The sequence below is a fragment of the Epargyreus clarus genome, unplaced genomic scaffold (genome assembly GCF_041222505.1).
Source record: "Epargyreus clarus isolate Ecla_fem2 unplaced genomic scaffold, WU_Ecla_fem_2.2 ptg000011l, whole genome shotgun sequence".
Lineage (NCBI taxonomy): Eukaryota > Metazoa > Arthropoda > Insecta > Lepidoptera > Hesperiidae > Epargyreus > Epargyreus clarus.
The window spans coordinates 8,539,800-9,632,500 of record NW_027332219.1 but is presented as its reverse complement, the minus strand read 5'-3'; the positions used below and the strand labels follow the sequence as shown (position 1 = coordinate 9,632,500).

General features: G+C 36.8%; 14 protein-coding genes, 3 long non-coding RNA genes and 1 other non-coding gene across 32 annotated transcripts in view; 7 read left to right on the top strand and 11 right to left on the bottom strand.

The window, feature by feature from the left end:
* LOC140745958 (uncharacterized) overlaps nucleotides 1-8,021 on the bottom strand; it is an 8,657-nt gene extending 636 nt beyond the window's left edge. Inside the window, exons 1-11 of the mRNA XM_073077946.1 lie at nucleotides 7,793-8,021; nucleotides 6,354-6,385; nucleotides 5,126-6,044; nucleotides 4,666-5,020; nucleotides 4,528-4,580; nucleotides 3,387-3,588; nucleotides 2,688-2,847; nucleotides 2,004-2,351; nucleotides 1,697-1,859; nucleotides 1,026-1,143; nucleotides 30-141 (exon numbers count right to left, since the gene is read on the bottom strand). Of these exons, the coding sequence (XP_072934047.1) occupies nucleotides 30-141; nucleotides 1,026-1,143; nucleotides 1,697-1,859; nucleotides 2,004-2,351; nucleotides 2,688-2,847; nucleotides 3,387-3,588; nucleotides 4,528-4,580; nucleotides 4,666-5,020; nucleotides 5,126-6,044; nucleotides 6,354-6,385; nucleotides 7,793-7,808 (2,478 nt within the window). The 5' untranslated portion in view covers nucleotides 7,809-8,021. The remainder of the gene's footprint in view (nucleotides 1-29; nucleotides 142-1,025; nucleotides 1,144-1,696; nucleotides 1,860-2,003; nucleotides 2,352-2,687; nucleotides 2,848-3,386; nucleotides 3,589-4,527; nucleotides 4,581-4,665; nucleotides 5,021-5,125; nucleotides 6,045-6,353; nucleotides 6,386-7,792) is intronic.
* A 407-nt stretch (nucleotides 8,022-8,428) lies between these two features.
* On the top strand, nucleotides 8,429-17,533 carry Syx17 (syntaxin 17). Of its 2 annotated transcripts, XM_073077947.1 has the most exons (8): nucleotides 8,429-8,713; nucleotides 10,934-11,129; nucleotides 11,487-11,546; nucleotides 13,486-13,607; nucleotides 13,910-14,032; nucleotides 14,261-14,340; nucleotides 14,476-14,598; nucleotides 16,099-17,533. In XM_073077947.1, exons 1-8 carry the CDS (start codon nucleotides 8,585-8,587, stop codon nucleotides 16,238-16,240), a joined length of 975 nt encoding a protein of 324 aa, XP_072934048.1. In that variant the 5' UTR covers nucleotides 8,429-8,584; the 3' UTR covers nucleotides 16,241-17,533. The 2 variants fall into 2 exon arrangements, with proteins under 2 accessions (XP_072934048.1, XP_072934049.1); XM_073077948.1 differs by lacking the exon at nucleotides 11,487-11,546.
* Nucleotides 17,534-18,327: 794 nt separating this feature from the next.
* Nucleotides 18,328-36,541, top strand: LOC140745957 (uncharacterized). 2 transcript variants are annotated; one of them, XM_073077944.1, is made up of 20 exons: nucleotides 18,328-18,674; nucleotides 21,063-21,210; nucleotides 21,920-22,318; nucleotides 22,782-22,888; nucleotides 26,480-26,760; nucleotides 27,031-27,171; nucleotides 27,523-27,585; nucleotides 27,666-27,720; nucleotides 28,481-28,530; nucleotides 29,330-29,506; nucleotides 29,839-30,007; nucleotides 30,282-30,557; nucleotides 30,884-30,981; nucleotides 31,739-31,895; nucleotides 32,307-32,363; nucleotides 32,834-32,918; nucleotides 32,997-33,101; nucleotides 33,437-33,666; nucleotides 34,188-34,343; nucleotides 35,284-36,541. In XM_073077944.1, exons 1-20 carry the CDS (start codon nucleotides 18,597-18,599, stop codon nucleotides 35,374-35,376), a joined length of 2,925 nt encoding a protein of 974 aa, XP_072934045.1. In that variant the 5' UTR covers nucleotides 18,328-18,596; the 3' UTR covers nucleotides 35,377-36,541. The 2 variants fall into 2 exon arrangements, with proteins under 2 accessions (XP_072934045.1, XP_072934046.1); XM_073077945.1 differs by lacking the exons at nucleotides 27,666-27,720; nucleotides 28,481-28,530 and having other exon boundaries at nucleotides 18,329-18,674.
* A 114,174-nt stretch (nucleotides 36,542-150,715) lies between these two features.
* Nucleotides 150,716-155,261, top strand: LOC140745766 (uncharacterized). The gene is made up of 3 exons (XM_073077660.1): nucleotides 150,716-152,554; nucleotides 152,665-154,983; nucleotides 155,226-155,261. The coding sequence occupies exons 1-3, from the start codon at nucleotides 150,716-150,718 to the stop codon at nucleotides 155,259-155,261; spliced, it is 4,194 nt and encodes a 1,397-aa protein (XP_072933761.1).
* Nucleotides 155,262-158,610: 3,349 nt separating this feature from the next.
* LOC140745956 (uncharacterized) lies at nucleotides 158,611-159,597 on the bottom strand. The gene is made up of 2 exons (XR_012102728.1): nucleotides 159,556-159,597; nucleotides 158,611-159,289 (listed from the first exon to the last, which is right to left on the bottom strand). It is a non-coding gene; the product is annotated as an uncharacterized LOC140745956 (long non-coding RNA).
* A 1,716-nt stretch (nucleotides 159,598-161,313) lies between these two features.
* LOC140745764 (uncharacterized) lies at nucleotides 161,314-162,063 on the top strand. The gene has a single exon (XM_073077659.1). The coding sequence runs from the start codon at nucleotides 161,314-161,316 to the stop codon at nucleotides 162,061-162,063; it is 750 nt and encodes a 249-aa protein (XP_072933760.1).
* Nucleotides 162,064-207,727: 45,664 nt separating this feature from the next.
* Nucleotides 207,728-211,890, bottom strand: LOC140745955 (uncharacterized). Its single transcript, XM_073077943.1, has one exon. It carries the CDS (start codon nucleotides 211,466-211,468, stop codon nucleotides 210,605-210,607), a length of 864 nt encoding a protein of 287 aa, XP_072934044.1. The 5' UTR covers nucleotides 211,469-211,890; the 3' UTR covers nucleotides 207,728-210,604.
* A 15,102-nt stretch (nucleotides 211,891-226,992) lies between these two features.
* On the top strand, nucleotides 226,993-751,958 carry nrm (neuromusculin). 13 transcript variants are annotated; one of them, XM_073077927.1, is made up of 33 exons: nucleotides 226,993-227,200; nucleotides 270,543-270,699; nucleotides 452,203-452,289; nucleotides 527,793-527,967; nucleotides 602,631-602,785; nucleotides 654,964-655,134; nucleotides 685,596-685,742; nucleotides 695,917-696,074; nucleotides 722,522-722,539; nucleotides 726,451-726,601; nucleotides 727,258-727,369; nucleotides 728,868-729,049; nucleotides 729,680-729,856; nucleotides 730,278-730,418; nucleotides 731,401-731,509; nucleotides 732,183-732,340; nucleotides 732,676-732,734; nucleotides 733,062-733,229; nucleotides 733,947-734,076; nucleotides 734,422-734,506; nucleotides 734,995-735,200; nucleotides 735,637-735,719; nucleotides 736,153-736,330; nucleotides 736,725-736,742; nucleotides 737,269-737,403; nucleotides 738,044-738,077; nucleotides 740,789-741,549; nucleotides 742,214-742,315; nucleotides 742,631-742,740; nucleotides 743,320-744,546; nucleotides 744,643-745,391; nucleotides 749,108-749,147; nucleotides 751,170-751,262. In XM_073077927.1, exons 2-31 carry the CDS (start codon nucleotides 270,630-270,632, stop codon nucleotides 745,387-745,389), a joined length of 6,054 nt encoding a protein of 2,017 aa, XP_072934028.1. In that variant the 5' UTR covers nucleotides 226,993-227,200; nucleotides 270,543-270,629; the 3' UTR covers nucleotides 745,390-745,391; nucleotides 749,108-749,147; nucleotides 751,170-751,262. The 13 variants fall into 13 exon arrangements, 9 of the variants coding, with proteins under 9 accessions (XP_072934028.1, XP_072934029.1, XP_072934032.1 ...); XM_073077928.1 differs by lacking the exons at nucleotides 736,725-736,742; nucleotides 749,108-749,147 and having other exon boundaries at nucleotides 751,170-751,307; XM_073077931.1 differs by lacking the exons at nucleotides 740,789-741,549; nucleotides 742,214-742,315; nucleotides 749,108-749,147 and adding an exon at nucleotides 739,957-740,012 and having other exon boundaries at nucleotides 751,170-751,307.
* LOC140745949 (uncharacterized) lies at nucleotides 348,523-349,739 on the top strand. Its single transcript, XR_012102723.1, has 2 exons — nucleotides 348,523-349,411; nucleotides 349,505-349,739. It is a non-coding gene; the product is annotated as an uncharacterized LOC140745949 (long non-coding RNA).
* On the top strand, nucleotides 352,460-353,446 carry LOC140745948 (uncharacterized). The gene is made up of 2 exons (XR_012102722.1): nucleotides 352,460-352,907; nucleotides 353,248-353,446. It is a non-coding gene; the product is annotated as an uncharacterized LOC140745948 (long non-coding RNA).
* Nucleotides 751,959-754,629: 2,671 nt separating the features above from the next.
* Nucleotides 754,630-758,823, bottom strand: LOC140745770 (uncharacterized). The gene is made up of 3 exons (XM_073077666.1): nucleotides 758,735-758,823; nucleotides 755,940-756,068; nucleotides 754,630-755,541 (listed from the first exon to the last, which is right to left on the bottom strand). Exons 1-3 carry the CDS (start codon nucleotides 758,771-758,773, stop codon nucleotides 755,383-755,385), a joined length of 327 nt encoding a protein of 108 aa, XP_072933767.1. The 5' UTR covers nucleotides 758,774-758,823; the 3' UTR covers nucleotides 754,630-755,382.
* A 27,477-nt stretch (nucleotides 758,824-786,300) lies between these two features.
* Nucleotides 786,301-842,527, bottom strand: LOC140745954 (probable ATP-dependent RNA helicase DHX35). The gene is made up of 16 exons (XM_073077942.1): nucleotides 842,324-842,527; nucleotides 841,376-841,641; nucleotides 811,660-811,824; nucleotides 807,053-807,133; nucleotides 804,951-805,010; nucleotides 804,236-804,395; nucleotides 801,408-801,505; nucleotides 800,572-800,818; nucleotides 796,989-797,130; nucleotides 796,421-796,540; nucleotides 795,127-795,293; nucleotides 792,959-793,086; nucleotides 791,896-792,042; nucleotides 789,626-789,716; nucleotides 787,598-787,748; nucleotides 786,301-786,468 (listed from the first exon to the last, which is right to left on the bottom strand). Exons 1-16 carry the CDS (start codon nucleotides 842,355-842,357, stop codon nucleotides 786,354-786,356), a joined length of 2,172 nt encoding a protein of 723 aa, XP_072934043.1. The 5' UTR covers nucleotides 842,358-842,527; the 3' UTR covers nucleotides 786,301-786,353.
* Nucleotides 802,768-802,839, bottom strand: TRNAA-CGC (transfer RNA alanine (anticodon CGC)). Its single transcript has one exon. It is a non-coding gene; the product is annotated as a tRNA-Ala (tRNA).
* Nucleotides 836,243-839,669, bottom strand: Cpes (Ceramide phosphoethanolamine synthase). Its single transcript, XM_073077937.1, has one exon. It carries the CDS (start codon nucleotides 838,997-838,999, stop codon nucleotides 837,896-837,898), a length of 1,104 nt encoding a protein of 367 aa, XP_072934038.1. The 5' UTR covers nucleotides 839,000-839,669; the 3' UTR covers nucleotides 836,243-837,895.
* Nucleotides 842,528-853,608: 11,081 nt separating the features above from the next.
* On the bottom strand, nucleotides 853,609-857,584 carry Glo1 (Glyoxalase 1). Its single transcript, XM_073077940.1, has 6 exons — nucleotides 857,423-857,584; nucleotides 857,255-857,324; nucleotides 855,993-856,216; nucleotides 855,360-855,470; nucleotides 854,630-854,822; nucleotides 853,609-854,441 (listed from the first exon to the last, which is right to left on the bottom strand). The coding sequence occupies exons 1-5, from the start codon at nucleotides 857,527-857,529 to the stop codon at nucleotides 854,690-854,692; spliced, it is 645 nt and encodes a 214-aa protein (XP_072934041.1). The 5' UTR covers nucleotides 857,530-857,584; the 3' UTR covers nucleotides 853,609-854,441; nucleotides 854,630-854,689.
* Nucleotides 857,585-858,173: 589 nt separating this feature from the next.
* On the bottom strand, nucleotides 858,174-859,548 carry LOC140745953 (uncharacterized). Its single transcript, XM_073077941.1, has one exon. It carries the CDS (start codon nucleotides 859,418-859,420, stop codon nucleotides 858,881-858,883), a length of 540 nt encoding a protein of 179 aa, XP_072934042.1. The 5' UTR covers nucleotides 859,421-859,548; the 3' UTR covers nucleotides 858,174-858,880.
* A 16,182-nt stretch (nucleotides 859,549-875,730) lies between these two features.
* Nucleotides 875,731-893,874, bottom strand: CPR132 (cuticular protein RR-2 motif 132). Its single transcript, XM_073077926.1, has 6 exons — nucleotides 893,588-893,874; nucleotides 888,890-889,064; nucleotides 884,415-884,721; nucleotides 877,299-877,403; nucleotides 876,876-876,953; nucleotides 875,731-876,592 (listed from the first exon to the last, which is right to left on the bottom strand). The coding sequence occupies exons 2-6, from the start codon at nucleotides 889,051-889,053 to the stop codon at nucleotides 875,792-875,794; spliced, it is 1,455 nt and encodes a 484-aa protein (XP_072934027.1). The 5' UTR covers nucleotides 889,054-889,064; nucleotides 893,588-893,874; the 3' UTR covers nucleotides 875,731-875,791.
* A 47,000-nt stretch (nucleotides 893,875-940,874) lies between these two features.
* On the bottom strand, nucleotides 940,875-945,510 carry LOC140745946 (uncharacterized). The gene is made up of 2 exons (XM_073077925.1): nucleotides 945,121-945,510; nucleotides 940,875-941,874 (listed from the first exon to the last, which is right to left on the bottom strand). Exons 1-2 carry the CDS (start codon nucleotides 945,481-945,483, stop codon nucleotides 941,407-941,409), a joined length of 831 nt encoding a protein of 276 aa, XP_072934026.1. The 5' UTR covers nucleotides 945,484-945,510; the 3' UTR covers nucleotides 940,875-941,406.
* Nucleotides 945,511-1,092,701: the final 147,191 nt, after the last annotated feature.

Sequence of the window (1,092,701 nt, the reverse complement as noted above, 5' to 3'; positions counted from 1 at the left end):
TCCTATATTATATTAAAAAATATACTTACCCGGGACATGTCGAGCTCGCACGTGGACTTGGGGCGCACGACGTAGTCCTTGTTGGAGGGCAGCGGCACGCGCGCGCGCGCCACCCAGCCCGGCTCGCCCGGACGCACCGCGCTGCGGGGACACACACAGTCAGACACGCGGTAGCTATACTCTCAGTGATACAAGGCTCAATTACATAGGAAAAAATAGAAATGTAGGTACACATACGCGCATGCATATACACGCTTTGTAATAAAATATGAATTGATCTTAATTTATTTAGATTACTATGTTACGAGTATTATCGTTGTATTCCTTTAATATCGTCAAAAATAAGAAACTACCATTTGAAACCTATTTTCTTAATAAGTCAACACCTTTGTTTATATTTTAAACACTTCATTATGAATCGGACTATAATGTATAATGCCGGCGAGGATAGTGAGGTAAGTGCGTATATATGTTTGTAATGCACGCAACATCATTTTTGTGTTATTTGAAATTCATCTGTGCAGTGTAATTCATTTGAGCGTGTATAATATAGGAATAGAAAATGAGCGTGTAGTTCACATGATGGTAAATGGCTATTACCTTAGCCAACCTTAGACCGACAAGACAAGGTCGGCTATAAATGAGTTTTCATCTTTGAGAGCCAAGTTGAAATTCCACCAAACAGTATAACTACTTTAACATACCCTTTAAATCAGAACTCAACAACGCTTCATATAGCTGTTATAAGGCAGAAATAGATGTAAACCATACAGGGTGCATCAGTCTAAATGCGACGTGATGCATGTGTATGCACGCGCTCACGTTCGTAATCGTGTTTCTGTGCGGGGGTCACACCGCCATGGCCGAGTCACGTGCCCGTCGGCTCGTTGCGCGTCATCACCGGGTAAACGCGTGTGTGTGTGTGTGTGTAACGCGGTGCGTGTAGCGGCGTGTGCATGTGTATAGCGCTACGTGCGTGTGTCCAGCGCGGTGTGTGTGTGCGTGTGTGTGTGTGTGGGACTGACCGCTCGGGCTCGGCGGCGGGCGCGGCGCGCGGGCGCTTGGCGGAGGGCCCGGCGGGCTCGTCGCGCCGCGCGCCCGCCATCGCCGCGTCGCGCGCTTGTCGCTCCTCGCGCGTCATCGCTGAAAATTTTATAAACATATCATTAAAATATCAGATATTTTATTTCTTTTCAAAATCGTTCATCGTCTTTTTTCATCCATCCATCCATCAGCCTTTCCTAGTCCACTGCTGGACATAGGTCTCCTAATCTGCGCCACTCCGACCGGTCTTGAGCCGTCTGAATCCAACGGATACCTGCCGTCCGCTTCAGGTCATCGGTCCACCTGGTCGGGGGGCGTCCTGTACTCCTTTTGCCGAGACGTAGTCTCCAATTGAGAACCTTTCTACCCCATCGGTTGTCTGTCCAACGAACTTAATTTTTATTATAATAATTCTGTAGTTTTTAGTCCGATTAGCAATTAAAATCATGTTTATTTAATTTTTTAAACTATTCTTTATTTATATTGAATATGTGCATTTAATTTGTAAATCTAATAAAAAACAAAATTAAACGAACACTGTGTAAAAACGATAATCTAGTATCTAGTGATTATTTGACTATCTAGTGATTATTTGACTTATAAAATTGTGTAATCTGAAGAATTGTTCAAATTATTCATATATAAAGCATACCTTTGAAATCAGTGGAGAGGTTGAATATGGGTCGTGCCCATTCAGAGATGAGTCTCCCGGCGCGCTCGCGGTTGGCCTTCGTCTCCTTGGGATGCTTGTACAGGTACATAACCGCCTTGCCGATGCCCGACTGCTTCAACATCGACTTGTCGATCGACGGGAACTATGGGAATATGACATACATTAATAGTGTGCCAAATCATTTAATTAACGTTCATGCAAAGATAAATATGCATAAGATTTTTTCGCACAGCTCGTTGAGTACGTTGTGCTCGAGGAAGGCGAGGTGATATAGTGTGATACTAACGTCCATGAGCAGCTTGAGGATGCTCTCGCGGATGAGCAGGCAGGGCAGCGCGCGGTTGGGCATGGGCGCGAGCCAGTCGCACAGCACGTTGAGCACGTTGTGCTCGAGGAAGGCGAGGTGATATAGTGTGATACTAACGTCCATGAGCAGCTTGAGGATGCTCTCGCGGATGAGCAGGCAGGGCAACGCGCGGTTGGGCATGGGCGCGAGCCAGTCGCACAGCACGTTGAGCACGTTGTGCTCGAGGAAGGCCAGCTGCAGGTCGCGCTTGATCAGCTGCGACATGGCCGCCTTCAGCATCGACACCTTGCGCACCGCCGGCTGGTTGCGCTTGTTCAGCTCGCGGTCCTGAACACACAAAATATTGTTTACTTGCAGAATAAATCTTGTGGCGTATTATACCACTCATGCTATACTAATAGTGGTGAGCATAAAATTCAATAACGATTTTGTTTGTGCGATATAAGCGTGTTTTTTTTAGTTTTTAAACTATAAATATATTGTTTTTTTTTACACATATCTGTGTTCATCTACGTTTGACACTTTACAATGTCCATCTAATTATGAAGTGTTTAGGTACTTGTGAATGTTTGGGTATTTATGAAATCTTCATCTGCTCATCTTGTTTTAAAGCTGACTGTACACAATATCAGTATAAAAAGTGTATTGTGTGTATAGTGTTACCTCGTCGGCGGCGGCTCGCATCTGCTGCAGCAGGTGCGCGATGAGGTCGTCGTTGTCGTTGATGATGTCGATGTCGCGCCGCCGCCGCCGGCCGCGCCGCTCCTCGCGCTTGCGCGCCAACATCACCTCGAAGTCCGACATGCCGCCCGCCATCTCCGAGCTGCACGCAGACACACAGACACACAAAGTTACACACGCACACGTGCCTGCTAACTTATATATACGAATGTAACACACAGTCACGTGTTTGCTAACCTATGCATATATATAATATTGTTCTGTCAGCTTGTTTCTGTAAGCTTATCTTGACAATAGCTCATTTGCAATGATAATATTCAATCAATTTTTTTTAGTTAAAAATCAAAATTTAACAAGTTTTCGTAGGCAACTACTAAAGAGAATTATGCTTCTAATGAAAAGGGTAATGAATTTACAAGAAGTTCAGTCACAAACCCCTAGTGAGTCCTTGCAGTTAAGCATAGGTTTCCTTTTAAAATGAGAAAGGCTTACGGACATAATCAAGTGTGTTTGCTCAAATTATTGACAGACATTTACCCTCAAGATATATAGAAGTATTAAGTATGTAAACCACAGAATGTTAATACAAAAATTGCAAAAAAAACCTTTATTTTTGTTAGTGCATAATGAACTTATTAGATGTGTGTTATGGCACAAAACTTGCACAATCAGTCTGGTTACCTCTTCAGATCGGCTGCAACCTCATCATCCGACGAGTCCTCGGCGGCGGCGGCGGGCGCGGGCGGCGCGGCGGCGGGCGCGGCGCCCCCCTCCCCCTCCCCCTCCCGCGCCGCCGCGGCCGCGCCCCCCGCGCCCGCCTCCCCCGCGCCCGCCTCGCCCTCCTCGTCCGACTGCAGCCGCACCGTGCGCCGCTTGCGAGCATCTGCGGTAACACGATAATAATATACTGCTCCTGCCAAGCAATAGGTGTTTGGTACCACGGTACGGCTTGCATGGTCATTTTTGACGCACATGTGCAAAATGTGAAATGAACTTCCTCCCGAGGTATTCCCTGAGAACTATGACATGGATCTCTTCAAGACGGGTGTAAAAAGAGCTCTCCTTCAAAGCCGGCGATGCATTGGCGACTCCTCTGGTGTTGCAAATGTCCATAGGCGACGGTGCCTGCTCTCCATCAGGTAGCCCGTCTGCCTTATCGTTAGGTTAGATATAAAAAAACATAGCTGCGTTAGTATGCCCATACGTTGCTACGGAATATATGCTTGTAGTTGTGTGCAACGACTTCACAGCGGACTAGCAATTTGGCGCGGACTATCTACTGTATATCACCTACGCCCGTCGCCAATAATCAATCTATCGACCTGGGATTGTTCACGTCAATAATTAATAGGCTACTTCTAAGCGCGTTTTAAAAGGCTGCATCTTACTTAACATCAGGAAAAGTTGCAGCCAAACACAAAAAAAAATGAACATACCAAAGACCGACATTTGACAATCCTCATAATAGATGTTGCCATTTTTCGATCTTTAGAAGGCAACTTATCAACTAGATATTTGTTATCAATACCGAGCGCTACTCGATAACACATTTTTGTTCCACTACTGTGCGTTTCGATGGGTATGGGCGTTGAGTTACTTAAATATAAGACAACCATCCTCTAGTGTGACATCTGTGATCAACTTTGGATATATCCTATTTTCTATATGGAGTTGATTATACATGTCCATGCGAGGTAGTAAACTCTGAAGTAACAGTATAGAGGTGAATTGTTCTTTAACTACGTAACGTAATATCATTATAACCAACCCCACATAATGATTATAAGTGACAATATTAACATAATATTAAAATATTTCATACCTTTACGTGAAGGCGATCCCGAACCTGACCGTGATCGTGAACGTGATCGAGACCTGAAACACACGTTGACGTCATTAAGATTTTAAGTTAAATTTGAGACTAAAAACTGAATTGAGTAAATGAGAAAAATATACGCACCCAGACTTGGCAGAGCCGGATCGCGATCGCGAACGGGATCCTGACCGAGAACGAGATTTGGAACGAGAACGTGATTTGGAGCGCGATCGGGAGCGAGAGCCCGAGCGAGACCGCGATCGCGATCTGGATTTGGATCGAGATCGCGACTTTGAGCGAGACTTGGATTTGGAACGGGATCGCGACTTTGACCGAGATTTAGATTTAGAACGAGATCGTGACTTAGACCGCGAACGCGATTTAGATCTTGACTTTGATCGCGACTTTGACCTTGACTTAGACCGCGAACCTGAACGAGACCGCGACCGGGACTTGCGAGAACCGGAACGAGAACGAGACCTGCTCGCGCGATCGCCTTCTGTAATGAGATAAACACACATATTTATTAAAAAAAAATGCAAAGAAAAACTAAAGAATCAATACATCAGTTCTATTGATCCACTGCAACAGTTGCGATGCATACCTGGAGAGCGAGGACGATCGCCAGCTTCTTCGTCTATTTCCATCCTCTCTGGTGACCTTGAATTGCTTTTATCCCGATCTTTTGATGGCGACTTACTTCTTGACTTTTTCGGCGATCCGACACTCGATTGTGATTTATTGGGGGATGCACTCCTAGATTTTGACTTAGCCGATCCACTGCGAGACCTAGACTTCGACTTGTTTGTGGCCGATGAATTAGGAGATTTACTTCTACGTTTAGACGGAGTCGGCGAAGCCGATTGAGATTTGTCCACGGATGCACTCTTCGATCGCGACCTGCTTTTGGATCTCGATCTTCTAGGAGATCCACTACCGGACCTGCTTCGAGACCTCGATTTCGGTCGAGATCCGCTACGAGAACGAGATCTGGCGGGAGAGCCACTTCTGGAGCGAGATTTGTTCCGCGATCCACTTCTGGAACGGGACTTGACCGGGGATCCGCTTCTGGAGCGAGACTTGGCCGGGGAGCCGCTCCTGGAGCGAGACTTCGCCGATCCGCTTCGAGATCGAAAGCGAGATTTGTCGCGAGATCCGCTTCGGGAGCGCGAGGCGGCGGGGGAGCCGCTGCGGGAACGCGACTTGGCTGGTGAGCCACTGCGGGACCTCGACCTGCTAGGCGACCGGGATCTGTCCTTGGAAGCGGGCGAGCCGGTCCTAGATCTGTTCTTGGGGGAGCCGCTACGCGACCGTGAGGACTTCCGGGAGCCGCTGCGCGAGCGGGCCGAGTGCGCGGAGCCGCTGCGCGAGGGCGGGGACTTGGCGGAGCCGGAGCGGGCCGAGTGCGCGGAGCCGCTGCGGCCGGAGCGGGAAGACGCGCGCGAGCCGCTGCTAGAGCGCGACCGCGAGCGCGACTTGGACCGCGCAGACCCGTCCTGAGACATTTTGGACTCAGACTCTACCTGCAATATTAAGATGATGCACGCGGAAGTTTTAAATATTGCAAATATATTAGAAATAAACAAACACTTTCTACACTAAACTCACAGCCCCACACTAAGATTCCCTGTGCCGTGGTTGCCATGGACACACACATAGACGAATACACAAAAACCCAGACATAGAAATCTAAATTCATAATTTAGATGTCTATCTGGCTGGGGATTGAACGGTAAGACACATAATTAAAGTCTTGAATGAAATGCCATCAAAGCAAAATTTAAAAAAACAACCACAGAATTAGAAGTGGCAGTTGTAATAAAATCACTTACTGATTTACTTCTTGACCGGGAGCGCCTCCCATCTGTAAAATTACAATAAAAATGTTTATTATAATTATTATAATGCTTTTATTTCCAACATAATTTCCATAATTACATTATTCATTTTACTAAATAAATATATTAAGTCTCGTTTGTACGTCTTTGCAACTCAAAGGCCTCATCAAGCTCTTTCCAGTGAAGTCAAAATATTTATTTAACTTAAATTCTGCACTGGCATTCTTTTTGAACATTCCTGATAGCCCAACTTTAGATGTGTAATTGTGTAATATAGGTATCTTAGTGTGTTATACGAATTACTGGACTTGATAATAACTATAAATATAAAATACTGATTAAAACTTCCTCCTTATAGCTGACTGATGTTGTTCCTTTGTATCAGTTTGCCAATTAAACTCTCCTACATGTCGACCAAACAAACTAGACAATTGGGTGGAAGGTGGCCTCTCTTCCTGAGTACTGCTTCATGCTCCGATCACATCCTTGTACTGTTTGTAGCTAAATTTTCACTCTCACAATTCACAAATAATTTCTCAATTAAACATATTTTTTGTTTAATGTTGTTATTGTTATCAGTGTATAGTCTGCGTAAAACTGCTAGTCTGTTCTGAATATAGAAATAAATTGCCTAGCTATAGCAAATAGTATGACAACACCTGCTTGCAAGAACTTCAGAGCAGAGTTATTAACACAGTATTAGTAGTAGTAGTCGTAAAAATAGTTATAAAATTAAACTAAAATTTAATTATGTAAATGAGTTCTTTCTCGTATGACACTGATAACTGATAATAACACTGATAACAACATTTTTTGCTAGGAGTGCATGGTATATTAATCTACTACATAGCTAGCTAGCTAGCACAAATTGTCCACTGTCTTCCAAATACTCTAACTAATAATGTTTTTCTTGTCCTCTCACAAACACATATTTAAACAATTCAGATTAAGATCCTATTAACATGCCAGTACAGCAGTCATGAGTCAATATTAAATCAGTAATATAGCAGTAACTTCCATAATATCAAGCAAAATAAACAGGAACAACGTTTGGTACAAGCAGTGTGGTGCAGTAAACAGTGCTGACAGGATGATAGTAAACAACGCTCAGGAGGGTACTGAATAACATAACTACCTGCCGACCCTGGTACTAATGTCATTTTGATTATTTAATTACTAACGATATGTGTTATCTGCATTAAGCTTAACAAATACCTGCCTGTATTTCAGGATACCAATTTAGGTATGTAATATTACTGTTTTAATACATATTTACCGATAAACGGAAGAACATAGGTGTCTACCGCTAATATTTATTCTACTCTTAATGGAAAATACAGAACTCTCGAGGGAAACGTGTACAAAACGTTGAAATGCTTAAATCAAAGAGGTTAATACTCATTTTCAGTATTATTAAGAAATCTTCTACTCGCCTGTATCGACATCCATCGTCAGTTACTGTGATGTATCCGTATCGTTGTAAATTTACTTTTCGCTTACCAAATAATTAGCCAATCTGTTTTATTGAGCACCAAATAATAATAGATGAAATGAATGATTAACGAATCAACGATAGCATCACTCAAACGAATCAAATAAATCAATGAATGAATTTATTTTACGAAAAAATAGCACTGCCAGTTGCCACAGCTAAAAAAGCGCACAAAAACTCAAAAGACACAGATAACTTACTTAACACAGAGTTCTAAAGAATATATGATTACTACATAAAAATGATAAAAACGCAAGAACTTGTAATTTTGGGATTACATAGTTGGACTACTGGAGTATACAGCTAAAATTTCTGTAACAATAAAAACTACTTTAATTATTTCGTGTTACAAACAGGATAAATCTAAAAAATATCATAAAATCTTTGATAATGGACTTTATATCATAAAATAAAATGTATTATACTATACACAATAAGATGTTTGAATGATTATAGTGAAGAGTAAAATTTACAGCCGTATGACATAGCATAGGTTACTATACTCTTTGCGTATATGACTTTACCTGTAAATCGTGAAATGAAATACTTTCAAGTTTCAATGCCAATGTCATGTCCACGTCACTGACGTCACACAGGTTGGTTTTCAAAACAATAGATTCAAATAGATTGTCAAATTGTCATGTCAGTGTTATACACATGATTGTCAATGTTATGGAACAATGAACTTAAAATTATTGTAAAGTATTTTAACGAAAATAGTGTGTAATAAATAATGATCAAGATGGAGGAGGAAGATATGTTACCACTAAAACGGGTTGAGTTGTCGCTGACAAAATTCAACGAAGTGGCTATTCCGCATCACCTGGATCTACTTCGTCAACACAGAGCTAATATTCTAAAGGTACATCGTTCAACGTAACATAAAGTGTTCGCTATTGTAAATGCGTGATATTTCATACTTAAAATGCGATCATAGTTTTGTTCTCAAGCTGGGAAATAGTGCGTAATAGTTTCGTCCATCGACGTCACAGCGCAGCTATAAATAAACAATTCCCTGGATAGCTACGTATGTTATTATTTTTAATAGAAAAAAGAGTGTTTCGTTGTTTCTATAAAGAAAGGTCGCAAAGTCCAGCCACCAGCCAACTAAACAGCGTGTATAATTTTAGATTTTTATAGCTATACACTAACACCATAATCATATTTAAATTTAATGGCCTTCAAATGATCTGGAAAAAAAAATTGTAGACAGAAAAATTTAAACAGCATCAAGTACAGAGAAAAAGATTTAAGTTCAAAGTCAAAGCAAATTCTATATTAACTGTATCTCTAAAATCATTATATGCTTTTACTTTTATAGTTTTAATTTGCTTAACTTTGTTGTACCTTTGTGTTAACTATATGTGACTTATTCTGTTTTATTATGAATGCCAACAAAAACAACAACAATAGTTGAATTGTCACTGTATAGGGTGAAACAAAATTGGATAAAGTGTGAATAAGATAGTATGTAATCAGTAGGGATGCGCCGAATATTCGTTTGGTATTCGGTATTCGGCATCTTTTTTGCAATTTGTATTCGGCCGAATTTTTCGGTTTTAATGCAGAATATATTCAGTTGGAGTATTTCTATTTTCTTGTATACACAACATGTTACAGGATTAAAACATAAAAACTTTAAATAACATATAAGATTTATGTTATATTATAAGTCAAACTCAAATTCTATGAAGATTATGTTGAATAAAGCTAATAAAATAAAGCAAATAAACTTCAAATCAACATTTATTTTGAATTCTCAAGTCAACACATTTATGACTTAATCTATAGTTAGCAAAGACAACATTTATTTTAAACCTAAAATCAGTATTCATTTCTAAAACTCAAATCAACATTTTAAGTATGAATGAACACACATAACTTGCAAATTGACACCAAAGAATGGTAAACCAAATAATTCGGCCGTATATTCGGTTCGGTAAAGGTTAAACCGAATATTATTCGGTATTCGGTTATTCAGTAAAACTACTATTCGGCGCATCTCTAGTAATCAGACTTCATCTGTGATTTTTAATCTTAAATATTTGTGATTATTCATGTACTGCTATAGTTGTGTTTTATCTTGGAGTCACAGGTCAGACTCATTGAAAGCCCTTAGCAGAAGTATAATTAATTTATAGCCATTAGTGTTAACAAATTATAGATTTTAAGATGGTACAATAGGTTAATAAGAAAGGAATTATATAAGAAAGGGTTTCTGGCCTTTATAGTCTGAACTCTGAACTGTGATACAGGTGAAAATTCTGCACACAATTTATTATTTTTTGATGACTTTTTGTGCTCATCTATTTGTATAATAAAGACAAAAATATTAAGTCAAGCTTGGTTATTCAGGTGTAGTCTGCGCCTAACTTCTAGTCCACTCTGATGTTGTTGCACGCAAGTGTACTTAGTATGTACTCTGTAATGTAAGGTTACAGTAACGCACCAGTGTACTCGTGGGCGAGAGCGGGTGTGTACCGGTCCTATGAGCCCCCATGATTTCACCCTGGGCATGAGCTCCGCATGTTCTTATGTGAAAGCCAGTAGGGTGTGTTAGTGAGTGTGTGTGTGTGCAGTACGAGCAGAGTGGACAGTGGGTGTGGTGTCAGCAGGCGGCGTGTGGCTCTATGTTTAAGCCAGTATGGTGTGAAATGTGAAATGAAATATCTTTATTTGTTGCAATGTGGTTACAATTTAGTGTTGGTTAGAGATCATAATGATCAGAATTTCATATTTGCCACATGGTGGCGTACAAATTGAGTCAATTAAAATTGAATATTAAGCTAAATTAAGATATACCTTAGAAAACTGATAAATTATATTTTAAATTATTGATATAAGTCAATGGCATTAAATGGTGTTTTGCGCAACTAGCCAATTAAATGGTGTTTTTTAAACATATTACATTTTAATTTTTTTATTTTATCAGGCAATTTATTATATATTTTCACACTCATACATTCAGTGTCAGTGTTAGTACGAACAGAGCGGGGAGTACGCGCGGGTCTGCAAGGAGCAGGCAGCGTGTGGCCCTATGTGAAAGCCAGTAGGGTTTGTTAGCGATTGTTTGTGTGTGCAGTACGAGCAGAGCGGCGAGTACGCGCGCGTGCGGGTGGAGCAGGCGGCGGCGGCGCGCGCGGCGGGGCGGCTGCGCGCGCTGCTGGCCGAGCTGGCCGCGCTGCGCCGCCGCGTGCGCGCGCCCGACCGCGCCGCCTTCGACCGCAGCACCCAGCGCGCGCGCGACCGCACGCACAGAGCCGTCATGGACTACCTCGGTAATGCACATACACTAATTTACACTAAACAGTAGTGATCGACTGGACTGGAACCGAAAGTTCGGTTTCCGTCCTAAAGCCCGTTCCACATTCTGGCGAGAATCGTGCAAAAACCCGAGAAAAGTTATTAAGATTAAAAAAATGTTCATAGAGACAATGAGGCTTACATTAATAAAAATAAATTGTCAAATTAAGACTGAAATCACCTCAAAATTAAGAATACCTTTTCTAGACACGCGGCATCGTGTTAGCCAAGTTTTAATGAATTGTTGCATATATAGCTATCATACTGTTTTCAAAAAATCTAAAATAAATCAAAAAACCAAAATTACCTGCAACGAGAAATTATAATTGTAGGTGTGATAGAGCGCAGTTGCGTAGCGATGGCGAGCGCGGGGCGGCGCGGCCGCGGCCGGGGTGAGCGCTACCTGCTCGAGATATCTGAACTCACTGTTTTAACAGCTGTATCATTGTTTACTAAATAATACTTGGGCATCTACAAGGCTATAATAATGAGGAGTCTATTATTATTCATCCGATGAATAGAGTTTGGTTGGGGCTAAGCCTGGCTCCACCTTCATGTATACTCATCCATTAAAAACATACTCTATTGGACTTATCATTCTACTCACAATAATTATCAAATAATAACCCTACTTATACTCATTTGAAATATCTTAAAATGCAATTTTAGTAAGTCGAATTTAGGCGACATTTACATATTGATTGAACCGAATTTACTTTCTAATAATGTTTGATTTACATTGATTTATTTGCATGAACTGTGTGTAGTGGTGTGGTGAGTCAATGTTGCTTATATCAATTTGAATAAATGATAATAAGCAGTCAATTGTTAATGTACTTACAGGTTTTCTTATTGATTTGTATTTTTGTGTATGTCTGCTTTATCAACTATTTACATAATAATGCTTATAATATCTGCAAGTATATCTTGCATATTCACTAGGTTACATTTTTTATTACTTGTATCTAATGTAATTCTATCTACTTTTTATTAGCTTCAGTGTTATTTGAAGAGATCTACTGGAGTGTGCTATTAATCTTTTATTATTCACCACAATTCGTATTGCTAAAGCAATCTCTATATCATAACATTTAGAGCAGCTGATTATTATTATTATTATTATTAATAACAACCCAATGGTCTGTAGAGAGCCACTGTACATTAGAAATATTTGTGGACCAACCGTTGGATTTCATGATTATCTTAGTGAATTTAGATTAATACTTCAATTCAAATTAATGGTTTTACAAACATTGAAAACAGAAATGAGTACGGTGGTGATGATTTAGCAGGGGTTGATAACATGTCCATATGAGATATCTATCTAATACCTTAAATCGAGCAATTCTTGTAATTACAGTGAAACCTGGTTAAGTGAGACATCAAGGGACCTGCAATGTCGTTTCACTTATAGAGGTATTCCACTTACCCAGTGTCTCAGATATACAGGTATAAATAAATATCTGTCTCATTTACAGAGGGTTCCATTAATAGAGGTGAGAATACAGGTTATAAACGGATATTAACTTCAGTTTTTCACGTAATGATAACGATTGTAGCTTTCGTTTTGACATTTTTCAAATAAACATCTGTATGATAGTAAAGCGAAACTAAAACTGAAGGTAATTGAAGCTCAAAATTTGTACTTACGTACTTGGAATTACGTGTGGAATTTGTGGGTAGAATAAGAATGAGTAAACAAACAATGTTATCTCAGTTACAGAGGTTTATGCATATAAAATTTACTCGCTGTCTCAGTTATAGAGGTAACTATGATGATAAATCGAAAGAACAAATCCCAGATATAGAGGTTTACCTCGTCCCACTAACAGAGGTAATTCAGTGCCAAAGTGTTGGGACCTCAGCATGAGTTCCAGTTATGGAGGTTTCTCACTTATCCAGGTCCCACTTAACCAAGTTTCACTGTATATATATCTCTATATAGATCGGCTCCAACGATTTTCTTGAAATTTTGTGTTTAGGTGGTTTCGGGGGCGATAATCATTCTAGCTGGGTTTTATTTTCAGAAAATGTTGTTTTAACTGTGTTTTCTTTAAATAAAAACCTCCTACGATATCATATACAATACAAAGGTAGAATAGCTCGGTCGGGAAATTGGGCGCCTTAAAATGCAGGAAACCCGAGTTCAAATCTCGGTCCGATTGTTTCTTTTAATTTTTCTCTTTTTTTCGAGTTCCTTCTTTTTGTGAGAAAAATAATTGCACTCGTGACTTTTTATTTCAAATAATCGGTATTTTTGTTTTATTATTACAAACACCGAGCAAAGCTCGGTCATCCAGGTACTGTTTTTATATGACATACAACGTGTAGAGACGTCCCCCGGCGCGGGCGCGGGCGGGGAGGTGGCGGGCAGCGTGGTGTCGACGGACTCTGTGGGCGTGGTGGCGCACGCCGCCGCCGGGGACCTCATCCAGCTGCAGGTCGATGAACAGGTCTGTATCATGCTTGCGTAGTTACGATTTTTTTTTATTTAATTAGAAATACCTTTTATCGAAAACTGTTAAGCCCGCTCCACATTCTTGCGAGAATCTCGCGAGAACGCGAGAAAAGCACGAAAGACGAGAATGTGGAGCCTATACGAATCGGGATTTTCTCGCGAGAATGCGGAGCGGGCTTTATTATAATTAGTCGTTGTGCTTTTCTCGCGTTCTTGTGTGATTCTCGCGAGAATGTGAAGCGGGCCTTACAATCAACGTACTATGTAAAAATGTTGTTAATGTGTATGTGTTTGCAGGAGTTGGATCTGCGCGAGCGCGAGGCGGTGCTGCGCGGCTGGCGCGCGCTGCAGGATGAGGTGCGCGCGCTGCACGCCGCCTGGCAGACCGTGCAGGCCGCCGCGCTCGCGCACCGGGAACAGGCACGACACTGCACACTGCACGACACTACACTGCACACTGCACGACACTACACTGCACACTGCACGACACTACACTGCACACTGCACGACACTACACTGCAAGTGCTTAGTATTCACTAGATATTTATCGCAATAATCACTTGAATAGAGAGGACATTCATGTCGAATTTTTTTTTATACGTTTTTTTTTATGTATAAATATGTTATTTAATATAGTGATTGGTATAGGTGAACGCAGCGGAAACTAGCACCGAGGTGGCGGCCGAGAACGTGAGCGCCGCGCGCACCGACCTGGCGCTGTCCGAGCGGTGCGTACAAAATTTTGTATATTACTTGTACAAATATATTTATTTATTTATTTGCACGACTATACTATTATTAAGAAACTACTTCAGGGGAGAAGATTCGTTTTAACAAGTGGGTATGTTTGTTGTGTATTACAGGATCCGTGCGGGTGCACTGGGCGCGGGCGGCGCGCTGGCGGGCGCGCTGGCGGGCGGCCCGCTGGGGCTGCTGCTCGGCGCCAAGGCCGGCGCCGCCGCGCTGCTGGCCGGCTCCGCGCTCGGGTACGACCGCACACGTTGCATATGTAGCGCAGGGTCCGCGCGGCCCGCTGGGGCTGCTGCTCGGCGCCAAGGCCGGCGCCGCCGCGCTGCTGGCCGGCTCCGCGCTCGGGTACGACCGCACACGTTGCATATGTAGCGCAGGGTCCGCGCGGCCCGCTGGGGCTGCTGCTCGGCGCCAAGGCCGGCGCCGCCGCGCTGCTGGCCGGCTCCGCGCTCGGGTACGACCGCACACGTTGCATATGTAGCGCAGGGTCCGCGCGGCCCGCTGGGGCTGCTGCTCGGCGCCAAGGCCGGCGCCGCCGCGCTGCTGGCCGGCTCCGCGCTCGGGTACGACCGCACACGTTGCATATGTAGCGCAGGGTCCGCGCGGCCCGCTGGGGCTGCTGCTCGGCGCCAAGGCCGGCGCCGCCGCGCTGCTGGCCGGCTCCGCGCTCGGGTACGACCGCACACGTTGCATATGTAGCGCAGGGTCCGCGCGGCCCGCTGGGGCTGCTGCTCGGCGCCAAGGCCGGCGCCGCCGCGCTGCTGGCCGGCTCCGCGCTCGGGTACGACCGCACACGTTGCATATGTAGCGCAGGGTCCGCGCGGCCCGCTGGGGCTGCTGCTCGGCGCCAAGGCCGGCGCCGCCGCGCTGCTGGCCGGCTCCGCGCTCGGGTACGACCGCACACGTTGCATATGTAGCGCAGGGTCCGCGCGGCCCGCTGGGGCTGCTGCTCGGCGCCAAGGCCGGCGCCGCCGCGCTGCTGGCCGGCTCCGCGCTCGGGTACGACCGCACACGTTGCATATGTAGCGCAGGGTCCGCGCGGCCCGCTGGGGCTGCTGCTCGGCGCCAAGGCCGGCGCCGCCGCGCTGCTGGCCGGCTCCGCGCTCGGGTACGACCGCACACGTTGCATATGTAGCGCAGGGTCCGCGCGGCCCGCTGGGGCTGCTGCTCGGCGCACCTTATATTATACTACAATGACGTCATGACGCCTTACCTATCTGTACAACAATAAGTTTAAGTGTGTCTTGCGATTTTGTATACAATTGAACAAAAAAAGAATATGGATGAAACAATGGTTAAAGGAGACATTAGCCCTTAGCCCTTATAAACTTAATTATTCTTTTGGACTTTGATGACATGTATATAATATAATTAGTATAATTAATTAGTGCCCCCGCCAAGTAGAACAAAAAAAGCGGCACGGCCGTAACATTTTCGACATCTCCTTAAATTCGTTGTAGATAAAACTAGAAGCCTGAAGTTTTCAGGAATCAAGCGGGCGTAGCATAAAGATGGTACATTTAATATTTCATTCAATTTTAACCAGTAGTTTTAAGAATTACAAGTAGTTAAAGTCCTTAATTTTGTCACTTACTCACTGACTGACTCACCCATCATCAAAAGTCTAAGGTACTTCTAGCAGATATCAAATTTAGAATACAATAAGTGTTTAACATATTGATCAAGGAAAAACCAAATTATTTTGCTTTTTCGTAAAATAATTAATTTGACTCCAGGTACCTTGGTGCGAGGTTCATTGGTCGGAAGCGGCAGCTACAGCTGGACGAGGCGATAGGGCAGGGCAGTGCGGGGGAGAGCGGGGAGGGTGCGGGCGGGGCGGGCGGCGATGACAAGGAGGAGTCCCGCAAGGACCGCTAGCACCACACGTGCGCTTGCTGCTAAACCAGCCCGTCATCTCCACCTCACGTCTTTTCAACTTGGAAGTTTTAGGGCTTTGACATCCAGGCCAAGGAATCGTACTCTTCAAAAGTTGTATACGATACCACTTGTTGAACATAATTATTAACACAACGCGTTATATTCTAAAGTTGTGAAGGCGACGTACAAATGTATAGTCCCCGTAAAACTGCTAGTCTGCTCTAAATATAGAAATCAATCGCGTCACCATAGTAAATTGTATGACTACACCTGCTTCAGAGCGGACTAGCAGTTTGACGCGGACTATACTATGGTGGCGACGTGATTGGCTGCGACAGCGAGCGCACTCTCAGATGACCATGCATGTGATGGTGCATGATGTATGTTATATGTAACATATGGACTTGAACACTACAATAAATTACGATTTATGGTATAAAAAGTGATAATATGATGTTTTATGTCAAGAACTTTTTATAACTATGTAAAAATGTAAAGTGATCATGATGAGCATGTAAATGAGATATACGGGATATCTACTACATATAATTAAAATGTAATTATATCTATCTGTGATTTATAAATAAAACTCCACTTGAACATTTGGACGATATCAAGCACTATCCAACATAAAATAATTATCATGTTTAAACCTTAAATAATCTTCTGGAAGTTTCATTTAAAAGAGATCTAGTCACTGGGCTGTGCGTACAGCTGACGGCAGTAAATATTAGTATCTTTGCAAGGAAAGGGCTTTATAATTGCCTACAACGAATTTCTTTGTGAACTCCTATGACTTCTATCCCGACAAGGAATATTCCAAAACAACTCCAGAACTGTGAAATACATATTAAACAAAGTTTCTTTTTTATTTATTAATCAGAACAATCTAGCAAATTGTATGTTGAATTACAACAACAACAACAACAAGATATTAAAAATATATGGGATAAAATTTTGTAAATCAATAAGAAATTGTAAATAGTAAAATGAAATTGGAAAAATGATACAAAGAAGTTATATAAACTGTGATATATGCCTTGTTTTATTGCTTCCAGGAATTTACAAAGCGTTTCAAGACGCACAGGGCACTGCATACCTTCATGGTTCAATACAAGTATTGACTCGTTATTTAAAAAAAAATTGGTGCATAATTTTAAAATAGGATAATTTACTAGGTAATTATACTATGATTAAGTATATTTGTTTATATTTATTATAATGCACATTCTCAATTTTTATGTGGAAATGTAAAAGCCAATGACAGTTATTAAATAAAGAAATTTGTGTATTTCTCCGTTTTTTTGTTTCCCTATAATCCATAATTATAATTCTTTAAAAAAATAATATAATTTTAAGTCACTATATTGACGAAACAACATTTCATGCCTTATTTTAGCAATTTTTTATATACTCTTGAACAATGACGTCTTTATTAGTAGTATATCGATGCTCTTGAACAATGCGCCGACAACTCTCCATACAGGTCTGTGTGGGTCTGTGTTTCCAACAATGTCGAGTATGTGCATTGTGCAACCCTGCGCGTGATTACGGGCACAAATTTATAGAGTAATACACGGAACAATAAAAACTAGGAGGAATACAGTATACACAGCGAAAAAAATCGAGATATTTTGCGGAAAACACAAGGGTTGTGGCGAGTACTGAGTAAGTATTTTACTTCCATATCTATTCGTCTGCATTTGGGTAGCATCGAGTGCCGAATACACCAGAGTAAGTTATTCATATACTCGTGCTCTTTGCTCGCGCGTGATAAATTTCACTTTTTCGGCGAAATATTCTTTGAGTATGTAAATTATTTTTAATTTAGCTGTTTGGGATGTCCCTAAGAACAAAGATTTGTATGAAATAAGCGTACTTTGATGTGCGTATACATATTTATAGCTGTGCATCTTATTCATAAAATTCACAACATCGTACAAAGGTTTTGCTGATTCCTCCGAGGTATACATTTTTAATACGGTTTCACACCGAACGCTCCCTAAAACTTTATAGGTTTTCTTGTATGCAATATTGTCTATGAACAATATTTTACTTCTGTTGCCACTATGCTCATACATAGTCTGTGGTTTAAAAAACAAAAAAAGAACATGGCCGATTGACGATTTGATTTTGTAATGTCGGTAAATTTCATGCGCTAATTTGTAGTGTTACGTGTTAGATTTTATATTTTTTGAATAAATATTAGTGTCGGATAAGAAGTTTAAATTCGTAACAGTGTTAGGTTGTAGATCGCGAGTGTGTCGGTGTGCAAGTGCAAAGCGGACGCGTCACCGGAGGTTCGCGGTGGCTGGCGAGCAGCGGATGAGGTTGTGAGTGACGCGCTGCCGGAGCGATGTCGTTCCCGCCGCGGCCACCGCTCGTGCCGTACGGGATCGCGCCGGGCGTCGTCACGATGCCGATGGCCACGCACGTATGTTCCACTTGTTTGGCGACGCAGCTAACCTAACCCTAGTTGATTAGATCAACGTTAATTCTGATGTTTCCACACCTTGTTGTTCGCTTGAACACATGTATTCTAGACTACATGCTGATGAAGTTAAGACATATACATTCCTTCATCGTAGGCTGTCATCATAACAGAGCATCCAATTATCAGTTGCTATAGGGATAGTTAGTGGAAAACTTCAAAGTCACGTTATTATAAGTTATATCTCTTTTATTATAGATGAATTATTGACCTATAGAGACCTTGATTTATCATTATCAAGCTGCTATTCAACAATACTACTGACATTAGAACTACACATGGACATCAAGATGTAATTTGAAAATTGAATTAGATGTATCTGCCTACAAATGCTCTTCCCTTTCATTTTTATGTGATCACTAATTTTTATAAGGTGCATCTTCTTCCTTACATCTAGTTGTTGGTTGGTTTATTTTTTGTAACTTATTCCCATACTGTTCTAATTATAATCATAATCTTTATTGGCTAAATAAGGTACAATGGGTGTTAAGACAAAGTATAATATCCTTGTTTACATCTATGCACACACCATAGCCAAATGGAGTGCTTAACTTGTGACCATTTTGATAATTAAAAGCTTAAAATAATAAATGCTAATTATTGTTATATAAAAATTATTAATAATTAAATGTAAATTAACATACATAGTGGAATTTATATATTGTCTCTTATAAAAGCATTTAGACAAGTTATTTTTATTAATTTATATTTTGTGATTCAATAGGGGTACATAAAAAATAAAAATAAAAACTGATTTGTCACAGACATAGTTATAACACAACACCATTATTCTAGGAATTCTTAAGTGTTTATCTATAATTGACACACCACATGTGCAAGCATTCAAGTGTTATTGCATCATGGGTAGAGACTATTAATATAAGTTACTGATTGAGACTTCAGTTTTGACCAAAAATAAAAGTTGAACCTTTATTTTGTTTATGTTTACTACTGAAAAATGGATGTTTAACATTGGGTTGGTGAGGAGCTGTACAAGTCAGATTTTTATATTTTTTTACATGCTCCTAGAGGTAATCTATTTAAATGCGTCTAGGAGTGTGTAAATCTTTAAATTCTAGAGAATATGTAAATTTTCCATTTTAAATGGAGTGATCGCATTCGGTTTCACCAAAAAAACAATTTTGAAAGGACACTACTATAGTTCGATTCATAATTAAGTGTCCAAAATGTAAACAAAGAAATGTCACTGTCACAATACGCTTACAGGTATTGTAAACCTTAAAAAATAACAAGAAACAACAACTTTACTAAACTTAACAGAACACAAAAACATGTCCAACTCCACACAATTTAATAGATGCATTATGAAAATGAGAAAACATTTGAGTCCGATCACTATTACGAAAATGAATAACATCAACTACGAAACTTAAATATGGCAACATAAAAAATGTTTTGGATTCCCATTGTTTTATTCATTATCACATTTTAATTTTCTACTATAAACCTTGTTATTTATTATTATTACTGTATGCAGCGAAATTGAGGTAAAAAAATTATTAGAAATTGTGAATTGGTCTTAATTTATTTAGATTATTATTTTATTATCATTGTACTATATTAATATCATCAAAAATAAGAAACTACCATGTGAAACATATTTTCTTGATAGGTCAACACCTTTGTTTACATTTTAGACACCTAATTAGGAATAAAGCCCGTGATAGCCTAGTGGTTAAGAAACTCAGGCCTCTTGATTGAGGTTCAAATCCCAGGCATGCACCCCTCTGATTTTTCAAAGTTATGTGTGTAGTAGAAATTCATTATCACTTGCTAAAAGGTGCTGGAAAACATCGTGAGGAAATCTGCATACCTGAGAGATTTATAAAAAAAACATCTCAAAGGTATATGAAGTCTACCAATACCACTTGGCCCGCATGGTGGACTATGGTCTAATCCTTCATATTATGAGAGGAGACCTGTGCCCAGTAGTGGGACAGTAATGGGTTAATGATGAATTATCTTATTTTATTTTGTTTGGAAAACATATAATGCTTAAAACTTAAGTTACTTACAATATAATTACATATTACACCATTTAATATTTTTCACATATTACAGCTAAAGTGTTTGTTTGCTTCAAAGTTTATTCAACTTAAAAAGAAAGAGAAGGAATATAGTCATAATTAAGTACACAAAGTAGAGAAATTATACAAATAATACTTACAAAAATAAAATATTACTTATTATTCATTACTATGAACTGGTTTATAACATGCGCGTTTGCGCATACTAGGGAGTCACTTCAAGCCAGTCTCTTGTCATATTTTTCTGAATCGGTCTATATATGTCGTGTGTGTTGTGTTGCAGGTGATGGTGGGCGCGTACGGCGCGGGCGGCGTGGCGGGCGGCGGGCGCGGCGCGCTGCTGCCGGCACCGGGCAAGGCCGCCGCGCGCCCCGCTAGACCCGCCAACGGCGCCAAGGAGCCCGACGGACCCCCCGTCACCGTCTTCATTGGTAAACAACAACTCACTCACATCTTATAATGTTTACACATACATAAGTGTAGATATCTCCCCGTCTTGTAATTGAAGGAAGCCATTCATTGGCTTAAACGGCTGACAATTATGTTAGCCGTTTAATGGCTGTCATAGTGTAATTTAAGCGGAAAAATGCCGACATGCGCAGTTAAGTAATGCAAAAACACGAAACGAAAGAAAAAGTGCGGAAAAATATCGTTTCATCTATACTAATCTATGTGTTTACACATCAGTCACCATCACAATTTGTACTCCTGCATTATAACAGCAATTTGAAGGACTGTTTTGTTCTGGTGTGAAGGGTAAAATACTTACATGAAATGTTTTAAGTTAGTCTCACAGGTAGCAGCACATTTCAGGTTGGTCTCAAGAATCAAATCTGAAGTTGTTCACTGATGTTAATTAGTGGCTGTGGCTGTGGATACTACATGTTTTTGGCTTTTTTCATGTGATATGAAAATTAATTACCTGTTTGAAAATACATGTACATTGAACTCCAATTGTAAATGTCACTGGTCATTTTACATTATCTACATTTTTATAGTAAAACTTATATTCAAAAGTAATAATTGTGTACAAATCCTGTTAAGATTTCAATCTTGTGCTAGGTCACATAGATGTAGATGGTCATGAAATGACTGACCGTACATAAATTGTGTGTTATATGAGTATTTGTTGTGTCGCAGGCAACATATCGTCTCGCGCGCCGGACGCGATGATCCGCGCGCTGCTGGGCGCGTGCGGGCCGGTGGTGTCGTGGAAGCGCGTGTCGACGTTCGGCTTCTGCGAGTTCGGCGGCCCGGCGGCGGCGCTGCGCTGCGTGCGGCTGCTGCACGAGCGCGCGCTCGCCGACAAGAAGCTGCTCGCGCGCACGGACGGCAAGATGCAAGCGCTGGTGGACACGTACAAGACGGAGCAGCGCTCGCGGCTGGCGGGCGAGGAGGCGGGCGCGCCGGGCGAGGGCGAGGCGGACGGCTGGCTGGACGCCCGCCAGCGCGCGCTGGACGAGGCCGCCGAGCGCCGCCTGCAGCAGATATACCGCGACTACCAGGAGGAGATCAACAACTACGAGCTGCTGCAGAAAGGTAACCGAAGGAAAGGTGCATCAACGCTGATTCTATAATATCATTAATTGGCACTACAAAGAGTTATGACATTAAAATGAATATAATATGATTTTTAAATATTATCTTATGTGAAATAATAAAACTTGTGTTGCACTTGAAATATAGAGTTATATTTTATTTTACTTAATCTATTTAAAGATTATATTATAACACAACATTTAAGCTAACAATTCACAAATTGATATTTTTCTTGTGAAAATGTCATATTGACTTCCTTATATTATATCATGAAAAACGTTAAATAAAACTACATAAAACCTATATGCTAATAAAAATAGTCGAAGGTACTTCGTTTACATGAATATTTCATATTGCCAAACTGGTAATAACAAAATCATAAGTTCTTAAAGACAAGTACAAATTAGGACAACAAAATTAGGATGTTTAGTAATATATACTAAATAGTTGTGATTGATTGCAGAGGAGGCGATTTCGAAGACGGCGCGCGTGTTAGAGGAGGCGGATATATCGGAGGAAAAGCGTGACGTCATTCACCGCGAGATCGGCAAGTTCCGCGAGAGCATGAAGGTAACTCGCCACTTCCTGGCTCACACCAAACATCACTTTACTTAGTTCTAACTGAGGTTACATGACACAATTTTCGATTAGTTCCAATCGAGTATTTCTCTTGGGACAGGGATAGATATCAAAGTGAATGGGTCTCGAGATCATACAGTGAAGGGTTAACATGTAGTCAAAAGGGAGGGTCATGAGAATCTTAGTGTCCACTCGTGCACAGATGGACCCCAGTAGAGTCGGTCATGACTGCAGCACTAAACTAAGTTAAACCCTTTCGTAAGGTGAAAGAGTGAACTTGTACCCTTACCATGAGTTTTTACTTTTTGACAAATATGACTGTTTTGGTATTTGTTTACGTATTTGCCCATACAATTTCCAATCAGCGCCCCTAGCGGATTGTATCAGAACTATAATGTCAGTAACGTAACGTTAAATGTCTAAGTTGACAAAATGGCGCTTTATGTTTTGTCTCTCTTTTTTGCGAACAAGTGAGGGAGACAAAGAGTTCATCGTCACTTGAGCACCTACTCATTGTTACGTTTACTCAGTGGGGCGCTTTCGACAACTCATTCTTCCGAAGCGAACGGAACAGAATAATGGATTGAGTAAACGTAACATAAAATTGTGGGACGTTTTGAAAACTCATGGTAAGTGAGCTGAGCATAATCTAGAAAGTTTGGTAAGCTCGCCGCGGACGAGGCCCGCGCGGCGGCGGCGGCGGCGCGCGGCGGCCGGCGCGCGCGCGCGGCTCCCCCCGCAGGTACACACACCGCGCTCCCCCTCACCTCGCCCCGCCCCGTCCCGCACCGCCCCGCCCCGCACCGCGCCGCGCCGCCCCGCACCGCGCCGACCCGCGCCGACAACAACGTCTTGTCGTGACATGTGGCTAAGTGTCACAAAGAGATGTATCGTATCCCAGAAGTCGATAACATGCATCGTAATAAATTAAAGAATATAAAATCTATTTCTAATTTTCTATAAAATTTATGGAATCATACGTTTTAGAATTTGTACACAAAACTTCGATGCGACGTCGCATCGCAAAAATCTGCGAGCTCCCTCGACGCATCGCAAGAACTTGCGAATTGATTCGCATCGCACAGTGGTTGTTGTTGTTGGTCACCCTGAGAGACGCTACGCCGCACGATATCGCATCGCAGCAATTCGCATCGCAATTTTCTGCGTTGCGAATTCGCATCGCGTCGCATCGCAGTTTTGTGTTCGAGCCCTTAGCCCTAATGAACGGAAACGTATGTATACTTGTATAATTTCATTTATATCAAATCTCAAAATAATACAGATTATGAAGTAAACTGATAACATTTTATCAGGCTCGAAAGATCTTGAGTATTCGAAAACATAATATGCTATAATTATTCCGTTACACTCTTTGTAATAGTCTAAACTTTAACGATGTTATCTCTTGAAAAGATTAAATTTATAGTTTACTATTGAATAATTTTATTAAATTTTCATAAATAGATGTGTACTAAATACATCAACAAATCGGGTAATATGGTACTTAATTAATATCATGAAGAAAAACAGCGACTTCGGCGGTCGGCGGCGGCGGTGTCTAACATATCCCCAGCTTTTTATATACTAGCTATATCTTACTTAAACACTAATATCTATTTATGATTGCACCTTTCAACTACCTCATTTTCATTTGTACAGTATTGATTATAATAATTACATTTTTATTCATTGCTTTAGATACTTTGAGCTACTTTACTTTTTAATTTGATAATTTAATGCACGATCTACTTAACGTGGAATTATCATATCCATGTGCTTTAAGCAAAAACAACTTGTCTCCAGTAGCTGGAAGTATCTGACGAGCTACTGCCATAACCAACGAAGCTCACAATGTTGCACCCTTCTCCTATGTCGTCTATAACTCCTCAGGCAATGCGCCTCCATAGGGAATGCTTCCATTTATTTTTTTTATACATATAATTCTATTCTACTATGTTAACTTTGGCGTGGTCTCCATCGAAAAGGTTTACTTAAATTATTGTAAAAATAATTGTTAATAAAAAAAAACTAAAAACCACACTTTTATAGTTAATCAAACTAAAAAGTAATAGTTGTTGCAATTTATCGTGCAGTAACTTTGCTATAATTTTTCTCTAAAGCGCTCGAAAATTTTTAACCCTGGTGATCATGATAAGGACAATGGGACAAAATTATTAAAATCGTGCATTGTCATTGGGTTTTGATAATTGTTCAAAATTTTGAATTAAACAGACCATTCAAAGTGGGTAAAAATCGAGTTCAAAGATTCCGTTACATACATACATACATACAGGTCCAGCTAATAAAAGCGTGGTAATATAAAATGAGATGGGAATAGTCTGTGAGCCTTATCGATGGAGCCGGCCACGGTCGCTCTCTGCTTTCGTGAGTGGCGGAGTTGCGATCTGATACATTCTCCTCTGCCCCGCTGCGCCAATCCGCTATCGCAATCGTAGGCCGAAAGCTGGCTTCCCAAGCTCCGTGATTCTACCTTTCGGACCGCATGGACGCTCTTCCGATGGTGCATGTCGGTCCGTCGGTTCCGACAATCGATGTCCTTTTATAGTTCGAAAATGGAAAGGAAAAAGATACGAACTGAGACGTCACACGGTATCCTTGTAAGTATCGACGCGCGTTCGCGGCGGGTCCGACGATACGTTACGGTCTCGTTTGCACTAGGACTATCCGAGTTTATCGGTAATATCATGGAACATGGGAAGTCGGCTCGCGAGAGTTGGCGCGGCGCGGGCGGGGCGCGGCGGCGCGGACGCGGCGACGCCGGGCCGGCGCCGGGACGACACCGCGACGTGAGTACACACACACACACACACACACACGTCACGCTCATACTTGTACACACACATACAGCACATACACCATACACAGTATACGTTTATTTCCAAACATACAAACACGACACATAAGATACGTTCTTGATTGATCTATTAACAAAACATATTCAAGAAAAATAAAAATATTTGCGACTCGTAGCTAACCACCAAGGAAACAGTAGTTTGATGCGTTGCTGGCTTTTTACACTCGGTTTCACTTTTTGTGGGATCGATAGGTTTTGACTTTCAGTTGCAGTATACTGAAGTTGTGATTACGCCATAGATCGTGGTGTTCGTATGTAGATAGAGGTAGAGGTGGCCGTTGGCGAGGGAACCACACGTAAGTGAACCGAACACAACACCGCCTCATCGTAAATAATTCGTAAATGAATCGTATTACTTCATGTTACGATAGGCTTAACAAAAGTACTGTTTCAAATTAAATGACACACTAAGTAGCTAATATCCAGTATGTCCATCAAGTTCAAATTATTTTACTTTCCCTGATTAAAATAAGGTATTTCCCGGACTGAATAAGATTATAGTCTTTCAATTTAAAGGACGAGTCGAAATTCGTATCCTACTGTATTAGTACAGTTAAGTGAGAAAAATTTTCAGGTCCCCATTTAGTACTTTTCGCGTTCAGAGCCAATATCGGCGTGAATATTAGCATAATAAGATGTTATTGTCGTCGTAGTGACGCAAAAGTGTATGTTGTGTGAAGCGGTCAGTGAGCTTGCGCCCCTTGCAGGAGGAGGCTGACGTGGTCGTGCGCCGCAAGCGGGACCCCAAGGACGAGCGCGAGCGGGACAAGGACCGCGAACGGGACAAGGACCGCGAGCGTGACAAGGACCGTGAGAGGGATAAGGACCGCGAGAGGGACAAGGACCGCGAGAGGGATAAGGATCGCGAGAGGGATAAGGACCGCGAGAGGGATAAGGATCGTGAGCGCGACAAGGAGCGAGACCGCGAGCGCGAGCGCGAGCGGGAACGGGACCGCGACAAGGACCGCCGCCGGAGGAGCACCTCTAGGTAATCTTATCTTATATATAAAATTCTCGTATCACAATGTTAGTTGCCATACTCCTCCGAAACGGCTTACCGATGTTTACCAAATTTTATATGCATATTCAATAGGTCTGAAAATCGGCTACTATCTATTTTTCATACCCCTAAGTGATAAGGGTTGTTCACATAACATTTTTTTTATTTATATGGCAACACAACGTTTGCCGGATCAGCTAGTATGATATACATATATTATTCATAATATCATTCAAGCCAAACATTTGAATGATGCAGAGGAAAGGATCGTCGCGAGGATCGGGAGAAGGATCGGGAGCGAGAGCGCGAGCGGGAGCGGGAGCGCGAAGAGCGGGACCGGGAGCGCGAGCGGGAGAGGGAGCGGGAACGAGAGCGGGAGCGGGAGCGCGAGCGGGAGAGGTCAGTTACAACGACATGACATTTTGTCTTTTGAACACTGAATTTTTAACTATAGAGTTTACGATCATAGATACCAATTTTATATTGTAAATAGATTTTTCAGATTATAAAGTGCTACTTATTGCAACGACATATAATTATTGCATCTGATCTCAATTCAAAAAATGGTTTAAAAATTTTGTGAACTTCATGATACACGAATGTTTAGTAACAATGTATATTTGTTGGAGAGATTTGACCAGAAAAATCTTTAAAGGACTAAAGTAAAAAAAAATACAAATCAGAAAATAATCCAATGTTTTGGTATGAGTTACATAAAAAATATTGTAAACAAAAGTATTTCCCCGGCAGGGAGGTACGTGAGCGCGAGCGGGAGCGGGAGCGGGAGCGGGAGCGCGAGCGGGACCGAGAGCGGTACGTATTCGCTCCGCGGAGCCGCGCTTCACTTCACTTGTATGACACTGTTGTTGATCGTTTCGTCGTTTTCGATCTAGGCTCTGTCCGTCGTCGCCGCGCGTTGATCCTTGCCCGATTCCTACGCAGCATAGAGTAAGAGCGATTTTATTTACTTGAAACAATCACTTAACACCTAATATGTTCAAAATATCGTACTGTTATGTTTCCTTTAATACTAGGGCCTGCTGGTGATGTATGAAACAAACTTAAATTTAATCTAAAGTCCTTTTGGTTAAAATTTAACGGTTTCGTCGTTGTCGCTAGTATATATAAATTTTAATTGTAAAGTTAAACTTGCAAGAAGTTAGCGGTCAACGGCTCGCGTCATTAATTCGTTATCGCGGACGCCTATAAATGTTCTTGTATGCTACGTTATCAAAGTTGTACACGATGTAGCAAAACCTGCATGTTGTTTCAGTTTTAATACTTTGCGGAAAATATTTAGTTCTAACTTTTTGTTTATAAAATTTGTATGGAGCTCTAATAAATACGAAGGTTTCCTTTTGACAGTATTATAACATAAAAGCTGCTTAAAATGTTAATAAATAAAAATCAGTCGTGAGCTTGTCATAAATAGAAGTGCGATGTGCACGGACATACAAGTGCTCGTCCTGCACCCGTACATTAGAACGCGGTATGAAATTGAAGATGACTTGCGCGCCGCGTCCCATAGGTAATTACTACAATTTCTGTAGCATTTGGTCATAAATTTAGTAGCTTTTAAAGTATTACCCTGTAAAGCATAACTTTGTTACTGTCCGTCACCCGCTTTAGCTGTCGAATTTCACTTTCTCAAGCGATTTTCTGACCATATTTTAGTATGTGCCAAGATGATTTCTTATTGTCGTCGTAGCCGGGAACGGAATGCGCGGGACTCGCGAAGCGTGGGGTTGAGCCGCTGCGGTAAGATTGTTTTTTTTTTTGTTAAAGTTATTAGGATAACCACACTACTATTACGATTACTGTAACAGAGTGAGTCACTTATCCGAGGTAACCGAGGAGAACCACGTTCGATTCCCGGCGGCTCGCAACTCTGATTTTCTTTCGGCGTTCACAGACATACACAGAGTCGAGTGGCGCTCGGTTTCCTCGGCGCTCACATCCGCGCCCTATAGGCCGTATCATAATTAGGTGTCCAAAATGTAAACAAAGGTATCCTATCAAGAAAATACGTTTCAAATGATAGTTTCTTATTTTGATGATATTAAAGTAATACAATGATAATAAAATAATAATCCAAATAAAGTAAGATCAATTCACATTTTCCAATATTTATATAAACTCAATTTCGCTCCATGCAGTAATAATAATAGAAACAAGATTTATGGTAGAAAATTAAAATATGATTATTGTAACACAAACATTTTTGTCCCGCCATTTTTAAGTTTCGTAGCCGAAGTTATTCATTTTCGTGATCGTGATCGAACTCGAATGTTTCTCGATTTTATAGTGCGTTTGTTAAATTGTGTGAAGTTGTTAAAGTTTTCGTTTTTAATTGAGTTCGTTCAAGTTTTTATTTCTTATTAATTTGTTAAGGATTACAATACCTGTAATCGTATTTTGACAATGTCATTTCTTTTTTTATATTTTGGACCCCTAATTATGAATCAGACTATAGATTGTACCTACGATATGTTTACAACTAGATGTTTGAGCCGAGTGAGCGGACGCAACCCGCTGTAAGGTATCGTTCGTGTTGCAGGGAGCGGGATCGGGAGCGGGAGCGGGATCGGGAGCGGGAGCGAGAGCGGGAGCGGGAGCGGGAGCGCGGACGCGGGGAGTTGGACGCGCGCCGCGAGAAGGAACTGGAGGAGGAAGCGCGGGACAAGAAGCGCCTCGAGAAGAAGGCGCGAGAGAAGGAGGCCGCATATCAAGAGAGGTAAGAGGGAACAATTTGACGTTACAAATTATTTATTATTGCAGAACCTTAGTAATTTTGTTATTGAAGAAATTTAGAATTAAGTTGTTATGTGTTATTGTGGTCATTTATTTATTAAGAGCGGTCTTTAATTAATAATACGAAACGGTTTCGTAACGTAAGTTTTTTACGTGGGAGGGAGGGAGTGGAGGATCACATCCTACTTTGGTCAGCAAGTTCCTCTGACTTAGCCAGTAAAAAAATGAAACATTAAATTAAAAAAGCAATACACAATACAGTTAACATCGCGGCGTAAAAAAAAGTGTAGATAAATTAAAATGTACGTGTGTCAGGTTGCGTAACTGGGAGAGTCGCGAGCGTCGCAAGGCGAAGGAGTACGAGCGCGCGCGCGAGAGCGAGCGCTGCCGCGAGGAGGAGCGCGAGCGCGAGGCCAAGCGCCTCAAGCAGTTCCTCGAGGACTACGACGACGAGCGCGACGACCACAAGTACTACAAGGGCAAGGTCCGTCATACTAACATAGTACAAGTTAAATTAATTGATTGCCTAGTCCAGGCATTTAGTTGATGGTAAAGTTTATTAAATAAATAAATAAATAAATTTGTAAGCATGTATGCTATATGGTTGGGTCTCTCGATTGAGAAGCTAAGTTTCAACTCCTAAGTTATCAGTTTCTAAGTATATTTTTGTTTCGAAATATAAACTTTAAATAATGAAAGGCTAATGTTAAAGCTGGAAGTGTATATGTGGACGAATAAAGCTACGTATCGTCGCTCAGGAGTTCCAGCGTCGCCTGAGCGCGCGCGGTCGCGAGGCGGACGCGGACGCGCGCGAGCGGTCGCGGGAGCGCGCCGAGCTGGAGGCGCTGCGGGCGGCCGTGTTCGGCGGCCGCGCCAGCGACGACCCCGCCGCCGCCGCCGCCTACGAGCGCGCGCGCCGCGAGCGCGAGGAGCTGTACCGGCCGCGCCCGCTGCTCGACCTCACGCAGCCGCGCGACGCGCAGCGCCAGCGCGAGCAGCAGCGCGCGCGCGACCGCGAGCACGCGCGCACGCAGGTACACACACCGCATACTCACTGGTGTATACACGCAAATCATTAGCACACGTCCCTAAGACATAATTTTCAAACATTTTTTTTTAATGTTAAATCGAATGCCAGGTTTGGTTGTATTTCATATGGAAAAGGCGTAAGTACGAGTATATTAATCCACTTAGGACGCTTAGTGTTTTGCCGCTCGCCCATTCTTTGCAGGATGTAAGTATTTTAACATGAAATCGTGCGCCTGTCATCGAGCACACTGTTTACACGCTGGTCTATATTTTGTAAGTTGCATGACAAACGATTTGCACGTGTCTATACTTGTGTAACGTGTGTGGGCAGGCGCGGGAGCGCGCGGCGCGCGAGCGGGAGCGCTACCTGCGCGCGCAGGCGTCGCGCGAGCTGCCCACCGAGGCCGAGCCCATAGACTCCGATGACAGGTGAGCAATATTTATCAGCATATTTTCATGTTACCAAACTGTAAACATATGCAGATATTGTAGAAACTAAAAAATATTTATAAAAACGTTTTTTTTTTTTTTAATAAAAAACAATGAAAAAATAAATGGAAAAGTTGAAAAAAATATACCTTCATAAAAAACATTATTTAACTTTTCCGAATTCCTAAAAAATCGAAGTCATCGTCATCTAATCGTTATATTTATAGTAAGTTTATATATGATTACGACGTACGTTTTATGGTAAAAAGTTATAAATGTTTACTTAATGGACGGGAAATAATATAAAGGGGGTATCTCACCCAACTGTAATCTATTATGAATCATAGAAACAATATGTCAAATATATGTAATTTACGCCAAAAAAGTGGCATTTTATACATATTTACATTTATGTACTACGACAGGTACTTAAATGATGTAGTGAAGTAATATAATTAACTAACATTTTATTACCTTATAGTACGGAATAACTTTATAAAGTATTATGTTTTTACAGCCATTTTATACATGTAAATGATAATATACTATAATACCAAATTAAAACTTCAATTTTACCCCTTGCAAAAGTATTAATAAAATCTTCTTTAGTGGCTTTAATTTATAATAACTAATTTATTGTCTAAATTTCACGTTTAAGTAGTTTCAGTTTTGTGGTGACGAATCAGTCAGCGAATAGGCCACGCCCAAGTGTAAGTGTAGATGGAGTGGCGAGTGAGGATACACGGTCGTGTTGCAGTACGGGTGCGGAGGGCGCGGAGTGCGCGGAGGCGGCGTCGGGCGCCGAGGCCAGCCCGCGCGCCGCGCCGCCGCCCGCCGCGCGCGAGCCCGCCGCCACGCCGCCGCGCCGCCGCAGACACCGCCGCCGCGCCGCGCCCGACCCCCCGCCAGACGTCGTCAGTACCGCACATAGCACTGTACCACACTGCACCGTGACACACTGCACCGCCACACACTGCACCACACTACACTACATTACACCATACCACCCTGCACCGCACCACACCTCACCGCGAGACACTACACTATACCACACCACACTGTACCGCACCACATGCTACACGATGTGACTTGACACGACACGACAAATACAACACAAACGATTAAACTCAACTGTCATATACATTTAATTGTTACTTTATTTATCACTTGAGTACTTTTTATTTAAGTAATGAAAAACAAACAGAACTTTTATTGTTGAATAAGCTCATTATAATCATGTTAAAAGTTAAGATTGAAGCATATTTACACACTTGCATTATTTAAAATTTAATATTACAATATTTAATTCCTCCTTCTCTTTGCAGAGCGATGGAGGAAGTACCCCACCACGGCCGCCCTCTATTGAACCCCCACGACACATGGTAAGTTCTTTTATTCCTGTCAGAACTTCATTTGCAATGTTGCTAAAAAAGTGTTGTATATAAGTATCACCTTTGCAATAAAATATCAGAGATGTTATTAACTATTAATATGTTGTTGACTACCAGTACTATTGTGTAATGTTTTTTTTATTAATATACGAGTAGCAGACCAGCATGCAGTCCAACTGATGGTAAGTGGCTATTGCTGCCCATGGACATCTGTGACAATCCCAGGTAGGCTTAGATAATTCTACCTGAGGTCGGCCACAGATGCGCCGCTACTCCTGAGGACCAAGCTGGAACGCCTCGAAAAAGTATGTCGCCCTTACCACACCCTTCAAACCAGAACACAGCAGCGCTAATTGCTGCTGTTATGAGGCAGAAATAGGTGTGGAGGTGGTGACGCCGGAGTCGAACCACAAAGGGTTTTACTATCTTTATGTTAAAATATTCTGTTGTTCTTGTTGCAGGGCGGTGTATCGGGCGGTAGTTCACCGCTGACGATCAGCTTCCGCACCAAGCCCAGCCCCACGCCATCTGCGGATACGCCCATACGTGAGTATAAACAATTACATTTCTTAATTAATAATTTCGAGCGTCTAAGTGTTAACCGTTTCCCCTTATGTATCGCAGAGGAGGGCGGCCGGTTGCGGCGCGTCCACGCGGCCTTCGCGCGCGACGACGACGACGCCTCGCCCGCGCCGCCGCACCACCACCCGCCGCACCACCACGCGCGCGGTACGCACACACACGCACACACGCACGCACACACGCACACACACACACATGCCGCATGTAGCACAGAGCGCAGAAGCGGCGGCACGTGCCCGGGGCCACGTGCGTAGGCACATGTGTGCAGAGGCACACGCGAGCGCACACGCATGCACTGACAAATATTAACACACACACGCACTGCACACATAGACGCACATACACACGCACATGCACACAAGGGATCACGAACACGCTCACATATATAAAAACGATTTCAGTACAAGAAATTTATTTCAAAATAAGATTACTAACTTTCCGTTTATAAAATTAGTTACTATAATCTCCACTCCTGGTTACAGGTAAAGATAAAAAAGATAAAGATAAACATAAAAAAGCAGACAGCCTCGAGCGCGTGGACAAGGCGGACAAGGACAAGAGCGAGACGGGAGATAAGGAGAAAGGAGATAAAGGAAAGTGCGACAAGGACAGCAAGTCCGCGGAGGAGAAACGCAAACACATCAAGAGCCTCATCGACAAGATACCCACCGAGAAGGAACAGCTGTTCCAATACAAGCTCGACACCTCGCAGGTACTGCATTTCTACCCTTAACTATAATTTACCCTAACCCTTAACTATAATTTACCTTAACCGTTAACTTAGTGATACTTAAAGTGGTCTATAACGATTATCCTATCCTATCTTGGCCTAGAAATAGATTTAGAAATTTGTCAAAAAATGTGAAGACGATATCATGCAATGAATTTTTATGTCATAAAGTAATGGGGGTCAATGGGGCTATAACACTGAAAACACGTTTCTGAAAACTGAAAACACATTTCATGAGATACAGTAAATTGAGTTAATAATACCTGGATTCCAGAAAATCCAGTGTATACAGCTGTATAGTTGTATTAATTTGTTTAATTCATTTAATTTATTTATTTTAATTTGTGTAAGTTTAAACTAACAAAGTTTAGATTGATTGTTTTGACTAATAAAATATGGAATGTGTCTGAATTAAACAAATATTTTAACATTAAAATGTTTTTTTTCGCGAGGTGGGCCTCGTTTAATTATTTATGTAATGGTGTAAACGTGTTTTTGCGCAGATCGATAACGCGCTAATGGAGAAAAAGATCCGTCCGTGGATAAACAAGAAGATAATAGAGTACATCGGCGAGCCCGAGCCCACTCTCGTAGACTTCATATGCACGAAGGTGCTGGCCGGCTCCGCGCCGCAGGGCATCCTCGACGATGTGCAAATGGTAACACACACACTTCATTATTTCTATACAACTAAGATACCATCTGGTGGTGGAATGTGGTAGAACCTTTTGTGGTTCGACTCCGGTGGCACCACCGCGTATTTCTGCCTTATAACAGAAGCGTTAAGCGCTGCTGTGTTCTGGTTTGAAGGGTGTGGTAAGGGAGACATACTTTTCCAAGGCGTTCCAGCTTAGTCCTAAGGAGTAGCGGTACATGTGTGGCCGACCTCAGGCAGAGATATCTAATTCTATCTGGGGTTGATGACAGCTGTCCATGGGCGGCAGTAGCCACTTACCATCAGGTGAAATGCATGCTCGTCTGCTATATTATATAAAAAAGGCACCACCTATTTATACCTAACTAGCTGAGGCGGCAAACTTTGTACCGCCTCAAAATCTATTGATCAAATATATTTCATATATAATATAGCCTATGTTACTCGTGGGTAATGTAGCTTTTGAATGGTGAAAGAATTTTTAAAATCGGTCAGTAGTTTTTGAGCCTATTCATTACAATCAAAAAAACAAACAAAGTTTTCCTCTTTATAATATTAGTATAGATAAGAGCAGTGTTATATGATGTTGTGTTCTGGTAAAAGTGTGATACGACTGATGCACTTTTCCGAGGTGTTACAACTTAGTCTTTAGAGATAGCAATGCATCTTTGTCCAACCTCAGATAGCAATCCAATTTTATTCGAGGTTGATAACAGATCTAGTAGTCACTTGCCATCGGATTGACTGCATGCTCTTGACTTCTTTAATATTATAAAAAATAATAATTTAGTAGACTTCACGGAATAGCAGAGTTGTACCTGAAAATTTTAAGCGGACTGGAGACATTTTCAGTTTAAACTGTTATAATATTTTTTTTCACTCTTTATGCTATTGTGATTATATATTTTGCCATTTTCTTTTTCTTAATAAGATGTTGTGTGCAGGTGTTGGACGAGGAGGCGGAGGTGTTCGTGGTGAAGATGTGGCGCCTGCTCATCTACGAGCTCGAAGCCAAGCGCGCCGGACTGCACAAGTAGCGCCGCACATCGCCCAAGCCTTAACCCCAGCCCACACTGGCATGGCTGGAAAGGAATGGGGTCATTTACAATGTGACTAAGTGGAGACGTAGCGCTTAAATTACTTATAAATACATTAAAAATAAAATTCATTAAGCAGCTCCCTCACCAGCGGAGCTCATTATCATCATTAAACATATGACAATGATATTGGAGTGGACATATCGACCCCTCCTACGTATAATATCGTAACTGCGAAATTACAACTTTACAGGAGAGCATTTCAAAGCTTCGAATCTGCTAAAATGCGAATAAAACCTGCATTTCTTCAGGTTTCTCTATGAAATTTGGTATATATAATTTATTTTTTACGCTTTATAACGTTACTTGTGTGGAAAAAACTCAGTAAAATACGGCAATTTATGCAAAAAAAAGCGTGTTAAAAATGAAAAGGTGGGTTACGATATTACACGTAGGAGAGTACTATGTTATATAACGAAGTTATTAATCATTGTGTACATCATGCGTGGAGACAGTACTGAGAGGGAAGCAGGTTGGTGCTCGCTCTCTCTCGGAGCGAATAGTTTAATATACACTATTCATTTCATGTCAAAAAAGTGAAAATGTCTTAAGTTTACAAAACATTGGCATGTTTCTGTTCAATCAAAATGACTGAAGATCTATTATTCACCCATTATTTGTAACATTATATTGTTACCAGGAGTATAATAATTATCCGAGAACATACAGATTTAAATCATGGATATATCCTGCCCCATAATAAGCTTCGCTAAGTTTTCAATGTGATTCTTTAAAATACGTAGCGGGTACATAAATATGATACACATAGAAGAGACATTATTAATGGATTTATAGAAGTAAGAAACGAGTATGCAGTCAACTTAAGTAAGTGGCCTCTGCAATCACGTACGTTGTGACGTCATTCACTAAGAATGCCTCGTGTAAATGTCTTCTCCTTACTACATCAAAGGACAATAAAGTTGAAAATAAAACTTTATTTCACACTTCACAGAAAGTTGCCACTCGTATTGGATCGCAGAATGTATGTATGAATTGAAATTATTGTAAAAAGATACAATTATTACACATAATATTTATAGATGTATTTTTATACCGAACCACCCCCAGATTATAGCAAAAGTAATAAATATCGAACCAGGTGTTATTATGTTTTATTTCAAATGTAATTCAATTAGTTTGTAAAATATTGATAATTTCATCTTTATTATGTTCAAAAATAAGCGTTGTGTTGTTAGGTGCATTCGCAATACGGTATATGACAATTATTGGAGTTATATACTAAGATACAGTGATACAAGAGTTGTATGGGACTGATCTTTTACATTTAAAAGGTGATATAATTTCATGTTGTGGTGTAAACGTTTGTAATATTTTTATTTCTTCCGAATAATTTGATACATCGATGTTGTTCTGTAACATTTTGAAAGCATAGAACTGCCAAACATCAATAGGGATTAAGCTGCTGATAATAAAATTATTAAGTAGTGAAGGAGCCCCGAGCCGCTGAGCTGAAGGGCTATAATAAGGGCGGTTGTCCACCGCCGCCGTCACCGAGAACGACATAATTTCGGACCGACTTTAATACGACATAACGGACGTGCGGTGCACACGCGGCTATCTATACATATAAATAAAATTGGAGTGTCTGTTTTTACTATTGAAATAACCGCCTTTTACTACATGCATATGAATATATATACGGCACATACACCAAAATAACATTTTTTAAATTTCTTCTGTCTGTCTGTGTGTTCTGGCTAATCTCTGAAATGGCTGAACCGATTTTGACGGGACTTTTATTAGCAGGTAGCTGATGTAATTAGGAGTAACTTAGGCTACTTATATTTTAGAACTAGCTGTGCCCCGCGGTTTCACCCGCTTTATTGCTTTTTAACTTTTTAAATATATGTGCCGTCATCTCGTACACGGTGACGATGACCGATGACCGGCGGCGGTGGACAAACGCTCTAACGTTCATTTTTACATTTTATACCGGATCCGATAATCGCTTCACGGTTGCAATGTTGCATGAACCCTCACTTCGACAGAATATTGCAGCCGGGAAGCGTATATTCCTACTCGATGTAAGGTTTTGACTGTACATATACAAGCGTTGTTCAGTGTCCACACACTGAACATCGCTGTACACTTGTAAATTATTGCGACGCGGCGCGACGGCGAGAGCGGGAAGAGAGACAGACGACGTGTGCGAGCGAGACGGAGAGACTGACCGTCGTTGCCGCTGTAATTAATTAAGTACGAGTTAATACTTTATAGCCATTAATATAACATTGTCGAAATATATTGTCTTTCATTTATTATCCTGTCCTCGAATATTGTAAATTGAAATTTACCTGAATATTGGAAAGTATTAGGTGAGGTTAGTAAATAGTTTTACAACTTATTGTTTTATACACGAACATTACATAAGTCAATTCAATTGCAGTGCTTTTTGTATGCTTACATCCTTTTTTCGTAATACGAAATTGTAATTAAAAATCTCTGCCATGACTTCATAAATAATTCTTGGGAAAAAGAAGCACACCTTGCATAAATATACTTCCAAGATATTTTGTTTATCATTTCTTAAAAAATGTTCGAGGTTCTCATTCTAGGCACGCACTTGTTTTTCCAAATATAAGTGCGTATTAGAAATTAATTATCACTTGCTTAAACATTGAATCCCTTCAATGTTCAACATCGCGAGTAATCCTGCATACCTGAGAAATCTTAAAAAAAAGTTTTTAAAGGTATGTGAAGTCCAGCTTGCATTTTACCAGCCAATTTGCATTTTACCAGCGCGGTGGACTATGGCCTTCTCATCCTGAGAGGTGACCCGTGCCCAGCAGTGAAACAGTAATGGATTGATGATGATGATAAAATGTTTGTCGTACACATTCGACTCTATATGTGACAGAACACTATTTCTAATAAAATAATAGGAAAGATAATATTTATTACAATCATTTCGTCGATCTTTCCTCCGACTGCCGCGGGGTGATGTCACATTCTAATCAATTACGGCGCCTGTAACGAGGTGCCGCGGAGCTAATCACTCACGATTAGGTACTACTCAGTGTCCGCCACTCATAGCATTGCTGGGGGTTATGACAAATGACTGCTTTATTTTATCTTCATTTCATATTTCTAGTAAGTAAATAAATATAAGGATTAATTGTTTTGCTTCAGTATTGTATGTAACGGAATATTTGAACTTTATTTTTACTCATTTTGAACGATCAGTTTAATAAAAATTTTTGAACAATTATCAAGATTTTAATAATTTTGTCCCATCGACCTTATCAGGATCATCAGGATTAATGATATTCGAGGCGGTGTTTGAGGAAGGTGGCGCCGCGGCAATGTGGTGCGGACTAAATTATAACTAATTAGCCAAGTGATGCTGTTATCGATCTACAAAGTTCACCACTGAATCGATGGCGTTCATAAGCGGGATAAAGTTCATGGCAAAGATACTACTAGATTGCAATAATTATTACTTTTAGTTTGATTAACTATAAAAGCATGGTTTTTAGTTCTTTAAAGTATAATTTATTTGAGCCTTTTTTTATAGCAAATATAAACCAATTTCTAACTCAAAACTAGGTATGCCTCGATTTAGTATAAGAATATTTTTTGTGACAGGCTGAACTCAATTTGACTTAGTTATTTCTCATTAATATTCTGATATTTTTAACAGATTGCTCTAGTACATGTAAGTGTCCGAGGTGTCGCCTCTAAGATCTACGATGGGAGCAGCGTTCGCTATACGAACGTGCGCGTGTACGATGTCCGCGATCCCTCGTGTCCGCACTGCGAGGGCCACCTGCACGTGGAAATGAAGATCAATCCGGAGTACAAGGTGCCTCGCAACTACAAAGAAGGGAATGGACGCAGAGGCTATGCCGTACTGCATGAGAAGTGGCCGGGCTTGTAAGATATTTTTATATCACTAAAATGCATACCATTTGTTGATAATATTGTTATAACCAGAGCAAGTAGAAGACGAACTCTAGTGCTGAGCTCAGTTTTAGGTAGTAAAAAAAATAATTACTGATAAAATATATTGGCGACTTCCTTCAACTCTTCAAGAGATGGCGCCACATGGTGATGAGATGACTTCCAAACTCCTTAAGATAGCGTGTCTGAATCACGCTATCGAAAATTTCCAACATCTTGCATACAGAAGCTCCAAACTGAGACCTACGTAGCATACCCTCTCTCCGTGTTCATCACATCATGATCACCCAGCCCACCGGCCTCTCTTTGCCAAAAAAAAAAACAATAGCCAGTAAGTAATATAATTTTATTAAGCCTAATTTTGAATACAGACTGTTTTGTTTCAGAATGAATCATTATATGAATTTACTAGGGTAAGTAGGATAAGTGAGGTGGGTGCCTGTACTGTATATCAAGCACTGGCACAGTCATCATTGTACTATATTCGTTGATAGAATTGTATTAATTAAAAAAACAAAAATTGACTGTGCGGTCCAGCTCGAAAGCCAGACAAAATTGTAGGTTAGCGGGCACGGCCACGCTACCTAACGGAGTAAGTGGGCTGTATGGTTTATGATTGTTAGAAGTATGACCTAATCCTCGGTCCAGCAGGTAGTAGATAAAACCTTGCCTTCCAAGTCGATCTGCGAACTCGAATCGTGTCAGGGGTGATGCGCACGGCGTTATCACGGTGTTCAAGGAAGTAAGCACGGCTTGATCTTCCTGAGGAGTACCTAATCTCTTTGCACTTCACAATGCACACGCGATAGGACGGCTAGTCCACGTGGAAAACAGGAGTGAGAGGGCACGTAAAACGTTTGTATGTTCTCACCGAGCGTAAGACGACGACTGGTCGCACGAAGCGGCATTTACTTATTTATTTATTGATTTAGAAACACCATCGACTTATCACTAGACATTCCTCACTCCGTCACTAGAAATTGACAAGACAACTCTGGAGGAATATTTACATCTAAAGTTGACAAGGATTGAACATTTCACAAATTTTATTGACTTTCAGAAAGGTGGACCGACGGAGAAAGAGGAGGAGAGATATTGCGCTTAATGGATAATAAAGCTATTTATCATAAATAATTCAATTGTTTTATTTAACTATAGTTTTAATAAATATAGAGTATCCCTTTATCTGTAGTATGTTGTTTACGGCGTTGCTTTTAATAACACATTTATCTAGTTGAGAGTAAAGTAGAGTAAGATTTTTTTTTTCTAGTAAAGAGTACCTATTACAGATATTGTATAGCACGCATAATCAAAAACTGGAACCTGCATTTTGACATAAAAATATTATAACTAAATTTTAGAATTAATTGTTGTACTGCGGCCTGTAATCATTGGGCAGTTATCAGCAAATATATATAAACATTAGTTTTTGCCCGCGACTTCGCCCGCGTTTAAAAGAAAATAATATGACATACTAAGATCCATAAAACTGAAAAGGACCTTCATTGGAACGACAGTTGTACCATCTGGCGAAAATTGGTCGTACCAACTCTAGAACCTTCGTGGGCTTATGGACAACAACTTTGCTAAAGATCATCACTTGATCAAGTGCATAGTTTACGATTCAATCCTTACTAATATCGATTAAAATAATCGATATTTTTGGTCCAAAAGATCGATTCTCCGATTAATCGATCTTAGATCGCAATCTCTAGTTCCCGTGGGATTTCCGGGATAAAAATTATCCTATGTCCTTTCTCGAGTCTCAGACTATCTTTGTACAAAATTTCATAAAAAAGAAGAAGAGACAACCAGACAGACAGACAGTTACTTTCGGATTTATAATATTAGTAAGGATTTGAGATCTTCTCGGAACTGATAGGGATGTAATATTGAATCGTTATTCCAACAGCGCTAACTTATTGAGCATGTAGAGTTATGTAGAATTCTGCCATTTTTATATTTAAAACATCTCTACCAATAAATTTTGACCATTAATTGAAGGAGGTATACGAGTATTTTAAGGTTACTTGATACGTAAAACTTATATACCTTTTTTAATATGACAATATTTTTTATATTTCTGTTACATTTACTCATTGTTGTGTAAACTACCGACATTGACGTTACCCACAAATAAAAAAGATTTTGTTTGTGTGTTGGCTAAATGGATATAAGTGGAAATATCTTCAGGAAATTGATTTGATACGTGTTCAATGACGCGTGTAATGGGGAGATAGCTGTGATCAGTGACGTCACGAGGAAGCCTCCGCACTCAAAATGAACGTCTCTCTATTGTCGATCGCTTTACTAACAGTGAGTTCAGAGTATTATCTTTTGTATTCCAAATATTTTTAACGATACACCACATCAGAGGTACCGTCGCCTGGACATATGAAAAAGGGTATTACCTATTTATTATTCATGTGTGTCCGGACCGCATAGCGTTCCGAAATGCATTATTTTAATTTGGTATGGGAGACATAGAATATTAATGATTATAAGTAGATATCCATTTAAAAGTCGCAAAACCCTTTGTTGTTCGGCTTCGGATATCTATCTAACTAATAATAACTGTGTTAAGCGGTGGAGTATGGTTTTACTACAACACGTCATACCAGAACTTGACAGAACAAGTCTCGCTCCTAAAGGAGAGGTTTCTAATTTGCAGCGTATCTGAACCATTAACCATCAAATAGACTGAATGCTATTTGCTATTTCGATATTATAAATGTAATGTGCAGTGTTTGTGTCTGACCGGCACGACGCTGGCGGCGCCGAAGCGCCCGAAGAAGACCACCACACCCGGCCCCGAGCCGCTCTACGACTGGGTGGTGCTCGGTGATGATAACAAAAAGATCATGTAAGTGATACATGCGTACGTAATACGTCGTACTTTTTTATAATATAGGAGTTGCAGATGAGCAAGCAGTCCACCTGATGGTAACTGGCTACTGCCAACCCCAGATAGGATTAGATATTTCTCCCCGAGGTCGGGCATAGATGCGCCGATACTCCTGAGGACTAAGCTGGACTGCCTCGGAACAGTATGCCTCCCTTACCACACGCTTCAAACGAGAACACAGCAGCGATTAACACTGCTGCTATGAGGCAGAAATAGGTGTGGCGGTGGTGTCGTCGGAGTCGAACCACAAAGGGTTCTACCATCTTCAACGTCACGTACTTTGTAGTTCCTATAAGATTTAAAAAATGTCGAAGACAACGCTGTTTAGAGAGCTTAAAAGTGGCTTGGATAGACCATTATCTCGCATTGCCAAGCCATAGAAAACGTGTGCCACTTCACGTTATCACTAGCAGCGGAAATGCCAGGTCTGTCTGATGTTAAGTTCTTAATTACTATTAAGTTAACACAAATACAGAGGATAAATCAAAATGTCTTAGAATTGTGTATTATTTCCTCTTATATAAGACTTTCAATCTAAAACATTAATTCGGTGGTTTAGCTGAATTACAAATTAGAATTTCTATATTTTTAATACTGTATTAAATCGAATTCAGAACTTATGTTAACACGCAACAGTGAGTATTCATTATGAATGTTTTATGGTATCTTGGTTAGGTATTAGGTATTGTTTTGTTGTGTTAATTTTTCTATATTTTTTTTCAGAAAACCATTCATAATATTTTAAGATTGCGATTTTTTATTTAAAAATAAAATACAATTAAGATGTATCGATATTTCATTCATATTTCCTTTAAAATTAGCTGATTATAGACAAGTTCTAAGTTTACTTAAGATTATTATACGAGGATAATATAAAATGTGGTTCGGCTGTGACAACAATTATGATTTTTATCTAGGTTGCAAAACTTTGTACTTAAGTAACAATTTACTTGGGTAAGAGCGGTTTCCATTTCGGACAATAAGTACGGATCATTATTATTATTATAAAGAATTTTCAAATCAAAACTAAGCTACTTTTAAGAAGCTTCCACGTCTGTCTACGATTCGTTGTAAGGTGTTGGTTTTTTTTTGTAATGTCCACCAGCATGCAATCTGCCTGATGGAAAGTGACTACTGCCGCCCATGGGCATCCGCTATCAACCCCAGATATTCCTACCTGAGGTCGACTAGAGATGCGCCGCTACCCCTGAGGACTAAGTTCCACGTCTCGGAAAAGTATGTCCCCCTTACCACACCCTTCAAACCAGAACACAGCAGCGCTTAACACTGCTGTTATAATGCAGAAATAAGTGTAGTGGTGGTGCTGCTGGAGTCGAACCACAAAGGGATCTATATATACGTTGGTGGCATATGTGGCGTCACTCGCAGCCGAGCACGGACTTGCGGCAGCAGTTGCAGCAGCGCGGCAGCAGCAGCCGCGGCTCGGCGGTGGCGTTGTACTCGCGCGCGCGGCGGCCCGCGTGCGGCGGCACGTACGCGCGCCCGCCGCTGCTGTACTTCGGGCCCTCCGGCAGCAGCACGTGGCGGTGGCACAGCCGCCCCTGACACACAACACATGTAGCGAACGAGCTAGCACTCCACCTGATGTTCAGTGGCCACTGTCGTCCATGAACACTTGCAAAATTTTCACATAGGATTAAAGAGCTACCTGAGGTTGGCCATTAGCAAATTGCTATCTCCAATGTTGAAATTGCAACATCTTCAATAATTTAAATCTGTCATTACAACCTCCAAATCAGACACAACAGCGCTTCTCTCTACTATGGTACTTTCGCGGTTGAACCACGAAGGGTCTTCTTTCTTTCCAACTTTCTTTTTTACAACTTTCTTCATAACCTACTATGTTAAATTGTAGGTTTTGAAGAAAGTTATAAATGTCAAACTGAGTCGTTGCAATTGAATCCTCTAAAGTAGTTATGGACGAGTAATTAAATTTGGGAAGAGTTCGTTCATTCGGGGCTACTTAACTTTTTCTGAAGCCTTAGAATGCCCTTGCAATTCTTCATCGATATTTTATGGAATCAACAGTATAGTTATTTTAGGCGTGTTTACCCGTAGCCGCTTCTTGTGTATGCGTCCGCCCTTCGCGGGCGCCATGTCGAGCAGCTCGGCGCGCGGCAGCCGCTCCAGGCTCTCCTTCCTCTTCAGCCCCTCCACCGCTTGTCGCATCACTTGCTGCAGTTCCATCTCGTTAACTTTCATGGAATCCCTTGCTTTTTTCTGACGAACCTTTGTTTTCGGCGGGACCGGTACAGCCGGCGTCTGAATTGCTACCTTGCTACTAATGAACTCCCTTAATAAACCTTTATTCTTCTCTATAAACTTTTTAAATTTTTCTATTTTCTTCTTTTTCTGGTGTTGAAGTTGGCTTATTGTTTTAGATTTTATATTTGTAGTTACAGTTGGTAAAGTGGTTAATACGGGCAACGGCGTTAATTCATTGTTATTTTTTGAAAATAGTTTATATATATTTCGTATCATTTTTTCAGTACTTTTCTGTTTTACTTTGTTTATAATCCTCCAAGGAGCCCTTACTGATGGTAAATTGTTGACGGGTATTATTTCGGTATTATTTGCCAGGAATGGCTCGGAGTCTACCGCTCGCCTTCGTTGTGGATTTTCTTCTTCCTTAATATTGTCTTTTGACTCCTTAGACAATAATGCATCGTCTACTCTTTTTTTTATATTATCTATTATCTTAAAGCGCTCATCTTCTTTGATTTGATTTCTGCGAAAATTGCTGGAAGTGTTATTTGTTCCTAAAGAATGTAACTTAAGGCTTGTTTTGGGCGTGTCCGTTATCGATATTGCTTCGTCGACAGGTGTCGTATTAAACATATCATTATTATCAGTTTTAATTTGCGAAGGGTCCAATGATTGTTGGATATTATTGCTTGATTTAGAGGTTTTATTACGCAAAATATCTGCGTAATCGTCGTTATTTCGGCGGAGGTCTTCTTTGAGGTTTTCTACAAAAGCTAAGTCTTTCTTTTTAAAGGAATCTGAAAAGGATATTATACTTCGTATAACAAATAACATCTTATTTTTTTTGTTAAATATAAATATATGAATACGAACCTTTTACTTTTATAATAGCATAATTTTCCCAAAACAAAAGCACAAATATGAAACTAAATACAAAAATCATGATGTTCTATTACTTTATTTACATCCACTACTTATCGAATCGGGAAACTACAATAAAATATTTTATATATGAAATTTTTATTGTTAGCTATTATAATAAAATGTGCCGGCCAATGTAACAGATTTCGTAATATGCCTTTAGCTGAACATTCTTATACAAGCTTTGGTAGGATTTTAGAAATCATACATGCAATAGAAAAAAAATATACCTACCTAAGTATATTTTTTTCCCATGTATTAAATATGTTAGTAGACCTAAGAGGTTACATTACCCTCTACAGGCTACATTTCTGATCCGATTTTAGTCACGGTCTATCATGTATTGCATGTTTACAACATTATTGAGAATAATAACAATCATTTACCTATATCGTCTAAATTGGTCATTGAACAAAATGTATCTGACGCAAGGAAAATGAAATATTTCACAAAGAAACTTAAATAATTTAATTACAATTTCATAATAATTGTAGGTATTTATCAAAGATTACAAAACGAAAATTTCATCTGGCGTAACAGTAATTACGAGTGACGTATTCTGCGCTTCTTTATTAGAATTATCGTTCGCAAGCAATATATCTAAGGGCTCATAAGTTTCGTTGGGCTTAGTTTCTTCAATAGCAGTGTTAGTTTCGTTGACTGGCGGGGGAGGTACTTCATCCTCTTCGTCGATACTGCCAATATTGGCAGGGAGATGCATGTACTGGCGCCTCGCGCGCGGCAACCTGAAGTCCGGGAAGGGTCCTCCGCCCACGTTCACGATGGATACACCTTCTGGGGTTTCCTCTTGGATTAATGTGGATGGGCTGCCACTCCGACGATATGATTTTTTTACCTGAGGATATATATTATTATACGGCCGTAGTTAGAAACCTTTTCAAATTAAAATGTTTTAAAAGAAAAAATAAACAGCTTCATAAAATAATTTACATTAGAAATATCATGTTCAAAATGCCTTTCTCTGTATTACATTTAAGGAGCTCAATCTGTAAAGTTGGCTTTATTGAACACTGTTCACTTGCCTTTAAGATTTTGTACTTTGCTGTTGTCATACGCATATTGTTATCGTTGTTGTTGTATGGTTGTTGCAGGCCAGTAAATGACTTGTCTTCATAAGAAATCTCATTTTTATACTTAGGATTATATCTTATGTCTTCACCGCCTTCTACTTGAAATATACGATCTGGTATTACTCTGTTTATTTTTGTTTCCTTTCCTTGCACTATATCTTTTAAGTCTTCATCAATGGACTGTGTATTAGAGTTTATTATGCTGCTATCATCTTTGAAATTTTCTATATTATCACTGATCTTACTCGGGAGCTTCTTGCTTCTTCTAAAATTTATTGTTTGTCGATATTTTTCGTAGTATGTATATTCATGAGTTTTATCTGACGAAGGGTCATCTTTAAGGACTATGTCATATCCTTGAAATTGTTTTCTGTACTGAGTTTGATGTGTAGAAGTTTCATGGCTTTCAGACGACATATAGTCGTAGTTATTTTGAATCAATTTTCGTCGTAAAGATCTTGCAAGTATTTCCGAGTTGTTTTCAGCGAATATTTCACCTGTTTACAAAAGATATAAAAACTTTTGAGCGACATAAATAAAAAGAACAAATAGTGTTTTACAATTTTTCGCAAAATTAGATATTTTTTTGATCTTAATTATTATTATTGACCACCAAATACATAATTCATACATAGAGTGCGATATATAACTGTTAATACCATTATTAGGGTTAATATTTTGAATATTCATGACAAACAAACGCACACGCATTATTGACAAGAGGAACATTTCGATAGGTATAATTTTGAGAAGAGTTATATATAGACATATCTTATGGGAGAGAGAAGTGATATTTTAAAGATAAACACATTATAATAAATGTCCAGTAATAATACACATCTCACCTGTTCTGGCGGCGCACAGTGAGACCGCGAGGCACAGCGTGAGCGCGCGCGCGGCCATGGCGTCGCACAGCGCACAGCGCACAGCGCACGGTGCATAGCGCACAGCGTTGCACTTACATTATAGCGTAGTTCTCCCACTTTATCGATACTAAAAGAAATATGCGTATGTTTGCAGTTATAGTCAACAGCTCGATCATTGTGCATTTTTTTCCTTTGCAATGTATATATCGTATAATCACACCTATGCAGTATACTAAAAGTCTTATGATCAGCTCTGTGTCAATGAGTGACAGTGTCCATTTATTATCCCGGGAACTCTATGGTATTTCGTATCGTGGGCTCGTTAGCTATATATTTAGAAAATCTACTCTGCTGTCTGTATAATTAAAAATAATAGAAATAAAGATGTGTGCTTAAATAAACAGCTTACCTATATTCAGCTTGTTCGACGAAAATTGCATAAACCCCTCAGTAGAGGTAAGACTTCTTTAAATATTCCTCTTGTTCTTGGAAATTTCGTTTGTTAATAGACGTGTAAGCGGGCGTAAGTCGCGCGGCTTCGTCGGTTATTAGCGAAGCGGCTTATCGCTTGTTCCGCATCAGATAATAAGCCATCCGCCTTATTGTCTGGAGCTGACTTTTCGCGCGCTAGTTAATGCTCTAAGCCAGGATCATTAATGTTCGATAACATTTTCATTTTCAATCTTATTTTCTCCAAGGTGTATTTTTCTTACATGATCTTTTTTAGGTTTTGAGAGGTAATCATAGATAATCCAGTTTTTCTAAAACGCTAGGGTGGTGTGGATCTTTATTTAACAAATATCCTCATTTAAAATTGTATTTGGATTCTTTTAGTTTTAGTACGATTTTTCTTAATTGTTCCTATTGTCCAGTTTGTCCCTATAAACAAGAGAACATCTTTTCTGTAAGTTATCTACCCTGAATTAAAAAAAAACTATTTTTTTTCGCTTTCGTTATGTTCTACGATAACAACCGAAATATCTCAACTTACAATAGCAATTTGAAACAAGAAATTGTAGATCGGATTTAAAAAGTTTTATCCATTTATACAGAGAGCATCCAGATAGAAAACATCGGATGAATTGAATCTAATCAAGAGCGGAGCGGAGCTGCAACGAATATAATTGGCATTTGTACTGGAGCGACACGATAACAATAGAAGCGACTTTTTAGTCGTCTATCCGTCCGGCATTGTCGCTGGGGACTAACAAAAACAATTACATTTTGCGCTGGAAGCTAAAAAGTTTGTAACAAAGTTACAGATGTCCATCGATGCAATTTTATTAAAGCTCGCCGGTCACGAGACGGTACGGGACGGGATGAGACGGCGGGACGGGATGAGACGGCGGGACGGGACGGACTTTGACACAACAATCGAGATCTGCGACTTCGACAAAGCAGTCCTCATTATCGTCCAACATTGTGTTCAGTCCTTTCTGCTGTAGTTTCAAAAAACAGTCAATTCTAAGAACTTTTTTCCACCATTGACCTCTGCTCACGGAATTAGTTTTCTAAAAGCGACCAAACTTGAAAACTTGACTGTTTCATTCTTTATTTTACTCGAACCGAATGGTTCCATTAAATTCGCAAGGAATTCGTAGAAGAGTAGAATTAGTTGCCATTATACTTTGTACTGTGACAGAATTGATTAATACAACTTAGTTACAGACCGCTTTCATCATTTAGTAACTTTGTAGACTATTTACGATCGACACAATGCGGGGCCATGAGCAAACACATAAACAACTGCATAAACGATACAAATTCTAAACTTCATAGAACACGTATGTTTAATATAGGTAACACTTGTTTGAAAATGTTACTTTAAAATGCATTGTAACTGGAATAAGGCAACATAAACGATAGTTTTATAGCTAACATGAAATACGCGGCGACACCGCAGAGCAGTGGCTGGTGGCTACGGAATGCTTCATAAAATCTTAGATGTGCAGTTTCAATAACATTTGCACGAGCGGCTCCCCCGGCGGCCGTAACGCTGACAATATCGCCCGAGGTGCGAACGTTCCTGCTTATGTAAAATTAAACTTTATATATCCAGCTGAAGGCATAAACTGGCATCGCTGATGCGAGACTCTGGAATGGCGACGAATCAAAACATGCTTACACATTGTAAGCAAATCGGAACTCTATCTTGTAGAGTTTGGGATAAAGTTTTAGTTTTAGGGTACCCTTCAACGTTTGCTTTTTGATATCTAGTCTGAAAGCGGTTCATCTAGCCGTTTGTGTCTTGGTTCGGTACAAAAGTGCAACAATGAGGCAAAGACAATGGCGCCGCAATGAATGCTCGGCCATTTTGGATTTCGTTAGGAGATGTGTCGGCAGCCGCGCACTCCACTATGAGAACAAGTTTCGTAAAATATACGATATTCATTTGTCTGTTTTAAATGCGATTCACTTGACTAATGCTTTTTGTGCAGGAAAGTTAGGTATTTTATTTGTTAACGGGATTGTTGAATAATGTATTGTGTTGAATACCTGGTGAAGTTTGTGTCAATCAAAACAAGAAAGCCGTGAGCGAAAGAGGTAAATAATACAATATTTGTTTGTGTTGACAGGTATGTCTGCAGCAACATAGGCAGCTTGCTTTATATGTATGTATACTGTGCAAAAAAAAGTTTTCAAAGTTCATAATTATATTAAACTTCATTTGATCATTTTATTGCTACAAATCTGCTTCTTACATTTAATTGCACAAAAATGTATCAATATTCCATATCAAAATCTTTATAACTTTTTAGAATATTGTGTTAAGCTAATAAAAAACCGTCGTAAAAGCAAAAAGTATAGAATACAACAAAGAAAATACATAAATTGTTCCTGAATCCTGTATCCAAATACGCGTGCCAAGTGGAGCGTCGCAAGCAGCGCCGGCTGACAAAGAGGCGAAAACCAACAGATTTATGTTGCGTCGACACAAGCGAGGTTTCCGGTTCGATCCCGGCGGACGCTCGAGCACCACACACTTGTGTCGGCTTCCCACGGTCCTTTATTCTATGTATTTATCGACGGGTACGACAAACATGTCTTCAAAGGGTGTCAGTTGTCTGGCTTGAGAATGGAAGCCATTTTGACTAATTTAAAAGATGTGTAAAGTGAGCTCGCACTTCATTTTTGAACCCATCGTCAATCATAGCTGTCATACTGCTGGGCTCGATTCTCCCCTCACAATGAGAGGGGTTTCTTTTCGATATGTCATATTCCACCGCGGTAGTCAGGTGCCAATAGGTAGACTTCACACATCTCTGAGAACCTATTTTAGAACTCTCCGATGTGTAGGTTTCCTCCACCACTTCTTTTTCTGCATTTTACAGACACCACAAACGAAAGTCTTTCCGTGATGCGTGTGTGCAGACTGGTCGGTCCATCCGTAATATCATGGCCCGTGGGAAGCCAGCATTACACTTACACTTGTGCCACACTTACAAGCTTGTGCCGTTCACTTTGTGGCTGTTTTGTTATCGGGAGCTCGTGATGCGCTTCCAGAGAGCTTTTGGTGTCGAATCAGAACTGTGTTTTTCTAGCTTCTAGCGTATTTTGTTTCGAGATATTGTCTTTGTTGTTAAAAATATACGTGACGAATAGATAACCTCTTTCTTTTAGGAAGTTGGTTAGAAAGTACGAGTAGGTTGATATTTTTTTATGTTAATAATCGTACCCCGTGAGTAAATTATTCAGTTGTGTATTAATTGTATAATATCTGGTTTAAATAGAAATAGTATAAAGTTCTTTACATTCGTTAAACATAATTACCTATTTTTTATCTTAATAATCGGAGTCTGACATTGCGTTTTAAAGACTCATTTTAGAGATTTGTTTCATGTTTCATCCATGTTTTGAGTGGCCAGGCAGGAATGAAAATAAAATTGCGTTAAGATTTGAATGAATGGAAATTATGACTTAGCATATATTACTAAGGGCTCATGAGGATAGAAAACGTCTTTTTATTTTCAGCTACAATGTATGAAAATACAACAGTTGGATATGACTGACAGCCTTTTAGCGCAGGCAGTGACGAGAGAATTTCGAACGATACGATGTGAGTATTGTGAAACTGTCACTTCCACAAAGTAGTTTTTCACAAAAGACTTGAAAGCAAAGAACGAGAAACTAATCTGATGTTAAGAAGTCACTGCCGTCGATGTTCATCTTTAAATTAAATTGAATAGCACTTGACGACAATCACAAAAGTGTTGCTGTGAGGATTACAGAGGAGGAGGTTGCTGAAAATACATATTGCTTAAAATACAATTGTACAATTACATATTGTTTAAAATACACATAATATATTATTTTTCAAGTGTTTGAAATGTATAGCGTGTGTGAATAGTGTTATATTATTTGTACTGTAGCTTTTAATGTAAATTTCACAATTCAAATCAAGAATATTCATAAAAAGATATTCTTATTTGTTTAGCTGGAGAGTCTTAAAAATGTGATGTTCCATTTAAATAGTCTACATTACAACATTGCGATTTGAACTCGCTTGGTTCATTCTATTCCTTGTTATAAAATAAAGATATGTTATATTATGATCTATACCAAATAAAGTATTGTTGTTTGTGCAAAGAGAAATATAATATGCATAATGTAACCAGCGAGTGCGAGTAATCTTTTACATTTCCATCCCCTAGACAGCGACGGGGTGAGAAATAACGTTAGTTTTGTTATCTTTACAGAAAAAAATATTTAATTCAGTTTTTTAAATATAGAAGTAACAGACGAGTATACATACTGCTTGATGATGTGTTTTCTTTGTTTACGAGGGGAAACCTTCAAAAGGTTCTTACCGCACTAAGATCCCCCGGTGGCCGTCCTGGGCGCTGCGTAGAGGACTCCGGGTTCTCAAAAGGAACGCAACCGGAGTCCTGTTAGCGCGTTGCCCCGTCGGGCTTCGCCCAGGTGAGCTTGACGCTCGCCACATCGTCTGGTGAACACGACGTTATGTGACCAAACATACCGCCGTCCTTCCTGGCGCCGCTGGCCGGGCGGTTCGAGCTCCCACTCTTGCCTCCCGCGACCCCAGAAGCCGCCTTTTAGTCGTCTCTTACGACAGGCAGGGGATACCGTAGCCCTATTGTGGTCCCGGAACTACAGGGACAAACAGACGAGTATACAGACCGCTTGATGGTGTGTGGATACTGCTGCCCATGGATATTTGTAATCAACCCCAAATAAGATTGAGGACAAAGTTGGAATGCGTTAGAATGCATATTAAATATGTCTTCTTTACCACACTATGAACATCGAAACTAGCAGCGTTTTACTACGTTGTTTCAGGCAGGAATAGGTGTGGCGCTGGTGCCTTCGGAGTCGAACCACATAAAGCTGTCCCACCTGTAAATAATTTTATTTGTCTGCTGGATGAAATAGGAATAAAGAGATGCCTATTTCTGTTGTATAAATCTTATATATAAAAATCCTCGTGTCATGATGTTAATTACCGTAGTACTCCGAAACGGCTTTACCAAATTTCATATGCATATTCAGTAGGTCTGAGAATCGGTTTCTATCTATTTTTCATACCCCTAAGTGATAAGAGTTGTTCACCTTTAACATTTTTATATTTATATGGCAACACAACGTTTGCCGGGTCAGCTAGTAAAGTAATATATGGTTGTTATCATGAAACTTTACAACAAGTAGAACAATTATGCACAGACTATTAGATTGGTCATATTGAATATCAGAGCGGAGTGTGCTGGGAACCCTAACATAATTCCAAGTTCCTCCTCTAGAGAGTTGTAGCAACTGCGCCAGTAGTTGGAGTTCAGTCCAAGTGTAGTACCAATGAGTTACTCATATTAATTTATGTAGATTTTAGTTTTGCATATAGATAAAATTTTGGTAACTTTCTGTGATTTCTAACTAACATTTCGTAAACTCAAATTTGTATGATATGGATTTGGAAAACCAGTTTTATGATCTATTTTGTCGATCTTTTGGTTCAGGTTTATACTAAGATGCAAGTGTTTTAATTTTAGATTTTTTTAAAGATTTTATAGGATTTTAGAATGACCTGTTTTTCAAAAAATGCATTTTGTATTATAATGTTATTATGTAGTGTCACTTATAAGGATCTCTACGAAGTAATGTTACACGACAAAGTAAAGAAAAACAATCATATTTTTTACGAGAATACACTTTATTCTCATACATACTCTACTGACCATTTTTATTTTTTTAATAAATTAGTCTGGTCTAGACATTTGTAGTCAATCTACTTGCGAAATATTGTGTCACAAACCAAATTTCATATAAAATAGGTTTCATCCATTAAACGGATGGGTGAAGATCGTCTGCAATTCGGGTCTCAGACCAGAAACACAGTAATGACAGTTCTCCTACCTGGCGATCATAATTATATCCGAACTTAGTCCTGAATATAATCACTAAGATCTAAGTTGCAATGATCCTCTAGATCAGTACAAAGCTTTACAGATCCTTTTACTCCGGCTGAAATGGTTTCGTTTCCACCGCAGTCCAACTACGAAGAGTTCCGAATGTTTCAAATATTTGATCCAAGTCTCGTTTTGTAACTAAACATATTTTAATGATAACAATAATGTAACAATGCTGCAATGTTAGGTTAAAATTACTATTTCATATAGAAGCCATATTTTTTTGATCAACGATCGAGTATCATCAGGTTAACGTTAGAAAGATTCATTATTGACTATTACATAAAAGTATTTATTTATTATTTAAATGTCGCACCAACAAGATTAACACTGATAGTTACAAATAATTTCGATACAATTATGAGATAAATTTAAGTGCGACCTTAGTTGCAGGTGCAAAGTATACAAAGCTTGAGCAACTACATAAGTATTTTCAAGTAACCCTTATTATAGTCTACGAAATTACTTATAGTAATATTCCGTATAGAATGGGTTTCATTGAAACAGAACTCCAGTGTCCTAGAAACATTAGGAGTATCCTCGAGAGACTTGTAGCAACTATGTAGCAACGGAGCCAACATTCAGTTGGAATGTGGTTAATGAACGAGCTAATTAGAATGTAGATTATATTTCAGACTGGACTGTAGTTGCGAGAAGTTTGATTGGACGTAAGCCACATAATATTATAAACTGTAGTCACACCTACTACTAATAACGACCTCTATATTCCGTAGTTCCAAATTTTGTAAATATCATGAACGTAAATTTTCTATCTAGATATGTGTCTGCTTATCTTTCATAAAATTCATCCTTTAATGTATTGATTTTATTCGTCTCTCTTAGGGCTGAGGGCACAGGTCTTCTCTCCGAGGGGCCAAAGTCCTTTAGGCTGACCTTGTGCGGGTTGGTGGACTTCAGAACTCCAAGGCGTGTAACTCATGATATTTTCCTTCAACATTGAGGTAAGTGATGATTAGTTTCTTATAAGTTATGTCCGTAAGTTTCGGAAAAGTAGTGTCATACCGGGGAATCAAATTTATGTCCCTCAAATGGAGAGGCCTCATTTCAAATCACTAGTCGCTACTTATCGTTTTAGTTTTACCAGTTTATTGTAATTTTAATATAGTAATAACGAGCATAGTAACGAAGTAGCCATATTCATACGAGATGCTATTAGAAAGTTAGGCAATACTCGTTAAGCTAGGAACTATGTTATCACGCTCGGTTAGTACTTACATTTGATTTTGGTTAGTACTTTAGGGATTTATTTAGAAGGTGGTAGAACCCTTTGTGGTTCGACTCCGGCGGCACCACCGCCACACCTATTTCTACCTAATAACAGCAGTGTTAGGCGCTGCTGTGTTCCGGTTTGAAGGGTGTGGTAAGGGAGATAGACTTTTCCGAGGCGTTCCAGCTTAGTCCTCAGGGGTAGCGGCGCATCTGTGGCCGACCTCAGGTAGGAATATCTAATCCTATCTGGGGTTGATTACAGATGTCCATGGGCGGCAGTAGCCACTTACCATCAGGTGGACTGCATGCTCGTCTGCTACTCTCATATTATAAAAAAAAAAAAAAAAAATATGTTGTAATAACTTTGACACAAAATCTGATAGCAGCACTAAATCCGAATAGATTAGAAGTCATATTCAAGTTAGATGCGGTAAGGGAGACATATTTTTCCGAGGCGTTTCAGCATATTCTTAAGGGGTACCGGCGTATTTGTGGGTGACCTCAGGTGGAATTTAATCTGACTTGGGGTTTATTACAGCTGTCCATGGACGGAAGTAGCGATTTATCATCAGGTAGACAGACCCCTTGTCTGTAGCCAAATAAAAGGGATGTTAAAGTACATAGTCTCTAGTATGTACCAAGCATCGTCCACAGTATACAAGTACAGTTTTGCACCTTTTCCTTATCAAACTATAGTATACCACAGGAATAATCTCAGAATAAAAGAGACTTGGACACTAGTGGAAAATACGTAAAAAAATCATCGGTCTATACAGGGTGTTCCGTAAGTACCACGACAAACTTAGGGAGAAGATAGGTTGGGGTCTGACCTGACATTATTATGATTCCAGAGATATAGCCCTGTGACTGACTTATAAAATAAATATAAGCTCAGTTCAGGGCTCCGCTTTTCCTTTCGGTTACGGAACTTTAGAAAGTTTACGGAACTAGATTTCTTGCATTTAAAGCCACAATTCATAGCTACTTGCAACTAGACATTGCGTCTCTTAAACAAATTCTCGAGAGATTTGTAGCAACATTGTAGCGAAACAAGCCACATTAACACGTAGATAGTATTAATGAGTGTAGGAGCAGTTGCGAAGTCGCGCTGAAGCTGAGTTATCACCTCCACGCCGCATTGTAGTTGGAGATATTGTACTGTGGGGTACTGTGGGGTATTGTGGGGTTCTGTGGGGGTACTGTGGGGGAGCACGACACTACTATTTGTAAGACGTGTTTATGGATGTTAATAAATTTGTGTACATAAAATAAAACAACAGCTATTTTTGCCCAACTGTTGAGGGTTAAGTTTTTCGTGCGTATTTATTATTATTTTTTGGGAAACAGTTTAAATAGCTGGTCGGATTTTAACATACATAGTATGATCATGTGTATGTGATCGTATGTGTATGAGTATCGCCTAAATTGTGAGAGTGACATTTGCGACATTATCCTTTTTCAGTTATTTTTAAACAAGGGTGATTTTTGATTTCTTAAAAGTCGTTTCTTTATAGGACTCTGTGGGGTGGTATTCGGTTATAGGAAGTGACTCACTTCACTTTTAAATTTAAATAACCTTACTTAATTCACTTTTAAATTTAAGCAATCAGGGGCTCTCAAGGCAGTGATAGCCTAGTGGTTAAGAAACTCGGCCTCTCGATCCAGGGGTCCGAGGTTCAAATCCCACCTCTGACTTTTCAAAGTTATGTGGTATTAGAAATTAATAATCACTTGTTAAACGGCGAAGGAAAACATCGTGAGGAAACCTGCATAACTGAGATGTTTATAAAAAAAAATCTCAGAGGTATGTGAAGCACCAATACGCACTTGTCGAGCGCGGTGGACTATAGCCTGATACTTCCCATTCTGAGAGGAGATCCGTGCCCAGCAGTGGGACAGCAGTAATGGGTTAATGATGATGATGATGATAAATCAGGGGCTCTCATTTAAAAAATCTCAAGTGGCTTGATAATAATTTGAAGATAATACTAATTAAAGTTAAATAAACTTTTTGCTATTGGAACCGTAAATAGTAACTTCAATATGTATCAACAATCGATATAATCTTAGATTCTATCCGTTATAATGTTTGGAATTACAGTTATGTTTAAAACTTACAGCAAAGAAAATGATAAAACCTATTCCATATCGATGTTACGATAAGTTTTGATAGCACAAATGCTCATTCAATTGTTATGCTACTTGAGAAAGTTCCACCCAATAGGTATGAATATAGACTTGAGATAGTACCTATAGATTCTTATTTCATAAAAACTTCTGAACCGTTAACCTGTTCTCATAAATCATAAAGCCTCTCATTATTTCTTCCCCAACCCCGTAATTGCTACCCCATAACAACCCTAACCCCATTCTATTGAAAGGTGAATAAAAGCTATGAATAAAACTATTCAATCGCAAAACTATTGAAGTAATCGCTCGTTAATAAAAATTGATTGCATTATTGGCATCCAACTTCCGTGCGGGATTGGAGACTAATCCCGGGATCCCGGGATCCCGCGAGCGTGACGTCACGTCATTATAGCGCGGCATAATCCGCGGCCTTAAACGAAATTAATTGGGCGTACATAGTGTTCGAAGCATGATTTCCTCGTAGACTAGGAGCCGGCTAATAAAAATTCGTGTGCCCTCTAACTACGCATATTTCGGAGGAAAAAAGTGCTATTTAATATAATCGACGATGACTTTCACACATGACGATAGTCTTAATGAATCAAATAATAAAAGTAAAAGTATTCTTCTTAATCTACTACCGGATCGGAAGGCGATGTCAGTTGAATAGATTTGTTAAGAAACTCAGGAAGCTTGTATTTTCTTTAAATTTTTGTTGGCATAGTATGAAGGTAGCAGTGTACTTCTAATAAAATATTTTACCTCCCCCTTACCATACCTTCACCATTTTCAAACCGAAATACAGCAGCGCTTACCAATGGTGTTATTAAGCAGAAATACTCTTAGTTGTGTTGGTGGTGCCGCCGGATTCGAATCACAAATATTTCTACCACTTTCAATACGTCATCATAAATTAACAATGTGAACAATAATAATATTATTACTTGAACATATATTGAAGTTATGTTTGTGTATCAGGCTCCTGGTCTATATCAACTCTCCAATTTACCAGAACAACCATCCCCAATTATAAATAACAAAAAGTGGCGCCATTTTTCAAGCAGCTCTACAGCGGAATAAAGCTCGTTATTCCCGTTAATTAGGATATCTCACGACAATGTGGCTCGTTACAGCCCGAACAAGGTCGGCCGACTAAATGCACTTTGGTCGGCCCTATCAGAGGAGCGTATCTGACGGTCGGAACCGAGTTGAGTAGCCCATAGGTAAATTATTATGTATTGCTGTATCTTAAAATGAAAGGTCCATATTTTTTTCAAGGTGACTGGCTTCGAATTAATATTAATTAGTTCTTATTTATTTATGAGTAAGTAAAGTAAGTTATTAGAGGGGTGCTATAGAGTCAAATACTGCAAAAAGGTCCCTCTTTCAAAGCCAGCGACGCATTGGCACCTTCAAATGTCCATAAGCGATGGTGAGTAGTTATCATCAGGTTGTTTGCCTGCCTTATCGCCAGGTCTAAGTAGGAAAAAACTTTCAAACAGACTTAAGTATGTTCAAAATACTCCCTAAAAAAGTTCAACTATCCATTGCAACACTGACTCGTGCAAATGGCGCTAGATGAAAAATATTAATGTAGGATTGAAGGTAACATGCACGAATTTTTAAATGAATTTTCTCGAGTGCATGCGAGAATATTGAAACTTCATTATAATTCTAGAGGCGCAATATATTAGTTGAGGATTCGTTAACGTTGCGGAGGTCTATACAAAATAAATTCAGTTCATATCGTGTTTGTTATCCTGTTCCCTGTACACAAAGGGAGTGTAGAGGGAGTCAGCGGTGCGGTGCGCGTGGTCCGCCATGCCGCTCTTCAGCAGCAAGTAGAACAGCCGGATGCGCGGGTGCACCGCCACCTTGAAGGTCTGCAGCCTCTTCAGCACCTGCTCCACCTGGACAGAGGCATGTCAGCATTAAAAGGTGGTAGACTTTTTTTTAATAATATAGCAATCGAGTGTGCCGTCCACCTGATGGTTAGTAGAAACTGTCACACATAGACATCTCTTGTAAGATAAGGACGCTAAACTTAACTAAAAAAGCTATCAGTAAGAACAGAACGGTTCTGTGGCCGACGTCAATTAAAACCTGATATTGCTCACAGGTGCTTTAACAAAGCTTTTGAGGACTTGGAATGCTTAAATATATCTCCCTTATCACACCATTAAAATCGGAACGCAGCAGCGCTTAACATTGCTGTTAATACGCAGCAATTGGTTTGGCGGTGGTTCCTCCGTAGTTCACACAAAGGATTCTAACACCTTTAGATATTAAAAATATTACAAATGGGCCAATCGGGCTAATATTAAAACAAATAAACATCATACACTATCAGTATTAGTCTACTTATGATCACATAGTAAGCTACTTCATAACAACTCAGCACATATCCGCCATGTTTCCCGCTAAATGTATTACCCGATCTATTACAAACGATGTTCTTTCCGATGAACGATGATTCCCACTCAATTCATTTGCTGCTGATTGATTGTTTTCTGCTGTAAATGATTTATGGGAATGTATTTGCACTTATAATTTATGGTGTGGTAACTGTGAGCTATTATTGTTATATGTCGATTGGATACGAGTGAGTGAAGGATCTTAGATCTGCAAGGTTTCTGCAACGCACCGTTGCACAGCTGACTCTAATGCAACGTTTACTAGTCAGAAGTTTGAAGGTGGTAGAACCCTTTGTGGTTCGACTCCGGCGGCACCACCACCACACCTATTTCTACCTACGAGTAATAACAGCAGTGTTAGGCGCTGCTGTGTTCCGGTTTGAAGGGTGTGGTAAGGGAGACAGACTTTTCCGAGGCGTTCCAGCTTAGTCCTCAGGGGTAGCGGCGCATCTGTGGCCGACCTCAGGTAGGAATATATAATCCTATCTGGGGTTGATTACAGATGTCCATGGGCGGCAGTAGCCACTTACCATCAGGTGGACTGCATGCTCGTCTGTTACTCTTATATTATAAAAAAAAGAAGTTTTCTAGAACTGTTGTTATTTTTTGTTCTAAAAAAGATGTAACGAAGGAGTTTGCAGTCCATCTGATAGACCATAGATAATGGTCTCTATCGACCATGAATATTGTTATTGTATACATATTTTATGGTTGGAGTACTGGTCGTGGTCATCAGAGAAGCATTGCTATCTTTGAGGACTAAATATCAATGTATCGTAATGGAAGAGATTTATTTATTTATTTATTTGGAAAACTTGCAGCTTGCTTAGACTAACATAATTATACACTATTATAGAAAAGGAAAGCCGATTACAAGTTTTCACATATAGAATAATGTACTAGTAATTGTTATAGTAGTTAAGCGTTGTTAAAACACGCTGTGTGAAAGATAAATATTGTACTAGGTATGGTTTTTTTAACCATTCATTCAGCAAGTCATTTTGACTACAGATTAAATCTTGATCAAAGTATTACAATATTTACTTTGAAAAATATTATCTACTTACATGTTTAGCTTGCGCGGTGTCTGTTTTTAGTCTACTGAAGTCCTTATCTAACGTGAATATGTGGGTGCACTCCTGTAATCAAAATATGTTTAATTGAATTTAATCTAATGTGATAGATAATTCCAAATTGTATATTTATAGAGCGGCATTTCTGAAGCATTAGTAAGGTATAATATCGTATTTCTGGGAGAGAGTTCTAACTCTCTCATAGTGTTACGACATAGACAAGGCTCTATCTACATTATTGGTGTTGAAATGTCGGAAAATTAAATGAAAAGACTGCTTAAAACATAATTAGAACAATGTTGTTAAGACTTCTACATGAGTTTAAATTATTTATATAATTGGACTTGTGTGGCATTTACAGCAAAACAATGATTTAAATATAATAATTGGTTCACATAGACATAAACGTTAATAAGCGGGTGTGTACGTACACACAGACGTAAGAAGTTATATATGACGTATGTATTAGTGTCCTAAAATCAAACATATGTTTGTGCGGCGAATTCATGTTTTGCTTTGACCAGATTTTTACCATATTTGGGTTTTTATTTATTTACAGTATAGGAGTAATAGACCAGCATGCAGTCCAGCTGGTGTTAAGTGGGTACTGCCGCCTATATATATCTGTAATCAACCGTAGATAGGATTAGATATTCCTATCTGAGGGCAACCACAGCGCCGCTATTCCTGAGGAATAAGCTGGAATGCCCCGGAAAAGTATGTCTCCCTTACCACACCCTTCAAACCAGAACACAGCTGCGCTTGATACTACTGTTATTAGAAAGTAAGTGTGGCGGTGGTACCGCCGGAGTCGAACCACAGAGGGTTCTACCATCTTCTCTTTTTCAGACGCTAATAAAGACGATAATTCAAAAATACGTGCGATGACCTCATATTCTCCTTTGGCCAGTCAGTTTTATTAGATAACGAGCTTTTGCCCGCGGCTTCGCTCGCGTTACCAAGTAATATTTTTAACTAAGAAGATTTATACAAACTTTCATCCCCTGTTTTATCCCCTTGGGGGTAGAATTGATCAAAATTCTTTCTTAGCGGATGCCTACGTCATAACATCTACTTGCATGCCAAATTTCAGCCCGATCCGTCGAGTGGTTTGGGCTGTGCGTTGATAGATCACTACGTCAGTCAGTCACCTTTGAGTTATATATATTTAGATACTACACACAGAAGATTCAATTTAATTAACTTGTATACGTACAACATATTCCAGTAGCAGACATATGCAGAGCAGCAGCATGGCGCAGGTTATAACGAATGTGGCGCCGCGTCGAAACAATTTCACGGACATTAACGTTCCTCGTAACGCGATTACAGTATGAATATTGTGACGTGCGTTATCCTTCAGACGTTGTGAAAAGTTTTATTACTTATGCATTAATGTGAGGAAATAAATTATTATAATAATGTCTGTATCGTACCTACGTAAGTTGTAATTTGTATTTCTCATTTTAAATGAATTTTATTTGAAAGAGAAATTAATGTCTTAAACCGTAAATTGTAAGGATATTGAAAGATAAGAAGATTGCTAGTGTACGTTTTTACGAGTATATAGCGTATTGCATTTACCGAATTCGTTAAATAGTATTTTGGTTTCTTAAAGCAGTGGGATTATTTTTTGTTTTAACTGTAACTTGCCAGATTCAGGCTTTCTAACATGTTTCTAAGCTTATTCTTGTTTTAATTGAAGTTACTTAGTATTTTTTTTGTTGGTATTTAAGTAAGAATTAAAAATTGGGTCAACAATATGCTTTCATACCGCAAAATAATTATGTATAACATTATGATGTTATGTTAACAATTATGTTGATCCTGTGCAAGATTGTTCGCTAGTTGAAGCAGAAAATATGAAACAACCTACTTTAAATTGTATTTATATTACGGCGTTGCAATAATTGAAACTTTACTTTGCATTTTTACAACTGGATTTTCATGTTTCTAAACCTCCCTCAAGATTCTAAAGAGAGATAAAGAGCTAGACCACACCTCTAATAAACAAAACATTTTTTTGAGAAAGGAGTAAAAAATAATCTACTGCGCAAATAAACCTTAACAATGATGGTTACCACTGTAATACCAAAACCAACCATAATACGAACCACTTGTCTAACAACAATAAATAATACATCTGAACAATTAAGTACGGCAGCGGCCATACGAATAGTTTTAGGAATTACTAAAAACAATTTCACGGTGATTACCTCCCTCATTCGTAGCGTTACTACGAGTATGAATATTGTGACGCGCGTTATCCTGAGGAGGCGTTGTTATTTTACTATTTAGTTTTGTTGTCGCTCATAACCATATTTCTGAGATTAAAATTACTCGCTGTTTTTGGTGCGATAATGTGAAATGTGTTAATACATACTAGACGTGCTATGTATATGAAATAGTATATTTATAACGTCTAAAATTTTAAATAGCTATGAAAATAAAGTATTATAAGAGCACGTAGTCTGCTGGATGGTGAGTGGTCATTGCTGCCTATATCTGAATGAATGGATATCTAGACATAAGGAGTTATTCACTCCATTTACTGACCAATAATGATTTAACAAAATACCATTGGAATAATTTGTGAATTATTCTTTATATGTTAATTATAAATTATATCATTTATGATTTTATTTTTACAGGAGTTTCTAAAGTAACATCTGAATTCGAAACTTAGTTACCCAGGCATCTGAGGGAGTCTAAATTTGAAACCCTAACAAGTAGGCTAGCATTGTTATCAGGTACAGTTATTTCTATACGGTAAAAAATGTGTGTTTGGTTTTATCTTGCGGTTACAAGGTACGCTTATCGCTGCAAGTGTTACATACATTACCGTAACGGTTGTTAGATACGACATATTAACGCCACCTACACCGCGTACCCGCGATAGAATTGTAATACGGCCGTTTCAGCCGGTTTAACACTTTTGTAGATAAAATTATTTATAATATAAGAGTAGCAGACGAATAGGCAGTGCATCTGATGGTAAGTGGCTACTGTCGCCCGTGGACATCAGTAATAAACTCCAGGTAGGATTAGGTATTTCTACCTGAAGTCGGCCACAGATGTGCCGCTACGCCTGAGGACTAAGCAGGAACGTCTCGGAAAAGTATGTCTCCCTTACCACACCCTTCAAACCAGAACACAGCAGCGCTTAATACTGCTGTTATTGGGCAGAAATAGGTGTGCAGGAGGCTTTTGAAGTAAAAATACAGAAGATTCTACTATCTTCTATATGAGATATATGAAGATATTTAAAGGGAACTTATTCGTTTCTGTAAAATAAGGACACCTAATTCCGATGCAATTCTGAATTTGACACAGAGTTTAACCTTATTTTCCTCCACACTAAAAGTATGCGAATAACCTCTTACCGCGCACGGCGCACCTTACATGTTTAAAATACCACCTATCACCTTTCCAAAGAATGCTCTACAACCAGCTAGCATCAGATACCGCGGCCGCTATTTAGGTTACAGAGGCAGCACTTAGCCCCTGCAGGCAGTAAATAGGCGCCGAGGGCGATAGTGAGCACTAAACTGCGCTATTGAGGCCAGATGCTCAGATTGCATGCATTTACATGGAAAGCACTTCCTTGGCGCGTTCAGCTCTAATCTGTGCGAATCTGGTCTATTATAATGTTAATTTAATTTAGTTGAAACGTACTTAGATTATATTGTTTTCTTATGAGCTATATTTACTTTTCTTGATTGAAGTCCAGCATTAACCCTTAGGATCTATCTGTTACAAAATGGTTTCCGTTATTTGTAAGGATTTCTGACATAAGATTGTATATAATGTGTAATTTACATCTGTTGACACGAACAATATCCTTTCTATATATTTTTTTCTATTTTTGCAATTGCTTAAATACTCTGAATTATTTTTGATTAAAGTAAATCCTGCGTGTTACTATTAATGTGATAAAAAATTGCTTTTCAAGACTTCGCTGATCACATCTTTTAGTGGTTCTTACAAAATTCAAGGGATATGGTGCTATTCTGACCCACACGACACTAATAATAATCATTATAATGGAACCTAAAATTGTTTAACTAAACTCCGTACTTGTACCTATACGGTTAAAAGAGACGATAACCATTTTAAATCTACCCTACACGTATTATCAGCATTACAGGCATCAGATAGCGGCTATTTAGGCAATAGAGGCAGCACTTAGCCCCTGAAGGCAGTAAATAGGCGCCGAGGGCAGTATTCAGGCACTAAATGCGCTATTCAGGTCAGATGCTCAGATTGCATGCATTTACGTGGAAAGCACTTCCTTCACGTGTCCAGCGATTATCTCTGCTGAATCTGCGTGATAACTTAGTTTAATTTAGTTGTAATCTTGTGACTTGTGTAATATTAAACAGTGATAGACTCAGGTTGTAATTTAAAACTTACTCTAAAGAATGCGTATTAATCGTTTATTATAAGTTTTTGCTTTAATTGCAAAATAATTTAATGTCTAAAACTTTAATTTTGATGAAAATATGATTTCTTACTCTTCACAGTTCAGGTGGTGATGTAGCTAATGCTACTTCTTTATAGATAATTTAATTAAATGCAGTACAAGTTGAATGTTTTGTCCTTTGCTGCATAATGTTTATAATGAGATATTTTGTGAATAAAGGGTAACACAGATTTTATATTAACCAGCTTAGTACTAGGACCCTTACATCTATTATATTTAAAAATGAAATTATCGAATTTAAAACCGTTTGTATCAGTAAAAAGCAATTTGATTATTTTAAAAGAATACCCCGACCCAATCACAATACCCGTTTCCGAGTTGCGATCGGCAAAATCTAAAGCTGTTTAGATTTCCGCTTGCCCGCGCGTCCCCGGTGTCCTCCGCCTGCAGATAAGAGCCCTTACCGATATTTCCCTTTCAGATTCCCCTACAAATGTGTATCGTGTGGACCAGATATGGGTTTTGTATTATCTTTGCACAAGTATTTCGCTTTACATATCTTGAATGTACCCCATTTGAAAAGATTCCTGTTAGTTCTTGTTTTCGATTGATCTTACCTGTAAGCTTCAATAGGAGACAACAATAATATGTACATCGATGCAATTTTTGTTTCTGTTATAAAAAAAGATAATCATGGTTGAGCGTGTTACGTGCGTTAGCGTATTCCTGTGATATAAAGGCTACTGTGTCATGGTTTGTATTTGTGGTGAGACTTTTAATTCTGTCTTTTAGGGCCCAATTTATCCCAATTAACATGCGGCAATCATGCACCCTGGAATAACTTTTCTATGAGGGTGGATTGTAAAATGTATAAACAATTGAAATAATGTAACGGAAGGTATAATTATATTAACTAATTAATAATTATCATTGATAATTATCATAAACCATATCAAAACATACCTAAAATAATTGTCTTTTATATCTATGCCTTTAGACTATACACATATATGGTGGTGTTGTAATCTTAAACACTAATAATTTTTTCCCGAAAAAAAATTGTAGGGTAGAGCCAACTAACCAACTACGCTAAAACTCGTTCATAAAGTGTGGCCACAATACGGTAGCTATTCGCAATTGCTGCTTAAATTTCGTTTTCTTATTCGAAGCGATACAGTTTCTTACCAACAATTCTGTAAACGTACATCGGTTTATACAAATCAGGCTTACAATAATTTTTTGTAATGTGTAATTTTTTGCGTCTCATTGAATCGCGAGTTTCTCGAAACAGGGGAAAGGCGGGACCGAGTGACGTCACGACTCACCCCGATGTACCCAGAATTCCGATTTAGAGCAAAAAATATTCCGATTCATTTGAATTCGCTGACTTCTTCGATTGAGTTTGTATAAACATACTCGTAAGTATTTTTTCCATTTAAGATGTATTAATTTTACCGTTAAAGATTTTGTTTTTTTGCGGTAGAAACTTCTTTCGCGATATTTAGATCAAGGGTGTGTAGTTTGTCATGAAGCTTGAAGAGGCAATTTGATGTATTAGATCTAGGTTCAGGGTGTTTTTTAATCTGATTTAGTTTTTCATTTTATTACATCTTTTATCTTTTATAACTTTGTGTAGGATCTCTGTTGGAGTAAGATAATTGTAATTGTGTGTAAAACTTGTTATATTGTAATAGTAAATGTAAGTATATATCTAAATGTAAATGAGACGAGAACTAAATGTGTACTGCCGACAAACCGGCCTACAGTTTGGCAGATTTTAAGTTATGTTTTTTGTAAGTCTTCTTTATTGAATAAATGAAAAAAAAACATGTTTATTATATTCTTACATTATCAATATATATACAATACGGTAAGTCTGCTTGTATCACTTCGACTTTAACGGCACTGGGTAGCAAATAACCATTACACATCAGATTAGTTGTATACTCCTTTCCATTTAATATGGGTTAGGTACGTAGTATACATAAGGCTAGGTGTGCTAGGCAAACCTTTCATACATAGTCACGTTCGTAATGCATTTATCAAGCCTGATCGCACACTAGCGACTGAAAAGGCCAAAATGAGACTAACGCAGAATGCATATTCTGGTGACTTTTAGTTTAACCATATGAGATGGTACCGCACGTGAAATGAATCATAATATCGCATTTTTACATTTCACTATTAAAATATTATTTAAGTATATTATGTAGTATCCCCGACAATGAAAGTAATACTATTTGACTCACCAGCGCACCACGTTCGCTCGGGCTAACGGTCGCACACAGCCGGCCGGCAGACACCTTTTGACATTAGTGACGTATGGGGTTGAGACAAATATCCACCTACCCACTTACACTGCAAATGTCACCATTGTTATTATGTAGGTGGCAAAATTCTCTGTGGTTCAAATCCAGCGGCTCCACCGCGCATATATTAATTCCTAATAACATCGGTGTTAAGCCAGCTATGTTTTGGTTTGAAAGGTGTGTTAAGGGAGACATAATTTACAGAGGCAACTCAGTTTAGTCTGTCTTATCTGTAACCTCAGGTAGCAATCTAATCTTATGTTGTTATGAGTTGATTACATATGTCCACGGGCGGCAGTAGCCACTCACCATCAGGTAGACTACATGCTCGTCTGCTACTGCATATTATTAAAAAAAACTTTACATTCATTCATTACAGAAGGATTGTGGTTGAGTCTATTATCGGTATCGTATAAACAGTTTTAGTTGTACCAGAAGAAAGTCGCCGGTCTGCACAGACCAGTAAAATGTATCCATTTTCCGCATGCGACGCCTTCCTCACATTACTGCATCTTAGCAAGCGCTATCTAATCACGACACCGAGGAACTTACATTCTCACTCCTGTGTCATGTTTTTATTTACGGGAATTCCGTTGAACAACTCTTGTAGGTTCTAGATATTTATGCAATAAATCTAGATTTGTCGAAGGTGAAAGTTTCTTTGTGTCTCCGAAAAGCTTCAGTTGTTTACATGATTAGATCAAATAGAAACATGAACGCATTTTTAGGTGAGGTTTTTATTTCGGTATCGTACAATAAACCTGTGATTGGAGATCAAATCAAATCTCTTTTAAATCAAATAGGCGTTTTAACATTTTGACAAGGGAGCCTATTAGTGGAAATGTTCTTATCTATTAACGTCTTAACGGCTTAACAGATGAAAGAAACAGCACCAATCTATTTTACTGTTTTGATTTGAAAGGATAAATCCTCAATACACTTAGGAAGGTAAGATTTACTCTAACTTTGTATATTCTATTTCTAGATAAATTTATTTATAGTTTAGTGTAGCTTTATTTCTAATAAAGTAGGTTGTAGGTCTTTATGATAAGCAGAGACCACTTTAAACCAGGAGGTCTTATTATCTACGAGTAATCTTTTTGATTTTTCATATTTCCTAATTACACAATACATATATTTACATATCTTAATATTTATTTAAATGAGTTCTCCTATCATTAAAGTAATAGAAGATTATATAAATTTCAATATTAACCGTCTCTAGCTTTATCGTAAGTAATAGGATTTTAATAAGGGAACATTTAATAATGTAGCATCCGTTGGTCCTTCGAGCCGGATACACAAGCAAACACGGTCGTAGCACAAACAGTGCGGTGAGTAATGAATGAGCCACAATTAGGGCGCAGGTGCGAGCACAAATACTGTCCGTTTACATAACATACAATATTATATTACATAATAATATTATATGTACAAATGGCAACCATCTCCATAGATTGTAAAGGACTTTCTAAAAACCAGCTGAATTATTATTTATTGGATCTACAATATATTTGAGATAAAGAGTAAACTTAGCAATAAGTTATCCAATAATAAATAGGTACTATTTATTTAGCAAATAAAATACAAAAGTGGTTTGTAGTAAGAGGGATCGGCGATACGCCATTGTTCAAAATTCCATAAATCTTTTTTGTGTAACAGAAGTAAACGAGCATGTATCTGTTACTGTTCTGTGATATCTGTTTCTGCGACTAAATGGAAAACTTGTTAGTACTGTATACATTATACAATTAGTAAGCTACAACAATTTTTGTATTGGACTCAGTGAATGAAACTTTAACGTTGACTGTTGTATCTTTGACTGAAATAAAACCTAAATAAATGTAAGCATGTAAAATGACGCTTTTTAGGGTTCCCTACCTAACGATAAAAACAGAACCCTAATAGGTATCCTCCTCTCGATCTGTCTGTTCGTCTGTAATAAGGCTCTATCTCTTAACCCGTAATAAATAGACACTTGATTTTTTCTCAGAATAAGTATAACGGTGTCCGCTATAACAAGAAATACTAAAAATAATAAAGCTTGAAAATAAATAGCGGTTGCCATACGAGAAACCGCTATTTTTCAGCGTTTTTCACTTTATATATTGAACCGCAATGTAAAAAATAAAATAAAACATATAATTATATATTTAAATTAACTGATTTTCTATATCTTAACTAAAACATTTTCTGTTCAGAAATCTAATAACATCTCATAATGATCTTATTCTAAACTTTGGCTACATTTAAGAAGTTGGTTGACATGTCGCTTCCACTGGAGCCCATCTACTTCGACAATGTAGGTTACACCTGGTACTAAGATTCCGCTAACTTTTCCTAATGTCCAGTTCTTTGCATTTTTTCTAAAATCTTTTACCATAATTTTTTCTCCCACTACAAACGTCTTATAATGATTTTTACTGTTTATAGTTAATTTCACTTGTTCGAAATCTACTTTATCATTTACTGGGTTCGGTCTTAGTAATGAAAAACGACATCTCAACTCCCTTCCTAACATTAGTTTTGCTGGACTATAGCCGGTACTTTTATGCACAGTACATCTATAATCAAATAGGAATAAGTTACAAGCATATTCAAGTTTTTTACCACTCTCTACAATTTTTATTACATGAGACTTAAACGATTCTACAAAACGTTCTGCTAGACCATTTGTGGCTGGGTAGTATGGAGGCGTGAATGTTTGTTTTATTCCTACTAATTTACAAAAAATTTTGAATTCTCCACTAGTCCAAGTAGGCCCATTATCTGTGACTAAATGTAAAGGATAGCCATAGCTAATAAAAATTCTTTTAAATATTTCAATCGTCTTTTGTGCAGTTATGTTACTCATGACAAATACTTCTGGCCATTTAGAATAAGCATCTACTATGACTAAAAACATTTTTGAATATAATGGACCCAAAAAATCTGCATGTAATCTGTGCCAGACTGTTGGAGGTTGGGGCCACATCGTTAATTTAACTTTCTCTGGATTTTTATGGTTTTGTAAACAGTTAATGCAATTTTTCGTTATATTTTCTATTTCACTATCCATACCCGGCCACCAAAAATATGATCTTGATATTTCTTTCATACGAGTTACACCTAAATGACTTGCATGTAACTCAAACATTACATTATGTCTAATATTCATGGGAATTATAACTCTATACCCCCATAAGAGACATTCTTTCTCCAAAGTTATTTCATTTTTTCGTCTAAAATATGGTTCATAATCTTCACTTAATTCGTTTTTATCCGGCCAGCCGTCTATACAATATCTTAAAATGTTACACAATATTTTATCTTTTTTAGTTTCACTTTGAACCGTTTGCCAATCTAATGTTTTTAAGTCTGATTTATTTATGTAGTTAATAGTATTACATTCAAAATTTTTATCAATTATTTCATTATATTTTCCTTTATCTTGACAATTAGTTGCTACACGTGATAAATAATCTGCTGGATTATTTTTTGACTTTATATGCTGAATTTCATAACTAAATCCACTTAAGAAAATTGACCAATATTGTAGTCGCCTTGCTGCCATTTTTGGTATACCATGTTTTGGTCCTAAAATTTTTGTCAATGCTTCATTATCAGTTTGTAAGATGAACTTATGCCCAAATAAAAATTCATAAAATTTGCTTACTCCAAAAACAATAGCATAGGCCTCTTTTTCTAAAATTGGATATTTTAATTGGGTATCATTTAATTTTTTACTTGCAAACGCAACCGGTCTTATAATATTATTATTGTCTTTTATAGATAATACAGCAGCTACCCCACTGTCTGCTGAATCACAAGTTAAGATAATTGTAGAATTTTCATCAAAATGTGATAACGGGGTTGTATTTGCAAGTGCTCTTTTAATTTCTTTAAATGATTTATCACATGATTCTGTCCATTTGAACTTGTCTTTTTTTAAACAATCATAAAGTGGCTTTAAAATAATTGCCATATTTTGCAGAAATCTATTATAATAATTAACTTTTCCTAGGAATGATTTTAACATTTTTGTATTTTCTGGCCTTGGCAACGACAATAATGGTTCTAATTTACTTTTAATAATTTTAATACCTACCTTATTTACTTCAAAACCAAAAATATCCAGCTTTTCTTCAAAAAATTTACATTTATTCATTTTTAACTTTAATCCTGAGTCACTGAGCCTTTGAAGTACCTCTTTCAATCTCTCATATGTAATTGTTAAAGTTTTTCCATATATGTATATATTATCTATGTAAACAATAACGTCTAATCCATTTAATTTTTGCGTAATTAATCTTTGAAAAGAGCCCGGACCAGTACTAACACCAAATGGTAAATATAAATATTTGTAGATACCTTCCTCAGTTACTATTGTTACTAATTCCTGAGATTCCTTGTCTAATGGAGCCTGTAAATAAGCTTCCTGCAAGTCTAATTCACAAAAATAATTATTTCCTTGCAATTTCATCAATATGTTATTAATTGTTGGTAATGGATAATGATCAATGTGCAAATACTTATTTATTGTAACTCGAAAATCACCACACAGTCGGACCGTTCCATCTGGTTTTAAGACTGGCACCACTGGAGTACCCCACTTTGAATACTCAACTGGTTCAATTCGCTTATTTTTAACTAATCTTTCAATTTCTTGTTTGACTTTATTTTTTAATGCAAATGGAACAGATCGTACCGGCATAAAAACAGGCTTTACATTAGGTTCAATAGATAAATGAATTGGCTCTCCTTGGAAATTCCCCATACCTGGCTCAAATAAACTACCATATTCACTTTTAATATTCTTAATCAAATTATCTTTAGAGATTCTTTCACAAATCTTTTGTTCAAATCTTGGGGGCCATAATTGCAATAAAAAGAGCCAATCTTTACCTAATATTTTAGGCAACCCATCTTTGACAATAAACAATCTTTGATTATTGACATTTACAGTACCATAACTGATGTTTAAATTTTCAATCACTCCTAAAGGTATAGAAGTTGACTGATCAAAATTAGTAAATACTACGTTGCGTTGTTTAATTTCTAAATCTGGAAAAAAAATTTGCTTGTCCGATAAAGTAATAGTACTCACATCTGCTCCAGTATCCACCTCAAACTCTATAATCTTATCATTTACTCTAACCTGCAATGTTGTAGATGGAATTTTGTTTTTATCACTAAAATAAAAAATGTCAAATGTTTCTGTTTCAGCTTCCATATTTTTGTTTTCTTCAATCTCTTCTTCTATTTAAGTCTCCACCATTTTAACATTTTTCACTCTAAATGGTTTATTTTTATTACAAACCTTGTATATATGTCCTTTGACACCACATTCGCTACAGAATTTTTCTTTAAGTGAACATTGTGATTTTAAATGACCGTTTTTTCCACAGCAAAAACATGATATATGTTGTTGGTTTGTTGTTTTATTGAATTGAAACCCTCCGAATTTATTCCTATTAAATTTTTTCCTCTCTAATTGAAACATCTGTGTTTGTTCCTGTTCTTTTTCGTGGTTGAATGCTAACTTATAAGCTATTTCGGTTGTTTTTCCAATGTTAATTAACATCTCCAATGGTTGATCTGCTTGTTTCAATAACTCAAATTTCACCGAATCACAATAAGTACCGTTTAATAGTCTTTCCTTGATCTCTTCATTTAAATTCTTAAATTCACAATTTTTAGACAATTTTTTAAGTTCCACAATGTAATCGTCTATGGATTCATTTGATTTTTGACATCTTTTACGGAATTCGGCTTGATGCAAAGCGTTATTTTTTATAGGATGATAATATTTTTCCAGTTTTCCACATATATTTTCATACGTTTCATTTATAGGTGAATTCGGAACACATAGCGTTGTTAATAAATCGTACACTTCTGTACTTAACTTCGTAATAAGTAATGGGACTTTTTTTTCCTTTGGTATTTCGTTTATTAGCATGAAACACTCAAATTGTTGTTGATAAGCCTTCCAGTTACAACCTTTAAAGATATCTAGTCCAGTGATTGCACTCATCTTGCTGGTGACACTACGTGTATTTCTCATTATCCCATCCTCGTCGCCAATGTTATATTTTAGATTTGTAATTAATTAATACAATCTATATTGAGAAAAAACACGTTTTATATTTCAAACCATTTTATTATATTCAAATTGTAACTGACAGTAATGACACTTTTCCAGAGAGTGCGCGGCCAGTACCTTATTTATACAACACTGTGTATATATGACAATGTTCACTTAAAGAAAAATTCTGTAGCGAATGTGGTGGTAAAGGACATATATATAAAGTTTGCAATAAAAATAAGGCTTATAGAATGAAAAATGTTAAAATGGTGGAGACTAAAATGGAAGAAGACATTGAAGAAAAGAAAAATATGGAAGCTGAAACAGAAATATTTGACATGTTTTATTTTAGTGACAAAAACAAAATTCCATCTACAACATTGCAGGTTAGAGTAAATGATAAGATTATAGAGTTTGAGGTGGATACTGGAGCAGATGTGAGTACTATTACTTTAACTGACAAGCAAATTTTTTTCCCAGATTTAGAAATTAAACAACGCAACGTAGTATTTACTAATTTTGATCAGTCAACTTCAATACCTTTAGGAGTGATTGAAAATTTAAACATCAGTTATGGTACTGTAAATGGCAATAATCAAAGGTTGTTTATTGTCAAAGTTGGGTTGCCTAAAATATTAGGTAAAGATTGGCTCTTTTTATTGCAATTATGGCCCCCAAGATTCGAACAACAGATTTGTGAAATAATTTCTAAAGATAATGTAATTAAGAATATTAAAAGTGAAAATGCTATTTTATTTAAGCCGGCTATGGGAAATTTCAAAGGAGAGCCAATTCATTTATCTACTATTAAACCCTATGTAAAGCCTATTTTCATGCCTGTAAGGTCTGTTCCACTTGCATTAAAAAATAAAGTCATACAAGAATTTGAAAGGTTAATAAAAAATAAGAGAATTGAACCAGTTGAGTATTCAAAGTGGGGTACTCCAGCGATAACAGTCTTAAAATCAAATGGAACGGTCCGACTGTTTGGTGATTTTCGAGTTTCAATAAATAAGTATTTGCAGATTGATCATTATACATTACCTACAATTAATAACATATTGACGAAAATGCAAGGAAATAATAATTTTTTTGAAGTAGACTTTCAGGATGCATATTTAAACGCTTCATTAGTAACTGAGGAAGTTATCTACAAATATTTATATTTACCATTTGGTGTTAGTACTGACCCAGGTATTTTTGAAAAATTAATTACACGAAAACTAAATGGATTAGACGTTATTGTTTACATAGATAATATATACATATATGGAAAAACTTTTACAATTACATATGAGAGAATGAAAGAGATTCAAAGACTCAGTGACTCAGGATTAAAGTTAAAAGTCAATAAATGTAAATTTTTTGAAGAAAAGCTAGATATTTTTGGTTTTGAAGTAAATAAAGTAGGTATTAAAATTATTAAAAGTAAATTTAAGGAAAGGAAATTAAAAAAAAATAGGAAGAATTAATTATTATAATAAATTTCTGCAAAATATGGCAATTATTTTAAAGCCACTTTATGATTGTTTTAAAAAAAATACTATTTCTATTCTATAATTATCTGAACTTATGATTCAGCAGACAGTGGGGTAGCTGCTGTATTATCTATAAAAGACAGTAATAATTTTATACGATTGGTTGCGTTTGCAAGTAAAAATTGAATGATACCAAATTAAATGATCCAATTTTATAGGCCTATGCTATTGTTTGGAAGCAAATTTTATGAATTATTATTTGAGCATAAGTTTATCTTACAAACTAATAATGAAGTATTGACAAAAATTTTAGGACCAAAACATGGTATACCAAAAATGGCAGCAAGGCGAATACAATATTGGCTAATTTAATTAATTTATTTAATTAATTTAAGTTAGTTAATTTGTCAAAAAATAATCGAGCAGATTATTTATCACATGTAGCAACTAATTAATTAATTGTCAAAATAAAGAAGGACAACATGAAATCATTGATAAAGGTTTTGAATGTAATTCTATTAACTTTAAATCAGACTTAAAACATAAGATTAGCAAATCGTTCAAAAAGAAACTAAAAAAAAAAATATATTGTGTAACTTATTAAGATATTTTAAAGATATACTGCATCTGCATAAAACTACCGGCTTTAGTCTAGCAAAATTAATGTAAAGAAAGGAGTTGAGATGTCGTTTTTCATTAAGAAGACCGAATCCAGTAAATGTTAAGATATATGATAAGTAGATGGACTCAAGTGGAAGCGACATGTCAACCAACTTCTTAAATGTAGTTAAAGTTAAGAATAAGATGATTATAAGATGTTATTAGATATATGCATAGAAAATGTTTTAGTTAAGATAGAAATTCAGTTAATTTATTTTTTTTAAGCGAGGGAGAGTGTTGTATATATGAGGTACTGGCAGCAACTCTTTGGCAAGTGTCAGACGTCAGTTATGATTTGAATATAATAAAATGGTTTGAAATATAAAACGTGTTTTTCTCAATATAGATTGTATTAATTAATTACAAATCTAAGATATAACAGTATCCTCCTCTCGATCTGTCTGTTCGTCTGTAATAAGGCTCTATCTCTTAACCCGTAATAAATAGACTCTTGATTTTTTCTCAGAATAAGTATAACGGTGTCCGCTATAACAAGAAATACTAAAAATAATAAAGCTTGAAAATAAATAGCGGTTGCCATACGAGAAACCGCTATTTTTCAGCGTTTTTCACTTTATATATTGAACCGTAATACGTAGATAGTTAAAAAACATTTTCACAATACATTTCTATGGCTGCTATGTCACAACTAATTTCGCAATAGTAATATTTCATATTTACCGAGAACGAAACAAGGATATAAATTACATGGTATTTACAGAAGCCATTTAAATTGACAAATCAATACGAATTCAAAGCGGGCGTTTGATTGAACATAACCATACGTTAGGGGAGGTGCACACGAGCACCTGCGCCTAATTGTGGCTCATTCATTATTCACCGGGCGGCGCTGGCCGTCACGGTGTACGAAAAGGCTTATATTTTATCGTAGGAAACTAAAATTGTTGTAATGGTTGCAAGGATTACTTACCTAAAGTAACATTTAATAGAAAAACGATATTTTAGGTTTTTCATTATAAAATTATATGCTAGGACAGTGTATAACAGTAATAGACCATTGTTTTGCGCTTCGAGATCCTTGTAAGGAGATAAGGTTTAAGTCCGAAGCTAATTTGGGACACGAGCAAAATTATTTATTAATAAACTATAAAGCATATGAGTTCATTATTAAACTCATGTGCTTGAGGATTTCCGAAATATTGTTTATGTACGTCAAGTCTCCCGTAACTAATACTGACATAGTAAAGGCGGATGATGAATAGATGACCTTATTAAAAATCCTTATCAAATATTTTTGGCTTATGTGACATATTCAATTATTTTTAAGTATATTTAAAGAATGAATTTTGCCATAAATTAAACAATTTTACCCAATAAAGGGTTAGTACACTAATATTTACAATGTAAATATGTGTACCAGTATACATTTTTATTAGTAATGAACCAATAAATCACTCTTTGTTACTGACCGCAATATGTATATAGTGTATCATTACGTAATTTATAATTGTAAATATTGCCTTTACTGAAACTCACTTAGCATAATTACCAGAATATGCTATTAATTTTAAACCTGACATCAAATTGACATTAATTAATATAAAAAATGTTCTCTAATTGAATACCTTATTAACTACTTTATTGTGAGATGTTGCACTAACTTGTGTTGTTCATTGTTTATAATAGAGCAAGCATATATGAATTTTGCTTTCATATACTTTTATATTACAATTAAACATGAACTTTTAGTCCTAATTATATTTAAATCAAGGTCCTATAATGCTTTAATTAACTTGAAAATAATACTATCCCCGCACTGAAACAAGTAACAAAGCGAAAGTAAAGGAAATTTGAATCAATTTGATACAAAACTATCCAATAAAGTAAAATAATCACATACAAGAATCAGATAAATATACTAATTTCATTAAACACGGTTGTATCTGAAAGACAATTTGGTGAAATTGTGACGTTTGGGGTAGAAGTGTCCGGCAGATGGGTGTGTCCACAAACCATAGCGGAGAGTAATGTCCGCGCGTTGGTTCACCTGCGACCTCGTTGTGGCTCATTCATTACTGTGTTTATGTTTGGGCTTGTTTTCTTAAAAAATATGCCTACAATGTTATAAGTAGAATAAGTTTAGGTATGTAACATGACGAAATTTTTAATCATAAAAATGTCATATGTGCCAAAACTTGAACAACATCATAATGTAATGTTTACGATATTGGTAGAATGAAATTAGAAATTGGCAGTATAAAATATATATGTTACACTACCAATTTCTTGTACACCAATAAAAGTCAATAATCTTAACAAAAGTCGGACTTAAGTTTACGTCTATAGCATTCAACGGCGCGCCCCTAACAGCTTTCTTTTTTTAAGGTAGTATCATCATTAAATATTCTGAAAATATATAATCCACTTAGTTTAGATTGATCGATTTAGAATACTTTTTACGGGAACCAAACTCTTTTAGCTGATGACTAATGAGCCACGATGAGAGCATGTGTGCAAGTGTGTAGGGTCCCTTATGGTATTATTATGTTCAAAACAATGGCTCCTAAATTAATATCGATTTATTATCAAATTATTTTCGGAAATTGGTTATTATCTAATTCTACTGAATCTACCTTTGAACATTTAATTCAATATGTTTATTAACATTAGGTACTTTGCTTTATATTTTACATTTTTGTCACAATAAATTAGAAAATTTGGGAATCGGAACTAAATGTGATAAATCAGCTAGGACAATATTTGATTTTTGTGCTTTCCACAACTAACAATCGTAATCAAGTGGAAATTAGAATTAACTCGAGATTTAATTTTGGAAAAAATATTTAAGGTTATGTTAGTTCTGTATAAACAATCATGGGTACTAAAAGGGACTGTGACTGATCAGTTGGGGTGTCCGCCCGCTTTCAACACCCCCGTAATCAACTCCAGATAACATTAGATATTCCTACCTGAGACCAGCCAAAGATGCGCCGCTTCCCCTGAGGACTAAGCTGGAACGCCTGGGAAAAGTATGTCTCCCTTACCATAGCCTCAAAGCAGAACACAGCCGCGCTCAACACTGCTGTTAAGAGGCAGAAATAGGTGTGGCGGTCGTGTCGCTAGAGTCGAATCACAAAGGGTTCTACCACCTTACTTAAGATTTACCTGACGTTGGTCACCGCCGCGTTGCTACCCACTTAACTTGCAAATCGCACCGCTTAATATTACTTTTATTATATAGGGTGTAGTAGAAGGAGTAGCACAGGGCCTCTGGAGCCGAACCACAAAAGCATCTACCACTTTCTCATAAATAGACATATTTCCCACATAATACCTATGTCTTCAATAATCTACCCACAGCAAGTCGCAGGTCGCGATGTGTTCGCATCCAATTGCATTAGCACAGATTTGTGTCGCTCCGAACACCCGCCCGCGGCTGTTTGCACTCCGCGTAATCACGTCGTATTGCATGCTTCAATATACGACACAGGATACGTAGGTAATACTATCAATTTCGTTGTAACGGTGTTATTGTGAATTTATATTATATTATATTAGGAGTTACGATATCAAAATTTTGTAAGTGAACGTTAAAACAACAATTAAAGGATCTTGAAAGATAAAAGTTTTTGACCAGACCAATTGATTTTCGATTAATTGTTGCATTTCATGTTTGGATATCAATGATAGACTTTGCACATGCATTTTGGGTGTTAGATGTCTTCGGCCTTCGAGTTCTTCATTAGGATTCCCTATGTTTGATAACATATAATATGTTATTGTCATAACTATAAAGCACGCAATCAAGACCTGTTTGTCAAAGATCTCCCGCAGTTCTGGGAGTTACCATGCTTTAACAGTCTCAGTTCGGAGTTAGTGAGTATGCAGTGTTGAGAAAACTTTGATAGCTTGTTTTAGAAGCGCTATCTCGGGATGGGATGTGAAACGTCGCCATATCACATCGAAACATGTGGCACTATCCTGAGTTGTCTGAAGCAACATCTGAAACAGATTATTACCTTACGTCATATTGGGTTCTTTGAGATTTTGTTGCTTGGAAGGTTTAAAGTTTTAAACCCAATAACGAGTGTGAACATAATTATGTCAGGTAGTCATAGTATACTAAAATCATAACGAGCGCAAAAAAAAAATACTAAATATGTTAGCAGTATTAAATGTACAGTCCATACCGCGAGTGCCGCCTAACACAGGTGTTATATTTATGAGTTCATAAGTTAATCCACCATTGTTAGTATACCACAAACCTTATTACATACAGCGGCACACATACACGCCTACCACACACTACAACGAAGCTTAACATTACAACATAAGGTCCAATATTATTTGTGTGCGCAATATTGTTAGAGTATCCACTTGCTGATAATACTGGTTAATTATTACTGGTAATTACAGTTTTAATTAGAAATTTATATGCTTTATGTTTGCGTCAGGCCGGTCGGGTAATTCGTGTTATCTGAACCACAATCACAAACAAATTTATACTAAATTTTAGCTCAGTTATTAATGAATATACTACTTAATAAGGTTGAAGGCTGTCTGTAATGTGAAATTTATATGTACAACAAACAAACAACAAACGCTTTCTACACTGTCCCACACTAGGATTCCCTGTATCGTGGGTGCCATGAACACACAGAGACAATACACAAACACCCAGACCCAGAACACATCTAAATACATCATTCAAATATCTGTCTAGCGGGGGACCGAACCCGGAACCCTTTGCGCGTCAGAGCGGTACGCTGACCGCTCCGCCACGTGGGTCGTCAAAAACGTTTATAATATACAAAAATGTATACTGGCTAAGTACGAGGCGGGGTCGCTTGCTTACAATTATTTAAAAGTAGTGAACGAACCCATAGTCCCTTTGATAGTAGGTGGCCACAGCTACCCATAGTCATAGACAATGGACATAGGTAATTGAAGTTGGAAAGCGTTCTCCATACTCGGAAAGTAACACGTAGCAGTGCGTACTGCGTAACACTGCTGATATGAAATAGATGTTTCCAGAATTGACCCCAAAGTTCTACCACCCTCGAATTTATTGTAAATGTTTTCTACATTAAGTTTCATATCTTTAACTTGAACCGATTCATACCGTTTTCACAACATATTTTTTGTTTCTATGTTTTAGAAATAAGTAAATAACGCTTCCTATACTCATAGCTCTAAAACTACGATATGTCATGGGTGCTATGCAACAGACAGATACCAAGGCAACAACAACCTATATTGATTTAAATCTTTATCCAACCAAAAATCCAAAGAGTAAGAGTACAAGGTAATTTAAAGAAAAAACAATTTCTACAGTAATGTTACCTATTGTTAAGTGAGCCTAATCTCCCCTTCACACGCCGCTGCCTTCAGTCCGCCATTGTTCCACGATCCCTAATTGTTCCGTAATTATTAATTATGAAAACTTCACAAACTTCAACCGTTTGTAACCTGCGTAATTAGTGCCACTTAACACTCATCACTTATGTATGTGCCTAGTTGACAAACAAGTTAAAATCTTATGTCCTTGGAATATGGTTTCAGTTGAAATTGCTAGACTTAAGCGGTTGTGTGTATACGGCAGTCATTTGTTTGCTATCCTTAGTTCTAACTGAGTTTCTATTCTGTAACATTTGTTCTAAATAAGGCTGGGTTCACACTGTATTCTGCTTTGAAGGCACACCCTTAGTATCCACCCTTAGGTAAGGAAGGCATAATTATCAGCGAATACGTTATAGACGTTTCAATTAGCTTTCAGGGATAGAAACACATCTGTTGTTGAACTCAAGTACCTACGAAGGTAATCTTATATGGACTTCTGATGTCCACGGCTGGCCTTAGTGATTTACTATAAGGTAGACTGCAGTCAGTCTGCTTAAAAACAGATGTGCTTGACATTGCCTGACAGTTCGCTGCGTATTTGATCAACATGTTTAAAGACAAAAGCTTTTTTCAAACAATTGGTGTGATGCACACTGATGCGTCACTGTATCTTCAGCTTAATGCTGTGTGAACCCAGCATAAGCATGTAAAATAATTTCAACACACACACGTGAACTCTACATCTATAGTGGTAGACTGTGACTTAAGTCCTTTTTCGTTACACCCATATCTAGCGTGATGCAGCTTTGCTTTTCGTGAAAGGTTGTCAACCGGCATCTAGACATATATTAGGTGACTATCTCATTCTGCATGATTGGCAACGTGTGATTAGCTTCAGGTAAAACCCCTGTACTATATGGAGCTAATAACAAGTTACTTACCATAAGGTTTATGGTCGTTTGCTACTACAATCTCATAAATAAGCAAGACTAAAGGCCACAACTAAATTACCTTTCCCAATATCTATTGCAAATTGAATATCGTCGTCGTCAACTCATTACTGTCCCACAGCTGGGCACGGTTCTCCTCTTGGAATGAGAAGGATTAGGCCATAGTCCAAGTGCGTAGATTCACAAATATCCGAGTCCGTTTTTTAATTTCTTAATAATAATACATATTAAAAGATAACACAATAGTCAATGATCTTTGCAGGAAATGTTTAAGTAAACCAGAAACTATACAACATATTACTGGCGCATGCATTACACTCACTCAAAACGACTACACACACAGACATAATCAAGTAACCAATATCATACACCAAAAATTAGTAATAAAATATAAATTATTAAAAGAGCCTCACACACCATACTATAAATATTTACCTTCCTCTGTTTTAGAAAACACTACGCACAAAATATATTATGACCGCACTATTCTTACAGACCACACTATATACAATAATAGACCCGACATCACACTTATAGACAAACAGAATAAACATGCATATATAATAGATATAGCGGTGCCAAATACAAATAACATACAAAGTACAATAGTTGAAAAGATTAGAAAGTATACTGAATTGCAAGAGGAAATTAAAAGAGTTTGGAAAATGAATACGGTAACAATAGTTCCCATAGTAATTTCATCGACAGGTGTAATACCAAAACAGCTCTCCCAAGCACTAAAAATATTAGATTTACCAAAGTTTACTTATATAACATTACAAAAGGCTGCAATCCTAAATACATGTCGGTTAGTTAGGAAATTTCTACAGTTAGATACAGATAATAAAGATAATAATTAAGTAGCATAATATAGTATATACGGTCATACATATATATATATATATATATATATATATATATATATATATATATATATATACACATACATACATATATATTACATAAAACAATAGATACTCGTATATAATATGACGTTCACTTGGTGTAAGCCCGTGACCGCCATTACTACCGATTCGCCTACATCTGAGTCGAGACTTTTAAAAAAAAAAAAAAAAATAATAATAATAATCATCTTTATTTGCAAAAAATAAGGTACAATTTGGTATTAAATAAGTCAATAGGTACAATTTCCCCTTATTTTTTGCCTGTAAGGCGTGCAAATTCCAATTAAAACATTAATATAATTAAGTATACAGGTTTCCGCGTTTTCCTTCACCGTTAAAGCAAGTGATAATTAATTTCTAATAGACAAATAACAAATTAAATATAGCAATAAGATAACAATGATTATTTGCATAGCGGAGATGCAAATGATGTGTCAGCTTCATGAACCGCAAACACCGCACACTCGATGACATCAGCCTATCATCCGGCATATCTACAATTAAAAGGTAATTGAAATTGTTTTTTTATTTTTGAACAAGACATTGAGGTTTAGAAGGTGTGTTGCAACCTGCTAAAGCTGAAGGAAACGTTATTTGAGAGTTTATTTGACGACCCGCGTGTCAGCCACCGTACCGGTCAGCGCCCCTAGCGGATTGTAACAGAACTGATTGGAACTGTATTGGCAAATACATAAACAAATACAAAAACAATAATTTTTGTAAAAACGTAAAAATTCATACTAAGGGTACTGATGAGCAGAGAGTCCTGGGTTCGATCCCCAGCTAGACAGTATGTATGATGAAGTTAGATTTTTATTCTGGGTCTGGGTGGGTGTTTGTATTCGTCTTTGTGTGTGTCCATGGACCCACGACACATGGAATCATAATGTGAATCCTAATTGTGCTTAAAAGTTCTTAAAGTTTTGTGAAGACACCTAATCGATGTTGGCCAGTGGGTGCGCCTCTTTGCATCGACTTGAATGGTCCCTGTAACCTTCAGACGCGCAGAGGGTATCAGGTCCAACTCTCGGCTAGGCAGAAATTTACATTGATCAATTTCAATTTTTGTTCAGAGTCTAAGAGTTTTGTTTTGGTATTGTGAAATTATCTTGATTCTGTCGATTACATCCATAAAATAGAGAATCTTAGTATTCATTAATTAAGGGAAAGCGTAATTATTATTATATTAAAACAGAATTATTCCGCTCATTAGTAAATTAGATGCGGCCTTCACATAACAAGATTCTCATTACAGATATCATAGTAAAAATGTTTTTAAACTTAAAACTTATTCTGTCAAACATAATCTCGTTTACATCTTCACTTACTTACAATTACAGAAATGTAAAATAAAAACATAAATAATAATGTAGACCGAATTACAGCTTTTAAACATATCTCACTCACTTTTCATTAAATTTAAACACCACTCGTGTAGCGTCATAACTTGTAACTCGTGACATGAATTAAAGTCATTAATGAGAGCGCTGTCATTAATGAGAGCGATGTCATTAATGATACGAAGTGTGGATGAAGTTTGAATCAAAGCGAGTGTACACGTGTAACTTTGTGTGGCTTTGTGACTTTATTTTGTAGGTCAAGCGGCTTAAACATACATATATAAATATACATATGATGATGCTGAATATACTGACAACTTTGCTGGTGTAAATTGTGGTAGTGTCGCGGTTGTAGGCAAAGAATTTAAAATAAATTAATTTAAAATAAATAATGCCTTACACTTACACCTCTGCACTAGGATTTTCTGTGTCGAAGGTATCATGAACACACCCAAAGACTGGACAGAAATCAGAATTCGACAATTCTGAACCCACGACATATATCGATATGAGATCCGCTGCGCCGCATGGATAGATTGTAAATTCTATCATCTTCATAATTTCATAGGTCGGTTGTTTTTTGACTGATTTGTGTTGTTTTACCTATTTGTTTGCTTAATGAAGATATGTTTCATTAGGCAGTGGGCACATGGCCTCACGAAAAATACAGGAAGAAGATACATTCGACCAAAATTGAGTGTGATTATAAAAAAAATAGGTTTCTCATTAATTCATTAATTCAAAACGCTTTAGTATTAATGATTTCATTTTAATATTCTACACAGTAATATTAATAGCACATAAGCTGTATTAAATATTGTAAAAATATATAATGTTCGTATATTAAAGCCTTTGAGCAATTGAATTATTGAAAAAAAATATATCGACTGAAATCGACTCCCATTGGTATTCTTTGCTTATTAATCATCATCAACCCATTACTGTCCCACTGCTGGGCACGGGTCTCCTCTCATAATGAGAAGGATTAGGTCATAGTCCACCGCGCTGGCCAAGTGCGTATTAGTACACTTCACATACCTTTGAGATATTTTTTTATAAATCTCTCAGGTATGCAGGTTTCCTCACGATGTTTTCCTTCACCGTTTAGCAAGTGATAATTAATTTCTAATACGCACATAACTTTGAAAAATCAGAGGTGCGTGCCTGGGATTTGAACCGCGGACCCCTCGATCAAGAGACCGAGTTTCTTAACCACTAGGCTATCACTGCCTTCTACTTACACTCTTGCTTATTTATACGCAGTAAGAAATATTTAATAAGTCTTGTCTGTAAATAAAGAGCTATACATAGAAAATAGATGGTAGTGATCATTTAACTTCACGTTGACTGAATATTTGCGTCAGCAAGCAAATCCGTGAGTAGAAGCTAGTGAAGGAATATTTTATAAGCCGCGCCGTTAGTTAAATACAAACTAAATGTCAAGTTGGTCTTATTTAGTGTACGATAAGTATATGATGAGATGGAGCTCTAAGGGTGTGTTCCCACTGTCGTTTAACCTCGGTCGACTCGCTTATTACTCGACTAAGGAATATCTTATATATAAAATTCTCGTGTCACATTGTCAGTTACTCTTCCGAAACGGTTTTACCGATTTTCACCAAATTTTATATGCATATTCAGTAGGTCTAAGAATCGGCTACGATCTATTTTTCATACCCTAAGTGATAAGGGTTGTTCACCCTTAACATTTTTTTATTTATATAGCAACACAACGTTTGCCGGGTCAGCTAGTTTATAATATAGAAGTAGCAAACGTTAGGAGTGGCCCCAATTAGGGGAGGCCTATGACCAGCATGGAATCTTAAAGGGCTGATGGATGAAGGAAACGAGCATGCAGTCCAACTCATGGTAAGTTTCATAAATGGTGCATCTATCTGCAATCAACCCCAGATAAGATTAGTTTTCTACCTGAGGTTGACTACAAATGTGTTGCTACCTCTGTCTAAATTGGAAAACCTCCAATAAGTATCTTTTCCTAGTATAAACCTCATTTATATTTTCTGCTGTTGTTATTAGGCCGTAAAAGGTGGGACAGTGGTGCCTCTGTAGTCGGACTACCATATTTGAACTTTCCTTTTATTTTATAAATATAAAAAAAGAATGAAACAGAATGAAACGCTATAAAACCATTTGCATAGTGTTTCATTCTCTTTCATTTCATAAAACATTCCATTGTGGCTCGTTTCGTTTGATTTAAGGTCGAAACGAATCGTCAAAACGATGTGAAACCAGGCGATAGTGTGGACAGGCCCGTCACGAAACGTATCGTGCAAATTAGGGCGCCGCCGCTCTTCGCTAACGTTATGACATTCCACACTTTCGGATTTCATACCGCGAGCTAATATGAAACGTGTTGAACATAAAACGATATGTTTTAATTCGTTTCTGTGCTATTTATTACTTTTTATCTAACCATATGTTTATGGAATGTAAACTACATTTTGATACGTAGTCTCTATAACAGTTTGTTAGACATACGTTAAATATCCTACGTTATAGACCTAACTAGGAATGTTTTATGTTCAAGTTGTCAATACTGTTGGAAGGTGGTAGAACCCTTTGTGGTACGACTCCAGGGGCATCACCACTACACCTTTTAAGCGTATTAAGCGTTGCTGTGTTCTGATTTGAAGGGTGTGGTAAGGGAGAAATACTTTTCTGCGCAGTTCCAGCTTAGTCCACGATTACATAAAAAATATAATTTTCTTGACAGTAGTCGTAAATTACAACGTATTTAAGATGATATCCTAAAATCATGTCAACAGACTGTGGCATTGCCAAATCTTAGTTAGTTACTTAATCAAACCGTTTTGAGCATATACGAGTAGTTTCCACGAACCAATACTACCGTTTGAAACTCCATAGTTCGGGGAATTCGTTCCCCTTGGAACACACATGTAGTATGTACTCGTATGTAATATTGCGAAGTGGTGGTTAATTTTTAACAGGAAGCTCAATGGGATATGTTCTATCAATATCGGAGAAACTATTTTACTTTTCATCTGGTGTATGCGGTAACGTTATAGAGACTCCGATTTCGGGAAGTCGATTTTCATTTCCTACTCTCTTAAACGTTTTGTGAAACTTTTAGTGATAAAATAGGTCTTTAATAAATATGTCCGAAAGGAGCGGTGATATGCTTTAAACAGCATCGATTTGAATTTCAGACAGACTTTAATATTTCGAAGCTGTGTTTGGATCGAAGGAAGGAAGTGCAGATTAATTGAGTTTTATCGCGCCTGGAATATTTACAGGTCATCGATAAGGCATCAGGCAAGATTTGAAGCCTGTCATCTAATGATAGCAACCAGGACTAAGCAGTCAACCTTTTCCACGCTCTTCGAAGTATGACGGAGATCATGCTTAGCCATTAGAGGTCACCCATCCAATTGTTGGTCGTGCTCGATGTTGTTTAATTTTGTAAACGTAGTAACTGTCATCAAAATCAAATACTTAAATCACTTTTTTTAAATTTTGTAATTTGTAATTTTATGTAATACGAGTAACATAATATTATTTTCAAACAATGCGCTGTAAGATATAAATATGTCTATACAGATATCAGCGTCTGTATAAACGCACCCGTGTGATCCCAACGTATGTTTATATAAAAGCTGACGGGAGCAGACAGGGTGATGGATCTCTCCACAAACTGAAATTCTTGTTTCATTTTGAAATTTCAGCCGGTATACTAGTATTTATACACTAAGTGATACATCACTAAGGATTATAAAAAAATGTTAATTCAAACTGCAACTCATAATGTGTAGGATAGTAGACTTAATTATTCGTCTGCAGGATAATCGATAAATCGAAATTATTCTTTTTAAATAGTGTTAACGAAGAGAAGAATGAGAGTTGTTGTAGTTTAAGAACCCGGCTTTATTACAATCTTTTTTGTTTTCTTTTAGTATTTGTTGTCTGATTTGCTATACTAACTTACACTTTGTATAATTTTCAAGTATACTGTCTATTACGGTCCAAGATAGAGAGACGGACAAAAGAAAAGTCAGATAGATAAATGGACAGACGGACACATGGATGTAAGAACAGACACACTGGTAACACTGCGTTTTTATGAGTTGGGTACGGAACCCTAAAAAATCTGGTTTCCTTTACCGGGTCGACACCATCGTGTATAGATTTATTACACGATATTAAATTATAAATGAGGTTAGTTACAAGTTAGCGTCATACGTGGAGTGTGTCGTAAACATTACCGGAGGCATTGTCTCGCGGCTTTGTTGCCTCGGATTGTAAAGCTGTGTTTACACTGACGATGTTTGGTAACTTATTACTTGGTAATATCTATAGTGTTGTTTGCTTTTGTGTAATAATCATAGGCTAATCGTAGGCTGGTGTAAAATTACGTCGCCTACGCTAGATATTAATAATATTCAGACACTATAAGCAAAGACAATATGATCAAGGTTCGAGTTTCATAAACGTATCATATGTATGATGATGCGTTTTTTATTACGTAAGTGACTACTCAAAATTTATGGACAACATTTGGTATACAAATATAGAATAAAAAAGCAGTGATAGCCTAGTCGTTGAAATACGGCCACTCAATCGACGGGTCCGATGTTTAATCCCACAAACGCATACCGGATTTTTCAAAGTTTTGTGCCTATTAAAAAATAATTATTTATCAATTGCCTTAATGGTGAAGGAAAATATCGCTAGGAAACCTGAATACTTAGGATTTTTTTTTAAATCTAAGTTATATGAAGTCTATCAATTCGCACTTGACCTACAAGAACTAAGGCCCAATTGTTCTAATTCAGATAGGAGATTTGAGCCTATCAGTGATACAGTGAAGGGTTGTTGATAAATCTAGCCCACTAAATATAATTTGATATTAAATTGTTTGCAACTTCAGTTTAAAGTATTGTATGAACATCCCCTAACATATCGCAGTTACAATCGGCTTACGTCCGAAGCATTGTTCATTAAAAATTATATTAGAGCGACGTCGGAAGGAATATTTTATGAAACGCCCACCGGTACTTACTGTTACGAATCTTTATTGATTTTTCTATTTATAACCTATTTCTACTTTGTTTACAGAGTTAGCGTTGTGTTTGTTTCAGGAGTACCTAAGGGAGTAAAAACATTAGGCATTCTTATTGGGGTTTATTAGTGATCATTTATCATCATTTTTTATGTTATTATTGTGGTAGAACCCTTTATGGTCCAATTCTGGAGGCACCGTCACGCCTATTTTTGGTTAATAACAGGCAAGAAAGACATACTTATTCGACGCGTTCCAATTTAGTCTTCTCCAACTCATGATCACTCCATTAGTTTCCCACGGCTAAGTACGTGTCTCCTCTCAGAATAGGAAGGATTAGGCTATAGTTCATCGCGCTGGCCAAGTGCGAATTAATAGATTGCACAAACCCGTTTCCAGGTTTCTTCACGATATTACTAATATGCATAACACAACACATAACTTAGTAAATTTTGGTATTCGAACCTCGGAACAAGCAGTGATAGCCTAGTCGTTAAGAAACGCGGCCTCTTGATCAAGAGGTCCGAGGTTCAAATCCCAGGCACACACCTCTGATTTTTCAAAGTTATGTGCATATTAGAAATTAATTATCACTTGCTTAAACAGTGAAGGAAAACATCGTGCGGAAACCTGCATACCTGAGTATTCTTAAAAAAAATAGTTTTCAAAGGTATGTGAAGTCTACCAATTCGCACTTGGCCAGCGCCTATGGATGTCCATGGACTATGGCCTAATCCTTCTCATTCCGAGAGGAGACCCGTGCCCAGCAGTGGGACAGTAGAGGGTTGATAATGATGATGAACCTCGGAACCCTAAATCGCAGCAGATTTGCAACTAGGCTATCACTACTTACACGTATCACGTATGAATAATGAAATTACCGTCAACACTGTACACTGTTGACCGATACGATGATTAGCTTATAGCAACCTGCTATCGGATATCTAATCAGGTAAACACTGATATTTCCGGTGAACTATTAATATGCTTCAGTAACGTTTAATTACACTGCTTACAATTAATTATAGTTCAATTGATACGCGCTATTAGATCTACCCGATTGTCGAGGGTAATGTCTTTACAGAAGAAGCAAATTAGCATACACTCCTTCGATGATGAGAGATGATGAATATAGATGATGAGCCACTACCGCCCATAGACATGAGGTTGGTGATGTCAATCAAAATGGGAACTGACTAGTGACTATACAGCAGCGTTTAACACTGTTGTTATTAGGCAGAAATAGGTGTGGCGGTTGTGCCTTCAAAGTTAAACCACAATAAGCTCTACCATCTCCTAAGTATTAAATTTATAAAATAGTAAGATTAGTTGTGTTTTAATGTTTAATTTGCTAAATTCTTCTATCAGTACATGGTAAACGAGGAATATCATATTTATAACGAATAGGTATACTGGTTTAAGTAATGGAAAATTTCAGCGAGTGTGTCGTTTGGAAAATGACAAAAATGTGGTAAAGTTGCTGTCAATCTTTGAGCGCATGCCACCCTCACGTGACGTCACCACAAAAGGGGTAATTTTGCATCCCATTGAGCGCGCGATCAAGGAAATGTGAGTCAACACTTACTTGTATAACCATTGGTGTATAAAAATGAAATTGCTTTAATGAATCGATAATGTGCGTGGGGAGAAGGGTGGAGAGTGGAGGGAGAAGATGTTACCATTTCACGAAAGACATTTTGAAATTTCAGGCGTTTCATTTGGAGCGTGAAACAGTTCTGCTTTTTGGTGTGTATCTATACTAATATTATAAAGAGGAAAACTTTGTTTCTTTGTTTGATTGTAATGAATAGGCTCAAAAACCACTGGACCGATTTTAAAAATCCTTTCAATTCGAAAGCTACATTGTCCACAAGTAACAAAGGCTATATTTTATATGAAACATATTTGATAAATAGATTTTGAGGCGGTACAAAGTTTGCCGGGTCAGCTAGTGTGTTATATATTAGGTGACAATTTTAGTCCTCAGGAGTCCTATTCTATGTGGACTTCGTTACAAAAAATCTGGGCAGTAGTACTTACGACTAGATGGACAGCATGCTTACTTACCAACATACCTTACATAGGTAATACCTTAATCTTTCAAAAAAACCTTGATATTTATTTTGTGTTTAGTGTAATGTTTGGTGGGTCCTCAATACTTCAATTATTATTTAAACAAAAATCTCGACTGCTTAAAAATATAGCCACTCCCATAATACAACGAATGACAACACATACGCTAAAGAGTTAAGATTAAAACTACTTCCCAACAATCCGCTACAAGTATGATGGTATATATTTTTTAAACCATGCAGTACATACTGCATGGTTTAAAAATATATATATATATATATATATATATATATATACCATCATACATATTTGTAGCGGATTGTTGCGAAGTACTTTTAATCTTAACTTAATAGCATGGATTTCCGCAAAGTAACGCGTTTTTTATACTATAGGAGCAGACGAGCATGCAGTCCACCTGATGGTAAGTGGCTACTGCCACCCATGGACATCTATAATCATCCCCAGATAGGATTAGACATTCCCACCTGAGGTCGGCCACAGATGCGCCGCTACCCCTGAGTACTAAGCTGGAACGCCTCTGAAAAGTCTGTCTCCCTTACCATACCCTACAAACTGGAACACAGCTGCGCCTAACACTGCTGTTATTAGGGAGAAATAGGTGTGGCGGTGGTGCCGCCGGAGTCGAACCACAAAGGGTTCTACCACCTTCCAACTGCCTGATACAACTAACTACATATGCTAAAATTTCTCAAGCCGTTTGAGTTGCGTTTGAGCGTGTCAAAGGATGATACATACACACATACATACGCTCGAAAAATATCCTTCGCAGTTGGATAAAAAACAAACTTATATAATATAGCAAACCTACTTGGAAAGCAAATACTAACAAAAGACACAAAATGTTCCAGAATATAACGTTACAGACGCCAAATAATCAATGTCAATATTAATCCCGGCTAATAAAAGACTGACGGACGGATATCCAATGTCTCTTTCACTTTATTGACACGGTTTACGTAAACAACGTTGTTGGGTTGTCGTAAATATTTTTGTCTCTAACCGGTTATAACTGGATTTTCTTTTTCTGAGATTGGGAATGTTATCCTTCTAAGCTATATCTATTAATGTATATAAAAGCGATAGGATGCTAATTTCTATGTTGATATTTTAGGTGGTTTAATAAAATAAAACTGTTGCCAACTAAACAAATATTAATGCCAACTTAAGATGAGGTTGCGTTCTCAATTACCAACATTCTAACTAATTCTATGACCGCGATCTTAAAAGCTCTTGATTTACATTTTAAATTAACTTCTTAGTTTGTATGTATGGGGGGTCAAATCTGGAAACTTAGTTGTGACCTCAATCGATTGCGCTGAAATTTAACACAGATTTACAAACTTGGCGACAATAAGTCATTAGTTTCTGTAGTTAGTACAGTAGTTCATTCTAAAGACAATATGGTGAGCGCAGCAAGGTCATGTTGAATATTTTTTATGCATCCCCAATTATATAGATAACAAATGAAAAAAAAAAACTGAAAAAAACTAAAAATGAAATGACGTTATAAAAAGTCTTGTAAGTATTTGAAAATTTAATTAAATATATTTTTTATTTACTTTATAAATTTTCATTTAAATAATATTAGTATCTATGTATGATATAGTTTACTAGTATGTATCAGTTTTTTTTTTCAAAAGGTACCCGACAACGTGGGAGCGACGCCGGGTTATGTGGGATTTTTAACGCACTAAAACCCCCCCGGTGGCCGTCCTCTGCACTGCGTTGAGGGCTCCGGGATCTCCAAAGGAACGCAACCGGAGTCCTCTTAGCGCGTTGCCCCGTCGGGCTCCGCCCAGGTGAGCTTGACGCTCGCCACACCATCTGGTGTATACGACGGTATGCGAACACACATACCGTCGTCCTTCCCGGGGCCGCTGGCCCGGCGGTTCGAGCTCCCACTCTTGCCACCCGCAACCCCGGAAGCCCCCTTTTAGTCGCCTCTTACGACAGGCAGGGGATACCGTAGCCCTATTCTAGTCCCGGAACTACAGGGACAGTATGTATCAGTACTACATCATGCTATATGATAAAACGGGCGCAAATTTATGTCAACGCTGGTGGAAGGCACTTGACAGATATCATATTTTCCAATTGGCAAAAAAAAAAGTTACAGGTCCTGGTAAAGATTTCTATTATTCAAAATCACTTTTTTATTCAGTACAAAAGTTATTCAAAAACAAAATAGGATGATAAATTTTTCGCCACCCTATATATTAACTTTAGGTTTTTCTAAAACGTATTTAAGAAAATATAGTATTGTCACTACTGCTAAGCGTCAAAACCTCTTAAAATACGAGTCATAAAGCCAGCTTTATTACATTTCTCAAACGTAAATAACAGGTGAAAAAGACAATAACCGCTCTCCAGTTCATAAAGGACGGTTGGAAGAAGAACAATTTTTGAAATTGCCGACGCCCGTGAACCAGCTGTGGCAATAACAATGAATGATTTTCTCTCTGGAGGGGGATCGGGAGCTAAATACCATGACACGATCGCTGGCGAGCAACGAGTGAAAACGAAATAGCTCTACCTCTAGACGCACCAGTAGCTCTTTACTACGCTAGGAATCGATAAGAAAACATTTTGTAACTGATTTTTTAAGAATTGATTACAGATGTCCATGGGCGGCAGTAGCCTCTTACCATCAGGTGGACTGCATGCTCGTCTGCTAGTCGTATATTATATAAAAAAAAAATATAACACCACTATTAAGCTTTGCTGGGTTCTGGTTTAAATGCAGTGATATAGTAGATAGACATAGAGATTCGAGTTGTTCCAACTAGGTTTTAGGGCCAGCAACGCATCTGTGGCTGATCTCAGATGACTCTAAATTTAACTAGGGTTGATTACACATGTCCATGGGCAGACCACCATCAGCTGGACTGCATGTTTGCTACTTATATTTAAAATCGCTTAATCGTTCATGGTGGAGCTAGGTAATAAAGGTATGCACTCAAATCATTAGCAAGCAATAAACATCCATTAGAATTAGAGACGAGGGAGATGATTTAGATGATTAAAAACGTTTTGCGGCCAATATGACAACCGGTGTCTCTAGAGAACAGCTAATTTATACCTAGATAAATAAATAAATAAATTAAAGTGTCTGTCTGTAGATTTAAAATTGCCATCTGGAATAATCTTGTTTGCAATGTGCAAGTTTATACTTTGGTATTATACTTTAATTGATTAAGATATATAAAATAGTTTACGAAAATGTTTGTCTATTTGTACGGAATATCTTGTGAAGGATACCCTAGAAGGTGATAGAACCCTTTGTGTTTCGACTCCGGCGGCACCACCGCCACACCACTGCCTCATAACAGCAGTGTCAAACGCTGCTGTGTTTTGGTTTGAAGGGTGTGGTAAGGGAGACATACTTTTCCGAGGCGTTACAGCTTAGTCCTCAGGGATAGCGGCGTGTCTGTGGCCTCAGGTAGAAATATCAATTTCTATCTGGGGTTGATTACAGGTGTTCATGGGCGACAGTAGACACTTACCATCAGGTGGACTGCATGCTCGTGTTACTTCTATATTATAAAAAAAAAGGAAAACATAGTGAGGAAACCTACTCACCTGAGAATTCTTTAAAAAAGTTTTTGAAAGTGTGTAAAGCCCACTAATTTTTACATGGCCAGTGCGGTGGACTATGGTATAACCGCTCATATTTGAGAGCAGACCCGTGCCCAGCACTAGGATAGTAATGAATCGATAAAAGCGACGATAAAGGCTACTCTACCATTCTAAAAAACAGGGATCTAGTATTAATATCGAAAAACCATGCTTGGAAAAGTGCGCAAGCAGAACCGCGCTGCAAAGTTAATCAAAAATATTTTTTACTGACAAGCAACATAAATCCGAAGTAATAATCGTTATAGATTATGACCGTCGTAATTTTACACGTAATTTCAAAGTTTTATGCAAATTGGCTTCAGCTTTAGTATGATGGTATCGTCTTGAGATCGTTATCATCAAAATAGCGACAGCAAACCTATTACCGACTTATAACAACTTTCGTAGGACTCAATAAGTATATTATGTAAACAGGTAAGTTTTTTTATAATATAGGAGTAGCAGACGAGTATGCAGTCCAGTTATGGTAAGTGGGTACTGCCGCTACATCTATAATCAACTCCATGTACGATAAGATATTTCTACACGAGGTCGACCACAGATGTGCCGCTATCCCCGAGGATCAAGCTGGAATGCCTCGGGAAAGTATGTCTTTCTACGATACTCTTCAATCCAGAACACAGCAGCTTAACACTGAACTGAATGCTCGTTTGCATCTGCTACTTCAAAATAAAAAAAAGTGCAATAGATATGTGATATTTTGATCCTCACGAAAGGACACCATGACGCTATTGAAGTATCTCATGAAGCAGGGCATTTGTTTTGTGATTAACTTATTTTGCCACACGATCTTATCATCAGAAAGTTACGCACGTCATCAATAATGTATTCTGAAATAAGTCTTTTGTTTTACCTGACCTAGGCATAGGTCGTAAGCTTATATAATGTTCTCGTACATACTTATATAAATACATCAAACTTAGTCCTTTAGAGGCGGGTCGCATCTGTGATCAACCGCTGGTGGGACTTTTGACTTATTTATAGACCTTGTTGCGTGGCAGTGACCATTTAATATTAGATGGAAAACATCGTTACAATTATGTAATTCTGTAACAAAATTAGATAAAGAAAATTAACAAAATGTATGATTGACTTCGATGGCACAAAACTATAACAGATAAGTTATTCATTGACATAAATTTTGGTTGAATACTTTTGAAGTTGATTTTTCGAAATCTTTAAAAACAATTAAGCACATATTCTATCATATGTTTATATTACACATGTAATAGAATGTGTGTCATCTACATTTTGACTTTTCGACGATGCATATTTTACCTTAAATTTGTTTATATGCTCGCTATTTTATTCTATGCAAAGTTGTTTAATATATGCGCTGTCAACTTACCCCTAAACAAAAGCTTGTAAAAATAGCTCGGCTTATGAATATCCATAGGCGGCTAACACCGCTTGACATCAGTAAGACGGTATGACAGTTTGTATTACCTACAAAGTAGGTTAAATATAACAATATACCAACGTAGGAAGAATTATTAACTGTATTTTTTACCATTAAGTGGTAACATGGAGGATTCCGTACCATAAATATATTTTTTTGTTTTTAATAGTTGTTGTTATAGCGTCCACTATTATACATATTTAAAAAAATTAAGTGTATATTTATGACGGTTTCATATAGAGGTTCTGCGACAGTTACACTTTCGGAATGGCACCCAAATTTTGAATGAATCAAATTATTCTGAATTATGAATTAATTACCATTGTTGAACCAAGTTCTACTTTTGACAGTCAATAATTATACTTTGTTACATTAATTGGAGTTTGTAGTTACTTTAAGGTAACTGGGTTGTATTTTTTGAATTCATAGTAACATGTAATAAATAGTCTTAACCATAACGTATTTTATTCTATTTAACGTTAAAATTCATATAACGTTATCCAAAACGATATTTCTATCATATAAAATAGTCGTGTATCAGTGCTAAAATGAGAAAAATTACAGTAGAATAATTCAGCATAATAAAAATTTGATTGGTGGCCAATTTTCATATTCTTATTCGTCCAATAAAAATTACCTTGTTATACCAAAACTGCTACATTAGCAGATAATGCTCAGATAAATCAACCTTACGTGTCATCTTAAAGTCAAAAGTCCCGACATCGACCGCACGGCGTCATTTATCAAAAATTCAAACAAATCGGCCTAACTCAGGAGCTGGTTCGAATCTTATCAATTTAGTCCAGGGGTTCCCAACCAGTGGTCCGTGTACCACCAGTGGTCCGCGGAAACCAAAATGTGGTCGGCGACCAATTTTTTTTAAGTCTCATTTGACTCTATATAATATTTATTCCATATTAATATTTAAGTAATAATCTACGAATTCTGTCACTGTATTCTTTAATATTTTATTGCTTCATTATATGTTTTGAAATTGTAACTATAACTGGGTATGAATGGTACAGTTTATTAACAGATCCTAATTGAAAATTTTAAATTATTGTTACATTAGCTTATGTTTTACCTATAAGTAATTTAAATTACTACATCCCTACAGGGTTTCATGCCACTGTATCCAAACGTTTAACAACTTTATATGTGTGTGATAACCGCATGATGCTATAAAGATTATGATAATGATTATAAATTAAAAGAAAGAAAGAAAGAAAGATTATAAATTAAAAGGACCGTGAGCTGTTTAAAAGTAAGTGACGATTTGCGTGTAACTTTGAGTATTAGTCCTAGGAAAGCCGAACTGGTGAAGAAGATGCAGGCTCAGTAACACATTAATACGAAATTACAAACGTTTTTCCTATAATATTACTATATCTTTTTATGCATGTCTTTTGAGTTTTTAATTAATATCACTTTGATTATTACAGTTTATATTTATTATACCTACATAGTGGTCCTTGAGCAAGAAAAGGTTGGGAACCCCTGATTTAGTCTAAGCCTCTCTAGATATCAAATTAAATGAGATATTTGTCTGCGAAACCAGCCTTGAATAACATTAGTAGTAAAAATATTTTAAATTTGTAAATGTGGTCTGTCTTTGAAAGTTTAGCAAAATGTAAATACTGTTTAGTATTCATTAGGGGAATGTAATACAAAACTAATGATGGATTTATTTTCTGCTTGAAAATCGCATTTTTTTAAACAGCGACGCGAAATTTTTCAAAGGAATATTCTATTTATACATTTAAGAACATACTGTAGGAATTATTCATATTTCATGAAACATTTAGGTTTTGAATTATTTATATATTCTGGACTTTCGTTGACAACGTTTTTATAACTCTAACTCTATATGAGAACAAAGTAACTTTTAAAGGCAGGATTATTTTTGTAGATGGCACCACTGTCCCCCCAATTTTTGCTTTATGAAAGCAATGTCAGATGCTGACAAACTAGACAAATTGGCAGTGACTACTATCAGGTGGCTTGCATGCTGGTGACTACTTCAATATCAAAAAATATCGTCATCATCATCATCAACAACCCATTACTGTCCCACTACTGGGCACGGGTCTCCTCTCAGATTGAGAAGGATAAGGCCATAGTCCACCGCGCTGGCCAAGTGCGTATTGGTAGACTTCACATACCTTTGAGATTTTTTTTATAAATCTCAGGTATGCAGGTTTCCTCACGATGTTTTCCTTCACCGTTTAGCAAGTGATAATTTATTTCTAATACGCACATAACTTTGAAAAATCAGAGGTGCGTGCCTGGGATCTGAACCTAGTTTCTTAACCACTAGGCTATCACTGCTTTTTTTTTCAAAAAAATATATATACTGCAAAATACTTGGACATAACGTTATGACGACCGGCACAGCGGAGCGGTCACCATACCGGTATGACACAGTGGGTTTCGAGTTCGATCCTCGGACAGACACATATCTAAAAGTTCAATTTAGATTTCAGTTTTGAGTCTTGATCCTTGGGAATGTATGCCTATGACACAAGAAAAAATCTAAAGTGGGTATATGAGTGTAGAATGCGTGTATATGTATATGAGATTGAAGGTGGTAGGACCCTTTGTGGTTCGACTCCGGCGGCACCACCGTCATACCTATTTCTAACCAATAACAGCAGTGTTAGGCGCTGCTGTGTTCCGTTTTGTAGGGTATGGTAAGGGAGACAGACTTTTCCGAGGCGTTCCAACTTAGTCCTCAGGGGTAGCGGCGCATCTGTGGCCGACCTCAGGTAGGAATATCGAATCCTATCTGGGGTTGATTTATAGATGTCCATGGGCGGCAGTAGCCACTTACCATTAGGTGGACTGCATGCTCGTCTGCTACTCCTATATTATAAAAAAATGAGTGTTATTAATTTAATTTCTTCTCCATCTATTGCCGTGTATTGATCCACAACTCACCATCAAGTGGACGGTACACGTTACGAATCGCATGTAAAGGCGAATCGCGAATTTGCGATTGCAGTATATTCTTTAACCCACATCTTAACCGTTTGGCGTTTGGAGTTAAAAGGCGTCGTCAAAGAAGCCCTTCAGTATTTCTTTCAAATTACTTGCACCGACCGGGTAGCCTGCTTGCGTGTATCCACTATCGAAGTTCTCACGTTAATGACGTATGGGAATTAAGGGTGCAGGGATAGCCTAAAATGTTATAGGGTTTAAAGTTACCTCTCAATCAAAGGGGTTCCAGGTTCAAATACCAGGCACGTCGTTCCTTTGATTTTTCGCATGTAGTAAAAAAGAATTATCACTTGCTTCCAGTGATGGAAAACTTGTAGAAACCTACATGCTTAGAGTTCTTAAAAAAGTTCTCAAAGAAGTGTAAAGTGTACTAATTAACAATTGGGTAGCGAGCTGGACAATGGCTTACAATTCCTAGGTTAAGATTTATTATTCTTAAAATCTAGTCCTAATATTTTGTTCTAAGTAGCGTAAGCCGGCGGTGCATTGGCGACTCCTCCGGTTTTCCAAATGTCTATAGGCGACTGCTTTCAATCAAGTAGCGCATCTGCCTTATCGCTAGGTTTAACTATCAAAAACGTTTAGTTAACTATAAAAAAGCTATATGGATATACGGATATGCAAGTTATTGTTACAAAAAAAAAAATTGTTTGATAATGACAAAGATATTTCGGTTTTAAAAAATTATGTAAATATTATATTGCAATACCCTAACAGAATGCATGATTGTACTAAAATTAATTAGTAAGACCTGACTATAAAAATAAGCATGAGCAATAAAGAATTTGAAATTGAATTATTACCGAAACCCAATAATCTCGTATCGTATGTACAATGGAACTGCGTCCATGTTCACGGTCTGCGGGCCGCTCTAACGACCTGCCACGTGTGCTACTACACTCACACGCCACAACTCCACCAAACGCTCCATACATCTACGAAATACGTTTCAAAATCCCATGCACTACGCCATACGTGCGACGTGCAATCTTTAGTTAGTGCGTGCTTAAGTGTAAACTTTATGCACTAGGAAATAAAGTTGAAAGTCGTTTAAAACTAAGTTATACTAAACTTTACCTTAATGGTGAATAGTTTTTTTACAATGTAACTTAAGCACTCACTTTTGAGGCCCTTCGACCGTTAATCTTGAGCTTTAGAACGATGAAGTGTTTTGAAAAAGTTTTTTGAAACGTGCTTGATAGCATTTTGAAGTAATTCGTTTTTGCTATTTTTTTATCCGTCTCTACTTAATAACAGTAATGAGTTTTATTATGTGTGTTTTTTAATTAGACAATAAAATTCATAATTATAAAATATTTTTTAATTTCAATAATTGAAATTATTATTAAAGTTCAAAATAGATTTTAATTTGAATTAACGTTTTCATGTTTTTCATGTAACCTAAGTAATTTTGAATGATGTAAATATATCTTACGAGTCGCGTGGACATGCGCTCGCCATTGGCTTGATGCGCACAGGGGTCATCTAAATCAGAAAAATAAATGCTTGAAATAAATCTATAAACTAAATAATAAAACATATATAAACTAAATAAATAATAAAGCGCTTTAAATAAACGCTAAAATATATCTGTTCTGGATGTTTGGGTTTTTTCCTTTGTGTATGTGTGTGCGTATGTGTTTATGTTTGTGCGTGTAAAACATTAACTAATATATAAACGTTGTTCATGCCTATAATTGGCACTCATACGAGCCTTATTAATTTGAATACTACTATAGTGTACTACTAAGTACTATATTATATATTGTGTGTGTTGATGTTGGCATGTAAATAAATAAATATATTTTCATTATATTATACATATTTTTTATATTTTCTAAGCAGAAATATGGGTGTAATGGCAGTGAAACTTTGATGAGATACCTGTATGCTATCGAAAGTAATAGAAGCAAACAATTAAGTATCTCGGTCGTGCAGCGCCTGCCACGGTGTTTGCTCCAAACTGCACCTGCTGAAGCTCGACTTCGCAGTTTGTTAGTTTGCAGCTGGAATGTTCCTGGCTCGAGACAATCTAACTATGTACGGGATTATCGCTTGTATGGAGCCAAAGCTGAGATAAACGCTGTTTTAGCCTAGTGGTTGACAAACTCGGGTTGTGCCAACTTCAAATCCCAGGCATCTCTGATTTTTCAAAGTTATGTGCGTATTAGAATAATTATCACTTGCTTAAAACGGTGTAGGAAAACATCGTGCGGAAACCTACTTAAGTCGTGCGACTTTGGCCTAAATCCCTTTATCTCAGAGGACAACGTGCCCAGCGGTGGGACAGATATGGGTTGACTACTAAAAGTTGTTAGCGAAAATTGATTATAAAAGTTTTCTACACTTCTATGAGTGTATAAAACACGACACAGTGAATAATATTGTGGAACTATTTCCACAATATTATTCACTGTGTCGTGGGTGCCATGGACACACAAAGCCGTAAATACAAATACCCAGACCCTAAACAGATACCTAGATTCATCTTTCAGATATCTGTCTGGCCGGGGATCGAACCCGGGACTTTTTGGACATTAAACCTGTTTGGTGATCGCCGTAATCCGCCAGTGACCATAACCAATAAGTGGACTGCATGCAGAGTGTGTAAGCATATGTTTTAAATAAATATTTATTCAGCTCATATTTATCTATTACTCCATTTTTTCCATGCATATAAATACAATTAAGTCTATCTTTAATTATAAAATATCAGCAATTTGCAAGGTTCATGATATATGCTTCTTGGTAAGCTATTATACAATATTACGTAAGGAGAGCAGCGCGCATGGCATTGTGTAAATTAGAATATAAATCACGTTACACGTGACGTTTCATTATCATAGCTTTAAAATTTTGACACGAGTTGAAATTAAAACTGATATAAAATGAAAATTAAATCATAATGAAGAATGACTGTAATATAATTTACATTCGAGCGAGCCATTTCATTACACATATCTAAATTAAATGCATTCCGAGAAGCAGAACCGACTCCGCTCTCAAATAACATAATCATTTGTATTTTCTACACAAAATAATGATATCTAGCGCCGTCTGCCGCGTTTCATTAATTCACATATTCATTAACTACGCTATCATTATGCTAACCATGTTTTTAAATCAAATCTGCGCTACGGCGTAGACAGCTACGCCGTAGAGGCAACCCACTACGGCTACGAGTGCTACGAGCTACGTGAAAAAACAGTTGGAATGTAATATTATGGAAATTACATGTGTCCGCCGACGGAATAATACGCCATCGGAAATATTTATACAAAGCTGTTTTCTCACTGAGCGCTTATTTACGTAAGCTTTTCTCTGTGGAACTATTTTTTGAGCGCACATGATGTGCTTATTAAATACCTTATGTTTAGAACTTGGTGTTCATGCATTTTTGAATAAGTATTATAAGGGTTTAGGTAATAGTGAAACACTTTGGTTATATGCGTACTTTATACACTTTTTGAGAACTTTTTTATAGACTTTTAGCGTGCAGGTTTCTTAGTATGTGTAACCACTAGGCAATCCCTGTTACCATCATATTAAATTCTCAATAGAGAGTATTGCTTTTCGGGTCAATATACATATGTATGTTTTAATGGTGCGCCTTGGTGGTTTTTAATATAAGATTTGTCTAAATTTCCAGAGAAACATAGTCTATATTATTAAGCAGTGAGTTTCTTTATATATTCATTCCATAAATGTGTCTACGCCTTCATATTTTTCCTTTTCTTGTCTAGTCTATGAAAAGAGTCACCTCTATATTAACCAGATAAACGTAAATCAAATAAACGTCAGCTCGTGTATCAGCAGCCACTCTGCGGTGCCTCGCGACACTATATAATTGTATTGAGGACTTTTGTACTTATCGACTTTTTTGTCGTTCTGTTACTTTGAATTATAATAACACCTTTTAAACTCATAAGATCGTGCTAGGACACTAAATCGTGGATTTCATGAAAACATGAGTACACGAATACTTAAATGTACAAAGGAAAAATATTTTGGTGGTATATTTGTTCATTTAATAGCGATGGCATGACCTGACCATCATTATTCATCCGTCATTACAATTATATCTTGACTGAAGAATAGAATTGAAGACAATTTTTCAAGACTTTAACGGGCTGTTTTGAATATATATTTTGAAATCTGGAACCTTATTTATTTTGACAAGAGCCCTTTTTTTTGTTGTTGACGAGGGGGAAACCTTCAAAAGGTACCCGATGCCTCGGGACCGACACAGGGTTATGTGGGACTCTTACCGCACTAAAACCCCCCCGGTGGCCGTCCTCAGCGCTGTGTAGAGGACTCCGGGATCTCCAAAGGAACGCAACCGGAGTCCTCTTAGCCCATTGCCCCGTCGGGCTCCGCCCAGGTGAGCTTATCGCTCACCGCACCGTCTGGTGCGTACGACGGTATGCGACCACACATACCGCCGTCCTTCCCAGGGCCGTTGGCCGGGCGGTTTGAGCTCCCACTCTTGCCACTCACGACCCCAGAAGCCCCCTTTTAGTCGCCTTTTACGACAGGCAGGGGATACCTTATCCCTATTCTTGTCTCGGAACTACAGGGATATTGACAAGAGCCCTATCTATACTATGTAAGCGTAGTAAGCGTTCGTTTATAAATAAGTTATTTAATGTCGCAGTCGTGTCGCACGGTTTTAAGGTCTGACGTCGAAGGTCGGAGGTCGCGAAGCAATCTGAGGCGCGCTCCACTTTAGTCTCATCACAGTATAAGGTTGTATCCATATTGTGATAAATCGTTTGAACTACGACTATTTACTATTTGAAAGGTGGTACAACCCTTTGTGGTTTGACTCCGGCGGCACCACCGCCACACCTATTTCTGCTTAATAACATCAGTGTTAAGCGCTGCTGTGTTCCGGTTTGAAGGGTGTGGTAAGGGAGACATACTTTTCCGAGGCATTCCAGCTTAGTCCTCAGGGGTAGTAGCGTATCTGTGGCCGACCTCAGGTAGGTATATCTAATCTTATCTGGGGTTGATTACAGATGTCCATGGGCGGCAGTAGCTACTTACCATCAGGTGGACTGCATGCTCGTCTGCTACTCCTATATTATAAAAAAAAAACTATTACTTGGTGAGATCTGTTAGGTTTATTTTACATAAAATTACTTTACAACTTCACAACTTTAAATAAACTTAAAATAACAACTCATTGGATCATATATGCTATTACGCCATCGTTCCATTCTGTTATAGTTATTTTGTTTTAAGAACGAGCATTTTAGATGACCTTTTTATGTAGTAAACGCGTGTACTTACACTTAAAACTTAATAGTAATAAAGAATACACACTCAAAGACAAATACACAAACACTTAGACACTGGAAATAAATCTTAATTCGTTATATAGCTATCTGTCTGACCGGGTATCGAACTCGGAACCCATTACATCTCAGACTGTTATGGTGACAGGATTATACTGCTAAAGTGTTGAATTGAAGCTTTGAAGATGGTAGAACCCTTTGTGGTTCAACTTCAGCGGCACCACCGCCACACCTATTTATATCTAATAGCATCAGTGTTAGTCACTGCTGTGTTCTAGTTTGAAGCCTAGTAAGGGAGAAATATTTTTCCGAGGCGTTCTAGCCTAATCCTCAAAATAAGCGGCGCATCTGTGGCCGACGTCAGATAGGAAAATCTAATCCTATCTGGGGTTGATTACAGATGTCCATGGGCGGCAGTAGCCACTTACCATCACTCCTATATTATAAAAAAATGAATAGACGGTCCTATCGTCTAGAATTTTAGAGGAGCAGAGCATTATTGATGAATTGTGAGTACGGCGAGTGCCTATTTCCAAACAATTGGATTTGTTCGCTTTAAACTCTTCAGAGTCGAACCAGTTAGTTGCGATTGGTTCGTTGTATTGAGTTACTGTTCTAACTTTGGAGGAGTTAGATGATGGAGCAGTTTATAAATAAACTGTGAGCGCTAGTACTGCTGTTATGCCTATTTGACTTTCATGTAATTTTTAGCAAAGTTAGCAATCCTGTGTTCAAATTTGAAGTGATAGATAAAAAAACGTCTATAGTCGGCAGTGGCCACCTAACAGTGGGCGTGGGAGTAGTACGCGCCATTATTATTTACTAGCTAGTAAATGAGTATGAACTCCAATTGAAGGTAAGTGAGCACTGCTGCCAATAGACATTTATAATGTGCTTCATACAGAACAAGGGCTTTACCTGAAGTCGATGACAGATGTGTAACTTATATTAATTTTTCACACTTAATTGAAGGTAGTAAAACTCTTTGTAGTGGACTCTGGAGGCAACAGCACCATACCTTCTGCCTTATAACAACAGTGTTAAGCGTCACTGTATTATTCTTTGAAAAGTATGGTAAAAAAGATATACTTAACTGAAGCGTTTCAACTTAGTCCTCAGGACAGAATGTTTACGAGTAAGTAAGTATATATCCTTATAATATGTATAGCGTACTTAAGTATAGTCCTCGCCAAACTGCTAGTCCGCTCTGAAGTTGTTGCGAGCAGGTGTATTAATACAATTTCCTATGGCGACGCGATATTTCTATTTTCAGAGCGGACTAGCAGGTTTACGCGGACTATACCAAGAAAGCTTTTTCATCAAAAATGTAATAACTGGAGAGAAAATCGCTAAAATAAAAGCTGAAGCAATCAAATTATCGCTTTTTGCTCCACACCGACGGGAATGACCGAAAAGTATTAAAATATGCAAAATGCATCTAAAAGTCAATTGAATGCATTTTGCATATGCAAATGCGGGCATGCAATCCGATGCGGTAATGTGCTTATTGTTAGCTAACAGCTTGTGCTACTGCTGAGTGGGGGGGGGGGGGAAGGGGGGGATGTTAGATGAGTAAAATACATAGATAGATCACTCCTAACAAGAAAGTGTTACCAGTTTTGAGAATTGTTGTGTAAATAAAGTGTTGCCACGTCTCCGTGCTGAAATATCCCTAAAATGTTTGAAATACTTATTTATTTATAACGTTGTAAATTACGTAGTTTATACGTACATTTTCTCTAAAAGGCGGTGAATCTGTCTTTTTTACTTATTAAAGGGGGGGGGGGGAGAGATATATAAGAATTTGCATTTGAATGTTATTTTAAATCTAAAGTACAAATTTAGTTTAACTCCATTGGAACAATATTTCGAAGTGTCTGTCAGTAAAGTTATAATTCGCGGAGGGTAATGTTTTAGAGCGTAGGTATGTTTCATTGGGCTTCGCGCTTGGAGGACTCCGGTTGTGTTCCGTCGGAGATCCCGGAGTTCTCCAACAAGCGCTGAGGATGGCCGCCGGGGAGGCTTTTGTGCGGTATAAATCCCATATAATCCCACGCGCGTCGCTCCCACGTCGTCGGGTACCTTTTGAGGGTTTCCCCCTCGAGAAAAAAAATTGGTATGTTTCATTGCCATTATTCTTAAAATTGTGGGGGGGATGGAGCCTACTTTACTTCCCTTTCCAGTTATTTTTGTAAGCAGTACCCTTACCATGAGTTTTTGCGTTTTGACAAATATGACTGTTTTGGTATTTGTTTACGTATGTGCCCATACAATTTCCAATCAGCGCCCCTAGCGGATTGTATCAGAACTATAGTGTCAGTAACGTAACATTAAATGTCTAAATTGACAAAATAGCGCTTTATATTTTGTCTCTCTTTTTGCGAACATGTGAGGCAGACAAAAAGACTTGAGCACTTACTTATTGTTACGTTTACTCAGTCTACTGAAGCAAACGGATCAGAATAATGGATTGAGTAAACATAACGTAAAATTGTGGGATGTTTTGAAAACTCACGATAACCGTATAGTAGTTTTTTTTAATAATAATGAGTACTTTCTGAATGTCGTGGTTAATCCAATGTTAACTTGTTTATTCGAATCTGTTCTATAGGAAGTTAAGAACATTAACATTTAAGAACCTTACAGTGAAATACATTTACATTTGCTGCTTTGGTCTATATAAAATCAAATAAAATACTTCTACTTTTCAATCTGGGTGTTTATATACTCCTTTTACTTAACCACAACATAGAAACCCAATAGCGCTTTTAGTGTAAAAGCGATTACTTTATTTCCTTTTCCTTCCAATTTTCAATAGAAGCATTTCTCTTCAATATATCTCATATTCAACAGTAAACATTTCCGAAGCTATTAAGTCTTTTAAACTCCTTTCAGAAATAAAACACGCCAATAACTAAAAGGTAACGTGGACGCAAAGAACCGTAGAGCTAACAGGCCGGCAACTTTTGAACTTAAATCCTTCGTAACAAAGTTACAGCTGAAAAGTTCACGCGATTATAACCACTATTCCAAGGTACATAGGTGCGCGATCGGTGTACACTGTACGTTGTTCAGAAATGCCCAGTGCAATACGTAAGTTGCAAGCCACAGCAAAATATGAGTGGGGCGGAAAGCGCTTTATCAATCGCGGGACGATGTCGTGACGACCGCAGAAAGATACTATTAGTAAGTTGTCGGTTGTAATAATCTACACAGATAAATGAAATGTATTTGGCGGTTTTTGAATGTAGCTACCATGAAAACTTATTTACACGGTATCAAAACAATAACAATAACTATCGTCGACTTCTATTGGTAAGCACCAATTTAAAAGTGCGAGCATGTGTCAAACATATTTCGGAAACTATTGAGGTAATATCTTAGCAACTTACTTAGTTTTTTTTTTTTATAAAATTCTATGTTTAAAGTCATTATGCTCAAATAATTATGAAAATATGTAAGACGAAAATAAATAGCGCACAAACTTTAATCGATAACTATTGACTTACGCCTGTTATTTAAATCAATCTGTCCAATGTTTTGCCTACTATAGATCGATATTTGACAATTTATTGATACACATCGTCAAACTTCGATCTTTGGGAAAATTGGATAGTTAATCCATTATGAGTGGGCGTGAATAATAAGTCTTGTAGTCGTGATGACGTCGTATCGTGACGTCTAAATTTCCGAGCTGTTGCGAGCCGACGGACACGAGACGGACACGGGACGAATCACGCCGATTGAAACGCCTGATTTACCGCTACGTTTTTATAGCGTCCGAGAAATTTACCAAGCCATGTGACCATGGCGCTTTATTGAGACTACATTTTAGCTCCGTTTAAAGGTTTAAGTTACCTGCGGATGCATTTATGTACGTTATGTAAGTTTTTTAAAATTGCCTCATGGTCATGTGACTTAGATTTTATAGATGATACTTGATCGTCTCTTATTTAGACTTTTACGAAACCGCATTAACCGCATTGCCGCACCTTTTAATTATATTATTTTTATTATCAGTATTGTAGAAATGTTGTGTACTGTAAGGCAGAAATATAACGAAGCCGTCTATGAATAGTAGTAATCAATCCCTGGGAAAAGTTTTACCTGATCGACTGTAGATGCGTTGCTACCTCTGACGACTAGGTTGGAATGCCTCGGATAAGTTTGTGTATCTTACCACATATTACAAACCAGAACACATCATCGTTTGACACTGATATTATACAACAAAAATAGACTGTAACATTAGCCAGTATCGTCAAACTACAAAGGGTTCACCTTTAATTGAATAAATTATTAAGTCCTACCTTGGGAGCCTCAAGATAATAAACTATTATTACTCCGTGTAATGCTCGGGCGAATAATCTCCCTGCTTTGTGCACTCCGGACCGCTTGTAATTAGTATCGAGTAGGTTATGTATAACATTGGAAGCATATGTTGGGAGCTACGCTCGAGCTACGTGCGAGCTACTTAGTAGCTGTGTTATATTAAATGTAGTATCGAACTATTACTGTCCTATTTTAAGTCTGAAGGTTTTAGACAATAGTACAGCATGGTGGTCAAATGCAGATCATCTTTGGTAACTTTTTAAGAGAATACTCAATTTAGAATCATCTGTGGTTTAACTCCGGCAGCGCTTATTTCTGTATCATAACAGCTGTGTTAAGCGCTGCTGTGTTCTAGTTTGAAGGGTGTGGTAAAGAACGCGCACAACCTAGAAGCATTCCAGCTTATTTCTCAGAGGTAGTGGGTAGGAGTCTAATCTTATCTGGGGTTGTTTACATATGGGTGGTAGTAGCCACTACCCATCAGATGCACTGCACGCTCATTAGCTACTTCTAAGTACTTTATATAGAAATTAAAAGGACTTGACATATCTTTGAGGACTTTTTTAGGGAATTCTTCATCACCCTTACCACACTCTTCAAACATAAACAAAGCACCGATAAACTATTAAACGTCAGAAACAGATAAACCTACAGTCACTTAATTCTCACACCACGACCATCAAAATAGATATAAATGGTGTACATTTTAATGAAAGTACCGTCACGTGGTCCGTCATTATCGTTAGCAAGTATTGTGCCTCAATCACACAGTTGGCCGCTGAGACACTCCGTTATTAATATAACTTGCCGAAGCCCCGTGACAAATGATCCGTGAATAGCAGTTAACAAGGAGAATGTATTATGTGTGTGTAGTTCGTTATGTAATGTTTGTGATGGACGACGATTATGTTACTTGTAGGAAATATTATTTTATCATATCTGGGAGTAGAAGATACTTGACAACGCTGTATATATAAGCTGATATAACAGTATATATAAGCTGATTTTTTCAAGTGAACGTTGATGGAAAAATCCTAAAGAATACGCTGATTTGACAAATACAGCAACAAAACGGACTAATTAATACTTTAGTACTAAGTAAATTAGTACTAAAACTGTAAAGTTACGTTTTTTAATATATTTATTTCCTTAGCCGAGAAGCAGCTTAGGAGGATCAGTAGAGTTTGGGATATGAATACACTATCTTTAGACCATCGAGCATCTTTAGTTACTAGCAGTTATCCAGTCAACATGTCGTCTTTTACCAAAATCAAGCATTAATCTACTACGTTTATTTATTTTTTATAATATAGGGGTAGCAGACGAGCATACAGTCCACCTGATTGTAAGTGGCTACTGCCGCCCATGGACATCTGTAATCAACCCCAGATAGGATTAGATATTCCCACCTAAGGTCGGCCACAGATGCGCCGCTACCCCTGAGGACTAAGCTGGAATGCCTCGGAAAAGTCTGTCTCCCTTACCACACCCTTCAAACCGGAACACAGCAGCGCCTAACACTGCTGTTATTAGGAAGAAATAGGTGTGGCGGTGGTGTCGCCGGAGTCGAACCACAAAGGGTTCTACCACCTTCAAAACTACGTATTACATAACTCAAAAATAAGGTCTTGGATTTGACCTCTAGACTCCTAGCGTAAGAAACTGGATTTTAAACTAAGCAATCACTGCTATTGAATACTCTATTTAATCGTCGTCAACCCATTATTGTCCCCATAGGCTATAGTATACCGCCTTGGTCAAGTGCGAATTGATAAACTTCACACAGATATTTTTAAAGAATCTTTTAATAGTCATGAAGAAACTAAAATATAGCAGTGATAAGCTGCTATCATAAAGATACGAAGGGAAATATAAAATTTACGTGCACAAAGCAAGTTTATCATTTTGGAAAAGGCGAGATGGATCAGTACGACAGCTCTATGTCCGAATGAATGTATTCCAAAAACTAGGTCGCTTAATCCGTTAACTTTCATATTCAAAGCCATCTAGTGTTACAAAACAAATTATGTCGCGTCGTTGATGAATGCACACGATAGACTCCTAAATGGATAATACTTGCGTTTTGTTTAGACTCACTAAGGACATTTTTCGTGTTGAGTGTGTTTATGGTCACACGTGTGTGAGTTGCAATCTAGCGTATTATGTACTTTTTTTGTCATGTGTGTTACATGCAAGCGGGGTGCGAAGAGATTATAGAGAGTTAGGGTGTTTTTCCTGTTGCGCGTGCTTACGCACATGATATATATATCTCTTTAGTTCGCGCGAGCGGGAAAGACACACATGCGGGTGTAGACCTGCGTGATGGGAAAAAGGGCCTAAAGAGATTTAGTATAATGGTATGCTTTTTGCCATACATTTGAGCTTCTTAGCTAGAAATCATTACCGTACCTACATTATTGATAATATTCCGAAATAATGTAATTATTGTTTTTTGGATTTCGTTGGGATACGATCTCTATTCTTACGAGTATTAAAAAGATGTTATAAGGAACCACTTAATAAAAAAACCAACAATCTTATGAATTACACATTACTTCTTTAATATTATAAAGTGTGTGTGTGTCAGGAGTCTATTTGTTTGTTACTAGGTCTGCAGAGCGTCGCCGCGACCCTGCACGGCCATTTACAAACGAATTTGTGAACCAATTTTTACACCCCTTCGGGAAGAGGCGCGTCGTTTGAATGAAATATGCGCACAATGCAGCGACTAAACGCGGGCGGGAATGTTACTGACTAGATTAAATATAAGCCAGAGATATAAGACCAACTTAGTCCACAGTGGTGGCAACGTATCACTATGACGTCACTACGCCGTTTACAGTGGGTCGTTTATTGAAATTAATAAAATTTATTATAAGAATGTAGTACACAAAGATGGTTACAGCAAGAGAAGTTTGTACGATCTAAGAGTAACCTATAAGAAAGTAGGGTGTTTGACTTCAGAAGCACCAACGCCAAATCGATTTCTGCCTAATAACAGCAGTGTTACGTGCTGCTATATTCTGGTTAGAAGGGTGCGGTAAGGGAGACGTGCTTTTCCGAGGCATTTTAATTCTTAGGGGTAGCAGCGCATATGGGGTTGGCCTTGGGAGGCAGTAGCCATTTACTATTGCATGCTGGTTCGCTATTTCAATATTATAAAAAAATACCTACAGCGGAATATAAAACCTCTTCCTTATCGAAGTCGGTTAATTAAAGTTGTTTATTGAAAATCTTTTTTCGCCGATTATTCTAGAAGACGAATACATCTGCCCTATAGAATACAAATAAACAACATGTATGTGTACATTGTATCCACATTTAAGTTGCATTCCTCTTTCACGACGCTACAATCCCGCGGTCGATCGTAAAGGATGCTGTAAACCGCATGTTTAAATGTATGATTCGTTTTAACAATGTTGCTATGGAAGATATGTTACACGTTATCTTAGTAGTTGGATTGCTATCTGCGACAACCATTTCTGCTAGACAACGGTAAAAATGCTGCAGTGTTTTGATTTGAAGATTGTAGAAAAGAGACTTATTTGACGCCCCAGGTGGCGGAGCGGTCACCATACCGGTCTGAAAACGGGTCCCGGATTCGATCCCCGGCCAGACAAATATCTAAATGATGAATTTGAATTTTTATTTCTGGGTCTCGGTGTTTGTGTATTTGTCTTTGTGCCATGTACACGGCACCCAAGACACAGTGAGTCCTTGTGTGGGGCTGTGATTTTTTTTAATATAACAATTGAAAACTTGTAACACTTGGTCATATTTACGATAATTTGCCATTATCCTATGGACACCAACTGGCCTAGTGGCGGTCCTCCACTAATATCTACAATTTGCTGTTGCGACGCGACTCGTTTCTATATTCAGACCGGACTAGAAGTTTGGCGCGGTCTCTACTCATTAGCTGTTTTGACAAAATAAAAATCGGCCATCTTAATCTCACACAAAAAGAGTGAGTCAACAGAAAACAATGGCAGTGTCCGTCGTAATTGCATACGCCTCGTTTTCAATCTTCGAATAAGACGAAACAAAATGGAAATGCAGTAAGAATTCAATTACACTGTGACGGCGTTCGAGGAAAGGTTTTAATTACTCTGTCGTGTTGCGTTTGTCTGTCACTGGCTGCTCTGTGCCCGGGATGGATTTTTCATTCTATTTTTAAATGTAAATATTTTATTTTTAAATACAAAAAATAAATATGTATTGACTTTGCGATTTATTTTATAATATAGGAGTAGCAGACGATGCAGTCCACCTGATCGTAAGTGGCTACTGCAGGCCATGGACATCTGTAATCAACCCCAGATAGGATTAGATATTTCTACCTGAGATCGGTCACAGATGCACTGCTACTCCTGAGGACTAAGCTGGAACGCTTCGGAAAAGCATGTCTGTTACCACATCCTCCAAAACAGAACACAGCAGCGCTTAACACTGCTGTTATAAGGCAGAAATAGGTGTGGCGGTGGTGCCGCCAGAGTCGAATCACAAAAGGTTCAATACGTAAAAAAATCTTTAAAAACGCATCTTTCACTTATTATACGCTAGGATTCCACCACCAGTCATAGATTAGTAAAGATACTTCGCCGCCTTGAAATTGAATAAAGCCACAAACGGCTTATTAGTAAGTTCTTTTTTTGAATTCTTGACAAATAAAAACATTTTTAGAGAAAATTTACGAATAAATAACTAATACTGCGTTATTTACATAATAAATAAATAAATATTTCAAATATTTTAGGGACATTTTAGCACGGAGACGTGGCAAAATTTTTTTACGCAACTATTTCAATTCTCAAAACTGGGTACATTTTCTTGTTAGGAGTGAGTAATCTTTACTTATCTATGCCACCAGTGCTAACATTTTAGGTGTTTCCAGAACAGAAATCTTTCCTCGTCCAGATGTGAACCCGGAACTTTTGGATTTCATGTGTCAAGTTAGTTGCGTCGTATTCGCTATTTTCGTTTAATATAAAAAAGAGACTGTTCAATACATTCATGTAACTGAGGCGTCTATCTGTGATCTCTCGATAAAGTCCATTTTCAAAGCTAAAATACTTGTTTCTTTATATCAGCTAATCCGATAAACGGCTGAATAGATTTTGCCGGGACTTTCATTTAACGTAAGGGATTTTATAACTTAAGTATTACTTTCATCTTAAAAATAGCTAAGATTATCTCGTTAAAAATAAAACATGTTTTGAAAAATAGACAAGAGTTAAGACAAACGGTATATCTTGAATGGTGAATCAATCTTACTTCGACAGTGTTCAGTAGGTTTTATATACTACAATTTTTACGTAATATAGTATATATATTTATAGATAAGTAGAAAATGAGCATTCAGTCATTTGAGTGAGTATTAGTAGTAGTTTACCATCAGTACCCTTACCAGGAGTTTTTACGTTTCGACAAATATGACTGTTTTGGTATTTTTTTACGTATTTGCCCATACAAATTCCAATCAGCGCCCCTAGCGGATTGTGTCAGAACTAGGAAATCGCATGGGCCAATACGTAAACAAATACCAAAACAGTCATATTTGTCGAAACGTAAAAACTCCTGGTAAGGGTACTGGTGGACTGCTCAATTGCTCCTTCTATATTGTAAAAAATATTTCATGTTAATTATTTTTTATTACATAGTTATACCAGACGAGGATGTAATCCACCTGACGGTAAGTGGCTACTGCCATCCATGGACATCTGGAACCAACTCCAGATTAGATTCCTGTCTGAGGTCAGATGCTCCAATACCCCCAAAGGACAAAGTTGAACCCCTCGGAAAAGTATGTCTCCCTTACCACACCCTTCAAACCAGTGCACAGCAGCGCTTAACACAGCTCTTATTAGGCAGCAATAGGTGTGGCGGTGGTGCCGCCTCAGTCGAACTAAAAAGGGTTCTAGCACTTTTAAAATATGATAAAAAATTATTAGACGTAACTTTTGTTATAGAGAGACCATATCTATCTTTTATCTAATCTTCGCAGTTGTGAGAATGTAGACATCGTCTCGAGTCTCGTGAGACAAAGACAGTATAAAGTAGTATCGGCTCTGAGCCACTCGTAACTCCAATCTCTATACTCTTATTGTTACAACGAAACTACACTACTGTTGTCATTTAATCAGATAGTCTTTAGATCTGTCTTTAAGTCTTTAGATTACCAGCAATGCGAATATAAAGAAAATATAGTGATTTATAAAATTTACTTAATGTTTTCGGAGTTATTAACAATAGTGCGTTTTTCTTAATATATATATTTATATTGTATCTCAGTGTTTTAATTTTTTAACAAAGTACTCCTAGATACGTTTAAAGGTGGTTAACCCCATTTATCTATCTCCACACTTATTTCTATTTAATAACAGCAGTATATGTGCGCTATGAAGGGCGTAGTAAGGGAGACATGCTTACGAGTATCATAGGCGATCCAACTTTGTTCTCAGCAGTAGCAATGAATACGTGGCCGACGTCAGGTAGAACTGTTATCTTAACTTTTTTTTGTAATATAGGAGTAGCAGACGAGCATGCAGTCCACCTGATGGTAAGTGGCTACTGCCTCCTATGGACATCTGTAATCAACCCCAGATAAGATTAGATATTCCTACCTGAGGTCGGCCACAGATGCGCCACTACACTTGAGGACTAAGCTGAAACGCCTCAAGTAAGTATGTCTCCCTTATCATACCCTTCAAACCAGAACACAGCAGCGCCTAACACTGCTGTTATTAGGCAGAAATAGGTGTAGCGGTGGTGCCGCCGGAGTCGAACCACAAACGGTTCTACCACCTTCTATCTTCTATCTTCTATCTGGGATTGATTACAAGATACTCATGGACAGTAGTCGCTACTTATCATCGGGGAGTCTGCATGCTCGTCTGCTACTCCTATATCATATAAAAACACACATAAATTAACATTTGTTTAAAATTTTGTCGCCGAAATAAGATTCCAGATTAGGTAAGTAAAATTGTCTATTGTATATTCTGAGCATAAACAATAGAATATTGATTGTCCTCAGATAGGCAGAAAGACAGATAGTACAGATATCGAAAGCACTAGACTCGAATAACTTAGGTTTACAACGTAGAAACACAAAGTTCATTTTGATTTACGAGAAATCTTATCACTAGTACATCTCGGATCCACATCTCAGAAGGACTGTTTCCAGCACAATAGCGGGCTCAGGCCGATATCGCGATGTAAGATAGCTTGAAGAACCTTTTTCTAGTCTCGATGAGATAGAGTAATCTTGTTTGTAGAAAGAAACGGATAATCCGTTGGTTTGGAAAAATAAAGATGTTTCAATGTAAACATCTAATTAATTGAGACTTTTTTATTTTTATATTGAAGAAGCCCACTTAAAAGTAAGGTAATTCGTCACTGCTACCCATGGATGTTGGCAACCCAACAAAAGTGTTAACTTAGCAATTATGTGGCAACACTGAGCGCTATTTTTCCGCTCGCCACCATTAAACCGCCTGTACGTGTAATAGTTAAATAAAATAAGTTTCTCACCCTAATCTTCCATTAATACAGTCCGCGACAAACCCCCAACAATGGACATTTATAAACGACTCCAAATCAGGCAGGGGGTTTGGCTAAAAAATCATAGATTTATTGTCACTATTGAGAACGATGCGTCATATGAAAATCATTCGGCATTCACATTCTACCACGGAAACGCGAGAACTGAGGTATTACCAACTCGTTTATTTCTACCGCATAGCAGCAGTGTGTTAAGTGTATATTTTTAAAAAAATGTCATCCAAATTTGTTTGGAAATTAGAACGTGTTACGTTTTGGTCCTACGCGCAAAGGAAGTTTTTTCCTCATCTGCTGCCATGAATGTATGAAATAAACTTCCCCCCGAACTACTTTCGTACCGCTATGTCATGGGATTCGTAAAAAACTGCAAAAAGCTATTTAATTAAAAGTCGGCAATGTTTTAGCGACTCCTTTGGTGTTGCACATGTTTCTAAGCGACTATTTTTAATGGGGTAGTAAGTCTGCCTCATAGCTAGGTTTGTTTATAAAAAAATTAAGCAGTTACTACCGAGAAATTTAGTACTATATTTACGCCTAAATACATCGCTAATTGAATTTAACTAATTTCCAGAAATCAATTCTTTGTTTCATTTTGAATAACTAATTTTCTATTCAAATAACTTCACAATACACCAGTTATTCCAGTATTAGAGATAACAATACGAAATTCCCAATTCCCATAATAATAACGAAATTCCCGGGGAATGGACGAAAACTGCGGCGTTCCAATATGTCTGTTGTTCGACAATTGAAATTCATATTGCAACGATGCAGTTAATTAGGATTCCATCGGTCGTGGAGCTGTAGTGAGGGGAATTGCCATATCTATGTGTTTATATAGATCATACTCAAATGGCATCTCTCGATTGACTGAATTTAACGTGTGGAGGAGCTGAATTACAAAAATAAATTTGTAGAAACTAGAAAATTAGTAATAAAAAATATAGTTTAAAAAACTAAAACACACTCAATAACAGAACTAAAAAGCAATAATTGTTCCAATCTAGTAACTTTGCGATAAACTTTCTCTAAGGCGCACGAACAATCTCGCCTCGAAAATCGTTAATCCTGAGGATGTTGATAAACACAATGGTACAAAATTATTAAAATCGTGTATTGTCATCGGTTTTTGATAATTCTTCAAAATTTGAATTAAACTGAACGTTTAAGGTAAGGGATAGTAATCGGGTTCAAAGATTTCGTTACTTAGTTACATACATACATACCTACATACATACATACATACAAACATACATACATACATACAACTCAAACTAATAAAAGCGTGTTAATAAAAATCCAACCGCTTAAGAATATAGCCCACTCCCATATCGCTGTTTCACCGGTTACAAATCCAACGACATCTCATAATTTAAATCCGGCAAGCCGCTTGAGCTGTAGGGGGTGTGTGTGTGTGTTGGGTGTGTGAGAACGAGACATACATATGATCGAAAATCATTACCAAGTTGGGTAAAAATATACTCATATGAATAATTAGAATAAAAACAAAAACCATAGTAAACCAAGTGATTTCATGTTGTGTTGTGAGCCAGTAGGATTCTAATTGACGTTATTACAAAAGTTTATGGCCTGAAGCGCTTACGCATGTTCGTTAACTATTTGAATCTTATAAACAATCAAAGATTTTCGTTGATTCGGGGGCACGGTTCTTCCCCGCCAAGTCGAGCATATGTAAGTCAGTCGTTACTTCAATACGATAAAAAACATAAACAATATATACTACAATTTGAAGGTGGTAGAACCCTTTCTGCTGCCATATTGTTAAGCGTGTTAAGCACTGCTGTGTTCTGGTTTGAAGGGTGTGGTAAGATAGACATACTTTTCCGAGGCGTTACAGCTTAGTCCTCAGGGGTAGCGCTATCTGTGGCCGACCTCAGGTAGTAATATGTAATCCTACCTAGGATTGATTACCGATGTCCATGAGCGGCAGTAGCTACTTACTAAAAGGTGAACTGTATGCTCATCTGCTGTATGTTCATTCCTATATTATAAAAAAATACTAATAAAAGACAGACTTATCCGTATATACAAAACACGCGTCCAAACACAATTCCTTTCGCAAGACGACTCAACCGGAAGTGAATTTAGATTCATATTCATTCAGAGTGAAAGCGTGAAACAGTTGATATTCAGATGGATCGCATGCAGTCGCATGGAATGGCATGTAAATGCATTCAAACATCCCCTGCATGCATATTGATGTAAGTCGAGTGCAGTGATGTTTATGCTCTCCAAAACCCATAAATTTAGCCAAAAATTCGATGAAACTCTCGATTTTATGTACTGTTCAACGTGTGCACATAATTTTTGAATATCAGTTTTTCGTTAGTACTATTGTAGTTTTCTATGAAATTAAAGTTAACGAGCATGTAAACCCCCTGATGGTAAATGATAACTGTAGTTTGTTGATTATTACGATCTTATTATTTGTAATCAACGTCAAGTAGGTTGAGAATCATAATTTATTTGTTGTGTAACTAATTACCTGAGAATTCAGTTGGAACTTATCATGTACGTGTCTTTCCCTTACCACATCCTTTAAATATCTATTTGGCTTATTTGGCGCGCTATTGGCGTGAATAATTTTTAGGACAATTCTCAGAATTATAAGTTTTCTCGCAATATTTTTGTAAGCGTTAAGTTATGTTATTATTAATTTACAGCTCCTACACCATTACATAACCACACGATCTGAATTTGAATCCTGAGCTCTCAATATTAGAGATGGAATCCAACAGACCATCATTACTATTTAGATAAATCAAAGCATAATTACAGGCATGTCATTACTCAGTTGAAGAGCGAATGGCTGAACGCAGTTAGTGAGTGATTGACGTGAACGAGAGCGGACAGCCAGAGGCTCTCAGTCGCGGCGGCTGTGTGAGAGTGTGCGGACACACGGAATTTCGTATATTTTGTTATGGTTTGTTATGTAATACTACTATTAAGTCGCGTGAGTTGACTTTAAGGAAGTATTTAAACTCACCGAAGTCGCGTATTGGTTGGTTGGAGATGCGCTAGAGTGTGGTATAAAAGTCTAAGGTCTTAGTGAGGGTATAGGAAAAGGCAAAGCACAGTGAAGCACAAGTTTGTATAGAGAAACCAGTTTATTGCACATTTTATTTAAACAATGAGAAGCGAAAGAAATGTCTATTAATTGTGTTGTAAAATGTAATGGAACATTGACGTTTTCTTATGATTCTTATTCTCACTGGAAGCAGTTGCTTTAAAATATACGCAATGATGTGAGTTAGAGATTTAGGTTAAGGCTACAGAAACAGAGGACTACTGTACAAAATTGTATGGTAGAAAACAGTTTAAAGTTGTGAGTTGTCTGACAGTAAGGCAGCGTAAGGGTTATTTTCCTGTCGCGCATGTTTAAGTTTGCACGCGTGTCGTGACAACACACATAAATTAACTCGCTACAGTTTCTTCCCCAATTCGCAATTCGTGTGCATATGCGTATGTAGTTACAGGTTGTCTTGCAAACCACACGCGTGGAATAGGATAAACAGGAAAAGCGAACAGGATAAGCGCCTTAACTCGCTGCAGTCTCCTTGCGCTCCGTATGCGTGTGTCACGCTTGTAGCTGTAAACACGCGCGACAGGAAAATCGCCTATTACAAAAAATATATCACTTTTACTTTTATGTAATTTTTAAATTGTGAGTAAATATTCAAACAGAGCACAACTAAAACTGATAGGCATCAATACAGCCGGCGTGCGGAGAAGCATTAAAAGCATAGGCACGGCTTTTAGCTGCAGCGGAGCTTGAATTAATTTGCAAGCGTGTATCCGAGCGCTGCGAATATATCACGATCTATTTGATATCAATATCGTTGCTATGTTCCAATTTGTATGTTTAATAACTTAATGTTCGTATGTCATTGGTACATTGAACCTGAATGTTAAACAAACTCAATTTTGTCTCTTGCTGCTTGAATATTTTGAATATTAAGGGGAAACTAGCGATTATTATAAATATAAAGATCCGATTGCTTAAAAATATAGCCTATATTACGCCCAAAATTAAGGTGAAACTAACGAAACCTCATACTTTAAACTTGTCAAGGCTCTAGAGCGTGCCAAAGAATGAGATTACCTATTTCTGTCTTATAACAGCAGTGTTAAACGCTGCTGTGTTCTGGTTTGAAGGGTGTAAGGGAGACATACCTTTCCGCGACGTTCCTGCTTAGATCTTATCATACCTGGGTTTGATTTCAGATATCAATGGGCGGCAGTAGCTACTTGCAATTAGGTGGACTGCATGGTCGTCTGCTACTCCTATATTATAAAAATTACACATACTCTCTTAAAACATTACCCGCCGTAGCCTTATACTATTTTCATAATTTAACTTCAAACGTACAAGTATCATTAAACATACTTATTGAAAAACGCCAACAGAAAGAAAGAATTCATTCGAAGTAAGAACAACTTTGAACAAGTTCGAGCGAGCGGTGCCGCGTAATTACGCACTGCCTCGCATGCGGCGCACGTGCGCTCACCTCTTGTTTAGTTGGCTGTAACGTGCAGTTAGGAGAAAGTAGTTGGAAAGAGGTAAAGGAAAAAATGTTACAGAATAAAATTGTTTTTGTGTTTCTTATAAATGAGGTATTATGTTAGGTTTATTATTAAATAGGTGTGGTGTTACGTCACACGTATTTGTGTCTTATAACACCAGTTTTCAGCTTTGTTATGTTCTGTTTTTAAGAAACGGGGTAGAAGATATACTTATTCGACGAGTTCTAAAAGTCCTCAGGGCTAGCATCTGTACTCGACCTTAAGCAGAACTCTACTCTTATCTGAGGCTGATGAAATAGTGAACGAAGTTTGGCTTCTTCCCTTATTTTCCCATGCCATCGAGCTTGTACAGTTGGCGGTAACGTATAATTAAGACAAAACTGTGCGAGAATGTAAATCGACTTGGCTAAAATAATTCTCAATTGCAAATATAATCTCCATATTATAAGTAAATAATACATATACTTAAAGCGTACAAGTATCAACAAACGTTGTACTTATCGAAAACGCCAACAGAAAGAATTCATTCGAAGTAAGAACAACTTTGAACAAGTTCGAGCGAGCGGTGCCGCGTAATTACGCACTGCCTCGCATGCGGCGCACGTGCGCGCACCTCTTGTTTAGTTGGCTGTAACGTGCAGTTACGAGAAAGTAGTTGGAAAGAGGTAAAGGAAAAAATGTTAAAGAATACAATTGTTTTTTTGTTTCTTATCAACGTGGTATTATGCTCGGTTTATTATTAAATAGGTGTGGTGTTCCATCACGCATATTTCTGCCTTATAAAGCGGTGTTCAGCGTTGCTGTGTTCTAATATGAAGTATGGCAAGGGAGACATACTTAACCGAGGCGTTATAACTTAGTCCTCAAAGTTAACGTCTGTGCCCAATCTTAAACAGATCTCTTAATATTATCTTGGGTTGATGAACTGAATTGGGTTTTATTTTTTCTAGTTTTCCGCATTCCATCAAATTTATTTTTAGTTTGCGGTGACGTATAGTTAAGATAAAACTGTGTGAGAATATAAATCGACTTGTGTAAAAGAATTCTCAATTGCATATATAATCTCAATATTAAACTAAATACTATATTTAATGATAATATGCATGATCTGAGGGTACGTTCTAATACTACTTGTATTGTTACCCATTGTACATGTAATATTAGCATAAGTAGGTGTGATTGAAAACGCTCATTGTATCAAACAACATTACAAAGGAGTTTATTCCAGTTGTATTATTATTTTACTTATTTTCTAACTAAATGCCTCTAGTCCCATCGAACATCCTTTAACTATCGCAAAACGCTCGAACAAAAAGAACCTCTCATTACATACGGAGCGTGTGGAAGTTGGAACAACTTTGAACAACTCGCGCCCCGCGAGCGGTGTAATTACGCACCGCGGGCTCGCATGCGGCGCACGTGCGCTCACCTCTTGCTTAGTTGGTAATGTATTGGGAGACTGTTATCTCGTAAGAACGGTAAAGGAGGAAAAAGTCAGATAAAATTTGCTTAATTTTGGTCGAGTGTACACACATAAATATTGAAATGTATTAAATTCTATGACAGTTTAAGACTACCTAAATAATAAAATTGTTTACATGTTTTGTTAGTCTAGATTATGGTCAAATTTTCACCATTGAATATTCTTCTCTTTGTATATGGCAACTTCTATGAATTTATTTCTGTAATGATCTTTATTATTTATTGATTGCATTTATTCGATGTTCTAAAAGTAAGTACTTTTTGGAATCCGTTTGTAAGTACGATTGTATGCAATGTCGCTTTCTTCAAATTTGTTAGCAGAAATACTTAGGAAATAAATATTATATTAGACAAGTACCTTTGCAGTAGAACCCTTGCAACCACCACAGTCTTCCATTCAGGCACACCTAAACAAACTCGTTATGTATTGGAGGTAACCAAGCGCGTAATTACACAGTAACGCCATCTAGCATGCAACTCACGTCTCGCCTCTTGTTCACTTTGAGAGTAAATCAGGTCCGATGAAGTAATTCGTGGCTTAGTAACGTTTTCGTAGACAGCCAGTACAATATAGTATCCTTGATTAAACTCAGCTGCTTAGGAATTCTGAAAATGTGAAAGTTGTAGTACATAATTTAGTTTGAGGTTTATTAAACTGAAAAAAATGCTAGAAGTGAGGCGGCTGAAGAATATTTGCGTTTTTTTATGTAGGTACTAAATTTTCTTTGTAATAGTGAAAGGCCTATTGTTTCAATAGCAAGAAAGGTAGAACCCTTTGTGGTTTAACTCTGGAGGCACCATCGACACAACTCTTTCTGTATAATAACATCACTGAGTAAGTCCACCCATACCCACGTCGCTACCCTTGAGGACTAATTTCAACGCTTTTGATAAATATGTGTCTCTTATCACACCCGTCAAATCAGAACATAGCAGTGTAACATTGTTGTTATTGGGTGACAAAAGACAGCCGGAATCGCGGACGCGTGCTAGCAGCGTACCCGTGAGATACCCAAAGGGCGTCCAGAGGAACACCTTGGGGTTTTAGCCGGTAGGAGTTAGGCGTATCCTATCCACTGCCCCCCACGGTCGAAAGAGAACACATGAAAGGTTTCCCCACGAAAAAAAAATAAAATGAAAAAAGGGTGGGAAAAGACAAAGTTATGTTTAAGATTCGTTGCAGGGATTCATGGTGGTGTGTTTCCTCCATTATCCTTGTCAGTGATTTCAGACTACAAAGAGGACAGAAATAACTAACAGCACGTATCAATTCCCCGTCTTAAAAATAGAAGAAAAACTTAAACAAACGAAAGCAGTAATCCTTTTACCTCGTGAAGCATTTAGTAAATAGTAATAAGTCGTTGTACAAACTCAAGTAATTAATATAACGTGAAATAATACTCACGTCTTCCCAAGTGTTTCGCAAACGCAGACAGTGTGGAAGGATTTTATAATATTACTAGTTTTTGCCCGCGGCTTCGCCCGCGTTTAAAAGAAAATAATTCGTACCTTCATTGGAAAGACAGTGGCGCCATCTGGCGAAAATTGGTCGTACCAACTCTGAAACCTGGATGGGCTCATGGACAACAACTTTGCTAAAGATCATCACTTGATCAAATGCATAGTTTACGATTCAACCCTTACTAATATGGATTAAAATAATCGATTTTTGGTCCAAAAGATCGATTCTCCGATTAATCGATCTTAGATCGCCATCTCTAGTTCCCGTGGGACTTCCTTTGTCCTATGTCCTTTCTCGGGTCTCAGACTATCTTTGTACAAAATTTCATTAAAATCGGTTCAGTGGTTTAGGCGTGAAGAAGAGACAACCAGACAGACAGACAGACAGACAGGGTTACTTTTGGATTTATAATATTAACATGGATGCTATTAGGAAATTTATTTTTTGTTTTAATCGATTTGGGAGAACTGGGCGGACTGTATCAGACCTGATTGGAAATTTATGGGACATACGTAAACAAAAAAAAAAAAACAGTCAGTTTTGTCAAAACGTATTGTAAAGTTTCGTACACTAATATTTTTTATAATTCTTTATGGTTAGACTTCGAAGGCAAATAGTGAAAGCTGTTGTATTATGCTTTTAAGACAGATCTATAAGTACCTACTCAGTTTTCAGTGGCTGCAACGTATCCATGATCGCTTTAGGTAAAATTATTTTCTGTTTTAAGACTGTTTCAATAGTGCAGAGGAAAATAGTCACTTACAATGAAATAAACTGGAAAGTCGTGTATTCTGTTATATATAAAGTACTAGCTGACCCGGCAAACTTTGTACCGCCTCAAAATCTATTTATCAAATATATTTCATATAAAATATAGCCTATGTTACTCGTGGATAATGTAGCTTTCGAATGTTGAAAGAATTTTTAAAATCGGTCTAGTAGTTTTTGAGCCTATTCATTACAATCAATCAAACAAACAAACAATCTTTTTAATTAGTGTAGATATATATTTAAGAAAAATAAAAGATTTCATCCCTAATTTTTCTTCAATACATCCTATCAATTCTTGATAGGTATCTCCTTAATTGGGTGTCATTATCTTCGGTTCAGGGTATTTCGTATCCATTTGTTTAATCAATGCTATGTTGCCTGATAAATATTCACTCATAAACTCTCAACTCCGGCTTGCGATATGCCACTTACGTAGTAAATTTTTGAACCACGTTGAAAGTATTAAATAAAGCCAAATTGGATAGCCTATAACTTTTACTACATCATCTAAGAAAACATGTTTTGGTGCGTTTAAGGTGTTCAGTATTCAGGAAAATCCGCACCTAACGGCATTCTCGGTCCATGTACTCGAAATAACCTAGTCCTTATGACCGCTAGCAAATCTCACATTCACCATCCTTTTTACTCTTAGTATTTTTCTTATAAGTATGAAAAGGAGGGAGAATCTTGTAATCGGGTTAGGGGATAATTTGCGCCCACTTCTGCCCTTATTACGGTCGGTAATGAACCGACTTTATCTAAATGAACGGCGAAAAAATGTAATGTTGAGTTGTTTCGTGGAGATAAAGCTAGTGCTTAGTGAATACGGTGCTTTATCTCCCAAGAAAATCCCAATCCTGCAAAATGAATCCTTCTTACTGCTTCTGAATACTGATTTCTATTCATTAGTTTGATTCAGGTATTGAATACTAGTTATATTTCTATTTATCAAAGGAAGATGTACGTAATAAAATGTTACAATGCAAATATTGATTGACGAATCACGCTGTCAGTTTCATGTTTATGCAACTTGCGTCAGTTTTTCTGATTGCAAATTAGGTATTTTTCTGACGAATAAATTCACTTGTCTCTGCTCTTCAAATAATTTTATAATACATTAAAAACTTACTCGAAACGAAGTAATGACATCTGTATTAAAAATCAGTGCGTTAATTAAAGAATTTGGAATAAGTCTCAACTCACGAAAATAAGTCCTTCCACCTACACTTCTATTCAAATTCAAATTCAAATCTCATTTATTCAAAATTGATTCATATGGAATACTTTTTGAAAGTCAACAAACTACCACCGCTTCGGAAGGTATTTCGCTATGGAGAAGAAGCGGCGCAAGAAACTCCATACGTGTGCATATTTATAATTCACTAGCCCTACACTGCTTTTAAATACGTACTTTCAAAAATCTGGATCTATCAGTTATAGGACAAACAAGTATAAACAGAACCAAATGCGTTAAAACAAAAAACATTTATTTTTAAAATACATACTTAGAACGGTTTCGAACCCAAAGATACAATAAGACAAATTCCGGTAGAAATTGTCCTCCCAGCGTCCACATCTGTCTCTGCTAAGCGGTGGATTACGTTGGCTATCTTTGCCATGTATTTATGGGGCAATCCTATCTTTGCCATGATATTTATGGCAACACCGCCCCAACACGTAGGGCGGTTTTATGGCCCTTCGATAGCCTGAATATATTATGAGTAACGTTTCTTGGTCCAATTTTGCCAGCGATATATCCGATTTGTTTGTAGTTCTTATAACGATTTCTTCAATTGTGTTATACTCGTAGAAAGGAGGAAAATAATTTCGAAAATATCACTCGAACTATTTCTTGGGTTGTTTTGGATCTGTGCAAGTAGGTATACTTTTATGTGGATATTTATAGCTTTATAAATATAAGGAAAAATAGTAGATCCTGTATGATTCCACCGTGGAGGTATCACTGCTTCACTTATTTCAAGCGTGAAGGAATTCTGCGCTTTATTAGAATAGTGTGGATGCGAGTCAACTTACATACTATGAGGAGTATCATAGTCCTAGGGAGAAGCAACACATCAGGAAGAACTTGTTTTGTATGGGCTTGGTTACAGATGTCTATAAGCAGCAGCAGTACTTATCGTTAGGTGGACTGCAAGCTCATTTGCTAAAAGCTAATGACATAACTATATTATTCAAAAGAAAATCATCCAACTGCTTAAAAAGAAAATATGTCTAACAATTAGGTGATCCCATCCTATAATTCGTATTAACTTATATCACTTATATCACTTTTGTATCGTTTCAGCGCAATCCGTAAATTACCTGTACTGGATATCTATTGTTAGTGAACGGAACGCGACCGGCTGAATTATTGAAAGGATTGCTTAGTTGTAAGTCTGTGCGTTGGTTTCTATGATGGCATTTATGATGTAGCTGTATTAGTCTGGTTAAATGGTTTAGTTTTTTTTAGTATATGGGAGTATCAGACGAGCATACAGTCCACCTGATGGTAAGTGGCTACTTCCGCCCATGGACATCTGTAATCAATCCCAGATAGGATTAGATATTCCTACCTGAGGTCGGCCACAGATGCGCCGCTCCCCCTGAGGACTAACCTGGAACGCCTCGGAAAATTCTGTCTCCCTTACCACACCCTTCAAACCGGAACACAGCAACGCCTAACGTTGCTGTTATTAGGTAGAAATAGGTGGAGTCGAAACACAAAGGGTTCTACGACCTTCTTCTTCCTCCTCTTCTTCTTCTCCTTCTTCTTTTAGTGTTTGAAGCTCGATCAGGTTACCTTAGTCATAAATGTGAACATTTAAAATAAGGGATTTACTTTATTATGGGACCTTTGTCAAATTACCTTCCTTTAACAGATGTCCTCTGTGGTAAATTTAAATTACCTACTTAGTATTTGGGCGGTAGTGACCTACCTAGCGTAGCGAAAAAATTCTAAGTCTACCATTCGTCATATAAAAAGAAAATCATTATACAATACATATTTCATATTTTTTTATAGAAATAAAAAGATGTGACTTAAAAACAAATAACTGGAACTAAGCCATTTTTACGATATAAATGGCTTACTTCAGCGCAATCCGTAAATTACCTGTTCTCAGTACCCTTACCATGAGTTTTCTAAACATCCCACTATTTTACGTTACGTTTACTCAATCCATTATTCTGTTCCGTCTGCCGTAGACTAAGTAAATGTAACAATAAGTAAGTGCTCAAGTCGTTTTGTCTGCCTCACATGTTCGCAAAAAAGAGAAATAAAGCGCCATTTTGTCAATTTAGACATTTAATATTACGTTACTGACGCTATAGTTCTGATACAATTCGCTAGGGGCGCTGATTGTAATTTGTATGGGCAAATACGTAAACAAGTACCAAAACAGTCATATTTGTCAAAACGAAAAACTCATGGTAAGGGTACAGATATCTATTGTTAAGTAAACGTAGCGCGACCGCCTGAATTATTGAAAGGATTGCTTACTTGTAAGTCTGTGCGTTTCTGGCGGGATTGGTTTTATGGAGCGATGTAGTCAATAAGACATGTATTGGTCTAGTTAAAGGGTTGGTATTTGAAGCCTCGTTAAGCTATTATAGTGATGAATTAATGGTTACTCTCTCTCAAGTATCCTAGAAGCTCGTACTCGTCAACCTATTACTGTAACAGTGGTAGGTATGGGTCTCCTTTCAGAGTAAGAGGGGCTTTTTTATAATATAAGAGTAGCAGACGAGCAAGTCCACCTGATGGTAAGTGGCTACTGCCGCCCATGGACATCTGTAATCAACCCTAGATAGGATTAGATATTCCTACCTGAGGTCGGCCACAGATGCGCTGCTACCCTTAAGGACTAAGCTGGAACGCCTCGGAAAAGTATGTCTCCCTTACCACATCCTTCAAAACGGAACACAGCAGCGCCTAATACTGCTGTTATTGGGCAGAAATAGGTGTGGCGGTGGTGCCGCCGGAGTCGAACCACAAATGTTCTGCCACCCTCAGGTGTAACTTAGGGTATAGAACAATCACGCCGGGCAAGTTATTTCTTTTTTATAATACTGAGTAACAAATGAGCACGGAGACTACATCCAAGTGTTGATAAGCGGCTACTGCCGCCCATGGACATGTGTAATCAACTCAAGATAAGGTTAGATTTCTATCTGAAAAGCCAAAGATGCGCCATTATCCCTGAGGTTCCTTTCAGAAAAGTATGTCTTAACACGATTTATTTGTTGTACCAAAAGTATACAGTAATTTATTGTAATGTTATTATAATAAACACTTTCTACATTTTTAGACCTACGCTAGGATTTTTCCTGTGACGTCGGTGCCATAGATATATCCAAACACGAATTCATAAACACCAGAAAAAGAAAAAAATCTAAATTTATCATACAGATCTGTCTGGCCGGGGATCGAACCCGGGACCCATTGCGTGTCCGTCCTTCCTCCTCACGACTTTTATCCTTTTATTTAGCGGCCATTTGCACGATATCAGCTCTATTCCATATAAATTACCTGTTGTCGTATCCATTGTTGGGTAAACGGAACAATCGTTGAATTATTGAACAGATTGCTTACTAGTGACGTAGTAGGTAGATATAGTATACACGTGGGGTATTCATGCGTTATATTGCCTCTGTGTTATTGGGTATATTGGGTTGTGTGGAGCTCTGGAATCGTAACCGAATAATATCCGAAATAAAAGTGTAACTGAAATCGTAACCGAATCCGATTTTTTAAATAAAATAGAAGTAGCAAATAAGTATGTAGTCTACCTGGTGGTAAGTAGTTACTGTTGTCTGTATACATCTTCTAATAAATTCTAGACAAGATCAAAGTTCCATCCAAGGTCGGCCACAGATGTGTTGCTGTACTTGTACCTGTACCCTTTCTATGAGTTTTTTCGTTTTGACAAATATGTACTGTTTTGGTATTTGTTTACGTATTTGCCCATACAATTTCCAATCAACGCCCCTAGCGGATTGTATCAGAACTATAGTGTCAGTAACGTCACATTAAATTAAGGTGACACACATAACACACAGGTCACATTTAATTAATTTAAGGTGGTAGAACCCTTGGTGGTTCGATTCCGGCACCACCACCGCCACACCTATTTCTACCTAATAACAGTAGTGTTAGGCGCTGCTGTGTTCCGGTTTGAAGGGTGAGGTAAGGGAGAGACTTTTCCGAGGCGTTCCAGCTTAGTCCTCAGAGGTAGCGGCGCATCTGGCGGTAGGAATATCTAATCCTATCTGGGGTTGATTACAGATGTCCATGAGCGGTAGTAGCCACTTAACATCAGGTGGACTGCATGCTCGTCTGCTACTCTTATATAATAAAAAAATAATGATAAATGTCTAAATTGACAAAATGGCGCTTTATGTTTTGTCTCTCTTTTTGCAAACATGTGAGGGAACATTTGATAGGAAGCAAATCATAATGAGACACAGATACGGTAGACATAAGTGTTCTTTTGTAAATAAAATGTCTAGAAGAAATCATTACCAATTTGTATTTTCTTTACTTTTAACTTTTTTTAAAATCTACTACCCGTAATTGAAATTATCCGAAGCTATCGGATATTTAGAAATAATTTTATATCAGTATCAGTAACCGTATACGACGCCGATATGATATTTCTCGTATATTCGTATCTGTATCCGGATCCGAAATTTGATATTCGTTACATCCCTACTATATTGTACTATGTGGTATATGATGGGTTTAATTCTTCTCATTTTGAGAGGAGATCCGTGTCCAGCAGTGGGATAATAATGGTTTATGATGATGGAGATATAATGGGTAATTAAAAGGTTTTATTTTGACTAATTTTGACTTTGTGGTAGTAATTCTGTGGTTGAAGAGAAGTTCCAATTTAGTCTTTAAAAGCACGAAGATAATTATGAGATACACTTTGACGATATTATACAATACATTAACTAGAACAGTTTTTCTTTCGCCGGTAAAGCAAATGATAATTAATTTATAATACCCATAATAAAAATATCAGAGGTGCCTAGGATTTGACACTTGGACTATTATTAGGCAGAAATATGTAGGTGTGGCGATGGTATCGCGTGCGTCGACCCACAAAATGTTCTACCACCTTTACTTAACCTGCCTTACAACACCCATAGAACCAAAAAACAGCAGCGCTAAGCGCCCTTTTGTCTCTTCAATTTCATTAAAAAATATATTACCATTATATATTACAACGATCCAAATCTGACTCAGTTGAATAGTTTGATCAGTGTCTACCGAGGATTAGGGTCATCTCCTGACTTTTCTTCAGACTGACCTACTTGTGCACCGATATCAGTATTGTGTAACTAACTAGGGTAACAGTGGTGTCAATTTCTTTCTATCCGGAGTATGCGATATCAAAAAAAAAATCAAATCAAATATTTCGATGTCACATGGTAGATAAATCAGATGTTATTTTATTACTTTGTTGAAGGGGGTTTTTGGTTATTTTTTGCAATCTATTATAATAAATAAACCTATAGATTTTCAAGGTTTAGTGTTTATTTATATCTGGAAACATAGAGCGTCAGATGAAGGTGGTAGAACCCTTTGTGGTTCCACCCCGGTAGCATCATTGTCACACCTACTTCGTAAAGCCCTGCTGTGTTCAGGTTTGAGTGGTGTGATACTCGTACAGTAAAGAAGTATTCCAGCTTAGTCCTTAGGGGTAGCGGCACATCTGTTGCCGACCTCAGGTAGGAATCTAATCTTATCTGCCATTGATTACAAATATACATAAGCGGCAGTAGCCACTTAGCATCAGGTAAACTGCATGTTTTCTGCTACTCCTATATTAAAAAATCATAGAAACGCGATTTGGTACGCTTTTCGACTCAAATCTTATTGATAATTCTATGATATTCCGCCTATGATCTTACATATTACTGGACACGCAATCCCTTCTCAATACTTGTAAACTTTTGTAAACAAATCTGTGTTACAGCTCACATGAGAACTATGAATAATATGTAAATAGATATAACACAAAAGGTGACTGACTGACATAGTGATCTATCAACGCACAGCCCAAACCACTGGACGGATCGGGCTGAAATTTGGCATGCAGGTAGATGTTATGACGTAGGCATTCGCTAAGAAAAGATTTTGATCAATTCTACCCCAAGGGGATAAAATAGGGGATGAAAATATTACTTCGTAATGCCGCGGGCAAAAGCTCGTTGTATTATAAAATCATTTTTGAATATGCCAAAAGAGGCTAAAAGGAAACAAAAACCTGAATAAAGTTATACATAACGTTTAATCAAACATTCTACAATCAACTTGATGTGATGTGATTTGATACATAACGTTGATAATGACGAGATACAGTGAGGCAAGAATTTTCTTGAGAAGCTCGCAACATGTCAGCTTCATATGGGACACATTGTCGTATAATTTAGATAATTAAATATTTTTGTAATGAAGTAAATGCAGTACAGTGATAGCCTTTGCCTCTTAGTGGGGAAGACGGAGGTTTAAATCCCGGGCACACGGGAAAGGATTGTAAGGAAACTTACACGTCTCAGGGTTATTTAATATTAATAAAAGTCTTATCAAAAGTATGAGACGACTATTTGTTTTGATGTAAAGGAAAATATTGTGAGGAAATTTACACATGTTATCGTCGTTAATAAGAAGCTTGGATATTAACGATATCACATTTTTATAACGTTACATTAAAGTAATAAGTGACGCATTTGATACTACAGTTTAAAAACAGATGCGGGTAGGTGAAGTGGGGACGACACCTTAAAGGCGCTCGAATTAACAAAGAGCGACATTCTGGTCGGAGACTTCAGCAAGAACAGTCGAATAACGGAGATACTTGTGTAGTTATAATACTGCTAATCACTAGTGTGAACTTACTTACGTATAGTTATTATATCGTTACTCTGTACCTTTTATGTGACTATAAGATTACACGCCTTCAAGACCTTCAAGATGACTATTATTTAATATCAGAAGTGCTCGTGAAGAATCCAGCTCGCAATCATGAACGGCGATTCGTAAGTACGAACATCCTTGACACAGGACTAAAAACCGTGAGTTAAAACATTATTTTGTCATATGTGAGTTCAATCTCGGTAATAAGTAAAAATGAAGGTAGATAAATGTCTTTGATGTAAGGGCAAAGTATTTGAATGGATAGATTGAGACTAGTATGTTGAAAACAAGATATAATTGATTAATATAATTATTGTTGCTATAATAATTGGAGGCTCAATTTAAAAATATATATATAGTACAATTGTGCATACCGATAATTCTTAATACTGGAACGAATTGTCCTAATTGTTACATAAATTAACTAATAATTAAATGATATGTTAATACCCTCTGAAAACAATACAAACTTTAATCTTCTCAAATTACTTGTTAACATTATAAACTGAAGAGTTTACTTCAAAATAAGTTCATTTTCTGTGTCTAAAAAAAAAAATTTTTGCAAAGCAGTTCTTGTGGTAACTCTGATCATTTGGCTATAGTCTGTGGTGTGAAAAGTAAATCCTAATTGGTCTAAAGGTACACCTACTTATGAAATATATATTAATATACCAACTTATGAAAATATTTTAAGGGTCTTTATTCTTAAATGTCAGGCTGTATAGACATAGAGAGGCATATATGGGAACCTAATGGTTGTTAATATAGGCTAATGTACGCCAGAAATTGCATGCAGATTAGACTTGTATTTATTTTTGATAACTTTTAATGTTGAATCAACTAGATTTACGTATATGCGTTTGTTATTATTGTATGGAAGGGACTATGCGGTAACAACAAGTGCAGTTACAGAGTACAGTATACCTACTTGATATAACTGACACGTTTATTAGTTTGCAAAATTTTGATTATTCATAATTGTACAGAAATATATAATATCTACGTGGTAAATATTTAACTGGCTGCAAATAAGTATCACGACCACCGTATTGAGTGGCTGATTGTACCCACGAGGGAAATGGTCAATGAGTTTAAGGTTTTATGTTTATATGGATATAAATTGGCTTTATTTAAAAATAAACTGGCATTCACATCTACATTGTTCACATTTTCATTTTATAGATCAATGAAAGTTTCCTTTTGATTTCATATACTTGATACGTATTTGTTATGAAAGAAGCAAGGAGTACATCGCCAAATTTGAGCTTTCCATCAATTCTAGGCGATCTCGCGCAGTACTGTGTACTACTGTGTTTTGACACCCATAAAGTATAAATGCACATCAGTTAATGATCTATAAGAAAACTGAGAAACTTATACGCTGCGGTCTTTGGAATATAATATTTAAAAAAAAAAGTCTCCCATTCTACTTCTGACTGACTCACTTATACAGAATATTAGATGTCTGTTTTAAATTAATTATGCAACGCTTCGTTTTGTATTAATATTTCATTACATCTCTCAATTTGAAAACTTTAAATTTGAATTTGAAACATTACACGTCCTTTTTGTTTGAAAATTGGGCACTATCAAATACTGGTAAATGAAGTTTTGTACCTTAAACGTTGAGACGCTTAGACTATCGATATTATCAATTATGTGAGCCACTTACGAAATGATAAACGGGATCCACTTTGTATGGGATTCAGAATAAATAATTTTAAATAAAATAATAATAATAATAATAAATTGATGCTTTTATAACTTGCGCTTAGTTCTATTTACAAGTAACAGAAATTAAGTTATTATACGTATTAAGTGAGAAACGGTCACTGAAGCCTACATAAATTTAGATAGTCTCTTGTATACCATATTTAAAATGAGTCTTGCCTGCGACTTTGTTCATGTGGATTCAGAATATAATTTGAATTGCATTTTTAAAACGAGTCTTGCCTGCGACTTTGTTCATGTGGATTCAAAATATAATGTGAATTATACAATGCCGTCTGTCAAGATCACGGAGTACGTTGGTAATTTGGAATACTCCATTACCTGGTCATATAATGTTTAAAAAAATGTATACTTTTGATATCAACTTCGTAGTTTCGGTTTTAATGCATTTTCAAACATACAAACCGACGGAAAAAAATTCTTTTTCAAATATATTCGATGTAAACACGTGAAGATTTCATTCTTATTATAGGTATATCATAGCCAAATGAATAATAATGTTGTTTAATAATATAATCAAATAAAAGCATAGGTACATTTCGATGGGATTTTCTTATACAATAATTTACTTTTCATATAAATTTCATACGGTTCACAATTGCGTCATGTCTAGGTTTTCTCTATAGAAACATCGAGCGTCTCCTTGAGAGTGTTGGTTGTAAATGATACATATTATATTAATATAATATATACAGATATTACGCACTTATATAATTTTTTTATTACAAACTATATAAAAGTCAGGAGAAGCCGAGGCGTTTGAAATATATATAATAAGTATGAATTGTTCGGTAATAAGGTGCATCATAAGATAGTTTGACTAACTGTTTGTTTGGCTGGCTGGTATAAAATCATGATCAACTTTAAAATACCTTTTTCAGGTCATAGAAATTTTAGGTTGTGATTGATAAGGAGCCACATGTTATGTAAAACAGTTATAGTTTTAAATCTGACGATCCTGATGAGACAAAATTAGAATTGGACAAGATTATTAAATTCATGTCATGTCATAAGTATTCAAAAATTTTAAATTAATCAGACCGTTCAAAGTAGGTAAAAATCGGATTCAAATATTCCGTTACATACATACAGGTCAAGTTAATAAAAGCGTGGCAAAAATAAAAGCGTGTTTAAAAAAAATATTTTATCAGTTGTAGACACAAATAAGTATAAGACAAGCTCTGTTTAAACTCCGTTTAGATTAACGAGCCATTTTAATGTGTTTATTCTTTCCATAACATTATTTGATATTTTAATCTTTCTTAGTATAATGCATAACTTTTACAATAAAATAGCCCCCAAACCATAATTTCCTTATGGGAATATTAATTTAAAACTTTTGGTGAAATAAAAAAAAAAAAGTTAAGTAGTTAAGATTATTGCACAATTGACAAGTATGTCGCTGACGTGAACGCATGGGTCCGTTAAGCTTTGTTAATTAAATTTTGAAATTCATGTAATAGTATGTATTATTATAACCGAATATAAATTCAATTTAATGTATTGAATTTTCTTTCTGACTTTCAAGTGGGTTATGTAGCCCTACTTTGAAAGAAATAATTTGAATTTGTGATAAATAACGTAAAAAAATGGGTTCATACAACTTATTACGTGTTATATTGTGTGAAATTCATGGTTTACCATTATTTAGTCTTTAACTTTAATATAATTCATTTCAAATATAAACGATATATTATTATTTTGATACTGCTTCATCAGTTGATAAAAGACGTACGTTGGAAAGGCAACTATTTGTATAAAATAACATTGTAATAATTAAAAGAAGTACTAAGTAGTAATATAATAATGTTATAATAGTATTTTGAGTCGCACAGATTCATTTAGTGGCCAACTATATATCTATCTATCAGTATAACAGTTATTGAACAGGTTGTTGAGCATTCCGAAATGCACTAATAAGATAAACGTCGTTATTCTGATGCGTAACTTTATCGAATCAATAGTTGTTAGAGATTTAACTATTGGACTTAGAATCCAGGCATAAATAAAGTGGGCAGCTAGATGTTGTCATTACTGTAGGTGTAGGAAACTTTGTGGTTTGATTTTTATTTATCTGGAGTTAAGATGGATTAGTGCAGATGCCTCGAGCAATGTGATGTTCACGGGTGTCTCTTGGTGATGCATATGGTTGGGTTGACCCAAGGCATCGAGTACCTTGAAGACACTAAGTGAATATTGCATTTTTGGAGTAAATTTGAGTTGAGCACTGGCCGAATGTTATCGGAAACAAGGTACAAAAACTGCGGTGATACATGACTAGAGTGATCCTATATGAGCATCACCTAGTTATAACCGTGTTTTTTATTATTTAACAATGGTCTAATGCATTCGCTTCAATACCTGTCGCGCATATGACATTCATGTAAAGAGTCCTTATGAACTATGCCTGCAACAGAAATCCGTGGTGAACACTGTTGGGGCAGATTTATAACCTAGGTAATATACAACTAGTGTGATTCTATATGAACATCACCTAGTTTAAGCCTTGGTTCGGATCAACAGTTCGGGCCTTTTACATGCGAGTCGGTATTGCAAGAAAATGCGTATAGTTTAAGCCATGTTTTTGATAAACAGTTCGGGCCTCTTACGTGCGAGTCGGTATTACAAGAAAATGTGTAACTCTTCTGGACTTAGGCATTAAACAACTGGTTTTCTTTTGCAGCTCTTGCATCAGACCATACACGATCGAGGACGAACGTGTGAGCAGGACGGCCGAATGTTATCGTCGTTAATAAGAAGCTTGGATATTAACGATATCATATTTTTATAACGTTACATTAAAGTAATAAGTGACGCATTTGATACTACAGTTTAAAAACAGATGCGGGTAGGTGAAGTGGGGACGACACCTTAAAGGCGCTCGAATTAACAAAGAGCGACATTCTGGTCGGAGACTTCAGCAAGAACAGTCGAATAACGGAGATACTTGTGTAGTTATAATACTGCTAATCACTAGTGTGAACTTACTTACGTATAGTTATTATATCGTTACTCTGTACCTTTTATGTGACTATAAGATTACACGCCTTCAAGACCTTCAAGATGACTATTATTTAATACACATCTGAGGCTTATTTACAAAAAAAGATTAATAAGTCAAAGGTGTGTGACGACCATCTATTTGAATTAGGCTAACGTGATGGACTATAACCTAAAACTCCCCCTCACTCTGAGACCCGTGCCTCAGAGTGAGAGTGAGTCAAATTACTAAGCTATCATTGTTATTGATATTATATTATTACAAATAGACCTTTTCTCTTCATACAGTGTTGACACATTAACTTTTATTAGCCATTCTTAAAGGCAGTGTGTTCGAACTCAAGCTGTAGACTCTGAAGGCGAATAAGGGCCTTTATTAATAAGCACTCTATGACTGCCAGTTAATTAAGTAATTCACTTGCTCCACTTGCGGAGCACTAAACTGTCTTGTACGGGAGTTTAGACAATATTACCTTGTTTTACTGTCATTAAGCTTAGTTCTGCTCGGTAGTGAACTGAGTATACTTACTTGACTATACTTACGTAACCAATCTATAATCTGCCTCCAATAAATTCTTTCATACTTTGGCCATACAGCACAAGGGGAAGACGACTGCTTAGACAAGATCATGGTCGTTAGGACAGTGGAGGGTAAGAGACCATGGGGAAGACAGCCTAACGGATGCTCTGACCAGATTAAGGACTTCAACAAGATGTCTATCACAAAGTGTCTAAGATAAGCAGAAGGCCGAGCACTATGGCGAGCGCGATGGCAGTACATCTGCACAGTAGAATACAGAAGCAGGCACGACTTCCAGTAATGAAAAAGCGATTCAGAAGAAACTCTGTATTGGTTATCAATTAAGCTCGTAGTGACCTTCAGATATTTAAGAAGTTATGCCACACATTTTTTGTTCATGAGGTGGAAACCTTTCAAAGATACCCGACGCCACGGGAGCGACGCCGAGTTATGTGGGATTTTTACCACAGTAAAACTCGCCCGATGGCTGTCCTCGACGTTTGGTGGAGTACTCCGGAACCTCCGACGGAACACGACCGAAGTCCTCCAAACGCCCTTAGCGTAAAATGCTTCGCGGTTACTCATGACACCCCTTTTTAGTTGCCTCTGACGACAGGCAAGAGATACAATACCTCTATTCAGGCGCAAAGACTAAACGTAGGCAACAAGAACAAATGGGAATCGTACTTAATATCGATCAAAGATAGGCCACCTACCTAGTAGCACTGTGATGTAACCCTAAATCCAGAAAACATTGGTAAAACTGCTGTAAAGGACATAGGTCTCGAACGGAAATTAATTCTTGTTTCCCTTAATCCAAGCAAAACCCGGCTTACTAGCTCATAATAAACGACCCGAAAATAACATTCAAATAGCAACACCGCACCCAAACATAATATTGTGTCAAATATAACACTAAATTCCTATCAAAAAACCTAAATACACGACCTTTCCAATTTTCCGCCCAAAATGACATTTTCCTTTCAATCTGAAAATAGCTTGTATATACAAAGAAATAAAGCATGATTTTGACTGACAACGGAAGCTGTTAGAAGATTTGAAAGGATCTCATGAAAGGAGCCGGAAATCGCGAGACTTGTCCTAAAGACACGTTGAAAGGCTCACGATACGGTCATAAGCGGTAGCGGGTATTTATAATTTAATACTCTTATCTACAGTTTTTTTGCTAATAATGCTGATTACTGTCTCTTGTCTTTAAAATACGTATAATATGTAAGTGTGTGTGTTGTATCTGAGTGTTTTAAAAATAAAGTACCCTATTCTGAAGTACCCTATACTTTATGTCTACTTTTGCCTTACATCAATAGTGTGAAGTGCTGCTAAGTTTCGGTTTGACGCTTGTGGTAAGAGTCTTTTGTAAGAGGCATTCTTATCAGGTACTCAGAGGTTGCGGCCGATCTCTAATAGTACTCAAATTCTATCAGGAGTTGATTAAAATATTCATGAGCTGCAGTTGCCACTTACCATGACGTGGAAAGCATACTCGCTTGCTATTTCAATAATATACAGACGTATACGTCTAAAATAACCTAGCGTGGTGACTACTGCGATAAGTGGTTTCTTTGGGAGGTAAGTGCGAAGCAAATTAACTAGAGTCTCTTTAGAGAATCTTTCAAGTGCTAATGAACAAAACAATATTGTAAAGTGATTAGTGATTAAAATTCCACGTGTAATAAAACGCAACAACAGCTCCCAAAAAGCAACACTTCGTTCCAAAAATAAAAGCAAATCATTTTTTAGAAACCGTTAAAAATATTTTGAATAAACATTTCAGCGTACATACATGTTTCATTGAGTGAATATTTTTCTAAAAAACCCAAGTGCATTTCGTACCGCTGTAAAATTTATTTCGACCGTTTACAGTCAATTTGCTTTGGAATGAAAAAAATGCATTTTGGTTATCGCAGACATGCTACTATCAAAATTAGCGATGCGTTTTATAAGCTTGATGTATTCAGTCGCTGAATCACCTGCACCCATTATCAATAATCAGTGTATCCATTTTTTGATGTCGATCGCAAGTTAACAATTTCGTGTGCCATAGTTATTCGATCTTTGATAGGCAAAACATTGGATAGATTGATTATAAATAACAGGCATAAGATTGCCGATACTTACGACAAAGGGAAGGAGGAGTGATTCACTCAATTTTCGAAAAGCACCCAAATCGCAGAAGTTAAAAATAGCATGTCTGTTGGGGTCCATTTCGTTTATTCTGGAATAGTTTTTTCTGGTAATAGGCTGGACTGCTTTCAATTACTGGAGCTCAATTGTAACGATTTGGGATTTTAGACTTTATTTCCAATGCGTTTACTTTTTCTTTTTATTGTTTTTAAATTTTTAGAATTCCATTCGTACGCTTAAACCGTATTTATGTTGGAAATGAATTTGCCTCTAAATTAACTTGTGAATCTGTACTGAAAGTTTATAACAATTTCTAGAATACAGTCAGCTAAAGAGCACAAAAAATGTTTTGAAACAAAGGTTCTTTATGTCAAGTTTCATTGTCGTTTCGTAATAAGATCATACGACAGACCTTTGAAATCTATACTCATCCATTTTTTGCACCTAAATTTATTCTTTCATCAAGCATGTTAACTTCATGTGTTCATGTATGACTGTTTTCTATTGTAAAATGATAACCTTACGTTTGTTTGCTTGTCGGATTCCTATCAAGGATTGGTCTGTGCAGTGTTGGTAACCTCGTTTATAGAATCGTATTTTACCATACAAGGATCTCCTTTGCGGTTCGCACCACCACCACCACACCTATTACTACCTCAGAACAGCATTGTTAAGCGCTGCTGTGTTCTAGTTTGAAAGGTATGGCAATGGAGACTTACTTTTCCGAGGCGTTCCAGCTTAGTCCTCAGGGGTAGCGGCGCATCTGTGGCCGACATCAGGTACGAATATCTAATCCTATCTGGGGTTGATTACAGATGTCCATGGGCGGCAGTAGCCACTTACCATCAGATGGACTGCATGTTCGTCTGCTACTTCTATATTATAAAAAAAAAACAAATTGAGTGTTGTTGCTTCTTACATTTTTTTCACAAGTACTATCAGTATATTCAATAAATTATTTTAGATGATTACTTCTCTACTCTAAAAGTAAATTCCTGTTCTTTTATTCCGCCCTCTTTTTCATATTATATTTAACTTCCCAATCTTCCAGCAGTTTCTCTACCTTGTTTATATATTGTTCAGTGACTGTCATCGGTAGCTGTAACTCCATTTGCTAATTTGTAATAAACGTGAGAGCAAATTACATTAAAATTAAATTGAAATTTGAAGTTTAAACTAAACACAACGTTAATTTGAATCGCATTTACTCGTATAATAAATAAATATTCGGTTAGCATAAAAAATACCCGCTGCCTCTTATGACTTCATCCTCACCGCCTGTGGTGAAGGCGGGCGCGTGAATAAATTTAATGCATTAGAGCAAGACGCCGAAGTCGACGCTCATTTATTAGATGACTAACCATGAGCCACGGATTTACGCATTGAAACAGCTTGATACGGAGCATGTTTATATGTTTAACTATAGATTGTTTGACGGTAGAACTCTCTGTGGTTCGACTCTTGAGCAACACGGCCACACCTGTTTCTGCCTAATAACAGCACTGTTTGAAGGGTGTGGTAAGAGAGACATATTTATCCGAGGTAGTAGGACCAGTAGTTACTAGCGATAGGATAGTAACATATCTTAAGCAAACCCCATATAGGAAGCTACTCTAATTTGGGGTTGAGTGCAAATGTAAGTACATTCCAGATTTTCGCCCGTTTTGGGAGAGATTCCGGTCAGCACTGAGATATAAAGAGTTTTACAGCTGTAAGAACAAAAAGAGAAATCAAATAAATAATTAAGAAATAAGATTTGAGAATGTATAAATATGTTTTTAATTATCTTTAGCATAAACATTTAACTATTCATGTTCTTGAGAAAAGTTAAGGCTTGTGCATTTCACTTAAGTGCGAATAACTAGATTGGAATCACCTTGAATAGTTATAATTACTCATAAACAAACAGATGACATCAATCGCATCTAAAAGTTATTTATACAGATGTAAGCTTTGAGCACAGCGGATACTTCGATATCGTCCCGGAAATATGAAGGGTATTGAAGCTAGTGATGTGAACGGCTTGAAAAATAAAAATTATTGTAAGCCACGTTGTACGTATAGTGTAACTAATGAATTTGAAAATTTCAAAATTTAAATATCAATAGTGTGCATTGGTCTCTAAACCGTGCACGGATTTCCTTTTACAGTAAGAAGGTCAGCCACGGTGTACTGGCGGTGTCGCTGGCAAGTCGCAATGGTAGACGTTTTTTTTTGTTGACGAGGCGGAAACCTTCAAAAGGTACCCGATGCCATGGGAGTGACGCCGGGTTATGTAGGACTTTTACCGCACTAAAAAACCCCCTCGGCGTTTGGTGGAGAACTCCGGGATCTCCAAGAGAACAAAACTGGAGTCCTCCTACTACTACTACTACTGCCCTGTGGAGCAATTTACGCTCCTCTCACATCCCCTGGTCATTACAGCGATATGCGACCACACAAACCGCTGTCCTTCCCGGGGTCGCTTGCTGAACGGTTTGAGCTCCAACTCTTGCCGCCTGCAACCCCGGAAGCCCCTTTTAGTCGCCTCTTATGACAGGCAGGGGATACCGTAGTCCTATTCTGGTCCCGGTACTACAGGGAAACGTGATGGTAGACCTAACGAAACCTTGAGAACTTCTTTCTTTTTAAGAATTCTCGGAAGTGAAAATTTCTTCACTTTCTATGTTTTCGATTGTAAGTTAGCCTATCGCTTTGTCAATGTAGAAAAATTTCATTTTTTTCATTAATCAAAAAGTGCAAACAGTAACAATCGGTGCTTTTTAAAAATAAGATGCCAACACTACAGCAAAACAGTTTAGCATTGCGTGCGGATGCAACGGAAACGAAACAATCGTAGGGCGTCACATTGCTCACATATTTCACTTTTAAGGGTTTCATTTTATTACCAACCCTTTTCTGTATCACTGTATAGCGGTAAGGGTTTAGTTAAGACCTAGTAGACGATTTATTGATTTCAAAGGATGGAACCTTTTGACGGGAATAGGGACATGGCGGCACTTATTTCCGCCTTATACCTAAAAACACTGAAGCGCTGTTATGTTTGGTTCTGGTTTTAAGAGTATGGGAGTTAGAGTATGAGGGTAAGAAAGACACCACTTCACATTGCTTTTTTATCTAGATTTCAGGATATACATGCATTTGTGATTGAGCACTTTAGATTTATGAAATGAGTTAAAGATGTCTATCAAAGGCAATGCCTTTTGATATAGTGAATATTGTTTATTTGTCTGTTTGATAATAAATATTTTTGCCCATAGAAAATTCTTAAATGTTGTTTTTAATTTTCAAGTATTTAATTACTTTCGAACACGCACACTACGTGAAAGTTTACGCCTTTTAATGTGAGACAACGTTTTCTGATATTAATTTCCCATTCTCATACATAGTCGTATACTTTTAAAGCCCTTTTACATCGTAGTCGTGATATGTAAACGTCGTTTCGATCCGGAAACGTCGTCGGGAGCAATAATTGTTTCTCGCAAAGCGCTTTGTTAGATAAATTTGCGGCGAATGTAATTGACACAACGAGTTTACAGGAAAGGGGTGGGGGGTGATTCAATTGTCGTATGATTGATGTCGTGTTTCGGTTGATTTCATATTTTTGTGCGATTGGGAATCGTGGCTGAATAATTAATGAGGTATTGGTTATTGAATTGTAACTGTTTATGTTAACCTTTACTTGCCCTTCTGGGTATATTGTGTAAGCACATAAATAAAGGCACATGATCTCTAAAGGTGGGAGAACCCGCGGTTCGTCTTTGGAGGCCCCACCTTCAAACTTATTCCTATTTTAAAACAACTGTAAGGGTATAATTTCAAAACAACACACATTTTAATTATTTTATGTTCAACAGAGTCTATTTGATTGCCGGTGGGTAGCAATCTGGCGGAAAACTGTATAAAAATAAAAAAAAATATTATATTGTTTAGAGAATAAGATGTCATAGAATGGATTGTCAGGGAATATAAAGAATGGAGCTGTTAATGATTTTTTTATTATGTAAAGTAGTCTTTCAGGAATAATGAGCTTATAAAATAGTGATAAACACTGTGATGCTATTAAGAGGCGTTCTAACTTAGTCCTCAGGGGTAGCAATAATGTCCCTGTAGTTCCGGGACTAGAATAGGGCTACGGTATCCCCTGCTTGTCGTAAAAGGCGAACAAAAGGGGCTTCCGGGGTTGCGGGCGGCAAGAGTGGGAGCTCAAACCACCCGGACAGTGACCCCGGTAAGGACGGCAGTATGTGTGGTCGCATACTGTCGTGTACAACAGACGGTGTGGAGAGCATGTTCACCTGGGAGAAGCCCGACGAGGCAACGCGCTAAGAGGACTCCGGTTGCGTTTCTTTGAAGATCCCGGAGACCTTTACACAGCGCCGAGGACGGCCACCGGGGGGGTTTTAGTGCGGTAAGAATCCCACATAACTCTGTGTTGCTCCTACGGTCCTTTCGAAGGTTTCCCCCTTGAAAACAAAAAAAAAAGAAGGGGTAGCAACAAATTTCTGACCTCTTTGGATTACAAGGTAAAGGAGCGGTATTGACAGCCACAAACGATATATATTATTCCTAAACCATTAATTAATGGATCCTTCAATAAAGGTGCAAAAAAATTGGTCATATCCGGAAATGATACGGTGTCTCTGGTCTTGCAAATCAAAATTAGCAAATAAAAGCTCTAAAATAACTATTTATGGAAGCGGCACAGAATAGTTAATATAAAATGAGAGTCGTTTCACAAAGTTCAGTTTGAGCGAGTGTCAACACGGCGCGCTACAATCTGAGTAACTGGCTGTAATCACTGCTTTGTTTTTACACTGCATTTGTTACTCTTTACTGAAGTTCAAAGCATGGTTTAAGATAGTTTTGGAGATTCGCTATTAACCATTTTATCTTTCTGAGGTAGGAACGTATATCTGATATGTTTCGATTATAGACATCTATAGCGGCTACAAGTATATCGTCTTAGGCGACAAACGGTGCATATTGCTAAAACGTTATGATATTATTTGACTCTTTAAGAAAAGCTTAAAAAAGCAACTTCAAAGCAGGCAATAATTTGGCGATTTCTCTGTTATTGCAAATCTAGACAATCAAATTAGCAAATAAAAGTACTCTTATTTATTAGTAAAGTAACTCTTTATGGAAGCTGTACATAACAATTAATATAAAAATGAAAGAGTCGTTTCACTAAGTTCAGTTTGAGCGAGTGTCGACACGGCGCGCTACAATCTGAGTAACTGGCTGTAATCAACTGCTTTGTTTTTACACTGGTTTTGCAAGTTACTCTTTACTGAAGTTCAAATCTTGGTTTGAAGAATGGTTTTAAAGTTGTCTTTTGTATGAGTTACATATATTTTTAAACCAAATGCAAAGGGTAATATTTTTTGAGCATATGGATCATTTAAATTTTCTAAACACTGTATTATAAAGCTAAGATATACCTTTCAATTAACCTCCAAACGCTACATTACACCGGTATTCGAACCTGAGACCTACTACAACCAGAGTTCTAATTGTACAACAAGCAGATAGCATCGTACTTTTTTAGACTGTAAACCAAAATCTATAAATTGAGATACCAAATAATATAACCTAATTGTAGTCTTAGTAACAAAAGTATTTATTTAAACTTCATTTAACAATTGAATGTAGCACTCACCGAGCCCATCATAGTGCTTCTTAATAATATAGGAGACGAGCTTGCAGTTCACTTGATGTTAAGTGGATACTGCAGCCCATGGACATCCGTAATCAACCCCAGATAGGTTTAGATATTCCTACCTGAGGTTGGCCACAGATGTGCCTCTACCCCTGAGCACTAAGCTGGAACGCCTCGGAAAAGTATATCTCCCCTACCACACCCTTTAAAACGGAACACAGCAGCGCTTAACACTGCTGTTATTAGGCAGAAATGTGTGGCGGTGGTGCCGCCGAAGTCAAACCACAAAGGGTTCTTCCCATAGTAACAACTGGTTTTACTACCTCGGATAAAGCTGGAACGCCTCGGAAAAGTACGTCTCTCTTACCCATCAACGCAGAACACAGCAGCGCTTAACACTGCTGCTATGAGGCAGAAATAGATGTGGCGGTGGTGCCACCTGAGTCGAACAAGGGGTTCTACTACCTTCAAAACTATTATGTGATATAACTAATACTTCACAGTGATTTAACTAACTCTTCTCCCTTTCGATTTCAAAACGAGAGGTCCCATTTCCCATTTAATAGCGTAAAAGACCCATTATATACATTAAAAGATTACACAAAATATATAGCAGCTTACTTTGAATAACAAGCTCTAGTATATTGCGCAATTTATCTCGAAAGAGCTGAAACAAAGCAATTAAAAGTGCTCTTAATAAACTAGCCCCATATGTCTGTAATACAAAACCGATCGACCGGTAAGCAACTCACGACGGCGTGACATTTGTTCTCTATGCTTAAGGGAGTAACGTTCAAGTTAGACTGGTTCAAATGCTCCGATGCAGTATATACTGTAGGAACGTTATTTAAAGCTTTTATTGCAATTGAAGATGGTAAATGATCGAACCACAATCTAACTTAGGTACTTATTTCTTACTTTTTGTATGTATATCTCATTCTTTGGTATGGTTCAAACGGCTTGACGGATCTTAACATATGAGGTGTTGTTGTGTTATTGTCAAGAAAAAATAAAAAACGCTTTTTACACTCACAGTCTCACACTAGGATTTTCTGTGTCGTGTGTGCCATGGACACACATATACACCCAGATCCAGAACGGATATCCAAATTCATTATTCCGATATCTGTCCGACAGGGAATCGAACCCGGGACCCTTTGCGCTTCAGTCGGTATGGTAACCGCTCCACGACGCAGGTCGTCAGAAGACTATGCCAAGCCTCTCCTAGTTGTGGTCAGAAATGCCCAGCAGTGGGTCATAAAAAAGTTCGACAAATACATCTCTCAAGTCATCATTATACTTGTATAAGACTTCGCTTCCAACGAAAACGGTAGTTGTTCGTGAAATTACCTGCGTGGCATCGCTGATGTAGACCCTGTACCACTTCTCTGCTATCGAAGTTATTTCCCTACTTTATGTTCACAATATCCGTATGCATTGTCCATTGCTCGCTACGCATGATATCGCTTTTGCACCCCCCTCACTAAAGCAGCAATGGATGTGGAAGCAAGTGTAAGTTTGGTTAAGGGATGGAATTGTGGAGTTGTAGTACAGTCCGTGAACATTACTAAAACTGAAGGGTTAATGAGCAGTTGTAAGAGGACAATCCTATTCGCTTGGACTGTAGCCATTCACTACAGAACGGTGGGGGAATATTGAGTGACTGAATGACTGACTACGTAATCATCATCAGTTGAACCGAAATTTTTCGAAATATAAATTAGAAAGATCTAAATTCAAAGAATGATAGCGTGGTGGTTGAATTTCAGTCTCGTAGTCGGGAGGTCCAAGGTTCAAATCCCATTCTTTGATTTTTAAAAATTAAGCTATAATGGCAAAGGAAAACATCGTGAGGAAACTTCCACGCCTGTGAGTTCGAAAAAAGAGAAATGTCAAGGACAATTTTTTCGGGATAAAAAGTACCGTATGTCCTTTTTAAGCCCCTGACAACGTGTGCTCAAAATTTCATGACAATCGGTTATCTAGTTAAGAAATGAAAGTGTAACAAACAAACTCACATTCACATTTATAATATTAGTAGATAATACAAATATTTGCATATAAAATTACAATATAGTTATTGATTGCGGTTTAAATCGGAAACAAGTGTTATAACAGTCAGTTACAAAACGCCATGTTGTCAGATTTGGGTTTATCGCAGCATCGCCATTAAATTTTATATCAGTAATTGACGAATAAAACATGAGTCAAACATATTATTGTGCCGAGTTGCAATTTTCGTTTTATTACATCGTCAAAATGAATTTGTAATTTTGTATTGTTTTTTATTAAAGTAGAAAATAATATACCGACATTAAGGATTTACTGCCATCATATAATCATTTGAAGATGATAGAACTTTGCTGCTCATAATCAATAATCAATCTAAGATAAAATTAGAGTATTAAGCTGGAACGCCTCAGAAAAGTACGTCTTTCTACCACAGCCTTCAAACCGTAACACAGCAGCGCTTAACTCTGTTATTAAGTAGAAATAGGTGTGGCAGTGGTGCCGCCGAAGTCGAACCACAAAGGATTCTACCACCTTGTAAGCCAATTGTCAAAACTAAAGTATTATCTTAATTAAACCAATCCATAACTTATTGTATCTTGACTTTCCTTACCGATTCCCGTAATTAAATTTCAAATAACAGTCCGGAATCGCAAAGCTTCGGTAAATAACAGCTGAAATTGAATGTCTTCACTAAGATATACCGTGACTTTGTTCGTTATGAAACTAGTGTAAATGAGCTTGGAGAGCATATGGTAAGTGGCTACTGCCGCCCATGGGCATCTGTAATCAAGCCCAGATAGGATTAGGACATATTCAGATAGGACATATTCTTATTTGAGGTGAGCCGCACAGATGGGCCGCTACCTCTGAGGAATAAGCTGAAATGCCTCAGAAAAATATGTCTGCATTACCACAACTCTTAAACCAGAACTCAGCAGCGCTTAACACTGCTGTTGTTAGTCAGAAATAGATGTGCAATAGATGTGTTGTTAGGTAGAAATAGTTGCGATGGTGCCGTCAGAGTCGAACCACAGAGACTTCTACCACCTTCACTATTTATGATGAGGTAGACGGTTTGACAGACAAGCAGACAAAAAAGCAGTGATAGCCTAGTGGTTAAGAAATTCGGCCTCTCGTTCGAGGGGTCCGAGGTTCAAATTCCAGACACGCGCATATTAGAAATTAATTATCACTTACTAAGCGGTGAAGGGTAACATCGTGAGGAAACCTGCATACCTGAGAGATTTATAAAAAAATCTCAAAAGTATGTGAAGTCCACCAATACGCACTTGGCCAGCGCGGTGGACTATGGCCTAATCCTTCTCATTTTGAGAGGAGACCTGTGCCCAGCAGTGGGGCAGCAATGGGTTGGTGATGATGAGACAGCTTGTTGTTTGTTTTAATGAATAAAAACCTTATTAAAGTACATTCCCTTTTCCCTTTATTAATGTAATACGGACAGATAGTCAAACCATTTTATATAGAACAGAGTTGTGACCACTGCAGAGTAAATTAATATTTCGTTATATTAGCTGGCCGGGCTTAGTTGCTGTGAAATTGAATTGCACGAACCAAGGAATTTATATTTGATTCGAATAGTTATTGCAGCAATATTATCAATGTGGGTGATGTGAAATTTTGTCCCATTGCTGCAAACAGTTCTAACCACAACTTGGGAAGTAGAAGTAAGCTGAAGGTAGTAGAACCCTTTGTGGTTCGACTCTGGTGGCACCACCGCCACACCTATTCCTGCAGCAGTGTTAAGCGCTGTTGTGTTCTGGTTTGAAGGGTGTGATAAGGGAGACATATTTTTCCGAGGCGTGTCAGCTTAGTCATCAGAGGTAGCGGCGCATCTTTGGCCGACCTCAGGTCTCTGATTATTTGGAGTTGATTACAGATGTCCACGGGTGGCATTAGTCACTTACCATCAGGTGGACTGCATGCTCGTCTGCTACTCCTATGTTATACAAAAAACTATCCCAATGATGAAGCAAAAATCAAAGTGTAAATAAAACAAACTTTTTCAATCAATTTCATAAAATATCAATAATGAAGGCCTCTGAAATTTGATAGTTGCTTTCAGGTAATTAGAACTGAGGCGTACAGTTTAACATGTCTTCTGTAGTATGGAAGGAGGTTACAATCAATTTCCGGTATCGATTCAAATCCGAATCGTACTTTTTTGTTCGATTGATCCTAAAAGTCTTGGTGCAAATTTACATTAAATCCTTATGCTTACAAATTAATTTAGATTCCAATTCAATTCTGACAATTAATTTTCATTATAATTTATTATTATTGATTGTTTTTACTTAGAAATATAATATACTATAACTATAAGAAGACTCTACATAGAGTTTAGATAAATATAGAGTAAATTAACTTATAGCTCTTTACAACTAGTATTTGTCAAGAGCAATAACGAAGGGGAACATAAGTAGAGCTTAAGACCGTAGGTAGAGTTTGGGAACAGGTAGAGTCGGTAGAGTAGGGAACTGGAATGCAATTAGTGCTCCGTTCATAGACTAATGACGTGTCCAAAAGACGTATTATGTGCTTATTTGTTGGACGTTCGTTTTACACGTGTAAAGTAGAGAACATATTAATTTTGAGAGGTAAAGATATATATAAATAATCATTTTTATTAACACCACAGATGCGTTGCTACACTCAAGGACAATATATCGAGGATAATGTAAGGTAGAACACTAAGTGGTTCAACTTCGGTAGCACCACTGTCACACCTATTTCTGCCTAATAACAGCAGTGTTAAGCGCTGTGTTGTGGTTTGAAGGGTGTGGTAAAGGAGACATACTTTTTCGAGCCATTCCAGCTCAGTTCTCAGGTGTAGAAATGTAATCTTTAGGGGTTGCAGATGTCCCCCCCGAATGGGCTGCCACCTTGTCGTGGTGGGGGGGCTTGTGTGTCCTAATGATCCCAGAGGCTATACGGCAGAGTTACTCATACCGGAAGTCGAAGGGTGAAGGACCAGACTAAGAGCGGCCTAGGGGAGCTCACCCCTTTAAAAAAGATGCAAATAACATGGACAAGGCTAGTTGTAAAAGTAGTCCCCAGGTGGGTACCCGAAAGGGAGAATCCCACCCCTCTGCTACGGCGGAGGGCAGCCCCTCGTACTCTGGGGGGGGCAACAACTGCCTCGTAGGTCGGCAATCCGTCGACCTCCGTCAACACGACCCACGCTTACCCATACTGGACTCTGAATCAGCTTGCGAGAAGGACAAATTGCCCGCTGTACAAGCGGTGAGGACGAAAACGCGGCAAATTAAAGGTAGGTCAGTAGCTCCACCTACACCAGTCGTCTCGTCAGACGCAGATGAGTTGTCGGACTGTTCTTTTACGTCAGGAGTGTCAGAACAGTCCACAGCCATGTCGGTCGGTGCTCGTAAAAGAGCGCGTACGGCGACAAATAGCGGAAGCGAGCGGCCAAAAAAGAAACTGGCGAAACCCCCGTCGGCAGGAGATGGTGATTTTCTGGTCCCGGTGGCCAAGACCAAACCGAAGGCATCCCTGCCTAGTGCAGAGGAACTAGGCAAAGTGATGACCCAGCAGCCCACAGCAGACCTAGGTTCCCGGATAACTGAGAACCTTGAGGTAATTGAAAAGGCGGCAGACAGCTCCCGCAACCTAAAAGGGGACTTGGTGCGAACCATCCGTTTGGCCGTGCGTCACGTGCAGGCAGCTGCGTCAGAGGTAGTGCAGCGGGTAACCACTGCACACCTGGAGCAGGAGAACGCGGCGCTACGTTCCCAGCTTACTGTTCTGCACGATAAGGTTGACACCCTTACGGCGGAACTGAACGAGTTGCGACGTAAGAACGCCCCGAATAGGTCTGAGCCGCCTCGCCCCTCGGAGCCGAGGAAAGCCACGAACAAGGAGGAAGCTCTGATGGAAAGGATTGGGCTCATAATGGACCAGAAGCTGGCATCCTTTAGGGACGAATTGTTCCCGGGGAGAGCGGTCCGGCCTCCTTTAGGGCAGAAGGCCTCACAAGTTGAGCTTCCGCAACTCCCAGAGGTCACAACGCCGATGCGGCCTCCAGGCGCTTCCACCTCGGCCGCACAGGAGGGTACCTGGGCCACGGTTGTCGGGCGCAAAGCCCGAGCAAAGGAGCGGCGCCCTGTCGGTTTGCAACCGGATCGGAGACAATTCCCGAGCCTCGGACGAGGGAAAAGTGTCACCCGACGGCGTCCTGCAATAAAAGCAGCACAGCCATCGGTAGCTCGGCCAGCCGAGCCAGTGCGGGCAGGCAAAAAGAAGGCGATTAGGCTTCCGCGAGTCCCGAAATCGGCGGCCGTGGCAGTCACGGTGCCCGAGGGGTCGGAGATCACCTATGCAGAGGTGATGAAGACCGCGAAGGGTCATATACATCTTGCCGACCTAGGCATTCCCGCGTTGCGGCAGAAGAAAGCCATTAATGGCGGTCTTCTCCTGGAGGTTTCCGGCGAGGACTGCGCTGGGAAAGCTGACGCCCTGGCACGGAAGCTGCAGGAGGCTGTCGCGGAGTTGGGCGTCAGGGTGGCCAGGCCCACGAAGCAAGGGGAGGCCAGGGTGATGGATCTGGACGATTCCGTCACCCAGCAAGACGTCGCCAACGCCGTCGCCGAGGCCTGCGGATGCCTTGCCAGCGACGTCAAAGTCGGAGATATCCGGAGAAGACCTTCCGCTTTAGGAACAGCTTGGGTGCGCTGTCCTCTTACGGCTATCCGTAAGCTGGCTGCTGCAAAGAGACTCCTCGTGGGCTGGGTGTCAGCGAGAGTGGAGGCGCTACCTGCTAGGTCACTCCAATGTTTCCGGTGCCTCGAGATGGGTCATGCACGGTACCAGTGCACCAGCACTAAAGACAGGAGTGCACTGTGCTATGTATGTGGGGAGCCCGGACACAGGGCGAACCAATGCAGGGCACAGACACCAAATTGCGCCCTGTGTGCTGACCTTGGTCGCCCAGCTGACCATCGGCTCGGTGGGAGGAGGTGTACGCCTCCGAAGCGAAAGCACCGGGGCATTGGAGCGAGCGAGACAGCGGTCACGGCTGCCGGCTCAACACGGACAGATGGGCCTGCGCGTTCAAGCGCTTCGTCCCATTGTCCAACAGTGGAAGCAATGGACTCTTGATGGATAGGTCTCCGTCACTTAAGATCCTCCAGGGGAACCTGAACCACTGCCGCGGGGCGCAGGACTTGCTCCTGCAATGCCTCGTGGACTGCTCGGTTGCCTTGGCAGTTGTGGCGGAGCCCTACAGAGTTCCAGAGCATCCGCGATGGGTCGGAGACGAGGTGCAGTCTGTTGCCGTGTACTGGGCAGGTGGCGAAGGAGATCCTCCATGCTCCAAACTTCACTCCGAGCGGGGCATAGTCGCGGTGGAGTGGGGTCCCCTCGCGGTGTTGGGGTGTTATGTTTCTCCCAATTGTAGTCTGGCGACATACGAGACGTTTCTCGACCGTTTGGCAAGCTGTGTACGCTCTTGTCTTCCCCGCCCAGTAATCGTACTCGGCGATTTTAACGCACATTCGAGGGCCTGGGGAAACAGGCGTGACAGCGTTAGGGGACGAGCAACTCTCGAGTGGGCGGCCGGGCTGGACCTACGTCTGCTTAATCGTGGCTCGGTCAGCACGTGCGTGCGTTGGCAGGGAGAGTCGATTGTTGATCTTTCGTGGGCGACTCTTTCTGCCGAGCGCTTGGTCACGGACTGGAGAGTGGCCGACGACCTGGTCACGTTGTCTGACCATCGCCACATATTGCTGGACGTAGTTTTGCAGCTCCCGGCTGCTGACACACGCCGTCAGACTAGCGACCATCCGCGTCGGTGGGCACGAAAGCGTCTCAACCGGGACTTGCTCGTCGCTGCTGCCCACGTCGTGGACTGGTCCGATGCCGCTGAGGGGGATGCCCAGGTCGATCCCGAAGAGGAGGCGATCCGGCTCAGGGATGACATGACGGCAATCTGCGAAACCGCGATGCCGCGTGTCAGACCTGGCTGGAGACGCCCTGTGTACTGGTGGTCGGAGCGCATCGCACGGTTGCGCGTAGCCTGCCTGCGAGCTCGACGCGAGTACACTCGGGCTCGGCGACGCCGGTCGGTTGGCGCCGCGGAATTGCAGGAGAAGTACGTAGAGTACCGGGCCGCAACAATATTGCTTCAGGGCGCTATCGCCGACAGCAAGGCCCGGAACTGGAGTGCACTCGTGGAGGGGCTGGACCGAGACCCATGGGGGCGTCCTTATAAGATGGTGCTCGGTAGGCTACGTCCATGGGTGCCTCCACTAACGGAAACCCTCGACCCGATTTTCGTCGACACAGTGGTGGACAGCCTGTTCCCAGGAACCACTGACGAGTCGGGTTTCTCCGCGGCGCTGCCAGATCTCCGCACCTGGTCGGAGGAGTTGGCGGTGACGGAGAGCGAGCTCGACGGTGCCGTTAAGCGCATGTCGAAGCGAAATACTGCACCGGGGCCGGACGGAATCCCATTGCAGGCTTGGGTCTTAGCGCTGACAGTGCTGGAGGGGAGGCTGCGAAGACTGTTCACCGCCTGCTTCCAGTACGGAAGTTTTCCTTCAGAGTGGAGGCGGGCGAGGCTAGTACTATTGCACAAACGGGGCAAGCCTCGAGACTCTCCATCAGCGTACAGACCCATCTGCCTGTTGGACGAGGCGGGCAAGCTATTCGAGCGGATTATCTCCGCTCGGATTAGCCAGCATCTTGCATGCCACGGCCCGGACCTGTCCGAAAACCAGTTCGGCTTCCGGCAGCAGCGCTCGACTGTCGACGCGATCCTCCGAGTCCGCACGCTCTCAGAGCAGGCCATCTCCCAGGGTAGAGTAGTCTTGGCGGTTAGCCTTGACATAGTCAACGCTTTTAACTCTCTACCCTGGAGTGCGATTATGGACGGGCTGTCTGCCCATCAGGTGCCTTCCTATTTGCGGAATGTCCTGAAGGCGTATCTGTCGGACAGACGCGTCAGCTTCCCAGGCCGCTATGGAAGCGTTCGCGGGAGGACCGTCGTGCGCGGGGTACCGCAAGGTTCGGTACTGGGGCCATTGCTGTGGAATATCGCTTACGACGCGGTGTTGAGAACGGTGCTCCCGGATGGAGTGAGCATCGTCTGCTATGCCGACGACACCCTCGTCCTCACTGAAGGGGAGTGTTTCAGTAGAACGGCTCGGCTAGCAGAGCTCGGGGTGGCACGCGTCGTAGAGAACATCCACAGGTTGGGCCTCCAGATAGCGTCCCATAAAACCGAGGCGATGTGGTTCCACGGCCGCAGGCCGAGTATCGTACCAGCTGAGACCTCAGTGCGTGTCGGTGATACGGACGTCCGGATAGGCAGGTATATGAAATACCTCGGCCTAACACTGGACGGCCGCTGGCGCTTCAACGAGCACTTTGACCGTCTTGTCCCCCGGATTCATAAGGTAGCGGGTGCAATGCACAGACTGCTGCCAAATCTCGGGGGACCAAGGGAAGAAGTCCGCCGCCTCTACGCGGGTGTGATACGCTCGATCGCCCTCTACGGGGCGCCGGTATGGTCGGACAGGTTGTCTGGCTGCCGGCGTCTTGCGCGGAAACTTAACTCCGCGCAACGTACGATCGCGATCAGAGTCGCCCGGGGGTATCGTACCATATCGTACGAGGCGGCGACAGTCCTGGGGCGGTTTCCGCCCCTAGACATTCTGGCGGATATGGATGCTCGGGTCTTTAATAAGATCCGCGTCCTCCGTCAGAGGACTGAACCCTTCACTGAAGAAGCGGTCAAAGTGCTTCGGAGGAGAGCCAGGTGGCGCGCTCTGAGGTGCTGGCGAGACCGGCTATTGGAACCACGTAACATACGCCAACGGGTGGTCGATGCTATCGTACCGAACTTTCGGGCTTGGCTCATTGCCAAAGGTCGTGTCACCTTCAGGTTGACCCAGATACTCACCGGACATGGCTGTTTCGGTGAGTATCTGAACAGGATACAGAGGGAGGAGACGGCCCAGTGCCATCATTGCGGGCACCACGAGGATTCCGCACAGCACACGCTGCAGTACTGCCCAGCGTGGGAGTCTCAGCGGCGAATCCTCGTGTCAAAAGTGGGACCGGACCTGTCTCCAGCGGCCATTGTTGGGGCGATGGTTCAGCGCAGCGAAGCCTGGGAAGGCATGATCACCTTCTGCGACATAGTCATGTCCGCGAAGGAAGACGCCGAGCGAGCTAGGGAGCGCGCTGAACCCGCTCGGAGGAGGAGTCGCCGCGGGCGTAGATAACGCCGACCGGCGCGGTGTCCCTGTAGTTCCGGGACCAGAATAGGGCTACGGTATCCCCTGCCTGTCGTAAGAGGCGACTAAAAGGGGCTTCCGGGGTTGCGGGCGGCAAGAGTGGGAGCTCGAACCGCCCGGCTAGTGACCCCGGGAAGGACGGCGGTATGTGTGGTCGCATACCGTCGTGCCCACCAGACGGTGTGGCGAGCATCAAGCTCACCTGGGCAGAGCCCGATGGGGCAACGCGCTAAGAGGACTCCGGTTGCGTTCCTTTGGAGATCCCGGAGTCCTCTACGCAGCGCCGAGGACGGCCACCGGGGGGGTTTTAGTGCGGTAAGAATCCCACATAACTCCGTGCCGCTCCCACGGCATAGGGTACCTTTTGAAGGTTTCCCCCTCGTAAACAAAAAAAAAAAAAAAAAAAAAAAAAAAAAAAAAAAAAAAAAGGGGTTGCAGATGTCCATGGGCGACAGTAGCTTACTATCAGGTGGACTGCATGCTCGTCTGTTACCCTAATATTATAAAAAAACTTATCATGTTTCCCTTACCACACCCATCAAATCAGAATATGTGTATACCAAAAAATGGGTGTGGCGATGATACCGCCGGAGTCCAACCGCAAACGCTACTACCACCTTGTGTTGACTTTTATCACTTGTAACACAGAAAATGTATAAAAAGAACTCAAGAGAGGAAATCAACACTCGAATCTGAGATTTCCCACTGTTAAAAAGTACAATAAAAACATCATAATTACTTGTACGAATGTTGAAAGTTTTACAGTAGTGACGCTACACGGCAACAACAGATAACTTGTACTTTGTTAACTGAAAGGAGTAACTGTCTTTGAAGCTGCAGTTACTAACTTTTTGCAGTAAAGCAGGACAGAAATTATCTCAGTAGGTAAATTTAATTTAGTAGTTATTTCATACGTCTTAGTAAATTTCATGTATAAACAGCGGAGCTTTTTTATAAACAATGCAAACGAGGATTTTTTTATAATGTAGGAGTAGCAGACGAGCATGAAGTCCACCTGATTGGTAAGTGGCTATTGTCGCCCATTGACATACTTACTTGGGGTCAGCCACAAGTGCGCTGTCACTCACGAGAAATAAGCTGGAATCTCCCAATATCTCCCTTACCACACTCTTCAAATCAGAACATAGCAGCGCTTAACACTGTTGTTGTTGGGCAGAAATAGGTGTGGCGGTGGTGAAACTGAAATCGAAACACAAAGGGTTCCACCACCTTTAATCTTTGCTACATCAATGCTTTCAAAAAATAGTTATTGCTCAACCGATATTCGAACCTAGAGCTCACTGCAAGCCTGATAGTTCTAGTAATCACTATACCATATCGTGAATGAAGCTTTGAGCTTCATAAAACACTTCCATTTAGTACCGAACGCCATATTGCATCACAATTGATAGATTAGACGAAAATTATCAGAGATTTTCTCTTTAAAAGAAAATTTATTAAAGGCGATCCGCCCTTCAATATTAATTGGGTGTAATGGAAAAAATTGAGGCCGAAAGTGGCGGATAAGCAATAAAATTGAACAGTTTCTGCGAAATTCTGATTGATTTCATTTGTTCTGTTGCAATACTGAAGTTTAAATATGATTTGTACTTAGTGAAACAATACCATTTTACAGAAATTAAAATTTAAGTTGAGTTTATGCACTATAATATATAATGGTATAGTCCGCGCCAAACTGCTAGTCCGCTCTGAAGTTGTTGCGAGCAGGTGTAGTCATACAATTTACTATGGCGACGCAATTCATTTCTATATTCAGAGCGGACTAGCAGTTTTACGCGGACTATAACTAGGTGTTTAGAACGATTTTTTAAACCTTTCCGTTTTGGAATACGTTAAGACATAAAATATACGTGTATTTTAATAATTGGTCAATTTCGAGTGGATCTCATATATGGAGTTTTATATGATACGAGCTCTTGCCCGCGGCTTCGCTCGCATTACGAAGTAATATTTTCATCCCCTATTTTATCCCCTTGGGGGTAGAATTGATCAAAATCCTTTTAGCGGATGCCTACGTCATAACATCTACCTGCATACCAAATTTCAGCCCGATCCGTCCAGTGGTTTGGGCTGTGCGTTGATGTCACTATGTCAGTCAGTCACCTTTGAGTTATATATATTTAGATTGAAATAGTAAAAGGTTGTGTTTCGTGTCCACCAGTGGGATCTAAACAGATTACAGCCATAATGTTAATACTAGTGGCCCTGTACAAAGGGCGCTAAGGGCCCAAACAAGCCATCAGCGGCATAAACAGTGTGAACACGATTCACAAAAGTGAAGGAACAAGGCGGCGATAAGCGCGGTCATCACTGTAATGGCTCTTGTGGCTCTTATTATTGGTGCTATGGTACTTTCGAGTTTCTGTCGAGAATGAAAATAATAAATGTATTATGTAGTATAACCCTTTCCACCCGAAGATTTTTTTTCGCAATTTCCGATTCAAAACGTTTATTACGGCTTTTTATATAGCTTAAGGGATCCACAAAAAATACGAAAAAAAATCCAGAGTTTATACTTAATCCAGAAATCGACCCACACGATCGTGAGTCTCCGGTGGGAACTGTCACACTCACGATCGTGAAAATTGCAAAAAAATTTAGATTTTTATCAAAAAATATTAGAAAATTAAAACAATTTGGAGATATTTAACATCACTGTCTTTATTTTCATTAGTCTTTATAAAAAATCTGTCTTGGCAATGAAACCTAAACTACGTAATTCTATGAAAATCAACATTCTTCTTTCTTCCGTTATTGCCTCCGTCTTCAATCCAGGTCTCCAATGCGTAGGTATTCTTGGCTAGGGAATACATCCAATGATAATGCAGATGGAGAAAACTTTAGCCATATCTATTGCAATTAAATTAAGTTTTCGACCGGTTCTTCTTAGATAATATAAATTTGTGCATCTGGTTACATATCAAGAGCCTCATAATTAAAATATTAAGAAAAATATTTCTTTGGAAACTTTACTGGAGATGTTGGTAGGGATGTATAGACGTTTTCAAGACAGAAAACGTATTCTTTTCCTAGCTTTTTTTCGATGTGTTGGACGTGAAGATGCTCGGCGGCGAGAAATTTCTAGGGATGATTTTAAAGTAGATGGTTGAGGTTCAGGCTCAAGTTCCAGATCCAATTCTAGGTCAGTTTCTATTTGAGGGTCTGCATGTGCTTCTGGATCTGTTTCAGGGCACAATTCTTCAAATTGAAACTCTTCTAATCTATTTGGTTGAAGCTCTTCACTTTCATGAAGATCTTCAATGTCCGATACATTTCTCCTCACCCCGCACTGGCAAAATCTGATCATCATTTAAATGTACCCCTAAAATTGAAACAAACAAAATTGATATTGACGAAACTTACACATAACTGGTAATAGCAATAAAAGCATTTTCATCAAACGTTATTCTGCACCAACAACCGTAGGCACACGATCGTAACAGTTGAAATTTGCAACCTAATTGTATCTAAATTGCAAGTTAATCGAATAAACTACTAAATTCCACGTATTTAGTGTTCTTTTAGCTTTCAAATTAGCTATAATTAATGATAGATACTAAACATTTAATACCAAAAATAATTATATACCTGTGACAGTGCGCGGGTCGAAAAAATCTGCCATCTTTGGACGAATCCCTAGCACAAGTCACAACTGACCGCCTGCACCCCGCTCACTTAGCCGGTATCACGTGCGATACTCTCCTCACGATCGATCGGCATCGGTTGCGTTTCGAAAAATAAGAAGCTATCACGTGGGATTTTTTTAAAGTGAAACTCACGCTCATATCATCTCGGGTGTAAAGGGATAAATAAGGTAAAGTAGGTATGAGGTGTGAACCAGAAAAGTTCGATAAGTAATAGTATAAATTAACAATATGTACTGCAATAGAATGCGTGGGGTTGTGTATGTATTTATTTAAATGCATTTATTATTATTATAGATTATATATAGTTCGTAAAGATTAAATACTTTTCACACATCTTTTAAACAAGTAAAAATCGGGCAAAAAGATGTATGGACGCGATATACTTAGATATGTACGATACGAATATTGAACAAACTCAACAAAAATCCCCTTGTTTAGTCTAGAACTGTAAACAAATTATATTTAATAAGGCCAGAACTAATTTAAGACAAAATTACCCGCAAAATTGAAAAAATGTTTCCAACATTGTTCCACAATTACTTTAAAATATTTTTTAGAAACAGGTATGCTTACTACAGGTATTGTCAAACAACATTGTCCTGTTGTACCATAAATACCGTGTTTTGTTATACTAACTTCGATCTACAATCGAGTACTTCGACTACTACAATCGAAGTTTCGAGATCATGTCGTAGGGGCGGAAAGTCCGAAGTGTCGAGTGTTGTCACAGATAAAAAGATAAAAAATACTCGCGCGGACGAAGTGATTTCGGCGTGATTAGTTTAATGATATCGCATTCAGCTCCCTTATTTATACCTTCCTTTCTTTTTCCTTTTTCCATTTTACATTTTGTTATTTAAAAAATGTTCTCTTTGTACAGTCGTCAAGATAAGACATTTCTGAATTTTGCGTGTAAAAATGTTATGGAAGGTAATGTTGCTGCTACAATTTTTTTGGTTGACGGTTGTATAGTAAACTTAATCAAAGCTCAACACTAGGCTTCCGCTATGTGAGCTGAGTAAATGTAAGTTGGTTCCTCTCAGTGGTCGACTCCGGCGGCACCATCGTCACACCTATTCCTTCTTAATAACAGCAGTGTTAAACGCTGCTGTGTTGTGGTTTGAAGGGTGTATTAAGGGAGACATACTTTTCCGTGGCGTTCCAGCTTAGTCCTCAGGGGTAGCGGAGCATCTGTGGTTGACCTCGGGTAGGAATCTAGTCTTATGTAGGGTTCATTACAGATGTCCATGGGCGGCAGTAGCCACTTACTCTCAGGTGGACTGCAGTGCTCGTATGCTTGTATATTATAAAAAAAATGTTGTACAACAACATAAATTGTTTTGTTATTAGAAGTTGCGTTAAACTGGCTCATTGTGGAACGTATCTGAAATCTTTTGCGTGACAAACTTCAAGTGGTGACCACTTAATCAAACGATATCGTTAATAATTATTATTATATTATTCTATATAAAATGCACCTCCATTCAGTTATATTGTTATTGTCCAGTATAAATGTGGAAATGAGAAATGGTGTTTTGAAATTTTATTGAAGTCGTAAAGTATATTCGTATTGATTTTTAATATTTTCAACAAATAAATATTTATATGAAGTTTTAAAGTGCACGTGTTCCACTATATAAACTAATATTAATAAAAAATAAGAAAATGAAAAATGAAATACTTTAAAGTTCACGTATTAATGAATATAATTCTAATAAGTAAAGTCGTATCTCACAAAAATGAAACGAAACAAAAAGAGATAGAAGCATTAGAAAAAGAGAAGAGCGATTTGTTAAAACAAATACATGCCGCTATAGACGACAGCGTGAGTTTGCTCCAAAAGGGAAATACTACACAAAATGTTCAAGGAATTAATTATATGTTACAACTAAAACAGCAGATGCAGAAGATTAACGAAACTGAAGCGCAGAATAAAGAACTAATGGAAGAAGATTCAAACTCAGAGTTAGAGAATAGAAGAACAATGCGACATTCTAAAAATAAAGAAAATGTGCCAAAAATTGAAAGACAGATAAATTATAACTTAAAGACAACAATGAGTGGAGCGTTTGATATAAAGAAGGTCTTATTTGGAAAGAAGATCACAGAGGAGAAGTTGAAGGAAATGATGGAGAGCAGACTAGAGATGCAGAAGAGGCTGGACGAATGGCTCGTACAGAGGGAGTTAGAGAAGGCGAAAATAAGAGAAAAATATTTAGCAAACAAACGATTACTACTCTCTGGTCTGTTGGAGAAATGTCCAAGATTCGGCTGCCGGAAAAGGTCAAGGAATTATAGACGAAGATATCACGCAAATCTTAAGACTAGCAGCGAAACTGATGTTTTTGGAAAAGAAAGTCATAAACGCAAACCGAAGAAGAGAGGAAGGATGCGGACTTACCCTTGTTGCAGGAAATGTTGTAAGAAGTCCTATATGGGATGCCTTTGAATATTTATTTCATTTGAAGTTACGTTTTCAACATTTTATCCTATTTTATTTGAAGAAAGTTCTTGCAGGAAGAAGTCCTTGAAGAAAATGCTTGATAAATAAAAATTAAACTTACTCGATATTTATTATAGAAACCAAAACCCTAATTGTTTAAAAAAAGCAGTTTAACGGCCGTTAATAATATTCAATCTTCCTTGTTTCCTGTCACAGATTGACATTTTTTTTTGCTTATTAGAAATTGACCAATTTTGATATTTGGTAGAAAAAAGTGATAACGAATATGGGTCACTCCCACAATTTAAACGAATCCAATGTCACCTCATATGTTAAAATCCGTCAAGCAGTTTGCGTAATACACTCGAATAATACACCTTTCATAGTTGTCTAAAAATTATCCTCATGTTTATTTGTGTTGTTCAATTAATAATTACAATAAGTAAATCATCAAAATATAATTAGTATGTCTCAGAATTAAGTTAAGTTCAAGTTTCTTGTTACTATAGGAACATTTCTAAGAGCCTGTTAATGAAATTCTAATTTTAAAATAAGTGTTCATCTGAATTAAACTTGTAATTAGCTGTAATGGTACATTTTTTGTCTATAAATTTATGATTTCCACTCACATTATATTTTTATAATATTGGAGTAGCAGATGAGCATGCAGTCCACCTGATAGTAAGTGGCCGCTGCCGCCCATGGACATCTGTAATCAACCCTAGATAGAATTAGATATTCCTACCTGAGGTCGGCCACAGATGCGCCGCTACCCTTGAGGACTAAGCTGGAACGCCTCGGAAAATTCTGTCTCCCTTACCACACCCTTCAAACCGGAACACAACAGCGCCTAACACTGCTGTTATTAGAAATAGGTGTGGCGGTGGTGCCGCCGGAGTCGAACCACAAAGGGTTCTACCACCTTCAAAAATATTTACCTTCATATTTTATTTTATATAAGATTCAAGTAGCAAACGTGTAGCTATGTAGTCCACCTGATGGTAAGTGTCTTCCATGAACATCTGTAATCAACCTGAGATAAGACTTGGAGCTATCGGCCACAGACGCATTGCTGCCCCTGAGCACTTACTTGGAAAGCCTTTGATAAGAATGTCTCCCCACCCTTTAAACCAGTATCTTTATCAGGAGTTTTTACGTTTTGACAAATATGACTGTTTTGGTATTTGTTTACGTATTTGCCCATATAATTTCCAATCAGCGCCCCTAGCGGATTGTGTCAGAACTTGGAACTCCTGGTAAGAGTACAGAACACAGCAGCGTTTAACACTGCTGTTATTAACCAGAAATAAGTGTGACGATGAAGTCTTTAGAGACGAACCACAAACAATTTTACCACTTTCAAATCTTATTCTAAAATTATTTTCACCTAAAACATTATGCTGCCAATTATAACTTAAATCTGCCGTTGTACCTTTTCATTATGTAGCTCTTTCAATTCGGACGTTACTGTAGTTCATTTTAGGTCAATTGTTACATCACTATTACCGATATATTATACCGATAGTGATTCTATAAGCCATGCGATTAGTGCACTGACCGCTGTTGTAACAACATAAGCCGATTGGGAACCGAACGCCGCGCCCGCACAAGTGTGGGACCAGCTTAATGTGTCACTATTGTACTGGGGAATGGGTTCATTCACATTTCTTTAGTACTTATAAATAATACGATTAATATTGATGATTGATATTCATTTTTTTAAGTAAAGCTTTTTCGTACTCTTCACTGGTACTCTTAGTTTCACGGTTAACACCAATAATAATTAAGTTTTATTAGAATTAATTAGAATTAGAATAATTTATTTGCATAGAATAGGTACATAATTAGGTGTTCCAAAAATTTCGGTCTCTTATTCTGCTAACAATACGGTAGCATGCAAATTAAATAGTTGTCAAAGAAAATAAAATAATAAGAAAAAAGTCAATAGAATCAGTTACATAGAAAGTCATTTATATTATAAATATTGTTCAATAATAAATATGTCTTTAATTTAGGTTTGAAAATATTAGATGATTCCTTCTTAATGTCATCCGTTATACTATATATATTTTAACACACATTCCATAAGCGTTTCGCTGGAGGACGTTGACCACGTCTGGTGTTTCTAGGGTAGGTCCAATTGTTCAGCAGTTTTAAATAGTCCGTGGTTGTGCCTAACAAACAAGCATGCTTCAAGTATATACATTGATGTAAGAGTCAATATATTCAGCTTTTTGAATAGAGGCTTACATGAGTCGTGTGGCGCCGCGCCACAAATAACTCGAACACTCTTTTTTTTGCGCTAGGAATGCTCGATTTACATGGCTAGAATTCCCCCACAATATGAGACCATATCGTAGAACTGAAGCGATGTAGCCGTGATAGGCAGTGAGAACTGTATCAAGACTCGCTGTTTGTCGTAGCCTCACTAGAGCATATTTAAACTTGTTCAATTTATGACATACATTTTCTATGTGGTTTCCCCAATCTATATTTTCATCAATAGAAATTTCATTGCTAGAAATGTGGTTTGTTTTAATTCAGCTAAAGATTGTTTAAAGTTTAAAGTATGGTTAATTTTATTGAGAATATTTCTAAGAACTATTCTGATTCATACTTTTCCGAGGCGTTCCAACTTAGTCCTGGGATAGAAACGCATGTGCGACCAACCTTAGATAGTAATTTGGGGTTGATTACAGATGTCTATAGCGGCAGTAGCCACTTACCATCATGTGGATAGCACGCTCATTTACTTCTTCAATGTCATAAAGAAAATACACTTTCAAATAAAATTTCTAATAAAAAAGAAGATATAATAAAAGTATTTCAATGTAAAATATGCAATTATCAAGTTACCTAACAACTGTATGTTTCTAAGCACCATTTTATGACATGTTTCACCCAGATATTTTATTGGGAATATAAAAGATTCTTCATCCATTTTACTGTCAGTTCACCACAATGCCATAAATACGGCAAGAACTTTTAAAGCTTTACTATTTAAAGCGGTGAAAATATTCAGTAAGGTATGTGCACAATTAAATGAATTACGTTTACAAATTTTTGATGGGTACTGCGACCCAGTTATATCATTAAAGTGCATACACACGGCTATCTAGGTTTGCCAACACTCTGCCAACACACACAAATACACACACATATAATTATTATAATTATTTTTATTGATATTTCATAGCTGGGAATGGGTCTCGTTTGAGAATAAGTATGATTTACGTCTGTTATTAATAACCAGTCTATCCAATGTTTTGTATAAAAAGATCTGCATTTAACATTAACTTCGTATTAAGTTATGATTAAAACTACTTCGCAACAATCCGCTACTAATATGTGCTGTGAAGATTGTTGCGAAGTAGTCTTAATCTTAACTTAATAGCGTGGATTTCCGCAAAGTATCGCCTGGTACGATTAACTATCTTCATACTAAAAATTGGCACATTTCGGCCTTTGGAGAGTCTATAGGATTTTTTTTTAATTTCTACGATTGAATTTATGTTTCGGGATATAGAGAAAGGAAAATTTAAATCAATATTCATTATGTATTTATTTAAGAAAGAAAATAAGTAACAATTCTATTGTTCCGTTTTTATTAAGAATTTTAAAAGTTGTATGTAAAATTAAATGTTGATTATAAATATTTATTTTGAATAACAATTAATTTACAATAATTACTAAATATGTGAGACATATTACATTCATAGATGAAATATAGTACTGGAAAAAATTAAGGGATCAAAAAAAAATTCCAAATTTTTCGGTAGTTTTCAACAGGCCGTAACTTTGAGAGAAATGGTCGTACAGGAAATTAAAAAAAAGGAAATTGTAGCTCCAAGTGTCTAGTTTTTGGATTAGAACTTCAAAATTTTGTAGCCTCCGCGGTTTCTGAGTAATCGTAGAAAAACCAGCAACAAAAAAAAAATTCAAATTTTTTTTAGTTTTTTTTTTGGTCTACGGGCGTGGAAAAATTTTTTTTAGCTTAACCACCATAAGGATCGGATACTTTGTTCATTTAGCTTTAATTTCTTTTTTTAAACACCCTGATACGTCCACTCCTCGCTGAGATATCGGTCTTCAAATGGAAAAGGATCTTTTTGTCTTTGATTATCGATATCTCAGCAACCAATGATCGTACAGAAAGTTAAAGATGGCTTTCAAGATCTTGAATAAATTCCCCTTAACGACTGTCCATTGTTTTTTCGAAAAAAATTTTTTTTCTTTCTGTCACATGAATTTGAAAATGCAACAAAAAAAAGGGCTCTTGGTGGTTTTTTGGAAAATCAAGCGCTGGATCGTAAATATTGAGGAAACCACTAATGTTAAGTGTGCCTTTTACAGTTCAATATGTCCACAAAAACCCTACAAAGAATCAAATTAATCCAGCCAGCCGTTTTTTTGTTTCACTTGATCGAATTTTTGAAAAAATTAAAGGATCATGTTTTTTGCTCTGAAAAGCTCATAATTTTTAAAAATGAGAAAAAAAATTGTTTTTCCGAGCTTTTTCCACATTTTTGTTCCAGAAAGTGCTTAAATTTTCAAAAAGAAAAGAAAAAAAAACTCCGAAAAAACAATGGACAGTCGTTAAGGGGAATTTATTCAAGTTCTTTAAAGCCATCTTTAACTTTCTGTACGATCATTGGTTGCTGAGATATCGATAATCAAAGACAAAAAGATCCTTTTCCATTTGAAGACCGATATCTCAGCGAGGAGTGGACGTATCAGGGTGTTTAAAAAAAGAAATTAAAGCTAAATGAACAAAGTATCCGATCCTTATGGTGGTTAAGCTAAAAAAAATTTTTCCATGCCCGTAGACCAAAAAAAAAACTAAAAAAATTTTGAAATTTTTTTTGTTGCTGGTTTTTCTACGATTACTCAGAAACCGCGGAGGCTACAAAATTTTGAAGTTCTAATCCAAAAACTAGACACTTGGAGCTACAATTTCCTTTTTTTTAATTTCCTGTACGACCATTTCTCTCAAAGTTACGGCCTGTTGAAAACTACCGAAAAATTTGGAATTTTTTTTTGATCCCTTAATTTTTTCCAGTAGTGTATAACTGAGAGTTTTGACTGTCAGTATGTCACAAGATTGACCTTTTAAGATATTAAAAGCAAATTGTTCCAGAGAAAATATTTATATAAGCTTATCATCCTACGAATGATGTTTAATAATAAATACCATTACAGATTAACTTCATTCTTTCTTCTTCTATATAAGACGTAATAGAAATATGCAAGATTGTTTTAACGACTTGGTTTTCATTAGAATTACTCGTAATCTCTTATACCATATCTTTATCTATTTATATCTTTAATACATTTATAATTTATTTTTATCTTTTATATTTTTAGCTATGAACTCATAACGTTATCAAGAGTTTTGAAAGACATAAAATAACTTTTTAATAAATGATGTAAATAAACCTATGCTGTTGAAAATACTAACTTAAAAAGGACTGTATTAGTAATTTAGGACTATTTTTTACGCTACTGTGGAGTGTAATGTGTTTGTAGCATATGTATGTCTAATTCGTTGGCACGCCCTGCAGATCAAACGGCTTGACAGAGTTTAATAGACGAGGCTATATAAGAATGGTCTAAATTGCGGTAGTCATATACTTAGGCTATATTTCTAGGAAGTTGGTGTTTTTATACTAATTATTTAGTGACCCTACAATTATTTTGGGTAAACGCTAATTCATCTAGAATATTCTGTATCGATAAGAAGCAGTTTTTTTATACTATACGTAGCAGACGAGCATGCAGTCCACCTGGCTATTATTTCCTACCTGAGGTCAGCCACAGATGCGCCGCTACCCCTGAGGACTAATCTAGAATGCCTCGGAAAAGTATGTCTCCGTTATCAGAACACAACAGCGCTTAACAATGCTGTTTTAGACATAATTAGGTGTGGTGGTTCAACCACCCTAAAATTCTTGTATTAGATATTGTAGACTGTATTGGCACACAAGGCATCCCAGACAAAGACGATTACTTACCGGCTCATACCCCACTGGCGAGGTAATGTCCGCTAAATCCGCCGAGATCCGCCTCCACATTAATCACGCTAATGCCTCCGATAAGACAGCTCTACATTTGGCAAGTGGCTAGATCAGCTCTATCTCATCAGATTTAGGAAGTCATCTGGTTAGTGTATTGGGACTCTTAAAAGATATTTGATAAAAGATAACGGGGATGTTTTAAGAAATTATGTCGCTACTAGTTATCTTTTACTAAGTGATATCTTTTAGAAATGTCAGATAATGTTTTCTTTTAGTAACTTTTGCAAAGTATTTTTACGTAGCAGATTTTAGGTTTGATTCCTGTCCATGTCCTTGTTTACTTTATTTATGTATTTGTTTTGTAAAATAATCAGGATGTCTTTCGATCTGAGTTTTTGCGTACTTTTATGTATAAAATGTATCCATGTTATTGTTTCTACTGTACCTATATGAAAATTTAATAATGTAAGTTAAGACACTAGTTAAAAATATGTCAACATATTTGACTTAGAGCAATAAAATCCTTATCTCTATTTCTATTTAATCTATTTAATAATTTTAGTAGTTATTATGACATTGAATTATTGTTTTTACAGTTTATTGAATTGGTGGTCGGTTGGTTATATTGTTTTTGCATTAATTGTATAATTTGAAATTAGGTGCACTTACAACTTGGGGTTACCTTTCATGTTAGTTTTAAGCTTATGTATGTATTAAATAAATAAACAAATCTCTGTTGTCAGAGTACAAAATGCGTGTTATTCCAATCTTTACTTCAAAGTCTAACACCATAATAAGTTACCATTACGCAACTTATCTTTCTGTTACATACGTTATTTTATCTTTTACCACAAAAAGATACACCACTTATAAAGGCGACAAAACGAGAATTTATAAAGAATCCGTCCCGATAGTACGATAATGACCGGTCATATAAAACTATGATATATTCGAGGAGAGCCCATAAAGATAAGTATAGAGGGAAGTGAGACACAGTGTAAATGTTTTTAGGGGTCCGTATCCAAATGGTAAAACCGGAACCCTATTTCTAAATCTTCCCTGTCAGCCCATCTATCAGTCTGTTTGTTTGTCCGTCTGTCACAGGGCTCTAATTCTTGAGTCGTAGTAGATAGACACTTCAAACGTTTATAAAGTATGAATAACGGTGGTCGCTATAACAATACTAAAAATAGAAAACTTCAAAATAAATGAGGATCGCCATATAAGAAACTGTTATTTTTTCGGCATTATTCACTTTTAGCTTTTGAATCGAATGAGAGAGTAGGGAGACAGTTTAAATTTTCACAATGCATTTACTATGTTATAAATATTTAAAATACAAAATAAAAGAAAATTTGGTCGTACGGAACCCTCCGTGTGCGATATGGACTTACACTTAGCCAATTTTGGTAAATGTACTTTCGGGGTAAAATCCCCAATCGCGCGTGCGGTGTCGGGAATAATTTAAATATTTATTTGTAAACGTTTTAGGGACAAAGGGCCGGATATGTTATATCCGATTATGGAAAGGTCAAATCGTTTTTATATGGACCCAACGGATTCTTTGTTTATTTTCCTACCATCCGTTATAACCTTTTATTACTGATGTGGTTAGGAAGAGTAAAGAAAAAAAAGAAAAATAAAGTGATTTACTCTTCACAGGAAGCAACGTATCTCGGACCAGGCATGACATTAGTTATATTCGTTGTTGACTGTAGGTATATATAATATAGGAGTTGTAGACGAGCATGCAGTCACTACTAAGAGCTAGTCCACACGGCGCGTTGCGTCGTCGCAACGCGAAGGTTTTGACACATAGCCAGCCACACGGGCGCTGCGCCAACGCAGCGTTACTACGACGTGCTACGACGGAGTCGTAACGCTCTGACATCGCAATGGCGACGCACCATTGCGGCGAGCATTTTAAGTAATCGTCGAAGTCATTCTATAGAAAGCATGGATCGGAAAAGACGTCTGGCATTGCTGCTATTACTACGTCACCGTGAAAATACTTAAAAATAAGCGAGATCAGCTTGCGTGTGCGTTCCTTATCAACGCATAAACAACTGAACGCTGCCGCTCCGGCGACGCAATGAGTACTCCCCCGCCCGCTTCGTCTCGGGCGCTGCAGTTCAGTCGCGTATGCGCTGCGTCGACGCAGCGCACCGTGTGTACACTGTGATTATTAGTATGTAAAACGACGCAGTAACAGCGCTACGTCGACGCAACGCGGACGCAACGTGCCGTGTGGACCGGCTCTTAGTGGCTACTACCGCCCATGGACATCTTCATTTCCACCCGAGGTGGCCTCCACAGTTGAACCAAAGAGAGATCTAGCACCTTTAAATATTAAGTTATTATACTTTATCATCAACATACATTAAGATACACTACAATATAATACAATATGTTGTATTCGTTGCAACATTTCGCTTATTCAACGCTGAACGTGACATAGAGCCATATTAGTTAGTACAGTATATATCAGTGTGTAAATATGCAGTTCGCGTGACAACGGCACGTCAGCCTTCGAATGCCTATTGCCTCGGCTACATTTATTTGTAGAAAAGTTATATTTAGTTACGTGATGATGTGTGATATCTTTTCTTACTCAGTTGGAGAATGTCTTTGTTAGTTTAAAACCTACGTTTATTTTAAAATAAATGAGGTGTTTTTTTTTACGTAAAATACATTATGCACTTACACTTGAGACTGTAATAGACAATAAAGTACATTCGGATAAACTACATTGGTAATGTAGTTACTTTTTTATATAGAGTAGCAGACGAGTATGCAATCCACCTAATTGTTCGTAGGACTGCGGCCCATGGACATCTGTAATCAATCCCAGAAATTTAATTCCTAAAAATGAGATTCCTACGGGAGGTCGACCATAGATACCAAAGGTGTAAGCTAGAAAGCTTCGGAAAAGTATATCTCCCTTACCACACCCTGCAAACCAACACAGCAGGGCTTAACACTGCTGTTATTAGGCAGAAACAGGTGTGGTGCTGCCGCCAGAGTCGACATACAAAGGATTCTACCACCCATCATTTTCTATTGATTTCAATGCTTTAAAATAAATTTAAAAAAATCCATTATAATTTTTACATCTCTCATTACCACTACACTAAACCGTTGAAATGATAATCCACAATAATTCACAATTAGCGTCATTAACAAAACAAACAAATCGCGTAATTAATTTGACTTGTTTTGCTAATGCTAGCGAAAAACCGCACAGCGCCATCTGTTATCATTTATTTAAACTACTGCTCAAACAGTTCGGTCGCAAATTGATTACATTAAACTGTTGTTCAGTCGCATTTCCAGTGGTGACGGTGTGGGGACACCATGGGGTTGAAGAATGGCGGGACTAAATCAATATTGCATACAAAAAATAGTTTATTTCGTTTTATATACTTAAAAAGAAACAAGTCACAAGGACTTACATACTGGCTTTAAAACCTGTGTTACTAGGGATTGTGCCTTTCCAACATAGACAACAGTAATAATTTGAAATCTATTCGTTTACAAAAACTAAAAAACAATATGTACCTACTATTACAATGATGACAATATATCCTCAAGGTTCTTAAGAATAAATTTGGAACATTGGGCACACACACACATACCCACATCAAAATTATATAAGTTACCCATAGATTAGTAAAGATACTTTGCCGCCTTGAAATTGAATGAAGCCACAAATGGCTTATTATCGTAAGTTCTTTTTTTGAATTCTTGACAAATAAAAATATTTTTAGAGAAAATTTACGAATAAATAACTAATACTGCGTAATTTATATGAATTTACATAATAAATAAATAATTATTTCAAATATTTTAGGGATATTTTAGCACGGAGACGTGGCAAAACTTTTTTACGCAACCATTTCAATTCTCAAAACTGGGTACATTTTCTAGTTAGGAGTGAGTAATCTTTACTTATCTATGAAGTTACCTATAAAAGTTTTAATCGCTTCTATATTTTGCTTTGAAAGGAAAGTAAGAAATATTGGGACATTCAACGTAGTAGTTAAGGGTTGTATGTCTCTACGATCGACCTTTACGAGGATATTAATATGTCCATAGGCGGAGGTGAATGTTTATTACATGAACGTTTCAATTAAAATATATTAAGATAACAAGAAAGGTCAAATAGAAACAGCCTGGAATCGGCAATGCAAGAGACGTTTAATGGTTACACTCGCGCAAAAGTTTATCAATAATATTAACCCTTCAACCACCACCTCATTGTTTAATGAACCTGATGTTCTGAATACTGGTTTGGAACTATGTAAATACCTGTCTTATTGACAACACATTAAAATTTATCATAAAAAAACAGTGGAAATTAATCGAGACATTAGTTATCCTAATCTTGAATGGGAGCAAGATGTATTTAGCTTGAAACCGCATTCACAACATGACATAACCTCAATTTCTAAAATCTCTATTTAATACTATTTAATCAACATAGTAGTCGATTAATTCTTAAACTTTTTGTTCGTAACATCATGAGAGTTCACATTAATATCACTAATAATTAAATCAGGACAATCTACGTAAAGCTCAACTCATGGCCACCCTACATTTGGAGTGATTCAAATATTGTCACAAATCAGATAAAATGGGAACGGCACAATATTTACTTCGTGATCAGCGGCGGAGGCCTTTGTGTCTGAAGCCGAGTTTAACTATGTAGCTCGATCAGTGCATTTAACTATTTAGTTAGTTCACTCCATCAAGGTTTCATGACCAATTTTGGATGTCTGTTTATTTTTAACTATTAAACACTTTGCCGTATGGACGTATTTCTCGCCTGTGTTGTTTGAAGTGTATATGTATGCGTTTTTATTTCCCTTCTCAAATTCAAATTCAAATTCAAATCAGTTTATTTGTGAATAAGGTAAACATAATATAATGGCTGTTGGGTGTCAAAACAATTTTGGACGATCGCTTATTCTACCACTGAGTGGCTTACAAATATATATATGTAGGTTGAACAATCTAATTTAAAATTCAAAATTCGTATTTTCATTATAATAGATTCCAAACAATTAAAATATGTCATGTAATACATGTCAATGGAAATATCGTCAAGGTAAATTAAATAATGATTATAAGTAAAACCATGCACTTCGTTACAATTCGGAACGGCTACTGTTGTCACTTAAGAACGTATTTAAACTGTAATAACATTTGTTTAATAAATATGTTTTTAAATTACTTTTAAATATATTAATATTCTTGCAACATCGTATGGACTCTGGTATATTATTATATATAATTGGAGCTCTTCCGTAAAAACTTTGACAAAACAGGCGTGTATGACTGGGAAGTGACGCTAGTTTATCTTTATGCCGTGGCCCTGAACGGAACTGAAACTTATTAATATTTGTTTTCACAAAAACTTCTGTGCTTGAAATGTACATATAGGGTTAATAATATAACATATAAGTTACGACACTATATAATGTGATTTAGTGTAACATACTTATGCATTTCTTTCTAATTTAGTGTAAGGAGTCAGAGCAGTTTTTATGAATTCGATTTAAGGCATGTTTTCATAAATACTAAAAACATGAATATTATTTTCCTTCTTTTATTTTCTTTTAATTGCTTTAAGTCATTTATATTTTTTAAAAAATCTAAGTATTTTTCATATATAGAAAAAGCAAAGGAGTTTGTCCCCTGATAATAATCTGTCTTTAACCAAATACAGATAGGATTGAGTTCTACGGAGTTCCAACTGACGTCTGTACATAGCCTGTGTACATAGCCCTTAGATCCTTCAAACCAGAACGCATCAGCGCCTCTGATGGTTTTCTTAAACAATTTAGGGGTCTATAAAGTCGAAAAACAATTGTTTCTACCATCTTCACTACAACGAACATCATGAGCCAAAGTAACTTCATTATACTAAACGTTATAACTTCATTCGTTCATTGTAAATTCAAAAACAAGTCAATTTCGGAACACTCAATAGACAAACGATAACAAAACAATTTCCTCATTCGGCGAAGGAAGCGTAGGGAAGCGCGGGGGCAGCATTCGATTGTACCTTCAATTGACGCCACAATCGAAGCGGAGCGGAAATTGAGTAATGGCGTAGACTTATTTATTGCTTTTTTGTTTATAAATAACATTTAAAAATTTAAGGATTTACCTATAATGTGATTTTTAACCGACTGCAGGGGATAACGTTTTCACACATGTGTTTAAGTAAGTATGTTTCACCTTTTTTTTTTGTTACCGAGGGGGATACCTTCAAAAGGTACCCGATGCCGTGGGAGCGACACAGGGTTATGTGGGATTCTTACCGCACTAAAACCCCCCCGGTGGCCGTCCTCAACACTTGTTGGAGAACTCCGGGATCTTCGTCGGAACGCAACCGGAGTCCTCCAAGCGCGATGCCCCGATCGGGCTCTGCCCTGGGGGAGCAGTTTTCGCTCCTCCCGCACCACACGACGCTATGCGACCACACATACCACCGTCCTTCCCGGGATCGCTCACTGGACGGCTAGAGCTCCCACTCTTGCCGCCCGCAACCCCGGAAGCCCCCTTTGTTTCACCCATTGCCATGTCCCGGATCGTTATCGGTATCATTGGATTAATTTAAATTGTGTGAGCAACATTGGCTATATTTTTAAGCAATAGGATTTTTGTTTTTATCATAATTAATAATTATCTTGTAAACTTTCCATAATTTTTTTTTTAATATTTCATAAATTGTTTATTGGAGTTAAATTTTTAATAATAATATTAACATCATTTATTCAACACAATTGCAGCACACAATACAATTTTTTTATCTGAAAATACAAAGATGAAATTAAACTTAGTGTTTATTTTCCTTTAGACAGTTCTCTATCAATAAGTGTTTTATCCGATAAAGTGATTTTCAAAATTAGTTGTTGAACAGCAGACGGACAAGAATTTTCAAAATAAGATACTTCCGGAAACGTCAAGATAACCCCATCAATTTTGGAAAATACTCCATTGCGATAACACAAAATGATTTGCTTGCCGAAGGGGATACGGTACAAGCATTCGATTGTTCCTCATAACTGCCATTGTCGCCACGTCGATATCGAAGCGGCACGGAAATTGACTCATGGCGGAGACATCTTTATTGTGTTTTTATAATTTCGAGCACGTTTTCGCTTTTTTCGGTGAAATATGTAGCTTCTGTGTTTACTACCCACCTCTTGTAATGTAAGATGTATTGTAGTACCCGCCGTTTGTATAATAAATGTGTGATTGCAAACTGCTGTTCCACTCGAGTCAATCCTATTTGGAGTACATATTGACGGCAGCTTTAGAGAGACGGTGCCACAAGTGTATGAATTACATATAAGTTATTTTCTTGAGTTACAATGTATTAGTGATACTGAGTCGATGGCTTTTGGACCACGGAAACAAAACCTTTTAAATCATGGATATAAAATGAAATAATAAATAATACATGAAATGTACTACCGGTCTCCCATCTAATGCATGCTCACGCTTGACGTTTCTTAAGTTTGGTATTTATTTATTAATTTGTGATTTATACATTTTGTAGATTTAATGAGAATAGAGAATAGAGTTAAAAATAAGAGTATCCAATTTTTGTCTACCAAAGATCGAAAAATACTTAGTATAAATGAATATATTAAATGTCGACTTTTATCACATAAAATATTGAATAAGTATTGCTTATACATAATTTAATGATTTTCTATATTACCATACGTTTTCAAATAATACGCCAGTTAAACTGTTCCCGGCGGTCGGAAGGAAATGAAAAATTCCGAGACAAAGCGAAGACGAAGACGATATGTTCATTACATGTCACGTTTCACTTTGAAGTTTTATTAAATTTTACATCGTAAATATTCGTGATCTTTGTCAAATCTTGAAGAAGAAATTATATTTGCAAATAGTTAAGTAGACAAAAGATTAATTACGTTAAGCGCAGCTGTTTCGCTTTTAAGGAAGACACGAAGGTGGTGCTGCTGTGTTCTGGTTTGAAAGGTGTGGTAACACAGCAGTGCTTAACACGGCTGTTATGAGGCAGAAATAGGTGTGACGGTGGTGCCGCCGGAGTCGAACCACACAGGGTAGACCACCTTCAAATATACTTACCATCAGATGGACTGCATACTCTTTTCCTACTTCAATATTATAAAAAAAAAACAGTCGGCAATGCTCACTCACCATCATGTAGACATTCAAATGTTTTCAGTTGAATTTCATACCTAAAAAAATTAAAAATTTATTGAGAGAATTCATAAAATCCTTGACAATTAAACCTTGAGATACTTGACATTATTTTAGTACAAATTTTTATCGTGTCAAAACAAAGGTCTTCCAAAGTCTAGGACATAAAAGAATTAATGGCGGCGGCGATACAACTTTATCTTTACGATCTTATTTTTGCTGTTTTAGTGTTGAAACTTTTCATTGTTTCAAAAAAATTATGCGTCTTCAAAATTGTGGAATTAATGGAATGGTTTAAATTATGTTTACTGTTCTTATTGTTAGAAATTAATTATCACTTGCTAAACGGTGAAGGAAACCATCGTGAGGAAACCTGCATACCTGAGAGATTTATAAAAAAAAATCTCAAAGGTATGTGGAGTCTACCAATACGCACTTGGACAGCGCGGTGGACTATGGCCTAATCCTTCTCATTCTGAGAGGAGACCCGTGCCCAGCAGTGGGACAGTAATGGGTTGATGATGTTCTAATTGTTATGTATAAGTAAATTCTAGATTCATTATGGGTTGTGTTTCAAGTAAAAATCAGTTCATAAGCTCGTAATATGCTTAGTTACACAATGTAAAAAAGAACCCACATTTATTTTTCTTTGGTTCACTGTACGGGGTAATTTTAAAAACAACTCAACCGATTTTGACTTAAAATACGCAAAGACGGCTTAAAACATATTATATCTTCGTTGGCACATGTAATATTTTTTTTTTTACTCCAAATGTATACAGTAACATAAACCTTTAAGAACGGTTGAAAGCATTCTTATTCTTATAGATTTATAAAGTGGTACTTTTTATGAAATTTATTCAGCAAAACATTTATACAATTGATTTTTAAAATGCTGAATGTTTGCAATATTTTTATATAATACTTGTAATATATCTGTTTCTAGGTATAATTTCAAAATGAATTGGTCTATTTAACTCACGATTAACATCTTATTTGCAGTGCTTTTAAAGTCGATTTTCAGTGTCAAAGTTTTTACGCAATAAAATTGACGAAATGGGTACCATACACGTACATTGTACGTGAGTTGTGGTTAAATTCGTATTATTATAAAAATATTTTTTTATAAAATCGTGAAATTTTTGAAAATTGCTTTTGCTGGCCCGAATACCGCTGCTCTTAACAATGCCAATTGCGAAGCAGTGAACACTTGCGGAAAACAATTTGCATCAATTCATTGCTTTCACTACGAAAAAATAATATATTTATCGCGAGTCGAAATTTTTGTAAAAATTTAAAATTGAAGAGATATTAGTCATGATTGAAAATTAGTAATGATTGAGAATTAGTAATGATTTATTATGATTTGACAACAATCTGTCTATTTAACCTTTAGGTCACAATTTGTAATGTCCACTACATTTAAACATAAAAACATATTATTTTTTAACAATTTATCAAATTCGCTTATGTTTTGGAAATTAATTAACACCTTCGTTTACGATATATAAATACAATTGAAGTCACAGAGACACAGAAAAACATTTTTTACAATTGCAAAAAATCCATTACATACTATCAGTTTTAAAAATACTACTATTAAATCCTACACATTATCGAATGATGCTTCCATTCGAAACAATCTTTAGTTTTAAAATATCTTGTTATTTGTTAATAATTTACTAATCTTACATATAAAATTCTCGTGTCACAATGTTAGTTACCGTACTCCTCCGAAACGGCTTTACCGATTTTCACCAAATGTTATATGCGTATTCAGTAGGTCCGAGAATCGGCTACTATCTATTTTATACCCTAAGTGATAAGGATTGTTCACCTTTAACATTTAAAAACGGGTCAGCTAGTTTCTTAATAAAATCATTCATTGTGTTATATTAAAACCAGAGTGACGTTAAAACATCATTGTTCTCAATCAATTATCAAAAGCGAAATTCCGAACTTTCATAAATTTCCAATAGGTAAAATGCAGTGGGTCAAATAATTTTAATTAGCTTTTTAACTGCACTCTTATGAATTTATTCTTAATTAAGCTCCCGGGATTAATCGGGTTTACCATAAATCAATTGCTTATGAAGACCCAATTAATCGATTTAATGAGATGAAAACATTTTCAGGCAACGAATAGAAATTAAATTAAAGCATTATATTTTTACGTTTAAATGTTAACCAATTAAATTAAATTGAAATATATTTCAATGTATCGAATGTTACATTTACAAATTTATATTTTTTGATATCGAAAATATAATTATATTTTTCTTTGTTTTATTTATTACTACCAGCTCACAGTTTAATCACTTTACAGAAATCTAAATTTATGATTTAGATGATTACCTGGTCGGAGATTGAACCCGGATCCTTTTGTATAGGATACTGCATAGTTATAACAACTCCGGTACTTCGGTCTTGATTTCTAAAGTCATCGCTAGATTATTTATTAAAAAGCAAAAATAAAGGTTAATTTCAAAAGACATACAATTTCTCATTTCTCTGTTATCAAAACAAAATAATTAGGGCTCTCCCTTGTATCTCAATAATGAATAATTTCTATCAATTTCCTAAAAACAGATCGTAATTTGCCCAACAAATGTACCTCTATATGTACCTATTTCAACTTTGTAGAAACGCTGACGACAAAATTAATATTCTTATTGAAGTAGCGAACGAACCCACCCAATTATAAAAAACATCGCCACCCAAGGACATCTGTAATCAACTCCAACGCATCTATGTTGGTGGTATCCTTTATCGTTCAACTACGGCGACACTACCGCTACACCTGTCTCTTCCTACTCGTAATACCAGCAGTGTTAAGCGCTACTGTGTTATGGTTTGATGGGTGCGGTAAGGAAGTAATGCTTTTCCGCGGCTTTGCAGCTTGGTGCTATGGGGGAGCGGTGCATCTGTGGCTGTCCTCAGGTAGGGAACTAATATTTTCCGGGAGTTGATTACAGATGTCCATGGGTGGCAGTAGCCACTTACCATCAGGTGGAATGCGTCTAATATGCGTCTAATAATAAATGTAGTTTAAAAAACTAAAAACACGCTTTTATGATGAAATCAACTAAAAAGTAGAAAATAGTTTTCAATTTAGGAATCAATTAAGAAACAGTAAATAGTATAATTGTGAAAAAAGCGTGGGATGCTCCATTTATCAGTTTTCGAAAAGCGCCGAAAAGCGGTGTGGCGGTGGTCGAACTACAGTGGGTTCTAACATCTTCAAACTGTCATGATATACTCAACCGTCTCAGGAGTGGTATAGTATCTGTGATTATTCTTTTTTTTTATAATATAGGAATAGCAGACGAGCATGCAGTCCACCTGATGGTAAATGGCTACTGCCGCCATGGACATCTGTAATCAACCCCAGATAGGTATAGATATTTCTACCTGAGGTCGGCCACAGATGCGCCGCTACCCCTGAGGACTAAGCTGGAACGCCTCGGAAAAGTCTGTCTCTCTTACCACACCCTTCAAACCGGAACGCAGCAGCGCGTAGCACTGCTGTTATTAGGTAGAAGCGGCCGGAGTGGAACCACAAAGGGTTCCAGCACCTTCAAAATTAGCTTCATAATGAACCGCTGCTCTATACGGCGTTGGTTACAAATTACAACCTGTAGTGGATTAGTAATTGGTAGATAATAATGACAAAATAAATAGTATTTACATAGCAAAATCTAACGCGGTGAGCGCGTCCAGCTTAATTTGGTGACGTAATTAGCTTAACTGGTGGGATTGATGACGTCACGTCAAAATGGCCGCCGTGCCGTTAACAATTAATGTGTGACGTGAAATGTATGCGCGGTTTGTGGGGTGACCGTCCCAAAAACGGACCACTAATATGTTTTTGTACTTGGCACTTGGCGGCTTTGGTTGTGTATGTCCTTATTTGAATAGTGAATAGTCATTATCAGTTTCAAATTAACATTATTATTTTCAAAACTAAAAATCACGCTATAAAAGTGAAACTAAAAATAATAATTGTTTACCTTGCGTAATCTATTAACTTAGGCGCTCAAACAATCTCGCCTCGAAAATCGTTAATGCTGAGGATGTTGATAAGGACAATGGTACAAAATTATTAAAATCGTGTATTGTCATCGGTTTTTAATAATTCTTCAAAATTTTTAATTAAACTGAAAGTCCAAAGTCGATAGAAATCGAGTTCAAAGATTCCGTTACGTAGTTACATACATAACAACAACCAAAGCTAATAAAAGCGTGATAAAAATAGTCTTAATTTTATCAAATATACACGCTTCAAATTTGTAGAATCGGTTGCGTGGTGTGGTCTGTGTTTTCTTTTTGGTTTTATTTAAGAGTTGAATGATTCAAAATTTTAATCTCTTTTTTACGATATTGACCGTTTAATTGTCTACTATTTATGAATTGGAAAGTGCTTTCATAATATTTTATGATTTATTATTCATCTCCATGATTCAAACTACTGACTTTCGTATTTGTAAAGTTAGGAATATTTCGATTCTGCTATTTCAGTTGAACTTGTTTTTTGCGACATCACTGTCTATTATATTAATATCTTATAGCACTTGAATTTGTGCCACTGCTGTGTTCTAATTTATCGGAAGGCAGAAATTTCTTAAATTCAACGGATTGTTTTTTACGGAAATTTAGATGAGTTCTTGATATAAAACGAATACAAATTAAATTTGTAAGTAATATATTAATAATTACAATTGATTTGATAATTAATATATCGCTTTTAGAGTTCAGTACACGAAGAGTAAAATCGGAACTCTATTACTAAGCCTCCGCTGTCCGTCCGTCTCAGGGCTCTATCTCTTGAACAACAATACATTGATACTTGAAAATTTTACACAGTGTATATAGCGGTGGCCGCTACAACAAAATATACTAAAAATAAAATTAAAATTTCGTGGCACGGACCCGTCCACGCTCTAGTTTGACGCACTTATTGATAATTCACGATTTAGGTAACCAATTATCTTTTCTAAATCATAAATAATCAACTACACATTTAGTATGTGCATTAGAGAGTTATATAGAGGTCAAGTACCCATTTATCACTATATTCTATAGTAGAATATAAAATTGGCTGTTAAATTAACGACCAGAGCCGTGCAGCTATCCGCTGAAGTAGTGGACGAGAGTCTGTTGTGGTTACCGCGGTTTTAACACTTCAATTCAACTTCAACTAAAATTTTGAGCAGCTCAATTTAAATTCCGATATTGTTTTCGGTGATCAAAATTAAAGCTGCTGAAATCGTAATCTATAAGTGAGGTAAATTCTTAAATTCGTTACGAGTTGTGTGTGTTAAATTTTAATAATAATAAAATTTTCTTTCAAGTATCACTGATTCATATTTATGCGTTTAAAATTTGTGATCAAAGTTCTTTAAAAACTTTAGAAGGTTTTTAAAGAATTTTATAGAGCTTTACTTAATATTTTGATCCCAGCTTAGATATATTTGTAATCTGGCTAGCGAAGCGGTCACAATATCAGTTAGCCACGCAAGGGTTTTGGGTTCGGTCCCCGGTCAGAATAATACCTAAGTGATAAATTGCCATATCAGTTCTTTGTGTATTCGTCTTTAAGTGGACACAAACAGGGCATTCACGATATAGGAAAAAGCTCTAGTGTGGAGGTTATGAGTATTTAATTAGCCTTATTTATTTTTAAATACAGATAACGTCGGTGGTGTTATCTATACTTTAGGGGTAACTGTTTTGTATTAAATCATAAATCACAATTCGCAAAAGATTATGCACATTAATCCTATTCGTATTTCAGTAAAATAAATAGTAAAAGATTAGTAAATGCTAGTATTAAGCGTAAGTAGTCATTTATACGAAGCGTTAGTACTAAGATTTATGAGATACAATTAGTTAAGCGTCTGATCACTACTTTACATGATGAACTGTAATAATGGAGCCTACGATGTGTATACATTTATTTTATTTTACTCTACTTTAGATAAATAGCTCAGATTAGTATCAGGCATTTTTTACAGAGTTACTTGTCTGTTAGTTTTTATTTTCGAAATATATTTTGTTACAGTTACAGTTTCTTAATTTGACACATGTTTTTACTAACTTATTTTATTATGCTGGTTTCGTGAGTGAATCAGAAATAATAATATACACAGTAGTATCGTGGTGTTATTTTTATAAAACTAAACAGCAATCAAGAATGCAGCTTATCTGATGCTATAACCACTATAATTAGACAACTAATTAAAAAATTTACGACTTAGTCGATAACGGAGGCGTTACTGTTCTTGAGTACTAGGTCAAAGTCGTCATGTAATTGACCCTGTTTTACCACGCCCTCCTAAATAGCGGCGCTTAATATTTTTGCTATTACTGCGTCACACTCAAGTCCGGAACCTTCACTCCATTCAATACTTGTTATTTTAAATTATTAATGCATCTATTTGATTACGTTTATTTATATAGTGTACTGAATACACATAAAATATTATAATATACATAACTGAAACTAGGTAACAAATAAAATTACAACAAATTTTACAAAATAATAAAACAGTCATTAATGAGGTGTTTCACCCTATCCCGTAGATAGTGTTATAATCGAATTTGGCTTACTTACAACGTACTCGTACTCGTATGTTTGACTGGCGTTGTTTGAGCCGCTGTGCTCAACATTAGGGTAATGGATTTGAACATTCCATTATTAAATCTGTTTGGACATTTATTGTAACTGAAGCATTGTTGTTTAACTGTGCTGTTATTTACTGCGATCGAATTAAATGAAACACTGATTTATTGTATTATGTAATTAAGTACTGAATTATTTATTAGTGCAAATGTCGTTTTTATTCGTCTGCAATAAAATTTTAAATGGTGTAGAATTTTTAAGGTGAGTTGTTATTGTCGCCCATGGAAATTCATAATAAACTTCACATAGACTTGAAATCCCATTGAAGAACTCCAACGGAACACTTCTGGAGTCCTTTGAGCTAGAGACCCTTTTTTTGTTGACGAGGGGGAAACTTTCAAATGGCCTGATGCCGTGGGAGCTACACGGGGATATTTGGGATACTTATCGCACTAAAACCCGGAAGCCTTCCTCGACGCTGCGTTGAGGACTCCGGTATTTCCAAAGGAATACAACCAGAGTCCTCTAAGTGCATTGCTTCATCGGACTCTGCCCTGGTGATCATAAAGCCGCCTCTTAGGAGACTTTAGCATTATTTTGATCCCAAAACTACAGGCTACCACTTTAGCTGGTGAGGAAACCCAGTACTTACAAAAGGGAGTTACCACACAATCACCATATGATGTAGGTAACATGTTAATCCGACCGCATCTCGCCTGCATTCCAATAATCGCACATAACGAGGCAGGCGGTCGCACACGGATGCCGGACATAATTATATTAGCTTTGTGACTAACGGCTTTGACAATGTGTCTCCTTATATATTAACCATCCATGAATACCCCTTATTGCTCAGTATACGTTTTGACCGTTTAAAATTTTGAAATAAATGTATTGGAAATTGATTTCAAGTGATTCCTGAGTATTCTATAAAATTGTCTTAAAAATGGAGGTGGTTCAACTCTGGAGATATCACTTCCACAGCTTTCATTTGTACTCCAATGCGGAGAGTAATGTTTTTCGAGCGTATGTTAGTACATAGATACATACATATGTCTTATTATTTGGCACGCCCTATAGCCCAAATGGCTTGGCGATTTCTAACATATGAGGTGAGGTTGGATTTATCTAAATTATGTTAGTGACAGGCTGTATATTTAAGTGATCTGTTATATTTAATAATAATCGTCTCCTGCATACGAGAAAATGTTATTATCATTTATTTCTTTATAATCATTGCTGTTATATTTATAATGCTACTATTATATAAGAGTCTCCTGCATATGGGACAATATTATTACCATGTTATGTAGGTAACATGTTAATCCGACCGCATCTTGACTGCATTCCAATAATCGCACATAACGAGGCAGGCGGTCGCACACGGATGCCGGACATAATTATATTAGCTTTGTGACTAACGGCTTTGACAATGTGTCTCCTTATATATTAAGGACCCTTAAATACCCAGTATTTAGTATACATTTAAACCGTGATTTTCAAATAAGCGTTTTGGAAAAAAATTCAATTGTAATGATGAACGAAATACTCGTATCAATTGTAAATTGAGTGTATACCCAAAAGTTTATTGTAATGATCTTAAGGGTGTCAAAACCTTTGGTTTCTTTTATTTCTGTCTGGTACGGGATTGAACCCGGAACCGCTCCGCGACTCGGGCCGTTTTATTGCTCTAACTATTTCAGCCATGCTCATTGCTTAGTACAGCAGTCTTCAGATAAAAGTGACAGTGGTTGAAACTCTGCATTCCAATCGATCTCGATCGGGATCTGAGGTTCAAATCCTCCTTTGGGATCAAATCCTTTTCTTTTGGGATTTTTATCGTACTAAAACACTCCCTGGTGGCCGTCCTCGGCGTTGCCAAGAGGACTTCGCGATCTTTTTCGGAACGCAACCGGAGTCCTCTGAACACGTTGCCCCTTCGGGCTCTGCCTAGGTGAGCTTCAGGACTCGCCACACCGTCCGGTGTTTACGATGGTAAGCGACCACATACCGCCGTCCTTCCCGGATTTGCTTGCCTCCTCGACCTCCCAATTTTACCGCACGCAACTCCGGAAGCCCCCTTTTAGTCGCCTCTTATGATAGGTAGGGGATACTGTAGCCCTATTCTAGTCCCGGGACTACAGGGACACGAATCCCAGACCCACGCATCTGCTTTAAAATTTATGAGTTTAATTATAACTTGTTCTAATGGTGAATCAAAACATCTCAAGGAATCCAACACACCTGAGAGTCCTAAAAAAGTTCTCTAAAATGTGAGAAATTTACCTGTTCGCATTTGGTCAACGCGACGAACTATGACCTAAACTATTTTCATTTTGACATACTTCTGTAATTTTTGTAACTCATATTTTTGTAATTTTAAAATGTAAATTTTGATATCACTACTCTATTCCCTACGATGTCATATATTTATTCATAAACTGTACAGCAATTTTAACGAACATCGTCGACAAACAAACGGACAGTTATTCTACTAATAATGTGTAGTTATTCTACACGACTTCATGGAAATCCGCGTTATAATTTCCCGGCGGTGTCATTCACTGCTATATATTTCGGTAGTTAAATGGGAGATCGCACGTCACTGTTATTAAGTATAATTGTATGGTTTTATTCATAAGCGACAGCGGTTTTCTACGCGTTCAAGGCACTTGAAAAAATTACAAAAAAATAAACGCATTGGTTCTTTTTGTTAATTTTGTGGTTTCGTTTATAAGCGACAGGGATTTTAGAGCGTTTATTAAACTTGAGTGACAATAGTACTAAATTAAATGTGTCTTTTATGTGAATGAGTATTGAAACTCAATTAACTATAATTTTAATTTTAATTAAATCAGTTTCAGTTTCAGTTTCAATTTTAATTAATTACGAATTAAAAATATTTTAATTAATTACGAATGTTTTAAGGAGAAAATAAAAATGAATAACAAACTAGAAAATTATTGTAAGAAAAAAATCTGACTGTTACGGGAAGAAACTAGTTTGAGGTCGCATTAACTATTGTTTTCGCCGCCTACCCGCTACCGCTCCCACAACCGGTACCTTCCTGCAAGCGAGACGTTACAACCGCGTACTGTCCACTGAAGCGTCCAGCGCTCTGATCTTGAGCGATGAGCGATTTATGAGGACGCAGCATGAAGCCACGACACTGGGATTAATGGACCATGCTGACATTGAAACAGTTACCAACCACTTTTGGTCTACGGTCCTACTTAACTATTACTTTAATATAGTGACTAAAATTTATTCATCGTTACAATTGGTAAATGTTTCATTACTAGCAGTGATGATCTACTAATTTTAATCTGGGGGTCAGATTCCCGCAACACTCCAGGGACTTCTGATTATTATTTGAAGATTGATTTGATTTCATCTGACATTACATATTTCATGATTCAACCTACTACCTACCTATATTTGCGAGACATGAGGAATGTCTCAATGTTCTTAATGTGAAGTCTACCACACCGCACTTGACCAAAGTGGTGGACTATAGTATAAACCCTTTCGTTCTTAAGGGAGACCCGTGCTTAGTAGTTAGACAACCGTTTCCATTTTATAGTAGTCCTTCGTTCAATTGCCTACTTGGTGAGATTCTTCATTATGAAGAGTGTTTTTAAGAATCTACGACTGGTTTTGTTATTTTTCTACAAATTTTTGGTGATTCTTAAGACCTTCGAGGTGGTAGAACCCTTTGTGGTTCGACTGCGGCGGCACCACCGTCACACCTATTTCTGCCTAATAACAGCAGTATTAGGCGCTGCTGTGTTCCATTTTGATGCGTGTGGTAAGGGAGACATACTTTTCCGAGGCATTCCAACTTAGTCCTCAGGGGTAGTGGCGCATCTGTGGCCGACCTCAGGTAGGAATATCTAATCCTATCTGGGGTTATTAATATAAATTAAGAATGTCACATGCCACCCGCATATGACATTCTTAATTCAAGATTCGGGGTCTATTACAACTGTCCATAGGCGGCAGTAATCACTTGATATTAGGTAGACTTTTTTTTTTTAATAACATAAGAGTAGCAGACGAGCATGCAGTCCACCTGATGGTAAGTGGCTACTGCCGCCCATGGACATCTGTAATCAACCCCAGATAGGATTAGATATTCCTACCTGAGGTCGGCCACAGATGCGCCGCTACCCCTGAGGACTAAGTTGGAACGCCTCGGAAAAGTCTGTCTCCCTTACCACACCCTTCAAACCGGAACACAGCAGCGCTAAACACTGCTGTTATTAGGTAGAAATAGGTGTGGCGGTGGTGTCGCCGGAGTCGAACCATAAAGGGTTCTACCACCTTCAGCTGCTCTACTGCATCCATAATGAAATAAAAAAGAACCCCGTAAATTGGCGACACTTTCAGTATTCGGAATATAAAATAGTAACCACTTTCAATCAGGTGATCGGGTACCTTTTATAAAATATCCGATAGCCTTTTATAAAATAACGAGTACAATTTTTGAATAATTTTTTGCTCGGGTATTTTGTTCAGAATTTCATGCTTATTTTTCAGTTAAGGGTTATGTCCAATGGGTAGTAAATTGGCTTTGTTAAGCGGAAACTGAGCGCATCGCTGAAGTCTGAAATTTTATTCCCTCGTGTATTTTTTCATGAAGTTTGAGATTCTGTAGTAGTTGAAAGGTTTCAAAATATTGTACGCCATACTTCCATTTTTGTTAGTTTTTATCTAGTTCTAGTATCTAGTGATTATTTCCACCCTTAACCATTTTTAGCAATATATTAGTTGAGTCCATTTAACTCTTTATTTTAAAAGCGGTAGGAACCCTTTATGGGTTGACTGCAGCACCTCGCGTATTTCTACCTAATAACAATAGTATTAAGCGCTGCTGTGTTCTGGTTTGAATGGTGTGGTAAGGGAGACATACTTTTCCAAGGCGTTCCAGCTTACTTCTCAGGGGTAGCGGCGTATTTGAGGTCGACTTTATATTAGATTCTAAACTTATACGGGTTTGATTACACATGTCCATGAAGAGCAGTGTCTTGTGTCGACTCTAGTGTCTTCAATATCGGTCATATAAAAGAGGTGTAATGCTGATATGGAATGTTGTTCACTGCTCAATGGTTAAAACTAATTATATCCTATTACTATTTTATGCCGACAGTACAGTGACATTTTATACTAGTATAAATAAACGCTTTCTACACTCACAACCCCACATTAGGATTCCCTGCATCGTGGGTCCCACTGACACATACAAAGACAATACACAAACACCCACACATTTGAAGGTGGTAGAACCCTTTGTATTTCGACTCCGGCGGCACCACCGCCACACCTATTTCTACCTAACAACAGCAGTGTTAGGCACTGCTGTGTTCCGGTTTGAAGGGTGTGGTAAGGGAGACAGACTTTTCCGAGGCGTTCCAGCTTAGTCCTCAGGGGTAGTGGCGCATCTGTGGCCGACCTCAGTTTGGAATATCTAATCCTATCTGGGGTTGATTACAGATGTCCAATCATCATTTGGATATCCGTCTGGCCGGGGATCGAACCCTATGCGCGTCTGACCGGTATGGTGGCCGCTCCGCCACGCGAGTCGTCACCTACATTCCTAAGAATTCTGAAAAAAATCTCAACATTATTTAAAAAGTAATTGGGTAGAAATTGTACTCAAATAATTTAGTTCTCATAATAAATAGTCAATTAATTTATTCGACTCCATTGGTTAAATCCGCGCTGAAAATTACCGAGTTATGACAGTTCTGGCATCTGAATTCCCATCAAGGGTTTGTCTAACGATCAATTAGACATCGTGTACAAGACTGAGATGTTAAGATAGAAATAGATTAGAACTGTTCATATTACGAGCGGTTATGAAGCCGCTTTTCGAACGCTGACTAGCGGATTGTTTTAGTGAATAGAAGTTATAAAAAAAATCACTTTCTACACTCACAGCCCTACACTAGGATTCCCTGTGTCGTGGATGCCATGGACACACACATAGACAAATACACAAACACCCAGACCCAGAAACAGGAATCTAAATTCATCATTTAAATATCTGTTTGGCCGGGGATCGAACCCGGGACCCCTTGCGCGTCAGACCAGTATGGTGACCGCTCCGCCACGCGGGTCGTCAAAGTTATAAGTTATTTTAATTTGGAAAGGATTCGCGATTGTGGTGTTGGATTTGATTACGATACGAGGCGTTTCATAACTCGATCCGTAGGTAAAAAAAAACATGACGACTTCTAGGTAAGGCTATTGTTTTTACGTCTGCTTTACCCAAGTATCACGGCTGGGTAATAGTTTCTACCTAGAATTTACGATGCTGCTCCAAAATATATTGATGGAAGAATATTCGGGTTAACCGCCGTATCTATGTCTGATACCTATATTTAAACCTGCCGTCATATACTTAGAGAGTTATTTGAACATTAAATATCCACAAACAAATAAAATAAATTCTGAAAATATTTTTTGTTTGCCTTTAAAAATAATTTCAATCTAAAAATTAGGTGACATTTTTTCAGTTTCAGCCTTATATCACACTCTTGTACAATTTATCACGATTTCACTTAGTAAGGATTGCTTTTCAAGCGTTGAATTACTTATTTTTTTATTTCCTTACGCGTTATTTATATCAAAGGCGGTTCATATGAAGATACCTTAAACAGATTGTAGGAACATTTTGACTGCGATGGATCGTAATAAATTGATCAAATTGAGGTCTTGCGGGGCTCGGCGGGTTTAACTTAACTCATTATTGGCTAACAGTACCGAGTTTTGGAGGGGAGAGGTTAAGAGGCGTTGAGGATGAAAAAACGTTTAATATATTTTGGGGGTTTTCGATATCTTCTCTTTTTCATTCTTTCATTCCTTCTTATTTCTCATTCGTTACTGATGCAAGTTTAAAGTTAATAATTGTCAAAGTGCGCGTCTAACTCACTCCTGGATTGTTCTGAACCCCCATTTATTTTCAATCTTTTTTTTTTTTAGTATTTGTAGTCATAGTGGCCACCGTTATACTCTGTAAAAAAATCAAGTGTCTATTACGGTTCGTGAAACACAGTCCTGTGACAGACAGACCGACGGACGGACAGACGGGCGGTTTCGTTTTTACTCTTTGGTTAATGAACCCTAAAAATCTGATGGTGCTTCGTGTAAAATGTAAGGTATGGTAGTTGAAAGAGGTAGAACCCTTTTTGGTTCGACCTTAGACACACTGTTCGACTCGTTTCTGCCTTATAATAACAGTGTTAAGTGCTGCTGTGTTCTGGTTTGAAGAGTGTGGTAAGGGACTAGTACTTATCCGAGGCGTTTTAACTTAGTCCTAGGGGGTAGCAACGTTATGGGCCCGACCTCAGGTAGGACTCTAATCTGTGGTTGATTTCTGATATCGATGAATGTTAGAAACCATTTACTAGATGGATTGCGTTCTAGTTTGCTACTTGTGTCGTATAAAAAAGTTATGAAATAAAATCTTGTAATTCATGAGAAAAAGCCTTGAATATGAAAGTTATGAAGGTTGTATATATCGTGTACTTGGTACATTTTGATATATTTTAGTCGCGGGTCACGTATTAAAAAACGTAAAGTACGCCTGTCACGTTTTGTGGTTATGGACATGCGCTTTTATTAAAACTCTTGTAAATATTAATCTCATACATATTTCATACATTTATTTTTCTTATGTGGGTTTCCTTTACACATAGACTAGCTGACCCGGCAAACGTAGTGTTGGCATATAAATAAAAAAATGTTAAGGGTGAACAACCCTTATCACTTTGCAACTAAACTTACATATAATTTTAGTAAGACTGTATACCTACTTGAACTGTATTTTTGTGTATCTTTATAAACTGTGTATTTACTCTTTATAAATAAATACATAAAAATAAATACATAAAAACTTGGGGTATGAAAAATATATAGTAGCCGATTCTCAGATCTACTGAATATGCATATAAAATTTGGTAAAAATCGGTAAAGCCGTTTCGGAGGAGTACGGTAACTAACATGGTGACACGAGAATTTTATATATAAGATATACATTATATGGTAACAATACATTATTGTCCCACTGCTGGGAATAGGTCTCCTCAAAAATTTAGACCACCACGCTGGCGAAGTGCGGTTTGGTGGACTATATATACAGTTGAGAACTTATTTTTTAATAACTAATTTATAGTATGCATATAATTTTAAAACATACACGTTATTAAAACAATCGGAGGCGCTTGCCTGGGATTCGAATCTTGGACCCCTTGGTCGAGATGCCAAGTTACCTGCAAATAAGAAATTATCAATTGCTTTAACAGCGACGGAAAACGTCGTAAGAAAACCTACATAACTGAGAAATGTTATCAAAGTTATATTAAATCTAACTATATGCACTTGGCCAGCACGGTGGAGTTTAATCCTTCTGATTCTGAGAAGAGATTCGTGCCCAGCACTGGGATAGAATGGGTTGACAATCCGTCCATCTATATTTTACAAAGCTCTATTTTTTTAACGGTAATGTATTGAAACTTGATTTTTTACGAAGTGTTATGTGCATTTCCATTTCTTTTATAACAATGTCCATATAACAAATACTCATTCCTTGTATTAGAGTAGAGACCGGCGCAGTTGACCGCACTCCGATAAACTTACGCCCTTACAAGTTGTAGAGACGTTGTTAGAAGTTTCCTTGCTCTACCGGTGTTGGAATTTAAATGATCTGCACTGCAACCAATCATTTGTAGAATTTGTGGCTGGCTGTGACTTATGTTCTAGTCTGAAAATTATATTTGAGGTGTATAGTAAGTGGGGGATAAGTACGTCTTTTCAGTATTGCCTGCACCGTATACTTAAATATTTCGGTCATATAATGACAAGAAATAATGACAACCTAGAAAAACTACTGGTGACAGGCAAGGTGGAGGGCAAGAGACCCAGAGGACGCAGTCCAAAACGATGGTCAGACCAGGTATCGGACCATCTAAAGATACCGGTCAGCGAGGCGATACACCAGACCAGTAATCACAATTTCTGGAAAGACGCTACAAAGCAAATAAGTCACGATCCTCAGCAATGAGCGACCGACTATAGAGAGAGAGAGAGAGAGAGTAAGTGGGAGAAGTAAAAGTTTTGTGATTGAACTTGGGCTCTTCGTCAAAGGGTTGCAGCTTCGAATTAGGTTTTTAATCAGGCAATTAGATTTTTTTAAAGTTACGTGCGCATTAGAAATCAATTTATTATCACTTGTATTACCAGCACAGGAAAACGTCGTGAGAAAAACTGTTTAAACAAAAAGATCTGAAACTTGTGTGTAGTCTATCAATAAGCACTTGGTCAGCGCAGTGAACTAAAAATCCCTCTCAGTCTGGGAGGCCGTGCAGCAGTGGGACTGTAATTGGTTGTCGACAACGATAAATATTTATACCTTATGTGAGTAATGATATTCATACTTACATAGTAAATATGCGTGACATTTTTGAGACATCGTAAACAACAGGAAACAATAATTACACATTAATAACATACACACGTACACACGCACACCTACACACATTAGCATTAACACATGTCTACCTTAAATCACCGATAATCCAAATAATCCGTACTATGCCTCTAAATCCATACATATTTCTTTGCCTAGAAGGTTGCTTTTCGCGTATAAAGTGGGACCCTATCAAAATACACTTAGTAAGCGGTCCCAAGATATCCGGGATTGCTTCAAGCGCCTATAAATTATGTTTTCTTTTTCGAATTAGTGAGAATCTTTTACCTGGTTGTATGTTGGAAAGGTACTGTATTTTTTTATAATATAGGAGTAGAAGAGCATGCAGTCCACCTGATGGTAAGCTACTGACGCCCAAGGACATTTGTAATCAATCTCAGATAGGATTAGATATTCTTACCTGACACAGTCGCCTGAGGACTAAGCTGGAACGTCTTGGAAAAGTATGTCTTCCTTACCACACCCTTCAAACCAGAACACAGCTGCGCTTAATACTGTTAATAGGCAGAAATAGCTGTGGCGGTGGTGCCACCGGAGTCGAACCACTAAGGGTCTCTACCACCTTCAAGATTGAAGTAGTAAATGAGTGTCCACCGAATAGTAAGATCATTGCCGTCTATTGGGCGTATGTAAATATTCTACATATATACTTATAGAATACGCCTTTCACCTAAAACCGGTCACAGATTTATTGCTTCTCCTGTGGTATAAGATAGTCTCCTAATACTCTTATACGAGTATATGTAAATCAGGCTGCATTCACCGAATTGCAAGAACTGCTTCACGTTTATTAAATGCTGTAGAACCCTATGAGACTCAACTCTAGGGGCACCACCATCACATCTATTGGCACAACGGCCTTCGGTATAACAGTAGTGTTTCGCACTGCTATATTCTGCTTTAAAGGGCGTAGCAATGCGCAGGTACCTATCCAAGATGTTTCAACTTATACTTACCAAGACAAAACTCATCTGTGGTCAATTTTAGGTAGGAATCAAATCTTATCTAGGGTTGATTACAGATGTCTATGGGCGGCAGAAGCCACTTACCATCCAGTGGACTGCATATACTTGCATAAAACATTTTTTTAAAATAAATCGTCCAATCATACGTAATAGGAGTAATTGATATCTGAGGATAAACACGAAAATGTAATGTAAACTAAAACTATACCAAACTTCAAACTGTTACGATGAGTAATTGAATTCGTCTTTTCAAGGTAATCTTAGCTCCACGTGGAATTTTTATGCCGACAGTACAGTGACATTTTATACTAGTAAAAATAAACGCTTTCTACACTCACAGCCCCAACATTAGGATTCCCTGCATCGTGGGTCCCACTGACACATACAAAGACAATACACAAACACCCACACATTTGAAGGTGGTAGAACCCATTGTGGTTCGACTCCGGCGGCACCACCGCCACACCTATTTCTACCTTACAACAGCAGAGTTAAGCGCTGCTGTTACGGTGTGAAGGGTGTGGTAAGGGAGACAGACTTTTCCGTTCCAGCTTAGTCCTTAGGGGTAGTGGCGCATCTGTGGCCGACCTCAGTTTGGAATATCTATTCCTATCTGGGGTTGATTATAGATGTCCATAGGCGGCAGTAGCTACTTACCATCAGGTGGACTGTATGCTCGTCTGCTACTCCTATATTATAAAAGAACCCAGACTTAGAACCAGAAATCTAAATTCATCATTTGGATATCCGTCTGGCCGGGGATCGAACACGGGACCCTATGCGCGTCAGTCCGGTATGGTGGCCGCTCTGCCACGCGGGTCGTCACCTACATTCCTAAGAATTCTGAAAAAAAAACTCAACATTATTTAAAAAGTAATTTGGTACAAAATGTACTCAAATAATTTAGTTCTCATAATAAATAATCAATTAATTTATCCGACTCCATTGGTTAAATCCGCGCTGAAAATTACCGAGTTCACAGTTCTGGCATTTGAATTCCCATCAAGGGTTTGTCTAACGATCAATTAGACATCGTGTACAAGACTGAGATGTTGAGATAGAAATAGATAAGAGCTGTTCATATTTTGAGCGGTTATGAAGCCGCTTTTCGAACGCTGACTAGCGGATTGTTTTAATGAATAGAAGTTATAAAAAAAACACTTTCTACACTCACAACCCTACACTAGGATTCCCTGTGTCGTGGATGCCATGGACACACACATAGACAAATACACAAACACCCAGACCCAGAAACAGGAATCTAAATTCATCATTTAAATATCTGTCTGGCCGGGGATCGAACCCGGGACCCCTTGCGCGTTAGACCAGTATGGTGACCGCTCCGCCACGCGGGTCGTCAAAGTTATAAGTTATTTTAATTTGGAAAGGATTCGCGATTGTGGTGTTGGGTTTGATTACGATACGAGGCGTTTCATAACTCGGTCCGTAGGTAAAAAAAAAACATGAAGACTTCTAGGTAAGGCTATTGTTTTTACGTCTGCTTTACCCAAGTATCACGGCTGGGTAATAGTTTCTACCTAGAATTTACGATGCTGCTCCAAAATATATTGATGGAAGAATATTCGGGTTAACCGCCGTATCTATGTCTGGTACCTATATTTAAACCTGCCGTCATATCCTTAGAGAGTTATTTGAACTTTAAATATCCACAAACAAATACAATAAATTCTGAAAATATTTTTTGTTTGCCTATAAAAATAATTTCAATTTAAAAATTAGGTGACATTTTTTCAGTTATTTTTTAATATTTCAGCCTTATATCACACTCCTGTACAATTTATCACGATTTCACTTAGTAAGCATTGCCTTTCAAGCGTCGAATTACTTATTAATTTATTTCCTTACGCGTTATTTATATCAAACGCGGTTCATAAGAAGATACCTTAACAGATTGTAGGAACATTTTGACTGCGATGGATCGTAATAAATTGATCAAATTGAGGTCTTGCGGGGCTCGGAGGGTTCAACTTAACTCATTATTGGCTAACAGTACCGAGTTTTGCAGGGGAGAGGTTAAGAGGCGTTGAGGATGAAAAAACGTTTAAGATATTTTGAGGTTTTTCGACATCTTCTCTTTTTCATTCTTTCATTCCTTCTTATTTCTCATTCGTTACTGATGCAAGTTTAAGGTTAATAATTGTCAAAGTGCGCGTCTAACTCACTCCTGGATTGTTCTGAACCCCCATTTATTTTCAATCTATTTTTATTTTTAGTATTTGTTGTCATAGTGGCCGCCGTTATACTCTGTAAAAAAAATGAAGTGTCTATTACGGTTCGTGAAACAGAGTCCTGTGACAGACAGACCGACGGACGGACAGACGGGCGGTTTCTTTTTTACTCTTTGGTTACGGAACCCTAAAAAACTAATGGTGCTTCGTGTAAAATGTAAGGTATGGTAGTTGAAAGAGGTAGAACCCTTTTTGGTTCGACCCTAGACACACTGCTCGACTCGTTTCTGTCTTATAATAACAGTGTTAATCGCTGCTGTGTTCTGGTTTGAAGAGTGTGGTAAGGGACTAGTACTTATCCGAGGCGTTTTAACTTAGTCCTCGGGGGTAGCAACGATATGGGCCCAACCTCAGGTAGGACTCTAATCTGTGATTGATTTCTGATATCGATGGATGTTAGTAACCATTTACTAGATGGATTGCGTACTTGTGTCGTATAAAAAAAGTTATGAAATAAAATCTTGTAATTCATGAGAAAAAGTCTTGAATATGAAAGTTATGAAGGTTGTATATATCGTGTACTTGGTACATTTTGATATATTTTAGTCGCGGGTCACGTATTAAAAAACGTAAAGTACGCCTGTCACGTTTTGTGGTTATGGACATGCGCTTTTATTAAAACTCTTGTAAATATTAATCGCATACATATTTCATACATTTATTTTTCTTATGTGGGATTCATTTATACATAGACTAGCTGACCCGGCAAACGTAGTGTTGGCATATAAATAAAAAAATGTTAAGGGTGAACAACCCTTATCACTTTGCAACTAAACTTACTTATAATTTTAGTAAGACTGTATACCTACTTGAACTGTATTTTTGTGTATCTTTATAAATTGTGTATTTACTCTTTATAAATAAATACATAAAAATAAATACATAAAAACTTGGGATATGAAAAATATATAGTAGCCGATTCTCAGATCTACTGAATATGCATATAAAATTTGGTAAAAATCGGTAAAGCCGTTTCGGAGGAGTACGGTAACTAACATGGTGACACGAGAATTTTATATATAAGATATACATTATATGGTAAAAATACATTATTGTCCCACTGCTGGGAATAAGTCTCCTCAAAAATTTAGACCACCACGCTGGCGAAGTGCGGTTTGGTGGACTATATATACAGTTGAGAACTTATTTTTTAATAACTAATATATAGTATGCATATAATTTTTAAACATACACGTTATTAAAACAATCGGAGGCGCTTGCCTGGGATTCGAATCTTGGACCCCTTGGTCGAGATGCCAAGTTACCTGCAAATAAGAAATTATCAATTGCTTTAACAGCGACGGAAAACGTCGTAAGAAAACCTACATAACTGAGAAATATTGAAAAAAAGTTATCAAAGTTATATTAAATCTAACTATGTGCACTTGGCCAGCACGGTGGAGTTTAATCCTTCTCATTCTGAGAAGAGATTCGTGCCCAGCACTGGGATAGAATGGGTTGACAATCCGTCCATCTATATTTTACAAAGCTCTATTTTTTTAACGGTAATGTATTGAAACTTGATTTTTTAAGTGTTATGTGCATTTCCATTTCTTTTATGACAATGTCCATATAACAAATACTCATTCCTTGTATTAGAGTAGAGACCGGCGCAGTTGACCGCACTCCGATAAACTTACGCCCTTACAAGTTGTAGAGACGTTGTTAGAAGTTTCCTTGCTCTACCGGTGTTGGAATTTAAATGATCTGCACTGCAACCAATCATTTGTAGAGTTTGTGGCTGGCTATGACTTATGTTCTAGTCTGAAAATTATATTTAAGGTGTATAGTAAGTGGGGGATAAGTACGTCTTACCAGTATTGCCTGCACCGCATACTTAAATATTTCGGTCATATAATGACAAGAAATAATGACAACCTGAAAAAACTACTGGTGACAGGCAAGGTGGAGGGCAAGAGACCCAGAGGACGCAGGCCAAAACGATGGTCAGACCAGGTATCGGACCATCTAAAGATACCGGTCAGCGAGGCGACAACAGGCCACTAATCACAATCTTTGGAAAGACGCTACAAGCAAATAAGTCACGATCCTCAGCAATGAGGGACCAACTATAGAGAGAGAGAGAGAGAGAGAGAGTAAGTGGGAGAAGTGAAAGTTTAGTGATTGAACTTGGGCTCTTCGTCAAAGGGTTGCAATTTAGGTTCGAATTAGGTTTTTAATCAGGCAATTAGATTTTTGAAAGTTACGTGCGCATTAGAAATCAATTTATTATCACTTGCATTACCAGCACAGGAAACGTCGTGAGAAAAACTGTTTAAACAAAAAGATCTGAAACTTGTGTGTAGTCTATCAATAAGCACTTGGTCAGCGCAGTGAACTAAAAATCCCTCTCAGTCTGGGAGGCCGTGCCCAGCAGTGGGACTGTAATTGGTTGTCGACAAAAATAAAATATTTTTACCTTATGTGAGTAATTATATTTACATAGTTATACTTACTAAGTTACTAAGTTATAATACTTACATAGTAAATAGACGTGACCTTTTTGCGACATCGTAAACAACAGGAAACGATAATTACACATTAATAACACACACACACGTACACACGCACACCTACACACATTAGCATTAACACATGTCTACCTTTAATCACCGATAATCCAAATAATCCGTACTTTGCCTCTAAATCCATACATATTTCTTTGCCTAGAAGGTTGCTTTTCGCGTATAAAGTGGAACCCTATCAAAATACACTTAGTAAGCGGTCCCAAGATATCCGGGATTGCTTCAAGCGCCTATAAATTATGTTTTCTTTTTCGAATTAGTGAGAATCTTTTACCTGGTTGTATGTTGGAAAGGTATTGTATTTTTACTATAATATAGGAGTAGAAGAGCATGCAGTTCACTAAGCTACTGCCGCCCATGGACATTTGTAATCAATCTCAGATAGGATTAGATATTCTTACCTGACACAGTCGCCTGAGGACTAAGCTGGAACGTCTTGGAAAAGTATGTCTTCCTTACCACACCCTTAAAACCAGAACACAGCTGCGCTTAACACTGTTAATAGGCAGAAATAGCTGTGGCGGTGGTGCCACCGAAGTCGAACCACTAAGGGTTCTACCACCTTCAAGATTGAAGTAGTAAATGAGTGTCCACCGAATGGTAAGGTCATTGACGTGATGTGAATATTCTATATATAGGTATAATTATAGAATACGGCTTTTACCTAAAACCGATCACAGATTTGTTGCTTCTCCTGTGGTATAAGATGGTCTCCTAATACTCGTCTATATCTAAATCAGGCTGCATCCACCGAAATGCAAGAACTGCTTCACGTTTAGTAAATGCTGTAGAACCCTATGAGACTCAATTCTAGGGGCACCACCATCACATCTATTGGCACGACGGCCTTCGGTATAACAGTAGTGTTTCGCACTGCTATATTCTGCTTTAAAGTGCGTAGCAATGCACAGGTACCTATCAAAGATGTTTCAACTTATCCAAGACTTATCCAAGACAAAACTCATCTGTGGTCAATTTTAGGTAGGAATCTAATCTTATCTAGGGTTGATTACAGATGTCTATGGGCGGCAGAAGCCACTTACCATCCATTGGACTGCATATGTTTACATAAAACATATTTTTTAAATAAATCGTCCAATCATATGTAATAGGAGTAATTGATATCTGAGGATAAACACGAAAATGCAATGTAAACTAAAGCTATACCAAACTACAAACTGGTACGATGAATAATTGAATTCGTCTTTTCAAGGTAATCTTAGCTCCACGTGGAATTTCGAAGGAATAGTTAGATCTTGAACAACTTCGCTATCAAATAATACATATCATAATTATATAGATAACGCATACACGTCTTTCTTTATATTTACTACAGGTAGGATTTTTTAATTTGAGATATTGTTAATGATGATAATAAAAAAAATGTTATGTGTTACAAACATTTTTTTCAATTCAACAGAAAGCAAATGATTTGTGAGTAAATAAACTATTTATACATGTATTATTAGTAATTCTATTGCATTAGAATAATGACGAGTCAATATGTATTAAAACCAAGGTGAAACCAGAAACTATTATCCGTTGAGAAAACCAATCGAATGCCTCCCATGGCACGGTAATCCACACGACGCATGAATAACTTCGCAGGCAATATCGCTGCGGACAAACGAATGAATAGCTCAATCTCGAATAGCTTTGCATACAAATAATAGTTCTATCTTGGACGTCGATTCTGGTCGTAGAATTAATATGGAGGAATTAACAAGGAATATTTTCTTTCTATGTATAATTAAGTATGGATACAGAGGTGTAATGTGGTAAAAGTTGAATAAATATTTGTGGTACAATACCAAACTTAATTAATGATAAATTTTCTGCTGTATTTTTGTTTTTTCAAAGTTACTTAATTAAATTGTAATTGATGATGTTATAGTTTGCGTTAATGACGTAGGTTTTTTTTTATTATTTATTTTATTGATCTAATTAGAACGGCCGAGGCCACTTACACTAACTAGACAGGATATCTTTCAGTAAGTTCCTTAAGCTTGCTCCCACTCAGAAATTATAAATTGAGTTTATTGTCTGTATACTACATTATGTAAATCATTATATAATTGAAGGAAGCCTAAAAATATTCCAACTATTGCGTATTTGTGGAATGTAAATCAACATTCGGAGTTCGGAATGAGGAAATCTGTAGGCGAACGAAATTTACCGACATAGCTCTCAAAACAAGCAAGCTAAAGTGTCAAAGGGCTGGCCACATAGTTCGTAGGACCGATAACCGGTGGGGTAGGAAGATCCACAAATGGAGACCACGTCTCGGCAAAAGGAGTACAGGACGCCCCCGACCAGGTGGACTGATGACCTGAAGTTGACGGCGGGTAACCGCTGGATACAGACGGCTCAAGACCGGTCGGAGTGGCGCAGATTAGGGGAGGCCTATGTCCAGCAGAGGACTAGATAGATAGATAGATAGAAAGCAGCATTCAACCCAGAAATTCATACAATACAAATACGTATGTGCAAATTAATCGAACACCTATCGTCGTACGGCAATTTACACGACAGATTAATAACTCCGCATTTAATATGTTGACAAACAATTGAATAGCTTAATCTCGAATAGCTCTGCATACAAATGCTTTCATCTCGTGTTCATATTGACGCTATTCTTGATATTAATGTTTAAACGAAACGGATTTTTATTTAAGAGAGTGCTCATATTTTAAGATTTTATCTTGAAAAACATAATTGTTTATTAAGGATTGACGGAGAACATAATTAATGAATATATGCCTTAAATGAACACCTTTTGGTATGCATTACTATACAAATAAGAACAATACCTAAATGAAAATTATAAACATACTTTGATAAGGTTATGATAACGGATTTTTTATTTGTTTTTTTTTTAATTATTATAAATTATTACCTTTAAATCTGAAAGGCCTATCAAAAAATCTTTGACCGTTACGCAAAATAATAATAATTTATTATAAAAAACATATGTACGGACATGTGTACAAAATATATTACGTAAAACTCTATGAAAATACATATACTCGTATGTTAAGTTATAAGTAAGCCCCTTGTTATTTAAATCAACATGCTAATAGGTCTCTAGATAGAGCCATCTCTATATTTCTAATATACATAGAGATTGCATTCCAGACAAAGTCTGGGATCTAAGGGGTCCGTCTATGCAATATTCGTATGTTAGGCATGAGTTTAACCGCATCGTTAAAGAGGTAGAGATTGCTCTACATGGAAAATTACTAGATTTATATCAATTATTTTTAAGCTTTCAAACAAAATCAACAATAGATTTGAAGGTTTTAGAGGCCTTTGACTTCGGGTTTAGAACCGTCACATTCATTTCTGCTTAGTGATAACTGTGTTTAGTGTTACACAGTATGATTTGAAGGGTGTGGTAAGGTGAAACCTTGAAACCTTCATATACTCCATACTTAATCATATTATAAATATATACAACACCTTTTAAACTAGAGTAGCGCAAACATTGTCACTATAAGCCACAAATAGTCACGTGGCTACATAGAGTTCTAACTCCGTAATCTAAGCCAGCAACAAACGCTACATAGCATCTAAGATTCATTCCATTTGGTACACAACTCACTCACGTGTAGAGCTTGAACAAGTTACGCCACAGGCGTAGAGACGACTCTACAAATACATCCATTAAATTTCCTTTCGTTTGGACTTAGAATTGTAATGTGTCAATTATTTTTTATTAACAGATTTACATATGGAATTATGATTTTTAACTCATGAGAATATTCCACAGTCCTAATATGATAGAGCTGTACGAATATGTATGTATGTATATTGTGCGTGTAATTTTTTGTTGTTATTCTATAGACTCTAGAATGGGTTGAAAGCAAGAGGTATAGATAGGATTTTAGCTTCACAGACTTATTAGGCCGAAAGCCGATGCAAAAAAATTAAAGCCGTTCTTGTAATTAATTGGAAATTTGGTTCGTTTAGTTAAATTATCAGAAAATTGAAATTATTATTATTATAACATTATTAAATACATCATAATATCTATTGACTAATAGCCTGAAAATTTTCCACATGTTTTTAAGGGTAGCCTGCATATAATCAGTGTTATTTTTTATATTTCTAACCCTCTACAACGTAAGGTGAGATTCACTAAACAAATATTCTTGTTTGTGGCCACGTAATTAATAATAGAGCTGATACCACAAAGAGATTCAACCTCAACACTATCATAGAAATGTAGAGCTAAGGTAAAGCTAAGACAAAGACTACATGCCATCTAAAGGACGTTCCAATCTGCGTAGAGCTCACTATTATATATCGGCTGGGCGTAAGTTTGACCACGTAGTTAAAGGACTAGAGACGTCTCTACATAGAGCCGTTCGTAGCTTAATTACTTCGGTCTCTACATAGTGAGGTGTAAAGACAAATTTTGTTAATAAATTGATGTATTAGAATATGTGGGATATATTTTGATATTATATAATGTCGAATTTACCTACATGGATGGTTTATTTTTGATAATAATTTTGTGCTCTAGTGTGATGTATAAGATCATGAATGATTGAAAACTGTTACATTCGTATTTACAAATTCTACAAAAATGACTTGAATTACTGAACTTACAAAAATAACTAATTTAATTAATCTTACTGAACGAATTTGGGTCAACAACGCATTGACGATAGATGGCGCTAAGCGTAACGGAACGTGCCAATAAAGACGATGTGTGAACATCTTCGATCACTAATAAGAACTAGTGATCGAAGGTGAACATAAACGGATAAACATCTAATTGTTAATTTTTGATTTCTTAGTGTCCCCGATATTTTATTTAAATATCTAATGCAAGTCTACTGAATACCGATATTTCTGTAATATGAAAATACTTCAAATAATAGTTCAATTTGTAGTGGTTAGGTGTTAAAAAATAAGATCTATATTATGGCGTATCTTTTAAAGGATTTGTAAATAAATTGACAAAATATAATTAGTATCATAATACTGAAACATGTACAAATTTAATTTACACTCAAATGGTTTCTGTTCAAACAATACATGTAGTGTGTAGAATTTGTGTACCGTTATGTATCGGTTGCAATACTTACGGAAAATGGCATGAAATATAAACAAATCTTTTTCGAAAAACATTTATTGTTTTAAATATAAATATATGCAAGTAGTTACTTTATTTTCATTAAAAAGTCGTAGTATTAAGATTAAAATAGATCACTTCAATTGTCTGTGTGGTTGCAACATATGAACGCTAAGATTCATAAGCATCCACACTATTTATATTGACTGACACATAAAGAGGTTAGGGTTCGATCCCCGGCCAACCTACCTTAATGCTTATTTAAACTTCTGTTTCGGGTTTATGAGTCCATAGTCGATATTAGAAATAATGATGTGAAATTTTAGTGGCATGCGCCTTAAAAATAATTTATTAGTCATATATTTAATGTGTATATAAATAGTGAAGTACCAATAACAAATCCACCCCGGCGCGTTCCCAAAACAAATCTAACTACCCCCGAACAACCCTCCAGTCACCATTGACTAGAATTAATTATCGGTTCACAGTTTATTCCCCACAGAACAATAGTATGAGATACTAGAACTGTAGAGGCCATTGTGAGAGCAATATTGTACAAATTAATTGGCAACGTGGAGTGCTACGCCGTAGCTTCGTAGCACCGTAGCCGTGTCTACGAATTGTCTACAAATTTATGTTTCAGAGACGATATTTCATCTTTATGACGAATTGAATGACAGTATTGTACTTTTGAGAGATGATCTTTGTTTAGTTTGTCAAAATTATGGTTTTATTCAGTTTTGTTGTGAAATTAGGCATTTTAGAAACAGAAATAGCCTATTTCTTTTTTTTTATTAAATAAAAATATAAACTAAATGTATATCAATGGATTTGTACCTTTTATGTACTAAATTTATATGTGAGTTTAGAACCAAAAGAGAGTTGGGCACGGGTCTCCTCTCAGAATGAGAAGGATTAGGTCATAGTCCACCGCGCTGGCCAAATGCGTATTGGTAGACTTCACATACCTTTGAGGGTTTTTTTTATATAAACCTAGTATTGTCCCATTGCTGGGCATGGGTCTACTCTCAGAGTGCGCGAAGTTTGGATAGTTCATTATGCTTACCAAGTTTTAAAAACTATTAAAACACTTAGATATATAGGTTTCTTCACCATGTTTTCATTTACCGTTAAAACATGTAATAAAGTAAAGCATGTAATACTTTTTTTTTCGAGGGGGAAACCTTCGAAATTACCCGGTGCCGTGGGAGCGACATAGAGTAATTGGGGATTCTTACCGCACTAAAAACCCCCCTGGCCGTTCTCAGCGCTGCGTAAAGGACTCCGGGATCTCCAAAGGAACGCAACCGGAGTAAAGCATGTAATACTTAATGCATAAATCTTCAAAAAATCTGCGTGCCTGGGATTCTAACCCAAGATTGAGAAGCCAAATTTCAAATCACTAGCCTAAGTTAGCCATTAACAAAAAAAATAAGGAAACGCAGGCACCATCGGACCCCTTTACAAGATTACACTTAACCGGACTATGGATATTAGCTAAATATAACAAATTAATTAATTTAATCCTCGCACGTGTCCCGCATCATTGGCACGTGATCTGCATGCAGTTGCTTCACTTTAACGTACACGTGCCTCAGATTTAGATTATTGATTTGTTATAATAATGTTTTAATACGTGTCCTATAGTGTCGTGATATTACGTCCCTTATCCCTTATAGAAGCCGATCTCAGGTGGGATTTTCACCTTACATCGAGTGGATTGCTTATCCTTGGGTGGTAATAGCTATAGAACAGCTATAGAATAGAAGGTGGTAAAACCCTTTGTGGTTCGACTCCGGCGGCACCACCGCCACACCTATTTCTGCCTAATAACAGCAGTTTTAGGCGCTGCTGTTTTCCGTTTTGAAGGCTGTGGTAAGGGAGACATACTTCTCCGAGGCATTCCAGCTTAGTCCTCAGGGGTAGCGGTGCATCCGTGGCCGTGGCCTCAGATAGGAATATCTCTATCTGGGGTTGATTACAGATGTCCATGGGCGGAAGTATATAAAATTAGTCATATAAAGTTATTTATTTTATAAAAGATATAGCTGCTGCTGCTAAAAGTGCTGTATTTTTGTTATCGTCGTAAATAAGAAGCTTGGATGTTAAAGATATCGCATTTTTATAATAGTACTTTAAAATAATAAAGTCACTCATTTGATTACTACAGTTCAAACCAAGATGCAGCGAGGATGTCAAGTGGGGATGATATCATGGCGGCACTCGAGTTAACAGAGAACGGCATTCTGGTCGAAATCTTCAGCAAGAGCAGTCGAATAACGGGGATATCGTTATAATACCTCTAATCACTAGTGTGTACCTACTTACGTATAATTGTAATATCGTTACTCTGTACCGTATATGTGACTATATTAATACATGACTACCTTCAAGATGACTTTCACTCACATGTTGAACTCATGACAGTACGTACCTAATGATCTTGTCGTGATAGTACGGGCCTTTTAATGGTGTGAAAGTATGTGCCCTTATAGTACGTGTCTTATACTGTGTCTGGATAGTACAAGTCCTTATAGTAGTTGCCTTATATACTATAGTGTCGTGATATTACGTGTCTTTTTAGTATGTGCCTTACGATACTCTCTAGAGCTGTACTGTATTTTCTTTTGATGGGTGGGATAAAGTGAAGTCATCAATAGAAGGTATTTTATTTTAGTTTTCGAGTTTTTAATGGTAGAATCAATGAAGTTTGATCGGGGAGCTATCACCGTCACATCAATTTCTTGCATGAAGCATTTCTTGCGATTTGGCAGAAGGTCGTGGATGCAAAAGCAAAACATTGTGAAGAAATCTATACTCCAGTTCAGTACCCTTACCAGGAGTTTTTACGTTACGACAAATATGTCTCTTTTGGTATTTCTTTACGTATTTGCCCATACAAATTCGAATCAGCGCCCCTAGCGGATTGTGTCAGAGCTAGGAAATCGTATTGGCCAATACGTAAACAAATACCAAAACAGTCATATTTGTCAAAACGTAAAAACTCATGGTAAGGGTACAGAAGAGATTATAACTCCGCAATATTACGTTACGTTTCTGGTTACAGTTGTGTGTGTGTGACATGCATTGTGCTAACATTGCACACATTCGTTCCGCTCCATTGGCATCGTAACAGATTACTGCTTTGTACTCTGTAGGCATTGCGAAGAACGGGATCCCCTGAAAGGGACTTAGTTCTGAATACATGAGACCTAAATATAGGTCGTGTAAGCTGACCAGATATCAATGGGGAACTGTATTTGTATATTACAAATCGTCCAGAAAGAAAGTCAAACAGGTTAAGAGCTGTCCCTTCATCATATGATTCAAATTATTGAAATTCTTTATTACGGTAATTCTTATTATGATTACGCATTATTCATAATTCATATTAATAAGCATAAGCAGTGATAGCCTAGTAGTTAAGAAACTCGGCCTGTCGGTGCACGCACCTCTGATTTTTCAAAGTTATGTGCGTATTAGAAATTGGTTATCACTTGCTAAACTGTGAAGGAAAACATCGTGAGGAAACCTGCATACAAACAAAACAATAAACAATTAACAAACAATTATTTATTTTACTTCATAAGTTGTGTTACATTAGTAAGTGGCTAGAGCCTCCTTTTAAGCACGCAGTGCCTGTATTAGGAGCCTCCGCTCTTCCGAGAACAATATAAACTTATGAACTATAATACAAGGATTATTTTAAGCTAATTTATCTAATTTTGTGTGTGTGTGTGTGTGTTTGTGTGTGTGTGTGAGTGTGTGTGTGTGTGTGTGTGTGTGTGTATGTGTGTGTGCATGTAAGTAAGTGTATGCATGTAATGTATTATATATATGAGAACTGTAGTAGTGATTCTGCCTGTTCGTAGCTAAGAGTTTGTAAATAATTAGTTAACGCTTTTTTACATTCGAAATAAGACATTTTATTTATTTTTATTGTTTTATTAATTTTATTATATAATTGAGCTGCACGTTTGTTGTATTGCATGCTAGCAAATAAAGTGTTCGTTTGAGGGGCTGGGGCGATAACATATTTTCTTCTCCTTTGCAAGTTAGACGGATCATATGACAGTGTTTTATGTTGTTTTAGTACTATTTGTAGTAGATATAGCTTCCTAACTGTTAGTAAATTGCTAATAGAGTAGAGGTTTTCTGTAGAATACCTTCTTCTTTTAAAATACATAGTTTTAATTAACCCGCGTTGTGCACGTTCTAACTGAATGAGTTTCGTTTTAGTCGCACCTCCCCAGATCGATATACAATATGTCAGTACTGATTGCACCAATGACACGTATATTTGATTTAAAAGCTTATTTTGAGAATTATCATTTTTTGGAACTACATGTCTCAATGTACTAAAAATCCAGTTTAATTTTGCAATTCTCTTAGTAATGTGTTCAATCTGGGGATGCCATGATAATCTTTGATCCACCATAACTCCCAAATACTTGGTATGACTAACTTTACTTAATATTGGACACCCACAGGAATTGTTATTTATACATATATGTACTTTTATATCATAATCTATAGGTGGTTGTGTATGATTAGAAACACTGAAGCAAATATAGTTCGTTTTGCTGGTATTAAGAGTAAGGAGGTTACTATTTAGCCAATTAGCAATTTGGGTCATTCCCAGTTCAGCTCTCTCTTTAACCTGTTGCCATGTCTCACCTGTAAAGATAACGGCAGTATCATCAGCATATGATATCACTTGTGCATTTTTTATTTTCAAATTGCACAAATCATTGATATACAACAAAAATAGGGTAGGCCCCAACACACTGCCTTGAGGCAAGCCAAGCAATACCTCAGCGTCATCACTAACATACTGACCAAGCTTTACACGTTGTTTCCTATTAGAGAGGTAATCCGTAAACAGATCGAGCGGGGTCCCTCTAATTCCTGACTTTTCCAGTTTATTTATAAGGATTGGAACAGAAACGGTGTCAAATGCTTTCATAAGATCTAAAAATACAGTAAGACATTTTTGTCTCTTATCTACTTGCTCTACCACTGATGAAGTCAGAGCAGAAACTGCATCTTCACAGGATTTGCCTTGCCTGAAACCAAATTGATAGGGAGATAGTATATTGAATTTATTTAAATATTTTAGCAGTCTGATGTTTAATAATTTTTCTAATATTTTAGATATGGCCGGCAATAATGATATGGGTCTATAGTTATTGACCTCGTCTCTGTTCCCCCCCTTATGAACTGGAATAATTGTAGATTTTTTTAATAGGTCAGGAAAGATGCCCTGTTTAAAACACATATTAGCTAGATGAGATATAATGGGGATTACTTCGTCCTTAACGTGTTTTAAATATTTTGTAGAGATGTCATCCCATCCAGGAGCACTATCAGTTTTTAGATTTGTTAAGATGTTCTCTACCTCTTGCACATCAGTATCTAAGAGAACAAAAGAATTAAGCTGTACTGGCGTTGTATTACAGTGGACTCCAGTTGTACTGATTTGTTGTGCTAAATGTTTACCAATATTTGCAAAGTAGTCGTTTATGTAGTTTACCGATTCTACTGGGGAAGGTTTTATATTTAACAGTTCTGTGCTTTGATCTTGAATTTTATTGCAATAAGTTACGTTTTTTATGTTTTTCCATAATAATCTATTATTTGAAAGTGAATTCACAATTAATTCTCGCTCATAAGTCCGCTTCAGTTTTTTTAGCAGATTGTTACAATAATTCCGGTATCTTGTGTATGTTATTTTAGCGACATCATTGTGTGGGTCCTTTCGAGATTTTGCTTGTAAATTATTACGATTTTTAATGCAGCGCAAGATTCCCGGTGTTATCCAGGGCTTGAGTATACGCTTACTATTAGGTATTTCTTTAATATATGTGTACAGTTTTAATGAGTTTACTAATCTTTGTATAAGTTGTTTTACTATCATATTTGGATTCTCACAATACAATAGTTCTTTCATATTTTGCTTTTGTAAATGTTCTAGTGCTTTCTCAAAATCGACAATTGTTTTAGTTTTAGTTGATTTTATAGTTTTTTTAGCTTTAGATAATGTTAAGAATGTAGTGAAGTGGTCTGTGGTAGACGTATTCAAAATAGCGATAAAAGCAGAGACCTTCTTTTTATTTATTTTTAACATAAAATGATCCAAACAATTTTTTCCTCTGGTGGGTAAGCTGTGGCCAGGAAGTATACCGTATGTTGACAACATGTTTAGATAATTTATTCGATTTTTATATTCATAAGATATCTCTTTAGGTTTAGATATTAGATTAATATTTATGTCCCCAGCTATTATAATGTTTTTCTGCGAGATTAATGTATTTAAATGGGTATCTAAGGAGTTAATGAAGCTATCCGTGTTTGTATTAGAAGGGGAGCGGTATAAACACAGTATAACATTATTAAGTACATCTAGCTGAAGACAAGATGCTTGAACTAGTTTCACTTCCTTAACTTTGGGTTTTAATGTATTTTTGACATATACCACGACCCCATCATTTTGATTCAACTGGTAAGTAGTAGTATACGAGAAATAGTTGTTGAGTTGCGGAATAGGTTTATTGGAGTTTAATCTGCACTCCGTTAATATTATTATATCCATATCGAATTTAAGGCTAGATAGAGTAAGTAATAAATCATCGAAGTTGTGGTAAATGCTCCGTATGTTTTGCGAGATAATTGTGAGATCATTGTTTTTTATACATATATGTTTAGTTAAATCAGATGTACAACATTCAATAGAGCGCGATATATTGATATTGTCTATTTCATGTAAAGTTTGTAAAGATTTTTTATCCATTTTGTGCATATCCTGTAATAGACGTCCCGATAACCTTAATTTGAAACTTACAAAACATGTACTGAATTCGACTATTATTCCTGATATATGTTCTATACGAGATACCACAACAGACCACTTTTAGATTTATTGTGTATATCAATTTTATTATTTTATGTTTTATAATTGTATGCGTGATGCGTATGAGTGAATAAATATATGTATTTACAATATGTGAGTAAGAATAATAACCATGTACATAATTTTTGCTACTACAGAGTACCCCATTTCTAACAGAGATTAGTTTTAAATATAATTTTGCTTTTAACATAATATATTTCAGTCTTTTACTAATTCTAATGTAATTTAGGTAGTTAAGTGAGTTAGGAGAGTGTGTGGTGTTTTCATATGAACGAGTGAATGAGAGTGTAAACAAAAAACAGGCATAGTTAACAAAACATATAACAATTTGATTTATGAAGAAGTACTTAATTCCATTAAAGTAAATAATTAAATGTCTTAAGTAATAAATTGCTAGTAGTAACATAAAAAAATAGATTAGTATAGTACCAAAATTTATCTTACGAGATTCACAGAGGAAATATACGTAGCTTAGTACGGTTAGTCATTTTTCTAATTGTAGCTTTTGAACCTGCTCCTCAGTTCTAATCGTAATAATGGGTGAGCTTTCATCTTTCCTTACGTAGACCTTACCATATGCAGTCCAGCAAAACTTGTAAGATCTAGTTTTAGCAAGGTCTCGAGCGAGGAAGTGAAGTCGGGATCCCTTTACAGTCAAGTGTTCAGATAAGAAGACTGGGACATCGGTCTGTTTTTTGAAGCCGAGATGTTTGCTGCAAATTTTTGACTTGTGTTTTATGTTGAAGGCCTTGCCTTTTTTAAGGATTTCAGACTTTAAAAGAGCAGAGGAGGTTTCCACAACGATCGGACTATTTTGTTCTTGAGGTTTCCTTCCCCGCACTCTATATATATCCTTAATGTCCGATCTATCAATTTTACATTCTAAGGTCTGAGAGAGACACATCACCATTTCTATTAATTCTTCCTTAGTCTCATTCTTCATCTTTGGTACATTTTTTATTTGAATATTACTTTTTCGACACCCTACTTGTAAGTCCTCTATTTTATTCTCTAAAATTGTAATATACTTCTTGTCTTCCCTTGCCTGGCTTTCTAGTAAATTAATTTTCTTTTTAAACTCTTCGTTTTGCGATGTTAAATATGCAATTGAGTTCTCTATGTTTAGATTAGATTGCTGTATTATTTTTAAAGTATTTGAAACATGTTGCAGTTCCTTTTCTTGTTTACTCGAAAACAATGACATCATTTCTTTTATTTCCTTCTTAAAATCATTCAACTGAATAGTAAGTGAGTCCTGTGTGTCCTCCCTGGGCTTTTTAGCGCGCTGGGATACATAGGTCGGCGGCGATTCCGCATCAGTAAATGATTTGTCCATTGAAGAGTCCATGCGTACTAGGCTAGCAGCAGCGCCAAGCGATGATTACCTACGCCACTAAGTCGAGCAATATGGCGTCAAAACTAATATGGCCTTTGGTCAGTCACTTGCTGATTGAGTGTCCAGCAGCATACGTCACAGTGGGCGGGGCCAGCGCTGCGTTAATTACCCAACCACTTAACAAAGGGGCGTGGCCTACGCGTGTCTCAAGATGTCGTCGTAAGATGTGCACGCGCAGGATTGGTAATATAAAAGTTCTTACTTGTCAGCGGGAGTGAGACAACGAGCGGCGACTTGCGGTACTAGGATAAACAACACCTCTTCGACTTTATGCGTTCCTATTTTTCTTCACTAATTAAATTTCACAGAATTTAATTTAATATTTAATAAATAAAATATTTGCGGTTTTGGGCACGTTTACACTTTGCAGTGGTCCGGGGGGAAGAGCAAATACCTGAGAGATTTATTAAAAAAAATCTCAAAGTTATGTCAAGTCTACCAATACGCACTTGGCCAGCGCGGTGGACTATGGCCTAATCCTCTTCATTATGAGAGGAGACCCGTGCCCAGCAGTGGGACAATAATGGATTGTTGATGATAATTCATATAATGCGTTTAAAAATTATTTTATATATAGCTTTCTAAAAGCCAAAGATGCGTGGGATTGGACTCTTATACATTCAATGTTAGCTAAAATTCATAGCATAATGCTAACACATTTCTATTTATCATCAAAAAGCACAATTCCGGTTTAGTTGTGTTTACACTATGCCGTTGTAATCCAGCTACACGTCGCTACCTTAATACCTAGTTGTACCAGCTTGGATCCCAGCCAGTTAGCTTATCTTAAGGTTGTAGAAGAATTAAAATCATTTTTGCACAAGAAAGCGGTGTATATGTAGCGGTTTATTTACGTTTTTTGTGCGAGCAGATTAATTTAGAAGGATCATACTGTTTACATGATGGCATAGCCACTGATACCCATGTACTAGACATTAAAAAATATACTAAAAACTAAATTACAAAGTTTATACTGAATTATTATGAGTAGAAATCGACTTTTCTAGTTTGAATTTTTTTTCAAAATCTACAATACACTGTAATTTAATTATTCATACATTTTGTTAAATAAAAGATTCAATAACAACTCCATTCTCTATTTCCTCCGACAATCCATTCTATGATCTCTTATTCTCCAAAGCAATATAGTATAACGATACTTGCTAGTTTCCCGTTAGATTGCTATTTCCCAGCCATTAAATACACTCTAAATAACAAAAAAGAATTATTAAAATCGGTCCACTAACGGCGGAGTAATTCGTGTACATACATAAAAAAAAAAGATACCGGCCGAATTGATAACCACCTCCTTTTTGAAGTCGGTTAATAAAATAATTTAAAATTATGTAATGAAAATATACCCTTACAACACTATATTATTATGTTTCTATTAATTTCTCATATACTGACCAATGACAGAATTCGTAAATATAACCAAATAAATAACCTCCCAGGAACAAACAGAAATACCTTTTTCTGTAGTGAAGTCGTTGATCAAATATTTGCAGTAGTGCTGAGGTGGGCGAACCCTTTGAGATTGTTCCGGCAAGTTACCTAAACTCCTTAAAAACTTAAGGAGTTTAGGGTTAAGGAAAGTCGGTGACCTTCTCGAAAGTTAAAATGTAAGGTTTCCATTTTTAAAATAGATTTTATTCAACTGAAATTGTTGTTTTTATAAGATCTGACACAATCCGCTAGGGGCGCTGATTGGAAATTATATGGGCAAAAACGTAAACAAATACCAAAACAACTTCATATACTATGCGTCCCGTGTGGGCGAACTTTTTTTAATTATATCGTCATCATTGACAATTATTTGCAGTATAAAATAACGGTTCGAATAGACGAGCTACTATAAGTAGTAGCAATTTGCGGTTTTTGTCAAATAGTTGTGTAATTTAAACAGTACTCTTAGTATGAGTTTTAACGTTTTTACAAAAACAGTAATTTTTTTTAAATCGTAAAATTTCATACTTACTGTTGAAATTATTCAGTTATTATGGCCGTTATAACAACAAATAGGTACCGAAATAAAAACCAAAAGAAACAACACTTTTTTGGTGACGTCACCTACGTTACATAATATATTGAACTAAAAACAGAAAATTGATTTTACCGGATGGCAATTTCCGGTATTGTGATGGTACGGGTCTCTCCATATACAAGTAAAAGTCGCATTTGGCTATTTTTTCTGCGTGTTGGAAAAATGATAATCTAAGATCGCTGACAGCGTCTAGTGTTTTATATATTTAGTGTTTGTTTATTTATTAATGATCACCAACATAATTTATATCATATGTGTTGAGTGTGTTGAGTATTTGATCGTTGCATTATTTCAAATAGAAGCCAAATCGTCGATCGCTGCTAAAAGTAGTTCGAAGGTGGTAGAACCCTTTGTGGTTTGACTCCGGCGGCACCACCGTCACACTTATTTCTACCTAATAACAGCAGTGTTAGGTGCTGCTGTGCTCCGGTTTGAAGGATGTGGTAAGGGAGACTTTTCCGAGTCATTCCAACTTAGTCCTCAGGGTTAGCGGCGCTTCTGTGGCCGACCTCAGGTAGGAATATCTAATCCTATCTCGGGTTGATTACAGATGTCCATGGGCGGCAGTAGCCACTTACCATCAGGTGGACTGCATGTTCGTCTGCTACTCTTATATTATAAAAAAAAGTTAGTCTGCGGAAACATCAATTGACATCATATAAACAAAAAATGATAATATTAAAGGCTCTGGGGTCGGCGCAAGCGAAACATCCTCGTTACAAATGTAAAATAGAGCGTGAAAATAACGGATATATCCAACTTGTAACATAATATGAATTTGACTGATTGTTTGGGTAACACATAATTGGGGATGTATGTATTTTTAACTTTAATGACGATACGATGGTTTTGAGTTCCACTTCGACTAGACAATATCATAATTTGGCAAAGGGAGATCTCCCGCCGGGCTAGGTGATCATGCCTGGGGAGCGGCCGTGTTCCAACAGTCTCAGTTTGGATCTTGTATATATGCCAGATGTTTAGAAAACTTCGATAGCGTGATTCAGCAGCGCCATCTCTTGACGAGTCGCTACAATAACAATGAATTTTAATTTCTAAGTCTCTAAGTGCATTTTCTAAATCTTGATCGATTACAGACGACTTTAACATCCTAGTGTGGAGCTAGGAACAATATTATAAAATTAATAATATTGTTGTCACACTCATTCATTATTAATTTATAAATTAAACGAGGACCATGAATTTACGTCAGTTTTTCCACACACTTTAATTTTTAGTATTTTATATTAGTTTAGTTCCAGTTAGGAGTATATTCCGGTATATCATTAAAAAATTATATAGTACTGCATTAAAAAAATATATAGTACTGCTATATAATTTTTTAATGATATACGGCATTATACCAACAGTTAACCTCTTCCTGTTCCATTGCTAGGTAGACCTAAGGAGGGACTCAGATAACGAGGGGCTTAGGCCATACGCTTTCAACTTTCAACTTTCTAAGAATTCTCAGGCCTGTAGCACAGATTAATAAATAGTTACTACGTACGTAGGTTTTATGATGCTTTACTGTTAAAGCAATTGATAATAATTGATTTCTTACCACCTCGAAAAGTCCGCAATCGAAACTGGAACCCTGAAATTGTCAGGCCGAATTTCTACTATCCAGCTATCTACCTGTCACTGCTATTGCATTCGGCTTTGTCAATCTTTATTAAACTAAGTATTTATGTAAGTGATCATTATTATCCTACTTTTACTTTATTGCTCATTAAACAAACGATATAGTTTAATTCAAACCACGCTTATTTCAAAAAGCATGGCCTTCTAACAAAAACTTGTTTACAATGCGCACACGCCTCCTCTATCAACCAATCACAGCGCAGATAACATGACAACTGCCTCTCATTGGTTGAACGGAGGCTGTGCTTTGCTTTGTTCTTTTTGTGTCACTGTGGGATTATTGGATACAATACTTAAAAATTGGTATAGTTCATATGTATCATTACGTGTGATTTTTTTGATTCTTTATATGATTGCAGCTACGTTTGAATATGTTTTTAGATATGGGTATTGTAATGTTTTATTGTAATAACTTCTTAATTTGTAAGTCTTATGTGTTTTTTCAATATTATTTCAGTTACTTAAGGTTTTTTTACGAAACATTTATAACATTTTTATGTGTTCCTGTTGTTATTGTAAGATCTTAGGAAATTGAAAAGTTTGGCCACGACATAAGTTATGCAGATGTCCATGATCGCAATTCACTCATTTATGACCTACTGCTCGTCACGAGTATCTTCTCGGAGTGAGAAATAAAGTCAAAAGTCCAGTGCAGAATGTCTCATATTTGAGTTTTTTTTTACAAAACCCTTAATTTTTTCACGATGTATTCCTTCACAAAAATGACAATGATTTTCTAATCGTCCTTTAACAGCGACAAAGCAATATTAAACGTATATTTAAAACTAAATAAGCACGTTTGTACACAAGTGTAATTGGATTGTAGTGGTGAGGCACAGCGAGGGTTAGCGCAAAGCCTGAACGACTAATTACGGGATTAGTTGATATCGCGTCCGACCGCCGTCAGATGTATGGAGACTACAACAAAACAATGAGATGTAATTCAATGTAACATAATGTAAAAGAAAATATAAAAAAAAATATTTTGAAATATTTGAAGGTAATATAGAATAATAATAATAATAATCCTTTGTGGTTCGACTCCAGCGGCACCACCGCCACACCCATTTCTGCTTGATAACAACAATGTTAAGGTAAGATCTCAGGTAGGACTCTAACGTTATCCAGGGTTGATTACAGATATCCATGTGCGGCAGCCCACTTACCATCAGGAGGACTACACGCTTGTTTGCTACTCTTATTTAATAAAAAAGGACAAATTTAATAATAATAATCATCATCTTCAACGCATTACTGTTCCACTGCTGGGCACGGGTCTCCTCTAAGAAAGAGAAGGATTAGGCCATACTCCACCGCGCTGGCCAAGTTCGTATTGGTAGACTTGACATACTTTTGAGTTTTTGTTTATTAAATGTATATTTATAATTAATAAAATGTATTTAATTTAATTTAATTTAATATTAAATATATATTTAAAAATAAATAAGCAAGTTTGTACACGAGTGTAATTGTATTGTAGTGGTGAGGCACAGCGAGGGTTATCTGTTCGTTATGTCAAAATAACATCTTTGTATCCAATTCATATTAAAATTACATGTAATATAGTACTCACATAAAAAATTAAAACTTACAATTTTCATGAATAAATAGCTGATATTGTAAGGAGTAACTTAGATTACTTTTATTTGAAAACTGAAACTTGAAAAAATAAAATACATGAAATTTCCAGAGTATTTACACCTTTAAACGCGGGGGAAACCGCGGGACATAGCACGTTTAACAGCAACCGAGGTATGCAGAAGGTGGTAGAACCCTTTGTAGTTCGACACCGGCGGCACCACTGCCACACATAGGTGTGGCGGTGGTGCCACACATAGGTGTGGCGGTGGTGCCGCCGGTGTCGATCGATCCACTTACCATCAGGTGGACTGCATGCTCGTTTGCTACTCCATATTAAAAAAGAAGAAAGAAGCAAGTGATCATTAATTTCTAATACGTACATAACTTTGAAAAATGACAGGCCTGGGTTCGAAACTCATACCCTTCGATTGAGAGAACGAGTTTTAACCACTAGGCTATCACTGCTTCTATCATAGATAAGTACAAAAAAGGAAGTTTCAGACGGACAGCGGCTAAAACGCTGCGTTTATATAAACTCTACTTTAAAATAATTAATAATACTACTTTATGACTACACTTATATTATGTAACAAGTTAGTTTCCATCATCATTACAACAACAGCTTGATATCTCATACGTTATTTTTTGTATAAAAATAGAATTAAACACTAATTTATTCGCAGCTATATTAGCTACCTATTGTATAAGCACTTACTATTTTGCATGTTGTGACTACCTGTAAATGGAATTGTGGGTGTTCAATCCTTTGTCGTAGTGTCGTAGTTTGTGTCGGTGGGTAGAAGCAAATATCCACCAGAGTTGTCTCGCCAATGTCGCTTCGTGCGACCAGTCGTCGTCTTGCGCTCGGCGGGAGCCTACAGACGTTCTGTACGTGCCCTCTCGCTGCTCCTTTCCACGTGGATTACCCTAGTGCCGCGTGTGCATTGTGAAGTGCAGAGACTACTCCTCGGGGAGATCAGGCCGTGCTTCCTTCCTCGAGCCCCGTGACAGCGCCGTGCGCGTCCCCCCTGACACGATTCGAGTCCGCAGACAGACTTGGAAGGCAAGGTTGGTGGTTTTTTCTACTCATCTGCTGGGACGAGGATTGGGTCATACCTCTCACACTATACAGTCCACTTATATCATCCCGTGGGATTGCGTGGCCGTGCCCGCATACCTACACCCTCGCGGTCTGGCCTTCGAGCTGGTCCGCACAATACTTTTGGCCTTCGAGCCGGAAGTGTAACCCTACAAACCCGTGCGGTCTGGCCTTCGAGCTGAATCGTACAGTGGGTATTAAGCCATATTACCTTTTACTGTAAATTTTTACTATTACTATTATTCAGTCGTGTATAACATATAGTTCTGTTGGTAGCCCTTAATCAAAAATGAAAATAAAATAAAATACTCTCAAACTATTAGGCAACCGTCACACATACCATAATTACTAATTTATTTTATGAATTTGAAGTAACAAACGAGCATTTCTTTGCGCCTTAAATAATTATAGTCGCCACCAACTGTTTTATAACAATTTTATAGAAAATACTTTTTAAGTATATATTACAAAAAATAACTCAATTAATAAACGAATATTTATTTAAGTGATTTTTGGACTTTTAAGAGCGCTAAAGTTATCTTTTTTTGGAGTTTACTCCTTAAGAAACGATTTGAGTTATAAGGCCCGGTACGGAAATTTTATGAGGAGTAAAATCAAGTGTAACACGAAAAGTTGAGGCGTAACGGTAACCAAAATATGAATCAAGAGTGCTTTTATTAATTTAAAATACAGTAAGTTCAAATCCCATATGAAAGTAATTATTACAATAAAAATAATTAGCAATATATAAAACATTAAAACGTCATTAACTAATTTGTTTACATTTTTGCATAAATTAAGTTATAGGTTTGATCATTTATAAACAGTGAAAAATATGAACATTGGCGCCATAATATGATTAACATCTTTTAAGAACGTTTTTAAAGAAGAGTAACATATAAAATCAGTAAGCAATTGAATAAGATATAATATTAGCAAAATAAGTTTTTAACATAAAGAGGCTTTTGTAAGTTACTGATATATTAATTTAACTTATAAAAATGGATGCATTATTGATCAGCACCATCTATCAACGATAAACGGGCAAAATCAAAACAGTATTATTTAATATTTATTACAGAATTATTGCTAATGAATTATGTTCAAAATAAGTTATATAAAATTAGCAATACGTTTTAAATGAATTCTAGAATTATAAAACATTCAGAAACAATCCAAATTACATATAATAACATGTTTATTGAGTCTCATATAAATTTCATCCGTAAATTGCAACAAGGATATTTTATAGATGGCAAAGAAATTATAATTATTAAGTTTTAAGTTATAAAACGTTTAACATTGTTTTAAATATAAATAATTATATTATATTAATATAAACAATTATATTAAGTTACCATTATAATATTTGGAACCAAAATACATAGATTGATAAACTTGCAAACTTACAATTTATAAAACTTGCCACAAGATGGCGCTATTTTATATTATTTTGTAACATACTTTATGTAATACGCATTATTGAAGTAATATAAATAATCCGAATAATTACAGATATATGCTTGTTTCTCTTATCATTTTAGCAGATGCGTTCATTTACCTACCCTTTTTTCTATTCGATATATATCATAATTATCATTCGTAAGGAGTAAACTCCAATCGTGCGTCGTAGCTGACACACACACACTTTTTTTTTGTTTAATTTTTTCATAGTGAAAACAAGTTATAATTATTATGTAACCTGCATATGTCAGGAAAATTAAAGACCGCATTCCATCATGTGTGTGGCTAAGGAGGGAATAACTTAACACTGCTTAAGTTATGAACGTAAAATAAACGTAACTTAATAAAAGCCTTTCTTCTGAAACGCCTTAACCAACCGATCTTTTCCCTGTCTTTTTAAATTGCCGATCAAAATACGCAAAGGAGACAGGTGCGCTGTGTGCGAGCGAGACCGCTGTACCTCCATCTCTCTTACTACACCTGATGTGACGTCATAACAGGTGGCGTGTAACCGTTAAAGTTGCCATAGTGTAAGAAAGTTTTAACTCTACATTTGACATACTGCTTTTTTGTTGTGTAGAATGTAAGTCAGTTTTATTGCATGTGGTTGTAAGAGGTCAAAAGACATATGGCTGGCGCGTGCGGTCAAGTGTGAAGGGATAAAAAAGGACCTTTTTATATCTAAGACTTACGAGCGGATGTCTATTCTAATGTTACGAAAGTTTTTGTGTGTTTTGAGACATTTTGTAAAGTCGCACTTAAATTTTACATATTTTTGTAGCACAAAACTGCTGTTTTATGTCTAGACTAGACATAAAACAGCAGTGTTAAGCGCTGCTATGATCTGGTTTGAAGGGTGTGATAAGGGAGACATACTTTTCCGAGGACTTCCAGCTTAGTCCTTAAGAGTAGTGGCACATCTATACTAAGATAGGATCAAATCAAATCAAATCAAATCAAATTCGTTTATTATGGAATGTAGGTAAGCTAGGTACATGTACAGTCATAAAATGATATTCCTCTACATTCCCGCCGCAAGCGGGCATATAATAATTATAAGAAATACAAAAAATAAAAATATTACAGCGTGAATGATAAAAATTATGTTCATAAATTTAATTTAAATTCCAAAAATTTAATTATGATATGATACAAAATTTAATCAATGTCAAAGATAAAAATTACATACATTTTATTTAGATATTATTATTAGTGCAATATGTCATCAGTTATGGTCAAAATAGAGTTTTATTATATATCCGAAAAATATTCATTTATTGTATAATAGCATTTTCCTAATAAATAATCATGGAGTTGTTTTTTAAAATTTACTACATTAACAATGGTACGTATTGACTTTGGTAGTTTGTTAAATATAATAGGTGCTTTGCAGAAAAAGCTTTGTCGCAAAAGTTGGGTATTAGATGCTACTGTAGCTAGTTTATTATTATTTCTTGCCCTGTCGAGTAATTCGAATAAAGTTTTATTTGTTTTTATTAAAATACAGCATTCTAAAATATAGAGGGAAGTTAATGTTACTATATGTTAAGTTAATGATACTAATCTTATCTGGGGTTGATTACAAATGTCGATGTGCGGCAGTAGCCACATACCATCAGGTGGCCTGCACGCTCGTCTGCTATTCCAATATTATAAAAGGTGTGCCGGTGATGCCTTCAGAATCAAAAACAAAGAGTTCTCTCACCTTCAAAATATCTATCTAACTAACTAATGGTATATAGCTAAAAAGCCTCCTTCAGATATACGAAGAGACGTTTTGTAAAATATCAATATAACAGTAGCCTTAGTATCAAATTTTACGTTTTTACACAAATGACTGTTTTTGTATTTGTTTACGTATTTTCCATATATTTCCAATCAGTTCTGATACAGACCGCTAGAGGCGCTTTTATAGCTATAAATCATCCTCCAGATATACGAAGAGATATTTTTGTAAATTATCCATGTAACAGGTTATTATACATAACAAAACCTCCTTGAGATATACGATGAGATATTTTTCTCAATTATCCATGTAACTGTGTCAAATACCTATAAAGCCTTCTTCAGATATACGAAGAGACATTTTTATAAATCATCTATATAACAGTTAGCTATAAAGTCTCCTTCAGAAATACGAAGAGACGTTTTTGTAAATTATCTATGTAACAGTATTATAGCTAGCAATAGACCGCGGCGTCACACGTCGCGCGCACAAATGGATCTGTCAGTCACGCGGTCTATCGCCTGTTTGTTATGCATTGACGGACGGACTAATTGATATTTAGGTGTGTATATACACTATTAATACAATAGAGTTAGTTGCCTGTGAGAGTATTGTGGTTTTGATATCAATGTCTCACACTGGGGAGGTATTTATGATTTTCAGAAGTTGTGGTAAAAATCAATTGCTTAAAATGCGAAGGTGATCCTTTGTACCCATTCCGGAGGTACCAACGTTCCAGTTTAGTCCTCAGGGGTAGCGGCGCATCTGTGGCCGACCTCAGATAGGAATATCTAATCCATTCTGGGGTTGATTACAGATGTCCATGGGCGGCAGTAGCCACTTACCATCAGGTGGACTGCATGTTCGTCTGCTAGTCTTATATTATAAAAATCAATTACTTATCATGCGAAGGTCCTTTGTTGTTCGACTCCGGAGGTACCAACGTCACACCTAGCCTTACAGCAGCGATAAGAGCTGTTGTGTTCCGGTTTGAAGGGTGTGGTAAGTAAGACGTTATCCTGGGTGTTCTTTGTCCTCAGGGGTAGCACCGTATTCGTGACCCACCTCAGGGAGGATTCTAATCATATATGGTTGATTATGTCCTTGGGGGCAGTAGCCACTTACTATCAAGTGGACTGCATGCTTATTTGCTACTTACGTACTATAAACAAAGTTTAACGGGAAAGGAAAAGATTGTGAGGTATTTTTAATACAAATATATAGTAAATAGGTAATTTTAATACAAATAGAAAAAAAACAGAAGTATACCTGTATGAAGTCTGTCAATTTGTATTTGACGTATTTCTTTTGTAATGTAAGAGAAGTCCGGTGTCCAGTAATGAGACAGAAATAACCTAATCTTGATACCAAACAAAAAACCTTACTTCAAAATCGCCCTAAATTAGCTTGGGATCGAACCCCGGCCTTCTCTCCCACTTGACATTCTAATGACACTTCCATCTTTGAAGAAACAATACTCACACCATTATTATCATTTTACCAACATATTCTGCTATCATCATAACCTCAAAACCAACCACATAAGGTTTAATTTCGCTTGTAAAACCGCAAATATTATTTTGCTCGTAACATCAACAAAAATAAATATGCGGTTTCTATAACCTCTATTACTTAAGAATAAGGTTTATTTTCTCCTACAAAATATGTTTTTGTAGTTTGTAAGAAAGGCATATAGAATTAAGTCGAGATGTCAGAAATCTAAAACAATTATCTTGGTTTTGTTATCGGGTTCTCTTGTAAAATACTTGTGAAGGTTTTTCAAAGGAATATGGAGAGAATGTAAATTCTCTTTTGTCTCCGAAAGGCATTTATTTAGGCTTTTAGCGGGCCTTAAATATTAATTTTTTGGCACAGATTTTTTTGGTATTCGTTACAAAAAGTGAATATAAGTTAAAATATAGACATTAGTGAAAATATCAAATGAAGGTCAAATCCTAGATACTCTTATTTTTTTTAACTTTGTTGTTTATAATCTGAAAGTGGCAAACGGCCATTCATTCCTTTTGATTGTAATAGGCATGTGTCAATCCCAGATAAGATTAGAGTCCTACCAGAGTTCGGTTACAGATCGGTTACTACCCCTGAGAACTTAAAACGATCGATGTTAGAACGTGTCAGTTAAGTAATGTCCCTTACACCCTTCAAAGCGGAACACACCCTTCAAACATACATTAGGAATAATTTCAAATGAAGGTTTTCAAACAAATGCTAGATCCTTTTGAATTTTTGAAGTTATATATGTGTTAGAAATTATTATACTATGTTTCAGCGGTAAAGGGTCACTTCTATCACATACTTAATTATTTTTACTGTTTTGAAAGTGGTGAAAACCATTTGAAGTTTGACTATGGAGGCATTACTGCTACACACACCATATAAGAATTAAGCGTTGCTGTGTTTCGGTTTGAAAAGCCTGGCGAGGTTTTCGAAGCGTTTCAACTTAGTCTTTAGGGGGTAGCAACTGTATGTCCGACCTATAGATTAGTAAAGATTACTCACTCCTAACAAGAAAATAACCAGTTTTGACAATTGAAATAGTTGCGTAAAAAAGTTTTGTCACGTCTTCGTGCTAAACTGTCCCTAAAATATTTAAAGTACTTATTTATTTATTATGTAATTACGCGTTTTAGTTATTTATTCTTAATAAATCTTCTCTGACAATGTCTTTTATTTGTCAAGAATTAAAAAAAAATAACTGACAAATCAGCCTTTTGAGGTTTCATTCAATTTCAAGGCGGCGAAATATCTTTACTTATCAAAGGTCCGACCTCAGAATCTAATCTCACCTGGGATTGATTATAGATGTCCATAGACAATCACAATCAGGTAAAATGCACGTACGTTTGTTACATAAAAAGTATTATATTTGCAGTACAGTTGTCTCGTTATTTACTATAGCAATACGCAATCTGTCTATTGTTGGTGCAAATATGAAGCTAGATTCAAAAAGCGTAGAGCCAGGCTGAAATACGAGTAAGTTGAATATACAAAACTTTTGTTACATACAAATTCGTAACAGTTCCAAATACAAAACACGTCTGTATGACTTTTGTGTCAAATAGAATCAAAATCGAAATATTTTTGTGTGAATTCTTTATAGAATATTTTTAGCCGTTTTACCCTTTATGGAGGACGGCAAAAGAAATTGTTTAATGTCTATTTCAATGAGAATGTCTTTAATAATTTCATTAAATATTTACTATGTTAGTATAAGTAATAAAGGAGTTAATATGGATCAAATACAAAAGGTTTGTTTGAACTGACTGTGTATTGATTCTCGGCTGGAGAAATTTCAACATAGTGAATTTATATATTTATTTTTGGGTCCAGACGGTTGGTATTAAAAACGAAAAAACTTTTTAAACTTGGACCGAATCACAAATTCTTCTATCAACCTTAATGACACATTTTGCAAATTTAATCTCTTCATTGTGTAGGAGAATAAAAAAATCATTTTTGAAGTTGTGTTAATTTCACCTATCCACGTTTGTTCAGCGTGGAGGACTATGGCCTGACCCTTCTTTTTTATAATAGTAAGTGGTGCCTGATGGTAAGTGGCTACTGCCGCCCATGGACATGTGTAATCAACCCCAGATAGGATTAGATATTCCTATCCGAAGTCGGCCACACATGCGCCGCTACCGCTGAGGACTAAGCTGGAACGCCTCGGCAAAGTCCGTCTCCCTTACCACACCCTTCAAACCGGAACACAGCAGCGCCTAACACTTCTGTTATTAGGTAGAAATAGGTGTGGCGGTGGTGCCGCCGGAGTCGAAGCACAAAGGGTTCTACCACCTTCAAAATTCAAATTATTCTGACAGAAGACTCATTCCCAGCGCTGGGGCAATAAATTGACGATGTAAAACATTTATTGACTGAATCGAAGGGAGAGATCTTTACTTATAAACCCTCAAACAACCCTTTGAAAGTGCAAATATACAAGCAAGCAAGATATAAAGTAATTCAAATACCGACAAACAAATATTTACTTCAAACGGGGTTGAACCCGGAACTCGGAGGTAGAAAGGTAAATACGAAGCGTTCTAACTTTTAAGTGCATGATCAACTCTGGAGGAGTTGAGAAATTACTTCATCTATGTTTTTCTAACACAACATTTTTCTTATTAATAGAGATTTACTTTACTAATAGTGTCTTACGAATATTTATTTTATTTTAAAAGAGCTAATATCATAATTATTGTTTTTAGGTCAGAGATTTTATTTTTTATAATTGAAGTAATGAAATCCATCTAATGATACGTTGCCCATGAAATAAGTACCAAATTCGAAGTCAAAACACAAAAGGTTTTAACTTTGCAAAAGTATTTTATATTTAATCGCGTTCATAAATGCGTTATCCCTCTTGAGGACTAAGTTGCAACGCTTTGTATAAAACTATCTGAAATGAATATTAAACTTCCAACTTTTATCCCAATTGAAATTGATTGAAGTGAAAAAGGAAATTTGAAGTGTCCGTAGACAGTATATCAGTTGTTTGTTCATTTGGTATTTAATTTAATAAAAAATCTACAAATACCAATGCGAGGCGTTCTTATTGATGTGAAACATCTATAGCCGCACGTAAAACCGATTTCTGGCGTGGCGACGCATGCCGTGGCGCGTCGCCACGCGTCGCCACGCTATACGGTGGTATATATATATACAGTCTATATGCAGTGGTGTGTATGGTGTGGCGACGCGTCGCCATGCGCAATCGTATTATTTTATTTTATCATTATGACATATTTAGTTCCTATCACAATATGTTCTTTTCTGCATATTACTTTTACAAAATAATGTCGATGTTTCACATCTGCCAGGCGTCCCGTGACGGCTCATATTTTTTAAGTCCTCAAGGTGAGTATCACGTCCAATCGATATTATTAATCATCTCAAAAATGTTTTGAAACAGTTACGATACTTTAGGTTTACACTAACAACGCCAAACGCAAAACTTAGTATAATAACCCTACAGGGTGAAGAAAGGTGAATATTTAATGCGAGAACGGTTAAACAGATTTGGTGGTTGAATTATTAAACACGTGTTTAACTACCTGAAGGTTGCTTATTATGTAAGTTTCCCTGTGACTGGGTCTTGTAAAGTAAATGTTTATTAGGTTTTTTTAATTAAACAGCAAACGCGTTATACTAGAAACTCTATATATTAGAAAAAAATATAAGAACAAAAAGATGGACTGGTTAAAAGTCTATGTCACTTCCAATATTTAGACGGATTTATAGTCATTTCATGATGTTAAAATCCGTAAAGACGTTTGGGTTGCCATTGAATGAGTCATACATACATACATAGGTATATACAGACGTACACTTGAAAACATTACCTTCCCTACTTGGCTAGAAATAGGGGCTCTACGTGAAGTCGATCACAAATACGTAGCCACTCTTGTGGACTGAGATGGACTGAGGTTGTTCTTGGTGGCTACTCTCTTTATTTAGTACTAGAGAGGCCTTCTGTCACATAAGAATTATGTTCATGGTTTTGGGATAAGACACATGGCATCTACGGTATAGTATTGATGTATAATTGACTAACTGACATTTAATTAAACTCTATCTGTCATTTATCTTTTGCAAAACTTATCTTTTCACAGAAACAACATTCATTTGTAAGTAATTCGTTGCCTCAGAACAATTTCCAGCTAAAAATCTAGACTTGACGTCAAGAGCTTTTAAAAGCTCCTTGTCAGGATGGTCAAGATTTGGTTATAAAACTTAAAGGAACAGAATATAGGGCATACCACTTCAGAATGCTTGTCTTTACCGAATTCTGGTGACCTGAAGAGCGCACACACACAAAAAACCACCCTCGTACACTACACAAACACAGCGATAGCGCCCCTGGATCGTCGGGCTGTCAGTATCGGTTCAGACGCCGACGAGAGCGCACGTGTGCTCCGCACGAAACGAACGAATCGTATGTCCGCGAAATTCTAAACTGTTGACCATCAGTGTGTGATTTAAAAAGATAACACGTCATTTGGCGGGAACCGCGTGTGATTGTGATGTAATGCTCCATGAATAAAGTTCGATTGCTGGTGTGAGACAAGTGATCTGGATTGTAGTTGGAGCGTACTGAGTCGAAGCGTAAGCTATTTTTAATGATTTTCTTTTTGTGGTTATTCGGTTATTTAATGGCACTGGTCACCTATATTTTTATTCGTTCCAATTTCGAATTGCGAACGTTTATTTTGGAAGCATGCAAGGCGTTCTGTCTTGGAATATTTTGATCTGTTATTTTATCCCTCTGGCCTAGAAATATGCGTAATAAGGCCGGATCCAAACGTATCTACATAAAATATTATTACCCCATTCTGTGCAATTTCTTTTGATCATTCGCTTTATGAGAACATTCCCAATTGGTTTATCTTGATTCGTGAACTGACATTGAATATTTTATGTTTACGATCTCGAAGGTAGATTCGTAACACACGATATTTATTTAATGTGTTACTGATATCATAGTTTATGTTAAATTTATTTTAAAAGTTAATGACATATTAATTTCTTAGTGAAAAATAAACTATTGTGTGAAATAATTTATTTTAACTTCAAATTAGGTGAGAAAAATTTGCTTAGTTCTTGTCTTTGCTATATTTAATTGAAATTAAAAATATATATAAACATTTTTAAATATAAATACATAAACTCATTGTATTTGCAATATTTCCCACATTTAAGGATTACGAAAAGTTTCCATTAATGTAATTTCTTTATTGTATATTAATTACATAATTATATTTTATTATTTTCATCGTTGCAATTAAATATTTAAAGTATGAAATGGAAAGCTGAATAAATAATAATTTTACTTCAATACTGCTGAAAATTACTTTATTTCAAGAGAAATATACGTAACCTTGTTAGTCATGCGTTCGAACTCTACAGTAGAGCTTACAAGATAACATGCAACTCGGAAAAGTTGCGTAAAAATAACCTAATTGCTTAGTAACAAACATATCTGTTAGAACTCTACGTGATTGGTAGAGTTTATTTTCAATCCATTCTCAATGTAGAGATTTATATTAGAAAATATCCTCGATTCGATTTGTTATAAACCGTTTAAAGCTAAACACGAACAAGATTTTTTCATGATTATAAATGCTCATTATGGTTACATATGCTTATAATTAAATAAGTTGATTCATATACTCTACATTTTAAAAATATTTAATATTACTGCAGTCTGCTTTCAAGGGTCAAGCACGATTTCCTCATGAAGCGTTAAAACTTAGTCCTCAAGGGCAGTTATTTATTTTTCGTCAATTTCCATAAACTTACTTATATAGAGGTCTTATAGTTGGTTTCTCTGTTCACTCTATTTGTTCTCGTTATTTTCCTCAACATATAAATACATTCGTATTTTTTCGGGCGTATTATATATTAAGGGTTGATTTATGGAGCGTGTATGCGATCCGTAAACTGATGGACAACTAGTTCTGGGTTCAAAACATACGTAAGAAATACAATTGTAGAGCCAGATTTTGTAAATGTACCTAATTTTGTAATACATTGGAACCGATCTTTTATATCATTGTGTAATTTTAATATTATGAATCATTCTTTGAAACAAAATGCATTATATGATATTTTTGTATATGGATAGAGCATTTTGTTATGTGGAATTGAATAATCTGAGTTAGAATAGAAAATCACTACAAGAGATTTCTTTCTATAATATACGTTTTCCTAAAATAAGGTGTGGTAAGGGAGATATACTTTTCCGAGGCATTCCAGATTAGTCCTCAGGAGTAGCGGCGCATCTGTGGCCGACTTCAGGTAGGAATATCTAATTTTATCTGGGGTTGATTACAGATGTCCATGGGCGGCAGTAGCCACTTACCATCAAGTGGACTGCTACTCCTATATTATAAGAAAAATACGTTTTCCTAAAATAATTGACCAAGTACGAGTCCAACACGCACACGGACGATTCCGAATTAGCAAATTTTCATTCATTTTTTGGTTTTAGTGTTTGTTATTATAGCAGCGTAGCATAGTAGTGAATGCATAATCAAAATTTGAACTATCTACTACTACTATTACGGTTCAATGGACAAAGTGAAAAACGCCGAAAAATAGCTGTTTCTTTTATAATGATCCCATTTATATTGTCTTGTCGTAAAGTGGCCATATTTATGTAAAAAATTCAAGTGTCTATCTTTTACGGTTCAAGAGATAGAGCTCTGTGAGAGACGTACAGACAGTGAAGGCGTAGTAATAGGGTTCCGTTTTTACCCATTAGGTACGGAACCCTAAAAATATTTATTTTCGTAACTGACACAGACGGACATAGGACTTCTTTTTCGAAGTGTTTTAATACACAAACCTATGACCCACTCTCACAGAGCCATATGCAAATAAAAATATGAGCCACTTTACAAAATTACGTCACGAAATATCCCTTCAGCCGCCAGCCACAGACAGCTCGCTGTTCGTTCCGATTGATGTATGTTCTCTATTTGCTTTGAAACTCTAAACTTTCTGAAGGCCGTACTTTTTGATATTATGTATGTATGATGACCTTACTTTAACCTCTTCCATGCCTAATAAATATGTATTTCTAATACCAATTTAGTTTGTATTTTGGGTAGTCTCATTTTATTATTAAATTTTAATATTAGCGTTTTTGGTAACTCAGGCATCGGGCTTGTTTTAAGTAGATTTCTTTATTCTTTTAGTGACGTTAATTTAATTGACTACCTATTTGATTTTTTCAACGTCATTCGTAGGTATGTTATTTATTCTGATTGATGTATGTTCTCTATTTGCTTTGAAACTCTAAACTTTCTGTATCTATACCATACTTTTGATGGCGAGCTGTATGAATATTTAACCTGATGACGCTATAACTGATTACAGGTTTAAGATTTTTTCAGTAACCTTTACCACATGTTATAAATATTTATTTAATTAATAAGCACTTTATTAACATTCGGACCTGTTATCATTAATCACAATTTTTTTAAACGGTTTTATATCTCTTGAATTTGGCACGTCAATATCTAACTAAAATTTTACCCACTTCATTTTGTTTTCTTGCCCATATTACAGAATATACTTTGAAGGGTTTGTCAAAAAGAATGAAACTATTATGGTTCATGACCCATATACCAAAATGGTAATATAAATATAATCTACTTTATGAAATTGCAACACGAAACATCCACAGTGTCAGCCTCGCTGTTAGTTCCGGCTGATGTATGTTCTCTATTACTCTGAAACTCTAAACTTTTCTGTAGACCGTACTTCCTGATCGCAAGTGTTGTATGAATATTTAACCCTGCTGACGCTATAATTGATTGCAGCTTTTAGATAATTATTAACCTTCAACACTCCATCTTACATGCCCCAATATACATGTCTATTTATCTTCCGCGTGTTTTATCAAATTTTATTTGCATTATACTTAACATTAAAAATATTATAACAAGTTTCGTTTCGTTTTAAACTTGGGTATCGAGCCTATTTCAAGTTTATTTTTTTATTTAATGCCATTTGTTCTGATCACAATACAATTATAAATATAATGTGTTCAATATTAGTTGTCTTGTATTACTAGTCGCTTTCGATATTTTTAAAAGATTTGATATAAAAAAATGCTAACATAAATATGAACTACTTTATGAAATTGCAACACGAAACATCCACAGTGTCAGCCTCGCTGTTAGTTCCGGCTGATGTATGTTCTCTATTTGCTTCGAAACTCTAAACTTTTCTGTAGACCGTACTTCCTGATCGCAGTGTTGTATGAATATTAAACCCTGCAAACGCTTTTGATTTCAGTTCATTTATATAAGAAAACATAACTTAATTTTAAAAGTTTGAAATATAATATCGAGTATCTTTTTAATATAGCAGTGATAGCCTAGTGGTTAAGAAACTCGGCCTCTTGATCGAAGGGTCCGAGGTTCAAATCCCAGGCACGCAATTGATTTTTCAAAGTTATCTGTGTTTTAGAAATAATTTATCACTTGCTTAAACGGTGAAGGAAAACATCGTGAGGAAACCTGCATACCTGAAAATCTAAAAAAGAAGTTTTCAAGGGAATGTGAAGTCTAGCAATACGAAATTCTGCAGTGCGTTAGACTATGGCCTAATCCTTCTCATTCTGAGAGGAGACCCGTGCCCAACAGTGGGGCAGTAATGGGTTGTTGACGATGATAATGATCTTTTTAATAGCCAGAATAAGGTTCATTCAAATGAGATTTAATTGTAATGCCTTTTTATGATAAAAATACGATTTCATTTTTGCGTCAAGTGTTATTTGTAGTCAGCATTGAGCCTTCTTTTAGCGACAATTCTTTTTATATTCATCTTATTGTTGTTGAATAAAACGAATACAACATTATTCGTAGTCAGTATCGGGCATTGTATCGGGCCTATTTTTAGATAAGTTTATTCGTATTGTTGTAAATTTCAATATATACATAGTATAATCATTTTAAATTAAGTATATTATTTTTACATTACCTATGAATGCCTAAGTTACAATTGAGAAAAGAAGTTAAGAACGAAAACGTTATGGTAGTGGTTTATTTTACAACACTTTCTATAATATTACCATATAATAAACACATTTTCGAATTATATTTTTGTCCATCCCTCCATCTGGATTAATCAATGGAAACAGCTGTTTTTCGACAATTTTGCGTAACTACAGCGGATATTACGGATGGACATAAACAAAAATTTCCGCAAAATATTCTAGGAACTTTGTGAAAATCTGAAAACGTTCATTGCATTTCGATGTTTTCCCAAGGGCTTTTCTAATAATCTGTTAATTTTAATAGCATACGTGAAAGGTAATGTAACAGAATATACACCTTATGTTTCAAAATTCCGGGTTTCGAGAATATTCCGCACATTAATACCCTCGGGCAGTATTTAAATGTTAACGGGCTACGTTCGTTTAAATATACAAGATCCCAACCGCGGCTTCGCTTACTGAGCAAAGTATTATCACATATTTACCTGAGACGTTACAACTTAGTCTTCATTGGTAGTAACACATCTGTGGCTGACCTCAGATTAGTTGATCTTATCTTTGAAGGTGGTAGTACCCTAAAATCATATCTTCCGATCCAGTGCTAGTATAATAAAAATATTATTACTGATAATTTGTAAGCCTCCGCAGGCCAATAAGAAATAAATGACTATATTTCATTTCATATGTTGCTCCCCAGGCGAACTAAGCTAGAATGCCTTGGAGAAGTATGTCTCCCTTATCACACCTTTCAAAGCAGAACACAGCAGTGCTATAAATTGTTAGACAGAATAGGAAGTGTCGCTGGTGCCCTTGTAGTCGAACCACACATCCACACACAACCACATAGGTTTCTACCACTTCATGAAGAGATTAGATTATTTCTGAAAATGTAAAAAACTAAGTTTAAAAACAATTAAAAATGAAACAACAAAACAACAATTTGAAGGTGGTAGAAACCCTTTGTAGTTCGACTCCGGCGGCACCACCGCCACACCTATTTCTACCTAATAACAGCAGTGTTAGGCGCTGCTGTGTTCAGGTTTGAAGGGTGTGGTAAGGGAGACAAACTTTTCCGAGGCGTTCCAGCCTAGTCCTCAGGGGTAGCGGCGCACCTGTGGCCGACCTCAGGTAGGAATATCTAATCCTATCTGGGGTTGATTACAGATGTCCATGGGCGGCAATAGTCACTTACCATCAGGTGGACTGCATGCTCGTCTGCTACTCTTATATTATATTAAAAAAAAAAAACAACAAAACATTCATTCAACTTAACAATATTTCTGTGGCTTAATTAAATAAGCTCGTACATTGTCGCAAAATGTCGGTTTCTCTGTAAATACATACATTATCCTACGGAGGCATTGCTGAAACGAATTCCGTTTTATGGCAAAAGAAATATCTCGCGCGCTTTGCATTTTCATGGAAAATGAAATGGTGTTTGACAAATCGTATATCATCGTTTATCGTCATGATCTGTTGGATTTCGAATGACTCGTGGTCAATATTGATAATATTGTAATAATTTTAATGTTGTGTGTGCTTTTTTAGGGTTCCTTAACAAAATGGTAAAACGGAACTTTATTATCAGCTAACGCAGTCTGGTAATCTGTCACAGGACTCTATCTCTTGAATCTTAATATATAGCTACACTTGTTTTTACAACGTGTGGCAAATATAACGATAAATAAATAAACTTAAAATAATAAAAAAAACAAAACATAGAAACGTTAAAAAAGAAGATCGGTGTGTGAACAAAATTGCCGGATTTTTTTGGTTTATCCGTTGAACTCTAAGTATAGTACTGGGATGATAATCAATACTAAAAATAAAAAATCGCGGTACAGAACCCTCCGTCTGCAAGTTCGACTAACACTTGGCCAATATTCTATTTTTGTATATGTGTGTGGAGTTAATAATAACCAAGTGGTTTGAAGAGCAGTGATAGCGTAGCGGTTAGAAGTTTGGCCTCTCGATCTCTGGGTCGATGGTTCAAGTCTTACACTATAAGTGAGGCTACAGTTTTAAGTAAATTGCGATAAAGTATTTATATAATACTAGCTGACCCGGCAAACGTTGTGTTGCCATTTAAAAAAATGTTAAGAGTGAAAAATCCTTATCACTTAGGGGTATGAAAAATAGTAGCCGATTCTCATACCTACTGAATATGCATATAAAATTTGGTGAAAATCGGTAAAGTCGTTTCGGAGGAGTACGGTAACTAACATTGTGACACGAGAATTTTATATATAAGATTTAAATGGCATGTAAATTATTTAGCCCTTAACAATATACTCACAGACCTACATACATATATGTGATTATACTCTTAAGCTTAAAAAAATAGTCCTGTGTCTATCAAACCTATGTGAACCATGGCTTAAACATTTTTCACTCTTCGAGAAGACCCTACAGTAGGTCAGTAAAGGGTTCTCCATGAATGTTTACTATGCGGAACCCACCTCTAATATTCGCAGTATGTTAAAATCCCCTTTGTTATTTTATTAATGAAACTCGTTTAAGCGGCTGTGTGTTTACAAAGGATTCAGAACGTTATGGGATTTAATGCACAAATAATATGGTGGATACCTTTTATATTTTTTTAAAGCCTTAAAAAGGTTTGATGGTTGATATAAAGAGGCTTTTATATGGGTTACTAAGAAAGATTATTAATTTCTTAAAGTACACAAATAAATCATTGGGTTTATTATGAATTAATTATTATTAAATGTAATATTTTTTTTTAATTATATTATTATTTACATTATTATTCTAATTAATAAAGAAAAGTACCAAAATAATATTATTAAAAAGGTGATCACTATTTCATCGACAAAATTAATATTATTCACTTATTTAAAATTAAATTATAAACAGTCTCTTAATCAATCATCATCAATTCAATAAATTCCGTTATAGAATTAAAAGTCTTTTTAATTAATTTAAGTAACTTTTGAGTTCTTAAGTGCTTTTTAGAATCAATTTAATAAGGCTTGTTTTTAAGAATTTATTTGAGGATTTTTATGTAATTTATTTTATGACTTTTTATAATATCGAAGCAGCATACGAGCATGCAGTCTACCTGATGGTAATTGGTCACATACGCCCATCGAAATCCACCAGCACCATATAGAACAGAGATGATATGTGGGATGAGTAGAGAGGTATAGTTCGCGTAAAACTGCTAGTCCGCTCTGAATATAGAAATGAATCGCGTCGCCATACCAAAATGCATGACTACAAGTGCTCGCAACAACTTCAGAGCGAACTAGCAGTTTGGCGCTGACTATACCTGAAATCGATCACAGATGTATCGCCACTGCTGAGGAATAAGCTGCTCACGTCATATGTAAGTCAGCCTCAGTTCAAACCCTTTCAGTTAACGGAAAACTGTTTTACGCTAGAAATTGGTATGACGGTGGTAGATACTTATTGTTGATTCAATTCTCCTACTTGAATCAATATTTTTGAATTTATCTTCTGCATTTTGATCGTAAGGAATTTTAATATTGCTACTAAAAACTGGTTATAATTATTATTAATACCAAAAAAAAGGACTACTTAAACATATAGCTCATGTCACTTAGACGTATCTAACGACATCTCATGTGTTAAAATCTGTAAAGCTAACTGTACCCTTAGCATGAGTTTTTACGTTTTTACGAAAAATACTGTATTTGTTTACGTATTAACCCATACATTTCCAATCAGCGCTCCTAGCGGACTGTATCAGAACTGAATAAAAATCTATGGGAAATACGTAGACAAATACAAAAACAGTCATTTCTGTTAAAACTTAAAAACTCATACTAAGGGTACTGTGTAGGTTGTGTCAAAGTATACATACGTATGAGATATTCCTCAAAAGTTGTGCAAAAACCTGTAGGGTGCCGTGTTTTTACTTGTAACAAAGTTAAATTCAAATAAAATAACCGTTTTACAAGTTATCTGAGCTGTAAATAAAAAGTGTAGTGTAAGTCCTGTCCTAGACATTTATAAAGCGAAGTAAAAACCAAACCTCTTACGGGAAGTTGAAAGCTTTTAAAAAACTTTAAACGTTATAGCCAACTGCTTTCACTATGAAGCGAAGGGAATATTTAATTTTAACGCTAGAAATATCAGGTAATAAATACACTTAGTGGTTTACTTTGAAAGGTGTGGCAAGTATTTTTTGAAAAATTCAGCGAATGTTCCTATGTTTGTATCCGTAAACACAAAAAGTAGTAAATGGATTAACATGGATAAACTACGTTCTTCTTCTATGTATGAGTAATTTTTAAAGTTTTTATTTCAAAATTATCAAAATAAATTTTGTTACTATGAGTAAATATATAAACTTATACAACTATACTCTCAAAGGGGCTTTGACTTAATTAATTTACTGTTATAAATGTATGTATAATCAAGGTTTTTCTTATCATTTATAATATTTACTAGCTGACCCGGCTAACTTTGTACCGCCTCAAAATCTATTTATCGAATATATTTCATATAAAATATAACCCATGTTACTCGTGGATAATGTAGCTTTCGAATGGTGAAAGATTTTTTAAAATCGGTCCAGTAGATTTTGAGCCTATTCATTACAAACAAACAAACAAAGTTTTCCTCTTTATAATATTAGTATAGATTAACAATTTTACCATATAGAACTTATTAATTAATATATTATCTTTGTCAAAATATCTTATTTTTTTCCGTCTGTCTTATTGAGTCTCTCCTTCCCCGTCTCTTTACAAATATTTGAAGCAAAAAATCTAGGGTACATAGACAAAAAATCGTACATGAGTCGCGGGGGACCTTTACCGCAAATACAGTCAAAGGAATATCTCCTACCATCAGCTGCTAAAACACGCCAAAGGTGAATTAGTGTTTCAAAGAAACGGCATGAATTTTAAACTGGTTTCAAAGAGAATTATCGCGATGAGACAGTATTTTAATTTAGCTGCGAAATGGGTCAAGTCCGCGCTCCGATAGATAGCGTGATAATGTTTTGTTATACCTCCTTTTGCTTCGTTCACCTCATTTGCTTCACCTCGCTTCACCTCACTACGTTGCTACATTAATTATTCCTGTAATTGTTGCTTACGATATCAAAGTAATTTTCATTTGTGAAATCATTGTCGCTTTGAATTTTAAAAGATCCACGAATATTGTAATGTGAATCTATAAATGATTGAAGGTGACAACTTTTTATGGTAGTGTTTTCGTTTTTATTAAAATTTTGTAGATAAAATCTTTTATATTTTTTATAGTTTAATTTACTATTTTTAATTTTGTAATTGTGATTGTAAATATATAGAGTCCTCGAATAAAAAATTAAATTATGCAATGGTATTGTATATAAAGAGCAACTGATATATAACGGTAACTGCCACTCATGGGCATCTGCTACCGTTCTAAAATAGAATTCAAGTGCTCCTACCTATTGAGTCAAAAGTCAAAGAACTTAATATGAGATATTTTTTTGGAAAGTAAATAAAAATGAAAATATGTAATACTTAAGTCCAGGGCGTAAAGCAAATGAAATGAGGTGATAGAAAATGAAAAACATTTTATGTGTTACTACTTGGTATAAATTACAAAAACTTTGTTGAATAGTATACTTAGTATATGATGTTAGTATATAAAATCAAATCAAATCAAATCAGTTTATTTGTGAATAAGGTAATTGTTAGTTGTTACACATTTTTGTTACATAGTCGCTTATTCTGCCACTAAGTGGCTTACACATACATATATATGTCATCTAAAAACTATTATTATAATTTTAATTCTAACAATTAAATATGACTTGATAACACATTGGATTACTTATTTTTATTGCTCAAAAAGGATTTTAAACTATAGTAGCATTTATTACTTAGATATGTTTTAAGTTTATTTTTAAACGCATGGATATCCTTGCAATTTTGAATATCATCTGGTATATTATTATATATATTTGGTGCTCTTCCGTAAAAGCTTTGACTGAATAAGTGTGAACGAGCAGGCAATAATGTGAGTTTATCTTTGTGACGCGGTCCTGAACGGAACTGGAACTCTTTAGGGTTACTTTTTACGAAAACAGCACATTCGAATATGTACAGTAAAATATGTAGTTTCTCAAAATGTGGTTTACACGAATCTCTTTGCTTCAAAATACACATTGCTCTGATGCATCTTTTTTGTGCTTTGAACGCAAGTTCTATGTTTGTGGAGTAATAGGTATACGATGATTTTTACTTAGAGTATATTTTATTCGTATTAAATAACGCTAAAATGTAAAAGAAATAATGTCTTAAAACCAAACCACATACTCTCGGAGGAAAGCCGTATGAGTGCAACCTGTTCGGACACTACCTTTTTCTTTTAATAAGAGTAACGTACACCGGATGACAGACCTTACACATCCGCTACTAACACAGACTTTTTTAATTCAATCTTGAACTACAGGCTTGATTTGAAGTTTATTTTTGGTTTTAAAAGCTTCGCGGAAAAAAGATAATGTTTTTAATATAGTATTTTTAATTTATTTTGTTAAAAGTGTACGTAGTCTTGGTAGATTTTTCTGTAATAATTGTATAATTTGGTACACAAAAAGTGTGCGACATTTTTGGAGTTTACTCCTTAAGAAACGATTTGAGTTATAAGGCCCGGTACGGAAATTTTATGAGGAGTAAAATCAAGTGTAACACGAAAAGTTGAGGCGTTACGTAGAAAGAGACAAACATATATATCCACACTTTACGCGCAACACCAGTGAAGTCACTGAATAGAAATGTCATAATTTTATTTTTTTGTACTAGTGACGTGAAGGAATGCGTTGTATCGGTAAAATATGTTCACAGACTACATATTAAAAGTATTTTTAGCCACAAATAAAACATAGATAATTCAAAATAAGCCAAATACGAAGGTGCTAAACTCGGACATGTATACATGTCCGTGGACGGTTACGGTACATTTTTTATATTATTTTGTAACATACTTTATGTAATACGCATTATTGAAGTAATATAAATAATCCGAATAATTACAGATATATGTTTGTTTCTCTTATCATTTTAGCAGATGCGTTCATTTACCCTTTTTTTCTATTCGATATATATCATAATTATCGTTCGTAAGGAGTAAACTCCAATCGTGCGTCGTAGCTGACACACACACACTTTTTTTTCATTTCTCCTATATTAAAAGATGAGCAAGTAGTTTTACTGATGGCTACTGCCAACAACATCTGTAGTCAACTAGAGAGAATTTAAGATTCTTATCTCTGCCACAGATGCTAATCCTGAGGACGAAGCTGGAACGCCTCGGAAAAGTATGTCTCCCTTACCATACCCTTCAAACCAAAACACAGCTGCGCTTAACAAAGCTGTTATTAGGTAGAAATAGGTGCGGCCGCTTGAGTAGAACCACAGAGGGTTTTCCCTTACCAAACCTTTCAAACTAGAACATGGTATTATCTCTAAAGTTAATATTTCAGTTAACGTTTCATTATGTTAAAGAAATTTTATAGTATATTACGAATCGCACATCCGTAGAGATCGAACCAATCTCTAAATTTTATAGAACGTACAACTCGATAAAGAATTACTCACGATGTTATTAAATCCAAAATATATTGGAAATTTGTACTTTATTCGTACAGTATCTCAATATACTCGTAATACAATATTCCCCGAATCTTCGGAAATTTCCTAAGTATTAACATAAAATTACATTAAAACTTGTAATAAGCCCATGAATAATATTGTAATGTGATTATATAAAACTCAAAGGGTTGTTTATATTAAACTTTTCTTCCCTAAAGTTATATCTTAATGTATATTTTAATGTCTAATATAAGTACGTATAAAACGTGGTATACTTATATATATCTATATACGCAAAGTAACCCCTTGGTTAGACTTTTAGTCTTTCCATCATCATCATCATCTACCCATTACGGTCCCACTGCTGGGCACGGGCCTCCTCTCATAATGAGAAGGATTAGGCCATAGTCCACCGCGCTGGACAAGTGCGTATTGGTAGACTTCACTTTAGTGCTTTTCTTATAGTCTTTCCAGGAATGATATATTCCATTTTAAAATTTGAATAGACTGAGCTAATTTTAATGTGAATTTTACGCAAATAGTTTAACAACTAAAGAATTACGGGTCGTCGGTACATTAACGATTTATTTGAATAAAATTGGGTTCTTGTAAAATTTGAAAAATCTCTGGTAAAGCCATTATCAACAATTTTGATATACACAATTATCATCATAAACCATTACTGTCTCATTACTGCTGGTTTTAAGGGCACACAGTCCACCATAAAAGTCTAGTAAAACGGTTTTAAAATAACGTTATAAAAATAAAATTTAATACTCATATGTCTATGCACTAAATAATTTAATAATATTTTATGTCTTTTAAATATTAATTTTATCTCAAAATACTGATCGATAAATATCTTTTAGAAAAATATCTTTTTATTGTACTGTAAAACCTCAAATATTTTTCTATCTGATTAATAATGTAACTCTAGGGGCTGCTTACCCTTCCTCTGTGAATGTTTGATATGGTTGAGGGTAGGACATTTACTTTACATTAGGGAAGTCATATTTTTCAACCCTTTAACATTTTGTCCTGTTTTGGGATATAGGTACAAATAATAATAAGGGCGTTAGAATTTTTTGTGGTTTTTCAGCGCTTAAAAGACGCTTAAAAGACTGGAGTAGCAAATGAGCTTGCAGTCTACCTTTTTTCCTAACCTAACCTAACGATTAGGCTGACGTACTACCTGATGGAAAGTAGTCAATGCCGCCTGTGGACATTTGCAACACCAGAGGAGTCGTCAATGCATCGCCGGCTTTGTATTTAGCTCTTTTTGCACCTTTTTTGAAGAGCCCCATGTCATAGCGCTCCGGGAATACCTCAGGAGGAAGCTCATTCCACATCTTACACGTTCGCGGCAAGAACGTCCGTGCAAACCGAACCGTGGAGGATCGCCACGAGTCCAGTTGGTGTGGATGGAACTTCATCGGAGGAATGGTGACGTAGGCACCTTGGGTAGTTCCTTGGAGTACTCACCATTGTAAAGCCGGTAGAACACACAGAGTACCACTACCTGATGGTAAGTGGTCACTGCGACCCTTTTGGAACCATGAGAAATGTTCTTCCTGAAGCCGATCACAGATGAATTGCCACTCATGAGCGTTGAGATCATCTGGTCTCTTCATATGCAAGTCACTTGCCATCCACACCCTTCCACAAAAACACAGAACTGTATGATAATTTCTAAGAACTGTATGATAATATTACATAACTTTGAAAATGAGTGATGCGTTTCTGGGGTTTCAAACCTTGGACCTCAATTTAGAGGCAATTCTTCTGACCACTATAGCCTAGCTTAGCTATAGCCTAGTGCTTCTAGATTTTTATGGAGAAAGTATGTTACGAAAATAGCGTAAAATAATTATGTCGGTGGCAACCCATTTCACAAGATAAGTATGCAATAAACCAGTAGAGGCGCCAACACCAATATTTCTCGCGAATAGCGTCACTATATTAAAAATGCAAGCAGAACTTGCAACTCACCTTCCTACATTCCGCAGGATGGGATTATTTGCACATATTCGCAAGCTAACACGAATTTATTAGTATGTGTTACGTTGTAAAGGTTAACATAAGCAATTTGATGTAGTATTGCGGTCTGTCGTACAGGCCGTTCGGGATTCGATTCTCGGTCAATTAAAAATTCATATGTTTATATTGTTTTTTTTTGCGATTCTATTTTCTGGGTAGTTAAAGCGATACGTTAAGCCGGTATTCAAAAAACATTGTGAAGGTTGTAGATCCCTTTTTGGTTCGACTTCGGTGACACTATCACCACAGCTCTTTCTGTCTAATAACAGAAGTATTAAGCGCTACTGTGTTCTGGTTTGAAGGGTGTGGTAAGGGAGAAATACTTTACCGAGGAATTCCTTAGCTCTCAGCGGTAGTAACGTATCTTTAGCTTAGCTCAGGTAGGACTCCAATTTCCTTCATTTCTTCTCTTCTATAAAAAACATCTTTCAACGAAAATCCAAACCAAATTTCAAATAAGTGCTACAATTTTCATAACTATTACTCGCACCAGCATGTATTACCGTATTATATTCCAGTCATTTTGAAGCTAACCCAAAGTTATTACTTTATGCGTTTGTAAGAAGATTTTTCATGTCAAATTCACTGGAGCTTATGCAGTCAGATGTGGCCGCGATGCAGGAATATAGGTCACAGCTAAGCGGTTCCAAACTTGAGGTATGGTTGCAGTTTTAGCGGGCAATACGTCTTTAAAATATAGCAAGCGATATTCCAGTATCATGGCGAGTTGATAGATTATATGAGTTTGGCCTAACATGGATTTCAAATTTAGTTTTTATTTACAGTCAGTCCAATTCTTACGCTGACAGCTTGTCAATGGAACGAATACCGATGGAAACTTTAGCAATGAATTTCAAAATGACAAAATTTTCTGTGTCTATCTAAGCAGCAGATGTATCTTGTGTATGTAGTTTGTGCATACAAATGCGCAGACAATCGACTTTTGACAGATTTTTAGATTAAAATCAAGCACGTGCCGCTTGATCGCGCAAACAATAAATTGGTTGCTGGAATGGTAGATAAAGCGACTGTTTCATAGCCTTAGTAACAAGATATACTCAATTATCGTATAATAAAAGATATACTCAATTATCGTATAATAATAATCTGTTTTTGCACGTGTGGTGCACGCGCGTTCCACCCGCCAAGTGTCGCTTGCATCCTATCACTCCAAACACACATGGATCGCGAGAAGCGCAGCGACTTAATTCATGAGCGACTAGTAGTAAATCGCTAGCATTGGCACCACACGGACCTCAAGTGCGGCAAGCCGGTTTATTATACTTAGTAGCGAGGTGTTCGAGAATTACGGCATCTCCAGCGTGCTTCAGACAGAATATACTATATCTTATTTATTTTCGCGATAACCTCACGGTACACGGCTAAATAGATCTACGTGTATATTCTGACGGGCGTTTCAATGCTATCAGCTGTGTTTTGAGATGCAGAGTTTTGGTATCGTATACACGTGGTAAGTAAGTGAGCTTGCAGTCAAGTCACTAAGGTGGTAGAAGCTTTGTGGTTCGAATCCATTGGTACCACCGCCACACCGACTTCTGGCTTAGAACATTAGTATTAAGCGCTGCTGTGTTCTTTTTAAAGGTTGAGAGAGATACTTATCCAAGGCGTTGGTACTTAGTCAGTAGCAATGTATCTATGGCTAACCTCAGAAAGGAATCTCATCTTATCTGGGGTTGATTACGGATACCCATCAGCGGCAGTAGCCACTTATTGTTAAGTGGACTGTATGCTAGATTACTACTTCAATATTACAAAAAGAAATTGACCGGATTTTGGCTGAAACCGCAACTTTTACTGAAAACACCTTGGCCGAAACTGAAACCTAGGCCGGTCATTTTGGAGATAATAATGCACGGCGTCGTCACTCATGTTCCGTATCTGAGCGTGATATAAGCGCTCAAGGTTTCATATTCGAGCGAAAATAGACTGCAAACGTGTGAAATTGGTAATATTGACGGAAAGTAAACATTCATCTATTATGTTGTATTATGTATGTTCTGCCAAAAGCGAAAACAAAACTTTGACTGATACCACTTTTGGCTGAAATTCTACCGACCTGCGTAACCATATCGGTACGATCTGCATAGGGTCCCAGGTGCGTTTCCCGGGCAGACCGATTTGAATGATGAATTTAGACATGTTTTGCATCTGAGTGTTTGTGTATATGTCTTTGTATGTGTTCATGGCACTTATGATACAGGGAATCCTAGTGTGGGGCTGTGAGTGTAAAAAGCGTCTACTGTTTACTTTGGCCGAAACTTGGACGAATTAACGGTTTCGGCCAAGTTTCGTCCAACACCGGTCGGCTACAGATAACAACGCAGCGATGCACGGCGTCGTCACTCATGTTCCGTATCTGAACGTGATATAAGCGCTCAAGGGTTCATATTTGGGCAAAAATAGACTGCAGATGTGTGGAAATTGATAATATTGATGAAAAGTAGCCGAATGTATGAATATGCCAAATTTTGGCTGAAACGGAGACTTTGACCATTACCACTTGATCGAAACACTGACGACTCACGTGGCGCAGCGATAAGCATACCAGCCTGACGCGCTGAGGGTCCCGGGTTCGATTACCAGTCAGAAAGATATCTGATTGACGAATTTAGACATGTTCTACAGACATGTAATACCCAGAGTATTTGTGTATTTGTCTATGTGTGTGTTCATGGCACCCACGATACAGGGTATCCTAGTGTGGGACTGTGAGTGTAAAAAGCGTCTACGGTCTACTTTGGCCAAAACTTGGCCGAAAAAGTAACTTCGGCCAAGTTTCGGCCAACACCGGCCGGCTACAGATAACAACGCAGCGATGCACGGCGTCGTCACTCATGTTCCGTATCTGAGCGTGATATAAGCGCTCAAGGTTTCATATTCGCGGCGAAAATAGACTGCAGACGTGTTGAAATTGGTAATATTATCATCATATATTGATGAAATAACACATATCATAATATTGATGAAATAACACATATCTATTCTATAGATTTATATTATATAAATATCTATTCTAAAGAGCAAACAGTAAACTGAATGCCGCGTAATTCATATAATTTACATTGTAATAAGTATCATATTTAACGTATTTTATTTTAGGCCATGGAAAATAAATAATTACATTTTAAGTAATTTTCTACATTCATATCCTAGATATGTTCACACACTGGTTAGAACGAGAATACCCAGACCCAAAATAATAATAAATATTCAATATTTAGATATCTGTTTGGTCGAGAACTGAACCCGGAAGCTTTCATTGACATTGACAGACATTCATTGTGACCGCTTCGCCATGTGGATTTATATTATTCTTCACGTTATTTATACTACCTACCAACTTAGTGTGATGAACTATCCTCATACTTCATACTTATACTCCGGCGTTCCAATTTAGTCACGTAGCAACGTATCTATGTCCGATCTAAGATAGGACCTCAATCCTATCTAGCGTTGATTACAGATCTTCAAGGACGGGATTACAAAAAAAAAACGGCCTGCTAACTGAAATTATATTCCCAACGCGACAGAAACAAGGTTGATGTTATTTATAAAAACGTTAAAATCACAAAGAAACGTTTATGTATTTCAGAACATGATATCAATTTCCAATGATTCATATTTGCGGCGAAAATAGACTGCATGACGGAACCATTGTAATTGGCAATTCTGATTTGATTGGGGCGAGTTAAATTGGACCTCTATTTTGTCACTGGAATCTGTAAGGGAGAATCATTTGTAGTTTGCTATCGGGACGTCTGTTTTTGGCTTATAATAGGAGTGTGTGCTGTGTTCATGTTGAAGGGTGTGGTTAGAGAGAGTATCAGATTTTGAATATACGAGTAGTTCTTAGATGTAGTGATGTATGCATGGCTGATTTCAGATATTATTTGAGTTGCAGCGTTTCTTTATCATTAGGTAGACTGAAAGTTCGTTTTCTTAAGTTTTAGAAAAAAATGAACATCTTGCATTATACATGACAGAAATATTGTTTGGAAGAACGGCACTTAATACAGACTCAAAAAGGGGTATTAGCATGGAACAGAAAAAACAAGTTTCTTTTCTATGGGTATTAGATTTCATAGCTGTGTTCGTGGTGTTGTAGCTCTTTAACTAGTATACTAATTTGGATGTGGTTTTGTTTATTTCAAAGCCGGTTTTTTTTCAGTAATGTGTTTGATAAGAATCTGTACAGCTGTTAGAAAATTATTCCTTTGCTAGATATCTTATATTATCTACCTTTTTAAAACGACGAGTAAGAAGAATTAATGAATGAGTTAATTAATAATTTTATATATTATAAATATCATTAATTACCTTTTATAACACCTATGCGCTGCTAGCAGGAAAGATAAAGATCCTGGGTTCGATACCCGGCAATAAAGCCACCCTGTTCAATTCTTGTCAACTGTAGGTGGGTAGAAGCAAATATCCACCAGAGTTGTCTCGCCAATGTCGCTTCGTGCGACCAGTCGTCGTCTTGCGCTCGGCGGGAGCCTACAGACGTTCTGTACGTGCCCTCTCACTCCTTTGCTACCGCGTGTTCATTGTAAAGTGCAGAGACTATTCCTCGGGAAGCTTCCCTGAGCCCCGTGACAGCGCCATGCGCATCACCCCTGACACGATTTGAGTCCGCAGATAGACTTGGAAGGCAAGGTTGGTGGTTTTTCTCATCTGCTGGGACGAGGATTGGGTCATACCTCTTACACCATACAGTCCACTTATATCCTCCCGTAGGATTGCGTGGCCGTGCCCGCATACCTACACCTTACGGTCTGGCCTTCGGGCTGGACTGCACACATCCAAATAACGGATTTAGGTTTTTTTAATTGGAGTGTTTGTGTACTTGTGTACGTACTGCTTATATGTACGTATTGCTACAATACGTACGTATTAATACAGTAAAGTTACAAGTTTAGAAAACGTTATGTATTTCCATGCACAAACTTTGATCTAGTTTGAGATGAACTAGTATGAAACATGTCGATTTGTTACATGTCATGTAAAGTTGTGCGGCTGCGAAGTTTGTTATGTTTATGTTTACGTGTTTATGTTTTGTTAACAATTGTTGAATATTTGTTACACATTAGGTGTTAGGAACAGGACGGATAACAAAGGTTTAGCACCTAAAAAGGTCCAATTAAGTGGAGCTTACTTTGATAAAATTTGTTGTTAATGAACTATATTTTCTTATAAACTAAAAATTAATTAATTTTAAAACAGAACAGAACACACACTTAACTGCTGTCTTACTGCTATTATTAAATAGAAATAGGTGTGGCGCATGATGCCTCAAAAGTCGATGAAGGAAAACGTAGGAAAAATGTTAATTTACGGCATAAAAGATAGATGGTGGTAGTCATTTTTTTCTGAATCACGCTCTCAAAATTCTGCAACGGTATAAGATGCGACTATAAAATTTTGTGAAGTGTATAATAAAGTGAAGCTTGCAAAGTTATTTTTGCAAGTCGTAGGCGGCTTCCAATTGCAACCTGTTTGGAAGTAAATGAGTCTCGTGAATCTGTCGTTTTTATGTGACGTGCTTGTAAAATATTTAACTCGTATACTCAACTTGTCGACAGTACCATTTCAAAATATTTTAGGGCTGAAATTTCTTAAGACGTCTTTATTCGATGGTAGAAATCGTCACTGAACGAAAAAGCGTGGTTTCTGTGAGTTTCTTTTTAATTCTATATCTTTCTGTAACATTTATGTGTATGTGTGCGTGTAGCAGTGATAGCCTAGTGGTTAAGATACTCGGCCTCTTTATCGAGGGGTGCGAGGTTCTAATCCTAGGCACCTCTGATTTTTCAAAGTTATGTGCGTATTAGAAATTAACTATCACTAGCTTAAACCTATTCTGCCTCATAACAGCAGTGTTCAGCACTGCTGTGTTCCGGTTTGAAGGGTGTGGTAAAGGATTTTTCCGAGGCATTCCAGCCAAGTCCTCAGACTTGATTACAGACGTCCATGGCAGGCAGTAGCCACTTACCATCAGGTGGACTGCATGCTCGTTTGCTACCCCTATATTATAAAAAAAATGTTTAGTAGTTTTTTTCCAGTTATTGTTATGTTATTTATTCCAGTTATACATAGCACACCACTATTGTAATTAATTTAATAATACCACGATCATTACCTTATAATTGGATGTTCAAACACGTTGTAGAAGGTTGTTCGAATCTCGGTCTGAGCTTAAAGTTCATGCTTGTTCTATTTATCGAAGTTCCGTGTTAAGTTTACTTGAGCTTTCTACTTCCGGTGCTTTGTGAAGCTGTTCGAGATAATGAGAAACTTTACAATGTGTGTTATCAAAATAATAGGTAATATTAAATTGTGGTTGAAGAAAAAAAATTTTTTACTAGCTGATCTGGCAAAAGTTGTGTTACCATATAAATAAAAAAATGTTAAGGGTGAACAACTTATCACTTAGGGGTATGAAAAATAGATAGTAGTCGATTCTCAGACCTACTGATATGCATATAAAATTTGGTGAACATCGGTAAAGCCGTTTCGGAGGAGTACGGTAACTGTGACACGAGAATTTTATATATAAGATTTATTGGTGAAATTAATTATTTGAGTAATAAAATTATATTTATTTTCCGTATCAATGTACATCCGAAAGAAAAAAAAGTATATTACACAATTAACTTTTTAAAAATCTCAGACTTGCAGGTTTCCTCACGTTTTCACGTGTTTAAGCAAGTAGAAAGCAATTTCTATTATAATCTGAGTAATAATAATTATACTTTATAAAAATGTGCGTGCCTGGGATTCGAACCTCGGACCCCTCGATTTCTAGCCACTAGGCTATCACTGCTTAATATAGGTCAGTATTACTCACAGCAGACGAGCTGCACTGTTACCATAAAGCAGAAATAGGAGTGACGTCAGTCTCTACATTGTTACCTAATGAATTGCCGAAGTGTAAAGTTTTAAATGTTTGAATGAAAATATATTGTTCATATTTTTTAATTAAAACCGTTTTTGAATCGACCCACATATGAAGTTGATCCGATTTTTGGTTGTTGGCTCGAGTACTCGTTTTTATTTTAGCCGTGTAAGAGATTTATTTGGTCCAGGAAGATATGAAAGTGGTGGAACACTTTATGGTTCGACTCCGGCCACACCACACCTATTTTACCTAATAACGGCAGTGGTGCTGTGTTTTTAAGGGTGTGGTAAGGGAGACATACTTTTCTCAGGCATTCCTCGTTAGTCGTCAGGAGTAGCGGTGGCCGACCTCTGGTAGGAATCTAATCTTATCTGGGGTTGATGAAAAATCTGTGTCAGGAGCCATTTAGCATCACGTGGACTGCATGATCGTCTGCTACTCCTATATTATAAAAAAAATCTGGGATTGATTAGAGATGTCCAAGGGCAACAGTAGCCACTTACCATCAGGTGGACTGCATGCTTGTCTGCTACTATTATATTATAAAAAAAAACTCGCACTATGTTAGAAAAAATACGCCCAGTAGTGGGACAGTAATGAACTGACAGAGTTTACGAGCGAAATCAGAAGCACAATTAGTCAAACACTAAATCATTAAAAATAAAACCAGAACCCAATAAATCCAACCAAACGCGAGCTATCTAATGATCTAATATTGTCACATTAACTTTGCACAATGACAGAATTCCTTAAATAATTAATTGGGCCGGTTTGGCGAACTCCGCCGAATGAGGTCGGACCGGAGCTATTTTATAAATACGTGCCAACGCGCGCTCTTCCACGAAGCTCGCTGCGACGAATCGATTTTGTATCGATTATTTAATATAATATAGTAGTAATTCATGATAGTCATTGAGAAGGTGGTAGAACCCTTTGTGGTTCGACTTCGGCAGCACCTCCCTCACACCTATTTCTACCTCATAACAGCAGTGTTGCGCTGCTGTGTTCTGGTTTGAAGGGTGTGGTAAGGGAGACATACTTATGCGAGGCGTTCCAGCTTAGTCCTCAGGGGTAGAGACGCATCTGTGGCCAACCTCAGGTAGGAATATCTAATTCTATCTGCGGTTGATTACGGATGTCCATGGGCGGCAGTAGCCACTTACTGTCAGATGGACTGCATGCTCGTCGTGCTACTCTTATATTACAAAAAAAAATCCAGTGGCGTAACTATAAGGTGGCAGGACTGGCAAAATACTACGGGCCCTGCCCCGAGAGATTGCGAGCTTGAAAGTAAATATAAAAATCTCTAAAATGTGCACAAATCAGTGAAAAATAAATTTATTAAAAAATGGTCGTTAGGACGAAACAATCACTAAATTACGTATTCGAGAGCGAAAAATGCCTATGAGAAATTTGTAAAATTAAACTACGACGAGTTTTCTTAGGGCCCCATGCAATGTATTTGCCACGTGTCTCATACGGTACGAACGCCACGGACAACCTATTACAGTCCCACTGCTGGGCACGGGTCTCCTCTCAGAATGAGAAGAATTAGACCATAATCCACCGTGCTGGCCAAGTTCGTATTGGAAGACTTCACATGCCTTTGAGAACATTTTTTCCTTATGAGCTCTCAGGTACGCAGATTTCTTCACGATGTTTTCCTTACTTTAAATTTAAATTTAAATGATCTTTACTTGATCAGAACACACGCTATGAACGATTACAAACATCCACAAACAAAGTCAAACGTTCCAACTAAACGCTTGAATTGACGGTTTGGCAATTATACGGACGTGGAATCAAATATGATTCATATACCTATTTCTTAATCAGTCTGACTGTCTCTTTGTTACATGCATAATAAAATGCATATACTTGGTATGTAGTGTTAAATTTCGAGATACTAAATTTGTATTTTGCAGCACAATTTATGAGATCATGAGGTCAAATATTTTGCTACGAATCTTCAACTCCAACTCATTATGTATTATTGCGCTGTCAAATTCGTAATAACAATTCCTCATGGAGAATATTATTCATAAAGTTTCATACAGAAATACCAGTGTTAGGCTTCATGCTAGACAAACGTTATTAAACGGACATAAACATAAAAATATTTGCCGTAAATAAACAGAGACAAGGTCACAGTAATATGGGATGAAACGCTGCTCTGTTCCACTTGGTATTCGTGGGTGTTGGGAATATAAATGAGGAAAAGTTGGGAAAAGAGTGAAAGCGAGAAAAAATGAGATAAGTGCGAAACAACTTTGACTTTAGAGCTAAGTTTTAAATATTATTTGTCCTTTTAAATTCAGTTTAGTTAGTTTTAAATACTTTTATGTTTATCAAAATTAATGAACAAATATAAATAATTTATTATTATTATTATTCTTACCCTTTCTATATGTAATGAAAAACATAGCCAAATTACCTAAATAGTATTATGTTATTATTATAACATTGATATTTTATTAGCTTATTTAATATTTTAGTATTTAACCGTACCTATTAGTATTAAAAGAAGTTACTCTTACCGTAATTGCATACGTAAAGTGTACGTTTTTAATAGTTATTCTCAAAAGTGCACTATTATACTCGAAATACAGGAAGAACATTCAGACATTTAAGTAGCTTATAAGCACTTAAACAAATGAAAATCCAAAAAAGTTTACGAACCGCCCGGTCCTAAGTGGAACGAACCTATCAGAATTCCTATGAATAAATACATGAGTAGTGTTGTACGTTTCACTCTCTATCTACTTTTGTTTATAAACATATATTTTTTCTTCATTTTGGCAACGGAATGCCAGCATTCCGTACACATGACAACACTGATCTCTATTTCATATGCGGATGGCAATGACCTATTTCGTGTTACAGCAATAGAAACATAGTTTGTCATCCTCGTATTACTAAAATCTAAAGACAAGTTATTGTCGTAGACCACTGCTGGGCATGAATCTTTCTCAAAAAAATTTTAACAAAAATACAATACACTTTGGTTTCTACATACCTCTTGAGGTTCAACTCTGGAGGTACCATCACCGCACCTATGTGTGTCTTATAGCGACAGTGTTAAGCGCTCCTGTGTGAGACATACTTTTCCGAGGCGTTCCAACTTAGTTCTCATAGGCAGCGATGCACCTGAGTCTGATAGATCTTCAATATTAATACTCCATATAAAATACTCCTTTACCTACTCTTATCTGAAATGGGGAATGGTGACAAGGATAACGGCTGCTATCCAGTTATAACAATCGTGTCCGTCGGCTTACCCTGCTCAGAAGTACGGCAGCGCGAATGTTCAGCCACTAGCAGTCGAAACTTATCACCGCGCGACGTTGCTTCACTTATATTGGTTATGACTTACATAAGTCATAGGGCACATCATACTTTGAAATAATATACACGAGTTTCTAGCAAAAATACATTCATTTATACAGAAAAATAAATATTATTTCGTATCGTAAATATATTGAAAATCGCTATTAATTGAAATTTCAGATATTTTCGACAAGTTCCATGCCTGAGGTAAAGTCACCTAAAATAGAGATGACTAAATAGCGAAATAACCGCTGGACGCGTTGGTCACAGCGGTTCTTGGAGCCGCTCCAACTGGCTCAAGTGATGAGCGGTGGCGGTAATCGCCGTATAGCTTAGTAGGAATAAGTTATTGATGAATTTTTAAAATTGATCCCTAAAAAATGTATGCCAGTAAACTTTGTAGTGATCAGTCGCGCTGAGCTCATTTTGTAAATTTAGAAAGAAAAGATTAAGATAAAGAAGAGTTATTCTAAAATTTAAAAAACGCTCCTGGGTTATATTTTTCCTGACTTAATAGAAATTGAAAGCTACAGTAACATATAGCTAGTACTGGTCGGTCGTGATGTATTAAATATTTTTGAATAAAACTTTCTTAGTAACGTTTTGAGCACTAAGAAAGAATATTTTAAATTCATCCCTGTAGATGCCTAAAAATAGAATGAGGACTTGTTATAGCTTCAATTAATTTGATTTCTTTCAATTTATATAAATAATATCTTCATGTTATCAGTCATCATAATACGAGTACTTAAGTATTGCGTAGATGAGTTTTCTAAGATTAAGTAAGTGTGGGATTCGAAACGCAATTTCTTAATACATTTTTCATTGATTTGAACAGGCGCTTTTAAGAAACTAATACTATAGCACAAAATGTATTTGAATATACCACAATGTGCATTTTGGACGACAAAAATTGATAGTTTATTAAGTTTATGCAATCCCGTCCCACTTCCCGTATCGCACAGCGCAGCAACCGCTCCAACTAAAAACCCTAATTAACCCTAATTAGTACCATTCCGGTACCGAGGTGGTGATCGGTTTTAAAACTAAAACTAAATTGCACTCCACGGAGGTGCAATTTAAATTCAGTGGGGAATTTCGTGGCCATTTTCTGCTAATTTTGTGAAACTAAGTTCGAATTTTACTCAGGAGATGTAGAATCTGGTATTTATTGTTGACAGTTCTTATTTGTAGTGGAAGAGGTTTTTGTGCGGTTTTCTTTTGTATTTTTTTATATTATTGTGTGACTTTTTCGTTAAACTTTGGTATTTATTTATAATAAGTAGCGTGTGTCTCTTCGTATTAAGTTTTATATTTTTGAATACATATGTTTGCTGTACGATTGTAGAATAACACGTCTTATCTTCTTCCTGTTATTCTTCTACGGTTTCCAATACCCATTTGTAGAACTAAAATATTGATTGAAATGTTTTTAATGTATTCTTCATCGATACAAGTTCACCCTTCAGGGAGGCAAATCCTGAAATCAAAACAGGTTTCCAGTAATACGGCAAAAAATCCACTTAAGGGTGGTCCATGTCTATCCGAGAGCTTAAAAAACCTTATGGCAGAATTGCAATAGATTATCTATCTGTCTAGTCCAGTCTGTCTATCTCTTGTTATGTCTTTGAATAAATTATTTTTATTCGCAGTTTTCATGGCCACAGTGTTAATTTAGTTTTATCGTTTAGTCAGATTGTCTCTAAGGACTTTGCAGTGGAATTTAAATTGGTGACTTCACATTGGTAGATATTCATTACTTTATGTTATTCCCTTAGGATCTAAATATATGAAATTTCGGAATCAAAATAATTTACGCTTTGTTAATTTTCATGACAGATATTATCATCTTTAGTAAAAATGGAGAAATAGGTTGAAGGCAGACGTTTACCGATACTAATAAATTATTAGACGCAAAATATGTTAGAACTAGTATAGTTCAATCAGACAAGTTCTCCTTTACTTCCACGTCTATTTCCTTAGCAGTAAAAACGCATCTGTGATCGGTTTCAGTCACAACCTTTCTTCTATATACGACAGTGACTAGTTACCATCAAGTGTACTGCATGCTCGATCACTACTTCGATTTTATAAAAACAATCTCTTTTTCAACTATACTATATACATATACAAATAATATCAACAGATTTTATTTCCCGAGTATATTTTTTTATATAATTGACCTCAAATGACTTTCATATACATTTAACCAAATTGATATTCTATTAGCATACGCCATTTCCCGTGACTTGCGCCAACCGTTAAAACAAACGCCGCGAAAATGAAGCTGGAAGGTAATAACATTTTTTACAGTTATTACGGAGAATTGTAAACAGAAATCATTTCCATTCCACCGTAATAGAGTTCAACATTCCGTGGCTAACACGAATTAATAAAGTTCAAAGTGCTTTGGTTTGAATTCAGTGACGATTCTTTCAATAAAATAGCTGAAACTTTTATTTTGATTGTCTTTCAAATGAAAGATATTTAATTCAGCTCGCACTTCTGTAATTGTTAAATCTTTAGGCGATACTGCTCTATTGTTTTCTGTTGAACACTTTTCATTTTTCACTTTTCAAAGCTCTTTTTAAAGTAGTTTTTAATTTTGAGGCGTTTGTAGTTATCTCTTTTATTAACTGTAATAGCCTGTGGCATAGAAGAACAATGGAAATTTAATTTTCTAGTATTTACTTTTACTATTTCTTTTATACTAACTGCATTTTGTTCGGTTTCTGCTATATTATAAGTTTATATCGTATATTACTTTAGACTTAATCATATGAAATGCATGGCAATCTATAGATTTTGTAGGTCATAGCCGATCTACGTCGTAAGCAACGTCGCACAGTGGTCAGTTGAGACCGCTGGTGGCTGAACATGCGCGCTGCCATGCTTCCGAGCACGGTAAGCGACAGGCACGGTTGTTATTGGGAAGCACTCGTCAAATTTTGCCGGAGGCCACATAAGTGTTGTAAATATCCAAGAGTTGGTATGAACTCGTATCTTCCTCTAACAATAACCATTCAAGCAGCGTAGAAGAGTATTCTTACGTAGCGTACGGTAGAAACACGCTTAGAAGTATATGGTATTGAAGTCTTACGAAATATTACTGTCGAAATACAATACTAAACTACCAAGTGGCATTATGGCTAAAGTGGTATTCCAGAAGGTGTTGGGTTCGATGCCGAGTTAAAAATTATATCCGCGATTTTTTTTCCTTAGCTTCTGTTACATGATGCTTTTATCAAAATTCACAAATAATTTAGGGGATGAAGGACTACGAGGGTAAAAATAATTTAGATCCTTCATTTTCAAAATAATTTGTTCCAGTTTTGTTGCGAATTGTTTATTAAAGCAGAGAGGTGATTGATCTCGCAGCCTCCCGCTGGACCACGAGATTAAATTCAATCAATCATTTACACCTGTAGGTTCTGACTGATTCTTCATTTGCATCCCTAGGGAACCTTTTTAACAGTCTTTGCTAAATTAAGATAGATGCATCTTAATTAAGTGGAAACTCCTAACTAATTACGTTTCCAAAAATATCTTGTTGTTTTTATAAATACTGCCATGACAAAATTGGCTTTTGTATGTTTCCTATTAACCATCATCAACCCATTACTGTCCCACTTTTAAGCAAAGGTCTCCTTTCAGAGTTAGAGGTGCTTAGACCATAGTCAACCGCGCTGGCCAAGTGCCGATTGTTAGATTTAAAACACCTTTGTTTTTAAGACATATTTCCTCTCAATGTTTTTTTTTGCGTTTACAGCAAGTGATAATTGATTTCTAATACACATATATTATTATATCTAATAGCAAAGGACGATGAATTTTACTGATAGATCATCCATCCATAAGTGGCAATTGGCATGATGACAGTATGAAAAAATCAAAGAAAAATGATGTAAGAAAACAATATATTGAAAGGCTTCTCAAAATGACTCAGGTTAAAAAAGCTTTAAGATTTATTATATTTTAAATTAAATATAAGTATAAAATACTGCAGTCGGCCATCTTGTCTGAAACGCTTATCGGGACGCGAATGACGTCATTTCTGGGTATGTCACTGAATTGCTTGGTATTTTGTATGGGATGTTCTAACGTGACGTCACCAACGGACGCCATGACACTCGCTAGCGTTTTTGCGCTTAATTCAAAATGGCTATAAACAAATGCTGTTATTTTCAGTAATACTGAATTTATTACCGAGATAATACGATTTTTGGAATCGGTAGACATGTACGTACGTTATAGAAGGGGTTTTCAAAGTTTGTCATCAATGCCTATTGTAGCCCATTTATATCTGTAATCAACCTCACAGTCATACTCCTACAGGTACAAATACTTTGCTACCCCTGAGGACTAAGTTGGAGCACTTCGTAGAAATGTATTTCCCTTAACACACTTGCCCACCCTTGACCTTTGAGAGGGCGATTGAATTTTAGAAATAAGTAGACTTTTGTTTTCGCCGACCGTCGACTTATTTCTTACGTATTCCCCGTTCTAAAAAGTCCTTTTTCGACGTCAAAGTGTACCTTAAGACCCGCAAACGAAAGCCCTAGATTCACCAGTGCTCCCGTTACATAAACATCTGCATATATCTAATATGTCGATTTACGTAAATAGGCTAATAACACATTTCATCAAACACGAACATACTCGTAGCAGTTTATACTAAAACGCATCCAGCTCCCAGTCTATCATTTTTGGCGTTGATTCAACTGTTAACCAGTTTAGTTGACCCCTCTTATCGTAAGAGAATATACATGAGAATTGATTGGTAGAGGGCTCTACATTAGTGGCTTGTAAACACGCACGTCATAATGAAACTCTCGTTACTGATAGGTCTCTGTTTGCTAACGTTTGGATTATGCGGGATTGGTTGTCGTTTACTCGTTTACGTGTGCCGTTTACAGCGTGTACCGTTTGATATGGGATTGTGTGAAATTTGATACCCTACAATCAAGTTGTGATTCGACTGTAGAATATGAAAACCGTAATGGATTTTACGGTTTTAACATCTAATCCAGTGTACAATAGCGCAGTAAGTGCGATGTGAATGTGTTTGTTTTTGTTGGTGTGTGTGTGTGTGTGTGTGTGAGTGTGTGTGATAAGTTTTATAGTGACGTCACAAGTAAAGTCATGTCAACGAAGTCTACCACCCGAATAATCGATACGCTACGGCAAGGAAGATTACATATGTATGTTAATTCTACTATTTTCTTTCTATAAAATTAAGGAAAATCCAAATCTTAAACAGAGACATTGCTTTTAGAAAATCTAAAACCTAAAAGCAATGTCTCTGTTTCATCTCAGCTTACATTGGATTATAAAAGTAAATTTCCTAAAATTTATTTGTTTACGAACCGACCAAATTCAACCCGATGTAACTGAAGTCTTCGCTTACAAATTGCTTACAAAGTTTCGGGCATCTGTTTATTGTGAAGGCACAATGGTAATTGTTTCGACAATAATATTCGAATTTATGCCTTTTGTTTATGTTTGTAGTAAATCATCGCTGTATTGGATCGTAATAACTTAAATGCAGAAGGATTAGGTCACACTGACCATTGGTATTATTACACTTTTACGCCTCGCGACTTACATATAAGTCGATACTGATCTACGTCGTAAGCGACGTCTCGCGGTCGTCATTTGAGACCGCTAGTGGCTGAACATGCGCGCTGACATGCTCCTAGCACGATAAGCCTACGGGCTGTTTGTTATTATTAGGTGGTCGTTAAACCTTGTTGGAGGCCTTACGAGGATCTTGACATGGTTGGCTGATCTGTAACTCCATCCACCAATCCGCGTTAAAAATCGTGAGAAGGATTTTTAGGTCATCTCCCAAATGGTCTGTTAGATAAAAGTTTGATTAGGAAAATTAGTAGGCGAAATTAGCTTAATACGATAATTTTATTCAGTGCATTTTATTCACGTAACCCATAACTGGATACTGTTGCACTACCATGAGTTTACAAAAGTATTACTCGCTAGCGACTGCGTAAAATAAATGTATGAAAAATTGTACAGCGCCTCTGGTGGTTACTCGTAGAACTAAAATCCGTAGTGGCGTAACTCGATACGTAAAAAACCTATCGAAATCAAATCGCTAGTCGCTGTCATTATGATCTATTGCCATACAAATTCGGTCCCATGAGTCATTAATTTGACAGACGTTGTCAAGAAATACCGTAACGATAGTAGTTATGTTATTCACTAGCAAAATGACAATAGTTTTCTATTTACAATTTCTATAGTGGCGTTTCTATGCCAACTCATGGTAGTGCTACTGTTCACTACGCTGTTTACGTATATTTAAGATCTCACGTTACGTTTCCTCCTGCTTGCGTTCACCGTTAAATAATGTGATTATTCATTTCTAATACGAACATAAATTGAACAAAGTTCATACAGCCACATTATAAGTATCTATATTGTACCGTGATACAACTATGCTATATTACATGAATATGTCCTAACAATATTAAATACTTGCATAAAATGTATGATACTAAATAGGAGTTACTTCAAAATAAGCTTCGTTTCAATTTCAGTATGGATTTACGACAGACTTGATGTTAATGTATTGATTTGAAAACTTTTGCTAATCAAATATTTGTTTACGATATAAGTTTGATCGATTCCAAATACTTTTAGTTGGTTCTCCATTATATAGCCAGGCTAATATAAGTTTCTTTTGAAATTCAAGTCGCAAATGGGTATGGGCGAACCACAAAAGGATCTACCACCTACCAAATTAGGGCAGTGATAGCCTAGTGGTTAAGAAACTCGGCCTCTCGATCGAGGTTCAAATTCCCGGCACGCACCTCTGATTTTTCGAAGTTATGTGCGTATTAGAAATTAAATATCACTTGCTAAACGGTTAAGGCAAGTATCGTGAGGAATGCATATATGAGAGATATATAAAGAAGAAACTCAAAGGTATGTGAAGTCTACCAATACGCACTTGGCCAGCGCGGTGGACTATGGCCTAATCCTTTCAATTATGAGAGGAGACCCAGCCGTGCCCAGCAGTGGGACAGTAATGAGTTGATGATGATGATGATTCAAATTAAATGTTAAAGTAGACCGTATGTTATGAAAAATAAATATTTTTATGAGCCAAAAGTAAAACACTTAATTGAATCGTAATAAAAAGAGAACATATTTATCAAGTGACAATGTGTAGGTTCCCTCTGAAATAATAAAAAAAACAATTCATCCCATTTCAACTAGTGTAATGTCAAAAATGGTATTCACATCTAACTCTTAATTCAACGAGTACATTCAAACAGAAATTACGCTTTCACAATTTGGAGCTCACAACAAATACGAGTATTTACATTACGCGTACAGATCTGACAAATTATTCTTGTGGCATTCATTTGAAACTATTGCGGTGGAGTTTTAATCAGTTTAGTATAAGACTGTTTTAAGCATGAAACGCGTATAAGCCAGTAGATCATCGGTCCACAAAGTTAAGCAACGTCAGACACGGTCAGGATTTGGATGGGTGATCGTTAGTGGTCAAACTTTTAAGGTTGTAGAACCCTTTGTGGTGGGACTGCGAAGGCACCACTGTCATATCTATTTCTGCTTTATAACACGAATGTTAAGAGCTGCTGTATTCCGTTTTGACGGGTGTAATATACAAATAAGAGTTACATATGAGTATTTATCCGAGGCGTTCCAACTAAGCATCGCATATGAGGCCAACTTTAGATAGAAATATAATCTTATCTGTACTTGAACGCTCGTTTGCTAGAATTATTATAAAACATTACGAACGGTACTTATTGCACGACTCATGATGCGAAGCATCAGAGAGTGCTTTACGATCGAAAAATTTTTTTCGCTTCATTTTGGCGGCTATTTTTATTATTATAGCCTTGATAATTCACGGAATCAAGATATTTTGCATACTTTTGTCGAGATAATTTAATGGAGATTAATTCCATACTTTTTAAAAATTGAATTACTGCAATAGAATTGGAAAAAACACCAAAATAGGTCAAAAATTTTTCCTGTCCGTCATGTGTGAAACCTGAAAACACTGTAACTTGTGAAAAAATCCATCATTTGAGTTAATTTTTTTTTTTAAAATTCTAATCGACGATTGTAGGTCACTGAATGCGAATGATTAATTAATTCAGTGTCGTTTAATTGCAATTAATAAAAAACGAAAACTACAAGACTGTATATCTATAGATATTATGTACATTTATTCCACCAGGGGCGCTTGTGCAGTACCTTCTTCCTACTACAGCTGTTTTTTCGGCAATTAATTTTGAACGACTTAAGTTTTTTTTTTTTTATATTTCATAATTAAATGAGCTTTATGAGTCGTGCACTTTTGGATTTTCCAAACTTTTTTTTTTATAGTATAGGTAGGAGTAACAGACGAGCATGCAGTCCACCTGATGGTAAGAGGCTACTGCCGCCCATGGACATCCGTAATCAACCCCAGATAGGATTAGATATTCCTACCCGAGGTGGCCGCTATCCCTGAGGACTGAGCTGGACCACAACCTTTAAACCAAAACACAGCAGCGCTTCACACTACTGTAAATAGCTAGAAATATATGTGGCGCTGGTGGTGCCGGAGTTGAATCACAAAGGTTAAGCACCTTCAAAACCACCACCATTAATACCAATAAACTACTAAAACCAATTGGATTCAATGTAAAATACAATACAAATAAAATCTTATTTAGAGACCTAACACCGAACGTCGTTCTAGATCAAACATAACATATAGTGCCATTAATCATTTCACATTCGCTTTATTTACATTAACGATTGGTTTGCTAACGCCATTGCCTTATAAATCATTTTGCATATTTATCTCGAGGTATTTAGATAAAAGAATAATCAATTAATAGATAAACTTTATTTTGTATAATATAGGACACGATACCGAAGGTAGAGTCCGCGCCAAACTGCTAGTCCACTCCGAATATAGAAACGAGTCGCGTCGCATTAGCAAATTGTAGATATTAGAGGGACGAAGACAGCGCGGGACCCACCCCGGTACCCTCCGCTGCCCACTCTCGCCTACGCGTATATCTGCGTTAGTGTGCCCTTACGTTACGGAGCATATGCTAACTAAACCTACGCGCAACAAGTTCAGTGCGGACTAGAAGTTTGGCGCAGACTATACTATCGCACTGATAATAGCAGTGACAGCGGCTCTATGTTCTGATTTAAAGGTTGTTTCAAGATGAACACTTATGTGAAGTATTTTATTTAAAAAAAACAACGCATTTGTGACCAACCTCTAATCTGGGGTTATCTGGGATTGATTATTAATACCCAAATACCCATGGGCATATTTGGAGGATACAGACAGACATTAATTCAATTATTTATATATTAGTTCGGTAACACCCCTATGCTTTCATAAATAAATCAACACATATTAATTACCAGGTTATTTATAGAAAGAATATTGCGGATAACTGAGGATTTATTGCTTCAGATATCTGGGATACCATATGTAGGTGGTTATTAATCATTTGTCTTATCTGTCCTATATTTCGCAAATTGACATGTTTACTTAAAAGCAGTGATAACCTAGAGGTTAACTAATTTGGCCTCTTGATCGAAGGGTCCGAAGTTCAAATCCCAGACACGCACCTCTGATATTTCAAAGTTATGTGCGTATTACAAATTAATTATCACTTGCTTAAACGGTAAAGGAAAATATTGTGAGGAAACCTGCATACCTGAGAAATCTTTAAAAACATTTCAAAGGTATGTCAAGTCGTCCAAGTCGCACTTGGCCAGCGCGGTGGACTATGTCCTAATCCTTCTCATTATGAGAGGAGACCCATGCCCAGCAGTGGGACAGTAATGGATTGATGATAATGATGTGCGTTACATACATACGCTCGAAAAACATTCCTCTCCGCGAACCAAAAACAAACATAAAAAATCACTTATTATTTAAATTGGATCGCTATCGGGTCATTGAACCTGTCGTTATTACGTGACGCTTAACTTTTACTCCTATATTGTTTTATATATCCAAAGAAGTAGCACTCAAAATCCATTTGTAAGAATGATCTGCAAATATTCGTCACATTTCCTTCAAATCTAATTATATTTCTATTCAGAAAAGTTCCGAAGCAATTACTACTACACAACTAAATAAAACGAAGCGAAACAGAATTACTGGCGTTCATATAAGTTGGAACTTCATTACTGGAGCTTAATGTAAAGGCGTTTATACATGATCCGTTCACGTATGGTTTAATAATAATCCCTCTTTACACATGTGACCTTGTAGGATTTATTTCGGATAGTATGAACTCACATTGCACCAAGAGTCATTACAATCCATATCGTTTAAATAGTTACCTGAACAGTGATCAAACCTGGTACCTTTGTGTATCGACTGCGTATTTAACCATCATGCCATTTTGCATACACGTTTAGTTTGCATGACAATGCATGATTTGATTAGTGACGTCATTCTAAATTAAAAATGGCGGACGATCCAATATGGACAATTACCTTTTTCAAATCCATAATATAGGAAATAAGAAATAAAAGGGTTTTCTGAGAAGAATACGAAATACAGACAGACCGACTAAAATTCTTGTTTTTTTATTTATTTATTTCTATTGTTCATTTAATAAGTGAATAATAACAACAGATGATCAAATACAAGGTTTTTACTAACCTAACTTACTTCATAATTATAAAATTTTGTTTCTAATGAACCTTTTACCACTTTAATTTACCAGTCGCCCATTTCGAAGAGAAATTATTAAAGTAATAACTCACCAACGCATTAAAGTCATAATAATACGTAGAATCCTTTATTTAATAAGTTGGATTGTGCATAAAATCCTTAACATTTCGTGCCTAAAATTGAAATTTCGACACTATTGTTATTATTATAATTGATGGAGGCAGTTTTACTTTGTTTCTTGATTAGTAAAAGTTGTAAGTTTTCAATAATTTCATTTTTATCACGTCTGAGCTTAACTTTGAAAAATAATTAAATTTGTATAGGCTACTTTATTGTACCCTTGACGCAAACATAGACGTCTACGATTATGTTTGTGTCCATAGCAACTACGACACAGGGAATCATAGTGTGGAGCTGTGAGTATAGAAATACTCATCCATCCAACTCAGTCCTCAAGGGTAGCAAGTGTAGCAAAGCACATGTGGACGACCTCAGGTAGGACTCTATCTTATCGATGATTGCAGATGTCCATAGACGGTAGAGCCCACCATCAGATGGACTGAATGTTCGCATGCTAACTTGGGAAGTATGTCTCGGGAATGTAGGCATATGTTGGTACGAGTCTAGTACAATAATCTAAATCGAGATATCCAGTGTAAGAATAGCTTAATGTATAAAAATACAACATGCTAAATTGGGATCCACTCACTGTAGACGATGTAGACGAGGTATATGAAAGGATTTTTTAAAAAATCAATCTTTAACGGGGATAATATAAGTATCGTTTATATTTGGATCACAGACTGATCACCCGTTTTGTTATCGGTATATCTTACATCGAGACGTAACTTAATCGTAGCACACTAAACTTTGTAAGACTAGGGAAATGTGTACTCGGCAATGTAGGACTCTGTCGGGCCTAGTCTTAAGTGCAACAATCAAAATCAATTCAAGTCCTGACTCACTTGCTAGTATTTGGCATTTTGTTGAGCAATCACGAAGTACTTGTAAAGATAAAGATAAAGATAATTTATTTGCTTTGAACAGTGAGAAAAGTTGTTACATACAATATTAATAGTCTCTTATTCAGCCTTTTCAAGCATGCAAATTGAATGAAATGAAATGAAATTACATTATATAAAATTAAATTAAACCTAATTAAATTAACTATACAACCTACATTAAATGAAATGGTTTGAAATTTTAATTATTTAGATGTATTATATTATGTTATGATTTATACATACGAAGTGGGTGGAAATAGTTGGGTATTTTTATAATCAAGTTCCTACTTCGATTACTGTGTGATCGCTTATATCAAAGCATGAGCCTTTCTAGAATCAGAACCGTTTTGTTACCGGTATATCTTACAGCGAGACGCAACTTGATAGCACGCTAAACTTTGTAAGACTAGGGAAGTTTGTACTCGGGAATGTAGGCATCTGTAGGGACTTTCTAGTGCAACAATCTAAATCAGCGGGACAGTTTAGTTTATAAGGATATTTTTCAACCATTCGTCGTCTGATAACACAGGCATTTGTTTATAATATAGGAGAAGCAGACGAACATGCAGTCCATCTGATGGTAAGTGACATGACTGATGGACATCTGTAATCAACCCGAGACAGGATTAGATATTCCTACCTGAAGTCGGTTACAGATGCGTCACTACCCCTGAGGACTAAGCTGGAACGCCTCGGAAAAGTGTGTCTCCTTACCACACCCTTCAAACCACAACACAGCAGCGCCTAACACTGATGTTATTAGGCAGAAATAGGTGTGGCGGTGGTGCCGCCGGAGTCGAACACAAAGGGCTCTACCACTATTTGACAGAAGTGTTAAGGACTGCTGTGCTTTAAGAGTGTGGTAAGGATGCTTATCCAAGGCTTTTCAACTTACTTTTCATGTGTAGCAACATATCTCTGGCTGAACTCAGGTAGGACTCTAATCTTATCTAGGTTTGATTAAGGATGTCCACGGGCAGTAGTAGTACATAACATCAGGTGTACAGGATATTTATAAATCTAAAAAATCTGCTTATAAAACTAGCCTATATCACTCCCACAATTTAGACGACTCTAACGACACCTCATATGTTAAAACTCGTTTCGATTGCAGTGCTTTCCAAAACATAGACATACAAACATTATACGCCCGTAAAACATTACCCTCGGCAATGGAATAAAAAATACATACGTTGACCCTAATGGCTATATTGTTAAGTGTAATAAAACTCGTTCTTAATAATACCTGTTGAAAGAAATGAAAACAATAGGGATCGCTTATGAAAATGTAATGTAGGTCGCTCAGCACAGCTCCAGCTACATAGCCTAGTTCCACCAGCATAGAACTAGTTAAATATTTAGCTACACTAGGAATTCTAGAACATTGTTTAAAAGATTTCTATGCTCCTATAAAAGTAAACGAGATTAAGAAGTAACTGCCACCCATGGACTGTATGCGATCATCCCCTGACAAGACCAGATTCTAACCTGAGGTCGGCCACAGATCAGCCGCTATCCCCGAGGGCTAAGTTGGAATGCCTCGGAACGGTATGACTACCTTTCGACCCTTCAAAGCAGAACACAGCAGCTTTTAATACAGCTGTTATTAGGTAGAAATAGGTGTGGCGGTGGTGCCGCCGGAGTCGAACTACTGTGAGTTCTACCACCTTTAAAACAATAGTGGTAAGTGAGTGGTGTGGGTATCAAACTTGGGTATCTGGGATCCAATCCTAAGTCTAAGTCTATGTTTTTAACTTATAGCCACATAATATCCTAAAATCCCCTTTATATCCCACCGCTGGACACGGAACTTATTTAATTACCATTTCCTTTAACGATAAATAATACGCATAGCTAATTATGTGAAATAAAAAAAAAATGTATCCGTTAGAAGTTTATAATGACTAAGAGAATTATGAACAACTTTTGAATGAATAAAAGATATTATAAATTATGCCCACGAGGAAGTCAAAGCTTGAGGCAATAAAAAAAGATAAAAGACATTTTTTTTGTCAAAAAAGAAAAAGAAAAAACATTGGTTCCGCCTTGAGCAAGACTTTTCTTAGTTGTTTCATTGTTACCCGTAAAGCGAATAACGATAAACAGTATCGCTTCTCGTTAGGATCAATCCCATCATACCACTGCTGGACATAGATCTCCTCACAAAGTTGGGTTAAGGATATACACCCGTTATTAATATTCAATCTATCCCATGTTTGCTTACCAAAGATCAACATTTCAAATTTATTTATACTAGACATTGTCCGATCCTTGGTAGGTAAAAATTGGAAAGATTGAATATTAATAAAAGCCGATATCCATCAACCTGCCCCTGTGCGGATTCGTAGATTTCACACACCTTTGAAAAGTTCATTAAAAATCTTAAGAATTAGGTTTCCTCACTGTGCTTTCCTTTACTGCAGAATCAAGTACCTAGTAAGAAATTTCTACAGCCCCCATTCCTTCTATATTTTTTTTATAATATAGAAGTAACTTAGTAATACAGTTCACCTGAATGTAAACACAAAAGGTTCTACAAATTTCACTGCTCTCATTACATTGAAAATATTAACATAAATACGCAGAACTAAATATATGTAATGTATTTTTTCTTATAGCAAGACCTTAACAAAGCATACAGAACTTTTCATTAACTTTAAATAGGTCAGCCTTCTTTAGTGCTTGCATCTGAATTAATTTCTCGCTGTAATTAAATTAACTAAAACAATATGATATTAAATTATAGAATAGTTACATTTTAAAGTTACGAAATTATTTTCTACAATTCATATAATTAGCTGATGTAATATTTTATCCTAAATTGTATTTAGATTTATAATATAGGAGTAGCAGACGAGCATGCAGTCCTGCTTGTGGTAAGCCGCTATTGCCTTCCTTGGACATCAGTAATCAACCCCAGATAGGATTAGATATTCCTACCTGAGGTCGGCCACAGATGCGCCGCTACCATTGAGGACTAAGCTGGAACGTCTCGGAACAGCATGTCTCCCTTACCACACCCTTCAAACCAGAACACAGCAGCGCTCAACACTGCTGTTATGAGGCAGAAATAGGTCTGGCGGTGGTGCCTCCTGAGTCAAACCAAAACTGGGTTTAAGATTACTCTGGGCCTCGGTGTTTTTGAAATTACATTTGTGTGCATTGATGGCGTAGCCGAGTGCTAACCGTGGCGGACGGCTCATAATATTTTGATATGCAGGGCGTTCCGGGTTCGATCCTGGTCAAAAATGTTTCTAAATGATGGATCTATTTTATTTTCTGGGTCTTGTTGTTTATACATTAATCTTTGTGTGTCTAATGTACCTATGGTATAGGAAAAAGTAGTGTAAGGTTATGAAGGTACCTTTGCAGAAGCCTAAAAACTATGACGCTCTTAGGAATACGTTTTTAAAGCAATTAAAAAGTTGTCATTTTGCGACCATAAATTACTAACTGCGGATTAGTAGATTGCACATACCTATGAAATATTAAGAATCAAGTTTCCTTACGATATTTTCCTTTACTATATTTATTTCTTCCTAATTTTAATTAACAGAGATATCGGATTAGCTAAATATTCAAATAAAGACTAATTAATTCTCCAATATAGTGACGGACCTCTTAATCTATAGAGCCTATTAACTTTATTAATCGCAGATTCTATTGCCAAAATTAATTTTGCCTTTCATGGAACTTTGATTAATGTTAGGTTATTAATTTACTCTCGACGATTAGTCGTATGTTAAGATTACTCTTTTCTTAATTTCATGTCGTAGGGACTAAGAGATATGTCGTAGGGACTAATATTCACTTAATATTCAATGATAGCTTAATGGTTGTAACTCCTCTCGATCAAGGGGTCTGAGGTTCAAATCACCTCTGGTTTTTGGAAGTTATTGGCGTATTAGAAATTAATTATCATTTGCTTAAACGGTGAAGGAAATCTTAAATAAACCGGACAAATGCGAGTTAAACTCGCGTGGAGAGGGTTCCGTACAAATACAAATCAACCCATTACTGTCCCACTGCTGGGCACGGATCTCCTCTCAGAATGAGAAACATTAAGCCGTAGTCCACCACGCAGGCCAATCTTCATATCTCACCTTTGATATATTTTTTAAGATGTTTCCGGTATGCAGGTTTTCTCACTATGTTTTCCTTCGTCTAATACGTACATACGAGTATATGGGCGCAAATCAGTATCTTATGTTTATATTATAATATTTAATGTTAAAAATAATTATTCGTAATTACAATACTGTTATTGATCTAACCTCAGTGTCTCTTAGACATTGCACTGACTCTTTCGACTGATTTTAAAACATTTATTTTGTAATTAATGTAATTTGTGTAAGATAAATGATTTGGAGTAACGTAAAATTCATTATAATATTAATTTCGAATATTGAACTATGTTATGAGATTTGTTACACAGTAATTTCAATCGCAACAAAGATTGTCATATCCGCTACAAAACCTATAAATATTAGTTTGATTGTGAAAATGACTCACTTTTTATACTAGCCTTCGTGCAAAAATAAACTTGGTTATCTTCGGTGCGCATTTCTCATTGTGACGGACTCTGAACCCGTAACCCCCGGCGTATCGCCGATAAGTACTATACAAAAATTTGAGGTTCGGACACATCTATAGTTAAAGTCGAAACTAATACTATTCAATACTGTGCACTATATCTTAATTTTCCCATTACATCAGATGTTCAGATAAGCGCTAGTAAAAATATCCAGCGCGCATATCTATTTCTGTGTTTGTATGGAGCATATATAATGTATGTGTGTCGGTTCGCTATTTATATCCGAAGCTACGCGGTTTAGCGCACGTTTTGGTTATAATAAAATAATCAGTTCATGACATACTAGGTTACACTGGCGCGGTTTGAAGTTTGCGAAAATTCTGCCACGAAATGTCTGCTCATTGGCATTGCAATTTAGGCAATAGCTTAAATTAAATAGAATGTTCTCAAAGGTCCGTTAAACCCTTTTATTTTGCATTATATGGGTATGAAAAATAATTGAGAAATAAAAAATATTGGATATATGAAAACATTATTTGTCGAACAACATGACATATAGTTATGTATGTATAGATACATTATGTCGTCGATAAAGGGTCATTGGTCATGTCGATATAATGACGGTACATGTCAGTTGAATTTTTTACTTATAACTTTCTCTCCTAATCGGTGTCATAAGTATCATCAACTAGATGGCGCTGATTACAATCAAAAGCAAATTATGTGTTACATCGTCGCGCACGATATTCGTTTCCCACTTAAAACACTTTGATCAGTTTTCCTGCGCCAAAAGAAGTATACGTTTAAAAATTGTTAATTTTGATCTGTTTTCTCTTTTAACCTTTTGATATGTTTTGATCTTAGTTTGATTGTTAATTTTGTCTCTGATCTGTTTTCCCGTACCAAAGTAAGTGTAACATTAAAAAATGCTAATTAAATTAAACTCTAAGCTACAAAGCTATCACTACGATATTTATTTGATGAAATTGAAATCGTCGAAACAGACATTGGTGGCATTTCAATATTTTCAGTAGGTACTCAATTAGGTCATTCTGTGATTGGTTCGTTAGTGAAATTGATATCCAGTGGTCTAGTTCGCGTCAAGTAATCTGTATCATACTAACTTCATTTATTATTTTTCACGGGTAATAATAATTACATGTTAAAGGGATGAAGTGTCCTCTAAGAAAAAAATCTAAAAGGTGTGTGAAGTTTACTAATACGAGTACCCTTGAATATTAGACCCTTGTCTAGAGTGGGACTGTAATAAATTATTATTATTATTTAGGCTTTAGGTTTTAGTTAAATTGTTAGGCTAACCTAAACTAACCTCAACATTGTTTATCTTAAGATATTTACATTCATTACGTTTCTTATAAGCACTTCATATACTGATTATTTATGTGGTGTTTCCACATAAAGATGAGCACAAAGCATATTAACACACCTGTCCACAAAATAAATCTAAATTAGACCCTAGTAATTATTTTTTCAATTTCACACAAGAACCGTCCTATATAGAACGTTATCTTTGCTAGTAAACAAATAATAAATACCATAGATTAGCAAAGATTACTAGATTACACTCCTAACAAGAAAACGTAACCAGTTTTGACAATTTAAATTGTCACTGTCATCTATTTTCTTGTTTGAATTTTTTTTTAGATCATTTAAGAATAAAACCAAAACGATATTTCTCCGAACTTTTTCTTCGATTTCGTGTTTTTGCACCAATTAACTACGCATGCCGGCATTGTTCCGCGTAAATTACACCATGACAGCCATTAAATGGCTGACAGAAATGACAGCCGTTTAAGCCATTTAATGGCTTCCTTCAATTACAAGGCGGTGAGATATTTACACTTATCTATGATAAATATTATCAAAACGGAATTTGAGGGGACATTTTAAAAATTCCCGAAAGTAACACGGACAGACATACTGCAAACATTTTTGATATAATATGAGCCTTTCAAACATTTGTTATTACGTTCGTATTTTGAAAACATAATATCAGAAATAAATGTATTATTTAATTTTACGAGTAAAATTGTTTTGTAACCCTTAATATTTACAAACAATATAAAATATTACATTAAAACAGTTCGTGAATGGAACAATAACATGAAATATTAATATTAATGCTATTATATTTTGTAGCATGGTTATAAAGAAAAACTGTTTTGTTTGTAAAATGTGCTAAAATAAATGGAATAGTATAAAATGTATTAAAATAAATGAAATACATTTTGAACAAATTTGATTAATATTTTTGTTTGTTCTTTGTTTTCAAATGAAATTTAAAATAGAATGATTTTATATAGCTATACAAGAAGATCTGGATCCGTCGTCAATATGTGCCATCTGCTTTTTAGGGTTCTGTATTCAAAGGGTAAAAACTCTATTATTAAGCCTTCACTGTCCGTCCGATTGTAGGTACTTTTATAGTTGTGATAACAAAATCTCTCCGTGTGTGAGTTCGAATTGCACTTGGTCAATTTCTTTTGTTAATAACAAAGTACTAAAGTTAACTAAAGAAATACGATTGTCGGTTATACTTTTTATTAATTGACAACAATCCACGTTAAGATGTCACTGCGATACATATAAAAATGTCTGACCTGACGTAGGCCACAAATGTATTACTCCTGTAGATAAGTAAAAGCGTCTTTTTTCTGAATCATCGTACAAATCAGAACCTTAACACTGCCGTAATGAGACAGAATGTGGGTGGCGACACCACCGAAGTTGTGAAGTGTTTTATTGTATTTACTCTAGGTTATCTGTCAAAATATGTCAAGTAAACGTTTATTATAATATAATAAACTATTTTTTTTCCTTTCCAGGTCCACAACCCCGCCATGTTCTAAGTGAAGTGTACGAACAAGTGCAAGTGCAAGTGTAATGTTGTGACAGTGTCGTGACAGATCAAGATGGCGCTCAACATGTTGACAGTTGTCGTGTTGGCTGTCATCGCTTGGACCGGCGTGTTGGCGGATAGAGGTGAGTGAGACATATATTATATATATATATATATATATATATATATATATATATATTTTTAATATTAACTTGAGATTTTTTTTTATTAAATAGGGGTTGTGTTATGACGAACAATAGTATTATATCTGAGGAAAATGTTGAACATTATTTTCATTTTTATTTTCTCAGGGTGTTAGTTTAAAAGTTGAGATTTTAAATTTTCAATAGTTATGTTGTGGTGCCTTACGGTATCAACTGTTCTTTGTTTCTTTCCTTCTAAACAACTTTGCTAAATTTTACCGGATCTAATTTAGTATATGTAAATATACCTTAAAAAGCAAGGAATATTTCAAAATTTTATTATTTAAATGAGATGATTTACGCGACACTGTGGTTACTGTTTAGTATGGATCGGAATCGATCTGACTTGTAGAGCGTTCCATGTTCGATCTCCGAATAGGCAAGCATTTAAATAGTTAATGTAGATTTACGGATTTCTGTGTTTGTCTTTTGTAGTATGACATGGATGTAAGTATGTGCACCCGCATTAGACGTTATCTTATCTTAACTTGGGCCAAAGACTAATCACAGGCCAACTGTGAAATTATCCCTGCCATCAATGTCACACATCGGTAAATATTATTAAATACGTGATTACTACAAAAGCATAAAAGCAATTTTTCTCTCATCGCTTTGAAAAAACCGAGGTGAAATAGGACCAGCAGACGAGCATGCAGTCCATCTGATGGTAAATGGCTCCTGCCACCCAGAGACATCTGAAATCAACCCCAGATAGGATTAGATATTGCTACCTGATGTCGGCCATAGATGCGCCGCTACTCCTGAGGACTAAGCTACTACGGACTAGGACTCGATTGAGAGTTTAGACCACTAGTCCACTACGCTATCACTGCTCAATAACGTTTACTTTCATAAAAAAAACATTAAAAACAAATTTTATGGGCTCTGTTTTACGAGTAAAACTCAATAAATTTTCCCCAGTAATTTATATAAGCTCGTACGTAACCGATCTACGCACATTTTAATTATTTTCCATGAAACAAAAACAGTTTTCTGTCGCACAAACAGAATGGAAAGATAGGGTAACGAAACAGGACATTTGGGATAGCTGTTTCAGTTTGTGCATACGAGCGTGAAAAACGCTGCGTTTGAAACGCTTCTTTTTAAAATGTTTGTATGAAGCTACTTTCAGATTGGCTTCACCTTTGAGCTGGCTAACTATTATTAAACCAAAAATATGACTGCTGAAAAATATAGCCTATATCACTTACAAGATATAGACGAATCCAACTACACCTCAAATGTTAAATTTAAAAAGCCGTTTGGGTTGAAGGGCGTGATAAGGAATGATACATACGTAAATACGCGCTCGAAAAAAATATACTCCGAATTAAAAAATAAAGAAACATAATCGCTATATATTTTTTAAATAATAAATTTTGGTTCTAAACATAATTGTATGATCTAAGACTCATCAGCCTATTTGCTTTATTTTAAGCTTAATTAAGTACTTATCTACCTAAAGTTATAGTACCATAGTCAAATGATAATTAACCCATATACTTATATGCGTTTTTTTGACGCCAGTTTATCCACCCTCATTTATGGGTCATCGGGGTAATCAATCAAAGTTAGCCAAAGCCATTGTTAATGCTATCATAGAAAGTAGGTATAGTAAAAAACGCCATTATATCCATTCGTCATTTTTCTTTCGATTTTTTTAGCAAGGTTATAGTAATTTATGTAGCCTGGTAATGATAATTATTTATTGTTTTACTGTGACAGACTATTGTGGTATTTGTTATAATTCATTATTTGACTGATGTTATACTTCTTTTTTATGGTTACTTCTAAAGTTGTATTTATGAAAACTTAGGGGTAAGAGGCATTTTAAATTATTAATTTACGCCTATTAGCAATAATCAACGTTAATCAACTTTGATAATTGTTGCCAAATTAGCTCATTATTGCTGTTTTTAGACGGAAATAGGTGTGGTGGTGGTGCCGCCGGAGTCTATCCTAAGTGACTTGCTGTCCTTTAGTTAAGGTAAATGCCTATTGTTGGTTAAGGCCAATATATAACACATTTGTCAATATAGAAAATGAAAATATGCACTTATTAATAAGCAGATGAAAATATATACATAATTATATACGAGTCTATTTAGTAATTTGGTGGAAACATTTAATTAAATTAAAGGAAAAGGTAAAGCCGTTTGAGTGTTTTTTAATAATTTAGGGTAAACCACTTTTCGCTCGAGTGAATGTAAAGACTCGTGGAAAGAGAATGAAAGGGAACGTACGAATAACTCAACAGTATTAATAACAACGAGTTTACCTTAAATATGTATTATGTGAGATTCCGGGAAAGGCTCGTTTGGGCCTTGAGCATGGTTTACATTTTTTGGAAGTTAAATATGTTATGTTGCTATAGGCAAACGATTTTAGGGTTCCGTACCGTTAAATTAATATATTTACATAGAAAATACCAGATATTATGAATTTACAGGAAAATATTCTATTCACATTCATTTGTATGAACGGAGATTGAAAACATTAAATATTTCAAAAACTCCTTTCCAAGAACTCCTTTTAATGAAGTTCGGATACGAGATACTATAATCTAAGAGATACGAGATACTATAATCTTTTCTAGAGGAAATTTCACTTTTTAATTAAATCTCTTTATCATTTGTAAAATCTCGCGCTAAAGCTAAATCCTACAAATTTGTATGGGTCAGAAACTGTAATATTTTTTTAAGACGAAACGAAGAATCTCCTGTTCTTGCTATAGGATCAGAAAAAGATCTACAGAAAATTGTGTAATGGTGACCGAAACATCTGTCATAATTTACTTAGATGTAATGTTAATAACTGTTGTAAACAAAATATTCAGTGTAATAATTGCAAGCTTAGTTAAACTAATTATTTGTTGCTACCACTTGTTTCAAATGTATGTACGATACAACACTCATCTTTTCCAATACACAAATACATATAAACACATAATGTACACAATCCCTCCTACTCGTAGAAAACACATAACCTGTCATTTACACTATTCCCCACACTTCACAATAGCACACATATTATACACACCTAAAACTACTCACACTTTCAAACTCATTATTCAATACAGCATAAATACATACCTAAAGTGTTCTAAGTACTTAGTAAGGAAACGAACATTTATTATTCTATATAACAAACAAGAAGTACTAGGCATTTCATTTGAGCATTTCATTCACTTATTCATATTGATATCCATAGACATTACTAAGATTAATTATGTATATTTTTTTATACACTCATGTACGCTACTCTGCCAACACAATGACACCTAACAAGTTAAGAATATTTTATCAGAATGTACGCGGGCTGCGCACGAAAACATTGCAGTTTAGACAGAATATACTAATGCATAGTTATGATGTCATCTTAATTACAGAAACTTGGCTAACTGATGGTTTTTGCAAGGGTGAACTCGGTGATGACCGCTACGACGCTTTTCGATGTGACCGCAGCGTAAACACTTTGAGTAAGAAATCCGGTGGCGGAGTAATGATACTTGTAAAACATAATATTAACGCACAGGAACGGCCAGAATGGGCGTGCGCCGGCATTGAATGCGTTTGGTCGACTATACCTGCTCGATCGCTTGGAAGTGGGGACAAGCGTAATCTACATATAGGCGTCATTTACGTACCACCTGATAGAATGCTGTCTTCGCAACTTATAACATTTACTAATCACTTAAAAAATGTAATCTCGCAATTTCCTGAGGATTACTTTATAATCGCAGGAGACTTTAACCTTTCGTGCGTATCGTGGTCAGATATGGAGCCAATTTAGCCAAAATTAAAAGCACATAAACGTTGGACTAAATACGGAAACCCCAGGGACTAAGGTAAAGTCACCTAATGCCGAGGGGTTCTGAAACTGGCACCATATTCCGTGGTATTTAAAAAAACGGCTTTTATAAACTATTTACCAACTCATTTTTAATAAAAGGTATGTTATTTAATAGATAATTTATCACTCTATTGTCATATGGCTATCGTAATAGTATTATGTGTATGGTTTTTTGAATAATCGCATAGTTTTGCATTAGTGCCTCCATCAAACGCATGCTTCATACATTTTGGGCCTTTTGCACGTGAATGTCACGATTTCGCAAATAGTGATTTTTTCAGTAAATTTGCATGTGTGTGATAGTGTTTCGATGAAAACATTATATTGAATATATATGAAATCGATAACATTTAAATTTTGTGCTTATTTGTTAACAGATAAGAGTAAAAATAAGTTTAAAAATACAGCGGCGTTAGGTGCCAAATATTTTGGGCTGTCCTTAAAACCGAGGTATACCACGGAATAGCAATCTCATAGACTTGTTTTTAATTTCAATTTATGTAGTTGTTTTTATGAATAAGCACGTCTTGCTTCGGATTTGACAAATTTAATACTCAATTAATATCGAAATCATTTTCCGTGGTACTGCATTGTACTGCATTACCTAATTATATAATATCAAAGATGACCTATTTATGTACTTTCCTAATTTCTTCTATGGGACAACTAAGGAGACAAAATGAAGTTCATCCAGATACATTATGTACATATTTTAATAAAGCATGTTTCTGTCTCTAAATTGTGTAAAAGTCTTTTATTATTTAATAATCGGAATTTGGAAACGTGATTTTTAGTTATGAAACGCTATTCCGATGTATATAAGTCGCAATTAAGTTATATGGGCACATTAATCCGCGGCATAACCGAAAAATACTATAAAGGGTGTTTAAAGTTTTCATCGGTTTTTAAGAACATTTCTATTGTTTGTATCCGTAATTCGCTTAATCCTAATTAATGAACAATTAACATTGTTATACGATTATAACGGATAATTAAATAAGAACTAGAACATTTTACGACGTTTTCATTTGATTAAATTATTTAAAATGAAATAATTCTATAAACCTCATGACGGTATTCCATATTATTATTATTTATGGTGTACGATAACAAACCTTAGTAAAGTACACGAAGAAGAATGTCCAAAATTGTATTGCAGATACACGAATTGACTGCAGTTTTAAAAAAATACATGATATACATTAGTAAAATTAACCAATCACGAAACTATACTATAAAAAATGTTTATTTCGGCAGCTTCCCTTTAATCATAGCTAAGAACAATTTTGATAAAGCTACTCTTTAACTAATAAAAAAAAATTAATCGAAATTGAAACTAAATTCAATATATAACATTTATTTTTATACACCATGTAGCAGTCGTTCTATCTCTTTCACTCCCTTATTTTGTATACTCGGAATTAGGAACCAAATACATCGGAATAAGGATTTTTACATCGGAATTAGGGTTTTCTGCCTTGGTTCATATTTATTTAAAATACACATTTAAATCAATATTTAATCGTAAAATGTCGAGTTTATTTCAAGAGTACAGATAATAAAGCTTCTGATAAAATTATCTAATTCCTTATTAAGCCGTAGCAAATGCTTAATATCTGACGCTCTTTCTAGTTTTAGTGAAAATACCGCGGAAATAGGTGACTTTACCTTATGATGAATTTTCTTTATTACGATCCAGACAAAAGAAAATCCAAATTAATAATTATAATACGTATAAAGAACACATGCAGCTATGTCTAAAAAGAAACCCAAAAATGTTGTGGACGTATTTAAAAAAGTTACGCACCACCAACACAGGCTACCCTAACAGTTTAATATTGCGCGGAAATACCTTTAACAGTGCATCTGCCGCTTGTGAGGGCTTTAACGCTTTCTTCGAAAGTGTTTTCCAAAAACCTGCTTCATCATATAATAGTTTACCGTGCGTAGACACCATATCAGGCGACACTATTTGTAATTTAAATATTTCTGAAAAATCAGTTCTCAAACAGTTAATATCACTTGATATAAATAAAGGGCCGGGTGGTGATGGGATACCACCCATATTTATTAAAAAATGTGCAGCAACCTTGGCGAAGCCTCTGCAAATAATTTTTTCACTTTCCGTCAACACATTTAGGTGCTTTCCGGACACTTGGAAGGAAGCAAAGATTGTGCCTATACATAAAGCTGGTTCCCGGAGCCACATCGACCATTATCGTCCTATATCAATCTTAAATACCTTTAGTAAAATCTTTGAAAAAATTATACACCAGGCAGTCAGTGCGCAAATTCTTAAATCGATCCCAGATCAGCAACACGGTTTTATGGGCAAACGTTCTACTACTACCAACTTAATATATTTCACTAATTACATCCTGGATAATATGGACCAAAGTACACAGGTTGATGTGATTTATACAGACTTCGAAAAAGCCTTTGATAGGGTAGATCACGTCATCCTCCTTCAAAAGCTGCATCTGTTAGGAATTCGTGGTGACCTGCATAGATGGTTTACCTCATATATAAGTAACCGAAGACAGGCAGTAGTAATTGGTAGTGCACGTAGTAATTATGTCACAATCAGTTCCGGAGTTCCTCAAGGATCCGTCCTTGCGCCCTTGCTGTACAATGCGTACCTTTACGACATTAACACCTGTTTTACTAACTCAAATTATATTATGTTTGCGGACGATAAAAAAGTATTCTTAAAAGTTAATAGTATTGCAGATTGCCGTAAGATGCAGCAAGATCTAGACAAACTAAATGATTACTATAGGAACAATAGAATATCTGTAAACCTTACTAAATGTGTACATATAACTTTCACTCGAACGCAGAAGCCTATAGAATATACCTACAACATAAATGATCACCCTATTGCAAAAGTTAGCACTGTACGCGATCTAGGAGTTACATTGGATTCAAAAATGTTATACTCAGAACATATTAACATAATTGTCAATAAAGCTTACAAACAACTAGGGTTTATAAGACGTGTCTGCAACCATTTTACAAACATCGATTGCATCAAAGTCTTATATTTTTCCTTTGTAAGAAGTCTGTTAGAATACGCTTGTACAGTCTGGTCACCATGTTATGTTACCCATATACAAAGAATAGAATCAATACAAAGAAAATTTTTAAAATTCTTAGGTTTTAAAGATCATAGATCATTTGATTCATACTCAGAAGCGTGCAAATATTATCGAATAGACTCATTGGAGCGGAGGCGCAAGCAATACGACATCATGCTATTGCACGACCTTTTGTCGGGTACAATAGATTGTCCTGACATACTGTCAAGTATTTCGTTCCGAGTGCCACCCTACCGCACACGGCACACGGCCCTTCTTGACGTTTGTCAGGCAAAGACAAGGTATGCTACAAACTCTGCTCTTCGTCGCGCGGCCCGCACATATAATAAATATTACTCGAATCTGGATATCTTCCATTTATCCAAGAACAAATGCAAAAATGAAATAAAAAAGTTACACTATAACGTTAACTAGATACACCCCTTCTTATGTTTACTATTAAAAAATGCATATACACAAACTACACACACACGCACACTCACTCACACACACACACACACACACACACCCATATGCACGAACGTACGCATAAACGCACACCGTCAATTGTCTACCTATATCTACTAATTGTGTAATCCTGTTTTGGCTTAATTTAAAACATACTGTATATATTGTGAAAATATGATATGTATCGCTGTTGGATTACCTAATAAATAAATAAATAAATAAAATAAATTTCTGGAAAGCGACGTATTTCTACATTTACTGTGATAAAAATGCAAAGAACTTTGTAGTTGGACTGCGGTGACAATAGTATTACAACTATTATAATCTTTTTTACAAAATGTCATATACACATAATGTTTCTACCTGAAGCTAATGACCCATCCTACTACTCCTGAGATCTAAGATAACCATCTTATAAAGGAACCAGCTTATTTAAAAATCAGTCGGTTTCTTCCACCAAAAACAACCAAAACACAGAACTACTTCACGGTAGAAAAAAGTGTGACAAAGGTATCAGCTTTAAAAAAACCGTACAGCATGACCCTAGCAAACCTTAACAAATATCATTAACAATAAATTTTCTCCCTAACATTTTTTATTCTACAAACTTTAAAACCGACTTTAAGTGCTAAAACCGCTCGTCTGTACCGCGTCCGATCAGTTCAAAACCGCCGTGACGGGGCTTAAAAGCTTTTGGAAATTTTTCAGTGTCGCCAACACGGCACTAACCACGGAAACTGTGTGCTTGGCTCACACTCAAAAAAGTCACTAATCCAGTTTCGGTGTCAGTACTCAGCTTTAAGCTGGTGTGCTTCGAATGCGCGGGTCTGGGTTTGATTACTACGCGTGGCTTTTTGATTATTTTTGGAAGCGATTAATAAAGTAGTAACGTTTGCTGTATTTGAAGAGGATATTGGTCTTATTGATGACATTAAAAATTAATCTTGAAAAAATTTCATACCTTGAAATTTAAATTCAGGGCATATTTATTAACCTATTTTTAAAAGAAATTGATTATCACATGTTTAAACGGCAAAGGAAAACATGGTGAGAAAACGTGCATATAGTTTTAAAAAAAGTTTCAAACTTAATTGAATTCTACCAATTCTCACTCGCTCAGAGCAATGACCTCACCCTTATCACCTTATTAGGCACACGCCCTTCAGACCTTTATAAAAGATCAAGCATACAGGGTCAATCATATAGGGTTTCTTCAGAATATAATATTTTTCTTCAACATTAAAACAAGTAACAATTAATTACAACACTTGGCACGATGTATACTGCACAGCCTTCCGAGCAACGTTCGCATACGGTCCGGGCTGAAAATCAGTTGCCGAGATCCAATCTCGGTTTTTTTCTGAGCTCCGGAACCTTTTTCACAGACTTTAGCTGCAACACTCGATTATGTATTTTGTTTGTTTTTATTTTTTAATTTACTTTATTATTTTCAGTTTTTTTTTATATATTGTGTAATTTTATTTCTTAAGAAAATTTAGTCAATAAGTTCATAATTTAAGTTTGTGTTTCCATATGTGTATTTTTGGATTTCATTGTTTATTGTGTGTTATAATTTGTTGTTGTTGCTTAAGTTCTTGAAATAAATAATCTATCTATCTATCTATCTATCTATCTATCTAATTTCAAATCGACACTGATTTCATCACAGTAATTAACAAATAAAATAAAATATGAAAATAAAGTCTTACTGGTGCATATAATTTGAAATCGCTTAACAAGAAGGATGGCGGAGTCTCTTGGCAACAGAGTAAAGTAATATTGCGTTGGAAATGCGTCTTCTTGGCACTGAAAGTAATTCCTTTCTGTAATTTCTTCTAGATTTACGGCAATTTATGGACGTGTTTTCGATATTTTTCCAAAAGTTCGGTTTTATCGATATGAATAGTGCTTGTATTGTCTGTGAGTAAGTGATAGTTTAGTAGTAGGTAATTGGAACTTTGTACTGGAAGTTCGAAGTTTGATTTATGATACGCACCGATTTGTAAAATTACTAATAAAATTACCAAACATGAAGATAAATTTCACCATTAAAACAACGCTTCTACATTCACAGTCCCACTCTAGGATGGCCTGTGTCGTAAGCCTCATGGACACATGCATAGACGAATACACAAACACCGACACCAAGAACATAAATCTAAATTCATCTTTCATGTGTGTCTGATCGTGGACCGAACCCGGGACACTGCGCGTCAGAACATCACGGATAGTTACAGGGTTTTGGTATATAGAGGTAGCTAACGAGCATGCAGTCTACCTTATGGTAGCTACTGACGCCCACGGGTGTTTGTAATCAACCCCAGATAAGATTAGCTTCCTAGCTGAGGTCACAGATGCGCCTCTATTTCTTAGGATTATGCTGGAATGCATCGGAAAAGTATTTCTCCCTCTAAACTAAAACACAGCAGCTTAACACTGCTGTTATGTAATTTAGACCGACATACGGTTGTGCTGCGGGAGACGAACCACGGAGGGTACCTTAAAATTTAGGTTTCTACCAACTTACAATTAATCCTAAAGTGTTCAAGTCCACAGTTTTAGTGTTACTAACCGCATTCCGATCTGATATAGGGCGTGTGTTGCCAGTTGCAGATATTCAATTTTGCGAAAGAAAGAAATATTTTGAAAGCTTTGAAGACCGCCCCGGGTTGGTTATAGTTCCCCTTTAGCACCTCGTTGCACTACGAGCGAGTAAATAGCAAGCGATATCTTTTACCTGAATTTGAAGTACAAAAAACCGCTGCGATTTATGGCTGTTTTCTTATTGCAAAGGTTGTTAAAATAGTTCAACTGCCTATAGTATGCCTGCATAATAGAACGGTTACCATACCGATCTGGCGCTTAGAAGGTCAAGGGTTCTATACCCGGCTAGACAGATATCTGAATGACGAATTTAGAATTCTGTTTCTGGGTGCTTGTGTATTTATAAACATAAAAAACTACTCGACGACAGTATTATTTTGCGGTAAATTTTCGAAGAACTTATTTATGACGACCGAACTTATTATGACTTGACTATCCGCGTGGAGGAGCGGTCACCATGCCGGTCTGATGCGCGAAGGGTCCCGGGTTCGATCCCCGGCCAGACAGATATCTAAATGATGAATTTAGATTTCTATTTCTGGGTCTGGGTGTTTGTGTATTTGTCTATGTATATGTTCATGGCACCCACGACACAGGGAATCCTAGTGTGGGGCTGTGTAGAAAGCGTTTATGAACTTAGGAAATTATATATTATATTTTATCGCTTTTCATCGACAGTAGAACAGGTCCCTAACACAGTGCCCGGGACTTCGTTGGTAATTAAACCGTGACGTATTGACATCGGGATATAAAACGGGATTGCGAACGGGAACATTTTGGGGAACGATTTTTGTAATTTTTTCGATATTTTGGCGAACAATACCGGTTTTGTTTCGATATTTTCGGTGAAAGGGTTTGATTTAGGGTTTCGATGTGTTTTGAAGTGACGAGTCCTATTGTGTCTCCCTACTGGCTGGGGAGATTTAAATAGCAAACTAGTATGAAAACATATTGAGTATATTACATTATAGGGTATATATCCAATACACTCGTCTTGTCTCTAGGATACAAAACTATTATTTGTCCCTGTAGTTCAGGGACTAAAATAGGGCTACGGCTATCCCCTGCCTGTCGTAAGAGGGGACTAAAAGGGGGCTTCCGCGGTTGCGAGCGGCAAAAGATCGAACTCGGAGCTCGAACCGTCCAGTAAGCGACCCCGGGAAGGACGGCGGTACGTGTGGTCGCATACCGTCGTGAACACCAGATGGCATGGCAGTAGCGAAAACTTCTCCCCCAGGGCAGAGCCCGGTCGGGGCATCGAGCTTGGAGGACTCCGGTTGTGTTTCGTCGGAGATCCGGGAGTTCTCCAACAAGTGTTGAGGACGGCCACCGGGGGCGGTTTAGTACGGTAAAAATCCCACATAACCCGGCGTCGCTCCCACGTCGTCGGGTATCTTTTGACGGTTTCCCCCTCGTTAAGAAAAAAAAGATACAAAACTAACCTACTATGTACTTATTATGTATAGTCTGGTAAAGAAGACATAGGTACTGTTTCGAGGAATTCCAGCTTAGACCTCAGAAGTAGCGGCACATTTGTGGTCGACTTCGGGTAGGTATCTAATTTTAATCAACCCCAGATGATTACAAATGTCGTGGGCGGCAGTAGCCACTTACCATCAGATGGACTGCATGCTTGTCTGCCACCCCTATATCATATAAAAAAATAATTGCTTATATTGTCTACCTTTTTCCGATTCACTTCCCTAATTCACTATTTTTCATCTATCTGATCTCTTTGTTTTCATCAATAAGAAAAACTAAGTACTCAGTTATATATCAAGCTGAAATTGTAGACACCATTTGACTTAATTTTAGATCTTTAGTAGTCCGATATTTTTGTATAGACATTTTTCACTTATAAACAAAACAAGTGTTTTTAATGATATCGAGTTACATTTTCCTGTACACGAGTTTCAAACAACAAATCGTATGTTACATTATGAGCGCAAACAGTTTGAAGCCTTCAATTTCAGAAATTCCCGCACTATAAACTTCGCATGGAACTTTCGGAGCTCCTCATATAATATAATATTGTATCAGATTACGAGTTTGAATGTTTGCTCGTGGAATTGCTAAGTTACTCTAATTAATTATTTTGTTTGATGGATTTCATGATGATGTGTGGGTTTGTCTGCGGTTACAAACAGTTACGGCTGACTTATTAGTTTGATATAATTTTAATGCTATCAAAAACAAATTTGGAAAAAATCCAAGTCTCACAACTTAATTGTTCTACTCATAGATTATTAAAGATTACTCGCTCCTAATAAGAAAATGTAACCTTTTGATAATTGTCACTGTCAATTATTTTCATGTTTGAAAAATATCAAAAAAATGTAGTTTGGAGATCATTTACGAATGAAACGATATTTCTTCGCCCTTTTTCTTCGATTTCGTGTCTTAACTGATCATGTCGGCATTATTCCGCGTAGATTACAACATAACAGCCATTAATGGCTTCCTTCAATTACAAGGCGGTGAGATATCTATACTTATCTATGGTTCTACGGTAAAAAGTTGAATAAAATATTTATTGAATATGATAAATTTAATATGTTGAACTGATATTACATCGCCATCATCATGGTGGGTGTAGATATAGTTTTGCCTTTTTTTTTGCCTTTTAGAGGTTATAGCCCCTTAGGGGTTGAAATGCATGGCGTAGACGATGTCATCGATGTCAGCGAAAAACAATCTGATTATGCCCCCCTTTATGCTTGAAGGAGTTATAGGATAATATAAACGAACTTGCAGGATTAATCACGATATATTACTTGGAATCTGTACACTACATTATACATACACTTGACAGACAGACTGATCAAATCAAAGAGTGACACATAGATATATTTAAAAGTAAATTAATTTACATTGAGTTTATATATGTATCTTCAACAATGCTAAACTTTGAAAAAAAAATCTGAAAATTTTCGGCATTTAACAAAAAGGTCCCTTTCTTTTCTTTGGAGAATTTCTATGCTAAGGTTCGGTACGCCCTTCAAAGCATAACACAGTAGTTAACACTGTTGTTATTAAGAAGATATAGATGTGACGCTGAAATCTCTGGAGTCAGTCAGAAATAGGTGTGGCGGTGGTGCCACCGGAGTCAAACCAAACGGTTCTACTTATAAAGGTGTATGAAGTCAACTACGACATTTTTATCCTGACATTTGCGTCCAATCTATAAACAATAGTTTAGTAATTCCTTGATTATGAAGGTATATTGTACCTAAAAATACCCGAACCCTATTTCGTCATGTAGGAAATGCCGGCTTCCCGGAATTCCGATGTCACAACTTAATTAAATTGCTCGCCAGGTATTTTAATGGGAGATTCGGGTCACCTGACACTAGCGAGAATGTTTTCTAATAAAGTTGGCACACTATATGATATAACCTCATGAGTGCTGTCTTAATTAAGTTTGCTATCTAATATAATAAGCTACGATCGTTATAAACCGGTTATACGGTAAATTGAAGTGGAATAAAGGGATACTTAAAAGATTTAAGGTTTTGTAATGAAAGGGTAATAACATAACACTTTTATTAATGTATCTGACCGTCTATCTCAAGGCTCTATGCCTTAAATCGTAATAGATAAATACTTGATTTTTTGTGTGTGTTACTATTGCATCTATAACAAGAAAAAATAAAATAAAAAGTAACAATAGCAAAAAAAATAAAATGGGGTTCACAAAGAAGCCGCTATTATTCAGCATTTTTAGTAATATCCATTGATACGTAATAGGAAAACACACCCTTCAAACAATAACAAAGAAGCTTAAGACTGGTGGTATACATCAAAATAGGTGTGGCGGTGAAGTCTACAAAATCAAACTATTGCTAATTTAACCACAGTCAAGACTTCCCCAAAATAATCCAACTAATTTTTTACGTATAGCAACGAATATGTGGCCGACTTCACATAAAACTTCAATACTATTTGATGTTATTTGCGAATATCCATGAGCAATAACCACTTACCATACGATGACGTAAACCAATTACATCCCATTATAGAATGAAAAAAACATAATGTAAATTATAAAATAAGACTGAAAACATAAAAATCTTTCGCAATTATATTCCACAAAAGCCTCCCATCAGATATTTCCGTCGCTAAGTAATTGGCTCATTTTGATTCTTAAAATAAATTTCCCTTGGTATTCAAGCTATGTAATTCTTATCACTAGGAGGTTTAATACAAACATAATGGTAATTTATTACTTATCTGTAGTAGGTATTGATGAACTCTGCCATATTATTTTATTGGATAAAATAAGAGCCAAGTGGTCGAAACATAGCCTCTCAATCCAGAGATTCGAGGTTCGAATCCTATGCCCCTCTGACTCCGAAATTATGTGCAAATTAGAAATACTTTATCGCTTGATTCACAGTGAAGAAAAATATCGCGAGGAAACCAGCTTGCTTAAGAGCTCTTTAAAAATCAAAAGGAAAGTCTATCATTTCGCGATTGATCAGTGCGGTGGACTATGACCTAATCCTTTTAATTCTGAGGAAAGCAATCCAAAAGTATTGATGATGATATTATTATGCTAAAATAAAATAAAATAACGTTAATAGCTTTGTAAGTAAGGATAATATCATGTGGTCGTAGGTAGACACTACAGCCCATAGGCACCTGTAATCAACTCCTAATAGGAACGGAGTCTAAATAAAATTAGCCGGAGATGCATTACGTTCTCAAAGAACTAAATACGAATTCCTTAAGTGTCTCATAACAATCCCTTTTAATCAAAACACAGTAGCATTTAACTCTGGCTAATAACTTAAAAAATATATATATTCAAAATGTTGACGTTTAATTAATATCAGGCATAATAAACAATGACTTCTACTTATTTATATCCCAGACATAAACATATTTTGATTAAAGAAATACTTAATATAGGGTACGAAAATCACGTAACAGAATGTCGAGTCATATTTATTTAACCCCCGTTCGCCCCTCGGATTCATCTCCATAGCAGCAAATTGGCAATAGAGACATTTAAATTATTGCGAATTTTCGACATAAGCGCAAATATTCACAAATTTAATAACACGCGCCGCTCGGTCAAATGCAATTTGCGAAATGACTACCCAATCCTACTTTACCATTTCCGTAGGTGTGGAGGGTGCGCAAATAAAATGGGGGCAGAATACGTATGTCATTGTGGGTGTATGAAAAATATTAAAATAAAATGAATTATGACAATAAAACAATCCAATTTGTGATAAAAAGAACATTAACATCATAAGTTAAAATCTTTAAAGTTTTATCTTCTTTGTACAGAATAATTTTACTGTACTATTTTTATGTTATTTTTAAGCTTACCTTTTTACTTTTTAAGCAATAATTTATGTGTGTACTCATTGAAGCATTGTAGGTAATTAACATTATGAAAATAAGTTAATTACCTACAATAAACACCATACAAAATACCAATAACAGTCTGACTTGCTGAAAAATTTTATCTACAAATGTTGATACCTACTTCATGTATTTTGTTACTCTATGCTATGGTAAATGCAAATAAAATGAAAATAGATATTGCTATATTTCGTAATTAATTGAAGTACTTACACAATAGAAAAAATAAAGAGTATTTATTAGTAATATAATGAGCGCCTTTATACTCTGACGCTACTTAGGTAATATGGTATTAGCAAAATCCCCGCGGCCGAACATTACATCTAGATAAATTTACATATCGTTTATACTCTCCATTACCTTTATTATACTTACTGTCGAATTAAAAAGTGTAACTTAAACTTAAAACCCAGTAGGTTACCAACGTTGACGCATTTTTAAGGTTTAAATTTTATAAGAAAATACCTATAGGTATATTTTATTTATGTTAAAAAAAATAACACATTTTTCCGTCCTTAAATATTTTTCCTTCTTTAAATAGATAAAAATAGTAAGTTTTTATCTATTTAAAGGAGTTCAATAAAAATAAAAAGTAACAATGTCTGATTTTTCACTACTTCCAATGAAAATATCATTATTTTAAATTAGAGGACCACGTAGGGTCTTTCATTTTTTTTGAGGACTCCTAAATATTTTTGAAAAATAACCTAAAGTACTTGTAAATACTTTATACTTTATTGAAAGCTTTCAGACGAAGCCATACAGAGAACGAGAAAATTACACCGTCGCAATTAAAGACATACATTTCTTTTTGGTAAATATTAAATCTGTCGCAGATTATTTGCTTTTTACATCAACTCACGTTACAAATACTTTTTATTTCATTATATCTATCATAGATTAACAAAGATTACTCGCTCCTAACAAGAAAATGTAACCTTTTGATAACTGTCACTGTCATCTATTTTCGTGTTTGAAAAATATTAAAAAAATAGTTTTTAGATCATTTACGAATGAAACGATATTTCTTCGCACTTTTTCTTCGATTTTGTGTCTTAACTGCGCATGTCGGGATTGTTCGGCGTAAATTACACCATGATAGCCATTAAACAAATCAAATCAAATCAATTTTTTTTTAATTCAAAATAGGTTCTTTACAGAGCACTTTTTGAAACGGCTGACAGAATTGTCATCCGTTTAAATCATTTAATGCCTTCCTTCAATTACCAGGCGGCGAGATATCTATACTTATCTATGATTTCTATACAAACTTTTTTGGAACTGACAAATACCTTCCATTGTTGAAAATACGCGCGAAACCTCCGCCATTTTTATTTTTTATCTGTCGAACCGTTGACGTTTGTTTTTTAATATTTACTTTCGATGTATGTTATCTGCGCTTCGGAGAGTTTCGTTTCGTTTCATTTTTAATTAAAATCGGGATTCTATTTCGAGTTTGAGGAATTTGAAATTTCGAGGATGAATTTTCAGTTTTTTAGAAAACGAGTTTTATTATAATAGTCAAACATTGCTTCCGGGTAATTGACTTTTAGTTTACATAGGTTTTTATAGGTTTTAAATAAAAACTAGAATATATTGATAGTATTTATATGACCACGTGATTTGAATTCTTTTGCTGTTTTTTGCGAAGCAATGGTATAATTTCCTGCCTACCTATTTCTGCCTCATTACAGTAGTGATTAGCGCTGCTGTGTTCTGGTTTGAAGGGCGTGGTAAGGGAGACATATTATCCAAGGCGTTCCAGCTTAGTCCTCAGGGGTAGCGGCGCATCTGTGGCCGACCTCAGGTAGGAATAATCCTAATCTAATAATCCTTATCCTATCTGGGGTTGATTACAGATGTTCATGCGCGGCGTTAGCCACTTACCATCAGGTGGACTGCATGCTCATCTGCTACTTTTATATTATAAAATAAAGGTTCTTCTATTCTATATAGAATTGGTTACAGATGTCCATGGGAGTTTGCTATTTTAACCTCATAAATAGAAGACTTTCCGCTTCCATCATATAAATACTTAGAAGGATCCGAATCCCGTTCCTGGAAGACAAAGGAATTAATTAGAGGAATTAAAAGAGGTAGGAAGTGGAATGAACACAGCTATTTACGTTCTATTTTCCCGATGATTTTCTGGATGGCTCGGGAATGGGACGCGCGTGTCCCGAATCCCGGATAGGGAATAGCTATTCCATTGATTTAAATTAAGATGGAGCTTATATCCGTGGAGATACCATGCCTGAGGTTCCAAGTTCGATTTTACAAAGAATTAAACGGGTATGCAGTCCTCTTGCCATTCATGCTCATCTGTAATCAACCCCAGATAGGAATAGATATTCCTACCTGAGGTCGGCCACAGATGCACCGCTACCCCTGAGGACTAAGCTGGAATGCCTCGGAAAAGTATGCCTTCCTTACCACACTTTTCAAACATGAACAATGAACATAGCATCGTTTAACACTGCTGTTATTAGGCAGAAATAGATGTGATGGTGATGCCGCCGGAGACTAACCACATAGGGTTCTACCACCTTTGAATCTATCTCTATCTTATTACTCTTTTCATATCTTATGACTCTTTCTATTAACTAGCTATATGGTCATTTACCCCTTCCAATTAAGTAAAAAATGTTTTTGTGTACAATTTATAAGGTCGATAGTGACCGTTCCCAAAACTAAATATTGGATGTTCGGGATGTTTCAAACAGACCGGAAACGTGCAGAGAATCCCGAAAACAGGATAGCGGCTATTTTTCTCGGATGCTAATGAGGTCACACTAATGACGTCATAGAGTAGACAGATATGGAAAAATATTGGACCATCTAATAGTGTGATTGGGGTACTAATGGAGGTACTCCTGTTTCTATGGTATTGTAATTAATAAGCTGTAAAAACATCATTAAGTACGTCATCTTATGATTACGGTGCTTTTCCTGTCGCATGTATTTATGCTTGTACGCGTGTCTCACGCTTATGCGTATAACTTGCATGCTTTTGTTTCATACACACACGCGCGACTCGCGGAGTGACTATAGTGAGATCATTAAAGGTGGTAGAACAGTCTGTGGCACCACCGTCACACCTATTTCTACATTCAAAAGCGTTTCTCAGAAGTCTGTACATGCGCAACTTTGGATATTATCCGCTCATGTATCCTACAGCATACCTTCTAGGATGTCTCAACTTTAATTTCCTTAAGACTAGGAGAGCAAACATACAGTTAATAACTGCGTGCAAAATTTTTCGAGGCTTAATCGATGCGCCAGACCTGCATAACGAGCTAGCCAAATTTTTCACGCCGGATAATTACTATCGAAGCCGGAAACATAAACTACTTGCCGTACCTTCTAGCCACACAGTCGCACATGCCAATTCGCCTATACCTCGTGCCCTCGCTGGTTTGACAAGTCTTCTAAACGCATATCCTGACTTCGATCTATTTGCTGACGGATGGCAGGAAGTTTTAAGTGTGTGCCTTAAATTTACGGATAAATTCTAACCTCCTACATTCTCAGTTGCTTTTCTGTAAATGTAATGTAATATTAAATTTCGTACTGACATAGTTTATTTAATTATAATTAATAATTAATTATTGTTTTTCTTATTAATTCTTAAATGTTACTATTTTATTTAATTTACTTTCAGCTATTATATAAATGTTTATTCTATTTAATAATGAAGTCTCCTGTATTATGACATTGAATTTGACATGTTAATTAGTGTAATTGATTAATGTATCGTTCTAATTAACAATAAATAAATAAATAATAAAATAAATAATAACAACAGTAGTGTTAAGCGCTGCTGTTTTTTTTTTATATAATATTTATAATATAATATGTTTTTTTATATATTATAATAAGAGTAGCAGACGAGCATGCAGTCCACCTGATGGTAAGTGGCTACTGCCGCCCATGGACATAGTATGTAATCAACCCCAGACAGGATTAGTTATTCCTACCTGAGGTCGACCACAGATGCGCCGCTACCCCTGAGGACAAGCTGGAACGTCTCGGAAAAGTCTGTCTCCCTTACCTTGCTGTGTTCTGGTTTGAAGGGTGTAATAAGGAAGACATAATTTTCCGAGCTTAGTTGTGCATCTGTGGCCGACCTCAGATAGGAATTTAATCCTGTCTGGAGTAAATTACAGAAATACAGATGTCCATGGGTTGCAATTCCTACCGACCATCAGGTGGACTGCATGCTCGTCTGCTACTCCTATATTATAATAAATGCATGTGTGCGTGTATTACTCACGCATAGGCGTGAATACGCGTGATCGGATATCGCCCTTTGTAGAGCATGTAGATCAAAGTGGAAGAACCCTTTGTGTTTTGACTCCTGCAATACCTTTATTATTATGGCTACCAAACATCTACATCAGATAATTTCTTCATACTAGACAATGTCAAATTTAGATTTTTAGCAGGTCAAAATCGGAAAGAAAAATTGGCGTAAATGAATGTGGAAAATTCCTTTGTGGTTGGATACAATGTTCTAATTTTGGAAAAAAGTATAAAAAAAGTCAAAATCCCTTATCCGTTTGTTTGTAAAAATAAATACCGTATAATGATGCTCAAATATTCAAAAAGGAAACAAGAAGTCCAATTTGAATATAAGAAAAAGAAAAAATTTGTCCGTCTTTTTATCGAAGCAAATTAGTTCAATTGAAAAGGTCCTAATAAGGTACAAAGACGCTTTTTGATGTTTCCAGCCAATTACGCTGTACTCAAAAATACGCACAAGAATACTTACAAAAACAATTTTTAGTATTTTTCCATTCTATACATTTTGAATACAAAAGCGATGAGCCTATGAAATTAAATTTTGTTTAAATTTGAATTCACTTCTGACCATTCTGTCCATCTGATCGTAAGAAGCTACTGCCGCTTAATGATATCTGTAATCAACCCTAGATAAGATAAGAGTTATACCTGAAATTGCCTATGGATGTGTTGCGTTGGAACGCCTCGGACTAATATGACTTCCTTACTCCACCCTTCAAACTGGAACATAGCAACACTTAACACTACTGTTATTGGACATAAATAGTTGCGACGGTGGTGCCTCCGGAGTCGATCCGGGTTCTTCCAATTTTATTATTTACCTAAGGGATACTCTAGTATCCGTTTATCCTCTAATGACTGATTACACCAAAAAAAAAAAACTAAAATTGCTGATTTCTGAAAATGGTAGAACCCTCTGTGGTTCGACTTTGACGCACACTTATTTCTGCCTAACAACAACAGTCTTAAAAGCATTTATGTTCTGGTTTGAAGGGTGTGGTAAGAGAGACATAGTTATTCGGGGCATTCCATCTTAGCCCTCAGAGGTAGCGGCGCATCTCAGGTAGGAATCTTATCTTATCTGGGGTTGACTTCAGATGGCTATGGGTTGCAGTAGCCACTTATCAGCAGGTGTACTGCATGCTCGTCTGCTACTCTTATGTTATAAAAAAGCTATATCTTAATGTATAAAGCTCCTGTATATTATTATTTCGATTCAGAGGTAGATGTTTACAGGAAAGATTCTATGTATTTCGATTTAGTGGCAGGTGTTTAAAGGTCACAGTAAACACTTAACATCAGGTGGACTACACCAATATTTACACAATCTTACTGATTCGTATATCAATGTAATAAAGATCAATTTGTAAGAGCAGTGTTTAAGGAATATCAGCTAAAGTGGTTCAGAGCTTGAAGACAAATTGTATACATTAGCGACGGAAGACGCTAGAAGTTTGGTTATGCACGTAGATAAAGAGTTACTAGAAGTAGCATACGAGTACATAAGTAATCCTTACGGTCCAAAAACAATATTGACTGTAATCCGATCGTTACATAAATCGTAGTATATCATAAATTTTATTTATATCAGAAGTTTTACATGCAAGTCCTTTTTACCACGCTTTTATTAGCTTGGGTTGTATCTATGTATGTATGAATCTTTGAAAATGGGAACAGTATGGGAATCTTTGAGCTCGATTTTACCCACTTTGAACGGTGCGATTAATTTAAAATGTTGAACTATCATAAAGAATCGATGATAATACACGATATTAATAATTTTATTCCATTCTTGTCACCAGAATCATCAGGAATCAGGATCAACGCTTTTCCTTTAACGGTTTTAGCGTGATTTTTAGTTTTTAAACTATAATTATTATATTCTGAGTATCCGTTACTAGTAGAAGCCTCCGCTCTGTGTAAATTTATATGTGTATTTGTGCTTAATGAAAATGGCTACACGACGGAAACGTAAACGTAAAAGTTATACCACAATTCTGTGGTACGTACTGTAATTCAATAGTTGATACTCTCTAGAAGTAAAAGTGACTGTTGTATGATGTAATCTTTCCGAGAAAGTATTCAATTTCTCTTTCACGTAGTAATTTCTTCAATACTTTCGTACTACATACTTGCTTATTTATTACATCTTGCTTTTCCCATTTAAGATAAAATGTAAAACTAAAAAGAAAATTGCGACTAAAATATTTTTGATGGAAAAATGCAGAACATTATTTTATTTATTTATATTATAAGCCTTTATAAACGGGAATATAATAATAGCAAACATGACAGAAATACACTACTCAGGACTGCTTATTGATAGAACATAGACATTGATAGCAAAGTGGAAGAAAAGTTACAACTATTTCTCAGGAAGTCCGAAAAAAAGGCCCATTTTTGCTTATGTACGTTCACTGCGAAATAGAATTGTGTAGCTCGCGAGTGAGTGATATAAAAGATATATATCTTCACCAAAGAGCTAATCACTCATCAACTCCGACGGATTTGAATTATATCTTTATATCCGCATCACATGGTTTAGTTCATAGATTCAAACGATTCCGGATATAAGATCTTCAACTCAACAGTGTTATACTAGCTCGCGAGTGAGCGATGAGTCAAATGAGCGACTGACTGAGAGTGAGTAGTGAGCCTGATTCGAGTCAAATGCGTTGATTGAGATATATAACAGTTACGGTTACGTATTAAACACTAAATTAAAATATTTTATTGCTAAGAACATGGAAACCGGGATATACAAATAGCGTTGGCTGTGATAATTCATATATAATTTCTTGCCAGTTTTGTATTAATTATAGGAATCAAAAATGTTGTCAAAACATTTTGATCTGATTCTCTGATATACTGATATAAAATGTCGCGTATCTTTACAGAGCTACTGAGCTAAAGTGAGCTATTGAGCTAAAAGAGTGATATATATCACTGAGTTCAAAAGATATATATCACTCTTTTCACTTTAGTGATACATTTTGCGCAACTCTACTGCGAAAGCACATCTCGCCGTGTTACGCTAACTCCACAACAATACATAGAATAGTTCTGCCAAGTATGTGGGGATTGATGCGCGGCGCTCGAACAGTTGTGGTCGCTTCAAGGTTGGTTGCTACAGAGACACGTGTGTAAGATGATTAAAGTTAGGTGTAGCTGGCTGACATAGGTACATTTAAATAATTTAAGGTAGTAGAACCCTTTTTGGCTCGACTCCGGATGAACCTCCGCTACACCTATTTCTATCCTTTTATTTTTTGTTCACGAGGGGGAAACCTTTAAAAGGTACCCGATGCCGTGGGAGCGACACAGGGTTATGTGGGACTCTTACCGCACTATAACCCCTCGGTGGCCGTCATCGGCGCTACGTAGAGGACTCCGGGATCTCCAAAGGAACGCAACCGGAGTCCTCTTAACGCGTTGCTCCGCCGGGCTCCTCTCAGGTGAGCTTAACGCTCGCCGCACCGTCTGGTGCGTATGACTGTATGCGACCACACATACTGCCGTCCTTCCCGAGGCCGCTGGCCGGGCGGTTCGAGCTCGAGAGAGAGCGTGGGACTCTTGCCACCAACGACCCAAGAAGCCCCCTTTTAGTTGCCTCTTACGACAGGCAGGGGATACCGTAGCCCTATTCTTGTCCCTGAACTACAGGGATAACCTATTTCTATCCCATAAGAGCAGTGTGAAGCGCTAAGATTTATTTACGTCTTTGAAGGTAGAATAATTTGCAGTTCGACTTCGGAAGCACTGTCACATCTATTTCTGCTTTCAGTGTTAAGCGCTGTTGTGTTCTGGTTTGAAGGGTGTAAGGGAGATACTTATCCGAAGAGTGTAATTTTAAGGTGGTAGAACCCTTTGTTGTTCGACTCTAGCAGCACCACCGCCACACCTATTTCTGCATCATAACAACAGTGTTAAGCGCTGTTGTGTTGCGGGTTGAAGGGTGTGGTAAGGGAGATATACTTTTCCGAGACGTTCCAGCTTAGTCCTCAGGGGCAGCGACGCATCTGTGACCGACCTCAGGTAGGAATATCTAATCCTATCTGGGGTTGATTAGAGATGTCCATGGGCGGCAGTAGCCACTTACCATCAGATGGACGGCATGCTCGTCTGCTACTCCTATATTATAAAAAAGGTGTTCTAACTTAGTCTTTACAGGTAGCAATAAATCTATGGTCTAGGTAGGTAAGTTTCTTAATTTATCTGGGGTTGATTATACAATTACTACATTCTGGCAATAAATTTTCATTTCATTTCATTTCATTTCAATGTCCATGTCGTCATGTAGCCAAGTAGTCACTTACTATGTGGTGGACCGCATGATCATCTCTGTGTAATTAAGTACACATTGTCCATATAAATTCTCTTTTATAAATGAATATAAATGTCAAAAATCGAAGTACGTGAAATAGATTATCAGTTAAACTGAAACTATGACGTGAACAAACGACACAAAATAGTTATTGAAATCCGTATTTCGTACTAACATAACAATATCACTATAACAATTCAATTAATTAAATAACACTATTATAATCAATATAATTTCAGTATTTGAATACAATTCGTTAACCCACTATTGTAATAAATAAGATGTAATGAATATAGGGTAAATGCACCACATTCGATGCAGGATAATATATTACAAAAGTATTCCGTTTAATGAACTTCATAATTTTGCAACACGCGTGGAATTTCTCGTATGAATATTCGTAATATTCGAACATAAACCAGAATAAATTCATATTTACTTCGCTTATAATGTTGTGTTCGACTATAATTATCTATACTTATAATAAATCTGTAGAGAGGTCAATTCTGTACATGAAATATATTTCCAAAATAACTATCAGGCGGTGATTAGGGATTGATACTGATGCCAAAAATGCAATCAGTAAAATTTTTGTCTGTATGTCTGTCTGTCTGTCTGACTGACTGTCTGTCCGTATAACCGTTATAGAAACAAAAAGTTTGGAAAATCCAAAAGTGAACGACTCATAATGCTCATTTAATTATGAAATATAAAAAAAAAAAAACTTAAGTCGTTCAAAATTAAATGCCGAAAAAACAGCTGTAGTAGGAAGAAGGTACTGCACAAGCGCCCCTGGTGGAATAAATGTACATAATATCTATAGATATACAGTCTTGTAGTTTTCGTTTTTTATTAATTGCAATTAAACGACACTGAATTAATTAATCATTCGCATTCAGTGACCTACAATCGTCGATTAGAATTTTTTTAATTTTTTTTTAACTCAAATGATGGATTTTTTCACAAGTTACAGTGTTTTCAGGTTTCACACATGACGGACAGGATTTTTTTTTGACCTATTTTGGTGTTTTTTTTCCAATTCTATTGCAGTAAATCAAACTTTAAAAAGTATGGAATTAATCTCCATTAAATTATCTCGACAATAGTATGCAAAATATCTTGATTACGTGAACTATCAAGGCTATAATAATAAAAATAGCCGCCAAAATGAAGCGAAAAAAATTTTTCGATCGTAAAGCACTCTCTGATGCTTCGCATCATGAGTCGTGCAAAACTACTCGACGGATTTTAACGAAACTTGGCACAATTATTTTTCATACTCCTGAGCTGGTTATAGTATACTTTTCATCACGCTACAATCAATAGGAGCAGAGCAGTGATGGGAAATGTTGAGAAAACGGGAGATGTTACTCCATTTTTTAAGCTTTCATCGCGTGTGAAACCTTAATGTTTAAAGCTACACAGAAATGATGTATGACGGAAATGTTCTCCTTAAAATTATATAAAAATATACCACGACAGCATATTATTATGTCTATCTTTTATGGTTGACTCACAATAACACGTGTAACTCCCGATAGCTTAGCAGTTCGAAGCTTTCTGATTATATTTGTCTACTTCTACGTTTATAACACTCTCAGTCATCCCTCATTAAAAAAGTTATGATAAAAGATAAGGGTTGTTCACCCTTAATTTATTTATTTATATGGCAACACAATGTTTGCCGGGTCCAGCTAGTGGTTAATAAAACGACGCATTCTACACATAGGATTTTGTATATTGAAGTAGCTATGGACACAAGCATGCAGTTCACCTGATGGTAAGTGGCTACTGTCGCCCATGGACATCTGTAATCAACCCCAGATAGGATTAGATATTCCTACCTGAGGTCGGCCACAGATGCGCCACTACATTTGAAGACTAAGCTGGAACGCCTCGGAAAAGTATGTCTTCCTTACCACACACTTCAAAACGGAACACAGCAGCGCCAAACACTGCTGTTATAAGGCACAAATAGGTGTGGCGGTGGTGCTGCCGGAATCAAACCACAAAGGGTTCTACCACCTTCAACACCCATTAACACCCAGACATAGAACAGAAATTTCAATTGATCATTTGGTTGGTCAGGAATCGAACCCGAACCTGCGTGTTAAGCCATTATGCCACATGAGTTATTAAATAAGCCCAAAAGTTCCATTCGTTACAGTGTCGTATGACAAGTGACTTGTTTGTGAAACTGTTAAACTAAGCATGACAAATATGTCCTAATTGAAATATTTGTCACGACAATTTGAGAGAATGATAGTGATTAGTTACACCTAGTGTGAAATATCAATTCTGGTCATCACTGCGGATATGCCTCAAACATTTTTTTTCTCGTAATAAATGATACTTGGGCAGTAATTAAAAATATCTTCACTGATAATAACGCCATCTCTCGGCAGGAAATAACAGCACATGTCTAATTCACTTAACACAGGCTACTCAAAGCCTGGGTATCCTTATGGTAATTAAAACAAGGCGCTTGTGCTGTGAGGACATAAGGATATATTTTGTAAGTAAACTTAGATAAACCACGCCTTAGTCCTCAAAAACAACAAAGAAACTACGATTGACCATATAGGACTCTTGCCCTATTGATGTCAATAGATTTACATATACGTCAGTGAAAAAACAACACTATGATTTTTACTGTATAGTGGGTGACAGGGACAAAAAGACAAATACAAAAACACCCAGACCCAGAAAATAAATCAACATTCATTATTTAGATGTATGTCTAGCCGGGAACCGAACCTGGAACCTATTGCATGGCGGTATGGCGATCATCTCGCTACTTGGATCGTCGACCATAATGAGCGTCGACATGCTTTTTACTGCTTTTTAAAAAAAATGAATATAGTAATTTTATGTAAGTGGTAATTAAAATCAAAAATCTTGAAAGGTGAAGTAACCGACCCTCACGCAGTCCCAAGGGCCGGTACGCCTGTGTGATAACGATAACGCTTCGTAATTACTTTAAGCATCAGCTGATCCTTATTTCGAGAGAAGAAAGAAATTTATCCGCTATTTTCACTTACAAAGAATCTGCTTTTGTGTTGGTTAAAATATATTGATGCTTATAATTTTTGAGAAATATTGTGAAATGGTTCCTTTAGTTGCATTTCTTGTGTCTGATGACACAAATAATAATATTTTTTAGTCTGTAAAATTTGTGTCTGTAGACAGACAGACATATTAGGCAAATTTATGTGTTTGGCTTCATGAAAAAGTAATATAGCTTTTTTTTTACTACACTCACAGTCCCACACTAGTATTCCTTGTATTGTGGGTGCTATGGACACACACAGAAACATATACACAAACACTCAAACCCAGAAACAGAAACCTAAATTCATCATTTAGAAATCTATCTGACCGGGGATCGAACCCGGGACCCTCTACGCATCAGACCGGTATTGTGACCTCTCCACCACGCGGGTCGGTCACCATACTGGTACACCATAATAAGTATAATTATTATTTTTAAATTAAATATAGACACTTTAATTTTATATACTCGAATAAATTCACTTTAAACACTTTTAAAAACATATAACTCACCAAAACGATCACATAACTCTAACGTAACACAACAAACATCGCTAAATGCTATAATTTAGTCTAAATAGCTTGACTTTGCACCCAGAAATGGCAGAACCATTAACATTGCGACAAATATTCGTCAGTATTATTTGCAGTTATAATGTAAACAGTTAATTTAAATGAATAACGTGTGATAGCTTTAAGAAAGGGTGCGTTTTGGTGTTTGTTACCTCACTCTTATATTGAAGACTAGCTAACCCGGCAAACTTTGTACCGCCTCAAAATCTATTTATGAAATATATTTCATATAAAATATAGCCTATGTTACTCGTGGATAATGTAGCTTTCGAATGGTGAAAGAATTTTTAAAATCGGTCCAGAAGTTTTTGAGTCTATTCATTACAATCAAACAAACAAACAAAGTTTTCCTCTTTATAATATTAGTACAGATGATGGAACCCGTTGAGTTTAGTTCGGAGATACTACCATCACAACTATTTCTGCCCAATAATACCAGTGTTAATCGCTGCTGTGTTCTGGTTTATGAGGTGTGATAAGTAGCGACGCAACTGTGACCTGTGTTAGGTACATACATTTCTGAAATTTTTGTCTGAAATTGATTACAGAAGTCTATGGATGGTAATAATCACTTACCATCAGATGAGAATGCTTATTTGTAACTTTTATGATACAAAAAGAAGTGGTACATTTTCAAACAAGGTCATAAAATAATTCATACTTTACGAAGTTTCACTTTCGTTCATAAAATTTCTATAATTGCTTAGATATTTTTTTCAGTCATCCATCATAGGTTGTATAAGTATAATTTTAAGATTTTATTTCAAGGTAAATAAAATATTTTATGAGCTGAGAAAATAACAATTATTTGGCCAACGCACAAAAAACTTCAATATTAATTATTTTAATATCACGAAAATTGCCATGACTAACGTAGGGCAAAATTATTATGGTTTCTAATAAATTAAAGGAATTTCTGCGTACCAAAAATGTATTTTGACGGCCTAAAATAAAACCTTAGTACCACATTAGACCCCTGGCATTCGTTCTAAATGACCTAATTTACATGAGGCCATTTTCAACATTAAATTGTCGGGGCAGGGTAAATGCGCACGTTTTCGAACAATAGCAACTAATGTGTATCGATCCTATTGTTGGTTACAGTCCGGGAAGAATGCTATCGGCTTTATTAATGTCAAAGGAAGATACGTTTAGTGTAAAATTATTTTTAAAAATGTTTGCAATATTTTGCAAAGGAATTAATTCTAAATTTTATAAAATATGTCACACTAAGTTCTGGATTCAATGCCTGGCTAATCAGACATGTAAACAATAAGTTTAGATTTATATTGTGGGTTTAATTCTTTGTTTGTTTGTCTTAAAGTGCATCTATTTATAGCACCCACGTTTTTAAGATTTTTAGAGTAGACCGATAAATATTGAATTTACAATTTTCTCACTTCATTATTATTTGTAGTAGTTTTAAAGATCATGACATTAAAATAAAGGTACAATAGTAGCTTTATGTAGTGCGTAAAATACTACATATCTATTACACAAAGAATCTTTAGAATTATGTAAGCCGTTGTGAAGAATACCTTTGATGTAATATAAAGAAAAACATCCCGAGTATAATTTTATTATCCACAAAAGAACTGTCACCAAAAACAATTGGTAAACTATTTTGTTAAAATTTCTATATCAAAATACTATCATTTATTATTCAAATGCTTTTAATACACAACTATTGCGCAACTAAACAATAGTAAAGGTTCAACTTCGTTCCCGACTCGTTCGTGTCAAACTGTGAACAAATGAACATTGGAACCAAATGACCTAATACAGTTCTATTCACACAATAACATTAAATTATTAGAACAGGGTAAATGCCCCTGTTTCCGAACAATGCGGGTTAATCTTGTGTACTGCTATTGTGATCGATTCCTTTGTTGGTTACAGTTGGGAAAAATCCGCAAGGAATTGACTGAATTGAGGGTAGACGTGGAAGTTTAAAACTTTTCCAACACAATGCTTGTATTGTGTCAATTTGTCAATGTTGAGAAATGTTCAATTGATTGAAAGTCATTTATGTCTTAACTCGCTTATATGTTTTAACCAATTATCTGAGTGTCAAGTATAATATAATCATTAAATTAAATTATCAATTAGAAAATATTATTGAATAATTTGCGGTTAGATAACTGGTACCACTGCTATTACACTCAAGGCAATAATTTAGTCCTACTGTGTTGGTTTAAATTATTTGGTATGACATATGTATTAATTCCCAGAGGTATCCACACATATTGACTTCCTTATGCACAGTATTTATATTATATAGAATTGTACAGTCTGTCTTCTCGCCTTTGACAGGTCTTCTGCCTGAGGTAGATTATAAATGGTTTAGTGCGTTTTAAGACCATGGTGAATCTTATACTTAGGTTTAGGTTTAAGAATCTTTATTTCTCATAAGAATTTTACATCACAGAATTAGAAGCTTAAAAATAATTATAATTATTATAGTGTCCGGTAACTTAAAATAAGAAAATAGGAATGTAACACAAATTTTCCCCGACGGACGTGGATGTGGTAGTGGCGCAATCGAAATATACCAATATGAGATCTTTTAAATTGTTTTGAAAAGAAACAAAAAAGAAATGGAAAGTGTATCCAAGTTTTAAAATCTGTATTTCAAGGTTCGTTCCAAATAAGAGAATCCTTTGCTAGTGTTTGCAATTTATACGACAGGCCAGACATCTTTACGAGTCCCTCCGTAGGGCGCGCTCAGCGAATCTTGTGACATTTACGCTGCGATAGAGAAACTAAGATATGGTATGTACCTATTGCTGTTATGGCCCTTTGTTCCATTTTAAAGTGACAATTAAATTGGATAATTACTAGCTTCTTTAAGAAGGATTTGTAACATTTATTAGTATCTGGCTAATAGTATGGCTGATTAAATTCATAATGATGAAAGTGTTTTCGAATAATTAGAACGATGCTTAGAATTGCAATAAGAAGTAATATAAACATAATTGTTATAAAAACAAAAAAATACTGCTAAAAATATAGCCTATGCTATTCCTCATGTCAAAAGTTTCCGTCAAGTAATTTATACTTTAGGGAGAGTCAAAGAATGAGACATATGTATACATATACTCGAAAAATATGACAAAATATTTAATTTAATCTTTAGTATTATAAACTCAATTTAGAGAATCGTAATTTGGATTAAAATTATGTACCATAATTTGTTTTCACTGTGGCAGTGCCAATTTTGCATAATTTTATCGCACAAAACGGCATTGTTGAATATTGATGTCTGATCTGTTTTTGAGGAAATGACAACTGGCGTGCTATTGTATAACTTTTTCATTTTGTAACACTTTATTGGATGTTCTTAGCAGATCTATTATCTATTTTTAAATCTTATTGTTAACGTGGTAGAACCCTTGAAGGTGGTGGAATCTTTTGTGAACTCCAGAGGCACCACGACCACATCTTTTTTGTGTAATAACATCAATGTTAAGCGCTTCTATGTTCCGCTTTAATGGGTATGGCGAAGGAGACGTACTTTCCCTGGTGTACTTATTTAGCCTTCAATGGTAGCATCGTAACTGAGACCAATCTCAGATAAGAAACTAATATTATCTGGAGTTGATTACTGATGTCCAAGGGCGGCAGTAGCTACTTACCATCAGACTTCATGCTCGATTGTTACTACGATATTATACAAAAAGTTGATAATGAAATGTTTCTTAACCCTACCATTTAAACGAAACAACGACTTTTTATAATCACTGAAAACCAATCTACAAGTAAGATCGATTTTGAACAAGGTTAATTGAACAAGCTTGTAAAACTTGGATTAGGGAAAGCAAACAGTGAAATAGTGTGAGCAGGAAACAGGTTCAGGAGTACTTCCGGCGTTGTTCACGCGAAGCTTTGTTTACGGTACCGAATTGGTGTATTTACCCTTTAGTTGCATGTATTGTTTTTATAATATCGGAGCAGCATAAGAACATGCAGTCCACCTGATGGTAAGTGGCTACTGCCGCCCATGGACATCTGTAATCAACCCCAGATGAGAAGATTCCTATCTGTAGTCGGCCGTTGATAAGACTAATAACTGTCGTTGGTCATAGCGCTACACTATTACTACTAAGGGCTAATGAAGTTGAAATGCTTCGTAAAAGTATGTTTTTATTAACACACCCTTCAAACTAGAACACAGCAACGCTTAACACTGCTATTGTTAGGCAGAAATCTATTTTAAATTCTTAAAGTATTACGTACTTTATGATAGGATGATATTAAAAAATATGAGGCTGTCGCGTCATTTCAATATCCATATCATTTTAGTCAATACATATATTTTTGTGTTGTGGATAACTATCGTAAAAGGTATACGTTCTATTTTACTAGGTAAATGAAAATATATACGCCAGAATTATTTACTATTTTTTATTAAACCATATCTATTTTCCTGTATAATATATGAGGTTTATATACTTCGAAAAATATACTAAGATTAAAAATCTTATGATCGTATCGATTATAGTTCAATACAGCTAAGCCTTAGTTAAGAGAGAGCCCTATGATAGACGGATAGATGGACAAACAGCGGAGGCTTAATAATAGGGTTCCGTTTTTACCCTTTGGCTACGGAACCCGAAGTATTATATACAAGTGTCGAAACAAACAGATTACATCACTCGAGTTCTTTACGCAACTCGGAACGAAGTAAATAACATTAGGCCCCTTATTCACCACCATAAACATTATGGGGAACAAAACCACGCCGTAACGACACATTATCTCCCCGACCCCATTGAGATAGGGAAAAAATAAATTTCCTACACTTGAACTGTGAATGTTTATCTCTTAAGGTTTCAGCGGTTTTTTACAAATTGCGCGTACATCGACGGTTTTGTTACGAAGATTCAAATAAAGCGTCGCTTGTAAATGGCATTGGATAAAGAATACTGGAAATGCTTGTAATTTTGTATGGTTACTCGTTTTGTGAGGGACGCTTCTATGTCTTTGACATACATTGATGGTTTTGTGAAATGTTTGATCTTCAATCGTTAGAATAAACGGCAATGGAAATGTGAATACATTTCATTTATTATTTCATTTATTACTTATACAATTCAACATCCAATAGGTTTTCCAGTACTATTTCCTTCCGAACTAATATCATCATACCCTCTGTGATTTGACTTCGATGGCACCACTGCCACATCTATTTTCTGTTTAATAACAACAATGTTAAGATATAATCCGCTAGGGGCGCTGATTGGAAATTGTATGGGCAAATACGTAAACAAATACCAAAACAGTCATATTTGTCAAAACGTAAAAACTCATTATAAGGGTACTGGTTTGAAGAGTGTGGTAAGAGCGACATACTTTTCCGAAGCAATCCAGCTTAGTCCTCAAAAGTAGCGGCGCATCTGTGGCCGACTTCAGTTAGCTGACTGAGATGCGCCGCTACCCTTGAGGACTAAGCTGGACCGCCTCGGAAAAGTCTGTCTCCCTTACCACACGAAATCTTAATGTATAAAGACTCATACTATGAAATTATAGTTCTATTGGAAGTCATCTAAATATTAATATTAAAGTCACTGCTCGCACATAGGTAAGGTTAAGTCTCATTATATTTATTCACTTGACAAATTCACGTCTTTTTGTGGGTAGACGAGCGACAAATTGACGTTACGTTCAACGAACTCTACTCGCAGTGTGTTTCCATTATCCGACGACAAATTATATCCTTGAAAATAAAAAAAAAATTCGCGATTTGTTTGTGTGGCATCATCGCTGTATAAATTAAATTGTTAAAGATGGTGGAATTCTTTGTGATTTGACTGGGAAGAACCACTGCTACAACTATTTTTGGGTTATAACAACAGCGTTGCGTCGTTCCGATTTGAAAGATTTGGTAAGACGTAAATTACTTATCAGGGGCCTTCCAATTTATTCCTCAAGGGTAGAAATGCATGCGGTGGACCTCAGGTAGGAATTTAATCTTTTACAAGCGGAATATCGGTAAACGGCAGCGCTTGACACTGCTATTCATCATCATCATCAACCCATTACTGTCACTGCTGGGCACTGGTTTCTCTCAAAATGAGAAGGACACTGCTGTTATTAGACAGAAATAGGTGTGCCTCCGGCATGGAACCTTACAGGATTCTACCACGATCAGATATTAAATGATTGATAAGTTGTTTTTATTTTATGCTCATATCCATAACCTACTGTCACGTAAGATCAAAAGGGGTTTTAATGATAAATATATTTTTTTTTCATTTTAATTTGCTTAAAATCCTTGTATCCAGTGCAATACGTCACCGACATTTTTATCGTTGAAGTACAGTGGAAACGAACCAAAACGACATCATTGGGAACCAGCGAAGCGGAAGAGTTTTAATACGGACCCTTCAGTTTGAAAGATTACTGAAACATTAAGATTCAGCACTTGTAAGAGGAGAGCCCTTCAATGTGTTTCGAGGAATGTGGACTTCGAAATTACTATTTTCTTGTTTATTTAAGGGGGATTAATTTGTTGCAGAGATCAACATGAGAAACTATAGTCACATAAATATTCTATGTCAATAACCTACTATCCCTATCCAAGGTGTTTTGATGTAGAGAAAAAGCTAAAATAATATTCATAACACTTTTTGAAAAAGTTTCATTCATGACATAGTTTTATCTGTCAAATAAGTCGCTTGTTTTATAGCTAGTTTTACGAATATTTTCAAATAGCTTTAATATCAGTCTTCTATCTTGACTTTGAATTTTTTTTTGTAAAAACGATAGATGTTTTAAGTAATGGCCATACATGACAGTGACTGTTTAACTAAATGTTTAAATAGTGCAACATTATACACTAAAAGATTTAAAATATGTGTCGCTATAGTGCCACGAGCGTACACCAAAAAAATCTACCACCGAGTTATTTTCCACTTACAAAATAGACTCTAACTAGTCTTTTTTCTTACTAAATACTTGATACTGAAGCAAAAAATGAAGTGGTTACTTATGAATGTCGATTTAATTTTTATGAAAAACGTCTCAGTTAATGGTTTGTAGACGTTAAGTGCAGACGGCTTCAAGTATTGGCTTTAACTCAACAGGATTTAATTTCATATTTTTTTACAAGTCAAGGAGTTTCCTTTAGGACGGTAAATAAAATAAAAAGGCTTAAGCCGCGAAGCCGCTGTAAGATCGAATCTCTTGAGTTTTTGAGATGTATTTAAAACAAAAATGTTAGTACAAACATTTTATAAAGTAGCTACAAATAAAGGTTTTTAATTAAGGGTGTTTTACGTTCATGAATGTTTTAAGTACTTTTAATACTTTAATGGTTTAAAAATTAGAATTTGGTGGTTTATTTGGGAAGAAACACTGTCTCGAATTCTGAGACAAATATATCAATATCTTTGTTACCTCAATACTTTATTTTATTAAGATTATAGATCTCTCTGTGGTTCAACTCCGGTGCACTACCACTGCCATTTGGCAGTACACCTTGCCTTGGCCTTACAACAGTAATGATTTCAATTTTTTTTTTCAAAATTGCAGTTACTGAGTGCTTTTGTATTGTTTTAAATTTAGTAAAAATACTGTATTCTAACTTAGTTTTCAGGGATAGCAAGGCATCTGCGGTTACATAAGGCATTCTATATAGTCCTTAAGGAAATGCATCTGTGGTCGATCCTAAGCAAGAATTCAATCCACCATTTACTATTAGATGGACTGCAAGCAAGTTTTCTATTTCAATTACCTAAAAAAATAAATGTACGCGCAAAATAGCTTAAGTTACATTTCTCTAGATATACGAGTATTTCTCCACACAACATATCTTAGAGTGAAAGATTAAGATCTTTTCCACAACATATTACCTACGAAGGGTCCATACAGGGTCCGTAGACACGTGTGACTGAAGGAATTCCCTTATCCAATCCCTTTTGTACGAATCTACCCTTTGTATCCGATTACCAAAGTTTTGGGAGGGCTGTAAGTAAAACTTGTTACAACTTTATTGAGTTGGCGATCTAATATTTTTCTACATTAAAGTTAGGTACATTATTAAAGGAACTCTTTGTAAGGTGGTAGAACCTTTCGTGGTTTTCATAAATCAAAGTATTTCTATAGGTACTGGTGAAATTAGGCAGATAAAATATACGCGGACAAAGTAAGGAATTAACTTTATCAAATAACACAATGATAATAAAATATTATACAAGTACTAAGTAAATTACAATTAAATTAAAAGTATGTTAAATTTAACTGTAAATAATAATAAATTACACTTGTAAAATAAACAAAGAATCGGTTCAATACGAAACAATTACATTACTTTTAAAATAATGCTAATAATAGCTAGCGGCAAAAATTAAGAGTACCTATATGTATATTGTAGATAATTGTCCAGTTAATAAAATTACACCAAGATTAAAATCTTTTATATAAAATTCTCGTGTCACAATGTTAGTTACCGTACTCCTCCAAAACGGCTTTACCGATTTTCATCAAATTTCGTATGCATATTCAGTAGGTCTGAGAATCGGCTACTATCTATGTTTCATACCCCTGAGTGGTGAGGGTTTTTCACCCTTAACATTTTTTTTGCTTATAAAGCAACACAGCGTTTGACGGGTCAGCTAGTTATCTATAATATAAATGCAGTTTCATGCATTTAACAATATTTATTTGGGAGTTACATAGACTTTCGTCATCGATCCATTTTATATGTCCACGAGTATAGAATAGCCCTTTTAAGGGTCATTTATATGCACAGACATTGAACGTGCCAAGCACGGGCCGTGGCACACAGTCACTTTTTTTCACATATATTTTGACAAACACGACCTATTCATATGCGGTTATGTTACCATAAATACAACGTTAATACTTTTATAGGAAAATATTATTTGGTCTGTCATGATCCGTGTCTGAAACGCTCTATGTCTGATATAAACGCCTTAAACAGAACACAGTAGCGAACATATTTAAACAATCCCTAATAAGGAACAAAACGTATCAATCCATAATTTGTTCCGTGCGTCGTCGCCCTAAGGGCATTTGTCTAACAATATCCTCCCCTAGTCGCATTCGACTCCCGGGTGAAGCAGACTGAGACAATTTGATTTGATCGAGTAAAGCGCAATCTGCGAGGGTAGTTAGGATGTTTAGATAGGGGAGGGATTTTTAGGGTTTTTTGGTGATTAGGATTGACACTGATGGTTTAATGCAGATGAATGTAATGATTGCGTTTTTTTTAAGACTGTAGGAGTTTTTTAAGGATTATATTTTTTTAAAATAGTAGTAACAAAAAGCATGAAGTCCACTTAAAAACCTTAAGAGATGTGGATTTTGTTATTAATAAATATATAAATGTGTATAATCATCTAAGATTGTCCAAAGATGCATCGTTACTTCTGAAGGCTATTTTTTGATAATCCCAGATAACATTAAACTCCTACTTGAGGTCGGCCACAGATGCGCCGCTACCCCTGAGGACTAAGTTGGAACGCCTCGAACAGTATTCTCCTTATCACACCCTTCAAAACGGAACACAGCACCGCTTAACTGCTGCTGTTATGCAGAAATAGGTGTGACGGTGGTGCTTCCTGAGTAGAACCGTAAAGGCTTAATAAAGAGCACCCTCATTCGAAGCTGTTTAATAAAAAAAACTAAACCAAACTATCCCAAAGCAACATTTTAAACTATTTTAAATTTTAAAACCCTATATTTTTTCCGTAACTCCAATAAGTTTGGAAACTCAAATACATTTAAGTTCTTCCGACTTTATTTCGAAAAGTTGCACAGTCCCGCTGACCTCTACTCTATTCTGGTTACTTTTCGAAAATTCTTTATTGTGCGCAAAGTTTGAAGCTACTGATATTAAAACTGTTGGAAGGAAAAGTAGGCTTATTTAGGGCTTACTGTATAAATATAAAATGTAAACTTTGAAAAGTAAAATATACTTTTCCATTTTCTGGAATTTCTTAAGGACTTAGACAACTCACGTGTCTGACGGTCTGAGAGTTTGTGTTTCCGTCTTTATCTGTGTCTGTGACACCCATAATCTTAGTGGGGCAGTGAATGTAGAAAGAGATTTTTTTATATGTATGGTATATGTATGGAAAATTCAAAAATATATACCTCTTGACGCTAATGTTCCTTATCGCATCCGTATAGATAAGAACCATTTAGATTACGCCAAATAATCATGAAGACATATATACAGGAATTAAAAATACACAGATTTTTTTTGGAGTAGCAAACGACCTTGCAGCCCACTTGATGGTGAGTGATCACTACCGCCATGGATAGTGACGAACTTCATTTTTTTTTGTATAATGCACTCTACTCTATACTCACTCTATTTTTGTATAATACTACTCCTATAGTAGCAGACGAGCATGCAGTCCACTTGATGGTAAGTGGCTACTGCTGTCCATGGACATCTGTAATCAACCCCAGTTAGGATTAGATATTCCTACCTGAGGTCGGCCACAGATGCACCACTACCCCTGAGGACTAAGCTAAAACGCCTCGGAAAAGTCTGTCTCCCTTACCACACCTGGACCCACACACGGAACGCAGCAGCGCCTAACACTGCTGTTATTAGGTAGAAATAGGTGTGGTATAGAACAGAAGTTCCACCTGAAGCCGATCACCGATGCGTTGTCATCGCATGCCCCTGTGGTGGTGATACGTCCCTGATAAAACCATACTGGCTCGACCAATTTTCAAATTTATTATCACAAAATTGCAGCACCACTATGTATAACCCTGATCAGGTAATAATGTCATTCGACTCAATGTAAGTAGAAGGTAAATCTGCCAAGTCAGCAGTATCGGAGCTAAACCAACAATGAACGAGCACACGTGTCCCGCACATCTGTCTCTCGACGGGACATTACTTAAGCTACGTGAAGATCTTTATTTCGCCAAGTACGGACGTGACCTCTGGTGTTCATGCTATGCACATTTACCTAAAGTACGTTGGTTAGAAAATTTTATTCTGCCTTGAACTAGCTTTCTATGCCTTTACGTTTTACTCTGATTACCTGCCTTTAATGAGTTATAGGTTTTTTTATATGTAATTAATGTAACAAATGGACAGTCTAGCGCTGTCTGATTTTGTACCACTGCTGGGCACGGGTTCTCCTCAGAATGATAAAATAAAGTTAAAAAAAAATCCAAATTGAAACTTAGTTAAATTAAATTTATTAGACTTACATTTCTTAGACTTTTTGTACGGGACATTGCTTAAGCTACGTGAAGATCTTTATATCGCCAATTACGAACGTGACTTCTGGTGTTCATGCTTTGCACATTTACTTAAAGTACTCGTTGTTGACTTGTTTAGAAATTTCTGCTCTTTTCTGCCTTTTACTGGTTTTATCTGTCTTTAAGAAGCTTTTAGATGCCTTTAATGCCTTTTGCGTAATTAATTAAATTGAAGGAACAAATGAGTAGTCCGTTCGGTCACTGCTGTAAACAAATCTTTTGTCCAAATGAAAATTAAAGCAAAACCAATAAAGTGAAGTTAACACACATGCAACTTCTTATCATTAAACATTTGAAAATTTTCTTAATTGAATTCTTTTTTATAATATTGAATAAAACCGTGTGGTCTATATAAGTTGGTACGCATCGTACACCTCCCTTGCAACACCTTTCAAACAGGAACACAGGAACTTTATATTGCTGTTGTACGAGTAAGTAACAGTAGCAGTGTGGTGCACCCAAGTCGAACCACAGAGTTTTAACATCTTCAAATCTAATTCCCATTCATAAAAGTTTTCTCATGCTGTTTCTATCCACCGTACCAATAAGTGATTAATTTATAATTTATTATGTCATTGGTTCATTGACTTCCGAAAATTTACCATTACAAATAACTGTTACTTCTTCATAGCATCGAACGGAACCTGAAATAGCGCCACCCTCACTCTCTACCCCTGCTATAAACTCGCTGACACAACCCTAGGACAATTTATCGGATCAGCAATGATTCATTTTAACACTCACCCCACTATTATCCGCATAGTTCATCATTAATTTTACAGTTATAACTATATCTTTATGACTTTAATGTATTTTTATGTGTAAGGGGCATATTGTCTTCCTGATAAATTATCGTCGCAGGCAATACATTAAAACAATATGGTAATGGTCTTTGAAATCTTACACACATGGGTAGATATCTAATGTAGCAGTGTAGCTTTGTCTGACTCTGGAAGGATATGTTTTGCGAGCGCATGCATATCTCATTCCTTGGTACAGTCAACAATTATTATTTTTTGACTGTTTTTCTGTTTCGGCTAATATCCGAAATATCTGGACTGTTTTTGATGAGACTTTCACTGGATGTAAACTAATTTTATAAGGAGTAAAGTAGGGTACTTTTTTTTCGAAAATCTTAGGGTTCTGAGCAAAAAAATCAGATCTCACGACATCTCCAAAGTTTACACTTTTTAACGCTCATATTTTTTATTATATAAGTAGTAAGTAAGTATGCGGTCTACTAGATGGTAAGCCCTTCTGTCCATGGACATCTGTAATCAACCTCAGATAAGATTAGTTTCTTATCTTAGTTAGTTAGTGGTCAGCCACAGATGCGCCGCTAACCCTGAGGAATAAGCTGGAATGGCTCGGAAAGGTATACATTCAAACAAGTACCATTCAAACCAAAAGACAACAGCACTTAAAACTTTTGATACGCAGAAATAGGTGTGGAGATGGTACCACTAGAGTCGAACTACAGAGCTAGGGTTTTACCACATTTAAAATCCTTCAAGATTAATAAGCCCTGTACCACACCTTCCAAGTTACACAGTAGTTACATTGTTTGTAGTCGCGTGGGATCAGAGTGTAGATGTTTGTCATCTCCAGAGACTCGGAGTAATTTACGATACGTCATTAATTCTCTGATTTATGCGGTTCTGCTCCAAATATCATGGTATTTAGTACACATTTTTATGTGTCAGATGCTTTTATCTGTTTTCCCTTTTGGAAGACTTTTATTCGTACTTTTCTACGATATATCAGGAACTTTCATGCGTAATTTCATGCTTCTAAACTTATAGGTTTAGGTTTAGGCTGTGTTGACTATTAGTGTTAGTATTTCTAAAAAGGGATATGGAATCTAAGTTGACCATAATAAATCCAGCGGCCTAAAACTTTGTCACATCACGACAATCGCCAATCCCATAAGATTATTATCTGAAGCTTATCAGAGATACATTTCCACCTCTGAGTACCTACTACGTTGGAAAGTTTTATTATACCTTAAAATATTTTTCAAATTAGAAAACAGCAGCGCTGCATTAGTGACATCCGTTAATAATATTCAATCTATCCAATGTTTTCCCTACCAATGATCGACATTTGACAATTTCTTAATACTAGACATTGAAAATTACGGTCTGTGGTTTGTAACAATGTATAGATTGAATATTAGTGTCAGGCGTATATAAAGAAGCGTTAGCTCAAGCGGAGTTTTCCAAAGTTTACCGATTATCGTTTAGACTGGCTGTACCTAATATCGATCTAGGATATCGGTATAGCTATTACACACACTTGCCTTCACGAACTATCTAAACTGATAATAATCCTTTGGGAACCCTTCGTATTTCAGATGAAATATAGGCTACCTATTACTTAGTTATTAAAGTAAAATATTTTTTGATCCGAAATTTCTGTATATTCAACAAATAGTAATATGAACAGATGTATGATACCTTTCGAGATAAATTACTTTAACATCAGAAAGATCTTATCCTAGATTCAAATAGAAACGGAAATGAGGAATGGATAAATAATGCTCGGAGGTTTTCTAGCGAACACTTCAATCAAATTGAACCCATATCACTCAAAATAGGTAAAAACGCAGCGTCAGAAGAACTTGAATTTTATTCCAAGAATGATTGAAATGGGCACGAGAGAATTCACACTATTTCTCTTTACACAACTCTCGCCCTTCAAGCAATGGAAGGAAGGCGAAAATCCCATGATGAAACCGTAGAAATTTTGGACACATCCTGCAAAACATACCAACTTACCCTTGCGATTACAAAAACGTTAGATCCTTACAAATAAAACACAAAATCGAATGAAGCAAAACTTTCAGCGTATCCAATCAACTTTACCAAACATTACGTTCTGTGTAACTACATCTTATTTTAAAGTGTTAAGGTTCTTTTTACTCGAATCAGAAGGTGGAATAACTTTGTTGAGAAAAGGTTTGTTTCTCTCAAATTAGGTCACGTTTCCAGACAAAGGCAAGACTACAAAAGCCTCAAAGGTAATGTAATAAATTCACTATTTTCATACTGAATTATCAGCTTGGATTTTTTACCAGCGACGAAGACCAGAATGTCTTCATTGCATCATTGAGTAAAGATATGGAATCCAAACAAACTCGCAATCTAGTAAATTGGTTTTGCGGAATTCTCTTTATTGGTTTGCTAAATATTTCTATTCTTTACGGTTCAACTCGTCTCTTACTGATTTATTAAATATAACGTCAATACGGTGACGATTTCGTGTATTTTCAAAAATGCAACATACATTTCGGCTATGAAATCTGCAGTGATTGAAAAATATCTCTATTTGCAAAATGCTTGTGAATCATATCGATCGTTATTAATTTCTTCTCTTTTAACTTGTCGTCATCATTTTTTTTCTATTTTTAATACAATATATTTTACTTTTTACCGTAAGTATGTCTTATGATAGCGTCGCCTCATTTATTCCTCTAGACGTCGTAGATAGATAACAGTAACTAATCCAGGCTATAGCAGCGGAGCATCAGCAATATGCACAATTACCTGTGGAAATTACGACAATACTTTCTTTGTTAGCAGTTCTACTTTCAAAAGAGCTCTTTTAATTGGATGGATTATATTGTCACTATTCATTATTCATTCTATTTATAGTAAAAAGTATGACAAATAGACATAGACTGCGGAATTAAAAATCTACGAAGTGGAAATACATTTGCATTGAGATGCATTCATGTATGAAATGGTAGTCTTCGTTTTGTAGTTAATTATTTTCATGCGATGTCTTTAGTTAAGTATAAAATATGGGTATACAAAAAGATGTTTCTCTCTGCATTAATTCATACTTTTTATTTTTATTTTATTATCATCTAGCGCAATGCGCCTTATAAATGAAATACGAGTATCTTCGATTTATTTTTGCTAAAATATTTATGAAATTAGCAGTATTAGGCGCTGCTGTGTTCTGTTTTGAAGGGTGTGGTAAGGGAGACAGACTTTTTCGAGGCGTACCAGCTTAGTCCTCAGGGGTAGCGGCGCATCTGTGGCCGGCCTCAGGTACGAATATCTAATCCTATCTGGGCTTGATTACAGATGCCCATGAGCGGCAGTAGCCACTTACCATCAGGTGGACTGCTTGCTCGTCGGCTACACCTATACCATAAAAAAAAATCTGCAATTATGTTACAACTCAATTGTAACACATATTTTTCAAATAATGCATTTGTGATACAATTACACTATTTGAACGGTTTTTTCAACACCTAAATAATAATAACAAGAAGATCATGTTCAGATTTTTTGCAGATGTTTCTTTAATTAAAGTCTCGAAAGTCCTGAACGCATGTTTTATGCATCACCTGCTGTATTATCCTTTCATTCGAGAGGGCAGGGTATTATGAGGCCGTCTGTTGCTGAGGCCGGAGGCACGTATCCGCAAATGTCTAAATTTTATCCGATAACTGAAATACCGTCCGTACGTGCGCCTTCCGGCATTTTATTAGCTTTTTTTTTATCAGGCGGCGAGATGATAGATGTGGATTTAGGTGCTGTGTTTTGCTAGTCCCCTGGTGATAATTTTAATTTTAATCTATGTATGCACTATACTTTTCAGTTAAATAAGTTTAATATTATTTGAGCAGTTAATTAATTTGCATTACTTGTTATGAAATTTCTTTTTTGGAATCACACACTGGAGGCTTCATGAAAGGATGCATATAGACTGATACAATGATCCTTTGTTGATTTTGGGATTAAAAGTAATGATATTTTCGATAGACTTTGTCGTATTTGTCAATAAATCAGATGATTGGATAACATCGAGTTCCTGGAAGAGTTTGGATGATCTCACGAGATCAGAACATTTTGAAAAATGAGAATACTTTTAGTAGTGGATGACAATAGGCTGGATAAGACGACGAAGAATATAAGAGGACTGGAAGCATGTACAAATCTTGAGGAAAAGATAAAAGTAGATTGTAGACCAACTCAAGTAACTATCATCATAAATAATTAATATTCTGGACAACTCCGCTTAATTTCTGCGCAGGTGAAAATGTAGTGCCAAGAAATTATATATTTTGTGAGGCTAACCTTGGTCTAATTTGAGGTACTTTGTGTGACCCTAATTTATCCCTACTTTAAGACTAGAATATTAAGTAAGGCCTAATTAGGGTGTTGGTCGTTTCGCAGTTTGTACGCAAAACTTAAAACCTGGAATGTAACTAGAATAAACCGTATGTTTGGTATAAAGTTTTAATTGGAGCATACTCCCGCATGCATCCGATACTGTACATAATTTTCTACCGGAAACATTTTCGGAGTTATACCTTTTTTATTTACGAGGGGAACCTTCAAAAGGTACCCGACGATGTGGGAGCAACGCCGGGTTATGTGGGATTTTTAGCGCACTAAAACCCCCCCGCTGGCCGTCCTCAACGTTTGGTGGAGACCTTCCGAGATCGTATATTGTAAAATCCAGTCTCTTTTTGAGAAATTTCGCGAAAATTTGTCCAGTAATATCTAAAGTTTATTCTTAACCCTATACTTGGCAGAGAATTTTACCCTAAAAAAATTATACTTTTGCTACTTCCCTGCGTTAATTGGGTTATAAGGATATTAGGAAAAATAAAATAAAAAATCTCTGAATTTCAGTTTTCAGGATATAGTATGTGTCTTTTAGTGCACACTGCCAGGTTCACAAGCAAAACAAAATGTGTCTTTAAATGCACACTGCCAAGTACTCACTAAACTAAGAAATAATTAAAAAACATAACAAATATCATATACTTTGAAAATACTAAAGATAAAAATGTCAAAAGGTATGACGACAATATCAACAAGTTTGGAGATATTTTAGTTGACTTGAGAGATTAGAAGACCTCCTCCCAAAAAAACGCAGTTTCCCATAAAGCGACTCGAAACTTTTTGAGTGGCATTAATTTTTGTTTACCACTGTTCTCATGACGAAACAGTAACCAGGAATTACAAACAAAGATGTCCAGAATCTGTGAAGACAATACTAACGATGGCCTATCACATCTGTACGGTATAAAGCGACTTGTCTGTTTATACCTTCATCCATATTTCCGTTATAATGCTGTATTAAATTTGAGCATATAACTGGACTTTATTCCATTTGTTTGAAGGGTGTGGTAAGAAGATATACTTTTCTGAGGCATTCCAGCTTTGTCTTCAGGGCTAGTGGCGCATCTATGGCCGACCTCAAGTGGGAATTTGGTCTTATCTGGGATTAATATTGCAGATGTTCTCGAGTCATCATTATTGGATATGTTTACATATTTGACAGAAGACGCTATTGAATGGACAGGACTTGAGTTCAGAGACGTCTTGATGAGACCTGGACATCTGGAATTCATCTTTCTAAGATTTGCTGGATTCTACATCAGATTTAATTACGCAATTTAAACACCAAAGCTAGAATTTTTCGGTCTCCAGTCATCTGAAAGAAAAATATTGCAAGCTAAGGACTAGAAATTTAGTGGAAGGGGGGGAAATATGAATTGCAGTCATGAATTATAAAAAAAAACAACTCTACCTCAACTTTGTTCACCCTAGCCTACCTTGTGTGCAGAACCTTAGTATATAGTAGCAAAGTTGGCTATGTGCATTTAAAGACACAAAACAGTAATGGTGTATGTCGTTAGCAGTGTGCATTTTAATGCACACATAACAAAAGTCATGAATTACTATATATTCAAAACATTATATCTCAAAAACAATTTTACCAAAAAACTGCATAAAGCTTGCAGAAAGTAAAATTATATAAATTCCATGCATATAACTTGATTTCATTCAGATAAAATAAGATACTTTGAGAGCGTTGCGCGGGCACTGACCGACGGCTCGCTATTTTGTGTACCAATGATAATGTGTGAACGCGACAGATATAGATTTAATTTTCTGACGTAAAGAAATGTTTGCTAAGTCGCTTTGAGTTATTATAAAAAAGATTCGATGTTGCGTTTTTCAGAAAAAAGAAACTCATTTGAATGTGCAAATAAGTGCACACCGTCAAATATAGGGTTAAAACAGCCTTGATTCTTAAATTACTTTTTTTCTACGTATAATATATGTGCTTATTAAATGATCTGGAAACGGGAAGATCCCGTCGTATTCTTCCAATCACTCATAATCTAGTACAAGAAAAACAACACTAAATTTTATAAGCAACTTGACTCCGAATTTTGTACAGTCTACCTTGAAAATGCTAAGTGACCTTGAGTTACAAAGCCCGCAGACCTCAAGGGACGTCGCTGGAACGTTCCCGAAAGTTCGAGGTGTTGCTGAAAGGAATTCTCAATTCCTTTCATACCGTAGGGAACATAGTTTTTACGTAATGGTTAAAATGACATTCTTTACAATTTTCATCAGCGTTTCGTGAGGATATTGTTGGTATAAATTTTTGATAGTAGTGTATGTTACTTATAAGCTTCTGTGTTTTTCTAAAGAGAAATATAATATTATAGAGAGGGTCTAGTTCTGATAAGCTGCCCATTTCAATTCTATCGACACTTCACAAAAGTGGTCCAAATTATCCATTCACACAGTACAGTAATTCGACTGTAAATAAATTGAGTAATTTATGGTGAGAGTAATGATTAATTATTTCTTCACTAATCTTTGTCGATATTAAGGGCACACTCGATATTGGCTCCCTTACAAATACAAACACTCATACCCAAGAAAATATAAATCCATCATTTAGACGTTTCCAGGCCAGAGATCAAACTCTTTACGTATCCATCGATATATCGATATTCGATTCTTCACAACACTACTTACCCTATACATTCGAATCAGATATCTATATCTGGGCTTAATAAAGCAATATCGAACAACAACAAGGCCGATCAAAGCGGCACCGGAAAGGTTAAAAATTGATTCCATTACAAAGAAAAACAGCGGAGATTTTTTATTTTAATCAGATTGTTATTTTCGGTTACGATTCTGTTGGGATCTGGGTTTTAGTGATGGGGATTTTGGTCACATGAGGTGCGTTTTCCGAATCGTGATCATTTAATTTTTCGCATGCATGTTTTAGATAGGGATTTCTTTTGGCGGTTCATTCATCGTGACGAAAATTTGCTGAACGTTTTCAAGAAAAGACGTTTTCTATACTAACAGCCCCACATTAAGATCATGTTGTGGATCCCATGGACACTTACATAGACAAATACCCAGACCCGTCAATTACGTAGATATCTGTCTGTCCAGGGATCGAACTCGATACGATCTGTGCGTGAGACCGGTATGGTCACCGCTCCTACACGCAGGTCGTCTTAAATGAGGTCTCACAACTGCATTATAGCCGTGCACGATCCGTCATTCATTCTTTGGTACGCCCGCTGTACGGCGTGACGAATTTTGTCATGTATGACAAAATTATGAGGTATCGTTGGATTTGTCTCAATTATTTGAGTGAGTAAAGTTGCCCATATGGCAACTTTACTCGCATTTTTAATTTACTACTTTTAAGTAATGAGTTTTTACAATATTTACTATTCTAGTCTAGTCTAATTCATAATTAGGTGTCGTAAATGTAAAGAAAGAAATGTCATTGTCCAAATACGATTACAGGTATTGTAAGCTCTAACAAAGTAACAAGAATCAAAAACTTTCACAAACTCAACAAAAAACAAAAACTTAATAACTACACACAATTTAACAAACGCGCTATGAAAACGAGAAAACATTCGAGTTCGACCACGATCACGAATATGAATAACATCAAGTACTTAAAAATGGCAGCACAAAAAATGTTTATTAGGTAAAAAACATTATCTCGATAGGTCAACACCTTTGTTTACATTTAGGACACCTAATTATGAATCGGATTATACATAATATGTCATACACATACATAATTAAACAATTTTAATTAATAATAACAAAATGGATAAATTGAAATAAACAGGTCCATTCAAAGCTTTCCCTAGGGAAGGCAAAAAAATGGATTCCATTACGAAGAAAAACAGGCGTGATTTTTTAATTTGTTATCTTGTTCCTATACCGTAGGGATAAGGGCTATTTTCGCGTACCATTAATAAAGGGATAAACAAAGGCGATCGCGTGAATCAGTTTTTCAATACCGTCCTTTGAAAATAAAAAGTACGGAAAAATTAAATGGATAGCAAGTGTGGAGATGGTTTCTTTATAAATTTTCTATAATGATTATAATTTAAAAAAATGCACGCTGTTTATATTCGATAAAAACAATTAAATTGAAGCCGGAAATAGTACTATGCTAAGTTGTCATAACAAAGGCCGAAATTACATGAAGTATTGGGTTTGATTCCCGATTCACTTTCGCCTAGAAAGTGAAAATAACTGAATTAGAATTTTCTTTCGCATGGGACTGACGGTTTCGTAAAAATGCGACGTTTTTTAAAATATATCTTAAATAATTTTAATTTTTATTATTTTTAATAAAAGGACCAAACTCTTGTGGCCAAACTTTGCGATATGAAATTATAAACACGAACTTATTCCCAGCTTAAAATTATCACAAAATGTACTTTAAAATTTAACTAAATTAAAAAGATTAATATCAAAATATAAAAGATAAAACCCGGTGAAAATAAAAACCATTTTTCACGAAGCACCCTCCCTGTTACGCGGGGCGTCACTTATCTGCAGGGTAAATAATGAAAAACATCCCTTATAAATTAAATCCAGCCATTTGACCCGCGATCTTAATGTCCTCTGATACCGCCTTTGTGGCATAATGGTACAGCCTCCACAAAGGACTTTTTGTAAAAAAAGTACAAAAAACCTATTAAGAAAAATTTGTATATTTTTATATAATGAGCATGTGTTCCACCTGGTGGTAAGTGGCTACTGCCGCCCATGGACATTTGTATTCAACCCAGATACAGATATTCCTATTTTCCTATTTCCTTTCTGAGTTCAGCCATAGATGCATCGCTACCCCTGAGGACTAAGCTGGAACGCCTCGGAAAAGAATGTCTGCCTTACCGCGCCCTTCAAAACAGAGTACAGCAGCGCATATATTAAAAAAAATATAAATAAAAGAGCCATAATTCTTTAGCAGAAAGTTTAAGCAGCGTTTAAAAGAAAATAAAATGACATACAAATTTACATAAAACTGCATAGTTTACGATTCAATCTTTACTAATATCGAGTAAAATAATCGACTTTTTGGTCCAAAAGATCGATTCTCCGATTAATCGACCTTAGAGCCCCATCCCTAGTTTCCGTGAGATTTCCGGGATAAAAACTATCATAGGTCCTTTCTCAGGTCTCAGACTATATTCGTACAAAATTTTATTAAAATATATATAATTATGTAGTTTCCTATGTAGTTTCCGATAATTCTATGTAGTTTCGCTACAGATATTGCATATATCTAGACATGCAGAAGTATATTCAAGATAGCTTCGAAAAAGAGTTGCGTGCCTAAAATTCAAATCCCGGACCTCTAGCAAAAAAATAACGAAGCTTAAACCACTAGGCTTACTGCTTCTTGCTACTTTACTGCCATTCCTAAAATCACTTAATCCCAACTTGTTAAGTTTAATAAAAAAAAATTATACCAATCTTATCAAATAGCTTACCGAGCAAAATCCAAAACAATTTGTTTACTTAACTTTCTCAAAAAGTCAAAATGAAATTCAGTCGAAATGAAAGCTTTTAGCAAATTTCAGGCTATAAATAGATCTAGCCTTCGAAGTTCGGACGAAGGCCACTTGTCGGCTTGTTTTTGAAATAATTTTATTAATCGTTTCAGTATTCGAAGCTAAGATAATTGGACGAAATAATTTGTTTTTGAAATGTAATTAACGGAAGTGTTTTCTTCTAGTGGATACTATTTAGGGTTCCGTACCCAAAGGGTAAAAACGGAACCCTATTACTAAACCTCCGCTGTCCGTCTGTCACAGGGCTCTATCTTTTAAACCGTAATTATAAAATCCCTATAGACACTTGATTTTTTTTACAAAATGAGTAAATTTTTCCATCCAAAATTTGTGAAACGTGTTGCCCATTTGATTGTAAATGGTCAATATCACACATTTATCGAATCTTGCACCGGTGGAAAAAAATACAGAAATAGAAATGAATTAACACCGATGTCATTGTAGAGAAAAAGTTATGACTCACTCTTAGAATTCAGAAATAGGTATGACTTTACTCCGTTGTTACAATGCAGAAATAAGCATGACTTACTGCTGATACAGTGCAGAAATAGGTGTGACTTAACATTGCTGTTACAATGCAGAAATAGATATTACATAACATTTCTATTACAAGAAATATAATTAGATGACTTAAAATTGTTGTCACAATTTAAAAATAGGTATGACGATAGTGCCTTCGCAGCTGAATCATGTGAGGTAGAAATCTTTATATATATTCAACTAATTTCGAAATACCAAACTTGGGTGTACGATTGGAATTCGATTCGATTTCTCTAGGGCCCTCTCAAGCTCTGTAGCTTAGAGAACTAATATTAAAAATCTCAACACAATTTACTTTTATGATATTAGGATTACATGACCAAAATCCGAAATCTAGACCAAAGACGTATCCGTAATCGATGCTGACATACATTCCGTACGTGATCTTGTAGCCACAGTGTAACTTAGAATCGGGATTTATTCAAGTTTTAAGGAAATTCGTTTTATAGTGATTGTATAATTTAAAGTTATGGGGAAATAGAAGATGTTGGCAGCTGTGGGTTTTTTTTACAATCTTGGGGCACCATCACAGTATAATCCGCATAAAACTGCTAGTCCGCTCTGAATATAGAAATGAATTGCGTCGCCATAGCAAATTGTATCACCTGCTCGCAACAACTTTAGAGCGGACTAGCAGTTTGGCGGGGACTATGTCTATTTCTATAGTAAAGCAGGTATTGCCTTTCCGTGGGACAATGTGGATGCCGGCTCATTTACACATGAGGTGACCTTGGCCTTTAGGAGTAAGAACAGAAGGTGGTAGAACCCTTTGTGGTTGGACTTCGGCGGTACCACCGTCACACCTGTTTCTACCTAATAACAGCAGTGTTAGGCGCAGCTGTGTTCCGATTGCGTTTCCGTTTTGAAGGGTGTGGTAAGGGAGACAGACTTTTCCGAGGCGTTCTAGCTTTGTCCTTATGTAGCGGCGCATCTGTGGCCGAGCTCAGGTAGGAATATCTAATCTGAGGTTCATTACAGATGGCCATGGGCGGCAGTAGGCACTTACCATCAGGTGGATTGCATGCTCGTCTGCTACTCCTATATTATAAAAAAATATACACTACTGGAAAAAATTAAGGGATCAAAAAAAATTCCAAATTTTTCGGTAGTTTTCAACAGGCCGTAACTTTGAGAGAAATGGTCGTACAGGAAATAAAAAAAAGGAAATTGTAGCTCCAAGTGTCTAGTTTTTGGATTAGAACTTCAAAATTTTGTAGCCTCCGCGGTTTCTGAGTAATCGTAGAAAAACCAGCAACAAAAAAATTTTCAACATTTTTTTAGTTTTTTTTTTGGTCTACGGGCATGGAAAAAAATTTTTTAGCTTAACCACCATAAGGATCGGATACTTTGTTCATTTAGCTTTAATTTCTTTTTTTAAACACCCTGATACGTCCACTCCTCGCTGAGATATCGGTCTTCAAATGGAAAAGGATCTTTTTGTCTTTGATTATCGATATCTCAGCAACCAATGATCGTACAGAAAGTTAAAGATGGCTTCCCCTTAACGACTGTCCATTGTTTTTTCGGAGTTTTTTTTTCTTTTCTTTTTGAAAATTTAAGCACTTTCTGGAACAAAAATGTGGAAAAAGCTCGGAAAAACAATTTTTTTTTCTCATTTTTAAAAATTATGAGCTTTTCAGAGCAAAAAACATGATCCTTTAATTTTTCCAAAAATTCGATCAAGTGAAACAAAAAAACGGCTGGCTGGATCAATTTGATTCTTTGTAGGGTTTTTGTGGACATATTGAACTGTAAAAGGCACACTTAGCATTAGTGGTTTCCTCAATATTTACGATCCAGCGCTTGATTTTCCAAAAAACCACCAAAAGCCCTTTTTTTGTTGCATTTTCAAATTCATGTGACAGAAAGAAAAAAATTTTTTTTCGAAAAAACAATGGACAGTCGTTAAGGGGAATTTATCCAAGTTCTTGAAAGCCATCTTTAACTTTCTGTACGATCATTGGTTGCTGAGATATCGATAATCAAAGACAAAAAGATCCTTTTCCATTTGAAGACCGATATCTCAGCGAGGAGTGGACGTATCAGGGTGTTTAAAAAAAGAAATTAAAGCTAAATGAACAAAGTATCCGATCCTTATGGTGGTTAAGCTAAAAAATTTTTTTCCACGCCCGTAGACCAAAAAAAAAACTAAAAAAAATTTGAAAATTTTTTTGTTGCTGGTTTTTCTACGATTACTCAGAAACCGCGGAGGCTACAAAATTTTGAAGTTCTAATCCAAAAACTAGACACTTGGAGCTACAATTTCCTTTTTTTTAATTTCCTGTACGACCATTTCTCTCAAAGTTACGGCCTGTTGAAAACTACCGAAAAATTTGGAATTTTTTTTTGATCCCTTAATTTTTTCCAGTACTATATTTTTTATCGGCTTCAAACATTACTCTTGTTATATATAGAGTTCATAACAGATATCAATTGATTAAAATGCAGTATATTTCTTGAGAAAATTTTGCTGCGGTTTGTAGGTATCAGGCAAAAATTACATGTTTCAAGTTAGTCCTCAGAGATAGACGTCTTTAAATGGTTTCAAGTAGAATTCATGGAACCATTAGACCACAAGTACATACTGCATCTGCGTCTTGCATCTTCATTACACGAAAATATCAATATCGAGCCTTGCCTTGAATGTATCGGATCCAGGTTTAAAAATAACTGGGTATACCGGGAATCGAATCCTTAGCTACAAAGTCGACCAACGAAATACAACCATCTATTCCTGCCATTAGTAATAAAACTGTACAAATGCTTCTTCTAGTGTATTAGGATTTCATGACTGAAATCTAGAATAGATCCCGTAAGATGTAAGTTTCCCGGTAATAGAGGGTAACGTACGTCCTGCACGTGATCTTATGTTCTAGTTCTAGCTTTGAGTTTTTGACTTTCGGAAAATCTTTTGGTTTTAGGAAATATCTGTGTTTAGTTTTAGCAGCTGTGATAGGTAATGAATGAATTATTAGTACCGTCTAGCATTATCAAAAATCGATTCATTCAAGATTTGCCTACTAAAGATTGACGCTTTTTGCGTTCTTGAAATTGTCAATTTTCGATTTATGGTAGCCAATATTCGGATAGATTGAGAATTGATAACAGACGTAGACAAGGATTTTTAAATTGTAATATTCAGTCAGCAAAATGTTAACTGTCTTTCTCACGCACACTCACTCCAGGAGCCCCAAGTTCAAATTCCAGACTAAAATTTATGGTTTCCAAAGTTATATTATATTTATTTAAATAATTTTCACATGATTTAATTATAAAGAAAATCGTAAGACAAACTACCAAAGTTTAGTAAAAAGTTTTGCGCTAATTGTTCTTAAAGAAACAATCCTTAGTTAAAAATAACTAATTCTCACTTGGCCAGGTAGACTATGGCTTCAACCCTCACTGAAACTTATTCTCAGAAGATTCAAATTAGAACACACAATTTCAATAACACTAGACATGAACAATACAAAATACAAATACACACACATATAAACCTCTTTAGTACCATGAATACAGCGGTTTACGACTAGCGTACCACTAACAGCCTCCATGCAACGCTCCATTCATTACATTGGTTCAAAATTAACTTAGAAATAACAACTAAATTTAGTCTTATAACGTTTAGATACAGTAGAAATTGCATCGCACTGAATACAGCAAATTCTACTACAGTTTTGTTGCTACTTATCTTTTATTAAACTATACAATTTAATTTTACTTGGTGGTAGAACCGGTATTGCTCTTCAAAAAAGGTGTAACACGAACTCTCCAAAGCCGGCTATGCATTTTCACTTCCTCTGGGGCTGCAAATTTCCAAAGGGACGGACGGTTACTGCTTTCCATCAGATAGCCCAGCTATCGTTTACAGGAATAATTATAAAAATCCTGTGAGGTTTGACTTCGGCGGCACCACCGCCACACCTATTTGTGTGTTAAGCGCTGCTGTCTGTAGTTGGAAGGGTGTGGTAAGGAAGACATACTTTTCCGAGGCGTTCCAGCTTAATCCTCAGGGGCGCATCTGTGAACGACCTCAGTTAGGACGTAATCCTATCTGGGGTTGATAACAGATGTTCATGGGCGGCAGTAGCCACTTACCATCAGGTGGATTGCATGCTCGTCTGCCACTCCTATATTATAAAAAAATACAGCAAATTCTGCTACAGTTTCACTTATCTTTTATTAAACTCCCTTCAATAATCTAAAAACTTTAAACATAATTGTTTGAATGCGAATTCTAAGCTCCTATTACTTAGTTTATTCGAGATGTGACTTTCAAAGTCTAAGCTTAATTGTTATCTGTTTTATTAACTAGAATTATCAATGATTCGTCTGTCGTGTTGTTGTGTAATTGTTAGATTTTGTTAATAAGTTTTAGCTACTAGAGAAAATGTTTCAATTAATTGTTAGTTAGTTTTATTTTTATTCGAATGGAGAGGGTAATGTATTGCTTATGTGTGTCTTGTTCTTTGTCACGCCCATAAATAAGTATAGATATCTCACCGCCTTGTAATTGAAGGAAGCCATTAAATGACTTAAACGGCTGACAATTCTGTTAGCCATTAAATGGCTGTCATGGTGTAATTTACGCGGAACTATGCCGACATGCGCAGTTGAGTGGTGCAAAAACACGAAATCGAAGAAAAAGTGCGGAGAAATATCGTTTCATTCATGAATGATCTAACAACTAAATTTTTAATATTTTTCAAACACGAAAATAGATGACAGTGACAATTGCAATTGTCAAAACTGGTTACATTTTCTTGTTAGGAGTGAGTAATCTTTACTAATCTATGGTCACGCCCTGCAGCCCAAAACACTTAATGGATTTTGACATATGTATGGGGTATCGTTAGATTCGTCTAAATTGTGGTTGGTATAAGTCGATTAATCTAAAACAGGTGATTTGCTTTTATATCTGTAAAAAAATTATGAGACTATTGTACCTAACGAGCAAGTTGTCCGTCAGAGTAAGTGACACTACCTCCCGTAGACATTTGTATCAGCTCTGTATAGATATGTGTTGCCACTCCCGAACACTAAAATGGTCGCTTCGTAAGAAAATATAGTTCATACAAAAGCTTCTGACGGTATCTCTCTTTAGTTCTTCACTATAAAGTAGGGTGCTCACTGATTCGCCAAACCTTTGAATGAGGTTTATTGAATGAGTTTGCAGTCATGATGTTTAAGTGAATTTTGCAAAAACTCTAACATTAATTAAGACTAGAATACGATTCAAGAATTATGTCGATTTATCACGTAACGCTAAAAACGTAGACATTACGGGTTCATTGAACCGGAGTAACTGAAGGTCAATGGAAGACAATGGTCGCTGATTCCCACGATATTACAGCCATACATACATAACTTAGAAGAAACGCAATTTCAACTCTATTCCTTCCCTATTACGTTGAAAAGTAATTGCGTTAAAACACTTCGCAGTACAAACAATTTCACGCTTCAAGAAATCTAGGAATAAAGATCAAATTCCTTTAAATTCCCGAATAGAAAACACAGGTTCTGCGTTCCCATAAGCTGCTATAATCGTGATTGTGAAGTTTTTGCGGCCGGGAATTCGCGGGAATTACTCAACGGGAACTAGGAATTCCTGATCATGTTAATCGGAATTTTGTTCCCACGTTACAGGAAACTGTTTTCCGAAATAGTTTTTTTGTATTTTCAGTTTTGCATTTAAAAAAAATGAAGTGGTTAAGAAACTCGGCCTCTCGATCGAGGGGACCGAGGTTCAAATCCCAGGCACGTACCTCTGATTTTTCATAGTTATGTGCGTATTAGAAATAAGTTATCACTTGATAAACGGTGAAGGAAACATCGTGAGGAAACCTGCATACCTGAGAGATTTAAAAATAAAATAAAAATCTCAAAGTTATGTGCAGTCTACCAATACGCACTTGGCCAGCGCGTTGGACTATGGCTAGTCCTTCTCATTCTGAGAGGAAACCCGTGCCCAGCAGTGGGACAGTACCCATTACTGATGATGATGATTTTAAACTAAAATAATACTGAAATTAGCGTTATTAACCTACTATAGTTCGATTGCATAGGGCGGGTTTCTGTTCAGATTTAGAAAGGTTTAGAATATCTGACATTCTGTCTAAGATATGAATATAAAGATCGCTAAGAGAGGTATCAACTAAGCTTGTTACCTTCCTACAATACACAGCTTTCAGTCGCTGACGTCAGTCGACAACAGTCGCTGGCAACAAGCAGCAACAAACAACATCCGTTTGTTACGATTGTCGAGATAAACTGTTGTTCGAGTATTAACTACCATTGGCGTGTAAGTTTCCTCGCGAAATTTTCCGCATTGTTGTCAAAATGTCTTCTAGCAATCATAGTCCTATTATGTTTCCTCTCGTGGCACAACCGAAACAAGCACAAACATTCATAAATACTAAGTACCCTTCTAACAATAACTGTATAGTCCTCGCCAAACTGCTGGTCCGCTCTGAAGTTGTTGCAAGCAGGTGGAGCTATACAATTTGCTATGGCAACGCAATTCATTTCTATATTCAAAGCGGATTAGCAATTTTACGTGCACTATACCTCTTTACTCATCCCAAATATGGCAAGTTATATACTTTTCATACGGTAAGTTAGATGAGTTGTAATTTTACAAAGACAAGGTCATAGTCTTGTGGCCATGATGTTTGACTCCCTGTAAGAAATTCCCAATTTCCTCCGTTTACATTAAAATCTGAATACATCATACTTCAAACTTGGGTATCTAAACCAATTCCTACCACTACATACTTATAAACTGTATCGGTGTATGAATGAGTAATGCCGGAGTTCAGAGCCAAGTTGGTGAGCCCACTCAGCGCTGTTTGAATAACGCTCGTTTGCTCGTCAGAGGCGGTTGGTGGCGCAAGTAATGAGAGATTGGCGTTTGAAGTTAAAGTAATTTGTACTGTACTTATTTTGTAAATCATAAATTGTATTGCGCTATGTGTTATAATTTTTAATGTGTTTTACGTACTACTTTATAATTTTCTGTTGTGAATTAAGGAGGTTCTGTTGTGATTATCTTTGCAAGGAGTAAAATTACAAGTATTTTCAAGGACACTTTTTCGCTTTAATTTACTGCTATTGGTGATTTTAAATGTGGAATATATGATTAGCACTTCGTTATGGAGTTATGTTTCGAAAAATATTATTCTTCTAAGTTTAGAATATATTAGCTGATCTTATAGTATTACAATGATGAATGTCCCACATTTGATTCCCGGTAATATCCGAAAAATATCTATATCTATTTCCCAGACATATGTGTCTACTTCTTTTTGTATTGGCACACACATGCTAGTAAATGTTTACGAGGAAAGAAAACGTTTTTATTTAGCTCACTTGGCGCTTTATTACATAACACCATCCACATTTCACCGTTCACACTCCCACAACACAATGGCGGCTCGTGTGAACGGGAAACAGTCTCTCGTATTGTAGCGTCTAGATTATCATTTTAGGAAAGTCGAGATAGTATATCTGTTATGTCTGTTTATTATAACTATCGATGTATTGTTTGAGCATGTCACTACGGTATATCGTAGTATACTCGATTCCATTACTGTATCGCGTGCCTTTTTCTAGTGTGAAGTTCCGCATTTCGGTGGATAGGTCCGCACCCATACAGTTCTCTAAAGAAATTCTAAAGGTCAATGGGTATCCGGATACCGACTAATTTATTTTTTTCTTTTTTATAATATTGTATAAGAAAACGACTTGTGCATCTGATGTTAAGTGGCTACTGCCGCCAATGGACATTTGTGATCAATCCCAAATAACATTAGACTCCTTCTTGAGGTCGGTCGCAAATGCGCAGCGGCGCAGTAGCGACTCTTAGGGATTAATAATTTTCCTCACCATATCCTTCAATCCCGAACACGGCGCTTAACACTGCTGTTATACGGCTGAAATATCTAGGCGTGATTGTGGTATCGCCTTCAAATTAAGTAACTAAAATATGTATATCTACGTCTTATGACATATGTACGTATTATATTTACATCTTATGACTTACACCACATCCAAATCACCACATAAGAGCTTGTGATTCGGTAAAAAGTCATTGATTTTGTATTGAGAGTAATTTGGGGAACAAAATGTGCTCCACTTAGAGAATTCCCGGGAATAATTCTCTGCCAGAAGTCACGTTTCGTATCTTATTTATGTAAATATATTTATTTCTCGAGATTACGAAATTGGGAAGTGCGTGTGTTACTCTGAGCTTTTGTTTGCCTTTTGATTGTTTGGGCTTTTAAGCTTACTCACTTTAACGAGCTTTTATTTAAATTACTGTTACGTATTCTATCTTGTACGGTAATGGTGACTTTGTGATAAAATATACGAATTTTTAGCATGACAATATAAAGTTACTGTTTTATGTGAAATATGTAAAGAGTATGCAACATTATCTAATGTCAAAATTCAATATAATTTTCGTATTGATTATTAATAATTGTACGCCCATTGGTCTTGGTATGCCTCATATTTGTTTCTTATCATACGCTAATGGCTTGTGTTTATGAATCACGCTATTGAAGTTTTCTTATTTCGCGAACCGATACTAAAACCTGGCCGTTCTGTAGGCCTGATCTTCTCGGCGCGGGAGATCACGCTTTGCCAAACAAAAGATTTCAAAAAGGCACTGCTAACATTTTTAGCGTAGGATAGGCCGCAATATATTTTTTTGTATTTTAGATACTATGCATGCATACAAAGATCGATTAGAACCTTTAAGTTTGCAGAGGGACATAGATTCCTTCTGTATGTTCTACCGGCTTTACAATGGTGAGAGTTTCGATAAACTATTGGACCTGGCCTACGTCACCATTCCTCTATCGCACCACTCGCCGAAGGATGAAGTTTCATCCAGACCAACTGGACTCGTGGCGGTTCTCCACGATTCGGTTTGCACGGACGTTCTTGCCGCCAACGTGTAAGATGTGGAATGATCTTCCCCTGAGGTATTCCCGGAGCGTTATGACATGGAGCTCTTCAAAAAAGGTGCAAAAGGAGCTCTCGTACAAAGCCGGCGATGCATTGGTGACTCCTCTGGTGTTGCATATGTACGGCGTTGACTACTTTCCACCAGGTAGCACGTCTGCCTAATCGTTAGGCTTAATATAATAAAAAAAGAGATGTCTGTATAAACACCCAAACCCAGGACACCATCAACATAGAATTTATCCTTGACAAGGAATCGAACCCGAAACGCCACACGTCAGACCAGGTATGGTGACTTTGTTAGGTAGAAATAGATGTAAAATACAGAGAAAATAGGTAGAACATCCTTGTAAGCTGCTCAGTTCCCTAACAAGTTTAATAGTTAAATGGCCACATAATATATCAGTAACGTTAGTAGCGTATTGTTCTAGTTAATTACAGATGGTAAGGCCGAGTGACACTGAAGTAAACGTTTAGTTTAATTTAACTCGATTTAGGCTAAGATGAGTAAAATATATAGATTGATCAGTCCTAACAAGAAAATGTAACCTGTGTTGAGAATTGAAATTGTTGCACAACTAGTGTTACTACGTCTCCTTTCTAAAATGTCCCTAAATGTTTGAAATACTTATTTATTTATTACGGAAGTTACGTAGTATTAGTTATTTATACGTAAATATTGCTTTAAAATGTTTTTTATTTGTCAAGAATTCAAACAAAAAATGTTAAAATCCTCCTTTTGTGGCTTCAATCATTTATCATCAAGTATCTTTCTATTTTAGTTATCAAAAGATTTTAGCAATACCGCTACCTATTTCTGCTTTATAATAGCAATTTCAAGCGCTGATGTGTACTGGTATGGTATAGGGTGATACGCAGCGTTCTAAGTTAGTCCTCACAGGTATAAACGGATTTATAGCCGCCCTCAAGATTCTAATTCTATCTAGGGTTGATAACAGATTTTCATGGACGGAAGTAATCACTTAGTAAGTGAACTTACTATCAGGTGGACTACATGATCGTTTAAAAAAATGGAAAATGTTTAAATTTAAAATTGTCTCTACAAAAAAAACACGTAAGTTTTAAAATTAATGAGTATCTTAGACATTATCTATCACAGAACTTCAATAACATTACGATTATCAAACACAATTAAAACCAGTTTCAAAGCAACCAAGTCATTCCCACGGTGTTGTGATCACCAACCGGAACGTTCATAGGAATTAAGTTATGGCGTATATTCATATCACAAAAACGTGTGGAAATTGGTTTCTTTAGTTTTATACACCTAAGGGTACTAATACACTAACATCAGTCGGCGTATTGGCTTAATATTATCGCTCGTATGTTATCTCCCTAAGGACCATGTATCTATCATATCTAAAAAAACGTTTGCTTAAAGTGTCACTGATTGTGTTCGTGGCCATAGTATGTTATAGAATATTTTTATCGAGAATATTTAATTTAATACTTTATTTGCCTTAAAGTTGGTTTTACCGCCCTCTGTGATTCAACTCCGGAAATAGAACCACACCTATTTTAGACAACAGAAGCGCTGTCATGTTCTGGTATAAGAGTTTAAGTAGACCATACTTATCCAAGGCGTTTAAACTTAGTCCTGAAAGTAGTAACACAACTGTAGCTATTTTCAGGTAGGACTTCCTATATAGGGTTGACTAAATGTCCATAGGCGGCAACTACTTATGATCACGTGAACTACATACTTATTTGCTAATTCTACATAAACTCTTTCAAATAACTTAATCCTAACATTTCTACTACATTACTCCTGTATTCCTATCAAATCCCACGCTCTCAACAGCTAGTTAACAACTCAGTTAAGAACTCCTAACCGCCAACTAGTTAACCACAACTTTAACTAGGCGTTGAACAACCGTACCTAAACATCCTTTGCAAAACGGATTAATTATTCCCTCTTAATTGGACGCTAGTTCAGTTTAAACAATGTTTAGTAATTCAATTATAGAACGACTAGTTTTTTTTTTCAAAATGACGTAATTGACGTTTTTAAAAATGATGCTTGAAAATGATGTTTTTAAAATGAAACATTGAAAATATCGCTTTTGAATCGACGCTTTGAAAGTGGTACATTGAAAATGGCGTGTTTAAATGATGCTTTGAAATGATACATTGAAAATGGCGCGTTTAAAATAACGCTTTGAAAATGATACATTGACCATGGCGCGTTTGAAATGACGCTTTGAAAATAAAACACTGATAATGACGCGTTTAAAATAACGCTTTGAAAATGATACATTGACAATGGCGCGTTTGAAATGACGCTTTGAAAATAAAACACTGATAATGACGCGTTTAAAATAACGCTTTGAAAATGATACATTGACAATGGCGCGTTTGAAATGACGCTTTGAAAATTACATTTTCTACATTTTTTTGTCACGGGTGACATCAAGACATACAAAAGATAAAAAACCCAAATCCACACAAATTCCTAAACCTACTTTATGTGTGTCTAACCAGGAATCGAACTTAGAACACTGTATATCCTTTCGTAAGTCCCTTGAAGCATCATTCACTTACCGAAAAATTATACACTAGTAAGTACAAGCAATTATATTTGAAGGCATTAAGTAATATATTTTCAAAGAAAAAGCATTCTGAAATCCCTTTGAAGATCCCATTTTGAAGCTGAAAACATGAAATAATTCACGATAATTACAGCAGTACTCTGAAAGTAATGGACTTGTTTGACAGCTAAAGATGAGCGATAAACTATTAATCAAATTTTCGTTTTGGTTGCTCACAATGTTTTATTGATATTTTTGTGTTCTTTTTAAACATAATAATGTTTAAAAAGAACACAAACACAACAGTTTTTCTAAAAAGGACCTGGATTAAAATTGTTTATGTCACTCTTGTTCAAATACTTAGCGTGGAAGTTAAATCAAAATCGATTCAGTCCAAGAAAAACACATAGAAACAAAACATCTTTCATCTATTTTTTTTTGCGTTTCTTATATAAAAAATGCCCTGAGAAATGTTCGGAAAATCCTCCCTTAAAATACTTAAATATAGGATGTAAGTTAATAAAAGACTTGTTTTTAAACAATACACATAGACAATTCAATTTTATTTAGATCGTAAAGCTATATTTATTTTTCAACTCTGTACCTTGCATATTAAAGGCCTAAGTAGGGGTTGATTGAACTGTCTGCAATTATGTGGGGGTGAAAATTACTGTATTAATACTAGGAAATTACATAACGGAATATTGTAGAGTCGTTATGAGTAAAAACAATTTCCTTTGATACATGATTGAGGGTGGTAGAACCATTTGTGGTTCGACTCAGCAGTAAGGGATATATACTCTTCCGAGGCGTTCCAACTTAGTCTTTGGTAGCAAGTTATCTTTGGCCAATATCCAGATAGGACTCTAATCTGGGGTCCTCATATCCTACCTGGGGAATATATATCCTCATATCCTACCTCAGATCGGCCAAAGATGCGCCGCTACCCGTGAGGACTAAGCTGGAACGCTTCGGAAAATAATGTTTCCCTTACCACACTCTTCAAACCAGAATACAGCAGTGCTTAACACAGTTTTTATTAGGCAGATATAGGTGTGGCGGTGGTGCCGCCGTAGTCGAACAACAAAGGAGTACCACCTTTATTAGATTTTGATTTTATAAATTAAGTACTAAATATTAAAACATTAAATACAAGTATAACCGTTTAAAAGTATTGATGCGGTAATTTTTACACCTCCGTTGTAATGACGGCCTGTTGTGGAGTTCTCTGTAATACATATAAGCATGGAGCAGGTAGGCAATGGCATGGGTAGGTAAAATACAAAGTAAAATGTATTTTCTGTTTAGTTTCATTATGTGGGAATTACACTGTTATTTAGAAGAAGAAATAGTTCAATTAATAATTAAGTAAGTTATTATATTTATATGATTACTAGTTGACCCGGCAAACGTTGTGTTGCCATATAAATTAAAAAAATGTAAAGGGTGAACAACCCTTAGTGTGAGATACTGATTACCATGGAGTTTATGCAGGGTTTAAGGTTCGATTCCCGGATGGGTATTGTAGATTATGGGTTTTCAAATAAAACTCCAACTTGAATCTTCAGTTCTTTTCTTCTTGTTTTTATTCCGAGGCGTACACATTTTTCCATACAAAAAGGCGAGCTTAAGTACTTATTTTGGGTACCGCAACAGGCGCAGGCTCAGTCAGCAACCGCGTCCTATTGCCGTCCCTTTCTAACATAGCCTGTCTTACTCTTACAATTCTATGCTTACACTCTATTGCTATCCTACTCTTACATATCTATTCTTATTACGTAGGACTTATATCTATTGCAATAAAATGTCTTATTTACATAGTCTTAATTACATACACAAGTTACATTAATCAACATTTACATTTAAATTCTTAGGCCGTTGTCGTCCGTAATATTCTCCCCCCGGCGTAGATTCTTCGAAGCCTCCTCCATCTGAAGGACGGCAAGCTTCGTCGCTGGCCTCTGGAACACACCTCCCTTTGTGCGGACGTCTGCAGACCGGACGATGCCATCAGGTCCCGGGTGAACTCGCTCGACGACTCCTCTCGGCCAGGTATTGCGGGGTAAGGCGTAGTCGACCACAATTACGAGATCGCCTTCCCGCAGTTGTGACGTCTGTGCGTTGGACGGCCCCCGCGGAATGAGCGTAGGCAGGTACTCTCGCAGCCATCGCTGCCAGAACTGGTCCGCCAGTGCCTGCGCCCTTCTCCACGTGCTGCGGTCCGCCTCGGTGCATGGCCCCGTCCGCGGTAGCCCCGTCGATGAGCCGATGAGGAAGTGATTCGGCGTTAGTGCTTCCTCGTCCTCGGGGTCCACGGAGACGTGCGTGAGCGGTCGCGCGTTCACGCTGTACTCGGCCTCGGTGATTAACGTCTGCAGTACCTCTTCTTTTGGCGACTTTTCTTTGAGCGTGGTGCTTAGTGCGGTTTTTACTGAACGCACTAAGCGCTCCCAGGCTCCTCCCATGTGTGGCGCCCCCGGCGGTATGAAACGCCAGTCGGTGTTGTACTGCAGACCGTAGTCCCGTAGTGCTGCGATCCATGCTCCGTATGTATTTCTCAGTTCGACGTCGGCCCCTCTAAAGTTAGTGGCGTTGTCGGAGTATATGACGCGCGGCCAACCCCTTCTGGCGGCCATCCTTCGCAGCGCCATAACAGCTGAGTCCGTAGAGAGCGACTGGACGATCTCTAAATGAATGGCCCTTGTGGTGAGACAGGTAAATAGTGCACACCACCTCTTTTCGTGTCTTCGTCCGATAGTCACCGTTAGGGGCCCGAAATAGTCCACGCCACAATAGGTGAAGGCGCGGTGCCCCGAGTCCAACCTCACTTTAGGTAGGTCTCCTTTCGGTGGTGTCGTCGGAGTCGCCTTGTACACGCGACAGTATTGACACGCTCGTGCTACTTTCTTGACTGTAGGCCTCAAGCGCAGTATGATGAATCGTTGACGGAGCTCGTTGACGACTCGTTCGTTATTCGCGTGTCCCGCCCGGCGATGATAATGCTCGACAAGCAGGTGAGTAAAGGGATGCTGCCCGTCGAGTATTACCGGCTCATTAGAGTGCGTTGTAGAATAGAGCGCACCTATACGGCCTCTTGCGGTTATTAGCCCGTCGTTCAATACTGCGTCGAGCCTTTTAAATTTGCTGTGTCGTTGTAGCGGCTGGTTGTGACTTAACCGCGCTAAGTCTTCGCTGAAGGAGTCCCGCTGCGCGCGTTGAAACCACCGTCGTTCGGCCGCTTCTAAGTGTGACACTTCTAAGTGTAGAGTCTTGTCTCTAGATCGAAGCTTCTCGACGAATAGCTGAGTAAGTGCCGTCGCCCTTATAAGCTTCAGGTAACTGGAGAACCTTCTAATGTCGGGTAATGAGTCGTTGCGGTCCGAGTCCTCTTCTGAGACGGTGTAACACGTCTCCCCGGTCTCTTCACCTTCCCCGTTCTCCGTAGGCCAGTGCTCTTCTGTGGCTCGTAGGAATTGCGGTCCCGTGAACCACCGGTCCCGGCTGTCGATCCCGTCGGTTTGAAGCCTGGTCGCATCGTCGGCTACGTTGAGTGTTGTAGGCACCCATCGCCAATCCTCTGTATGTGTGAGCTCGGCGATCTCAGCTAGGCGATGTGAGACGAACGGCGTGTATTTTTTCGTCTTGTTTCTTATCCACTGAAGGACGGTGCGGGAGTCACTCCAGTATATGACTCGTTTGGGTTTCCAACAGCTGTGCTCCCTGACTATAGTGTTAGCCATTCGTGCCCCGATTAACGCAGCTTGGAGCTCCAGTCTCGGAATGGTTAGTAACTTCAGTGGAGCCACCTTCGCCTTGGCCATTACTTGTATTGTTTCTATGTGATCGCCGTGTGCGATCCTCCAGTAGGCCACCGTAGCGTAGGCTTGCTCGCTTGCGTCGACAAACACGTGTAACTCGATGTGAGTTTCCGGCGTTACGTTGTAGCTATAGCACCGCGGTATTGCTAGTGCTGAGACATCTGGGAGTCGCCTTATCCACTCGTCGAATAGGTTAGCGTCTTCAGATGGCAATTCCTGGTCCCAATCAACCTTCTTGAGCCACAAGCGTTGTAATATCATCTTGCCGACGATCGTATATTGACTGATAAGCCCCAGTGGGTCGTACACCGACATAACCGCGCTTAGGGTTTCGCGTTTAGTCGGTGCTCTCAACCGCAGTCTGACCTCATCGGGAACCCTCTTGATGTCAGTGTTGAAGGTGAGGGTGTCGGAGCTCGGGTCCCAGCGCAGCCCCAATGTCTTTTCCTTCTGGTGTGCTGCTAACTTTACATTCGCGCTTTCAGACTTCTTATCTTCGGGTATGCTAGCTAAAACTCTCTTGCTATTTGAGTTCCATCTTCTTAAGTTGAAGTCCGCTTGTTGATGGATGTAGGTAACTTCGTTCACCATTTTAATAGCCTCCTCTTCAGATGGGAAACTGTCTAGGTAATCGTCCATGTAGTGTCGCTCCTTGACCGCCGTGGCCGCCTCTGGGTATTTACTTTCATAGTCGACGGCGTTGCGGTTTCTTACGCTGTGAGCGAGGTATGGCGAACTGCTGGCTCCGAATATCATGGAGACCATTTTAAATCTTCTCGGAGGGTCCGTAGGCTTGTCCCTCCATAAAAACATCTGTGCCGGTTGGTCCTCGGGTCTGATTTTAACCCTAAGGAACATTTCTTCGATGTCCGCTGTGACGGCGATTCTCTTTTCTCTGAACCCGAACAATATTCTTGTGAGTGAAGCTAGTAGGTCGGGTCCTTCTAGTAGGAAGTCATTGAGACAGACTCCCTTCACCTTAGCCGCCGCGTCGAAGACCATTCTAACTTTTCCCGGCTTGTTGTGATTGGTGACGGCGAAGTGCGGCAGGAACCATTTTACGTTGCTATCCCTTTCGCTGCCGTCGCATTGCACCGCGTAACCCTTTTGTATAAGGTTAGCGATCTGAGCCGCGTATTCCTTTTTAAACGCCGGCTCCTTAGTCATCCTCTTCTCGAGCGTGTGTAGTCTCTTAAGGGCAGACTCGTAGCTATCTGGGAACGTGGGGTTATCTATCTTCCAGGGCAGACCCACTTCGAAGTGGCCGTCCTTTCTTGTGGCGGTCGCTTCGAAAATGTCGTTGGCTCTCTTCTCATGCTTATTAATTTTTTCTTTAGTCGATACGCTAAGCGAGTCCACGTCGAAATGTGACTCGACGAGCTTCTGTAGTTGGACGTCGCTCGCGCAGATGTGAAGTACGGCCGCCTGGTCTTGATAAATCGATTTCCTGGGTACCGACCCGTGCAGTACCCATCCCAACTTCGTTCTCGACGCGGCGGGTTCATTTCTCTTGCCGGCGCGCAGCTGTCGCGATATTATTAGATGCCAGTTGTCGGCACCTATCAATATGCGAGGTCGAGCTTCTCCCTTACTGATGCTATCTTGTACAACTCGCAGGTGCTTGTACCGTTCTAAGTTGTGCGGTACGCGTTGGTGATGTAGCTGTAGTCCTTTTACTGTGCGGGCTGTCACTAAGTAGGCTTCTTGTTCGTGTACCCCTTTGACACGAACCTTGACCGCTTCGCTGTCGATCCTTCTCTGATCGTTAATACCCCTTATGTTCAGAGGTCGATTCGGTCCGCCGTTAGTGAGTTGCTTCGCTAATTCTTCGTCTATTAGCGTCACAGTAGACCCTTCGTCTAGGAGGGCGTACGTATTTACCTCCCCCCGTGGACCGCTGAGTTTCACCTCGCAGGTTTTGAGCAGTACTGATGTAATAGGCGACCTCCTTGTCGTGACGCTCATTACTAGCGCGGCTGCTTCGTCTTCCCTGCCGTCGTCCGGAGTGCTCACTGTAGTCGTAGACTCCGTTACTCTTTCTTTATGTAGTAGCGCGTGATGTTGGTAGGTACATCCGTGGACTCCGCAGGCCTTGGCTTTGCATGTGAACCTGCTGTGCTTCCTTTTCATGCATTTGAAGCACATCTTGTTGTCCTTTGCCCACTTCCATCGCTCGTTGACGTCGAGTGCTTTGAGTTTATCGCACTCAGTAGTGTAGTGTCCCCCAGTTGGACACATGAAGCATTTTCTTTCTTCCGGTTGACTTTCCCCCGTAGTGTATACGCCCTTGGTAGCAACCCGCTTTGGTGCTACTTCTCTTCTGACGGGTACCGGAACGCTTCGCTTCGTTGTGTGGGTGTACCTTATCATAAGGTCCGCTTCGGCCATTAAAAACTCGGAGAGTACTATCATTTCATTATCTTCCATGATGCGTGCTTCGTTATTGGCTGCGTACTCCGCCCATTTGCTTATGAGATGAGGACTCAGTTTGTCCATTACGTCTCGAACGAGTAGCGGGTTTCGTAGGTAGCCTCTTCTATCTATACTTTTTATCGTATAGACAATATTTTGAATCTTCACCGCGAACTCATACAGATCGGTGCTCGCGCTCCCTAATTTCGGGATCTTTTTGAGCTCTTCCATGGCCCGATCTATTATGAATTCCGGTCTTCCATATTTCATCTCTAATGTGCGCATGATGATATCTGGGTTAGATGCGGTGAATAGCTGTGACAGCACGGTTTCTCTCGCTTCCCCTCGCAGGCTGTTTCGCAGTCGAAGGAGATTTTCCGTTGGAGAGAACTTAAAGAGTCTTGTAGAATCTTCCATGGCGGCCTTATACGGTAGCCACTCGGCGACGGCTCCCGTGAATATAGGTAGTTCCGCTGTTTGGCGAGGCAACGGTCTTGAGGCGACTAGTTTTTCTAAGGTGTCGGCTAGCCGTTGAATGCCTTGGAATTTCGCGTTCTCCCCCCGTTGCTTACTAACGGGAGGGCGAACCTCTTCCGGTTCTTCCCTGTATTTCGTCGCCGTTGGTTGTTCCATGCTTCTATCCACCCAGTCTTGTACCCTTTCGTTGCATGAGCTCGCCGCATATTCAGATTCGGCTTCGATTGCAGTCATTTCGGCGGCTAATCTCGATTTGATTAGCTTTTCTTTCATAAGTAGCCGCTTCTCTTCTATAGCCGCGAGTTCTTTCTCCGCTTCGTATTGTGCCATCTTCATACGTGCGTCGATGCTTCGCTTTGAAGTGTTACTGCGAGCGGTGTGTGCCGGCGACGTAGGTCTCCGCACCGGCGATGTAGGTCTCCGCACCGGCGATGAAGTTTCACGCCTTGGTGGCGTGCTAGCTGGTCGTGCAGGTGGCCCCATGACGGACGTCCGCGTTGACGTCGCTGGTGCTGTCTCTCTCGCCCCTTCTGGCGGAGAGTGCTCCATCCTTTTTTCTTGGGAATTTCCTGCGACCGTCGACGGCGACTGCGGAGAATCTTCATAAATTCGGTGTAGCGATGGCCCTGGCGCACCCTTAGCGCCCGGGGCTGCTTCTGACTCGCTGTACCCCGATTCGGAGCGAACACGACCCCTTGTGTTCATTGCGATCGGCGTATTCATCTTGAGTCTTCTTTAAATCCGGCTTCTCGAAGGACCAATGTAGATTATGGGTTTTCAAATAAAACTCCAACTTGAATCTTCAGTTCTTTTCTTCTTGTTTTTATTCCGAGGCGTACACATTTTTCCATACAAAAAGGCGAGCTTAAGTACTTATTTTGGGTACCGCAACAGGCGCAGGCTCAGTCAGCAACCGCGTCCTATTGCCGTCCCTTTCTAACATAGCCTGTCTTACTCTTACAATTCTATGCTTACACTCTATTGCTATCCTACTCTTACATATCTATTCTTATTACGTAGGACTTATATCTATTGCAATAAAATGTCTTATTTACATAGTCTTAATTACATACACAAGTTACATTAATCAACATTTACATTTAAATTCTTAGGCCGTTGTCGTCCGTAATAGGTATATTCATGAGTTGAGATTTTTTCTGAATCTATGTGTTTGTATAAATTATGAACAGCCACCGAAACGAATATGGTATAAGGTTAGGCGTTTTGAAAAAATATTATTGGGTGTTAAATACATCAGTAATTATATTTAGACCTGAACATAAGTGAACCCGAGAAACTTCACAAACCGTGATAACATTAGTTAATCATAAGATAAGATAAAATATTCTTTATTGCACACTTATAATTGAATTTTAACAATAAGCAATATACATAACAGGTCAATCAGTATGAAATAAGCGGTTTTATCGCTAAGTAGCGATCTCTTCCAGACAACCTTTGCATGAAAAAGAAAAGGGATACAAGCGGAGAAAGAAAGATAGTGGTCATGTGTATGGCAAAGTTACTGGAAACGGTGTTTTAGATAGTTGGGAGCGATGGGGCTGATGGGGCTCATATTTATATTACAGGCATTCCATCATAAGAAAACATCACAGTATATACAGTTATAGGCTTTCCCCCAGCTGTGAAAGACATCGTAAGTATACAGTACCCTTAGTATGAGTTCTTACGTTTTTACAAAAATGACTGTTTTTATATTTCTGTTGTTTACGTATTTCACATACATTTACAATCAATTCTGATACAGGGGCGCTGAATGTAAATGTATGGGCAAATACGTAAACAAATACAAAAACTGACATTTTTGTGAAAACGTAAAAACTCATACTAAGGGTACGGTATTTGGAAATAAGACTGCAGACAGCCTGACGATATGAATTTCATTCCCTAAAAAATATAAATATCCTTTCATCTTTATTTCCTTACCACATTAGCTCACCGAAAAGGGTTGAACCCATTATTCATAATTATATTTTTATGTTACCGACGGGTTCGGGCCAATGCGAGCAAAAATGTGAATTTTAAAACGGATGTCCGGCCCTAACGCATTTAAAGTTGAATAGGGCCGGACTTATTCAAGCTGTAATTAAGTCCGGAATTTTAGACCGTTTATAGTGATGGTCTTATTAACAACAAAATAGTTTTACTATAAGGCTGTAGACATAATATAGTTTCTGAAATATTATAATTCTGTAAGTATTACAGCTGTGTTGGCCTAGTAGTTAAGAAACTCGGCCTCTTGATCAAGGAGTCCGAGGTTCAAATCCGGCACCTTTGATTTTTCAAAGTTATGTGCGTATTAGAAATTAATTATTGCTTGCTGAAAGGTGAAGGAAAACAACGTGAAACCTGAGAAACCTAAAAAACAAAAGTTTTACGCACGCACTTGGCCAGCGCGGTGGACTATGGCCGAATCCTTCTCATTATGAGAGGAGACCCGTGCCCAGCAGTGGGACAGTAATGAGTCTATCATGCTAAGTAAGAATTAATAGGCTTTACACACCTAATTTTCTTACAAAACTCACAAGTAGTAGTTTTTCTCACAATGTTTTTGAACAGCGTTTAAATGATAATTATTTTCTAATCCGCATACAATTTCGAAAATTCAGACGGGGGATATCAGACCTGGGATACGAACCCCGGACTCCCAGCGTAACTTGCCGAATAGCAAGTAATCACTGCAAAAATGCTAAACTTTAATGAACTCCGTTTAACCTATTTCGAAGATTTAACCTTTATCCCTTTGAGGGGGATGTAATATTAAAGCAGATGCCCTTACCCGCCCTACGGAGGTTTTATTTAACTTGTTAGCGTTGTAAGCCAATTTGGGCCACTTCCGGCTACGATCGACGTAAACGTAGGTACTTCCGTTTACGAAACGTATCGTTTGTTGTTTATTTTAAACGTGGCTCCGTTTGGAATTGAAATAGGAAACGAGCATGCAGTTCATTTTATACACACACACATAAACACACATGCACACATCACACATACACGCACATTCAAACATCACAAACACACACTCGCTATACCAAACTTTGTTATTATTACTTACTTATTACTACATATATTATTACTTAATTCAATTGTATTCAAGGAGGTTTGAGCGGGGTACCCAGTAATACGGATTGTAACATAATGTGATTGTGAATCAATAAATCATTTATTCATTTTCATTTTCTGATACAGTTAGATCAGTTCACCGAAATACTATGAACTGTATGCTCGTGGCTACTGCCGTCTAGGCGTCTATAGACATTTATAATCAAGCTCAGATTCTACCTAAGGTTTTCTGGACGCGTTGTTACTTCTGAGGACTTCTGAGGAAGAAACCAGAACACAGCAGCGCTAAACACTGCTGTTATTAGGCAGAAATAGGTGTGGCGGTGATGCCTCGGAAGTTCAACCACAAAGAGTCCTACCATATTTTTTTCCCAAATATCCTTCTGTAGAGTCATGGGATTGGAAAATACAAAACATAGATAAAATATGTTTTTTTTTGCAATTATTGTAAATTTATATTTTTTTGTTGCAGGTAAATAAAAACATCATTAAGGCTTCGAAGACCGTAAGTGGAACAGAAATCGCCGCGGAAATAAATTGATACGATAAAAATGGAAGCATATATTCCAATTAAAAATTAATCAACAGTTACACCGAATACGATTCTACCGCTGAGATGTGATTGAACGAAAATATCGTACAAAAATAATGTAACTTTTTTGTAACGCCTCAATTCGCTGCTATTTTTAACAAATTTGTATGAAAACACATGTGTATGAAATAGAAGTGACCTGATAAACTTTTTTTTATAATATGGGAGTGGCAGACGAGCAATCCACCTGATCGTAAGTGGCTACTGCCGCCCATGGAGTGGGCCCATTTTGTTATGGAGTTTCTTTCGCCGCTTCTTCTCCATAACGAGACACCTTGTGAAGTGGTGGTAGTTGTATTGACATTCAAAAAGTGCTCTGTAAAGAACCTATTTTGAATACAAAAAAATGATTTCATTTGATTTGACATGGACATTTGTATTCAACCCCAGATAGGATTAGATTCCTACCTGAGGTGGGAAACAGATGCGCCGCTACCCCTGAATACTAAGCTGGAACGCCTCGGAAAAGTCTGTCTCCCTTACCACACCTTTCAAACTAGAACACAGCAGCGCCTAACACTACTGTTAATAGGCAGAAATAGGTGTGACGGTAAAGCCTCTGGAGCTACAAAGGGTTTAACCTTTTATTTAAATAAATTACCATTTGGTACATTTTACTAGCTGCAAATTTTACTGCAAAAATTTAAAATTGTAACAAAAAACATTTGACATAACATGTTTTTGAACAAAATTATTTTGTGTCAAACCATGAATTTAAAAGCTATTCGTATCACAAAGGTTTCCATATTGTGGAATAATTTTGCTAAAATATTGCTAAAACAATTTTCTATTATCAACATCCGATTCCGAAAACATTTTTCGTCCAATATTCAATAAATTTCCATTAAACTAGTTAGTAAGCTATCAAACTTCTTCCGTTTTGAAATATGTTTTTCATAAAATCTGAAAAGGTTGTAGTTCATTGATTAGATATTGGTATACACGGTTATGTAATAAAAGTAAAATATTTAGGATCAATTTTTGCCCGGCAACATAAGGTTATGTTTTTGAGTGTATCTATGTATTCATGTACAATGTACATATGTATGTATGTATGTATGTATGTTTTATTATCTGAAACGCCCTTTAGCTCAAAGAGCTTGACGTATTTTAATATTTGTGGTGTCAGTAGATTCGTTTACATTGTGTGAGTGACTTAGAGACACGTTGTTACCCCTGAGGACTAAGTTGGAACGCCTCGTACAGTATATCACCCTTACTACACTCTTCAAACCAGAACACAGCAGCGCTCACTGCTGTTATTCGGCAGAAATAGGTGTGGTGGTGGTGAGAGAGTCTATCCACGTGGTTCTACCACCTTCTAAAATATAGCGATAGCTACTTAAAATCAAGAACATTAAAAAGTAGAGAGCCTAGTGGTTGAAACTCATCCTCTCGATCGAGAGGTTCGAATCCCAGGAACACCTCTGAGTTTTCTGAAATTTATTATCACTTGCTTTAACGATGAAGGAAAACATCGTGAGGACACCTCCATACCTGAGAGATTTAAAAAAAATCTCAAAGGTATGCGAAGTCTACCAATACGCACTTGGCCAGCGCGGTGGACTATGACCTAATCCTTCTCATTCTGAGAGGAGACCCGTGCCCAGCAGTGGGACAGTAATGGGTTGATGATAACATTAACATTGTCCCAATGCTTAAATAATAAAAGGACTCTAGTATGAACAGTAGATACTCGAGCCTTATTAATGACACCCGACGTAGATAAAGGCTCTGTGAAAAATCGTCGTAAGGTATAAAGGTGTCATTAGACGGGCGGCGGCTTTGTTGACGCGTTTTTGTGCTTTTGTGTTATAATTTATGGATGGGTTAACATTAAAATTTTATGAAGGAAAATAGAAAGTTTGTCGTGAGAAAATATTTATAACATTTTTTTGAATGAATTACTTTCAATGGATTTCTTATAGTTAAAATAATTTAACTGTGTGCTCTTCATCTGAGTTTCCAAATACCAAATTAGTAAACAGTATAACAGTTATTATGACTAATAAAATAATTAAAAACTGACGTAGTATTTTTTTATTTTACAACAAAACTCATATTAATTATCTTCATAGGTTTTAGCGGGCTTATCTCCACAACGTCTGAACAGATTTTGATAGGATTTTCAAACTAGCAGAGAATTTTAAAACAAATAACGTAGGATATTTTCATATTGAATATCTTATGTGCTCTTTATGTAGGCGGACAAATGTTTTTTCTAATTCAAATTTTAAAAGGTATGAATCGTATCATAGAAACGCCCGTTTAAAGTTATAAACGCTGTCCATCTGAAAGGTATCTTAGTTTAAGGAAATAGACGTGATGTGACGTTTCGAACCGCGTTTGAATTTTTAAATACGGAATGCATAATTCATCGAGCTGTTTCGTTTTGTTTTTCATTTCCATCCAGCCAGACGTCTGATTTTGTAATTTTGGTATTCTTGAGCTTCGAAATTCGAGTTTCTTTGTTTTGCAAGTCGCTGAGTAATCTGGAGGCACGGCAGTGCCTCCGCCAAGTCGAGCCAAAAGAAAAAAGAAGCGGCACGGCCGTACCATACTTTTCCCGAAGCAATTCGGCCCATTTTTGACCCCCTGTAACTTCGTTGCATATGAAGCTAGAAGCCTGAATTTTCAGGAGCCAAGCAAGCATTGTATAGACACGGTACATTTCAAATTTCATGCAATTTGAACCAGTAGTTTAAGAATTACAAGTAGTTAAACTTCGTAATTTTGTCACTCACTCACTGACTGACTGACCGATCATCAAAAGTTTAAGGCACTTCCAGCAGACATAGAAGGTTGAAATTGAGAATACAATTAGTGTTTAGTATATAACTCATGGAAAAACTAAAATATTTTGTAATTTCTGTCCAGTTATCTAGATACACCAACTACATTAAATAACTTTGTATCCTATATAAGTAATATAGGATTACAAAGTTATATTTGCAGTTAATGAATCTGTGTTTCTGTCCGCGAAATGTACGAGTAGTAGGGGAGCCCATGATGTTAAATTGGTAGAAACTCGAGCGTCAATAGGACGTATACGATTGTGTAGATTACACGTTAGAGTGAAGAAAAGGTTGTGTGATATTTTTCGATTCACCGTGGAAATAGTTTCTAGATGATTCGAAAAATGTAAAAAGCAGAGTCAGACATACTCAAGGCGCGGCAGGTTAGTGATAGAGTATATATCTCTGATGCCGGAAATATGTTTATCTGCTGGTTTGCATAGGGGGACAGCCATACGAGAGGTAAAAATGAAAAAAAAAATAACCAGCACATTAGATTTTCAAAGGGGATATGAAGTTACCCCAGATGAGTCCCCCATTCGAAAGACTGACGATTCGATTCGAAAGACTGTCAGTGACTCTTCGAAAATGCAAAAAACAACGTTATCTTGACACACTTGAGGGCGTAAGATTATTATACAGGAAATTCCAGCTGATGTTTTACTTATCATAACCCTTCATCTGACGATTTAGTGGAGGGGTTTTTTATACTGACGATTTGAAAAAAAAATAGAATGAGAATATATAAAGAATAATGTATTTTCCATAAAATTTGCCTTTTCCTTTAGTTTGTTGTACACCATTACTTTTCAGGGATCCATGCTAATAAATGGCGCTATCAGATAGTGCATATTTTCTAGCATTATTTCCTTTGTATTAAAAAAAATACCGCACTCGAGTATGTCCAGGTATAGATTTTTTGCAACCTTATTACTCCCTAACGTATTATCCTTATTACTGCCCTCAAACCATCAGATTATAAATTTATTGTTTTCAGCATGTAATTAAGCTACTATAGATAATACGATTTTTTATTAAAAGTCTGATGGACTTCCCTGGTTGAACCCCCCAAATGGATAGTTTAAGATACTCTATAGGATGTAAGGTATCTCCCATATCTTAATCTGCCGCGTTCGAGTCACTCTCGAAATCCCGTCTTGGGCTCCCCTACTATTATAGGCGACGTCAATTGTTTTTATTCTCGAGACAAAAGACGTTTTCAATTCCAACTTCAATTTAAATTCAATTCAAATAATGGGTGAAGTGCGAATCGAACTCGTACACTGAGGGTTCCGTACCACAAAAATATTTGTTTATTTTATTTTTATTTTTACTAATTGATGTTATAGCAGGCATATAATGCATTGTGAACATTTCAAATGAAAAACGCTAAAAAATAGCAGGTCCTTATATGTTTGTCTCTGTAGTTCCTGGACTAAAAAAGGGTTAGATACGATATCCCGTGCCTGTCGTAAGAAGCGACTACAAGGGGGCTTCCGGAGTTGGGAGTGGCAAGAGGGAGCTCGAACCGTCCAATAAGTGTCCCCGGGAAGGACGGCGGTATGTGTAGTCGCATACCGTCGTGAACACCGGATAGTTTAGGAGGAGCGAAAACTGTTCTCCCAGGGCACAGCTCGATCGGGGCATCGCGCTTAAAGGACTTCTGTTACGTTCAGTCGGAGATCCCGGAGTTCTCCAACAAACGTTGAGGACGGCCACCGGAGGATTTTAGTGCGGATAAAGTCCCACATAACCCGGCGTCACTCTCACGTCGTCGAGTACCTTTTGAAGATTTCCTCCTCATAAAGAAAAAGAAGGTCCTTGCATGGCAACTCTCCTTTATTTGAAAGTTTTTTGGAGTTTACTCCTTAAGAAACGATTTGAGTTATAAGGCCCGGTACGGAAATTTTATGAGGAGTAAAATCAAGTGTAACACGAAAAGTTGAGGCGTTACGTAGAAAGAGACAAACATATATGTATATCTGTAGGATTGAACGTGTAAAAGAATGAGATGGAATACATTACACAGCGTATCTCATTCTCGGGGTCTCCTCTTTGCGCGATACTTCGTAGTCTCACTGTATAGTTCACTACCTCCAGTCTGAGAGTTGAATGTGTGCGTATGTTTGTACGTGTGTGTTGCGCGCCTGCGTATTACGAAGTTCTGCCACAACTTGTATACTGCTGCCGAGTACAGGGTATGCATGCTGTATAATAAATGCATATAGTAGCATCTATTGTAGACATCTATATATTATTATTATTATTTATATTATTTTGTAACATACTTTATGTAATACGCATTATTGAAGTAATATTAATAATCCGAATAATTACAGATATATGTTTGTTTCTCTTATCATTTTAGCAGATGCGTTCATTTACCCTTTTTTCTATTCGATATATATCATAATTATCGTTCGTAAGGAGTAAACTCCAATCGTGCGTCGTAGCTGACACACACACACTTTTTTGAAAGTTTTTCTTTTTACTTTTAGTACTTATTGTTAAAGCGGCCACCATTATACATATTCCGTAAAAAATTTAAATTTCTATCTATTAAGGTTCCAGAAATAGAGCTCTATGTCAGACAGACAAACGGACAGCTTAGAAATAGGGTTCCGTTTTTACCCCTTGGGTATGGAACCCTAAAAAGTTATATAATATCAAAAACATTCCGAATTTCTGACAAATGTCATGAGAAAAAACTAGATGTTACAGCTAATGTGCCTAAATCAGTTAAAACGCAGATAGCTTGCCCATTACCTAAAGTACAAAACGAAGATTGTATCAATTTTCACCCCTTGACGTCGACCCGTGCATGCCATGATGCGTCGCCGTGTCATGAATTTACGACAAACATTGTATATTTTCAAGAAACAATATCGCTTTGCGGCACGATGTCGCTATGTGTCACGATACGTCGTCGTGTCGTAGAAAGGCATGTGTTTTAGCCCTAAGAACAAGTTTGAAAAGATGTTTCGAATTTTAACTACATAGTTAATCTGCATATTTTCTAGCTAATCTTAAGCCTAGTTAATGTGTATGCTAACGTATTCTACAATCTAACGGTAACATACACAAAATACAATAACTGTCGTGAGGTTTAGCAACTGTCACCGCATTATAAAATAATAATAAGTTTGTTTCCAAGGAAACAAGTGTTTAGGCAAAGTAGATGTTTCATTTTCGGCCATCTCATGTACATTATAACTAAAAAACACGAATAATTTGTATAATTGAAGAAAAATACACATATATTTTGATAACCTAAAGTATTCGTGTTTAAAAATATTTAAAATAAGCAATCCTCATTGAAATATTAAATATGGCGGAATACTGTCAATATCAAGTTTTCAAAACTGTCGATGTCGGGAACCTATGTGTACCCCACACATAGGTTACTATACTCTTTGGATGTCGGTAATTCTGTATTTCGCTGTTTTTGTCGTAAAGTTATTGTTACCTTAGTACTTTACAACCTGGCTTTTGTTTTGGGTATCCCGTCATTATTTCTGAATTTAATTAATTATTTATAATAATAATAACAAAACCACCTTTTAAATAGTATCTGGTTTTATAGATGTAAGTGACATGTCAAATTAAAAAAGAAGAAGTTGTCAATTTGATATGCGTAAAAGTGGATATATACATATTATAATAGTGGACTCCAATGTAAACGTTGAATAAATATGTAGGTACTGATGAGAAGATTCCTTTTTAATCCTGAATATGTTTCTGCTCTGTGCTGCTTACGATTATGGAGTGATTCTACCTTACTTGTTTACCCAGCTTATGTTTTATGGACTCTTGTGATTTTCGTGCGATCGCTGTGGATTGTGTTGACAAGGATTCAATATCATCAGGTAAAATATACATCAGTTGTTGTATTAATCGTGAAATAATCGTAAATAATTTTAAACTACAGAAGCTAATCTTTTTACATTTCTCTTTTTTAGATAATTACATTAGCAAGACAAGGACATTCTTGGGATGACAAAATAATCAGTTATTATTGCAACTGCATCGCTGGGCAACGAACCGTACTCGTAGGTAGTTGCGCTCACATTATGCCCATTGTTTGATGTTTGGGCTGAGCTCGTCACAGGATGAAAATATTGATAAGGGAAGATATTTAAAATGAATAAATAATGTATCTAAGTGAAGAGTAAGTAAAATATGATCAAATGTGTACTTAAAGTTGTTTTATTTACACACTTAAATGTTTTAACTAAAATAAATTGGTATAGAAGTACATATTTTGGTATGTTTGTTTTAAGTCAAGATTTATGAAAGTAAATATATTTAATGTTTATCAAATATAGGCCTTGTTTCTCAATACACACAATACAATGTTTATATATCTACGCCCATTCGCGTAAAAAATATATTAAAAAGTATATAATGTATATAGTAAGTTAAAATAGAATGACAGATGACATTATTACGGTAATCACTACCGCCATGATGTTTTTCCACTGTTGTGTTGCAAGTTTAAGTGTAAATTATTGTTTTTTAACAATTAAACGAACATGATTTGAAGAAAATTAACCCCCTTCTTTGCAAGTTTTCTTAATTTTTAATATAGTGTACAAAAGGTGGCCGGGAGCCCATACATTTTGAAACATCTCCTTTCGGCCTTATTGAGCATAAATAAATGTCTATGAAAATAATTTTTATATGTAAGCACATAAAAAATTACAATGTTCACAATAGAAAATCCCTAATAACTTCTAAACGGATTACCCTAATTACACAATTCCTTTTGCCCTATCCGTTTTAGACATAAACCTACCAAATGGCATTAAAGACAAACCAATATACAGGGTGTCCCGTAAGTACCACGACAAACTTGGGGAGAACATAGGTGAGGGTCTGACCTCTCTGGGAAAAAAAAAATTACCTTAATAAAAGTGTCACCCTTTTTGCACTATCAATTGTTTTAAATTTTTTGAGAAATTCAGCCCTCTTCATCTTCTTTCGTTAACTGCGTGTACAAATTTGGTGATGCAGTATTTATTTTTTCTGTTAAATACTATCAGATAGTTGGTCTATCATATTGAAATGTAAATTGGTTAAAACATGTAAAGGAACCATGAAAAAAATAGGGATATTTTTAGATTTTAATTTTATTACTATTTTTCCCTCAACTTTGACTCGTCGCGGTGAAAAAAAAAATGTACTGGACTATAAGTGTACGTTGCGCCAAAAAATATGTCCAGTTATTAGAGATTTGAAAAAGGTACCACACTTACTATTTAAAGTTGAAAAAAAAAAGTTAAGGCCGTTTTTGCATGAAAGGGACTGAAACCAACTAAAACGTAATGATCGAGTTTTTATTTAAATTACGGTTTCTACCGACTCACAACGTGTCAGGCAGTACTAAATCACATTATTACCTAGTTACACACTTAAAAATATCATTTTTCATTTGTAAAAAAACAATTTAGTAACTAACTTGCAAACAAAGTATTACAATTTATTAAGTCAATTTTTACCTACTTTGAACTGTCGTTTCGAAGTGAAACTTCGTACATGTATGTAATTTGAATGACTATACCATAATTTGATATCTTGGAACTGATCTGATGATGGAGCCAGGATATGGATGGTAGATCTCTTACCAATTTAGCCCAGACTCGAGGGATTTACTAAGAAATGAACCATGCACTTGCTGACTTCATCATCAGATCTGTTCCAAGATGCCAAATTATGGTATTGTCATTCAAATTACATACATGTACGAAGTTTCACTTCGAAACGACAGTTCAAAGTAGGTAAAAATTGACTTAATAAATTGTAATACTTTGTTTGCTAGTTAGTTACTAAATTGTTTTTTTACAAATGAAGAATGATATTTTTAAGTGTGTAACTAGGTAATAATGTGATTTAGTACTGCCTGACACATTGTGATTCGGTAGAAACCGTAATTTAAATAAAAACTCGATCATTACGTTTTAGTTGGTTTCAGTCCCTTTCATGCAAAAACGGCCTTAACTTTTTTTTTATCAACTTTAAATAGTAAGTGTGTACCTTTTTCAAATCTCTATTAACTGGACATATTTTTTGGCGCAACGTACACTTATAGTCCAGTACATTTTTTTTTTCACCGCGACGAGTCAAAGTTGAGGGAAAAATAGTAATAAAATTAAAATCTAAAAATATCCCTATTTTTTCATGGTTCCTTTACATGTTTTAACCAATTTCCATTTCAATATGATAGACCAACTATCTGATAGTATTTAACAGAAAAAATAAATACTGCATCACCAAATTTGTACACGCAGTTAACGAAAGAAGATGAAGAGGGCTGAATTTCTCAAAAAATCTAAAACAATTGATAGTGCAAAAACGGTGACACTTTTACTAAGGTAATTTTTTTTTCCCTGAGAGGTCAGACCCTCACCTATGTTCTCCCCAAGTTTGTCGTGGTACTTACGGGACACCCTGTATATACGAACAAAAAATCATGTTTTCAACTTACGTAATATTAGGTACGTAACATTTCAACGCAATATTACAAAAAAATAGTTAAGTTCGTTTCAAATGATTCGAAATAGGAAACTGTTATATAAATCGAGCTTAGATATCCACTTTATAACATATTCCTGCCATGATCACCAAAAATATCAGCTCCTAGTGGCTTGATAATTGATAGCTATAAAAAAACGAAAATCCACAGTTTAACGTTGAATTTAAACAACCGTCCATTGCACAATTAGGGTATTTTATTTTGCTCCATTGCTTGTACAAAACAGTTACAAACGCGTGTCAGAAATGAACTGACAGTCGCGCACGTATGCGCTCGAGTCCCCCCGAGATAACGAGTCGGTAAGTGGTGTCTACGTGTGCGTTACTCCAGCCCACTTTGTATGAAGATTGACCTGTGTTAGTTTTTATTTTGTGTTAGTACCTACCCGGAAAAAACGTGGAAATTATTATAAGAAACCTTTTTAATATAAATAATTTTAAGTATGAATTTGTTAGCGGTGAGTAAACTTACTGAAAAAGGATTTACTGTTAATTTCTTGAAAAACGGTTACACTATTAGTAACTCTATGGATATTATCATCGCAACTGGCCACAACCTAAATGGTATATATACAATTTGTCAAATCACCGATATGTAATTTGACAATGTCAAATAAATATTGGCATAGGAGACTAGCCCATATTAATCCGGAATATATGCGAATTTTAAAGAATATTATGACTGGTCTTGATAATGTGAACATTACCGACGGATATGACGACTAGTAAGAAACCATTTCCAAACCTCTGAACGCGAACGAACGATATACTGGAGATCGTACATACAGATTTATGTAGTCCCATGGAAGCTAGTTCACTCAACGGTTCAAGGTACATGTTATTATTTATCGACTATTATTCCCGAATGACACGATGAATGTTTATTTTCTAAAACATAAGAGTGAGTTTTTAAGAAATTTCAAAAATATAAAGTGTTGAAAAAGGAACTAGCAAGTCGAACAAATGTATGAGATCAGATGGTGGGACGACATTTTGTAATAGAGCTTTCAATATTTTCTTATCAACAAATGGAATTCTACATTAGAAGGCGATACTGTATACCCCTAAACAAATTGTTGTGGTTGAAACAGCTAACATAACTATTATTGTATATGCGAGAAGTCTAAAACGAATGTTATCATTATTAAATAAATATTTCATTTCATTTCAGAAGTCAGAAGTCTATTATAAATTGAAACTAATTTGAGCAAGAGCAGTAAATACTGTGGTTTATATCAAAAACCGGAGTCCGACGAAGTCAGTGAAAGATTACCAATGATTTTTGTCGGATATTCAGAAGAAAGTAAGGGATGTCGATTATTTAATACGAAGACACGTTAAATCCCAATAAATAAATAAATAAATCACAATCAGTAGAGATGTTTTTAGAAGATGTTTTTCCTGAGGATAACGGGCATAATTTCAGTTGTCAAAATAGTAACTTTTTTAGATTTAATTTATTGTCATGTTCGAATGAAAGTGATGATGAATGGCAAGATTATTTACATAACTACAAAGACTACCTAAACAATTTAATTGCCTTTAAAAAATCTGTTGTTGAGATTCAACTAGTGGAAGGTACCGGAAAGGAAAAGAGTAGAAATATCTACAAAAAGGAATGAGATGCCATCAAAAACAATGCTTGTAAAAAGATCCAAGTCTCGCCATTCAATTCTTTTACCGTAAAAAGTCTTGAGATCTATGTAATACCAAGCCGGTAATGTATGCAGTCCCTACTTAAGGGACCTTCTGTCTTAAGGTATTATCTCACTATCTAACCTAACAACATCTCATGGGACCATACCAATTTTAAAAATATTTTATGTTCTAAATAAATTGACGTGGCAATCGTACTTGTGTGATGCGATATGATAAGATGAAAACACAATGTGACTTGCAGTACGATTGCCACGTTAATTTATTTAGAACATAAAAGATTTTAAAAATTGGTATGGTCCCATGAGATGTTGTTAGGTTAGATAGTGAGATAATACCTTAAGACAGAAGGTCCCTTAAGTAGGGACTGCATACATTACCGGCTTGGTATTACATAGATCTCAAGACTTTTTACGGTAAAAGAATTGAATGGCGAGACTTGGATCTTTTCACAAGCATTGTTTTTGATGGCATATTTATGTCTTTTTATGTTACTTATTTATTTTAATTAGCTTTATGATTAATATTTGATTTTCGAACACATTCAACTATATGTGTAGTAACAAAAGACGGGACTTGAAGAGATTATCATCTACGACTTATTACCCATTGGTAATGAGGTTTTCTTAAATATATACCAAACGTGAATATCAATTAAAATTGTTAGTCCATTGGATCGTCTACAAGAGATAAAACTCTACACAAACTGAGTTAAGCACTTTATCCGCATGTTTGAATTTGTAAATGTTTGTCGAGGTTTGGCAAATATTCGGACGCGGCATTACAATTAAAATATTGAAAATGAAACAAATATGTTAAAACATAATTAGCGCATACTTCATATCTATCAGTTAATTTTTACTTTAATACTCAGACCAAAAAATATAGATAAAGCCACTCGAATATATTGTAGCATAAAGTAGTCGTTTTGTGTAATATACACGACATAGAATAATGATGACTACGTTCAGTATAACACATAATAACGAAAGAGTCGTTTTCGTAACGTTTCCAAAACAAGTAAAATTAGTGTGGTAATCCATAACTTAGACGAATGCAACGACATCTCATACATTTAAATCCGTTAAGGCGTACCAAAGAATGAGAAATACATACACATAGTTACATACCCTTGAAAACAATTACCTTTTGCAGACAGGTAAAAAAAATCTATCGTGTGTCAATTAATAAAAACATTATTCACGAAAATACAACATGACCGAAAGTTGCAAGATTTACCTAAAGCATTGTGCTGTAGGCGTAGTCTACCTTTTTTGGTCTGCTCTTTTATAGTATAAATATCCAAAATTGCAGAATAACGTGAATTATGGAATGTATTGATAAATATTTTATAAATATTTAAGGCATCAATGATTGCTGTAAATGCATTAATGGATTAAAACATTTTGGGAATTCGGGTACTTAAATGTGGTCGAATTTTATATTAGATATTACCAATAATTTTGTAAATAATTAATAATGTTTTGTACAGTCATAGGCAAATATATTGGGTACTATCGACATTTAAATTAATTTAAATATTATATACAATAACTAGCTGATGCGGCAAACGTTGTGTTGCCTAATAAATAAAAAATGTTAAGGGTGAACGACCCTTATTACTTAGGGGTATGAAAAATAGATAGTAGCCGATTCTCAGACCTACTGAATATGCATATAAAATTCGGTGAAAATCGGTAAAGCCGTTTCGGAGGAGTACGGTAACTAACATTGTGACACGAGAATTTTATATATAAGATAAGCCAGGTACTAGTCGAACTCGAATATGGAGGGGTCCTCACCACCAAATTTTTAGTATCTCTTAATTTTCTTATCATAGCAGCTACTGAAGTACTGTAGTAGATAAATCAAAAAATACCAGTCTTATTTATAGCAACCCTTTTTATTTTCTACTTTTTTTAGTATTTGTTGTTATGAGGGCAATTAAATAGCAATAAACACTATAAAGATTACAAATGTCCATTTATTACGGTTTCAGTGATAGAGCCCCGTGACAGACGGAGTGACAGACAAATGGACAGACAGACATACGAGCAGGCAAGCAGACAGACAGGCAGACGAACGGACAGATAGCGGAGACTTAGTAATAAGGTTTTTAAATTTATACTTTGGATACGGAATCGTAAAAAAAGATGAGCCCTATAAAGGGTCTGTTAAATTCCTACCATCCCTTACTTTAAGAAAAAAAATTGTAACAGACAATTTATAAGTGCCGCCGCTGGTCTATACAAATAAATATAATTCATTTCATTCCTTAAATAACCTAAATAAGGGATGAAAGCTCATGTAACGGTAACCGAGTCCTTGACTAGTATTACAATGAAATTATATTACAACCCTATTCTGGAGGGCAATAGGGTTATTCGTGAAATTCTTAGTAGTTGCAAAGGATATTACGAGCTTTAAAGCTTATTTCAAATGTTAATGTCAGTTTTATGTTTAAAATAGAATTACTTGCGCACTTTTACTGAAAAGAGAAATGAGAATTGCATTTTCTGGACTCCCACAGTATTTTTTGTGACGTGGGTGCCATGGAAGGAATGATTATATAAACATAGTTTTGTGACTGAATTTTCAAAAGGTAGTGCCGTGGGAGTGACTCAAGGATACATGGAATTTTAACTCACTAAAACCCTTTCTTCTTCCACCTATCATTTACGACTTAAAGATCTTTAATGGAACGCAATGAGCGTGGTTTCCCTCAGGCTTTTCTTAGGAAGAGCTTGCGCTCCCACACCTTCAGATGTTTAAGACATCATGCGACTACAAATACCGCCGTCCTTCTCGGGGTTACTGGCTGGGCGGTTCGAGCTCCCACTCTTACCGCCCGCGACGATCTATCCGAGAAAAGGTTTAAATCTATGTAAAAAGATTATAATGTAAATCAGTTCTTAAATGATAAATCCGCATGGTATGACATCTCCAGCTCCAATATCAGTAATTAATTATATGTACCACTATGTAAAATAGTATATTATACCCTTTAAAAGATGCAAATTTGCACACGTATAGAGTTTCTTGCGCCGCTTCTTCTCGATAGTGAAACACCTTCCGAAGCGGTGGTAGTTTGTTGAATTTCAAAAAGTATTCTATATGAATCAATTTTGAATAAATGAGATTTGAATTTGAAAAAAAATTGAATAACCCTGATGCCCTCGTTTAGCCGCCTCTCACGACAGGTATGGGATACTGTAACTGTATTCCGGTTCCCATACTTTACGGATAAAGTGTTCGTGAGTGTCATTGTACATTGTACAGCATGTCACACATGCATTGCCATGTTAGTATGGTGATCTTAGTAGGTACAGTCTTAGTGTACCTACGAAGATCACCATATAAATGTAATGTAGATATATATGCCTACATCCCTGTAGTTCCGGGACAAGAAAGGGTTACGGTATCCCCTGACTGTCGTAAGAGGCGAATAAAAGAGGGCTTCTGGGGTCACGGGTGGCAATAGTGGGAGTTCGAACCGCCCTGGCAACGGACCCTGGAAGGACTGCGGTAGGTGTGGTCGCATACATCGACGCAGCAGATGGTGTGGCGAGCGCCAAGCTCACCTGGGCGGAGCCCGACGGGGCAACGCGCTAAGAGGACTCCGATTGCGTTCCTTTTGAGATCCCGGAGTCCTCTACGCAGCGCCGAGGACGGCCATCGGGGGGTTTTAGTGCGGTAAGAGTCCCACATAACCCTGTGTCGCTCCCACGGCATCGGGTACTTTTTGAAGGTTTCCCCCTCCTAAACAAAACAAAACAAAACAGACACTTTTTGTTTTCTAACTTGTAACCCTACATAACGTCCACTTAAATATTGGAAATCAAAATGTAGGTCTGAAGTACGACGTATTGAGGCCGACAGTGACTCAGTGCCGTGAGAAGATATCTCTTATTTGTACAACAAAGGACCCATTATAAAGTTGTACTTACATCGAGGTCAAACAAATCATAGACACCTTTAAGTTCTCAGACCATCAGATTTGGCCAGATAACGGTGGTAGTATCAGTATGGTTTGAGCAGATATCACCGCCATACTTATTTCTTGCGTGGAGTAGTTCTTTTGTTTTAGTGGATACTGACTTTTTTTTTAATATAGGAGTAGCAGACGAGCATGCAGTCCACCTGATGGTAAGTGGCCGCCCATGGACATCGGTAATCAACCCCAGATAGGATTACATATTCCTACCTGAGGTCGGCCACAGATACGCCGCTATCTCTGAGGAATAAGCTGGAACGCCTCGGAAAAGTATGTCCCCCTTACCACACAAAACAAAATAGAACACAGCAACGCTTAATACTGCTGTTATAAGGCAGAAATAGGTGTGGCAGTGGTGCCGCCGGAGTCGCCACAAAGGGTTCTACCACCTTAAAGATAGATAGATTTTCATATAGAGCGACCATCAAGCAGTGATAGCGACTAAAAGCAGTGATAGCCTTATGGTTTAAACTCGGCCTCTCGAACTGTCCCACTGCTGGACACGGGTCTCCTCTCAGAATGAGAAGGTTTAGGTTATAGTCCTCCGCGCTGGACAAATGCCTGTTGGTAGACTTCACATACCGTTAAGAACTATTTTTCTTACGATTATTTCCTTTAAAACAAGTGATCATTAATTTCTGATACGAACATCTTATATATAAAATTCTTGTGTCACAATGTTAGTTACCGTACTCCGAAACGGCTTTACCGATTTTCACCAAATTTCATATGCATATTCAGTAGGTCTGAGAATCGGCTACTATCTATTTTTCATACCCCTAAGTGATAAGGGTTGTTCAACCTCAACATTTTTTTTATTTATTTGGCAACACAACGTTTGCCGGGTCAGCTAGTAATCTAAAAAAATTAGAGTTGCCTGATATTCGAACCTCAGACCGCGATATTGTGCGCAAGTTTTTGACCTCTGTATACTGTAATTAAACGTAATTTACGCTATTAATTAAGCTTACTAATATAACCTAAGCAACTCATTGTTGTCTATAAAAACTCATTTAATGATCCAAATTGAATGAACCCCCCTCTGTATAAACTGATTATGACAAATTAGTCCAAGCTTTTCTGGTCATGTCTACGTAGGCGGTTCTTTTGTGGATTTTTAAACAAATTTTCACTACAGTAGCTAAATAATTACCGTGTTTTTTGTTGCTTGTCTCGAGACCAAAACATATTTATTTTCGGGCGCTTTCGGCAAATATTTTTTTAAATTAATGTCCGTTGTCGAATACTGAAGATGTTTTGAATAATGTTTTCGAAGAATATTTTTGTTTTGTTTACTTATAATGAAAATAATGGATCCTTAGCTGTAAATAAAAGTTAAGTAAAGCTTATTTATTTATTTGTTTATCTGGTAATCCAGCAGTGTTACACTTAATGATAATAATAGGTTACTATACAATAGGATGATTTGTTGCTGAATGTCCAAAAATGAATTAATCTTAAATCTATTAAACTATTAAAAAGCTTATATTATTAGTTAAAAAAGTTTATGAAGAATGAAAATGTGTGATTGTTTTAGTGTAAATGATAAATAAATCCGCATAAAAATGCAGTAGCACAATATAAAAATGTAATTAATTTTGACTAGTTTTCGCTGATGTTAGAGCCCTTTATGGTTTGACTCCGGAGGCAAAACCACCACACCCATTTCTGCTTAATAACATCATTGTTAAGCGCAGCTATATTCTGGTTTGAAAGGTGTGATATGAAGGGAGATATACATTACGAGACATTCCAGCTTAGTCCTCAGAGGTAGCGGCGCATTGGTGGCCAGCCACAGGTAATAATCTAATCTTATCTGGGGTTGATTATATATGTCTATGGGCGGTAGAAGTCACTTATTCGTACCATCAGGTGGACTGCATGATCATCTACTACTCCAATATTATAAAGGAATTGGTATACATTTTGTTTATAATCATTTAATCGTTACAATTGAATACGGCAAAAGATACGAAGTCCGACTTCGCTATAACTCAACTCAACTATCAACTCGACAAGTTTTTCCGCAAACTACCACTACTCAACCATTATCTAATATTATTCGCCTCACACCACTCACTTACTAACTTTAAGCAGTAACCAGTTTCTGTTAAGGTCTACTATTGTCTACTTTAAATGCCTTGTCGATGTTTTATATACAATATTATTTAGTAACCTAACTAAGTAAGTATTTATTGGTTTATTAATTGCAAACTTTTGCTGTGGCTGTGTCTAAAATAATATTCATTATTTGACTATTATTATTATTTATTAAATTATTATTAAATTTAATGTCGTATTAAAACAAGGTAAAAAAATCAGTTTGTTTCCGTGTGTCTATTTTATGTATTAAAACTTGCAGATTAAATGTATAGCAAAAACATTTTCATGTAAAAATCCAAGATTTTGTAAATTTCAAGCCAAGCTATAAATATCAACAAGACACATTTTTATATATAAGAAAATATCGACTCATCAAAACGACATACTGCAAATCGACATGAGGCGATATCAGCGCTCTGCTATATAACTCAACTCAACTATCAACTCGACAAGTTTTTCCGCAAACGGCCACAACTCAACCATTATCTAATATTGTTCGCCTCACTCCACTCACTTACTAACTTCAAGCAGTAACCACTTTTTGTTTCATCCCGTTTTATTCCACTCGCCCCATTTTCTCTTAAAATGTCGTGTAGTGATTTGTATGTAACTTTGCGTACGTCTTTTTATGACGTAGAGTGTGTAATGGTTGCCACTGCTTGGGTGTCTTAAGCAAAGGTAGTGGTTGAGTGGTACAAAGGGAGTGGTTAGTCAGGGTTAGTCAGAGTTCGTTCAGAAAACATCACAAAGAAACCTACACGCCTGAGAATTCTTTAAAAAAAATTCAAAAGTAAGGTAAAAAAATCAAATGGAAAACTAACCCATTTGGCCAGCGTGGTCTATGGCCTAAATTCCTTTAACTCTGAGACTCATTCCCAGTAGTGGGACGACAATATTCGACGAAGTAGACAAGAAATCTTAACTTGCAAGAAATAAGGACTTACATCAACTTTAAACGACACTTACTATAACTCAAAAGATTAGTTTGAGCTCGCAACTAAGAGATTTATACTTTTAACAGTCCTTCAGTCCAGTTCTCAGATCCTAGCGTTAATTGGTACAGAAGTAAAAACTTTTCAACAATTTTCCAACAGCTAAGTGAAATACGTTTAAAGTACCTTTTTAAGGTAATTGTCTGAACACACACGAGGGAACGTCAAGCGAGAAAACTTAAGCGACCTTAAGAGAATGCGTATTATGATTTCTAGTTTGTAATACATAACGCTTTTTAGATCGAAAAATGCAGAAAAATACCCGTTTGTTGTATGGGGGCCCCCATTAATATTCGACTTTATTTTATTTTTAGTATTGGTTGTTATAGCGGCCACCGATATACATCATGTGTAAATTAAAGTGTTTATGTATTACGTTTCTAGAGATAGAGCCCAGTGACAGACGGACAGACAGCGAAATATTTGTAATAGTGTTACGTTTTTACCCTTTGGGTACGGAACCATAGATTAGTAAAGATACTTCGCCGCCTTGAAATTGAATGAAGCCACAAACGGCTTATTTTAGTAAGTTCTTTTTTTTGAATTCTTGACAAATAAAAACATTTTTAGAGAAAATTTACGAACTAATACTAAATAATAACTAATACTGCGTAATTTACGTAATCAATAAATAATTATTTCAAATATTTTAGGGATATTTTAGCACGGAGACGTGGCAAAACTTTTTTACGCAACTATTTCAATTCTCAAAACTGGGTACATTTTCTTGTTAGGAGTGAGTAATCTTTACTAATCTATGTACGGAACAATAAAAAGTAATAATCCTCGATGGTTAGTAGGTCATTATTTATAGTCTGACAAACTTTTCTATGCATAACATGATCTGCTATTGATCATTATGTTACAAGGTTGTTAGAACTACCTAAGAAATGGAAGATTTTAAAAATATGTAATAACAATGATATTAATTATTATTTTTATTGCCAATTAATATAATTTGTAATGTTAGACATCGTAATATTATTAAATTAAGAGTGGATGAGCTTAAGTAAGTGTGGGTTACTCCATGTAACTTTATCGTCAACAATAGTCCAAACAGCATTAAATTACGGTTAAATAATATGTGTTACATCATTTAGTAACGGCTAACATGTCATTATAATTAACACTTAACGTTAATCCGTCGAATTTGGTCGGTTAGAGTTGTGACAATTTTTCGTTGTGGCAGATGACAAAAATATTGTTTTGTCACAACTAAAAATTGTGGTGACAGTGACACGAACGACGGTTATAACAAATAACTTAGTGCAACACAGAACTGTTACATTCCATCGCTATTTAAAGTTATTGAGTTATATAATGCAAACTTTACTATACTATAGCATAGTATAGTATACTATGCTATACTATACTATACTATACTATACTATACTATACTATACTATACTATACTATACTATACTATACTATACTATACTATACTATACTATACTGTACTTTACTTGCTGAGCGGTTTCACACAATCAAATCTTTAGCTAATCGCCTACCATCCCACAGTGAGACAGTTATCGGTGCAGAAGTGAGAACTTACCAACAAATTCCCGCCTGCTAACTGAAATTCGGCTGAAGTATCACTGAAGTGTTTGTTAACACTTACCCCGACGCCGAATTGAAAGGCTTCTTTATTAATTTCAATTAATTATTAACGTTAAACATTAATTTGACATTACCGTTCTGGGGCCGCTTGGAAGTTAAGGTAAGTAATTACTGGAATTATACGTCAGTAAAATTATGTGGCTAAATGTATTTTGAATATAATTTGAATAGTAAAATATTTTGTCAAGAAGTAGATTAGGTTTATACATTAAAAAAGTAAATGTGTCCTTCCCGGGGTCGCTTGCTGGACGGTTTGAGCTCCCACTCTCGCCACCCGCAATCCCGGAAGCCCCTTACAACAGGTAGGGGATACCGTAGCCCTATTCTGGTCCCGGTACTACAGGGACAATTTAAGATAACCTACAACTTGATATTTAACACTATAACTATTAATTAATACATAATATTACACCGTATCACAGCTTATCGTATCGTATCAGATAAACTGCACCCGTATTACGGTTCGTAACAAAATACGCTAGTTACCAATTTACCCAATAAGCAGAACCTGAAGGGAATAGCTACAATTTGGGATACTGTACACAGCAAAATCTTTCGACGGCCTAACTAATAAGGTACTTGTTCTACTATAAGCGAGTAATACGTGGAGCGTTAAGCGAGTTAGATAAAGTATAGTTTATTGTTTATAAATTTAGGACATAAAAATATATTAACTTTTACTGTAGTAAAACTTCAAAGATTGAATTGTAGACTAAAGTTAATTTTAAGGCAAAAGAAAAACATCGTATAAAAAACTTTACCTGAGTACATACATTTCATGAAATTGGATACAGCTATTTCCAAAGTTATTTCGAAAAAACAGCCCCAATTTTAAATAAATTATAAATTTGACTGCTCAATCACTATCAACTTTTAGATGGTAGAAGTAAAAATTACACTATATTTGTCTTTGAATGACGAATCCTGTGCTCATTTGTCGTCTTGCGTTCAGCGAGTTGATGCAGACGTTGTGTACGTGCCCTCTCGCTGCTGTTTTCCACGTGGCCTAGCCATGCTACCGCGTTTCCTCTGTGCAGTGCATAGTTACTAATCCTCAGAAAGACCAGGTGGTGCCTTCTTTTTTTTTATAATATAGGATTAGCAGACGAGCATGCAGTCCACCTGATGGTAAGTGGCTACTGCCGCCCATGGACATCTGTAATCAACCCCAGATAGGATCAGATATTCCTACCTAAGGTCGGCCTCAGATGCGCCGCTACCCCTGAGGACTAAGCTGGAACGCCTCGGAAAAGTCTGTCTCCCTTACCACACCTTTCAAACCGGAATACAGCAGCGCCTAACACTGCTGTTATTAGGACGAAATAGGTGTGGCGGTGGTGCCGCCGGAGTCAAACCACAAAGGGTTCTAACACCTTCTTTGCACCCTGTAACAGCGCTGTGTGTATTAGGCCAATTAATTTCTTTGCCGTTTTCTAGCCATAATCAGATTTATCGCTTCACCGCTCGCTGTCAGACGAGTCAATAAGCAGCGTTTACGATAACATTTTATATGAGCGACATAAAATACCCGTAAATCCGTTGGCATACTGAGTGCAAAGCACAAAGATTTTTGATGACAGAGTATTGGACAGGTACCTAACGGTAAATTTACTACAGCTAAGTAAATCTTATTTTGAACGAGCATTGAGTTCATCTGATATTAAATGGTTATATCTAATAAATGTGTGTCTGATGTGGTATCTGAAGTTAAATATATTTAATGGTATCTTGTAGACGTCCATCATAGATTAGTAAAGATACTTCGCCGCCTTAAAATTGAATGAAACCACAAACGGCATACTAGTAAGTTCTTTTTTTGAATTCTTCACAAATAAAAACATTTTTAGTGAAAATTTACGAATAAATAACTAATACTGCGTAATTTACATAATAAATAAATAATTATTTCAAATATTTTAGGGACATTTTAATTGTCAAAACTGGGTACATTTTCTTGTTAGGAGTGATAGAGTAATCTTTACTAATCTATGACGTCCATAATAATTAAACTTAAATAGAATCGAAGTTCTATCAAAAGTAGTTCACTGGAAACAAAGTTGAAATTCCTCGTGTAATTATTTCTGTATTATACATTTCGAAAACCAATATAACTTTAATTTAGTACTTCTTATCAAAATTTCTGTTAATTCCCAAAAATTACGAGTAAATGTAAGAATTTTACCAATTTCTACATTTTTCAATCACTCAATAAAATTTAATTCAAAATTCAAGACCACAATTCTAATTTGAAAATTGAAACTGCGGACGGTAGTCATGTGATTATTATTGAGTTGAAAGAAGATAGCGTAGACTGCGCTATAAACATGCTGCAGTGACGTCACACTTTATGAGCTGCGTACGTTATGCTATCGTAAAAGTTTCATGGATTAGTAGATGTACGAGTATTAATGGCTGTGATACTGATGTTGGTTTTTTATTACTATAGAAATTATATTATTCATAAAATTGGTAGTCATGTGATACTGCGTATTTTTGATTTTTATTCTTAAAAAAATAAATTATAAAATTTTTATACAATTTTATTTTGAGTTTTGTTTTGTATGTATGAGTTAAAAATGAGTTAGAAATATTTATAATTTGATTGTCAGCATGAAAACGTAATTTATTGTATTCAGTATACAGAAGAAATGCTTACTTAACATTGATGAAGATTATAAGCGGTACGATCCATCGTGGTTCGACAAAGGAACCGCCCCCATTATAAAGCAATAATCTATCTGTTTATTTCCCTGTTTAACTATGTATAATGAGTAATACATAGAAATATTTACTTAATATATGACTGTTAATTTAAAAAGAAAACTACTCGTAACTTTAAAATCTAGATGTGAGTCGTATTGGCGTTACCAATCCAGATGTCGAAAAAGACATTTTCTTGGTAAATATTTAGCACAAATCGTAATTTGGAACTTTTTACCAAAGCCCCTCTCACACGTGACCGGTTTTATAAGTCCATTTCAGCAGCAGCTATCATGTCCATACCCACAATATATATAAAGCTCCATTTGTAATTATGCAAAAGGGTTGACAAGTCCCTTGTAGGTCCCTTAGTACATTTTTATGACACGGAGCCGAACGCAGATAAAATTGCCATGAAACCCTTATTTATGGGTTTCGTCGTAAAACAAGATATCTTGTCCTTTGAGCTCAATGGTTTTACGCTTACGGAATAAGATTGAAAATTTGGTAGGTTTTTTACTACTATGAAATGATTGTAAAGAATTTCTGTTCATGTATTGCAAAGTTTTCGTTGATTTAAGATATTGTACCCTTTTGTTTACGTATTTTCCCATACATTTCCAATCAGCGCCCCTAGCGGACTGTATCAGAACTGATCGGAAATGTATGGAAAATACGTAAACAAATACAAAAAACAGTAATTTTTGTAAAAATGTTAAAACTCGTACTAAGGGTACCGAATTGGAAATTTATCAAATCTTTTCAATATTATCAAATAACTGTATCATATATTTTAAATTGTTCATATTAGCTGGCTTGTGTCGTATGTGGATCAAGTATATGAGTTGAAAATTGAACACCTTTTCTATTGTCCGATTGAGCTGAAATTTAGAAAGTTTTTAATTCTGATGACCATACACGTTGATTATGTGCGTTCGGTATAGTTATAAACCCAAAATGACCGCCATCACAAAATGGTGGAACATATATTGTTTACAACACAGTACAGGTCTATATTGAGTGCATTAGTCCATATTGTAATCTGGTGTGATTACAATATTGATCTACGGTACTGCGCTTTCTGGATTCAATTCTCTGGTTAGATTAGGTTAGCATGTTTATTATTAGGTTAGAATTCTAGCTTTGAGTATAATTTTGCCTGTATCCATGGCGCTCATACCACACACACACACTTATAGATGTAGATATTATTATTAATTATTTATATATTTTCCTGTTTTGCTCAAGTTATTCTATCGGTAATCCAAAACAAATTTCCCAAATTAACAATAACTTCGAACAAAAACAAAACTCTGCCTGAACTCAACTCATCGGGCTATCTGAAGATTAATCATTTGTCAAAGTTTGTTAATCTCCGCTCAGCAGTTTAATGAATTCCGCTGCCGCTTGTGACGGACGCCGTTGCTCCTAATTCTTTAGATTTTATTAATGTTCGTTTTTTTTTATATAAGTTGTGTACTGTATAACCTTAGTACGAATGTTTTTAAGTTTTTACAAAAATGACTGTTTTTGGAATTGTTTACGTATTTTCTATAATTTCAAATCAGTTCTGATACAGTCCGCTAGGGTCGCTGATTGGAAATGTATGAGCAAATACGTAGAAAAATACAAAAACAGTCATTTCTGTAAAAATGTAAGAACTCATACTAAGGTACTGACTGTAACTTATGTAAGTAACAATTTATTTTAAATATTTATTATTTATTTGTTTAAATTAATATATTTCCTAAATACTTATGAATAGAATACAATACAACCTAAAAAATATTCTTACATACTAACCAAAACTGAATGTTTAACTATTTCATCATCATCATCATCATTATCAACCCATTAGTGTCCCACTGCTGGGCACGGGTCTCCTCTCAGAAGGAGATGGATTAGGCCATAGTCCACCGCGCTGGCCATGTGCGTATTGGTAGACTTCACACACCTTTTTTTAATTTTATTTTTATAAATCTCAGGCATGCAGGTTTTCTCACGATGTTTTCCTTCACCGTTTTAGCGAAAAATCAGAGGTGCGTGCCTGGGATTTGAACCTCGGACCACTAGGCTATCACTGCCTGTATGTATTTAACTATTTATTTCTGCCTAATAATACCAGTGTCAAGCGCTGCTATGTTCTGGTGCGAATGGTGTGGTAAAGACATACTTTACTGAGATGTTCCAGCTTTGTCATCAGGGGTAGCAGTGCATCTGTGGCCGAACTCAGATAGGACTCTCATCTTTTCTGGGATTGGTTACAGATGTCTATCGACGGCAGTAGCCACTTACCATCGGGTTAACATGCTCGTCTGCTACTTCTATAATATTCTATTTGATCTTTTAGTTGTTCAAGACGATTTTACCATCGCTCTATCCAATATAAATATTTGAAAAACCGATAAAATGTTATATAACCGGACACAATAACGATCGTACTGTAATCGTAACGCCCATCGTAAACGATTCAGGAATAACCGGTAACCTTGCAACTGAGTTAGGGTTACGCCGCAACTGTAAGGCACGTGTTTCACTTACACGCGTAAGCGATAAGCGATGTGTCAAACGAGTAAATATCCAGTATCTGTCATTATTTTCTATAATATATTATTTTTTTAGTAATTAGCAAGTGCGAGTCAAACTCTATTCTTTTCAAGCAATTTTTGATTTATGTTTTACTTTTATAATTTGTTGTCTTAGCGGAAATAGAAGGAAATTTATTGTGAAAGTTTAAAATTTCATTGACTCATCATTGAAGTCATTTGACGACCCGCGTGGCGGGGCGGTCACCATACCGGTCTAACGCGCAGAGGGTCCCGGGTTCGATCCCCGGCCAGACTGATATCTGAATGATGAATTTAGATTTCTGTTTCTGGGTCTGGGTGTTTGTGTATTTGTGTATGTGTGTGTCCATGGCACCCACGACTATTATTCTGTTTCACCCTTTGGATATGGAATCCTAAACAAGTCCTTAGCATAAAACCAACCTGTAGTTCTTCTGGTGGTAAGTCACTGGGCATTTGTCATTAATTCGAGATAGGATTGAAGACTTACCTGAGATCACCCATGGATGTGTTCCTACACATTATAAATTATTTAAAGCACCTATTGCGTAACCAAATTCCAGCAACATATTTTACAAAATGATCTTCGGAGCACGGTTTACCGTTGGTTCCAACCGTGTGTGACAAGCAGTGTAGTACATGCTCCAAGCCATCCACAGTCCTTTCTGTTATATATAATATAGGAGTAGCAGACGAGCATGCAGTCCACCTGATGGTAAGTGGCTACTGCCGCCTATGGACATCTGTAATCAACCCTAGAAAGAATTATATATTCCTACCTGAGGTCGGCCACAGATGCGCCGCTACCCCTGAGGACTAAGCTGGAACGCCTTGGACAAGTCTGTCTCCCTTACCATTTTTTTTTTGTTGACGAGGGGGAAACCTTCAAAAGGTACCCGACGCCATGGGAGTGACGCCGTGTTATGTGGGATTTTTGCCCTTACCATACCCTTCAAACCGGAAAACAGCAGCGCCTCACACAGTAGTTATTAGGTAGAAATAGGTGTGGCGGTGGTGCCGCCGGAGTCGAACCACAAAGGGTTCTACCACCTTCATAGTTTTAGCGACTCGTGCCCAGCAATGGGACATAAAGGCTACAACCAAACGAGCGACGATAAAACAGCGAAATTAAAGAAACATCACCGCTCCGTAATTTTTTTTGGCCGAAATCCAAAAGTAATTTGATATCAATCGTCAAACGGCAGTAAATTAGGGACACAGTGCCGCAGTATACAAATGACGTGTTTCACTACCAGTGGATAAGCTAGAAAGGTTTTTTTGCAACTTTTCCCACAAAACGAAATTTTCTCATTATAACTTTTTTTTAATATATTTGAGCCTAACCATAAAGCAGACTGGCTACCTGATGGAAAGAAGTCAACGTCACGTATGAACATTTGCAATACCAGAGGAGTCGCCAATGCATCGCCGGCTTTGAAGGAGAGCTCTTTTTGCACCTTTTTAAAGAACCCCTGAAGAACTGGTATTATAGTGGTAGAACTTTCGGTGGTTCGGTGGCACCACCGCCAATCCTGCCTCATAACAGCAGTGTTAAGCACTGCTGTGTTGTGGTTTGTAGGGTGCGGTAAGTGAAACAATCTTTTCCGAGCCATCCCAGCTTAGTCCTCAGGGGTAGCGGCGTATGTGTGGCCGACCTCAGGTAGGAATATCTATCCCTATGTGAGGTTGATGACAGATGTCCTCAGGCGGCAGTAGCCTCTTACCATCAGGTGGCCTGCATGCTCGTCTGCTACTCCTATATTATAAAAAGATATAAATGGGGCCATTTCCGAAGTCCATGTAGGTAAGCACCCATGTTTTAAAATAACTGAAAGTGGGTTAATCCTACCTTGAAGCAATTTTGTTCTCGTAAAATCTAATTTCTCGTGAACAAACGATTTTCTTTTCAAAACCATTTAATTTTCTCGAAGGGCAATTACAGATTGACCACAATTTTGTTGCAACCGTTTTCAAAAATATACTCGTATTTACTGCAGATTTTTTGTAAAATAATTGTATAGATTGTTACATTCATCATCATCAACAATACTATCCCACTGCTGGGCACGGGTCTCCTCTCAGAATGAGAAGGATTAGGCCATAGTCCACCGCGATGGCCGTGTATGGGAAATACGTAAACAGATACAAAAATAGTCGTTTTTGTAAAAACGCATGAACTCATACTAAGGGTAGAGAGCGGACTAGCAGTTTGGCGCGGACTATACCAAACCTTAGAACACAGAACACATCGACACTTGACACTGCTGTTTTAGGCAGAAATATGTGTGGCAGTCGTTCAGAGTCTAACCACAAAGGATTCTACTCCTTTCAAAAAACAAAAAATAACAATTCAGTGACTTATTTAATACTCACAAATAACATTTTGGTCAATCTGTAATTGCCAATTGAGAAAATTAAACGGTTCTGTACACGAGAAATTAGATTTTACGGGAACGAAATTGCTTCAAACTAGGGTTAACCCACTTCCAGTTATTTTAAAATATATGGGTGCTTACCTACATGGACTTCGGAAAAGTTATATATTTTTTTATAATACAGGAGTAGCAGACGAGCATGCAGTCCACCTGATGGTAAGAGGCTACTGCCGCCCAAGGACATCTGTAACCAACCTCAGATAGGATAAGATATTTCTACCTGAGTTCGGCCACACATGCGCCGCTATCTCTGAGGACTAAGCTGGAATACCATGAAAAAGTATGTCTCCCTTACCACACCCTTCAAACCGTAACACAACAGCGTTTAACACAGCTTTTATGAGGCCCAAATAGGTGTGGCGGTAATACCTCCATAGTCTAACCACAAAGAGTTCCACCTCTTCAAAAAAAAAAAATAACAATTTAGTGACTTATTTAATACTCACAAATAACATTTTGAACAGCAAATGGACATAAAAAATCTCGCACTCGAATAATATTCAGCGTTTATTTCTTTTACTTTGTATTTCACAACTAACGACCATTTTCTGCCTGTGTCAGGTGTAAGCCTGGACTTTGAGCCACGGTTTGAGCCTCGAGCAAACCCTTCGCTCAAAGGTTTTGCTTTCATCTTTCGTTTACCAAATATATGCATTTTTTTTACTAGTTGAGAAATGCTTACTGACTGACCGACTTCGAGTAATGATCGTTATTTTTTGGCGTGTTAAGATTTTTTTTATAATGTAAGAGTAACAGACGAGCATGCAGTCCACCTGATGGTAAGTGGCTACTGCCGCCCATGGACATCTGTAATCAACCCCAGATAAGATATTCCTACCTGAGGTTGGTTCGAAAGATGTGCTGAGTATGAGATTACGTGAATAATGTGCCGTCAGAAAGTATTTAATATGTAACGTGTCTTAAAGGTAAAATACCTTTGTGATTTGGCGAGGCACGATCGCCTAGTAACAGCAATGATAAACGCTGTTGTGTTCTGGCTTCAAGGGTGTGATAAGAATGACTTCATCATCAACCTATTACTGTCCCACTGCTGGTCTCCCTTCAGAATGAGAAGGATTAGGCATAATCCATCGCGCTGGCCAAGTGCGTATTGGTAGACTTCATATACCTTTGAGATTTTTTGAAAAATACCAGTTTGTTGTATGGAGACCCCCTTAAATATTCAACTTTATTTTATTTTATTTATTGTATTTGTTGTTATAGCGGCCATCATTATGCATCCTTTGTAAAAAAATAATGTGTCTATCTATTACGATTCCGGAGATATAGCCCTGTGACAGACGGACAGACGGACAGACAGCGAAGTCTTAGTAATAGGGTTCTGTTTTTACCCTTTGAGTACGGAACCCTAAATAATGTACTTCCATTTAAAATATTCCGATTTATTTGATCTTCATACATTTATATTAAATAGCTTGTAACATTCCTCTCCAAGTAATCATTTTTATCCTCAAAGATATTTAGTTATAATATTTATTTTGAGTCACAAATATCATTTTCTTTCCCTCATTTACTCTCCGAGCTTCAGTATCTATTATATTTGGGTCAAAACATTACCGTCCCTTCGTAGGCACTTAATTTTACTTGAGGGTATTGAGTGAATGTATGAATGGAACAAATTAGTGAGGGAGTGAATGGTTCGGTCTATGTAAAGGAAAATAATATATTTAATAATGTTGCCTTAGGATGAAAAGATAATGTATGAATATTTATACCGAAAATAATTGGATGTTTTTGATTTCTTAGAATCTCTTGTGTTTTACTGTTAGTAAAATTAATTTTGGCTGGCAATATTAATTGAATTAATGATGGGTCTAGTTTTTGTAAAATTTGGAAGAGTTCCGTATATAACATACTCCATTGAAACATATGAATATGAAAACCTATACCCAAAAGTTTTATAGAAAGAATGAATGATTTTATGACTGAGCATAATTTTGATATTTTAGTTTAGTTTAGATAAACATCACGTTGGACCAAAACATATGTATGTTAACAAATCTAAATGGACTTGTATTGCCTGGTGTAATTTTGAAATAACGAAACATAATTTATTTTTGGAGTTTATTCCTTAAGAAACGATTTGAGTTATAAGGCCTGGTACGGAAATTTTATGAGGAGTAAAATCAAGTGTAACACGAAAAGTTGAGGCGGTACGTAGAAAGAGACAAACATATATGTATATCCACACTTTACGCGCAACACCAGTGAAGTCACTGAATAGAAATAATTTTATTTTTTTGTACTAGTGACGTGAAGGAATGCGTTGTATCGGTAAAATAGGTTCACAGACTACATATTATATAAATATTAAAGTATTTTTAGCCACAAATAAAACATAGATAATTTAAAATAAGCCAAATACGAAGGTGCTAAGCTCGGACATGTATACATGTCCCTGGACGGTTACGGTACATTTCGTTTCGGACATGTATACATGTCGCTTGGCGGCAACGTATAATGATCCATTACAATCCCTCCTTTTTATTACAATCATCATATCCTCTCAAAAAGGAAGTAGCGTTTTTAACCAAAATATGAATCAAGAGTGCTTTTATTAATTTAAAATACAGTAAGTTCAAATCCCATATGAAAGTAATTATAACAATAAAAATAATTAGCAATATATAAAACATTAAAACGTCATTAACTAATTTGTTTACATTTTTGCATAAATTAAGTTATAGGTTTGATCATTTATAAACACTGTGAAAAATATGAACATTGGCGCCATAATATGATTAACAATCTTTTATGAACGTTTTTAAAGAAGAGTAACATATAAAATCTGTTGTCGCGGGGCGCTGTGTGTTCGGCGGTGTGGTGGTATGCCACGCCGCCACCTAACCTGCGACCGTATAGGGGTGCGGGCGTGATGTTGTACGGACGGCCTTCTTCCGTCCGGCGCCGGAAGCCCGCTCGTGGTGATAGTCGTCGCGTCGGGGAGTTGCGCCTGTCCCGTGCCGTAGAGAGGGTAGGTGCGGGGAAGGGGTGACGTGCAATAGAAACAATAATTGACGTGCAATAGAAACAAGAGTGTAGGCCAGCCAAAGCCTCTTCCCTATCCCGACCTAACCCCTACTTCCTCTTCTTGCGCAGGAACGCTTCCGTCTTCAGATTTTCCTTCTTCTTCCCCAGGAGTCTTCTTCTTCTCCAGGAGTCTTCTTCTTCTTCGGGAGTCTTCTTCTTCTTCAGGAGTCTTCTTCGTATTCTTCTCTGCTGAGACCATGCTTAGGCGTTCGTTCGCTGGGACGTCTTACCCTACGGGCGCACATATATTGCGGCAATGTCAACATAAGGGCGGTGGGCAGGAAATTCGGGTCTCGAGGATACCCTCTTTGCCCGGGCAGATTCTCAGGTGGTAAATACCCCCCGGATTCTTGATATTTATTCATAATAATATAATGTTATTTAAAACATAATAAAATAATGAACAAATATTAAAAATTTCTATCATCCCCCTGTTGAGGGGGTGATTCGGTAATTATCGCGTCGTTGTACCGAGCGGACGGTCGGCCCCCTGATGGTCGGGGGTCGCCAGCCCTGGGAGCTCCCGCGGGAGCGGGCGCCCCGTAGGTGGTCGATCGTGTAGGGTCGCGAACCCCTTTAAATGGGAGTATGGTCCGGCCTCCGCCCGCTCATACATTGAGCGTGCGAGGCGGACCACAAACTCCTCGACCGTTTCGATCTTAAGGTCGCGCCACACCACTTCGTTCCTGACGTAGCGACCCGCCCCCACGATTGCTCGTAGGGCCAGGTTCTGCTGGGCCTGGAGACGCTGGCGTTGCGACCTAGATACCAACGCGTACCATGCCGGCGCCGCGTAGGTAAGTCGTGAACGAATGTAGGTCTTGTTTATTGTTGAACGAATGTAGGTATGCTTAACGAACGAAAGCGGTCGTCCTATGCCGCGGCGTGACTTCGCCGCTTGGCGCAGGGTCTGCGGGCCTCGAGGGATCCCTCCTTACCCGGGCAATCTCCTCAGTGGGTACACTGCCCACCGGTGTTGTAGGCTGCCGTGAGGCAGCGGTGCAGCTGTCGGTCCTAACGTGACCTGTGCTAGGCTGCGTGTGCAGATTTTCAGTCCTCCAGATGGTCGGAGGACACCTGCCCCTCGAGTTCACGAGGGAGCGGGCGACCGTCGGGGGGTCGAGCGTGAAGGGGCGCGAAACCTCTCAGATGGGCATGTGGCCCATTGTCGGCGCATGCGTACATACGATGCGCCAACCTGGCCACAAACCTGTCCACGGTCGGAACCTTGAGGTCGCGCTCCAACACGTCGTTCCGAACATAGTGGCCCGCCCCCACGATCGTTCTCAGGGCCTGGCTCTGCACGGAACGGATACGCTTGCGATTGGACTCTGACACCAGAGCGTACCATGCTGGTGCCGCGTAAGTTAGGCGTGATCGGACGTACAACTTGTACACCCTTAGTTTGGTGCGGGTCGGTAGATGGGATGCCAGCACTGGTCGGAGCATCGCTCGTGCAGCACGGGCCTGTCGGATCGCGTGGTCCACCTGGGGCTTCATGTGCAGCGAGCGATCAATGTGACATCCCAAGTACCTAACTGTGGGCTGCCAAGCTACTTCCCGATCACGGAAACGTAGCGGCAGCGGCATAGTACGCCTGCGGCTGAAAAGTGTCGCGACCGTCTTACCGACGTTGACGGCCATACGCCACTTGTCCAGCCACTCTGGGAGCAGGTCCAGCAAGCGCTGCATCCTGCGTGTTGCTAGCACAGGATCACGAGAGGACGCGAAGTACGCGCTGTCGTCCGCGAACAACGCGAGTTCCACGTCCCTTTCCCATTCCTCGAGGTGACCTTCGAGGGTGGGAATGTCGTTTGTGTAGAGTGCGTAGAGTAGTGGCGAGAGGCAGCTGCCTTGCGGCACGCCCGCACGTATTGGGCGGGGGTCTGAGGCGACGTTCTCTACCGATGCATAGAACTTCCGCCCATCTAAGAACGACGCTATTAACCGCACCAGCAAAGCCGGCACGGGCGACTCCAACAACTTAAAAACGAGACCAGGATGCCATACGCGGTCGAACGCCTTCTCGATATCGAGAAAGACGCCGACCGTGTGTCGTCCGTAGTTGGCCTCGCTTGTAAGGTGGTGGATCACCCGTGTGAGCTGAAGCGTAGTCGAGTGACCGGCGCGGAAGCCGAACTGCTCGTCCCTTAAAACAAGTGACGGTTGCAGTCGCTTCAGCGCCAGCCTCTCGAACAGCTTCGCTATGGTGGGCAATAGCGTGATGGGACGGTAGCTAGCCGGGAGACGGCGGTCTTTCCCCGGCTTCGGGAGAACTATCACCTTCCCCAACTTCCAGATGGAAGGGAAGTAGCCCGTGCGAAGTATGCCGTTGAAGAGCCTAGTCATAGTGACTAGAGCTCCTCTTGGCAGCATTGCCAACGCCATATTCGGCACACCATCGGGGCCTGGCGCCTTGCGCTTCGGTAGGCGCAAGGCGACCTTCCGCGTCTCCGAGGGGGAGATGAACTCCAAGCCCTGGGGTGGCGGTGTCGGACGCCCGAGGAAGTCCTCTACCCACGCCTCCACGATCTCGTTGTGTTCGGCGACGGCGGCGGATGCGGGATGAGGAGAGAATTGCTCTTCTAGATGCTCCGCATGGATCTCCGCCCTGTCCTTTGGTGCGTAGCACCGCCTGCCCGCTCCATTTAGAAGTGGGCAGACGGGTGCTTTGGCTCGGGTGAGCTGCCTGCTGAGATGAAAGAGTGAGGTCTCGTGTTCGCCAGCCTGGTCGACTCTCGCCTCCCAGGTGGCTCCACGGTACTCCGCCATCTCAGCAGTCAACTCCTCCGCCACGGCATTGAGGTCACGCTTGACCCGGGGGCAGCGGGTGCGCGCCCATAGACGGCGTAATAAACGTTTGTATGCCAGTTTCCTCTCCAGGTGGGCTGGGAGCCGCGCGCGTCTGTGCGTCTTCGGTGTGAGGGTGGTTGCTGCGTCCAGCGCCTCCCGGACTGAAGCCGAGAAGGCGCTGGCCGCCGCTTCCACCCCCTCCGGCGTGTGCAGCGAATGGGTGAGTTTAACGCCACCCATGGTGGCTTGAAAAGCTCCCCAGTCCACCCTTCGAGACTGGCGCTGGAATGCCACTGAATCGGCCCCTAGGCCAAGCGTGATGAGTATGGGGAGGTGCTGAGTGTCCAGATCATACAGCACCTCCACATGGACGGGACAACGGAGACCCCTGTGGAGCACTATGTCCAGGACATCGGGACGATGGGACTCGTCCGAGGGAATGTGCGTAGGTGATTCTGGCCCAATCACCTCGTAGCCATTCGCCTCAGAGTCTTCGTACAGCTTGCGTCCCACCTGGTTGGCGATTCTGGATCCCCAAGCCTTATGTTTGGCATTGAGGTCGCCGGTCAGTAAGGTCGCAGCACCATCGTCCAGGATGGTATGGATGTCCTGCGGGTCAAAGAGGGGTCCAGGCGGTCTATAGGCTGCAAACAGCCGCAGCTCCTGGCCCGCCGCACTCACCACCGCCCCAATGGAACGGGTGTGAGTGAACGGCGGGAGCGGTAGTACGTCGTGTACCACATCGCGACGAACCGCTATGGCGGTGCCTCGATAGGCTATGCCTTTCGGCGATATTTCGTCGCGGCGGTACACGGTGTAGTTGGGAATCCGGAAGTCTTGGGCCGGGCGCAGCTTCGTCTCGCCCAGGAGCACCACGTGAACGTCCTGCTCCTGGACGAGACGCCTGAGCCCGTGTTGGTGTAGGGGGAGGTTGCCTCCCGGGTTCCAATACAGCAGCCTAAGTTGTACTGCCATATTGGAACCCGAGAGCGTTCGAGATCACACTTTTAATCGCCCCCACAAGCTCTGGGTACCGCGCAATGGCCTCGCTGATGGCGGCGATTGCCTCCACCAGTTCATCGGCCGGCGTATTTATCCCCAGAGCCTGTAGTGGGCGAGGAGCAGGGGTCGGAAGGTAAACCGACCGTGGGCGAGGAGTGGGGCTCGGAGGGGCCGTGGGGACTTCCGGTTCCCGCTGCGACTGTTTGCCCTTGCCCTTACCTTTCCCTTTACGGGAGGGAGCCGCCTGTGCAGCAACCGGGGCTGGAGTCGGCGCTGGAGGAGGTGGCTGGTGTTCTGCCGGAGTCTGTGCCGGTGGGACAGCGGACTGTGCGCTAACCACCGGAGGGCGCGGTTGTCGAACCGCTTTCGGTTTATTCAGAAAGCGGTATGCTTAGGCCGGAAACTGGTTTTCTGAGCTACCCCAGAGCAATACCGTAAAGAGAGCCGCACTTTTTTAGGCCCATTTTCGTGTCATTTTCACTTTGGCTGACCTAGTTTTTCCTCTTTATTTATTCATTTCCCAAAATTTACATATATGTGTTATACATTGTTGGAATCCTTATAATTAGCCCTATCTAGCTACATAAGTTACATAGTCATATCTTAATTAGTAAAGAAGTTATTCCCGAAAATATTACAAAAAATTACAAGTTACGTCATTTTACATGTCAATAATCTTAATTATCTCGAAATTATCATAATTGATTCTTACTATTCTTACATCAATATGAAGCTAGAAACATATTCTAGGAGATAACCTAAACATTAAAAACATTAAACTTGTATAAAACTGAAAATCTTAACCTTAAATACCATTTTCATAAAAATGCCTAAAAACTCTAATAAAATACTACAAATGCGACCGATAGCGCCATCTACCGTGTCTTATCCTAAAACTTAAAACTTACGTAATGTATTTTCTTATTAAAGTTATATAAACATATTCAATCAGACTTAAAACACAAGTTAATTACAATTATTCATAAAATATCGTTAGTCAGTCGCCGACAAAATCAGTAAGCAATTGAATAAGATATAATATTAGCAAAATAAGTTTTTAACATAAAGAGGCTTTTGTAAGTTACTGATATATTAATTTAACTTATAAAAATGGATGCATTATTGATCAGCACCATCTATCAACGATAAACGGGCAAAATCAAAACAGTATTATTTAATATTTATTACAGAATTATTGCTAATGAATTATGTTCAAAATAAGTTATATAAAATTAGCAATACGTTTTAAATGAATTCTAGAATTATAAAACATTCAGAAACAATCCAAATCACATATAATAACATGTTTATTGAGTCTCATATAAATTGCATCCGTAAATTGCAACAAGGATATTTTATAGATGGCAAAGAAATTATAATTATTAAGTTTTAAGTTATAAAACGTTTTTTTGTAACATACTTTATGTAATACGCATTATTGAAGTAATATAAATAATCCGAATAATTACAGATATATGTTTGTTTCTCTTATCATTTTAGCAGATGCGTTCATTTACCCTTTTTTCTATTCGATTATATCATAATTATCGTTCGTAAGGAGTAAACTCCAATCGTGCGTCGTAGCTGACACACACACACTTTTTTTTTATAATACGAGTATAAACATATTTATTGTAACGTGAAATATTTTTGAAATTTTTATTCGCCTGTAAAGGAAAGCAATATGTATAAGCTGAACTAAATTTGAGATGACTAATTTCACGACAGATAACTTTAGCAATTTTGATAATTTTGGTCCCTATTCAAAACCCAAAAAAAATCCAAGCAAACCCACAGCGAAACGTTTGTATATTCCATAGTAGACAATTCCATTACGTCCCATTGTATTACTATTTCAACATAAAATTCAAATTTAATAAAACAGAACGAATTGAATTAAGTCCGGTCAGCTGTCAGCGGGATGAGTGAATGAATGAGCGAGTGATTGAATTAAATCAATCTATCATTCCCCGTTTTTCGGCTAAGCTTTTAACGTGTTAATACTAGGAATTGGATATTAAAGGATTATGTACTGGACGAGGCAAATATAGACTATAGCCCAATCCTTCTTACTATGAGATGAAACCCGTGCCCAGCAGTGGGACTATAATAGGTTGAGAAAAATTATTTCACTGCTGGACATTTTAAAATGGAGTATCAAAATAAGGGAAAAAATATATAAACAAGTCTATTCCTATAATAGTCCAATAAGTATTTGTTACAAAAAAATATAACGAGAAGCTTCAAGCTCAAAACCTGCAAGCCATTTAGGCTACAGATCGTATAAAAGAAAAATAAATCATATCAAAAACAGCCCTAAGAAAACATCCCACAAACAGACAGACATATTGAACACGCAACAGATTAACGCGCCATTTAATTTCATCACCATATAATATTCATACAATAATATTAACGCCGCAATATGGTGTAAAATAATATTTATACACGAGTTAACCCGTCATCGCTCGCTGGATAAATATTCACCCTCGTGGTTACTAATTAATATTGACGGTTGGGTGTTACGTAGGATCTAGACTATTGTTAGCTTAATGTGTTAATACCGACTAAATTATAAGCTTTCATTCGCTATTTAGCTAATATATAGGAATAATATATAGGAATATTTAAAAAATAATTTTTAGTCGTCGTTAAGGCTATACAGAAAGGGACAATTTTATGTTTTTATACTCACTTTTGGAACGAGAATTCATTCTCTGTTAACCATTATTGAAGTTTTCGGTACTAAGGTATTAAACTTTTCGATATTAGTATAAAGAAGTAGAATTTGTGACTGTTTGTTTATTAGAGACTACTGAAACAACTTTTATGGAGCGTCTTCTCCATATCGAAACGTTTTGCGAAGTGGAGGTAGAATATTAGTGTTTTAAAATATTTCTGTAAAGGATTTCCTTTGACTAAAATATTTTCACTCGATTTTATAAAAAAGACGTTTACTATTTTATCCCTAAAAGCTGTGTGAAAGCTTATTCAGATTAACATAATTTTATTAATTATTTATTTGAACTCAGACAAAAAATATCTGGCAATAAATAAATTATAAGTTTGCTGACAACTTAAATTGAAGCCTACGGTTAGATTGTTGAAAAGAAATATGTTCTCCAAATTATTTGTATTTTACAATCGCGAAATTATTATACAAATACATTTTAATTCGCTATACTAACTTAACCTAACTTCACCCTTCTACTAAAACAAACGATAAGCACTTACCAAGATGTCTACAATAAGATTATTTCATTATCCTACTTAATATTTATAATAACGGATTAACACATTCTCTCTAAGATAAATAACTTCCGTTGTATTATTCTCAGTGTGGGTACACAAAACCCCTGTAATATATGCGGCGGGAAAGGGTTAGTAATTATGATTGACTTAATATCCGGCATGGGGTACGTATAGTAATATGGTCCATATTATATTACAAATAAATGTTATTTTGCTATAAACTGTTACATGCGATATCTTATTTTATTATGGGATGATACATGTATGTTTTTATTAATTCGCTGAATGCATTTTAAGAGGTATGATAATGGGGGTTATGGTGAAATAAGGGTATGTGTTAGGGTAGGTAATAATAAAATTACTGACTGTTTAAGGGTAGTAGAACCCTTTGGGCCGACATCAGTGGCATCACCCCTACACTTAAGTCTGTCTCATAATAATATTGTTTAGCGCTGCTGTCTTGTGGTTTGGAGTATAGTATAGTATAGTATAGTATAGTATAGTATAGTATAGTATAGTATAGTATAGTATAGTATAGTATAGTATAGTATAGTATAGTATGGTTTAGGAGAGATGGTAATACGAGGCGTCTCAACTTGGTGATGAGAGATGACAACGTCAATAAAAATTGTATTACAAAATAGCAGCATTTCTATTGCCTTCTCTCTTGTTTTGTATACCGTGTGAGCGAGAAACCGTAAAGAAGAAAATAAACACTAAAAACCGCCATGTTGGTATACATTTTATTTGAATAAACACTCAAACTAAAAAACATCAAGTGTCTATATATTACGGTTCAAGAAATAGAGGCCTGTGATAGACAAACAGACAGCGGTAGGGTTCCATTTTTACCCTTTGAGTACGAAACCCTAAAAACCAAAGTCAAGGAATCTAATGTTTAAAAGTTGCAGACACTAAATCCTAGACACTCGGTCTCCAGACACTAGACACTAAATCTCCATAAATCTCAGCGGATAAACCGACATCCAGATATATTAACACAAGGTATGGATAATCCATTCCGAACAATCAACGGAACCGTTACTGCTAACGTTGCATAATGCCGTCCCCACTGATTTATAGCGCGCCTGGCTAAGCAGTCGCTGATGTGATTTCTAATTACAAATCTGGATTAAGATGGGAAAGAAACTAGTTTTATACTGATTTATTTTAAAAATAATACACTAAATGTTTAAAATTTTTTGTCGTCGTTACTGCTAACGTTGCATAGTGCCGTCCCCACTGATTTATAGCACGCCTGACTAAGCAGTCGCTGATGTGATTTCTAATTACAAATCTGGATTAAGATGGGAAAGAAACTAGCTTTAAGTTAAGAAAATTTTTCATCCCTATTACTGCTTAGTGCTTATGTTGCATAATGCCGTTCTCGTTGATTTTTAGCGACTAATGCTGATGTGATTTCTAATAACAAATCTGGAAAAAGAAACTTGTTGTTACCACCATTTTAAGAGTTTAATCATTCAATTCATCATTTCTTTCATACATCATTTAATTCATCTATTATTTTAAAAAATATATTTTTGTTTAACAATAAATCCCTTTATTGCGATCTTATACGTAACCGATTTCTATTTTCGTACAGACAGACATGTAAATCTACATTCACGATTACACAAATATATTCTAGTTGTTTCTATGCATAATATTTTTATACGTCTATGTCTTTCAAGACACAAGAAATACTAGTAAAAGGCTACAAGTATTATTTTTAAAGAATCGTGTAAAGTAGGATAATCAAAAGCTTCATGCTTAAATAGCAAAGCTGTTCATTAAAGTTAACTCCTTCTCGATCGTTCAAGTCAGTGAGTATCGAAGGAAAATATCACCTTTCTTTGAGGCTGGATATCGTAACGTGGATATCAGAACCTGACAGCCTCTATCCCGGGTGATAAATGATCCGGGGAGGGTTCCCTATCTGCCAGCGGGAACACGACTTTAGCACCCGATAACAAAACTCCTTATTCCTCCCTTGCAACAGACACCCCCAAATTGGTATATATTCCGTGTAATATATCTCAGTTTTAAATACGGTTTTGTCGAATGCATTCGACACACTTTCAATCTCATTTACGCTGCAGCAGGGCTCGTTTTCCAATGACCAGGAAAGACAGTGAGCCAGTGGATGACACCAGATAATTTATATTAGAGAAGCGACCATTTTTTCCAAGTTGCTTCGTTCCATTTAAGATTTTCGCGGGATTCCCCAAGGGGCGTCTCTTGGTCACTTTTTATTAAACCTGAAAGCTGACGTTTAATTGAATCAACTTGATTGAAATATTTTGAACGATTTCAAAGTCAAATTATGCTTGAATAGGCGCGGCCTTTCTGAGCTCCATTTACATTAATTTGGTGTTCGTTTTGAATAACATTTGGGAAATAAATAGAGCATATTTGGTGAGGTAATTAGTGGAAATTAGTAATTAATATTATTTCCATTTAAATTAATATTAGTGGTTATTTAATTATAATCATGATATTTACGTTAACCTACTGTATTTAATTAATAAACAATATGAAATTAACAATGTTCATGTCTGATTTTAATTATGATTAGGAACATAAACTGATTGTTTGACTTTTGACATCGTTTTTCCGTCCTTTATTTAACGTAATATTAAGACTTACCTCTTTTTATATTTGTTTAGGTACTTAAAATTTCCTCATTAGCTCTTATCGCATCTTCTTACTTACTTTTGTCATATTTTTTAGTTTTTCTGATTTGAAATCAGCCTTTAGGGCACACTTATCATTTAGTTAACTTTATTTAAGTTTTTAAATTTAAAACCGAACCCTGGGGAACACGTATCATTTAGTTGACCACATTCAGCATTACCTCACCTGATCTGACCTTCTGATTTCAATGTAATACGACCACTACATTGCTTAAAAACGCCATAAATTCCGATTTTCCAATCCGGATATTAATTGTGGAATTATTCGACAACCGAGAAGCAATTATTGCGACCGCAACCGTGGCTGAATGCAAATAAGTAAAACAATAACAGGCACGAATGGTTGCGCCCGGGCCCATCGGTTGTGGTTGTGGGTACTGATTACCTGTATGATTGATATTGGGTATTCTAGGCCAGCGGTATTTGGGTCAAGTTTTGTAATGGACTTTTTGGAGTTATTTTATTAAAAGTAAAAGTATGGCACTATAGATGTAAATGTACACTACTCCTTGGTAGAACCCTTTGTGATTCAACTCCAGTTTCTTCCAGGTCGCAATTCCTATATTTGTCTAACAACAGCAGCATTAAGCGCTGCTGTGTAAAGGAGACATGGTGTGGAAAGGAGACATATTTGTCCGAGACTTCAGAAATTAATTCTCAGGCGTAACAATGCATCTGTGGGGGGCCACGTACCACTCTATTCTTATCAGGTAACACTCTAGTAGGCAGCTGTAGTCGCTTACCATAAGTCGTACCGCATGCTTCTCTGCTGAATATCATATAAAAAATTGGGTTACGCACTTCTGAAACACTTCTAAAATCTTAATTTTCCAGAGGTACAGTTTTTAGAGAAAATCGTATTAAGGATCTCAAGTAGACTTCCAACGATATTTCTGGTGTATTTAAAATCAGACACTATATACCTATGGTTATAAATTGAAGTTCTCGTCGAAAAACGAATATTGTCGTGAGAATTCGAAAGATGTTCCTGTGAACTGTTGTAAGTGAACAGAATTCACACGCCCGTCACACTACCCTCGCGAAATGGTATCTTCAAAGTACTTTTGTTCTATAGAGGACATGCAGTCTTTGTTCCAAGCAGACTTAGCCTTATGTCTCACTGCAACCGAGTGAGATGTTAAGCGAATATGTAGTAATCTTTTTAGTTCAAGGAAATAATATCGATACCATTAGCTTATCATCCATAAGCAGCTATAGCTTAGTCGTTGAATCTCAACTCTCAGTCGAGGAGTCCGAGGTTAAAAGCCCAGGCACGTATCTTTGACTTCTCAAAGTGACGTGTGTAACAAAATAACTACAATTGTCTTTTATAAAAGGTCTCAAAGATGTGTGTTCTTTGGCCTTGAAGACGCCTATGGCCTAAATCCCTTTCATTTTAAGAGACGACGCGCCCAGCAGTATGCCGATAATGTATTAGGGATGATAGGATCACCAAAAACAAAAATTGCATTTGTGGCAAAAATCAATTTTGACACAAATGCAACAAAAGTATTTAAACGCTACCAACGCCATTAAAATTCGCTGATAGTAAGACCAGAAACCGAAGGCATGAAAAATTTAATGCTCGCTTTGTAAGGAAATTCGTGAGTGTTTCTCCGTTGCAGGTGTTGGAGACCTACTTCTGTATTCGTTCTAGAAGCTTCTTTATCATGAACCTGACCTATAAAGAGCGTGGATTATTAAATGCTTGATCTCTCGTACATCATCATCATCATCAACCCATTACTGTCCCACTGCTGGTCACGGGTCTCCTCTCATAATGAGAAGGATTAGGCCATAGTTCACTGCGCTGGTCAAGCGTGAATTGGTAGACATTATCGTACATACATACATATATACCTAATGTAGTTAATATAATTAATTCGGTATGACTTGAATGCAGAATATACCTGACCTGATGCATACCATTTGAGTACACTTTGTACAACTATCAATCCACCAAATTGTAAATGGTTGTAACGAGCATGTGGTACCATGAATACCATTCATGAACAGCAGTTATTACCCTGAAGTGGGATTGGAGTCCTAACGTTGCTACTGATATGGAACGTGATATGGTATACGACAATTTGATATGGTATAAATGCCTCTCCCTCACTACACCTAATTGACCTAATGTCGGGTATGGTTCCTGTGACAACTAAGTTGGAACGACTCGAATAAGTATCTTTCCCTCACCCTTCAAGCCATAATACACCAGTACTATGCCGCTGTAATAAGCCAGATATGTGTTGCGGTGGTGTCGGAGTTGAACCACGAAGGGTTCTCTAAACTTCAAATTAACCTTATCATTAACATAAGATGTAAAATAACGTAAAAAACTTTTCCATCCAGCCCACATTCACACGAAACACTCCCATTTTAAAGGGTTAATTGTCCAAAAATGGTTGCCAAATGTGAAAAGTTGGAAGTATAAAGTTTTATAGACGGTTTAAGATGCAAATGAGGTAAGTTGGTTGGTTGAGCTTTCAGGATTTGGGGGCTAAAGATTGATGATCTTCGCCTCGCTACGTTTCGGGATAACGCTCTTATCTTGTACGATTATTTACTTATTTATCCTCGATCCTATATAAATACTTGGATGGCGTATAAAAACAAATGTAACGAAGAAGATTGACGAAGAGCGCTTTTCCTATCGCGCATGTTTACGCACGCGCGTCCCACACACACACATACACTTGCACGCGCACACGCACATTCAAGCACGCACACAAATACACACGCGCGAGCGCACAAATATTATGTGCGACTTACTTGCTTTTTCAGTGCAGGTGTAAACACGCGCGACACACACACATGAATTAACTCGTAGCAATGTTTGGCGACTAGTATGCGTGTGATGTGTCTGTCTATGATAATAGGATGCAAGTGGCAAGCGTGCAAGTGGAATGCGAGTGCACGTGTAAATGGGAAAAATTACTGTCGCTGCAGTTTTATCGCGACTCATGTATGTATGATGTGTGTGTGTATGTCTATAGATTGCAAGTGGCACGCGTGCGAGTGGGACAAAAGTGCAAGCGGAAACATGCGTGAAGGGTAAACGCTATAACTCGATGCAGTCTCTTCGCGACGCGTGTACGTTTTAAACCGCAAGAATAACTGGTAGGATGCAAGTCTTTTATCATTTCGTGACATCCTGACAAACAAATGTGTATAAATAAATTTTATTGAAGTACTAGTTATTGCCTGCGGCTTCGCCCACGTTTCAAAGAAAATAATATGACATACTAACATTCATAAAACTGAAAATTTGTACCTTCATTGGAATGAAAGTGGCGCCATCTGGCGAAAATTGGTCGTACCAACTCTGAAACCTTCGTGGGCTCATGGACAACGACTTTGCTAAAGATCATCAATTGATCGAATGCATAGTTTACGATTCAATCCTTACTAATATCGATTAAAATAATCGACTTTTTGGTCCAAAAGATCGATTCTCCGATTAATCGATCTTAGATCGTCATACCTAGTTCCTGTGGGATTTTCGGGATAAAAACTATGTCCTAATTCCTTTCTCGGGTCTCAGACTATCTTTGTACAAAATTTCATTAAATTCGGTTCAGTGGTTTAGGCGTGAAGAGATAACCAGACAGACAGACAGAGTTACTTTCGGATTTATAATATTAGTAAGGATTTTTTTTTACCCGACAGAGAATGGCAATGTTTTTCAAGTCTATCTTACTCTTTGGCATCCAAACCAAACGACTAGACAAATTTTAAAATATGAGGTGTCGTTGGACTCTTCTTAATTTGAAGTGACACAGTCTACGTTACTTGGCCTTTCAGTTAATGATTTTATGGATTCCGTTTTTATAATCATCTACTAATAATTTACTACAATTTAGACCAAATCAAAGTTAATAAGAACGATTTAGCGTTCAATGTGTTCTAATTCGAGGCTTTGAATATGTTTTAAATCGAATGTTCGCGTGCTTCAAATCATTAGTTTGTTAATTGGTCAGCTTAATGATTTGCCAATTGTGTATAATTCGGACATTTCGTGTTCAGAAATTTTAGATTTTACTTTCATGACTTTAGGTTTCTATTTGGAAAATAAGTTCTAACAATTGATTTAGGGCCTATTCAACAATTTTGTTAGTAATTCTATTTAGATTTTTCGATTATGATATCTGTTTAATAAATTTTAATGTGTTTATCTTTTGATAAAAGACACGAGTGTTGAAAACAAATAAAAGGTAACATTTTAGTTATATTACAAGTTCCCTCCACACTTAACTGAAAGATAAATTAGTTCACCACGACAGCCAAGTGAGGATTGGTCGACTTAACATACTTTTGAAAACTGTTTTTAACATATTTTTTAGGTATATAGTGTTCTTCACCTTGTTTTCTTACAGCGTTAGGGCAACCATTAACTATAACTGAAGCGAGCATAACTACGGATTGGATATTAAACCGTAACATCCTCCACGAATAAGATATCTCGATAGCGTGATATAGTATGCTTCAGCTGTGAAATCGAACCCAATGTCCAACTATTATTATACAACCTTGTTCAACATGTTATTTTAAGTTATGTTTAACACTGGATTATGTTTGGTGATATACGAGTACAAGATCGTAAACTTACATAGACTTGTCGGAAAAAATTGAGACGTAGTGACGATGCAGTCCTTCAACCTACAAGTCAATCCGGCATCGAAATCAAGCATTTCCACAGTCAAACAAAACAAATAAGTAAACGTAAAAACTTATGATTCAAAGAAAAAACACCAGCAATGGGATACCAAACTGTCATACTCAACAAGTATCAAATCTACCTCCCAAAACTTTGGAACACAACATCATCTTTTCCAGCCAGAACATTTCCCAACCTTCATATCATATCCCACGACAATAAATAAACACGGGAGAAAAAGGTAGGACCTGGATAGCAATACATCAGCGCATTGTCCACAAACAGGCCCAAAGAAACTTGTGACAAGAATGACATGAAAAGGATTGTGCGTGAGATTTATGGCGGAGTTTTTCTTATGATTTATTCTTCCACTGCTCCCAACTTAGTATATTGGACGCGATTGGATTATGGAAGTTTGTTGCAACATACCTTAGAAAGGCGATGTTGAAATTAACTGATATTTACTTTAAACCTTGATAAGTCCTAAACATATACCCAGATATACATTTTCAAGGTATCCCATCTTCATCAATATTATCCGTATTAAAGATTGTAGATCGACTTGTTTGACTCATGTTCTACTTGATATCGATAGTAGTAGGTACTTGGAATCTGTAATGATTATGAACGGCACTAACTGTTTAATATTTAATGAGCATGTAATATTCTTGATCAATTCGTAAATACAGTGTTAAAAGTGCTTAGAAGTTATTTGATCAAGACTTATACTTTCTAATATAAAATGTCATTTCACAAAAAAGGATTAAAAAGAGTTCATTTGAGTTTTAAGACTGTTTAGCCAATTTAAAGTATTTTTTTCTATAAAATAAATGATTGTTTCCTCAAAAATACAATTCCATATTCGGTATATACTTGCTGAGAATATATCGCTGGACTTGATCCGAGAAATGTGATTGATAGTCAGTTCTCTCATGGCGTTGTTCTCTTAGCCTTATGTGGACTACGGTTTTGGCTATTCAAAGAACATTTCAGTATGACCCATGATTAAGTACGTCTGGGTTTCGGGTGCGATCTCCTTGCAGACATCTATAGGAATTAAGATTGTCACGGTGACTAAAGATGACTAAGTAAAAGTACATAATCTATACATCTATACATATAAATAAAATTGGAGTGTCTGTTTTTAATATTGAAATAACTGCTTTTGACTACATGCATATGAACATCGTATGTATAGTACATGCACCAAAATGACAATTTTTACAATTTTCGTCTGTCTGTCTGTCTGTTTATTCTGCCTAATCTCTGAAATGGCTGGACCGATTTTAATGGGACTTATATTGGCAGGTAGTTAATTTAATAAGGAGTAACTTAGGCTACTTATATCTTATGTTATGTATATTGTTAGATTTCTTTTTAATGCGGGTGAAACCGCGGGGCACAGCTAGTATCATACATAAAGATTTTCTCTTGCTTACCAAACCCAAAAACCACACAATAGTGCTTCACTAGACACACTTCAACTACACTAAAACAGGTGTAGCAACCAACGCAACCAAAATACTTCTTCTACAAAACTTTATGTACTTTAAAATGGTCAATGGCTTTACAATGGTGGGTGTTCCGAGGAACTATCTGACCAGGTGCCTAAGTCACCATTCCTCCATCGCACCACTCGCCGAAGGATGAAGTTCCATCTACATAGGACGGACGTGTAAAATGTGGAATGAGCTTCCTCCTGAGGTATACCCGAGGCGCTATGACATGGGGCTCTTCAAAAAGGTGCAAAAAAAGCTCTCATACAAAGCCGGCGATGCATTGGCGACTCCTCTGGTGTTGCAAATGTCCATAGGCGGCGTTGACTACTTTTCATCAGGTAGCACGTCTGCCTAATCGTTAGGATAAACTATAAAAAAATGTAAGTTAGAAACATAATGCCGATATATTACTATGACAAAAATCTTTATATCCTCTTGCTTTCTATGGAAAAATGTTCCGATGTTCTATCTCTTCTTAATCCATGACATATGATTGATCGTTCATATCTCTCACCCCGAAGCGGCATCCGCTATATATTGTGGGATTAGATCTCTTTGTAATATATTCTACTTAAGACTTCGTACTCTTATGTAAATATACGTTTTATGGCTACCCTATATGTAGGTATAAAGGTTAAAATAAAATTAATGTTTATATGCTTAATAATTTAGATTTGATGCCATTGTAACTTTTTGTATTTGAATGCAATGAATACACAACATATTTTTTTTATATATGTTTCATATAAGTTTACTTAACTTATCTATATGTCGAAATAATATAATAATAATAATAAGCCTTTTATTTATCTTTAACCTAACCTAGATACTTATAATAAAAGTTTAGTCATAAAAACGAGAAAATAAAATAATTAAGTTAAAGCCCCTTTGCGGGTATAAGCGGGTATAGTATTTACAAATAATATATGAAACAGTAATTTCGAAAATACTTGTGAACATTGTCATAGGAGTTTAACAGACGTTTCCGGGTTCGATTCCAGCCGACATTAAAATTAATTTAGATATCTGTTTTTTTTGTTTTTCCTCTACGTTAGAGCATTTGTATATTCGTCAGTTTTGCATCATAATTATGAGGTCATGAATTAATTAAAAAGTGGTATTTATCTTATATATAAAATTCTCGTGTCACAATGTTAGTTACCGTCCTCCGTCCTCCGAAACGGCTTTCCCGTTTTTAACCACATTTTATATGCATATTCAGTAGGTCTGAGAATCGGCTACTATCTATTTTTCATACCGCTAAGTAATAAGGGTGGTTTACCCTTAACATTTTTTTATTTATATGGCAACACACCGTTTGCCAGGTCAGCTAGTATCATTGTAATATATCCTTCATAACATAAGCGTTTCAATATTTTCAAAATAAAAACAACATTTTAAACCTACATATTGTTATTTTCTATTTGTAATGTTATTTTTGAAAAATCCGTACAAGCCACCGAGATCGTATGAGCAGTCTCTAGAGACGCCTGACTTGAATAAAGATGCTGTGCAGAATAAATCAGGTTCCTGGCTAAGTTACAGCTTCTACACACCACTAGGGATGCGTTGGACAAAACTGAATTTAAGTTTAAGTAATACCTATAGCCTACAAAAAGCAGTGAGAGCCTAGTGGTTAAGAGTCTCAGACTCTCGATCGAGGGGTCCGAAGTTCAAATCCCAGGCACGTCTGATTTTTCAAAGTTATGTGCGTATTAGAAAATAATTATCACTTGCTAAACGGTGAAGGAAAACATCGTAAGGAAACCTGCATACCTGAGACATTTATAAAGAAAATCTTAAAGGTATGTCAGATGTGAAGTCTACCAATACGCACTTGTCCAGCGCGGTAGACTATGGCCTAATCCTTCTCATTAGGAGAGGAGATCCAGCCGTGCCCAGCAGTGGGACAATAATGGGTTATTGATGAAGAATACCTATAGAGTAGTAATAGCCTCGTTGACACACGGCTTCTCAATCGAGAGGACCGCGGTTCAAATCCGGGGCAAGTATTTCTGATTTTTTAAAAGTTATGTGCGTGTTCTGGGTTAATTAATTATCGCTTTCATTAACGGTGAAGGAAAACATCGTGAGGAAACCTAGATATGTGAGAAATCTTAAAAAAATATTTCAAATGGGAAGTCTATCAGTCGCACCTGGCCTGCGCGGTGGACTATGGGCTAAATCCATCATTCTGAGAGGAGACTCGTAGCCAGCACTAGGACGGCCACTTGGCGACGACCTCAATACATCTATTTACTATAAAAAAGGCAATAAAAATCCTTTCTAAAATTGACTGTAAAAGTAATATATTGCTTGCCACCACACAATTAGTCGGGATGGATAGGATCCCCGAATTAACTACCCCGGGTTTTTAGGCCAAAGTTTGTGATAAGTGGGTTTTTGTGTAGGGATCTAGGTTTTGGCATTATTAACAACCCAAGTTTAAAGTTTGAAAGCCCAGTGTGTATATAATTCAGTCTTATATAATAAGGCACGTTCCTCTACTAGGCTTATTTTAAGATATGCGCGTAAGGATTTCACTTTATATTTACTTCTTCTGTGTTAAAATATAGAAAGAAAATCTGTGATTGCCAGCTAGATAGAAATGTAAGAGATCAACTAGGATTAATAATTTTTGGAGGTAGTAGAACCCTCTGTGGTTCGACTCCGGCACCATCGCTACACCTATTTCTACCTAATAACAGCAGTGTTAAAGGCTGCTGTATTCTAGTTCGACGGGTGTAATAAGGGAGACATACTTATCCGATATTCCAGCTTAGTTCTCAGTGGTAGTGGCGCATCTTTGGCCAACCTCAAAATGGAATCTAATACTATCTGGGATTGATTACGAATGTCCATGGGCGGCAGTAGCCATCATCAGATGGACTGCATGCTCGTCTGCTACTCCTATATTATAAAAAGAAAACAATATCAAATATCATTATATTACCTTTGAACATTAAACTGTATTAGTAAAAACATCATCATACATCACGAGTAACCCTCAACTGCGCTCAAGTTTAATTTGTACCAGGTGTGCGGTAACTTGCGCAGTTAAAGTGATATATTGAAGAAAGGGTTTTCGAAATTTTCCTCCCAACTATAACACGAGTAGTTTTCAAAAGTTTTCAAGACATTTTCACTTGAATTTTTGATATATTTCAATTGAAATGTGATTTATGGTTTGATGAATGGTTTTATTTCAATCTGTTGGAATGTGTGGGTTTGTGAGTGTGATTGTGTGGGTTTTGTATGATGGTATTTTATTTGTAAGTAAGTACTGATATGATTCGATCGAAGTGGTACCACCGTCACACTTATTTCTAACGTAACACAGTTCTTGCGTGTCAGAGGAAGGGTGTGGATGCCGGCCTTATAGATATAGCGAACATCTTAGTCTTCAGGAGTGGCTCAGGTAGAACCTCCATTCTATATGGAGTTGACTACAGATATGCTGCAGTAGACTTACCTTCAGGTGGACTGCATGCTCGTTTTATGTTTTACTCTATGAGTGTAAAAGTTTAATACTTATTGGTTCAAAATTTTCAACCCATATTTAGTCTCTTCCATCTCAGTCTCAAATATCAGCTCGAGCTACTATTTATCTCCGTGTATGTTATTCATGGTATATGATTGTAAAAGATTTTCAATATTTCGTTTCATTATAAACCTGCGTTCTACCTTTGGAACGCATGTTACATTTTTTGCATCACAGCTCATATTCTCCTCACTTGCACAAAATGTTCGGTTTGATTGAAAAAATAACGACATTGATCAATCAAAAAACTGATTGGTATACAAATTAAACTGCAACGGAAAAGATTAAAAGTTACTTATTCAGGCGAAGATTCGTTAAAATCAATCTGTACACGTTCGACCACAGAAAGTATACACACGCAATGTATGGTTAGGGCTGCCACTTTTTTGGGGAAGATAATAGACTTACTTATTTTTTTTTTTCAATATAAATGCTAAAAATTTTGGAATAAAATAGTACACATTTATATTTAAGAGAACATTTCTGGAATGAAGAAAGTAAATATGTTTTACCCGATTGGAAACTGTAATGTTTTTCGAGCGTATGTATGGAAATAAGTATGTACGTAGTATGTTTGTATGTTATTATTTGAAATGCCCTGCAGCTCGCACGGCTTGACAGATTTTAACATGTGTGGAGTGATGGTGGATTCGTCTAAAATGTGGGAGTGTCAGCTAAGTTTCTAGTTATCATAATTTTGAAGTTAATGTAATTTTTAAATAACAAATAAATATAATTGTTAAATTAGAAATAATTTGTGTACATTGTTTAACTACTATGTAATTACTAATTGTTAATTAGATACTTGTATATTAAAGATGTAATATAAATGATAAGTGTAAAAAATATTGTTAAATTTTAATCAGTTCAAATAGAAATTCTAGTGCTACTCCTGGGGTTAATTTGTAACGTCTTGTATGAATATTTCTCCTACATATTATAGTACAGGTGGCAACCCTATGTATAATGCAATTGTTAATTAAAAACACGATTCGCAATCACGAGGGAACGGCGAAAATGTTTAATTGCACCTTTTGTGATGTAATGCGTATTGGTGCATTGTAATTATTACCGAATTGAAGAGCTTATACCGTGAGCAATTATTACGGCCGAAAGTGTAGCGCATAATGAATGGAATTTGGCTGAAGATTTTTTTGATTAAAGATATTAAGGATTTTTAAAGGTAAAGATAGGACGGCCATTACATGATTGGTTTTCATGTGAAATATTATTGACAATTTATTTTTTTGTATTTTTAATGTCTGTTATTTTAAATGATTAGTAACTTTAATGTTTTAAGTGGGTAATGTACTTTATTTCGCGTCTAGCGAAGTATGAGAGTCGAAGCTCCGTTCTGAGTAACTTATATTCAGCCTTTAAGGTTATAAGTTATGTGTTCATTAAAAATAAATTATCACTTTACGGGGAAGAAAAACATCCTAAGGAAACCTAATATTTTATAGGTTGACAATTAAGTAGTGTACAGAATATTTTTCCAGTTTTATACACATACATCATGTCCTCTTTTGTAAAAAAAAAAAAAAAAACTTTTTTTAAATGCATTACGTCTTATGTTCTAGAGTTCCTTTAAAAAAAATATTAAAATTAATAACATATCAGCGCGTAAAAAATAAAAAAGCTCAAAAACTTTACCACATGAGCTTTTAAGCAAAATTTCAGACAAAGCTGCAGGATTGGATTAATCTATTACACGTTGCTAACTCGCTGGCTTATAAAGTCAAACTAAAGTCAAAGTTAGCACATCCTCAAAGCTCCGTAAAGCTTTTGTAAAAGTTCAGTCTGTTTTCAAGACAGCTTGCTACTGTGGTAGTGGATAGAACCTTAAGTTAAATATTATTTTACCTGAAGTAAAATATTGTATTTGCAATTTCTATTATTTTCTAACACATATTGCCAATGTTAGAAAATATAGGAAATTACTTTTTTTGAGTAGCATTTTTTTATAATATAGGAGCAGCAGACGAGCATGCAATCCACCTGATGGTAAGTGGCTACTGCCGCCCATGGACATCTGTAATCAACCCCAGATAGGATTAGATATTCATAGCTGAGGTCGGCCACAGACGCGCCGCTACCCCTGAGGACTGAACTGGAACGCCTCGGAAAAGTATGTCTCCTTTACCGCACAATGGTGTAAAAAGAGCTCTCCTCCAAAGCCGGCGATGCATTGGCGACTCCTCTGGTGTTGCAAATGTCCATAGGCGACGGTGACTGCTTTCCATCAGGTAGCCCGTCTGCTTCATCGTTTAGGTATAATTTTATAAAAAAAAATTCCAACACATATTGCCAATGTTAGAAAATAAAGGAATTACCTTTTTGAGTAGCATTTAACATTTTTTAATAATCTAATAAAAAAGCTTTTCCCACTGACTATTTTTTTTCCTCTAACGGCTTAATGTACCTATTATGTGATGCCTTGATTTATTTGTGATGAAAAATAAGTTAAAATTAGAAAATGCCACAAAAAATATTCTCATTCCATTCCATTTTCCATTATCCGTTCGTTTACTCGCGGGCCAACATATTTCACATAATCGCACATATTTCGCACATAACAACAAAACACTATCAACATATCTTTTGTTACTTTTAATTAGTTGTTAAAGATAAAAAGCTCGATAAATCAAAAAACTAATACAGAAGCTGTCCATAGTTGACCTCGGCGGGAACAGTTTACAAATTCAGGTGGGTTTCGGCTCACGTTTGATTTACGGCACCGCGCCGCTACAAATCACCACACCCTTTATAGCGCGACCATAAATTACGTACACCCTATACAGGGTGTCCATAAACGAGTTTATAATGAGACAATTGATTTTTTACAATCATTCAGGCAATGATTATTATGGTAAGATACAGGGTGTCCGTATACAATTAATTATAATTTGTTTCAAGTTATTTTTGAAAATTATTGGAACACCCTGTTAATGATATCCATAAGCGATTATTATGATGAGATTTCGAATATACTAGTCTTGGTAAAAATATTAATTAGAGTACTTAAACGATTGTTTGAAAGGTATAGGTCTGTTTTTTTTTAATATGATGAGAACACCTTATACAGGATGTTCATAAGAGTGTATTTTTAAATACATGCCCAGTTATTGTATTTATCAAATTATTTTCACTAGTTGAGACCGAAAAACGTATCAAACGAGAAAAATATATTGTTTTTCATTTATCTTTTATCCTATTATTTTGAAAAATATGGCCACTTCCCCTAGAACTGAAGTTATATGTGACGTTGAGAACTCAATTCGGGGTATTGGAATGTTTGAGTTATGGCGACAAGGCTTCCTATCTTTGAATTGAGGAAAAAGTTAGATTTCTCGTGTAAGAAGGAATGAAAGTAAGATTTTCGGTGATTCATTATTATTACCAAGATTTTTGGTAATTTTTCGGTTGGTTTGCAGTTTGATTGAGTAATGGATGGAATATTACTTTTCAAATACATTTTTGTAACAGGTAGCTTTTACTTCGTAAGTCTAACATACTCCTATATTATCTTTTAGGATTCTACCATTATAATTATATCGGATATGTTTTAGTTCTTCTATAACAAATATAGCCAACAAAGAGTTAAATAAATGTTAAAAATTTTTACCCTTCAAATTATTTTTTTATTGTTATTGATATTTAATAAATAACATATTTTGCTATAGTGCAAATAATTAGAATTAAAGATAAAGTAGAAGTAGTATACATCATGTATAAATATTAATATAATTCACATCAGAAATTAGGGCTTTAACTAGTTAAAATTACGAAATACGATAATTTTCTTTGAAAATTGAACATTATCATTACCCGAAAATACACAATACAGAAGCAGTGGAATGAAAAATACAAAACATTAAACCGATTGTACAGACACGTACAAAAGTGTTTTGTGACAAAAGAAGCCGTATTCGTTGGTGAGTTTTTTATGCGTGAATTTAAATTATAAAATATTTTTTTATTATTCGGTAATTTTTAAATTTATTATTGGTAGCAAAGTTTGGTATTTTATATATTTTATTATTTAATGGTATTTTATTTATATGATTGAAGAAACAAACGAGCACGCAGTCTATCTGATGATAAGTGACCGCCGTCCATCTCTTGTAATCTTCTCCATAATAATTCGCCAAGTACGAGTCGAATTCGCACATGGAGGATTCCGTACCAACAAATATTCATTATTTCTTACTTATTAAAAATAAATTCCATTTTATTAAAATTACTATATTAAATATGTTTTATTGTTCTTATTTGTATTTATTATATAGCAGTCTCCCTAGTACGGTTTACCAGTTAGATCGAAAAATTCCGAGAAATACCGGTTTGTTGTATGGAGACTCCCTTTAATATTAAACTTTATTTTATTTTTAGTATTTGTTGTTATAGCGGCCACCGTTATACATCCGCTGTAAATTGCAAGTGTCTATCTATTACAGTTCCGGAGATAGAGCCCTGTGACAGACGGACAGACGGACAGACAGCGAAGTCTTAGTAATACGGTTCCGTTTTTACCCTTTGAGTACGGAACCCTAAAAACAAGAGTCTACGTGAAGCCAATCATATATGCGGTACCAAGCCTAAGGACTAAGATGTTTCCTTCATATGTAAGTCCACATCATCCACACCTTATTTCTATAGAAAAAAACACAAGACCTGCTTTACAATGGAAATGTGTAGCCATAGTACCCCGGTGGACCCACACTGGATCCACCCTTTCAGACTAATCATAATGACAAATTCTTTCGCTCATTTGTACAAATTTCTACGCTCGAACGTTTATTACATTTCAATTTGAGATTCCTTGTTTGTATCTCAAGTGTAAAATACATTACATTAACTCCATCGTACAGTAATATGGAACAGTGATATAAAATGTGCCATATTTTTTTATATTATTAATAAATTTGACTTTGACTCTAAATCTAACATGCAAATTTTCAAAAACTATGGCTTACCCATTTAAAATTATAGCTGATTTAAGCTTCTTTTTCATAATATAGGAGTAGCAGACGAGCATGCAGTCCACCTGATGGTAAGTGGCTATTTCCCCCCATGGACATCTGTAATCAACCCCAGATAGGATTAGATATTCTAACCTAAGGTCGGCCACAGATGCGCCGCTACCCCTGAGGACTAAGCTGGAACGACTCGGTAAAGTATGTCTCCCTTACCACACCCTTCAAAACGGAACACATCAGCGCCTAACACTGCTGTTATTAGGGAGAAATAGGTGTGGCGGTGGTGCCGCCGGAGTCGAACCACAAAACCACCTTCAAAATTAAAAAGCAGAGTTAAGTGTAGCGATTTTTCAATTTGCCGTTATATATATAGGATGCTTTAACGTCCTGAAAGTATTCATGACTTTATTTATAGTTCTGTTCGAATACGGTTTAGTAAAGTAGTTTCTAATACTATTCGTAACTAATCCGAGTTGATTTAAATAGGTTTTGTGCCGCTGTCAACGTTGGGTTGATTAATTGTTGAACTTACCTTACGAAACTATTTGAGGGGTTTTAAGTAAGCCCAGATTTTTTATTAAATTTTATATACATTTCGAACATAATTATGGTCTTTGGAACTTTCAACAGAATATTAAAGAAGTTGCTATTATAAACTCTTTTAGCGATTTCAATAATAAAGTAAGTAATGTAAAAAAATAATAATAAAGTAAAGTAAATAATAAAAAAGGCATTCCACAAACTGATATACTCGTTAAATTTGTAACATATCTCCTTCTGCGTCTGGGGTTACTCGTAAAAAGAAGAAAAACATTCATTAGATAACTAGCTAATCGTGAAATATTTAGTAGGTTCTGAAAACTCATAAACTTTTTATGTTACTTTACGATACGCAACTTCAATCAAGTCACGCTACCTTAAGTTACGTCATAACGCACTATGTTTTAATACATCAAGTTAGCTTACGTTATATTATGTTCTTACTTTATGTTACAACTGCTCATTGTTTACCAAAATCCAAGCGTATTCCTAATAAATGTCACTTAAATTGTAAACAAATTCTCTCAATTGTAAAATACAACACATTAACCCGAATGTACAATGACGTACAAAAGTGTTATCGTGCGATAAAACGGGCCACATTCGTTGTATTGGTGAATACATTTTTATTCGTGATTTTACGAGTTCCGTGTAACGGTCGCACTGGAAATTCATTGTTGTGCCCGGCTGTACCTAAATGTCAATTGAAATTGCTGTTATTCATTATTTTGATTCGTATCGTCTGTGTGCTGTAATAATATTAATTTTCGGTCTTATGATCCGTTTCATACTTCCATAAAGTGAATAAAAAGGATATCGAAGTTTCGATTGAGGCGATACCGCCAATTCAAGTAGTACTGCATTATTACAGTAATATTTAGTGCTCTATTCTGGTTTGAAGGTGTTACGTTCCTTACGTCAATTTCTTAGAGTAAACCTGTATGACTGAAAATTCTCCATAAGGCGCAAAGGTTTCTTGGAAGTGAAACATTTTCCGTCGGCGGAAATAGTCGGTATGTCTAGGATTTATCCCCGGGCGTCCAATATAAGAGGTCAATACAGAAATATTATAACACCAAAAATCTTAAATTTAAATTACGTTAGGTACTCCCACAATTTAGACGAATCCAATAACACCTCATATTTTAAAATCCGTGCCAAAGAAACACATATATACACTCGAAAAACATTACCCTCTTCAGTTGGGTAAAAAGGTTAGGTAAAAAGGTGGCTCAGTTAGCTGGGCCGGTGAGTTCTCGGAACCATACAGGTTGGAGTGTGGTGTGAGGCAGGGGGGTTGACCTCACCTACAGTTTTCAACTTTTATGTGAATAACCTGATTGAGGAGCTCAGCACCACTGGTGTCGGATGCTCTATTGATGGCACATTTGTTAATAATATAAGCTATGCTGACGACATGGTGCTGCTGAGTCCCTCAATCAGCGGTCTTAGAAAAATGCTGTCGGTCTGTGAGAAGTACGCGGTGACACATGGACTAAGGTATAACGCTAAGAAGAGTGAGGTGCTTATCTTCAAAGCAGGTAGCAAAACTTATTCCTCGGTACCACCGTTATATCTTGGTGGTACCCTATTAAATAGAGTAACTAAATTTAAATACCTTGGTCACTGGGTCACCGAGGATGGCTTGGACGCCACGGACATAGAGAGGGAACGCAGGGCGTTGGCTGCCAGATGCAATATGCTGGCCCGAAGGTTTGCGCGATGCGATAAAAGTGTTAAAGTCACACTTTTTCAAGCCTACTGCCAATCGTTTTACACCTGCAAACTCTGGACCAAATATTCGCGGAAGGCATACAACGCTCTGCGTGTTCAGTACAATGACGCTTTTAGGGTGCTGATGGGGCTGCCACGTTACTGCAGTGCATCAGGAATGTTTACTGAAGCGCGTGTAGATGATTTCTATGCGATCATACGCAAGAGGACCGCATCCCTGATGCGACGTGTGACTGGCAGCACCAACAGCCTCGTAAGCGTCATCAGTAATAAGATCAACAGCCCAATATTGAGCCACTGGAATATGGTGCACGTGATCTCCGCGGGAATGTTGCATAGAAAATAATTTTAGTTGTATTGTTATATTTGTTATTTATTATTATTACTTTTTGTTTCTTCTTTTTAATTATAATAAATTTTACTAACATAGGTTTTTAAGTACAATGTAAATACTAACAAAATATGGACTATGTCTGAATTAAATGGAAATAAATAAAAACATTATCTACAAACAAAGAAAATAACGCAAGAACCATTTTAGAAATTAACAGCAAAGATTCATAACCAAAATTCGATACTAATACATATTATTTCACATTTAACTTAACCCTAAAATTGGTTGCACCACTAAAATAAACGTTTAAAATCATAGAATATTCAGTGTTGCCACAGTCAAGTGGGAGCGTATTTTGAGCTGCAACATTTAGTGTAAATTTCGTGTTTGCATTGTTGGAAATTATCTGCGTTTCGCAAACAAGTTCGCCGCCTATTTTCAGTAAAATGAGATGATAACAGGAGAGTTCGGATGGTTAGCGACAAGTAATTTTAGTTAAAATCGCAAATGTTTAACTTTAGTTTATGTCTGTTTTGCATTTCGTTGAACTTTTGGTAAAAATTTAAAATATGGTTATGAAGAGCATTTTGGTTAAAAGAAGGATTGAATATTTTGGTATACCTTAGTTTGACATTTTGAAAAAAGAAACTAATTTTGTTTTTAGTGGCCCCCAAAACATAGTAGAAAATTACCTTACATGCTTAAAATAAAAAAAAAGTATTTAGTCATTAAATATTGTAAGTGATATGATTTATCTTCTACAAGCATTTCTTATTTCTCATTTACTAAAGAAAATAACAAGTTTTGATTTTTTATTTTATATTTTCAAATAACATGTTTTGGTGCCACTGCTGCTAAAATTCAGATAGGTACCGATGCTCGAACTAGCACCTTTGCAAATATATAATCATTTTTGTTTTCCGCAAACAGAATAGTAAATACAAACAAACCTACTAAAAGGGATGTAGCAATACGTCAATCGAGCAAAAACCCGTGATGTTGGTGATTGATGCGAGTGGGAAGCGCCGCTAGACAAATGACGCGTGGGCAGCGCTGCGGGCAGGCGAATGTGTACGGAACTGCAAATGTTTGCTTTGATATCGTAACTGTAGAAATAGAAGTAGGAAATGAGCATAGTTTCATCATCAACCCATTACTGTCCCACTGCTGGGCTCGGGTCTCCTCTCAGAATGAGAAGGATTAGGCCATAGTCCACCGCACTGGCCAATTGCGTATTGGTAGACTTCACATACCTTTAAGATTTTTTTTTATAAATCTCTCAGATATGCCGGTTTCCTCACGATGTTTTCCTTCACCGTCTAAGCAAGTGAGAATTAATTTCTAATACGCACATAAATTTGAAAATCAGAAGTGCATGCCTAGGATTTGAACATCGGATCCCTCGATCGAGAGGCCGCGTTTCTTAACCACTAGGCTATCATTGCTTTTTTATTGCATAATTTACTTAAAGGTAAGTGTCTCAGTTGCTCATGTAACAGTAGTTAACTGTAAATACGATTGAAGTCGGTCATAGATGCGTTTATTAAGAGGACTAAGTAGGAACGCCATGTATCATTACCCCTGTTTTAGTTAATTAACAATAGTTGGGATTGGAATCAAGTAAAGTTAGCCACAAATATGTTTCTACTAAGGACTAAGTTAGAACGCCTCTTATAAATGTCTCTACTTTAAAAATGTATGTTGAAGTTTTTATAAATCTGTCATCAACCCATCTCTTTACAACTGCGTATCCGAGGTTTCCCTTCAGAATAAGAAGGAACATCGTCGACTTCGTTGGCTCCGTGCGACTTAATTGACTTCACGCACCTTTCAGAGCTTGTTTTGAAATTTTGGACTTCAAGCTTGAATCTTCAATCGATTCAATTTTCAGTCAATTCATAAGTCTTTAATTTTCCGTAGTCCTATGACTTAGTCACAGCTTTACTATTATTATCAATGTGTTAGCATACGATTTCCAAGATTAAACTTAAGGTCTAAGACCTTGTTCTAGACCTAATCTAGATAATATTAATAGCCCATTGTTCCCATGGCGATCTGATTAGCAATGCTAATTAAGGCATACATTTTGAGCAGTAACGGTATAATTGGTCCCCATGGAGCTAACTTACTTTGTTTTGGAACATGATTATTCATTATACTTACTACTAGATGTTCTTAGGTATACGTGCACCGTTTAAAGGTAGAACCCTATGCAGTTAGATTCCAGTGGTTCTACCGCCACACCTATTTCTACCTCATAACAGCAGTGTTAATCGCTGCTGTGTTCTGTTTTGATGGTTGTGGGGAAGACATACTTTTTAAGGTATTCCAGTTTAGTGCTCAAGGATAGCGGCGTATCTCCGCTAGGAATAGCCTCAGGTAGGAATATCATCTTATCTGGGGTTATATGGATGTCCATGGGTGGCAGTAGTCACTTACCATCACGTGAACTGCATGCTCGCTACTTTTTATTTAAAAAGAAAATTAAATGCAGAATGATATAGTCAGAATGAATACAGTCATTATTGTCATTAGATTTTTATTCAAAACCAAAACAGTCACATCTTAGGCCCCAGAGAGCACACGTACTCCATACCCACATTTATTCTATGGCCAGTGTTAAAATGCAATTTTCTATGCAAATGGCACCTCTGTGTGCAGTGCCAACGTTACATAGCATTCTAACTCGTATACCTTCTTGTTATAGTTTAGTATAGGTTGTGGTACTCATGCCATTCGTAACAGAATTAGGAATGTACCGTAAATGACTGTTTCTGTCTTCTAGATTCCGTTCTGAATACGTGATTTTATTATTGTAGATGTTATAAATGTAATAAACGTAAGCTTGGTTGTAGCGGCAATACTACTTAGTTTTGTAACTAGGTTTAGGAAAAATAGTTCGCAACAACAAGCTACTTCGCAACAGTTTACTACCAACACAAAAGATGGTACGAGCAAGCAGTCCACCTGAAAGTAAGTGGCTACTGCCACCCATAAACATATGTAGTCAAACCTATATAAGATTAGATAGATTACCTGAGGTTGCCACAGATGTGCTAAAGGTGGTAGAACCCTTTTTGGTTCGACTCCGGCGGCACCACCGCCACACCTATTTCTACCTAATAACAGCAGTGTTAAGCGCTGCTGTGTTCCGGTTTGAAGGGTGTGGTAAGGGAGACAGACTTTTCCGAGGCGTTCCAGCTTAGTCCTCAGGGGTAGCGGCGCATCTGTGGCCGACCTCAGGTAGGAATATCTAATCCTATCTGGGGTTGATTACAGATGTCCATGGGCGGCAGTAGCCACTTACCATCAGGTGGACTGCATGCTCGTCTGCTACTCTTATATTATAAAAAAAAAAAAAAAAAAAAAAAAACCATCTCTGAGGGTTAAGTTGGAATACTTCTGAAAAATCCCTAACATCCATATAATCCCAGAGGTATTTGCTTAGGATTCAACCTGAGATTCTCCAACGCATTAACATGCCCGGAACCACCCGTGTTTAACAAAACTGCTTATAAAAGACAAAATGCACGAAACTTTCTTCACATTTACGATTTAACAAATTCTCCATATTCTCCGGAATCGCTGGAGAACTTTACGTCTTATTCGTTCCCCATCGCTCAGCGATTGAAAACAATCTCATATCTGTTTTACGATGTCTTCACAATGTAAGGTTTTATGAGTAGAAGTTACATTTTCGTTTTACTGCAGGACTTTAGAACGCACGATACGATATTTGGTCGTGAGTCGTGTCGTGTGGTGATACGTTCTGAAAATTGTGAATTTTAAGGCTCCTTTCGTGGTTCATATGAAGAGGAATTAACCACACTTCTGCCTTGTAGCGACTGTTGTTTATTTAAAGTGGGTGTAACGTAGAGATTATGAGAGTAGAATCGATTTCAAGTAGGACTCTACTTTTAACCATACAATAGACGCAATTTTTTAGGGTTCCGTAGCCAAAGGGTAAAAACGGAACCCTATATTTCTAAGACTTCGCTGTCTGTCCGTCCGTCACAGGGCTCTATCTCTGGAAGCGTAATAGATAGACATTTGAAATTTTTACAGAGGGTGCATAATGGTAGCCGCTATAACAACAAATATTATAGTAAAATTAAAAAAGAAGTTGAATACAAAAATATTAGGGTCCCCATACAACAAACTGCTATTCGATGTTTTTCCAAATAACTTTTGAACCGTTATAGGGAGACAGTTCAAATTTCCACAATTTGTGTACTTTAATGGCTGCCTGTAATAGTAAATACTAGAAATTAAAAAAGGAAAATTTTGGTTATACGGAACTCTCCAGGTGCGGGTTTAACTTGCACTTGGTCAGTTATTTATTTGATACCTACTCGGATTTTGCCCATTTTGAACACGCTTTTATTAGCTTGGGTTGTACGTTTGTATGTATGTATGTACGTAACAGTAACGGAATCTTTGAGCCCGATTTCTATCCACTTTGAACGTTCAGTTTAATTCAAAATTTTGAAGAATTATCAAAAACCCATGACAATACACGATTTTAATAATTTTGTACGATTGTCCTTATGAATATCCTCAGGATTAACGATTTTCGAGGCGAGAGAAAACGCCTTATGGAGCGTTCAGGCAAAGTTACTATATTGATTTTTAACTTTGGAAAATAATAATGTTATTTCCCTATAACTCAAATGTTCTGAAACATATCTATAATGCCATCTTGTAGAATGATTTTTAGGATTCCGTACTCAAAGCATAAAACGAAACCCTCCGCTGTCTGTTCGTGAGTCACAGGGCTTTATCTCTTAAACCGTAATAGATAGACAATTGTTTTTTTTACAGACGATGCATGGTGGTCGCTATAAATACAAATACTAAAAATTAATAAAATAAATATGGATGGCGTGGAGTGCTCCACTTATCAATTTTCGAAAAGCACCCCACACTTTTTCCACAATTATACAATTTACTGTTCCTTAATTGATTCCTAGATTGAAAATTATTTTCTACTTTTCAGTTGATTTTATCATAAAAGCGTGTTTTTTAGTTTTTTGAACTATATTTATTTCATGTCGTATCATGTCGAGTCGTGACATTTTGTCATGTCGTAAAACGAAGTATGTGTTAAAGTTTTACTCCCGATAAAAGTTATTAACGACCATATTCAATGAAGGTAATAACACTACTGTCACTGTGGCACCAGATTTCAGTCTCCACTTTCTACATCTCTGCGTCTTCCACGAAATTCGATCTTCGATTTTAGTGAGTGATTTTTGATTGCTGTCCCTATCTACCCCTATTATACATTTCAAGCATGAATATAAAATTGTCTAATTTAATTTTTTTTTATAAGATTGAAACAGCAAACGAACATGCATTCCAACTGTACCCTTACCATGAGTTTTTATGTTTTGACAAATATGACTGTTTTGGTATTTGTTTACGTATTGCCCATACAATTTCCAATCAGCGCCCCTAGCGGATTGTATCAGAACTATAGTGTCAGTAACGAAACATTAAATGTCTAAATTGACGAAATGGCGTTTTATGTTTTGTCTCTCTTTTTTGCGAACATGTGAGGGAGACAAACAGTTTATCATCACTTGAGCCCTTATTGTTACGTTTACTCAGTCTACTGAAGCAAACGGAACAGAATAATGGATTGAGTAAACGTAATGTGAAATTTTGGGATGTTTTGAAAACTCATGGTAAGGGTACTGATAGTAGTAACCACAGCTGTCCAACTATATAAAACAGTTTTGTTACGTGACGTCGATCATGGAAGCGTTTTAATCCTGAGGATTAAAATGTGCTCAATGCTCATATGTAAGTCGGAGACGGCTGATCAAAATAGGAGGGTATCAAACTACGTCTCATAAGAAATTCTTATACAAAATGCCATGTTACTATGCAAACTATTTAAGTTATATTGATGCATGTGGGTAATTCTTACTAAACGATGTTGAATAATACAGGAGAGTAGTTTTAAATTAAAATAATTGAAAAAATAAAAATAATCTGACCTAATTTTTGAAACAAAAATATTTTTAAGTCTGTTGACATCATTGCTCAATGTTTCAAGCGTCGATATGATTGTCAATACAACACACTAGTGGAGTGTTAAAAATATATATTTTCCGAATCTGAGCTGTATAATTTCGGAAGAAGCTGCTGTCTAACTCCTAAATTTAATCTCTAAATACCTAAGTTATCCATAGGAGAAAGCAGTGTTATCGTAAGCCAATTATGCTAATATATAATGTATTATATAGGTAGATATATAATTATGGTAAAACTTTCTACGGTAAGTCGGTTGCCATATGGCGAATAATGCTCCAAGTTCCCACGAAGAATTCACGATGAGGTAGGGTTACACTAGCGGTATCTATACAATATACATGACGTTGAAAATCTTCCGGTATTCTCCAGGTTTGTGGATACGGAATAATATGGGATGGTTCCGGGATAAAATGTAGTTTTGAATAGTTTTCGGTTGAAAGTTTCGTTTAAATTGGTTAAACAGTTTCTAAGATTTAAATGTAACACATCATCATCATCATCATCATCATCACCCATTACTGTCCCACTGCTGGGCACGGGTCTCCTCTCATAATGAGAAGGATTAGGCCATAGTCCACCGCGCTGGCCAAGTGCGAATTGGTACCTTTGCAAACTTTTTTTTTTAAGATTTCTTAGGTATGTAGGTTTCCTCACGATATTTTCCTTCACCGTTTAAGCTAGTGATAATTAATTTCTAATACGCACATGACTTTGAAAAATCAAAGGGCGCGTGGTAACTCGCGCTGTGTTTTTACACATAAAATCATTATAATTTTGTTACAAGTAAACTTAGTTACTGGTAAGCATTGAAACTAAAAATCAGTGGTACGAAAAAGTATTATAGGTACACAAAAAACTGTCAGAGGTGTCTGCCTGTGTTTTATACGACTGTGAAGAGCCTTTTGACCGTATTATGTATGGCTGTATTTATGTCTAATTCTTTGGGCTGTAAGGTGTTCGAAAAAGATAAAAAAGACTGTTTTTGTATTTGTTTACGTATTTCCCATACATTTCTAATCAGTTCTGATACATTCCACTATCGGCGCTGATTTAACAAATGAGTAAATGTCTAGTTAATATTACTTTTGCTTATTGTCAACTTAAAAGCTACTGAACCAATTTCAATGGGATTTACTCCCTCACGTCAACAACGTGTATATGTGTTATGGGCTAGATTTTTAAAATACTTGAATTTCTCTCACAAAAACAGACACATGTGGTAGAATCCTTTCTGGTTCAACTCCGGCGACACCACCGCCACAACTATTTCTGTCCCATAACAATAGCGTTAAACGCTGCTGTATATGATTTGAAGAATGTGGTAAGGAAGACATACTTTTCCGAGGCGTTCCAGCTTAGTCCTCAGGTAGGAATATCTAATCTTATCTGGGGTTCATCACAGATGTCCATGGGCAGCAGTACCCACTTACCATCAGGTGCACTGCATTCTTCTTTTCTATGTTCTAAAAAACACACACACACAAACCACGAATAGCAATTCATAAAAAAACTTAATTACGATACCTGTTACGTAACCCTACCCCGTCGCCAAGACATCGTATGTCCCGTCGTTCCCACGGGACGCGTTAATATTAATATCTAGTGTCACGCTCCGCTTGCCACCCTAACGTTCTGGGTTTATCGTGGTAGAGCTACTTATATAAATACGTAAACAGTGTTGCTTTACGCTGGTTTGGAAAATCGAATTGTAAGGAATCGCATTTGTCGAAACTATGTGCGTGGCGACCCATGTAGCGGAGCAATCACCACACAAGTCTAATACGCAATTGAGTTCTGGGTTCGATCCCCGGCCAGACAGATATCTACATAATGAATTTAGATATCTATTCTGGTTCTAAGTATTTGACAATACAACACACAATATGAATGTGAAAACAGATAAAAACTAATTTAGAACGACTTTTGCAAGTTACTAAATCATGTTTTCTTCATTTCAGGTAAGGGCGACTATTGCAACATTTTTGTACGAAAGTTACTCCACAGTAAGTTTTTGAAAACGACAATTATCAAAAAGGCTCGTTAATTTCCAATTTAATTAACGTTATTTTACCTAAAGAACAATAAGATCTAACCAAAACGAACTAAAATACATCCTATGAGGGTCACAGGAAGTTATATAGACAAAGCCGTAGACAAATAAAAATGTTTTATCCACCAGCGGAATATTCCAGAAATAACATTAAAAACTGGGTCGAATCAAGACGTCCCAAGTGGAACAACACTGTCGATCTCGCTAAGGCTTCGATATCAAATTTCAGGCACCACTATATCTTGAGCTCTCAAGATTTACACATCGTCTCTACTCTGTACCGTAAACGTTTGTTATGATATTCATGAGGGGTCTACCAAACTGGTCGTGCGGTTGAGCCATCGGCATGCATATTGGAAGTTCTGTGCGTTTTTCAATGGAAAGACATTAGGCATATGGCATGATGTTTGCATAAAATGCACAGTTTATTCTGGTGTCAATTTTTCGTATCGATTTTTATATATACGACGATACGTGTGGCGGTGCGGTCACTATACTGGTCCGACGCACAGAGGGTCCCGGGTTCGATCCCCGGTCAGACAGATATTTAAATGATGAATTTAGATTTCTGTTTCTGGGTCTGGGTGTTTGTGGGTCTTGGGAGTCTCTGTGTGTATCCATAGCACCCACAATATAGATAAGATTAGATTCTGACTTGATTTTACCAATATGTAACCTTTTAGATTTTCAAGGACATTTTTGTAATAACCTCCATGTAAAATAAGAGTCCTACCTCAAGCCAATCAAAGAAAAAAATATGAAATGACCCTGGTCAAATCGTTCTTTTTCTGCCACGTTCGAAATTGTTACAAAGTCATCTATTACTTCAAGTAAAAACAATACTCAATTTAAAACAAGAATATAATATGAGTATTTGGTACTTATCTAAAATGGTAATAGAATATTGAATCCGTGCATCGGAATCACAACGACAATTCTGGAAGTCGGCGTTTCCGCTGCGGCTGCACTGCGGTTACGCTACGATAGAGGTAATCAAATAAAACTCGCAAAAAGATTTTTTACAAAGTTTTTTATATTACGACTAAACAGACTACAGATACTCTGAACTATATCGGTTTTTTGTAGAAAGGGTTTCAAGTCTATTTCCAGGAAACATGATGAAGTTAGAAATATTTTCCAAAGTTTAAAAAATCCCACTTTATCAGAGATACGTCCATTATCACGGGACCAGTTTAGCTTGAGCTGTGTAAATTTGCTTTTGTATTTTTGTATCTTGAAAACATGAAAAGTAGTTAACAGATTTTTCACAAAAAGAGGTTTCTATAAAAAAGGGTTTTTATGTACTTATATTTTGATCTTCCTACAGGAACCTACTGAGATTAGCTAGCTATTTTAGAAAAAAAAAAAAGTGTGTGTGTGTCAGCTACGACGCACGATTGGAGTTTACTCCTTACGAACGATAATTATGATATATATCGAATAGAAAAAAGGGTAAATGAACGCATCTGCTAAAATGATAAGAGAAACAAACATATATCTGTAATTATTCGGATTATTTATATTACTTCAATAATGCGTATTACATAAAGTATGTTACAAAATAATATAAATAATAATAATAATAATAATTGTGTTCAATTTATACAAATACAATTTTAGGATGATTGATTTCTTTCACTTTGAATTATAATATCATTCTTAAATACTGTAATTATAGGTTTGTGGTAACTGAAATACGATACGTGAACTTCGGAAGTTACATGAGTTATGAATCGTGAAAACACCGCATCAATAGTTGTACCATATCTAGCGCGCAACACACACGTACAAACATACGCACACATTCAACTCTCAGACTGGAGGTAGTGAACTATACAGTGAGACTACGAAGTATCGCGCAAAGAGGAGACCCCGAGAATGAGATTCGCTGTGTAATGTATTCCATCTCATTCTTTTACACTTTCAATCCTACAGATATATATGTTTGTCTCTTTCTACGTTACGCCTCAACTTTTCGTGTTACACTTGATTTTACTCCTCATAAAATTTCCGTACCGGGCCTTATAACTCAAATCGTTTCTTAAGGAGTAAACTCCAAAAAAAAATCAAGAGATTTCCAAGAAAAAATGGGATAGTAAAATCATTACAAATATGTACTCATAAATGAACACGCGAAATTTTAAAAGATAAAATGCATAAGTCGGATACAATACGTAAATAATAAATATCGATTTGTGGTTCGACTCCGGCGGCACCACCGCCACACCTAGTTCTGCCTAATAACAGCAGTGTTAGGCGCTGCTGTGTTCCGTTTTGAAGGGTGTGGTAAGGGACACATAATTTTCCGAGGCGTTGCAGCTAGTCCTCAAGGGTACCGACGCATCTGTGGCCGACCTCAGGTAGGAATATCTAATCCTATCTGGGTTGATTACAGATGTCTATGGGCGGCAGTAGCCACTTACCATCAAGTGCACTGCATGCTCGTCTGCTATTCCTATATTATATATATAAAAAAATCGAATTCTTAATTTACAAAATTCTAAAAAAGTCCTCGATATTTCTTCACCATTGGTCATATAAAATAAGTATGTCATTTATAATACAGAAACTGAATCGAAACTTGCCAATTTTGGTCTGCTTTTATCGAATCCCATTTAAGCGCTGTGTAAGTAAATCTGAAGATGTATTCAGTTCGGTGCAAAGTCCGGACTTGGTACTTTTTCACTATTTTTATTCCTATTCAGAGTGAGGCACTTTAAACTTATATTGTAGGGTACTTTAAAGTTTTCCTAACCAAATAATAGGTCTGAAATATTTGTTTTAAACATTGTGTTTTGTGTTTAAAACTACATATTGCTAATTGTGGGAAAGTTTATACTCATTGTGGTCGAAACTAGATTGGGGCTATAAGGGGATTTTAGACTTTGATCCATAAAAAAAAATAATTTAATTTAATCTATTTAAAGGAGGATTCTTTTTGTTGACTTCTTCTGAATACTGTATAATTTTTATTTTGTTGTAAAATTGTTGTATGTTTTTTATTACTAGCATTATTTTCAATCTTATATATAAAATTCTCGTGTCAGAATGTTAGCTACCGTACTCCTCCGAAACGGCTTTACCGATTTTCACCAAATTTCATATGAATATTCAGCAGATCTGAGAATCGGCTACTATCTATTTTTCATACCCCTAAGTGATAAGTTGTTCACCCTTAACATTTTTTTATTTATATGGCAACACAACGTTTGCCCGGTCAGCTAGTTGTTATATATATTTAAGAGAGTCTAAAATATATTTGCAATTTCAATTCACATAAGCGAAAACGCTTACAGCATTCTCCCACTTAAATTTTAGGAATCCTTCCAAAATTACTCTTTAAATTTCCTCCCATTTTTCTTTTTACACCACTCCGACTTGAGTCTGAATGCATTTCGCGAAATAATCTGCACTGAGTACTTTCGAGCGCGGGCAACATGCACGAAGTAAACAAATAGACACGTAGTCCATATTTTTATATGAGATATTGAAGTAGAAAAGTGGAATATAGTAATTTTTATGTCCACGGGCCTCTATGAACTGTAATCGCCAGATAACATTGACGCTAGCCGAAGTCGGCTACTGATACGTTGCTAGCCGTCAGGACTAAATTGGAGCATCCTTTGTGCCATAGAGCAGTGCTACAATACCAGTTTACGGTAGAAGTAACAGCGCTTTCGGAGTGAAACCACGAAGGATTCTATCACATCACTATTTTCATCTAACAGCTCCTAAGCTGTTGAATAAAAATATCACGTCTTAGAAAAGAACTTTTGAAGTCAATTCCTAGCTATAATAATAATAACTTTATACTATACCCACTGAAAAAGGAGTAGTGGTCGTACTCTTTGCAAAGTCTTTACTTTTTATGCGGCTTAACTTATACTGGTCGTCCCCAACTATAAAGGTGGTAGAACCTTTTGTGGCTCGACTCCGGCGGCACCACCGCCACACCTATTTCTGCTTTATAACAGCAGTGTTAGGCGCTGCTGTGTTCCGTTTTGAAGGGTGTGGTAAGGGAGACATACTTTTCCGAGACGTTCCAGCTTAGTCCTCAGGGGTAGCGGCGCATTTGTGGCCGACCTCAGGTAGTAATATCTAATCCTATCTGGGGTTGATTACAGATGTCCATGGGCGGCAGTAGCCACTAACCACTGCTTGCTCGTCTGCTACTCCTATACATTATAAAAAAAATATGTCGCGTACTAGTTTTGAATAAGTTAATAGAATTATTCTCCAGATTTTTATGTAAATTGAAGTCACAAATGAGTCAACGTGACGGCAAGGAAATCCATAGACGTTTTACTCAACAATTATCCCTGAAGACTAAATTAGAATGTCTAGTGTAACTATGTGTGTATCACACATTTATCAAGAAAAAATAAGGGCGTTATTGTTATTCTTGAGCCAAAAAAAGTCGTCACCGTAGATTGGCAACAGAGAGTTTGTCTTTTTTTAATAAGTACCTATCTTTCTGAAAATATACAGCTACAAACCAGCACTTCTAAGGAAATAGTCTATTAAGAGTCTGTTGAATTATTCATCCATGGCGTGTCTACGGCGAGAAAACTCACGTATGTTTAATAAACGCTGTCACTGAACATTCATTTACACATGTTCATAGTGTAATCGGCTTAACACATATTTCCCATATATAGCAGCTCTGCTGTAGTGTTTATGGTTATGTTAAGACTATTTCTAGTCTTAAAAGTATTATTGGGTGCTAAGAAAAAGATAGAAAGACAAGTAATTGTGATTTTATCGAAAATGTAGTAATTAAAAAAATCACTAACAAACTTTAGGGATGAAATCGTCTATCTGTATTTTGGACGGCTGTTAAAAGACTAATACGTTCTTAATTTTCTGAAGATTTTTCCTTAAAAGAAAGAAAAACATCACGAAAAATCCTACGAGAGTTCTCTTTGGAAATCGCAATGGTGTATGATTAAATCCTGAGTAGAATAGAATCTTAATAATTCTCTCATGCATGCATGCAAGTAAGTCTAAAACATGTCATCTTTAACATCATAGCATGCTCCTAGCAATTCTAACAGATATTTTATTGAGATATACACGTATATGATATACGCTTCATTTAATAACCAAATATGTCAATTCTGCCTTTAGAATCAGTCCGCGCTAGGTTCTAACTTTTACACGCAAGCATGAACTCCTGCACTCCAAAGCATGTTATCTTGAGCATGATAGCATGCTTCTAGCAAGAAATGCTTATAATAACACAGTATAATACAATGCAGCTAATAACACTTCTATTACACACAAACTAATAATATGTCTGTCATATTTTTACAGTCAAACCACGAAAGGTTCTTTAATATGCAAGCACGAAGACATGCACCATGTCACCTTCAGCATGATAGCATGCTCCTAGCAATTGTAACAAATGTATCGTTGAGATACGATACATGATATACGCCTCAGTTACAATTTGCAGTAGTGGCACGGAACACGGTGCTATCTGCTCCGGTGTCCATTGTCCGTGATTTACCGCCACAGACAACCCAATGTCCTAGTTTAGCTGTACAGCAAGGTAGCAATGTAACACAATTTGGAACTGGAATAGCGGTTGGCAAAAATCTTTAATTGTTTGTTTTGTATGTTTTGTAAGTTACTAAAAACCATGTTTTTGTAATAAAAAGTAGCAGACGAGCATGCAGTGCAACTGATGGTAAGTGGCTACTGCCGGTTATGAACATATGTAATAAACCCCACATAAGATTATATTTCTGACTAAGGTCAGCCATAGATGCGCCGCTACTCCTGAGGACTAAGGTGAAATGCCTTAAAAAAGTATGAAATTATAAAAAATCTTTGTGATTCAATTCCAAAGGCTCCATTGCCATACCTTTTTTTTACTGCTTTATACTAATTAAGATTCCGTGTATTTTATCTGCAAGATTCGAAAAGGATTCAGAATAAATTCTTACACAACGTTGCATCAATATAAGCATGCTTTTTATATATGTTTTTATCTGCAAGCTTTTACAAAAACGCGAGGCAAAGTTAATTAAATTGAACGATACGTTTTCTAAGATATCTGTTATTTTTTCATAATAAAGGAGTACTAGATAGCAGTCCACGATGGTATAGTCTATGATAGGTGCCTAATGCCGCCCATGGGTATTTGTAATCTACCCTTGATAAGATAAGCGTCCTACCTAAGGTCGGCTGCAGATGCGTTGCTAACCCTGAGGACCAAGCTGGAACGCCTCGGACAAGTATGTCATCCTTACCACACCCTTCAAACCAGAACACAGCAGCGCTTAACACTGCTGTTATTAGGCAAAAATAGTATGGCGGTGGTGCCTTTGGATTCGAACCACATAGGACTTGGTAGAACATTTAAATACACTATTAGTAAAGATACTCGAATAGTAGTATGAAAGTCTAATAGAAAATTAGTTTGAAAATTTAAGAACTAATTTCGTTGAGTGCTTTGAAAATTTAAACGAACATATTCCGGGAGCGAAGCCAATACGTTGACGGAAAGATATTTTACACACTTTTTGGGGGAAATAAAATGAAGAGCACTATATCTTGGCCTACTTTTGTCTAGCGAAATGGTAAGATAAAGTAAAGTATTTAAATATATGGTTTTTGATTTTTGCCTTGGGTCAAAAATATTTTTTTAAAATTAAGCCTAGCTCATTAGTTCCGCTGAAATCTTCTGTTTCTACCTGAAAGTACCATTGATATTGTTATGTAAAAGTTTTAAAAACTATGAGTTTATTTACCACTGAAGGTGGTAGATAGAATCCTTTGTGGTTCGACTCCGGTGGCACCACTACACCTATTTCTGCGTAATAACAGCAGTGTTTGGCGCTGCTGTGTTTCTTCTTGAAGGGTGTGGTAAGGGAGACTTATACTTTTAAGAGGCGTTTCACGTTTAGTCCTCACGGGTAGCAGCGGCGCATCTGTGGCCGACATCAGGTAGGAATACCTAATCCTATCTGGGGTTTATTACAAGATGTCCATGGGCGGCAGTAGCCACTTACCATCAGGTGGACGGCATGCTCGTCTGCTACTCTTATATTATAAAAAATGCAGTGGGGGTCTGAGGTTCAAATCCCGAGCCTCTTATTCAAACGACTTATTGTATAAAGTTTACAATATATTAGAAATTTGTTATACATAGTTGCTTTAAGAGCGAAGGAAAACATTGAGGAGACTTGTACTCCTAATAATATTTAAAAAAAAATATTATAAATAATAAACAGTATGACATATTTCCAAATCTCTATTTCCCCAAAGTTTGTAACTTAATTATCTTAAGTAATAAGAAAAACATTTGAGCAACTATTTCTACTTTCCTAAGACTATGTAACATAAATAAGTCAGGAAAGGACTTGAAAATCATAAATTCCTTTGACTTTCTGATTTGTCAAGGATGAATAGAAATTCTCTTTAAAAGCCAGCCAACATCTTGGCAGTCACAAAGAGACGGATAGTCGAGAAAGCGCACTATTCATTCCCCGTATCTTCTAAAATGTACCTTTATATCCTGATTTTATAAGTCCTGAAATTAGTTTAAAATGTTGTTTGAAGTACAAATCTTTGAAAAGTATAAAGGAAAGCAAGAAAAGGACCCTTTCTACATTCACAGCTGCACACTAGGATTCTGTGTGTCGGGAGTGCCGTGGACACACACAAACACCCAGACACAGAACAGAATTCATGTCTGTCTGGCCGGGGATCGAAGCCGGAACCCTTAGCGCGTCAGATCGGTATGGTGACCGCTGCGCTACGCGGGTCGTTAACAGGTTGAACCTTTCGTAGTACGACTTGAGAGGCCACATCTATTTCTGCTTCGTAACAGCATTGTATAGCGCTGCTGTCTTTTAGTTTGAAGTATATAGTTTTAGTTTGAACTATCACCAATGATAATTAATTTTAAGTAGCACGGACTCTACCGTTAAATAGAAGCGTTTCGGTAGAAGGGCGGGACTAACTGAGGCATCGATGGTCGGCTTCGGGTGGACCCTATTCTAAATGGAATTCCTCACGGACGTCCATGAGCGGCAGTGACTACTTGCCATCAGTACCCTTACCATGAGTTTTCTAAACATCCCACAATTTTATGTTACGTTTACTCAATCCATTATTCTGTTCCATTTGCTTCAGTACACTGAGTAAACGTAACAATAAGTGTTGAAGTCGTTTTGTCTACCTCACATGTTCGCAAAAAAAAGAGACAAAACATAAAGCGCCATTTTGTCAATTTAGACATTTAATGTTACGTTACTGACACTATAGTTCTGATACAATCCGCTAGGGGCGCTGATTGGAAATTGTATGGGCAAATACATAAACAAATACCAAAACAGTCATATTTGACAAAACGTAAAAACTAATGGTGAGGGTACAGATGGGCTGTATTTTTGCTACTTACATTTTATAAAAGTCACAAGTTTGAGTCACAAAGATTGCTAACAATTTTTAACAGACTTTCCAAAGGAAAGATATGTAATATATGTATGCATCTGTCAGGTATGTATATACTATATATATTTTAAGTATGTTGCACGATTATGTAGTGTGACTTATAACTATAAATATTATCTTATGAACATATCACTAAGCTAATGAAGCAAAATATTAACCTAATTTATTCCTTAGTAACCTTGTTCAATGACCTTTTATGCCTCGCTGGCTTATAAACTTTAGCTTAGCATCTAAATCTGTCCTGAAAATGATGGGCCTATCCAATGCTTTATTTGCACTTAAAAGGGATATATTAGGGAGGGTTGAAGCACTTTTAAGTGTGCAGGGTTTTACGAAATCCCTAAGGCCGGTTGTCCATCGCCACCGTCACCGAACCGATACCGAGAACGAGATTATTTCGGGCCGATTTTAATATGACGTGACGGTGATAGTTTGAAATGAAATATATTTATTTTGTATAGGCCAACGACGGCACTTACAAATTGACACTTACAATATTTTTCTTAAACTACTACCGGATCGGAACGCGACCTCTACTGAGAAGATCCGGTAAGAAACTCAGCGGGTCGGCCTTTCCTTTAATAATAATTATTATTTGTCCACCGCGACCGATATCGCCGGTTTAGTTTGTTCCAGCTGTCACCCGTGTGACGGCAGTGTATGGACAAGTTCAAACGTGTTTTATATTGCCGGCACATCGGCCCGTCAAAATCTATCGCCCGATCTAGCGATCACCGATCTACTCGAAATACCGTCGGCAAGTATGACGGTGCTCGGGTGACGGACGTGCGCTGGACACGCGGCTATAGTAATTGTATGTACGCTACGTCGGCGCCGTCATCTCGTTCTCTGTAACGGTGGCGGTGGACAAACGGCCTAACCGTTTACGTAACTCCGGGCGTGCTTGAGTTCGTAATATTTTCGCGAACTCAGCGGTTTTGCTTGTATTTATACTTGTCTTTGTTATAAGATGTTTCTTGGGAAGTTATATGCGTGCGTGAGGGCATGGCTATAATCTACCACGTATCTTAGTAGGGATTAGTGAACTTTACGCTTCCTCATGTGTTTTCCTTTTATTTTTTTGGATGGAAATAGCAAATAAGCACGCAATTCACCTTATTGGAATTGGCTACTGCCGTTTATCCACATCTGTAATTAATCTTCGATAAGATCCTATCTGAGGTTGGCCGGTGCGTTGCTATACCTGGGGACTATGTTGGAACGCCCCGGAAAAGTATTTCCCCCTTCAAATCGGAACCCAGCAGCGCTTAACGCTGCTGTTATTGCAGAAATAGGTGTGGCGGTGGTGACTTGGGCATCGAACTACATAGGGTTCTACCACTTTTCCTAAAGTATAAAAGCATAAGTAATTTATAATGCACACACTTTATTTTCAACTGATTTTATTTTTAATCATCAGCAACCCATTACTGTCCCACTGCTGGGCACGGGTCTCCTGTCATAATGGGAAGGATTAGGCCATAGTCCACCGCGCTGGTCAAGTGCATATTGGTAGACATCACATACCTTTGAGATTTTTTTTTATAAATCTCTCATGCAGGTTTCCTCACGATATTATCCTTCACCGTCTTAGCAAGCGATAATTAATTTCTAATACGCACAATTTATTTTTAATATTTACTACTCCCAAAGTAATCTTAATTAAAATTTGCAAATTGATGACTGTAGGTATCAATTTAGTTACATTGTGTATAGGTCTGAGGGTTTTAAAAATAAAACGCACACGTCACAAAGGACCCTCTAGCCGTCCAACCGTGAATCCTTCAAGCGATAGCCGACAGTTTTGTGTCCGTTGGCCCTTCTTTATACCTTACGACACGACTTAATAATAACGACACGACTAATCGCTGCATGCAATTAAATAAGGTAAAATATGAGACATAAATAAAAATATCTTCGTAGACATAATCCAGCTTTTAAAAGTTAATTCAAGAAGTAAAATGTTCTGTGTTCATAATCTTAGTATTAGAAGGCTTATGTTGACGGCGCATTGGGTACTCAACGATAGTAACGCAGATACCCAAATTTACAATAAGTATATGAAATAAATAGAAAAGCCTAATTCAATATTTTTTTCTGTGTTCACTGGTTCACATTGGTGAGGAAATGTGTGAGTAATCGCCTACACATCATCATCATCATCAACCTACTACTGTCCCTCTGCTGGATATGGGTGTCCTCTCAGAAAAGGTTTAGGCCATAGTCCACTGCGCTGACCAAGTGCGTATTGGTAGACACTTCACATACCTTTAAGATTTTTTTTGTAAATCTCTCAGGTGTCAAGTTTCCTCACGATGTTTTCCTTCACCGTTTAAGCAAGTGATAATTAATTTCTAATACGCACATAATTTTTGAAAAATCAGAGGTAGCCTAGTGGACCTCTGATTTTCTCTACTTTTCAATCAATTTGCAATCTTATAATGTGTAGGATTATGTGAAATGTATAACACAAGGATTTTCTATACTTTGGGTACCTATATAAATTCAAACGCGAATCACCAAAGTAACTGCAAGATGATGCTTATAATGATGTAAAAGCTGAGTAATATGTTTAACTAGTTATGGTCTTCGTATTTTTGATTTCATTCTGACCTAAAGGATAATTCATTCAATACATAGATATTCTTATTAACCAATTTAAAATTATTCTTTATAACATACACGACATGGTAACGACACGACAATCGTGACGTGTAAACGAAAGCCAAGGAGTGCGCATTGGAGTGTAAATCCTGTTTCGCTATCGACGTCAAGGTTACGGTACGTTGGATTGAGACGCAAAATTGATGATAAGTCTCTATTCATCCGTCAGCCCTTATAAGTCAGGGCCTACATTAAAAGGGCCGGTTTGGTGTGTTTTCATATAACAAATGCAGTTAGTTTCAAAAAATTTATATTAAGTTGTCACTGAAGGTGGTAGAACCCTTTCTGGTTCAACTCCAGCGGCACCACCACCAGTCGCTCACCTATTTCTGCCTCATAGTGTTAAACGCTGCTGTGTTCTGGTTTGAAGGGTGTGGTAAGTGAGACATATTTTTACGAGGCGTTCCACCTTAGTCCTCAGGGGTAGCGGCGCATCTGTGGTCGACCCCGGTAGGAATATCTAATCTTATCTGGGGTTGATTACAGATGTCTATCGGCAGTAGCCACTTACCGTCAAGTGGACTGCTTGCTCGTCTGCTACTTCTATATTGTAAAAAAATTGATGATAAATGCAAAAACCTCTTCATAATATAAACCGTGAGGAATCGGAATTGGAACCCCATACATGTAAGGTATAGAAGGGTGGAAGGGTGTGTAGAGTGAGTGCATTTACTTGTTGTGGTTTTGGAAAGGGAATACAATCCCAAGTACAATTCGCTCAGAAGATTGTGGAATCTAATCGCGATTCGAATTTGGGGTAGCAAAACTATATAAGTTAACAAATTTTATCCGGATTCATTTATTTAATAAGTTTTTGTACACAATAAACAAGATAACAATACAGAAGAGATAGAAATGAAGTACAAAAGGTTGCTTATTCCAAAATGGAATTTCTTCCAGCAACCCTGGGACAGGAATGTGCATACGAAAGGCAAAATAAGTGTACAAAAACAAAAAAATAATAATATTAATATATACATTACAAAAATTCATTCTTCATAATTTGTATGTTAATTGGATGAACTTAAAAACCTATCTTCATATTTTTTTGACAAAAAATATTAAGAGAGGTTGTTTGGGTCAAATCTCGTAAAAAAAACTATTTCTAACTAACTGGGGACGAAAAAAGTCCTTCTTTGAATGAGAGAGGTTACTTTCCACCGCGCTGGTCAAGTGCGAATTGACAGACTTCACACTAATTTTTGAATTCTTTTAAAATAACCCTCAGGCGTGTAGGTATCTCCACGATTTTTTGTTTTGCCCGTTAGCGCACATAACTTAGAAAAATCTGGGCTGTCTGGGATCGAACCTCGAACCCTCCTTTAGGAGACCTATCTTCAACCAATAGACTGTATCATTATTTTATCGACCATCACTAAAAAAAATAACTTTTCAGTAACTTAATATTTAAGTTAGTTACAAAAATACATTGATTGAACCAACCTATATTTACTTTATAACGGACTCATCATGTATTAGTCAAAACTTAGGCACTTGTGTCAACGAATATTCTTTCAAAAGTTTCTAAATTAAGTTGTAAAAACTTAGGAACTTGTTAACATAGAAATATAGGTATTTACGAATTCATAAGTCATTTTCTAACTTTTCTTCAAATCAAATAAAATCAATCTGGAGGCACGGCAGTGCCTCCGCCAAGTCGAGCCAAAGCCAAAAAAAGCGGCACGGCCGTAGCATACTTTTCTCGAAGCAATTCGGCCCATTTTCGACCCCCTGTAACTTCGTTGCATATGAAGCTAGAAGCTTGAATTTTCAGGAGCCAAGCAAGCATTGTGTAGACACGGTATATTTCAAATTTCATTAAATTTCAACCAGTAGTTTAAGAATTACAAGTAGTCAAAGTTCGTAATTTTGTCACTCACTCACTGACTGACTGACCGATCATCAAAACTTTAAGGCACTTCTAGCAGACATAGAAGGTTGAAATTGAGAATACAATTAGTGTTTAGTATATAACTCATGGGAAAACTAAAATATTTTGCAATTTCTGTCCAGTTATCTAGATACACCAACTACATTAAATAACTTTGTATCCTATATAAGTTATATAGGATGACAAAGTTACATTTGCCGTTAATGAATCTGTGTTTCTGTCCGCGAAATGTAAGAGTAGTAGGGGAGCCGATGATGTTAAATGGGTAGAAACTCGAGCGCCGATAGGTCCTATACGATTGTGTAGATTACACGTTAGAGTGAAGAAAAGGTTGTGTGATATTTTTCGATTCACCGTGGGAATAGTGTCTAGATGATTCGAAAGATGTTAAAAGCAGAGTCAGACATACTCAAGGCGCGGCAGGTTAGTGATAGAGTATATATCTCTGATGCCGGAAATATGTTTATCTGCTGGTTTGGGATAGTCATACGAGAGGTAAAAATGGAAAAAAAAGTAACCAGCGCATTAGATTTTCAAAGGGGATATGAAGCTACCTCAGATGAGTCGCCCATTCGAAAAACTGACGATTCGATTCGAAAGACTGTCAGTGACTCTTCGAAGATTATTATACAGGATAAGATTATTATACAGGAAATTCCAACTGATGTTTTACTTATCATAACCCTTCATCTGACGATTTAGTGGAGGGGTTTTCTATACTGACGATTTGAAAAAAAAATAGAATGAGAATGTATGAAGAATAATGTATTTTCCATAAAATTTGCCTTTTCCTTTAGTTTGTTATACACCATTACTTTCCAGGGATCCAAGCTAATAAATGGCGCTATCAGATAGTGCATATTTTCTAGCATTATTTCCTTTATATTAAAAAAATTACCGCACTCGAGTATGTCCAGGTATAGATTTTTTTGCAACCTTATTACTCCCTAACGCCGCCCTCAAATCATCAGATTATAAATTTATTGTTTTCAGAATGTAATTAAGCTACTATAGATAATACATTTTTTTATTAATAGTCTGATGGACTTCCCTGGTTGAACCCCCCAAATGGATAGTTTAAGATACTCTATAGGATGTAAGGTATCTCCCATATCTTAATCTGCCGCGTTCGAGTCACTCTCGAAATCCCGTCTTGGGCTCCCCTACTATTATAGGCGACGTCAATTGTTTTTATTCTCGAGACAAAAGACGTTTTCAATTCCAACTTCAATTTAAATTCAATTCAAATAATGGGTGAAGTGCGAATCGAACTCGTACACTGAGGGTTCCGTACCACAAAAACATATGTTTATTTTATTTTTATTTTTACTAATTGATATTATAGCAGCCATATAATGCATTGTGAACATTTCAACTGTAACATCTATTACGGTTCAATAGATAAAATGAATAACGCCAAAAAATAGCAGGTCCTTATATATTTGTCCCTGTAGTTCCTGGACTAAAAAAGGGCTTCGATATCCCGTGCCTGTCGTAAAAAGCGACTAAAAGGGGGCTTCCGGAGTTGGGAGTGGCAAGAGGGAGCTCGAACCGTCCAATAAGTGTCCGCGGGAAGGACGGCGGTATGTGTAGTCGCATACCGTCGTGAACAAAGTGTTTGAAGGTGATAGAACCCTTTGTGGTTCGACTCCGGTGGCACCAACGCCACACCTATTTCTACCTAATAACAGCAGTGTTAGGAGTTGCTGTGTTCCGGTTGAAGGGTGTGGTAAGGGAGACAGACTTTTCCGAGGCGTTTCAGCTTAGTCCTCAGGGGTAGCGGCGCATCCGTGGCCGACCTCAGGTAGGAATATTTTATCTTATCTGGGGTTGATTACAGATGTCCATGGGCGGCAGTAGCCACTTACCATCAGGTGGACTGCATGCTCGTCTGCTACTCTTACATTATAAAAAAAAAAAAAAACACCGGATAGTTTAGGAGGAGCGAAAACTGTTCTCCCAACGCAGAGCTCGATCGAGGCATCGCGCTTAGAGGACTTCGGTTGCGTTCAGTCGGAGATCCCGGAGTTCTCCGACAAACGTTGAGGACGGCCACCGAAGGATTTTAGTGCGGCTAAAGTCCCACATAACCCGGCGTCACTCCCACGTCGTTGAGTACCTTTTGAAGGTTTCCTCCTCTTCATAAAGAAAAAGAAGGTCTTTGTATGGCAACTCTCCTTTATTTGAAAGTTTTTCTTTTTACTTTTATTACTTGTTGTTAAAGCGGCCACCATTATAAATATGCCGTAAAAAAATTTAAGTTTCTATCTATTAAGGATCCAGAAATAGAGCTCTATGTCAGACAGACAAACGGACAGCTTAGAAATAGGGTTCCGTTTTTACTCTTTGGGTATGGAACCCTAAAAAGTTATATAATATCAAAAACATTCCGAATTTCTGACAAATGTCATAAGAAGAAAACTAGATGTTACGGCTAATGTGCCTAAATCAGTTAAAACGCAGATTAGCTTGTCCATTACCTAAAGTACAAAACGAAGATTGTATCAATTTTTACCCCTTGACGTCGACCCATGCATGCTATGATGCGTCGTCGTGTCATGAATTTACGACAAACTTTGTATATTTTCACGAAACAATATCGCTTTGCGGCACGATGTCGCTATGTATCACACTACGTCGTCGTGTCGTAAAAAGGCATGTGTTTTAGTCCTAAGAACAAGTCTGAAAAGATGTTTCAAATTTTAACTACATAGTTAATCTGCATATTTTCTAGCTAATCTTAAGACTGCCTAGTTAATGTGTATGCTAACGTATTCTACAATCTAACGGCAACATACACAAAATACAATAACTGTCGTGAGGTAAAGCAACTGTCACCGTATTATAAAATAATAATAAGTTTGTTTCCAAGGAAACAAGTGTTTAGGCAAATTTCGGCCTTATTGCGCATAAATAAATGTCTATGAAAATAAGCTTACATATAAAAATTTACAATGTTCACAATGGAAAATCCCTAATAACTTCTAAAAGGATTACCCTAATTACACAATTCCTTTTGCCCTATCCGTTTTAGACCTAAACCTACCAAATGGCATTAAAGACAAACCAATATATATACGAACAAAAAATCATGTTTTCAACTTACGTAATATTAGGTACCTAACATTTCAACGCAATATTACAAAAATTTAGTTATATTCATTTCAAGTGATTCGAAATAGGAAACTGTTATATAAATCGAGCTTAGATAGCCACTTTATAACATATTCTTGCCATGATCACCAAAAATATCAGCTCCTAGTGGCTTGATAATTGATAGCTATAAAAAAAACGAAAATCCACAGTTTAATGTTGAATTTAAACAACCGTCCATTGCACAATTAGGGTATTTTTTTGCTCCATTGCTTGCACAAAACAGTTACAAATGCGTGTAAAAATGAACTGACGAGTCGAGTCGAGTCCCCCCGAGATAACTAGTCGGTAAGTGGTGTCTATGTGTGCGTTACTCCAGCCCACTTTGTATGAAGATTGACTTCTGTTAGTTTTTATTTTGTGGTAATACCTACCCGGAAAAAACGTGGAAACTATTATAAGAAACCTTTTTAATATAAATTATTTGTAATCTATAATAGCTATATATAAAATTATATTGTACGGTGAGTTAAGTTTTAAATAGAAGTGAATAAAAATATAGTCTAGCTGAAAATATGTATTATTAATATACTCTGCAAATAATAATTCTAAAAATAACTACAGTTGAATGCAAAAGACAAATGCAGACTAATAATTTTAGTATGAATTTGTTAGCGGTGAGTAAACTTATTGAAAAAGGATTTACTGTTAATTTCTTGAAAAACGGTTGCACTATTAGTAACTCTATGGATAACATCATCGCAACTGGCCACAACGTACATGGTATATATAAATTTAAACAATTTGTCAAATCACCGATATGATATTTGACAATGTCAAATAAATATTGGCATAGAAGACTAGCCCATATTAATCCGGAATATAAGAATATTATGACCGGGCTTGATGATGTGAACATTACGACGGATATGACGACTAGTAAGAAACCATTTCCAAACCTCTGAACGCGAACGAACGATATACTGGAGATCGTACATACAGATTCATGTGGTCCCATGGAAGCTACTTCACTCAACGGTTCAAGGTACATGTTATTATTTATCGACTATTATTCACGAATGACACATGTTTATTTTCTCAAATATAAGAGTGAGTATTTACGAAATTTCAAAAATATAAAGTGTTGAAATGGGAACTAGCAAGTCGAACAAATGTAGGTATGAGATCAGATGGATGAACGAAATTTTGTAATAGAGCTTTCAATATTTTCTTATCAACAAATGGAATTCTACATCAGAAGGCGATGCTATATACCCCTAAACAAATTGTTGTGGTTGAAACAGCTAACAGAACTATTATTGTAAATGCGAGAAGTTTAAAACGAATGTTATCATTATTAAATAAACATTTCATTTAATTTCATTTCAGAAGTCAGAAGTATATTATAAATTGAACCGAATTTGAGCAAGAGCAGTAAATACTGTGGTTTATATAAAAAACCGGAGTCCGACGAAGTCAGTGAAAGATTACCAATGATTTTTGTCGGATATTCAGAAGAAAGTAAGGGATGTCGATTATTTAATACGAAGACACGTTAAATCACTATAAATAAATAAATAAATAAATCACAATCAGTAGAGATGTTTTTTCCTGAGGACAATGGGAATAATTTCAGTTGTCAAAATAGTAACTTTTTTTGATTTAATTTATTGTCATGTTCGAATGAAAGTGATGATGAATGGCAAGATTATTTACATAACTACAAAGACTAACTACAAAAATTTAATTGGCTTTAAAAAATCTGTTGTTGAGATTCAACTAGTAGAAGGTACCGGAAAGGAAAAGAGTAGAAATATCTACAAAAAGGAATGAGATGCCATCAAAAACAATGCTTGTAAAAAGATCCAAGTCTCGCCATTCAGTTCTTCTACCGTAAAAAGTTTTGAGATCTATGTAAAACCAAGCCGGTAAATGTATGCAGTCCCTACTTAAGGGACCTTCTGTCTTAAGGTATTATCTCACTATCTAACCTAACAACATCTCATGGGACCATACCAATATTAAAAATCTTTTATGTTCTAAATAAATCGACGTGGCAATCGTACTAATGTTACCTGTGTGATGCGATATGATAAGATGAAAACACAATGTGACTTGCAGTACGATTGCCACGTTAATTTATTTAGAACATAAAAGATTTTTAATATTGGTATGGTCCCATGAGATGTTGTTAGGTTAGATAGTGAGATAATACCTTAAGACAGAAGGTCCCTTAAGTAGGGACTGCATACATTTACCGGCTTGGTTTTACATAGATCTCAAAACTTTTTACGGTAGAAGAACTGAATGGCGAGACTTGGATCTTTTTACAAGCATTGTTTTTGATGGCATTTCATTATCTTTATCAATGTTATTGCTGTAAGCGCTTGTGATTAGTAATTTGAGAACCATTTGTATTTTCTTTATTGACGTCACATACTCGTATGTCGCGTAGGTGTACAAAACGAGCAAATAAAGGATACATTCGTGAACATTTAGGTCGCTGTTTGACTGCTTACGAAGAACGAGCAGCGAGGGTAATCGAGAGAAATGTAAGTTGGTTTAGAACTATACGATGATGATGATGATGAGGTCACAATATAAACACTTATTTATTTTATTTTTAAGTAGTATTTGTTATCATAGCAGTCAAAGAAATAAATGCATTGTGAAAATTTGAACTTGATAGCTATTACGGTTTAATAAATAAAGCTAAAAATGCCGAAAAGTAGCCGTTTATTATATGACAACCCTCTTTATTTTCAAGCGTTTTTATGTTTAGTATTTATTATAGCAGTCACGATTATACATACTTTGTAGAATGTCTATCTATTACGGTTCAAGAGATAGAGCCATGTGACAGACGAACAGACGGACGGAAAGCGAAGTCTTCGTAATAGGGTACCGTACCCAAAGAGTAAAGACGGCGACACGGTGTATAATTCGTAGGACTGAATATTGTAAAGAAGAATAAAATAAATACTAATAAAAAAAATATCACAAAATCAAAAATATGAAAATTTGGTTGTAAGGAATCCTCCATGTGCGAGTTCGACTCTTTTTTTTATAATATAGGAGTAGCAGACGAGCATGCAGTCCATCTGATGGTAAGTGGTTACTGCCGCCCATGGACTTCTGTAATCAACCCCAGATAGGATTAGATATTCCTACCTGAGGTCGGCCACAGACGCGCCGCTACCCCTGAGGACTAAGCTGGAACGCCTCGAAAAAGTATGTCTCCCTTACCACACCCTTCAAAACGGAACACAGCAGCGCCTAACACTGCTGTTATTAGGCAGTTAGGTGTGGCGGTGGTGCCGCCGGAGTCGAACCAAAAAGGGTTCCACCACCTTCAAAACTCGTACTTGGCCAATTTGCCTCTTTGCGTACGGAATCCTAAAACATATCCGCTTCTATATTATATCGTTCTTCGCTTACAGTGTGATAGGTGAACAACCCAAAGGTACGTAAGGAAATTTGTTTTCTTTTGAGTATCCTCATATCAAAGGGTACACGACTCTTTGAGACGCGATACGTAATGCTTGTCAATTTTAATTATATTTCCGGGTTCTTTCTCCGCTCAAACGGATATTAGTTAGAAGAAATCTTGTTTTATTTCTGTGCCAATATTTAAAGTAACCTTTGGTTCATCTGACGCTTCTAGGAAAATGTATTTTTAATAGTTGTAAAGGAGCTGTGTTCTTTTGTTATAAAAGGTATATTTAATGTGGAAAATTGATAAGTTATTCATTATGATTTAAGAACTCCAGGACAGCTAATAATTTCTAATAGAATCGATCGATCGGGTAATACATTGGGTAGATTGAATATTAATTATGGACGGTAATTGGAAGCTATTAAAAATTTTTTCCTTCATTGTGTAAGTTCAATAATATTCGGCCAAGTGCAAGTCGAACTCGCACGCAGGTTCCGTGCCACCAATCTTTTTTTTTCTTCTTTTTTAGTATTTGTAATTATATATTACGGTTCAGGCGATAGAGCCGATGGCAGATGGACAGACAAACAGACGGCCAGACGGGCGGAAGGATAGTGGTGGTGTGCAGACCCTAACAGTTTCTAAGTGCGCAGGGCTGTGGCACGTTCAGATACCCTAACTCTAGAAAAGCATTACCCTTTACAATCGAGTAAATAGTTTCAGTATTCCCGATAAAATAATATATCATTGGACACTAACCTCACATGTTTCCCAAGCTATAAATCCCGTTTTATCCCCATTTTACATAAAATTGCAATTTCGGAGCATATCACAAAATGCGGATATACGATGCTAAGTAATGGATATTGCATGCATATGCTAATACAAGATAGTTATTGATTTTAACCGGTGCACCTGATAATGATAATTTGTCTAAATATAATGGCTTCAATATGTAGCCTCTATTGATATTTTTTATAATATGAGAGTAGCAGACGAGCATGCAATACATCTGATGGTAAGTGGCTACTGTCGTTCGTGCACATCTGTAACCAACCCCAGATAGGATTAGATATTTCTACATTAGCTCGGCCACAAACGCACCATAATATCTTAGGAGTAAACTGGAACGCTTCGGAAAAGTGTATCTCTCTTACCGCACCCTTCCCACCAGAACACAATAGCGCTTAACTCTGCAAATTCCAGGCTTTGAATTTTCAAAGTTATGTGCGTATTAGACATAAATTATCATTTGCTAAAACGGTGAAGAAAAACATCATGAGGAAACCTGCATACCTGTCAAATCTTATAAGAAAAGTTGTCAAAGGTATCAAGTCTACCAATTCGCACTTGGCCAGCGCGGTGGACTATGACCTAATCCTTCTTATTCTGAGAGAAGACCCGTGCCCAGCAGGAAAGCAACGGTTTGATGATGATTAACTTAATTTCAGAACTTCATAGTTTTCTGTTTTCAGGCTCCGCTATCTCGTAGGAGCTTTGAATCTGACATAAAATATTGTAAAGTAGAGTGCGACCTACAAAGCTAATGTAACATATGAAAAAGCTCCCGAGCTTTCCAACAATAAGTTCACAGCTAGAAATAAAGCTTTAAAGTTACTTCTTGAAAAGGATTGCGGTATATTATCAATTTGAAGAAATATGAGATGTTGGACACATAGAAAAATATATATTGTAAGTAGTTAATTGTACCAGGCGCTACTTTGCGGTAATCCATGCTATTAAGTTAAGATTAAAACTACTTCGCAACAATCCGCTACAAATATGTATGATGGTATATATTTTTTAGTCAGTCTACTAAAGCAAACGGAACATAATAATGGATTGAGTAAACGTAACGTAAAATTGTGGGATGTTTTGAAAACTCTTGGTAAGGTTACAGAACACAGCAACGCTTAATACTGCTGTTATGAAGCAACAATAAATGACATGGTTATCCCGCCGTATTATATATGATTCCTACCACTATTATACTACGCGGTCACTTCAAAATTTTGAAACAATTATTTTTATACAACTCTGTCATAACAGTATGAAATAGATACGTATCATTTTCTAAGTATCTAGCCCGTAGGCTTACTGCCCGTAGGCTTACTTAGCAACCCGGCCGGCAAACGTTGTGTTGTCATATAAATAAAAAAATGTTAAGTGTGAACAACCCTTATCACTTAGGGTTATGAAAAATAGATAGTAGCCGATTCAGACCTACTGAAAATGCATATAAAATTTGGTGTAAATCGGTAAAGCCGTTTCGGAGGAGTACGGTAACTAACATTGTGACACGAGAATTTTATGTATAAGACTTTATCGGCTATTACCATAGATTAGTAAAGATTACTCACTCCTAACTAGAAAATGTGCCCAGTTTTGAGAATTGAAATAGTTGCGTAAAAAAGTTTTGCCACGTCTCCGTGCTAAAATATCCCTAAAATATTTGAAATAATTATTTATTTATTATGTAAATTCATGTAAATTACGCAGTATTAGTTATTTATTCGTAAATTTTCTCTAAAAATGTTTTTATTTGTCAAGAATTCAAAAAAAGAACATACGATAATAAGCCATTTGTGGCTTCATTCAATTTCAAGGCGGCGAAGTATCTTTACTAATCTATGGCTATTACATAAAAATTCTTGGAAAATCTCATAAATGTCCATTACACTATTATGGTACCGAATTAACCCTCAAGCACTGCCCGTGGTCTAAATGACCACGTGCTACGAAATGTTCATAATGACCCCTTATGCACCCTTCAGCCCTTAGGCAACCCTTATGAAAACCTATCATATTCAACCCTCTGGCGTAATGATACATTGTAGAATATGCCATCTTTTGTTGCGGATAAATTAGTTCTATTGTATGGGAAATGGATGTTAATTGTCTGTCCATATCTTTCTTTATGACGGATTGATGTAATGATGAATGAAATGTATTTTTTTTTATTAAATCAGTTAAATCAATAGTAGTTATTTTGAATTCGATTCTGGAGGCACTACCGTCACACCTATTTCAGCCTATTAACTATATTGTTAAGTGCTGCTGTGTTCTGGTTTGAAAGGTGTGGTAACGGAGACAGACTTTTCCGAGGCGTTCCAATTCCTCAGGTAGCGGTGCATCTGTGGTCGACCTCAGGTAGGAATATCTAATCCTATCTGGGGTTGATTACAGCTGTTCATGGGCGGCAGTAGCCACTTACCATCAGGTGGACTGCATGCTCGTCTACTACTCCTATATTATAAAAAAATGCAATAATAGTCTTGTGATTGAAACTCAGACTCTCAATTAAGGTGTCCGAGGTACATTATAAAAATAATGAAACTTATTTTAAAAACTTTGAACCTGTCGATTTCGCGTGACGGTACAAGGTACGTGTATGAACCTCTTTTTCTAACACGCCTGAAGAATTTCTCAGACAGATATTGATCTTTAAATATGCCACAATTTCGAAATCACAGACATTTTTGTCGTTAAAAAAGCTCTACTTTACTTAACAAGCATTTTAAATTATCATTTTAATAAAAAACAACTTTAAAAAAGGAAGGTATTTTTTCATAACATGGCGTTCAGAAGCCCTTAAAGACGGTGGAGTCAAAATTCAAAATTCGAATGAAAAAATGGCGGACGACCAGTAAATACCTACCCTCGTGAAGTGTTCTCAGCATTCAACCAACCTCAGCCCTTAAGTGGCCCTTATGCTCCCCCTTTCTATTATTTTAGAAGGACCTTTGCAAATTCAAGATGGAAGAATATAAGAAAAATGTAATTTGAAGTCGGTTGTTAATTATGTTACTATTATGGGAATTGAAATGGTAGGAATGTTCAAATTAAGTTTATTTTTATTCAGATGACAAGATTAAATAGAATGTTGTCTGTAAATAAAATAAATTTACCCACAAAAATATGAAGGAAACTTGTGTCAAAATATGAGGTTGAATACCAATAGTTGTCGATAGATATCATGATTACAATGTGTTAAAACTAACATTTAGATACTCGCCAAGTATAGACGAATAAACGGGAATACGATTATGTAAATGAGCTACTTGCGTGAATTCGGTACTCGCCACAATCGCCGTCCGCGACATTAGTTTTTCAATACAAATCAGAGGAATATGCATCTACACTGGCGCGTGACGTTTATACTCATCATTGTTAGGCGAGTAACTCGAAAGATTGTTCGTAAGTATGTACTTAAAATACGTCATTCTTATATGGCAGGATTAACTTCAATGCGACACTGTAAAAAAATGGGCTCTGAACGAATTTTGAGCTTGGGAACACCTAAAGTATTATAGTTGGTCATTATTAGTTACTGTTATTTTTGTTGGCAATAACGTAGGCCAGTTTTGACTTTAAAAATTTCGACAATTATTGGACTGTAAAAATGAAAACATCAAATCAAAATACAGCGTTAAAAGATCAAAATCTTGACGCTCTTATTAAGAAGCTTAGAAGTTGAATGCAAACTCAAAAAAATATTTTTTTAAACCTAAGAATTTGCTGTACAGAGCCTAACGACGTAAGGGTCTTACCAGGTGTAATGCTTAGGACCTCTCAACCCATTGTGGTGTTGTCGACCGAGTTAAAATCTAGACTGTGTCCTAGCTTTTTCTTACCCTGAAAAATGTTTAAAGGGTTTAAAAAGGTGCATACAGACTGGGTTGAATGAGGGTTCGTGTGGACATTAGCACGCGAGAATGATTTGCAAAGAACTAAAACAATTGACAAATGTACGGTATTTTTTATAAAATGCCGGATTTTGAGGTAAGCGTTTTGTTTGAAATTCGTACTAACAAGCACGAAAATGTGAACCGAATAAAAATCAAAGCACTTTTTACTGTGGATTTTGCGTGCATATACTGTGCTATTAGTGGATATATTTTTATAATATAGGAGTAGCAGACGAGCATAGAGTCCACCTGATGGTAAGTGGCTACTGCCGTCAACTCCAGATAAGATAAGATTAGGAATCTTGAGGTCGGTCACAACTGTGCCGCTACCCCTGAGGACTAAGCTGGACACAACAGCGTTTAACACTGCTGTTATTAGCAGAAATAGGTGTGGCGGTGGTGCGGTTGGACTTGGACCACAGAGGGTTCTACCACTTTCAAACAACATCGCCATCAGGTGCGGTCGGCAGGTAGATTGACCACTAGTGGCTAAACATATGCGCTACCGTTCTGCGTTATGCCTGACTTTAAAAGAATTTCATCTGAGGGAATACTTTACAAAATTATTTTAGAGAAAATTCGCTAGTTCTGCTTGCTGCCATACTTAGTTGGAGGTTACATGTGGTTTGAAAACATTTAACATGGGTTGCCCACTAACCCCAATCTCTCTCCATCAATCTGAGTTAGTGCATCGTAGTAGAGCATTCCAGGCTTCCTAGTTGCTGTAAGACATCCAGACATGCCCAGCGGTGGGCTATAAAAAGGATTGGTAACCATATAACACAAAGTTATTACATACATGATACTATAAGAGTTAAGGGAAGTTTTATCAAAGAGCAATACATCGATAAATCTTATCCGTTACAGTTTTGTTTATTGGTACTTCGTGTGGTTTATGATGCTTCAGGGGGTGATACGGGATCTTGGAGGACGTTTTTACTTTAATACTTCTAGGACATTCTTAAGAAGCTTTGATAATAGTGGTATTCGTAAGGGTTGCTACCTTTAGCGTCGTCAACGGACTAGTGTTGTATTGCTGGGAATCTCATCCCAGGATGAGAGGTGTACCAGTGCAAAGGGGTAGATTTGATATGCCCTTAAGAACATTTTTAAGAAGTCTCAGAGGTAAAGGTTTCCTCAATTATTGCCTTCAACATTAAAGCAAGGAAGAAGTGCACATAATAAAAAAAAAACAGAGGTACATGCCTGGGATTCGAATCTGAGACCTCCCGATTAAGTGTCCAGTTTTATACCATAAGGCTATCCCAGTTTGAAGTTGAAATGCCTCTTAGTACCGTTTTTTATAATATAGGAGTAGCAGACGAGCATGCAGTCCACCTGATGGTAAGTGGCTACTGCCGCCCATGGACATCTGTAATCAACCCCAGATAGTATTAGATATTCCTACCTGAGGTCAGCCACAGATGCGCCGCTACCCCTGAGGACTAAGCTGGAACGCCTCGGAAAAGTCTATATCCCTTACCACATCCTTCAAAACGGAACACAACAGCGCCAAACGCTGCTGTTATGAGGTAGAAATAGGTGTGGCGGTGGTGCCGCTGGAGTCGAACCACAAAGGGTTCTACCTTCGAATTATTTATTAATATTTATTAATTTATTTATTAATTATTTATCTTCGAACCTTATGTAATTGCTTTACCAGAACAGAGCTTCAATAGCTAAAATGATATAAATAGGTATGGAGGTCATATCACCAAAATGAAGTCACAAAGAGTTTACCTTTGACCTTCATAATGTATATCGTGATATCAAAAATAAAACAATATTAAAAAATCATTGGGTGCGTGACCCCATTAGCCCAATTTGTATTCCGCGTCAAAAGATTTTTTGTGACAGATATTTTGGTCAATTCAGAATTATATCGGTTATACATGTTACACTTTTTTAATATCTAAGGGCATAGGAGCATGTAGTCCACCTGATGATAAGTGGTTACTATCGCACATGATTATCTGTAATTAATCCCAGATAGGGTTAGATATTCCTACCCAAGGTCGGCCAGAGGTGCGCCGCTACCCCTGAGGACTGCGCTGTAATGCCTCGGAAAAGTATGTCTCCCTTACCACACTTTCAAACCAGAACACAGCAGCGCTTAACACTGCTATTATTGAGCAGAAATAGTTGCGGCGGTGGTGCCTACGGAGTCGAACCACAAAGGTGTTTATTTTACCTTCAAAAATATTTCTTTATCGTCCGCACATTAGCTTTGTCATATAAAAAGGACCTCTCTGACAAAAAATATGCTAATTTATTGAAAAGCCCCAATTTATGCAAAATTGAATACGTTCAATAAATGTCACAGGCCCATAGAAATTACTGATTTGTCACACTACGTACGAGTAACGATATAAAAATAATAAGAAATTAATCCTAAAATTAATATCCATGTAAATAAACTTAATCCAGGCGTCCCAACTTAGTCCTCAGGGGTATCTACGTTCGACCTAAGATAGACTATCTTATCTAGCCTATCTGGGGTTGATTACAGATGCTTCAGTGCCGCCCAAAGACATGTGTAACAAACTCTGTGTAGAACATACGAGAAGGTTGTACCTGAAGCTAATCACATATTATTACTATTCCTGATGACTAAAATGATAATGTATATGGCATCTCAATCTCCGGACACTTTCGCCGGAAGGCCAGACTACGTCACGTAAGAAGTGTTTCATTATTTTTATTATTTTTAAAATATTACTTTTGATAACGTATTGATAAATAATAGAACATTTCAAATCATTTTTTTTCGGATTAACCGTGTTCAAAAGCGAGAACAAAAATAAATCGCTTATCGCCCCTCGCTCACCATACAACAACTCGACATCCATTCGCTCAGAGCGGAGTGAATGAACGAATGGAATGAATGAGAAACATGAAGTCGGTATTTAATTCAAATGTAAATTTCCTACATTCGGATTCAAATGAGAACAAACTGTTCTCGAAATTTTTACTTCACTTCACTTCAGTGAGGACATTTTTCATTGCGATGGAAATTATGCCTAATTTTTCTTTTACGCTTCAGGAGTTATAATTTTTAATATTCTCCAGTATGACTTAGGGGAGTAATGGAGTTTTATTTAACGGTGAAGGAAGTTATGTTAACTACTGTCTATCTAGACTTCGCCTATGCCAAGTTAAAACATCACTATTTTCACAATTCATCAATAGTGTTTTTATTATATAATCTAATATATAAAATTCTCGTGTCACAATGTTAGTTATCGCATTCCTCCGAAACGGCTTTACCGATTTTCACCAAATTTTATATGCATGTTCGGTATCTTTCATACCCCTAAGTGATAAGGGTTTTTCACCCTTAACATTTTTTTATTTATATGGCAACACAACGTTTGCCGGGTCAGCTAATAGTATATAATATAATTTAAAAGTAGTGCACGAGCATGCAGTCTATCTGATGGCAAGTGGCAATTGCCGCACATGAACATCTGTAATCAACCCAAGATACGATTGCTTAAGATGCGCCGTTATCCCTAAGAACTAAGCTGGAACGCCTCGGCAAAGTATGTCGAAAAATTCATCTTTAAAATCTACCTGACTTGAAATCGAAGGTGGTAGAACCCTTTGTGGTTCGACTCCGGCGGCATCAGCGCCACACCTACTTCTACCTAATAACAGTGTTAGGCGCTGCTGTGTTCCGGTTTGAAGGGTGTGGTAAGGGAGACAGACTTTTCCGAGGCGTTCCAGCTTAGTCCTCAGGAGTAGCGGCACATCTGTGGCTGACCTCAGGTAGGAATATCTAATCCTATCAGGGGTTGATTACAGATGTCCATGGGCGGCAGTAGCCACTTACCATCAGGGGGACTGCATGCTCGTCTGCTACTATTATATTATAAAATAAAAATTAAAAAATAATCAAACCCCGAACCCTTACTGCCAACCAAACAAAGCCATGCGAGCATACGATCATACTTACATTATAATGAGGGCTATTAATTAAATTCCTAGAATTTAGACACATTAATGCTAGTTATTTATAAACAAAATGACCACAAAACCTATTAACCAACAGTAAATTAAATTAACACGCTATATTATAAATGTCTACTGTTTTTTTCAGGTACGTTCGTTAAAAAGAAATATGGTGCTTACGAGGTGATATTAATTAGTAGACATTCATTTTGGGTCTAATTTATTAGTCCGTACCCTTCATTTGCCTTCAAGTTACACAAACAATTGTTTGAAGTTCAAAATAGTTGTAGAAAAAATGTCTCTATCGACTTACATATTTTATGCAAAAAGCTATTTAAAAGCTTGTTCAATTAATTTAATAACTTATAAAACTATTTTACACAAAATATGTTATGTCTGCCTAATAATAGCAGTGTTAAGCGCTGCTAAGTTCTGGATGGAAGGGTGTGGTAATCGAGACATACTTTTCCGAGGCATTCCGAGCTTAGTCTTCAGAGGTAGCGTTACATCTGTGGCCGATTTCAGGTATCCAATCTTACCTGGGGTTGATTACAGATGTCCATGGGCGGCAGTAGCCACTTACCATCAAGTGGACTGCATGCTCGTTTGCTACTCTTATATTATAAAAGAGTTACATTACCACGTAATCTATGAGACTACCATTTAGTTTTCACTGGTGGCAATGCATATGATTGGCTTCGGGTTGTTCTTCAGGCTTCTGTCCTACATGGAGTGACGACCCGCGTAGCGGAGCGGCCACCATACCGGTCTGAAGCGCAAAGGGTCCCGGGTTCGATCCCCGGCCAGACAGATATCTAAATGATGAATTTAGATTTCTGTTTCTGGGTCTGGGTGTTTGTGTGTTTGTCTATGTGTGTGTCCATGGCACCCACAGGGAATCCTAGTGTGGGGCTGTGAGTGTAGAAAGCGTTTAAGCGTTTATAGAGTTGGTTATAAATATCATAGTGACTAATCATCAGGTGGAGGGCATACCATTTTCTATTTCAATGTTACAAAAACTCATTAAGCACTACTTAAAATTTTTAATGACAAAGCCATAAGAAAATTTACAGAATTACTTGATTCTAGTTTGAATTTAATTTAAAACAAATTACTTTAATTAAGCTCGGCCTTACATTTCAGAACATTGTATTCAAAGTAATTTAATAGAGTTGAGAGCTTTTATAAAATAGTATTCTGTAAAAGGTTGCTTACATACCAGGAAACTTACATTATCAACTAATAAGAAACATATAATGTTTTTATTCATAATTTACATTATAGCAACTTTAACTAAATTAAATTAACTAAAATTACACATTAAATTAATGAACCAGATCGCTGCCCTGCGCTAGTGTGCCAAAGAAACTAGCTTCATTACTCCGTTAAATAATTTAAAAACCCTAAATGTATTAACCCTGTATTCGAAATACATAAAAATGAATCTGCAAAAAGCATTCAACAAAAAAAATTGTTTGGTACCTTTGATAAGTAATACCGCCTTGAAATTAAATGAAGCCTCAAAAGGTAGATTTGTTAGTTATTTTTTTGAATTCTTGACAAATAAAAAACATTTTTAGACAAAATATACGAATAAATAACTAATACTACGTAATTTACATAATAAATAAATAAATAATTATTACGCAACTATTTCAATTCTCAAAACTGGTTACATTTTCTTGTTAGGAGTGAGTAATCTTTACTAATGTATGGGTATTAATATATCTATCTATGGGAAATAAAGTAAAACTATTTCTTGATCCAATTTACAACTTTTATTATTCTCACGCAAATACAACTCTAACGTCAAGAGCAATATTTTTATTTTTTATGGTAATGCATACAATCGTGTAACACATCCAGTGATTATATAAATGGGCACTTATTATTATAAAAAATAACACACGATGAAAATAAAACAAATTAATTAATTAAAAAATCTAACAATTGCTACGAAATCTATTTTCTCAATTGCTAAGCGCGTAAACAGCCTAAATGTGAATTTCGTTTAAATTTCAAACTAAATAACCCAACGGAGTAACGTAATAATTTTGTATCAAAGCAGACACACTACGAGTACACATGTCAGTACTTCAGTTTAATTTAAAACGAATGCCTGCTAAAATATTAGACCTTATACATTTTACTAGATTCTCTTCTTACTTAACTTAGAATTATATTACATAATGTAAGCTACTTGAGACATTTTTGATGTCGTTGTCAACCCATTACTATCCCACTGCTGGGGACGGGTCTCCTCTAAGAATGAAAAGGATTAGGCCATAGTCCACCGCGCCAAGTGCGTATTAGTAGACTACATATACATACTTTCAGAACTTTTAAGGGTGTGGTAAGGGAAATACTTATTCTAGACCTTCCAGCTTAGTTCTCAGGGGTAGCGGCACATTTGTGTGCGACCTTAGGTACTAATCTTATCTTATCTGGGGTTACTACAGATGTCCATGGGCGGCAGTAGTCATCTACCGTCAGGTGAACTGCATGCTTGTCTGCAAAATTAACTTTTTATGTATATACTTTACATACGTACATACTACATATTAATTATCCAGTGAGGTTCCCTCCTAAAAAAACAAAGTTATACAAAAATATCATGTACCCTCAGCTTTTTTGATATCAGAGACCGATTTAAAAGGACTATGCGCCCAAAATAATTGGCTTTAAATATTTCAACCCTCAAACCTCAAGCCAAACTCAAATACCATTTTCAATTCAAACCGTTCTATTTTTAGAGGGGTGACTTTTTCTATCCGCAAACAGTTTAGGCGCTGTCACGAACCTAAATCGGCAGTTAGGGGATGAAAACGTTATGTCAGGGCTGGTAAAAGATTTAATTGATACGTTTCAAAAATCTATGACGGTCCTTTATTTGTATACGGCCCGCGTCACGTCACTATATCGGTTTGAAATGTAGTGGCTCCGAATTTGATACCCGACTAGGTCTAAATACATATAGATTTCTATTCTGGTCTAGGTGTTTGTATACTTGTCTTTGTAAGTGTTTACGATGATTTTATATCAGTTTAATAATGTAAGTTATTCAAAATCTTTACGTTAAGAAACCACTGCTACGAAGATAAACTTTCAATGGTACATATTAATCTAATCCAATTACAGATATACACGTATTTCCCGTCAGAATACTAGGTTGGAACATTTAAGTACCTAAGGCTTCTAGTAGCGTAATCGCTGTTCTATGATAATCAAAAACTATGATAGTAATATCGAGTTCCGAAAATAGGTATTTTTGTCTAATAACAGCAGTGTTAAGCGACCTCAGGTAGGACTCATATTTTATTTGGGATAGATTACAAATGACAATGGGCGGCAATAGCGACACACACACACACACGCTCTCTCTCTCTCACACACACACACACACACGCTCACACTCACACATACACAAATACACACATATACACACACATGCAAGCATTTACTTATACATATGCTCACAAAAATGCAAGTGCACGAACAGTTTTAATATTATGTATTTGTGAAATACTGGTAAATTGTAATGATATGTAACTTGTTCTTTTTATATTATTATGTAAACCCTGCGGAGAGAATCCTAACACAGGCATATTTTGCTTAAAAGGAGGCTCTGGCCACTTATATTGTAATGAACCTAATTTGAAAAGCAATAAAGTATTTCTATTTCTATTTCTATAACCGTCGTGATCCTTTGCTATTTATACATCATAAAAAAGAAAGCAATGCTACACAGCTGTTACCTATAACATATCTTAATTTGCCGATGGTGCTTTCCAATCGAACCGCGAAAAGTTACATCACCACCAAACAGTAATAATATCGTGAAAACACATAATAATGTGTAGGCTTAATTCCTGCAAGAATATTTTATAGAATAAAATATTCATTAACAACTCCATTCTTTATTTTCTCTGACAATCCATTCTATGACATCTATATCTAATATCTTTCTTTCCTTTTATATAGTTTCCCGCTAGTAGTGAGTAGCGACTCACCAGCAATTAAATAGACTCTTATTAACATAAAATAATTAAAAAAGTATTGTAATAAACACATACCCTGACACATACTATTATCATCTTGAGCATATATCACAAAGTACCTAAGTACATACCCTAATTACAGAGCGAAAAATAACAAGCTCGGCGCGAAAGTTCCAACTTTTCAGCGCTTTCATAGTGGCCAACTTTGACGTGGAGCAAATTTTGGATCCAGGATCGAGTTTTCGATCGCTAATTATAACTCAAAACTGGTATGTAAACAAAAAATAACTGAAACGTCTGTCTGTAATTTTAAAATAACTGCCAAAACAATTTTAAGGTGATAGAACCCTTTATTGGATTGTAGAGGCGCAAACATTAGATCTATGACGTTTTCGGGTTATATTCTTACCTCCTCCTCTTTTGATATTCTCTCCTCTCCTCTCTTTTAACTAAGCTGGAACACCTCGGAAAAATGTCTGCTTTACCACACAAACCAAACACACAACAGCACTTAACACTGTTGTTATTAGGCAGAAATAGATATGACGATGGTGCCACCAGAGTCAAGGCATAGAGCATCCTACCGTCTTTAATAATAAGCAGTTAATCCCAGACAGAATTGCTGTCCTAGCCTTTTTTTTTTTGTTTTTCGAGGGGAAAACCTTTTAAAGTTACCTGACTACGTGGGAGCGACGCCGGGTTATGTGGGATTTTTACCGCACTAAAACCCCCCCGGTGGCCGTGATCAACGCTTGTTGGAGAACTCCGGGATCTCCGAGGGAACACAACCGGAGTCCTCCAAGCGCGATGACTTGGTCGGGCTCTACCCCGGGGGAGCAGTATTCGCTCCTCCCACACCATGTAGTGTTTACGACGGTATGCGACCACACATACCGCCGTCCTTCCCGGGGTCGCTTACTGGACGGTTCGAGGTCCCACTCTTACCGCCCGCAACCCCGGAAGCCCCCTTTTAGCCGCCTCTTACGACAGGCAGGGGATACCGTAGCCCTATTCTAGTCCCGGAACTACAGGGACCAAAGGTCGACTAAATTGGAATGCCTCGTCCCACGTTGTAAACGCTTCATTGCGTTAAGTTTTCGCATATTCCATATTAATTTTTGCCATAACAGTTTCAGGAAATTAATGAGTCCATTCGTTTTCTGTCCGTCTGTCCCATTTGAATATTAACGGTCGCTTACAATTATATTTATGTTAATGTTTACGTTGTTGATTTTTATTGTTTACCTTTTTGTTTATTTCTTTGATGGTTTTGTTTATGTTTGTTTTGTATCGACCTTATATAATCTTTTAGGGAGTCCAAGATGTAAAATCTTCATTCTTATGGAATATTGGGTTTTTGAAGTTAACAATTTTGAAATTTTACTTTTCAAGGTCGATTCTAGAAGAATACATGTACGTGAAATGTTGATACAGCGTCACAGGAAAACGACAGTTTGAATGACTTTTTTACCCGACTGCCAAGGAAGGGTTATGTTTTTCGCGCGTATCTTGTATGTTTGTCTTTCTTTATTTGATCGGATCTAACAAACGGCTGGATGAATTTCGACAGTTAAGGTGTTTTTATATACGTCTCAATGACCCGAGTGTCCTTAGATAGGTGTTAGAAAAAATAAAATAAAATGGTTGATTTTTGGCGCGAAATAGTAACACATTTAAAAAAAAAAGCTAACCGAACCTATCGAATAGGGTATCAAATGAAAGGAAATTAAGCGGAGATTATAAAAACATATTTGTATATATATAAAACAGCAAGGTGACTGACTGATTGACTAACTAAATGACTTTTTCATTTTTTAGAAATTAAAGTACAGCCAAAACCGCTCAAATTAGAGTTCTGAAATTTTGGACAAGGGATCGTTATATAGCGTAAATAAGTAATAAGAAAGGCCTTTTGGAAATTCTACCCCTAAGAGGGTGAAATAGGGGAAAACAGTTTTTTTGAAATCCTTTAATTTTGAAGGAACTGCTACAAAATTTTGTATTTGGCTTTCTGGATAGGAACAAGGGTACACCTATGTATCGCCATCCGAAAAATTAACCCCGTAGAGGGTAAGATAAGGGTTAAAAGTTCATTTAAACAATCGTCAATTTTGAAGCAACATGCAATTTTGTATTTGGTTTGTTAGATAAAAATAGTGAAATTCTACCCATTACTAGGTAAAGTAATGACCGGAACTTGGAAATACTGAAGTTATATATTTTATGGAGCGTAAATGGTGGATTGTTTTTGCGAAATAGTAACACGTTTTAAAAAAAAAGTTAACCAAACCTATCGAGTAGGATATCAAAATAAAGGAACTTAAAAGAGATTACACATTCATTATATCATAATATATAGTATATATATATATATATATATATATATATATATATATATAACTCATCGAGATGACTGTCTGACTAAATGAGTGGTGTTGCTGTGATAAAGATCAACGCAAAGGGAAACCGCTGAAATTTAGAGTGCTGGAAAGAACTCATAGGTTCTTTATATAGCGTAAATGAGCACTACAAGGATAAAATAGGATAATATTGTTTGAACATCTTTTGGTTTTGAAGCAGATACCTACTATGAAACTTTGTATTTGGCTTTCTGGATAAAAATAATAAAACGCCTATTTCACCATTTTTGGAAATTGTACTTCAGCCTTTACAGTGCAGTCGGGTTTTTTGATTTTTTAATTAATTACTTGTTTTAATATGAGGCAGTTAACCTCTGGTCTCTAGAGTAGTATGCGTAGAGTAGTACATAGTAGTAGTAGTCTAGTACGCTGTTTCTAAAATTATTTGGCATTAATAATATGTCAATAGAAACAATTTACCGTCAGGTGGAGTACAATATTGTTTACTAATTCAATAAAAATGGTATATCACGGGATAGTAGATCAAAATCATTGCTACTTTTTTACGGAACGTGTTGGACAGTTACGGACATTGGATTATAGAAAACGTCGCATATGAAACGCTAAAACACTGTGCTTCATGATTTATAGGGTTCCGTACCCAAAGGGTAAAAATGGAACCCTATTAATAAAATTCCGCTGTTTGTCCGTCTGTCACAGGGCTCTATCTCTGGAACCGTAATAGATAGACACTTCAATTTTATGTAATGCAGAGAATGTATAACGGTGGCCGCTATAACAGCAAATACTAAAAATAAAAAAAGTTGAGTATAAATAGGGGTCATATAACAAACTAGTATTTCTCGATATTTTTTGAATTTTATTTTTTTAACTAACTAACCGTTATAGGTAGACAGTTCAAATTTTCACAATGTATGTACTTAAATGTTTGCTACAAAAACAAATAAATGAACATAAGAAAATTATATTCTTGGAGGTACGGAACCCTCGGAGTGCGGCTTCGACTCGTACTTGACTAATTTTTTAATCCTCGCACGGAATACCAACAAGCAAAAGCACTTCACCTGTCCACTCCACCGGTTTACATAGCAACAACTGAAAACGAAAGCTATGCGCAAATTTGAACGCTTGTCGGGAAATTCGTCGGATTTTAATTCGTCGGCGGGCATTTCCGACATTTCGATGATTCGACGAAATTCGTGAACAACGGACACCGGCATCGCTCTAAATTCATTCAGCGGAGTTCGTGACGCGAAACTATTTATTATGTTCGGAAAAAATGTGTTCCATTTTGAAATTACTCTCGGAATTCTAAATTGGTGGATTGTGTGACGGTGTGCATTTGGAACGTAATTGGTCGGTTGGAAACATGTAACGGTTTCCTGCTAAGTGTAAGTTGTTCCAGGAAATTTATGGCTGGACATTTTTTACGTTACTAATTTCCTATCGAGGTGCATAACTTCACGTCTTGTAGATCGTATCGGCTATACTTAACGGTTCGAAGGTGGTAGAACCCTTTGTGGTTCGACTCCGGAGGCACCACCGCCGTTCTAAACCAACTAACTACCATTTCTCTCGATTACCTCGTTGCTCGTTCTTCGTAAGCAGTCAAACAACGACCTAAATGTTCACGAATGTATGCTTTATTTGGTAGTTTCGTACACCTACGCGACATATGTGACGTCAATAAAGAAAGTACAAATGGTTCACAAATTACTAATCACAAGCGTTTACAGCAATAAGATTTTTATTGATAAAGATATTGAAAAAAAAAAAAAAAAAACGATAAAAATTAGTTTGTTAGCACATCTTTTGAGCTGGGGTTGTTTTCTAATCCGACAATAGGATTTACACCTATTTCTGTCTCATAACAGCAGTGTCAAACGCTGCTGTGTTCTGGTTTAAAAGTGTGGTAAGGGAAACATACTTTTCTAAGGCGTTCCAGCTTAAACCTCAAGGGTAGCGGCGCATCTATGGCCGACCTCAGGTAGGAATAGCTAATATCATCTGGAGTTGATTCAATATGTCCATGAGCGGCAGTAGCCACTTACCATCAGGTGGACTACAAGCTCGTCTGCTACTCCTATAATATATAAAAAAAAACTACACTAAAAAAAAGAGACTAGCTTCTTTTAGTATGCGAGTCGCGTTTTGACCATTGTATGGATGGTGCGTTACGTTTCGGCGCATGGCATCCAAAAAGCAGCTAATTCGTCGATCACCGAGTCTAAATTAACTGCTATTATTCTAGTCTGCTGGATAGTGCTGTAACGTCAAACTTTCTAGTTACATCGATGATCGCTTAACTTTGTAGGAAACTAAGTTGGTTATAAATGGTGACTGAAAATCAGCGCTGCACAGGATCACAATCTTTGTCAGCAAAAATTGAGTCACTTCCCTTTGCCCAGTATTAATTTTAAGTTATATTGTTATGTCTATTTATTTTTTTTTTGATCAGTGGACTCATTTATTATTTTATATTTCCTTATGTTTTATTGGATAATAATAAGGTTATATACAATATTTGAAACAATAAAATTAAATACTAATTAAACAAAAAAAAAAAAAAAACAAATTATATACTAATAGAAACTTATTTACAAAATGTACATATATACAAAAATATAAAAACATAAAAACTACCATAAAAAATGATCACCATCGCTGTCCTTGGGCAAGGTACCCAAGATGCTGGCAGCATTTCCTCTTTGAATTGCTATAGCAATTCGTTGAGCGAAATGCGTGCCAGCTCCTGGATCTCCAGAGACGTCGACCAATCGTGTTGACAGTTGTTTATACAACTGCCAAGCATCCGGACCCCATGGACCTAAAGTTTCAACACCAAACGCCACAAATATGTAGTTATTACACAAACTAACATATTTATGACGCTTGGCGTTTTCAGCAGCAGTAGCCGCCGCCCCCGCGCCAGATGATGATGCCTGGAGGTGAGAAGGAGCCAGTGTGTCGACACACGTAGCGTCCCACACCAACATCCTTCCCCCCTTCCACGGTATTAACGTCATACCGTCAGGCCGCTTGCCATCGTCACGTGCGAGACCATTCGGCTCTAAACAAGCCGGCACATTGACGGTGACAAAAGCCCGACGAATGACGTCATTGATGGTGGCGTGACGCGATAAGCGACCAGCACTGCGCTGACAAGAAAGTCCATGGTGTCCAAATACATCGACGTCTGCACCGCAATGACAGCGATGGTGCTCAACTGTCTTTACACCCAGACGCAAACGAGTACAAACTGATAGAGTTAGATTGTCTAAAAGTGTACCTATATTTCCCGAAGGATATGCCTGTAGCCAAAACCCCGACTCCCGCTCTGCTACTGCAAGGAGACGAGCCCTCTCTGCACTATCATGTGCAGAATCAAGAAGCTGATGTCGCACAAGTATGCAGAGGGGTTCGTCCCAAAATTTTTGTAAATTTAAATGTACCGGAAATTTTAGATTTGGTCCAGCCTGTAACCAAGCATCTTTAGCTTCATCCATAAAAGTAATCTGAGGTTCCTCAAAAATTTTAGACAATATATCCGAAGTTAAATTCATCAAATCAAGTCAAGTTCATTAAATTTCCAAAGGGGTGTACTTCTCAAAAGATATGTAAATTTAGGGACAAATAAACAAAATCGAATAATGAAAAGAGCCATGTGTGAATTAATTTTAAGTAAACGATCTGAAGTTTCATTAAAATTATGAATATTGTTTTCGATAAAAGATGGAATTGATTCTGGGAATATCGGTGAGCCCAGGAGGTGTAAAGAATGTTTATCTGAAATTTTGATATTAGGAGCCAAAGTTTTAAATCGTTCAATAATACTATTTTTTTCATTTACATTTTTGGAATTTGAAACAAAAAGTTCACATTTTGAAAAATTTACTTCAAGACCAATATTGCTAAATTTATCCATAATTTCCTGAAAATCTGTAAAAACTGTTTCTGTGTCACCTCCTAGAGAGCCGTCATCCAAATACCACACGTTAAATTTTGAATTTAAATTTGATACAATGGGATGAATAGCCAAACTGAAAATTGCTGGACCAAGTGGATCACCTTGCTGGCAACCTACAGATGAATTTAATAAATGATTTTTGTATACTAACTTTGACGGAGTACCATAACACTGCCAAAGAAAAGGATAAATAGATGGAATAACTTGTTTTACTTGATCCAGCAAGGTGATCCTGTCAACCGAATTAAAAGCGTTTTTTATATCCAACTTCAAAAACACGTCTCCTCTCTCTTTCATTAATAAAGTTCTAGCTGCGTGGACTGCAGCCTCACATCCACCCTGGCTTCCAAAACCTAACTGGACAGGGGATAACTTTTCAGATATATCAGGTTTAATAACATTGCAGCATATTTTGGAAGCCAGGCGACGCAAGGTGCAACCCACAGCTATTGGTCTGATACCACCGTCCTTTTTTTTTAATGCACATATATTTGCGCCATAAAGAATGTGGGTTACATCGGAGGTAACCTTACCAGCTAACATTATGTTTATTAGCTGCGTTATACTATTTCTATTTATTTATTTTAATGAAAATAAATGTTCTTGTTATTATTTTTTAATTATAAAGTCGGACATTTAAAAGTTTGCAGCCTATTTGTAGCAAAAGTTTATTTTTAATACTTTTAATTTTTGATTAGTGCTAATGAAAAATGTTCCTAAGTTGTGTTTCAAAGATACTAAAAATTAGAGAGAGGCTTTTTGTAAAAATTAGCATATTTAGTTGTTGATTTCTTTTCAGAGTTTTGAGATGTTTGCTTTAAATCTTTATAAGTTTAAGAATTGTTAGACAATTGGATAATAAAGACTTTAATGTTAAGATAATTATAGTAAAGTTTCAATTGAAAAATAGTTAGTGGAACAAAGTAGGATTTTTATGAAAAAGGAACATTATAAAATGTTGTTTCTCTAAGTTGTTATATAAATAATTTGGTAATTTCAAACATACAGTTAAGTTTTCATTATAAGCAGATTAAAAGAATCAGATGCATATTCTGGGATCGAATGCTAGATTCCGAATGTGTCAGTTTCAAACAATCAAGGTAATCCGTGCAATGGATTCAGGGTTCAATCCCTGATAGACAGATATTTAAATGACGAATTTATATTATTGTTCAAAGTCTGATTTTGCCTATTCGTCTTTTTGTTGTCAACCATTCCATTGTCATTCCATGGAACCAAGACTAAAAAAAATCTTGTTAGGGGCTATGCGTGTAGAACTTTAGTACCCGCTTGCAGAGGGTAATGATTTTAAAATGTAGGTATGTCTATTTGTCTCATTCTTAGGCACGCCCTGTAGCTCAAACGGTTTAACATGATAATATGAGGTGTCGTTGGATTCGTCTAAATTGTGGGAGTGACATAAGCTATATTCTTAAACAGTCGGGTTTTTGTTTTTATAGTAAAAGCTTAACGCAAATAGTAAATAAATCTCTTTGAAAACATATTTGTAGAGATTATTGGTTGCTACCAATAATCTATTTACGAGTACACGAATTGAGTTGGCCTTATCTGGATCCAATGACCTTCAGTTTCTAGGAAGGCTCTGTAATAAATATATCATTAGTTTTCGTTATTGCTTCATCAGATCTTACATATGTATGTATTGTATGTATTTCGTTTCCCAGACAAGCTATTTATTCTTATTAGTGATATATTTTTTTAAGAAATTTATGTACCTAGTCCTAACTTGATTTCGCTGTTGAACCTCTAAACTCCCAAAGAATCCACACTTCATTTTGAAAACTCGAACAATTTGTATTCAGATTCTTTAACAATCTCAGTTAACTCACATACTTCGGGACTCGACAAAAACTTCGGCGTTCTAAGTAGGTGTCATAATGCATACAAAGTAGTTTAAGTAAATTCTTCGTAAACATCGAACATGGGACTTTCCGGTTGAAAAAATTATCGATTTTCATTTACTCGTTATGAAGGTGGTAGAACCCTTTGTGGTTCGACTCCGGCGGTACCACCGCCACACCTATTTCTACCTAATAATAGCAGTGTTAGACGCTGTTGCTGTGTTTTGATGGGTGTGGTAAGGTATACATTTCGGAAGCATTCCAGGTTATTCCTCAGGGGTAACGGCACATCGGTGATGGATGGTGAGGCGCGTCAAGCAGGAATCACTCTTATCCGGGGGTGATTACGGATGTCCATGGGCAGCAGTAGCCACTTACCATCAAGTGGACTGCATGCTCGTCCACTACTCCTATATTATAAAAAGCTCATATTGTATATATTTTTCAACTTTTTATTAAAGTCAGCAGATCACAATTATACGCTCTCAAGGCTTTATTGCAACTTCACGATCCACTTCTATTCTTGATTTGAGATCCTCATCTCCCAGTCTTTCATAATGGCACTCCCAGATATAAAATTCATTTTTTACAATCGCAATCTGTTACAAAATACATCATAAAAATGAGAAACGAATAAATTTAAGATGTCTCTATCACTAAAAGATTTTTTTTTCTTCTAATATACGGGTGGTTTCTTTATAATATAGAAGTAGCAAACTAACATGCATTAAGATGGTAAGTGGCATATGGAACAACTCCAGATAAGATTGGAATCCTATCTAAGGTTGGCCACGGATCCGTTGTAAACCCTGGGGACTAAGTTGGAACGCATCTGTTAAAATATGTCTCCCTTCAAACCTGAACCCAGCAACGAGATGGTGCTGCCAAATTCGAATAACAAAGACTTATACCATCTTCATCTATGTCAATATTTCCTAACCCTTCTCATTCTGAGAAGAGACCCGTGTCTATCAATGACTCAAATAAACATAAAATATTTGTCGAGATTAGGTTTATTGGTTTCATCACAAAAATATCATTCGTTTTGTTAGAGAAATAAAATAGCAGCTAAAAATAACAATAACTGCCACTGAAAAGCCCTGAAATCGCTTGCAACGCCATACAAAAGTACCTAATCTTCTTTGAGGATATTTCAAGGATTAAATATATTATCACTCTGTATATTACAAATATTAACCATTGTAACGCATCGCAACGGAAGCCGTTGAACACAAATCAAACTATAAATCTCCACAACGAGATTCCATTAACTCGTAATATCGCATTAGCTGAAGTCGTCTTAGCGTTCGCCAAAGCCATCCATCTCAATGTTTTCGTTACAGGATTATCTGTAAACGTTAGAGAGGTTACACACCGTCCGATACGTCAATAACATTTACGTTTATCGTATGTAAGTTTGTCAAGAGAGCCTAAATTATAGTTCGTGTGAAACGTATTTATTTATATTGATATGGAATTTTAATGTCAAATATCTGTATAACTGTGTTGTAATCTAATTTTGATATACCTTTAACTTGTTACCCCTATCTCTCTTCGCTGTACATATATCCGTGAGTCACTGAGGGCTCACTGAAAACCAGCGCCGTGGTGCAACACACCATGGCATTAATGCTGAGTGAGTACCTTTTTCGTATGCAATGTATACATACAAGCATAGGGATATACTGTAACGTATTTATTTAACTATTATATATATATTTTGTTTTTATTCGTTTGTGTTGCCATATACATAAAGTATCTTATATTTTCTATTTACCTATATCCCACTATTTTGTAAATAATTAACATAATTTGTCGTTGGATTTGTGCGTGTACAATGCATTACGTAATAAAGTTATTTCTTTCTTTCTTTCTTTCTACATAGTATAATAACAGCTACGTTATAGCACTAATGGATTTTAGTTCGATGAATGTCAATAAGGCAATAACACTTATTTGAGGAGTAGCAACGTATGGAATAGTTACAGATGTTAAGAGGCACTTTCCACTCTTAATATACTTGTGGAAAAAGTTGTTATTTAAAGTATTTTATTAACTAACAAAAGTTTCACCTACCTCTACTTAATCGAGTATCAGTTGTTTACAGCAGTTCAACTATATCTTGTACAAAACAAACAAGAATAATACCGGATGAAAAAATGTAATGCCGGATCGGACAGTGTGCACTCTCCAAAACCAACCCATCAAATCGGAATGTCGCGAACTAAACTACAGAACCAATAAAACGGAGCGAGCTGACACATTTTCTTCAGCGATCATAACAACTTGCAAATCTAAATCGCCTTAGTACCAAGGACATAGAGTTCTCAATTGTACTTCGCAAATGTTATGATACCATTGTATCGCGAATTACGATGCTATCGCGGATTTATGCGAAAACACATATCTTTCATGGTGTACTTTGTTTTGTGTTAATATCGTGATTTTGTTCCGTTTATCTAAGATGATACAATAAACGACCATTTGACAACCCAAAAACGCGCAGAAAATGCCGGGTTCAATCTCCGGCCAAACAGGTATTTGAATGATGAATTTAGATTTATCTTCTGGGTCTGGGTGTTTGCGTATTAATCTATGAACTTGTATGGACAAGTACATAGATTAATACACAGTTAATGTGATACTCACGACACAGATAATCCGAGTGTGAAGCTATGAGTGTAGAAAGCGTCTGTAAATAAATATTAAGTCTAGCTTTCGTCAGCGCATTCGTACGATTGTAGCGTACGTTTAAATATCCAATTTCAGTAGGACTACCATGAGTTTACAAAAGTATTACTCGCTAGCGACTGCGTAAAATAAATGTATGAAAAATTGTACAGCGCCTCTGGTGGTTACTCGTAGAACTAAAATCCGTAGTGACGTAACTCGATACGTAAAAAACCTATCGAAATCAAATCGCTAGCGAATGTCATTATGATCTATTGCCATACAAATTCGGTCCCATGAGTCATTAATTTGACAGACGTTGTCAAGAAATACCGTAACGATAGTAGTTATGTTATTCACTAGCAAAATGACAATAGTTTTCTATTTACCATTTCTATAGTGGCGTTTCTATGCCAACTCATGGTAATGCTACAGTTGAATTAACTGTAAGAACAACAACAATATAAACATTTTCAAAGAGTGAACCACATGAAATTCACAATAACTAACCATTAATGATAACATAAGTTCAATTCAAAATGTATTTCATTATCCACAACAAATCACTAGTTCCTAATTCTGTTTTATAGTCCGCGTAAAACTGCTAGTCTGTTCATCCGCTAGTCCGCCGTAACGTAAATCGCGTCGCCATAGAAAATAGTATGACTACACCTGCTCACAACAACTTCAGAGCGGACTAGCAGTTTGGCAAGGACTATACCACTTAAAGGAAACAAGAACCAAAATTTTACCTTTTCACTAACTATAATAGAAGTAGGTATCTAATTCTGAATTTCCTTTTGTAAATCACCTTAAATCTCCTTTTTTCAGGTGACAGCGTTATCCCATCTCCCCGCCCTGTGAACGTTGGAAAGGCTTTCGCAACTAACATATTCCCACAGCGGAGAACTGAACGAGGTGTGTTAACATTACTAATACTTATATTATTACATTCCATCACTATTCATATAACATCATTAACATCAAAAAGATTTGTTGTAAGAAATGAAACTAAAATGATTTTACATTTTTTTTTATTTCAGTAAAATTTTGAATTATTTTTTAGAAAAAAAAATAGTGTTGTTCTGTTACATTCTTCAATAAATTTGATAGCAGGATCTTTGGTGGAATATCAAATGCATATTATTAAATGCCCATTATTAAAAATTAACCTGGCCAATGTGGCACATGTCGTAGATCGAAATTCGACAATATCTAATTGACTTCTTTACGTAATGTAAACTTATACCAAATCTGTATTTTTTAATTGTTCATCATTAACATTTCATCTTATTACCTACACGAAATTTACTTGTATTCATTTTCATATTATGCTAACAATAATTATTTTATTGTTACAAAAACAATCACCCACGTTTCTAATTACCTTTCGTATAATATAAATTAATATACTAATAATGTACTTTCTTTCCATAATATTCTTATTCAATGTATGTTGTTATTCCAATGTTCCACTAATACAAACATCCCTTTATAATTCAATTCCAATTGACATCGTATTTCCAATTCCAGTTTGAATACTGGAACCGTCCTTGCGTCTTTGTCTCCGTAACTTTATAATTGAGACTCGGAAGCTATTGAAACTATCATCTTCATCAATACCGTCTTCATCAATGCCTGCCTTTATGTCCATACTAACCATATCATGGAGTAATATTGTATGTTTAGTGAATATTGAACCACAGTATATTATATCCTTATACTGTGATTGAACTGAATACTGTGTTCTGCTTTGATTGATATGGTAAGGGATTCGTACTTATACTAAGCGCTCCTATTTAGTTCTCAGAGGTAGTAACGCATTTGGGGCCAATCTCAGGTAGGAATCTAATCTTATCTAGGGTTGATGACTCCTGTCCTTGTCCTTGGGGGACATTAGTCTTACCATCAGGTGGACTGCATGCTCTTTTCCTACTTTAACATTGTAAAATAATAAATGGCCAAGTGAGAGTTGAACTTGCATACCTATGGTCCCGTACTACGAAATGTTCAATTATTTTTATTTTAAGAAATCATACCAACTGTCGGTGTAAATGAATTGTTAAAAATCGTCCTGTCTACCTACGGTTTTGTATAGGGTTCCATTTTTACCCGTTGGGTACGGAACCCTAAAAAAACTGGTTAGTGTATGTGTTTGTGTACTCGTCTCTTCATGGTACTTATGTCACAGAAAACTAGTGTGGGAGTGTTGAAATTTCATTATCATACTAAGTAAGAGACTTTATTCAAAATCTTCTTAAACGAAATTGCATACAGATAACTCGTTCAAAATATAAATTTAAGGACGCAGTTGGGAACTTCGTGGAAGTTTCGAATTTGAGTGTAAAGTACAGTTTCTGGAAACAGGAATATTTACTTCCCTTAATTACATGATTGTAGCTGTAAATCTACCGATGTACTTAGCTCGGTCTGACGCGTAGGGTTCTGAGTTCGATCCCCGGTCAGACAGATATCTGAATGATGTTTTTTCTGTTCTGTGTCTGGGTTGTGTTTGTGTGTTGTTTTTTGTCTTTGTAGTTGTTTTCTGTAGAAAGCGTCATGGTTTTAAAGGCATCATCACTACACTAATTTCCGCTAATAACAGTGTTAAGGGCTGTTGTATTATGATTTGAAGAGTATGGATAAATACTTAATCGAGGTGTTCCAAGTCAGTCTTTAGCGGTAGCAACACATTTGTAGGCGACCCTGAGGCCGGTGTAGCTACTACCTGAGAATCAAATCTTATGTGGGGTTGATGGAAAAGATGCAAAGATGAAAATTTGCACACGTATGGAGTTCTTGTGCCGCTTCTTCTCCATAGCGGAACACCTTCCGAAGCGGTGATATTGATAACTCATGTTAATTGGCGGCTGTAGCCATTTACCATTAGCTGGCTCAGTTCCTACTTATTGATTTAAAAAATATATCTAGTTGTAGAGTCAAACGGTGGTTACAGATAATACAGATAAAAAATAAACAGATAAAAACATTTTTTCTTATTCTTATTCCTCTATCATATCGAAACACGACCACAGTCAAATCAGTATGAACATGCCGTAATCGTCGTCGTCGTCTTCTTACAATTCTTAACAGCAATATCAGTTACTTACACGACAATAACTCAATCTAATTCGCTAAGCAATTCCCATAGACAATCAACACGCACAAAGTAGGAAATACGCATTTCAAACGCCATAAAGAGTCACACGTAGTATTCGAAGGCAGTTTCTACATCCATCAAATTGGGATAACGTAAAGTCTTCACGCAAAAATAGTCCCTATTAACCCCCATTTATTCCTAGCACCTACCCATTTCGCGTGCAATATACGAACGAACATCTCTTTTATTACTACCCACGAACGTTATTAAAAGACATCATTCCAAACAGCCTACAATAAACAACCCATTTAAGGCGCCCTTATGAGATTTACAGCGGTAGCGATGTCTTATATCCATCCTGCTCTAATGCACATAAAAGATGTATATCTGTTTCAGTCAGCAGATCGTTCTGAATTTAATTCGGCTAAAAGCAACAATTTATAATCTTGAACGTCATAACGCTCCAGAAACGTCTCTTGCCAAGTGAGAGGTTGAAAAATTCGCGACAGGCGATACAGGCCACTAATGTCAACCGCATAACGGAAATATTAAATAATGTACGAAATATAAGTTGGAATAGTAATGTCGTCATGCAATTGGTGGAGTTGAGATAAAATGGAGTTCTAAGCTTGACTGAGAGAAATTTTATAAATTGTTGATTTTTAATTTTAGTGTTCACTAAAATAGTATATTCTCCAAAATGACCTAATCTAATATATAAAATTCTCGTGTCACAGTTTTCGTTGCCATACTCCTCCGAAACGGCTTGACCGATTTTGATGAAATTGTTTGTGCTTATCCGGTATCTACGAGTATGAGAATCGGCCAACATCTATTTTTCATCCCCCTAAATGTTAGGGGTAGTACAACCCTAATTTTTTTTTTTATTTATGGCAACACAACGTTTGCCGGGTCAGCTAGTATAAGAATAAAATATAGAAATAACGTGTATATAGTAATGTGATTAAATGAATTAATTGACTAAATCATGTTTTAAAAATTCCGATTTCTTAAAAATATAATCTATGTTAATCCCACAATTTAGACGAATCCAACGACACCTCATATGTTAAAATCCGTCAAGCCAAGCTGCAGACTATTCCAAAGAATGGTACATACATACTTATAAACATACATACGTACAAAAACATTACCCCCAATTGGGTAAAAAGGAACCTAAGTTAATAAATAAATAAATAAACGCTTTCTACACTCACAGCCCCACACTAGGATTCCCTGTGTCGTGGATGCCATGGACACACACATAGACAAATACACAAACACCCAGACCCAGAAACAGAAATCTAAATTCATCATTTAGATATCTGTCTGGCCGGGGATCGAACCCGGGACCCTTTGCGCGTCAGACCGGTATGGTGGCCGTTCCGCCACGCAGGTCGACAATACTTAAATCCACAACTTAAGTATCATCGAAAGAAATATACATAAACAATTGTACTTAATTCTAAAATATTCCAAAAATAGTACCACGAAAAACAAAGTGATATGACAGTACGAATCGTTACAGAACATCCACTCGTCCCATACATCACCTCTATCGCGAGTGTCGGGGGAGACAAACGGGAACACTTATAATGGTTTGGGAGATAATATATGTAACAGGACGATACGAATAGTTACGTTTAAATATGTAGTGAAGGGCTGTCGCGTGCTTTGTGTAGATAAAAAAATAATTAAAAAAATGATTTTAACACAGTCACATTTGCAAGTCGCAAAAGGTATTATTTTGAAAGTGGTAAAAGGCTTTGTGGTTCGTCTCCGGCGACACTACCGCCTCATCTATTTCTGCTTATAATAGCAGTAATAAGCGCTGCTGTGTTCAGGTTTGAAGGGTGTGGTAAGGGAGACATACTTTACTAAGGCGATCCAGTAAGTCCTCAAGGGTAACCTCGAATAGGAATCTAATCTTAACTCGGGTCGATTATAGATGTTAAATGGGCGGCAGTAATCACTTACCATTAGGTAAAATATCTGCCTGTATAGTATAAAAATAAAGTACATATTCCCAAATGAATAAAAAGACAAGAAAATAAAAAGATGAAGTAAAAGTAGCAAGTCCACAAATATCTAGTCTTCACTAGGAAAAACCAAAAGAATTCGAAAACTTCCGTGATTGATGTGCGTAGCTCCAGTATCGGTCAGCTTAATTAGTCTCTAGAGACTGCTACTGTATGTAGAAAAGAAAAAGTTGTGATGGTTTTCTAAAAGGAATCCTTATTAACATAGAAAATTCACATTTTATCTTCGAAATAAATTAAACAAATTTAAGAAAAAATGAACAAATATCAGTCCACTTAAAATATAGCGGATAACGACACCTCATACGTTAAAATCCTTCGAGCCGTTTGAACTGGACTGCCTTAAGAAGCCCCATCAAATACGCTATATAATAACGCTGCTGTGTTCTGGTTCGATGGGTGTGGTATGGTAGGCATTCCAACTTAGTCCTAAATGGTAGCAACGCAGGGTTGTGGCCGACCTAAGGTAGCATCCTTATCTTATCTGGGATTGAGTACAGATGTACATGGGCAGTGGCCACTCACCATCAGGTGGACTGCATGTTCCTCTGCTACTCCTATATTATAAAAATGAAGACATTGACACATACATTACGCTCGAAAAACATTCCCCTTCACGTGTAAAATTTTACAACGCAGTACGAATTTCAGCGGATCTCCACACTCACCATACATCATCCCTATCTAAGAAAATGTCGCGAGAGACAAACGAGAAACACTTATAACGGTTCGGGAGATAATATATGTAACACGATAGCGTACGAGAACGATAATAATAGTTACATTTGAATAAATGCCTGATTTTCTACTCGTGTACATTTTGTGAATGGGTGATCGCGTAAAAAGTGAATACGTAATAGCAAGGTTGGAAAAAATATAATTCACAATCCACGACCAATCATGACTAGTAATTGATTAAAAATCCGATTAAGTGTTGATGATTAAACATTGAAGAGGTTATATATATGCTTTGACGATCATTTGGGTCGAAACACTTATTAAATTTGCAAAAGCCAATTGGCTACTGTGGCTCATGGATATCTGTAATCAACCTCAAATAAGTTCAGATTCTTACCTGAGGTTGGCAACAGATACAATGCTATTCCTGTGAATTAAGTAAGAGCACCTCGGATAATTATATCTTTCTAAACCCTTTAAACAAACACAGCAGCTCTTAATACTACTGTTATTAGGCAGAAATAGGTGTGGCGGTGTGCCTTCAGAGGTAAACCACTAAAAATTCTGCGAATTTCAAAAACAGATTCAATCAGAAATTACGTCAACTAGGATCAATATTATTATTGTCGGTTCTTCCAAATATTCACGCATGCACACGCAATCACGTATATTCCAAAAGCATCTATAAATAGTCCATGTAATAAAGTTGTAAATCTCGGCAAAATGGCGGCAGACACCATTAGTTGCGATTTGCATAATCACTCTGACACGATCGCAAATTGGTTTAAGATTCCTGTCACTATGAAGATAATAGAGCTCGGCTTTTATTTTATTAAAATCGTTTTTGATATAACCTTTATAAAGGCATGTGAAGGATAGTCTAAAATTAATAATTCATTCGTTCATCTTCAAGATTTACCTAGATGTGAAGAATTGTTTGTAGATATCTAAAAGGTTTTGTACATATAAGATAAATGTTTGGAAAATGTAGATATATTATTTGTTACTGGTAGTGTAAAGTGGTTACTTTGGCAATTGCTTAAGTATGAACGCTAATCGTGAAAAACATTTAATTTTAACAATTAAGAATCAGTGCTAAAAATATTTTACTATTATTAAAGTAAGTTTTAGCGGTGATAGCCTAAGCTGGAAAGTTGATATCTCATTCGTAGGGTCTGAGGTTCAAATCCCTAGCACGCAACTCTGATTTCATCAAATCATGTTCCTATTAGAAATTAATTATCTCTCGCTTAAACTTTGAATGAAAACGTGATTAAACCTGGACGCCTGAGAGATCTAAAAATAAGTTGGCAAGGGTATGTGAAGTCTATCAATTCACAATTAGCAAGTACAGTGGTCTGAAAACTTTACACTCCGAGAGGATCGACGACGACTAATTAAAAACCTTATGAAAATACTAGAACTATAATCTGATTTAGACCAATAATTGACATCATTCATATTTAGTTAAACAATAATTCTGTATCTTCGGTGTAATAATAGATAGCTCGAATGACGGTACTAATTTAGTTCACTTTGACTCCTACAATAATTATATCAGACAAGCATTTCCTCGCCAAAATTCTAAATTCGGATCCTAACCGCATTGTGTTCATATAGTATGCATGGAACGTTATATAATACCTACATTAGTGTGCAAGTACTCGAATTGTCTACGAGCATAATCCTTTCACGATACAAATCGTTGCTTTTAGTCAAATCGTGTGCGGTTTACACTCAATTCTTAGTGTGAGCGGGATGGATATATGTGAATGTATCAGACTAGAATGAGATGGCATCGTTATCGAAATTCTTCCGTTCAGAACATTTACTTTACGAACGCCTGTGTATTTATTTTGTTCTGCCTCACTCTCCGTTGAAGAGTGAATGTGTGTTTTCGATTCGAACCCTTACTCTGATGTTTTAAAGCTTACAATCGGATCGTAGATAGCGTTGATAGTATTATTTCTATCAGTCTTCCATTTCTTGATAGAATTCTGTCCAGGAAATATTTTCAAGTATTTCCAAGTATTGCGGTGGATTCAAGTAGTTCGTTACGCTGTGTACTCGTTCAATTCTTTCGTAGTATATTTATTTATTTTATTGATGGAATTACGATATAAATTGTATTGAGTAGGGATAAAGAGTTAATTAGTAGTACGCTCTATTCAATTGTTGAGTGTTTAGTTTTTAATACAAGTTGCGATTGTATTTTCTTTTCCGTAATTTTCTTTTGCTAGCGTCATTGTTTGTACTGTTTTATATATGTATTTTTTGTTTCATTTTTCACGGATTCCATGGATTCAATATTACTTAGAAACTCTTTGCACTGCAATAAGACTCAAAATGTTGCAACATTTTTTCTAAATTCCAGATAGTCTGCCATGTTACTAATCTATACTTTCAAACAAAAACATAATTACTTCAGTTCCAACGTTATGTTCAATTTTATATTTAATTCATTGTCTTTCTCTTGTTAATTTGTTATTTGCCTTTGAGTTTTTCAACCGCTTCAAGCGAAGTCTTTTGTTTCGTTCTATTTCTGTTAGAGCCTTGTTGTCTTTTATGCCATCTAAGTCTCATTTTTTAAATGTATATTTTATACAGCTTTGTTATGTTACAATATTAGATTATACCTTCAATTTCATCGTTGTGTTCAGTTTAATATGAAAGACTAAGAATTGTGAAATTTGTTTTACTATTTCATTTTTTCATTTCTTTTGCAACTGTATAATACTTTTTATATTATCTGTAGTAGTAATTATTATGTTTTGTGTTGAATTGAAGAGTATCTAAGTAACATTATAGAAGGCCCGTATGGTGGGGTGCTCTTTATTCCGGTCTAAGACCACAGATAGATGAATTTAGATTTCTGCTCTAGGTTTGAGTATTTGTGTATTTTACGGAACGTATTTTACGTAATGTATTTTACGCACGTCTATGGCACCCATTACGTAAGAAAAATCGTATTAAGAGGCTGTGTTATAATTATGTAAAATGTAGGTAGAATCGGGATGTTTTATGAAATAAAATTCATAATTGATATTAGGTATATCTTTCATTATTATGGTATATTTCGTTGAAACAATGTAGGTACTTACTACCGGAACTAGAAATACAATGACATCGACATATTTCAGCGGAGTTTACGGTTTCCGCAGCACGTTATAAATACACAACAAGGTTGCCTACCCACGAGGAAGTAGCAAATAGACGGCTAATAAATTATTATTTGTCTCTATATGAAAGGGCTTTCTTGAGGACTAGTTGAAAATGATCAGTTTTTGCGGAGAGTAATGTATTTTAAGAATATGTATATCATTCTTTGGCAAGGCCTGCTTATCGGTATTTATATGAGGTGACGTATATTTCTTTGAAATGTGGAAGAGTTCAGTTAATTAATATAAGCAGTTGCGTTCTCGTTTTTACAATTATAATTTATCATTAATTCTTTATGGTATTGTTGTTATTTCGAGCAATATTTTAGTTACAACATTATGAAGTGTATACTGTTGTGTACACAAATCCATGAGCGAGAGTTGCCATTTATCATCACATTGCACGTTCCTTTGCTACTTTTCTATCATCAAAATCTGTTTTAGTGCAGCATGGTTGAATATACTCTGAACATATCATTGTAGAGAGAAACCCGGCGCCAGAAATAAGATATAAACAGGTTTAGAGCTATAATCTGCAAATTTACATGAACTATTTGATCGATGCAAGAATAACACATACCAGACTAAAAGTAAAAAAGTATGTCTGGTATTAGGAGTCTATTTGTTTACTTAATCTATGAATAACAGCGTTAGACATAGTTGTTGAGTTCGAGTCGGATTTTGATTCGTGTTCTTTTTTTTTAATTTCTCTCTAAATACTTCGGGAATAAATAGCTTTTGTGACTTTACTATTCAAATTGTTTTTAAGATTTTGAAGGTGGTAGAACCCTTTGTGGTTCGACTCCCGCGGCACCACCGCCACTGTTCAATATTCAAATTTGTGTTCTATATTCAAATAATTTGTATGTGATAGTTCCGTAATATTCAACTAGATGGCGCTGCTAAAATAGCCGTTGAATCACGCTGTTGAGAACCTTTCGTAGATACTATAAGAGGCCGCTTGTAAATTTAATAAAATATATTCAGTGGAACATACAAGTGTGTTTTTATTACAAGTGTGGTTAGTAACAACCCCTCAACCCCCTCACCTCTCTCCGAGTTCGAACATGGTCCTTCGAGCCGGATCCATCTTATTCTATAAGATTGGACTGGAGGGTTTTTTGTGAAGCAACGGACTTGCGGGCAGCGGATTGTTGTCGCAAACGCAAGTCAGACGACCAAGTGTGGATGGTTGTCAATTCGGACGGTCTCCTGAGGAGGTGACTGTCAGGCGGAGCCAGCGGTGAGGTGCAGCAGGGAGCGTTGCTGTCGGAGCACTGCAACGACCACGGGCAGCGGAGCCCGACGCAGTTCAACCTTCGACGGGCAGCGGAGCCCGAGGAAATTGAACTTCGGCGGGCAGTAGAGCCCGAGGCTACACTACGGGCAGCGGAGCCCGAGGCTACACTACGAGCAGCGGAGCCCGAGGCTACACTACGGGCAGCGGAGCCCGAGGCTACACTACGGGCAGCGGAGCCCGAGGCTACACTACGGGCAGCGGAGCCCGAGGCTACACTACGGGCAGCGGAGCCCGAGGCTACACTACGGGCAGCGGAGCCCGAGGCTACACAACGGGCAGCGGAGCCCGAGGTCGTGTGAATCAAATCACATGAGGTTAAGTAAAACCGAAGAAAATAGTGAGTAATTTACATTATAAAAAACTCTTTGGTGATATTAAAAAACTTTTTGAATTAATATTAGAACATAGAACATTACAAATTTAATATAAATTATATAAATCTATGCCCGATTTCTGAGCAATATAAATACGTCAAACACTTGTAAAATTTGAACATTCTGAATTTGCAATTTTGTCTGAAAGTAGTTTTTATTGACTTATGCTTATTACTTATTAATTATTATTAAGTTTAATACTTATTAATTTATGGTTATTGGTTCATAATGGAGTCAATTATAAATTTACAAAATGATTTAGCGGCACGTGTTTACAAAAGTAAATTGAATTATAAAAAGTCTCCTAAGGAAAGAATTACACTAGAATACGTAAATGGAAGGTTAGAGGGTTTAGAACAGTTGTGGTCAAGGTTTATGTTAGGACACGAGGAGTTAGCTAAGAATTATCCACCCGATGTATTAAAAAAGTCTATATACGTCACTGGCGAGATGTATGACAAGGTAGAGGAAATTTATTTAGACTACAAATGTGAACTGCAATGCCAGTTATCAAAATTCCAAGTAAAATATAGTACACCATCTCATACAGCTCCCCCAATCTCAATAGCTAAATTACCCAAAATAAATATTCCATCGTTCTCCGGAAGTTATTCGGAATGGTGTTCGTTTAAGGAACTATTTAAATCGTTAATTATAAACAACAGTACTATAGATAACATTCAAAAATTGCATTATTTAAAGAGCTGTTTAGTGGGTGAAGCAGAACAAATTCTTAGACACATTCCCATACAAGAAGAAAACTTTGAGCGATGTTGGGAATTACTTACAAAACGCTATGATAACAAACGATTTGTTTCTAATCATGCAATAAAACGATTGTTAAGTCAAAAGAATCTTATTAATGAGTCCGCAACCGGTTTAAAGTCTATTGTCGATACAACTGATGATTGCTTAGCTACCTTGAGTAATTTAGGGATAGATATTAGGAGCTGGGACATTTTAATCATACATATTCTTACTTTAAAGTTAGACCCAGAAACTCGTCGACAGTGGGAATTTAATATCGCTAGTTTATGTGAAGAATTGCCTACTTATGATCAATTTAAGAATTTCTTATTGACTAGGTTTAGAGCTTTAGAATTTCTAAATACCAAACCAACTCCTGCAGTTAGCCAACTTGTCAAAATTAAATCTTTACATGTAAAAAATGTTGTTTGTCCATATTGTACAAATGATCACAAACTGAGCTTTTGTAAAGAGTTCCAAAGAAAGTGTGTAGATGCCAGGCGTAAGTTTGTCTTTGACAATAATATATGTTTTAATTGTATGGGTGGTAGTCATTCGGCTAAAGACTGTCGGTCTCAGGTAAAGTGTTACATTTGCAAACGAAATCATCATTCGCTCCTGCATCCCAAGGGAAGGAGTCCTATGGTTACCAACAATAACAATGAAAATAACGGGTATGTTGCCTCTTCTTCAGGAAATGCTAATGGGGAAACCAATCCAACACCATTAGTATCTTGTTTTGCAAAGGATACAGTTCAGCAACAGGTGTTGCTCGCCACAGCACTAGTGGAGGCTACTTCCAGGAACGGAGTAGGATACAAGGTTCGCGCACTCTTAGACCAGGGGTCGCAGTCATCCTTTGTCACTGAGTCTACGGCACAGTATTTGGGTTTAAATAAAACTCTTATTAAAGGAAAAATAACTGGTCTTGGTGGAGATAAGCAAATTATTTCCAAGGCGATGATTACCATCGAAATCAAATCTTTGATTAATTCTGATGTCAGGATTCCGGTGAAGGCATATGTCCTCAACAACATAACTTCTCTTCTTCCTACGAGAAAAGTTGAAAAATTGGATTGGCCAGAATTAAAGGAACTAGTTTTAGCTGATCCACAATTTGATGTTCCAAATCACATTGACCTTCTTTTAGGTGCAGAAACATACAGTCAAATACTACAAGAAGGCATGAAGAAAGGTCCGTTTGGTAATTTAATAGCACAGGCTACTAGTTTCGGTTGGATTCTCTCAGGTATGGTGAATCCATCAAATGATCCTATTTCGCAGATCCAAGTTATGCACTGTTGCACGGAAAGCAATGACATGCTCAAAAGATTCTGGGAACTTGAGTCAGACCAACGGCAACCTAAGGAAACCATGTTCACAGATAATGAAAAACGATGTGAACAATATTTCAAGGAAACAACTCAAAGGGATGAGGATGGCAGGTATATCGTACGTCTTCCATTCAGAAATGGTACTCCTGAAGTAACGGCTTCACGGGAAATAGCTGAAAAAAGACTGAAACTTTTAGAAAATCGTCTTAACAAGAACAAAACAATGAAAGCAACATATCAGGAAGTAATTGAAGAGTACTTACACTTAGATCACATGGAAGTGGTACCTAAGGATGAGATTGATAATGATAAATCAATTTATTTGCCTCATCACGCGGTGGTCAAAAATGACAGACAGACTACCAAAGTAAGGATCGTCTACGATGCATCATGCAAAGGGAAAAATAATTTATCATTAAACGATCAGTTGCTGGTTGGACCCAAGTTGCAACCAGAACTAAGGTGCATTGTGATGCAATGGAGGATTTCACCCATTTGTATGTCAGCCGACATAGCTAAAATGTATCGGCAAATAAAGGTCAACCAGCGGGATGCTGATTGTCAACGCATACTCTGGAGAGAAAATGATAAGGAAGAAATAAAAAGTTACCGACTTACCAGAGTCACCTTTGGTACGGCGTCAGCGCCTTATTTGGCAGTAAAGGCTCTTCAGCAAGTAGCACATGATCACGGTGTAAATTATCCTTCAGCAGCTGAAAATATACTCAAACATTTCTACGTAGATGATTTAATGGTGTTAATAGCGTCGAGGAAGGAAAAACAGTATACAAGGAAATGAACGAACTACTAAGCAAAGCAGGTTTCGAACTACAAAAATGGCGCAGTAACAGCGATGAGCTGTTAAAAGTAATGAAAAGTATAGAAACAAAAGGGGACAATACTGGGAACCTGAAAATACAAGAAGATGATATTACAAAAATAATGGGACTTACCTGGGACCGAAGTGAAGACTCCTTTCGCTATGTTGTTAATCTGCCTGAGCTGAAAAAACCTGTAACGAAAAGAAGAATTATATCAGATATATCTCGTCTCTATGACCCACTAGGTTGGGTAGGACCAAGCATAATAATAGCAAAAATCATAATTCAAAAGCTCTGGCTAGCGGCACTTGATTGGGATGATAAGGTACCAGACAATATCTTAAATGAATGGTTGACTTACCGCGAAGAGCAGACCAACTTTAATAAATTACGTATACCTAGATGGCATGGCACGAACGTGAACGAGATTTGTCGTGAGATTCACGGTTTCTGCGATGCATCTAAGGTGGCATACGCAGCGGCAGTATACCTCCGTGTACTTGACTCAGCAGGAAAGGTGACTGTTACCTTGGTCACGGCCAAGACTAAAGTTGCACCTGTAAAAGTAGTTTCCATTCCAAGGTTAGAGCTATGCGGTGCCGTGTTACTTACCAGATTGTTGTTGGAAGTTGCACAGGTGATGAATGTGGAGAAGCACAACATTCATGCATGGACCGATTCGACCGTGGTACTAGCTTGGCTAAATGACCATCCAAGCAAATGGAATGTCTTTGTGGCGAATCGAGTGTCAGAAATTCTCAATAACTTGGAACCAACCACCTGGTGCCACGTATCTTCCAAACAGAATCCTGCAGATGGAGCATCTCGAGGTTTACACCCTTTGGAACTGGTGAACAATCAGTTATGGTTTCACGGTCCAGACTTTATATCTCGTGAGCCTATCATCTATCTCAGACCAAAAGAGGTTCAGACTGAAATGGAAGCACTTAAAACACACTGTGCTACGCTAGAAGAATCTACATGGGATAAATATTCTTCGTTAACGAAAACTGTACGAGTCATGGCATATTGCAGGCGGTTCATAGTCAATTGCAACAAAACAAGAGGACCTAAAATAACTATAAACTATCTTACAGCGAAGGAATTAAGAGATACATTAACAATCTGGATTAAAGAATGTCAATCGAACAACTTTAATGATGAAATTAAATTAGTAAAAGAAAATAAAAACTTACCTAAAGGCAGCAAACTTAAGACACTGAATCCATTTCTTGATAACGATGGTGTATTAAGAGTGGGAGGTCGACTGTCACACTCAAGGTTGAATATAAATAAGAAGCATCCAATAATAATACCAAGGCAGTCTCATCTGACGGAACTAATCATTTCTGATGCCCACAAACAAACACTTAATGGTGGACTACAATTGACTTTGGCATATATTCTAAGCAAGTATTGGATATTGGGCGGAAAACAATTAATAAAGTCACATAACAGACAATGCGTAACCTGTGTCAAAAACTCAGCAGTCACTAGAAATCCGTTGATGGGGCAAATGCCGGCTGCTCGTGTTACCCCAACTCGTCCATTTAGTCATAGTGGTGTAGATTACGCAGGGCCTATTCAAATCCGCACGACCAAGGGCAGAGGTCATAAATCCCATAAGGGATATATCTGCTTATTTATTTGTATGGCTACTAGGGCCATACATCTTGAAGTTGTGACTGATCTAACGACGGAAGGCTTCTTGCAGGCTTTCAAGAGGTTTGTAGCCAGACGAGGAAATTGCTCTCAGTTATGGAGCGACAATGGAACCAATTTTGTTGGGGCAGCAACCGAGTTACAAAAACGTTCTTCTGATGAGTACAGGCGTATGCATCAGGAGGTAGCTGAAGCACTGGCGATTAATCATTGCGAATGGCATTTCATACCGCCTCATTCGCCCAACTTTGGAGGTTTGTGGGAGGCTGGTGTGAAATCTGTAAAATACCATTTAAAGAGAGTCGTCGGTAATTCGACGCTGACATACGAAGAAATGGCCACGGTACTAGCCCAAATAGAGGCCTGCCTCAATTCTCGGCCAATGTTAGCTCTCAATGACCAACCAGATGATTTTACGGTATTAACACCAGGGCACTTTTTAATAGGTGAACCACCAGTGGCAGCACCTGATTATGATTTTGAAAAGTCAAATGTGAGCAGTCTGAGGAGATGGCAACATACCCAACGAATGTTACAAACATTTTGGCGACAGTGGTCGCAGGAATACTTAACTAAATTTTTACATCGGTATAAATGGACTGATCGCCAATCACAACCTTCCCTGGGCGATGTAGTAGTCATAAAGGAGGATCATTTGCCCCCATGCCGATGGCTTTATGGTCTAATAACTGCCACTCATCCAGGAGAAGACAAGGTTGTTAGAGTTGTATCTTTAAAAACTAAAACTGGAATTTTGAAACGACCTGTGTCGAAATTATGTTTCTTACCAATAGAAAAGTAAACTAATATTTTTTGTATGTGTAACAATATAATAAGTAAATTAGATTCTACATTCTAATTTTGCTGGACAATGTTTATGTATGTGCAAGTGCTTTAAAGGTACTCATTTAAGAAAGTTTTATGTAAATATTTAACCTTTGTATTTCCTAGATTCTCTATGGTGGGCGGTCGTAATTGTTGTAATATTGTTAATTTGTTATTAAAGGGCAAGGTCCATCTTGCCCTTGGTGGGCGGTATGTTCAATATTCAAATTTGTGTTCTATATTCAAATAATTTGTATGTGATAGTTCCGTAATATTCAACTAGATGGCGCTGCTAAAATAGCCGTTGAATCACGCTGTTGAGAACCTTTCGTAGATACTATAAGAGGCCGCTTGTAAATTTAATAAAATATATTCAGTGGAACATACAAGTGTGTTTTTATTACAAGTGTGGTTAGTAACAACCCCTCAACCCCCTCACCTCTCTCCGAGTTCGAACAGCCACATCTATTTCTACCTAATAACAGCAGTGTTAGGCGCTGCTTTGTTCCGGTTTGAAGGGTGTGATAAGGGAGACAGACTTTTCCGAGGCGTTCCAGCTTAGTCCTCAGGGGTAGCAGCGCATCTGTGGCTGACCTCAGGCAGGAATATGTAATCCTATCTGGGGTTGATTACAGATGTCCATGGGCGGCAATAGCCACTTACCATCAGGTGGACTGCATGCTCGCCTGCTACTCCTATAATATAAAAAAAATATACACTTTACTTTATAAAAAAGATACATATTCAGATTTTATAATACCCTTTATAAAAAATTCAGAGGGAGGGCATATTTCTGCTTTGAAGGGTGTGAGGAGTAAAAGAGAGCCAATATACGTGGGTGAATTACACATGTTCACGGAATTATAGATGTCTATGGGCGACAGCGACACTTAACCATCAATAGAATACAAATCATATCTTTAATTCCTTAAGAAAACGCCAGTCTAGCTCACGTAACCTCGACACAAAGTAAACAAACACCAGCACTGTATTTAACAAGCTATTTACGTCACCGACGAAAGCAATTTGCGTCGAACGCTTTGCATTCGTCGGTTTCGCGTGCCAGTTATCGTCGGAGCCTCGGCCTGTCTTATTTATGACGTGGAACCGTAAACTCGTCGGAAATATGTTTGCCTATTGCGATATTTGTGAACCTTCTTGAATGTAATTTTTGTGTACAATTGCCAATGGTCTATTTATGAGGTCGTATTCATTGACCTCTGAATTTTTTAACGTCCTCAGATATGACATATTGTTTTATAACATAGAAGTAGCGGACGAGCAGGCTCCTCCTGATAGTAATCAATCCCAGATAAGATAAGAGTGCTGCGTGTGGTCGGGCACAGAAGTGTTTCTATCATACAAAAGTTCTAAAACGTATGCGAAGTCTATCTATCATATTTGGCCAGCGTGATTCTGACCTATCTGATAATGCAAAGAGATCCGAGCATAGCAGTGGGGCAGTAATAATAGTAACAGTTAATGATAGTAATTTAATTCAATGTATATAAATGGTTAATTTTATTTATCAATCGTGGAAGAAATTAAACGGCAGTTATAGGGTATTTTCATTAATTAATTGGCAGGGATAATTTCGGGACAATTACATTCAATTGGCGTTAAAAGTAAAGCTTCAATAAAATTGAGAAACAGATCAATTAAGCAATCGATATAATAATAATTTATGTTAAATGAGTGAGTCGCGCCGCGACTTATACCTCGTAACTGATCTACGTGGTGAAGCAACTCATGGTGGTCAGTTGAGACCGCTAGTAGCTGAACATGCGCACTGCCGTGCTCCCGAGCACGGTAAGCCAGCGGGAAAAGTTGTTATCATTGAAGCAGTTGCAGGGCTTGTGGTCAACCAAAAACATCCACTAATGTGTCTTGGTCTCATAGATCGCTAGTTACACTATACTAAAGTTACCTTAGTAAAGGTAATACAATTTCGCGCATTATATGGTTTGGTAATGTTTTAACGACGCCAATTGCATACAATGCTATACAATCACGATCGCGTACCATTTTTATGTGTATTCAGAGGTTTTTTGGTCTCCCCACCTCCCTCTCTATTTTTCCCAGTATAACTTTGCTGCCACTTGTACTTATATAATTCCCTAAAAATCACTAAGGTATTATAAACCTGCAAACTCCACACAGAAGTCGCACCAAACTACAGCATCATACGTACAACAGTAAAGTGGAATGCAGTTGTTAAAACTTCACAAAGCCACGGTATAACACTGATTTCTAAAACTCATGGAGTAAAGTTTGAGGAATCTTTGCTAACTGGAGCTGGCTCGGAGATATAAAAGCGGATTGTGGAAAACGGAAATACGAAATATTGAGTTATAAGAAGGTATTAGATGTGGCAACGATTGTATCTTGTTTAAGGTGGATGAACCCTTTGAGGTTCTACTTTTAAAGCTTCACTCACCTTTTTTTTTTTTTTTTTTTTTTTTTTTTTTTTTTTTTTTTTTTTTTTTTTATAATATAAGAGTAGCAGACGAGCATGCAGTCCACCTGATGGTAAGTGGCTACTGCCGCCCATGGACATCTGTAATCAACCCCAGATAGGATTAGATATTCCTACCTGAGATCGGCCACAGATGCGCCGCTACCCCTGAGGACTAAGCTGGAACGCCTCGGAAAAGTCTGTCTCCCTTACCACACCTTTCAAACCGGAACACAGCAGCGCTTAACACTGCTGTTATTAGGTAGAAATAGGTGTGGCGGTGGTGCCGCCGGAGTCGAACCACAAAGGGTTCTACCACCTTTAAAACCTATTTTTGCCTAGTAACAGCAGGGCTGGACACTCGGTTAAACTCTCGGATTTTTGACTTGAGGAAGTGATTATTATTACGATTTATTTATTTCTACCTATCCTAATGCTATCTGACGTTTATAAGGGTGGGTGGCAGGGCTACCATCTATTTTACTTTTATTCTTTAAAAAGCCTGATCATCTTACAGCCCTTTAGTTCTATATCATGAAAATTCATTTTCCTATTTAAATTTGGTAAGATCAATAACAAATTGACCCTCGTCTCCTAAAGATACTTGGACTTTATTTCGAGTAAGTATGTTTCGATACGAAGGATACTTATTAAAGTAACGCACAGAAGTTTTAAAGCATTTGAATATTTTTGGCCAATCATAAAATTCCATGGATTGGTACAGCGATATCTTTTTGATGACTGCATCAGAGTAAGCTGGAAGCGCAGAGCATACCCGATTTCGAAAGTTCGCATTTTTGAAAAGTTCCTCCCCAAACTGCACACAAAAGCTCAACATCAAAACAGAACATAATCAGAACTATGAAACGCAAAGTAGAGAACAGTTGTTAAAACTTTGCAGACGCATCATATACCCTGGAATCAAGCCTCGTGAGGCAATGCTCAAAGGAATCCAGGATAAGGGGATTTTCACCAAAATTTAAGCGAAGATTTGTTTTGCTTTCCTAATCCTGAAGACTAAAGTTAGTCAACTAGCTAACTTTACCTATCCAGAACGGTGTTATTTGTACCAAATTATCTGCTGAAGATTTTCGCCTAGCAGTCCTAATGACTACATCTGGAATAATCTAGAATTCTTCATTTTTGATATACCTTATTTCTTCATCGTCATTATGAATATTCTTGAATATAATACTTAATTTGGAATCAACTGAGACACATCAAGTAATAACTTCAGCTGGTGAGGTACCACTGTCACACCAAGTTCTAGCGTTAATCAGTTCTACGTTTTGGTGGAAGATTGCCAATTCACTTGAGTAAGTGAACTAACTAATTGGACTAAGATGTCCTCAAAAGAGTCAACACATCTGTCATCGGCTTCATGTAGAATCATTGGTATATGGAGATGTCCATTGGCGGCATACTCCACTTGTATAAAAAAGGAGATTCATAAAGATTTACTATCTCAGTGTTAAGCTACAACTTTGAAGAGAAAAACCAACATTTTATTCTATTACAAAAGTTATCTAGTTACCACATTACGATTTAAAAGTTAGCTAAAATATAATTGCACGTTCAAACTTTTCTATTTGAGTCGTGAAGTTCGTTACGTAGTTTCTAGACTAATTTACAAGTAGTTCTGTTTACTGATTAGTTACTTTAATTGCTAGTTGGTTTAGTGCTGAGTGGTAGTTAGCGATTCTACTGGAATCCGTAAGTTAAGTTTATTTCATTTTTTATTGAAGTTTCGGAGTTTGAATAGACGATGTAACTTTATCTGTTGGAATCATATTGAAGGTAGCAATAGTTAAAGCTTCGCGAATTTTAGATCGTAACTGATCGTGGTGAAGTAACGTCACGCTGTCGTCATCATTGACACATTGAGATGTCCAAACATGGATTAGTCGAATGATATATTATTAAGTTAAGATTAAAACTACTTCGCAACAATCCGCTACAAATATGTATGATGGTATATATTTTAAACCATGCAGTATGTACCAACCTCCCTCATCATCAGGGTAAGTTGACTCTACGACGGTTAATCGCTAAGTATAACATATATCGCCTAGCGATATATGTTATACTTAGCGATTAACCGTCGTAGAGTCAACTTACCCTGATGATGCTCCGTTTTGGAGTGAAACACGTGTTGGTGGTGGTATGTATGGTGGTGTATACTTTTAATTTTTGCATCTGCATGCATCCTGTGAGGGAGGGAGGGTGGTACATACTGCATGGTTTAAAATATATACCATCATACATATTTGTAGCGGATTGTTGCGAAATAGTTTTAATCTTAACTTAATAGCATGGATTTCCGCAAAGTAACGCCTAATACAATTAATTGAATGATATATTTCTCCACAAAACCGTCCGTCCCACTATTTTTACCCGACTGCCAAGGAAGGGTTATGTTTTTCGCGCGTATCTTGTATGTTTGTCTTTCTTTATTTGATCCGATCTTACAAACGGCTGGATAAATTTCGACAGTTAATGTGTCATTACATTCGTCTCAATGACCCGAGTGTCCTTAGATAGGTGTTAGAAAAAAAAATCAGAAGAGTGAATTTTTGGCGCGAAATAGTAACAATTTAAAAAAAAAAGTAAACCGAACCTATCGAGTGGGATATGAAATGAAAGTAAATTAAACGTAGATTATAAAAATATATTTGTATATATATAAATCAGCAAGAAGGCTGACTGACTGACTAATTAAATGACTTTTTCATTTTTCAGAAATCAACGTACAGCCAAAATCGCTCAACTTAGAGTTCTGAAATTTTGCACATGAGTTTGCTATTTAGCGTAAATAAATACTAAGAAAAGCTTTTTGGAAATTCCGCCCCTAAGAGGGTAAAATAGGGAAAAACAGTTTTTTAGAAATCCTTTAATTTTGAAGCAACTACTATAAAATTTAGTATTTGGCTTTCTGGGTAGGAACAAGAACACACCTCCCCATCCCCTCCCGAAAAATCAACCCCGTACAGGGTAAAATAAGGGTTAAAAGTTAATTTGAACAACCGTCAATTTTGAAGCAAACACTATAAAATGTTGTATCAGTCTTGTTCGATAAAAATAATGAAATTCTACCCCAACGATAACCAACGGATAGATCTTTTATAGATCGTAAATGGTGGATATTTTTTTGCGAAATAGTAACACGTTTAAAAAAAATCTAAACCTATCGAGTAGGGTATCAAAATAAAGGAACTTAAAAGATATTACACATACATTATATAATATATACATATATAAAACATATTGAGATGACTGTCTGACTAAATGAGTAGTGCTGCTGTGATAAAGATAAACGCAAAGGAAAACCGTTGTACTTTAGAAATTTACTCATAGGGTATTTATATAGCGTAAATGAGCTCTACGAGGATAAAATAGGATAATATTGTTTGAAGATCTTTTGATTTTTAAGCAGATACCTTATATAAAACTATGTATTTGGCTTTCTGGATAAAAATAATAAAACGCCTATTTCGCAGTTTTTGGAAATTCGACTTTAGCTTTATAGTGCAGTCGGGTTTTTTGATTTTTTAATTAATTACTTGTTCACTTTACACACATAATTTTGATAACGACTGAATAAATTTTGAACTAACTTTCATGCATCGACATCTTATAGAGTATCTAACCATAATTTAAAACTTTATTATAAGTAAATTAAAAAGGATAGTCCTATTCTTAGTTAAAAATATAATTTGCTTCATGCCTTAAACCCTTCGAGGGTATTATAAATCATCCCTTGAGCTCTGCGGAGTGTCGATTCCTCGGAAACACGTATTATATGAGATTCGAGAGTTGCCTTCTCATCTTGTAGAGTCAGATAGACCTTATGTAGCTGGATGATTGTGCTTTATTTGAAATTGAAGGTAGAACTCTTTGTGGTTCGGTAGAGGCACTACCGCTACACTTATTTCCTCCTAATTATAGCAGTGTTAAGTGCTGCTGTGTTTAGGTTTGAAGGGTGTGGTAATACAGACATATTTATCCGAGGCGTTCCAATTTAGTCGTCAAGCGTAGCATCTGTGGCCACCCTTAGGTTAGGAATCTAATATTATCGGGATCGATTATAGATGTTCATAGGTGGCAGTAGAAATTTACCATCAGATGGACTGCATGCTCGTCTGCTATTATAAAAAGAACTCATAGTCGAGTAGGAATTTTCATAGATGCAGAGGAGACGAATACGCATACCCATATCAGAAATCTTTTAGATATTTTATCATATATATATTTGCCTGGCGGGGAATCGAACTCGGAACCCCTGCATCTGACTGTTAACCACTACGCCACGTGGCTCGTCTTATAATAAGACCTACCTCACTAGTTAGGAACCGAAATAGCCAGACAACGTAACAGACGGTAATATAAACATACACATTATAAATCAACTTGAAACAACCAAGAACCAGATATTCGGAACAGATCTAAAAATATAATTCGATTTGGAACTAATTTTGCATGGACTTTGTTCTGACTGTCTACTTTTACGGAGAGACTTGAGATAAATTTACTGTCCCACTTTTGGGCTTGGGACTCGTTTGCAGAAGGAGGACATACTTTTCCGAGGCTACCAGCTTAGTCCTCAGCGGTAGCGCATCTGTGACCGACTGTAGGTAGGAATGCAATCTCACTTGGGGTTATTATAGATGTTCATGAGCGGCAGTAGCCGTAGGCAGTAGGGAGCGGAGTGGTTAAAAGTCAGATGCGAGCGTTCCGAGTTCGATGCTCGGTCAGACAGATTTAAATGATTACTTGATATCCCCGTTCTGGGTCTGGTTTTTAGGGTTCCGTATCCAAAGGGTAAATACGGAACCCTATTACTAAACGTCCGCTGACTGTCCGACTGTCCAGGTCTCCTGAACCGTAATAGATAGACAACAAACACATTATATATATTATATTATATTAGTATGTATGTTATATGTTATATGTCTGTAAGGTATATGTAATATGGACCTTGTTGTCTGAAATAAATGAATAAATTACATTTTTACAGAGTATGTATAAGGGTGGCCACTATTGGAATAAATACTAAAATAAAAAAAAATGAAATTAATTTTTAAGCTTTATCTATTGAATCGTAATAGGTACACAGTTCAAATTTTACAATACAGTTACTTATCATCAGGTGGACTGCATGCGCGCCTACATCTATATTAGTTAGTATATAGTGTTTTTACCACGCTTTTATTAGCTTGTGTTGTATGTATGTATGTATGTTACAGAATCTCTGAACTCGATTTTTACCCACTTTGAACGATCCGATTAATTTAAAATTTTGAACAATTATCGATAACCGATGACAATATACGATTTTAATAATTTTATCCCATTCTCCTTGTCAGGATCGTCAGGAATCAGGATTAACGATTTTACTTGTGCGATTTTAGCGTGGTTTTTAGTTTTTAAACTATAATTTATTTATGTTTTGTTTCTCAACTCATATCAAAATTTCTTCTATCTTTACTGTAGAAATCTGTCACAATTTACTATCTCTAGGGATTAAGTTGTTAAATTAAGTTTGTAGTCGAGGACAAACATGACAATAACCTTAGACAATGTAAGGCACCTTCAAATTTAATATTCAACGCGTTCAAAAACGTAATTTGATATAACATTCTGTTGAATATGATGTATAATTTGATCGCTTGACGAATATATTATACTCATTTTTTACGTAAAAAACTTTTTAGTGATGCAAAATGGTTTTATGTTTTTATTCTACAACAAATGGGCTTATAAAAACAATTTCAAATGTAGTTTTTTTTTATAATATGGGAGTAGCAGACGAACATGCAGTCCACCTGATGCCTGATGGTAAGTGGCTATTGCCGCTTATGGACATCTATAATCAACCCCAGATATGATTAGATATTCTTGACCTGAGGTCGGTCACAGATGCGCCGCTACCCCTGAGGACTAAGCTAGAACGCCTCGGAAAAGTATGTCTCCCTCACCACACCCTTCAAACCAGCACACAGCAGCGCTTAACACTGCTGTTATAAGGCAAAAAATGGTGTGGCGGTGGTGCCGCCGGAGTGGAAGCACATAGTGTTCTACCACCTTCATTCATAGTAGTTATTCAACTTATAGTTTGCAGAGTAATGGATAAAGGCAGTTGAGACTTTCGTGGTTACATATTTCTGCCTCGTGAATGCAGTGTTAATAGAATTGTGTTCTGATTTGAATAGTGTGTTAATGAAGTTATACGATGCTTAAATTAAGTTGAACGTGGTAAAACCCTTTGTAGTTTATTCCAGAGGCACTACCATTACTCATATTTCTACCTAATAATAGCAGTATGCTGCTATGTCTTGCTAAGATGTGATGAGAGAGACATAATTCAAATTCAAATTCAAATCTCATTTATTCAAAATTGATTCATATATAATACTTTTTGAAAGTCAACAAACTACCACCCCTTCGGAAGGTGTTTCGCTATGGAGAAGAAGCGGGCAAGGAACTCCATACTTGTGCAAATTTGCAAGTTTTAGGTAAATAATCTGGAGGCACGGTAGTGCCTCCGCCAAGTCGAGCCAAAAAAAACAGCACGGCCGTACTTCGATCACTAATAAGAACCGAACTATTCTTTTCTCGATATACAATTTTACATAGTGTATGTATGTAATTGATCTTGGAGCTGGAGTTGTCGTACCAAATTTTTTCGAGGCGTTCCAATTTAGTCCTCAGGGGCAGCAATGTATCCAAACGTATCTGGGGTTGACTACAGATGTTAATGAATGTCAGTAATCATTTACCACGCTGCATGCTTGTTTGCTACTTCAAAATTAAAAAAAAAAACAGTTACCATTCATTAATCGGAGGACTGCTTACTTCAACTTCATATAAAACTAATAAAACTATGAAAATTAATCAAAGTACCTTTTGTAACTTGAATATGTACGAGGTAGTTAGTGAAGTTTCGGTACGTTTATCATTACATAACGAAACCTGAGGCGGTGATTTATGAGCTGGCCCTAAATGGAATGGAGTCGACATGACCACTCTTAGCCGATTGCTCCAACATAAATACATTACACTGAAAATGACTAAAGGTTTTAGCTTTCAGTAATTTTGGCCAATTCTAGGGATTTGTAAGAAATGGTAAGGATATGAATTTTTGAGAAAGTAAACAGGCGTATTGACGTTATGCTGACTGCAGATTGGTTACGATTGAAAGAAAGAAAGAAAATTTTATTCGGATAATCGCAACATAAATAAAATAACAGAAACAGAAAAAAATCATCAGGCCATCAGAGTCAGATGTTTAGAAATCATCTATGAGTGTCAGAGGTACACGGTTTAACAACTGCCTCAATGATAACAGCCGGACCTGCCGGCTTACCGTGCTCGGAAGCTCGGCAGTGCGCATGTTTAGCCACTAGCGGTCTCAACTGACGACTGCACAACGTTGCTTCACTATGTTGAACGGTCACGATCTACACAAGTCATGGCCAAAACATAAAACCATACAGACAAAAGTCTTTTACATGTTGAAAATGGGGCACAATATAATAGAACAATATGAAAAAAATGCTCTGTGAGTACTAAAAAAATCTTTGAAAGGCTAAAGTGAGAGATTGTGAAATTGTTTGAAATAAAATAATTAGCCGAGAAATATAGCAATACCGGGCTGCTTTTGACTTCACCGTACGATAAATTACGCAAAATAAACAATGGCGTTGGGATTCTGCTTTTCTGGTATAAAAGAGGCTGTCTTGACTACACACTGGCCCCGAGTTTGATCAACTAAAAGTTATTTCAATATTTTTTTAGTAAAAATATTATGATAACTTAGTGGTTTCAGGTTAGTATTTCTCACTTGGGGTTCGTGTTTGAATCCCGGTCTCTTCTAATAACGAATCTAGACCATTGTACGCCTAACTCTAAATCGAATTTAAATGTCATAAACCTTAAAGAACTCTTAAACTTACATCTTCCATGTCTTTTTTTCGCATATTAAAAATTAAAACACGTTTCTGACAGAATTTTTAATACGCATCCTAATCCTCATTATGTGATTCTGAAATAAATACCACTGCTTTGTTGCTCTATCTTTCCTTGTGTATGATTTTGCTGTCTGCCCGTTACGTCCGTTGTGTCCCCATAATGCCAATACCTACTGGCGATACTTCCTGGCAGAATAATATTTAGTAATAATATTTAGTCTTATAAAAATGTTACGAGATTTGAAATGTTCTCAACCTTCTTTACGATTTTGTTGTCCATTTGTTAAACGCGTGTGTCCCCATATCGCCAGAACCCGCCGGCGATACTTCCTAGCAGAATAACATTTTTGATAGTGTCGTTCCAGCGCCCTCTGGGGCCGCGTCTTGATGTAATGTTTTATTACGTTTGCGCCGAGTATGGTATTAGCATTTATAGCCGAGCCGCGATCTCGACAATATGTTTTTATTGTGACAAGCTTTATTGTGGGTTACCAAAAAATTTCTTTACTAAATTATCGTGCATCGAAATATCACTTCTGCACTGCAATATGTTGCAGATTATATAAATGAGTCGAACCAAATAATAATAAACTGCACAATTAAATTATTGTTTTTTGTGGCATAGTCGATATGATTCCTTGTAAATTCCTATATTGAATATAGGAGTTTTAATATAATAACAAGGATATCAATTGTTTTGATATCAATTTCTGCAAAATTAGCAAAAAGGTAGGAATGAAAATATGTTCCTAAATATGTAGATAAAAAAAATTGCATCTTCTGACTATTGTAATTTAAATAAAACATTTCAAAATATAAGAGTAGCAGACGAGCACGCAATCCACCTGATGGTAAGTGGCTGCTGCCGCCCATGGACATCTGTAATCAACCCCAGATAGGATTAGATATTCCTACCTGAGGTCGGCCACAGATGCGCCTCTACCTCTGAGAACTAAGCTGGAACGCCTCGGAAAGTATGTCTCCCTTACCACACCATTGATAGTAATGTAAAGTACGTTAAATTGAATTCCTGCATTCTGTTTTACATTTTACTTTAAAAATACAAAAACAGAGAAGTATTTCAAAGAAAGTCTCTTCCATTTAGTATCAAAATACATCAAAGTCCCGCTCAGAACAAACTATTGTTCTTTTTACTCCGGCCCTGGTCTTACGTTAATTTCCATTGCAACCAAACTTCTTGTAAATAGGGCTGTCAACTGTGATAACTTTAGGATTTTTTTAAATTTTAAATTAAATAAAAAAAAAATACTAAAAAATTATCAAAAATATTTTGATATTTTTTTAGTATTTTTTCAAAACTATGTAGATAGTTCAATCGAGACAATTTTAGTTTATTTTTAAATTTATTAATAGAGGTATCTCCTGCACTTACTACAAGAGACTGTTAATACAACTGTAATGATATATCTACAATCCTATATCGTTTGTACATAGTTATTTTTTAAATACCTTATATATAAATATTAGGAATTTTTGTAAAAGATACGACTACAATATTATTATTTTAAAAATAAACTTTAAAACATTGATATACCAACATAATACAAATAAACACATACAAGGAATAGTTTTAATCAAACAATGTATCCTATTTTTTTCGAATTATTTTTTATTTCAATATCTTTAAAAACATTTCAATTAATAAAATTTACAAATTCCTAGTTTTCGACAACCCTACTACCGTACCTACACCTCGTGTTCTAGATTTGAAACTGGGAATAATTCCGACGGCGAAACTTCGTCCGTTCATTTCGTCGTTCCATTCATTCTTTCTTTTCTTTACGCCCGCTACCTAGCGTCTTGTCTCATTTGTGAACAGGTAATCATTTTGAGAAAAACAATTGGAGGATAGAAAAATTGATTTCTTTGGAAGTAAAATAATAGTGTTACTCACGTGGTACAATAACCGTATTGTCCAGTCTTTGGTTATTTAGTTTGGGAGCTTGTGTATTATTGTATGTGTGTTTTATAACCTAACCTAACCTAAACCACTTAATATTACGTACCTTATAGTTAATTTATGTTGTTTCTTTGTTTCAGGTAAGAGATATGAACACAATATTTTAAAAACAAAAATGGGAGAATCAGGAAATTTCTAAGCAGGAAAGTTTATCATAATAATAATCCAATAAGATAGTACACAAAGTCACCTTATTCTTTAGTTATCTTGCGATAAGTAAGAACTTAATAATCATTGGCCAAGTGCGAGACGGATTCGTACCCTGAGAGTTCCGTACCATCAAGTTTCCGTTTTTACGCTTTGGGTATGGAACTCGAAAATAGTAACGGTTAAGATAATAATAATAAACATTTATTGCCTTTAAATACAAAATAAAACAGATTACAAGCTAACTTAAAATTAATGTTGGGCAAAAGGTGACTCAGCTTTTGCTGACAAAGATTGTGATCCTGTTCAGCGCTGATTTTATGTCATCTCCTTCTCCCTATAGTATTATGTGGGAGAAAAGGTCCTGGGTTCCCAATCATTTACTCAGTTTTATCTCAAGATCGAAAGTTAAAATAATAGAAATACGTATTATGCAGAGGAAAAGACATATGGGATAAACAATAAGGTAACAAACATTTTACAAACTATGAACACTATAAAATAATAATAATAACCCTTGCGTTAGTGTGTTTGTGCGTGTGCATGTTCGTGTGTATATCAGCGTAGGTGTGTGTGTGTTATCAAGATATTTTTTTGTTTTTAATATTTCTGTCTTTCAACAGCAGTTTCTGCAAGCTACTATGACCTCAGGTTCTCCTCTTATTTGGGCTTAATTACAGAAGTCAATGGGCGGTAGAAACCACTTACCAGGTGGACTGCATGCTCGTTTGCAACTTCAGTACAGAGTGCTTCCATTATAGGTGTGAAGTGTGCAGGTTAAGTACAAAATTCAGAATTTTTCGAAAATTACAGACCTTGTGCCGTAAAAATGTCTAGAGCTCAAACTTAACCTCAATTTCACGGAAAGTCTTTCTCTCCAGATTATAATTGTGGCCATTTTTTCCTTCAAAGGGATAGAAATCTTGGTTTGATGGTACTATAGCTATATTTTTTTGTATATTGCATTGTGGTTATTATTTCGGTTTGAAAATTCGGACTCAATCTTCTTATTTTGAAAAAGGAATTATTTTGGAACAAACCAATACATAGTGCATTATATATTATAGGTAGTTATCTAATTTGATACCTGTTCTAGATGTAGATCTAAGTTTACAGCAATTAAAATTTTAATTCAGTTAAAAGTTTACAGCAAAAAAAATTCAACCTGTGTTACAATTGTAACACAGGTTGAATTTTTTTTATAATATAGGAGTGACAGACGAGCATGCAGTCCACCTGATGGTACTGGCTACTGCCACCCATGGACATCTGTAATCAACCCCAGATAGGATTAGATATTCCTACAGAGGCGCCGCTACCCCTGTGGACTAAGCTGGAACGCCTCGGAAAAGTCTGTCTCCCTTACCACACCCTTCAAAACGGAACAGCAGCGCCTAACACTGTTGTAATTAGGTAGAAATAGGTGTGGCGGTGTTGCCGCCGGAGTCGAACCACTAAGGGTTCTACCACCTACAAAAATTGAATAAAATAACATAAAATAGCTCAAAACACACCTGTCAATTTAACATTTTCCTTAATGTTCTTGTAAGAAACTGTATAAACTATATAAACGTTGATCAATCTAAAAAAAGCTATATAAACGTTGATCAATCTAAAAAAAATGAGTTTTTGTGTCACAAACATTAAGCTATTTTCTATCATAAAGATATTTTTAAAACTAATGGAGCTTATTTTAAGCATAAAAGGGTCTTCAGAAGATCTCTGATTGGCTTCAGGTACCTATTCTATATGAAATTAGTTGCAATTTTTTGAGTTAAAATGACCGCTTAAAATTAGAACTGCAGGCTTGTTTGTTACAGACTTACAATAGAAATGTGACAAATATTTCATCTCAAGTCTGTCAACCAAAAAGATTATTCAAACCATTAGTTCCCAAAAAGTAGGTTTCTTGAAAACATTTCTAAAACGGCGTGTCGTTCACAAAAATGTAAATTGTAGCGTTATGCCGTAAGTCAGTTTTCCTACACTCTTATGTGTAAAGGAATAAGGTTGGGATTTGCATGACAATACCGTGAGAATAAGAATAAATGGGACATTTCCGTAACAAAATGGCGTCAGATTGAGCATCGGGTTTTGTTTGAGAATAAAACTTGTTCTGCATTTTGCTCTTACAAAGATGAAGATACTGAAATGACACTATATAGCAAATGTACGTGATATACAGTGATAGTTGTTTGAAAGGCTCTGAGGGTCCGAGGTTTGAATCCCAGACAAGATTTTTTGGAGTATTGTGTTTTGGAAATTATGCACATGTTATAAATTAATTGTCGCTTGATTTAAGGGTAAAGGAAAAAAGTAATGAGAATGTAAGCCTGAGAGTTCTACAACATTCTGTAGGATAAATACTGAGTTGTATATTAGACTCTGAGAAATCTACATAATTCTCGAAGATGTCTTTTATGATATAGTCGTAGCTGACGAGCATTCAGTCCACCTGATGGTAAGTTACTACTGCCGTCCATGGACGTCTGTAATCAAGCCCAGATAGGATTACATTTCTACCTGAGGTTGACCACAGATGCGCTGCTGCCCCTGAGGCACACCTTGAGCTGGGCTGGAACACCTTGGAAATGTATGTCTCCCTTATCTGACTCTACAAAACGGAACATAGCAGCGCTTAACCCTGTTGTTATTGGGCAGAAATTAGTGCGATGGGGATGCCGCTGGAGTCAAATCACAAATGGTTCTCCACCTTCACTGTCTTCCAATTCCCACGCGGTATGGCCTATATCTTCCAGATTCTGAGAAGTATCACGTACCTAGCAGTGAGACTGTAATGTATTGACAACGACAATAGCTCCACATTAGAATATCCTGGATTGTGGGTGCTAGAACGCACACAAAGATATCACTAACACCCAGACCCAGAACATCATCATTTGATGGCCATTTGATTGGAAATCGAACCTGAAACTTTCCGCGTGAAATGATTAAATAACCGTTCTATAAAACTTGAAATCTAAGAAAAGGCGTACATAAAATGAATATTCTTTGCACTTCATTATACGAAGCAAGGCAAGTGTTTGAAATTTAATAAACCCACACCCGACGCTAGCGTGTTATCGTTCAGAGATATAGAAAACTAGAATTGAACAAATTTTTCGAACAAAATTATTAGTAGCGAGTAATATATACGTATTCGAAACGATATTGAAAAAACAAAAATCTTTATTGTCAACTTCGTGTTATCGTTCAGAGATATAGAGGACTGGAATGGACGGATTTTTTAACATAATTTTTAGTTTCAAGTAATATATGCACATTTAAAACCAAAGTCAAAAAACAAAAATCTTTATTGTCAACTTATACTCTTTCTTAACTCTTCTCCCTCCACTCTCCTAGATCCTAACTACTTCTATATAATATATTAAAATTGATGACCAAATTAAATGTACTTACGCAAGACGCAGTAACAAACATAATGATTGGTGATTGGACAGAAATATTTAATTGAAGAAGTTGGTCGTCGTTATGACTCGATTCTGGAGGCACCGGAATAATAGCAACAGCTTCAAGTGTTACTGTAATCCATTTTAAATGATGTTGTAAGGGAAATAATCCTTGGCATTTCAACTTACTCCTCAAATTTAGCAACGCATCTGTAATCGACCATAGGTAGCACTCTATTTTTATTTAGGATTGATAACTGATGTACATAGGCAGCTTAGGTTCTTACGATCAGATGAACTAGGATCTAAAAAATAGGAGTAGCAAATGAGCATGCACTCATTTTTTTTGGTCACTTTGCAACGTGACCTTCGCAATTGCGTAGCAATCAACAAAGTACAGGTCGCTTCTAGACGCCCTACATCCGTGGTATACTCGGCCGAACAATGTTGATGGTTGTGTACTCCGTAATCCAGTAAACCGGGCGGATTACGCCGTTTTAATCCCGCTATACGTTTATTAATAGCGATATGACGCGATAGCTATCTTCGAGCGATGCGATAAATCGCTATGTACTTACGCGTGTTCTGGAGACTTGAGATCGTGTATCAAGAATTATACGTGGAAACAACGTGGTTTGAAGAACCGTTTGTGGTTCGACTACAGTGGCACCACCGCCTCAACTATTTGTACCTCATAACAGCAGTGTTAAACGCTACTGTGTTCTCACTTGAAAGGTGTGGTAAGGGAGACATGATTTCCGAGGCGTTCCAGTTTAGTCCTTAGGGGTAGCGGCGCATCTGTGGCCGAGCTCAGGTAGGAATCTAATACTATCTGGGGTTGATTACAGATGTCCATGGGCGGCAGTAGGTGGACTGCATGTTCATCTGACCGTACTGTTCTATACCTATAAAGGTCTTCACAGGCACAATAATAGACATTATTTTAATCCCGTAATTATATGCTAATACTCATACCATTCAAAAACTATTTATATACGGGTGAAGTTTTGAAACTTACAAAGTAATTTAAATAAACAGTTAAGCATTAAATAATAAACTACCCCGTAATCCTTTGTCAGAATGACTCGTAAAACGTCAACACACCTCAGTCCCCTGGCATTACTGTCCGTAACTGTCCAGACCCTCATAATCTCTCCAAGTTGACAGCGAACATCTGTTAATTATTTTAAACAGTATCACCGTTGTAATTGATTAAGTAGTCGTTTAGATTTTGGTGAAATACTTTGAGTTGAGCATAAAATGCATATCATTTTATTTATTTTTTCTCATATTAACTGTACAAGTTCCCCTGTACTTACAAAGTGTAGTCAACCCTAGATAGGATTAAATTCCTACCTGAGGTCGGCCACAGATGCGTGGCTACCCCTTCCATTACATAATTTTCAATATCTTATATACCATTTTTGAACTATTTATTTGGATTTTAAAGTACATGGCGCAATAAAACGTCAACACACCTCAGTCCCCTGGCATTACTGTCCGTAACTGTCCAGACCCTCATAATCTGTCCAAGTTGACAGCGAACATCTGTAAATTATTTTAAACAATATCACCGTTGTTACTGCTAAAGTAGTTGTTTACATTTTAGGGGATTCCTTTATTAACCGACTTCAAAAAGGTGGTTATCAATTCGGCCGATATCTTTTTTTTTTTTATGTATGTACACGAATTACTCTGCCGTTAGTGGACCGATTTTAATAATTCTTTTTTTTATTTTTGATAACCCTTGACCCTTGACCCTTTCAAATGATCAGTTGGTATAAATATTATTTCGTATACTACTATCTTAGATAAGTATAGATATCTCACCGCCTTGTAATTGAAGGAAGCCATTAAATGGCTCACAATGATCTGCCATTTAATTGTTGTCATAGTGTAATTTACGCGGAAAAATGCCGACACGTGCATTTAAGTGGTGTAAAAAAACGAAATCGAAGAAAAAGTGCGGAGAAATATCATTTCATTGACATATGCTCTAAAAACTATATTTTTTTAATATTTTTCAAACACGAAAATAGATGACAGTGACAATTTCAGTTGTCAAAACTGGTTACATTTTCTTGTTAGGAGTGAGTAATCTCTACCAATATATGACTACTAGGTTGTTTCCTTAATTGTTTAGATTTTGGCATAAATCGCGTAATAAAACGTCAACACACCTCAGTCCCCAGACTTCACAATCTGTAACTATCACGACCCTCATAATCTGTCACAGATGACAGGGAACTGTTAATTATTTTAAACAATATCTCCGTTCTAATTAAATTAGTTATTTAATATAACGGGAATCCATCAGTGCAATATAACAGGAAGTTATACAATTGTCTATTTATTACAAATTAACCATGACAGACTGACAGACAATGGATTTAATTGGTTTAGAAGTATGAAATTTGCCACAGTTCCTTATAATGTAGAGGTTCTACCTGAAACCGATCAAAGATGCGTTGCCTGTTCCAAGGATGAAGATGTTTGCCTCATATGTCCGTCAGTCCACCAGTTTAGTCCCCGGGAGTCTCTCTATAACTAAACTTTTGAAACAAAACATAGCAATGCTACACTGCTAGCACAAATCAGAAATAGGTTAATAAGTTCCACTTCACTTAAGCTAAAAAGCTCCACCAATATTAAACTTCAGCTTACATAATCAAAGAGGAGAGTCAATACAGAAATTCCCTAATCAATATACATGGACGAAGAGTACTCAAATTTACACGAAATAGCCTTCTAGACCTTGTATCGCATGAAATTGGCTACCAATGCACCTAAATTCGGTACTTGGTGCAGAGAGCTAGAGTACAAATTGCTGTGAGAGGCGATGCCCTATATAGAATCGATTCAGAGCTCTTGACCCAACCATTATGTAATATGCAGAGTGGTTGTTGAGAATTCGATGTGTTATAGCCTTAAGTGCCAGTTTAGGATACACTAGTACTGTCCGTGACTTTGCTCGTGTAATAACGACATTGTTCCATGTTGTATACATATAGTATAGGTAGTGCCCCAAATGGGATAATTAGAATCGAAAGCACTAACTGGGAACTCCTACAAGTTGAGTATCCATATGGTCTAGATGTTCCCGTACCAACTACATATAGCAACATCTAGATTTATACACAAAGGTAAAATCCTAAGATAAAGTTATGAAATAAAGAATTCTGTGCCACTGCTGGGCTGATCACCGTTCAATATTAGAAGAGTTTAAAACTTAAACCATAATTCACTATGTTGACCAAATACTTATTCATAAATAGTTCTCCCGAAAACTTGAAAAGTAAATTAATGTGCTGTCTTCCGATGCGAAATTATTACTGTCGTCGGTTGTTCATCCTAAAATAGAATTGGAGTCCTGACTAAAACTGAGCATACTCAAAAACATTGAATTCAAAATATTGTGCATAACACGACAAACTCGAGAAGACTTCTCAACAAGTCACAACAAGCTCGACCAATCGCTGGCTGACTTCGGCTGTCAATTAAAACTGAGGACAGGCACGTGCTAAGTGCGCACTAGTTGCGACGTCACGAGGCAGACTCGTCATTGTATTGAGTGTTCAATCTCTATTGACAGGGACTTCGTTGATTGACGAGAATTTTGTAAAATTCTTAGATTTTTTTTTATAAAAAAATAAATAGAGTAATATTGTGTTCAAATATTTAACGAAACACGCTAACTAAAAACTGAGTATAAAAGATTATTTATGACGAACTCCACTACTGGTATTAAGGACCACTGAAGAAGGTTTTTATTGGTTTCAAATATTTAATATCATACTGCTGGTCATAGATACCTTTCTAAAATTGCGGTGTCCTAAAGAATTATCCTCCATTTTGCTTTAATACGATGACGAAGGGAAAAAGTAGCTAGCTCAGGATAAGCAGAAAAATTGTATATAGAAATCAAATCATAAAAAGCATTATATTTTTCAAGCTTCATAATACTATGAGGAATGTCACTGAAGATTTATCTCAACAAGTCACAACAAGCTCGACCAATCGCTGGCTGACTTCGGCTGTCAATTAAAACTGAGGACAGGCACGTGCCAAGCGCGCACTAGATGCAACATCACGAGGCAGACTCGTCATTGTATTGAGTGGTGAACCTATGATTGACGGGAATATTGAAAAATTTTGAAACTGTAGAAATATTATAAAAACTAATTATCCGACTGCTTAAAAATATAGCCTATGTCAGTCCCACTATATAAATGGCAACGATACCTCATAATAAACTCTATCAAGCCGTTTGGACTGTAGGGCGCGTCAAAGACTGTGACATGCATACATACATACAAAGCCATCATACATACAAAAAACATCTGCAGTCGAGTAATTTCATCTAATTTTTGTGGAAAACATTTTACAAGCTTTTATTTAGTTTTACAAATCAGATGTCACTTGCTTTAATAATGAAAAAATTCGACATAACCTGTATGTTTCAAAGTTTTATATGTTTTTAAGGCGTTAAACTTCCTACTTTTTAAAGACGTCAATTGTCTAGTTGTGTGAAAGCAATACTTTAATAAATAATAATGTTCTTCGATAGACGTCCACAATATACAGAATAAATTTAAAACAAGAATTGTTTTATCTCAGTTCGTAATTCCAAAGAATAAAGGCATATCTTGATAAGTACTTTTGGCATCCGCTCCTGCTCTGTTTCCAAAAGCGATATGTTGCTCTGACGTCACTAGCAAATACTCGACTGCTGGAACCACTTTCCATTTGAGGAGTATTTGTTAATAAAAATAAAATGGTAAAAAATGATCGATTTTTACAATAAAGTAACTTTTGGGCCATATTTGGGTTCTTCGCAAATATTGCTATTTAGTACCTATATTAAAACTAGTTTATTTAAAACAATGTATTAATACTTATGTTATACAATGTATACTTACTTCTTGTAATCAGTGTTGTCAAAAATTAATTATGTTTCGAAAACCAAACACTTGAATTTCTATTAAATTTGGACTGAAACAGTTACTCATAATATACATATCCTAAAAATGCATCACTACCCTTACACTTATTTCTGCTTGAGAACTATAGTTATAAATGTGTAAGACATAAAATTCTAATATAAACATAATTTAAGCAAGATTTGGTGCAAGAAAAAAATAATCAAAAGACGAATCAAGATAACATGTTATTTAACCAGACTGTAGTCACAGGCACTTAAATAAAGAGAACTTAAAATATTATAACTGTACAGACAATTTTAAATAAACTTCGTTTAAAACTACTAAATTCACAATTCAATAAAAGAATCTCGGTGCCTGCAATCTAACTTAAAATTGAATAACTTACTCTAGAGTTTACTTGAATATTAAATATCTTTTGCGTTTGCTAATCAATTATTCGACGCTAATATAGACTTAATGAAAGATCGGATTCTTTCAGAAAACTTAATTAAGTTAAAGGACTATTTCAAGGAACTTTAAAAGGCCAATTTATATTTAAGTTACTCAATCCTTTGAGGAAAGTTCAAGTATGGTTAAGCGCTTCTTTATCGCGACGACATGAAAGGACACAGCACCGACACCGACAGTACGACACGACACGACACGGCAAGGATTACTCTCTTAATGTATTTAAACTAAATGAAAGACAATTAATTTATTTAAATTTATTATAAAGTGTTAAAATGTATGTTAATTAACGTCCTCACACATAGAAGCTTATTTACGTATGTACACAACACATTTACAAAGATGGCAGCTCGGCAATTGAAATGTCGTCTTGCCGTGCAGACAGTCGGCGCCAACAACGGCATACCGGTGTCGTGCATCGTTAGTGAGAGAACGTTCTGTACAATAACATAGATTTTTGCGTTCAGTGATGCCGTTGCCGTGTCGTGCTCGTGTCGTACAAATAAAGAATAATCCATACAAGATAGAAGTCTGACGTTCGAGTCAACTATTATATAACTATTTTCATTTAATACCGACTAGTAATGCTGTGTGGGTGGTTTGTTAAGGTGTAAGGTGGGCTTTGAAAGGCTTTCAAGCCAGGCAAATAAGGCTCTTTAATACCTCTCAAACCCTTAGAATGTGACCTTTACTTATCTTTCTAATAACCCTACGCTACTACCCTTACTATCTACAATGCAACCGCAGGTAGGAATCGAATGTTATCTGGGGTCACTGATGTACATGGGCGCATAGGCACCTAACATCAGTTAAATTGCATCTATCATTAACTTATTATTGTCCCACTGCTGGGCGCGGATTTCCTCTCAGAATGAGAATAAGCCCCCACACACAATACATGATGACTACTACCGCTCTGATAAGAGCGGAACGACTGAGAAGAAGAGATTCTCTAAAAAATATATTTAAAGTGACTAAACCTTTGTAAAAGGAAACATAGGAAGAGCTCCAACTCCCAATATCCTTCGTCCCTACCTCCCTTCGTTTGACAAATGCGCGGTTGTTCCCTGGGCACCGTAATAGACAATTTTCAGGGCAATATATCTGGCTTGCATATTAAAACCCAAGCGAGAAAAATAGGCTCATCCTGACCACAAAATATTTTTCATACATTTTTATTATTTAAATAGCTTAACAGTTTAAAAAAGCAATGATACGTTAGTGGTTAAGAAACTCGGCCTCTTGATCGAGGGGACCTAAGTTCAAATTCCATGCATATACCTCTGATTTTTCAAAGTTATGTGGGTGTTAGAAATAAATTATCAGTTGTATAAAGCGGTGAAAGAAAACATCGTAAGTAAACCTGCATGCATGAGAAATCTAAAAAAAAGTTTTCAAAGGTGCATGCATTAAATCTAAAAAAAAGTTTTCAAAGGTATGCGAAGTCTATCAATACGCAGTTGGCCAGTGCCGTGGACTATGGCCTAATTCTTCTCTTTCTGAGAGGAAAGTCGTTGCCAGCAGTGGGACAGTAATGGGTTGATGATGATTCATTACAAATTGTAATTTAGAAATTTTCATCTTTCGCGCTGAGGCAATCGCAAAAAAATATTTTCGATACAACTATCCATTCTGAAAATCGCATCATGCTACCCCATAAAACATCAGCGTACCATCACGAGGCAATCGTCGTGAAAAATCACCCTCTCAGCGAAATCGTCGCCGGGAGTGGCGATTTGTCGACTTTTTTGTCGCCAGTCGCACCCCTTACGAGTCCGTGTCATAAATTATCGAAATAGCTGGCGATATGTTGGAGCGGGTTGTAATTCAGTTTTTTTGATATCGTTATGTTTTCACAGTTATCCGTTTTGGGTCTATCGTTCTCGGATATTGGTTATCTTGGGAGTATCACAGAATCGGTAGACAGATCCAAAAAGAAAATTTACCTATTGGCAAATATGTCATTCATTTTAGTGGTTTTTGTAGCTCTTTGCCTCGTTCTATTATGTATCGGGATCTCCGATAGAACACAACCGGAGCTCTCCCAACGCGATGCCCCTTTTGGCCTCTCCCCTGGGGGGAGTAACGATATGCGGCCACACAAACCGTCGTCCATCCCGGGGTGGCTTGCTGGACGGTTCGGCTTCCATTCTTGGCGCCCGCAACCCCTGTAGCCCTCCTTTAGTCGCTTCTTATGACAGACAGGGGATACCGTAGCCCTATTCTGGTCCCGGCACTATTGGGATATCCAGAACTAGAGACCAAGAAATCTAGACCTAGACCTAGGAACGTAGAGAGCACTCCATTTAAAAGACAATTAATTTATAAGTTTTAACCTGCACTTTACTTTTCAAAAACCACCTTAGAATTTGAACTCTGATCCCCAGTTTTGGAAATTCCCCACTGCTAACTCCTAGCACTTTCATAAACACGCCTAATCTCCCCCAAACAGTGAAACCCAGCCGAATCCGACTACTGCATCAAATTAACCGCTTAATGTTGTTTCTCGCGATATAATTTGATATGCAAATAACTTCTAGGTTAAGCCGAAGTATGTTTTATGTTTTGCTAAGTTCCCCGCCGTGCTTATGTTAGGCATTTGACAAAACTTGCTGAACTGTTCCATTGGTAGCGGTGGACGATAAGCGATAAATATCGCTTGTGACCGTGTGGACCGCGGACATCTTTAATGAATCCCAGATAAGATAAGATTGTTAACTGAGATTCGGATTGGGATAAGATTAAACTGATTTGCAGACAATCCATTTCGTATGAACTGAAATAAAAAAATAAGACCAAATGTATCCAAATAAGAAATAATAATATCTACAATTGAAGGGTCAAAATTCTTTCCAAAGACCGCAAATGCCTCTAGTGGTCACCCATCCAAATTATTATTGCGTCCAACGTTGTTTAAGTTCTTTGATCAGTCCAAACCTACACAAGAGGTGTCTATGCTCGCTTTAATTTATCTTTATAACAATCTGCATAGGCGACCACGGGTTTCTACTTTCAAATGTCAGTTTTACCTTTACTTTTCTAATTGTTATTTTTTATAAGAATAGAATTAGTAGATGAGCATACAATCCACCTGATGGTAAGTAGCTACTGCCGCCCATGGCCATCTGTAATCAACCCCGGACAGGATAATATTTATCTTTATAAATAACAATTAAATATTATTCGCTTACATGTTACACGCCTCTCGCCAGTAGTAAGACAAGTGTCCTAAAGTGGAGAATATGTTTGGTGCCATATCTCCTAACTTACGTACAGGTCATGTTTGCTTTGCATCTCAAAATTAATTACTTGTACCTTCGTCAAGTTAGGGTCAAGTCTGAAAGGTGGATTTTACCTGAAATTTCAATTAGTTTTCAAAAGTTTTTGAAAGTTAAATGTAGTTATCGAATGTGTGGTACTTTCGTGTTGTAATTAAAGTTATTTTGGTGTATTATTATGAATGAAGTACAGAGTGTGAAGGTGGTAGAACCCTTTGTGGTTCGACTCCGGCGGCACTACCGCCACACCTATTTCTACCTCATAACAGCAGTGTTAGGCGCTGCTGTGTTCCGGTTTGAAGGGTGTGGTAAGGGAGACAGACTTTTCCGAGGCGTTCCAGCTTAGTCCTTAGGGGTAGCGGCGCATTTGTGGCCGACCTCACGTACGAGTAGAAATATCTTATATTATACTACTCTTATATTATAAAAAAAAAAGAAAAAAAAAGTAGGTTTCGCCTTCGATCCCCGGCTAGACAGACATCAAACGATGAATTTAAGTTTGCTATTCTAGGTCTGGATGTTTGTGTATTAGTCCATGTGCGTGTCCATGCACCCAGAGAACACAGGAAAAATGTAGTATGCTGTGAGCGTGGAAAACATTATGAGTTTATTACATGAGGTATATGCAAATGAATTTGATGTATAATAAAAATGTATATACCTATAGGTACTCTGTACTCGTGGATTAATAGCAGCTAACAGTTCCATTATTCCATTGCTTTGGAGTCAAACATCATTAAGTCCTCAACCGCAATCCTTTAATCCATACATACAACATTACATCTTTTGTCTGCGAATATCGGATTGCTGAACCAAATAGCAATACTAATACAATCCTTTGTCACACTGTGTGTTAAATAGAAATACAGTTAATTGTATCAGGCGTTACTTTGCGGAAATCCATGCTATTAAGTTAGGAAAACTACTTCGCAACAATCCGCTACTAATATGTATTATGGTATATATTTTAAACCATGCAGTATGTACCACCCTCCCTCCCACAAAGGATGCGTGCAGACGCAATTAATAAAAATACACACCACTATACATACCACCAACACGTGTTTTGCTCATCATCAACGGAGCATCATCAGGGTAAGTTGACTCTACGATGGTTAATCGTTAAGTTTGAGAAATACTCAAATCCAGAAGATGGATTTAAATACTATTTCATGTGTCTATCTGCCTCGGGATTGATTTGAAACTCGGCAAGTTTGATACTTTGAAAATGTTTTGTTTATCCGGGTCATATGTAACCGAAGTGTTCCAAATTAGTCTATTTATGACTTATTTGAGACACTCCAAGTCCTCAGGAGTAACAACTTATCTGTGGCTGACCTCAGGATAAACTCTTATCTTATCTGGGGTTGATGAAAGATGTCCATGGGCGGCAGTAGCAACTTACCATTAAGTGAACTGCATGTTCATTTGGTATTATTAAAAACGTAACAATTTTTTTTTTATAATATAAGAGTAGTAGACGGCCATGCAGTTCACCTGATGGTCACATCATCTGTAGTCAATCCCAGATAGGTTTAGATATTTCTACCTGAGGTCCTACCTACCGACTAAGCTGGTATGCCTCGGAAAAGTATGGCTCCCTTACCACACCCTTCAAACCAGAACACAGCAGCGCTTAATACTGCTGTTATGAGGCAGAAATAGGTGAGGCGGTGGTACCACCGGAGTACCTAACCCGATTACCAAAATCGCATATTAGTGTATCAAATACTTAAAGTTACCTTCAAATGGCGCACTAATTGAAATGGGGGATGCCGTACATAATCCCCAGTTTCAAAGCGGGAAAATTAATTTCGAGGAAACTCTATTCAGTATGAGGCCCAACTATTCCTGTATTGCAATGTATTAATACCATTGGTTGTTGGCTAGTTGGAACAGAGTGGGCGAGTTTGTCTAGAGGAGAGAGAGAGATATTTAGAAAGAGACATATTTATCCGAGGCAATTTAGACTCTGGTGCTATGCCAGGTGCCTCCACAGAGGTGTGGTTCTACTCCAGGGGCACCACCGCTACACCTATTTCTGCCTAATAACAGTAGTGGAAGCTACTGAGTTCTGGTTTGAAGGTTGTGGTAAAGAAGACATACTTTCCCGAGGCGTTCCAGCATAGTCCTCAGGGTTAGCGGCGCATCTGTGGCTGACTTTAGATAGGAATTTAATTTTATCTGGGTTACAGATGTCTATGGGTGGCAGTAGCCACTTATGATCAGGTGGACTGTAAGCTCGTCTGCTACTCCCATATTATAAAAAAGAACTCAAGTAGGGATCTAATCCTATCTGGGTTTGGTTACAGATTAGCACAGGCGGCAGTCGCCATCAGGTTTTCATAATAAAATTAGTAGAACCATTATGGTTCGATCTTTCGATGGAGTTACAACCGACACATATTTCTAGCGTATAGCAATTTTTGCGTTTCGGAGGTTGCGGATGTCAGCTAACTTACATAATTATGAGGCGGCCACCTTCGTCCTCCAAAGTGGTAATGCATCTGTGATCGGGTTCTGGTAGGACCTCTACATCTGTTCTGTTCAGTAGAACTTGTTCTGGTAGAACTTTGAAAACTGTTATGTCTATGTAAAAATTATTGTATGATTAAATATTGTATGTTTCCCAAATAAAAGTAAAATACATGAAATTGGTTACAGATGTCCAAAGGTGTCTCCTTGGGGTAGACTGCATAGTTGCATGTAACTTATATCTTCTATTAAAACAACAAAATCACATAAAGAACGTATAAAACTAATTTATATAGATTTATAAAAGCTTTGAATTGATTAGAAATCTCTGAAAAGTTATTGAAACGAAGTCGATAGACTTAACTTATTGAATTTTAATTTCAATGAATCGAAAATTCTTTTCTGGAACTAAAAAACTTCTTCAAACTGACGCTTAAGAAGTCAAGTACTTAGTGTTTATATTATAAATTTAATTATACCAGTATTTTTCGATCATAATTTTGGATAAATTATTCAAATCTTTCTATATTAAAACATAAATTTTAAGAAAATTTTCTTTTAGTTCATTATAGTATATTGAAATATAGTGGTATTTAAGTAACAGTAAAATCAAGTATTATGTACCCTTAGTATGAGTTTGTACGTTTTGAAATTGGAAATACGTAAAAAAATAAAAAAAAAACAGTCATTTTTGTAAAAACGTAAAAACTCATACTAAGGGTAATGGATAGACGGGTATGGTAAGCGAGACATTATTATTCGAGGCAATCTTACTTAGTCCTCGGGAGTACAAATTCATAGAATCTTACCTGATCTCGGTTTGGTTATAGATGTTCATGAGCAGCAGTAGCCACTTACCATCAGGTGAACTGTATGCTCGTTTGCTACTCCTATAAAAGAACTCAGAAGTATTCCAGATTACTTCACATAGAATACACATGTTCAATAATAGTAGCTTCGAGTTACTACTCGTATTAAGGAATTATCATTTTCTTGTATAAAAAGGTTAAGGAAAACCATTACACCGACAATTCTGCTAATTCTCTCTGAGAAACTCCATCACGTATATCATTTTAACTTCCTTCTGTCCATCTGTCTACACACAAACATCTTGTAAAGCAAGTCGTTAAACATAAATTAATGTCTGTATAGTTTTAGTATCTCAAAGCTTTCAAGATCCAAAGTGAAGTCCAAAATGTGTCCGGATAACAATAGGTACGGTAAGCCAGACATTCCGGACAGCATCTATCAGCAAACAATACGAGAGCACTAACAGAAGCTGTCAGCTAATGGCTTGAAACATGTTGAAACGTGTTCTTGTTTTATAGCTACATATTCGAACATGAAAAGAATATATTTGATAACTGTACCATGAGTTTTTACCATGAGTTTTTACGTTTTGACAAATATTACTGTTGTGGTATTTGTTTATGTATTTGCCTATACAATTTCCAATCAACGCCCCTAGCAGATTGTATCAGAACTATAGTGTCAGTAACGTAACATTACATGTCTAAATTGAAAATGGCGCTTTATGTTTTGTCTCTCTTTTTTGCGAACATGTGAGGGAGACAAAAAGTCCATTGCCATTTGAATACTTACTTATCGTTACGTTTACTCAATCTACTGAAGCAAACAGAACAGAATAATGGATTGAGTAAAAGTAACGTTAAATTGTGGGATGTTTTGAAAACTCATGGTAAGGATACTGTCCCACTATTCTGATGAAATACGAATAGCAAACATTCATGCAATTTATCTAATAGTAATTGATTATCTACCGTGTGACATCTGTAATCAATCTCAGATCGGATTGAAGTAACCTAAGGTCGAGAATAATAGATGTGTTACTACTAAAATACTAGTTTGGAATGCTTTGTATCTTTCGGCTACTACACTTTTTCTTTTTTTTTACGAGGGGGAAACCTTCAAAAGATACGCCATGCCGTCGGAACGACACGAGGTTAGCGCGTTGCCCCGTCGGGCTCCACCCAGGAGAGCTTGACGCTCGCCACACCATCTGGTGTGTGCGACGGTATGTGACCACACATACAGCCGTCCTTCCCGGGGTCGCTGACCGGGCGGTTCGAGCTCCCACTCTTGCCACCCGCAACCCCAGAAGCCCCCTTTTAGTCGCCTCTTACGACTGGCAGGTGATACCCTAGTCCTATTCTAATCCCGGAACTACAGGGTCGTCGGCTACTACACCTATCACACCAGAATACAGAAGAAGGTTTGTAATGTCACGCAAGGCTCTTCAAGTCATTCCTCCAACACATCAATGAATGACAATCTACATATGTTCAAATTGCAGTCCTATTGGAAATGGATTGTAGGTGTCCATAGGCAGCAGAGAGTTTACCATAAGGTGAATTGTAAGTTCACTTGCAACTTACCCAAAGTCGGCGATGCATTGGCGACTCCTCTGGTGTTGCAAATGTCCGTAGGCGACGGTGACTGCTTTCCATCAGGTAGCCCGTCTGCCTCATCATTTAGGCATAATTAAATATAAAAAAATACCTAATTAAAAAAAATGGAAACGGTTTAATTACCACAACCAAGTGTGTATTGGTATACTATATGTACCTAAGAATTTGATCAACCTCAGGGATGTAAATTTCACCATATTTTCATTTTAAAGCAACATTAATACCAAAAACACCCAGCAAGAAAACCCGAAATTCCTCCACAATTTTGCAATACTTCCACGAAATTCAGAGCAGAAGCATATCTTGATAAGTACATTTGGCAGGCGTTTCTGTGCCGTTTCCAAAAGCTCACGATATGTTGCTATAACGTCGCTAGCAAATACCTGATATCTGCAACCACTTTCCATTGCAGACAATTTAGTTGTTTGAAAACTTGCAGCATTATCAAGGGTTATAAAACGACTTTTTTATAATATAGGAGAAGCAGACGAGCATGCAGTCCACCTGATGGTAAGTGGCTACTGCCGCTCATGGACATCCGTAATCAACCCAAGATAGTATTAGATATTCCTACCTGAAGTTGGCCACAAATGCGCCGCTACTCTTGAGGACTAAGCTGGAATGCCTTGGATAAGTCTCCCTTTCTCACACACTCCACATTCTTCAAACACAGCAGCATTTAGCACTGCTTTTGTAAGGCAAAAATAGGTGTGGCGGTGGTGCCACCGGAGTCGAACCACAAAGGGTTCTACCATCTTCAAAAGTGTCTATTAGTTTCTAACCATGTCTTTGCTCGCGCAAACGTAGATATTACATTGTACTCTGATAAAATAAGTTTTTATTTTAGTCTATAAGTACATATATTGTCGGGTCTGCGGACGAGTGCTATTAGCGTACCCGTGGTATCGACAAAGGGCGTCCAAAGGAACTCCGAAGAGTTATAGCCAGTAAGAGACTGGCATATCATTAGCTACGGGGACAGTAAAGAGAGTCCCATGGAGGGTTTTCCCGCTATGGAACCTTAAAAAGTACGTGTGTAATGTACAAACCGAGAAAATTTCAAACAATTTTTTGTGTCTCTGAATTATCCGCTTAGGGAAAGAATATCCGAAATTTCTTTCTTTGTTACGTTACCTATCTGCAGTTTTTTGGATTCTTGGATTAGAGTTTCATAACTTTACAATAAATAAACTAGACTTATAGTAACAAAATACTCAATACATTATAACAGGTAAATAAAACTGCTGACAGCGCGCGCGATCGGTCAGAGTTCGTTGACCTCCCGCGAGTTAAGACAATGAAGAGACTTAAATGTACTAAGTGCAACATAGTGATAAACGAAGTGTTAAGTTTTGTTCAAAACAAGATCGATGTGATGAACGATGTCAGTCTAGCGCTGATTTGTAAACAGTCTTTTTCTGAAGAAGAAATTTACGAGGCAAAATGCCTGTTGTATGAATCTTTACCACAAAGAAAAGTAAAGCGAAAAGGAGATGACAAAAGTAAAAAGAACATAGAAGATATCATCGGGCTTATGAAGGGAACAGAACCAGAGACCCTTCCAATATTCGTTGCGCGAGATCTTCAAAAGTTACCGCCTGTGACCTTTGACCATGTAGACGTCACTCGCTTACTAAAAGACATCATTATATTGCAAAGGGAATTAAACTCTGTAGCAGAAAAGTGTTCTTCCATTCAGGAGAAGTTTATGACAAAGGAAGACTTGCAAAAAGAAATGGAAAAAATTAAACAGTGTTGTAAAATAAATCACGATACAACGAGACTAACTGTTATTGAACCTTATGTTAATAACAAGAGAGGTGGTTCTTGTATGCACGACAGCTACAACTGTGATAGCGGGCCGATGGGGTTAATGACCGTTGTTGAAGATAGGCATACGCCACCGATGACGTCGCAGAAACAAGTGTTTTCACACCTGTCCTTGTCTTGCGCAGGCGTCGTAACGCCCGATAAAGATAAGTCTGTCTCGGTCTCGCCAATGCAACGGACAACTCGAGCGCACGTGGAGGCCCCTGGCCAAACAACTGCGGTTTCGAACGTTGGAAACCGAGTATCGATGTCTGAGGCGCCCGCGCACTCGGCTGATACGATGACGTCACCTGCGACCACATGCACCGCAACGAGGACCGCTCCTAACGTAGCTGTCTCGTTCTCGCCAATGCAACGGGCAACTCGAGCGCACGTGGAGGCCCCTGGACAAACAACTGCGGTTTCGAACGTCGGAAACCGGGTATCGATGCTTGAGGCGCCCGCGCACTCAGCTGATACCATGACGTCATCTACTACTGTATGCACCGCAGCGACCGTTCCTAACGTCGCGAACAGGCACGGTGAGAATGCTGAAGGTTGGATACATGTTCAAAGGCGTAAGACCTCTCGCTTCAAAGGCATGAGAGGCACTGCTGCAGTGGATCCGACTCTAAATTTTAGAGCTGCGGACGGACAAGTTCCGCTATTCATATACAATGTATCGAAGGAGGCGACAGAGGAGGATGTAGCGAAATATGTATATGAAAAGACGCATGTTAATATACTGCCTAAGAGAGTGGAAAATAATAAAACAGAGAAGGATTATATTTCTTTTAAATTCTATGTACCTAGAGATAAACTGTCGCTGTTTACAGCAAATGATTTATGGCCGGAGGGTATATTCTTTAGAAGATATATAATGTTTAGACAGGGAAAAAAGAGAGGCATTGATAATCGGGATAATAAGCATATTGTTGATGGATCAGGACACAAATAGGAATAAAAATACTAAATTAAGCCTCGTCAGCTTTAACTGTAAATCGTTGAAGCGGTCCGTCGATAGTGTGAGAAGTCTTTGTGAGAGCTCGGATGTGATAGCGCTACAGGAAACCTGGTTGCTGCCACATGACCTAGGTTATCTAAGCACCATTCATGATGACTTTGCGGACACGGGCACATCGGCGGTGGACACGAGTATAGGTGTATTGCGAGGACGCCCCTATGGTGGCGTAGCGTTACTATGGCGAAAAAGTGTCTTTACAGCGGTGTCGGTGATTAAATGTAACAGTGTGAGACTATGTGCCATTAAGTGTATTTTACGTGAGCAGGCAATGTTAATAATCTCTGTATACATGCCCACTGATTGTCCCGACAACTTACCGGAATTTACGGACTGCCTAGGTGAAATTAATGCTATAATTGAGGACAGTGGAATCGGTATGGTCTATATATTAGGAGACTTCAATGCACATCCTGGTGAGTTATTTTTTAATGAGATGTTACAATTTTGTAACGAGCAAAAATGGTATTGTGTGGACTTTGACTTATTACCACATAACGGGCAGGTATTTACGTATACCAGTGACATTAATGGTTGTACTCGATGGCTTGATCACTGTCTGGTGACGGACATGTCCAGGGCTTGCATTGAAAGTGTCAGAGTTGAAAACAATGTCTCGTGGTCTGATCATTATCCCTTGCATATAACCTGTGACTTAAATCTTGTACAGAACGTAGGTGAATCACCCAATTGCGTAATAAATAAGATAGTCTGGGGGCAGAGAGATGATGATCAGATAAAGGCATTTACAGATTTCTGTAATAAAAAGTTACGAATGTTAGTCCTTCCTACCGATTTGACGAAATGTTGTAACACATTATGTAACAATTTTGAACATAGGCGTTATATAGACGAATTGTATGCTAGCATTGTAAAGATACTGCAAGATGGGGCTACATCATGCTACAAGGCTGGTCGACAGCATAAAAAATGTTACGTAACGGGGTGGAATAAACACGTAAGACCACTCCACGTGAAGGCTCGTATGTGTTTTCAGTCCTGGGTCATAGCTGGAAGGCCTAGTAGAGGGGTAATTTTTAACGACATGGTAGAATCACGTAGGTTGTTCAAAAGAAAACTGAAATGGTGTCAAGACAACAAGGATCAATTAAAAATGGACATACTAGCTACTGCACATGAAGCTAAGCACTTTGGAAGCTTCTGGAGGCAGACCAACAGACTGAAGGCGCAGACGAGCCTTCCCGTTGAGGTAGATGGCATAAGTGGGAGCCAAAACATAGCCAATATGTTTAAGGCTCATTTCAAGGTAGAACCCGGTCACTTAAAATGCCAGACGAATGATGAGACTCGGGCCTCCGTGGACGTCGGTGAAAACCTGGCATACTTCTCATTAAGCGAGGTGAATTCCACCATAAGTAGTATGAAGAGCGGGAAATCACCGGGACACGATAGCCTGAGTGTCGAGCACCTACGATATGCCGGTGTGCACATTTCCAGGGTCCTCAAGCTACTCTACAACGTTTGTATTAGCCATAGCTACGTGCCGAATGCAATGACGAAAACAGTAGTCGTGCCCATAGTAAAGAATAGGACGGGTGATGTAGCTGACCGGTCCAACTACAGGCCAATATCCCTTGGTACCATCATAGGAAAGGTTCTGGACGGATTGCTTGATGCTCAGTTGGACAAATCCGTCAAAATACACGACGCCCAGTTTGGTTTCAAACCCAAACTCTCTACTGAGAGCGCGATATTATGCCTCAAGCAGACCGTACAGTACTACACAGATAGGAAAACACAGGTATATGGGTGTTTCCTGGACCTGTCTAAGGCCTTCGATCTGGTGTCCTATAAGATACTATGGCGCAAACTTAAGAACGAAACCAACTTAAGACCAGAGTTAATATCGTTGTTGCAGTACTGGTACGATAGTCAGTTGAATGTTGTTCGGTGGGGAAACGCGATGAGCGCTCCCTACAAGCTAGAGTGTGGAGTGAGACAGGGAGGGCTGACGTCATCGAGGCTGTTTAATATATATATGAACCAGCTGATTGAGAGGCTCAGCAGAGCCGGTGTTGGTTGCTCTATAGACGGTGTTCCGATAAATAATATCAGTTATGCGGACGACATGGTTCTGCTGAGCCCCTCGGTCAGTGGTCTTCGAAAACTGATAGCAATTTGTGAGGACTATGCTGGGGAGCATGGACTCAGCTACAATACAAAAAAGAGCGAGTACCTCATCTTTAGGGGAAAAAACAAACCCAGTCCGTTTAAACCTATCATTCGACTCTGTGGGTCTCCCCTGAAACAAGTAGCTGAGTTCAAATACCTCGGGCATGTGGTCACTGAACGTCTCGATGATGACTAGCCTCTAATAGAATGGCATATCATCACTGGAAAGCCTAAAAGTCTAACGCACAAAAGGGCCACTTTGCGTGTTAGACTTTTAGCCTTTCCAATGAGGATATACAACATTAAAGTATTTAACTTTTAAAAAAATGTAGAAATTCTATAAGAAGCATAAAAATTTATGAAATAACTTTTTCATTATTCTTATATCATAAGTAGTATGTTACTACAGAAATGAGCAAGAAATCCCTTAAAGCTTAATAACTTCGTAATAACGCTCGCTCGAACTGCTTCAGCTTAAGCGAACGACACTCGATACTAAATTGAGAGAACTATTGTCTCGGCACTTATTGTTTGAAACTTGCTTCTAGTAATATTCTAGGGTTATGTTTAATACAATATAGAAGAACTGCTCGTGTTTTTATCCAACTGCGAAAGCTAATGTATGTATCTCTGTATGTATGTCTCATTTTTGATATGCCCTGCAGCCCAAATGGCTTGATGAATTTAAATAAATGAGGTATAATTGAATTCCTTTAAATTTACGGAATGACACAGTCTGTATTTTCGAGCAGTCGGATTTTTTGTTTTTATATTATTTCTTTAGTTATCAATGTGATTTATTTTTAGGAGCCATAGAAGTTGCTGTAAAGAATGGAACTTCAAATCAAAAATAAAGTAGAAATTACAGTGAAAGCCGCTTTCTCTATACAATTCGCAGCCAATTTAAGCAGAATTTAACAAAGGAAAAATATCCAATACAAAAATAAGAGGCAATAGTGCTGTCATTGTACCTTGTAAACTAATTGAATGAACAAGTTTCTCAACAAAATGTCCTTTTGACGCTTAAAAACTTCGCAGACGTGAACGAGCGATATTGAGTGGACGCTGACAAAGTGCTCGCTTATTGTTTGATACTTGATTGTTTTAATATTTTAGGGTTACGTTTAATACAATATAGAATAACTGCCCCTACGAGGTATTATCCGAGTGTAGAGAATAATGTTTTTCAAAGGTGTCTAATATCTATATGAGTATGCATGTATGTATGTCTCATTCTTTGGCATGTATTGCAACGCAAGTCTTGGCCCAGATTATTTATATAATCGTATTTCTCTAGTAATTAAATGAAGTGACTCACTTTTTATTTCATTGCTGTAGAGAATGAAACTTCAAGTCAAAAATAATCTAGAAACTACATTGGGCTATTTCTACACGATTTGCAGCCAATTTAAGTAGAATTTAACAAAGGAAAAATATTCAATACAAAAATAAGAGGCAATAGTGCTCTGTCCGTACCTTGTAAATAACTAATTGAATGAACAAGTTTCGCAACAAAATGTCCTTTTGACGCTTAAAAACTTCGCAGAAGCGAGCGAGCGATATTGAGCGGACGCTGAACAAAGTGCTCGCTTATAGTTTGAAACTATGAATATTGGAACGATTATTTTATAGATATCGATATAAAAGTAAACGAAAGACTTTTTAATAATAAAAGCAATTCTTTTTATGTTCTTGTTAAATTTAAATTTTGTAAGAGATAAAAACTTGAGAAATAAAAGATTTTTTAAATTTAAAACGAATTAGTTACATAGATGCTTTGTTGAATTAAAATTTTGTAAAAGACTAAAGAAATATTTTTTGTTAAGAGATTTCGATATTTGAATTTATTTTACTTATTAATTAAAAATACTATAACAAAATTACCCTACTGTGGAAAGTAATGTTATAATCTTACCGGTGACAATTTAGAATCTTCTTTCTATTGTCTTCAGTTATAAAATTTATTCAATTCATCAGCTTTTATATCTCGATAATGTGACCAACAATTTTACATTGAAATCATTTTTTTTCTACTTTTCCTTAAATATCATTATCATATAACCAAGTTCATGTCGTTACTCGATATTTCGCATACTGAAATTCAACCAAACTTATAACGTACTAACTTTGTTGAACGAAACCAGCAATCTATTATTATCGTTACAGATAAGTTGTAACGTGCCCACAACTCCTCAACAACTTCAAGTTCCCCAGCATCAAATATGTCAGACACAGCTCAGATAATGAGGCATTACGAGCACAAACTTTTGCACGCAAAAAAGTAACATCATTCATTTTCCGTATTATCCTATATACCTCTTTGTATCTATATCAATTATATTATTACAAGTTTTTTAGGGTTATGTACAAAAGCAAAAGGGTAACTCTATTACTAAGACTCCGGTGTCTGTACGTCTGTCACATGGCTCTTTCTTTTGAACTTTAATAGCTAGAGACTTGAATATTTACGGAGTGTGTATTGTATTGGCCGCTATAACAATAAATTCTAATAACAGAAAAGTTAAAAAGATAAAAATCTTAAAATTTTCATAAATTTTAGAGTTTCCTACCCAATGGTTTAAAACGGAACCCTATTACTAAGCCTCCGCTGTCTGTCCGTCTAGCTATCTGTCCGTCTGTCACGGGGCTCTATCTCATGAACCGTAATAGATACTCGAAATTTCTACAGCTACTTTGGCCGTTATAACAACAAGTACTGAACAGAATGTTAAAAATATAAGAAACTGGTATTTTTTTGGTATTACTAACTATTAAAAGTAATAGTACACACTATTACTATTTAAGTTTAAATTTTCGGCATGTACTTTTATAGCCGTCATAATAACTATAGTAACAAATACTAAAATAAATTTACGGAATCCTCCGTGCGCAACATTGACTCGTACTTGGCCAATTGTTGTTTACCACGGCAAAAATAGCGAAACATTTCATTCATAATATCTCGTATTATCTCGTATCATAATGCACTAACGATATTACTTGACGAAGGCTAATGGACTACGGATAATATTTGCCACTATCATCTTCCAGAGCCATCATCATAATCAGATAGGAAGTTGACGTCACAATGTTTTTCTTATGGTGTTAGGGAAGTAAATATGACAGTGACATACGAGCGACAGGGCGACGAATGGTAAGGGAGACATACTTTTCCGTAGCCTTCCAGCGTAGTCCTCAGGGGCAGCGGTGCATTTGGTAGGTATCTAATAAAAATAAACGAATAAATAAAATCAAAAATCGCCGGCGGCTGCCGATATGATATAGTACTCGTGTTTTTCTATAATATAGGAGTAGCAAACGAGCATGCAGGCCACCTGACGGTAAGTGGCTACAGCCGCCCATGTACATCTGTAATCAACCCCAGATAGGATAAGATATTCCTACCTGAGATCGGCCACGGATGCGCCGCTACCTCTGAGAACTAAATTGAAAAGCCTCAGAAAGTATGTCTCCCCTTCAAACAAGAACACAGCAGCGCTTATACTGCCGTTATTAGGAAGAAATAGATATTGGTGATGCCCGGAGTCGAACCACAACGAGTTCTAACACCTTCAAATATTTTAAAACGTCTACAACCTTTAAATCAGGAGCAGACATATTACAATGAAAGAAAGATGCTTTAAAAACGCCTTCTACGTACCATCTCACACTAGTATCGCCTGTATTATGGTTACCGTGAACACACACAAAGACCACTACACAAACACCCAGACCCAGAACAGATATCCAAATTCATCATATACATGGCTGACCGTGGATCGAACCCGGAACCCGCTGCCACCGGAATTCGATGACCACTCCGTCATTGGGTCTACAACCATTAAATCAAGAACAGACATTTTTCAATGAAACTTCCTAACAAGTTATATTAATCACTTTGTTATTTATTGAAGATGCAAACTCGAGATTACCAGCGAATTAAAAACTTTACTCTCGAGGGATGCAACTTTCCACCCCCGGGCAATTTTACCCCCTGATTATTAAAAATTATACCCGGAATTGTTTAAATTGTTCCGAATTTGCTGAAAACTTTGATAGGCACGTGTTGTTTCTTATTCTTTGCTGTTCTCTTTCCATCATGGTTTGAATTTAAGAACAATGTATTGTTCTATGTTAAAATTTTGATTCAATGAAAAATAAAAAGGTTTTAAAGGTGGTAGAACACTTTGTGGTTCGACTCCGGCAGCACCACCGCCACACCTATTTCTGCCTAATAACAGCTGTGTTAAGCGCTGCTGTGTTCTGCTTTGAAGGGTGTAGTAAGGAGACATACTTTTCCGAGGCGTTCCAGCTTAGTCCTCAGGGGTAGCGGCGCATCTCTGGCCCACCTTTGGTAGGTACCTAATCTTATCTGAAGTTGATTACAGATGTCCATGGGCAGTAATAGCCACTTACCATCAAGTGGTCTTCATGCTAGTCTGCTGCTACTATATTATAAAAAAAAATCTCCAACGAAATTTCTTTCCTTAATGCTACGGTCTTATTTATCCTAAACTTAATGGAGAAGAAAAAATCTAGGAAGTGTAATATGAAATAGATACTTAATATCATCTGTCATCCATTAGGGGAGTCTGAATGAAGGAGAAAAATGTTTAAACGGACAGACATCATTTTTCTGATGTCACTCCCTTCCGGATTCCCGGTGATTTATTCAGTCTGGAATTTATTCATTGTTTATGGACCCCTAGTACATTAAGTTGTTCGAAGCTAGCAAAAATACTGTAAGTAATGAATGTAAGCTACAAAAACTCATGATAGCCTAGTAGTTGAAACTTGGAATATCGGTCGAGAGGTCTAAGGTTCGATTCCCAGACACGCACACTGTCTTTCCAAAGTTATGTGTGTATTACAAATTAATTATCACTTATCACTTGTTTTAATCCTTACTAATATTATAAATCCGAAAGTAACTCTGTCTGTCTGTCTGTCTGGTTGTCTCTTCTTCACGCCTAAACCACTGAACCGATTTTAATGAAATTTTGTACAAAGATAATCTGAGACCCGAGAAAGGACATAGGATAGTTTTAATCCCGGAAATCACACGGGAACTAGGGATGGCGATCTAAGATCGATTAATTGGAGAATCGATCTTTTGGACCCAAAACATCGATTATTTTAATCGATATTAGTAAGGATTAAATCGTTAACTATGTATTTGATCAAGTGATGATCTTTAGTAAAGTTGATGGAACGAATTTACAGTTTTATGTATGTTATATTTAAACGCGGGCGAAGCCGCGGGCAAAACCTAGTAATGAATGAAATCATCACGAGGAAACCTACCTGAGAGTCCTTTACGTCCAATTCGTTTCGCACTGGGTCAGCGCGGTAGACTTTGGCCTAAAACCCTCTTATCGATATGAAATTCTTGCTTAGCAGTGGCACAGTAATGGCTTGAACACCACCACCTAATGTACTTATACTATAAAGCTTATTTTAGGGTACCTCAATAGAAAAAGTAACGCTCAAAAGAATACATCTTGCCCGTCCGTCTGTCAAGACACTTATGTTCAGGAACGAGGCTTCAAGTTGCAATTTAAATCATTAGGCGTTAAAATAATACAGTGGTAATTGACTTATATAGAAGAATTATAGAAGTAAAGGTACCAGTAAAACCAATAGATATTCACTTCACAATTATATTTTCCAATCAAACACTTGTAACAACACACTTATTGCTCTTCTAGTAACGACTGAATATACCCTCCGTTCAAATCAAGAAGGCCGGCCGAGTTATTCTTAAAAAATAAAGTGCCGAAGTCAAGTTGCGAACATAACATGTTTTAAATAACTGGTATATAGAAAATATACTTATTAATCTCTTTAAATTAGATTATTATTTTGATTAAATTAATCTTTACATTTAAATTGATAAAATAAGTAATAAAAGTTTACAAGTGGTAATTGACTTATAGTACGTTAAAAGCACATAGCTTAAAAAATCGAGGTCTATGCCTGGGACTCAAACCTTGGCCCCTTGATTAAGGGGCGGAGTCACTGTTTAACAGATCCACGTTTGTAATATAACCACAAAGTTTGTACCGACATGAAAATTTCTGAAAAACAGAAAAGAAAGAAATATGTACAAAAGATTTTATACATTTCTTATGTTTTTATTACTTATCATCCTCCCGGTTAGCATTAAATATTAAAATTCAATTTACAACATCGTTACTTACAGGGAAAATACGCATTTTTTTCAAAGTCAACAACTTTTCCTCTTCTTATTTTCTTGATGGATTTAAAATATATTTCTACCATTTCTTGTACAATGGGTGCTGTGATGATTAAAGAAGCGCCCAGACACAGAATAAATTAATTAATTATTTGGCTGGTCGGGGATCGAATCCGGAACCCTCGAAATTCAATTTGATGTAGCTGTCGTTATAAGGGTCGTCAATATTCACTTTACAATCTTATTGAAGCAAGCAATAAGCTTACATTTTTTTTATAATGTAGGAGTAGCAGACGAACATGCAGTCCACCTGATGGTAAGTGGCTACTGTCGCCCATGGACATATGTAATTAACCCCAGATAGGATTAGATGTTCCTACGTGAGGTCGGCCACAGATGCGCCGCTAACCCTGAGGACTAAGCTGGAAGGCCTCTGAAACTTCTGTCTCCCATACCACATCCTTCAAAACGGAACACAGCAGCGCCCAACACTGCTGTTATTAGGTACAAATAGGTGTGGCGGTGATGCCGCCGTCGTCGAACCTCAGAGGGTTCTACCACCTTCAACACCCAAACACCCATATAATTTGTATATATATTATTGTTAATTATTATTTAAAAAAAACATACTGTTTTTTTATTTTTTAATATAGTAGTAACAAACGAAGTATAGTCAATCTAATGGTAATTAACTTCAAATAAGATTAGAGTCCTACTTGAGGTCGGCCACAGATGCGTAGTTAAACCTGAGGAATAAGTTGGCAACCCTTGAATAAGTATGTCTCTCTTAGCACACCCAAAACGGAAGACAGCAGCGCTTAACACTCCTGTTTACGCAGAAATAGGTGTGGCAGTGGTGCCACGGCAGTTGAACCATAGCGGGTTCAACCTTCAATAAGCGTAGAAATAGTCCACCGTCACCATACTCTTTTGTCATATAGCCGATCCCTTGTTCGATCTCTGACAAAGCTATCTAACCAACGGATGTTGTACATTTCTACTTTAGGTTCCTCAAATCAAATCAAATCAATTTTTTTATTCAAAATAGGTTCTTTACAGAGTACTTTTTGAATGTCAATACAACTACCACCGCTTCACAAGGTGTTTCGTTATGGAGAAGAAGCGGCGAAAGAAACTCCATAACACACATCTTTTAAAAAAATATTTTTTACAATGTTAAACCGTACGAATAATTTATAATTATTAATACGGGTACTGGACAAACAATTTATTATTATCCGATTCGAACCGGTAGATTTTGAGAAATCACAAAAAAAAAAAATACAAAAAAAAAAAAAAGAAAAAAATTTTTAAACCTAACCTCACTTAACCTAACCTAACCTAACCCCTATATGCCGGAGGTTTAAAGTAAAAAAAAAAACCTAACCTAACCTAACCAATTGAATAAATATATTTAAAAAAAATAAAAATGAATTTGTCACATTGTTTAAAGAAAAAAAATTTGAATAAATGTACGAATAAATATATTTAAAAAAAAATATATATTTAAATGTACGAATAAATATAATTTATTAGTCCAGTACCTGTACAAATAGTCACATTGTAAATTTAAATCCTTCCTCCATCCTCAATTTTAAATCCGTTAATTTGGAAAAAAAATCGCTTCACAAATTATGTAGCTAAATTTAATTCTGTCGAATATTGTCTCTGTCATATATTCATATAGCGATGTAATAAACTTACAACATCATATCTATATGATAAAAGAATTTATCGTGTCATATTGTTCACAGTTTCACGTGCGTAGTTCCCATAAACGGCTTTTTGTGTTTCCCTTGAAATATCGTTTAATAAAAGCCGAATATAACAAGGTTTTATGGATGCTTTTGTATGGATAATAAAGTTATTTTATTATGTAATGGATATTGGTGTATCTGTTTGAGTATTATACAGTGAACGTGATAGAAGCTTTTGTGTTTCGACATCGGACACCGCCATACTTATTTCTGCATATACAACTGCAGTGTTAAGCGCTTGTGTGTTCCGTTTTGAAGGGTGTGGTAAGGGAGACATACTTATTTCAGGTGTTCCAGCTTAGTCCTCAGGGGTAGCGGCGCATATATGGCCGACCTTAGGTAGAAATATCTAATCCTACCTGTGGTTGATTACAGATGTCGGCGGCAGTAGCCAGTTACCATCAGGTGGACTGCATGCTTGTCTGCTACTCCTATATTATAAAAAAAGTTTAAATTTTACAAAAAAAAAAAACAAGTATGTAAACAAAGTATTCAAATTCAAAGCATTTGACCTCTATTTTTCCCTCAAGGCCTCATCTATGAGCGTATGTAGAGCGTGATAGAGCCGGGTAGAGCCTACTTTCTAAACTTTAGATTGCAAAGCTTTGCGTTCGGATTGATTCTGAAAAAGCTCTAATAGTACTGCGATTAGAAGGCAGGTGGTTTTCAGTTTTCAGGTCTTTTTTAACTGAAAATTAAAATTAAAGGTATGTGGTGGCATTGCACATAAATTACTCTTACAGCATTTTCTTACATTAAAAGTTCTTAATTTTTTTTTGTAATATTAAATGGAACATTCAGTCCACCTGAAGTTAAGTGGCTACTACATATGCACATCTGCAATCAACCCTTGATAATATTAGATTTCTACCTGAGTTTCGCCACAGAAGCCTTGCCACCCCTGAGCAGTAAGTTTGAACGCCTCGGATAAGTATGTCTCCCTTACCACAACCTTGAAAACGGAATACAGCACTACTTAACACTGTTATTAGGCAGAAACAGGTGTGGCGGTGGTGCCGAATCATAAGCTTTTAGAACTCTTAAAACATAGAGGCTATTAATGCTTATCTGAGATCATTTATAAATGTGTTACTGTCCTGTGGACTACGTTAGAACCCCATTATAAGTATTTTACTAAGGCATATCTTTTCAAACTGAAATAGTACAAAAATAGGCCAGAAACAAAACTAAAACGGCTCAGAAATAGATACTTACAGCAAAATAAATTTCATATAAATGAGCTCTCGTTTTTATTTTTAAGTACAGAGTTCGGTCTACCGTACGCAAATGTTAAGTTAAAAAAATGTTGGTCTTTCAACTCATCGAAATCTGATTAATTCATTAGCGTTTTTTTATTAAATTAAATAATCCTTATTCCTTACTAGTCCTTATTAGTATTATAAATCCGAAAGTAACTCTGTCTGTCTGTCTGGTTGTCTCTTCTTCACGCCTAAACTACTGAACCGATTTTAATGAAATTTTATACAAAGATAGTCTGAGACCCGAGAAAGGACATAGGATAGTTTTTATCCCGGAAATCCCACGGGAAACAGAGATGGCGATCTAAGAACGATTTATCGGAGAATCGATCTTTTGGGCCCAAAACATCGATTATTTTATTCGATATTAGTAAGGATTGAAAAGTAAACTATCCTCTTATCCCACCTTACACCACAGGGATTATAGTAGCGGCTGAAAAACAGCGCTACTCGAATCCCTGATTCTGAGACAGCAATGCTGAGCCGAATTCCTTTTGTCATATTAATATTCCTGAAAAATACATTTATTCTTTGTGTAAACTGTGTTATTATGGCAATAAACGTTTATTATTATTTGATAAAGTGATGATCTTTAGCAAAGTTGAAGGTACGAATTATCAGTTTTATGTATGTTAGTATGTTATATTAGTTTCTTTTAAACGCTGGCGAAGCCACGGGCAAAAACTAGATTAACATATTTTGTTGAACAAAAAAATAAAATATTAACAATGAATTATCTGTACCAAGTCATGTACTTTTAATGTCGTTGATCTTAAGGAGACACAAAATAAATCTAAATACATTGCTTACATACTACCATAGCCCAGGATCAAACCCGGAATTTTCAACGACCATGTCATTTTATATTTCAGATGTGTACACATTATTTTTATTTCCAAGAACGTCTTTTTAACTACGAGTATATCGTTATAATTATCATCGATATAACACAAAACATTCCCATCCCTACAGAGATTAGCCAGTACCATTCAGTGTAACTATTTGTCCACCAATTAGGGATCTAGGCAGACAAAAATGTAAATATACACCATACTGCGACCTTGAGGAGGGTAATGAGATGCTTTACGGGACTTGTATACACAGACAATTTGTTTAGATAACATAGAAATAAGCTTGTAGACAAAGTGATGTTAATTAAAGGGATATAATTCTTTGTGGTTCGACTGCGGTATCACCCATACCACATCTATTTCTGTCTAATAACAGCAGTGTTAAACGCTGCTGTGTTCTGGTTTGAAGGGTGTGGTAAAGGAGACATACTTTTCCGAGGCGTTCCAGCTAAGTCGTCAGGGGTAGCGGCGTATCTGTGGTCGACCTCAGGTAGAAATCTAATCTTATCTGGGATTGATTACAGGTTTCACTGAGCGGCAGTAAAGAATAAAAACATTCTATCAGAAGTACAACTTACAAGACAAATTTGAAATTAATTTAGCACTACTTACCAACAAAACATATTTCTCGTCGATAATTCCCATTTAAAATATTCCCGAACCAAAGTTGAAAAAAAAAGTTAGCTTCTATTTCATTTTATTTCCATTTTATTTTCGGTAAGTGTATAAGCATGTTTAGACCTTTTGCTAAGGCGGGGAAAATAGATTCTTGGCTCCTTTTAGGGTCAAAGGGACGGGTGACATTGATTTCTTAGTGGGAATTGTTCAGTGACCTGCAAAATTTATTCTTTGCAACCCTTCATCTGTTTGGATATTTTGGTCGCATATTGAAACTTGTCATTTACAGTATGTGTAATGCTTTGACCATTCAACCAATCAGTTTTCATAGAATTGGGTAATTTTAATGTATCTAAATAAAATTCAGAAGAATGGTCCCAACGACCATTGTAATGTCCCAATCATATGTAAGTAACCTTACAAATTCCCGGAATTTTTGATTCAGTGAAATGATAGAAAAACGGGAATAGAGTTTTGTGCAGTAAAATTATTTCATTGGTTGAAATAACACAAAAAGTGAGAAATCCATACAAATATATACATTTGTGTTTGTAACGTCAACATAACATTTTTTTACATAAATGATAATGAAAAGATACTGTAATAAAACAACTTTATTTTTTGTCTGTTTGTCTGTTCGTTTGTCTGTAGATCTGTTTGTTGCAATCACCGAAACGCTTGGATCACTTTTAATGGGACTCTCCTTGGCTAGCTGATGTTATAAGGAGTAAATTTAGACTAATTTTATTACAGAAAAAATAGCTTCCGTGCAAAAAACCTAAGAAATTTAACGTGAGTAAGACCGCGGGGCACAGTGTTTGAAAATAAAATGATTTCTTGAATTGACACGATTCAAAAAACATTAAAAGCACATTTCAAAAATTTCGCCGCGAGACGTCCAAATTGCATGCGTCGCAATGCGTAGCAATCCGAAATTGCAAGCGCCAACACGTTCGGAATATTCCCCAATATTCCCGAATATTCCCGCAAATTCCCGGATATTTTTCTCGCTGTGTCAGCCACAGGATACAAAATCTTGCGTTGGAATCAGAAATTCGGCTCATAATACTTTGTCATTGCGATTTTTCGTCGAGTTTGCTATGCGATGGGGTTTTTGGATTTCTGAAGTGCTTGTCGCGATAATGGGAATGTTTGAGAGATTTCCTTTATGTTGTTACTGGCAAGGTGATTTGAATTTCGCTTTGTGGTTCTATAAATGTTTCTTAGTACTGTCGCCTTACAAGACATGACATTTGTAAAGGTGGAGATGCAACCAACCGCTTTCAGTACCTCACATGGCGCCAGTACCGATTCTCCTAATACAAAATATTATGAGTTTGATGTTCTTGCAACTGACGTGTTTGATCCATCCATATTACGTTCAATTGAATTAATAAAATAACTGATGAATACCAAAAGCCTAAGATTCATAATCCATGCAGATCGAGACACATCAGACGCCTTTGAATACTTTTTGCATTCTAAGGTACATGTTTTCTAAGAATGGTTTCCTTCAATGTAACAGTTTCAATTCAACAAGTGTTAATTAATTTATGTTACACACTGAAGTATGAAAAATCAGAGGATCGTTGACATTCGAACCTCGAACGTCCCATCGAGAGACCGAGTTTAAAACCACTAAGTTTTCACACAGGAGTTTCTTATACAGCACAAATTACTATTAAGTAAAGATTTAGTATTTTTTTGTAATTTTATTAGTTAAGTTTAAATAGACTATTAAGTAAGGATTTCACAAAATTCACTCGTTAAAATACCTTAATAGAAGATATGAGACAGAGATGAAAGCTTGTTATTACGTACACTCACACCGCCTTACCATCACCTCACCCATAAGAGGCACATCTCATTATTCCCAGAACGAAGGGTTAGGGAATTAAACACACAAAAAGTGCTTAAACTTTTTAAATCACACATAACCCTTTTGTACCGAGTTTTTTATTAGAAAACTTTATTTGTTAACAAAAGCACAACTTTGTTCACTGGCTAATAAAGTTGTATGGAAATCCTGACCTGGATTTAAGCCTAGGTAATTTATTTTCGAAAAAGTAATTACAGTAAAGGAATTTTATCTCAGAAGCGCTGAGCGTGATCTCTCTGAGATTTTACACAGGTTTGTTTTTTATTGTTTACAAGTGGATTGAACAAGAATATTAGAATTTTGCTTTTACTCATGTATGTCCCGGGATATGCAAAATCACAAGCAAATTACAAAGACTTATCGGGAAGATTTGAGTCATAGTGACTATATCCAAGCGTGGTCATATGCCAAACTAAACAAACCAAGTTAAAATCAACACCATTCCCATAGAGCAAAAGTAGAAATATTAAACGAAAATACTGATGATGTCAGAGTTCTACTAATCAGCGTTTAGTTTTGAAATTCCTAAGAATTAAATATTATTATTAAATGTTTAAATTTTAACAATTTTACTGATTTACTTGATCTGTAGGTATGTAAGAATGTATGAAATACTTCTAGCATAGAAAATAATAACTGACAACCTGCGCCATACTGGTTTCTATACCGGTCTGAGACAGTTTCGGTTCTTCTTTGTGCGAATACCACAAGAAAACTTAATTTGGCGATATAAGTTTAGAAAGTTTTTTTACTAATTAAAACCAATTACATATTAACACTATTAGAGCGCCGTTATGATATATTACATCTGTTTTTCCCGAGACGACTCCGTCCTTTTCTCTCATTTCGTTGTCTCTTTCCATCATGAATCATAAAGACGACATACAACGCAAACGAGCATAATAATGACTTTGTCCTTGTTTTTCATCACATTATCCGTTTTGGCTTCAGCCCCAAAAATGCCAACCGAAGGGCATCCATTTAGACCAAAAAATACGACAATCTCCCCATTACTTTCACACGATTTAACAGAGATGACTTCAACAATTCTCGAGTTTCAAAAACTTGTCACATAAAGCCATGTCTTGAACGTTCACTGTAAATATATTCCATATTCAACCTTTTAAAAACTATTGCAATAAAAAAGAAATATATCCAGCAAGTTCGGCCATAAATGTGCAAGACGGTAATTGGTCGAAAATTTATGTAGCGTTCGGGTATCTTCGGAAGTCGTCGGGCGAAGTCGGAAATCGTGATTTGAAACTTTGTTGGATGGTTTGGGAATTTATGTCGGAATCGTCTGAGTGTGGCGTGGCTTTCAATAATTGATGGTCACTTGACTTCAAATAATATGCGTGGTGTCGTAAATTGACAGAAATTGAAAAAAATAATTTTCTCCACATATATAACTTCAAGAAACTTATATGTTAGGTTGAATAAATAAAGACTCATTCGAAGGATACAAAAAATGTGCTATGTGCGGGATACATTCAATAAATGTTTCATCGATGAAGTAGATGGCTTTTCCCATGGAAAGTAGTCACCATGGCCTATGGAAATTTACAACACCATAATAGTCGTCAATGCCTTGCCGGGTTTAAATGTCTTTTTTCACCTTTCTTGAAGCTCACCTTGTCATGTCTTAGATGGTTTCTGTTCTATTCATAATACCAGCCTTATCACATACTTACCAATTAAACCATAGCAGCACTAAGTACAACTATTTTACAGCAAAATCAAGTTATTTACTTCGATGTATTTATTAGATTTGGGTCGACGTAGTCGAACCTTGAAGGGATCTACCACCCTCAACAAACGACAGTTACTCCAAAATTACAGACAGACGACGTAGTCGAACCTTGAAGGGATCTACCACCCTCAACAAACGACAGTTACTCCAAAATTACAGACAGACACTTAACTTTATTTATTAGCGCATATTTTATTTTTGCAACTTTAACTTTTGAAGTTAATTCCTACATCTGCAACTTAGCTTGATAGCCGCAATAAATCCCCGGAGTCAGGGGGTGAAATAATAAATCTGGAAAACCGTCAACCAAAGTTTCAAATTACGATCCGGAATCCGATAATTTCCGAAGGTGCCCGAAGTTTTGCGGTAAATCAAAACGTGGCCACTTGTGTGGACAGCGCTTAATTTTTGTGGTGATTGTTGAGAGGTATTTGAATGTGTGTGTGTGTGTGTGTTTGTGTTTGTGTGTGTGTGCGCGTATGTGTACGTACGTATGTTTATGTGTATGTGTATGATTATGTATATGCATATACTTATGTGTATGTATATATGTATATTATAATCCAATAATTTCCAAAGGTGCCCGAGGTTTTGCGATAAATCAAAACTTGGCCACTTGTGTGGACAGCGCTTAATTTTTAAGTAATTGTTGAGAGATATTTGAATGTGTGTGAGCGTGCGTGTATATGTATGTGTGTGTGTGCGTGCGTGTATGCGTATATGCATGTTGGTGTGTGTTAATTGGAATCATCACTCAATATGTATTTGTTTTATAATATTTTTTATGATTGTAAGTGGAAATTGCCGCCCATGGACATGCAAATACATAGAACTGGGGTGCTACCTGAAATCAATCACAGATACGTTGTCACTCTTGAGGACTAAAATGGTTGACTTATATGTAAGTCAGTCGCTAAATTCAACGCTAAAATATAAGGTGTGGCGGTAGTAATTGTACTTACTATTAATAGTATTTTTATTTATAAAATTTTAATAGTGAAATTTTGCATTATTTTCCCATTAAACTTAATTCCCATTATAAGTGCTCGGGAATCTTCGGAAACGGTCGGTCGAAACCGGAAATCGTAATTTGAAACTTTGTTAGACGTTTGGGAAATTTATGGTTTGGCCCAGTGAGTGTGGCGTCGGATTTATTGCGCTTATAGGGTTAAGTGAAGATGGCGCAGGAATTTGGGAATTTAAGCTTAAATTGTCTAATTGTTATTTTATTGTTGATGGCCTAGTAGTTGAAAAGCGGCTGTCCGAAGATCAACTCCCAGGCACTCATCTGATTTTTCAAAATTATGTGAGTATTATAAATTAATTATCACTTGCTTTATGGGTGAAGGAGGAGACCGTAAAAAAGATAAACATACCCGAGAAATCTTAAAACAAAGTTTTCAAAGGTATGTGAAGTCTACCAATTCGCACTTGGCCAGCGCGGTGGATTATGGCCTATCCTTCTCAATCTGGAGGAGACCAGTGCCCGGCAGTGAGAAGCAATGGGTTGTTGATGATGATATTTTATGAGTCAAATTAATTACATTAAATTTCGGAGTAGTTTGGATAAGTCGTGTGAATTAAGGTTGCTCACTTTGCGGTCCATGGTTCGAATCCTAGACGCGCACCTCCAACTTTACATTTTATGTGCATTTTAAAAATTAATTACCACATATTTTGAAAGGTGACACGTGCCTAGCAATGGGAAATTAATGAGATAACGGTGACCAATAGCACAGATTAATAAATAGTTACTACGTACCAATAGCTAAAATTCTACTTCAAATTCTAAAAAAAAAATACAAATTTCACAAGTTTCCAAAACTCAACGATCCACAAGAATTATCCTATGCTACGTCATAGGAATAAATACAAAATGCCATAAACATTAAAACAAAAATAAAAAAAAAATGGCGACAATTTTTGCAATATATCAAAATGCAAATATAAACGACCTTAAATTGAATTACATAATATCATCCAGTAAGGATATTTAAATTACACCGGTCACACATAATTGAATTTCAAAGATATTTTACATCACATTACACAGACAGGGTTGCGGAAGGAACTTGCGTGTCTTATTACAAGCTATATGCGAATAAAGATCTCCTTACTTTATCTATTAGTACGCTTAAAGGAACGCGACTAATTTAGCTCGCTAAGTAAAAGAGGCGTTCGAATTTTGAATTTTGTTTAGGTTTAGGTTGGGTTAGGTTGCTTTCTGTATGTCCCTATAGTACCGGGGCCAGAATAGGGCTACGGTATCCCTTGCCTGTCGTAAGAGGCGACTAAAAGGGGCTTCCGGGGTTGCGGGCGGCAAGAGTGGGAGCTCAAACCGTCCAGCAAGCGACCCCGGGAAGGACAGCGGTTTGTGTGGTCGCATATCGCTGTAATCACCAGAACATGTGTCAGGACCGTAAATTGCTCCCCCCAGGGCAGAGCCCGATAGAAAAGGGCATCGCGTTAGGAGGACTCCGGTTGTGTTCCGTCGGAGATCCCGGAGCTCTCCACCAAACGCTGAGGACGGCCACCGGGAGGGTTTTAGTGCGGTAAAAATCCCAAATAACCCGGCGTTACTCCCATGGCGTCGGGTACCTTTTGAAGGTTTCCCCCTCGTCAACAAAAAAAAAACGGTTGCTTTCTGTAAAAAAAAGGATGCTTTCTGTATCCATCGCTGATCTAAAACGGAAGTACCATTGCGTTATAAACGGTGACTTTTGAGCGACTGTTCCCAGCGACATTTGAGGAGATGAAACAGCGTCACAATTAGCTATCTGTTTGTGATTATATTATTATTGAATGATTGCAAAAAGTCGCTCTATGAAATCACTAATTATGCTATATGGGTGTCCTGTCGGTCAGTGAAATAGTTAAAAGAAAAGTAACACCTCTTTTAGATATAATTATGTATCCGTCTCATGGAGCGTAACAGCGCTTAAGATTGATTGTAGACACATGTCTATTGGGGACAGTGGCCTTACCAACGTCACGTACTATGTGGTACATTGCATGGTATATTCCGCGCCAAACTGCTAGTCAGCTCTGAATAAAGAAATAACCGCGTCGCCATAGTAAATTTTATGACTACACCTGCTCGCAACAACTTCGGAGCGGACTAGTGATTTGGCGCGTGTTATACTTTGACACAAAACTTACTGAAAAATAAATTTCGGAACATATATTTTTAAACGAGATTACTTGATCGCTTCCCGCTGTTGTTACAACAACTGCTCTAACCACGATTTTCATTTGCAAATTAAATAAACAGGGGTCAAGAGGCCTGGATTGGACCCTTGATTCGGACCCCAAGGATTACAGATTACAGCCCTGATATTGTTAAGCCTTTCCAGATTACAGCCGTAATACGATTCGAATTTATTTCCTTGTCAAGTAGATAAGGAAGGATTTTTTAATTATGTTTTGTTGATTAATTCTTATCCCGTAATGCGATAAAGCGTTTTAATTAAATTATTTAAAATCCTTTCTTTTTTTAAATACGAGTTGTCTTTTATGTAAGCTTTTATTTGATTTACATAGTTTGTACCAACACGCACTTGGCCAGCGCGGTGGACTATGGCCTAATCCATTCTGAGAGGAGACCCGTGCCCAGCAGTGGGACAGTTGATAATGATGTACATTTAAATGTGAGGTTCAAAACTTACAACTGAAGTTTAAACCAGCTAACCACAACCGATTGAGTTAAAATTTTACATACACGTTTGGTTTAGATAACAATGCATAATTAGTTAGTAACGTTATGATCTTAATATATTAATACTAGTTTTTGCCCGCGGCTTCGCCCGCGTTTAAAAAAACATAATATGACATACTAACATACATAAAACTGAAAATTCATATCTTCATTGGAATGACAGTGGCGCTATTTGGCGAAAATTGGTCGTACCAACTCTGAAACCTTCGTGGGCTCATAGACAACAACTTTGCTAAAGATCATCACTTGATCAAATGCATAGTTTACGATTCAATCCTTACTAATATCGATTTTTTGGTTCAAAAGATCGATTCTCCTATTAATCGATCTTAGATCGCTATCCCGAGTTCCCGTGGGATTTCCAGGATAAAAACTATCCTATGTCCTTTCTCGGGTCTCAAACTATCTTAGTACAAAATTTCATTGAAATCGGTTCAGTGGTTTAGGCGTGAAGAAGAGACAACCAGACAGACAGACAGACAGAGTTACTTTCGGATTTATAATATTAGTTAGGATTAATATTTTTTGTCTTAATAAACCAATAGGAGTTAACTACACCTATTATTAGAAATTATTTACCACTTAAGTTATTGCTTTGTCAGTAAAAACCATCATTAGAAAACGGTGTTCAACAGAGTTCTTCAGAAAAACCTGAGGATCTTACTTTCAAATTTTCACCACTTACGTCTTAAGTTTCATAACAGATGGCGTTGTAATCAGTTATGATTGGAATACGAAATTACAAGGTTTTTTAAATCAACTAGCGAACGAAATGGATATTATCACGTTTCAAAAGATACCATATTTTTAGAAGTCACCAGACTGTTAACAGATTAGACGATATTTTAATGAGACACAATCAAAAGATCTTACGAGTCGTCTCAAGTATCGTATTGTGAATAAATCTCCGTTAAGTTAGAAAAGTTAGCAGGTAGCTAAGGAAATTGTACTTAATACAATATTTTGTAGTTATTGGATCACATAAGAACCTAAGAAAATATATAATATTCATCTTTTTTACTAATATTATCGCGGAATTGAGACATAAAAAAAAAATGAATTATTAAAATCGGTTCACTAACGGCGGAGTAATTCGTGTACATACATAAAATAATTATAGTTCAAAAAACTAAAAAACACGCTTTTATGATAAAATCAACTAAAAAGTAGAAAATAATTTTCTAAGAATCAATTAAGGAACAGTAAATAGTATAATTGTGGAAAAAGTGTGGGGTGCTTTTCGAACCTGATAAATGGAGCACATACTAACATACCAACATACATACGTCTGAAGCTAATAAAAGCGTGTTAAAAAGATACCGGCCGAATTGATAACCACCTCCTTTTTTGAATTCGGTTAAATATGTAAAGTGTACTCACGATACGCGGTTTTTAATTGCTTTTTTTTCGCCGTTACCACGGTCGAAATATCGCCAAAAAAGAAATTAAAAATCGAATATTATAAGCACTCGTTACACATTTAAATATTATTCTTATTTATTGATATCTGCGAAATAAAGAGCGTGACTTTGATTTTTTAACTTAGCGAAGGTGGAAGGTTATTTATGTAGGTTATGCAGGTATTCTATATAACTTATTTGGAGTGGCTGAGTGAGTTGGATGGGTGACCGCTGGTGGCTATTTATGGAGGACACTACATCGGGTTTCATTATTACTTTTGAAAAGTAGTGGTTAAATCTTAATGAATTATTTAAAGCCCTTTGTGGTTCAACTGCGGCAACACCACACCTACTCGTATTTACGTCCAGTAATAGTAATGTTAAACGCTGTATTCAGCTTTGAACGGTGTGGCAACAAAAACAGATTCTAGATTACTTCATTGTTCTTTACTTGTGCCATTCCTACACCTTGTTTTAAAGAAGCGAGCAAACAAAATACAGTGGATACAGTGGAACGGAGGTACCTAACCTCCGTTCCACTGTATCAACAACTGTTGCGAAATATAAGGGAATTGCGAGGTTGGTTTGTTTAGCGAAGAGGTTGTACCAAGAAATGTCTTTTGACGATTGAAAGGTTTAAGTTCTATGTATTTCTTTGGTTTCCATTATAGCCTAGTGTCTCTGACTACTTACTAGGAAACCCCGACTACTAGTTTTAAGGATTTTTCTTAAATAAATGCATTTTTATTTTTACTTATTTTATTTTATTGGCCTAGTCGCTTGAAATTGGTTCTCTATCCGGAGGTCCGAGATTCGAATCCCAGACATCCTATTTTTCAACTTTTAGTCTTATAACTTTAAAAATCGCTTGCTATAATGATAAAGAAATCATGAGTGAGTCCTGGTTACGTTTTTAGAGTTCCGTACCCAAAGGGTAAAAACGGAACCCCATTACTAAGACTCTGCTGTCTGTCCGTCTGTACATCTGTCTGTGTGTTCATGTGTCCGTCTGTTCGTCTGTCCATCTGTCCATCTGTCCATCTGTCACAGGGCTCTATTTCCTGATTCGTGATAGATACACACATATTTTTAATACAGAATATGTATAAAGGTGGCCGCTATAACAACATATACTAAAAATAAAAAAAAGTTGAAAATAATGGGGGTCATACAAGAAACCGCTATTTCTCCACGTTTTTTGCTTTATCTATTGAACCGTAATAGGTAGACAGTTCAAGTTCTCACAATGTATTTACTTCAATGACTGCTATAATAACAAATACTAAAAATAAAAAATATGAAAATGTTGGTGGTACGGAACCCTCCGTGTGCGAGTTCGACTTACACTTGGCCAAATTTTTTTGTAGCTCGCACCCTATAGTTACGCCACAGAATATGTATGTTGTAGCCAAGTAACTTAAGTAGCCGTTCAATTAACCGCCTAGCCTCTTTATTAAACAGTGACGCTCGGGTTTTCGTTGCTTCTCGTAGGACAGCGCTCAACAATAATAGAGTGATGAAACAGATGAAATTTATTTATTGTAAGAATGTAATACACAAAGATTTACAGCAAGAGAAGTTCGTACATTCTACCATTACAATGGTGTGGAATCATGTCAAATTTTAAAATTTAGATAAACATAAAACACTAGCAGAACCCGCGGCTTCGCCCGCGTAATAAAATATGATATGACATACAAATAACTGTAATCGTAAATTCGCACCTTCAACAATTTTAACGATAAAGAAGCATTAATATTTAATTAATAAAAGCTTTTTTTTTCGTCACTGTGTACCTAAATTGGTCAAGCTTTCTTCAGAAACATACACTAAAACTCTAATTAGTGGACTGTAATGAAACTTTCTTTAAAATATAAGTTTCATGTAGGATACCTACAATAATTATTATTATTTACACTATTCCATAGGAACCGTCCATGTTATATGCGGCCTTACATACAGTGGCTCTTTCCAGGGTCGCTGGCTGGGCGGTTAGAGCTACCATACTTGCCGCCCGTAACTCCAGAAGTCCCCCTTTAGTCTCGTACGACAGGCAGTGGGTACTGGAGCCCTGTTCTAGCCCAAAATTTCAAGGTCTATATGTCTACCACATCAGCATCACTAATCCACGCATAACCACAACCATACCCCACGGCAGGACAAAATGTTGGCACGCAGTGTGTCCAAAGAAGTTCCGATGTACCTAATCAGTATACCAAAATGTAGGCCAATTTAAATAAAATTAAGCATTATCATATATGAAATTTGCACCCGTCCACGTTGTCGTGTATTTGTCTGAATAGACGTTATCTGAAATTTTACGTTTCTAACTTCGAACCTAAAAGATTCCCATATACATACATATAACACTTCTTATACCTCCTTAGTAGAATTTCAAAAACATTCCCATGTACATATGCATCAATAAATACTTTATCAGCAAATTTCTGAAAGCTAATATTCAACACCAGCGGTCGGCAACCCGACACCCACGGGTGGTGTGTGGCCCGCGACTTTCCCTTGTGGCCCGCGGGTCTGCGCGTTACTAATAATTGGCCAAGTGCAAGTCAAACCCGCACCTGGAGGGTTCCGTACAACCAAAATTTTCATTTTTTTTTAATTTCTAGTATTTAATATTGCAGCAGCCATTAAAGTACACACATTGTGAAAATTTTAACTGTCTACCTTTAACGGTTCAAAAGTTAGTTGGAAAAATTTCGAATAGCAGTTTGTATTGTATGGGGACCCCTTTTTGTTTTCAACTTTTTTTATTTTTATTATTTGTTGTTATAGCGGCCACAGTTATGCATTCTCTGTAAGAATTTCAAATGTCTATCTATTACAGTTCCAGAGATAGAGCCCTGTGACACACGGACAGGAGGACAGACAGCGAAGTCTTAGTAATAGGGTTCCGTTTTTATCCTTTAGGTACGGAACCTTAAAAAACCGCTGTTCTGCACTTCAGCACGCGCAATACATTCCCATGTTAAAAATATATGTTACGTCGGCCCGTGGAATTTCGCCCTACACTAAACTTCTCTGCTTTTTTCTTCTATGTTCTTTTTTCAGACACGCCAAAGGAAGTAACTTCAATAACGGTTTTTAAAGAAACTTTCTTTACTAATAGTACCCTAATGGGGTTGATTGTTGAGTTGCTAAAAATGCTGAAACAGATGTGTAAACAGAAAGGCATAATGCATACACCCTTTTATAGCCGTCTTAAGGGTTGATCTAAAAAAACAGTGACTCAGATGCTTTATTGAGTCTAATGATAATTTTTCATAGTGGTTGCTACCAAATTAACGGATTTTAAAATGAAGTTCCAACCTCTATTTTACGACCTTAAGGGTTGATTTTCCAAAAATGATGAAATAGGTGTTTAATGATTTTCTATCGAAAACCCAAATACCGATTCTCATACAGTTTACATCAAAACTGGGGAACTTTCATACAAACTTACAACCCTTATTGAACCCATATAAGGGTTGATTTTCCAAAAATGGTAGAATTAAAGTTCCACTATATCTAATCAGTAAAGCAATGACTTACTTTTGTAGTGCTGGCTTTCAAATTGGCAAATTTTAAAATAAGCTGTCAACCCTATTTTACCAACTTAAGGGTTGATTTTCCAAAAACAATGAAATAGGTGTTTAATTATTTTCTATCGAAAACCCAAATACCGTTTTTCATACAGTTTACACAAAACCCGGGGATTTCATACAAACTTACAACCCTTATTTTACCCACATAAGGGTTGATTTTCCAAAAATGGTACAATTAAAGTTCCACTATATCTTACCAGTAGAGCAATGGCTAATTTTCATAGCGCTAGCTTTCAAATTGGCAAATTTTAAAATAAGCTGTCAACCCTTTTACCAACTTAAGGGTTGATTTTCCAAAAATAATGAAATAGGTGTTTAATTATTTTTAATCGAAAACCCAAATACCGATTTTCATAGAGTTTACATCAAAACTGGGGGAATTTCATACAAACTTACAACCCTTATTTAACCCACATAAGGGTTGATTTTCCAAAAACGGTACAATTAAAGTCCCACTATATCTTACCAGTAGAGCAATGGCTAATTTTCATAGTGCTAGCTTTCAAATTGGCAAATTTTAAAATAAGCTGTCAACCCTTATTTTACCAACTTAAGGGTTGATTTTCCAAAAATGGTGAAATAGGTATTTAATTATTTTTAATCGAAAACCCAAATACCGATTTTCATAGAGTTTACATCAAAACTGGGGGAATTCCATACAAACTTACAACCCTTATTTTACCCACATAGGCGTTGATTTTCCAAAAACGGTAGAACTAAAGTTCTATTATATCTAACCAGTAAAGCAATGGCTAATTTTCATAGTGCTGGCTTCCAAAATGGAAAAATTAAAAAAAAGCTGTCAACCCCTTTTTAACCACCTTTAGGGTTGATTTTGGAAAAACCCTTAAATTAGATTTTTATTACTTTAAATCAGAAAGCTAAATACCAATTTTCATCCAGTTTGCTTTAAAACTGACGGACTTTCATACTAACTTCCAACCCCCATTTAACCCCCTTAACGGTGGAATATCAAAAAATCCGTTCTTAGTGCGCATCTACATTATAAAATGAAGCTATGTTTCAAATTTCATGACTGTAGCATCAGCAGTTTATTGAAAACCTTGATTAATACGTTTTGAACGTGAGTATCTTTTCGCTTTTATATATATAGATTTAATTAAAAAACTTAAGTCGTATTAAATTATTACATGTCATTTTTATTCTGTACATTGAATATATTCATTGATGTCATAAAAACAGTGTTGCATAAGCCTTTCAGTAATTTTTCTCTTAAAAATGTTTAAGGTAATTCTTTGCATTTGTCTGGTAATTTGTTATATATGTTTATAGCTATAAGTTAATCATTTTTCTTATATATTTAATAATAATAATAATAACATTTATTCACGAAAACAAGGACTACAGCAATCATTATGACAAAATACAAAATCACATAAAAAACACAAAAAAAAATAAAAATATAAAAAAAAAAATTTCGACTTATAAATATACCTACAATTTTACGGACAATGTTTTGCATACCGTGCTGCAGGCCAAGCTCGCGAAAAGGTTACCGGAACTCAGCGTAAGTCGCGAAAACATGGTTCACGACACTGATTTTCAGTCCGGTCCTGGTATTGAAGTAACTCGGACGGCTGTCTGTGTGTATATTTATTTTCATTCTTGCTTTTTTGATTTCTAGTCGTGATCTTGGCATGAATAATCTAAATTTATTTTTGTCAAGAAGAATATTGGGTTGACGACCTTTCGACCTTATATGAAAATAAAACCATAAAATTTGTGTAAAAATATCGAAAAAATCTTGAATTACTTTGGACTTAAAACTTTGGAGCTCTTGAAAATAATAAAAGTCAGATATTCTATTGAATAGTAAGTTCGAAATTAATTCAATGTTTGTCTTAGAACTAAAGTAAAATATAATTTATGAATAACACTTCGTTCTTATCTGTGATAAATTTCTCGATTTAATTTCGTTTTAACATTTTACTTTTTGTGTTAGAAATATTGTCCAATCGTCTGATTTATTTTAATAGTTTGGAATATAATTCAAATTTTATCACTTCTTAGAAATAATAATATTAATTTATTTTAAACATAAATCCGTATTGAAAGTCGGTTATCTTTTAAACACACCTTGAAGTCACTTAACAATGATTTCTGTTCACCTTTAATAAGTTTTCTTAACTCACAATATCATAGGTCATAGAACAAAATATGGCTTAACAGAAATTCCTTCAGAGCATAATTGACTTAATAACTTCTCATATCAATCTAGTACATTTTGACTATACATTAACATCACTTGTGAATAAATCAATTTTTGAATTTACTTATTCAATACGTCTCGAATGAACAACTTTTCTTGTCGACCAAACACATTGACTTAACATTTACATCTACTATCTACATCTTGACTTAATAAAGTCTCGTATCCGTCGAGCACGTCTTGATTTTACATCTCTTGTTCAGTACATATCGACTTAACCAAACTAATCTTGACTTAATATTAACATATCTCCACAACAAACCTCATCTCAACATCAACATTTCTCATCAACTAGCCACATCTTGACTTAACATCAACATCTCTCATCAACAAGCTATATTAACTTAACATCTCTCTATCCACCTCCTCTCCTCTATCTTATCTCTCACCAACAAACCACATTGACTTAACATTAACATTGATTATTAACAATCCACATCTTGACTTAACATTAACATATCTCATTTTTCTTTTTATATTATTTCAATTATTATAATGTTTTTGTTGTTGAATTACTGTTCATAATGTAAATTATGAATAAAGATTGTCCTCTCATCAACAAACCACGTCTCAACATGAATATCTCTCATCAACAAGCCACATTGACTTAACAAGAACATTTTGTCTCCAGAACACGTCTCAGCGATCGTGGGGTCTACCATCCGTCTCCGTTGCCGCGTCGCAGCGCCCCGGGAGTGTGGCAGCATGCACAGCGTGAAGTGGTACAAGGCTGACAGCAGGGTCTACGTGTACTCTGTGGTCAAGGGCGCGTACCTTGACCGCGGCGAGGGAGATATGATGGACAGGTATGTTATAACAATATAATGATGGCTATTAACTGCAGTTTGGTTGAATAGTGTTATTTTTTAACGAATTCAGAAGAGGCGGTTTGCTATTCCGCTATGTATGTAAGTATGTATGTCAACTTGTATGTCCGCGATTTTTAGACGTGTATATTCGTTTGTTTTGATGAATATAATTATGTCCTATAGGTTTTCCAGTTAATATCATATTTTTTAATAAAACTACTGTTTTTTGAAGCAGCAGATCTGTAATCTAAAGGTTTGATATACTCTCATCACGCTATGAGTCCGGGGTTTAAAATTCTTAAAACTTTTAAGTTTTTGAAGCTTTATGCGTATTAGAAATTAATTATTGCTTTAACGGTGAAGGAAAACATTTTGAGAAAACACGCGTGACTGTCTTGTATTTTTTTATTAATTAATGGGGAATTATCGCCTAAAATATTGTCATTCTTAGGTTTTAACAATTCTGACCTATGCTCAACAGTAAGACAATAATGTGTCAATATTATTATTTTTATACAATAGGAGTAGCAGACCGCATGCAGTCCACCTGATGGTAAATGGCTACTGCCGCCCATGGACATCTTTTATCAACCGTAGAGAAGATTAGATATTTCTACTTGAGGTCAGCCACAGATACGCTGCTACCCCTGAGGACTAAGCTGGAACGTCTCGGAAAAATATGTCTCCTGTCTCCCTTACCGCACCCTTCAAACCAGAACACAGCAGCGCTGCTGTTATAAGGCAGAAATAGGTGTGGCGGTGGTGCCGCCGGAGTCGAGCCACAAAGGGTTCTACCACCTTCTTACCAGCATGGTCAATTATCTAAAAATAAAATATAAAAATTGTCAGCCTTAGGTTTCAAATAAGTCTGACGTATACCTAACAGTAGAACAATAATGTTAATATTATCATAATGACAGTATATTATCAAGTCCTAAAAGTACTTAAACTACTAGAAAATTCAATTCGTAAATTCAAAGCTGTCCGTGATACACGTAATAAGTTCGGAAAAACCGGTGTCCATATTTAATGGACATCGGTACAGAAATAGACTGCATGCGATCTTAGTAAAAATACATACGGTGCGCGTTTCCATTGTCTAATGTTTAGTGACGTGAGTTATATTTAAATTGCCGTTAGTTAAAATATATTTAATTATTAATGCAAGGGTAAATATTTATCGTTTCGTACATAAAAAACTTAAATGATGTTAAGAAAAAAATATTTGATATATTTTATCACTTTGATTGCAAAAGCGTTTTCGGGGTTTAATCAGCAGTCATTAGTACTATTGGATTCCAGTGTGCAGAATATGGTTATGTTGTAAGTTACTCGAAACATTCCAATTTAGTCTTCAGGTTTTTATTAATCCGCTTAAAAATGTAACAATTGAACTCAGTCGGATTTTGAGTTGATTACAGAAATCCTAGGGACAGTAACTCATTAGTTGAACTTCATGCTTATTATTACTGTAGTTTTACAAAAAAAACACACACACATTGAAATAAAAAAGAAAATTGAAATCGTTTTAGAGACACTGGATATATTTGAGAGGGGTTATATAAAACCATTTTTCGTCATTTCCAGGAAAAAAATTATAATTTCCCTGAAATATGACACCCTGTGAACTGACCGCATACTGTCGTAAGAAGCATATCGGCAAAGGAATCGCGAAATAATCGCTGAACATATGGACGACGAATAGAAAAACCTAGTGCTTGATCTTATATATAAAATTCTCGTGTCACAATGTTAGTTACCGTACTCCTCCGAAATAGCTTTACCGATTTCCACCAAATTTTATATGCATATTCAGTAGGTCTGATAATCGGCTACTATCTATTTTTCATGCCCCTAAGTGACAAGGGTTGTTCACCGTTAACATTTTTTTATTTATATGGCAACACAACGTTTTCCGGGTCAGCTAATGATATACAAATATATTATCTTCAAGTTTATTGGAGTATTTTACGTTTAGTTTACTGATTTACAGCTACTCGAAAGATAGCGCTCATATTTTTCCCAATCGCAACCCTAAAATGCGCATTGGAGACGCAAATTTGTCATTACTACGACTTATACGAATGTTATGCGGAGAGCTCACATAGTTCTCTTTATCCTGTCAATTAGTCTGGCTCGCTGCCACAACCAGCTTTATTGATATGAAATATATCTTTAAGTAGATTTTTTATGAATACTCAATTTATTTATCATAACCATTCGTTCATATTTTTATTGATACGATCTCAGAGCGTGGTATTCATTTCTAATATTTTAAATAAAAAGGTTTTTAAATTATTCTCAAATATCATTATTTTTCTTCACCGTTAAGTCTAATAGTTAATTTCTAACACGCATATTGCTTTGAACATTCAGATTTGTGTGTGGGACTTGAACCTCGGTCTTTCCAATAGATAGGCTAAGTTTTATATTTTACCCACTAGGCGGTCGCTGCCTCAATCGTCTCCATCACCAAAAAATACATTACACAATAACATGTAAGCGAACTCCACGCGCTCAATATTAATTATTCCGAAATATTGACACGAGAAATAATCAAGAGCATTAACAATCAAGTTCATTACATTTGCAGTGCAATGGACACAAGCGCTTCCATTATCACTCGTTAATAAATCCGATCGGGCTTATTACGTGCGATGAGCTCAATCAGGAGTTTATTACGTGTTGGGAAGGAAAGTACGTTGCTGCATTCGATTTAAAATTAACAACTTCTGCTTTGTGCATTGCCATGATCGGTAAAATACTGGAGCAATTTCAGATGACTTTAATATCAGTAAGATTTTGTTACATTTAATAAACATTTTGACGGTGGCACAACCCTTTGTGGTTCGACTCCGGCGGCACCACCGCCACACCTATTTCTACCTAATAACAGCAGCGTTAAGCGCTGCTGTTTTCCGTTTTGAAGAGTGTGGTAAGGGAGACAGACTTTTCCGAGGTGTTCCAGGTTAGTCCTCAGGGGTAGCGGCGCATCTGTGACCGACCTCAGGTAGGAATATCTAATCCTATCTAGGGTTGATTACATATGTCCATGGGCGGCAGTAGCCACTTACCATCAGGTGGACTGCATGCTCGTCTGCTACTCCAATATTATAAAAAAAAAACAGTATAATTTCACCATGTCACTTGAAACTTACTTCTTTGTATGTATACAGATTTTTTAACGTTATTTAAAAATGTAGAATAATATTTTATAAAGTTATTGCTTAACTTTCAACGGACCACTCACTATGCAATTATAAAGCAATAGCATAGAAATTATTATGTGACACGGTATAACTCCGCCATTAGGATCTCATTGGACATTCTATTAGTCTTACAACGAATGTCTGAGCCTACTGCCATTTATGGCTATTATCGCCGTTACCTCTATTAAAATAAGGATTATTTCTGTGTATCACATTTTATATTATTAAGAAGTAAATGTCTAGACTAGACATTCGACAGCCGGTACGGAAATACCGTACGACGGTACAATATTAATTGAGGCGAACGTACTGCTTGGTACATTTCTTTAAGGGCGATAACATACGAGCGTCAGATGTCGACGACCGTTATCGACGGTCGCTCACATCAGTCGCACAGTCAATGAGAGCTATATGGCAATAGTAGACGACAAAAAGAAGCTCGTGTGAAAAGTTCCTTAATGAAATAGATCAGTTCTAATGTACATATTTATTTAGTGTAAGAAATTTGGGTAAAATAATCTCGACAATTGAACGTCAGCGGTTACGTGTATTAGCTCACTATTGTTAGTGTGTTATGTTCCTTAAACTGAGGAAATTTCGATTTACAGACGATTCTTTATTACAAATGCATGGTCTATTTCTGGAACTCTGTTATTTTGTACCGTATAAAAGTGTTATTACAAAACCGTTTGAGTGAGTAGAACTTTTTGTACTAAACGAAAATACTGCTTCATATATTTCTGCCTTATAACTGCAGTGTTAAATAATATGGTGTTCTGGAAAATTATGTCTCCCTTACCACACCCTTCAAACCAAAACACAACAGTGCTTAACGCTGCTATTATTAGGCAGAAATAGGTGTGGCGGTGGTGCCGTCGGAGTCGAACCACAAAGGGTGGACTGCATGCTCGTCTCATCATCATCAGCAACCCATTACTGTCCCACTGCTGGGCACAGGTCTCCCCTCAGATTAAGAAGGATTAGGCCAAGTCCACCGCGCTGGCCAAGTGCGTATTGGTAGACTTCACATACCTTTGCGTTTTTTTTTTTTTTTTTTTATAAATCTCTCAGGTATGCAGGTTTCCTCACGATGTTTTCCTTCACCGTTTAAGCAAGTGATAATTATTATAATTTGTAATACGCACATAAATTTTAAAATCAGAGGTGCGTGCCTGGGATTTGAACCTCGGATCCCTCGATCGAGAGCTCGCGTTTCTTAACCACTAGGCTATCACTGCTTTTTGCATGCTCGTCTGCTACTCCTATATTATAAAAAAATCTTAAATCTTTATAAGTAAATAACATTGAATGTATTAAATCACTTATTTCTTACGTTTGAACGTTTCTACATTTATCTTTATGTGTGATGATTATCACCTACATAAAGAGTATGTTAGTGTGCTACTAAGGTAAAAAAATAAATAAAATAAAACGCTTTCTACACTCACAGCCCCACAATAGGATTCCCTGTGTCGTGGGTGCCATGGACACACACATAGACAAATACACAAACACCCAGACCCAGAAACAGAAAACTAAATTCATCATTTAGATTTCTGTCTGGCCGGGGATCGAACCCGGGACCCTTTGAGCGTCAGACCGGTATGGTGGCCGCTCCGCCACACGGGTCGTCAATTTCAAGGTACTAAAATATAGTTATGTAAGTGTAAGAAACTGTGGTACATTCTACAAATAATCACAACCACAGCTAACTGGGTCGGTGTTTTGTAAAGAGAAAACTCGCAACATTATTTTACTTTCCTTTGTTCTGTAATTAAAAGACAGTGCTAGTTTTTCTTTTAGTAAACTAAAAGCTTTCTTTATTTTCATTAACATATTTAAAGTATATAAAACATTTTTTCAAGATAGCCTTTTGTGAGTTGTCATATACAGGGTGAATTTTTCAAATGGACCTTCAGGGCCAAATCCGAAACTATAAGGTTTATTGAAATATTCTGAAAGGAGTTATTTTTCTAACATTGCATGACGTGTATGCAGAGCGGAGAATTTTAGTTTACCGGTGTGCTCCATGAGCTTGATAGATGTCGTCGTCGTCACGTCGTCACGTCGTCGTGCGATTGACGTCATATCTTGTAAGGGTTTATTATCATTACTATATTTTTTGTAATGATATTCCTAATCGCACGGTACGCTAGGTTAGGGAGCTAGGCGAGCGTCACGACAGATCCTCACGACACTTTAGCTCTGAGAGGGGGGGCAGGCCGAGTATAGGATTATTCGTTCTCTCTCTCGCTCTCTGTTGACAGCGAAAAGCTTACACTTATTTAATTTATCATTTAACTCCTAAATATTGTTTTTTTTAATTCATTATATCTCTTATAGTACTTATCTCAAAACGAAAGGAACATTCGGGTGTCCCACATGTGACACCTCAGACATTTTTTAATTATTATATGTTAATAAAAGTCTATCTAATTGCTGGTTAGTAGCAATCTAGCGGGAAACTATATAAAAAGAAGAAGGATATTATATTGTTTAGAGAATAATATGTCATAGAGTGGATTGTCAGAGGAAATAAATAATCGAGCTGTTATTTGTAATATTTTATTATACAAAATAGTATTTCAGGAATAATCCGACGAAGTCGCAGGCTCAACACGTTTAAAAAAAATATTATGTTCCATTTTCATATCTCAAAAATATTTAACGTATAATATAAATAATGTGTTAATAAACGTATGTAATAAGAAATTTTTGAAATTAAACAACAAAGGGTTTATCCGCTTGTGACGTCACAAAGGTACCTGAAATGTTACGTCGAAATTTTATTCGTCACTGAAAATATTCTCTCTCTGTCATATTCACGTAACTTTCAGCGCTTTTTGTGAAATATTTTATTTGACATACGTGTCGACATTATAAACGTTGGAAGCGTCTGTTAAAATGTATGAAATGTATGAAAATACGTGGTTATGAAAATTTTGTGTAACGTTTATGTAACAATAGTTTGTGTGGTATTAAAATAAAGGTTAATTTTTGTACAATCTACGGGCTTTTTATCCTGTTCAATATAGGCCCCCAAAGGGAATTGTCAAAAATATGCGCTCTTTTTAGATGGCATACACATTCGTACTCTTAGATAGGTTCTGTCCTATTTTCAGTAGCTTACAAATGTCCAAAAACAAATGTAATTTTTTTTTATCCGACTATGGGAGGTAATGTTTTTGAGCATCATATATACGCTATGTATGCATGTTAGTATATACTAACTTACTAACATATATATATGTATGTCTGTGTGTATGTATTTATGTATCACTTTTGGCACGCCTTACTTCAAATTGCTTGATACAATTTCGTATATATTCGTAAGATGACTTCTAAATTGTGGGTGTAACATAGGCTATAACTTTAAGCAATTCAATTTATGTTATTACAATAATTGCTACTCAATTATCTTAATTACTACCTCAATATATCTTAATAATTATCTTTATCCTTAAAAATATAAGAATAATATAAGAAAATGTTCACTGTATAAAAGATACAGTGAACATTTTCGTAACCGAGTGTAGCTTAAGTATAATTTATGTAGCAAGTAGCGTATTCGTAGACATCCGCTACGCTTGTAGCATGTGCGTAGCATATTACTCTACGAAATAAGCATAGAACAGTCTTGTTCTTATACGTAGATTTACTCTAAATAACTCTAAACTAAATTAAAGATATTTATACTAATGGACCTAAAAGCCGTTCTGTATTTTAAAATAATTCTTTGGTACGCTGTATAACCCAAATAGTTAAATAAATTTTGATATATTCCGATTAACGATTAACTGTCGTAAATTCAATTTACCCTGATGACGCTTTGTTTTGGAGCTAAACGTGTTGGTGCTGTATATTTTTATTTCTTCTTCTGCACGCATCTTTTGTGGGAGGGAGGATGGTACATATTGGTAGGTATTGGTGGTACATCATACATATTGGTAGCGGATTGTTGCGAAGTAGTTTTGATTCTATTTTTTTTTACATATTCGTCTAAATTGTGGGATTGATATGTGGTCTGTATTCCTAACAAATTTGTATTCATTTATATAAATCCAGACTACATCGACCACGAAACAGAAAAAAACGACTTACTACGTAGCCGTATTTATACCACATTTATGACACAAAATAACTAATCACACCAATTCTTATACCAATTTCCTCAATTACACGACCAAATCAGAGTAGTGACAATATTTGCTAACAGAACTAGCGCAACTGTGCCCGTAACTTGATTAACTAACTCGCTGATAATGTCGCTACGTGGGACTCCTTGCTATCACGTAGCGTGGGTGGCTTGAGGGATAGGAGGGCGCGTTTTTCGACCATTGATTTTATATAACATATATTATTATTGGTTCTATGTAAATTTATTTGTATCTGTGTGTTATAATTACTATCAACAAGAACAGATGAAGCCAGTCAGGAAGAAGTGATAGTTAAAATAGAATTTTGTGTTTAGTTGGCAATAGATACGTTGACACGAGCATGTCTGCATGTCACTGTCGAACCACAGTGGGCTTCTACCAACTTCTAAATATAAGTTTTTCTCAAACGTTTGCAAGTTTAACTTTAACTCATAAAAATTGATAAGGTATTCGAGTGCTCAGTTTTAGTGACTACAAAAAATTTAAATTATTCCTCTTATAAATAAATTGCTCTAAGATATCAACAAATGGCTCAAGTACAATTTGAATGCCATCCATGTGGCCTATGATTTTCTAAACCAAAACATATTTATGTACAGCACGTCATTTATGGGCACATAATAATTTTTAAAATATTTTTGAACTTAGAAAAAATTCCAACAAAACCTCTAACAAATAGTATAAATCGCTCATCGCTCGTCACTTGGCCCACACAACAAGATGCCACAGCGATGAATTCAAATTCATATTCATTTCTCCCAGTTATGTGGCCGTACACGACTTCTTTGAAGCAAAAGTCGAAATGCAACTTTCATAGTTGTTTCACTTACTGCGATGAGCGATAAACGAGTTTGCTATAAATACTTATTATTTAACTATTACTTTCCTTCAATCATTTTGTTGGCCAAGTGTACTTTCATACTTCTTGTGTACTTTATTATAATATCGAACGCGATAACAATATGTCTACCCCGTTATGTTTATGTGTTACTCCGTTATGAGGACGCTTTCTTCTATTTATAATTATTTTGCAGTTTAAGTTAGCGTAGAATTAGTCTTCTATTAGGCTAGATTGGAATTTTAATATAAATTATAGCATTAATCGTTTGATACTTCATACAAACAAAAATGTAATAGAATAGCAGCATAAATGTAATAATATAGCAGCACTTGAAGTTAGAAAGCTAAGAAAAGAAATTAACATATAACTGCTACTGATAAAATAAATAGTTTTTAAAATTCAAACCCTTATCGTAGGAAGTGAAATCATCACTACTATTATTATTGTTAGGGCGTCTGTACACCGCTGCCGTCACCGGATCGTAACCGAAAACGACATGATTTCGGGCCGACTTTAATATGACATAACGCTCATGCGGTGGACACGCGGCTATAGTAAATGTATGTACCGCTATTTCGGCGCCGTCATCACGTTCTCGGTAACGGTCCGGTGACGGCAGCGGTGGACAAACGCTCTTACTCTGCGATGTATTTTATATGAAGAAATCTTCATCGCTTATCGTAAATCCACTTGACATACAACACATGTGTAAGCGTTATTATTTTTCAAGCTTTTTGCAAACTTTTCTCGGCTTCAAACTCATGTTTTTAGTTCAAAGATTTAATTAGTTTTCAGTCCTCTTCCTAATGTGAGAGTGTAAATTCACTTTCTAAGTTCTGTAACATAACTTGTTTACAAAAAGCTTATTTTCCTGTTTTGAATTTAAAGTAGATGCTTCACAGAGGTTTTTATGTTAAAAAAATATTTTTGTAGTTTACTTTTTGTGTTTGTTGTAGTATTTTTGACTGTATCGTGGTCAAGCCAAGACTGAACACTACTGGACAGAAGCCTTCTCGCAGTAAACTTCATTTTTGAATGCTCAAGTTTTCAGGTTTTCTCACGATGTTTTTTCTCGGTTTAAGGAAGTCTTTGATATCTAATTGGCTTGATATAATTTTTTACATGAAGTGTCGTAAGATTTGACTACTCAAGGCTAAGTTTCATAGTCTAGGAGCTCACTGTAAGGTTTGAAAATTACTACAGTGAAGTTGTTACTTTCTACATTGAAGATTTTTAATGAACTATTAGAACTTTATACTCCAATCCAACATTTACATTTTAAAAATTGTGTTTCTTGTTTAAAAATCTGCTTCACACTAGAAAAAAGTGTGGCTGTGGTACCTCATACTCATTCCACATTTCACATTACTACGTTTTGGGCAATAAAGAGCAACTTAGGCAGGCAGCGAACCGCATCCAACCGGTTAAAACCACTTTCTAAATTACAAAAGTTGTAACTAAATTCAGCCTAGAACTAGGTGAAACCATACAACCCCATAACAATTACATTAAACCCCCGCTAACCATAACTGTATCCGGTCAAAATTACCCCATTCGCGCGAACTGGGCTAATTAGACCCGGTAGTCGACTGGTTAAAATGGTTTAAAATGTAATTGTTGAAGCAGGCATTAGTTCTGCTAATGGTTGTTAGTGTTAGGATTTTCTTGTTTGTGTAAATTGAGTTGGTACTTGAAATTTGGAAAATAACAAAATACGTTTTTATTAGATTTGAGCAACATAGGTGCATACAGTCCATCTGATAGTAAGGCCGTTTGTCCACCACCACCGTGACCGAACCGTCACCGAGAACGTGATTATTTCGGGCTGATTTTAGTATGACGTGATGGCGATAGTTTGTCCACCGCGACCGATATCGCCGGTTTATTTTGTTCCGACTGTCACGCGTGTGACGGCAGTATATGGACAAGTTGACGTGTTTTATATTGCCGGCACATATGCCCGTCAAAATCTCGGTGCCGATCTATTTTATAAGTGGACGAGCTTTTGCCCGCGGCTTCGCTCGCGTTACGAAGTAATATTTTCATCCCCTATTTTATCCCCTTGGGGGTAGAATTGATCAAAACCCTTTCTTAGCGGATGCCTACGTCATAACATCTACCTGCATGCCAAATTTCAGCCCGATCCGTCCAGGGGTTTGGGCTGTGCGTTGATAGATCACTATGTCAGTCAGTCACCTTTGAGTTATATATATTTAGACGTACAGCAGTTTATACCCTCATAGTGAATATACCATAAACTGTTTTTTTCTACAAAGAAAAACATCCTGACGAAACCTACAAGGTGCGTGGTTTGCAAGTTAAGTAATTAAGAAAACAGTAGCGCTAGTGCACTAAGGTATGAATGTGTATGACGAAGATACCATTACAGTCGAGCACAAAAAAAATGTATGGAAAGTATACTTTTTATGTGCCAAAAACACCAATTGACTGTACTTAGACTCCGTATATATAAATCAGTGTATATACATGTAACATCAATCCGTCCGTCACACATTTCTCACAGTAGAATTCCCTTGACACCAGCACTGCTTTGCCAATCGGATGCCAACTCGATGCACTTAACTACTACTACTTCTATAGTGATTGAGTTTGTAGTACTAGTAATTCATTGTGAAATAGTTTTAAGCCCAATTCGTTAATGAGATTTCTTTAGCAATCTGGGTGGCGGAGTGGTCACCATACCAGTTTAACTCGCATAATTCTCGGTTTTTTCTTTCTTAATATTGGAGTACCATGAGTCCGCAATTCACCTAATGGACTAATAATCTGTAATCAAACCCACATAAAATTAGAGTCCTACTTGAGGCCGGCTACTGTTGCGCCGCTATCCTTGAGGACTAAGTTAAAACACTAAGGTAAAACAAAAAACTTGTCTCTCTTACCATATTCTCACCACATTCTTCAAATTGAACACAGCCGCTAATAAAATCAGTGTTAAGTAGCTGCTGATACGGCAGAAATAGTTGTGGCGGTGGTTCCTCTAGAGTCTTAGAAACTTCTAGACCTTTAAAAAATACGCACTTTTACACACGATAGAAATCTTACACAAAAAAAGCTATGCGATCCAATACCAATAAAACAAACAGAATAAAATGTCTCAATTAAGCCGTCAATACCATCTACGTTACGTCCGATGCAATCCGGTCCGGACCTGACCCGAATTGTACCGTTAGGGCCAGTTGTGACCTGAATCGTGCAGTTTTATAGTCCAAGCGGTACCGATGAGCGTACCGGTAGATTGCCTTCCGAGTGATATAGGTTGCAACTAGTTTGGCTCTAATTGACAAATGTTTTAACTTCGTAGCTCTTGATGTGTTCTTCTTTTTACACAAACTCCGGAGGGTAATGTTTTCTAAGCGTATGTATGTATGTCTTTTTTTAATTGATATACCCTGTAGCTCAAACGGCTTGGCGGATTTTAACATAGACGAATGCAATCGTCTTCATTGTGAAACTGACATAGGCTATATTTTTAGTAATTGTATCGTTTATAGTATTTAATATAGATTAGTAAAGATTACTCACTCCTAACAAGAAAATGTAACCAGTTTAGACAAATAAAATTGTCACTGTCATCTATTTTTGTGTATGAAAAATATAAAAAAAAAAATGTAGTTTTTAGAGCATTTACGAATGAAACGATATTTCTTCGCACTTTTTTTCGATTTCGTGTTTTGCGCCACTGAACTGCACATGTCGGCATTGTTCCGCGTAACTTACACTATGAAAGCCATTAAATGGCTGACACATTGTCAGCCATTTAAGCCATTTAATGGCTTCCTTCAATTACAAAGCGATGAATTATCTCTACTTATGTATGGTATTTTAGTACTTGTATTTTCACCGGACGTATGTCGATATGTTTGTATATATTCCACATTCCTTGGTACAAGCTGCAGCCCAAACGGCTCAACGAATTTTATTAGATCAATAAAACAAGCAGAACAAAATGCCTCAATTAAGCCGTCAATACCATCTACGTTACGTATCCGATGCAATCCGGTCCGGACCTGACCCAAATTGTACCCTTAGGGCCAGTTGTGACCTGAATCGTGCAGTTTTATGGTCCAAGCGGTACCGATGAGCGTACCGGTAGATTGCCTTCCGTTTAGATGTAGGTTCCCACTAGTTTGCTTCTAATAGACAAATGCTTTAACTTCGTAGCTCTTGATGTGTTTTTCTTTTTACACAAATGCGGAGGGTAATGTTTTTGGAGCACATTTCAAATTGCGTATTTTTCTAATGGGCCTTCAGAGCCAAATCCGAAACTATAAGAATTAGCGAAAAATGTTAAAAGGATTTACGAGGCTGATTTTGATAGAAACTAAAACTGTATCGTTACTTTTTTAAATGTTTTTCCCTAGCCTGGAATCGAACAAAATCAGATTCAGAACAGAATCAGATTTGAAAAGAAGCACACCCTGTGTTAGTCCACCATCGGATAGTGTTGCTTTTATAGTATCAAATTCGGATAAGTAATGATAAATGAAAAAATAAAGGAAAAGGCTCTTTTTGGAAGACATACATATTATTTCTTATTCTTATTAACCAACTAAATCTTAACCAAGTCACAGGTGGAATACCTTTTGATAATTGTCTGTATTAGCGATAACAGAGACATAATCTATATAGAAGATGAACATCCCAGTAATGATATGGTAATGGTTTTCAATAATTCAAATACAATTTATTGATATATTCTGTTTACCTAATCATTGTAATGAGTTTACATTAGCTAATTAATAATTTCTAATGACTGCACTCTTGTCGTGAGTTATTGACTGTATTCGATTATTTCGTCATCAACCCATTACTGTTCCACTGCTGGGCACGGGTCTCCTCTCAGAGTGAGAAGAATTAGGCCACAGTCCACCGCGCTGGCCAAATGCGTATTGGTAGACTTCATATAACTTGAAAAACTCTTTTTAAATCCCAGGAGTGTAGGTTTCCTTACGTTTTCCTTCCTCTTTATAGAAAGTGATAATTAATTTCTAATATGAAACTTTGAAAAATCATATGTACTTGCCTGGGATTCGAACCTCGTACATATACATTATATAATAATAATAAATTTTTATTCACGGAATACATAGCAGCACACACATGATTTATATATAGCATCCAACGCGATGTATCGTACAGATAAACTGTACAATTTGGGTCATTTGGTCAACATAGGACCGAATAGTCAATTGAACCCATGGAACAGAAAAAACAAGTGGAAGTGCTAAGTAGGCGTGGCGCGGCTTCCACTACTAGGCGTTGTTACTCTCACTTGCCTTCAAACGAGTCTACTCTTGTTTGAGCGTCGGTTCGAGACAAATGTTTGTCAAATTCTATAAAATAAATTATTAAGACATATTATGCTATTTTGGAATGTAAAAATGATAGCAGAAAGAAGACAATTAAAAATGGAGGTGTTTCGTACCATCACTGAGTACAATTTTATTTTATATTTCCTAAAATCTTAAAAAATATCAAATTTAAAAATAATTTCCACATAGTCACGCTAACATCAACCTTAATGCTTTTAAATAAAGTTCATTTTTTAATTGATTCCACCATACCAAAACGTCTAGAAGAATCCACGCTACTCAATAAGTGATGGGGGCAAGTATAATTTTTCTTATCGATATTTTACAATATACATTATTATAAAGGGAAAATATTATATTTAGAAAATAAAATTATATAAATCTAAAATTAGGTTCTTGCGGCAAAAAGTATCGTAATACCTACTACGTAATAGCTGTAACTCACATAATCACAGCTGAGGTGTACTCACATATCATATCTCTCATGACATATCTCATTATTTTTCGATGGCTTGGATTTATGAGTGCTACTAGTAAGGAGAAATAGACCGATGCTATATAATTGTTAAGGATGCGAACAATTACTAAATGTTTAACATTTATATATTTACTCGTACTTTATATCATTTACAAAATATATCTATGTACAAAAATACGTTAACTTTGTAGTACGTAGTATTTAGAGTCTTGAACATTTTAACCTAACTATTTTTTTATAATATATTTTTAAAACAAATTTAAAATCTGCGGCAGCTTAAATAGCTAAAAACTTCATCTGTTACTCTATATATGTAACAAAATCTTAAGCTGCCCTTTTCAACAGCATCGGTCTGCTTTCGGGAACATTTTCGTTTCGTGCATTCATTTTTAGGATGTAATACTTATGTTTTTTATTTTACTTTTTAATAATTAATCCTTGTTTAATTTTAATTCTATTCTACATTTATAGCTAGCACAGTAAATCGATGAGTATCGATAATTTTATCGTAAATAAACTCTTTTGTCACTATTCCAGTAGGAGAAATATTACGCAAGTTTGGTCCGTAAGTTTAAAATGCTTAGGGCTATAATTGCATAAAGCCCAATCACTGCCATCTATGGTCAAGTAGCGGAACTACATTTTCAAATACTAAATGACGTAAATGCTTTTATGTGTTGTAGAAAAATAAACTTTAATATTATACGCGCCTAAGTTGTTTTTACATATTCATTCTGTATATTTTAGAATACTTTCGAGTTAACTATAAATGACCAATAAAATGATATTTACTTTAGTAGTGTTATATGTAACATGAAAAACGCAAGTGTGAGTTTGGCGACAACGGTTCCGATACATTCGCTCGTACTTACCACTTCTACTTGATTTTCTTTTCTATGATTGAACCAATCAAGCCCCAATTGTACTGGTTCTTATCAATATTTAAATATATGCAAATAAATAAAATCGAAGCTGTTATTGAATTCAAAGTAAATAATAATATATTTCACACTTTCAATCATCATGTTGACACGCTAGATTCCCTATATCGTGGGGGCCATTCACACACACAAGGACGAATACACAAACACTCAGACCCAGAACAGATATTTCAATCCATTATTCAGATATCTGCCTCGCCGGGGACCAAACCCGGAACTCTTTGCGCGTCAAACCAATATGGTGGTTACACCTTTCTGTCACGCGGGTAAATAAGATAAAGAATTGTTAAGTCGTAAAAAATGTAGAGGTTTTAAATACGGGATACAAAAAGTTAAAAAAAATCTCATAATTATGTAGATCTATTATGCGCGTAGTTTTATAGAACTCGTAGGAGTAATTAACAATAAAATAATGTAAATTACAAAACAACACGTAATGAAAGTTTCTAAAATTTTTTTTCAATTATCTTACATATTCACATGTAAATAAAACAACGCATTAACGCAATGCAATCGTGTTATCTCCCATCAAACGAAAACCGGTAAAAACAGGATATTACCGGAAATTTGCAGCACGTCAATCGGTTAGGCGAATCGTGATCTGACTCTTCAAATAGGTCAACGTGACAGTAAGCGTAATTTGTCCAGTTCAATAGCATGTTATCATGATTACGGCTCTCCGGGGATAGAACAGTAGCCTTTGATACAGTCAGTGTGAATTTCAATAAGCTTCACAAAGGTTTAACATTTGACACAAATTCAAATGTTGGTGTTAATTACATGAAGTATTTCAAATTATTTCTCTGGTCGACTTTAGTATATCTATCTTTATATATATATTTTTTTTGTGTGTGTGTGTTACTGAACTCCTCCTAAACGACTGGACTGATTTTGATGAAATTTGTTGTGTGTGTTCAAGGGGACTGGGCGAATGGTTTAGATTCACAATTTAGTCCGTGGGAAAAGTTTTTTTTAATTAATTTTTAATTCGTAAGCGGTTATAGAATCGGAAACTATGCATTTGATTAAGTGATTATCTTTAGCAAAGTTGTTGTCCAAGAGCCCACGAGGGTTTGGGAGTTGGTAAGGCCAATTTTCGACAGATGGCACCACTATCATTCCAATTCAGGTACAAATTTTCCGTTTTATGTATGTCATATTATTTCTTTAAAATGCGGACGAAGCCGCGGGCACCACTAGTATCTATGTATAATCTATAGTCGACCTCGTCGACTGCATGCCTATTTGGTATAAAACAGATGTCCATGGGTGACCGTGACAGTCAGTCATATACTGCGTCGACTGCATATAAATATTCCAAATTTAAAATTACGTTACAACGGTACTTGGGTCCGAAAACCTGGGTAAGGTTTGCGTTAAAGTTAACCATAACAATAACTTTGACGATAGCAACATAGATTAGTAAAGATTACTCACTCCTAACAAGAAAATGTAACCAGTATTTAGAATTGAAATAGTTGCGTAAAAAAGTTTTGCCACGTCTCCGTGCTAAAATGTCCGTAAAATATTTGAAATAATTATTTATTTATTATCTAAGTTACGCAGTATTAGTTATTTATTCGTAAATTTTCTCTAAAAATGTTTTTATTTGTTAAGAATTCAAAAAAAGAACTTACTAATAAGCCGTTTGTGGCTTCATTCAATTTCAAGACGGCGAAGCATCTTTACTAATCTATGGATAGCAATAGAAAGTTCAAAACAGTAATGGATAGCAATGAAAAATTTATGTTACACCAAGTTGTTTGTCATTAACCTCGTTTAAGTCACTTTTCGAAGTTGATAGTTACGGTCAAAGTCCACACAAACAATACCTTTAACTGAAATCAATCAGTGTTAGTTATGACGTCATGTGAACCATAACTAAAATGATGCAATCCATGATTTGCTTAAATCATCTTCAATAGCACCAAAACTTTTCATCAACGTGTCTATAAAACAGAAACCAGTAAAAACCGGAAAATACCGGAAGCGTCCAACGTGAATCGGTTATGCACTTTACGAGCTGACAGTACAAATTAGGTCAGCGCTCGCACTATCTATGTACTGTACACACGTCCAATTTGTACCGTATTTTGTCATTATCTCTCTAGAGATAGTGTGTTGTCACCCCTAATAAATCCTGTGTCTGTTGTACCTACTCATAAATGTGTAACAGCATAGCTATAGTAGTTGTGTATTTTTGAATTTCACTAGTAGTTGACTGATGTTATTAGGAGTATTTTGTTTTAGCAAAAAATAGGATTCCGCGCAAAATTATGAAATCTCCATAGTATTTACATTTGAACGCAGGCGAGTCTGCGGGGCATCTTCATTTTATATAGAAAAACAAACACACACTCTAAATAAACTGTGTGTGTGTGAACTCCAATTGCATCAAAACATTTCATCAATGTGTCTATAAAAACCGGTAAAAACTGGAAAATACCGGAAGCGTCCAGCGTGAATCGGTTATGCACTTTACGAGCTGACAGCACAAATTAGGTCAGAGCTCGCAGTATCTATGTACTGTACACACATCCAATTTGTACCGTATTTTGTCATTATCTCTCTAGAGATAGTGTGACGTCATATCACTGTAGATTTAACAGTTGTAACGTAAATTTTGGGAATAGCCCTAATAAATCCTGTGTCTGTTGGAGCTATTCATAAATGCTTAATGGTAGACTTATAGCAGTGCTATTTTGTCTCTTTCCTGTAGCATTCAAAATGATATGTTAAAAAAGGACAAAACATTGAATAGTCCTATTCAGAAACAAACTTGCACCTTATGATAAGTGACTACTGTTGCCCATGGACATCTGTAATCAACCCCAGATAAGATTAGATTTTAAGCTAAGATTGCCTACAGATACGTTGCAACGCCTCTGATAAGTATATCTCCCTTATCACATTTGAAAGCAGTACCCTTAGTATTGAGTTTTTACGTTTTTACAAAAAATACTGTTTTTGTATTTGTTTACGTATTTTCCTATATATTTCCAATCAGCGCCCCTAGCGGACTGTATGAGAACTGATTGGAAATGTATGGGAAATATGTAAACAAATACAAAAACAGACATTTTTGTAAAAGCGTAAAAACGAATACTAAGGGTACAGAACACAACAACACTTAACACTGCTTGTATTAGGTAGAAACCGCCGCACCTATTTCTACCTCTATATTCTAAGGAATTCTACCACCTTCAATAATAGAATCATTCTTTATTTCTAAATATCCGCATTCACCATAGTTGTAAATGTATTAAACCTATCAGTGGTTCTCTTCCGTATGCGACAGCTACATTGCAACATACATAGCTACATATATAGAAATGTAGGTCAGCGTTGAACGAACTACATGAGATAACTCAATGTAGTTGACAATGAACGCTAATGGTACCTGCGCTTACTGATAGCGCTAGGACCTAACAAAAGCCATTTTACACTTCTGTAATAGGTATTTCTGACTTATAGTAGCTCTGCAGCACTGTTATGTTCTGGTTTGAAGGGAACAGACACACTTAAGTATAGGACCCAACAAAAGTCATTTTACACTTCTGCAATAGGTATTTCTGACATATAGCAGTTCTGTAGTGATGTTATGTTTTGAATGACAATGTGTGGTAAGGGAGAGATACTCTTGCGAGGAATTCCAGCTTAGTCCTTAGGCGTAGTGGTGAATCTGTGGTCGACCTCAGATAGGAATCTATTATTTTAACACCTTTAGCAAGTGTCTCTCTACCACATTTTATTAAATATATAAAATAATAACTGACAAGCACTGCATGATAAGTAGCTACTGCCGCCCATGGATATCTTTAATCAACCCCAGTTAAGATTAGATTCCTACTTGAGGTCGCTGAGGTAAGCTGGAACGCCTCGGAAAAGTATGTCTCTCTTACCACACCCTTCAAAACGGAACACAGCAGCGCTTAACACTGCTGTTATTACGCAGAAATAGGCGTGGCGGTGGTGCCGCCAGAGTCGAAACGCAAAGAGTTTTACCACCTTTGAATTGCCAGTGCCACAATTTAGACGACTTAAACGGCACCTCATAATCATGTGTATATATAATATACATATATAGCTATTATATTACAATAAAGTGAATCCTAAATGTATACAATCCAATCTAACAATCCGTAACAAAAAACTACTTTGAAAAAATAAAAACGTCCGTTTCAATCTCATGAACAGATAGAGCATCGATCTCCGATAGATGGCGTTAATGGGATTGAGTAACGTTTTGCTAAAGATAAGCAATACTAGTTGATTAGTTCCGTACTGCTCTGGCTGACTCGCTATTACAAACGCAAGCATTGGGCGATAAACTATATTATAGTCCGCGTAAAACTGCTAGTCCGCTCTGAATATAGAAATGAATCGTGTCGCCATAGCAAATTATATGACTACACCTGCTCGCAACAACTTCAGAGGGGAGTAGGGGTTTGGCGCGGATTATACCTCTTTTACATTTCAAGGTTAAATTGCTTCGAAAGCCCGTTTAAAGTTTGCGTTAGAGTTAACTATAAAAATAACTTAGCGATGAAATTAAACAATTCTCTGTTGCATTAATTTTTTGGCGTTAACGTTATTTGTGTCACTGTTACCACAATTTTTAGTTGACGTTGATACACACGGAAGTTGACAAAAACAATAACTTTAACCGGTTGAAATCGAGCGATTAATGTTAAGTGTTAGTTATGACGTAGTTTCAACTTTTACTAAAATGGTGGTAGTTGACGAGCATGCAATCCATCTATCTGCTGGTAAGTGGATAGGCCACTGTGGAGGTAGCGGCGTATCTGTGGCTGACTTCAAGTAGGAAGCTAATCATATCTGGGGTTGGTAAGAAGTGTCCATGAGCGGCAATGGCCACTTACTATCACATGGACTACATGCTCCTCTGCTACTCCTATATTACAAAAAATACCTTGTTTAAACCCCTGATAATGTGTACAAAGATTCATGACAATCGTTAATGTAGGAATGAAGTTGTAGCTAACAAACAAACTGACATTGGCGTTTATAATATTAGTTACGATTTATCGCTCAACCAGCTAATCTTTTATAGCTGGTAGTAGTTTATTTTAATACCGGTAACCTGTACCGGTAAGATAAATCAGCGCAAAGCCGTTTCAGCTGACTTTGATTTGTATTGGCGCTGTGTGGATTACGTTCGCTTAAAAAGTTTTATAGTTCAATCCGGGTTTGTTTAAAATAGAATTGAAAATTCGAGGCAGAAATATGTCACTTTGTTTCGTTATTTTGGTGGATTTTATATTTTTGTGCTATTGAAGCAAGGTTGGAAGGTGAGGAGGTACTATTAACACATCTATTTCTAACCTCAAGTTATTTTTGCGTTTTGTTGGAAAGATTTTATTGTATAATATAAGAATAGCAGACGAGCATGCAGTCCACCTGATGGTAAGTAGCTACTGCCGCCCATGGACATCTGTAATCAATCCCAGATAAGATAAGATTCCTATACCTGAGATCGCCGTCAAATACGCCCCTAACCTTGAGGACTAATCTGGAATGCCTCGGATAAGTATGTCTCCCTTACCACACCCTTCAAAGCAGAACACAGCAGCGCTTAACACTGCTGTTATTATTCAGAAATAGGTGTGGCGGTGGTGCCGCCGGAGTCTAACTACGAAGGATTTTACCATCGAAGAATTCTTAATTTGTAATTTAAGAAACTTCATTTTCATATTCCATTAAGAATAAAGTCAAAAACATTCATTATTTTATCCAAAATACTTTCGCGTGTTCGTATAAAGACCCACCTTCAAATAGCACATGATTTGTTAACACCAAATATATGGTTGGTGATCACGGAACCCATTTTGGGGAAAATATTCAATCTTTTACTACTTTTTTACATGATTTTGGGAAATAACTTACACATATTGTGTGAAATTCCGAATAAGACATGTGATGCAGGTCACTCTACCAAGAGGTTCCGGGTTCGATTTTCGGTCAGGCATGCATAGACGGCGTGCTTTAGGTTGGGTTTGGACATCTATAATCAATCCCAGGTAATCCTCAGGTCGGCCACAGATGCGCGGCTACTCCTGAGGACAAAGTTGAAACGCCTCGGAAAAGTATGTCTCCCTTACCACAATCTTTAAACCAGAATACATCAGCGCTTAACACTGCTGTTATAACAGAAATAGGTGTAGCGATGGTGCCTTTGGAGTCGAATCACAGAGGGTTCTACCATCTTTAAATGGTTTCAGAGTCCTATGTGAGTTCAATCAGTGTATTTCTCCTATACTTCACACGTCAAACCAAACTGCAGTACCACTCAACTGCTGATATAAGCAGATATAGGTACAACAATGATTCTACCTTCAGCAATTAGTATTTCCACTAATGTTTGTTCATAGGAGTGTTGATCATAATTCGTAGAATTGGCCAAAGCGTTGGAAAATCACCTATGTTGCCAGAATTTGCCACTTAAGCTGATTTTCAAAGACTTTCACACTAGCGACTTTGACTGTTTAAAATGTTTTAAATAGTTCTTTAAACATATGGCGGTTTAAATTTTTTGCTTATAAAATGTGTAATGAATTATTATAATAAGATTTTTATATCAAAAAAATTGTTGAATAAGTAATAGGTAATTTAAAATAATTTTAGATTTTTTATTGAAACGTATTTATACTATTGTATTAATTACATCTTTTCATTCATAAATTTATCTAAATTAGGGCAAAATCGATTAAATATACATCAATTTTACTAAAAATAATCTTACACTGCTATTTTAACTCGGTTTAATTTTAATGACACCAAAGTGTTATAAAATATCATTTAAAAATATGAAAAGTATCGCAATCTCCAAATATAAACTCCAATCTCTATTTTCTACGCTTTCTATTCTTCTACGCTTTTACAAATCCAAAAATTAGTACTAATCGTCGCGTCAAAAAACCGCTAGTACAAAAGAACCGTTGGCTCGCATTCGGAAGATCACACTTGCTCGTTTGCGAATTCGTGGCCAAATACGAATCCTAATTTGTTGGATATTCTGCTAATATTCAGATTCGGTTCAGTTTTGTCAGCACTGTCTTCGAGGCCGCTTTGCCAAATGGGGGTAAAGTGAAGTTTAATGAGCCTTTATTCAAATTTGCATTGGATTATATGTGTTACGTGCTATTGATTTAGAACATTCGATTTGGGGTCGATTTTTTTAGTCTAAGATACGTATAGATAGGCTTAAAGAACAGTAGTATACTGAGGTTGATATTATGCGACTAATGTGGGGTGGCATTTTATCCATGAACGAAAGTTATATGAATCTGTGATAGGATGTCGGATAATTATATTTTATTAATGTATCTTTTTTTAAATTAATCTGCTTGTTTATTCTTTCTATAAATTAAGGGAAATACGTCATATACCACAGTGGGGAATTGTGAGTTGGTAGAGATATATATAAGAAATAAGACTTTGAGGGATGCTCAATCGTATAAATTTTATCTTCCTTCATCGGTTGAACAAGGGATTTAATATTTTTTTGTCTGGGATTCAAACCCAGTACTTTGTGTGTAAGGCCAAACTAACACTCGACTATCCCAACCTTCATATATTCATATTACCCATTACATCAACAGTTTAAACCGTGAAACCATAAAATACACAAAGCTCGCATCACACTTACGTAACGAGTAAAATATTTTCAAATTTCCCGTCCAATAAATCCGCATTACGGCCATCGATAACGTTTGTCCGGCTTGTTTGCGGGGCCATCAAATCCAATATTATGTGACGGGGCTCCATTAAAATCGGCAGTTATTTACCGAAGTGCGCATTACGCGGATACACTGTGACATACGTGACGCCAAGTAAAATGCGTTAAAGATGACTGGAATGTTGATGATGCTAATGATGATGATGACAAGAACAAAGCTGAAGCTGAAAAGTGGCGTGATATCCTCAGACAAGCGTTTAACAAAGAGTTGCGAAGAAAATGCTAAAGAAGCCGTTTGATGATAATGTTAATGATGATAAAAATTAGATTTTAGAACTAAGATGATATGTCGCGAACTTGATATTTAAATTGAGATATTTTATTGAATAAACTTTAAGACTCACTAACTCAATAAACAAAATTTTAAAACACTATTTTTATTATCTTTTTCATACGTTGTTATAATATTACGGACTCCATTAAAATCGGCAGTTATTTACCGAAGTGCGCATTACGCGGATACACTGTGACATACGTGACGGCGAGTAAAATGCGTTAAAGATGACGCGAAAGAAGTTGATGTTGATACTGATGATGAAAAGAACTAGGCTGATAAAGTGTGCACTAACCGAATAAGCTGTGACGTAATATGCTAGCGTTTAAAAAGGTGTTGCGAAAATGACACGAAAGAGGTTGATGGTGATGATAATGATGAAAAGAGGACGTTAGGACTAAGATGATATATAGCGATATTGATATTTAAATTGAGATATTGGATTGAACAAACTTTAATACTTACTGGCAGAGTATACACAAATTTGAAAACACTATTTGTATTACCTTTTTCATAAGTTGTTTTAATATTCCGGGCTACATTAAAATTGGTAGTTATTTACCGAATTGTACATTACGCAAATAAATTCTGACGTAGACGCAACGGCAAGTAAGAAGTATCGCGAAATCCACGTGATGAATGAAAGATGATGATGGTGATAAGATGTTTTAATTGAGACATGATGTTACTTGATTTCAAGGCGGAATAATATAATTCAAACTGATTGACTAGCAGATAGTATCATCATATATTCATTATAGCCCCACTGCTAGACACAGATTTCATCAAATAAACATTACGGATAAAACTATTAAATTAAGTTATTTCTTCATAACAGTAGCGATAAACGCTGCTGTGTTCTAGTTTGAAGGGTTTACCTCAGGAGACACATTTTTTTGAGGCGTTCCAGCTTAGTCCTCAGGGGTAGCGGCGCATCTGTGGCCGACCTCAGGTAGGAATATCTAATCCTATCTGGGGTTGATTACAGATGTCCATGTGCGGCAGTAGCCACTTACCATCAGGTGAACTGCTCGTCTGCTACTCTTATATTATAAAAAAAAGGTTTACTATTGGCATGTAACAAAAGAATTACAGAGGGCGCTGTATCTATTTCCATACATTTTTTGCCAACGTTACGATAACGCGTCTGACTGTACCAGACTAGCAATATCGGTTAGAAGCGGTTCATACCAGTATTCGCATTATTTATGGGCTCGTAAACCACAAAACAGTAAAATTGCTTTTATGCATTTTTACGCATTTGTTTACAACAGAAACGTAATGTTAAACGCATTTTCTCGTGAATACAATATTCTAATGTTTTAATAAAACTTGGTTTATGTTCATGGAATGAATCCTATTTTTTATAAACTTACTAGTTGATCCGGCAAACGTTGTGTTGCCATATAAATAAAAAGATGTTAAGGGTGAACAACCCTTATCACTTAGGAGTATGAAATATAGATAGTAGCCGATTGTCAGACCTACTGAATATGCATATAAAATTTAGTGAAAATACGTAGAGCCGTTTCGGAGGAGTACGGTAACTAACATTGTGACACGAGAATTTTATATAAACCTATATGAGTTATAATGCGATATAAGCTATTGTAAACCGTTTGAAGTATTGCTTACTAATAATTAAAATTAAAAATGTATTTTTGGGAAAACAAAAACTTAATACTGACTAAGAAAGACAATGTTGTTTATAAGCATTTTTAGTATATTTAAGCCAACTGGCATCATCTCTCTTATGCTTTCGAATATCAGACTTTTTGAACCCGTCCAGATTATAAGATCTTCAACCAAGTTCTATCCAACTATTCAACCATCTTCTATCCAACCATCTTCGGTAGCACAACTGCGCGCATGTTCAGCCACGAGGGGTGTTAACTGACGTCGTAGTCGATCTACACAAGCCGTGGAGCACTATCCATAGACATCATCACTGACAATCCATATCCTGTCCCACTGCTGGACTAATCTCCTCTAAGATCAAGACGAGCTTTGCCCATCGTCACGTCTCATCCTCAACCCATTGCGTATAGAACTCTCAGGTGTATAGATTTCCTCATGTTTTCATGTTTTCATTCATCTTTAAAGCACATGACAGTTAATTTCTATTTATTAATTTCCAAGTTTGGTACCAGGGATTTGAACCTCGGACCTCCAGGGATTCGAATCAGTTCTGATACAGTCCGCTAGGCGCGCTGATTGGAAATGTATGGGTAATTATGTAAACAAATACAAAAACAGTAATTTTTGTACAAACTTAAAAACTCATGGTAAGGGTACAATATATAAAATACAGGTCTGCGAGTCTATCACTGCTTCTATCTATGAAGTAAGTATACATCTCACAGAGTCAATATAGTAATATTGCATCTTCTTTGTACAGAAGGCGTATTGGATATGAATTTCCTCATCTTCCTCGCATAAGTTTAAAACGAAGCATGTTCAAAGATAAAGCTGAGTCTGTTTTATAGAAATTTTATTGAAAAATTCGTGGAGTTTCAATTATTTTGAAATATTTGCTTTACGTCAATAACTTTGTTTGTAACTATGAATATGCTTTATGTGAACTAGATATCATTTTTAAAAATGGTTATTTCTGTATCCATAAAAGTTACATTGAAAAGTTTTTAAAAGCAAACATTTTAGCAAAGTAATTTTGTATTTCTTTAATTTTTAGATCCCTTTCAGTTGGTAAATACAAATAAATACAAATACAAAATCTTTATTTGTAGAATAAGGTGTATACATTGGTGTTACAGTCAAGAATTTTCGCTCATTCTGCCATAAATGGCGTACAAATATAATTTTAAGTCGCATTTTATTCAAATTATTAAATTGTAGATACTAATTTCCAATATTGGTATTCGTATCATAGGGGTACATTAAATATAATTCGATCCGCCATCTTGTGCCATCCACCATTTTTAATTTACAACTACGTGAATTGATTGAGTAGTTACTCATGCATGTTAAGAACCCTCTGTGGTTTGACTCCGGCGGCACCACCGCCACACCTATATCTGCCTCATAACTGCAGTGTTAAGTGCTGCCATGTTCTGGCTTGAAGGGTGCGGTAAGGGAGACATATTTATCCGAGGCGTTCCAGCTTCGTCCTCAGGGGTAGCGGCGCAACTGTGGCCGACCTTAGTTAGGAATATCTAATCCTATCTGGGGTTGATTACGGATGTCGGCGGTAGTGCCCACTTACCATCAGGTGGATTGCATGGTCAGCTGCTTCTCCTATATTATAAAAAAAAATCTCATTTATTCTCTCATTCAGTCTAAGAGTTTTTGAAAAAAAGTTTTCAAAGTTTGCTAAGACGTAGGTAGATAGACATTTTCACAATACATTTACTTGTATGGCTGCTATGGTAACAAATACTAAAAATAAACCATAAAAGATAATTTGGTGGTACGGAACCCTCCGTGTGAGAGTTCAATTCGCACTTGGCTAATTGTTAATATATAAAATAAATAATAAAGCGTTCATTTATTCCTTAATTCTTACTAAACACGCGTTATCTTAAACTATTTAAATTTAAAAAATAATTACAAATATTGATTTAATATTGTTAATATATAGACCGGAGTTATTATGACAAAGATATACTATATATCAACTATTAAATAGAAGCACAGTTTCCGATATATCCGGAAAAAACCGGAAGACAAAAGTTTTCCGGTATTCCGGAATATAAAACACGACCGTATTCAACGCGCGTTGCCCAAACGTTTGCATAGGGGCTGTTTAGCTGTTTATTGTTAACCCCGGGGCAGGAATATTCCAATATGGGTAAGGAATATGCTTATATAATTTTCATAAAAATATTTTCAAATACGTGTTTATTTATTTATTAAAGGCTGCGGACAGAACTATATGTTATACAGAATTACAATCGACTTAAAGAACTTGTATTACATTATGCTGTAATTTTGAAAAAAAAATATTATTTACCGTAATGCGGAGGGTTATGTGGTGGTGGTTTGAACGTGCCAGAACCCTTTGTGGTTCGACTCCGGCGGCATCACCGCTATACCTATTGAATATATTTTGAAGGGTGTGGTAAGGGAGACAGATTTTGCGGGGCGTTCCAGCTTAGTCCTCAGGGTTAGCGGCGCATCTGTGGCTGACATCAGGTAGGAATATCTAATCCTAACTGGGGTTGATTACATGGATGGGCGGCAGTAGCCACTTACCATCATATTATAAAAAAAAAATGTTTTTCGGATCTTCCTTAAGCGCAAACGGCTTGGCGGATTTTAACATATGAGTTGTCGTTGGAATCGAAATAGCGATATATGATATAAGCTACATTGCTTCCCTTTTCAACTAAATATTTTTAAGCAGTTGAGTTGTTTGTTTTTACAATAATTTGTATAAGTAAAATTGAATGTTGTACGTCTTTTAATCCATTTAAGAAACTCAAAAAATTGAATTGCAATGCGTAATTTATTGTTAAACAAATAGGAATAGGCATGTCGAGTTTTCTTAAAAAATATTGGCACAGGTAAAAGGATACGAGTAATATTTTCAATATCTGTTTAATATTTACACATTTTTTTATCACCTGCACTCATATAATTTTATACTCCATTCTCTTGCGTAAGATAATTCCTGTATTAATAATTCAGACTGAAACACTTTAAAAGCGAATCTGCTATTCAGAAAAACCACATCAACATTTCCGGTACGAGGAACTTTCTGTAATCGCCCGTAGGTGGCGCTTGTATTCGGGGCGCGTTCTCCAAACAGTTTGGATAGGCTGCCCCTCTGTTTATTGTCACCCTTAGGGCAGAACGCATTCTAATGTGGCCCAAGTAGGAAAAACTGAAGAGCAGCTTTCATGGAATTAACTGTTGAAAACGTCTTTGAATATCTAACCTAACAATATTAAGCGCTGCTGTGTTCTGGTTTGAAAGATCTCGGAACGGGACATATTTTTCCGAGGCATTCCAGCTTAGTCCTCAGGTACCTGAGGCCGACTACAGATCGGATACTTATCTTATCTGGGGTTGATTAAAAATGTTCATGGGCGGCAGTGACCACTTACCATCAGATGGTCTGCCTGTTTACTACTTCAATCTTATAATAATACCTAACACAAAAAAACAATGATAGCCTTGTCGTTAAGAAACTCGGCCTCTTGATCGAGGGGTCCTAGGTTGAAATCCCAGGCACGCATCTCTGATTTTTCAAAGTTATGTGCGTATTAAAAATTAATTATCACTTGCTTAAACGGTGAAAGAAAACATCATGAGGAAATCTGCATACGTCACTCCTGAGAAAACTTAAAAAAAAGTTTTCAAAGGTATATGAAGTCAACCAATTTGCACTTGGCCGTGGACTATGACCTAAACCTTCTCATTCTGGGAGAAGACCCGTGCCCAGCAGTGAGACAGGATTGATGATATTGGGTTGATGATGAAGACAAAAGCGGTATAAAAATATAATAAATGATATATTAAAAAAATCGACAACAATACAACAACATTTTAAAAATGCTTTAAAAATGGTTTTTGTTAGCGTTAGCAAAAAATATCAAATTTTAACTTTGATATTTTGTCACGAGAATAAATTTAATCTACATGTAAAAGACTTGGAAAATATAACATCCATTTTCGTAAAATTCGCTCATATATTTTAGTTTGAACTAGTTTCTTGTATGAAAAACAAATTTTATCTATTTCTGCCTCGTGCGAAGCGTGTGTTTTTAAATGATATTAGGGAAGCAGTCGAGCAGTGTACCTGAGGTCGACCACGGATGCGCCGCTACCCCTGAGGTCTAAGGAACGCTCCGGAAAAGTATGTCTCCCTTCCCCCATCAAACCAGAACAACAACGCTAAATACTACTGTTAATAGGTAGAAATAGTTGTGGCGGTGGTGCCGCCGGACTCAAACCACAATGGGTTCTTCTTCTTCTTATTCATGTGCCTCTTCACTACTGAAGGTTGGCCGTTAGTTTCTTGAACCTTTCTCTGTCCATGGCCAGGCGAAAGAGTTGTTCGACAGAGGTGATGCCTGTCCACTCCCTGATGTTTTTTAGCCACGACTTTATCCGGTGTCCAGCGCGCCTCTTCCCTTCCACCTTGCCCTTGCACAATGGGTTCTACCACCTTCAAATTCCACATCAAACACAACCTTACACAACTGAGTATAACATCCTCTTTTTACTCTATTTTTTTTATCTTTTTTTACTCTAATTTACCCTAAGATCCATTTTTACTCTAAAATACCATTCTTGCAGCAAACTTCTTATAACTTAACCCTCAACCACCGACCCCCTAAATAAATACCCACCCGTGTCACGAATGCAGAGATTGGAGTGGAGATACGGCATTGGTTTTTATCACGCCTCCATTATCTTTGGGCGTTATGTCACACCATTATCGTGGAGTTGGCAAAACCCTTTCTATTTACTGGGGCCTTTCGGACCCTTGTGATACGTCTGCGAGTCCATCCGCAGTTACGGGTTGAAATTGCTTATTTGATTTTTAAGTTTATGAGGATCTGTCTAAGTTTTATTAATGTTAGGTGTTAGAAGTCTTCGTGGTTCGACTTCAATGGTACTACTACTCGTACTTCAAAACTACTCATACTTATAAAATGTGGTAAGGCCTTACGTGCCTCTCACATGAGGCATTCCAACTTAGTCCTGAGACAAATTAGGCTAACTATAGGAAGGTAGAACGTGTTTTATTATTTGTTGTATCACATTTCATAATAACAACTCAATGCCTGATGTTATTCGCTGTTTGTAATCTCTGGGTAAATGAAAATTTGCGGCAAGGTTTTAAATAAGAAGAAATCTTGAAAATAATAATAAGGATAATCTTTTTTAAACTGATTTAAAGTTTGAAGATGGTTGAACCTTATGTGTCGTTCTACACCGGCGGCACCACGGAATAACCTTTTTTCTGCCTAAAGAGCAGTGTTAAGCGTTGCTGTGTTCTGGTTTGAAGGGTGTGGTAAGGGAGACATACTTTTCCGAGCCTCTCCATCTTAATCCTCAGGGGTTGCAATGCTTCTGCTGCCAACCTCAGGTAGGAATCTAATCTTATCGGGGCTTAATTTCAGATGTTCTAGCGTGTCAGTAGTAACTTACCATCAGTGATCTGCCTGTTTGCCAATTCAATCTAATAAAAATATAACACAAAAACGTTATAAAAATATAGTTACTCATATCCCAACTATCACATACTACATTATATATTACAACACGCCTCGTAGATTGTGTTATATATTATGTGAACAAGAAACGAGATAAGATAAAGGGCTGCGTATAAATCTTCATACTGCGTTATATCACTGGAGACGTCCCTTGGGACCATAGAGATAGTTTGGTGTAGAGGTAACATGAGATTATAAATAATGCTTTTTACCGAGTAAACGAAAGAGGTTTTCTATTCGTCGCTTAGAAAGCAGTGATAGCCTAGTGGTTAAGAAGCCTTCTCGATCGAGGGGTCCGAGGTTTAAATCACAGCCTCTGATATTTAAATTATTTTATTTTTATGTACGTATTAGAAATTAATTATCACTTGCTAAACGGTGAAGGAAAACATCGTGAGGAAACCTGCATACCTGAGAGATTTATAAAGAAATCTCAAAGTTATGTGAAGTTTACCAATACGCACTTGGCCAGCGCGGTGGACTATGGCCTAATCCTTCTCATTATGAGAGTAGACCCGTGCCCAGCAGTGGGACCATAACGGGTTGATGATGATTCGTCGCTTATACTTCAGGACAATGTATTTTTTTGCCTGCCTAAGTTTGTAGTTTTATTTCCTTGAAATGATTTTGTGGTATAGGTATGCTTCAAAACATATTTTGAGTTATAGGGAAATAACATAATTATTTTTCAAAACTAAAAATCAAACTTACTAGAGTTTGCGTGAACTTTCTCTGAGGCGCTTTCTCAAGCTAATAAAAGCGTTTTAAAAAGTAAGTAAAATGTCCTCATTCCCTCATTTGCAAAATAAATGAAATTCAGTACTGTCGGATAACGTCGCTGCTTGCAATGATAACAGAAATACTGGACGTTCCAACATTTTAGTTCCTATATTTTTTTATCAGTAGAAGTCTTACTTTAACTGCAATAGCAGTATACTCATTTTTGTCGTATAACAGGAATGTACCCTGCTGAACTGAGTTTTGAATGGTGCGATAAAGAAAATTTATTTAATTAAGATACTTAAATGTTTTCTACTCAATACAATAGGTACCTACAGTTTAGTATTGTAAGTTATAGTAGTTAACGACAATCTTTTATTACTTATTCTACTGCTGGGGACGTGTTAGTTCTGAGAATAAGAAGGATTAGGCTTTATTCCATCATCATCAACCCATTATTGGCCCACTGGGCACGGGTCTCCTCTCAGAATGAGAAGGATTAGGCCATATCCACCGCGCTGGCCAAGTGCGTATTGGTAGACTTCACATACCTTTGAGTTTTTTTTTATAAATCTCTCAGGTGTGCAGGTTTCCTCATAATGTTTTCCTTCACCGTTTAAGCAAATGATAATTATATTCTAATACGCCATATCATTATATTCTATTATTCCACATGATTTCACATGCTTTTTAGAACTTTTTTCTCTAGTTTATGTAGGATTTTTCACAATGTTTTTCTATAACGTTATCGTAAGTTATAGCAATTAATTACCTAACTAATTAATGTATTAACGCTAAATAGGTCGCAGTCCTATTTACTGTTAATTATAGACATTATTCAAACCCAGACTATTGGAAATCGCGTGTTTTATTGTTCAATTATTTATTTAGTAATGTAACAGGTTTTTGTACACAGAAAAGTTAAATAATACAAACATTAAAGAAGTAGTTATAAAAGATGAGCATGATTGCAGCCCCAAGTTTTTTTACGAGCAAAAAATATAAAATATCTATTGGAATTTCTATTCGTGATCAACTCTGTGGCACCAAGTCCGGTCAGTCACGTATACTCTTTATGTAGTTCCGGTCCGAAACCGTAAATATAAAACTTGTATTAATATGTTTATGCGCATGGCCCCTTTTGCCACCTCCGTAATGGGGCCGGGGTCATGTTGGAACCAATATTGGGTGTTGGGACAATGTTGGTTTTGAGGTTTTAGCTAACTACTGAATGTTTTTTTAACGTATGTATGCCTTATTGTTTGACAATCCAAACGGCTTGACGGATTTAAGAATATAAAGTGTCTAAATCGTGGGAGTGGTCATAGGCTATATTTTTAACCGACTTCGAAAAAATTAAGAGTTTCTCGGTAAGTCTGTCGGTAAGGTAGTCGGGTTTTTAATAACGTCTACATAGTCTTTTGGTTCTAGGCAGATTGATCCATATTTGTAGAAATAGCAAACCATATTATCTTAAAAATTATATATTTTTTTTAAATAAATACAAAATTAGTCAGGTATCATCAAATTGTCTGTATAAACCCAAATACAAATATTTTAGGATAATCTATTTCCTTAAACTTTTGTTTACTCAACAAAAATAGAGCTAAGATTCGGTACATGTTTTAAAAGATAGTTTATTTTAGAAAAGTTTCTTCTCCAACAATATTTTAACTGCAAACAGAACAACGTCCAAATGAGAAGTCGTTAAACGTACAGAGCCGGCGACCCAAGAGGCGATGCTGAATGTATAGCCGCTGTAACAGGCAGAGACATTTACTGAACGAAACCAGTACTTACAAAGAAAAGATATTTAAAAATAAAAAATGTCTAAGCTAATTAAGGTAATTCAACGCTGAAAAATTAACATATTTTCTTCCGAAAATTTCATTTTCTAGTCAAAATGGGCCTATGATATTTTTGTGTTTTTTAGCCGAGAACCCGCGTGGCGGAGTGTTCACAATACGGATCTAACACGCTGAAGATCCCAGGTTCAATTCCAGGCTAACCAAACATCTGAATTGAGGTGGATGTATTTAAGTTTCTGTTCTGTGCCTCAATGTTAGTGTATTCGTCTTAATGTGTGTGTTCATGGCATCCACAATACACAAAACCCTAATGTGTGAGCCTAATATAGAATGCACCTCTCAATGTATGGTTGATTAACATTGTATTTGCAACATAAATTCTTCCACAACAATATTTTAACTGCAAACAGAACAAACTCCAAATGAGAAGTCGTTAAACGTACAGAGCCGGCGACCCAAGAGGCGATGCTGAATGTATAGCCGCTGTAGCAGGCAGGACATTTACTGAACGGAACCAATGTTTTACACAGAAAACAAGTTTAAAAATAAAAAAAGACTGCAATATACCCATGACGCAATTCTAGTATTCCATTAAAAGTATGTGAATCAATATTTAAAATGATTAAAGTTTGAAAATAGGTTTCATAATCCATGAAAAATAGGTAAATTATATTTATGTATATATTTTAATGACCAGTAACCCACGTAGTGGCCATTATACTGGTCTAATAAATAAAGTTATACGGGTTCGATCCCCGGCCCAAAAGGCATCTACATGCTGTATTTAAATTTATTTTACATATCTATTTAGTTATTCGAGTGTGTTGTGTATTCATCACACACACTAGAATTACCTCACAGGAAATTCTAGAGTAACGTAGCTTAACATTGTATTTTCAAAATAGATTCTTCCACAACAACATTTTAACTGAAAGTAGAAAAACGTCCGAACGAAAAGTCGTAAAGCGTAGAGCCGTCGACCCAAGAGGCGATAGAGAATGTAGAGCCTCTACAGTGCACAGCGACATTTACTGAATCATCCCACTGTACTAGTTGTGGTAAATATTTTGTAAAGGTAATAGAAATATTCATCGTCAGCTGTTTATTATCCCACTGCTGGGCACGGGTCACAGAATGGGGATTTAGGCTTTAGTCCATGTACAAATTGGTAGACTTTACAGATCTTTGAACATTTTATTTTATAGAATTCTCGGGTTTGTAGGTTTCTTCACGATGTTTCCCTTCACCATTAAATTAAGTAATGTAAATTCATTTCTAATGTGCAAACATTAATAAATCAAAGGTGCGTGCTTGGGATTCGAACCTCGGATTTTCGAGAGAGGCGGAGTTGTAACCACTAGGATATCACTGCTGAATGAAAACACAGTAAGGAAACCTGCGCACCTGAGAGTTTTAAACAGTTCTCAATGATGTGCGAAGTCTACCAATTCGCACATAGCCAGCGCGGTGGACTGCCTTACCTCTTTCATTCTGAGAGGACACTCATGCCCATCTATGGACCAGTAAAGTATTATATAAACTAAGACATAGAGTTTTATTTCTAACAGACACGGCCTACGTTTCTCCAAACCAATTTGCAGTGACGATGCCTGCAATAGATACGTTAGTGCTTAATTGGAAAGGGACAGAAATCGATTACTACATCTCTTTCTATTGTTGGAACGAAGCCTAATTCAAGCAGTTAGCTTTTGTCTCACCATGAGCGTGAAGCGATAAAGTTTGGATTAGTTGTCGCCTGAAGTACTTCAATAATTAATTTACTTATGTAACATTGATTAAATATGCAATGTATTTCTCATAGAATAATTGTTCATTTCAGTGTTTGGTGTTTTGTTGCGAATAAAACACTTGTGAGTGGTCAAAGTAAATTTGAAATGTGTTTAAAGATTTCAAATGATAACTCTTAAAAAACTTGTAACAGTGTTATAACTGTAAAAATGCATGTTTTTATATTTTTTTTTTTTTAGTAAAAAATATCCAACGGGCTGAAAAATAAATAATCACATTTGTTTATATTTCATTTTCTGACGGTCATAAAAATTGCAATCAATTTTTACTGGATAAATAAATATTATATTGACAACATTGTAATGACATGAATAAAATTATTTTATATTAAAGAAAAACATAGAAGATATTTGTATTTTTTTCTCACTTATCGCTGCCCGTCAGCAATAAAACAACTAAGTAATCCAAGCTTTTATGTCCATCCTCTTTTTATTCCAAATCGATTGTACGATAGTCGATGCAGATCCGTTAGATAGATTAGCGCGATTAGTTTCCCAAATCGTTGTGTAGGGAATTGGAAATATTCCCAATTGGAAATACACCTAATTGGAAATATACCTAATGGAAATACACCCAATGGAAATACACCTAATTGGAAATATTCCCAATTTAATAACGCGGGGAAATTGTACAAGTAAAACGTTAATGAGTGATTTTGCATAATGCCGCAATCTGATTGGAAGAATGGATTAGTGTTTTAGGAATAATTCGCTTGTATCCAAATTATTTGAATTAATTGATATCTGTGTTCATAACTAAATTTCTAGTTAATCTTTCAGGTTCATTATTAGTTTGTTATTGTTTGTGAAAGTAATTATTCGGGTTACAACTGCTTGCACTCTGTTATTTTAAAGAAGTGGAACCCTCTATGGTTCGACTCCGGCGGCACAACTAACACAACTATTTCTGCCAAATAAAAGTGTTAAGCACTTCTATGTCTGAGACATTCAAGCTTAGTCCTCAGAAGTAGCGGCGCCTCCGTGGTTGACCTCAGGTAGGAATCTTATTTTATCTGGGTTTGATTACAGATGTCCATGAGTGGCATTAGCCACTTAGATTAGCTGGAACGCCTCGGAAAAGTATGTCTCCCTTACCACACCCTTCAAACTAAAACACAGGAGCGCTTAACACTGTTATTAGGTAGAAACAGGTGTGGCGGTGGTACCGCCGGAGTCGAAATAAAGGGTTGTACAACCTTCAAAATTAGATTGTACGAAATAACCCAAAATTTATTCCGAGTAAATAATATGTTAACAGAAACTAAACCACGTTTTCGTAAGGACCGCTCGTTTACATTATTTGCGAGAAAAATACTTCTACATTCGTGTAGTTGAGATGTAACGGTTACTATGTGTTCTCGAATGTTTTACTCGAATGAAAGTCGAAATTACCTTTTTATGTTCAAACAAGCTTTTTCGACATGTAAAGTTGTGGTGCAAAGTTTTTTATTGTTAGTTTCAGTTAATTCAATGTTTATTAAAAGTTTTAACTAAAGTAATAAGAGAGGCGTTTTTACGAGAGACGAAATATAAGTTGGTAGACATACATATCGATACCTTAATTCGCAAATCAGCCAACTCCACATTTTGTCAAAATGATTTTTTTATTTGTTTTGATAGTAAATGGCGTTGAACGAAATCAAAATAAATAAAAAAAACATTTTGACAAAAAGTGGCCAACTCGGCTGATTTGCGAATTAAGGTATTGATATACGAAGCATTGCAACTTACACCCGTTATTAATAATCAATCTATCTGAATTTTGTCTATCAGAGATTGAAATTCGATAATTTGTCGTAGAAAGAAAATGTTAAATTTCGATCTTTGGTAAACAAAACATTGGATTGATTATTAATATTGGGCTTTAGCCCTCGGGGGTAGAAGCGCAACCGTGATAAAATCTCAGGTAAAAATGTAATCTAATTTGGGGTTCATTATAGATGTCCATTGGCGGCAGTAGCCACTTACAATTGGGTGGACTGTATGCTCGTCTGCTACTCCTAAATTATAAAAAAGCTTTTACTACTATATTACACTATGATATTTTTCCAAAATATTCTCCATTTATATTTTAAAATACTGTTCCCACACTATTCCAACTAAACTTCCTGTACACGCTAGAATACGTTAATCCAGATGCTACCCAAAAGTTTACAGCACATACCAGCCACAGAGAAATATCTAATACTATTTGTTCTCGAATATATGTCGAACTCTATTGAAAGTCGAGACTATTTTTTACATGAATCTGTAAAAAGTTTAGTCATTATAAATATTAGTTGTTAAGAATAACGGAGAATGTGTTAACGGAATAATTCTTGTAATTTACTGTTTTCTTTTGAAATAATTTTGAAATATTATAAGATTAAATTATAATAAATCATTATCATTTTCATTGTATCGATATCGATTAACGTAACCTTATATCACAACACTGTCTACACTTAAATCAACACCATCCATCCATCAGCCTTTAATAGTCCACTGCTGGACGTAGGCCTCCCCTAATCTGCGGTACTCCGACCGGTCTTGAGCAGTCTGGATCCAGCGGTTACTCGCCGTCCGCTTCAGGTCATCAGTCCATCTTGTCGAGAGGCGTCCTGTACTCCTTTTCCCGAGACGTGAACACAAATACACGAGAAATCAACACACACGGATGAAATATTTAAAATTCATCATTAACATATCTGTTTCCCGTAGATCTCTCTCTGTGTATTATCTGCGAGTCAGATCTGTATTATCTACGAGTCACCGGCATGCGGATCGTCAATCTTTCCTTCTATAAAATACATTTCCAAAACTCAATTACTTTAAGTCGTTCCCCACATAACTTTAACGAACTGCTTTTAATACTTCAGCTTATAGTTGTGTATTGTTCACACTATTCCAGCTAAAGACTGCAAGCACGTTAATCCAGATACGAACCAAAAAGTTCCAACAACACAAATAATACCGCAGCTTACAACTTCCAGAATATGGAGACTACTATCGGTTCTCGGCGACGTCTCGAACTCGAATAATCGAAACTTATGTTTATTATCTAACCTAGAAGCAACTGCCTATAATAGCTAATTATTTGTTGGTTTTAGTTTATAATAAACAATAATATGAGAAAAAAATAAGTCGTAAAAATTATGTAGTAGTCGGCGCTCAATTTATTTCGTTGGATAACGGCGTTAACAGCGTGTCTAATATGTCACATATAAAAATATATACATGTCGAATAGATAACCTCTCTTCCTTTGTGAAGTCGGTTAAAAACGGGTGTGTTAATCGACATTCAGTTATAGTAATTATCAATTCTAGATTAAAAAGAAAGAAACAAATAAATAAATATAATAAAAGAAATAAATATTTTTTTCTTTCTTTGTCATCAAAGGACAATCACTTATTTACTTCTGTGAACGAAGATATGACACTCATAATTATAAAGGTAATTTATACTTAGTGGAATTCTACACTTCTGCGCCATAAATGCTATATGTAAAACTAATGACTATTTTTTCTTTATGAATATAGGCTCGAATTATATTAAGTAATTAATATAATTCGAGCCACATGGTAGGGGTAAAAGGTAGCAACTCAATCTCAAGTTGGGAAACTTTTTACGTGTTCCTACGTGTGATATTAACTGGATTCAACACCGCTATCTCCGCTATCTGCTTTATGTTGCGAGCTTTTTATTAAGCTTAATGAACGAATTTACAAAAATATATTTTTTTTCTAATGGAGAAAAGTACAGTATTATATTACAAAGAAGGCGAATAAACATAGTTTCATCATGTAAGCTTAATTTTTGAAGACTTATTTTAAGAGGTGTTTCGCTTCATCGATTGCAATCCGGCAAGATAGCGTCTAAATGTTTAATAAAAGTAATAAAATATTTTAAGAAAATATTTTTCTATCAAACTACACAAACAAAAGATCTGCCGTTACCACTGCCAACCAGTGACATATATATTCAATCCCAGATAGGATTAGAGCCCTACCTATTGTCGACCACAGATGCATTGTTACACCCGAATGCTATGATGGAATCCTTTGTAGCCTTACTACCTTTCAAACTATAACGGAAAAATAGAAAAAGGAGTGACATTGGTGCCGTAAATCTACTAATCGATGCTATATTTAAAGACAGAAGCTCTTAGCTATTTTTTTCATATACAAATTCAAAAATGTTTTATTCAAAATATATCTCTCTCTCTCTTTTTGAACTTATACCGCCATTTACAAGGTGTATCGTTGTGGAGAAGAAGCGTTATTGAAAATGATTTACTTTACGTTAAAACTGCTTTCAAGAAAAATATTCATATTTTGCACAAAGTCAAAAACCGCAAACAAACACAATACACATCAATACCCAACAAACAAAAGTTAATTTACAAACTAAATGTAAATATAAATCGCGAGACATGCAAACGGGGCATTAACAGGCTTTTTTCTGTTTCAGGTACTGGAAGTTGCGAAAGCGCGCTGTAAGCTCGAGCTAATAGGCTTTTATGAAAGCTTCGCTTGTCTCACCGACAGCGAAAGACGATAAGCGATAGCCTATAATTTTCTGAGTATCGAACGGGCATGCGATCCATTTTAATTTAGTTGGTTTTTATAAATGAGACTATTCGTTCTCTCCTATTTATGTCCCACTGCTGTACCCTTACCATGAGTTTTCAAAACATCCCACAATTTTACGTTACGTTTACTCAATCCATTATTCTGTTCCGTTTGCTTCAGTAGACTGCGTAAACGTAACAATAAGTAAGTGCTCAACTCTTTTGTCTGCCTCACATGTTCGCAAAAAAGAACGACAAAACATAAAGCGCCATTTTGTCAATTTAGACATTTAATGTTACGTTACTGACACTGTAGTTCTGATATTAATCGCTAGGGGCGCTGGAGTTTGTATGGGCAAATATCAAAACAGTAATATTTGTCAAAACGTAAAAAATCATGGTTAGGGTACTGGACACAGGTTTCTAAATAGGGTTTTGGTATACTTAACCTCCTCCTCCTCCTCCTTGCTTCGTATTCCTCATTACTGAGGGTCGTGACCTCCTCCATGAATTGCACTTGAGTGCACAATATTGCGCCACTGGGCTCTGTCCTCAGCAGTGTGCAGAGCATCGTACAGCTTCTTTGACTCAAGGGCAGCGCGAGTCTGGTCTGACCATCGCATAGGGCTGCGACCACGAGGTCTTTTTCCTTCTACTTTTCCGGTCACAATCAGCTTTTCGAGATTATCTCCTTGCTTCCTTGAGATGTGACCGAAATATTGTAGGATCCTCTGAAGACACGTAGTGGACAGCCTGGTCTTTATTTCGAGTTGTTTCAGTATGGATGCGTTTGTTCTGTAGGCTGTCCAAGGGATGCGTAGCATTCTTCTCCAGCACCACATTTCAAACGCATCAATGCGACATCTGTCTGCTGTCCTGAGAGTCCAAGATTCTGCGCCATACAGAAATATGGAGAACACTAAAGTGCGAACCAGCCTTTGTTTCGTTTTAAGTGAGACGCTTCTGTACTCCACCATGCTGGTCCAATTTGGTGAAAGAAAGTACTGTTTGGTGGCAAATCCATATCGGATATATTTTAAATAACTCATAAGGTCTCTGGTAAGGATAATGTCTGTAATGAAATGAAATGAAATATATTAATTTTGTAATGGCTGACGGAGGCACTTACAAATTGTTAGTTACAATATTTTACCGCATCGAAAAAATATCGAATGATAAATAGAATTACAGGCTTAAATAACTAAAAAACCTCTAAGGACTGTGTTGGAATGCCTCATATTCCATTTCGGCTTTTACTATTTTAAGTTTTATTTATATTTCACTTTAATATATTGTTTTCTACGAATAGCTACAGTAATTGCGGATTAACTCCATTGAATACAAAATGTTTTGCCTCAAAGAGCTTGATAATAATTAATTAAAACTTTGGGTTTTACGAATTATTAATTTGTTAATAATTCCAGTAAAGTTCCACTGTTAAATATAACATACTAGTTTTTGCCCGCGGCTTCGCCCGCGTTTAAAAGAAAATAATATACCATACTAACTTACATAAAGCTGAAAATTCGTACCTTCAACTTTGCTAAAGATCATCACTTGATCAAATGCATAGTTTACGATTCAATCCTTACTAATATCGAATAAAATAATCGATGTTTTGGGTCCAAAAGATCGATTCTCCGATTAATCGATCTTAGATCGCCATCCCTAGTTCCCGTGTGATTTCCGGGATAAAAACTATCCTATGTCCTTTCTCGGGTCTCAGACTATCTTTATACAAAATTTCATTAAAATCGGTTCAGTGGTTTAGGCGTGAAGAAGAGACAACCAGACAGACAGACAGACAGAGTTACTTTCGGATTCATAATATTAGTAAGGATTTAACAGTGGAATTTTGAAGTTACACTTCCATTAAGTGACTCATAATAAAATCTATAGTCATTATTATAGTAGTGGCAATTTAAAATTATTTTAATTAACCCAATTTATCAAATTTAAATTAAGTTTACTAATAAAGAATTATTTTAAACTTTGAAATACTGATGGAAATTTATTTACAAGTGTATTATCGTAACGGTGAGTAATCTCAGCTCAGGCGAAAAAAATAAAAAAATATTTTTATTTTTTGAAAATATATGTAATGATTTTGATCATTACTTTATTTTTATATTATTATTATTGTCACTATTTGTTGATAATATATTTTCGCTTCTCGCTTCTCTGTCGTAGTAAGACAAGTCGTTTGTAAGGGCTTTAAAATGTAATATTCTTTAGAAATGCATTTTTTACTATCAAGCAGAAATGGTTTGCAATATTTCCCTGAGTGAAGAAATTGTTCATACGTTTCATTGTACCTTTAAGTAAAAGAAAGATATTTAAAAGGTGGAACCAATATGTTTCCTGGGAGGTACTACCGTCACACCTATTTCTATCGTGAAGCAGTTCTTGCGTTTCGGTGGAAGGGTGTGATAACTGATAACTGACTTACATATGAAATTACCGTTGTAGCGACTTCCCGCTACTCGTTAAGAGATGGCGCTGCTGAATCACGCTATAGAAGTTTTCTAAACATCTTGCATATATACAAGTTCCGAACTGAGACTGTTGGGGCACGGCCACTCCTCGATCACGATCACCTAACCCGGCGGGAGATCTCCCTTTGTCAAACCGTCTTAGTCTTTAGGAGTGGCAACACATCTATAATCAGGTAGAACCTCTTTTATATGGAGTTGCTTTTCGCCGAAAGATGAGGTGAATTTGAAGGTGGTTTTGAAAGTGGTAGAACCCTTTGTGGTTCGACTCCGGCAGCACCACCGCCACACCTATTTCTACCGAATAACAGCAGTGTTACACGCTGCTGTGTTCCGGTTTGAAGGGTGTGGTAAGGGAGACAGACTTTTCCGAGGCGTTCCAGCTTAGTCCTCAGGGGTAGCGGCGCATCTGTGGCCGACCTCCGGTAGGAATATCTAATCCTACCTGGGGTTGATTACAGATGTCCATGGGCGGCAGTAGCCACCTACGATCAGATGGACTGCATGCTCGTCTGCTACTCTTACATTATTAAAAAAAAAGGTAGAACCTCTTTTATATGGAGTTGCTTTTCGCCGAAAGATGAGGTTCCATCCATATCAACTGGACCCTTGGCGATCGTCCACAGTTTGCTCGGTCAATTTTGCCGCGTACGTGCAATGTGGATTGAACTTCCTCCTGAGGCATTCCTTGAACGCTATGACATGGGGCTCTTCAAGAGAGCAAAAAGAGCTCTCCTTCAAAGCCGGCGATGCATTGGTGATGTCCATAGGCAACGGTGACTGCTTTCCATCAGGTATCCCATCTGCCTTATTGTTAGGTATGAATATAAAGTTGGTTACAGATGTACATGGGCGGCACTGTCTTATCATCAGATGGACTGCATGCTCGTTTGCTACTCAAATATTTAAAAAGTCTAATTTTACCTCAGTCGAGGTAGAATAATATTTCTCGAGCGTATGCATGTCTCATTTTTTGGCACGCCAAACAGCCCAAACGGCTTGATGGATTTTAACATATGAGGTATCGTGGAATTCCTCCTAATTGTGGGAGTAACATAACATTATTATTTTTAATCGGGTTTTTGTTTTCATAGTAATTTTGTTATTAATTTGGAACGCATGCCCGTCAGCTACTTCACAAAAGATAAAAGATAAACAAAAGATAAGAATCACTCGCAATGAAATCTTTTTGTTTCTCTAAAGCGGCAATGGATCAGCGTGGTGGAGCACGCCCCAGCCCCCCACAAGGTACGATAGACCCTATATTTTATAGTTAAACCATGCTTTGTAGAACTATATATACGAGTACATTTGTTGACGCTTAAGGTCCGAGGTTCGAATCCCAGACATGCACTATATTTTGAAACCAGTCGTTATAAGTATTACGCGGTCCTATTGCGTTAAGTGATCGTGTCTGCCACGACACGTGTCTGAAACGTGTTATGTCTGTAGCTCTAATGAACTTAATCTTTACGCATTTAGATGGTAAAAAAACCTACATGCCTGAGTTTTTCTTAAGTTTTTGTAAGGTCGTCGTGGTGAATTATGGCCATTATGGCCTAATACCGCATCTGAGAAGACCTGTGCCCATCAGTGGAAAAGTAAATATTAGAATTTCGTTTAAACCTATTGGATGCAATATTTGCTTTCAACTTAGTCATATTGATTGGTAACTATCAGACGAACTGCCTTTGAAAGTTTTTAATACTCTAATTTAATCAATATGTAACATATTTATTTGAATATTATACAGTCCTGTAACTTAATCAGTGCACATTTTTTAAGGCTTTTATTAACTACGACATTTAATTAATTTAATGTAATATAAACTAATTTAATCAATATAAGTAATTTGAATATTTTCTACGAATAAATTGGTAAAAGACATAATTTTAATTATTGGATTTTTATAAACTTATATCATATTAACGTAGGGCATTTCGAGGCAAAAATCTATGGCCGATCTCAGGAAGGACTCTCATTTTATTTTAGATTCATCACAAATATCCATGGGCGGCAGTAGACACCATTGACTATACTGTACAAAATATATTCTACTTATAAAAAATCGTAACCCTGCGTAGCTTAAGTACAAGTTCATTGTACAATAGTTTTATGGAATACAAATAAATTCTGATACTTTAAAAACCTTCTGGAAAACTAATCTTACAATCAACAAAGGCAAACTGACCTATGAGATACAAAACAACATTACTAAAATCTCCCTCTATACTTTTAAGCGACAAACTTCGAAAAGTATAACATAAAACGAAAAACAATTGAGACTAGGTAAATAAAATGAAATCGCGAAACCGCTTACCAATTACAAAGCGAGGGGAAATAATGAAAATCGAGAGAAAATGGAAAATAATACAAAAATTAAACGAATCGTAAAGAGAAGAATTGTTGGATCTGAAACTTTACGAAGTAGCCATTGCTGGGATATCATTTAAAACGGCGGCCTCTACTCACACCGAAGTGAATTTAATCGACTTCCCAAAGGAAAGAGGGTATCTATTCGCCGAGTACTATTCGCGCCAAACTGCTAGTCCGCTCTGAAGTTGTTGCCCGCAGGTGTAGTCATACAATTTGCTATGACGACGCGATTCATTTCTATATTCAGAGCGGACTAGAAGATTTACTTATTAAAGTTCGTATGTATGTGAGGGTCGATTATTATTAAATTTCAAACTAGTTAACTTCAACCTAGGCAGTGATAGTCTAGTGGTTAAGAAACTCTCGATCGAGAGGTCCGAGGTTCAAATCCCAGGCACGCACCTCTTACTTTTCAAAGTTATGTGCGTATTAGATATTAATTATCACTTTCTAAATGGTGAAGAAAAAAATCGTGAAACGGTGAAGAAATAAATCTCTCAGGTACGCAGGTTTGCGTACCTGAATTAAATTTTTATTAAAAAATCTCAAAAGTATGTAAATTTTCGTTCTGAAAGCTTTGAGCTTTCATTTTGAAAATAAACTTATTTTATTAATTGCCAGTGGAAATGGTTATTTACCATAATGTGCTCTGCATTTATTTGCTACTCTACCTATTATATAATGTTATAATATACATGTTTTAAATAAATTTTAAATAATATATAATGGAAATATTATATAATGTTACGTTACGGTGTAAAACCTAGCTAGAACTGAAAAGTTGGTGCGGTATTAAAAACTTTGTGATTTTTTACGTTCTCGGCCACGAGTCCTACTGGTTTAGATAACGCAAAAGATAGCTAAAACTTTGTAAGACATTTTTGTTTCCGAGCTCAAATATAATAGTAATGCAATAATTAATAGTTTTAGCAATTGTATCAGAAACGAATTAATGATCGGGCGGAGTTTTAAACTATTTTAGGCAAGTAATCATTGCAATTCAATAATTATTTAATTATTTATTCACAATTGATGACAATTATTACTTGCATACAAATATTATTTATGGTTTATTACGTTTATTACAAACAAAAGCTTGTTTAATATAAATTTATCGTAAGTACTATTTACATTAATATGCAATTAGTAAAAAAATATATTGACCACAGACAATTCGATTTTATTTCTTTGTTTACTTTCTACCTAATCATTATATTAAGCGATTGCGAATTCTTTCAATATTTTGGGAGCATAGAAAATTCCTATATTCCCGTATTCCCAAATGCCTTTGACGAACTACGGTACTACCCCGATCAATCAAAACCTTACACGGTAACTGTCAGATTTGAGGGTGAGTTATAACTGTTAAGGGTTGTAAACAGCTAGGGGTTGTTAGTTAACATTCATGAGATACCTGTGTTTGTATATGTGGACTTTTAGGAGTTACTAAGCTGTGGATGTCGCATTTTAGCTTACTAAGAAAATAGCAAAAAAATCTTATTGTTAACCAAAGTAGGTAAAAATATCTATCTTAATAAAAATTATCTAATTTCCTGTCTGTAATAAAAAAAATAGAGGCAGTGATAGCCTAGTGGTTAAGAAACGCGGCCTCTCGATCGAGGGGTCCGAGGTTCAAATCCCAGGCACGCACCTCTGATTTTTCAACGTTATGTGCGTATTAGAAATTAATTATCACTTGCTAAACGGTGAAGGGAAACACCGTGAGGAAACCTGCATACCTGAGAGATATATAAAAAAAACATCTCAAAGGTATGTGAAGTCTACTAATACGCACTTGGTCAGCGCGGTGGACTATGGCCTAATCCTTCTCATTTTCAGTGGAGACCCGTGCCCAGCAGTGGGACAGTAATGGGTTTATGACGAAAACCGCGCAGCACACCTAATAAATAATAATTTTTATTTCAAAATCTATTAGGTTTAAATTAGTTCTAGTTTGAAGTGTAAAGTTATGTATAATGTTAAGTAATACTATACCTTTAGTATTAGTATATGTTTTACACCTTTATTGGTATCATTTATACCTTAGCATGAATATATATGAATTATAATTAGGGTTGTAAAGTTAGGGGTTGCTTGGTTGTAAGCGTCAGCGCGATGTGTGGTTACCAAGTTGAATACGTCCAAGATGTGTTAAGTGTGGATGTTGCATACGATATGTTATATCATAAAACATTAAGTAAATATTCTGTGCTCTAAATATAAATGTTATATGTGTTACAGTACGTGAAAAAGATATTATTAACGAAATAATAATTAATTGATTTGCTAACATTTTAGATATATTGCTGTTTCTCATTTTTATTTATGAAGAAAAAATTGTAACAACAAACATTGCAAATAAATTCTATTACGTTGATTTGAGATAGTAATGTAATATCAATGTAAACACACATTTGGTATGTGACCAAAAATGAATTCCTATTATGTTTTGAATATTAGACTTTAGTTACCTAGAGTAAAGAAAGTCATTTATCAATGGTTTTCCCTATTAATATTTATGATAATTTTAAACAATATTTATAAAAATAAGTTCTCTAAAGAAAATAACATGTAAAATATAATTATAATTTATTTATATTTTTTTAAAAAAATAATCGATTCTAGTGCATACTAAGCAAAACTATTCAAATAAATGTGCCATATCCACTGCTTAGTAAATCGGCTCCCCTAAACAAATATAGACAAATCGTTGTTAGAGCAAGGGGGCACTAGTCACGGCATTGCGTGAACAGTTTTACTATTTAATTGCTAACTTACATACACATACATACAAGATAGTCCTATGGTATTAACTTTAATAGCTAAAGTTTGAATTCTACCAAAACGACATGGGGCTCTTCAAAAAAGGTGTAAATAGAGCTCTCTTCCGAAGCCGGTGATGCATTGGCGACTCCCCTGGTGTTGCAAATGTCCATAGGCGACGGAACCTCTTTCCATCAGGTAGCCCGTCTGCCTCAACGTTTAGCTATAAATAAAAAAAAAACATAAAAAAACAATCATTAAGTAAGGGTTCCGTACCCAAAGGGTAAAAAGAAACCTCATTACTAAGTCTTCACCGTCTGTCCGTCTGTCAGCCTATCACGGGGCTCAATCTCTCGAACCGTAATAGATACTTAAAACATAAAGAGTATGTATAAAGGTGGTCGCTAAAACAACAAATACTAAAAATAAAAAATGTTCAAAATAAATGAGGGTTACCATACAAGAAACCGCTATTTTTCGACATTTTTCGCTTAGCCTTTTAAATCGTAATAGGTAGACACTCAGACAGTTAAAATTTTCACAATGCATTTATTTCTAGGGCTCCTATGATAACAAATACTAAATGAATGTACCCGCAGTTGGAATAGTGGCGTCCTCTACTTCGTTAATCCAAAAGTGATCATTAAAAATTACGTTCAGTCTTATTTGAAGACCACCAATTAACATTCAGTAAAAGTATTTTATAAGAAGAAATGTAAGTATTGAAATTGATTCCAAAAGGCCTTCATTATGTTAAGCACATTAAAAAAGATATTATATGGTATAAAAATCCATCCAATTTCATCAATTTTGTTACTCAGAAAAACGGAGGCGAACCTTCCGGGATTTCAGGCTTAAGTCTATCATGGAGAACAAAGGAATAATTTTGTGCTTAAAAAATAAATAAATCAATTCTGACACAATCTCTATCAATGTCACTTTAAGGACGGTTCACATTTTACAGAATAAATTTAGTTTACTTTTAATTTTTATCCAATTGTGGAGGGTAATGTTCTTTTGATTCTACGTATGTATCTCATTCTGTGGCATGTGCTACAGCCCCAACGGCTTGACGAAATTTAACCTATTATAAGATTTTGTTGGATTCGTAATATAGTTGGGAGTGACAAAAGACTATATTCGTCGGAGATGCGTAGCTTCTCTTAAAAAAACAATTAGAACGCCTCGTCCAAATGTATTGTAATCAACCTGTAGACCAAAACACAGAAGTACTAGACTACGTCTACGAATGCAATATATAAAGAAATAAATAAAAATATATTCCACGAATTCTACCAAGTTCTAACTTAAGTTACTTAAGAATACCTATCGCTTCCGATAAAATTATTTTCTCTTGCCTTCGTAGCACAACCGTAGAACCGCCGTAGCTACGTAGTACTTCGTAGCAGCGTCGTAGGACCTTTAATATATTACCTTACCATACCTAATAAAAATAACTTATAACAGGTAGTATTAAGCCCTACTGTGGATTGCTTTCAAGGGTGTGGTAAGGAAGACGTGTTTTTCCGAGGAATTCCAGCTTAGTACTCAGGGGTAGCGGCGCATCTGTGACCGACGTCAGATGAGATTCTGGTCTTGTCTGGGGTTGATTGAAGATGTCCATGGGCGCCAATAGCTACTTAACATCAGGAGAATTGATCATAGTCCTCAGAGGTAATGGTTCATCTGTGACTGACCTCAGGTGGGAATCTGGTCTTAACTCGGGTTAATTGGAAATGTCCTTTCGCGGCAGTGCAGTAACATGAGATGTAGTGCATGCTTGTTTGCTTCTATATTAAAAAAAAAAAAAACTAGAAAAGAGCCCTTCAAAAATTTGCATTTAGATGTAAATACTCCTACAGGCATTTCTTTTATCCCAAAAATAAGCTGATATCAATTAGAGAAAACTCGGAGGGTACAATAAATCAATCCGCATTGGAGACATTGAAAAACTGTCACACGCGGAGAAAAAATGTATTCTTCGTTTTACCACAAATAACCGGGGGCTGTGGAGGTGGGTGGTACAAGATGTGAGATAAAGCGGATAACGTTAATACAATACTACTTCTTCTTGTAATTTGTTACATTTATTATAGTATTTTTTCCTTAGTAAACGAAATTTTGTCCTTAGTAAATGAATTTTCAAAAATTCCCTTCTATCCTTTAGTTTCCATACCATATTACCAAAAATACTAATACATAATATCATTATTCGATTGGCAGTAATTTCAAATCTCATCAAAACTTAATCCCTTTCTGATAAAAAACACAATATACAGAATTTACAAATATAATAACAAGCAAAAAAATAATAAAAGTAGGTTCCTACTGCTTACCCGTACTTAGTCACTTCTGCTCATGGTCACCTATAAGTGTAAATCAACCAAAAGTGCTTACATTGAAGACGAAGCTTCAGTCAACACCACACAGTTCTAGAAAATAGTTCGTCATTTTTTTATAATTTAGGAGTAGCAGACGAGCATGCAGTCCTGATCGTAAGTGGCTACTGCCGCCCATGGACATCTATATAATCAACACCGATAGGATTACATATTCCTACCTGAAGTCGGCCACAGATGCGCCGCTATCCCTGAGGACTAAGCTGGAACGCCCTTCAAAACGGAACACAGCAGCGCCTAACACTGCTGTTAATAGGCAGAAATAGGTGTGGCGGTGGTGCCGCCGGAGTCGAACCACAACGGGCTCTACCTCCTTTGAAGGAGAGCTCTTTTTACACCTTTATTACCGCCTTAACTTTTCTCTTGGTCCGCTCCGTCTCGCTATCGCTCCCGCTACAGCTTATAACTCAAATCCCATTTACAAGACTGGGGGGACCGGTATAAATCAACCGACCAGCGGGTAGGAGGGGTATGTAAATTCGAGCCCGGGTTCCTTAAGGCTTTTACTGATTAGGCATTTTGACGTTTATTTATTGCGAAATGATATTTTAGAAAAGTTGGCACTTTTAGAAGGATTTTTTTTTTAATTTCACTGAAAATTTTAGATATGTACAGGTATAGTCTGTTCACATGTTAGTTATTTTAAAAGTTAATTTTAAAGTTGGTTTCCGGTGTCATCATTCCTTATAATAATTTAAGAGGGTGCTGTGTTTGGATTTGAAGCATGTGGTAATTGTGTCTCCGTTACATAAGAAGAATCCTTAATCCTAGAACTGCAAATGGCAACAGATTGCAATGACCACTTAAAATGTAACGGTACGTTCTACGCTATTTAATGATTGTACAGTAAAAATATATAAGATAAAGCCATTTGGAAAATGATAAGAAAACATAAATTTAGGTTTCATAAATGGAATAAAATGAAAGGAACAGAAAAATAAATGAATAATATAAAACATAAATAGATGTATGATTTTTCTAAATAATTGAATTTGTTGAAAAAAAAAAAATATTTTTTACAAAAAAAACTGCGACGTTTGCACCGCCACACGTGCAACTACCCTTACGGGACATCCCACTTCCCATGAGTTATCGCGTTATCATTGTCCCATTCGATCGCGATGTGATACGATGAAAGGTATCGTTTGATCCGAAAGGGCCTACCTGTGATTTATCGACACTCTTTTATGGTACAAAAAGGGTATGAGTGATGGCCGAATATGTAAATTGGCCTTTCATGTTCGAAGTCCCATATTCAGATCCCAACCATGTTTGCATTTTTAAGGAAAGTTGGTCGTATAATATACATAATTATCAGCTAAAACAGTCACAAAAAATCATTTTTGAAGAATTCATGTTCGAGTCTGGTTAAGAACCACAAGGTCGGTATTCTACCACCTTTCCTGTAGTGGCGCCACCGCTACATCTATTTCTGCCTAATGATGCTAATGTTAAGCGCTGTTGAGCTCCACGTTGATGCGTGTTATAAGAACGACATACTTATCTGAGGTGTTCCAATTTAGTCCTCACGAATAGCAACGTATTATAAGCAACTTTAGGTAGGAATCTAATCTTATCTGGGATTGATTACAGATGTCCAATGGCGCAGTATCCTCGTACCAAATTATTTATGTCCAGCTGAACTGCACGTTTGCTACTGCAATATTATAAAAAGACCACTGTTGTTTCTATGTTATAAATATTCGAATCAAAAACGCTTTCGCTTTCTACACTCACAGCCCCACACTAGGATTCCCTGTGCCGTGGGTGCCATGGACACACACATAGACAAATACACAAACACCCAGACCCAGAAACAGGAAGCTAAATTCATCATTTAGGTATCTGTCTGGCCGGGGATCGAACCCGGGACCCTTTGCGCGTCAGACCCGTATGGTGACCGCTCCGCCACGCGGGTCGTCAGATCAAATATATATCAAATAGTATAGTTGTTTTAACACTCAACTCTTCACGAAATTTGTACCTAAAGTAGACCACAAATATGGTCCTTCTCCTAAGAACTAAATTGCAGTTTCTTACAAACAAATCGATGTCGTAATCCCGTACAAAAGCCTAGTGAAAGAATAAATAAAGGAAGTTTCCTCTTAAACGCGAAGGATTTGGCACGCGACAAGCCCTCGATATTTGCTTAAAAACCTACGAGGACACACGTAATTCTTAAGGAGATAATCCCGCCCTTGTAGGGCCACAAATAAAGCGGGTGAAAATATACATTTGCTCTGACTTTCAGCTTATAAAATATATTTAACTTAAGGTTAAGAAACTTGGCCTTTCATTTTTCGGGTCAGAGACTAAAATCTCCGATTTTTCAAAAGTTAGGTACGTATTAGAAATTAGTTATTGAAAAAAACATAGTCAGGAAACTTGGACTCTTGAAAGATCACAAAAATATCAACGGCTTGAGAAGTCCCGGGTTTGATCCTTGATCAATAAATCATGAATTTGATTTTGTGTTTGTGTATGAATGTAGAATGTGTTACGCCATCGATGTAATACGATAAGAAAACTGTTTTATATTTTATTCACCTATTTAAACTAAAGGTTTTGTCCAATAAACGTCCATTCTACTGTAATATATGCATTTCATAACAATATTATACTGGAACAGCAATATAGCGGTAAAACATGAGATATTTTCTAGAAAAATTGCGGGCGAAAGGCTTAAGCGTAATTTCTAAGGAGATAATCCCCACGTTGTTTACCGTGGGGCCACAGATGTAGCGGATTGTTATAAAAAGATACGGCACATTCAAAAGCGCTCTTTCGTATAGTGTTATAAGATCGTGAACAAGTAACCTAATGCACGGGAGACTTTCTAGTAAAATATAAGTTAAATAGGTCATCTGTATATGTCCCTGTAGTTCCGGGACTAGAATAGGGCTACGGTATCCCCTGCCTGTCGAAAGAGGCGACTAAAAGGGGGCTTCCGGGGTTGCGGGCGGCAAGAGTGGGAGCTCGAACCGCCCGGCCAGCGGCCCCGGGAAGGACGACGGTATGTGTGGTCGCATACCGTCGTATACACCAGATGGTGTGGCGAGCGAAGCTCACCTGGGCGGAGCCCGACGGGGCAACGCGCTAAGAGGACTCCGGTTGCGTTCCTTTGGAGATCCCGGAGCCCTCAACGTAGCGCAGAGGACGACCACCGGGGGGGTTTTAGTGCGGTAAAAATCCCACATAACTCGGCGTCGCTCCCACATTGTCGGGTACCTTTTGAAGGTTTCCCCCTCGACAAAAAAAAAAAAAACGTTACTTTTTTTTTGTATAATATAGGAGGAGCATACAAGATTGCAGTCCACCTGATGAAAAGTGGCCATTGCCCCCCAAAGAGCTCTGTAATAAATCCCAGATAGACTGACTAGATTCGTACCTGAGGTTGGCCACAGATGCGTCGCTTTCTCTGAAGACTAAGCTGGTGCCTCGAAAGGGCACATGTATCCCTTTTAAGACACCCTTCTAACCAGAACACAGCAGCGCTTAACGCTATTGTTAATAGGGAGAAATAGGTGTGACGGTGACTCGTCGATCAAATCATACCGATTCTGCCTTCCAAATAGTGGCAAAAACATAAGTATTTTCGCCATAAAAACAAAATGGTTTAAGGCCACATCTAACATTTACAAAAAAGAACATCCCGTTTTACAAAAGATTTAGAATACCGTTACGTATTTTCCTCAACACCGTGTAAAAACTCGTTCGAATAAAAGACCCGCACACGTTATTCTTAAGGAGATAATCCTTGAAAGCCTCTTGTTTGTTATGTGTGGCTATAAGAAAAGCGGGCGGGATTTAGTTTTCTTGCGAACATTTATAACACAGTTTTTTATCAACCTGTGTCTGTTGCAGCAGCTTGTTGAGTAAAATCACGCAACAAAAAACCATTTATGTTCCGTAAGTAAAGTAATAAATATCGTGTGGTAACAAATTTTACACCTATTACAATAAAATATTATTTTTACTAATATGTCTTCCACAAAATAAAAAAATTAAAATTTTAAACTATGATTTTAAAAACGCCTTTTTAAGGCTTGTTAATATAATTTTTAATGATAATTTATATTTTGTTTGTCACTTTTGTCACTTAGACTAGTTACACTGAAACAATCATTTTAAATATTTTTGTACCACGTCTGACCATTAATGAGATTGGATGACCTATATATTATCTAGCTACATAAAATGATTTTCCGCGTTTGATATCGCTAGTTTAATGGCCACACCGAAATAGGTTAATCCAACGAGCGATACGCACCGCGTTCAAAGAAGAAATCCTTAAAAATTACTCTGCGTCATATTAGTTTTGTGACATGTAATTTTTTGTAACGAGATTTTGTAATAACAACGTTGTTAAAAATATTATTATAATGTACAAGGTTTAAGGGCCTTTTTCTTGTCACGCAGGCTTAGACATGCGTGCGTGTCTAATCAGCACACCTGTTTATAATACTTTATACAATATTTTGACTGTTTTTTTATATAATATATGAGTAGCAGACGAGCATGCAGTGCACCTGAAGGTAAGTGGCTACTGCCGCCCATCGTCATACAATCAACCCCAGATAGGATTAGATTTTCCTACCTGAGGTTAGCCACAAATGCGCCGCTGCCCCTGAGGTCTAAGCTGGAACACCTCGGTAAAGTATGTCTCCCTTACCACACCCTTCAAACTAGAATGCAGCAGTGCTTAACGCTGCTGTTATGAGGCAGAAATAGGTGTGGTAGGGCCATGTCTGCGCGGCTGTGTTGCGGTAGATATTAACATGCTGACGACCCGCGTGGCGGTCATCGGTCTGACGCGCACAGGGTTCCGGGTTCGATCCTCAGACAGATATCTGAATGATGAATTTAAATATCTGTTCTGGATCTGGGTGTTTCTGCATGAATACGATACAGGCAATCCTACTGTGGGGCTGTGAGTGTAGAAAGCGTTTTATATTTATTTATTTATGTAAATCAACATTGTGTAGAAAAAAATGTTTTGTCATCCACTGTACCGTTTGACGCGCTCTATATCGTTTTTGACACAATGCATCTACATGTGAATGCAATGCATGCTTGTGGCTTGCGTGACAGGAAACGATAGTGAATAGCAGTGGCACGCGCCGGCCAGGACCCCCCGTGACAGGAAAAACGTCCTCCAAATGTATGTGTCTTGGTAATATTTGACACTATATACCATTGATATAAGCTAAAGATATTTACTAGCCGGCAAAACTTGAAACATACAGAATTCACGAATACAATGCGAAACACTACTTATCTTTTTAATCATATTGTTCCAATAGCTCTGTCCTTTATAGAATATTTGTCTATGTAAGTAGAATGGAAAATGTGCATGTGTCAATGCGCTCGCAGTTCTCTCACGTTTATAAGTAGTTTAGTGGACATGTAACCCATCTATAGCTTAAAATATCATTACTGTATACACAAAACTATTAAATCACCCATAACTGTCAAACCACCACTAAAATTTTAACCGTTTATTTAGTATTTTGCTTATTCGAGAACAACTACTAAAGATTAAATGGTTTAATAATAATATGTAAATGCGTGTAGCCTTGAAACCTCAAGAGAATTAGTTGACAACTTCAAGTAGTTTGAAATTGTATTTGTTGAATTATATGTCAGATGACTAGAGTATATTGTAATTGCTTAACTGTTTACCTGAACTGCTGCCACTGTCTTAGTTGGAATGTCTTATTAATAAGCGCTCTGCTCGCAGTCAGGGCTCGTTGATAATAGTTGATACATGTGTCATTTATCCCCCGGGAACAGTACTTTTTCAGGATAAAAGGTACTCTATGTCCTTTTCTAGATCTTTGGCGACTTGTATACCAAATTTCATGACCATTGATTGAGCAGTTAAGGCATGAAAGCGTAACAGACAAACAAACAAACTCACGTTCCCATTTATAATATTAGGATACCGGCTGACTTTTATTAGGCAACCATTTTAGTCTTCAAGCAACGCATCTTTAATCGGCTTAAAGTAGGGTTCTACTTGTTCTACTACTGTTTTATATAAAGTTGGTTACTGATGTCGTCGTAGGTAGCTACAATTGCACCATAAAAATAAGACATGCGGTTCATGTGGATGGTTCCGGGTTCGACCTTCGGCCGCGTAAAATCTGAATTTAGATAGTTAATCGTGTTAGGCGTTACTTTGCGGAAATCTTAAGATTAAAACTACTTCGCAACAATCCGCTACAAATATGTATGATGGTATATATTTTAAACCATGTAGTATGTACCACCCTCCCTCCCACAAAGGATACGTGCAGATGCAAAAAATTAAAACATACACCACCATACATACCACAACCAACACGTGTTTCGCTCCAAAACGGAGCATCATCAGGGTAAGTTGACTCTACGACGGATAATCGTTAAGTAACTTAACTGAATTTAGATGTTTATTCTAAGTATAGATCTATTGTATTCGTATTTATTTATTTAATCCAATATCTAGTCGTGTCTACCATTTCAGCCTACATTATAAATAATATCGTATTAGCAATTTAATTAACATCGAAGCCTAATATGTTACCAAACGTCAAGGTTTATTTGATAACAAAGGTCCTAAACCTTCAGAACCTTCCCAATTCATATGAAATAGGCTCAAGACCTCTAGAGACTAACTTCAAGTAGTTCTCGATTGTAATTTGAAATTTGACAGTTGTAACTGTTGTAACGGTTTACCTGTGGGGAATTAAAGGAATTATTTATTGCCGTTGTGTTGCTTCTATGTCACAAGAGATGGCGCTGCTGAATCACGCTATCGAAGTTTTCTCAACATCTTGCATATATACAAGCTCCGTACTAAGACCGGGAGACTCCTTTGTCAAACCTTTATATGTAACTTACGTAGTGTAGTTTAAAATCCGTCAATTCGTTTGTGCTGCAGCACATGCAAAAGAATGAAACCAACATACATACTCTCGAAATACATTACCACAGTATATTACCCTCCATCATCATCATCATTAACCCATTATTGTCCCACTGCTGGCATGGGTCTCCTCTCAAAGTGACATTAGGCCATAGTCCACCACATAGTCGCTGGCCAAGTGTGTTTTGGTAGACTTCACATACCTTCGAGGTTCTTTTCGTTTTTATAAATCTCTTAGGTCTGTAGGTTTCCTCACGATGTTTCCTTCAACGTTTAAGCAAGTGATAATTAATTTCTAATATGCACATAATTTTGAAAAATCAGTGGCCTGGGATTTGGACCTCGGACCCCTCGATCGAGAGGCCGAGCTATCACCCTCCGCGGTCATCTAAACATAATTCCCACTAAATGTCACATAGTTGCGAAGTCGGCACTCGAAAGTACTAAATCATATGATATTATTACGTAGTAACATACTTGGCTGGTCAATGACTTAAACTGTGAACAATACGATCGCGGTCTTGCTTGCGGACATACTCAAGCAAGATGGTCGTCCTATGCCGCGGCGTGACTTCGCCGCATGGCGCAGGGAATACGGGCCTCGAGGGATCCCTCCTTACCCGGGCAATCTCCTCAGTGGGTACACTGCCCACCGGTGTTGTGAGCTGCCGTGTGGCAGCGGTGCAGCAATCGGTCCTAACGTGACCTGTGCTAGGCTGCGTGTGCAGATTTTCAGTCCTCCAGATGGTCGGAGGACACCTGCCCCTCGAGTTCACGAGGGAGCGGGCGACCGTCGGGGGGTCGAGCGTGGAGGGGCGCGAAGCCTCTGAGATGGGCATGTGGTCCGTTGTCGGCGCGTGCGTACATACGCCGCGCCAACCCGGCCACAAACCCGTCTATGGTCGGAACCTTGAGGTCGCGCTCCAGCACGTCGTTCCGAACGTAACGTCCCGCCCCCGCGATCGTTCGTAGGGCCAGGCTCTGCACGGCACGGAGACGCTTGCGGTTGGACTCTGACACCAAGGCATACCATGCTGGTGCCGCGTAAGTTAGGCGTGATCGGACGTACAACTTGTACACCCTTAGTTTTGTACGGGTCGGCAGATGAGATGCCAGCACCGGTCGGAGCATCGCTCGTGCAGCACGAGCCTGTCGGATCACGTGGTCCACCTGGGGCTTCATGTGCAGCGAGCGATCGATGTGACATCCCAAGTACCTAACTGTGGGCTGCCAAGCTACTTCCCGATCACGGAAACGTAGCGGCGGCGGCATAGTACGCCTGCGGCTGAAAAGTGTCGCGACCGTCTTACCGACGTTGACGGCCATGCGCCACTTGTCCAGCCACTCTGGGAGCAGGTCCAGCAAGCGCTGCATCCTGCGTGTTGCTAGCACAGGATCACGAGAGGACGCGAAGTACGCGCTGTCGTCCGCGAACAACGCGAGTTCCACGTCCCGTTCCCATTCCTCGAGGTGACCTTCGAGGGTGGGAATGTCGTTCGTGTAGAGCGCGTAGAGTAGTGGCGAGAGGCAGCTGCCTTGCGGCACGCCCGCACGTATTGGGCGGGGGTCTGAGGTGACGTTCTCAACCGCTACTATGAACTGCCGCCCATCTAAAAACGACGCTATTAGCCGCACCAGCAAAGCCGGCACGGGCGACTCCAACAGCTTAAAAACGAGCCCAGGATGCCATACGCGGTCGAACGCCTTCTCGATATCGAGAAAGACGCCGACCGTGTGTCGTCCGTAATTGGTCTCGCTTGTAAGATGGTGGATCACCCGTGTCAGCTGAAGCGTTGTCGAGTGGCCGGCGCGGAAGCCGAACTGCTCGTCCCTTAAAATAAGTGACGGTTGCAGTCGCTTCAACGCCAGCCTCTCAAACAGCTTCGCTATGGTGGGCAATAGCGTGATGGGACGGTAGCTGGCCGGGAGACGGCGGTCTTTCCCCGGCTTCGGGAGAACTATCACCTTCCCCAACTTCCAGATGTTAGGGAAGTAGCCCGTGCGAAGTATACCGTTGAAGAGCCTAGTCATGGTGACTACGGCTCCTCTTGGCAGCATTGCCAACGCCATATTCGGCACACCGTCGGGGCCTGGCGCCTTGCGCTTCGGTAGGCGCAAGGCGACCTTCCGCGTCTCCGTGGGGGAGATGAACTCCAAACCCTGGGGTGGCGGTGTCGGACGCCCGAGGAAGTCCTCTACCCACGCCTCTACGATCTCGTGGTGTTCGGCGGCGGCGGCGGATGCGGGGTGAGGAGAGAATTGCTCTTCCAAGTGCTCCGCATGGATCTCCGCCCTGTCCTTAGGTGCATAGCACCGCCTGCCGGCCCCATTTAGGAGTGGGCAGGCGGGTGCTTTGGCTCGGGTGAGCTGCCTGCTGAGATGAAAGAGTGAGGTCTCGTGTTCGCCAGCCTGGTCGACTCTCGCCTCCCAGGTGGCCCCACGATACTCCGCCATCTCAGCAGTCAACTCCTCCGCCACTGCGTTGAGGTCACGCTTGACCCGGGGGCAGCGGGTGCGCGCCCATAAACGGCGTAATAAGCGCTTGTACGCAAGTTTCCTCTCCAGGTGGGCTGGGAGCCGCGCGCGTCTGTTCGTCTTCGGTTGGAGGGTGGTCGCTGCGTCCAGCGCCTCCCGGACTGAAGCCGAGAAGGCGCTGGCCGCCGCTTCCACCCCCTCCGGCGTGTGCAGCGAATGGGTGAGTTTAACGCCACCCATGGTGGCTTGAAAAGCTCCCCAGTCCACCCTTCGAGTTTGGCGCTGGAAGGCCACTGAATCGGCCCCTAGGCCAAGCGTGACAAGTATGGGGAGGTGCTGAGTGTCCAGATCATACAGCACCTCCACATGGACGGGACAACGGAGACCCCTATGGAGCACTATGTCCAGGACATCGGGGCGATGGGACTCGTCCGAGGGAATGTGCGTAGGTGATTCTGGCCCAATCACCTCGTAGCCATTCGCCTCAGAGTCTTCGTACAGCTTGCGTCCTACCTGGTTGGCGATTCTGGATCCCCAAGCCTTATGTTTGGCATTGAGGTCGCCGGTCAGTAAGGTCGCAGCACCATCGTCCAGGATGGTATGGATGTCCTGCGGGTCAAAGAGGGGTCCAGGCGGTCTGTAGGCCGCAAAAAGTCGCAGCTCCTGGCCCGCCGCACTCACCACCGCCCCGATGGAACGGGTGTGAGTGAACGGCGGGAGCGGTAGTACATCGTGTACCACATCGCGACGAACCGCTATGGCGGTGCCTCGATAGGCCGTGCCCTTTGGCGATATTTCGTCGCGGCGGTACACGAAGTAATTGGGCAGCCGGAAGTCTTGGGCCGGGCGCAGTTTCGTCTCGCCCAGGAGCACCACGTGAACGTCCTGCTCCTGGACGAGACGCCTGAGCCCGTGTTGTTGGGGGACGATGCCTCCCGGGTTCCAATACAGCAGCCTAAGTTGTACTGCCATATTGGAACCCGAGAGTGTTCGATATAACGTTTTTGATCGCCCCTACAAGGTCTGGGTAGCGCGCAATGGCCTCGCTGATGGCGGCTATTGCCTCCACCAGTTCATCGGCCGGCGTATTGATCCCCAGAGCCTGTAGGGGGCGAGGAGCGGGGGTCGGCAAGTATACCGTCCTTGGGCGCGGGGTGGGACTCGGTGGGGCCGTGGGGACTTCCGGTTCCCTCTGCGACTTCTTGCCTTTGCCCTTACCCTTTCCCTTATGGGAGGAGGAGGCCGCCTGTGCAGCTACCGGGGCTGGAGTCGGTGCTGGAGGAGGTGGCCGATGTTCTGCCGGAGTCGGTGCCGGTGCGGCAGCGGACTGAGCGCTGGCCACCGGAGGGCGCGGCTGGGATGCCGCTTTCGGTTTAGTCAGCGGAGGCCGCGCAGCCTGTGTTTCCACCTGCTGCTCGGACCTCCGCTGGTGCCTTTTGGCCTTCCTCCTGCTGCCCTGCGCCCTCGTGCCGCGCGGAGCAGGGAGGTTGGCCGGCGCCATAAGCGACGCGCCCTCGGTGGGCGCGAACTCCTCCACGACTCGCTGGGGTACTGGTTCCCTGGCGGCGGTCGCGGATGGCTTGCGGGCGGATGTTGTTGCTGGGACGGGTGGACGGGGCGGAGGGACGTTCATCCCCCTGACGCGCGCCATCTTTTTCAGGTACGCACACGACCTGTTATTGGACGTGTGCGCCCCGCGGCAGTTGGCGCACTTAGGGGTCGCGTCCCTCGGTTCGGGGCAGTCTCCGACGACGTGTGACCCCGCGCAGCGGACGCATCTGGCCGGCCGGTGGCAGTTCACCGAGGAGTGCCCCACCGCCTGGCAGCGGTGACACTGGGGGGGGCCGAAACGACCCCTCCACGCCTCGATGACCACCCCCGGCATGAACAGGAGCTCGCTTACCCCGTAGAGGCGCGCGAGCTCTGCTTCGGCCATCCGGTCCAGCTGCACGTAGTACACGCAGCCGGGCTTACCTCGCCTTGGTGGAATATGACGGGCGAAACGAGCCGGGAAGCCAAGCCTTTTTAGGGCTTCGGTGACTGCATCCGGGTCCGTCACACTAGGCAGGCCTTTGACTGCCACCTTTGTGGGGCGGTCATCCTGCATAGTGTAACAAAACCAGGAGAGTCCTGGTTCCGTGGCGGACAAGTCCGTCAGGTACCGTTGGACAACCCGGTACTCTTCCGCCGTCGCTGGCATAAACCTTATGCCCTGTCCAAAGGGCCGCGCGTTAGGTGCGTGACCCAGTTTGTCCCGCAGCGCCGCGAAATGGGAGGGCCAGTTCGGCATCCGCTCCACCACCAGGGGGGGGTACGCCTTCCCGGCCGCTGCAGCACTCGAGGCCTGCTGGGAGGGGGGGTTACCTCGTGAAGGTTTTGGTGCCTTCGGTGACGATGTGCGCGGGGGTGCTGGCGTAGTCAGCACCGCGGCATAGGACGTCCCTGGCTGCGGGTCCTCATACGACCCCAGCCGTGATGAAGCAGCTACGGGGGTCGCGGGAGCTAGGGGCGTCGGTGGTCGGATTGGTGGGGTCGCGGCCCTGGGCGCCGGCGACGGCGTCGCTGCCAGAGCGGCATAGGACGTCGAGTCCAGCCCGGCGTCCATGGTCGCGATCCCTGTAGACTGAAATTGGGGGGTAGGGGAGCGTGGGGGAGTCCTGTCGGTGCGTGTGCGTCTTACCACAAACACAGCAGTATCAGCCTCCACGCCAGCGCCCTCTTCCTTCGCCTCTTCATATTCTGAAGTTGGTGTACTTGGGGTAGTTGTTGTAGAGCTGCTTTCGTCATCCGCGGCGCCCACTCTCATGGCCTTAGCCGGGAGCTGTTGCGACTCCGGTGATGATGATGGCTCCCTTCGGGTTTTCGGGGGTCTTGCTGTTGCGCCGGCTTCTCCCGTCTTGGGTTGGCCGGCGAACTTCAGGGGCCTCCCGGATCCTCTTCGCGCCACGATTTCATCGAGCTGCGCCCCCAGGGGTTTCGAGACCGGAACGTGGGCGCCTGTGAGGATATCACGCACCACGATCTTCCTGGGGGGCAGTCGGGATGGTTTAGCGAGTTCCGCGGCTGTCCCGCTCACTCGTCTACTACTCTCCCTCTCTTCTGCCGCCAGTTGGGGGGTAGGGCGAGAAACTCCTCTTCCGTCTCGCTTGCCACCGTCTCCCTCTTCTGCCGCCAATTTGAGGGTAGGGCGAGATTTCTTCTTCCCATCTCGCTCCTTCCCGCCTTCTCCCTCTTCAGGGTCCATCGGGGGGGTAGTTTGGAATCTTCCGCCACCGCCTTATTTTTGCAGCCGATCTTCTTGCGTGGATCTTCCCAACACCGGGCCCCTTTGCTATCAAAGGGTGGGTGTTGGGGGGCCAAGTAAGTATTAGCCGGCTACGCCGGCGCCGTCACAATGCGCGTGTGGGGGGGGAATGTGCACAGGCTCCAGATGCGGTGCCGAACGCAGTCGCAGGGGACATACTCAAACCGACCAGAAATTCAAGTTCATCATTTAGAGCTTTACCTGGCCGAGAACCAAACCCGACACTCTACATATTCAACCTCAGACTCCGCTACGTATCGTAAAATATCCATTAGACTAATTTAAAATTACATTTGCAAACTAAGATTAGTTTTTTACGCTAATTAAAGCAAGCCGAGGTTATACGGCATTTTTACGATGTAACTTTACTGACTCTTAGGAAAGTTTATTGTGTGTGACATCTTTATTTGGCGTCGTTATGTCCTCTTACTGCGCTTGGTCTTTTAATGGATATTATATTCACTATATAACCCTTAACAGTAACCCTTAACGGCACCCTTATATAATACTGCTCCCTCTCTTCCCATGGATGTCGTAGAAGGCGATTAAAGGATTAAGTGGAAGAGTTGAGCAGCGAATTTTGTTTTTTTTTATATAATACTAGCTGACCCTTTTTTTGTTGACGAGTGGGATTTTTACCGCACTAAAACCCCCCCGGTGGCTATCCTCACCGCTGTAAAGAGGACTCCGGGATCTCCAACGGAACGCAACCGGAGTCCTCTGAACGTGTTGCCCCATCAGGCCCCGCGCAGGTGAGCCCAGGCGCTCTCCACACCGTCTGGTGTTTACGGTATGCGACCACACATACCGCCATCCTTCCCGGGGTCGTTTGCTGGACGGGACAGGCAAGGGATACCGTAGCCCTATTCTGATCCCGGTACTAAAGGGACAAATACTAGCTGACCTGGCGAACGTTGTTGCCATATAAAAAAAATAAAAATCTAACATCGAACGGTATGAATGATGAAATTACTAAAATGGCTATTAAAAAATAGGGGTTGGTGACAAAAGGCTAAAAATTTAGCGTAGTATGTATTTTTAATGCCACATTATATAAAAATAAAATCAAAACAAAATTTGTTCAAAAATTAAAAAACATGTTAAGGGTGAACAATCCTTATCACTATGGTATGAAAATGGCAGATTCTCAGACCTACTGAATATGCATATAAAATTTATTGAAACTCGGTAAGACCGTTTCGGAGGAGTACGGTAACTAACATTGTGACACGAGAATTTTATATATAAGATAGAAATAGCAAGTGAGCATGTATGTAGTCCACAAGATGATAAGTAGCTCCTGGACATCCTTATGATTTGAAGGTGGTAGAACTCTTTGTGGTTCAACCCCCACAGCACCACCGCCACACCTATTTCTGCCTAATAACAACAGTGTTAAGCGCTGCTATGTTCTGGTTTGAAGGATGTGGTAAGGGAAACATACTTTTCCGATGCGTTCCAGCTTAGTTCTCAGGGGTAGCGGCGCATCTGTGGCCGAACTCAGTTAGAAATATCTAAACCTATCTGGGTTAGATTACAGATGTCCATGGGCGGCATTAGCCACTTACCATCAGGTGGACTGCACGCTCGTCTGCTACTCCTATATTATAAAAAACAACAAAACTCTCAGTGTGCGAGTCCGACTTGTACTAGGCCAATTATTTCTGTCTGTGATTCTTTATAACTGGACTCTAGTAAATCAGCCAAGCGGCGGAATAAAGCTATATTCACACTTCACAGAACCATTGGAACGCCGCAGCTAACTTCTCTTTATTTTAGGGTTCCGTACCTGATGGTTCCCGGTAACTGACTTGCTTGCCGGCTTGAAACGTAATAATAGCAACTTGATTTTATACAGAATATGAATAGTGGTGGTAGCTGTAATAAAAAACACTAAAAATAAAAAAAATAATACGCAAAAATTAATGAGAAACGCCATCTATGAAACCTCATTTTTTCAACGATTTTCGCTTAATATATGGAACCGTAATAGGTAAGCTTAAAGCAGTTTAAATTTTTAGAATGCATTTACTGCATAGCTGCTACAAAAACAAATATTTAAAAAATGAAAATTTGGAGCTACTTCACTTTGCATGCTACCGTATTGTTAGCAGAATAAGAGTACCTTACATTTGTAACACCTGATTATGTACCTATTCTATTCAAATTAATTATTCTTCTTCTATTCTACGGAACTCTTGTAATAATTAACTGAACTCTCGTAACTCGGCCAAGCGAAATAAAGCTATATTCACACTTCACCGGACCGTTGAAACGCCGCTGACTTTCCTTGTTTTTTTCTTTCCTTTTCTTTTATTATCTTTTAAAAGAGGTCAAGGATATTCTTCCGATGGAAATAAGTTTGAAGTCGAAGCTAATTAAAAATTAAAGGCGTTAAGCGATCTCTTCCGTTGTCAATATCATCTTATTCTCATCTGTTAATTAAAAGGAAAATTTGGGTAGGTTCGAAATATTTTGTTCCTATTTTGGTTTTTAACCGACTTCAAAAAAGGAGGAGGTTTCTCAATTCGACCGTATATATATTTTTTTTTTTTTTTTTTATGTTTGTTCGGCGATTTTTTCACGATGCCGCGACCGATCGACATGATTCATACACCATTGTATGTGGCTAGTTTCACAGGGGGTCCCATTTCGAGGAAATTTGAAAATTTCCGCCAGTTTTCCCGGAAAATTGGAAATACCCGATTACATATAAACTTGAATAAGTCGAGTATTCCTTAACCAATTTTAATTTTCTTTTTTTTTGTATGAATGAGAGTTTCGTTGCGGTACTTTCCTACCTTAACATTAGTATGCTCTGATGATTAGAATTTAAGTTATGGGGTGGAACTCATCATCACTACCCCTGCTTTTTACATATTTTATGACAACTTACCTTCTGCCCACTCAATTCTCATGAAACTTAAAATGAACATTGAGTATCTAGATTAACATGATATGATGGAAAATTTGACCTTCTACTCTTCAACTCTGATAATGCAGAAGTGCCTCCTGCCTCAATCATACAAGTTAGGCATTTGGAGCTTACGAATATATGATGAGGTCTTTGAGTAGAGACATATGATGGAAGATATGACCTTCAATGCTTCAATCCTGATGATGCAGATGTGCCTCCCATGTAAAGTATATAGAATATACATTTGTTGTAATGAAGTTGCTAGACAGAGACATATGATGAAAAATTTGACCTTCAACTACTTTTTCTTTTCTTAACTATTGAATTAATGTAAATTGGACCGGTTCACTCGCAGAGTTTTACCACCTAGTTTGATTTATTTACTTATCTGTTCCTACCTAACCTAGCCAATAATTAGTATCTCATAAAGCCTCGCCTATAGTGTTTCGTATTGAATTGGTTAGGTTAGGTTGGAACATATAAGACAATATAAAACTAAGCGAGAAGGGCGCCCTGCGAGCGGGTGGGTCCAATCCGTATGAATTCAGACCTTACCTTTATTCATGATCACCTTTATACAATTTTACATAATATTAATACCAACGTTAGCATATCATCACTAAAAAGGGTGAAAAAAAAAATTTTAACAAAAAAATAAAACCGACTTCTATGTCACTACAAAGTAAAAAATAATTGAATTAAATGTTGGTTTAGTACATATTTGTGAAGTCGGCGCTCATATTGGACACGCTGTTTACGCTGTTATCAAACGAAATATATTGAGTGCCGACTTCAGAAATATGTACTAAACCAACATTTAATTCAATTATTTTTTACTTTGTAGTGACATAGAAGTCGGTTTAATTTTTGGTTAAAATTTTAAGAGTGCCGTAAGGGAGAGACGCTCGCACTTAAGGGCAACGTAGCAACATATCTGTCCCTAAATTCAGATAGGTATTTAATCCTATTTGCGGTTTAATTACTGATAGTTGTTGACAGCAATGACTGTTTATCTTATCTATATTACAAAGGCTTACAAAAAGCGATATAAAGAAATCTTTATGATTCGACTCCGAAGACACAATCGCTACACTTATGTATTTCTGCCTTATAACAGCAGTATTCTGTACCCTTACCATGAGTTTTTTCGTTTTGACAAATATGACTGTTTTGGTATTTGTTTACGTATTTGCCCATACAATTTCCAATCAGCTCCCCTAGCGGATTATATCATAACTTGAAAATAGTATGGGCCAATACGTAAACAAATACCAAAACAGTCATATTTGTCAAAACGTAAAAACTCATGGTAAGGGTACAGATTTGAACTACTATTATCTGATTTAACAAGCGTGTTAAAAAGTACTTTTAGAAGGCATGGCAAGGGCATATAAACGAGGTGTTTCTCCGCAAGCATTGTAGCCATCTTTAAGTGTTTTTTAATAAAATTCTATTTGGACTTAATTACAAATATTTATGCGCAATGGTCAATTGCTATCTGGTGGACTACATATTCGAATCATACTTTGGTACCATGAAAAATAATTCGCCAAGTACGAGTCGAACTCGCACATGGAGGATTCCGTACCACTAAATGTTCATTATTTTTATTATTTTCAACAATAGTTAGTTATATGAAACAACAATAGATGGCGTTGGGGTGATGATAAATGATACGTAAACATCGTATAATAAAATTAAAATAACGGTATTAAAATATTTTTTATGGTTCTTATTAGTGCGATCTAATAATGCCGATAAATACCGGTTTATTGTATGGAGACCCCCTTTAATATTCAAATTTATTTTATTTTTAATATTTGTTGTTATAGCGGCCACCGATATGCATCCTTTGTAAAAAAAATCATGTGTCTATCTATTACGGTTCCAGAAACATAGCCCTGTGACAGACGGACAGACAGCGATATCTTAGTAATAGGGTTCCGTTTTTACCCTTTGGATACGGAACCCTAAAAACCCAATTTTCTATACAAAACTCGCAAAAACCCGACAAAATAAAGCTATATTCACGCTTCGACGACGCATAAAATCGCCGGGGGGTGTATGCCCGACTTTTGCAATTGTTTTCTTGGCCCTTTTACCCAAGTCGATATTAGTATTGACATTCGAAATTTTCAGGACCCGAGAACTTTTAGGGATTTGTGACCCCATTTTGCTTTGTCATTAATGTACTTATATAAAAAGTTTATATATATGTCATTTTAAAATGATAATACGAGTAGAGGGTGTGGAACCCAGTATAGGTAGGTACCATCGTCACATTTATTTTTAGCGTGAAGCAGTTCTTGCCAAAGTTTTGAAAGGTATGTGAAGTCTAATACGCATTTGACCAGCGCGGTGAACAATGGCCTAATCCTTTTCATTCTGAGAGGAGACCCGTGCCCATCAGTGGGACAGTAATGAGTTGATGATGATGATAATAATGATGAGTTCTTGCGTTTTGGTGGAAGGATGTGAATACCAGTTGACTTAAATTAAAATAATTAGACCATCTGATGAGTGGCGACGCATCTGTGATGGGTTTCGGGTAGGACCCCCTCTAAATAGAGGTAGTTACAGTTGTCCATGAGTGGCAGTAACCACTAACCATCAAGTAATCTGCAAGCTATTTTCCTACTTTTTTAAAAGTTTGAACCATTTGTGGTTCGACTCCGGCGTCACCACCGCCACGCCTATTCCTGCCTCATAACAACAGTGTTAGCGCTGCTGTGTTATGGTTTAGTAAGGGAGACATACTTATCCGAGCCGTTCCAACATAATCCTCAAGGAAACAACACATCTGTGACCGATCTCAGATAGGACTCTAATCTTATCTGAGGTTTTCTTCTATTTCAAATGTGAATGGGCAGCAGTAAGCACTCACTATCGTGAACTTAATTCTCGTTTACTTCTACATTATAAAAGAAAATATTATAAATATAATATAAGTAGCTACTCAAACATTTTACGGATGAAATTACCTTACAATATAGGCAACTACTGGGTAAATAGATAATCTAAATCCGCTCCAACTAAATGCCTCTAACCAGTACACGAACTAACTCAATTTTCACTTTCCACTTAGGGAATGAAAAAATGAGGCAGAAAAGTGGAAGCTCTCCAAATTAACTACTTTCGGAGTACCTGAGAGTCGTTTTAATTCACCGTTTATCTCTTTTTATCTTATTCTGTTTCGGTATTATGTTTGGAGTTGTGAATATAACCAGGGCAGAAGTTAAATAACTCTTTTAATATTCTATGACTAAATAATCCATGCTCATAAACCTACAATACATTTTTTTCATTGTTGTATATAATATACAAACAGACTCAGAATTCCAAATTCGTAGTTTAGATTTTGTCTAGCCGTGGATCGAACCTGAACCCACTGCATGTCGCACCGGTATGATGAGACACAAAGATTGTCAATTAATTTAAAGTGGCCTTAAAAAAATGCCTTAAGCCCAATCTTATGGCAACGATTTTAAAATTTCCTAAATGATTATTATAAAATGTAAATTAAATCCATTTAATTGATTGAGCCTTTTTATATGTCAATGCTGGGCATCTGTAACCAACTCCATAGAGAACAGTGGTTCAACCTAGGGTTGTTGAGAATATCAGCATCAGCATCAGCATCCGCATCCGCAACAAAAGATGCTGATTTTTAATGCTGACAATCAAGTCGTAATATGTTCGTTGATGCCAATCACAGACAGTTAACATATACAAGTTGTCACCTGATCATTTGATTGTTTTGTCAACGTAATTTGGTCAGACGTGACTTTCAATCATAGTTCAATCAGCATCAGCATCCGCTGATATTGATCTGAAAAAGTCAGCATCAGCATCAGCATCCGCTCATATACTAAAAACCTGCATAAGCAACATTCCTGGTTCAATCTACCTTAGTCCGATCACATAAACCCATCACAGGTGCATTGTCACTCCCGAGGATTAAAATTTTCGTTCCATATGTAAGTTATTTCTACTTAGTAACAGCAGTATAAAACGCTGCTGTATTCTGGTTTGAAGGGTGTGATAAAGGAGATATTCTTTTGCCGAGGCATTCCTAGACCTCAAGAGTAGCGGCGCATCTGTGACCGACCTCATGTAGGAATCTTATCTTATCTGGGGTTGATTACAGATGTAGCCACTTACCATCAGGTGGACTGCATGATTGTCTGCTACTCCTATATTATAAAAAAAAATGCCGGCATCCATACCCTTCTAGCAAAACGCAAATCTTCTTTAAACTAGAAGGTGTGGCGAACCACCGAACCATACTGTTCTACCACTTCTTCCTAAAGTATCGTTTCCAATATTTCAGCGCGTAGTTCCGACGCGAGGTACAGTCGCCCGTTTATTGTTCATGACTTTTAATGTCGGCTGTAGCTTACACCGTATTAGATTTTCTTCGTTATTTTTTTTAATAAATTCATCGCATTATTTTGTTCCAATTACAATCAAATTTATTTGTTTCGCCTATCACGCTTATTTTATTTTATTTATAAGAAAAATGTGTATGTTTGACATAGAGTTGATTTTGTTTTTAAGATATTGTAGTAATAATATACAGACCAAAATAGGTTTCCACTTTTCTATTTTCTATTTAGACACATAAATTTAGGTATTTTGATATTGATAACCGATAACAATTGAATGCAACATTTATTTTTTAAGAAATATTATTAGAGTTTCGTAACCCTTAAAAAATACTTCAGAAAGAAGGCACATATAGCAACATAAACATTTTTTCATACATCGTTATTTAAAATGAATCACATACGAAAAAGTTTTAATGTCTCACATTGTTTTGTCTAAAAATAATGTATAGGCTAAAATTAGCTTCGCAGTTAAAATCGGTGCTAACTCCAAACCAGTTTAATAAACGTTAACTGGTAACCAACGAACATTACGCAACGGTGTAAACGCAAACCGTTTTTATGAGCAAGGTAGTTTAAGCAGTTTTATTGTGATATGGCAGCTTTAATAGCTCTGTGTAATGGCTGGCTACAGGGAATTCTGTTTTTCACTATATCAGAAATTTATGATAAAACTTTAAACATAAGTTTTATTTAAGAAGAGTAATCATTTCATAATTATCTTGAAAGAAATATCCGTATGTGAGGTACATCAAAGGTCCTAAAAACTAAAATAGAATGTCCTATGTACCTACAGTTAAAGTTGGCCTGATAGACTTAGTATTTTTTTTAAAACCTAATGGATTGGAACTAGTCATACTCATTAATTAATTTAGATGTTTTTGCAAAATTTTGTGAGTTTGAATTCCAGTGTAGGTACGCATAGTGAAGTAGGAGGGTATAGCTTACTTTTCTGACAGGGTGGGGGTTGAAAATATTAAAACTTAGCTATTACTTAAATGACCCCAAATAAGTGTTACATAACACCGTGACATTACACCACGGTGTGAGAGACGTCCATTTTATGACAGGGGTAGTTTTTAAGCACCCTTTTATTGTGTTGGCCCAGTTTTAATAGCTCGGGAACTAAACCTGCCGTGAAATTACGTCCGCGGAATAAAGAGGCTCTTACGTATTATAAAAGTATTTTTATTTTATTATCGCGCACTTTTACACGTCGATTTCAATCTTATGAGTAATATTTAATAACAGGTTTAAAATATATTTTTTTTTAATACATGATTGAGTGGCAAGCAATTCACCTGATGGTAAGTGATTTTGAAGGTATAACCCTTTGGTTCGACTCCAGCGGCACCAACGCCACACGTATTTCTACCTCATAACAGTAGTGTTAAGCGCGGCTGTGTTCACCGCTATATCAATTTCTGTCTAATAACAGCAATCTTAACACTACTGTGTTCTGGTTTGAAGGGTGTGGAAAGGAAGACATACTTATCCGAAGCGTTTTAACTTAGTCCTTTAGGATAATAACGCATCTGTAGCCGACCTCAGGTAGGATTATAATCTTATCTGGAGTTCATTACGGAGCTCCTAGCGCGGCGATAGCTACTTACTAACAAACAGACTGCATGATCGCTTGCTGCTTCTACATCGAAAAAATAAATGGCATAGAACTTTTTTGCCATTTTTTCTAAACCTTTAAAAACCTTATAAAGAATATTATTTACTGTCGTAATAAGAAAAAGTTTTTTTGAGCGTTCACGATGAAGAAAGCTCTTTACGATAGCTTTTAAGTTTCCGATGACCCGGAAGCTAATTTAAGCTTCATGGATATTGAAATAGGGGTTCAATTTTAACTTTTGCTTTTTATTTAGTGAAGCAGTGTCGTTCTTGGTACCACCACAACATCTGTTCATGTTATAACAGTTTTCTTTATTATAATATAGGAGTAGCAGACGAGCGTACAGTTCACCTGATGGTAAGTGACTACTGCCGCCTATGTACATATGTAATCAACATCAGATAGGATGAGATTCCTACCTAAGGTCGGTCACAGATGCTCTGCTACCCCTGAAGACTAAGCTATAACGCTTCGGGAAAGTATGTCGCCCGTACCACACCTTTCAAACCAGAACATAGCAATGCTAAACACTGCTGTTATTAGGTAGAAATAGGTGTGGTGGTGATGCCGTGGGAGTCGAACCAAAGAAGGTTTTAACACCTTCATGACATGACATTACAGTGGTTTAAATATGCCGATTTATTTAAAACATGGATGTCAAGGTGTATGTGACACTTTAGTCCTATATATACATAAATCCTAAGTCAAACTAAATTCAAAGTTCAGTCCAAATCCATTCAAAAACCTTATGATTAGTTACAATGTTCAGCTCAATAATAGTGCGTTGAACAAATATAAGTTTTTGTGTTTCAATAGCAATGAATTATGACTTTTAAGGCTGTAGAGGTTAGGTACTTAAGATTTAGGCAAGGTCGACTAAATTCAGCCTCCTTCCTCAGGGCTTTAGAGTTCAAAACCCAGACTTTACCTTTGACTTTCAAAGTTGGGACCGTGTCATAAATTACTAATTGCTTTAAGCACGAAAACATACTTATAATAAACTTATAAGCTAATGTTTACAATTTCTCATAGATCACGTATTAGTGATGAACCTGTCTCAGTGTGTATCCTGTATATTTTCCATTTTTCAATAATTTCCAATAATGGGATTTTATAGTTTTGAAGGTGGTAGAATTAAAATTTGTGGTTGGACTCCGGCGGCACCACCGCCACACCTTTTTCTTATAACAGCAGTGTTAAACGCTACTGCGTTCTAGTTTGAAGTGGTAATGGAGACATATTTTCCGAGGCGTTCCAACTTAGTCCTCAGGGGTAGCGCATTAGTGGCCAACCGCAGGTAGGAATCTAATCCTATCTGGGGATGACAGATGTCCATGGGCGGCAGTAGCCAGTTACCATCCGGTGGACTGCATGCTCGTCCACTCCTATATTATTAAAAATATAGTCCTATTTAGGCACTTCACGCACTTGGGCACTTGAGTAGATATACTATAAAACAAGCTTTTGCCCGCGGCTTCGCTCGCGTTACGAAGTAATATTTTCATCCCCTATTTTATCCCCTTGGGGTAGAATTGATCAAAATCCTTTCTTAGCGGATGCCTACGTCATAACATCTACCTGCATGCAAACTTTCAGACCGATCCGACCTTTGAGTTATATATATTTAGATAAAGTTTTCCTTATAAACAATGATATTCTTAGAAACAATTTATCAAAGGTAGAACGCCGTAGGGTTATAACTAACAATTCCTAAGTATATTTTTTATTACTCCAACATTTTGTACAACAAATCAGCTGTTGTTCTCCGAAGTTATAATTAAGTGGGCTATAGCTGTAAGGCTTTCGCTGTTTTGGTTAAGCACGATCTGTTTGGAAAAAGAGGGTTCCGTAAGCAGTTTTTTCACATTAATAAGGGATTTCAGTTATAAATCATAACAAATTAATAAGTTACCATAATATATTGTTTTATATCATAATTTATAATAACGTTATTGAAAAATAACGTAAATAATAAAATAATTCATATACAAAAATTAAAAAAGTGGCAATGGCAACTTAAGCTGGTACGAGTACTTTTATTTAAATGACTGATATTTATTATATTATTAACATTTAAGCATAAAAAATAATAAACTAATTATATGAACATCAAAATATATTCTCACCGTTCGTAAATGTAAAATACGCATAAATTTAGAAAATTTTAAAGTTTTGTACAAAGTGTGTTATTGACAAAAGCATATTAAAAAACGTAAAGATGAGAACAAGTAGGTACATTATAATGTAAAAACTACAGATACAGACTTATCCTTCTAATAATATCTCTTATTCTACATTTCAAAATGCCGTGAACCTTTTCTTACGCCCACGGAACCCCAAATCCCACAGGAGTTAGTTACCGACACCCCGGAGCGCGGTCCGCTTCCTGTGTTCCTGATTTTTTCTTGTTCCAACTTACTAAGAAATATGTACTTTTGTAAGATGCTCGTTTTACGAAAATCTGGGGTTGGAATATTTTGCTTTATGTATTCAGGTCAATATATTATTGTCAATGTATGTATATCTGTTATTTTGTACATAAAACCTTTGCGAACCTTTTAGAAAATGCTTAAAAATAAATGAGGACTACATTAATTGTTGTGTTTAATTATTGTTTCTTTTTTGTGGTTGTTTATTTTTATATAATTGTTTTTATATTTTATTTTTACTGTTCATATGTTTATGTATGTGTGCATGTAGCCAACTTCCGCGAATAAATGATTTTATAATTATTATTATATTTTGTTTTACATTGATTTTTCTCCCAAAATGGGGTAAAAACTACACTTTTCTGCGGGCCTTAGCCAAGCATAAGAGCTTATTTATTATTATTATTATATTCATTAAATTAAAAAAATTAGTAAATTGAAATGATTAAATAAAAAACATTCAATAGTTTATTTAAATATTTTTTTATATTTATGTACTTTCAATAGATATTTATTTGCGTTATCGTTACGTCTGCAAATATTAATTTTTCATATCACATTTTTAAATTTTAATTTGTTTTCATAAAAGTTACAACTCTTTCTCAATTCAAGTTTCTTTCAAATTCAAACGCCATTACGCCCGTGATTGAAAAAAACAATTCCATTAATTGTTCCATAATGAAAACTCCTTTCAAGGGTCTGAAGGAAACAAATGGAATGTTCCGCCCCGCGGGTCCAACTCATTAGGAATGGGATTCAATTAAACGCAACGTCAAATGCAACCATCATCAATTTGATTCGCTTGCAACCCATCGTAAAACACAATTTCATTCCTTGGAGGATAAATAACATCTTAGTGAGGTAGCACACGAGCACACACACGCCCGTATAATACACACGCACGCACACACACACACACACACACGCACACACACACACACGCACGCACGCACACACGCACGCACACTCACACACACATACGCGCACACACGTGTCAGTGAGCTATTATGCGGGCGACGTCGACGACAGCGAGTCGTCGACGGTCACGTGTCACCCAGACGCCTCGTCAGCAACTGAGGACGACCAACTATCGTCGACTACGAGTATCACTGCCTGCCAGTGCCCGTAGTCGGCTGTAGTTAACCGTAGTCGGTCTTTGACTACAAACAACGACATCGACTGCACTTATTTTTAGAACCGATTTTTTTATTTCTTTGTGAGTCAATAAGTATGGCAATTGACGTTAATCCGCCATACAGAAATCTATAGTAGACGAAGTATTAAGCTGGAATGACGTCATAGAAATAATACATGTAAATGCAGTTCGTCTGATATTATCCTACATATATCCGAGGCGTTACGAGGTTGGCCATAGATTCGTGGCCAACCTCAGAAATCTAATTTTATCCTGAGTTGATTACATATGTCCATGGGTGGCATTAGTTACTTATAATCAGGTGGACTGTATGCTACTCTGCGTATATAAAACCAAGTCTTAAATCCCAACTAATCGACCACTTGTTCCAGATTGACCCACTACCACGAGCTGAACACCACGATAGCGGAGTTAGAGATAGCTGACGTACAAGCGAGTGACGAGGGTACCTACAGATGTGAGGTCACCTACCTACACGTTGGGGAGGACTGCAGCACCAACCAGATCAAGGACTTCCATACTTACAGTAAGTTTTTTTGATATTTTATTATGATCTAAGATTGGAATTAGGGACCACCCACCACCATCTGTATAATGGATGAAAAATATTTTATACAGATTAACTACGTTAATGTTAAAATTAGGTTAAAAAATCAGCCTGATTATAATTTCAAAATTAGTTAATTAAATAAATTATGTGTTACATCAGTGAGCGTAACTTCGACCCGCGCTAAAAATATGTGTTACATATCTTTACTTACTCTAAAATTAATGTTTTACATTTGTCTCTATTTTCCTAACACGCTAAAAGGAATATAACTTTAAAAATATAAGCCAAAAAGAATATAACTTTTGATCAAGAATAAAGTTTCTCACATAGAATAAGGCCAAGAAAGACAATCTAAATTGATAGAGGAGCCTGGGGCCGGTCGGCGCAATATCCTCCTGAGTACGCTAGAGTAAATAGGAGAGCTAATGTGCATGGGAAATTAGAGATAAAAAAACTGGCTTTACTTTTTCGATTTTTTTCGGAAAATTTTAAGTTATGTATGTGAAAAAATGCCTCATAAAAAAAGTTGTAAATCATTTAATCACCTTAAACTTTTATATTTAACTTTTTTGATAGAAAGTAATGTTTTATTGAAAATCATTAAAACATTCCTACCTCTAAATGTTAACGCCCTTTTACCCACGTATCTCAAAATAAGTTTATTTTCTCAGTAAGTTGCGCTGTATTTCCCATAATTTCTAGCAATTTCCATGTTTTTATTATTGTATGCTTTACAAAAAATCTACACTGGTCTAACTATAAATAATGATTTCTGTAATTTTATTACTATCATGTGTTTCTAACTTCGTATCGTGACCATTTCACGTATAAAAATAGTAAAGAATAAAGCCTCTCACATAGAATAAGGCCAAGAAAGACAATCCAAATTGATAGAGGAGCCTGGGGCCGGTCGGCGCAATATCCTTCTGAGTGCGCTAGAGTAAATAGGGGAGCTAAGGTTCATGGGAAATTAGGGGTGGTGTTATTTTTTTAGGCTCGTTGGTTTTAAAGCCTTATATAAATCTGGGATGTTTTAAGGGTGGGAATTAGGGAAACGGTTTAAAGTTGTGAGAAGATTATTATTTAAACTGTTTATCTTTTTAATAAGGGATTCAAATATTCGTATGGTATCTTACTTGAAGAGATTCCTGACTAAGTTAATTAGCGTAATTGTTTAAGTAAAGGATTTTTCATTGGATATAAAATGTTTCTTAGTTAGATCCTAGATTAAGTACACGTTAAATTGATAAAATCGAATTATAGGTTTTGTGCTTATAGAGTTACGCATTTTAATAATGTGTGTGTGTTCATGGTATTTACAACACAAAACATCCATGTGTGGGTTTAGACTTATAATCTTCTACCTTTGTATGTCTGTACAATCTGAATACAACAATATATTAAACAATAAGACCTTAAGGAGTAGGTATGATAAACAGTGGTATCATACCACTCAGATATCAGAAATTCTCGTACCAAAAATAATTCGAATAACAGAACAAAGAAATTTCCTAGAGAATTTATTTTTTCTTGGTAAATAGTTTTATCAAACCTTCACAATACTACTATAAATATAAACCAAATTTAACCCTAAAATGAATAGGGCGGTCGAATCGACCCTAATTCGTCAATTGAACTGGCCTATTAATCGTAGTCGAAGCGAATCAAAGATTGATTGAATGTAAACAATTTACAACGATTTCGTTCACATAAAGATAAAATGGCTTCCATTGTGTGTTTTATTTAAAGGATTTTATCAATTTGATGAGGAAAAGATATTGATGATTCTTTATTATTTTTATTCGGAAGGGATGCTATCAGAGGGCTTCTAAGGGATTATTAGATAAAGGAATGGATACAGATATCAATTGATAGCCAACGTTTATTTTTCAAGTCTTTGAATGCATTTTTCTCTGCTGCTTTTTGTTTTAATAAGTTTGGGTTCGTAATAGCGATAAAAAGCGCTACTGTGTTTTTTTGCCATAACGAAACACCTTGCGAAGTGGCGGTAGAAATATTGACTTTCAAAAAGGACTCTGTAAAGAATCTACTTTGAATTAAATAGTTCTGCCTTTGACTTTGACTGTGTTTTAATTTGAAGTATAGTAAGATAGAGGTACATAATAAAGGCGTTTCAAATTAGTTTTCATGTCTATAGCAACGTATCAATTGTCTAAGGTGGCCTCAAATCCTAATTGAACTCTAAACCATTCAAATATGAAAAACGAGCAAACCATTTGACCAAAAATATTAATCTTATCTACCTTGACAAGAATCGAATCCCAAACTCTCTGCATATCCGACCGATACCGACCTGACCTCTATTATGGACATCATAAAATTAACTATCTATTGGTTCATCGATTTTGTCTCGACGCGAACGAAATAATTACCAATAAATATTTAAGATAATATCCACTCTCAGGTTCAATAATAAGATTAGTCTCCCTCTATACTAACTCGAAGGTTGTTAATGTAATTCCCTAGATCCTATCGCTAAAATTACATTAGAATCACAGTTTAGACAAATTGAAAGCACAATTTTATGTGATCGGCCCGGATTGAGCGATTTACCGAATTTACATATAAATGTAAAAATTTATCGTAACCCCAAAACGCCTGGGGGTACATTAGGTGTATTAAAGTAAGAAGGGGTGGAAGGGACCCCGGGCGACGCTTTTCAATCTTTTAATTCAGCGCTCTAAGTGTTAATTAATATTTCATGATTGGGGGACTCTCGCTTACGCTTTAAGCTGTAATGTTGGCAAATATATTGTTAATGAATACAGATTGTTGTCTGTAGTTAATTGTAATAGTTAATTAACAAAATGTATTTAATTTAAATTGCTTACGTATGATGTCTTACTAACGCGTCTTTTCTCTTACTTTAGGAGAATAAGGGGTATGTTGTTTTAGAATTGAAGTATTAAAAAGGCTGACTAGCATATGAGGCGATCTTAATTAGCACAACTGGCCAAGCATTTGTGATCGACTTTAGGTAGTGGTACCTACAGGTACTACACTACCTACAGGTACCACTAGGGTACACCATTACCATGAGTTTTTACGTTTTGACAAATATGACTGTTTTGGTATTTGTTTACGTATTCGCCCATACAAATTCCAATCCGCGCCCCTAGCGGATTGTATCAGCACTATAGTGTCAGTAACGTAACATTAAATGTCTAAATTAACAAAATGGCGCTTTATGTTTTGTCTCTCTTTTTTGCGAATATGTGAGGCAGACAAAAAGACTTGCGCTTACTTATTGTTACGTTTACTCAGTTTACTGAAGCAAACGCAAAAGAATAATGGATTGAGTAAACGTAACGTAAAATTGTTGGATGTTTTGAAAACTTTAAAACCGTGTTTTTTAGTTTTTTGAACTATATTTATTTTATTAATTTTTAGTATTTGTTATTATAGCGACCATCATTATGCATCGTCTGTAAAAAAATCAAGTGTCTGTCCATTACGGTTGAGGAGATAAAGCCCTGTGACTCACGAACAGACAGCGGAGGGTTTCGTTTTATCCTTTGAGTACGGAATCCTAAAAATCATTCTACAAGATGGCATTATAGAGATAGATTATAGATGGCATTCAGTACATTTGAGTTATAGGGAAATAACATTATTATTGTTCAAAACTAAAAATCAATCTAGTAACTTTGCCTGAACTCTCCCTAAGGCGCTTTCTCTCGCCTCGAAAATCGTTAATCCTGAGGATGTTGATAAGGACAATGGTACAAAATTATTAAAATCGTGTATTGTCATCGGCTTTTGATAATTTTTCAAAATTTTAAATTAAACTGAACGCTCAAAGTGGATAGAAATCGGGTTCAAAGATTCCGTTACTGTTACGTACATACATACATACAACCCAAGCTAATAAAAGCGTGTTAAAAATGAGGTCGGCCATAAATGCGTTCTCGCCCCTTACGACAAAGTTCGTTAAAAAATCTTTACACTACTGTTATAAGGTAGAAATATGCGCTATAGTGTTCGAACCAAGGCTTTTCTTACAAAACTTTACAAGTAATTTGTGCTACCTTTGAGGATCGTTAAAAACTTATTTTCAGTAACGTAAAGTCTGAAATACGGCCGACCAACCAAAGTTTGTGAAAGTGTGGAAATAAAAAGCCCGCGTCTGCGAAGGACATATTTTCAGGAAAAGGAGATTTTTAATCTAAGTCCTTTGACTGAAAAGTTTTTGATACGACACGTTAAGGACTTGCGCTACTGTTTGCGAGTAGCAAGTGATTCTTTACTCGCTTTGGTTAGTTTTAGCTGCCACCCTTTTCTGTGTTCTACTGTTGGTTCTGTTGTTCTTTACGCTAGAAATAGGCGTGGCAATGGTATAGTCCGCGCCAAACTGCTAGTCCGCTCTGAAGTTGGTGCGAGCAGGTGTAGTCATACAATTTGCTATGGCGACGCGATTCATTTCTATATTGTGAGAAAAAAATGAGGTGCTGCCTCATAAGTAGATAAGTCAGCTGGAATCCAAACCATTTCCCTGAAAAAGGTGTGACGGGAGTACCTCGCTTATCGAACCATACTGTAGAACGACAAATAACAAGCTGTAGGTAATGTAGCAATGCGTAAAGTGTCCGGGTGGCAAGGTAATGGAAAGTTCTCAATACGAAACACCGAAATGTTTGATATACATTTACTACACACACGAAAGAATACAATTAACAGAAAGACACAGTTCAGAAGGAGTGAAAACAGTAAGCGTAGGAAAGTCACAACAGGCACAAGAAAGCATAAGAAAATCAGAAGAAAATTAGGCACAAGCACGATAGTTCTAGAACGTTCACACGAAAGTCACACACGAAACAAGTACTAATTATGAAGGCGATAAGCGCGTGAATGGTGTGAAGCGTATGCGAGCGAATAGCGGCAGGTATTGGTAGCCGAGCGACACGGGCGCGCGAGAGAGGTGCGTGAGTCGACTGGCGACCGGGCGCGGCGGCCGCGGGAAGGGCGCGGGCGCAGGGACCGGCCGCAGGCCGCGCTGCGTACGCGCATGAGCGTAGCGGCCGCGCTCGATGCATTCCACGCTGTGTCCCGGGTTCGAGTCCGGGTGTGTCATTGTTTTGTGTGCATGTACAAATGTGTAGCTGCGAACGTGTGTAATGTATTTATGTATGTAAGTGTGTGCGTATTTATGTATGTTTGTTTGTATGTATATGTAAGTATGTACTTGTGTGTATGTGGTTGTGTGTGTGTGTGTATATGTGGTGAACTTGTGAGCCCACATCACTCCCCCCCAGAGCCTTGGTTAGGGTCGATAAAAATTGGGAAAACGGACTCGTCGACCAGAACGAGTCACCTTCTCAGTTGGTTCTATGGTTGGATGTGGGGAAGGATCTGCTGCAGGTCTAGGAGGCGAAGTAGGTTTAGGTGGTAGTTCCCCTGGGACAGTATCAACGTCGACCAGGATGTGCGCGGGTTTCAAGCGGTCCATACTAACGACCACGGGCTTTCCCTTCACTAAAATTGTAAAGGTTTTTTCGCCCCTCTCCATAACCTTGTGTGGGCCAGTGTATACTGGCTGTAATGGTGGACGCGAGGTGTCATCTCGAAGGAAGACGTGTTCCGCGTTCGCTAGCTCCTTAAAAATAAATATTTTGGAGGTGTTATGACGCGAGGCTGCAACAGGCTTAAGTTTGTTGGCGAATGAATTCAACCGAGCAGTGAAGTCAGATAAGTCTGTAGTATCTGGGGCGCTCGGGTTAAAAAATTCTCCCGGAAGGGTTAGTGGCTCACCGTATACGAGTTCCGCAGGGGACGCTTGAAGATCGTTTTTGACGGCGCTACGGATACCTAAAAGCACCAGAGGCAGGATCTCCGTCCAACTGCTACTTGCATGACAAGTGACGGCTGCTTTTAACTGTCGGTGGAAACGTTCCACCAGGCCGTTACAGGCCGGATGGTATGCTGTGGTACGTTTCCGTCGGAAGCCGATAGTTTTGGACAGATATTGAAACAGCGCGGACTCGAACTGTTGGCCGCGGTCTGTAACAATATCTGTCGGGCATCCGAACCTGGCTATCCAGCCTGATAGGAGGGCCTTTGCCACTGTTTCGGCGGTGATGTCGGCAATAGGCATCACCTCGGGCCATCTGGTAAAGCGGTCTACAGCCGTTAGGCAATACCGCATGCCTTGTGAGACTGGGAGGGGACCAATTAGGTCAATGTGCACTTGCTTGAAGCGGGCACGAGGTAAGCTGAAAGTACCTAATGGTGTGGACACATGTCGGCTTACCTTGGCTCGCTGGCAGGCTAGACAAGTTCTAGCCCAGGCACGGCAATCCTTTCGTACCCCGGGCCATACGAAGCGTTCGGCTACTAATTTCGCAGTAGCATTGGCACCGGGGTGGCTAAGGGAGTGCAAACTTCGGAAAATTTGTTTCCGAAAGTTTTTGGTGACAAATGGCCTGGCAGTCGCCGTACTGGTGTCGCAGTACAAGGGAATACAACTGCCAGGGAATTCCACCTTCTCGAGTCGAAGAGATGAGTTGTCCGCGAGGTACTCGGCCAACTCTTCGTCTGTTGCTTGGCTATGTGCAAGATCGGCAAGGTTAACTGGAGCTTCCAGTTCACTAACTCGGGACAAGGTATCGGCTACGATGTTATTCTTGCCAGAGATATGCCTAATATCGGTAGTGAACTGGGATATGAAGTCCAGGTGTCTATACTGCCTAGGTGAACAATTACGTCTCCGCTCATGGAATGCGAAGGTAATTGGCTTATGGTCAGTATAGACGATGAAGTGTCTTGCCTCCAACATATGTCTGAAGTATTTTATAGCTTCATAGATGGCGAGTAGCTCGCGGTCATAAGGCGAGTAATTTACTTGGGAAGGACTAAGCTTCCTAGAGAAGAATGCTAACGGCTGCCATACGTGATCTTGTAGCTGTTGAAGGACCGCACCAATGGCAACGTCCGACGCATCTGTAACCAATGCGAGCTTAGCGCTACAGTGCGGATGCGCCAGTAAAGTCGCGTTGGACAGGCTTTCTTTGATGTCCGAGAAAGCCTTCAGAGCGTCGCCGGTTAAGTTGATTGGTGCTGATCCTTTGACCGCCCCCGTTAGAAGGGCATTGAGAGGTCCTTGGATCTGGGCAGCGTTAGGCAAAAATCGCCTGTAAAAATTAATCATGCCCAGAAATCTCCTAAGTGACCTCACGTCCTTTGGGGGTGGAAAGTCACGTATGGCCTGCACTTTCGTCTCTAATGGCTTCGTTCCGCTCTCCGAAATTCGGTAACCCAAAAAGGTTACCTCGGGAACGCCGAAAACGCATTTAGAGACGTTTAAGACCATGCCGTAGTCCTTGAGCCGAGAGAACACTTGTCTCAGGTGGTGTTTATGCTCGGCTTCGTCTCTGGAAAATATTAAAAAGTCATCCAAGTAACAGTATACGAAGTCCAAACCTCTGGTCACTTCGTCAACGAATCGTTGGAACGTCTGGCCGGCATTCCGTAGTCCAAACGTCATGAAGGGAAACTCGTATAAGCCGAATGGGGTGGTAATTGCGGTCTTAGGGACATCCTCTGCACTTACCGGTATTTGGTTGTACGCCTTCTCTAAGTCCAGAGTTGAGAAGACGCGGCATCCTGCAAGGTTGTGAGAAAAGTCGTGCAGGTGTCTGATGGGGTACCGGTCGGGTATGGTCCGCGCATTCAACATCCTATAGTCGCCACATGGACGCCAACCATTATCTTTTTTAGGTGCCAGATGCAGTGGTGACGACCATGGGCTCTCCGACGGCCTAGCTGTGCCGTTATCCAACATAGACCTAAATTCGTCTTTGGCTATTTGAAGTTTGTCGGGGGCTAGGCGGCGTGGGGCGCAAGAAACTGGGGGGCCTGATGTGGTACGTATGTGGTGTATCGTGTTGTGAGGAATCGTACGTTGTGTACCAGCTGGTCGAGTAATGTCAATGAAGTCAGTCAGTATGTCATTGTATTTAGTGTCGCTGGTCAATACCTTTACCGATGAAAGTTGATGCTCAGAAGCTACAATTGCTGAGACAGAAAGACATGTTGTGCTGTCCAGCAAGCGTCGGTTACGACAGTCAACTACCAACCCAAAGAAACACAAAAAGTCTATGCCTATTATGGGCTTGGTCACGTCCGCCACTATGAAGCGCCACGGGTAGTTGCGTCTGAGTCCCAGGTCCAGATTCAGGTGGTGGAACCCATATGTTGCAATGGATGACCCGTTGGCAGCGGAGAGCTTGTAGCTAGTTGGTGCTCGACGATCACGCAGGTAAGAATGGGGGAAAACGCAAAGGTCGCTCCCTGTGTCGACCAGAAATTCAGTTTCCGTTTTCCTATCATTGATGAACAGGCGACCTGAGCTGTTAGAGCAATCGTAAGTCGCCATTACTGATTGCTCTTCCCTTTTCCCGCCCGATAGTCGCAAGGCGTCTGGCACTTGTTCGCCTTCTCCCCGTACTTCCAGTGGTAGTAGCACAGTGGCTGTCGTCGGTAACTGGATTGCGATCTGAATCGGCTGCGAGAGGGGGACCTTGAAGAACGACGATGTGATCGCGAACTATGTTTACAACCGCATGAGTCCCCGGTGAGTCGGTCGACTTTAGTTGACAGCTGTTCCATCATCTTCCGAAGTTCGGCTATTTCGCCACGGCAACTGTTATAAGGCCCTGATGTCGAAGTTGCTGCCACCTGGTATGATGCTGGAGAAGTCATTTCCTGGACTCGGTCGGCCAGGTCTGCCAACTCGTCGAGGGAATAGGAGGGCTGCGATGCCAACACAGTTTGGAGGCTATGCGGCAGCCGGCTGCTCCAAATGGAACGCAGGAAGTCTTCCGGGACGGATGGTCCGGCGAGGTCCTGGAGATGTCTGAGGAACTGGGTTGGCTTCCTGTCTCCAAGCTCCTCGTGGGTCAACAGCTGCCGTACCTTCTTCTCGTGGGAAGCCGAGAGCCTGTGTATCAGCTCCGTTTTAATTTTGTCGTAGCGGTTGTTAGCAGGAGGCCTCACGATAATATCTTTCACCGTCTTGGCATGTCGTACTTCGATATTGGTGATGACATGATTATATTTGGTGTTGTCGTCTGTTATGCCCAAATTTTCAAATTGCCCCTCGAGTAGGGCAAACCAAATTTCGGGATCATCCGGTGAAAATTGCGGTATTTTCAAACTCATTTTGCCGGCATCGGCTGTTGGCGTCTCGCGTTCTGTAGAACCGCGCGGTTTTTGCGGGCGGCAACGTTTGGTAACGTGGCTTGCGCCGGCTGAATGCATGTCGCTGCTATCGGACATTATTAAACGTCGGCTTACTGCTTCTTCTTAAGTGCTCGAAGAGGGTCACCAGTGTAGGTAATGTAGCAATGCGTAAAGTGTCCGGGTGGCAAGGTAATGGAAAGTTCTCAATACGAAACACCGAAATGTTTGATATACATTTACTACACACACGAAAGAATACAATTAACAGAAAGACACAGTTCAGAAGGAGTGAAAACAGTAAGCGTAGGAAAGTCACAACAGGCACAAGAAAGCATAAGAAAATCAGAAGAAAATTAGGCACAAGCACGATAGTTCTAGAACGTTCACACGAAAGTCACACACGAAACAAGTACTAATTATGAAGGCGATAAGCGCGTGAATGGTGTGAAGCGTATGCGAGCGAATAGCGGCAGGTATTGGTAGCCGAGCGACACGGGCGCGCGAGAGAGGTGCGTGAGTCGACTGGCGACCGGGCGCGGCGGCCGCGGGAAGGGCGCGGGCGCAGGGACCGGCCGCAGGCCGCGCTGCGTACGCGCATGAGCGTAGCGGCCGCGCTCGATGCATTCCACGCTGTGTCCCGGGTTCGAGTCCGGGTGTGTCATTGTTTTGTGTGCATGTACAAATGTGTAGCTGCGAACGTGTGTAATGTATTTATGTATGTAAGTGTGTGCGTATTTATGTATGTTTGTTTGTATGTATATGTAAGTATGTACTTGTGTGTATGTGGTTGTGTGTGTGTGTGTATATGTGGTGAACTTGTGAGCCCACAAAGCCATGGACACACACACAGACGAACATACACCCGGACCCATAAAACACATCTTAACGCATCATTTAGATATTTGGCCTTACTGTGTGTTTTTACATTTAAAAAAAATGATGTTTTTTTGTATTTGTTTACGTATTTTCCCATTTCCAATCAGCGCCCCTTGCGGACTGTATCAGACTGATTGGAAATGTATGGGAAATACGTAAACATATACAAAAACAGTCTTTTTTGTAAAAACTCATACTAAGGATAGGTACATGAATCGAACTCATAACCCTCTGCGTATAAGTCCGTTACGACCGCTCCGCTACCGGGTTATTTATACATATATACATAAGTAAATAGCAATTTATCGTCATTATATAATACTAATTGTTAGTTACGCACAAATTGCTAACTGTCTGCCACTTGACACTATCATTACGGTACACTTTGATGTACAACCCTTATGTCATTATTGGCCACGCCCATGTATGAAGAGGGACATATTATACAGACTCCAAATACATAGATAAATAAAGAGTAGATTACTTGCTTTTTTAAGTGAAGTAGGAAACGAGCATGTAGTTCACCTGACGATAAGTAGCTACTGTCGCCCATGGACGTAATACGTAATCAATCCCAGATAACATTAGATTCCTAACTGAGTTTGGTAACGTTGCTATTCCTGAGGACAGTTGGAACGCTTCGAATTAGTATCTTACCATACTCTTCAAAGCGAACCATGAACTTTGAACCATGGTAGTGCTTAACACTGCAGTTATTAAGCAGAAATAGATGTGGTAGTGCCTCCGGAGTCGAACCAGAAATGGTTCTACCATCATCACATTTTTTTTTATAATATAGGAGTAGCAGACGAGCATGCAGTCCATCTGATTGTAAGTGGCTACTGCCGCCCATGGACATCTGTAATCAACCCCAGATAGGATTAGATATTCCTACCTGAGGTCGGCCACAGATGCGCCGCTACCCCTGAGGACTAAACTAGAACGCCTCGGAAAAGTCTGTCTCCCTTACCACACCCTTCAAACCGGAACACAGCAGCGCCTAACACTGCTGTTATTAGGTAGAAATAGGTGTGGCGGTGGTGCCGCCGGAGTCGAGCACAAAGGGTTCTACCACCTTCAACATTATTTATTATTTTGAAAGCTCCTATTTAAGAAAACTCACAAACAAAAGAATACAATAAATGACTCATAAGTCTATGCCGTAGAACCGCGTATCCCGAACAGTATATCACTTAGCGTTATCGCGCGGATCGCCATGCATCATATCCATTGTACGTCCAGTTCCGGAGAACGCTTTCCGGGCGACGCAAACGAGCATTGTATAACGAATAAATCGTGCACAATGGTGCATTTTTCTCCACAGCGCTAGCTTGGTGCCGGAAGTCGATTTTTTGTGGTGATTGAAGATACTTCAAGTTTGTTGTATCGTGAGTTATTTCGTTTGCTTTGTTAGATATGGCATGATAGCATAGATTAAAGGTGGTAGAACTCTCAGTGGCTCGACTCCGACGGCACCAACGCCACACCTATTTCTGCCTCATAACAGCAGCGTTAAGCACTGCTGTGTTCTGGTTTGAAGGGTGTGGTAAGGGAGTCATACTTTTTCGATGAATTCCAGCTTAGTCCTCAGGGATAGCGGTACATTTATGGTCGATCTCGGGTAGGAATCGAATCTTATCTGGGGTTGATTACAGATGTTCATGAGCGGCAGTAGCCACTTACCATCACGTAGACAGCATGCTCGTCTATTACTCTTATATTATAAAAAAAACGAAACATACAGGTAGTTCCAATCCATACAAATATATATTGAACTTAACTTCAAGTGTCACGACACCAAAAATACAGACATGAAAAGGAAAATAAGCAGTTGAAATAGAAAATTGAATTCAAATTGGCCGACAGGTTGTATCTGAATAAAATATGGCGCCTTTGAAGCCAAAGATTGTATATTTGAGACTTCTCTTGGCTAGTTTTAGCTTCGAAATTGTCTGGAGAGATTCTTTATTATTACTAGATAGACTCTTTTATTATTACTAGGTTTTGCTCACGACTTAGTCAGTATTATTGTTTTATCTGGCATTCTGTATCTTAGAATTATGTGCAAAGACTTTTCATTGCAATTTGTGCAGTGTCGTTTTTGTAAATTTGAAAGTGGTAGAACCGTTTGTAGTTCGTCTCTGGAGTACCGCCACACCTATTCTGCCTAATAATTGTATTGAGCGTTGTTACGATTTGAAGAGGTAAATTGTAATGTCCTTTTTTTTTTTGTTTACGAGGGGGAAACCTTCAAAAGGTACCCAGTGTCGTGGGAGCGACGTAGGGTTATGTGGGATTCTTACCGCACTAAAACCCCCCCGGTGGCCGTCCTCGGCGCTGCGTAGAGGGCTCCGGGATCTCCAAAGGAACGCAACCGGAGCCTTCTTAGCGCGTTGCCCCGTCGGGCTCCGCCCAGGTGAGCTTGGCGCTCGCCACACCGTCTGATGCGTACGACGGTATGCGACCACACATACCGCCGTCCTCCCCGGGGCCGCTGGCTGGGCGGTTCGAGCTCCCACTCTTGCCAACCCGCAACCCCGGAAGCCCCCTTTTAGTCGCCTCTTACGACAGGCAGGGGATACCGTAGCCCTATTCTGGTCCCGAAACTACAGGGACAAAATTGTAATGTCCTAGGTACATTGTAATGTCGGGTGTCCCTGCCTTACCACACCCTTCAAACCAGAATATAGCAGCGCTAAAATGCTAACATAAGGCGATGTTGCCTTTTTATCTACACTAATATTATAAAGAGGAAAACTTTGTTTGTTTGTTTGGTTGTAATGAATAGGCTCAAAAACTACTAGACCGATTTTAAAAATTCTTTCACCATTCGAAAGCTACATTATCTACGAGTAACATAGGCTATATTTTATATGAAGTTTATTTGATAAATAGATTTTGAGGCGGTACAAAGTTTGCCGGGTCAGCTAGTATAATATATGAATAGTAGAGGAGCATTGATGACCTGATGGTAAGTGGCTACTGCTGCCCATGGACGTCTGTAGTGAACCACAGATAGGACTAGATATTCCTACCTAAGGTCGGCCACGGACGATGCTACCCCTGAGGACTAAGCTGGAACGCCTCGGAAAAGTATGTCTCTCTTAACATACCCTTAAAACCAGAACACAGCAGCGCTTAACGTTGCTGTTATGAGGCAGAAATAGGTGTGGCGGTGTTGCCTCCGGCCCGAACCACATAAAGTTTTACTTCCTTAGAAATATTATTTTCCAGTCTGAATTAAAGGCACTCCTCATTCGATAAAAATAGTCAATAATGAATTCCCATCACTAATACAGATGTAGATAGTCAGTAATTTCTCATCGTAGCTAGAAGCTAGTGTAGTTCTAACACAGTGTGTCCAACTCATTCATTACACGTGTAGTGATGGGAACGATATGATATTAAATTTTTAATGTTTATTATTATTTATTTTCTTCCAATTTTATTAACAAGATGAAAATAGTCTAATATTAATTAGCGTGGAAATCCCATCATATAGTACTATACTTTAGCCGTTGTCTCTATCGTCTATTAAGCACTTTTTGATATTATATAAATTCTTGTCGGCATAAACCTTTCAAAAATAACGTTATTTCAACATAATATGTTACATATAAAATATATTTATATAAGAATCCGAGTTCGATCCTTGGCCAGGCAAACACATATTTCTTTGGATATGGATCATTTACCTTTGCGACTGTAGGTAGATTTGTATGTGTTAGAGCACTTGACATTGTAAATCCTAGTTCCGTATGGGTTGTAGTTACTTATCCTTTTCGACAAGAACAACTCAATCGATATCACAAGTACATCACTAGTGACTCGAGTCCCGCTCATTTAACGTGACATTACTCGAACTGACCCTCACTATAGCTGTCCCAACGCTTCCTGTATGGTACAAGTTATGAGCGATAACCTAAATAACCCTTTGACTTACAGCTAAGCTGTTCTAAGGATAAGACGGTATTTCCTTGTTATATGTTCTTGGTAAAATAAATGTTATTCCTACTTCAAAATCAACCTGACATAACCATGTGTTTATATCAAGTTGATTTTGAAGTTAATAATTACCCCCAAATAAGACAGGAATATTTAAAGGTTCACTTAAAACGTCTCGAGTAAGGCCTCCAATCTCATACTTTTCAAAACAGAACATTACCTAAACAAACTGCATCTATTATAAAAAGTAAATAAGTAACTAGTACGTAGTAGTAGAAGCAAGTGAGCGAGTAATAAAGTAGCTCTATAGTTCAAACAAGGTCTCTACCGCAGTATTTCTTAGTATGTAACTCCCTACTTCCAGTATGTAAGGTTACCGCCACTAAAAAGTTTCTTATCTTTTCTTACAAAAATACTTGAATAATTTGAGCTTAAAGTGAATATCGCTTCCGCCTATGACATATACCAGTTGCCAATCGTGGCGATGGCGCCCAGAATGGCCCCGTGTAATGCCCGGGATTTCCGAGCGGTACAAAAACTCCGTTTGTATGGAGAGCGACGAATGACGTCATTATACGTCAGAGGACCATTTATAGTGAATGGTGTTATGCCATAAAAAATACCAAAAACACACATAATTGTGTATTAAGTTAGGATTAACACTTCTTCGCAGCAATCCGCTACTAATATGTATGATGGTATATATTTTAAACCATGCAGTATATACCGCCCTCCCTCTCACAAAGGATGCGTGCATATGCAAAAAATAAAAAATATACACCACCAATACCACCATACATACCACCACCACATAATGTGTAATTACAACTATATATAAAGGTGGTAGTACTCTCTATTCTGTCTAATAACAGCAGTGATCAGCGCTAATGTGTTCTGGTTTGAAGGGTGTGGTACAGAAGACATACTTTTCCGAGGTATTCCAGCTTAGTCCTCAGGGGTAGCGGCTTATCTATGGCCGTGAGGACGGCCACAGTAGGAATATCTAATTCTATCTGTGCCCTTACCATGAGTTTTTACGTTTTGACAAATATGACTGTTTTGGTATTTGTTTACGTATTTGCCCATATAATTTCCAATTAGCGCCCCTAGCGGATTGTATCAGAACTATAATGTCAGTAACGTAACATTAAATGTCTAAATTGACAAATGGCGCTTTATGTTTTGTCTCTCTCTTTTGCGAACAAGTGAGGCAGACAAAATGACTTGATCATTTACTTATTGTTACGTTTACTCAGTCTACTAAGCAAACGGAACAGAATAATGAATTGAGTAAACGTAACGTAAAATTGTGGGATGTTTTTAAAACTCTGGTAAGGGTACTGTGGTTGATTACAGATGTCCATTGGCGGCAATACCCACTTACCATCAGGTACACTGCTTGACGTTAGCTATTTTAATCTTATAAGGAAAGCTACTCGGTCATATTAAATAGCTACTATACTGTTATAAGATACAAATTGTAGTAGTATTAGAGCCTTAATTTAAATAAATTAAAGTGGAGGGTAAAAGACCTCGGGGAAGATCACCAACCAGATGGTCTGACCAGATCAAGAACCTAAGGAAGATGTCTGTCACAGAATGCGTAAGACAAGCAGAAGACCGAGCACTTTGGCGAAATTTGCAGCACACCTGCACAGTAGACGCCCAGAGCAGGCACGACCTTCAGTAATGAAGAAGCGACTCAGAGAAGAGCCTTAATTAAGAATAATCATCACTGGTTGAGTTTACGTGCCTACTACTAGATGCTTGAGTTCTTCAAACATTCTCAAAGATATGTGAAGTCTACCTATGCGTACTTGACCAGCGTAATGAACTATGGCCTAAACCTTTCTATCAGAGGAGATCCGCACCCAACAGTGGGACAGTAATGGATGTAAACTAAAAACCATTTTTCGTTTCTTTTCTTTCAAAATTCAACGCAATTCGTTCACGTCACGATCGATAGGTACCAACGTTACATTTGCAACGTGCCTTATTTAAAATTGCCTCCGAAGTGAAAATTTCCTATAGTTGAAACAAGAACTCTATTCATCATTCTCTTACGTTAGATAAATAGGTACCTGATGCAAAACGTTCTAGGCTTAGGCTGTGTACACACTGTGAGGTTTTGACGCGACGGCTTTTGGGATGTTTTTCCTTAAATCTATTCTTAATATGCATATGCAGTGAAAGAACTAAATACAACGATGTTATTTTTATTTCTATACAACCTGTTACTTTAAGGTGCTCAAGAAGATAATTGTCTTGTAACAATTTCTTTCATATATATTATCGAATTCCCGTCTTTATAATTAGTGTTTCATTATTTACATAAATTACAGAATTTAATATTTCTGTCTAATAATTTTTATTACTCAAGCAATAAGTTTTTATAATTAGATCGGCCTCAGAGTTCCAAATTAGATTATTATCACCTGAATTACGTATATAAGTAGGTATACAAAATTTCCTTTCCATACGACAATTAGAAGTAAATTAAGATTGACATTTAAAATTTGATGACAAACGAAATTAATAAACGTGTTAAAAATCACACTTTTAAAATCCGTTAAAATACCAGTCGCAACAAAACCGCCGCATGTGACCACACCCTAAGGTCACATTATTTATCTTGTAGAAAATATTCTTTCCAAAGCAGCGTTGCTGTTTATCCAGACAATATATTAGACGACGTCAGCTACAAATAGCCTTAGGCATTAGACTGTACCGTTATAGCGTTTTGTATTAACGTTGAATATGTTTACTCTCTATGTACAATCAGCTCCAAAAGTAGATGAACAGATTAAAGTTTCAAAAATACATATACACCCAAGCGTTCATACATAGCTGAAAGTGGTAGAACCCTTTGTGGTTCGACTCCGGCGTTACCACCGCCGCACCTATTTCTGCCTTATAAGAGTAAAGTTAAGCGCTGCTGTGTTCTAGTTTGAAGGGTGTGGTAAGGGAGACATACTTGTCCGATGCTTTCCAGCTTAGTCCTCAGAGGTAGCGGCGTATTAGTGACCGACCTCAGGTAGGTAGCTAATCTTATTTGTGGTTGAATATATCCATGGGTGGCAGTGACCACTTACCATCAGGTAGACTGCATGCTCGTCTGCTACTCCTATATTATAAAAAGTAGCTTAACAGTGACATATCGTATTAGTGACTATTGCATATATAAGTATTCAGTTACTTTTGATGTCTTAGTTGAATCTTATTTGGATTTACGATTTAAAAAACATTGCGAGAAAATCTATCCAATACGTACTTGGCCAGTGCGGTGGACTATGGCCTAATCCTTCACAATCTGAGAGGAGACCCGTGCCCAGCAGTGGGACAGTAATGGGTCTGCGACATCCATTAATATCTAATATTAATATCATTAAATATGAATAAACGTATTCATATTCATTCATATTCATTCATTTATTTGCTTTTAAATGTGGTACAATGTGGGTTGGTAGGAGTATTACAATTTTTCTCACACTTAGCTTCAGAGTAGCATGCAAAATTTTAAAATTTCATTATAATTATATTAATACTGATTACATTTCATTTTATTATACGTATTTATTTTTAATCGCACTAAAAGAACATAATATTTTTGAACAACGTTTTTAAACTTCAAACAAGAGGCCAAGCAAAGCTTAATGTTTACAAGGCGTTGCGAATACCAATAATAAATCCCTAACAAATACATGGTAAACGCCCATTGGATAGCAGCCAGGTACGGTCAACACCCTATGCAGATACAAGACAATAAAACTCCTTGAGTTATGGCAAACACCTCTTTGTATGAAATACATGCATGATTTCTATTTGTGTAACTGGATAATGTACGGACATTTGTTTTACAAGTGATATATTTGTAACATAGATTAGTAATTACTCGCTCTTAACAAGAAAATGTAACCTTTTGACAATTGTCAATTATTTTCGTGTTTGAAAAGTAGTTTTAGATCGTTTAGGAATGAAAGGATGTTTCTTCGCACTTTGTCTTCGATTTCGTGTCTTAACTGCGCATGTCGGCATTGTTCCGCGTAAATTACACAATGACAGCCATTAAACGGCTGACAGAATTGTCAGCTGTTTAAGTCATTTAATGGCTTCCTTCAATTACAAGGCGGTGAGATATCCGTACTTATCTATGATTTGTGATGATGATGATGATATTGAATAAGTAGAAAAACTTTTCTTCAGCTACTTGTATAGTTAATTTTAGCAGCACTCTATAATCATGTCTAGAATCAACACCAGATAGGACCAAAGTCCCATCTGAGATCGACCACATCCTTAGAACACCTAATGTATTTCTGCCTTACCACATCCTTCAAACTAGAACATAGCGCTTGACATTGATCGAAGTCGAACCACATAGATAGATGCCTGTGGCATGCTTTACGTTCCATTTTTTATAATATCGGAGTAGCAGATGAGCATGCAGTCCTCCTGATGGTAAGTGGCTACTCCCGCCCATGGACATCTGTAATCAACCCTAGATAGGATTAGATATTCCTACTTGTGGTCGGCCACAGATGCGCCGCTACCCTTGAGGACCAAGCTGGAACGCCTCGGAAAAATATGTCTCCCTTACCACACCCTTCAAAACGGAACATAGCAGCACCTAACACTGCTATTATTAGGCAGAAATACGTGTGGCGGTGGTGCCGCCGGAGTCGAACCACAAAGGTTTTTACCACCTTCAAAACTTAGTCATTAGCAACGCACTTTTGGCAGACCTAAGGTAAGAAACTAATTGTATCGAGAGTTTACAGATGTCCATGAGCGGCATTAGCCACTTACCATAAAAAATAATAAAAAAAAGAGTTTTACAGGCTTCTGAATCAAAAAAGCTTTAACATCAGTTTTAAAGCAATCTAGGTACAACAAAAGATATATCTTATATATAAAATTCTCGTGTCACAATGTTAGTTACCGTATTCCTCCGAAACGGCTTAACCGATTTTTACCAAATTTTATATACATATTCAGTAGGTCTGAGAATCGGCTACTATCTATTTTTCATACCCCTAAGCGATAAGGGTTATTCACCCTTAACATTTTTTTATTTATATGGTAACACAACGTTTGCCGGGTCAGCTAGTATAAAATATAAACAAGATACTCGTACGTGTGAGTATCGTGTATCGTTGGCAGGCCTCCAAACACACGGACATCTCGACTTCTTAAATAATCACCGGATGAAGAATAAATCTTCACAAAATTCTTCATCTTACTCGACTCTGGCTCCTTTAAAATAAAACGAGTTTGAGTCCACTCCAGTATTTTCCGTTGCACTTAAGATTCTGAATTGTTTTTAAGAGCTCGCTGCCAGTTGAAGCAGAATTGTCGATTTACACTGAGCTAGAGCCCTTTTTGCTTGGATTCAGGTGACATCACACCTATTTCTGCCTAATAACAACAGTTAAGCGCTGTGTTCTGGTTTGAAGGGTGTTTTTTTTTATAATATAAGAGTAGCAGACGAGCATGCAGTCCACCTGATGGTAAGTGGCTACTGCCGCCCATGGACAACTGTGATCAACCCCAGATAGGATTAGATATTCCTACCTGAGGTCGGCCACAGATGCGCCGCTACCCCTGATGACTAAGCTGGAACTCGGAAAAGTCTGTCTCCCTTACCACACCCTTCAAACCGGAACACAGACGCGCCTAACACTGCTGTTATTAGGTAGAAATAGGTGTGGCGGTGGTGCCGCCGGAGTCAAACCACAAAGGGTTCTACCACCTTTAAAAAAAAGGTGTAAAGGTAAAGGATACATACTTTTTCGAGGCATTTCGGCTTAGTCCGCAGATGTAGCAGCGCATCTGTGGCCTACCTCAAGTAGGAATCTAATCTTATCTGGAGTTGATTACGGATGTCCATACTGCAGTATCCATCAGATGGACTGCATGCTCGTCTGCTATTCCTATCTATATATATAAAAGTGAATGTTTGTCTATATGTCCTTTATAGAATCGTAAACTATGCATTTGATCATGTGATGATCTTTAGCAAAGTTGTTGCGCATGAGCCCACGAAGGTTTCTGAGTTGGTACGACTAATTTTCGACAGATGGTGCCACTGTCATTCCAATGAAGATACAAATGTTCAGTTATATGTATGTCATGTAATTTTTTTTAAAACGCGGACCAAGCCGCGGTCTCTACTGGTATTATAATATTATAAATCGTTACTCCTATCGCCATCTCTTATCAAAACAAGGAAACTTTAAACATATACATAAATTTTAGATCATCTGTGATTATTCACGAGGAAGCAATGCTGTTTGTTTGGGACGACGCCAAGTGCATTCGATACTTAACGCGACGCAGTTTATATTATCCATGATCGAAATGTTAGTTTTATTGCACTTGGTTTGTTTGTAGAGATGCACTTGGTATATTTCTGGACGAAATTATTAAAAAAAAATGCGTATGTACACTCACTCAGTGATAGCCTGTCTCGGCCTCTCGATCGAGGGGTCCGAGGTTCAAATCCCAGACAAGCATTTGATTTTTCCAACTTATGTGCGTATTAGAAATTAATTATCACTTGCTTAAACGGCGGAAAACATCTTAAGGAAACCTGCATACCCTAGAGATCTAAAAATTGTCTCAAAGGTAGGTACAGGAAGTCTACCAATAGGCAGTTGGACTACCAGTGATTTAAGGGCCGAATTCAAAACTGTTCAACGCCCGAATTCAATACTATTTATACATTAAGTACCGAATTCAAAAACTATATGTGCTTCAAAGGCCGAATTCAAAACTATCCACGTGTCGACTATTTACTTCATTTCATTTTTCACATTTTTCGTAGTAACTTCAAAGTTGACTGTATTTTTATGAAGATTCCTCTTTATTATTACGCAGAAGAAAATCTTTCCCATACCTCTTCAAAGAGAACGTTCATTAAAATTACAAAAGAAAACAATTGGAAATGATATTTGCCTTCAACCTTTTCGGATAATTATCTTCATTTTAATATTTCCCGTCCTCTACACTCGACCGCAGAACAGACAGACGAAAAAACACGTAATTATTTGTTGGCGTGTGAACACCTCATTATAGACAGCCTGCGACACGACTCGTTTAGTAATATTTTGTCGTAGTCGTCTGTTAATGAGGCTTGAAGATTTTAAAGATATAGTTTTTGTGTGCCAAAGATGAATTTGGAATTTTAATAAGTTCATGTGAAACAACAGCTTGAAGGACATTTTAATTTTCCCGAACCTGACGCTAGATGGCACTATTTTCGGTATACTCGTAGTAATGATTTTTCAATGTTTTTAAGAGTCAAGTTTTAGTATTTTTTTTTTTAAATACTTGAGTGAAATACGTCAAAATGAGTTTAACGTCAGCTTACTACGTACCTTTACGTATAGTTTGAAGTGTTTACCTTTATTACTTAGCTATAGAGCTTTTCACAATAGCTAGTTCAATAATTTGCCTTACATGACCTATACATCGACGACCCGCGTAGCGTAGCCGTCGTCATACTTGTCTAACACGCAGAGTTCAGGGTTTGATCCCGGATCAAATTTAATTTCTACAGTGGTACCCACATTAAAGAACCCTTTTCTCTATCACTAGAAATTGTGTATTTCCATCGCTATTAGGAAAGACGTAGCGATATCGTTACGACGCTTACGACTGATCGTGGTAGTAACGTATAAACGAAGTATATAAATGGGTAACGGATCGGAGGATCATTTCCATAAATAACGAGCCAGCCAAGTGGCGGTTAACGATGTTTCTAACGACTGGCTTTGGCAGTTGTCTCATCGTTAGCTATATAGTTGCGATAAGCGAGGAGAAAATCGCCCCACAAATCAAAATTTATAAATACTTTATATTGATAAAAAAAATTGTAAATATATAAATATTCACAAATGTTTTATCACAAGAACAATAAAAAAAATCGTTAACAACTCATAATTTTGTTATCTTTATTGTAATTAACAAACACACATACAGTATTTTCTGTCATTCGAAATTATTCATCTATTTTGGAAAATGGGTAAACCCCTTATTTTTTATTTGGGAAACATACAATACAATATAACACTTAAAAATTGGTTAAACAATTAGGTTCCTTAGGTTAGGTAAGTCCTTTGTTCTTCTCCAGAGGCACCACCGTCACATCTATTTTACCCAATAACAGACGGCTGTTGTAGAAACGCATCGGTGACCTCTGGTATGAATCTAATCTTATTTCATCGCTTCATATTAGCTTCTAGTTATTCCCTCGCGGTCGAACAAGTTCATTAAAATAGCTAGTCTTATCGTTGTTTTTATTGAGGATTAAAGAAAAGGAAAATTAAAGGAAAAAAGGAAAGGTCGGGAATTGGGATTTTACTGGGAATTTTTACGAGTTCTAATTTGAAAGAATTCCCAAATGGTGATTATACTGCCTGGAAAGTGTTAATGCCAATTGGTTTATGGAAATATGTAATTCAAGTAAATGAGGAAAATCGGAAATTATAATTTTGAAACAAAAATTGTATCCTATGTAATACTACTCTAAATCCTTACTAATATTATAAATCCGAAAGTAACTCTGTCTGTCTGTCTGTTTGTCTTTCTTCACGCCTAAACCACTGAACCGACTTTAATGAAATTTTGTACAATATCCTATATAGTTATATAGGATAGTTTTTATCCCGGAAATCCAACGGGAACTAGGGATAGCGATCTAAGATCGATTAATCGGAGAATCAATCTTTTGGGCCAAAAAGTCGATTATTTTAATCGATATTAGTAAGGATTGAGTCATAAATTATGCATTTGATCAAGTGATGATCTTTAGCAAAGTTGTTATCCAAGACCCCATAAAGATTTCTGAGTTGGGACGACCAATTTTCGACAGAAGGCGCCACTGTCATTCCGATGAAGGTATACATTTTCTGTTTTATCAGCCGTCAGCGTTTCACGACTTTCTAGTGATAACAACCAAAATTTTGAACACAACGTGGCGTTGAAAACACGCATGCTAGCCCCTAATGGGAACCCATCCAACTCCCGAAGGCCCGACATTGCTCAACTTTGTAAATAGATTACGAACTAGAAAACAGATGCGATGACAACCTCTTCCTCTAACTTTTTTTACATTAAATTACGTAAGGGGTCCACTTTAAAACTACCTACAATAAACATCAAATAAAAGAGTATTACTGTATACAATAACAATAGTGTATCGACACAGGCTACAATATATCGAGGCTACACGTAAACTGGCGGCGTTCCATACACTTCGTCTAATACGACCACGCCCTGCGTATCGACAATGCAATACTAGAGGATTTATCGACATCTCGAGTGTACTTCAGATTGTGGATTTGAAGTGGCTTTAGTATCTGCTTTACGATATAAGTTGAAAGTTGAATATTTTTAGTAGAATGAGCGGTTTTTCGTAATATAGAAATAGCAAACATTCTTCAGTCCATTTGTTGGGGTCATCATTGACCACAAACATCCTTATCCAGCCGCAAAGAAAACTGGAGTACTGCCTAAGTTTGGCCACAGTTACGTTGGTAAATCTGAGGACTAAGTTCTGCTAGTAACATAATATATGAGGACACCTTTGGGTGTACCACAAGGTACCCCTCTTCTACCACACTATAAACCTTATTCATTTTTTATTGTTTCCAATATATGTATTTACAACTTCTAGTAAGATCATATCCCTTAAAGAACTACAATAAACATTAAATATTGAACATCTAATAAAATAAAGGCTGGATACATTAACAACAGGGTATAAACACAGGCTACAATATATCGAGGCTACACGTAAACTGGCGTCGTTCCATGCACTCCTAATACGACCACGCCCTGCGTGTCGACAATGCAATACTAGAGGATTTATCGACATCTCGAGTGTACTTCAAGTGGACTTGAATTGACCGCGTTATATAAGGCTACAAGTAGACGTTGTTCACATACAGGATGTTATGTTGAGTCTTAAAGATCGTAGAAGCGTATGTAGTTCGACTATCGGAAAACGCCACATCTTACAATACAGAAGTTTTTTTTTTATAATATAAGAGTAGCAGACGAGCATACAGTCCACCTGATAAGTGAATACTGCCGCCCATGAACATCTATAATCAACCCCAGATAGGATTAGATATTCCTACCTGAGGTCGGCCACAGATGCGCCGCTACCCCTTAGGACTAAGCTGGATCGCCTCCGAAAAGTCTGTCTCCCTTACCACACCCTTCAAACCGGAACACAGCAGCGCCTAACATTGCTGTCTGACCTCGGGTAGGAATATTCAATCCTGTCTGGGGTTAATAACAGATGTCCATGGGCAGCAGAAGCCACTTACCACCAGGTGGGCTGCATGCTCGTCTGCTACTCCTATATTTAAAAAAATGATCACGATTATCTCAGACTAAATAAAGGTAAACTTTCAAAGTTACACACATAAATAACACAAAAACGTAAGCAAAACGCTATTCAGCTAAATTTAGATAACAATAGCTGTTTATTAAACCGGTACAATAACGTAACTGTTAACGAAACAACGTTGAAACAGAAACCTAATTAAAGGAATAATCGCTATTTTATAACGTTATACTGTTGTACAGTTAATGGAATTATTATTTGTATAATTAACTCGAATTTGGCGGCACTTTATAAGTACAAGTAGGCTTCTGTTTTTTACGCTTTCTACACTCATAGCTTTATACTATGATTCTCTGTGTCGTGGGTGCCATAGACACACACAAAGACGAATACACAAACACCCAGACCCAGAAAAGATGTTCAAATTCAGCATTCAAATGTGTATCTGGCTGGGAATCGAACCCGAAACCCTTTGCGGGTCAAACCGGTATGGTGACCACTCCGCCACACGGGTCGTTACATTTGTTCATAATTTCAAAGGTGGTAGAACGCTTTGTGGTTCGACTCCGGCGGCACCACCGCCACACCTATTTCTGCCTCATAACAGCAGTGTTAGGCGCTGCTGTGTTCTGGTTTGTAGGGTGTGGTAAGGAAGGCATACTTTTCCGAGGCGTTCCAGCTTAGTCCTCAGGGGTAGTGGCGCATCTGTGGCCGACCTCAGGAAGGAATATCTAATACTATCTGGGGTCGATTACAGATGTCCATGGGCGGCAGTAGCCACTTACCATCAGGTTGACTGCTTGCTCGTCTGCTACGCCCATATTATATACAAAATCAACTTTATTATGAAGGCAGCAAAATGATATTTCTCAAACGCATCATAAATTCCTATTTTGTTTGTAACGTTATGGAATTCTCAGTACTTTGGTATTTGTAGAAAACTTTTTGATGTATGAAAATATTTTCAAAATGAATTCCAATTCAATAACAGGTATCGTGAGGCTGTAAGCAACCGGATGCTGTTGACACTATCTCACTTCCGGTGTTGTGACAACTTTCCTTTGATATTTGATATGTCGATTCCATGAAAATATATATTTAAATCTACATATACTCGTATGTACCTATATATCATATATGTATATCGTGTAAGTTGAGATATTGTACGTAAAAAACATAGATTAGTAAAGAGTACTCACTCCTAACAAGAAAGTGTACCCAGCTTTAAAAATTGAAATAGTTGCGTAAAAAAGTTTTGCCACGTTTCCGTGCTAAAATGTCCCTAAAATATTTGAAATAATTATTTATTTATTATGTAAATTACGCAGTATTAGTTATTTATTCTAAACATTTTCTCTAAAAATGTTTTTATTTTTCAAGAATTAAAAAAAATAACTTACTAATAAGCCGTTTGTGGCTTCATTCAATTTCAAGGCGGCGAAGTATCTTTACTAATCTATGTTAAAATAAGGAGATTTTTATTTTAAGTGGTAGAATCAATATAATTGTGGTAAAATCTCAAGGTGATAGAACCCTCTGTGGTTCGACTCCTGCGGCACCACCGCCACACCTAGTTCTGCCTATTAACCGTAATATCAAGTGCTGCTGTGTTCTCGTTTGAAGGGTGTGGTAAGGGAGACATATTTCTCCGAGGCGTTCCAGCTTAGTCCTCAAGGGATATGTAGCTGAGTAGCGAGCGAGTGAGCTGTAAGTAGTGGATATATAGCTGACCTTAGGTAGGAATCTAATCCAATCTGAGGTTGATAAGACATGTCCATGAGCCGCAGTAGCCATCAGATAGCTACTTATTATCAGGTGTAATGTATGTTCGTCTACTCCTATATTATAAAAAAAATATTTTGCTTAAATAAAAAATACCTTTTTGTATTCTAACTTTTGTATTGTTCTCAAAATAGCTCAAACTATCTGCAATAGTCAAAATTCCGTTGCAAAGTTAAGGTATGTGCCACACCGAGTGTAATAACGGTCGGCGGTTTGCCAAAACACATACTGCTGTATAAATAAGGACTGGGTCATACTGGGCTTGCGGAGATATGGGCAACATACGTTGTAAATGTTGACAATGGGATACTATACAACGCGTGCAGTATACATCTTTGAGTTTTAATTTCTGTTCAAATCTGCGGTATATTTACGAATAGCAATAAATTACTAGATTTGTCGCCACATTCTACATAAGTGGTCATTGACAATGGTGCCTGTTGTTGATAGAATAGTTCAATAATCATATTCATTCCATATATCCCTATCAACCCATTATCTTTCTACTGTTGATTGTCTACCGCGCTGGGCAAGTGCGTATTGGTAGACTTCACATACTTTTAAGAACTCTATAAAAATATCTCAAGTTTCAGGTTTCTCATGATATCTCTCAGGTATGCATATTCCTTCATGATGTTTTCCTTAAGCGATAAATCAAAAAGAAATTGCAATACGCTCATAACTTTGAAAAATCAGTGCGTGCCTCGGATTCGAACTTCAGATCACGCAACCGCGATTTTAACTAGGCTGTCACTGCGTCAATCTAACAATATTTTTGATATAACACATGAGTACTGCATCGTTTAAGCTTAAAACCGTTTAAGCAACGTTTAAAAGTGCATAGTAAAACAGCGCTTGATAATTTACTGTGTCAAGGTTTGTGGTACACCGGGCATAATGTACAGTAGGCGGCGTGCCAACACACAAACACTCTGTATAAACTATATGGTAACTATATAGAGTAAGTTATAGCCTATTGTTGCTGTATACAAATAATTATAAATTTGATATCGGGATATATTTACGAGAAAAGATACATAAAATTACTATTTGAACAAAATTTTAAATTAAAGTGAAATGGCAAAAAAAACTTATAAACAATATAATTTTAATAATACTACCGAAGAGGTTAAAAATTTATCGAAACAGAACACGACAAACAAGATCCGGTAAAAATCTCTGCGCTTACCTTTTGTTCTATTTTTATCTCGTCTCCATAATCCATACTCAATCTACACTTTCCTAAAAGTATTTCATACATGAATTGTGCATTGTTTAGTCTTTACTTCCCTAAAACTAACAATATACACGATTAATGCAGCATTATTTAAGTTAAAACCGCTTAAGCAAAGTTTAAAAGTGCATAGTAAAACAGCGCTTGATAATTTACTGTGTCAAGGTTTGTGGTACACCGGGCATAGTGTACTGTAGGCGGCGTGCCAACACACAAACACTCTGTATACATTATACGGTAACTATATAGAACAAGTTATAGCCTATAGTTGTTGCATATGTGTGTTGTAAATGGTGAAATTCTCAGTGGTTCAACTCCGGCGGCACCACCGCCACACCTATATCTGCCCCATAACAGCAGTGTTAAACGCTGCTGTTTTCTGGTTTAAAGGGTGTGGGTAAGGGAGACATGCTTTTCGGAGGTGTTACTGTTAGTCCTCAGGGGTAGCGGCGCAGCCGTGGCCGACCTCAGGTAGGAATTCAGCCCTATCTGATGTTGATTATAACTAACCATGGGAGGCAGTAGCAACTTACCATCAGGTGGATTACATGCTCGTCTGCTACTCCTATATTAGAAAAAGAAATTGACGTCCTAGCTGAGGTCAACCACAGGCATTTCTACCCTCAAGGACGAAGCTTCAACGCTTCGGAAAAGTATGTTTCCCTAACCACACCCTCCAAACTAAACACAGCAGCGCTCAACACTGCTACTATATAACAGAAATAGGTGTGGCGTTAATGTCCAAACTCGAATCACAGAAGGGCAGAAATTACTACGAATAAATAAATTTTCTATTTAGATTTTTTATAATTTTTACCCGATCGAGTGTACTATTTTTCGATCGGGTATGTACCTACAACTCATTCTTTGGCTCATCGTACATTTCAAAGGACTTGAAACATTAACCCTATACTTGGCAGAGAATGTTATCCTAAAAAAATTATACTTTTGCTACTTCCCTGCGTTAATTGGGTTATAAGGATATTAGGAAAAATAAAATAAAAAATCTCTGAATTTCAGTTTTCAGAATATAGTATGTGTCTTTAAGTGCACACTGCCAGGTTCACGAGAAAAAAAATATGTGTCTTTAAATGCACACCGCCAAGTACTCACTAAACTAAGAAATAATTAAAAAATATCATACATTTTGAAAATACTAAAGATAAAAGTCTCGGAAGTTATGACATGTCAACAAGTTTTGAGATATTTTAGTTGAGTTGAGAGATTAGAAGACCTCCTCCCAAAAAAACACAGTTCCCACATAAAGCGACTCGAAACTTTTTGAGTGGCAATAATTTTTGTTTACCGCTGTTCCCATGACGAAACAGCAACCAGGAATTACAAACGAAGATGTCCAGGATCTGTGTGGACAATACTAACAATGGCCTATCACATTTGTACGCTATAAAGCGACTTGTCTGTTTAGACCTGCATCCATGTTTCCGTTAGAATGTTGTATTAAATTTGACCATATGATTGGACTTTATTCCACTTGTTTGAAGGATGTGGTAAAAATATATACTTTTCTGAGGCATTCCAGCTTAGTCTTCAGGGCTAGTGGCGCATCTATAGCCGACCTCAAGTGGGAATTTGGTCTTATCTGGGATTGATATTGCAGATGTTCTGGAATCATGATTATTGGAGATGTTTACATTTTTGACAGAAGACGCTATTGATTGGACAGGACTTGAGTTCAGGGACGTCTTTATGAGACCTAGACATCTGGAATTCATCTTTCTAGGGATTTGTTGGATTATACATCCGATTTAATTACGCAATTTAGACACCAAAGCTAGAATTTTTCGGCCTCCAGTCATCTGAAAAAAATATTGCAAGCTAAGGACTGGGAATTTAGTGGAAACGGGGAAATATTAATTTCAGTCATGAATTATAAAAAAAAAACTTTGTCTGAACTTTGTTCACCCAACCCCCTACCTTGTGTGCAGAACCTTAGTATATAGTAGCAAAGTTGGCAGTGTGCATTTAAAGACACAATATTGATAAACAGTAATATTGTATGTCGTTGGCCGTGTGCATTTTAATGCACACATAACAAAAGTCATGAATTACTATATATTCAAAACATTATATCTCAAAAAAATATGACCAAAACATTGCATAAAGCTTGCAGAAAGTAAGATTATATAAATTTCGTACATATAACTTAATTTCATTCAGATAAAATAAGATTCTTAGAGAGCGTTGCGCAGGCGCTGAATGACGGCTCGCTATTTTGTTTACCATTTACAATGCGTGAACGAGACAGATATTGATTTCATTTTCTGACATAAAGAAACGTTTGCTAATTCGCTTTCAGTTATTATTAGTAAGATTCGATGTCGCATTATCCGAAAAAAAAAATCTGATTCTAATGTGCATTTAAGTGCACAATGTCAAGTATAGGGTTAACATGTGAGGAGTCGTCGATTGTTCTAAATTGATGGAAGTGAAAGAGGATCTTTTAGCAGCTGGATTTTTTAGACGTTTTATGCATATGATTATAAACTCACTAGTGTGTTATAATTCCAAATCAACATTAGAGCATGATCTACTCTGAAGAGCCGTGTTTTAGCCAATGTATATAGTAAACACCTATATGTAGAAGAGCTATCTGTTTAGTCAGAGAGCTCAGTTTAGACTAAGAGCCGCCTAACTTGAGATTTGATAATACGGTGTTGATATATGTATATTGAAACGCATATAGCTCTGTGGATTGTGTTGATCGAAAACAATATGCAAAGTGATGCAATGTTAGGCGAAGACAGGAGTGGAATCAATTTTGATTATATGGGATTTGAGCTACTTAAGCTGTTTCTAATATTAACACTTGAAGCTACCACTACTGTTACACATATTTGTTCGTTCGTCATACTGGTCTAATGCGCAGAGGGTCCTGGGTTCGTTCCCGGTCAAACAGAAACCTAAAAAAAGTTTGGAAAATCCAAAAGTGCACGACTCATAATGCTCATTTAATTATGAAATATATATATATAAAAAAATAAAAAAAACTTAAGTCGTTCAAAATTAATTGCCGAAAAAACAGCTGTAGTAGGAAGAAGGTACTGCACAAGCGCCCCTGGTGGAATAAATGTACATAATATCTATAGATATACAGTCTTGTAGTTTTCGTTTTTTATTAATTGCAATTAAACGACACTGAATTAATTAATCATTCGCATTCAGTGACCTACAATCGTCGATTAGAATTTAAAAAAAAAAATTAACTCAAATGATGGATTTTTTCACAAGTTACAGTGTTTTCAGGTTTCACACATGACGGACAGGAATTTTTTTTAACCTATTTTGGTGTTTTTTTCCAATTCTGTTGCAGTAAATCAATTTTTAAAAAGTATGGAATTAATCTCCATTAAATTATCTCGACAATAGTATGCAAAATATCTTGATTCCGTGAACTATCAAGGCTATAATAATAAAAATAGCCGCCAAAATGAAGCGAAAAAAATTTTTCGATCGTAAAGCACTCTCTGATGCTTCGCATCATGAGTCGTGCAATAATGAATTTAGGTTTCTGTTTCTGGGTCTGGATGTTTGTGTAATCGTCTCTGAGTCCGTAGCAGTGATAGCCCAGTGGTTAAGAAACTCGGCTTCTTCTCGATCGAGGGGTCCGAGGTTCAGATCCCAGGCACGCACCTCTGATTTTTCGAAATTGTGTGCGTATTAGAAATTAATAATCACTTTCTAATACGGTGAAGGAAAACATCGTGAGGAAACTTGCATACCTGAGATTTATAAAAAAAAAATCGCAAAGGTATGCGAAGTCTACCAATACGCACTTGGCGCGGTAGACTATGGCCCAATCCTTCTCATTCTGAGAGGAGACCCGTGCCCAGCAGTGGGACAATAATGGGTTGATGATGATGATGTGTGTCCGTAGCACCCACGATACAGGGAGTCCTAGGGTGGGGTTGTGAGTCTAGAACGCGTGTTTAGGCGTTCAAATAAAAACAGTGTTAAGCGCTGATGTGTTCTGGCTGAAGGTAAGCGAAATACAAATAGGTACGAAGCATCCCAATTTAGTCCTTAGTCTAAGCATTTCAATCCCACCTCAAGTAGAACGCCAATCCTATCCAGGATTGATAACAGATTTCCATAAGCGGCAGTATTTACCAGCTTGCATGCTTATCTTACTTCTATATTATAAATAATATTTCGCTAAAAATAACTGAAACGACCCCATAACTAATACCATTAAAAACACATTTATTTACAGTGCCCATAAAGAAAATAACTCGTAAAAAATCGAGTAAATCACGTTTTATTTACAGGTTCGTTTATAAATAGCTTTTGCACGCGTATTTGTGGACTATTTTATGTAGTTTAAAGTTTAAAATGTTTAAAACGGCTGAATCTCACTCGGTGTGATGAAGGAGATATATCCTGATGAAGGAGATATCAGTTTTGATGGTGGTAAAACTTTTCGTGGTTCGACTTCAGCGGCACCACCGCCACACCCATTTCTACCTAATAACAGCAGTGTTAAGCGCTGCTCCTGTTTGCAAGGTGGTGGTGAGGGAGGTAGGTAGGTGGTAAGGGAGACATTATTTTCCGAGGCGTCCAGCTCAGTCCTTAGGGGTAGCAGTGTGTCTGTGGTCAACCTCAGGTAGGATCTAATCGGTAGATCAGTAGATCTGCTGTGTTCTGGTATAATAACGTTTATACATAAGTTAAAGATAAATACAACCCTTTACGGTTCGACTCCAGCGGCACCACTGCCACACCTGTACCTAATAACAGTTATGTTAAGCGCTGGTGTATTGGGATTTGAAGGGTGTGGAAAGGGAGACATACTTATACGAAGCTTTCGAACTTACTCTTCAAGGGCTGCAATGCATCTCTGGCCTACCTCAGGTAGGAATCTAATCTTATCAGAGGTGGATCACGGATGTCCATGGGCGGTAGTAGCCACTTACTATCATGTGGACTGCATGCTCGTCTGCTTATCGTATATAAAAAAAAAAACTCTGGAATAGTACAAAAAATCCCAAAAAAAATCAATTCTAACCTGCTGTTGCTTCACTGCTGAACAATAACAACACAGACAGGTGTTAAACTTTTTTTGTTAGTTTCGACGTCGAGGTTAAAAAAAACATTCTCATTAGACTTGTTCCAGACAAATATCTTGATGACTCTTTTGTTTCTACTCAAGTACTAGGAACGAGTAGAAATGGCACATCGTCTTATTTCGATGGTAACGCCATCTGTAGTAAAACGTTACCCTTGAAAACGTAAAATTATAAACAAATTCTGTTTTAGTGAACTCAAGTTATGCTATGTTTAATGTGTGGTTCATTTGTCAAATATTCACGAAAGTTTATTTTACTAATGGGTATTCATAGAAAAGAAAATCAAGTAGAAGTGGTAAGTACGAGCGAATGTATCGGAACCATTGTCCCCAAACTCACACTTGCGTTTTTCTTGTTACATATAACACTACTAAAGTAAATATCATTTTATTGGTCGTTTATAGTTAACTCGAAAGTATTCTAAAATATACAGAATGAATATGTGAAAACAACTTAGGCGCATATAATATTAAGGTTTATTTTGCTACAACACATAAAAGCATTAACGTCATTTAGTATTTGAAAATGTAGTTCCGCTACTTGACCATAGATGGCAGTGATTGGGATTAATGCAATTATAGCCCTAAGCACCTTAAACTTACGGACCAAACTTGCGTAATATTTCTCCTACTGGAATAGTGACAAAAGAGTTTATTTACGATAAAATTATCGATACTCATTGATTTACTGTGAGCTATAAATGTAGAATAGAATTAAAATTAAACAAGGATTAATTATTAAAAAGTAAAATAAAAAACATAAGTATTACATAGGTAGGTTATGTGTCATGAACATAGGTTACGTAAAAAGAAGTCCTAAAAATGAATGCATAAAACGAAAATGTTCCCGAAACCAGACCGATGCTGTTGAAAAGGGAAGCTTAAGATTTTGTTACATATATAGAGTAACAGATGAAGTTTTTAGCTATTTAAGCTGCCGCAGATTTTAAATTTGTTTTAAAAATATATTATAAAAAAATAGTTAGGTTAAAATGTTCAAAACTCTAAATACTACGTACTACATAGTTAACGTATTTTTGTACATAGATATATTTTGTAAATTATATAAAGTAAATATATAAATGTTAAACATTTAGTAATTGTTCGCATCCTTAACAATTATATAGCATCGGTCTATTTCTCCTTACTAGTAGCACTCATAAATCCAAGCCATCGAAAAATAATGAGATATGTCATGAGAGATATGATATGTGAGTACACCTCAGCTACTCGTATGTGAGTTACAGCTATTACGTAGTAGGTATTACGATACTTTTTGCCGCAAGAACCTTTTAGATTTAGAAATAGAAATTTTATATTTATATAATTTTATTTTCTAAATATAATATTTCACCTTTATAATAATGTATATTGTAAAATATCGATAAGAAAAATTATACTTGCCCCCATCACTTCTTGAGTAGCGTGGATTCTTCTAGACGTTTTGGTATGGTGGAATCAATGAAAAAATGAACTTTATATGAAAGCATTAAGGTTGATTTTAGCGTGACTATGTGGAAATTATTTTTAAATTTGATATTTTTAAGATTTTAGGAAATATAAAATAAAATTGTACTCAGTGATGGTACGAAACACCTCCATTTTTAATTGTCTTCTTTCTGCTTTCATTTTTACATTCCAAAATAGCAGAATATGTCTTAATAATTTATTTTATAGAATTTGACAAACATCCGTCTCGGACCTTTGAAGGCAAGTGAGAGTAACAACGCCTAGTAGTGGAAGCCGCGCCACGCCTACTTTGCACTTCCACTTGTTTTTTCTGTTTCATGTGGGTATTACAATGAAAACTTTGGTCCAAAAAGTGTTCATAAAAATATTGAATACTGTCTTTATGAGCGATTGTTAGCTATCTAAAAAGCAGTGATAGCCTAGTGGTTAAGAAACTCGGTCTCTTGATCGCGGGGTCAGAGGATTAAATCCCAGACTCTCTGATTTTTCAAAGTTATGTGCATATTAGAAAGAAATTAATTATCACTTGCTTAAAAGGGTGAAGAAAAACATCGTGAGGAAACCTGCATACCTGAGAGATTTATATAAAAAATCTCAAAGGTATGTAAGTCTACCAATACGCACATGGCCAGCGCGGTGGTCTGTGGCCTAATCCTTCTAATTCTAAGAGAAGACCCGTATCCAGCAGTGGGACAATAATGGGTTGATGACGATTTAACATATTAAATGTTTATGTAATGTATGTATGTATGTATGTATGTATGTGTAAAACGCAAATTATGAAAATTTGATATAAATGAAAACCAGTCATCTCTACTACATTATTGACTCTATGGTCACTCCAGTGTTATTAAAACTTGATGTTTCAGTCGATTCCTAATATCGCACGACAGAAGGGAACGGTCGAAATTAACGAATGCTCGTAAATAAAAAGTTATTCGAAATTTTTACGAGCTACTTTTATGTGTAAGAAGATTGTTTTTTAATTAAATACGGCGGTTGTAAGAACGATTTTGGATAATATTGCAAGTAATCTGATATAATTATACTGATAATGATGACAAAGACGGGCAACTTGATGGCAACAGTCACCGTCGCCTATGGATATTTGCAACGCCAGAGGAATCGCCACTGCATCGCCGGCTTTGATGGAGAGCTATTTTTATACCTTTCTTGAAGAACACCATGTCATAGCGCTGTGGGAAAAACTCAGGAAGAAGTTCATTTCATATCTTATGAGCATCTTATCATAGCAAATGAGAGTGCCACTTGATATAGGTACCTCATTCTTCTGCAAGTGGAGTTCTGTATTCAATTACGAATTGATTTTCATGTATGCAGGTGAGCATGCAATAGGTACATCTGATGGAAAATGGCTACTGTCGCCTTTTTTTTGTTTACGAGGGGGAAACCTTCAAAAGGTACCCGACGACATGGGAGCGACGCCGGGTTATGTGGGAGTTTTACCGCACTAAAACCCCCCCGGTGGCCGTCCTCAACGCTTGTTGGAGAACTCCGGGATATCCGAGGGAACACAACCGGAGTCCTTCAAGCGCGATGCCCCGATCGGGCTCTGCCCTGGGGGAGCACTTTTGGCTCCTCCCACACCATCTGGTGTTTACGACGGTATGCGACCACACATATCGTCGTCCTTCCCGGGGTTGTTTGCGGGACGGTTCGAGCTCCCACTCTTGCCGCCCGCAACCCGGAAGCCCCCTTTTAGTCGCCTCATACGACAGGCAGGGGATACCGTAGCCCTATTCTATTCCCGAGACTACAGGGACAATGGCTAATGTCGCCTATGGATCTCTAATTTACCCCAGATAAGATTATATTCCTACCTGAGATCGGCCACAGATGCACAGCTATCCCAGAGGAATAAGCTGGAACGCCTCGGAAAAATATGTCTCCCTTACCACCTTACCTCCTTACCCTTAAAGATAACACAGCAGCGCTTAACACTGCTGTCATAAGGCAGAAATAGGTGTGGCGGTGGTGCCTCCGGAGTCGAACCACGAAGGGTTAAACCTTAAAAAAGTAAATGAACTTTGAACATCACTAATATATTATATGAATACTAGCTGACCCGACAAATGTTGTGTTGCCATATAAATAAAAAAATTTTAAGGGTGAACAACCCTTATCACTTAGGGGTATGAAAAATAGATAATAGCCGATTCTCAGACCTACTGAATATGCATATAAAATTAAGTGAAAATCGGCAAAACCTTTTCGGAGGAGTACGGTAACTAACATTGTGACACGAGAATTTTATATATAAGATAAAAAATTTTAGGGTTCCACTGAGTTTTATAATTAATTAGCAAAGCAATCTATATTTATCTCTGCGGTGTGTAAACCACAGAAAATTAAACTCAAACCCCCATATCATTAAAGAGGGTTAAATTAGAAGTCCAAATGAGGTGTTTAATGCTAAGGGTTGTTTTTTGACAGGGGTTGTTTGAGTAATGTGTTATATGGTAACGTACTTTTGATTATATTAAGCGAGAATTATCGTGTGTTTTGTAAGGATTCTAATAATTGTGGGAAATTTAATGAAATATGAGTTTTGTTTGTTTAAAACGGGGTAATTTGAAATTAGCTTTTTATAATTGCCAAAAGTATTAGTCGATTAATTCTTATAGCAAAGTTTTAAGTCCACCTTATGGTAAGTGGTCACTGCCGCCCATAGACATCTACAACCAACACTATATAGAACAGGTGTTGTACCTGAAGCCGATCTCAAACGCGTTGTAATTTTTTTTTTTTAATATATAACCTAACGATAAGGCAAACGGGCTGCCTGATGGAAAGTAGTCACCGTCGCCTATGGACATTTGCAACACCAGAGGAGTCGCCAATGCATCGCCGGCTTTGAAGGAGAGCTCTTTTTACACCCCTCTTGAAGAGCCCCATGTCATAGTCCTGAGGGAATACCTCAGGAGGAAGTTCATTCCAGAGGAATAAGATGGTTGCCTCTAATGCAAGTCAGCGAGCGTTCACACTCTTTCATTAGAAGATATGAAGCGCCTCACGCTAGAAATAGTGATAGTGGTACCTCCTCGGTTCATTCTTTGACGCTCGCCTGTGTCACCACCGTCACACTTATTTCTGCCTGATAGCAGCGGTGTTGTCTTCTTCTATGGCTGTAGCGAGGGAAAGACGCATACGATGAGCATTCCATATTAATTCTCAACAGTAGCTATGGATGATAATTTTTTATTTCTATTTGAAATTGATATCCATGGGCGATAGCAACTTTTATCTATAAATATACTCTACCAATCCACACTTGATCAGTGGTTACGCCGCAACGCTTATTCGCTTGTGCATACAGTCCCATCCGCAATCATCCAATCCCGACGCCCGTACTCCGGTGACGTCTACGATGACGTACTGTATGCACATTGGCCACTAGTCCCAAGGACGGTTGAGTGGGCCTTGAGCTACGTGACCTTACGCACCGCGCCGCAATTGCGTACTCTCTTTTCGCGACCACGTGGCCCTATTTTTCCGCATTTTTCCGCTTTTCACATCGCGCACCGCAAACCGCATACCCGCCTAGAATTAGTGCACAGAATCCAGAGGACCTGCCGAGCTGCAACTACAAGACCACAGGTACGTGCGTTATTCCATAGGGAAAGCTACCCAATTCTTCTTTCTCCGCGCTTTCTCTATTTCGCCTACCTAGTTCCAGTGTGCACAAGTTATAGGCATCAAAAACCGCCATCCCAATCAGTGTGGTAGACTATGGTCTAAGACTCTGTTGCTCTGAGCCCAGCGGGGGTCGGGACGCGTTAAGGACGATGCTATAAAACCCAGGAATATATGAAAACGAACGTACAATTAAAAAAAACTAAATATTAATTCTTATAAAATGTATTATCGAATATGTTTTACAGGTAACACAAGTGCATATCCTTAAATTTCATTTATGTATATGTAATTATAGAAGCTTGTTCATGGATGAACATCAAACTTTCCCTATTATGGTTTTAATCACATGCCTAATTAGAAACGTTCCGAGCACATGTTGAATATGTAAATTTGTGGGAAATGAAAGAGTTCAAACATATACTATGGAAATTAATAATAAGTGAAAATCTAGTTCGGTTCGGTGGTTTAAATGTTCCTCCGAATTCCAGAGTTCAAATCTCGGGAATTATTTTTTCTCAGTTTTATATTAGAAAGTATTAATTACACATTTTGACGACATCAACATCGTGACACTTACAAACTCCAGAGTATAAAATTCTGATAAGTATGTGATTTCTTTTTATTTTGAAGTAGCAGACGAGCATGCAGTGATTACTGCCACCCGTGAACGTCCATCATTATTTTTGTGTGACCACAGATACATTTCTACGCTTGAGACTAAGTTGGAACCCCTCGGATAAGTATGTCCCTTAACACACTTTTCAAATCGGTATGACGGTGATTGAAAACTTCATAAAACACATTTAACACTTAATTTTATATTATTAGTTGTGACAGCAGTACCTCCAGAGTCGTCCCTCCAAAAACTCTTCCCTTCAAAGGTACAAATAGTAAATTAGTAAAAATAAAAACACCTAAACCTTTTCCGAACTCTACCCCTTTATAACACACTAGCAGAACCCGCGGCTTCGCCCGCGTAAAAAAATATGATATAACAGACAAATACTCGTAACTGTAATCGTAAATTTGTACCTTTAACAATTTTAACGATAAAATAGCATTAATATTTAATTAATAAAAGCTTTTTTTCTTCACTGTGTAACTAAATTGGTCAAGCTTTCTTCAGAAACATACACTAAAATTCTAATTAGTGGACTGTAATGAAACTTTCTTTAAAATATAAGTTTCACGTAGGATACAATAATTATTATTTACTCTATTCCATAGGAACCGTCCATGTTATATGCGGCCTTACATACAGTGGTTCTTTCCAGGGTAGCTGGCTGGGCGGTTAGAGCTCCCATTCTTGCTGCCCGCAACTCCCGAAGTCTCCCTTTAGTCTCGTACGACAGGCAGGGGATACTGTAGCCCTGTTCTAGCCCAAAATTTTTAATCCAAGGTCTATGTGTCTATCACATAACCATCACTAATCCACGCATAACCACAACCATACCCCACGGCAGAACAAAATGTTCGCACGCAGTGTGTCCAAAGTAGTTGCGATGTACCTAATCAGTATACCAAAATTACGCATTATCATATATGAAATTTGCACCCGTCCACGTTGTCGTGTATTTGTCTGAATAGACGTTATCTGAAATTTTACGTTTCTAACTTCGAACCTAAAAGATTCCCGTGGAAAAATATCGAATAGCAGTTTGTTGTATGGGGACCCCTTTTTGTTTTCAACTTTTTTATATTTAGTATTTGTTGTTATAGCGGCCACCGTTATGCATCCTCTGTAAGAATTTCAAATGTCTATCTATTACGGTTCCAGAGATAGAGCCCTGTGACACACGGACAGACGGACAGACAGTGAAGTCTTAGTAATAGAGTTCCGTTTTTATCCTTTATGTACGGAACCCTAAAAAACCGTCGATGTGCACTTCAACACGCGTAATATTCCCATGTTAAAAATATATGTTACGATGGCCCGTGGAATTTCACCCTACACTAAACCTCTCTGCACTCTGTTCTTTTTCCAGACACGCCAAAGGAAGTAACTTCAACAACGGTTTTTAAAGAATCTTCCTTTACTTATAGGTTTCTAAAGGTGGTAGAACCCTTTGTGGTTCGACTCCGGCGGCACCACCGCCACACCTATTTCTACCTAATAACAGCAGTGTTAGGCGCTGCTGTGTTCCGTTTTTAAGGGTGTGGTAAGGGAGACAGACTTTTCCGAGGCGTTCCAACTTAGTCCTCAGGGGTAGCGGCGCATCTGTGGCTGACCTCAGGTAGGAATATCTAATCCTATCTGGGGTTGATTACAGATGTCCATGGGCGGCAGTAGCCACTTACCATCAGGTGGACTGCATGCTCGTCTTCTACTTCTATAGTATAAAAAAAATAGTACCCTAATGGTGGTTGATTGTTGAGTTGCTAAAATGCTGAAACAGATGTGTAAACAGAAAGGCATAATGCATACACCCTTCTATAGCAGTCTTAAGGGTTGATCTAAAAATCTAAAAAAAAACCGTGACTCAGATGCTTCATTGATTGTAATGATAATTTTTCATAGTGGTCGCTCCCGAATTAACGGAGTTTGAAATAAAATTCCAACCCCCATTTAACGACCTTAAGGGATGATTTTCCAAAAATAATGGTATAGGTGTTTAATTATTTTCTATCGAAAACCCAAATACCGATTTTTATACAGTTTACATTAAAACTGGAGGACTTTCATACAAACTTACAACCCCTATTTTACCCTCTTGAGGGTAGATTTTCCATAAATGGTGTTAAAAAGTTCTATTATTTCTAACAGGAAAGCCAAATGCAAGTTTTTATAGTCCTTGCTTCCGAATTAACGGAGTTTGAAATAAAATTCCAACCCCCATTTAACGAACTTAAGGGCTTTTCCAAAAACAATGAAATAGATGATTAATTATTTTCTATCGAAACCCAGATACCGATTTTTATACAGTTTACATCAAAACTGGGGGACTCTCATACAAACTTACAACCCTTATTTAACCCAAATAAGGGTTCATTTTCTAAACGGTAGAATTATAGTTCCACTGTATCTAACCAGTGAGCCAATGGCTAACTTACATAGTGCTGGCTTTCAAATTGGCAAATTTTAAAATAAGCTGTTAACCCTTATTTTACCAACTTAAGGGTTGATTTTCCAAAAATGGTGATATAGGTATTTAATTATTTTTAATCGAAAACCTAAATACCGATTTTGATAGCGTTTACATCAAAACTGGGGGAATTCTATACAAACTTACAACCCTTATTTAACCCACATAGACGTTGATTTTCCAAAAACGGTAGAACTAAAGTTATTTTATATCTAACCAGCAAAGCAATGGCTAACTTTCATAGTGCTGGCTTCCAAAATGGCAAAATTTAAAATAACCTGTCAACCCCTATTTAACCACCTTTAGGGTTGATTTTGGAAAAACCCTTAGATTAGATTTTTATTACTTTAAATCAGAAAGCTAAATACCAATTTTCATCTAGTTTGCTTTAAAACTGACGGACTTTCATATTAACTTCCAACCCCCATTTAACCCCCTTAACGGTGGAATATCAAAAAATCCGTTCTTAGTGCGCATCTACATTATAAAATGAAGCTATATTTCATAAAATTTTTTGGTCAAGTTTCCGAGTTTTAAAAGCGATAGATTGGAAGATAATTTTTTTTTTTAATTTTCAACGCCCCCGCACTCCCCTCTGGGGGTGGAATATCATAAAATTAGTTTTTAGTAAATTCAAACATGCCAAAAAGAATATCCTGACTAAGTTTCATACCTATAAGAGCTGTAGTTTTAAAATGTGAATTTTTTTAAATTAACACCCCTGCAACCCCTCTTGGGGGTGGAATTTCGTAAAATCCGTTCTTAGCTGACCTCTACTCGGTGAAAAGAATATTCCTACCAAATTTCAAGTCTTTAGCTCTAATGGTTCCAGAGATATCGTGATGAGTGACTATATACGTGGAAATCTCTTATATATATATAGATAAGACGAAAATCGTCTCACGTATGAGTTCCCGAACTTACCACAATATACCGAACTTTAAGCTTCCTTGTGGTAATATCATAATATCGGATTTATAAAGCTTAGAAACGATTATTGGTTGAACTTTCAAAGTGAGAAAGAATTGTGCTGTATTTTTGCACGGTTCCAATGTTATTAAGGTATGTGTTCGAGTGACAGCGAACAACGAATAGCGAAATTATCGCGCATAGAAATCAATTTGGAATAAATGCATTTAAATTAAAATTACAAAAGTGCTAGAACAGAGTCATCATGATTAACCTAAGTCAGCCCACTACGCTAGATACTTAGCTAGCAAAGAGGGCTATGACTTAGGTTACTGCACTTGCAGATAGATGAACTCCACTCACCATGAGAACCGTTTTTAAAGGTCCCGAATATAGGCTTTCTCCAAATATTCCTTTACCGTTAAAACATATGATACAGCTTACAAAAGATCTTGCGTTTCAGTCTTCATCTTAGTCTTCACGTGTGGAATCATCATTAACCCATTAACGTCCCTCTGCTGGGCACGGGTCTCCTCTCAGAATGAGAAGGATTAGGCCATAGTCCACCGCGCTGGCCAAGTGCGTATTGGTAGACTTCACATACCTTTGAGATTTTTTTTAAGTCTCTCAGGTATGCAGGTTTCCTCACGATGTTTTCCTTTACCGTTTAGCAAGTGATAATTAATTTCTAATACGCACAGAACTTTGAAAAATCAGAGGTGCGTGCCTGGGATTTGAACCTCGGACCCCTCGATCGAGAGGCCGAGTTTCTTAACCACTAGGCTATCACTGCTTTTTTTTACGTGTGGAAAGGCATTTGTAATCGTCTTTAGGTAGAATTACTTTTCCATGTGGAGTTGGGGACAGTACTCTTACCATGAGTTTTTACGTTTTGATAAATATGACTGTTTTGGTATTTGTTTACGTATTTGCCCATACAATTTCCCTAGCGCCCCTTGCGGATCGTATCAAAACTATAGTGTCAGTAACGTAACATTAAATGTCTAAATTGACAAAATGGTGCTTTATGTTTTGTCTCTCGTTTTTGCGAACATGTGAGGGAGACAAATAGTTTATCGTCACTTGAGCACTTACTTATTGTTACGTTTACTCAGTCTACTGAAGTAAACGGAACAGTATAATGGATTGAGTAAACGTAACGTAAAATTGTGGGATGTTTTGAAAACTCATGGTAAGGGCACAGATGTCCATACCACATAGGCAGTGACCACTTAATATCAAGTAGACAACTTTTTTGCTATTTCAATATTACGATTTGTGTAAAAGTATAGTGTGACAAAATTATATCTTTTCTCGCTTACAGTGGAACAAGACAAGAAAGAGTTAAAGACGGAAAACTAAAAGCTATCGGGGGACTTAGTGAACTCTCTCGGAAAATCTTTGGTTTTAGTTCTAGATTTACTAATGAGTTTTTAACTAACTTAGCATTCAAGACTCAAGTTCGTTTCTAGCTTTGGATTTTAGAGAATAAAAAATATTTTTAATATACTAGCATCTTCCCGCTTCTTTGCGTGTTTTTCCTTTGTGAATATTGCTGTCGTCAACCTATTGTAAGATTATAGAAAGGTATTATAAGATTAAATTAAATTAAATAAATCTCAAATAATTTGATGTTGACAGAACCCTCTGTAGTTCGACTCCGGCAGCCCCATCACCACACCTATTTCTGAAAATTACTTCACCTACCTAAATTGACTTCTATCCTTTTAATATAATTAAACTAATAATGTAACTAATACTGAACTATCACAACTGTGCATTATCGATCGGGGTATTAAGCTCGCAGGCAGTAATAAATTCACTCATTTAAGGCAACTTACACGCTAGACAATTAGTTATTGCAATATAACACTGAAACTTGTTATTACTCATTTATAGATAGAAGATATGTATTTGTTGTGCTTTAAAAAATACAGTTTCTATGAACTTATGTCGCATTAAAGAATTGTTTTAAAGGCAAAAAACTCTACGTACAGAAAAAAATTAAAAGAAAAAATTTCAACCAACTTCAAGGTCACTACAAAGAAAAAATAATTGAAATAAATGTTGGTTTATTACATAGTTCTGAAGTTCGCGCTCAATATATTTCGTTGCATAACGGCGTAAACAGCGTGTCTAATATGAACACCTATAGTATAAAAATAAGGAACTTTAAAATAAGTACACTCCTTATCCTTTACAAATTCTTATTAAGTTACATACTCAAATTGTTTACGAGAATTGTCTTCTCGCATTATAAATTGCGTATATTTCTCAGTGTGTGAGCCGCCTTACGGCCGACATGACCCACTTCCTGCAACTGCTCCTTGAGGAAATAAGCCTTCGAGCTTTACAAGAATATTATACAGTATATAAGGAAATATTATTAAGTAAGAACCGCCGAAAAACTAACTTTATCACAAATTCCTACTATTTCCTAAATTGTATGGAGTTTTAGGTAAACATTGGTTTTATGGTACTCCTCTTGCTGTCTATACTTCATGAGATTTCTGGTTGCTTACGAGGAAAAGTTACTTAAGTATGTTTTGTATATAAGCAGTCCACTGATGGTAAGTGGCTACTGTCGCCCATGGACATCTGTAATCAACTGCAGATAATATTAGATTCCTACTTGAAGTCGGCCATAGACACGCCGCTACCCCTGAGGACTAAGCTGGAATGCCTCGGAAAAGTATATCTCCCTTACCACACCCTTCAAACCAGAACACAGTAGCGCTTAACACTACTGTTATTAGGCAGAAAAAGGTGTGGCGGTGGTGCCACCAGAGTCGAACCACAAAGGAACCCTTTGTGGTTCGACTCTCAGAACTACCATCAGAGTTCAGCATATAAGAAATAAACATATACATACATTCTCCATAATATAAGCCTGGTTATGTCGCAGGTAAATACACCAGAAGTCCTTAGAAGCAGGTGTGTCAATATTAAACGAATTTCGTAACATGACACCTTATGAGAATTCCGCTCAAACTCAGAAAGTTCCAACTTTAAAATGAAAAAAGTACAGTCAAAATGTTTTCGAATTTCATTTCCTTTCTCTACGAATTCCTATAACACTGTCTACTTGAATATCGACTCTACTGTCTTTAAATAGAGTCACTTTTCGCTTTCCATTTAAAAAGCTATAACTCATTCCTGTTGGAACTTGACAAAAGTTGAAATTTTATCGAAATGCGAAATATTTCCGCGTTTCGATCGGAATACAGCTGATTTACCGTTAAAGTTTGCAACATGCAGACTGACATACATAAACATAATTATAGTTAGAGAAGTATTCTTATATTGTTTCGATAAATCATAAATTCATTTATTTAAAATCGAAAAAAAAATGTTGGTTCGGCTTTGAAGGCACCAACACCACATTTTTTTCAGTCTAAGAATAATAGTGTTTAGTACTGATGTCCTAGGATTTGAAAGATGCAATAAGGGATATATACTTATTCCAGCGTTCCAACATAGTCTTCAGTAGTAGCAACACATCTGTGATAAAAAAAAATTGACAGTTCATATTTTCTACTTAATCTTTACTATTTACTTTCTTAAGCTCTACACTTAAACAATACTGGAGCTATTTTTTTTTCCTTTTTTTCCGAGGCGGAAATCTTCAAAAGGTAACCGAGGACGCGGGAGGGACGCCGGGTTATGAAGGATTTTTACCGCACTAAAACTCCCCCGGTGGCATCCTCAACGCTTGTTGGAGAACTCCGGGATCTCCGACGGAACACTACCGGAGCCCTCCAAGCGCGATGCCCCGATCGGGTTTTGCCCTGGGGGAGCAGATACCGCTCTTCCCGCACCATGAAGTGTTTACGACGGTATGCGAGCACACATACCGCCGTCCTTCCCGGGGTCCTTACTGAATGGTTCGAGCTCCACCTCTTGCCGCCCGCAACCCCGGAAGCCCCTTTTTAGTCGCCTCTTACGACAGGCAGGGGCTACCGTAGCCCTAGTCTAGTCCCGGAACTACAAGGACAAGACAATACTAGACCTAACCTCAACTTAGAAAATACTCAAAGATGTTTTCTACAGACATTTACAATAAGTGCCTAATGCTATTTAAATAATTATTTCCACACTTTTCCTAAAAGCTCCCTTTAGTGAAGACCTAATTTTTGTGCCATAAAATTAACTAAGTAGTCTTATTTACGCTTGGTAACAAGATCTTAGCATCACATCTCCGGGAAATCTGTACTCTAATTAATTACACCTTCGGGAAACAGGGCCGTCCCGAACCAAACTTAAGCCTGATTTATATTTAAGACACTATACTTTATAACATTTTTGAGCAAAAGATAATTAATATCAAAATTAGTATTGAAATTTAAGGATTTTTATTCATAACACTAAAGATAAAAATGATAAGGTGGTAGAAGTGATCCTACCATCCAGGGCTTTCGCCACATTTCTGCCTAATAACAGCAGCGTTTAGCACTGCTTTGTTTCCCTTTGAAGATATGACTTACGAGGCTTTCCAACTTAGTCCTTAAAGGTACCAACGAGTCTGTAACCAACCTTAAGGTATGACTTTAATCCTATCCAGATAAGATTAAAGTCTTACCTCCTAGTTGATTACAGATGTCCATGGGCGGCAGTAGCCACTTACCATGAGATAGACTGTATTCTCATTTGCTGCTTCTTTATTATAAAAAAAAGCTTGATTGCTTAAAATATAGCCTATGTCACACCCGCAATTAAAACGAATCCAACGACACCTCATGTGTTAAAATCCCTCAAGCTGTTTAGGTTCCAGCCCAGCGAACTAAGAATGAGACAGACTTACATACATTTGAATTTAACACATTCCCTTCTGCAATCGGATAAAAAAATCTTAAACGGTTAACAAAAGCGAAAAAGAAACAAAACTGTCTTGTCTTTGCCTATCCATAAAGATATCGCTACAATAACCAAACACCCCAACTAAAGCCGCGCAAACATCAATATTGCGTCAACGTCGGCCATATTGCGAAATTGGCGCGAGGTGTGACGTCATGACAGCTGTCACTGACGCTCGTTTAATTGTTTGTTTGGTGTTTCGTTCACGGTGACGTTGAAATTAATGTTGTTTGATATTAGTTGCATGTTTAGCGTTGTTTGAGATTTATGCTAATGTATTGTTAGGTTGGGATTTATATTAGAGGTTAAATGGAAACTATTTGCAATCTATTCACTCTCTGTATTTGCAATTTATCTGCCTAATAACAGCGTTCAGCACTGTTGTGTTCTAGTTTGAAGGGTGTGGGCAAGAGACATATTTTTACAAACCTTTCCCGTTTAGTCCTCAAGGGTAGCGGTGTATCTGTGGCCGACCTCAGGTAGGAATTTCTAATCCTATCTAGTGTTGATTACAGACGTCCATGGGCGGCAGTAGCCACTTACCATCAGGTGGACTGCATTCTCGTCTGCTACTCCTATATTATAAAAAAAAAGTTAAGCGCTCTTGTTTTCTGGTTTGAAGGGTGTGGCAAGAGATATACTTTTCCAAAGCGTTCCCGTTTAGTCCACAAGGGTAGCGGTGTATCTGTGGCCGACCTCAGATAGAAATCTAATCTTATCTGGGGTTGATTACAGATGTCAATGGATAGTAGACACTTACCATTACATGGACTGTTCGTCTGCTATTCTTTTAGAATAAAGTACTATACGATGCGACGAGTAAGCGTCCTACAAAAAAGGTCTTGGCAATTTTACCTATCAAGTCCAAGTATCTTTAAAGTTGGATACAACCACACACATACATTAAATTGGTTGAGTGCTTTCGAAAATTACCACGTAGGGTAACGGTTACCCGTGATTTATTTATATCAAGATTGTAAATAAAGAAATCGGTTAACTTATGTGTTAGAATAACCGTTTGTTTTTTTTTTTTGATGCTCTAATTCTGTCTGTTAATTATAGAATAGCCAGTATGGTAAGAGTAAATGATTTTAATATTTTTACATTTATAATTTATACTGAATTATATAATTTAGCTCACATTTTTTTCAGATTTTCGCTAAACTTTTTGCTGTGTTTCAAAAGTTAGTAGAAATATATTTTATTTCTTACTAGGTTTTGCCCGCGGCTTCGCCCGCGTTTAAATATAACATACATAAAACTGTAAATTCGTACCTTCAACTTTACTAAGAAGATCATCACTTGATCAAATACATAGTTTAGGATTTAATCCTTACTAATATCGATTAAAATAATCGATGTTTTGGGTCCAAAAGATCGATTCTCCAATTAATCGATCTTAGATCGCCATCCCTAGTTCCCGTGTGATTTCCGGGATAAAAACTATCCTATGTCCTTTCTCGGGTCTCAGACTATCTTTGTACAAAATTTCATTAAAATCGGTTCAGTGGTTTAGGCGTGAAGAAGAGACAACCAGACAGACAGACCGACAGACAGACTGAGTTACTTTCGGATTTATAATATTAGTAAGGATTTTAAAACTATTTTAAAGTTATTTATCAGGACCTATGAAAGGTTAAAAATTCAGAACTTAATAACAGCTGAACAGAAAATAAGTGTCATCGTTTATACCTGTCAAATTAAACCCAAAAGACCACGTAAAATTGTTAAATCAATCATATTCCTCAAAAAAATAAAAGTCGGTTCAACTTCATGTATTATTCCATTTATTACCGCCCTCGTCACCGAGTTAATAAAATAACGCCATCTTGACACCTATTGGACGGCCATGACAGTTTTGCGAAGTGTGGGAAATTGACAGTTACGTTTTAGGGATCCGTAGGGAACACCTATGTAATAAGAGTAGTGTTAAGCGCTGTTGTGTTCTGGTTTGAAGGATGTGGTAAGGGAGACATATTCGTACTTATCCGAGATGTTTAAACTTACGCTCATATTTTAATTTTTCTATCTTTTTTTTTTTACTTACCAATAACCGAAATTTGACAATTTCTAGTAGGTAAGGTCGTATCGTCACGTGTATTGTCACATATTGAATTGTGGTAGTCAAAATATTAGATAGATTGATAATTAAAAACGGGCATTAGTCATCAGGGATACCTACTAAAGCACCCGTGGCAGACGTCAAGTAGGACCCTAATCTGGGGTTGATTAGCTGATGTTGATCAGATGTTTATGGGTGGCACGAACCACTTTCTAACAGGTGCAGTACGGCCTCTTTTACTACTTACTATGTATATAATAAAAAAATGTGAAAGACCAAATTTGAATAATAAAACTCAACCATGTGTGAATCTCAATAGAAGTAACACACTATTTTTAGGTATGGTACAGAACCCTTTGTCTACTCCGACTCGCACTTGACCGATCCCTGAACTATTTAAAGAGTGTTATTTGCGACTCAGCCTACACAGTCAAGTCACTTGTATTATATTTGAGTGATGATCTTATTCAATATTTTTTATTAAATGTAAGTAGCAAAGTCCACCTGATGGTAACTTCTGCTGCCAATGGACATCTGTAATCGATTCCCGTCTGAGGTCAGCAACAGTAGTTATAAAGTAAGTTGGAAAGCCGGATAAGTATGTCTCCCTTACCACACCCATTAAACCAGAACAAAGCAGCGCTTAAGACTGTTGTTATTAGGCAGAAATAGGCGTGGCGGTGGTCCCACCGGAATCGAAACGTTAATGGTTCTACCACATTTTAACATACATTTGCACATTTTGAAGGTGGTACATGATGCCGACCTCAGGTAGAAATATCTAATAGGATATGATTTTAAGGAATTTTAGGACTTTCTAATTATAATGTAATAAGATTTTAATCATAACATTAATAATTAGCTTTTTTTAATAATAACAATAATGTAGTGCCTATGTAATAATTATAACGATTTTTTGTGAAAATAAATATGTAAGCTGTGTTCACCTGTAATTGCAAGAACACGATTGAACAACAAATTATATGTTAGAAATTAGGGACCGATGGTGTATCTTGTGTTGGTGAAACATAAAATAAATAAATAATCCTACCTGGGGTTGGTTACAGATGTCCATGGGCGGCAGTAGCCACTTACCATCAGGTGGACTGCATGCTCGTCTGCTACTCCTGTATTATAAAAAAACACACGGACATAAAGACCAGCTACTTGACCTAAATATCCTATGTTAAACTAATTCCCAATTCCCTATAGACATTGACTGAGCTGAGTGAAGTAACTAGCTAACTTTTAACTTATTTGTTCCTGAGTACATGATGGATCGTGCATAAGCTGTCTATGTGACGAAAGTATTAGTACGAAGAAGAATTTTCTATGAAGTTATTACTAAGGAATTATGTTATAGATACATGGATGTAGGGTTTGGAAAGAAGGTGTTTTATAAGACTAAAGTGGTAAATGGTCATGCTTTCCATCTGATGGTAAGTGGGACATGAACATCTGTAACCAACTCTATATAACAGTTATACTTGAAGACGATCATAGATGCGTTGTCACAGAGGAATAAAATGGTGGCATCATAATAATATGTACCTAAATCAGTTAAATTGAAATATGGATGTTGAAATTTTTAAATATTTTGAAAAAAACTTGACAAATTCCATGATATTTTAATTTTTGACAAAAAAAATTTCCTACTTGAATAATTTGAATTATCGATAACACCATTAAAGTGTTCAATATTATCTGTATATCGAATACATCAATATTTTACATCTTCGATATGTATATCGATAATTTCGCCAACTTGCATCCCTAATTGCAGCCCATTTATAAGGGACACTTGAGCGACAACCAATCCATTTATTGCTTCTTGTCGATAAAATATTCCGGTCTGACAAACTTGAGAATAATATAAAAAATATTTCCCCCGAATTTCCAAAATGCTTAATTCAAAACAGGTGACAAAGTATTTGTTATTCCAAAAGTCTTAAGTCCTCTTAACTTTGTACTTCGATGTTCCCAATTTTGTAAAAGTTTCGCTACAATGAAAACGTTTTGCAATATTGCGATAATTTCTTTGAGAAATAAATATATTTTTTACTGACTTCGAAAAGAGTCTTTTTATAATGTAGGAGTAGCAGACGAGCATGCAGTCCACTTGATGGTATGTGGCCGCCTATGGACATCCGCAATCAACCCCAAATAGGTTTAGATATTCCACCCTGACATCGGCCACAGACGCGCTGCTACTCCTAAGGACTAAGCTGGAACGCCTCGGAAAAATATGTCTCCCTTACCATACCCTTCAAACCAGAACACAGCAGTGCTTAACACTGCTGTTATGAGGCAGACATAGGTGTGGCGGTGGCGCCGCCGGAGTCGAACCACAAAGGGTTCTCTGTCAATTCGGCTGACTTTTTACCTGACTAATGTTTTTGAGCGTATGTATTTATGTATAATGTATCTTTCATAAGCAGTGATAGCCAAGTGGTTAGAAAACTTGGCCTCTCATTCCGGGAGAGGGACCAAGATTCAAATCCCAGACACTCACCTCGGATTTTTCAAACTTATGTGCATATTATTAATTCATTATATGATGAACTGAAAGATTTTGAAAAAACCTACACGCGTCTCAATTCGAAGAAAAAATCTCAAGAGTGTATGAAATCTATCAATTTTCACTTGCGCCCTCACTCTGGACCCATACCCAATGGGACAGTAATGATTGACAACAACGAAGCCGTATCTCTCATTCTTTAGTACCCCAATAGTCGCTGCTACAACGTTCAATTTAAAAGTTGAATAATAAAAAATTAAATCCGGGAATTAATCTCAAAAATGTTTTTTACAAACTTACATTTTCAATTGACCTAATTGACATTAAGCGCACTATAAACAAGATTCCAGCAGAATCGTTAATGAGAATTAATTATGTTATTTATTCTCATTACTTTTCTGTGAGCATCATTTTAAAAAGTTATTTAAAATGACAGAAAAATATTAACGTTTTTATGCTGTCAACAGCTATTTGGCAAACGAGGTTTCATGATTGATGTTAAGTAGTCATCTAATCAACTCTGAATGGGATTGGTACCTTACTTGAGGTCAACCTCAGGTGCCACTCCAAAGGGCTAGGCTGGAACGCCTCGGAAAAGTATGTCTCCCTTACCACACCCATCAAACCAGAACACAGCAGCAGGCAGAAATAGGTGTGGCGATTACGTGGTGTTTCAACTTAGACCGCAATGGTAAACCATCTGCGACCGACATCAGATACTCCAGTCTTATCCGGGATTGAATATAGGCGTCTATGAGTGGCAGAAACCACTTCCCATCGGGTGGACTGCATGCTTCTTTTCCACTGTCATCTATATATAAAAATGAATGTTTGTCTCAATGTCCTTTATATATTCGTAAACTATGCATTTGATCATGAGCCCACGAAGGTTTCTGAATTGGTACGACTAATTTCCAACAGATTTCCAACTGGAAATTTCCAACTGGAATGATCTAATGAAGGTACAAATTGTCCGTAATATGTATGTCATATTTTTTTTAAACGCGGGCGTAGTCGCGGGCACTACTAGTATAATATAAAAAAAACATGTCATTGTGTATTTTTCTTACCAATTGATTAATCTTAAGTCTAAATACATTTAAATTCATTACTTTCCGTTTGTCCACAGTAAAACCCAAATCGGTGGAAGTGAAGACAGGCGAAGGGAAGGTTCTAGAAGATGGTGTGACCCTGGGGTCCTTGAAGGAGAGGAGCAGGGTCAATGTGAGCTGCGTCGTCAAGGAAGGGAAGCCCCAGCCGAAGGTCACGTGGTACTTCAATGGGGAAGAACAGCTTAACGGTAAGTGGAATATTATTTTACCTGGATTAATTTGTAATATATAAAATTACTCCTTGAGAGCAGTGATAAGTTTGAAATTTGGTTATTGACGCTTGAGGTCCAGGATTTAGATCTCAGTAACGTTTCTATATTTTTCAGTTTTATTCGTAATAGAAATAAATTCTCATTTGCTTTAAATATGGAGGAAAGTATTGTCAGGAATCATACAATTCCTTGGGAGATTACAAGTTTTTAAAAGAGCGTGAAATCTACCAATCTGTAATCAGCCACTCTTGATAAACTTTGGTTAGGACTTTCGCATTCTAAAAAGAGACTCGTTCTCAGCAGTGGGACAGTATTTCGTAAATGATGATGACGCAAGTACAATTTACAATTTTATTAATTGTCAATTTATTTTGTTCAATGATAAGATTCCGTGTATATAATAATTGAGAATAGGGCTATTGGAGGTCCTATAACCCTATTCTTAAGTGACCCTAGCAGAACACCAAAATTCACATGAACAACTCGTAAAATAAAAGTTCGATCAAAAATTCTAACGATATTACGCGTTCAGAATTCCAAAATGTGACAAGAAAAATGTTATGGCAATTTTAATAAACGACCATATTTAACATCTTAGCCCCGTATTGCTCCTCGTTCAATTAAATGGTCCGGGAGAGCTAATAAATTCCCGGGAATATTATCATATATAAGGATACTAATTTATGATGCTCTGGCCCCGTCTCCGCTTACTTCGTGACGGGTTTTCCGTTTTTACGAAGGATCTCTTCATAACAATTAGGGGATAAAAATATTATGGAAAATTACCTCTCCTCCTTCTCTCCTCTCGTTCATACAAATATCATCCATAAATTACACACATACACACATAAATACAAACGGCTTTTTATTCAACAAAATTTGGAATCATTTACATTTTTTTTTCTATAATGCTTCTAAGATTTATGTTAATTGTAAATTATGGTTCAACACTACCTGATATTAGGTACTTAAAATCGTTCTTACTATTACTTATAGAATTTGCGTAGAATCAAACTTCCTACCCTTCGCAGTCAAGCTATGCGTTTCCCAAGTTATTAAACTCAGACAGAATTTCGCCCTTTATGGCACAACTGAAGTTTCCTTTGAACTGTCTCGACTGATACTGCGTCGTGCAAACATTTGTACAACAACGCGCTGCAGCATTTATGATCGAGCTTATCGTTCTGTCGGTTTCGTGCTTGTTCCTTTGCAAACACAAATGTTGGCTTATACAAAGAAACATATTGCGTCCGTACCTTACGAGATATTGCTACAAAGCATTCTATTAGACCTTGCTAGATAAGATAAGACTAAAGTCTACCTGAGATCGATAACATATACGTTACCACACGGATAAGATGTCTTCTTTAGTACACCCTTCAAATCAATGCTGAGTGTAAAATTACTGTTATGACATACTTATTTCACTTATTTCTGCATTATAAGTTATAGTTCAGAAGTAAATGTGGCAATGGTGCCAAATTCCAACCACATAGCAACGTCGACCAAAGAGTAAAAGCAAAATCCTGATATTCCGGTTCGATTCACTTGTGAATAGTAAAAAACATAAGTCTGTGTATAATGTCCCTGTCAATATTAGGTGCAGTTTCAATTTATAATATGCATTTCACATTCTTTCTTGTATGTACATAAGTTATTACCAGCTTAATTTGAAATGTATCTCCCACATCTCTATTTAAAAGAAAATCACACCTATTGGCAAAGTCATTTCAAATTAAGAGCATACTATCAATGGATAGTATAATGTCTATAATGATAGAAGCATGTACAAGTTTCCTTTGAACCTCCACTGATACTCGTACTGCGGCGTGCAAACATTTGCACGACGGCGCGCGCTCCAGCATTTATGTTTGAGCTTATAACAGCGTCTCGTGCCTTTATGACTTTGCAAACATTAACTTATGCAGTAAGACCTTCTATAATAATTAAATAAAATTCTATAAAATATTTATAGTCTTCAGGTAGCTTCCTAAAAGGCTTAACATTATTTAACACACGGTGCCTTATGAAAAAACGTACACTTAAAAATTAATAATTCGCCAGAAGGAGGGTAATGTTCCTGTTAATACTACGCAAGTAGTTACTTTTAGCTCAGTTACAAAATTCTAGAACTTTGGTTATTGTATACAAAATTAAATATTAACTTATTTACATACTAAAATGTATATAGAAATGTATCTCCCACATTTTTATCCAATATAAAATCACACCTTATAACCTATTTAATTGGCTAAGTCATTTCGAATTAAGAGCATAACATCATTCATTATAAAAGCATATATACGAAGTTCCCTTTGAACCTCAACAGATACTGCGGTGTGCAAACATTTGCACGACGGCGCGCGCTGCAGCATTTATGTTTGAGCTTATAACAGCGTTTCGTGTCTTTATGACTTTGCAAACATTAACTTATGCAGTAAGGCGTTCTATAATAATAAAATAAAATCCTATAAACTATTTATTGTCTTCAGATAGCTTCGAAAATGGCTGAAGCGTTATTTAACATGTGGTGCCTTATTAATACATGTATACTCAAAAATCATTAATGTGCCAGAAGAAGGGTAATGTTACTGTTTATATTCACAACTAGGTACCTTAAACTCAGTAACAAAACTTTAGGATTTTGGTTATTGTATAAGTCAAATATTGACTTATTTAAATACTAAAAGGAATACAGATATTCATCTCCCACATCTTTATCCAATATAAAATCACACCTATTGGCCAAGTCATTTCGAATTAAGAGCATAACATCATTTATTATAAAAGCATATATACGAAGTCTCCTTTGAACCTCAACTGATACTGCGGCGTGCAAACATTTGCCCGACGGCGCGCGCTGCAGCATTTATGCTTGAGCTTATAACAGCGTTTCGTGTCTTTATGACTTTGCAAACATTAACTTATGCAGTAGGGCGTTCTATAATAATAAAATAAAATCCTATAAACTATTTATTGTCTTCAGATAGCTTCAATAAAGTCGAAGCATTATTTAACACGTGGTGCCTTATGAATAAACCTATATAGATGTTTTAGTTGTAATATTGGCAACAATGCCACATATATTTGTGTCCTCTAAGCAGTGTCAATTATTTCCGTTTTTAACTTTTTTATGAGACTATAATCATCAGGGATAGCAATTCATCTGTGGCCAATATCGGATAGGAGTCCTTAAGTCCTATTTGAAATATTTCTATGTGGCCATTTACCATAATTTCGAGCATTCTCATTTTATTTTCCATATCATTAGATGCATAATTTGAAAAGTACATGTATTCGACCACTACACTTATTTCTGGCGTGAAGCAATATGAGGCGACTTAGTCCTCAGGAGCAATGAATAGATCAATGCTCAGGAGTGACAACGCATCTGTGATCGGCTTCAGGTTGAACCTGATCTATATAGTAAAAGATGTGCTCAGGTTTAATCAATTAATGGATATCGAATCCAACAAACTACGTTTTATTAATCTTTCTACACAAATCCGAACAAGAACAATTCACTACTCGTCTCATTCCATATCTACCCTACCTAACTTTTATAATTGTAAATCTAAGTATTGCCATATCAATATCATATTATTTGTATTTAGTTTTATAAAATTAAATGAAGTAACATATTATATAAACACATAAAATTATTATATCTCCAAATAATATTGTCATGTTAAAATACATTAGATCAGTATGATATTAAGTAATATTAAAACTATAATGATATCGTATCCTTACAATAGACCTGGTTACAGATGGGTGGCAGTGACCACTCACAATCAGGAGAATTGCATGCATTTGCCGCTCCAATCTTATAAATCAATCCATAAGTAAAAGATAATTCAAATCTCATTTATTCAAAATTGATTCATATAAAATACTTTTTGAAAGTCAACAAACTACCACCGCTTCGGAAGGTATTTCGCTATGGAGAAGAAGCGGCGCAAGAAACTCCATACGTGTGCATATTTGCATCTTTTAAAGGGTATATAATATACAATTTTACATAGTGGTACATATAATTAATTTTTGATGTTGGAGCTGGAGTTGTCATACCATACGGATTTATCATTTAAGTACTGATTTACATTATAATAAGCTTTTTTACATAAAGTTAATTGTATAGTAGATTTAAACCTTTTCTCGGATAGATCGATAATGTCTTTTGGTATTTTATTGTAGAAACGAATACAGTTCCCCATAAAAGAATTACACACCTTGCTTAATCTAAATTGAGGTATGGCCAATTTATCTTTATTTCTAGTATTATGACTGTGCCTATTATAATTTTTTTCCAAAGAAGAATAATTTTTGCGAGCATATAAGATATTTTCATAAATATATTGACTAAGCACTGTCAAAATATTTATAGATTTAAACAGTTCTCGTAAGGACTCACGGGGGCGAAGACTATAAATGGCTCTAATTGCACGTTTTTGAAGTATAAAAATGACATCTATGCTAGCAGCGTTACCCCACAGCAGATAAATACATATATATACCATAATACACACGTATGAATATGATAACCACAAACCAGTGCATACCAGTTAATTCCGGTTAAATTCGTCCCTTGAATACTAAATGAGGCTATTTGTAATGTATAGACAGATAGAACGCAAATGGAATATTGGATGCCGTTCTGATCTGACCCCGCTTGGGGCTAATGGGGCTAGTTTGGGGCTAAATGTACAATTTGGGGCAACAGCATTAGTTATTGAGTGGAAACTACAATTGTGTGTGGCTTTGATTTAATATTTCGTAGTGATGTGTAGTGGTGTGGTGTGTGAATGATTTGAACGTGAAAACGGTCGTTAAGTGAAATATTGATAGTGAACGAGTTTTTTATAAATATAAATAGGAGCAGACGAGCATGCAGTTCACCTGATGTTAAACTACTGTTGCTCATTGACGTTTGTAATCAACGCCAGATAAGTATGACTCCCTACCATCTTTCAAACCAGAACACAGCAGCGCTTAACACTACTGTCTTACGACAGACATAGATGTGATGGTGGCGGTCGGGCGGCAAAATACTTTTCCTTGGCGTTCCATCTTAGTCTTCAGAGTAGCTGTGGCCGACCTCAGGAAAGAATCTAATCTTATCTATGGTTGATTACAGATGTACATGGGCGACAGTAGCCACTTACCATCACATGGCCTGCAAGCTCGTCTACTACTCCTATATTATTAGAAAACACTCAAATATTCTGTTTACTTACAGTTCGATCGGAAGAAATTCTTCTAGCATTAAATTTGTTCTTCTAACTTAAAATAAAAAAGTTTTAAACAAAGCTGTGTGAACTACTTAATATGTTAACCGCGGTCGCAGGTTCGATTCTCGTCTAAATCTCATTGTGCGCCGCTACGGAATACCAAGTGTATTTTTGTTTACTTCTTGTACCCATGGGGACGGTTAAAACTGTTTTTAAACTTTATTTTCTTTTGTGTTTACCGCTTACAAGCGATTGCGGTTTTCTTTGGTCATTTTAAATTTCGAATGTACAGAAATTTAGATATTTTAGTAGTATTACACTGTCTTTACAATTAAAATCTTTATTAAGTACAATGGGTCATAATATAATAATAGGTATAATATAATAAAAGTAGAAGCCTTTGTGGTTCGATTCCGGCGGCACCACCGCCACACCTATTTCTACCTAATAACAGCAGCGTTAAGCTGTGTTCTGGTTTAAAAGCTGTGGTAAGGGAGACATACTTTTCCGAGGCCTTCCAGCTTATTCCTCAGGGGTAGCGGCGCATTTGTGGCCGACCTTAGGTAGGAATATCTAATCATATCTGGGGTTGATTACAATAGTCCATGGGCGGCAGTATCCACTTCGCATCACGTGGAGTGGATGCTCATCTGCTACTCCTATATTATAAAAGCATCAGTGTAGTACTGATCTATACCACAGTGGCAATTTACCATTACATGAACTCCATAATCGATTTATATTTCAATTTTTCGAAAGTGTATACTTCATATTTTATTGAGTTCCGAAGGTTTTCGAAATATTCAAGACGTAATCCCTTCAACGCTGGATCGGGGAATGAAGTATGTGCAAAAATACCTTCACACTACCCTTTAATGTTCACGACTTTGTAGTCGTGTCGTCACAGTTTATTGCAATCGCAAGTAGGTTATATTTGGTAATTATCTTGTTCCATAATCATTTGTCTGTATCAGTTATATGGTAAAATTCGATTTTAATTTTGATTATTTTATCTATACATATACACTTTGTATGTTTAGATGATATACGATCAAATATTGTACACCATAAATAAAAAATCTACTTTTTGTTTGAAAAATTGCAAATTTCATAAGACGTACCCAAGAGTGCATATGGGTGGTGCCGCTAGAAAATATCTTTATGAATATAAAATTTAAGAAAGTTTAATTGAACTATTCTATGTTAACATACAAATTTCACTAAATCAGGAGCATCAGTCAGTAAACAATGAAATATTAAGGATAAATCATTTTTACCCGACTGCCAAGGAAGGGTTATGTTTTTCGCGCGTATCTTGTATGTTTGTCTTTCTTTATTTGATCCGATCTAACAAACGGCTGGATGAATTTCAACAGTTAAGGTGTCATTATATTTGTCTCTATGACCCGAGTGTCCTTAGATAGGTGTTAGTAAAAAAAAGTCAAAATGGCGGATTTTTGGCGCGAAATAGTAACACATTTAAAAAAAAAAGTTAACCGAACCTATCGAGCAGGGTATCAAATGAAAGGAAATTAAACGGAGATTATAATAACATATTTGTTTATATATAAAACAGCAAGGTGACTGACTGACTGACTAACTAAATGACTTTTTCATTTTTCAGAAATCAACGTAAAGCCTATACCAAGCACCTTACAGTTCTGAAATTTTGCACATAGGTTCTCTATATAGCGTGAATAAGTACTAAGAAAGGCCTTTTGGAAAATCTACCCTAAAGAGGGTAAAATAGGGGAAAACAGTTTTTTTGAAATCCTTTAATTTTGAAGCAACTACTATAAAATTTTATATTTGGCTTTCTGGATAGGAACAAGGACGCACTTATTTATCCCCCTCCGAAAAATCAACCCCGTAAAGGGTAAAATAAGGGTTAAAAATTCATTTGAACAATCATCAATTTTGAAGCAAGCACTATGAAATTTTGTATCAGGCTTGTTGGATAAAAATAATGAAATTCTACCCCTAACGAGATAAAATAATGACCAAAAGTTTGATTTACTGAAGTTATATATTTTATAGACCGTAAATGGTGGATTTTTTCGCGAAATAGTAACACTTTTTAAAAAAAGTTAACCAAACCTATCGAGTAGGGTGTCAAAATAAAGGAATTTTAGAGGAGTTTACACATACATTATATAATATATCTTATATATAAAATTCTCGTGTTAGTTACCGTACTCATCCGAAACGGCTTCACCGATTTTCACCAAATTTTATATACATATTCAGTAGATCTGAGAATCGGCCACTATCTATTTTTTTACCCCTAAGTGATAAGGGTTGTTCACCCTTAACATTTTTTTATTTATATGGCAACACAACGTTTGCCGGGTCAGCTAGTACATATACAATCGTATATACACATCGAGATGACTGTCTGACTAAATGAGTGAGTTGCTGTGCCAGAGATCAACGCAAAGGGAAATCGCTGAACTTAAGCGTGCTGGAATTTTACACATAGGTTCTTTATATAGCGTAAATTAGCACTAAGAGGATAAAATAGGATAATATTGTTTGAACATCTTTTGTTTTTGAAGCAGACACCTACTATAAAACTTAGTATTTGGCTTTCTGGATAAAAATAATTAAATGCCTATTTCACTGCTTTTGGAAATTCTACTTCAGCCTATTTGGTGCAGTCGGGTTTTTGATTTTTTTAATTAATTACTTGTTGTAAAATGTCGTGTCGTGATCTTAGTCGTGTATATCAAAGAATCGTAAAGTTATAGAGACGTTGGGCTAAATAAAATGCCTGGTAGCTGAGAATGAAATGAAATTGTAAGGGATGTAGCTGGTGAAGTGGCTTTACTCGAATATTCACACTTAAGGAGTTCAAAACTTTAAACTATGGCTTTCATAAAAAAACTAGATAAAATATTAGTTAGTAAAAATTATGAATTACTAGCTTTCACTCGCGGCTTTGGTCGGTAATCGTGGGGTCCGAGGTTCAAATCCCACGCACCCATAAGGTTTTCAAAGTTATGTGCGTATTTGTTAATTATCACTTGATAAAAGTGTGAAGGAAAACATCGTGAGAAAACCTGCATACCGGAGTATTCTTAAAAGAAAAAGTTTTTTAAGGTATGTGAAGTCTTCCAATACGCACTTGGCCAGCGCGGTGGATTATGGTCTAATCCTTCTCATTCTGAAGGGAGACCCGTGCCCAGCAGTGGGACAGTAATGTTGATGATGATGACTGGTGGCTTCCCCTGGATTCGATCAGCCTGGGATTTGAACCTCGGTCTCCCGACTAAGAGACCAAGTTTCAACCACCGCAATTATTACTTCCCCATTTAGTGAGTAATAATTTCTAAAATAGCGATCAGCGATGCTCAAAGTAGTACGTCTACGGCCGTATGACAAAATTAGTTTCTACATACAGGGTGTGCAAAGTGATGAAATTTAAGCAGTTTATACAGGGTGTTACTAAAATGCAGATCGTGCTTTGAAGCTGAAGTAAAGTGTCGCTTTGACGAAAGTTCCATTCGTGGAGCTTTTGTGGAAGTTTAGGGGTGTTCTGCGCCACCTACCCTTATTAATTTTTTTACACCGTAGTGAGAAGAGTTGTGTTAGAGTTTTGCAAATTCTCAAAAGGTTTTTGAAAATAAGTGTATTAAGAATTTAAATGTCGTTAATCCATTATTATTATTATCATTATTATAACCTATTACTGTCCCCCTATACAGGATATGAGTTAAAGTTATGTGCGTTTAAGAAATTAATTGTCTCTTGCTTTAAATGTAAATAAAACATCTTGAGGAAATATTAACGCATGAGAATTCTTAAAAAAATCCCTATAAGTGTGTGAGTCCGCTCTGAAGTTGTTCCGAGCGGATGTAGTCATATAATTGACTATGGCGACGCGATTCATTTCTATATTCAGAGCGGACTAGCAGTTTTACGCGGACTAAACGATACAAATCTCATTTTTGTCCAAAACTGGATTATGACTTAAAATCCTTAAATCCTTCTCACTCTGTGAGGAGACCCGTGCCCAGCCGTGGTATAGTAATAATTATACTCGTATAATAAATATTACATGTTAATGATAATGATTTGCTCTGTGATTTATGAATTTCAAATAATGTGAATATTGTTTCCAAAATAACTCATTCAGCTCTTTTTACAGGCTTTTAAAAATAGAATCTATAATTTTACACAAATTTAAAAGCTTTGAAATGCTTTATTTATCGACATCATTTCTCTAAATCGAATACAAGAATTCAAAGCGTATCTATGATATGAATCTATGGACAGCACAATGAAAGCTCAATCGAGTTTCCTCCCAGTTTACTTTACAAAATAAAAAAGCAGTACGCCATGAAAATCGTGGAGTGGAGAACCGCGAGCCATGTGCATTGGGCACTGGTTCTCAAATCGTGGGCCCATACCCGACCCCCTCGAGTTTTTTTACATTAAAGCATTTTTCCTATCATCAGTTTTCGCTTTGGTTCGGCGTAAAGTAAGGGTACATTGTAATTCTATTTCTATAAGGTTTATATATGACAATAAAAATAATTGGCATTATGTAAAAATCGGTATCATAAGATGTCTGATGAAGTCATAAGATTCGTGATTAAAACGCAGCTTTATCAAATATCATATTTTAGACATTCCTAAATAGATTTTTGTTTATAGCTTATCTATTACGGAATATACGTGGACATTTTATGCTTTATACTAAAATTGTATTTATACAAAGAAAACTTAGCATTATGTCAACATACAAACATTGAGGAATACAAGTATAAAACCCGAAGGAGTTAAGGGGGTCATGTAAATTTTGTCCTTATTTTTACCGCTTGGGGGGTCACAATAATTGAGAAACACTGGAATAGAGTAACGAAATGCAAATAGAAGGTTTGTAGTGGATAACGATTGGCTATTCAGGTGAAACTTTTTTGAACGACGGATCCATGATGAAATAGGATTTGATGTATTCTGTGGTAGTCTGCTTCTGTTTGAATATTTTAACTTATTTTTGAGTTCTTTGTATTGTATAACATGGCGGTTAACATGGACACCTGGAATTGTGTCCGGCTTTATGTCCCCTTTTGGGCTTTCAAATGCAGATTATTTATAACACTCTTTTAATAATATTTACCAGTAATATATGGTTATCTCAATAAGTTCATTAATATAAATGATGCGCAATTTGGATTTAAACCGGGTGTATCAACCGAGAGCGCCATTCTTAGTTTGAAACACACTGTCAAGTACTACACCGCAAGGAAAACTTCGGTATACGCATGTTTCCTTGACCTTTCTAGGGCATTCGATTTAGTCGTTTATAATGTATTATGGAGGAAGTTGGGGGATGTAGGTGTGCCGCCTGAATACATCTTCCTTCTTAAATATTGGTATGATAACCAGAAAAATCAAGTAAGGTGGGCTGGTGCTTTGTCGGATGAGTACAGGTTGGAATGCGGCATTAGGCAGGGTGGGTTGAGTTCACCCCTTCTATTTAATCTATATGTAAACCAGCTCGTCGAGCGACTGAGTAGCACACATGTCGGCTGCCACATTGATGATGTATGTGTCAACAATATTAGCTACGCGGACGACATGGTGTTGCTTAGTCCCTCGATAGCTGGGCTTAGGAAACTCTTGTCGATCTGCGAGGCATATGCGGAGATACACGGCCTAAAGTACAACTCCAAAAAGAGTGAAATTCTTGCATTTAAAGCACCCAGACAGGGGCTGCGCCGTGTACCGCCTGTATATCTTAATGGAGAGGCTTTAAAATTAGTAGAGAGATTTAAATACCTGGGCCACATTGTCACCAGCAGTCTAAAAGATGATGATGATATTGAGAGGGAACGTAGGGCGTTGTCAGTCAGGGGCAATATGCTTGCCCGCAGATTCGCTCGGTGTACCGCAGACGTAAAGGTAACCCTATTTAAGGCATTTTGCCAATCCTTCTACACCGGGGGACTGTGGGTGACGTATTCTTGTCGGGCCTACAACGCCCTGCGCGTGCAGTATAACAACATCTTTAGGATGTTGCTGGGGCTGCCGTGGCGCTGTAGCGCCTCAAATGTGTTTGCCAACTCACGCACGGACGGATTCCATGCAATTATGCGTAAGAGGGCGGCGTCCAATTTACATCGCTTGCGTAACAGCCCCAACAGCATCTTAAAGATGATTGCCGCTAGACCGGACTGCTCCATTCAAAGGCACTGTATGGAGATAGCCATTGGTCTAAGATAAATGTAAAAAATTGGTATGTAAGAGAAATATAATAACTAACAATACTAACATAATATAAGTACAATTGTTACTAACACACTAACGACATATGGATGTACCAACGTCTGAAATAAACGTATTATTATTATTATTATTATATATGATAAGGTGTTCAAAATTAGTTCTGAAGTTACAGTCTAAAGGTGGTAGGGTTCTACCTATGAAGTTCAACTCCGACTTCACCACCGAAACGCCAATTTCTGCCTAATAACAGCAGTATTAAACGCTGATGTGATCCGTTTTAAACATACATACGTAAGAGAGACATACTTTTCTGAGGCATACCAGCTTATTCCTCAGGGGTAGCGCGTTTGGTCTCTGGCAGCCTCTGGTGGCGGCATCTGGTAGGGCCGATCACAGATGGGAATTATCCAGGGTTAATTACAAATGTCCATGGACGGCAGTAGCCACTTACCATCAGGTAAATTTTATGTCTGTCTGCTACTCTCATATTATTAAAAAAAAAAGTATACTCATGTAAATATATTCTTTACTTACATATCTATTTCAAATTAACGTATACCGTAACGAATACCTGTGCTTGTTAGACTAAAATATCGAAACACAAGACCGGAAGTCTATTTCCTGTTCTATTTTTGAAAAACTCGGCCTTTATTTACAGTGAAGAGTATTGAAAGTGCACAAACCCTGTAACGTCGACCTGTCCGGTGAATTTAATCAGAGGCTCGAGCGATTGAGCGATGCGGACCGCTGTCCATCTGTCTATCGTGGCATGTGGTGCTCAAAGTGTACACGTTTTTCGAGCATACAATATATGATAAGATCGGACACGCATACACCCTGCTAGGGCATTGCAATGTAACACATATTAGCTTAAATTTAACTTAACTTAGTATCGTCATAGTTTCTATAAAATAAAAAATACATTATGATTACAGTTTTAATAAGTTCAAATCAATACAATGACAATATCATTCTTTTCAACTTTAATTTTAAGTTGTAATTTTAAAGATTATTTTACTTATTTTATTACTTGTAACTTGTAGCTTGATAAACTGTTACAAAAGCTGGTAATGTGATTAATTAATTATAGTAAAGAACAAACCTATATTTAGTATGAATCTATACGCACTTAAGGTTTTGGATTGTTTAGCGGAATACTAAAGATTTATAAGATAAGACTAAACGTAAATTCTAAGTAACCAAAGATAGACTTAATGAAATATTGGATTATCAGCCGTTTCTGAGATATCCAGAACCATATTTTTTAACATTTAGTTTTCATATCTTATAAACAATAAGTTTACAAGCTTCAAAAATTGTGATTCTTAAAAACCGCAATAAAATAACGCCATTACCTTAAATGCTAATTAAAACATAATATTTTATTTCAAAGTAGTTTCAAAATTCATCCCCGCACTTTGAGAACCGCTGAGCTGTCACAACAAATAACTCCTCGTGACGTGCGTCGGTTTTCATCCCTGTCCATGTCAATAGCTCTCTTTTAAAATAGTATTTTCTGCAGGGCTTCCAATTTATACTGCAAAAATATTAATATGTTATTTGTTTAAATGTTTGTGGGTTTTCAAAGTAACTAGTCATTTGATTCATAAGCGATTAATACGTAAAATATCATTAAGCATTATAATTTTCAAAATAAAAAGAAAGTAATGCCCATTGAAAATTATTAAAAAATATCTTATATTATAAATGTGAAAATTTGTATGTTTGGATGTTTGTAGTTCATTCGCGCAAAAACGGCTGAATATATTGGTGTAAAATTTAATTATTAATAAATTAAATTCCATAGACAAAGCATTATCAGTTGTCAATTAACATTGTCAATTAACTACTTATTATCCCAAACCTGAGTCAACGTAAAATAAATCACGGATACACGCTAGTAATTGTGATAAAATAACCCCTACGACTTCCCGCTACTCGTCTAGAGATGGCGCCACGAGTTTGCTCCGAACTGAGACTCAGAGCATGGCCGCCCCCGGGCAGTATCACCTAGCCTGGGGGGAGATCTTCTTTTACCAAAACTCTAATACTTTTGCACACAAAAAACAAACACTCGAAAAGCCCATTTTGAGTAACATGGACATTTACTTTTGTAGTTTGGGAACCACTGGGCTGTCAGGACAAATACCTTGAAACCGTTGCGTAACTTGCGTAACGTGGCTTTCATTCCTGCCACCAAAGTATTAAATCATTGTCATTCCTGGAACTGAAAGTTAAAATGGTAATAATTAAACTAGTGAAGGAGCGTTCTGTCACAGTACAGTGATGGTAAAACTCTTTAAAAGTGGTAGAACTCTTTACGGTTCTACACCATATCCTATTTCTGCCTAATAACAACAATGTTAAGCGCTGCTATGTTATGGCTTGAGTGTGGTGAATAAAACGGTCTTTTCCGAGGCAATTCAACTTAGTCCTCAGGGGTAGAAACACTGTCCGACCTCAATTAGGACAATACAATGCGGTGTTGCTATATGGGGATGATCTTTGATACGTACAAGTACCCACTTACCATCAAGTTGCTACTTCTAATTTAAAAAAATCCAAATGGGCACATTGACGTCCCGCGTGGCGGTGCGGTCACCATACTGATCTGACGCACAGAAGGTTCTAGGTTCAATACCTGGCCTGACAGATATCTAAATGATCAATTTAGATGTATGTTCGGGGTCTAAGTGTTTGTGTGTGATCATGACACCCACGACACAGGACTCCCTAGTGAAGGGTGTGAGTATAGAAAGCGTTTTAAAAGTTAAACTATCCACAACTCACGTGATCCAAACGATTCTATTGACTCCACAAACAGTCTGAAGCGTCCCCGTTGCGCACTAAACCTATTCGTTTTCCGCTATTTCCGAACTATCGCTATGTTTTAAGTTTTACACTATGCTATGCTATGCTATGCTACTTTTATGTTTCGATAGTGTTTTGGATAGGTTAAGGAGTGTAACGTGCTAACAAATATTGATCGGATTTGACTTTTGAAATGAAGTGAAATGAAAGTAAATGAAACGAAATAATATGAAATATAATGGAATGAGACGAGATGAAATGAAACGTAACGGAATGAAATGAAACGTGACGGAATAAATGAATCCAAATAAAATAAAAAATACAGTCAAATTGAAAAGTTCCCCTTTTAAACCTGAGTATGTTTCTTTGTTTTTTTGCTTCATTTCTTTATACCCTCTGATCTTCTAAACGGTTAGATATATTTCGACATTTAAGGTATCATTATATTCGTCTCATATTTCCCTTTATATTAAGTAATAGACAATCTATGCACATACATATAAACTGATATGAATAAAAACAAAATTGCAATGTCACAAACTTGCAAATTTTAACCTTCAAAATATTTACCGTCAATATACAAATTCAAGCAAACTAATTTACCACCTTTCAACTCTAAACTCTATTTCGTCTGTCTCGGGTTTTAATTAAAACATGTTCGTACTTCTGTTATGTTGTTGACAAAGATATTTGTAATAAATATTTTATTCAATTAAGTTATGAATTAACGAATATATTTGTCAATTAATGGATGGAACGTTAAACCAGGGAACGGTTGATTGTAGCACAAGTAAATGTTTTTTTTATATAATTACTAGCTGACCCGGCAAGCGTTGTGTTGTCATATAAATAAATGTTAAGAGTGAATAAACCCTATTACTTAGGGGTATGAAAAATAGATAGTAGCCGATTCTCAGACCTACTGAATATGCATATAAAATTTGGTGATAATCGGTAAAGCCGTTTCGGAGGAGTACAGTAACTAACATTGTGACACGAGAATATTATATATGATTATAAGTGGCAGACGAGCATGCAGTCCACCTGATGGTATGTGGCTACTGCCGCCCATGGACATCTGTAATCAATCTTGTGAGGATTAGTTATTTCAACCTGTGGTCGGCCACAGCTGCATAGCTACTCCAGAGGACTAGATTGAAACACCTCGGATAAGTATGACTTCCTTACCACACCCTTCAAAGCAGAACACAGCAGCGTTTAACATTGCTGTTATGAGACAGAAATAGGTATGGCGGTGGTATTACAGTTGAACCACACTGATTCTATCTTACTGTAAAATAATACAATTTTCTGTTTTAAATCCGAACAATAGGGATGTGAAAAAGTATCGATCTATCGATATTTTTAATTCTGTATATCGATTCTTTTGGCCGGTATATTTTGATCAGATATATCGATACGAAATATTCAATATCGAAAGTTGTATAAAAAACGATATTTCTTATATTATGTAACTAAAGTCATTAGTATCCAAAACCGTATAAGATAGGTATGAACGGACAAAAAACCTTATTGTCTATGTTTTGTTTGCGTTGCGTCGAGTGTCTTTGTGTGTGTGTGTTCGGTACTTTCTCATCTAGCCTCTAACAACTTCAATGTCGTGAATTGTTTACTTTATTCTAATTCTAAATTCACATTTCACGACGACATACATCAAATAACCATCCAGCAGTAATTCTGTACGACTATATTTTTGTAATATTGCCTAATAAATAGAAAGGATATTGTATAAAAACCTATTGATATTATGGACTTGGATTGAACTTAATACATCATTATTTTATAACCATCAAATATTTTGTAAATTTTACCGATTATCATTATCATCGATATTTCAGTTTCCGTATCCAAAGGGTAAAAACGGAACCCTATTACTAAGACTTCGCTGTCTGTCGGTTTGTCCGTCTGTCACAGGACTATATCTTCGGAACCGTAATAGTTAGACACATGAAAATTTTACAAAGGATGCATAACGGTGGCCGCTATTACAACAAATACTAAAAATAAAATAAAGTGATTATTAAAGGGGGTCTCCATACAACAAACCGGTATTTTTCGATCTAACTGTTAAACCATACTAGGGACATGGTTGAAATTTTTACAATCCGTTTACTATTATAACTGTTATTATAATAAATACAAATAAGAACCATAAAACATATTTTAATATAGTTATTTTAATTTTATTACACGTTGTTTGCGTATCATTGATCATCACCCCAACGCCATCTATTTTTGTGTAATATACTCGTAACTAAGTATTGCTGAAAATTTACGTATCATTCATCATGACCCTAACGCCATCTATTGTTGTCTGATGTCATTAAATATTATTAAAAATAAAAAAATGAATAAAAATAAGTAAAAAATAATAAACATTCTGTGTTACGGAAGCCTCCATGTGCGAATTCGACTCGTACTTGGCGAATTATTTTTCCTCGATATCGGTTTTGTTTTTCACTTCTGACATCCCTACCGATCAATATAAAACTAAGCACAGTATCGGTAGCGCAGTCGGAATCCAGGTCAAAAGCTATGTTAGGATAAGTTCTAGCATTTCCTTGTATTTGCTCTCCAAAGGATTTCAGATTAAAATGTTGATACTTTTCCGTGATATTGATTTTGAGGACGGAAAGTTCGTTCGTAACTTTGTTGTTTCTGTTTTATGTTTTTGTTTATTGTTTTTCATTTTTTATGTTTGTTTGTAAAGTTTTGTTTGTGTCTGTTTCATTAATGAATGAAGTTTTTTTGTTATTCCTGAAAATGTTAGTATACAGTTAAACCAAAAATATTAATTATTGTGCAGGTAGTTCAACATTTTTCTGTTTGCAGTACCGTATTTTGTTTTTGATGCGGTACTGTGCTTTGGTTTAAAGGTACAAGGCATAAGGGTATTAGGGAGACAAACTTATCCAAGACGTTCCAACTTAGTTCTAAGAAGTTGCAACGCAGGTGTGCTTCAGGTAGCACTCTTATCTTCTAGATAGCAATCTAATCTGGGATTGATTACAGATATCCATAGGCGACAGTGAAAAAAATACTAATATAAATACCATTAGAAATTTACTTTAAAAACATAGTAATATTAAAACCCCGAAGTAAACAACCAAATTTCTAATTCCAACTTGTATTCAAAGTTCAGATTCCATTAAAACTATATCAAAAACTACAATACACCCGAAACCAATTAAACCGTACGGTGACAAGCTTAACACAGGACATAGTTCGGAAAGTGGCGGGTGTTGGCAATTTCATTAAGGATTCTAATTAATTTTAATGAAATCCTCTGAAATACTCACTGGTTTTAATTTGTCCTGAAATTTCCAATCTGTGTACAGTCACTGTCAGTTTATGATTTAATCAATCAATGATCAATCAATCAGCTATTTTGCTACACCGATCAATTGGGTCGATGTTATCAATCAATATTAATAATATCGTGACCAAGTCTTGTATTAAAATACTTGTGTTTTTTGTAATATAGGAGTAACAAAAATCATGCAGTCCACTTAGCAAATAGTAACTTCTGCCCCTTAGTAATGTGTACTCAACCCCAGATAAAATTGAAATTCTACCCAAGGTCGGCCACAGATGCAATGCTTCACTTATGTTAGTCCTCAGGATTAAGTTTGAACTCCTCGAATAAATACGATTAAGTTTTCCTCGCCACACCCATCAAAGCGAAACATAGCAGCATGTAACACTGCTATTAAGAGGCAGAAATAGATGTGGCGTTCTTGTACTGAAATCGAAACACAAAGAGGTTCTAGCACCATCTAGCAACATATGTGTTAAATTTATCAAAATCCACAAATAATCACAAATAAATACTGCATTTAGCCAGGTTGTTAAAATTGAACTCATAATCAAACCAACATTTATGTTTTTCATCTAATAACATCTTGGGCGTTGCGTAAAACGTAGTGTTGCCGCAACAAGCCATAACACTATATCCTGAGACGATGCCGTCCACATCGCCACGCACAACCGATAGTAAATTCCCTGTTCTAAGACGGCACATGGCAACTTCGCCGCAAATGGCTTGCCTATGAGCTGTAATAGTAAATTGTGCCAAATAATTGCTTAAAGTGCAGTCACCACACACAGTTTTGGGATCGATTCCCAGCGACGCAAGCATTTAAATAACCTTCCTTATTATTATAATATGCGACTATTTGGATGGATTTTTGTCACTCCAGAACCGCTGAATGAATTCGAATAAAATTTGTCGCTTTCCTAGCGGTTCGAGCTCCCACTCTTACCACCCGCGACCCGGGAGCCCCCGTTTAGACGCTTCTTACGACAGACAGGGGATACCGTAGCCCTATTCATCATCATCGTCAACAACCCATTACCGTCCCATTGCTGGACACGGGTCTCCTCTCGTAATGAGAAGGATTAGGCCTTAGTCCCTCGCGCTGGCCAAGTGCGTATTGGTACACTTCACATACCTTTGAGATTATTATTTTTTTTGAGGCCGAGTTTCTTAACCACTAGGCTATCACTTCTGTATGCCCTATTAAAGTGTCATTTAATTACACCTAATTCCTTAAGTGTGGATATGGTGCCTTCAAAATTTAATTAAGAGTTGTACCAACTTGTATAGCATTGTTCCTTCTTTGTTATTATACACACTTAATTACAAATGAATTTGAAATTACAAATGATGATAATAAATATAAACACTCCACTTATGCACCTTTTTACAGGTTCTCTACAATACAATACTCTATATAGAATACAATACTCCATGGTCCATACACAAACCAAATACGAAGCTTTCGTATAAATTTTAGACAGCGATAATTAAACCTTCTGTTCATTGAACCGAAAATTCTAGGCTATTTCTATATTGCAATTCCTATCTTCAATACAAATTTACATATCATTAGGTCGGTCTAATTAAACAAAGGTTAATATTCGGTGTAATTAGATACCGAATAATCAGTTTCAGTGTGTTTATGTAGTCTGTAATAAGCAAGCCTAGTGATTAAGAAATTCAACCTCTTGATCGGAAGGTCCGAAGTTCAAATTCCAGGCCCAACTCTGATTGAGGTATAAACGGCGAGGAAAACATCCTGAGGAAACCTGCATACTTAAAAAAATTTAAAAAAAGTTCTCAAAGGTATGTAAAGTCTACCAATACGCACTTGTCCAGCGTGATGAATGGTCTAATCCTTTTCTTTCTGATAGGAGACCCGTGCCCAGTAGTGGGACAACAATGGGTTGATGATGATGATAATGCAACCTTTCCTCTCACATAAAATACGTGCGCATACAAAAAATAAAAATGTACAATCCTTACTTATTAAAACGTTACAATCTTCAATACTAACAGACGTAAACCTTTAAACGCCTTAAAACTCATTAAAATTCAATTAATATTCGTTATACAACCATTTTATTTCACGGTCAATTTATAACGGCAGTTAGGGCTATATAAATCGGTGAAAATGTCTTCTGCACCTTATATTTTATTTTAAATGTTCGCCCAATTAAATAAATCATTAAATTTTTATTGCTACGATAAATAACAATTTAATGTTTTATTTTTCTGAATAAAAATCATTTAAATCTTCAACAACGTACTCTGGTCAATATTTTTAATAGTAGAGCTAGTATAGTTAGACCTGGGTGGTGCAACCGCCACAAGTATTTCTAGCATGTAGCAGTACCCTTACCATGAGTTTTCAAAACATCCCACAATTTTACGTTACATTTATTCAATCCATTATTCCGTTCCGTTTGCTTCAGTAGACTGAGTAAACGTAACAATAAGTAAGTGCTCAAGTCATTTTGTCTGCCTCACATGTTCGCAAGAAAGAGAGACAAAACACAAAGCGCCATTTTGTCAATTTAGACATTTAATGTTACGTTACTGACACTATAGTTCTGATACAATTCGCTAGGGGCGACAAATACCAAAACAGTCATATTTATCGAAACGTAAAAACTCATGGTAAGGGTACAGTTCTTGCGATAACCGTGCTATGTGATCGGTTTCAGGTAGAATACTTTGTACACTCGCGCTTTCTACACTCATAGCTCCACACTGTGTTTTAGCATGCACTGTGTCACCAGCATTGAATAATTTAAGGTAAAATTTTTCATCATATGCCTAGGAACCTTTTGTATGATTTCTTGTGTCGTGGATGCCATGGACACATACATATACGAATACACAAACATCCAGACCTAAAAGAGAAATCTAAATTGATCATTTAGATTGACATTTATTGCCGGGGATCGAACCCGGACTCCTCCGCAGGTCAGAGCGGTTTTGTGGCCGCTTCGTAACCTGCGACGTCATAGAACATATATATATGGAGTTAGTTACAGATTTCCATAGAAAATAATTTAACCACTTACTATAAGGTGAACTGTAGCACTACCATGAGTTTACAAAAGTATTACTCGCTAGCGACTGCGTAAAATAAATGTATGAAAAATTGTACAGCGCCTCTGGTGGTTACTCGTAGAACCAAATTCCGTAGTGTGTGCCACTCGTAACGTAAAAAACCTATCGAATCGAATCGCTAGCGAATGTCATTATGATCTATTGCCATACAAATTCGGTCCCATGAGTTATTAATTTGACAGACGTTGTCAAGAAATACCGTAACGATGGTAGTTATGTTATTCACTAGCAAAATGACAATAGTTTTCTATTTACAATTTCTATAGTGGCTTTTCTATGCCAACTCATGGTAGTGCTACTGCATGATGGCTCGCTAGTATATAAAATTCTCATGTCACAATGTTAGTTACCATACTCCTCCAAAACGGCTTTACCGATTTTCACCAAATTTTATATGCATATTCAGTAGGTCTGAGAATCGGCTACTATCTATTTTTCATACCCCTAAGTGATGAACAACTATTTGTTCACCCTTAACATTTTTTTATTTATATGCCAACACAACGTTTGCCTGGTCAGCTAGTATTATTATAAAAATACCATCTATTACACATAATATTTCCCGTCCAATCAGTGTAACGTTGAACCCTACGTTGGAAGAGAAACTTCTAGTCTAATAAGACTAGTTCCCAACAATATGTAAATATAACTCCCGACAACAATAATTGTTATTGGAACCGGAGTTCAGATACTTATACAAATTGGACGGAGCTTGCTTATTCTTCAGTTAGTTAGAGAAGTTGATGTTGACGTACTTTAGAGTTTTTATGACAATATCTTAGAGCGTAATATTTCTATTTCTGTGTTATAAAAACAGTTAGTGTATGCAATCGTGTAATATATCAATCCCGGGATTTACGGGATTGTGTAAGGTCAATCCTCCGGGATTCGATTTTTTACTGGATCCCGCGTGGTTAGTAGACTTCTCGAATATTGTTTGTCTTTTATAGGTGTAGCAAATGAGCATACAATCCACCTGATGATAAGTGGCTACTGTCATCCATAAACATCTGTAATAAACCACATATATGATAAGATTCATATCTGAAGCTAGCAAAAGTTTCGTTTCTACCTCTGAGAACTGGCCCCGGATTAATATGTTTCTCTTACCACAGCCTTCAAAACGTACAACATCAACCCTTCATACTGCTGTTATTATATAAATAGTGTTCAGTACCATTAGTATGAGCTTTTACGTTTTTACATAAATGACTGTGTTGGTATTTGTTTACGTATTTGCCCATACATTTGAAATCAAAAATCAAATCATTTTTTTTATTCAAAATAGGTTCTTTACAGAGCACTTTTTGAATGTCAATACAACTATCACCACTTCACAAGGTGTTTCGTTATGGAGAAGAAGCGGCAAAAGAAACTCCATAACACACATCTTTAAAAAAAATCCAATCAGCGCCCTTAGCGGACTGTATCAGAACTGATTAAATATGTACGGGAAATACATAAACAAATACAAAAACAGTAATTTCTGTAAAAACGTAACAACTCATACTTGGTTTCAAGTGTGTGGCACGAGAGACGCACGAGGCGTTCCAATTAAGTCTTTGGTAGTAAAAACAGAATGATCGACCTCAAATAGGATTCTATGAGAATAAGGTCGATAGATATTATGTAGGATAGACTACTGCTGTAGTCGTACTGATGGTAAGCCGACTTACCATCAGAAGGACTTCATGTTCGTTACATTTCCAAAAAGTAAGAATACCAATTCTAAACGCAAAACCATTATTTAGTTTGACAAAGATAACAAGGTTAGCGAACTTCAGTTTACATAAAGGTTGGATAACGATTTGTAAATATATCTAGCTATTGTTTGGTATCGGCATGGTGAAGTTCCACTGCTGTATAGAAAGATAAAATAATATATTTTTATGTAATATAGTAGAAGCAGACGAGCATGCAGTGCACCTGATGGTAAGTGGCTTCTGTCGCCCATGTAATGTAATGAACCCCAGATAAGAGTAGATTCCAATCTTAGGTCGGCCACTGATACGCCACAACCCCTGAGTACTAAGTTGAAACGGATAAGTATGAAGGTGGTAGAACCCTTTGTGGTTCGACTCCGGCGGCACCACCGCCACACCTATTTCTACCTAAGAACAGCAGTGTTAAGCGCTGCTGTGTTCCGGTTTGAAGGGTGTGGTAAGGGAGACAGACTTTTCCGAGGCGTTCCGACTTAGACCTCAAGGGTAACAACGCATCTTTACCCAACCTCAGATACGAATCGAATCTTATCTGAGGTCGATCACAGATATCCATGGGCGGCAGTAGTCACTTACCATCTGGCGGACTGCATACTTGTTTACTAGATCTATATTCTAAAAAAAACCTATCTAGAACTTGGAATCTCTTTTTAAGCTAGCTCGCTTCACATCCCTTATGTATTAAGGTAGAAATGGTGAAAGTTTCAACACAATTCAGTTCTGTCACAAATATAACATTCGTTTAAAACGTCTCATTCCGAAGCGTCGCCGGCACTGAGCCGTCACTATGATGTATGGTGGGAGAAATTAAACTTTGTTTCTACACAAAGGAAATATAATGGGTGAAGAGTATTTTACCCGACTTTTTATAGAATATAGGAGTAACAGACGAGCATACAGTTCACCCATGAACATTTGTAATGAACCCCAAATAAGATTAGATTACTACCTGAGGTCGGCCACAGATGCGCCGCTACCCCTGAGGACTAAGCTGGATAGCCTCGGAAAATAATGTCTTCCTTACCACACTCTTCAAACCTAAACACAGCAGTGCTGTACGCTGCTGTTATGAGGCAGAAATAGGTGTGGCGGTGGTGCCGCCGGAGTCGAACCACAAAGGGTTCCACCACCTTCAAAATGGTCTGCTCTCAGAATGAGAGGGGTTTTAAGGCCAGAAAACAAAACTGCTTTATCCTGTGATTAGGCAGAACAAGAGTTCCAACTATCAAATTTAACTTCACGACAAATCGTTTCCAAAACACCTGCGCCACTGAGCACCAAGCACCAATAAACTGAAAACGAAACAATTTATTGTGATAACTGTGTAATTCATATTTCATACTTTGGGGCGCTGAGTAATATTTAATGGTCCTGTGGGAATGCGGTCCGTATTCCGGTAATTAGGAAACGAACTGCGTGTTGCGAAATTTTGTATGAGTTCTATAACAAAATACGTAAATAACGTCATCAAAATATACAGTCCCACTGCTGGGCACGGGTCTCCACTCAGAATGAATCAGGATCAGGATCAGGCCGTAGTCCACCGCGCTGGCCAAATGCGTATTGGTAGACTTCACATACTTTTAAGATTTTTTTTTAAACAAACAGGTATGCAAGTTTCCTCACGATGTTTTCCTTCCCCATTTGTTTTAGCAAGTGGTAATTAATTTGTAATACGCACATAATGTCGAAAAATTAGAGGTGTGTGCCTGGAATTTGAAATTTGGACCCCTCGATCGAGAGGCCGAGTTTCTTAACCACTAGGCTATCACTGCCCTACGTCGTCAGGGACGTCAGGATCGCTTGCCACTTATACTTTATCAAAGCAGTTTCTTTGTATCTACTGACTGCTCATCATTATTCTCAGGGATGGGTATGGGCGACCTCTCTATAAAAGAGTATTAGGCCATACTCCACAGCACTGGCCAGGTAAACTTTTTCTAAAGACATCTCTACCTGAGAGGAGACCTCTCTACCTCTACAGGTTTCCTCACAATATTTTCCTTCACCGTTACCCAAGTGATAATTTCTAATACGCCTATAACATTGAAAAATCAACGTGCCTGGAATTTGAATATCGGACCCCTTGATTTAGCCGAGCCGCGTCAACTACTGAGCTATCTGTGTTTTGCCCTTAAAGGGTCAATAGTTAAACTATAAATGACTAAAGTACTGCACGATCCTTAAAACAAATGGTAACACCGGTTTATTTCCCAGATTAAGCGCCGATCAAACCTTTCAGGAATTTTCAACCCTTTTGATTAACTGAAATAAATACAATGCTACTGATCTGACGGGGTGACGTTTTGGGGATGAGGGTTAAGGGTGATATTGAATTAAACTTTTGTTAGTTAGTGGTTGATTGGAAATAGTTTAGTAGTGTATGATTTGGGTTCTCCCGCGAAGGATCAAGGTTCGAGTCTCATGTATGTCTCGAATCTTTCCTGATTTTTAGGGTTCCGTACCCAAAGGGTGAAAATGAAACCCTATTACTAAGCTTTCGCTGTATGTCAGTCTGTCTGTCTTTCACAAAACTCTATGTCTTGAACCGTAATAAATATACTTTTAAAAGTTTGGTTTTAAACAGAACATCTGTAGAAGTAAATGCATTGTGAAAATTAGAAGTGTAAGAGGTTCAATATATACAGAGAAAACACTGAAAATAGCGATTTCTTGTACGGCATCTCCCATACTTATTTACGGACACACGTAGACAGTGGAGAGTTAGTAATAGGGTTCCATCTTTATCCTTTGGGTACGGAACCCTAAAAAGTATAACAACTTAAAATAACTCTAACTCCATTTAAACCCTGAAACAGAGCAACGTTAATATTTTTGAAATCCATTTTTCCAAAACAGTTTTCTGACGTCACAGTTTCGCACTCCTAAGAACTATAAACCTAAGTCAATGAGATAAATTCGTGAAATGTTCGCCCACTTTCACGACTCATGAAATATGTATGAACGCTGTATATTTATGTTGGGAATACGATATATTAATGTTTTTTTCTATAATACTAGCTTTAACCCGCGGTTTCGTTTAGTATACATTAGTATAGGTACATGTACAATTTGTACATGGTAGGTAAAACCAAGGTAGGTAAAAAAAAGGTGGTAGAACCCTTTGTGGTTCGACTCCGGCGGCACCACCGCCAAGCCTATTTCTACCTCATAACAGCAGTATTAAGCGCTGCTGTGTTCTGGTTTGGCGTGGTAAGGGAGACATACTTTTAAGAGGCGTTCCAGCTTAGTCCTCAGGGGTAGCGGTGTGTCTGTGGCGACCTCAGGTAGGAATATCTAATTCTAGCTGGGGTTGATTACAGATGTCGTTGTGCGGCAGTAGTCACTTACCATCAGGTGGAAAGCATGCTCGTCTGCTACTCCTATATTATAAAAAATATGAAAGATCGATAAAAATACAATGATTTAATTACTTAAAAAAACTGTTAAAAATGTTACCTCTAATTTCGACTGTGTCACGAATTACTTAAAGAATTTCAATTTTCCATCATCTTTCTTGTAGACCCATTCGAACTTTTTGAAAATATAAGCCCTTTTATACATTCACATCTCCAAACTAGGATTTCGTACCTTGAGTGCTATAGACACATACATAGAGGAATACACAAACACCCAGACCCAGAACAAAAACCTAAATTCATCATTTAGATCTGTCTGGTATCGAACCCGGAACCCTGCGCGTTAGTCCCGCCCCGTGGGTTTAGTTTCTCAACTCCTAAGAAAAGTCACTGAAGTGAAAATTGCCACATGTCGCCTCCACTCCGAACACTTATGAAATATGTATGACGTGTGTCTTTGTGTGAAAACCTTTCGTTGTGTGTCTAGATTTGAAATTCTGAATCTGGCACCGAATTGCTTTTTAAGGACGCTCTTTTATATTGTCCTACTGCTGGGCACGGATAGCTCGTGAGAGGCTTAGACCATAGTTAGCTACGCTGGCCAAGTGCGAATTGGTAGACTTCACATTTCTTTTTATAATATAGGAGTAGCTTAGCATGCAGTCCACCTGATGGTAAGTGGCTACTGCTGCCCATGGACATCTGTTATCAACCCCAGATAGGATTAAATATAGCTATCTGAGGTCGGCCACAGACGCGTCGCTACCCCTGAGGACTAAGCTGGAACGCCTCGTAAAAATATGTCTCACTTATCACACCCTTCAAACCAGAACACAGCAGCGCTTAACACTGCTGTTATGAGGCCGGAGTCTAACCACTGAGAATTCGACCACCTTTCCCAACCTTTTCGAACACTTTTCCAAACCTTTGTTTTGGGGGTCCAGACCCCCTGACCCCCTACTTCTATTACACAAAAACTAGTTGGAACACAACTCACAATTACGCGTGTCCCTGACGCTGAGGCGCGATTAACCGTCCCCCATAAATTACATTTAAGAGGCTCTATAAAGCTGTCGGTAAAAGTAATTTTATTTCCGTACTTTCGATAGTGTTTTAGTAACACTTGGGCTATAGATTTGCCCGTTTTAAGTATATTAGTTTAAGATATTGACAATTAAATTGAAATAACAAGAAGTTTTTTTGTACCTTTAAGAAATCGCGTAGAAAAGTATTCAACATAACATTTGTAACTTAAGAATGAATATCATATGTTGAAAAGATATACATACATGTAACGGATATAATATAGATACTTAGACCTACTTTACACTCACATAAGTATTCAGTCCTTAGGGATAGGTAGATTGACAGATATTGCACAGTAAATAGAAAATGCAAATAATCGTGTAGATCTAAAACAGTGTTTCTCAAAGTAGACGAAACAAGAAGGAGAGGTTAAAAAATTTAAAGTGTTTTCAAACATTTGGAACCATTATCAAGACCAAATTATTACATACTGAGTAGATATTTTTTCTTACTTTTGTCCTATTTAAAAGTTTAAGTAAATAATCAGATCCCAAAAATCGCCATATAGGTAGTTCGCCATTTATAACATGTAGTTGCAAATTTGGCGATAAATATATTTGATTCTAAAAGGGGGTCTTAGTAAGTTTGAGAACCTCTGATGTAAAATGAATATATTGTGTATAAAATGAATGAATAAAAATATTTTATGAATTAGAGCGTAGACGAGTACTACAAAAGTATTTTTGGAAATGTATTCCCCACCGACATAAATAGGCTATGAACTTGTCCCACATTTCCTTATTGTGTTATAAGTGATATTGTGCGTAAGTTGAACAGAACCATATTTCCCAGGCATGTACATTGTACGCGCCATTGGTGGGCTTCAGACGAGATCGGCGTTATGCGAGATGTGTGCAGTCTCGTTATGTATCGATAATACTGATATTAATATAATATAATACATTAACTTATTAAAATATATTTCAAAAACTATATTTTTATATATAAAATAAATAAAAAATAAATTATTATAAATTACAAGCCAATTTCTGTATTAGTGTTAGGGACCAGGCCTTAAACTGGTCTAGACTTCACATATTCTTTAGATTTTTAAAACCCCGCGATGTTTTAGCCGTTCGAGCAAGAGAAGACACTTGTTTCGATACGTCAAAGGTTTAATTTCAAAACTTTGAGCTCTAACGACACAAATAAGGAGGATGCCCTAAGATCGACATAGATGCGATGCATTTCCTGAGGACTATGTATGTAAGGATATCTGAGGATAGGAAGACCGATTTTTTTAACTAAAACCTAAAAGGTGTTCAAGTTGAATAAAGGTTGATATTGACTGCGAAAACTAAGCCTGTATTTTTTTTAGTTTCTTTACGAAATTTTGCTTTTCCTAATCAAAATTTCCTTCACAGGTCTCCAAATCTTTTACACAACTTTACAAAACCCAATAAAAAATGCCATACATTTTTTTCTTTCTACGATCGACATGTTACATAAACCCGTCCCGCCCTCGGCCCTTCCGAAGAAAGTCAGCGAAGCAGTCGAAAATCCTTTTCCACCCTGAGTAGCAAGTTTAGTTGCAAGAAAAATCCCAAGTTTCAACAGTTCAAATGAACATTTTAAATCCAATAATTTATTCAAAAAGCTGCATGAAATGGGCTTTTTAAAAGTTTTCAGCCCTCTCACGAAAGTTTAAGGCCGATTTATATTTAATCTACTTATCGAAATCATAGATGAGTTGAATTGGAAGGATTAGATATTTTTCGTTTTTACTGAAGATTCCTTTGAAGATACGCTTTCTATATACTTATGAGGATTAAGAAAATAAAATATTGTGAGTAAACCTTGGCACACCTATTTTATAATATATGTATAAAAAATAAGCCTGAATTATTCTCAATCTTAGAGGCTGGCCAAGAGAGCCCAGCAATGGGACAGAATAAAATGGTCATTAGTTGCCATCATATGGACTGAATGCATTTACTTAATGTTCATAAAAAAAAAATAAAGCTACTTCTGGCCACAAAGATCGCTATGTAATGAATCGACTGACCGATCTGAAGATCGATCCGACGATAATTCCAGAGCGTTAGTGTGAAGCAGACGGAAGTGCAATAATAACTGCGTGGCTAACGCTACTCTGCCTAAGTTCTAGTCAGCGCTGAAATCTCAACAACTTGAAGCATTTGGTCTAAGGTAGATGAGAGTTAGATTATTTAAAATACAAAAACAAACCCTAGCATATAAATGTTGGCTTCACGATCGACGGTTCCGAGGTTCTAATCCCCGACACGCCTCTGATTTTTGAGTTATGTGCATATTAAAAATTATTTATCACTTGCTTTAGCTGTGAACGAAAACATCTTGAGAAAATCTGCATACCAGAGAGATTTTTAAAACAAAGTTCTCAAAGGTATGAAGTCTACAAATACGCACTTGCCCAGCGTAGTGGACTATTCGACGACTTCTGGTCCTAAAGTTTCATTTATAGTGAACTATCAAAATACCGATCTGAAGATCAATCCGACGATAAATCCAGAGCCTTAGTGTGAAGCAGACGGAAGTGCAATAATAACTGCGTGGCCAACGCTACTCTGCCTAAGTTCTAGTCAGCGCTGAAATCTCAACAACTTTGAAATTGCTAGCATTTGGTCCAAGGCAGAAGAGGGTTAGGTTAACTATAAATGAACAAATTCCTTGTATATGTCGGTTTAGTTTCAATGAGTTGTCACTCGAGGACTAAAATGCCTCATATTATTATGACACTACTTGATAGTAGAGATTTAAAAGACGTAGTTAAATAAAGGTTCTTTCCGAGGTTCCAACTTAATCCTTATGAAACGTTTTATATTTGAAATCAACTACATCCAGATTTCTGTTTTATTTGAATTTAATGGTACCAAATCACTAACATACTTCGATCTACAGCAAAGCTAAAAAAACATAAGTGACTTGATTATAAAAACACATGATGGTTTCACAATTACACCACAAAAAGAACGAAACAAATAACTTTAAAGTAATAAATCGCTTACGCCTGTAACCTGGAACCTCCGCCCAAATTTCTATTAGGAAGCAAAGGCGACAAAGCCTAGACTAGAACTCAATTATACCCAAACAGCAAGTTACTATGTATACCAGGTTTGAACGTTAAACAGACCGACGCCTCGAAGGGTTCTGATTATCACGTGTTATAATTTAGAAACAAATCTAGTTTGCAGTTTACCTGGAAGTAGTTTCAAAGGTGGTAGAACCCTTTGTGGTTCATCTCCGGCTGCATCACCGTCACACCTATTTATGCCTCATTACAGCAGTGTTAAGCGCTGCTGTGTTCTTTTTTGAAGGGTGTGGTAAGGGCGACATACTTTTCCCAGGAGTTCCAGCTTAGCCCTCAGGAGTAGCGACGCATCTGAGGCTGACCTAAGGTAGTAATATCTAATCCTATCTGGGGGTGATTATAGATGTCCATGGCTGGCAATGACCACTTACCATCAGGTGGACTGCTTGCTTATCTGGTACTCCTATATTATAAAAAAAGATATAAGCGTAACTGGAATAACGATATAGAATCACTTAAAAATTTTTAACCTTAATTCACTTGTTACAGGTCAAACCATAACAGACAAGACGACGGTGGAACACGTGCTGCCGTTGGTGATCACCCGAGCAGAGATTGGAGGCGAGTTGATGTGCAACGTGACGTCAGCGGCGCTGGACAAGCCCATCATCAGGAAGGTGAAGCTGGATGTGGAAGGTAAGGATCTTATCTGTATAAAACTATTATTAGCAATAAACAAGTCGAGGAGATAGATCTGGAAGCGATAAATGTATAGGAGGTAAATATAATGATTTGGAGAATCAAATATGGTGAGATTTTAAGATTTTTTTTAAACAAATAATTATGAGACAGACAGTTCACCAAAAGTTACTCATAGGAAATATTGAAACTACACATTCTTTACCTACCAAATATCACATTTTGATAATTATATCAAGATATTTTAAAATGATGATATTTGATAGGCAAAACATTGGATGGATTGATTAGTGATAACGGTCGTAAAACAAAGGTACCTACTTAGAAAAATTATGATGCTTGAGCCCTTTTTAAAATTGGAAGTAAAGCTGCCTGATTGGTTTTAAAATACAGCATATATTATATTCAGTATTCTGTAGGTACAGTATTCTGAGGCGTTCCAACATAGTTCTCAGTGTTAGTGTTCTCATAGTATATCTGTGATCGAATTATAATTGAACGCCAGTATATCTTGAATTCGAATTTATAAGTCCAGAATAGTTATTACAATGAAGCTACTAGAAAAGATATTAAAAAAAAAATATTATAAAAAAGACGTCGAATATTTCTGAACATTCTATCCCAACAGATGCTGAATTAAAATACGTCACGCCTAATTTCTTACATTTTTCCCCCGTTTTAACTTACCCTAATTATTCCATACCTTTTCTCACCTCATAAATATGGAGGACCATAGTTTAATCTACCCGAACACCGCTGGATTCACTCGAATTTTAATATGATTTACTGGCAATAACTCAGCCTTTGCATTTGCCACTTTTTCCTGGATTATCATAATTGTAGAAATTTTGAGTTGGAGGGATCATTTCATCAGCGTAAAAGGAGTTGTATCAGTCTTCGTGGGTATCGCGAAATCATCGGCACGCATATGTCTGCCTAATAACAGTGTTAAGCGCTCATGTGTTATGGTTTGAAGGGTGTGGTAACGGTGACATACCTTTGCGAAGCAATTAAAAGCTTAGCGCTCAAGGGTAGCGGCGCATCTGTGGTCGACAGGTAGCAATCTAATCTTATCTGAGGTTGATCACACATGTCCATGGGCGGCAATAGCCACTTACCATCAGGTGAACTGCATGCTCGTCGCCTACTCCTATATCAAAAAAATATTTTACTAATTTACTAACTTAGAATTATTTAACTGAACATTTTCTGTAATAGCATTAACAAAGTATTTAAATCTATCCTCTATTTCTTAAACATTTACGAGATAATCTCCTAATCTTCAATTAAACTCAAAGGTCAGAGTCGGAGCGACTTTTCGTTCAATATTTCAGTTCAGTTACATAAACAACCATTTTTCTGGGTAATTGGGTACCTTGCTGACTAATAGCGAGGAAGGGTAAGCTAACTGATATCCATCGTTTTAATCGTCTTCGGTTGAAGTACCACTAATTACGTTACGCAAGAGTCGAACCTACGAATACTACTTATATTTAGGAAGACAGAATTTATATCCTAGATACGCATTTGTGTCTTAAAGCATTCCGTCTGTCAGTAGAAGCAGACTCTCTGCCCGTCTTTTTTATAATATCGGTATAGCAAACGACCAATAAGGATGCAATCCATGGCTGGTGCCGCCCATGGACATCTAAATTCAACCTCAGATAATATCTTATCTGAGGTTGAATTACAACCTTATCAGGTTGACCACAGATACGTGGCTTCTCCCCAGGACTAACTTACAACGTCTGTCTCCTTAACCACATCCTTCAAAGCGAAACGCACCAACGTGTGACACTACCGTTATGAGACAAACATAGGTGTGGCGATGGTGCCACCGGAGTCAAACCACGGAGGGTTCTACCACCTTTAAATTTAAATTAGTAAATATAATCGTAGCTCAAGCCGGTGTCGCGAAGGTGGCTTAAACAAAAATTCCCTCCAACCTCTTATCTTCGAGAGCCGTGTTGGGATAATTATCCCCATTTATTAAGTGGTATCAAGTGAGCTCCTAATGAAAATTTATTCCTTCGCAAAATTTAACTTGGAAAAAGTAGATTCAGTTGAATGTCGTCAGATTTGGCCGGAGTTTAAGCGTTTTTTGCTCTAAATGGCGGAATAAGAAGTTTCCAGATAACTAAGGGAGCTTGAATGTTTTTTCGAATTAAACTTTTGTCAGGAATTAAAATTCATTTCCCTCTCTTTATACTCGTAAATATATTTGTGTATATATTTCGAGAAATTGAAGTTAGTGAGGTAAGTTAGGCAGACAGTTGGTATATTATTTCTGCCTTATAACAGCAGTGTTAAGCACTGCTGTGTTCTGGTTTGAAGGCTGTAATAAGGAAGATATACTTTTCTGAGGCGTTCAAGTTTAGTTTTCAAGGGTAGGGGCGCATCTGCGACCGACCCCAGGTAGAAATCTAGTCTTATCTAGAGTTCATCACAGATGTCCAGGGTCGGCACTAGCCACTTACCATTAGGTGGACCGCATTCACGATTACTGTAGCTTAAAATGCAACGCTGCACTCTCGATCACTATTTCATTTCACCAAAAAAATAACAACAATATTTAAAAAGACCAACGTAAACCAATAATAACCTTCAATCCCGTCGTTTTCATGTGACGCCATCAAACAGTTTTTGTCGCTAACGCTATAATTTTTTTTTAAAGAAGTGTAACTTCGCAACATTTAACCAAACCTATCTATTGACATAACTTACGATTATATACAAGAAGTTATGTGGATCCTTATCAAACAGACACGATTGTATTAAGTATCTCTCGATGGGCTACATAAGACTACAACCCATATGTTAACCCTACAAGTTTAGGGTACAAACTTGGGACTTGTAATATGTACTTAATCGAACCCTTTTGTCCAATTAAATTGAGAGGATTACAAGTTTATGGTTGTAATCTCGTTATAAAGGAAATTCGATACAGATATTATTATGGTCATTTGAGTTTATAACTTATGCGTGAATATCCCTTATCTATATATGTATCTACAATATGTATGTTGATATATAGTGTTTCTCTCGTCATAAATCGTACCGACTAAAGATTTTATTCAAAGAGCAATCTAGATAGTCTTCTCCGGCGTTATTTATCACTTTTTTTTGTAAAACGATGATAATAATTATGTCATTGCATCGCGTTGTGTGAATGAAACTGTGTAATTCTATGGGCTACTGTAAACTGAATACATTAAAGTTTATACGATTTGCTAAAAAACTACGGTGAGTTTTGGACCATAGTGCGGAGGAAAATATTTTTCGAAACATGCCCTATCCGTTGGCCTGCCCTTTAGCCCAAATGACTTAATGATTTTTTATATAGGTGTCATTGGATTGGTCTAAATTGTGGGAGTGACATCTAAGACCTTATTTTAAGCAGTGGGGATTTTCATAATAATTATTTTAATGGCTATTATTTGATGCATTACTGTTTTTTCCATAACATTTATGCTCCATAAAAACTTGACGTCTGATGGTGTGTGAAACTTGCTGAAGTTTTTGGCAGACTTTACTAATACTTATACAAGAATAATACGTTTCTTTTAAGATAATTGGTATTACTATATAATTACATACAATTATTTTTAAGAAGTATAACTTCTCTAACTATACTGAGCATACGATTTTTTTTATACACAAAGGAAGCGCTTTTTTCGCATACGACCTCCACCAAGTTGGCGAAAGTTCTTCCAACATTAATATTATTGGCGATGTCATCTATAATATTGAATATCACGAACTTAGCTCGTTAGCGCAGCCGAAACCCAGTCACGTTCCCCGCGTCAAATGAATCCAAACACACCATTAATTTATCATCTTTAGAACTGGCTTCAAGATATTTAATAATTCTAATCGTTTGTAATGAAAACGTGACGTTTAATAAAAATGAAGTCTTTTTTTCAATTACAAGGCTGTTTTATAGTTGGCAATTCTATCAGATTTATTCATTTTTATTAATTAGTTTTCTGTAAGATATCTGACGTTATCTTCATTAGCCAACCTTGTAATAAATCTAGTAGATTTTGAAAGATTGGCACTATATAAAAGTCATAATATCTAAATTCTACAGAAATAATAATGATTATGATGATTGTTTATGCATTTCAATAGCAAAAATAATACCTTCGCAATGTGATTCAATGTAGTAATTATCATAGTTTTATCATCATCAACCCATTACTGTCCCACTGCTGGGCACGGGTCTCCTCTCAGAATGAGTAGGATTAGGCCATAGTCCACCGCGCTGGCCACGTGCGTATTGGTAGACTTCCCGAACCTTTGAGATTTTTATCTTTCAGGTATGCAGGTTTCCTCACGATATTTTCCTTCAAAGTTTTAGCAAGTGATAATTAATTTCTAATCATAGTTATTATACCAACCTTAAAGTACAAAAGCATGAAGTATAATCATGAAATATTTATTACAGAACATTATCAAAATGTGTGATACACATGACTTCTTTTCCCAGAAAATAATACAGACAATAAAAATCATACACAATATGTAGACGAGTACTTAAACTTAAGATATGACCATGTACGTAAACCACACACCCAATCGGTACATTCGAAAATACGTGTACCATCCCCCATATTTTACATATAAGGGCGCATTAACCCATCGCTTAACTAAGTTCGAGTCATACTAAAAGCAATTTTCTGAGCGCACCCGATAAATTGCTAGACCCAGAGCTAATAAGTGGCAAGATAGTTTGATTTAGGGAGGCGCTGATATCGATAAATAGTTAATGGAAATTAAATTCAATTAATTTTCTTGCCTTTAAAAATCATCGTGAACGAAACTACTGTCTTAAATGTGTGAAAAAAATAACAAAAAGATGAAACCGACTTGGTACGCGACAAATAGATACCCTCTCTTCTTTCGGAAATCGGTTAAAATTTACAAAACTGTTATTGAGGTAACAACCCCTTTTTGATGAATAAAAAAACTGTAATTATTTAAAAAATAGTTAAAAAGAAAGTAAAAGTCTTGTTCTTTAAGTTTTTGGTTTCCTATGTGTCTTTTAAACAATCATAAAGAGTTTAAATAATTTTATTTTATTCCGAAAATATGTCGAATTACAACAAAGAAACATTAATTACCTGAAACTATAATAAACAAATATATCTATCTTTTTTGTGCAAAAAGATGAAAAGACAAAAAAGCCTTTCATCAGCCACAATTTAATTATTATTATATAAGTATACTAATAATAAATACGGACAAATCTATAGTCTGAAATAAATGTTATTATTATTATAATAAAATATAGATTTTTAACGTCAGTAACACCATAAACATAAATCTATCGAGCTTACCCCTCACTTCCCTATTAGTAATAGGGGTCGGAAATGTTACCACCTTGCAATATCAAGAGGGTTGTGTGCGGGGTGAGCGCCAGTCGGACACCCTTACGCACAAGTGATAAATGAATTAGGGACAGCGTGAGATGTGGAAAAACTTGATCCCTGTATCTGTTTAGGAAATTTCTTAGTGATGCACAGCGTGACAAAATGTTAGAACTTTGTAGTTTTTTGTGTGAAAAATGTGGTAGAAGTTTGATAATGTATGGCGAAATGTTAGAAGATGAACTTCGTAAAAAGAAGTTTAACTTCTTAAAGCTCGTTAAAAGTAAGAAAGTCAAGGATAAAATTGAGTGCAGTTTTAAGGTCGATTTGCGTATAACCTTTATAAAGAAGCGAATTTGGTACATAAATTAAAACGAAATAGTAAACTTCCCTGCCCAGAAAATTTGATTTCCTTCACATCTTTAGATGAAAAACACACATATATCCTTTATTATACCCGAATTACACTAATGTATATTTATTCAAGAAATGTACACATTTGGGACAAAATTAAACACGTGTTAAAACTTTTTTGTGTACGTCTTGCAAAATAGATTCACCCGTTGTCAAAATGACACTAGATACATAGATATAAATGGAGAGATATGCTCAATAAACCAGATTTTTTTTGAGAATTTTGAAAAACAAAAACAGCACAAAGGTAATAAAACACGACGTACATTTCCTTCCATCCAAGAACCCAATTATCACAACTAATGTTAGTGGATTTTATGGGAAATCTACCCGAATATTTCTGGATGCTACTTAAAATACCCCTGGGTTTTTCGATCTGAATCCTGGCCCTAACCGGAATAAATGCCCGGCGATATCCACCTTTTATCCTGTGAGTAATAGGCCAATCGTCACTTTCGATGAGGTGGGAGGGAACAAGAGATAAGCTTATAGCGATTTTGTTCAATATTATATTTTAGTATCATCATCAAACGCTTTCTTTCTTCACATTGATGTCATGACGACTTATAATAGTAATGCTTACTTTTTTTCCCGTGGAGGGCGAGGAAAGGAAGAAAGATCTTCCGCTGGCTTAGGTGATCATGTGAGTAGCCGTGCTGAGACAGTCTCAGTTCGCAGCTTCTGTATACAAAATGTTATGGAAATGTCGATAAAAATGTGATTCAGAAACGTGTAGCGTCATCTCTCGACGAGCCGCGGGAATTCGCCACAAAAAGATGTACCGTAGCTTTTTACTGAGTAATTTATCATGGTCCCATTTGCAACCCACTTTCTAATATTACATATCTTTTACATTTTTTGCTTCTAAAAGATATGTAATGGACCAGTAGAATTTAATAATAAATAATTTAATGAAACTAGTAAATAAATAATCAGAGGCACGTGCCTGAGTATTCTCACGTATTCTCCCTATTTTAACCAATCTCTCTGCTTCCAAAATACAAAATATGAATAATCCTTAATCTACTTTCTATTTATTTATTTGGAAATCAAACAATTCATAATTTATGTTACATAGATGTACTTACCTTATACGAAGAAATAATGAATAGTCTAGTAGTTAGAAATAATAAACAAAACATAAACATCATGCCGAGGTAACGCAAAAGTATATGTCATCATATCTTCATTTCATTGCCCGAACATAATATCCGATATAACGACCCACTCACTCACAAGTTAATAGGCGATACTCTTATTACTCAGACCACGTCCAATTCATAAGCATTAGTCCCTCGAAGGCTATATTGATAATAGGGTGGGCGTGTCAATTACGAAGGCTGATTGCTTTGATTTTGTACCCATTGGAACACCATTTCGATATTTCATTAGGATATACTCTATACGTAGTATAGGCAGCATTTTAGAGCCCCGATACAGTGAAAGTGGCATTTTAGTGACCCAAATTAATTTTGGTTCTATTGGAAATAGGTTCAATAGGCTACGTGATATGAAAAGGGTACTAATATATTTCTGGTGGACGGATTCCCATTAAGCATGTAAATAAATAAGATTGTTCGTGATTTGAAGACAATACTTTTTTTCTACTTTCAACAATTCAACTACCATTTATAATCGTCGACATTACTACCATTACTGTCCTGTTGGGCGGCTAGGGCATTCCATCGCGCTGGCCAAGTGCGAAGTGGTAGATGTCACACCTCTTTAGAAACTTTTTTTAGAAAACTCTCAGATGTGTGGGTTTCCTCACGATGTTTTCCATCGCCGTCATCGTTCATGATAATGAGTAAAACAAACATATTTAGCACTTTTCCTACAAATCTTTTCATTTGACACTTATAATATAGGGATGTGCAAAAATATAATATTGGTCTGTCATTTTGAAAAAAACGTAGATCTGAGATTCAAATCCTCAATCTAAGCCAGAGAGACAGAATTTTATGAAAAATAGCAATTTTTCCCCAATGTTTTAAAAATTACAATTAGATTCGAACCCTGACCCTCCAGGAGGCAGAATTTCACACGACGAAACTATCATTAGAATCGTACTGTCATCACATAAAATACTACTTACCGCGACCCCAATATCGATATTGATACGAAACGAAATTATTTTTCCATTAAGAAAGAGAGACCTATTAATAAATCATAATTGCGATGTATGGACCGTGGACACTTATATTATCGGTCCTTTCAAATCTACGAGCAATCAGCTTAATTAACTGAAATGGAAGTTCGAAGTTAATTAGAAAATTTGGAAAAGAAAAATTAGTTACACGTTTCCCTTTTATGTTTGGTTTTCAATGGTCTAAGGATTTTTTTTATAATATAGGAGTTACAGACGAGCATGCGGTCCACCTGTTGGCAAGTGGCTACTGCTGCCCATGGACATCTGTAATCAACCCCAGATAGGATTAGATATTCCTACCTAAGCCTACCCCTGAGGACTAAGCTGGAACGTCTCGGAAAAGTTTGTCTTCCTTACCACACCCTTCAAAACGGAACACAGCAGCGCCTAACACTGCTGTTATTAAGCAGAAATAGGTGTGCTGTGGTGCGGTGTGTGTGCGGTGGTGCCGCCGGAGTCGAACCACAAAGGGTTCTACCACCCTCAGTTGTGTAATATATTTTATTATTTTATATTTTACTACTATGTCATGGTATTCAAACTCAAGTCTCAATCAAAGGGTACGAGGTTCGAATCCCAGCCACGCACTTCTGATTATTATTTAAAGTTTTGCGCGTATTTATAATTAATTCTCACTTTAACCATAAAGAAAAAATCATGAGGAAACTTACAATAATTAGAGCTCTTTTAAAATTTAAATTTACAATTATGTGTGAAGTCTACCAATACCCACCCAGTTAGATTAGTGAACTATGGCCTAAGCCCTTCTCATTCTGATGGGAGACCCTTGCCCAGCAGTGTCCAGTGACAGTTTCCCAGCAGATATTAATGCTTTGACGACGACATCTTAATCAAATGACAGAACTTTCTTAGAGATAAATGATTTTATCGAAAAACATTTAAGCTTCTTTATATCTTTTAAAACAAAATTATATAAAAGAGTATAATAAAATATAACAAAAACATCAAAATAACGTAATACCATTTTTAATTAAAGGGCCCATTTTATGACATTTCGAATAAGTGCAGTTGAAAGTTCCCAATCACTGTGATCCCCCAAGGGGCCAACAAGATCAATACTTTACGTGTGTCCCTTCAAGGGTCATAAAACAACATTATGACTGGATGGACTCCCGATCGGGCCCTCGGGATAGAAGTCGTTATGTTTCTCAGATTTGTCGTTTTATTGCTACTGTCCTGTGAATTTGTTTTAGAAGTTTTATACATATCAATAAAATTGTGTCTTATTTCGGAATAAAATTCTAGGAGTTTGGATATTTGGATGACACCAAAAAGGTTTTTTTTTCTTCTTTTTGCTTTGTTAGCCCTAAGGCCTATTGTATTGCTACCCCTGAGGATTTACTTAAGGGTCTTAAGGTTCTCCCTTAAGATACTTAAGGGAGACCTACTTATACATGGTGTTCTGTATCTTACCTACTTATCATGTGATACCTTTGAAACCAAAACACAGCAGCTCTGACGCGCAAAGAGTTCTGGGTTCAATACCCGGCTAGACAGATATCTAAATCATAAATTTAGAGATCTGTGATGGGTCTGGGTGTTTGAGTATTCGTCTTTGTGTGTGTCCATGGCAACCACGACACTAAGAAAGCTTCCTTTTTATAATATAAGAGTAGAAGACGAGCATGTAGTCCACACCTGATGGTAAGTGGCTACTGCCGCCCATGGACATCTATAGTCAACCCCAGGTGAAATTAGATTTCCACCTGAGATCGGCTACATACCCCTTGCTATCCCTGAAGACTAAGCTGAAACGCCTCGGATAAGTATGTCTCTCTTACCACACCCTTCAAACCAGAACATAGCAATACTTAACACTGTTATTAGGCAGAAATAGACGTGATGGTGCCGCCGGAGTCGAACCACAGAGGGTTCTACCACCTTGAAAAAGCTGATAGTTCACTACAAAAAAACCACACATTTATTCTACCCGTGCGAAGCGCGGACGGGTTGCTAGTTCATTAAACTGTATTGTAATTAATTGACCTTCAAATAAATATAAACACACTGAAAATCAATGGCCGTGGTTCGCCGCGGTGAGGCTGAGTGTGGACCCTTTTGTTAAATTTTACTGCAGCAATATTCTGATTTGAGAATCATGTTTACTATTATTTATGCCATATAATGTTGTAGTATTTTTTACAAATAAATATTTCTTTCTTTCTTTCATAAATAAATTTTGCTTAACTTAAATAACGTTGCCGTATTTCTCCCACAGTGCCACCAAACAAGATAGCGGTGTCCGGTGTGGGTGAGCACGCGACGCAGGGGACGCTGCTCACGCTGATGTGCGTGGTGTCCGGGGCAAGGCCAGCCGCGACCATCGAGTGGTACAACGGCACGCACAAGTTGGAGCCTGAGGCACAGAATATACAGGTGAGTTGTTTCTTGTGGCGCTTACTGTTCTTAGGTTTAAAGTGTGCAAAATGTAGGAATCAATTTTAAGTAAATGTCTGAAATGTGAATTTTGAAGATATTTAGTGCTGAATCTTTTTCAGCCTGACACGTTTGGATAAAAGTAGTTTTTTTATACGATACTTATTTCATCTACAATGTTGTTTGAAGTGTTACATTTCGGTTTTAATAGACAAAGGTCACGATTTTTTTTTTGATGTTAAGGGGAGGGTTAGTGTAAAGCTAAATCGTAATTTATTGAAGCGCAACTATTGTCCCTCGGCCGCCTCCTTGAAAAAGAGAAGATAATAGTTTTCACGTTCTATCAGACAAACTATTCGTCGTACAGAAACAAATTATTTATTCGTAGTTTAATTAATTATCTATTCGTCTAATAATCGAATGTCATTTTCGAATGCAAAAAAATATGTTACCATTAAAAATATGTTTAAACTTTCATCTATAGTGAAAACGGATAATTCAAATTTGACTTCACCGAATTCAAAAACGAACGACAATTATGAAACGAAAGTCAGTAATAAATCGGTCTCGGAACAACAATTAAAAAGTTTTACAACTTAGCAATTAATAACAGAGGAAATTTGACAAATAACGCCCTTAAGATTTCAGGTAAGGTATGATGGAACTTTTGTAAAAGTAAAATAGAAGCTTTGTGAATTGTAATTAATTCAGTCCTGCACCCTTGGGACTGGTGGATTCGATCCCGGAATCTCGGAGTCCCGGGATTCTGGTGATACTCCAGTCCCAAAAACTGCGGAATTCAATTTTATAAATTCCGCGATTTACGGGATAAAAAAATAATATCAAATTATATCATAATTTTAATCGTCAATAATAATTATTTACTAATTTATTTTCTTGACAACAACGTTTACATTACGTCTTTTCTATTCTGGATTAATGAGATTTTTTTAAAGATTGAAGAATGAAACGGGCATGCAGTCTACCTGATGGTAAGTGATCACTGCAGTCTACGGACATCTGAAACTAACTATATTGTTACAGGCACATCGCATTGATCCATTTATATTGCTGGTTGTTAATACTTTACGTCACTTATTAAATACTTTTCTATTATATTTTTTAGAATGTGGAGTCTTGCTTTGAGTCATAAAATGTCAGCTGATATTTGCAATGTCTTTTATAATGGAGATATGATAAAATAATAGTGGATAAAGATGTATTAATGTAAATGTTGATGATTATGGAAGAATATATTGTATTTCTGGAATTCCTTCTGAGCGTTTTAATAGCTCAGAAGTGGGATTACTGCAAAAATATACTGTTTTTGCAACGCCCACGGATGATGGATGCTCAAAGGTCATGTTATTTTTGCTATTTTTTGTAAACGATTTAAAGAAATAATGTAGAATACACGATAATTGAAATTATAGTCGAATGAATTTATGAAGTAAATTAATACTGAAAGAATGTTGAAATATATGAATATGTTAAGATGGTGAATATTCTGTTTTAAAATGTTCGATACAAGTTTAATCGTTTTTTCGCTTCAACTGATTTTTATTTTGTTTTGAATTACGTGATGTATTTTTGCATTTTTCATAAAAATCGAGGCGTCATAATTTCGCAAATTTCACATTTCACATGTAAATAAACATTTAAAGACAGCGAAATTGGAAGTATGTTTACCAACAATCGTTGCTTAGCAACTGATAAGGGGAATATAACAAAAGCCTTTTTTCGTCGGTCCAATGTATTTAGAAATAATATTGTAAAATTTTATTTGTTTTATATCAATATTGCTTCTTCTATTCGGCACATTATGTCTGTTTTGAATTAAATATTGTGAATAGATATTTGAACTTGACTTTACTTTTAGTTCTCGCGATTAATCTTACAAATTTTAATTTTTAATTCGTATTCAAACGTATATTAAGTAAATTCATACGTCTTGTACTTAAAATGCTGTGTGAAATTCTATTTTGATGATATAAATGCATACCAGTCTCATATTACAATGAATTTTAAATTGAAGATACTCACATCGTTATACAAGCCAGCTGGTGCGGTGTGCATTATTGAATAGTTTCATAAATTAATTGAAATTGTATTTAAAACACCATAACAAAATCAGACCAAATGTTCTAACAACCTGACATTCCTATGGCATGGCTTATTCTTAGGGTTATTACTACTAAACTTATTTGGATATTTTTTTTGTCTTTGTCTGAGCGCAATAATATCAATGTTGTAAAAGTGCGTCGTATGTAATGAGGTTTAGAAATAGTGGTCATGGCGAAATAAAATATCATCCTTGACTTATTACCACCAATTCGAAATGGTGTCAGTATGAACCAGGATGATCGTTTTTATGAAAATACTGATAAGGCCCTATCTTCAGCCTTATATATTTAACTTCTTTGAAATAAACCCCATAAACGATAAATAATGTAAAATTAATTAAACGAACAATTACATAGGATTCATGTGTAAGTTTCAGATAAAGGAAGACAAACAAAGTGAAGTTATCCATAAATGCACTTTAGATGGTCTTCGTAGCCAACTGCAGAAGTTAAAAAAGCCAGCGATGATGAACAACGAAGCCGAAGTATTTCCACACATAGTCCGAGAACTTGTTATGATCAGCATCGCGGCCGAAGTCTCTTTAGAAAAGATCGCAAGCCATTAATTACGGGAAATGTGTTAAGTCCCAACGTATTTACGTGATAATAAAAGAAGAGGGAAATCGACAGACTACTCATTATTATAATTTAAGGTCGAATAATAACGAAAATCCTAATCAAGATTGCTTTTGTTAAAGAAAATCTGTTAAAGCAAAATGAACAACTCGTGTCTACGTTACTGCACTTGAATAATCACCTGAAACGAAAAGTATTCGCTCCTTACAGAAGTGATACTAAAAGTACAGTGCTTTATAAATCAAAATACCTACTCTTTTTCTACTGATTATTTTTGGAAGATTTTGCAAAAGTCCTTAAGAGATTATGGTTTCCTATTCCGCACAAAATAATGTTTCTGAAGAGTTTTATGAACGTGAAAATAAGAAGATAAAGAGATAGATAAGATAGATAAGAAATAAGAAGATAGATAAGAGAATATAGAGAAGAGATAAACACAGCAGCACGTTATCAAAAATAGACTAAAGGACAATTAGACTAACGAAGTAATATATAATAGATTAGATATATGAAATATGAAATATGTAGATTTATATGATATAAAATATGTAAGTAGTGAAAACATTTTAAGTTACAATTTTGTCAACGTGATCACAATAGTAAATCAGGAAAATCAAAATATAACCTAAGTTTGGAGTTGATACTGAATTCAAAGTGTACTTTATAACAAAGAATACCCCATACTTGGTACTTCACTTGCTCGAAATGGTATAACGTACAGAATTATAGTATGTGTAATTAAACCTTTCCTGATCCTGTTTTCTCTTTTAAGTGATAATTAACATTTAAAGACAATAGATAGTTTATATGTTTTTATTATTTCAAATAACATATTGTACTAAATGTTATATGAATGATGAGGTAGTAATGTTTTATTTGAATGGAGCATATAATTACATTTTACTTTTATAAGATGAGTACAAATAATTATTATAATGATATATACGATACGTGTATACAACATACGTATATATTCATGCAATTATTTTAATGAAATTTATGATATTGAATAATGAGAAGTAACAGTGTAAGGATATCTATACTGTCTACATATCACATGAGCTTGGTCCATGAGAGAGCATGTTCCATGCATGAGTGTTATGTGACAAATTTAGTTATCTCTTAACTGAGTAATTAAAAGTAGATATCTTATTACAAAGCCACAGGGATAGAATAGTGGTAACGATATATAATTTCATAGCATAATAAAATACGTATGTTTATGTATATGTTTTCATTTTATTGATGTGAAATTGAAATGAAATTTAAGTTCAGACAAAAATGTAATTGTATGATCCTCTTTATTCATAAATATTGAAATAGTGATTTAACTTTAAATAATTGGAAGACCATATTTATACGAGTATAAAATAAGTGATGTAAACAGTTAACACGTTAAATTAATTGACACAAATTACCTATATACCTTGACACAAATATCATGCGATATTAGTTAACTTATTCCAAGACTAAATAGACGAATCAAACCCCAGGCCATATTACAAAGTCTACGGATATTGGGCTAATTAACATAGTAGGGTTTTAGATATATTTAACTGTACAAAATATTCATCATAGGCTTATGGAATATTTATTTTTAGAAGCAAGTGTTTTTATGACACAACTAATACGAATTAACAACGGATTAATTGAAAAAAAAAATAAGATTTGATACCGACATCAGTCTGTTTGGGGAACGAAAGGAATAGTATTTATGTTACAGTTCTATGATAAAGATTGCGATTGTGATTTATGAACAAAATTATCAATAATTGAATCATACGCATCACAGTCTCATTATGAATAGACCATAGAAAGTTATTGTAAATATTTTCTATAAATAATGTGCTTAAGACAAAATTACTGACATGCACGTAAAACCCATTGAAATTCCCTGAGCAAATCGGAACTTACTTGCAATAATAAAAATTAATTCCAGCTAAATTATATTTTATCTGAAACATAAGAAGACTTAATGTGAAAATCAGTGCTAATGATGAAATAATTAAGAGAACAGTTTTCGAGGTATTTCAAGAAGGCGTTGATGGATATAAGGAGCCAGGACACAAGTTTAAAAAAAGTTGAAGACATAGATTTTATGTTCAAGGCGGAAATAATGATTCTAGTGGAATATTAGAAATGAACTTTACCCCTTAAGATAGGGAAGAAAGATGGGGGTTTCCACGGATCTGTTTCCTTCGAAGAGTCAATCCATTGATAGAGGTACATCATACTCAACATCGATAGAGGCTGTTGTGACGTCAAGTAGACATTCTATACCTATTATAATAAAAATGAAGCAAACATACGATTAAGTAAAGGTTGATAATGAAACTGCAGAATGATGAACACAAATAGAATTGTTTAATTTTAATCGATTTTTGAAGGAGGTGGTTTTATGTTTGGCTATATATATATTTTTGGAGTTCATGCTGGACCGGCAAAACCTCAGAGGTTCATGTCAACTGTATATTTTAACGAGTCAGAGACGCCAATAAGTTAACACACAGTAGATACTTCGTGAAAGTGTGTATTCCAGACGGCGTTATAAAGCTGACTGACGTTGGGAACGGGGAGGAATCGAGCGAATGCGTCTTACGGAAATTGTTAGTAAGATACGAGCGAACCGATCCAATAAGATAATTTGCTGGAAAGGAATATGTGTCATATAAATTAAATGTGATTGCTAATGCTTATTCTAATACTGTGGAAAATCAAAAACAATACCAACGGCTAAGATTTGGATTGAATGTAAAGATGCTGAAGGCTTGTATCTTCATCGAAAATAAAGTAAATTCAAGATAAGTCACCAACGAAGAATCAACAAAATACTTTGAAAAAATTGTTGGGGCTCGAAATTGTTTATATGAGCAAGAGAAGAAGCGGCATTTAAGAACTTTAAAAATAGATTTATAGGATTTAAGACTTCTTTGGATATGGAACTATTCTTTGGATATAAACTAAACTGGGAGATTTTATTTTTTTCAGGACCTATCAGAGTATAAGTTAGGTGTAATAATTACATATGCCATGAAGGACCGTTCTGAACAACACTAATTATGGCTTCACGCACTCTAGAGAATAATAATGTATGAATAAATTGACAAAGAAGCTTTAACCTTTGGATTAAAGTAATCAGTATTAAGCAAGGATATTAACAGTTAATGCCGATTTTCACAAATAGATGGACAATTCTTGCAACATCGATGGGTACCTTAGTGAGTGTTTTGAGGACATTAAAAGAACGAACAGCCGAGAACAATTCGCTGGAAAATAGATTTATTAAAAAATATCGATGGAAATAGTAAAGATGAAAAATTAATAGCTGAATACTTCTATATTACGGAAAGTCATGTAGGTCAAAGTCATTAAGATAGAGCAATTTCTAAGTGAATGTAAGCTGCATCGAGTGATGAGAAACAATCATCCGAAAAATTTAGAAAACATTAATCGTACTGGACAGACTTTGAAATATATTGATTTTGCGAAATTTTATATGAAGAACCATTTTTTTGTACTGGTTGATAGCTACAACAAAAATAATCTCAGAGGGAATCACCTATTTGTGGTAACATATTTTTTTTAATTATTTGCCTTGGTCTTTCAATAAGTTTTAGTTTCAGAGAATGAACTACTTCTAACCCCAATGTTACTTTCCGAAAGATGACAAAGGTAGGCAATGTAGGGAACAGCGTTCCTGTACTAAAATGCAGATAGGCTGGGCATCTTAAGCCGTCTACCGAGCCACAGAAAAGTGGACACACAACCATGCAGATGGACGGACGACATCGTACGATTGGCTTGAAGAGATTGGATGAGAACAGTGCGAGATCGGGACTTGTGTAAGACCAATGGAAAAGCTGACATCCAGCAGTGGATGGCGACGGGCTGAAGAGAAAAATAAACGAACATTTGTTTTGGAAGAATCTATTAAACAGGAATAATAATATTTCACAATCTTACGAGTACTGAGTCAAGCGGAGATTACCATTAATATTCTTCTACAAAAAAAAAAAAAAAACAGCGGTTGAGATGCTGAATGGTCGAAAGTATTGCACTGCGATCTCAGATAGGTATACTTCGAGATGCACAATCAAATAACGCTGACCAGCAGTCAGAAGTTTGATGTATTGAATAACGAGGGGACTCGTTACTTTGTCGGATGGCCGAATGTTACAGGCACATCGCATTGATCCATTTATATTGCTGGTTGTTAATACTTTACGTCACTTATTAAATACTTTTCTATTATATTTTTTAGAATGTGGAGTCTTGCTTTGAGTCATAAAATGTCAGCTGATATTTGCAATGTCTTTTATAATGGAGATATGATAAAATAATAGTGGATAAAGATGTATTAATGTAAATGTTGATGATTATGGAAGAATATATTGTATTTCTGGAATTCCTTCTGAGCGTTTTAATAATATAGAGCACTAGAGTTGTATCTACAATCGATAATACACTCGTAGATTGCGATGGTCGCCTCTATTTAAGCCGCAAAAACACCTTTCCACAGAAACACAAGAATTTCCTCACGCTAGAAATAGGTGCGTTATAGAAAAGCCCGAAATCCCGGGATTAGAGACTCGAGATCGAATTCTAAACGGGACCCTCGTCCAAATATTTGAACTAGCAGCGGCATATAATCAAATTGGGATCAATTATTTAATTACGCTAATACTTTGTTCTTTTGCAGTGTAAGCTTTAATTCCTTTAACGTTTTTGACAAAATTCTAATTCTTTTTCGGAAATAATTGGATTGGATTTGGAATTGTAATTTTTTCCTTAAATTGTTAAAATTTTCGAGTGTATAATATTTTAAAGTCGGGAACTTCGTAATGATATTTTAGTGCTCATTTCTTTTTAATAGCAGTGTTAAGCGCTGCTGTATTTTAGTTTGAAGAGAATAAGGAAGAGACACACCCGTTATTGATAAACAAACTATCAATTTTTTACTTACTAAAGATCGAAGTTTCACAATGTCTATATGAATAAATTGTCAAATGTTATATTATAAACAAGCGTAGTTCAAGATGCGCCATCTTAGCTTTCAGGTGTACCAACGTATCCATGACTGACCACAGAACTCGATCCTATCTAGGGTTGAATACATTGGCAATAGTGACTTACCATAAGTGAAATATATGTTCATTTGCTACTCCTGTATTATGAAAAAACCAACCAACTAGAATACCTTATCAATAACCACATATCCCAGTGCTGGGCACATGACACCTTTCATAATGAGAGAGATTTATCTGGCCATTTTTTTATAATATAATGTAATGTACACTATGTTCTTTTCTGAACTCCTGACAATGTGTGTACAAAATTTTAAGACAATCGGTTATATAATTAAGGCGTGAAAGCATAACAAACAAACAAACTCACGCTCGCATTTATAACTTAGGATAAATAGTTAATAGCTTATATATATATAATATATATTATAATAGTTAATAGTTAATAGCTTATATAGTTATAGCTTAGTTAGGATTTTAATATACTTCTGATGATGAATATCAATATGGTTATGAAGAAACTTATCTCATCTCATCTCGGACTGAAGCTGTGGCATTTTGCTGTAATTTTGAATGTTGGTGGACGAAATTCACGCGGTCGGAGTCCACCTGGCGTGGAGCGAACAGGAGTGGAATGGAGTCGCTATTATTAAAAATTAGTTTCTATAGATTAGTACACTATAATTTTGTTTGTGTGAAAAATTTAAACGTTATATAAAAAGAGTTATAGTTATATAATAAAGAGCAATGAATCTTATTAAATATTAATTTGAATGAATTCTGATTTACATTTTCAAAACAAATCAATCAGCAATGTACAGTATTAATTTTTGGTTGAGTAAATTTAAACATGGCCTTTTATCAAAGTCTTCCCAATTTAATTTAGGATGTAATTAAAAAACTAATGAATTAAACACGTTTAAAAGTTGCCAAATATTATTCCGAACAGTGAAATGTCAATAAAAAAAAACGCCTGTGTATTTTAGCGAGAAACAGTTCTCCCGCTTCGAAAGTAAGATGTGAATAATGGCTGTCCTACATAAAAGGCGACTATCCTAATCCTCAGGATTGGCAACGAATCTGTGGACGTCCTTAATCCACAGAAGTGCCGATGCAGCTGTAATCGACATTAGATAAATCGCCATCTACATGGAGTTGGTTACAAATACCACAGGCAGTAGAGACTAACTATCAAGTGGAATTAATTCTTGCTGTTCCTTCATTGTAAAAAAAAAACAAAACAATTTAAAACTAAGGAAGTCTCCACACCTTCCTGTGTTCGGACTGCCCAGTGACGCGGCATCCGGTCCTCCAATAAGTCAGATTCAATAATGTTCACAAATGAAACGCCACACTCTGCTCAGACCCGATTTTATACTTTACTGCAGAATGTGTTTAAGTTAATTGAATTAGTATTTCTGTGTGTAATTTCATAACTATGAAGGTGGTAGAACCTTTTGTGGTTCGACTCCGGTGGCAATACCGCCACACCTATTTCTGCCTGATAACAGCAGTGTTAAGCGCTACGGTGTTCTGGTTTCAAGGGTGTGGTAAGGGAGCCTCGTGCGTTCCAAAGCGTTCCAACTTAGTTTTTACGTGTAGAAATGTCTTTGCGGTCGATTGGGTTGATAACACATGCCCATGCGTCGTCAGGTGCATAGATAACTTTTCGGATTTCATTTTTGATAAAATTAAAAACTCAATGAATTTCAAAAGTTGGCAAACCCATAACAGAAATAATCTAGAGTGAAGTAAATTGCGTTCAGTATTTTACTTTTGCTTATTAAAAAAAATGGTTTAAACGCAATGTGGACTCTATAGGAATGACATATGGTAATTTTGCCTTAAAAATACAAGGATTCCAATTCTAAGATAAAAAGTATCATAAGTACTTTGCTTCAAAACTTTAAATTGTATGGCACATATACTTATCCAACTACATCACAATATTACAACAACAATAAACTACATAATTGTAGAGTAGATGAAGCACTGCAGTAAGAGGTTGTGCAGAAAAACTTCGCGAAGCTTCCAGAGGAAGCTTGTTCTGCGCTACGATCTAATTAAATTTAGTGCAGTGCGACTACGCACTGAAATATAATATATCGATACTTACATTATCGATATTAAGTCCCATTTATAGAAATGCAAAGAATTGAAAGTGGTAAAATTGATGGACTTTTGGATAATTGAAACAGATAGGATTAATCGCGATATAATATGTGGAATATGTACATTCAATAACACATACGCGTGACAGACAGATCAAATCAAAAGTGCACATATATTAAAAAGTAAACATAAAAATTATATGTTGTAAGTTCGACTCCGAAGGTTAAGTCCTATTTATAGATAAGAATTGAAGGTGGTAGAACTCTTTTTAGTTCGACGCCGAAGGCACCAACGCTACATATATTTCTGCCTAATAACAGCAGTGTTAAGCTCTGATGTGTTCTAGTTTGATGGGTGTGGTACGAGAGATATAATGTGAGGCGTTTCACCTTAGTATTTCCGAGTAGCAGATACGTTATTTGTGGGTAACCCCAGATAAGAAACTAGTCTTATCTGAAATTTATTACAGATATCCATGTGCCACGGTAGCCACTTACCATCAGGCGGAGTAGAATCTCTTTTCTACTTCAGTAGTATTTGAAATTGAAGTATCAATTGACTTTAAATATCTAAATCAATCCTAAATAAGGTAAAAAGGTAAAATTCTATCTGGGATAGGAAATTCCACCGTAGTGGTTCGCACTGCTGTCACACGATAGAATTCAGGCACGATGGTTTCTGTAGAGTTTTAGGTCGCTGGTTTCTAATCCGAAATATAATTTGGAACCCTTGTGCGCTAGAAACAATAATGTAGGTGAATATATGTATAAATACCGTAGAACTGTGCGGTGCTCCCTTCGGCGACCGATCGACCGTGATGCACACACACTCGCGACTCCAAATAGGTCCCCAGGACCCCCGTAATAAATATAAATTATATTATACGTCCCGTGACGAAATCTGAATACCGACTGTCCGTACAATGTGTGTTATGACAGAAACGTCAACCTTTAAATTTTGAATTTACTCCTTTTATTTATAATCAGTATTTCGACCAGTTCTAAATACTGAACATACCCCCGCCCGAGAAAGGCCAAGCCTTTATCAACCAAAATCCAAAAAATAAAACCTTACACCGATCATAAGCAAACATAGAATAACACAAATAAGTTTGTGACAACACATTTCCGTGGCCAGCCTACTAAACTTAACCATAGACTGAATAAATATAACCGATGTTGTTTTCAGTTTATCCGAATAATACAATCTTTCTCAGGCAGTACTCCAAAATCCGAACCAATTTCATTTTAAAGAAGACAAGTGAAGATATTGACTTCTCCATCTTCTTCAAAATCTTTTGATAAAGAGCTTGCGCCAATTAATATCTCTTTATCTATTATTTGGTAAATCCGCCAAATTATGTTCCAGTTCCAATAATAAGGATTTACCGATAAACCATGAGGATCTTCCGTAACTACACGCAATAGTCTAGAGTTGAGAACTGCTTCCATCCTGGTAAATACAGTTTCCAGCTCTTCATAAATTAAAACAAGTTCACCGATTACCCGTTTCGACAAAGTTATTGTTGACTTTACATCTTGTTCTTCATCAAAATGTCGTCTTGCATATGTATCATTTGTCCCACATTCAAACGTAATTACATGTGAAAGACCCCACCGAGAAGTAAATGTAGTTAATGCTACAAGAAAGACAAGCTTCCGTCGTAATTCGCTGACTCTAAATGTGCATTGTACAACCTTTGCACGAGAACAAATAAAAACTCAAAAAGATATACACCATAAAGTTTTAGGATTCCTTAACCGCGAAACCCCAATAATAAAAGAAAATCTTTAAAATAAAGAAAAGCAAAATCCGTTTGCAATGTGAAATACCCCGGTGGTATTCACCCTATCCGTAGGTAACGAAACCATTAAACGTGTCAATCCATTTGACCAAAAAACAAAATAAAACAAAATATCCTACAACGAAATACCAATAAAACAAAATAATAAATGAACTAAAGCCATAAAAAAATATAACTAAAATAAAACCGTAAAACCGCTAAATTAGATTTACAACTTTTTTCCGAAATTTATTTACCGTACGTTGTCTTTCCATGATAGAGAACCGTTTTCTCACAGATGAAAAGGAACTATTTACCGTAAACGTATCTGGTAAATATGGCGAACCTACCGCATATCGCCGTGTATCATCCCGGTGATGATAATTTTTATTATAAATTTTATGATCCAAATGTCTTGGATCCGCAATGACGCTAGGATTATCGTTAGTGTCCCTAACTTTATGTACAAAATTGACCGATTCAACGTTTGTGAATGTTTGACAAACGTTAATATTCTGGGCACCTTCATCATTATTTACCGCGTATGAAAAAGGCCCCGACAATACATAACCGAAGATAGTTTCCATAGCACAAGGCAAATCATTGTTTATTTTAATAATATCCCCGAGCATAACCTCTCCTAATAAATCCGCACCGATTAAAATATCAACCTCCCGACTAAGGTAAAAATATTCATCCGCAAGAGGTAGTCCTTTGTAATGACTACAAATCTCTTGAGGTAAATTGAAACTAGGCAACTGATTAGTTATTTTATTTAGAATAGTAGCGGTAGATACCAATAACGGTCGACGTGAAAACCGCGGTCGAATCCTTAAATTAACCCCATTTCTACCAATATCCACTGGTATGCCACTCAGTCCCGTGACTGTAGAAGCATTTGTTTTAAACCGCCTTAAACCTAATCTATTGGCACAACTCTCTGAAATAAAGCTGCCTTGACTACCGTTGTCTAATAACGCACGCGCTTCTTGATATTGCCCATGTGCATCCTTAATATGCACCATGGCCGTAGACAAAAGGACCGTACGATTAAACATGTTACTTTTAATCATGTTAGAAGTCAACGAAGCACCACCTTGACTGGAAACCATATTATTTAATCTGTTAGGTCCGCTAACAGAGGTAGTACATGGATTATCCTCCACCCTATCCGTGACAACATTAGAAGCATGTGCCCTACTGTTACCGGTCACAGTAGGTGTCGCCGCCGACCTTGCACTGCTCGATGCTGTCTGGTAGTGAGGTAAATCCATATGAATCAGATGATGATGCTTAGGTGACTTACACTTAAAGCAAACCCATGAAGATTGACAGTCCGCTATCTTATGAGAGTTAAAACATCTAAAACATAGTTTATTTTCTTTAATAAAGTCTTTCCTAAGACCCACCCTTAAAGATAAAAAATTATTACATTTGGAAAGATGATGTATTCCCTTTTTACAACATTTGCAGCCTACCTGCCTACTTTCCTGAAATGCCTCATGAGTTTTAGTAGTGCCACATGTCCGATGTGAATCACCACTTGACTCCAAAATCCTAAGTTCATTTTCCAAAAACCTTATTAAATCCTTAAATTCCGGAAAGTCCTTTCTTGTAAACCGTTCTTCAAAACCTTTTTTTAGACTATTATCTAATTTTTGAAAATTAATATAAAACAATAAATGAGTCCACTGATCAACCGGAAAATTCATCTTTTCTAGCGCTTTCGTATTTTCTAGCAATGTATTTAAAAATAATTTAATAGAATTTAAATGTTTGGTGACATGTGAAATATAAAACAAATTATAAAATAGTTTATCTGCTAACAATCTTTTATTATTATATCTATTGTTCAATAGATCCATAGCAACCGAAAAATTATCTCCCGAAATAGATAAGTGTTGCAATAAAACCTTTGGTTCTCCAGCCAATGAACCTAATAAGTAATACATTTTCTCCGAATCAGATAAAGCATTATCTTCACATATCAAAGAATTAAATAAATCCATAAATGAAACAAATTCTTCTATTTTTCCCGAAAATGTAGGAATTTGTATTCGTGGTAAAACCACCCGCTTCCGCTTGTCACCATCATCCATTGACCTGAACTCCGAGCCATGTTCAGTCTCCGAAGATGATATTTCTAAAAACTTCCTCTTGATATCATAATATATTCCATTATATTTTTTAAAATCGTCCGAATAATCCACATCAGAGCCTTCGTCCAATTCCGATTGCAGTTCCAAAAACATCGACGTAAACTCTTCATAATTACGATCCAAATCATGATACCGTATTTTAAAATTATTTTTATCTATTTCAGATTTAGGTTCCCGCTGAGAAAGATCGTAAATAGAATCCAAATTATGAATTGCTAAATCGTATTTTAATTTATTCAACCTTTGTTTAGATTTAGGAGCCATTTCAAAAAAATGAAATAAGAAAAAATAAAATAAAATTTAAACCGATAGAACACTGTCACAAAATTATATGTCAACCGACTTAACAAATATGAAAGCACAAAATATTACCGAATGTAAATTATAATCCGCAATAATAAAAATCCAAACCGAAATAAAACCGACCGAAATAATAGAGTAGACAACGACCATGCAGTCCACCTCCACCTGGTGTAAATGACCACACGTGCGCTGTTACTCTTGAGGACTAAGTTGGAACGCCTCGATTAAGTATATCTCCCTTACCACACCTTTTTCAAACCAAAATACAGCAGCTCCAAACACTGCTGTAATGGCAGAAATAGATGTGGCGGTGGTGCTGCCGGAGTCGAACCACGTAGAGTTCTACCACCTTCAACCGACACAACCCGAAACAGGAGAATGCTCAATACAAGCCCGACCGAAACACTAATAATAGTCCGAAAAAACGCCTAAAACCGTTGACGTTTCTTGTAGTACCCGATGTACATAAATAAAATAGTAACCGAAATAAATACGTGTATCCCTACGTAATAATTGTAGAGTACACCCGTTTTTTGATGTTGTCCAGCCGCTGTAAATACTTATAATCCGGCAAAGTATTTACGAACGACGTGGACGTGTGCCGATGTCTACACTACTGTTCACCAACACACAAGAATATACTTGCGAGCACGGAAACCCGAATCCCGACTCGAAGTGACCAAAATGTAGAGTTTTAGGTCGCTGGTTTCTAATCCGAAATATAATTTGGAACCCTTGTGCGCTAGAAACAATAATGTAGGTGAATATATGTATAAATACCGTAGAACTGTGCGGTGCTCCCTTCGGCGACCGATCGACCGTGATGCACACACACTCGCGACTCCAAATAGGTCCCCAGGACCCCCGTAATAAATATAAATTATATTATACGTCCCGTGACGAAATCTGAATACCGACTGTCCGTACAATGTGTGTTATGACAGAAACGTCAACCTTTAAATTTTGAATTTACTCCTTTTATTTATAATCAGTATTTCGACCAGTTCTAAATACTGAACAGTTTCGAATCTAAAAGTTTAATTCTTTTATAATTTTCTTCATTTCAATTAAGACAAACACTTTGAAAAGGCAAAACAAAACATCGATATCGACAAAATGTCTTACCAAACTTTGTTACATACACATCACTACAAGTCCTACATTAAAAGACCTACATAAGGTATATAGTACATTTACAGACGTTGGGTAAACTGCAATTATTTTAATTAGGGACATATAATTGTTCCACACAATATAGTTTTCCGTATTTTTTCTTTGGTTACAACTATCCGACTATTATATCTATTGTTCTTAACTTTAACTTTTAAAGTCTTTGTGTAGCGTGTTTATATTTGTTAAATATATTATTTCATCTGCTAATATTATTTATAATAATAATAATAATAACGTTTATTCGCGAAAACAAGGACTACAGCAATCATTATGACAAAATACAAAATCACATAAAAAACACAAAAAAATAAAAAAAAATAAAAAAAATTCGACTTATAAATATACCTACTATTTTACGGACAATGTTTTGCCGTGCTGCAGGCCAAGCTCGCAAAAGGTTACCGGAACTCAGCATAAGTCGCGAAAACATGGTTCACGACACTGATTTTCAGTCCGATTGATTTAACTGATGTTTGTAAAAATTGCTATTGTTATTCCACTTGGGGTAAGTGGAATAACAATAGCAATTTTTATTCCACTTACCCCAAGCAACCTTTACCTTTACCTTTAGCAGCAACTGCTGAGCATAACTCATACTCTAAGAAAGATTTAAGTCATTGTCCACCACGCTAGCCAATTGGGGATTGATAGACTTCAAACCCCAATTTTTGTAAACTTTTTGTAACAAATTGCTTTTTAATTGTAATAAAGATATAATCGGTGTACCCATTATGTTTACTTTTATAGTTACTAATCTATAAAGCGTCAATAAATTAAAGATTAATGCTTAAAACTTAGCCACTAACCATCTATAATCAACCCCTGATAGTATTAAAGTCCCACCTAAGGCAGACTAAAGATGCGATTCTATCCCTGAGTATTCAAAGTCAAAAATATTTTATTCAAAGAAGATACTTTATAAAACTCTTTTTGAATGTCAATATACATACCGCCACTTCGCAAGAAGTTTCGTTATGGAGAAGAAGCGAATTATTCAGTTGGAATGCATAGTACAACTCTTTTCCTTACCACATCCTTCAAACCAGAACACAGCAGCGCTTAAACAGCTGTTTAGCAAGATTTATTTAGCAGAATTATTAGTAACATCTCCGAAATTCAACCACAAACGGTATTACCACATTTGAAACTTCACAGAACAACTTTGTTCTCAATTTTCCCAAGAACCCAAGAATTATTCCTATAATCATAATAACAGTACACTGGCACATATAATTACTTGCTAATCAAATGCCAAGTCATTACACGTTCAAGTTAACGTTTAATTAGTGATCTGCTGGCTTGTCACTTGATATGTAATTAGACATTAATACGGTTATATTATGCTGGTTGGAGATATAGGGGCAGTGCCCCAATGTAATCATAAGTTATCCTATTTTATATTAGAAAGCATTGCAAACTTTCAAACTTTTATGTACACACGAAATTCAAAGTATTGTATAAGCTTCTGCCGAAATGCCTACTATGCGCGCACGAAAATCTGAAGTTTCATTAGTTCCAAATTTCGGCAATTTGTTGCCGTAAATGTATGTACGACAATACGAAATTTATAGAGAAATAGGTATCGTAAGAATTATCTTTCGAAATTTCGGGTATTTACTACCGTGTACTCACAAAGTTTCGCCCGAAATTTCGAGGACTTTCTACTCCGTTCCGATGTATGTCCATTTCGGATGGGCTTGACGAACGATACTATATTTTCAGTTTCGAATATATTAAAAAAAAATGACGGGTGCTCTACCAGATAAAATAAAACCTGTTACTTTAAAATATTTTTTTAAGCGCATACGAAATTTACCAAACACAAATAAAAAACAAAATTACTGTAATAAGTCTAGAAGATATAATTACTGGAGTAAGAATCAATTTTAATTCTATGTTTTAGTCGTTTATGTGCATACAAGTCGTTATCGAATAAACTTTCGGATAGTTCCGAATCTTCGTTAAATTTCAGAGTAAAAGTTTAGCGCCCATTTTTAACACAACCTATTTATCCAATAGTTTTCCACCCAAAGATCTGAATTTGACATTTTATACATGCCAGAATTCTTAAGCGCGCCACATACCACATAATGACCACGACCGTTCCGACATGAGTGTAACGCTTAAGAAGAAGAACCTACAATAAATTTTCATCAATTTTTTTTTTTATATAACATAGGAGCAGCAGACGGGCATGCAGTCCACCTGATGGTAAGTGGCTACTGCCGCCCATGGACATCTATAATCAACCCCAGATAGGATTAGATATTCCTATCTGAGGTCGGCCACAAATGCGCCGCTACCCCTGAGGGCTAAGCTGGAACGCCTCGAAAAAGTATGTCTCCCTTACCACACCCTTCAAACCGGAACACAGCAGCGCCTAACACTGCTGTTATTAGACAGAAATAGGTGTGGCGGTGGTGCCGCCGGAGTCGAACCACAAAGAGTTCTACCACCTTTCAGGACAACAAACAGGAGTCAATTTTAAGTAGACAAAAATTTGAAATTTGACAATTTCTGCTAACTAGAAATTGTCTTTCAATTAATACGCAAACATTGGTTACATTCATTATTAATAATGACAAACATCACAAATTATTATAAAGCATAAAAAGTAGCGGTGGTGAAAATACTTAACACGATTTTAAAATAAAACCACAGTATACGAGAGCTCGAAGAATATCCCATTATCCTAGATACTGAACCTCATATGAAAGCCTTCGAGGCGTCTCGGTGACAGAATGAAAAATTGCATCACGTATCCTAATTCCGCCAGCCATTAGTGTTGCGGATATGATTTGTATGGAAGTGACTACTGATATAATATACAACGGCCTAGCCATAAGGCCATCATAGTATAGTCTAGTCAAAGTACAAAACAATGTCGTATTTTGTTTCCAATTATAATCTTTTTTTTATAATATAGGAGCAGCAGACGAGCACTGTGTTACCACCTGATGGTAAGTGGCTACTGCCGCCCATGGACATCTGTAATCAACCCAGATAGGATTAGATATTCCTACCTGAGGTCGGCCACAGATGCGCCGCTGCCCCTGAGGACTAAGCTGGAACGCCTCGGAAAAGTATGTCTCCCTTACCGCACCCTTCAAAACGGAACACAGCAACGCCTAACACTGCTGTTATGAGGCAGAAATAAGTGTGGCGGTGGTGCCGCCAACCACAAAGGGTTCAACTCCCTCCCTCCCTCAGTTCAAATCACCCGCCAACATCACCCTACCCGCCTTTATCTCACTTTATCAGCACATCATTAACATGATAGTATTTATGTCTCACTTACGTGAATGGCACTTACAAATCTCCCTTTCCTCACGGCTCATCCAGACTCCCTACATCTTAGAGTCCTTGTGTACGAAATTGAATTTTCCCTGCAGAATGACTTTAATTAAAAGAGACCGCGTCGTGCCCGCGATTGATACTCTCATATTAAAATACCTACGTTATGTTTATATCCTGGCTTTGGCTGTAACTAGCGATGTTGTAAGAAAGTACTGAATGAGTTTTTATAAGATAATAGGATGACATAATACTCATAATAACGTACTTCCTTGACAAAAATGTGACATAACTCAGTAAGCCATTTTTGTTATTGATTTTTATTTAATTATTTTTTTTATTATTAATTTGCCAAAAAATATTAAATTGTGGCTGCAATCTTTTAGAACTTTTTAAAAAAAGGTAGGTTATTTGATATATGTATATGTATATCATAATATAAGTATATGATATTTAAATAAGTATGTTACTTACGGACCAGATCGATACAAATCCACATAACAGGAAACTATACCAAACTTTAACTGTAGCACTACCATGCATACCATAAAATAAATGTATGAAAAATTGTACAGCGCCTCTGGTGGTTACTCGTAGAACTAAAATCCGTAGTGTGAGCAACTACGTAACTCGATACGTAAAAAAGCCATTGAAATCAAATCGCTAGCGAATGTCATTATGATCTATTGCCATACAAATTCGGTCCCATGAGTTATTAATTTGACAGACGTTGTCAAGAAATACCGTAACGATAATAGTTATGTTATTCACTAGCAAAATGACAATAGTTTTCTATTTACAATTTCTATAGTGGCGTTTCTATGCCAACTCATGGTAGTGCTACTGGTCTGCGTTTTCCTAAGGTTTAATAGCCTCAAAATCTATGTTATGATTGTGCGTCGTCTATTCTACGTATATTATAAGAGACATACTTATCCGAGGCGTTCCAGCTTAGTCGTCAAGGGTAGCCACGTGTCTGTGGCGGACCTCAGGCAATAATCTAATCTTATCTGAGGTTGATTACATATATCTATGAGCGGTAAAAGCCACTTACCATCAGGTGGACTGCAAGCTCGTCTGCTACTCCTATATTATAAAAAAAGACTTACCATCATGTGAATCATATCCTCTTTTGCCAAATTCCAAAAAAGTGAATTGTATTAAGTGATTTGAACTATCCCTTAATAAACGCGAATATATCATTTGAAATGTCAGAATATTAAGCGGTTTTAACACATATCATATCAATAGTACAACGGTAAGCTCGCCTGCATGGTTCAGATAAACTACACACATGACTACAGTTTTCATATTTTTGAAAAAGTTTTGCTTTTCATAAATTTGTGTGCTTTGAATATATTTTAACGGGGTCACGCGCGATTTATAACGTTTTTTAAACAAGTTGCAAATGAGCAGTGCATCTGATGGTAAGTGGCCACTGTATAGACATCTGTGACCTTAGATAGGACTCAGATAAGATCAGAGTCCTATCTAAGGTCGGCCATACATGCGTTACTACACCTGAGGACTAAGTTGGAACGCCACGAGTAAGTATGTTTCTTTATGACCCGCGTGGCGGAGCAGTCACCATACCGGTCTGACGAGCAAAGGGTTCCGGGTTGGAGCCCCGGCCAGCCAGACACCTGAATGATGAATTTGGATATCTGTTCTGGTTCTGGTGTTTGTTTATTCGTCTTTGTGTGTGTCCATGGCACCCACGATACAAAGACACCTAGGCTGGGCTGTGAGTGTAATAGCATCTTACCACACCCTTCTAATCCGAACACAGAACCTATAACACTTCACACATACATATATATATTTTTTTTATTTCATTCAAAAGAATATATATTTTACATCAAAAATCATCTTGGGGTTCTTGAAAATGTATTTAAATGAAGTATATAGCGTAAATTTTAATGAAAAACAAAATTAATTAATGAGCTGAGTAGCTCATTAAGCATTACCACTTGCGTACGGTTGGCAAGAAAGTCTTTAATTATGTTTAAATTTATTTCTCATTTTTATTCTGACGGTACTTCAACGGTTACTTAATATTGCTTTTACGTTCATATTGTTACATCTGTCTGGGTGTCATTGACACACTACACACTCACACTCACACGAGTAAACATATAACAGACTTAAATGCAATATCCAGAAAAAAATAAACCAAAAAAATATTTGCCTGCCCGGGAATCGAACCCGAAACCATCTTCGTTTGAAACTGATAAGGTAAAAATAATAAAGGGTTACTTGTATAACGTGAATTATTCTGAAGGATTTTTTCTAAAATTCTTTACCGGTTATACTTTTGTCTAATATATTATATTTACTACTCGGGTAAAGTCGGAGGGAAAAGCAAGTAATTTAATAATAAAACAATTTATTACAACAGCTAGCTACTAACAAAATAAACGCCGTAAGAAAGTAATATGCATACTAAAAGAGAAACATTAAAATTGATATAGAAGCTCCTAAAATATACATTATTCTAAACGCTAGCAATAAAACTCTGCACAAGCTTGTGAGTTTAAAAGTTACGTTTAGACGTCACGACCACGACACACGACACGACGTAAATACGTCGTATCGTGTGTAAGCGCGTGTAAGCTCCTATGAAGGTAATGCTAATTAATTTTTATTGTAGGTAAAAACGTGCGTCAATAAAATTTACGCCGAATTAAGATACTATTACTATTTTTTTAGACATTTAAACATTACTTACTTGTTATTCGTGTTACAAATATAATCTATAATTAAACATCTTGAATGTCAGATCAGGAGAAAGAAAGAAAAATCTAGATTAAAGCCTTAAAATTTGATATGAATCTTTGAAATTTTGTTTTTATTGAGTCACCATCTATTTTAAAATAAAGTTAACCCCTCACATATAGTAGGAAAACTCCCCAAAAAATCCGTACACACCCGATTGTTCTACCATCGTAGTCGTATCGTGAATCGTGTCGTTGGTCGTAAAACGGCAGCCCTTGTTCCCTCACGTGAGGCGGCGATGAAAGTGCGTACATAATTAATTGGTTCTAATTCGGACGGTATAATCAACTGTTACACTTTAGGAACGGAAAAGTATCGTCTTAAATCTTTAAGCTCTGTAGAAAATAATATTATTATAGAAATGCCTCGCCTGTTTTGACTTTGAAGGGAAGTAACGATGGCTGCATTAGGTTGGATAGCTGGACCCAATTAAGTCCTCAGAAATAGCTGAGCTAGCTTTCTAATTTCTACCTCAAGAGGAAGAAATCCTGGAATAGTATCTATTTCAAAAAATAATGTATATTGACATAGATTGTAATGATTTTTTTTGTTGTAGTCAATCGATTAATAATTCAGTTGCAAAATGTGACCCTCAAGTCGACGAACTGACATAGTAAGTTAAATAAAAACTTATAAATTAATAAAATGGTAGTACCAGTACCTGTAATCTTTGAAACGACGATATATTCTGGCGTATAAACAAAGAGTGTAATCTTTCAAAAAGTATAAAAAATATTTGAAAAATATTTTTAGAGGATAGTACACCTTTCGCTGTCCCGCCGTGTACACCCTAAATATTATAATAAACGCGTCTTATTTAAGTTCTTTGCTACATTTCAAGGAGTAATGTTTTCGCATTTAAATTAAATTTTGTTCATAATTCCACGATATCCCTTTTTACGGCCTACGGTATTTATCAGGCTAATATCCTAAATATACTAATGAACGTTTTTGTGTTAGAACAATTGCGGGATAATGTTTTGAAAAGTATGTGAATATTTTGTTGTATTTCGGGGTAAAGTAAGTTATTATGCTTTTACCCGACTGCGGAGAGTAGTGTTCTTCGAGCGTATGTATGTCTTATTCTTTAGTACGCCCTAAAGCCTAAATGCCTTGACCGATTTTAACATTATGATGGAGATAAAGGCTTTTTCTATACTAATATTATAAAGAGGAAAACTTTGTTTGTTTGTTTGTTTGTTTGATTGTAATGAATAGGCTCATAAACTACTGGACCGATTTTAAAATTGTTTCACCATTCGAAAGCTGCGTTATCCACGAGTAATATAGACTATATTTTATATGAAATATATTTGATAAATAGATTTTGAGGCGGTACAAACTTTGCCGGGTCAGCTAGTATATAATAAAGGAGTAGCAGACGAGCATGCACTCCACCTGATGGTAAGTGGCTACTGCCGCCCATGGACATCTGTAATCAACCCCAGATAGGATTAGATGTTCCTACCTGAGGTCGGCCACAGATGCGCCGCTACCCTTGAGGACTAAGCTGGAACGCCTCGAAAAAATATTAAATTACGTGTATAGATAAAATTCGTTTAATATGTTCGTCGACAACAGTTGTTCATGGGCGGCAGTGACCACTCAACGCCAAGCGGACTACGATTGTAAATATCAAGACCTAAAATATTTACCTAAAAACTTATAAACCTTTACCCAGGAATCGAACCCGGATCTCAACGCTATACTGTATATTACAGTCAGTTACTTGACTGACTCCTACTTTCATCATCAACCCATTACGGTCTCACTGCTGGGCACGGGTCTTCTCTCAGGATAAAAAGGATTAGGCCATAGTCCATCGCGTTGGTCAAGTACGAATTGGGAGATTCACATACCTTTGAAAACTTTTTTTTAGATTTCTCATATATACAGGTTTCCTCGCGATGTTTTCCTTCCCCCTAAGCAAAGGATAATTAATTTGTAATACCCATATAACGTTGAAAAGTCAGATGTGCGTGCCGGGGATTTAAACCTCAAACTCCTCGATCAAGAGGCCGAGCTTCTTAATCACTAGGCTATCAATTTACAAACTCAAAATTAAATACTCTACAGAATTGTGTATAATTTGTAAAACTTTTAACACTCATCAAGTCAAAACGAGTAAAAAAGAAATAAAAGAAAATGCAAAGTGAAATCAGGAAAAGAAATAATACAATGTAGTCAGGAATTCTTTTGCCTTAAAACCCTGAAATGCAGCCTACTAACTGTAATCAGATTTAAGAGTAGGGGAGGGAATGATGTTATTTAGTTTTATCGATAGCAATAATATCGATAGTAATATTGTGTTACTTTTTTTTATAATATAGGAATAGCAGACGTGCATGCAGTCCACCTGATGGTAAGTGGCTACTGCCGCCCATGGACATGTGTAATCAACCCCAGATAGGATTAGATATTTCTACCTGAGGTCGGCCACAGGTGCACCGCTACCCCTGAGGACTAAGCTGGAACGCCTCGGAAAAGTCTGTCTCCCTTACCACACCCTTCAAACTGGAACACAGCAGCGCCTAACACTGCTGTTATTAGGTAGAAATAGGTGCGGTGGTGGTGCCGCCGGAGTCGAACCACAAAGGGTTCTACCAACTTCATGTTTTACCACATTTTTACGAAATTCATTTTTTCTCGTTCTTTCATGAAATTCCAAATACATCTGCCGAGAAAAGTTTGAATCATTTATAAATATTATAATTAATCATCATTAATCCATCACTGTCTTATTACTGGGCGCGGGTTTCCTTTGAGAGTGAGAAAAATTAGGCCATAATCTGCCGCGCTGGTCAATAATGTTCTTAAAGACATGTGAACTTTTGAGAACGTTTTTTAAATACCCCTCGATGTGTATGTTTTCTCACTATATTGCCGTTACCGTAAAAGCAAACGATAATTAATTTCTAATACGCAGATAACTTTGAACAATGCAGATGCTTGGGATGGAATCTGTATTCAGAAGCGGAGTTTCAACCACTAGGCTATCACTCCTATACATCTCTTTTCTTTCGAAGTCGATAAAAATTATCCGTACATATGCCAAATAAATTCGTATTATCATCAACCCATTATTGTCCCTCTGCTGTGCACGGGTCTCCTCTCAGAATGAGAAGGATTAGGCCATAGTCTACCGCGCTGGACTTCACATACCTTGGAGATTTTTTTTATAAATCTCTCAGGTATGCAGGTTTCCTCACGATGTTTTCCCTTACCGTTAAAGCAAGTGATAATTAATTTCTAATACGCACATATATAAATTCGTATATCGATAGAAATCCTCCAAGGTTCCCATCCCTAAAACTCCGAGGAGGTAACAAAATTCGAGCGAAAATTCCAACCAATTAATTCCTGAAACGCTGAAACACAGTTCTTACTCTCATTGGAATAATTATAATTTCGATACCTCAAAAGGGAGTTATAAATATTTTGGATTGTTTTGCTGTTCGTTAATACTTTTTCATTCTTACATAGTTTTTGGTTGACATTGTTTAAGCGTAAAGTTCTAAATAGATATAAATCTTGATAATGATTTGAAGGTAGAACCCTCTTTGGTACGACTCCGGCGGCACCACCGTCATAACTATTTCTGCCTAATAAAACAGTGTTAAACGCTGCTGTGTTCTGGTTTGAAGGGTGTGGTAATGGAGACATACTTATCCGACGCTCCAGCTTAGTCCTCAGGGGTAGCGGCGCATTTGTGGGCGACCTTAGGTGGAATCTAATCTTATCTGGGGTTGATTACAGATTTTCATGGGCGACAGTAGCCACATACCATCAGAATGCATGCTCGTTTGCTGCACTTATATTATAAAAAAAAACAATATAAATATGTTTTTTAAATTTTCAATTGTACTGTAATATACAAACTCATTAATATGTTTCATAAAGTAGAAACATAATTTTTATTGAATATATTTTACGTGCGTAAGGACACATCATTATTGTCATATAAAATTCCCCTAAAAACGAATTCACCTATTTCCAAAAGTAGGCCATAAAACCTATTAAGAGGTAAATTTAAAAACATATTTTAAGTCCCTACATCAAAAAGCCCACGACTCGAGGTCTCAAATTAATTGACTGTTCGAAATTAATTAATTTCTTAACGAATTACCCTCAGGCATTAATTAAGGTATTACCCCCAAACAGCCACCCCTCTCAGACTATTTCTGATTATGTAAACAAAGTGTGTAGGTATTAAAGTTTGAAGTGCCTTCAAGGATAGCCTTAAATAAATATCTTAAGTAATATTAACAATGTTACACCGACGCAAAAGATTTGACGCCCATGTCTGGAAGTAAAGAAAGAAAACTTTATTATACATAAATTTCCAACATATAAGTAGTCCTTGAAGGTCGTAGAACTCTCTGTGGTGCGACTCCGGCGGCACCACCGCCACACCTATTTCTACCTTATAACAGCAATGTTAAACGCTGCTGTGTTCTGGTTTGAAGGGTGTGGTAAGGGAGACAGAGTTTTCCGATGCGTTCCAGCTTAGTCCTCAGGAGTAGCGGTGCATCTGTGGCCGACCTCAGGTAGGAATATCTAATCCTACCTGGGGTTGATTACAGACGTCCTTGGATGGTAGCCACTTACCATGTCGGACCACAAATGGTTCTATCACCAACTAATCATGTTACAGCAGGTTTCATTGAATTCCTTCTAAGCTATGTTTAGTAAAAATATGTTAAGTTGTTTAAGTAATTCTTCAAAATTTTGAATTAAACTGAACGTTCAAAGTGGATAGAAATCGTGTTCAAAGATTCCGTTACATAGTTACATACATACATACATACATACATACATACATACATACATACAACCCAATCTAATAAAAGCGTGTTAAAATATCACAGTCTTTCTTAAATGATGTAAGGATTTCAATTTTAAGCATTCGATGTTTAAGTAATAGCGTTTTTATTATTCTCTTTTAGAATTTAGGCCGTTTTATTTCTAATTTAAATGTTACTTATTATTATATTATTATAAAATAAGGCATGGCTAAATAGTAAATTGTTGGTTTTTTGACGATGGTTGCATAGTTGGTTGATTGATGATGGTTGATTGCTTTGACTAATGATTGCTTTTCTTTGTTTCATGTTCGTGCGAGCAGCAAAAGCAAGTGGAATCGGTAAGTACTTAATTACACTTTATTTTAATTCAAATGTATCATCAAGTAAAGTAAGAATGAAAAATATATATAAACGACGCCATTTTCAGATTTTATTAAAGGTATGTAATTATACTGGGTGGATTTTTCAAATGGACCTTGAGGGCCAAATATGAAACTATAAGAAATAGCGAAAAAATATCAATGCATTTAAGAGGCCCATTTAAAAACTAAAACTGCATCATTAGATTTTTTAAAAATCTATTTCCCTAGCAAAGAATTGAACGAGTTCATTTTGAAAAAACTACACCCTGTAGATATACAACCATACTTACATACTCACATGACACACGCACACATACACTCATCGTCGTTTAGTAGTTTTATCCAAACTTTAACACTAAAATCCCATGATAAATTCACACCGAAGTTTTGAATAAACATCGAGTGTTTGCATTAAAAGTTAAAAAAAGAAGCACTCAAACATTTTATTTAACATCGAAAGCGCAAGGCGCTTACATTTCCCGCTTATTTTTGTTGCATGCTTAAATACTGTCTTGAGGAAAATGTATTGCAGTAAGGCTGAGGTTTGACGGTAGGCGATATGCTTTGATCGCTAACTGCAAGTCTTTTTATGTGCAGAAGGGTACAGTTGTCTTGTATGCACGTCTGCTACTTCTATATAATGATAAGACCGCTAAAAGAAAACACCATGAGGACCTATATGGTGGAGACTTAGCCTGTCCACGGCACCAACTATTGCCCAGGCTTCCTCTGATATAAGAGTCATTTGCAGCAGTGATACAGTCATGAGTTTGTCGATAACAGTTAGTTTTTACGCTGTCAGTATTACTGCATAGTGACTTTCTGATCAATACCTAAGCGAACTAAGTACATAAGATTCTAACATCGTTTATCTACCGCTATCATACCACTGCTGCGTATAAACTTGGCGGGGAAAGCAATCCGGATCTTCATAAATAAACATGACTTGTTTCACGTTTAAGGATTAAGATAAATGATTAAAACTACCGTAAATGGGATAAGAACACAGTATAGTAAGATGGATGATGAGGAACATCGTTTAGGGAAATGAATGTATGAGTGGAATCCTTCATGGTAAAAGTAGAAACTTCAGAGACATACCATCATACCTATTCATCATCATCATCAACCCATTACTGTCCCACTGCTGGATACGGGTCTTCTCTTAGAATTAGAAGGATTAGGCCACAGTGGATTGGTAGACTTCACATACCTATTTTTATGAATCTGTCAGTTGTGTCAAACATCGTCAGGTTTCCTCACGATGTTTTCCTCCACCATTTAAGATAATTTGTTTCTGATCCGCACATAACTTTGAAAAATTAGAGGTGCCTGATATGAGCTCGGGATTTGAACCTCGGACCCCTCGATCGAGAGGCTGAGTTTCTTAACCACTAGGCTTTCACACTTTTCATTCCTATTACTGTCATAACTCTGTTAGAAATTGCCACAAGTGTAAAGAGTGAAGGAAATTATCGTGAGGTTTTTTGTAATAAAAAAATCTTTCTTGTCTTCAATTATGATGACAATTGCCGCTCATGGACTTATAACATCAAACCTATCTACAATTTTAAAGGTGGTAGAATCTTCTGTGATTCTGTCACCTTTAAACCACCATTAGTCACACCTATGTCTACCTAATAACATAAATGTTAAGCGCTGTGTTCTGATTTGAAGGACGTGGTAAAGGAGATATAGTATATTCTATAACCGTCAACTTTTTAAAAGTTATTGAAGCAATCTGCACTAAAATTATTTTATTCCAAGTAGATTATTTACAAAGTTATTTTTGAACGTCAATTATTTTACTACTTCGCAGTGTTTCCTTTATGAAGAAGAAGCGGCGAAATGAATTGACGAAAACAGAACACAATTAAATAGTACACTAATTTAAATATACCTTCAACTAAGTAAAGATCAATTATACCCAACCTTACACCCAACAAAGCAATGAAACAGTTAACAAAATTTAAGACGGTACCGAATAAACAAGACTTAGAATTGGTTCCTTAACCCACGACGTACTAGAGACAAATGAATTTCGTTCATTACAAAAGACATACACGACCATTATAAACGCCCGAAAGCTGTTATTTTCTATGCATATATAATTAGACATCTACAATTCAAATACTTGAGTAAACTTTGGGAAACAAAGTCGCTGGAACCGCTCCGTTCGGTTTAGAGGTTGTGTCAACAGAGGATCTTTAGTAATTTTGTGCTTAGACTGTTTCCAGGTATTATAATTGGTTATTCTGCTTGAAATATCTTGTCTAGTTTTGTTAGTATAACTCGGTTTATTTTAGATATAATGACATGTATTTATATTTGCTTGAGTAAGTTTAACCTATGTCGTTGTAAGAGTGTTTTCGTTCTAAAAAAATATTCATAGGAGGATTTTTTTTCTATTTAGAGTTACCGACTTTGTTGGCAACCTATTATTGCCTATTACTGCTAGCCATAAGTATCTTCTAAAATAAGAAATTTAGACTTTAGGCGAAGGAAAATGCTAGAATTCACTAGGCATGTAGGTTTCCTCATGATGTTTTCCTTTACCGTTACGGCATTCCTCCTGGGATGTCTTGACTATAGCTCGCTTAAGATCAGAAGAGCGAACGATCAATTAGTAACTGCATTCAAAATCTACAGAGGAATGATCGATGATATTTTTGCGGATTCGTGGCAAAACGTGTTAAAAGTGTGTCTAAAGCACACTGACAAATAATATTGATCTTTTTTTTTCTTCCATATTTGACATCGACAATTATCATTTAATGTTCATCTTAAATTGTATTTTTTTGTATTGCTTTTTTTTATAATTATTATTATTTTGAATAATCATGGAAACAATGTAACATTTAATACTTAACTATTGTATTTTCATAACTTGTCTCTTATCATCATTGACATTTTTTTATATTTTTTTTTTATTATAATTAACATCGACATTGTGAATTTATATAACTTATTTTTATCTGTCTATAGAAATGTATTATTTATAATGATTGTTAATAAGTGTAATTGGTGCATAACCGTTCTTTTTGACATTAAACAATAAATAAATTTAAAAAAAAAATAGCAAGTAATGATTAGGCCTGAGATTTGAACCTGGGCTCCCTGGTTGAGTAACCAAGTTTCAACCATTATGCCATCACTGCCTGTATAAGTGTACAAATTTAAACAAATACTATCAAAATTTCTTAAGAAATATGCACAATTATCGTAATTCAAAAATATAATTCTCTACGCTCAGGTATACGTCTAGCCGAGGATCGAACCCGGAACACTCTGCGCGTCAAACCGGGTCGTCTCAAAACTCAAGCTTTTTTATAACATATCTATTATTACGAACCTCGTCAGGAATTGATTTAAAAACCAACGTTTCATAATCCGAGAACCTTAACTTTTCTAAATAAACAGAATAAAATAACAATTAAACAAATGAGCAACAAAAGTGGCAGAGTAACGTTCTTTACAACGATCAGAAAATAATTACTCAGTAGACGATCTACAGTGCCTTTTCAGTTCAGTTTTAGTTAATACCTTCATTTGACAATTACATTTTTTTACTCTTACCATCGTTCCTAACAATATTTTACATTATAGTTCTTCCATCTTCAGGCTCATTTCAAACTACGCTCATGTCACTTCTATGAACTTTAGTTCTCCGTCCCAACTGAGTAAAGACAGCGACAATTCTGAATGTCGAAAGCCTCCGGCGGATAGAATTAAAATTTTACGGCCACACAACTTCAAAATCGTTAGACTTTAACTTTGAATCATTTAACGATTGCCATGTAACTGCTATCACATTTTATGATACGCAAAAATGATGCTTTTATTTATACGAAAAATACTGCCAATACTCTGACTTGCATTTTTTCCAGGAGGACACAACGTTTGAAACAACATCGAACCTGACATTCTCAGCAACGCGCTTCGAAAATGGGAGGAAGTTCATCTGTCAAGCAGTTAATGACGTCATGATACAGAACAAAGACCATCCAATCCACGCGACCAGGGATCTCGAAGTTTGGTGTAAGTCACTTCATTTATGTATTTCGTGTCTTATACTACTAACATGATAGCGATAGCAATTTTGAAGGTGTTAGAACCCTTTGTAATTTGACAAAGATTTTAAGATGGCAGAACCAGTACCGGAGTGAAGCAGTTCTTGTGCTTCAGTGAATGCCGACTAATTTACACATGAGGCGACTATCTTGGTACTTAGTAGTGGCAAAGCATCTGTAATCGGCTTTAGGTGGAACTTATTCTATATGGAAAAAGTCACAAACCACTATAGACGGCAGTAGCCACTTTCAATGAGCTGTACTCCTTCGCTACTTCAATCTTGTACACAATATAATATTTTTTATTATATTTTGCCAATACAAAAAAGTCATACTACCACCGACGTGGGGTCCGTGAGGCCACTGAAAAATTTCAATACGGTTTTACTTACGAAAATTGCACTATTCGACACGTATACCTCCTTTCATGGCTTCAGAGGAACTTAACTCGAAGGGATATAAAGCGGCGTGTACGTCGTTTGCGGGGAAGGGAAGTTCTAGGGGATTTTTACTTCTACTGGGCCTGTCAGGCCCACGTCGGTGGTTAAAGGATAACCAACTGCTGAGGTGCAAAAGGTAAGAGTTCCTTTTCCAAAAGTAACCATACATTTTGTTAACTTTCAGATCCCCCAATCGTCCACGTCGGGCCACCAAACATCACAGTGATTGAAGGAACGAAGATTCTCCTAAAAAGTGAATATGAAAGTAATCCGTCTGCACTGAACGAAGTTATATGGTAAGTTCTTATGATTTCTTATTTTCTTTCTCTATTCTTTTGTAAAATTTAGGTGTAGATCAGGAAATTGCATTTTAAAATCTCAAGGATTTTGACATAAGAATTCTAAGGATTGTAAATTGCTTTTCTTAAACCAGTCGTTAATAATCAACGGATTCAATGTTTTGTCTTCCAAAGATCGACATTTAACAAGTTTTTTCTACTAGAAAATATCAAGTTAGGATTTTGGTAGGAATAAATTGAAAACGTAGATTGGAGCATTTTTTTAACCTCCGTGCGGGCACGGAATAGACATCTTTTGTTTTAAAAATGAAAACTATTTACCTATGTTTTACATATAGATGCAAACTATGTTTTATCTACATTATCATATTCTACGTGTAAGCGTTTTTCAAAACAAAAATCTGTTTTCTTTCTTTCTTTGTTTTTTTTTTTTGTGTTTACACGCAAAGGAGTACAAAAAGCCTTAGTGTCAAAAGTCGTGAAAATGTCTACTTGAACTTGAAAATCCATTAACAAAATAAGATTTAACATAAATGATTAAGACGGGGAAGAAAAATATTTTATTTTACACAACAAAAAAGTAATCCTTAATATTATAGTGACACAAATCAATAAAACATAAGCTCAGAAAACAGCAGTCATTTTGGAAATACAACCAGCCACTCCAATTTCATTCATTTGAAAGATTGCCGAACTTTATGAAAATTCTCTTTGTTATGGAAAAACATCAAAATGATCCCGAACCACAATAAAGGGTCCTATTTTCTGGGTCCTTGGATGATAATTGGCACCATTATTGCTTGTCACTTTTATAACCAGCGGGTACACTCTTCCATGTAATAAGCATATTCTTCAACAAATTTAATAGCCCCATTCACTTGGAATATAATTTCGTGGCTAAATTCTTGTGGGAGGCAATTTGAATTATTTCGTTGAACGCGGCAAATTGTGTTTTATAAGCATTGTTAGTCAGCAAAGTCAAAAACATGTGAGTAGGTAGTATACATTCTCGTGGTTTGGGTGATAATAACACTGTCATACCAATTTTTAGTTTGTGGCAATATTTGTTACTACAAATAAGGCAGTACCTTCTTATTAAGATATGAGACTTTGAAAGTGATTCTTCAGATAATTTAACGTATTTATGATTATTTTCTTGTTGAACTCACTTTCCTTGTTAATTGTTAAGTCTGTTATCATTTTACTTCAGCTTCCGTATTTTTATATCAGGAAAAAATACAGTCGTAGAAGATGAATTGATTTGAAATTTTTATACATGGCTGCATTTCAGTGTAAGAGTGTTTTGGTAAATTTTATATTTTGCAGTTTCCATACGAAATATCAGTCTCAATCACGATAAAGAGTGGTGTGATTTGGCTAGTAACTAAAAAAGCATATCTCAAAAATCCAATTCAATTAAAAATACATACGAAAAACAAAATTCTACTGGTCCCAAACTGAAACCATCTAAAACCCTTCCATTCCACATCACCAGGTACCGAAACGGCGAAAGGGTCCAAGTGAACGACACGAGCCACTACCAGGGCGGGACCACGGACCAGCACTCCCTGATCATCCTGGACGCCAGGGGAGAGGACATGGGGAACTACACAGTACTCTTGGGAAACTATGTCGGAAATGGCACAACTGAGGAGTACATTGATGTTAATGTGCTTTGTATGTATGATTGTCTTTTATGATTTAAAAGTAGCAGAACAAAAAGTCCTTATGATTATGATTATGATTTATTAGAGGAGTACATTGATGTTAATGTGCTTTGTATGTATGATTGTCTTTTATGATTTAAAAGTAGCAGAACAAAAAGTCCTTATGATTATGATTTATTATGATTCGACAGACGGTAGTGGTCTAATAGACGTATTACTATTGTTTTTAATTCTACCAGTAATGGCCAGTAATGGCCTCACAATACATGTGAGTAGCGGAAAAAATCTGCAAAAAAGAAACAAGTAAAGTCCAGCTTCCTGCTTTAGTAAATACGATGAACAACCCAGAAGAAGCTTACGTCGCTATTATATCATTAAATATGGGGAAACAGAGCCACCTTCTCCACGTAATTTCTCTATACTTTACTTTGACGACCTCTTGATTGAACGATTACCATACCGGTCTCCGGGTACAATCCCTGGTCAAACAGACATCTAAATGAATAATTTGGATATATTTTGTTTTGCTACTGATACCCGTTTTGTGTCCTCTGCAGCCAGCCGTTACTCTTTAGTGAACTGATCAAAGGAGGATTGCTCCCAACACCAATCAATACTACATGTAACATTTTTCTTCCAGTCAAACCTCAAGTCCGCCTGACAATGAGCTCACCAAGCCCAATTCTGGAAAGAGAACACAAGAACGTGACGTTAACTTGTGAGGTGGTCTCCGGGAACCCACCGATACTGGACGAAGTCATCTGGTACCTGGATGGGGAGGTGCTGAAGTATCTGCCGGATTGTAATGGGACGGATGGTAAGTTTTGGAGAATTCTTCGTAGTTATTTATTCTTATAACAGGAGTGTTAGCGCTGTTGTGTTCTGGTTCGAGGGATGTAGTACGAGAGAAGCACTTTGTTGTCATTCCAACTTAGGGTGCTAATATACTAGCGGCCACCCGCGCCAGTTACAGCGGCATTTCTGACTCAAAGTGTACCTCATATTTGTATTACCTCATAATCGCCCGTGTGGTGCCTGCCTTAGTCTTTAGGGATAGCAATGCATTAGCTGACCACAGGTAGAACTTTAATCCTATCTGAGGTTGAATACGAACTTTCATCTTCAATTGCCAAATCTAATAAAATAAGAAGTTAAAAAATCTTTCCTCTATTGGATTTTGTGGTCTTTTAAATTTCAAATATATAAGAAATCTACATCAAAGTTAACCTTTCTTCCAGAGAGCCTATGCAACGAAGTAGACCCATCCATGCTGCTCCTCCAAGATACAACGAAGAGTTTCCACGGCAACTACTCCTGCAAGGGCAAGAACTACGCCGGCTGGGGAAATGAGAGTCAGACCACTGAGTTAGTTGTTAACTGTAAGTAAACGTTGACATCTATAGCTAGACTTTAACGTAGAGTGTCGCAGAGGGATTCTCGACTTCACTCAATACCTTAATAATAATTGTACTTAATTTTAAAATTAGATAGGTGATTGTTAAATGTAAAGCAGATGTTTCATCTTGGCTAGGTGTTGTAGAGTCCGCGCCGTTAGTGTGCCCTCACGTTGATACGAAGTATATGCTGTAGTTGTATTCGACCATATTTTCTCTCTGACTGACACCTGCTCGCATTAACTTCAGAACGGACTTAAAGTTTGGCGTAGACTATACACCATCTCAAAAATTTAATAATAATAAAGTTTTAAAACTGAAGTAAGAACACGCCAGTTTTTTCTGTATAGAAACATGCCTAAGATTGTTTAATCCATCAAATTTTGCCTCCCAAGGACCGAATTTTAATTACTTTTATGTTTATTTATTTCAAATTCTATTTGAATAATTTTTAGGTTTCCTAGTTTATCGGTGTGTGTTTTTATGGAATAAATACTGTTTTTGTAATGCACATTTTATTTAACGCCCTTTTTCCTTGCTGCTACTAAGCACCTACTGGATGAGCTATCACAAAAACAATTCGCAATGTGGTGTAGTAGGTACAGACAACAGAATTGCTAATTTTTTAAAGTAAATACGTATTTCCCCCATTTTAGGGGGAAACTTAGAAACTGAGAAATTTTCTAAGTTTCCCCCTAAAATGTTGTCCCCCTAAAAGTTTTCCCCCTAAAATCCCCATTTAGAAACTGAAATTTTAAACTTACACTTTTGTTAGAAATTCATCATCCACCTCTTTTATTCATCTCAATTTCTGGTATGCAACAATTGTCAAATTTGAAACTTTGGTAGGTGAAACAACGGATGGATTGCATATTAATAACGAGCGATACCTGTCACTGCTTAACAAATATATTTTGGATTTGTTTTTGTGGAATTATTTGTAATGAACTATTTTTTGAAATTTCAGATCCACCTGGACCGGCAAAACTGACATATTCCCCATGGCGAGTGGTCAAAGGAAAATCCTTGGTCTTAACTTGTAGCATACAGGAGAAAGGACGGCCTGAAGCTCACAGGTACTTCATAACTTTATAGACAAATTTAATATTACTTTTTCAGGGAATGATACGTTATTCCTTGACGCCTACAGACCAAAAATAGAGTCCTGAATGAGAATTGTTGTATTACCAGTCCTAAGCCCCTCAGACCATCTAAGGTCGCTTTTCCATCAAAGATCTTCGAGATAGTTAAGCAGTGTGCGAGGTTGAAGCTAAGGAAAGCTAAGCTAAGCGAGTAAAATATTCTGCGAATTTTCATACTAAGCTACACTATCGCGATACTTAGTTCACAGCCTCCAGTTCTCAGCTCGCATTCCTCCACATTAAAGCACTGTTCTACCTTCGAAGTCAACATTAATGTTTTTCCTACCAAATATTGAAGTTTGAACAATGATATATGATCATACCAAATATTGAAGTTTGAACAATGAAATATGATGATGAATAGACTCAATGCTATTAAAAATTTTCAATTTAAATATTTGGTTGGCTGCATAGATGAATTATTATTAATACCGGGTATAAGAGATTTGTCTCTCAGAAATCTCAACAGTATGATGTCCACCAATTCGCACTTAACCAGCGCGCTGAACTACCTATGGCATAAACTCTTTTACCTCTGATAGGAGACCCATGCCTAGTAGTGGAAGGAAGTGGAGTAATGAGTGACATCTTTCCTTTAAAATTCTAGATTCCGCTGGAACCGCGGTGGTAGGATGGTCAGTGACATCGTCTCCGAGAAATGGACCATCGACCCCGTTACACTGGACCATCGCACCAACTTCTCCTGTTGGGGTAATAACTCTGGAGGAGAGGGAGAGAAGGCATTCGCTACTATTGATGTTTTGGGTAAGACTTTCAAAGACAGACCTCTTTAAAAGTTGCAAAAAGATTTCTTTGAAACGAGTCCCTTGGGAATGCAAATCTCCATGAGCGGCAGTAACTACTTTCCATGAGGTAGCCCATCGCATAGATTGGTTTTATAAGAAAAAGCCATTTGGGAAATTCGACCATAATCGTTCTAGAAAATTTGATTTTTTTAATGCTCGTGACGAAATATCGTCAATACCTACAAACCAAAAAAATATCATGATTTTTTCAAAATTATGTTAGGATTTATATAGTGAGGTCTGGACGTCCTGCGATTTTCTATGTATAATTATGTAATGTACATTTTTTTTCAGCGCCGCCAAGCTTCAAGTATGCGATGAATCATTACAGTGGAGCCTTGTATAAGTCACAGGTATTGTATTTGTATTTATTTTTAAATGAACTTCTACATACATGAAAATGTCAATTTCTAATAGGTAGAAATTGTCGAATTTCTATCTTTGGTACTTAGACAAGAAATTGAATAGATTCATTTTGTATATTATGATGTTAGTTTTCACACGTGGCAACGCATCTGTGATAGGATTCAGATAAAACCTCTGTTCTATATAGTGTTAGTTGCAGATCTTTTGTAAATCTTACAAAAAATCTTCCTTTCTTCAAATTGATACCAGAAAAATAGAAATAATATTAAGTACTGCATGATGCGCAATTGAATTATTGATTTATTGTTTTTCAGAACATTTCTCTATCTTGCACGGTGGAATGTGCGCCACTGTGCAGCGTGCAATGGCTGAAGGACGGTCAAGTGATAGACCCGGAGAAGACAGACAGATACTATGTCGTGGAACGGAAGATCGAACCTCAGTTCAATAAGAATGATTTTGAAGCTACGGAGTCTACTTTGGTAAGTATGCTTTTGAAACTTATACTGTATTTTTATTGGTGATAGTGTGTAAATGTCATTATTATAAGTTGATATTTAGATTTTCGAATTAGTAGCATGTATCAATAAAAATTATAAAACGAAACGAATATCATAAAAAAAATATAATTCGTTTCCTTTATAATTCGTTTTATTTTACAACCGTAATTTAGGTATTTTACCATTACTTTTCATGTTATTAAATTATTTTATTCGATTCATTTTATTTTTAATTTCAGTTGCAGCTCGTTTTATTTAACAATTTATTTAATTTCACAAATTGATTTAATTTACAATTCCTTTATATTTTTTCATAATTATAACAATTCATTTCATTTTATTTCATAATTATTTTTATTTTACAACACAATTTATATTACCAATATATTTTATTCTATTATTCATTTTATTTTATAATTCTTTTAATTTTAAAATTCATTTCACAATGCATTTTTTTCCGATTATAAAAATGTACTCGTATAATTTATATTTAATTTTACGATTCATTTCTTCTTTCCAATTGATTTTACAATTCGTTTCATTTCTTGTTTGATGAATTTATTTCACAATACGTATTTTATATCCTTTTATTGAACAATTCACTTCATTTCTTAATAAATTTATTTTACAATTCATATATCTTCCCAATTTATTTTACAATTAATTTCTTTCAAATTTATTTTCCAATGTGTCCCCCAGCACTGGAACATGTCTGCGTGGCCGGGCGGCGTGCTGTCGCGCGCGGCGGACACGGCGCGCTACACGTGCCGCTCGTCGCGCAACGCCGCCGGACCGCCTGTCAACAGCACCACCAAGTTTGCTGTTGAATGTACGTATATTAAGTAGTAAAAACGTATAAAAAGCAGAGATAGCCTAGTGATTAAGAAAGTCGGCCTCTTCATCGAGGGGTCCGAGGTTCAAATCTTAGGCACGCACCTCTGATCTTTCAAAGTTATGTGCGTATTAGAAAAAAAAAATAACAAAAAAATAAAACCGACTTCCATGTCACTACAAAGTAAAAAATAATTCAAATAAATGTTGGTTTAGTACATATTTCTAAAGAGCCTATTCATTACAACGAAACAAACAAACAAGGTTTTCCACTTTATAATATTAGTGTAGATGAACTCCATAAATTTGAAAAATATTAATAATCTTATTTTTATTTGTATAGATGAACCAGAAAACATAACTGTAACCCCACAAGTGGTTTCTGTGAATGAAAATGAAATCCCCGCCAAAGTCGTGTGCTCAGCCAAGTAAGTGATTTTGTATACTGATCTGGAGGCACGGTAGTGCCTCCGCCAAGTCGAACTAAGTGCTTTTTTTCTAATTATTACAAAGACAATAAAGTGAAATCTTAAAAGGAACATATTATCTGATTTCCTAATTAAGTGTAAAACAGGTTAAGATGGGATTATGAAAAAAATACGGTTTAATTCAAGGTCTGTAGCATACTACACGTAATAAATATTCTTTTCACTTTACAAGATTTATTTTAGCTTCACAAATTTTACTTCATTTTCTTAATTCTACTCTTTTATAATTATGTAATTCAATTCCTTTCCATAATTACTTTTGAAACTTTTTGTAAGGTGGTTTATTTTTCATTTAAAGTTCTTCAAATTAATTTATTTACCTTATTACTTTTTGGATATTCACTGTCAGTTTCAACATCCGTCGACCAAATTTTATACACGATCATTTTCATATATATTTTTTTTAAATGTGACTTTGTAAATTCCAGAGGTTTCCCAATGCCCAGCTACACTTGGCGTCGAGAGACTCCCTCCAAGAACACCGCGAAGGAACACACAAACTCTTCCCTGGTGTTGTCCTCTTCGAACACCCTCTTGTTAGGCCCCGTGGCCAGGCGGGACGCTGGGAACTATGTGTGTGAGGCTTACAACCGACACGGCTCTGTTAACACCACTGTGTTGTTGGATGTTATGTGTAAGTAGTAAATTCATTAGAGCTAGTAGTATAATTACGAAGACAATTCTGAGAAACAAATTGTCTATTGTAATTATTGGCTTATCATGTTTTCAATAGAACTCTTGGTTGGACACATTGCTAATTTCTCTACAGCAGCTATTTTTTGCCATATAATAGTAGTGTTCAGAGATGCTATATTCTGAATGGCGCGATGACAGAAATACACATAATATATAAGATATGTACTCCAATATTGATATCAGGGCTAGCAGCGCATCTCTACTTTAGATATTTATAGACTCATAGACTTCAATTCTATTATATTGGGTTATTTTGGGATTGATTACCGATCCGTGGACGACAAAGCTTACTTGCAGTCAAGTGATCTGCTTTGGATCTATTTGGTATAAGAGATACTATGTCAAGTATCAATAACTAAATATTATTGTTACAGTTGTTCCAGAATGTGGTATCACACAAACGGAAATAGACGGAAAACCAACCTTAGTATGCACAGCGCTTGCGAATCCATCAAAAGTAAGTACTTGCTCACGTGTAACATCCACCGTTAGACGAAAATTATCGACTTTAATCGGCTTTCTACGGATTTGTAGAATATCAGCAGTGCAACTAAAAAGACTATGAAATCATGTTGTTTATTAGTTTCGTGGATAAAACTCTTTCACATTCACCAGTGGCGCCACCTTTATCAACCTTATTACATTAATGTAGCGTTTCTTATATTCGGTTTTAGGGAATATGTTACTTTTTCAAGGCATTTCTTTAATCCAGAAGCAGGAACAGACATATTATGATTTTTCGATTCTTCCGTTCTATATTTAATTCGTTGTACATATCCCCAAACGATACTAACATTAACATCATTTAGTTCATGCTTTTCTACATCTACCAGATAAACTAGTTCATTCAATTCAAATACTTAGTTCTTCATATCCAACATCTTTGCCAGGTAACCTTCTCCTGGAAGCTGAAGAACGACAACGACAGCCTGACGACAGAGACGATCAAGCAGAACGGCGTGCAGAGCTTCCTCGAGTTGGACGACAGTGTCGACGTGTACAGGACCTACCTCTGCTTCGCTAACAACTCTGTTGGCATGTCCAGGGCGTGTGAGAGAGATGTTATGGGTAAGAGTATGTTTATTTGTTATATTACTTACTAGATGACCCGGTGACCTTCGTACCACCTACAAATGATTTCATTATTTTATACACAGTCTTATATGTGAATCCAGGAGGTGAAAAATTCAATAAAATAAAATTTATAAAAACCGTTCCAGCTGTTGAGTTAGTTATAATAGTGTATGTATAACTGTGTTCCGATTTGAAAGGGTGTGGTAAGGGATAAATAAGTCCTTATCTGAGGAAATCCAACTTAGTCCTCAGGAGTAGAAACCGATTTTAGGGAACGTTCTAATCATAATTGGGATTAGTTTTTGGTGAAATGTGATATAATGTAATTTTCGCAACTTTATTTTTCATGTGTGTGATAAATATTAAAATAAATGTTTTTGGTTTCTAGCTAACTTGGATAGTTACAGTAAGTAATGTTTATCAAAAGTCGATTGATAACAGACTAAGTATTTTAAAAACATAATTATATTAAGTAATTTCGAAAGTATTTCATTCGAAGGTATTACATACACACTTATTTTTAGCATCAAACATTACTTGCTTTTCGGTGGAACGGGATAAATGCAAGCTAACTTATATATGAGACCACCATCCTCAGGACTGGCAACGCATCTGATATAGGCTTCAGGTAGAATCTCTGTACTATATGGAGCTGGTCACAGATATCCATGTTCTGCAGTTACCACCTACCATCAGGTTTTTTATGGTTGAGCTACTTGATACGAAGTAGTCAACGTCGCCTATAGACATTTTCAACGCTAGAGGAACGCCAATGCGACGCCGGCTTTGAAGGAGAGCTATTTTTACACCTTTTTTGAAGAGTCCCATATCATAGCGCTCTGAACGCTGCGAGAGGTGGACTGCTTGCCCATTTATTACTTCAGTTTTATAAAAAAAAAATGGCCACTACATTAAACCATATTGCTTTACAGGTAACAAAGTTTGGTGGCGTGACCAACAAAAGCTGATATTGATCGGAGGAATCGCTCTGGCGATTCTGGTCATCACGGTGATTCTATGCATCATCATCATCTGCATATGCCGTCGAATGCGGGCTAAATCGAAATGTATGTATAAATATTAGATGTTGCAATTATTGAATAACATTTATGTTGTGTGGAGCTAATAACTTATTGACAAGAACAATATTTTGGAGCTGAAATTATACGAGTGATATTATTATACTGCGGTAAATTTAGCAATAGTAAATATTGTTGTATAACATTTACATTTATTTATGTCAAATAGATAAAAAATAAAAAATAGATATAAATAGACACAGCTGATTGAAATATTATAAAAACAGGTAATACGAATTTTACATCAAAAGCTCTATGAAGTTAAACATGAATAAGCGTATTATGAATGAATAGATAAGATTTAATTCATTACTTTGATGATAATAATTGTTTATCAGCTGCCAGATGTTTGTTCCTTACTTATATTTTAAGATTATAACATAGTTATTTAGTTAAAAAGAGTTGTCACAATATTTTTGTGTTATAAAGCTTATTGAAATAATACTCTAGTTATAGTAATGCTGCTCAAGGTTCTGCTTGTCTATAAGCGAACCCGTTTTAATAATCGTGTGTTTTTGTATGACTTTGTGATGTTGTTTGTTGATATTAACTGTTATTTTTTGTTTATGTCTCTTCCCGGATGCTGCTCACTAACTCGGATGACAAAAATACTAATATTGCAATATAGATAATAATCCTGTTGAATTAGAAGAGCGGGAAAAGTAAGTATTATTTATGATTGACCTTTTAAGAGAATGATTGGCATACATTAGTAACAAAATTACGATAGCGAATGAATTATGTCATGTAATAAATAAAAAATATTATGTTGTTGTTGTCTTACAAAAACAACAAGAATATTGTTTTGGAAATAATTGTTGATAATATTATTGATCTTTTGTAAAACAATCTAAACGTAGATTAGTAAGAGCGATTATAACATTGTTGTGACTAAACGTAAAAATAAATTTGATGTTTTCTGTAAGACAACATTTGTAACAACTAGATAAGTAAACATTCTAGTATCCAAATTAAAATGGCTGTCACAAAAATATTTATAATTTAGTAGACAAGTAACGAAGACGGTAATAATTATTATAAATTTAAATATTGTAATAAATTATTTTATTACTACAAAGAACGATATCAGCGTAAATATTTTTCTGACTGTCTTCTATACTTTTACGATCCCGAAAAAAAATTAAAACTTATAAATAGTCCCTAAACATAGCTAGAAAAACATAATGTAGGGATATAATATGGCGTATTGTAGTGCTGAAAACCAAATTCAGAAAACTATAGAACCCTTTTTATTTATTTTTTCTTACTACCTAACACATTGATTTAGAAATTATTTATTGTATTGCACAACTATACAAATTATTCATTTATTACAAGCTATTATACGTATTTTATTTATTTTATATATGTATTTATGTTATAGAATGTTAGTTATGGTTCCTATCTTTCTACCACGCAGCTACACCCTTGGTCCGAGCAGACTCTTGGCATACTCTGTCTATGCCACCCTCGAGGTCACCCTTAGTTGTCCCAATGCCACATAACTCAAGGTCAATAATGTGTGCTTGAGTTTTGCTTTGCTGGAACTGTGATTTTCGACCTTTTAAAACTACACATTTATAATCATTATGGCATTAGAGAAAATCATATCACTTATTTTATACGCCTACATTCATTTTTATTCCACCCAAAATAATCTTTATTATTTTTTTAATTCTTTATCATTACGTAATTGTTGTTGTTGTCGCGATCTCAAATTATTGTATTATGCTATTATATTGTTGTAAAATAAAATTATAAATTTTAATGTAGACATTTTAACGTTCAAATTCATAAGCCATTTTATTTATTTCAATAAAAAAATATTTTAATGAAAAGTATCACAAAAATTAAAAGGTAGAAAACCACTGTGATATGCTTGGACCAATGGCTGTATTCAGCGAGATTTCTAGTATAGTAATTTAGGTTTCTAGAGCTAACTCATTTACTAGTTGAAGCACGATTACTAGATTTACTAACTCTTAACATACTAACACATACTACTAGGATTTACATTTGTAGGGTTTTTACCGGTTAGATAAAATTATTCTTGTCTTGGGTACCATTGTCACACCTTTGTTGTCGTAGTACATTGTAACTTGTTACTGTTTAGTATATAAAGCTGTGATAGTGAATAAAATTGACCAGTCAACACGTCTGCAACCAATTATTATTATTTTCATTTCTCTCCCTATCATCAGGAGAGAAGAAGTCATTTATGCATATATTGAGTGGGTCAGACACGTGTTATGACAGACAAAATAGTTAGTTTTCTTTACAAAGTGTAAAGGGCCGCACAGACGATGAGTGATACTTGTACAGAAAAGTATATTTTGCCGTCCACGACTGTGCCTCACACGCTCAATGTATGTAGATATAAACAACAATAGCAGAGCACTTGACTTCTTATTGATTGACTATCTTACTCTTAAAATTGGTCACAGACAGTCCACAAACGTCGCCAAGTCTTCAACAATCGTCCAATTCATCCCCATATTATCTAATGAATCTATCTTTATGATGATCTCTATTTCCGCTTAGGTTCCTAACAGCACTAACCCCCGATGTTCTGAGACTGACTACAATAAATAGTTCAGGTACTAACGAATTAATTATATTTGTATAGATGGAGAATGCTTTTCTTTCTTTAGGTTCATCACTCTATTATCTCTCAGTATTAGAAATACCAAATATCTTAAAATGATTCCTTGAAAATCGGACTCTAAGTCAATGGGACTTTAAGAAGGTTCATTTTTCTATATCCATTATAATTCTAACTATACGTTACACTCCTTTAACTAAATCATTGTCTTTAAGTATCACACTTCTAAAATAACAATTTATCTTTGACTTAGGGTTCAAATTTTCAAATATCATTTTAAGTTTATTCGATATTGAGGTGATCAGAGAGTGAACCTTTTGCTGTATTTTAACTAATTTTTTGAGATTTTGTATTTAAATTTGTGTGATTTTTCGTAGTAATTTGAAAATAGTAGTACTTCACTAAATATTTGCAATTCATTAATTTTACACTGCATGGAGAGTATTTGGAAAGCATTCTTCTAGCTACACATTTGCTGTTTTATTTTTATGTATATCATTTTGGTTATTATATGTGTAATTATATTTATTTTCTATATTTACATTTTTGTACTTTTCAATCATGTTGTAATTAATCATTATTTAAGTATTCTATTCCATGTATTCATATACTGACATAAATATGCAATTTTCTATAAATATCATAAATAAACTTTTTGGTTTTAACAAAACATCTTACTATTTTGTATTTTATAACTCTATTGTTATTAACTCCATCATGAGCGCATGCTTCTAACATTATTCGTTTATTTTCATGTTTTTGTTCATACAGTCCGGATGGTAGCTGTTTAAACGAGGTGTCCATAGCCCAGTCGATTATATCACAAGCTTTGCCCGCTTTGTCGCCGCGTATAAATCTATCATTTAGTCCAAAATCATCAGACAGAACTAGACTAGTCGATTCGCAAAGCTATCCTCACAACTTAGAACTAAACAAATTCAATGAGAGATCGGACACGAGTGATTTACAAGCGAACTTATCGCAACTAGAAGCAACAATAAACGCAAATAAATCTGTCGCTAAACCAGAAACCACAAACGAAATGCTTACTCCAAAAGTTGAACGCAAAACCGATGGGGATAAAGTACAAACTGTAGTAACGCCTAATAAATGGCCTTTGAAGCCGGGCGTTTTAGTTCATGTTAATTCTAACCACACGCTTAGTCCAAAAAATCAAGCGAGGCTTCAAAATGCTGCTAAAGCTAATGAACCCGAAGGAAGCAACTTAGGACTACTGGAAAGAAATACAAACACGGAAAATAGCGACAAATCTCCTCCTAAAACTGAGTATTCAAAGAAAAATGGGAAGCCAAGGAGGCATACACAAAATGTTGTAACAGGGATGCTTAAACATTGGAGGAAGAAAAGCGACGACTCTGACGAAGACAGTGGGAAATATAAAAAGATAAACAAATCAAATAAAAGGGCTGTGTCTTTAATGAATTTGAATAAATCTGGTTATGGACTCCCAAAGAAACGCATTAGGTCGTTTTTTCAAAGCGAAACACCAAATGTCATAGTCACTGAAGGAGGTAGTTGTCAATATAACACACATTTCACAATTAACACTATTAGAAATGTGCGGGATGGGTTCATAATAAAATTTTGAGTAACAGTAATTGCTTGATTGATTACGGGGTAGACCCCTCCCTACTTTCATCAAACAAATGGAAAGTAGCAGATATATTTGAGATAACATGTCATCGTTTAAAATGCACATCATAAGGACATGGTGTTTGAGTTATAAACGGTGTTCTAATTATAAAAGCAGCTGATAAAACAACAGAATAGTATGGCAATGATATAATAATATGTCAAAATTCTAACGTTTCTAATCTCAGGTTCTAAATGAAATAGCCATGGATTCGAAATAATTACGATACCATAGCAATACTATTCAAATTTTGATTTTGAACAAACAAGTAATGTATGAAGTGATATACACTTCATTTCTATTTCTGCAATATATTTTAAAAGTGACCTTCCTATTGGTATTTTTTGACAAAATCCATCCCACACGTTTCCAAAATTACTTAACATTCTCACACATCTCAGAAATTGAGGTGCATGTATGTATTTCTGAAAGCACGTAGCATATGCATCTAGCTTCTTTAACATCATAACTGCTTCGCTTATTGCATTTCGTTGCATAATCGTGTTTTTTTTTGCATATTTTTGATTGATCGCATGTTTTAGTTGTCTCATTTAAACGTCCCGATAGAATGGGACCGACGAGTGCCGTAGCGCCTTTGAAAGAGCCTTCAAGATTAACAAGGAAACGTAAAAAACCAGGTGAAAGTAAGTATTGCATGATTTTTACATCATAGTTAAGTTTTCATCGCATTTCATATTGGTATTCATTTTCTCGTACACCTTCATCTTCTACTGAAATGTGACGTCACTGTTAAAGAAATAAATAAATAATTCTTGTTGTAATAATAAAATTATTTTTCTTAATATTTGCCAAATATTACTCCAATAACTATTTGTAATTCAAGAATACATTAATACTTGAAGAAAATTTTAAGTATAAAAATATCTCAACCGATACAACATGTCCGTTAATCGTCATCTACTTCACATATCTCTATTAACACATGTTGATCTCCTCAGGCCCACCTACGAATGGCGTAGATAATACGGCGAACGGCAGCCTTGGAGCGGACAACCCTGGCCTCTACGAGAATCTGCCGTTCCATGGTCTCCAACAACCCCCTAATAAGGTAACCCTCATTATTACCAGCAGATAACGTTTAGTATGCCAATCTACGTTGTGTTGTTTAAGCTTGAAAGATATATTTATCCGAACATGAAATATATAATCAATCAGGTGATGCAGTTTGTAATGTTCTTTTATCATTACCATCATTATTCCTACTGATGGGCATGGTTTCTTCTTGGACTGAAGATGTATGGCACTATTCAAGTACTTAATAGTAAAAAAGTTCTCAAAGACTCGTTATAATGATGACAGCTCTATTACGGTGATATAAGATATTTGTGTATTACACAAGCAATTATATATTTCATGTTTTTGATTTGAATCGTAATTAACGAACGACACCTTAAAATCATTAATAATATTAAAATAATTAATAGTAATAATAATGACATTGAATGAAAAATTGTACTCTTTTGTCTTTTTGCCCATGAAAAAAAAACATAGATTTTTGTATTAACTATATTGTGTGATTTAATTATAATTATTTTTGATTTTATTTTTTGCCAATAACATTAATTTGCATTTATTTTTATGTTTGTTTTATTTTTGTTTCATGTATTGTTTTGGCATGCTAACTAAGCCCGTGCAAGCAATACAACCCCGAGTCGTTGAAACTAATCAAAAAACAATCAAAGGTATAGAGGCATTGCAAAAACAATTGACAACAAACCCCTCATTTACTCCAAGGATCGTATGCCCACCCTTTGTACAAAACGCTTTAAGCTACCCCATGTCTTCACCATCAAACTCACAGTATCCACCAACTTATGGAATTCCAGTACTGTCACCAATACAACAAATGTACCCATTACACCAAACAGTTCTTTTAAATCCATACTTACCACCAATGCAAACGTCTTTCTTAAAACAATTTCCAACCATCGACGAGGAAGTACTAGAGGCAGATACTAGAAAATTCAGCTCTTTAAACACTAGAGGTGTTAATAGAAAACATCCGAAATTCCAGTCAATGAGGATAGTTAGAAAACGTAATATAGAAAGATTCTATCCAAATACTGAATATGGAGAAAATTTCACCGAAATAAATAACAATAAGAATTGCGATTCTGATGATCAAGAAAATGCAAATGAAGACAATATTTACGAAAACTACCCATCCATGATGAAAGTTAAAGATATAAGTGATGTTGAGAATTTCGAGAACTTAACTGATTCAATACAAGTATGCGAGGAGAGTATTAGGCTTGATGCTTCTACGACTTCACTAAATAGGCCCATACCAGCACCAAGGAAGAAACTATCACCATTCACATCACCAACTAAATCTGACCATGTATACGTTAATTTGTCAATGCCTCTGATAAATACTTCATACTCAAAATCTTTTGATGTTGTGGATGCGCCTGTTAGACCAATTAAGTCTGCTGAAGATATATCTAAAAGTGGGTTATTTCAAATAACTGAAACCAAAAGTAATTTAAGCACACTACGAAGAACTAAAGATTTATCAGATGCCAAAGAAAAGGCTGATTCAGATGATGAAAAATCCAACAATGAATATAATTCTGAAAAAGTAGATATTAAAAAACCAAATATAATAGGTGCTACCCCAAAAAGAACTATGGTTCCATCCATAATACTTCCATCTACTTCCTTAGTTAAATCAGTAGTGAATCAACTCAACGATCAAGGTATAAACAGAGTTGGATTGCCAAAAAAGCAAATAATTACACCAAATAAAACACTACAAATACCAAAATTGTCAGAGAAACCCATACCAAAAAGAAACCTTAGACGTAGTAAATCTGTTCAGAGTAACTTAACTATTAGTGGTGAGACCGCTCAGGTATAAAGCTTTGTATGTTTTCGTTTTTTGTTCTTTATTTTGATTAATTTAATTCCTAATTAACTTAACGCACTAACTAATTAATCTTCTTTACAGAATACTAACCTACAGCAACAACAGTACCTGCAAAAGCGCAATCATTTTACTAACCTAAGCTCCAAGGGAAAAAATAAAAAGAACTTTCAAATACCACTCCAGAAACACCATAGTTTCTGCTACTTCCAACCCATTAGAGTAGATAAACGAATCCCTGTAGATCAAGAAAGGGCTTACAACAATACGATAGGCCCTGTAATATATCAGCCGAACGAGGCACAGTATTATACTAAAACTTTGAATAGAACTAGAGAAAAGAATAGTCAAAAATTAAATAGGCTGAAGAAGTCTGAAAGTCTTAGAGAAAAGCTTTCGTGCGTAGGCGTATACGATAACTATCAACGGCCAGACTACCCCGAGCCTGAATATAACGATCTAGAAAGAAAATCGTACCTACAACTCCTTAAAAACAATTACATATCAAGTTCCACGAGAAATTTAGGCCCCGAGAACAATTACAACTCGAATTACAACACGATGGGCCCAAAGGACGATCGACCTAAACATAAAAAGTTAGTTTACGCCGATTTAGCATTAGGTAATCATAATTTAAAATTTAAGAATACTGTCAATTCCAATAGACATCTATACGACACGTATTCCATAGGAAACGTCGATAGTACTAACAAGGAAAGTAACAATAGTTATAAAAATAATGTACCTAGTAGTCAGAGGAGTAGTAAAGGAGGGAATCGGCAGCCGAGGAGTGACTATGCCACTCTGAAGTTCCACGAAATTGATGTTTAAAGGTGAGTTGTTAAAATAATCTTCAAATTTCTAATCCACTGTATGATACGAATCTTATCTAGGAGTGTGAGGGGCTTAGACCAAAGTATACATTGGCAAAATGCAGATTGGTAGATTTTAAAAGCTTATGCTACTTGATCAGAAGGAGGATAATTTTTTTCGATCAAAATGTTTGTCTCATTATTTGGCATACAGCCTAAATGACTTCATAGATTTTAAGATATGAGGTGTAATTTTTATGTACATTAGTATATTGGCTCACCGTTAAGGATTCAGAAATTTTCATAACTTTTAGAAATCTATATACAGTAGGTAATACTTAATATAAACATTGATTGTGAATTGAACATTGAACGTGATGTGAAACTGAATGAATTGATTTCAAAAAGTAACAAACATATCTGTAGGATTAAGGGTTTCTTCCACTAGCGTTTTACCAGATCATCTGTAGCGTAGAGAGTAAGACAGAATATAATACAATTTTCTCATTCCCCCGAAGTTTAGTTTACTGAACGTAAACTACGGCGTGTGAAGTAATAAGAACATTTTAATTTTGTGCCGAATAACACCTACTTAATGTCTCTTGCATATAATAAATAACAATTACGATAGTATAATCGGTTCCGCCTTCCAATCTATAACTGTAATCATAATGGATTACAACAGATTAATACATTACTTAGATCTAACGATATTTTATCGATGGATCTAAATTAAAGTGTGAAAAATATATGTGCTATAATTTTGACGTAGGAAACAGATATCGAGTATTATAGGGTTACTAGCTGACCCGGCAAACGCTGTGTTGCCATGTAAATAAAAAAATGTTAAGGGTAAACAACCCTTATCACTTGGCGATATGAAAAATAGATAGTAGCCGATTCTCAGACTGAATATGCATATAAAATTTGGTAAAAATCTGCAAAGCCGTTTCGGAAGAGTACGGTAACTAACATTGTTACACGAGAATTTTATATATAGGGTTATATAGTAGAAGATTTGAATTAGTCTCATGCTATTAATTATTTAGCTAAAAATTAGCTATAGAATTAGCTAAAAATATCCTGTCCAGATTATGACAAATAGGAATTTAAAAAAGTATGTGAACGAAAAACATATATTTTCTTTAAAATGTGACTTTTCCTTTAGTTTGTTATATATTATTACTTCGCAGAGTTTGATCCTTATAAGCAACACAATCATGTGGCGTAATAATACAGGTTAAGTTGTTTTAAATTCTTATTAGACCATAAGCAGATGTTACTTTTACCATCGGCTGTATACTTATTTTTCTCTCATAAAGCGCCCAAAGAAGTATGACTTCTCTATGAAATCAAATTGAACTAACAGCAACGCAGAAAGTTATCTTCGTTAGTCGTCGCAGTTAGTATCTTCATAAGATAATAATCAATAGATAATACATTTAAGTTCCAAGTATTTTTGTTTTTCAATTTTAAAAACATTTAGGACGTTTAGGACGTTTTCTACCATTTAGCCGAAGTTTATTAGGTAAGGTACAAAGACATTTAACTATACAATAGTAGTAACCTGACATGTGAATTAAAAGTGTCATCCACGACTTATTATCAATTGGTATGACGTTTTTCTGAAATAAAAGTCAAACGTCAGTCAATCCGAGAATCGGTGTGAAGCAGGATGAAATTTTTTGTATGGAAATCGTGACAATGACAGCTTTATAGTATACTAGTGGTGCCCGCGACTGCGCCCGCATTTTAAAGATATAATATGACATACATAAAACAGAAAATTCGTACCTTCATTGGAATGACAGTGGTGCCATCTGTCGGTCTTACCAACTCCCAAACCTTCGTGGGCTCTTGGACAACAACTTTGCAAAAGATCATCACTTGATCAAATGCATAGTTTCCGATTTTATAAAATGTATATAGACAAATATTCATTTTTATATAAATAGATAGATGATCGACTAACATGGATAAGTAAAGTAACTGTAGGTAAATTATGAAAAAATCGAATTTCGATCTTCTGGGTTGAAAGATCGATTCACTGAATCAAACCATTACTGGAGATCGATTAAAATAATCGATTTTTTGGTTCAAAACATCGATTTTGCGATTAATCGATATCAGATCGCCATCCCATCCGTAGTTCCCGTGGGATTTCCGGGATAAAAACTATCCGGTCTCAGGCTATCTTTCTACAAAATTCCATTCAAATCGGTTCAGTGGTTTAGCCATGAAGAAGAGACAGAGTTACTCCCACATTTATAATATTAGTAAGGATTATAGTAAGGAAGTAAGGATTTGCTGACGGATTTGCTGACATAATTTGTTTGATCCTGATAACCTTTTTTTTTCGCTATCCTCGAAAAAGATCGAAGATAGAATCGATTCTTAGGGCCTCGATTTTTTTGTGAATCGATTTATTGCACTTCGATTCGAATCGATTCAAAAATCGATCTTTTTCGGAAAGAATCGCCACCCCTAATATAATCCCAATAAATCTATATAAACAAATATAATGTTGCAACCATCTCCGATTAAAATAATCGACTTTTTGGTACAAAAGATCGATTCTCCGATTAATCGATCTTAGATCGCCATTCCTAGTTCCCGTGGGATTTCCGGGATAAAAACTATCCTATGTCCGTTCTCGGGTCTCAGACTATCTTTGTACAAAATTTCATTAAAATCGGTTCAGTGGTTTAGGCGTGAAGAAAAGACAACCAGACAGACAGACAGACAGACAGAGTTACTTTCGGATTTATAATATTAGTAAGGATAAGGATAAGGATTTTTGGTACACTCACGCACACATACACACTTTTATAGTATACGTACACGGAGTCAGAAGGCGTCTACTACTCCAACATCAAATAACCCGAGACTTTTAATAATTTATCTAGCTATCTAATTGTAACTTAAACTAACGCATTAGGTTACCCTGTAAGGTTAGTTGTAAGTGAGATTGTATAAGATAAGATAAATAAATAAATATTTTCGTACCAATAAAACCACTTCAAGAAAATATTTAGTATTTAAAATTTAGTAATATTTTTATTTTACCCAATTTTTTTTAGTATTCAGAATTAAATTACTCGTGTTAATATTAGAAGTTCCACTTCTCTTCATAGAATTATGTTTAAAATTATAATCTTACTTACCTACATCTTTCAAACTTTGAATTTGAAATTTTGCTCTTCATAAAAGCCAAATTTGAATTTCTATTTTATTTTAATAAAATAAATAAGTGTGTAAGATTATTTAAACTAGATAATTTTTATATATATATATAGTATTAAATTGGCGATTAAATTGGCTATATCATATATTTAATTCGTGTAACCTTTACGCGCTGTTGAAGTAAGACTTCCTTTATCGATTGTGATATTATGTATTAAAAACATTTATTTAAAATAAATGTGTCATATTTATTACATATGTTCAATTTATTTATTAGATTATGGTACAAAAAATAATAACTATTTTACTTTATGCACTAATTATTTTCTTATTTCATTCATGAATATTTCAGTTGTTTACGAAATATTTAATAATATTAAATAAATTATTATTACTATCTTCATTAAATTTTACAAAAATATATTAAACTTTATTTCTGTAAAAAAATACTTATCTTTATTTGAATTCACGCATAAAGTAGTATTACTTCAATAATGCTTTTTGTAAAGCATGTAATTTGCAATGTTGTGAAGTTTTGTATTTTTGTTTTCTAGGAACGATTTACCAAGAGTGACACGTACATTTTTTAAAAAGGTAATTTTCAAAATTCATTTCGATCGCTTCCTAATATGCTTTGCAAACTAATTTTCTTCGCAAAATCTAAAGTCGCAGCTATAACTATACTTAACTGCTAAAAAGTTCCGGATTCGACCCCGGCAAGGGAGATATAAAAATTTTGAATATAGATGTCTTTATTCTCTTTTACTGTTTTTATTCATGACACCTAAAATATAAATGATATAACAAGTGTATCATATTGGTAATATATGTATATATTTATATTATATGTAAATATATTGTATTATTGTATACTACTTATATAATATTTATCGTAATAACATAGAAAGCAATATAATATATGTAATTACTGTAGGTGCTCTATGTAATAACATTTGTGAAGTAACTAAATAATATGTGAAATAGCCTGTAAATAACAATTTAAATTATAACTTTAACTAAAAAAGCTGTCTTTTGTGTTCGCTGTAACGGCTCCCTCTATACATCGGAGAGAGACTGTAGCATAATATACCACATTGCTCCTATGAGATCGGTAGGAAAAGAGTACGGTCGTTTGTCCACCGCCACCGTTACCGAATAGATACCGATAACGAGATTATTTCACCGCGACCGATATCGTCGGTTTAGTTTGTTCCTGCTGTCAAGCGTGTGACGGCAGTATATGGACAAGTTTAAACGTGTTTTATATTGCCAGTGCATCGGCTCTTCAAAATCTTGGTGGCGATCTAGCGGTCACGCCGATCTACTCGAAATCTTGGCGGCAAGGTTTACGGTGCTCGGGTGACAAACGTGCGCTGGACAAGCGGCTATAGTAAATGTATGTACCGCTATTTCGGCACCGTCATCTCGTTTTCGGTGACGGTGGCGGTGGACAAACGCCTTACGGGTTAGTGGCCAACCCGTGTCGAATGTTTTTAAACTCTAGTGCCCGTCCACTTACCGTACTCAGAAGCACGGCAGCGCGCATAGTGGCGACGTTGCTTTACAACGTAGATAAGCTACGACTTATATATAAGCCACCGGGCTCTACGCAATTCAACGAGCAAATAATAATATTCATAAAACAATTATGGAGATCAGAAAAATCTTAAGTAAATTTTTACGTTACCGCCAGCGTCTTTATTTTTTACTTAGAAATATCATAGGTGCCTGGGTTTGACCCACGGACGATTGAGAGGCCGAGTAACAACTACTAATATCACTGGCTACATTTGTTTTGAAGCGGAACTATAAATATTTTCGTGACCTCAAGTAATCTTTTACCTAATTCACATGCCCCGTCCATATTATTTAAACAATGTTTGAGAAAGAAAACAATATTGATGTGTGCGTGGTTGACGCCCACTCTATGTACGTATTTTGACGTCTGTGTGCGTGAGTAATAAAATGAAATATTTAAAACCAATCAGTAAGGAGAAATTCGAAGGCTATTAATTTAATCTGCACTTTATGATAATGTATCTGACCTCAATTTTAGAACCTGTGTAAAAATAAAGAAGGTAATTAATAGAAGTAATTAAGAAATAAATAAAACTTGTTAGTTTGAAGATTACAAATCATAGGTCAATTTATGATTAGTAGCCTAGAGGTATTTTAAACTATTTAACCTACTTTTTTATACTAGAATGGTATGTAATGTCTCCTTCTTTGGCCCGCCCTACAGCCCCAACGGCTTGACGGACTTTTTTCTGTGAATATGAAACATATGAAGTCATCATTACATAGGAATTGTGGGAGTAACATGAGCAAATTTTTAAGCAATCGGAGGTCTTTTTTATATAATTCTCTAGTTGAGGGATAAGGATGTAGATGACTGTCGCTACAAGCGATCAATAAACAATAAATAATTCTAATTTCAAACCATTATTTACAATGTATTAAAAAAAACAATTTTATCAAAAAATATAACTTATTTACTATCTACTTATTACAAAAATGGCACATTATCTGTCAATCTACTGTTTGTGCTAATGAATATTTGTCCATAAAGAATAAAACAAAAACAAAGAGATAATAAAGCTTATTTATTCTCCACAGCCGTTCAGGCCCGAAGATCAGTTCATCTACGCAGACGCTGACATGAAGGACTACGGGCCGATCAACTACAAAGCAGCCTCCATCTACGCGCAGATGAAAAAAGTCAAAAACCAACAGAAAATGCAGGAAATCTACGAGAAAGACCACCCGGAGGATGATATGCTGTGATTGTAATTAATAGGATTTTAAATATTGTAAATGAAGCAAAAAGGATTTGACAAAACGAAGCAACAAAAATAATGTTGCTTCGTTTTGTCGCATCCTTTTTGCTTCGATCCGACAAAACGAAGTAACAAAAGATTTGTTCGACAAAACGTAATAACATAAGGAAAATCCGACAAAATAAAAATACATGACTATTCTTTAAATCCTATTAAATACAATGTCACTCCAGAATATGTCGCATGAAAAGGAACTTTTGTTTTCCTATTAATGGTAAAAGGTAAAAGTTAACCTGACAAGGACTATATACGAAATAAATGACTTGGATCGCTTAATGTAATGTAGAATTTACACTATTCTAAATTAGGTTCCCTAAATTACACAACTCATTTAATAAAGGAAAATATTGACACGTGAATAAATATTGTAATCTTTTTTACACTAAGGCATATTTTAAAAACAAAAACGCATAGTGATGTAATCGCTACATTTAGTTTTAATAACCTAAATGTTTCCTTATTACTTTTCTTACATAACGTATTTATCTTTTGAAAGATTAAATATTTTATTTTGTTCGAAACGCTATTTAACGATAATATGTATTTCATGATTCATTTATTGGCACTTTGCCGTGTGATTGAATCTAATCAAAGAATTAAAAAAAAAATCAAAGAATTTTTAAAAGAACTTTTTTATAGAATTTACCTACCATCTCATCGTAAGATATTCTGTTTACGAAGCGGTGAAAAATCTCCATAACATATAATATTTGTTTTTTTTTCCATAAAAATATCTACAATATTAACGAATGTATTCTAGTTATATCAGACCACAAATTTTAGTTTGTTAAGAACCAAGTACTTAATTTAGTTTAGTGTAAATCGCCTACCACGCCTCTTGAAAATGACTAAGGAATTTTGATATGTAAAAATGCACATACCTATAATACTAAATATACATAAAATAAATGAAATAGCCACACCGATGTACAGTTTAGCGTATTGTAGTCGAACTATAATATTGTAAATAAATGTAGTTTTCTTATGTACGTGTTCTAGTATTTCTGAGTTGATTTCATTTATTTCTTAACTTAATATTCACATGCCGGCCAAAAATAATTCTAATTTACTCGTATTTATTGTTTACATTTTTTATATCGCTAATTTTCTTATTATTTAATTTATGTTAGCACTCATTTCTGACCAGTTTTTTATTCTTATTTATTCAATTATGGAACCAATAATATTTAAAAAATATGCATGAAACCAATATTTATTTTATTTTATTATTTTTGACGTTTTTTTAATGGTAAATAATTGATTATTTTAGTGAAAATAATGTCTGTATTTATTTACTGGTTTATAAGTAAAAATCACGGCTCTACCTTGAACAGGGTAAAAGAATGATTTTATGAATGATTTGTGGCTCAAAGATACATTTTAATATTTAATTGCATAATGTAAATTTCATTTTAACGGACAAGACAATGTTAGAAAATGTTAATGAGTAGTACTTTAAGATATTGTGTTTAAAGTTAAAATTTATTTTAATTGTAATTATTTTTGAGTCACAAATTTCAACATCACGCAACGCTTCAGTAGGGTAACAACACCGTTAGAAATTTACAACTGTCCGTCCAAGCGGGAAAGTACACAGATTTTAGTTAATTTCACTGGATTGCAGGAATATTTGGAATTTTCTATGGAATATAATGTAACAAATAACAATGCATGGAACTGTTGGTCTACTTTATAGACTTTTGATCTGCTTAAAACTTCCAAAGAAAAAGTACTTATGAGTACTATAAGACAGAGCAAATAGTACTATTCTACGATTTTTGATTTGCCTGAACCCGAAAGAAAACAAATGTAAATTACAAAAACTAAATAATTAATATTTTTAAAAGTCATTCCTTAAAATGTGAGTAACGTTTAAATAAGGTATATAATAGTACAGCTATATAATAGTACAGCTATATAATATATTTTAATTCTTACATGAACTTTAATTGTCACTATTAAAATGAAAATCCAAATATTACTACAATCGAAGCCCTTGTATCTGTGTAAAACTTAGTGTTAATATCTTTTATTGTATAGCGGACAAATCTCAAAAATATCCAAAGATAGAAAAGGATAAGATTAAGATAGCGCAAGTTTAGAAGATTGTGTGTTCGAAACATATTGTGCGGCCCGTTTGAAAATCGGCATTTATTTTTATTTCAACGAATATTATTGATCTTTTTAAGTTTTATTTTTGTGAACGAAAGCTGCATTTTAACAACGCTTTATTTAAATAATTATATTGAAATAAAATAACAAATATTTCTATTATTGTGATAATAGTCTGATTATGTGTACTGTTTCTAATATTTTCGAAAATGTCTGTTCAAAGTTTTACGCGATTGTTAATAGTCGTATTCTTCATAGTTCCAATGAATTGAGAAATGTAAATTTTGAATAGACATTTTAAATCTTCAATAGTAACGCTTCTAGGTCCGTTCAACTATGGTTAATTAAATTAAAAATATTTGTGAGACTAAACAATTTAGCTGTAAGTTTTATTGTCATACTAATGTAAATATGAAGTACGAACATATAGGCGCATTGTTAGGATTCATATTAATTTTAAATGAAACTACAAACGAAAACAACTTATTTTATATTATTTGCACTTATTTTTATTACCTATTGCAATCTTATACCGAATTAATTTTTCATTTGATTCAAATATGAATAATTAAATGAAATAAATTTCAACATTTTTTAAACGAAAAAATATTTTATTTTCAATTCTAATTAGTAAAGTCGTTTATTATGGAAGTGTCACTTTCCACTTTAATGTATCGTGTATGTCACTTCCCAGTACGAAAATAACTAAATGTTAAAGTTTTTGTACATAAAGCAACTTGTTATAATATTGTCAGATAGTGTTAATAAATTAATTTATGGATTTTTATTGGATTTTTTTTTTATTTCACCTTCAACATGAGGTACATATTTGCCATATGGACGATGTCATGGTGACCTACGTCACAGGAAATATCTTAATGTGGAGCTAGTTGTGTAGGAACGTTACATTTACAAACAAACTCTTATAATTTTCTATGCATTGTTTAACTTACTCCAATGATCTGTAAGTATCGTTTTATGAGAATCATCGGAATTGACGAATTTTATCATCAGAAATCGTAGTATCAAGGATAAAAGGAAGAGAATAAACACAGTCTTTCACTTACTTTTATAATATAACAATTATTATAAAACTTAAAAACAAGAACCCTTATTGGTTCGACTGCACAATATAACATCTTACAGCAGCTAAAACACATTTGTACACATAGATGTTAAGTAGATCAAACATCAAAATTAGTCCTTATTCGAATTAAAATAATGAACACATTTTATTCGGCGACCATAGACATATAAAATAAATAGACTGACATGATTTAAATAGATCTAATATAATTGAATTGTAATTATTTCCGGAAAATCAGCACAGACATATTTTTGGAAAACAGTGGTTGAAAAACAAAATTTCTGGTATTACATATGTGAATTAGATCTAATGTGATGCCAGCCAATCAGCAATCGGTACTCTATTTTTACAACCACAACAGAACAACTCAAGACCTTGTTGTATAACATAAGTGAAATAAATCTAATGTAATCCAGTCAATTAGCATCAGTCCTGTCCTTGTAACCGTAACGGAAAATATGCATCTTAAATCATTGTTTCTGGTATAACATTAGTGAAATAAATCTAATGCAATATCAGACAAACAATGTACTTTCCCAGCAAACACACAATAGTCTAACTCAACACATTCTGGCACAACATAAGTGCAATAGATCTAATGTAATGCCAGAGTTACATTCAATTAAAAGGAAAGCTTACATCTTGTCAATCTTCAAAAAATAAGCACATCGCATACAATTCAGACTTATCAATTCCAAAATAGTCTATTTATTTTCGCCTACGTCGATACGCGGGCCACGTTTCAAATTTTACCACGCCGAGGTAAAGAAATAGACCTCGTTTAGCTAATTCTTCAGTTATTCTTATAGTAGAAGTCATATGCCCCTCGTCCAAAGTAAACGTAGTCTGAACACCATTTTCGAGCGGTGAGATCCGTGGAGCAACACGCTGGGTACGCCAGCTTCGATTTGGTGAGCTTGGCACAACGTTGGCACAAATCTAACAGCTCGTCCTGGAACAAAGTTAGGCGTAAATACATGTAGCAAGTTGGGCCAATGTTGGCACAAATATTTGGCACAACATTTTTCTTTGAATTTCAAGTAACAAAGTAAAACACCATAATAATGGGACCAATATTAGCGTTCATTAATTTCAAACGATTTATTTAGAAATCTGAAATAATAACCGAGCATTCAATATGATATTGGTAAGGTACAAACTGCAGTAAGGACTATCAACTAACTGGAAGATGACGTGTAAACATAAACCGGGAATCGAACCCAAGGCAATTTAAGTGTTAATATTTTTTTCAAAAAAAATTATCTAAAACACTCAACTATCGTGCACTCAAAATCGAACCTACGAGCTCAGCAAAACATGGTTTTCTATTAGATTAACCAAAATACCTACATCAGTGTGACACGCAGCGGACTCCGTGAAGACCCCACTGCCAGGCGCTAGCCAGGGAGGCCTGGCCTCTGTAGGCCTCACCGTGACTGCGATGCACAGGACCATTACAAGGGTAGTCAGCACTTGGTTCTGTTGACAAGAAAATACAATATAAAATATTTTGTAAGTTTATTAGTAACAGTGTTTTTTATTTTCTTTTAGATAAAAATGTCGTTTGATATATCATGAATTTGCCATAGATTAGTAAAGATACTTCGCCGCCTTGAAATTGAATGAAGCCACAAACGGCTGAATCGTAAGTTCTTTTTTGAATTCTTGACAAATAAAAAAATTTTTAGAGAAAATTTACGAATAAATAACTAATACTGCGTAATTTACATAATAAATAAATAATTATTTCAAATATTTTAGGGACATTTTAGCACGGAGATGTGGCAAAACTTTTTTACGCAACTATTTCAATTATCAAAACTGGGTACATTTTCTTTGTTAGAAGTGAGTAATCTTTACTAATCTATTACATAAAAAATAATAATTAGTCGGCCACCTTGTGACGACCAACATATTGGATTTAAACTAGCGTCATTAAACTCATCATACATTCGTCCAAACCAAACTTTTTTTATTTATATTTGAGCCAAACGATAAAGCAATCGTGCTACCTGATGGAAAGTAGTCAACGTCGCCTATGAACATTTGCAACACCACAGGAGTCGCCAATGTATCGCCGGCTTTGAATGACAGCTCCTTTTACGTATATTTAAATTTGAGCTCAACTTGTTTGGGCTAACTGATTTGAAATTCAGTTGCGAGGTTGAGTCGAGTGCGTATTAGCAGACTTCACACACTTTTTATCCGACTATGGAAGGTAATGTTTTTCAAGCGTATGTATGTCCCAAAGGTGGTAGAACCCTTTGAGGTTCGGCTGCGGCGGCACCACCGCCACACCTATTTCTGCCTATTAACAGCAGTGTTAAGCGCTGCTGTGTTCCGTTTTGAAGGGTGTGGTAAGGGAGAAAGACTTTTCCGAGGCGATAGCGGCGCATTTTTTGTCGACCTCAGGTAGGAATATCTAATCCTATCTGGGTTTGAATACAGATCTCCATGGTAGGCAGTACCTAGCCACTTACCATCAGGTGGACTGCATGCTCGTCTGCTACTCTGATATTATAAAAAAAAATGAATTTAATTTAGATGACCTTAGTAACCGAAAATATTGAAGGCATGAGACCCAAAGGTGCTAGAACCCTCTGTGGTTAGACTCCGGCGGCAACAACGCCTAACCTATCTCGCCCTAATAACAGCAGTGTTAAGCGCTGCTGTGTTTTGGTTTGATGGGTGTGGTAAGAGAGGCATTCTTTTACGAGGCATTTCAACGTAGTCCTCAAAGGGCGTATCTTTTGCTGACCTCAGGTAAAAATCTAAACTTATCTGGATCTGATTGCAGATGTCTACGGCAGTAGCCACTTACCATCAGGTGGACTCCATTTTTATATTAAAAACTTAGATACCTTCAAATCAATTCATTATCAACCCAAGTTACAACCAAATGGGAACAAATAGAAATTTTATCAATACAATGGGCCCAAGGTTGGCCATCAAACCAAACAATCAGACCATAGTATTACACAATCGGCAAAATGTACACGATTATATCTATTGTAGATGTTGACCCGTAACTGACCCGCACAACAATGACCCAAATTATTGATGTGAAACATCTATAGCCGCACGTAAAACCGATTTCTGGCGTGGCGACGCATGCCGTATATATATACAGTTTATATGCAGTAGTGTGTACGGTGTGGCGACGCGTGCGCAATCGAATTCAATAAATAGTCATCGTTATCTGGAAAATTATTATTTTTGATGTGAAACATCTATAGCCGCACGTAAAACCGATTTCTGGCGTGGCGACGCATGCCGTATATATATACAGTTTATATGCAGTAGTGTGTACGGTGTGGCGACGCGTGCGCAATCGAATTCAATAAATAGTCATCGTTATCTGAAAAAAAATCGTAATATTTTATTTTATCATTATGACATATTTAGTTCCTATCACAATATGTTGTTTTCTGCATATTACTTTTACAAAATAATGTCGATGTTTCACATCTGCCAGGCGTCCCGTGACGGCTCACATTTTTTTATTATTTTATTACACGCTATCATGTTATCTTGTGTAATCTGACCGATCTGGCGACAGATCTGCGGATAAATCTAGGAAAAGATCTAGAATTTAGATCTGAGCGATTTAGAACTTTGAAGTGGATTATCGCTTGTTTTTTATATTCAATCTATATAATTCTAACCAGAGATCGATTTTCGTCTACCGAACCAGGAGACAAATTCTGAATATTAGAAATTATTAACTTTTGTTCTTTTATAATCAAATTTGAAAGTTTCATTATTAATTATAGATGTAAGAATGTAAAAAAGGCGTCAACACTCTAGCCCCACACAATATGGACGGTATAGAGGCACTGTCCCACTACTGGACTAACTTGGTCTCCTCTCAAAGTGAGAGGGATTAAGGTTCATAGTCCACCGCACCAACCAAGTATTGATTGGTAGACTTCATATACACTTGAAAAATTTTAAAAAATCTCTGGTATGTAGATTTCCTCACCATATATTTCTTCACCGTTAAAACATGTGCAAACTAATTTCTAATACGCACATAACCAGTACGAAATTTACGTGCGTGGAATTCGAACATCAGACTATTCGATTTAGCTTTTCAACAAGCCTATCACTTACATAAATAAAAAATAATTTAAATTTTTAATTACCGTATTGTTGCTTAATTCCAGTCTATGACTTCCAAACATTACTTCCTATTTATTTTTTTCTCTGTTCAAGTCCACACTAGTACAATTTAGAAACACTTCTGGCCTCGATAATCCTATAAAACTACCATGAAGGGAACAAACAACTAAATTGAATGCAGTTTAATCCAGAAAATGTTATGACGCCTAGGAAAAACTTCATATATCTGGAATTATCAGGACTGGAATAGATTATTTTATATACGAACTAGCTGACCCGGCAAACGTTGTGTGGCAACACAACGTCAATATAAATAAAAAAATGTTAAGGGTGAACAACCCTTATCACTTAGGGGGATGAAAAATACATGTTGGCCGATTCTCCCAGATACCGGATAAGCACAAAAAATTTCATCAAAAGCGGTCAAGGCGTTTCGGAGGAGTATGGCAACGAAAACTGTGACACGAGAATTTTATATATTAGATATATAGGCTACGTACTAGTTTACTACGATAGGTCAGTGTTATCAATCCATTGTTGTGTCACTGCTGTGCGTAGGTTATAAATGGAGACGGTTTAAGCCATAATCTACTACGAAGGCTAAATTAACACGTTCACAGTGAATGCCCCACATGTGGGTCATTTTTAAGTCACTCTGATACGTGCGTGCACCACATGTGGGTCATTAAAAAAAATTAAAAAAAAAACATAAGAAGGGTAGTTTTAATTAAATATTTATTTTAAGCTGTCATATAATATAAACTTTGCTGATCATATTTTCTCAAAACGCATTTACACGTGAGGTGTTCTTTTCATATATCCACTGTTAACGTGTTAAAATTGGTGTATTTCATACACCCGTAATTTTTTTTAACAATTGTCAGATTGACAATTGTTAAAAAAAATCATAACATAACATTGATTTCCTCGCGATGTTTTCCCTTACCATTGAAATAAATTCAAATTCAAATCTCATTTATTCAAAATTGATTCATATAGAATTCTTTTTGAAAGTCAACAAACTACCACCGCTTCGGAAGATGTTTCGCTATGGAGAAGAAGCGGCGCAGGAAACTCCATACGTGTTTTTTTATAATATAGGAGTAGCAGACGAGCATGCAGTACACCTGATGGTAAGTGGCTACTGCCGCCCTTGGACATCTGTAATCAACCCCAGACAGGATTAGATTTTCCTAACTGAGGTCGGCCACAGATGCACCGCTACCCCTGAGGACTAAGCTGGAACGCCTCGGAAAAGTATGTCTCCCTTACACCCTTCAAAACGGAACACAGCAGCGCCTAACACTGCTGTTATAAGGTAGAAATAGGTGTGGCGCCGGAGTCGAACCACAAAGGGTTCTACCACCTTCTTGCATCTTTTAAAAGGTAAATAATATACAATTTTACATAGTGGTACATATAATTAATTATTGATGTTGGAGTAAGGGTTCATTAATTACTAATGCGCGTACATAACGCAGAAAAAATCCTGGTTTGATATTCGAACCTGGCACGTCACAATTGAGGAGTTTGGTTTCAAGTTAGTTAGTTAGTTAGTTTTAAGGTTTGCACTGCTTTACACATGGAAGGTTATTGTCATGAATGTTGCCAGTAAAATTTTTATATAGCCTTGCAGTGATAGCCTAGTGGTTAAGAACTCGGCCTCTCGATCGAGGGGTCCGAGGTTCAAATCCCAGGCACCTCTGATTTTTCAAAATTGTGTGCGTATTAGAAATTAATTATCACTTGCTTAAACGGTGAAGGAAAACATCGTGAGGAAACCTGCATACCTGAGAGATTTATAAAAATCTCAAAGGTATGTGAAGTCTACCAATACGCACTTGGCCAGCGCGGTGGACTATGGCCTAAACCTTCTCATTCTGAGAGGCGACCCGTGCTCAGCAGTGGGAGAGTAATAAGTTGATGATGATGATGATGATGAAATTTTTATAAATAAAAAATAACACTCAACAAATAGTCACAAATTGAAACGCGTGGATAAGGTGTTTGACTTGGTTTTTGTATCAAATACCTAGTAGATAACAAATTAAGCCAAACGTTTGTAGAGTTTGCGAGTGCCAAGCGTGTGGGCTTAGTACAAATAAGGAATACCTACATGATATATATTTTTTTTTAATTTTCTTTTCAACCGATTCTTTGAGTTAGTGGTATAACTGTTAAAGTGGTATACGTGTAACCGTCGCGGTCCAACTCCGGAATCACCACCGCCACACCTATCTACCTTACAGCAGCAGTAAACTGTACTGTGTTAACACACATCGTGACCCGCGTGGCGGAGCGGTCACCATACCGGTCTGACGCGCGAAGGGTCCCGGGTTCGATTCCCGGCCAGACAGACATCTAAATGATTAATTTATATTTCTGTTTCTGGGTCTGGGCGTTTGTGTATTTGTCTATGTGTGTGTCCATGGCACCCACGACACAGGGAATCCTAGTGTGGGGCCGTGAGTGTAGAAAGCGTTTAAAGCGTTTAAACCTATTCACCTTGCAGCAGCAGTAGTAAACTCTACTGTGTTAAAACATAACGACGACCCGCGTGGCGGAGCGGTCACCATACCAAACTGACGCGCAAAGGGTTCCGGGTTCAATCCCCGGCCAGACAAATATCTGAATGAATTTAGATATCTGTTCTGAGTCTGGGTCTTTGTGTGTGTCCATAGCACCCAAGATACAGGGAATCCTAGTGGGGTTGTGCACGTAGAATGCGTTTGTTTTTCTTTAAAAAAAAACACATCGGTGGGCTCTGTGAACGACCTCAGAAAACTAATCTTAATATATTAGTCGACATAATAGATTTGTGCTTGCGTTCTAGTTTTAAATAATTGGGTAAAAGTGAGTCGAACTCTCACGCCGACGGTTCCGTACCTTTATTATTTTTTTTTTATTTGGAGAATGTATTAATATTTCTTGATTATTTTTTTTTAATATACTGTTTGGCCCCCATTTTTTAAGTTATACGGGCATCCCAAAGAATAAGACATACATACACTCTAAAAACATTACCCTCTCAATCGGGTACGAAAACCACCGCTTACTGGTTTCAAAAAAACCCACATCAGTATCTTCAAGGTATTTTCGTACCTCGACTAAATTATCTTTGTTTAAAAATTTATTGTTTATAACTAGCGGCACTGATAGCACAATCAATCCGGAATTGTTAATTAATAACAAACTTTCGGTGCAAAGTATAGTCATGTGATCAACAACATGTGACTTATTTAAGGCCAGTACAGGCGAAGTGGGTAGCAACATAGCAACTTTATGAAATTTTAGCAAACATGAAGTGAGCTTAGTTCTCAGGGGTAGCGGTGCATCTGTGGCCGACCTCAGGTAGGAATATCTAATCCTATCTAGGGTTGATTACTGATGACATTGGGCGGCAGTAACCACTTACCGTCAGGTGGACTGCATGCTCATCTGCTACTCCTATATTATAAAAAATGCAGTTACAGTGATAGCCTAGTGGTTGGAACTCTACTTTCAATCGAGGGTCCGAGGTTCAAATATCCAGCCGCACCTTAAAGTTTTCAAAAAGTTGGTCATCATCATCAATCCATTACTGACCCATTGCTGGGAACGGGTCTCCTCTCAGAATGAGAAGGATAAGGCCATAGTCCACCGCGCTGGCCAAGTACGTATTGGCAGACTTCACATTCCTGTGAAAACTTTTTAAGATTTCTCAGGTATTCAGGTTTCCTCTCAATGTTATCCTTCATCGTTTAAGCAAATTATAGTTAATTTTCAATACGCACATAGCTTTGAAAAATCAGAAGATTTCAACCTGAGATTTTCGAGTATGGGATTTAAGACTCGAATCCCCCGATCAAACGTTCGAATTTCTTAACTACTATGAAGTTCTAAATTTATCTAAAGAGTTAGTGTGTATTAGAAATTACTCGTTATAGTTATTTGCTATAAAGGTCACGGAAAACATTAAAGGAAATCTGAGCGATCTTAAAAAAAAGTTCACAAAAGTAAAGTCTATCAATTCACACTTGGCGGTTGTTTTTTAAGTCCGGTGACCTATGGATTAGTCCCTCTCACTCTAAGAGACCCGTGCCCAACATTGGGACAGTAATGGAATTACGACATGCAGTCCACTTGATGTTAAGTTCAACCTACCTACTCCATTTAGAACTGGGATTCTGAAGCCGATGAAGTGCTACTTCTAAGGACCAAAATAGTCATCTAATAGAGTCCGAACTGAAGTTGACCACTGCATTGCCTTAGAAAAAAATTTGTTTCCTCGTGTAAATCTCTCTTATTATATTCTCTTAACCAATTCCTCATATTTTACACACAAGACTTCTAACTATAAAACGACGATCGACTTCATACAGAAGGCCCTTTTAAAAGTTATTCGCAAATAATCAAACAAAAACAATCTCCTTTATACGCGTTTCAATTCGGCCTATTAAAACTAAAAAACAACAATAACCACCAAACAACAATCAATACTTACAGAAAAGAAAGCCGCCATCTTGCTGTAAACACAACACAACAATTATGAACGTAAACAACAATTTATTCGACGTCCGAAACTTTACGATAACGAGCGCCTCGTTCTGTCCCCGAACGGTTTGTGATTAAAGAGATCTGTGCATTATTTAATATATATTATTTATTTATTACAATAAGGTGTTCTTATCTCTAAACACAGTTGAGTCGCGTGCTATAGCTGTGATTCAGATTATTTTTATATATATACAAGGCTTATTGTCTTAACTGTGCTTGTCTTGTTGACTTTATGTTGTTTGAAGTTTAATAATTGTAGGTTCTGTTTGTAATTAGTAGTAGTTAAAGAGCGTGCAGATCACCTGATATTATTTTTTCCCTGTAGTTCCGAGACCAGAATAGGGCTACGATATCCTCTGCCTGTCGTAAGAGGCGACTAAAAGGGGGCTTCCGGGGTTGCGGACGGCAAGAGTGGGAGCGCAAACCGTCCATCCAGACTCCGGGAAGGACGGTGGTTTGTATGGTCGCATACAGTCGTGCACACCAGACGGTGCGGCGAGCGTCAAGCTCACCTGGGCGGAGCCCGACGGGGCACCGCGCTAAGAGGACCTCGGTTGCGTTCCGTTGGAGATCCCGGAGCCCTCTACGCAGCGCCGAGGACGGCCACCGGGGGGGTTTTAGTGGGGTAAGAGTCCCACATAACCCTGTGTCGCTCCCACGGCACCGGGTACCTTTTAAAGGTTTCCCCCTCGTTAACAAAAAAAAGACCACCTGATATTAAGTGCTGCCTAAAGTCCAACTTAAAGTCGGGTGCGTTGCTACCCTTGAGGTATAAGTTGTAAGGCCTCGTATAAATGTATATTAACACCCTTAAAACCAGAATACAGTAGCGCGTAATACTGTTGATATAAGGTCGAAATAGGTGTGGCGGTAATGCCGCTGGACTGAAACCACGCCGGGATGGGAACGTATTTTAATATATTTTTAAATAATCCTTTAAAGGTATTCTATTCTTTTTATATAGTTTGACAATATTATTTGCTAATCTTATTTAATATTGTAAGTTCTTATGTTACCTCATGAGGTATGACGCCTTCACTTGTCTCTACTGTATAATTATATTTTTAGCAAATCATAACCAAATAATTTTAAGGGCACATTTGATTTGGATGAAATACCAGAAGATAAATAGGAATAAGATTTTTTATGGACATGACATGGACGTCATGAGATGGTTCTCTTCAAAAATAAAAAAAAAATCTCCTACTAGTTACATTTGCTCCTAGTGTTGTAGTCTGAATTTCTTTTTAAAGCCGATTACAGATGTAGCCTCTAAAATGGTCGCTCTATATGTGCCATAATTGTGAATCAATAAATCAATTCATTTTATTTATTTTTATTTTATATGTAAGTCATTTAGTTTTATTTTATTTATTATTTTCAATAGTTATTTTTATTTTATATGAAGGTGGTAAAACCCTTGGTTCGACTCCGGCGGCTCCATCGCCACACCTATTTCTACGTAATAACAGCAGTGTTAGGCGCTGCTGTGATCCGGTTTAAAGGGTGTGGTAAGGGAGACAGACTTTTCCGAGGCGTTCCAGCTTAGTCCTCAGGGGCAGCGGCGCTTCTGTGGCCGACCTCAGGTAGGAATATCTAATCCTATCTGGGGTTGATTACAGATGTAGCCACTTACCATCAGGTGGACTGTATGCTCGTCTGCTACTCCTATATTTAAAAAAAAATCAGCCGGCCTCCACGCAGAACTGTTTCACGCTGAAAATGGGCGTGGCGGTGGTATCACCCCAAACCATACTAGTTCCACCCTTAAAAACAAGAATATAATATTATTTGTCTTTTTATTTTAACATATAAATATACATATATACATAATTATGTGTTATCTATAACATTTAAGAGATAAGTCTAGTTCCGATGATTAGATCTTATTGCTCACGTATTACTCTTATCTAGAATATAAACGATTTAAGTGATCTTATATACTTTCCAATCTATATACGCAATTATAATTGATTTGTTGATAAAATTAATTAGGAAAAAATGTTTAAAATGGTACTTAAGTTATGTAATAATGTTAATTAGCTACTGATAATATCTGGTTTTTAATTAAATGTAGGCTTTTGACTTTTGCCGATCTCATACATGATTATGTAGGTAGACATGGATATATTATGTTGCAGTCAAAATTCTTATTCAGTTAAAATACTTTTATCTCAAACCAGGCAAAAGTAATATTGTCTAAAAGTACTCGGTTAGTATTACTTTTGATTGTGACTTTAAAAATACGTTTTTTTTTGGGTTCAAGGTGGGTTATAGTCATAGGCGATTTATTTATATTAAGTTCCTAGTACCTACAATCACATTGCACTTGTATATTAGCCTTAAGAGTTTTGACTGAATTGAGTTTGAATATTGCCTTAAAACAAATTTTACCAGTTTCATTGGGCAGAACTATTTTGATAATTATTTTAGTTAATAGTAACACTGTCGGAAAGCTGCGCTCAAAAGTATTTTTGACTGAATTTCCTAGTTAAAGGACAATGCCCACGAAAGTATGGACCGTCGTCCAGGGTTGCATCAAATTGAAACTTGTTGTGGGCAATGTATAATTAACCAAATACTACCACCAATAATTATTTTTTAGATCAGCACCCGGGTTCTGAAGTTATTTACCGAAATGTTACATAACCTCAAAATCGAAAATATCCGACGATAGATTGATGGTCGGTTTTAACTGACAGTAGGTACCTATAATGTAGTTCGATTAACATATTCCATTTACTTTTAAAGGTACTAGGTAAAAAAACCTAAAATAATCCTAAAAACCTAAAATAATGAATTCCGAGAATAAAATTCCGCCATTTTAATTTTTAAGAACAACAATCAACATTTCGTCTTTTTTTTATCTTAAATGGAACCCCCTTGTTCAAAGAAACTATTCTGATCGACAAACTATGTAAAAAAATCGAAAAATAGTTTTAATATTACTTTCATTTTGATGCATGAGGAAAATCATTAGTCAAAACACTAATAGATCTTATTGAATTCCGAGTATAAAATTCCGCCATATTAATTTTTAAGAACAACAATCAACATTTCATCTTATTTTATCTTAAATGGAATCCCCTGTTCAAAGCAACCATTCTGATCGACAAATTATGTAAAAAAATCAAAAAATAATTTTAATATTACTTTCATTTTGACGCATGAGAAAAATCAGTACCAAGAATGGGCATTCTCCTTTTATTTTGACTGTTAAATAGATTTGACGGTAACATACCTATAAAGCGACAATCTAAATCCCTACAAGTGGCTACGCCTCCGTGACCAACTTCAGGTAGATCGCCTATTCTAAATGAAGTTTGTTACGATGTAAATATGAGTATGTACGGAGACGCGCTCTAGAATTCTCGATTAGCTGTTTATTTTTTACTAGCTGACCCGGCAAACGTTGTGTTGCCATATAAATAAAAATGTTAAAGGTGAACTTATCACTTAGGGGTATGAAAAATAGATAGTATCCGATTCTCAGACCTACCGAATATGCATATAAAATTTATAAAACTGCATTTATAACTGTTTTCGTGATAGCAAATCAAACAGATTATATTATTATATCTGCAATACATAATTAACCTAATTCTTACGAATTAATATGCATCGTAAACACATTATATTGGCCATATCAGTATATCAACTGTACTTATATCAACATGTACTAATATATATGGATATATCTCTGTACGAGTGTTCGTAATGTGTTAGGTTTAGGGATGCCAGTATTTTTCCAATAATTATCGCACTTATTTTTCTTATCGTTCAAAATTTGTTTTAAAATTCAAAATGATGAAATAAAGGTCTGGCAAAAATAGATTAGGAAGTAGAAAAGAAATTAATTATCACTAGCTATATCGGAAAAGAAAAACATCGCGAGGAAATCTACACATTTGAATTCCTTAAAAAATGTTTCAAAGATGAGAGAAGATGTGAGCACTTGGCCAGTGCTTTAAAGTATAGCCTCTATATAGTAAATCCCTCTGACTCGTGTCCAGCAGAGGGACAGAAATGGGAAGATGACGAAACGGACATCGCTCGCCGGGATTGGTGATCATTCCCAGGGAGCAGCCAATGGACTTGTATTTTGTTATAACTAATAGATAACTTTGCAAAAACTATTTAAACATTTAATACGCACAATGAACTTGCGAAACTTCCATCTTTTTTTTCCATCGAAAAGCGCGCCGAATACTACTTGTCTACATGACAGCTAGTGCTGGTAATTCACAGTAGTGATGTGTCTAACATAACATACCACACCATTTTTTTATTTATCATTGGACCTGATGGTAAGTGTATACTGCCGCCCACGGACATCTGTAATCAACCCCTGATAGGATTAGTTTCCTAAAGTCGGCCACAGATACACCGCTATCCCTGAGGACTAAGCTGGAACGCTTCGGAAAAGTATGTCTCCCTTACCAAGCAAGAACACACTAGCGCTTAACACTGCTATTCTGAGAGGAAATATATGCCCAGCAGTGGGGTAATTATTTAATAAGGATAAGGATGAATATCGGCAACCTTATTCATATAGATGAAGAGACACAATTTTATCTTTAAGTCTAACTATCACGCAACTAAAAGATGTTAAGAAAACTTGGTAAATATTTATATTTTAACTTAATTGTAAATATTCAAGTGTTTAATTACACTATTGTGTACATATTTCTGTTCTAAATGGGATAATTAGTACAATGGTGCTAGTGCAAACTTGTCTGTGTGTATTTAGCATTTTATATAGATATTTCATGTTATTTAAGCAGTAAATGTGCATGCAGTTATATAATGTTAAGTAGAAATTGAGAAGTAGTTTTGAAGGTGGTAGAACCCTTTGTAGTTCGACTCCGGCGGCACCACCGCCACACCTATTTCTACCTAATAACAGCAGTGTTAGGCGCTGCTGTGTTCCGGTTTGAAGGGTGTGGTAAGGGAGACATACTTTTCTGAGGCGTTCCAGCTTAGTCCTCAGGGATAGCGGCGTATCTGTGGCCGACCTCAGGTAGGAATATCTAATCCTATCTGGGGTTGATTACAGATGTCCATGGGCGGCAGTAGCCACTTACCATCGGGTGGATTGCATGCTCGTCTGCTACTCCTATTTATAAAAAAAAAAAAAGTAGTGCCAGTAAGGGCATGGTACGAATGTCACACCTATTTCTAGCGTGAAGCAATTCTCGCAGTACCTACTAGATGGTATGGGAAGAGCGAAAACTGCCCCGGGCAGAGCCCGATCGGGACATAATGCTTGGAGAACTCCGGTTGTATTCCGTCGGAGATCCCGGAGTTCTCCAACAAGCGTTGAGGACGGCCACCGGGCGTTTTAGTTCGGTAAAAAGAAAAAGTTTTAGAAAAAAAATCATTTTTCCCTGCTAGGCACGGGTCTCTTCTCAGACTGAGAAGGATTAAGCCATAGTCAACCGCGCTGGTCAAGTGCGTATTGGTAGGCTTCACATACCGTTAAGATTGATTGATAACATTGAACCAGCTATCGTTTACTTACGTAATACATATATAATAGTAAACTATAATTCCAATTTATAGTTAACTAATAGATAGAACCAATTATTACCATGCTACGGCACGGGTCTCCTCAGAGGTCGGGTTTAGGTCATAGTCCATCGCGTTAGCCTAGTATTGAGTACTTTCAGTCGACCTCAGGTACGTATCTAATCCTATCTGGGATTGATAACAGATGTCAGCGGCAGTAGCCACACACCATCAGGTGGACTGCATGCTTGTCTGCTACTCCTATATTATAAAAAAATCATCTTTGTGAATGATTTTTTTTGTATTTTTTGAAGATAGTATTTGGAGATCGCATTTACAATCTACCACAATTAAATTTGTCCTATTACCCTAGGTCAAGGGATCTTGCGTTCCATCGGAGATCCCGGAGTTCTCCACCAAGCGCTGAGGACGGCCACCGGGGGGTTTAATGCGGTAAAGATCCCACATAACCCGGCGTCGCTCCCACGTCGTCGGGTACCTTTTGAAGGTTTTCCCCCCTTAAAAAAAAGGTCAAGTAACCTTATTACATCATAATAAAAAAACCCTTAGATTGAACCCGACACACGGCACACGCGCGACCTCGCATTAAAAGAAAGTTATCTAAACCTATACATACTCGTAGATATTGTAATAGTAATCATGTGATTATAGTAGAACTAATTAAGCTGACTAATTAAAGTGTAGTCTCGTTATATTACTTACGTATAGCAAAACGTAGTAGTGTAATGATTATGATAGACAGGGCCGGATTAAGCAAGCGGAGATATTACACCGGGTCCTCAACAGGGGACCCTACAATAGAGAAAAATATTAAAATTATCAAAGTTACCCGCAGTTTCCCTTGCGATCAGAGGTTTTTATCTATCTATTGGAGACGGTACATTTTTCGGGATAAAAGTTACCCTATGCCCTTTTTTGAAACCCTGACGTGTGTACAAAATTTCATGACAATCGTTTTTGTAGTTACTCGTAAGGCATGAAAGTGTTACGAAGAAACAAACTCACATTCTCATTTATGACATTAGTAAGAATTTTCCAAATAATATCAAGTGTGTGTTTTTCCAAACAGTGTTAAAATTATTTTATTTTATAGCAGTATTTTTTAAGAAATTTACAGAAAAAAATGTTCCTTTTAATTCTGAAAATAATTAAGGACTTGATATGTTTCCCAGGGCCTCCACACCAGATCCGGCCCTGGCGTTAGTTCTTTAAGTAAATAATTACTGTGTAAGTAGCTGCTTATCGGCCTATCGGATTAGGCTATAATGCTGTCAGGACCATAGATTAGTAAAGATTACTCACTCCTAACAAGAAAATGTACCCAGTTTTGAGAATTGAAATTGTTGCGTAAAAAAGTTTTGCCATGTCTCCGTGCTAAAAAGTCCCTAAAATATTTGAAATATTTATTTATTTATTATGTAAATTACGCAGTATTAGGTATTTATTCGTAAATTTTCTCTAAAAATGTTTTTATTTGTCAAGAATTCAAAAAAAGAACTTACTAATAAGCCGTTTGTGGCTTCATTCAATTTCAAGGCGGCGAAGTATCTTTACTAATCTATGGTCAGGACCGATAACCGATGGGGAATTAGAATATTATAAAAAGTAAAAACAGGACTGCTAAAAATAATTAACTTAAAAGGGAAATCAAGTAGGTATATAACTTATAATTAATATATGATATCTAGTACTTAATATTCAAGTGATAGCCAAAAATCGATTTACATTTTACGTTGAAATGAAAATGAATCATTAAGAATATATTATTCGACAACTTTATTGAGATAACATAAATATTTACATTTTGTAAAACTATAGATATGTATATAAACAACATTCTAAACTAAACTATATATATTATACACCTAAATAAAAAACATTATAAAAATACTAACTATAATTAAATATAATAGGCTTCATCCAAATTGTTGTCCTTCGGAAGAGTTCCCAAAACACTGGCGACATTACCCCGCTTACCCCATCCATTACATTATTAAGAATGTAAAATCCATACAAAAATTAATTATCGAAATTATTTTTTAACGAAATGCATTACTTATATAAAAATAAAAAAATATATATGTCGTATGTTCTTGTTTTTTAAAATAATTTGTTTAATTTAATATTTTTTGGAAGCATCGAAATAATAAAATAAAAAAGTTATTATACTTACTATTTTTTTTTAATATAGGAGTAGCAGACGAGCATGCAGTCCACCTGATGGTAAGTGGCTACTGCCGCCCATGGACATCTGTAATCAATCTCAGATAGGATTGGATATTCCTACCTGAGGTCGGGCACAGATGCGCCGCTACCCCTGAGGACTAAGCTGGAACGCCTCGGAAAAGTCTGTCTCCCTTACCACACCCTTCAAACCGGATCACAGCAGCGCTTAACACTACTGTTATTAGGTAGAAATAGGTGTGGCGGTGGTGCCGCCGGAGTCGAACCAAAATGGGTTCTACCACCTTCAACAACTACTACTTGAAGGTGATAGAACTCCATGTGCCACACCTATTTCTACCTAATAACTGCATTGTTACGCTGAACCATAAGGTTTAACCGGTGTATTAAAGGGATTTGCCTTTTGACTGACTATCTAACTGAGTCTTCAGGGGAAGCAACGCATTTGTAGTTGACTCAGGTTGTTTGCAGATTTCCTTGAGCGCCAATTGCCACTTACCATCAGGTGAAATATATGGTCTTTTGCTACCTTTCTAAACATATTATTGTCCAATTGGTGGGCACGGGTTTCTTCTCCAAATTATGTTATATGTATATGAAGTTCCATCTGCATAAGTGGTAGACTTCACGCTCATTCGAAAACTTTTTTAAAAAACATTCAATCAATAGATTTCCTCACTACTTTTCCTTCAAGCAAATAAATAATCAGTAATTTTCAACTTATTTGTAGATAAATTGCATTACACAATTTGCTTTCCATTTTCCAATTAGAATTACTATCAAGCCGTCAAAGGCAAAAAAGGCGATCTTATCACAAGCCATGGGTTATCCAGATCTAATTGTGCGAATCAGTTGGCACTTGACATGTGACGTCATGTGCATGTGCCAGTCGAGGGGCGGGGCGCGTGGCAAGATATCAGTCATCCGGGTTCCATTGTGGCATTTTACCACGCCTCTGGAAAATTTCATTTTTGTTTTTGTGGCAAAGAAGCATGCAGTCCATTTGGTGGTAAGTTGCCACTGATGCCCATGGACATGTAACCAACTCGAAATATAAAAGGGGTTCTGCCTGAAGCCAATCACAGATTTGGATGAAGAAGGTGATAGAAGGTATAGGGATTATAAATACGTAGGTAATTCGAAAGAAATCCACAAACACGCTAAGGAATATATGGCGGTGGTACCTGTGGCGATATTGAATCTTACTGGCTCTACCACCCACGAGCGTAGCGCGTTGGAGACAGTAGGGGCAGGTCGCGCTTGGAGCACAATCTGGGGGCAAAATCAGGTTTGCCTAGTTTTATAACCCGTATTTCAATATAGGAAAAGTTTTGTAATTGATTAACAATTTTGCCCCCGAACGGCACATTTAGGGGCGGCACATTTAAAATTTGTAATAGGATCTTTTTTGCCGACAAACTACAGACAGAGAATCTGTTTAGCCCTGACGATGTTTTTTTTGTCAATTACTTTACAGAAGCAGCAAAAGTGGTCGACAAAAAATTCAAAAATTTTGAACTTTACCACTGAAAAATTGACGAAATATTCTCGTAGGGTTTCTGTGTCATCGACTATTTTTGATACTTATGTATAAGTATATAAAAAAATGCATTTATTAAGTGATTCCTAGCCAAGATAGCTACTAGCCTCGAATCTCTATCTCTATAAGTTGAAATGTCTCGCGCCTTAAGAAATTGTTGTGGTAACCCTAATTTTCTCACCAAAGCAAATGATCCTCATTTCATAATTATGCAACAAGATAATCATTTGACCTTGTGGGCTAATGACGTCATGACGCAGTGTTATCCTGAATCCAGATATGTATTGCGTCGTTAGTCTATTTCTGTAATTATCTTTAAAAGATAAAACAATCGGTTAAAGATAAATCAAAAGATATTACACCTACACGTGGGTTTTTAAGGATCCGTATATTAGTTTAAAACGGAATCCTAAATTAAAGTTATCCAAGAAAAGATACGATTTTTTTTGGATTTAAGGTTAAGGAGCTCATTAATCTTAACTCCAAAAATTTGAAAAAAAAAAAACAAAAGACAATTAACATTTTTAAGTCCACCCGTGCCCCTTAAGATGTTCTAGTGGACGACAGAAAATCAGAATCATTTTTTGGTCATCAAATTTTTTCGGCAAGGTCGCACTGACTGGGTCGCTGATGTTCGGGGGCAGTCGGCTGTTGTTGATTGTTGTCGGTCCCCAACGACAATCGCTTGTTGTAACGACTAACACTAGACAGTCGGTGACAATCTTATGTTACCTACCATGAGAGTGGCAATGGATTTCATCGACTTAAGGTAAAACCCATATTCTCTATGAAGTGGTTTACAGATGTCCACGGCAACTTGCTAGATGGACTTAATACTAAATCAAATCAAATCGCAATTATTTATTCATAATAGGTTCTTTACAGAGCACTTTTTGAATGCCATAACATCTACCGCCACTTCACAAGGTGTTTCGTTATAGAGAAGAAGCGGGGAAAGAAACTCCATAACACACATCTTTTAAAAAATGTATTTTACAATGTTAAACTTAACCTAATGGTACATGTGGAGCTGGAGCTACTTCAGACCACACCGTTTTATCAGTCAAATAATCTTAGTTTATAGTACGCTTTTTACATAGCGTTTGTTTAACATATATTTTCTTCTCCAATAAAAAATACATCTGTAAAGAAGTCCAATGGAAAGTTATGCACATAACTCAAAACAAATCAATAACAAGCTATTTATCTCCAGTAAACAGTCTGGTTAATAATACTGTTTATAATTAGCGAAGATATTAACCCCTTATCATGTTCCTACATACCTGAGATTTATGCAGGTATGTACTAAAACACTAGGTTTTGCTCGCGTTATCCCTGTAGTTCCGGGACTAGAATAGGGCTACGGTAACCCCTGCCTGTCGTAAGAGGCGACTAAAAGGGGCTTCCGGGGTTGCGGGCGGCAAGAGTGGGAGATCGAACCGTCCAGTAAGCGACCCCGGGAAGGACGGCGGTATGGTCGCAAACCGTCATGAACACCAGATGGTGCGGGAGAAGCGAAAACTGCTCCCCCAGGGCAGAGCCCGATCCAGGGGAGATCCACGAGTTCTCCAACAAGCGTTGAGCACGGCCACCGGGGGGGGTTTCGTGCGGTAAAAATCCCACATAACCCGACGTCGCTCCCACGTCGTCGGGTACCTTTTGAAGGTTTCCCCCTCGTAAACAAAAAAAAGGTACTTGATAACAGACACTTCAATTTTTTTGTATAAATGGAGTCGTAATCTATATACAGTGCAATACATATACAAGTAGGTAGTAGGTATACACATTGATTCGGCGAAAAACAGATGATTGCCAGAAAAATGTAGGTAATTCTCGTCTATATTTAAATGAGTTAGCGATAAAAAAGTCCTCAATAAAATATGTACCTATGTAGTCTTAATCAACGACCCATTACTGTCCCACTACTGGGCACGGGTCTCCTCTCAGAATGAGAAGGATTTGGCCATAGTCCACCGCACTGGCCAAGTGCGAATTGGATGCGTTTGACAACTTTTTTAAATATCTCTCAGGTATGCAGTTTTCTTCACGATGTATTCTTTCACCGTTTAAACAAGGGGTAATTATTTTCTAATACGCACATAAGTAAAAAATCAAGAGTGCGGGTCTGGGATTCGAACTTCGGACCTCTTGAGAAGCCATGTTTCAACTACTAGGCTACTGCTATGTAGTCTTTATTAAAGCAAGTTTGTGAAAGATAAATATGCAAGTACCTAATATATTTTCCCTATAGTAACAATATACCTAATATTTTTACAATATCTTGTGAGAAATACCAACATTTTTTCCTTAAAAGAGGTGGCAACCTTAGTGTATAGATTATTATTTATTTTTTTGAGTCAGGGGTCATTGATATTTTTAAGGGTTGCGTAGAAACCGCGATATCGCGCTATCGTGGTTTAAAAATATTATAATATTGGAAACAGTTGTGTAGGGTTGCCATACTAACACATAGGGTTCGGGATTCCCGTCAGCAGGCAATAGCCATGAGTGCAGTTTCACGTAAAAAATGTAAACACTCGAAAGGTTTCATTTAGCACGGAACCCCAATTCTTTTTAATTTAATGATATTTAAATAAAAGTAAAAATTATTTTTTAAGTAAATAAATTACTCCTTAGGTAGGTATAACATCAGCTAAATGTTAGTGAAAGTCTCGTCAAAATCGGTACAGCATTTTCGGAGATAAGCCGAAACAAACAAACAAACAGACAAAGAAAATATTAACTTGCTTTTCTCTTCTATGCTCTTAACAGCAGTGTTAAGCGCTGCTGTGTTCTGGTTTGAAGAGTGTGGAAAGGGTGACATACTTTTTCCAGGCGTTTCAACTTAAGGGTAGCAGCGCATTTGTGGCCGACCTCAGGTAGGAATATCCTATCTGGGGTTGATTACAGAGGTCCATGGGCGGCAGTAGCCACTTACCATCAGTACCCTTACCAGGAGTTTTTACGTTTCGACAAATATGACTGTTTTGGTATTTGTTTACGTATTGGCCCATAGGATTTTCTAGTTCGGACACAATCCGCTAGGGGCGCTGATTGGAATTTGTATGGGCGAATACGCTGGGCAGCAGTAGCCACTTACCATCAGATGGACTGCATGCTCGTCTGCTACTCCTACATTGTAAAGAAACTAGAATTTTATTTATTTATAGACGAATAGACCAAATCTGATGCAACAAGACTTATTTATCACTTAAGTTATCTTATCAATAATACCTTTAATTAACATTATTATTACCCACTTAGTGTGTCTAGACTAGGGTTAGACTTCAACGTAATACTTCAAGTGCTTATGTACTTAAAGATAGGCATAACTAAGTTTAGTTATTTATATCTTAGTTCATTTTATCTGGGACAAATTGATAATAATTATTTAATTAATGAAGAACCTTTCGTGGTTCGACTCCAGCGGTACCACCACATCTATTTCAGCAATAACAACAGTGTTTAGCGCTGCTGTGTTCTGGTATGAAGGGTGTGGTAAGGGAGACATTCTTTACCGAGGCATGTCAGCTTAGTCCTCAGCAGCGGCACCTGTGGTTCGAATCCCAGGCACGCACGTCTAATCTTTCAAAACGATGCGCGTATTAGAAATTAATTATCAACTTACTTAGTGAAGGAAAATATCGCGAGGAAACCTGCGTACCTAAGTAATCTTTAAAAAAGTCGAATCTAAAAAAGTCTCGAAGGTATGTGAAGTCTACCAATTCACATTTGGTGACCACGGTGGACTATGGCCTAATCCTTCTCATTCTGAGAGGAGACCCGTGTGCAGCAGTGGGACAATAACAAATATTATTTCGCACACATCAAATCTAAAGCATAATTTATGATCTAAATCTGTTATGATGAGAGGTCGATCAATAAGATACATTGTGTTATATTTCCAATCTGACCTAATTTTCTAGACAAATAAGTAGATACGAGCACTTTGTAGACATTGTAGACAAGGAAAACAATGCAACAAATTAGTGATAGCCTAGTGACTTCAAAATGGTTATATACTGGGGTTCAGGGTTCGAATCCTTTTTTTTTTCTTAACGAGGGGGAAACCTTCAAAAGGTACCCGACGACGTGGGAGCGACGCCGGGTTATGTGGGATTCTTACCGCACTAAAACCCCCCCGCTGGCCGTCCTCATCGCTTGTTGGAAAACTCCGGGATCTCCGACGGAACGCAACCGGAGTCCTCCAAGCGCGATGCCCCGATCGGGCTCTGCCCTGGGGGAGCACTTTTCACTCCTCCCGCATCATCTGGTGTTCACGACGGCATGCAACCACACATACCGCCGTCCTTCCTGGGATCGCTTACTGGACGGCTCAACCTCCCAATCTTGCCGCCCGCAACCCCGGAAGCCCCCTTTTAGTCGCCTCTTACGACAGGCAGGAGTTACCGTAGCCCTATTCTAGTCCCGAAACTACAGGGACTAGGATTCGAATCCTAGGCACACATCTTTAATTTATCAACGTTTTGTGTGTATAAGAAATGAATTATTACTTTTTTATTATTTAGGATTATCAGACGAGCACGCAGTCCACCTAATGATAAGTGAGTACTGCCGCCCATGGATATCTGTAATCAACCCCAGTTAAGATTAGATTTCTACCTTCGATCTCAGCTGGAATGCCTCGCAAAGGTAGGTCTCCCTTACCACACCAAACCAAAACGCAACAGCGCTTATCACTGCTGTTATTAGGCAGAAATAGGTATGGCGGTGGTGCTAACGGAGTCGAAGTCTGAGGGTTCTACCACCATCAAACAACAAACTTGCTAACAGTACTTTGCTTGAGACTTAATTTACTTGCAAAAGTTCTTAAAGGTGTATAAAGTCTATTAATCCGCGCTTTGACGGCCTGGTGGACTATGGGGCCCATTCTATCCTTCCCTTCTCACTTTTGTTGTATATCTAGCAATAAGGTAGACGGGCTACATGGCGAGCGCCTATAGACATTTGCAACATCGAAAGGAGTCGCCAACGCATCGCCGGCTTTGAAGGAGAGCTCTTTTTGCACCTATGTTGAAGAGTCCCAAATTCATTCCACATTTTGCACGTAGGTACGCGCCATAAATGACCGTGCAAACCGAACCGTCGAGGACCGCCCCGGATCTAATTGATAAAATGCCACTATGACAGACCTGTTCAGTATTTTTTTTTTATATATAAGATCGGAGTAGCAGACGAGCATGCAGCCCACCTGATGGTAAGTGACTACTGCCGCCCATGGACATCTATAATCGAACCCAGATAGGGTTAGGTATTCCTACCTGAGGTCGGCCACAGATGCGCCGCTACCCCTGAGGACTAAGCTGGGACGCCTCAGAAAAGTCTGTCTCCCTTACCACACCCTTCAAACCGGAACACAGCAGCGCCTAACACTGCTGTTATTAGGTAGAAATAGGTGTGGCGGTGGTGCCGCCGGAGTCGAACCACAAAGGGTTCTACCACCTTCAAAGTGTGACAGTAATATAATGACGATGATACGGTATTTATTATTTTTCAATATTATAGGCTTATCATAGTAATTGAATTTTATTATATACTATTTTTATATCATAAAAAATATATTTATGATATAATAGATAGGTTTCTTATCAATGTTTAAAAGGTTAAGAATTTGTTCCCGGATTCGCATGATTGGTTATTGATTAGAAACTTCGTTAATTAATTATTACATTGATTCTAAATAAGATATCACTACTTATCATACGATCTTGTTAGTAAAGTAAGTGCAAAAGGTTACGTTAGCAATTAATTATCACTTGCTTAAAAGGTGAAGAAAAACATCGTAAAGAAAACCTGTACATCTGAGAGTTTTAATTAAAATATACGATGAATACAACCTCTTTCCAGAGCCATCTTAAGGAATCCCGGGGCCCTGTGCACACAAGAATTCGGGGGCCCTTGTAGAAATAACGTAAGGGAAAATTAAAACCCAATCAACATTATCAATATTTCAATTTAAAAATATTGAACGTAAATCTTAATATTTTCTCATTTTGGGACCCCTCTTTTGCCGAGGGCCCGGGACATTGGCCCCTGCTTGAATAGAATAGGTAGAATAGCATGGAATAGCTTCTTTCCTTTGAGAAGTCTGTTAAAAAGTTCTCTAGGTGAAGTCAGCCAATCTGAACTTTGCCAGCGCGGTGAATTATGGCCTAAAATCTAAATCCCTTTCAATCTGAGAGGAGACCCAGCAGTGGGACAGTGAAGGGTTAACATACATTTACATACATACACACATGCGCTCAGAAAATATAACCCTCCTATACTCCTCCTGTATATTACAAAAAAGCGACTGTCATAACCTTTTCATCATTAAGAATTAACAAACGAGTATGCAGTCCACCTAATGGTAAATGGCTACTACCGCCCTTGTAGTCAGGCACAGAAGTATTGTTACCCCTGAATAAGTTGGAGCACCTCGGATAAGTATATCTCCCCTTCAAACCGGTACATAGCACTTAACACTGCTGTTATTAGGCAACAGCTTAAAATATAATAAATATCTTGTATCTATGACGCTTGTGCAAAACATTACTATCGCGAATATCACGCTAAAAATAAATGATGGGTTTTATCGCCTCGTGACTAAATATTTTATTAATTAGTGTCTTTGTTTATTAAAAATAAGTTCCGCAAGTAGGGTCACTGCGTTGTGAGTTTTTTATTTATTTTAAATCAGAAAACCTACTTAATAACACTTTCTAGATGGGAACAACCAGAGCAGTTTTCTTTTTTTAGAGCGGAAACTTATTTACCTATTGATAGATGAGTCTACCTATTACGATTTAATAGAAAACTGCAAAATACTGGTTTATTGTTACAGGATCACCTTAATTTATATTTATATAATAAAGGTAATTTATATTATAATAAAGGTTAAATTTGAAGCTGGTAGAACCCTTTGAGGTTCGACTCCGGCAAACCTCCGGAAAACAGCAGCGTAAAACGCTGCTGTGTTCCGTTTTGAAGGGTGTGGTAAGGGAGTCAGACTTTTCCGAGGCGTTCCAGCTTAGTACTCAGGGGTGGCGGCGCATCTGTGGCCGAACTCAGGTAGGAATATCTAATCCTATCTGGGGTTGATTACTCATGTCCATGGGGGGCAGTAGCCACTTACCATCAGACTCAACTGTCAATCAACTGCATGTTCGTCTGCTACTCCTATATTATACAAAAAAAAAAAAAACTATAATATTTTTAGGGTTCCGTACCCAAAGGGTAAAAACGGAACCCTATTACTAAGACTTCGTTGTCTGTACGTCTGTCCGTCTGTCATAGGGCTCTCTCTCCTGAACCGTAACAGATAGATACTTAATTTTTTTACGGAGTATGTACAATGATGCCCGCTATAACAATACAAATAAAATTATAATGTTGATGGTACGGAACCCTGCGCGTGCGTGTTCGACTTGTACTTGGCCAATTATTTTGTATTTGTTGCAATGCAGTCATAGTAATACACACTCCGTAAAAAAATCAAGTGTCTATCTGTTACGCTTCAAGAGATAGAGTCCTATGGATGGACAGGCAAGAGAGACTTATAAAGTCCCGTGTTTACTCTTTAGGTACGGAACCCTAAAAATACGTACCTAGTTCTACGTAAAGTTTGTAGCGACTTCTCGCTACTCGTCAAATGATGGCGCTGCTGAATCACGCCATCGAAGTTTTCTAAACATCTTGCATAGGTATATACAATAACATTTAACCTATTTCTGCCTAATAACAGCAGTGTTAGGCGCTCCTGTGTTTTGATTTTAAGAATGACATACTTTTCCGATCGCTCCAACTTAGCCCTCAGGTGTAGGAACACATCCTTTACCTTTTAATCTTATTGGGGGTTGATTATAGATGTCCATAGGCGGCTGTAGTCACCATCAGGTGGACCACTAAATAACTAACTACCTACCTACGTACTAAAATAAGTGAGGTGACTCACCACTTAGTTATTTTTGGTACTCATACAAAGACTTTTCTGGTCGTTATTCGATTTATCGGTTTGTTTGTAAACATTGTACTAAATTAAAAGATTAAATTAATCTAAGGTGTTTAGCCGTACAGTCTAGCGGACTAAGGGGTTGAAGGGGCGGTCTGTCCCGGGCCACCGGTCCTGGGGGGCCCAAACAGTTGCTATTAGCTAAAAAAATAATTTGCCCGATGCAAGTCGAACTCGCACACGGATGGTTCCGTACCACCAACATGTGATTTATTGGCCTTAACGCACATAGTTAGGCATTCGCCTTAAACAAAATTACTAGAAAGATATCGGATCCTGCACTGCTGCCGTGCCGTGGGAACGCTGACTGCGCACCACCGCTCCGTTTCCACCGTATAGTCCCGAACGTGGGAATTCACTCTGGGTGCTAACATTGCTCCAGCAAGTCACCATTTTAGGTTAGGTAGTTATAATTTAGTTTAGATTTAATTAAACCTTGTAATATTCGGTTTAAATTAAATATTATATAATAAGTCATTTCGGACTTTCTGTATCCTGGCTGCTGCATCCCGACGCAATATAATGAATAACATATTAATATTTTTTTATTTTTAGTATTTGTTATAGCAGCCACTGAAGTAAATACATTGTGAACATTTGAACTGTCTACATATTACGGTTCAATAGATAAAGCGAAAACGTCGAGAAATAACGGTTCCTTGTATGGCGACCCCCATTTATTTTCAACTTTTTTTATTTTTAGTATTTATTGTTATAGCGGCCACCTTAATACATACTCTGTAAAAATTTAAAGTGTCTTTCTATTACGGTTCAGGAGATAGAGCCATGTGACAGACGGACGGACGGACAGACAGCGGAGTCTTAGTAATAGGGTTCTGTTTCTACCCTTTGGGTACGGAACCCTAAAAAGGTCGCCGAACTCATCATAACTAAAATTTTTCTAATATTTGTTGGTTAATGTCTATGAAACATAGGTAATATTGTAAAATCAAATCAACTTTTTAGACGGGAAGCCTCCGTTCAACTTTCCGCCCGGACCTCCAAGACCTTAGTTCACCACTGCCCGTATTATGCCCTATGGAAATATTTTGTTAAAGTACCTGGAACTATATGTATGGAGTATGGACAGAGTGCCTTTTCCGAGGCGTTCGAAGTTAGTCCTCTAGGTAACACAGCATAGGTATGTGACATCAGCTAGGACTCTAATTTTATGTGAGGTTCATTACACATGTCTATGGGTGGCAGTAGCCACTTGCCATTAGATGAACTGCATAATCGTTTCCTACTTCAATATTATAAATAACACCACACGCTAAACTTTTCCGTGATCCAGAAATGAAGGTATGACGTAAACAACAGAATTTAGAATTTTGGGGGGCGAAATAAAAATGCAATAAAAATGTTTTGCAAACTGTTTCCAGTGTCATATAAAATGAAAGGGCTTGTTGTAAGGATCTCAAACATATTTTTGTTATAGGTATAGAACACATTTTTGTCCCTGTAGTTTCGGGATTAGAATAGGGCTACGGTATCCCCTGACTGTCGTAAGAGGCTACTAAAAGGAGGCTATGACTAAGGCTTGAGGCTTGATTAAAAGAGTGGGAGCTCGAACCGTCCAGTAAGCTGCCCCGGCAAGGACAGCGGTTTGTGTGGTCGCATATCGCTGTAATCACCAGGGGATGTGAGAGGAGCGTAAATTGCTCACCCCCATGGCAGAGCCCGATAGAACGGCATCGCGTTAGGAGGACTTCGGTTGTGTTCCGTTGAAGACCCCGAGGTTCTACACCAAACGCCGAGGACGGCCACCAGGGGGGTTTTAGTGCGGTAAGTCCCACATAACCTGACGTCGCTCCCACGGCGTCGGGTACCTTTTGGAGGTTTCCCCGTGAACAAAAAAAAAAGTAATAGTACGGAACCCTCTCCACGCGAGATATAGTCCGCGTAAAACTGCTAGTCCGCTCTGAAGTTGCGAGCAGGTGTAGTCATACAATTTGCTATGGCGACGCGGTTCATTTCTATATTCAGAACGGACTAGCAGTTTTACGATATCTCGCTACTTGTCCGGCTTATTATTTTAACGCAACTATTCTGTACACAATAACATACTTGCTTACTTTTATATGAAAACGAGCTTTTGCCCGCGGCGTCGCTCGCGTTACGAAGTAATATTATTAACTAAGAAGATTTATATAAACTTTCATCCCCTATTTTATCCTATTGGGGGGTAGAAATGATCAAAATTCTTTCTTAGCGGATGCCTACGTCATAACATCTACCTGCATGCCAAATTTCAGCCTGATCCGTCCAGTGGTTTGGGCATTGATAGATCACCTTTGAGTTATATATATTTAGATAAAATATTTCAGGCATACGTGTAAAAATAAAAAGGTAGGTACATTATAACTTATGCAATAAAATAATGCCTAATTAATGGATTTATTGCGTATCCACCATTTAATTGATAGGTCACATGATTGAATGTAGTAATTAACAAGTTATCATGTGATCACTGGCATAAACAAAGACCTAAGGCTTCATTCTCAGCACTAGCGAGTAATTTGAAGCGAGTGTTATCGTGGCTTTAAAAAAATGTCAAATATGTGTACCTACTTTTTTTATTGTATTATAGAAGCAAACGAGCGTAAAGTTCACCTGAAGGCAAGCCAACGCTGTATGGACATTTAATAAATTATTATCATTATTAACAGATAGGATTGGATTTGGTGATAGATGTGTTGCCGCCCCTACGAATACAGTTGTAATAATCTCTCTTACGACACCCTTCAAACCAAAACACAGCAGCGCTTAACACTGCTGTTATTAGGCAGAAATATATGGGACGATGGTATCGCCGGAGCTGAACCACAAAAGGGTCTTCCACCCTCAACTACACTTAGTTTTGGTGAAAACTGAAAACGGTCAAATATTCAGTTTCGACTTCGCTCACCGCATAGTGCGCCAGTCAGCCCAGCGCTGATCACTGCCTCGCCCATCTCTAGAGGAGAGGCAGCCTAAGCCCATTAGCATCAACACATTAAAGTCCCACTGTTGGGCACGGGTCTCCTTGCATAATGATTAGACCATGGTCCAGTGCGTCGAATGGATTTCACGATGTTTTCCGTCACTGTTAAAGAAACTGTTATATAATTGATTTCTAATAAAAACGTAACATTGAAAAGTCATCGGCGTTTTTATGATTCGAACTTCGGTGCCGACGCTTGAGCGGCCTAATATAATAATAATAATCATAATGATTTATTGCCACACAACATACAAAAAAAGAAATGATCACAAACTTAAATCTAATTCACACAATAATATTTTGTTGTGAGCAAAGGAAGAGTCTCAGCTTGTGCTAGCACGGGATACCTCGTGCAGCGCTGTTTTTCGGACTCTCCCTCTCCCTGAGATGTTATTTGGGAGTGAAGAGTTCATTCCCCGATCGCCGCTTCGCTAATTTGCTCTATATTGCAACATGGTTATCGGTTGTAATCGAGATATCGCTAATATTACATCGCTTGTAGTGAAACGTTAATGATCGTTCAGCCGCATGTCATGTGTCATGTCGTGTCTGGGTATATTGTCTGGGTCCCGTCTACCTTACTACGGTGGTTTATAGTAAATATTGATGTCATCTGTATATCTAGGTCTAACACGTGCCAGTCTATTGTTTTATTTATGTATATGAGTAAGTGAATCAAAACGTCTGTCTTTTCAAAATGATTATTTTTTAGGGTTCCTTACTCAAAGGTTTAAAACGGAACCCTAATACTAAGTCTCCGCTGTCTGTCCGTCTGTCACAGGGCTCTGTCTTGAGGCGTAATAGATAGACACTTGAATTTTTTACAGATTATGCATAACGGTGGTACCTATAACATCAAATACTAAAAATAAAAAATCTTAAAAATAAATGGGAGTCTCCTTAAAAATCGCTTTAATTCGGCGTTTTTCGCTTTGTCTATTAAACCGTATTCAGTAGACGGTTCATATTTTTATAATGCATTTACTTCTATGGCGGCTATGATAAAAATACTGCAAATAAAAAGAATGAACTTATGTGGTATGGAACCCTCCGTATGCGAGTTCGATAAGCACTGAACCATTGGAACATGTTTTCCTTAAATTGGAATTTTTCGATTGTGTGGATTATATCCGAACATTCTAGCTCCATCATCATGCCCTAAATATCATCTATGGCTAACATCCTTGCCAAAACGATCCCAAACTCGAGTAAGTTTTGAAGGTTACTAGAGTAATCGTTTTTTTTTATAATATAGGAGTAGCAGACGCCCATGCAGTCCACCTGATGGTAAGTGGCTACTGCCGCCCGTGGACATCTGTAATCAACCCCAGATAGGATTAGATATTCCTACCTGAGGTCGGCCACAGATGCGCTGCTGCCCCTGAGGACTAAGCTGGAACGCCTCGGAAAAGTCTGTCTCGAACACAGCAGCGCCTAACACTGCTGTTATTAGGAAGAAATAGGTGTGGCGGTGGTGCCGCCGGAGTCGAACCAAAACGGGTTCTACCACCTTCAAGTTTAATTACAAAGGATCTCATGGACACCTTCTTGCTCCATAATCAGATAGAATCTACCACTAGTCCTTGCCAAAACGACGTAAACGTGTCAAAACTCGACGGGAGTATGTTGTTTGATCCGAACATAGATACATTGTAAGTTAGATAAAAGCTTGTAGAGTCCACTAAAGAAACTACACAATAAATAGAAGAATACAAGAGAAACCGGGCTATTTCCTGGTTCATAAAATCATGTTTACATTTATATTGTAAACTGTAAGACTCTAGTCACTTGTGTACATAAATTAATTGTTTTAGTAATATTGTACCCATGTGACTGATGTAAACAATTCAACTTTATTGCTTAGTGGTAATATTATATATGTAAGTAACCTCGTCAACATGAGTGACACAAAGCTGGGCATGATTTTGCGAAACAGATGTAGACGAGCACGCAGTCCACCTGATGGTAAGTGGTTATTGCTATGGACGTCTCTAATCAACCCCAGATAAGATCAATCCTTCCTGCTGTCGGCCAGATTTACCGCAACCCTTAAGAACTAAGCTGGTATGCCCCGGAAAAGTATGTGGTTAGTTTCAGGTACAACCTTTGTTCAATGTGGAGTTGGTTGATGTCCATGGGTAGCAGTGATCACATACGATCAGGTGGACTGCATGCTGATTTACTTCTTCAATCGTAAAAATATAAGTATAACTATTCATAGAGTCTTTCTATCTTATCTACATAGTTATTTAGTTATATAACACGCCATGTAGTTATAAGATATGAATAAACAAACAAACATACTGTAGAACGAACAGAAAAGGTAAAAATATAGTTTCTGCCCTTTTTGGGTTCCGTAACCAAAGGGTAAAACGGAATTCTATTACTAAATCTGGGCTGTTTGTCCGTCTGCCAGTCTGTCACAGGGCTCCATGATCCAGGTTGAAGCATAATAGACACTTGAATTTTTACAGAATATGTATAATGGTGAACGATATTACAACAAATACTATTAATAAAAAAGTTAAAAATAACAGGGGATCGCCATAAAAGAAACCACTATTCTTCGACGTTTTTCACTTTATCTACTGAACGGTAATAGGTAGACAATTCAAATTTTCACAATGCATTCATTCTATGGCTGCTATAATAACAAATACTAAAAATAAAAATAAATAAAAATTGGTAGTATGGAAGCCTCCACGTGCGAGTTCGACTCGTACTTTGCCAATTATTTTATTCAACAACGCAATACCAAAAAAAAATATAAATAAAGAGAGTATCTTCAAGGTAAAAATAAAACAACTTTTCTTACTCAAATTATATTTCTTTACTTAAAACATTAAATATTATCTTAAACTAAGTTTCCCTATAGTAATGTGGAGCAACCTCCAATAACCAGCTCTTCTCAATAGTCATCATGTCTCGCATATACGTCTTATCTCCCACACTTTGAACACTTGCAAATACCACCCTGAAACAATTGAAAAACAATTAACATTCGTCAAGGGTGTATCTGGTTTACATAAAACTACTTAGGTTTCCATAGAAATTTTAAGAATAAGAATTTTCTTTTACAATTTCCTGAAACTATTAGTGACTGAGCTATTCACTCAATAGTAATGGTTTCTAATTGAAAATTTCATTAGACTTAAATAGGACAAGGAAAGTTCATTATTATTGACGAGTAGGTAAAAAAATAGTGATACCTTTTTAATAAAAAAAGTCGGTTCAGTAGTTATGGAATTTAATAGATTTCATTCTGATATCTAATAACAAAGCCGTACTTTAAATTTGTATTTTAAAAAAATGACTTTTCCTTTAGTTTGTATATGACAAACTTCTTCATTACTTCCCAGAATTCGCTCCTTATAAGCTACACTATCCGATGAAAGGTTCCGATATTTTTATGTTTTGTATGGAACTCTAAAAAAATAGTTTTAATTTTCATCAAAATTGGTTTTTACTTCTTTCAGCATTTTTCGGATTTCGCCCACTTGAAAAAATTAACGTATATTTTGAAGATGGTAGAACTATTTGTGGTTCGATTCCGGCGGCACCATCGTCACACCTAATTCTACCTCATAACAGCAGCGCTGCTGTATTCAAGTTTGAAGAGTGTGATAAGGGAGACATACTTTTCCGAGGCGGTCCAGCTTAGTCCTTAGGTAGCGGCGCATCTGTGGCCGACTTCAGGTAGGAATCTAATCCATCTAGGACTGATTACAGATGTCCATGGGCGGCAGTAGCCACTTACCATAAGGTGGACTGCATGCTCGTCTGCTACTTCTATCTATACATATAAATAAAATTGGAGTGTTTGTTTTTAATATTGAAAAAACCGCTTTTTACTACATGCATATGAATACATACGAGTACGTTACATACTCCAAAATAACATTGTTTACAATTTTTGTTTGTCTGTCTGTCTGTTTGTTCTGGCTAATCTCTGAAATGGCTGGACCGATTTTGAAGGGATTTTTATTAGCCTTTATTAGCTGATGTAATAAGGAATAACTTAGGCTACTTATATTTTAGAACTAGCTATGCCCCGTAGCTGTCACCCGCGTGACAATTAGTTTCTAGTAATATAAAATATTTACCATTTAGGTTGTTGCACATGATATAAACAGCTATCCGGACTGATATACAAGCTTGCCCCGCGGATACCCCTGTACGTTGAGTCCGTGCTCAGATACGCCGCTTGTGGGAACAGACCGGACAACAGACATTTCATAATACGTATGCATTTTCCTGCAAATATAAAATGATTTAACATAATCTATATATATAGAAATCAATTCCTGTTCGTTTGTCTCGCTAAAACTCGAGAATCACTGGACCGATTTGTCTAATTTTAGTTTAGAATAATTTGTGGAAGTCCAGGGAAGGTTTAAAAGGTGAGTAAATATGAAATATATTTCATAAATAGATTCGGAGGCGGTACAAAGTTTGCCGGGTTAGCTAGTTTTATAAATTTAATTTATTTTAAAATTAGTTAGTATATTGTATTCGCTTCTGCGCAAATTGAATTCACATTTGGAATGTTTCTTTTTTTGCGATAATATTTGTAATTATAGTACTAATTTGAAAATTCCCCATCCATTGTTAATTATTAGCTCACAAAGCAAAGAAGTAAATGTATAAATAAAACGAATATTTAGTAAATTTTAATAATGCTGAGTTCTTTTAATCATCATGTTTAAAGTCAATAAAATAAAAATACTTATTCTCAACATATTATTTGATATAAAACTACTAGTTTGCTGCCATCTGTCGCAAGTAAGATAAAATAATAAACTTATAATGTAATTGACAGATGGCGTTATTATATATTCGGGTAATTTAAGTTTTTCCACTTAATACTAGATGGCGTTATTGGCAAATCAATAAAGGCCCATTTAGACGGAGAGAGTTTCTCGTCTCGAAGATTCGATTATCGAAAGAATATAAAACATTTTGTTCGCCTAAACATTCGCTCTTCTCGCTCGTTGCCTTGGACGACAATTGCCTCGCATGGAATATTTTATTCCGTCCTTATAAACAGAATTTCAAAGCAATAATCGTATTTCGAGACTTTATACCAGTTGCTACCTCATGGTGCAGTGCACGAGGGTGTTTTAATTATATCTGCTCTTCTATGGCAGGAATAGATTTAACGGAAAAAGAAGGTATTGGGTTAAAAAATTGATAGCGAGAGGAAAAACTGATTTGAGAGCATCTAACACGTTGTGCCTTGAACTACAATTGGATAATCACTAAACTCGAATGATAAATCTCGCATTAAAAACGATTCAAACTGATTTGTGCGATACTTTTACGATCGTGTTTAAATCAGTCGAGATTCTCACAAGCAAAGATCCGCTTACTATAATTTTGTCGTGTAAACAAACATAGACAATTATCGCCTAGCGATAAGTCATATGCGAGTCTCGTATGACATAATCGTAGGCGAGATTTTAGTTCTTGCCTGTATGTAAACATTTTGATACGATTATGTCATAGCGATTATTGCTTGTGATAGTTGCTTACGGTTTCTCGAACCGAAACGTGCGAGAAACTCTCCATTTAAATGGTTCTTTAATAGTGACCGACCAAAGTTTTAATTTCGGCCAAAAAATAGGGCTAAAGTTATGGTTTATTCCAAAAAAAAAATACAAAACTTATTCGGTTGCATAAAAAACCAATTTCAATCGGTCGCTATATATAATTTGTACCGAATTTGTACTTAAACAGATCGATATAAATTAATCCGATACGATTGTATCTACGATTATAATAATTGTGTTATTCATAGATTAGTAAAGATTACTCACTCCTAACAAGAAAATGTACCCAGTTTTGAGAATTGAAATAGTTGCGTAAAATAGTTTTGCCACGTCTCCGTGCTAAAATATCCCTAAAATATTCGAAATAATTATTTATTTATTATGTAAATTCATGTTAATTACGCAGTATTAGTTATTTATTCGTAAATTGTCTCTAAAAATGTGTTTATTTGTCAAAAATTCAAAAAAAGAACTTACGATAATAAGCCGTTTGTGGCTTCATTCAATTACAAGGCGGCGAAGTATCTTTACTAATCTATGGTGTTATTGTGGAATATTTTAGATAATAATGTTATCACACACCTGTTCCCATATCCGGAGCATCGTACGTTTTATTCTCCATTTGAAATTTCCTTTTGACTAACTTTTCTAAACCATCGCGTATTTCACAGGCCTGAAATATGAATATTTATACTTTTACTATTTCTATGAAGTAGTATTTTTTATGTTTTTCGTATGAAAATATATATGTGTACATATATACACACATGCGTACACATATACACACATACACAGTCACCCCGTACTCGAAGAGTCATATTATTTTTAATATTTAGAGTTGTAGCTTGTAGAATGTAATTATTATTAGTTGTTACCCAAAATATGTTATTTAGTACTTATTTTCATTTTTGTGTGAAAAAGAACGAATTGACCGAGGTAGGGGAGCCAAGTCCTGAATTCCCGCATAACAACTCAGGGAGGAGGGAGTGGCTGAAAAACAGCGCTCCATGGGATCGTAATCCTGTGGTAGCAATAGCTGAGGCAATTCCTTTTGCCTAGATTATAACCACAAGTAGTAAGCAATTATTATTATTTCTTTGTTTTTTATCTCTTTTGTGTATTTTTATTATGTTATATTTAAAGAAAAAACATGTTTAATTTTAAGTTTCGATTATGTTGTTGTAATTTTTAAGGCAATAAATTGTTTTTATTATTATTATTATTATTATGTGTTTGTATGTCTGCTTATGTATACACATATAACATCCATGCCATCAGAATTCTACGTTTTTGGACAAAAAATAAATACTACATAATATAATAAATATATGTACCATGTACGTGGTACATATATTTATTATATACCTTACTATTTACTTTTTTGTCTCCACTTTTTTTTTACTCGTAAAGTTGAAAAAAACAATGAGATATACAGGGTGATTTTTTCAAACGGGCCTTCAGCGTCAAATCCCAAACTATAAGGATTAGCGAAAAATGCTAAAAGGAGTTACGAGGCCGATTTTGATAAAAACTAAAACTGCATCATTACTTTTTTAAATATCTTTTCCCAGGCCGGGAATCGAACGAGTTCATTTTGAAAAAAATAACACCGTCTATATTATTCCACTATCTGATAGTGTTGCTTATAAGGATCAAATTCTGGCAAGTAATGATAAATGACAAACTAAAGGAAAAGCCTCAATTTTAAGGAAATACATATTTTTTCATATTAATTTGGCAGTTAAGTTCCCGTCATTCATTAATTTAAACATTTTGCGTCTTAATCATTTTATTTGGTTTAATGTTTCAAATCATTCGAAAGCAGACTTTTTGTTTTCCAAGAATTTATATTTTTATGTTCGACTTAGTTAAGGTTATTTTTAGGACCATTTTAATAGACTTTCAACTTGCTATGCGCGGAGTTTCCTTTGTATTAAATAAAGGTTGATGATGTCAAGTTGACAATTTACGAGAATGACTTTTTCAAGAGAAATACGAATGATTACTTAACAAAGAGATGTAGACGAACATATTTAACTTTGAAACGAAATTGTTAACAACAAAAAATAAAAATTTACTAATTAATAAATTATCTATTTTTATTAAAAAATAAATACTAAAAACGGCGGAAATTTAATTGCCAACCTATTACTTTCCCATACTAAGCCGTATGTCATGGTCATAATAACATCGAAGAATTAGTTGATTAACCCACAAATTCTTCAATGTTATAACTTATGTATAGTCCTAAAGAATTATATATAAGTCATATGTTATGTATAATCCTTAAGGTATATTAGTATGCCAATGTATGGAAAAAATATGTATTTTCTTCAAAATTTTCCTTTTCCTTTAATTTGTCACATAACATTACTTCCCAGAATTTGATTCTTATAAGCGACACTATCAGATAGTGGAATAATATAGAGGGTGTATATTTTTTCAAAATGAACTCGTTCGATTCCCGACTAAGGAAAAAGATATTTTAAAAAACGAACGAAGTTTTCGTTAATATCAAAATCGGCCTCGTAACTCCGTTCAGCATTTTTCGCTAATATAGTAGCTTCCTTATAGTTTCGGATTGAGCCCTGAAGGCCTATTTGAAAAATTCACCCTGTATACTCTCATAGTTATTTAATTATAATTTGTTACTTAATTAATCTTATGCCTGTTTCTCCTTTAAAAAGAGCAATGTTAAGTACTTTTGTGTTTTGGTTTGAACTGTAAGAGAGACATACTTATCCAAAGCGTTTTGATTTAGTCCAGGGGTATCAACACATCTGTCAAGATTTCATTCTTTATTTAATCCCTTATAAAGAAGTATATTTTCAAAAATATACTAAAACATGTACCTTTTCCATAACTCTATGATTCAAATACATTTTCTGACACCAGTCTTTACACGCCTTTTTAGCTCTTTTTTCGTCGTTATACGAATTTTTCACTTTTAAATACGCGTCGAATATATTTAAATACATTATTAAGTCTCCTTCTGCTACCTGAAATAATAAATTAAATATTAGCCTTTTCCTTTAATTTGTCATATATCATTACATTCCACAATTTGATTCTTAAAAGCGACACTATCTTATGATGGAATAATACAGGATGTGTTTCTTTTTTCAAAATGAACTAGTTCGATTCCCGGCTAGGGAAAAATATATTTAAAAACGAATGATGCAGTTTTAGTTTTAACTTTACGTGCTATTTTCAGCATTTATCGCCAATCCTCATAGTTTCTGATTTGGCCCTGAAGGCCTATTTGAAAAATTCATCCTGAATAACTGTATATAGACGGCAGTGACCATTTATTAAAACCCGTTTGTATTACTCAATCTATCCATTGTTTTGTCTTCCAAAGATTGTCATATGACAATTTCTTCATACAAGACATTTTCAAATTTAGATCTTTGGCAGGTATCCAATATTTTTTTTTTTTATAATATTGGAGTAGCAGACGAGCATGCAGTCCACCTGATGGTAAGTGGCTACTGCCGCCCATGGGCATCTGTAATCAACCCCAGATAGGATTAGATATTCCTACCTGAGGTCGGGCACAGATGCACCGCTACCCCTGAGGACTAAGCTGGAACGCCTCGGAAAAGTATGTCTCCCTTACCACACCCTTCAAACCGGAACACAGCAGCGCCTAACACTACTGTTATTAGGTAGAAATAGGTGCGGCGGTGGTGCCGCCGGAGTCGAACCACAGAGGGTTCTACCACCTTAAATTGCTTATTAATGATGAGTTTTAGTGGATTGGATGCTTTTTTTCTACTAATAAATCGTAAAAAGAACAACCGATGGAATCTGGGAAATAATATATCGTAAAAAAAGAACACAACCGATGGAATCTGGGATCGCACCCTGAACCGTCTGCACGTAGAATATAAAAACTAAAAAACTAAATAGTACCTCAAAATTGTTCCTCCTTGAGATCTTAGCTGCGATATTCTCCTTCCCAGCGCCTTGCTTAATAAAAACATTATCCACTTGTAGAAAAGACGCTATTGACAACGCTTCATCTATACAACCATATTCCGCTGAAATTATTATAATATCATTAATATTATGTGTAAACTCTATATAACGGCACTGAAGAATTTTGAATCACACAAAAAAGTTTAAACATGTCGTTAAACTAACGCTATGTAAAAAAGCGTACTATAAAGTAAGTGATTATTTGACTGACAAAACGGTGTGATCTGAATTAGCTCCAGCTCCACATGTACCATTACGTTAAGTTAACATTGTCAAAAACATTTTTTTTAAAGATGTGTGTTATGGAGTTTCTTTCGCCGCTTCTTCTCCATAACGAAACACCTTGTGAAGTGGTGGTAGTTGCTTTGACATTCAAAAAGTGATCTGTAAAGAACCTATTTTGAATAAAAAATTTTGATTTGATTTGATTTGAAGGGACTGTGCATTTTATGGCGTTATAGAGAGTGGTCGTTAAATGGAGAGAAGAAAAATCAGAATTAGAAAAAGAAAAAGTTTATTTCAGTCTAGTGTTAGTAGTTATGTACATAAAAAAGACTGTCTTTGTCTGACGTCTTTTGCTGCACCAGTAATTTTGTTGTATTTTTTTTATTATTTTATTCATATCTTCTGATATTGAGGCATCTTGGTGACAAAGGAAGTAATTTTCCAATAATTTTGATTTTGATAATAAAGCAACAAAAGAACGTACACAGGTGCGCAGTTTTTTCTAATTTTAGCAACTTAAAAGGTACTTTTTATTACTCAATTGTGGTCGTTATTGAGAGTGGGTGTAATGCTATGTAGAGTGTATCATTGTATGGAATACAAGCTAAACTAACTAAGCCAATTGTTTTCGACGCTTTAGAGAGTTTGTCGTTAAATCGAGTGACGTTACATGGAGTTTACACTGTATTTTTTTGTTATACGAGGCGTTATAAATTAGTTATCTTATAATATACAAGTGGCAAGCATGCACCTGATGGTAAGCTACTGTCGCCCATGGACATCATTAATCAACCCCAGATAAGATTAGATTCCAACCTGAGATCGGTTACAAATGCGTTGCTACCCCTGAGGACTAAGTTAGAACGCCTCGGGTAAGTATGTCTCCCTTACCACAGCCTTCAAACCAGAATACAGGAGCGTTTAAAATATATCATCCAAATAACTTTTTTCTACCTATTTTAGTCCTTGGGAATAACAACGCATCTGTATCCGATCTAAGGTAGTACTCTAATTCTATCTAGAGTTGGTTTCGGATGTTCATGATCGACAGTGGCCACTTATCATCAGTTGAACTACATGCTCGTTCGCTACTTCTATATTATATAAAACAAATATATTATTATATGTATAGAAATAAATATTTTTAATAAATAAGTTTGTTTTATAATCAAATTTTAATATAAGTTTATTTTTCGCATTCTTTTCATCAAACTCTTTCATTTGATACCTATAATGATGGATAAAAAATGATAAGTCTGCCATCATAAGGAGTCCGCCATATTGTATTAAGAATGACATTACTAAGTTTATTATTGTATAGTCTGATTCATAATTAGGTAACCAAAATGTAAAAAAAGTAATGTCACTGTCAAAATTAACAAGAAACAAAAACTTTAACAAATTCAACGAAAAACGAAAACTTTATCAAATATACACAATTTAACAAACGTATTATGTAAACGAGAAAACATTTAAGTTCGATCACAATCACGAAAATGAATAATATCAGCTACGAATCTTAAAAATGACGGCTCAAGAAATGTTTTGGATTCCGATTGTGTTACCATTATCACATTTTAATTTTCTACCATAAACTTTGTTTTTTATTATTATTACTGTATGGAACGAAATTGATATGATGTAAATATTAGAAAATGTGAATTAATTTTAATTTATTTAGATTATAATTTTATTATTGTTGTATTACTTTAATATCGACAAAAATAAGAAACTACCATTTGAAATATATTTTCTTGATAGGTCAACACCTTTGTTTACATTTTGGACACCTAATTATGAATCAGAGTATAGGCTTGTAAAAACGAAGTTAAAACCTAAAATAAAACTACTTAAGTTTAAGTTTAAGCATATCTTACCACTACTACACACAAACTTAGCACACATAGGTTTCAAGGGTAACTCAGCCATGTACGCCCCTAGGTCTGGAGTTAGGTCTCCTAACTTGTCTATAGCCTTTAGGGCGTATAGGGTTTCTAGGCCGGAGAGAAGACTCTTAGCAGGTGGCGGAGTCGGGAATGTAAATCTGAAAACAACAGAATTAAGATTTAAGTCTTAATAATGTAAATGTTTTATGACGGTATACTATTTATTATTACGTCTAGGTTGGGTTATATTAATTATTAATTGCCAGCATAGATTAGTAAAGATTACTCACTCCTGACAAGAAAATGAAACCCGTTTTGAGAATTGAAATAGTTGCGTAAAAAAGTTTTGCCACGTCTCCGTGCTAAAATGTCCCTAAAATATTTGAAATAATTATTTATTTATTATGTAATTTACGCAGTATGAGAATTCAAAAAAAGGACTTACTAATAAGCCGTTTGTGGCTTCATTCAATTTCGAGGCGGCGAAGTATCTTTACTAATCTATGATTGCCAACAATTAAAAGCAGTTATAGTAAGGCCGAGTTTTATAACCACTATTGGTTATGAAACTCGGCCTCTTGATCGAGGGCCCGAGGTGCAAATCCCAGGCTCATTCTCTGATTTTTCAAATTTATGTATAGATTTATAATAGAAATAAAATTATCACTTGCTATAACGGCTAAGGAAAACATCCTGAGGTAACCTGCACACCTGAGAAAGCTACTTTATTCTGGTTTGCAAGATGTGGTAAGGGAGGTATACTTATGCGAGACATTTTAGCTTAGTCCTCAGGGGCAGCATGGTATCTGTTGCCAACCTCAGGTAGGATTGTTATCCTGTCTTAGGTTGATCACAAATTTCAATGCACGGTAATATTCACTTTACATCAGGTGGACTTAATGCCCGTCTTTTTTTTATAATATAGGAGTAGCAGACGAGCATGCAGTCCACCTGATGGTAAGTGGCTACTGCCGCCCATGGACATCTGTAATCAACCCCAGATAGGATTAGATATTCCTACCTGACGTCGGCCACAGATGCGCCGCTACCCCTGAGGACTAAGCTGGAACGCCTCGGAAAAGTCTGTCTCCCTTACCACACCCTGCAAACCGGAACACAGCAACGCATAACACTGCTGTTATTAGGTAGAATTAGGTGTGGCGGTGGTGCCGCCGGAGTCAAACCACAAAGGGTTCTACCACCTTCAAACCGTCTGCTATTATATTCATTATTTTTAATAATATAGGAGATATTATTAAAAAACAAATAATTTTACAATAGTTACCTTAAAACATTGCTTATTCCTAACGCCTTTAGTTGTAGAAGCATTGATGATAGATCACTTCTAGACATTTCTGGAGGGATGCTGGCTGGTAGCTTCTCGTACTCTTCTTCTGTGTATAACCTTAAAACAATACCATTATTCTTTATTTTTCAAAAATCATATTATCGTAATCGTTTTCTGAAAATTGTGCTATTATATATCTGGTATTAACATCATAAACTTGATTATGGTGTTGATTTTAGATTTCGTTGTGAAAAAATAACCTTCATATGTTTTCCAAACGCCGAAAAAATATTGCTTTAAAACGAAATCTACTGTATTAGTTATCCTTATTACATTTTCGTACATTACACAACCTACAGGCTTTTTTCCCTTTTATTTCTTACTTTTTCCTATTTTTAATGACTGAATAATGTAAATTTTTCATATAAAAATAATTCGAAGCTATAATATAAGTCGATTTATATACAAAATACAACATTTCATATCTTTTTCATATTTCATACGTCACAAATACATTTTTTAACTTTTACCTTTTATCTTTTGTTATCTTAGCTTATCTTTTTACCTGTAACACTTCCCGCGGCTGGTCCTACCAGCTCTACCAGCTCTCTGGGTGCTATTGTTCTTCGATATGGGTGTAACACATATGCACTCAACACCGACCGCTGGGTCGAAGTATGGTAGCTTGTGGAAACCGCTGTCTATTACTGTAACAATTATTTAGTGGTTCAATTGATGTTTTCTGGATTTAGGCAAAATTAGTGTATAGACAATACTAATTCTAGATTTAAGCAGAGTTGGTATAAAAAGAATTAGGAAATAAATTAGAAAAATTTGCTAAAACGCTTAAAAATATTTTGCCTAATTGTACAATCTGTTTAGAAAAAAGCTCCTACAACAAAATTTTGTATTATTTTGTATCATTATTTTTTTTATTATTTTAAAAAACAAGTATTTCTTGGTTTGGACATTTTGGCATATTACTATTAATTTTATTTTTACCTTAAATATTATACAACATTAGTTTCTCTCTCTCCCACTTTTTTATTTTGTCTTGTAAAGTTTCTTCATTGATGCTTTGTATTTAAATACTCATTAATTTATTTTGATTAATTTTATTAAGTAATCTATAATTTTCGTAACAATATATTATATTTCATGATTTTACATTTTTATGACGTCATAAAACTATAGTGAGTCAAGTAATTTATTATTGTCATCCAAGTATTAGACAATATTAATTTTAACGATTTTTTTATTTTCACTTTTGTCTATTATCTTATTGGTGTTTATTTTTGCTCACTAAGCGCACGTAGTGTAGCAGCCAAGTTCAGTAGTTTTTTTTTTAAATTGACTCAAAAGCTCACCATACATAACCCCGGGTATGGTAACACTAGTCTCCGCTATATTGGTGGCTAACACCACCTTCCTGACATTCCTCTCCGCCGTCTGGAACACCTTGATCTGCTTGTAGTGTGGCAAGCTACCGTACATGGGAACTACCGACATGTTCGCAGATTGTATGCCACTTGGGTACTTTATATATTTTTATTTTATTACTTTTATAGCTTGTTTATTTAGGATTTCCATGTATATACTCAGTAATTTATTTTTATTAATAAGTAATCGGTATATTTAGTTAATAAAATAGTAAATTTAATCTAGCCATAAATAATTTTCGTAACAATTAAAGTTAAATTTCACAATTTTACGTTTTTACGAGGTCGTTAAACTATAGAAAATCAAATGATTTATTTTAATCGGCATCCAAATATTAGACAAAATTAAATTTAGCGATTTTTTTTAATTTTCATTTTTGTGTATTATATTATTAGATTGTTTTTTTTGTTTCTCACAAAACGCACGTAGTGTAGCAGCCAAGTTCAGTCAATATTTTTTTTAGAAATTGATTCAAAAGCTCACCATACATAACCCCGGGTATGGTAACACTAGTCTCCGCTATATTGGTGGCTAACACCACCTTCCTGACATTCCTCTCCGCCGTCTGGAACACCTTGATCTGCTTGTAGTGTGGCAAGCTACCGTACATGGGAACTACCGACATGTTCGCAGATTGTATGCCACTTGGGTACTTTATATATTTTTATTTTATTACTTTTATAGCTTGTTTATTTAGGATTTCCATGTATATACTCAGTAATTTATTTTTATTAATAAGTAATCGGTATATTTAGTTAATAAAATAGTAAATTTAATCTAGCCATAAATAATTTTCGTAACAATTAAAGTTAAATTTCACAATTTTACGTTTTTACGAGGTCGTTAAACTATAGAAAATCAAATGATTTATTTTAATCGGCATCCAAATATTAGACAAAATTAAATTTAGCGATTTTTTTTAATTTTCATTTTTGTGTATTATATTATTAGATTGTTTTTTTTGTTTCTCACAAAACGCACGTAGTGTAGCAGCCAAGTTCAGTCAATATTTTTTTTAGAAATTGATTCAAAAGCTCACCATACATAACCCCGGGTATGGTAACACTAGTCTCCGCTATATTGGTGGCTAACACCACCTTCCTGACATTCCTCTCCGCCGTCTGGAACACCTTGATCTGCTTGTAGTGTGGCAAGCTACCGTACATGGGAACTACCGACATGTTCGCAGATTGTATGCCACTTGGGTACTTTATATATTTTTATTTTATTACTTTTATAGCTTGTTTATTTAGGATTTCCATGTATATACTCAGTAATTTATTTTTATTAATAAGTAATCGGTATATTTAGTTAATAAAATAGTAAATTTAATCTAGCCATAAATAATTTTCGTAACAATTAAAGTTAAATTTCACAATTTTACGTTTTTACGAGGTCGTTAAACTATAGAAAATCAAATGATTTATTTTAATCGGCATCCAAATATTAGACAAAATTAAATTTAGCGATTTTTTTTAATTTTCATTTTTGTGTATTATATTATTAGATTGTTTTTTTTTGTTTCTCACAAAACGCACGTAGTGTAGCAGCCAAGTTCAGTCAATATTTTTTTTAGAAATTGATTCAAAAGCTCACCATACATAACCCCGGGTATGGTAACACTAGTCTCCGCTATATTGGTGGCTAACACCACCTTCCTGACATTCCTCTCCGCCGTCTGGAACACCTTGATCTGCTTGTAGTGTGGCAAGCTACCGTACATGGGAACTACCGACATGTTCGCAGATTGTATGCCACTTGGGTACTTTATATATTTTTATTTTATTACTTTTATAGCTTGTTTATTTAGGATTTCCATGTATATACTCAGTAATTTATTTTTATTAATAAGTAATCGGTATATTTAGTTAATAAAATAGTAAATTTAATCTAGCCATAAATAATTTTCGTAACAATTAAAGTTAAATTTCACAATTTTACGTTTTTACGAGGTCGTTAAACTATAGAAAATCAAATGATTTATTTTAATCGGCATCCAAATATTAGACAAAATTAAATTTAGCGATTTTTTTTAATTTTCATTTTTGTGTATTATATTATTAGATTGTTTTTTTTGTTTCTCACAAAACGCACGTAGTGTAGCAGCCAAGTTCAGTCAATATTTTTTTTAGAAATTGATTCAAAAGCTCACCATACATAACCCCGGGTATGGTAACACTAGTCTCCGCTATATTGGTGGCTAACACCACCTTCCTGACATTCCTCTCCGCCGTCTGGAACACCTTGATCTGCTTGTAGTGTGGCAAGCTACCGTACATGGGAACTACCGACATGTTCGCAGATTGTATGCCACTTGGGTACTTTATATATTTTTATTTTATTACTTTTATAGCTTGTTTATTTAGGATTTCCATGTATATACTCAGTAATTTATTTTTATTAATAAGTAATCGGTATATTTAGTTAATAAAATAGTAAATTTAATCTAGCCATAAATAATTTTCGTAACAATTAAAGTTAAATTTCACAATTTTACGTTTTTACGAGGTCGTTAAACTATAGAAAATCAAATGATTTATTTTAATCGGCATCCAAATATTAGACAAAATTAAATTTAGCGATTTTTTTTAATTTTCATTTTTGTGTATTATATTATTAGATTGTTTTTTTTGTTTCTCACAAAACGCACGTAGTGTAGCAGCCAAGTTCAGTCAATATTTTTTTTAGAAATTGATTCAAAAGCTCACCATACATAACCCCGGGTATGGTAACACTAGTCTCCGCTATATTGGTGGCTAACACCACCTTCCTGACATTCCTCTCCGCCGTCTGGAACACCTTGATCTGCTTGTAGTGCGGCAAGCTGCCATACATGGGAACTACCGACATGTTCGCAGATTGTATGCCACTCGGAAAGTGTTTTCGGTGTCTATTCTGTTCGTTGTTCGCGTCTGCGTATGTTCGTAGTGTCTCTAGGGCTGTTAAAATTTCTTCCTGGAAATATATAACAAACAATATATAACAAATATTATTGAGTACATGCCTAAGGAGTGAAACTTATACAAAATAAAAAAAAACACATTTATTAAAAAATAAAATAATTAACATTACTTATTGGTAGCGTGTAAAACTTAAACTTAGTCAACTATATATTGATTATTTTTTTAATTTATCGGTGTTGAAAAATTCACTATAATTATTTTTCGTAAAAAAACTAAAAGAAGTATAACTTCTCTAAAATTATTTTTTTTACAGTTAAATCAGAACTGTCCGAGGTTCGAACCCCAAACCTATAACTAAAGATACCAAATATCAACTACATCTCATATATAAAATTCTCGTGTCACAATGTTAGTTACCGTACTCCTCCGAAACGGCTTTACTAATTTTCACCAAATTTTATATGCATATTCAGTAGGTCTGAGAAGCGGCTACTATCTATTTTTCATACCCCTAAGTGATAAGGGCTGTTCACCCTTAACAATTGTTTATTTATATGGCAACACAACGTTTGCTGGGACAGCTAGTTAATAATATACAAAACTAATCTGACTCACACTTGACTCATCAAGAAAATACTCACTTGTGACGTCAAAAAGGCCAATATGTCCCCAAAAGGCTCATTTTCATGTATCTTTATAACTGTGTCTACCGTGGCTTTCACGTAATCTGGTACTGGTTCTAAAAAAATAAAGAAATTAATCTATAAATATCTAAAAATAATAACTAATATACTAATACAAGGCAGTGATAGCCCAGTGGTTAAGAAACTCGGCCTCTCGATCGAGCGGTCCGAGGTTCAAATCCCAGGCACGCACCTCTGATTTTTCGAAATTATGTTGCGTATATTAGAAATTAATTATCACTTGCTAAAATCGGTGAAGGAAAACATCGTGAGGAAACCTGCATACCTGGGAGATTTATATAAAATAATCTCAAAGGTATGTGAAGTCTACCAATACGCACTTGGCCAGCGCGGTGGACTATGGCCTAATCCTTCTCATTCTGAGAGGAGACCCGTGCCCAGCAGTGGGACAATAATGGGTTGATGATGATGATGAATAATTATTATATGAGACGTGATAGCTTAGCGGTTGAAACTCGGCCTCTCGCTCGAGAGGTTCAAATCCCAAGTTATGTGCGTTATAAAAATTAATTATCACTTGCTTAAACGGTGAAGGAAAAGATCGTGAGCAAACTTGCATACTTAAGAAATATAAAAGAAAAAGTTTTCAAACTTTTTTTTTTGTAATGTAGGAGTAGCAGACGAGCATGCAGTCCATCTGATGGTAAGTGCCTACTGCCGCCCATGGACATCTGTAATCAACCTCACATTCGATATTCCTACCTGAGTTCTACCACAGATGCGCCGCTACCCCTGAGGACTAAGCTGGAACGTCTCGGAAAAGTCTGTCTCCCTTACCACACCCTTCAAACCGGAACACAGCAGCGCCTAACACTGCTGTTATTAGGTAGAAATAGGTGTGGCGGTGGTGCCGCTGGAGTCGAACCACAAAGGGTTCTACCACCTTCATATGGTATGTGAAGTCTACCAATGGCGAATATATGAGGTGATCTTAGTCCTCATAGGCAACGCATCTGTGATCGGCTTCAGGAAGAACCTATTCTATTAAGTTAAGATTAAAACTACTTCGCAACAATCCGCTACAAATATGTATATATTTTAAACCATGCAGTTCTAGAACCTATTCTATAAGTCCGTATGAAATTCACGCTTTGGGTACGGAACCCTAAAAATAAAAAAAATTGGTCGTACGGAACCCTCTGTGTGCGAGTGCGACTCGCAGTTACCAATTATTTTTAATAACAATAAAAGAAAATAAAATAAAATTAAAACTAATAAGATAAAATTAAAACTAGTAAGAAATTAAAAAAAAAACATTAATAATAATTTATTAAAAAGGACGTGCGATTCAATCGTATGGAGGTGCTGGGATTTGAACCCAGGACTTTCAGCATGCGAAGCAGACACTCTACCACTGAGTTACACCCCCGTGTGAGGTAAAGTACGAAATTATGATACCCATATTTCGACCCATCCTACGTCATCATCATCAACGTCATCAACCCATTACTGTCCCACTGCTGTGCACGGGTCTCCTCTCAGAATGAGAAGAACCAGGCCACAGTCCACCGCGCTGGACAAGTGCGTATTGGTAGACTTCACATACCTTTGAGATTTTTTTTTTTTATAAATCTCTCAGGTATGCAGGTTTCCTCACGATGTTTTCCTTCACCGTTTAGCAAGCGATAATTCATTTCTAATACGCACATAACGTTGAAAAATCAGAGGTGCCTGCCTGCGATTTGAAACTCGGACCCCTCGATCGAAATGGCCGAGTTTCTTAACCACTAGGCTATCTAGGCTAGGCTTATAATTGTCCCTGTAGTTCCGGGACTAGAATAGGGCTACGGTATCCTCTGCCTGTCGTAAGAGGCGACTAAAAGGGGGCTTCCGGGGTTGCGGGCGGCAAGAGTGGGAGCTCGAACCGCCCGGACAGCGACCCCGGGAAGGACGACGGTAAGTGTGGTCGCATACCGTCGTATATACCAGATGGTGTGGCGAGCGAAGCTCACCTGGGCGGAGCCCGACGGGGCAACGCGCTAAGAGGACTCCGGTTGCGTTCCTTTGGAGATCCCGGAGCCCTCTACGCAGCGCTGAGGACGGCCACCGGGGGGGTTTTAGTGCGGTAAAAATCCCACATAACTCGGCGTCGCTCCCACGTCGCCGGGTACCTTTTGAAGGTTTCCCCCTCGACAAAAAAAAAAAAGGCTAGGCTTATAATACTACCGTCCTACGTACAATATCGTAACCCTTATCGAAACCTTTTCATTGCATAAATTGCCTTATTTTAATGTTTTATCGACACAAGTAACGTTATAAAGCGTATAAAATAAAAATATATCCTGTATATGAATGATTAATATATGAATAAAAAACGAATAATGAATAACCTTTACTAAGTCTAACAAAAAAAATATAAATACTTGTAGAACAAAACGTCCGCTTTCGAAAGATTTGAAATAATTAGCCACAAAAAATGTTAATACGCGAAATGTTTAAATTAATGAATGGCGGGAACTTAACTGCCAAATGAAATGAAATGTATTTTCTTTAAAAAATCCTTTTCCTTTAATTTGTCACATAATATTACTTCCCAGAATTTGATCCTTATAAGAGACACTATCAGATAGTAGAATAATATAGAAGGTGTATAATTTTTCAAAATGAACTCGTTCGATTCCCGGCTAGGGAAAAATATATTTAAAAAAACGAACGATGCAGTTTTCGTTTTTATCACAATCAGCCTCGTAACTCCTTTCAGCACTTTTCGCTTATCATTATATTTATATTTTAGAAATTCACTGATCATTATATTTATATTTTACCTTGAACATAAAAGACGTCTATAGGATGTGTTCTCCCTTGAACAGACATAATCACAGATGTACTTTTGCCTTCCTTTCGATCCGATAAATTGAAGAAATCTTTGAGAAACTCTGCATCCATAGTCGCCGACGATATAACAAGTTTCAAATTCTTGCGTTTCTGAAAATAACAAAAAAATATTATAAAAATGTATCTGTCTGTGACATCGTAGCTCTTATAAAAATGAACCGAATGTGATTCAGTATTTTTAGGATTCCGTAGAGAAAGGGTAAAAACAAAACCCTAATACTAAGCCTCCACTGTTTGTCCGTCTGTAAGAGGGATCTATCCCTTGAACCGTAATACATAGACACTTGATTTTTTTTACAGGATACCTACGTATATCGATGGCCACTATAACAACAAATACTAAAAATAATAAATCTTAAAAATAAATGGGGGTTGCCATACAAAAATCGTAATTTTTATTTTTTTCGCTTTATCTACAGAATCGTAATAGATGTACGGTTCAAATTTACACAATGCATAAACTTCTATGGCTGCTATGATAAATAATAAATGCTCAGCATAAAAAATGGTGGTACGGAACCCTCTGTGTGCCAGTGCGACTTGCACATGGCCAATTACTTGTTTTTAAGGTGACTTTATCGAATTTATTGACTATTTTGGCTATGTTTCAAATTTTGTAATAAATTTTAATCCATTGACACTTACCTTCGCTATTTTCTTTAGCAACCCCATGAGTACATCAGTTAATTGAGTTCTTTCGTGCACCTGAAAATATAAGGTAGGGTTAGGTTAGGTTTGGTTGGTTAAATAACATTTTCAACAGCCACAAATATATCTAACGGCAAATATTTCTTACGATTCGGTGGGAGGGTGTGATTGACTTAAATAATATATGTAAGGCGCGCTTAATCCTTATGAGTGGCAACTCATCTGTGATCGGCTTTAGGTAGGTTTTCTTGTGAACCTTGTGAAAAAACCAGACCCAAAAAAATCATAATTTAGATGTCGTAATTATTAAGCTTTTGTGTTTGCCATTTGACCACGGAACCCTAAAAGACAACCTTTATATAAGATCGACGTAGCACAAAATTATAAGGGTTCCATGTTTTGCCATTTAACAACGGAAAAGTCAACATTTATATTGATATAAGGGACCAGGAAATATTTAAATGCTTTCTGTGTTTTTATATTTAACCACGGAACCCCATAATCCTTCTCATTCTGAGCGGAGACCCGTTGTTGATGATGATGAACCCATTACTGCCCCACTGCTGGGTACGGGAGTAATGGGTTGATGATGATGATGATTTAAAATTTAAAACTAAAACCATTATAGTACCGGAGTATATTTTAATGATTTCTGTGTTCTCATATTTAACCACGGAACCCTAAAGTAACAAAGTAATAACAAAAGTATTTAAAACCAAAACCAATGTAATGATATCATCGTCGTGTCACTTACACATGTCGTGACTCATACGTATTGTAATTACTGTGCTTATGGCGCCCACGAGTTCTATTTATGTACTCTACTAGGATTGTCACCTATTTAAAAATCTATTTTTACAAGGACATTGTGAAAAAAATATTAAAAAAAAAAAATAATCGGCCAAGTGCAAGTCGTATCTGCACCCGGAGAGTTCCGTACCACCAAAAATTTATTTTTAGTATTTTTTACTATATTTAAAATGAATATTTAAAAATTTGAGTTATCTACCTATTACAGTTCAACAGATTTTCTTGTATGGCCACCTTCATTTATAATAATATTTTTTTAGTATATGTTGTTATAGGGGCAACCATTACAAACACTGTAAAAAAATCAAGCTTCTATCTACTCATATTACGGTTCACGAGATAGAGCCTTGTGACAGACCTACAGACAAGTGAGGCTTAATAATAAGGTTCCGTTTTTAGCAATTTGGTACGGAACCATAAAAATCTACCTAAATATAATAAAAACAAAAAGCTCACTGCTTTAAAATATTTACTGAAAAGGGTAGTAATGTAATACTTATAATATACTTTTTGTAATTAATTTTGTTATATATTGTACGTACCTACAATTGGCAAAAATATTGTCATTTTTTATAGTACGAATGGCAACCCTACTTAATTAGTATTGTTTTATATAGTACATTCGATTGCCTAAAATATTGCATTACATTTATTATAGTAGTTACGGGTGACAACCCTACCTACGAGTCTGGACGGTCGGTTTACTCAGACACCGGAGTTCCAGGTTCAATTCTCGGGGAAATAGTAAATTTGGATTTCTGTTCCGGGGCACCCGCGATCAAAGAGTTATTATTTTTACCTACCAATTAATATTTTATAATAAAAAATCTTTATAAGTTTTTCATGATAAGAAACAATTTTTTATGGATACATAAATTAATTTTATGTTATAACTAACATATAAATTGTAATATGTTTTGTAAAGATTTTTTTTGTATAATGGTAACTTTAATAATGGAGGGCTATATCACCAAATATTAAAAATAAAAAAGTTTAAAAACGAATGGGGGTTGTCATACAAGAAATCGCTATTTTTCGGTGTTTCTCGTTTCATCTATGGAACTGTAATAGACCATTTTTTACAATACATTCACTTTTATAGCTGTTTTATATATAACTAATACAAAAAAATAAGGATACGGAACCTTCCGTTTGCGTGTTCGACTCGAACTTAGCCAATTTTACTTTGCGAGTACGGATCCCTTAGCCGAGCTGATCCGAGCATTAGGCTTCCGGGAAATCTGGCAAAACGCCAATTCTTTTCATAAACTCAATCCTATTAACCTCACCTCATCCAACATTATACAAGAATACTGCATCAGGAGCGGCGAAGCGAAAACCTCTCGAAGTAGTACGCCTTCAGTCATGAACTGAAATTAAAAATCAATACGAATTATTTACATTTCAATGGGCACGAGAATGTTATAAGATATTCAGAGTAGGCAAAAGAATATAAAGGCAGATTGAAAGTTGATAAAACCAGTTTTGAAGGTGGTATGACTTCGGCGGCACCGCCGCTGCACCTATTTCTGCCTAATAACAGCAGTGTTAACTGCTGTGTTCTGGTGTGAAGGATGTGGTAAGGGAGACATACTTTTCCGAGGTATTCCAGCTTAGTCCTCAGGGGTAGCGGCGCATCTCTGGCCGACCTCAGATAGGAATATTTTATCCTATCTGGGATTAATTACAGATGTCCATGAGCGGCAGTAGCCACTTACCATCAGGTTGACTGCATGCTCCTCTGCTACTATTATATTATAAAAAAAAACAATTTTGAAGTTAGAACCCTCTGTTTTTCGACTCCGGCGGCACCACCGCTACACCTATTTCTGTCTAATAACAGTGTTAAGCGCTTTGAAGCTTTGAAGGGTGTGGTAAGGTTGTATACATGTCAAAGGCGTTCTAACTTAATCATCAAAGGTAACAACGCACCTGTTGCCAAACCAAGTTAAGAATCTAATCTTATCGGAGGTTGATTATAGATATCCATGTACGGCATGCATCAGGTGGACTACATGCCTTAAAAAAGCGTATTCATCATAAATAAGGTATATTCATTATTTTTTAACCTGTAGCATTCCACAACCGGTAAAAAAAAACCCTATCAATGTAGAAAGCCATTGTTAGCCATTTCTCTTTCATAGCATTCGTTCTTGACTGTTTTTTAAACAATATCCATTGTTGAGCCAAAGGTGTATACCTACGCCTTGAAGATCTTAAAAAATAAATGGCACGATTGTTGAGGCTATCTTGTTCTTGCGTATAAAAATATAGTCATGGACATCTGTAATCAACCATATAAGATTAAAGTCCTGAGCACAGCCGAGATGCGATGCTACCCCTGAGGACTAAATAAGAACGCCTTTAATAAGTATTACGCACACCTATTTCTGCCTAATAACAGCAGTATTATGCGCTGCTGTGTTCCGTTTTGAAGGGTGTGGTAACGGAGACAACTTTTCCGAGGCGTTCCAGCTTAGTCCTCAGGGTAGAGGCGCATCTGTGGCCGACCCCAGGTAGGAATATCTAATCCCATCTGGGGTTGATTACAGGTGTCCATGGGCGGCAGTAGGCACTTACCATCAGGTAGACTGCATGCTCGTCTGCTACTCCTATATTATAAAAAAAAGTATTTCTCGCTTACCACACCTTTCAAACCAGAACACAGCAACACTTAATACTTCTGTTATTAGGTAGAAATAGGTGTGGCGGTGGTGCCTCCGGAGTCGAACCACAAAGAGTTCTACAACCTACAAACCCTACCCTCAAATATCAGATTAAAAACTGGTTTTATAACTGAAATAAAATTTACCAAAATTGTCATTTTGTCCAAGCACTAAAAAGTTAGACGCAGTGATAGCCTAGTGGTTAAAAAACTTGGCCTCTTGATCCGAGGTTCAAATCCCAGGCACGCACCTCTGACTTTTCCAAGTTGCAATGTGCATATTATAAATAAAATATCATTTGCTTAAACGGTGAAGGAAAACATCGTGAGGAAACCTGCATACGTGAGAGATTTTTAAAAACAAAAAATATCTCACAGATATGTGAAGTCTACCAATTCGCACTTGGCCAGCGCGGTGGACTATCGCCTAATCCATCTCAATCTGAGAGGAGACCCGTGCCCAGCAGTGGGACAGTACTGGGTTGATGATGACTAAAAAGTTATAGTTTCAATCGGTGCAAAATCGTTTTATTCTTTGCAAAAGAAAAAAAAACTATAATTTATAAATTATTATTTCCTTTTTGAAGAAATTCAATGTATCAACTGCAAATCTAGGAACACTTGAAACTTATACATAGTATAAACAATTTTCGTCATTAAAATAATAAGAATGAATATGCTATAACAAGTTTTACGGAGAACGCGGAGATATAAACTTGATATCTCCTATAGAATTATAGTGCCCTGGTACTGCATGGTACCATATGGTACTTTATAATACGTGTTTGAAATTTAAACAGATGTTTGTTTAAAGTTTGAAGTATATTTCTTGTAATACGACCCCCGTGACAAGGTTACCATACCGGTCTGACACGCAAAGGGTCCCGGGTTCGATCCCCGGTCAGACAAATATCTAAAATATGAATTTATATTCCTGTTTCTGGGTCTAGACTAGGGTTGTTGCGAATATCAGCATCAGCGTCAGCATCCGCTGATTATCAGCTTTCTTTTGAATATCAGCATCAGCATCCGCATCCGCAACAAAAGATGCTGATATTTAATGCTGATATTGAAATTGTAAAGTGTTCGTTGAAGGCGGGACCGAGCTTAAATCACGTGGTTTTAGCCAATCACAGAAGTTTATAAACACAAGTTGTCATCAAACAATCATTCGATTGTATTGACAACGTAATCTGGTCAGACATCAATAACTTTCGATCATAGTTCAATCAATCAATAACAGAATTATGTATTCAATTCATAATGCCACATTCAGTGAAAAGTGCAATATGACCAAATATTTCGTTATTGAACAAAGATACGACACAGTTAGTTTTTGTAAAAAAAATAACAAATAAATGCCGACTTCTGTGTCACTGCAAAGTGGAGGGTAGCTGAAGTGGATGTTGGTTTGGTACATGGTTCTGAAGTCGGTGCTAAGTATATTTCGTTGGATAACTGCGTAAACAGCGTGTTCAATATGAGCGCCGGCTTCGGAGATATGTGCTGAGCCAAAATTTGTTTAAGTTGATTTTTGCTTTGTAGTGACATGGAAGTCGATTGTATTTTTTAATTATTTTTTTTTCACCTTTTTTAGTGATGACATACTAAAAATCTTACAAATGCACTAGTCGCCCTTACGATTTTTGAAAGTTCCCCTCGATTTCTCTGGTCTGCCATCATCAGACCCTTATTTTCTTATAATGGAACTACTCGTACTTTGGAAATGTCTTTTTTTCCAACAAAATAAAAATCATCCAGTTCGGTTCATAAACGACGAAGTTATCCGCGAACAAACATAAAAAAGACATATATACGGTAGAATTGAGAAACCGCCTCATTTTGTGAAGTTGGTTAAAAAATACTATTCTCATAAGGGACGTACAAATACCTCAGTATAAAATATATTTATATTTAGTATTTTTAAATATCAGCATCAGCATCAGCTGATATTAATCTGAAAAAATCAGCATCAGCATCAGCATCAGCTGATCTAGTAAAAACCTGCATCAGCAACAACCCTGGTCTAGACCCATCTAGATGTCTGTGACACCCACGATACAGGTAATTCTAGCGTGTCTAAAATGTTGTTTCACTGGAGTATGATGCCCTGGTACTTTAACATAATGATCAATTTTAATGGGCTTCAGTAGCCAATAGTTTTTGGCTACTGCTGTATTCCGCGTTGGTAAGGTAGACATAGGTACTTAGTTCGCAGGGGTAGCAACGCATCTGTTGCCGATCTCAGATAGAAATCTAATTTTATCTGGGGTTGACTACAGGTGCCCATGGGTAGCAGTAGCCACATACCAGGTGGATATCATGCTTGTTTGCTACTTCTATATTATAAAATGACGCTATGGTATAGTCCCCGCCAAACTGCTAGTCCGCTCTGAAGATGTTGCGAGCAGGTGTAGTCATAAAATTTGTTATGGCGACGCGATTCATTTCTATATTCAGAGCGGACTAGATCTTATACACCATAATTGACAAATCGCGTGGGCATCACTGCCCAGTATAGAGAACACGCAACCTTATTCAATAATTACAAACAACTTTCAAAACCTAATCACATAAAAGACCTCACAAAGGTAGTAGCGGTCCGAAACGAATTTCGGGTTTTGTGTGAAATGTCTAAATCTGTTTAATATTTTAGTATATAAAATTTTGTCTCATTGCATGGCACGGGTATCCTCTCGAACTGAGATGTAAGTAATATAATATTAGGTAATATAATCTGTGTGTTGCAATTTTCCTGTATAAAGTATTTTTTTCTTGCTTTCTACTTCTAATACTCACATAATTTGAAAAATCAGGGGTCTGGGATTAGAACCTCGAAACCGCCGATTAAGACGTCGACCACCCCTTTTTCCACCACTATGCTAGACTGCTTAGACAGCAAGACAGTAAAGGGTTAATAGTGTTAATCATACTTATAAGCAGTAATAGCCGAGGATCCGAGCTACAAATCCCAGGCGCGCACCTCGGATTTGTCAAAGTTATGGGTATTAGAAATTAATTATCACTTGCTTAAACGGTGAAGGAAAATACCGTGAGTAAACCTGCATATCTGACAAATCTTAAAAAAAAGTTTTCAAATGTATGTGAAATCCACCAGTACGCACTTGGCCAGCGCGGTGGACTACGGCCTAATCCTTCTCATTCTGAGAGGAGACCCGTGTCCAGCAGCGGAACAGTGATGATGATGAATTGATGAGTGGTAATACGTACCACAAGACCACACTCAACACTGCGAACACTTGTAGCCGCCGCGCTGTAACCAACAGTATCACCTAACGCTTCGCCCCGCTCGGCGGCCGCGCGGTTCGCGAGAGTTACCGCTGCGGCCGCGCGCGGCTGCGTCACGCAAACCCTGTGACCGATTTCGTTGAGATACTGTAACAAATAAACGAAACATATTAAAAATAACTTTTAAGATGCTTTATGCTTTGTGTATGATTCTAATTAACACGTTTTTATTAGCTTGGGTTGTATGTATCTATGTATGTACGTAACAGTAACGGAATCTTTGAACCCCATTTCTATCCACTTTGAACGTTCAGTTTAATTCAAAAATTTGAAAAAATATCAAAAACCGATGACAATACACGATTTTAATAATTTTGTACCATTGTCTTTATCAACATCCTCAGGATTAACGATTTTTGAGGCGAGAGAAAGCGCCTTAGGGAGAGTTCAGGCAAAGTTACTGGATTGATTTTTAGTTTTGAAAAATAATAATGTTATTTACCTATAACTCAAATGTACCGAAACATAATATCTATAATGCCATCTTGTAGAATGATTTTTAGGATTCGGTACTCAAAGGATAAAACGAAACCCTCCGCTGTCTGTTCGTGAGTCACAGGGCTTTATCTCTAGTGTGGGGTGCTGTTCGAAAATTAATAAGTGGTGGTGGTGGTGGTGGTGGCTCTACGCTTTTTTCACAATTATACAATTTACTGTTCCTTAATTGATTCTTAGATGGAAATTATTTTCTACTTTTTAGTTGATTTTATCATAAAAGCGTGTTTTTTAGTTTTTTGAACTATATTTATTTTTACCATGCTTTTATTAGCTTGACCTGTATGTATGAAACGCAATCTTTGAACTCAATTTTTACCCAGTTTGAACGGTCCGATTAATTTAAAATTTAGAACACTTATGAAGAACCGATGACAATAGACGATTTTAATAATTTTATCCCATTCACCTCATTAAGATCGTTAGCAATCAGGATTAACGATTTTCCTTGTGTGATTTTAGCGTGGTTTTTAGTTTTTAAACTATAATTATTGTCTTTTTTTATCGCAGTGGCACATAACTTTGAAATCTGGGAGAACAGGAATTTTTTGTCAAACATTAGTCTATCGATGATTTTACTAGTGATCTTTTATACTTTTTTGTGTTAACCCTAAATATGCTAGAAGTTATACCAACGATCGTCTACATAAGGGGGTTATCCTCGGAACTAAATTACCATTACCTTAAAACCAGTGAGCTAACCTTTAAAAGTAGGTACGTCTTTCTCAGTAGGAATAGTGAATTTCAGCTTGTAAAACAAGTTTGAACCGCAGGTACCATATTTTAGAAGTCATCTGTGTGTTTTGCAAATTTTTCTTGTATTTTTTATAACATTTATATGAACCAACTGTAACTTCGCTAATTAAACTACACAACGTTTTAATATGACTACATAATAAGTTATATATACTTTTTCGTCCAAAAAAAACACCGAAAGGAAAATAGAACGTCATTCGCGTCTATTTGCGTCATTAATAAATAATATTAAAATGAGCCAAGCTTATCTTGTTTAACAATATTAACTAAAATATTTCATTATATACAACTTGCGAACACCCACTAATTTCCGTGGCTTATTTAGTTCATTATGATAACATAAACCGTCAAAATGATTACTGGTTTTACCAACCGTTATGTATAACAACGCGTGCTTTCTAGGATAAAGAGTTTTGAGGTCGAATTATTTACATAATCACTTATATACCTGTGTAATTGTTATAAGCGTCTGCTTTGTAGTGATTTCGTACTACCGTCTATTAGTATAATTAGTATAATACATATATAAAAGTAGTCGAAATTGGAATATATTTTTTCTCTATTATGGGAGCCTCACTTACGGAGGACCTAGGGCTCCTAAATCCGGCCCTGAAAGTTAGTCTAATATAAAAAGGAATTCTTCAAGGTTCGACTCCGGAGGAACCACCGCCACGTCTATTCTTGCCTAATAACAGCAATGTTAGGCGCCGAAGCTGCTTGGCAGGATGTTCTGGTTTGAAGGATGTAGTAAGGGAGTGTGTGTATAGTGTGTAGTAAGGGAGACATATTTATCCGAGACGTTCCAACTGAATCCTCAGGAGTAGCAACGCCTCTGTAATCAAACCCAGGCTGGACACTAGTCTTATCTGGGATTGATAACAGAGGTCCATGTGCTGCACAAGCCACTTTTCAGATAGACTGCATGCTCGTCTGCTACTACTTTAATAAAATTACAATATTAGGCATTAGTTCGTACCCTAAATAATATTTTAAAAAGTGTCAATTTTGAGATCGTGAAATAGTTAAAACATGTATTAAGTCGTAAGTATCGCGTGAAACGAGTAGTATATAACTACAGTGGCATGTTATCACTTACCTACCTAATTATGTTTGCTTTTCATTACGAGGTAAATATTCATCATTTAGCCACAACAAAAAAACGTTGATATTATAGGTAAATGCAAACACAATTATAACGAGGAAAACATCGAAAAAATACCTGACTAATAACCTACATCCATAAAATATTAATATATATTTTTTTATTTTTATAATATGGGATTAGCAGACGAGCATGCAGTCCACCTGATGGTAAGTGGCTACTGCCGCCCATGGACATCTGTAATCAACCCCAGATAGGATTGGATATTCCCACCTAAGGTCGGCCACAGATGCGCCGGTCGGACAAAGGTGGTACGCCTCGGAAAAGTCTGTCTCCCTTACCACACCCTTCAAACCAGAACACAGTAGCGCTCAACGCTGCTGTTATGAGGCATACTATTTCTTCTGTGTGGCAATGGTGCCGCCGGAGTGGAACCACAATGGGCCCTACCACCTTCAAATAGTCACTTATTAACAGTTAGACTGTATGCTCATTTACTATGTCTCAGAATACAACATCACGATATAAACAAGCAAAATACACACAAAAAAAAAACAATTACATTCAAATAAACCACACACGTATCGTATTAATATGCTAATTGCTCCTTTGTACGAAAACGTCGGAAATATCAGTAAAAACAGGTAAATATTCAGTTAAACATAGTTCGTAAAAATATCGAAGTTAAAAACGAAAAACTCTACCTTTATAATTACTGATATATCTGTTAATACGAGTGATTCCTTAGTGAAATGTAACACGATAAAGATAGTTTAACACGATATAGATAGTATATTATAGTGTGCCTATTTTAGCCTCATAACAGCTGTGTTGAGCGCTGCTGTGTTCTGGTTTGAAAGGTGTGGTAAGGGAGACATACTTTCCCGAAGCGTTCCAGCTTCAGCTTCAGGAATATCTAATCCTGTCTGGGGTTGATTACAGATGTCCATTGGCGGCAGTAGCCACTTACCACCAGTTGGACTGCATGATCGTCTACTACTCCTATATTATTTAAAAAAAAAACGCACGAGCACGGGTCTCCTCTCAGAGTTACAGAGATTAGACCATAGTCCACCGCACTGGCCAAATCCAAATTGGTATACTTAACAGACCTTAGACATCTTTTTTAAAGGATTATTAAAAGTTAAAGTTCCCATAATACATATTTTGTAGACAATATTGTAAAAAGAATATAAAATGTTACATCTATGCGTTTTTCGACATAGGCTGTGTCACGAATACATTATAGTGTTTATAGCAATGACATTTTATACTAGACACGTTATACGCCCACTAACTTAAGAGAAAACTTGAGCGAAACTGCTTTGATAGCACACATGCACGTTTTTTAATTTACTTACCTTTAACTACATAGACAAATGTTCTATTAGGGACAGAGCTATTAGAACAATGTGATAAAAAAAGACAACTAGTGTTTGACCTTGCGTTTCAAGTGTACGCAAACGTAAATATTGACCATGGAATATAGTGACCAATGATTACTTACTTAAAACGGGACATCGATTTTTTTATGTCAAATACTTTTTACTTGAAAAAATATAGTTAAAAATAATAAAAAACACGCTTTTATGATAAAATTAACTAAAAAGTAGAAAATAATTTTCAATTAGGTATCATTTAAGGAACAGTAAATAGTATAATTGTGCAAAAAATGTGGGGCGCTTTATGAAAACTGATAAATGGAGCACCCCATGTTTTTTTTCACAATTATACTATTTACTGTTACTTAATTGACAATGGCAACGGTTCATTTCGGAGACAACGGCACGAATCATCGAAAAAAGGGACTGTCCCGTAAAAACGGGACGTATGGTGGCTTTCCCATTGATCCGCATGCTTGTCAAAGACAATGAAATAATGGAACAGAAGGTAAAAAATGTCCAAAACTGTCGATAATAGTTTTAGTACATCGTTTACTTAGAAATGTTATAGTACAGTTTAACTAAATAAATTATTATTATATAAATATATAATTTGAAAATCTATACAGATGTATCGACTGGTTTAAAATATACGATTTAAAAATTGTTTATATTTATTATCATAGATTAGTAAAGATTACTCACTCCTAACAAGAAAATGTACCCAGTTTTGAGAATTGAAATAGTTGCGTAAAAAAGTTTTGCCACGTCTCCGTGCTAAAATGTCTCTAAAATATTTGAAATAATTATTTATTTATTATGTAAATTACGCAGTATTAGTTATTTATTCGTAAATTTTCTCTAAAAATGTCTTTATTTGTCAAAAATTCAAAAAAGAACTTACTATTAAGCCGTTTGTGGCTTATTTCAATTACAAGGCGGCGAAGTATCTTTACTAATCTATGTTTATTATTATCAGTTTTATTTTACACACGACCATTAATTGCAAAGTTGTGTAAATTTTATAAATGTACTAGCTGACCCAGCAAGCATTGTGTTGCCATATAAATAAAAAAATGTTAAGGGTGAACAACCCTTATCACTTAAGAGATATGAAAAATAGATAGTAGCCAATTCTCAGACTTACTGAATATGCGTATAAATTTTGGTGAAAATCAGTAAAGCCGTTTCGCAGGAGTAGGTACAGAGTAACTAACATTGTGACATGAGAATTTTATATATAAGATTTTAATTTTACCGTGGTTTTTTTGAGGATTAATTTCTGGCTATACAAAGATTGTTTATTAAATTATGTTTAGGTTAAGGAAGAAATACGACCTTAATGATTGAAATATTTATTCAATTAAAGAAATTTTAAAATACCGTATACTATCCTATATACATTTTATGATAATATTTTTTATTATTTACCACAGGTATTGAAGGAAATTTAAAGATTAGGATACAGAATTTCCCATATATCGATTTTATTTTATTAAAATAAACCATAAAATGTTATATTTTGACTAAAAACACACTAATATAAAAATTAAGCAGTGGGATCTTAAACTATAACATACGACATATGAACATCGTCAGATTCAATAAAATGTCACTTTAGTTCTGTTGATCTATGACCATGCATTTTGCGTCTTTATCACTTTCATTGACAAAAACATACTTGTCTCTTTCTGGTTACTCACGTAATCATGGCGGATCGAACACGAAAAATAAACAAAATTTCAAATCAAATCAAATCAAATCAAATCAAAATTTTTTATTCAAAATAGGTTCTTTACAGATCACTTTTTGAATGTCAAAGCAACTACCACCACTTCACAAGGTGTTTCGTTATGGAGAAGAAGCGGCGAAAGAAACTCCATAACACACATCTTTTAAAAAAAATGTTTTTGACAATGTTAACTTAACGTAATGGTACATGTGGAGCTGGAGCTAATTCAGACCACACCGTTTTGTCAGTCAAATAATCACTTACTTTATAGTACGCTTTTTTACATAGCGTTAGTTTAACGACATGTTTAAACTTTTTTTCTGTGAGATTCAAAATGTGGTCGGGTATTTTATTGTAGTAGCGAATACAGTTGCCCACGAAAGATCTAGCCACCTTACATAATCTATGTTTAGGAATTGCTAATTTATTTCTATTTCTGGTATTAAAGTTATGGTGGTTACTATTTTTTTCAAACATATCAGTGTGTTTTCTTACATACATAATATTTTCATAAATGTATTGACTATGCACCGTCAATATATTAATAGTGGGAAACAGTTCTCTTAGGGACTCACCACGCCGCAGACTATATATTGACCTTATTGCTCTTTTTTGAATAGTAAATATAGAGTCTATGTCAGCAGCACTGCCCCACAGTAGAATGCCATAAGACATAATGCTGTGAAAGTAACTGAAATAGACAAGTCTGGCAGTGGGTATGTCTGTTAACTGTCTAATTCTTCTGACTGCAAAAGCTGCAGTACTAAGTCTGCTGGACAAAGCAGAGATGTGGGGACCCCACTGGAGTTTAGAATCAATGGTAATCCCCAAGAAAACAGTTTCATTGACGAATTGCAAAGTCTCACCATTTAGAGCGACATTCATCCCCGTACTCCTTACATTTGGTAGCATAAATGTAATACATTTAGTTTTATTAGAATTTAAGAGTAAGTTGTTTGCATCAAACCAGTTCTGAATCCAGCAAAGAGTTTCATTAATATCGTTCGTATCCTGTGATTGTCGTTTTACTCTAAACACCAAGGAAGTGTCATCAGCAAACAAAACAACCTCAGATAAATCCTTTACTACATTTGGCAAATCATTTATATAAACTAAAAATAGAAACGGACCTAGGATGGAGCCCTGAGGTACACCTATTTTAATATTAGAACCTGCTGATAATGCTCCATTTACTTGCACTCGTTGGACTCTATTGTTTAAATAAGAATTTATCAACTTTAGAGAATTTCCCTGAATACCATAATATTGTAATTTTAACAATAAGGTTTTATGATCAACACAATCAAAAGCTTTAGACAAGTCACAAAAAATACCTATAGCATCATGTGCTTGTTCCCAACAATCAAAAATATGTCGCAGCAATTGAACACCAGCATCTGTGGTAGAACGGCCTTTAGTAAAGCCAAATTGCTTTTGATGTAAAAGATTATTTAGTTTAAAATGAAGCAACATTTGGTGTAAGAGGATCTTTTCAAAAATTTTACTTAGAACAGGCAGTACTGAGATGGGTCTATAATTGTTGGGATCTTTAGTATCACCTGCCTTAAACAATGGAATTATTTTACTATGTTTCATTAAATCAGGGAAACAGCCCTGATCAACACACATATTAAAAATAGTGACTAAGTAGGGAGCTAAAGTTTTAATGATTGATATACAAACTTTTACTGACATTCCCCAAATGTCCTCTGTATCTGTATCTGTGTTTTAACAGTTAATTCTTTAAAAGCTTTTAATATGTCATTAATTAAAATATGTCTAAATTTAAATTTAATGTGACACTGACTTAAATTCTCTTTAAGGATGGTCACTGCTTTAATTGGGGATGATTTTAAAAATTTTGTAGTATTAAATGGTATATTCGAGAAAAAAGTTTCAAATTCTTGTGCAATTTCTTTATCTGAGGTAATCTGACCACGTTCAGTAGTAAGAGATACTTTACTGATACTTAATCTACAAGTTCGTGTTTCGGCATTAATTATTTTCCAAATTGTTTTAATTTTATTATCAGCATTTTTTATTTTATTATGTATGAACTTAGATTTAGCTGTCATACAAACTGATTTAAATATTTTAGAATATTTACGAACATATTCATTGAAGTGAGGGCTACAGTTATTCTCTCTTTCACTATAAAGCTCGAAAAGTTTACTTCTACTTAGACGAATACCTTTAGTAGCCCATTCACAAAAACTAAGTCTAGTACTCTTTTCATACCTAACTTCAGAAAATATTTTTTTAAACTCTGTGTGCACTGTGGAGAAAAATGCAGAATATAAATTATTAACACAAGTGCTATGGTTCAGAACTGACAAATTATTTAGTAGCACTTTATTATATTTTAATAAACGGTGACTTGTAATTGGTCTATGAAGAAACTTTATGTTCCCTTCCTTGGATATGTTATATTGGATATGGACAGACTGCCCCTTGTGATCAGATTTAATATGATTTATTATAGATTTTTCAACTACAGAGCAGTTACAGAAAATGTTATCAATGCAAGTAGCAGAGAATGAAGTCACCCTGGTTGGCTCAAAAAAACTATATTCTAAGTTATATGATCTAAATAAGGAAAGTAATTTTACTTTCAATGTGGTGTTTTCTAAAATATTCACATTAAAATCACCACAAACAACAACATATTTCTTACATTTGCAAATAATATCCAAAACATTTTCCATTACACCTTCAAATCTAGAAAATGTTTCTATGTTAGGGGGCCTATACACGCTAACCACAATAAGGCTATCCAGCTCGACACATGATAATTCAATAACACGTTCAACCGAGAGCCCCACTATATCCAAGCGTTCTCTTGATTTTAAACCTTTACGAGTTATTATTAATGAGCCACCATGGATAGCTGACTCACGGCTGAACGAACTAGCAATAAAGTGATTTATATAGTTTATTTGTGTTTCACCTTGTTTTAACCAGTGCCCTGTTAAACAAATTATATCATAATTGTTACTCTCTAAAAATAACTCCAGTTCCAGCTCCTTACTTGAAAAACCCTGGATATTCTGGTGCAATATTTTTAGAGATGAAAACTTTTTATTGCTAGTTTTATTATTACTAAGTTTACCCATATGACATTTATTTGAAATATGTCTCTTAATTTGCTTATTATTATTATATTCATATGAATTACTTACATAATTATTTATTGATATGTCAATGTTATTAAATGAATTACTATTTGACAATGGTTGTAAATTAAATAATTTGCCAGAGGTGCACTCATTTAATAATTTCTCTTCATTTACGTGTGATAAGTGATTCCATGAAGTTTGTTTCTTTTTCGAGCATAATTTTTGCATTTACGCATTGCACAAGAAGGCATTTTGAGGCTTTAAATTCAAAATAATGACGTTTAACGTGTTCAGTGACATTCGTGTGTCTACGCCGTCTACGCCGCGCGAGAGCGACTGGACTTGGCTGGAGTCGTTTTACACCACTTGCCGTATTTTGTATGTTTCAAGTTTTGCCCGCTTGTGGCGGATCTTTAGTTATAGATCAATGGTTTATAGCCTATTTGACCGGTCAAGTAGTCGTTACATAAAATGCCCCAATTTAAACTTCGACTGCGACACATCGACTACAAAATATCATTAGCCTTTAGCAAGGTCAATCATTTAGTGACCTTTCGTGATGACGTCATAAGGGATACGGTAGTCTAGAGGGCATAAAGGGCACGGAATTGTTATCACGATTCCCATTGTTATTTTAGTTTTATGTATACCTAAGTAGAAAAGCAAGCCAGATTAAGTAACTGCCGTCAATGGACATATCGGCCTTAAATTTGGAGATCCATCGTATTTTTTTTTATATATTATAGTAGCCGACAAACATGCAACTTACCTGTATCCTTAGTATAAGTTTTTACGTTTTGACCAAAAATGACTGTTGCCCATTTCCAATATTTTGAATAAAAATAATGATTTAGGAGTCTATTAAATTAGTCAACCTACGTTCAAATCACGTCACCCAGTCTAATTACGTAATTGCATAAAGGACCCGAGCAGGAACAACTCGGGTGACCCAATAATCTTAGTCATCGGGTAATTTAGTCTAACTGAGGGGTCAATCAATTAGATTACGGTGTAGGGGGTCTAAATATGTGAAACGTGGTCAGGGGGGTCAGGCTCATAACGTCATTGATTAGTTCATTATCAATCCATTACTATCCCACTGCTGGGCACGAGTCTCCTCTGAAAATGATGCTGTAATCCACCGCGCTGGCCAAACTTCACATACTTTTGGAAACTTTTTTTTTAAGATTGATCAAAGTTCTCCTACACCCTTTTTGAGCAAATGATAATTAATTTATAATACGCACATTAATGATCAACCAGAGGTGGGATTTGAACCTCGGACCTCTCGATCAAGAGGCCCAGTTTCATAACCAGTAGCTAGGCTATCACTGCTTTCAGGAATACTTTCAGAAATACTCAGCTTATATATGAATCTATATATTGTAACAAAAAAAAAAGACCTCGGGGAAGGTCACCAACTAGGTGGTCTGACCAGATCAAAGGCCTCACCAAGATGTCTGTTACGGAGTGCTTTAGAAAAGCAGACGACCGAGCACACTGACTGGATATGCAGCACACCTGCATAAAAGACTTCCAAAGCAGGCACGAACTTCAGCCATGAAGGAACGACTAAGAAGAAGATATTGTAACAGCTGCATCCTCAGTCACCAATATCAATGAGGAGTTGTTATCCGCAAGCTGTAACACTAAAATTAGAAATGGGACTATTTGACCCGGATGTGCAATTTGAGGAAACAATAACCGAGCGCAGTTTAAATTATTATTGTCATTTACTAGACATCAAGATTAAGTATTTGACCACCACATTTGCCATCAAGCAGTTAGGTTTCGGGTCCTACTTGAATTTGATCATAGAATAATGAATATCCCTGTTTTACAAGCATTGAAAATAGAAGATACAATAATATAACAAACCATTGGGCGCTCTGTTTTGTACTAAACGATCAACTAAACTTCGTGTCATATAATTCGTGTGAATTACGCAAATCGGTTGAATTCTCCTTCAAACTTTGTCTTTTCAGATCCAAGCTGAAAAAACATGTTCGGGTCTATTTGACCCCTATCGAAATTTACCGGTTAACTAACAATATTTACCCCGATAGCACTAAGTACCAGTTAACAGACTTTACACAGAACTCGAGAAATAAAGCGACATACGTCATTTTCCTACACACCTGTACCCTTACCATGAGTTTTCTAAACATCCCACAATTTTACGTTACGTTTACTCAATCCATTATGCTGTTCCGTTTGCTTCAGTAGACTGAATAAACGTAACAATAAGTAAGTGCTCAAGTCTTTTTGTCTGCCTCACATGTTCGCAAAAAACAGAGACAAAACATAAAGCGCCATTTTGTCAATTTAGACATTCAATGTTACGTTACTAACACTATAGTTCTGATACAATTCGCTAGGGGCGCCGATTGGAATTTGTATGGGCAAATACGTAAACAAATACTAAAACAGTCATATTTGTCAAAACGTAAAAACTCATGGTAAGAGTACTGGTAAATATGACCCCTACACGTAATGAAGATGTTAATAACACCACTAGAGTGTTTATATCCGATTGAGTTATGTGGTAAGACAGTTATTCGCTATCATAGTTCTAGTTAATTGTATCAGGCGTTACTTTGCGGAAATCCATGCTATTAAGTTAAGATTAAAACTACTTCAATTGGATTGTTGCGAAGTAGTTTTAATCTTAACTTAATATCTGCTAGATATACCCTCGATCTGACAATCAATTTATGAGCGTACTACGTGGTACTACTAAGGAGCAACACTATTAAATACCTTAATAGATTACAACTTCTAAGCTAACTTGAACGTCCCACTACTGGACATGGCTCTACTTTATAATATAGATATAGAAGTGGCTAATTAGCATGCAATCCATCTGATCGCTAGGTCGCTACTGCCGCCCATCGACATCAGTAATCAACCTCAGATAAGATTCCTACCTGAGTCCAGCCACAGGTGCATTACTACCCCTGATGACTAAGTAGGAACGCCTCGAAAAAGTATGTCTTCCTTACCCCACTCTTTAGCAGAGTTACGAGTACACTGCTGTTATTAGGCAGAAATATATGTGGCGGTGGTGCCTCCGGAGTCGAATCGTGAAGGGTTCCACCTAGAAATATAATGTCTCTGTTGACTACTGCGAAAGCCAAGGAGTGTACTGAATACTACGGTACATAAGTTTTAAATACGACTGCTATCCAATGATAACAACCGGTACCGTCGGCTTACCGTGCTCGGAAGCACGGCGGCGCGCATGTTCAGCCACTAGCGGTCTCAACGGACGATCGCGACGTTGCTTCCCACGTCGATCGCTCATGAAATCACGATGTTTATTGTGGCACATCTAGTAATTTTAATTCTCTGTACAAAACAATGCTCTCGCTCTATTGGGTACAACAAAAAATATAAGTAGGTTATATCCTTGAGGTATAAAAATAACATCTAACAGTGTCTATACATAAAAACTGACTGAACTATATAGAACTTCAACTTTTGCTTGAATGTTGTAGGCTGTAGCCAATATAATAAATTCTGTGCTTTATATCAGGGCTGTCCAAGCTACGGCCCGCAACACGTTTTAGTATGATGCGGCCCACTAACCTATTTTCGAAAAATATACGCGACTAGGTAATAGTAAAATTGGAAAAGTCGTTTATAAATCGGCAAGCAGGAAAATCAAACAGGTCTAATATAAAGGTTCTTACACGATGGGCCTTATAAGGATTTCAAATAAAATCAAATCATTTTTTTTATTCATAATAGGTTCTTTTCAAAGCACTTTTTGAATGTCAATATAACTACCACTACTTCACAAGGTGTTTCGTTATGGAGAAGAAGCAGCGAAAGAAACTCCATAACACACATATTTTTTAAAAGATAAATGTTTTTTACGATGCCAAATTTATCCTAATGGTCCATGTGGAACTGGAGCAACTTCAGATACCATTTTATCAGTAAAATAATCACTTATTTTCTAGTACGCTTTTTACATAGCGTTTGTTTAACGACACGTTTAAACTTTTTTCTGTGAGATTCAAGATGTGGTCGGGTATTTTATTGTATATGGCGAATACAGTTACCCATGAAAGATCTAGCCAAGTGACATAATCTATGTAATCTATGTTGTTTGTTCAGTTTTTACACGACTTCGGAAGGTAATATCACAAAATGAAAACCATATTTTTTGAGCGCATGTATGTAGGAAGGTGGTAGAACCCTTTGTGGTTCGACTCCGGCGGCACCACCGCCACACTTATTTCTGACTAATAACAGCAGTGTTAAGCATTGCTGCGTTCCGTTTTGAAGGGTGGGGTAAGGGAGACATACTTTTCCGAGGCGTTCCAGCTTAGTCCTCAGAGGTAGCGGCGCAGCTGTGGCCGACCTCAGGTAGGACTATCTAATCCTATCTGGGGTTGATTACAGATGTCCATGGGCGGCAGTAGCCACTTACCATCAGGTGGACAGCATGCTCGTCTGCTACTCCTATATTATAAAAAAATGTAAGTATATCTCATTGTTTTGCACGTCCTGCAGCCCAAAGAACATGACGAATTTTAATATGAAAGGTGTGGTTGAATTTTTCTAAATTGTGCGAGTAACATTGGCTATATTTTAGCTCGGATTATTTATAACCAATCTGTCATTTATTTCGACATACGGAACCCTTAAAAGCTGAAGTGCGGTCGGGGGAATCCCGTTAGTCACAAAGTTCCTAATAAACGTGAATAGAATCATATGATTCTATTCACGTTTATTATCACAAAGTTCCTAATAAACGTGAATAGAATCATATGATTCTATTTACGTTTATTAGGAACTTTGTGACTAAATACTAAATACTACTACTAATACTAAAGACTAAATACTCGAATCATATGTACATACAACAGTAAAATAAATACGTGTCTTTTCTAAGTATTTGTATTACACACACTTACACGGTTCCCATTTTTTAGAATCTTCATTGTAAATTGCAATAACGAGACATTATAAGTCATATATGATTTAAAATAAAAACAAATAACTCTTAACTAGACAGCATATTCATATCAACCCACTATTAACAAGTAATTTTGTAAAAAAAAATTTTGACTTTCTTAACCGACTTCAAAAAAAGAAGTTATGTATTCGACCGGCTATGTATGTCTGTAAGTTTGTATGTCAGAGAATTTCTCAAACACTACTGATCCTATTTTGAATGGGATTTGGTTATAATCCATGAATTTACTATATATTTTACACGTCTCTAAAATCTTTAAGTTTGACAATACGGCTGTAAATAATAATTTATTTTAAGAAAGAATCTTCAACACATTGGAACATTCATGGTCGATCGGTTCCGAGTATTACCACCAAGGTTTCCTCACAATGTTTTCATTCATTGTTTAAATTATCATTTGTCATATTTTTATTTTCAAACGTGACTAATACTAAACATAAATAGGGAACACGTAGCCCATACTTTATGTAGATCACAAGTTTAGATGTATGTCTGTGATCTCAACCGATCTACGTGGTGAAGCAACGTCGCGCGGTGGTCAGTTGAGACCGCTAGTGCTGAACATGCGCTGCCGTGCTTCCGAGCACAGTAAGCCGACGGTACAGGTTGTAAGTGATCTACGTGGTGAAGCAACGTCGCGCGGTGGTCAGTTGAGACCGCTAGTGCTGAACATGCGCTTCCGTGCTTCCGAGCACGGTAAGCCGACGGTACCAGTTATACCTGATCTACGTGGTGAAGCAACGTCGCGCGGTGGTCAGTTGAGACCGCTAGTGCTGAACATGCGCTTCCGTGCTTCCGAGCACGGTAAGCCGACGGTACCAGTTATACCTGATCTACGTGGTGAAGCAACGTCGCGCGGTGGTCAGTTGAGACCGGTAGTGGCTGAACATGCGCGCTGCCGTGCTTCCGAGCACGGTAAGCCGACGGTACCAGTTATACCTGATCTACGTGGTGAAGCAACGTCGCGCGGTGGTCAGTTGAGACCGCTAGTGCTGAACATGCGCTTCCGTGCTTCCGAGCACGGTAAGCCGACGGTACCAGTTATACCTGATCTACGTGGTGAAGCAACGTCGCGCGGTGGTCAGTTGAGACCGCTAGTGGCTGAACATGCGCGCTGCCGTGCTTCCGAGCACGGTAAGCCGACGGTACCAGTTATACCTGATCTACGTGGTGAAGCAACGTCGCGCGGTGGTCAGTTGAGACCGCTAGTGCTGAACATGCGCTTCCGTGCTTCCGAGCACGGTAAGCCGACGGTACCAGTTATACCTGATCTACGTGGTGAAGCAACGTCGCGCGGTGGTCAGTTGAGACCGCTAGTGGCTGAACATGCGCGCTGCCGTGCTTCCGAGCACGGTAAGCCGACGGTACCAGTTATACCTGATCTACGTGGTGAAGCAACGTCGCGCGGTGGTCAGTTGAGACCGCTAGTGCTGAACATGCGCGCTGCCGTGCTTCCGAGCACGGTAAGCCGACGGTACCAGTTATACCTGATCTACGTGGTGAAGCAACGTCGCGCGGTGGTCAGTTGAGACCGCTAGTGCTGAACATGCGCTTCCGTGCTTCGAAGCACAGTAAGCCGTCAGGCACGGTTGTTTTCATTGGATAGCAGTTGTTAAACCTAGTCGGGAGCTTTATTAACGCGCACTTTCCTCTTAGAACCCTTCATCGACTCCGTAGGCATCATCAACACATACACCCACATCTGCAATGCTGTTCTCATTTAAAGAATTTGGTAGGGGACAGACACTTATAGAAACAATTTAAACTTAGTTCTCTGGGGTAGCAATGTAGGTATCTGCGACGAACTTCAGGTAGGACTAATGGTATCTGGGGTTGATTACGGAATTTCATATAATCATCATAATCAACCCACCCATTATTGTACCACTACTGGGCACGGGTCTTCCCTTAGAATGAGAAGAACCAGGCCACAGTCCGCCGCGCTCGCCAAGTGCGTACTGGTAGACTTCACATACCTTTGAAAACTTCTTTTTAAGATTTCTCAAGTATGCAGGTTTCCTCACGATATTTTCCTACGTTCGTTTAAGCGGTGATAATTAACTTCTAACATCCATATGCTACTTCTATAGGCTAATTCTAGGTAACACGCATGCTCCACTGCATTGTTCTTATGCATAACTTTTAACGACAAAATGCAACAAAACAATAGTAAATTCAAAAGCTTACTAAAACACGGTTCATTAACTGTAAAGATAAACAAATTGTTTTACGCTGCATTCAATACTCAAACACATTGATTAGATAACTCTGATAACACAAGCCTGCAACTTGAAAGTACATTACAATTATAGCTTCAAACACAGTCGTTGGGACTGGAATACGTCACGACACGACGTCGCATCGTGATACGTTAGACAGTCGTGTCGTAATGTGTGAACGTCTACAAAATGCTTTAGTCACACCATCAATTTTTAGGGTTCCGTTACCAAAAAGTATAAACGGAAACCTATTACTAAGCTACTGCTGTCTGTCCGCCTGTCTGTCTGTTCGTCTTCCACGTGTCACAGGGCTCTATCTCCTAAACCATAATAGATAAACACTCGATTTTTTTACAGTCTATGTATAATCACCAATTATCGCCTATGGCACCACGATGCCATGTCATATTGTGTCACAGGCTTCCACGACCCGACATACTTTCGTACCTATGTAGCAACACGTCTATGATCAGCTTCAGGTAAAAAACTATTATTTGAGGACATTAGATGTCTATCGACGATAGTGATCGTTTAGGTCTTTGACTTAGGTCCCATCTAATAGATAGCAAGCTGGTTTACTCATAAAAACCGTTTGGAGAACGTGCCAAAATATGTGACATACACACATTACTCTCGATAAACATTACCCTCCGCACTCGGGAAAAAATATATGAAACCTTAGTCATGTTATCTCCATTTTTTTGTTGAACAAATATTGGAGAATGGTAACCTTTCTTCATTAAAATAAAGGTTATCGTCAATCAATTAAATATATTGTTTTAGTAACTCCTATCAATAACTTTATAATTATTAATTAATTTTGTTCGACGCCAAAAGATAAAATACTCAAAATCAATTATCTATTTTTATGAAATAAGAATGGATATGGCTAAACATATGTTAGAGGAGTTTCACCCACAGATAGTCTTATCATCATCATCATCATCCACCCATTACTGTCCCAATGCTGGGCATGGGTCTCTTCTCAGAATGAGAAGGATTAGGCCATAGTCCCAACCCAACCGCGCTGCCCAAGTGCGTATTGATAGACTTCACATACCTTTAAGATTTTTTTTAATATGTCTCTCAGGTATGCAGGTTTCCTCACGATGTTTTCCTTCACCGTTTAGCAAGTGATAATTAATTTCTAATAACTTTGAAAAATCAGAGGTAGATACGTGTCTGGGATTTGAACCTCGGACCCCTCGATCGAGAGGCCGAGTTTCTTAATAACTAGGCTATCACTGCCTTACATAGTCTTATAACCTACAAAAAATAGATTAGGGTTCCTTTTGAAAATGAAATGAAATATATTTATTGCCAGAATGTAGTTGAATTAGATGGTGACAATATAACATATTCTTACATTCTACTATTGCAAAAGTGTGCAATCTCAATAATATCTTAGTTTACAGTTTTTAAAAACAAGTGTTTTAGTAATAACGTCATTTTCGTCTTTTTACCACGCTTTTATTAGCTCGCCATGTATGGATGTAACGGAATCTTTGAACTCGATTTTTACCCAGTTTGAACGGTTCGATTAATTTGAAATTTTGAACAATTATCAAGAATCGATGTCAATACACTATTTAAATAATTTTATCCCATTCACCTCATCAGGATCGTCAGGTATCAGGATTAACGGTTCTTTTGCGCGATTTTAGCGTGGTTTTTAGTTATTATACTATAATTATTCTCATACAATCATTGATACATGAAAATCATTGATTCGCTAAGCTATAAATATCTGGGATGTTCGCCATATTGGATTTAGAATGACGTCACAAATCTAATCATGTTTTGTCATCCAAACCAAAGGTGTAATATGTAACACAGGTCTAGAACCAAGTACAGGGCTCTTGCGACTTGTAAATGTGACTGTTTAAAGATCAATAAAATATTTTTATTTTATTATTTTTATTTTATTTCAGCTCAGTCGGTTAGGGTTGACCAGTTTAAAATTCATTTAACACAGCTATTTAAGAAAAAGCTTCCATAAATCGAAAAATATATCTAAAATGTTAGTTGCTTAGATTTAAATACTCAACCTAGACAAAACAACGCGCTTGTTAAATGCTTTATCACCAGTTTTAACGATAGCGGAAAACTTCGTGAGGAAACCTCTGTAGTTATGTACAAGAAATTACCTATACTTTTCATAATTGCAAATAATAGGTCCACCAACGCGCTTTTTATTATATCCCAGTATTATTAATCAAATAATTTATTTTATTTATTATTATTATAAAATTATAGACAATATACAATACATAGTTTATTATTTATGGAAATATAGACTCTATTGAAAATATTGAAACGTGGTAGAACTAGTACGTAGTAAACGGGCAGGTAGCACCACCACACCTATTTTTCTTGCATGTTAGTGGAGGTGTGTGCACTGTGTGAGGCAACCATCGCACTCCTCAGGAATGGCAACTCATTTGTGATCAGTTTAAGATAGAGCTATTGTTCTATATTGTTAGAAATATATTCAAATTATTTAATTATACTGTTATTTGATACCTATATTTATGATAATAAGTGCCCATTAGGCAGCAGTGATAGCCTAGTGGTAGGCAGCAGTGATAGCCTAGTGGTTAAGAAACGCGGCCTCTCGATCGAGGGGTCCGAGGTTCAAATCCCAGGCACGCACCTCTGATTTTCAAATTTATGTGCGTATTAGAAATTAATTATCACTTGCTTAAACGGTGAAGGAAAACATCGTGAGGAAACCTGCATACCTGAGAGATTTATAAAAAATCTTAAAGGTATGTGAAGTCTACCAATACGCACTTGGCCAGCGCCGTGGACTATGGCCTAATCCTTCTCATTCTGAGAGGAGACCCGTGCCCAGCAGTGGGACAGTAATGGGTTGATGATGATGATGATGATGGACTGCAAGCTCATAAAACCCAGTTCTCAGTTTAGATACCTAAGCTAAACTGACCTAACCAAATATTGGACCCTGCCACAAGTTTTCAAACAATCCAAAAAGTAAAGGAAAATAAAACAGCCACAAAGGATTTCTTACTTCGTTGTTTACAAAGAAAAGTCATTATAACTGCAACATACATTCATTGTCATTAAAATTAAGAATAACAGACGAATTCGAAAATGTAACAACACAATTACACATACAATTCAATTGCGATAAAATTAACATTCAATATTTAAGTATATAAATACCCGTTTAGACGAGAAATTATTTTAAATCACAGATATTACACATTACACTGAAAATTAATAAAATATCTTAACAAGTAAGGAATTCAACATTAATAGTAATATAATTAAACATTTAGAAATTTAAAAATCGAGCTATCTTTGCTGACTCGTAAACGGGCTGTAACATTGCAAGGCAATATTGCCCGGCTATATTGCCAGCGAGGCAATATAGCTGCAAAGTTCTGTGTTGTGATTCACTGTGGGCAATCTAGACAAACATCGAACCATGTGCGCACTAACCAACAACAGCAATGCAATATTGCCGGATAATATTGAGATTGCCGCAATTATAACACTTATAAATCTCCACAGAGTTGCAGCTATATTGCTATTAGTCCGTTTACAAGCCTTCGGGCTCGGAATTCGTAAGACCTTTAACTAAAAAACACAAATATTATAGGAAGCTGACCAACACGGTGAACGATGACGTCACAATCCGAGCACTTTTAAAGGATTATTTGTATATATTGCGGAAGTAGTAAACGCATATAGAGACAGATAGTAAATGGCAGCTGCAGTCCACGGACTTATAATCAACCCCAGATAAGATTGGAATTGGCCAGAGATGAGTTTAAACATCACATAACTCTAACCCAAACGACCGCTATCCAAGACCGACTTCTATTCGATTTCATACTATAATTAGGTTCCTACTCGAGGGCATGTTATAACGCCTCCTTGCTACCCTTCAGAACACACGCAGACAAGTCAGATATAGAAGTACAAATATACCCTTTTACTGGTTACTTAACTATAGCTCATACGGTATTTTTTTTGTGAAACACTAGCCTATGTACCCAAAAGGTCTCACGAATTCAGAGCCTCATATTATATTCTTTACATTTTTGACAGACTGCGCCAAACTTTTAATTCGCTGTGAAGTTGTATATAGCAATTTATAGTACCCCAAAATCTAGTTTAGCTAATAACCGTCACACAAAACCGATAAGTGAAAGGCACACACACACATTGCTGCTAAGTAAGGACCTTTTTCTTGTCACAAATGTCCACGCGCGCATGCATGTCTAATTGATTCAACTCGCTGCAGTCTTCGTGACACGCATGTGTGTAGCACACGTGACAGAAAGTATCTGTGAAACGATAGGATGCAAATCGTACGCACGTGGTCCAGATCCGCACTTAGACGAACCCGCGTGACAAGAAAAGGTTTATAGTCCGCACCAAACTTCCAGTCTGCTCTGAAGTTGTTGCGCACAGGTTTAGTCGGAGACCCAATGCGGTTGAACACAACTACAAGCATATACTCCGTAGCAACAGTAAGGGCATACTAATGCAGCTATGTACCCGTGGGCGAGAGCTGGCAGCGGACCGCGCTGTCTTCATCCCGCTAATAATTACAATTTGCTGTTGCGATGCGACTCGTTTCTATATACAGAGCGGACTAGAAGTTTGGCGCGGAATCTACGAGATTACGGCTTGACAAGGAAGAGCTACCCTACACAGCGAATTAAAATTCAGCCCTCTCTGTGTACCTGATTTCACAATACTTCACATACTCGTATGTACCTTCTACACGAAAATCAGTCAAATTCCAGCTAATACAAAATATATCTCTCATTTAACTCTCATATCTTATTGGCACAAAGAAACCTAATATCACATTATGATTTATTAATAATATATGATCATAAAATATATATTACATTATTGTTGGAGGAATCACAATACTTTAGAATTTCAGTGTATATGGATGGATTGTATTTAAATGTAAAATAGTGCGTAAAATTAAAGTATTTACATATTTTACATATTCATATTTACTGTGAGGTTACTTGGGGTAATATTGTTGGTATACATTTATAAAAATTTTTTTGGGTTCCGTTCCCAAAGGATATAAAGTGGATCCTATTATTATCCTATTATTATAGGATCCGTCTATCTATCATATGGCTTTATCTCTTGAACCATAATAGATAAACACTTTATATTTTACAGGATGTACAAGTATGTAAAACTATATTACAGAAAATAAAGGCAAAAATTAGAATAAATTTAGAAATAAAGGCGATTCCCCATACAAGGAACAGGTATTTTCATAATTTTTTCGTTATACTAATACAAATAAGAAAATAATGTTTTTTTTTTGTTATACGGAACCCTCTTTGTGCGAGTGCCATTCGCACTTGTCCAATTATCTTTTAATTAGCACGGTCATACACCACGCCTCAAATTAATATACGTGTCATGTTATCAAATATAAAAATACAAATATGGGCTAATTATCCTGCAATTTGATTCATATGGTTTTCCCAAACGCCGATAATTACCCCAACTATCCTTATATAACAAAGAATTTGGGGAAACACAAAACGGACATTTTCTATAATAAATAGTGACACATATTTTTACATTATTAATATATTTATAAATAATTTATAATTACCCAATAAATGTGTTTATTATAAGCTTTATTTACTTCGTACAGTTTAATTACAGAAATCTTTACACCAAAGAAACTGATATATTTTTTTCAAGTGGGTGTAGATGATAAATCCTAAAGTATAAAGGAATACCAAAAAAAAAGTTCAAACTGTATTATATGACTAAATAATCTTAGCCGGGATCAAACTCATTTTTTTGAAAAAGAAACACGTCCATATTTTGATTAAGTAACTGAAAAGTAGAATGAAAATTTTAATAATAAGCACTGTTGTTATATGGCAAAAACTTTTCATATTTTAGAAATATTGCTTTAAGAGCTTATATGCAAAAAAGTATAATAAAAAATAATACATATTAGGTACATACTTACTTGAACGGAATCATGTATTTTTCCTGTCATATGTTTGATTTGATTGATTTAATAATAAATGGAATATTGATGACCTATATATAAATACGTGAAGGCAAAACAGATCAGTATCTTTCCCTTTATATATTCAATCAATTTTCTTAATTTTATTTTTGAACAATTTATGATTTTGGTCAAATTTAAACAGCAAACTCTAGTACTAATAAAATTGTATCAATACAGTTTACAAATTAAAATCAGGTCAATGTTGTTACGAAGGCTACCGCTATTTAAATGGAGAGCAGAGAAAAAAATCTAATATTAAACAGCTGTCTCAGACCAAAAGAAATAAGACAACGCCCCGAATTGTGAGTGACTTTGAACACCATTGTCGACACCTAGGAGAACTCATGGAGCGTTTTTCTTCCGCTGTGGCGCGCGGGTACTTCTTTTATTTCAAATCTCCAGAGACCGCAGTTTTGTGCGGTTATGTACCCACCGCGATGACGCGTCCGCAATCTCGACGGAACACGAAATAAATCGTGCTATATAAATCCTAATGTATTGTGTACCAAAAACCTCCGTGTAAAATATGCGTTGAAAAATAATAATTAAATAAAATTACATTCAATTTGGATTACTACTTTTTGAGCAAATCGCGTACATACAGACTTACATACAAACATATATAAACATAACGGTCCAATACAGAACCTCCTCTTATTTAAGTCTATTAAAAAGTATAATTATCATTTACATTTTCATAATTTACGAGAATTGCGGTTCCGCGTCCGCGACTCAAACGGAAGAAAACGCTCTGCGAGTTCTCATCGTAACTTAGTTACATGAATGTTAATCTGAACTTCATATTAATCCCAATTATATTGGCGCATTTAACGACAATGGCAATAGTTTTTCCGAGCCTTTAATACAACATTGTAACGACTCATCCGAGATTCTTTGTATTGAACGCAATCGGCATTATTTGCATTGTGTACTGCGTAATTCGCATACACTGCGCATATTCGCAGAAATTAATATGCATCAATATTTTGTTTGAGGGTAGATCAAACGTTTTAATGTTTCGTAGATAAAAGGTAAAAATCGACTTGGCTTTTAAGTTACTAAGCCTCCACTGTCGGTCCGTATATCACAAAACTCTACCACTTGAAGCATAAAATTGATAGACAAACACATAAAATATTTACTATGTAATTACTTTAGCCCCTAAAGGAGCCAAAAGAGGAGTGATAAAAGGAGGTTCTTTTGAGAGACACCGATATTTTTGGCGTTAAAATAAACGATTTTAAAAATTTATAGTAATAATGTTAATACGAATCCCAAAGAGCCGAAACTTCTACCTATTTCTAAGTCTCTGTAGTCCGTCTGTTATAGGACTCTATACCTTAAATTGTAATAGATAGACACTTGAAATGTTCACAGAGAGTGTATTACTACACCAGCTTTATAATAAATACTAAAAAGGTAACAAGTAATTAATTTAAAAAATCAAAAACCCGACTGCACCAAAAGGCTGAAGTAGAATTTCCAAAAGCAGTGAAATAGGCATTTTATTATATTTATCCAGATAGCCAAATACAAAGTTTCATAGTAGCTGTCTACTTAATAAACGATGTGTATATAGGAGTATTTATGTACTAGCTGACCCGGCAAAAGTTGTGTTGCCATATAATAAAAAAATGTTAAGGGTGAACTACCCTTATCACATAGGGGTAAAAACAAAATAGATAGTGACCGATTCTCAGACCTACTGAATATGTATACAAAATTTGGTGAAAATCGGTGAAGCCGTTTCGGAGGAATACGGTAACTAACCCGAGAATTATAAGATATATTTATAATGTATGTGTAATCTCCTCTTAAATTCCTTTATTTTGACACCCTACTCGATAGGTTTGGTTAACTTTTTTTAAAACGTGTTACTATTTCGCGAAAAAATCCACCATTTTCGGTCTATAAAATATATAACTTTAGTAAATCAAACTTTTGGTCATTATTTTACCTCGTTAGAGGTAGAATTTCATTATTTTTATCCAACAAGCCTGATACAAAATTTCTTAGTGTTTGCTTCAAAATTGACGATTGTTCAAATGAACTTTTAACCCTTAATTTACCCTCTACGGGGTTGATTTTTCGGAGCGGGGTAAATAAGTGCGTCCTTGTTCCTATCCAGAAAGCCAAATACAAAATTTAATAGTAGTTGCTTCAAAATTAAAGGATTTCAAAAAAACTGTTTTCCCCTATTTTACCCTCTTAAGGGTAGAATTTCCAAAAGGCCTTTCTTAGTACTTATTCACGCTATATAGAGAACCTATGTGCAAAATTTCAGAACTGTAAGGTCCTTGGTTTAGGCTTTACGTTGATTTCTGAAAAATTAAAAAGTCATTTAGTTAGTCAGTCAGTCAGTCACCTTGCTGTTTTATATATATACAAATATGTTTTTATAATCTCCGTTTAATTTCCTTTCATTTGATACCCTACTCGATAGGTTCAGTTAACTTTTTTTTTTAAATGTGTTACTATTTCGCGCCAAAAATCCGCCATTTTGACTTTTTTTTACTAACACCTATCTAAGGACACTCGGGTCATAGAGACAAATATAATGACACCTTAATTGTTGAAATTCATCCAGCCGTTTGTTAGATCGGATCAAATAAAGAAAGACAAACATACAAGATACGCGCGAAAAACATAACCCTTCCTTGGCAGTCGGGTAAAAAGAGTTTCCATTAAAAAACCGGTTTGTTATCAGCATTTTAAAAAACTATGTCAAAACATAGTGTTACGGAATAAAGGTACGGAACCTTCAACGGAGAGTTCGACTCGCACTTGGCCGTTTTTTTTGGTCTGAGGCAAGTTACATCAGATATTTTAAAACGATTACCAGCGTAGTTCACTGTGTTAAGGCCATTACTGTCAACGGCTTAGAATATAAAAATACTAGCTTTTCCCCGCGGATTCGCTAGCGATCAGAGTTATCTATCCCCCGATAACGGTACTTTTTCGGTATAAATGTTAGCCGATATCCTCTTCTAGACTCCTGACAACGTGTGTACGAAATTTCATTACATTTATTGTAATGAAATTATGTAGTTAAGGTGTGAAAGCGTAACGAACAAAGAAACTCACATTCGAATTTACAATATTAGTTAGGATACAGAATCAATACAAAAAAATATCGGAACCTTTTCGACTTTTTAATTTTATCTCACCATCGTCTAAATTTAAAAAAAAGCTAAAGTAAAATAACGAAAAATCATATTTTAACTGAGGCTGTTAGAACCAGAGTAGCCTAACTACAAAAAAACATGATTTACTATATGGAGAAGAGTAAAAGTGTGCAACATGTTTTAAATCTATACTAATATTATAAAGAGGAAAACTTTGTTTGTTTGATTGTAATGAATAGGCTCAAAAACTACTGGACCGATTTTAAAAATTCTTTCACCATTCGAAAGCTACATTATCCACGAGTAACATAGGCTATATTTTATATGAAATATATTTGGTAAATAGATTTTGAGGCGGTACAAAGTTTGCCGGGTCAGCTAGTTACGAATATACAGATAGGTCACAAGTCATTAAAATGCAATTAGGCCCCTCTGGTTCTAGCAGCCTCAATTTCAGATTGAATCAGTTATTGTGAGTCTGTTATCGGTATAATAACTTTAGTGTACATTTATTATCTGAACAATATGATAGTCGAGCCATGTGTTACATGTGTTACAACCATCGTTACCTCTGTATCTATTTACGATAAATTCGTATTGCTTCTACATAATTTGTTTTCTAAGTTATACTGTAAGACCTTTAAGCCTTAGATGGATTTAGTCCATCTTTAGTCACGGAATCTATCTATTAGGGTGTTCACGTCAATCGATCGTCGATCGATGTCATGGACTATTCAATGTCGACCGGTATTTTTACCACGCTTTTATTAGCTTGACTTTTAGCGTGGTTTTTAAACAAAAAAATTTATTACATCATTCTATCGTCGATCGATAGCCTTGATCGACGATAGAATGGATAAGTCGACGTCAATCGCCCCTGCCTACATCCTTTGAACACATAAGACATTAATGTTGGTGGACCATCCACGGATCTGTTACAGGAACCCTTCCTGTTAGAACCTTTTAAAAAAACTTTTTTCGATATAATCGATCGATCGTCGTTGTTTCCATCGGTTTCCATCGAACAGACCATGAGCATCAATCGATTGGTGTATAGGCACCCTTAGAGATTGCTATGTTGCATGTATTAAACAATCAAAGTCAATTTTATTCCAATTAACATAAACTTCGACTCGTAATCAAAACGAGAACATTATTTCACGATTAAAAGAATATTAATACGTTCATCAATTTGACAAATTCAACCGTTTACAACATATGTTCTAAAGTTATCGACCAAAAACTCTGATGTAGCGACGGTTATAACCAAACATATATAGCCACTGTAGTGTACAGTTCTTAGAAAACCCCACGTTTTATCACAGAACACAGCTAGAGAGAGCAAATGTATGTAACTGTGGGGATTTACGATCCTCCACAGTCCTGTTGCGAAGAAAAAACGCCCAGATCTAAACGTACTCTGTCGCCTCAGCACCTCGTAATCCGTACAATTTTCGAGCATATCCTGATATATATCTATATACCTATTCCAAGCTAGCGAAGATAGCACCATTTGCCCAGAAAACAGGACGATCACTTGAGCAATTCGTTGGAAAGTCACTTTCGTTTTGTAAGAGATACCGATGTCCGTTGTATGGTCCTTTTCAATGTCTTCCGTCGAATTGATTTCCTTCAACTGATGGTACGGTAGCGTACTCGATGGAGTGCCCTTGTAGCCTCGTCTCGGCGGATTGTTTTTGAGGTACAAACAAATTCCCACCATCATCGCGACTACGCCTATTAAATCGCAAATACCGTCGACCCAGTAACCTATCGTGCCGACCTCCGATCTTTCTCCCTTTATATGTTTCCGCTCCCTCGCCACATGACCGTCTAAGTCATCTAAAAACATTCGAATTTGAAATAGAACTATCGCAATGCGGCGCGCGGCTAGATTCTGACAAGTTAGGAGTTTAGCGCCGATGAAAGCAACGATTACATGAGAGAATGAGATCATATTGGGTGTGAGGAACAGTGCTTTCTCGGATATCCCAAGCCCTATATCTATAATGGCACAGAGTGGTCCGTAAATATAGTGGTTGATGTGGTCAACCATTAAGGCTTTGACGGTGGGGTGGCACAACGGGTTAATACTGCAGGGAACCCAAGTGACTTCTTCGTAGCTCGGCCGAGAGATTCTGTGTGTCGACGATTCTTGCTGCGTATCATTATAGACATCGAATACGTCTATTTTATAGTTCTGTATACGTAGAAACAGGAATGTGTCCATGTAAATGCAGTATACCACTATGGTAAAGAGTAGGAAGGTGAGAATTTTGCTCGCTTGAGAAGCCGGCCACATCATTTTTATTGAGGCTACGTGTGTCAGGGTCCTCTGTTTATCCACGCGAAGATTTACACGCGCATCGAACTTAAAAATAGAACCTCACGAATACTCATAGGGCTTCTAATTGCGTTGAAACAAAGTATCATTTCGATGCGGATTCTGTGTAATCCCGAAACTCCAGTCTTATTCAGAGGCGCGTGGGATACAAAAACCCACACATTGGCTTCTATTTTTAAATCCGGTTATAGTGATGGTGCCCCTGCTAGTTGAATAACTCGAACACAATACTTTAAAAAATATCCTACCTATATTTAGATTAAGGCATACGTTTTGTACTATACATCTATCGATCACTCAAATTTAAGTTAATCCACCATTTTTATCATTAAAAAACGCATTAATACACAATCACAGCTCACATTTCACACATGTTTGAGTCTGAACATAATTTCGAAGCAATGTTTTGTTTGCACAAAACCGGTCGCGTACGATCGTAAAATTCGCATAACTCTTCGTGAGATCGATGTTATTCACATAATGTTATGTGAGGATGCTCGTTCGATCGAAATTCGAACCCGACGTTGTCATTATGCACGTAAAACAACGTCGTGTTGCGTATTGTTGAATATAAAACGCAATGTTTTGTCGATCACGGAGCGGACCGCCGCAGCATGCGTGCGCACTCGGCTGCCTCGCAGACAGTATGACTGAGTATGACTATAAAACCTTTGCCAATGGCGTTTAGTTTTTCTTTTTCAGATCTAGCAAGGGACGTGTGTTGCCTTTTTGGATATCGATATTTATTTTGTCGTCGATGGTTATTTTTTGTAGACCTCTACCGTACTAGGGACGAAGTATAAGTATGCTTCGTCTCACTCAATCAATACCTACGTTTTACTCAACGCACGGCACAGTAATAAAAAATACTATTTAATATAGAATACCTCGGAATATCGTTACATTAATTATTAAACTATAATATTTAAAATATTAATTTAACTTACTTTAAAAATTAATAAGCACTTTTCGCGAGTAAATTTGCACATTGGCAAATTCTAATTATTTCGCAGTCAGAAACAATTAATACAAATAATCATGAAACCCATTTACGTCTGCCTGCGTATAAATTCTGCCTGCGTTCGAATCGACATTTACGACTAACATACTTGAAATCTATATTATTCGATATAAATAATTAGAATAAAATCACATCCCTAATCATAAACAACAATGGCGGGTGACTTCCGGCTTCCCGTTCCCGCCAAACTTTACGTCAAGTCAAGATAAGCAAACAAGTAAAGTAAAAGCACAGAATTAAATAGCAACCATGATTTCAAAGTCAAACCTGTAGGTAACAGATTTTTGAGGTAAGAAGCAGTCTATACTCTAGGTCAGTGTGTAATTCCATAATTTTTATAAAAAAAAATTATCCATTATTTTTATGTATGTGTGTCTCTTCCTCTTCATTGTGGTACTTCATGTTTATTTTGCTTTTATCTTATTGTAATATTTAATAGTGGAAACTGTAATTATTCGTCCGTTTGTATCTATGAACCACTTACCTATGTTATATGGTATGATTTTTTTGGTTCCCAAATAAATAAACATCAGTGAGTACCTAGTAGATATATATACTAGTATCTATTCCTTAACTGTTCCCTATGTTACTACCATACTTAATATAGCTGTGTAAGAGTCAGATGAACGTATGTACAAAAAATAAAAAAATGGTTTCTTTTTCACAAAATGATCCACAATGTAGTCTTTTATGAAATGGCAAAATGATGTAACGCTATATTCAATATTTTTATTTCATCTACTGTATATCTATTAATGATTTGGAAAAGTTTGAAGTGGCGAATTTTCACACTATTTTTGCTCTCCTGTAAAATTGACAAAATGTAGATACGTTCATCTGACTCTTACACCGCGATATGGGGCAGTGATTTTCTTTCAGAATGAAAGTAGGCCATAGTCCATCATGTTGACCAAGTGTGGATTATTACACTTCACACTCCTAGAAACTATGGAGAAATTCAAGCTCTTTTTTATAAGTAAGTAGCAAACAAGAATACAATCCATCTGATGATAGCCACTGCCAACTTTGCACACTTTCAGGGGCACCACTGTCACACCTATTTCTGCAGCAGCACTAAGTGTAAGCAGCAGCAGTATTAAGTGCTGCTGTGTTCTGGTTGAAGGGAGACATACTTTTCCGAGGCGTTCCAGCTTAGTCCTCAGAAGTCATGACGTATCTGTGACTAACCTCTGATAAAAATGTAATCTTACCTGGATTTGATTACAGATGTCCATGGGCGGCATTAGCCACTAAGCATCAGGTGGACTGCATGCTCGTCAGCTACCTATATTATAAAAAATATATCTAACACTTACCTGTGGAACTTGTGTGGATTTACCACACCCAGTCTCCCCAATCAGTACTAAAGTTTGGTACTTTTCCAGCAGGTATAAAATATGATTCCGGTACTGGAATACTGGTAGCTTCTGCCTCTGGACTTGGAGTGGTAGGTGGTGATAACGATTGTAGACAAAGTTGGTCTTAGAGTCGGTATCAACTTGTAACGCTGTGTCTATGTTTGGGTTTGTGAAGGTTTCCACAACTCCGTCCTTATTTTTGAATGGGTAAAGTGTATCATCACCTGAAATAATAGGATAAGCTGTTATTGTTTAGTTTAATAGGTCTGATTTTAAATTTTAAAGAAAGCCTTGATAGCTCGAGAATGCCATGACAACAATTCATAAACTGGGAAATAAAGAAACTAAAAAACTGCATATTGTGAGTACCTGTTATGTCATAAAAAACTACAAGGTATTTATTTATAATTCTTTATAACAATTTTACACTTCTCATCTCATATAATTATAATTCTTTCTATTGCGGCCATGAACATAAATGCAAATGCATTCCACAAAAATATAAATAATAATATCAAAATTTACATGTTTGACTATCTGACAGGCGAGTTAATCCTAGATTATAGATACATTTGATGTTTTACGAACTCATTTTAAGGGCAGCAATTAGTGTATATAGTAGTCTAACTCTATATATTTCAGTGCAAATATTGAAAAATAAGTAACATTTTATAAGTAAATTAGTATTAAATTGCAATTGGTTTCGTATGCACTATATACTAGGAGAAAATGTCAGGTGTCTCCCAATTGTGGGAAAATCTGTGCCCAGTAGTGGGACATACAGACTTGCAGGGTCAAATTACCTTAAGAGATTATTAGCATTAGATGCAATCTTACTAAACCAACCTCCCCTACCGAGATCCTTAATAAATTTAAACTGATTATTTGTATCATTGATTAACTTACCCGGCTTAACGAACATAGGTTTACGGACCGACATTTTCACTAAATTCACAGTATAATTACACTAAACACAGCACAAATTACTTATAAATATGTTCAAAACACTTCCTACTTTCTACCACGTATCTTAAAAAAGCAGCTGTTCATATTTCTATTCAAAAACGTAAATAAACAGAAACATTGGCAATTTTTTGGTTATAATTTCTAAATGTCAATAATATTATGTCAATTGTCAATGTCAAGTATCTGAAAACGTTTTAAAATTTAGATTTTAGCCTTTGAATTTTATGTAAATATTCTTTTTATTATTGTATAAAATTGAGATTGTTGCATATTATTTAACCGACTTCTTATATTAAGCGGCTTCATCATAGAAAATAAGATGTATTTATAAAATAAATGGGAAATAAATGAAATGCAAAAAGCGCCATCTGTAAGGACAGTAGAAAAATAATAAGTAGAAAAATGAATCTTCGGAATGCCCGGCAATTTCAAAAATACAATAGGTTAGTAGGTACTCTCATTACATGTATCTTATTTGCTTATTAACGATAATTTATTTTAGTGGTGCTTCATTATTTCTAAACTCATAGTTCTACGCTACAATATGAGGTTCAGAAAAATAAATGTGTACTCTCAAATATTCGCTGAAATTCGTTGAATCAAGGTGGCGTTATTGTCATATGTGGTAAATTAAAAAAGCGTGTAGAACACTTACAATAAAGCGCCAATAATATGTGTAAAAATTACGAATATTAACGACATAATTATGGATTACCTAAAAAGTTTAAAGTTTCAACCCTGCACACTTCACTCTGTCTACCACTGCTGAATGCATAATTATCATAATATTCTACTACACTAGCGCCACTTTAGAACATTTTGGAACTGTTATTTACTACTAGTCTTCTTACCGTTATTCTCTTTGCTTAACTTACTCATCATACGCAAGGATTCCTTGTTGCGGGCACTTAAGAATATAATACGTGAAGGTGCAAAATAAAAATTAATGAAGGTTATATAATGGTCTTCATAAATTCCTTAGTCTTTCAACTGTTTTCCCTAGACTTTAACTTCGTTACAGAGGTTACAAAGCCAAGATACCCTTTATAAAATGACATCCTATCTCAGGGTATCCTCCATTTGATTTGATAATATTTGTTTGTTTATGTTTCACGGGATTCACTTTTTTGATACAAGTAACAATGCATCTGTGATCAACTCTAAGTAGAAATCCTGATGTTAAAGACTAAGGAATTGATTACATGGTCGCTTGCATGTTCTGTTAAAGGTTTACTACCCTCATTAAAAAAATATACAAATCATTAAATAAATAAATTTGATTAGCAAATAGGTTACTATTTGCTAATCAAATTTATATTTGATGATTTGTATATTTTTTATTATATACATTATATATTGATTTATGATTTACATAAACCCTGATGTTAATCAGGGTTTATGTAAATCAGCAAATGTGAACATTATTTCTTAAGGTTTAAATTATGTTCATACAACTCAACTATTCCATGAAACAGATAGATCGTAGAATTGTTCACGTGCTAAGACTGCCAAAATAAGCAAGGGTCGTACATACTGAATAAATAAATAATCATATATACGGAGGCTTTTAATAAAACTACAAATTGTATATAAAATTTATTCCCCAATTTTTACAAAAATCCGATTTCATTACCAAATTAGGTTATCCTAATAAATATTTTGGCGGTTGAGTTGCTTGAAAGGTAAAGGGTGAATAGGATTGTGCGTTTAATAGGGTGTTGTACATAACATGAGGGTTAGGAGCATTCTGGGGTGGCCTAGGAACAAAGTTCATCGGATACATCATACGCTTTCTTGCACTAGCCGTCAATAAATTTTCACTTGTTTGTACTGGTGATACAATTTCACTCATGCCATCTTTCCCCAAATTTTGCACTAGTAATTTATCGGCATTTTGTAAGGTTACGTCATTTAAACCCAAAATAGGAGTGGGTCCTTTATTTATGTTTTCCTTGTTAACCAAATTAACAATATCGTTCGTCTTCAAGTTAGCGTTAAGGTTTTGGAGAGTTTTTATGTACTCATCATCTAACGGGCTATTTGTGCTGAGTACTTTCGCACTCACTAACGATCCGCCATCATTTGTTATAACTTTAGTTAGATCATTGTTCCCAACATCCTTCAAATCTGGAGACGATTCAACTACATTTGAAACTGATAATAGTTCTTCATAAAGTTTGGCTGGATTCGACCTCAACTGTGGGTTTCTCAATAATTCTAGAACCTTGGACATAAAAGCTTGATAAGGCATTCTGTATTTGACGTAATAGTACGTGTTGTCGTAAGACTTCAGCAAAGATTGTGGGTGTTTCAGCTTATACGTCAATTCAACAACACCATTATTATCAATGGCTGAATTCAATTTAAGTAGATTAGACACACTCTCTGAGCGTTGCGAATCAAGTAATGTGTTACCATGAATCTCACGATTAAGATAATCAGCGAAATATTGGTGCTCGGATGGATTCAGACGTACACTAGGGTTCATTAGATATTGGTTTCCAATACCTTTGGCTTCGTTAGGATTCAAATTTAAGTTGTTTAGGCTACTTATCATTGAGCTTAGTTCGTTATTCTCCTGAATGTTGAAAGTAGGGTTAAATAATTGATTAGTTTTGTCATTTCGAGGCAAATTGTAAATTAACGGATTGAGCGCAGCATTCCCAGTAATACTTGGATTTGGCTGTAGCACTTTTTGAGGAATATTATAGCTTTGAAGAGGGTTTCGTAGATTATAGTTGAAAGTATTCAACTGATTGGCCGCTGCTACAGACATGCTTCTATCTTTAAGAACTTGGTACAACTTGAGCAGATTGCCAAAACTTAATTTATTGCCGCTATCTAGAGAATTTACTTCTTTATTTTGTTGAAATTTTAATAAATTTTGCAAGATCTTCATTTTGGTCTCATCACTAATATTATTAAGAACATTTGCAACCGTTTCTTGCTTATTTTTAATGGCGTTGAGATTATTACTTTGTGTTAATTGTGTTAAATAATCATTGTATAGATCTTTTTTAGGCGCATCATTATTTAAATTGTTAGCTGGTTGAGCTGGGCTTTTAATATCGTAAATATTAAATGGATTTGATTTAGCAGACGGTATTTGCGGTTGAGGAGCCTGTGGCTGACTTGTACTGATGATCTCATTCAGAATATTAGGCAAATCCTTTAATTGTACATTAGGAGCGCCAGCTGTATCAGCAACATTACACTTTCCGGATACTTTACAAAAATTTACTAACTGGGAGTGTGCAGTATTTACGGCTTGAATTAATGCTGCCAATACTTCCTTGCAACCTGCATTGGTTGTACTAGGGATAGTATATTTGAGCAATAACTGCGCTTCAATTTTTGGATCAATGTTTGGATTAGCATTATTCAGTTGTTGATATAAAGCTCTATTACTTGTAATATTAGGTATCAATGGTTGATTTGTGTTTGCAATTGGCTGTGCCATATCTAGATTATTGTCAACGTTGTTTGTACCACTCCTTTCTATTTGTTTCTTAATGTACGTTAAGACTTGTAATTTCTTATCCGGTTGCAAAAATTGCAAATCACTATCTTGCTCTATAAGTCTTTTGAGTAAGTACAAAATATTTTGAAGGACTTTCAGATTAGGACAGTTACTTGGAGAATGTTCTAGCGTCTGAAATTGACAATGTTTGGTTATTTTAAAACAATGATACTTTTATAACTATTTAAAATGTATATCTTAAACTGTTTAAATATAACCCTGTACTTTACCACATACAGGGAAGAAAATGAAAATTTTACTGGACTTAATAATTTTATTTTTGATTTTATGTTAACTCAATACCGTCATCATCACCCGCTGGATTTCAATTATATTGGAGCCCGATTTTTGAATCTTGAAGCTCTCGCCTGAGAGGATACAACTTACAAGTACAGTCAACTCTAATCAGACAAACGTAGACTACTAACTCATATATACCTACTCCATAATTCCTTTTAGAACGTCGTGGTATACTCCAATTCCCCGATTGTGGAAATAGATCCATGCCCAACTTAAGAATTTATAATGGGTTACAGCTAAATGTAGACAAGCATTTCATACCTGTAAATTGGATTCTTCCAACCTATTTTCGTAATTTAATTCCGGTAATATTTGATTTGATGGAGACAAAAGGTTCAATGGCTCCATAGCATCTTGTTCGGATGGTAGATTTAGCTGTAGGCATATATTCCAAATAAAAATTAGATGTAAGTGTACCCGTAACAAAAAAGAATTATAATATAATGAAGCAATTAATTAAAAACTAATTTTATCTCAGTTGAGTAGTATAAGTGCGCTTTAACTTCTCAGGACATAGGATAGATTTGCCGCCCGGGCACACATTAGATCTGCCCGGGATGCAAATTCAAATTGCCGCCCGAGGTGCAAACTATAATTGCCGCTCGGATTATATTAATCTACATAAAAAGGATCTAATTATTTCGTACGTTATATTCATTGGAAAAAAATGTGTGCACTTACCGCATCTGCCAATATTGAAACCGTTAAGCATGCAGAGAAAAGCAATATAGCCGACATATTTGATACTGCTACAATCAGCTAAATAGCATTTATCGCTAAATAGCAGCTTGTCCGATTCAGGTGTGAAATTAGTGAACCGATAGAGGCATTGAATTAGTACTATTTATATCGTAAAAATTCAAGGAATTAATTAAAATCTATAAACACTAACATGGTACAAGATTGTAATTTTTTGAACATGATCATAATTTTTACGATGAAATTAGCTAATTATAATGTTATAATCATACTTAAATATCGGAAAATAAGTATATAGAAAGTTTTCGAATGGTCAAGGTGTATATTGAATTTCGATGGAGCTTCTGAAAAATATGAAAATATACTATTCAAAATTTAACTAATGTTGTTTATTACTTACATTAAAAAAAAAGAAACAAAAATTAAAATAAAATTAGATCGATTGTATTACTTAATATAATTTAATAAACATTACAATGTTCAAGGGAAAACGAGTTGAGTCTAAAACATAGACCTACGTTAAACATAAAAGATGATGTTTGAAAAGTTTTAAGTTTTGGCGAAAGATATATTTAAAAATTAGTTACTTAATTATGAAAGTCTTAAAATAAAAATATTCGATTTAAATTCAATTTATTTCCCATTAGATTAGATTGAAAAACTTAAGAGACGTGGCCGTTATAATATATTGATGTTATATAATATGCTTATGGTTAATCTATTCAGATTCAACATCAGCGCATCACGATTTTATTTTTAAAGCGTCCTCCAAAGCACGTAGGACATTCGCATAAGTATTTTTCTTACATTGTTCTATGAAAAAAGGTAATAAATCACGTAGTGTTTTTTGCAATCCTTCGCGTAATACCGCATTTATTGTTTCCTTAGATATCCACGCTTGTTGGAAATGTAGTTTCAATCTTAAAAATATGTTTTTTAGTTTTTGCATCACAATATCTTCGTTTGTCTCACGGCCTGCTTGAAAATCTCTTAATAATTTACGTATTTCTCCATGATTGTATTCATACATAAACATCTGCCAAGAATATTGCTTTTCGGGATAACCTGGTGGTGGTACACTGGTTTTCTTAGGCTCTAACAGGTCTTTTTCTACATGATCAACAACGTCGCCAAATGGTAGATTATGTTTTCCTCGTTTTGAAGTATACATTTTTAAAATCTTAAACAATTTATCCAAATTTTCCTTTTCTTCTTTAATATCTGGTTTATTTATGAGGAAGGCCAGACTTTGTGATAGGTCTGCAAGAGAACACTTTGCTTTCAAAGGCATCTTACCACTTGTTACTCGATTCTCATCGATAGGCGCGTTTAATGGAATATTATTATTTTTCTCATTATGCAAGGATTCCAACGACGAAGATTCTGTTGCAGCCACTTTTTTATCTTTTTCGTCGTATAAATTCCATATTTTATTTCCGATAGATTTATCTGAGCTCCACCTTACACCGGATATATCTAAACCTACACGTTCGGGTCCTTCTTTGCTTTCTAGGCTATCAATTGAATCAATACTTATATTAGCGTTTACATCCTGTACATTTTTATCATTTGCTGCTGGTTTAGAAATTTTTGGAAGTGCTTGAAGTCGAATAAGAGATTCCTTCTGTAATTAAAAAAATATATAATTAAATAATTTTGTGGTATCACACGAACTATTATGTAGTATTTAGATGTTATACGCAGAAGACAATTTTATGTATGACATAATGTATGATTGGTTATCATACAGGGCCCAATACAGGGCGCGGGTCTTCTCTTAGCGTATGACGGTTTAAGAATAGGTATATGTCATAAATAATTCACGACGCTTGCAATTGGAGAGTCAAATGTCTCGTATAAGGCACACTGACTTACCACCCTCTTTTACTCAAATTTCAACAGTTTAACGCTGCTTTCATAAGGAAAAATTAGATGGCAGTGGTACTGAAGTCGAATTGCGTACGGTTCTATGTCTATAACCAAAGATAGTTTGATGTTTGTACCTCGTCACCAGCCAAATATACATAGAATTTGATGATTAAGTTGCCCTTACCGTTCAGGAGATTGTTGAACACTATTTTTAAACCTGGATTTATGTTAAGCGCAGAAATTTAGCGGAGTTTTACATAATCGAGAAAATTTGATAGAACATTGCTGAATTTATTGTATTGGCAATAAATTCGACGTTCGGAATACGGCAGTATCTTCAGGTTTTATAACTGATGTAATTGCATAAATTTATCAACCACATAATTCAAATATGTCTATGAATGGATTCTAACCAGTCAAAGTTTTCCTTGAAGGATCTATCAGCCTTTGGAATAGTCCGTAGAATATATAGACTGTCATAGTAATTTGCCAATCAACCAACCTTCGATGTAGAACCTGGTATTTCTATTTCCTTGTTTCGGTTGAGTCCAATTAGGACACCTTCTGCTTGAGTGTAATATCTTTGTCCTATATTTTGTGATACTGGATATTTGTTCAGTTTCAAATTGTAAGTGCTCCCAGAAGGAACAGTAAATCCAAGTAAGCGGTTGATGTTATTAGAATTCACATTTGGTACGTATCTTGCATTGGAATCCTGAAAATTATTTTTTAATATATTTTTGCGCAGAAACAGTAAGCAAACAGTCCTTATCTAAATATATATAACTCAAAGGTGACTGACTGACGTAGTGATCTATCAACGCACAGCCCAAACCACTGGACGGATCGGGCTGAAATTTGGCATTCAGGTAGATGTTATGACGTAGGCATCCGCTAAGAAAGGATTTGGATCAATTCTACCCCTAAGGAGTTAAAATAGGGGATGAAAATATTACTTCGTAACGCGAGCGAAGCCGCGGGTAAAAGCTCGTTATTAATATTTACGTAAATAAGTAGGTCCGAGTTTCAAATCCCAAACAATTCAGTTTTTTTGAAGTTAAGCACTATTAAAAATCTATCACAGGATAGCAAATTACCTACATATCGACGGTCCCTACGTATAAAGCGACATGTCAAAAATTGCAAATTTTTTTATTGCATATTCGGCTTTAGATTGTCCATACGCTTATGCCTATATAAGATTTTTCTTTAAATATGATGTATTTTACTAGATTTACCATTCGGATATCTCCTACTTATCGCTTTGTACGATGTCTTAAAAAGCGCGCCACTCAGCATGAACGCGGTCACGTCTAACTTAACATCACGCCTAAAAAGCATATTTTCCGCTTTAAATAATAAGTAAGTACACAAAAAAAAATGTTATTGTTTTTCTAACCTACAAAAGTAAGACATTAATGTAAAATCTGAGTAAGATATCAATACCGTTTTCATGTTTCCTACGTATAAAGTTGTATCTCAGACTTGTATGGCATGCTTTTATTTGCGTTTTCACGTAGAAACAGTCATCTGTCTGTTTTTCTGGTGAATATTAAAAAAAAATCAATATTTAAAAATACTAGTACAAACTTTCGAAATCTATAACAACATTATAAAAAAAATATTCTTAGAATTGTATAGATAATTATTTCTAGAGTGGTTTGAACCTTAATTACGCTCTCCTGTAAACCTGCGTTTTCGACATGTCGCTTTATACGTAGGGACCGTCGATATTTAAACTGTGAAGGAAAACATCGTGAAGAAACCTACATGGCTGAGACCTCAAAAAAAGTAGTTCTTGTAGGTATATGTCAACCATTATAAAAATATTGACACCAATTCCGGAATACTGAATCGGAATGCTCCACATCATATAAATTGGGGTTTGATCCGTAAAGTTAGAAGTAGCTCAGTTTATTTTTATGTAATTATAAAAATACCAAACGAGCATGCATTCCATCTTTTGTTAAATCCAACGGAGTTTTAAATAATCGCGAAAGCCCTATAGAATATTGCTGATTTTATTGTATTAGCAATAAAATCAACCTTCGGAAAACGGCAGTACCTTCAGGATTTTGGTTAATATATAATTGCACAAATTAATTATACTCGTAATTCCAATATGACTGGTCTTTGAATTGAGTCAAACCAGTCAAAGCTTTTTTGAAGGATCTATGAACCTTTTGAGTAGAGTCTGTAGAATATAAAGACTGTAATAATAATTTGCCAATCCACGAACCTTCCACGTAGAACCTGGTATTTCTATTCCATTGTTTTGGTTGAGTCCCATTTGGACACCGTCCGCTTGACTGTAATATCTCTGACCAGTACTTTGTAACGCTGGGTATTCGTTCAGATTCAATTTGAAAGTGCTCCCAGAAGGAACATTAAATGCAAGTGGGGGGTTGATATAATAAGAATTCATATTTGGTACATATCTTGCATTCGGATTCTGAAAAATATTTTCTGAGTAATTTTTCGCAGAAACAGTAGGCAAACAGTCCTTATTATTAATATTTACGTAAATAACCCAAGTCCGAGTTTCAAATCCCAGATAATTCAGTTTTTTGAAGGTATGCGCTATTAAAAATTATTACCTACATCTTTAAATTGTGGAGGAAAACATCGTGAGACAGTGAGATGGCTGAGTTTTAACAGATTGAAGAGTAAACATATATTGTAACAATATTTATGTACAATGTAGAAGTATAAAACGAAAATGTAATTCACAGATGGAAAACATCTGCCGCTCATATATACCCATTTGTAATCCACCCGAAACAGAATTGTAGTTCTCCCTGAGGTTGATTACAGACGCCTTGCTACCCCTGAATACGAATTTAGAAACCTATTTTTTTATAATATAAGAGTAGCAGACGAGCATGCAGTCCACCTGATGGTAAGTGGCTACTGCCGCCCATGGACATCTGTAATCAACCCCAGATAGGATTAGATATTCCTACCTGAGGTCGGCCACAGATGCGCCGCTACCCCTGAGGACTAAGCTGGAACGCCTCGGAAAAGTCTGTCTCCCTTACCACACCCTTCAAACCGGAACACAGCAGCGCCTGACACTGCTGTTATTAGGTAGAAATAGGAGTGGCGGTGGTGCCGCCGGAGGCGAACCACAAAGGGTTCTACCACCTTCGAAACCCTTAATATGAGTGTATCGCCCTTTCTACACCCTTTTCTGACGCTGAACTTCTGTCATAAGATATAAATAAATGTGGTGGTTCCTCTTAAAATTCCCATGATTCTATCACTTCCAAATATTCCCAAATAACTTACCCACAGTGGAGATTGAAACCCCTGAACCTGACTCCCATTTTGTAAAACTAGGTAGGACGCTGTTATGAAAATTATCGCCTTCATGGTTAAAGAAATGTTACACCGAATACGTGGATATATATATCATTATAACTGGACCGTGGAAAATCAGTTAAACTACATAATATGGAATATATTGGCGTGTAATTGTGCGTTTTAATTGTAATAAACGTTCGCGTTCAAATCAATCATTTTGTAATTTATAATCAATTTATTTATTGTGTATTGAAGTGGAATGTTTTAATTGTTTTGTTATTAAATTTCAAAGTCTCGGTGATGAGGATATGGGATTCAAACACCCAGACCGCACCTAGCGTCGTAGCTAGCTGGGATCATGAACGTGACGTGGTCAAGAAGTGAATTTTGCGCCCCCGGTAAAATTTGAATTTTATACCCTGGGCAAGATTTCAATGAGATATGTGAATAGGTATGAAAAATCACTTGTAAAATTTGTCGAGGGAAAACTTGTTTATTTACAAATATTTTGTTTCATTCAAAAAGACGTAGTTTTGGTTTTACAGGTATTTATATCCCGCCCGCTAATAGTCCACAAACGCTGTGTGACGTCATTTTTCAACAATCCGTTCGCGCTCGAGCCAAGCTTGCGCAGTGGTAGTGAGCTTTTTGCGCTATTGTTGCATATTTTATTATGTTTTAGTTTAATCTGTATTCAATTAATTAATTACAGTACACGTTTAAGACGGTAAAGAGTAGATTAAATACAATACAATGGATAAAGGATTTGCAAATGAGGAAAAGGAGTTGAGGTATATTTTTGTCGAAAGGCATTAGATGTGACGTTCATACGAACTTTATCAATATCCGATATTCTTTCTATCTTAAAATATTGACGTCGACGTATTGAAAATGATAGGGCATTGCAAAACATCTAAATTTTTATAAAGATAAGTATAATCATAACATATAAAAACTTGTTAAGGATTCGGCGCTCCTTTGACACCAAAAGACCTCTGGCCTGTTTTTATATTTTGTGCATTTTGGTACGATTCAAGATCATCTAATATTTCGACTAGATATTTTAAGAAATATATGTATTTACGTAATCTTACAGTGAAACGTACGGCGTACGACAGGGCAAATTTTTAATTTTACTCCCGACTAGATTTGAATTTTATACCCCTGGCAAATTAGAATTTTATGCTCCCGGCAAGATATGTTTGCGTTTTCCCAATACTTTCTGTAGTTTCTGTATACCTAAATATTTTAATTAAGTAATCAAGATTACAGCCTTGATTTCTTTACTACTCGAGGCGCTGTTTGTGTTGCTGTAAGCTGCGCATGTTTTGTTAAGTAATTTTTACTTACACAAATTAATTATCACTCCCTCTAAATATGTAGAAAAACTTCTAAGTTCCATAAAACCTGTTCTCAAAGGTATATGAGGTCTACAAATCCGCACTTGGCCAGAACAATGGCCTACATTCCTCAAATTCGGAGACCAGAGCACAGCAGTGGGACAGTTATAACGGTGACGAAAAAGAAACTAATATTATAACATATAATTATATTTACATACATTTTGTAGTTACATAAACATTGCACATACACATTTAAAACGATAACTAAAACATTTACGATAGATGGCGCTAATTTCAATAATTGTTTTTATAATACAATATTAACACTTATCTATACTTTAATATACTTTTTAAGTAGCAAAACATATAAAATACAAAAAGAATCAACCAATTACAAATACGAGAATACAATAATTGACTTTAGTTTTCAATTTCAATGGATTTTACGAATAACTACTGGGCTTAAGAATTATTTTGACAGTTATACACTTCGATCACTAATACGAACGTTATACATAATGAACATTTTAACGTTTTCAATATAGTATATTCCTTGAAATAAATACTCGTTTTCAAATGACCAATGTATTTTATATACACTTAAAATCTCTAGTACAATAGTTACTCTGTTGTTACGTATTTTGAAAAAAAAATTGAATAAATTTTCAGTCCCAATCTGCTAACCAAAGTAGACAGTTGTAATTTTTATTTTTACCAATTTCCTACTTATAATTGTGTGATCTTGTTTGAAGGGTATGGTACAATAAGACATTTACAGGCGTTCCAGCTTATTCCTAGAGGCATCAATACATCTATGATTAACCTCAGGAGAGATTGAATATTAATAACTTACGTTATTACATTTTATTACTGGCGTTACTAGACTATTCAACATCAAAATGGCAATTGACAATTTGTAACTGCTCATATAAACTTGTACAAAAGAAAAATATTTTTTTACTTTACTTAATACTAAAGATCTATATGTAGTTAATCACATACATCAATACCCTTGAGGACTAAAGGCCTTATTAGACCACCCAATTTTGAGGGACCCTAACCCTAACTAAGAGTGGTGTAATAAGACTTAGGGAGTTAGTGTCCCTATTTAGGGCGATCGGATCATCCCGATCTGCCTAGCTCCCTAACTAGGGTACACGCCCACCCTGGATGCAGGGCCCTTCATATCGGGTTGTGTAATAAGCGTTTATACCAGAATGTCTTATGTAATGATCATATAATTAATTCGGGGAAAATCATTTCAACCATTTATTAGCAGACAGCTTTAACCACTTTAGTGTCGAAAATTTCTATCCAATAGCCATCAGGATCTTGTATGAAGGCAAGACCCTTCATTTTGCCGTCTTCTGGTCGCTTGATAAACTTCACACCTTGTTGCTCGAACCTGAAATTGAAATAAAAAAACATAGATTTTTTTTATACATAGGAGTAGCAGACGAGCATACAGTCTACTTGATGGTAAGTGGCTACTGCTGTATAGTCCGCGTAAATCTGCTAGTCCGCTCTGAATAAAAAAATGAATCGCGTCGCCATAGCAAGTTGTATGACTACACCTGCTCGCAACAACTTTAGAGCGGACTAGCAGTTTGCCGCGGACTATACATCAGTAATCAACCCTGGATAGGATTAGATATTCCTTCCGTTATACATATGTTAAAACAAGTCATCCCAAATAAATACTCTTGGATTTGGGATTTAATTTGTGTCCAAAATCATTACTGAAGTGAACATTTAATTAAGGTGACTTCCTGCAACTCGTCCAGAGATGGCGCTACACGTTTCTGAAATACGCTATGGAAGTTTTCTAACCATCTTGTACCAAAGATTTTTAACCATAAGCTCAGAAGTGAGACCCATGATCACCTAGCCCGGTAGGAAGTCTCCCTATGCCAAAAATATTTAGAAAACAACAGAATCTTACTTAGCACAAGCAGAAGCCACATCAGGCACCAACACCCCAATGTGACCAAAGCCCCTTGGATCAGAGTTGCCATTGTGATAGCTCGACTCATCACTTTCAGTGCCCCAGTTGCTGAAAAAACAATTTATTTCTTTGAGTATGCGTAATTATGGAAATATTCTCGTTCTATCTTCTATTGATTGCCTTAGGAGGATACACCCAAAATGGATTATAAAAGGGTCTCAAATCAAACATTTTGAAGGGCTTCAAGGGTTTTCAGTCAATCTATAATATTGGCAAACTTTGCAATATCCCTGAAATAATCTATTTGTCAATAAGACTGGCATAAACATAGTAATTAAATGTACTTACATGTGGCATTCTAAGTCCAAAGGATAGCAATGCTTCTGTGGCCAACCTCAGGTATGATTTTAATTCTCTGATCATAAGCTGAATTGCATTCTTGTCTGTTTCTTCTATATTACAAAAATAAATTAATTATAAGCTACAAAATTTAAAAAATTATTGGCAATCTTAATCTTCAGTACCATTTTCTAAGCATTTATTCGCTGGCATAAAATATAAGACAAGTTTTACAAATGATTCTATCAGTCTGTACAGGCTAGTTTTGAATATCAATGCAACACAACTCACTAAGTCAACTCCAATGTGGCCTTCCTGGTCATAGCCCAGGCAGTTCTTTGGGCGTCATCCTGAGGCACTTCAGCAGGATTCTCATACCCCATGAAGAATAGAGAAAACTTCATCTCAGGGAAATGGAGTTGTTTGAGCAATGTCATCCCGAGCACTCCGGTGTAGAATGGAATTGACTTCCGGGGGTCCTTGATGCGATACATGGTTTGTTGGAACATGAAGTCCTGGAAATCAAAAACTTGGTGGTTAATACACTCATAGAAACAGCAAACACACAAGAGTATAGGGAAAATTTAAGTTGGTAGAACCTTTTAAGATTCACCTCCAGTGGCACCACTGCTATACTTATTTCTGCATAATACTAGCATGTCAAATTTTGTTGTGTTCTGGTTTGAAGGATGTGGTAAGAGAGATATATTTTTTTTACTACTTTAATCAATACTACACAAAAAAAAATTATTCTTTGCCATGCTCTAAAGTCCAAATGATGAATTATATAAGATACATACGTATATAATTACATAGGATGTGTCATTGGAGTCATCTAAATTGTAGAAGTGACATAAGTCACATTTTTAAACATTCAGATTTTTTACTTTATTACTAGATTAAACTGCCAAAATAATAAATAACAGGTTAAAGTTGATAACTCTTTTTAATATCAAGTTATTCAGAAGACAGTAGCGCTGTTTGTATGTAAATCTCAGTTATTTATCTTATCAATAATAAGTGGACAATGTGCTTAACTGTAAATTATTATCATGTTTTGGCTTAGCAATTAACATTATTTTGTCACACTTACTGAATAACAAAGATACTTATGTAATTTTTATCAATTTGTTATCATTGTTGGCTTTTGTATACATATTCATAATTAAAACATTATAATGAAATTATATTCTAAGAATTAGGTGGACACTTTGTGGTTCGACTCCGGCGGCACTACCTCTACACGTATTTCTGCCTCATAACAGCAGTGTTAAGCGTTCCTGTGTTCTGGTTTAAAGGGTATGGCAAGGGAGGCATACTTTGCCATCTGAGGCATTCCAGCTTAGTCCTCATGGGTAGCAAAGCATCTGTGGCTGACCTCAGGTATGACCCAACCCCAGATAACAATCTAAACTGATCTGGAGTTTATAACAGATATCCGGGTGACAGTAGCCATGTGTACTACAGGCTCATCTGCTACTCCTATAATATTAAAAAAATATATATAATAAACCTCTATTTCTTATTAAGTTTAAACTATGTATATTAGTTACCTTGGTTGTAGGACATGGCGTTTGGCAAAGAGCTTCAATTTCCTGAGGAGAGATACCTTCAGCCATCGTTCTGAAAAAATAAACATACAGTTTGACCTTAACCTAAAATCTTTCTTACTAAAATTCAATGACTATTCAATGCCAAATATATTATATTTAAAAATGTACCTGGTATGTAGATTCAAGACTTTGGGATAAGTTTTGTGATGAAATGGTACGCGACGGAATCGAATTGAAATTCGTAATCGGCTTGAGAATGACATTAGCAGTGACATTCGGGTGATATTTTTGGACGTTATTTGACAGCTGACGTTACTTTGACGTCAATTTAAATTTTTATATAGTTTTAAAAGATAATAGTGGCTATGCAATTACTATTAATACATCCAATATAAGATGATAGTGCCAACAAAATAATATTGTACATCATTTTAGATTCGAGTCCATCTGAAGTATGCCAAGTATTTTTAATTTAAATTTTATAAAAAAAAACATATACCACGTTCGTGAATCTCTTGATGAGCCTGATGAACTATAACAAATAACTAACCTATATCATAAGATGAAACAGCAGCAGTGAAAAATACATTTAAATTAGAAATTGGTGGCTATTTAATGTTAAAAAAGAAAGATTTACATGATAAATATTTACTTTAGAGTTTAAAAAATATAATTAAAACGAATTTTAAGTCAGTTAAATCCAATCCAATTATTGATCTCCATTACATATGCATGGATAACAATACATAAGGATTTTATACAGTCAATTCTAACATTTAATGAATTAGATAACATTAATAATGAATTTACATCTTGATTGTGATTTAATTTAACTTTTAATTTGGTTGTATTAAACTTTTGATTGAATTTACAGTTTTTAATTATAAGTTAAGAGGCTAAAATAATTGAAACAACTATATAATTTACTTTTTTTAATTTTCATTTTTGACTATTGGGACAGTTTGTAGCACCGCTTGAGCCAATATGAATTGCCAGGCATTATTATCTTTCATATTTATCTCAAGTCAATCAGAAAATTCATTCTCATGTATTTGCAACCCACAATCTTGTACCACAATGTGTTCAAACAGGTATTTCATCATGAACCCATTACTGTCCCACTGCTGGGCACGGGTCTCCTCTCAGAATGAGAAGGATTAGGCCATAGTCCACCGTGCTGGACAAGTGCATATTGGTGAACTTCACATTTTGAGATTTTTTTATAAAGCTTTTAGGTATGCAGGTTTCCTCACAATGTTTTCCTTCACCATTTAGCAAGTGATAATTAATTTCTAATATGCACGTAATTTTGAAAAACCAGAGGTGCGTGCCTGGTATTTGAACCTCGGACCCCTCGATCAAGAGGTCGAGTTTCTTGAGCACTAGGCTATCACTGCTTTTCTACAAATAGGTATTTAATTCTACCTAATAAATCAATATGTTACAGACATCCATTATAATCGATCAATGTTCCTTGTGGTACAATGAGTTTCTTAAATCAATATGATGAGAATATTTCCATATTGTACCAATGTTTCCAATGAGAGATTTCCATGTTGTACTTTATATCCATATTGCATGATAACAAACCATAATAAATATTACCGTTGCAGATCAGTCTATCCCTCATTGTTTTATCCATAGGTAAAATTTCTCATATAAATAACTAAGTTCTTCTAACCAGACCACATCATACTCTACAGATGTAGGCTTACAAATGTACGCAGACACCATTCTTTTGTTTTTCAGATCATCTATGAATATATCTCCTATAACACTCAAGTGTGAACCTGGTTCGAAATTCATTTTGTTTTGTTTTTTCTTCTCGATAGCATCCAACATGGAAGACATGGTAGTTGTATTATCGTAACCAGATCTACAAGCCTTGGCGAACTCACGCACTAAATGTTTCATATTGTCATCGGTGATATTCGAATTATTTTTCGTACTATCGTAATAGATCTGTACTGTACCCGTTGGATCACTTAACTCAATATTCGTTGTACGGGAATTAGTGTTATAAATAGCAGTAATAATTCCATGTATCATTATATTTTTGAATTTAAGCCCGAACATCTCGTAAACGTATTTGTTTTCATCACTCCGTTTGGCGCGAAAAATGTCCTGTATGTACAACTTTAACGGGTTCTTTTGTAAGTCTTCCATTACACAATTTGGATTAGGAATCAATTCTACTTGATATTAAACTATTTAGAGTTATTAGTAAAAGTTGGAGTTAAATTTAAGGAATAGAAAAACTTACTTTTACTTTGAAAACTTTTAAAAGTATTAATCTTGTCGAAAAATTTGACTAACGGTTGTCAAGTCATTATGACAGCACGTGGATTCCAATCTTTTGCAAATTATAATCGTTGTAAAATAAATTAACAATGTACATGATATAAAATATAAGTAATTAGTATTTTGGAATTTAAAAGTAATAGTAATCAATAGAAAAAATTAAATAGTTATTAGTAACACTTATACTACACCATTGTACTACACGCAGTTTGTAGATGCTTTTATATTGATGGTTTGCAATATTAAGCATCAGGTTTTTATGTCATAAATACTTTGAAAAAGTGCATTCATCTGTTATTTTTATAGTAATCTACACTAATTTGGTACTACGGTGCTTATTAAATTCGTATAAATAAGGTCTTAGTAGAGACAAACCATTACTTAGGAATTTTCCTATCTACGGACGATATTCTAAGCTAGATTCTGGAACTAACGTCCATGTCATCTTGGAAACAAAGAGAGCGTGTGAAGTGGCCCGTGCCCCAACTCACCAATTATGCAAACTGCCCGTCTGGCGCGGGCTTATTTGTCGACTGTACTCTCGAGGGGATAGGGGTGGAATGTTATGTCGATACATTTTTTAATCTGTTGTTAATTATTTATTTACATAATTATTTCATTGACATTCTGTAATCCAATTGCGACATTTTTTTAATGTTTAACTTTAATATAAAATGATAAACGCAAAGTGACCAAGGAAGTAAATGACCGTATCCACAGAATTAATTGTATATTTTTTAATCTTGCTCTTTGTGAGGGCAGACAAGCCGTTCGCCAACCTGCAAAGAATGAAGGGCGGCATTTTTTTTAATAAGATGACCTTTTTCGATGGCTATCTTCTTAGGTACAATATAGAGGCAGGGAATTCAACTTCGGCCCCGAACGGCGCTAATTCACATTACACCTTTTTATTTTTTTACTGGTTGGTTGCAAATGATTTTCTACTTTTAATTGTCACGCTTTTTATCTAAAGAGAAGCTTTAAAGTTACGTAATAATATATCTATAGATAAAACAAATGTTCACAAAATGGCGTAACCCTTGATCCTAATTATTAGTGATCACGATACAGGGGATCGTAGTGTCGAGGTATATTATAAGTGATAAAAAAATTATTTTTTGAAATATCGCATGCATTATTTCCATATAGAACTACCTATGAAATTATTCTTAAAATATCTATGTTTTTGACTTGCAAACGACCTGAAGTTCCATACACTTTAAATTAATTAAAATACATTTTAAGTACTTAAAATATATCGATAACAACCCCATCCCTATCAAGCGTGTAGTGTGAAGGCGCCGCATTGAAATCGACTACTTTACTCGTATCTCGGTCACACCTTGTTTAGTAACAAGAGACGCTCACTTTTATGATCTGTCTTTACCAGCTTTATAGTGCTATTAAATTATAACCGTATTTATTATAGATAGGCACCATAGATACGTAAAGATTACTCACTCCTAACAAGAAAATGTACCCAGTTTTGGGAATTGAAATAGTTGCGTAAAAAAGTTTTGCCACGTCTCCGTGCTAAAATGTCGCTAAAATATTTGAAATAATTATTTATTTATTACGTAAATTACGTAATAATTACGTAAATTAGTTATTTTTTCGTTAATTTTCTCTAAAAATGTTTTTATTTGTCAAGGATTCAAAAAAAGAACTAAAATAAGCTGTTTGTGGCTTCATTCAATTTCAAGGCGGCGAAGTATCTTTACTAATCTATGATAGGCACCTCTCATATTTTTGCACGTTAAATAAAATGTATATGGGCATGAGTGTGACATATGAATAAAGGCACGATCAGTTTAATCTAGTCACTGTAGTTTTTGGAGGTGATTCCTTTGTGGTCCGACTCCAGCGGCACCACCGCCACATCTATTTCTGCCTTATAACAGCAGTGTTGAGCGCTGCTGTGTTCTGGTTTGAAGGATGTGGTAAGGGAGACATACTTTTCCGAGGCGTTCCAGCTTAGTTCTTAGGAGTAGCGGCGCATCTCTAGGCGACCTCAGGTAGGATTATTAAATCCTATCTGGGGTTAATTACAGATGTCCATGGGCGGCAGTAGCCACTAACCATCGGTGGACTGCATGCTCGCCTGCTACTCCTATATTATAAAAAGAAAGTCCTTATAAATGTGGTAAAACTGTGTAGAGTGTGTGGTTCGACCCCAGCGGCATCACTGCCACACCTATTTCTTAATAACAGCAGTGTTAAGTGCTGTTGCTCTGGTTTGAAGAGTGTGGTAAGGGAGCTTTTCTGTATTCTTAAAAATATTATTAGGCGTTGATTACAGATGTCCAACCAGTAGCCACCAAGAGCCACTTACCATCATCTGATCTGAATGCATCTGCACTGCATATTAATTTGCTACTTAATACTTTAATTATGAAGAGGAAAGATTTGATTTTTTGGTTGTTTGCATTGAATAAGCTCCAAAACTACTGGTTCGATTTGAATAAATCTTTTTTAATATGTTAGGTAATATATCCTGGAGTAACATAGGCTATAAATTATTAAAGAAAAAAACGTTTTTAAACGAATGAAATAATCAATATAACTCCCAGATTGATCTCGCTAAATCAACTAGTCTCATACATAAAGGGAGTATTTTAAAGTGATTTATATATTAGTATATTATAAAAAAGTCATTAGGAGTGTCGACGAATGTGTCATTCAATGTATATACACTAGGCTATCACTGTAAGGGTACTGAATAAAAATCTAACCATATCCACTATATGTCTAGTCTCAAAACAAACTAAAGTTCTGTCCAAATAACGGATAGCGGAATCAAAGACTGGAGGCTATCTTTAAACAGCTTACGTAATCAAATAAGGGTCGAATAAATTAATCGCCGCTTCACAGTCGGGTGGGACAACACAAACAGAAGTGGAATGTGCCCAAGCGGGTTATGGGACGTTTTCCAGTATATACTATCCACAACAAGCGATTGACCATAATGAACAAGAGCAAATAGTATGCACACCACTTTTTAAACGATGATTTATATTATGTAGGAGTAATAGATGAGCATGCCGTTCACTTGATGGTGAGTGGCTAGTGCCGCCTACAGATATCTGTAATCAATCAGAGGTCAGGTACCAGAAGTCTGCCACAGGTGCGACGTGACTGTGGTCTAAGCTGGTATGCCTTGGACACACTCTTTAAACCAGAACACAGCAACACTTAACATTTGCAGAAAAAGGTGTGACATTGGTATCTCCGGAGTCGACCCAAAAAGGATTCTACCACCATTTATTAATGACAACCAAGTTTAGGCAAACGGAGCAGTCAAGGTGTCAAATACCATCCGATGGACTGCTTGCTCGTAACGTCTGCTACTCTTACCACGCTTTTATTAGTATGTCTTGTATGTAAGTATGTATGTAACGGATTCTTTGCACTAACTTTTATCCAGTTTAAACGGTTAGTTTAATCCAAATTTTTGAACATCAAGAACCAATGGCAATATATATTTTAAAAACATTGTTCCATGAACCTTATCAGAATCATCAAAATTCACGAATTCCAAGTGGTGTTTTACCGCCTTAGAAAAAGTTTATAGCAAAGTCACTGCATGACAGATTGCAACAATTATTACTTATTAGTTTAATTAAACAATAATTCCTAAAATCCGAAATATCCAGTATAGCTTTCATAGCATTGCTTTAATTACATGTCCTCGCTACAGCTCTGCCTTCGGTGGCTACCAACCCCACCCATGTTTGCATACAAGCCACCGCGTTAGCAAATACTGATGTCCTTTGTAAGCTGTCGTCGAGTCCACCACACGGATTGATTAACTACAACTGAATACGTATTTACTGTGCCGAATTTAATGGGGAGGTAATGGTTATTGTACAAGTCTATCCCACGGCTGAGCATGATCTTTACTCGTTGGGTTTTTAGGGTTCCGTACCCAAAGGGTAAAAATGAAACCCTATTACTAAGCCTCCGCTGTATGTCCGTTTGTCACAGGGTTGTCTGAGATTGTCCTGAATCGTTATACATAGACATTTGAAACTTGAAATAAATAAATAAATAAAAATGTTTACACAGTAAGTAAGTAATGATGGCCGCTATAACAACAAATACTAAAAATAAAAAAAAAATCTGAATCAAAGGGGATCGCCGTACGGTTACGGTTTGATTGGGTACCACCGTCACAACGTTCTAACATGAATGTTCTCGGTCTTGGTGGAAGGGTGTGGTTGCCGACTGACTTACATAGGCTATCTTAGTCCTTAGGAGTGGCAATGTTTCAGTTATCGTCTGTAGGAAGTACTACTGGTCTATATGGTCTATATTTTAAGGTGGTAGAACCCTTTGTGGTTCAACTCCGGCGCCACCGCCGCCACACCTATTTCTACCTAATAACAGCAGTGTCAGGCTCTGCTGTGTTCCGTGAAGTTAAGGGTGTGGTAAGGGCGACAGAGTTTTCCGAGGCGTTCCAGCTTAGTCCTCAGGGGTAGCGGCGCATCTGTGGCCGACCTCAGGAAGGAATATCTAATCCTATCTGGGGTTGATTACAGATGTCCATGGGCGGCAGTAGCCACTTACCATCAGGTGGACTGCATGCTCGTCTGCTACTCGTATATTATAATAAAATGGAGTTCCTCACCGGTTACAGTCGTATCAGGTGGACTTGTTTGCTACTAAAAATTATAAATAAATATTATGATGATACTTCATCGTCTTGTTCCAATGCGAATGGGTGGTAGATACCTACTTTATATTATAAACATAGTAAACATATTATAGTCCATCTGATGCTTAGTGGCAACTGCCGTGGACATTTATAATCAACCCCGATTAGGATGCCAGATAGGCCACATGCTACCTTTATAGACGAAATTGGGCTCATATAAGTGCCGCTCACCACAACCTTCAATACAAAAGACATAGTCATCAACCCATTGCTGACACACGGCTCTCCTCTCAGAATGAGAAAGATTAGGCCATAGTCCACTGCGCTAGCCAAGTGCGAATTGGTAGACTTCACATACCTTTAAAAACTCTTTAAGATTTCCCTACAGATACAAAAGACAAAAATCCTGATAAAAAACAAAATATTAATTTAATGGCGGGGGTGCCTCTCTTGTAGAGAAGAATCACGAGAAGTTCTACCATCTTTATATCTCTCTCTTTTCCTCAATTTATTTAGGTTAACAAAAGTCATGCACTTAGTAATACGTAATATTAACGGCACTCATCTCCTTAATTAATTCAAAAATGTCAGTAGGTAATTGATTAAATTTTCATACGCGGATTCTCAAAAGTGTATTACGTGTCAACAAAATAGGTCAGTGAGCACGAAGCACTGAGTGATTCACATGCTATCTATAGGTACTGGTATGAGACTGAACTTCGATGCTTTTTAGGGTTCCGTACTTAATGGGTAAGAACGGAACCCGATTTTTTGATGTGAAACATCTATAGCCGCACGTAAAACCGATTTCTGGCGTGGCGACGCATGCCGTGGCGCCGCGTCGCCACGCTATACGATGGTATATATATACAGTCTATATGCAGTAGTGTGTACGGTGTGGCGACGCGTCGCCATGCGTTTATTTTATCTTATCATTATGACATATTTAGTTCCTATCACAATATGTTCTTTTCTGCATATTACTTTTACAAAATAATGTCGATGTTTCACATCTGCCAGGCATCCCGTGACGGCTCACATTGTTTTTTTTATAATATAGGAGGAGCAGACGAGCATGCAGTCCACCTGATGGTAAGTGGCTTCTGCCGCCCATGGACATCTGTAATCAACCCCAGTTAGGATTACATATTCTTACCTGAGGTCGGCCACAGATGTGCCGCTACCCCTGAGGACTAAGCTGGAACGCCTCAGGAAAGTATGTTTCCCTTACCACACCCTTAAAACGGAACACAGCAACGCCTAATACTGCTGTTATTAAGTAGAAATAGGTGTGGCGGTGGTGCCGCCGGAGTCAAACCACAAGGGTTCTACTACCTTCAAAATTACTAAGCCTCCGCTGTTTGTGCGTCTGTCCGTCTATCAAAGGACTCTAGCTCTTGAATCCTAATAGGTAGGTACGAATAGACACTTGAATTTTTTACAGAGAATGTATAGCGTTGGCCGCTATAACAAAAAATACTAAAAATAAGAATAACTTTAAAATAAATGGGGTTAAATAAACCCCTTTTTTAACAGACTTCAAAAAAGGAGGAGGTTTCTCAATTCGACGGTTTATATGTTTTTATGTTTGTTCGTGGATAAGTTCGTCGTTTATGAACCGATTTTGATGATATTTTTCTATCTTTTGAACAGTCATAGGTAGACAGTTTAATTTCATAATGTATTCACTTCTATGTCTGCTATGTTAACAAATGCTGAAAAAAATATACGCGACGAATAGACAACCTCTCTTCTTTGGAAAGTCGGTTAAAAATGAAAAATAAAATTGGTAGTACAGAACCCTCCGTGTGCAAGTTCAACTTGCACTTGATCAATTTACAAACCTCAAATAAATAAACGGATGCCTCAATTAGGTAGGTTTAGGTAAAATTATATTAAATGTACTACCCGATATAGTATATTAGCAAATATGTAGAGTCCATAGTATCGACGCTTAACTCATGCGTAACCACTATATAACATTGGCGACACGCCAAAGATGGTGTCTTGGTACTTGTAATTTATTGTAATAACAGCTGTTACACATTATATTATGTAAGTATTGCTTTGTTTTTGCTAACAAAACTATATGAAGACTAGGTTTTGCTCGACGCGGTCGTTGTTTATGGTTAAGTATGTGGTTAAGAAACTCGGCCTCTTGATAGAGGGGTCGGAAATTCGAATCCCAGGCACGCACCTCTAATTTTTCTAAATTATGTGCCTATTAGAAGTTAATTTTCACTTGTTTAAACGGCGAAGGACAACATCAACTAGGACAACATCAACAGGATCCATGCAACTGGGTCGAAATATCGGCAATAAAAAACGCATATCGTGAGTACTCGTTACATAATAAAATGTCTCAATTCCGCGATAATTTTAGTCTAAAATCATATACTAAAAAAATATTTTCAAAAAGTATGTGAAGTGTACCAATTCGCACATGGCCAGCGCGGTGAACTTTTTAATCTTTCTCATTCTGAGAGGAGACTCTTGCCCTGTAGGGGGATAGTATGGGTTGATGATGATGTACATGATGTACCGTCATATCACAGTATCACGGTTACTGTATGTGTTAATTCAGATCATAAACTATGTGTATGAAAATTTTCATCAAAATCGCTTCAGCCGTTTTTGAGTGAAAGAGTGACAAACATCAGCTATCCATCCTTAAAATTGTTTCCATATAATAATACTAGCTTTTACCACCGGCTTCGCTTGCCGTCAAATATTTTTATTTATCCCTTAGGAACGGTACTTTATTCTGGATAAAAAGTGCCCTGTATTTTCTGAACCCCTGACAGCGTGTGTACAAAATTTAATGACAATCGGTTATATAGTTAAGGCATGGAGGCGAACACAAACAAACTCACATTCTCATTTATAATATTAGCTAGGATTAATAACCTTTAGTAACAAGCAGTGAAAGCCTAGTGGTCACGAAAATCGGGCTCTTGATCGTTTGGTCCGAGATTCAAATCCCAAACTGCAATTTTCCAAAGTTATGTGCGTAAAAAAAGGTTTTCAAAGGTATGTGAAGTCTACCAATACGCACTTGGCCAGCGCGGTAGACTATGTCCTAATCCTTCTCATTCTGAGAGGAGACCCGTACGCAGCAGTGGGACAGTAATGGTTTGATGATGATGATGATTAATAACATAGTGACTAATCGTAACGACTTTAAAATTTGAAACCGTCCCCATGTACGTGCAAATGTTTCGATACAAATTTCCACAAACAAAATGGTTCCGTTTCCAATTCCACACCCCAATTTCTTAAACAAAACAACAAGCATTCCGCAAAAATTCCCATTTCTGATCTAAAAACTCAAGTTTTAATTTCCCAAAGCAAATACGGTTTCCCGCCATTACATCCGCGAAGGGCCGCCATTTGCAACGTTCTCAAAATGGCGTCGTAACCGTATCTCCTTGTTGTAGGAATTAGCTTTGGAGCTTTTGTTTTATTATTATAGCATAATGAGGGCGTGTGCTGTTTTTCATGCTTACCTTGTTTGATCGCTGTAATGTTAGGCTTATATTCATTTGGATGTTTTAAAGGGGCACCTTTTGACGGTTTTTCAACTTTTAATACTTTAAACGGTAGCTGTATAAATACAGACGTTGTATTATTGTATATGTAAACTTGTATTTACCTAAATATTTACATTTCAATTCAATGAATACAGTACCCTTACCATGAGTTTTTACGTTTTGACAAATATGACCGTTTTGGTATTTGTTTACGTATTTTATCATACAATTTCCTATCAGCGCCCCTAGCGGATTGTATCAGAACGATAGTGTCAGTAACGAAACATTAAATGTCTAAATTGACAAAATGGCGCTTTAAGTTGTCCCTTTTTTGCGAACGTGTGAGGTAGGCAAAAAGTCTTGAGCACTTACTTATTGTTACGTTTACTCAGTCTACTGAAGCAAACGGAACAGAATAATGGATTGAGTAAACGTAACGTAAAATTGTGGGACGTTTTGAAAACTTATGGTAAGGGTACAGGTGATTTTTGTCAACTGCCATACTTATAATTAAATTAAAAAATACACGTAAGGTTTAACCTTAATGACGTAAGGGCGTTCCCCTTATTGTGTACATCATTATGTACAATTATTTAAATAAATAATTTATGTTTTTTTTATATTATAGGAGTAGCAGACGAGCATCCAGTCCACCTGATGGTAAGTGGCTACTGTCGCCCATGGACATCTGTAATCAACCCCAGATAGGATTAGATACCCCTCAAAACTAAGCTGGAACGCCTCGGAAAAGTCTGTATCCCTTACCACACCCTCCAAACCGGAACACAGCAGCTCCTAACACTGCTGTTATTAGGTAGAAATAATATTGTTACTTAAAATTCGGTAACAAAAATAGAGATGGCGCTGAATACAGTCAGACACAGGGCTAGAAACTCTAACTAAAACATTTATTCGCGCCTTTTAAAACTTTCCCCGAATTTTTCGTCATAACATACATTTTTTGGAAATTATAGTAATTTAAATGCACTTAATATACGCTATATTACATTTTTATGCACTTAATGCACTTTATACTGCATTTATACAAATCGGTCAGTATTAATAAGATGAGTCCGCTTAACGCAATATTTTGAAAACATGTCTATTTTGTGCAAAATAAAAGTTTATAAATGTTAACTCTAACGCTAACGCTAGCTCTACGCTACGTTAAGAAACGCGGCCTCTTGATCGAGGGGTTCGAGGTTCAATTCCCAGGCACGCACCTCTGACTTTTCAAAGTTATGTGCGTATTAGAAGTTAATTATCATTTACTTAAACGGCGAAGGAAAACATCGTGAGGAAACCTGCATACCTGAGAACATGTTTTCAAAGGTATGTGAACCTTGTCATTGTGAGAGGAGACCCGTACCCAGCAGTGGGACAGTAATGGGTTGATGATGAACTGTTACTCAGTTACTTTCTACTGACAGATATTTCAATACCTACTTCAATTATATTTATTTATATTACTAAATTTTATTGCAGTAGGTGCCGATGAGTTTCTAGTAGTCCTAAGCCATCGAAATCGTATAAGCAGGGTGCCTTTACCAAAATAAGTCTGAACACACGGACGTAAAAGTTGGCAATCAAATTTATCAATAGGTATAATATCGATTTCTGAAGCTCTGTTTCGAGGAAGTCGGTTAATTAAATTCTCTTCGCGAATCCTTGTAAGTGTAATATCTTCATGATCGTTTTTTTTATTCAGTATCCAATTGATGTATTCGGAGAAGCAATAATATTATTTGCTAAATGCAAAATCTGCCAACTTTATGATTTACTTATACAAACAGACATACTAGAGGATGTTATTATGTACCGTCTTTGTATTATTTTATTTGTTGATATATTAAAGAGTTTATGTTCAAGTAGCAACCTTAATATGAGGGGAGACAATTACATTAAACTCAACGACACATATATATTTTTTATAATATAGGAGTAGCAGACGAGCATACAGTCCACCTGATGGTAAGTGGCTACTACCGCTCGTGGACATCTGTAGTCAACCCCAGATAGGATTAGATATTCCCACCTGAGTTCGGCCACAGATGCGTCGCTACCCCTGAGGACTAAGCTGGAACGCCTCGGAAAAGTCTGTCTCCCATACCACACCCTTTAAATCGGAACACAGCAGCGCCTAACACTGCTGTTATTAGGTAGAAATAAATTATATTATGTTTTTAAATGTTGTAATGTAAAAAAAAAGTATTTTATTTACAAATTCCGGTACAAAGTACGAATAAAATTACTTTACTTTATCCTCCAAATGTTTGTAAAAGTAAAATTATTATTATCATTTCATAAACATTGTAAACAAAAATCGTAGTAGGTACATAATTAATAATAACCTTGATTGTTGTCCTTTTGTTTCTTTGTACGATATTTTTGACAAAAACTACCATATTAAATAAATTATTATGGATTCATAATCATAATCATTTATTCATTTGCCAGTAAGGATTACAATATTGGATGTTTGCATTTTGGGAACAACGTGCAAACACGTTACTGTACCAAACTAGGATAATTAAAAACTTAGATAATTATCTAAGGTTCCAAGTATTAGCGTACAAATGATAACAAATTTCTTATATCTAATTAATTATTATAAAAATAGGATTCTTATCGTGCGTGTGTGTGGCATCCTAAGCATTTAGCGCTTAGATCTGAAAGTGGTAGTAGATACAGCTTATCAAAGTTTCTTGATAGATTATCTTGCAAACTTACCGCACTTGATATAACTAACTTTCTAGCTTGCAGATTAGATAATTGCGTAGTAACTTCAGGTAACGTTTCATAGACTTCGTCTGCTGGCGCGCGGGATATTGTCTACCACGTTGTATACAGCCATTTTGAATTAAGTGTTAATAAAATTTTAAATGACTTTATAAAATAGGCTAGTTGATTAATAATACACAATCATATTTGTTTATTTTATTTTTTAAGAGCACTTTTTTAATATTTATTATTGGAGTATTTCATCTAAACAATTTTAATGTCTTAACACATTTTTATTTCTTTGTACTCGTATCACTATTTAAAAAAGTTGAAATGCCCTCCATATTTTAACGTCATAAAATATATAAATAATGTCATTAACATGCTGTTAAAGATATTACTAAACTTAAAATTTACCTAATCATTATTTTTATGTACTTTTAGTTAAATAAGTTCTAAGTATCAAAAGTACTTAGAATACATTTTTTTAATATACCATCAAGTCAAAAAAGTCAACAAGTTTGAGTTTGTGTTGATAAAGAAACGTTGCTTTTCCAATTAACGTAATATAATTATACAAAATATTACTATAATTACATTTTGTAAATAAATTTAACTTTATAATTAAAAAGAGCTTTATTGTCTACTTATTTAAAATTGTAAAATACTTTATTGTAAAATACCTTTATTGTTTATATATTTGTAAAATGAATCCGGCAACTGCACAATTTTACGGTAGTTCTCGGAACACAATAATTATTCAAATTAAAACCTCAATTCGTTCATTAATTAATTTGTGGGCGATAACTAATTGGACTCTATTATGTAGTGGATCCAAATTACAGAAAATAATACTATTTTATAAAATACCTACACATCGTTAATGAAACTAGTAATTTATCTATACTATTATTATAAAGAGGAAAACTTTGTTTGTTTGTTTGATTGTAATGAATAGGCTCAAAAACTACTGGACTGATTTTAAAAATTCTTTCACCATTCGAAAGCTACATTATCCACGAGTAACATAGGCTATATTTTATATGAAATATATTTGATAAATAGATTTTGAGGCGGTACAAATTTTGCCGGGTCAGGTAGTTAAAAAATAAACAAAAACCTGACTGAAATTATTAAAAAGGGAAGGTATGTCATTGACATCTATTGATCATGCTTTTCTTTTCCTTTCAAACTGAAGTGTTTAAACCATAATCTAACGTTCTGACCAAGTTCGAATTTTTAGACTTATGCTTGAGAACTTATTAGACCTCTCAGACTGAAGGTTTCCTCGCGATTTTTTAATTCCTTGTGATAATAAATTCCTAATACGCACATAACATTGAAAAATCAGAGTTACGCGCCTGGTATTCGAACTTCGGACCCCTCGATTATCGCTGTTGTCAACTCATTACTGCAGTCTGCTGGAAACGGGTCTCCTCTCAGAATGAGAAGGATTAGGCCATAGTCACAGGCCAAGTATGAATTGGTTGATTCTACATACCTTTGTCACTTTTATTTTTGTAAAAAGCAGTGATAGCCTAGTGATTAAGAAACTCGGCCTTTTGATCGAGGGGTCCGAGGTTCAAATCCCAGACACACACCTCTGATTTTTCAAAGTTAAGTGCGTATTAGAAATTAATTATCACTTGCTAAACGGTGAAGGAAAACATCGTGAGGAAACGTGAATACCTGAGAGATTTATAAAAAAAAATCTCAAATGTATGTGAAGTCTACCAATACGCACTAGGCCAGCGCGGTGGACTATGGCCTAATCCTTCTCATTCTGAGAGGAGACCCGTGCCCAGCAGTGGGACAGTAATGGGATGTTGATGCTGATAGTGATGTCATTTTTTTTAAGAACTCTCCGGCGTATATATTTACTCACAATGTTTGCTTTCACCCTTAGAGCAAGTGACAATTAGGTAATTTCTCTTCGACTAACTACTTTTGAAAAAAAAACGAGTTATGTGCCTGGGATTAGAACCTCGGTCTCTCCGATTGGTCCCTCTGATCTACCACTATCATTATTGCATTATCCATTAATTACAATACTAATTCAGTGTCGGTTTACTAAATTAACTATGTAACGTCTTGGTTCGAGAGGTTTAATTTATGTATAACTAGCAACTTGACCCGACAACCTCTGGGATCAATTAGGTTAATGGGTTGATCATATTTCCTTTTACGTATACCTCTCATGGACTATAGGTAACTTTCTCCCCGTGGATATTACGACCAATTGAAAGATTTAAAATGGAAAGGTTGTAGCTATTCTTGTGTTAAAAAACTAATCAAAATATGTTTTTTAAAGTAGGTACCTACTTAGATCCTTTACAGAATATTTGAGCGTCAATAAATCTATCACCATTTCGCAAGGTATCATGAAGAAGGAGCGGTAAAAGAAACTTCATAACACACATCTTTAAAAATACGCAATTAATATTCACCATCATATATGCAGCTCATATGCTTCTCCACTCTTATATTAAAAAAAAACTAAAGGCTATAGAATCAATAGTGCTTTCTGCCTTATAACAGCAGTGTTAAGCGCTGCTGTGTTTTTGTTTGAAGGGTGTGGTAAGGGAGACATACTTTTCCGAGGCTTTCTAGCTTAGTCCTCAGAGATAGCAACGCCTGTGGCCGAAGTCTGGTAGGAAGCTAATCTTATCTGAGGTTGATTATAAATGTCATTACTAAATAGAATCCACTTACCATCATATGAATTATATTCTCCTTTGCTGCTTCGACATTTTAAAAAAGAAAACGCAAATACCGTTAGTTTCTCGGGTGAATTTCCAGCATTTTTGTCGGCATATCTATCTATCGGTCGTGCATAACCCTCGGTGGTTTATTCTCCACCGATCTTAATTAATGGCCAGTACAAAGCCTATCACATCCCCTATACTTGGCATCGGCCCCTACTAAGGGCGGTTTTGTTTCGGTACTCGTACTACTCGGTTGATACTATGTATTCTAAAATTGTTGATTTTAGTCAGAAATTTTGGATTTCTGTTTTCGTAGTTTACGGGGATAAATCATTTTGAGTTGTAAAAGGCATTGATATAAATCAAATAGATGGTGGTAGAACCCTTTGTGGTTCGAACCCGGCGGCACCACCGCCACACCTATTTCTACCTAATAACAGCAGTGTTAGGCGCTGCTGTGTTCTGGTTTGAAAGGTGTGGTAAGGGAGACAGATTTTGCCGAGGCGTTCCAGCTTAGTCCTCAAGGGTAGCGGCACATCTGTGGCCGACTTCAGGTAGCAATATGTAATCCTATCTGGGGTTGATTACAGATGTCTATGGGCGGCAGTAACCACTTACCATCAGGTAAACTGCATGCTCGTCTGCTACTCCTATAACAAATAGTTCTACCACCTTCAAACATCTTTCACACGTGAAAAGATTTTATTTTTTATACAGACGGCATCATCCCCTTACCAACAGTCGCACTACATGCTCAATGCAATTATCATGCACTTTACAATTTCATATAAAAAGTTAAACTGCAGTACGAAATGCAAAAAGCCGCAACGGAGCAACACAGCGCAAGCTTTGCGGGTTACTGGGTTGCATATTCTGCAGTTTTTCTAGCCGTTCCCACGTTGCAGGTCTTGTAACTGAATATAGTAGATTGTGTTTATAATGAACCAAGGGGCGGTAGGTTAAGATGACAGTACAATGTTATTTGTAATGTAATTTCGAATTGTTTTAGGCGATAAAAAGAAGATCTTTACACCGCTACTTTTTTTTCGATTTCTCAGGTAGCACGTTTCCTTACGATGTTTTACTTAACCGTTTAAAAAAGGTATAATTAAGTTTTAATGCGCACATAACTTTGAAAAATCACAATCTGGGATTTGAACCTAAGACCCTTCGATCAAAAGGGCGAGTTTCATAACCACTAGGCTACCACTGGTTTTTTTACAAATATTTCGTTAAATGTATAAAGTTTATGTATTTTTACATTGGAGTATACATGGAGTATAGATAAATACTATTATGTGACTACCTGCCTATAGTTTAAACTTTACAGTTGGTGACCTAGACGCAAAAAACAGTATTAGTCTAAGTGTTAAGAAACTTGGCCTCTGTATAGAGGGGTCTGGGGTTCAAATCCCAGGCACGCACCGATTTTTCAAAGTTACGTGAGTTTTAGTAATTAATTATCATTTGCTTAAACGAAAATGAGGGAACCTGCATACCTAAGAAATCTTAAAAAAGTATTCAACGGTATGTCAATTCTACTAATTCGTGGCCAGCGCGGTGGACTATGGCCTAATCCTTCTCATTCTGAGAGGAGACCCGTGCCCAGTAGTGGGACAGTAATTGATAGATACGTAATAATTTTATAAATAGGAATGTCATTTAATTTATTCCACTTACCATACCATACCTACGAATACTATGTTACACTAATTGGCTCATCTGTATGAAATTTGGCTGGCAATTGGTTTAATGGGAATTTGGGAAATGACCGTAGGGTACTTTTGATCCCAAATTATAAAAATCCCGAGGGAATAATTAACCGTGGCTGTCCCTTTTAATGGAGGATGTTACCGATCAAAATACAGATACACAAACAGTTATGAGGAAAAATAACTTATAGTGAAAATAAAATAATATTTTTTATTAAATTTATTAAGACCATCACAAAACATAAATACTTAACATCTACAATTTTAACCTATTAAGAAATATATGTAGCCTTATGTAATATTAAATAGGAAAAGTTTTACTTTATTATGGTGTTATGTAGGTACCTATACAAAAAATGATTTACAGAAAAATACAATTATACGAAATGAAATTCACTCTTAATTTTAATTGGTAATAAAAATGTCAATAATAGATTTATTTCAAACCCAGCACAACTTAAGGAGAATAATCAAAATTCACAGTAATGACGTAATAGAAAGAACAAGGGTGAGTCGGAATTACGTTGCAGGGTTCCGTACTATTTCATAATATATTTCCCTTATATACTTGCACAAAAAAACAGTTTCATTCAATTCGAGATTCTGAAAACGATTCTCATTTGACTTAATTTTATTGTTGCTTTACAATTTATTAAAAAGCTTCTAGCTGTAATGTTTTAATTAAAATAGAGAAGAACATTGATATACATTTAAATAGAAAAGAAAGAGAGACAGACGACTTGTTTAGTAATAATATTTAATTTACTCGAAGACATATACGAGTAGTAGCAATAAACCGGATATGAAAAGAAAAAAATGCCTAGAGACGCTAGCGAGAGCTAGTCTTATAACAGCTACCCTTTATATCAATATCTTTCATTTTAATTCAGAATTCTTATCATACAAACACAATCTTAAGTAAAAGTCAAATACTTATTGAGCCTGTTAATAAAATTATTAGTAAGTATGGGTTTAGAAGCCTTAATCCTTTCTTTTATACTAGCGATAGTTGACGCTAGGTAACTCGCAGGAGTTACTATGAAAGGTTTGGGCGTTGTAACCGCTTCAACTAAAGGAGTGCTGCTTCTAACGTTAGTATACAATTTAGGAGCTATTACAACTACATTATCATTCAAATTTTCATAATTAGGTGATGACGGGCCGTTTATTTCTACTGCCCTATCGCTTATGTAATCTTTCTGAAACGGTTTCCTTGTAAATAAATCCTTTATATCTTCATACGCTGGACGTACTGTTGTGAAAACTGTTGGTGTAGGTTTAAATGCTGTAAATTTACTTCTATGTGTATCATAATTTGGATATTCTAAGGAATAATCATTATAATATTCTTTAGATTCGTATTGATTGTAATCTTTCGTTGGATTCACGTTGAAGTCTCTTTGAGTGTAATCGTTTTGGTTAAGATCGTAATTGTAAACTGGGTTAGGTTTTGGATAATCATTATTGTAATTCTTATATTCGTTTTGGGTTTCCTTAACTTTATAATCAATATGGTTAGGATCATCTGTATCATATCTGACATCAGCTTTGTAGCCGTTTTCATCGGCCGTGTATGATACGATCTGCATTCTCCCATCCGGGAGTCGAACCCTGTACTCTCCGTTCGTGGCAGATCCGCTGCTTTGCTGAGTATGAGAGAAATCATCGCCTGTTTTCTTATCTTTTACTGAGTATGAAAATGCGTAGTTTTCACCCTGAAAATAAGAATTTTCTAAGTGCTAAAAGTTATTTTGATTATTTTTTTATTTGATGACTATTTAGATGAAATTTACAAAAATGCAAATAAGCATGTAGTTCATCTGATGTTCGTAGCTACTATATTTAGCGGATAATTTTAAAAGGAAAGTAGCCACTCCAGATAAATTTGAAACGCCTGATAACTGTAGAACTAAAACATTCATCATTTCACGAGACTTGTACAATATTACTTCCTTACTTTTATGATATTGCATTTTCAATGTCTTAAATGTTACCTACCTGATTATATTCCGTGTTATCATTTTCATCAGCTACTTCGTTATTTTCATAGCTTCTTCCATAATCTGGCTCAGTATTCTGAAATTAATGTTATTCGAATAGATACTTAACTAACTCTACGTTTTAATGACATAGAAATATCAAACGAGAATGTGAGATGGTAAGTGGCTGTTGCTGCCCATGGTCATCTGTCATCAATCCCAGATAAGATTAGAGTCCTACCTGAGATTGACCGCAGACGCGCAGCTACCCCTGAGGATCAAGTTTGAACGTCCCGGAAAAGTAAGTCTATCTTATCTTTCACAGCAGCAACAGCAGCGCTTATCATGTTATTAGGCAGAAGTGTGGTGATGGTACCCCCGGAGTCCAACCACAAAGGAATAGATCCTTTCTATGATCGCGTCAAAAAACGAAAACAATTACCTTATAGTCGTAGTGGGTGGGTGTGGGGTTTTGTTTTATTTTCAGCAACTTATTCTGCGCATAATCGGACAATGCTTTGTAGATTGGCGGAAGGGAAGTTCTTTCCTGTAAAATATAAAAAAAATATTGGTTGAAACATAGATTAGTAAAGATTACTCGCTCCTAACAAGAAAATGTAACCTTCTGACAATTTTGACTGTCAATTATTTTCGTGTTTAAAAATATTAAAAAAATGTAGTTTTTAGATAATTTACGAATGAAACGATATTGCTTCGCAATTTTTCTTCGATTTAGTGTCTTAATGGCGCATCTTGTCATTATTCCGCGTAAATTACACCATGACAGCTATTAAATGGCTGACAAAAATGTCAGCCGTTTTAGTCATTTAATGGCTTCCTTCAATTACAGGGCGGTGAGATATCTATTCTTATCTATGGGTTGAAATTATAAAGTTATAAATTGTATTAAATTTCTATTAAAGTAGCAGACGAGCATGCAGTCCACCTGATGGTAAGTGGCTACTGCCGCCCATGGACATCTGTAATCAACCCCAGATAGGATTAGATATTCCTACCTGAGGTCGGCCACAGATGCGTCGCTACCCCTGAGGACTAAGCTGGAACGCCTCGGAAAAGTATGTCTCCCTTACCACACCTTTCAAACCGGAACACAGCAGCGCCTAACACTGCTGTTATTAGGCAGAAGTAGGTGTGGTTCGGCTAGCAGAGCTCGGGGTAGCATGCGTCGTAGCAAAGATCCGCGGGTTGGGCCTACAGGTAGCGCCCTAGAAAACCGAGGCGATATGGTTCCACGGCCGTAGGCCCAGAATTGAGCCAGTTGAGACCTCAGTGCGTGTCGGTGAAGCGGATGTCCGGATAGGCAGGTTCATGAAGTACCTTGGCCTAACACTGGACAGCCGCTGGTGCTTCGACGAGCACTTCGACCGTCTCGTCCCTCGAATTCATAAGGTAGCGGGTGCTTTGCACAGACTGCTGCCGAATGTCGGGGGACCAAGGGAAGAAGTCCGCCGCCTCTACGCGGGTGTGATACGCTCGATTGCGCTCTACGGTGCGCCGGTATGGTCGGACAAGTTGTCTGCCAGCCGGCGTCGTGCGCGGAAACTGAATTCCGCGCAACGTACGATCGCAATCAGAGTCGCCCGAGGTTATCGTACCATATCGTATGTGGCGGCGACATTCCTGGGGCGGTTTCCGCCCTGGACATTCTGGCGGATATGGACGCACGGGTCTTCTATAAGATCCGCGACCTCCGTCAGAGGACTGAACCCTTCGACGAAGAGACGATCGGAGCGCTTTGGAGGAGAGCCAGATGGCGCGCTCTGAGGTGCTGGCGCGAACGGCTCCAGGAGCTATGTTCCGAGGCTGGTTGGCCAAAGGGTGGTTGACGCTATCCTACCAAACTTGCGGGCCTGGCTGAAGAGTAGGGGTAGAGTGACCTACCGTCTTACTCAGATACTCACCGGACATGGCTGTTTCGGTGAGTATCTGAATAGAATACAAAGAGAGGAGACGGCCCATTGCCATCACTGCGGACACGACGAGGACTCCGCACAGCACACGCTGCAGTACTGCCCAGCGTGGGAGTCGCAGCGGCGGATCCTCGTCGAAAAAGTGGGACCGGATCTGTCTCCGTCGGCCATCGTCGGAGCGATGGTTCAGCGCAGCGACGCCTGGAACGGCATGATCACCTTCTGTGACGTGGTCATGTCTGCGAAGGAAGACGCCGCCAGCAAGGGAGCGCGCTGAACCCGCTCGGAGGAGTAGCCGCCGCGGCCGTAGGTAAGGGCCCCCGGCGCGGTGTCCCTGTAGTTCCGGGACTAGAATAGGGTTACGGTATCCCCTGCCTGTCGTAAGAGGCGACAAAAAAGGGGCTTCCGGGGTTGCGGGCGGCAAGAGTGGGAGCTCGAACCGCCCGGCCAGCGGCCCCGGGAAGGACGACGGTATGTGTGGTCGCATACCGTCGTATACACCAGATGGTGTGGCCAGCGTCAAGCTCAGCTGAGCGGAGCCCGACGGGGCAACGCGCTAAGAGGACTCCGGTTGCGTTCCTTTGGAGATCCCGGAGCCCTCAACGCAGCGTTGAGGACGGCCACCGGGGGGGTTTTAGTGCGCTAAAAATCCCACATAACTCGGCGTCGCTCCCACGTTGTCGGGTACCTTTTGAAGGTTTCCCCCTTGACAAAAAAAAAGGCAGAAGTAGGTGTGGCGGTGGTGCCGCGGAAGTCGAACCACAAAGGGTTCTACCACCTTCAAATTAATATAAAGTACCATATTACTCATTTGGTACTTTATACATACAAATATAAGTTACCATTAATAATAGGTATTTTGATCAATATTTAGATAGAGCAACTAAATGTACACACATATAATACTTAACATATAAATTCGTACAGATTCAAAACAAAAGCGCTAATGACGTGAACTAATCAAAGGTCATCAATATTCATAGAATCTATTCAAGCTGTTCATTAGCTAATTGACGAATTTGTTGCAAAATAATTCTAACATTTAGGAAAATGTTAGAATTATTTCTGCTATTGATATGAATGCGTGATTTTCTACTGTGTATAAGATAATAAGAGTACTAATGAGTACAGGGCCGCATTTGGACAGAGTAGACGCTATTGCTTCCACAAGAATGAAAAATATATAAATTTCGACGGGTCAAAACGCTTAATTTTTTCTAAACAGCCTTTTTGAATTTTTACTGAGAATACGTTTGCACTTAACTCATATAACATCTTTGTTAAAATAACTTTATTTCAAACCTCCAAATACGGCCCTGAAAAACTTATATATTAATGAGCACAGAATAAAACAAATTTAGGCTGATGTTACGAAATTCTCCATGTATACTTCTAGCGTACTGGAATATTTGGGGTACAATTGAGCAAAACTAAACAAAAGGGCTAATGACGTGAATCGAAGCTGACCGGTAATCCATATTCATGGAGTCTATTCAAACCGTTCAATAGTCCGTAATTGACGAAACTACGGCGCTGATAAAAATGTCTGTTAACACTTTATTTACGACTATTCAATCGAATTTCGAGGATTTCAGCATTTTCACAGTTTTTTTTCTCCCTGTTGAATAAAATTGATAGTTTAAATTCATTGGTCTTCTCAGAAAATTGAAAATAAGCAATGATCATTTTTGACATCGAAGTCTCCGATTTGTTCAGTTTTAGAGTAGAACAAAAAAAGACTGCTCTCAAAATTTGCTAGAGGCTATTTCTAGCGTACTGCAAAATTTGGGGTATCAATCGAATTTTCAAGATTTCAGCATTTTTACTCCGTGTAGAATGGAATTGATAGATTTAATTCATTAGTCTTCAGCGAAAATTCAAAAAAGCAATGACGATTTCTGATGTCAAAGTGTCCGATTTTATGAGCTTGGGAGTAGGACAAATAAAGGCAGCTCTCAAAATTTGCTTCAAGCTATTTCTAGCGTACTGGAAAATTTTGGGTACAATTGAGCAAAACTAAACAAAAGGGCTAATGACGTGAATCGAAGCTGACCGGTAATCCATATTCATGGAGTCTATTCAAACCGTTCAATAGTCCGTAATTGACGAAACTACGGCGCTGATAAAAATGTCTGTTAACACTTTATTTACGACTATTCAATCGAATTTCGAGGATTTCAGCATTTTCACAGTTTTTTTTCTCCCTGTTGAATAAAATTGATAGTTTAAATTCATTGGTCTTCTCAGAAAATTGAAAATAAGCAATGATCATTTTTGAAATCGAAGTCTCCGATTTGTTCAGTTTTAGAGTAAAACAAAAAAAGACTGCTCTCAAATTTGCTAGAGGCTATTTCTAGCGTACTGCAAAATTTGGGGTATCAATCGAATTTTCAAGATTTCAGCATTTTTACTCCGTGTAGAATGGAATTGATAGATTTAATTCATTAGTCTTCAGCGAAAATTCAAAAAAGCAATGACGATTTCTGATGTCAAAGTGTCCGATTTTATGAGCTTGGGAGTAGGACAAATAAAGGCAGCTCTCAAAATTTGCTTCAAGCTATTTCTAGCATACTGGAAAATTTGGGGTACAATTGAGCAAAACTAAACAAAAGGGCTAATGACGTGAATCGAAGCGGACCGGTAATCCATATTCATGGAGTCTATTCAAACCGTTCAATAGTCCGTAATTGACGAATCTACGGCGCTGATAAAAATGTCTATTAAGACTTTATTTACGACTATTCAATCGAATATTGAGGGTTTCGTGTACATTCAACATTCACACAATTTTCTGCTATAATATGTTTTTTTTTATAATATAGGAGTAGCAGACGAGCATGCAGTCCTGATGGTAAGTGGCTACTGCCACCCATAGATATCTGTAATCAACCCCAGTTAGTATTAGATATTCCTACCTGAGGTCGGCCACAGATGCGCCGCTACGCCTGAGGACTAAGCTGCAACGCCTCGGAAAAGTATGTCTCCCTTACCACACCCTTCAAAACGGAACACAGCAGCGCCTAACACTGCTGTTATTAGGCAGAAATAGGTGTGGCGGTGGTGCCGTCGGAGTCGAACCACAAAGGGTTCTACCATCTTCCAAATTTATTAAATTTCAATGTTTCTTCTACTCTTATTTTTGTCTTAGTGCAGTCTGCTTTAAAGGATATTTTTTGGTGAAGTACATTTGATTGTAAGTAAATAAATATAAATAAGGTCATAGCCGCCCATGATGTCCATAGGCACTGGTTACAAAAGCAACTACATAGGGTCCATTCAGAATTCGTGATCGGATTTAGGTAGAACATCAGCCTACGTAAAGCCGACTAATGATCACCGAAGCGCAAATACTGTTTTACGCTAACAATAGGTATCGTGATGAGATCTCCCATGATAAACGATATGGGTTCTACCATCTTTCAAAATCAAAATTTAAATGGCTAGATAGTTTTACAAATAATATACTCAGGTCTTGTACTACACCTACCCTCAGAACTCTCTCTATGATGTCAGTACTCAGTATACCTTTTTGTTTTTTTTCATAACGAGGGGGAAACCTTCAAAAGGTTCCCGACGACGTGGGAGCTACGCCGTCTTATGTGGGATTTTTACTACACTAAAACCCCCTCCGGTCGCCGTCCTCAACGCTTGTTGGAGAACTCCGGGATCTCCGACGGAACGCAACCAGAGTCCTCCAAGCGCGATGCCCCGATGTTCGGGCTCTGCCCTGGGAGAGCAAGCTTCGCTCCTCCCATACCATCTGGTGTTCACGACGGTATGCGACCACACATACCGCCGTCCTTCCCGGAGTCGCTTACTGGACGGTTCTAGCTCCCACTCTCGCCGCCCGCAACCCCAACTTTTAGTCGCCTCTTACGACAGGCAGGGGATACCGTAGCCCTATTCTAGTCCCGGAACTACAGGGACAAGTACTCAGTATACCTACGAATTAATTCCTTAACCACATATTAAACAAACTCCAAAATAAACAGCATAGAACGCGGTAATAAAACAACTTCCCAACAAGCAAAATGGGTATATCGTATACGGAAACAATTATGTACATAATTCTGAAAAGCAAGCGAATTAATCGGGCTTAAACAACACCTGCCTTACAACAATGGTGCCATAATCAATCATACGCCATAAGGGGAACAGAAGAAAGAATAATATCACGGAATCATTCCCGAAATTGTGGCTATGAAACCGGCTGTTTATGACGAGCGGAGCGGAGCGGAGTAGCGGTTAGACACATAGAAAACTTATTTTAACATCAATTATATCAACGTTGTCTCTTCTACTGGCGAACTGTACCCTTAGTGTGAGTTTTAACAAAAATGATTGTTTTTGTTTTTGTTTTCGTATTTCCCATACGAATCAGTTTAGATACAGTCCGCTAACGGCACTGATTGGATATATATAGGTCATTGGATCATGGTCATTGGATATGTATATATGTCAAAACGTAAAAAGTCATACTAAGGGTACTGTACGAAAGACAGCCGAAGAACTCCTCAAATCAGGCTCTAAATATCACGACCAAATTATGTGACTACATTTCGACAGGTTTGCGAGTTTTTTGCAAGGGAATACAGAAGCTATTATTATAGATGGCTTTTACGCATATCTGCATAAATACACAATCTTTAGTATGTCTTAATATGTGTACGTATATAAACACACGGGAATCCAATAAATGTGTGTATTTTTTATTTCTTATATTATCCTTCAAAATTTGGTGGTAACAATCTTCTTCTTCTTGCGGTGCCTCCCCAACCAGTGAAGGTCGACTATCAGCTGTTTAAATCTCTCACGGTTTTTTGAGAGGCGAAATTGTTCAGCTGCGCTTGCTATCCCCGTCCACTCTCGAATGGTAACAATAAAATCGCCAACTTAATGGCCTCGCCGTAATGGATACAAGCGATTCGCAAGTCATCGTGGCAACAGTCAATGCGAATTTCAGCTGTCGTTGTGGCCAGTCTTGACCCACGTTACTGTCCCAATGCTGGACAAAAATCTTTCAGGAAAAGTAAGTTTAGGTGTGCAGTGACAGCCTAGTTTGAAATTAGATCCCTCGATCACGAGGTTCAAGGTTCAAATCCTATGCATGCATTTTTGTTTTTAACACGCTTTTATTAGCTTGGGTTGTACGTATGTATGTATGTATATATGTATGTATGTATGTAACGGAATCTTTCAGCTCAAATTTCACCCGTTTCTTGAAGCATGATAAACTTTAAACTTTGCACACGTATCAAGGACCGATGACAATGCAATAATTAGATAACAGTTTCCCATTATTCTTATTAGATTAATTAGAAATAGGTAAAAACTCTTTGAAGGTGGTAGAACACTCTACCGTTCAACTTCGCCCGCACGCCTATTACTGCGTAATAATATCAGTGTTAAGTGCTGCTGTGTTCTGGTTTGAAGGGTGTGATAAGAGAGAAATACTTTTCAAGGCATTCCAGTTTGTCCTCAGGGGTTGCGGCGTATCTGTGGCCGTCCTCTGGTAGGAATCTAATCCTATCCGGAGTTATCTACATTCGTCCTTGGGCAGCAGTAGCTAACCGTCAGGTGAAATGCTCGTCTGCTACTCCTATATTATACAAAATAAAATCACTCACCTCATATTCATTATATCTGTTATCAGCGACACTATTACCCCTCACTTTGTTCAACACTTCTTCATATGGTACCCTATCAGGAACATATTGCAAGGGTGCTACGGTATATAACTCGTAGGGTAAACCCAAATATGGTTTGAAGGTAACATGGTTGACTTGGGATTGTTCTGCGATGGAATTGTTCTGGATCTTAGATCGTGGGTTCAGATCGCTCTTCGCAATCGCTTGGAGAAGGGGTCGTGACGTCACCACTAGGGGTGGTCGGGGCGGCGGTGGTGCGTCGTTTGGGAAGAGGACTGGACCTTGCCTGAAAACATATACAAACATAGAATAGATACACATATATAAACACAGTTTTTTCATCACAAATAAATATATCTACAATCCTATTGAAAGACTACGTCACAATACATAAATATTTTATACAAACATCATAGATTAGTAAAGATTACTCACTCCTAACAAGAAAATGTAACCAGTTTTGAGAATTGAAAAGTGGCGTAACAAAGTTTTGCCACGTCTCCGTGCTAAAATGTCCCTAATATATTTTAAATACTTATTTATTTATTATGTAAATCACGCCGTATTAGTTATTTAAATCGTAAATTTTCTCTAAAATGTTTCTCTTATTTGTCAAGAATTAAAAAAAATAACGGACAAATCAACCGTTTGTGGATTTATTCAATTTCAAGGCGGCGAAGTATCTTTACTAATCTATGATAAACATAGTATTTTTCATCGCAAAATATAATTATATATATCAACAATTATATATACATAATTAGCTAATTGTATAAAAAAATAGAATTGATGTAGCAAAGAACTGCCTGATGGTCAGTGGCCACCGCCGCCTATGGACGTCTGCAAGAAATTTCATATAGAACATAGACTTTATCTGAAGCAGATCACAAATACGTTGCCGCGCTAAGGATTAAGATGGTTGTCAGTCAGTATCCAGACCCTTTCACCAATATGCTTCAAGCTAGAATTATATATGGCGGTGGTAACCCTGTCTTATCCGTACTTATCCGAGGCGTTCCAACTTAGTTCTCAGTGGTAGCAGCTCATTAGCATTATAGCATTATCTCATAGCATTTGGTTAGTATAGATTGATGATGATTGATGATGATCGATGATTAGGATTCATAGCATTTGATGGGCATTAGCTCATAGCATTTGAAGGTGGTAGAACCCTTTGTAGTTCGAGTCCGGCGGCACCACCGCCACACCTATTTCTACTTAATAACAGCAGTGTTAGGCGCTGCTGTGTTCCGTTTTGAAGTGTGTGGTAAGGGAGACAGACTTTTTCGAGGCGTTCCAGTTTAGTCCTCAGAGGTAGCGGTGGATCTGTGGCTGACCTCAGGTAGGAGTAACTAATCCTATCTGGGGTTGATTACAGATGTCCATGGGCGGCAGTAGCCACTTACCATCAGGTGGACTGCTTGCTCGTCTGCTACTCCTATATTATAAAAAAAAAAAAATTTTTGGCCGACCTCATTAAGAACTTTAATGTTATCTGGGGTTAATTACAGATGTCCATAGACAGTAGCTTACCATAAGGTGGATCACACGTTCGTTAGCAACTTCAATATAAAAAAAATATGTATCATAAATCGGTAAACAAATTCCGTGCCATATTATTAGTAGGTTTACCGCAAAATACAAAATTACCGAATAATCAGAATAATAAATTTTGGCTTGGGTGTGTTAATCATTTGCGCGAGTCCCTAATGAATAGAAATTAATTTCGAAATGAACTATTGTATGTACATGGAATTACTACGCATTTTTTACTCATGAATTTTGAATATTTTGTGTAAAAATGTAAATGATTTGTGTCTAAAGCCTAAGTCATTATGTGTGTGACCAACTTTAGGTTTTTTATGACTGAAGTAGCAGGTATGTAAGTAGCAGGATGGTATGTGGTGTCTGCCGCCCATCTGTAACTAACTCCTAATAGTATCTATGATCATTGGTCTATCAGAGGTCAATCACAGTTGCTACGTTTGAGGTTCTCGGTCGCTTCATATGTTAAATCGATCGACACGTGTTAAACGGTGCGCAACCCTTCCACGGAACCGCAAGAACTGCTTTACCCTAGAAATATGTGTGGCGGTGATACCTCCTGTCGAACTATGCTGATCCTTTTTTTGTTGACGAGGGAAACCCTTCAAAAGGTACCCAGTGTCGTGGGAGCGACACGGGGTTATGTGGGATTTTTACCGCACTAAAACCCCCCGGTGGCCATCTTCAGCGCTGCGATCTCCGGGATCTCCAACGGAACGCAACCGGAGTCCTCTGAATGTGTTGCCCCATCAGGCTCCGCCCAGGTGAGCCCAGGCGCTCTCCACACCGTCTGGTGTTTACGACGGTATGCGACCACACATACCGCCGTTCTTCCCGGGGAACTATGCTGATCCTACCATTTGGAGCAGTTGTAGCCTTACCATCAGGTGGACTGCATGCTGTTTATTAAGTTTAAAAGTAACAGTACCAGGTATCAAGGTGTTTAATCGAAAACCGATAATATAGCATTAGGAAATAGAGTTGCCACCTATTTTTGAAGGAGGAATAGTATTTTTAGGAAAAAAGATAATTTTAAAAAAGGCAGTAAAATAAAAGTAAATGTACTATATATTATTTTTAGTATATATTTTTTTTTATAATTTTATTTTTAGGGACACATTTTAATTTTTATGACGATATTTTTTTGTCGACTTACTGACATGTTCTAAAAGTATTTAGAGTATCACCTGAGTGTGTGTTTGTGGGGACTAAGTTGGAACGCCTCAGATAAGTATGTCACCCTTACCACACCCTTCAAACCAGAACACAGCAGCACTTAACACTGCTACTTATGGCAGAAATAGGTGTGGCGGTGGAGCTACTGGAGTACAACCAGAAAGGGTTCCACCACCTTTAAAACACTTTAAATAGTAAATGTTATAGGATAACTTAATTATATAGAATGGGTGGCAACCCTATCAGCAAGCGCTAACGCTAACTGCAGTTACGCTAACGCTGATAGCTGTTCATTTAACTACAATCGATCTAAACTTAGTCGATTGATTGTTGTTTCCATGTCTATTACCTACCTCGGATGGAAGGCCTTTAACTACTGGATCCAACTTTAACTAATTCATCTATATCACCGAAGGTTTACTACGAGTATTATTACTTCTCACTACTATTAACAGCAAGTTGAAACTCGGCCTCTCAGCGGTCCGATGTTTAAATCCCAGGCACTTTTATTTTTTAATATTAGGATCGTATTAGAAATTAATTATCACGTGCTTTATTGGTGAAGGAAAACATCGTGATACTTTAACTGCATACTTTAGAAATTAAAAAAATAAGTTTATAAAGGTATGTGAAGTCTACCAATCGCACTTGTCCAGTGCGGTGGACTATCGCCTAATCCTTTTCATTATGAGAGGAGACACATGCCCCGCAGTGGGACAGTAATGGGTTGATGACAACGACTGTCTTAGGTATGTCAACACATTTGTGACCGGTTTAGATACAGCTCCTGTTTTTTATGCATTCGATTACAGATGTCCATGAACGGCAGTGTTAATGTACCATCAGGTTAAATTAAAAAAAAACTTGTAAGTAATAACGTAATTTTATAATTGGTTTCTAATGACATCCGTGTTATATTTACCACAAGCGCGGTTTCTATAATAGAAGATAATTGGTTCTAACAAGGATATTCTCTTTAACTATTAGATACTATTTATAAAAAAAACATAATGACATTATTGAAGCGTCCGCTTGCCTATACAAATATACTGAAGAACATAAAAATATTCTTAATAAAGGCATTCCCATTTAGTTTTCTGTGGTAGCAACGCATCTGGAGCCGAACTTAGCATGCAGTCTACCCGATGTTAAGCTACTATGTTAAGCGCCCATGGAAATCTGTAATCAACCCCAGATAGGATTAGGTATTTCTACACCACCGCCACACCTATTTCTACCTAATAACAGTAGCGTTAGGCGCTGCTGTGTTCCGTTTTGAAGGGTGTAGTAAGGGAGACAGACTTTTACAGATTATTCCTCAGGGGTAGCGGCGCATCTGTGGCCGACCTCAGGTGGGAATATGTAATCCTATCTGGGGTTGATTACAGATGTCCATGAGCGGCAGTAGCCACTTACCATCAGGTGGACCGCATGCTCGTCTGCTACTCCTATACTATAAAAAAGAAAAAAAAGGAAAGATTTTTTGTTTGCGTGTTTGCATTGAATATTCTCCGAAACTGCTGGTATGATTTTAATAAACATTTTTAAATATTATTATTAACTTAGGTAATTTATCCTGAAGTAACATATCCTATAAATTATTAAAATAAGTTTTTTAAACGGATGAAATAATTTACCAACTTAACTATCAAATTGACCTCTCTAAACGAGTGAGTCTCATACAAAATGTCTTTTTAAGTGGTTTATATGGTCTTAAATAAGTAGCTACTTACTTTGTAGGTTCCGGGGTAACTTCTTTCAAATACTGCTTTATCTCATACGGGTGGTAGTTGAAATTCCTCGGCGCTAGCAGGTTTGATGGCGTTGGTAGTTCCTCTGCCGTTATTCCAAACAGAAATAGAAAGGAAAAGAAGGTGACGAAAGAGTTTGACTTCATTATAGCTTGTTCTGTAACAAATGAAAAAGTAAATGAAATAGGGTTCCTTTTGAAGTGAGTGTCGTAAAAATAAACGGACAAGTCCACAACTACCAAGAACTTAGAAGACAGAAATATTAAAACCAAATGTCGAATTAGTAGAATCCTTCGCAACTTTACTGCTAATGCATCACCTATTTCTATTTCATAACAGTAGTGTTAAGAGCTGCTGTGTTCTGGTCTGAAGGTGTGGTATGAGAGACACACATCATATAGGCATTCTAACTTTATCCTCAGGTGTAGCAACGCTACTTTGGGCGGCCTCGAGTAGGACTTTAATCTTATCTGGGTTTGATGACAGGTGTCCAAGGGCGGCACTGACCACTTAACGGTAGACTGACTGTATGCTCGTCATCTTGTAGGTACTACTCTGTTACAGAGGAAATTCCGAACATCATCGTCAACCCATTACTGTCACACTTCTGGGCACGGGTCTCCTCTCAGAATGAGAAGGATTTGGCCATAGTCCACCGCGCTGGCCAAGTGCGTATTGGTGAACTTCACATACCTTTGAGATTTTTTTATAAATTCGTCAGGTATGCAGGTTTCCTCGCGATGTTTTCCTTCACCGTTTAAGCAAGTGATAATTAATTTCTAAAACGCACTTAATTTAGAAAAATCAGAGGTTCGTGCCTGGGACTTGAATCTCGGACCCCTCGATTAAGAGGCCAAGTTTCTTAACCACTAGGCTATCACTGCTGCTAAATTCCGAACATAACATCGAAAATGGGTGACGTGGGAGCGAATATCGAACCCTAGACAATAAGTGTAGAATAAGTGTAGGTTTATAAATATAACAATAATAATACTTCATTTAGTAAATAATAACACCTATGTTTAACATTACGTAATCTATTGCCGTAACAAAAATCTAGTTCATCCAATTTGAGATATTCTACAATAAGCATCTTCTGTCAATCAATATAAGGTTCTATCTTCAATAAAGGATCAAACACATTCAAGTTAGTACTTATAAATTGCATTGTTAGAGTAATTCCCACATAAGTACTATTAGGCTATGCGTAGTATGCAGACCAAAAAAATAGACAAAGCCTCGCAGAACATTGTTGAAGCGCAATTAACACCTTTTCGTCTAAGCTATGTCATAATTATGTCTGTCTTATAACATCATTGTAGTGTTACCGTGTTTTGGTTGATGGGTGTGGTAAGGGAGAGATTTTTGTGAGGCTTTCCATAGTGCTCGTGTGGCAATATACTTTAATGAGAATCTAAACGATTGAGAATAATATGTAACTAAGTTTTAATTTCCAGAGCTCGCTCCGAAGTCGCTACACATGCAATTATTTATTGTATGTGTAGCGACTTCCTGTCACTCGCCAAGAGATGGCGCTGCTGAATCACGCTATCGAAGTTTTGTAAAACATCTTGCATATATACGAGTACAAGCTCCGAACTGAGACTGTCGGAGCGCGGCCGCTCCTCGGGCATGATCACCTAGCCCGGCGGGAGATCTCCCTTTGCCAAATATGTGTAGTAATTTCTGCCATACTAAATGTGTTCGTATTTTATTGGAATTTCATTCGTTTCAATCATTTCTTCACTACTTTTTAATTATTTCGATTTCGATAGCCTACGAAATATTACGAAGATGGAACTTAGGAGGATCTTACATACGTCAATTACTAAAAATAGTATAACGTAAAAATCACATAAGAACAATGAACCAAATAAAAAAAAAATCAAAAAGAACGCAAACAAAATCATCCCTTGCAAACGTAAAATAATTCAAAAGCGTTAAAATCAAAACAAAACAAAATAAAACAAAAAACAATACGGCACGAAAAAAATAAATTCGCCGCCCAATCAATGGCTGGAAATAAAAAAAAAACAATCATTTGTTATCTTGATTGCATCATTGTCTTGTGAGCGCTGTCACGGATAGCGGCCATTGCGTTGTCATGGCAACGTATTGTTTCCCGCGCTCGCGTGCTAAAATGGCGATTTGCATATTCCATACCTATATGCGATCAGGGCTGGAACAGACTTGCTACTTTCTTAACATATTGACGTCAAAAGACATAGATTAGTAAAGATTACTTGCTCCTAACAATAAAATGTAACATTTTGACAATTGTCACTGTCAATAATTTTCGTGTTTGAAAAATATTACAAAAATGTAGTTTTTAGATCATTTACAAATAAAACAATATTTCTTCGCACTTTTTCTTCGATTTCGCCTTAAATGCGCATATCGGCATTATTCCGCGTAAATTCCACCATGACAGCCATTAAACGGCTGACAGAATTGTCAGCTGTTTAAGTCATTTAATGGCTTCCTTTAATTACAAGGCGGTGAGATATCTATACATATCTATGTAAAAAGATAACACAACGACGAACGCTGGTCGAACTTGTATCGCGTGAATGCATGAATTGCAAACCAATATAAATGGTCTATTCAAATCCGTTGTTTACATATAGATACGTATATATTTGCTAAATATATTTAAGCTTCCTGAAAATTTAATATTAAAATTCGAAGTAGTAATCTTTAAAAGAGAACTAGCTTTAACTGCTTTGGAATGTTTTTTGCTATGATACGCAGGGCAGAAAAAAGAAAGAAATAAAAAGATTGACCTGTTTAAAAGAAGGACAGAAAAAGTACATAAAGAAAAGAAATAGGTAGGAATCAAAAAAGAAAATCTTTTAAACAGGATTTCTCTAGATTGAAAGCCACTAAGACCAAACTTTCACACCTTAGTCCATTTTTATACTATATTTTCTCCAGGAATAACCATTTTAGAATGGATGAATGTTCAAAATCGTTCCTCTGAACCAAGCCTAACATCAGTAGCATATTTTATACACGACATGTATGAAGACACGTACGTTGTCTTTATTCGATCGCGTCGCAGATTTGAATAATTAACAAAATTTTCCGGAAGTGTAATTGGTTTGTTTTCGAACTTTGTAAATTTGCAATTATTTCGCGAATTATAATCGTTTATACCGGGAAAAGTCGGTTTGTTGTAAAGGCTTATTGAAGTTATTCTTTTTAATAATATAGAAGTAGCAAACGATGGCAAAGTAATAACAGTAGTGATAGGCGCTGCTGTGTTCCGGTTTAAAGGGTGTGGAAAGGGAGACAGACTTTTCCGAGGCGTTCCAGCTTAGTCCTCAGGGGTAGCGGCGCATCTGTGGCCGACCTCAGGTAGGAATATCTAATCGTATCTGGGGTTGATTACAGATGTCCATGGGCGGCAGTAGCCTCTTACCATCAGGTGGACTGCATGCTCGTCTGCTACTCCTATATTATTAAAAAAAAAAGAAAAAAAAAACAGCTTGGACTTCACTTGATGGGCGATAAGTGACAACTGACGTCCATGATATCTATAGTCAACTACAGATAAGATTAGATTCCTACCTGAGGTTGGCCACAGATGCGTCGCTACCCTTGAGAACTAAGTTTTAACACCTCGGATATAAGTAATAAGTAAGGGTTTCCTTACCACACCCTACAAACTTGGACGCAGCAGCGCTGAATACTGCTGTTTAGAGCAATTAGGCAGAAAAGGTGTGACAGTGGATCTGGAGTCAAAGCTCAAAAGTTTTTACTATATGTCCATATCGTGACAAAGATTTTAAATTTCTAAGTATTTCCGTGAAAAATAACAATATTTTAAAGGTTTTTTTAAGTACGGCTTTTAAAATTAGACTCACGTTTTTTAATAGGGTAAACTGCTAATTTCTGGTTTAAAGAGACACTGCTACGAGGTTTTCTGAGTCCTCAGGAGTACAAATGTATTTGTTGACCTCAGATAGAACTGTCTTATTTTCGTTAGGTTATAGATATCAAATACTTAATGTCAAGTGGGTAGACTATTATATTAATGTATGCGTAGTCATTATAAACATATTTCTAGAATTATAATGCTATTAAGGTCCAAAAAGCAGTGATAGCCTAGTGGTTAAGAATCTCTTACTCTCGATCGAGGGGTCCGAGGTTCAAATCCCAGGCACGCACCACTGTATTTTCAAAGTTATGTGCGTATTAGAAATTAATTATCACTTGCTAAACGGTGAAGGAAAACATCGTGAGGAAACCTGCATACCTAAGAGATTTATAAAAAAAATCTCAAAGGTGTGTGAAGTCTACCAATACGCACTTGTCCAGCGCGGTGGACTATGGCCTAATCCTTCTCATTATGAGAGGAGACCCGTGCCCAGCAGTGGGTCAGTAATGGGTTGTTGATGATGATGATTAAGGTCCTACTTTTTGTCATCCAATAAGTTGAACCTTGACAAAAACCTATTGTAGATTGTAAGATTATATTAATTTTGATGAACACTGGAATTTATTACATTAACAATACGTGAGATTAAATATAATAATATTGATTTTTATCATTTATAACTACAATATAAATAAGACTCTAGGACATATATTATTTATAAAATTACAATCAAATTTATTCTATCCTATCCTACTTTTTCAATATCCACTAATAATGATATAACTTTTAAAAAAACTTACCTTTTTATATCATCTGTGGCATAAATAAAAATATTCTAAGTCCATCACATATTTCCAAATCACAAACTTATCAGAATACATAAAAATCCGCACTTAAATTGTAACGTATAAATTATTAATATTAATTATAGTATTGCAATATTATTCAATTATTAATAAAATATTATTTAAATATCTACAACTGCAAATTATTGCTTAAAAAACAAATTCGAAAAGAGATAAAAAAGCGCGTCAGAAAGATTCAAAATGGCCGAAGTTTATGGCGCGAAAGTCAGTGGCAAAGTGACAGAACCCTTGAAGCTACGTAGTTTTATTACAGAGTTCTTTTCATGGAAAGTATGCCTATTATAAGTTTTGTAACCCTATCTCATTAACGTTGCGACTCTTTAGTTGCTTTTTCTTTGAAATATCTCCTGAGAGTTACTTTGCAATGGTTCTAACTGAGTTGTTTTGAAGGGAGTATAAGTTTTCGTTTATTATGAATCAATTTTAGTGTCGATTTATTGGCTCATCTTTACATTATGTTGAGATTTTATTACGTAATTATTTATTTTTATGTGTTTACTTCTTATGCATTTGTCCATATAAATGAATAATTACGTTAATTAAATAAAATATGTAAGCATAGATTAGTAAAGATTGCTCACTCCTAACAAGAAACTGTACCCAGTTTTGAGAATTGAAATAGTTGCGTAAAAAAGTTTTGCCACGTCTCCGTGCTAAGATGTCCCTAAAGTATTTGAAATAATAATTTATTTATTATGTAAATTAGGCCGTATTAATTATTTATTCGTAATTTTTCTCTAAAAATGTTTTTATTTGTCAAGAATTAAAAAAAGAACTTACTAATAAGCCGTTTCTGGCTTCATTCAATTTCAAGGCGGCGAAGTATCTTTACTAATCTACTCGTATGTATGTAAGTCATAGCTTTTTGACGTTTGGAAAAAATCCATAGACAAAATATGTGTTAAATGCATAGTTTCATTTAACTTTTGAACGAAAGAAGAAAGTGTAGAAACTTTTTGGAGCAACATTGCGGAGAGTGCCACATGCCTAGGTGTTTTCATAATATTTTTGTTAGAGTTAGATTACGTAATTTTATTAAAGAGCTAAAACACAAACAACAGATTATGATATAGGAGAAGCAGAGCAGCATGCAGTTCACCTGATGGTAAATTACTACTTCCAACCAGGAACACCTGTAATCAACCCCAGAAAAGATTAGATTACTACCTTAGCTAGGCCACAATTGCGCCGCTAACCCTAAGGACTAAGCTGAAACGCCTCGGAAAAGTATGTCTCCCTCACCATACCTTTCAAACCAGAATACAGAATGGCTTAACACTGCTGTTATCAACCGAAGTGGACACACAACGGATTCTACCATCATCAAATTGTAGTATTTTTACATTTTTCAGCAAGAAATGTTGACTGACGGTTCTTGACAGACAAACTCACATCTTTTACATATAGTTAACACTTAAGAAAAACAAAAAGGTTCCCATGCACCGAGGCATAGTTATTGCGGATTAGCTAACTATCTTTCATCTCTTTCTATTCCTTGTGAAAGACAGAGATAGAAGAGCTCTAAAAGGGTCACGAACCCTTGATTAATTGCAATACGTGTACTTGTGTTACTTAATTAAAATTATGTGTTTACTTTGTTGTAGAGTTTTATGTAATACCTATTTCTGCCTTAATAGTGTTAACCTGATAGTCATTTAGTTTGAAGGGCAAGATAAGGCTTGTGTACAAAGCGTTCCAACTTAGTCTGATAGCAAAATAAGAGTGCATCTATAATCAACTTAGAACTTCAGTCTAATAAGGATTGATTAATTAATTAAAGGTCTGTAACACCACCGTCACACCAATTTCTGCCTAATAACAGTAGTGTAAAACACTTCTGTGTTCTGGTTTGAAGTATGTGGGGGAGACATATTTTACGAGGTGTTCTAGCTTAGTTCTCAAGTATCGGCGTATCTGTGGCCGACCTCAGGTAGGTACCTAATTTTATTTGGTTTTGATGACAGGTGTCCATGGGCGGCAGAAGCTACTTACCATTAGGTGGACTGCATGCTCGTCTGCTACTTCTATATTATTGATGTTATTTGCCACTGATAAATTATTATTTGATTTCATTTGTTTGGATTCCATACTTCTGGAAATAAGCTTTAATTGAAATCCATTACTTAACATTGATTGTCTCAATAATAGATTAGTAAAGATTACTCACTCCTAACAAGAAAATGTAACCTGTTTTGACAATTGAAATTGTCACTGTCATCTATTTCGTGTTAGAAAAATATTTAAAAAATGCAGTTTTTAGAGCATTTACGAATGAAACTATATTTCTCCGCACTTTTTCTTCGATTTCGTGTTCTTTTTGCACCACTTAACTGCACATGTCGGCATTGTTCCGCGTAAATCACACCATGACAGTCGAAGACGTAATGGGTAAACAGTCAGCCATTTTACGTATGTGTCAGCCATTTATGGCTGCGTGTCCTTCAATTAGAAGGCGGTGAGATATCTTTACTAATAGTCTTAAAACGTGATTTAAGTGGAGTGAATCAAGTGAATTAGGAATAAGGCTTCCGACACGATGTCACGACGATTCGTTGACTTGTTACGTCACGCGATACTAGTGTCGGATTACTTAGGGTTCCTTCGAATAAGCTCTGATAGAATAAAACCCTGCACACATTCGGTATATTAATTTAATCATTTGCAAGCCATATACGTTAAAAGTCTTTGGTAGTTTGTATGTAAGTGAAACTCAAATCTTGAGCTGAATTTTTGCATAAATAATTGGTTTGGATGACAAATCAAGATTAGCGCAGTGACGTCATTCTAAGAACAATATGGCGTACGCCCTAAGAAGGACCAATTATTTGTTATATATATATATATATATTATATTATATTATAATATTATTATTCTTATTATTACTGGATTTTTAGTCTTTTTAACTGTATCATATTAGCTTAGAATCCATTCGGTAAGTATTTACTATAGATCATGGATTTGTATGTCTCTTATTTCTAACTTCTAAAGTGGAAGGTGGTAGAACCCTTTGTGGTTCGACTCCGGCGGCACCACCGCCACACCTATTTCTACCTAATAACAGCAGTGTTAGGCGCTGCTGTGTTCCGGTTTGAAGGGTGTGGTAAGGGAGACAGACTTTTCCGAGGCGTTCCAGCTTAGTCCTCAGGGGTAGCGGCGCACCTGTGGCCGACCTCAGGTAGGAATATCTAATCCTATCTGGGGTTGTTTACAGATGTCCATGGGCTGCAGTAGCCACTTACCATCAGGTGGATTGCATGCTCGTCTGCTACTCTTATATTATAAAAAAAAAAAAAAACTTCTGAAGTCTATCTGAAGTCGGTCACTAACACGGTACCTGAAGAATGAGTTGGAACGCTTCGTGTGAGTTTCTTCCTTAATACAACCTTCAAACCAGAACACAGCAAGTCTTGACTCTAATACGGGAAATAGTGTTGCGGTAGTGTCGAAAGTAAAATCAAAAAGCGTTTTTCCTTCAAAAATACACCTCACTCCTTTAGCCTTAGTATGAGTCTTTACGTTTTTACAAAAACTACTGTTTTTATATTTGTTTACGTATTTGCCCATACATTTCCAATCAGCGCCCCTAGCGGACTGTATTAGAACTGATTGGAAATGTATGGGTAATACGTAAACAAATACTAAAACAGTCATTTTTGTAAAAACGTAAAAACTCATACTTATTACAAGAAACTTTCAATATTTTACGACAAAATCAAACGTTAAAGATATTCCACTAAACACTTGTAAATACCACATAATACTTTACAGTCCCAATTATACGGGACCCATTAAAGTTCGCTCCTACTTAACTTTCGAGGAATAAACAGGTTGAAAGGTCTTTGGGGACGTCTCATAGTGGGGTTGATAGCGGAATAATATATTTTGAAAGTAATAATAAACGAAAGACTTTAAATATGTTTTATATAGACAACTAATATTTATATTGTTTAATAGACAGTTCAATGAAATCACACACATACTACGCACTGAGTGGTTCAAAAACGCATGCAGTATTTTGAAGGAAATATCGTTCAGAAAATGATTTTAGAATGTAGAACCCTCTGTGGTTCAACTCCGGCGGCCCCACTGCCTCACCTATATCTGCCTAATAAAAGCAGTGTTAAGCACTGCTGTGTTCTGGTTTGAAAAGTGTGGTAAGGGACACACTTTTCCGATGTATGCCAACTTAGTCCTCAGGGATAGCGGCGCAACTGTGGTCGACCTCAGATTGGAATCTTACCTTATCTGGGATTGATTACACATGTCAATGAGTGGCAGTAGCTGCTTACAATTAAGTAGATTGCAAGCTCATGTGATACTCCTTGATTATAACAATAAATCTGAAAATAAATTATTTTTTTACTTCAAAATAATAAATTCCACAAAATCTGAAAGTTTTTTTTTTATGTAACTCTAAACTACCATTTACAATCCATTTGTCATGTGCAAAAATACGGAACATTTTTCCGCTACCGCTTATAACCGTACCCACCTCTTTAAAATCAAGCCTTTGTTATCAGAGCAAAGCCTTCGGATCAATAGAGATCTTGTTTGTGATGAAATTTTACGACTTCCTCTCAACACCGGATATTGCGTTGTTATAAACAGCAGACAGAATTCAATGGTAAGTATTATGTTAATAATGATGGTAATTCTGTTTTGGGGATTGGACTACGTTTAGCTAAAGCGGTAATTAATAAACGTAAAAGTAATATGTGTTTGATAGAAATTTGTAGACCTTTTTTTTGTTAACTAGGGGGAAATCTTCAAAAGGTAACCGGTGCCGTGGGAGTGTAACGGGGTTATGTGGGAATCTTACCGCACTAAAGCCCCCCTGGTGACCGTCCTCGACACTGTGTTGAGGACTCCGGGATCTCCAAAGGAACGCAACCGGAGTCCTCAAAACATTTTGTCATTTTTGTTTACGAGGGGGAAACCTTCAAAAGGTACCCGGTGTCGTAGGAGCGACACGGGGTTATATGGGATTCTTACCGCAGTAAAACCCCCCCGGTGACCGTACTCGACGCTGTGTTAGGGACTCCGGGATCTCCAAAGAAACGCAACCAGAGTCCTCTAAGCGTCGTGCTCTGTCTGGCTCTGCCCTAGTGAGCATAAAAGTTGCCAAGCCATCTAGTACGATGATATGCGGCCACACATACCGCCGTCCTTCCCGGGGTCGCTTAATCTTCAGAGGCACAAACTTGGGCTTTAAAATAGTAGTGTTAAGCGCTACTGTGTTCTGGTTTGTGTAAAAGATACTGACTTATCCGAGGCGTTTCAACTTAGTCCTTTAGTAGTAACGCATCTGTAGTGACTGTCAGATAAGACGAGACTTTAATCCTATTTGGCGCTGTTATTTAGGTCCATAAGATGGAGTAATCACGTCATCAGGTGAGATGCTACTACTATCTACACTACAAATAGATATTACACGAAGCGTTCTAACTTAGTCTTCAGGGATTACAAGGCGTATTTTAGCGACCTTAGCTAGAACATAAATACTAATAGGGTGAATTATTGTCATTCGTGTATTGAAGTGACCCTTTATTAAGCTGCTAAAAACCGAATTACCTATAACATAGCTTATATAACTCGAACAATTTAGACTAATCCAACCATCATATTATTATGTTAAAATCCGTCAAGCCGTTTAGGATGCAGGGCCAAAGAATGAGACATATATACATACGTCCGAAAAATATTAGTTTTTGCAATATAGGAGTAGCAGACGAGCATGCAGTCCACCTGATGGTAAGTGGCAACTATCGCCCATGGACATTAGTAATCAACCCCAGATTACAGTTACAGTTAGATTCCTATCTGAGGTCGGCCACAGATGTGCCCCGTGAGGACTAAGCTGGAACGCCACGGAACCACCCTTCAAACCAGAACACAACTGCCTTTGACATTGCTGTTATTAGGGTAGAAATAGGTGTGACGGTGGTGCCACAACTGGTGGTGCTGGTAATGGTTACTATCCTGAATCAGATAAAATTAAAAACTCAATAATCAATCATCCTAAAAGTTCTCAAAACATTTAATAAAATACTATATTTATATGACAGTTACTCGTATAACGCCTCAGTGTTTGCGAAGGCTTCCAGGGATCCTTGGGGACGCGCCAACTAATATTAGGGAGTATCTGGATAGTGTTAGACGTGGGAATTGAGATAGCAGTAGATAATATATCTGTGTTTGCAATATAGCAGTATTGGATATAGTTTTCTATGATACGTAGTTATGACTTTTTTAACGGACTTCGGAAGGTAATGTTTGATTACTTGGCACGCCTTGTGGCACCAACGGCTTTACGGATGCCATGAACTGTCGTTGGATTAATCTAAATTGTAGGGATGACAAATGCTACATTTTTTGTAGTTAGGAGTTTTGTACAAATTGTCTCGTTAATAGATAGAAGTAGAAGATGAGTTTGTAGTTCACGTGATGATAAGTCTACAGGGTTTTTACCTGCAGAGACGATCGTGGTCAATCCTAAGGCCTAAGGTAGTAGCCATTTCTTTCTAATAACAGCAGTTCACTTCACATCTGCTGCGATCTGGCATCTGTCAACGGCTTCACATTAGGATTATTCTTGTAGCGTGGATGTCATAGACACATATATAGACGAATACAAACCCAGACCAGTAATCTAAACTCATCATTTACATCTGTCTGACCGGGTATCGAACCTAAATCCTCTGTATCTTCGGTTGGTAACCTCTCCACCATGCCAACCTTATGTAAATAATTCAACAATTATGGGCTTTCATTAAAAATCCGTGATCTCTTAAAGTAAAATAACGCAAATAGATTAAACAACACACTAATGATGAAGTAACATTATCGTTAATATTTAACACCTAAGTTTCTCGTTAACCTTTTATAAATCGCCTCTAAATTTAGCGAACCGAAGTAGCGTGTAATCGGAACTCTGCAGTCCATGTTTGATTTTTACGTTTAAGGGAGTCAATATACTCTACCAGGCGTTGCTATAACACCAGGTCTTTCATTGCAATTCTGTTAATAGGTTGGAATTATAAAAGGTTAGAAAATAAGCTACAGCCGTTTTTTAATGTTAATTTTTCGAGAAGGAATAACGAAGATTGCTTAATAACCTATTATGACTTGTACTTTATAACTTACTATATAGATTCGAAAAATTCAATCAAGTATATTGTCAATTTTGCATCAGTATTCAACAAAGATAAAATTGTCGATGGTAAATACTTATATCATTGCTTATTGAGTAAAACTCAGCGCATAGCAACTTGATATCCTCTTTTAATTGTATAAAAATTAACCTAAATTAAGTAGAACACAATAACATATCAATTCCGTGCGAACGAAATAGCGTAAGGACATTAGAAATGAAATGAAATTCTGCTTTAAGAGTGATAGGTTCGTTGACCTCCTGATGATGTCTATACTAATATTATAAAGAGGAAAACTTTATTTGTTTGTTTGATTGTAATGAATAGGCTCAAAAACTACTAGACCGATTTTAAAAATTCTTTCACCATTCTAAAGCTACATTATCCACGAGTAACATAGGCTATATTTTATATGAAATATATTTGATAAATAGATTTTGAGGCGGGACAAAGTTTGCCGGGTCAGCTAGTATTTAATATACGAATCAAAACACAGCAGCACTTAACACAGTATAAGGCAGAAATAGATGTAGCCGGGTACTACCACAGTAGGTAGAGTCACAAAAAAATATACCATTTTCTAATCACCATCAACACCATAGTCAAGCAGACCAAAGGTGATATTTTTTTGAGATAAATATAAATTTTATCTCGGCTAAGTGTGTGTACTCCCACACCAAGACCTCTCATTCTATAGATATGGGTACACACGCTACATTAGGCTGTTACCACACAGAACGCGTTTTGACATTTTTATTGACAAGTTCACACCTTGGTGTGTAAACTGGTAAACTCAAAGAAATATATATTTTCATCTCTATTCTACGGCTCTATTTTATTTTTGGTGGTTATTTATATACGAGCACACACGGCAGTGGCATTTTAAATTTTAAAAGTAAATTTAACCTTTTTGTAATATAGGAGTAGTAGACGAGCGTACAGTTCTCTTGATGGTAAGTAGCTACTGCCTCTCATGGACCTACGTAATCAACCTCAGACAATATTAGGTTCCTACCTGAGGTCGGAAACAGATGCGCTGCTACCATTGGGGACTAAGCTGGAATGCCTCAGAAATTTATGTCTCTCTTATCACACCAGAACACAGTAACGCTTAACACTGTTGTAATGAGTTCCGCCGGAGTCGAACCACAAATGGTTCTACCACCTACAAAATGAATGTCATGAACTTACCTACTTTTTGTGTAATTGCTAACTATTTAAATCTTATATATAAATTTTTCGTGTCACAATGTTAGTTACCGTACTCCTCCGAAACGGCTGCACTGATTTTCACCAAATTTTATATGCATATTCAGTAGGTCTGAGAATCGGCTACTATCTATTATTCATACTCCTAAGTGATAAGGGTTGTTCACCTTTAACATTTTTTTTGCCGACACAACGTTTGCCGGCTTAGCTAGTAATATGTAAAAAATGCGATTATTTTTCACATTTTCTCTTAACGAATGATGAAAAGATCTTAGGCATATAAAATTTAAATCAGTATCTTTCCTAATAACAAACTGCTAAGTAACCGCCACGTCAGGTCTCGGCCTAAAGATATTCGCGGCGCGCTGAGCAGTTTAGAGGTTGCGCGTGCCTGCGCATAACACACGCGAATCTTATAAACCGCTGGATGCGAACTTTCATTATATTTTTTAAAATTTTAATCATAGATTAGTAAAGATTACTAACCTAACAAGAAAATGTACACAGTTTTGAGAATTGAAATAGTTGCGTAAAAAAGTTTTGCCACGTCTCCGTGCTAAAATGTCCCTAAAATATTTGAAATAATTATTTATTTATTACGTAAATTATGCAGTATTAGTTATTTATTCGTAAATTTTCTCTAAAAATGTTTTTATTTGTCAAGAATTCAAAAACTTACTAAAATAAGCCGTTTGTGGCTTCATTCAATTTCAAGGCGGCGAAGTATCTTTACTAATCTATGTTTTTAATATTAAAGGTTTAATAACTTAGTTTAATTTATTGCTTTCGTTTGAATGTTAATTCTTAAGAGTCATAGCGTGTTGAAAACTATTACAATTGTTATAACATTTATGTATAGTGTGTATTTCCTTAGGACTTTTTGTTTTTGGTCGACTAATTTCAAGACTATTAATTGTTGTATTAACGACATTTTTTTCATAAGGATTAGATTAGACCTTCTGTAAATACCTTATTCGAATAGTAGGTCTAAGAATTTATCTTCAATTCATTCGTTACTTACTGTTTCACTGCTGGGCACGGGTCTCCTCTCAGAATGAGAAGGATTAGGCCATAGTCCACCATGCTGGCCGTGCTTAGGTGCGAATTGGTAGATTTCACTTACCTTTGAATACTTTTTTAATATTTCTCAAATATGCAGGTTCCCTCACGATGTTTCCCTTCACAGTTTAAGCAAGTGATAATTAATTTCTAATATCTCTAATACGCCTGTAACTTCGAAAACGATGTTTCCCTTCTCCGCTGTGGTTTAAGCAAGTGATAATTAATTTCTAATTCACATATACAAATCTAGCGGGAAACTATATAAAAATTAAGCAAGAATAAGATGTCATACACATATAACTTTGAAAAATCAGAGGTGCGTGCCTGGGATTTGAACCTCGGACCTCTCGACCAAGAGGGCGAGTTTCTTGACCACTAGGCTATCATTGCTTTTTCTAATTATACGGTATTAATATGATACCAAGTAGGCACTTCCAGTGTACCTAAGGTACGGTCCCTTGGTATCGAATAAACAATAATTTAAATATCGCTGTTGACAGGGGCTTACTGAGTTTAAGCGGAGTTTTACCGAGATTACTACTCTGTGGTTATAGCCCTTGGTATATTTATAACCCTTCCTTACTTTTTATAAGGGCTGAAACAAGGTATTTACCATTTAGAGGGCATCTTTTTAGTTTAACAGCGGAGGTACTGCCGCCACACCTACTTCTGTCTTGTAAGAGTTATTACTTAGTATTATAAAGAGGAAAACTTTGTTTGTTTGTTTGATTGTAATGAATAGGCTCAAAAATTACTGGACAGATTTTAAAAATTCTTACACCATTCGAAAGCTACATTATCCACGAGTAACATAGGCTAAATTTTATATGAAATATACTTGATAAATAGATTTCGAGGCGGTACAAAGTTTGCCGGGTCAGCTAGTGTAGAGTAATTTGCTTTGATTTTGTAAAGGTTGTAGGGTGAAACTTTACGAGGCGTTCCAAGTTCCTAATTAGACTAATTTAGGTGTAGGAATAAATTTGTGGCCTTAGGTAGACGTTCCAACTTAGTCCTCAACTTCTGTAATCGATTTGGAAAGTGGTAGAACCCTTTGTGGTTCGACTCCGGCAGCACCAACGCCACACCTATTTCTGCCTCATAACAGCAGTGTTAGGCGCTGCTGTGTTCCGTTTTGAAGGGTGTGGTAACGGAGACATACTTTTCCGAGGCGTTCCAACTTAGTCCTCAGGGGTAGCGGCGCATCTGTGGCCGACTTCGGGTAGGAATTTCTAAGCTTATCTGGGGTTGATTACAAATGTCCATGGGCGGCAGTAGCCACTTACCATCAGGTGGACGGCATGCTGGTCTGCTACTCCTATATTATAAAAAAAAAACCTCAGTGACAACTTTTATCCTATCTGGGATTGTTTATAGATATCGAGTGGCAGTTGCCACTTACCACCAGGTGGACTGTAAGCTCGTTTGCTTCTCTACAATATCGACTACAGTTGCGTTGCTACCTTTTAGAACTAAGTTTGAAGCGCTCGCACAAGTGGATTTCTCTCACAACACCCTTACTACTATGTGGTTATAGCCATCGGAATATTTATCCTTCCTTACTTTTTATAAGGGCTTAAACAAGGTATTTACCATTAAGGGTTACCCTTTTGGGTTGACTCTGGAGGTGCCACAGCAGCGATAAACCTTTGTTAAGGTAGCTTTGCGGTGGAGCCTTCAAAGTCAGGAAACCTTTAAATAAGGCTCTATTCCAAAACGGAAATCCTTCTTTTCGACTTAATCACCATTCCTAAACATAACCCACGCCCTCTGATCCCTAATTCAATCTAAGTTGGGACTTTTAGGTTATTCTTGCGATTAAGGCATTCTTGAACAATAGCCAAGTTTCCAACGGAGCTTTGCAGAGCTTAATTAAGTTTCTGTAACGCGATAAAACATTCGCCTAAAGCTCCAATGTCTTTAGAAAGAGTTGTGGTGGCATAATTAATTTGTTGGTCTGTTTACTCTTTTGGGGTGTTCAAGTGGTTGCTAATACCCTTTTTGGGTTCCACTGGTGGGCACGAGTCATATTTGATTTGAGGAGGTTATAGTTGTCTAAGAGTACCTTTCTAAAACCCCCCCGGTGGCCGTCCTCGGCGCTGGGTAGAGGACTCCGGGATCTCCAAAGGAACGCAACCGGAGTCCTCTTAGCGCGTTGCCCCGTCGGGCTCCGCCCAGGTGAGCTTGTTGCTCGCCAACGTCTGGTGTGTACAACGGTATGCGACCACACATACAGCCGCCCTTCCCGGGGTCGCTGACGAGCGGTTCGAGCTCCCACTCTTGCCACCCGCAACCCCGGGAGCCCCTTTTAGTCGCCTCTTACGACAGGCAGGGGATACCGTAGCCCTATTCTGGTCCCGGAACTACAGGGAGAAGCCAAGAGTACCTAAGAAAGGGCTAAAGTACCTAAACACTTAGCTCTAATGTTTTGCAAAAGTTTTTAAATAGCTTATAACGTCTTCTATAATTTATAGCCTAGTCGTTGTAATTCGGCCTCTCGATCGGGGGGTCCTAGGTTCAAATCCCAGGCACCTCTGATTTTTCGAAGTTACGTGCGTATAAGAAATTAATTCACTTGCTTAAACGGTGAACGAAGACATCGTGGGGAAACCTGAATATCTGAGAAATCGTAAAAAAAAAGTTCTCACTGTCCCACTACTGGGCACGAGTCTCCTCTCTGAATGAGAAAGATTAGACTATAGTCCACCGCGCTGGCCAAGTGCGTATTGGTAGACTTCATAGTTTTGAGAACTTTTTGTTTACTAATTTCTCAAGTAGTAATTTCTCATGTAGGTTTCCTTACGATGTTTTCCTTCACCGTTCAAGCAAGTGGTACTTAATTTACAATACGATTAATTTGAAAAATGTTATTTGAACTCGGGTCCTTTAGATTAAGCCGTCTCGTGTCCACTAGGCTATCACTTATTATTTTAGCAACTATTCATGTACTAATGTTTTACACTGGAGCATCGTGGCGTAGTATGCCAAGTATGAAGACAAAGCGTTGCATAAACATAACGATATGCGACAGTGACGTCATGCATGTATTAAACTTGTCCCAATTTGCATGTAGCTGTTGACCTACCGAGCTTATTCTGACCCCATTTTGTTATAATGTTAGTGCTACCCTTAATTAATGACTAAGGGTACTACTAATAGCAGTGATTGCCTAGTGGTTAAGAAAATCGATATCTCGATCGAGTGGTCCGAGGTTCAAATCCAGGCCCAAATCGCACCTCTCATTTTTCAAAGTTATGTGCATATTAGAAATTTATTATTATTATACTTAGAACGGTGATGGAGAAAATCGTGAGGAAACCTGTATGCCTAAGAGACTTATAAAAAAATCTCAACGGTATGTGAATTCTACCAATACGCACTTGGCCAGCGCGGTGGACTATGGCCTAATACTTCTCAGTCTGAGAAGAGACCCTTTCCCAGCAGTGGGTAAATAATGAAATGAATGGTTGATGATGATGATGATGATGATGAAGGGTTCCTACAGCCCTTGATGACGTTAACTTTTAAGGAAGAACGAGTATGTAGTCAATTTAATTGAGAAATTAAATTTCGGAAAAATTATCAGTTGAACAGTGTCATCATATTTACGGTCAATTCAATTCAATATCACCGAACATATCTATTTTAGAAAAAAAAAATTTGACACTACTAGGTGCTCCAATATTTGACGATGCATTTTTACCCATTGTAAATTCAAAATTACATAATTTTGAAAATATTTCGGAGCGACTTTTTGATTTAAAACCACATATGGCTATGTACATTTTGCGCCTTTGTTTATTCGCACCAAAATTATTGTACTTACTTCGTTGTTGTCCTTTTTGGAAATTCCCATCTGTCACTCACATATTAGATACACTTTTACAAAATTGCTTATCCAAAATTCTAAATTTAAAATTTGATGATCGTTCCTGGATGCAGGCAACTCTTCCGGTTAGGTTTGGTGGCATAGGTGTCCGCACCACGGAAAGTTTGGCGCTTCCGGCTTTCTTGGCCTCTTGTCATAGTACGATCGCCCTCATCTCCGATATATTAAACTCTAATTTGGATGATGTTCGGGTGACGTACATGCCAGAGGCTGAGGAGGCCTGGAGTGGTTGCTTTCCGGCTGAGGATATATCTATGTCAGATAAAACCAAGCAATCCGTTTGGGATACACCGGCTCTTAAGTCTATTTTTGCCTGTCTTCTGGAACAATGTTCTGACAACTCTGATAGGGCCCGTTTATTAGCTGTTGCCCAAAGTGAATCAGGACATTGGCTACACGCGCTCCCTTCCAACAATATTGGCACCGTGCTGGATCCTATAACGTTACGCATTTCTATAGGTCTCCGGCTCGGTGCCAAGATTTGCGAGTCCCACTTTTGTCCGTGTGGGCAGGAGGTGGACACGTTGGGTCGACATGGCTTGTCCTGTATCAGGAGTGCCGGCAGGCTATATCGTCACGGGACTCTGAACAGTTTGATTCGTCGGGCTCTTGCTACCGTCTCTATACCAGCGACTTAAGAACCCCCAGGTCTTTTTAGAGACGATGGCAAGAGACCTGATGGAATCACTCTAGTTCCATGGAGTCTCGGACGACCCCTGATATGGGACGCAACGTGCGTTGATACCTTAGCCCCCTCTCACCTAGCTAATACTTCAGTGAAAGCGGGGGCTGCAGCCGACCATGCCCAGACTCTCAAGCGTCGTAAATATAGTAATTTATTAGACAATTACTTGTTTGCGGCGCTTGCTTTAGAGACAATGGGTCCATGGTCATCTGACATGAAAAAAATCATGTCAGATATGTCGACCAGACTTGTCACTGCTTCCGGTGACCAAAAAGCTGGCGGCTATTTTGCACAAAGATTAAGTCTTGCCGTGCAGCAAGGAAACGCCGCCAGCGTTTTGGGAACCATGCCTCACACGGCAATTTTAGATGGCTTATTTTATTTATAATTTTCTTGTATATATTTTGTAAATAAGTCCATTTTTAGTTTATATTTAACATTTAATGTATTTTAGTAATTAAAAATGTATCATTCAATAAAGAGATAAAATTGAGAAATTAGCATTCCGTAATTCACCCCAGATAAGATTAGAATCCTACCTGAGAATAGTTACAGATGCGCCGCTACCCCTGAGGTCTAAGTTGGAATGCCTCGAAAAAGTATGTCTCACTTACCACACTCTTCAGAACACAGTAGCGCTTAACACTGCTGTTATGAGGTAGAAAAAGATGTGGCTGTGGTGCCGCCGAAGTGAAACCCCCAATGGGTTCTACCAGCTTTAAAATGTTTTCCTTCTCCGTCAAAACAAGTCATAATTAGTCTATAATACGCACATAACTAAGAAAAAAATACACGATCAGGATTCGAACTCCAGACCACGGTTCAATAGAACTAATTTAATACCACCACACTGCTTTATATAGCAACACTAACTCATAAATTAATTAAGTTATCTTAAAATTGATCAAAGCTAAACCTGGAAGAAGCCACTAAGCTCAACTTTGAGAACTAATTTTGACTAAACTTAGTCACGTTAGTTTAACTTTGTCCTGCAAACCGGGTTGGACCAAAATGTTTAAAACTACATTCTAAAGTTTATTACTGGTTTAATGGTAAAACCAGACATCCTTGCCACCGAATCCCTTAAAAAACCCTTTTTATGTCCTTCGGCTGGGCATGGGCACAAGTAGACTTTAGGGAGGCAACTTGCCAAAATGACGAAAAAAATCCTGAAAACTCCATGCTTTTTTATAATTTACCTGATACATAGTAACTGCCATCCATGGACATCTGCAATCAGCCGTCAGATTTTCCTGAGGACTAAGCTGGAATACTTCGGAAAATATGTTTCCCTTACGACACCCTTCAAATTAGAACATGACTTGAACCCTTCTCGTTCTGAAAGGAGACTCGTAGCTAGCTATGGTTTACTTTATTCGACTTGAAAAGTGCTGCATAAATTAGCTTAAAAGTGACTGACACATTTTTACGTGCCTACTCATATGTGCCAGTGATTAGTTAGAAATTAATTAACACTTTCTTAAAACCGGGATACATCACACAACCCTGCACACCAGAAAGATTTTTAGAAAAATATCAACGGTATGTGAAGTCTACCAATGCGCACTTGGTCAGCGCGGAGGACTATGGCCTAATCCTTCTCATTCTGAGAGCAGCCGTGCCCAGCAGTGGGACAATGATGGATTGATGATGACTCATACTATGAATATACTCATACTATAGAGAATTTAATCCTCTTTAATTTACCGTATTCAAAAAGCCTGTACGACGATTTGCCGCGGAGTTATCGTCAATCAAAGCAAAAAAGTTCTTTTTGACTTTGATATTCAATAACTCCGGAAATAATGATCGTACAGGAAATCAAAGGAGGGTTTTGAAAACTGCACGATATTCTCTATAAGAAAATTTCAAATTGTTTAAAAAATCAATCTTTTTAATCGAAAAAATAAAGATTTTAGAGAGAAAAAAAATTTTCATTGAAAAAATGAATAAAAATCACAAAATTGGTCATAATGGTGATTTTTGCAAAAACAAAGAATTTGAAGCTTCGGGGCACAATGAAAAAAAAATCGCAGCGCTTTGAATTTTTGAGGGATTTTAGAGGATACTTTGAGGTTGAAAAATTACCGACGATATCCTTCGTTCATCCATTTTATCCAAAGCTATACCAAGTTATCCAAATATCCTTAATTTTGCGAATTTTTGTCCTTTTTTCAGTCCGAGTTTTCAATTCAAAAAAATTTTTTTTTCTTAAAAATGTTTACAATTTCTTATAGAGAATATTGTGCAGTTTTAAAACCCTCCTTTGATTTCCTGTACGATCATTATTTCCGGAGTTATTGAATATCAAATTCAAAAAGAACTTTTTTGCTTTGATTGACGATAACTCCGCGGCAAATCGTCGTACAGGCTTTTTGAATACGGCAAATTAAAGAGGATTAAATTCTCTAAAAGAGCTTTTGAACGAAACAATCAAAAAAATTTTTTTGAAGCCCGTGGACCTTTTTTTAGACGGGAAAAAATTTGGAAAAATTTTTTTTTGGTAGTTTTCGTAGGATTTCTCCAGACCTGGCCATGACAAAAATTTTTCATGGTCATACCTGAAAACTAGGCACTTGGAGCTACAATTTGCTTTTTTTATTTTTTCTGTACGACCATTTTCCTCAGAGTTACAACTTGTTGAAAATCACCCAAAAATTTGGATTTTTTTTTTATATCCCTTAATTTTTGTGACTAGCATATATTATGATGTAGTTGATATTCACAAAGCACTGATAAGAATAGTCCATTTCAACATTTTTACATTGTTTAACTAATCACTAGTCATTATTTCTCTTGTATGTCCCACTCTTTTTCTTATTAGACCGCCGTATCATACCATGTTTTATTCACCCTCTGACAGACAGCGGTTACGGTACCACTGTCACATCGAAAGCTATGTTTTTAATTGACGTAACTAACGAACATGCAGTCCACCTAATGGAAATTCACTGCCATATAGACATCCGTAACGAACTCCAGATAAGATTGGAGTTGTTCCTGAGGTTAGCCACACATGCATTACTCGATAGAAGAATGCCTCGTATAAATTAAATCGTATTAGGTTACCCTGTAAGGTTAGTTGTAAGTAAGATTGTATAGGATAAATAAATAAATAAATAAATGTATGTCCGTAACCTCACGATTGAAACCAGGATATAGCACTGTTATGAGGCATAAATACGTTAGATCCCTTTGTGGACAAATGGTTCTACCACCTTCAAATAGTAACGTCGATTTGAAGGATTAAAATTTGGCACTTCTCTCTTTTGTACTTAACTTTTTATCCCACTGCTGGGCACGTGTCTCTTCTCAGACTAAAAGAGCCTTGAGCCATAGTCCGCAGCACTGGCCAAGTGCAGATTGGTAATCTTTACTCATACATGTTTTCATTTAAAATCGTAAAGGAGCGTGTTTTCCTTAGCCGAATAAGCAGTAATAATCAGTTCTAATATGCACATAATTTAGAAAAACCAGAGATGTCTGGGATTTAAACCTCTGTAGCACCACCATGAGTTGGCATAGAAACGCCACTATAGAAATTGTAAATAGAAAACTATTGTCATTTTGCTAGTGAATAACATAACTACTATCGTTACGGTATTTCTTGACAACGTCTGTCAAATTAATGACTCATGGGACCGAATTTGTATGGCAATAGATAATAATGACATTCGCTAGCGATTTGATTTCGATAGGTTTTTTACGTATCGAGTTACGTCACTACGGATTTTAGTTCTACGAGTAACCACCAGAGGCGCTGTACAATTTTTCATACATTTATTTTACGCAGTCGCTAGCGAGTAATACTTTTGTAAACTCATGGTAGTCCTACAGATACCAAGATTAACCGAAAAAGTTGAAAACTACTAGGCTATCACTTTTTTACTTCTCTCTTTACGAAAATATCACCCACTCGCAGTGAAACAGGCGCCTAACCACCAAAAAAGAATAAAGGGTGACATAAATCTCCCATGAAAAAAAACATTACGAAGTAAACTGTCCCCATTAGGGTGGAACTTACGAACTAATGTCCCGTCATTTATCACCCGCTTTAATTCTGTTACCTTGGATTAAATGGCGTAAAAATATCTAACGTTTTGACGTAATGTCTGCCTTGACGTGATGAGAATTTTGCTAAAACTGAAGTTGCAAACATAGTAAAGATACAACGCCGCCTTGAAATTGAATGAAGCCACAAACGGCTTTTAATAAGTTCTTTTTTTGAATTCTTGACAAATAAAAACATTTTCAGAGAAAATTTACGAATAAATAACTAATTTACATAATAAATAAATAATTATTTCAAATATTTTAGGGACATTTTAGCACGGAGACGTGGCAAAACTTTTTTACGCAACTATTTCAATTCTCAAAACTGGGTACATTTCCTTGTTAGGAGTGAGTAATCTTTACTAATCTATGGTTGCAAACGAGCATGCTGTCTCCTTAATGGTGGATGTTGCTGCCCATTGACATGTGTAATCAACCCCAGATAAGATCAGATTCCCACCTGAGGCCACAGATGCGTTACTACCCCTGAGGGCTACGTTGGAATGCTTCGGCTAAGTATATCTAATATCTAATAATTAATGCATCTTTCTTGCTTTTTTTAATAATGTAGGAGGGGCAGACGAGTAGGTCTCACGTACCACACCAGAACACAGCAGCGCTTACCACTGCTCTTATTAGGCAGAAATAGGTGTGGCGGTGGTGCTGCCGAAGTCAAACCACAGAGGTTTCTACCAACTTTAAACTACTGACATTTATAGGCGACTATGACAGCATCAGATCATCAGATGAATTGCAAGACGTTTACTACAATATTATAAAAGAGTCCTTGGTTCAAATCAAACGATATCTGACTTTTCCAATTTTCTAGCTTTAATTCTTCCAATCCTATCTGAGGTTAAGTAAAGCTGTCCATGGACGCTTCCATCACCATTACCCTCAGGTGGCCTGCATGCTCGTTTCCTACACTCATATTATGAAAAAGTTCTTGTTTAAGTAACTTAAAGTTATTCAAGTATAATAACATTTACTTTATATTATACAACAAACAGAAATGTAATAATTATACAAATTATTACGTAGTTAGTTTGTCCTGTCGTGTGTATGAAGGTGCCATGAAACATACGAAAGGAAATTTCGTTTTGGTCTTTAATTGTAGAATATTTGGTGTAATATTTAAAAGTATTATTCTTTTCAATTAAGAAACGAGAGACGAATAAAAATGTTTTTTTTTACCTTGTTTCCCGAATATCTAGTTTTGGTTTAGATGTTAAAATGTAATTCTGGACTCTTGTTAGCGTTGCTACTGCTTGCGCTAAAAATAAATAAAGCTTTAGGTATGTTTCAGCTACGATTACAGCTTCTTATTTGTTGACTAAAATACAGTTTGAATTAATTTTTTATTTTATACATTTCCGCATAGTAAGAAAACCTATTAGGTACTAAGTACAACAAATAATAAAAATATGATAATTATAAGTCGAACCATCCTAATGAAAAAACCTAATTAACCTCACCAACTAAGTAAAAAAAACATATTTTTTTGTAAATACATACAAAAAACGTATGCTGTGAAAAAAAAGCCGCCATTTTTTTGACGCGACGCTCCCGCCCCAATCACACCCCTGTATGTTTACACCAAAACTGGAGTGAGAAATTCCCATTGTCCGCTGCGCTACTGAAATTCACAGAAGAGATTTCAACGCCAACTCCACCGTATTTTGGCGGCAAATTGCCGCATGCCAGCACCCCTGCTCATGATAGCTGCATCTAAATCATATCGTAAAACTTAACTCTAGGTATATAAAGCAGTGATAGCCTAGAGAGCCTTGAAGGTAGAATTCTCTGTTGTTTGACACCGGCGGCACTACCGCCACACCTATTGCCTAAGGTGGTATAACCCTTTGTGGTTAGACTCCGGCGGCACCACCGCCACACCTATTTCTGCCTAATAACAGCAGTGTTAGGCGCTGCTGTGTTCCGTGTTTAAGGGCGTGGTAAAGGAGACAAACCTTTTTGAGGCGTTCCAGCTTAGTCCTCAGGGGTAGCGGCGCATCTGCGGCCGACCTCAGTCAATACTACATCTTACAAAGCAGAATATAACAGCTCTTAAGACTGCTGGTATTAGTCAAGAACAGGTGTAGCGGTGGTGTTTCTGCAGTCGAACCACAAAGAGATAGATATCTTTAGATATACTTTAATACACATACAACCTCCTCCTTTTTCAGTCTGTAAAAACAGGTTTACCAAAGTTGAAATCATTAGTACCTACTTACTTAATATACTTATTTGTGTGTTGGTTTGTCTATTTGATAATACGTTGTTCCGATAAAGCGAGTAAGGGTCGTCTCACCCTTAAGCTGTCAGGCTGACAGAAGGGCGGGCGTTATTGGGTTTGCTACAAGTCAAATTCTTGACAACGCGGCGGATTCTCCGCTCTTTACTTTGACGAAAGGGCTGGGAGGTACTGATATCGATATTTTGAAAATACTTGTAGTTAATAATTAACACAACCAGCTTATAATAAATAATACACTAATTAAACAGATTTAATAAAAAATCTAAGACACAGGTTATAACTACATAATACTGACTTATTTATAATATAAGAGTAGCAGACGGAGTTTTTTTTATAATATAGGACTAGCAGACGAGCATGCATTCCACCTGATGGTATGTGGTCACTGCGCCCATGGACAGCTGCTATCCACCCCAGACAAGATTAGAAACCTACCTGAGGTAGGTGACAGATGCGCGCCTGAGGACTAAGTTTGAATGCGTCGGAAAAGTATTTCTCCTTTACCACATCCTTCTAGCCAGAACACAGCAGCGCCTAACACTGCTGTTATTAGGCAGAAATAGGTGTGGCGGTGGTGCCGCCGGAGTCGAAGCACAAAGGATTCCACCACCTTTTTTTTTTTGTTGACGAGGGGGAAACCTTCAACAGGTACCCGATGCCATGGGAGTGACACCGGGTTATGTGGGATTTTTACCGCACTAAAACCCCCCCGGTGGCCGTAGGAATACCGTAGCCCTATTCTGGTCCCGGTACTACAGGGAGAGAAAAGGATTCTACCACCTTACAAAAACTTGTTTATATTTTTCATATTCGTTGTTAACCATATTACTGGCATATTTCTGGACACAGGCTCCACGTCTATGGGCGGCAGCTGCCATTTACCAGGTGGACTGCTCGTCTGCTACTCCTACTTTATAAAAACAACTTGCACTTCATGCAAAATGCTTTTGATCCGAACTTTTCGATTATCAAACTTGTTATAATTTATCGATAGTCCCACATCCCTGCTGTTTCCCGACTAACCACAGCGGCGTTGCGTTCCCGGAATTAGATTTGTGAGCTGTAATTCTGATTAAACCCTCCACCGGCTTGCTGCTAACATGACTTTTAATGCGTCTATGCTCTTTTAGCTTTCGTTCTTTTACTTCAACTTTGTAGTTCGACTCCGGCGGCACCATCGCCACACCTATTTCTGCCCCATAACAGCAGTGTTAAAGCAGCTGTGTTCTGATTTGAAGCGTGTGGTAAGGAAGACATACTTTTCCGAGAAGTTCTAGCTTAATCCTCAGGGGTAGCGGCGCATCCAGATAGCATTAGATATTCCTGCCTGGGGCCGTCCAAAGATGTGCCGTTAGCCGTCGAACCACAGAGGGTTCTATCACCTTCAAAATATAAACGAGTTACAAGAGATTGAAGTAAAAAAACATGCAGTAGACCGCCTGGTCACTGACGCCCATGACATTTCTAACCAACTCCTTGTAGAACCCTGGCTCTACCTGAAGCCCTGATCTGAATCACAGATCCCTTGACATATTTGAGGACTAAGATGATCGCCTCATATGTACGAGTAAGTCAAGCGACATATCATCTTTTCTCTGAAACGCAGAGCTTTAGAGATAGTTATGTCGGTAACCTTCCCGATCAAAACATAAAAAACGACTATTTTTAAACATTTTCCTAAAAAGGTATATATGATTAAATATATAAAAATGTGATCCAAAACTCAGTTAAACTCGTAAATAGCGAAAACGTGTCTACGTGCGCAAAACAATTAAATTAACTTTTCAAGTTTCGCACAACACCGCACAACTGCCGAATCTCAAATAACTTCTGAAGCACTTTTGTGGTAATATAATATTTTGAAACTTGATTAAGCATGTTATCAGGTAAGTATTATAATTATATTGTGGATAGAATTATATTAAATAATGTATTTATCTTTTTTGTTTAATTCTGAATGCTTTTGAATGGAACCCTTTTTGTTTCGATTGTGGAGACACTACCACCACACCTATTTCTGCCTAATAACAGCAGTGTTAGGCGCTGCTGTGTTCTGGTTTGAAGGGTGTGGTAAGGGAGACATTTTTTTCCGAGGCGTTCCAGCTTAGTCCTTAGGGGTAGCGTCGCATCTGTGGTCGGCCTCAGGTAGGAATATCTAATCCTATCTGGGGTTGGTTACAGATGTCCATGGCAGCAGTAGCCACTTACCATCAGATTGACAGCTCGTCTGCTACTTCTATATTATAGAAAAAGAAAAATATAGGAATTTTCTTAACTTTTCCGTAAACACGGCCGAGATTCAATAAGGTCTACTCAGCACTAATATGCAATATAAGTTCGAAAAAGATAGATAGCAAACAATATACTATATGAGTAACAGAGACAACCATATACGCCACGAGGTCATTTAATAAGAAAACAGCGCTTTATTCCCTGTGTACAGTCGCGGGAATTAGTATTGTTATGGTTATTTATTATTTGTTTTCATGTTTGTTCTATTTTTATGTAATTTGAAGAGTGAATGTGGTTTTTATTGCCAATGACTTTTCTTTCGTTCATTTCTTTTACATTTGCAGCTCTAATTATATTTTACCATCACAATTGTTTTAAGAGTGTTTTTGTTTCAAAGAACTGAAATTACTACTGAACATGATGTCCGTTAAATTTGATGGTACTTTTAAGCGATCTTTGCCGCTGATGACGATCTGTAAATAAACGCAAATAAGGTTAAAATCCTAATGCAGGATGCGTTGCAACTTAGTCTTAGTAAAAATATTTATATATCAATATGGTAAAGCTCCAAAAGACTAAGTTTGCTTAAGACTTTCACAACAAAACACAAAAAACGGGTTTTGAAAAGTTTACATATTCACATTCATTCCCTCACTTTAATTTACTTACATAAGTGTACACGCCATTGATCTATAACTAATGTCATTGGTACACGCAAATAAAAGCAACCAAACACACACATAGACACACACAAACATACACCCACAAACACGCACATGCGCACGATCGTAGCGTTCAACTGACTGCAAAAGCAAACCAGTAATCATTTCTAGAGCGTTAAAAAGACTCATACTCATATCCATAAATGACCACTCTGTAAAACAAACATACATACATTTTGGAGCTCTACACACTTATGACGACGAGTGTACCGTTTGAACTAACATGGGAAACGGCACATAACTTGATAATGTCTTGTGTTCTGCAGTCCTAAACCATATTATCTACCTTATTCTTGTGTAGAACTACTACGAGTATTGTATAAAATTTTATTAAGTAGTCGATGGATTTGTTCGGCTTTTGTGGACTTGCTCGCCAAACCTTTATAGGATAACACGGCAAAGTTTTTCTGAAATCTGTTAAATAATATGTTATGATTACTAACTAGACAATTAAAGAACCTGACTGCTCAAAAATATAGGCTATGTTGCTTACACACTTTAGACGAATCCAACGACACCTCGAGGTATATTAAAATATTTTAAGCCGGCATGCTTTATGCCAAATAATGTATCCAAATAATGTATCCAAATATGTATCTAACATACATACGAGTACATACATAACTATATAGGTAAATATAGAGACATTTGAAGGTAGTAAAACCCTTTGTAGATCGACCCCGGCGGCACCACCGCCACACCAATTTCTGCTTAATAACAGCAGTGTTAGGCGCTGCTGTGTTCCGTTTTGAAGGGTGTGGTAAGGAAGACATACTTTTTCGAGGCGTTCCAGCTTATTCCTCAGGGGTAGCGGCGCATCTGTGGCCGACCTCAGATAGGAATATCTAATCCTATCCGGGGTTGATTACAGATGGCCATGGGCGGCAGTAGCCACTTACCATCAGGTGGACTGCATGGTCGTCTGCTACTCTTATATTATAAAAAAAAATACCCTCCATAGTAGGGTATAAATATGCTAAGTATATCGAAAAACGAAGGAAAACATCGTGAAACGTACATACATGAGGAATCTTAAAAAAAATTCAAAGGTACGTGAAGTCTACCAATTCGCACTGGGCCAGCGCGGTGGACTATGGTCTAATCCTCATTCTGAGAGGAGACCCGTGCCCAGCAGTGGGTCTGTAATAGGTTGATGATGGTCAATAATTTAAACGTAAACAGTAAAGTAGTGTATGTATTAAAATTATAAACAAAGTGGGTTATTAAAAATGTAATAACTATGACTATTGTTTAACAAATAATAAACCGTAAGATAAGTTTTATCCGAGGATTGTGACGAGTATAACATGCGTAGAACAGGGAAATAAGTGGAGTAGTGTTGTGTCTAGGAAGTATTAATTTGAGCTGTGGTTGTGAAGGAGTCTGATATTTTTCATAAAATAAAGTCTAAAAGAAAATTTAAAGGGAAGGTGCCAGTAATAATCAACACAAACGAATGAATAATGTATTCAAATACGTATTAAAATCATTTTGGTTAAAGTTTTTACCTATACAGGCTTGATACAAAGTCTTTTGGCAAGTAAAAAACTACATTTTTAAAAATATTTCTAAGACAATTTGTGTTTTTTTTTCGAAAAAATATGTAAAGTATGTTTAATTATTGTTAACTAATGTATTTAAAAATGATGTCAAAATTATAAATAGGGCTTTAAAAAGAAGTTGTTAGGGCAACTAAAGTAAACAGGAAAATACACTTACGATATCAAAAAGTTGAATGTATAGGTGCAGATTCCATAATAAAATACTAGTAAAACTCATACCAAAACTGTTTTAAAATTTTTAGTACAAATAAATCCACGCGACTCCACCCCACTCCTGTGCCATCTCATTAAGCAGTAGCAATAAAGGGACGCCGGTGGATGCTACATAATTTGTATCCGCTGATATTTCCACTGGAATTGGGCCACATTTACCCACACCTCACCTCCTTTTTATTACGGCCGTGTTTCACACTGATACGAACTTGTTAGGAATAGGTTTGTGCAGTAGCAAGACTTGTAAGTTACCGCAATAACCAATATTTCTTTCTTTCATGAAAGAGTACGAACATAGGTCGACGAGGGCCCTCCCGCGTTGTCTCTAATACTGCTATACTTATTTCGTATTGATGATAAATGTTCACTGCCGCACATACACAAATTATCTCAATGTAAATCAACCAGCAGCTCAACTCTTCCAACGAAAGAACTGCTTGACGCTAGGTACCGCCAGATTTGAACCGTGCTGGTTCCATTTTACTGTCGTCCTTCCTTTTCTTCTTCCAAACGTAGTGAATTAAATAGCTTGTTAAAAAGATATTGTTGCCCATTTCCTGGATCTTTTTATTAGTCACAAAATATAACTCGTGAACCACTTTTTCAATTACTGATTGTTTATTCATATTAATTAGTAGTCGTTTATTTTAGTATCTAATATTAGTATTTTTTTTCATATGAATCCTCCATGGTTGTCCATGGAGGATTAATATTTAATAAATAAGCTACTGGGAGCAATTATGTGCCCTTGACATACATAGGTATATTGTATTTGAAGGTGGTAGAACCCTTTGTGGTTCGACTCCGGCGGCACCACCGCCACACCTATTTCTACCTAATAACAACAGTGTTAGGCGCTGCTGTGTTCCGGTTTGAAGGGTGTGGTAAGGGAGGCAGACTTTTCCGAGGCGTTCCAGCTTAGTACTCAGTGGTAGCGGCGCATCTGTGGCCGACCTCAGGTAGGAATAGCTAATCCTATCTGGGGTTGATTACAGATGTCCATGGGCGGCAGTAGCCACTTACCATCAGGTGGACTGCATGCTCGTCTGCTACTCTTATATTATAAAAAAAAAAAATACCGGCAAAAATTATGCTTTTATTAAAACCAAAACGTTATAACCTCTTTCCTCGGGGAAGTCGGCTAAAATACAATAAAACCATATGAATAAGTAAAATACTCTCGTTTCGAAGATTCATCCTCATAACTTATAATGAATTGCAAAAAATCGAATGTATTTCTAAAAAAATGTACCTTAACACACTACGGTGTAACAGACAGTCTCTTTCAACAGATTAATTAGCACGAAGCATAATCAAGAGACGGTGAATCTTTATCACTCCAAACCCATTGATATAATCCAATTTAATCCAATTCAATCCCATTTAATGCATCGAAACATTGGATTATGATTTCAGAATGTCTTTAAAGTTTTAACTCGGCTTTGCCGTGTAACAATAACCTTAAACAATGAATGGTTAATCGGCAAAGGTCTCAATAATTGGCGAAGTGAGAGTCGAATTGGTATAAAGGGTTCCGTACTCCGCAATTTTCTTTTTGGTTTTAATTTCTGTATTTGTTAATATAGCAGAATTAGAAGTAAATGTATTGTGAAAATTTAACCTGTTTACCTTATTACGATGCAATAGATAAACCGAAATATAGCAGTTTCTTGTACGGCGACCGACATTTATTTTCAACTTTTCGTTATTTGTTGTTATAGCGGCCAAAGCAATGCACTCTGCAAGAAAATCCAATGTCTTTCTTTTCAAATTCAAGAGATAGAGCCCTGTGACAGATGGATAGACAGTGCAGGTTTAGTACTATTACTAGTGTATCCCAATGGATACCTACGCTTTTGCTTACGGTTACGGAACTCTAAAAAGATAATGATCAAACTATTTTGTGCATTTTTCTCTTTTATTTGTCAACTAATATTTTCTTTATTGTAGTTTTTCTGATTATGATTTACATTAATGTTAAGACCGACCCTGCAATTAGATACTACCTACATATTTTCACCTTATATTTTTTACGAGCTTTTGCCCGCGGCTTCACTCGCGTTACGAAGTAATATTTTCATCTCCTATTTTATCCCCTTAGGGATAGAATTGATCAAAATCCTTTCTTAGCGGATGCCTACGTCATAACATCTACCTGCATGCCAAATTTAAGCCCGATCCGTCCAGTAGTTTGGGATGTGCGTTGATAGATCACTATGTCAGTCACCAGTCACCTTTGAGTTATATATATATTTATATAATATAAGAGTAGCAGACGAGCATGCAGTGTATCTGATGGTAAAAGCCTATTGCCGCCCAAAGACATTTGTAATTTACCCCAGGTAACATGAAACGAAGCACAGAGGTTTCTACCACCTTTAACAGTAAAATATGTACTTACCTAAATTCCGAGATGATATTAAAATCGTTAGTTAAGCCCCAGGTCAGTAAGCGAGCGACAAAGCCTAGTGGGCCACATAGCAGCCTCATACAAGAGCCCTTGCTTCTGTGAGCACTTTGCACCGCACCTTTGAGGCGTACCGTTAGCAAATTCAGCTCTAAGTTATATTCAGCTATTTCCTTTGTATGTAACATTTATGTGTAAAATGTTGTAAATGTATTCAACAATTTTGTCCTACAGCTCGACGAAGTCCTCTCAGAGTGAGATGAAGGTGGTAGAATCCTCTGGGGTCCGACTCTGGCGTAGTAGATGTAGATGAGTACCGCCACACCTATTTCTGCCTAATAACAGCAGTGTTAAGCGCTGTTGCGCCGTGTTTTAAAGGTTTTTTTTTTATAATATAGGAGTAGCAGACGAGCATGCAGTCCACCTGATAGTAGCTACTGCCGCCCATGGACATCTTTAATCAACCCCAGATAGGACTACGTTTCTACCTGAGGTCGGCTACAGCCGCGCCGCTACCACTTGAGGACTAAGCTGGAATGCCTTGGGAAAGTATATTTCCCTTACCACACCCTTTGAAGTAGAACACAGCAGTGTTAAGAGTTGTTGGCAGAAATAGGATTGGCGGTGGTGCTGCCGGAGTCGAACTACATTGAATTCTATCACCTTCAAACGCCTTTAAGTACGTGATTGACTATTTTTTTATACCTACATTCATAGATTATTAAAGATACTTCGCCGCCTTGAAATTGAATGAAGCCACAAACGGCTTATTTGTAAGTTCTTTTTTTGAAATCTTGACAAATAAAAACATTATTAGAGAAAATTTACGAATAAATAACTAATATTGCCTAAATTATATAATAAATAAATTATTAATTCAAATATTTTAGGGACATTTTAGCACGGAGATGTGCCAAAACTTTTTTACGCAACTATTTCAATTGTCAAAACTGGTTACGTTTCCTTGTTAGGAGTGAGTCATCTTTACTAATCTATGCCTACATTATGTATCTGCGAGGATAGCATTATTTTCCATAACATAGTTGATTAGAAAACCATATAACCGCGATTTGATACGCTGCTAAGACTCAATCTTCTCGACAAGCCTTTGTAAATTGAGTAAATTAAATTAAATAGTGAAATGAACTCATGAATTAAAAAAAAATATGAGTTGTAAAATCAGTAGCATAAATTAAATTCAAGCGTCAATTTCACAATTGAGTACTACTATTGACGCTACAATAATCCAATAAAAAACAGTGATGTGAAAACTGTTTCGATGTTACTAACGCTACGAAGCAATGACGTCGATACTGTCGTCACACAAATATTTGTTCGTCAGCCGCCGCTCTGCGCTGACGAGCACACGCCGTGCCTCCGTGGCTCAAAACTAACAAACAGGACACACTGTGCGTATACTATATGTATATAGTTTATACCTATAAAGTCGAAGAAAAGGGGTTATGTGTTCATTAATATACATTTTTTACTATATTTTTTATTATATTGGAGTAGTAAGCTGTAGTAAGATAATAATTGGCTACTGCCGTCTATGGACATCTGTAATTAATCTGAGGTAAGATAAGAGTCCTACCTGTGGCTTCAAATGCTTTTCTACCCTTGAGGACTAAGTTAGAATGTCCTGGAAAAGTATATCCCTTTCCACACCCTTCAAAGCAGAACACAGCAACGCTTGACGGTGGCGGTGGTGCCGGCGGAGTCGAACCACAGAGGGCTCTACTACCACATACCATACGAGGTGGTGCCTGGGAGTCCACAATCGGTATCGTTATTTTGTATTTACTTTTAAAATGTTTATTACCATAAAATAATAAAAGCGCATTTTTAGTTTATTTACATTTAGTTTACTTTTCTCTCGTATTACCTAAGACATTAATAGAATATTAGAGAAATAAAGAGCTCGACGCCCGCACTCCTGTATTATATTCTACGCTTATTGGTCATAATAATGAAATATGCACACCATTAAAACTGCTTTAAAATTATTATTACTACACCTTTATGGAATCTTTATAACTGCGTAGTTTACTACATATATATCACAAATAATTATAGTTAAAAATACGCTAAAAACGTACAAGAATTATCATTAAACCTGACGATCCTTTTTTTTGGTTTTTGACTATTGTTCAACATTTTGAATTGATTTGACCGTTCAAAGTGGGTAAAAACCGAGTTTAAAGATCAACTAATAATAGCGTGGTAAAAGGGAAAAAAGTACAATAACATTTTAAAACAGCAAACGGCAAATAATAACGAGGAAATGTTGCCAGCTTTCTGGGAACTCATCCCAGGGACAGCAATTTGGATGTAGCTTTTTATATTTAATTTAAAATATTGTTAAATTATATCATTTTTCTTTTTTATATTATTTCAATTATTGTAACCTTTTGTCTTGGAATTATTGTAATATAAATTAAATCACTAAAGTAACTAAATTTTATGAGTTCTAAAACGCTGTTAAAAACAAAATTCAGACTAAACATTACGTCTAGATTTACAGCGGAAATCTTAAATTACAATCTGGGATCCAAGCACCTACTACTTTAAATGCGATAGGTCGTATATTAAGCGAGCAGCACTCACAAGTAGTCTGGAGATAAGTTGAATACGCTTTAAATTCGTACGAGCGAATATGAACCGGAGATAATTCCCGCCGCGGAACGCTGGGAATTGTTACGTTATCTCCGCTATCTTTATGAGTTTCGCGGTGATTTTAATTTGCTGTAAGTTTGTTAATCTACTGATAGACTGATAGTATACTAATAGGTATATTTAATATGATAATCGATAGTTTATTGAGCCAAATAATCGAGAAATATATTTAAATTACAATGACAAATATATGTGAGGTTAGTCGTCGAATTTCTTGTAGTCAATATCATGAGCAACCTATTACTGTCCTACTACTGGATATAAGTGATTCTCGCTTTAGGTCAAAGTTTACCGCACACTCTCATTTTATTTCAAAACAAGAAGGATTTAGGCATAATCAACCATTCTGATCTAGTGCGTATTTGTAGACTTTATTCACCTTTGAAAACTTTTTTCTAATCTCTCAGAATAAAAATATTCCTGTATTTTACAAGGCATAGGATAATCTACTGTTACAATCTCAAGTCAAGCCCTTGGTACTTTGAATACGATAGCTCGTATATTAAGCGAGCAGCACTCACAAGTAGTCTGGAGATAAGTTGGATTCGCTTTAAATTCGTACGAGCGAATATGAACCGGAGATAATTCCCGCCGCGGAACGCTGGGAATTGTTACGTTATCTCCGCTATCTTTATGGGTTTAGCGGTGATTTTATTATATTAGAAATTTGTTAATCTTCTAGGATTTTTTTAATAATATTATCGACAGTTTATTCACCCGAATAATCGCGACATGTATAAAAATTACAATGAAAAAAATATGTGACGTAATTCATCGAATTTGTTGTCATAATCATATTACCATGATACAATTAACTAAATTACCATAAAAAAAATACTTCGCTATTCTATTCTATTAATCCATAGCTGTCCCATTGCTGCGCAAAAGCCTCCATTTAGATATCAAGCCATACCACAACTTCTAAAAGTTAACAGTAATATGTAGTCGAAATTAATTTGCATACAAGTTGCCCTAAAGCCTAAACTCATATTAGTTAATATGACCCGGAGATAATTCCTGTCGCAAACAGAACGGGAATTATTACGGTATCTCCGGTATTTGAGGAAGTCTACTGACCATTTTGTATCGCCGATTTTTGAAACATAAAAATAGCTCATGAACATGCATTCCTCCTCATGCACTTCTCCTTCTCCTTAAGAGGCAGCTATCGCCCATGGACATTTATAATCAACCCCGGTTAGGATTAGAGTTATATCTGTAGGCTACCCCAGATGCGTTGCTATCCCTAAGGACTAAGTTGCAACGCTTCGGATAAATATGTTCCCCTTACCACACCCTTCAAACCAGAACACAGCAGCGCTTAACACTGCTGTTATTAGACAAAAAGATGTGGCGGTGATGCATCGGGAGTCGAACCACAAAGGGTTCTACCACTTAAAGGGAGGTATAGTCCGCTCCAAACTGCTAGTCCGCTTTGAAGTAGTTGCGAGCAGGTGAAGTCATACAATTTGCTATGGCGACGTGATTCATATCTATATTCAGAGCGGACTAGCAGTTTTACGCGGACTATAATCGTATAAGGTATGTGATATATTCTACTATATTTAAATTACAAGAACCAATCAATTACCACGAACTAAACCACTACAAGTTTTCAATATGTTTGTACCACGGTTTGTAAATAGAACGTTGAAATCTCATTACGTTAATATCTCGAATTGCATTAACAAAACGTTTTGACGATAAACTATTAATCGGGCGGTATTTACTGCAGCCGTTGTTGATGCTCTGTTTGAATGGGGTTAGTTGCTAGCGTAATTACTAGATAATGATTGCTAATGGTAGCTTTTTTATGAATAAAGTTCACAAGTACACATTTTTATAATAATGAAGTAGCAAACGAGCATGTATTTGATGGTATGTAGCTACTGTTACTGTCTATGGACATCTTTAATAAACCTTAGATATATCAAATTTAAAATGTTGCCCCCTAAAATCCCCTTAAAGTTTCCCCTTCTACTCCCGCTAGGCTGCTTCTACACTAGTGTTTTTGGAGTCGAGCTACGAAAATAATAGAAAACAAGATTTTTGTTGTAATAAAAGATGTAAAATATGTAGATGGGAAGAATGGAAGATGGATCCCAATACAGTACTGAACTTAACACTAAGCGCTACTACTTGCGCGAGTTACTAACCTACTTCAAACGTAGCATAATGGAATACTGTACGCGAAATAATTATGATTGTTTGCGTTAAATAAAGCGGTGATTCGGAAATGATTGAATTGTAATCGCTTTTGTTAAAAAACTGCAGCGACAACCACTTGTATGACCGCTGGCGAATGGAGAGCGATTGTTAGGAATTAAGTTATTTTTTTTATAAGATTGAAGTTACAAACGAGCATGCAGTGCACTTTATGTACCTATTATGATAAGTACCTAGTGGCTACCACAAGGGAGACATTGGAAGGTGGTAGAACCCTTTGTGGTTCGACTCCGGCGGCACCACCGCCACACCTATGTCTGCCTCTTAACAGCAGTGTTAGGCGCTGCTATGTTCCGGTTTGAAGGGTGTGGTAAGGGAGACATACTTTTCCGAGATGTTCCAGCGTAGTCCTCAGGGGTAGCAGCGCATTTGTGGCTGACCTCAGATAGGAATATCTAATGGGTGGCAGTAGCCTAAATATTCATGGGTGGCAGTTGCCACTTACCATCAGGTGGACTGCATGCTCGTCTGCTACTTCTATATTATAAAAAAAAAGTATATCGCTAGCTATCAGACGTTAGTTGAACAATACTTTGTTTTGCTTATTTGTTTATTATTAATTCAATTAGTCCGGGCAATTTCATATGCCAACATATGCTGGAGCCATTTTGTTTCTTTTATGGTTTGCATATAATATTCAGTTTGACATAGTATTCATAATCAAATGAGGTTTTGTACAAAAAATATTGGGGTTGAAAGGACAATGCCCATGAAAGTATGAACCGCCGTCCAGAGTTGCATCAAATTGAAACTTGTTGTGGACGATGTATAATTAACCAAATACTACCACCAATAATTATTTTGTAGATCAGCACCCGGGTTCTGAAGTTACATATTTACCGAAATGTTACATAACCTCAAAATCGAAAATATCCGACGATAGATTGATGGTCCGTTTTAACTGATAGTAGGTACCTATAATGTAGTTCCATTAACATATTCCATTTACTTTTAAAGGTAGTAGGTAAAAAAACCTAAAATAATCCTAAAAACCTAAAATAATGAATTCCGAGTATAAAATAACGCCGTTTTAATTTTTAAGAACAACAATCAACATTTCGTCTTATTTTATCTTAAATGGAACCCCCTAGTTCAAAGAAACTATTCTGATCGACAAACTATGTAAAAAAATCAAAAAATAATTTTAATATTACTTTCATTTTGATGCATGAGAAAAATCAATAGTCAAAACACTAATAGATCTTATTGAATTCCGAGTATAAAATTCCGCCATTTTAATTTTTAAGAACAACAATCAACATTTCGTCTTATTTTATCTTAAATGGAATCCCCTGTTCAAAGAAACTATTCTGATCGACAAATTATGTAAAAAAATCAAAAAATAATTTTAATTTTACTTTCATTTTGACGCATGAGAAAAATCAGTACCAAGAATGGGCATTCTCCTTTTAGTGTTTATTTAGTTTGTACTGTTTGTGTAGTGTATTTCTCGTGTGAGACGTAGCGGTGTGCGTAGAAGGTTCCGGGTTCGATTCCCGGTTAGGCATAAAAAATATTTTGTACTGACTTTATATTACAACGAGCTTTTGCCCGCGGCTTCGCTCGCGTTACGAAGTAATATTATTAACTAAGAAGATTTATACAAACTATCATCCCCTATTTTATCCCCTTGGGGGTAGAATTGATCAAAATCCTTTCTTAGCGGACGTCTACGTCATAACATCTTCCTGCATGCCAAATTTCAGCCCGATTCGTCCAGTGGTTTGGGCTGTGCGTTGATAGATCACTATGTCAGTCAGTTACCTATGAGTTATATATATTTAGATTTGAACTCTCTACCTATAACAGTTCAACAGTTAGTTCGGAAAATACCAAATAAGAAAATACGAATTAATATTCCTACTTTGCCAGCACGGTGGACTATTGACTAAATCTAACTCACCACTCTGAGATCACCCATGCCCAGCAGTAATAGATGGAAGATATCTTAATAGCTATAAAAAATATATACCTAATACCCCTGTTTTACTGTCGATTTAAAATCATCCATTCCGTCCCTTTCCCATAAAAATTAACTGTCCCCATACGTCACGACATGGGGATTGGGGACAGTGTACCATTATTCAATTTGTCCCCAAATCCAATCCTATTTCAATCTTCTGATGCACGTATCAATTTATAGATATATGTATTTTTATAATGTTGGAGTAGCAGACGAGCATGCAGTCCATCTGATGTGGCTACTGTCGCCCATTGACATCTGACATCAATCCTTTTTTTTTTTTTGAGGGGGAAACCTTCGAAATATACCCGGTGCCGTGAGAGCGACACAGAACCCTTTGTGGTTCGACTCCGGCGGCACCACCGCCACACCTATTTCTACCTAATAACAGCAGTTTTAGGCGCTGCTGTGTTCCGGTTTGAAGGGTGTGGTAAGGGAGACAGACTTTTCCGAGGTGTTCCAGCTTAGTCCTCAGGGGTAGCGGCGCATCTGTGGTCGACCTCAGGTAGGAATATCTAATCCTATCTGGGGTTGTTTACAGATGTCCATGGGCGGCAGTAGCCACTTACCATCAGGTGGACTGCTTGCTCGTCTGCTACTCTTATATTATAAAAAAAATAAAACAGAGTTATGTGGTTATGCGGGCACTAAAACCCCCCCGGTGGCCGTCTTCGACGCTGCGTGGAGGACTCCGGGATCTCCAGAGGAACACAACCTGCGTCCTCTTAGCGCGTTGCCCCGTCGGGCTCCGCCCAGGTGAGCATGACGCTCGCCATACCGTCTTGTGGGTACGACGGTACGCGACCACACATACCGCCTTCCTTCCCGGGGTCGCTGGCCAGGCGTTTCGAGCTCCCACCCTTTAGCCCCGAAGCCCCTTTTAGTCGCCTCTTACGACAGGCAGGGGATACCGTAGCCCTATTCTGGTCCCGGAACTACAGGGACAATCTGACATCAATCCTAGATAAGATACCACTGTAATCTGCTTTGCAGAGTGTGGTAAGGGAGACATACTTATCCGAGGTGTTCCAGCTTAGTCCTCGGGGGTAGCGGCGCATCTGTAGCGGACCTCCGATAGGAATCTTACCTTATCCGGGCTTGATTACAGATGTCTATGCGCGGCAATAGCAACTTACCATCAGGCAGACTGCTCGTCTGCTACTTTTGCATTACTTATATAAAAAAAATGTGAGCCGTCACGGGACGCCTGGCAGATGTGAAACATCGACATTATTTTGTAAAAGTAATATGCAGAAAAGAACATATTGTGATAGGAACTAAATATGTCATAATGATGAAATAAAATATTACGATTTTTTTCCAGATAACGATGACTATTTATTGAATAAAAAATTATTTTCATTAAATACAAAAATTTACGAATTTATTTCAAATCGTGACTACTTAATTCGTTTAATCAGTGACTTCGGTGATAGTTATATTCGATGTTGCCTCTGAGGACGGTATTACTGTGACAATTGGTCGATGGTAACTGAAGTATGTTACAAAAGTATTGGACATAACATTATCAAGATATCTAATAAATACAGCATCTATTGTTGTTCCGTATCTGGTGGTAGCTTCTCTTGGATTGTTATTAATTTGCAATTGAAATTCTTCTTGGAGAAACGTAATTAATGGCGTTGATTCATCTTTTGCAAAATTTACATTGAAATCCCCAGCTAAAATCAATGGTAGTTTGTCTTTATTGGTTGAAGCACACATATCGCCAATAGTTTCATTGACAAATCTTTCATTGATTGAATTGAACTGTCATAGATCAATGAAAAAATTTTCATTGATCTATGACCATAGATCAACAGAACAGAAGTGACATTTTATAGAAGCTCACGATGTTCATACGTGTATGTTATAGTTTAAGATCCCACTGCTTAATTTTTATATTAGTGTGTTTTAGTCAAAATATAACTTTTTATAGTTTATTTTAATAAAATAAAATCGATATATGGGAAATTCTGTATCCTAATCTCTAAATTTTCTTCGATATCTGTGGTAAATAATAAAAAATATTACCATAAAATTTATATAGGATAGTATACGGTATTTTAAAATTTCTTTAATTGAATAAATTAACCTAAACATAATTTAATAAACAATCTTTGTATAGCCACAAATTAATCCTCAAAAAGACCACGGTAAGATTATATAAAATTCGCATGTCACGATGTTAGTTACTGTACTCCTGCGAAACGCTCTTACTGAGTTTCATCAAAATTTATATGCATATTCAGTAAGTCTGAGAATTGGCTACTATCTATCTATTTTTCATATCTCTTAAGTGATAAGGGTTGTTCACCCTTAACATTTTTTTTATTTATATGGCAACACAATGTTTGCTGGGTCAGCTAGTACATTTATAAAATGTACACAACTTTGCAATTAATGGTCGTGTGTAAAATAAAACTGAAAATAATAAACATAAATTAGTAAAGATACTTCGCCGCCTTGAAATTGAATGAAGCCACAAACGGCTTATTAGTAAGTTTTTTTTGAATTCTTGACAAATAAAAACATTTTTAGATAAAATTTACAAATAAATAACTAATACTGCGTAATTTACATAATAGATAAATAATTATTTCAAATATTTTAGGGACATTTTAGCACGGAGACGTGGCAAAACTTTTTTACGCAACTATTTCGATTCTCAAAACTGGGTACATTTTCTTGTTAGGAGTGAGTAATCTTTACTTATATACGATAATAAATATAAACAATTTTTAAATCGTATATTTTAAACCAGTCGATACATCTGTATAGATACATTCTTTCATCAAATTATATATTTATATAATAATAATTTATTTAGTTAAACTGTACTATAACATTTCTACGTAAACGATGTACTAAAACTATTATCGACAGTTCTGGACATTTTTTACCTTCTGTTCCATTATTTCATTGTCTTTGACAAGCATGAGTATCAATGAGAAATATACGTCCATACGTCCCGTTTTTAACGGGACAGTCCCTTTTTTCGATGCTTCGTGCCGTTGTCTCCGAAATGAACCGTTGCCATTGTCAATTAAGTAACAGTAAATATTATAATTGTGAAAAAAACATGGGGTGCTCCATTTATCAGTTTTCATTAAGCGCCCCACATTTTTTGCACAATTATACTATTTACTTTTCCTTAAATGATTCCTAGATTGAAAATTATTTTCTACTTTTTAGTTAATTTTATCATAAAAGCGTGTTTTTTATTATTTCTAACTATATTTTTTCAAGTAAAAAGTATTTGACATAAAAAGATCGATGTCCCGTTTTGACTGAAGTAATCATTGGTCACTATATTCCATGGTCAATGTTTACGTTTGCGTACACTTGAAACGCAAGGTCAAACACTAGTTGTCTTTTTTTATCACATTGTTCTAATAGCTCTGTCCCTTATAGAACATTTGTCTATGTAGTTAAAGGTAATCGTCGCCACGCCAGAAATCTTTTTTACGTGCGGCTATAGATGTTTCACATCAAAAACAATCAACGTTTTGCACTCCGGGAGTGCCGGCAGGAGTGAAAACTTTCAAAACCTAACCTAAATAATAAAATATAATAAAGAAAAATGAAACTGACACCCATTGACGATCCGCGTGGCGGAGCGTTTACCATGCCGGTCTGACGCGCAGAGGGTCCCGGGTTCGATCCCCGACCAGACAGATTTCTAAATGATGAATTTAGATTTCTGTTTCTGGTTCTGGGTGTTTGTGTATTTGTCTGTGTGTGTGTCCATAGACCCACGATACAGGGAATCCTAGTGTGGGGCTGTGAGTGTAGAAAGCGTTTTTTTTTTATTGACATATTTTTTCTATGCTGACACTGTCTGACATCTTGACTTTTGCAGTTTGCTTTACCATCTTACGAATTTTCAATCAGGCCACGTGTCCACGTGTTTACTCATCGCAAAAAGCGCACGACGCCGCAAAATAATTAACGCCAGACTTTTCCGAGGCGTTCCAGCTTAGTCCTCAGGAGTAGCGGCGCATCTGTGCCCGACCTCAGGTAGGAATATCTAATCCTATCTGGGCTTGATTACAGATGTCTATGGGCGGCAGTAGTCACTTACCATCAGGTGGACTGCATGCTCGTCTGCTAGTCTTATATTATAAAAAAAAATAAGTTTTCACTTCAAAAGTAAACAAGTAAAACCACGAGAAACAACTAGTTTCCTAATAAAACTCGTTGAAATGAAAACGATATAAATCGTGCAGGCAATAAGAACATATAATCCTGTTCCGTTTCTACGGGGAATCAAGAAAAAACATTTTCTAATACAAATCACCAGCTCTTTGTTAAGTCTAGGGATGTGTTGCGTGATTACGTAAGCATCGAGTTACTCTTTATCTATCTTTTTACTTTTTATCTTTTTTACTTTTTTGTATCTTTTTATATACTTATCCTGTGTCATGTGTTTACTTTTTAAGTTTCTTTTTATAATATAGGAGTAGCGGACGAGCATGCAGTCCATCTGATGGTAAGTGGCTACTGCCGCACATGGACCTGAGGTCGGCCACAGATGCGCCGCTACTCCTGAAGACTAAGCTCTCGGAACTCCTCGGAAAAGTATGTCTCCCTTGCCACACCACTCGAACTAGAACACAGCAGCGTTTAACACTGCTGTTATGAGGCAGAAATAGGTGTGGCGCCGTAGTCGAAACAAAAGCGTTCTACCACCTTCAGAAAATTTACATGTAATTGAAAATTCTATACCGTCTTGAGTGCAGATCCTCCCCTCCCTCCCTCTATGCCGTAAGTATTCCTACGTTATTCCTACGTCACTGACTTGTAATACCCCCTCCGTTCCCCCATTGGACCTTAACAGCTCCTACAACCTCCGATTACGCCTACTAACTATTTCTAACAGCTTTGTAATGAACATACATATCCATCGCTCTCTTTTGCTCCCGGAGTTTTATCGGACGTGGTGTCGGAGTTATTTCTCTCTCTCGTGTAACGATACGTGCCCAAAAGTGGCGCGTCATGACTTGTCTAATTACCGAGCTGTACCCTTAGTATGAGTTTTTACATGTTTACAAAAATGAGTGTTTTTGTATTTGTTTACGTATTTTCCATACATTTCAAATCAGTTCTGATACAGTCCGCTGGGGACGCTGATTGGAAATATATGGGCAAATACGTAAACAAATACAAAAACAGTCATTATTGTAAAAACGTAAAAACTCATACTAAGGGTATTGTCTAAAGCCGTCTACGTTATTTCACTTTCTTCACAAAATCATCGCGTCATTTCTTGTCCAATTATCGAAAGGCCTACGAAACATTTTTCACAAATAGTCGATATCGATAACTCCTATCGCCGCAGCCACCCCTACGTCCCCACGGCAGGTACGCTGACGCCGCTGATCGCCAAATTGCCGTCTATTTATTATTTGTAGTAATTCGGTAACGCGCCTGAGACTCTACGATACGTGCTCATCATATGGTATATACTCTACGTAGAGTTTGTGAACTCTACAAAATTAGGGTGAGATTTGTGGAAATCTGTGTGTGACAAGCGTTTTTGATGTTAGAGACTTTATGCTATTTTTATTCTAACTTTATATGTATTACTTCTAAAACTCTACATATAAATGTAGAGTATGCTCTATACTCGGGCCAGGTTATTAGCAGATTTTGGTGGTAGAGACTTTAGTGGTTCGATTTCGGGAGGCACCACTACCACACCTGTCAACCTAATAATATCAGTGCTACTGTGTTCCGGTTTGAAGAGTTTGGTAAGAGAGATATACTCACACGAGGCATGCCCACTTATTCCACGAGAGTATCAACGCATCTCTGCTGGATCTCAGATAGCTCTTATCTATCTGCGGTTAATTAAATATATCTCTGGGCAACAGTTGCCACTTATTATCATTGGGTCGGCCACAAGTCTGAGGAATGATAAGTTTCTTGGACTTGTAGCGGTCCTCCACGGTTCGGTTTGCTCGCCTCTTGCCACCAACATACAAGCTTCTTCCTGAGGTACTCCCAAAGCGCTATGACATGGGCCTCTTCAAAAGTGGCGCAATAAAGCTCTCCTTCATAGCCGGATATAGTGACTTCCAGACGGTGACTTTCCATCAGGTAACCCGCCTACTTCATCGTTTAGTTTCATTATAAAACAATATAGACTGCTCGCTCGTCTTCTACTTGAATAACTTAAAAATATAATAAAAATACAAACATAAAAAGGATTTAATGGATGTAATTTTGAAGGTGGTAGAACCCTTTGTGGTTCGACTCCGGCGGCACCACCGCCATACCTATTTCTACCTAATAACTGCAGTGTTAGGTGCTGCTGTGTTCCGGTTTGAAGGGTGTGGTAAGGGAGAAAGACTTTTCCGAGGCGTTCCAGCTTAGTCCTCAGGGGTAGCGGCGCATCTGTGGCCGACCTCAGGTAGGAATATCTAATTCTATCTGGGGTTTATTACAGATGTCCATGGGCGGCAGTAGCCACTTACCATCAGGTGGACTGCATGCTCGTCTGCTACTCTTATATTATAAAAAAAAAAACTTGAATAACTTAAAAATATAATAAAAATACAAACATAAAAATCCCTTACATCTTATCTAGGTCTTGCGTCCATTAGAATATTGTAAGCGTATATTAAATGTAAGTATATCAATCTAAGTTCACGTTTAATCTGTAGGCGAAAACAAACGGATTGCTTTCTACGGTATTATAAAAAAGTCAGCATCACTGTCTTGTCAGCGAAAAAAACAATTTTAATCTCCATAATGTTGCGAGGTTTTAGACGTCACGACTTGTCGTGATCGTGTCTGTTTATAAAAACGTGTTTTTTAAGTGTCTATTGTTAGTAAATTGTGTTTAGTATAATAGATCGTTTGTTAAAATTATGCAGTTCATCTGATGTCACGTAACGTCGATAGGCTTTAAACATCTGTCCCTGTTTTTTTTCCTTCAAAAAACCTTCAAAAGGTACCCGATGCCCTGGGAGCGACTAAGGGTTATGCTTCCGGGGTTGCGGGCAGCAAGAGTGGGAGCTCGAACCGTCCAGCAAGTAACCCCGGGAAGAACGGCGGTGTGCAGCCGCATACCATCGTAAACACCAGGTGTGCGGAAGAAGCTTAAACTGCTCCCCTCAGGGTAGAGACCGACCGGGGCATAGCGCTCGGAGGACCCCGGTTGTGTTCCATCGGAGATCCCGGAGTCCTCCGCCAAGCGCTGAGGACGGCCACGGGGGGGGTTTTAGTGCGGTAAAAATCCCAAATAACCCGACGTCCCTCCCACGTCGTCGGGTACCTTTTGAAGGTTTCCCCCTCGTAAACAAAAAAAAGGCTTTAAACATCTGCTGTATTATAGAAATTTAATTAAGTTGTCATGCCCATTTTAATAAGATAAAAGTAGATAACGAGTACGTACATTTTATCTAGTAATAAATTGACATCTGTAACCATTCCGTATATAAGAAAGAAGAAGTTCTACCTGAACACAACTACAGAAGCGTTGACAATCATGAGCTGATATGGTTGTCTTATGTATAAGTTAGCCGGGATCCACAAACTTCCACGGACATGTTAGAACTGCTTCACGCTAGAAATAAGTGTTACGGTGTGACTCACCAGAGTATCAAGATACGAGTAACTTTGTGATTCGGTTCCGAAGACACCAACACCTCTGGTAAGAGACGTATGTATTTATTTGAGGCGCTCCAACTCAGACCTCATGTTTATCTCTTATCTGGGGTTCATTACAGATGTCCATGGACGACAGTGAGTTCCAATCTGAATCTTTTGCGTAGCAACGTAATTATGACCGACCTCAAGTATGAGTACAATCTTATTTTGAGTGGATTACAGACTTGGGCGATACATGCTTCTTACTATCAAGTGGACTGCATACTTGTTGTTACTCCTATATTATAAAAACGACAGTGGAGGCTTAGTAGTAGGGTTCCGTTTATACCCTTTGGGTACGGAATATTAACCATTACAAATCACATAAGTCATCATCATCAACCCATTACTGTTCCACTGCTGGGCATGGGTCTCCTCTCAGAATGAGAAGGATTAGGCCATAGTCCACCGCGCTGGCCAAGTGCGTATTGGTAGACTTCACATACCTTTAAGATTTTTTATAAATCTCTCAGGTATGCAGGTTTCCTCACGATGTTTTCCTTCACCGTTTAAGCAAGTGATAATTAATTACTAATACGCACATAAATTTGAAAATCAGAGGTGCGTGCCTGGGATTTGAACCTCGGACCCCTCGATCGAGAGGCCGCGTTTCTTAACCACTAGACTATCACATAAGTCGTGGGGTGTAAAGGCCCCGTCATTCCTCATTCTCGTCTGTCGCAGCCATGATATACGTGTTGGTACGCATTCATATTGGATTGCCTATTTTTTTCTCGCAGATATGCTCATTTTATCGTTAATGTTTAGTTTTGAATGTACGTGGAAATAGCTTAGAATTTCTAAACACATTTCGAATCCGTAATTCGACTGTGGTTCGACTCCGGCTCACCACCTCTACCTATTGCTGCCTAATGACAGCAGTGTTAAGCGCTGCTTTGTTGCTTGAAGTGTGCGGTAAGGGAGACATACTCTTCTTCTTCAGCTTAATCCTCAGAGGTAGAGGCGCATCTAATTCTAACTTCAGGTAAGAATCTAATCTTGTTAGGGGTTGACTACAAATATCCATGGGCGGCAGTGACCACTTACCATCAATAACACGCTCGTATGCGAGTATACTACTTCAATATTATATAAGACAAAATGAAATTCGACGGCTGTATGGCCACTGCTTCCTTTGAACATATACGACCACATACCTAGTAACCAAAAGAACTAACTTAAATTAGACTCTTAAATATGGTAATACTAGGTTTTGCCCGCGGCTTCGCCCGCGTTTAAAAGAAAATAATATGACATACTAACATACATAAAACTGAAACTTCGTACCTTCATTGGAATGGCAGTGGAGCCATCTGGCGAAAATTGGTCGTACCAACTCTGAAACCTTCATGGGTTCATGGACATGGACAACTTTGCTAAAGATCATCACTTGATCAAATGCATAGTTTACGATTAAATTCTTACTAATATAGATTAAAATAATCGTTTTTTTGGTCCAAAAGATTGATTATCCGATTAATCGATTTTAGATCGCCATCCCAACTTCCCGTGGGATTTCCGGGATAAAAACTATCCTATGTCCTTTCTCGGGTCTCAGACTATCTTTGTATAAAATTTCATTAAATTCGGTTCAGTGGTTTAGGCGTGAAGAAGGGACAACCAGACAGACAGACAGAGTTACTTTCGGATTTATAATATTAGTAAGGAAGTAAGGATTACTTACATAGCTAAGTAAATATAATTCTTAAAGTATATTAGGTACTTATTTACTTAGTTCGTCAAGTTTCAAAGAGATTTTATTTTACACTGGATACATAAAGTAGGCTTGAGATCCCTAATTCTTACAAAACAAAATTATAGGGCCCTTTAAGGGCTCGTCGGAGCACGGAAGCATAATAAACAGGTCATTTCTATGCTTTGCGCGGAACCCTTCAGTATATAACAATATAATTTATAGGGAACCCTAATATTAAAAAAATAGAGCTGTACTTTGACGTTTAAGTTTTTGTTTGTTTTAATTTTGAGTTATAATGATGTTTTTGAAATTTGAAATTGCCTAGGGTATCTCAAAATAACCTTATTACTAAACCTTTATAGTGTTAGTTATATGGTTGAAGCTCTGTCTCAGTCGGGGTCCCGGGATTCCAATATATGACACGTACTTCTGATTTTTCAGCTATGAGCGTAGTAGAAATGAATTGTCACTTACTTAAAAGAAGGAAAACATCGTGAGGAAATCTGAGAAACCTGCATACCTGAGAAATTTATAAAAGAAAAAATCTCAAAGTTATGTGAAGTTCACCAATACGCACTTGTCTAGCGCGGTGGACTATGTCCTAATCCTTCTCATTCAGAGAGGAGACCCGTGCCCAGCAGTGGGACAATAATGGGTTGATGATGACGTCACTTGCTATAACGATTTTTCGATCAGGTGTATACCTAAGACTTCTTTAAAAAAATATCGAATGTATGTGAAGTCTACAAATTTACATTTGGCTAACGCTATTAATTAGAGCCTAAGCCTCACTCTTAGAGGAGACCCGTGCCCAGCAGTGGGGTAATAATGATTTATCGACCACGATATCAGAAAAATAAGAATCCATCAGAATCTGACAGTAAATGGCTACTTCCGATATCTACAATCAACTCCAGATAAGATTAGAATCTTACCTGAGGTCAGCCACCCGCCGTTATCCTTGACGACTAACTAGGAATACGGCTGATTAGCATGTCTCCCTTGCCACACCCTTCAAACCAGAACATAGAAAAAATATAATGAACAATAAACTTTATAAGCGTCCAAAGATTAGTTTAAATAAAATAAAATAAAATAAAATAAAATAGCCTTTATTACTGAGAATATACAAACACTAATATAGCAAAAGGTTTTACATCTTTTCGATTTAAAATAAACAATAAAAATAAAAATATTTAACAAATAACCTCTTATATCAGGTCTCTTAACTCAGTTTGCCTCCTGGCAAAGGCCTCCTCTAATTCTTTCCACTGAGCCCTGTCTCTTGTGACTCTCCTCCAGTATGGTCCCGCTGTCTTTCTAATTTCATCTTCCCATCTGCAATATTGCTTACCTCTACTTCTTTTGGAATCTCTGGGGTACCAATCTGTGATTTCCTTACTCCACTTTTCCTCTTTAGAGCGCATCAAGTGGCCAGTCCATTTCCATTTTAGTTGGTCTATCCTTTGCAAAATATCTGTAAATTTGGTTTTTTGTCTTATATCTATATTCCTAACTCTATCACTTTTTCTGAGGCCAAGAACGCTTCTCTCCATAGCATGTTGACATGTTGCAAGTTTCGCTCTATTTAGTGATGTAAGGGCCCATGTCTCACAGCCATAAGTCAAACAAGGTAAAATACACGTGTTAAATAACTTGCGTTTAATGGACATGCTAAAGTCTTTATTTTTCATTAAATACTTTAGTGCCCAGTACTTTTTCCACCCATTTGCTATCCTTTTGTTGACTTCTTTTTTCATCTGATCTTTAAATGATATGATTTGTCCCAAATAAACATAATCCTCAACGTACTCTAACACATCGTCATTTACTGCTATCTCTACCTCTACGCTATTAGTCAAGAGCTTTGTTTTTGAATTATTCAGGACTAGACCAAACTTATTACTCTCTTTAGATAAGTCTCTAATCATTTGCTCTAGAACTCTAAAGATTAGTTTAGAGTTCTAAAGATTAGTTTAGTCAAACTTGACTAATCCAGGAAGCAAACTTTATCATAGAACGATCAGAATTCCAACGAGCATCTATCCAAGTTACGTTAGCAAACTACGGAATAAGGTCTTACGAGTGTTGTGTTCGTTGCAATTCTTTACACACTCTATAAATAAATATCTGTAGTTTAGTTTTACGTGTGTGTGCGTCTGTAAGTTAGTGTAAGTGTGTTATAACCCTTTGTGATTCGACTCCGACGGCACCACCGCCACACCTATTTCTACCTAATAACAGCAGTGTTAGGCGCTGCTGTGTTCCGGTTTGAAGGGTGTGGTGTGGGAGACATACTTTTCCGAGGCGTTCCAGCTTAGTCCTCAGGAGTAGCGGCACATCTGTGGCCGACCTCAGGTAGGAATATCTAATCCTATCTGGGCTTGATTACAGATGTCCATAGGCGGCAATAAACATTTACCATCAGGTAGACTGCATGCTCGTCTGCTACTCCTATATTTAAAAAAAAACGTGTCTAAGGGTGGGTTGCGGTCACGTAACTTTAACATTTACAAAAGACTAACCAACGGTGAAATGCATGATTAAAAAATTAATTAGTTGTAATATCATAGTTTAGATTGAAGTGTTGCTTATATCGATCGAAATCGACGGGTCAATGTTAACATTCAATGTAAATGTTAATGTTAAAATAAAAAGCAGTCGAATATCTCAACGACTCCTTAGTCCTTTATCCATGTAGTATATTGAGATATGTATGTGGGCGCGCCAGTAGATAGATCTACAATGGTACTTCGATTCAACAAATTTAACCAATATTTATTTTTTATTTATTTATTTATTAAACACCAACATAATGAACATTTATACAGTTAAGGTACAACAAAACACATAAGGGGCTAGCTTAATGCCACTATAATTATAGGTGTAGACTACAAGCAAGTTAATGGAAAAAAAAGAAACAGAAAATTGAATTGAAGAAGCACAATAATGTCTATACAGTTACAATGAAGTGTCACAATCGTAATGCAATGTAGTGTACTTGATCTTCTTAAGATTAGTAGAGAAGATGTCAAAATTTGAGGTCCTGGAGACAGTATTGTATTCTTTAATGATTCTGTTAATAGGCGCATGCTGTCCGAGATTTGATTTATGGGAGTTTTCAGAAAAAAGTTTAAATGTTGAAAATCTCGGTATTCTTCTAGAAATTGGAAAATTTAAAAGACTCAATAAGTTTGGGCAATCCTGAAAACCATTTGCGAGCTTGTATAAAAATGATATGTCCAACATCCGTCTTCGATCGAATAATGAATTTATCCTAAAGTATGTAAGTCTTTCTTTATATGAAGTTATATTTTTACTTAGGTTGCACGAGTAAGTCAGATGCCATAAAATTTACAAAAATATAGTTAAAATAATTAAATGAAAAAGCGTTAGTGTCACCATAGTAACAATAACACCCAAGCAAAACACCAAACAGTTCAGAGCACCACCCTGCCGTGCCCACTATTGGACAACTTCTGATCTGTCGACAGTTGCGCACCCCTTCTTATACCATGATACAGGTTTGCAATTGTTAATACGGAGCGGTAGTTCGAAATTAATATTTATATATAAAATGAAGCATTCTCCCACATGTAACACAAAATGAACAAAAATATTTTTTTATTTAACTAATGTACTAAAACTAATGGTGCTTAGCGACATATCAACTAGCCTTCAACAAGAAATCTTCTTAGTTATTATACTCAGCCTCCGCCAGGGTCTGACATGAGATCCGTTCAATATCAGATTACAGATGCTACGGCTCCAGGATTCGAGACCAGACCCTAATTGAACCTATCTTTTTTCGAAGTTATTATTTAAAATTAAAATAAACGTAATTCTTAAAAAAATGCTTTTCTCTGGCGATGCTATAGCCAGCATCCAAGTACATAACCATATTCATTGAATATATTATATAAGATACTGTAAGACCGGGATTTGAATCCCAGGCACCTTCGAGTCCCCAAGAAGAAGATAATTGACATTTACCAACCCGCACTTGTCTAGCGCGATGGATCAAAAGCCCAGCTCACTCTGAGAGGAGACCTGAGCCCAACAGAGCCGATATATTTACACAGATCCATACCATCTACGCTTCTTCATCAGTAGTCCCATATTCTATATATTCCTCTGGTACTTCCACAGCAAAACCCTCTACCTCAGTAGCCACAGACGAGACTCCAGTATTGATAACCAACGGCCCTTTGCCTAAATTATTTAGATACGCTTCAAAAAGAACATCATTGATCGCCTTTTCGGCAAGCATTCGTTGACTTGGCCTCAAGTTCTGCAATTTTGATGACCAAACTAGTGCGATTGGTTCAATCCCTGTAGAATGTGGGTTTGGCAAATGTTTGTCCAATCTTCGCTGTTGGCTGATCGTACGTTTGATTGGCTTGGCTTTTGGCGTTGGCTGGGTTTGTTGGTCGTGCGTTACTTCAATGTTTTGAATTTGGTCAACGTTGACGAAGTTTGTGAGTGTTGTATATGTGTTTTCGACTTTGATTTTACTCGCCTCGGTCTCCGTTTCGCCTGCCTCTTCGTTTTCTGATTCTTCCTGGAAAAAACAATTGGTTAAAAAATATTAGGTATTTAAAACAACTAGTATATAGGTATTTCATCATCATCATCAACCCATTACTGTCCCACTGCTGGGCATGGGTCTCTTCTCAGAAAGAGAAGGATTAGGCCATAGTCCACCGCGCTGGCTAAGGACGTATTGGTAGACTACACATAGCTTTGAGATTTTTTTCTATAAATCTCTCAGTTATGCAGGTTTCTTCACGATGTTTTCCTTCACCGTTTAATCAAGTGATAATTTAGGTATTTAACACTAGGTATTGTTAGTTATACTAAAGTACCAAACGAACAGGTAGTCCACCTGTTTGTAAGTGGCTATCGCTGCCCGTGGACATCTTTATTCAATCTCAGATAAGATTACATTTCTACTAAAGGCCCGCAACCGACGTGTTACTACTCCTGAGGACTAGCTGGAATGCCTCCAAAACGTACGAGTCTTTTACCACACCTTTCTAACCAGAACACAGTAGCTTAAAACTGCTGTTAAGAGGCAGAAATAGGTGTGACGGTGGTACCACCGAAGTCGAACCGCATAAACTTCTACCACCTTCAAAATATTACTTTTTAACCGACTTCCAAAAAGGAGGAGGTTACTCAATTCGACCGTATATATTTTTTTTTTTTATGTTTGTTCGGCGATTTTTTCACGATGCCGCGACCGATCGACATGATTCATACACCATTGTATGCGGCTAGTTTCACAGGGGGTCCCATTTCGAGGAAATTTGAAAATTCTCGCCAGTTTTCCCGGGAAATTGGAAAAACCCGATTTCTTTCTTTTCTTTCCCAATATAAACTTCAATAACTCGAGTATTTCTTAACCAATTTCAATTTTCTTTTTTTCATATGAAAGGGTGTTTTGTTGCGGTACTTTCCTACTAAAACATTAGTATGCTCTGATGATTAGAATTTAAGTAATGGGGTGGAACTCATCATCACTACCCCTGCTTTTTACATATTTTATGACAACTTTCCTTCTGCCCACTCAATTCTCATGAAACTTTAAATGAACATTGAGTATCTAGATTAACATGATATGATGGAAAATTCGACCTTCAACTCTTCAACCCTGGTAATGCAGAAGTGCCTCCTCCCTCAACCATACAAGTAAGGCATTTGGAACTTATGGATATTTAACAAGGTTGATAGGTAGAGATATATGATGGAAAATTTGGCCTTCAACTCTTCAACTCTGATAATGCAGAGGTGCCTCCTGCCTAAACCATACAAGTTAGGCATTTGGAGCTTACGAATATATGATAAGGTCTTTGAGCAGAGACATATGATGGAAGATATGAACTTCAATTCTTCAATCCTTATGATGCAGAGGTGCCTCCAATGTAAAGTATATAGATTAGACATTTGTTGTAATGAAGTTGGTAGACAGAGATACATGATGAAAATTTTGACCTTCAACTCCTTAGATCTGATGATGCAGAGGTACCTCCAGCCTAAACCACATGAATAAGCCATTTAGTGCTTTCACACATATTTTACAGGTCCTAAGCAGGTACATGTAATGAAAAACATGACCTTCAACTCTTTCACTCTGATAATGCTGGTGTGCTTCCAAGTTAAACCACAGGAGTTAGCCATTTTGTGCTTTCATATATATATTAACGTCACTAAGCAGACACATATGATGAAAATTCAAGGTCTTAACCCTGATAACTTTGACCGTAAAGTCTTCAATCCTAGTGACGCAGGGACACTGCTGGCCTAAACAACAGTAACTTGACAATCACTTCTTACAAATATAAAATATGATTAATGAATACGCTGTAGTTTTCCTTAACTATTGAATTAAGGTAAATTGGACCGACTCACTCGCAGAGTTTTACCACCTAGTTTGATTTATTTACTTTTCTGTTCCAACCTAACCTAGCAAACAATATAGAATTGCATGTAGCCTCGCCTATAGTGTTTTGTATTGAATTGGTTAGGTTAGGTTGAAACATATAAGGCAATATAAAACTAAGCGAGCAGAGCGCGGAAGCGCTCTGCGAGCGGGTGGGTCCAATTCGTATGAATTCAGACCTTACCTTTATTCATGATCACCTTTATACAATTTTACATAATATTAATACAAACATTAACATATCATCACTAAAAAGGGTGAAAAAAAAAATTTTAACAAAAAAATAAAACCGACTTCTATGTCACTACAAAGTAAAAAATAATTGAAATAAGTGTTGGTTTAATACATATTTCTGAAGTCGGCGCTCATATTAGACACGCTGTTTACGCCATTATCAAACGAAATATATTGAGCGCCAACTTCAGAAATATGTATTAAACCAACACTTATTTCAATTATTTTTTACTTTGTAGTGACATAGAAGTCGGTTTTATTTTTTTGTTAAAATTTTTTTTCTACTTCTTGTAGGTGCTAAATAATGATAATGTTATAAAAAAAAATATAAGGTTATAAAATTTTCGACAGAAATTTACATTTTAACCGACATGTCCATACGAATTACCCCGTTATTAAAATCTTATCTTCCCAAAAACATTTGACAATTCTGCCTACTAAAAATATTAAATTTCAATCTTTAGACAAACAGTAGATAGATTGTATATTATTACCGTTAAATAATAATAAACCGCGGTAAGAAAACACGTGTCGACTGTCGAGTATTCAACTCGGTGACGCGGAGAGCGAGACAGAGCGACAGAGTGAACGAGACAGCAATACCACGTCCTTCGTCTACTGCGTTTGACGCTAAACGAATATTGAACTGAAGTTATTCTTGTATTATTGTAATGTAAGAAAGTTTATCTATAATTAGTATTAATACTAGTATTCGTCTGTAGTCGAGATTTTAGTATAAGGAAAAATATATTTGCGTGTTTTCATACTGAGTTCAGTAATTACCAAACAAAAATGAAAGACGGTTGATAAAGAAATAACTACGGAATCATTTTGTCTTTTCCTATTTATATTTATAGATATAAAAATTAATGCTAGTTGGTTATAAAATCTTTTATTATCCGAAGGTTTTATTACAAAAGTAATATTGTCAATTAATTTATAGATAGATACCTACCTAACTTATCTTAATTTTAAGATATATACCTAATCTCTTCAATATTTGCAAATGGAATGAAACGATTGAAATGAAACAAAGTAAGCACTTAAATAACACACACATGCGTATTGCGTATTGATGTACTAACACAATCTGTCTTTACTCATTGATAATTAGATAAGGATAAAACTCACTAGACAACCGGGTTTTCTTGCTACATCCAAGAATCTAAGTTGATGAAACAACCAGTTCTTCGGAATATACTCTCTGCCCTCCGCTTCAGCAGTCTTGATCTTCGCCATTTCTTTATTATAGTTGGATCGAAGCGTGTTGATCTTTTTCCGTACATCAATTCTCGTGGCATCTTCTTGTACAAGTTTGTATATCGATAGCAAATTCTCTTGCGCTTCAATTCTTCGGTATTTATTCGTGTAGTTTATGTTATTAGGGTCCCACAACTCCGGGCTAGCTTTGTAGGCCTCGATAAATAATTTTAAAATGCGTTGTGAATTACGCGGCACGTGAGCGCCGGACACAGGAGACACGTCTACATTCATCGTCGCCGGAGCGGTACTGACGTGTGCTTCAGTGTATTGATACTGACGGAGCGGTTACGTCATCAGTATGTATGTGTGGTGCGGCGTAAAATGTTACATTTAATTTTGTGGTTTGCGACGGGCATTTATGTACGAGTATGTGTTATGTCTGTCGGTGTGGACTTGTATAAATTAATTTATCAATTTAGATAAGTCCGTTGTAACCTTTTTAACATATAGTGTAATGAGTTTAAATAATTAAAAGTTAAAAAAATACCCTGTATTTGGAACTAATTACCTACAGAAGTCTAACGACACAAAACAATATAATTCAACTAAAATTCAAATTTCAAATTCTTGTTAAGTATATGAAAGAAATATAATTATCAAAAATTGTCACAACATTTTAGGTCAAATTACAACTCAAGTACCAAATAAAGCGACATTTTAGTTCCGTATAATCCTTCCAAATTAAAATGCTCGCGGGTGTAGAAAATCGCCTTGTTGGATGCGTACTATATTCATTAGTAGGTTATTTCAGTACAAACTGATTTTTTATTTGAACGTACTCATCTATGTTTCAGAAATCGATTTTTATAATAATTCTCTAGTTACAATTTTTATTGAACCAAATTAAATTTATTTCTAAAATGTTTGCTAAGGCTATATTGTTAGGGTATTATTATAAAGTGAGTTTAATAGGAATGTTCGTCAGGGCGTCACTAATATGAGATTTGAAGGCTCTCATTTGCCAACGGGATCTCACAAAATTCACTGCCGTGTTAATAATTATTGTCACTCGCTCCACTGTGGAGTGGCTTGCGATAAGCGATGAACGATAAAAAATCGACGGGTTGCACTCTGGAAATGCTGGCAGAAGTAACCGCTTTCGAAACCTAACTTGAATAATAAAATGTAATAAAAAATAAATTGCACCCATTGACATATTTTGTTTATGCTAACACCAGATCTTGACTTTTGCACTTTGCTTTGCCGCCTTACGAATTTTCGATCAGGCCACGTGACGTGCGAGTTTAACATTTTTTACCCCTCACAAAAAGTACACAACGCTGGTAAAGAAGTTTTGACTTCAAAAAGAGTAATATTGAAACGTCACTCTACGCAATGACGCGCGAAAAGCAGTATATTTTCGCTTTTATGTTTTAAGCACGGTTTCAATATAGAAATGCATGCAATCTAAGGTGTAACTTAGCAACATATAGCATTTTTTTATAATACATATATTCGACGACCCAACTCAAGTTGAACTCCAATTCTATCCAGGTTTCAATATCGAAAAAACAAACACTGAAGATAATATTGATGTAATGATTATGAATTTAATAGTGATGTAATGTCGTTATCGATACATTAAAGAAGGTTTTGTTAATTCTGTGTTTTTGTTTAATTTTATTACATTGTATGGTAAAAAAATTACATTATTGCATTATTAAGCTATTGCATAGCTTCTATCGCGGGCCTTGAGCGTGGAGACCGAATCCAGAAATTCCGTAATGAAAAAAACCTAACACCCCCCACTCCGACCGGTACAGCGGTGATACTTTTTAGTAGCGATCTGTACGCCCCGGGGCGCACACGCTAGTTGACAGGTTAATGACTTTTTGCATACTGCATAAATAAAATGAATATATAATTGTAATTGCATAAGTTGATAAAAAATGCTATGCAATAGCTTTACCGCGGCAGTCTCCGAGTGCCACACGTATTTTTTTTTCTAACTGCCTTTTCCAACAAAACTTTGAACATTTTAATTCACTTTTCGAGGTAAAATTAACGATTCATTATAATTACCGTCACATAATAACGATTAACCGTGATAAAATTATGCAATAAATAATGATGCAATAAATTCTTAGCTACTCGCTTGCGATAAAACAATAGCTTTATTCTATCACGAAATATTTAATACAAAATGACTTGCTTACTTGGTTAGTTATTTTAAAATGAAAGAGCTAGTAAATTGTTGTAATATTTTCCTTTTCTGTTTTTAATTTTATTTAAGTGGCAAAGAACCGCAGTCCACCTAATGCTATTACCGCAAATGGACACCAGGACCTGTAATCAACCCCAGATAGGATAAGATTCCTACCTGAGATTGGCCACGGATGCGTTGCTAGGTTGCTACCCCTGAGGAGTGAGGAATAAGCTAAAATGCCTCGGATAAGTATGTCTCTCTTACCATAGTATGTTATCCTTCAAACCACAACACAGCAGCGCTTAACACTGCTGTTGTTAGACAGAAACAAGTGTGGTTTTGAAGAAGGTGGTAGAAACAAAGAAACATGAAGGTGGTAGAACCCTTTGTGGTTCGACTCCGGTGGCACCACCGCCACACCTATTTCTACCTAATAACAGCAGTGTTAGGCGCTGCTGTGTTCCGGTTTGAAGGGTGTGGTAAGGGAAACAGACTTTTCCGAGGCGTTCCAGCTTAGTCCTCAGGGGTAGCGGCGCATCTGTGGCCGACCGCAGGTAGGAACCTAATCCTATCTGGGGTTGATTACAGATGTCCACGGGCGGCAGTAGCCACTTACCATCAGGTGGACTGCATGCTCGTCTGCTACTCTTATATTATAAAAAAAAAAAACCAACCTTTTTGTAATACTTCAATACATAAGTTTAGTACTCAGTGAAATAAACAAGGAAGTTTCTAGAATGTTCCCCATTCCTTCTAGACGCAGACAGAAGACGCGTAATTAGGTAGAATTTCTTATTTAAACAACAAAGCGCCCGACTTCGCCACTTTTTCTCCATTAGATGGTTCAAGTTTATTTTAAATTCTGTTTTATTTACTTCAGTCTACATTCTAGTGTAATTCCTTGTTAGTTTTGCTACTCGATTTATTTAATTGAAAGGTGTTTTTTTAAATATAATATAGGAGTAGCAGACGAGCATGCAGTCCACCTACCTTATGGTAAGTGGCTGCTGACCCCCATGGACGTCTGTAATAAAAAAAAAATAAACGCTTTCTACACTCACAGCCCCACACTAGGATTCCCTGCGTTGTGGGTGACATGGACACACACATAGACAAATACACAAACACCCACACCCAGAAACAGAAATCTAAATTCATCATTTAGATATCTGTCTGACCGGGGATCGAACCCGGGACTCTTTGCGCGTCAAACCGGTATGGTGACTGCTCCGCCACGCGGGTCGTCAAATCTAATCAATCCCAGATAAGATTAGATCCCTTATGTCCAGTTAGGCACAATCTTTGTCCGCAACTTAGATTTTAGCACACGCGCATCTCAATTTATGAAGATTACCATTCCTGTCACGCATCTCATAAGTACATTAGCGGGGCCCGGGACCCGCGTGGTATGGACAAGATGGCGGCTTAGTTATGTTGGTAATTAGGTATTAACCTAATATTTATCCACATATGAATAAGTAACTTTAGTATTTTATAAATAAACAAGCAGTCCACCTGATGAAAAACTGGCTACTGCCACCCATTCTGTAATAAACCCAAGATGATATTAATTTTACTCAAGGTGGGCCACATAAAAGTCATACCCCTGGGGACTATAGTGGAATTCCTGGGAAAAGTATGTCTTCTTAACCACACCCTTTAAACCAGAACACAGTAGCGCTTAGGACATAGAGCGCTCTTTCTGTCACACGTTGTCACGCATGCAATGCGTACATATATACGCGTACGTTCAACGATGCGAAGTTTCGTGGATTTATCTTGACTGCAAGTATTTTTGCGTCCTGTTAGGCACGATCTTTGTCCACAACTTAGATTGGAGCACACGCGTATCTTAATTTATGAAGATTACCATTCCTGTCACGCACCTCATAAGTACATTAGCGGGCACGGGACCCGCGTGGTATGGACAAGATGGCGGCTTAGTTATGTTGGTAATTAGGTAGCAACGTAATGTTTGTCCAGTATTACAGAGATAGCCTTGTGGTTAACCCACGGCCTCTTGATCGACGGGTCCGCGGTTCAAATCCCAGGTATTGCCTAATCTTTCTCATTCTGAGAGAAGACCCGTGCCCAGCAGTGGGACAGTAACGATGACAATACTTGCTATTATTCAACATTGTGCTTCAATTCAAATGATAATTAATTTCTAATAAGCAACGAAAATCAGTGGCTAAAACCGTACACTCAAATCCAAAATTCCTAACTATTACAAAGGCTAAAACGCAAAGCGTTCCGTTAATGAAATTTCTGCAATTGAATCCGCACGCCGGCACGTCAGAGGGCACCAAAACCTAATGAGCAAATGCTAGAGGCGCTGTCATTGTCAGTATGCATCGTAACCGATATTTTCAATTACAGTAAGTGTAATTGTGTATAGTTCGTGAAAACTGCTAGTCCGTTCTGAATATAGAAATGAATCGCGTTGCCATAGCAAATTGTATGGCTTCACCTGCTTGAAACAACTGAAGTCCGCTCTGAAGAGCGTACTAGCAGTTTGGCGATAACCATGTGGTTATATATTAAGTGTAGGTAAATAGCCTAGTGGCCTCTTAATTGGGGGTCCAATGTTAGTGGGCTTATTATAAAATTTCTGATTATATTAATGAAAAAAAAGCTTGGGAGTGATCAATAACAAAATTAGTTAATTAAGAAAATGTCAAAGTGTAGCGTATCTTGCTGAACAAACTTCTTTTTTTAGATAAATGTAAAGCAATCTTGCTTTACATTTATCTAAAAAGCATTAGCTCCAGTATCTACTGGAGCTAATGCTTTATTAATTATATGTAAAAATAATGGCATTTAAAAAATGTGAAGACAATAAAAATAGAGAGAAAGAGAATAATTATTTTTAAAATTATAAAAGACAAACCCACTGAGTTTCTTACCGGATCTTCTCAGTAGAGGTCGCGTTCCAATCCGGTATAAGAAAACATTGTAACTGACAATTTGTAAGTGCCGCCGTTGGCCTATACAAAATAAATATATTTCATTCATTCATTCCAGGTATAACTCAACGTCTGTAGGTGGTAGAACCTGCTGTGGTTCGACTCCGACGGCACCACCGCCACACCGTTTTTTACCTAAGAACGGCAGCATTCATCCTGCTATGTTATGGTTTGAAGGGTGTGGGTAAGATATACTTATCTGAGATCTAGCTTCCTTAGAGGTAGCAAAGCATTTGATCAACCTCAGGTAGGAAACTAATCCTATCTGGGGTTGATTACAGTTGTCCATGGGCGGGAGTACGTGGACTGCATGATTGTATGCTACTTTTAGAAAATATGTAAAAAATAATACAAAAACTGTTACTATTGAATATTTCTTTTAAAATACAGGTAAAATTTAAACAGGTAAAAACACAAGATCAAAATCGTGACATTTAAAATTCTAATCTAAAGATGTACTCCCCAGAGTAATTAGAGGCGTAATAGATATTCATAGAAACAGAAAACAAGGGTCAATAAAGGTCCAAAACAACCCCCCACCCCACAATAAAGCCAGGTCTTAAGGGACGGGTCTAACTGTCGATTGTTGACGAGAAAAGGGCAAAAAGGTATTTTTCAGTCAGAAAACTAGTCAAATTAAAATTAATGCATTCGATGTTAAGTGGAAAATGCCGCCCATGTTCAACTGGAGATGTGTACATACACGCTAAGGTGTAAGTTGGATCGCCATAGATAATTGTCTTCCTTACCACACCTGTTGAACAGGAATTTTGATTTCAGTGTTTGTATTTTAACTGTGTACGCCTATTTTATATCGAGGGGGGAACCTTCAAAAGGTACCCGGTGTCGTGGGAGTGACACGGGTTATGTAGGATTCTTACCGCACTAAAACTCCCACGGTGACCGTCTTCGATGCTGCGTTGAGGAATCCGGGATCTCCAAAGGAACTCAACCGGAGTCTTTTAGCACGTTGTCCAGTGGGACTCCGCCCAGGTGAGTATGACACTCGCCATATCGTCTGGTATACACGACGGTACGCGACCACACATGCCGTCGTTCTTCCTGGGGTTGCTTGATGAACGGTTCGAGCTCCCACTCTTGGCGCCCGCAACCCCGGAAGTCCCCTTTTAGTCGCCTCTTACGACGAGCAGGTGGTACCGTAGACCTATTCTAGTCCCGGGACTACAGGGACGACATCTATACCTACGATATTCTATGAATGCAGATTCAATCGCCAAGTCGCTTAGGGTATGACCAGCAGACCCCGAGGCCCCAGGGATAGCGAATGAGGGCATAAAATTAAAAACTGCGATCCGCGACGTCTCATTAACTTCTTCTGACTAGAATTAAACTGTTACGGAGTTAATGAATGGTTTAAAACATGGAGGAAGGAAGGGTCTTTGGATGTGGTGGTTGTTTGTATTTTTTATGATATAGGAGTAGCAGACGAGCATGTGTCCACCTGATGACAAATGGCTTCTGCCGCCCATGGACAGTTGTAATCAACTCCAGATAGGACTAGATATTCCTACCTGACGTTGGCCACAAACGCGCCGCTACCCCTGAGGTTAAGAAACTAGTGGTTAAAAAACTCGGTCTCTCGATCTAGGGGTCGGAGGTTCAAATTCCAGACCTCTGATTTTGCAAAGAACATAACTTTAGCGTATTAGAAATTAACACTTGCTAAGCGGTGAAGGAAAACATCGTGAGGAAACCTGCATATCCGAGAGATAAAATAGAAAATTCAGAGGTATGTGAAGTCTACCAATACGCACTTGGCCAGCGCGGTGGACTATGGCCTAATCTTTCTCATTATGAGAGGCGACCCGTGCACAGCAGTGGGACAGTAATGGGTTGATGATGATGATGATTAATACACCTAACTCTGAAAGATAAATCTTTGCATCAAAGGTCTGGAATTCGAAGCCGAACCCCCGATTAACAAGCTGACTTCTTTGCTGCTTCTTTTGCTAAACGAAACACCTTGCGAAGTGACAGGAGACATATTGACGTTCAAAAAAATTTCTGTAAAGAATCTACTTGGATAAAATATTTTTCATTTGATTTTCTTTCAACCACTAAGCCATCAAGCACTATAACAAGCTGTTTAACATAAAAAATACCACATCCAAAATTCGTACTCCCTGACCACTCATCAAGCGAATTCCTATTGTGTCTGCAGTAATGGGGCTTTGGAAGAAAAAATACTCGAAATCACCGACCGAATTGTGGACCCTTATATCGCGTTTGGACCTTTGTTGTTATAACTGTGTTATTGACCTCATCTTGTTGAGGTTTTTGAAAGGTGAAGTATGGTTTGAGGAGAAGTTCATGTGGTTGAATTCTCTGGGGTTCGACTCCGGCGGCACCACCGCTACACCTATTTCTGCCTAATAAAAGCAGTGTTAAGCGCTGCTGTGTTCTGGTTTGAAGGGTGTGGTAAGAGAATCATATTTATCCGAGGCGTTCCAGCTTAGTCGTCCAGAGTAGCGGGACATCTATGGCCGTCGTCAGGTAGGAATATAATTTTATCTGGGGTTGATTACAGATGTAAATGGGTGGCAGTAGCCACTTACCATCAGGCGGACTGCATGCTCGGCTGCTACTCCTATATTAGTTTTGCGTGTCGTTTTTGCGCTGCGGTGGAAGGAAGTAGATACCGGCTGACTTACATATCATTATCAATCAATCTAGATCGTCTTTCCAATCTTACCTCACTTTACCTAATCTAAGATCAGTACCCTTACCATGAGTTTGTACGTTTTGACAAATATGACTGTTTTGGTATTTGTTTACGTATTTGCCCATACTATTTCCAATCAGCGCCCCTAGCGGATTATGTCAGAACTTGGAAATTGTATGAGCCAATACGTAAACAAATACCAAAACAGTAATATTTGTCGAAACGTAAAAACTCGTGGTAAGGGTACTGTATTAAGACTAAATACAGCTGCTCATATACACTGTTGTGAAGCAGAAATAGATGTGGCAATGCCGCTGTTACCAATGGATAAGGTTCTATACTTTAATTCAACGTTTTTGAGTTTGAATAGCATTATCCCATTGTCCCTAATACTCCCTAAGTTACTAACACACTTTTGTTGAGTTTGAAATAAGATGGAGCATGTGGAAATATTGCTCAATGAGATGGCTACTTACCATCTGGTTATGACGTGGGGTAAAAGTGCATAAGTCGAAATTTACGTTTCTTATTTATAAATATCATTTTTTTTGTTTATTTTAAAGAAGTAGCAAACGGATATGCAGATGTCAATCTGTAATAAAATCTAGTAGAAGTAGTTCTTCCTTATATCCCTGAAACTGAAACTGAGCAGCACTTAATACAACTGTTATTAGATTGAAATAAATGTGGTACTTCCAGTGCTTCCTTATTGGTGCTTCCAGAGTCTAACCACAAAAGATTCTAGTACCGGAGTAATATAGTGGTAAAATGTTTTTAGGCTATTGGTAGGCAAGGAGTATTAATCAGTATATATGTGTAATTTTTTTTCCAGTGTTGGACCATGAGCGGTTTTACCACCTTTTAGAAAAAGCAGTTTAGTGCTTTTGTAAGTAAGTTAGTTCTAGTAGTTAACTAATTTCCGCTATTACAGTTATATGTCGTGACCAACCATTAAAAGTATGTACAATAAATAAAATAAATAATCTTTACTTACATTATTTTTCGGGAGCGCTTTAAGATATTCTCTGTATTCATTCACAGTCGATTAACATTCCTCTGATGAATAAATCTGTTATTTTCCGCCTGTTTTTGATTACCGGGATATTTTATTCAAATGGCGAAATATATATCTCTTTATTTTTATAAAATTGAATTTGCAAACAAGCGCGCAGTCTAGCTTGTGATTTGTGTTCATTTTCCCGCCTTAACATCTGTAATCAACCCCAGATAAGACTGAAGTCCTATCTGAGATTGGCTAGAGAGACTACGAGATCGGTAGCCCTGAGGACTAAGTTGGAAGGGCTCAGATAAGTATGTCTCCCTTACCACACCCTTCAAACCAGAACACAGCAGCGCTTGACACTGCTGTTATTAGGCAGAAATAGGGGCATATAAAAATAATTGGTCATCATCTTGGCTGCCTTTTTTGATTTACAATGATATCAAACTTCTGACATTGACGTACATTCATTATCATACAAACAAAAGTGTATGTAAAAAGTGGGGTTAACTGGTTTAAAATTTAGTTGTAACATTTAATCCCTAAATACATACATTTGAACTAACGAAGCATTTTAACTAATTTACAATTCAGTTGTTAGGTTTGAACCTCACCTCATACGAACAAATAACAACTTAAATAAAAAATTGTTACAATAAAAAATATTAGATTACTCAAAACTAAAACTTGCTACCTCAAAATTTTAACGACTTCTGCATCATTTCTGTAGCAAACATGTAATAAGACAAAATAAGACCTTTACTCTATATAAAATAGAAAATGCTTAGGTGGTACAAGGCTCGGCGAATTTATTTTTGTATTTAGTTTTTTGCTCGCATAAACTGTGCCTACGAGTAGTTTTTCCACATTTTCGCCGGAATCTTGTTAACTCAACTCGCATTTTGTTTTTTGGTGTTGTTACCATACTTTTTAGTTTCCCAATTTCCAATAGAAAGTAAGCATTAATATCGATGTAACTTTTTTATTATCTTATATATAAAATTCTCGTGTCACAATGTTAATTACCGTACTCCTCCGAAACGGCTTTACCGATTTTCACCAAATTTTATATGCATATTCAGTAGGTCTAAGAATCGGCTACTATTTATTTTTCATAGCCTAAGTGATAAGGGTTGTTCACTCTTAATATTTTTTTTATATATGGCAACACAACGTTTGCCGGGTCAGCTAGATTTTTATAATATTTGAGTAGGAAACGAGCATGCAGTCCACCTGATAGTATGTGGCTACTGTCGCCCATGGACATCTGTAATCAATCCCGGATAAGATTAGATTCCTACCTGAGGTCGACCACAGATGCGCCGCTATCTCGGACGACTAAGTTGGAATGCCTCCGAACAGTATGTCTCACTTAACACACCCTTCAAATCAGAACACAGCAGCGCTATTATTAGGTAGAAATAGGTGTGACGCCGATTTTTCTGCCTAATAACAGCAGTATTAAACGCTGCTGTATTCTGGTCGTATGGTAAGGGAGTCATATTTTTCAGAGGTATTCCAGCTTAGTCTTCAATTGTAATCTTATTTTAGATTGATTATAGATGTCTATGGACGGCAGTAGCTTAGGTAGACTGCATGCTCATCTCCTACATCATCAACCCATTACTGTCTCACTGCTGAGCATGCGCCCCTCTCATAATGAGAAGGATTAGGCCATAGTCCACCGCTGGCCAAGTGCGTATTGGTAGACTTTATCTCCTATTTTTTTTCATGTCCTTCCTATTACAGAACGGTGGCCACCCTAACCACTTGCCACGTCGTCATCAATCAATTTGGTAATGACATCAGGTTTCGGAAATGCTAGTGGAGGTTATTTAACGACCGCCTAACAACATGTTCGGAGTCTCAAGAGGTTTTGCTTCGGTTGAGGACCTGTCGGTAACATGGTTTTATATTTGATGGATTTCAGATAATATATACTCAAATTTGGAATTATTTTCGGTTGTACTTATAAGATTTCTAGGTAGAACCCTTTGTGGTTCGACTCCAATGCCACCATCGTCACGCCACTTTCCGGCGTACTATAACAGTGTTAAGCGCTGCTGTGTTCGAGTTTGAAGAGTGTGGTAAGGGAGACATACTTTTCCGAGGCGTTCCAGCTTACTCTTTAAGGGTAGCGGGGCATCTGTGGTCGACCTCAGGGAGGATAGCTAATCCTATTTAGGGTTGATTACAAATGTCCATAAACGGCAGTAACCACTTACCATCAGGTGGACTGCATGCTCGTCTGCTACTCCTATATTATAAAAAATCTAAATAGTTTAGTTAAAGATATTTCCAATTACGAAAATAAAATTCAATTCGCTAACATTTTTTCATATGAAATCTTTTCCACACTTTCAAATACAAGTTTTTCTTGGATATATTTATTTTAAAAGTTCACTGGAAAATGTGAGGTTGTCAGGGAATCGACTGCCTGACACACCGCGCTAACTGACACCGGTTTGTTGCGTCTCACGTAAGATTCTGCTAGGGTTGCCACTCATTAAAATATATTAGCTAATATGATTATTAAATTTTGCTTCTTTTGGCTTGAAAATCAGACGAGAGTGTTTTTGCCGAATCAAACAAGTTATGTACGCAGAGTTAACACAGGATCAAGTTGGCCGCTTGCGTGTTCTACCGCCTTCTGGTCTAGTGCCTACATTATTCCACTATCCGACCACTCGGTAAAGGATACCAGGATAAGTTTACATATTAACTGGACTTGTGGCGGTCCTTCACGGTTTGATTTCCACGGTCATTTTTGTCGCGAACATGCCAGATGTGGAAAGAACTTCCTCTCAAGTTATTCCTGTAGTACTATGACATGTGCCTCTTCGAGAAGCATTCTAAAGCATCTCTTCTTCAAAGCCGGTGACATATTGATAACTTCTTTACAAGTGTCCATAGGCGACGATGACTACCTTAAATCAGGTAGCACGACTGTCTTATAAAATTTGGTGAAAATCAGTAAAGCCGTTTCGGAGGAGTACGGTTACTAACATTGTAACATGAGAATTTTATATATAATAAATATCTTGTTTAAAAAGCATTGATATTTTGTGATTTATTTTAAACTCTTGCCCCAACCCTACACCCCAACGTGACAAGACGAGTGAAAATATACTTTACGGGTTGAAATATCGAAAATTATTCCCGAATGCAACTCCGTTGAATTTTGTTTTCAGTGAAACCACTGTATTGTCTTGTTTGAAGTTCCGCTTTCACGCTTCGCTGATGCCTTTGACTTATTTTGACTTACTTGATTTATTTGTCACGTTTTATTTCTATCAAAGATGTAGGAACAAATTTTCTATAATTAATTAGCTAGTATAACGTAAAATATAGTTTTGTAAGACCTATTAGTAGTATAATATAGAGTTAATAATCGCTATACCTACGACATAGATTAGTAAATACTACTCGCTCCTAACAAGAAAATGTAATCTTTTGACAATTGTGACTGTCAATTATTTTCGTGTTTGAAAAATATAAAAATGTAGTTTTTAGATCATTCACGAATGAAACGATATTTCTTCGCACTTTTCTTCGATTTCGTGTCTTAACTGCGCATGTCGGCATTATTCCGCGTAAATTACACCATGACAGCCATTAAGCGGCTGACAGAATTGTCAGCCGTTTAAGTCATTTAATGGATCCTTCAATTACAAGGCGGTGAGATATCTATACTTATCTATGCCCTACGATAAAAGAAAACACCGCGAGAAAATGTATACTCTTAAAAGATCTTTAAGAAATGTTCTTAAAGGTGTGCGAAGTGAAATCAAACTCATCTTGAAGGTCTTGAAGTCATGTAATAATATAGTCACATAAACGGTACAGAGTAACGATATAACAATTATACGTAAGTAAGTTCACACTAGTGATTAGAAGTATTATAACTACACAAGTATCTCCGTTATTCGACTGCTCTTGCTGAAGTCTCCGACCAGAATGTCGCTCTCTGTTAATTCGAGCGCCGCCAAGGTGTCGTCCCCACTTCACCTACCCGCATCTGTTTTTAAACTGTAGTATCAAATGAGTCACTTATTACTTTAATGTAACGTTATAAAAATGTGATATCGTTAATATCCAAGCTTCTTATTAACGACGATAACATTCGGCCGTCCTGCTCACACGTTCGTCCTCGATCGTGTATGGTCTGATGCAAGAGCTGCAAAAGAAAACCAGTTGTTTAATGCCTAAGTCCAGAAGAGTTACACATTTTCTTGTAATACCGACTCGCACGTAAGAGGCCCGAACTGTTTATCAAAAACATGGCTTAAACTCTACGCATTTTCTTGCAATACCGACTCGCATGTAAAAAGCCCGAACTGTTGATCCGAACCAAGGCTTAAACTAGGTGATGTTCATATAGAATCACACTAGTTGTGTATTACCTAGGTTATAAATCTGCCCCAACAGTGTTCACCACGGATTTCTGTTGCAGGCATAGTTCATAAGGACTCTTTACATAAATGTCATATGCGCGACAGGTATTGAAGCGAATGCATTAGACCATTGTTAAATAATAAAACACACGGTTATAACTAGGTGATGTTCATATAGGATCACTCTAGTCATGTATCACCGCAGTTTTTATACCTTGTTTACGATAACATTCGGCCAGTGCTCAACTCAAATTTACTCTAAAAATGCAATATTCACTCAATGTAATACATCCACCCAACATACATACATACATACACCCAACCATATGCATCACCAAGAGACACCCGCGAACATTACACTGCTCGAGGCATCTGCACTAATCCATCTTAACTACAGATAAATAAAAATCAAACTAAAAAAGTTTCTTACACCTACAGTAATGACAACATCTAGCTGCCCACTTTACTTATGTCTGGATTCTAAGTCCAATAGTTAAATCTCCAACAACTATTGATTCGATAAAGTTACGCATCAGAATAACGACGTTAATCTTATTAGTCCATTTCGGAATGCTCAACAACCTGTTCAATAACTGTTATACTGATAGATAGATAGATCTATAGTTGGCCACTAAATGAATCTGTGCGACTCAAAATACTATTATAAAATTATTTTATTACTACTTAGTACTTCTTTTAATTATTACAATGTTATTTTATACAAATAGTTGCCTTTCCAATGTACGTCTTTTATCAACTGATGAAGCAGTATCAAAATAATAATATATCGTGAATATTTGAAATGAATGATATCAAAGTTAAAGACTAAATAATGGTAAACAAACCATGAATTTCACACAATATAACACGTATAAGTTGTATGAACCCAATTTTTTTACGTTATTTATCACAAATTCAAATTATTTCTTTCAAAGTAGGGCCACATAACCCACTTTTGAAAGTCAGAAAGAAATTTCATTACATTAAATTGAATTTATATTCAGTTATAATAATACATACTATTACATGAATTTCAAAATTTAATTAACAAAGCAAAGGACCCATGCGTTCACGTCAGCGACATACTTGTCAATTGTGTATGGCTTAACTACTTAACTTTCTTTTAACTTTTTTTATTTCACCAAAAGTTTTAAATTAAGATTCCCATAAGGAAGTTATAGTTTGGGCTATTTTACTGTAAAAGTTATGCATTATACTAAGGAAGATTTGCTAGACTTTACGCAAACGTCGTTTTTTAAAAAAAAAAAATCAAATAATGTTATGGAAAGAATAAACACATTAAAATGGTCCGTTAATCTAAACGGAGTTTAAACAGACCTTGTCTTACATTGAGTTCCTCGGAAGCGGATTTTTTTTTCCGTAGGTAGTTATCAAACGGATAGTGTTATTGAATACACACTCGTAAACTACCTACCAAGAAAAATGACTTCAGAAACCGGCCATTATTTAACTATACTTATTTGTGTCTACAACTGATAATAGTACATTACAATACGAGGACGAAAAATTCTTCCCCGACAAGTGCGAGTTTGCAGGCCGAGCCGCAGGCGAGGACTGCAATCACACGAGTCAGAAAAACACCCCTCGTCCGCGTGTTGTATAAAATTTTATATCACGGGGTCGGAAATGGGGGTTTTGCGCACGCGAAGCGTGCGCAAAACGTCCACTCACGCACGCCGTGACATAAAAGATTTTTTTTAAACACGCTTTTATTTTTGCCACGCTTTTATTAACTTGACCTGTATGTATGTAACGGAATATTTGAATTCGATTTTTACCTACTTTGAACGGTCAGATTTATTTAAAAATTTTGAAATACTTATGACATGACATGATTTTAATAATCTTGTCCGATTCTAATTTTGTCTCATCACGATCGTCAGATTTAAAACTATAACTGTTTTACATGACATGTGGCTCCTTATCAATCACAACCTAAAATTTCTATGACCTGAAAAAGGTCTATTAAAGTTGATCATGATTTTATACCAGCCAGCCAAACAAACAGTCAAACTATCTTATGATACACCTTATTACCGAACAATTCACATTTATTATATATATTTCAAACGCCTCGGCTTCACCTGACTTTTATATAGTTTGTAATAAAAATTATATTAGTGCGTAATATCTGTATAGATTATATTAATATAATATGTATCATTTACAACCAACACTCTCTCTAGACATGACGCAATTGTGAACCGTATGAAATTTATATGAAAAGTAAATTATTGTATAAGAAAATCCCATCGAAATGTACCTATGCTTTTATTTGATTACATTATTATTCATTTGGCTATGATATACATATAATAAGAATGAAATCTTCACGTGTTTACATCGAATATATTTGAAAAAGAAAAATTGTCTGTCGGTTTGTATGTTTGAAAATGCATTAAAACCAAAACTACGAAGTTGATGTCAAAAGTATACATTTTTTTTTAAAAACATTACATGACCAGGTAATGGAGAATTCCAAATTACTAACGTACTCCGTGATCTTGACTTATACAATGCCCTCTGCATTGTATAATTCAAATTATATTTTGAATCCACATGAACAAAGTCGCAGGCAAGACTCGTTTTAAAAATGCAATTCAAATTATATTCTGACTCCACATGAACAAAGTCGCAGGCAAGACTCATTTTAAATATGGTATACAAGAGACTATCTAAATTTATGTAGGCTTCAGTGACCGTTTCTCACTTAATACGTATAATAACTTAATTGCTGTAACTTGTAAATAGAACTAAGCTCAAGTTATAAAAGCATCAATTTATTATTATTATTATTATTATTTTACTTAAAATAATTTATTCTCAATCCCATACAAAGTGGATCCCGTTTATCATTTCGTAAATGGCTCACATAATTGATAATATCGATAGTCTAAGCGTCTCAACGTTTAAGGTACAAACTTCATTTACCAGTATTTGATAGTGCCCAATTTTCAAACCAAAAGGACGTGTAATGTGTCAAATTCAAATTGAAATTTAAAGATTTAAAATTACGAGATGTAAAGAAATATTAATACAAAACGAAACGTTGCATACTAAATTTAAAACAGACATTTAATATTATGTATAAGTGAGTCAGTCAGAAGTAGAATGGGAGATAAGAGAGATATTTTTATATATAATATTCCAAAGACCGCTGCGCATAAGTTTCTCAGTTTTCTTATAGATCATTAACTAATGTGCATTTATACTTTATGGGAGTCAAAACACAGTAGTACACAGTACTGCGTGAATTCGCCTAGAATTGATGGAAATCTAAATTTGGCAACGTACGTATGCTTCTTTCATAACAATTACGTATCAAGTATATGAAATCAAAAGGAAACTTTCATTGATTTATAAAATGAAAATGTGAACAATGTAGATGTGAATGCAAGTTTATTTTTAAATATAGTCAATTAATATCCAAAAAAAAAAAACAATAAACCTTAAACTCATTTACCATTTCCCTCCTGGGTACACTCAGCCACTCAATACCGTAATCGTGATACTTTTTTGCAGGCAGTTAAATATGTACCACGTAGATATTATACATTTCTGTACAATTATGAATAATCAAAATTTTGCAACTTAATAAACGTGTCACTTATATCAAGTAGGTATACTGTACTCTGTAACTGCGCTTGTTGCTACCGCATAGTCCCTTCCATACAATAATAACAAACGCATATACGTAAACCCCGTTTGAAACATTAAAAGTTATCAAAAATAAATTCAAATCTAACCTGTATGCAATTTCTGGCGTACATTAGCCTATATTAACAACCATTAGGTTCCCATATCTATAAAGCCTGACATTTAAGATTAAAGATCCTTAAAATATTTTCATAAGTACGTGTATTTCTATATATTTCAAAGTAGGTGTAACTTTAGAACAATTAGGATTTACTTTTTACACCACAGAATTTAACCAAATGGACAGATTTACCACAAGAACTGCCTTGCAAAATTACTTTTAGACACTTCTTCACAGAAAATGCACTTATTTTGAAGTAAACACCTCAGTTTACAATGTTAACAAGTAATTTGATAAGAGTAAAGTTTGTTCACAAAATTTAAGTATATCATTTTCAGAGGGTATTAACATTTCATTGAATTACTAGTCTCAATCTATCCATTTTCTTAATTCAAATGAGTTTTCCCTTACATCAACGACATTTATCTACCCCCATTTTTACTTATTCTACCAAGATGAATTCACATATGACATAATAATGTTTTAACTCACGGTTTTTATTCCTGTGTCAAGTATGTTCGTACTTACGAATCGCCGTCCATGATTGTGAGCTGGTTCTTGTACACTTCTGATGAAATCAAACTCATCTTGAAGGTCTTGAAGTCATGTAATAATATAGTCACATAAACGGTACAGAGTAACGATATAACAATTATACGTAAGTAAGTTCACACTAGTGATTAGAAGTATTATAACTACACAAGTATCTCCGTTATTCGACTGCTCTTGCTGAAGTCTCCGACCAGAATGTCGCTCTCTGTTAATTCGAGCGCCGCCAAGGTGTCGTCCCCACTTCACCTACCCGCATCTGTTTTTAAACTGTAGTATCAAATGAGTCACTTATTACTTTAATGTAACGTTATAAAAATGTGATATCGTTAATATCCAAGCTTCTTATTAACGACGATAACAGAAGTATACCAATCGGTATCAAGTATATAGGCTATAGCATTAGGTATCTAAGGGGAAACCCATGCTCAGCAATGGGAAAGTAATGAAACTTTAGAATACTGCTATAGTAGGCGAACTACAAAGCGGTACCTCTCATACTTTTTCGGGGCGTACCAGCGCAGTCCTTGGGGGTAACGGCGCATCTGTGACCGACCTCAAGTAGAAACTAATCTTAATTGGGGTTGATTACAGATGTCCATGGGCGGCAGTAGTCATCAGACGGACTGTTTGCTAGTCTCCTAATCCTATATTATTATAAAAGAAACACATCCACCTCTTATATTCGTATTCAGACCGACTACATAACAATTGTTACTTTTACATTAAATTTTTCACGTTTGAATGCCACTGTACGGTATAAAAAATTAACGATAATGTCAGTAACGCAATAACCTCTGGCGTTAGTCCTTATTACGCAGGATCGTAATGAAGTGGACAGGGACATCTGTGGAGTTGCTGTTAGAAATAATACTAAAATTAAAATATAAAATTAGTCTAATTTAAACACCTATTATAACATTTTATTTGCATAATATGTATTAAAAAATTACTTTTATCGAAGATTGTTTAGAAAATATGTTTTTAATGAGTTAGAAAAAGTCTCAAATAGTATTTGACCAAGATAAATTTAATGTATTTACGAGTAGGTAAAAGCGGCATTTGAAGTTTTTTTTTCAATCTTGTTTCTTTGAAAAGGAATTTATTGGCGTTGGTGCGATATGAAATTCACAAATTAAAACTCCACACTATGATTCTCTGTGTAAAACTATTGAGAAAAACATATAAAACCAGTATGTAAGGCATATAAAACCTTACAATTATAACAGAAGTCGACACTTAGTATGATGTGTTCATCACATGACAGAACTAGCGAATATTATATTACTATGAAATAATAATACATTACATTTATTTATATTCAATGCTTTCTATACAAAATAGATTGCTATAAAATTACCATTACAATCCTTCATATATCATGATGTATCATGTAGTATCATGCAGTATCATGGTTATAAAATTATTTTTATAAAATACCAATTAGATACAATATCGACTCCACAGCCGCGTTGTTCTACGCACTGCAGAGGAAATTTTACTAGCGGTAATGTAGGAGAGGTGTGTCTTTACAACGCTACATAGGGCGGAAATGCCCTAGAGGTCACTCCGACTAGTCATGAGTAAATTAATTGGTACAAACATAATTAATTGTTATAAACAAAATTGTTACAAATAAAATTCATTGTTAAATACAAATTTATATGTAAAAATATAATTCATTTGTATAGTCCTTGCCAAACTGCTCGTCCGCTCTGAAGTTGTTGCGCACAACTACAAACATATATTCCGTAGCAATGTAAGGGCGTAATAACTTCATCCCGTTATTTGCTATTCGACGCGACTCGCTTCTATATTCAGAGCGACTAGCAGTTTGGCGCGGCCTATACAAATTAATCAATTAAAACAAACAATTATTTCTTGAATGTTATTCGAATGTGTTGTTGGTAAGTAAGCTTGATTTATTTTAAAATGCGTTTATAAATATAATACAAAAATAAAGTGGGTATTAGAAAAATATTTAAATAACAATAAATTGGTGAATAATTTCTAATAAATTTATTATAACTTAAAAAATAAATATAGTTAAAAAAACTAAAAAAACACGCTTTTATGATAAAATCAACTAAAAAGTAGAAAATAATTTTCGTGAGCGTGGAGTGCTCCACTTATCAATATTCGAAAAGCACCCCACACTTTTTCCACAATTATACAATTTACTGTTCCTTAATTGATTCCTAGATTGAAAATTATTTTCTACTTTTTATTTTATTTATTTATTTAATAAGTTTTTGTACACAAAATAAATCATACAATACAGAAGTCATAGAAATAAGGTACAAAGGATTGCTTATTCCAGAATGGAATTTCTTCCAGCAACCCTGGGACAGGAATGTGCATGCGAAAGGCAAAATTAGTGTGCAAAAAAATATATATTTTAGTTAATTTTATCATAAAAGCGTGTTTTTTAGTTTTTTGAACTATATTTATTCTATTAATTTTTAGTATTTGTTGTTATAGCGACCATCATTATGCATCGTCTGTAAAAAAATACATACATACAACCCAAGCTAATAAAAGCATGTTAAAGACGTTTTTGGAAATGATACTAACGTTAATATTTTTTTACAAAAAGTATTATTTATTCTTTTTTAATTATAAGTCTACCGTATATTATTCACAAATTCACAAAAAAATATTAAATTATCATCCTCATTACTTCCTTTTCGAATAACAATTTTATATATTCAAAGATCAAAAACAGATTATATTAATCTTATTAATTTCCGAACATTTCCTTGTAAACAGGTATGAGAGGAAAACTCGAATTTCAAATCAAATAAGATATTCCAAATATATTTAAGAGGTTCGTAATGTTCTCAATTACGTATTTTTTTTGAAATGAAGATAAAAATGAAAGATAATAAAACATCGGTAATGGCCCATGCATTTTTATAAGATTGTATAGTTCGCGTAAAACTGCTAATCTGCTCTGAATATAGAAATGCCATCAAAAACAATGCTTGTAAAAAGATCCAAGTCTCGCCATTCAATTCTTCTACCGTAAAAAGTCTTGAGATCTATGTAATACCAAGCCGGTAATGTATGCAGTCCCTACTTAAGGGACCTTCTGTCTTAAGGTATTATCTCACTATCTAACCTAACAACATCTCATGGGACCATACCAATATTAAAAATATTTTATGTTCTAAATAAATTAACGTGGCAATCGTACTGCAAGTCACATTGTGTTTTCATCTTATCATATCGCATCACACAGGTAACATTAGTACGATTGCCACGTCAATTTATTTAGAACATAAAATATTTTTAATATTGGTATGGTCCCATGAGATGTTGTTAGGTTAGATAGTGAGATAATACCTTAAGACAGAAGGTCCCTTAAGTAGGGACTGCATACATTACCGGCTTGGTATTACATAGATCTCAAGACTTTTTACGGTAGAAGAATTGAATGGCGAGACTTGGATCTTTTTACAAGCATTGTTTTTGATGGCATCTCATTCCTTTTTGTAGATATTTCTACTCTTTTCCTTTCCGGTACCTTCCACTAGTTGAATCTCAACAACAGATTTTTTTAAAGGCAATTAAATTGTTTAGGTAGTCTTTGTAGTTATGTAAATAATCTTGCCATTCATCATCACTTTCATTCGAACATGACAATAAATTAAATCTAAAAAAGTTACTATTTTGACAACTGAAATTATGCCCGTTATCCTCAGGAAAAACATCTTCTAAAAACATCTCTACTGATTGTGATTTATTTATTTATTTATTGGGATTTAACGTGTCTTCGTATTAAATAATCGACATCCCTTACTTTCTTCTGAATATCCGACAAAAATCATTGGTAATCTTTCACTGACTTCGTCGGACTCCGGTTTTTGATATAAAACACAGTATTTACTGCCCTTGCTCAAATTAGTTTCAATTTATAATAGACTTCTGACTTCTGAAATGAAATGAAATATTTATTTAATAATGATAACATTCGTTTTAGACTTCTCGCATATACAATAATAGTTCTGTTAGCTGTTTCAACCACAACAATTTGTTTAGGGGTATATAGTATCGCCTTCTAATGTAGAATTCCATTTGTTGATAAGAAAATATTGAAAGCTCTATTACAAAATGTCGTCCCACCATCTGATCTCATACATTTGTTCGACTTGCTAGTTCCCTTTTCAACACTTTATATTTTTGACCAATGACATTTTATACTTATAGACAGGTTATACCCGTACTAACTTGACCGAAAACTTGAGCGAAACTCCATTGATAGCACACATGCACGTTTTTTATTTTACTTACCTTTCACTACTTAGACAAATGTTCTCTAAGGGACAGAGCTATTAGAACAATGTGATAAAAAAAGACAACTAGTGTTTGACATTGCGTTTAAAGTGTACGCCAACGTAAATATTGACCATGGAATATAGTGACCAATGATTACTTCAGTCAAAACGGGACATCGATTTTTTTATGTCAACTACTTTTTATTTGAAAAAATATGGTTTAAAAAACTAAAAACACGTTATTATGATAAAACCAACTAAAAAGTAGAAAATAATTTTCAATCTAGGGATTATTTAAGGAACAGTAAATAGTATAATTGAGGAAAAAGTGTGGGGCGCTTTTCGAAAACTGATAAATGGAGCACCCCATGCTTTTTTCACAATTTTACTATTTATTGTTATTTAATTAGAAGTTACTTAATTAAACGTTACTAATAATTCAAGATGGCGGAAATTTGCTTTTAAATCATTGTTATTTTAAATTTATGGATTTTAATATTTAGTTATCATTACTGTTATTTGGGAAAACGAACCAATTTTGTGTCCCGAGGTTCTTTTCGGAGACAACGGGACGAAGCATCGAAAAAAGGGACTGTACCGTTCAAAACAGGACATATGGTCACTTATCCATTGAACCGCATGCTTGTCAAAGACAAAGAAATAATGGGACAGAAGGTAAAAAATATATACAAAACTGTTGATATGTTATAGTGCGCCGTTTACGTAGAAATTTTATAGTACATTTTAACTAAATAATTTATTATATAAATATATAATTTAAAAGTCTGATACAAAATATGTAGATTTTATGGTTTATTCTATTTTATCTTTAAATAATGTATCTATACAGATCGATTGGTTTAAAATAGACAATTTAAAAATATAATCAATTTTTTATTCAAAATAGGTTCTTTATTCTTTTTTAATGTAATTGCATCTACCACCACTTCACAAGGTGTTTCGATATGGAGAAGAAGCGATAACTTTCTGGCTATACAAAGATTGTTTATCAAGTTCAATAAAGACGTAGATAGGTTACTAACAAAACAACCGGCGCTTGTTAGTGGCACTCATCGGGAGAAATACACACTACTTTATAAATATTATATTTAAACAACACACTAATAAATAGTTAAGAGGAGCAAGTAGGACGGCATGTTCGCCTCTTAATGTGCGGGCGATAGGTGCGCCGGCGGCGGCATCCGCGGCGCGCGGCCAGTCGCCCCACTCCTCGACCACTTGGCCTACGGCGGTGGGCAGAGACGGACGCTCGCGATAATTTGTAACCGATCCCAATTAAACAGTTAAAATACAGTCCACTTCTTTCATTTCGAGCCCTATGCATATTAGGTTGTCCCTGTAGTTCCGGGACTAGAATAGGGCTACGGTATCCCCTGCCTGTCGTAAGAGGCGACTAAAAGGGGGCTTCCAGGGTTGCGGGCGGCAAGAGTGGGAGCTCGAACCGCCCGACCAGCGGCCCCGGGAAGGACGACGGTATGTGTGGTCGCATACCGTCGTACACACCAGATGGTGTGGCGAGCGTCAAGCTCGCCTGGGCGGAGCCCGACGGGGCAACGCGCTAAGAGGACTCCGGTTGTGTTCCTTTGGAGATCCCGAAGCCCTCTACGCAGCGCAGAGGACGGCCACCGAGGGGGTTTTAGTGCGGTAAAAATCCCACATAACCCGGCGTCGCTCCCACGTTGTCGGGTACCTTTTGAAGGTTCCCCTTCGATAACAAAAAAAAAAAAAGGCATATTAGGTGCTCTAACACGGCACGTCTAACTGAATATGCAAAAAAAGGATAAACATATAACTTTTTGCGTGGCAATCATGATGACTATTCGTTAAAGATGAGTTTAAGTCTGATCCGTCTATATGAATTAATTGAATAGCTACCTATAATGTGCTTGGTATAGAGAGAATAAATTCGTATATGCATTAATTTAATATGGTATTAGTATTAAGGGAAAAATACGTAATTCAGTGCGTGTCTCTGCGTGAATGTTGCATGGAATGGAGAAGGGTGTTCAAGAGTGTTTTATGATTAACTACTAGTATGATTTTTGGATGCAGGCAAAATAAAAAATAAATTCTTTGGTTTTGTAAGATTTAATTATCATCGTCCATGGTATGTTCAGAGCAAGTCCGACTCTAATAATTTGGATGCGAATCGTCTTCCCTTCTTACCTTGCGAACAATGTCCAACCACTTTAGTCGCCCTATTTCATTTAATGGGAACCTAAAACATACACAGAAATACAATCACTACACAGAAATAGTATTAGAAAAAATATCGACTTAAACATCAAATTAATAAATATAACTTTCAAATTAGTAAATGATTTGTGTAGTTTCTTACGATATATATACCAATAATGTACCTTCTGGACTATTTATTAATTTAATCTATGATACATGGATACGCACAATTCATAACGCTTCTCTTTTACACTTAGTAATATGCCCATCTTTTTATTCGCTCTATTATCTGTGACATATATTTACGCTAAATTTAATTTGAATTATTGAAAAATCGATAATAACTTCTTGAAATTGAAATACTTACGAATGATAAGTGATTCCACCACCTTGGGTGATTTTTCCGCTGTAGTTTGTGCAAAATATCATGACACAAGACGGCATTTTTAATCACTTTTCAACACAGAAACTTTGACATAGACACGACCATTCTGAGAGGCGCGCGGCCCGTGACTAAGTTGTCATAGGCCAATTAGCCCATGAATCATGTGCCAAATTTCGAACGTGTATGACTCATCTACGTCTTTATTAGTAGTATATCGATGTTTTTGACATTTCTTAAAGACTCACTCTTATGTTTTAGAAAATAAACATTCATCGTGTCATTCGAGAATAATAGTCGATAAATAATAACATGTACCTTGAACCGTTGAGTGAACTAGCTTCCATGGGACTACATAAATCTGTATGTACGATCTCCAGTATGTCGTTCGTTCGCGTTCAGAGGTTTGGAAATGGTTTCTCACTAGTCGTCATATCCGTCGGTAATGTTCACATTATCAAGACCAGTCATAATATTCTTTAAAATTCGCATATATTCCGGATTAATATGGGCTAGTCTTCTATGCCAATATTTATTTGACATTGTCAAATTACATATCGGTGATTTGACAAATTGTATATATACCATTTACGTTGTGGCCAGTTGCGATGATAATATCTATAGAGTTACTAATAGTGCAACCGTTTTTCAAGAAATTAACAGTAAATCCTTTTTCAGTAAGTTTACTCACCGCTAACAAATTCATACTTAAAATTATTTATATTAAAAAGGTTTCTTATAATAATTTCCACGTTTTTTCCGGGTAGGTACTACCACAAAATAAAAACTAACAGAAGTCAATCTTCATACAAAGTGGGCTGGAGTAACGCACACGTAGACACCACTTACCGACTCGTTATCTCGGGGGGACTCGAGCGCATACGTGCGCGACTGTCAGTTCATTTCTGACACGCGTTTGTAACTGTTTTGTACAAGCAATGGAGCAAAAAAAAATACCCTAATTGTGCAATGGACGGTTGTTTAAATTCAACGTTAAACTGTGGATTTTCGTTTTTTTATAGCTATCAATTATCAAGCTACTAGGAGCTGATATTTTTGGTGATCATGGCAAGAATATGTTATAAAGTGGATATCTAAGCTCGATTTATATAGTAGTTTCCTATTTCGAATCATTTGAAACGAACTTAACTAAATTTTTGTAATATTGCGTTGAAATGTTACGTACCTAATATTACGTAAGTTGAAAACATGATTTTTTGTTCGTATATATATTGGTTTGTCTTTAATGTCATTTGGTAGGTTTATGTCTAAAACGGATAGGGCAAAAGGAATTGTGTAATTAGGGTAATCCGTTTAGAAGTTATTAGGGATTTTCTATTGTGAACATTGTAATTTTTTATGTGCTTACATATAAAAATTATTTTCATAGACATTTATTTATGCTCAATAAGGCCGAAATTTGCCTAAACACTTGTTTCCTTGGAAACAAACTTATTATTATTTTATAATGCGGTGACAGTTGCTTAACCTCACGACAGTTATTGTATTTTGTGTATGTTACCGTTAGATTGTAGAATACGTTAGCATACACATTAACTACGCTTAAGATTAGCTAGAAAATATGCAGATTAACTATGTAGTTAAAATTCGAAACATCTTTTCAGACTTGTTCTTAGGGCTAAAACACATACCTTTTTACGACACGACAACGTATCGTGACACATAGCGACATCGTGCCGCAAAGCGATATTGTTTCGTGAAAATATACAATGTTTGTCGTAAATTCATGACACGACGACGCATCATGGCATGCACGGGTCGACGTCAAGGGGTGAAAATTGATACAATCTTCGTTTTGTACTTTAGGTAGTGGGCAAGCTATCTGCGTTTTAACTGATTTAGGCACATTAGCCGTAACATCTAGTTTTTTTCTCATGACATTTGTCAGAAATTCGGAATGTTTTTGATATTATATAACTTTTTAGGGTTCCATACCCAAAGGGTAAAAACGGAACCCTATTTCTAAACTGTCCGTTTGTCTGTCTGACATAGAGCTCTATTTCTGGAACCTTAATAGATAGAAATTTAAAAATTTTACGGAATATGTATAATGGTGGCCGCTTTAACAATAAGTACTAAAAATAAAAAGAAAAACTTTCAAATAAAGGAGAGTTGCCATACAAGGGCCTTCTTTTTCTTTATGAGGAGGAAATCTTCAAAAGGTACTCGACGACGTGGGAGTGACGCCGGGTTATGTGGGACTTTAGCCGCACTAAAATCCTCCGGTGGCCGTCCTCAACGTTTGTTGGAGAACTCCGGGATCTCCGACTGAACGTAACAGAAGTCCTTTAAGCGCGATGCCCCGATCGAGCTCTGCCCTGGGAGAACAGTTTTCGCTCCTCCTAAACTATCCGGTGTTCACGACGGTATGCGACTACACATACCGCCGTCCTTCCCGGGGACACTTATTGGACGGTTCGAGCTCCCTCTTGCCACTCCCAACTCCGGAAGCCCCCTTGTAGTTGCTTCTTACGACAGGCACGGGATATCGTAACCCTTTTTTAGTCCAGGAACTACAGAGACAAACATATAAGGACCTGCTATTTTTTAGCGTTTTTCATTTGAAATGTTCACAATGCATTATATGGCTGCTATAACATCAATTAGTATAAATAAAAATAAAATAAACAAATATTTTTGTGGTACGGAACCCTCAGTGTACGAGTTCGATTCGCACTTCACCCATTATTTGAATTGAATTTAAATTGAAGTTGGAATTGAAAACGTCTTTTGTCTCGAGGATAAAAACAATTGACGTCGCCTATAATAGTAGGGGAGCCCAAGACGGGATTTCGAGAGTGACTCGAACGCGGCAGATTAAGATATGGGAGATACCTTACATCCTATAGAGTATCTTAAACTATCCATTTGGGGGGTTCAACCAGGGAAGTCCATCAGACTATTAATAAAAAATCGTATTATCTATAGTAGCTTAATTACATGCTGAAAACAATAAATTTATAATCTGATGGTTTGAGGGCGGCGTTAGGGAGTAATAAGGTTGCAAAAAATCTATACCTGGACATACTCGAGTGCGGTATTTTTTTTAATACAAAGGAAATAATGCTAGAAAATATGCACTATCTGATAGCGCCATTTATTAGCATGGATCCCTGGAAAGTAATAGTGTACAACAAACTAAAGGAAAAGGCAAATTTTATGGAAAATACATTATTCTTTATATATTCTCATTCTATTTTTTTTTTCAAATCGTCAGTATAAAAAACCCCTCCACTAAATCGTCACATGAAGGGTTATGATAAGTAAAACATCAGCTGGAATTTCCTGTATAATAATATTACGCCCTCGAGTGTGTCAAGATAACTTTTTTTTCCCATTTTCGAAGAGTTACAGTCTTTCGAATCGAATCGTCAGTCTTTCGAATGGGGGACTCATCTGGGGTAACTTCATATGCCCTTTGAAAATCTAATGTGCTGGTTACTTTTTTTTCCATTTTTACCTCTCGTATGGCTGTCCCCCTATGCAAACCAGCAAATAAACATATTTCCGGCATCAGAGATATATACTCTATCACTAACCTGCCGCGCCTTGAGTATGTCTGACTCTGCTTTTTACATTTTTCGAATCATCTAGAAACTATTCCCACGGTAAATCGAAAAATATCACACAACCTTTTCTTCACTCTAACGTGTAATCTACACAATCGTATACGTCCTATTGACGCTCGAGTTTCTACCCATTTAACATAATGGGCTCCCCTACTACTCGTACATTTCGCGGACAGAAACACAGATTCATTAACTGCAAATGTAACTTTGTAATCCTATATAACTTATATAGGATACAAAGTTATTTAATGTAGTTGGTGTATCTAGATAACTGGACAGAAATTGCAAAATATTTTAGTTTTTCTATGAGTTATATACTAAACACTAATTGTATTCTCAATTTCAACCTTCTATGTCTGCTGGAAGTGCCTTAAACTTTTGATGATCGGTCAGTCAGTCAGTGAGTGAGTGACAAAATTACGAACTTTAACTACTTGTAATTCTTAAACTACTGGTTCAAATTGAATGAAATTCGAAATGTACCGTGTCTATACAATGCTTGCTTGGCTCCTGAAAATTCAGGCTTCTAGCTTCATATGCAACGAAGTTACAGGGGGTCAAAAATGGGCCGAATCGCTTCGGGAAAAGTATGGTACGGCCGTGCCGCTTCTTTTGGCTCGACTTGGCGGAGGCACTGCCGTGCCTCCAGATGAATCGCGTCGCCATAACAAATCGTATGATGTATACCCCTGCTCGCAACAATTCAGAGCGAACTTTTGGACTTTCCACCTAATTTTTACTAAAATTTACAATAAAGGTGATAGAACCCTTTGTGGTGCGACTCCGGCGGCACCACCGCCACACCTTTTTCTGCCTAATATCAGTAGCGTTAAGCGCTTCTATGTTCTGGTTTGAAGGGTGTGGTAAAGGAGACATACTTATCCAAGGCCCCCCAACTTAGTCCTCAATAGTAGCGGCGCATCCGTGGCCGACCTCAGGTAGGAATATCTAATCCAATCTGGGGTTGATTATAGATGTCCGCTAGTAGTATCCACTTACCATCAGGTGGAATGCATGCTCGTCTGCTACTCCTATAAAAAAATAACTATTAAAAAACTAATTGCTCCTCAAAAATGGCCGAAATCTTCAGAACAGCTTATCTATTATTAACGGATAATTTAAAACGACTTTATTCCCGACAGTTTATTACGGTCGGTTGTAAAAATGTCGTAACCCACAAATTATAGCATTATTAGCTGGGATACAAATCTTGTTACTTGGGCTTTTTTCTTAATCTAGAGATAAGGTAAGCCGTTGGTAAATCTGAAGGCAGAAGCCTTTATGGTCCGACTTCGGCGGCGCCACCACCAGACCTATTTCTGGCTAATAACTGCAGTGTCCTTACCTTCCCAAACATTCTTTATAGACATAGGTACTTATCCGAGGCGTCCCATCTTAGTCTTTTTAGAAACGCATATGAGACTGATCTCGGGTAGAAATCTAATCTCACCTGATTACAGATACACCCATAGACAAGTATAGATATCTCACCGCCTTGTAATTGAAGGAAGCCATTAAACGGCTGACAATTCTGTCAGCCGTTTAATGGCTCTCATGGTGTAATTTACGCGGAATAATGAAGACAAAATGTGCGTAGTTAAGATACGAAATCGAGGAAAAAGTACGAAGAAATATCGTTTCATTCGTAAATGATCTAAAAACTACATTTTTTTTTAATATTTTTCAAACAGGAAAATAATTGACAGTGACAATTGTCATAAGGTTACATTTTGCTTGGTAGGAGCGAGTAATCTTTACTAATCTATGGATACACCATGAGTAGAAGTGATCACTTACCATCAGATGGACTGCACATTCGTTAACTAATTCAGTGTTATAAAAATGACGACCCGCGTGGCGGAGCGGCCAACATAGCGGTCTGATGCGCAAAGGGTTCCGGGTTCGGTCCCCGGTCAGACAGATACTTAAATGATCAATTTAGATATCTGTTCCGGGTGTGGCTCTTTGTATATTCGTCTATGTGTGTGGTGTGTGTTGCACCCACGATACAGGGAATACAAGTGTGCAGCTGTGAGCGTAGAAAGCGTTTTAAAATTAAAAAAATAATAACACTAAAGTACTAATATAATTTAGTGTTATCAACGCATATGTATTTCGGCACTTCAATACGTCATAAATGAAAGCGAATAAACTTCAGTTCACAACAAAAACCATACAAACAACCCATTCATAAGTTAATCTGTTAAAACAAAGTACTATGTAAAGTTAGAGTTATAATCGCTCGGTACCGTCGAGTCTCAAGTTCCAGCCTACACTTAGTACGATGGCACAAAAGGGAGTGTTTCACGAGTATAATTTGTTAGCGGTATGCAGAGGGACGTTATATTTAATTACACCTATCCATTCTACTCTTAGTTTAGTTCGTGTGAGGACATTTTTATGATGTGCGATCAGTTAGTGTGAGTGTGTTATCATTTACGCGCTATTCACACTAGCGTCTCACCATTAAGTATTATGGAGTTTTAGGTATATTTATCATGTTTTCTTGTATAGTTAAAATTGTGATTAGTTTCTAGTTTCTAGACGCTACTGCCGCCCATTGACATCTGTAACCAACCCAATAAAATTAGACTCTTACCTGAGGTCGGCCAGAGATACGCCGCTACCCCTGAGGACTAATTTGGGGGCCTTGGATAAGTATATCTTACCACACCTTAGGCAGAAATAGGTGTGCCGGTGGTGCCGCCGGAGACACAATATAAAAAGATCTACCACGTTCAACAACTACAATTTTATAACAGTATTTTTAGTCTCCTGAGGACTAAGCTGCAATGCGTCGGAAAAGTATGTCTCCTGTACTCCAATTTTCAAACAAGAATATAGCAGAGCTAACCCTGTGGTTATTTAGCAGAAATAGGTGAGGCGGAGGTGCCGCCGGGGTGGAACCACAATATGAAAGTTATATAAAATTTTTCAAAGGGAGCAGTGCTAAGCGCAGATTGATAGACTTCATATCAATCTGCGCTTAGCACTGCTCCCTTTTACTCTGAGAGCAGAGCCCCGAAGAACATAATGGGATATTAATTTACAACTTGAATTACAGTAAAAACTCGTAAAGTAATAACAATGGACACGAAGAAAATGAGAAAAGAATAAAATAATCCCATTTAACGGCAAGTATGAATTTTATTATTATTAGTGGCTTGAATTCTTAGATTCATTCTTTCATTCCTGAGTTTTATTGATATCTGGGTTATGGCATTTTTACACCCAACCGTAATAAGGCTTTTGGTGATAATGTTTTTTATAATGATAAGGGTGGGATTTCTCTAAGAATCTGATAAGGCACATTATAAAAGGTGGTGGTGTCTGTGTTTGACTGGGAAGGTACCACTGTCATCTTGTTTGAGTGTGGTAGGGGTTCTGCGTTTAGATGGATAGTCTTCAGGAATGGCAATGCATCTACTTCGGGAAGAACTTGTTCTAAATGGCGTTAGTTATACGTCCATGGGTGTCAGGAATCACTGAACCCTAGGTAAGATTAGATTCCTACCCGAGGTCGGCCACAGATGCTACCAGAGTACTAAGTTGTAACATCTCGAATAAGTATGTCTCTCTTATCACATCCTTCAAAGCGGAACACAGCAGCGCCTAACACTGCTGTTTATATGTGTGGCGGTGGTGTCTTCGTATTCGATCCATAGTGTTCTACCTTTAATCATTTGCTACTTCAATCTATGTATATAAAAATGAATGTCTGTATGTCCTTTATAGAATTGTAAACCATGCATTTGATCATGTGATTATCTTTAGCAAAGTTGTTGTGCTTGAGCCCACGAAGGTGTCTGACCATGAAGGTGTACGACCAATTTTTGACAGATGGCGCCACTGTCATTCCAATGAAGGTACAAATTGTCAGTTATATGTAGTTCATGTTTTTTTTAAGCAGGTGAAGCCGCGGGCACTACTAGGTTTATATAAATACTAGCAGACACGGCAAACGTTGTGTTGCCATATAAATAAAAAAATGTTAAGGGTGAACAACCCTTATCACTTACGGGTTTGAAAAATAGATAGAATATTTGAAACTGCGATGGTAGCGAAGTCTGTCGAATCCAATTAGAAACATTCCAAAATCACCAACGACTTAGGAATTAAAAATTAATTAAAAAAAACTTTTCCCAAAATTGTGAATCTAAACCATTCTCAAGTCCCCTTGAACACACATAACAAATTTCATGAAAATCAGGCCAGTCTTTAGGAGGAGTTCAGTGACATACACACGCACATAAGAAATATATATATAAAGACTACACATTCGTTGCTCCTAATGGTAGGAAAATATAAATCCCAAATCTCTACCAAAATCAGGCAACGACTAGTAATAAAACGAGCAAAGTCACGTCACACCACCTGTTAATAAATCTTCCCTGAGCCCTTCCTACATTCCCTTCCTTCACGCTTTAAAAATTCATTACAGTTGAGATAAAAGCATACGGCTGGGTTTTATTCCCTTTTTATCTCAAACGAAACACTTTACTAGGGATGTGGGGAAAATCGATTTTTAGAACCGAATAATAAATTTAAAATAAAAGCGTGTTTAAATAGTAATCATGATTTTGGTGTAATAATCGATTTTTAAAATAATAATAATGATTTTTAATAAAGACATCAGATAACAGATAATCAAATGATAACTCGTTAGTTTTGTCCAATAATTGATTTAAAAATACACTAACACATTTTAAATAAATCGATTATTTAAATGAGAAGTGTGCAATACGCAGCCCGCCATCTTTTTCCTGAATCTTATTTTTTACATTTCAGTTGCTATTTACGATCTTCTTTTATTAAAATCGATTAATCCACTATTTTAAAAGAATCGATATTAAAAACGAAAGTCGATTATTAATTAATCGATGTTCAGTCCTTATCACATCCCTACACTTTACGACATTTCTATAATAAGATTCGTTGAGGTTACACTAGAAGTACGTCTGATCTACAAAAAGCAACGTTGGGTAGTCGGCAGTTGGATGGGTGACCCGTTGGGATCACATTACTATCCTTTTTTTATATAATATAGGAGTAGCAGGCGAGCATGCAGTCCACCTGATGGTAAGTGGCTACTGCCGCCCATGGACATCTGTAATCAACCCCAGATAGGTCGCGTTCCGATCCGGTAGTAGTTTAAGAAAAAAATTGTACCTGACAATTTGTAAGTGCCGTCGTTGGCCTATACAAAAATAAATATATTTCATTTCATTTCATTTCATAGGATTAGATATACCTACCTGAGGTCGGCCACAGATGCGCTGCTACCCCTTAGGACTAAGCTGAAATGCCTCGGAAAAGTATGTCTCCCTTACCACACCCTTCAAAACGGAACACAGCAGCGCTTAACACTGATGTTATTAGGCAGAAATAGGTGTGGCGGTGGTGCCGCCGGAGTCGAACCACAAAGGGTTCTACCACCTTTCAAATATCCTACTGTAAGACACACTTTTCAGGATTTTCAGGCGATTACGCCATAGTTTCATTTTTGCCTAATAATAGCAGTGTTAAGCGCTGCTGTGTTCTGGTTTGAAAGGTGTGGTAAGCTAGCGGTTAGTAACTAAATATTTTATCCTACTTTTCAGCTTGTGAAATGATTCTGAAGTCACACTTATTTTTATTTTATAACAACAGTTAAGTGCTGCTGTATTCCGCTTTCAAAAGTGTGGTAAGGAAGCCATAGGTACCTATCCGAAGCATTCCAACTTTATCCTCAGGGGTAGAAATGCCTTTGTGTCGACCTCAGATAGCACTCCGATACTACCCAGAGTTAAGTATAGTCCAAAGGACTTCAGGTGAAATGATCACGTGAACTGCAAGCTCGTTTTACATTTCTACATTCAACGCTTTCTACCCTCACAGCCCCAAACACAGAGACAAATTCACAAACACCCAGACCCAGAAACAGAAACCTAAATTCATTATTTAGAAATCTGTCTAACCGGGAATCGAACCCGGGACTCTGCGCGTCAGACTGGTATGGTGACAGATCCATTACAAAAAAGACAGTGATAGTTACCATAAGGTGGACGTGTTCGTTTATTTTAATTCCCTAAAAAAACACGCATAGAACCAAAAAACACAAACGAACAATATTTTCAACAAATAAAAACATAGGAAAAATGTCCGCTTATTATTATAACATATCGCACAAAACATAGTTTGTATTAAACGAACAATACAATAAACTTCAAAAGAACCGAACAACAGAGGATTGAACGAACTTGCACAAATAAACAAATCGTGTACACAAAAGAAAAGAAAAGAAAGTGGAATCAACACGGAAATAGTACTTTATACGACACGACTTCCCTCTCAAGTGGGTTTAAAATAAGGAAGCAAAGGTACAAAGTAGGACGGGACTTGGATATGTCCCGATGGGACATTCATTAGCATTTACGGGTTAGTATTCAAATGAAACGATAAATGTTAATATTTTTGCTATTTTTATAATTATGTTTCAAATTTTAATTGCGGCATTGTGTATTTAATTATTATTTTAGTATCAAAAAGTAAATCGTTTATCTAAGGCGTATTAAGAAAATATATTTCTTTGTTTAAATTTTAAATATAAATATAGTTTTTTTACTCATCAACTCATGAAAGAATATTTCATAAACCTGCATATAAAACTGAAACAGATACAAGAATCTAAATTCATCTTTATATATGTGCTTAGCCTGGGTGAAATTAGTGGGCTGATATAGGAACCACTGTTTTATGCGGTTTTATTTACACTTTCTTCCTTCCTATCAACAACTATAAAACATATTGGTCAACTACAAATATATATTGGTCACTCGTCTATCAACCTATAAAAGTCCCTGTAGTCGTCCACAGAAAAGGCCTTGTAGCCACTGCTTAACTATACTTGTTGGTGACCATAGTTGGTGACCATTGATATGATTCTTTTGCCTTCTAAATCAACAACAAACATTGGAGGTATATAAAGTCAATAATAGCTATGTTATTTGTACCTAAAATAAAATTACACAAATTTCAAGTAACAAAAATTAGATTCAAAACACAAAGGACTGTAAGAATTAATATAAAAGGGGACAGCAGGAATAGTAGGCAATAATAAGACAACGGGACAAGTGCTAAGTGTCCCAGTGGGACGGAACTCATTAGCATTTGAGGGTTTGGATGGCGTTATGCACGATGGAGCGGTAATTTAAAATTTTAAATTTTAAATGGAGAATATTGAATAGTAATATTAATATTCTTTTACTTTCCATTTTACATTTTAATTTAAAATTAAGACTTTAAAAATTTCTTGAATTGGGTATATTTGAGCTTTAGTCACCACCCTGCCAGTTGAGCCCTAATATACATTATTAAAATTGATTATCACACGCTCTATTGATGGTAAGTGGCTACTACCGCCCATGAACATCTGGTATCAACCCCAGATAGGATTACATATTCCTACCTGAGGTCGGCCACAGATGCGCCACTACCATTGAGGACTAAGCTGCAACGACTCGGAAAACTATATCTCCCATACCACACCCTTCAAACCAGAACACAGGAACACACAGCTGTTATTAGGCAGAAATAGTACTTTGTCATTGATAAAATGCCATTTATGTCGGGAATTTCTGGGAATATACATATTTCCTTATTGCATAAAGCGAACCATTTGAAAGCATTGCATGAAATATCATTACGAATGTAGGAAGATAGCAAGACGATGCGGCTTCTATAGTTATTCATTAGTTTTTGGCAGACTCTCTATTTGAATATAGTAGTATATTAACTTGGTCAAGAAAAGTAGGTATATGGTTAGTACACAGGAGCGATTTTCATCGAATATTTACCCAAAACTAAGTATATTGATTTTTTTGCAACATAATCAAGATAGTAGAAATAAAGGTGGTAGAACCCTCTGTGGTTCGACTCTAGCGGTACCACCGCCGTACTAATTGTTAAGCGCTGCTGTGTTTTGATTTGTAGGGCCACTTAAAGGACATACATTTACATTACATTACATTTTCTGAGGTATAACAGGTTAGACCTCAGAGGTAGCGGCGCTTTGTGGCCGACCTCAGGTAGGAATGTAATTATCTGGAGTTGATTACAGATGTCCATAGGCAGTAGCTTACCATCAGGTGGACTGCAGACTCGTCTGCTACTCTTATATTATAAAAAAGAAAGTAGTAAAAATATCATATTATTTTATTTGTAATATTATATTTCTTGACAAAGAGGAAATGCAATACCAATTACAGTTTCCTTTGATACAAAATTATAACAATGTTGTCTATAAATGCGTATGTAGGAAGTACACTTCAATTGAAGTGTATTTTATATGAAATCGTATACATACGGGTTGAAATAATGGGCAGGAACGCTGCGTTTTTAATTTTACAGTAGACAATTGAAAGGTAGAACCAGCTTTTTATAACAGAGAATCACCATTCTCTGTTACAAAAAGCTACGATACGAAGTGGTTCTTAAATTAATAAAAAAAATATGATGAATATATGAAGTCCTGTTTGAGATCGGCCACAAAAAATTATTACTCCTTGAACTAAGTTGGAACATCTCGGATAAGTAGACATTGTGATAGGCGATGATGTTTGAGGGGTAAGCCTTCCTTACCACATTAACAATCATGTACTACACTGTGATCACACGTGGCACGTGGCACGTACACGTGGCACGTGGATCACATATGAAGGTGGTAGAACCCTTTGTGGTTCGACTCCGGCGGCACCACCGCCACACCTATTTCTACCTAATAACAGCAGTGTTAGACGCTGCTGTGTTCCGGTTTAAAGGGTGTGGTAAGGGAGACAGACTTTTCCGAGGCGTTCCAGCTTAGTCCTCAGGGATAGCGGCGCATCTGTGGCCGACCTCAGGTAGGAATACCTAATCCAATCAATCTGGGGTTGATTACAGATGTCCATGGGCGGCAGTAGCCACTTACCATCAGGTGGACTGCATGCTCGTCTGCTACTCTTATATTATAAAAAAAAAACCTATTTTTAACTTGAGCAGTTCGCGCTTTTAGGTTGAAGGGTATGGATGCCGGGTTATCTATACATAAGATGACCGTTATAGTCCTCAGAGGTACCATTATCGATAACACGATGTTTTAGTTCACTGCCGCATAGACACGTGCGTCCGGACCAACGGTCAGACACCGACAGAGCCACAATGTGCACCGTTACACCTCGTGACGTATGCGACCGAGACAAATATACCCACATTTAAATATAATATAGGTGAAAGCCTTGTTCTAATATCTTAAATATATAAATATGTATTATTATTAATTAAATTTACAATACAAAAAATCTAAAGATGAACTAAAGATTATCTGTAATTTTAAAATAAAAATAATATAATTATGGAGTTGGTTACAGATGTCCATGAGCGATATAAATCTTTTATCATAAGGTGGACTGTAAGTTCTTTTGATATTCCAGTCTTATAAAGAAGAATTAAGCGGTTTTGATATTATAAAAAGAAATGAATAAAAACAAGAACAGCCGTCCCTCTCAAAACAGACGTCCGTACGTTTCCTAACTCGCAGACAGCCATTGAACTTTGTCCTTTGAAGCTTTGTTCTAAGTCGGGTCTGTTAGAAAAATGATAAACAAAGCCGAGAATCTTGATACCTTGGAATAACATCTGCGCTGACGTCATAGAACAGAGAATAATGAAAACAAAAATAATGAAAATGTTTGTGTTGAGACCATAGGTTGAGGCATATTTTCTTGTGAATCTTAAAATAGTTTTTAGGCTTAGTGATACGTACTTTATAGCTCACTGGACACTGCTGTCCACGGACATCATCATCAACCTATTACTGTCCCACTGCTGGGCACGGGTCTCCTCTCATAATGAGAAGGATTAGGCCATAGTCCACCGCGCTGGCCAAGTGCGTATTGGTAGACTTCACATACCTTTGAGATTTTTTGTTTTTATAAATCTCTCAGGTATGAAGGTTTCCTCGCGATGTTTTTCTTCACCTTTTAGCAAGTGTTAATTAATGTATAATACGCACAAGACTTTGAAAAATCAGAGGTGCGTGCCTGGGATTTGAACACCGGACCTCTCGATCGATCTGTCCACGGACGTCTGTAACTAACTGGTAGATTGTGGTAGAATCTTCTATGATCAAAGGTGGTAGAATCCTTTATGGTTCGGCACCACTGCCACACCTATTTCTGCCTAATAACAGCAGTGTTAAGAGCTGATGTGTTCTGGATTGGTGGTGGATACTTTTCCGAGGCATTTCAGCTTAGTCCTCAGGGGTAAAGTCGCATCGGGGGTTGATTATAAATTTCCATGGGCGCTAATAACCACTTACCATCAGATGTACTGCTTACCTATTTACTACAAATTTTTAATTAAAAAAATATATTTTTTTATCAACTTTTAAATTGTTGTGATTATGTTTACCACCTAATAATAATCTTTTCTGACAAACAATAAACAACACACAAGGTACCACCTATAACAATTATTGAAATACCTATTACTTCATATAAATTAGACAGAACACGCCATACTTTAACTGCAAGATAATACATATTTTGCAATCCGAAAAAAGGTAGGCATTTACATAATGTCGTCGGTACAAAAACTACAAAATTCGGGCCAAGTCTCGCGTTAAAGCAGTGGATAATATCGGCTGGTGTAACCCGGGCAAATGAGAATTTCATGACATATCCGCGTGCTGTGGAGAAGTTGCGACGGATTTTTTATTTAATATATATTATACTAGGAGTACCCGCGGCTTCGCCCGCTTTTTGTTCAATCATAATAAAATATAGCCTATAGCACTCCTAAATAGTGTAGCTTTGTGATTGTGAAAGAATTTTCATGATCGGTTCAGTATTTCCGAAGTTTAGCCCTTACAAACAAACAAACGATCATAGTTACAAACTTTACCTGTTTATACTATTAGTATACATATATACGAGGCACAGAACAGAGATCAAGGATGGGCCATAATTAAGTGGGCAGACAACCATCCAGATGGACCAAGGACATCCTACGAGTGGTGAGAAGAGACTGGATAAGAATAGCGTGAGATTGAGAGAGATCCAGAAGTGGCAAGGTGCAGCTGTTTGGGCTTTAGGGAGTGCCAAAGCATGAAACATACAACATACATGCAATATATATACGCTCGAAAAACATTTCTCCGTTGTCGGGTAAAAATAATATCACACACACACAACAACACGTGTTGGTGGTGGTATGTATGGTGGTGTATATTTTTAATTTTTGCATCTGCATGCATCCTTTGAGGGAGGGAGGGTGGTACATACTGCATGGTTTAAAATATATACCATCATACATATTTGTAGCGGATTGTTGCGAAGTAGTTTTAATCTTAACTTAATAGCATGGATTTCCGCAAAGTAACGCCTGATACAATTAACTATCTAAAAATAATATGTATTTTTAGATTCCTTTTCCATACTTGCCTACCACTCCATTTTCTGTGACCACGACAGGGTATTATTAAAACATTACTCGGGAAGAAAAATGTATTTTTGACTTAAGCTGGGACTGTTTACATTGGTCCCAGGAAGACATCGTGTCTTCGGATTTTGGAATTGTACTCTATATTAGGTACAATATGAGGTTTGTCCCTGTAGTACCGGGACAAGAATAGGGCTACGGTATCCTCTGCCTGTCGTAAGAGGCGACTAAAAGGGGGCTTCTGAGGTTGTGGGCGGCAAGAGTGGGAGCTCTAACCATCCAGCAAGCGACCCCGGGAAGGACGACGGTTTGTGTGGTCTCATACCGTTGTAAACTCCAGGTGTGTGGGAGGAGCCTAAACTGCTCCCTCAGGGAAGAGCCTGATTGGGGCATCGCGTTAGGAGGACTCCGGTTGTGTTCCATTTAAAAACCCCGAGTTCTCCACCAAACGCCGACGACGGCCACCGGGGGGCCCACATAACCCGGCGTCGCTCCCATCGTCGCTGACCATAGTTGATGACTATTCAAGTAGACTACACGCTTGTTTCCTACTTCAATTACTTAAATAGTATAAAACAAATCGATATTAAGATCTCATACAAAGAAAACACAAAAGGATCTCGACAAAACTGTGGTATCAGAGCTTTAGTAGCAATTCTATTAAGAGACAGTTTCGAAAAAATAAGAAGATTAGAGAGTGCAGTAACAACACAACATGCTCAGTGCATTGTTCCCTTGTGAGTGGTGTACACGTGAGGACGAATAAAGTATCGTCGTTACCCTACTACTGTGAAGTGTGTTATTTTGAAGGTGGTAGAACCCTTTGTGGGAACCCGGCGGCACCACCGCCACAACTATTTCTACCTATTAACAGTATTGTTAATTGCTGCTGTGTTCTGGTTTGAAGGGTGTGGTAAGGGAGACATACGAGTACTTTTCTAAGACGTTCCAGCTTAGTCCTCAGGCGTAGCGGCGCATTTTCTATCCTATCTGGGGTTGATTAATGATATTCATGGGTGGCAGTAGCTACTAACCATCAGGTGAACTGCATGCTCGTCTGCTATTTCTATATTATAAAAAAGTCCTGCTGGGCATAGGTTTTCTCTCAGAATGAGAAGGATTAGACCATAATTCACTGCGCTGGCCAAGTGCGTATTGATAGACTTCACAATTCACATACCATTGAGAATTGTTTAAAGATTTCTTAAGTCGGCAAGTTTGACGATGTTTTCCTTCACCGTTAAAGCAAGTGATAATATGCACATAAATTTGAAAAATCAGAGGTGCATACCTGGGTTCGAATCTCGGACCCCTGACTAAAAGGCCGAGTTTTAAACTACTAAGCTAGTAGTGCTACAAACCTCATATGTAGCTCAGCCAGCATCCATACCCTTCGACATAAATATAAGAACTGATTTAAGCTAGAAATAGGTGTGACGGTGGTACCTCCCCTGTTGAACCATACTAGTGTTATATGTCGCGTAAAACTGCTAGCCCGCTCTGAATATAGAAATGAATCGGGTCGCCATAGCAAATTGTATGACTACACTGCTCGCAACAACTTCAGAGCGAACTAGCAATTTGGCGCGGACTATACCTAGTATCAAATGGCGTTATAAGGGGTCAAAGTGTAAAAGCGGAACCCTTTAGAGCTTATTAAGCTCTTGCTATCTGTCCGTCTGTTCGTCTGTCATAGAGCTCGTAATAGATAGAACAGTCATATATTCGCAACGCATTTACTTCTAGAGCTGTTATGATAAAAATTACTAAAAATTAAAGAATAAATTAAAATTTGGTAATACGGAACCCTCTGTGTGCCAGTTCGTCTCGCACTTGGCCGAATATTTTAAGTAAAATCCAACATCCTTCGCTGTTATAACTGTAAAAATTGTAAATATTAGAAAAAAATATTTTCAATACTCAATACTTTATTGCAATCATGGTTTTACAATTGTTCTATAAAAATCATTTACAATTTTAGAAACACATGAACCCACAATGGGTGTAGCAATAAATATATGAGAGCGGCCGATTTATATTAACATTGATATCAGATTTACAACATTATTTAATTTAATTAGTTTTATTTCTTTGTTAATAATAATAATTTTATTTTTTTCGTATTTTAGTTTTCTAAATATTCGCTTAATTTGTAATATGCATTTTTTATTAATAATTCCTTTAGGTTGGCGTAGAACTCCTTTTTTGTGTTTACTTCATACTATTTCCATCTACGCATTGTGTATCGCAATTTGGCTCGGTTCAGTTATTGCAGTTTTTTCGTTTTCGACCATTGCACTGTTTTAGTCGTTATTCGCAACCGGTTGCAATAGCTGTATTTGATGATGTCGAATATAGTTCATCCTGTTCAGGTGTTCGAAACATTTTTGGAACGGAAAATAAATGTTCATTTTTAAAAAAGCGCATTTATTGAAGAAAAAAATAATCGATGAGACTAGGTAAAGGTGTGATAAGTACCTACCTATAAATATACGAAATTTTACAACTTAGTCCTCAAGAATAATAAAACGCTTTCTATACTCATAGCCCCACAGTAGGATTCCCTGTTCCGTGGGTTCTATGAACACAAACAAAGACGAATACACAAACACCCAGACCCAGAACAGGTATACAAATTAATCATTCAGATGTCTCTGGCCGGGGATCTAACCTGGAACCCTTTGCGCGTCAGACCGGTATGGTGACCGCTTCGCCACGCGAGTCGTGGGGATAGCAACGTATCTGTTGTTGATCTCAGAAGGGCGGTCCTATCTGATGTTGATTATTGATATCATGGGCGGCAGTTTTATAATATAGGAGAAGCAGACGAGCATGCAGTTCACCTGATGGTAAGTGGTTACTGCCGCCCGTGGACATATGCAATCAACCCCAGATATGATTATACGCCGCTATCCCTGAGGACTAAGCTGAAACGCCTCGGAAAAGTATATCTCCCTTACCCTTCAAACCAAAACACAGCAGAGCTTAACACTACTGTTATGAGGCAGAAATAGGTGTGGCGGTGGTGCCGCCGAAGTCGAACCACAAAGGGTTCTACCACCCTCTAAAGGACTGCATTCACGCTATACTTTTCACTGCTCGGAGGCGTATAAGAACAAAAATGATGAACAAATAAATCTCCTGCTCTCCAATACAATGCTGGCCCCCAATACTGCTTGAATCCATCTATTTTTAATGCTGTTTATATCAAAGAGGAGAGTGCGTTTATATAGAAGACTGGATATCAGTTCGAAAGAGTACATAAAATAAGAGCGTGAACGGTTTTAAGGTTATTTGTAATTTGAATTACATTAAACAAACTAATAAATTAAAAAAAAAAATGTGATATAAGGAAAAATTGTCAAGCTTAATAATAACTACCTATAGTTGTAACCTATCTTATGTAACGTTATCTACGACATTTAGTTTTCTAAATATATATAACTCAAAGGGCCTGACTGACATAATGATCTATCAACGCACAGTCCAAACCACTGGAAGGACCGGGATGAAATTTGGCATGCAGGTAGATGTTATGACGTAGGCATCCGCTAAGAAAAGATTTTGATCAATTCTACCCCCAAGGGGATAAAATAGGGGATGAAAATATTACTTCGTAACGCGAGCGAAGCCCCGGGCAAAAGCTCGTTTTAAAATATAATTATGTTTGCATTTTCTCTACTACTATAAAGTTAGTAATACCTTTTGAGGGCAATGCTTCTGAGGACTAATAACTAAGGTAAGCAACTCAAAAGTCGTCACACGTCACAAGAAAAACAAAACCAATAATTTTAACCGACTGCGGAGATTTATGTAGATAAGGAAATAAGGATACTGCTCAAAAATCATCACACGTCACCAAAAATTTAATGCTTTTAATGATTGCAGAGGGTAATGTTTTTAAAGCGAATCGATTATAGTATGTTTCATGCTTTGGTTTTAGTGCAGTTGGATTAGTCGAAATTATGAGAGTAACATCATCTATATTACTGCCTTGTTCAATAAACTATTTTTAGGTCGGTTGTTATTATTTTTAATAGTAATTAATACTTTTGTATAACAATTCCTTTTACAAATTCAGCGTCTCTATAAACGCACCCGCCCACTATTAACCCCACGTAAGCAGTACTTAAGCTCTGGCCTACATAATTACTGGGTCGATCAATCATTATCCCCAGTTAAATGCTGTAAAATCAGTCAAGGTTATCATTTTTACGAGTCATTTATTACGAAGAGCTGCAAAATGGACCGCAGTTTAGTTCTATAACCTTCAATATTTTTAGAAATCAGTGAAAATTATGTGGAGACTAGGGCTACTTTAATTTTTCCCTGTAGTTCCGGGACCAGAATAGGGCTACGGTATCCCCTGCCTGTCGTAAGAGGCGACTAAAAGGGGGTTTCCGTTGTTGCGGGCGGCAAGAGTGGGAGCTCGAACCGCCCGGCTAGTGACCCCGGGAAGGACGGCGGTATGTGTGGTCGCATGCCGTCGTACGCACCAGATGGTGTGGCGAGCTTCAAGCTCACCTGGGCGGAGCCCGACTGGGCAACGCGCTAAGAGGACTTAGATTGCGTTCCTTTGAAGATCCCGGAGCCCTTTACGCAGCGCAGAGGACGACCACCGGGGGGGGGTTTTAGTGTGGTAACAATCCCACATAACCCGGCGTCGCTCCCACGTTGTCGGGTACCGTTTGAAGGTTCCCCCCTCGATAACAAAAAAAGAAAAAAAACGGCTACTTTAATAAATGCTTGATGATAATTGATAAGTAACCAATTCTATGTACAACAGGTGTATCTGTATCTGAATCCAATCGCTGATGCGTTGCAACCCCTGAGGACTGAAATAGTCGCATCATATGTGAAATTATATTTTATTTTACAAAATACACTACAAATTTTATACTATACTAGTGGTGCCCGCGGCTTCGCCCGCATTTTAAAGAAATAATATGACATACATAAATCGGAAAAATTGTACCTGCATTGGAATTGAAAATTGGTCTTACAAACTCCCAAACGCTCGTGGGCTCTTGGACAACAACTTTGCTAAAGATCATCACTTGTTCAAATGCTTTCAAATGTTTCCGATTCTATAACTACTTACGAATTAAAAATTAATTAAAAAAAACTTTTCCCACGGACTAAATTGTGAATCTAAACCATTCTCAGGTCCCCTTGAACACACACAACAAATTTCATCAAAATCAGTCCAGTCGTTTAGGAGGAGTTCAGTGACATACACATGCACATAAGAAATATATATATATAAAGATTGTGACCAGTGACAGCAAAATTCAAATGACAAAATGAGGCAAGTGACGACTCAAATAAAAAAGCGGCGCAAATGACAAAATGACGCAAGATACAAATGGCGCATATGCCGCAGAGACGCATATAATATGACACAGTGACGCAAATGACAATGACGCATATGACCAAATGACGCAAAACGCCTCACTCGATACTGTAGCATAACGTTTGCGTTTCGAGATGCAAGTCAGCTGATTTCGCTCTCTTTCAGAGGAACAAGTCAATTAAACCGGTTACATCCGGTTTCAGGGAAATGGCGTCGCCTGCTTTCTGTTTGTGGGTCAAGTGATGTGATTTTGAAATTGGGTTTATTAAAAATTGTAATTTAAATTACTGTGTGATTATTAGTATTTAAGTAATTGTCACTTGCTATAACAGTGAAAGAAAACATCGTGAGGAAACCTGCATACCTGAGAGATCGTAAAAAAATCTCAAAGGCATGTGTGAAGTCTAACATCGTCATCGACCCATTACTGTCCCAGTGCTGGGCACGGGTCTCCTCTCAGAATGAGAAGGATTAGGCCACAGTCCACCGCGCTGGCCAAGTGAGTATTGGTAGACTACACATACCGTTGAGATTTTTTAATCTCTCTGGTATGCAGGTTTTCTCACGATGCTTTCCTTCACCATTAAAGCAAATGATAATTAATTTGTAATATGCACATAACGCATAAACATTAGAAGTGAATGCCTTGGATTTGAACCTCGGACCCCTCGATCGAGAGACCAAATTTCAACCACTAAAATATCATTGCTACAAGGAATGAGCATTAAATTAAATATTCATTGTTTTATAAGTGTACGAGTGTTTGTGTGTATGTCTATGTGTGTGTGAGTGTGAGAGGAATGAAAATAATATCCGCCTTGTTCAATCCCTTGTGACCCACAAAGGAATAGTGTGTGAAAATTTAATGCACCATAGTGGTTCAATCACTTAGGCGGATGTTTGTGGATTAAAACAATATTTGGTAGTTTTCTCATGTCATGTTCGAAGGTGATAGAACCCTTTGTGGTTCGACTCCGGTGGCACCACCGCCACACCTATTTCTACCTAATAACAGCAGTGTTAAGCGCTGCTGTGTTCCGTTTTGAAGGGTGTGGTAAGGGATACATTTTTTCGAGGCGTTCCAGCTTAGTCCTCAGGGGTAGCGGCGCATCTGTCGACTTCAGGTAGGAAAATCTAATCCTATCTGGGATTGATTACAAATGTCCACGGGCAGCAGTAGCAACTTACCATCAGGTGGACTGCATGCTCGTCTGCTACTCCTATATTACAAAAAAAAAGATAGTAGAACCCCCCGTGGTTGCCTCCGACGGCACCACCACCACACCTATTTCTTTCAGCCCTATAGTGTGCTTTTTCTTTTTCTTTTTTTTAAGAAAGGGGAAACCTTCAACCGGTGCCGTGGGAGCGACACAGGGTTATGTAGGATTTTTATCGCACCAAAACTCCCCCGGTGGCCGTCCTCGGCGCTGCGTAGAGGACTCCGGTATCTCCAACGGAACGCAATCGGAGTACACTCGGCGCGTTGCCCCGTCGGGCTCCGCCCAGGTGAGCATGAAACTCACCACACCATCTGGTGTTCACGACGGTTTGCGACCACATATACCGCCGTCCATCCCGGGATTGCTGGACGGGCGGTTCGAGCTCCCACTCTTACCGTCCGCAACCCCAGAAGCCCCCTTTTAGTCGCCTCTTACGACAGGCAGGGGATACCGTAGCCCTATTCTAGTCCCGGAAAGCCCAACAGTGGGCTAGTAATATCCCCATTGCTACAAATACATTTTTAATCCCATATGATTGATGGACCTTTGTGCGTTGAGCGTTAAATATTAAAAATTCAATCACACTGCAATGTAGGGCACGGACGTACAAACATGATTTATATATATACAGGGTAATGAGTTATTGCTCTGAAGTTGTTATACGGGAAATTATTCTAGCCTGAAAATAAAGAACAAAATTTTAGGTAGGAATGAGCATGCACCTGATGGTAAGTGGCTACTGCCGCCCATGGACATTTGTAATCAACTCTCTATTTTCGCTAACAACAAAGGAAATATATTTAGGAATGTATGTATATTTCCGTAGGTAAATCCGGTGGGTATGAGACATGTAGAGACGTTGTGGAGAGAAATGACAGTCTACAGCTTAGTGCGTTTCAATAAAATTGTATTGGAGTACCCCTCGGTACGATTGCGGGTGAATGTAAGTAATTCTTAGTAAGTAATTTTATTTGATTAATAATGTTATAAATGTTTTTTCTAAATATATCAAGTATTCATTAGCAAAACAGCAGTAATTAGTACCCTATAACTAAGCCTTCTAAGGATCTATCTCTTGAACAATAATAGATAGACATCAAATTTAACAGGAGGCCACTATAACAATAAATACTAAAAATAAAAACGCTTGAAAATAAACGGAGGTCGTCATACAAGTAACCGCTATAGCTATTGAACCTTAATACGTATACTTCTATGGGTGATATAATAAAAAGGGTAGTATTTAAACGAGTGACTGCAAATAAAGGTTTGAATGACAAAAATAATGAATTTTGGTTATAGTATTACTAAGTGAGCGAATGGCTGCGAGTGACGAGAAATCAACAGAACAGCAACTTACAAACATTAATGTGAGTTACTTAAAAAAAATTTAACAAAAAAATACAACCGACTTCTATGTCACTACAAAGTAAAAAATAATTGAAATAAATGTTGGTTTAGTACATATTTCTGAAGTCGGCGCTCAATATATTTCGTTGGATAACGATGTAAACAGCGTGTCTACTATGAGCGCCGACTTCAGAAATATGTACAAAAGTTCAGAAATATGTACACCTCCTTTTTGAAGTCGGTTAAAAATACGAAATGAAAAGCTTCATTATATTTGAGCGACCTAATATTTGCTAAGTGTAAACATTACGTCCTGCATTTTATTCAATATTATTTTTTTTTAATACTGAGCGGCATTTTATTTTAAATTAAGTGTTTCGAATACAAAAACCACTTTGAAAAATACTATAATAAGTAGAATATTGTGTGCTCATGTCATTGATCATGAATAAAGGTAAGGTCTGAATTCATACAGATTGGGCCCACCCGCTCACAGGGCATTTTTTTTTTTGTACGGTGTAATTAGGCACATAATAGTATTACAGAGCATTCAACATAGCCCTTTTTACTATGTCATGTAGAGTACCTACAAGAAAATAAATCGCACTTTTAAAACAAAAAGAAATATAAAATATACATCCGTAAGATAAAAATCCGTTTATTTGTAATAATTATAGTAAAAATATGTTTTACTTTAAAACTAGTCAAGTATAGAATAGTATTTTTGGGGTAATATAATTGAACGTCAATTTCATATCCCGAAACTCGTGACCCGAGTTACACAACAGGGCGCAATTTAAGGGCCAATAAAGTGTAACCGTTCGTAAAATGGTCGCTCGATACTTAACCGCCCGGAATTTCACTTAGGAATGCACTCTATAAAACATTGTCTATTATCTATATTATTTTAAGGTAAAACCCTTTGTAGTTCGACTCTGCGGCACTATCGCTACGCCTATTTCTGCCTAATAACAGCAATGTTAAGCGCTGTTGTGTTCTAATTTGAAGGATGTGATTTTGGACCTAGTATTATATTTGGACCCGTTGCTAGGTATAAGTGGCCTGTCCCTGTAGTTCCGGGACTAGAATAGGGCTACGGTATCCCCTGCCTGTCGTAGGAGACGACTAAAAGGGGGCTTCCGGGGTTGCGGGCGGCACGAGTGGGAGCTCGAACCGTCCAGCAAGCGACCCCGGGAAGGACGGCGATATGTGTGTTCTACCTTTTGAAGGTATAAGTGGCCGACCTCGCGTGATATTTCTTATATTTAGGGATAATTATATATGTTCATACGCCAGACAGCACTTCCCAATAGGTGGACTACATATTCATGTGTGCTTTTGATACTAATACAAGTCGTTGTCAATACATTACTGTTTCACTGTCTGGCACGGGTTATCTCTCAGAATGAGAAGGTTTAGGCCACAGTCCACGGTAATGGCCAAGTGCGAATTGGTAGACTTCACATACATTCCGTTGAGAGTTTTTTTCCAAAGATACCCTAAGGTATGCAGATATCACGATATTTTCCTTCAACCTTCAAGTAAGTGTACACTTTGAAAAATCGGATGCCTATTCGAACCTTTTTCCTTTTTTTTGATGACCAGGGGAAACCTTCAAAATGTACCTCACGCCGTGGGAGCGACGCCGGGTTATATGGGACTTTTACCGCACTAAAACCCCCCCTCCAACGGAACACAGCCGGAGTCCTCCTATCGCGATGCCCTTCTATCGGGGGCATTGCCCTGGGGGGAGCAATTTACGCTCTTCTCACATCCCCTGGTGATTAAGCCTATATGCGACGACACAAACCGCTGTCCTTCCCGGGGTCGCTTGCTGGACGGTTCGAGCTCCCACTCTTGCCGTCCGCAACCCCGGAAGCCCCTTTTAGTCGCCTCTTACGACAGGCAGGGGATACTATTCTGGTCCCGGAACTACAGGGACCTATTCGAACCTTGGACCCCTAATTTTACAACCATTTCAGCCACAAGTCCACTGCCAATATATCTAAGTAAAGTACATAAACATATTAATGTGTGGGAAGAAAAACAGAGGCCCTACAAAATATTATCATGTATTGTCCCCGTTTTGAGTAGGGTCCGTAATTAGTTCAGGATTTGCAATTAGGGCAAAAAAGGGAAATTAACGCTAGATCGGCGAAAACGTGTATTATGTGGTGTTTAGTAATTATTTATGTTATAACAATATTACGTATTTAATGAGAAGAAAAACTTATTTGAAAGTGATTTGTTTTTATCTTCCAGCCGTTACTGTCCCACTGCTGGGTACGGGTCTCCTCTAAGAATGAGAAAGTTTTTTCTTGCTTTTATAATATAAGAGTAGCAGACGAGCATACAGTCCACCCGATGATAAGTAGCTATTACCACCCATGGACATCAGTAATAAACCCCAGATAGGATTAGATATTCCTACCTGAGGTCGGCCACAGATGCGCCGCTACCCCTAAGGACTAAGCTGGAATGCCTCCGAAAAATATGCATGCCTTATCACACCAAATGCCATTATCCACTACGCTGACGAAATAATAATTGATAGACTTCACACACCCTTAAGATTTTTTTTAAATCCCAGGCCTTACAGATATTCTCATAGAAATAAAATTCTATGGTTTCTATGTCTATTTTCAAAATACGTCATATTTAATTTCTGATGCATAAGAAAGAGGCCGGCAAGCGGGGTTGCTACTCTTTAGGACTAAGCCTTGGAAAAGTATGTCTTCCTTCCCACAACCTTCAAACCAAAACACAGTAATGCTTAACATTGCGGTTACTAGACAGAAATAGTTGTGATAGTGGTGCCGCCGGAGTCGAAGCACAAAGAGTTCCACCACCTTCTAAATCTATCCTTCTCTTTATATATCATATATTTAAGAGGGTTTCCACAAAATGTTATCTATGCGTCGAGTATATTTTTACTAATTAGTTTTGCAACTCAAAATCTAATTTAAGCAACACAGTTTAATCTATGGGGTGGGGGTGTATCAGTAAACGCCTTCCCGACTCGAACCCACTTCCCGAGGCTTTAATGGGCTGAATATCTCCAACCGGAGAAACTCGTGAAACCGTCAGCAAAATAAGTTAATATTAGAAATTATAATTTACTATTAAGTAGGTTCTTGTAGATATTTTTAGCACAAAATTATCTATACCACGCAACCGATGGAGTCCAATAGATAATAGTTTCTTTCATCGAAGGTAGAACCCTTTGTGGTTCGACTTCAGACTCACCACTGCCACACCTATATCTAATAATAACAGTGTTAAGCGTTACTGTGTTCCGCTTTGAATGAAGGGTGTGGTAATCAAGACGTCCTCAAATAGGAATCTGACTTTATCTGGGGTACGGGCGGCAGCAGTCACTTACCATCAAACTGCATGCTCTCATATTATAAATAGAAGAATAATTGTATCAAGGTTGAAATGAATATGGTAATTAATACAATTAATACTTATGAATTTAAGTTATTATAATGACATTTTTCTTTATTGATCTGTAATAAATTTTGATAATTTAATTTAATATATATTTGTATACCTGAAAAGGTGGAATATAGCTCACTATATGTAACTTTAATACCTGGGTTTTTAATACCTGTATTCATAAATAAAGAGATTTGATTTGATTTGATTTGAAGCTTGTAAAAAGTAAGAAATCATTTTTAACGCGCATTTAATTTAAAAAAAATCTTTAGTTACTTAAATTCTGTATTTTTTGGAAACTGTGTAAGTATTATCTTAATGTTTATTTACTTTAATATTAAATGTATAATTATTTTATACCTATATTCCTATGAAATTTTGAATATTTTACGAAAATGTTTATTTAGCCCTTTTTTGCTGACACTACCCCAATCGCTAAAGTATTAGTAAAGAAGATTGGCCCTAAGTCGCGCCATTTGCCGACGATTCTCTACAATCGAGTAAGTATCCGATACACATAATATTATATACATAGAACAGATATAAATAAGGTTTTGTTTATTATAGATCTAGCAGACAAGCATACAGTCAACATGGTAGTGCAGACGATTATGTACAATATACTAAGTCCGATACACATTATTATGTATTTGAAGGTGGTAGAACCCTTTGTGGTTCGACTCCGGCGGCACCACTGCCACACGTATTTCTGTCTCATAACAGCAGTGTTAAGCGCTGCTGTGTTCTAGTTTCAAGGGTAGTCTAGTCCTCAGGGGTAGCGGCGCAATTGTGGCCGACCTCAGGTAGGAATATCTAATCCTATCTGGGGTTGATTACGGATGGCCATGGGTGGCAGTAGCCACTTACCATTAGATGGACTGCATGCTACTTGCGTAGACAATTACCATACCCCTCAAAGCGGAACACAGCTGTGCTTAATACCCCTCAGGAGTATCTATAAGTACTTCGTTTAGAAGTCCAGGGGGCCTACCACCATCATTTAAAAACCATTATAGTTCAGGAAAGTTTTATTTCCTACTTAAAACAGTAAAATATTCCGTCATACACAGTTGAAAAAACTTAAACCCTTATTAATTTTCGCTTATCCATTGTATAAAACCAACTGAAATTGTCAGATTTTGCTTAAAAAGTAAAATTTCCTGTAAATAAATATAGTTCAAAAAACTAAAAAACACGATTTTATGATAAAATCAACTAAAAAGCTTTCGGTATTCTATTTCATTCTTTCATACATGCAGGGTAAGATAAGGATGTATGTTGATCTCTTTCTACTGAAAAACGGAGTTACTCACTGACAAACATACAAGTGAAGCTAATATAAAGCGTGTAAAAAGTAAGTGTTTGAATAAAGTAATATTGTGTTAAAATATGGTAGGAACTCCCCAGTTCTATTTAAAGTCAGACAACTTGCCTATAGATCGACTACTATATAAACCTTAAAAAGCTCTTTGCACTTAGACTTCAGTTACGAATATTTGTCTTATATCGACATAGTGATGGTGTTCTGACGTGTCTATGTTCGTACCCCAATACACTCGCTCTATACTTTATAATCACTGTTGTTCAAAGTGGGAACACTCGGGGGGTCACAAAGACTCGTGATCGAGTGTTGTCATGAACCTTCGCAGAAAAAAAATATATATCGATTCGAAATCGTCAAATGTATATAACAAATACACATATCTAACAAGTATTTTAACCGATTGAACCGAATACATAAATTATTATAACCGAATATATATTAATAAATTATTGAATGAACTAAGCATGATGTAGTACAAAAGCCGAGCTTAATTCTAAAAGAATTATCCCCCAGCCAACCTTTGGTATGCAGAAAATAATAAAAGAGGTACAAATATAAAATAAAAAAATGACTTATTAAATAATAACATTCAAAACAAGATATAAAAGAAAAATGAAACATGAGAAGGAAGAGGACAAGTTACATACAAGGTAACGAGTGAAGGCACCACCGCCACATCTATTTTTGCCTAATAACAGCAGTATTAGGCGCTGCTGTGTTTCGTTTTGAAGGGTGTGGTAGAGGAGACATACTTTTCATCTTGCTCGTCTGCTACTTCTATATTATAAAAAAAACAAGGCGATTACAAGGCAGTCACGAAACATCACAAACTAAGGGGGTCATGCCACGATAGTTTGAGAACCGCTGCTCGGGGCTACGGGCCTATGCCGTAGGCGTGTGTGTCGTGTAAATATCCGTCATCCGTCAGCCGTACCTTTGAGCCCTAGTGATGCGAGGATTTAATTAACAGTCTAGTGTAATGGGTGTTTGTGAACGGACCCAAACGGTGTATTGTTTTGGAAAATAAGGGCTTTTTTATTATGTAGGTAACGAAACAGCCCTGATGGTGGGTACATGGATATATGTTATCAACTAAAATTAGTGCACTAGCTGAAACGCCTCGGAAAAGTATATATTTTTTTAATATAGGAGTAGCAGACGAGCATGCAGTCCACCTGATGGTAAGTGGCTACTGCCGCCCATGGACATCTGTAATGAACACCAGATATAAAAAAGCGTGAAAATACATGGGGGTCGTAATACAAGAAATTGTTATATTTCGTTTTACGCTTTATCTATTAAAGACTAATAGGTATTAACTTCTGCGGCTGCTATAATGACAAATACTAAAAATAAAAAAATACTGATGTACATACAGAACCCTACATATGTGAGCTGGATGCAAACTTAGTCAATTATTCAATAATAGGTAATATAAGAACAATGTTATCAGGTTCTTTGTTTCAATTTTGTTACAATTATTCTTTCTTCGCTCCTACAATAACATTTCAACTCTAATTATACGAAATTTTTCGTACATTCAGCGGTTTTTGTAATGTTTTTTGACTTTTTTTGGCGCTTTCTTTGTCTACTTTTGTTTTTTGCGGTGTAGAGTTTGGCGCGAGATTTTTAATTTTGTGTTAAGCTTTTGGCATTTTTTGCTAAAACTTATTAACCAACGCGTTTCTAACTTTGTTGGTAATTCTTCGAGTTGGTTAACGTACTGTGAAAATAGTTTAGTGATAGACTCTAGCGAACTAAGGGAAGGGCAGAAGGTGGTAGAACCCTTTGTGGTTCGACTCCGACGGCACCACCGCCACACCTATTTCCGCCTAATAACAGCAGTGTTAGGCGCTGCTGTGTTCCGGTTTGAAAGGAGTGGTAAGGGAGACAGACTTTTCCGAGGCCTTTTAAGCTTACTCATCAGGGGTAGCGGCGCATCTGTGGCCGACCTCAGGTAGGAATATCTAATCCTATCTGGGGTTGATTACAGATGTCCATGGGCGGCAGTAGCCACTTACCATCAGGTGGACTGCATGCTCGTCTGCTACTCCTATATTATAAAAACCTATTATAAATACCTATTATTACAATTTTGCATAGTAGAACCCTTTGCGGCTCGACTCCGGAGGCCTTTAAAGCGAAACAGATAATTTTAAGTATTTAATTCAATTCAATTCATATATTGCAGGATAAGATGAAATACATAATATGCGGAATACAATACTTTTGAGCTCCCATCCTAACCCAAAGGGTATGCAAATATGTCACATGTAATAATCATAGATTAGTAAAGATTACTCACGCCTAACAAGAAAATGTACCCAGTTTTGAGAATTGAAATAGTTGCGTAAAAAAGTTTTGCCACGTCTCCATGCTAAAATGTCCCTAAAATATTTGAAATAATTATTTATTTATTACGTAAATTAGTTATTTATTCGTAAATTTTCTCTAAAAATGATTTTATTTGTCAAGAATTCAAAAAAAGAACTTACTAAAATAAGCCATTTGTGGCGTCATTCAATTTCAAGGCGGCGAAGTATCTTTACTAATCTATGGTAATAATATAGATTCTAATTAAAGTTAAATTAAATTAATAATATTGAAATAGAAAAATGATACAATAATAAAATGATATGAAATCATCATATTAAATTAATAAGTAAACAATAAAATTGCATGTCAGTACAAATAAAATACAAAAAAAATATTATAATATTGATTACAAAAAAACTCTATTCATTTGCGCAGTTTCTTCTCACTGGATAGGTGACCGGCCATCCTGATGTCAGAATGGCCGGTCACCTTAAAAAGTAGTTTATCTTTTTTTAATCGAAGGTAGCAATTAGTAGCAACGAATAGCAACTAGTAGCAACTAGGTAGCAACTCTTAGTAATTATTTCGATGGAAAATAGTAAGGTAATAGTAGGGTAGTGACCGGCCATTCTGACGGTCACAAAAGAATGGCTCATACTCAAAACAGACAAGATATAATACAAATAATCGTTTTAAATAATGTCATTATAAAAATCATTAATGTGGTAGTAGGACTTGTCAACGAGATATTCATGTACCTAATATTTTTAAAGTTCTTTAAATGAAAACCTACCAGAATAAAGGCAAAAACAACAAAATAAACTTAAAATGTTAATACAAGCCAAAAACTTGCGGCTTAAATTACAGGAATCCATGCTCAATTGACCAAAAAATAATTAGTTCCTCTATTTTTCAGCATCATTTCATTTAAAAATGAAATGCTCCGATAACGAAACGATACCTGAAACTGATTACCTCTTTGCAGCAGAATCCGAACAATATTGAAAATAATTGCGTTACGTCGGATTGGAAAATATTAAAAACTCAAAAATCCAAGCGAAAACTCATAAATGTAGGTAGGTATTGGTAACGGCTTGCAATTTAAAACCAATTAGTGGATGAACATCTAGTGGAAAAGTCTGCATCGCTAGTTTCCTTGTTTTGTAAGTTTCCTATTTAATGTTTACAATTGAAGGTAATGCGAAGAATAGGCTTAAGGAATCCGAGGCGTAAAAGGACGATTACTTGGAGAACCAAGGTGTAGGTTTTGAAGATGGTAGAACCATTTGTGCTTCGACTCCGGCGGCACCACCGCCACACCTATTTCTACCTAATAACAGCAGTGTTAGGCGCTGCTGTGTTCCGTTTTGAAGGGTGTGGTAAGGGAGACAGACTTTTCCGAGGCGTTCCAGCTTAGTCCTTAGGGATAGCAGCGCATCTGTGGCCGACCACAGGTAGGAATATCTAATCCTATCTGGGGTTGATTACAGATGTAACCACTTACCATCAGGTGGACTGTATGAGTTAGAGGACCTCCAATAAGTATGTTTCCCTTATTACACCCTTCAAACCAGAACACAGCAGCGCTTAACACTGCTGTTATTAGGCAGTAATAGGTTTGGCGGTAGTGCCGCCGGAGTCGAATCACAGAGGTTTACTTTCTATTTTACCATTTTGATATCTCAGTACAAAATAAATTGTCAATTAAGGAAAAAATCCTAAAAACATAACGGCGATTAGAAAAAGATGTTGTATTTTGAGCTCATTCCTCGAAATATATTAAAAGGTAATTTATTCAACATAAATAAATAAGTATTTTAGAGAAGTTAAAATTGATGTTAATACCTACTTATGTTTAAATTTATTTTTATTCGGCTGCGGAGGTAATGATTTTCTGTTTCTTCAAGAATTTTTTCTTTCCCCGGAAGCAAGTGATAATCTTATATACATATAAAATTCTCGTGTCACAATGTTAGTTACCGTACTCCTCCGAAACGGCATTACCGATTTTCACCAAATTTTATATGCATATTCAGTATCTGAGAATGGGCTACTATCTATTTTTCATACCCAAAGTTATAAGGGTTGTTCACCCTTAACATTTTTTTTAATTATATGGGAACACAGCGTTTGCCGGGTTAACTAGTTAATATCTAATATGTACATAACTTTGACAAATCAGAGGTTCGTGCCTGGAATTTAAACCTCGGACCCCTCGATTAAAAGACCGCGTTTCAACCATTAAGCTATCACTACTTATAAAGTACTAGTAGTACCCGCACCTTGCCCGCTTTAAAAAGAATACCATGACATACCTACATATAACTGAAAATTTGTACCTTCATTGGAATGACAGTGGCGCCATCTGTCGAAAATTGGACGTATCAACTCAGAAACCTTAGTGGGCTCATGCACAACTTTGCTTAAGATCATCACATGATCAAATGCATAGTTTACAATTCTATAAAGGACAGACACAGACAAACATTCATTTTTATATATAGAAGATTTAAGTACGAGTACCTTTAGTATAGTTCGCGCGAAATAGCTAGTCCACTCTGAAGTTGTTGCGAGCAGGTGTAGTCATACAATTTACTATTGCGACGCGATTCATTTCTATATTCAGAGCGGACTAGCAGTTTTACGCAGACTATACTATATTTCATTTAGTTAATGTAAAAGCATTGGTTAGTCTTTTATAGACTAACCAGTGCCACATGCACAGAAAAGTTTGTTCTAAAGGGCCATATTTTCAAAATTATAACACTTAAATCGTAATGTCTCTGTTTCGAAGTTGCAAAGTCAAGTGCTAAGGGCAAGCGATAAATTTTAAACCCGAGATAACTTTCGTAAAACTCCCGATTTTTATCTTCGAAAACCATCCTCTATATTTACGATTGCAGGTGAAAGAAGTTATAGAAATGGCATTTTTATGAAATTTCCTTCAATTAATATTTACCTTTACATTACATTTAAGCACAGATTAGTAAAGATTACTCACTCCTAACAAGAAATGTACCCAGTTTTAAGAATTGAAATAGTTGCGTAAAATAGTTTTGCCACGTCTCCGTGCTAAAATGTCCCTAAAATATTTGAAATTATTATTTATTATGTAAATTACGCAGTATTAGCTGTTTATTCGTAAATTTTCTCTAAAAATGTTTTTATTTGTCAATAATTCAAAAAAAGAACTTACTAATAAGCCGTTTGAGGCTTCATTCAATTTTAAGGCGGCGAAGTATCTTTACTAATCTATTGCATTTAAGTGGAAAAATATTTATTTACTATTATTTAAATATATAGGTATTTCGAATTCATTATGATTTTTGTACAAATCGTTACAGCAGAAAGTTTTTTCTTTTTTTTTTTTATCCTATAACCTAACGATTAGGCAGACGTGCTACCTGATGGAAAGTAGTCAACGCCGCCTATGGACATTTGCAACACCAGAGGAGTCGCCAATGCATCGCCGGCATTGTATGAGAGCTCTTTTTGCACCTTTTTTGAAGAGCCCCATGTCATAGCGCTCCGGGAATACCTCAGCAGGAAGTTCATTCCACATCACATCGCGGTAGGTATGTCAGGATCTGTAAAAATGTGCAAACCTTTTGCTCATATTTTTGAAAACGTTTTATGTCCAATTGTTGGATAATGACGTCATTACAAAACTACAAGGAGACCGGAGTATGTGTATAATACGGATTGAGACACAATATAGTCATCATATGATTTATAAACACCCTTATTCTTCGATAATATTTAACTACCCGACTACCGATATCCAAAAATAACCGCAGGTGGTAGAACCCTTTGTGGTTCGACTCTGAAGGCAAGCAGCCACACCTACCTCTATCTATTAACAGCAGTGTTAAGAGCTGGCACTGTGTTCGGGATTGAAGGGTAACATACTGTGGTAAGGGAGATATACTTTTTTAACTAAGAATCTAATGCTATCTGGGATTAATTACAGATGTCCATGGGCGGCAATGGCCACTTACCATTGATTGATTGCATCCTCGTCTGCTACTCCTATATTATAAAAAAACCGAGACCGAGGTTACCCATTAAATCCGAAAACATATTTAAAATGCCATGTCTGTACTTTACAAAGTCTAGGTTTACGATCCATTTTTCCGTAAAACGTTGCAAGTTGCCCCATAACTTGGGATTATGACTTTGATTTAGCAATTTATCTCAATTGATTTATTAGGTTACGGGGTAATTTTACACCCCTGTTTTTTTGGATGAGTCCGGTTTCAGTGAATGAACTCGAAGATATAAATTTTCGGTGAATTGCAGTAACTTTTAAATCGTAAAACCTAGTACTTTTAGATTAAAAATATTTGATTTATACCATCTGTAATCTTTTATTTGTAAGATGCAATAATATAATTTAGCAAAATAAATATTGATATACCAATAATGGAAACAGTACCTTAATAATATTGTAACCTAATTTAATAAAAAATGGATTGAAATAAAAGATTTCAATTTTTCGCTAAGTACTTTATAAATAGATACATAATCGTTTAAATTCAGAAATATATTTTTTGTAAATTCATATTTTATACTTCCATCAAAGTGAATAAATTCAAAAGTACATAGAGATTTCCTTTCAGTAAACCATCTAACCAGTTGTTAACCAATGTAATGTACGGCAAGGCTTCATCTATTTTAATAAAGGTTGGCGTTACTATGTGTACCAAGCGAAATCCTTCAAACAACGATTTTGTACTTACTACGAAGTAACTTTTTAGTAACTTCCTCTTTTGTAGGTATTAACGTAAGATTCTTGAAATCTTTTCAAATGGAACTTGATTAGGTAGAGATATGTACTAGGCGCTCAGACCGGGCTTGGAACGTCTCCAATACGTTTCGCTGACTGCGTTTCTCGAGAAAACTAGTGTAGGTAGTCCTGTGATTTTTTGCCAATATTAAATTAGGAATCCTGTAGATTAAAAATGGTTGTTTATATGGATGATTGATTGCTATTTTTATCTGTCAGGCGCTTATAAATGCCTATAATAATTTATTTATGGTTTTCAAGTTAGTATTCGTAATAAAAATGAAAGAAGATTTATGTTGAATGTAACCAATTTATCAGGATTGCGTATTATGAGTTAATAATAATGAAGGTGACTTGAGGGCATAACGTTTTTTTCGTCGCAGTAAGGATTTTCATTCCACGTACTTAATATTGTTTAATCAAATTATACCAAATTTCATATCGTTTTTGTAGCTTCATTCAGAAGTTATAACGTAATTAATTAGGCAAATCTGTATTTATTCTCAATTAGATACTATTTGACTACTTGTAAGGGTATAATTTCATAGCATTATTGTAGTGATTATTATTATTGCTATTAAATTCTTGCAGGGGCTTTCAATGGTTTTAGTCAATTATTATCGTAATTTGTAAAGCATTATTTTATTACGTCTTCTTAAGTTATTGTATTTATGTAAGTATTTAAATATATAATAATATGATAATTATATATAATTAAAAATTACCACGGCACTGGTAATGACATTTAAAAATAAAAATATTTAAAAAAGCAAACAAAGAAATCATAAAGGTATTTACGCATTAACCTTTATGTTTTTTTTACAAGCGTTGCGGTTTTAACGCCAAAAAATTTAACTCCACCGCGTTTTACTATGCAAACGTTATAAAAACGATATAACCATAGAATTTTGTTTGCTAAATAGCCCTTAGGGGGTGAATGAGGCCTGTTATGACTGTTTTACGATTTTTTTATTGGTCCTCGAAGCCATAAAGATTCAATTATATATTTCGGTTTTCTCTTTGTATGTTGATTTGAGTGACACTGGATACAGCGCCATCTGTTGCTACATATGTTAACTCGATATGACTATTTGGTTTTTCTATTGATTTTGATTTTCTAAAGAAAAATCGAATACAGCACCCTCTGCTTGTAAATCCTAATTTTAATCGATTATTATATGCAGTGAAATACCCATTATACTATATTTAAAAACACTAGAATTGCCTCATTTTATGGGAAACTGGTTTTCTTTTACTTAATTTAGTTTTATAATACACTTTTTTTTATAACACAAAGGTAGCAAACGTGCATGCTGTTCACCTGATAGTATATAGGCTCATGGACATCTCGAATCAACCTTAGATAAGATTAGATTCCTACCCGAGGTCGGCAATAGAAGTACCGCGACCCCTGAGGATGAAGCTTCAAATCAGAACACAGCAGCAAAACATTGCTGATGTGGCGACTTCCCGCTACTCGTCAAGAGATAGCGCCACGAGTATTCTGAATCACGCTATCGAAGTTTTCTGAATATCTTGTACATATATAAGTTCCGATTGAGACAGTCGGCCGCCCCTCGGGCAACACTTTGCCCGGTAGGAGATCTCATTGCTAAACTGTTATTATGCAGAAATAGGTGTGACTGTAGTGCCTCCAAAATCGACAAATAGGTTCTACCTGGATATTGGGAGCTCGAACCGTCCGGCTAGCGACCCCGTGAAGGACGGCGGTATGTGTGGTCGCATACCGTTATACACACCAGACGATGTGGCGAGCGTCAAGCTCACCTGGGCGGAGCCCGATGGGGCAACGCGCTAAGAGGACTTCGGATGCGTTCCACTGGAGATCCCGGAGTCCTCTACGCAGCGCCGAGGACGGCCACCGGGGGGGTGTTAGTGCAGTAAGAATCCCCTGTGCCGCTCCCACTGCATCGGGTACCTTTCAAAGGTTTCCCCCTCGTAAACAAAAAAAAAGTTTCTACCTTGATGTATTGTATACAGTTGTGGTGTCGTGCCCAGCAGTGGGACACGAACCAATCAAAGTGAACATTTCCAATAGTAGGTATAGCTACTTATTACTGTTTCATTGAAACTGGGTACTCATTAATCAAAGCATAGGTTCGGAAGTGGTCTCGGTTTTATTATGATCGCGCGACCGGTTCGTGCTTGACATGGTGTGAGGCATGAGCGGTAGCGGTTTTCACAGGAAATGGTAAAAAGAAACAAAAGAAACGCTTTTTAGGGTTCTGTACCTAAAGGGTAAAGACGGAACCCTTTGTAGTAAAACTCCGATGTTTGTCCATCTGTCACAGGGCTCCTCCTATACCGTAATAGACAGATGCTTGAAAATTTTACAGAGTATTAGCGGCCTTTATAACAACATTTTTTTTATGATATATGAGTAGCTGACGAGCATGCAGTCCACCTGATGGTAAGTGGCTACTGCCGCCCATGGACATCTGTAATCAACCCCAGATAGGATTAGATATTCCTACATGAGGTCGGCCACAGATGCCCTGAGGACTAAGCTGGAACGCCTCGGAAAAGTATGTCTCCCTTACCACACCCTTCAAAACGGAACACAGCAGCGCTTAACACTGCTGTTATTAGGCAGAAATAGGTGTGGCGGTGGTGCCGCCGAAGTCGAACCACAAAGGGTTCTACCACGTTTGTGTCTTCTTTCCAATATTCTTTGTTTGTTTCTTAACCAATAGGCTATCACTACAGACTTACAAGCTATGTATTACATAATAAATGTGGCCCCTTTTATAACGAAACGCGTCTGTAACTTACACCGCGCCGAATGAAAACCGGTTGGCATTGGATACGAGAATGAGATTGTGAATGGGAGGAAACGAGCGGTCTCATTGCACCCGGCCGCACTACACACCGTATACCCTACTTTACTAAAAATAAATAAATTTTATTTATTTATTTATTGCAAAATACACACACAACTTACAACAAAATATAAGTAATATGCGATGCCCTGAAATGGCGTCGCAAAATACTAGAGCAGCATTAATTTAAATTAGGTTACATTTTTATGATAAATATAGCAACAATTACTGCTCAATTTCAAAATTAATGATAAAAATAATTTCCGCCTAATAACAGCAGTGTTAAGCGTTACTGTTATACTCTTCATACATTTCCGAGCATTTTGCATACTTTTCCGAGGCATTCAAGCTTAGTCCTCAGGGGTAGCGGTCCACCTGTGGCTGACCTCAGGTAAGACTGCAATCTTATTGAATCCACCATTACATATGTAATCACAGGCCCGTGAGCAGCAACAGCCGATTACCATGAGGTGGACTGCATGCTCGACTACTGCTCCTGTAGTATTATAAAAAAGTTAAAGTTACATAATGAATACACATCCTAATTCTAACTAATATTATAAATGAGAATTTGGGTTTATATTTGAGTGCCAACCTAAAGTCAGCCACAGATGCATTGCTACCTAAGGACTGTGGAGAACGAAAATAATATCATGCATAAATCTTTCCTGAGAACTAAGAAGAAATGTCTAATGTTTCTTTCCTTTCTATAAAATAGAATACAGCAACGCTGCGTTACTGTTAAAAGACCTAATGGACGATTATGATTATTATTACAACCAAAAAAACAAGATTTTTTTTCACAAACATACACGAAATTTAGAACAAGTTTTGTTACACATCGGTGTAAATGCGTCCACCGTGAGATTCATTCATACGTCCAATAACATATCATGCTAGTGTAATGAGCTTTTTTAATTCACTGATCAACAAATTGATAAACCGGTCATTTTATATATACATATACAAAAATTCTACACTTTACATATTACGTTCTTGATAGATAGAAAAATTGTGCAAATTTTGAATTGCCTAATTTTTTATTGACAATCAGTGCGGTAGAAAGTTGTCTAAAGGTTCAATACGCAGAAGGCCCCAGGTTCGATTCCCGATACCTAAATTTTATCTGAATTTAGATTATTTTAGCCCACTAAGTACCTAAGTTCTTGGTCTAAGTGTTATTTATAAGTCTGGAGTAGCAATGGACCTTGCAGTCCACCTGATAGTTTCTTTTCTAATTGCAAATGCAGTCTAACTGATGGTAAGTCGCTACTGCCACCCATGATCTATAATCAACCCCAGATAAGACCTATCTGAGGTCGGCCACAGATGCTTTGAGGACTAAGTTGAAACGCCCCGGATAAGTTTGTCTCACTTACCTCACCCTTCAAACCAGAACACAGTAGCGCCTAACACTGCTGTTATTAGGTAGAAATAGGTGTGGCGGTGGTGCCGCTGGAGTCGAACCGCAAAGGGCTCTGCTCTACCTTCTTAGAAAGTGGTCACTGCCGCCCATGGACATGGTAATCAATCAAAATTAGGTAGATTATAATTGGTCTGATTTTAAAGTTGAACGTTAACACAAATATGAATATTTATTTATAGAAAGTAAATTATAATATTATGGTTATAAGCATTTATGTCATTTAATTTGTGGTTAAGGCCCGTTTGTGCGGGATTTATTTAATAAATATGTATTTTACTGTGGTAGATCGGTTAATCTCTGTATTTATCTTTGGATTATAATATTATTTATGTATTAGCACGTGATAAGATAGATAGATTCACGGATAGATAGGCAATAATGATAGCCTAGTGAAAATCGGTCTCTCAATCGATTCCCAGATGCGAACCTTTACTTTTCAAAGTTATGTGTGTCTTGTTTTAACGGTGAAGGAAATAATCGCGAGGAAACCTGCATACCTGAGAGAAAAGTAAAAAAAAAAACTCGGGAGCCACTACCTTTTTTTGTTCACGAAGGGGAAACCTTCAAAAGGTACCCGACGCCGTGAGAGCGACGCCGGGTTATGTGGAATTTTACCGTACTAAACCCCCCCGGTGGCGATCTCGGCGTTTGGTGGAGATTTCTGGGATCTCCAACGGAACCCAACCGGCGTCCTTCGCGGTTCGAGGTCCTACTCTAGCCTTACGATAGGCAGGGGATACCGTAGCCCTATTCTAGTCCCGGAACTACAGGGACAACGGAGGACCTACCGTCACATCTCATTGCCTTAACAACAGTGTTCCATATTTTGGTTTTAAAAGTGTCTTCATATTATATAGAAAACCTTGATTACAAATGGTACTCAAGAATTTGAACCCAATACATTTCCTTTAAGCAAAGCCGAGATAACCCATAACTTCCAAATAGTGATGCACTATTCGGTGCTATAAACTGGGACAATGGTTTATAGGGACAATGTCCCAGAGAGGGCCAATATGGGTACAAAAACGAACCACAACTATGTTGAAGGTTCCAGTTTAACTTTCGAGTTTAGGTGTAAATGTAACCTTTGGAATGTAATAATGTTGGAACGGTTAAGAGCACAAAAACAAGTATTTTTACTTATGTAAATACATAATCTTATATAAAAAATTCTCGTGTCACAATGTTAGTTACCGTACTCCTCCGAAACGGCTTTACCGATTTTCAACTTATTTTATTTGCATATTCAGTAGGTCTGAGAATCGACTACTATAAATTTTTCATACCCCTAAGTGATAAGGGTTGTTCACCCTTAACAGTTTTTATTTATAAAGCAACACAACGTTTGTCGGATCAGCTAGTGTACATATATAAGTTTATTTCTTATGCACATATACTAAACATTGTCAAATTTTAAGACCTATCCTGTACCTGTTTAAATGCAATAAACAATTACTGAATTACTGACTCATCTCACACTCTCTTCTCTCCTATCCCTTTCTCTTTGTCTCTACTATTCTGTCACTCTCTTTGTCTCACAAATGTGTGTGTTAGACACTCGGAGATACAGACGGAAAGAAAGAAACCACAATATCTTCTACTATTACCTCCACACAAACGTATCCATTCACACAAACACACATATTGACATACAATAACAACGTTTATCAAACTGCTGTAACATTCATCAAGGAACTAAATTTACTCTACATAACTTATAACAGAGTAAACATATTAAATCTCACCCAACTGCCACAAGGTCAGCATATGAGCTGGGCAGGTGTAGCGGCCGTCGCTACACAAACAGTCAACTGCGTAGTTAGTAGTTACCTACATCTGGTATTAATTAAAGTTGCGGAACTTGCGGCACTGTTGGCGCTGCTTTCTTAAAGCGCTTTCCAACATTACGATGGCTTTAAAATACAAAAGTGACTTTGTCGCACATACAAATACACACTCATATTCACATACATACATACAAACACGGAAATGCAAGACTAGGCTACTATACAATGTCAGACTTATAGATAACTTAACCCTCCAGTTTACAACTACTTTGCAAACTGAATAATCTTCTTCAATTGACTCAAACACATACACACTCACACATAAACATACATACACAACTAAGTTTAACACAGTTTTTAAAGACGTTAACAAATCTCCATCATCTAGTGACTAGTGACTACAGTATATTACTTCTCATATCTATTAGCTAATATAACTTAACTAATTAATAACTCATAACTATTATAATATTGTAGTTGTACTTATAACCGAATCTTTACAAGGTTAACAAATTAAATCTCACCCAACTCACGCCACAAGGTCAGCATATCAGCTGGGCAGGTGTAGCGTCGCTACACAAACAGTCAACTGCGTAGGTACCTACTTGTGGTATTAATTAAAGTTGGGGAACTTGGGGCACTGTTGGCACTGGCCTTCTTAAGGAGCGCTTTCCAAATCCCGATTTAAATAAATTTCATGCATACACATGCGCACACAATAACACACGCATGTAAAAATACACGCAAACATGCCCACCTGGACAGGTAGACATGACACATTATTATTGAATAGAATTGAAGACTTTAAGGATTTCTAAAATTGCTACTTTGCCAGTTTACGTTTTACTTACCCAGTTTGATCTTTTATATCCAATAAGATTACCTTTTTTACTTTGACATACATTCACACCCACGCCTTTAATAACAAATTCTTCTAAAAGTGAATATAGTTACTTTGTTATCATTACTGTTATTAGAAGAATGCAAAAAAAAACTCACCCAACTCACGCCACAAGGTCAGCATATCAGCTGGGCAGGTGTAGCGATCGTCGCTACACAAACAGTCAACTGCGTAGGTGCCTACTTGTGGTATTAATTAAAGTTGGGGAACTTGCGGCACTGTTGGCACTGCCTTTCTTAAGGAGCGCTTTCTAACATCAGTAATTCACGACCATGTTAGTAAATTAGGTATTACGAAAACATGTAGGTAATTGAAATTAGATAGGCGTCTAAAATATGTTTGTTTGATTCCATGAAGGTTAAAATATATATTATTTGAGAGAGAAATAACTACTATTAGGGAAATACAAAGGCCTGCCAATTAAATACAAAATCTTACTTAGAGCAAATTACGTATGTGTTGCTTCCCTTAAGATATAAGTAACCACGCCCAAATCATCATCATCATCAACCCATTACTTTCCCACTGCTGGGCACGGGTCTCCTCTCCTAAAGCGAAGGATTAGGCCATAGTCCACCGCGCTGGCCAAGTGCGTATTAGTAGACTTCACATACATTTGAGATTTTTTTTATAAATCTCTCAGGTTTCCTCACTATGTTTTCCACCGTTTAGCAAGTGATAATTAATTTCTAATACGCACATAAGTTTGAAACGTCAGAAGTGCGTGCCTGGGATTTGAACCTCGGACTCCTCGATCGAGAGGCCGAGTTTCTTTAACCACTAGGCTATCACTACTAACCACGCCCAAATATTTAGCCTTAATACAATTTGAAACTAGGTCTTATAATTAGATAGTGATATTGCAGTTGATCCATTGGTTCCTCTCAGCCGCGGGGGCAGCGGAGAGGATATGCCGGACTCCTACCGGCTAAAACCCCACGGTGTTCCTCTATACGCCCTTTGTCGGGACTGCGGGTACGCTATGCATTCGTCCGCGGTCCCGACGGCGTCTGCCCACCACAGGGCCCGTCTCTGTGTGGGATGGAGCTGGAGCTACTCCATCCCCTCGTCTTTGAGGAGCGCGCGGGAACACCGCGCGCGCCACCTCGAGGCTAATGATGTATTTGACGTAGGACACCCCCGTGTCCTACGCCAATGCCTCCGTTATGGGGGTAGGAGATGGGCGTGGGGAGCCCTCCTCCTACGCCCGGTTTTCCGGCTGCGGATAGGGAGGTCTGAGGATTTCTCTCTCTCCCTCTCCGCAGCCTCCTTCTGCGAGATGACTTCCTCGCAGAAGGATTTTACTCCTTTCCAAGACCTGTCGCTCCCGACCATAGCTTTTACCACGGCAGGGAGCGAGAGGTCTGGCCCCACTGCAGCGACGAGTACACGGCGCTGGCTGTCCCATGCAGGACACTCCTCCAGTGTATGCTGCGCCGTGTCCTCGTCGCAGCTACAATGATGGCACTGGGTGGTTGGCTCCCTTCCGGCTATGCGGCACAGGTACTTTCCGAAACACCCATGTCCCGAGAGCACCTGCGCCATCCGGAAGGTCAGCGATCCATGCCGCCTGTCCATCCAGGCTTCTAGCACCGGACGGACAGCCTCCACAGTCCTGAGGCCAGCCGTAGGTTCAGCCAGCCTCTCTTTCCACTTCACAGTCATGGACTGTAGAGCGCGGAACTTCCGCTCTTCCTCCTCCTTGGGCGTGGGGTGTTCCTCCCGGAGCCGGAGGTCTGCGCGCCATCTATACATCGCAGCACAGACCTCCGCCTCCAGATCCCAAGGAGGGCACCCCGCCAATAAGCACGCTGCCTCGAAGGAGATGGTGCGGTATCCACGAATGACCCCGACGGCCATCACCCTCTGCGGTCTTTTTAAGAGAGTGATATTCTGCCTTGTCAGGGCCTTCGCCCATACGGGTGACCCGTATAAGGCCATGGACCGCACCACCCCTAAGTATAGGCGGCGGCTACTCATACTAGGCCCCCCGAGATTGGGCAGCAGCCGTTTCAACGCAGCTGCCGCTCCCATTAACCGGGGGGCTAAGCGAGTGAAGTGCTCGCGGAAGTTCCAGCGGCTGTCGAGGATGAGTCCCAGATATTTCATATTTGACCCAACCTCGACACGGGTTCCACCAATGAGTATGTGGGACCCCCGCGGCGGTGCTCTCCTTGGCCCGTGAAAACACAGGGCCTCGGTTTTGGCGCACGCCAGTTGGAGCCCCAACATCTCTATCCTGTCAACCACCAGTGCCACCGCTTCAGTGGCAAGACGGGCAGCCTCCTCGTAGTTAGACCCCCGGGCAGTGACCAGCGTGTCATCCGCATAGCAGGTCACAGTAGCCCCCGGGGGTAGGTTACCCCGCAGCACCCAGTCGTATCCGATGTTCCACAGAAGCGGACCAAGAACCGACCCTTGTGGAACACCGCACGTCATCTGCCGACTGAGTGTGTGTCCTCCGTGCCCCGGGTACGTTATGTACCTATCAGAGAGATAGGCTCCAACGATCCGGCTGAGGTAGAGAGGCACCTTATGATACTTTAGTGCCTCTCTAACGCTGGCCCACGGCAGGGTGTTGAAGGCATTTGCTATGTCGAGCGAAATAGCCAACATCACCCCGCGTCGGGCCACCGCCTCATCCGAGAGGGCCTTTACGTGCATAATAGCATCGATGGTCGATCTGCCCTCTCGGAAACCAAATTGGTTGCCGGATAGGTTCGGCCCTACCTCTCCTAGATGCCTGATGAGGCGACCTGCCACAATACGCTCAAAAAGTTTGTCTGCCTCATCAAGCATTACTAGGGGTCTATACGACGAAGGACACTCTGCGGGGCGTCCTTCCTTCTTAAGAAGAATTAGGCCGCCCGTTTTCCACTGTCTTGGGACCGATCCCGACTCCAGACAGGCATCACATAGCCTGCGAAACCGGTCCCCAAGCTCCTTAAGAGCTATAACCCAGGCGCGGCCAGGTATTCCATCCGGCCCCGGGGCCTTATTCTTTCCCCGGAGCCTTAAAATGGCCGCACCTAGTTCCTCATCCGACACCTTTGGCACCTCCGTTTCCTCCGATCCTGAGGTGTGATCGGAAGGTGCCATTGTCGGAGGAGAGTGTGCCACTCTGGCTGGAAACAGAGTGGACACCACCTCCTCCAGTAGCTGGGGCTGGAGAGCTTCAGTCAGAGGGGGCGCCCAGGGGCGCATTTTTTCCCTTACGATCTTATAAGGGCGCCCCCACGGATCGTGACTAAGGGTCTGGAGAAGCTCCGTATTGGCCTTTTCCTTTGCCTGGCTTATGGACAGCTGTAGGGCCAATCGTCGCTCTCGATAGGCCTCGTACAGCTGCTGCTCCACCGAGCCGTGATCGGACTCACGTCGGCGCAACCTGCGGTGCCTGGCGTACTGGCGTCTCGCCACTGTGCAGTCTGAGCGAAGCACTGCGATCTCGTGGGACCACCAGTACACCCGGCGTTTTGGGGGATGCGGCTTGGCACGGGTCATGCTTGCGTCACAAATATTCGACATGGCACCCCGGAACCATTCCGCCTCCCCTTCCACCTCCACAGGTTCAGGTGGAGCCAGCCAGGCCTGGACTATGGCAGCTTCTACCAGAAAGTCTTTATTGAGACTCCCCAGCACCCATCTCGGCGTTGATATCTTTGGGCGACGACGGCCCGGGTGTTCTGGTGAGGGGGACACGTCGAACCGGATGTATAAATGATCCGACAGTGTTTCCACCCCCTCCAGAACATTCCAGCCCCGGACGATGCTTGCCACAGCGGGGGATGCTAACGAGACATCCACAATAGAACCCCCCCGCTGTCGCACGCATGTGTTTGCCGACCCTTGATTTAACACTAAGAGGCCGGTCGTCGTCGCCCACTCCTCCAAGACCTCGCCGCGAGCATCCGTCTTAGGGGAGCCCCATGCCGTTGACTTGGCGTTGAGGTCCCCAAGGACGAGCACACGGCGAGTCTGAATCTGTCCTATTAGGGTCTCCAACTCGCCCAAGAATTCCTCAAATTCGACAAGTAGTTTGTTGGGCGAGAAGTAGACCCCAACGAGGACGCAGTCCCGCCACTGCACAGCCACATAGCCCTTGCCCCTCTTGATCATAGTTAGGGGCGGCACACTAAGTGTTCTGGAGCTCGTAATGGCCACTAATCCATCTTGGTCCCCCACCCAGTTGTTAATTGAGGGGACAAAGTAGGGCTCCGCCACCACCGCCACTTCTATCAACCACTCCGCCATACTCTGAACTAGAAGGTCCTGAGCAGAACGGCAGTGGTTGATATTAGCCTGGAGTAGGCGATGGGCCATACTTAATTGAGTTGTGTGGCCATTACCTCCCCAGTCCCTCCTTCAGATGGGGGACTATCGGCGGCTGCCAGAGTAGATGTGGCGGCATTCGGAGCAGCAGTACCAGTAGCTGGCGCGGGAACGGGAGCAGGAGCTGTATAAAAGCCACCACTAAGTCAACCTAATTGTGATTATGAAAATACCACTTTGAAAGCAAGAATATGACAAAAATAGGTGCTACTTTAACAAACCCAAATTTACGTCTTTTTATAAAATAATTCGCACGTCCGTAAAATCGAAACGCAACCTTAAATGCCTCCACTAAGTCAACCGCCCGGCGTTGCCTGGATTAACCGGATCCCACTTCCCTTTGTCGCTGTGCTTGTATGCCAAAAGTTTTGATTAAGTGCACTTGCTTTTAAGCAGGGCTTATATTTTATTAATAATAGCCTTATATAAGCTATTTCTCTCTATTTAGATGCGTTGTGCAATTGAAAACTAAGTTGGAATGTCATTTGTGCTAGGTTAGTTAAAGTGATGCTCTTACTAAGTTGTACCTTTTTTATAATATAGGAGTAGCAGACGAGCGTGCAGTCCACCTGGTTGTAAGTGGCTTGCCGCCCATGGACATCTGTAATCAACTCCAGATAGGATTACATATTCCTACCTGAGGTCGGCCACAGATGCGACGCTACCCCTAGGACTAAGCTGGAACGTCTCGGAAAACCATCGGAACGCCACATATGCTAATTTAGTTAGGGCCTATTCTTATTGAAAACTAAGTTGAAACATCACGCGAGATAGATTAGTTAGGTATTTATGAAAATTCTCATCTACAGTGACAAATTAATAGAGCAAGTAGAGCTGGAGCTACTTCAGACCAAACATTACCACAATGAAAACATTCAATTTAAACCACTGATAACTAATTTAAATCAATTTCGTTACATTAAATTTCAATATAATTATAAACAAATTTAATTAATAATTAATTTAACTTAAAATATGAGAGTTAAAGCTTTTAGAACTTATTAAAAACATAAGTACGTACGAATTAGCTCTTCATGAGATGTTAATAATTAATGCCATTTACAAACGCTGGGAGATCAAAGAGAATTAAAATCTTTATTATTTTTCATTTGGAGCTGTTTGCATGTCTCACTGTGCGCGAATAAAGAGTAAGTGTTAAACAAGCGAGCGTATAGGTAAAAGAGTCCTTTGTTGGTGGACTCCGGCGGCACCATCGACATAACTATTTCTGCCTAATAACAGCAGTGTTAAGCGCTTCTGTGTTCTGGTTTGAGGGGTGTGGTATGGGAGATATACTTTTCCGAGGCGTTCCAGCTTAGTCCTCAGGGTTAGTGGTGCACCTGTGGCCGATCTCAGATAGGAATCATGTTTGGGGTTTATTATTGATGTCTATGGGCGGCAGTAGTCACATACAATCAGGCTGAATTGACGAACGTCACAAAACGTAACATTTTGAAAATAAATAAATATTCGAAATATATATTTTCCTCTATACCCTCTCTTACTAGAACACATACTTAACGTATTCAGCGAATACTTTATATTTCAAAATTTACGTTTGCTAATTACATTCTTGTGGATATATACCGTTCAATTTGCTTTTGATTTTGAAATTTTATTAAATTTTAAAAGCAAAAAGTTCCTTAAAACTGGAAATGGGGCATCATATCGTCCCACTGCTGGGCATAAGATTTATATTAAGTACAACTGGGTAAAGAGATTGCAGTACATACGATGGTAAGCGTCAATAGCGTCATTGATATATTTAATCGATCACAGATTGGAATCCTGTTTACATTGGCTATTGATTTTATGAAAAGTCTCATATCTTCACCACACCCTTTAAATTAGTAGCTAAGTCCTATTTTATGAAGATTTATTATTTATTAATTCAAACATTTATGTACACATAAAAACAATATACAGGAATGCTTGTAGAATCACACTTGCACAAATGGAAGCGATGAAACATGTAAAAACTCGATCGATCGAAATATGGGTTCTACCACGTTTAGTGTTCTTTCCTATTCCTTCATTTTCTTTGCCTTTCTGTGATTTTCTTTTCTTTTATTTTTGTCATCTTGTTACCTTTTCTTTTCTTTCTTTTATCATTAACCATCAGTCGCCCTGCATGTCGTTTACAAGCTCATATTAAAATCAAACCTACATTTAATCTTAGAGAAGTTAACTACTAAGTATTTCATTAATGGGCCCAACTATGAAATTATGCTGAAACTCATCAAAGTACACTTCAGCCCCAAATTAAGGGTTGACGGCGGTGTACGTTAATATGTATATACTGGGTCAATATATAGTGATTTTGTGCGAGTTTAGGTTATGAAGCAAATGTAATATGAATTTCTAAATAAAGTAAGTATGTATGAAACAGAAATGGGAAAAGAGATCGCAGTACATGTGATGCTAAGCGTCTATAATGTTATGGATATCTGTAATCGATCCCAGATTGGAGTCTTATTTGAGGTCGACCACTGATTCTACGGACTACAATTGCCTATCTCCTTTAAATTTGTAGATAAGCGTTATTTTTTGGAAGAAATGTCTGATAAAAAATGTTAAATCTCGTTGATCGAATCATAAGTTCCATTACGTTTACTTTTCTTTCGTTTCATTCAGTGCCTTACTGTGTTTCTTTTCTTTTATTTATACATATTTCTGTCATTTTGTCACCCTTTCTTTTCTTTCTTCATAGTTTCTTTCCTTATCTTTTCTTTCGTTTAGAATCATTTTTACCATTATCCATAATTTGGCCTGAATGGAAACTCATATTAAAATCAAACCTACCCCAACAAACAGCCCCAAATTAAGGGTTGTTGGCGGTGTATATTAATATGTATATACTGGGTCAATATATAGTGATTTTGTGCTAGTTTAGTTATGAGGTAAATGTAATATGAATTTCAAAATTAATGTAGTTAATTTCAAAATTGGCTACCTCCAATTTGATAAAAATGGTAGTGGTTTGATATTCGGGTCCCAGGTTCAGGTCCCAAACAAGTTCTGATTTTTTATGAAATTACTCGTATATGGAAAAAAGTAAGCATGGAGTCTAATCAACCCCAGATAAGATAAGTCCTACCTGAGATCAGCCACAGCGTTATTACCCCTGAGGACTAACTTGCAAAGCTTTTGATTAGTATGTCTCCCTTACCACACTCCCAAACCGGTATACTGTAGCGCTTAACACTGCTGACTGCTGTTATGACAGAAATAGGTGTCGCGGTGGTCTAAAAGTCGTAAAACCGTCTGTGGTTCAGCTCCAGTGGCACCAATGCCACAATTATTTATGCTTAATAACGGCAGTATTAAACGCTGCTGTGTTCTGGTTTGAAGGGCGTGGTCAGGGAGACGTAATTTTCCAAGGCAATTCAGCTTAGTCCTCAGGGTAGCGGCGCATCTGTAGCCGACATCAGATAGGAATCCAATCTTACCTGGGCTTGATTGTACATGTCCATGGGCGGCAGTAGCCACTTACTAACAGGTGGACTGCATGCTCGTCTGCTACTCCTATATTATATACGAGCTATTGCCTGCGGCTTCCCTCGCGTTACGAAGTAATATTATTAACTAAGAAGATTTATACAAACTTATTTTATAGAATTGATCAAAATTCTTAGCGGATGCCTACGTCATAACATCTACCTGCCTGCCAAATTTCAGCCCGATCCGTCCAGTGGTTTGGGCTGTGCGTTGATAGATCACTATGTCAGCTAGTCACCTTTGAGTTATATATATTTAGATAAAAAAAAACCTATTTTTCACTTCTATCGGCAGTCCAAAGTCTGACCCTTTTTATGTCATGTCGGTCAAATAACTCTGAAATCTGTAAACAATCAATACACAAACCATGTGTTGTGGCAATGGGGTTAGTTAGACAATCGTAGAAATGTCTACTGGGCGCCATTACTACAAACTCCATTAGCGAAAATAGTATGGACATACCGTCTTATCTTAATTATGTCAAATACAGATATATTCTGCATGATTTGAGAATGCCATTAGGCATTAAGTCTGCCCTGTTGTAATATAACTCAGTGTTACTTTTACAATAAATATATAAATAAATAGATAAATAAATTGATGTTAAGTGGTTATTGATAGTTTAAGACCCGCGTGGCGCAGCGGTTACCACACCGGTCCGACACGCAGAGGGCCCCGGGTTCGATCCACGGCTAGACAGATATCTGAATGAATTTAGGTTTCCGTTTCTGGTTCTGGATGTTTGTGTATGTGTCTATGTGTGTCCATAGGACCCACGATACAGGGAATCCTAGTGGTCTCTATAGACCTTTCTTGTCAATTTAACGTTACTTAACCTACTTAAATACCAATCATTATAACTTAATATCGAAGTAGATATATGTAGTAATAGTAATTTTAAACTGTTTGTACATTATGACATATGAAATGACGTAATTATCATACATGAAAACGATTTGTTAAAACAAAGTTTCTTAATTTTATTTTTGGGCCAGAAGTCGAACGAAAACCTCTGCCTTAGATCGGTAGTAGTGCCTGTTCAAGCAATAGTAAGACTCTATGGTAAAAGCTCTACTATTAATCGTAAAGACTCTCTGGTAAAAAATCTACAACAGTCATATGTTAGTCTTTAAATACTGACTCTATGTTAAAGATAACTAATTAATGAGTCTTTCACTCAAGAGCCTAGACTCTACACTAGTCGTATCCACAGAACTCTACCCGCTAGTCCCGGCTCATTAGCCCAGCGGCAGTGAATCAAGGGGCATCGGCGACTTTAATTGTTCCTCCGCGGGGCATTAGGCCGGCTACACCCGATTCAGATTTAGGGGACAAATGATGTGCGCTTTATGGTATGGTATGGTATCAACTTATCTGAGATGGGGTTTTAACCCATTCGGTTTGTCAATATATGATTCTCATATTTAATGTGAGGTAGCACAAAAAGTTCAATAAATAATTTAAAAAAATAAAACGTGGTATTTACTGGAGTTCAAATGTTCGAGATTTTTAGTAGATGTGCTATAAATTAATTGTCATATGCTTTAACAGTGAAGAAAAATATCGTGAGGAAACCAACACGCCTAAGAGTTCTTATAATAGTTATCAAGGGTGTGAGAAGAGTAGCTTTTATACTATGACCTAAAACTACCAACAACAATAAAAATTAAAACTTTTTTTATAATACTCAAGTTGCGAACTCGCATGCACTCCAACCGATAGTAAGTAACCCTGTTAACAATGAACATCTGTAATCGACATCTCAGATTAGATTCTTAACTAAGGTTAGCCACAGATGTGTTGCTAGCCCTTAGTTAAAATGCCTCGGATAAGTACGAGTATGTCTTATCACACCCTTCAAATCTGAACAAAGCAGCGCTCAACACTTATATTATTAGGCCGAAATAGCAGCTTGGTGCTTCCAGAGTCGAACTGAGTACCACCACCTCATCCGAGTTTTACAAATGAAAGCCCCATCAATGGTGCAGTTAATTAAACTGTCACAGTGTGATGACAATCATGACTCAATAACAGGTTGAGAGCACTTGACACGGTTCAGATGATATATTGGCTTCGATGAGTTTCATATGACTATTTTAACCGGGTTTATATAAGAACTCTTTAGAACAGATGTTGAGTTTTCTGTTTATATTATTTATTTATTTATTTATTTAACTGTTGTGCCGACGAAGTAAACACTAATACATTTTATTAGGCGTCGCTATACAATACAAGGTCGCTATACAATTTGAAGGTGGTAGAACCCTTTGTGGTTCGACTACGGCGGCACCACTGCCACACCTATTTCTACCTAATAACAGCAGTGTTAAGCGCTGCTGTGTTCCGGTTTGAAGGGTGTGGTAAGGGAGACAGACTTTTCCGAGGCGTTCCAGCTTAGTCCTCAGGGGTAGCGGCGCATCTGTGGCCGACCTCAGGTAGGAATATCTAATCCTATCTGGGGTTGATTACAGATGTGCATGGGCGGCAGTTGCCACTTACCATCAGGTGGACTGCATGCTCGTCTGCTACTCTTATATTATAAAAAAAAATACAATTTTGGTGAGTGTCACCTTAATTATGGGCACAAACTACAATACATTTTGAATATAAAAAATTTGATAAGAATTATTATAAACATTAATTACAAATTATATCGATTTAATTACATTATAATGTTAAAGGCAACCAAGAAAAAACACAAAAATAACAAAAAACAAAATATTATATTATTATATTTGAAAGGGTGTGGATACCAGCCGATTTACGTATTAGACGAATGTTAGTCCTGAGTAGTGGCAAATCTTATCGGATTGAGGTAGAATCTTGGAGTTCGTTACATTTCTATCCTTAAATCGGAAACAGAACAACTTTTTGGTGGTAGAACCCTTACATTGCTGTTATGAAGCAGAAAATTAAGCAGAAATGTTATTAAGAGAAAATCTAATCCTATCTGGGGTTGATTACAGATGTCCATGGGCGGCAGTAGCCACTTACCATCAGGTGGACTGTAGGACTGTAGGACTGTGGACTGTATGCTCGTCTGCTACCCCTATATTATAAAAAAAAATATATATAAATAAAAAAAATAATAGATCGGGCGATAGTACCGCCGGAGTCGAAGCAATTTCTATCACCTATACAGTAGTATATATAAGATTACTGATCTCCATCAAGTAGACTGCATGCTTTATTATAAAAAAATAAACTTGATACTGCTATTACAAGGCACAAAATTACACCTATAAAACTCACATCTACAATCTCATTATGTTAGAGATTTCACTACCTAACAGATTTACACGTGCGAGGTAGCTAATTAATTTCTACCCACGTGTAAGCTTCATTCAGATTGAATTACCAGAATTGCAACATTTCGCCGGAAACCTTTTGGTGAAACTAAACGCAGCTAACGACACATTACTGCCTACACGAAGATCTGTGGGTGATTGGTATAATTTATAAGAGATTGCGTTTTTACTATCGCACAGGTTTTTTGTTCGCTTCTGCCGTTGGATCATAATATTTTTTTTATATTTGAACGATAAAGCAGATATGTTACCTGATGGAAATGAATCAACGTCGCCTATGGACATTCGCAACACCAGAGGAGTCGCCAATACGCCGGCTTTGAACTCATAATTTTCTCATACTGTACTAGATGGCGATGTATAACTAGGTACATGAAAAACTACCGATACTTTGTGGTCGCGAGTACTTCCTATCGATACTGATACTTTTATACTGAATATTTTCCTTTTAATACTATTACTCAATGACATTTTGTCGGGTATTATCGTATACATCTCAGAAAAATTAAAATATGGTTGTTTAAAACAGTGACATTTTTTTATGAAAATATGTCAAAAAAACATTACCCTCCAACCTGTTGCGTAATAAAGGAAAAATCTCTTCTAAATGTGCCGATTTTTGTCTGTTTATTTTTTTTTCTAATCTCCGTCCGTTACTCTACCCTTCTCCTATGCTTACCCACTCGACTACGCCTATGACTTGGACCACAGCCTGCGCACAGTATTCCTCAACGCTCACCCTCGCCGCTTTCGCTTATAACTTAGACCACAGCCTGCGCACTGACCCGCGCCCACCCGATATGTTGACATCAGTCGGGACATGTTGACGTTTGTTGATTTGTGTTGATTCGGTACAGCCTTTGAAATAGGCTCTATGACAAATGTGCCTTAGGCCATAGAGCCTTTTCAAACCTTCAATATTAGCAGTTATCATCATTTTTAACGACTCGTAGGAAGTTTACAAGCATACACCTGATTGTAAGTAATTGCCGCCCACGGAAATCTCTAATCAATATAAGATAGAATTATAGAATATTATTTTAGTTCGGAAGATCACCGTGATAACGATCCATCTTTGAGTCAAAATATCGTTATCAAATGATAGCCTAGTGGTTGAGACTCTGTCTCTCGATCGAGGAGTCCGAGGTTCGAATCTCAGGTACGCAGCTATTTTTTCAAAGTTAACTGCTTATTACAAATTAATTGTCACTGGCTTTCACGGTGAAGATAAACATTGTTATGAAACCTGCAAACCTGAGAGATCAAAAAAATCTCAAAGGTATGTGAAGTCTACCAATACGCACTTGGCCAGCGCGGTGGACTATGGCCTAATCCTTCTCATTCTGAGCGGAGACCCGTGCCCAGCAGTGGGACAGTAAAGGGTTAACAACTTTATAAGACGAGTACGAGGTACCCATAGATATGACATAGGGACCTAAAAGTTGAACCATGTATTTTCGGTATTATCTGAGCGCTATAACATGTGGCTCTTCAAAAAAGGTGTAAATAGAGCTCTCCAAGGCCGGCGATGCATTGGCGACTCCTCTGGTGTTTCAAATGTCCATAGGTGACGGTGACTGCTTTCCATTAGGTAGCCCGTCAGCCTCATCATTTAGGTATAAATAAAAAAAATACGTTTGGTACATCTTCAAACGATTATACTACACGGGGGCGCGACATGTTACTAATTAGTTATATCCGGTCCATCCCACTATTAAACCCACACATTATTGTATTTCCATCTAATGTTTCGTAATGTGTGTAACATAACTTTCACAGTTTACTTAACATTGAATATTGCAAACAAATTAGTCAATTTTAGTTGCCTTCTCTTTTAGTTACCTTCTCTTCTCTCGGTTTATAAATTCAGCCTCTTTATCGAGGGGCCCGAGGTTCAAATCTACGCTGATTTTTTAAGTTATATGCGTTTGGAAAATAATTATCACTCGCTTAAGCGGTAAAGGAAAACATTATGAGAAAACCTGCATGCCTAAGAAAGCTTTACAAAAATGTTTTCAAAGGTATGTGAAGTCTACCAATACGCACTTGGCCAGCGCGGTATACTAAGGTCTAATCCTTCTCATTCTGAGAGGCTACCCGTGCCCAGCATTGAGGCAGTAATAGATTGATGCCAATGTATGTAAGTTATATTAAGCTTCCACCATCGGGTCATCCTTTAAGATTTGGGGATGTTTTATTTTCAAAGTAATAAACCATATTACCAAACGAATCTATATAAGGAACTGATAAACAGACACACATGTTATATTTTTATTAGAAGAACGGACGGACGGCGTAAATTATTGTAATAAAATATTATATAAACAAAATTGGGTGGTCGATTACATGTGGTTTTGTTTCTTAGTATCTATTTTATAGGTTAGAAGCAGACAAGCATGCAGTCCACCTGATGGTAAGTGGTTACTGCCGCCCATGGACATCTAATCAACCCCAGATAGGATTAGATATTCCTACCTCAGGTCGGCCACAGATGCGCCGCTACCCATGACGACTAAGTTAGAACGCCTCGATAAATATGTCTCCCTTACCACACGCATCAAACCAGAACACAGCAGCGCTTAACACTGCTGTTATTAGGCAGAAATAGGTGTGACGGTGGTGCTGCCAGAGTCAAACTACAGGGTTCTGTCATCTTTACCACGTCGAATTAACCTAATACGGGGCTAAGAGTGTAGAAAGTTCACTGCCGGGAATCTAACCTGGATCCGCGTCACGAAAATCGAATACATATTCTGCACAATTCAGTTCATGCTTTTTAAATAGGCCAACAGCAGTGATAGCCCAGTGGTTGAAAGTCGGCCTCTTAATCGAGGGGTCCGAGGTTCAAATCCCAGGAATGCACTTCTGATTTTCAAAGTTATAAGCGTATTGGAAATTAATTATCACTTGCTTAAACAGTGAAGGAAGACATCGTGAGGAAACCTGCATATCTGAGATATCTTAAAAAAAAGAAAAAAAAAACAAGGTATGTGAAGTCTACCAATTCTCAGTTGTCCAGCGCGGTGGACTATGGCCTAAACCTTCTCATTCTGAGATGAGACCGGTGCCAAGTAGTGGGACAGTAATGGGTTGATGACGATGTTGAAATAGGCCAGTCCTATATAAATATCACATTATATCAAAATTATATATCTGCTCACAAAAGGACCATGTCTTTTTAATTCATTTCTTTTGTCGTGGGAACTTCACTGGTTACAGACTTACAAATATAGACATGCCAAACAAAAAACTCCTAACCACACCCTTATTACAAATACATAAAATATATTCTCGTTTAATACAACAGTATTCTAGTTTGGTGCTTTACAAAGATATCGATGCGGTTACTAAGATCGTATATTGAAAGGATAGGGGTGGTTTTCGAAAAGCATGATTTTGATGTAAAATGGTTCGAAAACCAACGGAACCTGTTTTGAATTAATGTTTCCGTTCATTGATATTGTAAACGCGTTAGAATTTCGCATTTTGTGACATTTTGAGTTTTTGAAGTTGATGTGCAGACTAGCTGATAAGTTACTTTTTTAATAATTATACCTAACGATAAGGCAGGCTACCTGATGGAAAGCAGTCTCCGTCGACTATGAATATTTGCACCAGAGGAGTCGCCAATGCATCGCTGGGTTTTGTTACTACGATTGAACAACCCTTTCTTTATAGTCCCACTGCTAGGCACGGGTCACCTCTCAGAGTGAGATTAGGCCATGGTCCACCGCGTCGGCCAAGCGCGTATTGGTAGACTTTACATACCTTGGACAACTATTTAAAAGATCTCTTAGGTATGTAGATTTCCGCATGGTGTTTTCCTTCACCAATGAATCGAGTGAAAATTAGTTTCTAAAATGCACATAACCTTATAAATCATAGGATAATCATTACATGTATGGGATTCGAACCTCGGTCCCCTTAATTGAAAGGCCAAATTTCAAACTGAGTTATAAGCAGCTGTACGGACATAATATTTTTTATAATGTAGGTGTAGCAGACGAGCATGCAGTCCATCTGATGGTAAATGGCTACTGCCGCCCATGGACATCCGTAATCAACCCAGATAAGATTAGTTTCCTATCTGAGGTTGGTTACAAATGCGTTGCTAACCCTAAAGACTAAGTTGGAATGCCTCGGATAAGTATGTCTCCCTTACTACATCCTTCAAACCGGAACACAGCAACGCTTAACACTGCTGTTATTAGGCAGAAATAGGTGTGACAGGGGTGCCATCGAAGTCTAACCACATAAGGTTCTACCACCTTCATAAAAAAATTAAAAGATAAAAGTATTCATCTCGTAGGTAATTCATTAAAATATCATTTTAACGACGTAAATATAAACACTAATTTTAATCACAAAAAATTAAAATAAAAAGCTTTCACTCAAAAACATTGTAACAAAAAGCAAAAACAAGAACAAGTATTTATCGTGTCTCAGAGAATCTAAGGCGCTTTCAGACGGAGCAGTTTTGTTACAACGGATTAAAATATTACAAAGGCTTCGAAGTTGTTAAGAAAATATTTTTAAGCAACTATAAATTTCAAATTAAGTAGTTAAAGTGGTAGAACCTTTGTGGTTCTATCGGAGGCACCACTACACCTATTTCGCCTAACATCAATGTTAAACGCTAATGTGTTACGCTTTGGAGGGTAAGGTAAGGGAGATATACCGAAGCGTTTCACCTTGGTCCTTACGGATATGAATACATCAGTGGCCGGCCTCGTTAGGAATCTAATTTTATTTGAGATTGTTTACAGTTGCTCATGGGTGGTAATAGCCACGTACTATCAGATGGATTATAATATAAAAATGATAATAGCTTAGTAATATTTGCATAATTCATACTGAATTAAACTTTGTATAGGCCTACGAGGGCAGTTACAAATTGTCAGTTACAAATTATTTCTATTCTACTACCGGATTGGAACGCGACCTCAACTGCGATGATCCGATAAGACACTCCGTAGGTTTATCTTTTTTTATTTGGACGATATATTTAGGATAATAATAATAATAATAAGCCTTTTATTTATCTTTAACCTAACCTAGATACATATAATAAAAGTTTAGTAATAAAAAACGAGAAATAAAAAAAAATATATTTAGGATCCAGAGTTCAAATTCTCATGCACAAGTTCTCTCGTCATTCTATTACAAACAAAAAAAAGTAATTTTGCAATGTTAGCCTCCCCCGACGGAATATCATCAATGGTGACTAATTGAAGCCACCCATGATAAAAAAAAAAATATTGCAGCGATTTTCGGAAAAGTAGCCAAACTGCATAATTACCTTATATTCTTTACCTGTAACATGTGTAAGCACCCTATACCATAGGTCAAGGACCAACCGACCGGTAGTCGTAACAGGTTGCGCGTGCCGCGGACGACCGAAGATACACGAACAAAGCCGAAGGTAGCCGAAGTTTGAATGGAATTGTAACGAATTGTTCCGAATGTTTTAATTGTACACATCTGGTGCAAATGTGTGGTTGGTGGTATTTTTAATGGTTTTTCTTGAAACTTGTTAATTAATCTGACTTGGTGTTCGTCTTTTGGTGTTTTGTCACTTATATTTATTTCGATATTTCTGCATTTGGTATTTGAAGTGGCATAGACCACATGAAAATAAGTTTTAATTAATTGTTTGATATGCTATTTTAAGGAATGTGCTATTTGCAGTTGGACCATAGATATAAGAAAAAAAAAACAAAAAAATATAGAAGTTACTTCAAAACAAGAAAGGTTTTGAATGTCAGGTCTAATTTTATTACAAAAACTACTTATGTCCACTCAGTAGACGAATTTCGACCAAAATCATAGATTACAAAAATTTAATTTAAATTTAAAAAACAAAAAATAAAATCGTTTCTGTTTGTCCCTGCCTATTTATAAACACGCTTAATTTAAGAAAATAATGAGTACTTTCTAACAGGTAAAATCTGTGAACTCAAACAATTATTTCCGTAACCGGAGTTGTGCTGAAAATACTTGACGCCAAAATAATATTCTTGTCAATACTTAATACAGAAATATACACCTAAGTAGAAAATTCGGTATGGTTATCACTATTTACCTACACCGTCCAAAAATAGTCCTTTTAATTTGTCCTATTCCTAAATAGCGGAAAAGGGAGCGCTTTAAAATAATAAAATTGATTATTTGAGCAACAGAAAAATATTTGGCCAAGTGCTAGTCGAACTCGCTATTTTCTCGCTATATTTTCATTTGTTTTTTATTTTCAGTATTTGTTATCATAGCAGCCATAAAAGTGAACACATTGTAAATATTTTAACTGTTTACATATTATGGTTCAATAGATAAAGCAAAAAACACTGAAAAATATCGGTTTCTAAAATAATGCATACTATGGTAGACAGGAATGTTTTTCATAGAATAGTTTCCACCTAGTGATCAATCAAAATTCTTATATATAAAATTCTCGTGTCACAATGTTAGTTACCGTACTCCTCCGAAACGGCTTTACCGATTTTCACCAAATTTTATATGCATATTCAGTAGGTCTGGAAATCGGCTACTATCTATTTTTAATGCCCCTAAGTGATAAGGGTTGTCACACCCTTGAAATTTTTTTATTTATATGGTAACACAACGTTTGCCAGGTCAGCTAGTTATTCAATAAATTTGACGAATTGTTTTATATGCCTATTTTACCAATTCCTGATTACTTCAAGCGTCAAAACTAACAAACAAAAATGTTTTTTTTATAAAAACCAAAATCCCATCCAAACTGGATAAGTTTTTGAAAAAATCGCTACACACATACATACAAGCTTACATACATACACAACGATCGAATACACAACCTCCTTTTTGCGAAGTCGATTAAACAAATACATTATACGCCATCGAAGTAAAAACACTGATGAAATTCGAAATCCGCACATTTGACTAAAACCACTCCATGGCTTTGTAAAGTTTGGGTATACATCACGCGAAGCTATAACTTTTATTTTCATGCGATAAAATACATAATCCTTTCGTTGGAGCTTCGCTTGCGTATACAATATTGAATACAATTTTGAAGGTTAATTCATTAAATATGAAGGTGGTAGAACCCTTTGTGGGTCGACTCCGGCAGCACCACCGCCACACCTATTTCTGCGTAATAACAACAGCGTTAGGCGCTGCTGTGTTCCGTTTTGAAGGGTGTGGTAAGGGAGACATACTTTTCCGAGGCGTTCCAACTTAGTCCTCAAGGGTAGCGGCGCATCTGTGGCCGACCTCAGGTAGGAATGTCTAATCCTATCTGGGGTTGATTACAGATGTCCATGGGCGGCAGTAGCCACTTACCATCAGGTGGACTGCATGCTCGTCTGTTACTCCTATATTATGAAAAAAAAAAACAATAGTTTATAGAATTGTATTAGTAAACAAGTATGTCACTAATGTAATGGTAGGATACACCATAGATAATTGAACTAATCGACCCTAAACAACATTGTTCCATAGACAATAGATGATTATAGATTAGACCATAGTCCACCGCGCTGACCAAGTGCGTATTGGTAGACTTCACATACCTTTGAAAACTGTTTTGAATTTCTCGGTACGTATTTTCTCGTTACGTAGGTTTTCTCACGATGTTTTCCTTCACCATTCAATCGAATGATAATTAATTTGTAATACGCACATAACTTTAAATTCAGAGGTGTCTGGGATTTGAACCTCGCACGCCTCGATCAGGACACCGAGTTTCTTAGCCACTAGGCTTTTTTCTGCCACTGCTTTTTTCTACTTTACAATATTATATCTTTACGTGGAAAACAACCCTAAAGTATTGGTTTAATGTCATTATACAGGCCAGTGGCGGCTCGTGATTTATTAGATTTGCAATATTGTGATTTATATTAAACTATTTTGTCCAAAATTTAAAGACGAACGACACAGTTTATATCGTAAATGGTGCTACATAACATGGACATAGTATAAGGGAACAATAAAAATATAAGTTATAAATTTTAAAAGTAATTGTCAGTCATAATAAGACTTTATTGTTTTATTGTTTTTTTAAGAAATGGAAAATTAGATATTCTTACCTGAGGTCGGCCAGAGGTACGCCGCTACTCCTGAGGACTAAGCTGGAACGCCTCGGAAATGTATCTCTCCCCTTCCATACCCTTCAAACCAAAACACAGCAGCGTTTAACACTGCTGTTATGGGACAGAAATAGGTGTAGCATGGACATATCATAAGTATAACGAAAGAAATAAATGTATTTGGTAATAACATTTAAAAGTAGGTAATTGTCGAAAAATGTAAGACTTTAGTATTTTAGTGTTTTTTTTAAGAAATATTAAATGAGCTTAGAGTTCATCTGATTGCAACTACTGCTACAGCGGCTACTGCCGTGTATGAACATCTGTAGTCAATCCCAGATAAGATTGAAGTTTCATCTGAGGTCGTAATAGATGCTTTGCCTCCCCTTACCAAACACTCCAAACCAGAACACAGAAGCGCTACACTGCAAGTAGCAAGAATGCAGTCCACCTGATGGTAAGTGGCTATTGCCGCCCATGGACATCAATAATCAACCACAGATAGATGCGCCTACCCCTGAGGACTTAGCTGGAACTTTCAAACACAGCAGTGCTTAACACTGTTGTTATCAGGTAGAAATACTCGTAGGTGTGGCGGTGGTGCCGCCGGAGTCGAACCACAAGGGGTTCTACCTTCAAATAAGTGAGCCTATATCCACACCTTTCCAATTAACGCAGAATTGCTTCACCCTACAAATATGTAAGCGTAATATTGAAAACATATGATACAGGTTTAATAAAGGCTTTCAGATTATCACACGAAATGACAAAACAATACATATTTAATCAGGCAAACAATTAAGCTATCTGAATTGTTATCAAAATTACATCCAATTTGTTATATTAAATTATTTTGGGAAGTTAGGGTGCGTTTACAATGGTTAATATGGAATCGTTAAGGTAGGTGCAGACTGGGGATGTTTCCTGTAATGTAATAATTTAGATTTTATTGCAATTGTAATAAAAGCAGTTTTCGTAGCGCTAAACTGTCCTGGTCATCCGTGCTACACTGTCCTGATCGATCTGAAGGTTTTGGATTCGATTCCAACCAAAACCAAACAAAATCTCAAAGGTGTGTTAAGTCTATCAATACGCACTTGTCCAACGCGGTGGACTATGGTCTAATCCTTCTTATTCTGAGAGAAGACCCGTGCCCAGCAGTGGAACGGTAATGGGTTGATGACGAATAATAATACATTTTTAATATCGCGCAAAAGAATTTGAAAATAGTTTCAATTTCAGCAGTTATTAAAACCGTAAAACATTCATTTTGAGTCTTTAAAGACCTACTGCTATTATTGCGTTTAAGGCCTTTTACATTTATCGAAAATTCTTTAGTTATATTTTTTAAAGATTAACATAAAGAAATGATTTATTTAATTCTTTTGCAGCCAATCTACCTTTCTTTCAGCAATTCTTCACAAACGTTTAAAGTTGTAACTAAAGTACTAATTGTATGCCTCACAATATAACTCTTAATTTTCCAACTTTTCAACTTTTAGTTCGTGTGATTACGTGTTTATTTTAGGTGTGTTGTGGAGCTGCGTTTAATATGTAAGTGGTACAAGTTACAAGAATTTGAGGTTTTTATGTAAGACAACCACCGCTACTACGCCTGTTTTCTCTTACCAACATTGTTATCTTTTTATGAGATTCTTTAATTAAATCGAACATAAAAATATAAATTGTTGGAGGACGAAACATCCACTTTTAAGTAATTTGAAATGTTAGGGCACAAAAAATTGTTAATATGCTATATTTCAATGAATGAGTGGAGGGAACTTATTGCCAAAGTTTTATGAAAAAAGTGTAGTGTGTCAAAAATTAGTCTTTTCCTTTACTTTGTCCTTTATCTTTAGTTTTTTTTTTACTTCCTAGAATTTGATCCTTAGAAGCGACACTATACGATAGTGGAATAATATAGGCTATATTTTAAATAAACTCCTTCGATTCTCGGCTAGCAAAATATAATTTTAAAAATCTCGTGATGCAGTTTGAGTTTTTATCACATTCTGCCTCATAGCTCCTTTCGGCTTTTTTCGCTAATCCTCATAATTTCGGATTTGGCCCTGAAGGCTGACTTGAAAAAATAATTCTGTATATTAAAAACGGGCTACATAAAATATTTCAACACGCCTCACCGTGCTTTATATAGTTCCCAAAAAAACCTAAATTTCATACCCTCACAATTCTTATATCTATTTTGGGTACCATATAAGCCATGTTGCTTTACAAGTAAGTCAACTGCGACATAAGCCGGTCCGGTAATTGACTGGCGCTTAGCCGCTTATCTGTGTAATGACAGCTTAGTGCTCAGTCAATACAATACGCAGTACTGTCTATTAATTAAACAGTACGTTTAATGAGAGTTTAGGACAACTAGGTTAACATAATATTGTTGTAGAATTTAATTACAAGACACGCTTATAGATTCTATTATTGTTTAAATAAATACTACAAAATGTTTGGAAAGGTTATGGTGTAAGTAATATTTTTTAGATATTTTAGTACATTTTTTAAACGTGTAAGCTGAGAAAATAATACTTATTTTAAAGCTGCTTATCATAATACATATTAAGTCTTAAGCCAACTGACTTATTATAAGATTGTCATCCGTTAGCATACTAAAGATCAATAAATGATATTGTCTAGTCTAAAGGAATTATTAGAAGTCGATCTTTAATCGCCAAAACATTGGATAGTTTGATTATTAATAATGGGAATAAGTCAAGTCAGACATAAGCCGGCCATATACTCGTAGTTTATCAGCCCGATTACAAATTGATCATAACTCACTATAAGACATTTTACATTAATTCATTCACATATTAATATGATTTACGTACCTTATAAGCCAAATGTGCAATAAGTCAACTGAGACATAAGCTGTCCGGTAATTGACTAGCGCTTAGCCGCTTATCTATGTAATGACTGCTTAGCGCAGTCAATGTTTGTACGCGGTCCAGTCTATTAAACTGCCTTTAAGGAATTAATAAGGGTTTATATGTGGGGTTAAATGACCTTCAATTTGTCATTATATAACTTTAATTTGAATTTTAATGATGATTTTTTTTATATATAGGAGTAGCAGACGAGCATACTGTCCACCTGATGGTAAGTGGCTACTGCCGCCCATCGACATCTGTAATCAACTCCAGATAGGATTAGATATTCCTACCTGAGGTCGGCCACAGATGCGCCGCTACCCCTGAGGACTAAGCTGGAACGCCTCGGAAAAGTCTGTCTCCCTTACCACACCCTTCAAACCGGAACACAGTAGCGCCTAACACTGCTGTTATTAGGCAGAAATAGGTGTGGCGGTGGTGCCGCCGGAGTCGAACCACAAAGGGTTCTACCACCTTCATATTTAATGAATTAAGTATGAATCATACAATAATTTCTAATAATAATGCCGCTACTGTGTTTTGATTTGAAGTATGTCATAAGACAAAAAATTAAGATAAGCGATTCTATTTAGTCCTCAGAGTTAGCACCAAATCTGTAAATGAAAAAGTTTTTGACACCAGATTTTTTCGTAACGTGATTTTGTGTTCATGTCAGTATATAATAATGTATTGTCATCTAAATAGAATATTTCATGCACAATTTCAGCAAATGGATCGGACTACAAAATGTTGTTCCAAAATTTAATCCACACTTACATACATAAACAACAACAACAAATATTCTTTATTTGTACACCAAATATAAGAAACATATAAAACAACTAGCTGACCCGGCAAACGTTGTGTTGTCATATAAATAAAAAAATGTTAAGGGTGAACAGCCCTTACCACTTAGGGGTATGAAATATAGATAGTAGCCGATTCTCAGACCTACTGAATATACATATAAAATTTGGTGAAAATCGGTAAAGCCGTTTCAGAGGAGTACGGTAACTAACATTGTGACACGAGAATTTTATATATAAGATATATAAGAAAGTATACATATAGGCAGTCTTATCGCTTAGAAGCAATTTCATCCAGATTAACATTTTGTAAAAAGAGCCAAAGGGTGAATTAATAAATAAATAAGTAAATAGCTTTTCCATTTTTCAGTAATGAGATCAGCATTCGCAATATTTTCCACTGAAATTAAACTAATACCAATTAAAACTGTTACCCCGTAATCTCTATACTGAAATAGACATGTGCGTTAGGTACATGAATCATAACATGATAGAGGCTGTAGTAAGCTGAGATTGATTAATTGCTTCGGACTCCCTGTATTATGGGTCTATTTGATTTGAACACATCGTTAGTATAATACTAGTATGTAGTGTTTATTTGTATGCTGTGAAATCTCATTGATTTTCGAATTAATATGCGCTTTACAAATTATTTATTACTTTTTACGCAAAAAAAACATTGCAGAACCTTTGAGTGTAAAACTAGAGAATTTAAATAAAAAGAAAACGTCCGATTGCTTGTGTGTATATTTAGCTTATGTTACTGTCTTACTCTCATAACTATGCACTACACATTTTAGTGTGGTAAGAGAGACAATTATCCGAGGGGTTCCTAATTAGTCCTCGGTGGCTCAGTGTCCTCCGAGGTCATGTGTTGCCAACATGCAAGAATCTCAATTTTTAATCTGGGGTTGATTATAGATGTTAAAGGGCGGCAGTACCCACTTACCATCAGGTGTACTGCATGCTCGTTTGCTACTCCAATATTATAAAAAAACATAAACTTACCTCATTTACTAAATCCATAAAGCCTTTTGGGCTGCAGGGTCTACCATACGCTTAAGAATCATTACCAACCACAGTCGAGTAAAAAATGACTAGAGGTTCGCTTAAGGGTTATTACCGCTCGCGTCTATAACTTGGACCACACACAATTGTTACCAAAGTGCGCAATAAACGTGACACAAACGAATTATAATAATTGTAACGCAAGTTATTAATGAAATATCGTGTAATAACAATTTAATTGTTCTCGGCTGTGTTTCACTCGATTATGTATAATGAATTTGTGAACGAACGGGGGAGTTATAAGGATTTGAAAGGTGCGATTTTATAATATACGAGTATGTATGTCTTCTTCTTCTTCGATAACGCTTTACTGACTTAACATCACTACTTATCAAACAAACCCTCTCGTGCTTAAGTTTTAAGGATTTATAAGAATAAATCCTTAAAACTTAAGCACGACTTGAGTCTTCAACTTAATTTTTTCGTAATTGGCAAGTTAATCTATCAAGACGCCGTTCTCAAACAGCCCCTAAGGAGAGCTATTAATCATTGATGACGAGATTTCTTTGTTTTGTCTTAAAAATGGAGTCTAAACAGCTGATCATCATCATCATTAACAATCCATTACTGTCCCACTGCTGGGCACGGGTCTCCTCTCAGAATGAGAAGGATTAGCCCAGCGCACTAGCCAAGTGCATATTGGATTGGTAGACTTCTCATAGCGTTGAGACTTTTTCAAAGATATCATAGGTTTCGTCACGATGTTTTCCTTCACCTCAAAGAAAGTTATAATTAATTTCTAATACGCATATAATTTTGGAAAACCAGAGGTGCGTGTCTTGTGCATGCTGGATTCGAACCTCCGACCCCTCGATCGAGATCATAAAAACGAGGTAGCCTAATGGCTATCTCTGTTTTTAAGACCTTTTTTAAAGATTTCGTTTTTCTGACCTTTACCGTAAGAAACCACTAAGCCATCACTCCTTATCAAACAAACCCTATCTCATAAATCCTTAAAACTCAAGACTTCAACTTAATTTTTTCGTAATTGCCAAGTTAATCTATCAAGACGTCGCCGTTCGTTCTCAAACAGCCCCTAAGGAGCGCTATTTATCATTGATGATGAGATTTCTTTGTTTTGTCCTAAATTTTGGATCTAAACAGATTTTAGTTATTATTGTACAATTTTTATCTTATTTTTTATGTAAATAGGGTTTTAGACTCCTATTCTTCTTGCGTATACTTATAAGAGCGAAGGGGTTAGGGAGTCGGGAACCCGCCCTTAACATAGGCAACAAAATAGTAGTAGTTTAGTAATAGAAGGTTTTTTTTCCAACTGCGGGAAGGAAATTCTTTTCGAGCATGACGTTTGTCTCATTTTTGGCACGACCTGCAGCCCAAAGGGCTTGACGGATTTTAATAAATGAAGTATCGTTAGGTTCGTCTAAAGTGTGGGTCTATAATAATAAGTGCGAGTGCATGTGCGTGTGTGTGTGTGTGTGTGGTTTACGTAATTTACATACTACCCAAAATACCGTCAACCCGTTCATAATCTAGATCATTGAGCCAGGTAATTATAACTTTTTTTAATTGCATTAGACTATATTTTTTAAGCAGTTGGGGTTTTCTTTTTATAAACATTCTCTGGTGTATAACTTGTGTTCCGTAACTGCTTCAAACCTTAGCTTAGGGCCAAACATGCTTGCTTTCGTCCTTTGTAGTATATTAAGCAATTTTAGTAATTTTGATTAGGTAGTTGGTAGTTATAGTTAGGTATGTTGGTACATTTGCATAAGTATGCCTATGCATGCATGCTAACTGAACAGGTATAAATAAGGCTCCTTTAAAAGAAATGTATGAATATAAAAGGCAGAATGTAATTAACTTTCGAATTCCGGCCGAAATCTTAAAAAAATTAAACCACAACTTTCAAAGAGATTTTCGTCGGCAGAATGCATTTCAAGCGAAGCGCTGTTTATGTTAATACGACGGGAATTTCAAATTCGGAATTTCATTTTTAAAACATTATTTTAAAGCAAGAACACTCGTCGGCGGCGGATTTGTAATTCGAACGAACGGATTTCATCGTCGTTTTTCATTAAATTCATTTATTATTTGATTTATTAATAATTATGTGATGAATAACAATGGAATATCGGTTTTAAATTTAAGGATTTATTAAACACAGAACATAGATTAGTAAAGATTACTAACAAGAAAATGTACCCAGTTTTGAGAATTGAAATAGTTAAGTAAAAAAGTTTTGCCACGTCTCCGTGCTAAAATGTCCCTAAAATATTTGAAATTATTATTATAAATTATTTATTTGTAATGTAAATTACGCAGTATTAGTTATTTATTCGTAAATTTTCTCTAAAAATGTTTTTATTTGTCAAGGATTCAAAAAAATCACTTAAAATACTTAATAAGCCGTTTGTGGCTTATTAAGTATTTTAAGTGACACAGAATTAATTTTATTATTAAATTTGAATAAAAAATATGTCGGTTTAATAATAATAAAAGTTATGATATATTGTGTACTAATGTGTTTTGGGTTATTTGAATATTGAAAAGTATTGTTCGAAATTAAATATTTCAATTAATAATAATTTTACGAAAGTATTATTTTTCAGATATTCTTTATTTAATTAGACGTTTTATTTTTCAGAGGATAAGATTATGAAGTCAATTTGTTAAAATATATTTTTGAATTATTAATAATATTTATTATGTGGAAGTTATTTTGTGTAAGAGGAAAGGAGATATTGAAACTACATCGCAATAACCGGTTAAAAATGAGTAAAATATGATAAAAACCACACCGTAATCCAATGACCAGTCAAGAATGTTATCGTTCATAACGCATTTCAACAGAACCACTGTTTATATTTATGCCGGCAACTTACATGCCTGAGAATTCCGTAAAATAAGTTTCTCAATAATATGACTTAAAATAGAGGTTCTCAAAGTTACTTCGTATATCGCGTCCTCTTTGAATCGCCTATATTTTAGCATTCACACAGGTCGGCAAAACAAACGAAATTTTCGATATTTTTGATTTTTTTTTAAATAAGTTAACGGCCCCGATTTCTTTGGACCCTACATCATCGCTTTGTCGTCCATTTTGAGAAACACTGGCCTAAATTTTTCTTATTCAGAAAGAAGGTAGTGGTTTGCCAGCAGCGGGATAGAAATGCATTAATAGTATAATAATAATCGACATAATACTGTGTGTTTATCTTTGATATATGGATAGAAATTCGTTCATAATGAAATAATAATCAACATACTCGTAATGTGTGTATCTTTGATAGATTTCAATTACACGGTACAAATGCAAGCAAAACCTTTGAAGGCATACGTTATTTAGACGCTGCGACCAGCTAACGAACTACATTGATTTCGTGTAGGGATGTTACGGATACGATATTTCGGATCTCGATATGGATACGGATCTATAAAAATAAGGATAACTAATTATTTCAATTTAATCAATAGTTTCGGTTACGGATATAAGATTATTAAGGAATCGTAAGTGTTAGAAATATATTCAAATTATTTATATAATTGTATTGTTTAAATAAACTGTTATTATAGTTACTTATAGTATTGTTTAAATAAACTGTTTGTGCTATTTTCATGGTGTATTATTTTAATTATATATATAGTCATTTATATAGTCACTGGCTGGTACTATTATATGATTTAGCTTATAACAGAAAAAGAACGCTCTTGACGTTTGAGTTGTATTCTGCGCGGGAATAATACCCGTAAAATTTAAATTGTTTCAATCAATAGTTTTATTTAAAGAAAACCAAATATGTTGTTGGAGTCCGCGTCCGCTAGTCCGCTCTGAATATAGAAATGAATCGCGTCGCCATAGCAAATTGTATGACTACACCTGCTCGCAACAAATTCAGATAGAACTAGCAATTTGGCGCAGACTATAATGATTTAATTTTATTTGTAAATTAAGTGAACAGCGTCAGCTTGGTCGGGCGAGAACTTTTCACAATAGTGTTATTAACGCCCGTTATTATTAATTAATCTATCCAATGTTTTCTAGAAATAACTTCAAATACTTTCTAGAAATCACCAAATTTCCATCTTTAGTAGCCAACATTTAATAGATTGAAAATAACGAGTGTAAGACTCCACCCTTATCCGAAATTATTATATTGGATTCGGATCTTTTCGGATATCTGTTACTGTTACCGTTACGTAGCTCTACATCACTGGCTTCGTGGAACTGAGCGCTCGTCACCATTTTAGCTGTTTAGCCGAAATGTGGAATTCTCGGAACAGACCTCTGTGCGTTCGTTGCACAAACAGTATTGAAATATGTAGCAAGGATATAAGATTATACGTTTTCGGCTAAAGGTGGAAATTTGGCTATAATCATTGTAGAAAATTTGAGGAACTTTTTTTATAGATAACACTAAAGTTCGTCAGTAGCTACCAAAGGAAAATTAATATGGGCTAATTAAAATAATTAAAAGATTTTTTTTATTATAGGTAGTTTGTGTTAGAGTAACGGACGGACATGCAGTCCAAATGATGGTAAGTGGCTACTGTCGCCCATGGACATCAACCCCATATAGGATTAGATATTCTTACGTGAGGTCGGCCAAAGATGCGCCATTACCCTTGAGGACTAAGCTGGAGTGCTTCGGAAAAGTATGTCTCTGTACCACACCCTTCACCCAGAGCACAGCAGCGTTTAAAACTGCTGTTATAAGGCAGAAATATGTGTGGTAGAAATGCCACCGGAGTCAAACCACAGAATGTTCTACAACCTTCAAAGTATAAACAAAATTCTTACTATCCTGCTCAATCCCCTCGTGAACAATGTAGACCAAAAACACGTGTAATCCTATCTAAGATTGATTATACGCAGGCTTATTTGCTATTTCTATCTGTACACTCATTATCCTTAATAAAGCAAGGGTTAAACAAAGCAGCTGCGGCAAACGATAACGATTATTTCCATTCATAAGCATAACTCACAGACATTTTCATAACTGACACCTGCTTTTTTCGAAATTGTAAACGCAACGTAAGGCTTTTGTCCGACTTCATAGAGGTTTTCATTTCAAGTTTGTATTCGGTGTTTTCATGTGTCGCTTATGAAAGAAGTGACGTTTGAATTAAATCTAATGAGATTGAAGTAGTAAAGCGTGTAATTTATTTGACGACCCGGGTTCGATCCCTGGCCAGACAGATATATGAATGTTGAATTTAGATATCTGTTCTCGGTCTTGCACCCTCGATACAAGGAATCCTAGTGTGGGGCTGTGAGCGTCATTGTAGAAAGCGTTTTTTTTATTTATTTAATAGTAAAGTATTTTCCTTCCCACAAGCTACACACCAAAACACAGTACTTCACACACATTATGAGGCAAAAATAGCTGTAAAGGTGGCGCCTCTGAACCACGACTATATTTAAAAAAAAACAAAGAATAATCTTTTACTATCTATCTATTTGTTACCGTAACGGCACAGTATAGATAAAAATGCTGAACATCTTTTAATGAGACTTCCCTTTATTTTTAACTTTTCATTGTTAAGTGATCTTAGTAATACAATAGCCGTAAACATTTCAAGTGTCACTTAGAGCCTTGTGACAGACGGACAGACGGAGCGCATGCTTAGTAATAGGGTTTTAAAGGTGGTAGAACCCTTTGCGGTTCGACTCCGGCGGCACCACCGCCACACCTATTTCTACCTAATAACAGCAGTGTTAGGCGCTGCTGTGTTCCGGTTTGAAGGGCGTGGTAAGGAAGACAGACTTTTCGGAGGCGTTCCAGCTTAGTCCTCAGGGGTAGCGGCGCATCTGTGGCCGACCTCAGGTAGGAACATTTAATCCTATCTGGGGTTGATTACTGATGTCCATGGGCGGCAGTAGCCACTTACCATCAGGTGGATTGCATGCTCGTCTGCTAAAAGGGTCACTTTTACCCTTTGAGTACTGAACCCTAAAAAGAAACAAGACGAAAACATTATTTTACAAATGTATAAATGTATGTAATCCGTTACGCAAACGGAATTGCTTTCGAGATCGAGATGTCTATTCATGTATGACGGGAGTTAACTTGACCTCTGTAATTTCACGTCTAAGCTTGAGATGTGACCGCCCGAATTGTACCTCGTAAAAACCCGCGAAATAACCCCGCACATGTCAAATTCGGACCGGACTGTGTGCGTTTCCATTATTTTACAAGTATTTATTTAACTTGATCTGTTAGTTCGTATGTTGTAAGCCCAGATTTTGTAACTGAATTTCAAACCCACCAACCCAACAGATTGAGTTTAAATATTGCATACACATCCAAACCAAATGGGTTTGGAAATTTGAATGACAACTCCTGATTATCTTTGTGACGTTATCCAAAATCCGATATGACGAAAACCTCAACATGTCGGACCGATTATTTTTTATGCTCAGATGTTGATTGGGTAGCAAAGGAAAGAACTGTCTGAGAAGGTACTAAAAAAAAGCTTGTTTATTCAACTATCAACATCATCAACCCATTATTGTCCTACTGCTGGGCACGGGTCCCCTCTCAGAATGAGAAGGATTAAGCCATAGTCCACCGCGCTGTCCAAGTGCGTATTGGTGGACTTCATATACCTTTGAGATTTTTTTTGTAAATCTCTCAGGTATGCACGATGTTTTCCTTCACCGTTTAAGCAAGTGATAATTAATTTCTAATACGCACATAATTTTTTAAAAAGCAGTGATAGCCTAGGGGTTTTGAACCTCGGACCCCTCGATCGAGAGTCCGAGTTTCTTAACCACTAGGCTATCACTGCTTTTATTCAACTATAGACATGATGATGATGATTTTAGTCTAACGGGTCTATATTTAGTTTAACTAGTAAAACTTGACTAAGATAGAACACCGCAAATAAGAATCTCTCTTTTACCACATACTTAAAACCTGAACACAGTAATATTAATCACTGATGTTATAAGTCAGAAACCGTTTAGTGGTAATATCTCCGAAGCTCTACCATATTCATTATTATTTTATTTTACCGTATTACATTAAATTGTCGTACCGTATCCAACAATGGACCCAAACACCCCCAGATCGCACGTCCGTTGGAAATAAAAAGGGGCAGCACACGCGTAGTTTTATGTAAGTTTTACTGAACGCATTATCCACCGCTGAATAATACGGCTGACTATCTGAGCCACGCAGCTGTGGGTTGCCACTGAGAGAGATTGTGGGTTTAGATTGGTTCTTAATTGAGTTTGTTTGTTTGGAAATATATTTTAGGGTTTAAAGTAAGAGATAATAGGTGTCATAAGTATTGTATACGTTATAAGATTGTAATAGTAAATGAGTATGTAGTCTTCTTGAAAGTAAATGGTCACCGTCGCCTTTATATAACATGGGAGTAGCAGATGAGCATGCAGTCTACCTGATGGTAAGTGGCTACTGCCGCCCATGTACATCTGTAATCCAGATAGGATTAGATATTCCTACCTGAGTTCCGCCACAGATGCGCCGCTACCTCTGAGGACGATAGAACGCCTCGGAAAATTATGTCTCCCTTACCACACCCTACAGATGTTTGTCACCAATTTTAAATAATTTTTAATAATTTGCTTCTACCTGAAGCTAATCACAGATACGGTGCGACTCCAGAGGACTAAGAAGATGGCCTCATTTATGTTACATCCGGCATCCACAGTCTTATAGTGTGTGCACAAGAAGTTTATGCTACAAATATTCGCGACGGTGATATCTCCCCGGTTTATCCATATTTTATTGTAACGGGTATTCATGAAAGGTGATTTTTCTTTCTTAATTTTAGATAGTTAGACCCTGTATCGTATAAAACATGGTCACAGCGGTAGTTTCGCCAAAAACACGACAAATCTTACCAGAAATATAAGAATATCTTATTAAATGGCGAAACGCTACAGCGTATATAATCACCATACCTCAAACCCTTTGTAGTTCCCAAACTCAGGCGATTCGAGGTGTTTTCTTTGTCTGACATTCTGTAGACAACAGCTTAATAATGTTCCACGTGACATTGCGAAACGGAATGTACACTAACGAGGTCCGTTTCAGTCTGGCTAGATGTTGCGAATGGTATTTTCAGATAAACTAGTAATTGGCTGGGTTTGTAAGGCGAAAATGTTTTTAGACTGTATAAAACGAATGGCCATTTATTTCTTTATTTTTGAAATTATATTGGTAAAAATTTAAAAAATATGACTGTATTTTTTAAACGACAATTAAAATAGACACAATCAATTTATTCTTAAAGCCAAATGTACTAGGGAAATATAAGTAAAGAGGAGGTATATTTTTATCAAATCTTTTGCAATATTAATTAGGAAACTACTTTTTTAATATAATAAAATTAGGAAAAGAGTAAGTGGCTACTGGATATCTGTAGTAAATAAGATTAGATTTCCACCTAAATTCGGACCTGGATACGTTGCTATCACTAAGAAGTAAGTTGGATTTCCTCTAATAATTATTTCATACCACACGTATATTTAACTATCACTATACGCTTATATTATGACCATACCTCAAACCCTTTGTAGTTCCCAAACTCAGGCGATTCGAGGTGTTTTCTTTGTCTGACATTCTGTAGACAACAGCTTAATAATGTTCCACGTGACATTGCGAAACGGAATGTACACTAACGAGGTCCGTTTCAGTCTGGCTAGATGTTGCGAATGGTATTTTCAGATAAACTGGTAATTGGCTGGGTTTTAGAGAAAATGTTTTTAGGCTCTATTACTGTGTAAAGAAAATGGCGGTCTATTCATCAATTGGTCTATTAAGACTTTATTGTTAGGTTCCAATAAGATGTAATAAATTACGATGGATCTTTAATATATATGAAAGTGTGACTTATTATATCTTTATTTTTTTTTATAACATAGGAGTAGCAGACGAGCATGCAGTCCACCTGATGGTAAGTGACTACTGCCGCCCATGGACATCTGTAGTCAACCCCAGATAGGATTTGATATTCCTACCTGAGGTTGGCCTCAGATGCGCCGCTACCCCTGAGGACAAAGCTGGAACGCCTCGGAAAAGTAGGTCTCACTGTAGGTAACACTGTTGTTATTAGGTAGAAATAAGTGTGGCGGTGGTGCCGCGGGAGTCGAACCACAAAGGGTTCTACCACCTTCAATTAATCCCACAACCTCTTTGAAATTAGAGGTCTTTTCATAATAATAGCAGTGTAAAGCGCTGTTTTGTTCTGGTTTGAAAGGTGAGGTGTGAAACAGTGAAAAAAAAATCTAAAATTTCAGGTTTATACTTAGTCCAACTTAGGTTCTAACTTAGGTCGTCATTGACGACAGATACGACAAGGGCTCCTCAGATAAATTTTAATTCGTAATAAAAAAAATACCCAAAAAGTTGCCCTACATAATAAAAATAATGGTTACATCTTTATTTTATTTCTCTTCGCAACAGTTCCATTGAAAAGTACACCGAAATGATTCATACGCCATATTTTATCATAAATTAGTACTTTCGCAATTGTTTACATCATAAATTCAAGAATAACTAATTTTAATAATAAAGGGAAAAGTTTGTAACGAATTTTAATATTAAAAACGCCATTTGCAAATGGATGACGAAAACCGTTCGTTCGAATTACAAATCCGCCGCCGACGAGTGTTCTTGTTGTAAAAATAATGTTTTAAAAATGAAATTCCGAATTTGAATTCCCGTCGTTTTAACATAAACAGCGCGTTGAAATGCATTCTGTTGGATGAAATCAGTGAATTCAGTTTTTAATTGTTACTGACAGGGCTGTAGGTAATTCTATTGTGCCTATAATTTTTTAAATTATTAATGTGAATACCTTGGCTTTTTATCTTCTCTTTACAGATGTATTAGTTTTAGAGTATTAGTTAGAAGTACCCAAATGTATTAAATTGTATTTTTTGCTTGGTAAGGTACATCATATTATACAATAAGCAATTTATAAAAAAACCATAAAGTCTATGGTATATATTATATAAGAGAAAATAAGAGTCAATAAATATGAACAAATACCGGTAAAAAATAATTAAATTTATTTTAAAAAAGAAAACAGAAATATATACTTATTGACAGTCGAATTCTATACAAATAAAATATATTTTTAGTGACAAATAACTGGATTGTCATCGCTAATTAGAGGGCGTTGGCATTATAATTCTATTTTAAGGTTTCTTAATCAAGAGGTAAATTTATCTTGTAGCTATTTATAACGACACTGTTATTTTAAGAGTTATTTTGTAGTTATTTATAACGACATTCTTGATGAAACGCAAAATAAATAAGGAGCGTTTAAAAGGGTCTTGTATTTAAAAAACGGACTTCAAATTGCTAGGACATTAGAGCATCAATTTTTCAACGGCGCGAAAAATGACCGTATTATTTACCGTTTTTCGCAGAATAGGAGATAATTAAGCCCGTTTTAAATCATCGGTTGACTAAAATACATCAAATTGAATATTATGAAGGTTTATTTTAGTCGTCGATAAAGTTTTAGGGTCAATAAAAGAAAAGTAAAATCGTCAAGTCACATGTAATTGAAAATATTTTTCAAAACATTTGTAATCAAATGAAATATAAATTTGTAATTTAATTTAATTTATTATAATCACAAATCTTAATTCATTTCTTTTCATAATTTGTTCTTAAAAACTTTACTAAACTTTATTTTCACTTTATATTAATTTTATCAAATTGATTTCAAGACAGAAAAAACTGTCAAAAAATAAATAACATTTATTTAATCAACAATTAATAATTATTAAAAAAAAAACAATATTGAAATTTAGAATCTGACATATTAGAATACGAATCCGTGTACATTTTTTACAATTTTATTAAGCAGATGCTTAATGGAGCTTATAAGCAATCTAATTTTACGACATTTAAAATTTACATTACATTTCTATTATTCATTTGTTGTTTCTCGAATCCTTTTGGTAGCAGTTACAACAACAAACAACAAAAAGAAGCGCCGCTGTTTCAATTCTGTCGCGGCAGTTGTTGACGAACGACGCAGTCACTGCTGCGTGTAATGCAGTAAATCTTCTTCACTGCAGAACAACGGAAATATTGTTACTGAAAAGTGTTGGCAGAAACGTTTTTCTTGACGATAAATGTATTTTTGAGCAAGAAATTAACCGACTCTCGAATTTTATTTAAATATTAAATATCATACATTATTTTTCAGAACTTATTGTGCATTGAATAATTCGTATAAATTCAATATCATCATCATCATCACCAACAACTGCTGGGCACGGGTCTCCTCTCAGAATGGGAAGTGTGAATTGGTAGACGTTGGACTCCTCAGGCATCACCGCTACACTTACTCGTAGGTGTTCTGAATAATTCGTATAAATTCAATATAAAAGTGATAGAACTCTATGTGGTCTGGACTCCACAGGCATCACCGCCACATTTATAAGTATGTACTTTTTAAAGGGTGTAACGGAGATTACACCAAGACTTTTATCTTGTCTTTTTTATTTTTTCATGTAATATAGGAGTAGCAGACGAGCATTCTGGCTTGTGTTTAAATGTTTTTATTGTGTTAAAGATTATTTAGATTTAAGGAAAATTGACATACAAACTTCATTTAATGACTATATAATGTTCTTGACATCAATAACTGTATAATATTCAAATTACGTATATTGCAATCAATTATTTTAAATATTGACAATTGTAAATTGTTTCTACTTACTATGTGTACAAAATTTGCACGCCGACTCGGCAGAATGAGAGAAATTTGTAACTATAAGACCTTTGTTAACCTTATTCTATGCCAATAAAGAATTATGAATGAATTATGAATTATGAATTCAGTTCACCTAATGGTAACTGGCTACTGTCGCTCATGGACATCTGTAAACGACCCCATATAGGATCTGTGGCCGATCTTATGTAGGAATTCCACCTTATCTGGAGTTGATTACAGATGTCTATGAGCGGAAGTACCTAGTAGTAGGTACCTAGGTACCTAGTAGGTAGTACCTACCCGCTTACCGCCAAAAATGCATGCTCGTGTCGAGAAGTGTATAATAAAAAAACAGTCAAAAAGATTAATGAAAATAATAAGTATTAGCAGCACTATAAGAATTCCTATACTCTCCAAAGGAATTATTTCTAAGCTTTAATAAGCGCTACCAATTTCCCCATTCCCATATTAGTGACTATATACCGTATAACGATATAGCATTACCTTGGCAAAATGAAACGAAGCAATTATATTAGAAAAGCGCACATGAACGATCCCAAAATCGGCTTATGTGGCACAAATAGTTTGTGTTAGACTAAGCTTGTAAACACACGGATGTAAAGTGGGGTAGTAAACGTCGCGTTTTTATGCTTTTATTTTTATTAACGATACTCAAATGAAGGTGCTGTCCAATGTGCTAAGTTCTCCTCGCCCGTGGACATCGATAATTAAACCCTGAAAACCCTAAATACTAATCCTATACTTAAGAGTACTGCTGAAGGCCATCAACATTTGTGTTGCTATCTCTGAGGAGTAAGTGACCCTCGTGTACTCGTAAATGCATTCTCCATACTACCCTTGAAACCAAATCATATGGGCGTCCAGTACAGCTGCTGCTAGGCAGAAATGCGTGTGACAATGGTACCCATTTTTGCTATACCTGTAAGTGTGTTTTGCATACTACCTTTCAAACCAGATCACATGGTCGTTTAATACAGTTACTTCTAGGCAGAAATACGTGTGACAACGGTGCATCTTTGAGGCTTCTGATGGGCTTCTGAACCTTGGCTTTTCAAAGATAAAAGAAATTGGGATTTGAGGGGATATCGATTGACTTATGTATGAAGAGTCCGCAGAGCTGGGGACGCATTTGGTGTGGCTTAAGGTAGAGCTCTTGTTCTGTACGTAGATATTCGAGCGGCAGCGACCATTTATCATCAGATGGACTACTTGCTCGTTACCTACGTTAGCTGTTTAACAATCCAAATAAATGGTAAAGTAGATTAAAAATCGCAGCAGTCCCTTCCAAAACGCGCACCCGTATATCCCCAAAGCCAATGACGAATACGTAGTCCGCAACCCGTAAATTCGGGCAGCGCCTCGGCTGAATGAATTGTAACCGATAATTTAGTACCGCGGGTGTGGTCGCTTGATACATTGTTAGCATGTACATGTGTAGGGGCGAGTGGGGAAAAACTGCACTGAAGTAACCCTGTTAACTACTGACGATTTACTCTAACATTTGAACTTAAAATATTGGTAGAACACTTTGTGGTTCGTCTCCGGTTGCACCACACCTTTTTTTTTTTTGTTATCGAGGGGGAAACCTTCAAAAGGTACCTGACGACGTGGGAGCGACGCCGGGTTATGTGGGATTTTTACCGCACTAAAACCCCCCCGGTGGCCGTCCTCGGAGCTTGGTAGAGAACTCCGGGATCTCCGATGGAGCCCAACTGGAGTCCTCCGAGCGCGATGCCCCAATCCGGCTCTTCCCTGCGGGAGCAATTTGCGCTCCTCCCACACACCTAGTGTTTACAACGGTATGCGACCACGCACACCCTCGTCCTTCCCGGGGTTACTTGCTGGACGGTTCGAGCTCCCACTCTTACCGCCCGCAACCCCAGAAGCCCCCTTTTAGTCGCCTCGTACGACAGGCAGGGGCTACCGTAGCCCTATTCTAGTCCGAGACTACAGGGACAACCACCTCCACACCTACTTCTGTCTCATAATAGCAGTGTTAAACGTTGCTGTGTTCTGGATTAAAGGATGTGATAAGGGAGACATACTTTTCCCAAGCGTTCCAGCTTAGATCCAGGGGAAGCACCGCATCTGTGGCGGACAGGTAGGAATATGTAATCCTATCTGGGGTTGATTATAGATGTCCATGGGCGGCAGTAGCCACTTACCGTCAGGTGGACTGCATGCTCGTCTGCTACTCTTATATTACAAAAAAAAAATACCTACTGACTTATGCCATCCTGAATAGGAAATATATTGCTATTTCCTGCACACGTTATATAATGGATTCCCTCAGCTTCATCACCTTTATATTTACGAAGCAAAGGTTTTATCAGCGGTCATAAGTGAAAGATTATACGTGATTTTCTGTTGTATCTTATTCCGAAAATAAATGTGAAAAGTGCCTAAACTAAGTTTTTTATAACATTGCAGTAGCAAAGGAGCTTGTAGTCCATCTGTTAGGCGCTGCTGTGTTCCGGTTTGAAGGGTGTGGTAAGGGAGACAGACTCCAGCTTAGTCCTCAGGGGTAGCGGCGCATCTGTGGCCGACCTCAGGTAGGAATATCTAATCCTATCTGGGGTAGATTACAGATGTCCATGGGCGGCAGTAGCCACTTACCATCAGATGGACTGTATGCTCGTCTGCTACTCCGATATTGGTTGTGAGGACTGAGTACTAAGTTGGGACATCTCGGAAAAGTATGTCTCTTTTACCACACCATTCGAACCAGAACACACACTGCTGTTATAAACAGAAAGGTGTGGCGCTGGTGCCACTGGAATCGAAGCACAAAGCGTTCTACCACCTTCAATCCTACCATACCCTTTTGGAATTGGAGACCAGGTGCCAACAAAAGATAGATTAATAGTGTCGATTATAATCGCTTGGTTATTGTAAAAATTCACTCCTATGATTTCCCGAATGCCCCAAAAGAATCATCTAAACAAACCTTTACAATATTCTTATATACATACATACATACAAAGAATTTTCCGTTATATAGCTCTCTTGACGACGCGCGTGGCAGAGCGGTCACCATACCTGTCTGACGCGCAAAGTCCCGGGTTCGATTCCCGGCCAGACAGATATCTAAATAATGAATTTAGCTTTCTGTTTCTGGGTCTGGGTGTTTGTGTATTTGTCTATGTGTGTGTCCATGGCACCGATGGTACAGGGAATCCTAGTGTGGGGCTGTGAAGTGTGAAGTGAAGAAGGCGTTTATTTATTATTATTTATTTATAGATTTTGCAAAAAAAAGCAGTGATAGCCTAGTGGTTAAGAAACGGGGCCTCTCGATCGAGGGGTCCGAGGTTCAAATCCCGGCACGCACCTCTGATTTTCAAATTTATGTGCGTATTAGAAATTAATTATCACTTGCTTAAACGGTGAAAAAAACATCGTGAGGAAACCTGCATACCTGGGGGGCTAGCCATGTTACAAACTTTGCATTCTATTCGTTTTCTATTCTATTCGTTAGCAAGTTTCATTCTACATATACGATAAGTCTATGGTTAGCGATCACATTTAATATCAATGAGCCGTCAAATACAATATCGTCTGGTTTCTACACCAGCCAAAATACCTACATGGTAATGATTAATTATTTAATAGTAATATTAAAATATAACATCATAATATACATACAAAATATACCATATTTTATGGTACATGTATTTTGTTAATTAAAACTATTTGCAAAAACTAAACTTAATAATGTCTATGAACGGTAACTATGGTGATTGGTGATTGTTTACAAAGAGCATACAAATTATTGTTTATAGCAATATTACTAATGACAGTAACAGCGATTGCATGTAATTTGTGATGTGACTAAAAAAAATATCTGGACGTCCAACTTCGTAAAATTTACTGGCTCATGGCACGAATGTCTCTCAGCAACAAACTTGACTACTACAAAGTCATACTAAAACCGATATGGTCATATGGATCTAAGCTTTGGAGAACCGCATCCAACTCAAACTTGGACATCACACAACGCTTCCAATCGAAAATGCTTCGCATGATAGCTGATGCCGCAGAGACAACAGGGAAAGAGGAAGTGACAAATAAACTAAAATCATATACTCGTCATATAAGGACACCCCAATGGGCTTGCTAGTGAGCTTATGAAATCCACCCGCACTTTTAAGCTCATCAAAAGGAGAGCTACTCAGGATCTTCTCCCATCGTAGGAGCGGCTTCCGAGGAGGCAATAATTATAAATGGGTATGTCACTGGGTGTATACCATACATGCCATCTCAACAAATAAACCTCATAACCACCAGCGTTATGCCTAGACAGGGAGATTGCAGGGAAACAGGAGATAATAATGAAAAAAAGGATACGGATTACGGATATTAATATTATATTTTTCTTTTAAGATTTAAATAAATTGTTTAGTTACAAGTAAAGTTATTATGAGAAGGATTAATAATGATTCAATAAAACAGTTAAACTGAGACAATATTTTTATTTAAGCACTGGAATAACTCTAAGTTCTATCCTATCTACTTATCTATTGTATTATATGTTCATATTAATTTAAAATAGAAAAACGTCTGTGCAATTCATTTCTATAATATTTTAGGATACACTAGTTATGGAGAGCCATATTCAAATTTCAACAAATTTAAAGTAGGTATACATTTTCAAATGAAGTAATTAAAGTCTATAATGCAGTGATAGCGCGTAGTGAAGTGACAAACAGCTGATACAGAATTCGCCATTTTATTAGCGTTTACGTTTTCTACAGGGTCGGCGCGATCGCTCACTATGACATTTATCTTAGAATACGCTTCGCTAACAAATTTGACAAAAAAATCAAAAGGTTGTCAAAGGTTGTCATTTGTATGGAAAAAAGCAATGACATGGGCATTGTAGAATCGCTAGCGTTCTATTCTATCGTGTAACTTGGCTACGACTTTTCAACTTCGCTATTTTGATCACGTGATCATTGATAATTTCATACATTTTAGCGTTTCTACAGCGTTTCTACAGCGCAAGCGACTGTAGAATGTCAACTTGGCTAGCCCCCCTGACAGATATATACAAAAAAAAAATCTTAAAGGTATGTGAAGTCTACCAATACGCACTTGGCCAGCGCGGTGGACTATGGCCTAATCCTTCTCGTTCTGAGAGGAGACCCGTGCCCTGCAGTGGGACAATAAAGGGTTGGATGATGATGATGATAATATAGCTTTTTACTGACATTCCTAGTACGGTCACAGTACGGTACGGTGTAAGAGCCTTCTCTTTAAACATAAACGCAAGAATGTAAAACCGCACGTAAGAGTCACTATAGTCAATTTTGTTTCTGAAAAATTCCACTTCCCCACTTGTCTGTCAGTCTGTACGTTTGAACGCAATAAATTCCGTTCCACTGAATTCAGTTCTATTTCACTGAAAACAAAAACTGGGTATAAATCTTCCAGTTAGCATTTTTAACATTGCTGCCTGTCTGTTTGTATGGGTTAATTGTGCATAGTGAAGTGGTTTTGATCGGACTGTCATGTAAAAATTACAGGAATTTTGTAGGTTATTTACACTGAAAAAGTTGTCAATAATTACCTATTTGATTGACTGAATGTCAAATTTTGAGATTTTGTAGCACTTTTCCGTTTTGTAACAATTTTGTAGATTCATTGCACTCTCTCTGTTTTGTAGACCTTTTGCAGTCTTGTAGCATTCGCTCCGTTTTGTAGCACTCCCTGTGTTTTTAGCACATGTTTCCTTTTGTAGGTTTTTTTTACATTTTGTACCAATTTTTCTGTATTGTAGCTATTTCTCCATTTTAATATTGTTTCTAAAAATTCCACTTCCCCACTTGTCTGTCAGTCTGTACGTTTGAACGCAATAAATTCCGTTCCACTGAATTCAGTTCTATTTCGCTGAAAACAAAAACTGGGTATAAATATTCCAGTTAGCCCTTTTTAACATTGTTGCCTGTCTGTTTGTATGGGTTAATTGTATATGGTAAATTGGTTTTAAGTGGAACCTACAGATGAATTGCCTTTTTTTTAATTAATACATTAAAAAAGTGTCTATAATCATCCATTTCATTCGACTGACTGTCAAATTTTGAGATTTTGTAGCATTTTTCCCGTTTTCTAGCACTTTCGTAGTTTCGTAGCACTCTCTCTGTTTTGTAGCACTTTTGCAGTTTTGTTGTCTCCCTCTATTTTGTAGCACATATACCTTTTTGTAGTACGTATTACATTTTGTACCATCAAAGCCCTATTATTATTATTATTATAATTGATTTTGATAGGGCTTTGTAAGTTTTCAAGGATACGCTGTTTTTCGAAAAATACACTAAAAAACTGACGGATCAAAAAAATATTGTTACCGAGAAAATTGCCAAATTTTGAACTTTTGTAGCACTTTTTTATTTTGAATCATTTTTCTAGTACGTAGCATTCCTTCTGGTCTGTAGCACTTTCCGTTCCAGAGCATTCGCTCTGTTTTGTAGCACTATCCCCGTTTTGGAGAATCTACACAATCGAGAATCTCGTTTGTCATTTTACTGTAGATTTTTCATTTATAACACTTTACGTGTAACCTTTGTCAGTTTGATACATAGATTAGTAAAGATACTTCGCCACCTTGAAATTGAATGAAGCCACAAACGGCTTATTTTAGTAAGTTCTTTTTTTGAATCCTTGACAAATAAAAACATTTTTAGAGAAAATTTACGAATAAATAAGTAATTTACGTAATAATTAAGTAATTTACGTAATAAATAAATAATTATTTTAAATGTTTTAGGGACATTTTAGCACGGAGACGTGGCAAAACTTTTTTACGCAACTATTTCTATTCTCAAAACTGGGTACATTTTCTTGTTAGGAGTGAGTAATCTTTACTAATCTATGGTTTGATAACATTTTATTGTTTTGTAGTACTTTTATCTGGGACATTTCTGATCATAGAGCCGACGTGTAGACTTAAAATTCTATGATCAAATTTTTTATTTAATTTAAATCAAGCAGTGCATAAAAAAATGAAGTAAAATAAAATGCTTGCTACTGTCATAGCAACACACTAGTATTTCCTGTGTCGTGTGTATGACTATGTGTGTGTGTACACACACACACACATAGGCAAATGATTTTATTTGAACCATCAAATGAAATCATGAAATGAATTTATTTGAACCCTAATGTTGTTACTTCTCATCATCAATACTAGGATATCTTCTAGATCAAGTTTGCTCAAGATTCAGAAGCAACACATTTATTTGAACCCTTTATTGTTCGACTCTGGAGCCATCACCGCCACATCTATTGGCCTACTAACAGAAGTGTTATCATCGTCAACCCATTGCTGTTTCGCTGCTGGGCACGGGTCTCCTCTCATAATGAGAAGGATTAGGCCGTAGTCCACCGCTCTGGCCAAGTGTATATTGGGTAGACTTCACATACATTTGAGATGTTTTTTTTTATAAATCTCTCAGGTATGCAGGTTTCCTCACGATGTTTTCCCTCACCGTTTATCCAGCAAAAAATCACATAGGCAAATACACAAACACCCAGAAACACACAGAAACAGAAATCTAAATTCATCATTCATCTGTCTGGCCGGGGATCGAATCCGGGTCAGACTGGTATGGTGACCGCTCCGCCGTGGGTCGTCATTAATCTTATAATATAAAAATCGTAAACTTCGAACCGTTTCAATATGTCATTTACCCTAACATTTTGTACTTCAACCATAAATCCATATTTCTTTATCATAACACTTGTTGATAACATTGTTACGGGTCCGTTATGACCCACGGTTATGACCCATAAGTGGTGGAGATAAAAGAAAATCGTCACGTCATCACCAGAGGCACAATGGGTCGAAAATCCAAACAAAGGTCTATTAACTTGGTACATAAATAACTTAAGGTCCTAAGTTTTGATAATGGCCGCCTAAACAATAGCTGAAATCTGCTGAAAAGTGAACTTTACAGCGTGGGCATAGGGCGTTGGAAATGGCTGGAAATGACGGTATTAAAATGGAGTCGGAAATATGAAGGTCTTTGGTGGCTATCAATGTAAGAATGGATATGGATGCGCTTTTAATTGTTTTTATTATATGAAAGTAGCATACGAGAATGCAATTCAGCTGATGGTATGTGGCTACTGCCGCTTATGGACACCTGTATTCAATCACAGATTAGATTCCTTGAGGTTAGCCACAAATTCGTCACTGCTCTTGAGAACTAAGTTGGAACGCCTCGTAAAGTATGTTTTACTTAGTGGTTCAGCTCCGGGAGCACTACCGCCACACTTATTTTTGCCTTAGAACAGCAGTGTTCAGTGCCGCTTTATGCTGGTTTAAAAAGGTGTCGTAAGGGAATCATACCTATCCGAGCCTTTCAAACTTAGCCCTCAGACGTAGCAACGCATCTATTGTCAATCTTAGGTAGGAATCTAATCTTATCGGGGGTTGATTACAGATGTGCATGGGCAGGAGTAGCTCACCATCAGGTGGACTGCATGCTCGTGCTCTACTTATTAAAGTAGAATAATATAAATTAAAGTATAATATTTAAAAAAAAACCATTACCCACTTTCCCGGCTACGTGTCGTTGCTCAAATAATAAAATTATTTAATCGATCACTATAATATGATTCTAAACTGGAGCCGTGAAGTTCATCTGCCATCATGTCCAGTGGGACAGTAATGCCTCGGAACAAACATATCAGACAAATGAACACTGATAGTGTTTACAAACGGACTATGCCGGACTAATTAGTCTAGTGGAGATAATATAATAATTAAACGGCACGTTGGCTGCAGTCCAACTGTCGTCATTCACTAAGCGGTGATTATTAGGTAGTGAGGTATGTGTTTTATTGTTGGTGATAAGAGTATCTAAATATATATAATTCAAAGGTGACTGACTGACATAGTGATCTATCAACGTACAGCCCAAACCACTGGACGGATCGGGTTGAAATTTGGCATGCAGGTAGAGGTTATGACGTAGGCATCCGCTAAGAAAGAATTTTGATCAAGTCTACCCCCAAGGGGATAAAATAGGGGATGAAAATATTACTTTGTAACGCGAGCGAAGCCGCGGGCAAGAGCTCGTTGTAAATAAGGTAATTCAATTAATTTTTTGAAGTTTTTGAAGTGGTTCGACTCCGGCGGCATCACCGCCATGTCTGCCTAATAACAGCAGTGTTAAGCACGGCTGTGTTCTGGTTTGAAGGGTGTGGTAAGGGAGACATACCTTTCTGAGGCGTTCCAGCTTAGTCCTTAGACGTAGCGGCGCATATGTATCCGATCTCTGGTAGGAATCTAATCGTATCCGGGGTATACCTATAAAGGTAAATCATAACTTAAAAATCCAGTATAGCTTTGACAACATATTAAAATTATTTTGCTGATTCAGTAACATCTTACACGTGTATCAGATAACAAAGAAAGAAGTTTAATACCACATCCATTTTTCTCTACTCCCAAAACTTATGAAATCAGATGTCGTCGGGCCAAGATGTATTAATCTTAAACGATGGCCGAATAATTTCGCATTGTTTCGGCTTTCCGACCTCCAATGACGAATTGTCGCGAATCCAGAATCGAATTTGGTCCTTGTTTTTAAATAGCAGTCTATTGTTTTAGTAACTCGGTGGTTCGGTGGTAGTATTCAAGTTATATATTTTCAAATTAAATCATTTTTTATATTATTTTTCTAATAGATTCTTTACAGAACCGTTTTTGAATGTTAATACATCTACCGTCACTTCACAAGGTGTTTCTTTATGGAGAAGAAGAAGAGTTTTGTTGTATAAGATATTATTACGAGCATTCAATAATCTATCTGCCCTTATAACTGTTAATGTGTGTATGAAGATTGAACGGAAATAAATTTTCAAAAGCAAAAACAAAAGGTTGTAGAACCTTTTCTAGTTCGATGCCGAAGACACCTTCGCCACACGTTATCGGTACCTATACTTATAACAGCAGTGTTAGGCGCTGCTATGATCTGCTTAAAAGGGTGTGGTGAGGGTGGTCAGGTGTGGTAAGAGTGGGATACTCATAAGAGGCCACTTACCATCAGAAAAACTTTAATTTTATACAAATAAAACTGTAGTCTACTAAACTGAGTAGCTCTCTTAACATAAATAAAGTAGCATATTATATTACTTACATTTTAAAATCCTTTTTACCAAATATAAAACTATATTTCGTATACTAATGAAAAGTAGTTTTCTTTGACTTATTTATTTTAATAACATTGTGTATGGCACACAAACTAACATACATTTATTTAAGTCGGTATGTAGGTTTGATAAGTAATATAGAAGGATTCAACACCGCCTTGAAATTGGATGAAGCCACAAAAGGCTGTATTGTCAGTTATTTTTTGAATTTTTTTACAAATTAGACACATTTTAAAAGAAAATGTACGTATAAATAACTAATACAACGTAATTTAAGCAGTGTTAGCCTAGTGGTTAAGAAACGCGGTCTCTTGATCGAGGGGTCCGAGGTTCAAATCCCAGATATGCACCTCTAATTTTCCAAAGTTATATGCGTATTAGAAATTAATTATCACTTGCTTAAAGGGCGAAGGAAAACATCGTGAGGAAACCTGCATACCTGAGAATTCTTAAAAAAAAAGTTTTCAAAGGTATGTGAAGTCTACCAATAGGCACTTGGCCAGCGCGGTTATTTTTTTTTAAATATATCGGAGTAACAGACGAGCATGCAGTCCACCTGATGGTAAGTGACTACTGCCACCCATGGACATCTGTGATCAACCCCAGATAAGATAAGATATTCCTACCTGAGGTTGACCACAGATGCGCCGCTACCCCTGAGGACTAAGCTGGAACGCCTCGGAAAAGTATGTCTCCCTTACCACACCCTTCAAATCAGAACACATCAGCGCGTAACACTGCTGTTATTAGGCAGAAATAGGTGTGGCGGTGGTGCCGCCGGAGTCAAACCACAAAGGGTTCTATCACCTTCAAAACCACGGTGGACTAAGAACTAATCCTTCTCATTATGAGAGGAGACCTCTGCTCAGCAGTAGGACAGTAATGGATTGATGATAATGACTACGTAATTTACGTAATAAATAAATAGTTCAAACAGTGGCAAAACTTTATTTAAGCAAAAATTACGATTCTCAAAACTGGTAACACTTTCTTGTTAGGAGTGATCTATCTATTTTACTTATCTAAGGTTGAAAGCGGAACTTTTAAGTTTTAAACTAAAAAGTCTCAAAGTGAGCTTCGTATAGTACTTACTAGTATTACTTACTACTACTACTAGTATTACTTTGCTTCGTGGTTAGTTGTATGATATATGATGTATGAAAGATGTAGTACTTTATGTATGTTGTTGTATGATGTAGTACCTACTTCTTGTGTTTAGTCCAAAGGGTGTGGATTTATTTATAATATAAGAGTAACAGACGAGCATGCAGCCCACCTGATTGTAAGTGGCTACTGTCGCCCATGGACATGTGTATTCAACCCCAGATACTTTAGATTTTTATCTAAGGATGGCCACATATGCATTGCTACCCTTGGACATGGCCATCTGTAATCTACCCCAGATAAGATTAGATTTCTATCGAAGGTCGGCAACAGATGCGCCGCTATCTCTGAGAACTAAGTTGGAACGCCTGGGTTGCCTCCTTTACCACACCCCTCAAAAATAAGACAGGAGCGCTTAACTCTGCCGTACTAATGGTTTTTTTTTTAATATAAAAGTAACAGACTACCATATAATTCATCTGATGATTAGTGGCTACTGCCACCCATGGACATCTGCAATTAATCCCAGATAAGATTAGATTCCAACCTGAGGTCATCCACAGATGCACCGCTACCCCTGAAACTCAGTTGGAATGCTTCGCAAAAGTATGTCTCCCTTACCACACCCTTCAAACCAGACACAGCAGCGCATAACACTGCTGTTATTAGGCAGAAAAAGGTGTCGCGTAGATTTCTCCCCGATTGAACCATGAATGTACCACCATTAAAACTTAGATATATTGTATTGTATTGTATGTATATTGTGTATTGTAAAATTTCAACTGTAAGTGTGCAATAAAGAGTATTTTATCTTTTTATCTTATCTTACTTAACACAAATCACATATAAAACTAAAAAACTTTAACTATGTTCAATTTAAGTTTGTGAAGCAATAAAAATGCCAACGTTAAGTATATGGGTGTTCAATTAAACTTGGGATTCTACTTGAACCGCCAATTTGGCGGAAACGAAGACTGTATAAAAATGTATATGTATTCAAAGATTTTTAACACTAGCATTGTATAAAATATAAATTTAACTAGCTGACCCGGCAAACGTTGTGTTGCCATATAAATAAAAAATGTTAAGGGTGAACAGCCCTTATCACATAGGTATGAAAAATAGATAGTAGCCGGTCCTCAGACCTACTGAATATGCATATAAAATTTGGTGAAAATCGGAAAGCCGTTTCGGAGGAGTACGGTAACTAACATTGTGACATGAGAATTTTGTATAGGAGCATAAGATAAAGCGTAAGCTCAGTATTTTATTTTTTTAATTTCTGTCGTTTACGTCAGCAATGCATTCTTTCAGTTTCTATCATGTCTATCAAGATTTTTTTTATAACATAGACTTGGCAAACGAACATGCAGTCCACTTACCGCAGATAAGATTAGAGTCCTACCTGAGGTTGGCCACAGACGCACTACTACCTCTGTGAACCATGTTAGAACGCCTCAGATAAATATGTCTCCGTTACCATTTGATGTGCATCTGGACATCAACAACAATTGTATTATCTTAAAATATGAAAATTTAAGTGTATTATAAAATATTTTAGAACACAAGGGATAGAGTCAGTTTAAATCCAGTTCTATAATTTTAAACTAGTGAAGGGTTAACAATGAAAATATCTCAGGCAGTGCAGTGTGAGTCAAGTTTGTGTTCAAACAGCGGTTCCCTGAAGCGGCTTTTCAATTAAACTTGTGAGTCGAACCGCCAATTTGGCGAACACGTAAGCCCGTCGAAAGATATAGTACCTAGGAGGAAAAACGTATATAAATGTTAATGCATTTTATTAACGCTTCCCTAAAATACTGTTAGTGTTCTTTTTTATTCGAAATATCTGAAGAAAAAGAAAGAAATAAAGAGTATTACTTAAATTTTATTCTAAATTAAAAAAGAAACAAATAAAGAGGTTAAAAAATTAAAATCGCTAATGATTGTGTGACGGATTCATCATCATTGTTTAAGTTTCTTTTTTCCTTTTAATAATATTTTCAGTACAATTAATAGAATTGTGAAGGTAAATTGTATTATAAAAAAAATACGTTAGCATTTTAGCTAGTGAAGGGTTAACAATGAAAATATCTCAGGCAGTGCAGTGTGAGTCAAGTTTGTGTTCATACAGCGGTTCCCTGAAGCGGCTTTTCAATTAAACTTGTGAGTCGAACCGCCAATTTGGCGAACACGTAAGCCCGTCGAAAGATGTAGTTTGTTTTATGGGTATATTTTTGGTTAACTGTGTAAAATAGTGCATGTTTATGTGCCTATATAAAATGGATTAAGAATAGGAAGAAAACATTTATTTATTTATTTATTAAGTAAATCATATTCACTAACATTACATGAATGATTATTTCGTTAGTATATGTAGTCAAATTCGTTAGTATTCATATAATTATATTTATAAATGTTAATGCATTTTATTTATGTTGGCTTAAATTTTTGTTTATAATATTTATTATTCTGAATTTAAAAAGACACTAAAATTTTTAAATCGCTAATGCATTTTGAGAATTATCTCTCATAATTATTTTTATGTTTTTTCTTTTAAAATATTCTCAATATAATCGTATAAATTTGTGTAGTTAAACTGTATTATAAACCAATTCTTATATTGGCATTATAGTGTTGAGTCGCAACAAATTTTTTTACGATGTTTATACAGGGTGAATTTTTCTAATAGGCCTTCAGGGCCAAATCCGAAACTATAAGGATTAGCGAAAAATGCTGAAAGGACTTACGAGGCCGATTTTGATAAAAACTAAAACTGCATCATTAGTTCATTAGATAGTGGAATAATATAGAGGGTGTTTTTTTTTTAAATGAACTCGTTCGATTCCCGGCTAGGGAAAAAGTTATTTTAAAAAAGTAATGATGCAGTTTTAGTTTTTATAAAAATCGGCCTCGTAACTCCTTTCATCATTTTTCGCTAATCCTTATAGTTTCGGATTTGGCCCTGAAGGCCCGTTTGAAAAATTCACCCTGTATATTTGTTTAAATAACCTATAATAGTAATTTTAAATACTTGTCGCCTTTCCCTAGTCACATGACTTCGATCAGAATAAAATAATTTTAGCATTTATCGCTAAAATCGAATTCTAATACGCAATATTCAATACGTCATCATCTATTATTATTTTTTATTAAATTTCCTTATCGGTAAATCTAATTCTAATACGCATGATTCAATACGTCACCATCTATTACTATTTTTTATTTAATTTCGTTATCGGTAAATCTAATTCAAATACGCGTGATTCAATACGACATTATCTATTATTATTTTTTTATAAATTTCCTTATCGGTAAATCTAATTCTAATACGCATGATTCAATACGTCATCATCTATTATTATTTTTTATTAATTTCCGTTATAAATTCAAGCAATTGAACGCTTAAATCAATAATCCGTGTAGTTATTTATACATCGTGTTTACTACATTAATAATCCGCTTTTGTAGTTATTAATGCATCATGTTTACTTACCAACAGGGTACATAAAACATTTTAATTAAACATGTGAGTCAACTTGAGCCGGCAACTTGTTGAAAACTAATAGAGAATTCTGATTAAGTCTTGGAAGACTTGAAAGATTGTTCATTTCGCGGTTTAGGGTAAAAACCCGTTGTGGTTTGACTAAGAAGGTACCACCACCATTTCGCTTTTTCCTTTTTAACGGCACATTAAATTTACGATTATACTCTTTAACACGAGTCTATAATAACATAACCTTTCTACGCATGTTACTCGTCTATATACGTTTTTATAATAAACTGCCTATCAAAATCAGAAATTTGTCAATTAATAAATTTAAAGTTATTATCAAAAGCAAACTTAGTCGTAAAGCTTATTATAAAATTTCTGATTATATTAATGATAAAACAGCTTGGGACAGATCAATAACATAATTATTAGTTAATTAAGAAAATGTCAAAGTGTAGCGTATCTTGCTGAACAAACTTCTTTTTTTTTTAGATAAATGTAAAGCAAGATACTGGAGCTAATGCTTTATTAATTATATGTAAAAATAATGGCATTTAAAAGAAAAATAAAAAGAGAATAATTATTTGTAAAATTAAAAAAGACAAACCCACTGAGTTTCTTACCGGATCTTCTCAGTAGAGGTCGCGTTCCGATCCGGTAGTAGTTTAAGAAAATATTGTAACTGACAATTTGTAAGTGCCGCCGTTGGCCTATACAAAATAAATATATATTTCATTTCATTTCATTTCATTTCAATAGCAAAATAATATTTTTAGGGTTCCCTACCCAAAGAGTAAAAACGGAACTATATTATTAAACCTCTGCTGTCTGTCCGCCTGTCAATCTGGCCGTCTGTCCGTTTGTCACAGGGCTCTATCTCCTGAACCGTAATAGGACGACGGTTCAAATTTTTATTTTTGCATGTACTTCAATGGTTGCTATAATAACAAATAATAAAATTAAAATTAAAATTAAAAAAAATTGGTACAGAACCCTCCAGATGCGAGTTCACTTTCACTTGGCCAATTATTTGTTTTTAACGATACAGTACATTTACATTTACTCTTTTAAACACATCCAACTTTTCTTTATTTCCATAAAAAGATAAGATTTTATTTTCCCATTTAATTATTTATCTTTAAAGAAAATATATCTTTCAATGAAAACTGTCTACTTTTGTAGACATTAGACTATTAATTACAAGGTTTATATACTACTGTTTGTTGTAACACTTAAATAAAATTTTAAACATTTTACACATAATGCAAAAAGATGAAATAATTTATGTAAAATTGAAAAACCACGCGGGTTAACCCATAAAATGAAATCAATAACCCTCCAACCGTTCTTTTTATTTCCATAAAAAGATAAGATTTTAATCACTATTTTTTATTTATCTTTAAAGAAAATATATCTTTCAATGAAAACTGTATATGGACAATGCACATCATATTACATTATATAATTTAACATATATACTACTATTAATTTTAACATTTAAAAATAAACTTTATCTAAACATTTTAAATATAATGAAAATACAAAAAACATTGTAATATTTGTAATTGTAATTATTGTAAATTGTAACATTGAAAAACCACACACACGGGTTAAACCATAAAATGAAATCAATAACCCTCCAACCGCTCTCTTATTTCCATAAAAAGATAAGATTTCAGTCACATTTTTTTATTTATCTTTAAAGAAAATATATCGATGAAACCATATACACTAGTTTCTAATTTTAAAACTTAAAAATAAACTTTATCTAAACATTTTACATAATAATCAAAATACAAAAAAAGATGTAATATTTGTAATTGTAATTATTGTCAATTGTAACATTAAAAAACCACACGGGTTAACCCATAAAATGAAATCAATAACCCTCCAACCGCTCTCTTTATTTCCATAAAAAGATAAGAACAGAACGGTCATGGGCGCTTCAGAAGATTTTATCTCGCAAAATGGATTCCAAATTTAGTTCCAAAGATTCCTTCAAAGATTCTTCAGGGCCTCTAAGTTTACAAACTTAATTTTAATATCGGATAGATAAGGTAGGAACTTTACGTAAAATTTAATATTGAGCAATGATTTTTCGTAAAATATTGGGGATTACGAAGCATTTTTAGTATTTATTATTAAAAATAAAACTTACATATTCAACACATATAAAGAAAGTACTTCGACCGGGGAGGTACCACTGTCACATCAATTGTTTGAAAGGTGGTTAACCCTCTGTGGTTCTACTCTTATGGAACCGCTAAACATTGGCGCTAAACTTGAAGGTGGTAGGATCCTTTGTGTTTCGACTCCGGCGGCACCACCGCCACACTTATTTCTGCCTAATAACAGCAGCATTAAGCGCTCCTTTGTTCTGCTTTTAAGGGTGTGGTAAGGGGACATACTTATCCGAGGCGTTACAAATTAGTCCTCAAGGGTAGCGGCGCATCTTGGGCGACCTCAGGTAGGAAACTAATCTTATCTAGGGTTGATTGCAGATGTCCATGAGTGGCAGTAGATATTAACCATCAGGACGACTGCATCCTCGCTTGCGACATAAAAAATACTTTAATCATACGAAAAATATATTTTTATCTTTATATTATTATAAAACCATGAAATATCATTTACTTGCGGATAACCGGACAGTAGAACTGAGGCTTAACGGAACAGCCTTTGTACGGCTTATCCGGATTGATCCGGTTTTCAAACCGGTTGTAACACATGCTTTGAGGCTCAAAATGTTTTTTTCTGTTTGAAGTCTACAAAATCGAGTTATTGAATGAACTGTTATTTATTATTATTTTATATTCGAATTCGTACGTATATGACTGCTGTTACGTATATAATCACTGGTCATCATCAACAACCCATACAACAACAAAAAAGGGGTAGAACCCTTTGTGGTTCAACTCCGGCGGCACTACCGCCACACCTATTTCTGCTTAATAACAGTAGTGTCAAGCGCTGTTGTGTTCTGGTTTGAAGGGTGTGGTAGGGGAGACATACTTTTCCGAGGCGCTCCAGCTTAGTCCTCAGCGGTAGCGGCGTATATGTGGCCGACCTTACGTAGGAATATCTAATCCTATCTGGGCTTAATTGCATATGTTCATGGGCGGCAGTAACCACTTACCATCAGGTGGACTGCATGCTCGTCTGCTACTCCTATATTATATATAAAAAAATACTGTCCTATTGCTGGGCACGGGCCACCTCTCAGAGTGAGAAGGATTAGGCCATAGTCCACGGCGCTGGCCAAGTGTGAATTGGTAGACTTGACATACCTTTGGCATATGGCAGTGATAGCCTAGAGGGTGAAACTTGGCCTCTCGATCGAGGCGTCCGGAGTTCGAATCCTAGGCCCTTATACCTTTTTCCCTGTAGTCACGGGGCTAGAAAAGGGCTACGGTGCCGTAAGAGGCGCGTAATAGTGGGCTTCCGGGGTTGCGAGAGGCAAGAGTCGAACCGTCCAGCAAGCAACCCCGGGAAGGACGCCGGTGTGTGTAGCCGCATACCATAGTAAGCACCAGGTGTGCGGGAGAAGCGTAAACTGCTCCCCCCAGGGCACAGCCCAATAGGCATCGTGCTCGGAGGACTCCGGTTGTGTTCCATCGGAGATCCCGGAGTTCTCCACCAAACGCCGAGGACGGCCACCGCGGGGTTTTAGTGCGGTAAAAATCCCACATAACCCGGCGTCGCTCTCACGTCGTCGGGTACCTTTTAAACAAAAAAGACACTCAACTTTGATCTTTCGAAAAATGTGCGTATTACAAATTAATTATCAATTGTTAAGCTGACATGCTTCGGAAAATTCTCCTTTACCACACGTCAAACCACAACACAGAGTAATGTAATACAATATATTCATTATCCACATAATTTCGTATTCGAAATTTGATTTCAGACAACAATAGCACAGATTTAACAATCAACCCTATCCCTGCCTGGACTAATGAGTTTTCAACAATGAGATGAGCTCATAGAACAATGGACAATTATGCAGTATAATACCTTGATTTATCGACACTCACCATTGTTCATTTTGTGTTTATTTGGCGTCTTTACCTGGGTTTAATTTAGATTGGGTAGACCTTTTCTTATGTATGGGAATATGGGATTCTTACTGAGGCACGAGAGAATTCAATCCCGGTTCTCTCTTCTAATCCCGGGATCCCGGGATTGATATTGTTTTATAATAAAACGACAAAGTACTATATAAAAGTCAGCATTTATGTGCTTACTGAAACAGTTTTTAAATATTACTAAACATCACTCAAAAAGAGTAACCTTTAAAAATATTCATCAACAAAATTAATTCATCATATTATACACCAGATAAAATTTCTAGAAGAAAATATGTTACGTAAAGTGTCGGCAGTAAAAGTAACATCAAAAACTTGTACTTTTTTAAACACATATAACCGGAGATATGTTAAATTTAATCCCAAGGTATTCAATACCCATGTACGACGGAATTCTAATATTCGGGATTCCAAGATTCCGGATAAAATTCTTAAGACCATATATTCGTAACCTTTTTAATGCCACTCTAAGCGCCATTAAAACTAAAATTGCCACTTAAGGTCACCCATCCAACTTTCAACCGCGTCTGGCGTTGCTTAACTTTGTAGATTAACTGAAATCCACACAAACTCTGGGGCTTCAATTAAATTAAATTATTCAACAATGCAACAAATAACTGAATGAGATTTATTTCGAATCCGGTGACTGTGCAATGAGTAAAATGAGAAAGGATAATCTCATTGTTGGACTCATTAGCGCGGCGTGCGATGAGATGCCTATTGGCAATAGGCCAAGGGAAAATCACACTCAATTTATTTTCAAACGAATTACTTTAAACGGTTTGGACGTGTGGTTTTGATAACCAAAGTTTGTGTTGCTTGATTGAGGAATGGTTCGCAAATGAAAAATAAACGAACTCAAATTTTGTTGGATATTTTAAGTCTTTTGATTACATTTTTGTGTATTAAATATAGCACTGTTAATAACTTTCGTACATGGATATGCTATAGGTAAAATACACCTATTTCTGCCTTAAAAGACTAGTACAGCCTAGTGGCCTTTGGGGGTCTTAAGTTCGAATCCTAGGCTAAGAGTTTCTCAAATGATGTGCGTATATAATTGAATTATTACTTGCTTAATCATCATCATCAACAACCCATTACTGTCTCACTGCTAGGCACGGGTCTCCTGTCAGAGTGAGAAGGATCAGGCCATAGTCCGCGCTGGCCAAGTGCGTATTGGTAGACTTCGATACCTTCGAGATTTCTTTTCTTTTTTAAATCTCTTATGTATGCATGTTTCCTCACGATGTTTTCCTTCACCATTTAGCAAGTGATAATTAATTTGTAATACGCACATTTTCAAACTTTGAAAAATCAGAGGTGCGTCTGGGATTTGAACCTCGGACCCCTCGATCCAGAGGTCGAGTTTATTAACCACTAGGCTGTCACTGCCTTACCACTACTTGCTTAAACGATGAAGGAAACTATTTCGTTCTAACTTAGTCCTTAAGTGTAGCATGCTTGCAAATGCATCTGTGGCCAATCTTTTTTATAATGTTAAAGAAGGAGATGAGCAGTCCACGTTGCATGACAACCCCTACGCAGTAAGTTAGAGCGTGTCGTATAAGTATATCTCCGTTACCATACCATTTGGTGAAGGTGGTGGCTCGACTCCGGTGGCACAACCGCCACACCTATTTCCACCTAATAACAGCAGTGTTAGGCGCTGCTGTGTTCCGGTTTGAAGGGTGTCGTAAGGGAGACATACTTTTCCGAGGCGTTCCAGCTTAGTCCTCAGGGGTAGCGGCGCATCTGTGGCCGACCTCAGGTAGGAATACCTAATCTGGGGATGATTACAAATGTCCATGGGCGGCAGTAGCCTCTTACCATCAGGTGGACTGTATACTCGTCTGCTACTCCTATATTATAAAAAAAATTGGATGCGGAATACAGCAGTGTATAGCATTGCTGTTATTAGGAACTAAGTGTGGCGGTGGTGCCGCGGTGCTGAAGAATTGTACTTTTGAAATTTGTAAATATTTCAATTTAAAACAGAGAGACAAAATCAAAAGTAAAATATTTCTGCACTGCACTTTGATAATCCGAAATCTTTTAACTCTAAAAGAGTGTCAAGAAATAAGAGTTACAAAATGGGCTTGTTGTACAAAATTATTTGACGGTGACTGTACCTACAACAAACAAAACTTACTGAGAGTCTTAACTGGACACAAAAAATGGGTGAAGCGCGAAACGATTTTCGTGGGAGGGTTCCGTAATATTAAATCAAATCAAATCAAATCAAATAGTTTTTTTGTTAATAGATATAGGTACAACAAGGTGGTTTACATATAACTGATAGTTCCATTATATCTAGTCATATAAATATTCATATAATTATTTATACAGAGGATTACAGAATTGAATTAAATTGACACATAATATAAGTCAGCCCAATTTCAGTATAATAAATTAGATAAGTAGAATTTTCATTATGTCATAAAAGTAGGCTAAGAAACTTCAAGCAGTGATAGCGTAGCTGGCATGTTTTTTATACAATACTGGAATAGCAAATGAGTATGCAGTCCACCTGATGGTGGCTAATACCACTCATGTACATTTGTAACCAACCACAGATAAGGTTCAATTCCTTATGATGGCCAGAGATGCGCCGCTTCCTCTGATGACTGAGTTGGAACAAATGCAAATGGTTCAATAGTCTCTATTATATTTAGGAGATTTAATTTAATAAAGAAGTAAAAAGGCTAAATTATTTATTTTATTATTATATTTAGGAGATATATCTATCTATATCTCGTAAAAGAGTATCAAGAAATGGGAGTGACAAAATGGGCTTGTGTGGCTTGAGTGACAAAATGTACAAAATTATATGAGCGAATGTCTGTAGAACAAACAAGACATACTGAGAGTCTTAACTGGACACAAAAAATGGGTTAAGCGCGAAACGGTTACCGTGGGAGGGTTCGGTATATTCTTAAATGGAGGCGACAAAGCTTCAAGCAGTGATAATGTAGTGAGTATGTGCAAGATTGGAGTATGTAAATAAAAATATTGTAAGCTTATAATAGTTTTTATTTTTAGACACATACACAAGTGTCACTAGCACAATTTGTACGAATCCAACGACTCCTCATATGTCAAAATCATCAAGACGTTTAGGCTAATAACTGTATTTTCAAAGTCTCTCAATTTGAGTATCAGGCTTATTTTTGGTAATCCACAGTAAACATATTAAACATAATACTCGTATTATATACCTACTCGTATTGTATACCTTGTTTTTTTTTTCTTTTCGAGGGGGAAACCTTCAAAAGGTACCCGACGACGTGGGAGCGACGCCGGGTTATGTGGGATTTTTCCCGCACTAAAACCCCCCCGGTGGCCGTCCTCGGCGCTTGTTGGAGAACTCCGGGATCTTCAACGGAACACAACCGGAGTCCTCCAAGCGCGATGCCCGGATCGGGCTCGGCCCTGGGGAGCTCCTACCACAACATCTGGTGATTACGACGGTATGCGACCACACATACCGCCGTCCATCCCGAGGTAGCATACTGGGCGATCCGAGCTCCCACTCTTTCGTATTATATACCTAACCAAAGTTTAATCACACTTAACATATATTCAACGAACAATAGAACGTAAATCAAGACACCGGATCATGTTAGTAAGGGTTTCATCCCTCGGGATTGTTCCACGGGACCCTAAAACACAGAAAAGGGGATATCAAAGACAATGGAAAATTGGACTGAAAGAGAACCTCTCAATGGCTCCTTTGTTTGAATAGTCGTAATTAAAATCAACGCCTACCCTACTATATTAGTTTTCACCTGATAATTGAGAACTTAATTAGAATCTAGTCATAGTTGGGTATAGATTTCGGCTTCCGATCTTAAAATCAAGTATAAAACCTCTGGATTTCAGATGTCGTGCGAGTAAAAAAATATTTTTACGGACATACCTTCTGAGAGCTTTCACTACTTTATATAGCATAGCATAGTGACTGACACTTAAAGCCTCCCCTATTTATGGGGCAGATCCAAGCCAACATGGCATGTTTTCAAAAAGGGTTGCTTATTTTTACTTTACATTTCATTAACAGATTGTATATCACTTTAGCCAGAGGATCTATAAGTATAAATTTTGCAAAGAATTTTTAAAAGTCGCAATAAAAAGGATTTATAAATCGAAAATTCATCTCCTAAGGACCTTTTTCACGGCACACGTGCGGTGCTGATCCGCATGCACTTGAATCCTATTATTTCATAGATACATTTCTTGTCATGCGTGCCGTATGCACGCGGGTTGCGGATAGATTAAGGTGCTTCTGTCGTCAGGGGTTGCGGGGGGCAAGAGGGGGAGCTCGAATCGCCTGGTCAGAGGCCCCGGGAAGGACGGCGGTATGACCGTACCGTCGTGCACACCAGACGGTACGGCACACCAGAAGCTCACCTGGGCGGATCATGACGGGGCAACGCGCTAAGAGGACTCCGGTTGCGTTTCTTTGGAGACCCTGGAGCCCTCTACGGAACGCCGAGGACGGCCACCGGGGGGGTTCTAGTGCGGTAAGAATCCCACATAACCCTGCGTCGCTTTCACGGCACCGGGTACCTTTTGAAGGTTCTTCTCTTAACAAAAAAAAGGCGCTTCTGTCGCGCGTGTTTACGTGCATGCGTGCTACCTATATCCTATCGTTTCATACACGTGTGTGGAGCGCGTACGGGTGTCATCACGCGCGACAGGAAAAGAGTCCTCACAATTAATTTAACTGCGTGACTGGAAAGAAGACGTGAGTGAAAATCGGGACATAAGGACGCTTGCTATACTCACAACCCCACTCTAGGATTTCCTGTGTAGCTGTGTGTGTACCTGGCTGGGGATCGAACCCGGAACCCTATGCGCGTCAGATCGGTACATTGACCCCTTCGCCTCGCGGGACCTTGTATAACGTATATATGTTGGAGTACTCACACACTATATACTATGAACATAAGAATATAATATAATAATATTAATATACATAATAACATATGTGTTAGTTCATTTTGCGCCACTAACAGTACAAATGCTTAACTCGCAGAATATTTTTATTATTCCCAGTGCACCACTTACTACCCTCTCGACTCGGGAAAAATAGTTCCAATAATGATAGTAGACAGTGTGTGGCATATGATCAAGTATGTGGACAGAGGTGACACTTTGCTGAAGTAAAATACCTATATCGTTAATCTATAACCCACAAGGAAGTGATACTTTATCTTTTATAGGTAACCTACATATAATAATGAATCGTGTCTGTACTTGAGTATATTTGCACAAAAGTAGTTAGGAGAGCTAGAAATAAGTTATAATAGCAATTTATATCATTTTTTAATTTGTGTCTGTTTGTTTGTGTGTGATCGCATCAAACCAAAACTATTAAATTAATAATAAGCAGGTTCGCGCGACACGTTGCGGTCGCTTGTGTAGGTCGCCATTGGTGGTCACCGACATGAATACAATTTCGTTTAGTTAGCCGGCTCATGTAGGCATTAAAGTTCGCTCACACAGAGTTGCCCGTCTCTATTTTTTTACTCTGAGTGAGACGTTCAAACCCTGAAGTGTGTAGCCAAAAATATGAATTTTTTTAAGTAAATATTTAAAAAAGTATATAATTATTAACTAAATATTTAATAGTATACATTTGCCGGTGGAGAACATAGTAATATGCTCAGGACTAATATAGCAGCCGCACATGTACGTCTCGACCTTCTTTTTTTTGTTGATGAGGGGGAAAACTTCAAAAGGTACCCGACGCCATGGGAGTGACGCTGGGTTATGTGGGATTTTTACCGCACTAAAACCCCCCCGGTGGCCGTCCTCAGCGTTTGGTGGAGAACTCCGGGATCTCCAACGGAACACAACCGGAGATCTCCTAACGCGCCCTTCTATCGGGCTCTGCCCTGGGGGGAGCAATTTACGCTCCTCTCACATCCGCTGGTGATTACGGCGATATGCGACCTCACAAACTGCTGTCCTTTCCGGGGTCGCTTGCTGGACGGTTTGAGCTCCCACTCTTGCCGCCCGCAACCCCGGAGGCCCCCTTTTAGTCGCCTCTTACGACAAGCAGGGGACCGTAGCCCTATTCTGGTCCAGATACTACATGGACAATGTACGTTCCGACCTATGTAGGCATAAAAGCTCGCTCACATAGAGTTGCACATCTGCCGACCTTACTCTAACTGAAGTGCGTTCAAAACGTGAAGTGTGTAGCAAAAAATAACAATTTGAACGTACGCTCGACGGCTGGTTCGTATGAATAATACGGAAATATCGTATCAAATGGAATTATTAAATGTCGAGAACTTGCAAATTGGGAACGTACTTTGTCTATGAATAAAATGTAATTATGCAGGATAGATATAAGTGTAGTGATAGCTTAGTTAAACTCGAAGAATCCTTTGCGGTTCGACTCCGGCGGCACCACCGCCACACCTATTTCTGCCTAATAACATCAGTTTTAAACGCTGCTCTATTCTGATTTGAATAAGGGAAGGGGAGAGATACTTTGTCGAGGCGTTCCATCTGTGGCCGACCTCAGGTAGGAATATCTCGTCCTATATGGGTTTGATTACAGATGTCCATGGGGTGCAGTAGCGACTTACCATTAGGTGGACTGCATGCTCGTCTGCTACTGCTATGTTATACACTTCTCTCATGTAAGGGGTCTCTAATTTTAAAAAAAAAGGGGGGTTACAAATTAAAAAGAACGTGACTTAATAGTGAAGGAAATTATCGTAAGGAAAACAATTTTTGAGGCAGCCGTAATAATTAATTAAATCGCATAAAACTTTACTGGAATTTGAATCTCGGACTCTCAGAATAGGAGCTCAAGTTTTTAGAAACAAATGGTTAGCCATTAGGCTATTACTGGTTTTCTTGTTCCTTATAAGTCAAAATTACTTATATAAATCCGTTCATTATATTATCCGTATATAAGTGCACAACTAGACAAACACTAAGCAGAGCGGCTTAGCATTGGATTAAGTCGGAATTAGTCATTAACTCTGGCTTAGCGAACTAAGCGCCACCTACTTTAATGATTACGGTAGAAAGCTACGTATACTACGAATTGTTTAATACCTCATTAACCGACTGTCCCACTGCTGGGTTGTGATTTCAGGATGTTCTGCTTAAACGTAAAATGCTTCACTTATTTTTGCATTATCAAAGATGAAAAGCGTAGTACCGATGTAAGAGTAATTAATTCTTCGAGTAAAAATGACTTATACGTACTTTGGAAGTACAAACGATATATTTATTTATACTTACGTAAGAGATAAGCTATTATTTTCCTGTACGTTCCAATGAGGACTAAAAAAATGGGTTAATGGGTAAATCTTAGGTAAATCTTTTTCGTAATAGTGTATTTCCTTAGAAGGAAATCACTAAGCACTAACTACTATAAGCAAAGAATACAAGCTTATATGCGACAAGCACATCAAATAAGCCATAATCATTTATTTATTTCGCGTCTATTCGTATAAAATCCATTATTTATTAAGGGTACAACTTTATTATACGGCTATTATTAAATTTTACAGTGTCCCAGCCAAAAGCAACAAGCAAACAAGTTGTAACATGTTACACATGTCGCAAAAACATGTCAGTAAGTGGTACTGGACAGCGTTATGAGTTCAGTCAGTAAATTTCAAAAACACAGCATCGTATTTCATTTTGCAAAAGCTTATGAATGTTGGGTTGAAATTGAAATAAAGCCAAAAATATAAATAATGCGTTCAGGGTCTTAAAGGGTCGTGGATGTCGGTGTTTTACGAATGGTGTTTTAGGTTAAGCCAGAATTACCAGCTTGTTAAATATATAATTTTAAAAATTACTATTTGTTTAAACCTGTGACAAAATCAATTACATTACCTAGGAATGTCGAGTTATTTAACGACTTATCTTGAAAAATTTAATTGAAGAAACATTTTAGTCAATAAGTCTAAATTTTTCTTCTTAATATTGGTGAATAGAGTTGGAATCAAGACCCTTTTGTTTTTTACTTTGTTTCGTTTTGAAAATAAATTATCATTTGGTTGCACGAGATGTCAAAGATGGTAGAATACTTCGTGACAACAACCAGAACTTCAATTCTTCGGAAGTCATACGTCCTCAGTTCAATTAAACGAAAGTATTAAAGTAAGTATACGAAATCTACCAATCGGAATTTGGCAACTGTAGTATATAATCTAAATACTTCTCCCTATAATTTGAACCCTGAACCCAACAGTGGGACTGAAAAGTTCATGAGTATACAGATGTATTAATGAAAGGGTAAATATTAATTCATACAACATGTTAGCAAATACCACCGAAGTATCATAAGTGGAATAACATTTGAAACGACCGCTGACCACTAAACCATTTAGCAATCATAATATTGATAGTACGTTTTAGCAATGTTTTGGTTAAAAATTACCTTCATAGATAGATAGTAGTAGTTAACTATTTTAGTACTTTATTTTTATACATTTCCATTTCCTTTAAGTGTCGCAAATGAATAGATTGTTATTAGTTGACAAATATCAAAATAAAAAAAATTGAATTGAGGTTTAGTTAAACGACTAACCGGATATATCAAGTTAAAACCGACTGGAAGTAGCTTTGGTTTATAAATTTATAGATTTTTTACTCCCGCTCGTTCTTCACAAACGGAGAGAAACATACATTACATATAGAGAAAGAAATAAATCGAAACGCTGTTATTTTGGGCTATATTATTTATTAACCAAGTTGTACAGTAGTGTTAGCGTATATGTAAATTTAATTAAAAAATAATAATAACAGTGAAATACAATTACAATTGCTTTAAAATGTATCCAATGCACTCCCACAATTTATATGAATCCAACGACACCTTATTTGTTAAAATCCGACAAGGTTTTTGGACTTTAGAGCTTGCTAAAGAACGAGACTTACATTTATACGCTTGAAAACATTACCCTAAACGGTAGTGTAAAATGTAAGAAGATATTATCTACATTCTACTGAACCTATTCCCTCAGGACTATGACATGGGGCTCTTCAAGAGGGGTGTAAAAAGAGCTCTTCTTTAAAGCCGGCGATGCATTGGCGACTCCTCTGGTGTTGCAAATGTCCATTGGCGACGGTGACTGCTTTCCATCAGGTAGCCCGTCTACCTTATCGTTAGGTTACATATAAAAAACAAAAAAAATCTACTGAACTAAAAAGTACATTATAATTAAAATATGGGTTCGTCATATAAGCCAACTTTACCATAATAAGCATATTCATACTGCCGCATTACAAAAAAAAAACAATTTAATCGTTTCCTCAAATAAGCCAACTTTACTACGATAATAACCGTTTATTGTTCTTTAAACCGTGATAATAGTTCGCAAACATTCACGTGCCCACAACATTAAACAAACAACGAAAACCAGATTGTGGTTTGCGACCGCCACCACTGCATTACGCTTTAAAGACAACCCGGATAACCGGTTAAAACCGGTTAGTTTTTTAACCGGTTGAAATATAACCGGGTAAAATATACATTATATAAGTGTTTATTTTTTACATTTTTTATTATGAGTGAGCAAGATTTATATGAAATTTACAGTTATTGAACCGTTAAAATATAGGGTGTTTAAAAGTATGCATAATATAACACATATGTTTTTTTTATTCATTTTTATTGTGAGTGAGCTAGAAATATATGAAAGATATAAAAAAAACAAAGATACATATCTAAAAATCCATTTGGAATCGACTGAAAATATAAACCTCAACTCCTGCTCTAACTTCCTAATCTAATTTAGAAAAAAAGAATCCTAAACATATTATTATTTTTAAATCATACACCATATTTAATAAAAACCACGTTTATTTACCTAGTGCATTTTTTGAAAAACAAGCGGTATAAATGTTAACATCCTCTATCTACCCGATGTTACTTAAATAAATTTAATTAATTAAAAAGTATTTGATACCGCATTTAATTTATAAATTACATAGCGATGACAACAATACAAGCAAATAAATAATCGGCCAAGTGCGTATCGAACGCGTACACGGAGGGTTCCGTACCGCCACATTTTGAAGTATTTGTTATTTATTTATTTACATGCCAACAGCAACACACACAATACATTATATAGTACTTAGAAATACACTATAGTAGTGCTAATAATAATAAGGCTCGTATGAGTGCCAATTATAGGCATGAACAACGTTTATATATTAGTTTATATTTTTAATTTGTATGGTACAAATCGAACCATACGCAACCATTATAATGCTGACTGAGCATGGTAATACTGAAACAACCGCAACTGTTGCCCACTAGTTTATCTGTAGTATATGTTGGATGAACTGTCTTCCTATTAAGATTCAAAGGATAAAGTGGTATTTCAAAATCGATATTTTTAAGAACCCTTTATAATCTTTTGAAGGCAGTAAAACTTTTTGTGGTTCGACTTCGGCGGCACAATTGCCACACAACACAGTAGTGTTAAGCGGTGTGTTCTGGTTTTAAGGGCGTGGTAAGGGAGACGTACTTTTCCGAGGCGTTCCAGCTTAGTCCTCAGAGATAACGATGCATCTGTGACCGAACTCAGGTAGGAATCTTATCCTATCTGGGGTCACCTACAGATACCTATAAGCGGTAGTATCCACCAACCATCAGGTGGTCTGCGTGCTCCTCTACTACTCCTATATTATAAAAATAATAATAATAATCAAGTTTTACTTAATTTCATAAAAATATAAACTAAACCTCCCGCTCCACGCGGTCAAAGAGACCGCATCGCATAAATCAGTTGACTTTTCTGCTCGCGCCGGCGTCCTAATATATTCACAATTGGATGGCGATAAATTTGAACCAAATTAACACTCCGATATCCTATGAGATTTAGTAGGCTCTAAAGCTTAGCGAGCGCTGCTGTTCTTTTTAATTCTTTCTATCTTTTATTATCTTTTGACTTTTACTTTGGTGATTGGTTTGTGAGATAGCGGTTTGAGTTTTGTCGTTAGGAATCGGAGTTTAAATTAGGGTACTAATGATTTATCGAAGTTATGTGCGTATTAGAAATTAAGTATGAGTTATGATTTGCTAAAAGATGAAAGAAAATCGTAAGCAACGTAAGTATGATAATTCTACATTGTTATTTTTTAGGGGTTCGTCCCCAAAGGTTAGAAACAGGACCCTATAACTAGGACTCCGCTGTCTGTCTGTCTGTTCATCTGTCTGTCTGTCTGTCCGTTTGTCACAATGTTCTGTCTCTGGAACCGTAATAGTTGATTTTTTTTATTAAGATGTTCTTCAAAAATTGTTTATTTACACTTTACTTCTTGTTTCACTATGGGGATAGTATTACTGTCCACCACTCGTTATTAATAAGCAATCGCTGCAGTGGTTTGAAGTGAGACGTACTTTTCCGAGGCATTCCAGCTTAGTTCGCAAGATAGCGGCGCATCTGTGGCCAATCTCAGGTAGGAATCTAATCTTATCTGGGGTTGATTACGATGTCTATGGGCAGCACTAGCCACTTACGTGGACGGCATGCATATCTACTACTCATATATTATAAAAAAGTAATTTCGAAAAATCAAATTTACATGATACATTGACTACGTTATTACGACTTTATATTTGAAAATTTTGGTTTATTGATATTTTTATTCGTCCAATATTGGTTTTGGAACTAAAAGCGAAATTAAAAACAAACAAACGTCACGTCCAATTAAACGGAATCACAACGTTATATCAATCAGAGGGAAGATTCAATTTGGATGGAAAATCACAAAACGTTAAATTCTGCTCACATTTTTCGAACAAAATATTAATTAAAGTGGAAAAACCTTTGAAAATCAACTGCACACCTGCATTTTTGAATTTTATTGCAGCAGTTCATCTGATGGTAGAAAAACGTAGTGATTGGAGTTAGTGGTTGAAACACGGCCTCGCGATCGAGGAGTCCGAAGTTCAAATCCCAGGCACGCACCTCTGATTGTTCAAAGTTATGTGCGTAATAGAAATTAATTATCACTAGCTTAAACGATGAAGGAAAACATCGTGAAAAAACCTGCATACCTGAGAAATCTTAAAAAAAAGTTTTCAAACGTATGTGCAGTTTACTAGTGTACACACTTAGCCAGCGCGGTAGACTGTGACCTAATTCTTCTCATTTTGAGAGGAGACCCGTGCCCAGCAGTGGGACAGTAGTGCGTTGACTATTTATACATAATAACGTAAAATCAAAGGCCTGTAAATAATGTTCCATAAATTGTTTTACCTTTAAATACGTTTGCTTTCAAAGTTTTGCTTTATTCATATTTATTCATCAAAATTGGTTCGGGAACTAAAAGCGAAATTAAAAACAAACAAACGTCACGTCCAATTAAACGGAATCACAACGTTATATCAATCAGAGGGAAGATTCAATTTGGTTGGACAATCACAAAATGTTCAATTCTGCTCACATTTTTCCTACAAAATATTAATTAAAGCAGACGTTTGAAGTTGGACTGCACACCTGCATTTTTCAATTTTATTAAATTTTGTAACGATCGTGCAGTTCATCTGGTGGTATGAGTAGGTCGCTAATACATATTTGTTAGGATGGATGAAATGAAACTCAACCTCTCAATCGAAGAGTCCGAGGTTCAAATCCCAGACACGTAACTGATTTTTCATTTTGACTGCTGCACACCTATTTCTGCCAATTACCCGCTTAGACCCGCGTGGTGGAGCGGTCACCATACCGGTCTGACGCGCTAAGGTTTCCGGGTTCGATCCCCGGCCAGACAGATATTTGAATGATTAATTTAGATATCTGTTCTGGGTCTGGGTGTTTGTGTATTCGCCTTTGTGTGTGTTTCCTTTCCATGGCACCCACGATACAGGGAATCCTAGTGTGGGGCTGTGAGTGTAGAAAGCGTTTTTTCAAGATAGCAGTAGCGAGCGTACATAGGTCTGATGGTAAGTCATTTAAATTCAAATTCAAATTCAAATCACCTTTATTCAAAATTGATTCATATATAGTACTGGAAAAAATTAAGGGATCAAAAAAAAATTCCAAATTTTTCAGTAGTTTTCAACAGGCCGTAACTTTGAGAGAAATGGTCGTACAGGAAATTAAAAAAAAGGAAATTGTAGCTCCAAGTGTCTAGTTTTTGGATTAGAACTTCAAAATTTTGTAGCCTCCGCGGTTTCTGAGTAATCGTAGAAAAACCAGCAACAAAAAAATTTTCAAAATTTTTTTAGTTCTTTTTTTGGTCTACGGGCGTGGAAAAATTTTTTTTAGCTTAACCACCATAAAGATCGGATACTTTGTTCATTTAGCTTTAATTTCTTTTTTTAAACACCCTGATACGTCCACTCCTCGCTGAGATATCGGTCTTCAAATGGAAAAGGATCTTTTTGTCTTTGATTATCGATATCTCAGCAACCAATGATCGTACAGAAAGTTAAAGATGGCTTTCAAGAACTTGAATAAATTCCCCTTAACGACTGTCCATTGTTTTTTCGAAAAAAAAAATTTTTCTTTCTGTCACATGAATTTGAAAATGCAACAAAAAAAGGGCTTTTGGTGGTTTTTTGGAAAATCAAGCGCTGGATCGTAAATATTGAGGAAACCACTAATGTTAAGTGTGCCTTTTACAGTTCAATATGTCCACAAAAACCCTACAAAGAATCAAATTAATCCAGCCAGCCGTTTTTTTGTTTCACTTGATCGAATTTTTGAAAAAATTAAAGGATCATGTTTTTTGCTCTGAAAAGCTCATAATTTTTAAAAATGAGAAAAAAAAATTGTTTTTCCGAGCTTTTTCCACATTTTTGTTCCAGAAAGTGCTTAAATTTTCAAAAAGAAAAGAAAAAAAAACTACGAAAAAACAATGGACAGTCGTTAAGGGGAATTTATTCAAGTTCTTGAAAGCCATCTTTAACTTTCTGTACGATCATTGGTTGCTGAGATATCGATAATCAAAGACAAAAAGATCCTTTTCCATTTGAAGACCGATATCTCAGCGAGGAGTGGACGTATCAGGGTGTTTAAAAAAAGAAATTAAAGCTAAATGAACAAAGTATCCGATCCTTATGGTGGTTAAGCTAAAAAAAATTTTTCCACGCCCGTAGACCAAAAAAAAAACTAAAAATATTTTGAAAATTTTTTTGTTGCTGGTTTTTCTACGATTACTCAAAAACCGCGGAGGCTACAAAATTTTGAAGTTCTAATCCAAAAACTAGACACTTGGAGCTACAATTTCCTTTTTTTTAATTTCCTGTACGACCATTTCTCTCAAAGTTACGGCCTGTTGAAAACTACCGAAAAATTTGGAATTTTTTTTTGATCCCTTAATTTTTTCCAGTAGTGTAGAATACTTTTTTAAAGTCAACAAACTACCACCGCTTCGGAAGGTATTTCGCTATGGAGAAGAAGCGGCGCAAGTAACTTAATTACCGTCTCCATTACATTACCATCAATATACACCTGTTACCAACTCCAATAGAACTGGGATTCTACTTGAAGCTGATCACAGATGGGTTACCAGTCCTGAAGACTAAGATAGAAGCGTCATATGTCAGTTAGTCAGGATCCATACCCTTCCAACGAAACGCAAAAATTGCTTTGCGCTACAAGTAGTAGTATTGGTATATCCTCGGTCGAACCAAAAATGTACCTATATAGTTGGGGAGCCCAAAAGAGGATTTCGGGAGTGTTTCGAGCGCGTCAGACTAAGATATGGGAGATACCTTACACCCTGTAGAGTATCTAACCATAAATGAGCTCTCCATTTCGGGAGGTTTGCTGAATCAAAAGAATTGATGACTGGGCATGCTCGAGCGTGGTCAATTTTCTTTTTAATATAAAGGAAATAATGCTAGAAAACGGAAAACATCATAATCTGCCGATTAACACACGTGGAAGTAGCGAAAAAAAGTCATTTTGAAAAAAAAACATCCTGTATTATTATGCTATCTGATAGTGTCACTTATTAGCATAAATCCCTGGGAAGGAATAATGCATCAGAAACTAAAGGAAAAGGCTCATTTTTAGGAAAATACATTATTCTTCATACGTTCTCATGTATATTTTTTTCTAATCATCAGAATAAGAAAACCCCTCGCTGAATTTTCTTCATTCTAATCTAAACAATCGTTTAGGTCCCAATGACGCTCGAGTTTCTACACATTTAGCATCGGTGGGCTCCCCTACTATTCATTTAACTACATAGATGTGAAAGTAACGAGAAGGTGGTACAATCCTCTGTGGTTCGATTCCAGCGGCACCACCGCCACACGTTTTTCTGCTAACAGTGTTAAGCGCAGTCATTGAAAGATATACGAGTATCTAGATCTATAGCCGTTCAAGAGATAATGTTCTGTGTTAGATGAAGAAACGTACAGACGGACAGACAGCAAATGTTTAGTAATAGAGTTACATTATTTTCTTTTGGATACGGAACCCCAAAAAAGGTATACCACAGATTCTTCTGTGAAAATCGAATCGCCTATTTGCGGAAGTAAAAATACATACTTGTGAAGATCAAATTTAAAGTTAAAAACAAATACCGTCAGAGATGTTATAGATACTACATTTCTTACAACGGGGCGAAATTACAAATTCCGTGGAACTTTAGCGGACCTAGATAGTTTTAGTTCAACCGCAGGGTAGGGTGCTTACACACTGCCCTTATGAACCCTGTTGGGTTATTTAGCCTTATTTAAGTGGTAAAGTTTTTAGGTTTAGATATTTTGTCTATTAATATAGGATGTTTAAAAATTTACAAGTATTTACTCGTACTAGCAATTATGTTAAAATTAAAATCTGAGTGCTTAAAATGTTTTGTTTTTATAATGTAGGTGTAGCAAACGAGCATACAGTCCACCTGATGGTTAGTGACTAGGTACTGCCGCTCTAATTAACCCTAGGTTAGATCAAATTCCTTGTCCCTGTAGTTCCGGGACTAGAATAGGGCTACGGTATCTCCTGCCTGTCGTAAGAGGCGACTAAAAGGGGGCTTCCGGGGTTGCGGGCGGCAAGAGTGGGAGCTCGAACCGTCCAGCCAGCGACCCCGGGAAGGACGGCGGTATGTGTGGTCGCATACCGTCGTGAACACCAGATTGTTTGGAAGGAGCGAAAACTACTCTCCCAGGGCAGAGCCCGATCGGGGCATCGCGCTTGGAGGACTCCGGTTGTGTTCCGTCGGAGATCCCGGAGTTCTCCAACAAGCGACGAGGACGGCCACCGGGGGGTTTTAGTGCGGTAAAAATCCCACATAACTCTACGTCGCTCCCTCGTCGTCGGGTTTGAAGGTTTCCCCCTCGTTAAAAAAAAAAAGATTAGATTAAATTCCAACCTAATATTAGTCACAGATGCACCGCCACATGAGGACTAAGCTAGAATGAATTGCAAAACTATGCCTTTCACTTTAAATCAGAACTCAGCAGCGCTTAACACTGCTGCTATTAGGCAGAAATAGGTGACGGTGGTGCCGGAGTCGGAGCACAGAGGATTCTACCTACGATGTGGCGGTATGGCAGTGGTTCCTGGTGACAACCCACGAAGGGATCAACCTTCAAGGTTTTATTTTTTTAATTTGCCATTCGTGTGACAAGACCTTAAACGCCGTCCTAAATCAAAATTTCGCATATCTTATACAATTTGAAAATTTAAAATTCATACTTATTCATTAAAGTTAAAGTTTGCCATGCCAGTTCTGCGTGGTGTGTTTGACTTTCGAGTTTAAGAAATTAATACTTGAGACTTGAAAGTCTAAGATTTTGCGACATTTTCAATTTTCATTTCAATTTTGATTCATTTTCACTGATATCTATAATGTAAAGTAATACTCGCTGACCCGGCAAACGTTGTGTTGCCATATAAAAAATGTTAAGGTTGAACAACCCTTATCACTTAGGGGTATGAAAAACAGATAGTTGCCGATTTTCAGACCTTCTGCCATATATGTGATAAGAGAAAAAAAAGAAGCTTCATTTGTCAGATGATGTGCTCAGATGTTCTGTACGCTTATTTCTTGTTAATTAAAAAATTAACCCAATTCTTAGGCTACATGTTTTTAAAAAGTAGCTAAGTTTCTTTCTCGGAACAACAGCTCCAAGTAAAATTAATTAAAACTATGTACACTTCGTAAAGAGTGGGTACTTAGCAAAACTTCGGGGCATTTATTCGGAACACTTTCAGTCAAAAACGGATCTGAGGCTAGGGAAAGAAGACTCCTGTTATGAAATTATTTAATAAAATCAACTAGGTACTTAATAAAGAAAAAACGTCTTTATAATGTATTTTTATTAAAAAATAATGCATTTTTACCAAAAATCAAGTGAAACAGAATTGTAATAAAAAATACAATCCGTGATACCTACGTTATCTGTGCTTATCATAGAAGAGAAAAGCAAGGTGCTTATAGATACTTGTAGAAAATCGAAAAAGTTTGTAAATTTGCAATAAAATTACAGTTTAACTCAATCTAAACCTATATTAACCTAGATTAATCTAGGTTATTCAATCTAATTTTGAAATAAATGACAAAATGTTTTAATGCAATTTCCATGCATTTAATAATAATACAACTGATCGCGCATGATGCTCATTTCCTTTAATCTCGATATTCGACACATTCATATATAATAGAAAGAAAAATTTAAAAAAAGAAAGAGAGAAAGTCATTAGGAAGGAGCACACCGATAATAAAATCCAGTGTAATAATAACTGTTTAAAAACCTTTCTTAAAAACTTTATTTTAAAACCATGCGAAAAATAAAAAATGTATCGCATACATTTAAAGATCCGATTTTAAACTTTGGAGGTTTAATGTTAAAATGTAAACCTTTCACTGAATTTCACTAGCCGTGAAACGCATAACTTATCGTACAGGTTGACCGTAACTCTGGCGGTTACTGTGTTTAACTAACAGCGAGTAAAGATCAAACGACTTTCCATTTGCTCTTATAGAACATGATATAAGTATTGTTTTAAAGAGAAATAGGTGTGGCAGGTTGACCGTAACTCGGGCGGTTACTGTATCTGACCACCAGCGAGTAAAGGATTACCATTTGCCCTTATAGAACATGATATGGTTATTTTTTTTATAATACAGGAGTAGTAGACGAGCATGTAGTCTACCTAAGTGGCTACTGCCGCCCATTTGTAATCAACTCCAGGAACCGCATAGAAAGTTAATAACAAGATAATTTTCAGATGCGCAAATTTTACGTATTTTTGCGAGAGAAGGAAATATTTTTCGAGCTTATGTATAAGTATGTATGTATTTCTTATGTATGATTTCTATACCGGCCATAATTATGTTGTCTTCAATTTATTTGAAAATTATAAAAGTTTGTCTGTCCTTAAGTATATTTTATTTGGCTTTTATTTTTCAAAGGTCCTTTGATTATCATTGTTTGAGCAACTTTAAGAACATTACTTTCATACTTATCTCGCGTATTTTATTTTTGTTTTACCGATGAAGTACATTTTTTATCTTAGAACTTAAACCGCAGACCCGCAGTTAACAGATTGAATAATTTATACCGATACGGTAGCCATTGAGGTAGCTATTACTGATAAATACAGAATGTGAAACCGCATGATAGCAGTTAAAAAAATGCGAAAAATCAAGTAAGTTAGTATGAGTTACTTAATTCATATGTGTAGGTCTATGTGTGTCTTGAATTGCATAGTCTGTCCACGAAGCTATCATTCCAATTCTAAATGAAAATGAAAACGGTCGCTTACTCGCTCGCAATACAACACGTATCCAAACCAGCATCGTTCGGGCGGTTAAACTGCAATAAAATTTAATTGTAACATATAAAAACGGTGTAAAATTGATCGTCTGTCCGTATATTAACGGCTGTTATACAACGAATGGGACAATGTATGACCTCGATACGGATAAGGTCGGTCTGATAAGTCTTTTTTGCTGTCTCACTGTTGGGATTTTTGTCCACTGTACCAATTTTAAACGGTAGTGCCTACGCAGGCGAACATGCCACTTCCTGCCTTATAAAATTAGTGATCAGCGCTGCTTTGGTTCTGCTTTGAATGGTGTGTAAAAGAGATATAATGGGCATGATGACAAATTTTGAAGTTCCCTTCTATAATGTAGGTACATGTCTACTGATTCTAAAAAACGTATTATTTCGGCAATAAATTCAGTATTGACAGAAATATTTGCATTTTTAAAACAAATTTTGAATTAAGCGCGAAAACGCTCACGGGTGTCATGGCGTCCGCGAGTGACGTCACGCTTCAATATCCCATAGAAAAGTTCAAGCAATACGGTGACACGCCAAAAAAATGACGTCATTTCGCCCCGATTAGCGTTTTAGACAAGATGGCCGACTGCATTATTTTATACTTTTATTTTATTGAAAAATAATGAATCCTAAAGTGTATATTAAAACTGGGTTATTTTTGAGAATGCTTTTTAACATATTGTTTTTAAGTAAATCATTTATTTTTTGATTTTTTAATACTGTCATCATGCCCATCGTCCGAGGTTTTCCAAATTAGTCCTTAAGGGTGACAAAGTGCCTAATGGGTGACAGTAGCCACTCATCATCAGGTGGACGGTATGTTCGTTTATTACTTCTATAAGTATTATATCTTTGCAATTTTCGGCATAAAGGCGTACAAACCCGATAGTTTACAAATAGATAGATAACCACAAATAAATACCATCTTGAATAAATCACAACAAATCTATGTTTACCTATTGGGAAGTTATGAAAAGGTCAATAATGATATGTCCAAAAATAGCGCTGAGTAACAAAATAACTATCTACAAGAATGGAGAATAATTGCTACTTTGGCAAAGGGAGATCTCCCGCCGGGCTAGGTGATCATGCCCGGGGAGCGGCCATGCTCCGACAGTCTCAGTTCGGAACTTGTATATATGCCAGATATTAAGAAAACTTCGACAGCGTGATTCAGAATACTCGTGGCACCATCTCTTGACGAGTAGCGGGAGGTAACCACACTACTTTCATAATTGTAAGGTTAGCAAAAATCTTTCCAGATTTAGATTTTTATTAATAGCAAATTATACTTCAGTAATTTAAATATGTATTATAATTTATGTATAATAGTTATTTAAATATATGTACCTGACAGTACTTGCATACCTGAGAAATCTTAAAAAAAAATGATTTCAAAGGTATGTGAAGACTATCAATGCGCACTTGGCCAGCGCGGTGGACTATGGCCTAATCCTTCTCATTCTGAGAGGAGACCCGTACCAAGCAGTGACAGTAATGGGTTGATGATGATGAATTTCAGGATTAATTACTTGTTGTTACATTTGTTATGAATCCTATTGTTATCAATACAATTGTTATTTTTAATCGATATTACAAGAAGGTTCTTTCTATATTTTACCGCTATGTTATGTGGCAGCACTCTTTGTTGTTCGACTCCGGCAGCACCACTGCCACACCTATTTCTACTTAATAACAGTGTTAAGCGCTGCTGTGTTCTGTTTTGAAGGGTGTGGTAAGGGAGACATACTTTTCCGAGGCGTTCCAGCTTAGACCATAAGTAGCGGCACATCTGTGGCCGACCTCAGGTAGGAATCTAGTCCTATTTGGGGTTGATTACAGATGTCCATGGGCGGCAGTAGCCACTTACCATCAGGTGGACTGTGCATTGGCTACTTCAATAAAAAATAACATTTCGTTTCATAAATTTATATTCGAAAGGTTTTATATGAAAATAACATCAAATTTGAGAAAGCACTAGTCCCTAGCGATGATAATTGCTACTTACATACCGGTACGGTCGGCAAAAAGGGTCCGTTTAATAAAACTGACCGCTGGATATTGTCGCATATAAACTACTTGTGGACGAATCTAAACTAAGCTTTTGGTTGTACGGTTAGCAAAAAAATTGAAGTTGCATATTTTAGCGTATTTGCAATAAAAAGATTAGGGGATTTTTAGCGCGGAGTAAAGTTACGCACGCCGCGGTAACACACGATTTTTTAGAGTTTCTTGTTTGAGCAGTTCATGTTTCGGGGGGAAATATTTGGAAGCCATCAGTTGCTATTAAAAACATTACTATTTTCAACTTTTTATTATAGTGTCATTTTGTTTTTTTTTTAATTATAATTAATTGATTTCTCTATGTTCCTTTAAAATCGTTCTCATTGACAACTACTTCTGCAATTGGTAAGAGGCTTAAGATTTAGTGATTTTGCACCACTTTTAAAGTTAAAATAAAAAAAAAAATCAATATGAAACTACCACTAAAAATAATGATGTAATGTTTTTGTTCACTGTCCAAGTTTTTCAGTAAGACGGGCTTGTTGAATATCGTGAAATTGCCGACCCTTATTGGTTATTGAAGATGGTAGGACACTGTGGTTTGACTCCAGTGGTACCACTGCCACACCTATTTTGCTAATAACGGCAATGTTAAACGGTGTTGTGTTTTAGTTTGAAGGGTGTGGTAAGGGACACATACTTATCCGTGGCATTCCAGCAAAGTCCTCAGGAGTAGAGGCCTATTTGTGGGCGACCTAAGGAAGGAATCTAATTACCTGGGGTTGATCACAGATGTCCATGGGCGGCAGTAGCCACTTACCATCAGGTGGACTGCATGCTCGTCTGCTACATCTATATTATACTTTTTTATAATTATAACAAAGGTTAACAATTACTGCACTTTCTATACGATAGTAGCGCCAAGAAACATGATAAAATTTTGCAATGTTTTTGCTGACCGTCCAAGTTTTTCAGTAAGACGGGCTTGTTGAATATCGTGAAATTGCCGACCCTTATTGGATATCGTTACCGTCTGAAAATCTGCTTTTATTGCTTCAAAATAACGATAAATATACGATTACAATATTTTTATATGGTTTACTAGATTTGCTTTGGGGTCCGATGAAAAATTATGTTGTAAAGACCCTTGAGGCGCTGTTGTATTTTGATTTGAAGGGTGGTAAGGGAACGAATTTTATATGATTTTTTTAACTTGCTCTTTAGATGTAGCAACTTCCTGAGACAGACCTCAGGTAGGGCTTAGACACTTTTTTTTTATAATATAGGAGTAGCAGACGAGCATGCAGATAGATATTCCTACTATTTCCTACCGGAGGTCGGCCACAGATGCGCCGCTACCCCTGAGGACTAAGCTGGAACGCCTCGGAAAAGTATGTCTCCCTTACCACACCCTTCAAAACGGAACACAGCAGCGCTTAACATTTCTTTGAAGGGTGTGTTAAAGAAAACACACTTATCTTAGAATTAGCCTTGTTAAGTCCTCAACGCTAGCTCATTTGTGGCCAACTTCAGATAGGAATTTATTCTTATCTAGGATTGATTACAGATGACTACGGGTGGCAGTTGCCACTTAGCATCATGTACTGCATGGTATTTTGCTACTTCTATATTATAATTTATTGTTATGACAAAAAGCCGATTAAAAAAGAATAACTTGAAGGAAAGAAATGTAGTCTATGTCATGCCCACAATTTAGAAGAATCTAAAGACACCTCATATGGCAAAATCCCTCTAGCGGAGACTGCAAGGTGTATCAAAGAATGAAACGCTCGGAAAACATTACCCTCTGCAGCCGTGTAAAATGAGATTTAATTAGGTTTTAAGTTTTTTTTTATTAGACACTTTGAGCGGAGATTAACATACATACGCTCGAAAACATTCCCCTCCGCATTTGGAAAATCGGTTTTTTAAGTTATAAGTGGTTTTATTAGATACTTTGCCTGAAGACATACATACACACGCTCGACAAAACATTCCCCTCCACAGTCGGATAAAAACAGTTTTTAGGTTTTAAGTGTTTTTATTACACACTTTGTACATACACACGCTCAACAAAACATTCCTCTCCGCAGTCGGGTAAAAAATATTTTTTTAGACTTTACGTGTTGTTTTAGACATTTTGTCAATGTATGTATATACACGCTCGAGAAGACATATATACACGCGATCGACACAACATTCCCCTCCGCAGTCGGGAAAAAAAGTTTTCCTTTTTACGCCTGTTAGACACTGCCCCAAAACAGCTATTTTGGTATACAATCTTTACGAAACCCAGTTATATTTAGGTATGTACCTTATAAATCCTTTCAATCATTCCGCCCTACATTTCAAGTGAACCCTTTAACAACTTAAAAGCTAAACCATGTTTTGGCATGCTTCAATAATATTAGTGAAATAATGTGATAGAAAACTCACTCATATAACATATATGGTCTATTGGTTCTATATACGTTTTATTGAAATAGCAAGGAGCATGCAGTCCATCTGATGGTAAGTGTTACTGCTGGTGGACATCTGTAATCAACCCCAGATAAGATAAGAAGGTAGGAAACCTTTGGTCGATCACTGATTTCTTTATATACCTAATATAGGAGTAGCAGACAAGAATGCAGTCCACCTGATGGTAAGTGCTACTGCCTGTGGACATCTGCAATCAACCCCAGATAGAATTAGATTCCAACCTGAGGTCGGCCACAGATGCGCCGCTACCCCTGGACTAAGCTGGAATTCCTCGGAAAAGTATGACTCCGTTACCACACCTTTAAACCAGAATACAGCAACGTTTAACACTGTTATGAGGCAGAAACAAGTGTGGCGGTGGTGCTGCCGGAGTCGAACCACAAAGGATTCTACCACCTTCAAACACACAAATTACAGAACCCTTAGCATGAGTTTTTACGTTTTGACAGAAATGACTGTATTGGTATTTGTTTATGTATTTGCCTATACATTTCCAATCAGCGCCCCTTGCGGATTGTATCAGAACTGATTGGAAATATATGGGAAATACGTAAACAAAAACAAAAACAGTCATTTTTTTTCAAAACGTATAATCTCATACTAAGGGTACAGAATACGTTATGTAAGTACTTGCTATACTCTCAACCTACTGGTTGAGAGTATAGCAAGTACTATACTCTCAACCAGTAGGTTGAGAGTATAGCAAGTACTTTCCAGTAGTAAGTCCAGTCCAGTTTCCAGAAGTAATTTCCAAGTTCTAATATAATCCGCTAGGGGCGCTGATTGGAAATAGTATGGGCAAATACGTAAACAAATAACAAAACAGTCATATTTGTCAAAACGCAAAAACTCATGGTAAGGGTACAGAACACAGCGGTACATTGCTGTTATAAGGTAGACTTATACTCGTAACTCTCGAACAAATCTAATATTTCTCAATACACCTCAAAGTTGTCAACCTTTTATTTAACTAAAAGTTAAATATAATATATTTTTACTGGCGGTGACAGTTTTTTAAAGTTAGTGAAGTTAAAATACGGCTCTATGTAGAGCTGCCATTAACATATCAATATGAACTCTCTCACTTGTGACTGTGGTGTAAAATATAGGCGGGAGCGTTTAAATAAATGAAGAACATTTTAATATTAAAGAAGGAAAATGAGCTTGGAGTTCATCTGATGGTAAGTGACTTCTGCGCCCATAGACATCTTTAATCAATTCCAGATAGGAATAGATTGCTATCTAAGCTTGGTACCAGATGCGTTCCTACCTTTGAGGAATAAGTTACACCAGCTTGGATAAGCATTTCTCCCACCATACTTTACCCTTTAAACCGGAACACAACAGCGCTTGACACGGCTGTTAATAATCCTAAATATGTGTGGCGGTGGTGCCACTGTAGTCAAAACAGAATTAACCTTCATATTTTTTATGTCATATAAGTAGCGAAGTTTTCATATTAAATGATTGCTTTGGCGTACAAATATTTGTATTGGTAGTAATCATCCATTATTTTCCTCCTATTGTGCACAAAATTTATTAGAATGTAAGAACGGCTCAGGCTATAGCCCACTTCACATACCTTTTAGAACTTTTTTTGGATTATTAACCGAATAATATTATTCTTTCTTTGTCGACCGATTTCTGTGAGCACTATAGTAGCAAGCCCAATCAAATCGGTAACTGAAGCGTTACATTTAGCGTAAGTTGAAACAATACAAAAACATGTACAAACATATTTAACACACGGATTTAGTTTAAGGACGTTATTGACTGACTTAATGTGTTACCATAGATTAGTAAAGATTACTCACTCCTAACAAGAAAATGTACCGAGTTTTGAGAATTGAAATAGTTGCGTAAAAAAGTTTTGCTACGTCTCCGTGCTAAAATGTCCCTAAAATATTTGAAATAATTATTTATTTATTATGTAAATTACACAGTATTAGTTATTTATTCGTAAATTTTCTCTAAAATGTTTTTAATTTGTCAAGAATTCAAAAAAAGAACTTACAAATAAGCCGTTTGAGGCTTCATTCAATTTCAAGGCGGCGAAGTATCTTTACTAATCTATGTGTCATACCCATCGTTACTTAATTGGAATGCCTTGTGTCACACTAATATGGCAACCTCTGTTCCATATTGAGATTAGTTAATTCGTTTTATGTTTTTTCCAAAATATGAATCAAACGTTGGAAAAAAGTTTTTCAAATTTCCAAGTTTAGTATTGCCATTAACATATCAACATGAACTGTCAATTCTTGCGGTTGTGGTACAAGCTATAAATGAAAGCGTTTAAGAATCTCTTATGAGTTTCTTTATTACAAGCTTGCTAGCTTGCTGGCTAGCTAGGATATATTTTTAAAATTTATAGAGTTCATATGTGTTATAGATAGATTCATATTATTTACATTATAGTTTACACTGATGTGAAAACTCAAACAGCATTAGAGCTTACCAGAGGTCGGTAACAGAAGTATCCTCGTCAGATTTTGATGTGAAACATCTATAGCCGCACGTAAAACCGATTTCTGGCATGGCAATGCATGCCGTGGCGGCGAGTCGCCACGCTATACGATGGTATATATATACAGTCTATATGCAGTAGTGTGTACGGTGTGGCGACGCGTCGCCATGCGCAATCGACTGTGCGATTCTCTCCCACATGAAAATAAATGTTTATTCAATAAATAGTCATCGTTATCTGGAAAAAAATCGTAATATTTTATTTTACCATTATGACATATTTAGTTCCTATAACAATATGTTCTTTTCTGCATATTACTTTTACAAAATAATGTCCTAGGCGTCCCGTGACGGCTCACATTTTTTTTAAACCAAATCACAATAACTTTATACTGCTGTTATTAGGTAGAAAAAGATATGTCAGTGGTGTCACTAAAGTTGAATAAGGCTTTCTACACTCATACCCTCACGCTAGGATTTTACTGTGTCGTTGGAGCCATGAACACATACAGACACACATGCAAAGACGCATATACAAACACCCAGACCCAGACCTAAAACAGAAATCTAAATCCATTTTTAAATATCTGCCCGAGCAAGGATTGAACCCGGGACGTTTAGACCAGTCTGGTGATCGCTTCACCACGCGGGATGTCGAGTGACATTAAAAAGATAATAGAAAATAGCTTTTAAATTCGCTACCCGCTATCAGCTTATCCGTTATTACCTGATTCCCTTATAGCTTAACCGCTATCAGCTCATACGCTATCAGCTTATCCGCTATCAGTTAATCCGCTATCAGTTTATCCGCTATCAGCTTACCCGCTATTAGGTAATCCGCTATAGGGTTATCCGCTATCAGTTTATCCGCTATCAGCTTATCCGCTATTAGCTTATCCGCTATTAGCTTATCCGCTATCAGCTCATACGCTATCAGCTTATCCGCTATCAGTTTATCCACTATCAGTTTATCCGCTATCAGCTTACCCGCTATTAGGTTATCCGCTATCAGTTAACAGCTTACCCGCTATCAGCTTATACCTCACACCAACCTCCACATACAAGGATATCTGCAAGAGACGTAAGCGCTGTATTTAGCATATTTA

Coding starts and splice junctions, on each gene's coding strand:
- Glo1 (XM_073077940.1), bottom strand. CDS start 857,529: ATGTCACTGCTAATGTCATTCTCAAGCCGATTACGAATTTCAATTCGA. Junction 856,217..857,254: donor CGCCATGTCCTACAACCAAG/GTAACTAATATA, acceptor TTTGATTTCCAG/GACTTCATGTTCCAACAAAC. Junction 854,823..855,359: donor GTGGCTTCTGCTTGTGCTAA/GTAAGATTCTGT, acceptor TTTCAATTTCAG/GTTCGAGCAACAAGGTGTGA.
- LOC140745955 (XM_073077943.1), bottom strand. CDS start 211,468: ATGGACTCTTCAATGGACAAATCATTTACTGATGCGGAATCGCCGCCG.
- Cpes (XM_073077937.1), bottom strand. CDS start 838,999: ATGATGTGGCCGGCTTCTCAAGCGAGCAAAATTCTCACCTTCCTACTC.
- LOC140745764 (XM_073077659.1), top strand. CDS start 161,314: ATGAATATAATTCTAATAAGTAAAGTCGTATCTCACAAAAATGAAACG.
- Syx17 (XM_073077947.1), top strand. CDS start 8,585: ATGATCAAGATGGAGGAGGAAGATATGTTACCACTAAAACGGGTTGAG. Junction 11,130..11,486: donor AGCCGTCATGGACTACCTCG/GTAATGCACATA, acceptor TTATAATTGTAG/GTGTGATAGAGCGCAGTTGC. Junction 14,341..14,475: donor GACCTGGCGCTGTCCGAGCG/GTGCGTACAAAA, acceptor TGTGTATTACAG/GATCCGTGCGGGTGCACTGG.
- LOC140745770 (XM_073077666.1), bottom strand. CDS start 758,773: ATGTTTGGAAGTCATAGACTGGAATTAAGCAACAATACG. Junction 756,069..758,734: donor TGGAATTAAGCAACAATACG/GTAATTAAAAAT, acceptor TCTTGTCAACAG/AACCAAGTGCTGACTACCCT. Junction 755,542..755,939: donor CCGCTGCGTGTCACACTGAT/GTAGGTATTTTG, acceptor ACTTTGTTCCAG/GACGAGCTGTTAGATTTGTG.
- LOC140745946 (XM_073077925.1), bottom strand. CDS start 945,483: ATGAATGTAGACGTGTCTCCTGTGTCCGGCGCTCACGTGCCGCGTAAT. Junction 941,875..945,120: donor CAAGAAAACCCGGTTGTCTA/GTGAGTTTTATC, acceptor TGTTTTTTCCAG/GAAGAATCAGAAAACGAAGA.
- LOC140745957 (XM_073077944.1), top strand. CDS start 18,597: ATGTCGTTCCCGCCGCGGCCACCGCTCGTGCCGTACGGGATCGCGCCG. Junction 27,721..28,480: donor CGATTCCTACGCAGCATAGA/GTAAGAGCGATT, acceptor TTGTCGTCGTAG/CCGGGAACGGAATGCGCGGG. Junction 28,531..29,329: donor CGTGGGGTTGAGCCGCTGCG/GTAAGATTGTTT, acceptor TTCGTGTTGCAG/GGAGCGGGATCGGGAGCGGG.
- LOC140745954 (XM_073077942.1), bottom strand. CDS start 842,357: ATGTCGGTCCGTAAACCTATGTTCGTTAAGCCGG. Junction 796,541..796,988: donor AGCCGCGGGAAGTGTTACAG/GTAAAAAGATAA, acceptor TATTGTTTTAAG/GTTATACACAGAAGAAGAGT. Junction 793,087..795,126: donor TAAGTTTGTGTGTAGTAGTG/GTAAGATATGCT, acceptor TAATAATTTCAG/CGGAATATGGTTGTATAGAT.
- nrm (XM_073077927.1), top strand. CDS start 270,630: ATGGCGCTCAACATGTTGACAGTTGTCGTGTTGGCTGTCATCGCTTGG. Junction 729,050..729,679: donor CATTGATGTTAATGTGCTTT/GTATGTATGATT, acceptor TTTTTCTTCCAG/TCAAACCTCAAGTCCGCCTG. Junction 737,404..738,043: donor AATGCGGGCTAAATCGAAAT/GTATGTATAAAT, acceptor ATTGCAATATAG/ATAATAATCCTGTTGAATTA.
- LOC140745953 (XM_073077941.1), bottom strand. CDS start 859,420: ATGGAAGACTTACAAAAGAACCCGTTAAAGTTGTACATACAGGACATT.
- LOC140745766 (XM_073077660.1), top strand. CDS start 150,716: ATGGACAAGGCTAGTTGTAAAAGTAGTCCCCAGGTGGGTACCCGAAAG. Junction 152,555..152,664: donor ACAGGAGTGCACTGTGCTAT/GTATGTGGGGAG, acceptor CGGTGGGAGGAG/GTGTACGCCTCCGAAGCGAA. Junction 154,984..155,225: donor TCGTACCAGCTGAGACCTCA/GTGCGTGTCGGT, acceptor ATGGTCGGACAG/GTTGTCTGGCTGCCGGCGTC.
- CPR132 (XM_073077926.1), bottom strand. CDS start 889,053: ATGAAGTCAAACTCTTTCGTCACCTTCTTTTCCTTTCTATTTCTGTTT. Junction 877,404..884,414: donor ACAGATATAATGAATATGAG/GTGAGTGATTTT, acceptor TATATTTTACAG/GAAAGAACTTCCCTTCCGCC. Junction 876,593..876,875: donor ATAACACGGAATATAATCAG/GTAGGTAACATT, acceptor TCTTATTTTCAG/GGTGAAAACTACGCATTTTC.